A 1065380-nucleotide genomic window follows, 5' to 3' on the forward strand; every position below is an offset into this window, starting at 1 on the left:
AGAAACGACTTCCTGACACTTAAATCTATACTGGATGTTAACAAATTTCTCTTCTTCAGGAACGCTTTTCTTGCCATTGCCAGTCTACATTTTATATCCTCTCTACTTCGAACATCATCAGTTATTTTGCTCCCCAAATAGCAAATCTCCTTTACTACTTTAAGTGTCTCATATCCTAATCTAATTCCCTCAGCATCACCCGACTTAATTTGACTACATTCCACTATCCTCATTTTGCTTTTGTTGATGTTCATCTTATACCCTCCTCTCAAGACACTATCCATTCCGTTCAACTGCTCTTCCAAGTCCTTTGCTGTCTCTGACAGAATTACAATGTCATCAGCGAACCTCAAAGTTTTTACTTCTTCTCCATGAATTTTAATACCTACTCCAAATTTTTCTTTTGTTTCCTTTACTGCTTGCTCAATATACAGATTGAATAACATCGGGGATAGGCTACAACCCTGTCTCACTCCTTTCCCAACCACTGCTTCCCTTTCATTCCCCTCGACTCTAATAACTGCCATCTGGTTTCTGTACAAATTGTAAATAGCCTTTCGCTCCCTGTATTTTACCCCTGCCAACTTTAGAATTGGAAAGAGAGTATTCCAGTCAACATTGTCAAAAGCTTTCTCTAAGTCTGCAAATGCTAGAAATGTAGGTTTGCCTTTTCTTAATCTTTCTTCTAAGATAAGTAGTAAGGTCAGTATTGCCTCACGTGTTCCAACACTTCGACGGAATCCAAACTGCTCCTCCCCGAGGTCCGCATCTACCAGTTTTTCCATTCGTCTGTAAAGAATTCGCATTAGTATTTTGCAGCTGTGACTTATTAAACTGATAGTTCGGTAATTTTCACATCTGTCAGTGCCTGCTTTCTTTGGGATTGGAATTATTATATTCTTCTTGAAGTCTGAGGGTGTTTCACCTGTCTCATACATCTTGCTCACCAGCTGGTAGAGTTTTGTCATGACTGGCTCTCCCAAGACTGTCAGTAGTTCTAATGGAATGTTGTCTACTCCGGGGGCCTTGTTTCGACTCAGGTCTTTCAGTGCTCTGTCAAACTCTTCACGCAGTATCTTACCTCCCATTTCGTCTTCATCTACATCCTCTTTCATTTCCATAATATTGTCCTCAAGTACGTCGCCCTTGTATAAACCTTCTATATACTCCTTCCACCTTTCTGCCTTCCCTTCTTTGCTTAGAACTGGGTTGCCATCTGAGCTCTTGATATTCTTACACGTGGTTCTCTTCTCTCCAAAGGTCTCTTTAATTTTCCTGTAGGCAGTATCTATCTTACTCCTAGTGAGATAAGCTTCTACATCCTTGCATTTGTCCTCTAGCCATCCCTGCTTAGCCATTTTGCTCTTCCTGTCGATCTCATTTTTGAGACGTTTGTATTCCTTTTTGCCTGCTTCATTTACTGCATTTTTATATTTTCTCCTTTCATCAATTAAATTCAATATTTCTTCTGTTACCCAAGGATTTCTAGCAGCCCTTGTCTTTTTACCTACTTTATCCTCTGCTGCCTTCACTACTTCATCCCTCAGAGCTACCCATTCTTCTTCTACTGTATTTCTTTCCCCCATTGCTGCCAATTGTTCCCTTATGCTCTCCTTGAAACTCTGTACAACCTCTGGTTCTTTCAGCTTATCCAGATCCCATGTCCTTAAATTCCCACCTTTTTGCAGTTTCTTCAGTTTTAACCTACAGGTCATAACCAATAGATTGTGGCCAGAGTCCACATCTGCCCCTGGAAATGTCCTACAATTTAAAACCTGATTCCTAAATCTCTGATACCTTTTAGTATCTCCAGGATTCTTCCATGTATACAACCTTCTTTTATGATTCTTGAACCAAGTGTTAGCTATGATTAAGTTATGCTCTGTGCAAAATTCTACCACACGGCTTCCTCTTTCATTTCTTAGCCCCAATCCATATTTACCTATTATGTTTCCTTCTCTCCCTCTTCCTACACTCGAATTCCAGTCACCCATGACTATTAAATTTTCGTCTCCCTTCACTATCTGAATAATTTCTTTTATCTCATCATACATTTCATCAATTTCTTTATCATCTGCAGAGCTAGTTGGCATATAAACTTGTACTACTGTAGTAGGCATTGGCTTTGTGTCTATCTTTTCCACAATAATGCGTTCACTATGCTGTTTGTAGTAGCTTACCCGCACTCCTATTTTTTTATTCATTATTAAACCTACTCCTGCATTACCCATATTTGATTTTGTATTTTGAACCCTGTAGTCACCTGACCAAAAGTCTTGTTCCTCCTGCCACCGAACTTCACTAATTCCCACTATATCCAACTTTAACCTATCCATTTCCCTTTTTAAATTTTCTAACCTACCTGCCCAATTAAGGGATCTGACATTCCACGTTCCGATCCGTAGAACGCCAGTTTTCTTTCTTCTGATTACAACGTCCTCCTGAGTAGTCCCCGCCCGGAGATCCGAATGGGGGACTATTTTACCTCCAGAATATTTTACCCAAGAGGACGTCATCATCATTTAATCATACAGTAAAGCTGGGGAAAAATTACGGCTGTAGTTTCCCCTTGCTTTCAGCCGTTCGCAGTACCAGCACAGCAAGGCCGTTTTGGTTAATGTTGCAAGGCCAGATCAGTCAATCATCCAGACTGTTGCCCCTGCAACTACTGAAAAGGCTGCTACCCCTCTTCAGGAACCACACGTTTGTCTGGCCTCTCAACAGATACCCCTCCGTTGTGGTTGCACCTACGGTACGGCCATCTGTATCGCTGAGGCACGCAAGCCTCCCCACCAACTGCAAGGTCCATGGTTCATGGGGGGGTATATATATATATATATATATATATATATATATATATATATATATATATATATATTAAAAATAAAGATTCCAAGACTTACCAAGCGGGAAAGCGCCGGCAGACAGGCACATGAACAAAACACACAAACACACACACAGAATTACAAGCTTTCGCAACTGGCAGTTGCTTCGTCAGGAAGGAAGGAAGGAGAGGGAAAAATGAAAGGGTGTGGGTTTTAAGGGAGAGGGTAAGGAGTCATTCCAATCCCGGGAGCGGAAAGACTTCCCTTAGGGGAAAAAAAGGACAGGTATACACTCGCACACACACACACACATATCCATCCGCACATACACAGACACAAGCAGACATATTTAAAGGCAAAGAGTTAAGGGCAGAGATGTCAGTCGAGGCGGAAGTACAGAGGCAAAGAAGTTGTTGAAAGACAGGTGAGGTATGAGCGGCGGCAACTTGAAATTAGCGGAGGTTGAGGCCTGGCGGATATCGAGAAGAGAGGATATACTGAAGGGCGAGTTCCCATCTCCGGAGTTCGGATAGGTTGGTGTTGGTGGGAAGTATCCAGATAACTCGGACGGTGTAACACTGTGCCAAGATGTGCTGGCCGTGCATCAAGGCATGTTTAGCCACAGGGTGATCCTCATTACCAACAAACACTGTCTGCCTGTGTCCATTCATGTGAATGGACAGTTTGTTGCTGGTCATTCCCACATAGAAAGCATCACAGTGCAGGCAGGTCAGTTGGTAAATCACGTGGGTGCTTTCACATGTGGCTCTCCCTTTGATTGTGTACACCTTCCGGGTTACAGGACTGGAGTAGGTGGTGGTGGGAGGGTGCATAGGACAGGTTTTACACCGGGGGCGGTTGCAAGGGTAGGAGCCAGAGGGTAGGGGAGGTGGTTTGGGGATTTCGTAGGGATGAACCAAGAGGTTACGAAGGTTAGGTGGACGGCGGAAAGACACTCTTGGTGGAGTGGGGAGGATTTCATGAAGGATGGATCTCATTTCGGGGCAGGATTTTAGGAAGTCGTATCCCTGCTGGAGAGCCACATTCAAGGTCTGATCCAGTCCTGGGAAGTATTCTGTTACAAGTGGGGCACTTTTGGGGTTCTTCTGTGAGAGGTTCTGGGTTTGAGGGGATGAGGAAGTGGCTCTGGTTATCTGCTTCTGTACCAGGTTGGGAGGGTAGTTGCGGGATGCGAAAGCTGTTTTCAGGTTCCCTTACCTTCGTAACCTCTTGGTTCATCCCTACGAAATCCCCAAACCACCTCCCCTACCCTCTGGCTCCTACCCTTGCAACCGCCCCCGGTGTAAAACCTGTCCTATGCACCCTCCCACCACCACCTACTCCAGTCCTGTAACCCGGAAGGTGTACACAATCAAAGGGAGAGCCACATGTGAAAGCACCCACGTGATTTACCAACTGACCTGCCTGCACTGTGATGCTTTCTATGTGGGAATGACCAGCAACAAACTGTCCATTCGCATGAATGGACACAGGCAGACAGTGTTTGTTGGTAATGAGGATCACCCTGTGGCTAAACATGCCTTGATGCACGGCCAGCACATCTTGGCACAGTGTTACACCGTCCGAGTTATCTGGATACTTCCCACCAACACCAACCTATCCGAACTCCGGAGATGGGAACTTGCCCTTCAGTATATCCTCTCTTCTCGATATCCGCCAGGCCTCAACCTCCGCTAATTTCAAGTTGCCGCCGCTCATACCTCACCTGTCTTTCAACAACTTCTTTGCCTCTGTACTTCCGCCTCGACTGACATCTCTGCCCTTAACTCTTTGCCTTTAAATATGTCTGCTTGTGTCTGTGTATGTGCGGATGGATATGTGTGTGTGTGTGTGTGCGAGTGTATACCTGTCCTTTTTTTCCCCTAAGGGAAGTCTTTCCGCTCCCGGGATTGGAATGACTCCTTACCCTCTCCCTTAAAACCCACACCCTTTCATTTTTCCCTCTCCTTCCTTCCTTCCTGACGAAGCAACTGCCAGTTGCGAAAGCTTGTAATTCTGTGTGTGTGTTTGTGTGTTTTGTTCATGTGCCTGTCTGCCGGCGCTTTCCCGCTTGGTAAGTCTTGGAATCTTTAAATCTTTATTTTTAATATATTTTTCCCATGTGGAAGTTTCTTTCTGTTTTATATATATATATATATATATATATATATATATATGGTGGTATGGTATCAGACATTTCATATGAATTTTGGGTAAGGCTGTGTCATTATAACTTGCTGGATGGGACTTGTCATCACATCTGGTAACTCTCCCCTGATCCAGGATTATGGGTGACTTTCCTGAACTGTATCCCTTTCCCTAAACCTGTCCAGTCCTTTTCCTTCGCCCTTCTTCCTTCCCCTTCAACTCTTCTGCCAGATGAAGGAGTCACTGGCTCCGAGAGCTTGTAAAAGTTAAATCCTTTTGTGTGTGTGTTTCCCTGTCACCACTTGGTGAACAGATTTTTTATCTATCCATTTACATCATATTTCATAAAGGGTTCAAGACACTGAAACAAGGTTGTGGCAAATAATAACACACAAAGAGAAGAGTATTTTGACATGTAGTTAATCTGCAAAACTTTTGTATACTTTGCAACAGATGTAATGACAGTTTTTTTTTTTAATGGGATGATGTTTTTTAAAGAGTATCAGTAGATGGTGAAAGGAGAAATTGTGTATGTGTGTTTGCGTGCATGCGCATGTGCATGCGCATGCGCATGCGAATGCGTATGTGCAGCAATTTAAGTGAAGTGACTACACACTTATTTTCACACCAACAATGATTTATCCTATAAACTGTTGACATGTGTTTAATCAGTTACTTGTTCAATAATGTTTTTCAATCCTGTAGTAGTTGAAATAGCATTAGCATTTTTGTGACTTTAAGTTATATAAACTCCAGTATGTTTTGGCAAAAGAAGTAAAATTTAACTTAGCAACAAGAGAAATGTAAATACCGTTGCTTAGAACTTGCCATTTATGAAACCTCTCTGGGATATGGGAAAAAAAGAGTGTGACACCACCTCTGTTGCAGTTTCAGGGAACCCTGTGGCTCAGTATATTTTTACTAATGAGCAGCTGGGGTGAGATTTACCAAAGGATTTTTCTTTCTGTACTGCAGTGATCTCTGAACTATAAACAAGAAATTAACAGCAAATGATGTACCAGCTTTCTGTTTTGTCACTGCAAGGGGTGAAGGACTGAACCTTTTCACTTGAAATATCTTATAGCTCATCAAAGATATTCATAAAATGTTTTTGATTTGATGAGTAGCCACATGGGTTCTGCAAGTTATTAGTGAATTCACAGCTTTAAATCTAAAAAAGTTGTCTTGTCTCAATGATAATTACTATTCTGGAGCTAAAAAGCAGCATAGTTCTATTAATTAATTATGAATACATACTGTCTATTATTTTGTGAGCAACTTGTGACTTCTTTTCTCAAGGGCACCCAATCCAGCTGCTCTTTATTAAAACACATAAGGTTACTGGATTTCAAAAAAACTGCTACAGAGATAGTGATTTATTTTCATCTGAATTTTGAACCCCTTTTTCCTTCAGAGAAGTGTCATCAGTGTTAAGTTCTAAGTAATGCCTACATTTCTCTTGTTGCTATGTGAAACTTGGCTTCTTTTACCAAAACAAGTAGAGTTATACAATTTAACTTCACTACAGCGGCAATTCTGGTGCAATTGTAATGGAATCCTGATCACAGTCTATCGTTAAACAAAAAATTGAGGACAATGTTGTTTCTGAAAAATCCTGAGAAGTTCATTCACTTCAAATTTTTATACAATAGTCTAATAAACATTCGGACAAACATAAGATATATATTTTTTTAAACAATGATGTGCAGGCTTTCTGTTGAAACTGACTTCAAGTGAGAAAATGCTATGTTATACTGTGAAAATGTACAGTTTTGTTTTCTTTTACAGTCAGTCTTAACTAAGATAGCACAGGATTTAAGCCATTGGACAAATTGTTTCTCCCCATATATTGTTTCACATGTATATAATTTTAAACAAAAATAGTATACACAACAATGTGCTGTTTTGTTTTCTTTTTCACAATTGGTTTTAACAGAGAACATTTGTATTAGGAAAGTTGTATTTATGGCTTACAGGCTTATGATTAGAATGCTACTGAATCAGCAAAACCTTTGTAATGCTACCTGCTTGCAGATTAAAATTAATATGTGGTGTGGGATTCCTTGGAGATGAAATTTCCTGTCCACACTACTTCACAAGTTCTCTTACTTTTGAGGTGTATTGAGCTTTTATCTTTGATAGTTTAACTGCTCTCCTAGAAAATGTCAGTGCACATATTAAAGGATGTACATGACTGCAGCACAGTGGTCTCCCAGCACATTCATCACATGATATTGTGCAATAAGTAAATAACAGATTCATGAAAGATTGTTAGAACAACATGGTCCTTAGGAATGGACTGCACAGTTGCCCAGTTTAACGCAGTAGATTTCCTTTTAGAGGGTATCTGAAGAATAGTGTTTATGTCACTGAATCTTCAACCCCAGATGACTTCAAAGAGTGCACAGGGGAAGCTTTTTGCTCCTGACACTACAACATTATATACTGTATGCAGATCATTTAGATGCTGCATTGAGTTGTAAATTTATGAAACTGAACACTCATTTGAATATCGCACTTAAATGAACATTCTGCCATCAGAACATCCACCTGAATGCAGCCCAGTATGTGCAGCATGTTGCATCAAACCCTAAAACTTTGAATATTTGTAGCTCCCTAACAAAAATTCATAGAAATTTAATTTAAAATGGTCTGCAATCAGTAGGTTTAAATACATCAGCTACAAGGTGTACAACTTTGCTTCTGCTGTTTGCCGGTAGGTGGTGACAACAGTAAGTAGAGGTCAAAAGAAACAGATCGCAGATGTCAGGCAGTTAGCTTGGATCTCAGTCAACATAAGCTCATTCAAACATTAGTTGACTTGAATCTGTATCATAAAGTTGTTCATGATTGAAAATGTCAGTTTACGAGCCTTATTCTCTTCATTTGCGAGAGATGTTACTGTTGTGTTTCGCTATAAAGAAAACAGCAGCTGAATCTCATTGAATGCTCTCAAGTACGTATAGTAAGGACGCTATTAGTGAAAGAACATGTCATGAGTGGTTTCAATGCTTCAAGAATGGTGATTTCAATGTCATATACTGGCATAGTGGTGGAAGAGAGAATGTTTTTGAAGATGCAGAATTGGAGACATTGCTGAGTGAAGACTCACGTCAAACTCAAGAAGAATTGGCATGATTTGGGTGAGTGACACAGCAAGCGATTTCAAAATGTCTCAAGGCTCTGGGAATTGTTCAGAAAAAAGAAACTTGGGTCACATGTGTGCTGAAACCAAGAGATGTTGAACGGCGTTTGTGTGTTTGTGAACAGTTGCTTCAGAGTCAAAAACGGAAGGGATTTCTGCATTGCATTGTGACAGGGGACGAAAAATGGGTTTATTACGATAACCCTAAACACAAAATATCATGGGGATAGCCTGGCCATACTTCCATGTCATGTCGACAGCCAAACCAAATATTCATGGCTCCAAGATCATGCTCTGCATTTGGTGGGACCAGCTCAGTTTCATGTACTATGAAGTATTAAAACCAAGTGAAACAATCATAGGTGCTCATTATCAAATGCAATTAATGCATTTGAGCAGAGCATTAAAAGACAAGCAGCCACAATACAGCGAGAGGCATGATAAAGTGATTTTGCAGCACAACAACGCTCAGCCCCACGATACAAAAGAGGTCAAAACACACTTGGAAATGTTAAAATGGGAAGTCGTACCCTACCCACCGTATTCTCCAGAGATTGCTCCCTCTATCACCTGTTTGGATCAATGGCAAAGACCTGGCTGACCAACACTTCTGATCTCATGAAGAAGTCGCGAATTGGATCAATTTGTGGATCACTTCAAAAAGTGAACAATTTTTTTGAGGCAGGATTCATACACTGCCTGAAAGATGGGAGGAAGCAGTGGCCATCGATTGAAAATACTTTGAATGATACATGTGTAACCAATTTATTTCATTAAAGCCTCAAATGTTGGGGAAAAATGGCATAAGCAAGGTTGTACACCTTTTACATGTCAGAAAAAAAGTTCTGTTAAAAAGTTATGACCTGTCTTATAACTTTCTGGAAATTAACTACATCAATTATGTTCAAAATTCGACAGAAAAGTAATATTTCTTTTATTTACCGACCTAAATAAATTTCCTTTCATTTATTATTTTGTTAAGTTACAGAAGAAAACACCTCACCTGAAATATTCCGTAAGTATACAGGCAGTAGTTTTCTGTCAGAACTAATGTGATGCATCTATCTTCTCTAGTCTATCTTGTGCAAGTCCCTTCATCACTGTATGTCTGCATACCTACTGCAGCATACTTCCATTTGCTCCTAGTTTCTGCATTCAGGCATTGTTCTCCCACTTCAATTTTTACATCCCCCCTCTTCCAACACCCCTCTACTCTGCAAAAATCTACACACATTACTGTCTCCTACAAAATAAAGTATTTCCTTATGTCTAAGAACACCTCATGTCAACCTCTCTCTCCTTTTAGTAAAGCTGTACCATAAAGCTCCGTACTCCTCAATTGGATTCAGTACCTTTTCATTAGTTACTCTGTCTACCCCTTTGATCTTTGACATTCTTTCTTATCGACACATTTCAAAAGCTTTTTTCTGTACAATTTATCAATCATTTTTCACTTCCATACAAGGCTAATACATAAATACTTTCAGAAAAGACATCCTAACATTTAAATTTTTATTTGATGTTAACGTATTTCTGTTCCTCAGAAAGATATTCTTCTAATTCGCTATTACAGATAATTGACAGGTCAGTAATACATGAAATACCCCAGGTGTTATTCCTCAGGTAACTAGAGCTTTAAAAATTTGAAACCAGAACAGAACAGTAATTTTTTTAATACACAAGTGACTACTTCCTGCAAGCAGCATATGAGACTGAAGAGACTGTAAGGCTTTTTATACACATGGGAGTCTGGTACAGGTGAAGGCGGATGTGATAGTTTGATCTGGTTTCAAAACAAATACAATGATTAACAAAGTGTTGTGCATTCTTGGTGGAACATTAATGATGGAAAGAATGAAGATAACAACTCACCATTTAGTTGAGGCATCAATAGGCACACGAACAAAACTGAGAAATTGGCTAAGCTTTCAGACAAAATCCTACTACAGAGCTAATAGAATACACATACACTTGACTAGCTACATTGTCTTGGGCAGTTGTATTCTATTATCACTGAAGCTCAACTCTATATTCTGACATTATATTTTTGGGCAGGAACCTCCTACTTATTTTGGGGTGAACAGTAGCACCTGCCTCTCAATCCCATATCAACAAATGCAGGAGGAAAGAGACCATAGAATTCCAATTGTATGAAATGTCAATTGTTGAAATTATCCCAGTCCAGATCTGACCTTGCCAAAAGACGCAAATTCTGATGTTCTCAGTTTTTCTGTTTGCAAAAGAATTACTTATGCTCTGTCAGAAGCTGAGATTGGAAGTACATAATTTCAATTCTAAGAAGCAAACAGCTTGACTTGCTTCTGGGTAGGAACCATACTTTTTATCTCTAGTACTTCCTGTATGAACCATTATAAATGCAGCAATGTGATACAGACAGGAAAAGATAAAAGATATCTGTTGCTGTTTAGAATTTTACTGACTGAATATATATTGTTATTTATAAGTTTCTGTGTGACATGCAGAAAAATACACACACACATCAGTGGATGTAGCATCTCCCCAAGTTTCGATTAACTATACATACAGTAGTGTATTTGAGGAGAGCGCCACTAGTGGCAGGTGGAATGCAACATCTACATCTACTACATCTACATCTACTACATCTACATTCATATTCAGCAAGCGACCTGACAGTGTGAAAAGAGGGTACTTTGAGTACCTCTATCGGTTCTCCCTTCTATTCCAGTCTCGTATTGTTCGTGGAAAGAACGATTGTCGATATGCCTCTGTGTGGGCTCTAACCTCTCTGATTTTATCCTCATGGTCTCTTCGCGAGATATACGTAGGAGGGAGGAATATACTGCTTGACTCTTCTGTGAAAGTATGTTCTTGAAATTTTAACAAAAGCCCGTACCGAGCTACTAAGCGTCTCTCCTGCAGAGTCTTCCACTGGAGTTTATCTGTCATCTCCGTAACGCTTTCGCTATTACTAAATGATCCTGTAATGAAGCGTGCTGCTCTCCGTTGCATCTTCTCTATCACTTCTATCAACCCTATCTGGTATGGATCCCACACTGCTGAGCAGTATTCAAGCAGTGGGAGAACAAGCATACTGTAACCTACTGCCTTTGTTTTCGGATTGCATTTCCTTAGGATTCTTCCAATGAATCTCAGTCCAGCATCTGCTTTACCAACGATCAACTTTATATGATCATTCCATTTTAAATCACTCCTAATGCGTACTCCCAGATAATTTATGGAATTAACTGCTTCCAGTTGCTGACCTGCTATTTTGTAGCTAAATGATAAGGGATCTATCTTTCTATGTATTCGCAGCACGTTACACTTGTCTACATTGAGATTCAATTACCATTCCCTGCACCATGCGTCAATTCGCTGCAGATCCTCCAGCATTTCAGTACAGTTTTTCATTGTTGCAACCTCTCGATACACCACAGCATCATTTGGAAAAAGCCTCAGTGAACTTCCGATGTCATCCACCAGGTCATTTATGTATATTGTGAATAGCAACGGTCCTATGACACTCCCCTGCGGCACACCTGAAATCACTCTTACTTCAGAATACTTCTCTCCATTGAGAATGACATGCTGTGTTCTGTTATCTAGGAACTCTTCAATCCAATCACACAATTGGTCTGATAGTCCGTATGCTCTTACTTTGTTCATTAAATGACTGTGGGGAACTGTGTCAAACGCCTTGCGGAAGTCAAGAAACATGGCATCTACCTGTGAACCCGTGTCTACGGCCCTCTGAGTCTCATGGACGAAAAGCGCGAGCTGGGTTTCACACGACCGTCTTTTTCGAAACCCATGCTGATTCCTACAGACTAGATTTCTAGTCTCCAGAAAAGTCATACTCGAACATAATATGTGTTCCAAAATTCTACAACTGATCGACATTAGAGATATAGGTCTATAGTTCTGCACATCTGTTCAACGTCCCTTCTTGAAAACGGGGATGACCTGTGCCCTTTTCCAATCCTTTGGAACGCTTTGCTCTTCTAGAGACCTACGGTAAACCGCTGCAAGAAGAGGGGCAAGTTCCTTCGCTTACTCTGTGTAAAATCGAACTGATACTCCATCAGGTCCAGCGGTCTTTCCTCTTTTGAGTGATTTTAATTGTTTCTCTATCCCTCTGTCGTCTATTTTGATATCTACCATTTTGTCATCTGTGCGACAAGGAACTGCAGTGAAGTCTTCCTCTGTGGAACAGAATGCCTCTCGCATAGCCCTTCTCACACTACATTTCACTTCGCATAATTTTTGTTTGTCTGCAAGGCTTTGCCTATGTTTATGTTTGCTGTGGAGTTCCCTTTGCTTCCGCAGCAGTTTTCTAACTCAACATTATGTATAATGGAAAGAAGTGTGCCTTTCATGTCCCTTAATTTGCTAAATATAAGTCAGTGTGTTGGTTCATACCAAATGTTGTTGTTGTTGTCTTCAGTCCTGAGACTGGTTTGATGCAGCTCTCCATGCTACTCTATCCTGTGCAAGCTGCTTCATCTCCCAGTACCTACTGCAACCTACATCCTTCTGAATCTGCTTAGTGTACTCATCTCTCGGTCTCCCTCTACGATTTTTACCCTCCACGCTGCCCTCCAATGCTAAATTTGTGATCCCTTGATGCCTCAAAACATGTCCTACCAACCGATCCCTTCTTCTAGTCAAGTTGTGCCACAAACTTCTCTTCTCCCCAATCCTATTCAATACCTCCTCATTAGTTACGTGATCTATCCACCTTATCTTCATTATTCTTCTGTAGCACCACATTTCGAAAGCTTCTATTCTCTTCTTGTCCAAACTAGTTATCGTCCATGTTTCACTTCCATACATGGCTACACTCCAAACAAATACTTTCAGAAACGACTTCCTAATACATAAATCTATATTCGATGTTAACAAATTTCTCTTCTTCAGAAACGCTTTCCTTGCCATTGCCAGTCTACATTTTATATCCTCTCTACTTCGACCATCATCAGTTATTTTACTTCCTAAATAGCAAAACTCCTTTACTACTTGAAGTGTCTCATTTCCTAATCTAATTCCCTCAGCATCACCCGATTTAATTTGACTACATTCCATTATCCTCGTTTTGCTTTTGTTAATGTTCATCTTATATCCTCCTTTCAAGACACTGTCCATTCCGTTCAACTGCTCTTCCAAGTCCTTTGCCGTCTCTGACAGAATTACAATGTCATCGGCGAACCTCAAAGTTTTTACTTCGTCTCCATGAATTTTAATACCTACTCCAAATTTTTCTTTTGTTTCCTTTACTGCTTGCTCAATATACAGATTGAATAACATCGGGGAGAGGCTACAACCCTGTCTCACTCCTTTCCCAACCACTGCTTCCCTTTCATGCCCCTCGACTCTTATGACTGCCATCTGGTTTCTGTACAAATTATAAATAGCCTTTCGCTCCCTGTATTTTACCCCTGCCACCTTTAGAATTTTAAAAAGAGTATTCCAGTCAACATTATCAAAAGCTTTCTCTAAGTTTACAAATGCTAGAAACGTAGGTTTGCCTTTTCTTAATCTTTCTTCTAAGATAAGTAGTAAGGTCAGTATTGCCTCACGTGTTCCAACATTTCGACGGAATCCAAACTGATCCTCCCCAAGGTCTGCATCTACCAGTTTTTCCATTCGTCTGTAAAGAATTCGCGTTAGTATTTTGCAGCCGTGGCTTATTAAACTGATAGTTCGGTAATTTTCACATCTGTCAGCACCTGCTTTCTTTGGGATTGGAATTATTATATTCTTCTTGAAGTCTGAGGGTATTTCACCTGTCTCATACATCTTGCTCACCAGCTGGTAGAGTTTTGTCAGGACTGGTTGTCCCAAGGCCGTCAGTAGTTCTAATGGAATGTTGTCTACTCCGGGGGACTTGTTTCGACTCAGGTCTTTCAGTGCTCTGTCAAACTCTTCACGCAGTATCGTATCTCCCATTTCGTCTTCATCTACATCCTCTTCCATTTCCATAATATTGTCCTCAGGTACATCGCCCTTGTATAAACCTTCTATATACTCCTTCCACCTTTCTGCCTTCCCTTCTTTGCTTAGAACTGGGCTGCCATCTGAGCTCTTGATATACCAAATATGAAGTAAAATCTCCAATGTACAAAACATCCACAGGTGACACATTCTGTGAGACCAGTTGCTTATGTGGTGCAAAGAAAACCTGCTGGCTGGCTAGCTATGAGCAGAAAAGATAGAGTGCATATGAGAATCATTCATTAGCAGCCTGAAGAATCTGGCAACATACACAAGCAGAGAATTGCAAATATCACAATCAATTCTCTTGTGCATTCTACTGTGTGTAAAACTGTGCTAGTTGCACTTGTTTGTTACATACACTGGATATTTGGGACAATGAGCTTCATTCTGACATTTGCTATGACTTCCAGTAGCTATCGGTGGAAGGTGGTTTTTCACAGAAGTTAATTTTCAGTGACTGACCACCTGGAAATGTGAACTGCCATAACATGCACATTTGGAACACAGAAAATTCACATGTGAGTTTGGAATGCAGTCATGGTTCACCTAAAATTAATATGTTTTGTGTTATGCATTTTTCAGAAATATATGGTCTATTTTTCTGTGCAGAGAAAATTAGGACTGGTTTCATGGACCTCTGGACACGCTGCAGCAATGGCTTATGCCACAATTTTAGCAAGACATGAGAGACTTCATTTTGCAATAAGAGAGTGCTCCACCACACTTTCCTCCAGACAGTTGTTATTACTTCATTGCCAGACTGCCTTTTCTGTAGTCCCAATGGTCTCCTGCCTCAACACCATAGTATTTTTCTCTTATTGGATTATTTAAAAAAAATCATACTTTCCTGCTTCCACTTCCACTTCATTTGGAAGGATTTTTTTTCCTCTCTCTCTCTCTCTCTCTCTCTCTCTCTCTCTCTCTCTCTCTCTCTCTCTCTCTCTTCAACCCTGAGACTGGTTTGATGCAGCTCTCCATGCTACCCTATCCTGTGCAAGTTTCTTCATCTCCCAGTACCTACTGCAACCTAAATCCTTCTGAATCTGCTTAGTGTATTCATCTCTTGGTCTCCCTCTATGATTTTTACCCTCCACACTGCCCTCCAATGCTAAATATGTGATCCCTTGATGCCTCAGAACACGTCCTACCAACCGGTCCCTTCTTCTCGCCAATTCTACTCGATACCTCCTCATTAGTTATGTGATCCACTCATCTAATCTTCAGCATTCTTCTGTAGCAACACATTTAGAAAACTTATATTCTTCTCCTGTCCAAACTATTTATCGTCCATGTTTCACTTCCATACATGGCTACACTCCACACAAATACTTTCAGAAACGAATTCCTAACACTTAAATCTATACTGGATGTTAACAAATTTCTCTTCTTCAGAAACACTTTCCTTGCCATTGCCAGTCTACATTTTATATCTTCTCTACTTCGACCATCATCAGTTATTTTCCTCCCCAAATAGCAAAACTCCTTTACTACTTTAATTGTCTCATTTCCTAATCTAAATCCCTCAGCATCACCTGATTTAATTCGACTACATTCCATTATCCTCATTTTGCTTTTGTTGAAGTTCATCATACATCCCCCTTTCAAGACACTGCCCATTCCATGCAACTGCTCTTCCAAGTCCTTTGCTGTCTCTGACAGAATTACAATGTCATTGGCGAACCTCAAAGTTTTAATTTCTTTTCCATGGATTTTAATACCTACTCTGAATTTTTCTTTTGTTTCCTTTACTGCTTGCTCAATATAGACTGGGGAGAGGCTACAACCCTGTCTCACTCCCTTCCCAACCACTGCTTCCCTTTCATGTCCCTCGATTCTTGTGACTGCCATCTGGTTTCTGTACAAATTCAAATAGCCTTTCGCTCCCTGTATTTTACCCCTGCCACCTTTAGAATTTGGAAGAGAATATTCCAGTCAACATTGTCAAAAGCTTTCTCTAAGTCTACAAATCCTAGAAATGTAGGTTTGCCTTTACTTAATCTTTCTTCTAAGATAAGTCATAAGGCCAGTATTGCCTCATGTGTTCCAATATTTCTACAGAATCCAAACTGATCTTCCCCGAGGTCCACTTCTACCAGTTTTTCCATTTGTCTGTAAGGAATTCACGTTAGTATTTTGCCGCTGTGACTTATTAAACAGATAGTTTGGTAATTTTCACATCTGTCAACACCTGCTTTCTTTGGGATTGGAATTATTATATTCTTCTTGAAGTCTGAGGGTATTTCACCTGTCTCATACATCTTCCTCACCACATGGTAGAGTTTTGTCAGGATTGACTCTCCCAAGGCCGTCAGTAGTTCTAATGGAATGTTGTCTACTCACGGGGCCTTGTTTCAGCTCAGGTCTTTCAGTGCTCTGTCAAACTCTTCATGCAGTATCGTATCTCACATTTCACCTTCATCTACATTCTCTTCCATTTCCATATTATTGTCCTCAAGTACATTACCCTTGTATAGACCCTCTATATACTCCTTCCACCTTTCTGCTTTCCCTTCTTTGCTTAGAACTGGGTTTCCATCTGAACTCTTGATATACAAGTGGTTCTCTTTTCTCAAAAGGTCTCTCTAATTTTCCAGTAGGCAATATCTATCTTACCCCTAGTGAGATAAGCATCTACATCCTTACATTTGTCCTCTAGCCATCCCTGCTTAGCCATTTTGCACTTCCTGTCGATCTCATTTTTGAGACACTTGTATTCCTTTTTGCCTGCTTCATTTATTGCATTTTTATATTTTCTCCTTTCATCAATTAAATTCAATATTTCTTCTGTTACCCAAGGATTTCTACTAGCCCTCATCTTTTTACCTACTTGATCCTCTGCTGCCTGCACTATTTCATTCCTCAAAGCTACCCATTCTTCTTCTACTGTATTTATTTCCCCCATTCCTGTCAATTGGTCCCTTATGCTCTCCCTGAAACTCTGTACAACCTCTGGTTCTTTCAGTTTATCCAGGTCCCATCTCCTTAAATTCCCACCTTTTTGCAGTTTCTTCAATTTTAATCTGCAGTTCATAACCAATAGATTGTGGTCAGAGTCCACATCTACCCCGTGAAATGTCTTACAATTTAAAACCTGGTTTCTAAATCTCTGTCTAACCATTATATAATCTATCTGATACCTTTTAGTATCTCCGGGATTCTTCCATATATACAACCTTTTTATATCATTCTTGAACCAAGTATTAGCTATGACTAAGTTATGCTCTGTGCAAAATTCTACCAGACGGCTTCCTCTTTCATTTCTTAGCCCCAATCCATATTTACCTATTATGTTTCCTTCTCTCCCTTTTCCTACACTCGAATTCCAGTCACCCATGACTATTAAATTTTCGTCTCCCTTCACTATCTGAATAATTTCTTTTAGCTCATCATACATTTCATGAATTTCTTCATCATCTGCAGAGATAGTTGGCATATAAACTTGTACTACTTTAGTAGGAGTGGGCTTCGTGTCTATCTTGCCCACAATAATGTGTTCAGTATGCTGTTTGTAGTAGCTTACCCGCACGCCTATTTTTTTTTATTCATGGTTAAACCTACTCCTGCATTACCTCTATTTGATTTTGTATTTATAACCCTGTATTCACCCGACCAAAAGTCTTGTTCCTCCTGCCACCGAACTTCACTAATTCCCACTATATCTAACTTTAACCTATCATTTTCCCTTTTTAAATTTTCTAACCTACCTGCTCGATTAAGGGATCTGACATTCCACACTCCGATCTGTAGAATGTCAGTTTTCTTTCTCCTGGTAACGACATCCTCTTGAGTAGTCCCTGCCCGGAGATCCAAATGGGGGACTATTTTACCTCCGGAATATTTTACCCAAGAGAATACCATCATCATTTAACCATACAGTAAAGCTGCATGCCCTCGGGAAAAGTTACGGCCGTAGTTTCCCCTTGCTTTCAGCCGTTCACAGTACCAGCACAGCAAGGCCGTTTTGGTTATTGTTACAAGGCCAGACCAGTCAATCATCCAGACTCTTGCCCCTGCAACTACTGAAAAGGCTGCTACCCCTCTTCAGGAACCACAAGTTTGTCTGGCCTCTCAACAGATACCCCTCACTTGTGGTTGCACCTACGGTACGGCCATCTGTATAGCTGAGGCACCCAAGCCTCCCCACCTACGGCAAGGTCCATGGTTCATAGGGAGGGGAAGGGCGGGGAGGGGGGGGGGGGGGGAGAATCATAAGGACGCATAATGCAGTTGATAATAGTGACAATGACGTGTTGGGGCACATTTGGCAAGAGTTCGACCATCATATTGACATTTGCTACGTCACAAACAGTGCCCATTTTGATCATCTGTAATGTATGTTAGAAATTTGGTTAGATGCCTTGATGTGTAAGTTTGTTTTGCATACCTTTTGGTTTTGCATAGTTGTCTTCCGAAACCCCGGAGGTACGTATGAATAAGTCTGTATAGTGATGATTAAAACCACCATACCAGGCAGCCTTCCTGTAATTTTGTTGAACAGTGTATATATAAAGAATGTTACAAAACATCAGTTCATTTGAAATTGTAACTGACTAATGGATTCTAAAGTCCACAGTGTCACATCTATTTTTATAACTTTTGTGATGTTGAGATTATGAACCAATTTTTATTTCCCAAATAAAAGTTATTGTTTTTTTCCTTCTGCTAGGAAATTTGATTGTCACTCATGGCTATAACCACTCTGTCCAAATTTCGTGGAATAATTTAACAGCACCAACAATACTGTGCAGTTATTAAGTTGCCTTGGAATAACATATTACAACATTGTTTCTTCTTATAAAAAGAAGAAGAGTGAACAAATTTATTCCGTATAATGCATAAAGAAGCTTTAACAGCAAGAAGAAACCCAGCAATCGAATGCCACTGACAGGTAATATTTAAAAATCAAAAGAAGTTAGAAATGATCTTGGTAGCAGTACTTGGAAATCATAGCTGGAACATCAGTGACAATAATTGGGCCTGGATGTATGCTCAGATAGCCTACTGGTTAAGGTGACTGCCTATGAAAAACTTGAAATCTGGGTTTTTAGTCCTGGTCTGGTGCATACTTTTTTTATCATAACCTGTTCACAGAAGTGAATGATCTCGCATGACACAGATATAGGGAGAATAAACTAGGAATGGAAACAAATTTATAATGATTAACAACAGAAGAGAAAAAGGGCAGACAAAACCAATAATGCAGCAGAGGTAAAAGAAATGAAAACAATGGAAACTTAAGAATATAAAGATAGACAAAAAGGAAAAGGAAATGTGATTATAAGGGTAAAACAAAGGCAGAAACTTAATTGTCTGCCCCTTGCTCCCTTACCCCTCTGTCAGCCTCTACCTAACACCTCACCCAGAATATCTTTTGGAATGAGTGTTATTAATGAATTGGTGGTGGTGGTGGTGGTGGTGGTGGTGGTGGTTGTTAGTGTTTAACGTCCCGTCGACAACGAGGTCATTAGAGACGGAGCGCAAGCTCAGGTTAGGGAAGGATTGGGAAGGAAATCGGCCGTGCCCTTTGAAAGGAACCATCCCGACATTTGCCTGAAACGATTTAGGGAAATCACGGAAAACCTAAATCTGGATGGCCGGAGACGGAATTGAACCGTCGTCCTCCCGAATGCGAGTCCAGTGTGCTAACCACTGCGCCACCTCGCTCGGTATTATTAATGAATTGAAGCAGCTTCAAGAACACATATACAACTGCATGAGAACACAACGTGGTCACTAACAATATATTCCAGATGTTATAAAATAGGAACTGGATAGGGCAGGAAATCTATTTTATGTTTGCAACCAACAATGGAAATCCAGGATGGAACCATGACAATATTATGAAAAGTATAGATTCTACTCGCCGTATAGTGGAGATGTTGGGTCACAGGTAGGCACAACAAAACCTGCCAAACAAGTAATCTTTCACCCGATAGGCCTTCTCCTGAACTAGGCATAACACACACACACACACACACACACACACACACACACACACACACTTGTGCAAATGCAGCTCACACACATGTGGCCACTGTCTCTGGCTGTTGAGACCAGACTGCGAGCAGCTGCACATGATGGTAGAAGCAATCTGGGTGGTAGAGGTAAGCAGGCAACTGGGGTGTGGAGAGGAGGGCTAACAGGGTGCTGCAAAGAGTAGAGTGCTGGTTGTGGGAGCATACAGGGACGAGATGGAGAGAGGGTAGGGCAGCTAGGTGCAGTCAGGAGGTTAGACAGAGGGCAGCAGAAAGATGGCAGGGGGTGTGAGCTGTCAGAGTTCTCAGTAGTGTGTAAGGTGTGCTTGCTTGTGTGAATGAAGTGTGTGTGTCTCTTTCCTTTTTCAATGATGACTGTGGCAGAAAGCTTGTGTGTAAGTGTCTTGTAATTGTGCCTGTGTGGAACTTAACATGTTATCTTTATGGTAAGTGGTACTCTGTCTTTTCACACAATGTTGATATTCCTACCAGGAGTTTATATTATTCAGCTAAAGTTATAATGCTTTCAGTAATTAGAAGGTATTTTGAGATGAAGTTCCAGATGAGTGCCTCCTTAGCATGACCGTACATACAATGAGGCCCGCCATGCACATTGTGATGTCAGACTCCAGCAGTACTGCTGAGTTGGTAGCACATGTATCATTCAGAGAATCTTACTTGGAAAATAGCACCAGAGCTGTTGCTGTTGTTATGGTCTTCATCCCCGTTTTCAAGAATGGACGTCGAACAGATGTGCAGAACTATAGACCTATATCTCTAATGTCGATCAGTTGTACAATTTTGGAACACATATTATGTTCGAGTATAATGACTTTTCTGGAGACTAGAAATCTACTCTGTAGGAATCAGCATGGGTTTTGAAAAAGACAGTCGTGTGAAACCCAGCTCGCGCTATTCGTCCATGAGACTCAGAGGGCCATAGACACAGGTTCACAGGTAGATGCCATGTTTCTTGACTTCCGCAAGGCGTTTGACACAGTTCCCCACAGTCATTTAATGAACAAAGTAAGAGCATACGGACTATCAGACCAATTGTGTGATTGGATTGAGGAGTTCCTAGATAACAGAACACAGCATGTCACCGTCAATGGAGAGAAGTCTTCCGAAGTAAGAGTGATTTCAGGTGTGCCGCAGATGAGTGTCGTAGGACCGTTGCTATTCACAATATACATAAATGACCTGGTGGATGACATCGGAAGTTCACTGAGGCTTTTTCCAAATGATGCTGTGGTGTATCGAGAGGTTGCAACACTGAAATGCAGGAGGATCTGCAGCGAATTGACACATGGTGCACGGAATGGCAATTGAATCTCAATGTAGACAAGTGTAACGTGCTGCGAATACATAGAAATATAGATCCCTTATCATTTAGCTACAAAATAGTAGGTCAGCAACTGGTAGCAGTTAATTCCATAAATTATCTGGGAGTACGCATTAGGAGTGATTTAAAATGGAATGATCATATAAAGTTGATCGTCGGTAAAGTAGATCCCAGACTGAGATTCATTGGAAGAATCCTAAGGAAATGCAATCCAAAAACAAAGGCATTAGGTTACAGTACGCTTGTTCGCACACTGCTTGAATACTGCTCAACAGTGTGGGATCCGTACCAGATAGGGTTGATAGAAGAGATAGAGAAGATCCAACGGAGAGCAGTGCGCTTCATTACAGGATCATTTAGTAATCGCGAAAGCATTACGAAGATGATAGATAAACTCGAGTGGCAGACTCTGCAGGAGAGATACTTAATAACTCAGTACGGGCTTTTGTTCAAGTTTCGAGAACATACCTTCACCGAAGAGTCAAGCAGTATATTCCTCCCTCCTACGTATATCTCACGTAGAGACCATGAGGATAAAATCAGAGAGATTAGAGCCCACACAGAAGCATACCGACAATCCTTCTTTCCACGAACAATACGAGACTGGAATAGAAGGGAGAACCGATAGAAGTACTCAGGGTACCGTCCGCCACACACCATCAGGTGGCTTGCGGAGTATGGATGTAGATGTAGATGTAGACTGGTTTGATGCAGCTTTCCATGCTATCCTACTGTGTGCAAGCTTCTTCATCTCTGAGTAACTAATATACCCCTATATTCTCCTGAACCTGCTTAGCGTATCCATCTCTTGGTCCACTCTACGATTTTGACCTTTCACACTTCCTTCCACTACTAAATTGGTGATACCTTGGTGCCTCAGAAGGAGTTCTACCAACCAACCCTGTCTTCTAGTCAAGTTGTGCCACAAATTCCCCTTTCTCCAAAATACGACACAGTTCTTGTTGTTGTTGTGTGCCCTGTATCTGCAGAACTGAATTTGTTGTGTCTTTTTGAAATTAAAAGTGAGACCATTCTAAGGAGACCAGTCACTGATTCTTTTAAGAACAATGGGGGAGATTAATGTCTAACATCCTGTTGACAACGAGATCTGCAAAAAGAGCTAAGTCTGCTTGTTATATCTTATTCGGAAGATCGTTTACATATATGAGGAACAACAGTGGACCTAAGTTTTAGCCTCGGGGAATCCCATACGTGATTTATCTCCAATCAGATTTAGTCCCCAGTCTATGTTGGTTGAATTAATAAATACAACTTTTTGCATTATTTCATTAAGTGTGACACTATCCACTCATTGGCTATACCATCAATCACATAAAACTGTGATTTGCATAGTCAAATGCCTTAGATAGATCAAATAAGATACTAACCAGCACTTTTTATTATTTAATGCTTGGTAAAATTAGTTAAGTGTACATGTAAATTGCATTCTCAGTAGAACATCTCTGCTGAAATAAAAACTGTGGTTTGCTGACAATTTTAAGGGGAGATACTATTCTAGAATACATCACCTTCCCAAAAATTCTGGAAAATGATTTGAGCAGCAAAACAGGTCAGTAATTATCCACATCTCTTTTCATATTTCTTAAAGATGGGTTTAACAATGGCATACTTCAATCTATATGGAAACTGCCTCGAATGAGTGATACATTACATATTTCAGTTAAGACTGGGGTTTATTGGGAACAAATCTTTAGTATTCTATTGGGAACACCATCAAAACAAGATCAGCTTTTCATCTTTTATTTTTGACAGAATGTTTAATTTTCTTGGTTTCAGTAGATGAAGCTGGTTATACTCTCATCTGACCAAATATTAAGAGAGCTACATTCTCAACATACTGCTGTAATTTTGATCTGTTTATCTCTATGCTTTCTACTATATTTAAAATATGTATTAAATATATTTGTTACTTAACTTAATATTTATAGTCCTATTCAATTCAATAGTAATGTTATCCCGTTCTGCACCTAGTTGTCCTGCATCTTGTTTTACTTTATTCCATACAGCCTAAGTCTGTTGTTTGACTTACTGATTTCTGACATTACAGTGCACATTCCTTGATTTTTTTAATAGCTTTTATTAATAATTTTGAGTACTTTTGTTGTGCACCTCTAATTGTTCTTGCTAACAGATACATTTCCTTTTTCACTCATAGCATACTTTAATCCCTCTAGTGATCCATGGTTCTTTCCATGGCGGTTTAATGTCCCCTCTGATCAGCTTATGTAGAAAGCTATTTTCAAGCTTATGGAAACTTACCAATATGTAAAAGACATTTGATTTCAGGAGAAGGAAAACCAAAAACCAGTCACTTGTTAAGAATTACTCATTGTAAAACTACTTCAATTTATATGGTTTATGAATGTACTGAACTGCAGATAGTACAAAAAAATTTAAATATTGTTTGGATATTACAAACATGAGTCCTCGTCCAACAAATGTGGTATCTTTTTCAGTCATTCCCATGTAGTTTTTTTTTTTTTTTTTTTTTTAAATTTGAAATAACACTGCACTTCATTTCATTTGCAATTTGTTAATTTTGATCCCTTAGGCATTATCAAGTGATGCATCTGATATTATCCAGCAGGGGTGGGGGTGGGTGGCGGAACAAAGCATCACAAATTGTTTGAAATAGTGTGTATTTCAAATAATAAAAAAAAGGCATCATATAGAAAAATTACTTCTTCCCAGAAATTTAGTATAGTTGTGAAGCTTCTGAAACAGGTTATTTCCATATTAAATCCTTGATATGTTCTAAAAATCTACGAATATAAAGATAGTTATTTTACATCCTGTGCCTGTTTTTAACTGCGAAATATATGAAAGAACAATTTGGAAAAGAGAAAGTCTGATCATTCATTACAGCTTTGTCCATGCATATGCAAAGAAAAATATATAGGTATTAAGTGCACTATTGGACTGCTTTTTGCATTTTGTACCAACTGCACTGCAAATTCCTGCTGCTATAAACACACTTTTTCTAGGAACAGTTCTAGATATGCAAACAAACAAAATCATTAAGGCAATAAATGTATCAATGAGAACAATTTTTTTTTCGTTTTGAAATTTATTTAAAAACCTGTTTGATGACTGTTCACTCTCTCACCAACAGCGACATGGATAAGCTCTTTGTGCCAGCGAAAAAAAAAATTAAAAAAATTATTGAAAATTGTTCACTTGCATGAGAGAGCTGTGTTTCTCACTGGAAACTGAATAACTATATGAGCACAATGGTAACAATCAAGCATCAGTGATATAGAAATCTTGAGAATGGAGGGTTGCTTGTGATTTAGTAAAACAGGATTCTTCAGTAAGTTTTTTTCCTGATTGACAGGGGTTCAGTTTTTTGCCACGTAAGATCAGAGCATGAGTAACAGTACACCACAATACCTACTCTGAACTCTGAGAAAGGAGCTTAAGTCTGCATGAAAATTATTTTTCAGTTTTGTACTGCAGTTACGTAAACCACAAAGCAACAAACTGATCTTTATTAAGACACAACCGTTATTAAGGAGAATGAAAAGTGCATGCATGAATTCCTAGAACCCTTCTTCTCTGCAATGTGTGCAGTTACTTGGTGCACACCATACTCTCAATGCTTAATTTTGCGATGGACCATGAAAATATAGGCTGAGTTGTGGGCTGCTAAGTTCCACTATATATTTTGCAAATAGTAGTTCTGTCTTATGTGATATATGTGAAAAGAATCCCTCAAAGCAAAGCAGGAAGAAGAGACATGTTTAGCTTGTGTTGTTGATCATCATCCTCATTGTGTTCTGCCACTCTCCACATCAAAGATGTCATTAAGATTCTTTTAAACATTAGTACAACAGCACTGCACGAGATAGAGCTTATTCTCCTTTGCACTGCTCCTCTCACTGCAGCAATCTCAATTTGGGTGGAATTTGCTTCCTCTACCCCTTGCACAACCTTTCTGTAAGCTATCAAAAAAAGTTTGTCCAATAATATTCTCTCATCATAACAACAATTCAAGACATGCAATGTATTTGGGAGTGTAAGTCAAAATTATACAGCTTGGTTGTTATTGCAGAGCAGTACCAAGGTGTTCCTGCATCCATTGACAGAATTACCTTAAGCAAACAATATTGCACTTAAACGCCTAATTTGGCAAGTTTTGGCAGGTTCAATCAAATCTCACTCCATTTGACACTATCCACACACCAGATGTGCAGGGGCTTTGGCAGAGTAGAGGGAGAGCTATCCGATTTGTCCTGCAAGGATGAGCTAAACTGTTCTGACTGCAGTCCAACACTGGCATCTTAACTGCTGAGAGAATGATCGGTCTGCAAATTCAGTAACCTACATACAGCTACGAGCAACACCTAGTCACTTTTGGTTTCAGCTAGGTTTAACAACTTAGATATCGTTAATCTTGAGACATTGCAGGAAATCGTGTGGCACAATGCAATTAAGGTACTCCTCTGCTGCAAATCTGTGGACCATATTTTATTATGCTGGCTGAGAACAATGTGCTTTAAGCAGGTGCAGTCTGCAGTCTATTACACAAATTCTCTCTCTCTCTCTCTCTCTCTCTCTCTCTCTCTCTCTCTCTCACACACACACACACACACGGTTCAGGTTTCTGTGTCACCTTAAAGAACTGGAACAATGAGTAAAACAGTGGATTAGTGGCCAACCATGGTCAATGTAAGGCAGTTCAGGAGTCAAAAGTTTCCCAAAGAATTATCTCACATCTATGACCGAGATTTTAGGAGGAAGGATGTGTTCAATGACAGTACAGGCAAGGTCAAATACATGCAGAAACATGATGCCAGAATAATCATCTTGCCTGAAGATATGCAACACAGCACTGGCTATGACTCAATACCTCACAGTAATGTATGGGATCACATCTCTCAAACCACTGTGCATCATTAACTTTTTCGAATTAGCACTCAATGCACAGTTACTTGCCAGCAGCATTCCCCTTGCCCACAATGACCTGACTCTGGAATAGTAGGCTACTGTCTCATTCATGAATGAGGTGCAGTTTGACCTGGATAGTGCTTCTTACCATCTAATCATCTAGTACACCCTAAACTACATTCCCACCCTGCCGCTATAGTAGAAATGGACCGATGTGGGTGGGGTGGCATCATGTTACCAGCATGTATGAGACTGCAAATTTTTCCTAGGAATATTGTAATCCCTGTACACTTCATCCATCACATCTTGCACAATGCTGTGTGTGTCTTTTTCAACGCACACAGATCAAACGGGCTACATCTCCCCCACCACACACACACACACACACACACACACACACACACACACACAGAGTTTATACATAGCTCGTAATATTAATAGGAAACTTCTGTGCTGCATGTTTGTCCATATCGTAACACTTGAAGATCTTGCTGCATCCTTTTATTAGCTATGTGGGACCGCACACCTAAATTAATATATATATATATATATATATATATATATATATTACTTTAAGTGATTATTTTTTTACCATTTACAATATCCTTTGTTATTTTGACTTATTTTGTATTTTTATGTATTAGTTTAAGTGTCCACCTGTGGTCACATGGTCCCAGGAAGTAATTTTGCAATGTGGAACCAAATGACCACCCATAGGCATCTTGTTTTTTTAGTTTACGCATTCATTTCATTTCAGATACTGAACTAAAATGAGTGGTAGAGATCACTAAGATCACTGGTATGCTGGCTAATCTTTCTGAAGATGACGCAAGAGGCTTGTCTGATGAATCCACTGAAGACTCGAATGTTTCACCTGACGATGCTTTCAGTTTGAGTTCTGGGGTTGATGATGGTGAACATAATGCAGGCTCAACTAATTCTGAGCCTAACATCAACGATCCTCTTTGTCAATCTTTCAAACAGAAACAAATGGGAACCTGTAGCAGGGGACAGAATACATATCACTTTCTTCTCCTAATACATCATATTGCTATTAGTTGAAGAGACCTATAGGCTTTGCTGCTTGAAACACTGCTGCAGGTGAAACTCCAAATCAAAGGCTATCAAGATGGTTTGACACTAATACTCATGACATGCACACATTCTTGGGGATCATTCTCTGATTTAGACTTATGCAGTTTCCCAAATTGAGGAATTACTGGTCCAAAAAGAATTTATGAAGATGGGACACCAAAAATAATGAGTCATAACAGAATTGAGTTGTTACTTTCAATGTTGCATTTATCAAATATTGAGCAAGAAAGACGTCCAGAAAAAAGGCTCTTCAAAATCTCACAATCTGTGGATATTCTGGGGTAGAAATACAAGGAATTCTACACTTCACAAGAAGTGGTTTGTATAAAGTTTTGTATTAGAGGTGGTTATACTTGGTCGTTCAATGTCTACACTGGCAAAGAGCAGACAATATATTTGTTGTCAAGGGCGGTAAAAGAATTAATGGATCAACTCTTAGATATTACAGCCCAACAGAGTGGAGATAAAATTGTAATCCTAAAGTGGAAGGGTAGACAAGACATGCTAATGTTTCGTACTAAACATTACGACTCAATGGTCTTTAGTTACCTGAAAAGGAAAAGAAACAAGTAAGCCCACTATACAAACGGAAAGGTCTTTACTGACCTCAGACCAGATGGCTTCATATACCACATGTGCAAAAGAAGACCTGTCAAACAGTAAAAGACACTTGTCTTCCATTTAATCACTTCTAGATCTATTGTAAATGCTCTGTCTTTGTACAATAAACTGGGCATCAATAACTTCCAAGAAACTCTCACTGAAGTACTTACGTATCCTATGCTGGATCCAAATTTGTCAAGACCTTCCAGCTGCAAGCCTTAACAATTGCTGAAAGAATACGAGGAGAGGCAGAAAGGGTTACCAAGAAAACATGCAGCCCATGCTACAAAACCATGACCCAATGGCAGAATGCTGCTTATTCTCACAAAAATGGGAAAAAATTACCACACTCTGAGACACAAGTAACTTACCAATGAGCCTTGAATGTTTACAAAAACATCACTATATGTACTTGGTACAGAAGCCTTTTTCTCATTTCCAATGGCATTACTTTTCATCACTTAAATTGCTAACACAAAGCATTTGTTTAATTTTTGTTTCACAGTTTTGCTGCATTTCATTTAAATACTTATTTCCTTTATTATTACAAATATCACTCATTTCCTCTTAAACACTTTGATGAATAAATACGTTACTAGTTGTAAGAGCTACTTCACAAATCATATTTTTATTTTATGAGCATATTTGTAACCGTCTATGTAGCATTTCAGGAAAACTAAAAATATAATCGTGTAACGTGTCAATGTTTATCCTCAAAACTTAGTATCAGTGTACACATTCTCCCCAGTCTGCATATGGCTTTGTTGTTCACTGGAACCACAAAATCCTCTGGTGTATGTTTATAATATACAAAACATGCCCAAGGTTGTGCACACAGGCTTGAAGTAAGATACACTGAATGACCACAGGTTAGCACACGAGTTGACAGAATTCAAAATGCCCAACAGTGGGCATATTGCATTCAACGTGTTAACAACTCCCCCATGAACCATGGACCTTGCCGTTGGTGGGGAGGCTTGCGTGCCTCAGCGATACAGATAGCCGTACTGTAGGTGGTGCAACCACAATGGAGGGGTATCTGTTGAGAGGCCAGAAAAACGTGTGGTTCCTGAAGAGGGGCACCAGCCTTTTCAGTAGTTGCAGGGGCAAGAGTCTGGATGATTGACTGATCTGCCCTTGTAACAATAACCAAAACGGCCTTGCTGTGGTGGTACTGCGAACGGCTGAAAGCAAGGGGAAACTATAGCCGTAATCTTTCCCGAGGGCATGCAGCATTACTGTATGATTAAATGATGATGGCGTCCTCTTGGGTAAAATATTCCGGAGGTAAAATAGTCCCCCATTCGGATCTCCGGGCAGGGACTACTCAAGAGGATGTCGTTATGAGGAGAAAGAAAACTGGCGTTCTACGGATCGGAGCGTCGAATGTCAGATCCCTCAATCGGGCAGGTAGGTTAGAAAATTTAAAAAGAGAAATGGATAGGTTAAAGTTAGATATAGTGGGAATTAGTGAAGTGCGGTGGTCAGGTGACTACAGGGTTATAAACACAAAATCAAATAGGGGTAATGCAGGAGTAGGTTTAACAACGAATAGGAAAATAGGAATGCGGGTAAGCTACTACAAACAACATAGTGAATGCTTTATTATGGCCAAGATAGATACGAAGCCCACACCTACTACAGTAGTACAAGTTTATATGCCAACTAGCTCTCCAGATGATGAAGAAATTGAAAAAATGTATGATCAAATAAAAGAAATTATTCAGATAGCGAAGGGTGACGAAAATTTAATAGTCATGGGTGACTGGAATTCGGTAGTAGGAAAAGGGAGAGAAGGAAACGTAGTAGGTGAATATGGACTGGGCCAAAGAAATGAAAGAGGAAGCTGCCTGGTACAGTTTTGCACAGACCACAACTTAATCATAGCTAACACTTGGTTCAAGAACCATAAAAGAAGGCTGTACACATGGAAGAAGCCTGGAGATATTGACAGGTTTCAGATAGATTATATAATGGTAAGACAGAGATTTAGGATCCAGGTTTTAAATTGTAAGACATTCCCAAGGGCAGATGTGGACTCGACCACAATCTATTGGTTATGACCTGTAGATTAATACTAAAGAAACTGCAGAAAAGGTGGGAATTTAAGGAGATGGGACCTGGATAAACTAAAAGAACCAGAGGTTGTACGGAGTTTCAAGGAGAGCATAAGGGAGCAATTGACAGGAATAGGGGAAAGAAATACAATAGAAGAAGAATGGGTAGCTTTGAGGGATGAAGTAGTGAAGGCAGCAGAGGATCAAGTAGGTAAAAAGACTAGGGCTAGTAGAAATCCTTGGGTAACAGAAGAAATATTGAATTTAATTGATGAAAGGAGAAAATATAAAAATGCAATAAATGAAGCAGGCAAAAAGGAATACAGACGTCTCAAAAATGAGATCAACAGGAAGTGCAAAATGGCTAAGCAGGGATGGCTACAGGACAAATGTAAGGATGTAGAGGCTTATATCACTAGGGGTAAGATAGATACTGCCTACAGGAAAATTAAAGCGACCTTTGGAGATAAGAGAACCACTTGTATGAACATCAAGAGCTCAGATGGAAACCCAGTTCTAAGCAAAGAAAGGCAAGCAGAAAGGTGGGAGAAGTATATAGAGGGTCTATACAAGGGTAATGTAGTTGAGGACAATATTATGGAAATGGAAGAGGATGTAGGTGAAGATGAAATGGGAGATACGATACTGTGTGAAGAGTTTGACAGAGCACTGAAAGACCTGAGTCAAAACAAGGCCCCCGGAGTAGACAACATTCCATTGGAACTACTGACGGCCTTGGGTGAGCCAGTCCTGACTAAACTCTACCATCTGGTGAGCAAGATGTTTGAGACAGGCGAAATACCCTCAGACTTCAAGAAGAATATAATAATTCCAATCCCAAAGAATGCAGGTGTTGACAGATGTGAAAATTACCGAACTATCAGTTTAATAAGTCACAGCGGCAAAATACTAATGCGAATTCTTTACAGACGTTAAAAAAACTAGTAGTAGCCGACCTCGGGGAAGATCAATTTGGATTCCGTAGAAATGTTGGGACACGTGAGGCAATACTGTCCCTACTACTTATCTTAGAAGAAAGATTAAGTAACGGCAAACCTACGTTTCTAGCATTTGTAGACTTAGAGAAAGCTTTTGACAATGTTGATTGGAATACTCTCTTTCAAATTCTGAACGTAGCAGGGTTAAAATACAGGGAGCGAAAGGCTATTTACAATTTGTACAGAAACCAGATGGCAGTTATAAGAGTCGAGGGACATGAAAGGGAAGCAGTGGTTGGGAAGGGAGTGAGACAGGGTTGTAGTCTCTCCCCGATGTTATTCAATCTGTATATTGAGCAAGCAGTGAAGGAAACAAAAGAAAAATTCGGAGTAGGTATTAAAATCCATGGAGAAGAAATAAAAATTTTGAGGTTCGCCGATGACAATGTAATTCTGTCAGAGACAGCAAAGGACTTGGAAGAGCAGTTGAACGGAATGGACAGTGTCTTGAAAGGAGGATATAAGATGAACATCAACAAAAGCAAGACGAGGATAATGGAATGTAGTCGAATAAAGTCGGGTGATGCTGAGGGAATTAGATTAGGAAATGAGACAATTAAAGTAGTAAAGGAGTTTTGCTATTTGGGGAGCAAAATAACTGATGATGGTCGAAGTAGAGAGGATATAAAATGTAGACTGGCAATGGCAAGGAAATTGTTTCTGAAGAAGAGAAATTTGTTAACATCAAGAATAGATTTAAGTGTCAGGAAGTCATTTCTGAAAGTATTTGTATGGAGTGCGGCCATGTATGGAAGTGAAACATGGACGATAACTAGTTTGGACAAGAAGAGAATAGAAGCTTTCGAAATGTGGTGCTACAGAAGAATGCTGAAGATTAGATGGGTAGATCACATAACTAATGAGGAAGTATTGAATAGGACTGGAGAGAAGTTTGTGGCACAACTTGACCAGAAGAAGGGATCAGTTGGTAGGACATGTTCTGAGACATCAAGGGATCATCAATTTAGTATTGCAGGGCAGCGTGGAGAGTAAAATTCGTAGAGGGAGACTAAGAGATGAATACACTACGCAGATTGAGAAGGATGTACGTTGCAGTAGGTACTGGGAGATGAAGAAGCTTGCACAGGATAGGGTAGCATGGAGAGCTGCATCAAACCAGTGTCAGGACTGAAGACCACAACAACAACAACAACAACAACAACAACACTAATATATTTACTTATTTATTCCATGTGATCTGACGGTACACAGTGTGTTGCAGATGTCGGAAACTATCAGTTAACATATATTAACATAGGCCTATAGTATCCTAATGTATTATATTGCTCAATGTTTTCAATTTAACACAAATAGCAAGATTACTGTTCTAAGTATTCATTTACAGAGTAAATACAGTGACAACAAATATGACTTCATGGCTTTGCTAAATTTTGTCTTCTATGGACTTAATACTAGTGGGAAGATTGTTTAACAGTTGGAGGCCCATGTGGAAAGCTCACTTTGAGTGTTTGTACGTATAACATGCAGATTTGCGTTTTTCCTGGTGTTGTGTTTATGTATTTCATTATTTTTTTACGGCTCTGGGGTCAGTTGGCACTATGTGGTTTCTGAAAAATTTTAGTCTGCAGAATGTAGATCCAAGGCAGTGTAAGTATTTCCAACTTTCTGAAGATGGGTTTGCAGGAATCTCTGGGTTTGCTCCCAGTAATAATCCTCATTGCTCCCTTCTGGATTCTGAATGTGCTCAGAGCAGTTGGAGATTTTCCCCAGAATATTACACCATATTTTAGGTGGGCTAGTAAGTAAGCGTAGTACGCACTGGTTAATTTTTTCAGGCTAGCACATGTTTTCAGAACACTCAATGAGTAACAGCCAGTACAAATCCTGGCATTTTCCTTTCCTCTATGTGCATTCCATTTCAAGTTATCTTGAACCCACAGACCCAGGAACTTGAAAACAGTGTTGGTATCTATTGGCTGGTTATTTACAGTGACAAATGGCTGAGAGGAATTTGCATTTTGTGTTGTGTGAAAGTTCATGGAAGCTGTCTTTTTGGTGTTGATAGTTAATCTGTTGATTTTAGCCCAGTTGCTGAGTTGTTCAGTGGCCAAGTTCACAGCTTCTGTATTCTCCCCTTTGAGTAGTACAGTTGTGTCATCAGCAAATATTATTGTTTTGTGTGCATCAACATCTAGCCTCAAGTCATTAACATACTGGAGGAAAAGTAAGGGTCCCAATACTGAGCCCTGTGGAACACCTTGCTTTACAGTTTTATTACTTGATAGAATTTCGGTTATGGAGTTGCTTTGTTTGTTAGTGTATTTCATGCTGACACTCTGCATCTGATTGGTTAGGAATGTAGCAATCCAGTTGTTTGCAATTCCTCTGATACTATTGTGTTCTATTTTTTCCAGTGATATTTTGTGGTCAACAGTGTCAAAAGCCTTTGACAAACACAGAATATGCCTGTTATGTGCTGTTTTCTATCTAACAGTTCTAATACCGTATTTATGCATATACTGCAGTGTCAGTAGGTTTGTGGCTTCTGAACCCATGTTGAGCTAAATTTAGTAATTTTTTTTCTCCAATGAAGTCCTTTTTTTTGTACATTATTTTTTCAAAAACTTTAGAAAAGCAGGATGAGACTGAGATAGGCCTGTAGTTATTCATATCTTTATCATCACCTTTATTGAAGACAGGAATTACTTTAGAAAGTTTCAGAGCTTCAGGGAAGATACCTGCCTGGAAAGAACAGTCACAGAGATGACTTAATTGTTCAGCAATTGTGTGTTCACAATTTTTGATTACAACTGCTGGGATACCATCAATTCCAGCTGAACATGAATTTTTTTAACTCTGAGGGATTCTGCAACATCATTTTCAGTGACTTGCACATGTGATATTTTTGGTTTGCTGTTTGGTAATTTGTGTTAGGATTATTTTTGACCAATTTTTCAGCTATGCTTGTAAAGAAATTATTGAAAGAGTTCACCACCACTTTGGGATTAGATATAGATTCATTGTTTAGTTTGATTTCTATGTTCGTGTATGAAGCTTTCATTTCCCCTCTTTCCTTTTTTATATTTCACATTGCTTTTACTCTATTGCTGGATTTGTCAATGTACTCATCATTTTGCATCCTTTTTGCTTGCCTTATCACTCTTCTTAGGATACATGTGTAGTTTTTATAGTATTCTGTTAGTTGGGTAAGTCACTACTTTGTTTACATAACATGTGGAGTATTCTTTTATGTTTGCAAGAGATTTTTATAGCTGGTGTTATCCAACTCTTGTTATTATTATTATTATTATTATTATTATTATTATTTATTCTTACTGGTTTTTGTGGAAAGGCATCTTCAAAGTGGTGGATCATTTTGTCAAGAAATATTTTGAATTTCATGTTGTCATTGGCTGTGTACATCTCTGTCCACTTTTCTTTACTAAGGAGGGCATTTAGCTTGTTCAAGTTCTCTTGGGTGAAAAACCTTCGTAGAGTTTTAGGTGGGACTGGGTTTGAGGTATCTTTGCTAACATCGACCTTTAGAATGACAGCTCGGTGGTAACTGAATCCTGCATTGTATTCTTCTAGAGTTGGGTTAAGTTTATTTCTATTTGCAAAAATTTGATCTAGGAGCTGTCTTGAATATGGGTGTTATTCTAGTGGGCTCGTTTACAAGGCCATGCAGATAATAAGTTTTTGCAATGTTAATGTTTCCCTGTTTCTGTTGTGGGTGAGAAAGTCTATATTAAAGTCACCATATATTCACATCCTGTTTCCACTGATTAATTTTGGATAGAAACAAGTCCTTTATAACAGAAAATCATTAATACTGCTGGAGGGGGGACAGTAAATTGTAGCTACAATTAGATTTATATCTGTAAGCTTTATGGCTGCACATTCAAAGATCTTGTCTGTTCCTATTACCTTTAGGGTAGGAAGTGGGCTATATTCAATGTGTTGTTTGATGAAGATGGCAACCCCACCATGTCCATCATTTGATCTGGACTAGTGTTCACACAATTTGAAGTTAGGTAGTGAGATTAACTTAACTACATCAGTGCACAGCCAGTGCTCCGCTAGGCATACTACTGAGATATCATTGAGTTCACTGGTCAGCAAAATGCTTAAGTCATCAGTTTTGTTGCTCAAGGATTGGACATTGTGATAATAGATTTTCAGATCTGAGTGGGGTTTACTCAGGGGGCTCGAAGTCATATTTACTGTGTCACTGACCTTTAGTTTAAATTGCGCTGTATTCCAGGTATGTTGACTTCCGAGCAATTGTGCAGGTTCTGTTGGTCATTCTTTGCAGCCGACTCATCTTTCAGGTGGACCTGAAAAGTATCCACATACACTTCACACTGCTGAGGCATCACATTGACGTTTTGGAGGGGTGTCTCGATAATGTTCACCATCACATTATTGGTCCTTTCAGGTTCTTGACCTTTTTGAGAGGTCAGGGGGTTCGTGTTTCGTCTCTGTGACTTTGTGACCCATTTGTCTAGTGTAGTTTCCACAGTATAGCCACTATTACTCTTTTTACTTCCCCATCTTGTTTGTCTTTATCCAATTGCTTATTAGCATCTGTTTATGGCTTTTTTTTTAAATGCATGTTTTGCTAAATTCAGTGCCTGTATCAGGTGGAGGTTTGCAGTATTAATTTTTCTATTTACATTTTGAACATCATATCTTCTGGGTACAGGATGGATAAGGGCACGTATGTTCACAGTCACATGAAGTGACATGTGATTGACGTATAGTTCAATGATTGGTTTATGTTGCCCAAAGTCCATAAATAAGAAACAAAACACATTTGTTAACTCTGTATGCATTGTATTTTATTATTACATTATCACAGGGAGTATTAAAGGAAAGATGACGGGCACAGAAGGGAGATATGGAGGGAGACATCGTATAAATGTAATTCATTCTCAGGCAGAAAAATATTACAAAATACATGAAAAATGTATACTAAAAGTATCACAACTATTTCTGTATCACTGACAGTATTTAACATCAGAAATGAAACATGTCAAGAATTGCTGGAACATTTGTTGCAGTTTCTTCTTACACAAAATGTTTAATTCGTACGATCATCACTTTATCTTAAAACGTTATTTCTTTAAGTTCCTACAACACACACAACTTGGTTTCCACAACACACTGTGATTCAAGTCTGCATTTTAATTACACAAACAAATACGAAGTTAGGGTCTCCAAAATTCTTCACATGAAAACTTAAGTTAAAAGCCACTCAACAAAAGAAGTATTTGAACGACTAGTTGCTGCAGTCCAAGAGAGGGTTCCTCCACATCCCTCTTCATAACCAGAAATGCCCTCAGAACTGTAAATGGCAGAACCTGGGAAAAAAGTGTCTGAACTGCCCTTTAACTTGACAAACTGTAGAAATGAACTGAACAAATAACATTAATGCAATTTTCTCTTTAGGCAACTACTGGTAATTAAAAGAAAAGGAAAATTAGCACCAATGTTCAGAAAGTATTCTTTAAAGTGTGCCTCTATCACTGTCCTAGTCACACTTTGGCACTTCCACAGTTCTCACAACATCTACGAAAATAAACACAGGTAGAGTTTTGTCGGAAAATTCCACCTAAACTCTCGACACTGAATGCACAAATCTCACCAATAACGCCGATGAGACTGATTTAGCCAAAAAGAAAGGAAAAAAAAGAAAAAAAAACCACAACAGCGACAGTGGTTGCAATGTTAGAAAGTTCTTAAAACAGTTCACTCTGGAAACTCATGCTTAAAGGGAAATGCAAGACTGTCTTGGGGAGGGCAAAAAAACCACTTTGCTTGCAATTCAGTCAAGGTCGTCTTCAGTGTGCCAACGATGCATGTTGCAAATTACGCATTCTTTCTTGAATGATTTGTCACTTGTTTGGTTACTAATCCATTAAATAATTATATAACAATAGTACTGTTTTCATGACAAAATAAATCCCTGCTCAGAAAATTAAAAGCCTCAACATGATCGTTCTCCACAACTGAGAAACCATATGATGCAGAAGAGAGAACTCTTCTCACATTAAACTCGTTAGCGTCTGTAATTACCCCTAGTCATACCACCACCTCTCCCCTCCCCTCGGCCAAAGCCACCACGTCCCCCACCGCGATGAAGGCCCGTACCTCCTCGTATCATGCCGCCTCGTGGGCCTCCCAGGCCACTGTTGGCACGACCACCAGCAATCAATGTGTCACCGCTCGAGCCTAAGCGCCCTTGTTGGTCAACACGTAGCCTATTTGAGGATGTCTTCTTCTCTTCAACATTCAGCTTCTGATCTTGATAGTAAATTGGCTAAAAACGTAACAGAAGCATGTTATTAGTGACGTGTGTGCTCTTGGAAAAGCATTTTTATAAAAAAAAATATCTCTCTCTCTCTCTCTCTCTCTCTCTCTCTCTCTCTCTCTCTCTCTGTGTGTGTGTGTGTGTGTGTGTGTGTGTGTGTGTGTGTGTGTAAATGCAATTACTTGCTATGTACTGAGTAGTAGACAGGCACATAGACAAGAATTGAAACATTGTCACTTAGCTTTTCTTATGGATGGGCAATTTACAGGGTAGGCACAAACAAAAATATGGTTTAGGCCATGGGCTGATGCTAAGAGACTGCAGGACTAGAGGTTGTGTTTGAAGGACAGTGTCTGGACTTCATCCATTGTAAAATAACCACTGAAAACTCTCATGCTCTGCTCAGTAAAACACTTTTCCTTGTATGTTATACCCCAGGCTGAGCTGCTGAGCAATTAACTGCAAATTTGGGGTCTGTTTTAAGATCACAGATCGTTGCTGTTATTTTATGACAAGTGGTTTGTGTTACCGGCAAACGAGGCACGAATCTTGCCAATAACACCAAAGAGACTGAATAAAAATATAAAAAAATAAAATACCGACAGTGGCTGCAATGTTAGATAGTTTTTAATACAGTTCACTCTGGAAACTCACGCTTAAAGGGAAATGCAGGACTGTCTTGGGGAGCACAGAAAACCACTTTGCTTGCAATCCAGTCAAGGTCATCTTCATTGTGCCAATGATACATGTTGCAAATTACGCATTCTTTCTTGAATGATTTGTCACTTGCTTGGTTACCAATCCATTAAATAATTATATAACAAGAGGCAAGGTTTGAACAAAGGCATTCTTAAGTCTGATGCTTTTGGTCAGATGTGGCCAGGTTTTTGCAAAGATGTGGCCAGGTTTTTGCAAAGATGTGTTTCCACTAAGAGGGGGTGAAGGACTGTAACTCTTTAAATAATCCAGCATCTTGACATTCTAGCTTATGAGACATTTGAAGTAGACAAACTTCTGAAAAATGGTGGTTTCTGGTGGATGGATTAGTAATAGTGTCAGTTTGAATTTGAGTTTGGGCAGACATCTGGAGTAGGTTTCTAGTGGCACATCTGGTTTAAGAGACTTCCAAGGCAAGGTGTAGGTTATACGAGATGCTTATGGATTTCTCCAAGCATTAATACGGTCTTTAGGGGTGTAAATGCTATTATAAGACAGGAGTAGGAATGCAGACAATTGGAAGTACGCGAGTTTAACTCTGAGGTAGGGTCGAAAAACTGATATTATGGTTAGAATCTCATCCCCAACAATATGAACACTAGAAAAAAATCAAGTTCGGATAGGAGAAGGACGGGGAAGGATATCAGCAGTATCCTTTTCAAAATAATCACAAATCTGCCTTATTTAATTTATGGAAACTGCAGAAAACCACTAGAGCCTTGGTGCACATCTGAAATACACCACCTCATTCTGCAAGCACAACAGGAGTATGTACCAGGCGTTGGGTTACTTCATGGATGAGTGTTAAGGTAATTCTTTCTGTAAAAATACTGTTTGTCCACTTTTGTAATAATGGTAGCATACATGAAATATAACAAACAAATAATTTGAATTTCAATGTACTGTGTTTTACCTTCAGATCCATTTGTGGAAAAATCTTTGAATTTTCTGTCAACATTCTAAAGTTGTGAGAGAAAAATGTGGAAAATTTTGAACAATACATTCGGTCAACAATCAATAGCACATAAAGTATTAGCTGGCATGGTGAACTGGTACCCTGATAGTTGCATGAACTAACTTTGTCGCAAGACTAGGTCCAGTCACATTACAGTTCAAAGAAGTAAACAGTTTTACCTCACATTACAAGCAGAGAAAGTGACTGCACAAAATGACTTCACAGAAAGCTGTGAGAACTTTCTACAAACATCACTGGCTTCACTTTCCCTAACAACAAGGAAGATGTGATAGTGCCGACAAAGAAGGTGACAGAATGTGCGAGCAAATCTTAATATGCAAAAATTAAATTAGAGACCATGCTGAATGGAGCAGAATTAAAATATCTGCCCCACGGCAGACTAAGTATAATTCACACTTTTTCTGACAGCAATTTTGGCAATGTTATGAACTATATAGGCAAAATCATCTTTACAGAAATTTCACAACTCTTGTCACACAGAATTGGACTTGCAGGTTAGCAAAAGGAAAAAAAAAGGCAACACTTTATTGCTGAGTATGCGAAGTTCTGTTTATTGTTCACTTCTGTGTGACAATAAGAGGAAAACACCAGATTACAATGCAGAAATACACAGAAAAATTTAAAAATACCTAGTGACAAGGGAAGATGAACTTAAGGCATGAATTAAGGAACACTTGCAAGAAATAACAGTTTTAATATGTCTAGCATCTCATCTCTCTCTTTAAACTGAAGGACGAAGGGCAGATGCTTTTGCTGTTGTGATAAAGTTCGTTTCTGGGGCTGCACGAGTTTTGCATCCGCTTTCCCAATGCAGCAGTGAGAAGATTGAGGAAGCATTCTGAGACAAGGTAAAGGATTGTGACTTGGCAAGAGAAAAGAGTTTCCTTAAAAAACTGATTTATACAGATGGGAAAAAAATGATGAGGTCAGGAGTGGGATTTAAGTACAGGGACGGAAACAAATCAGAAATTAGCACTTGGGAATCATACTGCAAATAATAATGAACAATGGAAAGTACCAGATGGAATAACATCATTATGGAAAGGATAGACTGTTATTCCCACTATAATGAGGAGACACTCAGTTGCAGACAGGCACAACGAAAAGACTACTAGACATTTTAGCTATCGACTAGAAGGCATTCTTCACCAGAAGAAAACATGCACACATATATGGCCTGTGTGTGTGTGTGTGTGTGTGTGTGTGTGTGTGTGTGTGTGTGTGTGTGTGTGTGTGTGTGTGTGGTGTTTTTCTTACTTTGAATGGCTTTTGGACAAGCTAACATTTAAAGCAGTCTTTTCGCTGTTCCTGACTGCGACTCAATGTCTCCTCTTTGTTGTTGGTAATAAACAGTAGAAATAAAATGTATTAAGTGAACACTTGAAGAAAAAAGTGAGCTAGCTAAAACTAAGAAGGATAGAAATGTGCAGAGGGAAGAAAAGAGGGGATTGGGGAGCAATTGTTTGGTATATTGTATTGTCCCTGTCAAATTTCCTATGTTGACAATGTTAATTTGCATCTGATTTTGCATCAACGTATTTAATTTTCTTGCAATTCACACTTTATGAAAAAATGTCCATGGGGGGAGAAAACTTAAACAACATTGGCAGTCCTGAGTAGAATTTACAAACTTTAAGTTTCTGGACACCAGTGAACTCTACACAACGCAGCACATCTAAACCAGCAGCCGGTAACAATTGATGCCATATATACTGCCACTACCACATTCAACTTGGCATGGTGACTGATAGGAGTAATGAGGTATCATGACCAATGACAACCATTTCCATACTGTGTGCTGCACATGAGCAGCATCGTGATTTTTGTGACGCCTTTGTCGAATCGTATTTAGCATTTTTCACCATTTGGCCACTTTTAGTGCTAGCTAACACCTTTGCTCAGTTTGCGTTGCTCAAAACCTCATATGTTTTCGGTTTAAACACAGCACTAGTTACTACTCCCCCTCCTCTCTCTCTCTCTCTCTCTCTCTCTCTCTCTCTCTCTCTCTCTCTCTCTCCCCCCCCCCCCTCTTCCTCTCTCCTTTTTCAGGTGCTTGAAAAGCATAAAAATGGGATTGAGCGCAGGGGAGCTGTACTTACGCCATCGTTAATCACTCCTATGTTTGCATTTCAAGTTGGCTGTGTACTTGTGTAACACTGTTTTCTTCCTGCAATACTAACCTAATGAACAAGTTAACAAGCCAGTGTATACAATGGGAGGCAATTCAAGGAGGAAGGGGAGGGGAGGGGCATATGGCAAAAGGAAGCCGATTTCATTTTGAGCATCATCAGTGAAGTGTACTGTCTTATCACTAGACAGACTTTGTATCACTACCAAGCTAAAGCTTAACTTTAGATTTGTACCGTTAATCCAAGAATCTCATATCTCTTGTCAAATTTTATTGTCAAACGATGAAAGGACAACGTGTAATGGACCTTCAGTTTGTGCAACAGCTTGCTTTTACAGATTATTATGTAATATGGAATGAAAATTGGGAAAACTGTAACAGTTAATTACCTTGAGACCACACTGCTTGAACACAGCCAAGTGCGCAACAGTATTTTTGTGAGTTGACTGACAGAATATCTGTACCAAAATTGCTCAGGATGCAGTTGAGATACATACATTAGGTTTGTTATCTTGGCAGTATTGTAACAACAGATACAGTGAAACCCCCCCCCCCCCCCCATTAAGGGACTTAAAAAAAAATGTTATAAACGCGGGAAATTGTAAAATGTGGGAAACAACATTTGTCCGGCACATTTTTACTATCTAATAGAGATTTATTATATAATAAAAACCCCTGATGTAACTGGAACTGATAACTGTCTGCAAAGTAGTAATGTTTGATCCAATTTCATACATCATTACTCATGTTTTTGAAAGCCTGCAGCTCTCATTAATTATTTAAATAATGAAATACTGCACTAGTTACGTATTTTTTCACCCTTAGTAAAACACATTTCAAGAATTTTTCTCGTTGTCAAGTGCAAATATGTACATTAGTATTGTGTGTTTGAATGTGTGTATCATTCTGTGTCTCTTGCACTGTAGTCATCTTTTTAAAGTTATCAGGTACTGTGCGTCCTCAGTTACACACACACACGTTGTCAAGTGCAAATATGTACATTAGTACTGTGTGTTTGAATGTGTGTATCATTCTGTGTCTCTTGCACTGTAGTCATCTTTTTAAAGTTATCAGGTACTGTGCGTCCTCAGTTACACACACACACACACACACACACACACACACACACACACACACAAACCTTCACTACATTGTTTGTTTGTGTAAAATCACAAAAAATACATACGTAAATACTTCACTTGACAACAAGAATAGTTTCTCAGAACACGTTTTGCTTGGTAAGAAAAAGTACGTAACGGGCAGTACGTTTAAACTAAAAACATTTGAGCAACACCAAGTGAATAACTGAGTCAACTAGTGCTACAAGAGGCCAGATACCGAAATTTCGATAAAGATATCACGATGATCACAACAATCAAAACACTGTATTTGTACAGTAGAGACGGATTGGAAATGGTTGTGATAGGTCATGATAATGTAGTTACTCCCATCAGTAACCACCCAAGTAGAGCTTGACAGATGTGGGAGATGAGGCACGAATTGTTCCAACTTTAACATGTTTACCAGTTCAAATCCGCTGAGTAGAATGCCCTGGTGTCAAGAAACTTAACCACGTAATATGTAAATACTACTGGATGGCCAACATCTTGCCAGCGCCATTTTTTTCCCTCTATGAACATTCTTTGTAACGCGTACATCGCAGGAAAATTATAAATATGTTGACGCAAAATTGGGTGCAAATTAACATTGTGGACTGGACATAGGAAATTTTTTTATCGTTCTCATCAAATGTCGTAAACAGCAGGAAAATGTGAAGGTAGGTTTATACTGTATCAACCAAATGAAGGCTTGTACAGTTTGTATGTAGATGTAGATACAGAAATCACTAGTACAGCACAAAATAGAGCAAAGTCTGTTGTGATAAACATTCTTTGTGCACAATCCAATATCGTTATGCTAACTAGTAAATGACTGCTTTTGTTCATCTGATCAAGTTGAACTATTTGTGCTTTTTGATGTATGAATACATGGAATTGTATGTACAGACACGAACTGTGACAGTCAATCATATGTAATTACAGCATTTTTCACACTGCAACTATATGCAATGTTCAACTTCTTTTAAATATCAATCTATCTGTTACGTGGAACTGTAGACTGACCTTCACTGGAATCAGAGTGCGTCAGTGCGCAGAATGAGATCACTAGCACTGCTTTCTTCTAACACTCAAAGTTTACACTTTTCATTACATTTTTAACTAAGTGATACCAAGTAAACCTGCTATTTGTTTAATGTTGTTTCAAGTGGTGTCATCTTCCTTGAATCATATAGCAGCAATGTAGTGGACTCTGAGGTAAATGGGGTGAAAGGGGGGGAGCAGCTATCAAAGAAATGTCCCATTTCAACATCATTTTCTTCAACACTGTACAATGCTGCCTATATATGGAATAACAATACCTTATCAAATGTACTAACACCTGCTGCCGGCCAAAAGTAGTATGTTGCATTACTTTTATTTTTTGCTGCCTAGAGACGTATCTCCATTCATAACCACTACACCAAATTTATTAGCTTGGGTTTTTGTTTTATCTAACATCTCACCAGAAGCAATGCCATAATTTTTGCAGAAATTGTGGGTGGGAGTGCCAAATTGCTCCTACAAGCAGCTTGGAAACTTAACATCATGTCATGTGGAACAGCTTATCAAACACTACAGATATGTGTTACTTAGTAAATACTTCCACCCATAGCAAAAATACATATGAAGGTGGGTCAAATATAAACAAAGTTTTTATTTATTTTAAATTTACTTGATATTACTACATCAATATGCATTCCTTTTTCTAGTCAAGTCTTTTGGTTTAGAAATACATGTAGCCCTCAAATCATTTGCCTCCTACTGCCTAATGGAGAGCTGCTAAGAAATGAAATAAGATGTTGGTTGAATGGTGTCCTTTTCATTTCTTCTAATTTCTGACTTGTGAAAGCTGCATTTTGAGAGTCGGCAATGTGATGAAGAATTACTTCTCGTATTGGTTGATCATGTAGTTTGGTGCGAGAAGTAAGTCTATCCTTACTTAAAAAGTTACAGTAATGTGATGTTTTGATGGTGCACTACTTAAAGAAAAATAAATATGCAAAATACGAGAAGAATACATTCGTAAGCACCTTGCCAGGTGACAATCGAGTTGTGACTTTCACTGAGGTTGCCTCACTCTTCCATCGTCGCTCTTGGCTGTAGAGTATACCCTATCTTTATAATAGATCATAATATGACTCAAAAGTACTTCCCTCCTGCAGTAAATACTGTGAATGTGTTTCACTGACATTTGGACATTTAAATTTGTGTTTTGCAAATATCAAGACATCTTCCTGGTGCACACTACATGGTGGCCTAATTACTTTATGACAACGACTTGATGCTATTTTAACTTAATATGATCTGGGAAGTAACTATGAATACTAGTCAAATGTATCAACTTCAGTGAGGTCACAACTGTCACTACTGTTTTAATACATTATGCTTGACTGTTGACGACAATTGTGGCTTATTTTTAACCAGTTAATGGCCTTCTTGGAACTCCTCGTGCCAAGAAACACACAATTTCTTGAAACTGTTTCACCACAGCGTGCTGTCAATCTCGATGATATTTCTGCTGGCTGCATTCTTTCACAAGTAAGAAATTTGACGACTCTGTGTCACCCAGTTGTAAAGTACCAATCAATTGCTAAATCATTGTAGGTACTAACACAGTAAGTCTACAATTAATGTTCTACTTTCAAAACACTGTAGAAAACCACTGCTCAGAATGACATCAAATTTGAACAGCATATTATTGACATGGGGGGAACATCACGGAAGAAGACAAAAAAATTAACAAAAATTTGGGCAATAGATGGCACTGTAAGCATCAGAAATGTGCCCAACAAGAGATGCATGGCACAAGGCTATTCCTCAGTTTGTTTCTGCCCAGCATGACTTGTCTCCACGAACAGCTTACTGCTGGTATAGCTCTTTTACAAGAATGGTGACTGTGCGCCAGTAGCCCTGCAGAAGTTTTTGTCACTCATGAGTACGAAAAAAAGCTCTGGTCCTATGTTAACTAAGGGTCTGGAGAAAACAATTACAGAACTCGAAAAGCCAGGTTCTAATGAAGTGGAATGTGGTGTAGGCAGAGGAAAGCAGTTGATCATAAGTTGGTCGAAAATGTGACCACAGCACTGCAGGAGTGGTAGAGCAGTGGTGTGCAAACATGTGATGTATGGGGAATTGCGAAAATGTTGGAGCTGACTGTGAACATGGTGCATAAAATCCTACGAAACATCCTACACTGCTACCCACACAAAAATCACCTTTGTTCAGAGTTGCTTCCTGTCAGCCTGCCAGCAACACAATTGTTAGCTCTGGAACTTCTTGCTTGCATTGAAGTGGACAATTAATGGCCATCGGACATTCTGAGGATGGATGAAACCAATTTCCATCTCCAACATGTCAATAAGCAAAATTGCAGGATGTGGGCAGCAGAAGATATGTACACACGTCAACCTGTACCACTTCATTCTGCAAAGGTGACTGTGTGGTACAGGTTGAGGGCATCATTTATCGTATGGCCATATTTTTCAAGGAGGTGAATTCTGCATGTCCTATTACCTGCACCGTCACTGGTGAACAATATGAGAGGCTCTTGCACACCAACACTGTTCCAATCCTTGGAACTTGTGGATGTGTGGGTCATTTTATGGACAATGGGGTTCATCCGCATAATGCACCGTCACTGAAGTACCTGCTGCAGAGGCACTTCAGAAATGCTAAAATTATCAGCTGTCATTTCCCTACATCCTAGCGATTCAGATCACCTGATCTTAATCTGTGTCAATTCTGGCTATGGGGTTATCTGAAAGATGAAGTGTTCAGTGTTCCAATTACAAATGTAGCTGAATCGAAGGGCCATACTGAGCAACAAATTTTCAATGTGAACCCTGAAGACACTCTGGTCTCTTGTTGAAAATGTTGTTTCTCTATTTCAAGTGGTGGCAGAAAACTGCGTACAGCACACCAAATACATCTTACACTGGTCTCATGACACAAACCAATGTCACTGTGATGCAATTTTTATGCAAATTTTGGCCACGGGAAAATTAAAAACTGTTGTCATTTTGCTTTTTATGTGGTTTTTGGTCTAATGACAATTAAACATGTACGTTTCCTATTCAATGTGGAATGTGATATGATCTTGCCGTGGATGGCAGGGTTATGTTAACTGACACTGCCACAACTGTTTGGTTCAAATGGCTCTGAACACTATGGGACTTAACATCTGTGGTCATCAGTCCCCTAGAACTTCGAACTACTTAAACCTAACTAACCTAAGGACATCACACACAGCCATGCCCGAGGCAGGATTCGAACCTGCGACCGTAGCACACAACTGTTTACTGCTGAGCTTGCGCACAGTGAACAGTACGGAAGGTGCAATGGCAATAGAAACCATAGTCATCGCATTGCCATTCATCTGTCATTTGTAGCCAACCCCGTTTACATCAAGGTGCACAGAGTACTATCTACTAGTAAAATTTTCATTATTTTTTACTCCGTGACATTTCCCCCTTGTGTCAATAATATGCTGTTCATATTTGACATCATTCTGAGCAGTGGCCACCTTCCTACAGCATTTTGAAACGGAAACTTTAATTTCTGACATCCTGCGTCTAGGTCTGAGAAAGCGATCTACCTACCATAGCCATTCCTGACGTCTCCACCCACCCCTTCAGCTATACCCCAAACACACAAGGTCTAGCTTATATATATTTCTCTAAATATTGTATCCTGATCTTCAACAAGTGTTTAACATAGCTGAACTCACCCGTTTGTTAAGCAATGTCTGTACAGAACTCGCTTCTTCATATATGATGAAACCGTAGTTTGGCCTGTTTCCTGTATTTTGTTTTGCATGGATTCGTAAATTTACGATACGTCCATAGGCACTAAATAATTCCTGAAAATAAATAAATAAAATCAGAGAATGTATTTTATGGACTCTCTGAGAAGAGAGAATTTCAGGATATTAGCGACAGATCAATAACACACACTCACTAAGCCATCATGATAAAAATTAACTGCAGTAAACAAAATGCAATACAGCAGAAGATATAGCACCCCCTGTCTTCTTCAAAACTGTAATTCGCAGAAATTAAAGTGAAGGTGATAAATTTAGAAGAGATACAACTTTGACATAGTTCAAGAAGACTTAAAACCTCAAAGAAACCACAAGACAATAGTAAGATTAATTTAACTCAACTCTGGTTGTAGCACTGTAGCATTATTGTCATTTAAATCAAACCACATAACATTAAGTTCTATAAATTACTGGGAACTACAAATACTTTTTGAATTGTAATCTTCACAAAATGAGCCCTCTACCTAAAGGCTAGGCTACACAATTTCAGAAAACTATGTACAGAAATCTTGTTCATGAGATGAGTATAAATAGTAAAAACAATTGATAGATACAGTAAAATTCCTTTCTAAGTTATCTCTGGGGATTCAAATTGTATTTTTTCCCTACAATGGGACTCTCCCCTTAAACAGAGGTTTGTCTCGCTTACACCTGTTAGATGATACAATGGTTCATAAATGACAAGCTATCAGGTGCCAGATCTTATCTTATATTATACTATACTATACTATACTATACTATACTATAGCTTAAAATAAACTGAAAACTGGTTTTCAGTTTTTGGTTACATGTCAAATCATCAATTTGTATTGCGATTTACAGAAAGCATCCAAAATAAATAAGTCAATTTTATTCCCATGTGGTTTTATTCTACTAGTGACACCAGATAATTATACCTTTTTTTGCTTTAAATGAAAATGTACTGAAAAGATTACTTTCCTTCCTTATTCCATTTTAAGGTTGTAACAGGTGATTGCCCTTCAACCAGTTGAAGTATCAGAAACAGACTGAACTGATGAAAACTAGCTCCTAACATTATCAAGTTCTTGCACAACTGCAAGGAAAATTCTTGTGGGTGAACCCCAGATGTGCTGGACCCATTTTGTATTTCAACACACTACAATTGTAATGCATTTAACTTTCATTTTCATAGGGGCTATTTTTGGGTTTTTCCCTTCTTCCTCCCCATGTGGAGTAAACAGGTGCTGCATTGGACTCAAGTTCTCTGTTGCAGAACATAAACTGTCATGTATAAAGCCTACTAGGCCAGCCGAACATCAAGGAAGATTAAGAAAGATTAACTTCAAGACATCACAAAGCCACTGTTCCTTAAAATTGTTTGAATGTAAGAGGTTCACCTGTTAATAATCTCAATTTTGTGGAGCGTAATACTAATGAAGGAAAATAAATTATCAAGATATTTCATGCTGACCAGAGTGATGGCAAAATGTGAAATTTATTTTTTCGCAGCTTTTTAAAAACAATCACTGAAATTCCAAATTAAAACCATGAGAAGTTAACAGTAGACATTGCCTGTGACATCCAGCCACGTGGCTTGCACCGCACAGCACATTGAATTTGAGAGGTATTTTTTTTCTTCTGCTCTGATTGGATAAAGTACTACTGACATTTACAAACAGATGCATTAGAACACTGTATCAACATAAAAGTTGACAAACTTCGGGTGATTTCTCTGCACTTAATACATTATTTCACAAATGCAAGTATTTCACACTAAAACTCAAGAACATGACTCCACTAGAAATCTAAATATTTCACACCCTGATGATTATGCAGTTGCTCAATATAGTCCTACTTCACAAAGACCACTGAAACATCGGGAACTCCAATTGAATACATTACAACTGGAAACAGGTTAATCAACCAAAAACCTCACTAATTACATATTGATTGGAACAGGAAAATTTTGTGAAAATGAAGCAGCAAAAATCGGCAATTTTTATAAGATGTAGTGAATTTCATTTTGCTATACAAACTGCAGCTTTGAAATTGCATTGTATCTTCTAACCTCATCAAGACTGAAATAACAGTTCATTTCCAGTGTAACTAGGTTTGATGCAATGAAGAAAACAGCACTGAATTTGGATAAAAATATCACCAATTTTGGCAACAAAAAGGACCAAATTTGAAGGGAAGGGGAGGTGCAACAGCAAAGGATACACTGACTTTGGTAAAAAAAATGGTGACTATGGCAAAGAAAAACTACTAACAAATATGGAAAAAATTTGAGGGCAAATTTGGAGAATTGGCAAATTTTAGGGGGAAAAAAATTGGTCAGATGTGAGTACGACTCTCGCTATGAGGATTTGGTGCAAACTTAATTATGTGATTGTTGCCGGCTATCGACACTGATACTGACAACAAATTGGTTCCGGGACTTCCAAGGCTTCAGAGAATGTTTTGAGTCTGAAGTCTGATAACAAATGGCAAAAGAAATATTTTTCGTGCAATATAATTACAAATTAATAGTTTGCAGATTTTTCCTACTGCCAGATTTCATAATTCTACATCAACAGGAAGTACAATTTACTTTTTTTATGAGCAAGTACCAAAATGTGGGTCATAACTGGCCATATCTTTTGATTGCACTGACATAATATTAGGTTTTGTACTCCACCAACATATCGTAGCAGAACATTGTTTTTTCTACAAATTTTAACTTCATTCATCAATCTGCCCACAAGAAAAATGTCCACAACAACAACAAACAAACAAACACACACACACACACACACACACACACACACACACACACACACACACACACACAGAGAGAGAGAGAGAGAGAGAGAGAGAGAGAGAGAGAGAGAGAGAGAGAGAGAGAGAGAGGCTGATCGTATAAGGGTTCCATGTTTACTGAATGAGGTACACAACCCCTTTTTTAATAAAGAAAAGAACACCGCCAAATTTGGGGAAAAGGCCATAAAATATAATGATCTTTTCCCGTTCTAACCTACCAACTGAAAGGAACAACCACAAATTCTGCTGCAACTTATTTAAAAATGGAAAATTGAGTTCCAGGCATGTTAGAAATTATGAAAAAACTTAGCAATCTGTGAATAGTTTCATACTTATTCCTTAAAAACAAACATGCCTTAAAATGGTGTTCATTAAAAATGAATCTCTCTCTCTCTCTCTCTCTCTCTCTCTCTCTCTCTCTCTCTCTCTGTGTGTGTGTGTGTGTGTGTGTGTGTGTGTGTGTGTGTGTGTGTGTGTGTGTGTGTGTGTGTGTGTGTGTGCGTGCACGCGCGCGCATGAGTTTTGTCACTGAAGGAATGATTCTCTCACTGCGTGTGCATGTACACGTGTGTGTGAATTTTGCATATCTATTTTCCAAGCTCCGCAGAGCAACAAGAAACTGGATTATGCATGTAAAAAGCACACTATCTCATTTTATAAGGCAACAGAAGTTATCATGTACTTCCCCACCTTTAGATCCTCTTCAGTTGCATGATGAGGAATATTTCCCAAGAACAGCTGATGAGAGTCTGGATACTGTTGCATAATCCCAGTACCAACCCTGCGGCTCTCTGCATCTGCTGTTACATTTCCTATTGACATGCAAAGTAGTAATACAACTTAGCACCAACACTACCAAAATAAATTAATAAATTTCAAATAAAACAAACGGAAACATTATTTTAATGTAATAGACCCACATATGTAAATTCAGGGTGGCCACCAAACCTTTATTTCAAATTCAAGGTTTTTTCCAGGTAAAAATAATGATTTTCCAGATTGACATGTAAGGTATTTTTACCAAAATGAGGCTAGCAAATATACTGTGCTAGAAATAACAAGTAATATATTGTTAAAATATATATCATACTAGCTGAACCATATCATGTTATGATGTACAATACATAGTCTATAGTGCAATCGATTGTATTCAAATTGCATTCATTCATACAACAATGTTCATTTAAGATAGACTCCTGATGATCATCTGATGATTTAAACAGTCAGTGTGTGACAGTAGCAAAATAAAAAGTAGGCACACTTAAATACAGAGTCATTTCTCCTGAATAGCTGTAGAATGTTCCATTTCATCCTGAAAGATGAACTTTCTCCTTTAAGGTTTCCAAGGCAACAATATCCTAAAATTGGTTTCTTTCACAAATAGATGTAATTGTATGATTCCATAACCACTACAAATCTTATGGTGCACATTTTGTTTTTGTTCCACAGTATTACTTTTATTGTGTTAATCAGTTTTCAGCTTACAAGGCCATCTTCAGACATTTACTGAGTAATGCCTTCTAAGCCGAAAACTGGTTAACACAATAAAAGTAATACTGTCAAACAAAAGGAACTGGTGCTTTTCATTTATTGTAATGTTACTCTACCAAGAACCAATGGAAGATTCTGTTAACATTGTTTTTCTCAATTTTGTAAACATGCCTACACTATGCAGTATGTAGTGACAGATCAGTGCAACGGCAACTTTTAGGACATGCTGCAAGGTCTAATTCCGAGGAAACGTTATGGCAAGCCATCAATTATTATGAGTGATACTACTTGTTAAGAAAGCTGAATTCTCACCTCTTCAAGTCTGTGAAGATATGCCGTCTGAAGAAGCATACACTGCACTTTTTAACTTAGACCGGCCCTACTGTTACATACATAGTAAGGTATAAACACACTCATGCACAAATGGAGAGAGGGAGAGGGGGGGGGGGGGGGAGAGGGGGGGGGAGAGGGGGGGGGGGAGAGGGGGGGGGGGAGGGGAGAGGGGGGGGGAGAGGGGAGGGGGGAGAGAGGGGAGAGAGAGAGAGAGAGAGAGAGAGAGAGAGAGAGAGAGAGAGAGAGAGAGAGAGAGAGAGAATGTTTGAAAACCTACTATATTTTGTATTATATAATGTACTTTTAGGAAATGAACAAATATTTTTCCTGTTTCAGTTTTTCATTTTTATTTTTTCCAAAAATGGTTTTAAACATCCACATGGTGAAACATGTTTTGTCCTGCAAAACTGTACCACCGCCACAACAAATTTTAATGCCCCTGTGTGCATAACAACCTGCAGGCCTAATGGAAAATGTTGGAAGTTCTGGAATTCATAGGAGATGAAATGAAAAATGGAAAAAAGCATTTCGGGAACAAAGGATGTGTAGAATTCGAATTCACAGCGTACCCGGCAGTAACACATGCTTTACCGGTACATGCTCAATAGTGCATTTTAAACAGTAACATTATTTCGTTCTAATTAAGATGCTTCATTTTTGAGTTCTTACAATTTTAAAAGGATGACAAATGATCTGCAAACCACATAATTGAGAGTTTTCTATACTTGTGTAACTTACTTTGTATTGTTTCCTTTCTTTCAATTTCAGCAACATTTTATAAAATCACTTAACATATATAGACATCCACCCATATTTTACAAACATAAACAAATTCTGCTTTTACCTCTACAAGTAACAAGTTTTACAAACAAATAACTTGGAACATTTATAAATTGTTATAATTTATGTTGTATTACGAATAGTATGATCAAAAACAAACAACAATATTTAGATGAGAACTACTTTTTGCCATAATTTTAGTTGCTTAAACTAACATTTTTGTCTTCTTCGATTCTAAAAATCCTAATTTCAGATTGCATTCTTTTTCTGGAAAATTCTTGTTCTTGTAATCTTTCAGTTTCACTTACTTGTTTCTTTTTATCACCTTTATACAATGAACTTGCATTACGAACAAACAGAATTTAGCTTTCGTCAATTTTGAAATTGTGAACACCACAAATATCATCAATCATAGATCACAACAAGACCTTTTTTTTCCATTTTGATTCTCAACAATACACTTAGAGTTTACTGAAAAACTTCATTCCACAACAGCATTTCCGTGTGAAAGTATTAAAATTATTTTGAGAAAATCTACACAACATTCGTTTTGTGACAATTTAATCACATTCATCCAAAATTCATTCAAAGAAGTTTCACTTCTTTTGAACAATCTCATTCCTTTTTGAACATGAGCATTTCTACAGATACCAACAAGCTCTTGTTTAACACAATCTGCTTTTACGCCAAATAACCTTTCCAAAAGAGACGAGAATTTTGAGGCACTGTGTGAACCTTTTTACAGCCATTTCTTGATTTAATGTTACTGAAGAGTCAAACATAAAATGGCAGGTGTAAGTTTACAGTTCAGTGGTGATTTTTCAAGTAGCTTTTGTATCGTGGCAGTAATACAAGAACGCATTTCTCCTTTAAGCCTCAAGATGTCAATCAGGTCCTTAACTTTATTAGGGCATCTTGTGTAGTAAAATCCCATGCAAAGCACTGCACAGTGATCAAATTCTCCTTATCCTTCGGGTCAATCTTCATGAGGGATTTATCATTTACCACAACATCTGATTTGACGAGTCGCTGTATTAAAGCAGTGGTAAGAGTGAACAATTCTTTGCACAAAATCATGTAACTTTGGATGCACATGCAGTCACAGCAAAAAAGCCAATTCTGGACCTAATAATCTGTCTCCTACTGCTTAAGATACCATTTTAAAACCCACTGAATTAGTGTGTTTTATTTTGAGCCAAATCAGAACATAATTTCTTAGATGTGGATGAATTTTTAAAGCTCATTGAGCCACATTTGCATTTTCGATCCATCTCGTACCACAGAATTGCAAAAGGAAATATGAGGCAGCTGCATATTCTGCATATTGACTTCTACATGTAGGTGAATCATGAAACAAATAATATAGGACCCTTAAAATTATGCAATTTCCCAATTTGTTTGTGACATGCCAGTTTTGAAAACTCCATGCATCCTGCAACTACCCAACTGTAACAGTTGCATTCACATCTGGTCCATCCGTCGAGAACAGCAAATTTTAAATTCTTTGGAGATTCTGCGAACCAAAAGATCATTTAATAGCATTTGGTAGGTCACTGGTCCTTGTGCACTGAATAAAAGCAGAGAGAGAAAGGGGGGGGTGAGAAAGGAGGAGGAGGAGGAGGAGGAGGAGGAGGAGGAGGAGGAGGAGGAGGAGGAAGGGGGGGAGGGAGAGACAGAGACAGAGAGAGAGAGAGAGAGAGAGAGAGAGAGAGAGAGAGAGAGAGAGAGAGCTGTGACTTAATTTCGAACCCAAAATCTAATATGAATGTCCATTTGTGTTTTTCGAGAAACAGTGTTTAAACCCTCGTCAAATTCAAGAACAACATTGTTTAATCAGTCAATAAGTTTGGCATGAACATATGGAGCAATACCATAAACAATACTGCATGCATCTTTTGTCCTTTGGGACTACATTTTTGCCACAATTGGACTATCTGGAAACATACTGGGAAATAATGATATGCAAGCAGCCAATAATTAATTAATTGTACGTAAGCACCACAAGATTTCAGCTTTTGTGACATTTTCCAATAATAAAAATGACTGCACTGAAGATTTTTTAGACGGTCAGTTTTTTGAAGGTGAAGGTGTCACGCCTGCTTCTGCAGTACCAGTTGCCTTGGAAGAATAGCTAGACAGTGAAATTCCTGTGAAATTTACGTAGTGTTTAACTTACGTTGTTGTTGTTTTTGTTGTCTTCAGTCCAGAGGCTGGTTTGATGCAGCTCTCCTTGCTACTCTATCCTGTGTGCTTCATCTCCCAGTACCTACTGCAACCTATATCCTTCGAATCTGTATTCATCTCTTGGTCTCCCTCTACGATTTTTACGCTCCACGCTGCCCTCCCTTGATGCCTCAGAATATGTCCTACCAACCGATCCCTTCTTCTTGTCAAGTTGTGCCACAAACTTCTCTTCTCCCCAATTCTATTCAATACCTCCTCATTAGTTATGTGGGCTACACATCTAATGTTTAGCATTCTTCTGTAGCACCACATTTCGAAAGCTTCTATTCTCCTCTTGTCCAAACTAAATGTCATCCATGTTTCACTTCCGTCCATGGCTACACCCCATACAAATACTTTCAGAAACGACTTATCTATGCTTGACGTTAACAAATTTCTCTTCAGAAACGCTTTGATTGCCATTGCCAGTCTACATTTTATATCCAGTCTACTTCAACCATCATCAGTTATTTTGCTCCCAAAATAGCAAAACTCATTTACTACTTAAAGTGACTCATTTCCTAATCTAATTCCCCCAGAATCACGCGTTTTAATTCGACTACATTACATTATCTTCGCTTTGCTTTTGTTGATGTTCATATTATATCCTCCTTTCAAGGCACTGACGATTCGGTTCAACTGCTCTTCCCGGTCCTCAAGGTTTTTATTTCTTCTCCATGGATTTTAATTCCTGTTCAGAATTTTTGTTTCCTTTACTGCTTGCTCAATATACAGATTGAACAACATTGGGGATAGGCTAAAACCCTGTCTCACTCCCTTCTCAACCACTGCCTCCCTTTCATGCCCCTCGACTCTTATAACGGTCATCTTGTTTCTGTACAAATTGTAAATAGCCTTTCGCTCCCTGTATTTGACCCCTTCCACCTTCAGAATTTGAAAGAGTATTACTGCCAACATTGTCAAAAGCTTTCTCTAAGTCTATAAATCCTAGAAAAGTACGTTTGCCTTTCCTTAATCTATCTTCTGAGATAAGACGTAGGGTAAATATTGCCTCATGTGTTGCAACATTTCTACGGAAACCAAACTGATCTTTCTCGAGGTCGGCTTCTACCAGTTTTTCCATCGTCTGTAAAGAATTCTTGTTAGTATTTTGCAGCCATGACTTATTAAACTGATAGTTCGCGGGACTTAGATCTTTCAGTGTTCTGTCCAACTCTTCACGCAGTATCGTATCTCCCATTTCATCTTCACCTACATCCTCTTCCATTTCCATAATATTGTCCTCAATTACATCGCCCTTGTATGGACCCTTTATATACTCCTTCCACCTTTCTGCTTTCCCTTCTTTGCTTTGAAATGAGTGTCCATCTGAGCTCTTGATATTCATACAAGTGGTTCTCTTTTCTCCAAAGGTCTCTTTAATTTTCCTGTAGGCAGTATCTATCTTACCCTTGTATATATGCCTCTACATCCTTACATTTGTCCGCTAGCCATCCCTGCTTAGCAATTTTGCACTTCCTGTCGATCTCATTTTTGAGACATGTGCATTCCTTTTTGCCAGCTTCATTTACTATATTTTTGTATTTTCTCCTTACATCAATTAAATTCAACATTTTTTCTGTTCCCCAAGAATTTCTACTAGCCCGAGTCTTTTTACCTACTCGATCCTCTGATGCCATTACTATTTCATCTCTCAAAGCTACCCATTCTTCAACTACTTTATTTCTTTCCCCCAATCTCATCAATAGTTCCCTAAGGCTCTGCCTGAAACTTTCTATGACCTTTCGTTCTGTCAGTTTATCCACCTCCTGTCTACTTAAATTCCCACCTTTTTGCAGTCTCTTCGGTTTTAATCTATAGTTCATAACCAACAGATTGTGGCCAGAGTCTTCCAATTTAAAACCTGGTTCCTAAATCTCTTTCTTACCATTACATTATCTATCTGAAATGTTCCAGCATCTCCAAGCCTCTTCCATGTACAAAACCTTCTTTCACGTTTCTTGAACCAAGTGTTAGCTATGATTACGTTACGCTTTGTGCAGAATTCTACCAGATGGCTTCCTCTCATTCCTTAGCCCCATTCCATATTCACCTACTACATTTCCTTCTCTTCCTTTTCCTTTACCTACTATCTAATTCCACTCAACCACGAGTATTAAATTTTCGTCTCCCTTCACTATCTGAATTAATTTCTTTTATTTGATCATTTATTTCATCTATCTCTTCATCATCTGTGGGTCTAGTTGGGATATTAACTAGTACTTCTGTGGTAGGTGAGAGGGTTTGTGTCTTATCTTGGCCACAATAAAGCGCTCACAATGCTGTTTGTCGTACCTTACCCGCGCTCTTATTTTTTTATTCATTATTAAACTTACTCCTACATTATCCCTATTTGATTTTGTATTTATAACCATGTAGTCACCTGACAAGAAGTCTTGTTCCTCCTGCCACCGAACTTCACTAATTCCCACTATATCTAACTTTAACCTACCAATTTTCCTTTTAATTATATTTTTTTTGTCAGTTATGAAAATACTGGATTGTTGCCACAGCAGCCCTGTTTTAAAATAATAATAATCCAATCCTGGATTTCTTTGTCACACTATGTTCCTTGGGTCGCTGAGAGTCAATGTTGGGTGGAAAAGTCTTGAAAAGAATTCTTCCAATAAAAATGATATTCTAAAAATCTTAACTGCACATCATAGTAAGTCATATGCTGAGGCTAGACATGCATTCCTCCCAATTACTTTTATGTATAAACTGTGAAATACAGCAGAAATCATCGTGGCAGATTAAATACAATGATTTCCAAAATCAACACAAATAATTCAAAGATCAAAATGAAGGACAGATTAACTGATATTTAAGGAGGTCGATGCACTCGGGCATAAAAGTTAGAGAGATCATTTTTTAATGCAAAGATCAATTCTAATCAACATCTTCCTCCCCTACATCGACTCGGTGTCCAGCATCCCAATGAATACAGTTCAACAAAGACACCTAAATTTCGATTTTTTATCTAAGACGATGATATCGTGGCAACATTCAAGTCTTATAAAAAATAATCTTACCTTGTTCACTGATTTGGGATTGAATTTTCATGGCGTCAGATTCTTGGCATAACATAAATGTATTCATCTGAAGAGTCTTCTGTTTACGGAAAGTTTGTTTTCAGATGTTAGCATGGCTGCCCAAAGCACTTTTCCCCATTGTCGAAATATTTATTGTTGCATTGCACCAAGAGCATAATGTATTCATTATTAATTAGGTGTCACACATAACCCATGGATAAACTGACTCGTATGTGCTCTGGTGTCAAGTTATACTCAGTTTGGCATCACTGAAAAACACTGCACTCTGGATATGAGCCTGTTAAACAGTGCGACAATTCACACACTCATCTCGGTTACTGGCAGTTTCTGTTGTCCCCTTCCATTTCAGAAAGATGTAGATGGCACTAGTCTTTGAAGAGTTGTAACAATTGGTTCGCTTTAAGCAGCTGCCAGTCAGCTACTTTCAAGAAATAAAAAATCCCTGTGATAGTGCGCATGCACAGCTACGATGACGCAGAAATCCGTGTTTGGTCTTTGCACTGCTTGAATGTTTCTAGTCCCATTTGTAGTTAGATTCCCACACTTAGTGGTGGGCAAACATCTGATATGCATACCTTACTATTAAAACTGAATCATAACCAATACATAACCGAAAGTGTGAACTGCAATAGCTTCAAAACTATTGAGATGGGGAAGAGATATGGGGGAGAGGAGGGGAAGAGGTGAGGGGGTGGGGGGGAGTGACATGAAGTATAGCCCCACTAGCTGACACAGCTATGCGCATGTGTGAATCTGGCAACTTGGCGGTGCCATAAAAATTTTTCCAGGTAGATTCTGGCTCTCACTGCTTATGCAGCGAACAGCCACACTCCTAGTAGCCAGAAGTGGGAGAAGGCACTGCGTATACGCAATTTCAGCTCTACACATGCATGACATGCTGTCTGTCAACGTGGTCTGTTTAAGAAATTACTGTTGGAGGAATAATTCAGAACTTCAGAAAACCAGTCTTCCCACTGAATTCCTATATTTCTGAGGTTGTGTTCGCACCATTTTCGGCTGACCCTAAGCATGTTAATAAAATTGCTACCAAGACAACATGAAATCATGTTTACAATCAACTCTGCCAATGTAAAGTCATCCACAAGAACTATCAATCATTTTACAAAAAAAAAAAAAAAAAACCACCACCTCAATATCAACTCTTAGAAAGTTTTAAGTTTGAATTGTCAAAATGTTCGTGAGCATGCGCTTCCTGGAAGAGATTTTCCAACACAGAATCAAACAAAAGAAAACTTAGTTGTGATAAACAGATCTCATATCGGGGCGGTGTCTAATATAGGTTTGCATAGGACACTTACTGAAATGGGAGAATTTAGTGTGGGTAAATAAAGCCTTTAATCCCAGCTGCAATTTCGCACAAAATTACGTCGAGTCACATGCATGAAGATATTATTTGAATGCTTCTTAAAGCAACCATAAATTGATTTAAAAAATGTTTTTGTATACAAAAATGAAGTGAATAATATTATTTAAAAAATCCATATTTCACAGGGAAATTTAAGGTATTTTCCAAGTTTTTACCAGTTTTTATCAAATTCAAGGCTTTTTGCCCATTTTCAGGGTTTCAAGGTTAGGTGGCCACCCTGAAACTGTAGACAGCAAGAAGCAGAAATGTAAGTGCAGCAAAATAAACACAAATAAAATAATAATACTAATAAAAAATGAAGTAGTTGCAGACAAGAATGTCGCAATAACATAATGCTTATCAACATCCATAATATCTGCAATTTTCGCTGCACATTTTTGGCCCTAAACCGGCAAAGCAGAGAAGGACGGAGGATTAAGGTTTAATGTCCCTTGAACAAGAAAGTCATCAAGTATGGAGAACAACCTCAGACTCAACAAGAATATGGAAAAGTATTGTTGGACAAGTCCTTTTCCAAGGAGCTGTGTATGCATTTGCCTTAAATGAAATCTGGATGGTTGTGCAGCTATTTGAATCATGCTGCTCCTGAATGCAAGAGCACTGAGTCACACCCTGCTCCGCTGTACGTGGTGAAAGCTAAGGAGGATTCAGAACAGAAGTCGACAAAGAATGCAGCAATAATACTGGCAGCAGCAAAAAGTCTGCGCATCCTATTTTACTCCATAGACTGACAGTCGGTGAAGCCATTTAAAAAATTATGAACATGAATGCCTACAGAGAGACGACAGCACTTAATAGGGGAGTAGCAATATTTGGTAAGTGTAATCCTAAATTTGAGGTGGGCTCGAGCCAATGAATTTCCCTGAAAGGGAGCAGTACATATCAATTTCAACAGTACCTTACTGGATCCACTTTCAGATGCACACAAAGCTTGTTTTCACAGTGAATTTCTTCGTAGGTGAGGCCACTGGCTGAAGCGTGTGCCTTATAAAATGTTAACTTATGAAATTCCACATAGCACAAACAAAAATATTAATTGGGGGTGAAGGAAGTTTAAATCAATCTCTCACACACTGTTGAACATTAAGAAGAGAGAACACATCTATAATGCTGAAACAGTGGCTAATTTAAAAGTGTTGCCTGAAACACCACATTTCTCATAACAAATTATGTACTGTTAGATACGAAGGATTAGATTACAAATTGTGGTAATTCTGTACTGAAATTCAGGTTGTACTGGATGATGTGTGTCACTAATATTTATGATTTGAAGAATTAAATAACAGGAATAGTAAAAGAGGAGTACAACAGCGCGCGCGCACACACACACACACACACACACACACACACACACACACACACACACACACAGGAGGATTTAACTTTAATAAGCTTTTAAAGCCAGTGGCTTTTTCTTCTTCTGGCAGAAGAGTTTAAGGGGAAGGAAGAGGGGTGAAGGAAAAGGATTGGGGAGCTTTAGGGAATGGGGTACAGTTCAGAAAAAGTCACCCAGAAGCCTGGGACAGGGGAGACTTACTGAAACGGATGAGAAGGAAAGATCAGATACTTAGAATCAGGTCAAAATAGGCACCACAATCGGACCCAAATGGCCATCCTATTTTCCAAGTAATTTAAGAAAATCACAGAAACCAAAATCCCTATGGCTGGACTGTGGCTTCAACTCAACTTTTTCTGAATGTGAGTCTACATCTCTAACTCCATCCACATACTGCAAACCACTGTTAAGCACATGGCTGATTCCATTGCCTTAACTACTGTAACTCTCATTTGGCAAAGGGTGATTTCCCAAAACTGTGCAGTTGGTTGTAGTCAATCCTGAACAGTCTTAAGAACTTACTATTAAGGCACACATATTTTCAACTTTCTGGCCATTGGAAAAAAAGATTAGCTACTAATAAAGTACAATCTGTTAGAGCTCAATTACTATTCTATACAAAAATGTCTTAGAAGAAGTAACTTCTAATGGGATTTGTATGCAATATTAGACTACTGAACATCTTCCGGTGTGTCCGCCCCCGGTAGCTGAGTGGTCAGCGCGACAGCCTGTCAATCCAAAGGGCCCGGGTTCGATTCCCAGCTGGGCCGGAGATTTTCTCCGCTCGGGGACTGGGTGTTGTGTTGTCCTAATCATCATCATTTCATCCCCATCGACGCGCAAGTCGCCGAAGTGGCATCAAATTGAAAGACTTGCACCAGGCGAACGGTCTACCCGACGGGAGGCCCTCGTCACACGACATTTCGTTTCATCTTCTGGTGTAGTAAGAAGCTCAAATTATTTAAATTAATATGCCGAGCTACAACAATAAGAAATAAGGTGACTGGACAAAATATTAGTCACAACATTAAAACAGCACATTAGTCATTCTGAAGAGCTGCAGATTGTATGCAACTACCCAGAAGTCACATGACCTTCCACTGCTGACATAGGTCATTACAGTGAAATGCGTTTATGTGCCACTTGGTTGTACAGGATCAGCACATTAAGATAGACCAACATGGAGACAGCTCAGAATCACAGAAAGGAGCTATTGACTTTGGATAGCCTATGACTGACATGAAAAAAGTTCGCCAGATTTTTTTGTTGCCTCAATATCACTCTCTCCCAAGTGTCTACAAGGAAATGTGTACTTCTCATAGCCAAGTAACACTGTGTAAAAAAGTTTGTCGTAAAAAGATCGAAGTGCAAAGGATCCAAGATAGTTGTCATGTCCTGTCAATGACAACTGCCTCGCATGATCCTACATTTCCCCGTAATCCATACTGATCTTCTCCAGAGTCAGCTGCTACCAGTTTTTCCTTTCTCCTGTAAAGAATTTGTGTTAGTTTTTTTTGAAGCCATGACTTATTAAATTGGAAATTAAGAGATGTTCACACCTGTCACCACCTGCTTTTCCCACTGATGTTAGGGATATTCAACGTTTGAATTTGTTACTCCAAGAAAAGGATCTGTTACTTCTAACATGTATGGTAAAATCAATACATTCACAGAAAAGGTTCTCCTATTTGAAAGGCAGCTTTCTACAGGGAATTCACTTTTTTTGAAAGCTTTTCAACGGTATAGCTGTGCTTGCTTGCTTGCTCATGGCTCCTCACCACCCAGTTTTGCTATATGCAGAGCGTTGACTATTCACAGGACCCATCCCTGCCTGCATGCAGCAGGTTCAGTGACTGCACCCAAGTTAGTACCTTGCATGTCCCTGCCTGGCTGTGTTTGCAGAGCTCGCCACTATTCTCTGGCAGCCATACATGCTGGAATAGCCTACTCTAGAAGATCTAAACGTTAGTGAATGGCTCTTACTGAATATGGTATACCTGAAGAAACTAAGACACTCATCCTCACCGAATTATGGTTAATATCAAGGTTAGAAGCAAGGTTACATCATAATCACACAATGTCTCTTGGATGTGATTAATTTCTTGTCTAGTGTACTTATCTTACATAAATAAAAAACTAAAGTACAGATTTTTGTGATCACTGTAGTAATCTGTAAATGATATTGGATGTATTTTAAATTTCTCCAGAACCTTACACTTCCTGTGTGAAATATGTGATGCATATTTTCATAAAATTCTTTTTGGTTGTAGACTGTGCCGTGTTGTAAAATTGTACATTGAATTAACCTAACATAATTAAGTCAGACATGCGTAAATACAGCTACACTAACATGCAATAACATACCATTGTCATCACCAAAAGTTCCTCTGCCAGTACCAGAAGAGCGGTCTGGTCGGATAACACCACGGATGCTGCCTCCCCCACGAGCACGTGCACCTCTTTGACCTTGAGATAAACCACCTGGACCACTAAGACCAGCCATCTGAGAGTCGACACCATGCTGCACCATTGGAGGCTGTTACACAGTGCCACACAGCAACGATACAGTACATACAATGTTGCGTTTGTGGAGGCAATTGCCCACAAAACCCTTTTAAGGGGGATAGGACGTCAAACGGGCTGACTAGAAGCAAGAGAGGCACCACAGGACATTTTAATTTCCACTGTCTATACTTTTAGAAACAATTTCATAAAACTTTGTCAGCATGACCAAGAAGGATACAGGATTCATACTCATAGCAGTGGAAGTTCAAAAACGTAACACAATAAAGTTTTTTTACATGTGAAATTTCATCATTTTTTCACTTACTATATGCTGCATTTGTTGCGATAGGTGCACTTTTCTATACAAACCATACTTACAGGTGTATGAAACTCTAGAATTTATTTAATTTATGAAAAAATGAATGAGCTGTTACATTTTAAACTTCATATTTAGAAAACACTCAAATTTTATAGTTAATTATCTCAATTTCTAATAGATTTGGAAAATTCTACGCACCTGTAAGTATCGTATGTATGCTGTGCAAAATTCATCAAAGTTTCTCTCTTACTTATGAAAAAAGTGTACCTATAGCAATAAACGCATTAGGTGAAAAAATTTATTAAATTTCACTTGTCAAAAAAGTAAATTATTTTGTTAATGTTTTTGAACTTCCAATGCTGTGAGTGTGAATCCTGAATCCTTCCTGGTCCTGCTGACAAAGTTTCATGAATTTATTTGTAAAAGTATAAACAGTGGAAATTAAAATGTCCTATGGTGACTCTCCTGCTCCAAGTCTGCCTGTTTCACGTCCTACCCCCTTAAGTGTTTCACTTAATATGCTACACAGGAATAGCAGTCAATGTAGTATAGGAGGGTCAGTAAAAAGTAATGCCTCTTTTTTTCACTTATATAAAGTTTAAGTGAAAAATGCCCCCTCCCCCCACCCCCATGAACCCTGTATCTTGCTGTAGGTGGAGTGGCTTATGTGCCTCAGCAGTCAGAGTAGCCATACTGTAGGTGCAACCACAATGATGGGGTAACAGTTGAGAGGCCAGACAAATGTGTTTTCCTGAAGGTGGACACAGCAGCTTCTCCAGTACTTGCTCGGGCAACAGTCTGGATGACTACTGATCTGGCTTCGTAACGTCAACCAGATCAGCCTTTCTGTGCTGGAACAGCGAACAGCTAAAAGCAAGGGGAAAACTACAGCTGTAACTTTTCTCAAGGATATGCAGAACTACTCTGTGGTTAAATGATGATGCCGTCCTCTTGGGTAAAATATTACAGAGTCCCCCATTCGCATCTCCAGGCAGGGACTACACAGGAGTATGTTGTCATCGGGAGAAATACAATTTGTCTTCTACCAATCTGAGTGTGGAATGCCAGATGCCCCTTAATCAGGCAGGTAGATTATAAAAATTTAAAAATGGAAATGGACAGGGTGAAGTTAAATACAATGGGAATTAGTGAAGTTCAATGGCAAGGGCAACAGAACCTTTGGTCAGGTGAGTACAGGGTCATAAACACTAAGTCAAACAGGGGTAACGCAGAAGTGAGTTTAAAAATGAGTAAGAAAGTACAAATGTGGGTAAGTTACTTTGATTATCATAGTAAATGTATTGGGGTAGCCAAGATAGAAACACAGTCTGCCACTATCACAGTAGTACAAGTCTATATGGCAACTAGCTCTGCAGATGGAGAAATTGAAGAAATGTATTAAGTGACAAAAGAAATTATTTACACAGTTAAGGGAGATGAAAATTTAAATGTGATGGAGGACTGGAATTTGACAGTAAGAAAAGGAAGAGAAAGAAAAATTGGAGGTAAATATGTCCTGGGGGAAAGGAATGAAAGGGAAGTCACAAGGTAGAATTTTGCAGAGTATAATTTGAGCGTCACTAACACTTTGTTTATGAATCATGAAAGAAGCTTGTATATGTGAGGGAAGATTTCAGATTGATTATATAATTGTAAGACAGAGATTTAGGAACCAGGTTTTAAATTGTAAGACATTTCCATGGACAGATTTGGACTCTGACAATTTATTTGTTATGAACTGTAGATTAAAACTGAAGACACTGCAAAAAGATATTAAATGGGACCCGGATAAATAGAAAGAACTAGAGGTTATCGAGAGTTTCAGAAAGAACATTAGGGAACGATTGACAAGAAGGGAAAAGGAATACAGTAGAGGACGAATAGGTAGCTTTGAGAGGTGAAATAGTGAAGGCAGCAGAGGATCGAGTAAGTAAAAAGATTAGGGCTAGTAGGAATCCTTTTGTAACAAGAAAGATATTGAATTTAATTGATGAAATGAGAAAATATAAAAAAAGCAGTGAAAAAGCAGGAGAAAAGGAATACAAACGTCTCAAAACTGACATCAACAGGAAGTACAAAATGGCTAAGCAAGGATGGCTAGAGGACAAATGTAAGGATGTAGAGGCATGCCTCACTAGGGCTAAGTTAGATACTGCCTACAATAAAATTAAAGAGACCTTTGCAGAAAAGAAAGCCACCTGTATGAATATCAAGAGCTCAGGTGGAAAACCAGTCCTAAGCACAGAAAGAAAATCTGAAAGTGGAAAGAGTACACAGAGGGTCTATACAAGGTGGATTACTTCAATGCGGTTTTATAGACATGGAAGAGGATGTAGACGAAGATAAGATATGAGATATGATAGTGCGAGAAGAATTTAAGAGCACTGAAAGACGTAAGTTGTAACAAGGCACTGGTATTAGATGGTATTTTGAAAGAACTACTGATAGCCTTGGAGAGCCAGCCATGGTAAAAGTCTTCTACCTGCGATGTAGGGGACAGATGAAATACCTTCAGACTTCAAGAACAATGTAATAATACCAATTTCAAAGAAAGCAGGTGGTGACAGGTTTGAACATCTCTTAATTACCAAATAAGTCATGGCTTCAAAAAACCAACATAAATTCTTTACAGGAGAAACTGGTAGCAGCTGACCCTGGAGGAGATCAGTACGGATTACGGGGAAATGTAGGATCATGTGAGGCAATACTGATCCTATGAGTTATCTTAAGAGATAAGTTAAGGAAAGGCAAACCTACATTTAAACCATATGTAGACTTGGAGAAAGCTTTGGAAAATGCTGATTGTAGTACTCTGAAATTCGTAAGGTAGCAGGAGTAAAATATAGGGCGCAAAAGGCTATTTACAACTTGCATAGAAACCACATGGCAGTTGAATGGGTTGAGAGGCTTGAAATGGAACGGTGGTTGAGAAGGGGTGAGACAGGGCTGTAGCATAACCACAACATTATTCAATCTGTACGCTGAGCAAGCAACAAAGGAAACTACAGAAAAATTTGGAATAGGAATTACAGTTCAGGGAGAAGAAATAAAAAAACTTTGGAGTTTGCCAATGACATTGTAATTCTGCCAGAAATAGCAAAGGACTTGGGAAGAGCAGTTTAACAGAATGGACCTTGTCTTAAAAGGTGGGTATCTGACGAACATCCACAAAAGCAAAACAAGGATAATGGAATTTAGTCTAATCAAATCAGGCGATGCTGGGGGAATTTAGAGTGTAAACAAAACACTTTGCTATTTGGGCAGCAAAATAAATGATGGGCAAAGTAGAGAGGATATAAAATGTAGACTAGCCATGGGAAGAAAAGTGTTGTTGAGGAACAGAAATTTGTTAACATCAAATACAGATTTAAGCCTTACAAAAGTCTTTTCTGCAAATCTATGTATGGAGTGTAGCCAGGTACGGAAGTCAAACATGGGTGATAAACAGTTTATACAAGAAGAGAACAAAAGCTTTTGAAATGTGGTGCTAAAAATGCCATAGACTGGGTGTGTATATAAGGTAACTAATTACGATACTGAATATAACTGGGAGAAAAGAAATTTGTAGCACAACAACCTGACTAGAAAAAGCGATTAGTTGATAGGACACATTCAGAGACAATAAGGGATCACCAATTTATTATTGGAGGAAGTGGCAGGGAGTACAGGGGTCAAAAATTATACAGAGAGACCAAGAGATGAATACAATGAAGAGATTCAGAAGGATGGAAGTAGTTCTTCAGAGATGAAGACTCTTGCACAGGACACAGTATCATGGAGAGCTGCATTAAACCAGTCTTTGCACTGAAGACTAAAAGTGAAAAATTTTGATTTGCCTGTATTCCACAACACTGCTTCCCCACTCTACTGCAGTAGTAATTTTCTACACCAACAGATGATAATACAGCAGACACTTAAAAAATGGCTGACTTCGATATTCATATTAGACAGTGTTCTGCGATAGAATTGAATGCGGAAGCAGAAATGCCCATTCGCATTTATGAAATACTGAAATGTGTATGAAAACGTAACAGTGGACATTAGCACTGTTAGATGATGGTTTCATCACTGTAACAAAACTGAAGGACAAACACCTTTGGCTAACAAAATATGGAGCAGTAGGCCAGTGACTTCATACAACATTCAGCGAGTTGATGGCATCATTCATGATATCCGTCGGGTGAGTGCAGTTGATGTGTGTCGCATTATCTTCCTTAGTAAAAGCGGTGTGATGAAAACTATCCAATAACTGGTGTACTTCATGGTGGGGGAATTTGGGGACCAAGAATGTAAGCTGGCCAGAATGAAGAAACAAGAAAAACAATTGTCTCCTAACTCTTAAGGCATTTCTGTTTGGAGGAAGAGAAGTTTTTGGAAAAGATTGGCAAGAGACAAAAAATGGGTTCATTCTGTCCAATACATCACAACCCCAACCAGTATGACAATGTGAGACAACACATCAGTCGTCACAACACTGAATAGAGAGTGAAAACCGGATGCAATGTCTTTTCCCCGTCCCCCACACAGCCTTCACCATCAGACTTCAATCTGTTTGGCCACTAAAAGAAGCTCATTGCGGGACTCACTTTGAAGATGAGGCGGCTTTGGAAACGTCTGTGCACCAATGACTTCAGAAGCAGGACTTTGCATTTTCCCACAGTGGAATACATACCCTTGTTAAAGGGTGGACCAAAACTGTGGGAATGGCCAAAGATTGTATTGAAAAGTCCCAAATTAATCACCATGTTATGGTTTTCAAGCCACATAGTTGCATTTTGGGAGTAGGGGGTGGGGGATGAAGAAAGGAAGGAAGAAATAGGTGGCATTACTTTTTGACTGACCCTCTTACCTGACAATTAAAACCCAAGTCTTTCACTTAAAATGCTACACAGAAGTAACAGTCAATTTAATATATGCCAACTGAAACCCAATGGCATTTTAGTAAAAAATTAGAATACATAATAAGCAAAGCAAGAACACTGATTATGGGAGTAGTAGGAGATGAAAGAACAAACAAGGGAGAAATTGGCACTTGTTTCATGTACAACCTAGCATTCCAGTTTTCGAAGCAAACACAGCATAAGAGTAGCATCCATTCAGTACACACTACTGCTCATCTTCTGTGGCACAAAAATAGTTGTATACACAACAGTTACTCATTTGTGTTGTATACACAACAGTTACTCATTTGAGTAACTGTTGTGTGTACAGTATCAAAAGCAGGTATTTTATCAACCAAATGAAACAGCTATCCAGTAGAACTAACAACTATTTTTGTGCCACCAGTTTAATGAACAGATGTGAGATTTCGAAGTTCTGTTCTGCACATGGAGAAGAATTGTTTTTCGTGGAATGCTGAAAAGAAATGATTGGATGATTTATGTAAACGCAAAAATGTTTCCCGAGATTTAACGATAATCTACCAGCATCTTCACTGAGAAATGCAACAGGCAAAATGATGGGAAAGTGTTTCATTTGAGGTCCTTATGCAACAGAAATTATACTATAGGAGCACTGCTAACAATACGAGTATCTTTCGCAGGACAATTTGGAAAAAATGGTAGTTTGATATTTGTACTGAATAGTAAATTGAGTTAGAGATGCAGCCCGTTAAATCACAGAAGACCTCGATATCAGAATTTCTGTGATAAACACTTAATACAAGTGTGCTGAAACAAATACATTGTAGTTCAGCTGGCATTCAAGATTCTCTATACGTAAAGTCTCCTAAAAATTCAACATTTCTGGAAGCTTGCTCTCTTTCCTAGCATTTATCTGTCACAAGAGGTCCTCTGCTTTTCACAATTTGGCAAAATGTAGCTATTTAGTCTAACTCAATGGCCATGTCCCCCTCCTGTCCCTATAGTCGTCAACTAACATAACAGCCAGAAGTCATGTACATCATCAATCTCTGAACTGCTTGAAATGTGTTCATGTTTTTACAGCATTTTAACTGTTTGTATAGTGTGTTTTCTACAGTGGAGATTAAGGAACACACCAGCAGTTGTCTTAATGAGTATGGAAAACCACCTAGAAACTAAGTTCCGGCTGGCCAATGTACCAGACAAATGGTTGTTAACCCATTGCTTGGATTCAATTTGAGTCTGGCACATCTTCCTTACACAAGCTAGCATTAAGCTATTTGGGAAGGTCAACAGTTCTGCAAGCTAGTTCAGTAACTTATGTTGGAAGATCCAAGATAATTAAAAGTTATTACTGAACTAATACAATTAATGAAACAATTATTTAAGTGATGTAAGAAAATGCAGTTATTGCCTCCCAAGCACAAGGTACTATCATATCACTAATCAATTCCCTGTGTCTGTCTGTCTGTGTGTGTGTGTGTGTGTGTGTGTGTGTGTGTGTGTGTGTGTGTGTGTGCGCGCGAGTGTACACCTGTCCTTGTTTTCCCCTAAGGGAAGTCTTTCCGCTCCCGGGATTGGAATGACTCCTTACCCTCTCCCTTAAAACCCACATCCTTTCATTTTTTCCCTCTCCTTCCCTCTTTCCTGACGAAGCAACTGCCAGTTGCGAAAGCTTGTAATTCTGTGTGTGTGTTTGTGTGTTTTGTTCATGTGCCTGTCTGCCGGCGCTTTCCCGCTTGCTAAGTCTTGGAATCTTTGTTTTTAATATATTTTCCCCATGTGGAAGTTTCTTTCTGTTTTATTTATATATATATATATATATATATATATATATATATATATATATATATATCATCTCTGTCATGCATTTATTATTATAAATGAATACAATACAGCTCTGTGTACTATAGCCTTTATGTGCATCTCTGTCATGCATTTATTATTATAAATGAATACAATACAGCTCTGTGTACTATAGCCTTTATGTGGTGTTAAGGAAGAAATGAAATAGGTAATTTCATGGGTTACAATGCAAGCAAGTAATGAAGAATAAAGAATCTATGCAACCAGCAACACAAAGGATGATAAGAATCCAATGCTTATAGTTTATTAGACCATGTAGAAGATAACAAGGTCTTGCTGCTGCTGCAAAAACTAGAGAAAGTAGTTTGTGGTTTGTATTGCCTGCTTTATTATTGAAGTTGATATTAATATATTTCGCAATTATGACTGTTCCATGTATAAATATTTTATAATCTTTGCCCAATTCTTATCAATTACAGAGGTCGCAACGCACTTATGACTGACGGATATACAAGAGGCACTCAATGAGTAACGCTACACATTTTTTCTCGTCCAGTTCCAGTCGAAAAAATGCAGAATTCACTGTTAGGCATCATGGAATATTCCCATTTCAGCACCTACAGTTTCATGAAGTTTCGATAGATAACAATGCTACATGTACCCTTCAAAATGACATCTGTAATGAAAGTTTGTTCCAAGCAGGGAGCTGTCGTTGAGTTTCCCTTGGAGGAAAACCACAGCATCACAGATATTCATTGGCGTGTGCAGAATGTCTACAGAGACACGGCAGTGAACAGTAGCACATTGAGTCCTTGGGCAAGGAGTCTGTTAGCATAGCAACAAGAATGTGCTAACCTGTGCGATCTCCCACATGCCAGCTGCCACTCCTGCAATGTTGGAACATGTGGACATACTTGAGGTGATTAATGGATCACATCAGATGCCTCACTGCGCAACTGGACTTCTCTGTTGTTAATTCTGACAAACTCATCCACCAGTTGGGATTCTGAAAGCTGTGTGCCCACCGGACTCCTCACCATATAACAGAAGACTACAAGCAGCAATGAAAGACCATTTGTTGTCCCAATGAAGTATACACTCCATGGGCAACAGCACAAGGGTAACAGGGAGGATACTGAAGCATAACGGCAATGGCTCCAACATCTATCAGCAGAGTGATACCATGTGGGCATACAGGTTCTCCCAGTAAGAAGGCATAAAGTTGTCACACTGAATGGATATTATATTGAAAAATAGGGTTTTGTAGCCTAAAGAATGAGCAATAATATAGTGTATCAGAATACAGAAAAAACCAACCTGCTTTCAGAAAAAAAGTGTTGCATTCCTTATTGAACACCTCTCTTATTTTTTTCTGTTTAAATACACAAAATTGTTAAAATATTGGATAGAAAATGAAAGCCAGGCTTGAATATGGAGTAATGAGCTGAACTAATATTTACAAACATTCCTTTCTCACATGCTCACAAAAAGAGTACTTTTACTTTCGATGGAAGTGGAAATGGACATTTCCAAACTGACTGACTGATTAAATTGTGGAAGACCTTCACAGCCTCTGCCCCTCACTCAGTCTCCCTCCCTTTACCAAGTGTGGAACACAGCCCTCCTCACTTAATGGAACAAATAAATAGCTGAGTTTCTTGTCACAATAGGTGACAGAAAGTATTATTATTATTATTATTATTATTATTATTATTATTATTATTATTATTAAGTATTCCTAATGCTTCTATTACCATTAACTGTCCTGTGAAATGTGTAATTCTTAAAAACAGAACACAAGCTCAGTTGCTGTGGGATAGATAGGGAGGCAGGCGAAAAAAAGGACACAATGCACTGTAAGGTGTGTGCAGGCATTTACTGAGATGTGTCTCAAATTTTAACTTATCTAAATATTTCAGCAATAATTTTTAATAGTTCCTTTTGTATTATGTTATTATTTAGACCTATAAATCCTTTTAGGGTAGGCTTTTATTTGTCTACTCACTTTAACACATTAATGTTTCTTTTATTCACTTTCCTCCCATTTTATTAAAATTATGGCCTTGCAGTACTTACTTTTCCTCACATAATACGGGCATCTCAGACCACCATATGATTCAGCCCACACATTCAGTTTATGCTCTTCGAACATTTTGATCTCTCAACCTTAGAAATGATGCATCTATCACAATTATGAAAAGGATAGTTGCTACTCACCATACAGTGGAGATACTGAGTCACAGATAGTAACAACAAAATAGACTGGAAAAGTGAGCTGGTTTCAGCTGCCAGAGACTGAGGTGTGTGTGTGTGTGTGTGTGTGTGTGTGTGTGTGTGTGTGTGTGTGTGTGTGTGTGTGTGGTGTGTGCGTGTGCGTGTTGGGACAAATGTCTTGTTGGCTGAAAGCTCACTTTACAAGTGTCTTTTTGCTGTGCCTATCTGTGACTCGGCATCTCTGCTATATGGTGAGTAGAAACCATCCTTTTCATAACATTGTTACATTCCAGCCTGAATTTTCCATTGTTTTATTTTGCACATATCATAAATTTTTGAAGCTGTATTGTCTGAGCAGGTCAAGTAAATAACTTTTAACATAGCTCTGGTGTGAATAATAAACTTTTTGGGGTTGTGCTCCAGCAGGTGGACATAAAAATATGAAACTTACAGCTCACAGTGGGAAGAGATCTCATTACAGTATTGGGGAAGAATGTGATGTATACATGTTGAAACGATGCTCAGACAACCAGTAATTTCAAAGACAAATGGAGGTTAGTGTTTGATGTCACATAAGCAATTAATTGGCTCTCTCTGATAGAACAAGACCAGGAAAGGAAGTTTATCATTTTATTGAAGAATCCCACCCTAATATTTCACTTAACTGATTTATAGAAGCAGTGGAAAAATCCAAGGGTATATTATAACACACACTAACTCCCAAATTCTACTTATGACTTCAGATATAATTTCTGTATTTAATGTTTGCCAGAACTAGTAGTAGTAGTAGTAGTAGTAGTAGCAGCAGCAGAAGTCATCTGAATTCCAATGCTGGATAAATAATGCCTTTGGAATTTTCCATGCATTAATGTCTTCGGCTATAAGAATGTTTTCGAAATTCACGTAAGCACCTTCCTTTCATTTGGTCATTGTCTTTTCTGCTTCTTATCTTATCCACAAAAAACCTTTATTGGTCCATCCACAATCTGTCCACATGGCTACATGTCCTGCAAATCTCCATTTAATTTTCACTGCTGTCCTATTTATGTCTTCCACTCCAGTCCGATCCTTAGTCCATTTGTTTCTTTTCCTATCTCCTCTAATACTTACCAACATGCATCTCTACAATGGGCATTGAGCAGTTTTAATAAATGGTTTTCACAACTGATATGGTGTAACAAATGATTACGGTCATGGGCTTGTTTGGGCACATTACAAAGAAGTATTTGTACCTGCACGGAACTATTTCAGGACTGGATGGTAAAGTTTGGATTCCTTCTGCCCTATACCCTACCATGCTCTTTTAAAACACCCTTTTCAATCTTTACATGATTAGTTACTGTGAGAGAAAGTAATAATTTATGAAAAAACATCAAATGAGGCATAGATAATAGAACAATTTATGTACAAATATCACTCAATGTGAAACCCACAGTCACATCAACAAATTTTCATTATAATTACTATTTTTGTGACTATAATTCTACCCCTTCCATTTTTGGCAAAATTTCAAAATTCTCTTGACAAGCAGTCAAGTACCGAAAAGCATTTTTATACAGGGTGGTTCACAGAGATATGCAAATATTTTAATATGTTACAAGTAAAACTAAAGAAAAAAATTTCGTATAAACATAGGTACACTAATGTTCAGCTACACAGTTACAGTTAATAAGAGATTTTGCCTGATTTTAACAACTTTGCTAATATGAAGCCATCACAAGACTGTACGAGGTTAAAGTAAAACACAATTTCCATTTATTTTGCTTTATCGATCTGGTGAATAGAATGTCCCAGGCGTGTATCTACAGGAGTTTTCCAGAACATCCAGATAAGTAAAGAAGTAATTTCATAATTTTTTTTATTTATTAACTACTTGGCCCAATTTGCTTTTTAAATTCCAGACAATTGCACAACGTATTCAACAAAAGTTGTAAGGAATTTAATTTTGGAGAAATGATGGTAATAACGTTAACTGAAACTGTATGAATGTGTCAGATAATCTGCTTTTATTAATACAATAGCACACATGAATTCATGTTACACCAGAAAAAAACCAAAGCTTAGTTTTAAGCAAGTTGTACATTGTACATACAATTTCACAATACCTTCACAATAAATGATCAAAAATGTCTCCACTGAGTTCAATGCATTTAGCTGCATGTGTATAAGCAGCTTTTGTTGCAAAGGATTGTTCTTAATTTCGTCTATTGCATTCATAATGCAAGCAAGGAATGCCTCGTGTGTACTGACTCTGTCCTCATAAACTATGTCTTTTATCCATCCCCATACATAAAAATCCATTGGTGTTAATTGGGTGATCTGGGTGGCCATAGACATGTAGCACCACAATCAATCCATTTCTGGGGAAAATGTTCATTTAAATGTGATGTAATGACATTGGTGAAATGTGGAGACAGGCTGTCGTTTTGAAAATACATTTGCAATCGCGTAGCAAATTGAAAACATCTTTGAACAAGTGGGGCATTTCTTCTTGAATGCATTGCAAGTACGTCTTGCCAGTTAGACGTCCTGGGAAAATGAATGGTCCAATAAAGTGTGTGTTGATTACACCACACCACACATTTATGCTTCATCACTGCTGGAAATTGCATTGCAGTGTTGCATGTGGGTTTGCTTCAGACCATACGTGCCCATTATATATATTGTTTGTACCATCTCGAATAAACTGTTCTTCTCAGTAAATAAAATGTATTTGTGTAACTGCCAATCAGTATTTAATGAGTTGCACAACTCCAAGCAAAGGGCAGGATCTCCCGGACATAAATAATGCACTTTTTGTTTATGGTAAGTGTACAGATTATTGTATTTCTGTGTACGTCATACCTTACATTGTGAAAGGCCTAATCATTGAGAGATATGTTGTGTACCTTCCCCCCATGAACCATGGACCTTGCCGCTGGTGGGGAGGCTTGCGTGCCTCAGCGATACAGGTAGCCGTACCGTAGGTGCAACCACAACGGAGGGGTATCTGTTGAGAGGCCAGACAAACGTGTGGTTCCTGAAGAGGGGCAGCAGCCTTTTCAGTAGTTGCAGGGGCAAGAGTCTGGATGATTGACTGATCTGGCCTTGTAACAATAACCAAAACAGCCTTGCTGTGCTGGTACTGCAAACGGCTGAAAGCAAGAGGAAACTACAGCCGTAATTTTTCCCGAGGGCATGCAGCCTTACTGTATGATTAAATGATGATGGCATCCTCTTGGGTAAAATATTCCGGAGATAAAATAGTCCCTCATTCGGATCTCCGGGCGGGGACTACTCAAGAGAATGTCGTTATCAGGAGAAAGAAAACTGGCGTTCTACGGGTCGGAGCGTGGAATGTCAGACCCCTTAATCGGGCAGGTAGGTTAGAAAATTTAAAAAGGGAAATGGATAGGTTAAAGTTAGATATAGTGGGAATTAGTGAAGTTCGGTGGCAAGAGGAACAAGACATCTGGTCAGGTGACTACAGGGTTATAAACACAAAATCAAATAGGGGTAATGCAGGAGTAGGTTTAATAATGAATAGGAAAATAGGAATGCGGGTAAGCTACTACAAACAGCATAGTGAACGCATTATTGTGGCCAAGATAGATACGAAGCCCACACCTACTAGAGTAGTACAAGTTTATATGCCAACTAGCTCTCCAGATGATGAAGAAATTGAAAAAATGTATGATCAAATAAAAGAAATTATTCAGATAGCGAAGGGTGACGAAAATTTAATAGTCATGGGTGACTGGAATTCGGTAGTAGGAAAAGGGAGAGAAGGAAACGTAGTAGGTGAATATGGACTGGGCCAAAGAAATGAAAGAGGAAGCCGCCTGGTAGAATTTTGCACAGACCACAACTTAACCACAGGTAACACTTGGTTCAAGAATCATAAAAGAAGGCTGTATACATGGAAGAAGCCTGGAGATACTGACAGGTTTCAGATAGATTATATAATGGTACGACAGAGATTTAGGATCCAGGTTTTAAATTGTAAGACATTTCCAGGGGCAGATGTGGACTCTGACCACAATCTATTGGTTATGACCTGTAGATTAAAACTGAAGAAACTGCAAAAAGGTGGGAATTTAAGGAGATGGGACCTGGATAAACTAAAAGAACCAGAGGTTGTACAGAGTTTCAAAGAGAGCATAAGGGAGCAATTGACAGGAATGGGGGAAAGAAATACAATAGAAGAAGAATGGGTAGCTTTGAGGGATGAAGTAGTGAAGGCAGCAGAGGATCAAGTAGGTAAAAAGACTAGGGCTAGTAGAAATCCTTGGGTAACAGAAGAAATATTGAATTTAATTGATGAAAGGAGAAAATATAAAAATGCAATAAATGAAGCAGGCAAAAAGGAATACAAAGGTCTCAAAAATGAGATCGACAGGAAGTGCAAAATGGCTAAGCAGGGATGGCTAGCGGACAAATGTAAGGATGTAGAGGCTTATCTCACTAGAGGTAAGATAGATACTGCCTACAGGAAAATTAAAGAGACCTTTGGAGAAAAGAGGACCACTTGTATGAATATTAAGAGCTCAGATGGAAACCCAGTTCTAAGCAAAGAATGGAAAGCAGAAAGGTGGAAGGAGTATATAGAGGGTCTATACAAGGGCGATGTACTTGAGGACAATATTATGGAAATGGAAGAGGATGTAGATGAAGATGAAATGGGAGATACGATACTGCGTGAAGAGTTTGACAGAGCACTAAAAGACCTGAGTCGAAACAAGGCCCCCGGAGTAGACAACATTCCATTAGAACTACTGACAGTCTTGGGAGAGCCAGTCATGACAAAACTCTACCATCTGGTGAGCAAGATGTATGAGACAGGCGAAATTCCCTCAGACTTCAGGAAGAATGTAATAATTCCAATCCCAAAGAAAGCAGGTGTTGACAGATGTGAAAATTACCGAACTATCAGTTTAATAAGTCACAGCTGTAAAATACTAACGCGAGTTCTTTACAGACGAATGGAAAAACTGGTAGAAGCCGACCTCGGGGAAGATCAGTTTGGATTCCGTAGAAATGTTGGAACACGTGAGGCAATACTGACCCTACGGCTTATCTTAGAAGCTAGATTAAGAAAAGGCAAACCTACGTTTCTAGCATTTGTAGACTTAAAGAAAGCTTTTGACAATGTTGATTGGAATACTCTCTTTCAAATTCTGAAGGTAGCAGGGTTAAAATACAGGGAGCGAAAGGCTATTTACAATTTGTACAGAAACTAGATGGCAATTATAAGAGTCGAGGGGCATGAAAGGGAAGCAGTGGTGGGGAAGGGAGTAAGACAGGGTTGTAGCCTATCCCCGATGTTATTCAATCTGTATATTGAGCAAGCAGTAAAGGAAACAAAAGAAAAATTCGGAGTAGGTATTAAAATCCATGGAGTAGAAATAAAAACTTTGAGGTTCGCCGATGACATCGTAATTCTGTCAGAGACAGCAAAGGACTTGGAAGAGCAGTTGAACGGAATGGATAGTGTCTTGAAAGGAGGATATAAGATGACCATCAACAAAAGCAAAACGAGGATAATGGAATGTAGTCGAATTAAGTCGGGTGATGCTGAGGGAATTAGATTAGGAAGTGAGACACTTAAAGTAGTAAAGGAGTTTTGCTATTTGGGGAGCAAAATAACTGATGATGGTCGAAGTAGAGAGGATATAAAATGTAGACTGGCAATGGCAAGAAAAGCGTTTCTGAAGAAGAGAAGTTTGTTAACATCGAGTATAGATTTAAGTGTCAGGAAGTCATTTCTGAAAGTATTTGTATGGAGTGTAGCCATGTATGGAAGCGAATCATGGACGATAAATAGTTTGCACAAGAAGAGAATAGAAGCTTTCGAAATGTGGTGCTACAGAAGAATGCTGAAGATTAGATGGGTAGATCACATAACTAATGAGGAAGTATTGAATCGGATTGGGGAGAAGAGAAGTTTGTGGCACAACTTGACCAGAAGAAGGGATCGGTTGGTAGGACATGTTCTGAGGCATCAAGGGATCACCAATTTAGTATTGGAGGGCAGCGTGGAGGGTAAAAATAGTAGAGGGAAACCAAGAGATGACTACACTAAGCAGATTCAGAAGGACGTAGGTTGCAGTAGGTACTGGGAGATGATGAAGCTTGAACAGGATAGAGTAGCATGGAGAGCTGCATCAAACCAGTTTCAGGACTGAAGACCACAACAACAACAACAACATGTTGTGTACTGCTACCCGCGCTATGTTGAACAACATCCATATCATCATCATCATCATCATCATCATCATCAGAGTCTTCACGTATCGAGCACTTTTATTGATTATGAATGCTAGACAGAGAACCTGTCTCCTGTAACATTCAAAATACTCCACCAATGGTTCGTGCATTCAGAATCCTCAGAGCCTGATAACATACGTGATATCTGATAACTGCAACTGTAGCATTACCCACCATATCGGCATATTCTTCTGTCAAGTTGAAACACATCCCTATTTCATAAACCTACAAACTACAACAGTTACTATGTGGTTTCACTTAAATACACATTTGTTATGTTCCTTCACTGAACAATACAGACATCTAACTTGTTTCAAGGTTAGGAAACGACTCAAACAGCTCACTAACAGTTGCCACCAAAGACATAAGCATTTACTTGTATAATAATCTTTGCTGCTCTGGATGTTCTGGAAAGCTGCTGCAGATACACGCCTGGACATGTTTTATTAGATTCACCAGATCAATAACAACAAAATAAATGGAAATCATGCTCATAGTTTTACAATGGCTTCATATTAGTGAAGTTGCTAATTTCAGGCAAAATCTTTTATTACCCATAACTCCGTAACTAAACATTTGAGGACCTATGTTTATATAACTTTCTTTAGTTTTACTTGTATAATAACAAATTAAAATATTTGCTTATCTGCATGAATCACCATGTATATCCAACAGTTTCTTTTGACAAGAACCTCTTAAGAAAGTCCATAACATGACAATTTAAAGACGCAAAAATTGGTAAAAGTGGGACAAATGTAACAAATAAATTGTATTTCTCAATTAAAAAACTTTACTAACAGCCGTACACTTCGGGTTATTGCATTTTATATATCAAATGCTATGTTTTGGCAATCCAAAATTACCATCTTCAGGCTCCTGCATAATAAAGGACTATACATGTAGTGATATAAGGGTGTTCAAGTTAAGCTTAGAAGTGACAGGTAATCATGATACCACTTAAACTTGAAAATAATGGAAGTATTAGCATTATATCAAATCTATGTGTCCATCCAGCACAATAGACTAAAATGTATGTATGCATTTGTTAATAGCATTAAACCAAACCTCTCTGTGCATATATCACAATAGACTATGTCACATAATAAGGTATGAATTACAATAGTTTGCATATTTACAGCCTAGGCAAAATCACAGATGGTAAGAGAAGTAGTTGTCACAGTATCAAAAATAACTTGACACAAAACCCAATGGCAGTCTATATATTAAGAGAAAATATCAAGCATAGCAAACACTAAGAATATTCACAACTAATTTGTGGCCTAGGTTATAAAGTAAATCGGAATAAAAGATATGATTGGTTTCATTTACATCACTGAAGAGGTTGGCATTACCACAGTGAACCAAACAAACAAACAAGTCAAATCCTACTTAAGCAAGGTGAATCCTCGAAGTTCACAGCCGACTACTTCATACAATGTCACAGAGTATAAAGCAATCTTAGCATGACCTATCTATAGATGCCAAGCCATCTAAATACTAAGACCAAAAAAGTTGTGTAGCGATAAGGTACACGAGTACGGGGAAGGTAAATGGGTATGCAAGTCCACTACACTGTTGAAGTGAATACCATAAAATGAGTATCACTTTCTATCTGCATGAATACCAAAACCCATCTGTAGTAAAAACATAACTGCATACTCTCTAAACTGCATGGAGAAGTAAGGACCACACTAACACGCTAATAAACTAACTGGGTCCTTATCATACTCATCAGGTGTGGTCAAGACAAACCAAATTCCCACAAGTGAATTGGTGACTGTGTCAGTATGGGTCTAAAAGGCTGTTGGCATTATAAGAAAACATTAAATACTTCACTGTCCTAAATATAAAAGTAGCGTAAAAGATACCGATAACCTAAAAACATGATCACTACTAAATGTTGTCAACCAAGGGAGTACACTGCTATAAAGTGGATCCAAAGAGTTGCAAAAGACAAGATCTACGAGTTCATATGGAAGTTAGACAGTAAGCTTCAGGTAAACAATCAGTGCATAATAGTAAGGTTGAAAAATTACATTCATGCTAAGAATCTTTGACAACAAAATATATAGGAAAAGAACTGTATAATGTAGGAAACATAATGGTGCAACATGCAAGGGCTCAAATAATGTAGAGGTATATAAATATTGCTAAGCAAAAGTTTCACCTATCATCCAAAGGAAAGTCCCCAAAAATAAACGTATTAGTTTACTACAATAAGTTCCAACAATTATGTACGACTAGCCAAAATCAGTAGGAGTTATTCTAGCCGAAACGGTACTACAGTTATGACAGAGATTATCCCACTGGAATACAAAGAGTCGCTACGAAACAACATGTCTCACTCAGTGATCCGGCTATATCACGGTGAACCTCCCTGAAAACCTAGTATCGGCAAACAGGTTTCGTCAGAGAAATGATGGCAGCATAAACAGTGACCACTATCTAGGTACTCACAACTAAAATGACGACCTCACTGCGCCCTATTATCAGTCAAATCAATCTCCTGTATGACTTCTGTAACACAGTCCCATTGGACTACTGATATGAGTACTATTAATACAGACAATCTGTATAAAAAGGAACGCCATATGCTAACCAATGGATGTAAAATGCTTAACAAAGACCTATTATACCTCAAGTTAAGACTATTTCAATGTAGGAATACGGTAGTTTGAACTGAACCCAAATGTATTGGTCCACACAAAAATAATCCACTATTACCAAAGTTGATCCGGGAAAATATATAAACATCAAAATACGGTAACACTACTGTTGATACCGAAAACAAAACGGAAGATTAATAAAACCTAACAATAGCTCTTCAACTGTCATCTTATTCCATTTGCCAGAAGATGAAATAGCAATGTTAACATGTACGGCACCATACGTAAATACTACGTCACACGTACTCTACTATGCAGGAGCCGGAATATGGCAATACCAAATTGCCGAAACTGGTAGCATGATATATAAAATAAAATAACCCAAAATATACGGCTGTTGGTAAAGTTTTTTGAATCGAGAAATACATACCAGCTGATGTCCACTGGCCATAATGGACCAAAAGAGAATAAATTGTATGGTTGTAACTTGAACCGGACAAATGTAAATTACTACTAGTATTAGATACAAGCATTGTAACTTCACAATTAAGCATGATACATTCCGCATTAAAATAGACGGCAGCTGCAACCCATATACAGTTTGTATCTATCATTTACTATTATTGTTATGAATATTAAAAATGTTACTTGACTTACAGGTGATGATGTCGGTTTTACTGCAGCACCTGTAGCTGTTGCTATTGATGAGAACGATGCAGTACCAACACCAATTCCACCAGTTTTAACTAGAGTTGCATATGTTTTTGGTTCGCTGGATGCTGTAAAATAATAATGAAATACATTAAGCAAGGCAACAAAAGGCTGGAAGAGTGAGTGAGTGTGTGTGTGTGTGTGTGTGTGTGTGTGTGTGTGTGTGTTTTTGCGCGCGGTAAAAAAAAATTAAAAATATGGACTACATACTGGATGACAAAAGAAAGGGAAAATTAATACACACTGCACTGCCACCTGCTGCATTATTACGGCATAAGGCCATCCGAGCTAGAAGATGGAATATGTGCACTTGAAATGCAGCAAACATTTGAAACTAGCCAAAAGTGTGAAATTAAACCGTTTCAAATAGATTGACTGACTTACCACAAAAGATTGATAAAAGCCAAATCTCTTTAGCTAACCGACAAAAATAACTTCATTTTTCTGCAAGGCGATTAATGCTCGACTGTCAGAAAGTGGAAATAAAACCTGAAACTAATAACATATTTTAGCCTTCTGTAATTATGCGAACGTATTTTAAATCATTTGATAGCTCCTGGCCACAGAAATCCATTTTGTTTTCATTTAATGTGAGAGTAAAAATCACTAAATGTAAACACAGGTCAAGTGGAGACTACCCACCTCCCCACAACTCAGACTGCTCAGTGGATCAGGCCCGGATGTCCGATATTTCCCAACTGGGACAATATTAGATAGTGGTGCCCAGCCACACATTTGTAGCCACAAGCGGGAGAAGGTACTACTCATACGCCACTCAACTGCACATTTACAAGAGCCCAACCACAACTGCTCAAACGAACCTAATGTAAACAGCTGTCGTGTCACACTCAAATGAGGCAATTTGTTGTTAGGAAACATCGCATAGTCTTCCTGAAGTTTTTGACACACTTTGCTGTTGGCAGACGCTTGTATGAGCACTGTGTTTTATTGTTGTATATGGCGCGTTTCCTTTGTGGCTTAAGTTTTATTTTTGTTTTTTTCTCTTGTTCATGTTTTGTTGCTGCAGCATTATTCTGCAGAAGTGGGACACAATAATATCCTTGTTAGAGTATTGGTTCTTACCAGTCAAAATCACAAAAATTGAACTGAAAACTAAAACAATGAAAATTCCCGGGTTTTTCCCAGTTTTCTCCAGGATGAAAAGATGCCTGGGTTTTTCCCAGATTTCCTGGGTCGTATACACCCTGTTTATAAAAGTTATAAATTTGCTCTTTTTAACTGCACGAAGAACTGCTTAACAGTGGTTAGTACAGCCCTTTCTGCCTAACACACAAACTGACAAATACGGAAACGCAGGCACAATCGAACATAGCATTAAGTCCAAAGTGCATACATTCGAAATTACGCACTTCACCACAATGTCTCAAATAATTTAAGTTTCTTTTGAATAACTTGCAGTTCTTATCAGCAGTTGAACTACTGCAGACAAATTTTTTTTCCAAGTGCCTAGCAGAAGAAAGAAAATAACGGCTATCTATGATGCTACATTATGGTCTACCAAGTACACCAATAGGAACTTTCGTTGACATGACATTGTTAACATGAATTATTTTACAACAATTCCTGTAGCACAGTTATAATTTTCGAACAATGTATATCTTTTACCAACAATGAAACTGTTTCATGTTTATTCCCTGTGGGATTCACAAAAAGGCAGAAGTGCCTAATGCACAAAAACAAGCAACTTAGTAAAAAAAAAACTAATGTGTTCACATTTCTTGCAATTACTAGTTTTATTTAGAGAGAACTGGAAGAGAGTGAAAAATGGTCACGGCCACTTTTCTGCATACTGTGCCGCGTACCAGGCGTACTTCATCAGATTTGTAAAATGTGGTGATGCAAACTGACAATGCACAAATGGCTGAACTTTATCACTACTGTTTTGCTGAAAACGTGAAATGAAAGTGCAACCAGATATTATTATGTCTGACAGTTTTCTGAAAAATGTTTACACTGTCAAAAAAAAAAAAATTTACGCTTTTAGTACAGGGTGGAATCTGAATTACACATTACATTAAGTGTTTCTGTCACTGTAGTAAAAACTGAGGTGTTACTTTGTCCAGGGTACAAGACCAACAAAAGCAGTGAATTATTTTCTGCATCTGGTAAAATGACATTTTGTATGTAATGTGGGAAACTATTCTCCCTCATTTCTCCAGATTTTGCTACGCGGAGGATTTTGCAAGTAGGCAGCTTTCTTTTTTTTTCCCCTTGAGATTCCTGAAGACAGAATTAAAGCTGCAAAAGTAATCCACTGATACTTATCACCAGTACGTTGCATACAATGTTAGCACTCACTGACTATACAAGAAACACACTTATGTTCACTTGAAATGATACGAAATCTGGTTTTCACTCAGTTCTTGCATGAAACCCAGGCGGACAGGCTTTATACACAGCATTTCAGAGGATAAAACAAGAAGCTTTGTCTTCTTATCAGTATGAATTTCTCTGTAGTATTATCTGTAAATGACATCTCTGCATGTTTACTTTCAGTTGTTGTTGTTGTTGTTGTTGTTGTTGTTGTTGTCTTCAGTCCTGAAACTGGTTTGATGCAGCTCTCCATGCTACTCTATCCTGTGCAAGCTTCTTCATCTCCCAGTACCTACTGCAACCTACATCCTTCTGAATCTGTTTAGTGTAGTCATCTTTTGGTCTCCCTCTACGATTTTTACCCTCCACGCTGCCCTCCAATACTAAATTGGTGATCCCTTGATGCCTCAGAACATGTCCTACCAACCGATCCCTTCTTCTGGTCAAGTTGTGCCACAAACTTCTCTTCTCCCCAATCCGATTCAATACTTCCTCATTAGTTATGTGATCTACCCATCTAATCTTCAGCATTCTTCTGTAGCACCACATTTCGAAAGCTTCTATTCTCTTCTTGTGCAAACTATTTATCGTCCATGATTCACTTCCATACATGGCTACACTCCATACAAATACTTTCAGAAATGACTTCCTGACACTTAAAATCTATACTCGATGTTAACAAACTTCTCTTCTTCAGGAACGCTTTCCTTGCCATTGCCAGTCTACATTTTATATCCTCTCTACTTCGACCACCATCAGTTATTTTGCTCCCCAAATAGCAAAACTCCTTTACTACTTTAAGTGTCTCACTTCCTAATCTAATTCCCTCAGCATCACCCGACTTTATTCGACTACATTCCATTATAGTGAACACTGCAATTTTGCAACTTCCTTTTCAGTATAATTTCCTGAATCCTTTTAACCACATCAAAGATGCCTGGAAATGTTTAACACTCATTTCATTTGCACTTCAGAAAGCACAGTCTCTTTGCTCTCCCTCAGAAACTATGAACTGACTCAAAAGCAATTCGACTAGTTGTTCTTTCACACTTTTGCAAGCTTCATTTTGGCACTAACTTCATCCTTCATGTAAACCTTTCTTCCAGTTATACTACTTACACAATTTGTGTTCAGATGTTATGAAACGAAAGTGGCTCTGCACATTGTTTAATTTCAAGTGTTTCTCCATCCTTCGCTGCACCAAAACATTCACACTCTTTTCCTTGTCACTGAAAGCTACTGTTGTACATGTTTCCTTTGGGCTAGGAAGGTACTGTGTTTTTATTCTGAACTTCAAATAAACAGAACACTCGTAATTTGAACCACAATTTACAGAACTGTAAGTTATTTCCTGTTTCTTCTAACGTTTCCCAAACTTCTAACAAAACACCGACATCATTCAAATGAATGTGCAAGAAATTAACTAATAAACGGCATTTCATGTTCATGTGCCATCTTTGCAGGGTTGGAAACATTAATCGGACTCCACATTGCTGTCGAACTCTAGAACTTGCAGAAGAACATATGCCATCAGTATACACATACAAAGAAAAAACAAAGAAAATTAGTTCAGTTTTATCTCCATTGTTAAACATTTAGCAATACAGAGATGGTCAACTGCTAATTCCTAAGGTAGGCTGAAAAGTAATGCACACATGCTCTTAGAAGAAGACCTAAATGACCTTAAATATGTGCCACGTGGCACAGAGAAGGTAATTTTCTCCTCTGTATGTATGTGCAGTTTGAATGAGTTGGGTTAAGCAGTGTGTTTTGAGCAGTGGAATTATGGAGACGTATTCTAGTGCTACGTCAACACAACATGAGATTGTGCTGTTATCATTTAAAGCCTGTTAATGGTGACAGTGCTGCTGATAGATCTACTGTTAATCAATGGGTAGCAAAATTTCATGGTTGAGGGCCTGAAAAAGACAATTGTTAATGGAACATGTAGCAGACATCCAATCACTGCCACAGACGATAAACATCGCAAACTCGTCAACAATTTGATTCAAAATCACCCGCTAATCACCCAAACGTGTATCGTAAGCCATATTGGAATATCCAATGAATGTGTCTGCTTCACTGTTGAACAATTAGCATACTTTGAAATCTGTGCACAATGGGTACCACATTGTCTCTCAAACAAGAGCAAACAGCATTATTTGGAATGCTGTGAGCAACTTTTGCAATGTTACTGTTATGACGATCACGTTTGGTTTGTGGGATGCTCAACTACACAGTCATCAGCACCTGTACAAGATCCCAATCTTTAAACAGTCCAATCTCACCAAGTTCACGAATGATGATGTAATGAAGAGGACAACATGAACACCCACTCTCCGGGCAGAGATAATCTCCAACCCAGCTGGGAATTGAACCCAGGACCTCGTGATCCAGAGTCAGCAATGCCAGCCACTAGACCACAAGCTGCAGACTCACTACTGTGATAAAGGAGACAACTCCCTTTTGAATATTGTGATGGCAGACAAGTCATTGGTCCATTGTTGAGACCCAGAAGAGAAACGACAAAAAGTGCTGTATTCCAACATCTGTCGCCTTCTCAGAGGCAAGAGTTTAAGACCCAACAAAAAAATTCTTTTCACTGTGTTTTGGGATGCTTGCTGAGTTTAAGTGACCAATTATATGGTATGAGTGGCAATGACAAATTCTTCTCAGCACATACAGACTAAAAAAAACACCTCCAAAGCTGGGTTTGACATGTTAGAGACAACAGAGCATCAGTATTCTTACAAAATGACAATGCTTGTCTACACACGTCACATGCAACTGAAGCGGCTTGAAGTTTGAACCAATTCCACACATCCTTACTCCCCCGATCTTGTGCCTTGCAATTCTAATTTCTTTCTCCCCTCCCAGTCCTCTGAAGAGAGACCTCAAAGATAATCATTACACTTCGGCCAATGAGCTGAAGGCAGCTGCCCAGTCCTGAATTTGAGAAGAGTTTGAAAAATGTTTCAGTAACTAAATAAAAAAAGCTTATTATACATTGGGAGAAATGTGTTAGTCTTAACAGTGACCATGATTTTGAAGCTTCAGAATTTTATTTTAATGTCCCTTTTAACTGAACTTCCTAACTGTTTTTGTCGGTGTTCTACAAGCATATGTGCAATATTTTTCAGCCGACCCTCGCAAATTCAAATGAATAGCAACTATAAACAACTGAATTAGAGAAACTATCAATGAAAACTGAAATTCACTTTACAAATTAGGATCCAGTGTGTCGCGTTATCTGCCTACCACTGTTTCGACAATCAACACTATGTGCCAGCTATGTTGCACATGCACTGTCTGCTGCAATTCCAAAAGTGTATATTTTGCCAGCTGCCTGGCGAGCTACGAGTCTGGCAATTTTCAACTTTCTTTTCTTAGTGTTTTTCTTTGGCGTTTTCTTCCTGTATAAAAAAAAATTCAGGGCAGGTTTCAACGTGGCAGATTAGACCATTACCTTTTAAGAACTTTCACAAGCAATGCACTATCCTACACTATGTCAAGTACAGTGATGATGCCCTCTATTTAATCGGTGAACCAACATCAGAAGCTGACCAGTTGCACAAAAACAAACAATACACAAACTGTTAATATGCATCATGGAAAAACATTACAACCAGATAAACTACTTAGATATAACAACTAACAACAAAAACAGCATAGCTGAAATTTATCGTAAACACAGACAATTGTATATCAGACTTCAAATCACCCAAAATAACTAGAAATCACCATATGTAGAGCAACAAACAATAGGTACAATAGGAAAGTAAAAAAATGAGCAAAAAATTAAAAAACAATTGCAGTCAGTAAACAAAATTCACACACAGCCACAAACAATAACACAACAAAACTCCACAAAAATAAGCACACAAAATGATGATATAAAGAATGCATAAAAAGAAAATGAGAGTCAAGGTGATAGACAATGGTATACAACCATGGACTTCGACATGAAATAACAAACATCTTCCTAAGGCAAGACAAAGATGGAATTCAGAAACAAAATTCAGTCCAAAAGTACATCCTAAAACAAAAAAAGGAAAGCCACCTACCAGAAGGCAAGAATATACCAAATAAAATGAAACATACGCTATAAAAGCTATGTAAGACACACCAGCACATTTGAAACCTGATATAAAGAATAAATCAGAGCTGGAAGTATAGGACAAGTCACTCAACTTCTGCAGAACATTTAAGAGAGATAAATCACAAGCCATTTGAATGAGAGAAAGACATGAAAATAGGATAAATAATGTCTGTGATAAGACACATCAAGGACTCAATAGTCTCCAGGGGTGCAGCAATGCTGATGCTGCACAATTCGTGCAAAGTCAGGTGAGCAGCCTTTATTACTGTTTCTGTTGTTGATTACTATGATTAGACAGGATATTTATGATTTGTTAGTGTTTTTGTGGCTCAGTTACCATGTTGTAAAAAGTACTTCAAGAGTAATTAAATATTAAAAGGCACACAATAATCAACTACAGCAAAGGATATGGAAGTAACTTATAAATTTCTGAACTGGAGATTGTGTGCTGGTCCTGTACCTGGTCCAAATATTAGACTTGCTGACGTTAAGTATGGTGCACATAAAATACTCATTTCATTCTACCGTTCTTATTCCTTTGTACAGAAATTTGCTGGACATCATTCTAATATTATGCAATAAATCTTTTCACATTGGGGAAAAAAAGGAAAAAAAAACTGTTTTGTTTAACCACTCAATTGCCCTCATCTACAAGGTAAGTTTGAAAAGTCTGCCAAATTACCAACAGTTGGCAGTGTTAGCACAATGAAGTTCCATGTAATTATGTCATCCTTTATGAGAAGACATGTGAGGCATCAATGCTCCAGGTGGAGCAGACATCTCTGTGTTGTTGCTTCTGTGTAGTGATATAAAGAAAGAAAGAAAGAAAGAAAGGCAGAGCAGGAGACTTTATGTTAAGTCTTTAAAGTAAAATATAATTATTGGGTTAAAATATATGTAATCTATAATCATTCTTTTGGTCCAAAAGCCTTTCTGGATGTCCTGTTCTGAGGGGAGAGCACAGGACAGGAAGATCGAGATTCGAGGGGTAGGTAAGTACTAGAGAGAAAGAGAGAGAGAGAGAGAGAGAGAGAGAGAGAGAGAGAGAGAGAGAGAGAGAGAGAAGGATCATGTAACTTACCAAACGAAAGCGTTGGTATGTACACAGCAGACCCTGCATACTTACTGCTGAGGGGGCACTCATTATGAACATAATTTACCAGTAATTAAGCCAACATTCACATCTTTGTTTCTAAAAAGCTTAGGCAGATCATTTGAGAGTGTCCCCGTGAACAAGACTCTTACAAATCTTGATTTCAAAAGCAATGGGGTGTGAAAAACTTTATGCCTAATTGCTGATGTTCTTGTTTCTTTGTCCTTTTTACCTACTACTGCAGGGCAGTAAGAAATGCTTACTGTGATGAGTTTCAAGTTCCCTAATTCTTTTCTTATCACAGATGAGCTGAGCTGTATCTCACTAATATGGTGTACCATAGATTTGAAGCTCCCGATTCTGGTGCTTGATATCTGGCTTTATTGATTACTGAATGCATGCACTGTACAGGCACTTTAAATTTTAGCCAATTTACTGCAAATTACTAGGCTTTTGTGGCAAACTTGATTCGCTATGTATCACGCTACCATCACTTTATCTTTCCCTTTCGCCTAGTCACGCGGACCTTTATATATTTGCTTTTATGTAGTTTTATGAGTTCTTGTGCAACATGTATTTTAATCTACCTGTTTTTATGTAGTTTTATATTCCCGTGAGTGTATTATGGCTAGTTTCTCATTTGTGTGACTGTTAAACAGAGCTACTGTAAGATTTTAGAAAGCATTCTTGACTGGAGCACAGTGATCGGTATAAAATGTTACAATCAAAACAACTGGTTTTGGCCCTTTCCTCAGACCGTCTTCAGGCTTACACCACCAACAGGACTGCTGGTGGCAGCAGATGGAGAAGATCCATAGAAGTACATATGACACTGCAATTATACTTCTACAGATCGTGCTCCGTCTGCCGCCACCAGCAGCCTTAATGGTGGTGTAAGCCTGAAGACAGTCCGAGGAAAGGGCCAAAACTGGTTTGGGGGTGGGGGGGAGACTGAAAACATGATTGAGTCTGTTTTTATTGCTTTTTAGGACCTATTGTGATGCGCACAGCTGATAGCATGTTTACATACTTTTGTAAGCATGTCCTATGTTGTGCTGCTATGGTGGTGTTTGCTAGTGTGCTGAATGTACCAGAGTTTATTATTATTATTATTATTATTATTATTTTCTCATCTGTCATACACAGGATGGCTTACTGCAATTATGTCTTTCTTTTAATTAGGTCCACATCTCATTCTTTATGACTATGGTGGAAGGGTTTTACACAGTTTCTTTTGCATAAGTTTTAGTTTATTTATTCATGTAGTCATTCAATTACATCAATTCCCTCTATCTGTTCTTAATGTATTGTTTTCTTGTTTTGCAGACAATCTGTTGATGTCACGAAAAGGCGAAACACATTATTGAAATTAGAAACTTTGCAACCAAGACCTTCTCCCATTTGAAACCGAATTTCTTGTGTGATTTCGCTTCCTACGATTCTAGTAAAGGCAGCCAGTACCATTGAGGAGTAGTAGGAGAGTAGTAGGACTCTTTCTTCAGCACTTCTTTTCCCAAATACTTGGGTCTTTTGACCTCCAATACTTCACATTAAAAGATTAGATGCAGTGCCGTTTCACTACACCTCAATATGTACTCAATATGTTACTTACAACCAATAAATGCTTCAAAGGCAAAACAAAACAACTGTTTTTGCGTACCAGATTCACTAATCTGCTGAGTATCATCCAGAGTCTCTTGAAGTTGTCCCTTATCTTCATCAGCAGTATTGCTATCACGTTGTCCCAACTGCACATCATGTTCTTCATCTGTTCCATGTTCCTCATTGACTTCTGGGACTGATACCTCCTCCTGAGGTGCAATAACTTGCTGTGTCTGCTGCACTGTTCCAGGGCTTGAATCATCTGAATGGGTACCATTTGGTACAGAGGCTCCTGAATTAGGCACTGTCACTGGCTGTGAAGCTGGTAGCACCTGAGTAGTTGGTCCTATTGAGGCTGGGCCAGATGCTACCTGCCACAAAGAATAACGTGTCAGCAATGAAAGACCCAGACTTAAAAAATTAGCTGAATGACATGAAGAACTCAAAAACACTTAAACTAACTCTAAATGTACAACAATACAACAGTAAAAACTCTCAGAAATGCAGCACTTAGTTACTGTCTCACCAGGCTTCATGTATTAGTCAGGATGATGTATGCAACAGTCATACTGCAACTGTGAGGTGTAAATTACATACTCTTAAGGGAAGTAAAAAAAATAAATAAATAAAAATAAAAAATCTATATACTACTGAATTTTTCTCATTAAGATTTGAATTTTTACCTTTTAATCTGTCTCTTGATATCAAAAAACATTCGTATCCCTCTGTCAATGATAAAGGTGAATCAATATACTCTGGAGGAACTGTGCAATGTTGTACTTCAGCTTTATTTCCTGCACAAAGTTTTTAAAACAATGTACGAGCCTTGGGTAACTTCAATTCCTGAGGGCATTATCAAATTATTGTGGTCATGGAAAGTTATTTTTATTCCTGGATCACAATAACAAGGTGATGGACAGCCAGTTGTTTACAAGACAGCTCCCACAGCACCAACCAATTGAAGAATGAGCTTGATCAGTCTTCTGTTCTGTTTAGTATTGTCTTATCACTTTACCGCCTTAGGTGCCACCTGCCACAATCAGTTGCAGATGACACTAGCAGCCAGTAACATAACAATGTTGACTTTTTCTTTTTTTAGATTGCTGCATTGTTTCCACTTGCGGGAGTTTTATTTTATGCAAAAATGTTCTAAACTGGTTGTGAAACTATGCAGAAGAGATAAGACTTACCACCTTGTTAAGCAAACCCAACACTGCGCTGTACACCAAAGGGCAGTGTGTGAAAGTATCCATAATAGGAATGCCCAGCTGTTGCCGTAGCCATTTAGTGCACTCACACAAACATGAGCCGACGACCTAGACTCCACTGTCAATTGCATTGTAATTTTGATCAAGGTGTGAACTGATGAGAAAACGAATGCTATTAATTTTCAAGCATACCCAAGAGTTTCAAATTTTGGACCAAAATGTGCTGTCTCCTATAACTACGTATTAAAGTTCGTCAATGTGGGATAGTCCAGATCCACAAGCCTATGTATGGTCTCCGCTAACCTCTATTTTTAACTTCCATTATCTCCTCTCTCTTGCTCGCATTGCTTTAATAAACTTTCACACATTTCAATCAAAACCCAACAAACAGTTCCCTACACGAACATGAAACCAGATCTAGTCACCACATACACCTGAGCAGAAAAAACAAAACGAAAACACATAATAGTGTACTATACAATGGACTTAAACTATTCAACAAACTTCCACAGAAAATAAAAGACAGAAGCGAAATACATACCTTCAGACATAGCCTAAAAAGTAATTTGTTAGAAAAGTGTTTTTATTCTATCAAAGATTACCTCGAAAGTAGGTAAAATTTCGTCAATAATGTGACTGATTAAGTACTGTAACGAGGGGCTCTCTTTGGTATGTTGAATAACAGAGTGGTACACCATGTATAATCGTGAAACACAGTAAGCAAATAATTGTAGTTTATATGTAGGAAATGCAAATGTACTTTCATATACCCTTGTGTCTGTATCATATATATGTATTTGTTGACAACATCCATACAGTCTATATTGTCTACAGATGGATAGAAAACATAAATAAATACATTCTGACATCTATAAACAACAAAGGAGAATGGTTAGTATAAACATTTTCTCTGGATACTTTGCTCATTGATTGCAATTCATCGAAAACCCACAGCTTACGATTTGTATCTTAAAAGATTAAAAATGTTACTAAAAAAATTTACAAAATTTGCAGTACTCCCAGTTCCAATATGATTGTGGCAGTCTAAGTTATTTTCAGGCATGGTAAGACCCTTTTTAATCAATTTTTTGGCACTGCAGTACTAATTTGGGGATATTTGTATAGGCAAATTCATGCTATACAGAGACAGTGCAACAAAGTTTCATTGGTGGAAAAAATGCTGTCTACAAACATAGTTTGGTGACTTCAGAACCCTTGTGATGACCGTAGAACCCTTGCTGCACGTCCATTGCATCAGGTGAAACTTCATTTACTCCTCAGGCCAGAAATTGGATGCTTATTTTATGTACGTATTTACAGTGACTCAACTCCTCATTCTCAGGAATGGATAACGATACCAAAAAAGATTTGTATGTTCCCCGAGGTAATCATCTTAAGAACACACGGTAAAAATTTTGATGACCTGTCATGAATAGAAAGTGCCTATTCCCAAAATTGCTACTTTTGGTACCCACAAATTATGGTATGTTTTTTTTTTTCCAGTAACTGTCAAAGAAGAAATGGTGCTCTAATAAGCTGCATAAGATCCACTCTAGCCCACACCTAAAGCAAAAGTACAAACTGACTGCTCAATTTGCTAGTTCTGAAGGAAGTATGTATGTACATATTTTGACCCAATACTGTCAGATAGCTAGGGTAAGCCTGTTCTTCCGATATGTATACAAACACACACTTGACCAAGGGCTATGCAGAAAACTTGATCCTTCATTTCTGGTCAACAGACCCCGAGATATAACCCTCGGGAAAGTCACATTTTCGAGCACAGCTTTTTGAAATATACTGGTATCAATGATTTTCCTCTATTCAAACCTGAACAAAGGCAGACCCCTTTAACATGAAGGACATGTGTTCCATAGTTTTCTGTTTATGCATCGAGGGGCACCTCTATTATTAATCAAGGTGAGAAAGCAACTCATAAATACACACACACACACACACCACACACACACACACACACACACACACACACACACACACACACACACACACACACACACACACACACACACACACCTTCAGAATTACCACAGTGCCAACAAATAGTGTTATGAAGAATTTCATGCGGCGAACTTCACCACTTGGAAGAGTATTACACTAATGTCCAAACATTACAGAATTGTTCTGAATATGGCCATTTTATATCACATTATAAATTCAAGTGATCATAAGCTCATGAGAATCAGAGCAAAAACTGATATAAAGTTAGAAAGTATTTGAAAGTAAGTCAAATTTAGGTTTAAGAACAGGAGGACATAAAAAATCAAAGTAAGTAACAAGTCCAGTATCTTAAAAAGTCAGGATTTTTTGTGGCACATGATTCAATATATATTGTGGATACAAGGAAAGAGAAACAGAAGTGAATGTCAAATACAACAGAGCAACTATTAAAGAAACAGAAAATTATAAAATTCTAAGCAAATGATTATAGGAACAATATAGAATCTGCTGGCCTGAATTAAATTATCTAGGAATGTCTTTAGAAGTTGTGACAAGAAACAATTAACTTTTAATTGGATAAACTGGAAAAAATAAATGTATTATGAGAAAAATCTTATGCTGGGCAGACACTGCATCAGTTAAGATGGCTGTATCACAGTAAATGAAACTATGAGAAATTGTCCAAGCATACCTAGAATCCTTTATTATGTTTCTATAGCTCGAGAAATTCGTCAGCTCCACAGGTAACAGTTATATTTTGGAAGTAATGGTAGATGGGGCGCATAAGGTTCAATGCACAAAGACAGTAAAAGTGCCTCGAGATTATCATCATCTCAATGAAACTGATTAAAGCTGGAGAAAAGTGATAAAACCCTGACTTACCCACACTGCAAGGTAAAGGATCATTATCAGTGAAGAACATATGCATTACTACCGTATCCTTTATTAGCTGCATCCCCATTCTGAAAAATCCAGAACTGCGAGAAGCTGGGCAAACATTCCATATCACCACAACCACTCTCAGCAGCCCTAAAGCAAGTTCTCACTTCTAAACCAGGTACAAGACGATGCATATGTTAATGGAACTGCAACTATTTTTCACCCATGACAACATAATGTTCGTCTCTAGTGGAGACAAATTTCAACAATGAATGTAGCATAAAAGTCTTGTCCACTCTCCTCCTCAGAATAAAACCGGCAAATCTGAGATCTGGTGTGTTCATTTAACATCCCTAATATCATGTGTCTTGACAAAATCTGTAAAATATGACTTGTGCACAATAAACTATGCACTCAAGGTGTTTCAAATCCTGACTTTTTTTTTATTCAAATCGCAGAAACTGCACCTAGGATAACACCAAGAACAATAACTTTCATTTGCCGATAAAATCTCCTTTAGCTGTTCTATTTAACCTCAGACTTTAAACAGTCATACATACTGGAGATGAAAAATTAAACACTGACATTTTCCAATGAAACTTCACCCATGGAAATGTCCCAGTACGGATTGTCCATTGCCAATTGTCGTATACATAGAAATGTTTATAGTTCACTTTCAGGTGTCAAATTGCTTCAATACATTGCCAACTGAAAACTGCTACCCACTGATAGCAGCTTGAAACACAGCTAATCTATTTTTATTGTCCTCACTGTCTACTTGGTTAGCCTCTTAAGGGCACGGGCAACCCAGTCAGTGCAATCTCAAGATATATGCACAGTTCCAAGTCAAACTGTATCATTACTCACAAATAACAAGTGTCTTCTCCAATGATTTGCATGCAAGTTTTTATGTTCTTAAACAGGATGACATGCCCCACACTGATGACAAGTTTTCTTTCATAATTTGCCATCTGAAATTTTTCGAAAAACATTTTATTCTGGGTACAAATACTCCCTCCAATTTGAAGTCTTGCAATATGCAAAATTTAAGTTCATACTTTTAGTGCTTTTCATTTTATTAGATTTGGCAACTAGACTGAATATTCTGTATAGTTCACAATAAGGATGGCACTGGGTGAATATATGCAGAGATAGCCGTTCTCCTATTTGCAATTCTATTTACATGCAAGCATCAATAGCAACTGCACGTAATATGATCTCTTCTCAAGCATCATACATGGATTTGAAAGTATTTTATCCAAACGGTGGGAACACTGCAGATGTTCAAATAGTGCAAGTCCAAAATTGTTACCATGGTACCAACATATGCAGCAATAAGACGATGTTTCAAGTCTTTAAACTGACACTTCTACATGATGCAAAAAAGGGTGCGCAACATGAAAAGCAATAAATCGGGAAGGGTGTTTACACCAACAATGCCTTTTACACGGTAACTTTACTTAAATGGGATATCTGCAGATATTGTTCATTGCATATAAAGGCAAATAACATGTGCCTCGCATTTTAAGATTACTAATCAAAGTTAAAACAAATCAGTCATCATTCAATTCTGAGGATGGGTTACAAATACATAAAAAGGTGATGAATATTCCACTGATTTAACTATGTGGTAAAATGAAACAAGTGGAATTTAAAACTGTGCATAAAACCGATGTGTATCTCTCACTGTAATAGAGCAAAAAGGTAATCTAAAAGTTATTAACATAGTGATTTGCATGGTTACTTTTCTTTGAGAGAAGTATGGGAGTATGTTGAGGAAACCAATGAGCCAACTGTCTACATATAAGATTACTTTTGTGAACGGAAATGTACAGCATAGTTTTATGAAAGCCTGAATGCAGCTCTTTTTGAGACATGGGCAGTGTGATGAAGTGTCAAGTATTCCGAGCTCCAGATCTAACATTCTGATAAATAACATTGGATACTTTAAATAACTGTGTACCACCGAGAGAAAGGCAATTAATGCCATGAGAGATTTTAATGGGCTCTGTATTTATTCTGTGTCCATTTTAACTTAGTCTTACTGGTATGCTGTATATTGCCACAGCGACCGAATTGCTATTGATAGTGGTGATTTTCATTCTTAGCTGTGTAACACTGCTTGTACATGAACGTCATGCATCTTGTCATTAATATTCTTGTTACTGCCATTAAAGTTCATCAACATGAGGCATTTGCCACTCATTTCCAGAAATTGTTTCACTCATCATGTATGTAGCAATCTTTTGGTCACATAATTACACAGAATAATTTCAATGGCTGACATTCATTGAAAACTGCTCCACATAATGTGCAGATATTACAACAGGAAAAATATCTGTTGTTCAAAACTTACTTCCATTCTCTACAAATATTAATGAGGTGAAAAACAAAAACCTTCAACCTGATCACATATTTATAATGTGTTTGCGAATCACCTGTCTCATTTTGTGCACAGCACTTACTTGGAAGTATAATTAAGCAATTCACCTCAGTTTAAGCCGATGTCAGTGAAAACTTGTCAGCATTGATGTATTTGTTCTCCACAGCAGAACCCCACCAATATGGGAGAGGCACAGGGAAGATGTGTCTGCCTCTGCATCTGTAACAACACCGTGCCTCTGACCCTGACAGTTTGTATGCTTGATAAACAAGCATTTTAACAATATTTTTTGAGGACCATATCGATGTACACTGTGCATGCAAAATTATTATTGCAGTTTTGATCAATAACATCACTGCCCATGTCTCACTTGTTCCTGCATCCATAACTACATCCTTCATTAACTTGATTGGAAAGGAATTTGCTCTGTAATGATATCTACAATTATCTTCCGATGATCAGTAGCTATCTGTATACAGTGTTAACTGTTTGACACTGTTGCGCTGCTTTTACATGTGTGCATGATCACTTCCCCGATTTAATAAACACAAATGACATAGTTGTTTCATTATCTTACTTCCATGCCTTGGCTGACACTCGTGTGGTTTTTCTTGACCTCTAGTTGAAGATTTCTAAGAGGACCTTAGACAGCTAGGAAAGAACAACACTTCAACATTTATTGAGGGACTGTACAATGACAAACACAAAATACTACTATTGTTTTCATTCAATGCACTTCTAAAAATCAATGTCTCATCAACAGTAGCCCTACATAAACTTTAGACTAAGAGCTTTCTACAATGAACTATGACATATTATCTGCATAAGTGTCTGATATTTGTGACATTTTTCTACTAGTTACTGCATCTGCATTTCAAATATTAAATGTTTGTTCTCTCCAGGTGATTGTAGTCATTCTTTGTCCAATATTTTCTTCTAGTTTCCATCTATGCACTTCAAAAAGTTTTTACAGAATTTGGAAATCTTAAATGTAATAATGACAGCAGGAACTAATATGAGGATCATTGATTAGTGCTTCTTTTACCAATGACTCAAAAAGTTAATCAAAGGTTAAGGACATGAACTATGAGATACTATCTAGGTAACAAATGGAGCACCGATACAGAAATATTTAACATTTGGTAAAAAATGTATTTTGAAATGGTTGAGGAGGAGAGGAAAAAGGGACATGGGCAACAGTTTTTAACTTGAAAGTAGATTTATTACAGCAGGAGACTCAAATTGGATATTTTTTTTCCACTAACTAGTGGCTGCAAACTGGACCTTGGCCTGGGAACTTCATGTACACTGATGCTTCAAATACAGAAGTGAAAACTAGATGAAACATAATGGCCACACAACATGCAGTAAAATAATTTTAAACACATCTGGACAATGCCAATTTCTGACAACGTGTATCAAATCAGTTAACATAAGAACGAATGAAAATCACTTAAAAATATTCACATAGAAACCAGTAAACATATTTTTAAAAAAATGTATTCAACAAACATGAAAATAAAAGAAATAGACATGCAATTGTTTCTCTTCATAAAAACGAGAAGGGTACAAAAATTGGCGGCTCCTTGCAAAAAACAAAGATATGAAGATCAGGCTCTGCCAAAGAATCATCCTCACAAAAAGCACCTAAGAACTGTGTAAATAGGAATTGGACTACAGCACAGATAAAGACAGCTACTGGATGAATAGTCTCTCTTTACAATGTGCAAAACGCCCACATTTTACAATGCTGATGGTGCTTCAAACTCTGATGAAATATAGTTTACCACAGTATTTTACATTGTGATTGTTGCATTTCTTTTTAGATGTGTTGTGGATAATAGACGAAAGTAAATTTAATATAATACCTGGACTGTCAAAAGCAATCATTTGTTGCAAGCATGGACTTGAAAATGTTGCTTCTATTTCTGGCAAGATTCTCCTCTATTTTTCGCAAAATTTGCACTTTTTTTAAAATCAATCAACGCAGATTTAAAAGATTATCATGCTACAAAGCTTTAGTGCTTTGACATCGATTGTTAAACAATGTGGTAAATGGGGAGTTTTATGTCTGAAACATCTCTTTTTGCAGAAACTCAAATGTTAAATTTTTTTCCCAAAATGATCACTGTTTTACTTCTTTTGGCTGTATTTAAGCTTTCAACAGCGGACTGTTTCTGTTGGAAACCAATAGTATTTTTCCATCTGTGGTGTGTGTGTGTGTGTGTGTGTGTGTGTGTGAGAGAGAGAGAGAGAGAGAGAGAGAGAGAGAGAGAGAGAGAGAGAGAGAGAGAGAGAGAGAGAGAGAGATATTTAAGGAGTTTCTTAACATTGTTTCCATTTTCCCATCCAATTCAATAATTACAAAATTTGTACTACATTGATACCGACCTTCCATGGTAAGTCACTGCCAAGTGACACATACTGTAGAAGGCTCCAGATAAAACCAAAAAGGCACTTATAGAAATAGAAGCAAAAATAACCCTCTTCACAAGATAGAGAGAGAATTTCGGTGCAGTTGAAATAAGTTGACGAGTTCTGTTTTCCAGTTGCTGTAGTGCAAAATACAGACGCTATAAAAACACAGTCAATTCCAAACGTAAAAACTAGAATTTTGACTGGTAGAGGGGAGTGAAGACGAGCAGTTCAAGGAAATGAACTGCATCTCCCTCTCGCATCTGTGTTGTCTCTCTTTCGGAAAGCAGAACTGACACATGGTCACAGGGAAGACAACTAAAATCCATGCTGTACCAGGATTAGTCTTTTCACTTACTTCAAAATATGATATCAATGTGCAACGCACGACACAAAGAATTCAATAATGACTACTGTTACTGTGCAATGGTTTGCTGATGTTGACATCATCGTAAATGTAAATCCTGGTCTACAATTTGTTGCAAGAAGGGACCTGAAAAGATCCAGTCCGAGCAGCCGAAGATGGTGGTCGTGAGATAAGTGGTGTGCTTGCTTGTGTTAATGAATGTGTATTTTTTTCTATGAAGGAAGCTTCTGCCAAAAGCTAATGCGTAAGTGTACCTATCTGCAACGTAACATGAGTAACAATCTATCTTTTCCTTATGTTGATAATACTCCTTTCTGAAGTTTCCACTGATTGATTGTCGTCAATCACATAGTTCAGTAACAGCCTCTAGCACCGTTTGACACAACCACAGTTCAAAACATGGGCCACTTAAAACTGCCACATTAGAAGTGTCCACATTATACCAAGTTTTACATTTCAGCTAGCGTACACATTGCTTTGTTCTAGACGGTAGGTTCCACAGCTAAGTCCTACTTTGCATTATGAGGTATGTGCCTCATACAGACCATCAACTACCCAAAATTGGTGTGGCAGCAGAGCATGAAGTGCACTAATACACGATTGGATTCATGCATTTTTATTTTTTAAAAGTGAGAATGCTTGAACAAGTTTTGAAACAATGAAAGCTCACACACATTATTCTCTTTCTATCAAAATGTTTTGGAAAAAATACATTTTAATACTATTCAGTGACAAGGTAGTTTGATTTTATTAATTTGTATTACTCCTATATTCCAACAAGTCTTCAAATGCCTTTTCTTATTTTATTAGTTCTTACATGGAAATAAAAAATAAGCCAGATGACCACAAGCCAAAATGAACCACTTTTAATTTCCTGCTAATAGCTGACCACAATATTGTTGCACCTGGGAGTGACAGCATCTCTTACGGCTTGTGCGTTTCACCAGTGCCCTTTAAGCCTGTAAGAATGCTCTCAGCTGTTCTACTGGTCAGACAATTGCTCATGAAGCTAGTAGGACTTCCACAGTGAACAAGGCAGTTGAAAAAATGGATAAGATAGTCATTTACTGCAATGTCGCTGTGTGTATCTGATAGCGGCCAAGTGCAATAATATCATGGCTTGGTGGTACCCAACTATAAGGAGTGTCATTAGTGGATCTGACATTAAGGTCTGAAGAAACAGTTACATGTAGCTTAGAATGAACTTCCAAGTGATTTATCCCATCAAATACATAGAACTGTGAACTATGTAGAAGCCATCAGTTCATATGAAATAAACTGTTTTATCAAATCTATGAACAGACTAATACCTGCTGCAACGGAAGCTGTGGTGACTGCTGCTGTGACTGCTGCAAAGGTTGGGATGTTGGAAGCTGCAGAGGAACCTGCTGCTGTGGGGGTGGCTGCTGCTGCTGCTGCTGCTGAGCTGGCTGTTGCAACTGCTGCTGAGGCTGTACAGTGGTTACTGGTGCAGTGTTGGTTGGTGGCACAGGGGTAGGTATTGGACCAGTACTATTGTAGTAAGCCACAGCCTGTGACACAGGCTGTTGCTGTACTCTCTGTAAGAAAGGGTGAAAAATGTTTGGCCTGAAAGCACATATTCCAATATTTTATGCACAGAACACAACTCGGCTGAGACTTTTCCTGCAGAAAAATATCTCCAAGATTTACTCTGTCTAAACTAATGTAGGAGTTCAATATTTCTGTCAATATACAAACATAGTCATAATCAGTGTGGGAAAAGTTTGCTGCCAACAATAAAAATATGTACAATATATCTGTATTATTACCACATCTAGTGGGTTTTTTTTTTTTTTATATATTTTACTTCTTTAACATTACACGTGGTGCCAAAATTCTGTCGTACTTCACACCTATTCTTTCCAGCAATCAAAGCCGTCAAATATGATATTAATTTACTTGAGGTCACATTTTATCAGCCTACAATTATCTACAGTGGACTCATTAGCAATGCCCTTATAATACCAAATTTTTCTGCATAGTATGTATATTTTTGGAAGTCCATGTCTCAACTGCATTAAACCAATCTTAAAATGATTCACATATACACTCTGTAGTCTAGTAATATTGGCGCCCCAAGCTGCAGTACTTCAGGAAATATATATGCCAGCACCATGAATAATAGAAGGTAATACAGAAGAAGCTGCAGCTGCTGTTCTTCAAGATTGTTTGTAAATTAAAAACTATACGAGACGTAAAACAAAAACCTGATGGGTAAAGCTGGGCCAACTCAATATTATGACGTAACAGTGTTGTGTGATGTCACGGTAGCATGGTGATATTGGGTTGGGTCATGTTTGTGCACGACTTCTTGTATTGGTGGCACTCTCTCATGTTGGTTATTTTATGTTTCCAAGTTGTTTGTTAGGCATATTAGTGGGTCATTGATATGAGCTGTGTGTGTCAAGCTGTTATTGGAAGAGTTTATGCCTGTTTGCTGGTGTGTTACTTTGATTTCATGTACTGTGGCATTGTCTGTGTCTGGAATTATTACTGCTGTGTTTCTTTTAGTTGGAGATTTAATATCATTTTTCTTTTTAGTCAGGCCTCCATATGACACAGAAATTTACAAGTAGGTCATTGTTTGTTGCAATGTGCAAAGATATGTTGTCTTCGATCAAGTTCCTACTACAGCTACCTCGACTGATTGTAGCTTTGGTTGATAAGGTTTTTTTTCTATGTATGGTACATGTGTTAATTTTCATAGCAGTTTCTGTAATAACTACATTGCTGACAATGCAAGTTTTCATGAATTTCAAGGTTTTTCTTGTTAGTGTTCAATGATTGTGTTGAACTGCAACTAGTAAGTATTGTGGATATTTGTTTACCATCACTGATGAGGTTATGTTTTTGATATTAGTTAAGTGAGTGACTTCTGGTTTGTTGTACTTTGAACTTCGTTTCAGACAGATAGGAAGGTCTGGATAACAGATTTGATGGCCTGAGTGTATTACCCTTTGGTACTGCGGGCTTCACTTTAGATACTATACAGGTCAAGTGAAATCTGCGGTGTTGGTTTTTCAAGTTACATGTGGATTCATCCTATCAAGGGCTTTGCACAAGCTGTAGAGGTCAAGTGAAATTTATGGTACTGGGCATCCAACATGTGCATGGGTTACTGGCATCATGATCTTCATTTGAGCTATATAAATAAACAAAATTTACAATGCGAACATTTTCATTTTTGCATTTTTTCACTGCATTGAATGTTGAGAATTTCATGTGCTTGACTTTTGGGTTAATATTTGTTTTGGAATGGTGTCATTCTTACTGTCGCACATTTAGTTTGTACTCGTGCAAAACCCTCTACCCCCTGCAGTATGTTGTTAATGTTAGTTTCTGGGTGCAAATGAGTTATGGTATGGTTGCCATTTTGTACTTGCTTGAAACAGGGGTGTCCCTCATCTTACTGCCACATGTCAAAGCAGAAGGGTTGAATGGCAACTTTCGTTTAGCCTCCTTTGTTGAAAGCTGCACCATTCTCATTTAAGTTAAAAATAACAGCAATATGATTGAAGTGGGATCAATTAAAAATTTAATAGCTGCTCCTTTTCAGCTCCTAAACATAAAATTTTTTTATGAAGTATGTACGAAATCAAGTTGGGTGTTTGTAGTTCTCTCTCTCTCTCTCTCTCTCTCTCTCTCTCTCTCTCTCTCTCTCTCTTATGAAACGCAACTCTAAGGAATAATATCACATATGGACATGTGCACACATCTCAAAGCTCGAAATAACGGGTCATGAATTTTTTATCACCACCATGAGTTAACTCTAACAAGGTTCTCTCTTCTTCCACAGGATAACCATAGCATTAATGGAATGACTGTTTAACATCTGTATGATCTTCCTATGGAATTGTTTTTGTAATGCCATTGATGAGGTATTCCCTTGAAACATGTCACACAGTAAATAAATAATACATTAGTTTACAAATTTTGTGACTGGTAGCAGTAATCAAAAACCTTTACAGAGAGAAGTATGTCTTTTTGCTAGCAGTCCAACTTGCTAGACCAAGAAAGGGCATGTGCTGTTGGTAGATGTTTATCATTTACAATGTCCTTTTTCTTTTTACCAGTTCTCTCTCTCTCTCTCTCTCTCTCTCTCTCTCTCTCTCTCTCTCTCTCTCTCTCTAACACTCACTCACTCTATTGTCAGGCATAGTGACATTTGTTAGAGACTACATTTTTCTATTCTGCTCCTTCCTTTATCTACTTGCACGACTGCATTCCTGTAAAGATAAAATGGAAAAGTCTCACTGCTCCAGTCTTATAAGATCTGCAGCAGTAAGCCATAATTTTATTCTACACTGGTTCTTGGAACAGCTAACCATTCTTCACCAGTTGCAGATGATCATGTTTATGAAACTAACAGTTCTCTCAATGTACTGTTGAACCTCAATGAAATATAAGATAAACAGCTGAATGTTATTTCAAACTAATTTAAATAATGCCCCGAGTCTGAGGTGTAGCACACCCTTTCGTCTTTCCCTCTCCTTCCCTCTTTCCTGAAGAAGCAACTGTCGGTTGCGAAAACTAGAAATTCTGTGTGTGTTTGTGTGTTTTATTTATTGTGCCTGTCTACCGGCACTTTCCCGCTTGGTAAGTCTTGGAATCTTTGTTTTTAATATATTTTTACCATGTGGAAGTTTCTTTCTATTTTATTTACATCATCATTAATTTGAACCCACGAATTACGTTTGTTATTGTCTCTGTTGCATTTCGAAATCTTCTCTAACATCTTACTTTCTCTTTTTGTTTGTACAAGTAGTTTCACTTTGTATTCATCTTCCCTTTTTCCGTAATCTACCATACATTTTATACTGCCTAATTATACTCAATAATACGTAATTTACTTCCAAACCATAACCAAATGTCTGCCTGTGTCTGTGTATGTGCGGATGGATGGGTGTGTGTGTGTGTGTGTGTGTGTGTGTGTGTGTGTGTGTGTGTGTGTGTGTGTGTGTGGGCGCGTCCGAGTGTACACCTGTCCTTTTTTCCCCATAAGGGAAGTCTTTCTGTTCCCGGGATTGGAATGACTCCTTACCCTCTCCCTTAAAACCCACATCCTTTCATCTTTCCTTTTTATTCATTGTGCCTATCTACCGGCTCTTTCCCGCTTGGTAAGTCTTGGAATCTTTGTTTTTAATATATATATATATATATATATATATATATATATATATGAGAGAGAGAGAGAGAGAGAGAGAGAGAGAGAGAGAGAGAGAGAGAGACTTCCACATGGGAAAAATATATTAAAATATATTAAAAATGTATTAAAATTCTTTGTGTATATGAAATATAATTGCTTTATGATTACGAAGAAATCCTCCATTTGGACTTACCTGTCGAAGTTCTTTAACTATAGCGTTCTGAACTTTTTTTTATATTTTATGGAAAACAATTTCTTTTTTCAAATACACCAATCCATAAAATTGATTTTTTCCCTGTTAATTAGTACTGTACAGTTCTACATTCCATGAAAAGGAGAGCTTCCACTATTAGGTTAAACAGGTTTTATAAACAACTGAAATTTTTGCATAAAACCTGTTTATTATCACATAGCAGGCTAAAAAAAACTAGCCTTATCTAACATAATTTTAATTTTGAAAGATGTGTAAGAGACTCATTTCTAAGCATTTTAAATGATTCCAAAATGTAAGTGAAAGGTCCAAATGTTTAAAGGTTTCAATTTCTACAACTTCTATGCACTCTGTCTTGTGCTGAAAGTAGCCAGTCAATGAACTAAAAATGTGTTCCATTGCTTCAGTATCCTCCTTTGATATAAAGTGATGCCTTCCTGTTGAACCAATAGGAACTGGAGCACTTACAATCTTCAAAACATTTTGAACATGAAGTGAGGACTGATGGTGTTGTTGCTGTCCTTCAGCTGGAAACCTATATCCAACAGCTGGTCCATGTGGTAGCATTAAATTCACTACAATTTCATTTAACTCATAACTGGTGCCTATAATCTCTGCAATCCACGAGTCACAGCCATACACACGTGCCACAAACATCCCCCTTCTCAGGTTGTGGATCTGAATGTTATCCTACTGTTTCTGAAGTGTTGACCAAACAAATGAAATTTCTTCTTTCTTGCTCTTTAGAGTGTGTGCAATATGATTTCACCAGTCACCGAGTCCAAAAATGTGTCTTTTGAATTCCTTTTACAGGAGTAGTTTGTTTGGAACATTATTTTTTCTCAGCTCATGGAATTCTTCAATATCCTCTTTGAACAAAAGATTGAGAGCTGTGGATGAGTAAGATTTCACAACTCTTGTAAAACCCTCAGCATTCTGAATCGCAACTGTATTTGGTCTGGAAAGATTATGTTTTGTAGCATGGTACTTCAGCAGGCCTCCTACACCATCACAAGGCCTCTTCCCAAGACCAATAGCACTGCATATCCAGTCAGTTGGCACAAGCGACTTACAACTGGTAACATTTTTTTTTTTAAATGACTTGGGACACCATCAGAAATAATGCTCAAACAGTCCACAGGTGTACTGCTGGTCCATAGTGTCCAACGGACACAATATTTTGGCTATCAGACATGTCGCCATCGTCAGGTGCGCTGACGAACTGAGCTGAGGGCGGGCGGCCGTCCTAAATCCCTTTCCCGCGCGAGGCGTTCTCTCCACGGTCTGCACCCGTGCATCGGCGGTCACTGAGAGGCTGGCGTCTGCATCGGTGTAACTGCCCCGTCCACCCCAGCCGCTTGTTCATTTTCTTTGCTGAGCCTCTTCTTAATTAGATTAAAAAGAGGCTCAGAAAAGAAAACAAATGAGCAACCAGGGCGGACGTAGCAGTTACACCGTCGCCACCATAGACGCCAACGCCAACGCCAACACCAACACCAGCCTCTCCGGGACCGTCGACGCGCAGCCCCAGGCGCAAACCACGAAGAGAACGCCTCACCAGGGGGAGGGGGTTAAGTTGTATGATTGCTTTTATAAACTGCAAAAGTTTCTTTAATACTGCTAGTCATGTACCTCTTCACCTTCACAACTATTTGACCTTTAATTGTTACAGTAATAGGGTCTTTTTTGTTGGCACTATGGTGAGAACCATCCAATTTATCTTCCAGATAAAATGACCATAGCAGGGATCTGGTCTTCCAAAGACTCCTTTCACAGACCCCACATTTCTTGATTTGTCTACCATCTACTACGATACTATGGAACATGGTTCAATTTTTTTTCTTTGAAAATGTCTCTGGAATAATACTTACAACTTGCACCTTTACACTGTAGGATGCAAAACATTCAACAGCTGTATTGATATTTGTGAAAAATTCCTGGCAAGAGGTGCAAGAGTGCTTTGGTTCATTTTCTTCTGAAGATAGAATTTCTATTATGAAAGGGGTGGTCAGTTTTGCTGTAGTGTATTCATCCATAGCTTTAGTAATTTCTCTGCATTTTCTTGATGCGTAGAGCTTATGACTCAACTTCACTGACCATGGGTTCTTAACAGGAGTAACACCTGCCTCTGTAGTTGACTATTTCAGGGTATTTAATTCCTCTATTGACACAAAATCTGCGTCATCTGCACCACGGGAGGCTTCACCATTTTCAGATACTATCATTGTTGTTATTCTGTCAAAACATTTAGAACACACAGAGTAGTACCTGGAAACATCTTCACTTTGAAACAGTCTTCAACTGAGAACACATATTCCCAACCTGAAAAAAGTCTGTTTTCTTGTATATCACTCTCATGGATACACAAACAGTCGGCACAGTTCACTCTTCTGTGGCCCCAGTCAGAAGACATTTCATACAATCCTTTTCACAAAACACAATGCAACTGTGTCAACTGGCAAATTCCTCACGAAAACACAGAACTCACTGGATGGTCTTGGATTTCTTAGAAGCCTCTTCAGTAAACAAATTAGCATTGCACAACTACAATACAGACACTTGCAATGAAGAACTGACAAAGAACCGACACGAAAATACAACAATGTGTAAGAAATAACAGCAACAATGAAAGTGAAAAGAAAGAGCCGCAGCAAAGAAAGTGGTAAGAAAGAGCCGCAGCAAAGAAAGTGGTAAGAAAGAGCCGCAGCAAAGAAAGTGGTAAGAAAGAGCCGCAGCAAAGAAAGTGGTAAGAAAGAGCCGCAGCAAAGAAAGTGGTAAGAAAGAGCCGCAGCAAAGAAAGTGGTAAGAAAGAGCCGCAGCAAAGAAAGTGGTAAGGAGGAGTTTGTGGCACAACTTGACAAGAAGAAGGGATCGGTTTGTGGGACATGTTCTGAGGCATCAAGCGATCACAAATTTAGCATTGGAGGGCAGTGTGCAGAGTAAAACTCGTAGAGGGAGACCAAGAGATGAATACACTAAGCAGATTCAGAAGGACTTAGCTTGCATTAAGTTTTCGGAGATGAAGAAGCTTACACAGGATAGAGTATCATGGAGAAGTGCACCCAACCAGTCCCAGGACTGAAGCTAACACAGGATAGAGTATCATGGAGAACTGCACCCATCCAGTCCCAGGACTGCAGCAAAGAAAGTGGTAAGAAAGAGCCGCAGCAAAGAAAGTGGTAAGAAATACAGTATCAGTTCTTACCAACCAAAATTACAGACATTTAACTGAGAACTCAAACAATGAAAAATTCCCAAAATCTTAAACATTTCCCGCATTTTACCTGGATTTCCTAATTGTTCCGCGATGTACACACATTTACACTGAAATTGGAAAACTGTGGTGGACACACACACACACACACACACACACACACACACACACACACACACACACTAAATATGGCAAAAGAGGGATGGGAGGGGACAGCACCGAATGGGGGGGTGGGGGAGGGAGTGGCCCAAAAATGGCCGAATGTGTCAAAAAGACACACAACAATGACAACACTTAATTTTGCGGAAAAAAAACCAACAAATTTGGCCATACAATATTTTCCTGTCCTTATCCAAAAATTACTCTTTCAGCCTTGGCAAGACATTATCCGCATTCCACCATAGCATCAACATTTGTCACCATTTCAACCTGATCCTGAGCTCCACATGCAATCTTTCTGGACATTAACCGTACCTCTTCCAGTAACTCCAATAAAACTTCTGTCCATATAAGGCGCAACAACCTTCAGTAGCACCTGTATGTTGATAGTTGCCACCCTTGCCATATTAGAAAGTACAAATTGCTGTACTACAATTTTTGTTTGCTTAGTAAGGCTTGTTGGAATGTCTTAATTTCGTATTTCCAGTTAATTTTTTATTATTTTGGAAACAGTCAAAACAAGGATTAACATTTACTGCCTAAATCTTTGGTGGTATTTTAATGGCACAAAGTGAGAGAATCAACTAGACATCTGGCATTAAAAATTTACAACTGTTCTAAATCCAGATTGTGTTAAGCAGATATTCTACCAATAACACACGCACAGAGAGAGAGAGAGAGAGAGAGAGAGAGAGAGAGAGAGAGAGAGAGAGAGACTATCAGCAATGACTTAATAATTTTATTACAATTAAATACGTTTTAATCACAAATGTCTAAAAAAAATCATACCGGCTGTATCACTTCTGGGGCGGGATGAAGTTCTGATTCAGCATCATCTTCAGCTTCTGATCTACCTGAATCCTGTTCGACTTCTTCATCACTTAGTATCATGTCCTTAACAGAGAAAATAATTAACAATATGTAACATCAGAAACCTGGCATCACAAAACACACACATTTCTTAAAAAAAGTTGTAAATAAATAGCAACATTAATTTTTTTGCAGTATACAGTTAATTCATTCTCTGATTAATTTTCAATTGTTCTTGTCAGTGTACCTGATTATTAGCTGCCCTCTTAACTGCTACCTAAGACAAAATTTTTTGTTCCTGTTTTTCTGTTTATTCCTTTACTTAATGACTGTTTCAGAGAGAAAGATTGATTTCAGCAGTATTTAGTAATGTATATACAAAACTGGTCATGGTTGGACCTAATCCAACAGACCCTACCATCACATGTCAGGATAGATAGCCTGACAGTGCTGCATTAAATTCCTCCAAACGAGTCTATGAAGTATCGATTATATGGTATTATGTAACAATGAGCCAAACCATACAGAAACATTCAAGAGAAACAAAGACAATAACCCAAACCACTGAAAAACATTCAACTTAAAAATGAACTCAAATTACTGTAGTATTAAACAGTTCCTTCCCAAGAATTAATAATGTAGGTTGTTCTAACACCGTCCCATATGATGTGTATACTGCCTCACGCCCCTCAGCTCACTTTTCCAACCCTGCCTGCATGTGTTCAGCTGGCAGGAAACTGTCACATGCACTACAGCCCAGCAGACTTGCCGTCCATGCATCAGCTCTTTGCACACACCTCCCTGCCTACCAGTGTTTGTTGGTACTCGGCTGCCCACCAGTAGCGACGCAAGTTTAAACAGCCTATGTCGTCATATTTGCTTTATCCTAGAGACAGTCATAAATTACTACTTTCTTAGCTTGGTAGCTAATGTGTTACAAAATTTAAGATTAAAAATAAAGTACTAAGCTTTTTTTATTGAACTTCATGGAAAATATAAAATTCTGCATTAACTCTGCAAGATTCGATTATGTCTAAACCATTGCAAAAGTATGATTCCCTAAAACAACAAATGCTGCCAGGACGATGTGATGTTGCTATAGAACAGAAAATCAGACTCATAAAGCTAATGTAGAGAAAACCAATGTAAGAAAGATATTTAGATTAGTAACACCCACTGCATTATGATTTTAGCAATTGTCTCGTGTGTATATTAATTTCAATTAGATCCATCAACTACAAAGCAGTGCTGTTTTCTTTAAAACAACAGCATCAAATACTGCTCTCGGTTGCCAAAGTGATCTTACATCTGTTATTTTACAATCCCTCATTCTTCCCAGTAACAGAACTGCATTCTCGCCCTTCATATGCTTTGCTTGATAGTCCTTCCACCGCACTTGACTGCAATGCACTTTGCATCAGGATCTAACCCCCCAATTCTCAATCAATATATGTAGTATTGACTGAATGATGATTTCTGCCAACATATCAAATTTTTTAAAATTCTGTAAGTGTGCAAAGTTAATAGAAAACATTACTGCGTTAATAACCATATGGTGAGCAACAAATATTCAAACAACTGAATACTGTAATTAACTAAGAAACCTAACAAAAGGCCAACTGCTTTAATACATAAATACCAACCTGATAGCGAAATATGTCATTGTGAACATAATACTGCCTTGGTGCCTGTGCCGCGAGAACAAAAGTTTGAGTAAAACGTCGCATTGGTTGACCACTGTTTGACAGTTCACCTGTTACCTGCAAACCAAAAGCCTGTTTCAATAGTTGCTGTCATAACCAACGAAAGCCGGCTGACACGTTATTGACATGTACACACTTACTGAGCAAATAAAAAAATAAAATTATTATTAAACAATGGAAAGTCCAGGAAGGAATGCAACAATATTAGAAAAGAATAGTTGCTACTCACCAAATAGCGGAGATGCTGAGTCACAGACAGGCACAACAAAAGAGTCAGAAAATAAGCTTTCAGCCAACAAGGCATTTGTAAAAAAACAGACACCAGGTGCGCATGCACGCATGCACAGCCTCTGGCAGATGAAGCCACATTAAGAACAGCAGGAGTAGCGCATGATGGGAGAGGCAACTGGGTGGGGGTAAGGAGGAGGCTCCGGCTGGGAGGGGGACAGATAGCAGGGTAGGTGTGGAGGACAGTGAAATGCTGCTGGGAAGTGTGCAAGGATGAGGTGGAGAGAGGGTAGAACAGCTAGGTGCAGTTAGGGGGTTAGACAGAGGGGAGAGGGGGGGGGGGTGTGAGAGTAGGGGGGGAGGGGGGTGTTGGCGGAAAAGGAGAGAAGTAAAAAGACGTGTTGGTGGAATAGAGGGCTGTGTAGTGCTGTAATGGGAACAAGGCAGGAAGAAAGTTTTGGAGAGAGATAATTACATTCTCCAGCTTGTTCCCATCTTACAGGGCGTTTTCCAGAAGAATTCTTTAGCAAACATTATAACATAGCAATATTCACAGAGAATAAAATAAAACTAACTTTATACATAGTAAGGTCTTATCAGGAGAATAACAAGGAAGAAAACCATCTCCTCATAAAAACTCATCCCCCTATACACAACAATATTGCAGTATTAAATATCAAATAGTAAGATGTATTCATAAATTTCATGAAATATTGATGAGGTGGAATCCAAATGTTCAGGACTGGTGCTGCCATCTGGAAAGTAGTAGTAGTAGTAGTAGTAGTAGTAGTAGTAGATCTTTACACCGCTAGGTGGTGAGAGCTGCATATTTGATGAGTCAGTGTGTGGAGTGGCATTCAGCTGGGAGGATGTGTTGAGTGTCCACAGTGATTTCCCTAATACTCTGTGTTTGGTGTGTGGGGATTTTACGATGTATCCACAAACAGAACAGCACGTGTGTATCAAATTCTGTGCGAATCTCGGGAACACTGCTACGGAGACCCTTGCAATGATTCAAGTGTTTGGGGGACAGAGCATGAGCTGTACACATGTGTGAGTGGCATGCTCGGTTCAGGGCCGGCCATACAGACGTCGAAGATGATGCTCACAAGGGAAGGCCCGTTAGCCGCACAACGCCACAGATTGTTGCCGAACTTCAACAATTGGTTCATGCGGATCGACGTCTAACCATTCAAGAGCTTGCGGATGTAGTGGGTATTGGTTATGGGACATGTCAACAAATGTTGACTGATGAATTGTGCACGCATCGTGCTGCTGCAAAATTTGTGCCAAGGATCTTGACTGCCAATCAGAAGGCACAGAGTGTTGTAGCGTGCACGGACCTTCGTCAGACCGCATCTGACGCTCCAACCTTCTTGTCACAGCTTATCACCAGCGACGAGAGCTGGATTTATAGTTACGACCCAGAGACAAAGCAACAATCGTCCCAGTGGAACAGCCCGGGCTCTCCAAGACCCTAAAAAGCGAGACAGGTGAAGAGCAAAGTGAAGAGAACGATCAGCGTTTTCTTTGACACCAAGGGAATTGTGCACAAAGAATTCGTCCCACCATACCAAACAGTGAATTCCGCGTACTACTGTGACGTTTTGCAACAGCTCCATGAAAAAGTGCGGCGACAACGGCCTGAACTTTGGCGTCAAGGGAACCGGCTGTCGCATCACGACAATGCACCCTGACACATGTCCTTACCTTGCGACTTCGTGCCATTCCCAAAACTGAAACTCAAGTTGAAAGGTAGTCGGTTAGACACTAGAGAGGATTCAAGAAGCATCGCTGGCGGTGATGAACACCCTCAAAGAACAGGACTTCCAGAAAACGTTTGACCAGTGGCAGAAATGCTGGGACCAGTGTGTACGTGTGGATGGGCACCAGTCCAAAAATTTTGGATAGCGCCTCATATTATTCAGAATAGGCACAAGAAGATAACAAACTGTGCACATTTGTTGCAATTAATTTGTTATTGCGTGAAGATGATTTGTTAACACCATCCCACGTAACATACAATGGTCATCCAATAAAGAACTCTATCTTGTTGTTTGAACCAATTTCCCACAAATTGTTTCACGTCCTCATTGTGATGGAACCTCTTCCCACGGAATGCCACCTTCAGTGCACCAAACAAATGGAAATCACTAGATGCTAAATCAGGACTGTAAGGGGGTTAGGCAGTACTTCCCAGCCAATTTTGTTAATGGTTTCATAGGTTAGTTGAGCAATATGAGGATGTGCATTGTCCTGCTGGAGAATCACACCTCTCCTACGAGATACACGTCGTCTCTCTCAAGGTTGGCTTCACCTTGTTTAAAAGCAAATCTGAGTAGTATTGATTTTTCATTGTACACTGCTCTTCGAGCTTTAAAAAAACCACTGGACCTTCAGCATACCGAAACATCGTCAACGTGACTTTTCCTGTTAATCTTGGGTTCTGAATTTTTTCTTGACAGGTGAGTTGGTGTGCTTCCACTCCATGCTTTATCTTTATGATTCTGGCTCAGAATAGTGAACGCAAGTTTCATCACAAGTTAAAATTTTGTTGAGGAAGTGCTCACCTTATCTTTCATAATGTTCCTTTACCTCTGTGCGCATCCTCAATCTTGTTTCATTGTATAGTGCATCAACTCCTTTGGGACCCATCTTGCAAATTTTGCGGTACTTCAGCCAGTTACAAATAATGTTATGAACGGTACAATTCCTAACTTGAATGTTATCAACCATCACTTCCACAGCCACACAGCAGTCGGCAGGAATAATGTCATCAATTCGACTTTCACGTGAGGGAGTTGAAACTGCTACTGGTTGACCAGAAGGATGTTCGCCAGTCACTGAGTCATGACCATTTTTGAACTGTTCTACCCACTTGTAAAAAATTTGCACAATTCATTCACCATAGATTTTAGACATTCTATAGTATATTTTCACTGGTTTCTCACCTTCAGCATGTAAAAAACAAATAACTGAACATTGTTTAACTAATGTGAACATTTCAAGCGGACTCATTATCTTGAAACATATATTTGATATTATAAACGAAAACAATGTTGATACATCAGCCGATCAGGGCTCATCCCAGTAATGCCAATTTTCAGTGCGTATACATGGGCAAGGAAAAAAAATTGCTGTAGCTTTCGCGGATTTCCCGGTTAAAAATACACTTTCTCCCGGATGAAAACACACTTTTTCTGTGTTATTAAGTACAGTATATTTTCCCTTGGAACTGTAAAACTTATCAATCCTTTGAATGGTTATGTTTTTATACATGGGCGTAAAATTTCCCGGCACTTTAGAAAATGAAACTCGGAGAAGAAAACTCCTTTTGGAAAGATTTTTGATGTGCAGCAACATGTAAGCTGAATATTTTCATATTACGAAAGTATAAATTCGAATTCCACCAAACACCAAATGTTACTTTTCGAACCATTGTAATTGAAATTGCGATGCACTTTTGTAAGCCAGTCATAGCTCATGCCGATGACAGCGGGTATTCAGACCACAGGATATGTGATGTAGTCAGCTAATAGCAACATCACTTAAGTAGCATGGATACACAAACAGGAAAAGTTAATGTTTTAAATGAATATACATAGTGTTGTTACAAGAAAAGCAAAGCTTTTACATATAATATTTAATATTTTTTGCGCGTGTTACACTTTAAGATATATTGCAAATGAGCCAGTAAATTTTTTTAGCAGAGTCCAGTGACTTGTCCTTGAAATTTTTGACAAATAAATTAGCTACCGCAGAGAGAGAAAGAGCTTCCTGTACCACTACATCAAGTTGCCCATAATAACAATATGAATGCCTGATCTTCTGGGCTCGAAATACTTCTAAATGGCTTGTCATCAAATGCTCTGCGATTTAAGAAATTCATCGTACATTCTAGCACATAGTTCAACTTGCGTAAAAGGAAATTTACTTTGAAAGCAGTGCTTTTCAAACCACCATTCACAATATTTTCCCACAACCTGTTAGAAATAGGTTCATTTCAGCAGTTGTCAGAGCGCGCCAGATAACAGGCATTACAGCTGCTATGACGTAGGAAGCCCGTATGTTCGTACGTGTAAAAGACATTAGAGGATACTATAAGAGCATCGGAATTTCGTGAACCATACTAAATTGGTACATTTAAAGTGCACACTTAAAGAGCACATTCGTATGTCCAGATTCTCAGTGAAGAAGGCCTCAACCTGGTATTAAGCTTTTCAGTGTGGGTTTTGGGATGTGAATTTTCTTGGAGTACCAGTACTTTATTAACTCATTTTTGATTCTTTATTATGGCATAATGCCATACGTGCTAGAAGATGAAAACGTGAACTTGAAATGCATCGAGCAGTTGAAATTAGCCGATAGTGTGGGAACTAAAGACTGTTTCAAACACATTGACTGCCTCAGTGTAAAAGATTAATAAAAACCAAATTTCTTTACCAAACTGACAAAATTGACGTCATTCTACAAGGCGATTAATGCATGGGTGTCAGATAAGTGGAAATAAAATAAAATCTGAAACTAATAACGTATATTAGCCTTCTTTAATTATGTGAATGTATTTTAGTTCATTTGATAGCTACCAGAGACAGAAATCCATTTTGTTTTCATATGACGTTAGAGCAGTAAATAAAGAGGTAACAGCAAAATCAGTAAATGTAAACACAGGTAACGTGGAGATTACACACTTCCCCACTATAACTCAGATTGCTCTGCGCATCAGCCTTGGATCTACAATATTTCAGAACCCAGGCAATACTTAGTCAGTGGCGTCCCGCGCCCTCCAGCATTTGAGGTACGACATCAAAAATTTAAAAAAAAATCTAGTTTTCAAAAATATGTTCATTTTGCAGCACACATCTTTCTGAAGAGTCTTATACATAAAACATTTATGTTTGAGGAAATGTGAGACATGTTATTTGGTCTTAAGTGTCCAGAGTGCAGTGCCACCCCGCTTCACACACACACACACACACACACACACACACACACACACACACACATTCTTCTATCGTACGTCACTGCATTTCGCTCCGTGGAAGTGAAACGTGTATATTTTGTATTGGATGCCATCAAACTATATTCAGGCCAGTGGAAATTAAACTGTCCTATGGTGCCTCTCCTGCTCCCAGTTGCCTAATTTGACATCCTGCCCTTCTTTCTTTAAATAAATAAAAAAAAAAAACTCGCACTTAGTACTGGATGGGATTACTTGTAATAGGGAGAACAAGAACTCCTCAGAAAATTTGCACTCTTTATTGCATGTTAGCTAATAACTTTCTGTTTTGGTGACATAAAATTACATATAGGATACATAAAACCAGTAAAGGCAAGAGACAAGCAATAAAGTACACATTTCTTCAATCCTTAGCTCCTAGAATTGATTTTTCTCTCTAATGTTGCTACAGCTTTCATGACGTGCTTTCCTTTCTGCGAAAGAATCTATTACCTCGTCAAAGTTCATCAAACATTTCGCTACATGAAAAATCAAAATAATATCGTTGTCTAATGCTGCGTAAGCTGTTAATACAAATAGTAACCAAGACTGATGTGGTTTCTCGATCTGATTACATCTATTTTGTCACTGTCTGTTAGATAAAACAAAATAGGCCTTTCTAACACCGCAGACTTTGTAACACACACCAAATAAACGAGACTGTTTTGGCACAAATGGTCATTTTTATAACAAGACAGAACATAATTCCCGAAGACCAACATCAAATGCCTATTAGGCCTACTACAAGCAAAAAGCTTTGTTAGAAAATAGTTTCACATTTCATTCATATGCCCCAGTTTCTCGAGCATGAGAGCGAAAAGCAGTAGTACGACATTTTTATATAAATTTTGAATCATCATTTTCTTCACTAATTTGTGTGATGTCCCCGTTTCTTCTCCTTCCTCGTTCTAACAAACAATCTTGTCATGACTATTCCTGCCTTTGTCAAAACTTATTCGCCGGTTAACTTGACTAACCCTGCCAGAATCACTGGTTTAGTTATCCATAATTATTCTCTGGTTAGGCATTGTTATGTTTGTACAAAGCATTTTCAGCACTACTTCCACAACAGAACTTAAGTGGCTGCTAGAAGGGGACTGTACAGCTGGCCCTTACTAGTGTAGCAATCTGGCCAAAAATTTTCTAACAACACTTCATTTTCCTGGATACACCGAGAAGATAATACGTAATCTTTATTACCTGTTATTCCTGTTAGTCGTTTATTTCCACTCTGGTAGTCTGAATCTAAGGATTTCCCTAGTAATCGCTGGCCGCGGTGGCCGAGCGGTTCTAGGCACTTCAGTCCGGAGCCGTGTGACTGCTACGGTCACAGGTTCGAATCCTGCCTCGGGCATGAATGTGTGTGTTGTCCTTAGGTTAGTTAGGTTTAAGTAGTTCTCAGTTCTAGTGGACTGATGACCTCAGGTGTTAAGTCCCATAGTGCTCAGAGCCATTTGAACCATTTTCTACCTAGTAATTATGACAAAGCTAATCATTCGCAAACTAAAACTACAACATAATGAGACAGCGAATGGCGTTCACTCGTTCCACTTTATTCCGCACAGCTTGTGTAGCCTGGTCCCCTTTTGCCTGCATGAAAGTTTATTTCTAGATGTGACTAGGATTCCCCTGACAGATACATCACTTACACTATGCATGCATTAAAAAATCAACTTTTTTTTTTTTTTTTTTTTTTTTTTTTTTTTTTTTTTTTTTTTTTTTTTTTTTTTTTTTTTGACAACACATACACCCTTGCGCAAGGGAGAATTTGAACCTCCGCCGAGGGGAGCCACACAAACCGTGACAAGTCGCCCTAGACCACACGGCTACCCCGCGCACCTATGATTCATTCAGAAATCAACTTACAGAGTGCGTTAAAAAACAACAGGGATGGGCATCAAAATCGTGTGTAATCGATAGACCAGTGTGCACTTGATGCTAAGCACTTTGTGAAACAGTTTTTTCTCCTCAAGAATGTGAATTGGCGACCCCCCTTCCCCATCCCTCCCTCCTAGATCAGGGTCTGCTGTGCACGCGTGAATCTGGGAGCGCTATTCCCCTCCCTCCCCCCCTTCTAATCTCGTTTTGTACTATATTGTTCGTTGAATTTGTTCGTGGCAGACATCCAATGACACTCGCTCAGGCTGTTTGTTGATCTGTTCACTCAGTTTTTTATTACAGAGGGTAGCTAAACCCTCTGACCGAACACGCTGAGCTACCGTGCCGACATGTAGCTTGGGTGCGGCAGTAAAATTTTTCCCAGTTGCATCTAGCTGCTTGCTGTGACTGCTTACATAGCCAACAGCCACATTTCTGTAGCCAGAAACGTGAGAAGGTAATACATGTCACTCAACTGCGCATTCGCATGAACCTGCTTGTAACTGCTAAAACGAATCTAATGTAAACAGTTGTGACATCACGCTCATCAGAGGCAATTTGTTGTTATGAAGCATTGCATAGTCTTCCTAAAGCCTTTGACACATTTTGCTATTGGGAAACAGCTTGTATGAGCAATGTGTTTTGTTGTTGTATATGGTTCATTTACTTTGCAATTTTTTAAATATTTTCATTTCTTTTTTCTCGTTCACGTTTTATTGTTGCAGTATTACTCTGCAGGAGCAGGATATAGTAATATCCTTTGTTAGAGTATGAATTCCTACCAGTCAAAATTACAAAAATTTAACTGAAAACTAAAACAATGAAAAATTTCCGGAATTCTAAAAAATTCCCGGGTTTTTCCCGGTCTTCTTCCCAGGTTTTTCTGGGATCTCCCGGTTGTCCTGGGTCATATACACCCTGATTTAAAGCCATAAAAGTACCAAACTTTCCTTACAGTTTTTCCCCAGACCAATTTGTCTCTCTAATTATTGAATGATCCTCAAATATTTTCCTGGCCAGCCATGTTCATTAGCCGAGTTAGCTATTATGGTAACTTTCAGCCAGTTTCTGGCCGCTGTGGGAAAGGAGATTTTGTGCACCCTGAAAAAATGGGGTGGCCTTTCTGTATCACTTCTAAAAGGATTGTGGCTAGAATCTACATGGTGGGCTTAGAGGGACAATAATCTTCCCCACAATGGCTATTGTTTCCAACATCCATTATAGGATAATTTCTTCTAGTCCTGGCAAAAGGCAGCATCTCAGATAAATACTGCAAGCAGGAGTACGAAGTGGCCATTAAGTAAACCTCTATTCTGCTCCTGATTCTGACCGACTGAAAGGCGTATGTGTTAAATAATTTTGTGGATTTGTTTTGGAGTTGTGACATCAAGAGTTGGCCAGCAGGCTTCATGGAATTCAAGTTTTAAAACAATTATTATTAAGGAAGTGTGGAGTTAGTGATCCATAATGGTCAACTGGGATTCTTTTCCAGGGTAATAGGTAACTTGGGTAAAATGGTGTGTTACCCAACATCTATCTAACTGACGAATGAAGAGCTTGACAGCTGAAACTATTGAAACTTCCTGGCAGATTAAAACTGTGTGCCCGACCGAGACTCGAACTCGGGACCTTTGCCTTTCACGGGCAAGTGCTCTACCATCTGAGCTACCGAAGCACGACTCACGCCCGGTACTCACAGCTTTACTTCTGCCAGTATCTTGTCTCCTACCTTCCAAACTTTACAGAAGCTCTCCTGCGAACCTTGCAGAACTAGCACTCCTGAAAGAAAGGATATTGCGGAGACATGGCTTAGACACAGCCTGGGGAATGTTTGCAGAATGAGATTTTCACTCTGCACGAAGTTTCATATCAGTGCACACTCCGCTGCAGAGTGAAAATCTCATAGCTGAAACTATTGTTTATTACTAAGTATAAGTGGTGATGAAATAGTTTCTGTTCAAAGGCCATACAGTCAAGAGTCAGTGTGCCAATTGAGCAAATTCAACATGAGCATGGAGACAACCATCCCACCAACACAACAGGTTGAAGATACCCATTCGTTACAATACCATGTACTGCATGAAGAAGTCCACAACTGCCTGTTGCACATTCTTGTCAGACAGGAAACATTAATCCTTCACAGACATATAAGGAACGTGCTGTGGCACGCTCAGCCACACAAGGCAACGGTCGGCCAACGCGGCAGAGTTAAGTGGCGCCTGCAACTTAGTGCTGGCACGTTCCGCCAGCCGGCGCTAGAGGGGTTCCCGCCAAACATTCAATCAGCCGCAAACTACGCACGCATGCGAGCCTTTTTCTGGCGCAGATGGTCACACTATGATATCACCATCCACCAGTCAGGGATCGCCAACGGCCGCCAATCATCACTCTGGAATCAGCGGAGGAAGACTGGAGCCACCGTGTTAAATAGCCGGAAAAAAGGGAAACAGGCATCTTTCGACCCACCGCAGACTGCCACCTGGAAGATACTTCGACACAGCCGAAACATCCAGGTGCCAAGTCTTCGCTACGCCAGCCATCGACCCCGGACTCTGCGCCCATCTACTTCCTCGGCATTCGCCAGAAAGCATCGAGAGAAAACTCGACAAAGGAACATAAATTCAGTTCAGTTGCTAATATTTCAATTCAGTAAGATGGCATATTCTTTGGCTTGTTATAAAATTTTGGTAGAAGAAGAAGCTTTTTGTTTTTGAAGGAAGTTTATCTTTTTGTAAAATTAAGCGGTGGCCTTGCTCCAAATAATAAAAATTTTTGTTAGCACATTTAATTCAAATTACAATGTAGCACTTGCAACTGCTAAGTTACACAGTATTAGGGTGACAGCAGAAATTTTTGTCTTAAATGTGGGTCCCAGAATAAATGTGCATTACCATTAGAGAAGATACTGACTTTTTTTTTAACGAAGAATTTCCGATGAACATCACTCTGTTCTGAACAATAAGGGCAACAGCAGAAATATGACCACATAGCAGTTCAGTAATTATGTCTCAAAACAATCAAAAAACTTCAAAGAATTTGTCAACTAATAACAAAACATTCAACCAATAATTATGTTGAAAAAGAAATAAAGTCCAAAGTCTTAACACGATCAGTGCGACTAAGAAGAGCTGTTAGTCTCATCTGGTTGGTAATTTTATGTGACGAATAGGAGAATCAACATCAACTGCTCAACTGCCAAAGGAATGTTAATTCACCAAATACAATTATCCAGTTTCCTGGCAATTTCAGGATGTGGTGACCCAAGTGAGTATTCTTATAGAGCTGTGTTAAAACTAAAGGGATGTTGTGTGTGTGTGTGTGTGTGTGGGGGGGGGGGGGGGGGGGGAGGGCGCGCGCGCATCTACCTATGCTTTTTCCCCCCTAAGGTAAGTCTTTCCGCTCCCGGGATTGGAACGACTCCTTACCCTCTCCCTTAAAACCCGCATCCTTTCATCTTTCCTTTTCCTTCCCTCTTTTCTGACGAAGCACCGCTGGTTGCGAAAGCCCGAAATTCTGTGTGTGTGTGTTTTATTCATTGTGCCTATCTACCAGCACTTTCCCGCTTGGTAAGTCTTAAAACATTATGTTAGATGTACAAGGCTAAAAAATGACCGAACTGTTGCTGCAAAACATTTTATTTCGAGAACATACAAATTCAGTTATTGTCTTCGTCAATGCAATCCCCTCCTTTATCCCTATAATTCTGTATGTGAATTTTCTATTTTCCATTGATGGAAATAGTGCTGTAAGTCTTCGTCTGTGAGCTCCTTGACGAAGCATTCTGCTTTTTCTTTCACTGCTTCAACGGACTGAAATCTTGTTCTTTTAAAGCTGGTTTCACCTTAGGGAATAGACGAAAGTCACATAGTGCTAGGCCAGGCAAATAAGATGGGTGGTCTGATACTAGGATGCATACTCTGCTAGAAACCTATCGACAGATAATGCGGCATGAGCAGATGCACTGTCTTGATCTACATCTACATCTACATTTATACTCTGCAAGCCACCCAACGGTGTGTGGCGGAGGGAACCTATGACTTTTTCTTCCACAATTTGGGTCTTTTTTCCTTATTTTCTCACGGAGTTGAGCAGACTATTAATCAATAATATTGAGTAATAGTCTGACATTCAGGAACCCCGTGAAGATACAACATTCTATGACTATCATCCTCTCGGATAAGTTCAGCCCTTCAAATGCATAGATTGTCACTTAGTTTCTGAATCATAAATTAAAAACCAAGATTTGCCATGTTGTCACTCTTTCCAAGAAATTATGATAATTTTCAATGGTATTCAAAGTGTCAGTAAAAAGATTTGCAGAAGATGCTTTCTTGAGAATTTTCAACACCAACACCAATTTCGCACACCCTTTTCTCATGTAAAACTGGTTATGTAAAATGTACCTTATGCATTGTGTCCTACAGTTACAGCAACCAATCAGACATTAAACAGTCAGGCCAAATCAGATTAAGTACATTTTCGATACATTCTTCTGGTTTTTATGTTTAAGGGTGTCCCAAGCATGAGTCATCTCCCCATCTCAGCCATCCTGGAAACATTAGAACTATCCAAACACTCGCATATGTGATGCGCAGTCTTCACCGTCACGCCTTAGTGGAAGATTGGTTTCAGTAACAGTTTTTCAGTTTTTACAAGTTTCATGTGAAAACTTCACAATTCTATTATTACATTTACTGTTTTTTGAGCAAAACATAGTAATAGCTCAAAAAAAAAAGGTGGGGGGGGGGGGGGCATGGCCACAATGATTTGTCTACAGACGCCAGAAACGGGGCATTAGACTGAGAAGTAACTTCACAGTTACTGGTCATTTATCTTTGGCACTTGCATACCTACTATGTGAAAGAACCAGCCCCGTTATTTTTATAATTACAACTCATATATACTGAGGGAATCAGAAAAATAAAGAAATAGGTAAAAATTTGCCCCAACTGGAATCTAACACCTTATATAAGAGGAGTGCTCAGAAGTTAAGTTTATAAAGCCTGCAGTGAAACCTGCACATTTCATTTCATACAAAAAACACAGAAAACTGATAGGACATGCACTGAGCTATTTTTTGACAGTCCCCATGCCAGTTTAGGCAATTGTGGAATCATAGGATGGATTTGAATATACCTTAGTAGTAAAAATCCTATCATCATGTGATCAGCCACATTGACACAGTGTTCCAATACCTCGTCTGAAACAAATTATCGGTCTCCTAGGTGCACCTTCCAGTAGGGAAAAAGGTGAAAGTTGCTTGTAGTTAGGTCTAGGCTTTAGGGAGGATGGTCAATGAAGTGCCAGAGAAACTGCTTCAAAAGTGTGGTTGTCTGCCTGGCTTTATGAGGCCACACTTCTTCATGAAGGAAGATTACACCCTCAGTGAGATGTCCTGGACATTTCGTGCGAATCACTTCACATAATCATGTCAAGGCCTTACACCATCAGTCAGCAGTCACTGTCTTCCCACTTTCCAAAAACTTCACGAGTATGACACCCAGACCGTGACAAATCACTGTGGCCTTGTGCCTTCCTTGTAGATGACACAACCTTAACTTTCTATGTCTTTTGAGAGGAGGGATTTTCCCCGCTCCATTTAGAACCACTTAGACAAGAGGTGTAGTGGATGCATGTTTCATCAGCCATGACAATGCGGTGAAGGAAACAGTTTCCTTTCCTGGCAAACAGTTACACAAGTTGCAGACTTGTCCCCATGCTCTTCTCCTTGTGTTGGACTGTTACGATTTTGTGCAACCCATCAGGAACAATATGACACATACTTCCAAATGACATTCCCATTTCCACAATTAAAAGCCGTAACGTGATCCCCATTGTCTAAAAATCAGTTCTTCAACAAGAATCCATAAAGGAAGTCAACAGATCCAGTGGCTGTTAGCGCAAAAGAGGCTGTCTAGTGATTTACTGTCACAAGCCTTTGAAAACATATGGAAATGACAAAACAAACGGATGAGGATTCGCAAGCACTATGATCCTCATCAACATTCTTTTCTCTACCAGCCACGAAATTTCAACACCAATCTGAGACAAGATGACAACATTACAGCCTCTCTGTAAACCTCTACCACCTGCCAGTATATTTCAGCTAGGGGTTAATGTTTCACCCATAGATATTTAATAACTGATCATCATTCTGACATATCTAGAGAGAGAGAGAGAGAGAGAGAGAGAGAGAGAGAGAGAGAGAGAGAGAGAGAGTGTGTGTGTGTGTGTGTGTGTGTGTGTGTGTTGGGCTTATATGTGCTCAATGTCGAGGCCACCATCAACACGCATTAGAAGAAACAAATGTGTACAAATTTAGCAAAATGGAAGCATACACGCAAAAGAGCAGGAAAAGATACAAAGGGTTGTATAAGAAAATAAAACGTAAGGAAAACACAAAAGGAGTGTCATGGATGCCACAGGAAATTGTCACTGGCTGGCCATTTACGTAAAATATGGGCAAGCCAGTCATCTTGTGAACAAATTATAACCCTCTCCCTAAAATCTTGGTAAAAACACTGGACAAGTCACAGAACTTTAGCACTTTAACCACATTCATTTGATTATTTCCTAAAAGATATGGCAGATCTTCCGGCAGGTAAGCCACAGCCAGCTCGTCAGAAAACAAAATGTGGCGCACAGTGACCTGGACGCCACAAGCACATATCTAAACAGCCAGATTACATTCAAAGTCCATTAAAGGTACACGAGGTTGAATGTAATACTACATCAAAGAAAAAAACTGACACAAGTGTCAGTTTAAATATTTTAGAACAAAGCTCAGATTTAAGTAATGTAGATGTTTGTGTGCCACCTTGTCAACTCTGAAGGAGTGTAATAGTGATTTATTCAAACTAAAGAATACAGCAGGATGCTGAATTATCTACAACACACCCTTGCTGCCAGAAGTTGCAGCTACTCGAACTCTCTGGGAAATATTAAACGATGTTAATGCACACTGCGATTAAACTAGTGGAACATTTATGTGACATATTTCAGTCAACAACTTCTAATTAACTGAGTGATTTTAGTTATTTGGTAGCATGTGGTAATAATTTACATGTCATGTAAGATGTTTTCATAAGAGCAAGTACAAATAATTTAGTATCGATCTCCACAGAAATGATTAGTTACAGTACGGACAGTCAGATTACAGTAAGATTTGGCTAAACATTTACATTTCAACTTTACAGAATGTCTCTCAGGGTTTTAACTGTTTATGGGAGATAAAAGAGATGAAAAAGGAGATCTGAAATGGTAGATAGATGCCTCGTGCCTATATTAAGCAAAAAGTGAAGTATGTGGATCAAAGGGTCAACTGGCGTACCCAATGATACATGTTAGGGCACGTTTTTTAATGCCATACACGGGAAGAAGTTATAAACATGTAGCATATTACTTCCTGTTTCAATAAATGAAACTATCCTTTAGTTCTACCGATAACTGTTATTTACATTTTATTTTCTCTCACTATCCTATCCATAATTCTCAAATAATTACATAAGTACATTAATAATTTACATTTTAGGCAGTATCAGTTTGTAGTAAACTAACGGCAGTTTAATATTACTGTAAAACCAGAAACATGGAGATAAAAAAAGAAGGGAGGTGGCATTACATCACAAACCTGAAGCCAATGTCCGCCATCTTTACTAACCCAAAACATTGGGTTTACTGCATTCTTAGCCCCATAGTTTACCAGGGACACTTCCCCATGGTATCACTAACTGTCACATTACTAGAGCAAATACGCATTCAAGAACAGAAAAACATTCAAAATTGCCTTCCTTACATTATGCTATTTATGTTAGCTCTATAATTTTTAGTATTTAAAACAGTTGTTGCATGTGCATGACAGAAATAATGAACAAGAAGCATTCGTAATCAGTAGTCTGCTAAAGTTTTGGGCTACTTAAAATTGCATGAGGCCCCGCCCAGTCTGATTTCAAAACAACATACAGTGTTAAGTCTGTAGTGCCATCTCCTTTCTTTTTAACCTCCATGGCCAGAAACAATGTACATAACCTATATAGATAGTCTTTTTGCATACAAATCCCCCAGTGTGAATGTGGATGTTTGTGTTGCCACATCAAGGAGGGGAAGGATGATAAGTCTAAATTTAGACTAAGTTGGATGACTTGTTAACATCTGATTAGATCCAGGTGAGCTCAGCGAAATCAAGATTCACAGCCCCCCTCCCTCCCTCCCCCCAACTTAACTAAATCCTCCCGGAAATACTCAGCACAGTGCGAAATTTCAGTTAGCCTCACAGAGTGGTATTTTTCAGTAGGCACGATATTCTTCAATTCAGCAAAAGGTGGTGTCAGTCAGCATCATTGAAATTTGTTCATGGTATAAAAGAAGCTGACAAGTCCTGCGGCAGCTGGTACAAAATAGTCTACCGATCCATCGTCACAAGCCTTTAAAAAATATTGAATGAATAGGAGGATGAGAATACTCTGTATCTGATATGCAATCACATAATCCGGGAGTGCCACAAATCTGCTATGGAACAAAATTAGGTCATTATGCAGAATGAATTTAAAGATTTAGTTGATGATGAAAGAGCAGAAAATTACAATATTCGACACACTGTATTCATTGTTCTGTACATCAAGAAGCATTTTGTGCTAAATTTCAGGTATGGAGCATGTAATGTAATCTGTGGTACCAGTAATAAATTTTCTGGAACTGCATTCATTATTACAATTTCAGTTCCAACCATTTTCATCCGGGATGGAATGCAGACATCACATTTGAAATGGACTGCTCAGAGTATGACACTGCAAGCTAAGAAAAACTTGTTTCTGATTTACTGGGGATGCATTTCAAAAGAAAATTTCATTGTGGAAGGGAAAAAACTTTGACGAAAAATACTGACGATGTTCCGTAAGCCCAATACCGATAAAGAAACGCAAAGTTTTATTCATTGTGACCTTGAAAAAATTACATGGATTTTGAGGTAACTGCCAATCTTACATCTGTTTTCAAACTGTTTATGAGCCATTTGCCTTTTCAGGTGAAAGCGGCCCTTTGCATGTGCACATGGAACTGACTGATCTGCAATTTAATTCCTATTTAAAAGATAAATTTTTTCCACATTAAACCTGTTCAAAAGGTTTACGTGATTTTTCCCCGGGGGAAGTTTTCACTTCTCCACAATGAGGTTGCAAATAATGTTAAAATATTTTGATTAACGTATTTATATTTGAAAGGCTTTTTTTATAGTGAAACTAAGGAAGTCGTGATTACATGGCATCCAGATTACACTGTTTGTCCATATGTCAAATTTGTATTTTATTAAAATTATATTATGCATTCTGCATGTCAAAATAATGAAATAATACTGAAATTTTGTTTAGTCTATTATCTATGTTCCTGAGAAATACAAATATGAAACCAAATCATACGCAGTACGACTGGGTGAGAGAGCTATGCACAGAATGTCCCGAGGAAAAAGGTATGTCACTGGTTGTTTCCATAAAGCTGAAATACTAAAATTTTGAGGCTTACTCAAATGTTGCTAATTACAGGAAACTACAAAAGTCACAGTGGTACAGTTAATATATCAAATCTGAAACATAAAAATGAGACGAGTGTCGAGTTTTGTATGCCAGCCCTAAGGAAGGTTAAAGTTTGTAAAGCATAGCAGTGACTGAAACAAAGGAATCACATTTTCATAAAATATATGCTGTTATATAGGACGGCATGCCTATTGTAAAATAGGGTTATAAGAAATATCGACTGCTTCCATACTGTGGTAGTAGGTGTTAGGATATTTACCAGGGACTTGTACATCCACTTCATAAAATGGGAAAAATCTGGTACGGATTTGTATAAACTGTTTTGTAATACACTGCTCTGAAAACTTTACAGTGAGCAAGATAATGTAACATGACATTAACTACCTGGTGGTGTCTGAAGTCACACAGCATGAGATCAGCGTTACTATAGTAAGTGCGGGAATGCTGAAAGACTGTGTATCAATCAGCAAACAATTACAATGCACTGCAGCGCTCTCCTTCATTACAAAATGGCCCAGAGAGAACTTTGTGAAGACTTCACACAGGGGAAAATCATTGGGAAACTGGAAGGAGGACAAAGTGCGGTGAGTTTAGCACAGGAGTTTAGCATTTTTCACAGCACTCTTTCATGTGCTTGGGGAGTGTTCTGGACCACAGGAACTACTGCCCTCACAAAGGAGAGAAGGTGGTCGACAATGGTCAATTACAGCAGCAGATTATTGCTATATTGTGCAACAGGCAGGAAGGGACTCATGCCAAACAGAGGGTGCAATTGCAACCACATTTGACAGGACTACAAGGCATGCAATCTCATGCTCCACAGTGGCATGGTGGCTGCATAGGGGTGGTCTCTTCGTCCAATGATCAGTATGACGTGTTGCAGTGACATCTGCACATCAGCGGTACCATTTGAGATAGTAGAGAGAACATAAGCATAAGGAGGACTGGGGTCGTGTAAACTTCTCTCATGAGAGCAGATTCAGATTCAGTCTCAGTAGTGGTTCTGGACATACCCTCAGGAACATGATGTAACTGCAGTGCACCAGCTTGGAGAAGCAGACTATGCCATAACACTGAAGATGACTTCACAAGAAAGAATCTCATTATCTGTCAATTGGGATAGAACCGTCACTCTTTGCTAACAGAGAGAGATCATGCTATGTCATGCTGAATGAATGAACCATAACTGTTTTTGCAGTGTTCCTTGATCTCCACCAACTGTAACAGAAGCCAAGTGGGACTTACTTCAATGTCAGAAGTTGTTCCAAAGCACAGGCAAATGAAACATTTCAAAATTACATGTTCATCCATGTAATCCGACAGACTTTCCATAATCAAATAAGATGATCTCTCTTGCTAAGCATGATGACTGTTGGTGCATTCGTATTGAGAACTGCTGTAGTATTACAATAACATCTTAAGCAACTTTACCAGTATGACGACTCTACACAAAATGATAAGACAAGGTAAACAAGTAGGGGGTCGTAAGTGATCCGAATCGTGTAACATGAAGTGGCTTGTCACACAGAACTGTAAAGGTCAGGTGATCTAAATGGCGAGAGATCTCACTCACAATGACTTTCCTCTACAAACAACACAAAACTGTGTTACATTAGTAAAACATTCCACACTAAGTTTTGCAAACCAATAAAAAGAAAGCAGTACTCATTAGCACACACCTGTTCATCAATCTGCTCATGAAAACTGGCTTTTGATTTTAAAGGAACTTCTCCCTTCTTTTAGCAGTGTGTTATGAAAGTATATATACTTGAATTTAAAATTATGGCAACTTAACAAACTGTCATTCCTGTGATGACAGTGAACAGTTTGCACCTCCCAGCACTACATAATGACTCTGACAGCCGCATTTTATCGCAAGTGCTCACTACTCAGGTGGCAACTGAGAATGAGCACTCGTACTTGTCTAGCTGCCTCCTGCACAGGCCTGATTTAGTGCATGAGAATGAGAAATGAAAATTTAGCTTCTGCCTGCTGAGATATGTGAAAGAAATACCTGCTATTGACATCTTGCGCACAGCAAGTGTACTATTGGCATAAAGAATACAGCAACAGGTTTCAGGTGCTCCCATTATTTTCACTACTACCCGTCTTTCATATTGTGTATGTCAAGATTAGGAATGTGTGGCCATCAGGAAAATGGAAACTTGTGTTCTACAGGCTGGCATATGGAATGTTAAGAATCCTTTATCAAGCAAGTAGTTCAGAACATTTACAAAGGCAGACACAAGTTGAAGTTAGATATAGCAATAATGAAATAAGTGCAGTGACAGGAAGAACAACACTTCTGATTAGATGAATACAGGGTTATAAATACAAAATCAAATACAAGTAATGCAAGAGTGGGTCTAATATTGATTAAAAGCAATAGGAATGTGAGTAACCTAATATGACCAGCATAACGAACTTATTAGCATAGCCAAAAATAGACATAAAGCTAACACACACAATAATAATACGAGTTTATGTGCTTACTTCGTCCACAGACAACACAGAGTGTGAAAAACTATAAGATAATAGAAATGAGTCAGGTAGTTACGGGATACATAATTTAATAGTGACTGAAAACTTAAATTCAACACCAGGAAATGGAAGACAAGGAAAAGTAATTAGAGAACATGAGAAAAGCCATCTTGTGAAATTGTGCACAAAGCACAATTTAGTCATAGCAAAAGCTTGGTTTTAAGAAACGTAAAGGAAGGTTTTATACATGGAAGAGACCGGAATACATCATTAAATTTCAGCCAGGTTATGTATGGGGAAGACTGTCTTCAAAACCAGATTCTAAAATGCGTAACACTTTCATGGGCAGATGCTGACTTTTGAGCAAATATTTTTTGTTTATGAACTGTAGATTAAAACAGAATAAACTGCAAAAAGGTGCAAAATTAAGGAGATGGAACATGGATAAGTTGGAAGAACTAGAGGTTGTAGAGAGTTTCAGAAGGAGCAATAGGCAACACAAAAGATGACAAATGGGTAGCTCTGAGAGATGAAATAATCGAGGAGACAGAATCAAATATGCAGAACAACAATGCCCAATAGAAATCCTTGGGTAACACATGAGATACTGAATTCACAAGAGGAGACAACAAAATAATGGAAAAATGCGACATGAAAAAAAGGAATAAAAATGACTAAAAATATGACTGACAGAACATGTAAAATGGTTAAGCAGGTGTTGCTCAATGACAAATGTGAAAGCATGCACAACAAGGAGAAAGGATCAATGCCACCTATAGGAAAATTTTAAGACTTGCGGAGAAAGAATAAGCAGCTTTATGAATATCAAGCACTCAGATGGCAAGCCAGTATCAGCAAAGAAAGGAAAAAGAAGGTTGAAGGGCTATACAATAGACATAAGCTTCAAGACAGTATTATAGAAAAGCAAGAGGAAAATAACAAGGGATGAGGTGAAGAATTTGACAATGTGGCTAAAGGAAATGGTAAAACTGATAAGACTCATTATGACAATAAGAAAATTTTTATCTAGTTGGAGGGAAGAGTGTGCAGGAAAAATTGACTACAGTAAGCAGATTCATAGGGGTGAGACAAAGAGGCTTGCGGAGGGTAGACAAGCAACAAGAGCTGCATCAGACCAGGTTTTGGACTGAAGATGATAATGATAAAAATACAAATCTGCCCAGCAGAGTAAACTGCAGACCTGGACAGAGTGGCACCTTGGTCTTCTATATGCCCCAGAAACATGCGGAGAAAATATTAACAGCCTACAGTTCAGTATTGTTATGATGGACCATTGTCCTATATAGCACAACAACTCACCCACACTTTAATTTGAGAGTAGTTCACACGATCACTGTCACAATACTTATTCAGTGTTTTGTATATGATATATTGATTGTGTTAAACTCTACCTCACATGTCGAAAAATTCAGTTTACATGAGAGCAATAAAAATTATTACCTCAATATCAAACAAATGTGAAACTATATTAAAAACAAAGATTCCAAGACTTACCAAGTGGGAAAGCGCCGGTAGACAGGCACAATAAATAAAACACACAAACACACACACAGAATTTCTAGCTTTCGCAACCGACGGTTGCTTCTTCAGGAAAGAGGGAAGGAGAGGGAAAGACGAAAGGATGTGGGTTTTAAGGAAGAGGGTAAGGAGTCATTCCAATCCCGGGAGCGGGATTGTGTCTGTGTATGTACGGATGGATATGTGTGTGTGTGCGCGCGAGTTTACACCTGTCCTTTTTGCTCCCTAAGGTAAGTCTTTCCACTCCCAGGATTGGAATGACTCCTTACGCTCTTCCTTAAAACCCACATCCTTTCGTCTTTCCCTCTCCTTCCCTCTTTCCTGAAGAAGCAACCCGTCGGTTGCGAAAGCTAGAAATTCTGTGTGTATGTTTTATTTATTTTGCCTGTCTACCGGCACTTTCCCGCTTGGAATCTTTGTTTTTAATATATTTTTCCCATGTGGAAGTTTCTTTCTATTTTATTTACATCATTAACTGTAAAACTATCATCAATATAATACATTTCATTAATGAAATGAAAAAAATTATAAATTGACGTACTATGTTGTTGTATGAATGAACTGACATACAAGGCTGCAGTTGAACACCATCAACAAGCTTTCCTGACATTGTCTTCTGATTCGTATGTGTCCACTTCGCTTTCCTGAAACCACTTTGTCTAATTTGCTACTTTATTCTAGTGCCTATTGAAACCAAGCTCCTTAGACAGAACTACAAGACGCCCATAAATTATCTTTACAACTTAAACTTTAATAACTGTAGAACTATACTATAGGTTAATAAACGGTTTTCAACATGTGGTAAGATAAATCCAAGCTTTTTTTTTTTTTAACCATCCAAGTGATGCAATTTCGACACGAAACTAAACTTGAAAACCTGATAAAATATTGATGTCTCAGGAGAAACCTTAGTGTGTGGCATGGTTCATACAGATAACATTTAATACCCCAATTGCGACAAAACTTTCAAACATAGTAGAGGACGCAACCGTCATCCCAAACAACTATTCAGGCTTGGCATACGTTTTTTATGGAAACAGATAGTGTTCTACATAAAAAGAAGGCATGTTTCAGACACCAACATGGAAAACACATGGCAGGCATTTGCAAAGAGTCTGAAAAAATAATCAATGCATATGGAGGCCAGATAGTTGGAAATGAGATGATCAATGGACAAACCTCAGCTTGGACTGTTTGCAGTCGATGTGTTAGGTACAACTGAACTAAATAATAACTTCCCAGAAAAAATTTGTTTCTCTGATAAGATGACATTTCATGTATCCGGTAAACTGCATCGTCATAATGTTCTTATAGGGGGTTCACAGCAGCCTCACGTTACACGTGACGTGAAAACACGCAGTCCCAACACATATTTGGTGCAGACTGATGCACAGCTGCCTCATTGATCCACTGTTTTCATTGAGTCTGCTGCCAATGGTGGCATTTACCTGGGCATGTTACAAGAGCTTGCTGTGCCCCCAACTGGAACACCTGCAACCTAATGTCATATCGCAGCAGGATGGTGCACCATCCCACTGATCCCTAAATATCCATCGATTTCTTGACAAGACTAAACTACTGGGTCATCAGTCCCGCCTTATGAGAGGAACAAGTAACAAGATAAAAAGTGGAAAAAAGGGACTTGGCTCCTCAAACTGTGTAAGTAAGACAAAGAGTTTTAGAAGGTGTGGCAGTAGTTATAACACGACAGGTAAAAGAAAATAAGAGCTGACCCAGGCAGCAACTTGCAGAAGAGAGTATAACACCACAACAAGGTGAGAGGGGAAGAAAGAAACCAGTAGTTACTTAGTGGGAATGGAAAGAAGTGTGTAGTCACTTTGTAGGTATCTGCCACAGGGGGAGGCTCTCACCCCCACACCACCCCAAACCTGGAAGTGGAAAAATATTATAGGTTAGAGTAAAATCCAATCTCCCTCTGGAAACGCAACCCTCTGGTAGTGGCGGTCACCTCACCCCGAAGCATCTGAGGTAAGCAAGCTGAGAGCATGGCACTTAGAAGGAGAAGTGCCGTTGTTTCTGTTTTCAAGATATCTTTCATAACGGTAGTTCTGGCACCAACCGACAAACAGTGCAGCAGCTGCTTGTGGCTGGCTGAAGTAGGTTTCTAACAGTGCAACTCATAAGACACATTTAGAATTCCAGAATACCAAGTAACTCACTCTTTTAAAATACCCCTTCATACAAAACATTAATTGACTTTTACAGAACCATTTGCTCAGAAACGACACATTCTCAAACAGTCATGCTAAAGAGTACACTGGAAATTTCTCAATATTTAAGGTCCAATGGTTTTGGGTAACAGGAAAAGTCAAACAAGATCCTCCTGAATGTCATTTTGGAATTTTGAGCTCTGTAAGTTCTGACAACCATTCACCAACTTTGGATTTTCTGCAGTTACATATGTTTAGTTTATCACGTAGCAGGTTGCATTGTTTAAAAGGTTAATAAAGAAATCAGCTCATGAGGTGCCGCTTTTTCTTTCACACGAAAGAAATGAGCAAAGACCTCTTGTAGCGAGGACTGCAAAGTCATCACACGAGCTTTCCAAAGTTTCCGACAACTAACAGCTATCCATTATACTGGTGAGTTCATATTATCTTTTATCTCTTAGTCCACACTGTATATTTCAGTGCAGATGGCATAGGTCAATTATATTGTCTTAATCTGATCAAATATGGCGTTTTCAAATTGTGTAAGACCTGAACAGTACATATATTGAAATGTTCCTCGCCCAGCACCAAGTGCCAGTACAGCCGCTTAGTGGCAGGTCCGCAAAAACTTGTGAAGTGCCTACACTTCTTCATCTAGATGTTATGCTAAGAGCGTGCCGCAGATCGGCCAGGAGGGAGCTCTCAACAAGAACAAGTGCTATTGTCAGTAGACTACTGCAGTTGCAGTGTGCAGAATCCTCCTGATATAGAAGAAACTCGTGGCGAGTCTCGTGTTGCCGATGCACAGTTGGCACAACACAATGGCATCTTTCCGAAGGGCCTGGAAAGATTTATCCCACACTTTATGGACCTATTAATTGCTCTCAACTTTTTTTGGATTGTAGTAGCCAGCCACTCTAATTCCCAGAGCCTCAAAATATTGAGTCAAAGTTGTAATCTTATGTCTGTGCCCAGAATCCCAACGTTAAGTTGATCAACTGCAGTTGCATCTTTAGCTAAACAGTCAGCAAGTTCATTTCCTGGAATGACTATGTCCAGATGAAGGTCACTGCCATTCCAGAGCTGTACAGATCAGCCAGTAGATCCTGGATGTTGGCAACCAAAAGATTTTTGGGATAGGATATGGTTATGACTTGAGCAGCTCATGGAATTGCTAAGTCATGGAATTGCTAAGTCATGGAACTGCAACAGATCAGAAAGTTCAACCTGGCCTGGGATTTATCCCACACTTTATGGACCTATTAATTGCTCTCAACTTTTTTTGGATTGTAGTAGCCAGCCACTCTAATTCCCAGAGCCTCAAAATATTGAGTCAAAGTTGTAATCTTATGTCTGTGCCCAGAATCCCAACGTTAAGTTGATCAACTGCAGTTGCATCTTTAGCTAAACAGTCAGCAAGTTCATTTCCTGGAATGACTATGTCCAGATGAAGGTCACTGCCATTCCAGAGCTGTACAGGTCAGCCAGTAGATCCTGGATGTTGGCAACCAAAAGATTTTTGGGATAGGATATGGTTATGACTTGAGCAACTCATGGAATTGCTAAGTCATGGAATTGCTAAGTCATGGAACTGCAACAGATCAGAAAGTTCAACCTGGCCTGGGATTTGAAATACTGCAAGCCACATGTGGCCAACTCTGCGGTGTATACACTGCAGGCACTCCGTGAAGAGTGCTTCTCGTGTCCCCTTGCATGTGTAAAACCATAACTGAATCAGTCATTGACTTTCGATACATCTGTGTAGATGTAGTGGAGGATTGAAAGAAACAGATGTCAGACAAGGGTAGGATAGGCATCTTTCTTGGGGCTACAAAAGAGATCCATCCATATCACAAGACAGGGAAAGCCCACGGGGGAGGGGGCTCTTGGAACACAGACTATCAGACGCTGTGTGTAGGTCCGCCTGTAAAATATCGAGTCAGATCACAGTTGCTCTTCCCAGTTTTGGGCAATGCACAAACAGTCTGAATTGCTAGATGTGGAACAGAGTTGGGTGACATAGGTGGGTAAACATCTGATAAACTGTGACTGCGTAACTTGCCAAAGAGCTGCTGCCATCTAACACGCAGTGGTGGTGACACTAGTTTCCACCAGGAGGCTGTCAACAGTGCTTTTACATAAGGCCCCTGTTGCCAACCACATGCAAGTGTCGTGAACTGGGTCCAGCAGACTCAGTACAGACAGTGCTACTGACCCATAGGCAATAAATCTGTAGTCCAAGCGAGATAATATCAGTGCTTTGTAAAATCCCAGAAGAACTATGTGGGGTTCATGCCCCCTTGAGGAGTGACTATGGAAACAGAGAGCATTCAGCTTCTTCACGCAAGTTGCCTTGAGCCAGTGGACATGTGGCAGTTCGCGCTCAGCAGCATGGAGATGCGTAGTACAGGCGAAGATCATCCACATACAGCAATAGAGACTGTGGGATCAATTGCATTTACAATAACATTGATGGGGCAACTGCAAACAGTGTTACGCTCAAAACCAATCCCTGAGGGATTCCAGTTTCCTGTACATATCGGTTGCTGAGAATCAAATCTATCCTGACCAGGAAAAAAAAAAAAAAAAACCACACACACACAGAAATAAAACAGTCTGGACAAAAATGGTTAAACTGCCCCAGAAACCTCACTCATGCAGTGTAGATAGTGTATGACCTGCTAGGTCGTATTTTATGCCTTTTGTACATCAAAGAACGTAACACTCAGATATTGGTGATGCGCAAAAGCACTACACACTGTGGACTCCAAATGAACTAGGTGATTTATCATAGACCAGAAAGCCCAAAAGCTGCTTAGGAATTGTGATATACACCCTCCAGCTTCAAGGCACAAAAAAAAGACAGCAGCTGGCCATTCGTACGAATAGCTTACACAGCCCATTCGTCAGTGAGATTTTCCTACAGTTAGTTAAAATATGTAGGTCCTTTCCAGGTTTCAGGGCAGAAAAATAATATTTTTCCACTATTGACAGGGAAATACTTCCTCCCACCAAATGTGGTTAAAAAGCCCGAGGATACATTTCATTTTGTTGGCACAAAGATGTTTGAGCATTTGGTTGGGACACAGTGCCAAAGTCTGTAAAAGGGATGTTATATGATAAGAGAGCCAAGTGCATTGAAAGATGACAGGCGGGACTCAATACAGCATTTCTGGGTCAGGAAACGAGGATGATAATTACTGTGATTGGACACTTCACTGAAGTGTGTTGTAAAACATTCGCGAAGTACCATGGGATAAGTGCAGATGTCAACATTAACAAGGATGCCAGGAACCATCGTGGGTGGTGGATGGCCATAAATGAGGCAGAGTTTAGCCCATGCTTGAGACGATGGGGTGTGAGATCGCATAGTTGAGATATATTGCTCCCAACACTCCTGCTCCCTTTTCTTTATCAAAAACTGCGCTTTCGCTCGGAGTCTCTTGAAAGCTCCATCGAGGGATGGCACTTGTACCATTGAAGCACCCTGCAATGCTTCCTTACAGCTGTGGCTATGCCTTCAGACCACCATGGCAGCAGCACTCATCAGGATGAGTCTGAAGAGTAGGATATTGTTGCTGCTGCTGCTGCTGCTGCAGCATGTGTAATACTGTCAATAGTACCCCGTACCAATTTGAGGATATCTGTAACGACTGGCTGCGTAAGTGGCTGCTATCATTTTTCGAAGCAACTAACGTGGAGTATGTTCCAGATTGTTGTGAGTGGAAAGGGAAAGAATGATAGGAAAATGGTCATTGTCACAACAGGGATGAGCAACTGAATCAAGGGCAAGATACTCTGGCAGCAAACTGCGAGATCAGTAGCTATAAACATTCCATGGGCCACTTTGAAATGGGTTGCATCTCCAGTGCTAAACAGGCAGACATCCAATTCTGAAAGAATGTGTTCTAGTACCTGGCCTCTGAGATTTAGTGTCGCTGAACCACACAAGATAACGAGCATTCAAGTCCCCCAATAAGAGGAAGGAGTGGGGAGCTGTGACACTCATTCGAACAGCTCACGATAATGGAAAGATCCATCTGGGGGGAGATAAACACTGCATATTGTCATCCAAACTGACAGGTAGACATGTAATGGCCACAGCTTCTACTGCAGTGGTAAGGGGCACATGGTCACAGAAAATATCAGAGCGTATGAGGGTACAAACCCCATCAGATGCCCTCAAGACATTTGTGTGATTGTTACAGTATGCTTGGTAGTTTATCTGAGCAGGTAGGTGTGTTGCCCTAAATGGTGTTTCCTGATGGGCTATGCCAATTGCCGAGTAAATAGCCATTTAGCCATTAAATGACAGAGTTCGGTCAGATGGCAAAGTAACCATTGCAGTTCCATTGAAGGAATACTGGAGTCAGGTCTGAGAAAGTGGAGAATGGAAAAGATGGGTGTGATTATTTTGTTACCAGGTCGTGGTTGACCTGATTGTGCGATCCATCATCCAAGTGCACAGGCTAGACCACGACAGAGCTGGGGAGCGGAACATCCAAAGCCTAAGAAAGTAGCTTACCTTTCTGCTTAGCCTTCTTATCCTTCTGTGACTTCGATTTCTGTGAAGATTTCCCATTTTTTCTTCCAATAGACAAGAGGACCATACTTGCCTGCAGCCTGTGGCTGTTGGTCCTTGTCTTGAGAAGGGGGCCACCCTGACAGGTGTCCTCACCCTGACGCCAGAGGATGACTTGACATCTCCGGCCGCACCAATGGTGTGGCAACCACCAGTACTATAGGTGTAGGGTATGAAGGAGCTGACATTCCCTCCCCCAACTGTAGGGCAAGCCCTGGAATATGACAAAGGCCAGGAGTTTTCGTGCGAGACCTTGTCATTGTGTGGACTGTGACACAACAGTTGCAAAATTCAAGGCCACATTAGTCAAATGAAATCTGAAAGACTTTTTCCTTGCACCTTGGTAAGACAGGCAGTCAAGCACTTTATACTCTTTAATTTCCTTCTCTTCTCGAACATCGAGCATTGCGGTAAACAAGGAAGGTGTGGTTCCAGACAGTTGAACACTTTGGTGGTTGGTCACAAGGACTGCCGTCATGGGATGCTCATCCACCTTTTTTGCCCTACATATAACCTCATTAGAACAGCAGGACGACATGTGTCCTAAACTTTGACACTTAAAACATCTCATTGGAGGATGAAAGTAACACCTGACATCTCACCTATAAATCATGACCTTTACCTTCCCATGTAAAACATTGCCATTGAAGGCTACAATAGAAGCTCCAGTGTCTGCTCTATTATCCTAGGGTCCCATCTGGATGCGGCAAACAAAATGGAATCAAAGCCTTGCCAGATTAGTAGCAGCTCTTCATCAGTTTGTAGCATTAGGTCCCAATGGAAAGTAACACTTGTTATGAGGAGCAATGGTGACTGGTTTATCTCCTAACTTCACATAGGCCTGAAGTGCCCATAATTGGTTGGTGTGTAAAGTTTTGATCAGCAAAAATCCATTTCTCATTTTCTCTATTGCTGCAACCTCCCAAAACCAATCATCAATATTTTCCATGAAAAACATTGGCATCGTTGAAGCCAAACAGCCACCGTTGGTTTGGATACAAACCAAACTTGACAAACTGTCCACTTCCATTTCTCCTTGCCTGGCTCTCATCTTGACGCGTGGTCAATGACAGAAATCTGTAGGATTGTAAACTTCTGCATTAAAATAACTGCTCCTGACTGATGAGGTGACCGTTTCATTGTGGATCATCCATCCTGATGCCACTCATACCGGAGGCTCTCCCTGTGGGCAATACCCCACCAAGGTAAAGGCCACCAAAATAAAGGCCACCTGGCACAGAAGCCATTGCCTGGAGTCCCAGTACCCTGAAGTGGATAGGCACCTATTCCTTGGCTGACACAGGGAGGTCACAGCTGAGGTATCAGCAGTGCAGTCCCTGCATCATCAGGGGGATACCATCAAGAGAGTATATGACAAACCCACCACGACAAACTGGCTACCGTGCTGGATTTCAGGTGCAAAGGTAGATCCACTTGATTGGAAAGTGCAAAAAATAAAAGCATACAGCGGAGAGGTAATCCACCACAGTACGGCATTCTTCTCCAAACGGCCCGCACTTCGGTAAAATTTGGTAAGCGGAGGTCAAACCCAAAAAGGGGACAAGAATTTAAAAAGCCAAAAAATGTAAGGGAAAAGTGTTAAAAAAGTGAAAGGAGTAAAAGCCTTCAAAATTCCAAACACTAGTCACAAGACCAAGGTAAAAACTCGATGCAATAAAGAAGACTCTTATAGCAGCCTTTTATGATGAGCAAGAAAGAACCATGGGTCTATTCTAGCCACCAAAGGGGAATTGTTTTGTAAAGGATTTGGTGTACCAAACCAAGGTTAGAGACCCACAGGACTTTAAGGCTTGCAATCACAATACATATGAACATGTCACTGGGGAGATCTTGAATCGTACACAGAGAATAAAACTAAGCTTTGTGCGTTTCCTTTTCGCATGTTGAAAACCATCTGTTAAAATCTAGTACAATTTTAAAGATATTAAAAGTCAAGTTGTAAAGTTAATTTGTGAATAACCTATATTTTTGGGTTTTCTTCTTATCTTTGAAGCAATAAAGGCTGTAAGTTGTTAACTTACTCTTAACTACTACTCATTGTCCATAGCATCAGAGAAACTGCTGCATAACACATTTATCTATATATTTGTTGCACTTTGCTACTGCTACTTTGACACATATTTCAACCCCAGTCCACTCAGCATCGTCCTTTCTGCTGCAATTTCCAGACCAATACAACTTTATTATTTTGTTTGCAAACTATTTCCTTTTCAATGAGTACAGTGACTTTCTCCTTCTTACCACCAAGAAGATGGAAAGCAGCAAGCCATTATGAAATTTTCCATTATCACCTTGTGTGCCTGCATTGTGAGATATTAACATGAGCAACTCTGAAGTGGTACAAGACTGCACCTAGTCACCGCGTAACGTGATATCAGTCAGCAAACATTCCCCAAAACGAGAGTGCAGTAAACACTACTAGTATTCATCCAAAGTTATCTACAATGCTGTGGATAGAATATTTATATATATGCATGTGCGTGTGTGCAGGGGGGAGGGGTGGTGGGTAGTGGCACGGAACACACTGGCTGATTTACTTATGGAGTCATCCCTTGTTACTTACGGCACTATTTTTTAGGCACATTTAGTAGGTGATGGCACTACTTCGTAGTCTCAATATAAATCGTGCACGAATTGAAAACTAAAATATATAGTGTATTATTTCCATATGGCAAAATCTGACACTTTACTAGAGTAAAATTAGAATAAAGTACTCCATTTACCAGTCAGTGGAAAGAATCAGACAGTGCTGACTTACCGCACATTCTGCTTATGCTTATCGAGTTCAAAAAGTCAAAATTACATGTACAAAAAAAGGATTACTAAATAAATGCTGACAAAGTAATTGTACACATCCAATGCTGTAAATACCTGGACAACAACACCATCTCCAAGTGTTGCCTGAGAATCAACTTGACTTATCTTAGCATGACAGTCATGAAAATTAAGTTGTTGAATTTTTTGATGGATCTGCTTTTGTCCAATCACAGGTGTCGTTTCTCTATTGGGTGCATCTAGACCGCCATGTACAAAGGAGGAATTATTGTTGTAAAACCTGAAAGAGAAACGGGCTTAATAAGAATCCATTCCTCCATATTAAAAACAAAACACATATTCAAAAGTAACAGTGTCAAGAATGACAAGTGAAACACTTCTTCAAAACTTCAGCAACACAAAAAAATCTGTTTACATATCTAAAGCAAGTATGAATTACTTCACATTCTAATATTCTGCCAAATGAAAGTCAAAATTTCCACAGCAATGAGAAGATCTGGTGCTGCACTGTTTGAAAGTAAGTTAGTACTAACACACCTGTTGACAGCCATCTAATGTTTATCTACATCTAAATCCATATTCTGCAAACCACTGTGAAGCACATTGCAAAATGTATATGCCATTGTACCAGTTATTGGGGTTTCCTCCCATTCCATTTGTATATTGAGTTTGGGAAGAATGACTGTTTAAATACCTGTGTGTACTGTAATTAATCTGATCTTGTCCTTACGATCCTTATACGAGTGATAAGCAGGGATCTTATATATTTCTAGAATCATCATTTCAAGCCGCTTCTTTTAATTTTTTAAGTAGGCTTACTCAGGATAATTTATCTCCGGGAGTCTCTGCCACTTCCAATTTATTTAGTATCTCTGAGAGACACTCCTACGGGTCAAACAAACTTGTGACCATTCACACTGCTCTCTTCTGCACATGGTCAGTATCTTCTGTTAGTACTATTTGGTACAGGTCCCAGGTCCCACACACTTTACTGATATTACAAAATAGGTCACCCGAGTGATTTGTAAGCTATCTCATTTGCAGACAGCTTGTTCTCAGATTTTCTCAGTACTCTAACAATAAACTGAAGTCTATCTCGTACTTTAACCATGATTGGGCCCATGTGATCATTCCATTTCATATCCCTACAAAGTGTTACATTGAGGTATTTGAGTTGGCTGATCCCAGCAGTGACTCAGTGATATTACAGTCATAGGTTAATATGATTTTTTTTTCTTTCTGTAAATTGCAAAATTTTACATTTTTGAACATTTAAAGCAAGTTGCCAATCTTTGCACCAATTTAGAATCTTTTTAAAATCAGAAAACGTTTATGCAGCTTCTTTCAGACTGAGCTTCATACAAGGTCTGTTCAAAAAATTCCGGAACTTTGTCCACACACAAACACACAAAATATATATATATATAGAAAGATTTATGATTCTCTTAATGAACATCTCATTCTCATTTGCGCAATAGAAAAGCTCTTCACAGATTGCGAGGTGAAGATCTTTCTGGTCTTGATATGAGCCGTGGAACAAACTTGGCGGAAAAACAATGCATACCAAGATGCTGTGACAGGATTTCATGACAACATCCAACTGAAATGATGTGTTCCTCTGCAACCTCTAGGACAGTTAGTCTTCCATTGGCATGCACAATTTTGTTGATGTTCCTGACAAGCATCGTCAGTAGACAGCTAAAGGACAGTCTGAATGAGGGCCATCTTTAAACTTCTGTCCACCCATTTTTAGAGTCTGAACCATTCGTAACATCGAGTACAGCCTAAGCACTCGTCATCATAGGCTTCCTGCATCATTTGGTGGGTCTTCGAATGGTTTTCTTGAGTTTCACGCAAAATTTAATGCTGACAAGTTAACACTAACTCCGCCATCTTGAAATTTGCAAACTATGCTATACAATGTTCTATTCAATACGGCACTGAACAATACCTAACATGTGTGCAACAATGAAACTTATGGCAGTGACACACTAAATAGACGTGTGCGCGGGGATGTGAACTGCATTTAGCTCTAACACACCATTGGCGTGAAATTATGAATGTCCCGAAATTTTTTTAACAGACCTCATAGATAAGCATATCATCTGCAAAAAGTCTGAAGTTACATCAATATTGTCTACAAAGTTGTTAGTATACAACATAAACATAAAGGGTGCCAAAGTACTTCCTTGGGGCATACCGGAAGTTATTTTTCCGTCTGATGATGGCTCTCCCAAGTAACAAGTTGCATCCCCCCTACAAAAAAATCTTTTATACAGTTACATATTTCACTTGATACTCTATATGATCGTACTTTTAGTCTTATGTCACACGAAGGAAATGCAAATTGGGTTTTCCACTATTGACGTATCTGGAATCCGTGATGGGTTGGCATGGAGGTGGTCATCCTGTTTGAGGTATTATTCTGTTTGTTTGAAGTCTGAATACATTTTATGGTTGTACTACCGGATGGTTATTTTGTGGATCACTTCTAAATACTCTTCTTGAAAACAGATGTGACCTGTGCTCTCTTCCAACAACTGCACTTAGGAGGAGATCTACAATAGACTATAGACAAATTCAGTAAAGAATCACATAGGGATTCTACGTTACCCTGAAGCTTTGTTCTACTTTAACGATTTTAGCTGTTTCTCTGCACCGCTGGCACTAATACTCATTTCACTCTCCTTTTCAGTGGTATGAGAGTCAAATTGAGGAAACTCTCCTAGGTATTCCTTTGTAAGCGAAGATTTGAAAATAAAGTTAGGCTTTCAGCTTCCACTTTGCTACCACCAACTTCAGTGCCACTAACAGTATTTACATGTAGGACAAGAATTCCTTTTTGGATTAGATTCAGTTTCCACTCCACAGATGCAAAAATGAGATGATTTTCATGGGTGTGGAACATGTCAGAAGTATAATATAAAGAACATAGAACATCTGAATATAATACTCACTTCCCTGATCATTTGTCAGGAGATTGTCAAAACATGTTAACACATTACAGTAAACTGAAGCTGCTAATATCTACAGAATTAATACACTTAAAAAGAAACATAGTTATGCACTTATAATAAACTTATCATACACAAAACACCTAATCTTGGGTGTTTTGACCAAGTGCTGTCAAAATTGAAATCTGACAGACATGTTTATTTAAGCTGTCCTAATAGTCCATGTTAAGACATTCATCTATAGAGTGAAAGGATTTGGTTACCAAAAAGTCTTTCAAACTCTGTTAAAAAGGTGCTTTATCTGAAACCAAGTCTAACACGCACACAGTAATCACATGACCATACAATGCTGTGTTCAGTGCACCTTCGTGCTGTTTACTTGCTTTATCCGTGTTCAGTTTTTGACAGGCTATCTTACCACTAAATCTGAAATGGGTGCGATGAGTATTTTCCCATGCGAGAACCAGTGGTTAGAATACCCAGTTAGCTGAACAGGTTTCTACAGGATTTTCTTGAATTTATACAACAAATTAGTCTTATTACATCTGACATCACTTGTTTCGCAAGTACAGACCTGTTAAGACGCCTTATAAATTCTGTGGTATGTCCTCCCCAACTTTCTTATCAAGTTGTAATCCCAGAAATGTAACACACTCTCTCTTCTATCTGCATTTCTCTTTATGTTACACACATGCTGGAAGGAAATCTCTTACAGGTTCTGAATTGCATATGGTGGGTCTTTTTAAAGTTCAATGACAGCGAATTAGCTTTACACCATTCATTAACATCAGTGAAAATCTGATCAGCAGCCATTTCTAGATCTGTACTTTACCTGCCGTTTATTGCAATGTTTGTATCATCTCCAAACAAAACAAACTCAGCATCTGGCAAAGTAACAGACATGAGGTCATTAATGTACAGAAGAAAAGCAATGGAACCATGAGGAACACGACCTGTAATTAATTTCCAATCAGATGAAAACTGTCTGCTTACTCCCCAGGTATTTAGCAACGACGCCCTCTGTTTCCTGTTAGTTAGATAAGACTTCAAACCATTTTGCAGCACTGCCAGTAATGCCTTAATATTCTAATTTCCTTAAGAGAATGTTGCAATTCACACAGTCAAAGGCTTTCACAGATCACAGAAAATGCCATTAGGCTCCAGTTATCTAATGAATTAAATAAATTCTCACTGTACATGCAAAAACAGCCATCTCTATATTTATTTAATAAAATTGCAGCCAAATAGCCATATACAGTTACTTTGCTTAACATTTTACATATTCATCTATCTATTTCACTCTTTTACCGCACAGTTCTATGTGATACCGTTCACAGGCGACATTACACAGTTCACATACACATGTTGTGGTTGGGTTGTGATAAGTTTTGTTTTTGCAGATTAGATGATGAAAGCCGTGAATAGAAAGTCTAGTTACGACATGTCGCTGTTCGAAGTTTGGTGCTGTCCATGAGCGATTCGTCATTGCTTCGGTACCATAGAACACCGGCCATATTTTTTCTAGTTTGTCCTCCATGATCTTCAGTTGCTTTCCAGAAGACCTGGTGTATGGCATCATATATCGAAGTCTGATGTCTTCAATTAGTAATGTCTCTCTCGCTAGCAGGTACACTAGTCTAGATCTTGTTGTCTTTGAGAGACCTAGTGCTCTTTTTAGATGGATCAATTTTACCTTTTCTAGTGTTTCTAGATTTCTTCTGTCTGGTAGCCCCATATAACCTCCATCCCATAGGCCAGGATGGGCACGATTTTTGTGTTGAATAATTTCATGGATGTTTCTAGACTGAGTAGGCGGATGTTTTTGATGTCCTGTATTGCTATTATTGCTTGGGCTGCACGTTCTGTTGTATTTTTTGTGAAGCATTTGGCTGTTGGTTGCAATGTCACTCCTAGGTATTTAAAGTCTGATGAGATTTTTATTTTTTGTCCTCTGATGCTGATTTCCGCATTCTTGGGTGTCTTGCCCCTTTTCCTGAAAATTACCATTTCAGTCTTTGTTATGTTTATGTGTAGTTTGTGATCACTGCACCATCTGTCTATTTTCTCAATGATCCTCTGCAGCTTCTGTATATCTGTTGAACCTACGGCTATGTCGTCAGCGTGTGCATATACATACACATCATCTTCATTTTCTCCAATTCGGAGTACTTCTTCAGTGGCAAGAATGTACAGCAAAGGGCTCATTGGGTCACCCTGTAAGACTCCGTTCGATTGCAGAATGGGGTTCGAAAAAGAGAGGTTGTCTGATATTATGATTAAGTTGTATTTGAGGATTGACTTTATTATTCTTGCCCATACGCTATCTTCTCCCATTGTGTTTTGCAGTTTTCGGACTACGAGATCTCTTTCCAACAGGTCAAAGGCTTTGGTAAAGTCTATGAACACTGTGTAGAGCATTTGCTTCTTTTGTAGCACTTCGTCGATGATGTTTAGAAGAAGCCTGACTGGGTAAGTGTTGATCTTCCAGATCTGAAACCCATTTGTCATTCTGGGAGATGACTGTCCACAGAGGCTTGGATTTTTTTGTGTTATTATCTTTGAAAACATCTTGAAATGAGTACTTTCCAGGGCTATGCCACTATACTTGTTTGGGTCCACTGGGTCTCCTCTACCTTTGTAGAGAACTTTTCTTGTCGAGTGTCTCCACTGTGTCTGAATTCTTCCAAGTTCCAGGCATTTGTTAAATAGTTTGGTCCATATGTGTTGGAGGGCCTCTTTTGCACCTTTTATATGTTCATTATGTATATAATCAGATCCTGCTGCTTGCTTGTCCTTCAGTGCTTTTATTACTTCTTTCACATCATCTTCATTTAGAGGTTCCCATATATTGTCTTTTTCCTTAGTTTGATGTTGTTTCTCTTTCTTTGGGGGTGTTTTGATTCCTCGTTTGTTCAGTTACTTACTGAAGTGGTCTTCCCATTCCTTCAGGTCTATATTTGGTGTATGAGCCATTTTTCTTGGTCTTGCTGCTATGTATGGGTCTTTCTCTGCTTCATCTGCTTCTCTTTTTGCCTCTCTTTCTATGTATTCTTTTTTCTTCTCTTCTATTAGTTTCTGTAGATTCTCCTCTCCTCTGCGTACAGTTTGTATGTTTCCTCATCATGCCGGTTTCTTAGTCTGTGGAGCGTTCTTAGAACAGTGTTCCTTTTGCTGTAGCATTCAGCATAGAACCATCTTTTTGCTGTCCTTGTTTTGGGGATTGTTTGTATCACTGAATTTTTTAGGTCTTCTATTTGGTCTGTTGCTTTTTCAAGGTCTCCTTCCTCTATGAAAGTTTCTGTGTGTGTTAATTGTTCTTGCTGGTTCATTAATTTTTCTTGGAGTCATGCCATATTGGTTGAATAATTCCTTCTATTTCTCCTCTTGTTAATGCGATATCAATGGTGCTTTTCCAATTGTGGCATATGTATGTAGGTATCTGTCTATCATTAAGTAGGGTGAAACCACCTTCTTTCTAGGGTTTCAGCAACTAGTTTTGTTTTATAGTTTTCTGTGGCTATTCTGCAGTTGAGATCGCCTGTCCCATTGTTTGATGAGTGCGACTATTTCGTCAATTATTTCTACAGCATTTGTGTGCTGTTTAAAATAGGCTGCAATTTAATTTGTGTTTGCTGCTTTACTAGCATACTACTTTCTTGTTTTATGATTTTTTTGGTGGGCCTTCTCTATATTGGAACCCTTAAGGAACCCTAACTGTCACTTGAAAACGAAATTCTTTGCAGTCAGCTGCTTAACAGGACACTTGAAAACAACCTTTTCAAATATTTTGAAAATCCCAGAAAAAAATGAAATTGGATGATAGGTTGAATGTATCTTTCTATCTCCCTTCCTGTCAAGAGGCTTACATTCAGCATATTTTAGCCAGTCTGGAAATAGTCTACTGATAAGGGAGGATTGGACAAATAACTTGAGGTAGAATTCAACTGAAATGAACACCCTTTGATGAACTACGTTGATGTGTTACCATAACCAATAGAAGTTTCTGATTTTTAAGGATTTTATAATGGGTGCTACTTGTTTTGGAGGAGTCGTTTCCATTTTATTGAAGTTATTCGTAGAGACTGGTCTCAGATATCCCACAGCACTGTTTACTGAACCTGATGACCCCAAACTGTCAGTAACAGAAACTTGTTTTAAGAGGTTTGTAACACTACATACACTTGTTACCAATGTCTCATTTATTTTAGAGCTATCTGTTCCTTTTCCTTTCTGGTTTCCGCCTGCCTATCCCATATACTCTTTATTTTGTTGCTGAAGAAATTATCTTTTTCTCATAACAAAACTGCTTATATTTCTGGTTTACTTGCTTCAAGATATTGCAGTATTCTTGGTAATGCTAACATCAGAGCTGTTCCTAAATAGTATATACACTTTTGTTTTTTGTTCACATGATACCTTTATACCTTGTGGTTTATTTTTAGACTTCTGTTAGGTTTCAGTTACCTTGAGGGGAAAACAATTTTCAAATGAGGAAGTAACTTTATTAATGGATGTTTTGTATTTTCCATTTGAGTCTGAAGAGACCTCTATCCAGTTCATGTATTTGAGCAACCTCCTAAAATCCTCGATTTTTGACTCATTATTTACACTCCCATACTCAAGATTTAATAGAGTTTATATCCCAACAAGTTTCAACATTTACTATAAGATGCTACACGTCATGATCAATAGTCCACTCACTATTTGTTTTGTGATATGGCTTTTTCCCAAAGATTTGTCTACAAAGATATTATCAATGACAGTCTCAGAATAATTACATACCCTAATTGCAAAATTCATGGTAGGTATTAAATTTAATGACAGTGATTCTGATTGCAGTAATGTTTCACTGACGGAGCTTTTCAATAAACCCACATTTGAATCACCAGCAAAAACTATTTCTTTGTTTTTCACCGTGAGATGGGACAACCAAGCTTCCAGAATTTCTTATTAAGGACCGAAATTTCTTGAAGGTGCTCTGTATATACTTACTTTGGCTTTGTGACAGATCATTTGAGCATATTCAACTACAATCATCACCGAAGGCTTCATGCAGTGCTCTCATGAAAGCCAAATGTGTTTCATTCAGCCTCTCTCTACCTATAGCCTTATGCTATCTATCATACAGTAGTCTCTTATTTGGCTATGTGGGACAATTAAGGATGTACATGATATCCAATCATACAGATATGTAGGAACATTTTATTCTACCTTACCAAGAGCGAGGTGGAGGCATTAACCAATTGTAAAGGAAGTGCCTTATCTTTTACTGGTCGTTTGTATTGGTGGGCAAAGACTACAGAAACTGACAGACCATTTACTGGTTAATGCCAACAGCCATGCCATAATGGTAACTCCAGACCCATCAGATCAGTGAAGTTAAACCTGGTGAGTTTGACTAGCACTTGGATTGATGACTGACTGGGTCTACCAATCCCTGTTGGCAAGTGGGGTGCATTCAGTCCTTGAGAGGACATTGAGGAGCCACCTGACTGAGAAGTAACAGGAAAGTGGCTTGCTGACCACATGCCCCTCCATACAGCGATGCCTAATAGCTGAGGTTGACACTGTGGTCTATCAGTACCACTGGGCCTTCCAAGGCCTGTTCAGATGGGTTTTTTACCTTTAGTGGTTAATAATTGGTCCATTTTAATGGGAAGTATTTTCAGTCACATCAGCAAAGCACAGAAAATGTAATGCCACTATCAAAGTGCAATTTGTTTTATTCTGCCTGGGTAGTAGTAGTTCAAAATTGGTATTGTGTATCCTTTCAATCTCAATAGGCAAGTAAACAATTATATTTGTATGTGGATCCAAAACAGGCAAGTCCACAGTTTGTTGTTGCTGAGGTCTTCAGTCTAAAGACCGATTTAATGCTACTCTATCCTGTGCATGCCTTTTCATCTCCAAATAAATACTGTAACTTACATCCTTCTGAATCTGTTTACACAGATACTAACATGGTAACACCATATATAAGGAATCCAATGCAAGATTCTTAAGACACGGGGAAACAAAATAAAGCAGCCATTTGAGAAGACAACAATTTGAAAAAAGCATACGAAGAGGTCTAACAAGTCTTCAAAGTGGATGAAAACAACATGATTTAATAGCAGGTTCCTGAGCCAGTATGATCCAATTGGTAAGCTGATATCTTTAAGATTCAGGAATTCCGTCCACAAGACACAATTACTCAAATGGCGATGGTGATCAGTATTCTGCGAGAATAGTGGTGTACAATTTGGCACAACACCTAGTAACATCAATCTGTCACATCTGTATTGCATGTATTTTGAAAGAAATATTAAATATGGCACAGCAGAAATTACATGAAGCCAAACAACAGTGCACAGCATACATTGTTTTATAAAAGAGTTAGAAACAGAATCTTAGTCTAATGACATGTCCCATTGCTGGCAGTACAGCGAACTACTGGAGCCACTGGTGTGGGAGAAACTCGTGACAAAGTATTTTTTGTCTCTCACTGCACAGAATATATATTACACCCACATATTGAAATATTACAGTGAACAATCTATTAATTTGGTTTTTTCTTTCTGTATGTACAATGTTAACACAATCTGTTTCAATTTTAAATGTGTCCTCTGTCTTATTAAGTCAAACAAATCTAGGCTGGAACAACATGGAAAGGGTAGATTGGCCAAAGTCCTTCAGAAAACCTTTACACACACACACACACACACACACACACACACACACACACACACACACACACACACACTAAATGTACTACAGTGTCTGGTCTTAATACCTAGACACAGTGGCCGTGTGTGTAAGAGTTATGCTTGTGTGGTACAGTGGTTTGTAAATGTGAGAGTTTTCTGCTTCTGAAAAAAGAATTTGAAAGATGAAATATTTCACGTATTTTTCTTCATTGTGCCCGTCTGTGAATCAATACCTCCACTACATGGTGAGTAGTGAGCTACACTTTCTACAATCTTACAGCTTCTTGTAGTTTTGGGCAAGTTTGCTCTGCAATTCCTTTCTATCATTCAAACAAACCTCCACTAATCATGATAAGTGTGTAATTAATTTGAACTGGAATGTAAATTTAAATCATAGCGGAGGATTACAAGATTTAATGTCCCTCAATTAGTATGCCATAGTGAGCTGTGGCCAGCTGCCATTTCTCTGCCAAAATTTTTCTGGCTGCCAAGTTCTCACTCCTTTCCACACTAGGTAGCACTAGTGGCCTTGCCAACACTACCTCTAACTGCACTAATCATTTCTGATAGAGTTTTCCCTGTCTGAACATTTGTAAACCACTCCATTAATTGTTCCTGAATAGTATAAAATGTGTACCCACACTATGACTTCACAATTCCCCAGCTGTACAGAGTCAACTGGGGTACACAGAACTTCCCTGACCCCTGTACTGAAAGTAATTACCTAAGCCCCAACATTTGGGGGGAAAAAAAACATTGAAGAGCAAGGCAGAGAGTACCTGGCACAGAGTACCATATATTACGGTGGTTGTAGTGTTCCACTCACATGTAGTGTGTGGAATATGAAAAGAGTTATTGTTTAAACCCTTCTGTGAAAACTGCAAGAACTTAAGATGCGTCTTAACTGTGTGTAGCAATTTATACGAAAATGACCTTAACAAAGTCAACAAAAGCAGATATATTTTCACAGCTGCAGAGATTTAAAAAAATGAAACAAAACATTCTCAAGCTCCATCTCTTAAATTATTACCTAAAATTCATCATCATTATCCATGCAACAAGCTACCATTTAGCTCAATTCACTATGAACAGCATACGCACACTGCAAACTGAAGCCTAAAGAACTCCACCGAGTTCTGAGAAAATAAGCAACAAATGGCATACAACAGAAACACACACACACAGTAGGAAACACAACAGAAAGACAGGCACAGAACCTAGCATACATAACTAATGTGTTAGCCAGCTGTAAACTTGCAATTATTGACAATCTGTAGACCAAACTTGTAGGAACTAAAGAACCAGATACACAGAGCATTATAAATGTAACACTCAACTTTTGTATACAGTTTTATTGATCAGAAACAACACCGAACAAATACAAAAATTGATACGAAAATGTTTAAAACTAGTAATAGCTTGCAAGAAAAATTAATACTGGAAGATAACTGCGGTATTCTAAAATCAATAGTCCAAGGAAAAATGTACTAAATGAATACATATCAGCCTTCAACAGAACAACATTATCTGCCATAATAGAAAAATATTATAAATAGCCCCCCCCCCCCCCCCCGTCACACACACACACACACACACACACACACACACACACACACACACACACACACACACACACACACACACACACACACAGAGAGAGAGAGAGAGAGAGAGAGAGAGAGAGAGAGAGAGAGAGAGAGAGAGAGAAGCTTTGAACTTTGTGGACCACCCTTCAAGTTAACACACAAAACATAACATATGAAGCACTAAACAAATAAATAGCAGACAATCACACTAACAACCAATTTTTTTTGTGACAAAATAAAAAAAAAAATCAGATCTTCCATTAACAAAGAAAACAGTGTCTTAAAACATTGAAAATGACAGGAAACAAGGGTAGAGAATCAGGAATCATCAGATGAAGTGCCCATTATGTGTATCAACCCTTGCAAAATATGATTCTTAAATGTCTCTTTTTTACACGTATACAAATAACTTAAATTTACTGCAACGAGGTGGTCAGTGGCACAGCAGTCAAGATGAAATTCTTCATCTACATTTATACTCCACAAGCCACCCAATGGTGTGTGGCGGAGGGCACTATACGTGCCACTGTCATTACCTCCCTTTCCTGTTCCACTCACGCATGGTTCGTGGGAAGAACGACTGCCGGAAAGCCTTCGTGCGCGCTCAAATCTCTCCAATTTTACATTCGTGATCTCCTCGGGAGGTATAAGTAAGGGGGAAGCAATACATTCGATACCTCATCCAGAAACGCACCCTCTCGAAACCCCTACACCAAGCTAAACCGCGATGCAGAGCGCCTCTCTTGAAGACTCTGCCACTTGAGTTTGCTATCCATCTCTGCAACGCTGTCACGCTTACCAAATAACCCTGTAACAAAATGCACCGCTCTTCTTTGGATCTTCTCTATCTCCTCTGTCAACCCGACCTGGTACGGATCGATGAGCAATACTCAAGTATAGGCAGAACGAGTGTTTTGTAAGCCACCTCCTTTGTGGATGGACTACATTTTGTAAGGACTCTCCCAATGAATCTCAACCTGGAACCCGCCTGACCGACAATTAATTTTATATGATCATTCATTCCACTTCAAATTGTTCCATACGCATACTCCCAGATATTTTACAGAAGTAACTGCTACCAGTGTTTGTTCCACAATCATATAATCATACAATAAAGGATCCTTCTTTATATATATTCACAATACATTACATTTGTTCACGTTAAGGGTCAGTTGCCACCCCCTGCACCAAGTGCCTATCTGCTACACATCATCTTGCATTTCGCTCCAATTTTCTAATGCTGCAACTTCTCTGTATACTACAGCATAATCTGCGAAAAGCCGCATGGAACTTCCAACACTATCTACTAGGTTATATATATATATATATATATATATATATATATATATATATATATATATATATAAAAACAAAGATTCCAAGACTTACCAAGCGGGAAAGCGCCGGCAGACAGGCACATGAACAAAACACACAAACACACACACAGAATTACGAGCTTTCGCAACTGGCAGTTGCTTCGTCAGGAAAGAGGGAAGGAGAGGGAAAAATGAAAGGATGTGGGTTTTAAGGGAGAGGGTAAGGAGTCATTCCAATCCCGGGAGCGGAAAGACTTCCCTTAGGGGAAAAAAAGGACAGATGTACACTCGCACACACACACACATATCCATCCGCACATACACAGACACAAGCAGGCTTGTGTCTGTGTATGTGCGGATGGATATGTGTGTGTGTGTGTGTGTGTGTGTGTGTGTGTGTGTGTGTGTGTGTGTGTGTGCGTGTGCGTGTGTACATCTGTCCTTTTTTTCCCCTAAGGGAAGTCTTTCCGCTCCCGGGATTGGAATGACTCCTTACCCTCTCCCTTAAAACCCACATCCTTTCATTTTTCCCTCTCCCTCCCTCTTTCCTGACGAAGCAACTGCCAGTTGCGAAAGCTCGTAATTCTGTGTGTGTGTTTGTGTGTTTTGTTCATGTGCCTGTCTGCCGGCGCTTTCCCGCTTGGTAAGTCTTGGAATCTTTGTTTTTAATATATATATAGTGAAAAGCAATGTTCCCATAACACTCCCCTGTGGTACGCCAGAGGTTACTTTAACGTCTGTAGATGTCTCTCCATTGAGAACATGCTGTGTAATGTTTGCTAAAATCTCTTGAATTCAGCCACACATCTGGTCTGATATTCCGTAGGCTCTTACTTTATTTATCAGGCGACAGCGAGGAACTGTATCGAACACCTTCCGGAAGTCAAGGAAAATGGCATCTACCTGGGAGCCTGTATCTAATATTTTCTGGGTCTCAAGAACAAATAAAGTGAGTTGGGTCTCACATGATCGCTGTTTCCGGAATCCATGTGGATTCCTACAGAGTAGATACTGGGTTTCCAGGAATGACATGATACACGAGCAAAAAACATGTTCTAAAATTCTACAACAGATCGACGTCAGAGATATAGGTCTATAGTTTTGCCCATCTGCTCGACGACCCGTCTTGAAGACTGGGACTACCTGTGCTCTCTTCCAATCATTTGGTACCTTCCGTTCCTCTAAAGACTTGCGGTACACGGCTGTTAGAAAGGGGGGGGGGGGGGGCGGCAAGTTCTTTCGCGTACTCTGTGTAGAATCGAACTGGTATCCCGTCCGGTCCAGTGGACTTTCCTCTGTTGAGTAATTTAGTTGCTTTTCTATTCCTTGGACACTTATTTCAATGTCAGCCATTTTGTCGTTTGTGCGAGGATTTAGAGAAGGAACTGCAGTGTGGTCTTCCTCTGTGAAACAGCTTTGGAAAAAGATGTTTAGTATTTCAGCTTTACACGTCATCCTCTGTTTCAATGCCACCATCATCCCAGAGTTCCTGGATATGCTGTTTCGATCCACTTACTGATTTAATGTAAGACCAGAACTTCTTAGGATTTTCTGTCAAGTCGGTACATAGAATTTTACTTTCGAATTCACTGAACGCTTCACGCATAGCCCTCCTTACGCTAACTTTGACATTGTTTAGGTTCTGTTTGTCTGAGAGGTTTTGGCTGCGTTTAAACTTGGTGTGAATCTCTCTTTGCATTCGCAGTAGTTTCCTAACTTTGTTGTTGAACCACGGTGGGTTTTTCCCGTCCCTCACAGGTTTACTCGGCATGTACCTGTCTAAAATGCATTTTACGATTGCCTTGAACTTTTACCATAAACACTCAACATTATCAGTGTCGGAACAGAAATTTTCGTTTTGATCTGTTAGGTAGTCTGAAATCTGCCTATTATTCTTGCTAAACACATAAACCTTTCTCCCTTTTTTTATATTCCTGTTTACTTCCATATTCAGGGATGCTGCAATGAGCTTATGATCACCGATTCCCTGTTCTGCGCTTATAGAGTCGAAAAGTTCAGGTCTGTTTGTTATCAGTAGGTCCAAGATGTTATCTACACAAGTCAGTTCTCTGTTTCATTGCTCGAGGTAATTTTCGGATAGTGCTCTCAGTATAATGCCACTCAATGCTCTGTCCCTATCAGCTGTCCTAAACATCTGAGTGTCCCAGTCTATATCTGGTAAATTGAAATCTCCACCTAAGACTAACATGCAGAGGAAATTTATGTGAAATGTATTCCAGATTTTCTCTCAGTTTTTCTGCCACTAATGCTGCTGAGTCATGAGTTCAGTAAAAGGAGCCAATTATTAACCTAGCTCGGTTGTTGAGTATAACCTCCACCCACAATAATTCACAGGAACTATCCACTTCTATTTCACTACAGGATAAACTACTACTAACAGCGATAAACACGCCACCACCGGTTGCATGCAATCAATCCTTTCTAAACTCCGTCTGTGCCTTTGTAAAAATTTCGTCAGAATTTATCTCTGGCTTCAGCCAGCTTTCCGTACCTATAACGATTTCAGCTTCAGTGCTTTCTATCTGCACTTTAAGTTCTGGTACTTTACCAATGCAGCTTCGACAGTTTACAATTACAATACTGATTGCTGCTTGGTGCCCGCATGTCCTGACTTTGCCCCGCACCCTTTAAGGCTATTGCCCTTTCTGTACTTGCCCAAGGCCATCTAACGTAAAAAAACGCCCAGTCCACGCCCCACAGCCCCTGCTACCCGTGTAGCCGACTGCTGGGTGTAGTGGACTGTGGACTCCTGACCTATCCAGCGGAACCCAACACCCCACCACCCTATGGTGCAAGTTGAGGAATCTGCAGCCCACATGGTCGCAGAAATTGTTACCATATTATAATACCTTTCAGCAGTGCCCTGATGAAAAGTCAGCATGCTAATCTCATGGATGGAGATGAAGGCTGTTCCCAAATGTGTGTAATTATGCCACCCTTTCCCACCAATTTAAGGATGAAGCCTGACAGTTCACAAAATTTCACCACCCTGGTAACACTGAAATCGGTATCTGAGAGGATGGCGGGCACGTCTTTTCATCGAGACTGAGGGCTGCCTTAAGTTCAGTATAAAGGACACTTGTAGTCCCAATATGCTGAACGGAAAGCGGCATGCCACAAACTTCACAAATTGGTGGACATCCCACCGGAGGAGGAAGCCATGTGTTGAAGGGCTATGCCCAATGCACAGTCTGGTAAGCAGAACCTCCTTCCCGTGGTGAGGTTGACATGAAGTCCGCCAAGCCTTTGTAGTTGATTTGAGCAATCGCAGTTTATTGTCTGTCAGCTGCAACCATTCAGTCTCCCACAGACACATGATGCGACTGTCAGAAAATGAGATGATGGTGTGCAACGGGATGGGACATTGATGGAGAGCACCACCCCACATGCTTCCTTGGCAGCTTTGGCAGCCATGTCATTGCCCAGTATCCCAATGTGGCCAGGTACCCAGTAAAAGAACACCACCTTTAAAGTGTTGGAGCCTCTGTAAGGAGTAATGGACGAGCTGAATCAGCGGGTCTACTGCATACATATGGTGAAATGCTTGCAGTGCACTAAGAGACAGAACAGAAAAGAAACATTGTACGGTGATGACTGAATCCTCTCCTGTGCCATCATAATGCATGTAATTCCACATAATAATTTGTTAATTGTTCCGGGAGCTTCACTTTAAAAACTCTATCAGGTAAAACAACCAAGAGCATTCTCTTGCTGGGATCCACCTGCATAAACAACAATAAAACTGTGGTATGTACATAAAATGGACAAAAAGAAAATTGTAAAAACAAAATCTGAAGAACAAGTTTTCGTGTACTGTGTCAAGCTTAAAATAGCTAAATCAAGGCAAGAATGTGTTCCATCCATCGCTGTGCATTTTAATGCTTAAGAGATCCAGATCTTTGAGACAGCCTGCAACATGTATCCTGGACGGTTTGGTCATATGGGGCTGATTCCTGAACAGCCGTACAAGAGAGTTGGACCACTGAACTAAACCAATTGAGGTGATACAGATTTTCAGCACCTGTTGAGCCAAAAGGATATGTTGCTGATTCCAGAGTGGTTGTTCACCAGCCAATGCAGATTCTAAAACTGGGCTGGTCCGAAAGGCTCCAGTCAATATCAGAATGCCCCCATGGTGGAGCACGTCTTAACATCCTGAGGTAGGGAGGACTGTCCTATCCATAATCATACTGCCATAAGCTAAGCGCGATTGAATAAATGCTCGATAAAATTGCAGGAGGCGGAATCTGTCAGCCCCTCATGTTTTTCCACTGAAGCATTTCAAAATATTTAATGACTGGAAGCCCTCCGTTCTTTGATCTTTCAGGTATGCGAGCCAAGTTAATTTCAAGTCAAATAATAAACCCAAAAACCGCACAAGTGTCAGAAGAGTAAAAGATTGCAAAGTAATCCACAAACAAAAGAGCATTTGACAGGGCTCCCTACTGCACAGGAAATGCAACTGATAGCAATGGCAAACAATGACAATGGGGGTGGTGGTGGTTAGTGTTTAACGTCCCGTCGACAACAAGGTCATTAGAGACGGAGCGCAAGCTCGGGTTAGGGAAGGAAATCGGCCGTGCCCTTTCAAAGGAACCATCCCGGCATTTGCCTGAAACGATTTAGGGAAATCACGGAAAACCTACATCAGTATGGCCGGAGACGGGATTGAACCGTCGTCCTCCCGAATGAGAGTCCAGTGTGCTAACCACTGCGCCACCTCGCTCGGTAATGACAATGAGGACACTGCCCTGGAGGGCCCCATTCTCCTGAACACAGCAGTCAGACATGGCATAGTCAATGTGATATCAAAAAGTCCATGTAGTCCCAATTCATGAAGTTGGCGAAGGAAGTTGTACCCCCAAGTAGTGCAACATGGTTTTTTGAGGCCAAAGAGCACACAAACCAAATGATTTCGGCACAAGATGGACTCCTGCATCATCGCCACCAGGTAAGTTGTCAGGAGAGGAACAGTAGCTCCAATGGGAGCATCTCAGGTGACGGGATTCGAGCAGCCAGACGAGGCGACAGTTGACCATGCGTTCAAGAGTCTTACCCATATGACTGGTAAGTGTTACACTCCGGTAACTGTTAGGGGCGCTAAGGTCCCTGCCTGGTATCCCGAAAGGAATCAATATTGCCTACTTTCAAGTTGTAGGGTACTGGCCACCAAACCAGATCTGATTGAAACAAAACAAGAGAAGTCATTTCGCTTCAGGGCACAGATGACGAAGTATGGCATAATTGATCTAATCAGGTCCTGTAGCAGTTTCTCTAGCTGCAGACAAAGCTGAGTCCAGTTCCCACATGGAGAATGGAAAGCTGTAGACTTCCTCATTATGCGGGAAGAAATTGAGCTTCATCATCTCTGCAATCCTACGGAACACGTTAAAAGCAGGAGCTTGTCTGGATGACATAGTAACAGTAAATACATGTTCATCTAAAACCTGAGCCATGTCTTCTGGCGTGCACACCAAGACCCCCATTACTTGACAAGGCTGTAGGGAACATGTACTACCATTGCCTGAAATTGGTCTTACTGATTCCCAAACTTGCGCTGTGGAAGTGGACCGATTAATGGAAGTTGTGAATTCCCTCCAGGAAGCCCTCTTCCATTCTTTCATCACTCGCCTTACATGTGCTCTCGCAGATCTGAAAACATCAAGATTTTCTGTCATTGAACAGTGTTAGAAGTTCCGCAAAGCTGTTCATCTTGACCTGACTGCCAATCGACAGTCGTCATTCCACCAAGGTACAGCAGTCTTCTGAGGTGGTCACTAGACCAGGGGATGGACTCTGCAGCAGCCCACTGGGACTCAAGTGATATGGGCCACCATCTTCAGTGCACTATCCTGTTATTCAAAAATAGCCTGTTGACTGTAGTGCAACCGATTTGCCCTTTGTATCATACATCTGTGTGGTCTCCTGTCAGCTATCACTCTAGTCGGCAGACAGATCCACAAAGGGAAGTGGTCACTTGAACGTAAATCTGGAGCCAATGCCCACTGAACTGAGTCTGCAACAGCTGGGAACAAAATAAAGATCAATGGCTGAAAAAGAACCTGTAGCCGTGGAAAAGTGTGTCATCTGGCCAATGTTCAGAAGGCAGATACTGTAGTACACATCCACCCTGGGCTCAGGCGGCACAGCACAATTGCGACAACTGAGGATGGGCTTATGAGAGCCTGAAACCAGTCTCAGAATGGAAAAGTCACTTAATCGTCCAACCCATGGACCAAGTAGTAGCCAAGCCCCACAGCACATTCTGTGCATTGAAGTCTCCCACAAGGAGGAATGTGCATGGGAGTGCCCAGAAGAAGTCTGACAGTGTGTCTGCACCCAAAGCACCATTAGGGGGAAGGTACAAAGAACACACTGTGATATTAAAGGGTGCGAGAACTTTCACAGCAAGTGCTTGCATGGTCATGGTAAGAGGGACAGAAGAAGAGTGTCATCTGCCTGCGATGAAAACAGGCACTCCAACATTAGTCCTGTCTCCATTAGTATCGTCTTTCCGGTATGCGTGGTAGCTCCATAATGCAGGTGTGTCAGTGACTTTATGATGTGTTTCTTGTAAGTAAATGCAGGATGGTTTCTCCTGGACCAGGAGCTGCAATTATTCCAAATGTGAGCGACATTCATTCAAATTCCACTGCAACCATCAATTTCGGAAGAAACACACAACTCACAGGAATAGCTTCATTTTATTATTCAAGCATCAGCTGGTTCAGGTCTTTCAGCATCTCTGGGATGCTTTCTACACTAATCAACATATGTCTGCCACCTGTGTTACTAACTACTGGGCCTTCATGGCCATTCTACTTCATAACCTCCACAAACTGTTACACCTAGAATTTGTACAAGTTGATCAATTCCAATTGTGATTCACTGATATTTCAGTCTTAAAATGTAAATTTTTTGTAGTTTTTGATGTGCACAATTTTACATTTGTGAACATTAAAAGCAAAATGTCAATATTTTTGTGCCACTTAGAATTCTGTTCAAGATCAGACTGCCTATTTGTGAAGATTTTTTTCAGACAGTACTTCATTACATATCACTCCATCATCCACTAAAGTCTAAGGTTACTATAAATATAGTCTGTCACATCAATGATAGACAATATGGACAGCAAGGTCCCAACAGTTCCTGGAGTGAAACTTTCTGTATACGTTCTCTCCTAACAAATTCTTCCATCCACTGCTTTTATACATTCCAATGCAGCCTTCATATAGCAATCGACATATCAATGAGAGTAGTGTTCTCTGCAATATGCTCGTCATTAATATCTATTATATTTACTTTCCCTTTTACTCATAGCACAGATCATTGATAATTACAGCCTGTAACAAATTCTTTGCATTTGTGAGAAAAGGTGCTTCCTATGATTGTAGACAAACCATTTTGTACATTGCCTTAACAACCTCTATTAATGAAAAATAGACAATATGGCTTATATAATGTACAGTCAGTGTTGCAAAAAATGTACTATTCGCGGAATGTTCATGACTGCGGCAAAAAATTTTTCCACGAGTGAATTGTACACATGACCCAAGTTTCAGGATATAAACAGTTCGGTGGGGAGGGGGGGGGGGGGGACAAAGGAATTTCCATAAAATTAATCAACACCAAAAAATGTGAGTATCATGTTATATCTTGATTGCATACAAGTCCAACAAATTTATCAAGTAGCATGCGAGCTGCAATGTGGGTGAGACATAAAAAGTTGTTCAAGTCAACCAGTATCACACCGGATAAAGTGGGCTGAACCGAAAAAGCAGGAAAGCAGCAACAAAGAGGCACACACTGCCAGCTTAATGTAACCTATGACACAACCAGAACTACTACATTCGAAACAAGGGCTAACATTACAATGGTGACACACAATCCGTGGAAATGCCTATCTGTGAACCTCAAAAGAAGCTTAAAATGTATGTGCCCTGTCCACTGCATATCGCAGAAGCCCAGCAAGACTAGTCAACAGAGTGCCATGCGAATCTTTGCATTCAGACAATGTCAGAAAGGTGGAAAATTTTAGGAACTGGACGGAGTGTGACAAAAAAAAGGGGGGGGGGGGGGGGGGCACTCCTATTACTTTTATATATTTGAATGACCTTCCACTCAACACTCAGCACGCAAAATTTGTAGTTTTAGCCAACGAGACTAGTGTTATAATACATCCCATTAGAGAGAAAGCAACTGAAGAGTTTGTAAACTACAATTTCCATATTATTAAGTGGTTCTCTAAAAACTGACTCTCCCTCCTTTTGGGGGGGGGGGGGGGGGGGACAACATTACATTCATATCTGTACAACAAATAGTCATACCAAAAACTGATGCAGCAAATCATCAGGAAACCTTAAATAAGGTAGAAGGCTCCAAATTTTTGGGTGTACACACTGATGATTAACTGGAAGGAGCATACTACTGAGTTCAAACAATGAAGCTCGGCTTCTTTTGCTCTTCACATAATTGCTTATCTCGGAAATAAACCAATCACCTCATGACATATTTTGCATATTGCCACTCAACAAGGACATACGGAATAATTTTCTGGGTAAATTATTACTTAGGAAAACATACTGTTTGTACAAAATCAAGCACTAAGAATAATATGCAATTTAACCCCAGATGACATGTACATGCCTTTTTTAGAAGCTAGGCATTTTAACTATAGTGTCAAAATACATATATTTGCTAATGAAATTCATCAAAAACAATCCACCACAGTTTGAGAAGAGCAGTGCTGCACATACCTTCAACACTTGAAGGTAAAATGACCTTCATTTGGCCACTGTTAAAGCTGTCAGTGCCTCAGAAAGGAGCTCATATGAAATAACAAAAATCTTTGATCATTTGCCCCAGAATATAAACCATCTGACATCCAAGAAAGTTTTCAATTTAATTCAAAATATTTCTCCTTGACAACTACTCCTATTCCGCTGATGGATTTTTACTTAAAAACTGGTAGCCAGTAATTGCACAGCTATGACTAGAAATAATGTTTTCATTGATGCTGACACTAATCATATACACACATCCTGTAAACTGACTCATTTCACACCTCTTCCATAAAGAATAATTCAAATGCTCTATGGAACATTTCAAATGTAGTTATTTCTATGGTAACAAACAGAAAACTAAAATAAATGAATCATTGTGGGTATTAAGTTCCCATAGACACTTAAAATTTCTCAGTTCTTTGCAAAATACGTGCACTAATCCACATTTCCATGAGTATTGTCATAAGTTCAAAACACACAGGAGACTACTGCTAGCGGAAGAAAAATCATTGAATGACAATATATAATTCAGAAAATAAAAGCTAAGTATTTCAAATGATAGAACACAGCAGTTAGTCATCCTTTTCTTGCAGGTTTCATTTGGCAACAGGGGACTGACGCATTAGGACATGCATTGACACTATAAAATGGTGCAATGATAATGGCTAGGCACTAGCCAAAATCTAGATTTGCCAAACAGAAGCTGCAAGAAAAGGACTATTGATTGCTGTGCTCTATAATTTTAAATTCATATCACAGTTACCTAGTGCACCCACTTTCCTAATGGAGGATAACCTGGAAAAGCTAAGTAGCTGCAATTTTGCTTTTAATGTTCAGAGAAGTAAAACAACAAAAAAACCACAAATATGTGGCATCTTATGACCACGACATCAGATACTTACAACTGGGATTGGTCAACTCTTACAAATACTATGGTGTACCAAGCTTATAAAACAAGAATCTGGAAAAGTTAGCAAATATTCCCAAATGATTATTTCTCTGGTATTAAGGAGAAGCCGCACAACACACGTAGTACTCAAAATGATTTACACTGCAAACACAATGGTGATGTTTCTAACAACAGCGCTTGAAGTTTGGAAGACAGTACGACAATTAAAAAAATAAGAAGTCAGTGGGCATAGGTGAGATTCCTGTCTGTTCTGAAGGCAAGCGTAGATAGCATACAAGCCCCAACAACAAGCATAATAAATTAATCTTTTAATTCAGGTGTTTTCCCAGAATATCAAGGAGAATGCATTAGTGGTGCCCTTGCTAAGGAAAGGTAATGCAGAAAGCAATGAAAATTACACAACAGTCTCACTGCTGTCTCCATTCTCAAAAATAATTGAGACATTCATGAAAGATGCGGAAGTACAATATTGGCCTCCGCAGAATTCACTGGCACTTTAAGCTCTTCATGGGGATAATTATTTACAACCATTTTCTTAACCATGTCCAAGGGTTTTTACACTGTTGATCATAAAATTCTACTGAGCAAACTAGAAGTGCTAAGTAGAAGCAGTAGATAGAATAGGAACAGTGAAAGAGTGGTTTCAGCCCTACTTGGAAAAAAAGGTGCAAAAGGTGGAGATTGTTCACATGTGTGCTGATGATAATTTTTAGTAAACAATTGTCAGACCAAAAATATACAAACACTAGGGTTCCTTAGGGTAGTGTATTGCGTACAATTCTATTTTTAATACATATCCGTGACTTTCCAGACAGTGTAAGACATGGAGAAAAAGCTCTCTTTGCCAATAACAGCAACATCATTGTCATTGTTAAAACATCAGAACTCTTATCAGAGATAAGAAACAAAACCCTGAAGAATGTTTACTATTGGGCACTATGTAGTACATTAACGTGAAACAACATAAAGAAAGCTAACAGCCTGCATTTCAGCATAAAAGGGAAAGCAACTGTGTCACTTTAAATGTAGATAATTCTACAGATTGTGTAGCAAATACAAATTTTTACGGTCAAACATTGTTAGCTAACACGGTTTAAACAAAAATATTGGCAAACACGATGTAAGCAGCATGCTACACTCTTGCGATGTTAGCATCAATTCGTAACAAGGTCTTGGAGTGACATACTATGCCTACATACATTCTATTTCTTGGCAATGGGACTCCCTTCTAGAAATTGTAGGCACAAAACACGAACACCGTTTTTAAACTGCAGAAGGGATCATAACAATAACAACAAAGTAGTGGTCGGGGTCTCACATAAGAGCTATTTAAAAAATTAGGTATCCTTACTGCACCACATGAGTACATACACCATTCTGTGGCATCAGGCAAGATATTAATAAATACTGCACTAATAGTTATATTCATAATCACGGAACAGGAGCTCGTTTGAAATTACATTTACCCTCAAAAAACAAACAAAACACAAGAGTATTTTATATTGGGCATAAAATTATATAATTGCAAAAGGAAGTGAAAAAGTTTAATGAAACACATTTATTTACATAGGCAGCTAGAAAGTTCTTCACAAGCAATGCATATCACTGAATTCAAGATTACTTAGAGGACCCAAGAATAGTGGGCAGAAATGAAAGAGGCTACTACAGAACCTTGTCACACCTGTCCTATCTGCATAGGCTACCAGCCCTATACTTTTAAAGCATAGCATGTATGCTGTGTTTTATATTTTGGCCTATTAATTGGCACTGTATTATCTTGAGAAAACCTGTATCACTGTGAAACCATATTAGGATGAATAAAGAAAACTAAAACAAAAAAGAATTAAAATCTGTACCAGAGCATTTCCATGGAAAAGATAAGATTGGTCAATAACACCACATAGAAACAGGGATTGATCAGTCTTGCATCTTAATTTATATTTAAAACAACCGAGGTAGTAACAGCACCAACTACTGACTAACCAAACTATTTTAATTACAATACCATCCACAGTCAAAACAGATATTCGGAATGGTAACTTCTGCCACATTCATTCGATTAAATATTCCTTAAATTTCCACTGACACCTCCAGTTCACCAGTATATTGGAAAAAGGATTTCAATGACAAATTTATTTAACCTTGCATTGTAATTTTAGCTTTATATGACGTGCCATAACGAAATTCCTATGGTTATGGCGTATATCTATTGAACTTTAGTGATGACACAAACATGCTTTGAATCATTTCTTCAAAATACACAAGTTAGTCTGCTGCTCTTTCTTTCAGTAGTTGCTGCAAAACAAGTTAGAAGCAGCACTGCTGTTGCAGTAAATGTTTAAACTCTGCATATGGTTGTATAACAGATGTGGGCAAATAATTAACTTGGAGTCAATAACTACTGATCAACAATGACATCAATACCTTTTTCACAGTTTTAAACAAGTGAATTTACTCATAAATGGAGTAAAGTATCTGTAATATCTGATAGACTCCAAACCAATTCTTCTGAGCATGGGCTCTCCAAAACAGGTTAAAATCATTTGAGACATCAATATATTCCAGCACAATTATTTAGGTGGAGTACTGTGAATTGTCCAGAGATGATCATTTGTTAATCACACACAATAATGTAACTACTCTGAAGGACAGATCATAGCAAATACAATTTTGGATTTGTTTTTGTGTTTTCCATTAGAAATAACAGAGTATTGGGTCCTTATAACCTTAATTACAGAGTAGGGGGAAGTCCATTATCAGTCATACAAGATTTGACTATTGTTAGTACGCTTTCCAAGGTTTTGCCAGGTCATGTGTTGGGTCCTTATAACCTTAATTACAGAGTAGGGGGAAGTCCATTATCAGTCATACAAGATTTGACTATTGTTAATACGCTTTCCAAGGTTTTCCCAGGTCATGTGTTTACACATGTCAGGACATTTGAATATCACTTTATTTAACAAGGGCTACATTAAGATGATGAATATCTTGTGATAGTATTTTTTACTTGCAGCCTATCACAAATATTATATCTTACAGAAAAAAGTTCAAGTGAGGATTTTCTTTCCCAATGGTTCCTAAACAAATATCATTTTGTTTGCATAAAATTCCCCACACCGAATGCAGAAATAGCAAGAATTAAAAAAAATCTTGACCTCTAGTTCTAGATAAACTAAAGACTCAACCTAACCCACAACACTGGCTATTCTACAGATCAATACGTCAACACCAGTTAAGATTACCTACTCACATTCATTAACTTTGCTTAACTTTGCCAAGAAACAAAAACCTATCAACTTTCAACCTAACCAAGACCTCGGGCTAGGTTACAGATCAGTCCATCACATCTTACAATCTACTCTCTTTCTGTTAAAACACTATGACATCAACACAACACCATTATCACATTACAGGACAAACCTGACATCCTGAACAGGCAGCTCCAGTTGACCCAGTTTCAACTCTAATTTAAGTGCAACAGAAAAAAAATGTTCTATTCCATCAGGCAAGTTTTAACATCCATTTATGCCATGTATACAGAGTGTTAGTGACCCTAAATTGTGTTGGCCCATTTCTTTTCTGGCCAATTCAGAGGAACCATTAAAGCAATCAATACATCCTTTTTAAGCATGGGCCAACTGAAGAGAAAAATTATTACAATCTGTCACATTCATCACAATTACTTGTGTTTTAATGCTAAAGAGCACTGTCAATAAAATTCTTCTGAGTTTGGGATCGCATTGTCAACTATAAAACTCTTGACATTTTGGTGACTATTGCAAGAAACCTTCCTCAGGGTGGATTCTTGCAACTGTCGCCAAGATGTTGGAATAAATACAATACACCCTGAGAAAGGCGTCTTGCAAAAGTAGCCAAAACGCTGGAATTTTTAATAGTTGAACATTCATTCCTACACTCAGAATTTTATTGGCTGTGACAATGAACGTGGAAGCCTATGTTTACAATAAAGACAATTGTTCTTGCATATTACAATCCACAAAAGTACTAAGGCTACATATTAGAAACTTGCTGCTCAGTTGAATCTGAACACAGAGAACTAGGAATTTACAAGTCAACATGTTATAATAAGTTAGATACTAGTATTTCAGTTTTTGTTTTAATTTAGTATCCTCATACCTACACACCATTTATATAATTCAGTTTTGGCGAAGGAACCAATCTTAATTACAAACAATAATTACATTGTTTGCATTGAAACCGAAAATGAAGGATTTAAGACAGTCAATGAGGCAGTACAACCCAACTACAATCAAACTAAAATGTCCTCAGAACTATGAAAGTCATTACAGATACTCATCAGTCTAGAACACAGACAACAAAAGTGTTTACAACTCAATGATAGCCGTAGTAGAAATTTTTGTAATTATCTGAATATGGGAAATAAGACCACATAATGCCAAGTATCTGTAATGCATTCATTTAGTGTCAAAAAGTGGTTTTTAAAAGATAAAATTTACTAATAATCATCAATGTTTTTTCTTTAATTTGCAAGATAAGAACCTTTTTAAATCAAATTACAATTATTTTCTTTTTTGTCTTCATTTGATTAAATTTATCTTTTCTCACAAAGCTTCATGGAAGCCCCTACCCTGAACACCAGGAGAGAGAGGAAAAAAAAAAAAAAAAAAAAAAAAAAAAAAAAAAAAAAAAAAAAATTCAAAACCACGATATAAATGAAATGAGACATAATAAACAAGTGGAAAATGTAAGGCAACAATGTAGAAACGTCATGCACACGCGAGACCTTAAGTTTGCAGGAATTTAGGAAAATCAACAGCCAACTGCAACCAGTTTTGAACCACTGCTCATGCAACTACAGACGAAACAAATTACGCAGATGCACTGTTGAAATATTGTTTCTGTGGTGCAGATATATAACTGTTTTGAATTATTGTTCTGCAGAACAGTAACCAAATAGGTTGCACTTAGTTGGGGATCAGTACCTTTTTACAAGACAATACTGTGTGGCTAAGGACTAACTATTGTGTTAAGGTCCTTACTTTGTTGATAATCAAGCAGCCAGTAAATGTAAAGTTTTTTAAACATCAGACATGAAACCATATTGTGGATGACACTGAAACATGACACTTATCTATTTATTATTCACTGTTATGTCTACCTCCCTCCATTCTTCAAATCTCCACAATGTTTCCGCAATTTTTAAGTGGCACAACTACCTACCAAGTTAGTGTATTGTTTATTTCAAATGGCAAATCTGCTATCAAATAACCAAATATGTAATTAGAGAATACACAGAGGTGAGGGCACTGATCACAAAGGAAACACATAAGCTTCTGCCTAAAATGTAGCACCAAACATGCGGTACACACTTCACCTCCAAATACAGGAACTGCATTCATCATTTACAAGAGACACTTATTTCAAAGTTTCAATATTACAACAAAAAGGTTACTTTTCCATTCAAAACAACATTAACAGGATTCTTAATGCAAGTACCAAGGCTTCAACAGATACACCAGTGCAACATTTATTTAACCCTCAAAAATAAAAGATTTGTCACAAAACAAGGATAGACAACCCAGTTTTGTGTGTCCAAATTGCAGTACCGACTACAACTACTTCTGTACATATCTCTAAACTACACAGTTTGCTAGTTCATTAGTAAATCCACACATTACTGTGATGCACATGTTCAATCGCTTGTTACGAACATGGTTGGAATACTACAAACAACCAGACGCTGGCACTTCAACACAGACGCCAAATATTATCAATCATTCCCAAGCACAAAACTCTGCATTTAGTAGCTGCAGAAATACGAAGACGACGGCATAACCGGATTTATTTTAAGATCTACGTGAAGTCAATGGGTTTACTAGTATGGAAAATAGGCTACTATCTATTTCATTTAAAATTTAAATGACAGGCACAAATATCTTGAATACGAACGGCTTCTATCTATGGCAATGCTGTTATTACCTCGTTTAACCACTAGAACCGTAAGTCGTGGATACTGCTTACACTGACCCCAAGAAGTCTTCAATAACAACATATTCGAGAGATATCAGTGGGTTGACGATTCTTTTGCGCTAACAACCAACAGTTTAGAATGCTTTGTATTGCTGGAAAATTATCTTACCTATGAAGATGTGCTGGTGCTTTATTAAGCAATGTGTAGTACTGCCGCACGAACTCACGGCCTACGCATTGAGGACTTGGGGCGGCTTCCATGACCATTTCCCAACTGATGTCTGTGTTCACCGTGCAGTAAACAGAAAACTAAATCACGTAGACGGTTTATATGCCGCAACTTCTAATAACTCTGCAAACGGATTCCTGCGAACAAGCACAATGTAAAACATTTGAACTTCTTCGATCATTGAACATATCGCGGCTTACGAATACAGAGGATTTATAATATAATATGACATACAGGTTAACACAAACTGTAAGTCCTTCGAAGCTCGCTATAGTTCGAATTGACTGTTTCTTATGTCAAAGAATAAAACACACCCGACTGCAACAACGTAACCTATCAAACTACTTCGATGGTCAGAGACGGAACAATAGAACGCATGGGCACGGCATGGCGGTTGGCGGGTAAAGAATATATACACAGCACATCAAGGCTTCGTAAAGCGGAGCTTCAAAGAAATACTACTCTCCCTACTGAAAAGTAGCCAACAAGGCAGTGAAATGGCCGCGTTCAAATTGCTTACCTAAAGCATTGAATTGCATATACACTAACACATTTTCATGTCCAGATCAAACTTATAAACGCCTATATGACCACAATTTGATATAAATACTCAACAGCACGTATACCAACCCCTCATCAAAATTATGCTCTCTGATGCTTGTTCAGGCACAGATGCGTTCTGGCTATGCTGTATTGCAACATATGTGGTCCCTGCCCGAGCCTGTGTAGCCCCCGTATAACTAACAGCGCCATCTGCACGTTATCGTCCGCGTGACCTTCAAACCATTTCCAAATATATAATTTAGTTTACTTGATTATGCAGGCCGTATGAGAAGCATACGACCTTTTCCTTGTACTACTTTCATTTCTCAGTTTAAAAGGCCGTATAATAAGCTTACTTAGTACTAATTTTTTATTTATGACCACATGCTTCAATTACCTTCAAAGTAGCGTTTCATTCCTTACTTTTATGGCATTGCTTCTTCAATTACCCTCATTGTAACGTTTCATTTCATATTTTTATATCAGTAATATACCCAAGTGCTTCAGTACAAATCTTCCTTTCCATTTTCAATTTTTTAGACAGCCTTTAAGCAATTTTCTATTTTCTTTCATCACTTTGGAATTTTTTCTAAGTTGACTATTTAATTTCAGATTGAAGGGAAGGATAGGACTTAGGATTAGCAACTAAAAAATGGTTAACTTTTGTACATAAATTTTCTTTATTCAGACAGTTGCTGTCCATACTCAAAAAGAATTAGACCCATCGAATGACAGGTAACATAAAAAATCTTCCACATAATGAATTAAAACTTGTCCAATTCTAAATGGTGACAACACTGACAATACAAGGGCTATTGTTATGAAATGTTTCGTACAAAGTTCAAATTAAATACATTAACACATCTGGTGTTCTTTTATTAAAAAACTGCACTTATACACACAAGTCCATTCACTTTCACACATGCTTTCACTGCACTGCTGCAGAGCTTCTCATGGAATGATGTAAAATGAAGATGAGACCACATACAGGACTAATCTGCTGCTGAAAAAAACAAAAAGAAATTGTTAGTACTGAGTATTACAATACAGGCAGTGGTTTAAATGTTATAATTCAGAAAATTCCTAAGTATGATAAAACTAATGCAGATATCACTACACAAAATTCTAGTATCTTTTCGAATCAAGGTAAAGAGGGAGCAAAATAAACTACCAAACTAAACATTACTGCACTTTTACTTACCAAGACATACACAAGACACACAAGTGTGAGCGAGCGATTTAATAGGGCTGGTGTCTCTGTGTCTGGCGGCTCCCACCCCTCTGCTTCCCACCACTGTAACCACCACCTGTACTGCCTGCAACAATCAAACCCCAAACCTGTTACTTACCCTCCCATATAACCCTGCAATTGAGCTGCACATCAAATCTACACTACAAACAATATTCCCAAAATTTAGAATAGCACACTCAATTGCAAGTTATTGCTCTTAAAATCATACTAAAATGATAAATGTAAAATACTTATTTCAGATAAAGCAGTAATGTAAACTTGAAGTGGTGCAGGTCACTTGAAGTGTCCATCAGAAACTAAAATATCTAGCATACTGTACAGGAAAACTAAGCCTACATCTGAAAGCAAGCATAACAGGCATTCTAATTTTACTAGCAGAAGTGGGGTGAGTTGCCAGAAGCCACAATAGGCTTTTGCTGACACCAATTTTTTTGGTAAGTTCACTTTGCATCCCCCTTACCCAGCAACCAAATTATAAAATAAGCATGAAGCTGCTGCTACCCTGACAATTAGATCCAATGCACAAACTCAAATTCTATTGTACCTACTCAAGTCTTCTCTAAGACTTCACCAAAAGTAGGTAAAATTTTTCAGGGTCAAGGTAAAACTCCAGCAGCAGCACACTCATGTTAGTTCAAATCTACAAGCAACTTAGGCACATGCTTTGACATTTAAGACATGCACATGAGGCTTGTGCAACTACTAAGCAACTTACCTAACCACTTCACAATTTATTAAGGGTTTCATACTGACAATACAACAGCTTTCACTCTCACCAATTGTGCACCACATTCCACACTCAAAGAATAGTATAATGCGAAAATTTAAAATGAAATGTGAAGGGTTGAATATGTATAGAAGAAACCAACACACTTAACCAAGCATCCCAACAAGGATGACTAATACATGTTATTTATTCCAAACACTCACTGATACATACCCAATCTGTTTATTAAACAGCAAATATTAATAACAATAGCTGAACACCATAACATGTAGGCACTACGTGCAGTCATTAAATCAAAACAGTCCACAACACTAAAAAATCAAAATTTGCAATCTGAGCAATGTATAAGGCTTCTTAGATTGTCAAGTTCGGAGTTTTGACTTCAGTCATCTTTTGTCCAACTTACGTAACATAGCACAGTATCATCTTCCATATATTTGTATTGGACCCAAGTTTAATATTTGACAGCACTCCTTAACAACACACTGAAGAAACTATCCAGATTTCTAAACAGTTCACATGCCATATTATGTCCAGCAGTAATCTACTGGCCTATCATAACAGCTGTTAAGTATTGATACATTTTGAAGCATAAATCCCAAAGGCACTTATACCAAACCCTTTCCAATAAGATTTAGAACTGTTCCTAATGTGAGTAGTAACGTACCCACAGGAGTTCTAACAGCTAACTATTAACAGCAATCTGATCCTGCAACTACTTGCATATACAATCTACAAATACCAAGCATAAAAAGCAAATTTCTTGCACAATCCACAACTTTTACGTTGCAAGCTACTGTTAAAACAGTATTAATGCATGAACATTTTACACAAGGTGTGATCGAGGGAGGATTTACTCAAATCAAATCAGTTGTCAATTCTGAATACCTTTCCCACGTCCACCACCTCTTCCACCACTGTATCCGCCATCATAACTATTTCCATATCCTCCGTAGTCTGGAGTGGAAAGAATCACATTAACGACATCTAAGAATTAGACCTTTAAAAATGTCTAGACAAGAAACATTACCGACTGACTTTCCCAAAAGCAAGATGTATTAATTATTGCAAGATTTATGCCACAGCCGTAATCCACAACATGCACCCATACTATGTTTAATGTTTGAAAGTAACTCCAACAGAACTTAATTCCCAAAAGAGCAACAAGCAATATATAACAAGCAGACAAATTTCTGGTAAGAAAGTTACCATAGTTTCCATAGCCAGAATAAGGTGTGTAATCATATCCTCCATATCCACCATAATTTCCGTATCCACTTCCATAATAATCATACCCGCCATATCCTGCAAAAGAGGAGTATCAAGTAAAATACAGTCACACCTCTGGCTGTTCTGGTTAGAACACTATTTGTACCTACCTCCATAGCCTCCTTGGTCATATCCACCGTAACCTCCATAACCTCCCTGGTTACCCCAGCCTTGACTACCATAACCTGGGAAATAAATAGATTTAATTGAAGTCATCAGCAAATACTGCAAATTCAAAAGAAGCATAAAACAAGGTAAAGGGGAACATCTAGCTACAAGAAAAATGGAGTCATCAGCAAGTAAGTAAATCATGGAACTCATCGGTGTCCTAAGGTATATCATCACAACTCCAAAAATTTGAGAAACCACATGTTCCCCTTACCTCCAACCTGAGCTCCCCTACCTCCTCTGCCTCTTCCACGGCCACCTCTTCCGCCTCTACCGCCACGGACTCCACCCATGCCATCTGGTTTTGGCGTTGCTTTTTTAACATCCACCTAAAAAATTACAAGAGTGAAGTACATTATCTCAGGTTTCTAGCACAAATTTATTCAAGGGTAATTTTCCCCACCCTGTCTTAGTAATCAGTCAAACCACAATGAGCAGACTTCAGGCATTCACTATTTCCCAGTGTGTATTACATTCTTAAGTATACAGTACAGAACAATTCCCTATACTTTTCAACACAAACTATTGAGTGGCAAATATATACAAAGCTAACTCACCTCAGTACTCAAGGCTTTGAGCACATGTGAGACATTTATGTTCTTTAATTACTAGTAGTTCTGAAGTAAAAGAGTAATGCACACTTTAAAAAGCCAAAATCAATCTAACCTATAACAGCCTTAGTGGTAAATGGAAGAGACAAAAATGCCCTACATTATGCATCTTAAGTTACATGAAATAATGACTACATACCTCTTTCCCATTTATGCTCTGCTTAGGAGATTTTAACAATTCTTGTACAACTTGTTCAGATTCAAAAGTGATAAAGCAGAAACCTTTTCGCTGGTTCTTTGTCTTGTCAAATGGCATCTCTACCTCTACTATCTGGAAAGTAAACGTTGTTTAGAATACTGCAAACAAATACAGTAAAATATTAAACATGGAAACAATAGCTTACTGTTCCATATTGTGCAAAGTAGTTCTTTATGTCATCATCTGACAGCTCTGGAACCAGGCCACCAACAAAAATCTTCCCATGCCTGGCCTTTGCTTTTTTTGGGTCAACTTTCTTGTTATTTATTATGTGGTCCCCTGCACTCAATACCTGCAATGAGAAACAACTTTTCAGGTATGTACAAAATTTGATACATAAAACATAGAATAAACAAACATCAGAGGCCAAAGTGACATCACATAAGTCAGTAGCAGAACTGACAATAGTTATCATCATTCACTGGAACAGAATAGTATACAGTTTACATTCATACCTTGTCAATTGATTCTGCCTGTGAGAAAACAATGAAGGCAAACCCTCTTGACCTACCAGTGCTTGGGTCAGTCTTTACATTAATACTCTCAATCTCACCATATGTTTGGAAGTGTTCCCTAAGTTCCTCTGTAAACAAAAAGATAGTTTAGTGAAAATCCAAAGCAATTACACATAATACTGGTTTGGTCATGTACTTACTGTCAGTTGTTTCCCAACTGAGGCCACCAACAAACAATTTCCTGAAAAGAGAAAAAAATCAGTATTATGAATTATCAAACAAAAGCATTGTAAGGCATGGCATTTACTCTCAAAGGAAAATCTTCGCCATGAACATTAAGTTGTACTTTACTGTGCACCCATTCAACTGCAGCAAACTGAACTGAACTGTAACTAAGTTCGTATGGCATCTGAAAATATTGATAAAATGTCTGTAACAACTTATAATGAAGGCTTGGGTGGCATGGCCGCAAATGCAACAGGTTAACATGAACAATTAAGTGAACTTGCAAATAGTACAGAAAAGATGAGAATGGTCATGTACTTTAATGTGGCCAATCAAACAAAAGCAAACAGCGTTAAGTTTGACCAGTATGGAAATCTGCACTTTACTAGTGACCACAAGAAAGTAACCCAGGAATAAATACCATGGGTCAGCAGGCTGCAGGCAGCAAACTTGCGTCTCGCCTTATGAGCGTGTGTGACCTGGAGGAAAGGAAGGCAGGTTAGTTCACAGAAATCTTCATACATCACGTTAATATCTAACCTGTCTGATCAAGACTATAGTGAACGAACTACTCCATTGCTGGGAATCCAAATTTCTCAAGAGTCAGGAATCTGTAAGCAGTCTTCTGATCTAACTGTAAAACTAATTACAACATTTGAGCAAGATTTAATTCTCTTGAGAAGCCAACAATTAAGTTACTAGTTTTTCAAAAGCTAGAATCAAAATTAAATCTGAAAAAAAGTAAAATCTGGTTTGATAAATCCATAAGCACAACAGTTAGCACTAATTTACTCAATTACCAGTTCCAGTATAATTGCAGTACATAAGCATCAAAACTTTGAAAGGTAAAAAATTGTGGAATGTTTATTGATGTGCAATGTTTACATATTTCAGGCTTTACAGTCCAAGACCCATGATAATGCAATGAGTTCAATTTGCAATCTCAACAAGCTGAAAATGTTTTTCCACACGAAAGATTTGAAGACCTAAGCAGAGAAACTGTGCTTAATGCAGAATAGCGAAGTCTGCAACCGACATATATAGCATAGGGGTACAAACAACAAAGGATTCCAATCTTAACAGGCATCCAATTATCCATTACTAAGCTCACAGTAGAAAATTTACCGTGAGAAGCACGTTTGAAACATGCCAAGAAATTGCGAACTTTTACCAGGTACTCTTACAGCTCGTCATGATACCTAAAAAATTGAAGTTTTACACTTAATTCACCTCGAAATAGTGAAACACTGACCATCACGAAAAAGCTGAAAAATAATCAAGCAATACAAGAGCAATTAGTTTTTTTACAAATGACCTCAACTATACACACACTTAAAATTTAAACTACCATGGATCTTGGAATGAAAGCACGAAATGTAACTGCACAAGTCCTTTATGAGAAATATGAACAACTTAACGGACACGTGCGCCACTTTACAATTGCAAAACATGCTGGAACTCGTATCTTAATTTTTTGCAGTCGCTGAAATTCATATCTATACATATTTACATAATGAAAAGTTACAAACTAATATCCACCCCACATGCATCCTCAAAAGCACCCATGCCGCACCCTCTCCGAATGTAAATTACCAGCTATTTAGAACCATTTCAGTCATGCTCACAAATGCGTGACAGGAAAACATCCCCGCAAACTCAATTTCCTAGTTCAGCAGCCTAAGGAGTGAAAAAACAAAACTTCCAAATGTGCGCGCCAGCTACAACATGGCGCCTCCTTATCCGCAACCGCCATTACAGTTATTCAGCAACGGTAATGAAGCACGCGAGGCCGTCCTGTTCCACTTTTAGTACTAACGAAATAGTAATTACTCTCAAATTCAATTTCATTACACACTGACCTCTTAATTCAATATTTGCCCATCCCCTTCCCGTTGGAACAATAAAACCAAAGTTCAAACCGGAAAATTTCTTACGGCGACAAAAAAAAAAAAAAAGAAAAAAAGAAAAAATCACCTGAAAATTACGAAGAAAAGTTAAAAAGATTTAATTGTCATTGAATTACCTGTCATCGTCTCTTCCTGGTGCTTCCGCGCTACCGCTGTCTGCTGGCGCATCACCACCACCTCCGCCAGCCTCATTTGTTCCTTCGCCTTCACCATTAACTTGTTGCTGTTGCTGCTGTTCGTCAGACTGGAATTTCTGTTCACCACCGTCCTGCTGATACTCTCCATTTCCCATCTCATACTCCTGATTTTCAGCCATCTCTAATCTCTGATTCTCTCACACGTCTTCACTCTACGACCGCTGGAGTTGAAGAGACAAGCAGGAAGGAAAGCGTCGTAGGTCTAGTTATAATGTAGACTCGCCCAAGGCTTGCGTTGCGGTCACGTGTCTACGGCTATGGCTGTCCAGCGAACCTTACCGAGCTGCCGTGTTCTGTTAGGAAGGGTGAAAGTAGGTAACGATTTGCAGGAAAACTGGACCTTAAGGAATATTCCCGCTTACGAATATCTGAAAAATTAGTTTATCTTTCATTTAGAAAATAGCTAATATTTTTGAAGAGACGACATTGTGTGTGGTTACGGCAAAAAAATGTGAATTCTACCGCAAATACAACTATTGTACTATCGAAGATCTTTGACAAATATATTTTAAAGGCTAGGACCACGGTCAAACTTTTGTAGATATCGTTGAAATACCGGAGTATAGCGTAAAATAAAATTACTTTTATAAAAAATAAAAAAGTTGTTTTACAGTGTAATACGACCGTAAGAGGCATCTCATCACTAGAGTATTATCAATAAAAGTTAGGAGTTTAGACTTACGATTTAGCTGTTTAAATCATTACCGTATTCTAATGAACGGGTTTCATCTGAATAAAATCTTTCGATTATAATAAGTGCACAGTTTACAGGTCGTATAATTAAATTGGGAATCTGAAACAAATTCACAGCATAGTACATAACATAGGCCTTCTCACAATTCGTAAATTAGATGTGGCACCGCATCGTTAAGTTTCAGCGGACATCTGGATTTATTGATACATGTGCAGGTTCCACACGGAAGAAACGAAGCTTAAAACATTATCGCGTGCCCGTTAACTAACTGGATTCACTGATAATTATGAGAAATGACAAATTGGAAAAAATGACAAATTCGGTTTTTCTTCTTTCCACTACTATAATTACTAGATGAAATGTTTTGCTGGAAAAAATTACTACTATCGAAAAGTGACTTGTTCGTCTAGGTATTTAATGTAATGCGTAGATCGTCAGCATGCGTCTTTATTTTTTCGGAGACTAAGAGTTTTTTTCTATACAATTAAGACTAGAGCTTTCACTTGATCAAATGTGAATACTGAAGATTGTGATTAACAAACAGGTCGCATTTTTGCAACAACAAACCTCCAGTTCACAGAAATTATTTTTTTAAGTCTTTTGTGTGCTTTACTTTCTCTGACTTGGTTTGTGTTTTTGTATTGTATATTGAACTGTAACAGAGTAATCTCAGATACTAATCGGAGGAAGATAAATTTTCTGATTAAGCACTGAAAATCGACGCGAGGAAATTACCGTACTGCAGTAACAGAGAAAGCAAGCATAATGTCAAGCAAGGTATGCATCTTATCATCAGTTACAATTTTTTGATAACGTAGAGCACAGTATTGTTAATCAGATTTCATCACCCACGTAATATATTTTAGAATCAGTTCAAACCCTGAACGTCGTCGGAACACTAATAACTGAGTAATAATTACGATACGCATTTGGTTGGAAACAGATTCTGGTTCGGAGCGAACACCAACAATCATCTATGTACATGTGCACAATAAATTAGCAACGGCTTCTTCAATTGGGTAAACAGAACAGAAAGTCGCCATTCCTAAAGTTAAAAAAAATAAAGGTACCGTATTTTATCAGAGCAGGTAACATCCATTATAGTATGATTTTACGAAAGACATTCGTTATTTGAACCTTCGCCCACAATATCTTGGAAGAGTCGACATGATAAGGAACGACCGGTCTTAATATCGTTGATGCATGTAACGTGATATGGCTCACAACCGAACAGAAGAGAAAGCCCGCAATGCAACATATTATTGTGAAGCCTGGGAGGTCAGATAATCTATGCTGCGGTTTGAGAAAACGCACTACCAGTGTCTTTACCGTCCTACCCCAAAGCTAACGTTTATTTCACAGTCTAAAACAGTAACGGTTGTTCTTGTGGTCTTCTGTCCTGAGACTGGTTTGATGCAGCTCTCCATGTTACTCTATCCTGTGTAAGCCTCTTCATCTCCCAGTACCTACTACAACCTACATCCTTCTGAATCTGCTTAGTGTATTCATCTCTTGGTCTTCCTCTACGATTTTTACCCTCCACGCTGCCCTCCAATACTAAATTGATGATCCCATGATGCCTCAGAACCTGTCCTACCAACCGATCCCTTCTTCTAGTCAAGTTGTGCCACAAACTTCTCTTCTCCTCAATCCTATTCAATACTTCCTCGACAGTCTATAACCGTAACGGTAACATCTCGAATTCAAAAAGAACACAGGAAGTGGGTGCAAGCGCTGACAGAATAGTGATAGTATGTGGAGTAATCAGTGTAGATGTAGTCATTTCGAATATTTGTGCTAAGAGATTATACACTACCAGTAATTTGTTTACGAGAGCAGCAAAGACAGTGACTTACACTCTTTTTACACCATTCCACGTTGCAAAAGGAGTCAACCATATGATACAGATATACAAAGTACTTTGAGGAAAAATCCTTACAGTTATTTCGCAAACAAAATTACTTTAAAAACTAGTTATTTCAGAAGGTCCCGGTGAACTGATTTCATTGCTTGACTGAAAAAGATAACAAGAATTAAAGACATTTAAAATTAAGCAGCAGAATCGAAAAACACGAATAAAATAAATTGCAAGGTCGTTACTTTCATGAATTTGTATCAGGAAGCTGATTAAAAAAAGGTGTACTTATAAAACATCCGCTGTACTTAATGAAAAAAGTTGTCCGCTTTGAGTAATACTTCATAAAGTAATCAACGGCTTGAAATACCGATGGAGGTCACTTGCGAGGAAAACGCTCATGTTTTGTACGGGTTTCGTTACACTCACAGAATTTTATGGGCTGATACGATGGATAATACTCCCGAGCAGAGCATGTAACCGGGCTAATCACACATATGTATAAAATAAAACCACTTCTTCCCCTTTTTTTTGTACAATCAGTCATCCATCTCTTTTTATTCGGTCCTTCATTCGTTATTGCACTGCTCCAGATTCTTAATATCTAAATACTGATGGCAACCAGTACCTTCAGTAATGAGTATTAGCTCTGTATTGTTCTTACGCTCCATTGTGCGCAAGTTACCTAGTTAATTAAGTCGGATACCGTCATATGGATCTCATTTTCCTCTACTAACGTCTTGACAACTATATGTAAGACGAGCAGTAGAAACATGTATAATTTCCTGCCACAGAAGGATGTTTAAATGTTACACAGAGAGAGAAAAAAACAGAATGAAGATATATAAGTAACTGAAGTTATTCCATAAACGTCTTAGCTCGCTGCAGAATTTCAGAACCATCTAGAGACAAATCAGCTAACTGCGAAGATATTAAAACTTAAAACATATTTATACGTCTCTAGTGGCTGAACGTTAGTATGCGAACTAATTAATTTTATCTATATGCGAAGCGGGAAGCTAAGCCAGAAACGGCAAAGCGACTCAACATAATGCTTCGACGAGAGCGCCCTTTTGCTTCGCTCGCGTAGACTGTATGATATGCACAGATTTTTGTTGTTTTTCTTCAGTCGAATTTTTAAGTTGTTCACAAACTGCAGAATCTACTTTTTTCACCCTAATTAAGGCCATAGAAGCAATTTTTGTTAATCATACCATTTACGTTCTTATGGTGTTATTTCGATAGAAACCTTCATTCCTAATACATTTTTCTTTATATCTACCCGAGAAGTAGTTTCAAAAATATTTTAGTAATTCTTTAAGAATGATATATTTTCAAAACAACTTTCACACCTCTATTTAACCCCTATAGGAGTTAAATTTTCAAAAATGCTGAAACGCGTATTTTATTGCCTCCTTGCAGGAAGATTAACATGTCGGTTAGCACTCCCGTGCACAATGTATATGCAATATATGAAATCCAGTATACCAATAAATGCAATCAAATTTGATTCAGTACTACAGTATACATAATAAGGTATCAACGATTCAGGTGGTAGAGGGTGGAACTCGGCATAAAGGTAAGTGGGCTCTGTGCGATATTAGTGTGTGCGTATATGCCTTTACTGCACATAGAAAACAGGCTCAATTACTGACAATGCTTGTAGTGTACATAAACCACGATTGCGACAGTGCCAAGCGGAAAGCAGTTATCACATGATTACAAAGAAAAAATCAGTCCGTACACGGAAACGAGGCTGTCTAATCATAAAATTTTCAAGGAGGTAAACTGTTCGAGTACAGAGATTGACAATTTCGTTAGATTGGCTCATGGGCAAAGCGCAAAACATGGGAAAAGTAGAAAATAATCTGGGCTACTTTTGCCCAAAGCAAGGAATACAAACCGTTATTCTTCTCATCTTGTTGCTGATTTAAGATTGCCAGTAACTTCCAGACGCGTACGAAAAATTTTATCACATGGCAGACGTCTTGCGTTCAAGAAACGACTGCAGGAACCTGCTCTAACACCCAAACATAAACAGGTTAGATTGGAGTTTGCTGAATAACATATGTCATGGGCTTCAGAATGGGATAAAGTGATATTCAGTGATGAAAAGAAGTTTAGATGGGCAAGGTGGATTTCAATATTGTTGGTGTGATCCGAGAACAGAGCAGCAGATAAGAATGAGCAGAAATTTTGTTGTTGGAAGTGTTATGATTTGGGCAAACTTCTGTGCAAAAGATAAATAACGCACACCTCATGCACACGGTACCACCAACTCCGACAGCTCGGGCCAGAATACCGAGATGCCGGAGTTGGCGGTCACGTGTGCATGAGGTCTACTTGCTGGTGTGAGTGAATGCTGTGTTTCTCTTTTTCTGACGAAGGCTGAGGCTGAAAGCTCGTGTGTAAGTGTCTTGTAATTGTGCCTGTCTGCAACTTAGTGTGTTATCATTACGGCAAGTAGACATCTTTCTTTTCCTACATTGCTGATATTCCTATTTGAAGTTTCCACTGTTTGATGTAAATTGAGATGCTAGAGACAGAATTGATTAGAATGTATAAAGATCTTGGAAAGGAAAATTTAATATTTCAACAAGATAATGCATGTGTGTATATTTCTGCTACAACCAAAAAGTGGTTAAAGGATAAGGATATTGTTATCTTGCCCGGATTTGGAGCCCATGGAAAACCTTTTGGGAATACTTGCAAGCCGTGTTTATCGCAATGGAGGGCAATTTAGGCTGCATATGAACAGAAAACACCAACACGAAAAGAGCGGGCGACAATTTCAGTGCAAGAGCTACAAACCCTTACAAAGTCAATATCGAAGAGAATTTTTGAGGTAGTTAGGAAGAACAGACGTTGGACAAAGTATTATCAATGCAACAACACAACACAACAGTGAGTGCCTTTAAATCAGTTTCCACCCAGAAAATGCAAACGCCTTCTTTTATTATTCTCGTTATGAAAGAACCCATGTAATTCCGTCATGATATTTTTATGGCTTGTATCTATCTATTACTTTCGTGGAACGCTGCCTTTGATTTCCTCAACTGTATTTCACCCTCTTAAAGGTGGAATTTCAAAAATCCCTTCATAAACGTCAACAGCATAAGATAAACACTCTCTCCTAATTTCAAGCACTCTGGGCTGTCAGTCAGGACATTGCCTTTTATATATATTCTTCGATAAATGTGAGACTGTCCCCGCTATTAGCATACCCATAATGCTACTCGAACTCCATCTTTTATCGTGCCTCCCCCCTCAATGTTGCTCGGGCTAAAGTAATTTTTATTGTATGTTATGTTATGTAAATTACCATATTTCGACAAATATTCCTTATAGAAAATATTAATTTGCAAAACATGACGTTCATGAAGGCAGGGAGCTTTCACCAGGCTAATGCTAACTGAAGTACGCTGAATGTTTTATTCATGAATTATATTCATATCCATATCGTTTGTATTTATATTTACAATGGTGAATTTGATTTAATCTCTTCTTTGCATAGGAGGAGATTCATCCAGACATCTGGCGAACGTGCAATAAGATCCGTGCTGCCGTAGCCCAAAAAAACGTCAGCCTGTGGGATATTCTCAGTCCCCTCGACCCGCAGAAGGACTCTTTGGTTTCCGGTCAGTAGTAAAATTCATTGCTATATAACTATTTATATTTGTTTCAGTTTTTGGGGAGAAAATCATTTCCATGTGGACATGTCCTTCATTGTTATAATGTTGACCATCCTTCAGGAACAGAAATAGATCCAGACTGTGTACCAACTGAGATTCGAATCCAGACACCTGCTTTCGTGGGATTCCCCTTCTCTGTGCAGGTACGCCTCACGAGCGAATTAAAAGCAACAACATGCAGTTCGCCATCCACAATGGAGATAGTGTATAAACTCTTATTACTTAATTGCACAAAAAGTCCGAATACCATGATACACTTTCTCTCCTTCTAGAAAGGATGTGACAGAGGATATTGTAGCGACAGCCCAGAGAATGTTTCTACAAAGAGTTAGATTAGTCTTGCTACATTTTCCTCGGGGATACTAGTCCTTCATGCTTTGTGGGAGAGCCTCTGTAGATTGTGGACAGTAGGAGGGACAAAAGCGAAAAGTGTGATTACCGCTTTGAGTATCGATACGTCACGTTGTTTTAGACCTGCGGCGCGTGCAACTAGTAAATAGTTTAGTCGCTGAATATTACCTACTCCACATTTGGGGATGCTGTTCGTGATGATTGAAATGAAGCTGATAGCTAAAAAGTATCCTCCAAAAAATTTCTGCACGACTTGACGCAAATACCGGGATTGTTACTACGAAAAGGGCACGACAGTTTTCCTTCCCTATCCTTCGCCAATCCGAGCTATCCTTCGTCTGTAATTATCTCTTCATCGATTAAACGTTATATTATAATTACATCATCTCAGCGACCGCTGCGTTCCAACTGGGGTGGTATATTATGATCTCGTGGCAGCAGTAAACGGCGAGCACAATTTAACCACTATTCAGTGTGTAACTCTAATCCCGAGGACGCTATGTCACACATTCCGCACGTAAAGGAAGTAGTTAAACTCTTATGCCACCTGAACACTTTACTGTTAATCTTAAAAGTCAGAAGGTCAATGGACGTAACGTAGAGAAGGAATAAAACAGAGGAGCAAGAGTAATTGTCGTTATGGACAGTGAGCACTTCAGAGAGTAGGTTCTGTATTTCCCATTGGAGTAAAAAGTAAATCGTTGAGAGAAAGATTCAAAACAAAAAAATTTCCTTATACATAATCGATGGCAGCACACCTTACGCTGGCCGATTAAAAAAGCAGCAGCGCGCGGGGCCAGATGTCACTGTTTATTCAATGGATGGGAAGTCTCTCCGACGATGAACATGTGACACATGACAATTGCACAGGTTATTCAGTGTAAGACGTTGAGAATAATTGTGTAAGAGTCACCAGTCGATTGTTCCAGTATCACGAATCTTCTTCTCGTGAAGTCCATGCGACGCCACTTTTGCCATTCACTTTTTACTACAAAAGTCTGAATGGTATACTGTTGCCTAACTTTCTTATAATGTGGTCCTTTCATTTAGCGTTATATTTACTAATACCGTTCGACACTGGTTTTATTTGTAGCTGTTTGCTAATATATTCATTACGGAATCTGTTTAACCTAGTACAACCTTTCACGTACCGCAGTAAATCTTCTATACTACTGTATAACGACAAGTTGTTGTTAAATGCTCTTACCAAAAGCCTCGAAAATAAATTGACTGACCTATTTCAAATATTTACTCGATATTCTAATGAACATTCTGACAGACATAGGCTAATGTTTGGGCGGACACAAGCTATTCCCCAAGAAACCTTCCAGCACCGGATTGAACGTATGTCTGCGAGAGTGGAAGCTGTCATCAAAACTAAGGGTGGACCAACACCATAATGAATTCCAGCAGTACCGATGGAGAGCGCCACCAACTTGTAAGTCATTTTCAGCCAGCCAGGTGTCCGGATACTTTTGATCACATATTGTAGGTTCCATCCCTATTATATCTCTCTCCATGAAGAGGTGCGTGGAAACGACTATGAGATAGGCATAGTTAGCAAATGAAAGATTTTGATAGAGAACAAACAATGTATTTACCTTAATAGTCATAATATATATAGCAGTTCATAACATCCAGTCTTACAAATTTCAAAACTCCGCCATCTCCCTCCCCACGTCCACCACTGCTGGCGGCTCACCTCCAACTGCGCAACGCTACGCGCTGTTAACATCCAGCCGCCCAACACTACAATGGCGAGTATTACAACAATGCCAACCAGCCACTGACTGCACAAAGCACAGCCAGTGATTTTTCATACAGAGCGCTATGTGGCGTTACCAATAAAAAAAATCTAAACAACCTACTTACAGAAGGAATTTTCCAAAATATGACACCTCATAAAAGACTCGCACTAGAATCCTGCAACAAACACCACTGACATTGCAATTTAGCTTATGTTTAGTTCGTTAATATCAATAGGCATTGTTCCACTTAAAAAGTGTATGTTTGCATAAAAATACACTTTCCAAGTATTACTACAGTCTGTTGATTAGCTAACAATACGAGGACGTGACTACTAATACATTCTGTGAAAACCACACATCAGTAGCACCTTCCACTTCCGCAATATTTGAAGTGAAAGTTTTAGGTGCTTCACCCTGTATATTCTTTCCCATTACGTACATATATTCTTTAAACAAAAATTGTATCCAGAGCAGTGAACTGCTTTTTTTTCCTGCTCGCGATCGGTTTTCACAGAAAACAGGAAAGCTGTGCTTATCGTTTATCGGATTTTGATTAGTGTATTACTATGGAATCTGAATTCGCCATGACACTAAAAAAGGCTCAGGGTCCGAGAGAGGATAAAACCAGAGACACGCCGGCCGCAGTTGCCGTGCGGTTCTGGGCGCTACAGTCTGGAGCCGAGCGACCGCTACGGTCGCAGGTTCGAATCCTGCCTCGGGCATGGATGTGTGTGATGTCCTTAGGTTAGTTGGGTTTAAGTAGTTCTAAGTTTTAGGGGACTGATGGCCTCAGAAGTTAAGTCGCATAGTGCTCAGAGCCATTTGAACCATTTTTGAGCAGAGACAGACAGGGGGAGGGTTCTGGACTCGCTTGTGCCTTTGTATCTGTGAATAAATTGTCAAGTTTTCTTGCACTCATACTTTTTTGTTACTTATAAAACAAGTTTTTGGAAACAAAGGAGTTTGGTTGAGAAATCAGCGACCTATAAAAAAATATGCACCGACTTCGGAAAGTATATTACACATGTCATCTCACGCTAAGACCGTTGAGCAACAAGAGTGCTGCAGTGCCAGAATAGGATACATGTTCCAGGTTTGCTGCAGAGACAGTTCTGCTGCGGTGTGGATAATAAGTGCATCACAGCGTAGAAATGAAATGGCGCGGCAACTTGAAAAGTACTCCGTAGTTGAAGTAATCGTGACAATACGATCCTTGTGGACAAAATGTCTAATTTGCATTAAGATTCACCTTGAAACTCAAACGATGTACGAACCTAATGAAATGGTACCAACAATTTGGCTAGGCGGTACTAAGGCCGCACTGACGTGGCTGATGCTGACAGAGAACATCAGACTTCCACCATGCGATTTCCGTATTTTAGACAATCTGAAAGACTTTCTGGATCTGGAGGGGAAGAGATTTTCCAACAATGAGGACGTTCACACGGCACTTCTCGAATGGCTCATGACTAAGGAGTGAATTTCTATCGTCAAAGATCTGAACGATTGGGAGAACGCCCCGACCACTGTCTACTTAAACATGGTGACTATGTTGAAAAATGGTGTTATCTATCTGTGTCACTTTGAAGTGTACTGCAGCATTCAGTAAAAATTATTTGGTCTGCCATAATAGTTTGTAACTTACTGTTTGAAGCCTCCTGCAATTTTGATGGCACTTAACTGCTATTCATTTAGACGAAAGACGAAATTGGTGAACTACGTAAAGAACTTAAGTCATTCCATAAAAATATCACAAAGCTTAGTGCAGAATGTAAAGTAAATCACTGTGTAAAATCCTTACATCTGACTACCACTAATGTATAACAGAAACATGACTTCGTCATTTATAAGATACAACCAATTACCGATGTCACACAGGTTAATGAGCATGTGCTCCCCACTGATATAAGCAAGCAGCAGCCCGATCCATGTAAAACAGGACATACATTTTACCACTAAATTAACACCTAGTGCAGAAGTATATTGACATTACAAAAATAGGAATAAACAATAGATAATAACGAAGTTGATAGATGAGCAAACTATTAATAACCAAAATGAGACGAACTGAAATTTCACTTTCATTCAAAGACAATAATTACGCTTAAGTCACCTCGCTTTTTGATCGTATCATGAACGTAACGCGTTTGATGGTCGTTGGCGCATGTGGAAGTGTTGTAACACGTCTCCCCAACGCATTTTACACGTGCTCGATTGGATTTAAGTCGGAGGAACGGGCAGGCCATTCTATTCGCCGAATATCCTGTCATTTCAAGAGCTCCTACATCTGCGCTCTTCTATGCGGTTGGGCATTGTCATCCATGAACATGAAGTCAGGGCTGAATGCAACACTGAAATGTTGCTCATGATGAAGGAATGCAGTGTCACAATAACAGTGACTGGTGAGTAACCGTGTTCAGAGACACGTAGGTCACTGTGCTAATGTAAATTATAACTCCCCCAAATCATAACATCTGGACCACCAGACAAATCATGTTAGACAATGTTCTTGGAAGCATTGCGTACACTCATATGACAAAAAGTGGGAACCCATAATGCACTCAGGAATGATATGGAACACTATCCAGCGGGCCGTGGTGGCCGAGCGGTTCTAGGCGCTTCAGTCCGGAATCGCGCGACTGATGCGGTCGCAGGTTCGAATCCTGCCTCGGGAATGGATGTGTGTGATGTCTTTAGGTAAGTTAGGTTTAAGTAGTTCTAAGTTCTAGGGGACTGATGACCTAAGATGTTAAGTCCCATAGTTCTCAGAGCCATTTGAACCATTTTTGAACACTATCGTTTTGGTGACCCAGGTTTTATAAAGTTAGAAAGTATAATGATGGATGGGCGTAGTGGCCTCCGTGTGCATCTTTTCAGGAGTGCAGTCGGACTTCAATAAATTTTTATTGACGACAATGCGGAACCGCACCGCAGCATCCTCTCTTGGAACGAGAGGATATTAGCCCTTCTCGTTTCCCCAAATCCTATCGACCACTTACAGGATGCGTTGGAGAGACATATTGCAGCACATCCATACGCACCAACGACCATGCAGCAGTTGTGAACCGCGCTGGTAGAGGGCAGGAACGCTCTGCCACAGAAACTTTGTGACCTGCATGGGAGCACGTTGCACAGCACGCGTTGCCGTCCACGATGATCACACTCCCTACTAAGAATCACTTCCCTTCACCTGTAATGCCCAGCAGTGACTTCAGTATAATTATTGTCTTTGAACAAGAGTGTCATTTCCAATCGTCACATTGCGTATTTCTTTCAGATACCTTCTGTACTATACTATAGCAGTTCTTTCCATATCAAGTCCAAGTTTCATAGATCTGTGTTGACAGTGACACATTATACGAAAGTTATTTACACCATTCAGTATGTTCTAATAATTAGTACACTTATTATCATTTGTATTTCTATTATTTGCTGCTCATGTACTACGCGTATTGCAGTGACAATTCACCAAAGATTTTCGGTTAGACATAAGAGAAGGCATGAAGGTCCTCATCATATCCGACAAAAGAACTGCAAAAATATATATATATGTTGAACAGACAAATTTATAAAATCACATCTAATTGAGAAATTTCAATTACATATATTTGTCCTTCTCAAAACTGGTCACTTCCAACAGTCAACTCGTTTGAGGTTTCTAAAAGCACGTAATACTTTCACTGTAAAAGAAGACTACACCTTTTACCGATCATATACATTATATCGTACGGGTTGTAATAACTGAGAACCTCTCTCAAACACCTATTTGGAATACATGTGCACTGTGTTCATGAGTGACACTGCATATTCTATGTCGTTTATAGTTTCAAAAATGGTTCAAATGGCTCTGAACACTATGGGACTTAACATCTGAGGTCATCAGTCCTCTAGACTTAGAACTACTTAAAACTAACAAACCTAAGGACAGCACCCACATCCATGCCCGAGGCAGGATTCGAACCTGTGACCGTTGCAGCAGCGCGGTGCCGGACTGGAGCGCCTAGAACCTCTCGGCCACAGCGGCCGGCTGTTTATAGTTTCACTGCTCAGTAAACTCTCATATGAAATTTACTTTTTCATTCTAGAGAGCTGTACGTAATGTAATTATACTGGATTTCTAACTACAAAGTAACATTGTAATATGGCTTAACCAACTTACTTGTTCGCAGAAACAACTGCGCGACCGCTACGGTCGCAGGTTCGAGTCCTGCCTCGGGCATGGATGTGTGTGATGTCCTTAGGTTAGCTAGGTTTAAGTAGTTCTAAGTTCTAGGGGACTGATGACCTCATGTGTTAAATCCCATAGTGCTCGGCGCCATTTGAACAATTTTTTGAAAGATGAACTTGTGCTTGAAATAGGAACTTCCTCAGTACATTGTGTCGCAGTTTTTTTTCTGTCCTCCTTTCGTGTGTAGTATTTGATGAAGACACTTAACTGATGATCCGGAAGTCATTTAAGATTTTTAACAAGAGAACTGTGTTAGCTTTGATAGAAGAACTGTTTGTTAGTTACAGATCCTACATTCAGAGTTTACGTCTCATATTATACATAGAATAAGGCTTGAAAGAACGAGAAAACGAGTAATTTTGATGCGAATATGCAGAGAATTTTCCTAAGCGAAGCGCAAGAGTGTCAGTTTGTTTGAGAGAACACTATAGAAAACACAATAAACACTAGGACATGCGAAACATAGCTGTCATCTGCTGATGATGGCTTTCATGTAATAAACCAAACTCCTTTTTTGTAATAATGGCCAACACTACAGCGCGAAAAAGGCGTTTTGTCTATGAACGGAAATCTGACGCGAAAAATGTCCACTCCAGTAAACTTGCGTTCTGGTAGTTTCGTTAGTGATTATGTATTACGAAAGAAGCCACAGTGCCACGAAGTAATAACGCCCAATATAGACCTTGCCAACCTGCGATATATTTTTGATTGCAGAGTCGGAGTTCTGCAACGCTGTGCGCCAGGCGATTGGGCTGAGTGACCTTGAGGCTGCCCAGGTGGCGGCTCACTTCCGAACCAACGGCGGTCGCATCCTCTACCGGCAGCTCTGCTCGCTCATACATGGTCAAGGTACCCACTCAGCCGAGGATCAATTCCACATGAACACATACGACTACAATATTCACAAAAGCACTTTTAAACGCGTCCATGGCTGTAAAGGACACTGTGGAATGTAAACTCTGTGAAAATTATAGGTAAACATTGGAGTAAGTAGTCTCTTGTTTATCTGTTTATCTTTTCCATTACAACTGATATTAAAAAAGATATATCACGAGCGCATTCATGGTAGTTTCCTTTGCGTGGTGGGAAATAAATAACTATATTTACTAGAATCCACAATTGGCGAGCACGACGTGATAGTGAACACAGAAGAATAACTCCAAACATTATTTCGATTTTACTGCGGTATTTTAACTACGTTTTGTACAACAAACTCATCGTTGAACGACACCAATATGGAAATACCACGTGTGGCATGAAAATGCCACCTGTCTATCCAAAAAAATGTAAAGACATGGTTTTTGCAAGTGGAGTCCTAATTTATCACCGCAAATATTACCAACGACATGACTAGTATAATTTCGCTTTGGGATGCCTAGCAAAGTTGCTGCGCTAATTAATTACCATGTCCAAAACATCACCAGCCTCTCCATACACAGACTTAAAAACACGTCTTACCGCAGAATCTGACGATTCGGAAACACTCGAAGTTTTTAAAAAAAAATGGTATCCGAAGTGGAACTAGGGTGCAAAGAGCGATCTGCCTTTCCCCGAAAGGTGCCTGCTCTTGCCAGAACGCAAGTAACCGATGATTTTCGAAGAACTTTTTTTCGTCAACGACTACCAACCGATCATTCTATATCAGTAATTGGTTAAGATGTAAATCTCGAAGCAACGACTTTTGTGTTCGATAAAACTGTGGAGATTATGAGGCCCAGCCAGTTTCGCCCTATCTCAAGATGACAGTCTTTCCCATATCAAAAGACATCTTTCAGAACTAACGACCCAGATTCAGTAACTATGAACTGGGACACGATCGAGAAGCTGATCGAAATGACAACTGCATGCACAGTATCATTATAAATTCAAACAGAAAGCGAAGAGATGAACACTACCATGTGCAATTGTTTTTCATCAGCCCATTAACTCTCAGGCGGACAACTAGGACACTAGTTACTCAACCGAAAAACTTAAATCGCTAGTACAGGCTCTGCAGACATAATTACTGGCATTTTAGTGTTTTTGTTTGACCCACTGCATAAATATATAGACTTACTAAAGAGAGAGCCTGAAGTTCTCAAGGAGAAACTTAATTACGATTTTCCCGGAGTTACTGTGCAATACAACATTACAACAACAGGACATCCAAGGCTGCATGAGCCATACGCCTGTCAACAGAAAAAAATAGTGCGTGCAAAACTTGAATTTCAGGAGACGAACGATCAACCTTCTAAAAGCTGCTGGTCTAGTCCCCTCCATCTAGTTGCAAAGAAAGATGAACCCTGGCGTCCCCGTGGACTTACCAGAGTTTTAAATGCTGTCACAGTCCCAGACCACTATCCCATATTGCATTTACAAGATTTCAATTGTCAGTTCTTCAGCAAGATACTCTTTAAATTGCCCTTACATCTACATCTACATGACTACTCTGCAATTCACATTTAAGTGCTTGGCAGAGGGTTCATCGAACCACAATCATACTATCTCTCTACTATTCCACTCCCGAACAGCGAGCGGGAAAAACGAACACCTAAACCTTTCTGTTCGAGCTCTGATTTCTCTTATTTTATTTTGATGATCATTCCTACCTATGTAGGTTGGGCTCAACAAAATATTTTCGCATTCGGAAGAGAAAGTTGGTGACTGAAATTTCGTAAAAAGGTCTCGCCGCGACGAAAAACGTCTATGCTGTAATGACTTCCATCCCAACTCGTGTATCATATCTGCCACACTCTCTCCCCTATAACGCGATAATACAAAACGAGCTGCCCTTCTTTGCACCCTCTCGATGTCCTCCGTCAATCCCACCTGGTAAGGATCCCACACCGCGCAGCAATATTCTAACAGAGGACGAACGAGTGTAGTGTAAGCTGTCTCTTTAGTGGACTTGTTGCATCTTCTAAGTGTCCTGCCAATGAAACGCAACCTTTGGCTCGCCTTCCCGACAATATTATCTATGTGGTCCTTCCAACTGAAGTTGTTCGTAATTTTAACACCCAGGTACTTAGTTGAATTGACAGCCTTGAGAATTGTACTATTTATCGAGTAATCGAATTCCAACGGATTTCTTTTGGAACTCATGTGGATCATCTCACACTTATCGTTATTTAGCGTCAACTGCCACCTGACACACCATACAGCAATCTTTTCTAAATCGCTTTGCAGCTGATACTGGTCTTCGGATGACCTTACTAGACGGTAAATTACAGCATCATCTGCGAACAGTCTAAGAGAACTGCTCAGATTGTCACCCAGGTCATTTATATAGATCAGGAACAGTAGAGGTCCCAGGACGCTTCCCTGGGGAACACCTGATATCACTTCAGTTTTACTCGATGATTTGCCGTCTATTACTACGAACTGCGACCTTCCTGACAGGAAATCACGAATCCAGTCGCACAACTGAGACGATACCCCATAGCTCCTCAGCTTGATTAGAAGTCGCTTGTGAGGAACGGTGTCAAAAGCTTTCCGGAAATCTAGAAATGTGGAATCAACTTGAGATCCCCTTATCTGAGCTTATCACCACATTCCTGTTGCTCCAGAAGATATGCCTAAAACAACTGTCACCACACCATCTGGACTTTTCGAATTACCGAAGACGCCATTTGGTCTATGCAGTGCATTGCAAACATTCCAACGATTTATTCATAACATTTTGAATGATTTGACTTTCGTGTATTCCTATTTATATGATATTCTTGTTGCTTCAGCATCAGGCGAGGAACATAAAATGGATCTGCAACAGCTTCTTCAACGGCTGGATAAGTGTTATTTTAACATTAACTTGGCAAAATGCATTTTTCGAGGGAAAGACATGTCATTTTTGGGTTATAATGAGTCACATCAAGGTATTTTACCGTTAAAAGATAGAGCGAAAATAATCAAGTAAGTTCACTCGTCCTAAAACAGTAGAACTATATCCCTTTCTAGGAATGGTGGAATTTCTACAGATATTTGCTACCATATACTGAAGAAATCCAACAACCTTTGTTTAATTTCTGCAAAAAACACAAAGAGGAAGGATAATCGTCCTTTTACAACGAGCAGTGTAGCAGTCCAGTCATTAATAAGTTAAAAGAAGAACGACTGGGTGCAACTCAGGTCGATCATCCCTCGACAGATCTTCCGTTAATTATAATGAATGATCCTTCGGACCATGCTATTGATGCTTCTTGACACAAATTGCGAGAAGGAACACCTGAACCACTTGCGTTTGTCTCCAGGTCCCTCACCAATACCTGAACCACTAGTGTTTCTCCAGGTTCCTTACCAATACGATCACAAGCCATTAACATTTGCCTTAAAACAGCGCGCGTAAAAAGTAACACACAGGCACTTGCGTGATTTGGAATTTCTTAGTCACTTCACCACAGATATTCGATATCTTCTTGAAGGACACAACATTCCTGCTGATACATGTTCCAGAATTGCAAAAATCGTGTTACGTGCCAGCATTTCACATGAACATAATGCAAAGCCACAAAACAGTGACCCACAACTGGTCAAAGTGAAAAATTCAGACTCCTGCACCCTACTGTTTGAAACAATATTGTTATCTGATGGATCACAGCTATTTCGTGATAATTCTACAGGTAAACTCAGGCCATATGTCGCTCCATCCTACGACAAAAAGTCTTCCGTGCACTATATGACTTGGCTCACCCTGGTAGCAATGGCACAGAAGACTTAATTCGACAGAACTTCATTTGGCCTTCAATGAAATAAGACATAAATCTTACGGCGAAAATATGTGTTCGCCGTCAACGAGCAAAAACTTCAAAACATATAGCTAGTGCTTGTGGGGGGTTTAGTGAAGCTGACAGTCGCTTCTCGCATACACATGTTGATTTAGTGGTATCATTACCTTGTTCCCAATGCTTCATCCATCGCTTACCAATGATCGGCAGGTTTTACACGTTGGTCACGGGTAGTTCCACTGAAGGACATATCTGCAGAAAGGGTTGCAAGCACTCTGATTATCATGGATCGCACGTTTTGGAGTTCCAGAAATCGTCATCTCAGACAAAGGATGGCAATCTGAGTATCAGTTGTTCACTCACCTCATAAAGAACCTAAGTATACACCACATCAAAACCTCTGCTTCCCATTCAGAGTCGAAGACAAAGTTGAACGGTGGTATCGCAACATCAATATTTGGCCTGGACTGTCGTTGACTGGAGTAGAATTGTCTTCGAATTGAGCCCAGATGAATAGCCAAGATCTTCGGATTGAGCCCTGATGAACAGCCAAGACGTAGCTGGAGATGCTCTGAAAAGCAATGGAATACCAACCTGTTTGTCGCCCTCTATACGGCCCGACACAGAGGAATGACGGTCTGAGATGCCATTTCTTGTCATAGCAAGACGTCTTCTTTACAGCACAACGGTACATCGACGATATTTTACGTCTCATTTTGTTGCCCTCCAAGCCAAGCCATCCTGTGCTTACATTTCAGTAAAACAATGCCCGCCCGCACACGGCGAGACTTTCTAGTGTTTGTCTTCGTGCTTCCCAAACCGTACCTTGGCCAGAAACGTTGCCAGATCTCTCCCCAATTGAGAACGTTTGGAGCATTATGGATAGGACCCTCCAACCAGCGTCTATCAGACGCGCCAGTTGAACAGAATATGGCACGATATCCCTCAGTAGAACATCCAGTAACTCTATCAACCAATGCCAAGCCTAAAAACTGCTTGCATAAAGGCCAGATGTGGAGCAACGCGGTACTGTTTTGACCAATTTATGAAGTTCTTTCTCTTGAATAAATCATCCAATTTTTCTGAAATTGCAATCATTTGTTTGCCTGTACATCTACATGGCATCTGCCGATTTACGACCCATTCGGATGATTCCTCCGTCATGTGCCTTTTTTTTATCTAGAATGTATATAGCACTTCTCTGGGGTACTTCTGATATTATTTTTGCATATGTGGATTTTGTCCCCTTATGAGCGTCGTGTTGATTTCTATTTGCAAGGAAGTCTTGAATCCAGTCACAAATCTGGTTAGATACCCGGTAAGCGCAGTTTTAGTTCATGAGTAATCTCAAACGGTGGAGAATGATCGATCTTGAGGAAATATGTCTGTCACGCTGTTTCATTTGGGCTGTAAATGGCTTGTAGCTACGACAGCGGTGCTTGTGTGGAGCCAGTGTAGAAAAGAGTAAAACCACCAAAGAACTAGTTCTGCACCACACAATCTGACCACAGCATAACTATGCATTTTGATTGCATAATCTTACTACCACCCCGAAATAGGAAGCATGAGCGACTTTCAATGTTCTTGTTGCGAGCTGCATGTGAAATGTGAAAATTGTACAGGCAGTACTGACAATATCGCCAACCGCACATAATCAGATTTCATGTGATATTCTCAATGCCGGTGGTAACGCACTTTCTCTCTTCTGTCAGAAGTGTGCAGGTAATTAATTGGATGCTAACTTTCACCTTGATGAAACAATAAACAATAAAGCCGGCGACCTGGGTTCCCATTTACAGAGGATTTTGTCGGTTGACTCTACCGACCTGGCGTGCCTCCATTAAGATACCCCAAAATGCAGGTAAGCCAACACAGTGGAGTCTATCTTCGTAAAGGAACGCATGTTCCTGCAACTATCCGTAAGCTATGAACTTAACGTATGGTCCGAAATGCCAACAAGATGTGTCCATTGACACTTGTCTCGTGAATAAAAACTAGCCCAGTCCCCAACTTGTTTGACTCCGGCTATCACTTCTGATCTCCATATTTCCAAATGTGCCTACCTGCTTCCCATATAAAGTAAATATCATTTCATTTGTCATTGATTAATTCCGGCAAATTCTTAGGTGGATCGGTACTGGCCATGCAATTTTTGCAGAGAAGGTCTGCATGGTGTCTTTAACAGATCATTACACTGTAAGCAATGTCTTATTGAAGTCTGCACGAGATCGAATGCAGTTTTCTTCCATAGAATCTGCTTCATCATCAGTGTAGTGTTGATAACTGCAACTGCTAGCTTTTTCTCTTCTCTGAATTTTTTCAAGGTTTGAAACTTTTCGCTCACTCCCCGGAATGACTTCCTTGGGCTTCGTAGGAAATATTTACGCTCTTACACTCGAAGCACCCTTTACCTTGCTGGTAGATTCATGTGATGTCCCAAATTAGTTCAAACTAACCATTCTAGGTTGTGTATGGAATCAGAAGTCATTACTTTACATGGTGGCAAGATCATATATTTCCGTTCAGTATTAGTGAAAATTTAATATAGTATCATGAATCGTCCAATAAACATTTAGCACCCCGTCATCAGGCTGCATTTGGCCCGACGGGACCATCCTACCGCCGTGTCATCCTCACTGAGGATGCCGATAGGAGGGGCGTGTGGTCAGCACACCGCTCTCCCGGTCGTTACGATAGTTTTCTTTGACCGGAGCCGCTACTATTCGTTGGAGTAGCTCCTCAAATGGCATCATGAGGCCGAGTACACCCCGAAAAATGGCAACAGCGCATGACGGCCCAGATGGTCACCCATCCAAGTACTGGCCATGCCCGACAGCGCTTGACTTTGGTAATCTGACTGGAACCAGTGTATCCACTGCGGCATGGCCGTTAATAATCACTGACCCTCTTAAATATTTATGTCACATTATGTATAACCAGTTTAAAGTATAAATGAAGCCATGCTGCTTTCAGAACAGACTGTGCTCGGAAATCTGGCACTCCTGTTGCTAGTAAACTAATCATTTTTCCACTGAAGCTACTGACGCCGTCGTCTACGTGATTGTGTTCTTACACCGCTTGAGAAGTGTGTGTCCTGGAACCTCTTCTCCGCACCCACTCGCTTTGTCGCTTAGAAAGATATGCAGGCATCGACATCATTTAAATATATTCTGACGTGTGTAAATGAGAAATGTCTATCCAATTTCTTTTAGGATGCAGACTGCTGCCTGTGCAGTTTACCGAAATGCAGGATCTGGAATTTACTGCGTTGTGGATTTGCTTTCTCAACGTCACTTGTTTGACTTTTCTTCAAAAATTTATATCTGTTGAACTCCTAGAAATGTTGCTGCTTTGAATTCAAATCGTGTTAAGAATGTGAAGTCACATAAGAATGTCAGCTGACAAGCACTTTTTGAAGTCTACTGTGTGGCCTATAATTCCTCACAAAATCTAATTTTTTATCTATGATCGATACAGTAAAAAAATATTGTATGTGGATTGCTATTCACAGTGCAACATTTATCATAACTTCATTAGATTTTCCATGTACAGAAAGCGTATTTATTTCACGAAACAAGTGGCTTACAAATCATTCATTCGACCGATTCTTGAGTAATCTTCATCAATCCAGACCCTTATCTAAAGCTTTTTTTACAAGTGTTCCACGCTCTTCGAGTTTGTTTTGTAATGTTCGTGCCACGCTGATATAGCAACGCGATACATGTACCACAGTCCACCATTTGCTATTCATTATGGAATAAGTTTTCTCTCTTCGGAGTATGAAAGAGAAGATCCAGCGAAGAGTTGCGCGTCTCCTCAGGAGATCATTTACTAAGCCGTTACTTAGGTGTTCAGTAAACTACAGTGTTAGGTCCTACAGAAGAGAGTTTTACAGTTGAAATTCCGAGAGCGTGCTTTACAAGAAGAATAGGGCAATATACGTTACGCGAAATAGCCACGGCGAGGAAATATAAAATCGGAGCCATTCACAGGCTTTCTTCCCAACCATGATTCACGAAAATAACATTGAAGGAGGACATGACAGTGATAAACCAAGCACCCTTCGCAACATACCTTACGGTGGCTGGCGAAGTTTAGATATACGAATGGGTGGTCAAAAGCTTTGTGATAAGGGTATCGTGCATTTCGAGTTTATTTCCTAACGCCCATCGCACAGTAGTGCAGTAATTCAGGGCGTCCTGAAATGTAATGCCTCTAACTTTTTATTCTATTCTCGATACTGAAATGTAATGCCCCTGAAATTTTTATTCTATTCTCGATATCGGTTGATGTATTACATGTCATGCATATTGTTCGGTCGACTTTCCCGCTTTACTGACTCAAGTTGCAATCCTCTGCCACTAGAGGGCTCCGAATTGTACCATGACGGTGTGTAACGTAACTGTATCGGTTGTGACAGACCCTTAGAAAACGGAAAGCACGAATTCGAAGAGTTCGCCCACTCATGAAGTACCCTTTGCTCCAGCATTACAATATCAGACCACGCACAAGCGCTCCGACATCGGCAACAGTCCGACGCCTTAAGTTCACTGTCGTTGATCATCCTCCATATAATACCGGCTTGGTCCCATCTGTTTTTCATCCGTTTCCAAAACGTAAAGAATACCTTCGAAGATTTCACTTTGACAGTGATGAAGTGTTGCAAGCAAAGGAGAGGCTGTGACTCCGTCAACATACATTTTACAGTGATAGTATCAAAAAAGTGATATCTCGGGAGATATGCGATCGTCGCCAGGATAATTATGTGGAGAAATAAACGTGTAGACATGAAGAATAAAGATGTAGAATGTTAATAATGTTTGTTTTATTAAAAATCTTCAAGAGTTTTCACGTAAAATGATAGGAGGCATTACTTTTCAGCCTGCCCACGTACATACAGCTTTCATCAATTACCCCTTTCTACCGAATCAGTTATATATTGTCTCAGCTAAATAATTCTCATTCTATTTTAGATTGCTCCCATTATTTTCATACTTATCTTTGGTTACTTCACATGTCAAAAAACGTTTTGCATCACCACAATTCCTAGAACTCCTGACCGTGGATATTGTATCACAGACACAGTGCCTTTGACTGTTCAGAGATGTCACTAAATCCGCTCAAAGACGTAAACAACCATGCGTGAGCAGCGACCATTAGTCGGAGGGGACCGACAGCCGCTCAGTTCCACTCATTCCACTAGGAAGGAGGTACATGGCTCGTGTTGTCTGTAGTTCAATTATGCCTTGACGGTCCTGCCTAGACGGTCAATACCGTGGTTCGATCGCGTCCGCATTGTACCTTTGTGCAAGGAAGAGATCTCAAGAGGGGAGTGTCCAGGCGTCTTGGAGTGAACCAAAGCGATGTTGTTCGGACATGGAGGAGACACAGAGAGGCAGAAACTGTCGATGACATGTCTCGCTCAGGCCGCTCAAGGGTACTACTGCAGTGGATGACCGCTACCTACGGATTATGGCTCGGAGGAACCTTGACAGAATCACCACCATGTTGGATAATGCTTTTCGTGCAGCCACAGGATGTCATGTTATGAGTCAAACTGTGCACGATAGGCTGCATGATGCCCAACTTCACTCCCGACGCCCATGGCGAGGTCCATCTTTGCAACCACGACACCATGCAGCGCGGTACAGATGGGCCCAACAACATGTCAAATGGACCGATCAGGATTGGTATCACGTTCTCTTCACCGATGAGTGTCGCATATGCTTTCGACCAGACAATCGTCAAGGCGTGTTTGAAGGCAACCCGATCACGCTGAACGCCTTAAACACACTGTCCAGCGAGTACAGCAAGGTGGAGGTTCCCTGCTGTTTTGGGGTGGCATTATGTGGGGCCGACGTACATCGAAGGCGCCGTAACGGCTGTACGATACGCGAATGCCATCCTCCGACCGATAGCGCAGCCATATCGGCAGCATATTGGCAAGGCAGTCGTCTTCATGTACGACAAGTCGCGCCTCCATCGTGCACATCTTGTGAATGACTTCCTTCAGGATAACGACATCGCTCGAGCAGAGTGGCCAGCATGTTCTCCAGACATGAACCCTATCGAACATGCCTGGGATAGATTGAAAAGGGTTGTTTACGGACGACCTGACCCACCAACCACTCTGAGGGATCTACGCCGAATTTCAGTTGAGGAGTGGGACAATCTGGACCAACAGTGCTTTGATGAACTTGTGGATAGTATGCCACGACGAATACAGACATGCATAAATGCAAGAGGGCGTGCTACTGGGTATCAGAGGTACCGGTGTGTACAGCAATCTGGACCACCACCTCCGAAGGTCTTGCTGTATGGTGATACAACATGCAATGTGTGATTTTCATGAGCAATGAAAAGGGCGGAAATGATGTTTATGTTGATTCCTATTCGCATTTTCTGTACAGGTTCCGGAACTCTCGGAACTGAGGTGATGCAAAACATTTTTTTATGTGTGTAGTAATTACTAACCTCTGTGCAGCATATAATGTGTGTCTACACAAACAAGACAAATTATTGTAGAATGTGTAACAATGCAAACAGTAAATTCTTTACAGTCGTTCTGGGCGTTCTGATACTGTCTGTGTTGCATATGCTTTCACCAATTAAATATGTAGTCATTTTGAGAACAGTGCCTTATCTCTGCCCCTCATTTTACAGTAAGCCTGTCTCGAAAGAGTAGCGAACGCGAAACAATCTGGCTGGTGAGACGATGGGCTGTATCAAGAGACAATCAGTGATGTGACATACCAGCCAATACACATACGAATAAAATTTCCCCCATCTGCCTGTAGTCCGTTCTTCGACATTTGTGCTGAACAGATTGCGTTGATTTTAGTATCAGCGGATTTATGCAGACCGCCGGTTTGCCATTGTTGGATGCAGTGTGAGCGACGCATAATATTAACAACCGTTAGAGATACTGTACAGGGTATTCATATTTTTGGAGTTCTGCGACACACTCGATCTCTTCCACTAGCTCTTAGCAACTGAAATAGGGTCTCACCTCACCAGGTCACGGTTTTCCTGTCGTCTGAGGTCCAACCGATATGGCCATGAGTCCATAAGAGGCGCTGCAGGCGATATCGTGCTGTTAGTAAAGGCGCTCGCGACGGTCGTCTGCTGCCATAGCCCATTAACGCCAAATTTCGCCGCACTGTCTTATCGGATGCGTTCGTTGTATGTCCTACATTGATTCCTACGATTATTTCACGCAGTGTTGCTCTTCTGTTGGCAACGACTACTCTAGCAAACGTCGCTGTTCTTGGTCGTTAAGTGCTGACCGTCTGCCACTGGGTCCTCCGTGGTGAGATGTAACGCCTGAAGTTTGGTGTTCTCGGCGCACTCTTGACTCTGTGGATCTCTGAATATTGAATTCCCTAACGATATCCGAAAGGGAATGCCCGATGCACCTAACTCTAAATACCATTCCGCATTCAAGATGTTAATTTCAGTCGTGCGGCCATAGTTACGTAGGAAATTTTTCACTTGAATCATCTGAGTACAAATGACAAGTCCGCCCGTGCACTGCCCATTTATACATTATGTGATCAAAAGTATCCGGACACCTGGCTGAAAATGACGTACAAGTCCGTGGTGCCTTCCATCGGTAACGTTGGTATCCAGTGTGGTGTTGGCCCACCCTTAGCCTTGTTGACAGCTTCCACTCCCACAAGCATACGTTCAATTAAGTGCTGGAAGGTTTCCTGAGGAATCGCAGCCCATTCTTCACGAAGTATTGCAGTGAAAAGAGGTATCGATGTCGGCCGGTGAGGCCTGGCACGAAGTCGGCGTTCCAAAAGAACCCAAAGGTGTTCTATAGGATTTATGTCAGAACACTGTGCAGGCCAGTCGATTACAGTGATGTTATTGTCGTGTAACCAGTCCGTCACAGGCCGTGCAACGTTGGGAAACAAGAAGGTGCTTAAAACATCAATATAGGCCTGTCCTGTGATAGTGCCACGCAAAACAACAAGAGGTGCAAGCCACCTCCATGAAAAACACGACCACACCACAACACCACCGCCTCCGAATTTTGCTGTTGGCACTACACACGCTGGCAGATGAAGTTCACCGGGCATTCGCCATACCCACACCCTACCACATTGTGTACCGTGATTCGTCACTCCACACAACGTTTTTCCACTGTTTAGTCGTCCAATGTTTACGCTCCTTACACCAAGTGAGGCGTCGTTTGGCACTTACCGGGGTGATGTGTGGCTTATGAGCAGCCGCTCGACCATGATATCCAAGTTTTCTCACCTCCCGCCTAACTGGCTTAGTACTTGCAGTGGATCCTGAAGCAGTTTGGCATTCCTGCGTCATGATCTGGATAGTGTCTGCCTATTACATATTACGACACTCTTCAACTGTCGGTGGTCTCTGTCAGTCAACAGACGAGGTCGGCCTGTACGCTTTTGTGCTGTACGTGTCGCTTCACGTTTCCATTTCACTATCATATCGGAAATAGTGGGCCTAGAGATGTGTAGGAGTGTAGTAATCTCGCGTACAGACATAAGACACATATGACACCCAATCACCTGACCACGTTCGAAGTCCGTGAGTTCTGCAGAGCGCCCCATTTTTCTCTCTCACAATGTCTAATGGCTAACGAGGTCGCTGATATTGGGTACTAGGCAGTAGGTGGGAGCACAATGCATCTAACATGATAAACTTATATTTTTGGGGGTGTCCGGATACTTTTGATCACATAGTGTACCTTCTGTACGTGAGACTACCGCCATCTGTGTATGTGCATATCGCTGTCCCATGATTTTTGTCACGTCGGTGTATATGGGATTCACTAGTCATCCTGCACACCTAAGTCGACTACACTGCTAGAGAATCGTAGTATGCGCTTACACGACACGCAAAGATTTTCATCGGATGAAATCGTATGGAGTATTGGGCAGGAGCATGGTGTGACGTACATTTTGGAGAATTTCATACATATAGATGAACGGAAGTTCCTCCATTTTTAACCCAGTTTATCTTTGTTGGCACAGATCTGTTTGTGTTCTACAAAGAAAGGTACTGAACTCGTAGTAATGCGAAAAAACAGGATCGAAAACATGGCTTTAATTACTCTTCTACGAGAAGGTCACTGAGCCACGGTACACATACGAATAGGACAATGGTGGGGAAGGAAATTAGCCTTGTTGTCAAAGGACCAATGCTGGAAATCGCCCCAACCGATTAGGGGAAACCACGGGAAAAGTAAATCCTATAGCTGAGCAGTATATTGAGTCCCTCTCCCCCCGGAGTACGAGTCTAGTGCTTCAGCCACTACGCCACCTCATATACGGTCTGTACGAGAGTGGGCCTCAAATCCACTTCTGGAGTACCACTTCGCGTTTTACATATTTACAGAAATCACGTCAGAGTGATTCACAAAACCACAGCCAGTTCCCTTCTACAAATGTCGGTAGTAATCCAACATAAATCAATGTAAATCGCGCACTGATGTATGCTCATGGGCATTCCACGGAAGAAATCGGAGGACATTCATTCCTTATATAACACTGTGCGTCGTATTAGCCGACATTTTTTTTACCTTAAGAGCCACTATGGGAGCATTATAGAAATAGATGAACGATATTTGTATACTACGTTGTGAAAACTGATACTTTCAGTTCTCTAAGTAGAATTTCACTAGATATTATGCAGCTTCTTCAAGTCTCTGCTAGTTAGATTTTCCAATCTCCCTGCAGTTAAACACATCTTTGCACATTCTCAAGCCACCTGGGTGTTAAAGCCTGAGCCAGATACTAAATACTTAAGTAGCACATAACACGTACCGCATGACTATAGTAAGAAACTCCTTTCATAGCAGAGCTATTTTAGCAGTTTCCATTATCCATTCGCAGTTTAGTCTATATGGTCCAACAATAGGCCACCACGCATTGTGAATTTCACGTACTTTAAGAGACGTCACGCGACATCTGCACAAAACCGATCTCCCAAAGAAGAAAGATGACGTAGAGAAAAAAAGTGTGGTAAAGTGCCCGATTACAGATCCAAAGGTCTTGTGTTCGAATTCCTGTTAGTCCCGGCATTTTTATTTGTGACTTCTCTCACTTTTGGAAATGTTCGTTGATGTGAAAAATGCCGAGATGCAGCGTGATAAAAAAATGATTGTGTGGCATTGTTGACCGGAATAAACTGTAGCTTCACGCGTAATTGCGTGGGTACGTCTTTTGAAGGTCAGAGAAAGACAAAGGCGTACCACATCTAATAGCACCATACCTAGTAAACCGATGTGGTGCTCAAGTCAAACGTCAGATTGGTGACAGCTTTGCATAAGATAAAAAGCTATTAAAAGCTGTATGCCAGTCATTGCAGCAGGCTGACGGGTTTTCGCTAGATGATTCGACGTGTTTTCACTGGGTGATTGGGCGTGTTTATCTTATAGCTGGAGGCTGTGGCTGCTGTGCACTAACCTGTATGTGTTACCAAAATATGAATGCATTTCTGCACTAAAAATGTCGGAGACACACGCTAAATATGTGAAATACTTACTAAAAATACACCAACTACATTTTAAAAGAATGAACTAATTCATAATAGAGACTCGCAGCAGACGCTGACGCTCTTTTAACAATTCTTAAGATCAATGGCAACAATTTCACGTTCTTAACGACTATTGTTTACGTTTCTTACACTGTACTACTAATATTACGTCAAATTCTATGGAATCAATGTCTTTCTTTATTCTCTCAAAAAAAAAATTCCAAATGTAGAAATATTTCTCTCCATTTCGCTTCACGTCAGAGGGCAGAACCTGAATACAACAACGTCGCTTGGAGAATAGTTCACCAAGGAGCCCTCTGCTTCCCCCTTTAGTACCGAGCTGACGCCACGAATAAAATTTAACCGCCAATTCCTTACCGCCATCTTCCTTACTTTTAATAGAAATACAATCTCTAATATCAACAAGCTGTTCCTCCTTGGTAATGGAATTTCTTATTTCCCGAGCACACACTCAAGGAAGTCCTTTATCAAGTCATTTGATTGCTAGTGCCCAGTTACTGAAGTGTGATCTGTAATAGACCGGCTCTAAATTCTTGCTTTTTTATATACTTTAAAAACAGCGGTTTCTGTGCGAATTCTCTGGATCCAGGGCAAGCAGAACCTTGTAAAGTGTTAAAAAATGAAACGTGTACTTTCATTAACTGTTTCAGTGTAAACGAAAACTAGTAGATATGAACTCCAGTGTTCTAAACATAATGTTAAAATTTAGCTTCGGAGAAGTCTTGGTTACGTTTCACGTCGATGAACATGAGAAGATTAGTTTGCTATTTTCGTCAGCAGAGGACTGATTTGCGTCATAGGTTCGTAACTTATTCTAAAACCCAAAATTTGAATGATATTGGGTTTGCATAATCTGATAAGGCTGCAAAAAACTTCATCGTAAAACTAGAAACTTATCTTCTTAAGATTTTTTTCTGGTAACACTTTCCACAAGAGTTTACTCTCCAGGGAGCCGAACACCTTTACTATATTCACTGCAGGATTGAAGCATCTTAATTCTTCCACCACTTTGCGCAGTTCTTGAAGCAGACCCGTTACTTGCATAAATTTGCAACAGTAAAATCTTAAGCGCTTCTGTTTTCTTCATATATGCACCAGTATCTGTCACCATGATGCAGAACATGTTCTCATCTTCTTCACTGAGTCATAAAATACATAAAGACTTCGTCAATAACATTGCATTAATATGGTTAAAGCCCAAAGGAAATACGCTACCTTTCATCAAGAAAGGTTTACCGATAATTGTATATCAGTCAGAAAAAAGTAAATTTATATGTCCTCATAGTTTCAACAACACTCGTGTTGTTTATCAGCTCCAGCACGTAATTAATTGTAAGAGTCAGATAAGGCATTCCAGGATCACTTTAATTCAAGTTTCCAACAGCCACGTTATAAATTTATCTTCTGTCGGAATCGACTGTCAGTCGTACAGGAAGGCAAACGAGAGTGCCGCCAATGTTCTTCCTGACGCTCTGGTTAACCTGCAAATTGCAAGAAAATGATAAACATGCAACATTATAGTTTTGGAATCAGCTCTAAATGAAGTGTATCAAGGTAATTCTTTCTTCTTGCCGAGTTGCTGGGATTCATCATCCCAGGTGCAGTTTTTTGTAAGTGTTATGACGATACTGATTAGACACATTACGTAATGTATTGCATTGACCGGGACTTTCTGGAAGGAGGGCAGGGCAGGTGTTGGTGAAATTCAGCGTTCGCTAAAGCTCCCCGCTGGTGGGACGAGAGACGCGTGGCTACCCACACGCTTGAGGCGGATTGTGGATGAATAGCTGCGTCTCGAGATGTTCCCCGAATTTTTCGAATGGGCCCCGTGAGACAGCCATCCGAGGGCTATTTTCTGGCTGGCCGTACCATTGTCCACCTGTCTGCTGCGTGCTGGGCTGTTCTTCGTGTGGCTACTGAGAAACGCAATTGGGCGTTCCCTGTATGCATAGCAGAGGGGAAGCCACACCTTTATTTTCGCACACAGTGTGAGAAATAAGCGACTTTTCGCACAGTAAACGTGCAGCCAGTAAGGAAAGAGAGTACTGCCTATAGCCAGCTTCTGACTAGTTTGCGGCAATGCAACAGGAGCGAACGGGAAAATTTAGGCAGGCCCTCCTTGCAATGTGGTGTGGAAATATAAATTCACGCTTGTCGTGGTGCGAAACCCTGTGATTGGCTCCCTCCATGTGTGAGAGCAAAGTAAAGGGGTTGGAGAGCAGACGGGCAGCAGACGGGTTGCTGGGCGGTGCTGTCTGGCACAGCAGAGCGACGTCTTCTTCATAGAGTTACGAGTAGTGTCCGGCCCGCCCTGGCTCTTCTTGTTGCTGACTATGGTCAAGAATAGAATTTGTGCTGCTTGCAGTCTGTGCAGCTCGCAACTCGTCAGTGCCTCCCGCCGGCCTGTGTTGCTATTTGGTTGAGGGTTTGTACTACGAAGATCGTGTTCCGAGCTTCGGCGGAATTGCTGCATTTGCGAGCTGCCCAGGCTCTGATAAGTAGTTTGCCCAAGAAGTTAACGGCCTTCCAAATAGCTTTCAGGTGCCTTCTGCTTTCAAATTTTATTTCCGAAATCAGTTTTTAATTTATATTCCAGGAATAATTGGGATTTTTATTGTACTTCATGTACAGTGGCTTTATCTGGTTGAGAAAAAATCTTGTATTTGCAAACACTTGATGTGTGAATCGAATTGAGTCAGTAGATTCACTTTCATTTTACTGATTATTTTCGTTCGAGCCGTCCTGCAACTACTTTAATAAGGCGACTCTCCTTTAATTTAAAGCAAATATCACCAGGTGGTTTTATCTTTCTGAACTGTGTGCTCACTGTGTCGGTGTTCCAGAATTAACAGGTCATTACTGATTAATCAGGGGAAGATAATTGATTCATTTCTGGTTATATAAATATTTTTATTAATTTCTTTATTGATAAATTGAAATTCTTCTGCTTCAGCATGTAGCGGAGAGAGTGTTTGGCTTTTTCAGTATCATTCTGTGGTGTGATAATTTCACAAGGTATTAATTTCTTGGTGGAATTAATCGTCTTCCTAGTTGGCGAGTGTGGCAAGCAGGCTGCACTGACGTCTGCTGAACTCCGAGCGATCGCAAACGCGTAAAACAAAAAAAGGACAAGAAACTAAGTGGGAGTTCTTAATGTTAAGTAGATAGCGAATTATTGCTTGTGTGCATATATGTCATAAACGAGACGTAAAGTGCTTATCTTTTGTGATACATTCATTTAACTGATATTCCACTACGTTTTTCTCATTCGCTCGCGGGTGGTTCACGTTTCGAAACATCGGCGGTAATCGAGGACGGTACCCGGTTTCATTTCCGTAAGTTATTGGAATAGTTACTCTTGTTCCGCATAATTTCTAAGAATTTTTGGTCTAAAATTATCCCGGTAGTCAATATTTTTTGTGTGATCGTTGTCGGTTGGAAACGTTTTCTATTTTTTATGTTATTATTGCTTTCTATCTTTACCATGGCCCTAATTCCATTAAATTCAGTTACTTGCCTTGTGAGTCTGTCTGATCTCATTCTCTTTTACGACCGCGAAATTGCACTCGATGTTTAATCAATATCACTGTGAATGTTTGTGTAGCATATGACCTCTTGCTTTCTTCTTTTCTCTGAACTGATATTCTAAGGATTGAGGTCACGCAATCTCCTATACCGTTTTCGTTCTCTGTCGTCGATGTTTGGTGTCTGCTATCCTGTTCAGAATTACTGTTCATGATGCACAGAGTCATAATGATTTGGTGATACAATTGCAATATTTCAGCTATGCTTCACTGGAAGAACATATCTTGTTTGAGTCAATATATTTCCAATTTAGCTTTCCTTTCGACTGCATTGTCTGAATTGTTTTAGTGAGATCTTTAAATTTAATAAATTGTTGTTTTCTTTATCTTCCAATTGACCAATAAGGATCACGTAAGAACTATAGTTACTCTTCTTTCTTTATTGTCATCTATTTTTCCAGTGCTCCTTTATCTTGTCAGCATGTTGCCTTTTCCTATCTTCTAACCGTGTCGTTCCCGATTATTTCTTCTGCCTTGAAGGCCTTATAAATTTTGTATTTTTTTAGTAAAAACTTTTCTTTCTGTTGTTTTGTTCTTTGATTTTATTTCTTTCTAGTCAGTTTCTTGTATTTATGCTATTTCATGCTATTACTGAATTCTTTGTCCAGAAATACAGGCATATTTGTTTCGTTAGCCTGTTCTGTTTTGTTTAGTAGAGGATTCTCAAGAAGATTGACCATCGATTTGTTATTACTTCTGATTTTTGCTAAATAATTTGATAGATGTTCTCATTAGTTTGTATTTACCAACCATCTGTGGGCTGTGTTTCACGCACTATTTTTGTAGTAATCCTTTTTTCTAGTACTACTACAGGATGATTCACAAAGAAAGAACTGATTTCAGTTGTTTATTACAGACAAACTATCAAAGACAGAAACACATTGCCGGCCGGAGTGGCCGTGCGGTTCTAGGCGAAACAGTCGGGAACCGAGCGACCGCTACGGTCGCAGGTTCGAAATCTGCCTCGGGCATGGATATGTGTGATGTCCTTAGGTTAGTTAGGTTTAATTAGTTCTAAGTTCCAGGCGACTGATGACCTCAGAAGTTAAGTCGCATAGTGCTCAGAGCCATTTTAACAGAAACACATTGCGCATATCACTGGATAGAGGAAGATTCAAAGAGTTATGTTCGCATAGACACTACACCATACACGCAACAAAAGCATCACATCTCACAATAAACGCTACCGCTGTTGAGTGGACTATCACGTCAGGCGATTCAAACCTTCATAGTATATTTGTGTCAATTCTGATCATGTATTTTCTTTTTGGGCTGTGCCGACAAGGATTAATGGGCCCGCGTGACATGTAACACGGCCTTAACAGATGCGCCCTGCTCGGCGGAGGTGCAACCGCAGTGGGCGGACGCACAACACGTGAGGGAATTGTCTCAGTGCGAGGAGCGTCGCCTGTGCATGCTGCTGCGAAAGCTGGCTGCCGCAGTCGCTGCGCGCCGACTCATACTCAGGCCCTACTTCTACGACTACGAGCTAGTGAGTACAGACATACGTCTCAGCTTCGACAACTTTTTCTGTCACTGTCCATACTACTGTTGTGTCTACGTCGTGTCTCTTATTGTTTACTTTAACTGGTACTGTGGGAGAAGAATGTTCTTTAACCACATATGGACCCTTGAATAAAAAGATAGACCATGCCCATCTTCTGATAATAGAATACATTAAAATTTCGTTTTCTTTTGTTTTTTTTTGTGATGATACATTTAAGAGCGAATTTTGTCGGAATGTGCACAGATCACGATCGATGTTTCGTTGGAGCCAATTGGGGAAACCTGTTGATTGCGGCCGTAACTCGGCCGAAAGGTGAATAACATCTCGCTGGCTAGTGGTTCCCGGTGAAAGACGTGTCTGTTGTGAGAGACATGGTGAAATAGGGAGGACAACTTATCTTCCCGAGCTACGCAGCAAGTGAACCCGTCCGAGGGTCACGTTTACCACGAAGCCTTTGTCATACCTAGACTAGTTATGGAACCATAGTGGCTGCAAAAAATCAGAGGCTATGTGTGAACACCATACGGATGTGCAAAGTGTTTCTTCCATTTTGTAGAGTGGCATCTGTGGTTTCCGGACGACAACGTTGTCTGAAATTCACCTGAGATGACCTAGCATGGCAGTGGGTGGCAGTGTGGTAGCAGATTGACCAACGGGAGCTCGATTTTTACTGATACAATCAATTAACAGAGCAAGAAGACGAAACGTATGCCCCAGTGCTAGAGAGAATGAGGGGAGCGCAAAAAGTCGGTGTTTCCCAACTAATGGCCCCTCTAAATGTACCGTCACATTGTTCCGATATGATCAGCATTAGAAAATTATAGTTACGATAAAATTTGGCTTCCAGAGGTCGCTTTGGCAAAAAAAAATCCTCACTTTTACTGTAGAGCTACGCCCATTTTGAGGAAACCTTGACCATGTCCTTCACGCTGCACATTTTCATCTGAAAATATGAGAATCAAGCAAAGACCTTACATAGATGATGTACCTAAACATTATGAAATCACGATTTACTCCTTCTCTACCAGCACTGAAGCTGCTGGTTTACTCACATATTCATAACTCTCGTCATAATCATTAAATCCATCCTCTGCTGTCAGATTCTGATAGAAGATGGCACAGAGGAGCTATGCAAGGAAGAAGTTTTCTGGAGTTCCGTAGCTTTACAGAGTCTCTCGCTTGCTGTCTCAACTTTCCACAAGCTCATAAGCATTTTTCAGTGTCTCCCTTCGTTATTGATTTCAAGAATGGTCATCAGTCTTAAATTTAGTACTTATTTCGCAAGTCTCTTTCTCTGCAGTATGACAAGACGGATTAAAATCTTCATTTAAACATTTAGTGTAGCCCCATTTCTTAACGGACTGCAGTTCTCCAGCCCATCAAAAGCCCTAAATACAGATCTTTCCGTATGAAGTGATATGGTGAAATAACCCTCTTATCTGGTGAAAAGATAAAGAAGGACAGAAAGCTAAAATTTTACAAAAGTGATGGCTACCCCTAGTGTAATAGTTGAAAGCGAATCTTCAACATAAACTAAGAGAAATGAAAACTGAATACAATTGACTGAAATGAAATTTTTAAGGAAATTTAAAATATGTACACCCGGAGATCAAATACAAAACTATAAGAGACGAACTTAACATATATTGTATTAAAAAATTAAAAAGCGGAGCAAGGCTGCATGAAATGGATACAACATATCAACAGTATGGGGAAAGACAGGTCAGTTAAGCAGTCAACACAATTAGAAACCAAAAACAAAGAAAAATGTAGGACCACTGATGAACAGTGAAGACGGAACAGGCTGCGGGTCTACTGCATGAAGCGAGGAACAATAAGATCTCTCGTATCTCACTACCAATAAATTTTAACTTGCACTCGATGGACATGGCTTATTTATATTATTGAACAGGGAGGTCTCACTTAGACGAACATCGAAACGTTAAAATTTGACGGAGAAATACACAGTGTAGTACATCCCGTTCCCCCTCCCCCCCTTAAAGATTTCTGTCTTTGCTAGAAAAAGCAACTCGAAAAATCAAAATTGGACGTGGTCTGTTTTTTACTCAAGCACCCACTTTTTTATTTTTTTAATGCATTACAGCGGATTTAGCAGCCTATGATCTATCTTCAAGTAATGTACAAAGTTGTATTGCTTGTACCTCTCATGAAAATGGAGCGTAGGTCCGGAAAAATGTTTTGGTGCAGTAAAAAGTATAAAATATAGGTTGCGTACTATTTCTTCTTTTCTAATTGTCTTTGGTTAGAAGGTTATGAACATGCTACACTTCAAAGAATTATCGGACGACGTTAGACATCCACGTACCCTGCTGTCGAAATGGGCTATGTTACCATCGATGAAAAAACACCTTGAGTCTTTTAGCCATGTAGAGATGACTAATTTCCACCCAAATAACTATTAATAAAAGAGTGCCACTATTATGCATATTATTGATAAGAGCAATAATAGCACAATGTCTGTACTTTAGAGACAGTTTTCTTTCTAATTCCTGTAACATCCTATGCTCTACGCTATTACCAAAAAATTATTTATTCCTTCCATTCGCTTAATTTAACATATGGTGAATTTTGCTTTTTATTACAAATGTCAGATTGTTTCTTCGGATCGATATTTCGTACCTCACGCCTATGTTAAGGGATGCTTTTCAACTGCTGTGAATGGACAATCGTTGGCCAGTGGATCAGCTATTTTATCCATACTGACACCTCTGTTTTCTTAAGCTTGCCGAAAACATGGTGCACAGCGCTTGCAGTTTGTTTGACAGCTGAACTACATTTACAATACAATAAAAAAACCTGCCTTGTAGCTGGAGACATCTCAAGTTGGGTCACTATCATTACAGTTACAATTTTAAATTTACAGTGACCATCATAAGTATGGTGTGACTGGAATAAGTTTTGGAAAAGCCACAATATTCATATCTAGCATTTGAGGGATACTTAAAGTTATTTTCCAAATGAAGCTCTCCGTTCTAAATGTACATCATCTGAACCTCTGGGCTGTTTAGTATGTAACATACGGCGATTGTTCGTGAATAGCACTTTGTCCTGTAGTGATAGTTACGTGGAAATTTTACGTTTAAAAGCAGTTTATCATGAAGTGCATTCGGGTTGCTGTCGTAATTCTACGAATGAAGATACACCCCGTCAGTCCAAAAAGTTTCGAGACTGAATTAATAAAAGATAGAGAAAAGTTAAAGTGGTTGTTTTAATGCCTCCCCCCCCCCCCCCCCCCCCCTTCCAGCATCCCACTTGAGTACAACACACAGGAAGTTCATAAAGCCACGTGAAACTGTCGAAAAGTCAGATTGGCGGTTGTGTCGTCAAAATCGTTGACTCTTTAATTAATTTACTTTGGCGTATTGTGGTAGGTTCGTGTTGATAACACCAAGTCTCGTCACCCGGGATGCTTTTTTTTTTCAATATAAGAACAGTCCGCGGAAGAAGTACACGCATCATTGTTTTTGTTTTGAAGTCAAGGTTCGCGGCACTGACTTTGCAAACACTTTTTCTCGAATTTAAAACATTCTGGAGAATATCTTGAACACTTGATTTAGACATGATTCTCCATTGCAGTATTCACATAACAACGTTGACAAACTACGGTCACACGTTCACTATTTAAAGCTGTCTGCAAGACTGGTCGAATGCAGGACTTAACTCAAGCTGTTGCCGTAGTTACTACGTTGAAGTCGGTTGTACGCCGGGTTGTATTATATGGACGTCTGCACGATTACCTCTTAAAAACATCTTCCCATTACTATGATAAAACATAAAGACGGCGAAACACATGTTATGATCTCTTCAAGTTAACGAGCTAAAGACTTTCGACTCAGCCTGCGCTGTGGACCAGAACTGCCACTTCGGCCGTTAATGTCCTAACTGTTTTCCAGAATGATGCACAACTTTACTTGATGTTACAAATGCAGACGGCATCTACTTTAAGGACCACGCGTTAAATATCCTTGAACGGGAAAAATGAAAAGGAAGTACATACAGGGAGGCGAGGTGATTCTGTAGATACCATCAGGTGCCAGCTCCACATGCTTAGGCATAGATTTTATTATTAACTGGCACTGAACTTTGCTTTACCAAATTTTTTACTTTTTAATTATTTTATAATTTGTCATTTTTAACACCTTTCATTGGTATATTCTTTTCATCTTAATTATACAGGGTGGTCCATTGATGTGACCAGGTCGAATATCTCACGAAATAAGCATCAAACGAAAAAAACTACAAAGAACAAAACTCGTCTAGCTTTATGGGGGAAATCAGATGGCGCTATGGTTGGCCCGCTAGATAGCGCTGCCATAGGTCAAACGGATATCAACTGCGTATTTTTTTTAACAGGAATCCCCATTTTTATTACATATTCGTGTAGTACGTAAAGAACTATGAATGTTTTAGTTTGGACCACTTTTTTCGATTTGTGATAGATGGCGCTGTAATAGTCACAAACGTAGAAGTACGTGGTATCACGTAACATTCCGCCAGTGCGGACGGTATTTGCTACGTGATACATTACCCGTGTTAAAATGGACCGTTTACCAATTGCGGAAAAGGTCGATATCGTGTTGTTGTATGGCTGTTGTGATCAAACTGCCCAACGGGCGTGTGCTATGTATGCTGCTCGGTATCCTAGACGACATCATCCAAGTGTCCGGACCGTTCGCCGGATAGTTACGTTATTTAAAGAAACAGGAAGTGTTCAGCCACATGTGAAACGTCGACCACGACCTGCAACAAATGATGATGCCCAAGTAGGTGTTTTAGCTGCTGTCGCGGCTAATCCGCACATCAGTAGCAGACAAATTGCGTGAGAATCGGAAATCTCAAAAACGTCGGTGTTGAGAATGCTACATCAACATCGATTGCACCAGTACCATATTTCTATGCACCAGGAATTGCATGGCGACGACTTGGAACGTCGGGTACAGTTCTGCCACTGGGCACAAGAGAAATTACGGGACGATGACAGTTTTTTTTTTTTTATGCGTTCTACTTAACGACGAAGCGCCATTCACCAACAGCGGTAACGTAAACCGGCATAATATGCGCTATTGGGCAACGGAAAATCCACGATGGCTGCGACAAGTGGAACATCAGTGACCTTGTCGGGTTAATTATGGTGCGGCATTATGGGAGGAAGGATAATTAGCCCCCATTTTATCGATGGCAATCTAAATGGTGCAATGTATGCTGATTTCCTACCTAATGTTCTACCGATGTTGCTACAAGATGTTTCACTGCATGACAGAATGGCGATGTACTCCTAACATGATGGATGTCCGGCACGTAGCTCGCGTGCGGTTAAAGCGATATTGAATAGCATATTTCATGACGTGAATTGGTCGTCGAAGCACCGTACCATGGCCAGCATGTTCACCGGATCTGACGTCCCCAGATTTCTTTCTATGGAGGAAGTGGCAGGATATTTGCTGTCGTGATCCACCGACAAACCTGACACCATGCGTCAGCGCATTGTCAATGCATTGTGCGAACATTACGGAAGGCGAACTACTCGCTGTTGTGAGGAATGTCGTTACACATATTGCCAAACGCATTGAGGTTGACGGACATCATTTTGAGTATTTATTGCATTAATGTGGTATTTACAGGTAATCACGCTGTAACGGCATGCGTTCTCAGAAATGAGAAGTTCACAAAGGTACATGTATCAAATTGGAACAACCGGAATAAAATGTTCAAACGTACCTACGTTCTGTATTTTAATTTAAAAAACCTGCCTGTTACATACCGTTCGTCTAAAATTGTGAGCCATAAGTTTGTGACTCTTACAGCGCCATTTATCACAAAGCGAAAAAAAAGTGATCCAACTAAAACATTCATATTTCTTTACGTACTACAAGAATATGTAATAAAAAATGGGAGTTCCTATTTTAAAAAACGCAGTTGATATCCGTTTGACCTATGGCAGCGCCATCTAGCGGGCCAATCATAGGGCCATCTGTTTCCCCCCTTCAAGCTAGACAAGTTTCGCTCTTTGTAGTTTTTTCGTTTGAGCCTTATTTCGTGAGGTATTTGGCCCGGTCATGATCAATGGACCACCCTGTATATATGATGGTGGTAGTGTTCGAAACGTTGTTATAAATAAAGAACTGTATTAAGTGTACTCACCTCATATGAGACACCACAAAAGAAACTGAAAAATATTCAGGTAACATATTCGCACAGTAGCGAATAAAAGTAATGAGCCCCATTCTTAATTCGAGGCGTTTACAGCACGTTTAGAACTTACCAGATACGTAATGACTGCAAAGTAGACCACGCATTCCAGGTTGCATCTGAAAATTCTTATCTACCGAGTCAAAATAAATTGCAAAATAAGTTAGCTCTCGCTGCTTATTTCCAGTTTTTACACAATCAGCGTTTAACTTTCTTTCGTATTCACCAGTTTCAGCATTTGTGTCAGTTAACCTTAATATGCATTATTAAATACTTTCGTACATTTATTTAGTTGTGAAATCTTTCTGTTTGAATTTTATAATAATTCGCTTGACAGTTATGACATACATCTGCTTATAAACCATGAAAATATTTGCTATTAAGTTTGTACGTTCTTTCGACGACAGTAAGTTACAGATACAGTAACTTGACGTAACTGCTTGATGCACATTAAAAGTCAAGAGGAACAAAAAAAAAAAAAAACGCAGTCGAACATAAGGTTAGCGGAATATGTCAACAATAGACCGAGACCACAACGAATCTCAAGACCACGTGGCGCAAGTGCTCCGACAGGATCTTGTCAGTTATGTCCGTCAACCTAATGGAGAAACAATGTCGTAGGTAAACATTGGCATGTGGTGATGACAATCCGTTCAGTTGGTGCGAACGCCGCAGTTTAAATCTCGAGGCAGGACACTTTGATGCGTCATGATGTTGACGTCACTTCCTGTGCAAATGGACCCTTAACTACTCATACTCCCATGCAAGCAGCGATTACGGTAGTTTCCTAAACTGACTTTGGAATGTGTAACGACGATGTCTGCCAGCAAAGCGACAACACCGGTGAGTGGTATTCATCGGTAGCAAAGGGAAGAATGTTGGTAAGGCTATGGCGAACCACAGATATACTGTGAATGAAAACAGGTTTTGAAATACTTCTCCTAATCTCAGAGTATTCCAAGCAAGGTTGAAGAGAGAAAATTGAAACGTCTGAATTTGTACTCTCTGTTTAACGCTGTAATCAAAATTTCACATCAAACGCGAATTTTTATTAATTGTCATTTGTCCCGTGCTATCACTTTCTCTCAATATATCTGCGAATTTATTATACTAATTCTACAATTATAAGAAGCGCTAAAACTTAGTACTGTAACCGAAACAAAGGTGTCCCTCTACGTATTATTAAAAACCTGCCCTGACTTACCATTTCCGAGTCATTCAACCATCTTCCTAGTGACGTAGTCATTAATTGTTTGTTACTTTAGGAACAGCGATCGCTCTTGTGCTAATTTTGGTGGTGATACCAGAATTAGTTACAAGTGCTCGTAAAACAGTCATAAACAACTGCCTGAATGGCAGAAATAAAAGAAAAAGCTACGCCTCACCCTCCTGATTTTATAGTATTGGACTTCATCAACGTTCGCTCATCGTAGTGTGGTTTAGTTGGATACCTGAACGAAATACTACCTCTCTCAGCTAAATTTTATTGTGTGGTTCTTGACAACATAATTCGATCCAATCCGACGCAACGGGATTATTTTTGGATTGCGTCTGCCTTTGGATTCATTAATTCATATTGAAAGTTTTACAATACGCGAATAGCTGTCTGCATATTGTACGTAGGCCATTATGGGAACTCATCTCGGCATCATGTAAATGTCTGGGAAACCAACGAACATGTGGTTCTATATTATTCGACAAGCTCTTTAACTTCGAAGTATTTGACTGCGACCCATTTATTTTACCACTGAACACACTGTTACCTCACCTTACTGAGCATGTATCTTTGCTTTTTTATTTGTTGAAAAAGTAACTGGAATAAAAGAAAATCGAGATGTTTCTGAAGTATCCCTGGGTGGTGGACAAAAGTTTGAAATAGGAAACCGTGTTCGCACGCTTCCTCCGTGCCACAGTAACAGATGAGTAAAATACTTTGCTCGGCTTATCAATGTGTGCAGGGTGAGAGAGCAGTAACAATTTATTGTCACACAAGTAATGTATAAATTTGTAGCAAACAATCTAATGCAATAACAAAGCTCAGTTGTAACCACTGAAGTAGTACTGGAACAGCAGGCAACCTTCTATGGCAGAAGACGCACAGGTGTAATGTGGTATGTGGATATTTTACTTTAGTGTACTGTAAGACTGATTTAGGTTACCACGTTAGTTTGATGGTTGAAACTATAATTACTGCCTGTCACAGTAAATTATTGTCGCCCTTCATGTAGTATTGGCCTAATAGTACAGCACGTTTTTACATATTTACAATAATTGTTCCTTAGCATGAACTGTCTCCTACAAATCTTCAAGGGTCATTTACAAACAAGTTGCGTGTCTGCTTTTGAATGTTCTGAACTTTGTCGCAGGCTTGCATGGGAACGATCCAGAATCAACGGATGTGTTGTTATGGAAAGCATGTGAGGTAACGGGCGAGTTGCAGCGCCCTGGAAATATTCTAAGTTCAGAGTTGGCGGCCACCGCTCGGGCCGCGCGGCAGACCGAGCTCGTTGGCAAACACGTGGTGCCAAATGTTAGCCGGACCAGAGGGGTAGCCCCAGCGCATTGTCCAGCCGCGTGGCTGGGAATTCCGCTGTGACGAGGACGGTGCTTTGTGTCGATGAATGAGATGCCACGTTCGTTTGAGCAGTTGCCAGCGGGCTCGTGCGCATGCGCAGAGCTGAATTTGCGTATGAGCAGTGCCTTCCTCCCACTTCTGGCTACTTGAAGCGTGGCTGTTTGCCGTATGAGCAGTAGCAGCAACTAGCCAGAAGATACCCGGAAAAATTTTTCCAGCGTGCCCAAGCTGCCAGATTCATGCATGCGCAGAGCAAGCTGAGTTATAGTGGGTGGATGCTTCCCCACGTGACCCGTGTATATGCGTGTGGAATTTAGAGGGTGGTGGGGCATTACGTGACCATATTCAGCCCTGCGGCATGTTGTTGAGAGGGCGTACAGAGTTGTACTGAGAGCAATAGTTTATCATATCCCACCCAGATGAAGGATGTAAATAAAGAAGCAGTTTTGACATTATATCATTTAAAAATTAGACTCCACAGCTCAAAGTACCATAACATTTTGCTACGGGGTGACTTTGACAGATTTTTTTTTTTTTAATTCGTACTCTGCAATATTGTTCTGTAGTATTTTCAATCATATTTACATCTACACAGCTCTTCAAAAACGCTAATGGGATGGAATACGGATTTCTTGCAACAAAAAAAGGAAGTAGTTTCTTTTGCAGCTTACATCAGAATAAAGGTCAATAAATTTCATGACTATTTCACAATGTGTAAAAAATTAACAAGGTTGTCTGTGAGGCTAAGAAAATGACAGTTTGTATTCTACTCTAGGAATAAATATAACGTCGCTAGGCCATGAAAACCTCGTAACTCAAATTGGTCAAATTTTACAGGAGAAACAAAAAACTAATTATAGAAATCACATGGGGACCTGATTAGTCAAATGTAGTGGTTTCTGCTACACAATATGGATCCGGTTATTGGTACATAAGACTTTATTATGCGCTTCAAATTGTCTGCCGGTTTTTGGAATTACGAGGTTTTCACAGTTATTTTTTTGGTAGTGATGGAGATAAGAGGCATGTAACGAGTGCACGGTAAAGAATTGAAATGAGTGAATGTTTTTTTTAAAAAAAAACTTACTTAAACTTTGCATTATTTGTGTATTATGAAACATCTGTAAGGATACATTGTTACAGATATAAAGTGAAATGAATAATTTCACATTGATCAAAATATTGGAATCTGGATATTAATAAATTACAGTGTTTAAAAAACATAGAAACAATGTCGTTAGCTTTAATTAAACTTTTATTACTGTAAATATTTGTGCAATTTATTCACATTTATTATTGTTACTATTACTGCTACTATCACAGTCATAGGTGGCTGTAAACAAGTTTATTTTCGGCAGCATTTTTTTAGACACAGACATGTTCTCTCATTACAAATGTGAGGCAGTGTGTCATAAAATGAATGCACATCCTTAGGAAGAACCAGCTACAGTTGTTGCAAATGAGAACTTTTCTGCGCTGATCTTTAGTGGTGAACTGTAGAGAGGGGGCACTGTAAATGAGCTGGGTATGTTTGACATCCTTCTTGGAAGTGGTTCCTATGTATCGCTGAATTTCAATTTATATTCCATTTTTTCGGAGGGATCATACTTGAGACACCGCATATCAGTCACTGTTGGATCCCTAATTTTGGACCCTGGCCGAGTAGACGAATACAACGAGAGTTTATCATAGGACTTGGAAAACGTGTGCTCCAAATAATTGACAACATACGGTTTAGGACTTAGTCTTGCGGTAGCACAAACTTCTACATAGCCAGCAGGAGTATAAATGTGTCTGTTTTTTAACTTCTTTTCTATGGCGGAGTGCATAAAATCACACTCCATTTGAGTGTGACCTTTCTCCAGAAATTTTTGCACTATTGTAATGCCTTTCTGATTGGCGAGATGAGCCAGTGAAGTACTCATGACTGATTTTCGATTCTGGTACGTGCATCCGTCTCTATAGATAATAGCTTCTGAATCATTTTGGACGTACGTTTCTATAAAATGCACGAGTATACTGGCAAATTTCGAAGCTGGTAGTCCACCTTCACCCTCATGCTAAAGATAACAATAACCATCGTTACTTTTTAAATCATAGATGGTAAAGTTGTGGACCTTCACTTCAATTTGCTTTTATAGTACAGTGCAGATGCTTTTAGTCTGGGAGAAAGCAGAAGTGCTTGAAGGTCCATTGTAAGCACTCTGGCTCATCCTAATTTATCACCATTTTTCGCTTCCCTTGCCTCAATTTTTCGGGCCATATGAAAGAGTATTCATTGTCTGAGAGATTGCCTGTCTGGAGAGAACAACTAAGATCGCTCTGGTCCTTTTTAGGAGAAAATAAGTTATGATTATTTTCATCGAATACCTCGCACAACTGTTTGTAAGCAGCTGGGATTTGTCCTCTTTTCTTGCAAAATTGTATATATTCCCTATGTAGTTCTGATTTACTCTGCCAGTTAGGTTCCAAGTAGAGTTTTGTGGAAGAACAACGGCAGTAATGCGAGTCCAGTTTCGGCAACTCTGCAAAAAAAAATCTGATGCTGATTCTCGTCCACCTGAAACTTTCGTTGGTCTCTCCTGCATTTGAGGCCCTTCTGCAAGCGTTCTTCTTGATGCACTAGATGTCCATGTTCTGACACTCAATTCGCCTAAGCACAAAGTATTCAGAAACATGCGTTGCAGACCGTTTTCCTCTGTCCTTCTATTACAAAATTGTAATATAGTGTGTTAGAACGGTGAAATTTATTAGATTCTGAATTATTTCTGCGTCTTTTAACTGGAACGTAGTAGACATGGCTTCTAACAAAAAATTGTCTTTCACCCCAAGACATATCCTACTAGAAATGATTAAATATTAGCTGCCTCTGCTCTTCTGTAATATCCTTGCAATTCCTGTTCCGATTTAAGGAAGAATTTTTACAAGTACATCGTGGTTTCATTTCCCTCCTACATCTCCTCATTGTTGGTCTCTTTTTGCATTCGTAAATAATCCTATCCCCTCATACGTTTTTCTTTGTGCAAACTTTGAAGTGATTAATTGCTTTTCCTTTTACGGCGCTGCTTAGTACTTTTTACTCCCACATCAACTTCATCATTGTCATTCCGTGCTGCTGTTACTGCTATGGTCATGCCACTGGAGATATCATCCTCGCTGCTGTGTTCGAAAAAGACTTTCAGGCTCAGAAGTGGAATTCGCCTCTGTATTGGCTTCATTTTCAGCATTATCTGTAATGCAAACAATAATGTTATCAATAATCTTTAAATAATTTAATCACCTCAACTTCTAACCAGGATCTTACTTGAAGTTACAACAATATGAATTACGGTTGACCTTCATTTTGTAGGTCTACCCTTTCCTTTGGTTCAGGACAAGGAGGAACCTGACTAGAATCTTTTTCCGGTGATTTTATATGATATGATCCTTTGTCGGCTTGTTTCACAAGGTGAAGAGTGAATTTACTCTTTTTACCCATAGCTGAAAACAAAGTAGTTACTATAGAATGTATAGGATTCTGTTCAGTTCTAAAATTAGAACCTCGTATCTACCGAGTGCAGTCTGCTTTACGCGCGATGAAAAACTCGTAAGTCGACATTGTATTTAACGAGGTCATTATTAATTCTGTATATTAAAATACAATACATAAATGCCTAGAAATACTAACACGTGGCCGGCCGCGGTGGTCTAGTGGTTCTAGGCGCGCAGTCCGGAACCGCGAGACTGCTACGGTCGCAGGTTCGAATCCTGCCTCGGGCATGGATGTGTGTGATGTCCTTAGGTTAGTTAGGTTTAAGTAGTTCTAAGTTCTAGGGGACTGATGACCACAGCAGTTAAGTCCCATAGTGCTCAGAGCCATTACTAACACGTACCTGTAGCAATAAAGCAGTGTTGGGTCTGTCAGTCAAAAAGGTTACTATCACATCAAAAAAACGTTTTAATCTCGGAGCATGTGTCCGCCCTGCACGCTAACAATGGCGATTACTGGAGATGCGAAGTTTACAGCACAAACTACATATCGCTGGAGATACGAGTTTTTCATTATTGCCGCTAGATGGCGACACCGTTCAACTCGAAGAATGAAGGTTTCAACAGGCTATGTGGCATAATCGTCTACATTTGGTAATGGAGTTAACGTGGATTTCATTGTCAGATGGAGTTACGAGGTTTTCATTGCCTAGCGACGATAAAGCCATGTTGGGAGTTAAAACGATAAAACACGGTATGCTGCCAGTCTACAATTTAGCATAGAATGAGGACTGAAGACCACAACAACAACAACTTCCCGTTGTGCGACCAACCTTACGGCGGATATCATTTCATATCAATTACCCGAGTACGAATGGCAACACCGCCAATGCACAGCCTTTATATATCTCATATACACAATACCACCGTAATGTGTATATTTGAATATACAGTGAACGGCATTCTATGAATTTAAGATGTAAACACAAATTAAGAAATACCCTCAGGCCTAGAGGAAGTACTAGACACAAGTTCCTTGTGATCGAATAACATTGTTTAACAGAAGGCAGATTTGTAAAATTCTGCTACAGATGTCAATATATTTGAAACAAAATATTTAGTTCAAAACTACTGACCAAATTTGCCTACTTAGTGAGCTTCAGGTCAATGTTTACGTATGTTCGTACGTATGTAGCATTCAGTGATCCTTCAGTGTCCTAAAAGGAACGGGACATCAGAGACTACTCCAGCAGCATCGGAATATGGCCAGTAGTGCGGAAACTACGTATCCCAGCCCCTACATAACGAAACCTGCCAAAACATTTAATATTTCAACTCTGAGTCAGAGGGTGCATAGTTATTTGAAAGACCGCAAGCAAATATCTTTAAAATCTATGACTGCATTATATTTCAAAGAGTTCGTTCTCTAATTTTTGACTTAGCGAATCGCGTCTTAAAAGGCGCCGTTTTCTTTTTTTAGATATACATTATACACCACTTCTCGGTATCTTCCTCCGATTCCCGTAGGAATACCATCTTGGCCTGATACATGTGTGGAATGGCAAGTCGTCAGAGGGACACGGCCGTGTGAGGCTCTCGCGCGTATTCCCGACGTTCAAAAGTGGAGTATTACATTCAGCAATATGATCATAATATTGCAAAATGATATTTTGTCAACGAAATGTTGATATTACAAGTAGTGCATTCCCTTTTCATGGCCATCTTAGGGCTTACATGGCATACAGCAAAGCCAGTAAATTTCCCCTCGATACAAAGAGTTTGGACAAAGAAAATGTCATATGTCGTTAGAAACTCAACAACCTACAACGGTCACTTAATCGTCTACTTGGGAAGATTTGCTCTCGACCCGTGCGACCCAACTATCCAACACAGCTTTTTTAACACAAGAAACTTGGAGGTTACTACAGCTTTCTTACACTCTCCACACAGTCAAACCAACGTCTGCCTAAATCTTCCATCCTTGTTCTGCTGGAAGCATCCACAAGACATTTGGATAACCATGTATGGTACTTATCACAATAGAGAACTCAGTATGGGTAACAGTAAGTTTTAAGGCAAAACTGTCTCCAGGACCTCTCAGATCACAGAATGATTCACGTCAGTTTTGAAGACTGTCGGAACACTGTCAGTGACAGAGCACCTTGTGTTTCTGTTGCTAATATGGCGAGTACGCCGTTAGTTTGTTACATATATTTTACGAGCTTCCAACAGGAGCGACTTATTTACGGATACCTGTGTAGTTATAGTTTTTGCGTGTTCGAGGCACAGCCTTTTATTTTAAGAACTGTGTAGCATATAGTACCGCCATTGTTATCGTCCCTCATATCGTACAGGCTTTTGTTTGTTTTGCTTAATGTAGCTCGGTGTTGGTTAGACCATCACTGCGAGAGCATGTCGAATTCGTGTTGCTAATAAGGCAAATACACGTTCATTTGTTACATATTTTTACGAGCTTGAAACAGGAGCGACTTAAGTAATGGATAGGAATTGTGATTCCTGTGTACAGATGCGCGCTGAGTTGGTGACCCTTTTCTCACAGCTCCAGGCTGTGTTGGCTTCTGTCACATAGCTTGAGGCTGCTGCCAAGTGGCATCACTGTGGGGGTCAGACATGGGGATGCGAGGAACATCGAGCACGTCCCACGTGTCTCCCGATAGGTCCACTGCTGTGGCCGCCCCGGGTACTGCCTGCACTGAGGTTGACCCCACGCCCGTGGTCGAGTGATAGATCATTGTAAAGTCTGGCAGACAGCGAAACATTTTCCGAGGGGCCGATTGTAGGGCCTCCCCGGTACATTTGATGAACAGGTTTCGGGCCTTATCTGTGGCTGACGTAGTCTCTAAGACAGATGCAGTTGTTCACCCTGTTTCAGAGGAAGCTTCTCGACCTGCAGAGCCTGGGCATTCACAGAGGGTGAGTTTGCTTGTAGTTGGAAGCTCCAACGTTAGTGCGTAATGAGGCCCCTTAGGAACATGGCTACCAAGGAGGGGTGCAGCCAACTGCAAGTGGCTCATGTCAGTACCAATGACCTGTGTCGCTTTGGATCGGAGGAGATTCTCTATGGTTTCGGGGGGCTAGCGGAAATGATAAAGACTGGCAGTCCTGCTAGCGAAATTAAGGCTTCTGTAACCGTGTAGGGTGCACATTCCTTGACTTGCGTCATCGGGTGATGGGTTTCCAGGTTCCACTTTACAGGCCAGAAGTCGCTCAAATAGTTATAGGCACAGAAAGCTGGCTAAAGCCGGAATTAAGTACAGCCAAAATTTTTCAAAGGACCTAACAGTGTTCAGAAAGGATAGATTAAATACAGTTGATGGTGGAGTATTTATTGCTGTCAGAAGTAGTTTACCTTGTAGTGAAATTGAAGCAGATAGTTCCTACGAAATAATAAGGGTGGATGTTAAACTTGACAATCGGACTAAACTATTAATTGGATTGTTTTACTGACCCCCGACTCAGAAGATATAGTTACTGAACAGTTCAAAGAAAACTTGAGTCTCATTTCAAATGGGTACGCCACTCACACAGTTATAGTTGATGGTGACTTCAATCTATCTCCGATATGCTGGAAAAATTATACGTTTAAAGCCGGCGGCAGGCATAAAACGTCGTCCAAAATTGTACTGCATGCTTTCTCAGAAAATTGTTTTGAACAATTAGTTCATGAGCCCACTCGAAGCCTAAATGGTTGCGAGAGCATACTTGATCTCTTAGCAACAAATAATCCTGGACAAAAAGTGAGTATCGTGACGAATACAGGGATTAGCGATCACAAGGAAGTTGTTGACAGGATAAATGCCGCGACACCTATAACCATCAAAAAGAAACGCAAAGTATATCTATTTAAAAGAAGCTGGTAAAAATGCTGTTAACGTCGTTTTAAGAGACAGTTTTTACCTCTTCCGACCTGGTCATGTAAGCGTAGAAAAGTTGCGGCATGATTTCAAAGGGAGAATATCGAGAGCAATTGAGAGATATAAACCACTTAAATTAGTAAGTGATGGTACTGATCTCATATGGCACACAAAACGGGTCAGATCGCTGTTGCAGAAGCAACGAAAAAAGCGTGCCAAATTTAAAAGAACGCAAAATCCCCAAGATTGGCAAAGTGTTGCTGGAGTTCGAAATATAGCGCGTACTTCAATGCGAGATGCTTTCAATAATTTCCAGAAGGAAACTCTGTCTCGAAATCTGGCAGTAAAACCAAAGAGATTCTGGTCATACATAAAGCACACCAGTGGCAAAACGCAGTCAATACCTTCATTGCGCGATAACAACGTTGAAGTCACGATGAAATAAGAGAAATCAGAGCGCGCACAGTTTTTCCCCGCGCCGTTCGAGAGTGGAACGGTAGAGAGACAGCTTGAAGGTGGCACTTTATTGTGAATAGCAGAGTAATCACGACACTCAACAAAAATAAAATCACTTCACCAAGATTTAACCTGGAAACAGTATTTCTAAGGAGAGTAGCATTTAAATGTTAAGACTTACTATCGTCGACAGGTTACACAGTATCTGATACTCCCTTCTCATTATAAACGCGTTGTGCTTTGGGTAAATCTGAAAGCTACTTTTTACAGTTCTTGGAATGTCTATTCATTAGCACTTTCTATTAATTTATCCAGCACGTATTTGACACCTAATGACAAGTTGTCCGTTATAAATCCAGCAAAGACAATTTAGTAATATGCCATTCAGAACAGAGATTAAAATTACCTGCTTAATAAGAAAAAAGCATAGCTAAATACCCAGGGACATTACTAACAAGAAAATTAAAATAAGTAATTCACCAAGCCAATCAACAACATTTCAGGTGTATCAGTCGTATTACGGTTTTGTTGTTAATTTTTTTGCGTCAGCTGGGAAGAGAATGTTCGGTATATCTTTAAAATTTAATTTCTTCCGCAACTGTCGATACGTAGCCAGTGATGTATGTTTTGAACAACCTTGTCGTAGTACTGCATTCTTTTAAAATCCTTTACAAGATAATGAGTAAAAAAAAAAACAGCAGAAAGAATTGCCACACAGCTTTAATTGGCGGATCAACACTATTCTAGTTGATGAGTAGATATGGAATGCCTACAGGTGTTTGAAGCAATGCTGTTAAACACTACCTGTAGTATTAATATCGAATTTAACTTCGGTGGTGATAGACAGCGCGATCATTAGTCGTTGCGACAATAGAATTCCTAGAGAGAGAGAGAGAGAGAGAGAGAGAGAGAGATTTTTTTTTGGGGGGGGGGGGGGAGGAGATGTAAAGGTGTTCCGAAATTATTCTGGAACTCTGGCCTACTGTCCAACAGCTTAGTGCACTTCGGCTTTTTACAGTGTTTTAAACTGATGTGAGAGAAATCATGGGACACCTCCTTTTGCCCGGAGTAGTGCAACAACTCGACGTGGCATGGACTCGGCAAGGCATTGCAGGAACACTGAGCCATGCTGCTATACAGCCGTCCATAATTGCGAAAGTGTTGCCCCTGCAAGAATTTGTTCATGGATAGTCTCTCGATTATGTCCCATAAATGTTCGATGGAATTCATGTCGGGCGATCTGGGTGGCCAGATCGTTCGCTCGAATTCTTCAGAATGTTCTTCGAACCAGTCGCGAACAGTTTTGGTCCGATGTTATACGCAATGTCATCCATAAAAGGTCCATCGTTGTTTGGGAACACAATGTTTATGAATGACTGCAAGTGGTCTCCAAGTAGTCGAACATAACAGTCTCCAGCCAATGACATGTTCAAATGGACCAGAAGACCCAGTCCACATAAACATAGCCCACAAGCCCACACCGTAATGAAGCCACCACCAACTTGCACAGTGCCTTGTTACAGCTTGGATCCATGGATTCGTGGGGTCTACGCCACACTAACTCTACCATCAGCTCTTGCCAAATGAAATCGGGATTCATCTGACCAGCCGCGGTTTACCAGTAGTCTAGGGTCCAAACGATATGACTACGAGCCCAGGAGATGCGCAGCAGGCGATGTCGTGGTGTTAGCAAAGGCAATCGCGTCGGTCGCCTGCTGCTGTTGTCCACTAATGCCAAATTTTGCCGCACTGTTCTAATAGATTCGTTCGCCGTACGTCCCGCATTGATTTCTGTGGTTATTTCACACAGTGTTGCTGTTCTGTCAGCACTGACAACTCTTGGCGAACGCCGCTGCTCTTGGTCGTCAAATGAAGGACGTCAGCCAGTGCGTTGCCCGTGGTAAGAGGCAATGCCTGAGATCTGGTACTCTCAGCACACTCTTGACACTGTGTATCTCAAAATATTGAATTTCCTAACGATTTCCGAAATGGAATGTCGAATGTCCCATGCGTCTAGCTCTCATTACCATTCCGCTCTCGCGGTTCTAGGCGCGCAGTCCGGAACCGTGGGACTGCTACGGTCGCAGGTTCGAATCCTGCCTCGGGCATGGATGTGCGTGATGTCCTTAGGTTAGTTAGGTTTAAGTAGTTCTAAGTTCTAGGGGACTGATGACCGCAGCAGTTGAGTCCCATAGTGCTCAGAGCCATTTGAACCATTTTTTTTACCATTCCGCGTTCAAAGTCTGTTAAGTTCCGACGTGCGACCATAGTGGCGCCAGAAGTCTTCTCACATTACTGACCTGTGTAAAAATGACAGCTCCGCCAGTGCTCTGGTTTTTATACCTTATGTACACGATACTGTCGCCATCTGTATATGTACATATCGCTATCCCATGACTTTTGTCCCCTCAGTGTATCAATGCGAATGTCCCTCAAGACGAACAATACTTGCAACTTGAAACGAATCTATCTCAGCTATTTAGGTCAGTTTGCTTATATTACGGTCATGATTTTCTTTTAAGCTTGGTTTTTAAGATTTGACAATATTTGCCATCGCCGATTTGGTTATAACAAACCACTTAACAAACGTATCTAGGTACCTGAAAATGGCCGCAGGCCGAAATTGTGCAGTAGTATGAAAACAATCTAGCAATTAGCTGTTGAGGGGTATAGAATCGTTAACAAAAAGCTATTGCAGGAAAATTGGGAATAGATTGCTTCCCATGTGAAATCCAACTGAAGGGTCTACTTTGCGATGGAGGTTCTGTTATTTCACAGCAATTCGTGGGCGACATTGTAGCGAGATAATACTGATATTTCCCAGAAACGAATACTGATGGAGTCACCATAAAAGTCAAGCGTGTTCAGTTATGAAACACCACTCGAATGCAGCACGAAAACAATAGCAAGCAAGCAACTTGCCAGTAATTGTATCACCTGTTGGCTTTTGTCTCTGGATCTTCGGCCGACGTTTGTTTAGTAATTTTTCTGAATGGCATTGTCAAAGAATCAATCTGCATTGTCGGTGAGGGAATGGAGTCGAGCCAGCGACCGGAGATTACTGACACATACCTGTCGCACCAGCGTCTGACCGCCTTCCCCTTGTCATTACGGCTGTGGTTCTCAGGTATGAACATTTATAAACATGACAACAGTTATAATAAAAATAAAGAAAGTCTTAAGGGAAAACGAATTTTGGATTCCCATGCTGCAACGAACGACCGTTGTAGTTAACCACGGCCGTAATGACGGGGTCAGACGCTGGTCGCGAGCTCTACTCCAGTCCGCCACCAGCAGCGGAGGTTAAATCTCTGACAATGCCTGCCACAGTGTGGCGAAACCTCAGAAAAAAATGTACACAAACGTCGTAAATATGTCTCTCCACCTGACGAAACTAATTTGTATTACAAAACTCGCTCTATAATTGGATGCTGCACATTAGAAATATTTCGATACAATACTGTGATGCTAAAATTTCGCGTTTGTGGAATTAATTTCAGAGTGGTATTTCAGACTATTAACAACAGTTTGCGTTTCATAAATGTACACAGTATTTTCGCCTCGGAAGCAAGATGTAATTAAAAAATTCACGTGGTTATCAAGTCACAACTAGACTCTAAAGACTGCCAAAATGCTGTTCGGACTGTGGATAGTCACGCCCACTATTTGAAACAGCGTACAGCGTGACTGGACTCGTCTCAAAAGGCATCTTTCTCCATCTACCCTGAAAACTGTGGCAGCAACTAGATATAACAGTTAGCATGTCTTACCATATGAGGTATGACCTATATTTTGTTTTAACTTGGAAAACTGGAAATTTGTGGTAAGGTCTTATGGGACCAAACTGCTGAGGTCATCGGTCTCTAAGCTTACATACTACTTAATCTAACTTACGCTACGGACGACACACACCCATTGCTCGAGGAAGACTCGAACCTCTGACTAGGTAAGCCGCGCGGACCGTGACAAGACGCCCTAGACCACTCGGCTACCCCGCGCGGCATGTTTTAATTTCAATTCAACATTTTCTTTAGTCTCAGTTGCAAAAGACAAATTAGCGAAGATACACTATGTGATCAAAAGTATCCGGACACCCCAAAAGCCGGTCGCTGTGGTCGAGCGATTCTAGGCGCCTCAGGCCGAAGCCACGCGGCTGCTACGGTCGTAGGTTCGAATCCTCCCTCGGGCATGGACGTATGTGATATCCTTAGGTTAGTCAGGTTTAAGTAGTTATAAGTTCTAGGGGACTGATGACCTCAGATGTCAAGTCCCATAGTGCTTAGAGCCATTTGAACCATTTTAAAAACCGACAAAAACATACGTTTTTCATATTAGGTGCATTGTGCTGCTGTCTATTGCCAGGTACTCCACATCAGCGACCTCAGTACTCATTAGACATCGTGAGAGACCAGAATGGGGCGCTCTGCGGAACTCACGGACTTCGAACGTGGTCAGGTGATTGGATATCATTTGTGTCATACGTCTGTACGCGAGATTTCCACACTCCTAAACATCCACTGGTCCACTTTTTCCGATGTGATACTGAAGTGGAAACGTGAACGGAAACGAACAGCACAAAAGCGTACAGGCCGACCTCGTCTGTTGACTGACAGAGACCACCGACAGTTGAAGAGGGTCGTAATATGTAATAATCAGACATCTCTCCAGACCATCAAACAGGAATTCCAAATTGCATCAGGATCCACTACAAGTACTATGACAGTTAGGCGGGAGGTGAGAAAACTTGGATTACATGGTCGAGCGGCTGTTCTTATGCCACACATCACGCCGGCAAATGCTAGACGACGCCTCGCTTAATGCAAGGAGCGTGAAGATTGGACGATTGAACAGTGGAAAAACGTGTGGAGTGACGAATCACCGTACACAATGTGGCGATCCTATGGCGGGGTGTGGGTATGGCGAATGCCCGGTGAACATTATCTGCCAGCGTGTGTAGTGCCAACAATAAAATTCGGAGGCGCTGGTGTTATGGTGTGGTCGTGTTTTTCATGGAGGGGGCTTGCAACCCTTGTTGTTTTGCGTGGCACTATCACAGCACAGGCCTACATTGATGATTTTAGCACCTTATTGCTTCCCACTGTTGAAGAGCAATTCGTGCATGGTGATTGCATCTTTCAACACTGTTGACCACCTGTTCATAATGCACGGCCTGTGGCGGAGTGGTTACACGACAGTAACATCCCTGTAATGGACTGGGATGCACGGAGTCCTGACGTGAATCCAGGGTGTCTACATGGACAAGGAAAAAAATTCCCGGATTTTCCGGTTGAAAATACACTTTCTCCCGGGTGAAAATATTCTTTATCCGTGTTAAGTGATAGTATACTTTTCCTCGGCACAGAAAATCTTATCAGTCTTTTGAATGTTTATGGTTTTCTACACAGACGTAGAATCTGCAGGCACTTTAGAAAACAAAACTTGGAAAGATCTTAGATGCGCAGCAACATGTACGCTGCATTTTTTACGGAAGTATAAATTCAAATTCCGCCAAACACTGCACGTCATTTTCCGAAGCAATGAAATTGAGATTGCGATATGCTTTTGTAAGCCAGTCATGTCAAGTGATCTCGCCACCTCATGACAGCATAGGACACGTGATGTAGTCAACCAATAGCAAGATCTCTCTTAAATAACGCGAACACACAAAAACGAGAAGTTGATGGTTTAAATTAATATACATAGTGTTGCTACAAGAAAAACAAAGCTTTCACAAATAATATTGGTCTCGAAGATTAATAAGATGCAAGAGAAGCTAAGCTTCCACATATAAAATGCTGATCTTTTCGCGAGTGTTACACTTACAGATACATCACACAAATGTGCCAGTAAAATTTTTAATAACGACGTAAATGTCTGATCTAGGCTCGAAATCCTTGAAGATGGTCGTCCTCAAAGAGTTGATTTTTAAATGTGAGTCAAACGCTCTGTGATTTAAGAAATTCACCGTACATTCTCGCACATAATTCATCTTGCGTAAGCCGGCCGGAGTGACCGAGCGGTTCTAGGCGCTACAGTCTGTTCTAGGGGATTGATGGCCTCAGCAATTAAGTCCCATAGTGCTCAGAGCCATTTGAAGCATTTGAACCATCTTGCGTAATAGGAAATCTGCTGTGAATCTGACGCTTTTCAAACCATCATTCGCAATATTTTCTCGTGACCTGTTAGAAATAGGTTGGTTTCAGCAGTCGCCAGAGAGCACCAGATAACAGGCGTCACCGCGTTTGCGCAGCTACAATGACGCAGGAAGCCCACATGTTCGTACGTGTTAAACATTAAAAAATCTTGCATTATATCATAAATATCGTGAACGATACTAAAATGCATAATTCGTCTTAAGGTGCACAATCGTATGTCCAGATTCGGATGTAAAATTTCTTGGTGTCCCAGTACCGTAACCTATTATCTCATGTTTGGTTCTTTATTATGGCATAAAAAATGGTTCAAATGGCTCTGAGCACTATGGGACTCAACTGCTGTGGTCATTAGTCCCCTAGAACTTAGAACTACTTAAACCTAACTAACCTAAGGACATCACACACATCCATGCCCGAGGCAGGATTCGAACCCCATAGTGAATTCCAGTGTTACCGATGGAAGGCGCCACGAACTTTTAAGTCATTTTCAGCCTTATGCCCGGATACTTTTGATCACATAGTGTCTGCCAAAATATAGCGTTTAACGTATTTACGTGAGTAAATAATTTGTTCTTACCTTATTATAAAGTTCACTTTCAGTTACAACTATTACAATAGAATATGGCGGCCTTAACAACGATGAGAAAAGAGAGTATGTACTCAAAGTGTTGCTGCATGAATCATCCTCTAGCTGTAACTCCTCGTTTCTGCTATTTTTATCTCCTGCGATGGTTTTGAGTACGGAGATTATCTTTTACCCATGTAAACATAGGGAAAAACACCAAAGAAGCCAGTGCATAACTCGTTGCTCCTGTCTTTATGTTTCCCATTTCGCTGCCTACAGCGTTGCTCGCTGTAAGACAGAGTACACGTAGAACTCGGGATGGCATCGCTACAACTTTGTGAAAGAAGACGCCGCCCCGAGGAGATTCAAGTAGCTGCGACATATTTCACTCAGCCTCCAGTGAAGCTCATTCAGAAACAGATGTTTGTAAGGAAAATGGCAAACGTAAAAATCGTTATATTTTGTAGTGCTTTTATTACACATTTTTCGGTTGTTTTATTTACACGGTTTGAACCCAGTCATTTATAGCTAGTACATTTACAAAGTAATATGTTCAGTCAATTACGCACAGAAATAATACACTGAGACCTGTGTTATTGCTATGAATGACAGTCGTTTCACGATGATAGCAACACTGAGCACACATAATTTCCTGAGAAACATAGTGAAGAAAGTACTTTATCAGATTTTCAAGGACAGAAACTCTCATATAAGTATTCGTAAAAATATCTGCCCCAAAGTGCAAAATATTCCGAAGTAGGAAGTATTATAACAAAAGACATTTCGTAGGAGGTCCAACAAAATTACGTATATGTTCTCCATGAACCGCTGCACGCAAATGACTTCTGTATCGGGACATAATTTAAGTGTGAAGTTTGAAAAAGGTTGGTCTGCTGGCTAAATTACTCAATTACTCATGTTATACTACTACGATGCAGAGGATCAGGAAAAAAAAAATCTTACACACATTCTTCAAGCTTATTCTCTTTCGCAAACCTGTCAGAGGTTGCGATATTCGGTATGTACACCTTCAACATTACTTAACTGAAAATATGATATTACTAAAAGGACATGGACTAAACGCATAACAGCGTTTAAACTGCTGAACGAAAATGATGTTCTTGAATATGAAATTCTTGTTAGCGGCAGAAGAAAGCAGAGCATTTGGCTCACATAGTGTTCTTGGGTTACATATCGCTATAAAAACAAAATGTCACGAAGAGAGTTTAAGCATGGATACAGGGGGAATGCATGTTACAAGGAGTCCAGCCGTCCACCAAAAATATGAGAAACGAGAAGACCTAAACACAAAATTTATAGCAGAATTTTCCATCTTCAGGAAGAATATGAAGTGAAATGAAACAGATTCGAAAGTTCAGTTTACCACAGGAGAGTAAAAATTGACATATTCACATATGAAGAATTCATTTTCTTGTCGTAGTTTTAATTCTTTAAACGTTTTGTACGACATTTTACAACGTGATGGAAAATAATTTTTCAATTTTTTTTTTTTTCTAAATGTACAGAAAATTCCTAGTGAATGATGAGACGGCCAAGAATGTCAAAGCGTTAAACGAGACAATCGCAAGCCCGTCTAACGCGATGAGAGATGCGTAGGCTTGGAGAAATTGCGATTTGTGAGTACTAGCACATAACAAAACACAAAGCGCAAACGAGTGAATAAATACTTGTTCGATATGTTATAAGAACAGAGATAACTAACATGGAGCATGTGACAAGAAGTTTAGGTCTGTCACATGGATCACTCCAGCAAAAGTTCAGAGTCGTGCAAGCGTTTCGATCAAGCTAGAAATGGTTATCTTGGGGTTAAAGCTACACAGCTTTCCGCATAGATGGGAGGATGAAATGACATATTTCTTGCACTCGAGAAACGTGAATCCTCGAGAAGATATGGAGTGGTACTCGATTCTTCATGTCAAAGCATCTGCACGTGAAAGGCCTATGTATGACCAAATTATGTTCCACGTACTTCATATTACCAAACCTTTCACTTTCTAATTACTTTATTTTCCGAAATATGAAGAAAGATTTAGATTCATGGAATGAGCGATAATATGTAATAATAAACCAGGTGAAAATGTGTTCATTTGTGAAACGGCGAAAGTAAGCAGAAAATAAAGCGTGTAAGATTGTCAACTTGCAGATTTTCATCACACTGTTACAATTTTCATCTCCCGATGAAAGTGGGAACTTTTCAACTCCTCTCGTATTTCACCTAAATTTGACACAACGGAAATATAAAGTGTAACGGGACCTAGAGAGGGTACACAGTTCGGCAGGAGTGCCGCGCACCAGTGAGAACGGCAGCGGCTGAGGTGCGGTTCAGGCTCGTGGACTCTGGTGCGGGGGCTGAGAGGCGGCGGTGGGCGACGCGTGCGCCTGCGCGCCGGCCGGCGCCTGCTGCGGGGGCGGCGGCGGGCACATCATGGCGGCGGCGGCGACCGCGGCGGCGGCGGCCTGCTGGGGCTGCGGCGTGGGCGGCGCCCAGGCGGGCGGGAAGCCGGCGGGGGTGGCGCACTCGTAGTACGCCGGCTGGAAGTGTGGCGCGCCCGCCTCGCTGTACTTGCCCATGTCCGCCTCGAACAGCACGTTGTTGATGGCGTGCTGCACGATGGCGCGCGTTCGGTGGTCGAGCGCGCGCAGCTTGTTGGCCACGTGCTCGCCGTAGACGGCGCAGTCGTCGCGCGCCAATGCACCCGCCGTCACCGCCGCCTTGAGCAGGCCGCACGCGTCCGCCAGCCGCGTCTCCTCCGACCAGCCGCGCTTGCGCTTCAGCGCCGGCTTCTTGTCGCCGTCCGCCGAGAAACGCTCCAGCACAGCGCCGTCGCCCGCCACCGGGCTATCCTCGCTGTACTCCATCTTCAGAACGTCCGTCGGGATGTCCGGCTCCTCGTCCGTAATGAAGTCCTCTCCCTCGTAGTCACCGTCGTCATCCTAGCAGAAGAATAATGTCGAAGAATAACACCAAACAGCAGCACTATTTATTTACTACCTGATACGGCCAGCTATTACAATTATTAAATAAAAAAGTTACACAACATTTCATTAAATACTGTGCAAAGCAAAAAATAACAAGAAAGCCTGCACTGAGCAGAACAGACGTTAAATAGCAAACGACCACAGTCAATTTTTCATGACAGACTAAACGTCACTGTTGATGTAGAAATGTCAGAATCGTAAAGGCAAAATACTCAGAGGTAACATGTTCCCATGTTATTTAGTCTGTATATAGTACAAACAATAAAGGAAACCACAGATAAATTTGGAAAAGGGAATAAAAGTTCACGGAGAAGAAATAAAAAACTAAGATTTCCTGATGACACGGTAATTCTATCAGCGACGGTAAAAGTTCAGAAGATCCGTTGAACGCAATTGGCAGTGTTTTGAAAATATGCCATAAAACGAACATTAATAAAACTAAAACAGGGATAATCGTACGTAGACGAATTAAAACAGACGAAATTGGTGCAATTTGATTAGTATATGAGCCTTTAAGGGTGTTATATAAGATTTGCTATTTGGCCATCAAAATAACTGACGTAGATGTGAAAATATCAATGTCAGTTGAAGTTGTTTTCTTTGAGAGCTAAAGGACGATCCTGAGAACTGTCCCAATCTTGTTACAAAGCAGCTGGTGCGTCCGGTTACCACCGAAGAAGCAAAGACTGTTTTGAGAATCACAACCGGTGTGCACGCTCTCCACGCCGTTATGACGTGCCCCTGTTTGCCATAGACAGGCATAAATGACTTGGCGTACCGATGTAGAAACTTTTTGCACCAGCGTGGTTAGAATATTGAATATGTTGGGTATTACTTCCACACAACGGTGTACTGGTTGGTTGTTTTGGGGAAGGAGACCAGACAGCGAGGTCATCTGTCTCATCGGGACAGAGAAGGACGTGGAAGGAAGTCGGCCGTGCCCTTTGAAAGGAACCATCCCGCCATTTGCCTGGAGCGATTTAGGGAAATCACGGAAAACCTAAATCAGGATGGCGGGAAGCGGGATTGAACCGTCGTTCTCCCGAATGCGAGTCCAGTGTCAACCACTGCGCCATCTCGCTCGGTGGTCAACGGTGTACTATTCTAGCTGACTGTGGATAACATTTTGTCATAAGAGTTAATTGCTTCTTGAGTCACATTCTTAAAATACTTGGTAAACGAACCCATATGAGACCCTGGTTTATAGAGAGATTTCTATGTGCACTAATTTGTCGTATCTAGTAGTATGAAACAAAAGAAGGTAAGTTAATGCTCCACCGGCGACAAGGGGCAACACTACGACATTTGGACAAATAGCAGTCCTCTAATCGTCTGAAATGATATAGGGTGATAATCAAAACCAAACATGGATTTCAACCCCATTTCTCCCGAAGACATTTCCAATGACTTAACCGCTACGCCATCTGAGCTTAAGTGAGTGCTAAGTCTAGAGGAAGAGCTATGAATACAGTATTCATTCCCCTTACTAGAAGTTTCGGAGTTCATTCTAGACCCCACAGCAATCCTTTACGAATAGATACACTTTTATTGTTATGAGGCTAGTTACTCTCGTGCAAGAAGAGAACATGTGCGTGTTGTTTTCAATAATTAAAGTCTTGTAGGAACATACTAGACATAGCGCCTCTATTTCAATCTTAACAGCCAATATCGTTGTTTAATTGTTCAAGCTGCCTCTCTTTTCGTCTCGGAGCTGAGCAGATGCAATTTCCACACCTTCCATCTGGGAGATTGGAAACTGCTTGAAGCATGTGTCTTTATACATGGATCAGAGTAACAAAAGTGACTCGAAGCTAACCCGCTGCAGCTGCAACCAGAGTACGAGGTGAGTCACACCTTCTCTCCTGTATACTACAGTTATACTACTTCCCTATCTCAGCTGCCGTTATTAATCAATGTTTGTCCCCCCGTGGTAGCTGAATGGTCACCGCGATGGAATGTCGTACCTAACGGCCCGGGCTCAATTCCCGGTTGGGTCGGAGAGTTTCTCCGCTCAGGGACTGAGTGTTGTGTTGTCCGTATCATCATCAATTCATCCTCATCGACACGTAAGCCGCCGAAGTGGCGTCAACTCGAAAGACACCAGGAGAACGGTCTACCCGACGGGAGGCTCTAGCCACACGGCATAATCAATGCTTTTTCTCAGTGGTGTAAGTTTCTTGTACAAAACTTGTGAAACTGCTTACTAATGCGATAAGACTATCATGACCCTACAGAGAAAACTCAGTGCTTCATGTTCATGGGGTACGCATGAACGCCCTAAGGGTGTAACTGCACAGCTGCTACTGAGACCATATTGCGCTCGGGACGGACCGACAACACCCACCGTTCTCATGTTCACTTTGTTATTCTGATCCACGCATGTTCTGAAGATGACCACTGCATTGTGAAATGCTCATGTGACTCTGTCGAAACAAATATAAAAATAAATGATAGTCGACTGATAAGGTTAGGGGACCTAATTCTGCCCCCGCTCCTAATGACGACCACCCCCCCCCCCCCCCCTCCCCCGAAGAATTTCCAGTTTCCACAGTTGGTAACCAACGTTTAGCTGTGCGCACATACTTACCTCATTCCATTGCTTTGTTGAAAAAGTACGTTCTATGCAACAGGTTTAACTTCGATGTGCGAGCCGGCCGAAGTGGCCGAGCAACTCTAGGCGCTATAGTCTGGAACCGCGCGACCGCTACGGTCGCAGGTTCGAATCCTGCCCGGGCATGGATGTGTGTGATGTCCTTAGGTTAGTTAGGTTTAAGTAGTCTAAGTTTTAGGGGACTGATGACCTCAGAAGTTAAGTCCCATAGTGCTCAGAGTCATTTGAACCATTTTTTTCCATGTGCATGTGCGAGGCAGCTCATTTTTTACGCTGAGGTGAGCTTGTGGAGCAGTCAAATTAACAAGCTGTTATTCCTATAGTGAGCACTATTTTTGTTTTCAAATATTCGGTTGTGTTTTTTATGTAATCCCTACAGTCAAGCTTGACGTATGTTAGTATTGTGGCCTTATAATATACCTTGGGAGATTCTTTATTTTGTCCGCCTCGCAGGTCCTATTTTCGTTCCAAGAACGAAATCTGGAACTGTTATTAAAATTTGATATTTTATTTGCTATTTATAAAGATTATTCTAATTTCTGCCGATGGGAAACTGCAGTCATCATTTGCATACATCTAATGGTCCAATTAAAAGAATGTATCGGATGTACAAAGTTCTGCCGTAACGAACGGAGTATAAAAGGCCGTCCTGAGCGCATTTTACACAGCGTATCAGTCGTACTTGGCACCATCGGCTGCATGTATCCGTATACGTCTGTGTGCGTGGTTTATACAGTCAATTATTCATAATTTAAAATATTTAAACGTTTCGATACCAATACGGTATTTCTACTAGTAAAGGCCTAATCGTTGTAAAGCCACCAATGAAAATTCCTAAAAACTAAGGACTTCAATAGTTTGGAAATCAAACAATGGTTTATCACTTGCAAGCTTCACGAGGATGAAATACCAATGTCTATTGTCCGCGATCAGTTTCCTTTTTTTATTGGCTTCTGGGTACAGCAATACGACCAGTTCTAACTTACAGAAAAAAATTTAAACATCGAACCCTATTATCGACAGTGTGGCGCTGGCCGGTGTGGCCGAGCGGTTCTAGACGCTTCAGTCTGGAACCGCGCGACCGCTAGAGAATGTGCCTCGGGCATGGATGTGTGTGATGTCCTTAGGTTAGTTAGGTTTAAGTATTTCTAACTTCTAGGGGACTAATGACCTCAGCTGTTAGGTCCCATAGTGCTCAGAGCCATTTGAACCATTTTTGACCATATGGCAACATACCGAAGGTTCCGTAATGCTAAGGATGGGTGGCTCTCTACGATGCCAAAATACCTAGTCATTGGGTTTCCGCCCTGATTAACCCTCCAAACGTCAGAAAACGACATTCGAACCGACCAATGACGATCATCAAATTATGAAACCCTTCATGATAACGAAGCTAGAAACAGCCATCATATCATCCAATAGAATAGCCCGTGGATCGAATAATAACTGCTACTTCATGATTAATGTCTTGCTATCAAAGGAGAATGATTATTCGTCATCTTGAAAAGCCTGGAACCTCGCAGTGTTCCAAACTGAGAGCCTTACCGTTCTCTCTCCTTCGTTAGTCTTACAGAGTTGTAAGGCACTGTGATAAAGGTTTGGTTCTGCGTTCTGTGAGTCAAATAGAGAAAGAGGGTTTTATTCCGTGGTAGCTCTAATAAAAGTAAGGAACCACCAATACCGGGATCATTGAACATAACCGGTATTGTAGGCTTATCGACCGTGGTGGAACACGTACTGTGAGAGAACAACGACATAACAAAAGTTGCCGACAGACAGGCACAGAGTGAGATGCAGGCTCCCGCCGTGGAGAAGGGCTACCACGTCTGTTTGTTCAAGCAAACCATAGAAGTTCACGAACATGACAATGGTTTGAGCAACGAAGATGAAACAACGGGTTCTGTATTCGCGCGGCAGCAAACAACTGTTGCAGGTAACAAGGGGAGAAACTCAGCGGTAACGACTAGTCAAAGCCGTCAAGACGTTGGCGCGGCAGGTATATGGGGTGTCCCTGGAGGAACGGACAGGGACGACCATTAGGAACAAAAGTGTCTAATGAATACGGGCTGTAAAATGCATGTCTTAAGAGCTTTGAGCTTTCAGTAGAGATAACATACTGCCACCTCTCAAAATATGGAAGAAAAGAGCTTGCAGTAGAAGCGATTTGTTTCACAGTATGGAAGATGAAAAACTGTTCATAGATCTTCAAGTACGCATTTTAGAGCGCATGTTTACTAGAATTTTTGCTTCAAATGATCGTTACTGTCATATCCCTAAATACTGACCATTTCTCCTGGAACACCCTTTGTACAATCTCCCACCGCGCGTTCGAATTCCACCAGAAATGGAGGGTGAATCTTCAACAATATACCAGCCACTGAGCTGGCAAAACGTCAGAAGGATCATTAAGCAAACGTTGCCCGAAGATCTTGAGACAGAATTCAACAGACAGTCTGTCAAGAAACGGCTACGAAATCTTAATTTTGTAAAATTAACTGAATGGACCTTTTTTAAAATTCAGTATAGCTGCGGATCCAATGTGTGAACTTTTCATACCTTATAATAGCACATTTAATTGACTTTATAATTATTACTGTATTTACTATCATTAATGTGTCATATACCGTCGCCTAAAAGTTAAATCATAGCCTCAGTAGTACAAAGTATAGAACCTCAACGTCTAGTGCGAGTTCTTAGAGGATCCTGTTGCAAGCTTTGCAAACGAAGTAATGCTTTGTTTTATAATTAATTTAAAAACTTGAGCAAATAACGGTCCTTGCGAACTAATAACTTCGTTTTTCCCAGGATAACTGTAATAAATGCCTTTTGTCTACCTGCTCCTTTGTCAGGAATCTCTAAGTAGAGCAGGGAGACGTTGCAGAGCATGCATTGCTGTCCGTGGTGATCACACATCCTAAAAAGAAACACATCCCTCCATTTACAATGTCCCGAGGAAGCATTATGAATCACGGTGACTTCAATGCAATTACCGTCCTTGAATAAAAGTGTCACTTCTGCCCGTCACATTGCATACTTCTTTTAATTACCTTCTGTATTGTATTGTAGGTGTGCTTTCTGTACATATGTGTTCCTCGTTACATCGAGCTATATCACTTGGCAGTGCCACATCATCCGATAATTACTTTCGCCCTTCAGTTTTGCACAAGGGTGTAGAATAGTTTGCTTGTTTTTAAAGCGGTCCAGGGCTGCAGTGTGTGGATTCAAGGACTCAGTCTTGTAACTTTTCCATTGCTGCGAGGCAAATACAGACAAACAGGATATTTGGGAAGTACAGCAGCTTTTGAAACGTCTCCTACAAGTACATAACGGGAAATAATGCGGTTATGTCAAAAGTTATGTCCTTTGGATTTAACAAAGTGTGTTATTGGTTAAAAACAAAATCTCTAAAACAGATGATATGGATATGAAATCAGGAGCTCTTCAGGAAAACTGCAACAGGTAACATTGTGTTTGAACAGAGATAAATGCAATAGGAGATGTCGTCCACTGGAAGAGAACATTTTGAGATGTTTCTCGATGCACTAGGGAGATTAACTGTAAGATCAGTCAGTAAAAGGAACCTGTCAAACACATTTACGTCTGATTGGCAAGTGTTAACAACTGACTGTGATTATTAGAGTGCTAGAAATGAACTCCCGATTAAGTAATATTTCAATTTGCTATATGTGCGTAACTTGTCTCACACTTCCGCTGTATGGCTCTTCAACACACACACACACACACACACACACACACACACACACACACACACACAACCTCAAGGACAGAATCTTAGCTTCAACTTTGCCACTGGCTCCTCTCCTTCCCTTCGAAACCACACTGAAGCTCACCGACACTGCTAGCACCGCCAAGAGGCAGGATGGAGGGGAGTTTCTGAATTCCCGACGGCCTCAGTGTTGTTGTAGAGGGTGAACCCTTTACTGTCTGGTATGTGGTGCGTTGATCATATGTGACCATCTGAAACTGTGTAATAAGTTGATGCTTTGAATCGGTTCATGTGGTGTGATTTGACAGTTAACCTACTGACGGATCTGAGTTCGAAAACTGCTCCAGTACACATTCTCAGATTACATTTTATCAATAGGTTCCGTTGCTGTGCTCTAAAGTGGTATAACGTATGAGTGTCGTGTCTTGAGCAGATGACCGTGTTGGATGAATGCACTATGTAAATCTAGAGGAGGAGGTGATTAGTGATTAACGTCCCGTCGACAACGAGGTCATTAGAGATGGAGCACAAGCTCGGATTAGAAAAGGATGGGGAAGGAAATCGGCTGTGCCCTTTCAAAGGAATCATTCTTGCATTTGCCTGCAGCGATTTAGGGAAACCACGGAAAATCTAAATCAGGATGGCCGGACGCGGGTTTGAAACGCGAGTCCAGTGTGTTCACTGCGCCACCTCTCTCGTGTGTGTATAGCTGGATCAAGTGATAAGTATGATAGCGTCGTGGATGCACTACGTCATGTTTTTTGGAGAAAAGACGGCTAATTATTTTCATATTAAAGGCGAACGAAAAATGGAATACTGAGTATAATTATTTACGGTCTGCATTTCCTCTCTCCGGAGACGGAATGCCAAATAAGTAACTAAGACACACAATACACCTAGATTAGCTCGAAAATGTCGGATGTCATTAGTCTTTGTCAAAATATAGTGAAATCCGGTAGCGGAGGATAGCCCACTCCTTTAAATTTATGCCAATGGAGCCGCCGAGTTCATCATCCCCCTCCAACGGGTGGCTCATCAGTGTCAATGTCATCAGCTATACAAGACACTGGGTGGAGGTTTGACTGTAGAACTGTATAACGTCACCTCTCCTCCCGTTGCTGACATAATTACGGTGATAATTTTCTTAGAACGCGGGGATTCTATCTTGTTACCTCCATGTTCAGATGACCTACAAAACAAAAAAAGAAACACAGAAATATAGCGTTCGGGTGCAACCTCGGCTACGGAGTCGGCATGGTAACAAACTTGCTGCTGCTGTACCTAACTTGGTTTGACGTTCGTCATAATGTCATAAACTGCCCATATTCAGCTAAAAATACATTTAGTGCCCCGTTTTTACCCAGATCCGGAGTTAACGCGATTCGTTTGTTTGAGTGCTGCGCACCTCTATTCCCCCGCTCCGCCTACACAGTTTCGTACGTGTTTCATGCGGAACCGTTTTATCCACAGAGATGGCTTGATTGATATATCATCTAAACAAAACAGAACTGATTTATTTGCATCAACAAGAAAAGGAAATCGTTAACTTTGGAATTTGATCTTAATATTATCAAAGTATTCGATACAAAAATTAAAATTTGTTAGGTGGCAAAGAAGTTTGATTTACCGGTATCAATAGTCAGAACAATAATAAAAAATAAAGGAAAATACTTGAAGCTGTGAAAAATGCTTAGTCTTTGAATTCAACTGTCATTTGTAAACGTCATGGTATTATCGTTCAGGTGAAAACAATGTTAAAATTATGGTGTGATAATCAAGAAAGAATGAAAAATTGTTCTGTTGATCAGAAAACGGTTTGCTCTCAAGTTAAGCTGATTTTTGAGAGACTGAAAGATGATGCTGGGGAGGTGGCTAAAGATGAACACTTAAAGCTAGTAATGGTTGGTGTAGTCGATTCAAAAGTCATTGTAACTGGCATAGAATCGCAAAACGGGCGAGACAGAAAGCGCTGGTAAAGAAGGTGCATTACTCTATCCAGAGAAACTCAAGGCAATTATAGACGGAAGTGGTTATACTAGCCAAACTATATTCACCGTAGATGAAACTGATTTGTACTGGAAGAAGATGCATACAAGGACTTTAAATGCACGTGGAGGGAAAACCTTTCCAGGTTTTAAAGCCACCAAAGATCAATTGATAATGATCGTTGGTGCGAATGCAGCTGTGATTGTAGATTCAAATCTCTCTTAGTATATCGTTTAGAAACTCCAAGAGTATTAAAAAAATAAATCGAAAGCTGGGTTTCCTGTAATCTGGAAGTCGAATGCTAACGCTTAGGTGACAGCTTCCATTTTTGAGGACTGGTTTGGTCATCACTTCATACCTTAAGTCGAACGTTATTCCCAGTTAAAACAAATCCCGTTTAACGTGATGTTATTAAACGACAACGCACTAGGTCATCCTCCTGTTGCTCTAATTAATTTCGACTCGCATGTGACAGTTGTATTTTTGCCACCGCATATGTGCATGCTTCAGTCGACTGACCAGGGAGTCATTCTTGTCAGACAAATTTAAAGGTGGGTGGGTGGGTGGGTGGGTGGGTGGCGATCACTTTCAAGAACTGTTGAATTCACAGAATCAGTAGCTGACAATAGAAATGCGTGAGCGAGAGCAAAACACTGAATTACCTGTTTACAGTTCAATCAGAAGATCAAATGATAGTTGCAGACTTGACGTAAGGCCTCAGTTCAGTTGAAAAAACGGTTTTTTGAGCCATCAGTCTTCCGACTGGTTTGATGCGGCCCGCCACGAATTCGTCTGCTGTGCCAATCTCTTCATCTCAGAGCAGCACTTGCAATCTACGTTCTCAATAATTTGCCGGATATATTCCAGTCTGTCTTCCTCTATAGGTTTTACTCTCTACAGCTCCCTCTAGTAGCATGAAAGTTATTCCCTGATGTCCAAACAGATGTCCTATTATCCTGCCCCTTCTTCTTGTCAGTGTCTTCCACACATTCTTTTCCTCCCCGATTCTGCGCCGAACTACATCATCCCTCACCTTATGGGTCCAAATTTTCAATACTCGTCTGCAGCGCCACATCTCAAATGATTCGATTCTTTCTGTTCAGGTTTTCCCACAGTCCATGTTGCTGTACTATAAAACGCTGAGTTCCAACCGTACATTCTCAGAAATATCCGCCTCAAATTAAGGCCTATATTTGATACCTAGGGTGGTAACATTAAGAGTGCAGGGGGAATTCCATTCTTAAATGCAGAAGAGATAGCGGATAGGTGGAAACAGTACATTGAATGCCCGTATGAGAGAGAAGATTTGTCTGATGTGATAGAAGAAGGAACAGGAGTCGATTTAGAAGGGATAGGAAATCCAGTATTAGAATCAGAATTTAAGAGAGCTTTCGAGGACTTAAGATCAATTAAATCAGAAGGAATGGATAACATTCCACCAGAGTTTCTAAAATCAGCAAGACAACTATTCACATTGGTGTGTAGAATGTTCGAGTCTGGCGACATACCATCTGACTTTCGGAAAAATATCATCCACACTATGCCGAAGACTGTAAGAGCTGAGAAGTGCAAGAATTATCGCATCATAAGCTTAACATCTCATGCATCAAAGTTGCTGACAAGAATAATATACAGAAGAACGGAAAAGAAAATCTAGGATGTGTTAGATGACGATCATTTTGTCATTAGGAAAGAAAAAGGCATCGGAGAGTCAATTCTGACGTTGCTGTTGATAATGGTAGCAAGACTAAAGGAAAATCAAGACACGTTCATAGGATTTGTGGACCTGAAAAAAGCGTTCAACATTGTAAAGCGGTGCAAGACGTTCGAAATTCTGAGAAAATAGGGGTAAGCTATAGGGAGAGACGGGTAATATATAATATGTACAAGAGCCAAGAGCGAATAATAACAGTGAATGACCACGAACGAAGAGCTCGGATTAAGAAGGATGTAAGACAGCGATGTAGTCTATCGCCGCTATTGTTCAATCTATACAGCGAAGAAGCAATGTGGAAAGAAAAGAAAGGTTCAGGAGTGGAATCAAAATTCAAGGTGAAATAATATCAATGATACGATTCGCTGATGACATTGCTAACGTGAGTATTACATGATCTGCTGAATGGAATGAGCAGCAGTCTAATGAGTACAGAATATGGACAGAGAGTAAATCGAAGAACGACGAAAGTAATGAAAAGTAGCAGAAGTGAGAACAGTGAGAAACTTAACATCAGGATTGATGGTCACGAAGTAGATGAAGATACGGAATTTTACTACCTGTTGTTGTTGTGGTCTTCAGTCCTGAAACTGGTTTGATGCAGCTCTCCATGCTACTCTATCCTGTGCAAGCTTCTTCATCTCCCATTACTTACTGCAACATACGTCCTTCCGAATCTGCTTAGTGTATTCATCTCTTGGTCTCCCTCTACGATTTTTACCCTCCACGCTGCCCTCCAATGCTAAATTTGTGATCCCTTGATGCCTCGAAACATGTCCTACCAACCAGTCCCTTCTTTTTGTCAAGTTGTGCCACAAACTCCTCTTCTCCGCAATCCTATTCAATACCTCCTCATTAGTTACGTGATCTACCCATCTAATCTTCAGCATTCTTCTGTAGCACCACATTTCGAAATCTTCTATTCTCTTCTTGTCCAAACTATTTATCATCCATGTTTCACTTCCATACATGGCTACACTCCATACAAATACTTTCAGAAACGACTTCCTGACATTTAAATCTATACTCGATGTTAACAAATTTCTCTTCTTCAGAAACGATTTCCTTGCCATTGCTAGTCTACATTTTATATCCTCTCTACTTCGACCATCATCAGTTATTTTACTCCCTAAATAGCAAAACTCCTTTACTACTTTAAGTGTCTCATTTCCTAATCTAATTCCCTCAGCATCACCCGATTTAATTTGACTACATTCCAATATCCTCGTTTTGCTTTTGTTGATGTTCATCTTATATCCTTCTTTCAAGACACTGTGCATCCCGTTCAACTGCTCTTCCAAGTCCTTTGCTGTCTCTGACAGAATTACAATGTCATCGGCGAACCTCAAAGTTTTTATTTCTTCTCCATGAATTTTAATTCCTACTCCGAATTTTTCTTTTGTTTCCTTTACTGCTGGCTCAATATACAGATTGAATAACATCGGGGAGAGACTACAAACCTGTCTCACTCCCTTCCCAACCACTGCTTCCCTTTCATGTCCCTCGACTCTTATAACTGCCATCTGGTTTCTGTACAAATTGTAAATAGCCTTACGCTCCCTGTATTTCATCCCTGCCACCTTCAGAATTTGAAAGAGAGTATTCCAGTTAACATTGTCAAATTCTTTCTCTAAGCCTACAAATGCTAGAAATGTAGGTTTGCCTTTTCTTAATCTTTCTTCTAAGATAAGTCGTAAGGTTAGTATTGCCTCACGTATTCCAACATTTCTACGGAATCCAAACTGATCTTCCCCGAGGTCGGCTTCTACTAGTTCTTCCATTCGTCTGTAAAGAATTCGCGTTAGTATTTTGCAGCTGTGACTTATTAAACTGATAGTTCGGTAATTTTCACATCTGTCAACACCTGCTTTCTTTGGGATTGGAATTATTATATTCTTCTTGAAGTCTGAGGGTATTTCGCCTGTCTCATACATCTTGCTCACCAGATGGTAGAGTTTTGTCAGGACCGGCTCTCCCAAGGCCGCCAGTAGTTCCAATGGAATGTTGTCTACTCCGGGGGCCTTGTTTCGAATCCGGTCTTTCAGTGCTCTGTCAAACTCTACACGCAGTATCGTATCTCCCATTTCGTTTTCATGTACATTCTCTTCCATTTCCATAATACTGTACTCAAGTACATCGCCCTTGTATTGACCCTCTATATACTACTTCCACCTTTCTGCTTTCCCTTCTTTGCTTAGAACTGGGTTTCCATCTGAGCTCTTGATGTTCATACAAGTGGTTCTCTTATCTCCAAAGGTCTCTAATTTTCCTGTAGGCAGTATCTATCTTACCCGTAGTGAGATAAGCCTCTACATCCTTACATTTGTCCTCTAGCCATGCCTGCTTAGCCATTTTGCACTTCCTGTCGATCTCATTTTTGAGACATCTGTATTCCTTTTTGCCTGCTTCATTTACTGCATTTTTATATTTTCTCCTTTCATCAATTAAATTCAATATTTCTTCTGTTACCCAAGGGTTTCTACTAGCCCTCGTCTTTTTACCTACTTGATCCTCTGCTGCCTTCACTACTTCATCCCTCAAAGCTACCCATTCTTCTTCTACTGTATTTCTTTCCCCCATTCCTGTCAATTGCTCCCTTATGCTCTCCCTGAAACTCTGTACAACCTATGGTTCTTTTAGTTTATGTAACGTAGGAGAAATAGCCGTGAACTTCAATTCTACCTTTCCAACTAGGGCGTAGATCTCAACCCGTATCTTTGATTTCTGTGCCACATTGTCCGTAAGAAGATCTCTAGTGATTATGGATAAACGTTGAATGGAATGCCCCACATTTCGTCAGCATTCTGTTAGAGTCTCGTTCAGTATCCTTTGCAGACAGTTTAGGGTAACGAACGTTGTTCAGCTGCGGTCGTTAGTAGTTCCACGTAGCTTGCGCATACTGGCCTAACAATCAGATAAATGCAGTAAAAACTGATGTTTTCATAAGGCAAAACACTTGAGCAGGCAGAAACTTAAGAGACCTATTTGAACGTCAACCTGGCCCATGACCCCGAGAGTTAATCAAATGGTTCAAATGGCTCTGAGCACTATGGGACTTAACATCTATGGTCATCAGTCCCCTAGAACTTAGAACTACTTAAACGTAACTAACCTAAGGACAAAACACAACGCCCAGCCATCACGAGGCAGGGAAAATCCCTGACCCCGCCGGGAATCGAACCCGGGAACCCGGGCGAGGGAAGCGAGAACGCTACCGCACGACCACGAGATGCGGGCGAGAGTTAATCCTATAAGCAAACTGTCAATCGAAAAGAACAATTATTTTAAAGCTGTTTCCTGTGCGCACGAAAGAGAAACGATATTGATTTGGGGCGCTGACACTGATTTGCGGTTTTTAAACGTGAATACTTAAATAGTTTTATGAGTTACATCAAGTGATTTCAAGTCCATGGCCAAAATAAGCCATCTCACTGTTACTCCGAAATCACTGTTGCGCCGTCCACTTTACATATATCCTGATAATTACTTCAGAAATCACGAGAAATCTTTCTTTTCCCCAGATTTACAACCACGTTTTATGTTACAGATATGATTTTTGTAGCCTTTGTTTTGCTTCCATAGCCCACTCATAGCGGTTTAGAATGGCTCTATGACTTTCGATTGGTACTGTAATTGTTCTGCATACCGTTATTCCAAACTGCTTCATTTACAATTGCTGTTTCAAATGTGTGGAATTCTAAGTTTTGGTCTGGGATCAAAACAGCCAAACACGGAGTCTCGTGAACGACTATGTAAAATGAAAAAAAAAAGCTAAACGGCAGCAAGCTCATCGTGTGATAAACTAAATGAAAAAACGGCAACACCAAAAATTAATTTATGTCACACAACTCCTCCTCGGTGTTGTGATTTTTTTTTCGTCAGTGCAGTTGAATCAGAGTAAATCTTGTTCAATCTATATTTTGTGGCTTCGAAACCGTAACACTGAACTTCTTTAATTCATATACCCGCGATTTTCCGAAATTTACCCCGTTTATTAATGTACATTGTGGCGATTTCAGAATTACTCCAGCAATACAGGGTTCAAATAAACGCAGTACTAAAACTGCTCTTATGAGTGAAGCAGAAGGGAGATTTCTGTGGGCATCAATGGGTAAGATAGCTATTAAGCTCCTACAGAAACACTGAAAGGAGACAATTGTCACAGCTCTGAACCATGCTAGGTACGGAGGATCTCAGTGGTAAAGACACTTCAGTCGTATTCGACAGGAGAGGGGTTCAAATCCCTGTCCGCGAAATCTAGTTAAATTTTCAGTTGTTTTTCTAAATAAACTGCAGTTGACTGCCGAAATGGTTAGTTTGAATATCCTGCAACCAGTTTCCTTCTCTTTCCTTACTTCATGTTCAACAATCCATGTTTACATAAATGAATATCTTTAAAGGAAAAATTTGACGAACCGATGACCCCAGAAATAAACGATTGGAACTTTCATCATGGGAGTTAGCGTATCAACTGGAAAATTCCGGAATAAGGGACATTCGTTTTGGATAGGAACTTTACAGCCTGAAAATAAATTTTACCAGAGAATGGAGCAGAATTCATACTTGCTGAAGACAGAAGTGTCTAGTTAAATTTATCAAAGACGAAGTAAACTGTCAGCAAGCTGGAATGAAAAGATGTATTGCGTGATCTGATAAATATTAACAGAATGGGCGTTTTCATGAAGAGGACTTGCAATCAGACGAGTATTGCGAAGATATAATATAATGAATATTTGAATTCCTAGGTAGGATTACATAGACTGGGTAATTTACCTACACTGCGTCCTCGTAGTTCCAGTAGACGAAATAGTTCCGGAGATGGCCAATAAACTCCGTGGCAGACGCTACAAAGGAGGTAATGTTCATGACGGTTAGGTCTGTTGTTAAAATTTCGAGAGATCATTTACCGTGTTAAAATTTCGAGGGATCATTGCCGGGCAGGAGCGAACAACGTTTTACTTTATCCACATACATTCCAAGAACTACTCTGACGAGAAAATCAGAGAAATTTGAATTAGCATGGAGACTTAGAGGCAAGCTTATTTTCGCAACACCCATTCGCGAATGGAAGAGGGAAAGGGTGAAATAGCAGTGGTACAACATGTGCCCTCCGCCTCACACCGAAAGGTGGATTGTAGAGCACACTCGTAGACGCGAAGTTAGATATAGATCACGTGTTCATAATCTACATTTCGCCAAGGATGACAATTGGGCAACAGGAAACGTGTTTAAATGAAAGCGTTTCACATCAAATCAATCATTTTAGTTGGGATGATAGAAGGGGAGGAATTTGCTGTATATTGATTATCTAAGATATTTTGAATCCTTCGTGAACTACATAACAGGATGACGATTACCGAACTACATGAAATAAAATCGCCGTAACTTCTGAAAGGTTTGCGTTACGACGTTCAAACTGCACGGTTGGCAGCGGAGCATGATGGGAATTAGTATGTGCATGGTTTATGTTGGTTTAGCGACGAAGCCCACTTTCATTTGGATGCGTTCGTCAATAAGCAAAATTGAAACTTCCTGGCAGATTAAAACTGTATGCTTGACCGAGACTTGAGTTCGGGAGGAGAGCTTCTGTGAATTTGGAGGGTAGGAGACGAGGTACTGGTAGAAGTAAAGCTGCGAGGACGGGAGAGCGTTGTGCATGGGTAGCTCAGACGGATGCCGGCACGGTAGCTCAGTGTGTTCGGTCGGAGAGCTGGTTGGCCTCTGATTTCGACAAGATGTGGTTCCTGCAAGACGGAGCTCGACCCCATCGAAGCAGGAGAGTGTTTGATGTCTTAGAGGAGCACTTTGGGAACTGCATTCTAGCTCTGCGGTACCGATAGGCCATTGTCATGGGTCTCGATTGGCCGCCATATTCTCTCTCTGGATGTGAACACTTTCGACTCCTTTTTGTGGGTCTATATTAAAGGCAAGGTGTGCAGCAATAACGCCAAAACCATTGCTGAGCTGAAAACAGCCATTCATGAGGTCATCGACTGCATCGATGTTCCGACACTCATGCGGGTCATGCAGAATGTCGCGTTTCGTCTGCGCCACATCATCGCCAATGATGGCATGCATATAGAATAGGTGATAACCTGAATCCGAGTATCTGTAGTGACGTTTACATGTTGAACAAAGTGAGTGTAAGCCGTAGTTTGTAACTAATTTCGTTTTTGTCACATAGTTCAGTAATTGTCACCCTGTACCACATGTTTGCGTCTGCAGTCAGGAAATATAGCGCTTTCTAAAACATATATACCTACAAAAGTAAAATTTCGATTAGACATTCGCAGACTGTTGCAGAAAATATGATTTGTAAATAATGAATGAGAATTTCCCAAAGGAAAGAAGGTTAGAGCGCAACTCTTCAAAATCGTAAAATGATACAGCACTAATTCTCGTTGGGATGCACAAAGGTTTTGGCAGAGACCTTGTTGAAAATATCATAACGAAATGCTCAAGGAATATAGGTTGCTGTCGTTACTGTGGTCTCCGATCAGAAAACTGGTTTTAGGCTCTCTCCGCCCTAATATATCCTCTTCATCTCCTCATAACTATTGCAGTCTACATTCATCTGAACCTGCTTGGAATTATAAAACCTTTCTCTCTAATCTACCAAGCCCCGCCACCACGCCTTGTACCAACCCCCCTCCTCACAAACTTACCTCCATTATCAAATTATTATTTGTGCATCAAAATGAATCCTACCTGCCTATTGCTCCTTTTAGCGAATTTGTACTGTCAATTTATTTTCTCCCTAAGTGTGCTCAGTACCTATTTATTAATTATCAGATTCATCCATCTGATCTCCAGCATTCTTCTGTAAGATCACGTTTCAAAAGCTTCTATTCTTATCACTTTCAGTAATATTTATCGTCCACCTTTCATTTCTATATAAGGATATACTCCAGACAAATAATAGGTTAGAGCGTAAGTTCATGGCGTTTTTATTTTGCTGTTGATATTCCATTTGCTATTGATTTATTTGTTGATTGTCATTTTTATTTGTAGTTCACTGTTGCTATTTTGGTTCACATATTGTAATTTCTAGCTGTGGACGCTAGAAAATGGAGTGCCAAGTGGTGAAATCGGAATATTTTTAACAAATTGTCATCAGTAGAGGGAGGCGGCCAGAAACATTTGCGCCGTGTATGGAGATAATAACACTGGACAGTTCACGGGAAAAAAATGCTTTTCTCCTTTTAAGGAGGCTTGTTTTGACATTAGTGGTTCCCCACGTTCACAAAGGCCTGGGGACTTCACGAAGATCGTTTAAACGCATTAATCCAGAATGATCCATGTCAATGTATTAGAGAACTGGCCAATGTGATGAACTGTGATCATTCCACCGTCGTGCGACATTTTCATGCAATGGGGAAGGTTAAAAAATAGGGTGTACGGGTACAATCACAAAAATCAGAAAGTGGCCATATGTGCATCTCTGTTGCTCGTCATCAATTGGGTCATGAACAATACCAACCATTCCAATCCTATATCATTACTGGTGACGAGAAATGGTCTATTTTAGCTAATATAAAGTAAAAAGAAAGGAATGGTTGGGCAAACAAAGCAGTATATCCACGTAAAAAGGCTTGCGCGCATCCGCAAAAGATAATGTTATGTATCTGGTGGAACAGAGACTCTGTGGTGGACTACGAATTGCTTCCCCAGGTGCAGTCATTACTGCTAGCATTTATTGTCTACGATACAGGCGTCTTGCAGAAGAAATCCAAGAATAACCAGCTGGAAGACTGCGTGAAATGGTGCTTCTCAACGCCAGCATTCTGATAGATTGACAAAAAACACTATTCAGGAATTGGGTTGAGAAGTCATTCCGCTCCCACCTGATCTTGCGTCCTTATATTTTCACCTGTTTCTACTCTCTATCGCACAACTTCAAGGAAATTTCGTTCCGGATGAAAATGCGCTCTGAAAATGACTCGAGTTCTTCGCCTCAAAACCCCGTGATTTCTGCAGTCGCGGTACCTAGAAGTTACCACAGTGTTGGCAGACTGTTGTAAATAGTTAAGGAGAATATATTATTGATGAGTAGAGTCTCTCTTCTGTGTACATTTTGTGGTTATTAAACACAGAAAAACGCTACGAAGTTATGCACCAACAAATTATATTTCTCATTTGCTAATAGGTAAATTTATACTGCAATATTAAAATATTTCTCTTTTTCAATATTATTTTCTTTGCATTGCCAGTCTATATTTTACATCTTCTTTACCTTACTTGTCATCAGTTATTTTGCTGTCAAAACGGAAGAACACTTTTCTCAATTTCAGCGTCTCATTTACTAATCAAAGTACCCTGATTTAAGTCTGTTACACTCTTTTATCTTTGTTTTATTTTTATTTATGTCCATTTTATAACCTCTTTCCCACACTGTCCTGCTATTGCTACACATGTGGTGGAGACCGGGACATACCGAAACTACGATGAAAGAAGTCTAAAGGAACTGGCAGTATGGGTTTGGAGGAAACTAGACAGTGTGAGTTGGGAGGATAGCATGGGGAACGAGGAATGTTGAGAAGAGCTGGGGAAAATGTATGGCCTCTGAGACACCAGAAGGAAAAGGAACAAAAATCTGCTGCGCCACGTCTTAAGAAAAGGAACTGAGAATGAATTGAAAAGATAGAAAAAGGTAAGAGAGGGAAAGGAAGATTGTGATATCAAAACAGTGTAAGGGAGGAAAAGGACAACTATCCAGAACTGAAGAGAGATGCACGGTACAAGGCGAGGTGGCACAGTATCATGCCGAGGGGGGGGGGGGGGGCTGCTACAAGGCATAACCACTACTGATTATGATATTTTCTTTGAGAAGTTCCCAAAGGGTTTTACACATCGGCAAATCATCCCTAGACACTTAGTAAGGCAGTTGTGAAACGCTCCCTTGGAGGGTTGTGCAAAATTTCTTTGTTGAGGGGGCGCACACACCCACTTACACACTGCAGATAGTTTCTTTTATTTTTGGAAAAATCATATGGGGTCAGATCAGGACAATTTTGTTGGACACAGTTCGAGCAGTAATCGTCTTTTACTAATCCTGTGAGGAATCACATTATCGCTATGGAACTAGATGCTGCAGCATTGTCTCTACATCTACATTTACATCTGCATCTAAATCTGCAGGACTACCGTGCAGTTCACACTCAAGTGCCTCGCACTACCGTTCACACCCGAACAGCACGCGGAAAAAACAAAGAGTTAAATCTTTTCGTGCGAGCTCTGATTTTTCTTATAATTGCCACCCCAACACGTATATCGTATCCGTAACACTCTCTACCATATTTAGTGATAATACAAAACGAGTTACACTTCCTTTAACTTTTTCGATGACCTCCGTCGATCCTATCTGTTAAAGATCCCATACTGCACAGCGGTACTCCAGGAGAGGACGGACAACCTTGGTATAGGCAGTCTCTTTAGTGTTCTGCCAATAAAACGCAGTCTTTGGGTGCCTTTTCAACAATTATCTACGTGAACCTTCCAATTGAAGTTGTTCGTAATTGTAATCGATAGGTATTTAGTTGAATTTATGTTCTTCATATTTGAGCGATATATCGGGTAATATAAATTTAACGGGTTCCTTTTAGTACTCAAGAGGGTTAATCTTACACTTTTCATTATTTAGAGTCAAACTGCCACTTTTCGGACCATACAGCTATCTCATCTAAATTATTTTGCAATTGGTTTTGATCTCCTGATGACTTTACTAGACCGTAACGACAGCCTCATACGCAAACAATCTAAGACGGCTGCTCAGATTACCTCTTAAATCGTCTATACAATTTAAAATCAGCAGAGGGCCTATGAGGCTATAACGTTCGAACACAGTGTGCGGTCAAAAATCCTACTGCATATCGACGTCACTGATACGAACCTATAATTCTGTGGATTACTTTTGTATCCTTTCTTGTGTAGTGAAGCGATATGCGCGACTTTCTGATCTTTACGTATGATCTTTTGTCGAAAACGCGGTTGTACAATGTGGGTCTATTATGTAAGCATACTTTGAAGGCAACCTAAAGAGGTATATAATATTTGTTTCGCTACATCGAGGATATCGACTCCAAAGTTTCTCATGTTTGCAGCTGTTCTTGAGTCCAGTTCTGCAATATTTACTTCGTCTTCTTTGGTGAAGGAAATTCGGAAAACCTTGTTCACTAAAAAATTGAAATGAGCGTATGGCATCGTTGGCCGGGAGGTCCCATCCAAGGAAGTTTGGCCGCCAAGTGCAAGTCTTATTTCAGTAGACGCCACATTGGGCGACTTGCGCGCCGGTGATGAGGATGAAATAATGATTAGGACAACACAACACCCAGTCCCCGAGCGGTGAAGATCTCCAACCCGGCCGGGAATCGAACCCGGGACCGCTTGCATGGGAGGCGAGTACGTTACCGCCCAGCTAAGCAGGCGGACCTCATTTAGTAATTGCTGTTTAATGAAACTGTTATCGTTAACATTACCATTGCTATGGCGCAGTGATGGTAATGATCATGTCTATCCACTGGTGTACTTTACATACAATCACAATCTCTTTAGATTTTCTGCCCGATTTCGGGACAGAGATTCATTGTGGGAACCATTAAAAGCATCTCACATTTAAGTCCACGCTGAACTTCAAGCTCCAGTAAACTAAAGCTAATGTTGGAGATGTTGGTCCCTTTAAATCTGGCATGCTTTTTTCATCTCTTAATTGCAGTCCATAGCATTTCTTCGAAATTGAGCCGCACGTTGTGTACTCTTACATAGTTAGTTTGCAAGGAACGGAGACTGTCTCTTAGGAAGACATCAAATGGATTTCCTTCTGCTTTTTTAAGTAGATGTACTTTGCGTTTATTTTTGGTGGATTTGGATGTTACGATATTCAGTCTCGCTGTAACTAATCACAGTATCCGCCGTGATGCTCCCTATGTGCTCAGGCTTGTTTGTTGCTAAGGGGTGAAGTATGTTACGCAACCATTTATATTTGGAGTTGCGTCCTGAACTAATTGCTCATATAATTATCAGACAAAGAATTTAGTACAATTTCGGACGATGTTTTATACGTACCACCGACTTCAAACATGTATTTTCGTTTTAAGTAGGATACGTACGCTTTCCCTTTGAGCCTGGAGCTCTTGTTCTTTCCCAATACAGCCACGCCAGCTTACGGCAGTACTATCGATTCTGCTTAGAATTACCCTCGTCTTGTGTTTGACTGCATCCTATGAGACTGAGCTTGTAATGGACCTCTGACCTATTAAGTGGTACCCGGTATCCCACCAGTGTACTGTCGCCTTTCATTTGTAGAATTGTTAAAACTTTCTAGAATGTCTCCCCAAAGAAGCATATTCCTCAGCAATGAGTAAGTTGCGCACGAGCCGCAAAGATAATTTTATCAGATCGATTACGTACAAACAATTTTTACACATGAATCTCTCCACTGAGAAATGTGCTCCTCAGCTGCGAGCAAGTTGTGCAAGAGACACCGTAGCAATGCTACCCTTAAAGTCGTTGGTAAAGTGTAATTGTAAATATAAACCACTAGCAAACCTTACAGTGCTACGCCATTGATAAATGTGTATGGAATTGGATACACGTCCTAATCTTCTTCTCTCTCTCCCATTCTCTATCCCTCTCCTTCTCCACCTTCCTTTTGTTCATCTCCGTCTCCTCCCCCCTATATGTTCATGAAGTTCTGCCCGCTCCCTGTTTATCTCTTACCCCACACCCTCTCCATCCATCTCCTCCTCCCTCATATCTCTGTCCATATCCTCCTTCCCCTTTCTATGTTCATTTCCTCCCCCCTCCTATCTCTGACCGTATGCATTGTTATCGCAAACAGAACCTTGGATGGGAATAGAAGTCAAAATGAGTGCGTAAATCTGTTGGAATGATTAGTACGCGGGGTATGAGAGAGACTTTCCCAGCTGCTGGATCTGTGCGGGGACAGTGGCTTTAATGACAGTATTTCGAATGGTTTTAATATAGGAACATATAAGATTATAAAGTTAGCCACGAACACAACTTTCCTGTTGTGTGTTAGAAGTAACAGCGAGAAAGAAAACAAAACCGCACATTTTCACAGCAGAGTTTAGGATGTTTTTTCTCGCAGCCAGTTTACTGAAAGTGTTTACTGTGAACGTGTATATGTATATTGTGCGTAAGGTCCAACTGTCGAACTCACTGCAGCCGTTGTTCCACAGTCACAATGGATCGCACTTGGGAATTTCTTATTTGATTTGCCTCCAGACACTGTCTGTGCACCGCGTCATCATGTAGTTGGCCAGCGCTGCGCGTATGCCGTCCGATATTTCGACGCAAATGAAAGAAAACACGAACTGAAACGAACTGAATGTTTACAACACACCAAATTACCACGGATTGATGTCACTTCAGTCTTTGCAACATCAAAGATCTGGTCACCAACTATAACATTGAAATACTGGTTTCATTTGTATTCCTTTCTTTAAGCGCAATATCACTGTTGCAGTGCGGAATTTGTTTTTGTTATGTTCCTATATTGCCAAACCCACCGTCGCGTTTATTTTACTGGGATTTCCGCGCAAAACTACCATCCTAATTTCTGACTTTTCCGGTGTATTTTCGAAAAATTTTCTTTCATACAAGCTTTAACCTAACAATTACGAACCACAAAAACAGTAAGAAATCAACAAAATCAGTTGAACGTTTCTTAGGTGTTCTTTCATACATATGGCAATTTACTTTTATTTGTATAGATAAATGTTCAAGTAATGTACATTGCAGAGTTTAATAACGAACAGTGAACAAAAAATAACTGCTGGCTACCACAATATCGGTGATGAACCTGACTGCCACCAACTTCAGCTCATTATTACATGCATCATCAAACTACTGGCGCCAATGAAAAACTGTTTGGCTTGAAGCAAAAGGAATTACAGCCAGCCTTTGGGTGTGCTTTTGTCATTGAGTGTCTGAAATTATTTACGGACAAAGCCTCACTATTTGAAAGTGAAAATAAAAGGCGTACGACTATCTAATTTTCGAGTTTCGTTTTCACATATTTGTTACGTTACAGCACAGGGCTTCATCTTTCGCTTATCGTGCTGAACTGTCAAGTCGACAACATGGTCGCTCCGTATCGGACTTCAAGGCTCATTTGCAAAGATAATGGAGAAGACACTCTAACAACACCCTGATATACAATAGGAATTCGCTTGGCTACATCCAAAACAGTCCTAAACGTCATACCAAGAAATGATTTTGGGCATCGCCTATTGTGTAATAGAACGCCCAAATGTCAGTCCTGCCGTCTCACATAATGTGACCTGTAATGGTCGGACTCGGACAGGAAACACTTAACAGTATTTAGTCATGTTTCATTCTTAAAAACAATTGTTACGCGATAGATATTATTTTCCAAGAGCTGTACAATGACCTGAGTTTAGCAGTTGGAGGATATCCTGAACGGTTAAACGATATTCGTAGCCTCCATGATGTTCATAATATGTATATGAATAGTATGTTTCCATGTCTCCGCCTCTCTGGACGATTCCATTTATGGGAAAAATGAACATAGTTTGGTTGGAGATCTGCTCACATTATGAAAGCAGTAAAACTCGAAAAATCTGGTGAAATCACTGGGAAATGACTAAAGACAGGCGATGTTAGGGCATAATTCAAACGATGCCTGTGACGTAAACAGTGCGCCATTCAACAGGTCTACAATGGGGAAACAGCTAAAAGCCTTCATCGTTGTTTTGCTCAAACCTACAACTATGTATTTATACAGTTACAAACCTTTTCTTAATCTCATCACGTAGATTGCTTTAGAATAATAATAATAATAATAACTAAAGATATCCGAAGCAGAATATAAAATGCAGGCTGGCAATAGCAAGAAATGCTTTTCTGAAAACGAGAAATTTATTAACAGGAGATGTAAATTTAAGTGTTAGAAAGTCTTTTCTAAAGATATTTGTCTAAAGTGTAGGTTATGCGGAAGGGAAATGTGGACTTCACACGGTGCTGGCAAAAATAGAAGCTTTTGTAATACGGCGCTACAGCAGAACGCTGAAGGTTAGATCATTGGGTCGGATAACTAATAAGGAGGTGCTGAATCGAGTTGAAGAGAAAAGATATTTATGGCACAACTCGACCAAAAAAAAGGAATAGGTTGATAGGACACATCCTGAGGCATCAACGAATCATCAATTTCGCCAACGTAGGGAACTGCCAGAGGAAGACCAATACTTACTTAGAGTAAGCAGTTTCAAAGGGAAGTGATTGCGGTAGTTATGCAAAGATTAAGAGGGTTGACTACGAGGATGGAGAACTGCATGAAGTGAGTTTTCGGAATGTAGACAACAGGACATAACAATATGGTTGTTGGCTGAAATACACTTGCGGTAAACTTTCATGCGACGTCTATGTCTATTGCAGTGTTGTAGACAAAGGCATACCTGCACTGTATACAATATATTACAGCATGCGAAAAAAAGAATACTTACGTGCAGTTTGTACAGTAAATACAACATTCAGAAAACAGATAGGGCGGCTGTTGTTGGCAGAACTCACCTCAAAGTTGTGCCTGTGGCGGCGAGGCCGGTATCTGTCAAACAGGAATTTGAGACTGTTGAAAGCGAACCACGTGGAGTGGTACACCTCCTCCGGGCCGGTGCCCGAGCGCCGCAGCCCCTCCTTCTGTCGTTCTCGGCGGAAGGACGACAGTAGCGAATTCATCTTCTTCTTCACCTCCATGACGTCGCAGTTGAAGAGCTTGGCGATCTCAGCCCAAGCCTCGTTGCGACGGTTGGCCAACTTGTAATAGTTGTGGCTGACGTCCCAAAGAACGGGCCGATCGCGGTAAGCCTCTATCAGCTGCAAAGACAGGTCGTTCGACCACTCCATCTCGACGCGACGCCGCCGAGCGGCTCTCGTCCGATACGTGGCGTGCGTCGTGGAAAGAGAGCTGAGGCGCTGGGCAACGAGCGCTGGCGAGCGCGGGATACCGGCCGAGCTGCGTCCGCCGCGAATGCGAACGAACAACTGAGCTGGTGCGCCGCCGCGGCCGGCGAACGCGTGCGAACAAACACGGACGGCGGCGAAGGGAACTGCGGCCTCGGCGCCCGGGGAGGGGCGCGCACAAACACACACGCGCGCGCACACACACACGCACACACACATATTGACGGTCGCAGCTACGCAGAGGAACACGTGCACACACACACACACACACACACACACACACACAAGCGCGCGGACCCGCCACGCACGCTAGCACGCACGCCATCATGCACGTCCGCTCCGCCCTGGCCGTCCCGCACGCACTCACGCGCGCACGCAAGCATGCGTGCACGCACCGCGCCGGGCACTCGTTTTGCTGTGGCCTGAAACGCGAGCATCGATCGTTGTTGCAGGGGGTGAGGGGTAATGGGGGGAGAGGGTGGTCCGCTGGAGCGCAAACTAGAGCTCTCAATTGTGATGTTCGTTCTTCATATAATTATTCTCAATAATCCAACCACATCAGAGACAGGCAACACTTAGCTCACTGCACGAGCGTAACCCGCTGCTTGTCAGCTGTATTTCGCTTGAGCTCTGTAGCATCTTGCCTGTCTTTCATTCCATCTGCATACCTAGCCGAATTTATTTTTTTTATTTGCGTAATGGATGTGAAGTACATTTTCAGGAATTCCAAAGTACGTTTTTGCGTACACCATCCTCGCACTTAGGATAGGTGGGCATTATATATCCCACTCAGATCATTTTCATTAATGGGTTTAATGCCAACATGCTGTATCTACCAATATTCATGTTGCATTTGTTGCCCAAATGTAATGTTTCGTCGGACTTAATGGCAGAAGTCAATGCAAGTTGGCATATTTTGTTTTTCGAACAGAATGTAACGTCCCGTTGACGGGTAGAGGTTCACCAGTAAATACGCGTTAGACGAACCAAGAGGCATCCTTATTGAGGCCCAATTAACTCACCGACTATCCAGATGTATCGTTTTCATGGGTGCATATAGTGATGCAACCATTTAGTCAGCACGAAGATATTGCGTACACTAGGGCAGTGGTAGTCAACTTGGTCCCTACCGCCCACTGATGGGCGTTCCAGCTTTCATGGTGGGCGGTAAGGGTTTAAAAAAAATTTCATTAGGTTTTCATAAAATTGTGACACAAAATATTTGATAAGTAATTATTATTATTATTATACGCTTTAACCATAACTGTGCTTTGTAAGGTTTATAACATAAAGTTAGTTCCCTACTTTATAAATCACAATTACTGTGGAACCCGTGGGCGGTTAGAAGATTTTACTGCAACACAGGAACAAAAGCGGACGGTGGGTGAAAAGGATGACTATCCTGCTCTGGGGATATAGCCATTGCCAAGTTCGTGCGCAATGCTGCAACTGCTCTGTATACGATTCTTTTCATCCTTAAAAAAAGCACGAGATTCCCCATTGCTCCACACCTCTTGCTGTTTGTTCATCACTGTGCTGTCTGCTATTCTATAAGCAGTGTCGTCTTTGTATGTATTTCATTCGCTGGCGGAGTGTGTGAAAATTTTGTTTGTATAGGTTGTAGCCTACTGCAGTGCGCTACGCCATTTTATGTACAAAATAAACGGGCGACAGGTATAAATTTTCGATAGTTTAATTATTGCCAGGAAAATGGTTAACTTATAGATAAATTTACTGCTATTGCAAGAATTTTCTTCCGTTAAGGCTCACTGGAAGGTACTTATTGCTTCTTTACTAAGAAAATTTTTTATTTATAACGGACACATTTCAACAAAAGTCCCAGTTTATATTGGTGATATGGGACGGGAGTGCTCGTGAAGTTTTAGTTACCGCCTCGAGGAAATTAAAATATGTAATTAATTTTTATTTGTTTCCAGTAGGCATGGATGTCTGTCGTCCTGGTACAGATCGAAATTCCCGTCCCAGAGTACGTAGCACGCCGCAGAGGAGCTCTCCAACTGATACCTACATCTACGCCAGTATTCCGCAATCCACCTTACGGCGCGTAGCGGAGGGTACCCCGTACCTCTACTAGGCGTTTCCTTTCCGGTTCCACTCACAAATAGAACGAGGAAAAAATATCTTGTCTTCATGGTCCTTACGCGCATTGTATGTTCGGGGCAAAAATATCGTTCTACAATCAACTTCAAATCCGGCTCTCTAAATGTTCTCAACAATATTCCTCGAAAGGAATGTAACCTTCCCTGCACAAATTCCCACTTCAGTTTCCGAAGCGTCTCCGTAACTCTTGCGTGTTGTTCGAATCTACCGGTAACAGATCTAGCAGCCTGCCTGTGAATTGCATTGTTGTCTGCCTTTATCTGACCTGTTACGGATCCCAAACTTCCGCAGCTCTTGGTCGTGCGGTAGCGTTCTCGCTTCCCGCGATCGGGTTCGATTCCCGGCGGGGTCAGGGATTTTCTCTGCCTCGTGATGACTGGGTGTTGTGTGATGTCCTTAGGTTAGTTAGGTTTAAGTAGTTCTAAGTTCTAGGGGACTGATGACCATAGATGTTAAGTCCCATGGTGCTCAGAGCCATTTGAACCATTTGATCCTAAACCCTCGAGCAGTACTCAAGAATAGACCGCACTAGGGTCCTACATGTGGCGCCTTTACAGATGAACCATATTTTACTAGAATTCTCTCAATAAGCCGAAGTCGATCATTCGTCTTTCCTACCACAATCCTCACATGTCCGTTGCATTTCATATCGCTTTGCATTGTTGCGCCCAGATATTTAAATGACGTGACTGTGTCAAGGAGGACGCTACTAATGCTGTAAATTACGAGTGTATTTGTCCTACTCATCCAGATTAACTTACAGTTTTCTACATTTAGAACTAAATGCCATTCATCAAAAGAATTAGGAATTTTGTCTAAGTCATCTTGTATCCTCTTACAGTCACCGAATTTCGACAACTTAACGTACACCACACAGCATCATCAGCAAACAACCGCAAATTGCCACCCGCCCTGTCCGCCAAATCATTTATATGTATAGAGAATAATAGTTGGCCTATAACACTTCCCCCTGTGCCCTTCTGACGATACCCTTTTCATTGATGAACACTCGCCGTCGAGGACAACATGTCTGGGAAACCTATTCCATATGCTCGTATCTTCGTTAACAGTCGGCAGTATAGCACCGTGTCAAATCTTTACATAAATCTAGAAATATGGATTCTGCCTGTTGACCTTCGTCCATACTTTGCAGTACACCACATGGCAAACTGAGTTTCGCAGGAGCGATGCTTTCTAAAACCACGCTGATTCGTGGACATAAGCTTCTAGGTCTCAAGAAAATTTATTATATTCGAAATGAGAATATGTTCAACGATCCTGCAGCAAATCTAAGTTAGGAATATTGGTCTGTATTTTTTCGGGTCCGTTCTTTTACCCTTCTTATACAGGGTGAATCACTATTACCACTCCGAAAGTATGATAGGAGCTGAAAAGTTTGTGGGACAAATGTTGCATGGGACAATGGGAGCCATAATATGACGTTGGTTTTTTTTTGCTAGGTGGGGTGGCTTCAGAGGTATGAAAGTCAACTTTTTTAAAAATGGGATGCTATACTCTGGTACTTATTTTCTGATAGCGGCTATCGAGACGAATCCAATGATGTGTAACAGTAAGGTCTTTGAAGGTCAACGAAGGTCACAAAGGTGGCATATACAGAAGGAGTTCGAAGTGATGACCATTGGTATCAATGCAGTGCTGCAATTTTCTTATCGTGGATTGAGTAGTATTCCTTATCACATCGGCACTTACCAAAGCACCATGCTGTGACAGTTCTCTCGCATATCTTCAGATGTAGCTGTAACATTTTTATAAACAATGTCTTTTACGAATCCCCACAAGAAAAAATCCAGAGATATCAAGACTGGCGAACGAGCCGCCCACGACACATCTCCTCCGCGTCCAATCCAACGATTTGGGAATTGTCCTGCGACTCATTTCTAGCCATCAGCGAAAAATGTGCAGACACCCATCCCGTTCATATCACATTCTGTTTCTTGTTCCTAAAGGTATTTTTTCCAAAAACAAATGTTTCTTGCAGGAATGTGGTGTACTTCCTACCATTAAGATTTCCTTCAATGAAATAGGGGCCTATAATTCTATCCTCCAGAATCCCACACCATACATTCACTGATCACGGTTTTTTGGTGTGCAACTTGCCACAGCCAACATGGATTTTCAGTTGCCAGTAATGCATGTTATGGAAATTGACATTTCCATGGTTCGTGCATGTAGCCTCGTCATTAAATAAAATCAATAAATGTGTCATTCCACTGAACCTGAAGTTGAGCCTATCGGCAGAATTCAGTGCAACGCATACAATCCGTACCAGTTAGTACTTGGTGGGGACTGATACAGTAAGGATGATATTTATGACGATGCAGCACATGAACAACGCTACTCTGGTTCATGCCAGATTCCCTTGAGATTTGACGCTAAGTAACAAGGATCTCGAACAATAGTGGCAAGAGTACCAATTTCCGTTTCCTCGTTGGACTCTTTCCTTTGTCGGATATGTTTCAGATGCGTTAAAGATCCAGTTGTTCTCAATGTATCATACACATCTTTAAATGTACGACGTGTAGGGTGAGTACGTTGAGGACATCTTTCAGCGCATAAGCCTCTAGCTCTCACTGAATTTCGTTGGCATTCTCCGTAAATGAGAAGCATATCGACTTGTTCTTCGAAGGAATACATCATTCACATTCGCTTGATTCGACGACACTAGTCGTACCGTTCCTGTCAGTGTCGTATTGCGAAACCGTCGAATTGTGTTTACATATTATGAAACGTCCCCTTAGAAAAATTATACATGACTGTGCTTAAACTGACACACAATATTTTTTTTGGCGCAACGGAATCTGACTTTCAATAATCCCTACAAAAGAATGGCCTTGACTAACGTTAACCTATACCTTTCACAAATCACTTACCTCACAAAAATCTTCGTTACTCGAACTACTGCAATACAGCGAGCGCCACTACTGCCAGCTAAATAAAGGCACTAACTACTGATAGGCATAGTTAGCAAATGAAAGATTTTGATAGAAAACAAACCATGTATTTACGTTCTGTCTCTGATGGACACACGTCCAGATCATCCGCACTCAGAACTCCGCCATTTCTCTCCCCACATCCACTACTGCTGGCGGCTCACCTCCAACTGCGCAACGCACGCGCTGTTAACAGCCAACTGCCCAACACTACAATAGCAAATTCCAACAATGCCACCCACCCACAAACTGCACACAGCACAGCCAGTGATTTCAATACAGAGCGCTACGTGGCGTTACCAATATAAAAACCTAAACAGCCTACTTACAATATCAATGGCACGTTGAATGGATACGCCGTATTCGGCGAATATTTACTATTTACACGATATACAAGAGAGAATTGTAAGAACATGGGCTTCGATATGCGCCAATGTGATAAGGAATATCACTCAATCCATGATAAGAAGATTGCAGCACTGCATTTATACCAATGGTCTTCACTTCGAACACCTTCTCTAAATTGGCGTTCATGCCACCTTTGTGACCTTCGTTGACCTTCAAAGACCGTACTGTTAACATCATTGGATTTGTCCCGATAGTCGCTATCAGAAAGTAAGTACCAAAGTATAGCATCCCACCAATAAAAACCAACAACAAAGTTGACCTTCATATCTCTGACGCGACCCCACCTAGCAACAGAAAACCAACGTCGTACTATGGCCCCCGTTGTCCCATGCAACGTTTATTGTCCCACAAACTTTTCAGCTACTATCATACTTTCGGAGTTATTCTAGGTGGCGAGAGTTAGTGACTCACCCTGGATACGCGAGTCACCTGCAAGTTTTTTCAGTCGTTTGGGACTTAACGCTGGGCGAGAGGTTCGCGATAAATGCAAGGATAATTTGGTTTTATTAGCAGTGAAAATGTTACAGCTGTGCTTGGCCGTTCCAGAGGGCTAAAGAGGTCATCTTAATTGACCTGACGGTGGCGCGACGATTTCAGTGTATCCGTGGACTGCAGACACCTACCTGCAAACAAATGTTGAATCGTCCTTTATGCTTCAATGCTGTCGTCAACATGTTTCCAAACTGATAAATGAAATCGCACTTTTGCTCATATCTCACCTAGGTTTCAGGGGATCTGCTATTCAGTACCTACAGTTTTCGCCTTGCCATCCCTATCACACCCATTACTTCCGCAAGGAGATGCAAACTCTATCATCACAGTATATGTACGACATACCAAGCTATTACGCACTCAAACCCACAAGACAGGGTCTCACTTAAATACAGAATAAGTCTGCAAGCGCCTTGTTGTGCATGTGACTGCTTAGTTTCTCACGGGAGGGTTTATGTATCACCTGCCAGTTACCAGAGCATATTAGTTTCCGAGTTTTCGGTGACTCAACAACAAACGTTAAAAATGTCAGTCAGATTCGTTACAGTTGAAATTCAAAACAAAAATATTTTTATGCTCTTTCTCTATAAGATGGATTTCACGATTATATAGAGATGGCTGGCACTCGAATTAAAAATTAGAGTTGCTTACATTCTGTTGTTATCATAACTGTCTTCTGGTTAGAATTTGTCGCCGTCTCGTAGTTCTGAATTTCTGCACCTGAAATGGATTTGTGTTTCGACCGTGGCGGTGCGGACCTATCGGCCTTCATCACTGCTACGGTTGTGAGTAATGCTCGAAATAGAATCCTTAAAAATAATATGAAACTTTAATTATAAACAGGAAGAGTTCCTTCCGTAACACTCTCAGAATTTTGTTCCATCAAAAGACAATAAGTTCGTATGTACTAGATTTCTTTAGCATAGAAAACAAGGCAAATGTTAACTTCTCCAGCTAAGGCATAATGTGTAACACAAATGAACGTTCTACAAGCCGCTGGATCACTCGCAGTATTGTAAAGCTGCGGGCATTTGCTCTGGACTATCGCGCTGCTCCAGTCTGGGACGAAGATGCATGGAACGTGCATAAACGCCCACGCAGGTATTTCATCTAGTGGAGTTACTGTGATAGCCACCCCACCTTTAAGACACGCGATATCCCTCGGTACACTCGTTTCATGCAAAAGTAATTAACAAAACCGCGGACAATTGCACTTTCCCAAATATTTAATCTTTATATAGCTTTAAGTTAGTGATCACCATTCGTTGGCCATGTAGACGGAGGGTTGGTTACACGTGACTCTTGCGGAGAGATATTGAACACCACAACAGACAACAGTACTACGACCTAGCTTTGATACGTGTTACGAAAAATGTTACTCTCTTCAGTATCATGAAATGTCTTCAGTTTAATGGGAAAAGAAGTCTTATCTCTTGCGAGTAAAATGAAAATGGAAAAATCTAAACATCACTGTCTGATTACGGATATTTTCTTGTCCATTAATAATCAGCTGTTCCACACAGAGGCAGGTAGGAAGCTGGAGACGTGTTAAAGCTGTAAACAGTTCATAATGCTTGGCTAGTAGGTCACAGGCCACGATTCTGTGTTGAAATCCGCCAATACTAGGTAAAACATCCTTATGCCAAATGACATGACGCTTAAAATACCCAGCTCACTGTTCCCGCGAAGTTCGTTAATTACTGTCTCCACTCACAGTAGCATCTTCGTAGTTGAGGAAAACAGTACTGTTCCTGACTTCAGATGTTGTTTAATGGACATATTTTTTTTAGAAAACAAGGGCTGAACTATTTAGTCATAGTTTATTGACCCTTCCCCATCACTTGAGATAGGAGGTTCGACAATTCACAAAATTTTACCGTTTGTGTTACACTGTCGGCTACGATGGTTGACAGGTCTCCAGCGAAGCTACGTACTGACCTTATGTCAGCATATGAAACACATGTAGTTTAAAATGTGCTTTTCCATGTGACTCACATATAGGTGTATCATTCCGCCGGAGCAATAAACAGAGTGTCAACGAACAATGCCTTATACTTGACCTGGTTTTCTTACTTACTTCGATTCAGTTGCTCCAATGCTAAGTAGCGTGTGGGACAACAACTTACCTCCATCAAACTCGATCAGCTGCCAAGTATTTAGCTTCCTCCCATTTTATGTTCATGCTCTGAAGATTCTTAGTAAATGTTCGTTTCTAAGTGTTACGAGCCCTTCCTCAGTTTCTTTGTCTATCCGTTGGTTACAACAACAGTGTGATGTGGGGATTCTGCCATCTTTCATAAAAAAATTCACCCTTCTTTCAGCAACGATTTGGTGCAGGCTGCGTAGACCACTTCTTCTCAGCACTTCATCTGAAACATGGTTGTGATAACTGGTTTTCAAAATTCACCTCAAGCTTCATTGGTGAAAACCAATGAGCATGTGTGCTGATTTTACTGATATTTCCCAGTTCTCACATGCGTATGTGGCCATCGGTGGGATGACAGAGGAGTATAGCCTGTGCTTTGTGGACACACCGGCTGGTTATAATTAAACTTTCCGTATTTAACACGTTATAACAAGGAAATTAATTACCGTACGAGGACCAGACTTGGTAGCATTAGTATCAAGGACACGGGAAAGAGAAATAATGCAGAATCAGTTCAGCTGAAACACTTTTAATGTGCTGCTATGGTACCATTACTTCTACAAAAGGGACACAATATGGCGCCCGTCAGTTTCCAGTAGAGCCTGAAAGTGCAGGATTGCATTCTGCACAGCAGAAAGATGCATATCCGTAGGTATTCTGGCTACCTCTCTTGATATGCTGTGCTTCAGGTGAGCACATGTGTGAATGTTCCCCCGGTAAACCCTATCCTTCAGGTAGCCCCATATCCAGAAATCATAGGGAGTGAGATCAGGTGATTGTGCTGGCCAAGCATTTGGAAACGATCGGCTGATAATTCGATCGTTTCCAAATGTGTTCCGGAGAAACAGGTGAATTTCACGAGCATCGTGGGGCCCTATTTTGCATGAAAACTATTGAGTTCAATGCATCTCTCTCCTGTGGGGCGGGTATGACATGATGGCGAAGCATATCGCAGTAATGGTGGCCATTTACACTGCACGTCTTTAGTCCTTGAGCGCTAGCCTGTTCAAAAAAGAATGGACCAATGATTAATGTAGCCATGAAGCCACACTATACAGTGACACGTTCACTACACAGAGGAACGTTATGTACAGTGACTGGAGGTGAAGATCCCCACTCTCGGCGGTTCTGTGTGTTCACCCCACCCGTCAGAGAAAAATTAGCTTCGTCCATCCATAGGATGGTCCAGGGTCAAGTCTCGTCAACTTCAGACCTTACGTGAAAGTGGAGAGCGAAGTCAACATATCGTTGTGCGAGCTGTGGAAAATTTGTGGTAAGATCTTATGGGACCAAACTGCTGAGGTCATCGACTAAGCTTACACACTACTTAACCTAACTTACGCTAAGGACAATACACACCCATGCCCGAGGGAGGACTCGAACTCCCGACGGGAGGAGCCGCGCGAACCGCGACAAGACACCTCAAACCACGCAGCTGCCCCGCGCTGCGCAAGATGTGGTGCGGATCTGGTATGGATGTCATTTGAGAATGTTTCGAAGCACCTTCCTTATAGTGGACCATGGGATTTTCAACTGTCGTGACACAGCAAGCGCGCTGCTTGACGATCGGGAATTGTGCGCAGCGTTGTCTGTCGTAGCAACAGCGATTTCATCAACCACCTGTGGTGCAACCGGTCGTCGGCCTCTTCCCGGAGCGACGCCCAGTCCTCCAGTTGATTCGAACTTTTTCATCATGCTTCGCATATCAGGTGGAGAAAGAGGATCCTTTCGTAGTCATTGCAGCCGGTGATATTCTGGAAGTGCAGCTGCGCATTACTGTTGTTTTGATAACAAAGGTTCACCAGTAATGCCCTGCTTCTTCTGTCCAAGCTCTTGTTGACACGTCACCAAGTGCTCTGTGACTGGTCAGGTGTGTAGAGTAGACTATGAATCACGATGACTGAACACGGAACCTGGTGGCCATAGATGGAACTGGACGGTGGCGCTGTGATGCATGGAAATCAAGCACCCTATACTCTGAGCATTAATGCTACCAAGTTTAGCACTCGGACGGTAATTAGTTTCCGTGTTATAAGGTGTTAAATAGGGAAAGTTTAGGTACTTAGAGAATCTAATTGCCATACGGATCGCATTCGTTGGAAGGCAGCCGAAGCTTTCCCGATTCTGTTGCTGATGTGTACATCATATCTCCGATATTACAGATAAGGCTGCCGACATATCTGGATGTCAGTCAACATCCTGTAGTACCTTTAGTTGTAAAATTTGTGGTGTTTCTGTCAGAAGAACGATGTCATCAGCAAAATCCAGATCCTTAAGTGTTGTGATTGCTGCACGCATCTTTGCTTCTGTAATATCACGTTTCTCCCATTAGCTCTTGCATTTCTGTCTAATTTTCCAAGTTTTAGCCCATCGATTAGTTTGTTCATGTCTTATGGGAAGAAGTTTGCCATTTTATTTTTTATGTGGACGTTTAAAAAACTATGGGCTACAATAAGTTCTCGAACGATAAGTTATAATGTCCTTTTGTCATTTCAAGAGGCAGTATTTGGGACTTCTCTGTCTTTCCGCTCAAACCACTATTTTTTTTTCTTTTGTTGGTTCTCCAACTGATTATGACTCGAAGTTCTAACTCGGAATATTTTCGTCTAGCTATCTTCTTAAGCCTTAGCTTGTTCCCACTGTTACTTTATCATTCTTTTTTATCTATAAGATGCCAAATTCAGTCTTCAATACATCGCTCTTTCTGTGTTCCTCTCCGTCATCCAACTGTCTCTACAGCTTATGTACTCGCTGAATCCTAGAACTTAAACCATTGCGTTTCATCGTCATCAGGTAGATCTTAAAGTGATTGCAATCATTTTTAAGGCTGATTATTAATGCATTTTGTTGCTTAAGTTGTCGGCGTTGCTGCAAATTGACCTTTACTTTCAAGTCCGTTCGGACCAAGAAATGGTCCGACCCAATATTCAGCGCGATAGGTTAGGGTATCTCGCTAACGTGACTTCAGTGGGATGTTTATACAAACGGAGTAAATTTCATTTACAATATTTCCATCAGGCGTACGCTGTTGCTTCTAAAGTATCATTTTATGTTGAAAGAAACTGATGCAATACAGATTCCACGAACGCCACGGAATGATCTGAGCCGGCCGTTGTGACCGAGCGGTTCTAGGCGCTTCATTCCGGAACCGCGCAGCTGCTACGGTCGCAGGTTCGAATCCTGCCTGGGCATGGATGTGTGTGATGTCCTTAGGTTAGTTAGGTTTAAGTAGTTCTAAGTCTAGTGGACTGATGACAGATGTTACGTCCCATAGTGCTTAGAGCCATTTGAACCATTTTATTTGAATGATCTGAAACGTGAACATTACTTCCTTATAAACACATTGCATGATCTAAAACCCGCTCATCGTTGCGTACGACTCTCTTTTATCGATTGGCTTCGCGCACGCATTTGTTTCATAGAATCACGTTCAGTGCACGGTAGAACTAATTCAATTCCCGGAAACCGGTTGAGCTCGCTTAACATGCTGAAATGGCACTCTTCAATTTCAACGTAACACTCTGTCGTTTCACGTTTCCATTTCGCTTCACCGCTCTTTGATTGCCTGCGTTTGGTCGAACACAACATTCTCAGTCACACGGTCACACGGTAGAGAACGCCCATAGGCCTACTCGTACGTGATTCTACAAAAAATGTATATGCAACACAGAATAAGAATAATATGTAACGTTATCAGCAAAAATCTCAAAAAGTTCTTGGCCCATTTACTTCAGATTTTCACACGAATGTACGGACTGGTATAAGCTACGTACACTCCTGGAAATTGAAATAAGAACACCGTGAATTCATTGTCCCAGGAAGCGGAAACTTTATTGACACATTCCTGGGGTCAGATACATCACATGATCACACTGACAGAACCACAGGCACATAGACACAGGCAACAGATCATGCACAATGTCGGCACTAGTACAGTGTATATCCACCTTTGCCAGCAATGCAGGCTGCTATTCTCCCATGGAGACGATCGTAGAGATGCTGGATGTAGTCCTGTGGAGCGGCTTGCCATGCCATTTCCACCTGGCGCCTCAGTTGGACCAGCGTTCGTGCTGGACGTGCAGACCGCGTGAGACGACGCTTCATCCAGTCCCAAACATGCTCAATGGGGGACAGATCCGGAGATCTTCTTGGCCAGGGTAGTTGACTTACACCTTCTAGAGCACGTTGGGTGGCACGGGATACATGCGGACGTGCATTGTCCTGTTGGAACAGCAAGTTCCCTTGCCGGTCTAGGAATGGTAGAACGATGGGTTCGATGACGGTTTGGATGTACCGTGCACTATTCAGTGTCCCCTCGACGATCACCAGAGGTGTTCGGCCAGTGTAGGAGATCGCTCCCCACACCATGATGCCAGGTGTTGGCCCTGTGTGCCTCGGTCGTATGCAGTCCTGATTGTGGCGCTCACCTGCACGGCGCCACACACGCATACAACCATCATTGGCACCAAGGCAGAAGCGACTCTCATCGCTGAAGACGACACGTCTCCATTCGTCCCTCCATACACGCCTGTCGCGACACCACTGGAGGCGGGCTGCACGATGTTGGGGCGTGAGCGGAAGACGGCCTAACGGTGTGAGGGGGCCGTAGCCCAGCTTCATGGAGACGGTTGCGAATGGTCCTCGCCGATACCCCAGGAGCAACAGTGTCTCTAATTTGCTGGGAAGTGGCGGTGCGGTCCCCTACGGCACTGCGTAGGATCCTACGGTCTTGGCGTGCATCCGTGCGTCGCTGCGGTCCGGTCCCAGGTCGACGGGCACGCGCACCTTCCGCCGACCACTGGCGACAACATCGATGTACTGTGGAGACCTCACGCCCCACGTGTTGAGCAATTCGGCGGTACGTCCACCCGGCCTCCCGCATGCCCACTATACGCCCTCGCTCAAAGTCCGTCAACTGCACATACGGTTCACGTCCACGATGTCGCGGCATGCTACCAGTGTTAAAGACTGCGATGGAGCTCCGTATGCCACGGCAAACTGGCTGACACTGACGGCGGCGGTGCACAAATGCTGCGCAGCTAGCGCCATTCGACGGCCAACACCGCGGTTCCTGGTGTATCCGCTGTGCCCTGCGTGTGATCATTACTTGTACAGCCTTCTCGCAGTGTCCGGAGCAAGTATGGTGGGTCTGACACACCGGTGTCAATGTGTTCTTTTTTCCATTTCCAGGAGTGTATTTCTAACATATGTGGTACATAAATATATATCTAATACATAGAGGGGAAACGCTGTTATTAAATATCTCGAAAAGTTCTTGACCGGTATTTTTCTCATTTTTACACCATACTTCAACAAACTTTCGGACGGACATAGACGACATACTTTTATAGATACATGGCAAATAAAAATATATGTAGTAAGTAAAGGGGAAACGATGTTAGCAAAAGTCTCGAAAAGTTCTCGACCAATTTAATTCAAATGTTAACATTATTCTCTAACACACGCTCGGGTGGACATAGGCTACATATTTCTTTAATATATGTGGTATGCAAATTTATACATAGTATATAAAGGGGAAACTTTGTTAGAAAAAAGCTCAAAAAGTTATTGACCGATTTACTTCAGTTTTTACACGATGCTCTATTAAACATTCAGATGGACGTAAGCTATGCAATTTTTTAAATAATGTATAGAATTTCCATCAAAGCCGACAGGAAGAAATACAATGCTGTTCTGTGAAAATGTATGGTTCCTTTTCTTTTTCTTAGTCAGTGTTAACTTAGATATTTCGGCATTTAAATCATTAGACAAATTGTTTCTTCTCCATATATTCTATTTGATTATATATAATTTTAGACAAAAATTGTATACAAAACAGTGTGCTGTTCTGTTCTCTTCCTGGCAACCAGTTTTAAGAGGAAAGACAAATGCTGTATTTATGGCTTATCGATTTATTACTAGAATATTACTATAGAATCTGAATCGGGCGAAACTTTGCAATCCTGCATACTGAGATATTAATTTAATGAGAAACACTGTCATCGAAGTTACTGTCCTCAAAGATCCAGCAGCTGGAGAGGTCCCTCCTGTATCCCTAATATTAATGATTTCACCCAGTTCATCCACTCATTTAAAGTGACTTCATTTCCCAGTCGAGGTGTCGATTACAGTAACAATAGACCAATAAAAAAGACTCAAGGTTTGAGAGGGTGGGGAGAGGATATGGACAGAGAATGAGGGGGGGGGGGAATGGACGGAGAGGGGGGAAGGAGGAGATGAAGTGAGAAGGGGGATGAGGAGAGAGATTGGGGGAAATGAGGAGATGGGAATTGAGAGGCGAAAGGAGGAGGAGATGGACAAAGAGAGGGAGGAGAGAAGGAGGTGCGCAAAGAGAAGGAAGAGATGGAGATAAGGATGTACATACAATTCCCTATTTAGCAATTGCGAGCTTTGCCGGGTTCGCTAATAGTTCATATTAACACACGGTGTACTATCAAAAATCATGAAGAGTACTTTCTCTAGCGTTACTGAAGATATTTTTGCTGTATAATATATAGGTAAAGTCACTCTGAATAAGGTCAGCTCTTAGGTTTCTTGCGCAACGCCTTGTGTGAACAGTAAACACAGTTTTTTCTCACTGCATGTAAAAGGTTATAATTATGTGATTCATACTATTACTGAATTTTGGCTTTCTCGAGCCGTGCTAAGTGTATGCATATGCAAACAACTGAAAAGTGATTTATAATCAGTTCAGCCATACTGATTCAGACTTGCAGCACCGTAATCGTATGAAAGAGCAATTTGAGTACGTGTTAAACGCCTCTAGGTAATCGAATGATTTTTTTTTCCCAACCACTCATCGCTGCGGAAGAAGATCTCTGCAGTGTTTTACGCTGTTAACCGAAATAAATAATGTATTACAATGACATTGTTTGAATTCTTCACTGGTTAATTGTCATAACCTTAATCTCGGCCAAGAAAGGAAATACATAAATAGTGCAGTCTGTTCGTCAGTCACTAACAGAAAGTAGAAAAGTGTTCTCTTCTGTTTCGTCAATAGAATTCACATTATGGGCGCTAGTTGTGAGATTACGTACCGAATGACCAGACACTCTTTCTGGATTTTTAAAAATTTGTATTTCATTATACATCTACATCTACATGATTACTCTGCATTTAAGTGCTTGGCAGAGGGTTCATCGAACCACAATCATACTATCTCTCTACAATTCCACTCCAGAACAGCGCGCGTGGAAAACGAACACCTAAAACTTTCTGTTCGAGCTCTGTAAGCCGTCTCTTTAGTGGACTTGTTGCATCTTCTAAGTGTCCTGCCAATGAAACGCAACCTTTGGCTCGCCTTCCCCACAATATTATCTATGTGGTCTTTCCAGATGAAGTTGTTTGTAATTTTAACACCCAGGTACTTAGTTGAATTGACAGCCTTGAGAATTGTACTATTTATCGAGTAATCGAATTCCAACGGATTTATTATGGAACTCATGTGGATCACCTTACACTTTTCGTTATTTAACGTGAACTGCCACTTGCCACACCATACAGCAATCTTTTCTAAATCGCTTTGCAACTGATACTGGTCTTCGGATGATCTTACTACACGGTAAATTACAGCATCATCTGCGAACAACCGAAGAGAACTGCTCAGATTGTCACCCAGGTCACTTATATAGATCAAGGACAGCAGAGGTCCCAGGACGCTTCCCTGGGGAACACCTGATATCACTTCAGTTTTACTCGATGATTTGCCGTCTATTACTACGAACTGCGACCTTCCTGACAGGAAATCACGAATCCAGTCGCACAACTGAGACGATACCCCATAGGCCCGCAGCTTGATTAGAAGTCGCTTGTGAGGAACGGTGTCAAAAGCTTTCCGGAAATCTAGAAATACGGAATCAACTTGAGATCCCCTGTCGATAGCGACCATTATTTCGTGCGAATAAAGAGCTAGCTGCCTTGCACAAGAACGATGTTTTCTGAAACCATGCTGATTACGTAGCAATAGATCGTTCCCTTCGAGATGATTCATAATGTTTGAATACAGTATATGCTACAAAACCGTACTGCAAACCGACGTCAGTGATATTGGTTTAGTGAATAAATGCCATTCTATAAATCTATATAAATGGACGCTGATTTCCGGGTGGCTACAAGATTTCCCGATTGACAGAGTTTTCGATGTGGCACAGGATATCTACGTCTACATCCATACTCAACAAATAACTAAAACGTACAAGCGATTCAGACTAATCCATTCGCAGACCGTATATGGAAGGAATAAATGACTCCTAGCATCATTACGCACGTACCGAGCGAGTTAGCGCAGAAGCCGGGAGGAGTGGGCTCAGAACCCCACTCAGCCCTCCTGACTTAAGTTTTTTTCGCTTTCCTAAAAGTTTTCAGGCAAATACCTGTCCTTCAAAATATCACAGCTACCTCATTATTTCATAAGCGTGCAAGTGATGTCTCTAGTGGCCTTGATATACACAACATGCTCTTCTTCATGATGTTACGACATTTCTGTGAACTTTATTATTAGTCAGACATATTTGAGACCACCTGCGTTGCTACATCTTGTACACGCTTCATCCTCCGATGTTATCCAAAACTTTATAGCATAAGCCTTAGTAACATTGTATGCATGTGATGTACCTAGGAATTTTGACTTGCAGCTGTTTGTGTGCCACAGGTTAGTAGATGTCACTGCATGACCTCGAAATCAAAGGCTACTACTTACTTATCTTTCACTCATGGAAGTACTTGTTAATGTAAAAAATGGCGAGTTACTCCATGGTTGTGATTACACGTTAATCTGTAGATCCCCGTTTAAATGGATGGGTAAGTCAGTTCAGAGGTCGGGTGTTGACTAGGACGTACTCCATAAAATAGGATCACGCCTAACTTAATTGGAATCCATTGAATACCGGTGGCGTATAGCGGCCGTCGAATATTCAGATGTAAAGAAAGCAGCATCCGTAACTTATTGTAGATCTAGATTTCGACTATAACAGTCACCACAGGTATATTAAAAGAAGTTTCATATAAGCCTAACCATGTATTTACGAGACAAAAACTCAACCGACGCCGTTTCTGGTCACCCGTTTATGCTCTGACATGGTTATGCCTGTATGACTCTTCTGGTAAAGCACCGATGATGACTATAGTATAATCGAAATCTAGATCTGCAATAAATTACGGATTCTTCGCTGACAGCTGTCCTTGTTTACATTTGAAGGATCATGCCTATTTAACACTGTGGCGTGCCAACCAACATTTGAAAATCAAATGGTTTTAAACACTATGGGACTTAACATCTGAAGTCATCAGTCCCCTAGACTTAGAACTACTTAAACCTTACTAACCTAAGGACATCACATACAGCCATGCCCGAGGCAGGATTCGAACCTGCGACCGTAGCAGCAGCGTGGTTCTGGACTGAAGCGCCTAGAACCGTTCGGCCCCAGCGGCCGGCCAACCAACATTCGGGTTGATAGCAGCTTCACCTTTCACTTATTGGCAATATTTCACTTAACGAAGTATGACAGTATTTAATATTTAAATGATTAACCAATACTGTTGTCTATGTAATTCCAGTCAGTAAAAAATGACCTATAAAGTTTAATAAAAGAAATAATTTAATGTTAGGAATGATTGGCGGACGTAACCGAACAATCACGAAAGTGCGTCCTGCGTGAGCAGGCGGGAAATAGTAACAGACTGTCTAACGAAGTCTAAGACTAACCGTTATGCAAACATGTATGCACTACGAGTAGTTATTCCGTTTAATCAGAAGTGGGTTAAAGATAAGGTTTCCCTCAGGAAATGTCTGAACCCAGACTAATCCTGACTTCGAGTTTGTGAATGCGTATAAATTAGCAGTGCTACAGTTCACTTATAAAAATACACTCCTAGAAATTAAAATAAGAACACCGTGAATTCATTGTCCCAGGAAGGGGAAACTTTATTGACACATTCCTGGGGTCAGATACGTCACATGATCATACTGACAGAACCACAGGCACATAGACACAGGCAACAGAGCATGCACAATGTCGGCACTAGTACAGTGTATATCCACCTTTCGCAGCAATGCAGGCTGCTATTCTCCCATGGAGACGATCGTAGAGACGCTGGATGTAGTCCTGTGGAGCGGCTTGCCATGCCATTTCCACCTGGCGCCTCAGTTGGACCAGCGTTCGTGCTGGACGTGCAGACCGCGTGAGACGACGCTTCATCCAGTCCCAAACATGCTCAATGGGGGACAGATCCGGAGATCTTCTTGGCCAGGGTAGTTGACTTACACCTTCTAGAGCACGTTGGGTGGCACGGGATACATGCGGACGTGCATTGTCCTGTTGGAACAGCAAGTTCCCTTGCCGGTCTAGGAATGGTAGAACGATGGGTTCGATGACGGTTTGGATGTACCGTGCACTATTCAGTGTCCCCTCGACGATCACCAGAGGTGTTCGGCCAGTGTAGGAGATCGCTCCCCACACCATGATGCCGGGTGTTGGCCCTGTGTGCCTCGGTCGTATGCAGTCCTGATTGTGGCGCTCACCTGCACGGCGCCAAACACGCATACAACCATCATTGGCACCAAGGCAGAAGCGACTCTCATCGCTGAAGACGACACGTCTCCATTCGTCCCTCCATTCACGCCTGTCGCGACACCACTGGAGGCGGGCTGCACGATGTTGGGGCGTGAGCGGAAGACGGCCTAACGGTGTGAGGGGGCCGTAGCCCAGCTTCATGGAGACGGTTGCGAATGGTCCTCGCCGATACCCCAGGAGTAACAGTGTCCCTAATTTGCTGGGAGGTGGCGGTGCGGTCCCCTACGGCACTGCGTAGGATCCTACGGTCTTGGCGTGCATCCGTGCGTCGCTGCGGTCCGGTCCTAGTGTAAGTGGGCTGTTTAGGTTTTCTTATTGGTAACGCCACGTAGCGCTCTGTATGAAAATCACTGGCTGTGCTGTGTGCAGTCAGTGGCTGGTCGGCATTGTTGTCTGCCATTGTAGTGTCGGGCAGCGGCAGCTGGATGCTAACAGCGCGTAGCGTTGCGCAGTTGGAGGTGAGCCGCCAGCAGTGGTGGACGTGGGGAGAGAGATGGCGGAGTTTTAAAATTTGTAAGAATTGGTGTCACGAACTGATTTATATATTATGACTATTAAGGTAAAGACATTGTCTGTTCTGTATTAAAATCTTTCATTTGCTAACTATGCCTGTCAGTAGTTAGTGCCTTCAGTAGTTTGAATATTTTATTTAGCTGGCAGTAGTGGTGCTCACTGTATTGCAGTAGCTCGAGTAACGAATATTTTTGTGAGGTAAGTGATTTCTGTATAGTATATGGACAATATGTGAGAAGTGGGGACTGATAGTGTTTGCACTTGCGTTAATAATTCAGTAAGGGACTGGATAACAGCATTGCTGGTTGTAAGGACATTTCAAAAACAATTTTTGTGAGTGCACAAGTGGTGGTTATGGACTTGCTATATTAACTGCAAGACTCTTCAATGGTGAATGTGCACCTGCACAGTCAAACCGATGGCTGCTGGCCATCTCTACAAGGACTACAGTGGGTCTACACCTTTGATGACCCACCAATACCATTATTTCTACAAGGACTGCAATGGGTCTGCACCTCTGGTGGCCCACCAATAGTAATATCTACCAGGACTACAGTGGGTCTGCTCTGTGATGACCTACCTACCGATAGACTTCAATGTCGACTGACTCTGCTGTGGCCCATTACCTGTCTGCATGTCAAGAGCCAGCACTGTCTTTCGTTGGAAGGACAACACTACTTCTTCAAGACTGCTTAGAAATCCACTACTTCCAAGTGCAATTTCTTTTATTGCTCAGACTTTGAAAATAAACACTGCACTTTTACTGTGATGAACGATCAGGACTGTCTTTATGAACTGTGAGAAAATTTTAGCTTCTGACCAAGATTGTATCAATAAGTGTGTGCATTTGATATCTTTGTTATAGTAATTATGAAAAATTTTATCAAATCATTATTGGCCACTGCCCAAAACAATTTGTAAAAATTTTTTGTGGGGAGCATGGGGGCTATGTAAGTGGGCTGTTTAGGTTTTCTTATTGGTAACGCCACGTAGCGCTCTGTATGAAAATCACTGGCTGTGCTGTGTGCAGTCAGTGGCTGGTCGGCATTGTTGTCTGCCATTGTAGTGTCGGGCAGCGGCAGCTGGATGCTAACAGCGCGTAGCGTTGCGCAGTTGGAGGTGAGCCGCCAGCAGTGGTGGACGTGGGGAGAGAGATGGCGGAGTTTTAAAATTTGTAAGAATTGGTGTCACGAACTGATTTATATATTATGACTATTAAGGTAAAGACATTGTCTGTTCTGTATTAAAATCTTTCATTTGCTAACTATGCCTGTCAGTAGTTAGTGCCTTCAGTAATTTGAATATTTTATTTAGCTGGCAGTAGTGGTGCTCACTGTATTGCAGTAGCTCGAGTAACGAAGATTTATGTGAGGTAAGTGATTTCTGAAAGGTATAGGTTAATGTTAGTCAGGGCCATTCTTTTCTAGGGATTTTTGATAGTCAGATTGCGTTGCGCCAAAAATTATTGTGTGTCAGTTTAAGCACAGTCCTGTATAAATTTTTCTAAGGGGACGTTTCACTAGGTCGACGGGCACGTGCACCTTCCGCCGACCGCTGGCGACAACATCGATGTACTGTGGAGACCTCACGCCCCACGTGTTGAGCAATTCGGCGGTACGTCCACCCGGCCTCCCGCATGCCCACTATACGCCCTCGCTCAAAGTCCGTCAACTGCACATACGGTTCACGTCCACGCTGTCGCGGCATGCTACCAGTGTTAAAGACTGCGATGGAGCTCCGTATGCCACGGCAAACTGGCTGATACTGACGGCGGCGGTGCACAAATGCTGCGTAGCTAGCGCCATTCGACGGCCAACACCGCGGTTCCTGGTGTGTCCGCTGTGCCGTGCGTGTGATCATTGCTTGTGCAGCCCTCTCGCAGTGTCCGGAGCAAGTATGGTGGGTCTGACACAACGGTGTCAATGTGTTCTTTTTTCCATTTCCAGGAGTGTATTATTACTTCTTTTTTGCTGGTGTTTGAAATCAAACCGGCCAGAGTGGCCGAGCGGTTCTAGGCGCTACAGTCTGGAACCGCGCGACCGCTACGGTCGCAGGTTCGAATCCTGCCTCGCGCATGTATGTGTGTGATGTCCTTAGGTTAGTTAGGTTTAAGTAGTTCTAAGTTCTAGGGGACTGATAACCACAGAAGTTAAATCCCATAGTGCTCAGAGCCATTTGAACCATTTTTTGAACTCAGAGACCTCCTTTGTTCCATTCTTCTCTGTCCATCGCGTTCCTCCTCCAACTCCTGACTCAAGCTGCTTTAAGGAACTCCTCCATGTCTTCATGTCACTCTTTCTTGGGACTTTCTCTCCCCTTCTCCCTTTAAGCTTTCCTATAAACACTTTCTTAACAATTCGTGTTTCTCGCATTCCCTGTATATGTCCTGACTACCTTATGCTACCACCTGGACTTGCCGGTTGAAGATTGTTCGTCCTGGGTTGGCTGGTGTTTGCCGAATCACCCTTTTGTAGTGCTAAGTTAGAGAGTAGCGCAGGGATCTCACCTCCCTGCCGCAGCCCACTCCTCACATGCAACTCTCCTGACACCTCGTGCTCTATTCTGAACTTTTCAAGCATTGCCTTCGTTGTCATTAAGGACAACCTCACTAACGTTAACAGCCGTTTCCATCTTTTTTCCCCTAAATTTTAATAATTCTCCCTCTATGCCATCTTCTACTGCTGTTTTATTACTCTGTAAGTTTTTACTTGCATTCTTCATTTCCTCTAAGTCCGGTGGTTCGACTTCCTCTTTCACGTCTGATACTGTTTCTAGTTCCAAATCCTGTTCCTCCTCTTACACATTCAAGGTTTTCTCCATGTCCCTCCCCCTTTCCGTCAAATAACTCAGTAAAGTACCCTTACCATCTTCGCAAATATAAATAATCTATTACAATGACATTGTTTGAGTTCTCTGTTAGTTAATTGCCATGACCTTAATCTTGACAAAGAAAGCAAATACATAAACAATGCCAAGTCTGTTGATCTCCAATTAAATTTCCATCCTTCTTGAAGACTGCTCTCGGCTGGAACCCTCTCTTCCTTTTTCTAGGTCTTCCATAGAACTTTCGTATCTCATTATTATCGCTCATTCGCTCCTGTCATAATACCTTTTCTTCACTCTGCATAACTTATCCGCTCTTTTCCTCTTCTCTCGCTAGTCTTCCGCCGCTAGTGTTGTGTTCCTTTGCAGCATTCTTTGTCTCGCTTCATTTCTCTCTCGGATATCCAGTAAGCATTCCTCTTCGAACCATTTCACTGTTCTCTGGTATTCTGTCCTGTCCAGTACTTCTTCCATGGCTGCACTGTTGGCTGTTTTTGGTATCCCCCAATTAGTTCCCCTATCCCCTTTGTTCCATGTACTCTTTCTTTTCTCGGTAATCTCTTGTAATTTCTTCGTGTATTGTTCCTGCATTTCTTTAATTTGGAGACTTTCTATATTGTGTTTCACTTTTCCGCTATTCTTTTTTATTCTTGCCACATCAATCTTCTGTCTAATAGTAAGTAATGACACGTGTCTTCATCCACTCCAGCTTCCATAATAATTGTTGTGCGCCCTTTATGTATAGTTTCTAGTTCCAAATCCTGTTCCTCCTCTTCCACATTCAAGGTTTCCTCCGTGTTCCCTCCCCCTTTCCGTCAAATAACTCAGTAAAGTACCCTTACCAGCTTCGCAAATATAAATAATCTATTACAATGACATTGTTTGAGTTCTCCGTTAGTTAACTGCCAAAAGAAAGCAAATACATCTTTCTTGCAACTACATCTGGCGGTGCCCATGTGCACTTCTTAATGTATTTCCTTGGATGCCATGTACGTTTTATTACCATCTCTTGTCATTGGCGAACTCTGTCAGCCTCATTCCCTTATCATTACTGGTTTCATGCAGGCTTTTTTTTCTTGTTATGTTTCTGTACGGTTCTTCTTGCCTTATTTTTGCATTCAGATCCCCAAGGATCATTTTTGCATCATGCCTTTGAACTTTGCGCCGATGTCCTCGTTCGGTTTGAAGTAAAATACATCCTTCTCATCTTCATCTGATTCCTCCGCACAGGTATAGGCACACATCATTGTAATACTGAAAAATTTTGCCATAACTCTCAAAGAATAAAAACTATCACTAACTACTTTGAAACTAATTATATTTGCCTTCATCAGGGCATCACACACATCCATGCCCGAGGCAGGATTCGAACCTGCGACCGTAGCAGCAGCGCGGTTCCTGACTGAAGCGCCTAGTACCGCTCTGCCACAGCGACAGGCGATGAGGGGAAGGCAACGTTTGCTGCTTGCAGCAGTGCTGGCACCATTACCCGCGTTTTGTCTTAATACGAAATCAGAACCGGCACTCGCGGAAATACTGCTCGCTTAAGTGAAACTTCGTCGCATCGGATTTCAAATCACCTTATTTGTTGACATATTTATGCTCTAGAGTTTTACTTACAACTTATGGTAAATAATGAAAAATGAAAGTATATAAATGTACAACTTACGACACTATGAATCGAAAATGAAAAACTGATTTTTGGATCTGTTTGTACAATGCATTTATTATACACAGCACAGCAGTAATGTTTACAAAGTGTAATTAACTTTGTCTGTAACAATTGCCAAAATGATGTACACTAAAGATCACTGTCATTTGTGTTTGATTCGCAATCGTTATCATCAGCGCTTGGTGATCTTTATCAATAATCATTTCCGTTATTCCATCTCGTGTCCAATACTCTTGCTTCAGCTGCTGCACTTTTCTGCAGTAACCTTGCCAGTCCTGCGCAGTAACTGAAAGGACAGCAACATTAACAAGGTTCTACAATATTTCCTTCGACGTTTCACCAATGACATTGTCCTCCCTGAAATGGTTTTATTTTGGTCCATGTCAATTCTGTCGGATTTAGACAGCGCTTGTAGGGTGGTAAACGGGTTACTCTGTGGCCTTTTTTATTTTAGATAACAGCTCAGCCTCCGTCAGTGAGTCATTGCAGTTAATTTGCCTGTCTCGCAAATCACAGATTTGGGTAGAATATTACAATCCACGGTATCTGAAAAGTTACTGGTAACAGTTTCTTGCGTAAAAATTCCTGACAAATTAGAACTGCGTGCCAGACCGGCGTCTCAGGTTCGAGTCTCGATCCTGCTCACTGTTTTAGTTTGTCAGGAAGTTTCAAACCAGCGCACAGTCCACAGCAGAGAGAAAATTCGTTCTAGCTTCTCCCATCTTGCTGCAAGTACTTGCAGAATTTGTCATCCTGTTGAATTATCTCTCAAACTTGCAAAATTTGTGTGCTTTCAGTGCCAAAATATCACTGTCGAAAAGGAGAATGGCACAAAGACAGAGTGCGCTGAAACAAATATATCGTTGAAACTCCTAAACACGTATAATTGGCACCATCAGTTAAGGAAGTGGGAAATGAGTGTACGAGTCAATACGTTTCGTCAGAAGGGAAAGTGGACACGCAGTAAAGAAAGAAGTCTTTAAATTTTAGCTATTTTTTAATGTTACCGTAAACAGAAATGCATTACATTTTTGATAAAGGTGGTAAATACTGCATGCAAAAATCGAAGGGTAACTAAAAGGCAATTTCTGATGAGATGTACAATATCGTGTTTTGAGACACTTTGCTATGTTGTTTCCAGTTTTCCAGTATTTGATTCTACAATAGACAAGATATGTATGAAATCTGCATACATCGTCAACATTTTTAATCTAAATGATTAGTTCATTATAGTTTCTTGGTATCGTTAATATGTACTCCTCTAGCACTTTTTCGATTTTTTATATTGTGTTTCGTCACGAGTTTATTTGTTAATAATAATGCAGCAACAGTGGCGGCTGCTCTGGTTTTTAAGGAGAATTGCACTTCTGCAATAAGTACTTGCACCAATTTCCTGAAATATACTTGCCCCAGTGACTCGAAGCAGTAAACCTGAGTAAGTCTTACTTGTATCGTAAACACCTCTGCACGTGCTTACAGAAGTTACTTGACAGTGGACGTAATACTTGGACGTAGTACTTGGCATTTAAGAGCGGCTTGACGTTGGCAGCACTCGGGGACAAATGAGTATCTTTTAAGTAATGTCGATTCCCTCCGCTTCTGGCAGCACTAGCGGAATCGTCAAGTTATAGTGGCTAAACACTACTGTAGCTATGGCCCACAATAATGAGTTAGAGATTGCATGCAGACAGCAAACCAACAGTTAATTGCCAGACCATATATGGAACGTTTCGTGACGATTTCTTGGTCTTTATAATGTATAAGAGTGACGACAATGACTCTGGGGAAGTAAAAATAATAGCGTAAAAATGCGAAAACGTATAAATGGAAAACGTGAAAGTGGGTTAACTTTGCATATAAAATCGAAAAAGTGCGCAGTACACAACGTACAGCCGTGGATAACTTAGAGACGAGAAATATATAAATGCTATTTTACCGTATGTCCAAATATACTATCCAAGTTAGGTTTAAAAAATGTAATAGCTTGAGAAGTAATTGCGGTATGTATTTCTGGTATGTTTCTACAGATATGGTAACTGAAAATGATTTTTTGCACACCTAATACACCTCAATGAGTGTACCGTTAGTGGCGAGACAGGCATCTTATCTGTATTGCACTTTTTTTTTTCAAGTTTCTTGCAGCATTGCTGGCGTAACATCGACGGTAGCTGCACGAATGCAATGGTGCAGAGCTGGTGGATCACGAACTGGTGTCTGGTATACTTGATTCTTGATAACCGTCACGGAAAAAGTGTCTGTCCTGGTAGTGGGTCAAGGAAGCGATTGATTACCTATTTCAATCTAGTGATCTAGGAACTCGTGATCCAATAAATTCCTCACAATGTTCGCAAAATCGCATGGTGTGCCATCCTGTTGAAAGATACGTCACGAGGGAGTTGTGGCACCAGTGCAACATACTTCAGCTCCGCGAGAGAAAGCACACGTATCGCCTACTGAGGTGGAATCCAAAGTGACAACTGATGTGCGCTTATGTTAACAAAGCAATTATGGGCTTCCGCACGAAGTACCAAGTAAACACAGAAAGATCTTTATTACGTTTCAAATTACCACATGTTATATTATCATACGTTTAACCCGGACATCCTGTAGTAGCTGGTAGTGTTCTCAGGAGAGACTTTGTAAGGCAGATGTTTCTGCATAACCTGAGGAACGAGAACATCTTGAATTACATTACCTTATGCTGACTGCTGGAGTAACTCTTCTTCTAATTTATGTCGTCTTTCATTGTTGTGTATGATCGCGCCTTTATATTTTTGTACATTAGTGCACGTACTGACTATTGCAGAAAAGACGTGTATCATACACTGACAGATATGGAAAAGTGTTACTGCAATAAAGCACCTTCCTGATATTTGTAAAACATCACATTATGTTCATCACAAAAAAGGTATTAAATCAATGAAGTTTTATTCCATTCGGAATTGATGTCTATGATCAGTATCAGTGTGAGATGTGACCCCCACTGATGTGAATGCACTTCCATATCCGTTGCAGCATGGAAGCAAACAGCGTCTGAACCACTGAATGTCATCTTTCGGAATTTCTTTGCAAGTCGGAAATACATGTTATGTTAGTTAATGAAGATTGCTGGCTACAGGTAGGTATAAAAATATACATTTTCCCATTACATCTCAGACACGATCTACGGTTGACAAGCCAGGAAAAGAGATAGGCCTGTCAAGGATCTGTAAAATAGTCAAGGCGTTTGTGGTGTGTGCTGCAGTCTGGGGTCTTGCATTATCGTGCAGGAATATATCATTAGGTACCCTCCTCACGAAAGTTAATGAAAGCAGGGTTTACTATTTTTGCCACATACTGGTAAGCAGAATACCTTCCTTGAATAATTACCAAATCAATTATGTTGTCATATCCAAGATCCCCCCAAATAATTATTTCATATTTGGAGGGTGCTGTCTGGAAAATCGTAGTTTCCTATGACCTCTCGCCACGTAATCTAAGGACAGGTTGGTGTCCATCTGACCGCCACATCACTGAGACCTCTCGCTGTTTACAATAGGACACTTTTGTCCTGAGTCCACCTAGGCATCCTTCGTTCTGCAGTCATTGGATTAAACCCGCTGTCCCTGCCACCAGTCGGTATAACGCTCCCAAATCTCTCATGCCACTGGAAGACGGCAACAAGCCTGCTGTATTGCGATCTGCAATCTAAGGGTTTCAGTAAAGTACATACAATAGACATTTTGTTCTCACGCCATTCTTCATCTGTAGCTGTGGCTTTTTTTTCTATACTGAAGAAGAAACTCTCGTAAGGATGAAATTTTAGTCAATATATCGCACAGAGATAGAAATGCTGGAGCATCAGTTTCATCAAGGTGTTCATAGTGTCGTACTTTCCACTCCCGTAAGTGTATTTATGTAAGTTCCAGCGAAAAGGCTCTTTCTTATTGTTGACATTCGAGTCACATTTAGTTCCCTAGAGACAAGCACACTTGACGTTGCAGTGTGGTTAACAGACAGTTCAGATATGCTATCATTGATTTCGCAATTATTTGAAATAGTCATAGTTTCCTTCTAATTTAATCAAATAACGAATAACGTAAATGAAATAAAATTTCTCGTCTGTGCATGTCAATTACTGAGAATTTTCCTCTATTGGATGTAATTTTGAAACTTAATGTCTACAAATAAGGGGTTACTTTTCGGTAGACGCCGACGTTCTGAGAGACCATTTTTCTTGATTAACTTGTAAATGGTAAGCAACAATTAGCCCACAGTAGAAAAGTCTTGTGGACGATATAAATGAAAAAACTCATGAGAAGGGGCTTGAGAGCAACCCATCTACTCACAAAGAGGAACTGGAATTTCTACATGCATCTACATCTATATCGATATTCTGCAAATCATATTTAAGTGCCTGGCAGGGGGATCATAGAACCAGCTTCACAATTCTGCTATTCCAATCTCGTACATCGCGCGGAAAGAACGAACACCTATATCTTTTCCTACGGGCTCTGATTTCCCTTATTTTATCATGGTGATCGTTTCTCCGTATGTAGGTCGGCGTCAACAAAATATTCTCGCATTCGAATGAGAAAGTTGGTGATTGGAATTTCGTGAGAAGATTCCGTCGCAACGAAACACGCCTTTGCTTTAATGATGTTCACCCCAAATACCTGTATCATTTCAGTGACACTCTCTCCCATATTTCGCGTTTATACAAAAAGTGCTGCTCTTTTTTGAACTTTTTCGATGTACTCCGTCAATCCTATCTGGTAAGGATCCTACACCGCGCAGCAGTATTTAAAAAAGGACGGGCAAGCGTAGTGTAGGCTGTCTCCTTTCTAGATCTGTTACATCTTACTAAGTGTCCTGCCAATAAAACGCAGTTTTTAGTTAGCCTTACCCACACATTTTCTATGTGCTCCTTCCATTTTAAGTTGTTCGGAATTGTAATTCGTAGCTATTTAGTTGAATTTACGTCCTTTAGATTTGACTGATTTATCGTGTAACCGAAATTTAACGGATTCCATTTAGCACTCATGTGGATGACCTCTCACTTCTCATTATTTAGGGTCAACTGCCAATTTTCGCACCATTCAGATATCTTTTCTAAATCGTTTTGCATTTTTTTATCTTCTGATGACTTTCTTAGTCGATAAACGATAGCATCATCTGCAAACAACCTAAGACGGCTGTTCAGATTGTCTCCCAAATCGTTTATATAGATAAGGATCAGCAAAAGGCCTATAACACTACCTTGGGGAACTCCAGAAATCCCTTCTGTTTTACTCGATGAGTATCCGTCAGTTACTACCAACTGTCACCGCTCTGACAGAAAAATTACGAAACCAATCACATAACTGAGAAGATATTCCATAAGCACGCAATTTCACTAAGAGCCGCTTGTGTGGTAAAGTGTCAGTAGCCTTCTGGAAACCCAGAAATAAGTAAACAATACACTTAAGAGGCGTACGTGACACATTTTCCCACGGCTGAAGTGTTAGCGATATCGATCGCTTCGTATTGATGGAACACGGTAAGCAGATAGAGGATGTTTCCTACGCGGCAAGTCCGCAAATCTACGAAAAATAGTAAAAAATTATTTTCATTCCGCTGCCTCTCGAGCAGTTAAAAGGTACTAAGAAATTTTTGCAGTATATTAAATTGGGGCTTAAGTTGGTAGGGTTTTTGTTTTGCATGTTGGTATATCGATTGCTATGAGTTTATTTATCGACTGTCATTTTTTATTTGTGGTTCACTGTTTGCTATTTGAGTTTACATTTGGAGTTAGTGAATGGAGCGGTGGACGCTAGAAAATGGAGGGCCAAGTAGAGAAATCCGAACATTTCTGACATTTTCTTCTGTCTGAATTCATTAGAGGGGTGACAGCAGCGAAGGCAGCCAGAAACATTTGCACCGTGTATGGGGATAATACCACTGGGCACAACACGGCAAGAAAAATTTTTTTTCGTTTTAAGAAGGGTCGTTTTGGGATTAATGACTCCAAGTTCAGGAAGACTTTCGGGGTTTGATGAAGATCGCATAAACACATTAATCCACAATGATCCACGTTAGTGTACTCGAGAACTGGTAAACGTAATGGATTGTGATCATTCCACCATTGTGCGACATTTGCATGCAGTGGTGAAGGTATAGACATCGAGTGTAGGGGTGCTGCATGCTCTAAGCCAAAATCACAAAAATCAGCTGGTGGCCATACGTAAACCCTCCGCTTGATCGTCATCAATTGGTTCTGAACAATACTGACCTTTGCTATCCTGTGTCATTACTGGTGGCGAGAAGTGGTGTCTTTATGGAAAAGAAAGGAATGGTTGAACTCAGGCAATGCAGCAACTCCCCGTACGAAGACCTGCGCGCATCCACAAAAGATAAAGTTAGGCGCCTCACGGAACAACCTCCGCAATGAAATGCACTCCGAACATGGCCCGACGAGTTCTTAGCCTCAAAACCACGTGATTTCTACAGTCGGGGGAGCATATAGTTCCCCAGCATCGACAGACTGTTGTAAATAGTGAAGGAGAATCTATTATTGATGTCTAAGGCCTCTGTTACGTGTATCTATTGTGTTTATTAAACTTATGGAAAAACGCTACGAACGTATGCACGAATCTACACAGAAGCGCCAAAGAAACTGGTATACGAATACGTATTTAAATACAGCGATATGTAAACAGGCAGAATATGGCGCTGCGGTCGGCAACGCCTATATAAGACAACAAGTGTCTGGCGCAGTTGTTAGATCGGTCACTGGTGCTATAATGGCAGGTTATCAAGATTTAAGTGAGTTTGAACGTGATGTTATAGCCGCCGCATGAGCGATGGGACACATCATCGATATGGGCTTTCCGAGACGAAGGCCCACTTGTGTACCCTTGATGACTGCATGACACAAAGCCTTATGCGTCGCCTGGGCCCGCCACACCGACGTAGGATTGTTTATGACAGGAGACATGTTGCCTGGTCGGACGAGTCTCTTTTCAAATTGTATCGCGCGCATGGACGTGTACTGGCATGGAGACAATCTCATGAATCCATGGACCTTGTATGTCAGCATGTCCATTGTACACTACTGGCCATTAAAATTGCTACACCACGAAGATGACGTGCTACAGACGCGAAATTTAACCGGCGGCAAGAAGATGCTGTGATATGCAAATGATTAGCTTTTCAGAGGATTCCCACAAGGCTGGCGCCAGTGGCGATACCTACAACGTGCTGACACGAGGAAAGTTTCCAACCGATTTCTCATACACCAACAACAGGTGACCGGCGTTTCCTGGTGAAACGTTGTTTTGATGCCTCGTGTAAGGAGAAGAAATGCGTACCATCACGTTTCCGACTTTGATAAAGGTCGGATTGTAGCCTATCGCGATTGCGGTTTATCGTATCGAGACATTGCTGCTCGCGTTGGTCGAGATCCAATGACTGTTAGCAGAATATGGAATCGGTGGGTTCAGGAGGGTAATGCGGAACGCCGTGCTGGATCCCAACGGCCTCGTATCACTAGCAGTCGAGATGACAGGCATCTTATCCGCATAGCTGTAACGGATCGTGCAGCCACGTCTCTATCCCTGAGTCAACAATGGGGACGTTTGCAAGAAAACAACCATCTGCACGAACAGTTCGATGACGTTTGCAGCAGCATGGACTATCAGCTCGGAGACCATGGCTGCGGTTACCCTTTAGCTGCATCACAGACAGGAGCGCCTGCGGTGGTGTACTCAACGACGAACCTGGGTGCATGAATGGCAAAACGTCATTTTTTCTGATGAATCCAGGTTCTGTTTACAGCATCATGATGGTCGCATCCGTGTTTGGCGACATCGGGATGAACGCACATTGGAAGCGTGTATTCGTCATCGCCAATTCGTCATCGCCATACTGGCGTATCACCCAGCGTGATGATATGGGGTGCCATTGGTTACACGTCTCGGTCGACTCTTGTTCGCATTGACGGCACTTTGAACAGTGTACGTTACATTTAAGATGTGTTACGAACCGTGGCTCTACCCTTCATTCGATCGCTGCGAAACCCTACATTTCAGCAGTATAATGCACGCCTGCACGTTGCAGGTCCTGTGCGGGCCTTTCTCGATACAGAAACTGTTAGACTGCTGCCCTGGCCAGCACATTCTCCAAACCTCTCACTAATTGAAAACATCTGGTCAATGGTGGCCGAGCAACTGGCTCATCTCAATACGCCAGTCACTACTCTTGATGAACTGTGGCATCGTGTTGAAGCTGCATCGGCAGCTGTACCTGTACACACATCCCAGCTCTGTTTGACTGAATGCCCAAGCATATCAAGGCCGTTATTACGGCCAGAAGTGGTTGTTCTGGGTACTGATTTCTCAGGATCTATACACCCAAATTACGTGAAAATTTAATCACATGTCAGTTCTAGTATAATATATTTGTCCAATGAATACTCGTTTATCATCTGCATTTCTTCTTGGTGTAGCATTTTTAATGGCCAGTAGCGTACATTCCGACTGACTTGGGCAATTCGAGCAGGACAATGCTACACCCACTAGTCGAGAATTGCTGCAAGTGGCCCCAGGAACACTCTTCTGAGTTTAAACACTTTCACTGGCCACCTAACTCCCCAGACATGAACACTATTGAGTATATCTGGGATCCCTTACAACGTACTGTTTATAATAAATCTCCACCACCTCGTACTCTTAAGGATTTGTGTAGAGCCCTGTAGAATTCATTGTGTGAATTCCCTCCAGCATTACTTCAGACATGCCATGTCGTGTTGCGGCACTTCTTCGAGTTCGCGGGGCTCTACGTGATATTAGGCAGCTGTACCAGATTCTAGTACGTCTTACTTATTTTGGAATAAATTCTAGTACATTCAGCCTGCTCGTTGCCTGGAGCAGGTCGCCATATCTATTCTTCTGAGGAAATATCTGCAGCTGAATCCAATCGTATCATCAACTTAGAGTCGATTGTTCGCTTGTACACTGAAGAACCAAAGAAACTGGTACACCTGCCTTATATTGTGTAGGGCCCCCGCGAGCACGCAGAAGTGCCGCAACACGACGTGGCATGGATTCGACTAATGTCTGAAGTAGTGTTGGAGGGAAATGACACAATGAATCCTGCAGGGCTGTCCATAAATCCGTAGGAATACGAGGGAGTGGAAAACTCTTCTGAACAGCACGTTGCAAGGCATCCCTGATACGTTCAATAATGTTCAAATCTGTGGAGTTTGGTAGCCAGCAGAAATTGTGGTAAGTTCCTATGGGACCAAACTGCTGAGGTCATCGGTCCCTAGGCTTACACACTATTTAATCTAACTTAAACTAAGTTACGCTGAGTACAACACATACAGCCATGCCCGAGGGAGGACTCGACCCTCCGAGGGGGGCAGCCGCGCGAACCAACACAAGTTTTTAACTCAGAAGAGTGTTCCTGGAACCACTCTGCAGCATTTCTGGACGTGTGGGTATCGCATTGTTCTGCTCGAATTGTCCAAGTCCGCCGGAATGCAGAATGGACATGAATGGATGCAGGTGATCAGACAGGATGCTTACATACGTTTCACTTGTTGGAGTCGTATCTAGATTATCAGGGGTCCCACATCACTCCAATTGCAGACGCCCTACATCATCAGAGAGCCTCGACCAGCTTCAACAGACCCCTGCAGACATGCAGGGTCCATGGATTCATGAGGCTGTCTCCATATCCGTTTACGTCCATCCGCTCGATACAATTTGAAACGAGACTTGTCCGATGAGGCAACATGTCTGCTGTCATCAACAGTCCAATGTCGGTGTTGACGCGCCCACGCGAGGCGTAATGCTTTGTGTCATGCAGACATCAAGGGTAGACAAGTGGGCCTTCGGCTCGGAAAGTCCATATTGATGATGTTTCGTTGAATAGATCGCACGCTGACACTTGTTTGTGTCCCAGCGCTGAAACCTGCAGCAATCTGCGTAAGTGTTGCAGTTCTGTCACGCTGAACGATTCTATTCAGCCGTCGTTGTTCCCGTTCTTTCAGGATCTTTTTCTGGTCACAGCGATGTCGGAGATTTGATGTTTTACCGGATTCCTGTTATTCACAGTACACTTGTGAAATAGTCATATGGGGAAATCCCCACCTCATCGCCACCTCGGAGATGCTGTGTGAGTGTCGACTATAACAACACTTTCAAACTCACTTAAATCTTGACAACCTGCCATTGTAGCAGCAGTAACCGATCTAACAACTGCTCCAGACACTTGTCTTATATATGCTTTGCCTACCGTAGTGCCTTTATCTGCCTGTTTACATATCTCTGTATCTCAAATGCATGCCTATACCAGTTATTTTGTTGCTTCAGTGTATAGAGAAGACACGGTTATTTGCAGAAACAATAGAGCTACAGCTAGGGTGTTCAAGAATGTTGGCACCAGCTATAATTAAATGTTTATTACAAGTTATTGATGAGTAGGAGCACGTTGTTGCGATGAAAGAACTATCTGCAACTTTAAGAACTTGAAGTCGCATATCATACGCTTCAAAACAGCATTTACGTTGAGAACGGAAGCCAGCGTTGTCTGCTTTATAAACCGGGATTTTCGGGTTACGGTACGTCCCGAACAACACCTAACACATCATGTTGTTTAACTCTTGGCTACGGGTTGCAGTAATAAAACCACCTTCACCGCCTATATAAACATATATTATATGCATCACTAGCGACGATGTGTGCCCTAAGCATTTATTAAGAAGTTCTTAGCCATAGAAAACGGAAACATCTCCGGTTTGATGTGGGCTTTCAAAATGAGGAACAATGCAGTTTTGCATAACGGCATGAATTTAGTGTGCAGACATCGCTATGATCTGCTGTTACGAAAGAGAAACGCTCATCAGTTTCCGCACTGCAGCAACAAACTGTTCAGCGACGATTGAAAAAATTCGACGTCAGTGGCGAGAATTCTAAAATACAGAACTCTCACTCCTAGTATGTCAGTTGGCTGAACTGCTTTTATAATGGGCGTTCTGAAAGAAACGAGCCAGAGGCATAATTACAGAAACCAGTACCTGTGTGTTAGAGGTATTGTCCCTGGTTGTTGAGACGCTTTGTAGCACTGTGACTCAAGGCGGTGAATGACTGTCTCATAAAATTCCTGGGGCTGCGATGTTAACCAGTTGCGCATGTACAGCTGCGCGTTGTCGTCCGAGGTGAATCGTTTGCCCCTCAGAACCTTGTTAAAGGGACCAAAAATGGTGTAAGTACAGGGACAACAGTGAATGCCCAGCGGTACTCACAAACCTTGATCACTCATCGCGAAACAGTCAAATCAAAACGACCAGGCAATCTCACCTGTGGGGTCATTCTGCTTCAGACAATGCAAAGCCTCATAACAGCCAACACAGTCTCGGCACTTCTGCAGAAATTCGAATGGGAGTTTTGGCCCCATAAAAAGGCTCTAAGGGGCAGACGATTCACCTCGGACGACGACGTCCAGCTGCGCGTGCGGAACTGGTTAACATCGCAGTCCCAGGAATTTTATGAGGCAGCCACTCAACGCCTTGTGTCACAGTGGGACAAGCGTCTCAACAGCCAGGGTCAGTACTTTTAACATACAGGTCCTGGTTTCTGTAATTATGCCTCCAGCTCGCTTCTTTCAACGCTCTTATACTCCTTTATTTTCTCCATTTTACCAATTATTCAAAATATGTCTCGCGAAGTATTGGAAACGCCATTTTTCTGCCTGAATAGGCATTTCAACATGCTGCCGCAGTGCATTGCTGAACTGACCAGAATACACCTGGCACAACGGGTACTGGCGTTACCAATTTAATATCAACAAACATCGCCCTCTTGGTCCCTTGGACATCAAGAAGGAGTTGCAAGACAGAAACGGAAGGTAGTAGCCGTGTTTTTACGTCTGAAAGATGATATCCATTCAAATTTCGCACCAGTCGCATAAGAATGGCGCAAGGAGTGCAAATCAGGCATGCTTTAAAGATACGCTCGAACGGTCGTGAGCGTTAGTTACCTGTGAGATTGGACGTGGTGAGCTGACGTTAGTCAAGAATGCCCTTAAGGCGACAAAGACGCAATTATCACGGAATATGAACAAGGTCGTGTAATAGGGCTACGAGAAGCTGAATGTCCCTTGTGCGATATTGCAGAAAGACTTGGCAGGAATGTTGCCACTGTACATGATTGCTGCCATCGGTGGTCACGAGGATATGCGGTCCTAGAAGGCCGGCTTCCGGAAGGCCACGTGGCACTACCGAGAGGGAAGAGTAAATTATTCGGCGTATGACTGGCATATCGTACTGCATCTGCAGCAGCAATTTAAGCAGCAGTTTGCACTACAATGACGCAACGAACTTTTACAAATCGTTTGCTTCAAGGACTGTTCAGAGCCAGGCTCCATGTAGTGGTCATTCCACTGACATCAAACCACCACCATTTGCAGCTTCAGTGGTGTTTTCTGGTGAAAGCTGGTTCTGCCTCGGTGCCAGTGATAATCATGTGATGTTTGAAAAGAGGCCAGTTGAGGCCCTGCAACCTACCTGTTTGTGTGCTAGACACACTGGACCTACACCTGGAGCTACGGTTTGGGATGCAATTTCGTGTGTCAGCAGGAGCACTCTCGCGGTTATTCCAAGCACCCTGACTGCAAATTTGTACGTCAGTCTGTTTATTCGACCTGTTGTGTTGCCATTCATGGACAACATTCCAGAGGGTGTTTTCATTAGGATAACGCTCGGCTACATGCACTGTTGTAACCCAACAGCCGGCCGCGGTGGTCTCGCGGTTCTAGGCACGCAGTCCGGAACCGTGCGACTGCTACGGTCGCAGGTTCGAATCCTGCCTCGGGCACGGATGTGTGTGATGTCCTTAGGTTAGTCAGGTTTAAGTAGTTCTAAGTTCTAGGGGACTGATGACCACAGCAGTTGAGTCCCATAATGCTCAGAGCCATTTGAACCATTTGTAACCCAACATGCTGTACAGAACGTGGACATGTTGCTTTGGCCTGCTAGATCTGCAGATCTGTCTCCAATCGAGCAGTTATGGGACATCATCGGCCGACAACTCCAGCATCATCCACAACGAGAATTAACCGTCCCTGAATTGACCAAGAAAATGCGACAGGCATGAAACTCCATCCCTAAAACTGACATCCTTCACCTATCCAACACAATGTATGCATGTTTGCATGCTTGCGTTCAAGATTCTGGTGGTTAACCGGTTATTAGTGTACCAGCATTTCACATGTGCAATGGTTTACGTAGACAAATGTATTTCCAAAATTTCACTATTCTACATTAATTATTTTTTGGTGTTGCGATCTTTTTCTGTCAGTGTAGATACAGTATACAAGTCCACGTACAATAAGCTTTAAAATTTTTCTAACATGATATCCCAGAATTATATTAAAAATAGGATTCATCCCATAGTTTTGGCCATTTTTTGCCGGAGGTTTCCTTTGATTGCAAGGGAAATAACAGGAACTGGGAATCCTCTCGGAAATATTCGCAACTACGACCTCCTCTTCCCCACTACAGCAGTATGTCAGAAATCGGACAACCTACTGCGGCTTTAGGGATAGAAGATAAAAGAAACTGTTAAACACATTTGGTGCTGCCATTTATAGTTTTTATGTATTTAATTTATATGAGCATAGCAACAAACTAATATAATACGAAAAACGAAGCGATTTATTTTACAGTCGCATGCTTTCAACAGACTTTTTACAACAACAGAAAAATGAATGTAGCGATTACTGCGCTGGATGCTGTCACTCACTCCACGTGAGGAGTAGTCGATGCGGTATTTCGCAAACTGTCGGATTGAGATAACTGAACGGAACGAAGTCCAGTGGGCTTCACTCGGGTAACCATCAGGGCCCTGGCATTGGTCTACTCTCATCTATCCATCGACGTGTGCGCTCAAGCAGACACACTGCGGACGGATGCGGCATTGTGCGTCCGTCGATGAATTGCTATTAGTACGTCATACAAGCACCCTGCTACTAGTTGCGCAGGAATGGCCTTTTATTAGTCTCTATAAGCCTGTTTAGCAATGTATCGCGCTCGATAATTGAATATCTCGTAACTTTTCAAATAAAGTATTTTCGGATCGATGTTGATGTGAACTTTTCTTCTTATTTTTTGCAAGTAGAACTGTAGCCAGTAGTATCGTGCGATATTTTCCATAAACACTTCGATGAAAATAGGCGATGTAAAATGATACGTTCTTTACGTATTGCCTATTACGTTTTGTCTCGAGGTTTTTACCTGCCATTTGCTTAACGAGTTTTCTGATATTTCCAAGTCGCATAAGTGGCTGGCATTATGAAAGGTTCACTCTCCTCTGACGCGTTTCGCGCTTTTACTCACTTTCATCTTTCGTAATACAGCTAGCTCGTCATTAGTATAACGTTTTTACCCATTGCATTTTTGAGTACTGCAGCTGCCGTGTATTCTGTAATTTGAGGCTCATTTTTACGATTTATATACATAGCGTAAATGCGTTTAGGTTCACTGATGCACTAAAAGTATTTTTACTATGGATATAAAGCCGGAAATAAAAGAGACTCGAATGACAGACAAAAAGGCAGCTGCAGCATTCAGAAATGCAGTCGTTAAAAACGTTATACTGGCGAAGATCTAAATGTATTATGTACGCTGAAGATGGAGGGAAAGCCTGGAATGCGTCCTGACACACAAAAAAATGTCTGGTTGCTGTATTCCTTCAAGTAACACAGTCCACATTCACATACCACAAACGACATTAATATGAATCAAATAATATCAGTAGAAATGTTGAATATTTGTTCAGTCTTTTCTTTTCTAATTTATAAAATTCCACCAGAAGAGTACGTTAATTTCTTGTTTTGCTGTTTCTAGTTGAAACGGCATATGTAAGTCATAATTTTTGTAGCGAAGGTTCATATTTGTAAGAACTCTTCAGTTTTACCTTTTAGTCCAAGAAGTAGAAATGGATGTTTCAGATTCGCTACCAAGCAAGATTGTATCAGGCAAAGGAATTCCCAATTGGAAATAAATGGGAGGCGATTACCACTTTTGACATTTGTCTTACAACCATGGAAAACTTCCTGAAAGTCTTGGTCGCAATCCAAAGTTTGGAATTGCTTTTAATTTATTTTTGGGACAACATTTGAATCACAGATGCTCGTCTTCTACTTCTACATCAACATGGATACTCTTCAAATCACATTTAAGTGCCTGGCAGAGGGTTCATCGAACCACCTTCACAAGTCTCTATTATTCCATTCTCGTTTAGCACGCGGAAAGAACGAACACCTATATCTTTCCGTACGAGCTCTGATTTCCCTTATTTTATCATAGTGATCGTTTCTCCTTATGTAGGTCGGTGTCAACAAAATATTTTCGCATTCGAATGAGAAAGTTGGTGATTGGAATTTCGTGAGAAGGTTCCATCGCAACGAAAAGCGCCTTTGTTTTAATGATGTTCACCCCAAATCCTGTATCATTTCTGTGACACTCTCTCCTATATTTCGCGATAATACAAAATGTGCTGCCTTTGATCTTTTTCGATGTACTCCGTCAGTCCTATCTGGTAAGGATCCCACACCGCACAGCAGTATTTTAAAAGAGGACGGACAAGTGTAGTGTCCTGCCAATAAAACGCAGCCTTTGGTTAGCCTTCCCCACATTTACTATGTGTTCTTTCCTATTTAAATTGTTCGTAATTGTAATACCTAGGTATTCAGATGACTTTACGGCTTTTAGATTAGACTGATTTATCGTGTAACCGAAGTTTAGCGAGTGCCTTTTAGCTCTCATGCGGATGACCTCACACTTTTCGTTATTTAGGGTTAACTGCCACTTTACGCACCATTCAGATATTTTTTCTAAATCGTTTTGCAGTTTGTTTTTATCTTCTGATGACTTTCTTAGTCGATAAACGACAGCGTCATCTGCAAACAACCGAAGACGGCTGCTCAGATTGTCTCTCAAATCGTTTATATAGATAAGGAACAGTAAAGGGCCTATAACACTACCTTGGGGAGCGCCTAAATTCACTTCTGTTTTACTCGATGACTTTTCACTAAGAGCCGCTTGTGTGGTACAGTGTCAAAAGCCTTCCGGGAATCCAGGAATACGGAATCGATCTGAAATCCCTAGTCAATAGCACTCAGCAGTTCATGTGAATAAAGAGCTAGTTGTGTTTCGCAGGAACGATGTTTTCTAAACCCATGTTGAGTGTGTGTCAGTAGACCGTTTCCTTCGAGGTAATTCATAATGTTCGAACACAATATATGTTCTAAAATCCTGCTGCATATCGACGTTAACGATGTGGTCCTGTAATTTAGTGGATTACTGCTACTGCTTTTCTTGAATATTGGTGTGACCTGTGCAAACTTTCCAGTCTTTGGGTACGGATCTTTCGTCGAGCGAACGGTTGTATATGATTGTTAAGTATGGAGCTAATGCATCAGCATACTCGGAAAGGAACCTATTTGGTATACAGTCTGGACCAGAAGGCTTGCTTTTATTAAGTGATTTGAGTTGCTTCACTACTTCGAGGATATGTACTTCTACGTTACTCATGTTGGCAGCTGTTCTCGATTTGAATTCTGAAATATTTACTTCGTTTTCGATTACGAATAAGAAATGTCACTTCGGTTTTCTATAGAATTACGAAGCCTATGTACTGATAATGTGTAACGTCCTGTTTGGTGACAATAACTCCCCTTTACGAGTCAATATGAATCCCATAAGGACCGGTAGAATAAATTCCTGCTCGCGACTCCAGAGGGTTCTTAGATAGCTCCAGCTGATACCATACTTCTTCCAATTCAGAGAAACTTCGATGCTCTTCAGTATTGCTTTCTTATAAATAATACTATATATAGTGCAGGGAAGGATATCCTTTCAGATCACGTTCAGATTTCGTCGAATGGTTTCTAACAGTTGCTAGTGGTTCCATCCCGTCCACCAGAGCAAAAATTGCGGTCGCGCTACACTCCAAACAGATTAGTATCACTTTAAATGGGGTTGGAGCCCCAAAATGTCCTTAGAGAAGAGTTGAATGGACGGAAGGGATTGGGAAGGGAGGGGGTTGGAGAGGGTCAGCAGCGTCAAAGGTTGTCAAGAACGTCATTTTGTTACACATCACACTGTGAAGTGTTGTTATTGGCCGCAAAATGTGTGTCAATAAACGCCCCAAGGGAAGGGGTGGATTCGTAGACGACCTTCACGTCCCTCCTGAAGCCTTTTCGTGTTGATTCTGCACAACGATGGGTGTGAAAGGTTTTCCTCGGCCGCCCATAAGAAAATCCCACGATTTCAAAGCTGGGCGTAATGGTTCCGACCTCAGTCGCATAGGCATCAATAGATGGGATGGGATGAGATGTGGGTAATGGTGAGAGGGGTGGGGGACTGACGACCATCCCATCGCGTGACAGAAATGGGAATTTTGTGCCAATGTGACCATCATGAGCCCATCTTACACTTCACATGTACTGCAGGTGCCGACACCTAGGTATTTGAAGCGCCGCCGAGCCAGAGGGTGACGTCACAGGGCCCCATGCGTTTTCACCGTTACAGAGGAGGTTTGCAGGCACCTTTCAGCGAGATTTCAAACATCTGCGTAGCAACAGGAGGCAATTACGGAGTTTCAAAAAAGGGATCTTCAATTCTTTTGTGCAGAGTGTTTATAAGATTCAGACAAAGTCTGCTCGTATACTGACGGCAAAAAATCGCACCACCAAAAAATAATTAATGTAGATGAATTAAATTTCGGGACAAAGTTTGTTTAGGTAACATATTTAACTGCAAGATCACTGCTTAATGTAAGTGCGAGATAAGCCATTGCTAATGCGGAATGCCGGTATATTAATACCCAATGTACCCGCCAGAATGTTGAATGCGAGCATGCAAATGTGTATGCACTGTGCTGTACAGGGGCCGGATGTCAGTTTGTGGGATGGAGCTCTTGTTGCACTTGGTCGGTCAATATAGGGACATGCTGTTTGTGGAAGGCGTTGGAGTAGTCGTCCGATGATGTTCCATGTATGCTCGACTGGAGACAGATCTGGCGAACGAGCAGGCCAAGCCAACAAGTCGATTCTCTATAGAGCACGTTGGGCTACAACAGCTATACGTGGGCGATAGTTATTCTCTTGGGAAACACTTCTGGTAATGCTGTTCATGAATGGCATAGAACAGGTCTAATCACCAGGCTGACGAACAGATTTGCCTCAGGGTGCTGTGATACGAAATCGCACCTCAACTATAACTCCAGTTGTAGGTGTAGTGTGTCTAGCACGCAGGATGGTTGGTTGCAGGAAACACAACAGAGCTCTACCCCACCCTTCAATGAGTTCTCGCTTGTTGCCACTGAAGTCGCAAATGGTGCTGGTTTGGGGTCATTCGAATGATCGCTACAGGGCGCCTGGCTCGGAGCTGTCTTGAAGTAATCGATTTGTAACAGTTCGTTTTGTCACTGTGGTGCCAACCGCTGCTCAGACTGCTGAAGATGCAGTGCGATGCACCAGTCATACGCCGAACACGATTGGCTTCGCGTTCGGTAGTGCCACGTGGCCGTCCGAAGCCCAGTCTTCTTCCAACCGTACATTCTCGTGACCACCGATGCCAGTAATCGTGAATAGTGGCTACATTCCTGCCAAGTCTTTCTAAAATATCGCAGAAGGAACACCGAACTTCTCGTTTCCCTATTACACGACTTCGTTCGAAGATAATGATGTGCTGATAATGGCGTCTATGTCGCCTTATGGTCATTCTTGACTAACATCAAGTCACTACGTCCAGTCTCAAAGGTAACCATTGCTTACGACCATTAAACCGTGTATATAAAGCAAACCTGATTTGCATCCTCATAGTGGCGCTACTAGCTCCACTCTTATGTAAATGGTAACGAAGTCTGGATAAGCATCATCTTTCAGATGTAGAAACACGCCAACACGCCCACCAACTCTCATTTACGTCACACAACTCCTTCTTCGTACTACGATTTTTTTCTCCGTCAGTGCATAACTAGCGCGAAAGCGTTACCGAAGTGTTTAGCAAACACCAGTGACAGATACCCCTAGATATATATAGTACGCAGTAAAAAATTTTGTACTTAAAATTCCGAGAAATAGGGATCGAGGGCAAGTCAAGGACCCATTTTGCTACCCTAAGTAACATATTGTTTTACGACGACAGTAAAACTGCGAAAAACAAATAAAGCAACTCTTGGCCAATAGAAATGCTACCTTAAGTGTTGCTTCCGCATATCACCCGCAAATAAAATATAAAAAAAAGGGGGGATGAAGGAGGAAATACTGTTTTAATATCTACCCTCTACCACTCATCGTAATGTGTTTTAAGGTGGAGAGACGATGATTTGAGAGACGTAAAACGTAAATATCATGTAGAACTATTGGCTGGGATTAGGTATATCCCATAGCGAATGTTCAGGTGCTTGATGGAAAGGTGTCCAATGGTCCCTTCACTTGCGGATGTGAGCGAGTTGTATCGCATATGTATTTTCAGAGTGTAGTATTGGGTTTTTGTTGTATGGTAATTATGAGAGAAGGGAGAAACGAAACCAGGTGTCTGCACATAGCCTTCTACTCTCAAATAGCACCGTTGAGTTTAACGTCCCCATTTGACGGATGGACCGCCATCGACAGTGTCACATGCCCTCACTTCACGAGACACTGCGAAACACTTTGAAAATGAATCCACAACATCGTTGCAAAGAGTAGATATCACGAACTTTTAAGTCAACACCTCTTCTCCCTCGTCGGCCAAAAACTGGCAGCGAAAATTTCATCCACCACTAGGCCTCGAACCGGCTTGCCTACGAGTCGAACGCCACCACACGCCTAGGTTTGCGTTAGCGACTTTGGCTACGGAGGCGGGTTGAGAAAATTATTGCAATGACAGAAAATATTCGCAAGAAACAAGTTATTTATAAAAACACTACCTTTATTTTGAGTTTGCATTTTACCAGATATATCAATACAGTGTTACACTAGTGTGTACGAGGTTACTGGCAGTTGAAGTTTCATTTATGTGCAACGGCAAACTGATGCTTCTTTTTCAAGGGTTTTATGAAATGTAGATAACTAACAAGTCAGAAGCTTTCCTTATGCGAAATATATCTGTCCAGATAAGGTTAGTCTTGGGATTTACGCATCTCTTTTTTCTGTTATTAGTTGTCCAGTTACAGATTACCACTGCTAGTCACGAGGCCGGTGAATCCCCGTTTTGTTAAGCTCTTACTTCATCCATCTCACAAGAGGCACGCACATGTTACGACGAGAAGTGGCCCAGTTTTAAGACGATGCTTTGATAGCTCTATGAAGTTACAAATGAGTTAGAAATGAACTGGTAGTATTTGCGAGGACAGCTGTTTCTTGGTGTGCAAGAACGTCCTTCGTAAGGATGAAAGACTTCACGTTGTACATTACATACAGTGGTGTGCAGAACTTAAGGACGGAAATAATTTTCGCATGAGGTACCTTTGCCTAGTAACATAGCTCGATGTTGCAGAGCATGCTTTGTTGTCCGTGGTGATCACGTACCCTGTTAAGAACCGCGTCTCCCTTTTGTAATGTCCATGGACCATCGTAAATCGTGGTAATTAGTGTAGTTATAGTCTTTGAATAAAAGTGTCGTTTCTCTCCGTCTCACTGGGTGTTTCCCTCGGTGACCTACTGTACTATATTGTACTAGTTCTTTCCGTTTGCGGTCCAAGCTTAATGTAACTATTTTACTCAGCAGTAAGACATCTTGCGAAACTACACTCAGAATGCATTAAAATTTATGGTGCATCTATTTTTCAGCTACATGTGGTTTTCGAAGGTGCTCGGTGTCAACTGACGAGTGTTGTTCATAGTATGGGTTTTGGCACTTTTTTCGTTAGCTAGATAGTTTGATTACCGAGATGTCTTTGCTGTATGAACATACACTGACGGAAAAACATCGTAACGCCAAAAAATAATTGATGTAAAGTCATGAAATTTCGAGAATGCATTTGTCAAGGTAACATATTTAAGTGATTAACATTACTAGAACACAGATTAATGTAAGCGCGAGGTGAGTCATTGTAAATGTGAAATGCTAGAACATTAATAACCGGTGTATCCGCCACATTGTTGAATGCAAGCATGCAGAAGTGCATACACCGTTGGCAGATGTCAGTTTTTAGGATGAAGTTCCATATATGTTGCTGTTGGTCGGTCAATACAGGGACAGTTAGTACTGGTTGTGGATGATGCTGGAGCTGTCGTCCAATGGTGTCCCATATGTGCTCAATTGGAGACATATTTGGTGAACGAGCAGGCCAAAGCAACATGTCGACGCTCCGTAGAGCATGTTGTGTTACAAAAGCGGTATGTGGGCGAGGGTTAGCCTGTTGGAAAACACCGCCTGGAATGCTGTTCATGAGTGGCAGCACAACGAGTCTAATCGCCAGACTGACGTACATGTATCCAGGAGGGTGCGTGAAATAGCTGAAGAGGGCTCCTTCTGTCGTACGAAATTGCATCCCAGACCACAACTCCAGGTTTAGGTCCAGTGCTTCTAGCGCAAAGACGGGTTGATTGCAGGACCTCAAATGGCCTCCTTCTAAGCACCACATGGACATCATTGTCACCGAGGCACAACCAGTATTCATCGAAAAGCACGATGGTATTCCCTCTCTGTAGTGCCACGTTGCCATCGTGAGCTCGGTCTTCTTGCGAATGTACATTCTCGTGACCATCTCTGCCAGTAATCTTGAACAGTGGCTACATACAGGGTGACTATTATCGAACTACATGATAAAAACGTAAATTAGTTACAATTGCGGCGTGCACACATTTTATTCGTCATGTACACGTCACTAGAGATATTCGGATTTAGGTTATGACATGTTCGATATGCCTGCCTTCCTTGACGATGATGTGGCGCACACAAATAGCGAAATTCTGCATGACCCGCTGAAGTGTAGTAACATCGATGCTGTCGATGACCTCTGCTGTTTTTAGTTCAGCAGTGGTTTTGGGATTATTGCTGTACACTTTTTCTTTAATAGAGCCCCACAAAAAGGAGTGACATGTTTTCATATCCGGAGAATATGGCGGCCAATCGAGACCCAAGTCAGTGGCCTCTGGGTACCCCAGAGCCAGAATGCGGTCCCCAAAAGTGCTCCTTCAGGACATCCAAGAAATTCTGCTTCGATGGGGTCGAGCTCCGTCTTGCATGAACCATATCTTGTTGAAATCAGAGTAACTTTGGATAATGGGGATAAAATCATCTTCAAACCCTTCACGAGTCACTGGGCGGAAGGCGAAAAAGGGAGCAGGTACGTGATGCTACCCAATACTGATGATAACTATGGCTAGCATGGGATGCTCTCCTGCTGGCCCAGTGGCTGGTTTTCCTGCGCAGTCCGGACAAGTGCAAAGTGTCATTGGGAGCTTCAATGTTAGACGGATGATGGAGTCCCTCAGGGAAATAGCAGACAAGGTGGGAAAGAATGCCAGTGTGCATGCGCTATGCTTGACGGGGGGGTTCTCATTCGTGATGTGGAGAAGGCCCTGCCGGCGGCGCTGGGCTCAATGGCTGCATACAGTAGCACATGTCGGCACGAGTGACGCCTACCGCTTTGGTTCTGAGGGCATCCTCGGCTCCTTACGGCGGACAGCAGATCTGGTGAAGGTAACGAACATCGCACGTGGGGTGCAGGCTAAGCTGCCTATTTGTAGCATCGTTCCCAAGATTCATCGCGATTCTCTGGTTTGGATCAGAGTGGAATGTCTAAACCAGCAATTTTCTCGACCTCCGCTATCGGGTACAGAATTTTAGTGTTCCCCTTAATATGTCAGGCGTGCACTATACGCACGGAGTGGCTATCATGCCTTCAGAGAATGTTCGTCGTCACAGATGAGAGATATAAAAGGTTAATATAATTTTAGTAAACTGCAGCAGCATCCAAGAAGAGGTCTCAGAATTAGCAGCATCCAAGAAGAGGTCGCAGAATTAGTACAACTTACTGAAGGTTGTAATGCACAGATAGTACTAGGAACAGAAAGTTGGTTGAAACCGGGCGTTAATGAGAACGAAATCCTAAGTTCAGATCGAAATATTTATCGTAAGGATCGGTTAGACTCAATGGTGGCGGCGTGTTTATTGCAGTAAGGAAATCGATCGAGTCTAGCGATGTTATCACTGATTCCGATTGTGAATTAATCTGGGTGAAGTTAAACATTAAAAATCGTTCAAAAATTGTAATCGGGTGCTTTTATAGACCGCATGGGTCAGGAGCTATAGTGACAGAGCGCTTCAGACAGAACTTGAAGAACGCCGTTAATAATTTTCCTGATCGTGCCGTTGTAATAGGGGTGACTTCACCTTGCCGGATATAGATTGCAAGTGTCATGCTGTCAAAACTGGTGCCGGAGAACATACAGAAAAAAATCAAAGGCATCGTGCAATATGACCTAGACAGGTATGTTCCGAGTAAGGTCGTAAGGAATGGGAAAGACCCACCATGATTTAATAGCCGTGTTAGGAAACAGCTACGTAAACGAAGACAGTATTTCAGATTCAAGAGAAGTCAAAATCTAGCTGACAAAGAAAATCTGAACGAAGTGAAAATGAACGTAAGGAGTGCAGTGAGTGAAGCGTTCAATGACGTTGAACTCAAAACTTTGTCAACCGATCGTATTTAAAATCAGTAGATGGGGTCAAAATCATCTACTCATTCACTCAGTGACCGTAATGGCACTGAAACAGAAGATAACAGAGAGAAGGCCGAAATATTGAATTCGGTCCTCCGGAACTGCTTCACAGTGAAAGATCGTAACACGACCCCTCCTTTCAATCGTCGTACGAACTTCGAAATGATAGATATTGCGGTAACCGATCGCGGAATAGAAAAGTAACTACACTCGCTTAATAGTAAAAGGCGTCAAGACTAGATGAGATACCTATAAAATCATAGAAAGATTCTAGCAAAGATTCATCGTAGATCGCTTGAGCAACAAAGGGTACCTAGCGACAGGAAGAAAGTGCAGTCCATTTCCGTTTTTAAGAAGAACCATAGGACAGACACACACAATTATAGACCCATATCGTTGCCGTCAATCTGTTGTAGAATTATGGAATATATTCTTTGCTCAAGAATTATGACGTTTTTGGAGACTGAAAAATCTCCTCTATAAAAATCAACATGGATTCGCGAACTGGCATCGTGCGAAACTCAGTTCGTTCTGTTCCTGCATGAGATCCACAGCAACCCGATACGACGGCGCTCAGGATAATTCTGTGTTCCTTGACTTCAGGAAGGCATTTGATACTGTTCCGCTCTGCCATTTAGTGAAGAAATACTGGCCTATCGACTATCGGAGTAGAGTTGCAACTGGATTCAAGACTTCCTTGCAGATAGAACTCAACACGTCACTCTTAACGGAACAAAAACGATACATGTAAAGATAATTGCTGGAATACCCCAAGGAAGTGTGATAGGATCGTTACTGCTTACAATATGTATAAATGATGTAGTAGAAACCATCGATGCTCTCTAAGGCTGTTCTCAGATGACGCGGTTGTCTGTAATAAAGTAGTAACGCCAGACGATAGTAATGATTTGCAGAATGACCTCCAGGGAATTGATGAATGGTGCAGGCTCTGCCAGCTGATCCTGAACGTATATTTATTAACACGTTGCGCATACATAGGAAAAGAAATCCACTACTGTACAGCTACACTATTGATGGCTAACCTCTGGAAACAGTATCTACCGTAAAACATCTAGGGGTAACTATTCGGGGCGACCGTAAATGGAATGGCCACATAAAACAAATAGTGGGAACAGCAGATGCCCGTCTCAGATTCGTAGGAAGAACCTGAAGGAAATGTTATTTATTCCAGAAGGTAGTGATTTACAATACTGTTGTGATTTGAAAACTGTTCATCTGTCCTGCGTGGTAGGGACCAGGTAGGACTGATAGAAGAGATGGAGAAGGACTAGGTAGGACTGTTAGAAGAGATAATGTATACCGGCGTTACTCACTGAGCGAGCCTCAATTTTTGACCGGTTTCACAGTTAAATTCTATGTCTCACTATCATTATTCAAAACGGGCAATATTCATTGATTGGAAGCTTTGCTCTTTAGACATATCAGAATCTTAGCTTTGAAAACGATATTTCGATATTTAGTTTACCAAAAATACTCCAGGTCATAATTACTCTTCTGTTTATTTCCATAGCTGTCTTCCCAGTGGCTGTTTTTAATTTCTCCCCCCTCAAAAAAAAAAAAAAAAAAAAAAAAAAGCACTTCCAAACTTCTTCCAGGTTTGTCTGCAGTGCAGTCAAATAGTATTATATCAACCACAGTTGATTCGTTCATTCAATGTCTTCCAAATTTAATTATCTGAAAACTTCCTCTATTGCCACCGAAACTGGTTTTGGTGATGTGAAATCACCTCGTCTGACTCCTTTTCCAGTTCTTAATTTCTGATTTTCTCGTTTTAGTCGATTGAAAGATATACGGGTAGCACTGACATGTATATTCAGCAGCATATTCACACTGTTTTCTTTGAGTCTGGTATATAAAGAGTTTGTTGAAACCGAGTTAAGGCTTTCTTAAAATCTAGGAAACCCATATAATGTAGTAATTCATATCCACTGTTCCGTTCTAGTGTTTATTAACGGCTTCTAAATGATATAATGTGCTATATACACTTATAAAATGAGCTTGTTCCTGTGCCTCAGTGAAATCAAACTTATTGCTATGCCACTGCTTACAAGTCTAATGTTCTTGTGTTTTAATAAAATAGAATTTTTTCTTGTGTGACTGCGTGTAAGTGTAATGAATTTATCTTACATTAACGAGGGGAGGCTTGTAGATTATTAATAACTTATCTGAGTCGCTTCAGGTGAAATGAAGCAATTACAGCGTTTTTTACTTTGCCCGGATGAAATATATCATGTAAAGGCACCTTGCCTTTCTTCATACGCCGAACGGTTGAAAGAAAGTAATTTGGAATTTTAAATCAACAAACTTAAGACATGTCAAAACAACAGTCTGCTGAGTGTATACCTGTGACGGAATAAATACTGTAGACGGTCAAAAATCTATTGAAATTGCAATATACGACGCTGGACTTGGCGTTTGAGAGTTTTTAATAAAGGCACAACGCAACAGCGTCATACATGTCATTTTCTCTTAGAAACAATCAACAGAGAGCCATTGTGTAGACAGAAGTCAGTAGGTTGGACTAAGATTTTATTGTAGGAATCCAAAGTTTCGCCCAGAGTTGTGAAAATATACGGTCAGAATTAAACCCAAACATCTCCCTTCTAGAAGTCAGTCCACTAACCTTCAGGAAAATGTGGGTAGGCTGCATTAAAGTCGATTTTCCATTTCTTTTTGATGACCTGATGTGAAATGTTAAGTATCTCTTTCGTCTGGATACATAAATGAGTGCCTGTATATTGTAAAACTGCATTTGTGTTGTTGCGCGTGAGCTTAGAATTAAAAGAAGGCAGACGATTAAATTTAGTGGCAGCATATTGCCTCCTATTACTGTATAATAAGATACCATAAAACTTAGCCTTTTAGCCTTCCCATCCAAACGACTGACCTCTATAAGAAACTGGGGTATAACGCAGGATATAGATCCAACCTTTCGTAACTAGGACCCATAAACCGTCATTTCTCCTTTATGGTCAAGTATTAGGAGCAAAATACAGAAGTGGGGCAAATAAAACTGGTCTGGACGAGTGAACACGATTGGACGTGAATGTATGTATACAAAGACACCCTGAGACGCTCACACCGCTGAACGCTCACCAAATGATCCACATCAGTTCAGAGTGCAGTGCGAGCTGTGTCAGTGTGAGTGGATCAGTGCACAGGGGATAAGGGCACTAACAGTGGAGCAGCGGATGTTCATTGTGGGAAGATACTTGACGACATAGTCGTGGAAGAGATGTGGTCAGTTGTTTACGCAGAAGCTGAATGGTGTCAAAGAGCTAGCAACGAGTGCCATGCAGCGATTAGTCCGAAAATAGTGTCAGACAGCATCTGTTTTGAACAAATAAAAAAACATTTCGAAACGTTCCCGCACACCAGAAAATGGCACTGCAGTTCACCAGAAAATGTTTCAGAGTCCTACCAAGTCAACAATCCGACATATCACGTGGATAATGCGCACGAATATTCCACCTGGACTTGCACTAGCATCGATACCAAGTGTCTGTTGTTCAATCATTAAAACTAAAATACGCTCCTCAGCGCCTCCAGTTTCGTGAGTGGCTGTTTACTGAGATAACAATGAATGGCTTGGACATGGATCTGTTTTTTGTGTCTCTGAAGCCTGGTTTCGCCTGAATGGTTATGTCAACTCACAGAATCATAGGTTCTGGGGAGCAAAGAATCTGCACAACTTCCATTAAACACCATTACATGATAGGAGTGTTGGGAATACTAGGGGAAAAAGACAGCTCAGCCTCACTCTGCATTGTTGCCAAATTTATTCAAGATGGCGGATCCAAGATACTGGTCATATATGTGGCAAAGTCGCATTGGCGTCATGGCAGGAACTTCAAATTTTGGCGAGAAAATAGGTCAATTGGACTGCCTTCAATAACCTAACCTGATCCCCTCTCCTCCCCCATCTAGAAATTGGCGGGAAAAGGCTTCTGTTGGTGCTGGGATGCTGGATAGAATGGACGATATGTCTTTATTTTTTATGCACTGTTTATTTAAACAATTTGAGTTGTCACAGACAGTAGGTCAATCTAGCATGTTCACCATGAGGTCCAGAGTCCAACTGACGAGTGCACAACATCGCCACCAGAAGGTGCAATAGATGCTCACCTCCACTCTCCGTGATGTGATCCAAAATGGCGATCTGGGTAAAAAATGGCAGGAGAAGGACTCAACCCACGTGTAGCTGCTGGATGGCGAAGACAGACAGACCCAAAAAATGACATAAGCACGTGCTATGTATATAGTTCTCGCATCACTATATACTTCCCGCAAAGTCGGTTGGTCATCCACCGCAGCCAATGGTCACAAGCCAACTACCCGTGCACACATGCTGGCCCAATGCGCGATCAGTGCGCCCTCCAAGGACAGTGGATGATCAATGAACTGTTGTACAAAGTCTGGCTGCTTCCCCCTGGCATAAAGAAATTACTGTTTCCAATTTGTACAGAAACCAGATGGCAGTTATAAGAGTCGAGGGACATGAGGGAAGCAGTGGTTGGGAATGGAGTGAGACAGGGTTGTAGCCCCTCCCCGATGTTATTCAATCTGTATATTGAGCAACCAGTAAAGGAAACAAAAGAAAAATTTGGAGTAGGTATTAAAATCCATGGAGAAGAAATAAAAACTTTGAGGTTCGCCGATGACAATGTAATTCTGTCAGAGACAGCAAAGAACTTGGAAGAGCAGTTGAACGGAATGGACCGTGTCTTGAAAGGAGGATATAAGATGAACATCAACAAAAGCAAAACAAGGTTAATGGAATGTAGTTGAGTTAACTCAGGTGATGCTGAGGGAATTGGATTAGGAAATGAGACACTTAAAGTAGTAAAGGAGTTTTGCTATTTGGGGAGCAAAATAACTGATGATGGTCGAAGTAGAGAGGATAGAAAACGTAGACTGGCAATGGCAAGGAAAGCGATTCTGAAGAAGCGAAATTTGTTAACATTGAGTATAGATTTAAGTGTCAGGAAGTCGTTTGTTTTGCCAAAATATCATACCACTTACGCGATAGTTCTCGATATCAAGCACATACCAGTTAGCTACTGAATGCTCGCATAGTCTAATTCCGAAGATAAAGGCTGGAAACTATTTCTCTTAGCAAGGTGTATCGAGGTGGTTCACGCTGCAAACCACTCAGTAACTAGAAACTTCCGTCGTCTGTGAAGATCTTTATGCGAAGTCTCGAAAAAATAGAGATAACTGATGGCTCCTTTGATATATATATATATATATATATATATATATATATATATATATATATATATATATATATATATATATATTTTTACGAATACCGATGTCAGTGATATAACAGTGTGATGTGGTACTTAGGGAAAGGCAGATTTCGATGTGGACAGCGCCTTACTCAGTTACCGTTGGTTGCCCAATTGTTTTTAAGTCACGTACACTTTATTTGGAACCAATTGCCCGTAAGGTTGACAATAATGAACAATTATCAAATTTGACTGTTAAGACAATATCTAATTAAAAATTCTTTAGACAAATTGCATTCACGGCTGAAGGCCTTGTTAACAAGAAATTCAAATATTTATCGGCTGAAGTCCACAACAGCAGTAATAACTCAAACAAATTAATGGCTGAAAGCCTGGATAGCAAGTTTCTTTAAAATCAGTAATAACAATCAAAATTTCTTTTTTAAACAATCATCACGATCAGATCAAGGGGAAGTGGTCCTCAGACAGTGCTGCAAGGGTGTTGCACTCACTTCAGGATGGCAACTCAAACCAGTAACGGTGTAAACGCAGGACCAACACTCTCGCAAAATCTACACTCCTGGAAATGGAAAAAAGAACACATTGACACCAGTGTGTCAGACCCACCATACTTGCTCCGGACACTGCGAGAGGGCTGTACAAGCAATGATCACACGCACGGCACAGCGGACACACCAGGACCCGCGGTGTTGGCCGTCGAATGGCGCTAGCTGCGCAGCATTTGTGCACCGCCGCCGTCAGTGTCAGTCAGTTTACCGTGGCATACGGAGCTCCATCGCAGTCTTTAACACTGGTAGCATGCCGCGACAGCGTGGACGTGAACCGTATGTGCAGTTGACGGACTTTGAGGGAGGGCGTATAGTGGGCATGCGGGAGGTCGGGTGGACGTACCGCCGAATTGCTCAACACGTGGGGCGTGAGGCCTCCACAGTACATCGATGTTGTCGCCAGTGGTCGGAAGGTGCACGTGCCCGTCGACCTGGGACCGGACCGCAGCGACGCACGGATGCACACCAAGACCGTAGGATCCTACGCAGTGCCGTAGGGGACCGCACCGCCACTTCCCAGCAAATTAGGGACACTGTTGCACCTGGGGTATCGGCGAGGACCATTCGCAACCGTCTCCATGAAGCTGGGCTACGGTCCCGCACACCGTTAGGCCGTCTTCCGCTCACGCCCCAACATCGTGCAGCCCGCCTCCAGTGGTGTCGCGACAGGCGTGAATGGAGGGACGAATGGAGACGTGTCGTCTTCAGCGATGAGAGTCGCTTCTGCCTTGGTGCCAATGATGGTCGTATGCGTGTTTGGCGCCGTGCAGGTGAGCGCCACAATCAGGACTGCATACGACCGAGGCAGACAGGGCCAACACCCAGCATCATGGTGTGGGGAGCGATCTCCTACACTGGCCGTACACCTCTGGTGATCGTCGAGGGGACACTGAATAGTGCACGGTACATCCAAACCGTCATCGAACCCATCGTTCTACCATTCCTAGACCGGCAAGGGAACTTGCTGTTCCAACAGGACAATGCACGTCCGCATGTATTCCGTGCCACCCAACGTGCTCTAGAAGGTGTAAGTCAACTACCCTGGCCAGCAAGATCTCCGGATCTGTCCCCCATTGAGCATGTTTGGGACTGGATGAAGCGTCGTCTCACGCGGTCTGCACGTCCAGCACCGGAGTCGAAACAAGGTCCCCGGAGTAGACAACATTCCATTGTAACTACTGACTGCCTTGGGAGAGCCAGTCCTGACAAAACTGTACCATCTAGTGAGTAAGATGTATGAAAAAGGCGAAATACCCTCAGACTTCAAGAAAAATATAATAATTCCAATCCCAAAGAAAGCAGGTGTTGGCAGAAGTAAAAATTACCGAACAATCAGTTTAATAAGCCACAGCTGCAAAATACTAACTCGAATTCTGTACAGACGAATGGAAAAACTAGTGGAAGCTGACCTCGGGGAAGATCAGTTTGGATTCCATAGAAATACTGGAACACGTGAGGCAATACTGACCTTACGACTTAGCTTAAGGAAAGGCAAACCTATGTTTCTAGAATTTGTAGACTTAGAGAAAGCTTTTGACAATGTTGACTGGAATACCCTCTTTCAAATTCTAAAGGTGGCAGGGGTAAAATACAGGGAGCGAAAGGCTATTTACAATTTGTACAGAAACCAGATGGCAGTTATAAGAGTCGAGTGACACGAAAGGGAAGCAGTGGTTGGGAAAGGAGTAAGACAGGGTTGCAGCCTCTCCCCGATGTTATTCAATCTGTATATTGAGCAAGCAGTAAAGGAAACAAAAGAAAAATTCGGAGTAGGTATTAAAATCCATGGAGAAGAAATAAAAACTTTGAGGTTCGCCGATGACATTGTAATTCTGTCAGAGACAGCAAAGGACTTGGAAGAGCAGTTGAATGGAATGGACAGTGTCTTGAAAGGAGGATATAAGATGAACATCAACAAAAGCAAAACGAGAATAATGGAATGTAGTCGAATTAAGTCGGGTGATGCTGAGGGAATTAGATTAGGAAATGAGACTCTTAAAGTAATAAAGGAGTTTTGCTATTTGGGGAGCAAAATAACTGATGATGGTCGAAGTAGAGAGGATATAAAATGTAGACTGGCAATGGCAAGGAAAGCGTTTCTGAAGAAGAGAAATTTGTTAACATCTAGTATAGATTTAAGTGTCAGGAAGTCATTTCTGAAAGTATTTGTATGGAGTGTAGCCATGTATAGAAGTGAAACATGGACGATAAATAGTTTAGACAAGAAGAGAATAGAAGCTTTCGAAATGTGGTGCTACAGAAAATGCTGAAGATTAGATCGGTAGATCACATAACTAATGAGGAAGTATTGAATAGGATTGGGGAGAAGAGAAGTTTGTGGCACAACTTGACCAGAAGAAGGGATCGGTTGGTAGGACATGTTCTGAGGCATCAAGGGATCACCAATTTAGTATTGGAGGGCAGCGTGGAGGGTAAAAATCGTAGAGGGAGACCAAGAGATGGATACACTAATCAGATTCAGAAGGATGTAGGTTGCAGTAGGTACTGGGAGATGAAGAAGCTTGCACAGGATAGAGTAGCATGGAGAGCTGCATCAAACCAGTCTCAGGACTGAAGACAACAACAACAACAACCTCGTTTTTCGGGAGGAAGCTTCGGTTTGGCGTTGCTTCACAGCTGTGGTCACTCTGTTATCTCTAATGACAACGCTGAGGCATGTTCCACGTGGGAACTCTATTTCTGATACTGATTCTCCACCTAGAAAATTATATACTTAGATACCGCTCTGTCTTCGACTAATATTTATCCTGCTTCTTGGTCACCCATAATGTTCACTAGGGTGCTGTTAACAAAAAGAATCGTGTTAAACGTTCAAGGCTCAAACACAGTCGGCCATCCTGATTTAGGTTTTCCGTGATTTCCCTAAATCGCTCCAGGCAAATACCAGAATGCTTCCTTTGAAAGGGCACGGCAGGTTTCCTTCCCCGTCCTTCCCTAATCCGATGAGACTGATGACCTCGCTGTCTGTTCTCCTCCCACAGACAATCCAATCCAATCAAACACATTATATAAAATAACCAGATAATGGTGCTGTTGGTTGGTGTGTCGTTAGGTGCTCTGTCTCTTTCTGCTGCACATCTCCTTATTTTCTCATCACTCTAAGAATAGGGCAAACAACGCTGTCAGTGGCCTATGAGGCACTGCACGAGCGTTTTGTGGAATGATGAGCAATCTTACATTATGCGGCATTACCTCAGCGCATGTGCACCTGGCGGATGCCTGGAGAAATTTGTTTACCGAATCTGTTGTGGCGGCAACGAAATTCGGCGGAAGTGGTGTGATGATCAAGAGATGTTCCTTCGAGTTTGAGCTCTGATCATTAGCTCTTGACGATGAATGTACGCGATTAAGCATTAATTTTAGACAGTAGCATGTGCCCTACACTGTGGCTACACTTTGTAATCAGGTCTTCTCGGTATGTGGGTGACAATGTTACTAAACACAAAACAACCGCTGTTGCATCGTGGTTCGACGAACCCTTCAGAGCCTGTCTGAATACTACTGAATAACAGGCGCTCAAGGACAGCTTAAAGCTTTTCTGCGTTATAACCAGTTTTACGCCCCGTCCATTATCAAGCAATGGATGATACCCAGACAGTATTCGTGTCTCATGTAAGAAGCAACGTTCTTCATAGCATCACGATATATTATTTCAGTAGTCTGGACCGTTCACTGTGGTTACACACAAAAAGTCAGTACTCTTCTGGTACCCTATATAGCAGTCATAACACTTCTGCTGAATGTTCGCAATATACAGCTGCGTCGTCCACTGAGACTTCTGAAGAGTAATTAATGTTGCCTGCCAGGTAATTTATACAGGGTGACCAAAAACAGTATAGGAAGTTTGTAAGGGTGTTGCATGGGAGGTCGTGCTGAGAAATAAATGCCAAGAAAAAAATTCTTTACGTAGCGCTGTTTTCGAGTTATTTAGCAATCAAGTCGTCGCGCACGGAAGTTGAAGCATATGTACGCGCTAAAATGCGATAACACGTAGATATCTGCGGGTCCATGCGTTACCACTTGTTCAAACGCTCATTACCAGTTAAAATGTGCCATTTTCGAAAGTGATCTATTTTAACTAGGTGAGCAAAGGCTACGTTTGTTCAGTTTGCCGGCCGGAGTGGCCGAGCAGTTCTAGGCGCCACAGTCTGGAGCCGCAGTTCTAGGCGCCACAGTCTGGAGCCGCTCGACCGCTACGGTCGCAGGTTCGAATCCTGCTTCGGACATGGATGAGTGTAATGTCCTTAGGTTAGTTAGGTTTAAGTATTTCTAAGTTATAGGGGACAGATGACTTCAGAAGTTAAGTCCCATAGTGCTCAGAGCCATTTGTTCAGTTTGAGGAAACCAAACAGAGAAACAGAGAACAAGTTTGGGGACACTGTCTCTTGCAAATTTTCGCAAACGATGACCTGTTTGGGTGACTTCAATGGTAAGTAGCTTGGAAACGACACAACGTATTGAGTTTTTTTCTTATAAGTTATTTCTCAGTATAGACTCCCCTGCAACACACTTACAAGCTTTTCAGGCTCTTTCTGACCAACTTGTGTATAGTGTTCCAGATCAACAATACAATTCCTTATTACGTAACAAGATGAAACAGAGTTTTTGTTTGGTGAAATGCGGTCTAGGCGTGTCTTATAAGACAGGACTGAATGACCAACCTCAAATTAGCTAAAATCTGCTGGAAACGAAGATACGAAGCCAAGTTGAGATCTTGAAATCATGAAACTGTAATATTAATAGCATTGAACAAAGCTTTCAAAAATGAACGTTTCTGTTGGTATTTTTTGTGTATATGTTGCACAAGTTCGATCACATCATCGAAACAACTACGTGCTCCTAAGCAAAGAAACGGGCATTTTGTTGGATATTATATATGAATTTCTGCTGGTGTAATGAGCAGAAGATATTACTCTTTCACTTCTGATGCAATTTTTACGCAACTATAAATCGCTTTGAAACAACGGATTCGCCAGTTTTTGGTTAATTGTGAGAAGTATTCAAAACATTTTCTGCTTAGGTCTAACAAAGATCGCATCCGTTATTGTGCAATTTTTGGTGCCACAAAATAAATCTATAGCGGCCAGTGACCTAAATGCTTATGGAATTCCATTTTAAATCCGTCTCTCATTATAGGACGCTGTTGTTACACTGTGATCTCGAAGCGTCTCCAAGACGAGTTACGCGTGGGTAAAATTTTTGATTTGAAATGCACCTGGCCACCATGAAATCTATCTTCTTGGTTCCACATTAATAACCGATTTACTGATGAATCTTTTTTCAGCACGTGTCGCAGAAATTCAGAGTGTGATTCAGTGTTTGACTACGTTGAGACAATTAGACAAAATATATAATTAGATCATATATGAATCAACAGAGTGTGTAGGACCATTAATATTGTCCGTGCACATCAGTGACTTTTCATACAGGGTCAGCAGCGATATAAGATTCTTTGCTGACTAGGCTGGAATCTGCGGGGAAGTGTCATAGATGAACGATGATACGGAAATGCGAGAAGACCTGCACAAAATTTGCACCTGGTGCAATGCACAGCCGGCCGGGGTGGCCGAGCGGTTCTAGGCTCTACAGTCTGGAACCGCGCGACCGCTACGGTCGCAGGTTCGAATCCTAGCTCGGGCATGGATGTGTGTGATGTCCTTAGGTTAGTTAGGTTTAAGTAGTTCTAAGTTCTAGGGGACCGATGACCACAGCAGTTAAGTCTCATAGTGCTCAGAGCCATTTGAACCATTTTTTTGCAATGCACAGCAGCTTTTTAAATGTAGCCAAGTGCAGGGTGATGATGAATAGAGGAGAAAGAAAATTAGCTGCGAACATCTGGAGATCTTATCTGACGATAACAAGTTCCTACGCATCGCTTTTGAGCTGGTGCATTGTGGCGTGCTATGTTTGCCTGGTTCGCGTTTTACACGAGATTGCACGGACGCACCGATTTCGAGAAAAGAGGCATGATCGGTACATCTGGTATACCCTGCACATAGTGAATAATGCGATCCTAATACTTTTGGTTCGCCTGCTCTACTTTCGCTTCGGATGATATCTGCCTATTGAGTTCTGTTTCATAAGGATTCTTCAGTCAATCCATCCAGATAGCTGATCTAATTCTCCAGAATACGAGTTTAGTGTCTTCAACTTAGATGCTACCTCGATCATATCGGTTTCTGGACCACCATACTTCCTTAACTCATTATTAAGTTTCTAAAGAAGGCAGCACACTTGGTATTTCGAGCCACCCACACCTCAGCTAGTTGTTCCTTCTACGCCGTTTGGCGCCCGTGGCGGTGAGCTGAGAGGCCGGCGCGGCTCTCGTCGTGACGCGGAGCCGTCATGACGTAAGCCGACGATGTGCTGACCTCGTCGGTCTTTACTTGGCAGTCGCCCGCTACGCTGGAAGCCAGTTAACAGTACGGAACTGCTCGCTGTTAGAAACGAGCCAGTCACTCACCATTTATCTTGTGCTCATCACTTATTGGAAGCAATTTGTCGTCGATTGAGTGGATGCGAATTTGCGTTTCGATTCAGTACTTGCCGTTCTTTTCTTTTCGTAAACACACATCTCTGACCGTCGCATATTATCGTTGCTTGAACACAGAATTTGTTCTGCGTCCGAGCACATCCTCTCAATGGTGCCTGTCACTATTATAGTTCGAATGGAGCATATAGCAGTAGAATCTCTACACTAGTCACGTTCTTGGGATCAGGTGTCTACAAAACATCGCTGTTAATAGGACGCAGCAGAGAAGAACCATCATTTCAGCGATCTTCATGCAGCATATAACTTTGACAGTAATTTTTTTCCTGTCGCGTATCCAAAACGTTAGTGTGAATGTCTATTCACTGACAAAATTTCGTCGCACGCTCAGTGTTTTTGTACACCGACTCATCTGAGATATTTAGTAAATAACGTTGATGAACTTGTGATTTTCTTTTAATGGTTTAAGCGAAACTAAAGTCTCGCTGTTTGTCACGATTTTTTCTTGGGCTTGCTTACTTCAGCCTCCCCTTTTGCATTTGCTATATCGAGGGCAGCTGACTTCTGCGCTAAGATTCCCTTTCCTACGGTGCAACTTAGCATGTAAAACATAACAAGTTGGACCATCCACGTTAAACTGTATTTCACACAATAACTTGCTGTCAGTTTACAGGTCGAGAGATCATTTGCAATAGGGTCACACTTAGTGGAGCACAATGATCAAAACAACCTTCAGGCTTTTCTCCAGACCTTTCATTGTTGTCCTCATCACATTATTTCTTTCACAGGTACGTTTTTCTCAATTTTGATCTCTATTTGAGCTGACGAGTACGCCAAAGTGCACAAATATGACGACCTGCTATGGTGGCTTATCATCTACGATGCTAATTTTCCTATCTTTACTCTGGTTGTATAGGTTATTTAACTGACTTTGACTTTTTCTCTGTTCATTTATATCTCATCTTCTGCAGGGTGGATACAAAATGCCGATTTTGGCGGCCGGCATGTGATTCCTCTTCCCAGTTCAGGGCGAGAGTGTATGTGTCAAATCCTACTCCCAATAATAGATTTAACAGAATCTCGATTTAAAAAACGAGGCACTGGTAACGCCGTAACTGCGTGCAGCATGGTCAAGAACAGCTAGAATGAATTCTGCAGTGTGCCGGAAATGTCCTATTAGTTCAGCGAGACGAGGTAATGGGAAGGTGAACAGGCATATAGAGTTGCCTATGTTCACGCCAAAGATATTTTTCCGTTAAAGCATCAAATTGTATCCAATTTATACCTTCACAGTGCGGTATTTTGTGTATTTCTTGCTGTTACCGTTATCTTTATTGATACATTAAGACATAACGTGAACTTCTTACAGATGTAAATGACCTCGTACATGACGCAAATAAAGTCAACAGAAAACGATAGTGAATACAGAAACATCGTCTGTGTCCAATGAGGTACATAAAACATAATAGGCAGACTACACTACATTGCACACAATGCTATGCACAGTAATTCCGTTCTATATGTTTGATGTCCAAGGTTATCTTTACATAGCTGGTACATACACGTACGAGCAATGGTTACTCTGGGAAAGATGTTCAAAGTGACTACCTTTCAGTTGCAAACACCTCGCCACCTACTGGATCACACTTGCTGGATCCTACACAACACACCTGCATCCACCTCTGCCTAAGTGGCTTGTACGCAAGCTATTAGGTTGTGTACATCCATAGGTGGAGTACTATAACCTTGTAGCCCGCCAGGCTAGCCGCGCGGTCGAACGCGCTGCTTCCTGAGCGAGAAGGCGTGCCGGTTCCCGGCTCGAATCCGCCCGGCAGATCCGTGTCGAGGTCCGGTGTGCCGGCCAGCCTGTGGATGGTTTTTAAGGCGGTTTTCCATCTGCCTCGCTGCCTCGGCGAATGCAGGCTGGTTCCCCTTATTCCGCCTCAGTTACACTATGTCGGTGATTGCTGCGCAAACACTCTTTCCACCTACGCGTACACCAAATTACTCTACCACACAAACATTTGGGGGGGGGGGGGGGGGGGGCGCTACACTCGACTGGTGAGGCGTTCCTCCCAGGGGGGGGGGGGGGGGGGTTCACTGGGGGCCGAACTGCACACCCTGGGTTCGGTGTGGGACAGCTGAGTAGGGTGGGTGGACTGCTGTGGCCTGTTGTGGGGTTGTGAACCACTGAGGGCTACCGTGTGACGAAGCCTCTCCATCGTTTCTAGGTCTCCAGTTCAATACACAATATACTCTTGTTCCTGTAAGCATTGCCACAAATAAAAACCTAGTAGATTAAGGTTCGGGGAACGTGAATGCCAGAACATTGGACATTCACAATTATGCATTTCTCTTGAAATGCTTCATTAAATAGTTATGCACATTCATTCCAAAGTATGGTGCTCCATCATCATGCTGAAATCATACTGCACCAAACACCAAGTGGAACGTTTTCTAATGCGCCAGGCAAAGTTGTGGTGTTACGAAAAGAATGACCTGTTTCCCAAACTTCGTATTGTTGAGAAAACCATGCTACAGACATGGGACGATTGCGAAGCACTCAAAAAATCATAAATTTTCAGCTATTACAAATGCTCTATGTGCCCACCAGCAACTGCACAAACAAAATCTAGATGATAACTGAATTCGTCATAAACTTTACACAATGTATATGATTTTACAGAAGTTTTGGCATCTGTTGTTCTATTTGTCACTTCTTCTTTATGTCACGTGGTAAAAGGAAGATGAACACTCTTTCCATCACATTTCCCCACTTGAAAAATCGCATAGGATCATGTCTGGCGATATTGAGGCCAAGAATGCAGGGAAGTGTCTCGGGATCCCATGCACCCTATCCAGCGTTGAGGCAGAGTGTCATTGAGAAGCTGACATACATTGCTGTGCCCGTGTGGTGGAGCTGCATCCTGTTAGAAAAGAAATTATCGGGGTCCTCCTAAAGTTGTTGAAAAGCCAATGCTGCACCTCATTCCAGTCGCTGTGTCCACCTCCAAAACGAAGGGAGCACACACTCTTCATGGCAAGAAAAGTCATGAGGGTTCTGGAATCCCCATATGTGCACATTATGTCGGTTTACTTCATCTCTGAAAATTAACCATGTTAAAAATTTACCGCCTTCCATGTCCTCTGGTGGAGCATTGCTGAAGTCAACCCTTTTTCTTTTATCACCAGCCTGAAGAGCTTTCACTGACAGCAGTCTATATGGTTTATAGACAAAAAGTCTTAGCACTCGCCGGAAAGTCGTATGAAGCATTGCCATTCCTCTGCTTGCTTTACGAGTAGACTCTCGTGGACTCTATTCAACCGTTTGCCGAATTTTTTCCATCATGTCAATGAAAGTGTGAGGTCGACCTGGACTCTTACCATAGCACGTGCATCCTGTCTCTTCAAATTTGCGATACCTGCGCAAACCATCTTACTTCTGACTGTCTGGAAACTGAAAAGACACATTGACTGACATATAAAGGCGATTTTCTGAAACTCTAGCCTAGCCCATTCAAACAACACACACTTTACCTTGCCGGCATGTCCCATGTGTTATAATGAATACCGTCCAAAATCAGGTAATTCTTTTTGTAACACCCTGTATAGCAAAATATTGTACGATATAGGTGCGCATTTAACTTGTCTGGCAATAGGTAAATGCCCAAAAGCACTCCTATCATGATTTCAGGCCACAGATTTACGCCAAAGCATGTCTGTAAGCCATGTTTATCAGTGACAAGTTGATTATGTTCTGACCAATAATGGCTGTTGTGGAGGTTGAAAATACTTTCACACATGAAGCTAGATTCATCAGTCCTTGTCTGGTGTCGAGTTAACATGTAATGTTATCTGTCCAGTTCTGCATGATGCAACACATCAACAACCAGTCTTTGAGATATCTGGAACAGCCTTGCAATATCACGGGCGTTATACACTCCTGGAAATGGAAAAAAGAACACATTGACACCGGTGTGTCAGACCCACCATACTTGCTCCGGACACTGCGAGAGGGCTGTACAAGCAATGATCACACGCACGGCACAGCGGACACAACTGGAACCGCGGTGTTGGCCGTCGAATGGCGCTAGTTCCGCAGCATTTGTGCACCGCCGCCGTCAGTGTCAGCCAGTTTGCCGTGGCATACGGAGCTCCATCGCAGTCTTTAACACTGGTAGCATGCCGCGACAGCGTGGACGTGAACCGTATGTGCAGTTGACGGACTTTGAGCGAGGGCGTATAGTGGGCATGCGGGAGGTCGGGTGGACGTACCGCCGAATTGCTCAACACGTGGGGCGTGAGGTCTCCACAGTACATCGATGTTGTCGCCAGTGGTCGGCGGAAGGTGCATGTGCTCGTCGACCTGGGACCGGACCGCAGCGACGCACGGATGCACGCCAAGACCGTAGGATCCTACGCAGTGCCGTAGGGGACCGCACCGCCACTTCCCAGCAAATTAGGGACACTGTTGCTCCTGGGGTATCGGCGAGGACCATTCGCAACCGTCTCCATGAAGCTGGGCTACGGTCCCGCACACCGTTAGGCCGTCTTCCGCTCACGCCCCAACATCGTGCAGCCCGCCTCCAGTGGTGTCGCGACAGGCGTGAATGGAGGAACGAATGGAGACGTGTCGTCTTCAGCAATGAGAGTCGCTTCTGCCTTGGTGCCAATGATGGTCGTATGCGTGTTTGGCGCCGTGCAGGTGAGCGCCACAATCAGGACTGCATACGACCGAGGCACACAGGGCCAACACCCGGCATCATGGTGTGGGGAGCGATCTCCTACACTGGCCGTACACCTCAGGTGATCGTCGAGGGGACACTGAATAGTGCACGGTACATTCAAACCGTCATCGAACCCATCGTTCTACCATTCCTAGACCGGCAAGGGAACTTGCTGTTCCAACAGGACAATGCACGTCCGCATGTATCCCGTGCCACCCAACGTGCTCTAGAAGGTGTAAGTCAACTACCCTGGCCAGCAAGATCTCCGGATCTGTCCCCCATTGAGCATGTTTGGGACTGGATGAAGCGTCGTCTCATGCGGTCTGCACGTCCAGCACGAACGCTGGTCCAACTGAGGCGCCAGGTGGAAATGGCATGGCAAGCCGTTCCACAGGACTACATCCAGCATCTCTACGATCGTCTCCATGGGAGAATAGCAGCCTGCATTGCTGGGAAAGGTGGATATACACTGTACTAGTGCCGACATTGTGCATGCTCTGTTGCCTGTGTCTATGTGCCTGTGGTTCTGTCAGTGTGATCATGTGATGTATCTGACCTCAGGAATGTGTCAATAAAGTTTCCCCTTCCTGGGACACTGAATTCACGGTGTTCTTTTTTCAATTTCCAGGAGTGTATATATAAAGCTTTTTGGTATGCAATAAATTCCACTCGTATCTGCCTCAAGCCAATGGCTGCCTCACAGTACTCGGGTTTTACACACGTGCATTTAATCTGTTTCTCTTTTGGTTCTGCATTCATGTGTACTCAAAGGTACTGCTTCAAATCATCAACATGCACGCTATGCACAAGTAAGAAGTTTACAACATCATTGTATACAGAGTATATGCTCAGCAAAAAATGACACAGTTTCTCCAATGCAAGGTGCATTGCAGTATCGAAATCGTATAAGTTCGTGACCAAGGAGTGTTGTAAACATACACACTTGTATCCATATTTCACACATACTGCAGAATCATCATACACAGTTGTAATAGATAGTGTCACACCAGTAACGTGAATGCCAGGGCGGTGGAGAGTTGTATAATATACTGTAGTCATCTGCTGATAGATGTAGCGCTCTGCACAACATATTTCATCCCAGTCGAACTCACAAATAGGCACTTCAATACCCTTCGATGCATTTTCAATTTCTATTCTCGCATGCAAGCCCCAGTCATGATGCACTTCTGTACCCATGTTTACACATTTCATTCCACTGGGAATTAAATTGTATGTAGAACTGAAAAACATGGATACACTTGATGCCATCTTATCCACAGCATCTGCACTCTGTGCCTGCACTAGCACAGGGATGTTCTGCTGAGATGGGTCTTACATTGATGACCAGTACTGTCCTCCATATTGCTGTTCTTTAAGACCACCAGCACCATTTGATGTGTTAGGAGCACACTGTGTGTCCTCATGACACAAATCAACGAGTGGGACAGACGACATCAACTCCATGTCCTGCTCCAGCAAGTGGGCTATGTGCACTACAGGATCCCATGTGGTCACTACAGGTTCAGACATGCTGGAGACTGTTGCTGCCACAGGTTCAGAAGTCGTTGCAAGTCTCAACAAGATGGCAGCTAAGGCTACAGGCCTGGACACATTGAGGACTACTGATGAACAAAGATGAGGAAGCATTACATATGGACCAAGACATTGAAAACAACCAATAATAATAATACAGCTAACCACAGACAAAGATGTAATATGGGGTACTTACTTTTCTGTTTCTTCCTGATCTACAGGGCTATTTTGGACTTCAACTGCTGTTGACACTTCATGGTTCTTCTTCTGGTGCTGCTGGCTCACTGAGCAACACTGTGGTTACAGCGGTGCTGAGCCTGTCCTATACCCCCTCCAATGACATTACCAGCTGCTGCCATGCAACTGGCTGAAGCCTAACACATGACCAGATTCAGGGTCCCTATTGGTCCCCACCATTTTTTCCCCAGACCGCCATCTTGGACTATGTCACAGGATGGATCACAGCACCTACCTGTGGTGGTACTGTGTACTAGCTCAGTTGGATTCCGGACGTCATGGTGAACACACCAGATGGAGCTACTGCCTACGACAATTCAAATTTTTTAAATAAACAATGCATTCAACATAAAGACTTCGTTCATTCTATCCAGCAGCCCAGAACAGGCTGAGTCCTTTTCCTACCAATTCCAAGGAGGAGGTGGTGGTTGGATGTCTTAGGTTAGTAGAGGTGTCCCAGTTGACTATATTCCCGACAAACTTTCTCTGCTATTTTCTTAGGTTAGTGGAGGTTGCCCATGTGACCCACCAAGCGAGGTGGCACAGCTGTTACAACACTTGACTTGCATTCAGGAGGATGATGGTTCAAACCCACCTCCAGCCATCCTGATTTAGGTTTTCCGTGATTTCCCTAAATCGTTTCAGGCAAATGCCGGGATTGTTCCTTTGAAAGGGCACGGCCGACTTCCTTCCCTAATCTGAGTGAGTGCTCCGTCTCTGATGACCTCATTGTTGATGGGACATTAAATACTAATCTCTTACTCCGCCTCCATGTAACCTTGTTTCTGTCAAAATTTGAATTTCCTGCCATTTTCTTGTGGAGGTGGGTGGAGGGGAGAGAAGGGTACGGGGTTAGGTTAGTGGATGTAGCCCAACTGACATATTTCCCCACTAAAATTTGAACTTCCCACCAAGACGTCATTGCAATATTGATACGTCTATCACCACCATCTTGGATCTGCCATCTTGAATATATTTGGCAACAGTGAAACGTGAGGCCATGCTATCTTTGTCCCACTGCTGCCTTTGAGAGTGCCGTACGGCATACTCATGAGCAGGCAGCAGCAGCAATGTCGTTGTCAGATGCGTACACAGCACAAAAAGCTTATCGACGTATTCATCTTTTGTGTTCTCCTTCAGGAAGCTGTCCTACACGAACTTGACAGGACCAGCTATAGTTGTGCACTGCGCATTTAATAGACACATGCACGCCATTTAATGGAACCCGCTGTCATTTGATAGGCTTTTGTTGTGTGGCAAAATGATGACTTGTTTATAAACGACTCGAGTGCTCATGACCAGGGCTCTAAAAATAATAAGAGACGGAACCTGACAAGGACTTGAACCATAGTTCCATGGTGGATGTGGGTTTGATGTCCCAGCTATCGACTGTGGCGGCTGATAAGCTAGTGTGGCGTGATAAATGTTGCTCTGTACATCCCGATGTGCTGCGCTATGTGACAGTGTTGCCAGCTCCTCGTTTTCACACATGTGCTTTCAAAATGCACCTGATTTGATTTTGGTAGATAAACTTTTATCTTGAATCTGGATGAGGAATTGTATGCCGACCTGCAAGTGCAGTATTTTTTCTTCATCCGGTATATTCACATTTTCCCATTGCACTGTAGGTTCTGTTCACTGGAGACAGTTGTAACCAGTTAATCCATGAAGGGCAGACGATCCAGTTACACTGTCAAAAGAGACAAGTTTTGATGTCAGCTTTGTAGATTCCCTTTGACGCGCCTTCCCGAGACATTATTCATTTAAACAACGAGAAGTATACGGCTGAGTTCTTAGCCTTGCTGAAATCTTCGCATTGTAACGAACTCAGCTGACCTCTGAGCTACTGTTCACATGGGCTGAAATTTATTTATTTTGTTGCAGCTTCCCTAGGAATTGAGCGCTATGGTGATATTAATTTATCGAGTTCTGCGTTGTGAGTTTAACAAATGCACGACGTATTTCCAACAAACAGTATGCATAGTTATGAATTTTCCTTGATAATTTTCACTAGCCATTCTAACGGTATAAATTACTCTTCGGTATCATGTCAATTCGGAATCAGCACTTAGTCTCCACCAGTTTTCCCTGCGACCGCTACGGTCGCACGTTCGAATCCTCCTTGGGCATGGGTGTGTGTGATGTCCTTAGGTTAGTTAGGTTTAAGTAGTTCTAATTCCTAGGGGACTGATGACCTCAGAAGTTAAGTCCCATAGTGCGCAGAGCCATTTGACCCATTTTTGAAGATTCCACTGGCATTTCCATCTCAGAAGTCGATGCATACCTTGTTTAGCCCTTACTGTAGATTAGTTCATGATCATTCGTTATGGTAAACCTGTCATTTTCTTTCTTCTTTCATACTCAGACTTAATACAAGAAATATGTCCTCAAGAATTCTGTAGCAAAGTCGATTTCCCTCTCTACTTTCTAACACATGTCGCGAGGTTCGTACCTCAAAACCTCTTCTTCTCCAGCTTATCAATTGCCTTTGCCTCTCCAGCTGATATCTCTTACTTTTCTCTCGACTCCTGTGAGGAAGGGACCACACTATCAAAAGGCAGAAAGGAGAACTCAGTTTCGGCGGCTGCTCTTACCAGATTTGTCATCAGGTGTTACTCCTTAGATGAACTGTTGATACTTTGTCTTGAGAGACTTCCTTTCCTGAAATGTGAAATGTGGGACACGCTTCATCAAGCTCTGTACCACGTGGGTGATTCCTCCGATAGCGTTGCTCTTCTGCCGAAATGCTCTTAAATTTCAAGGGAAGACGCAAACATGGTAGCTCCACATTAATGTTTGTTGAAAAAAAGGTTCTGTACTGTGTCTGTGTTACATTTTCCTTTCTCTATTCTGATCAACTTCACCGCTTTGCTTGATGGCAGCATAGACTCTAAATCGCGCATAGTATACCACACATTTGACGAAAGGGTACTGATACGATAAAAGTTCTGACAGGCTTGCACATAATATTTCCAACTCATACAAAAAGCAAATCCTAACATTCCAAGTAAAAATAATTGTAATTTGAAGGAGCAGGAGAATTTCTGCTACAGAATAATTATGATGAAAATCTTCACTGCGATGTACAGGCTATTATTCACATATAATTGATAAGTAAGAATAATTGTTGTTTCAAGAAAACTTTGTACATAACGCCAGCTCTAACGTATAGGCAAAACTTGGCAGCCGCCTTGGGCACAAAAATTAGGGCCAAATACAGAAAAATTTGTTTTTCCCGTCCGGTTACGTTGTTAGTCGTTTTGTCTTGTGGTTAGCATGTCGTAAAGTATAACACGGCACGCGAGAACCAGCGATGTACAACTTCACTCTTCTGCTAGAACAGGTTGGTTGGTTCATTTGGGGGAGCGGATCAAACAGCGAGGTCATCGGTCCCATCGGATTAGGGAAGGAGGGGGAAGGTTGTAGGGCGTACCTTTCAAAGAAACCATCCCGGCATTTGCCCGAAGCGATTTAGGGAAATCACGGGAAACCTAAATCAGGATGGCCGGACGCTGGTTGGAACCGTCGTCCTCCCGAAGGCGAGTCCAGTGTTTTAACCACTGCGCCACCTCGTTCGGTGCTAGAGCAGGGATACTCTGAGGAGCTCTGGGCTCCACAATGCACCTGCAAGGGCTCCACCAAATTAATATAAACCTAAAGAACAAAGCGCATCAAGTCTTGTCACACACTAAGAAAACAACTCCTATAAATTTCTTATCAATGTCGACTTTATATAAGTTATTTTTTCTTTCAGGGCGCATCGGTCGAAAATGAGGCGCCAAGCTGCATAATATATCTACAGTAACGCTACGATCAAAAACTACAAACAAAACAATTTAGCTTGTACGAATAGGTACGTCGCGACTGAAAACGGTTAACGTAAAAGCAACGGAGGCATCGTATTTGGTAAGTTATCACAATACACAAGCGATCGAAACGGACACTGTCGCTAAGAATTTGATAAAACCATGTATGGCATACATATTACAATACATGTTTGATGAAAAATCTGCAAAGCATCTTTCTACAGTGACACAGATTCGTATTAACGATTTTGCAAACTATATGAAGCAAAGAGATAGTTGGTTGCCTTGAATACAATAAATTCGTCCAATAAATTCGTATTGCAAATGAATAACGTGACTAATGTTGCTGGACTGGCTATCTTGCTGATAATTTTTTGATTGAACTCAAACATTCAATCTTATATGTGTATCGCTGTCGACTAGCACTAAGAAAAAGAAATTTATAACACGATCAACAATATTTTTTATATAAAACATCTCGACTCCAATGACTGCATCGATATTTGTACAGATGGGATCTAAGTAAGACTTGTAAAACAGCCGGAACGGTATCATCAGCACAAAGTGAAGCGCCAAACTAGTTCCAGCGATCGTATTCCCGTAGACAATTACCGCTATAAGGAACAATCCACCAAGTCTAAAATTGTTTCTTGATGAAGTGGTAAAAATAATCAGTTGCGTTAAACCACGACCTCTTCAGTACCGAATACCGATTGTTTCCAATATTGTGTCAAGATTATGGAAGGAGATATAAAACGCTACTGTTCAACCGGCCGGAGTGGCCGTGTGGTTCTAGGCGCTACAGTCTGAAACCGAGCGACTGCTATGGTCGCACGTTCGAATTCTGCCTCGGGCATGGATGTGTATGATGTTCTTAGGTTAGTTAGGTTTAATTAGTTCTAAGTTCTAGGCGACTGATGACCTCAGAAGTTAAGTCGCATAGTGCTCAGGGCCATTTGAACCATTTGAACTACTGTTCAGCGCCAATGCGAGATAATTATGGCTCAAATGGCTCTGAGCACTATGGGGCTTAACATCTGAGGTCATCAGTCCCCTAGAACTTAGAACTACTTAAACCCATCTAACCTAAGGACATCATACACATTCATGCCCGAGGCAGGATTCGAACCTGCGACCGTAGCAGTCTCGCGGTTCCGGACTGAAGCGCCTAGAACCGCAACGGCACCGCGGCTGGCCGAGATGGTTATCTCGAGGTAAGGCCTTAACTATATTATCTGAACTAATAGCTGAATTACAAGCTTTTGTGACTTACATTTCCTTTAAATTAAAAGATCGTTTGAGCGATGTGATTTGATTGTTTGGACAATCTGTTTTGGTAGACATTTAATGAATTAAATCAATATTCACAAGAAAAACGTACAACATTTTCCAATACTAATAACAAAATAATCATCCTTCAAAAACATTATTTTTGGATTGTTGGCAAGAGAGAACAAGAAAGTTTTTTTTATATTTTTTTTATTTAACAATGAATGTGTTCGTTCGTGAGACATATTTGAAGAATTAATCCAATGGCACCAAGGTATGCGCATATCTTCCGAGACGTATTTTTCTGAAGAGCACAATACTATACCAAAAATAAATTCATTGGTTCAGAATCCTTCTGTACTAAATTTGCAGAAGCTAGAAAGTATGTTAAATGAAACCTATGAATCCTTTTTAGAAATCATGTCAGATTCAAGCATATAATCATTGTTGAAAACACTGTCACTTGATTTTTGGTGCAGGGTTCGCGATGAATATCCACAACTTGCCATACAGGCTGTGACTGTTTTCCCCCCTTTCACGACAATATAGAAGATGTACATAAAGTCCAGGAACACTTTCAATTATTTATTGTACAAGAACCAAATATTGTGCAGATATCATGCATATGTCATTTTTAAGAGAAACCCTGAAAATTCTTTTTCATGTATACCGTCACAGAGTAGTTTGGTAATTTGTCAACAATCAGCGCTAGTCGCAAACATGGCGAGTTCAGGCGTGGAGTGATATTTCTGTGTGTTGGAGATCGACAAAAACAAGTGTGCTACAGCTATTCAAAGGATATTTAGCACCAAGTACGGTAAGAAGCCACCAACAAGGAAGGCCATTTACCACTGGCACAACAAATTCGTTACGACGGTTTGCTTGTGCCCGGCAAAGAGAAGCGGACGTCCAGTGTGAGTGAAGTGAATTTGGAGCGCGTACGACACATTCATAAGGAGTCCAAAGAAATCGGTGCGTCGTGCATCCCATGAACTCGAAGTGGCTCCCATGAGAGTGCAGAAAGTTCTGCGACAGAAGCTGTATATGAAACCATTCAAACTGAAGCTAGTGCAGAAGCTCAATGATGACGACAAAGACGAGCATTTTGAGTTTCTTTCGCATTTGCAACAATTGAATGAGGATGGGGATGGCATTTCTGATCGCTTCATTTTTAGCAGCGAAGTCACTTTTTACAATAATGGTAAAATGAACCGGCATAATTTCGAATCTGGGGTACAAAGCATCCATATTGAATTTGAGCGTGATTCCCCAAAGTTAAATGTTTTTTTTCTTTTTTTTTTTACCTTGCCACCTCGAAACTGTACGGACCATTCTTCTTCGCCAAGAGCACTGTCACTGGATATTCCTACTTGGACATGTTGCAGCAATGGCTGATGCCTCAAATGCAATCGGACTGTCCGTTCATATTTCAGCAGGATGGGGCTTCACCTCATTTTCATCGTGAAGTTCGTAGGTACCTGAACACAGAGCTGCCGCATCATATTCCACACGCTCAAAATTTTGTTGTTCGTCCGTTTCTACTTTTCCGACTAAACAACCTTCAATTGTAATATGATGTTATTCAGACTAATAACCCAATAAAGAAAATTTGTGGTAAGTTCTGTGGGACCAAACTGCCTACGTCATCGGTCCCTAGGCTTACACACTACTTAATCTAACTTAAACTAACTTACGCTAAGGACGACACACACACCCACCCTCAAGGGACGACTCGAACCCCGACAGGAGGAGCCGCGCGAACCGCAGCAAGGCGACCATAGGCCGCACGGCTACCCCACGCGGCTAACCCAATAAAGCCTCAGAACTGTGTTCAGTAAATAATTGTGATATTTAATTACTGAAACGACAAGTATCAGAACAACAGCAAGCTACGGTGTAAAAGTTCAGTGCTCGCTTTCCCGCGATTTTGTTTAATCTCTAGGCTACTGGCAACAAACTGAGTGTGAAATCCGAGGATTAAATTTTACCTAGAATAAATTAGAGGCATTCCAAGGTTCTTTTAGAGCAGTAGTTCCTAATCTGGTAGAAATTACCCCCTGAGGGGTAAAATGAAATTTTGTGGATGTTAAAAATGGAAGGATTCGATTACAGTTCAGCCACAAAACTAAACTGTTTTTAAAAAATCAGTTTCACTTGCTCGTTTGGCTAATAATTTTTAGACTAGTAACTACTTCTCAAGTTGTCAATATGAGTATTAACGCATGACACTGCGGCGGAAGCTACAGCGAATTTATTAAGGTGGTAGACCTCCTCGAACGCATGAAAAGTAGGTGGTTCTCGTGATCTTCTTTAGAGTGAACCAAAACGTAATGCAAAATCTTATGATATAGTTTTGTTCCTTACACTTTTGTCTTCAAGAATTCATCTTTAATCCACATCCAGAGCTCCCTGTACCTGCTGCGTCCTGTGGAAGGACTTCTTGCAGTCATAGCGAAAATTGCCGATGCACTCCTACTGGACCTATAACAAAATAATTTTGTATAAGTCATTTTCAGTATATTTTCTAGCACCATACATAGGATAGTTGAAAAATATTACGTTCTAACAAAATGGTGAGTTGCTGAAACAAATGTCCTCTTCTATGACCAAAGAAACTGAGACAAAAGCGTGCACCGAAAATAGACTTTTGAAGATAGCTCCAAATCGCTACGTATGCTGATAAAGTGTTTAGTGTGGAATGCCGGCATTAAATTCCGATCGAAATTGACTCTATACCATTCACAAATTTCGTTTCTCGACAATATGAAATATATGATTTCGAGAAAAACGCGTTTAAAGTTCCGGTTACATTTCCGTGTAGTGTAACGTACCTCTGGTCAGTGCTCAATGGACCATACAGCAATCCTCTTTTTACCCGCTGTGAATGGTTTCCCGAGACACATTTTCACAAATCGCCTTCTCACTCGGTAACGGAGTTTCTCGCCGTCCCACAATCCCTTCCTACGAAGTATCTAGCGGTGATCTTGGACACGCACTTCACCGAGGGCAGCTTATCCGTGAGTTCATGGATAAGGTCTTGGTCGACTGAAAGCGAGGTCCACGAGAAAGACAGGCCGTGTCACAGCACGTGACACTAAAGGTCTTACGAGTGCCAGCTGCGGTCTCCGGCGGGGAGCGAGGAATTATTTCAGACGAATTTAATAATTCTTGACTGCGCTTTTATATGCATACAAGCTCTCGATAGCACACGACAAAGTTAAGACCTTTAGAGGGTACCTTTTCAATTACATACTGAATTCCTGCGGGTCCTGCATAGAGCCAAGCGTTCGCGAAGTGTGACTGACAGGCCAAATAGTGTGGCGTCACACGCTCGTCGCAGATCCCGCGTTATCTCACGGTCCCCGACTGAAAGCCCTTTACACCGTAATACATCCGACATCAGTTTTGCCCTCACAATGTGACATTACGCTGTCACTAGCACCGATCAGACTGATACTAGAAAAAGCGGCTGCCCTGTGAGGGGAGAACTGCAGACAAACTTTTAGTCTGCTACAAGGTCTCCAGTGCCTAGAGCTACATCGCACAGTGCAGTGCACCTTCCTCGTAAATTCTCGATAAGCAAAAGCGTGACATTACTGGCATTCCACTACCTCACACTCGTTTCAAAGTGACTGCTCCGCAGTTCTCTGACAAGTCACAGCAGGCAGACAAGAGGCTGATCTCGAACCTGGGACACCAGATCCATAGACGCGGCACCACTAGGTGCTTAAACTAAACATATAATCTGCAAACAGCCGAATATTTTGGCAGTTATGAGAACAACTAAGTGATCGGTTTTCTTAATTGCTCGGTATTCCTCTACGATAATCTTAAGTCAAATTAAATTAAAAAATTTTCATTACACAAAATAAACAATTACCTGTTCCTCTGAGACGGAAAACGAAAATATATTAATAATATTGCTCATTTTTCCTACATTTATTTAAAATTTTGCACACAGACATAAGAATAACGTTCGTTGACATGTCTCTATATCCTTATTCTTTCTTGTCTTATTTCTCGTGGTTGCATCATTAGCGTGGAAGAGCCTTCTTTAGTTGTCCATTCTCTAATACATCGTCAAAAATCCTAATAAAACCTGGGCCACACTAGTATATATTTGTTTGGACATGACCCTAAAAAAGCCGGGCACATGACAACCTTGTGTGGATTCGGCTACTGGTGACAGCATCAGTTTAAACCAACACGTGCGTCACTGAAATGGCGTCAGATGAAAATAAACTCTAAGAAGAAGAAGAAGAAGAAGAAGAAGAAAAAGAAGTAGGAGAAGAGGAAAGAAGCAAAAAATGAAACACACCACGAAGGAATTGCCCTGAAATCCCATGGTGTTGTTGGCGAAGGTAGGGTTTGGTAAGCACGAAGACAAGCAATAGAAACTTTTGCAGTGGCGCATGCGAGAAGTCATCTTGCCGATATGTGAGCCCAGGTTGCCTTACCAAGAAGGACAACAAAACGGAGCGCAGAACATGGTCGACGTAGCGCTATGCTGTAAGGGTGCCCCGGATGACATCTAAAGGGGGTTATGCTATGAAAATAAATGGCACTCTGGACCATCCTCCTGCATATCCCCGGTCTGAAATCTTATTGACTGGAGCATACTAATTGTCTTTACCGATGAGTCCCGCTTCCAACTGAGCCTCGACAACTAGCGAAGACGGAAGTGGAGACAGCCCCGGACAGCAATTGCATACCAGCCTGACGGCCATACGGCTTGACAACCAGGAGTGTGGTCTGTGGCACCATTTTTCTCGTAGCATTACCCCTTTAGTTGTCAGCACAGCGCTACGTGGACGATATTCTACGCTCCATTTTCTTACCCTTTATGTCAAGCCATCCTGGTCTTAAATTGCGACGAAATAATGCTCGAATTCACACGGCTAGTTCTACTGCTTGTCTTCCTCACGCTTACCAAACCCTACCTTGGTCAGCAAGGTCGTCGGATCTCTCCCTAATTAAGAACTTTTGAGCATTACAGGCAGGGCCCTCCAAACAGCTCGGGATTTTTGCGACCGAACACACCAATTGGACAGAATTTGGCATGAAATCCCCCAGGCGGACATCCAACAACTTTATTATCAATCAATGTCAGTAAGTGTTTGCGTAAGTAACAGAGGTGGACTCACACGTTACTGAAAAGTTTAATCATTTGTTTATCTGTACATGTACATCACATCTACTGATTTCTGTCCCATTCAGAAAACTCCTTCGTTGTGCATCGTTTTTTTGTGTTGTACACTTTTATTATTTATTTATCTTAAAATATTAGAAGAAAATTTGTGTTATCATATGTACAGGACTGATCAGAACTCATAGAGAAAACTTACATATCTCACAAGGGAAGGCCTCAGACATGGCCAAACGAGTCAGCTCATGTTTCACTGATAATGTAGAACTCTAATACTGTCACAAAGTGGCTGAGAAGCACCGTGGTGTAGTGGATATGATACTAAACTTGAATCCAGGGTCGTGAGTTCAAATCTTACCTGGACTGTACAATTTTAATTTCTATATTCGGTTCGAGGACATTCTAGAAGTATCTACAAATATCAAGAATCATTATACTAGACTCTTCTGTAGCTGTATATATACCGTATGTGTTCTGGACGGAGGCAATTCGCTCCGCGCTCTTGTATGTGCAAGTTCTGAATAAACCTTCGTTAAGTGAAGTTAGAGTTCGTCATTCATCTACTTACACCTTCCTCTGGTGACATTATTCTGGTGGAGGCGCCGGGTATTGGAACTTGTGATACTGCACATTATCAACGATACAGTGGCTCCATCAGGCCACGACAGAGCCGCCGTTTACCTGGCGAGAACCCGAGTTCGAGCCATATTCAACAGATCGCAATCTATCGGAGACAGAAGAAGAAGAGGACGTCACAATGACAGCAACTGTGTGTCACCACATGACACATCCTTCCGGATTCTCTGGTGACGATGGCCAAGATCCAAACAAGTAGCTGAAGGTATATCAGCGTATAGCCAAATTTAACAAATGGGATGACACCGTGTGTTTGGCTAACGTATTTTTCTACTTGGAGGACACTGCCAAGCTATGGTAAGAGAACAACGAGAAGAAGTTCACAACCTGGGAAGTATTCCAGGCGGAACTGTGCAAGTATTTCAGCGACACACAACTACAGACAAGGCTGAAGATAAATTAAAGTGCAGGGCACAGCGTCCAGGAGAAACGACAGCATCCTGCATTCAAGACGTCTTGGAGCTGTGTAAAATAGTGGATCCTCGAATGAAGGAGGAAGATAAGGTTGCACATCACATGAAGGGTGTTACTGAGACATGTATCAAGCTCTACCCCCGAATGAAATTTCGACAGCAGATGACTTCATAAAATGGTGCCAGTATATCGAGACAATGCATCAAAAACGAATTACACGCAAGAAGTTCGAACGGCTTCCAAACGTCGTATCGATGTCTGTGATGGAGGAAGAAACTGATTTCACAAGTGTTCTTCGTCAGATAGTGAGAGAGGAAGTTCAAAAGGCACTTGGATTGCATGGCGAGCAAAAAACCAAGACGCTTCAAGAGGTCATAAGGGAGGAAGTGGAACAGACATTGAACTCAATCTCTCGTCCTTCATTTCCCTCTAAAACGGTGAAAAAAATCGAGAACCAGGCGAAGTTACGTTCCTACAGTGCCGCATGAGGAACCTGTTTGGACACAAAGGAAGACTGATGTCTGGAGAAACCATGATAACCAACCAGTATGTTTCCGCTGCGGACGACCAGGACATGTGGTGCGCTATTGTCGAGAAAGGCGGCGGATATTTGACGATGCCCGCGCCAGAAGACAGCAGACCGATCTTAGCCGACGCCAACTCCGGGGCGACGAAGATGAACAAGAAAATGTTGGTGCAGCACGACTTAGGTCACCAGCGCTGCAAGCTATCCGCTGGAGAGGACGCTCCCCAACACGCCGATCAAGGTCTCCACTGCCGTTTAGAAGCCCCAGCCTATCACATAGCCGCCGCAACCTGGAAAACTAAGGGGTGCGACCTTCCTTGGAGGTGAGCCCGACGAAGAGAAAAATCCCCCGCCGGCGATCACCACAAAAATGATAGGAAACTACGTCGATATCCTCATGGATGGCCGACCAGCCCAAGCTCTTGTGGACTCTGGAGCATCATATTCAGTTATTTCGGAGAAGTACCGCCGCCAGTTGCAGAAAACCGTATTCGTCGACAACAAAACATCTCTGCTGAAGGTGGCTAATGGGAAATATGTAAAACCTACAGGAAGGTGTGTCATTCGTGTGGGTATAAGTGGCCATACACAGCCCTTAGAATTCATCGTCTTACAAGAGTGTAGTCATGACGTTATTCTTGGATGGGACTTTTTGAAAGCTTCTCAAGCAGTTATAGATTTTGGATTGAAAGCTTCTCAAGCAGTTATTGATTGTGGTCGCTCGAAGATTATGCTAGATACTGTAGACAGGAAGATGCGCATCCGAGTGTGTGGAGGCTATGTGTGCTGGATGAAGTGATAATTCCTGCAGTCAGCGCTAGAAAGGTAGCTGTCATGTGTCATGCCATGCATCAATCCATGGATCTTGCAGTGGAATGTAAGAGAAGCATACCACTAAAGAATAACTTGGTGATCCCAGCCTCTGTCGTCTCGTTTAAGAACGGATTCGGTGAATCGTGGACAGTTAACTGTCGCCGAGAACCGCAGATCCTTCCAAGACGCCTGTGCGTTGCAACCGCTGAGCCGTTAACTGAAGAACAGCTGAACATCATAGAAACCTCCCATGCCGAGTCTATGGGCGAAATTAGCGCTACCACTACGAGACAAGATCTTCTAGCTCAACTAACACCAGATCTCACTAAGGAACAACAGAAGAAGCCACTTGCCATTCTTCCAGAGTTCTCTGAATGTTTCAGTCCACAGGTGAAGAGCAAATTAGACAAATCGACGGTGAAACACAGGATTAACACTGGAGACCATTAACCAATAAGGCAGAGAGCATACCGTGTGTCAGCAATAGAACGTCGAATAATCATCATCATTCAGCCTTCGCAGAGCCCATGGTCGTCACCCGTGGTTATCGTCAGGAAGAAGGATGGCAGTTGGCGCTTTTGTGTTGATTACAGGAAGCTTAACAAGATAACTAAAAAAGACGTTTCCCCTCTTCCACGAATTGTCTGAAGGCGGTTAAGTTTTTCTCAACCATGATCATATACTCGGGATACTGGCAAATAGAAGTAGATGAGGCTGATCGTGAGAAAACTGCATTCATCACCCCTGAGGGTCTGTATGAGTCTAAGGTAATGCCGTTTGGTTTGTTTAATGGACCAGCAACTTTTCAACGAATGATGGATAATCTTCTAAGGCACCTGAAGTGGACGATGTGTCTTTGTTATTTAGTTGATATTATAGTGTTCTCAGAGACATTTGATGAACACATAAAAAGACTGAGGGCCGTTCTTAAGTGTCACCAAATTAATACAAGAAGCTTCTCTTTGGAGCAAAAGAAATCAAAATACTTGGGCACCTTGTGTTAAACGAAGGTGTGCGGCCAGACCCAGAAAAGATTAGAGCTATAACGGAATTTCCTATTCCTAAAAGTATTAGAGATGTTAGAAGCTTCCTCGGATTGTATTCTTATTACCGTCGTTTTATCAAAGTCTTTTGTATCAAAGCCAGGCCACTCCAAGAGTTGTTAAAATCTGATGCTAAATTTATCTGGGGTGGTGCTCAACAAGATTCTTTCGATGTGCTGCGAAAAGCTCTGACGGCTGACCCTGTACTTGGTCTGTATGATGAGAGAGCACCTACAGAACTACACACAGATGCCAGTGGGTATGGTATCGGTGCTGTTCTGGTGCAGATATCGGATGGAAAAGGGAAGGTTATAGCCTATGCTTCTAGGAAACTTATAAAAGCCGAGAGAAACTACTCAGCTACAGAATGTCTTTCTGTGATCTGGGCCAAGTGCAAATTTCAACGGTATCTCTATGGAAGGCCATTCACAATTGTTACAGACCATCATTAACTTTGTTGGTTGACAAGTCTTATGGATCCAACAGGACGACTCGGCAGGTGGGCGCTACTTCTTCAAGAGTACGAAATTACCATGGTGTACAAAAGTGGAAGAAAACACCAAGATGCCGACTGTCTCTAAAGAAACCCTGTGCAAGACCATCAAGGCTTTGATGAAGATAGTGACTGTCTCGCTGCACTCCAGGATCTCTCTGCTGAGCAGAAGAAGGGCGCCAAGATATATCAAATTATGCTTGCCTTAAATCAATAAGAGGATTTGAAAGGACAATTTAAGGTAGTTAATGGATTACTTCGCAAGAAAAACTTTGATCCATTTGGAAAGAGGTGGTTACCAGTGATTCCTAAACACATGCGCTTAGCTGTTCTACAGAAATTCCATGACTCACCTGAGGCCGGACATTTAGGATTTATTAAGACATACGATAGGATCCGCAAGAGATTTTTCTGTTCAGGTTTATTTAGGAGTGTCCGTCACAGTGTTGCACTGTCGAGAGTGTCAGAAGAGAAAGGCAGTTCCTCAGAAACCAACTGACCGACTCATACCAATTCCACCAGCGGAAATGCCTTTCCAGCGAGTTGGGATTGACCTCCTCGGATGATTTCCAACGTCTGCTAGTGATTAGATGCATTATTGTTTGTACTGATTATCTGACGCCATTACAAAAGCCGTGAAAACAGCCGAAGCATTCGAGGAAGCCAAATTCATCGTAGAAGATATTGTATTAAAATACGGTGCCCCAAGGTCGTTAATTACGGATCGAGGGAAAGTTTTTCAATTGAATTATGTGACAGAGATAAACAGAAGGTGCAACATTACTCATCACATGACGACTGCCTACCCTCCGCAAACCAATGGGCTTACTGAACGCGTTAATAAGACCTTGGCCGACATGCTGTCAATGTTCGTCAATGTTGAGCAGAGCAACTGGGATGAGATGCTACCTTTCGTGACGTTTGCCTACAACACCGCCAAACAAGACACCACAGGATTTACGCCATTTTTCCTGGTGCATGGGCGAGAGGCGGCGACGACGATGGACACTGTGTTTCCGTTACATCCTGATGACGTGGACGACGACTACATCAGCCAGGTGTTAACCAGAGCTGAGGAAGCACGGCAGTTAGCTCGACTCAGCACGCTGCAGGCTCAAGAAAACAATCGCCGAAGGTACGACGCGAGCCACCATCGTGTCTACCAGCCTGGTGACCTCGTCTGGATCTTCACTCCTGTTCGGAAGGTTGGTCTCTCTGAGAAGCTCCTCAGGCGCTACTTTGGATCTTATAAGATTATTAGACAGTTGTCTGATGTTACTTACGAAGTTTAAGATTTCGACCCTGACACAAGACGACGAAATATCAGAGATACGGTCCACGTCCTTCGAATGAAGTCCTACAAGGATCCTGCAACCCAGGGTAAATTCGAAGCTCCAGCGACAGGTAACAAGCGGAAAGGTAACGAAGAACTTTGCGGCAAGGTAAGTTCTAAGAAAATTACCGCCAGGGCGAACATTAGTCACCGGGAGTCGGAGTATGCAGGACCGATGACTCGTTCCCGGACTAGAATGACGTAACACCGAGACGCTGTTCTCTTAAGGAGGGAACAATGTCAGAGAAGAAGGTGAGTAGCACCGTGGTGTAATGGATATGATACTAAACTGCTGCATCGAGGGTGTGAGTTGAAAACTCACCTGGACTGTACGTTTAATTTCTATATTCGGTTCGAGTACATTCTACAAAAATCCACAAATGGCAAGAATCATTGTACTGGAATGCTCTGTAGGCTCTGTAGCTGTATACATACCGTACGTGTGTTCTGGCCGAAGGCAGTTCGCTCCGCGCTCTTGTATGTGCAAGTGCTGAATAAACGTTCGTTAAGTGAAGTTAGGGTTCGTCGTTCATCTTTTCTGAGAGAACCATCTTTAAAGTTCATAACGCGCAATCTACTCAAAACTGACGAGATCTATAGAAGACTGAAAACTGAGTATTTTTTGTCGTCTTCTATGGGGTCATCAAAGGCATGTTTTACGAGTAATCAAGAAAAGAAAATTTTATGACTGTCGTTTGTGTACCCGCAAAGATATCAAGAAATGTGTAGCTGGTCGAGCGACCAAGGTAACTATGTGGGGAATGTGTTTAGTTGCCGGCCTGTGTGGCCGAGCGGTTCTAGGCGCTTCAGTCTGGAACCGCGCGATCGCTACGGTCGCAGGTTCGAATCCTGCCTCAGGCATGGATGTGTGTGATGTCCTTACGTTAGTTAGGTTTCAGTTGTTCTAAGTTCCAGGGGACTAATGACCTCAGATATTAAGTCCCATAGTGCTCAGAGCCGTTTTTTTGTGTTTAGTTCCTAAATGCATTCTGAAGTGTTTTTTTTTTTCTCTGTATCGAAATTAGTGGAAATATGAGGATTAACAATGTAAATAAACCTATAAGGGATAATACAAACTATGTAAATAAATTTCACAAATAACTTGGATTAGTGAAGAATTAAAGTTTTAATTCTTGTCGTTTTACAGTTGCTCTTTTCCTCACTATGTTACATGTTCTCACACTCATTCGAACAGATAGATGGTTGGAACTTATCATATAAACATTCGAAGCAAGTAAGTTATAGTCACAGCACTAAGAACATTTATTGTACGCAGCCTTCCAGCAACTAAATTGTTACTTCTCAGGATTCGGTGGGAAACGTACTTCTCTTACATTTAAAAATATTTCTATTTTGGGAATTAATTCTGATGTGTAGCACCTATGTGATAACATTGCCTGAAAAATCGATGTTGAAAGTTGCATATGAATAATGGTTGTTACTGCATCCGCTCAGTAGTGAAACACCCGCCAGATTTCCAGAAGCGAATTCAGTTATTCTTTACACATAAGTGCTTTCCATCTATAGTTCATAGGCATTTTGGGAAGTGGGTTCGTTCATAACATGCTTTTGCTACATTTATTCAGTCTTCGGTAGTCTTTTCTGGTGTATAAATAAGTTGAAATCATTTCCATTATTTGACGCACGCATCTTGCGGTCTTCTGTCCGAAGACTAGTTTGATGCAGTTCTTCACCCTACTCTACCCTGTGCAAGCCTCTTCATCTCCAAGTAACTACTGCAACCTACATCCTTCTGAATCTGCTTATTGAATTCATCTCTTGGTCTCCCTTTACGATTTTGCCCCCTCCCCCACCCCACCCCCCGTTCCCCCAGCACACACACTTCACTCAAGCACTAAATTGGTGATCTCTTAATGTCTCAAAATAAATCCTACCAACCGATCCCTTCTTCTGGTCAAACTGTGCCACAAATTTCTTTGCTATCCAGTTCTACTCAGTACTTCCTCATTAGTTGCGTAATATACGCAACTAATCTCTAGCATTCTTCTGTAGCACCACATTTCAAAAGCTTCTATTCTCTTCTTGTCTAAACTGTTTATCGTCAATGTTTCACATCAACATACGACTAACTCCATACAAATACTTTTAGGATGGACTTCATAACTGTTAAGTCTATTCCTGATGTTAACAACTTTCTCTTCTTCAGAAACTCGTTTCTTGTCACTGCCAATCTAAATTTTATATACTTTAGGCCTCGGCCATTATCAGTTATTTTGGTGGACAAATAGCAAAACTCATCTACTACTTTCAGTATCTCATTTCTTAATCTAATTCCCTCAGCCTCATCTGATTTAATTCTGCTACATTTCCCTTACCTTTGTTTAGCTTTTGTTGATGTTCATTTTATATCGTTCTTTCCAGATGTTGTACATTCCGTTTAAGTGCTCTCCCAAGTCCTTCGCTGACTCTGACAGAATTAGAATGTCATCGACAAACCTCAAAGTTTTTATTTCTTCTCGCTGGACTTAATTCCTACTACTTTTTCTTTTGGTTTCTGTACTGCCTGCTCAATGTATAGATTGAATAACATCGGGGATAGCCTACAGCCCTGTATTACCCCGTTCTCAACAACTGCTTCTCTTTCAAGCCCCTCGGCTCTTATAACTGCCGTCTGGTTTCTGTATCCTTTCGCTCTCTGTATTTTAGCCCTGCAACCCTCAGAATTTCAAAGACATGATTCCAGGCAACATTGTCAAAAGCTTTCTCTAAGTCTACAAATAAACGTGGATTTTCCTTTCCTTAACATATCTTAATGAGAAGTCGTGTGATATTGCCTCGCATGTTCCTACATTTCTTCGGAATCCAAACTGGTCTTCTCCTAGGTCGCCTTCTACCAGTTTTTCCATTCTTCTGCAAGGAATTAGTATTAGCATTTTGCAACCATGGCTTATTAAACTAATAGTTTGGTAATATTCACACCTGCTTTCTTTGGAATTGGAATTATTATATTATTTCTGAAGTCTGAGCGTATTTCGCCTGTTCCACACATCGTACTCACCAGACGGAAGAGTTTTGTCATGGCTGGCTTCCCAAGGCTATCAGTAATTATAACCGAATGATGTCTACTCCAGGGGCCTGGTTTCGACTTTTGTGCTCTTTTAAATTCTTCTCGCTGTATCATATCTCCCATCTCATCTTCATCTATGCCCTCTTCCATTTCTATAATACTGCCCTCAAATTCATCTCCTTTTATAGATCCTCTATGTGCTCCTTCCGCCTTTTACCTTTCCCTTCATTGCTTAGAACTGGTTTTCTGCCTGAGCTCTTGATATTCATACAGGGGGTTCTCTTTCCCCAAAAGTCCTCTTTAATTTTCCTTTAGTCTGTAACTACCTTTCCCCTAGTGATACATCTTCTAAATCCTTACTTTGTCCTCGAGACATTCCTGCTGAGCAATTTTGCCCTTCCTGTCAGTTTCATTTTTTAGACGTTTGTTTTCCCTTCACTATTTCATCTCTCAAAGCTGTCCATTCGTCTTGTACTGTATTCCTTTCTCCTGTTCTTGTCAACAGTTCTCTAATGCATGCTTGTCCGAAGGAACAGGCACTGCGACGACTACAGTCATTATGAAATACATTAAATGTATTCGCTATTGCGAATAAGGACAACCATCAGCTGTATGAAGGGATGACGACAATGAAAATTTGTGCCGGACGGGGATTCGAGCTAGGATTTCTCGCTTATAGCGAGAGGTCGTCTTACCATTTTTTTCCGCTTATCCCGAGCAGTCGCCTTGCCATTTTTTAAGTCCCCTTAACCATTTTTTAATGACAAGGCAAATAAAAATCTCTGGTGCTCTAAAATAAATGACGGCCTTCTGCATAAAATAAAGATATTTCTTGAAAATGTAAGAAAATGTACTTTTTCGATATCAGGTTTTTTTTCAGATCATGTTTAATACTAGTTTATTAATTTTTTCCTTGAGATCACATAGGACGCCCTCCAGGAGAAAAATAATGATGTGCAATTACTATTAAATACAAAATAAAAAAGGAATTATGGAAATTAAAGAAAACACCCTCCTGGCAGAACAAACAAAATGGCATCCGCGTCCCGCCAACTTGTTGGTAGACGCACACTGAATCCCAAGGCAGTCAGGCATGTTCCAGGCACGTCTTCACGAAGAATATTGCAATCACATTCTCATACCTGGGACACCCCAGCTGCAGGGGTGATCGAAAAAGGAACTCCCTAAAATTTGGCATAGTACTGACGGTATCGCAGATGGTGCACGAGAAAAGTAATGCGATCTTACGGGAACGTCCAAATATCAAGAACACTGTTATCATCTTCATGGAACAAATAAGAGATCGAGAGGCCTTTTTCCAGATCACAGCGTTGGTCTTCGGCGTGGGAGATATGTCTCATCTGGGAACAGAAGAGATTTCGTTGTAATGGCATGGGGAGCCGTACGTAGAAGAAAGGCATGCATCTTCTGAAACAGCTGCCACACCTCTGCAGAAGATTCACACATCAGTCGATATTCATCCGTATCAAGTGTGTGGCAATGAGGACACAGCGGCGAATCTGTCATTTTTATGGCACGTAGACGAAGTTGTGTCATGTATTTTCCATTAACGACCAGATACCAGGTCGCACGAGCGCTCATGTCGAGGAGGATATGGTGCACAGAATACCGGCGTGGACATAACTATGTTCGATGAAAAAGGTCCTGACATGTTAGAGAGAGGAAAAAATATGGGTTACTGCAACGGGTGCCACTCGAGAGGGAGGGGCCAATTCGTCATTCAGGCCTCCCGATAACACGGTTGGGCGGTGGGTCCGCGATTTAACCATCGTACTTTCATAAAGGGCAGGCCTGGACGTTGACAAGGCCGAGGCCTCCATCTCGAGGAAGAAGTGTCAGTGTGTCGTAGCGGACTTTGAAGATAAGACCTGCGCTTATAAAGTAGCCGAATGCCGCCTGACGTCTGTGTGTCATTGCCTTAGGCATCACTAAAATCTAGCCGCGAGGCTAGGTGAGTGTTAACAAAATCCACCCTTTTTAACATGTCCAATGTTCTCAGGAGGTTGCCACGAACGTTCGTGTGGATAGCTTGAAGCAGCAGTTTATAGTTAAATGAGATCGTGCGCTGTATATCACGCGTGAAGGTGATCCCCAAACATTTGAGCTTGTCCACTAATGGCAATGGAGCGACACTCTCTGCTGGAAGACCTCTACCGACGGCCTTAGGACTAGATTTCGTCAGGTTCATACGGCTGGCCGCAGCAGTCCCTAGTAGTTGATCCATGCCAGTGCCTCTCGCACTTCATCCTCCGATAGAACCAAGAACACCGCGTCATTTGCATAGGCGCGGCAGATGAAACATTCTTCCTCATTGTTATCCCTGTCAGCCGGCTCCTCAAACCGTGTAACAGTCGCGAAAAGCAGCATCGACAGCGAACATCCTTGACAGACTGTCCGCGTGACATTAACAGGGCTCTCCACACAGCCACTGACCAACACTCACGACGTCGCACCTTGGAGTAGCCGCAATACGATGTGTATAAACCTGTGGGGAAAAGTCATGACTCACTCTATCAAAGGCGTGGTCGAAGTCCCCTGTCACTAAGGCACCGCAACTACGGCAGGTCGTGGCCAGGGGTATGACGTCACGGTAATCGCTGAGTGCAGTCTGAATGTTACTGTCTCCACCAAAGCATGTTTGATCCAGAGAGATGACTTGAGGGATGACGCGCCGAAGGCGAGCGGCAAGAATCTGGGTAAAATTCTTGAAGTCATAATTTAACATGGTCAGCGGCCGATAATGTCCAACTCTCCGACCTCCCGATGGCCTGGGGACCGGGATAAGTAAGCCTTCTACGAATTCAGGTGGGAGGTGAAGGTCAGGGTTCATCAGTTCTTCATACATCACAGTCCAACGTGAGCCCATGATGTCGTGGAATGTGCGGTAAAACTCCAGCGGGAACCCATCCGGACCTGGGGCTTTGTTCGCCGCATCCTTATGAAGAGCATCGGCGACGTCACCAGCCGTAATTGTCGCTCTGAGAATCTCTGCGACAGCCTTGTCCAGGGTACCTGTCAAGGAACGGAGGACATCAGTCGTTACCACCATGTTCTGGTCCTCTGCTGCATAGAACTGGTTTTAGTGATCCACAAAAGCTTTTACGATGTCATTCTGGGACGTCAATTGACGACCATCTGGCATGTCGAGGGTGTAGGCCAGCTTTCTCCGACACCGCTGCTTCTCTCAGGTAATATGATGAATGGACGGGAGCTCTCCTAGCACACAATTGTGACATCTTGCGTGTACTATTGTGCCTTCAAGGCGGTGGCGCATAAGAGAAATTATCTTCGCCGTAATCCGTTGAAGGCCGGCCGAAGTGACCTTGCGGTTCTAGGCACTGCAGCCTGGAACCGCGAGACCGCTACGGTTGCAGGTTCGAATCCTGCCTTGGGCATGGATGTGTGTGATGTCCTTAGGTTAGTTACGTTTAAGTAATTCTAAGTTCTTGGGGACTAATGGCCTCAGAAGTTGAGTCCCATAGTGCTCAGAGCCATTTGAACCATTTAATCCGTTGAATTTCAACATGTCGTTGAACAGAGGGGGCATGGTTTGAGAGTTCCCGGAGAATTGTGAAATAGTATTCCATGGTATGTTGTTGCCATAACATTTTGTTGCGATCGTAATTCATCATCGAACGACGTAAAGCAGGCTTGGTGCAGTCGATCCGCCACTGGAGTGTTGAAAGATACGCTGGAAGGCGGCTTCGTCTTCACTCCTTTCTCTTAGTCCATATTCACCTACTATTTTTCCTTCCCTTCTATCGAATTCCAGTCCATCATCATTATTAAATTTTAGTCTCTCTTAACTATGAGAATAATTTCTTTTATCTCATCATACATTTCTTCCATCGCTTCATTATCTGCAGAGTCAGCTCGTATATAAACTTGTACTACAGTAGTGTTTGTGGGCTTCGTGTCTATCATGGACACAACAATGCGTTCACTGTGCTGTTCATAGTAGCTTATCCGCATTCCTATTTTCTTATTCATTAAATAAACCTATGCCTGCGTTACCCCTGTCTGATTTTGCATTTATAGCCCTGTATTCACCTGAGCAGAAGTCCTGTTCCTCCTGCCACCAAATTTCACTAAAGCTCACTACATCGAAATGTAACCTATCCATTTCCCTCTTAAATTTTCTAACCTACTTCCTTGATTACGGGATCTAATATTCCACGCTCCGTTCCGTAGATCGCCAGTTTTGTTTCTCCTGTTAACGACGTCCTCCTGAGTAATCCGAGTGGGGGACTACTTTGCCTCCGGAATATTTTACTCAAGAGGATGCTATCATTGATTAACCATACAGTAGAAACGTATGCTCTCGGGAAAAATTATGGCCGTAGTTTTCCCTTGCTTTTGGTCGTTCGCCGTAACAGCACAGCAAGGCCGTTTCGGTTGATGTTACAAGGCAAAACCAGTCAATCGTCTAGACTGTCGCCCATGCAACTACTGAAAAGGCTGCTGCTCATCTTCAGGAGCCATACGTTTGTCTGGCGTCTCAACAGAAACCCTCCACTGTGTTTACACCCACGGTACGGCTGTCATGACTGAGGCATGCAAGCCACCCCACCAACGGCAAGGTCCGTGGTTCAAGGTGCACCAAGTAACTATTCAAACTTTACTGACTGGAAGCTGTTCCCTGTTGCCAAATAGCTTGAAATAAATTAAGATATCTAATAATAGCTCGCAAATAACTCGCAACTGTGCACAACTGAAGACAGCACATGTATTTTTTTTTCAGCAGCTAAAATACGGAATCGCTAGTAAATCTTGACACCATACAAAAAAAAAGGAATATAATGCTCAGAGAGACGTAAAGTCTGGACATCTTGCAAACAAGCGCAAAATGTACGAGTACTTACATCAGGTGCTTCTCGTTTTGCTAACTGTAAATAAAGGCATCGCGCAGTCCGGAACCGTGCGACTGCTACGGTCGCAGGTTCGAATCATGCCTCGGGCATGGATGTGTGTGATGTCCTTAGGTTAGTTAGGTTTAAGTAGTTCTAAGTTCCAGGGGACTAATGACCACAGCAGTTGAGTCCCATAGTGCTCAGAGCCATTTGAACATTTTTTTTTTTTTGAATAAAGGCATACTATCAGTAACGTTTCGGAAGACTTGAAAAAAACATCTGTGGAACTGTCAATCACGGCTGAATCATCAGGCGGAACGGAACCTTCAGAGGAACCACAGCCGGACCACCACAGCTGTCAGTATAAATAAAAGAAAAGACTTGTTATGAAGAACATGCTTTGAAATATTGGGAAGTAAAAACTAAGGAGTTGTGTATGAAGGCACATTTTATGCTGTCTTTGGTATCTTCATTGCAAAAGTCCTACACAAAAATTAAAAGTAAACATGAAATCCCTACAACCAGATGCTGCCTAAGATACATTATATCATAAAATTTCGAAAAAAATGTTACCTCAATTCTTCATGTGACCTGCTGAAGAGATATTTTACTTGTCTTGCATTTACTACAGGGTGTAGCCAATATTTTGTCCACTGTTTCTCCTGTCTGCATTTTATAAGAAGAGGGCAAACATTAGCAACCATTTCAAATTGCATATATATGTCAACGTTGACGATTAGTAACCCGGCCAATCGCGCGGTCAGTTATCGATCGATTTACAAAAACTAGATGCTCACTGCATCATGCTGATCGAAAAATCGTTCACGCGCTCCTAGCCTTTGTCTTGAAGTAACAGCTCAGTTGCCAGATAACGAACCGCTGCTGCCAGACGTACATCTGGAGGTGTGTATTTCCTCGTAAAGGTACGATTACTCGACATCAGCGGCGTCCTTAAGCTCAAAATAATTCAATTGTGCCATTTTCCATCTGTAACTGATCTTTAAAATCATTAGGATCGTTCTCATAGAGTTCGCGAAATAGAGCCATATGTCCATACCGATATCAGTCCTCGTGCCATCTTTTTACACATATTTGCTTCTCTTGGACGAAACAGACATATAGTGCAGCACAAGCAGCTATACGTGTTTTTAACTTTCGTGACATGATGTTCGAAACCGTGCTCGCAAATGTAGCAAATGACTTTTAGCCTGGTGCGTGAAGGAAACTTTCCGCCTTGGGGAAAATGCTACATTCCACGCAAAAACTTGTCTTTCCTGAAGCATACACTCCGTGCCCATAGTTTGGCGCGCAGGTTTGGAATGTCCTCTTTTTTTTCTCGCTTGCGGCGGTTACACGCGAAGCGCGCGCTCCAGAGTCTCACTCCGGAATCAAAGAGTGCAGCTCCAAGTTAGGCAGTTCGTAGCGTGCGGGTAAAGGTATAATTGAATGTGAGTTTGTAACTTGGGCGCTCATACGATTTTTGAACATATACCTTTTAATTCACACATGCAAGTATTTCCATGTCGTTATTATAAGCAACACCGAAAAACATAAATTTCAAACTCAATAAATAAGTAACTGGATACATTCGGAGGGCACTGCTATGGAATAGCTGTTGTGGAGGGTGGAAATTATTTCGAAAACCTTACGTAACGTAATTGTACACTATAGAAATCAAACAACTTGCTATGGAAGAAAAACTATGTTAAAAGAAATGAACGATTAAGACTCAGGCGCAGTACTGTTGTATTATTGTCTGTCAAGCATGCGGAAGTATGGCAAGGCACGTTTAGTCGCATTACCTGAAGATAAAATTCTTTTGTACTAAGGAAGAAACAACATAATTGTTTGTACCCAGACATGGCACCAAAGCAGATAGCTCTACTCAAATAAAATTCCAGAACAACGCGTTGTCAAGGAAAATAGAAAATCATAATAATAATAATAATAATAATAATAATAATAATAAAGCTGTCGTTACGGAGAGTACACGTAAATGAGTCGGCTCATTGTGGACGTTGGACACTGCAGCTATGGTTTAAACAGAGAATGATTCGAGCAGGAACAGCAACGAGACTATTTATTGCCTTGAAATCTTTGTTCCAAGAGCCATCTTTGGTGCTACTGCGGTCTCATCATCGATAACCATGTGCAGTTTGACATCAAAGTTGTGTCGACATAATGTAATCCAGAAGCATTAAGGTTTATGTTCCGGCATTGTCTTGTTAGATGGCACATCCATTTTGTTCAAAATCGCATTGAAAACTATCTCATGGGAACTTAAATCAAGATTTAGTTCCAGTATCTGTGTGGCGTGGACTGTGCGGTTTTTTTTTTAGGTTAGATGGCCTCGGGAAAGTACAGGGTGGGCTGCAATGTCAAAGGGTGCATGGCTAATACAGGACGTGCTTGGAGCAAGGAACAGTCGGAATTATAGTTGTAAATTATTGTAGTTGCGCTGGAAAAGTCCCTGAGCTTCAAGCGCTAATAGAAAGCACAGAAGCTGATATCGTTATAGGTACAGAAAGCTGGCTAAAGCCTGAAATAAGTTCTACAGAAATTTTTACGAAGTCTCAGACGGTGTTCAGGAAAGATAGATTTGGCAGAATTGGTGGTGGAGTGTTTGTGTCTGTCAGTAGTGGTTTATCTTGTAGTGAAGTCGAAGTAGATACTCCGTGCGAATTGGTATGGGTGGAGGTTATACTTAACAGCCGAATTAAGTTAATAATTGGCACCTTCTACCGACCCCCAGACTCCGATAATACAGTTGCGGAACAGTTCAGAGAGAGTTTGAGTCTCGTAACAAATAAATACCCCACTCATACGGTTATAGTTGGTGGGGACTTCAACCTACCCTCGGTATGTTGGCAAAAATACTTGTTCAAAACCGGTGGTAGGCAGAAAACATCATCCGAGATTGTCCTAAATGCTTTCTCCGAAAATTATTTCGAGCAGTTAGTCCACGAACCCACGCGAATTGTAAATGGTTGCGAAAACACACTTGACCTCTTAGCCACAAACAATCCAGAGCTGATAGAGAGCATCATGACTGATAAAGGGATTAGTGATCACAAGGTCGTTGTAGCTAGGTTCAATACAGTTTCTTCCAAATCCATCAGAAACAAACGCAAAATAATTTTATTTCAAAAAGCGGATAAAGTGTCACTAGAAGCCTTCCTAAAAGACAAATTCCATTCCTTCCGAACTGACTATGCAAATGTAGACGAGATGTGGCTCAAATTCAAAGATATAGTAGCAACAGCAATTGAGAGATTCATACCTCATAAATTGGTAAGAGATGGAACGGATCCCCCGTGGTACACAAAAAAGGTCCGAACGCTGTTGCAGAAGCAACTGAAAAAGCATGCGAAGTTCAGAAGAACGCGAAATCCCGAAGATGGGCTAAAATTTACAGACGCGCGAAATTTGGCACGGACTTCGATGCGAGATGCCTTCAATAGGTTCCACAACGAAACATTGTCTCGAAATTTGGTAGAAAATCCGAAGAAATTCTGGTCGTAAGTAAAGTACATAAGAGGCAAGACGCAGTCAATACCTTCGCTGCGCAGTGCCGATGGTACTGTTACCGACGACTGTGCCACTAAAGCGGAGTTATTGAACGCAGTTTTCCGAAATTCCTTCACCAGGGAAGACGAATGGAATATTCCAGAATTTAAAACACGAACATCTGCTAGCATGAGTTTCTTAGAAGTAGATACCTTAGGGGTTGCGAAGCAACTCAAATCGCTTGATACGGGCAAGTCTTCAGGTCCAGATTGTATACCGATTAGGTTCCTTTCAGATTACGCTGATACTATAGCTCCCTACTTAGCACTCATATACAACCGCTCGCTCACCGATAGATCTGTACCTACAGATTGGAAAATTGCGCAGGTCACACCAGAGTTTAAGAAGGGTAGTAGGAGTAATCCATTTAACTACAGACCTATATCATTGACGTCGGTTTGCAGTAGGGTTTTGGAGCATATACTGTATTCAAACATTATGAATCACCTCGAAGGGAACGATCTATTGACACGTAATCAGCATGGCTTCAGAAAACATCGCTCTTGTGCAACGCAGCTAGCTCTTTATTCGCACGAAGTAATGCCCGCTATCGACAGGGAATCTCAAGTTGATTCCGTATTTCTAGATTTCCGGATAGCTTTTGACACCGTTCCTCACAAGCGACTTCTAATGAAGCTGCAGACCTATGGGGTATCGTCTCAGTTGTGCGACTAGATTCGTGATTTCCTGTCAGGAAGGTCGTAGTTCGTAGTAATAGATGGCAAATCATCGAGTAAAACTGAAGTGATATCAGGTGTTCCCCAGGGAAGTGTCCTGGGACCTCTGCTGTTCCTGATCTATATAAATGACCTGGGTGACAATCTGAGCAGTTCTCTTAGATTGTTCGCAGATGATGCTGTAATTTACCGTCTAGTAAGGTCATCCGAAGACCAGTATCAGTTGCAAAGCGATTTAAAAAAAGATTGCTGTATGGTGTGTCAGGTGGCACTTGACGCTTAATAACGAAAAGTGTGAGATGATCCACATGAGTTTCAAAAGAAATCCGTTGGAATTCGATTACTCGATAAATAGTACAATTCTCAAGGCTGTCAATTCAACTAAGTACCTGGGTGTTAAAATTACGAACAACTTCAGTTGGAAGGACCACATAGATAATATTGTGGGGAAGGCGAGCCAAAGGTTTCGTTTCATTGGCAGGACACTTAGAAGATGCAACAAGTCCACTAAAGAGACAGCTTACACTACACTCGTTCGTCCTCTGTTAGAATATTGCTGCGCGGTGTGGGATCCTTACCAGGTGGGATTGACGGAGGACATCGAAAGGGTGCAAAAAAGGGCAGCTCGTTTTGTATTATCACGTAATAGGGGAGAGAGTGTGGCAGATATGATACGCGAATTGGGATGGAAGTCATTACAGCAAAAACGTTTTTCGTCGCGGCGAGACCTTTTTGCCAAATTTCAGTCACCAACTTTCTCTTCCGAATGCGAAAATATTTTGTTGAGCCCAACCTACATAGGTAGGAATGATTATCAAAATAAAATAAGAGAAATCAGAGCTCGAAGAGAAAGGTTTAGGTGTTCGTTTTTCCCGCGCGCTGTTCGGGAGTGGAATAGTAGAGAGATAGTATGATTGTGGTTCGATGAACCCTCTGCCAAGCACTTAAATGTGAATTGCCAAATTATCCTCCAATAAAAATCACTTTTCACGAATTGAAGCATTTTTTTCTGATTCATACCTCTTTAGAAATGAACGATGAGAGGAAAAACACTCGCTTATGCAAGAAAACATGGGACTTTTATGATAAAAGATGAATGAAATATTTAAAGTTCTGTGATGGCTGCTGAATAGACATCGATTTATCAACGTAAGATGCAGAAATTAGAGTACCAAAACTTTCGTTAAAATTCTACTGGGATGTTGAGTCGATTTGTTGACTATTGGCATTACCGTTGGCTAGTCTCGCAGTTAAGTTCTGCATGGCCTAAAAATACACACATCTGAAAGTAGAAATCGGTCGCAAAGAGCCGAAATGATTGCCAAGGCAGATAAACGGAGTAACCCGGAACCCACTGACGACAAAGCTTTATTTACGTAACAGTGATATACTCGTGAAGCTAAAACCAGGCCGTCTCGGCGAGGCGACGGTTGTGTTGAATGTTTTATGCTAGGGCACTGTATTGCCCAAGGTCGCCGCGTCCCCTCTCTGTACCTCCGCGCCTCTCAGGCAGCTCTTCCCTCTCCACACACCCAGCGTCCACGTGGCTGCTGCCTAGACGCCGTGCTACGTTGCCGCGTGTACACACACAGCCAGGAGAGAGGGAAGATACCGTTAGACGTGACAACACGGGTGCGCTGCACTTGGCTGCCTGTCTCGTCGCAGTGCTTTAATACGAGAGCCGCCCTGTATCGCCATAGTTTTTTTGGTTGCTGTTCAGTATGACTACTACAACTAAAACTTATTGAAGAGATTTATCTCTAATGACAAAAACTTTAAAAGAACGCACACATGTAAAATGGAAGAAGGTGTCTGAAGTAACAAGATGAGGAACGAGGGCGGGAAAGCGATATAATGTTAGTGACCATCTAAACAAACTGTTACAAAAATGTCCGGTTGTCACTAAAGTGTTTCGCACATCAATCGTATGTAAACATCCACAGCATTACTGTCACAAAGCAGACGATACGTGTGTTTATAATACTTAAACGCTCCTACCTTATAAAATGACAAGATGGTTTACGAAGCAGACAAATGCTGAGGCTTTAAGAACTCATTATTTGTGAGATGAGTACAACAAAGGGACATCTTATTGCCGAAGGGAACCGTGTTTGTTACAGGAATGAGGAGCACTGTATGAAATAGTGATGCCACTAACACGCTGTAGCGTGGCGAAAGTTAACAAATAGGCTCTTTGTATTTGATTGAATTTGTATTGAATTTTCTTAATCTCCATTACTTGCACTAAAATTATGTGTTAGTCGATGTTGTATGTATACCCCTTGTAATTTATAGGGAAGAGGAAGTCAAGGACGTATCACCTCCAACGGCTGTTAACAGTCTGTGTAACAAGATACAAACACATATTCAGTCCTTTACTCGCTTGACAAATAAAAGTTTGTTCATTCGTACCGGTCATTTCTTGGATTTAAGGTTTCCCAGACGTCTGATATCTTCGCATGACATTGTTTTCTGTCTTAATACAATAGAGGCTCATTGAATCGGTGATGACCGGACGCTATAAATTAAACAATAACCAATTCTGGACTTAACTTTCCTTTCATACGCTGTACAAGAACGGTGCTCAAATAGTGTTGAAAACACTAGTCCACTTTATTAGAGAAGAGCGGTACAGGAAGTTTCTCAATTCAAAGGCGCTTCACGAAATAGCTTATCACTGTTCATATAGATATGCCTGATAACTGAGAAATACACAAATAGAAATCATTTACAAATTACTACTTGAAGCCTATACAGTCTCTATTGTCATATTGCAACATCAATTTTCAGAGTACGTGATCCAGGACACCACAATATCATCTGCGATCTCGATTAGTACGACGATGGGTGTCTTTAGTAGGAATCGCCCTTCAGTAGATACTATCATCTCAATCACGTTAGATGTTAATATAAGCTGATCTCCAGCAGAACACATTGGTCACGATGTCCAAATATTCTCTAAAGCGCCGGCCGAAGTGGCCGAACGGTTCTAGGCGCTAGTCTGGAACAGCGCGACCGCTACGGTCGCAGGTTCGAATCCTGCCTTGGGCATGGATGTGTGTGATGCCCTTAGGTTAGTTAGGTTTAAGTAGTTCTAATTTCTAGGGGACTGATGACCTCAGAAGTTAAGTCCCATAGTGCTCAGAGCCATTTGAACCATTCTCTACAGCACGGTATGTCCCACTTGCCTGCCGCTTCTCCACACCGTGTTTGACGGCTCACACTCAGTGAGACGTAATTAATGTTAAAAACATTGCTATAGCTCGTGAGTGCTGTTCATATGCTAATACGAAGTTTGTTCCAATAATAAAGCAGTTGCGTTTGCTTCGCTGTTTTTTATCACTCATTAAGTAACGCTTTACCCAAACGTGAAAATTCATTTTGTCGTTGAGATACCTGTATATTTTTACACGCGGTTTCCTGGAAATTGCGTTGACTAAGGTAGATGCTTAGTCATTTACTGGGCATTTTTTAAATTAAATACTCATCTGACATGAGAGGTCTATTTTTAGATTTTGATCCACGTGTCGAAGCATATGACCAGAGAGAGACTTTGCGCACTATTAACGTACTTCCCACCATATCATTGTGTGAAAATCTGTTAAAAACATCCCTCTACAACACTGTAATTTACATCCATCAGTTATTTTTGCAACATTACGTTATGAAGTATATTTGTCAGTACTACGAAAGAAAATATGGAATGGTTCAAAAATGGCTCTGAGCACTATGGGACTCAACTGCTGTGGTCATCAGTCCCCTAGAACTTAGAAATACTTAAACCTAACTAACATAAGGACATCACACACATCCATGCCCAAGGCAGGATTCGAACCTGCGACAGTAGCAGTCGCACGGTTCCGGACTGCGCGCCTAGAACCGCGAGACCACCGCGGCCTGCTTCGGAATGGTTTTCTGTCCTAAGCTGCCATATAGTGTTTATTACATGCCACACAACCAAAACAACGTTTATGTTGAATATAACTCAAGCTCTTTGACTGACCATTCTCAGCAGTGTGTTTTGTGAAAACATAATTGTAAATTCTCCAAAACTTCACGCTTATCGACTAGGCGTACATCGAGAGTCCTGTTCTTTGGGAGAGGGGTTACCGTCACACTCACTTTTAACATGCCACAGATGCCTATGATTTTAATTATAATAACAGATAAATGTATAAATTGTCTTAAACCAATAATAATAATTTCTTTGGAGCTGTGATTAGCAATTGTTTTAACGTAATTTAAAAAAAAATGCAGTTAAGAGAAATCTGAAAAGAATTACCCGAAATATGTATTTAAGACTATATTATTTAAGACCTTTATTATCAAGAAACTCTAATAATTTTTACAATACTGTAGCATACAATGGATTTTCGTTTCTTCTGAAAATGCCACAACTGTTGTGAAACATGCCTTGGGATCAAACAAAACAAAACAAAAATTGAACTTGCAAAAAGGTGGGCCCTGTTTAATTCATTACTATTTTCTGGTAGCACGTGAAAAGAACTTAACAGTCCATTTTGATCATAAGAGTTCGGATTTGGAAAACATTCACTTGTAATCTTAACACTTTTTTCACCCTTTCGGAAATATTAAAAACAAGGTATTTACAACATAAAAACATATTGTAGAAGAAGGAAGTAAATGACAAATGCTCTTTTAGTAAAATATTTCAAGAATTCGCCAAATATAAGCATATCTGATAGTAATGAACCAAAGGCAGAAAACATCTTCAGCATGTTTCGGCTATGTGTCAATCACGTTGGCTACTTGTTCATGTAAAAGGAATGTTGTTGCGTTGTCACATATCACGAGTCACATTCTGCCAGGGCAGCGCGTGTGCAGTCTTTGTGGAAACGCGTCAACAGTCAAGACATCTTGCAGTTTAGTTTGATATGTGCACGAAGAAGCGTTTCTGGGTCATTACTGCGACAGTAACTATACCGGCAGCTTGGATAATTAGCGTGTGTATCACAAACAGAAAAAGGGCCAGCACAGCACGTGTCTGTGGATTTGTATGTGGTGAGCGGCGGGGGGAAGGGATAAGAGGGGACAGACGGCACGCTAGGGGGGGGGGGGGGGGGGGAGCAGGCTACGCTCGTCTAGTCCATAGGTCGATAATGTTGCAGCGCGGCACGCCTCGCGTTATCGACCCGCGCACTGCACGATGGGAGCAGGGCCACGGAATGGTGGTTAGGCAAAGGCCGTCGGCCCCCTGAGCAGGCAGCGCTTCAAGGCCGCTGCCGTAGGAGAGAGGAGCAAATTGTACACAAGTGTTCCTCTTCAAAGTGCCGCCAGAGCCTGATGGAGGCGGTAAATACTCCTGGGCTCCCACGCAGTAGAGAACACAGCTATGCATAGACGGTGTATCTTACATTTGGCTGTACAATGTTTATTGTTTATAGAAGAGCAACATCAGGAATACGGGGCCGTTTCAGTAGTGACGTGATAAGAAATGTGGGCGACATTTAAGTATTAGGATCAAATTGAGAAATGTTGAAGGTTCGATGCTTCTGCGAAGCTACCAGGGATTTTGTGGCGAATTTCGGGTTACCAGCTATCACTATGTATAAAAAACATGTCTCATGAAAGGTAGCATATAGAAGAGTGTGTACCGTGTCATATGACATATTACCCTCCTATTTTTTGGAACGATGTTCTTCAGATTTACAGGTCTCGAAAGCACCAGTTCGATTAAAGAGCTTTAATTTGTATATTGTATTTGCACCGTGACCATTGCTAGGATTTCGTAAATCAACACTTCCTCCAGTGAAAGAAAATTTGGCAATCTGTTTAGTAAAATTTCCCACTAAAGAAGAGTAACATGCAATAACTATCGGTCCAGCATGGGTAAGTTCTATGCTAAAGAATTGCGTGGGGTTTGTAAATGGTATTACCAAATGCTAGTACAGTATTTTTCCTTTGTGATTACTGTAGTGCCAAACTGGATCGAGGACCAGTTGCTATTCTGATATCATGATATGTGAGTAAAGTAGTCTTCTTCGTTATATGAAAACTATAAGGATATCTTAGACGCTTTGTTAGTTGTCCAACATGTAATGAAAACCATAAAAATACCTTAGACCTTATGTTAGTTGTCCAGCTTGCACAGAGCAACTAGCTCCAACAGACTTCCTATCGTGGAAATAATAGTTTATGTTGAACGGTTTGTAGCGGATCTCACGTACTGGTAACGAAGATATAATCTAAACTACTCCGAGTAACCTACTTGCTTTTAATGACCATGTCGGTTCTAAATATTAAGCATATTCACTCACATTCTGGTTAAACTACGTTTTCTAGCGTGCAGATTGAAGCTTACTTTTTAACATGATATACATCGCATTTATAAAAATACATTCCGCTCGATGGACATTTTATCTTATCGATGCTGAAAACTGCTAACGCCCCACCGATGTGTAACATCTGTAATTACTGAACCGTCAACAGCATATGTTGGGCGTCCAGTTATATCAAATGCTTGCACATTATCCCTGTTTTTATACTGTGTAATACCGAAATAGCATTTTAATAGAAAAAAGAAAACAATAAAGTAAGTATTTCGTTCCTTGCACCGTCAGGACATTTAATTTCAATTGTTTCTGGACTGAATACTTGCATACTTTTGTTCTCCGTTAATCATGTAAAATTAATAGTTAAACACACCTATTCGTCCATATATCATACAGAATGATTCAAAAGTCGTGTCCAATAGGACAAATGGGGTGAATCAGAACTCCACTGCCAACTTTCAAGTGATAATATGGACCAAAAAAGAAAAAAAATTCTAGTAAATATGGACTCTGAAATGCATATCTGAATGGCTTTGAGCGCCTCTTCAGTAGATGAAATGTGTTTCACAGTAGCGAAGATGAACAAGCTCGTAGCTCTTAACATGCATTTTAGAGCCCGTGTTTACATTTTTGTTTTATATTGGTCCTAATACCACCTCTGAAACGTTTGTCGATGGAGTTCAGGTTAAACTTTTTTGCCCTTAGGGACATGACTTTGAAATCACCTAGTATATTCAATTTTGTAGAAAACCATGTGCAGAAACTGAAAACTGCTTTACTGGCTATGCAGTTCGCAACCTTACAGATATTCTAGAATATACATGTTCTCTCAAGCTGTAGTCCCCTTCACTAACATAAGTTATTTAAGCCCATTGCACAACCATGTCGCGTCACTGAAGAAAGACCCGTAATGCAGCTAACCGGTAACCTTGTTTCCGGCGATGTGCAACTCGTGGCTTGAGGGTAGGGCGAAATGGGCATTACAAGTCGGCACACTTTCTCATCTCCCGTTACCCGTAACACGTCAGCAGCGGTCTTCCGTCTTCGAGCTTTGTACGCCGTTCTGAAATCCTTCGTCCATGCCATTTCACTTCCTGGCACGCTGTAGAGCTAAAAGGTAAAAGTTTTGAACTGACGAATTAAATTCCACTTCCTGTACGTTCAGCCAATTTCCGGGTAGCTTGATTTCCCTTACTCACTCATAGCGATATATGATCTCGTTCCTTGACGAAAGCAACTACTTAATTTTTCTCGTTTCCATGTCTGAGTATGTCTAATACGTCGACTGCAACGAAGCGTTACAGAAGACTAAGTAATGCTGTAGTACCGTTATCTCGACTCACACTAATGCAAAGCTACGACGCTTGTATGATCATTTTACTCTTTCCTACCGAGGAGAATTATATGCAGTAAGCTCAATCCAAAACCCGCTTTTCACACAATGTAACTTGAATTTCAAATAGATTTTTTCATGTATAACAGTCCAATATCAACAACACTTACAAGGCAATCGAACTTTACGTTCTAAATTACTTTTAGTCCCGCCTCATACCACAAGGGTTTACTCAAGTTAGTCTTTGTTCCAAGCGGTCAACAGTGGAACAGCACGCTTCGTAACATAAGAGACATTTAAAATTTTTGCAGTCGCAATAGTCTATTGTCCTTAAATAATGCATATTGCAATGGAGCCACACAAGAGTGTTACCCAAAGACTTAGATACTTTTTAGTATCTAAGGTCAGTATTGCCTCAAGTGTTCCAGTATTTCTACGGAATCCAAACTGATCGTCCCCGAGGTCGGCTTCTACTAGTTTTTCCATTCGTCTGTAAAGAATTCGTGTTAGTATTTTGCAGCTGTGGCTTCTTGAACTGATTGTTCGGTAATTTTCACATCTGTCAACACCTGCTTTCTTTGGGATTGGAATTATTATATTCTTCTTGAAGTCTGAGAGTATTTTGCCTGTCTCACACATTTTTCTCACCAGATGATAGAGTTTTGTCAGGGCTGGCTCTCCCAAGGCTTTCAGTAGTTCTGATGGAATGTTGTCTTCTCCGGGGGCCTTGTTTCGACTCAGGTCTTTCAGTGCTCTGTCAAACTCTTCACGCAGTATCGTGTCTCCCATTTCATCTTCTTCTACATCCTCTTCCATTTCCATAATATTGTCCTCTAGTTCATCGCCCTTGTATAGACCCTCTATATACTCCTACCACTTTTCTGCTTTCCCTTCTTTGCTTAGAACTGGGTTTCCATCTGAGCTCGTGATGTTCATACAAGTGGTTCTCTTATCTCCAAAGGCCTCTTTAATTTTTCTGTAGGCAGTATCTATCTTACCCCTAGTGAGATAAGCCTCTACATCCTTACATTTGTCCTCTAGCCATCCCTGCTTAGCCATTTTGCACTTCTTGTCGATCTCATTTTTGAGACATTTGTATTCCTTTTTGCCTGCTTCATTTACTGCATTTCTATATTTTCTCCTTTCATCAATTAAATTCAATATTTCTTCTGTTACCCAAGGATTTCTACTAGCCTTCGTCTTTTTACCCACTTGATTCTCTGCTGCTTTCACTACTTCATCCCTTAAAGCTACCCATTCTTTTTCTACTGTATTTCTTTCCCCCATTCCTGTCAATTGTTCCCTTATGCTCTCCCTGAAACTCTGTACAACCTCTGGTTCTTTTAGTGTATCCAGGTCCCATCTCCTTAAATTCCCACCTCTTTGCAGTTTCTTCAGTTTTAATCTACAGGTCATAACCAATAGATTGTGGTCAGAGTCCACATCTGCCCCTGGAAATGTCTTACAATTTAAAACCTGATTCCTAAATCTCTGTCTTACCATTACATAATCTATCTGCTATCTTTTACTATCTCCAGGGTTCTTCCATGTATACAACCTTCTTTCAAGATTCATAAACCAAGTGTTAGCTATGATTAAGTTGTGCTCTGTGCAAAATTCTACCAGACGGCTTCCTCTTTCATTTCTTAGCCCCAATCCATATCCACCTACTATGTTTCCTTCTCTCCCGTTTCCTACACTCGAATTCCAGTCACCCATGACTATTAAATTTTCGTCTCCCTTCACTATCTGAATAATTTCTGTTATTTCATCGTGCATTTCTTCAATTTCTTCGTTATCTGCAGAGCTAGTTGGCATATAAACTTGTATTACTGTAGTAGGTGTGGGCTTCGTATCTATCTTGGCCACAATAATGCGTTCACTATGCTGTTTGTAGTAGCTTACCCGCATTCCTATTTTCCTGTTCATTATTAAACCTGCTCCTGCATTACCCCTATTTGATTTTGTGTTTATAACCCTGTAGTCACCCTGCCAGAAGTCTTGTTCCTCCTGCCACCGAACTTCACTAATTCCCACTATATCTAACTTTAACCCATCCATTTCCCTTTTTAAATTTTCTAACCTCCCTGCCCTATTAAGGGGTCTGACATTCCACGCTCCGATCCGTAGAACGCCAGTTTTCTTTCTCCTGATAACGACATCCTCTTGAGTAGTCCCCTCCCGGAGATCCGAATGGGGGACTATTTTACCTCCGGAACATTTTACCCAAGAGGACGCCATAATCATTTAACCACACAGTAAAGCTGCATGCCGTCGGGAAAAATTACGGCCGTAGTTTCCCCTTGCTTTCAGCCATTCGCAGTACCAGCACAGCAAGGCCGTTTTGGTTAGTGTTACAAGGCCAGATCAGTCAATCATCCAGACTGTTGCCCTTGCAACTACTGAAAAGGCTGCTGCCCTTTTTCAGGAACCACACGTTTGTCTGGCCCCTCAACAGATACCCCTCCGTTGCGGTTGTACCTACGGTACGGCTGAGGCTCGCAAGCCTCCCCACCAACGGCAAGGTCCATGGTTCATGGGGAGTGGGGGGGCTTTTCCCATAGATGATCCAAATTTATATTTTCCGTGGTTTCCGTAAATTAATTTAGGTCATTGGCGAAACAGTTCACACAGCAAGGTATGACAAATTTCTTTCCTCATAACTGCCCAGATTATGCTCCGCTACGCTGAAGCAACGACATGGCAAACCCTAACTTCCCCTCGTTCGTTTATCTAACAAGAGACTGAGAAGAAATCCAGCCACTGCCTTTATAGCTTTTTTACCACGTCAATGTACACCTCGAAATCACAGTTTCACCACTATGTTTTTTTATGTGGCCTCGCAATGAAACAGATCCTGCAAGTTCAACACAAACCATTTCCGAATATGTAACCGGAATTACACTTATCACCATTCTCGTCATTGGGCATTAAGGCAGTAAGGCGAGATTCACAAGTGCCAAAACATCTTAGAAGAAGATAACCATTTTTTACAATTATAAAGTTGCTGTTGTGTTCGTCAGGCCGATGACGATTACCAAATCTACTATTCCTTGAAACCTCAGGATGTGTCCAGTCAACTAATTCCTTCTTTCAGTAAAGGTACGCCACAGATTTCTTTTTCTCTCAGTACGACCCAAGTGCCTCCTCATTACCTGCTCGACCTACTAATCTAATTTTCAACATTCTTCTGTAGCTCCACATTTCAAAAGCTTTTTTCTCTTCTAGTCGGAACTACTCACTGTTCAAAATAAAATGGTCAAATGTGTGTGAAATCTATGGGACTTAACTGCTAAGGTCATCAGTCCCTAAGCTTACATACTACATAACCTAAATTATACTAAGGACAAACACACACACACACACACACACACACACACACACACACACACACACACACACACACACACACATATACCCATGCCCGAGGGAGGACTCGAACCTCCGTCGGGACCAGCCGCACAGTCCATAACTGCAGCGCCCTGGACCGCTCGGGTAATTCCGTGCGGCGTTCACCGTTCATGTTTCACTTCGGAACAAGGTTACACTTCGTACAAATACCTTCAGAAAAGATTTCCAACTACTTCAATTTATATTCGCTGCTAAAGAATTTATGTTTTTCATGAACGTTTTCTTGCTATTGCTCGTCTGCATTTTATATCGTCTCTACTCGGGACATCATCAGCTATTTTGCTGACCAAATAGCAAAACTCTTCTACTACTTTTAGTGTCCCATTTCCTAATCAGATTCTACCAGCATTGCCTGATTTAATTCGACTACATTTCATTACCATTGTTTCGCTTTTATTATTCTTCTTATAACCTTTTCGCAGAACACCATCCAATCTGTTCAATTGTTTGTCAAAGTCCTTCGCTGTCTCTCACAGAATTGCAATGTTTTTGGCAAACCACAAAGTTTTCTTTTCACTGAACTTTAATTCCCCTCCCAAATTTCGCGTTTCGTTTCCATTATTGCTTTCTCAGTGAACAGTGATCAGCGTCGGGGATAGGCTACAACCCTGTCCCACGCCCTTCTCACCCACTGCTTCCCTTTCGTGTTCTTTGACTCAGCCGCGCGCTCTAGGGCGTCTTGTCACGGTCCGCGCGGCTCCTCCCGTCGGAGGTTCGAGTTCTCCATCGGGCATGGGTGTGTGTGTTGTCCTTAGTTAAAGTTAGATTAAGCAGTGCGTAAGCTTAGGGACCGATGACCTCAGCAGTTTGGTCCCATAAGACCTTACCACAAATTTCCGAATTCTTCGACTCTTATAGCTGCAGTCTGGTTTCTGTACATATTGTAAATAGGCTTTCGCTCTCTATGTTTTACTCCTACTACCTTCAGAATTTTAAAAAGTATATTCCGGCCAGGCCGGCCTGAATGGTCGAGCGGTTCTAGGCGCTACAGTCTGGGGCCGCGCGACCGCTGCGGTTCCAGGTTCGAATCCAGCCTCGGGCATGGGTGTGTGTGATGTCCTTAGGTTAGTTAGGTTTAAGTAGTTCTAAGTCTAGGGGACTGATGACCTCAGATGTTAAATCCCATAGTGCTTAGAGCCATTTGATATTGCTTTGGTCATTATCACTCTTTTCGGTTTATGAACTTCGAAATTAAAATAACATAGAAAATAGACATCCTGCTTATCTGTCGATCGCTGTTTTTATTATTTCAAAATGACCGCTTTCGGGAAGTGTCAGCTGGCCGCTGTGGCCGAGCGGTTCTAGGCGCTTCAGTCCGGAACCGCGCTGCTGCTACTGTCGCAGGTTCGAATCCTGCCTCGTGCATGGATGTGTGTGATGTCCTTAGGTTAGTTAGGTTTAAGTAGTTCTAAGTTCTAGGGGACTGATGACCTCAGAAGTTAAGTCCCATAGTGCTCAGAGCCATTAAGCCATTCCGGCCAGCAATGTCAAAAGCTTTCTCTAAATCTATAAATGTGGTCTGCTTTTCTTCAGTCTACTACTAAGATACTGCGAGTCGAGGGTCAGTACTATCTCACGTGAACGTACATTTCTGAGAAACTCAAATTGATCTTTCCCTAAGTAAGCTGCTACAAACTTGTCCATTCTTCTGTAAATAAATATATGGTTTAGGAAATGTAAATACAAACGTGAAATAAGTTCAAAATAAACTTCTTTATTTTGAGTGGCCATGTTGTCAGTAGTTGCTTTACATTTCTTTAGCATATTTTTGTTTCGCTTTATTGAGGTAAAGCGTCATCAGTGGTCTGTAATTAAGTTATTTACATTTTGTCATGCCTTAAAATGAAAACAGTTGTTTAGGTTTGTACTTACCGTGATTTTCGCTTGATTCTCGGTTTCACCGGGAAATGCCCTCTGCCAGCGCATCGTTGATGTTTTCCTTCTTCAGACACTGGTAGTCGTGGTCTAATGTTTAGTTGTTCTGCAGCATGATGCATTTCTGATGTTTTTCACACCACACTTTTTCGCACACCACTGTTTACTGTTTTGTTCTATACTCCTAAGTATGTGTTGTGGTTTTGGAAACACTACAAAACACAAAACACAACACATACTTAGAAATATAACAACAAACAGTGGTGTGCGAAAAAGTGTGGTGTGAAAACCAACAGAAATGCATAGTGCTGCAGAACAACTAAAAATTAGACCACAACTACCAGTGTCTAAAGAATGAAAACATCAATGATGCGCTAGCAGAGGGAATTTCCCGATGTAAGCGAGGAATCAAGCGAAAATCACCGTAAGTGCGAACCAACATATCTTTAAACAACTGTTTTCGATCTTAAATCAAATGAAAATTTAAACAAGTTCATTACAGACCACTGATGATGCTTTACCTCAATAAAGCGAAACGCGTCTGGTGAACGAAACACGCATTTTTATAGCTGCAACGACAGAACAAAACTACCCTAAAGGAAACATAAACTACTTACTGCGGTCGTTAAGACACATGAAATAAGTATTAGGAACTTGCCAATATTACTCGACCTAACGAAAGGAAATTGTCAATCTTACAGAAGCGGTCAAAGTCCTTGCCTCCATCAGTCGAAAACAACTGATCCCTGTATAAAAATGGTTCAAATAGCTCTGAGCACTATGCGACTTAACTTCTGAGGTCATCAGTCGCCTAGAACCTAGAACTAATTAAACCTAACTAATCTAAGGACATCACACTTATCCATGCCCGAGGCAGGATTCGAACCTGCGACCGGAGCGGTCGCCCGGCTCCAGACTGTAGCGCCTAGAACCGCATGGCCACTCCGGCCGGCGATCCCTGTGTACAATTGTTTACGCACTCGCTCGCAGATTCCTGTCGCAGTGTGAACCTCACTGCGGATTCATAAACCACACTCCTTAAATATTTCACGGGAACAATCCAAAGAATAACGTCAGGCAATCTGGGCGATAGTCTCTAAATTTTCATTGTTCTGTGTCGTTGTTGAATGAAGTTTCCGGACAGGGGTTCTTTCTTTTACTGAATCGCTTCCTGCAGTGTAAGATTAGAGTTCAACGGCCCGACGATGAAGAGAACATTAGAGACGGAGTACAGTTCCGGACTGATAGAAGATAGCTCAGTTAAGCAACAGTTTTGTATTAGAAACATTCCGGCAGTCGTCTCACGAGATTTAGGGGAATTACTGAGAACTTAAATTTGAGAAGCCACGCGGATATTTGGACCCTTGTAACTGTCGTGTCATTGATATTCTGCTTGACACAAAATCATGTTGTTATGGGTTCGAGAAATGGAAGGAAGTAGATTAGAGTTCAACGTCCCGTCGACAACAAGGTCATTAGAGATGGAGCACAAGCTCAGATTACGAAAGTATCGGCCGTGCCCTTTTGAAACAAACCAGGCCTGCATTTGCCTCAAGCGATTTAGGAAATTCACGGGAAACCGAAATGAGAATATCCGAACCGTCTTCATATTAAACGCGAACCCATTGGTGCTAAACACCGCACCACCTCGTTCGGTGATTTGAAAGAAGGGTGTCCAAATATTCTAACTGTTACTCTACATAATGCGTGACAGTGTCCTGGCAAAATATAATTTATCACCACACTCCCATAGAAAAGGGTGCTCCATATAAACCTGAATTACTTCAATGGGTCATGATTTTCTAGAAATGGGAAGTTGTTTTAATGATCTCAGTAGCTCTACAACTGATGTACTAAACAGTGACATACAGACCATCGCTGATTCGAGAGGTTATTGATAATGTTCGAAGACGCTTGGTGAACTTTCCAAGGAAGTCGCGTCGATTGAGCCAGGAGACAAGCGTTTCATGTGGCACACGTCAGAGAGCTGTGAAGACGTCAGCATTGTGACCATAGAGAGTCCGCATGGTGCAAGCATTGCAAGAATCAGATCATGAGAAAGAATGCATTACTGTTGATGATGGTTTCAGGATTTTTTTATACGATGTCCAGACATACATTCTGTAACTTGGTTTGCACCTGAGGCACAGTTCCATATGTGAGGCTACATCAACATGCAAAACAGCAGATACTGGATTGGTGTAAATCTCCATATCATTCACGAAACACCAGTGCATGATGAAAAGGTAAGTGTGTGGTATCGTTGTCGGCTTCCAGGATTGTTGCCCCTTTTTGTTTGACACCGTAGTCACTATAGTTTATAACGGCATCTCCAATACATTTGTGGACCAGCCGGAAATCGTTGAACTTACAAAAAGCTGTTTCCAACAAGACGGGTCAATGTGTCATGAATCTAAGGCTTCCATGCAATACGTAACTAGCTTCTATGGTGATCGAATAAAAAAAAAAGTGACCCCCGCGATCACTCACCTAAAACTGCCGGATTTTTTCTTGCGGAGGTTTCTTAAAAGCCGAGTGTACAAGAATGGACTAAGGGCGACTGCAGAACTCCGTGAGGCCATTACACGCGAAATGTGCAACATTGACGAGGGTATTCTTCACAGAACGTCGCGGAAAATGATGAAACGAGTACAGTTGTTCATCGATGCTGGTGGAGGACACTTCCAGCATTTGCTGTGAGGACTTAGTGTTTATGAAAGAGATCTAGTACTTACGTATTATCATCTCCCAAAATTGCAACTGTGTCCCACTATTGGTTCAGATGTTACGACTCGCTAAAGCAGGTTAAGATTTATATAGACCACACTGTACAATAGCGTCAATGTCATGTAGGAAATAATGTCGTATTCTTTTTTCTGGGGCAGAGTTATTAAATTAACGATTCTCAATATTGTTGTTGTTGTTGTTGTGGTCTTCAGTCCTGAGACTGATTTGATGCAGCTTTCCATGCCACTCTATCCTGTGCAAACATCTTGATCTCCCAGTACCTACTGCAACCTACGTCCTTCTGAATCTGCTTAGTGTATTCATCTCTTCGTCTCCGTCTACGATTTTTACCCTCCACGCTGCCCTCCAGTACTAATTTGGTGATCCCTTGATGCCTCAGAACATGTCCTACTAACCGATCCCTTCTTCTAGTCAAATTGAGCCACAAAATTCTCTTCTCCCCAATCCTATTCTATACCTCCTCGATAGTTATGTGATCTACCCATCTACTCTTCAGCATTCTTCTGTAGCACCACATTTCGAAAGCTTCTATTCTCTTCTTGTCCAAACTATTTATTGTCCATCTACACTCCATACAAATACTTACAGAAATGACTTCATGACACTTAATTATATACTCGATGTTAACAAATTTCTCTTCTTCAGAAACGCTTTTCTTGCCATTGCCAGTCTACATTTTATATCTTCTCTACTTCGACCATCATCAGTTATTTTGCTCCCCAAATAGCAAAACTCCTTTACTACTTTAAGTGTCTCATATCCTAATCTAATTCCCTCAGCATCACCCGACTTAATTTGACTACATTCCACTATCCTCGTTTTGCTTTTGTTGATGTTCATCTTATACCCTCCTTTCAAGACACTATCCATTCCGTTCAACTGCTCTTCCAAGTCCTTTGCTGTCTCTGACAGAATTACAATTTCATCGGCGAAACTCCAAGTTTTTATTTCTTCTCCCTGGATTTTAATACCTACTCCGAATTTTTCTTTTGTTTCCTTCACTGCTTGCTCAATATACAGATTGAATAACACCGGGGAGAGGCTACAACCCTGTCTTACTCCCTTCCCAACAACTGCTTCCCTATCATGTCCCTCGACTCTTATAACTGCCATCTGGGTTCTGTACAAATTGTAAATAGCCTTTCGCTCCCTGTATTTTACCCCTGCCACCTTTAGAATTTGAAAGAGAGTATTCCAGTCAACATTGTCAAAAGCTTTCTCTAAGTCTACAAATGCTAGAAACGAAGATTTGCCTTTCCTTAATCTTTCTTCTAAGATAAGTCGTAAGGTCAGTATTGCCTTACGTGTTCCATTATTTCTGCGGAATCCAAACTGATCTTCCCCGAGGTCGGCTTTTACTAGTTTTTCCATTCGTCTGTAAAGAATTCGTGTTAGTATTTTGCAGCTGTGGCTTATTAGACTGATTGTTCGGTAATTTTCACATTTGTCAACACCTGCTTTCTTTGGGATTGGAATTATTATATTCTTCTTGAAGTGTGAGGGTATTTCGCCTGTTTCATACACCTTGCTCACCAGATGGTAGAGTTTTGTCAGGACTGGCACTCCAAAGGCCGTCAGTAGTTCTAATGGAATGTTGTCTACTCCGGGGGCCTTGTTTCGACTCAGGTCTTTCAATGCTGTGTCAAACTCTTCACGAAGTATCGTATCTCCCATTTCATCTTCATCTACATCCTCTTCCATTTCCATAATATTGTCCTCTAGTTCATCGCCCTTGTATAGACCCTCTGTATACTCCTTCCACCTTTCTGCTTTCCCTTCTTTGCTTAGAACTGGGTTTCCATCTGAGCTCGTGATGTTCATACAAGTGGTTCTCTTATATCAAAAGGTCTCTTTAATTTTCCTGTAGGCAGTATCTATCTTACCCCAAGTGAGATAAGCCTCTACATCCTTACATTTGTCCTCTAGCCATCCCTGCTTAGCCATTTTGCACTTCTTGTCGATCTCATTTTTGAGACATTTGTATTCCTTTTTGCCTGCTTCATTTACTGCATTTCTATATTTTCTCCTTTCGTCTATTAAATTCAATATTTCTTCTGTTACCCAAGGATTTCTACTAGCCTTCGTCTTTTTACCTACTTGATCCTCTGCTGCTTTCACTACTTCATCCCTTAAAGCTACCCATTCTTTTTCTACTGTATTTCTTTCCCCCATTCCTGTCAATTGTTCCCTTATCCTCTCCCTGAAACTCTGTACAACCTCTGGTTCTTTTAGTGTATCCAGGTCCCATCTCCTTAAATTCCCACCTCTTTGCAGTTTCTTCAGTTTTAATCTACAGGTCATAACCAATAGATTGTGGTCAGAGTCCACATCTGCCCCTGGAAATGTCTTACAATTTAAAACCTGATTCCTAAATCTCTGTCTTACCATTACATAATCTATCTGCTATCTTTTACTATCTCCAGGGTTCTTCCATGTATACAACCTTCTTTCAAGATTCATAAACCAAGTGTTAGCTATGATTAAGTTGTGCTCTGTGCAAAATTCTACCAGACGGCTTCCTCTTTCATTTCTTAGCCCCAATCCATATCCACCTACTATGTTTCCTTCTCTCCCGTTTCCTACACTCGAATTCCAGTCACCCATGACTATTAAATTTTCGTCTCCCTTCACTATCTGAATAATTTCTGTTATTTCATCGTGCATTTCTTCAATTTCTTCGTTATCTGCAGAGCTAGTTGGCATATAAACTTGTATTACTGTAGTAGGTGTGGGCTTCGTATCTATCTTGGCCACAATAATGCGTTCACTATGCTGTTTGTAGTAGCTTACCCGCATTCCTATTTTCCTGTTCATTATTAAACCTGCTCCTGCATTACCCCTATTTGATTTTGTGTTTATAACCCTGTAGTCACCCTGCCAGAAGTCTTGTTCCTCCTGCCACCGAACTTCACTAATTCCCACTATATCTAACTTTAACCCATCCATTTCCCTTTTTAAATTTTCTAACCTCCCTGCCCTATTAAGGGGTCTGACATTCCACGCTCCGATCCGTAGAACGCCAGTTTTCTTTCTCCTGATAACGACATCCTCTTGAGTAGTCCCCTCCCGGAGATCCGAATGGGGGACTATTTTACCTCCGGAACATTTTACCCAAGAGGACGCCATAATCATTTAACCACACAGTAAAGCTGCATGCCGTCGGGAAAAATTACGGCCGTAGTTTCCCCTTGCTTTCAGCCATTCGCAGTACCAGCACAGCAAGGCCGTTTTGGTTAGTGTTACAAGGCCAGATCAGTCAATCATCCAGACTGTTGCCCTTGCAACTACTGAAAAGGCTGCTGCCCTTTTTCAGGAACCACACGTTTGTCTGGCCCCTCAACAGATACCCCTCCGTTGCGGTTGTACCTACGGTACGGCTGAGGCTCGCAAGCCTCCCCACCAACGGCAAGGTCCATGGTTCATGGGGAGTGGGGGGGCTTTTCCCATAGATGATCCAAATTTATATTTTCCGTGGTTTCCGTAAATTAATTTAGGTCATTGGCGAAACAGTTCACACAGCAAGGTATGACAAATTTCTTTCCTCATAACTGCCCAGATTATGCTCCGCTACGCTGAAGCAACGACATGGCAAACCCTAACTTCCCCTCGTTCGTTTATCTAACAAGAGACTGAGAAGAAATCCAGCCACTGCCTTTATAGCTTTTTTACCACGTCAATGTACACCTCGAAATCACAGTTTCACCACTATGTTTTTTTATGTGGCCTCGCAATGAAACAGATCCTGCAAGTTCAACACAAACCATTTCCGAATATGTAACCGGAATTACACTTATCACCATTCTCGTCATTGGGCATTAAGGCAGTAAGGCGAGATTCACAAGTGCCAAAACATCTTAGAAGAAGATAACCATTTTTTACAATTATAAAGTTGCTGTTGTGTTCGTCAGGCCGATGACGATTACCAAATCTACTATTCCTTGAAACCTCAGGATGTGTCCAGTCAACTAATTCCTTCTTTCAGTAAAGGTACGCCACAGATTTCTTTTTCTCTCAGTACGACCCAAGTGCCTCCTCATTACCTGCTCGACCTACTAATCTAATTTTCAACATTCTTCTGTAGCTCCACATTTCAAAAGCTTTTTTCTCTTCTAGTCGGAACTACTCACTGTTCAAAATAAAATGGTCAAATGTGTGTGAAATCTATGGGACTTAACTGCTAAGGTCATCAGTCCCTAAGCTTACATACTACATAACCTAAATTATACTAAGGACAAACACACACACACACACACACACACACACACACACACACACACACACACACACACACACATATACCCATGCCCGAGGGAGGACTCGAACCTCCGTCGGGACCAGCCGCACAGTCCATAACTGCAGCGCCCTGGACCGCTCGGGTAATTCCGTGCGGCGTTCACCGTTCATGTTTCACTTCGGAACAAGGTTACACTTCGTACAAATACCTTCAGAAAAGATTTCCAACTACTTCAATTTATATTCGCTGCTAAAGAATTTATGTTTTTCATGAACGTTTTCTTGCTATTGCTCGTCTGCATTTTATATCGTCTCTACTCGGGACATCATCAGCTATTTTGCTGACCAAATAGCAAAACTCTTCTACTACTTTTAGTGTCCCATTTCCTAATCAGATTCTACCAGCATTGCCTGATTTAATTCGACTACATTTCATTACCATTGTTTCGCTTTTATTATTCTTCTTATAACCTTTTCGCAGAACACCATCCAATCTGTTCAATTGTTTGTCAAAGTCCTTCGCTGTCTCTCACAGAATTGCAATGTTTTTGGCAAACCACAAAGTTTTCTTTTCACTGAACTTTAATTCCCCTCCCAAATTTCGCGTTTCGTTTCCATTATTGCTTTCTCAGTGAACAGTGATCAGCGTCGGGGATAGGCTACAACCCTGTCCCACGCCCTTCTCACCCACTGCTTCCCTTTCGTGTTCTTTGACTCAGCCGCGCGCTCTAGGGCGTCTTGTCACGGTCCGCGCGGCTCCTCCCGTCGGAGGTTCGAGTTCTCCATCGGGCATGGGTGTGTGTGTTGTCCTTAGTTAAAGTTAGATTAAGCAGTGCGTAAGCTTAGGGACCGATGACCTCAGCAGTTTGGTCCCATAAGACCTTACCACAAATTTCCGAATTCTTCGACTCTTATAGCTGCAGTCTGGTTTCTGTACATATTGTAAATAGGCTTTCGCTCTCTATGTTTTACTCCTACTACCTTCAGAATTTTAAAAAGTATATTCCGGCCAGGCCGGCCTGAATGGTCGAGCGGTTCTAGGCGCTACAGTCTGGGGCCGCGCGACCGCTGCGGTTCCAGGTTCGAATCCAGCCTCGGGCATGGGTGTGTGTGATGTCCTTAGGTTAGTTAGGTTTAAGTAGTTCTAAGTCTAGGGGACTGATGACCTCAGATGTTAAATCCCATAGTGCTTAGAGCCATTTGATATTGCTTTGGTCATTATCACTCTTTTCGGTTTATGAACTTCGAAATTAAAATAACATAGAAAATAGACATCCTGCTTATCTGTCGATCGCTGTTTTTATTATTTCAAAATGACCGCTTTCGGGAAGTGTCAGCTGGCCGCTGTGGCCGAGCGGTTCTAGGCGCTTCAGTCCGGAACCGCGCTGCTGCTACTGTCGCAGGTTCGAATCCTGCCTCGTGCATGGATGTGTGTGATGTCCTTAGGTTAGTTAGGTTTAAGTAGTTCTAAGTTCTAGGGGACTGATGACCTCAGAAGTTAAGTCCCATAGTGCTCAGAGCCATTAAGCCATTCCGGCCAGCAATGTCAAAAGCTTTCTCTAAATCTATAAATGTGGTCTGCTTTTCTTCAGTCTACTACTAAGATACTGCGAGTCGAGGGTCAGTACTATCTCACGTGAACGTACATTTCTGAGAAACTCAAATTGATCTTTCCCTAAGTAAGCTGCTACAAACTTGTCCATTCTTCTGTAAATAAATATATGGTTTAGGAAATGTAAATACAAACGTGAAATAAGTTCAAAATAAACTTCTTTATTTTGAGTGGCCATGTTGTCAGTAGTTGCTTTACATTTCTTTAGCATATTTTTGTTTCGCTTTATTGAGGTAAAGCGTCATCAGTGGTCTGTAATTAAGTTATTTACATTTTGTCATGCCTTAAAATGAAAACAGTTGTTTAGGTTTGTACTTACCGTGATTTTCGCTTGATTCTCGGTTTCACCGGGAAATGCCCTCTGCCAGCGCATCGTTGATGTTTTCCTTCTTCAGACACTGGTAGTCGTGGTCTAATGTTTAGTTGTTCTGCAGCATGATGCATTTCTGATGTTTTTCACACCACACTTTTTCGCACACCACTGTTTACTGTTTTGTTCTATACTCCTAAGTATGTGTTGTGGTTTTGGAAACACTACAAAACACAAAACACAACACATACTTAGAAATATAACAACAAACAGTGGTGTGCGAAAAAGTGTGGTGTGAAAACCAACAGAAATGCATAGTGCTGCAGAACAACTAAAAATTAGACCACAACTACCAGTGTCTAAAGAATGAAAACATCAATGATGCGCTAGCAGAGGGAATTTCCCGATGTAAGCGAGGAATCAAGCGAAAATCACCGTAAGTGCGAACCAACATATCTTTAAACAACTGTTTTCGATCTTAAATCAAATGAAAATTTAAACAAGTTCATTACAGACCACTGATGATGCTTTACCTCAATAAAGCGAAACGCGTCTGGTGAACGAAACACGCATTTTTATAGCTGCAACGACAGAACAAAACTACCCTAAAGGAAACATAAACTACTTACTGCGGTCGTTAAGACACATGAAATAAGTATTAGGAACTTGCCAATATTACTCGACCTAACGAAAGGAAATTGTCAATCTTACAGAAGCGGTCAAAGTCCTTGCCTCCATCAGTCGAAAACAACTGATCCCTGTATAAAAATGGTTCAAATAGCTCTGAGCACTATGCGACTTAACTTCTGAGGTCATCAGTCGCCTAGAACCTAGAACTAATTAAACCTAACTAATCTAAGGACATCACACTTATCCATGCCCGAGGCAGGATTCGAACCTGCGACCGGAGCGGTCGCCCGGCTCCAGACTGTAGCGCCTAGAACCGCATGGCCACTCCGGCCGGCGATCCCTGTGTACAATTGTTTACGCACTCGCTCGCAGATTCCTGTCGCAGTGTGAACCTCACTGCGGATTCATAAACCACACTCCTTAAATATTTCACGGGAACAATCCAAAGAATAACGTCAGGCAATCTGGGCGATAGTCTCTAAATTTTCATTGTTCTGTGTCGTTGTTGAATGAAGTTTCCGGACAGGGGTTCTTTCTTTTACTGAATCGCTTCCTGCAGTGTAAGATTAGAGTTCAACGGCCCGACGATGAAGAGAACATTAGAGACGGAGTACAGTTCCGGACTGATAGAAGATAGCTCAGTTAAGCAACAGTTTTGTATTAGAAACATTCCGGCAGTCGTCTCACGAGATTTAGGGGAATTACTGAGAACTTAAATTTGAGAAGCCACGCGGATATTTGGACCCTTGTAACTGTCGTGTCATTGATATTCTGCTTGACACAAAATCATGTTGTTATGGGTTCGAGAAATGGAAGGAAGTAGATTAGAGTTCAACGTCCCGTCGACAACAAGGTCATTAGAGATGGAGCACAAGCTCAGATTACGAAAGTATCGGCCGTGCCCTTTTGAAACAAACCAGGCCTGCATTTGCCTCAAGCGATTTAGGAAATTCACGGGAAACCGAAATGAGAATATCCGAACCGTCTTCATATTAAACGCGAACCCATTGGTGCTAAACACCGCACCACCTCGTTCGGTGATTTGAAAGAAGGGTGTCCAAATATTCTAACTGTTACTCTACATAATGCGTGACAGTGTCCTGGCAAAATATAATTTATCACCACACTCCCATAGAAAAGGGTGCTCCATATAAACCTGAATTACTTCAATGGGTCATGATTTTCTAGAAATGGGAAGTTGTTTTAATGATCTCAGTAGCTCTACAACTGATGTACTAAACAGTGACATACAGACCATCGCTGATTCGAGAGGTTATTGATAATGTTCGAAGACGCTTGGTGAACTTTCCAAGGAAGTCGCGTCGATTGAGCCAGGAGACAAGCGTTTCATGTGGCACACGTCAGAGAGCTGTGAAGACGTCAGCATTGTGACCATAGAGAGTCCGCATGGTGCAAGCATTGCAAGAATCAGATCATGAGAAAGAATGCATTACTGTTGATGATGGTTTCAGGATTTTTTTATACGATGTCCAGACATACATTCTGTAACTTGGTTTGCACCTGAGGCACAGTTCCATATGTGAGGCTACATCAACATGCAAAACAGCAGATACTGGATTGGTGTAAATCTCCATATCATTCACGAAACACCAGTGCATGATGAAAAGGTAAGTGTGTGGTATCGTTGTCGGCTTCCAGGATTGTTGCCCCTTTTTGTTTGACACCGTAGTCACTATAGTTTATAACGGCATCTCCAATACATTTGTGGACCAGCCGGAAATCGTTGAACTTACAAAAAGCTGTTTCCAACAAGACGGGTCAATGTGTCATGAATCTAAGGCTTCCATGCAATACGTAACTAGCTTCTATGGTGATCGAATAAAAAAAAAAGTGACCCCCGCGATCACTCACCTAAAACTGCCGGATTTTTTCTTGCGGAGGTTTCTTAAAAGCCGAGTGTACAAGAATGGACTAAGGGCGACTGCAGAACTCCGTGAGGCCATTACACGCGAAATGTGCAACATTGACGAGGGTATTCTTCACAGAACGTCGCGGAAAATGATGAAACGAGTACAGTTGTTCATCGATGCTGGTGGAGGACACTTCCAGCATTTGCTGTGAGGACTTAGTGTTTATGAAAGAGATCTAGTACTTACGTATTATCATCTCCCAAAATTGCAACTGTGTCCCACTATTGGTTCAGATGTTACGACTCGCTAAAGCAGGTTAAGATTTATATAGACCACACTGTACAATAGCGTCAATGTCATGTAGGAAATAATGTCGTATTCTTTTTTCTGGGGCAGAGTTATTAAATTAACGATTCTCAATATTGTTGTTGTTGTTGTTGTGGTCTTCAGTCCTGAGACTGATTTGATGCAGCTTTCCATGCCACTCTATCCTGTGCAAACATCTTCATCTCCCAGTACCTACTGCAACCTACGTCCTTCTGAATCTGCTTAGTGTATTCATCTCTTCGTCTCCGTCTACGATTTTTACCCTCCACGCTGCCCTCCAGTACTAATTTGGTGATCCCTTGATGCCTCAGAACATGTCCTACTAACCGATCCCTTCTTCTAGTCAAATTGAGCCACAAAATTCTCTTCTCCCCAATCCTATTCTATACCTCCTCGATAGTTATGTGATCTACCCATCTACTCTTCAGCATTCTTCTGTAGCACCACATTTCGAAAGCTTCTATTCTCTTCTTGTCCAAACTATTTATTGTCCATCTACACTCCATACAAATACTTACAGAAATGACTTCATGACACTTAATTATATACTCGATGTTAACAAATTTCTCTTCTTCAGAAACGCTTTTCTTGCCATTGCCAGTCTACATTTTATATCTTCTCTACTTCGACCATCATCAGTTATTTTGCTCCCCAAATAGCAAAACTCCTTTACTACTTTAAGTGTCTCATATCCTAATCTAATTCCCTCAGCATCACCCGACTTAATTTGACTACATTCCACTATCCTCGTTTTGCTTTTGTTGATGTTCATCTTATACCCTCCTTTCAAGACACTATCCATTCCGTTCAACTGCTCTTCCAAGTCCTTTGCTGTCTCTGACAGAATTACAATTTCATCGGCGAAACTCCAAGTTTTTATTTCTTCTCCCTGGATTTTAATACCTACTCCGAATTTTTCTTTTGTTTCCTTTACTGCTTGCTCAATATACAGATTGAATAACATCGGGGAGAGGCTGCAACCCTGTCTTACTCCTTTCCCAACCACTGCTTCCCTTTCGTGTCACTCGACTCTTATAACTGCCATCTGGTTTCTGTACAAATTGTAAATAGCCTTTCGCTCCCTGTATTTTACCCCTGCCACCTTTAGAATTTGAAAGAGAGTATTCCAGTCAACATTGTCAAAAGCTTTCTCTAAGTCTACAAATGCTAGAAACGAAGATTTGCCTTTCCTTAATCTTTCTTCTAAGATAAGTCGTAAGGTCAGTATTGCCTTACGTGTTCCATTATTTCTGCGGAATCCAAACTGATCTTCCCCGAGGTCGGCTTTTACTAGTTTTTCCATTCGTCTGTAAAGAATTCGTGTTAGTATTTTGCAGCTGTGGCTTATTAGACTGATTGTTCGGTAATTTTCACATTTGTCAACACCTGCTTTCTTTGGGATTGGAATTATTATATTCTTCTTGAAGTGTGAGGGTATTTCGCCTGTTTCATACACCTTGCTCACCAGATGGTAGAGTTTTGTCAGGACTGGCACTCCAAAGGCCGTCAGTAGTTCTAATGGAATGTTGTCTACTCCGGGGGCCTTGTTTCGACTCAGGTCTTTCAATGCTGTGTCAAACTCTTCACGAAGTATCGTATCTCCCATTTCATCTTCATCTACATCCTCTTCCATTTCCATAATATTGTCCTCTAGTTCATCGCCCTTGTATAGACCCTCTGTATACTCCTTCCACCTTTCTGCTTTCCCTTCTTTGCTTAGAACTGGGTTTCCATCTGAGCTCGTGATGTTCATACAAGTGGTTCTCTTATATCAAAAGGTCTCTTTAATTTTCCTGTAGGCAGTATCTATCTTACCCCAAGTGAGATAAGCCTCTACATCCTTACATTTGTCCTCTAGCCATCCCTGCTTAGCCATTTTGCACTTCTTGTCGATCTCATTTTTGAGACATTTGTATTCCTTTTTGCCTGCTTCATTTACTGCATTTCTATATTTTCTCCTTTCGTCTATTAAATTCAATATTTCTTCTGTTACCCAAGGATTTCTACTAGCCTTCGTCTTTTTACCTACTTGATCCTCTGCTGCTTTCACTACTTCATCCCTTAAAGCTACCCATTCTTTTTCTACTGTATTTCTTTCCCCCATTCCTGTCAATTGTTCCCTTATCCTCTCCCTGAAACTCTGTACAACCTCTGGTTCTTTTAGTGTATCCAGGTCCCATCTCCTTAAATTCCCACCTTTTTGCAGTTTCTTCAGTTTTAATCTACAGGTCATAACCAATAGATTGTGGTCAGAGTCCACATCTGCCCCTGGAAATGTCTTACAATTTAAAACCTGATTCCTAAATCTCTGTCTTACCATTACATAATCTATCTGCTATCTTTTACTATCTCCAGGGTTCTTCCATGTATACATCCTTCTTTCATGATTCTTAAACCAAGTGTTAGCTATGATTAAGTTGTACTCTGTGCAAAATTCTACCAGTCGGCTTCCTCTTTCATTTCTCTCCCCCAATCCATATTCACCTACTACGTTTCCTTCTCTCCCTTTTCCTACAACCGAATTCCAGTCACCCATGACTATTAAATTTTCGTCTCCCTTCACTATCTGAATAATTTCTTTTATTTCATCATACATTTCTTCAATTTCTTTGTCATCTGCAGAGTTAGTTGGCATATAAACTTGTATTACTGTAGTAGGTGTGGGCTTCGTTTCTATCGTGGCCGCAATAATGCGTTCACTATGCTGTTTGCATTAGCTTACCCGCATTCCTATTTTCCTATTCATTATTAAACCTACTCCTGCATTACCCCTATTTGATTTTGTGTTTATAACCCTGTAGTCACCTGGCCAGAAGTCTTATTCCTCCTGCCACCGAACTTCACTAATTCCCATATATCTAACTTTAACCCATCCATTTCCCTTTTTAAATTTTCTAACCTCCCTGCCCTATTAAGGGATCTGACATGCCACGCTCCATCCGTAGAACACCAGTTTTCTTTCTCCTGATAACGACATCCTTTTGAATAGTCCCCGCCCGGAGATCCGAATGGGGGACTATTTTACCTCCGGAATATGTTACCCAAGAGGACGCCATAATCATTTAACCATACAGGGAAGCTGCATGTCCTCGGGAAAAATTACGGCTGTAGTTTCCCCTTGCTTTCAGCCGTTCGCAGTACCAGAACAGCAAGGCCGTTTTGGTTATTGTTATAAGGCCACGTTAGTCAATCATCCAGATTGTTGCCCTTGCAACTACTGAGAAGGCTGCTGCCCCTCTTCAGGAACCACACGTTTGTCTGGCCTCTCAACAGATACCCTTCCTTTGTGGTTGCACCTACGGTACGGCTGTCTGTATCGCTGAGGCACGCAAGCCTCCCCACCAACGGCAAGGTCCATGGTTCATGGGGGGAGGATTCTCAATATGTCTATCCATAAAGCATAAAGAGGTGGCGCTTGCTGGTCTGGATGATAGTCTGAAAGCTACACTACTTCCAACTTCCCACATGGCAGGTGTAGTATTAAGTGGACGTTGCCTCCTTCGAAATCGTGCACGCTGAATCACGATCATTGGTAACGTCTGGTGAGAAGAGCGAAGATTAAAAAAAAAAAAAAATACCACGACGAGGGATTAGGGAACTGTCGATGTAACAGTTTCGTATCCATTGGTTGCACAGTATTTTATGTAAAATTAAATAGAAATCTCTGACGTGAGGACGCAGTACCTTTTTCAACTGAATTAACAATCCATGTGCAGCAATACACACTCCACATGTTCATCACCGACCTAATTTGCGGTAAGGCTTCTTATTCATCCAAAACATCCCTTAGCTTACCTGGGATTAATGCATCCCTTAGCTTGCCTGGAATTAATGTGTGATGGCCAATGAGTTTTTATAACATTAATCGCGGAGATAACGTTCCTCTGTCTTGTGGCGTGAAGAGGGAGATTAACGACACTTAATTGTCTTTTTACATTTACCACTATTAATTGAAATTAATTTGGATGTCAGGAAACGTATTGTCTCGTCCTCTTACTGACGGAACTAATTTTGGATACTCTGAGATGTGTGAATGAAGGAAGTATCGTCATGGAACATATAGTGCCCTGCTTGGAACAGTGCCTGCATTATGGAATACATGCAAAAGTAAAAGTGCCCCGCGCTCAGACCCAGAGGATCGCGCGATACCGACGGGTCTCCGTATCGTCCTCTGTCGTGTGGCTTCTCGCGGAATGCGATATGTTGGGGGATGGTGCAGCACATCGCTCTCCCGGCCATTGTCGATTGTCTTTGGAGCCTCTGCTTCTCATTCAAGTAGCTCCTCCAGGGCATCACGATGCTGACTAGTCCCCTTTCTAGTACTCCTACGAAGGAAAAATCCGTGGCAGTGCTGGGAATTGGAACGCTGTAGCCCGCAGCTCGTGGACGTGCGGTAGCGTTCTCGCTTCCGGCGCTCGGGTTTCCGGGTTCGATTCCCGGCGCGGTCAGGGATTTCCCCTACCTCGTGATGACTGGGTGTTATGTGATGTCCCTAGGTTAGTTAGGTTTAAGTAGTTCTAAGTTCTAGGGGACTGATGACCATAGATGTTAAGTCCTATAGTGCTCAGAGCCAATTGAACCATTTTTTGGAACGCTGTTCCATCACATTTATATACATTGCCGCGCATGGCAGTCGGCCACACTGACTGCTCAGCTACGGAGGCGGATTATAGAGCACACGTGATTATTTAAAACGATTTCATCTGTAACGTTTTCCCGTAAATGTAGCGTCTCCTGAAATTAATTTTATGGCCGTTGTAACAACTACAGATCCTTCACCATACTTAACAATAGGAGGAAGACAGCCTACGTCTTTACATTTTCCCTGATGACCTCCACCCATTGTCGTATGGAGCATTGTAGATGTAGAGTCGTCTGATCAAAATATATGTTTGCATCAACCACAATTAGCTTAGGCCTCATGTTTCTCGTATCACTGAAGCAGTTGTTCGCAATCACCTAGTTACAAGCTTGGCTCTACACCGACTATTTTCCTTGCGCAGTTTTCATTGCGCTGGTTGCGTTAATGCTGTGTTTCATATATGTTCAACTTCTATAGTTACTTTTGTGCCAGTGGTTCTTTTACCAGTTATAAAAAGCCTCCTTAATGCACTCGGAGTAAGTTTTTTTTTCCTGCAGGACTTTTAGCAGGTGTATTTTCCTCTTGGTCTGTCGATTCTGCCATGGCAAAAGATACGGAGATTCCAGATTCTCTCTAGTTCAGCGTTGCGCTACTTGTCGTCGATACTCCACATTAGCAGGCACCAATGATACGCCTTCGGCGAAAGTCTATACGGGCAGAAATATAGGAAGATCAATGCACAAGCACAACGATCACAGCTCTGAACACTTACAGCGATTTTGTAGTAAAAGAGGGATACATCGGTGTGTTCTTGGCATGTCAAAGGTGTGAACACAATGGTGTTTATTGTAAACACTGTGCACATTATTACCACCTCGCAAGGACGGGTGCCAACTGTGTGAAGGAAAGTACACTACCTAGTTTTAAGCCCAAATAAATCAAAAATGTATCCCGACAAAAAAGGTCATAGGACTTTTCCTTGCTCCTTTAGCAAGAGATCTTGCCATTTCAACGCAAGTTATAGAAGTTACACGAGAAAACTATTTCCATTGCCGTTGGTCAACACTGGGAATCGTATGTCACATCGAAAGACAATTTAACCTTCACATCGAAAGATAATTTAAGTTCACGAGGTTTGTGTTACAAAAGTGGTTTCTGATCTGAAAAACAAGAGAAAACATGACAGAGTGTAACATAGTAACGTAATGCGACTACTACATAATACATTTATCAAATGTATAAAAAGAAACATGTATTACAGGCCACCGAAGATGCTTCATAAGTAAAAGAAGCGAAAGGATTATGGCAGAAAACAAACTGCCTTTCATTTAGTTGCATAGACGGAGCACAACTAAGGAACGACGGAAAACGGAAACAAGGACTTACCGGTACGTGTTTGGTTTCGGCATTTTTCAACGCTCATAGTTTGAAATCCAATGGATTCACGTCTGTTTTACCGGATTTAATTTCGAATTAGTACAAGTATTGTTTTGCCTGTTTCTTTTTTCTTTTCAAGTTTCATTTTTCCATCTTTATAGTTTTTGATATTTCCCCGGGTACTGAGAACAATTTCTGAACGTTATAAAATTTCTTTTGCTAGCACTTGGATAGGTGACTGTTCGGTGTCCCGAGCGCTGTTGGCAATTGGGGTGTAGTCAGCCCTTGTGAGACAAACTGTGGAGCTACTTGATTGAGAAGTAGCGGCTCCGGTTTCCCGGGAGAGCGGTGCGGAGACTACATGCCAGTCCACAACCGCACCGAGGTCTACGGGGAAGACAAGCCGTGGCACGTACGTCACGAAGGTAGGCCTGCACTCGCTCACTCTATCACATCAGCTTACAAACTACGTTACCTTCTACTGGAATTCTCTATTATGGAATCTTACTGTTATTAGTCCTATAATTATGGGATGTCCATAGCCCTACTTACAATTTGTTTCAGCTGTACTGGCGTACTGTAAAATCAAATCATGCTGAAATGATTATCATTTCCATAAAGCACCACTTCTTGTATGAAATGAGTGCTGTTAAGCACAAGAGACTAAATCCTATAAACAAGCCGTTATACCATTTATATCCAATACTGATCTTAAATTAAATTTTGTTGTAATACGTTAATCAATAAGGCTTCATAATAGCAGATTCCAGTGAAAGATGCTATTCTCGTTAGTACTTAAACACCCAGCTGTGAGTTAACAGGTTTAGAAACGCATTTTGTCTGCTGAACTGAGTGAGCAAGCGAGTTCAGCACTACCTCCGTGACGTACGCGCCGCGGCCTGTCTTTCTCGTGGGCGTCGCAATTGCATTCAGTGACGCATGTGGGCTGAGGATGAGTCGGCGGCCGTCGGTACAGTTGTACCATCATTGCTTGTTCCGGCGGAGGTTTTAGTTCATGAAATTCCTTTTAATCTTTATCGCCATTTTTGAGATTCTGTACGTCCAATACACTAAGGTCCTTAGGAATTATTTTAGCGGCAACAGTTAATAGTCGCGAATTATTTACTTTAAATGTTTATTTTTCCACCACATAGCTTTAAAGCACTAGCAAGCACATCGTCTGATGATTGCCGTAAATGCTGTAATATGACGAAGAGGCTGCCATGGTTCTAATGCTCCGACGTAAAAATAAACGTTCTAAGAAAAGTAAATCATCATTGCGTTGCTCTTATTTAGAACACAAGACTAGAATGACCAATACGAAAATATTATTCTGTGTTAATGGTTTTATGTGCTATTTTCATTGCGCGCATATCCCCTGTTGACTGTATGGAAACACGTTCTTTTATAAGTTACTGAACCTAATTAATTGCTAAATAAAAAAAATCTTGTTTGCATTTTCTTTTAGAGAAACAACAAGAGGCTTTGTTATACCTCAGTTAACTCAGGAAAAGCTAGTTCAGGGGTCCTACTACGGAACACTAAATTAACAGGTGTGGTACACAATCAGTCACTGACACGTCATAAATGGAAGGGCACGCATGCGGAAGTGGCTTGACCCGATTTCACCTCCGCGAACCCTACGAGAAGAGGGGGTGAGGAGGAAGGGGGAGGGGCGTCGCACGTGGCTAATATCGATCTGCAGCTGGGGACAGGGACAGGGTGAAGCTGCGCTCCTATGTTCCGGCCCGCGCATTCACTGATGCCGCTGCTGCTGCCGCCCCATGAGCTCGCTGCCGAACCAGAGAATGGGGCGGTGCGGGAAGCTCACTCTACCCTTCTCAGTTTGCAATTCACTTCCCTGGCACCATTCTCACTTCAAGTCGGCGACTCGCCTTCGCCAATCTGCTCCTGCTCCGCATTCATTGCCTTCAAAAAGAGACAAAGTTTTTTGCAGATATCAGTATAAGGTTAGGTTAGTATTTTTTTAACATCCCGTCGACAACGTGGTCATTAGAGACGGAGCGCAAGCTCGGGTTAGGAAGGATGGGGAAGGAAATCGGCCGTGCCCTTTCATAGGAACCATCCCGGCATTTGCCTGAAACGATTTAGGGAAATCACGGAAAACCTAAATCAGGATGGCTGGAGATGGGATTGAACCGTCGTCCTCCCGAATGCGAGTCCAGTGTGCTAACCACTGCGCCACCTCGCTGGGTATCAGTATAAATTTCTCACCCCAGCAAGAATTGTGACAAAATGCAATACATGAGAAAAATGGACTTACAGAATTCTATAAAACTTATACCGATATAGTATAAGCTTCCTTTAAATTTCAAGTAAATATTGCTGCCAGTAAATTCCATTATATTTTGTGCAACAGTAATATGGATATGTAGTTCTGTTCTGGTCGAATAAGAGATGTCATCAGATAATTATTAATTAGTTATATGAGTTATGTTACTTAAAAAAAGCTTTCTGTTTTTATCACTGCTCATGTAATACTTTTGCCACCTTCACACCCTAAATAAAATAATTCTTTTTTTGTTTTTAGTGTAATATAATACGACATTCTAACATACAAAATTATAATTCATGAAAATTAACACAGTTTAATAAGGAACATCGATTACGTACAATTTAAAGAGCACAGTTTACGAAAACAGAATAACAATTGGGCTTGTATAAGTAGGAATAATTTTCGCTTGGAAAAGGGATTCAGCATAAACTTTATTTATAACAGAAATTTCCATTTGTTTTCTTTTGTACGCTGCAACGCACGAAATTTTAGTAATATTTACAACAGCTGCAATCGTCAAAACAGTGTTTGTTCCTTCATATGTGAGTGCATGTCTGAAGGACATTGTAAGGTGCGATACAGACACTATATAAACACAGACATTCCAACAAATAGTGATATTAAAAATTACATTCGGCTTACCTCATTCATGAAAATTGTAACAAATCTAAATATGGCGCTCTTCTTGAAAGACCTATGTACACCTGCAGTAACAACTCTGGCGGGACCCTGATCTTGCCATGGCGAATCATTAAATAGCCTACAACCAAATTGTTAAACTGCCCCGAAACGGACAAATTTTGAGATGTGACGTTTATCGTGCGCCTTGGTGAATTTCACACGTATTTTAGAGTGACAAAGAAAAAATTGCTATTTTTGACTTTTGTCACTTTTATAGAGCAACTACGGTACATGAAAATCTGTAATTCGTCGTGATCTGAGCTGTTAACACTTGTCTGCGTACAGCTAATTCATCTAAGAATGATATTGCTTGCCGGTCGCTGTGGTCGAGCAGTTCTAGGCGCTTCAGTACGGAACCGCGCTGCTGCTGCGGTCGCAGGTTCGAATCCTGCCTCGAGCATGGATGTGGGTGATGTCCTTAGGTTAGTTAGGTTTAAGTAGTTCTAAGTCTAGGGGACTGATGACCTCAGTTGTTAAATCCCATAGTGCTTAGAGCCATTTGATATTGCTTTGGTTATTATCGCTCTTTTCGGTTAATGAACTTCGAAATTAAAATAACATAGAAAATAGACATCCTGCTTATCTGTCGATCGCTGTTTTTATTATTTCAAAATGACCGCTTTCGGGAAGTGTCAGCCGGCCGCTGTGGCCGAGCGGTTCTAGGCGCTTCAGTCCGGAACCGCGCTGCTGCTACTGTCGCAGGTTCGAATCCTGCCTCGTGCATGGATGTGTGTGATGTCCTTAGGTTAGTTAGTTTTAAGTAGTTCTACGTCCCCTAGACTTAGAATTACTTAAACCTAACTAACCTAAGGACATCACACACAGCATGCCCGAGGCAGGATTCGAACCTGCGACCGTAGCAGCAACGCGGTCCCGGACTGAAGTGCCTAGAACTGCTCGGCGACAGGGACCGGCTGCAGATAATAGTATCAACCCTTCTTCGCTGTGCACTAAACACTGGTGTACGGGGTGTACGTATTAATTTTGGCGTAAATATTAGCAACAATAAGAAGTGCAATCTGTTTCCTTGTAACTTAGTGCTTATGTGATCCGACTGAGTAACCCAGTCACGATTTTTGCGTAACTCAGTAAGTGAAGCTCTATTGGCTGAAGAGCACTGCGATAGTGAATATTCCTCCATTAACATCTAGATATGAGGAAAATTTATTTGTAAGCGTTTAATTTCATTAGTTTATTTTGACAATCGCTCCTGCCAGTTATTGGATTGAAATAGTATAAGAGTGGATTACTCGCTATCAGTCTTCGTCATCCGGTAAATCTTGTTGGTGTGGGAGATGACCCACTGGCATGTGTCATAAACAAGGATATACTGAGGTCGGAATACGTGGGATATGGAAATGTGGTCTGTAGTTTTGAGTATATATGGCAGGATGGGATTCGAAACTGCACAACTTTCACGGCTATCGCTCCTGTCATTTAGTCAACTGGGCACTCCTCACGAATTGCGGCTTTTACTCCATCAAGAGTTTCAGCATTTCACATTCAGTTTCACCCATGTGAGCATGTGTTCATAATGAGGATAAGCTCAGCGGTGTTTTCCTGGCTGTACAGATCCCATAACATCAGTTTAAATTGAATAAAGAAAGCCAAGTGTGAACTGAAGCTTTGTGTCAGAACGTGAATTATAGTGCGATTCAATCTCTGTGTGGTACACGGTTTTAATTTGTGTACAGCGGATACTCGACCAAGAATAAAGTAAGGGAAGATTAGGCTTTTACGTCCCACTGACAAGTAGTTCTTTAGAGTCGCGGCACAATGTAGAACAGCAGGAGAATGACTAAGGTAGTCGGCCATGCCCTGTCAAAGGAATCAGCCCAGTATTTGCCTCAACAAATTTAGGGAAAACCTTATTCTGCATTGCCAGAAGGGGATTTGAGCCGTCGTTCACCCGAATACGAGACCTAACTCTTAACCACTGTCCCACCTCGCTCAGAGAGTCTAAAAGACTCGTGTCCTCATCTCTAGGTCTTATTGTACGTTTCCAACAACAGTGTTACTTTACAATAATTGGGGAGAACAAATCCTGTCATTTTATCTCTTTAGTTACTTGTACTTACCTACGTAGGATAGGCTGTTAGAAATCTGAGCCATTGTGGAGTCGGGATCTTTTCAACACATCATGCGGTCTGGTAATGGAACAGAGGGAGCTCGAATTTGGAATATTTGGGAGAAGTATTCCAGTTGCATTGGAATCAAGGGAGATCCCGTAAAACCTTGCCTAGAACCAACGGAAGGGAACTATTTTTAATTTAATTCTGGGACAATGTTTTCCAGACAAAACTTTGAAAGCTTGTTGTATGTGGGAGTTTATAAGGCATAAAGTGGATGTTTTTCCGGACATGTCCAATGTACCTACATCACTGTCCATCACAGGCGAAGCGATCTAAGCAGACTGTTGATCGATGAAAATTACTTCGAATTCGTTTTATTCCAATACGAGCGTATGCAAAATGTTCATTTGAGTTCGTCCTGCATTTGCTGTAACATTGTGCGACGTAGAAAGACCTGCCATTTGGCGTATTAATCCTTTAATTAGCTGATGGCGTTGAAACAGTCGCAGTTAGCAGTTAATATATCCACTAGTAGTACTATGGATCCATTACTTCTAATTTTAAGACGAAACATCTGAAATATTGCTGGCAGAATGCTGAGCTGCGTGTGGGGGATGGTGCGCAACGAAAGCCCCCCGAAATAACCCAGACCGCCGTCCGCCAGCCGGTCACACATCCTGCAAACCCACTGATAAATCACCAGCTCTTTCAGGGGACCGTCTGTTCCAGCGTCACATTACGATTCCCGAAATTATCTCTCTAAATATTTACGCAGCGGCGCGATGTTAGCAACCTCGGCTGAAGATAGCGTTCAAGACAGACGCGTCGTCACAGGCAAGTAAATGTACTCTTGTCCATAATTTAAGCGATCTTCGAGATTCCCGAAACAAACCTTGAACAACGTAATCACTGTGCAAGTTAAACCGTGGGAGACTACGCTGAAGCATACATCATGACAAGCCAGTACCAGAGCGCTCACTCCGCCAGCGATAATCGCTAATTGCTTATTGTTTACGTTTGCTACACAATATTCCAATCGCCAATCGTTTAACTTTCTTATCCCCCGTCCCTAAACTATCAACTACAGTAGTAACAGATAATTATTACTTGTTAAAGACTTAGATATTAAATCTTTAAGTAACGAGTGATTTCCATATAGGTCCTCTGTTCATTTTCACATTATTATTATTTGTAAAAATCAGTGCGTATAGTGTTAGTTAAACTAGGTGAATTTAAATTTACTATTTGAAATAACAGGCCATGACACTGAAATGCCATTGAATAAGCGTACTAAAATCCTCACTCAAACAAAAAGAAAAATGTAAAGGAAAGGAAACTCCGCAATCACGCCCTGAAGAAAAGAAAAAAAGAGAAATCTGTAGTTTAGATTCTCGTAGTGGGAAGCTGTATATACCGTATACCGAAGGAGTTGTGCCTCTATACAGTATAATTCTAAGTGTAGGTGTATACTGGACGGCATTTTGTATGGAGGTGTTGCTTAGTCACCATTGTCTTATAGTGGAGTTCGTGTGCGAGATCAAAATCGTGGATTTTAACTCGTGTGCTGACGGAGTTGTCTTTAACTAGCAAGGGAAGATATCAATCAAATTGCGAGCAACTGGACAGAAATGTTCATATGAGCAGTGCTGAAGCGGTACTTGACGAAAAATATGTACTCATGAGGAATGTGATACTAATGTCGTGGGTTAAACAGGTGTAAACTTTGTCTATTAAAGACGTTAAATATGTGAATGAGTCCTCTTACATGTTATGGCACTTTATTTGTAAAGGTCCGCCCTGATCACGTAAATTGCACTATCCACAATTACCGGTTTCGTCCATTGCCATCTTCAGATCATTTACAAACAGTAAAACAGTTGTGTAACAACCTAAGTTCCAGGGTGCACTCAGCCCTTGTGAGGCAAACTGAGGAGCTACTTGATTGAAAAGTAGCGGCTCCTGTCTCGGAAACTGACGTACGGCCGGGAGAGCGATGTACTGACCACAAGTCCTTTCATGCCCGCATCCAGTGACGCCTGTGGGCTGAGGATGACACGGCGGCCGGTCCGTCCCGCCGGTACCGTTGGGCCTTCATGGCCTGTTCGGGAGGAGTTTAGTTTAGTTTAACAACTCAAGTTCAGTTAGCTAAAGGAATTTCTACAACAGGCCTAGTGACACACACAAAAAATTACTAGCATCGTTCAAAAAATGGTTCAAATGGCTCTGAGCACTATGGGACTCAACTGCCGTGGTCATCAGTCCCCTAGAACTTAGAACTACTTAAACCTAACTAACCTAAGGACATCACACACATCCATGCCCGAGGCAGGATTCGAACCTGCGACCGTAGCAGTCGCACGGTTCCGGACTGCGCGCCTAGAACCGCGAGACCACCGCGGCCGGCTTACTAGCATGAATAACAGCCATACATACCATAAAAAGTTCTGATTTATCCACATCAGTATCTACATACCTATGTATATGTAAGTGCTTGTGATGCCCTGGGTGCGTTCTGTATTTATACGAGTCACTGAGATCAGTAGAAGGTATTAATGCTAGGGTACATGTGTAACAAACATAAAAAAATTCAATAGATATAATGCACTGTGCGTAGTCATTAATTAAATTATTTCATATGGCAAAAAGAGCGTCTGGCAATAAAATATTTATGGACAATATGTGAAAATACACTCTGAGACAAAAAAAGACCCACGGTGAAGAAATTATCTGAATGGGACGGAAATCGGAGGGTGTGGTGTACACTTACAGGCAAACAAATCATTACAATTTAAAAAAACGGATGATTTATTTGGGAGAAAGAGATTCTCAAATTGAGCAAATCAACAACGCTTTTGTCTACTTCTGCCCCTTATACAAGCAGTTATTCGGTTTGGCACTGACTGACAGAATTGTTGGATGTCCTCCTGAGGGACATCGTGCAAATTTCTGTCCAATTGGCGCGTCAGATCGTCAAAATCCCGAGCTAGTTGAGCGTCTTGCCCACAATGCTGCAGATGTTCTCAGTTGTGAGAGTTCTGGCGACGTTGATGGCAAGGTAAGGTTTGGAAAGAACGAAGACAAGGAGTAGAGCTCTTGCAGTGTGCTGGCAGCCCGATGACGTGCAAAGACATGTCAAGAGAAGCCCCGGATAGCGGTGGGACACCAACCTGACTGTCCCCCGCCATACGTCCCGACAGCCGGGAGTGATGTTCTGCGGTGCCATTTCTTTTCATAGCAGAACCTCTATGGTTGTCATCCGCGGCACCCTTACAGAATAGCGGTTTGTCGACGATATTCTACGCCCCGGTTGGTTGCGCTTCAAGCCAAGTCATTTTGGGCTTCGAGGGTTTCTACTGCTTGTCTTCATCCTTGCCAAACCTCACCTTGGTCAGTAAGTGCACCATATTTCTCCCCAACTGAGAACTTTTTGTGCATCATGGGCAGGGCCCTCCAGCTAGCTCGGGATTTACACGATCTAACGCGCCAATTGTGCAGAATTTGGCTCGATATCCCTTAGTAGGACGTCCAGTAACTCTTGTCAGTTAATGCTAAGCCGAATAACTGCTTGCGTAAGGGCCACAGGGGAGCCAAAAGCGTTGTTGACTTGCTCAATTTGTGAAGCTCCTTCTCTTGACTAAATAACCTAATTTTTTCTGAAATTGTAATAATATGTTTGCACGTGCACGTAAATCACATCTATGGATTTACGCCCCAATCGAATAATTCCTTCGTGGTTAGTTATTTTTCTTAGATTGTAAAATACATACTTAAAATACACATAAAACGTGTAAGGAATAATTATAGGAAGCCCCTAACCTGGCAAAGTAAGGAACTCATAATTGTGTAAAAGTCGGAAGAAAAAGTTTAAAATTAACATCACATCTGTAAATCGAAACCTTTCATAATGATAAAACAATTAAACATAACAGTAAATGTAAGATATTAACAAGACAATGACAATTAAAATTTGCGAGTCGATGACACATTAGGAATGGAATCTTAGTGGCACAGGTTTTGTTTTCCTGTGATGGAGCTTGCGGGAGAAGGCTCAATCTCCTTAATGTATTCAGAAACCTAGGGGGTGAGTCTGCTTGGTGAGCAATCGTGTATGCCGGCCTAAGGCGGCTAGGATGCGATTTTTATTGGTTTTCCGGCGTGCTTGACAGAAAATACAATGCTGCTCATTAAAAATGTAAATATATGGAAACTGACATGCAGCCTACGTTAAATTAGCGCAAATGATTAGCATTTCAGCAAACCGCACAAAGTTGGTAGGAGTAACGTCATGCACATTCTGTATACACTGCCCAGTTCCATTGATGTAACCACCCGCCAAAAGCCTGAATAACCACCTTTCGCAGCGCGGACCACTGCGAGAGGTGCTGGAAGCGAATCAGTAAGATTCTGGAAGGTATCTCCAGCGATGTGGAGTCATGCCGGGTCCCGTGACCAGCTGCTCTACGTTTCACCATTGAGGATCTATGACGCGAACAACCCGATCGAGATGGTACCACAGATTCTCGATTGGGCTTAGATCAGGGGAGTTTGCTTGCCAAGGGAGTATAGTAAACACATCCTACTGCTCTTCGAACCACGTAAGTACATTGCGCGGCTTGTGATACGTTACATTGTCCTGCGGGTAGATGTCATTGTGCCGAGGAAAAACAGTGCTTGGAGGTGGGCACGATCCCCAACGTAGATGTTTACTTGTATTGATTCGTTGTGCCTGCCAGAACGACGAGATCATCCAAGGAATGTTACGAAAACATTCCCCAGACTATAACGCACCCTTCTGGCCTGACCCTTCCGCGATTGTTGCAGTGTGTTTGCTTTCTGTCCAATGGAGCGTTAAGCGTGATTCATCTTAAAAGACTACCTGTCGCCACTCAGTCCAGTTGCGGCACTGGCCTGCAGGTTCCAGTCTTCGTCACCAATGAACAGCAGTCGGCAGGGGTGCATGAACTACGCGCCTGCAACGGAGGCTGAACAGTTGTTAGAGGAGACACTGTTGGTAACCCTTTGTTTCATCTTGGCGGTCAGTTTCTCAACAGTTGCGCATCTGTTCGCCTGTACACATCTCCGCAGCCGCCGTTCACCCCTGGCATCTATGGCACCACAGTTTCGTCGGACCAGGTTTAGAATAGTGCCATTTTACCATGCACAATGTACTTTAACCACGGTGGCACGGAAACAGTTTAGAAGCGTAGCCGTTTCGGAAATGCTTCCATCCTTGGCTCGAAAGCCAATGATCGCGCTCTTCTGGACTTCAGATAAATCTCTCCATTTCCGCATTACGGCAACGACTACACTGTAGCCCTCGTTCCTCCGACACTCTTTGTACGCTCTCCATTGCTTACTGTATGTGAGTGGTCATTGCACGTTGATGCTGAACACATGCGGTGATCACATTGATATGACTGGACCGTGTATAAAGAAAATAAGACTGCGCGCTTTTTATTGAGAAATCGCAATTGAGTGCCGATTGTTTGTGAGGTGGTGGTTTTATGCCTCTTTTAAGAAGGAGAAGCGTCTACCATTACGAGTCGAAATACGACAGCGGCAGGATTGTGAGCTATCGTGAAGACCGGTTTATCGTTCCGCGATATTGCTGCTCCCGTAGCTTAGGATCCCACGACGGGTTCAGAAGGTCCATGGTAACGCCACATAGGTTCGAAACGGCCAAAGAGACTAGCGCCCGATGGGACAGGCCATGCAGGATCGTACAACCAAGTCACATACCTTGAGTTTTGAAATGGGTCTTTTTGCAGAAAGACAAATATCCACACAGACAGTACGACGACATGACACGCAGCACGGCGACTAAGACGTCTGCATCAGTCTTCCAAACAGTGCACAGAAAATCGTAATCATCAGCCCTGGTGGGCACCCGTAAACGAAAGAACCTCGATATTCTCAAAATCTTAAAGTTTTTGTCACAGCAATTCCTTTTCTCAAAATCCAAGACAAACGAAAATAAATAATTACAGAAACTAAACAGAAGGAAACCAGAAATCCAGGAATATTACCGACTGACAGTCTCATAATTAAATGCAGATCTACAAATTAAAATGTATGTGCACTTTGTTGTTATTATTGTTGTCCTCATTTCCAATGACGTTTAGCAGATTTCGAATAGCAACTCATAAACCAAATCAGAGTAAACAATTTTTAAAACTACTGTTCAGTTTGGCACCAATACACCTACATGGGAAAAGAAAAGTATGTGAACTGGAACGAGCTAGTTGCAAAAGTGACTGCAGCTGATATTCGTCTTGAATCCCTGACACATCGTTATATGAAAGCGTTGTGTATGGTCTTTCGGACATGCCTGGAAGAACAGACACAAACGAGGAATATGCAGCTGTGATACATATTATGTAAACTGAACTCGGAGAGAGGAGAAAGGAAAGGGATGGAACTATTAATGTCAGCTGCATCGGAACTTCATGTGGAATCGATTTACGTAATATGTACCACAGCTGTTGATTCCGCGTGGTGTCTTTCCTTTTGGACTTGTCCAGAAGAACATTCGTATAATTGATACGCCTCGTGGGCAATGTATCCAACACTTTCAGAGCGAATGCACCATTACATTCGACCTTCTGCAGGAATCTCAAAGAAGCGGGCATAAAGGACGTCGCCGGGTCGGCCGAGAGACATATCGAGATAGGCCGTGCAATGCTTGCGGTAAACAGTGTGTACGGATGGCGCAGCGGTTAACACAACTGTCTAATCAGCACGAGATCCCGGGTTAGAGTCGCGCTCCGGCAAGCATTTTCACTCCTCGCCGCTGGTTCCCCCTAAAGTCAACCGACATCAACAGTTCCTTCTCTTTTTTCCCTTCTGCTCCCTCCACCTTCAGTTTACAGAGCTCCTTTCCTTTCTCTCCCCTCCACCTTCAAGCTACATAACTTGACACAGCGTGTTTGTGTACTATGAATTGTCGCGAGACCTGTGATAATGTGCGTGCACAGATATGCTAACTGAAGCTGTCATCGACCCGACGATTGTTTCGTGCACCACAGTGCTTTACAAGGCATGGTCCAGTTGGGGTGATATACCGCTACCTTCCTACGATCTTTGAACTGACTTATCCAGCCAGTTACAGAGGGACCTACAGTTTGAAGTGGATTCCGAACACCGGTGCTACTCGGCACTCCTATACATACAGTTTTTCTCTGCTTAGAAAGACGATCGCGTATCGTACGGAACATGGACAACCTTTACTGCTATAAAAATGTTTTTGAATGATAGAATTAATTCCACACATGCAAGGGTAATTTTGTAGATAGTAAAAAAATCACTTGCTACCGAAAAAAACTATTAGAAGCTCAAAAATGGCCCTGAGCTCTATGGGGCTTAACATCTGAGGTCACCAGTCCCCTAGAACTTAGAACTACTTAAACCTAACTAACCTAAGGATATCATACACATTCATGCCCGAGGCAGGATTCGAACCTGCGACCGTAGCGGTCGCGCGGTTCCAGACTGAAGCGCCTAGAACCTCTCGGCCTCTCCGGCCGGCCAATTAGAAGTAGTAGAAGGACTTCAGCAAAGAAAATAATCAAAAAAGGAAGGAGAAGATGCGTTAAGCTAACCAATAAGGTCACAACAAACAAAACACGGGTACACAGTTAACGGAAACTTTTTTATTTGCACTGGCTCATCTTCAGAAGGACAAACTCTAAAGACGCCACGAAGGCATTACCAGATCAGTGACTATTCTAGTACTACTGTTAATAGTTTGAAATCTGTGCTGGAGACTGGATGGTTACCCTCAAATTCTTAGTAGTAGACTCTCTGACATAAACCTTCTTCATACTGTGGAATCTTTCTCCGTGCGACGAAGAGCTGCCACATTTCACTTTTTAGATGTCACACAATCTATTCTGTATGAAATGCATAACTACAAAAAGAAAATCTTAAAAATGAAAGTCTGTTCTTCACAACTGCCTGCATTTTTAGCTGAGCATTCAACGTACACCATGTAATCGAAAGTTCCCGGACACCTGGCAGAAAATGACTTACAAGTTCGTGGCGCCCTCCATCGGTAATGATGGAATTCAGTACGATGTGGCCCACTCTTGGCCTTGATGACAGCTTCCACTCTTGCAGGTATGTGTTTAACCACGTTCTGGAAAATTTCTTGGGGAATGGCAGCCCATTCTTCACGGAGTGCTGCACTGAGGAGAAGTATCGCTGTCGGACGGTGAGGCCTGGCACGAAGTCGCCCTTCCAAAACATCGGAAAGGTGTTCTGTGGGATTCAGGTCAGGACTCTGTGCAGGCCAGTCAGTTACAGGGATGTTATTGTCAGGTAACCACTCCGCCACAGGCCGTGGATTATGAACAGATGCTCAATCGTGTTGAAAGATGCAATCACCATCCCCGAATTGCTCTTCAACAGTGGGAAGCAAGAAGGTGCTTAACACATAAATCTAGACCTGTGCTGTGATAGTGCCACTCAAAACAACAGAGGGTGCAGGCACCCTTCATGGAAAACACTACCACACCATAACACCAGCGCCTCTGGATTTTACTCTTGGCACTAGATACGCTGGCAGATGACGTTCACCGGGCATTCGCCATACACACACCCTGCCATCGGTTAGCCACATTGTTTACAGTGATTCGTCACTCCACACAACGTTCTTCCACTGTTCATTCGTCCACGGTTTACGCTCCTTGCACCAAGCGAGGCGTCGTTTGGCACTTATCGGCGTGATGTGTGGCTTATGAGCAGCGGCTCGACCGTGAAATCTAAGCTTTCTCACCTGTCGCCTAACTGTCATAGTACTTGCAGTGGCTCCTGATTCAGTGTGGAACTTATTTGTGATGGTCTGGATAGATTTCTCCCTATTACACATTACGACCCTCTTCAACTGTCTGCGGTCTCTGTCAGTCAACAGACGAGGTCAGCCTGTACGCTTTTGTGCTGTACATATGCCTTCACGTTTCAACCTCACTATAACATCGGAACAGTTGACCTAGGGATGTTTAGGAGTGTGGAAATCTCGCGTACAGACGTATGACACACCCAATCATCTGACCACGATCGAAATCCGTGAGCTCTGCAGAGCGCCCCATTCTGTTCTCTCGCGGTGTCTAATGACTACTGCTGTCACTTATATGGAGTACCTGGCAGTAGGTGGCAGCACGGACGGGGATTCTATTCCCAGTACTATTATGGATTTTTCCCTCAATGGGGTTAATAATCCTTATGAGGTCTATTGAGGAGCTATTTGAACGAGAGTTAATGGCTACAAAGATATAAAAGGTGGCGACAGCTTGGAGAGCGACTTAGTGACGTATACTGCTCCATACCATATCTAACTACTCTGTTGAAATTGATACGACAGCCGGTTACCAACCTCTTGAGGGTCTGTTCGCTGATTTAGTTTTCTTAGTTTATTATTTACATCTAAACAAATTTAATTGGTGTAAACGAATTGACAATAGGTAAAAGCCGTATTATAGTTTCTGGTAGGGGCCTTTTTCACACTGGTACAGGTGAGAAGAAAGTGATGTATTGTATCACACAGATGCCGTGCACCAACTAAGAGATATTCTTCCATTCCTACAACCGTGCACGTAGCTGAGTAAGGTCTTTTTACGACATGTAGTTCTAACCATCGTCATACAAGTATATCCAACAGGTTTAGTGATGGGAACAACTGAATGCAAACAGTCGATTCAGTCGGTTGTTGGAAAATAAATTGGGGGCTAGTATTCATTCATTGCTTCCAAGTGGTGTGGTAGTAACCAAATGAAAACAAGGAAGGAAGGAAGATTAGGGTCTTACGTCCCGTCGACATCGCGGTCTTTAGAGACCGCTGAATGGAAACAGTTGGCGCAATCCGGAGCCACTGTTAAGTCATTATTGTTGGACTGCACCCTTCTGTTGCCTGTGGCCCAGCGCAGTCAATTTAGCATTCTTATTGCTAAATTTAGCATGTTTCAACTGATGTCTCCTGAAAAAATTCAGTTTAGCATATGACATACATTTCAGCATTTTTTACTGATAAGTCAATGATTGTGTGTTTTTGTTAAAAAATTGCGTTATCAGAACCATTTTAGTTTCCACCGCATGCTCCTTTGTTGTTGACACGTATTGGAGTCTCCTAGACCGCGGTCGTGAACTGTGTACCTGTGTTCGTCAGTATAGTACAAAACTTGTTCGCAGGAATGTGTCAATTTTAATTATCTTAAGTTTGATGAAATTGTTAGCCGGTGGATGGAGGAAAGTCTTGTGGCATAGATCATATGGCTCAAATATCTCTGAGCACTACGGGACTTAACATCTGAGGTCATCAGTCCCCTAGAACTTAGAACTACTTAAACCTAACTAACCTAAGGACATCACATACAGCCATGCCCGAGGTAGGATTCGAACCTGCGACCGTAGCAGCAGTGTGGTTCCTGGCTAAAGCGCCTAGAACGCTCGTCCACCACGGCCGGCCTGAAAAGTCATCTGATTATTTAAGTGATATAATAGATTTGTAAACTAATAACAGCGAGTACCTGACGACATGGCAATATATCCAAGAGATATCACAGAGTAAACCCAAGGAACACCGTAAGGATATTCAAACCAGGGAAGCTCTCTCAAGCAGTAAAATCTGATAGTAATGTTGCAACAGTGTTTATAGAAGTTTTTCTGTGACAATGTCATAAAAATTTTTTTCTTTGTTTGCAACTGTTGTTGAGGCTTTGGTCGTCGCTTGTTGACGAATCGCTTCTTGCCTTTTGTCCCGGGATCATCGGCCGACGTTTGTTTAACGATTTTTCTGAAGTTACGCCAGCTTGAATCGGTTGCACTGTCAAAGGTTGACGCTCCTTTGCTGGTGGCGGCCTGGAGTCAACCCCGCGGGCGCAGATTATGTGTGCCTGGCACGCTGGCGTCTGAGAGCTTTTCCCTGGTCATTATCGCTGTGGTCTCCCCTTATTTCACTCTGCAACAGTCGTTTTCTGTAGCTCGAAAATTCAGGATGCATTTACTTGAGGCTTTGATCTTTCTTAGAACAGCTCCTGTCATATTTGTTAATTTCTATGGCCTCCCTGGACAAACGGGCGTAGTAGCTCTTCTCCCCAGCGAGAAATTGCGCCTCAGAGAATTTTAATGTGGTCGATCACAGTGCATACTCCACCACGGCTGATTCCTCGACCTGAAAGTTACGTGACGGTTGTTCCGTAACTGGTGGAGTATCCCTTCCTCCTCAGAACGCGTTTCAGATGTTGTGTCTCACGTCAGAGATGCTGCAGTTCACAACTGGCGTCTATTACAGAGGTGGCGTTCCAAGCAGAGAGCTGTCATTAAGTTCCTTTTGGCGGAAAACCAGAGTATCATAGCTATATACAGGCGCTTGCAGAATGTCTGCGGGAACCTGACTGTGAACAAAGGAATGGTGAGCTGTTGGGCGAGGTGTCCGTCATTATCGCGATAAATCGCGCAAATCTCCCTCGTGCCAGCTGTCCGTACACAGATGTGACATCTGCAGTTCTGGAACGTGTGGGCACTCTCAGTCGAGGTGATCGACGCACACCTCGCTGCTCAAGTGGACGTTTCTGGTGCTAGTGCTGACACACACGCGTCTACCACTTCACATAGCCAAAGGAGTGTGCCCGCTGAGTTCCTCACCGCCAAACAGAAGACCGTAAGAACAACGAAAGACCATATTTGCGGAATTTCTTGCGCGTTACGAGGCTGATCGTGACAGTTTTTGTCGGACATCGTCACAGGCGGTGAACATGGACCGGAAACAAAACGGCAATCCACCCAGTGGCGGCACACCACTAATCCTTCGAAGAACAAGTTCAGTAGTCACATCCTCAGCCAGTAAAATGATGGCGACGGTCTTCTGGGATTCTGGAAGGTAATGTTATTATACTTGATGTCCTTCCTCATGGTGCAACGATCAGCTCTGAAGTGTATTATACTGCCCTCAGGAAACTGAAGAAACGACCTTCAGCGTGTTCGTCGTCACAAAAATGGTAACGAACTTCTCCTTTTCCATGACAGCTCAAGGTCTCACACAAGTCTACGCACACGAGAGGAGCTCACAAAACTTCACTGCACTGTCTTCCGTGTCCACCCAACAGCCCGGATCCGCACCATCCATTTAGCCCGATGAAGAATGAACTCCGCGGGAAGCAGTACGTGGATGATGGGGAGATTATTGATGCAGGAAAACGTTGACTCTGACGTCGACCAGCAGAGTGGTATAATGCGGGCATACAGGCCCTCGCAGGAAAGCGGCGTAAGGCCGTCGCATTGAACGGAGATTATGTTGAAAATTAGGTTTTTCTAGACAAGAGAGTAGTGAATAATATCGCGTATTGGGCTCCTAAATAAAACCAAGTTGATTTCAGAAAAAAATGTGTTGCATTACTTTTTGAACACCCCTTGTATGTCAAGCGTCCGTTTAATTGGCATTGTACTACTGTTTCTATGCACGATGTTGTCAACACTATAAATACCTGTTATGGTACAGCCCTCTCATGACGTTTACATTTTTCCAAACATAGTTTCCTGTGTTTCACAACTGAAACGCTGTAGCATTATTTGTCTTAAATATGTTACTGAAAAAATGTGAAAGTTTATTCTTTTCATCCTTCTGTCCTGTGATGAGGACATCATCAGTGGTTACATAAGGGGAAAAAGGCCGATGAGAAACAATACAGGTATCTACATGGACGTGAGACACGGAACTACATGTCTCACATTAACTCGACAACGGAATGTGGTAGCGAGTCCACTGTGGGAGAGGAAGAAAATGACGTTGCTGTTGAGCTAATTTATAGTGATTTACACAGCAGTGTGAATGCAGTTACGCCTGCCTCTTACAATTAGAGGGACGAGAGTATACACAAAGCATTCACGTGCCGCAACAGCGCCTCCGCGTGCTGGCTCGCGGCGTAGAGGCGTCACGCATGGACGACTAGCCAAGGCAGCGGTGGCAGCAGTTCAACTGCATTCTGCCCACAGGCCTCTTTGTTTCTCCTCTGCCCAGTCTTCCGTCAGGAAACAGTGAGAAATTTCGACAGCGCCTGCCGATCTATACTATCTTACGCAGTACCATCGTTGAAACTTTCGTGTTGTACTTTTATAGGAACTTACGTTTGTGCTGTACCGGTACTCATCATTGTTTGCATCTGTCAATAAGCATCTGCGACACCGTCAGCTCTACCCACGCAGCGAACTCAACGCAGGATTAATTTTCACTGCTGATAACAGTATATCAGCTAGGTGCAGCTTACGACCCCTATGCTCCGCAACACTTCAGAAAGCGATAAACTGGGTGTTTCACAGTTCCTCGTGCAGGCTTCTACGAGTTGTAGAGCGGAGTTAGTAGATAAAATGTAGATAAGGAACCTATTTCCGGAAATGTACCGTTTGGATGTAAAATCGGATCATGTTCAGACCTCCCGCTTCACACTACGCACGCAGCAGTTACAATATGTGTGCTCTACAGGAGCCCACGGCGTGGGCAGTGTCTCGAGAATTCGTAGTTGAATTGTCTTCTATATTCGTCGAGCACCACAGTCAGTCCTCCTAATTGCGAACATATCAGTTCACCCAGTCGTTTTTGTAGTCGGAGGAGAATCGAGTATAATGTAATAATTATAACAAGGACTGACGACTCCGCCCTCCTCTTGTGTGCGTAACGTGACACGGGAGATCTGAAAGTGATGCGATCTTCAGACTTATTTTATACCCAATTGGTTCAAAATCCGACAAGCGTTCCTTTCCAAAACTTCCTCAATTAAGTCCCCTCTACAAACCAAGAACCCTGTGGCAGGAATTGTGAAACACCGTGGGGAAAATGAAACTGTCCCGGAAAATACAATAAGATGAGTATTTTCTGCTGCATAATAATGTGTGTTTTGTGCATTCACATATGCCGACAGGCTGAACCAAGCCTCGTCTGAAGAAATTAAAATCGGAGGATTTTGAAGGCCTGGTTCCATTTCACTCAGAAATCACCGGCAAAACTAAACACTTGAAACTACGTCTCCATGCTTCACCTCTTGCAAATAATAAATTTTTAAGGATAGAAATGAGGACCTTTTTCGGTAATATTTCGACACGACGATATCTTGATTCAAATTTACATAGATTGAGATTTCGTCGGACTTCATTCCAGGTTTTCCTCCACTCGAACAGTGTTTTTTGGTGTTAGAAATCTTTTCGGGTAGTTACTGTTTTACATCACAAAAGAGCCCGTTTCGCGCCATTTTGCTGCTAAGTTTTCCGATTCAGACTTTGTTAGAAGTTTTGCCAGAACACTTCTTGTCTTAAACTCTTGCACAAACAGTTCCGCACATATTTTTCACGATTTGTGTTCCGCATAACACTCGACAATGAACAAACGCTGTAATTTGGTGAGCACCATATTGTATCGCATTCAGATGATCACTGAACACGTCTGCTCCTGTCACTCGCACCGTGCCCCTCTCACGCACTCCAACATACTGAAAAAACATACAGCGAAGTAATAGTGACAGATTATAATGGAGAAGGATCAATACCGCGTCACCCTTATATTTTCGGAGCGAGTTTTATGTTCCGCGCCCTGTACATATTGTTGATGTTGTGGTCTTCAGTCCAGAGACTGGTTTGAGGCAACTCTCCGTGCTACTCTATCCTGTGCGAGCTTCTTCATGTCCCAGTACCTACTGCAGTCTACATACTTCTGAATCTGCTTAGTGTATTCATCTCTTAGTCTCAGTCTAAGATTTTTACCCTCTACGCTGCCCTCCAGTACTAAACTGATGATCGCTTGATGCCTCAGAACATGTCCTACCAATCGATCCCTTCTTCTGGTCAAGTTGTGCCATAAATTCCTCTTCTCCCCTATTCTGTTCAGTACCTCCTCATTAGTTTTGTGATCTACCCATGTAATCTCCGGCATTCTTCAGTAGCGCCATATTTCGAAAGCTTCTATTCTCTTTTTGTCTAAACCATTTATCTTCCCCATTAAACATGGACCTTGCTGTTGGTGGGCAGGCTTGCGTGCCTCAGCGATACAGATAGCCGTACCGTCGGTGCAACCACAACGGAGGGGTATCTGTTGAGAGGCCAGACAAACGTGTGGTTCCTGAAGAGGGGCAGCAACCCTTTCAGTAGTTGCAGGGACAACAGTCTGGATGACTGACTGATCTGGCCCTGTAACACTAACCAAAACGGCCTTGCTGTGCTGGTACTGCGAACGGCTGAAAGCAAGGGGAAACTACAGCCGTAATTTTTCCCGAGGACATGCAGCTTTACTGTATGGTTAAATGATGATGGCGTCTTCTTGGGTAAAATATTCCGGAGGTAAAATAGTCCCCCATTCGGATCTCCAGAAGGGGACTACTCAAGAGGATGTCATTATCAGGAGAAAGAAAACTGGCGTTCTACGGATCGGAGCGTGGAATGTCAGATCCCTTAATCGGCCAGGTAGGTTAGAAAATTTAAAAAGGGAAATGCATAGGTTAAAGTTAAATATAGTGGGAATTAGTCAAGTTCGGTGGCAGGAGGAACAAGACTTCTGGTCAGGTGACTACAGGGTTATAAACACAAAATCAAATAGGGGTAGTGCAGGAGTAGGTTTAATAATGAATAGGAAAATAGGAATGCGGGTAAGCTACTACAAACAGCATAGTGAACGCATTATTGTGGCCAAGATAGATACGAAGCCCACGCTTACCACAGTAGTACAAGTATATATGCCAACTAGCCCTGCAGATGACGAAGAAATGTATGATGAAATAAAAGAAATTATTCAGGTAGTGAAGGGAGACGAAAATGTAATAGTCATGGGTGACTGGAATTCGTCAGTAGGAAAAGGGAGAGAAGGAAACGTAGTAGGTAAATATGGATTGGGGCTAAGAAATGAAAGAGGTAGCCGTCTGGTAGAATTTTGCACAGAGCTCAGCGTAATCATAGCTAACACTTGGTCCAAGAATAATAAAAGAAGGTTGTATAGATGGAAAAAGCCTGGAGATGCTGACAGGTTTCAGATGGATTATATAATGGTAAGACAGAGATTTAGGAACCAATTTTAAATTGTAAGACATTTCCAGGGGCAGATGTGGACTCTGACCACAATCTATTGGTTATGAACTGTAGATTAAAACTGAAGAAACTACAAAAGGTGGTAATTTAAGGAGATGGGACCTGGATAAACTGACTAAAGCAGAGGTTGTACAGAGAGCATAAGGGAACAATTGACAAGGAGGGGGAAAGAAATACAGTAGAAGAAGAATGGGTAGATTTGAGGGATGAAGTAGTGAAGGCAGCAGAGGATCAATTAGGTAAAAAGACGAGGGCTAGTAGAAACCCTTGGGTAACAGAAGAAATATTGAATTTAATTGATGAAAGGAGAAAATATAGAAATGCAGTAAATGAAGCAGGCAAAAAGGAATACAAATGTCTCAAAAATGAGATCGACAAGAAGTGCAAAATGGCTAAGCAGGGATGGCTAGAGGACAAATGTAAGGCTGTAGAGGCTTATCTCACTAGGGGTAAGATGGATACTGCCTACAGAAAAATTAAAGAGGCCTTTGGAGATAAGAGAATCACTTGTATGAACATCACGAGCTCAGATGGAAACCCAGTTCTAAGCAAAGAAGGGAAAGCAGAAAGGTGGAAGGAGTATACAGAGGGTCTATACAAGGGCGATGAACTAGAGGACAATATTATGGAAATGGAAGAGGATGTAGATGAAGATGAAATGGGAGATACGATACTTCGTGAAGAGTTTGACAGAGCATTGAAAGACCTGAGTCGAAACAAGGCCCCCGGAGTAGACAACATTCCATTAGAACTACTGACGGCCTTTGGAGTGCCAGTCCTGACAAAACTCTACCATCTGGTGAGCAAGGTGTATGAAACAGGCGAAATACCCTCACACTTCAAGAAGAATATAATAATTCCAATCCCAAAGAAAGCAGGTGTTGACAAATGTGAAAATTACGGAACTATCAGTTTAATAACTCACGGCTGCAAAATACTAACGCGAATTCCTTACAGACGAATGAAAAAACTAGTAGGAGCCGACCTCGGGGACGATCAGTTTGGATTCCGTAGAAATGTTGGAACACGTGAGGCAATATTACCCTACGACTTATCATAGAAGCTAGATTAAGGAAAGGCAAACCTACGTTTCTAACATTTGTACACTTAGAGAACGCTTTTGACAATGTTGTCTGGAATACTCTCTTTCAAATTCTTAAGGTGGCAGGAGTAAAATACAGGGAGCGAAAGGCTATTTACAATTTGTACAGAAACCAGTTGGCAGTTATAAGAAAAGTTATAAGAAAGATTCGGAGTAGGTATTAAAATCCATGGAGAAGAAATAAAAACATTGAGGTTTGCCGATGACATTGTAATTCTGTCAGAGTTAGCAAAGGACATGGAAGAGTAGTTGAACGGAATGGACAGTGTGTTGAAAGGAGGGTAAAAGATGAACATCAACAAAAGCAAAACGAGGATAATGGAATGTAGTCGAATTAAGTCGGGTGATGCTGAAGGAATTAGATTAGGAAATGAGGCACTTAAAACAGTAAAGGAGTTTTGCTATTTCGGGAGCAAAATAACTGATGATGGTAGAAGTAGAGAGGATATAAAATGTAGACTGACAATGGCAAGGAAGCATTTCTGAAGAAGAGAAATTTGTTAACATCGAGTATAGGTTTAAGTGTCACGAAGTCGTTTCTGAAAGTATTTGTATGGAGTGTAGCCATGTATGGAAGTGAGACATGGACGATAAACAGTTTAGACAAGAAGAGAATAGAAGCTTTCGAAATGTAGTGCTACAGATGAATGCTTAAGATTACATGGGTAGATCACATAACTAATGAGGAAGACAGAATAGGATTGGGGAGAAGAGAAGTTTGTAGCACAACTTGACTAGAAGAAGGGATCGGTTGGTAGGGCATATTCTGAGGCATCAAGGGCTCACCAATTTAGTATTGGAGAGCAGCGTGGAGGGTAAACATCGTAGAGGGAGACCAAGAGATGGATACACTAAGCAGATTCAGAAGGATGTAGGTTGCAGTAGGTACTGGGAGATGAAGAAGCTTGCCCAGGATAGAGTAGCATGGAGGGCTGCATCAAACCAGTCTCAGGACTGAAGACCACAACAACAACATTTTTCATCCATATTTCACATCGAAACATGGCTACACTCCATATAAATACTTTCAGAAAAGACTTCCTGACACTTAAATCTATACTCGATGTTAACAAATTTCTCTTCTTCAGAAACGCTTTTCCTGCCATTGCCAGTCTATATTTTATATCTTCCCTACTTCGAACACCATTCGTTATTTTTGTACCTAAATAGCAAAACTGTTTATCTTCATCTTATATCCTCCTTTCAAAACACTGTCCATTCCGTTCAACTGCTCTTCCAGGTCGTTTGCTGAAACTCTCTATAACCTCTGGTTTCTTTCATTTTATGCAGGTGCCATCTCGTGAAATTCCCGCCTTTTTGCAGTTTCTTCAGTTTTAAGGTACAGTTCATAACCAATAGAATGTGGTCAGATCCACTCTACCCCTGGAAATGTCTTACAATTTAAAACCTAGTTCTTATATCTCTGTCTTACCTTCCAGTGTCTCCAGGCCTCTTCCATGTGTACAACCTTCTTTCGTGATTCTAGAACCAAGTGTTATCTATGATTAAGTTATGTTCTGTGGAAAATTCTACCAGGCAGCTTCCTCTTTCATTTCTTACCCTCATTTCATATTCAACTACTACGTTTGCTTCTCTTCCTTTTCCTACTATCGAATTCCAGTCACGCATGACTATTACATTTTCGTCTCCCCTCACTGTCTGAATAATTTCTTTTCCCTCATCATACATTTCATCAGTCTCTTCGTCATCTGCGGAGTTAGTTGGTATATAAACTTGTTCTAGTGTGGTAGGCGTGGGCTTCGCGTCTATCTTGGCCACAATAATGCGTTCACTATGCTGTTTGTAGTAGCTTACCCGCACTCCTATTTTTTATTCATTAGTAAACCTACATCTGCATTGCCCCTATTTGATTTCGTATTTATAACCCTGTATTCACCTGACCAGAAGTCTTGTTCCGCCTGCCACCGAACTTCACTAATTCCCACTATATCTAACTTTAACCTATCCATTTCGTTTTTTAAATTTTCTAACCTAACTGGCCGATTAAGGGAGCTGACGTTCCAAGTTCCGGTCCGTAGAACGCCAGTCTCCTGATAACGACGTCCTCCTGAACAGTCCCCGCCCGGCAGTAAAGCTGCACGCCTTTGGGAAAAATTACAGCTGTAGTTTCCCCTTGCTCTCAGCCGTTCGCAGTACCAGCACAGCAAGGCCGTTTTGTTTAGTGTTACAAGGCCAGATCAGTCACTCATCCAGGCAGTTACCTCTGTATCTACTGCTGCCCCTCTTCAGGAACCACACGTTTGTCTGGCCTCTCAACAGATACCCCTCCGTTGTGGATGCACCAGCGTCAAGGTCCATGGTTCCATCGTTCAGGGGTGGGGGGGTCTGTACATATATGCATCTTATTTCTTCCCAGTACTCTTCACTCTTTGCTCCTCTTTGCTTTCGTGATCTTAATTTTAATTCTGATAACAAAGTGAAATGCGCTCCACGACTGTGATATAACTTTAAAAAGGTAAAGAGCAACAGCCAGTCATCGTTTCCATTCTAGCTTTATTACAACAGATTCAGATTTCGGCTAGTAACTACAACAAATGACATAGCTTATATCGCTTGTACATTAAATTACATGCCAGTGTTTCGGAGTTGCTCTAGTACGTCTGCACTTCCTATTCAGCTCTTGTCATAGTTCATTAAGGATTACTGTGTGATGAAGGTAGGCTTAGCAGAGAACACATCGGTTTGTGTGTGGCGCCCTCTGCATGAACCACGTAATACACAGCCTTCACAATACAGCAATTATGGCCTATAATACAAGTTAAAACTTGCTTAGGAATAAATTAAAATACACGCAAGGTTACTGACGTTGCTGTACTGGCTTACTGGCACACTTAACAGTTAATATTAGAAGATATAAAAATGCCAGATTCACTCATTGTGGGCCAATTAAAATCAGATCCATAAAATTTACAAATAGGTAGGAGGCACATGATGTATCCTGTGAGTATTTATTTTATTTTATTCCCATGCAACTTTTAAAAATTACTATAGACCATCATTACTTACCTTTGAAGATCATGAATTTCGTAGTTTATATAGACTTTGCCTGGAAAGACTGCCTTCATTACACAGTAGTCCTTAATGAACTGTGACAAGATCCTGAAGAATATGTGTAGACGTATTAGAGTATGTATAATAACTCCAAAATACTGGTATGTAATTTAGTGTACAAGCGAGGTAGGCTATGTTACGAGTTGTAGCTTTTGTATACTATGCTCTGTGCGCTTCTTCTATTCTTAGTATAGATAACGGCTAGTTACTACCCGAAATCTGGATCTGCTATAATAAAGCTAGAACGAAAACGACGACCGACTGCTGCTCTTCACCATTTTGAAAGTTCTACTCTAATATACTCCCATTCGAAGCAGCTTGTGGCTGATAGGAGCAATTAAATCGATAGAAATCGATTGATAGCGTGCAATAGTGTTTTAATGGGTCTAACATGTCAGTAAATAAGACAGTTTCAAAATCAGTTACACGTAACATTTTAGCGAACGTTAATATTAAATGCCACTTCTGATTTCGGGAACAGACTGTCGGCTATTAGCTAATGTAGGCAAGCCGGCCGCAGTGACAGAGCGGTCCTAAGCGCTACAGTCTGGAACCGCGCGACCGCTACGGTCGCAGGTTCGAATCCTGCATCGGGCATGGATGTGTTTGATGTCCTTAGGTTAGTTACGTTTAAGTCGTTTTAAGTTCTAGGAGACTGATGACCTCCGAAGTTAAGTCGCATAGTGCTCAGAGCCATTTGAACGTTTTCCCAATGTAGCAGATGATAAACGTCTGTTACTTTCTAATATCAGAATTTCGCCGTCCACTATTATGCATTCTTAAACCATCTGCCCACCTACCAATATTCAGTTCTGGAGTGTTTATATGCGCTTCTCTGTTCCGCGCTTTTGTATGCGTTTCGGTGCGTCCTTCGTAGACGTGGGGTAAAGTTTACATACTGTACTAGAATATTCCCTTGCTCTTTCATTTCGTGTCGTGATCCTTTTTCTTACTCAGTTACGTTCCTCTATCAACGTTTAATATCACATCACTCTCGCATTTCAATAATCATCCGCCACTTACACTAGAATATTTACCATTCACTGTTTATAGCAGGTTCGTCTTCATGCATTGTTAAGGCCAGGATATAATTTTCTGAAGCCAACGAGGTGGAAAAGAATAGAGTGAGGCGGTACAGTGATTAAGACCTTAATATACTTCTTTGCGGGGGGAACCAGGTTTAGCGCTCCTTCTGTCATCGAGGACAGGATTTCAGCCGCGCGGGATTATCCGAGCGGTCGGGGGCGCTGCAGTCATGGACTGTGTGGCTGGCCATGGCGGAGGTTCGAGTCCTCCCTCGGGCATGGGTGTGTGTGTTTGTCCTTAGGACAAGTTAGGTTAAGTAGTGTGTAAGCTTAGGGACTGATGACCTTAGCAGTTTAGTCCCATAAGATTTCACACACATTTGAACTTTTTTTTTAAACAGGATTTTATTTTCCTGCATTGGTTCAGGTGTGAGTCGCATTGTTTCCTTCACCGAGGTTGAGGCTTATTCCTTCTCTCAACTTAGCAAGTTTAGGTAATGCTCCTTCACAGCTAACATTAATTCCGACGGTCCGTTAAATTCAAATCTTCTTTTTTCTCTTTCTAAACGGCATTCAGGTTTGTGCACCGCAGAATGTGTAGAAATTTGCCATCATATCTTTGGACCACTCATATATTTTTTCATGTTTAACCTGTTATTGCGCCTGCGCTGCTCAAAATATTTTCAGCAGTGATTCACATTTTTGAAGTTAACCACGAACACCCTTGCCTTTCACAATTCCTCTCGGAGACATTACCTTTCCATGCGAAACCCACGTGCTTTGCTCTGCTTTCAGACGAATTCTGTAACTAACTTTTAGACAACTTACAGAACTGGAAATTTGACATGGATACATACAATCAAAATCGTCCCCAGAAGTATTTGTAGCCTCACTACCGCAGATTGTAAAAGTGATACGAAAACTGATGAAATTAAATGCTCTGTGCCATTGAAATACGCCAGGCCGCGTAACCCTATTCAAAATATAAAATATTTCTGATTGATTATGAATTGTTTTTAGTGAGGCTATGGAGGAAGTGGACTGGATTCAAAATGGTTCAAATGGCTCTAAGCACTATGGGACATCTGTGGTCATCAGTCCCCTAGAACTTAGAACAACTTGAACCTAACTAACCTAAGGACATCACACACATCCATGCCCGAGGCAGGATTCGAACCTGCGACCGTAGCGGTCATGCGGTTCCTGACTGAAGCGCCTAGAACCGCTCGGCCACTCGGCCGGTGAAGTGGACTGGGTATAAACCTAAATCGCATAAATATTTTGTCCTTAAAGGACGGTATAACGAGGGCAGCGGCTGTTCATAATATAAATAAAGGATTTTACTGAGTCACTCGTTTATTTATTTTATTTTTCCACTACACGTCTCGATGTTTCACAACATCATCTTCGGGTGGAGAATTGCGTAATTACATTTACGCAGTAAACTTGTTTTATTTATACAAAATCACATGACTATCGGTACACGATGCCATTGCAGTAACTTCTTATTCTAAATAAGAAATTATGTCTTCTGATTTCATTCAAACTATTTGACAACATGTAAATGGCAGGAAAATTTTGTTTACCACCGTAATGTGAGAAAAATAATGTTAACGGTAGAAAAGTTTGTTTACCACTGTACTGTGAATAAAAATATGATGTGAAGTGCATTTAATTCTTTATTGGATTACAGTGTGAGGTTGAAGAGAGACGTACATCAGGGAGTAGAAGATAAAGTAAAAACCCTTGACGGCGCTATTGGCCTGACTGCAGGTAGAGTGTAGCTGTAGCCTATTCTCGGCGTGCACTAGGAGGCGGATGGTGGTGGATTCGTCGCCCTAGCCGCCTTTTTCCCCAGTACTCATTTGATAGCAATCCCCATCTGGGATTGAACCTGGAGACCCCAGGGCTGGAATCTAGTGCTGAACCTGCTGGATTACGATGGTCATACGCTACAGAGAACACAGTGAAATCCGACAGTTTCTTATAATACTGCTGATTGGCTGTAGCCTGTTTCCATTTACAACATATTCCAAGAATTGCAGTCCCAAGAAAGTAACAATTATTTTCTATGAACTACACACATCGTTCTGACATATATACTTGCTTGTGTGTTACGAACAATCAGCGCTTAAATTTTGTTGCGATGTGATATGGCACACAGGAAACGTTCCATATATGTATCATTCCGGACATCTCCTTACGATGTACGATTTAAAATAACATATCCACTCCTAGCTGATTATATATGTTTCTTTGCTACTAGGAAGTTTAGGACCCTGTCGAAGCTTTGTTGGTATAGTAGATATATAGTCAGATAAAAATGAATCTTCAAGATAAAGTTTGGAATGGTTCTCAATTTTCTAAATTTTATTGATATTAGTTATGACGACATTCACAGCTGTTACATCCGATACAACGGACACGATTTACCCAAATTCTGTATTTTTCACCTGCAACTAGCTTCAGATGCATAAAATATTCATTATTCTGTATTCTCAAGAAATATACACATTTTGTATCATACCTCACACTATAAAGAAAAGGAATTTTAAAGCAACGCTGCACTTATTCGGGTCATCCTCTCCGACGACCAGTCGATAGGTTGACACAAAGCAGGATTTTTAATGCTGCGTCGAAGATCGAAACGACAGCGCAATCGGAATCAATTGTATCAGTATCTTCTCAGATCTAACTTACGTCTGTTACAATGAGCTATAGATAGATGTTTCGTGTTACGTGATGCAAACTTCAGACTCAGTCTAAGATTTATTTTTCGAATGTGTTTCAACTACTGATAAAAAATGTAGGTTCGGTATGTCAGCGATAGTCACAGAAAATGAGTGTTGCTATAACGTGTGTTTATAAACACAAGACTTACGCAACCGCAACTTTCCGCTCCAGGCGTTTCAGAAATCTCTTGGGACACACATACACACACGTCTATATTTAACTGTTGTCACATCCTTGGTTGTATTCAAGCACTGACAATACATATGAGCTTCCAGCTCAATACATTCTCGGTGGCTGCTTTCGTTAAGAACTGCCGATGTTATTGAATCCTTCATCTTCATGGGAATTCAAAATCTAAGGAACCGTAGCTGCTTGTGATACTGATTCGAATGAAAAAATATTAAGGTGATTCAAACTACACTTCAAATGGTGGTTGCTCCTACACATACGCGTTTACAACATTTGTAGCCTGGGTCGCAACTATTTAACACAATACTCCTGTAGCATATTTTTATCTCAAATTAGTTTTCCTGCCGGTCGTATTTAAAAGATTTGCTTACTTCCAAGTCGGATGTTATTTTACAGTTAATAAACGTCAATGAAACAAAACCATATTCCCTGTTCCTCAACCGCAAACCTGCTACGTTAATTTCAGCGTGTGGTTCCAGAATCTTTGTTTTTCCTCTAAAGAGAGAAGCAGTTATTCGCGTAGATCTTATTGGACATCTCACAATAGTGATAGACATGTCATATATGCATTAAAATGTTTCTAAAAATTGTGACTAAACTTTGCATGTAACGTGTCAACGTCATGGAAGTAAATATATTAGAGGTACTGGGAATGTCAGAAAGCTAGTATGCAACCCTCAACTATTCCAGCACGCTATCATTAGGTTTCCGCACAACTGCCCGAAATACGGCAACGCTGTGTTGGATGCTAGCCGGCTTGTAAATACAGATTTACTGCCTTCACCATGAATGTAGCTCCCGGAGAATTTGGCCGCAGAGCGCCATAAGACAAAAGTTAGTAATATTAAAAAAATAAAAATAGCTACTGGAAGTACAAGAGTGTGTTTTGAAACATTAATAGATGCTTCTTGAACAAAGTTACGCAATATTTTCGTAAGCTAAATGCCGCATAAAACAACACTCATATTATTGTTTAGCCAACTGTCAAAATTATTAACCATTAAACGGTTGTCATATTGATGGACTTCATAAGCTGAAAAAGAGGGATACGAAATCGATGCACAGAAGGAAGAGAAGTAATATATGCCACCTTGTATCACTTCAGTTGATTTGATACCGAAGTAAAAAAATTCTTTCAAGAAGATGGGGGGACTTACTTGAGGTTCTAGAAACGTTTATTCCAACAGAACGAGGTACATCGTTAGACGATACCTGGAACTGTGCAAGCAGTCGGATTGATCATTCTCCATATATACACATGGCGACACGTTAACTGATTACAACTGGTACAACTTCGTAATCATACATGAAAAGCACAGTATTGCAGATGTTATGCAGTATTACTTTATTTCGTTAATCCGGCTCACATGATCTTCATCAGATAGGTGTCGGTAAAATGATACAATATTGGTTAACAACACTACAAACACGTATTAGTAAAAGCAAACATGTTAACATTAAAGAAATGCATAGGACTGACTGAATGATCGGATTCCAGCGTCTCTGCGAGACAGAAAGGCAACGATAATAATATTTGTTCTCCTTTGCCTCTACCTTTGGCACGTCCTGGCTTTCACATGAAGGAAAAACGTTTGACTAATTTTCCGACAACGACTGTGTCGTCACAGATGGAGCACGAGCTCGGATTAGACCAAGGCTGAAGACCTTTTTGACGTAACCATGTGGCCTGCAATACGCAGATAGTAATGAGCTCTAGTCATAAGAATGTCCGCTTACTTAGCAGAATGGTAACGTGTTTGCCTATCATGCAGTGGGCCGAGGCTCGATTCTTCGCTTGTCATCATTACCGACGCGCAAGTCGCCCAACTTGGGGTCACCTGAAGTAAGACTTGGAACTCGGCGGCCGAACTTTCTCGGACAGGGCGTCCCAGTCATCAATGCGACACGATTATTTCTCCTTTTTTTGTCATAAGAATTAGCTCACGTCACAAGAAAGAAAAGCAGACAACCTACCTAATGCAGAAGATGCGAGATGCACACGTACATAGTAGAAATCGGAGAGGCATAAAACATCCAAGAATAACGAATATTCCAAAGCCATAGCGTGATAAAGATAGGAACAAAAAAGATCAAATATTAGTATAATTGCCATTTTATCTCTTGCAGTGACGTAGGAATCCGATCATTCAGTACCCGTTCTCTGGTATAGCGTCGTTACTGTGATTTCATCCTCGTGCCGTACTCTCCGTCTGAATAGAGTTGTCGATAGAGAAGGTGAACCGAGGTCGGTGGCCTCAAGCAGCACCTGCTGTGGCCCTGTGCGGATGGGGACACTTTGTTAGCGTGTGGCAGGCAACAGGCGGTGTCAATGCTTCCGCGTGACGCAAGCGCGGAATGGGCGCTGACGTGCGCCATCTCCACAGCCTTTCCGCCAAGCTCCGTGACGGACATCTCCGGTTTATCTGACGCAGACTTCGAAAAGTAAACACTAACGCCTATCCTGATTAGTGGTCAAAAGCACAGAGCAACGATACGAACACAATGAGGCTTTTTCCCCAGAATATCGTAACATCAGATTGGCAACATGGGAGATACCGAGAAGCGCAAAACATTTTTAACATTCGAATTAATTCCACAAGACATAGTTGACTAGCTTGAGTCTGCGCTGAACTGTCTAGAAGTTTCGTCTTCAGTGATGTCTCCATTCCACCTGGTGTACAAGAGATAAGAGACAAGCGAAATACTTTCAGACTTCAAGAATAGTTTATTAACTCCAACTCCAAAAAACGCGGGTGCTGACTTGTGTGTGTATTACCAAGCTGTTAGTATCAAAAGTCATGGTTGCAAAATGCTGACACGAATTATTTACGGAAGAACGGGAAAAACCGGTGGAAGCTAACATCGAGGAACATCAGTTTGAATTCTGCAGAAATATACGAACGTACTAGGCAGTACTTACCCTACGACTTAGCTTAGAAGGTAAATTATTAAAGGAATGCAAACATACGTTTTTAGTACTTGTAGATTTGGAGAAAGCTTTACACAATATTGACTAGCCTATTCTCTTTGAAATTCTGAATTTATCAGAGATAAAATATAAAGAGAGTAAGATTATCTACAAATTGCACGGAAACCAATTGAAAATAGTGGATAATGCCATGAAAAGAGGTTATAAGATGCATATAATTAAACGAAACAAGGATAATGTAATGTAATCGAATTAAATCAAGGGAAATTAAGGAAATTACATTAGGAAATTAGATTTTAGAAGTATTATTACATGGGATTTATTAACTGGGCATCAACTATAATGGCCGAAGTAGAGACGATATAAAATGCATACTGACTATTTCAAGAGCAGCATTTCTGCAAAAGAGGAATTTGTTAACATCGAATACAAATTTTTATATTGGGTAGTCTTTTCTGAAGATATTTGTCTCGAGTGTAGCCTTGAACGGAAGTAAAACTGCTGAAGATTACGTGGGTAGGTCAGATAACTAACGAGGAGGTACTGAATCTAACTGGAGAAGAAAGAGATTTATGGTACAATTTCACAGTTTTTGCTCCTCCTCCACTTAATTAAGACCGGCATCACACTATCGAATTTCCTTGACAAAGTAATTTGATCAAATATTCATCATATTTCTTCGACAAAGATCTTTGATGTGGTGTAAAAAGGGGTATTACATTTTCATCAAATATTTCGTTGTAATTCCTGCAGAATGGCTGGCATTTTGTAACAGAAGAACCGTATGGTAGCAAATGAGAAATTGCTATTTTTGGTGCTGTTAGTTTCACAGTTTCAAGTCACTAAACGGGACAGTGACTTTTCCAGTACGAATATGAAATGTAACTGAACTAAAATCCGACCTCCTGCTAGTGTTAACACACGATACTAAAGTCTGAGTGCAATGTGATGTATGCAGTTCACAGTAGCCGAGTTGTAACAGTACCGTCAGCAGCTATTCTTAAACATGAGAAATGAATTGAATTGTAACCTGATGTATTTAAGTTGAAAAGGAACTGATTATGAGTTTATCCTTGTGTTTGCCAAGTACTTCCCGTTGCAGTTGTTTTCGCAAACTTCTTGACAGATTTCAGACTCATTTTAATTCATTCAAAACTAGGCACGATTTGTACAGTCTTGAGCATTAGCTGCTATTTATTCTTATAAAAGACCTTTCGGCCTTGTCCTTGTTTCTATGCCTTGCGTGCACCTATCAAGTGTCTCTTTCCCGGCTGTAATACACTGGTGTTCAAAATTAAAGCAACAAACTGTTATTTCCCCGTCCTGTTCCAAACTCACGATATAATCATACAATTGTCAACAGATGTCGTTACCATCGCGTTCTACACGGAGGTGGCACTCGGATCAACGGACAACTACGCCAGAGCACCTATCAAGCGGGATAGTGTTTGCCGGGTAGTTCCATGTCCACAACTGCTGTGTAGACAGTCACAGACAGTGCAGTATGGCACAGAGAAGATGCCTACAGACTCTCTGCTGTGAAGTGCCATAGGAAGAATGGAAGCAGTAGAGTCGCAAACTGATGTCGCCCGATGGCTTATGTGAATCGTTCTGTTGCTTCTCGGATGAGGCGACAGTTTATGGAGACCGAAACTGTATCCCGGAGAGCAGGACAGGGCCGACCAAGTGTCACATCAGAAAGAGTGGACCGTTATTTGGCTGTGAGGCCACGACGGTACCGCCTTACTACTGCACTGCAACTGGCATCTGACCTAGCAGCATCCCCTGGACGTGTTGCAAACAGTGTACAGAAGGCTTCAACATAATGGTCTTTATTGTTGGAGACCTGCTGTCTGTTTACCTCTGGCGTGTCCACACAGAAGGGAACGTCTAGAGTGGAGCAGTCAACATGGCACCTGGACGGTCGAAAGGTGGACCAATGTTCGTTTCACAGACGAGTCTCGATTTGGTCTCGAAAATGGTTCTTGACGGATTGGCATCTGGAGGGCACGTAGCACTCGATTTCGGGGCCCAAACATTGTAAAAAGATACCGATATCGAGGAGGATCCTAATGGTGTGGGCAGGGATTATGTTGACCACTTGAACATGTCTTCATGAAATTTTACAGGTGAATCAGCAAGATTGAACTGCCGTCAGCTGCCGTGAGGAGATCTTGGGATCTCGAATGCCGTTATTGCAAAGTACTATGGGCCCAGACTTCGTAATGATCCACGATAATACTCGATCTCGATCTCATAGAGCACTGGTAGTTGGTGTTGTTTTGGAAACGGAAGATACTGCACGCAAGGCGTGACCTGCTTGCTCTCCCGATTTGGATCCCACACAGTATGTCTGGTATGCACTAAGGAGGTGGGTTTCATCATGTCAGCATCCACCAACTACTGTCCAATACTTGTGAGCAGCTCTGCTGGAAGAATGGGCGTTATTGCCCCAACATGAGATTTTTGACATCTTTCACAGCATGTCCCGGCGTTTTCAGGCCTGTATCGGTGTCATACTGAGTACATTAACCAGTTGTTAGAATGTGTGTACAAATCCGTCAAGTTGAAAAAAAAAAAAACGGAGAACATTTGTGTCTATCTTAAGCATGTTACAGTTGATTACGTTCTGTATTCTTTATGTTGTTTGCACTTCACTATCACTTGTTTATGTGTTCTGTGGCAAAATATACGCGACCTTGCAAAATTTCCGTTTATCGCTTTAATTTTGGACACCAGTGTATTTAGTCCTCTGTGACGCTTTCCTCTTTACATGCATATCTTAACCTACAGTTAGATTATGTACCATTACATTTAGCAGAGAACTCAGTCACCATTCATTCTCAATCCCCATTCATTTTCAACTACCATTGCTGCATCATCTATGAAATGTATTGCGCTACTTTTTTCTCATTGACAAACAACAGTGTTTTAATTACCGTTTCTCTGAACAAATAAACATCAATGATGAAAATCAACTTGCTTTACATCTTTGCTGGTTTTAACCTTTTATTCAAGTGTCGGTGCAGACTACTCTAATTCGCCTAAAAGACGAAAAACATTTTATTTCATCCCAGATCATAAAATGCCTTTCCATATTTATAGCGTCACAATAAGCTTCAAAATCAGACCCTCTTAGCATTCTGAATGTGCTTCTCAAATCCTTATACACAACACACAATAGTTTCGCAGTGTTGTTTATGTACCAACCGCTTGTAGTAAACAGAAGACGATCGGGTTCTTTGGTCAAACAAAAATTTGAAGAAAATTCAACATTTTACAACTGTGTTATACTATTATATTACGTCAAATAGATTTGACAAACCACGTTCGTCAAAGAAATCTGGTAGTGTAATACTGACCGAAGGCTGGCTTTATCCAGCATTTCTCTTTGTGTTCCAAAAATTTTATGACGACAGTCTTCGTTTTTTTTTCTTCACTTCTACCAATGCGTTTGAAATTTCTGAAAAGAAAAACTTTGTTCAACGCTAACCTTTCTGGTAGTACAGCGTCTATTGATGAACCAGAAGGGTTACAGCAACAATTATTGAGTGATTACGAAGTATTAGGTTACTTACTTAAGAGTTATTGTATAACGGTGCTTCCAGCATGCGCGTCTGTATGCTGTTACAGCAATCTGTCATTTATGTTCAACATCATCGTTGCACATCAGGTCTTTCATCCTCTTTCATCCGCCCACTCCATGAAAACTCTTAGGCTTATACCTGCCGATCATAAACGTACAGCTTTCATCGCTGATCCGTTCTACAAGAGATATCGAATTGTGACGACATTCTAAGATGTTGGCATTTATGTTGTAAATATTAAGTGTCTGACATATGTCTTCATTTCTTTATCTGTTCTTCTTTGTCACCTCCACAACCGGTCGAAGGAATCACGTCTCAGAGGCTTGGCTCAGTTTTCGTCGTTTAGTGACGACCCGTGGCTGAGCCTGCATAACTTTAGCAGTTTTCTTACTTTATTTCCTACCGTTCTACTTAATGTGCCACACATTCTGTTCATTTTCTATTTTATTGCCAATATTAATTCTTAAAAGGTGAAAGTGCACCCAAGGAAAGTAAATGATCTGACCTTTTTAATGGAGTTTGTATAAATAAACAGCTTACAGCGGACTTAAGATGGACCACATTCTGTTTTATGCAGCATTATTTCAAAACATTACTGTTGTATCACTTTACTCAATTCAAACAGAATTCGCTGCAGCATACCTCCAAAGTTCGAAACTACCACCTTTTCGTTGACAAACAAAAGTGTCAAGACAAAGCAGTTGATATTTGTCTCTGTCCAGACCTGTCTGTTTTTGGCTGGCAAAGATGAAAAATAGTTAGCCAGTGGTCAAGGGCGTCACTATGCGATTCATAATCGCAGTCGTCCAACTGACAATAAGGATAATTATCATCTTGCAGAAACTATAGTACGTTTTGAGGAATGTTTTTAAACTGCATAACATTTTCAGTAGCGATATCGACTCTGATAGTAATGTGTTGATTATGAAATGGAGAAACTGAAGAAACTGCGAAAAGATAAAATCAAAAGACGCAGCCTGCAAAAAACTGAAACACCGAGCTTTTGTTGTGAGTCCAAAGGGGATGACTATCTGAAACAGTGGAAAGGAATTCAATTTAAGACGAACTTTAGTTTCGTTTGACCAAGTAGTAGGAGTCAGGCAGTAGTAGCCGACCGAGACAGACGCAGCAACAGGGAAGTAACCGCTTTTGTGACATTTAGGAGTTCCTAACCAGAAGCGAATTTTATTATAGCATGTGTGCTTTAATAGTTTAGTTTCTTGAGTTTCTGCGTGTAAATTTAATATCTAATAGTCACAATCCTCGCGTTTTCGTTTGCGTCAGAAAGTAAACCTATTTTGCGACATATTACAAGTTCCTAATCATATGGTTTTTAAATTTCTGCGTATTACTAGACACAGTTCGTGCGTTTTCGTCAGGGTCTGCAGTAGAGCTGCACAGCAAGTGCCGATAGTCCGTTTATCTGCAAAGTTTAGTTTTCCACGGTCTTTAGTGTGGACAGGGACTCCGATTGTTATGTGCGGATGCGAGCCGAGTTGCTGACACTTCGCTCTCAGCTTCAGGCTGTGATGGCTTCGGTTACACAGCTTGAGGCTGCAGTGCATGTGCACCACTGTTGTGGACCGGCCGTGGGGAGCCAACAGACGTCCAGCACATCAGAGTCCTCCGATCAGTCCTCACCGGTGGGCCACCCAGTTACTCCTCGCACTGAGGCTGACGCCTCACCTGTGGCCGAGTGGGGGGTCGCCCCGGAGCGAAGCAGGCGACGAAAGACTTCCCAGGCGGCCGCACGTAAGCCCTCCCAGGTTTGTCTGACAAACAAGTCCCAGGCGCTGTCTGTGGCTGAAACTGTCGCTGAGCCAGATGCTGTCGCCTGTCCTGTTTCAGAGGAAACCACTCAGCCTGCAAGATCCGGGCAATCGCAGAGCGTGGAATTATTCGTAGTTGGGAGCTCCTACGTTACGCGCGTTATGGCGTCCATTAGGGACTTGGCTGACAAGAAGGGTAAGAAGACCAATGCGCACTCCGTGTGCATACCGGGTGGAGTCATTCCAGATGTGGAAACGGTCCTCCGGATCCCATGAAGAGAACACGGTGCAGCCAACTGCAGGCGGTTGCTCACGTCGGTACCAATGATGTGTGTCACTTTGGATCAGAAGAAATTCTCTGTGGTTTCGAGCGGCTAACAGAAGTGGTAAAGGCTGCTAGTCTTGCTTGCAAGGTGAAAGGAGAGCTGACCATTTGCAGCACAGTCGACAGGACCGATTGCGGACCTCTGGTACAGAGCCGAGTGGAGGGTCTGAATCAGAGGCGACCGTGTAGGCTGCAGATTCCTCGACTTGCGCCAAAGGGTGGTTGAGTTTCGGGTTCCGCTGAATAGGTCAGGTGTACACGGGTAGCAGGGGCTGTGTGGCGTGGACTGGGCGGTTTTTTAGGTTAGAGGTTCTCGGGAAAATACAAGAAGGGCTTCAGTCACAAAGGGTGCAGGCTGAACACAGGAAAACGTAGATACAGTTGTAAACTGTAGTAACTGAGTGGGAAAGTACCAGAGCTCCAAGCGCTAATAGAAAGCACTGATGCTCATATCCTTATAGGCACTGAAAGCTGGCTAAAGCCGGATATAAGCTCAGCCGAAATTTTTGCGAAGAACCTAACGGTGTTCCGATAGGATAGGCTAAACACTGTTGGGCACAGAGTTGTCGTTGCGAGACTAAATACTGTTACCCCCAAATGCTCCAAAAATAAACGAAAAATATACCTATTCAAAAAGCAGATAAAAATTCACTTGACACCTTCCTCCGACCCTTCCAAATTAACAATGTAAATGTAGACCAGATGTGGCTTGAATTGAAAGAAACAGTATCGACAGCAATTGAGAGGTTTATGTCAAATAAATTAACAAATGACAGAGCTGATCACCCTTGGTACACAAAATGGGTCAGAACACTGTTGCAGAAACAACGAAAAAAGCATGCCAAATTTAAAAGAAGGCAAAATCTCCAAGATTGTCTATCTTTTACAAACGCTAGAAATTTAGCGCGGACATCAATGTCCGCTTATAACAGTTTCCACAACGAAACTTTATCTCGAAACCTGGCATAAAATCCAAAGCGATTGTGATCGTATGTAAAGTATGCTAACGGAAAGACAAAGTCAATGCCTTCTCTGCGCGATAGCAATGGAAATACCACCGACGACAGTGCTGCGAAATCAGAGTTACTGAACGTAGCCTCTCGAAATTCCTTCACCAAAGAAGGCTAGGTAAATATTCCAGAATTTGAATCAAGAACAGCTGCCAACGCGAGTTACATAGAAGTAGATATCTCAGAGTAGTAAAGCAGCTTAAATCACTTAATAAAACCAAGTCTTCTGGTCCAGACTGTATACCAATTAGGTACCTTACAGAGCATGCAGAGGCAATAACTCTACACTAAAATCATATACAACCTCTCGCTCGCCGAAAGAGCCGTACCCAAAGGCTGGAAAGTTGCACAGGTCACACCAATAATCAAGAAAGGTGGTTGGAGCAATCCGCTAAATTACAGGCCCATATCATGTACGTTGATATGCAGCAAGATTTTGGAATATGTATTGTGTTCAACATTATAAATTACCTCGAAGAGAACGGTTTACTGACACACATTTATGACACTGATTTAGAAAACATCGCTCTTGTGAAACACAACTATCTCTTTACACACAAGAAGTGTTAAGTATTATTGACAACGGATTTGAAATTGATTCCGTACTTCTAGTTTTCCAAAAGCCGCTTGTAATGAAATTGCGTGCTTACGGAATATCGTCTCAGTTATGTGACTGGATTCTTGATTTCTTGTGAGTGAGGTCACAGTTAGTAGTAACACAGAAAATCATCGAGTGAAATAGAAGTGATTGAAACTTCCTGACAGATTAAAACTGTGTGCCCGACCGAGACTCGAACTCGGGACCCTTGCCTTTCGCGGGCAAGTGCTCTACCAACTGAGCTACCGAAGCACGACTCACGCCCGGTACTCACAGCTTTACTTCTGCCAGTATCCATCTCCTACCTTCCAAACTTGCCCGCGAAAGGCAAGGGTCCCGAGTTCGAGTCTCGGTCGGGCACACAGTTTTAATCTGCCAGGAAGTTTCATATCAGCGCACACTCCGCTGCAGAGTGAAAATCTCATTCTGGAAACATCCCCCAGGCTGTGGCTAAGCCATGTCTCCACAGTATCCTTTCTTTCAGGAGTGCTAGTTCTGCATGTTTCGCAGAAGAGCTTCTGTAAAGTTTGGAAGGTAGGAGATGGATACTGGCAGAAGTAAAGCTGTGAGTACCGGGCGTGAGTCGTGCTTCGGTAGCTCAGTTGGTAGAGCACTTGCCCGCGAAAGGCAAGGGTCCCGAGTTCGAGTCTCGGTCGGGCACACAGTTTTAATCTGCCAGGAAGTTTCATATCAGCGCACACTCCGCTGCAGAGTGAAAATCTCATTCTGGAAACATCCCCCAGGCTGTGGCTAAGCCATGTCTCCACAGTATCCTTTCTTTCAGGAGTGCTAGTTCTGCATGTTTCGCAGAAGAGCTTCTGTAAAGTTTGGAAGGTAGGAGATGGATACTGGCAGAAGTAAAGCTGTGAGTACCGGGCGTGAGTCGTGCTTCGGTAGCTCAGTTGGTAGAGCACTTGCCCGCGAAAGGCAAGGGTCCCGAGTTCGAGTCTCGGTAGGGCACACAGTTTTAATCTGCCAGGAAGTTTCAGATCAGCGCACACTCCGCTGCAGAGTGAAAATCTCATTCTGGATAGAAGTGATTCCTGGCGTTTCCCGAGGTTGTGTTATAGGCGCTCTGCTGTTCATTATCTATATAAACGACTTAGGACACAATCTAAGCACCCGTCTTAGGTTGTTTGCAGATGATGCTGTAGTATATCGTCTAGTAAATTCATCAGAAGATCAAAACAAATTGCAAAATGATTTAGAAAATATATAAGAATGGCGCGAAAATTGGGAACTGGCTCTAAATAAAGAAAAATGTGAGATCATCCACATGAGTGATAGAAGGAATCCGTTAAAGTCCGGTTACACGATAAATTAGCCAAATCTGAAGGCCATAAATTCAATTAAATACCTAGGAATTAACAATTACGAACAGTTAAAATTGGAAAGAACACATAAAAAATATTGTGGGGAAGGCATACTAAAGACTGCGTTTTATTGGCAGAACACTTAGAAAATGTAACAGATCTACTAAAGAGACTGGCGACATTACGTCTGTCCGTCCTCTTTTGGAGTACTGCTGCGCAGTCTGCAATCCTTACAGACAGGATTAGCGGAGTACATCGAGAAAGTTCAGTAATGCGGCGAAATATAGGAGAGAGAGTGTCACGGACATGATTTGCGATTTGGGATGGACACCATTAAGACAAAGGCATTTATCATTGCGGCGGAATCTTCTCACAAAATGTCAGTCACCAATTTTCTCCTCCGAATGTGAAAATATTTTGTTGACACCGATCTATGTAGGGAGAAACGATCATCATAATAACATAAAGGAAATTAGAGTTCGTGCGAAAAGATTCGTTTTTTCCGCGCGTTGTTCAAGAGTGGAGTATTAGTGTGAAGGTGTTTAGATGAACCCTCTGCCAGGCACTCAAGTATGATTTGTAGAGTATCGATGTAGATGTAGATGTAGAAATCATATTACACGATCCAAAGTTTTTCTCTAGTCTTGTAATCGGATAATATCGGGTTCTTTCTCTTTGTTATTCACGTTAACTTCATCTATTCACATTTAAAGAGAGCTATCATTTAATACAGAGAAAATTCTAAGCGGTTCTGTTTTACTTTACGATCATACAATACCGACACTTTCCATTACAGCCGTATTCTGTCAGAATCCGCTATCTATCGATCTGTTACTGAAAACGGTTGGGTTGTTTGGGGCAGACCAGACAGCGAGGTTATAGGTCTCATCGGATTAGGGAAGAACGGGGAAGGAAGTCGGCTGTGCCCTTTCAAAGGAACCATCCCGGCATTTGCCTGGAGCGATTTAGGGAAATCACGGAAAACCTAAATCAGGATGGCCGGACGCGGGATTGAACAGTCGTCCTCCCGAATACGAGTCCACGATGCTAGCAACTGCGCCAGCTCGCTCGGTACACTGAATAAGGTTGCCTTTGCTATTTCCATATTTTCGGAAATACATGTTTTCCCTTCTAGACGATAGATTGCATTCGCACCTTTCCAGTTTGTTTGTTGTTGCATGTTGTAACTATACGAACTCTTATTTGAGAAGTCTACGAGAAGTCAAAGAAGACAACTATTCATTTGACAGAACCCACTTAACCCTTAATGGCGAATTACATTTTGCTTAACAGATTTAAAGAATAACCAATTAGTCGCTGTTCACCTACTTAACCTCGTTTAGTTCTGCTGAACACCGACCTGAGTAGGCTTACATGCTTGAGCAATCGATCAAGCGATAAAAAAAATCATTTCAACAGTCTAATAAAGGACCGGTATAAATGAGTAACTTAGATCATGCGTTACATGTGGAAGGGTCGGCTTATATGTTAACCCAGAGTCTCGTCCGTTGCTTCAAGAACGTAGCCTTCGGCCTTCTGAGAAGCCTGCGTCATCTTGTACACATCAACAGGTTGTAAACTCTCCCTACGTGTTATTTTGCGAGGCTCGGACATGGATATGGGATCTACATCTACTTCGATACTCAGCAGGTCATCTTAAGGCGCGTAGCGGATGGTTCCCCATACCACTACTAGTCATTTCCTTTCCTGATCTACTCGCAAAAAGAACTAGAGAAAAACGACTTACGTATGCCTCCGTATGAGCCCTAATTTCTCATATCTTATATTAGTGGTCCGCACGTGCGACGTATGCTGGAGGTAACAGAATAGTTCGGCAGTCAGCTTCAAGTGGCGATTCTCTAAATTTTCTCAATAGGGTTTCTCAAAAAGAACGTTGACTTCCCTCTTGGGATTCCCATTTGTTTTCTGGAAGCATCTCCGAAACAACTGCGTGTTGTACGAACCTTCCAGTAACTGATCTAGCAGCCCGTCTGTGAATTGCTTCGATATCTTCCTTCAATCCGACCTGGTACGAACCCCAAACACTCGAGCAGAACTCACACTAGCGTCCTATATGCGGTTCCCTTTACAGATGAACCACACTTTTCTATAATCCTGCCAATAAACCGAAATTGACCGTTCGCCTTTCTTACTAGTCCTCACATGATCGTTCCATTTCATATCGCTTTGGAACGTTACGCCCAACGAAGTGACTGTATCAAGCAGAACATTACTAGTGATGTATCTCAACATTACGAGTTTGTTTTTCCTATTGATCCGCATTGACTTACATTTTTTTTTTTTTTTTACATTAAGAGCTAGCTGCCTTTCATCACGCCAACTAGACATTTTGTCTAAGTCATCTTTTATCTTCGTACAGTCACTGAACGACGGCATCTACTGCAAACAACTGCAGACTGCTGCTCACCCTGTCCGCCAAATCATTGCCTGCCGCGCTGGCCGAGCGGTTCTAGGCGCTACAGTCTGCAACCGCGCGAGAGCTACGGTCGCAGGTTCGAATCCTGCCTTGGGCATGGATGTGTGTGATGTCCTTAGGTTAGTTAGATTTAAGTAGTTCTAAGTTCTAGGGAACTGATGACCTCAGAAGTTAAGTCCCATAATGCTCAGAGCCATTTGAACCATTTTGAGCCAAATCATTTCACACTTTCCTGGGGCGCTCCTGATGCTATCCTTGTCCCTGATGAACATTCGCTGTCGAAGACAACGTACTGTGTTCTATAACTTAACAAGTCTTCGAGCTACTCACATATCTGTGAACCTGTTAAATATGCTCGTACCTTCTTCAACAGCCTGCAGTGGGGCACCGTGTCAGATCCTTTCCGGAAACCTAGAAATATGGATGCTTAACAGAGAACACGCTTCGTTGCTAAATGAATCTGGCCGTGTTGCCTAATACGAAAAGGTATCTCTATACTGTACGGATTTAAAGTTACACAAATTAAAGTGGAAAAATGTTGCTTGTAAAGGACATTGGTACATACAATTTTACTTCGTTTATTTCCTACATTAAGCAAAAGCCTCTGTATTTTACACCTGCAACGAGCTTCAGATGCATAAAATATTCATTATTCTGTATTCTCAAGAAATATACACAAATTTGTATCAGACTTCACACTATAAAGAAAAGGAATTTTAAAGCAACGCCGTACTTATTCAAGTCATCCTCTTCGACGATCAGTCGATAGGTTAACACAAAGCAGGATTTTTAATGCTGCGACGAAGATAGAAACGACAGCTCAATCGGAATCAGTTGTATCAGTATCTTCGCAGATCCAACTTACGTCTGTTACCAAGAGCTGTAGATAGATATTTCGCTTAACGTAATGCAAACGTCAGACTCAGTCTAAGATTTATTTTTCGAATGTGTTTCAACTACTGATAAAAAATGTAGGTTTGGTCTGTCAGCGACAGTCACAGAAAGTGTGTGTTGCTATAACGTGTGTTTATAAACACAAGACTTACGCAACCGCAACTTTCCGAACCAGGCGTTCCAGAAATCTCTTGGGACACACACACACACATTTATATTTAACTGTTGTCACATCCTTGGTTGTATTCAAGCACTGCCATTACATGTGAGCTTCCAGCTTAATACATTCTCGGTGGCTGCTTTCGTTAAGAACTGCCGATGTTATTGCATCCTTCATCTTCATGAGAATTCACAATCTAATGAACCGTAGCTGATTGTGATACTGATTCGAATGAAAAAATATTAAGGTGATTTAAACTATACTTCAAATGGTGGTTGCTCCTACTCATACGCGTTTACAACATTTGTAGCCTGGGTCGCAACTATTTAACACAATACTCCTGTAGTATATTTTTATCTCAAATTAGTTTCCCTGGCGGCGGGGTATTTAAAAGCTTTGCTTATTTCCAAATCGGATGTTATTTTACAGTTAATAAACGTCAATGAAACAAAACCATATTCACTGTTTCTCCTCCGCAAACCTGCTGCGTTAATTTCAGCGTGTGGTTCCAGAATCTTTGGTTTTCCTCTGAAGAGAGAAACAGTTATTCGCTTAGATCTTATTGGACATCTCAAAATAGAGATAGACATGTCACATATTCATTAAAATGCTTCTAAAAATGTGACTAAACTTTGCAGGTAACGTGTCAACGTCATTGAAGTAAATATATGAGAGGCATTTGGAATGCCTGAAAGCTAGTATGGCTCTGAGCACTATGGGACTTAACATCTGAGGTCATCAGTCCCCTAGAACTTAGAACTATTTATACCTAACTAACCTAAGGACATCACACACATCCATGCCCGAGGCAGGATTCGAACCTGCGACCGTAGCAGCCGCTTTGTTCCGTACTGAAGCGCCTAGAACCTCTCGGCCGCATCGGCCGGCGTTTTTTAAGGAAATATTACTTCATTACAAGGGTTTTGTATTTAAGCATGCAACAATACTGCTTTACAGGCGATCTTCTGACAAGGGAAAGTCTGAAAATTCATCCCCAAGCCGTTGTCCAACAGTCTTTAGTGAAATATGGTTCTGAGTGTGACGCACAATTTGCGACCGAGTTTTTGAAGTATTTCGATTACAGCATTAGTATATCGCGATTTTCAATTAATCACGATTTCCGAGAGCACACCAGATTTCCGAACGACGGCCATTTGGCGTCGTTGAGGACATTAAGATTATAGTTGAGATTTTGTGAAATATTATGTTTGCAGACAGTTGACATAATATTATGTGCTCAGACTATTTTCTAATTTGCCTTTAGATATCAATAAGTCATTCTAGATTCTTTTCCCTAATGTTATATCAGAACTGATGTCAACCAGATCTCTGACTCCAGAATCTAGCTCTAATAATGGCATTGGGAAACCTTGACGTTGGGCCTCTTTAAGGACCAAGGTCGTCAGGTATTTCGGGAATGAGTTCGTTGACCGCACGGTCGATGCTAGACGCCCTCTAGAACACAGTAGGTTCGAACTCTGTCTCAAACATACAAAATTCATGTTGATGAATACTACTTAGATTTTGCACTTGCTGTTGTTAAGGTTTATTGTATGGCTAAGCGTTACAGAAACAGCGTTTCCTGAGCGGTCTAGACGAAAGTAACCAGAACAAACAGCAACGAATACTTCCCAGGTATATACATTTACAACCTTTTCGTGCTAAGTGTCCTCATCTTTTTTTAAGGGAAATTGTTCTTGGCTTTCAGGCAGATGTTTAGTTAAGTAGCTTCAGAAACCATTCACTCTTCGAGCACTGGTTTATAGGCAGTTCGCAGTATTCAGGTAGCACCTGTTCGAGTCTTTTATCAAGTTCTCTGCGACTTTGCCAGAGGACGTGGAAATACGATACGCTATTAGGCGATCCTAGTATAACAAAAGAGACAACTACTTCTTCCACAGTGAGGGAAGGACGGTGCGGAGAGTTCGCATGTTGGGATCTGTATCGGCCGACCTCTGCGCGTTGACTAGAGAAAACACGTGCACGCGCTCCGGACCACCTGCGCTTGTCCCTTCACTGCTGTGATCTATAGCCGTCAGCTGCTGGCTAGACACGCAGCAAGCCGCGTGGCTGCCAGGACTTGAAATAGCAGCCAAACACCGTGACGCCCACTCACTACCACTGCCTCGGGGCGCACAACTGTTCCCAGACAGTTCTATGCAGAAACACCGGCGGATGACTCGCACTGTTTTCCACTTCTGCTCACTGGTCTTCCAAAAAAATGGACAAATAAAAGAAATAGCTGTAGTTATTAAAGTCATGGAGAAAATGTTTTCATGAAGAACGTCGCGATTCATTTTCTCCTGCTTGTTGTTGCTGTTAAAAAGACTAGCCAACTGCACAGCTAGAAAGATAACTGCATTTTTGGTTTGTTGTATTCCTTTTGGTTACCGTCCGCTCTTATATAGCTCGACTGGAACGTGTTAACAACTAGCTTCCCTTTCAGACGATGCCCCTATATACGTAGATACGTAATACGACTTTAATTTTCGCATAGTGAATACAATGTGTAGTAAAAAATAAAAATAAAACTACTGTTGAACTCGATGCGGCGTCGATTCAGCGAGTGTTCGAATGAGATGATACAGATCTTAGCATGCCCTTCATCTTTGTTTTGCTGGAGTTTTGTGGTATTCACCCAATGTTAAGTTTTGCCCCACAGTAATCCGACTGACGGGATGTTCTGTTTCTGCTAGCCAAGAGAACATCCGCATACCTTGAAATATTTAAAGGTTTTGGGAGGTGTGTGAATCGGAGCTTTATCCTGTTGGTTCTAAGCAAAGAAGGGAAAGCAGAAAGGTGGAAGGAGTATATAGAGGGTCTATACAAGGGCGATGAACTTGAGGGCAATATTATGGAAATGGAAGAGGATGTAGATGAAGATGAAATGGGAGATATGATACTGCTTGAAGAGTTTGACAGAGCACTGAAAGACCTAAGTCGAAACAAAGCCCCGGGAGTAGACAACATTCCATCAGAACTACTGACAGCCTTGGAAGAGCCAGCCCTGACAAAACTCTATCATCTGATGAGAAAAATGTGTGAGACAGGCAAAATATCCTCAGACTTCAATAATAATATAATAATTCCAATCCCAAGGAAAGCAGGTGTTGACAGATGTGAAAATTACCGAACAATCAGTTTAATAAGCCACAGCTGCAAAATACTAACACGAATTCTTTACAGACGAATGGGAAAACTAGTAGAAGCCGACGTCGGGGAAGATCAGTTTGGATTCCGTAGAAATGTTGGAACACGTGAGGCAATACTGACCCTACGACGTATCTTAGAAGCTAGATTAAGAAAAGGCAAACCTAAGTTTCTAGCATTTGTAGACTGAGAGAAAGCTTTCGACAATGTTGACTGGAATATTCTCTTTCAAATTCTTAAGGTGGCATGCGTAAAATACAGGAAGCGAAAGGCTATTTATAATTTGTACAGAAACCAGATGGCAGTTATAAGAGTCGAGGGACATGAAGGGAAGCAGTGGTTGGGAAGGGAGTGAGACAGAGCTGTAGCTTATCCCCGATGTTATTCAATATGTATATTGAGCAAGCAGTAAAGGGCACAAAAGAAAAATTCGGAGTAGGTATTAAAATCCATGGAAAAGAAATAAAAACTTTTAGTTTCGCCGATGACATTGTAATTCTGTCGGAGACAGCAAAGGACAATGGACAGTGTCTTGAAAGGAGAATAAAGATGAACATCAACAAAAGCAAAACGAGGATAATGGAATGTAGTCGAGTTAATTCGGATGATGCTGAGGGAATTAGATTAGGAAATGAGACACTTAAGCCGGCCGCGGTGGCCGTGCGGTTCTAGGCGCTGCAGTCCGGAACCGCGGGACTGCTACGGTCGCAGTTTCGAATCCTGCCTCGGGCTTGGATGTGTGTGATGTCCTTAGGTTAGTTAGGTTTAAGCAGTTTTAAGTTCTAGGGGACTGATGACCTAAGTTGTTAAGTCCCATAGTGCTCAGAGCCATTTGCACCTTTTTTTTTGGGGGGGGGGGGGGTGACACTTAAAGTAGTAAAGGAGCTTTGTTATTTGGGGAGCAAAATAACTGATGATGGTCGAACTAGAGAGGATATAAAATGTAGACTGGCAATGACAAGGGTAGCGTTTCAGAAAAAGAGAAATTTGTTAACATGGAGCATGGATTTAAGTGTCAGGAAGTCGTTTCTGAAAGTATTTGTATAGAGTGTAGCCATGTATGAATCTGAAACGTGGACGATAAATAGTTTAGACAAGAAGAGAATAGAAGCTTTCGAAATGTGGTGCTACAGAAGAATGCTGAAGATTAGATGGGTAGATCACATAACTAATGAGGAGGTATTGAATGGAATTGCCGAGGAAAGGAGTTTGTGGCACAACTTGACTAGAAGAAGGGATCGGTTGGTAGGACATGCTCTGAGGCATAAAGGGATCACCATTTTTAGCATTGGAGGGCAGCGTGGAGGTTAAAAATCGTAGAGGGAGACCAAGAGATGAATACACTAAGCAGATTTAGAAGGATGTAAACTGCAGTACGTACTGGGAGATAAAGCAGCTTGCACAGGATAGAGTATCATGGAGAGCTGCATCAAACCTGTCTCAGGACTGAAGACCACAACAACATCTTGTTGGTAACCATCATTGCCGCTTTCCACGAATGTAATGTCAACGTAATGTCGGTGTTTCCGTATTGCTTGGTAAGGATGATCGGTGAGTAAAGCTGATAGCAATGCCATTCCATACGTCTGCATTAACAGCCTCAGAGACCAATTCAGTAGATACATATCTTACCACACTCAACACGATATCGACTGGAGTGACTGAAACGTGGTTCACTTGACATCATCCCGTTGACACCTTACATTCGTAAAACCTGTATGCTCCACAGAACGTTGCCACTTGTACACTCCTGGAAATTGAAATAAGAACACCGTGAATTCATTGTCCCAGGAAGGGGAAACTTTATTGACACATTCCTGGGGTCAGATACATCACATGATCACACTGACAGAACCACAGGCACATAGACACAGGCAACAGAGCATGCACAATGTCGGCACTAGTACAGTGTATATCCACCTTTCGCAGCAATGCAGGCTGCTATTCTCCCATGGAGACGATCGCAGAGATGCTGGATGTAGTCCTGTGGAACGGCTTGCCATGCCATTTCCACCTGGCGCCTCAGTTGGACCAGCGTTCGTGCTGGACGTGCTGACCGCGTGAGACGACACTTCATCCAGTCCCAAACATGCTCAATGGGGAACAGATCCGGAGATCTTGCTGGCCAGGGTAGTTGACTTACACCTTCTAGAGCACGTTGGGTGGTACGGGATACATGCGGACGTGCATTGTCCTGTTGGAACAGCAAGTTCCCTTGCCGGTCTAGGAATGGTAGAACGATGGGTTCGATGACGGTTTGGATGTACCGTGCACTATTCAGTGTCCCCTCGACGATCACCAGAGGTGTACGGCCAGTGTAGGAGATCGCTCCCCACACCATGATGCCGGGTGTTGGCCGTGTGTGCCTCGGTCGTATGCAGTCCTGATTGTGGCGCTCACCTGCACGGCGCCAAACACGCATACGACCATCATTGGCACCAAGGCAGAAGCGACTCTCATCGCTGAAGACGACACGTCTCCATTCGTCCCTCCATTCACGCCTGTCGCGACACCACTGGAGGCGGGCTGCACGATGTTGGGGCGTGAGCGGAAGACGGCCTAACGGTGTGCGGGACCGTAGCCCAGCTTCATGGAGACGGTTGCGAATGGTCCTCGCCGATACCCCAGGAGCAACAGTGTCCCTAATTTGCTGGGAAGTGGCGGTGCGGTCCCCTACGGCACTGCGTAGGATCCTACGGTCTTGGCGTGCATCCATGCGTCGCTGCGGTCCGGTCCCAGGTCGACGGGCACGTGCACCTTCCGCCGACCACTGGCGACAACATCGATGTACTGTGGAGGCCTCACGCCCCACGTGTTGAGCAATTCGGCGGTACGTCCACCCGGCCTCCCGCATGCCCACTATACGCCCTCGCTCAAAGTCCGTCAACTGCACATACGGTTCACGTCCACGCTGTCGCGGCATGCTACCAGTGTTAAAGACTGCGATGGAGCTCCGTATGCCACGGCAAACTGGCTGACACTGACGGCGGCGGTGCACAAATGCTGCGCAGCTAGCGCCATTCGACGGCCAACACCGCGGTTCCTGGTGTGTCCGCTGTGCCGTGCGTGTGATAATTGCTTGTGCAGCCCTCTCGCAGTGTCCGGAGCAAGTATGGTGGGTCTGACACACCGGTCTCAATGTGTTCTTTTTTCCATTTCCAGGAGTGTATATTGCGTGTATTACGTAATGTAACTGGTTCAAAACTGTATGTGCGCCTTTGTAATATAAAACCTTACAAAACAATTGTCCACATGCTGCTTAGGTCTATGTTATAATATTACTTTAATATGGATGAGTTCATTAACGCACTTTAGCATGATGGTGCTCGCTTTGGAGATAGCCGGTTCGGATCGTAGCGATGGAAGAAATTCACGTAACAAGAATTTAGCCTGCACTGGGTGAGGTGACAATCTAAAGGACTTTATTATCATGAGCCTCTGTGCTAGGGCTCTAGATTAAGCCCCAAACATCTCAGTATTATCTGACCAGCGGAAAAAAACTCCTATCGGAGCGCAAAAAAGGCAAATACGTTCCTTTTTAAAAGCCTCTGACAGAAAAGTGGTGTACCAACTGCCTCATTTTACCTTCATCAGCACCTTTAAAAAATTTACCGAAAATTTTGGCTTGCGAATATATTCGCGCTCTTTTTAACATGCAGCTCACCTCTCAATCCAACGATCTCCGCTAACTACAATTCGCTCACACCCACTAGTCCATCGTAATAAGTCGCTCATACTTTGTTGTTGTTGTTGTCTTCAGTCCTGAGACTGGTTTGATGCAGCTCTCCATGCTACTCTATCCTGTGCAAGCTGCTTCATCTCCCAGTACCTACTGCAACCTACATCCTTCTGAATCTGCTTAGTGTACTGATCTCTCGGTCTCCCTCTACGATTTTTACCCTCCACACTGCCCTCCAATGCTAAATTTGTGATCCCTTGATGCCTCAAAACATGTCCTACCAACCGATCCCTTCTTCTAGTCAAGTTGTGCCACAAACTTCTCTTCTCCCCAATCCTATTCAATACCTCCTCATTAGTTACGTGATCTATCCACCTTATCTTCAGTATTCTTCTGTAGCACCACATTTCGAAAGCTTCTATTCTCTTCTTGTCCAAACTAGTTATCGTCCATGTTTCACTTCCATACATGGCTACACTCCAAACAAATACTTTCAGAAACGACTTCCTGATACATAAATCTATACTCGATGTTAACAAATTTCTCTTCTTCAGAAACGCTTTCCTTGCCATTGCCAGTCTACATTTTATATCCTCTCTACTTCGACCATCATCAGTTATTTTACTTCCTAAATAGCAAAACTCCTTTACTACTTTAAGTGTCTCATTTCCTAATCTAATTCCCTCAGCATCACCCGATTTAATTTGACTACATTCCATTATCCTCGTTTTGCTTTTGTTAATGTTCATCTTATATCCTCCTTTCAAGACACTGTCCATTCCGTTCAACTGCTCTTCCAAGTCCTTTGCCGTCTCTGACAGAATTACAATGTCATCGGCGAACCTCAAAGTTTTTACTTCGTCTCCATGAATTTTAATACCTACTCCAAATTTTTCTTTTGTTTCCTTTACTGCTTGCTCAATATACAGATTGAATAACATCGGGGAGAGGCTACAACCCTGTCTCACTCCTTTCCCAACCGCTGCTTCCCTTTCATGCCCCTCGACTCTTATTACTGCCATCTGGTTTCTGTACAAACTATAAATAGCCTTTCGCTCCCTGTATTTTAACCCTGCCACCTATAGAATTTGAAAAAGAGTATTCCAGTCAACATTGTCAAAAGCTTTCTCTAAGTCCACAAATGCTAGAAACGTAGGTTTGCCTTTTCTTAAACTTTCTTCTAAGATAAGTCGTAAGGTCAGTACTGCCTCACGTGTTCCAACATTTCGACGGAATCCAAACTGATCCTCCCCGAGGTCTGCATCTACCAGTTTTTCCATTCGTCTGTAAAGAATTCGCGTTAGTATTTTGCAGCCGTGGCTTATTAAACTGATAGTTCGGTAATTTTCACATCTGTCAGCACCTGCTTTCTTTGGGATTGGAATTATTATATTCTTCTTGAAGTCTGAGGGTATTTCGCCTGTCTCATACATCTTGCTCACCAGCTGGTAGAGTTTTGTCATGACTGGCTCTCCCAAGGCCGTCAGTAGTTCTAATGGAATGTTGTCTACTCCGGGGGCCTTGTTTCGACTCAGGTCTTTCAGTGCTCTGTCAAACTCTTCACGCAGTATCGTATCTCCCATTTCGTCTTCATCTACATCCTCTTCTATTTCCATAATATTGTCCTCAAGTACATCGCCCTTGTATAAACCTTCTATATACTCCTTCCACCTTTCTGCCTTCCCTTCTTTGCTTAGAACTGGGCTGCCATCTGAGCTCTTGATATTCATACACGTGGTTCTCTTCTCTCCAAAGGTCTCTTTAATTTTCCTGTAGGCAGTATCTATCTTACCCCTAGTGAGATAAGCTTCTACATCCTTACATTTGTCCTCTAGCCATCCCTGTTTAGCCATTTTGCACTTCCTGTCGATCTCATTTTTGAGACGTTTGTATTCCTTTTTGCCTGCTTCATTTACTGCATTTTTATATTTTCTCCTTTCATCAATTAAATTCAATATTTCTTCTGTTACCCAAGGATTTCTAGCAGCCCTCGTCTTTGTACCTACTTTATCCTCTGCTGCCTTCACTACTACATCCCTCAGAGCTACCCATTCTTCTTCTACTGTATTTCTTTCCCCTATTCCTGTCAATTGTTCCCTTATGCTCTCTCTGAAACTCTGTACAACCTCTGGTTCTTTCAGTTTATCCAGGTCCCATCTCTTTAATTTCTCACATTTTTGCAGTTTCTTCAGTTTTAATCTACAGGTCATAACCAGTAGATTGTGGTCAGAGTCCACATCTGCCCCTGGAAATGTCTTACAACTTAAAACCTGGTTCCTAAATCTCTGTCTTACCATTATATAATCTATCTGATACCTTTTAGTATCTCCAGGGTTCTTCCACGTATACAACCTTCTTTCATGATTCTTGAACCAAGTGTTAGCTATGATTAAGTTGTGCTCTGTGCAAAATTCTACTAGCCGGCTTCCTCTTTCATTTCTTAGCCCCAATCCATATTCACCTAATATGTTTCCTTCTCTCCCTTTTCCTACACTCGAATTCCAGTCACCCATTACTATTAAATTTTCGTCTCCCTTCACTATCTGAATAATTTCTTTTATTTCATCGTACATTTGTTCAATTTCTTCATCATCTGCAGAGCTAGTTGGCATATAAACTTGTACTACTGTAGTAGGTGTGGGCTTCGTATCTATCTTGGCCACAATAATGCGTTCACTATGCTGTTTGTAGTAGCTTACCCGCATTCCTATTTTCCTATTCATTATTAAACCTACTCCTGCATTACCCCTATTTGATTTTGTGTTTATAACCCTGTAGTCACCTGACCAGAAGTCTTGTTCCTCCTGCCACCGAACTTCACTAATTCCCACTATATCTAACTTTAACCTATCCATTTCCCTTTTTAAATTTTCTAACCTACCTGCCCGATTAAGGGATCTGACATTCCACGCTCCGATCCGTAGAACGCCAGTTTTCTTTCTCCTGATAACGACATCCTCCTGAGTAGTCCCCGCCCGGAGATCCGAATGGGGGACTATTTTACCTCCGGAATATTTTACCCAAGAGGATGCCATCATCATTTAATCATACAGTAAAGCTGCATGTCCTCGGGAAAAATTACGGCTGTAGTTTCCCCTTGCTTTCAGCCGTTCGCAGTACCAGCACAGCAAGGCCGTTTTGGTTAATGTTGCAAGGCCAGATCAGTCAATCATCCAGACTGTTGCCCCTGCAACTACTGAAAAGGCTGCTGCCCCTCTTCAGGAACCACACGTTTGTCTGGCCTCTCAACAGATACCTCTCGTTGTGGTTGCACCTACGGTACGGCCATCTGTATCGCTGAGGCACGCAAGCCTCCCCACCAACGGCAAGGTCCATGGTTCATGGGGTGGCGCTCATACTTATCCACTGCCATTTGCCCATTCTCACTCACTCGTTCAGCTCAACTTACTGTCATCATCAAAAATGGTACAAATGGCTCTAAGCACTATGGGACGTAACATCTGTGGTCATCAGTCCCCTAGAACTTAGAAATACTTAAACCTAACTAACCTAAGGACATCACATACATCTGTGCCCGAGGCAGGATTCGAACCTGCGACCGTAGCGATCACGCGGTTCCAGACTGAAGCGCCTAGAACCGCACGGCCACACCGGCCGGCACTGTCATTATCTCTTTGTGTCTCACTGTTAGTGTCTCCTGTCTCATAGCCATAGCCTGTTTCTTTCTGCCCTACTACTACTATCTTCTCTGACCGCTACTGTCTCCCTATTGCTCTCTCTTAGTGCTACTCCTTCGAACTGCTGCTGTCTCTTCACACTGTTACTGTCACTATCTTCCATATTATCGTCATATTATCATCGCCACTCACCGAGTTCTGTTTTCTCCTTCTCAGTGTTCCTCTCCCACTGGCACTGTCTTCTTCACTCTTTTTCTAGCACTATTCGGTCAGAGTCAACTATGTTCCAGTGCTACAGGGCCCCTCTCTTTCTCTCACACTGTCATTGTCTCCTTCGCTTTTTCTCTATCACAATGGCTATTTACTATCATCTGGTATTTATTACTTTTCCGTCTCTTTCCAACTGCCGCTGTCTCCTTTCTCAGCGTAATAAAGTGTGAATATGTTACCATGTGAATATTTTTGGATTTTTTTTTTAACCTGGTGAGGAAGGCAGAATGAGGCAACTGGAAACCCCCGGTTCAGTCAGAGTCCTTTAAACAGGAGTATATTCGCCTTTCTTGTTCTCCGATAGGAGCATTTTTCCGCTAATTCCCTTCTTTTTCCTGGCACAGCAGAGCATGTCACTCATTTGGAAAGAACTTTACAGGTCACTAAAATTTTGATTGTTTACGTTTGTGAAACTGAAATAAAGCAAATCTAATTTCACACCTCAGACTGGTTATTACATTTGCATGTGCTTCAGTACTACAACATGAGGTTCCCAGAGTCCTTCTGATGATAACAGAGACACTTTACAGCACTTTTACCGTGCTACGTCACTTTATAAACTACGTTTTCGCCTCATATTGTATTTTACGTGTAAAAGTAGGGTAACTTCAAAACTCTATACCTCGGATACGGATAAAGATATCAAGAACATTTTCAAAGTTGTTCGAGGTCGGGATCGTAGTATTATATCCTTAAAATTTCAGCCATTTGCTGTGCATAACCGTCTTGATATCCAAGGCTCAGTTTTGGTTAAAAAATGGTAAAGTAGCCCTTCTGGGGGTTTCTAAGAAACCGCTCGTGAACTAACGGTGTCTCCATAAGCTCATTAACCTCCACTGTTGGCTACATCAAGTGCAAAAAGAACCAGATGATTTACTCCATTTGTCTAAGTTTGAAGAAGTGTGATTTATTCATGCTTTGACCTGTACTGTTGAATAGTAACACTAAGATGATCCATCTGCTGAGTATACATATTATCCGTAGTCCAAGGGCTATCCAAAACTCTTGAACCTACTTTCAATCACGAAGAGAACCCGAGGTATGCTTGGCGTTTATGAGCATATTTGGTAGAGCATGCTATCGAATGCGTACCCATTAGAGTACGGGCATGTCCACTGTTTCCGGTGGTCGTGCGGTAGCGTTCTCGCTTCCCACGCCCGGGTTCCCGGGTTCGATTCCCGGCGGGGTCAGATATTTTCTCTGCCTCGTGATGGCTGGGTGTTGTGTGATGTCCTTAGGTTAGTTAGGTTTAAGTAGTTCTAAGTTCTAGGGGACTGATGACCATAGATGTTAAGTCCCATAGTCCTCAGAGCCATTTGAACTGTTTCCGATGATCCTTCAACATGAAGTCTGGTGGACTCCTTAGTTCGTCGAAGATTGGAATTTGACGCACTTTTGACGTCGAGGTCTTAAGAGAAGGCGTAAAAGTCCGGATTGGACGATGAATGTAGTTGGTAATTATGTTGTTTAAGGAATCATCACCATTATTTAACACAGGCGATTAAGGGAAACGATGGTGACAGTCGGAAGGAAATAATGGTAACTGCTTGTTGTATGGTTATCAACAACACGAACACTAATTTATAAGTGCTCAAATCATAGTAGCCCTTAAAATCCATCAGTCATGTGTGTGGACCTGCATATAATTTTCTGGCAAGTATTTCTCGGAAACTGCTTCAGTTTATGAACAGTCCAGTTCATATGTAGTTCTCTATTTCTATGTTTTGACAAACGGAAATCTGAAGAAACGACGTATGTAAGTAACTTACTACAAGCGTGATGTTTAAGGCTGACAGGTTAGGTTTTTTCTTTTTTTGCACGCAATGGTAAGTTGTTGTCGGTTTCAGCTAATAGTTCCTTTCTAAGATTAGTTCTTCCTCATCTTTCCCGTTTACGGAGATAACCGTTGGTATACTATCACATACGAGTAAATTGTCAATATCATGCACGAATAAACTGTCAACGTACCATTGCCGCTCAGAGCATGGAAATAAATATATGGTTTCAGTCACTAGATTTTCTGTTGCATATAGCTGGGATGAAAGAATAACTCTTGTGAATTTTATGTGTAACGTGCTATCGGCTTCGATGTCGTATCGGAGCCGATATCGGAAAAAGAGATAAGACTTTATGCTCACACACTGATACCATGTAGAGGATAAAAGTGTATCTTTTCCTCATATGACGAATTCATATCCAAAATGGTGGCGTTACTGACCTAAATGGAGAAATACTGTAAACAGAAAGACGGAGGAAAAGGCACGTTCCTATTCTTCTATAAATACTTGAAGAAGAGCCACCTCACAGCTTTTGCTTCGATTTTCCTCCGTTATAATGGTTCTAGATTTTAATGCCTTCTTTCATCACTTTTCAGAAGGACAGACTAAGCATTAAAACAACGAACTATGAATGCAGTATTGATATTTATAAATTCTGAGATACGGCTTTCACCATATTGCTGCGGGCAGTGAAGTAATTGTACACAGGAGGTACCTCATTTCATATGATCTGATTCAACGTTTTGTCCTGTTGTTCTCCTTAATAACTGTGTCAAGACGTGTATGTATTATCGCACATGAACCGTTTCGCTGTTTCTTGATATATAGTTGACATTTACCTGTTAAATGGCTCTGAGCACTATGGGACTTAACTGCTGTGGTCATTAGTCCCCTAGAACTTAGAACTACTTAAACCTAACTAACCTAAGGACATCACACACATCCATGCCCGAGGCAGGATTCGAACCTGCGACCGTAGCAGTCGCACGGTTCCGGACTGCGCGCCTAGAACCGCGAGACCACCGCGGCTGGACCTGTTAAATGACAGGTGTGTTACCTGTTAGCAAATTACGCCCTGTCATCAGTTGCTTGAAATGTGAATCTATTTTTCTTTTATCTTTTAAATACAAATTGCACTTAAAGAGCTTTATCTTCCATGTTGGATCACATCACTCTCTACATTTACTCGTATGCGCTTAAATATTAGTTTCAGTGTACTGTGATGTGTGTAAGTTGCATATAAGTCTTTGTTTCTTAAAATGACATCAATTGCTCATATTGGAGACTTTTATTAGTGCTGGAATTCGATAACTAACTTAAAATACTTTTATGGATTAATACAACGGATAATAGCAAACAAAAGTACATTGTTTTTCCCTCCGCTGTAACGCATGAGAGCTATCATTTGAGAACAAAATATGGTTCAAATGGCTCTGAGCACTATGGGTCTTAACTTCTTAAGTCACCAGTCCCCTAGAACTTAGAACTACTTAAACCTAACTAACCTAAGGACATCACATACATCCATGGCCGAGGCAGGATACGAACCTGCGACCGTAGCGGTCGCGCGGTTTCAAACTGTAGCGCCTAGAACCGCTCGGCCACCCCGACCGGCTCTTTAACAACAGGCCGTATTCTAGTACAACAGTTTTGATCTTGTGCGTCATCATTTTTTCATCGTTTGGTTAAACAAATTCGACCAGAATCAAACTTTTGATGTTCCAAGTTCATCCTTAGACGAGCTAAAGCTATGGTAATATGATAGTAATAGGCCAAGGGAATGTTATAGGATGCAGAAACCAGCCGAATCGTGGGAGGAGAGGGGAAAGCCATTATTCAGTTGCAGAACAATTCTCTTGGAGAGCGATCCACCCAAAAAATGCCAAGAGTACGATGGTTGGCTTTTCATTCCCTTTGCAACACAATGTTGTTTGCTTTCTTTGAACATACACAACAAAATTGCAGTTATTGCAGTGATATGCAGAAAGTACCGTACTACGTTGGCATTTGAAGGTGGACATCAAACGTATTTATCCTCTCAAAGAAAAGAAAATGATTGTTCAAGTATTTGGGGTCGGATTAAAGGAATGCAGAGGGAGGGGACTGCTTAAAGGACCTTGTTACATTCCAACAGGAGAATATGTGACTGGAAGATTTCTAGAGTTTACGGAAGAGTAGGGTACAGATGGTGTTCTACGGCTCGTGCCAGGAGCCTGTGTTAAGGATGGTGGAAACTATTTCTTGGAAGAATTGAGGGTATTCTTTCAGGCGAGAATGCATAATGCAGTCGTGGCCTGCAGCAGCATTACGTTTCTGGTGGAGTACTTCTTGTTCTGTGAATTGTGTAAGTTCTTTTTATGGTATATTCCTTAGGTACCGGGAGCTAGGAGCGAGAGTTGGGACGTTTAGATATCAGAGCGTCCGCAGGATGTGGGGAGGAAGAGGCAATCAAAATGGAAGCTCTGGGGGATTGTAAGAGCATCGTAGAAGTAGGATGCTTAGTGGTTTGCTTTGCTCAGGTAGTCAGGAAAAGGGTGATTATTGTCGTGGGTTGGATAGCGGGAAGAAGGATTGTAGATGGACAACAAGGTGTTGACGTAGGTTTTCTGTTTGGCACTACCGGCATTTCTTTTCATACAGCTCCTTATACTTATAACCGGACCATTGCCTTCTATCGAGGCAGTGTAGCACAGTTGCGCTTCGCTCGCTTCCTCTGTCGTCTTCGATGTATTGCTGTCTCTTTTACATATGTAGCCTCTGGTGTCGAGGTTTTTTTCCCTGTGCTGCTATGTAGAGTGTTCATTCCCGTAGCAGATCCGGTCATCTGATAGTCGGTCTGTGGTAGGCCTAGGCGCCCAGGTCGGCGGCCATTACATTTGGGCGACCGCAGCGACTTGTCCACTGAAACAATCCCGCAGCGCACAGATGCCTATCAACTCGTGGATCTCGTCTGTGCTGGAGTCCCTGGAAAGGTGCATGGCGGACTTTGAACTCCGTTCTGCACCGTGTGGAGGCGGCTCATTTGACTTTTGGCGGCGTTTCCACACACTGCGGCCGCCTACTCAAGCACAGGCCTGAAGATCGCCAAGTACACCATAATGCCATATGGTGGACACGGCGTCGATGGCCGGTTGAAGATGGGAATACGGGGCGAGTTTCTTTTCAGTTAATATATTTGTATTACTAATGGTCGGCAGAAAAAAACGATAACCTGAATTTTTTGTATAAATAGCTCAAATTCTTATAAGAGAGACTTTCATCTACGTCATCAATATCGGAGCAACAACGGTCATTTGACATCCACTCTTGGATAACGACCTTCTTCAGATTTCTCCGTCCTTTAACATCTAGAGCTATATGTTGCTCCTACATGTTTTCCTTATAGTCAGCTCAGTTACCCGCAGGTCATTTCTTATTTCTTATAATCCAGCAAAGAACTTTCATTAATTCACGTTGCTGCTTGTCCTATCTATCACCATTACACTTTCATCACAGACATACTCTACATATTTCACTCCACTTCTTTATTAGACATTCTTGTGTCCAGTTTCTAGGCGGTAAAGTACTAATTAGTATAAAAGAAAATACTCACATGAGTGAAATTAGACATGATTCCTATATACAGGGCATCCCAGGACGACTGGTCAATATTCAGGGATATGACAAGACCACCGATTTCAATCAAAAACTTCGTGTGGACATATGACCTATTCCGAACGGTTTTCCAGATACAACATATTTAATGTACATTTGTTTTTGAGCTAGTCTGCGCATACATGTGTCTTACCGACCCATCGTCTTCGACGTTTTATTGTTGATGTTCTCCTAAGAGTGTGCAGCATTGTTGTGAACTGTAAAACAGCTGTAATTGACGTGCACGATAATGCTTAGAGGTGAATGTGTTAAATATAAGCATTTTTCAACTGATGATCTGTAAAACGCATGTTGTAACGTTCGCTAACAGTTGTAGATGTGTACATTGTAAACCTGACGATGTACTAATTACTACAATAAATAAATAACTATGTCCTTTAAATGTGTTCTGTCTCGGAAACCATTTGGTGTAAGACACATGTGCAAAATAAGAAGTTCTATTAATTCAGATTATCGTTCCTGTCTTACGTCTGAGTATTGACCTTTCCTCATGAGACACCCTGTATACATGTGGAACCACAAACAGAATTTTAATAAATATTCGTTTAACAAGATGGCGTAAAATAAGTGTCCTTGACAAAAGACTCATCAATGAATTATCACAAAAGGAGAAGGCAACTAAACGGGAAAAATGTCAATACAAAAAGCACCCCTTGAACTATCTAAATACTGCTTGCAAAACAGGTAGTAACTCTTCATTCGGATAAATGGTACATGATCCAGTTGCAAATTGTGTGTTGTAGTTTGTAATCTTCGTTAGTTATGTAAAATGTGACGAGTAAAGTTTTGTTTGAGAGAATCTTCGTACACATACTGTATAACTGTACTGGTGACATCCTACACAATATCGTTTTTATTTACAGACAACTAAATAGATTTGAACTGGTTAAGTGATGATAGTTGAGCGTCTCAAAAATTCCGGTTTTCCGACAGACAAGATATGGCCCATGAATACCTTGTAGCTCTGTAGCTGACTTCTCCTACAAATTGTACATTTACATTGTACAGTGGAGCGCAACGACAAAATATCTTTGCAAGTAAGTACTTTCTCGAAGTTCTTAAATACATTCGATCCATGTTAGTGCAGGAGCTTGTACTCACAAACCATCAAAAGTGAGGGTGGGGGTGCGGGGGACAGGGGAGAAAAGAAGCCATGACTATGCAAAACTTTTTTTTAAGTATTCGGTCGGACACCTGAGTTATGCCAAAAATTGAACTCGTTTCAGTTTTTCATTTAATGTAGATGTAGAACGTCTTAATTTTTTCGTACTTCATATGAGATATAAAGACGGAAGTATCCAAAATGTGAAGTGTACATTCTCGTTACTCCTGTGCTTGATTACGTAACGGTGCTCCAAAACGGAGAGCTGCTGGGAGAGCTTTATAAGGATAGGACGCCATCTGTAACTTGACCTGAATGCCAACACGTTCTGCTGATCACACAAGCGCCTCGTACTTAGGTAAGCCGCTGTAACGGGTGATACTGTCAGGTGTAAACCACGTCCTCACATTTTGAGCTTCTTTTAAACGAAACGAATGTTTTGATCTCACGTACGTTACACGTTTGTTATACGTCGGTAGTAGTGTGTTGGGAATGTAAATTCAGAACAGCATTATCTTGGAACACTATCATGCTGAAATTGTGATTCCCTTGCGGCCACCGAGCAGAACTGTTTCGTAGGTTTCGGTTTCGGTTTTCAGGTTTCATTTGATAAACTTTAAGAAACGAACTGCTTGGATCGAATAGGAATTGCAGCATACAAAACACAGATCGAAAGAGTGCACAACATTACAAGACTAAAGATTTATGAGGGCGGTAGTAGATAAGAATTTCAATGAAATGGTACGGCCCAGTGAAGAGAACGAGACTTTTACGATTACTATCCAATAAAACTTAACATTTTACCAAAAGTATCACTAGAAATCGTTCCCAATCGAAAATAGTGGCACGATTATTTCATAAAAATACTAACTTCTCTCGTCAACCTTTTGGAAATGTGACATGCGCCTATTTACTTAATTAGCAACAGAGGATTACCTAATTATTTTTGTATGTAAGTTTGACAAATCGCCTGAATAAACAAGGAGATATGAATTTGGGAGGACACAGTTGAGTGTAGATCTCGTCAATTTACATAATCTTTGGTCGAGGCCAACGTTTGTTGTAGCTCTTTGTTTCTCCTTATAACTTAGCGCACAGCTTTCAATGTGGCCCATTACTATTTCAGTAACCCACGCCAATCACAGTGAAGGTCACTTTTTGGTGAACTCGGGAAATTTAGTGAGTCATGTCCCTCTGTCAACGTTTCTACGTGAAGTTATGCATAGCTCTAACGAAACTTTCTTCTGGATATAAAGGATATGATGATATTGTTGGAAAACCAAAAGCATCTCAAGGTCAACATTTACTTTTCCAGATATCCATATCGCCCATTTCATTATTTTAATTAGAACGCTTTTACAAAACACGAAACCTCTCAGAGATGGGATGTAGATCACGACTGACGGGGCTCACGATGTACCCGGTATCTTTACGTTCCATCAGACTTTCAGGACAGATTACACTGTGTTAAATCTGAATAACCACTGATATCACCAACAAAGAATAAGAAACTCCGTTTATCTCTTTGTATTGCATAACGAGAATGTAGAACGAAGGAAATTTGTTTCATCCTTAATCTTAAAATAACCTAAGGGCTTCGATTTATTTGTACTGACACTTCTGCTCTTATTATTGTATATGAGGATATTTTAGACTATATGAGATGGTTTATAATTAAAGACCATTATAATTAAACCCGCTACGATCAGTGTATCTGCCAGAAGCATGTGTTTTCAGGTGCAGCTTTCAGATTGTACCTCTACTGTTAACTCTTTGGTCTTGAAAAAGTCTCTTCTATTATTACTTTTATGTAACATTTTAAACATGCGCAGAAACTCAATGTGGTTTAGACGAGCTTTAGTTGTCTATCGAAAAATGAAACAGGGCTTACTGGACTCCTCAGTTGCTTTTTTTTTTTCCATCCGTCTTCTGACTGATTTGAGGCGACACGAACTGTTCCCCTGTGACAACCTTTTCACCTCATACTAGCAATAGCAACAGACGTCCTCAATTATTTTCTGGATGTATTCCAATTTCGGTCTTCCTCTATAGTTTTTACCCTCTATAGCTACCTCTAGCACCATTGAAGCTATTCCCTGATGTCTTAACAGATGTCCTGTCATCCTCTCCCTTCCTCTTGTCCGTGTTTTCCATATATTCCTTTCCTCGCCGATTCTTAGCAGAGCCTCTTAATTCCTTACCTTATCAGTCCACACAATTTTCAGCAGTCGTCTATAGCAGCACATCTCAAATGCTTCCACTCTGTTTCGCTTTCGTCCAGACCATGTTCCTCGACCATAATGTGCTGTGCTCCAAACGTACATTCTCAGGAATTTCTTCCTTAAATTAAGACCTATGTTAGAGACCAGTAGACTTCTCTTGACCAGGAATGCCCTTTCTGCCATTGCTAACCTGTTTTTATGTCCTCCTTGCTTCGTTCATCTTGGATTATTTTGAACCCTAGGTAGCAGAATTCCTAATTCTGATGTTCAGTTTTTCGCTGTTCTTATTTCTGTTACTTCTCATTACTTTCATCTTTCTTCGGTTTATGCTCAGTCCATATTATAGTGCCGTTTAAAACAGTTTCAAATAATGTATTACGCAAAACTCGAGCGTCACCAATTGACTGACGCGAATGAAAACTTAAGTGGGATTACAATTAAATAATTTATCTAGAACTGTCACGAAAACGCGGCTGTACATATGTACAAAGATGCAATGTGCATGAAATTCACATCCACACAGAACATAGTAGTCCATAAAGAGCTAGTATGTTTTATTTAAATTGAGAATAGTGCAAACTCTCAATTTAGTAATGATTAGGCCTTTCATGTTTTTTGTTTTATTTTCGAAAGCGCGACATTCTGGTGACAAGATAGTTCTATATGCAATGCTAGAATGCACTGTCTTCAGGATGAATTCTTCCATCGTGTTGTATTTATGTTCTAGACGTGGAATTTAATTAAAGATAAAACATTAAATATCTCAGAATACGCTCTTGTGATTACCACTTTGTTCCGCCACCTCCTTCAGTTATCAGAGTGATCTTCCACATACCTACTTTTAAAGTTGTAAAATTGCTGTTGAAACACCCTGTCTCTCTACAAGCCCCGTAGGGCTACTGGCTCGCTAATGGGGTTCCCCAAGCAGCAGCGGCTTAGGTCATTAGTATTAAGTGCAGGGTACAAAAGGAGGCTATATTTACCCAACGGCACTACATATTTTGAAATGCCAAAAGCAGCAAAGGCATTCACGTCTACGTATTTCGGCCGAGCATACACACATTACTTAGAAAATTTCCGTTGTTTATTTTCTAGCATGACAGACTGCTTTCTGAATGACGGTTATGAGTTCCGTGACGTATTAAGACGGAAGACAGGAAATAGTTGTGAATTCAGTGGTATTACGACGGAAGCTAGGAATGAAGACTAAATGTCTCCCAAACTTGCGTTGCAAATGTTCCTGAAACTATTGATGCTATCGACTGAAGTTTATAAAAGGCTGCAAGCCCTGGAGGTTCAAAGCGAAAACGTTTGATTATTTTCAAGATTTAAAGAATAAATCTGCACGCAGTTGCAAATTAAGGTTTTTCATCAATTTCCAGACGATCATTGAGTTTAAACAAGGCTCCCTGACTGACGCAGACCCTCTTCTGTCCTTGAAGATCTTGCATGCACTTATTTTTCCTGTTTATGTTCTTTTCTGTTTACGTAGTTAGATAAAATTTTTCGACTGTTATCAATCATACTGTGTGGTGTGTATGCGATCTGACTGCAGCCACTACAAATCGCAATAATTTACTTAATTCTATCGAAAAACGATCTGTTTTTACGACCCAAACGTATCTTCTTGATCCTTTATTACACGTTTTCCATACTGAGTATAAAATTGTATTGTAATCCAGACTGCTGATTGTGATACATGAACAAGAGTAGCATTTTTTTTTTTTTTGGTACAGTTAAATTAATTTCGTGTTAATAATGAATTAAGTATATGTCTGCCTTTTTGCAAGTACACAAATTATTGTATTGTTTTGTCAATCAAACATGTCACAGTTGTGGCTCCTCAGTCAGTTTTTGCAATGTGTCCCTGAAATACATATATACAAGTTATTTTTAGGTTAAGGAATATGATAGTCAAATTTTGATATCATTTAAATTGTACATGTACATACAATTTGAATGACAAATCAGCTGTACCGTATTCCCTAACCTGAAAATAACCTGTACGTGTGAATACCAGAAAAACAGTAAAAAGCCCACTGAGGATGCCACAACTGTGCTGTAACATGTCTGGGCGATAAAACAATAGTTTGTGTGCTTGCATATTCAGAAAGCATGAGAACTGAGTTGAAAACTCCAATATGATAGTCATTTCATGTTACTGTTTAGGATTTCTGGCTCCCTAATGACGAAAAGTACATAAATTGATAAATATGCGACAAAACGTACGCCACTGTGATTGTAGTTGTGGTCGCAATTTGTTCGGGTTCAAATAAGTTCGTGCGCCCGGTATATCTCACGTTTAATGAAGTTTTAACTCTTCGAGACCCTGTGGTTTCCGCCCTAAACCACCATTTTATTTACTTTGTTTTAAAATATCAGTTCCTTTAGCATGAAACCACCGACGCTACGGAAACCCTGAACGACGGAGGCTTTGCCATCCGTGGTTAAAACTGGTGTCTTCACTGCCGGCATAAGTATCTTTCGGGTTAGAGATGTTTGGCCAGCGTGCCTTTGAATGAGGGGACTGGAAATTCCCACAGGACAAAGGGCGACCCTGGGGACTGTAACGTTCGCCGTTCTAATGGCCAATTCCACGAGGCATACCTCTAGCTATCCGCAAAGCTGCCCTGAGATATGTAAACATTCTGAAATACCTGCAATTTGGAATTCACGCGAACCTCTTGTCCTCATAATGACCACACGAACATTAGCCTTGGCACAAATGGTATTTTGAGGCTCTTAGTAGAAGATAAAACTTACCTTTTATAAAACCATGTCTTAAGAGACCGTATTTAAAATACTCTTCGTAATAATCCCGGGAAATGCATATTGCGTCTTTATTTCCGTATGCATCAGTTTCGTGCTGTGATGAAGATTTCAATAAAAAATTAGAGGAAGGAAAGAACCACGAGCCACAGGGCATATAATGAACACTGCCCGTCAAAAAAATCGCACCTTATGGAATTTTCGTAAGAGTGTGTTATATCACATTAAACTCAGAGAAGTATTGTTAGTTATTCTTAAGAAGTTGTTGTTGATAAAGCATTGTTATCCATGTACTGTGTGACTACGATCGCACGAAATGCGTAATAGCCGTGTGTGTTTCCTGCACCGCCAGTTTATAAATAATTGGAATCTAATTTCGCTCGATATCTAAGCGAACCACTGTTACAGTTGTTCAGTCTTTGCGTATGTTGATATTCTGCGTTATTTACTTGACATTCGATGAATGACCTCTTATCACGTGTCGTAGCGACGTTACACTGGAATGATTTATACAAAGTGCACGACACACATCACTGTCTAACCTCGAGCTTTCCACCGTTTTCCAAAATTTGTTCAGAAGAATTTCCAGTAACCCTTCTGACTCGAGTTTTCCGTCGTTTTTCATAATCAGCTCATAAGAATGTGCAGAACGTTCCTCCAAAACTACAAAAGGAATTTTCTTCCCTGATCTCTCTGGCTCTACGACCTTGGACTCTGAACTATAATTTTATTTTTTACTATTTCAAATAAAATTAACGATTCGTAGTAATGGTTATGTTTTACTGGAAGCAGTTTGTTTAACTTAAAGACATTTGTTTTTACTTCATCTGGTCGTCTGATGGAAATTCGTCCTATGTTGACTTTTTGCTTCTTTGCGTATGGCTAGAGTAGGCACTGCAAAACGTTGTGTTGAGCACAAGGAGGACCAAGTCTTACTGATTTCTGACTAGTGACATCCCATTTGTTCACATATCCATGCCATTCACAGCATCAGGCTATAAATTTCAAACTCCAAGAGTATGATTTTTCGTTATCTCTTCACTTCAATTTGGATCAAGTGACAAAATAATGATCGTAGTAAGGCTTCTACTCATTTTCTTTCCGTATACAAGAAGTCTACGTCATGGCATTTTTTGCCATTCTTATTTTTCTGTTACTGAAGTTAGATGTCAAGTAGGTTTTTAGTTTGTAAAGTCACATGCTCTTTCCGTTGCAGCGAACCTATCAACAGTTATCACCTTCGTCGTATTTCATACAACTAGTCGTCCGTTTTCTTTCACTCTTTCCCCCGTAGTATTGCTATAATATTGTGTAATTATAGTGATGCCCTCTGCATTGCTAAAACACTGCAAAAGAAATTTACAGACGAGATCTTACACATAAGTGCAGATCGATTAGGAGGGTGATGTGAAGAACATGTTACTAAATATGCGGTGAAATTTTATTATACCATTACTATTCCGCCGACTAATTTGCCTCTCTCGTTCTCAGTAGTCCTGGAATTAGATTCGATCAGCACTATAATGATGGGTGAAATTATTTTCATTCGATGATAAGTTCTAACGAAATGGGGTAAAACAAGCACTATAAGTGAGTTACAGTGACTAACCGCTCACTGCAGGAAGACGATGCGCGATGTCTGATGATGGGAGAAACATGATCGTCCGAAGTCGCAAGACAGTGTACGATTTTGGACCAATATTCACCTTTATAGTGTCGCTGGCAAACTTAATCCAGTGTGCCGTGCAGTGTACATTGGATTTATTGTTAACATCCATGGGCCAACGAGAATAAGGGGCCTTTGGCATTCGAAACAAAGAAACCGAAAAAACAAAGACAAATTAAAGCGGAAAGAAAAAAATTGTAAAAAAATCAGTCAAGTGAATTGTTCCTCTACGTTAAAATAATCAAAGTTGATGTTGAAAATCTGTCAGAAGTAGAGATATGGGTATCGTTTGCGTACTTTACCCATTGAAAGAGCAGTCCGCAGTAGGACTCGTACATAATTTAAATGCGTCTATAGAACAAAAGTTAAAAGACGTGAGCAAATGTTGCAGCCAGGACTATGATGGCATTGAGGATTCAAGAGACCTGAATTGCAGGTTTAAATCACGTTATAAATTGAAGTATAAACTTCTAAGCAATATCCTCATAGAATCAAAATGTAGGTATTTGCTTGACAACGGAGAGGCGTTTAGTAACGGAGCACAAGCCTGAATTGGGGAAGAATAGAAAGGGAAATCGGCTGTACCCTTCCGAAGCAACCGTCCTGGCTTTCGCCTTAAGCGATTTTAGGGAATTTGAATCGCTGTTCTCTCCAATACGAGTACAGTGTTTTACCGGTACATGTATTAGCAAGAAAAAATAAATTGTTTTGACAAAAACATAAAAACTATTTGAAACATAGTAAAAAGTGAAGCAGAAAAGTGAAATCTTGAAAATGAGGAAATATTTGCTGCTACTTATGAACTGATCAAAGATACTCGCAAAATTGTGGACATTATCAATAAGCTTTTTATTTAATTAGCAGATAAATTAAGTCCGAACAATTTCTTAGTGGATAAGTTCCGGTTTCCAGCCAAAAACATTACAAAAAAGTTTAATACATTTAAACTCCTGTATCTTTTACGAGTATTAGTCGCTGCAGGTAGCAGTGTTAAAAAAAAAAAATAAAAGCAGATAATTTTCGATAGCAGAGTTTTATAGCGTAATGACGTTCAAAATGTTGGCTGAAATGGCTTGGTAAATCGCTGGTGTGTGCGTTTTCAGGCGATAATTGTTCGCGACATTGCTAGCGATACATCACTTGTATGAAGGACGTTTTATGAGGTCGTTGTCGACAGAACTACTTGTTGTGTCAGATCAGGGGGCAGGCATGATGTAATACATCACGTACAAATGATACTCGCGGCTATAAATTACGTATCAGCGAAATGAAACGCACTATTAAGCAACGAGGACTATAGTGCCAGACCTAGGCTTACCGTACGTCCTGGATTAGCCTGGGCACTCCTGGCTTTTTGTGTTGACCCGTGTCCGGCCATCCTGATTTAGGTTTTCCGTGATTTCCCTAAATTGCTTCCGGCAAATGTCGGGATGGTTCCTTCAAAAAAGGGCACGGCCGATTTCCTTCCCTATCCTTCCCTACTCCGACCTTGTGTCACCTCTCTAATGACCTCTTTGTCGACGGAACGTTAAACACTAATCTCTCCTGCTCTTTTAAGTGCTCTCCGGAACTTCAAAAATGGCCGGGTTTTGTGAATTTTGTGACTGGCGAGAACTTTTCTTTTATTTTTAGAACCCTTTGTTCGACATCGCGTTTTTAAACATTCTCTCACGGCCGTGCCCGTCTCAGCCGACGACCCTGTAGCAAGCGGTGACGTCGAAGGAGAGGCATGGCTATAGGGTCTGCCACAACTTTTCAATTAATTATTTAGCAGAAAACTGGGCAATGCGTTTGTGTTATTTTCGTGTCTAAAGTAACTCGTCTACACATATTCGATCATTCTGTCTCTATTCGTTAATTGTCTCATCTTTTAGCAACAAACAAAATAAAACTTGTATTTAATGTTTTTTACAATTTTCTGCCAAATAATTTCTAAGCACAATAAAAGGAAGTTACGATGTTCAGAGATAAAAATTCTTCTCAAGCGTAGAAAAGTTTTTTGATTCTTTTATCCAATACTTAGGGTTATGGGGAACTAGTTTTAATAAAGTTGATAATTTTCAGTGGATAAATTTACGAACTGAAATTGCCAGGTTTCATTTGTGTAGGAGAGCACAAGTTGTTAGTGGAATCATAAAATATTCCATAACTATTGATGGCCAACATACATTGCTGAACCAGATAATTCAAAAACAAAGGGTACGTTGTTGTTCAGTTACTAAAAAAAGTACCAGATCTATTGAAGAGAGCTGGAAAGGTGTTTCAAAAGGTTGATATTTCATGTTGCACTATTTCTAAGATGGTTGAAATGGCGATGCCTTTGCGTAGGATATATAATTAAAATAAACAAAACATTTCTGAAAAAAATCAAGTGTAGTGAAAAATACAAATGAAGAAATAAAGTTAGATGTTACAATAAACTGTTACGACAAGTAATTTCCAAAATATATCTTGAGTCGGACAAAAAAAAAGATAATATGTCCTGGACTGGATCCAAAAAATATGGTAAGCTCAGTCAGGCCAAAGGTGCACTGTATGATTTGATAGTTAGCAGCCAGAAGAATCAAGTATCAACATTTTAGGAAGTCGAATTCCAGCGACCTCTCCCAAGTCAGTACGGGGACGAGAAAATGTGGACACACTGTATGTACTGAGGATACGAACTGCGCTGACACAAAAACGATAAAGCTGATTCACCCCTTTTAATGATGCGTAAACCGAAACAACAATTTCAAATCACATTTAATTTCATTAAAAGGGGACCAATGATTTAAATGACAAACATATAGCTTAATGGATGAAATCTGTCTATAATATTTTGGAAATTTGTATAAAAATATATTACTTCTTACGATTTGTGCAGTGAAAATATGTTTCATGAGACTATGTTGATGCACTTAACTTGTCGAATGTTATCTATACGAGCGAATAGGGAATCTACGTGGTATGGAAACTTCTTATCAGTATGTATAATTTGCAGTATTCTGATTTTCCCGTCATGACAAAGTATATAAAATTCATATTCCTCAAACAGAAACAGCTTCAACAAACCGCTATAAACACTATGGATGACTGGTTTACAAAGTCATAGTGCCCTGAACATAATTGCTGTGTCGAAGATCTTCATATTATTAAACACCACACGAGAGTTCGTGATATGCATTCGCAGAAAGGTGCAATAGATTTGACATTACTGTTTTGGGTGTCAAGGATAGGCAGAAAACAGGTGCTTGTTGGTGGCTTACCTTCTGACTGCTATCGTTGCCCAGTGCTGTTACTTGCATTTCATATTTTTCTGAAGATTTTGATGAATGGGGACAGAAACATTTGCCTTGCTGGCCATTCGACTCGTTTGGGGCTGACGCTAACAACGGCGTGGGTCCTTGTATTGTTGATATTTGTGTTACGTCCCGGTTCGTGCTGTTTTTCCGAGGATATGCGAAAATTGTTAAATAAACTGTCCAGCTATAATTGCTTGGCCATAACTGGGCTGTGGCACCCGGGGCAATGAGTCCGGGAATAATGTGCCCTGGTGCCCGATGAAAAGAACTGAAAGAAGTAAGGAAACATTAATATGGGAAGGAAAAATGGAACAATCAGTACTATCAGTCAAGACTAGTTTTCCGCTGTGTTAAAATAATCAAAGATCGTTTTGGAAATAATTCTGAAGTTAAGAGATGAGAAACATTCATCTTGTTCTGGACATCCTTCGGAGGTTTAGATATGAGAAACATTTACACCCAATCAGGTCAAAGATTAATCTCGAACATCAGTTAATAGTATTTATAGAACGAAGGGAATAAGATGTGAGCAAGCACATAACAGTACATTCGTTTGAGGTATCGACAACGAGGGGGTGTTAGGGACCAGTTTCTGGCTAGGAGGCAGGAAATCCACCATGTCATTTTCAAACGACCCTTCCCGCATTCATCTGAGATGATGTAGAGGAAAGCGCGGAAAATCGAAATCTGGACTAGCGGATGCAATTTTAATTAATACTGAACTCCGCATCACGTCACTCTATTATTCCCAAATGGAGTATGTGTAGAGATGTAATATAAATACGGAAAGGTTGAAGTCTTTAAGTACTATGATGACTCATTTTCCAGAGGAAATCACTGTACAAATGATTTCACATCACTGCTGAAATATAACTTATGCGCTGGTTGCTTGAATGGAAGTTTGCTGCTCCCTAACTAGAAGACAGCACATGTCAAATCGAACTACGATAATGACCGCAGAACTGTCCCATATCACTACCATGGATGTACAGTCCTGTGCATACAGACTGATTCGTGATTCTTGTAATGTTTATTTTTACATGATTACTTGGAGATAATAAGATAGCCGTTGTCAGCGCAGTCCGTGAAAGAGAAGCCGAGTAAGGTTAAAAACTATGATCGTTGAAACTGTTCTGCTTTCTTTTTGTAAATCGAGGCGAGTGTATATTCGGTGATTTTAGCTTCGTTGCATAGTGTTTCGCATAAAACTTGGTAGCGTAGCAGCGCTAGGTTCCTATGGTAAAGCAAAGGGTGGCTGAAAGGGTAGCACGTGGACCCAACGGCTTTCTCTTCTGCGTGAGTCAACAGCTGACTCAGCAGCCCGCGTAGCATAGCCGATACCATCGGCCGTTTGGTAATCACGTCAAAGGCTTAGCCTCTGCACAAGCACTCACTCCGGCAACAGCTCACATATTCTTCGAGCGAAGCTAGTGTTAATGAGTGGTGCATCACACTGCAATATGACAGTCAACGTAAGCAGCTGTCATTAGAACCTAATTACCAGTTACGGCGCTTTCAGTTGTTGATAAAGCAGGTAAAACAACAGGCCAGAGTGCTCGTCACCAGACAAGACTAAATAAGAAATTCATTCTAAGGAAGTTTGGGTGCTTGCATTCATTCTCATCGCTGTATGTTGCAGGTGTGGCGTTCATGTTTTTACGCATATAAATTTCTCAGACAAGTTTCAGGGAATAAGGGAGCATGAAAAACTAGAAATTTTGAAAATGGAAAGTATACTAGAAAATAAAAAGTTACATTTTAACACAGAACGCTGTTCAGCTGCTTGCCCGAGGGTCAGCTCACACGGATAGTTTTGCGGCCTGACCAGCTGCAGAAAACACTCCAAACAGATCGAGGCGCTCATTCACAGGCTTCCAACAACAAACACGATACGTTTCTTGAGTTCACAGGCAGTACCGCCACTTCATAGGAAACTGAGAAAGGCTAAGAAAAAGTAATAATGACCGGTATTCTGAAATGAAAGCAGAAACGACTGAGGTAACAGCATCCCTCGCTTAGCCATAGGCTGCAGAGCTGTGTCCGCCATCGTTGAGCTTGGTGAATTACGATAAGGATGAATGCACACTTCGATATTATATCTAGTAAGTTATGATTTTCTCAGAGTTGTAAGAGTCTGTTGCTGTTATAGTTCCGAAATCAGTTGCTGGACACACATTGAATTCAATCTCTCAGATGAATGCGAATTCCATTATGTATGTCTCTGAATTCACTTTCTTGGAAGTTACCTTAAAACAGTTTGCTAAGCGCTGAATTAAACAAATTTGATATAGTATTATCTGCAGTGCCAACATGCTCACCGGGATAGTGACACCGTTAGCCTGGCATTCAAACTACGCAGCTTTTCACCTGGTATCTCATATCGAGGCCTGATCTATACTTAATCCAACGAACTTTGAAACATATACGTGTGTAGTTGCAGAAAGTGTTTTAGGGTACAGTTCATAAGCCTTACGATTTGCTTTGTTGCATTATTTTGTTCGTTTATTACCAGTGTTAAGTGTTAGGACCGATTAGGACACGAGATTTTCCCGCACCACTCCAAGATTACGTCAATCAGAGGGTGTTATATACGGAACTGACACTTGAGATTTTTAAACGGGTCTTATGTTATGCTTGGTGATGAGTTCTGATTATTGATATGATCTGCTTCCGAGAATCAAATGAATTTTCAAATGCGCAGGGCCTATACAGAGTAAAAATTCCTTTGCCTGCCTTTTTGTTATTGATAATCTTCGTTGTTATTCAGGATTAAAATGCTTATACATCGTAGATTTCATGTGAGGTTTCACAACTAGTAATCACAACTACAGCTATACCAAATTTCTTAAGTTGGCGGCTCATGCTTGAAACTTATAAACCACGTGGTTTATACACATTACCGAAGCGTGAGGCGGAAAGTTTCAGCCTCGGCGGGAACGAACCAATGTAGCCAACAGATAGGTACATCGAACGGATTTCAAGGGTAATGCATCAAGCTGGGAACAACTTAATGCAGCGTGCTAATTTGCTTGTGGCTACACTAGAGAAAGTGAAGCTGCAAACAATAATTCCTATTGAAAAATTTCGAGAATAGTTTCAATTTAGTGTACGACAGAAAACCAAGAAAACCAACAAAGTGTAGCTCTCCGAATAACACAAATTCTGTGAATACGACGAGATCCAAATAATGAAACACTCATGAAAGTACACAATCTGCACATTACAAAAACCTGTTCTATTGCAAGAAAATTGATGCCTGGCTTGTTTCTGAACTGAGAATGAGTGAGCCATGTTATATGCATACTACTCTGTCTTAGCTGTAAATACAGTTTGTAACGTTTCGGAGCATGCTTTCCTTTCATAATATGATGTTTGCTTTCAGGCTAATAAAATATTTTCGATTCGAATAACGAAAGTCGCCTGAATTTAGTATGCCCCTTTCGAGCATTTTTCATCTACTGTCTTCTTGGGTATAGGGAGCCATTCGAGACTGACGGGATTTTATCTCCATTCGAGACAGACTCTAGGTCTGTCTATAAAATAGCCTCTGAAGGAGGACCTTGCACTTTTTACCTTGCTCAGGAGCGCTTCCAACTGGCTCTCGGGCGACGTGTAGATGCACATTTCGGGTCAAGAGAAAAATATCAAGCATATGCGAAAACTTGAGGGAATACCCGCACGAGAAAACAATAGCTTGGCTCCGAACTTCGTTTTGGGAAATATCTTGGCATTGGCATAAAATTGAAAATATCTCTTGTATCTTTTGTTGGTCTGATGACTATTTTTGCGTTTGTATTTTACTCGCCGGTCGATTTTCGCCCTACGTTTAATCTCTTCACAAGTATGTCGGACTTGCTTTATACTCCATCAAATTCGCAGTCGATGATTAATAGACACTGATACTGTTTCCTTCCAAGGTAGACTTACATGGAAATTCACACCAATATGAAGAATATGGTAAGGTACTGCATCTTTCTTGTGCCCGTACACAATATTTAGGTTTCTTTCTGCTCATTCACGAATGGAACATGGGAAGAATGATTGCTTGTATGCCTCTGAGGGAAAAATCTATTTTGCTAAATTACTGGTTGTGGATTATAATGGTTTGCAACCAATATGTGTTCAGATGTCTCATTGACATGCAATGAAGGAGGACAGTCTGCATCTAGACAGACCAAGATGTCAGATGAATAAGACCTGGATAGTTTCTCAGCAGTGGCCATAAACATGTTTTGAGCAGTATTAAAGTTCAGCCCTGTAAGTGAACCTGTTTAAAACAAGAATGTTGAGTGACCGAAATAAACATTAATTATATCCTATTGATAATTTTGTTTTCTAGCGATAGAGCAGTGACTTCCTAACTTGCAACACCATGCTGTGAAAAAGCTACAATAATTGTAATCTTTTAATTTTATTCTTGTGTCAGTGTAATCCTTGTACAGTCCACCCAACCTAAAGGGTCAGAGCTGTACTATTGATAATAAATACTGTTTCCCAATTTTATCAGCATCATCTCTCTTGGATAGGTATATGTGGGGTTGAAAATATGTATAGAAGTTGTCCAGGAGACCGACATATATGATTCTCTAAGCAGGTTCTGGGGAAATGTAAATGTCTCCCAGTGAAGATTTTTTTTTAATATTCCTGTTTCAGCCTCTTTCTAGTCAAACAAGCCTGTGACAATTCTCACCACTGTGTCTGTGTATACTCAATATCCGTTGTTGATCTGTCCTGTAACTTGAGCAGTATTTGAATGTGGACTGTACAGGTATTTTGTACATAGTCTGATGTGTAGGCAATCTGCAATTTCCCATTATCCTGCGAGTGTAATTAAGCCTCCCTTTTGCTTTACTTACAACTGAGCTCTTAAGGTTGTTTTACTTCATATTTCTTCACATTTGTATTCCTACAAATTTGTATGTCATGACATTACCACTGTTATCCAAAGATAATGCACATTTATTGTTCCATAAAGTAAAAGACAACTTTGCATTTCTCTACTTTAATAGCTAGGTACCAGTCTTTACATCAAACTGATATTTTATTGAGATATAAATTACTATAATTACAATCAACTTAAGGTAGAGTTCTCACGTACGTCTGTACAAAGGAATTCTATGGAAGTGTAACTCACATAGGAAAGTGCTTTCATACAAAACCCTCTTTTGACCAATTATTCACTCTTGTTCATTCATTTGGAACCCTTAACAATTTAGATTAGCAGAAGATTAGATTAGTAGTTGTTCCATAGATCATGAATATGACACTTCGTAATGATGTGGAACGTGTCAGGTTAATAAAAGGTGTCTCTACAAGATATTACATTACACAAAATATTACATGACACTCTTTTTTTTTGGGGAGTTGGGGAAATTACCCACTTACTACATCCAAAAACTCATCTAATTAGTAGATGAGTTGCCATTAAGAAATTCTTTTAATTTCCTTTTAAATGCCACCATACTTGAACTTATCTAGAAGTATTCCATGATTTACACAATCAAAATCCTTTGATAGATCACAAAAAATCCCAATAGGTGATTTCCGGTTACTCAGAGCATTTAATATTTCATTAGTGAAAGTATATATAGCATTTTCCGTTGAAAAACCCTTCTTTAAACCTTACAAAGGTGTGAAGCTACTCTACAATACATTTTGGATAAGGCAGTCAGATGAGTGATTGGATGGTAGTTGTTGACATCAGACATATCCCCTTTTTTATGCAGTGGTTTGACAATGGCAAACTTCAGTCTATCTGGGAAAATACCCTGCTTCAGAGAGCTATTACATATGTGGCTAAGAATCCCACTTATTTCTTGGGAACAAGCTTTTATTATCCTGCTAGAAATACCATCAATTCCAAGTGAGCTTTTATTCTTGAAAGAGTTTATAATCTACCTAATTTCAGAAGGAGAGGTGGGTGGAATTTCCATTGTATCAAATGGGGTGGGTAAGGTCTCTTCCATTAACTGCCTTGCTTCTTCTAATGAACATTTAGATCCTATTTTCTCTACAACATTTAAAAAATGATAATTCAAAATGTTTTCAGCTTATTGTTTATCAAGTTTCCATTCGCTTTGATGGTGATGTCATCATTCTGTACTCTCAGTTGCCCTGTCTCCCTTGTAATATTCCAAAGAGTTAGAAAGTATTCAAAGAAGATCTGTACAGCTTTGTTTAGTTAGTGTAAGAGGATCACAGAGATATTCAACGGACTACAATATGAGACACTGCAAGAACAATGATGTGTGTCTCAAACAACCTTATTCATAAAATGTTGAGGCCCACATGGTAAACCAAGTCAAGAAGTATTATATTACCTCCAACAGGCATGTCATATAATGATCACAATGCTAAAATTACAGAAATTTGTACGTTTGTTGTGGTTACCAACGGTTTTTCTACTAGTGTATCACTTGTGAATGGATTAGGAAGGGGTGAAAATGATGGTACAATATGCATCGTCCACCATACTCCATACAGTGGCATATAGAGTACTTGTCCACTAGGTCTTTAATGTCCATGATGGACAATAGGTATCCTACTGGACTTTCTTGGAGTGCACCAGAAGTTACTTCAGTCCTTCCAGATAACTCTCCATCCATGATAATGAGCTGCTTCCTGTCTGTCAAGAAACAATTGCATACCTTGTTGCGTATTCCATTGGAACATGTATTCTTTAGAAGGCACTGGTGTGTTCTCAGGCAACAGGTTTCTGAATGCCTAGGAACTTTGAAACAACCTGATTGCAGTACTTCAGTGGTTTGACTTATGATGTGAAATGTGAACAGTGCGAGTTCACTTGATCAGTTCTTTTCTAATTTCTAAGAAGACAGTTATTTTGTTCCAGTAAGGTCATTATGTTTAACTCAGAATATGTTCCAGGATTGTACTACAGATACATCTGACTAGTATGAGATGTTTGTCTTGTGGATCAGTATTACTTCTTTTTTTGTAAATGGGTGTATGACTTGTGCTCCTTGGCAGTCACAGGAAGAATTTCTTTGGTCAATGAATTTGTGTTGAATTATGTTCATAAGAGTATATCATTCACTTGCAAAATCTGTAACGCATGTAACAGATATTCCATCCGGCAGTAGTTCATTATTAAGTTTTAGCAATTTAAACTGCTTTTAAACACCATTAATTCTGGCTTTGATAACCTTGTCACTGATCTTTGCAGTGATGCAGTTACTGAATGGTGACAACATTACTTGATGTTCATTCTTTCAAGAACATTTGAAAACAGAATTCAACATTCAGCTTTGTTTAACTATTTTCTGTTTCAATTCCTGTCTCATCCACGAGTGTCTTGACAATGACTTCTGTGCCACAGACAGCCTTAACATGTGACTAAAATTACTTGTGGTTTTGGGGCTGGTCCAGCAGTAACATTTTGCAGAGGTTATTATTAACAACTTCATGCATTACCCTTCTGGTACACAAGCTCATTTCAGTTAACATCTGTCTACCTGTGCTTGCTTTGCTTTGTGCTGTTAGTGCTTTTTTCTCATGAAGCTTTGTGATATAATCTGTATCTGACAGGGGCCCCTATTATCTTCAATTGTTCTTTTAAGTATATGTCTTACCAGAGCTTGCTGACTATCCATTTGAACTTGAGACACAAAATCCCTGTTTCCTCAGTTTGCTAGACTCAGACTTTTTTTCTCTAATGTTAAACTGTAGGCCCTGCCATAACTGAATGGGTAAGTCCATTTGGAGCTTAGAGAAAGGCAATGGCATACCGCCTCCAATAGAACCTTTCCTAGGAAAGCACTCGTGTTATAAAAGATAAACGCCTATTATACATTTTACAGAACATGTAGACTCTTCTGCTAACTTATCCAACCTTTTATTTCGTGGTGCCTACTTCTGTTACAACTGCATTTTCATCATTGATGTTAATCTCTGTGTGAACATAATCAAATGGTTTGAGTCTAGTATACTTCCATAATGGCTAAATTATTAATGCTTCTTAGATTTATATGCAGTCCTCACACTATCAGCAATGCTGGTAACTGGCTATGGTATGTAATGCAACCATATACCATTTAGTGCAACACATACAGTTCTCAACTTTGTGGTGCAAGTGTAGGATATGACAACCCAGGTCAATGTAATTTCAAACTGTTGTAGGCCTACTTCAAGAGGCATTGCAGAAAGGTTGAATAGGAAAAGGAAATGGCAAAGAGGAGAATGACACTGGGAATCAGCAACACAAGCTGATTGGAAGTGGACAAAACTAAAGGAATAGAAGAGGATGAACAGCAAAAGTAGAACCACATTGCAAAATTACACCATCTTTTGACTTCCATAGTGATGTATTTGCTCTGGAGTATAATAGATTTATCCACTGATGTGCAAAAGCTTAAGAGAGTATCTTTCAACTGAGTCAGTGGGGAATAATGCCTTAGTTTTGAGTATACCAGGAGTGAAGCAGTTTGCGTGCTTCCTCATTAATAGAAAGACCTCAGACATTCATCTTCATGCTAATACTTTGAATAGAAATTAATGTTTTTAGCACTTTTCAAGCCAAAATCATGTAAGTGATCTTTACAGATTGTGATGTCAGATAAGATTCATATAAAAGAGGTATATTAAAATGATGTGCATGTATTGCCAGTGTTACAATTATAAAAGGTTTGTAACAATGGGGGTAAGAGGTTTCCTGCCAGTATGTAACTAAAATATGATGACAAACAGATAGAAGAAGCTGACAATATTAAATTCCATAAATTACAGCTCAGTAATAAATTCAACTGGGAGGAGCATAGCACAGAACTGTTGAAGTGCCTAGACAGCTCTCTGTCTGCAATGTGAATATTGTCAAGATGTAAGTGGTATAAAAATAAAGAACTTACTTGCTTTCCATTATGTAATATGGGATTATTTTTTTGTGGTAACTCTTCAAGCCAAGCTAAAGTTTTCAGATTCAAAAACGTGTAATAAGGATTATTTGTGGTGTTAACTCAAGAACATCCTGCAGAACCCTGTTAAGGTAACTAGGGATATTAACTAATGCTTCCCAATGTATTTATTCCTTACTGAAATTTGTCATTGAAATATGTCTCTTTTTTCAAACCAACAGCTCATTTCATGAAATTAATACTAGAAATAAGAATAATCTTCACATAGCTTTAAAGTCATTTACTTTGGTCTAAGAAAGGTGCCCATTATTCAGGAAGACATATTTTCAATAACTTGCCAGCAGCCGTAAAAAGTTGAACTGCAAATAAAGTTCAGTTTAAGAAGAACTTAAAGAATTTGCTTGTAGCCAACTCCTTCTACTCCACAGCGAGCTTCTTAGTAGAACGTATATATAAAATAAGTGTTGTAAAATGGATTTTCTGTTTGATGATGCATGGCTACAATAGCTTAACAATTATTATAGGCACTTGAGTGTATTGAACATTTGGATGTTTTGTGACAAGTTTAAATGAAAATATATTTAAGACTTGTTTTACTTACTGCACATCCATGACTACCATTTCTACTGTGATCTTTGGAAAATACATTAGCATACTTATTTTCTTTGCAAACATTTATTGTATACTCTTGATTTTCTGACATGTTCTACACCCTGAAGGATCTCCTTACTATGGATCTGTCAGAATAAAAGGTACTTCTAATTTAATTTAATGGCACTAATCAAAGAGTTAGAACTGTCTAGTATTTTCACCCAAGTAACAAAGGATTTTGGTACATAAATGTGCCTGATTGTTGATATAGCTACTCTTGTAATGTACTGATACTCGGGTACTTTGGTGATAGATAACATAAATGATGTGCAGTACATGGCTTTCAAAAATATACTTGCTGAATATATTTAATTTTTGTACCACTGAAAAGATGGGAGAGACAGATACTAGTGTCAGTGGCAATGAGAAACAGCTAAGTTCGCTTACTTGGTATTCTGCACTTGGTATCTGATGTGGCACTCTGTGTACATGTTCTTTCTGCTGAAAAATATCTTCCAGATATATGTCAAATAATGAACATCAGACTGAAGTAATGAATATACTATTTCTTCATGTTTATTTATAATTAAAGTCACTGTGTGATCATCAGCTTTGCCACAAGCAATGATTTCAACCTATAAGCCAGGTGGGCACTTACAATCAGACACTATATGACACGATTTACTAGCGGCAGCTTAATGCACTATTTAGATGATAAATTTACTTTTTGGTGGCTAAATCTCGCAGTGGTTAACATTTTGATAATTTAATATGAACCAACTGACTGACAGCAACACATAAATGGATTAATTGATTACTTGGTTTTTGCAAAATGAGTAATAGCTTCTGATTGATTTATATAAAGTACATATACACTGATAAACCAGAACATTATGACCTCTACCCACCAGGACATTGGATGCCACCTGTTGGCATTGCAGGCATGTGACACACTAACAAAAGTATGTAAGCAGAGTAGACTTGGATGAGGGGTCATCGTAGCAAAGATATTGGTTGCAAATGAGGAAATCTATTGAGATAAATGACTTTGATAAAGGGCAGGTTATTATTATGCAGAGCCTATGAACGAGTATCTCAAAATTGGTGAAGCTGGTTGAATGTTCACAAGTTACTATTGGGAGCATTACTGAAAGAGGTAGAAAGAGAGTGAAACTACCACTAGGTGCTAAATGTTGGATGCCCACTACTCTTCACAGAATGCGGGGTTTGGAAGCTTTTCTGCTCTGTAAAGTAAGATGGATGGTGATCTGTAGCATCTCTGCTGAGAGAACACAATGCTGATGTATGCATAAATATTTAGGAATACATTGTTCATCCAAAATTGTTGAACATGGAGCTCCGCAGCAGTCCACTCCTATATGTTCACATGTTGACCCAGTGACATCATATATTAGTACTGCAGTGGGCATGAGGTCATCACGATTCAACCATTGATCAGTGGAAATATGAAAGCTCTTTGAGTGAATCAGATTTTTTTTTACACTAGGTAGAAGGTTGTCTTCACAAATACCATTATTGAGGTGAATGGCAGCTCAAAACTTGTAGCGTGCTGTAGACGCAGGTTGGTGGGAGCAGTTGTATGCTGTGGAACACATTCTCCTGCACCTGTATGGAAGCTGTGGTAGTAATCGAAGACATGGTGACAGCTGCAAACCACTTGCATCCTGTCATGCTAATGTCTTCCTTGATTGCAAATTCATCTTCCAGCAGTATAACTGTTTGCATCTCAGAGCCAGAAACATGCTATAGTGGTTTGAAAAGTATTATAGTGAACTCACATTGATGTCTTGGAAACCAAATTTGTCTGATGTAAATCCTATGGAACCCATCTGGGTCGCTGTGGGACGTTGTCATCATGTACACAAATCAGTGGTCCTTATTTTCTTGAATTACTTGACCTGTGCATAGACATCTACTGCTGCATACCTCCACAAACCTACCAACAAACTGATGAATTCCTGATATGCAGAGTTACTGATGTTTTTCATTCCAAAGACGAACAAATATGCTATAACCGGGCGATCATAATTTTTTGTCACATCAGTGAACATTTTAATAGCTGAAGAAGGACTGCCTCAATCACTGATCTGCACACCTACTTGTAGCTGTACATAAGATTGAAAATTAAAATTTGTCATTATATTTTCTTATATTGGCATAAAAGATAGCAAAATTAGAGTAACTTTTATTCTTTGCCAAAACAGAAAGTCTGTTTAACTATGAGTTGTACAACCAGAAAAAATGTAAAATTAAAATTCATATATTATAAAAATGATTTTTACTTATGCAGTGATTTCAAACCCAACCAAAAAGTTTCTAGAAGGTGAACTTTTCAATGCTGAATAATTAACAAACTAGTAAGTTATTCTAGTAAAAATAGGCCTTTTTAGAATCAGAAAAATCTGGGTTATAAAACTGTGCTACTGAATTTTGGAAAGAGTTGAGTTTTTTTTTGCAGCATGTGATTTTTGAATATGAATAACTGTTGAAGTAGGAAGTGTTTGGAAAACGTAAAATGTTTGTTGAAAAGAGGAGAAAGAAGACCTTTAAAGTAGCTGTATCAATTAAGAAACATTAAATTATTGATATTTCCCTAGAAAAAATATTTCCAGGTGAGCTAACTAATGTGTTATCATTATTGATAGAGGAACTATACACTTATAACAAAGTTGTGGTTGTGTGGCTTGGTCAGTGTAAGTGGGCTTGATGACAGGTCTTGAATTGTGCTTCGACGGCTGGATCAATGAGAACGACAGGTCATGTGTTGTGCTTGAATGGCTGCGTCGGTGGAAGTAGGCTCTGAAGGCTGGTTATGAGATGTGATTAGGTGTCTTGTTCAGTGGGAGGGGGCTTTAAGGGCAGGTCATGAGTTCTTGGATAGCTTGGGTGGTGGCAGCAGGGACTGAGGGCAGGTCATGAGTTGTGCTTGGATGGTTTGGTCATTTGAGTGGGCTCTGAGAGTGAGATATGAGTTGTGCTTGGATGACTTTGTCAGTGGTAGTGGGCTGTGAGGGTTAGTTATGAGTTGTGTTTTGATGGCTTGGTTGGTGGGAATGGGTTCTGAGAGCAGGTCATGTGTAGTGCTCCATGGCTTGGTCACTTGGAGTATTGCCTACAAAGGAGAAGATTCCAGCATTGAATCCCAGTCCATTGTAGTTTTAATCTGCTAGAAAGTTTCAAAACAATGCATGCTCCACTGCATAGTGAAAAATTGATTCTGGAAATCAGCGGGTAGGTTCTTCATCTCAGCCAAGTTGTGGTGGCCTTAAAACTGTGGTTTGAGAGATTTGATTGCTTCAGAAAAATAATGGAATAGTGTGAAATGATGAATGAATTAAAGTAATCAGTTATTAGATATTCATAAAATCTGTTTGTTGTGGAGTATACTCCCACAAAAGTCCCTAAGTGGGAACTTTTGACCTATGCTAATTTAAATGTTCTTGCATAATGTTCAGTGAAAAATAAATGATATCTGCTTGAAATTTTACTACCTCTATCATGAAATCATCACTTAAGACTATTAAGCCCCAGTGAAACTTAGACCATTAGCCTTTGACTTGAAACTGCTGCACATTATTTAAAACTTAATATAGACTATGCAATAGCTACAAGGGTTCCTATAAAGGAATGTTTGCATTTTTAGTAGACATTAAATATTATTTACATCTAGGGAAAATATGCTTTTGACATCACATTTCAAGAAGTTCTCTATTGCATGGTTATGTTAGTCTTACAAGTAGGTGGACGCACTTCTTAATGTGGCATTATTGGAATCAGTAATTACAAATCTTCTGCAGAATAATAATAAGTTTACTTTCCTGTTGATGTAGCCATTGTTCTGAGATAGTGCAACAGCTCATGCAGCTTTTATAACTTGCAGGTTTAGTGTAATTAGTTTGTTACATTTGTGATGAGATATCACATATGTCTTAGATGCTGGTTTGAACTTTTATGTGGATGTGAGACAACATAAAATAAGTTTTATAGAAGTTGTCATTTCACTACTAAGAATCAATACTTATTCTCATTTATACAGAAAAGATCACAAGGTGAAAAAGTAGCTCAACAGTTTCAGTAGTAAAAAAGAAGGGAAAATAGTTAAACAAAATGAATTTTTCACTCTGCAACTGAGCATGCACTAATACAAAACTTCTGACAGATTAAAACTGTTTGCTGGACCAATATTTGAACTCAGCACCTTAGCCTTTTGTAGGCAAGTGTTCCCACCAACTGAGCTACCCGAGTATGACTCATGACTTATCCTCACAGCTTTACTTCCCAACTTCTCAAAAGTTCTGCAAAATTTGTGGGACCAGCACTCCTGGAAGAAAGGATATTGTGGTGATGTGGCTTAGCCAATGCCTGGGGGATGTTTCCATAGTGAAATTTTAACTCTGCATCAGAATGTGTGCTGATATGAAACTTCCTGGAAGATTAAAACTGTGTGCTGGACCGAGACTGAACTCAAGACCTTTACCTTCTATGGGCAAGTGTTCTACCAACTGAAGTACCCAAGCACAACTCACAGCCCATCCTCACAGCTTTACTTCTGGCAATGCCTCATGTCCTATCTTCCAAATTTTGCAGAAGCTCTGCTGCAAAACTTTCACGACTAGCACTCCTGGAAGAAATAATATTGTGGAGATATGGCTTAGCTTCAGCCTGAGGGATATTTCCAGAATACATTTTTCATTCTGCTGCAAAATGTGCACTGATGTGAAACTTCCTGGCAGATTAAAACTGTGTGTTGGACTGAAAATTGAACGTGGGATTTTGCCTTTCACTTGATCTGGCACACAGTTTTAATCTACCACTCCAGAGTAAAAAATTCATTATGGGCACATTCCCCAGGCTGTGCCTAAGCAATGTCTGTACAAAATTATTTGTTCCAGGAATGCTAGTTCCACAAGTTTCGCAGGAGTACTTCTGCGAAGTTTGGAGTGTAAGAGATGAGATTCTGGCAGTAGTAAAGCTGTAAGGGCATCTTGTGAGTTGTACTCAAGTAGATCAGCTGGTAGAGCACTTACCCACAAACGGCAGAGGTCCCAAGTTTAAGTCTTGGTCCAGCACACACTTTTAATCTACCAGGAAATTTCGTTAACCAAATAGTGGCCAGCCTTGAAAATATGGTGCATGAAAAACTTTTGTGTTTTCGAAAGGAAAATTGCACAAATAACTAACGGAAGCTATCTCTGATTTATTAGGCAATTTGAAATCTATTACAGAACACTACAGGAGCAGTACAAGCTGTCTTAGGATAAGAAATTCAATCCAAGTCCAGTTCATGCCGCATCAGAGATCTACCAGTAACAACTACAGCCTGAAATACAAACACAATAACACAAATGACTACTCCAGTTGGTGCTCACTTCATTCATTGCATGACAGCTGATTCAGAGTGACCATGGAATAGTTTATATTAGGGAGTCTGACATGATCTTGTCAGACAGTGCTCTAGATGGCAAGCTCCATCAATGTCCATGGGAATGGCTGTGGAAGGCTGGGGTAGGAGGAGGCTCAATGGAAGTTGGACAAGTTGCCCCAGGTTGGAGGGTCAACCAGGAGTGGAGAAACAGGCAGATGCGAATGGGGATTTTGGAAGAGAAGTTGATTTCGATGGCTTTGCAGAATTCTGCGGATGGAAGCTGTGGAATGTATTGTGGACCAATGGTAGATGGAGATCACCCCAGGATAGTGTCCAGATCTGTGGGTCTACCTTAAGGCAAGAGGCCTCAATGATGATGTGCACAGGTAGTGGATGCAACATGTTTGAGTGATTGTGTTGAGGGTAGCCATGAAGCTGCTCCGCTGAGTTGCAGCCTTCGATCAGGGTGGCCCTGTAAACTGGTAGAAGACCATAGAACATTAGTTGTGGTGTTTGATGTCATTTCCTCACAAGTGGCAGCTGTGACATGGTCTTCCATTGGCTGAATTCAGTAACCCAAAACACTCAAGGATGGTTTAATGAAAGATAACATGCGCAGACTGCACTTTAGTCCTTTTGTTGCTAGTCCTAGGTTTGAAGTTGTGGATATGTTCTTCTGGAGGTGCATATGTAACAAAGATGTCACAGAGGTATACGGCACAGTTCAGAATACCTTGCGGTAATTGATTCATAAAATGCTGGAATATGGCAGGGGCTGAAGAGATCTCGGAAGGTTACTAATTATAATGGTGGAGCCCATATGCCATATTGAGCACTAGTTAAGCTTATGATGCTGCATCCTAACTGTGACGACAGTTTTACTGAATAATGTGCCGTGGCCTAACTCTGCAAAGAGTTCATTCCAACTTGATAGTTGATAGGTGTTCACATCAGCTTGTGCATTTATCATTACTTTAAAATCACCACAAATTCCTAAGGCCCTCTTTAAGTCTGTGCATTGTAAACTGTGGAGTGACCCATTCACTATAGGGGATAGGTGTTAAACACACTCTATTGGTGAGTCTGTCAAGTTCTGTTATAAGGATGTCCTTTCAACCCAAGGGCACTGAGCAAACTTTGAAAAGTAGGAGGCAGCTGTCTCCTTGAAAGTGACCTGATCTTTAAAATAAATAGCTTTCTATAATCCATCTGAGGAAATTTCAACATATATATCAGAGAGACTCTTTATGATAGTGCAACACTCTCAGGACTGTGGGGTGTGTACTCTTTTTCATGAAATGTAAATTTAAAAGCATGAAAGGAGTTGATCCCAACAACATTATGCACCTTAGAATCAGATACTACAAGAATATTTGCCAGACAACTTGATTATGAGCTGATAAATCTGGAAGTTTTCCTAGCAAGGGCACGTGACCGCAAGGGTTTGTCTCAGCTGCCAGCAAGGGTGGTGACCCTAAACTTATGAGTGATGCAGCAAGGACGCAGAAGCACTCGTGTCAAGGAGAAACTTCGCTGAGCATTTGCCTATGAATATTTCTATGTACATGAGCTTGGTTGCATTTTCAGAAGTCTGCAGATCCATGGACTTATCACTCACTTGGATGACTTCCAGAGATTGGGACATATTTGTACTGGAACTGCTACGACATGCATGCTGCAAGTGTTTCTTTTTGCCACACCTCTGTCATGTTATGTGAAGACCTGGACAGTGACATAGGCTTGAACTATTTGCATTACTTCCGTCACAGAAAGATCAGATTTCTTTAATACATGGCTTCTCACTTCCGAGTTGGAGGTAAGATGCACAATACCAACCCTGATTTGAGAGTGCACATAGTTCTGACTGCACAAACATTTAAAATTGCATTTTCTGCTTAATCCCTGTAGGCCAACAACACGGTCTCTATAACACTGATTGGGACCCTTTTTCTGCTGCCAAAACTCTAACCTAGCTCCAATAACATGCATCTTTATCAATAAGTGTTCTTGCAATAATGACAATATTCCAGGCAACTTAATTTCCAGCACATGTGTTAACAGCTCTAGTTTCTGTTTTAGATGATACAGTTCATGATTTTCTGAAAATAACACTGGAACGTTGCCTTTTATCTGCCAGCAAGCAAGCTGTGAAATATAACTATGGTCTTTGGTGGTAAGCATCCCACCCTTCACTTTGTGCTTTAAATGGTGGTAAATGGTGGATAAATGATAAACAATGGTGGCATGGAAGTTGTAACTGTCACATTTGTTAATGCTTGCAATGCCTGTAAGATTGTAGCTATTAGTTCATGATAACCCTGCATTTGTTCCATTAGAAGTTGTTGGAGTTTCTTGATGACTGAAAAAACCACACTCTTGCTTAGTTACAAAAATGTGTAAGGGCTGATTTGCTTGCATCACATGTCCTGAGTCATCACCAATTTCTGAATGGTGAGTTCTGCACAAAACCAACAGAAACAAACTCTGATTTATTAGACAGATTAAGATATGTTACAGAACACTTCTAGAGCAGTACAAGCTGTCTTAGAAAAAGCAACACAATTGAAGTTCAATTTATGGTGCATCAGAGTTTTACCAGTAAGAAAAAGAGCCTGAAATACAAATACCATAACCAAACCCACTAAGCCAAATGATGCACACTTCAGTGGTCAAATTATGGTTGACTCAGAAGGCCATGAACTGGTTTACATGTACAAGTCTGGCGTGTTCTTGTCGTAGGGTGGTGTTGATGCCATCTGGGTAGGGGCACCACAAGGACTGACAGTAATGTGGCACTGGCTAATCAGTATCCACATTGAATTCAGGTGGCACCACTAAATAATCTAATGCCGAATTTTTATTGAAGCTAAATAATGGTAAGCTTTAAGGTTCATGTAACACTTGCACATTCCAGTGTTCCTGTAAATATTCAGTTATTCAAAGTGATCTAGCACTGATTAAAAAAAAAATGTTTGTATTGAGGTAAGGTATTTTATGATTATCTTTATGGAAACCGTGACTTAAAAAGTTTTTTTGTTGCAGTGACCTCAAGCAACATGGCTGCCAGACGAACAGAAAAGGCATTTTGCGATACCGTTCTGCAAGAGCTATTCTGCAACTGCAGTGTGTCAGAAATTCAGGACCATATTAAAGAGACTGCCAGACAATCAATTTACTAGTGGGTACAGAAGATGAGGGGAACAGGAAGTCTTCATAATGGAAAATGCAGTGTTCAGCCATCAATATTGAGGAACAGGTTGAATGGATCATGGATACATTCATTAGAAATTCACAAAGATCAATGTTTCATGCAAGTCACGAGCTAGGATTTCCACATCTAACTGTTTGGAGAGAGCTCAGAAAATGCTTGCAAATGAAACCATATAAGATTCATTTGCTTCAAGCCATTACACATGGCGAGAAACATTTGTTGAAACAATTTTCCATTGATGTGCAGCACTTAATAAAGAGAACAATTTCACACACAGTTTGATTTTCAATGATGGGGTAATCTTTCACCTTAAAAGTAAACTAGCACAATGTGTTAATGAGGGCAGCTAAAAATCCCCACATTGCTACTGAACGTTTCTGTGGACCCCCAAAGTTTAACGTAACATGTTTTGTGCTTTGTCAAAGCAAAATGTGTATGGACCCTTCTTCTTTGCAAGAGCAATGATCAGTGGACAGTCTTACATGCCGCAAGTACAAGAGGACAGAGATAATTTAGTTTTTGAACATGATGGTGCTCTACAACATTTTCACAACAATGTTTGTGAGTTCTCAGACACTGAGCTACGTACCAACATGATGCTGGTAATTTGCAGATTCTGGCATGGCCCCTACATACACTGGCATGACACAGTGTGGTTTTTACCTGTGGGCTTACATCAAAGACACTGTTTTCATGCCTCCATTTCCTCAAATTCCTTTATGAGCAAGTATCAGGACAGCTGTGACTGATGTCAATGCACACACTTTGTGGCAAGTGTGGGCCGAGTTGGTCTATGGACTGGATGTGTGCTATGTGACTAACAGTTCACACACTGAAATTTGTGAAAATAACACAAAAAGCTTGTAGAATTGCTGTTTTCATACATCTAATCATATAACGCTTCATCTCAATACAAACATTTTTTGAAGTCGCTTGTGAGTGCCTAAATAAATTTGAATAATCCAGTGTGATAGTTTGGATGCTATGGGAATTTTTTGTAGATGTTTACTTGAGTTGTAGATGAAATAATATTTACCAAAACCAGTTGGTGATGATCATATCAGGATTTTTTAATGGTGTATTTACACTCTTAGAACTAATTGTAATATCCTCCACAGTGCCACAACATAACTTTATTTTTCCTAGGGGGGGGGGGGGGGGGACTTCCATCTGCTGTTTTTTTGTGGTTTTTAACATATATTCTGGTTGATTACCTCAGACAGATGCACTTTCTAATAGTTTAATGTAAATCTGTTGTAGGTGGCAAAGAATGCTGGCACTGTCACACTCAATCATTTTTCGAGAGTACTTTCTTTTGTTGGACTGCACATTGCTTCAGAGGAGTTTCTTCTACTACTTAAGAAGTTCTTGAAAAGTGGTTATACAGTGAATTACATTGCATTTGTTAATGTAATTGAAAATATCATCCTGGACCTTGAGAAACATGGAGAGCTTGAAGCATTAGGGGTGAGTCATTATAAAACAAAAGTTTTGTGAAATATCTAGTATAGTTCATAGCAAAAATATATATTTGTTGTGTGATGGGAGAGCCAGTAAACCACCTGAGAAGAATATTGCTCATTCAGTTATGGCAATTTTCACATGTATAATGTACAAAATATCTGCTGTAATTACAAGGTAGCTCAGAAAAGTAAACTGGACTGTTATATGCAGTTTGTGTGCCACACATGTAACAAGTTAGTACACGAGATGTCATCCACCCCAAACACACTCAGGTCAGCTGTCTACATCTACATCTACACTTACACTCTGAAAACCACAAGGCAGAGGTATTTTCCATTGTAGCAACTATTTCCATGATGGCAACATATGAATTGGGTGGTTGATAGGTGGAGGAAGAGACAGCAGGTGCATAAGATTGGAATATGGTACACTTGAGTTCATTTTGACTGCAGGCAGGGGGGGGGGGGGGTAGGGAGAGTTGTGTGCAGTACAATATGTTGCAGAGGAGTGTGTTGGGAGGGGAGATAGACCAGAGGAAGAGGGAGACTGTGGGGGATAGGATTTGAGTGCTGGTTGAATGAAGTTAGGATCATGAGGCAGATGTTGATGCAGGTGTGGAACTGGGGGTAGTGGAGATTGTGGTCATGAGGATTATGGGATAGAAGGATGTGTTACAGGGACAGCTTGCATCTATATAATTAAGATAAGTTGGAGCCAAATATTGCGGGTTGTGAAGCAGCCATTGAAATCAAGCATGTTGTGCTTAGCAGAATGTTATGCCACTGTGTGGTCATCCCTGCTCTTGGCCACTGTTCGGCTGTGGCCATTAATTTGGGTGGACAGTTGGTTAGTGGTCATGTCCATGCAAAATACTATGGAAGAATAACAGCAGAGCTATTCCATGCCATGACTGCTTTTTCAGATGGTCATGCCTCGCATAGGGTAGGGTCAGCCATGACAAGACTGGAACAGGACATGCTGTGTGGTACATTTTGCAACTGGGTGATGAGGTAGGTGCTCTGTAGCAGCTGGTTTTGGGAGTGGGGGATGGGAGTGCGGATGGGATTCTGAGCACCACATGCTTGATTTTAAAGGCAGCTTCAGTGCCATCTGGGTCCTTCTCCACCACACTAGCTTCCCCACATGCACCTCTCTCCCTGCCCCATGACCCTAACTTCACTCATCCAACACTGGACACTTACTCTAAACAATCTCTCTCTTCCTCTGTTTTATCTCCCTCTCCCTAACTTCTCTTTCACGAAATTGTGTGCTAAGCACAACTCTGCTTCCCTGTGGTCAGAAAAAACTTACTGGTGTCACATTGTGAGGCTCTTCTTCCCAGCTACGTACCATTTTTTTTACTTCCTGCTTCCCCATTGTTTCTCTCCTTGTTCACTCCACCTGGCATAAACTCTCACCCCAGTCAAGCTAAACTGCTGGCTCAAAAATAGATAGAGCATTGTAGCTGTACTCAATGAGTTGCCAAATAAAACCACAGAAATTTCAAAGAAATATAGGTTTAAGAACGGTAAAAGGAAAATTAAGGAATACAACAATATAAATCACTTAGGGAAGAAATGACTATGGGAAAAACATGAACAAATAAAAAAGGAAGTGGTTACCAGAAGGCCAGATTCAGGACACAGGAATATAAGAGAAAAGCTGTCAACATCAAGAGTTCCACTGTTACAATGTAGAATAAAGAGGAGGTGCATAGGAAGAATACATTGAGGTCCTCTGTAAGAAGAAAACATCTGATAATGTGACAGAAGATGAAACTGCTGTTGATTTGGAGGAGGTATACTGATATACAAAACATATTGGACCATACATAAGAAGAACAACAAGGGTAAGGTGCAGAAAGTAACTGGAAGAAATATGCAATGAGATGAACAGAGATGACACTTTTATTCACAGTCACTTCAATTTGTGCAGTTGAAAACCACTGGATGGTCATTGGTGCTTGTGGACATGCTACAATACATCTGTCCAATGCATCCCACACATGCTTGATGGGATATAAACCAGGGAAATGGGCAGGCCTATCATTCGCCAAATATCCTCTTGCTTTGAAGCTTCTCCCTCTGCACTGTTTGATGTGGTTGTGCCTTGTTATCCATAAAAGTGAAATCAGGGCTGGATGCAGTCCTGAAAAGATGCACATGGGGAAGGAGCACAATGTCACATGGGGAAGGAGTACAGTATCACAATAAGACTGACTGGTGAGTGTACCGTGTCCAAACATTTGGAGGTCAATACACTAATGCAACATAATTCCTTTCCACACCATTACTCATGAGTCTCCAAACTGATCATGTTTGACAACGTTCTTGGATGCATTACGTGTTCCCACCTCTTGCCATAAGAGGCTACATCCAGCATTGTTGAACATAATCATTTTCATGGTACAGGTGTTACGGAGTGGTGGGGCATGATGTTGCATTGGTGTACAGCATGTCTACATGCAGCAGTTGTCAGCCACACTGATGGAAGACTGGAACACTCTTCCACAAGAAGTCCTTACCAACCTTGTGACCAGCATGGGAGCACATTTGCATTGCTATCTGTTATGGTCACACACCCTCTTAAGAACCATGTCCCACCTTTTGTAATGTCGAGGCAACCATAATAAATTATGGTGACTTCAGACTAATTATTGTCTGTGAAGAAAAATTCATTTCCATTCACCTCATTGCATTTTTTCCCAGTTATCTTTTGTACTATAATGTAGCAGTTCTTACTGTGTATGGTCCAATTTCATCAAGCTGTGTTACTTGTTAGTAACACATCATTCGAAAGTTACTTTCATCTGTAAGTTTGACATACCAGTGGATATTATCATCCATAATTTACAAAACTTCTACTGTTACCTCTCTGTGAAACTGTAATCTTTACATACAAAAGCATACCATTAAGTGAAGGTAAACTGTTTGATCTGGCATACAGTACAAGAAACACTTTGAATTTTTAAGCCATATATATTTGACATGTACATATTGTAATCAGGGTCTTATTTTGACTTCACTTATTTGAAATATGTACCTTGTAGAAAGTAAATGCTAAATATTAGCCGCAAATAAATGCTAAATTTAGCCATATGGTATAACACCAGAACTGTACTTACATTGACACATTTGTTGTGATAGCATAAAAGGGTACGAGAGGATTAATGATAAAGAACAATATTGTAAAGCAGCAATTTAAGATCAATTAAATATTAACATGAAATTAATCTGATGTAAACATCCTTGCAGAAATCAGCCCAGTACCCTGGCCGTTATCTGTCAGCTGAGATGCCAAAATTACCACGACCTGAGTTGGGTAAAGTTAGCTACCCTGCCCAAGTAAGTCGCATTTTACCTTACATTTATTAGAAAATAAATTGATTAATTTTTAATAAAAATAACAGATTTTGCACATACCTACTTGTTTGGGAAAGGAAAACATGTTTCAGAGTTTTTAAGAAGTATGTCCTGTGAACTGCATTGAATGAACAGCAGTTTCATTACTCCTGTAACTTTTAAGTAGTTTTGCAATGGATACTGAAATGAACTGTCTTTACTGAGGAAAATTCATCTGACCCACAACAGAAAATTAGTTCCATATTAGGTGAATAAAACCCAGACACAACATAGACAGTAAACATGCATTTTACAATCAAATTTTTGTGTAGGGTAGTGGTGATAAAAACCACAAGCTCATAATTTGTAGCACTATATGCACAACAAACAGTTGTGTCCAGAGTCCACAGGCAGAGGCAAGTCAGATAACAGCAACTGAGGAAGAGACTGCTATAATGCAACCTTTTACTTGCGCACTACAGGAACTGATGTGATGGGTCTATGATATCAGTCACTTTCTGCTGCAAATATCCTTGTCAGATGTGCAGTGTTACACATATCGATTTTCTGATTCATCCATTTGCGTGTCCAGTGGGGCTACTAAAGAGAGGACCAGATGGCCCCACTTTGATCAGGTTAAATAAGTAAAGAAACTGCAGTGGAACTAAAAATTTACTTGATGTCAAAGAGAATGGGATAAGAACTAGGATGTGTATGCAGAACTGGAAAGGAAGCATAGACAGAGCCAGAACAAGGACTAGTAGAGAGTGAAGACAGAATAGGGATGGGAAAAACCAGCTGGTTAAAAATGATACCAGTATTTTAGTTCTGGATAACTGATATGTTTCGATATTTGTTTGCCCTTGGGTATGACAGGCATTTTTTCCAATTATTTACTAATAACTGAGTAAAAAACTAAAATATCAATTAGCCATAGCAGCAGTGCTGAAATTTTTTGTTTTAAATAAACCTATTTTAAAAAGGAATAATTTTTTTCTTAAAATTGGCTTTGATTTTAAATAAGCAAAGCAATCAGTGCTATTTTCATAACAATGCCAACAGAAACAGAACATATGGCATAAGTATGGGTACAGCACTGTTGAAGCAATAAGGTCCCTCTTGGCCTCTATGGTAGTTTCTTGCTGTTGTTACTGGACATCCATTATATTACACAATGGCACTAACCACAGTCTGCAAATGTTTTTATGGAGTGACGTAGCAATGAAGTAAAAAGCTTCATTTGCTTTTAAGATTAAAGATTTGTCTGCCATTCCTATGAAAAAACACAAGAGGAAGAAAATTATGGTAACAGTAAAAAATTAAGAACTTAACAACAATTCATACACAGTCTACAGTAAAAGTACAAATTAGCTGATGTGCTGCCTGTGTCTAGATAATATGTTTTCAATTGCTTGAAGACCTTGAAAATGGACAAATTAATATGAAAAGCAGAGTTCTTTGATTTCAGTTTCAACTCTTTAGCACTGATCATTGGTAATGCTCAAATAGTGGTACAGTCTATGATTAAAACATGATTTTTGAGCAGAGTTTCAAAAAATTGGGACCATTAGGAGAATATTGGTGATTTTTTTAAAGTATTCAACCACTTCACACATTTTGAGAAAAGCAGTGAATTCTGGACAGAGTAATTTTTTTATTTGTCTATTTCATTTAATGTTTTCATTCTGTGTATCTTGAAACAGAGAGATTAAAAAAATTTCAGTCTTTGTTTGATTATACACTTATTACAGGAAATAACAGGAACAAAAAAACAAAAATCTGTTATTTCAGAAACCAGTTATTTTGAGCAGTTTTAACAGTCAGTTAAACAGGCATTAAAAAAACCCTGTATCATTGAAAACCAATTGTTTCAGTTATAACCACTATCCCAACACAGAACTGTTATAACCTTTAATCACAATAATTGCGTGGATATTCACACTCTCTCTTAGAAACAATAGCTGATCACATGATTACAACTCAGTCTCTCGTATTCGACTGCTGTGCCGTGACATGCGGCCGGTGCCGTTCGTAGCTAGGTGGCGCTCCCACGCTCATCCAATTTGCGGAGCGCCTCTATCGCCGTTTGTGCGTACTGTCGTGGTGGCACTGTTAAATGTCGTGGCACTATCACAACACTTTTCCCCCCTTGAAAAAAATAAACACTCACTTCCTTGGAGACATGGACAGCGCAGAGACATCCATGGCCTCTTGTGAGGCCCCGAGGAGATCCCGCGCAGAGACACGAGAGTATGGTCGAAAATGTCCAGGACGGAAGCTTGTGCATGGAACGTGCTTCCTGGATGAGATGATGGGTGAAAACTCGGGAGCAGCATCCATAGATGTCATTGACCTGGGAGTGTGCTCCAGTGAGATGGGTCCCGGAGAAGGCGGCGTCGCGACTGGGGCCGGTTCCGGAGTACTTGGAAGCGGCAGCGACGGCGGCTGCATCAACACGGATGGTAGATCGGCAGCAGCGACAGGACTGGCGTCTCGGGCTGGTGGAGGCGAAGGATGGGGCGGTGGCACAGGCGTGGCCACCACTCGTGGGCGCATCTGGTCGTAATGACAAACAACCGTGCCGTCACCCGTATGGATTTCACAAAGCCGTAGGCCGCGAAGAGCCTTGACCACCCCTGGAATCCATTTAGGGCGAGATCCATACCCTCGTGCCCACACGTCGGCGCCCACCGAGTATTTTCCCGCACTAGGGGACACAGTACAAGGCCTGACAGGGTGAAGCAGGTGCAGTAGAGTGCGCGGTTGGCGGCCATTCAAGAGTTCAGCAGGGCTGCGATCACCCAGAGGCGTGAAGCGATAAGAACTCAGAAATTGCAGCAGGGCGTCATCTGTGGAAAAATCACTAAGGAATTTTTTCATCTGGCATTTGAAAGTGCGGACAAGGCGCTCGACCTCCCCATTCGATTGCAGATGGAAGGGAGGTGCGGTAACATGAAGAATCCCTTGTCCAGTACAAAAATCACGGAAGGCCTGCGAAGAGAACTGAGGGCCATTGTCCGTGACGATCGTGGATGCAAGACCTTCTAGCGCAAAGATTTTGGACAAAGCCAGCGTCATCGCTGCAGTGGTGGGCGATGGACATCTAACAACAAACGGAAACTTCGAGAAGGCGTCAATCAACAGTAGCCAATAAGTACCGAGGAAGGGGCCAGCAAAGTCGGCGTGCACCCGTTCCCATGGCTGAGCTGGATCAGGCCACGGAGAGGGCATTGTACGAGGTGCCGCCAGTTGTTGAGCACACTGGCCACATGCAGCAACCATATGGGTGATGTCCGAATCAATACCGGGCCAATAAACGTGCCTGCGGGCCAGGGACTTAGTCCGAGAAATACCCCAATGGCCTCCGTGCAACAGTTTGAGAACATCTTTGCGAAGAGAGGCTGGCACCACGACCCGTGGAGATGCGCCATCCGTGGCCAGAAGAACAACACCATCATGAACAGACAGATGAAGGCGCAAGGCATGGTAGTTGCGAAGGGGATCCGATGCCCGGCCCTTGGTCCTGTCCGGCCAACCTCGTTGAACAAAACAGACCACCCGACGCAGGACCGGGTCCAGCGCAGTAGCTGACGCGACCTGCGAACCTGTAAGTGGAAAGCCCTCGACCGCACGACGTTCTTCCTCATCAATGTGGAAACAGAGGAGTTCATCACGATCGAAAACAGGGTCGGGGCCCATCGGCAATCGCGACAATGCATCAGCGTTGGCGTGCTGGGCCGTGGGGCGATAGTGAATCTCATAATGAAAACGAGACAAGTATAAGGCCCAACGTTGCAGGCGGTGAGCTGCCTTATCCGGAAGTGACGCCGAGGGGCTGAACAGAGAGACCAGAGGTTTGTGGTCGGTGATGAGGTGAAACTTAGAACCATACAAAAAAACGCTGAACTTTTTTAGAGCATAAATGATAGCGAGCGCCTCCTTTTCGATTTGAGAGTAACACCGTTGCGCCTCGTTGAGGGTCTTGGAAGCATAGGCAATGGGTCATTCCGACCCATCCTCATACCGATGGGCGAGAACAGCCCCTAGGCCATACTGTGATGCGTCAGTCGCCAGAACCAAGTTCTGACCCGGACGGAATGTGGCAAGACAAGGTGCCGACTGAAAATGAGCCTTCAGGCAGACAAAAGCCTGCTCACACCCGTCGGACCAACAGAAGGGGACGTTTTTGCGTAACAGCTGATGCAGAGGATAAGCTACCGCCGCTGCGGATGGAATGAATTTGTGATAATAAGCAATCTTGCCTAGAAACGCCTGAAGTTCTTTGACCGTAGACGGCCGGGGTAGAGCGTTAATGGCCGCAACGTGCTCACGGAGAGGGCGAATGCCCTCACGGGACAAGTGGAAACCAAGATACTCAATGGAGGGTTGGAAGAACTGTGACTTGTCCAGATTGCACCTCAACCCAGCCGAATGCAAAACCCGAAACAGTGAACGTAAATTACGAAGGTGCTCCGCAGTGGAGGCTCCCGTGACAACAATGTCATCCAGATAGTTTATGCAGCCGGGAACGGAAGCCGTGAGCTGTTCCAAAAACCGCTGAAACGTGGCCGGTGCGCTAGCGACGCCAAATGGTAGTCGCTGGTACTGATACAACCCACAAGGAGTGTTGATAACGAGAAATTCCTTGGAAGGAGCGTCCAACGGCAACTGATGGTACGCTTCCGATAAGTCAAGTTTGGAAAAGAACTGGCCCCCAGCGAGCTTGGTAAACAACTCCTCAGGACGAGAAAGAGGATAAGTGTCAATGAGGCTCTGAGCGTTGACAGTGGCTTTAAAGTCACCACACAATCGCAGACTCCCGTTTGGTTTAGAAACCACCACGATCGGCGATGCCCATTCGCTGGAGGTAACCGGAAGGAGAATCCCTGAAGCTGTTAACCTGTCTAGCTCAGCCTTGACAGGTGCACGCAACGCCACCGGAATAGTGCGTGCCCGGAAAAACTTAGGCCGAGCCGTAGGTTTAAGAGTAATGTGGTCTGCAAAATCCTTGGCACAACCCAGACCAGCAGAGAACACGGACGAAAATTCACAACACAATCCATCCAGCTGTTGATACGGAATGTCCTCAAATATGAGGTGTACATCATCATCAATGGAGAACCCGAACAACTGGAAAGCATCATAACCGAACAGGTTTTCAGTGCCCGCATGATCCACCACATAAAACGTGAGGGGCCGAACAACAGACTTGTAGGCAGTGGAAGCATCAAACTGGCCCATGATAGGAATTTTCTGCTGATTATAAGTCCTCAGATTGCGCGTAACTGGAGACAAAGGAGGGGAGCCCAACGCCAAATACGTGCGAGAATTAATGAGAGTTACTGCAGAGCCAGTGTCCACTTGCATGCGGATGTCTTTATTCAGAACACAAACAGTAACAAACAACTTATTTGTTTGAGAAAGCACACAGTGAACATCCATGTCCGACGCCTCGTCCTCGTCGACAGGAACTTTATGGGACTGACACACAGAAGCAATGTGGCCTTTTTTCCTACATGAATTACACGTGGCCCAACGTTTTGGACACGCTGCCCTGTCGTGCTGTACGAAACAACGGGGGCAAGAAGGAAGCGCGGAACGAACCGGCTTCTGTGGTTGCTGGTTTCGCTGCGAGCGTTGCGGCCCAACGCGACGTTGCTTACGCGAGTGAACCGCCGCCACATCTTCGTTCTCCTGTGCAACAGGCAAATTGTCCTTGTCGAGAGTTGACTGTACAGCGCCTACATCACACCACGCGTCTATTTGCGCGCCAGCAGCGTGAGACACTTCAAAGGATTGAGCGATGCTTAGAACTTCCGACAACGACGGGTTTGGCAGTTGTAGGGCACGTTGCCGAACTTCTTTATCAGGAGCAAGCCGTAGAATAGCATCTCTAACCATTGAATCAGCATAAGACTCGTGATGAGTGTCCGTGACAAACTGACATTTCCTACTCAGGCCGTGTAGTTCCGCCGCCCAAGCCCGGTAAGATTGATGGGGCTGTTTACGACACCGGTAGAACGCCACGCGGGCGGCAACGACGTGGGTGTTTTTTCGATAATAGGCAGACAATAAGTCACACATTTCTTGGAAGGACAGGGAGGCTGGTTCCCGCAGAGGGGCTAACTGAGATAGCAGCTGATAGACTCGAGGGGAAATCCAAGATAGAAATAACGACTTACACATAGGAGCGTCGACAACGCCGAAAGCCAAGAAGTGTTGCCGCAAACGCTTCTCATAATTCTCCCAGTCTTCAGCGGCCTCGTCGTAAGGAGGGAATGGAGGCGGAGAAGAGGAAGACAGACGATGAGTAAGCGACGTCGACAACGCCTGAATCGCTGCCGTCAGCTGTGTTTGTTGAGCCTGAATAGTAGCCGTCAGCTGTGTTTGTTGTTCAATGAGCGCTTGCATAAGCTGTTCCATGTCTGCCCCGTCACGAACACGCAAATCCACAACGCGGTGAAAATATCCCGACCTCGTCGCCAAAAAGTGTTATAACCTTTAATCACAATAATTGCGTGGATATTCACACTCTCTCTTAGAAACAATAGCTGATCACATGATTACAACTCAGTCTCTCGTATTCGACTGCTGTGCCGTGACATGCGGCCGGTGCCGTTCGTAGCTAGGTGGCGCTCCCGCGCTCATCCGATTATCGCCGTTTGTGCGTACTGTCGTGGCGGCACTGTTAAATGTCGTGGCACTATCACAACAAGAACGTTTTGAAGACTGATGTACGTGTTGTCAGGTGCTAGTTTCCATGTGAGCATTTCAGAGATGTTAGCATATGAGCAAGGGCTCATATGGCATTGGTTGAAGTTCATAACTTTGTGCTGAGCAGCATATTCTGCATTTGATTTGCGATAAACTTCATCAACTGCTGCACAATACATTTTGGGAACTTTCATAACTTTATATGTAATCAAACACTAACTCTTCATGTATTAAGAAGTAAAGATATATGTGCACACATACAGATGGTGGTAGTACAGGGTACACAAGGTATAAAAGGGCAGTGCATTGGCAGACCTATCATTTGTACTGAGGTGACTCGTGAAGAGTTTTCTGATGTGATTATGGCCACTTGACAGGAATTAACAGACTCTGAATGTGGAATAGTAGTTGGAGCTACACTGAAGCACCAAAGAAACTGATATAGGCATGTGTTTTCAGATACAGAGATAGTAACAGGAAGAATATGGTGCTGCAGTCGGCAACACCTAAATAAGACAAGAAGTGTCTGGTGCAGTTGTTAGATTAGTTAGTGCTGCTACAACAGCAGGTTATCAACAGGGTGTTATAGTCGGTGCACGAGCGATGGGACACAGCATCTCCGAGGTAGCGACCATTTCACAAGTGTACCGCGAATATTAGGAATGCAACAAAGCATCAAATCTCCAACATTGCTGTGTCCAGAAAAAGATCCTGCATGAATGGGACCAATCATGGGACATTCCATTTCAGAAATTATTAGGGAATATTCTGAGATCCACAGTATCAAGAGTGTGCCAAGAATACAAAATTTCAGGCACTATCACTTGCCATGGACAACACAGTGGCCGATGGCCTTCACTTAACAACTTAAAGCAGCAGCGTTTGCATAGAGTCATCATGGTTAACAGACATGTAGCACTGCATGAAATAACCACGGAAGTCAATGTGTGGTGTATACTGAACTTATCCATTAGGAGAGTGTGGAAAAATTTGGCATAATGGGTAATGGCAGCAGATGACCAATGCATTTGCTGACAGCACAACTTTGCCTGCAGTGCCTCTCTTGGGCTCAGAACTGTATTGGTTGGACCCTAGATAATTGAAAAACTGTGGTCTTGTCAGATGAGTCCAGATTTCTGCTCATGAGAGCTGATGATAGGGTTCGTTTGTGGCACAGACCGCACGAAGCCATAGACCCATGTTATCAACAATACACTGTGTAAGATGATGGTGGCTCAATAATAGTGTGGGCTGTGTTTACATGGAATTGACTGTGTTTTCTCATCCAATTGAATTGACCATTAACTGGAAATGGTTATGTTTGGCTATTGGAGACAGTTTGCAACCATCCCTGGACTTCATGGTACTGTATTGGAGATGTCAAGAAGATCTACATAAAAGTCTCTGAGGGCATATTTCTCTTTTGTGGTGGATCCACAATTACCACTTTTAATTGACTTCTGACCTCTCCTGTAGCAGCGACTACATAACAAAACGAACAATGCTAGAGGGTGAATCATAGAAGATGAAGATATGCTCTCACTGACTTTTTTGCAGTTTTCTTTTTGATATCTACAGTTTAGTACCAGATACAATGATGTAGCCCTTATGGTTTACATAGTGTGTTGCAAGAATGTGTGCTGGCAGCAATTTTTTTTACTTCATATTCATATTTAAATGATTTTGAATGGTTGTATCATCATTAAATATGGCTTAAATTGATCAGAATAATGAAGAAGTTAACGAAATGTCATTTCAATAGATCCAGTAGTTTTCATGAGGTCTCTGGATAGATATGAATGAGTAGTTAAGATTTTGTTTATAGGAATTAAATGTATTTACATAGACACTCTATAACATGCAGAGTGACGCATTGAATGACGCCTGTTGACAAAGTACAATATTGAAGTAGTTAAGAGGGAGTTTAATAAGGGAACAGATGGACATAGCCACATACATATTGTAGAGGACAGGGGGTTATTTTTAGGAAATATGGTGCGAAATTGTGATTTAGTGTGTTTCAGTGCGCGATGCGCCAGCCTCAAGGCAGACGGCAGACGAAGGCTGGCTGGCGCGTTATGCAAGTGATACAGTTTTGCAACGAGTGTCGGTATGTGTGTATGTGTGGGGCAGTCATCAACAGCCAGAACGCAGCATTAGCAGAATTACGCAGGTGCGGGCCGCATGTGGGATGGTTGCGTTAGCCAACTCATCGAGAACCCTCTAATAAACATGCCGCTGCGTAACTGGCAGATTCAGCAGCGGTCTGCACTATTTAAGGGCATCAGAGGTGGGCGTCGGCATTCAGTTTGCCTGATTGGGTGTTCGGTCGCTGTCACGTTGTTGTCATCAGTGATGCTGTCCCTGAGGACCGGCCGGCGGTGGGCGTTGCCCGCTGCTGCACTGGCGACTCCCGGAGTTGTCACGAGCCGCAGCATCTGCAGGAGGCGTGCTGGCCCAGGCCTCGTGTTGCTAACCTCCTACTGCCTGCACAGCCACTGACTGAGCACGGTGTCGCGTTTCCCGGGCTACATACATCAGCACGTATCCGCCACGACACTACCGGAAAATGTATAGGAAGAACCAACAATAAAGAGGAAAATTACTAAAAACAGCCACTTTCTTCTACTCAGGCATGCCCTACAACCCCAACCATGTCACCTGCTCTGGCCATCCTATTACAATATGTAGCCTGCCAAAATCATATTACAAACCATTCATTGGCATTACTGTATTCAGGTAAAAATTTGTAAAAATGAAAAGTTTTTAATTTGTTGTAACATTGGCTAAAATGCTTTAATAAAAATATGTTTTTGTAGAAAGTACATTAAACAGTGTCTTTAGCATGTGATTTATTTTTATTGTAAAAATTGTGAGTAGTAATCAGGAGGACAGATGGAAAGAAACAGACAGACAAAAAGTCTCCTTGAAAGTAGATTAACCATTGTGATGAATCCTTAAAAAACTGACATTTTATTGATATGTTATATACATTAAATGTCACTGAACTTTTCCTTACTTTGCACATGAAAGACAACATTGTTTGTACCTTCCTTTGAACCATATGAACATGTAGCTTTCCAGTCTCTTGATTTATATGATCACTAAGCGAATTCTTATTGGTGACCTTGACCCCAGAAATTATTAACTTCTTGCTGGCATGTTTGTTTTGACTTTTCAATATGTCACTTAACATATTCATTGTAAAAGTTTTGATACATCTTCATGTTGAACACAATAATGTGAGCTTTACATGCAGTCTAGAATGCCATGAGTGAGTCATGGAGTGATTGACACACACTGATATTGACTGGCATGGCAGAGAACTCCCTGAATGAAATCTGACACTTCTGTGGAACTTGTTTCAAATCAGGGAATCTCGGGCAAGCATACAAGAAAATGATTCAGTTCAGTTCAGAGATGCCATAAAGACTGATGGATGTTTTAATATTGTGTATGCTCATTATTAATTTTATAAAACAAAATGTTTGCTGTTATAATTGATGTACAGGGTGAGTCACTAACTATTGCCACCTAGAATAACTCAGAAAAGACGATAGTAACTGAAAAGTTTGTGTGACAAATGTTGCATGGAACAATGGGGGCCGTAATATGACGTTGGTTTTTTGTTGCTAGGTGGGGTCACATCAGAGATATGAAGGTCAACTTCATTTTCTTAAATGGGATGCTGCTGTTTGGTACTTATTGTCAGATAGCGGCTATCAAGATGAATCCAGTGAAGGAATCAGTAAGATCTTTGTAGGTCAAGAGAGGTCAAAAAGATGGCATGGAAGTCCATTTACAGAAGGTGTTCGAAGTGATGACCGTTGGTATCAATACAGTGCCGCAATCTTCTTATCATGGCTTGAGTGATATTCCTTATCACTTTGGCACTTATTGAAGCACATGCTCCAACAATTCTCTCTCGTATATTGTGCAAATAGTAAATATTTACCGAATACAGAATATCCATCTAATGTGCAGTTGACATGTAAACACCAGTTGACTCGTAAACACCATTTGACAGTTTTGCAATACAACACTAATAGGAATGATGTATTCCTTTGAAGAACAAGTTGATATGCTTCTCGTTTATGGAGAAGGCCAACGAAATTCAGTGAGAGCTAGAGACTTATACCCTGAAAGATATCCTTAACATACTCACCCTACACATAGTACATTTAAATATGTATATGATAAATTGAGAACAACTGGATCTTTAACGCATCGAAAACATGTCTGGCAAAGGAAAGTTAGTAACAAGGAAACGGAATTTGGTTCTCTTGCCACTGTGGTTTGAAATCCTTTGTTAGTTCACATAAGATTGCAAGTGGATTTGGTATGAGTCAGAGTAGTGTTGTTTCATGTTCTCCATCACCATAAATATCATCCTTACCATATCAGTCTCCACCAACAATTAACTGGTAGGGATTGTATGCGTTGCATTGAATTCTGTCGATGGCTCAGTTTCAGATTCACAGGGATGACACGTTTGTTAATTTGATTTTATTTACTGATGAGACTACATTCATGAGCCATAGAAATGTTGATTTGCATAACATGCTTCATTGGGCAACTGAAAATCCATGTTGGCTGCGGCAAGTTGCACACCAAAAATCCATGATCAGTGAATGTATGGTGTGGGATTCTGGACAAAATTATAGGCCCCTGTTTCATCGAAGGAAATCTTAATGGTAGGAAGTACACCACATTCCTGCAAGAAACATTAACTCTGTTATAGGAAGAAATACCTTTACGAACAAGGAAAAGAATGTGATATGAAAAAGATGGGTGTCCGACACATTTTTCGCTGATTGCTAGAAATGAGTTGCAGAGACAATTTCTGAATCGTTGGATTGGACATTCTTTTGGGGATTCATAAAAATATTGTTTATAGAGACATTCCAACTACACCTCAAGACATGTGAGAGAGAATTGTCAGAGCATGTGCTTTGATAAGGGCCGAAGTGATAAGGAATACAACTCAATCTGTTACAAGAAGTTTGCAGCACTGCATTGATACCCTGTGCACCAGTGCGATAAACTCCCAAGATGAAGAACATTCCAGTGAAAAAGGGAATGATATCATTGAAGAAAATGCTGTCTTAGTTACAGCGAGTGTAAATGTGCAGTGCCTCAGAAAAAAACTTGATACATTATCCCTGTTTGTTAATGAAGTGAGACCTTATGTATTATGTATATGTGAACACTGGCTAGCCCAAACCCAAGCAGAATACTAGAAAATGGCTCTGAGCACTATGGGACTTAACATCTATGCTCATCAGTCCCTTAGAACTTAGAACTACTTAAACCTAACTAACCTAAGGACAACACACAACACCCGAGGCAGAGAAAATCCCTGACCCTACCGGGAATCGAACCCGGGAACCCGGGCGGGGGAAGCGAGAACGCTACCGCACGACCACGAGATGCAGGCAGTAGAATACTAGAGAAGCGTTGAATATTTAGAAATGGTGAATGCATGGTGTAGAGAAACTACTATCCATGGTGGTGTGGCTGTGTATGTAAATAGCGAACTCAGTGCCAATAAAATTGACTTAAGTAAATTTTGTGTAGATCTAGACCTAGAATTAGCTGCTTTGGGAGTGTCAGATGCCAGCTTAATTGTTGTTTCTGTCTACCATTCCCCAGATGGAAATTTTGAAAATTTCCTCAACCAGTTGGAAAGCTGTCTGTGTCACCTAGTGCACTTAGGGACAAAAATTGTTTTATGTGGAGACTTCAACATTCGTATTGGAGGAGGTAATGATAAAGAAAGAGCTTTCATGAACTTAGTAAGCAGCTATGGGCTATTTGTAGGAAACTCTCTACCAACAATAGGAGTTATTTGTCTTGTCACAATTGTGACAAACCTAAATAGTTGGCACTACAAAGTAAGTGTGGTGGACCCTCTACTAGCGGCTCACCATGCAGTAATCATGAAGTTATGGACAAATTCAGTAAGTACACAACAAATACCCAGCTGGCATTAAAATTATTTATCAGAAATAGAGTTATTACAAAGAATAACTTAGATGATTTCAAAACTACAGTGTCTTCTATAGATTGGAACCAAATAATTGATGAATTGCCACCAAATTCTGCATTCAATCACATATTCCAGACCCTTAAAGTGAAATTTGATGAATATTTCCCTTTAAAACTCAAGAGATATTCAAATGCTAAATCAAACTGTAGACAAAAAACTAACAAAGTAAAGAGGTGGTATACTCCTAGAATAGCCAAAATAAAATGTATTGTCCAAATACTAAACGACAAGGTCAAAGCTGCTAAAGATATAGATGTTAAGGATAGACTGTACTCTAGTTATTTACAGACCAAAAGGATCTGCAGAAAGGAAGTAGAAAAAGCAAAGAAGGAAAGCAATGCCAGATTTATTGAAGCTCACAATCCTTGTAAAGCAACATGGGACCTGGTTAATGAGCACTGGAAAAAGCCCACCTCTTGCTCTAAATCTTGCAGTCCAGATGAGTTTAATGACTATTTTATAAAAATAGTGGAAAACACAGTAGATGAAATCCCTGACTTGGGAATAGATCCTGCAGCTGCTGTGAAATTTGAGAATAAATGCAGCATTGTAATGTGGAAGAGAGTGTATCCAAAAGAAATAATAAACATCGTAAAAAGCTACAAATCTTCAGGGAGCCCTGATATTTATGGCATGTCCTGTACTATCTTAAAAACTATAATCAGTGAAATTGCACAGCCATTAGCAGTGGTAATAAATAAAAGACTCCGTGCAGGGGAATTTCCTGACTTCCTGAAAGTAGCACACACAGTGCCTGTTTACAAAAAAGGCTGTCCATATGAAGTGTCAAGCTACAGGCCCATATTTATAATACCAGTAATAGCGAAGGTGATGGAATCAATAATGAAAGAACAACTATTAAGTTACTTTGAAGGAAATAGTCTCTTTTATGATGCGCAACATGGCTTTCGGAAGGGCAGGTCAACAACAACAGCTGTACTAGCCTTAGTTACAAACATAAGTCAGGCTTTTGAAGACTAGAGTCTATAGCGCTAGTACTCTGTGACCTTAATAAGGCATTTGACTGGATCCCACATAAGGCCCTGCTCAGAAAGATAAGAACATATGGTACAGGGGGATCTGTCCTGCAAACTCTTGAATCCTACCTGAGAAACAGACGACAGATTGTCTCCATGCAAGGAGCTGTTTTAGGTGAGCAGAAGCTACAGCATGGTGTGCCGCAGGGATCGGTAATAGGGCTCCTGCTGTTCCTTATCTTCATAAATGAGATAGGGTTCAATAGGCACACCTTGCAGTTTGTGGATGATACAACCTTGTTCTCAAAAAAAGAGAATGTTGAACAGGCAGTCCAACAAGCAGAAGTCTTATTCAATGAAGCTAAGGCCTGGTTTACCATGAACAAAATGAAAATTAATGAAGAAAAAGCTCGGAGGATGATATGCAGCCTCAGCAGTACTGGAGCTTTGGGTAACCCAGCAGATGTTAAAATTCTGGGCTTTCTCATTGATACCAAAATGACCTGGCAACAGCACACCAAACATGTATGTTCCAAACTTCACTTTACAGAAGCTCGTGAACCTTGCAGAACTAGCACTCCTGAAAGAAAGGATATTGTGGAGACATGGCTTAGCCGCAGCCTGGGGCATGTTTCCAGAATGAGATTTTCACTCTGCAGCAGAGTGTGCACTGATATAAAACTTCCTGGCAGATTAAAACTGTGTGCTGGACTGAGACTCGAACTCAGGACCTTTGCCTTTTGTGGGCAAGTGCTGTACCAAAGTTCGCAGGAGAGCTTCTGTAAAATTTGGAAGGTAGGAGACGAGGTACTGGCAGAAGTAAAGCTGTGAGGACAGGGTGTGAGTCGTGCTTGGGTAGCTCAGATGGTAGAGTACTTGCCCGCGAAAGGCATAGGTCCTGAGTTCGAGTCTTGGTCCGGCACACAGTTTTAATCTGACAGGAAGTTTCAAGTTTTGGAAAGGACCATATCCAGTCTTAGAGGTGTTGTCGCCAGTTACTCTTAAGCTCCAACTGCCCTTTCGTTCAATGGTCATTCATGTCAATCATGTAAAGCCATTTCTGGGTAGATTTCCTGTAGTATCACAAGATGACGAGCACCAACTGAGAGGCAGACCTGCTGTTCTCAAACCCAAGAAGCGAGAATCGCGAGGTCGTAGTCCAGACTTTGAGGCTGAGGCATTGCCACGTTCTGAGCGATCCTGTTCCAGACACCCACTGTGTAAACGTGTGTAGTGTGTGAGAGTGCAATGTGTGTGTTTATTTCAGCCATGTGCTTATGTGAATGTGTTGTGAAAATTTAGTATTGAAGCTATTGCACGAGTGAACAAGTGAAACTAAACCTTTTATTCCACAGGTTACCACAAGAAATTCATTTATTTTATGTTCATTGTTGACTCTAGTATTTAGAACAAATTAACCATGTTCATTTTTATTTTAATGCTTGCTATGATAGCGTATTCTACTAATGCTGTAGTAATAGTACCACAGAGTACAGGTGTTTTGCTTGAACCGTGATCAGACATGATAGTTCCAACAAGTAATACAAAACTTGCTATCAAGTATAATTTGAGTGAAATCCAGCAACAGTTCAATTCTGTAAAGAAGCAATTTACCTAATTCGTTCTATTAAGGGTAATGGTACAATTTTGGAAATGGGTGAATCTTGGTATAATAACTGGATCATAGCCAAAATGCAGGTAGAGTCTACATTTGCTAATTATGAACAAGAGATTTACTGTTTTTTAAAGCTTTTGCCACACAAAACTTTAATCAGGCATAAACATGCCTGGTTTGATTTTGGAGGGAATATGCTTCATCTACATCTACATCTACATGACTACTCTGCAATTCACATTTAAGTGCTTGGCAGAGGGTTCATCGAACCAGAATCATACTATCTCTCTACTATTCCACTCCCGAACAGCGAGCGGGAAAAACGAACACCTAAACCTTTCTGTTTGAGCTCTGATTTCTCTTATTTTATTTTGATGATCATTCCTACCTATGTAGGTTGGGCTCAACAAAATATTTTCGCATTCGGAAGAGAAAGTTGGTGACTGAAATTTCGTAAAAAGGTCTCGCCGCGACGAAAAACGTCTATGCTGTAATGACTTCCATCCCAACTCGTGTATCATATCTGCCACACTCTCTCCCCTATAACGCGATAATACAAAACGAGCTGCCCTTCTTTGCACCCTCTCGATGTCCTCCGTCAATCCCACCTGGTAAGGATCCCACACCACGCAGCAATATTCTAACAGAGGACGAACGAGTGTAGTGTAAGCTGTCTCTTTAGTGGACTTGTTGCATCTTCTAAGTGTCCTGCCAATGAAACGCAACCTTTGGCTCGCCTTCCCGACAATATTATCTATGTGGTCCTTCCAACTGAAGTTGTTCGTAATTTTAACACCCAGGTACTTAGTTGAATTGACAGCCTTGAGAATTGTACTATTTATCGAGTAATCGAATTCCAACGGATTTCTTTTCGAACTCATGTGGATCATCTCACACTTTTCGTTATTTAGCGTCAACTGCCACCTGACACACCATACAGCAATCTTTTCTAAATCGCTTTGCAGCTGATACTGGTCTTCGGATGACCTTACTAGACGGTAAATTACAGCATCATCTGCGAACAACCTAAGAGAACTGCTCAGATTGTCACCCAGGTCATTTATATAGATCAGGAACAGTAGAGGTCCCAGGACGCTTCCCTGGGGAACACCTGATATCACTTCAGTTTTACTCGATGATTTTCCGTCTATTACTACGAACTGTGACCTTCCTGACAGGAAATCACGAATCCAGTCGCACAACTGAGACGATACCCCATAGCTCCGCAGCTTGATTAGAAGTCGCTTGTGAGGAATGGTGTCAAAAGCTTTCCGGAAATCTAGAAATACGGAATCAACTTGAGATCCCCTGTCGATAGCGGCCATTACTTCGTGCGAATAAAGAGCTAGCTGCGTTGCACAAGAGCGATGTTTTCTGAAGCCATGCTGATTACGTGTCAATAGATCGTTCCCTTCGAGGTGATTCATGATGTTTGAATACAGTATATGTTCCAAAACCCTACTGCAAACAGACGTCAATGATATAGGTCTGTAGTTAAATGGATTACTCCTACTACCCTTCTTGAACACTGGTGCGACCTGCGCAATTTTCCGATCTGTAGGTACAGATCTATCGGTGAGCGAGCGGTTGTATATGAGTGCTAAGTAGGGAGCTATAGTATCAGCGTAATCTGAAAGGAACCTAATCGGTATACAATCTGGACCTGAAGACTTGCCCGTATCAAGCGATTTGAGTTGCTTCGCAACCCCTAAGGTATCTACTTCTAAGAAACTCATGCTAGCAGATGTTCGTGTTTCAAATTCTGGAATATTCCATTCGTCTTCCCTGGTGAAGGAATTTCGGAAAACTGCGTTCAATAACTCCGCTTTAGCGGCACAGTCGTCGATAACAGTACCATCGGCACTGCGCAGCGAAGGTATTGACTGCGTCTTGCCGCTTGTGTACTTTACATACGACCAGAATTTCTTCGGATTTTCTACCAAATTTCGAGACAATGTTTTGTTGTGGAACCTATTAAAGGCATCTCGCATCGAAGTACGTGCCAAATTTCGCGCGTCTGTAAATTTTAGCCCATCTTCAGGATTTCGCGTTCTTCTGAACTTCGCATGCTTTTTCCATTGCCTCTGCAACAGCGTTCGGACCTTTTTTGTGTACCACGGGGGATCCGTTCCATCTCTTACCAATTTATGAGGTATGAATATCTCAATTGCTGTTGCTACTATATCTTTGAATTTGAGCCACATCTCGTCTACATTCGCATAGTCAGTTCGGAAGGAATGGAAATTGTCTTTTAGGAAGGCTTCTAGTGGCACTTCATCCGCTTTTTTAAATAAAATTATTTTGCGTTTGTTTCTGATGGATTTGGAAGAAATGGTATTGAGCCTAGCTACAATGACCTTGTGATCACTAATCCCGGTATCAGTCATGATGCTCTCTATCAGCTCTGGATTGTTTGTGGCCAAGAGGTCATATTGTATTTGGTACTTTAACTAGTTGAGAACTACTGGAAGTTAAAGGCAAAATATTAGCTCTTGAACAACGGTTCAGTACAGATTCAACTAACCTCTCTAATGAAATTATTGTATTAAAGAATATGCAAAAAACCCTTACTAACCACACAGTTTTCGTTGAACAGATTGTAAGGCAACTTATCTTACATTTCCACATAATTCATAATGAAACGAACGCAAATATCCAAGAACTATTCCAAGGATTAAATGCTGTGAGTGCACACGTAGATTTAAACACTCTTTTGTTAAGGATTACTGATAGTTTATCAAATGCTAGAATTGATGCCCTTAACTTAAGAACTGCCGTAGAAAGTAGTTCAAATGATTGTTTGAGCAATGTACTACTACATCCAGAACAATTTTTACACAGATCCTACTATCAGCTGAACAAAAGCTAGATGCTACATATACTATGATTTATCTTGTTAACTCTTACAATTTATATGCTTATTATAAGTTGACCACCATACACTCCTTAATGACTCAAGATGAATTAACTGTTATTGTTTCTATTCCCGTTGCTAGATCAAAGCATAATTTTGAAATGTATAAGATTTATACTTACCGCGTGAAATGGAGACAGGCAGGTATTCATGTAAAGTATATACTGAATTATTATCTACTGATCAGCAAGGATTGAAGATATTTTGTTTTCCTAAATGAAAATGAATTGCATATGTGTAAACATAGTCATAAGTTAATTTGCCCTCAATGGACAGTATTCATAGACAGTAGAGTGTACAGCTGTAAGGAAGAATTGTTGAATCATCCCCCAAGAGATGATTTCCCTAGAATTTTAACGCATCTTTTATCATACACTCCATAAACGATGTGCTGAAGGTATAATTTTCTCATTTAACTCCACCGTTGATGTCACATTTACGTGTAAAAACTATGATACACCTGAGCTACCCTTTATACTAAAATTGAACAATAGTGGATTAATCTCGAGTGCCACACATTGTGATTTATCATGTGAACTATTTGACATGCCTAGTGTATTGCCAACTACATTTCATGCAACTGCACATTTGCCATTAACTGGAATGTTATCTGTTTATTACAGTGATTCATATGTATTAACGTATGGAAAGCATTCCTTATCAAGTTTTTCTGAAGACAATAATTTAATTAAGGACATGCATGAAAATGTAATCTCTTCAAATAATGAGTTAAATTTATTTGAAGCAGCAAATAGAATTAAGTCCTTCAATTCATCCAGTAATGTTAATGCATACTTGATTGTCAGTATTGTGTTTTTATTGCTTTTATTAATTTGTCTTTTGTAAACAGCATTTGTCGTGTATGAAATTGTCATCTTGAAGGCACACTTCTCTGTACCGAACGTTACTGTGTCTGCAAACAAAATACATGCTGCAATGCCTTCTGATGCCACAAATGGTGAAATAGATTCATAAAGCCCAGGAGGTCATTTTGAGCCACCTGTGGTTGCTCTTTTTCTTTAGGGAGAGTGATGTAAGGGTACCGTATGGACATGCGTTTGCCAGCCGGCCTGTCTGGAATGCTTAAAATTTGCTTGGTCAGTAGACTAGTGTCCGGCTGCACTGCGACGAGAGTTTTGTGGCAATGACAAACATTTATGTGGGAAGTTTTTATATTTTTTAATTTACCATGGCTGATAATGACAAAGTAAAAATGGGTGAGGAACCAATGGAAAACACTTTGGACCTAGGAGCAACTATCAATGAACTGTCCCCCAGTAGTAATCAAAGCATAGATCGAAGCTTTGGTGGAGAGGGTTTCAGTGAAAATGTCACCACAAGTACTTCAATTGCACAGGTAAGAGTAGGCGGTGATGATTTGTTAATGTTATTAATGCAGCGTATGAAAGAAGTGAAGCAACAGATGAGGCAAAACACGAAGGAACAGGTGGGACAGATTAGGCAAGAAGCAAAGGAACAGATGGGTCAGATTAGGAAAGAAGTGAAGGAACAGATGGGACATATTAGGCAGGATACTAGTAAGATAAGGGAAATCTAGGATGGTTTGGTAGCAATAAGAATTACTGTTTATACAGGACAGGGTGGACTCAATACTCTTGTAGGGGCAGTAGAGGTAAGGTTAGAGATATTAGAAACTAATTTCACACAAGAGTTATCCAAAAACGAGAAGAGATTAAAAAAACTAGATAAACATGTAGAAGTAGAAAATTCTAAACATAAAGTAGAGGTTGTTCAGACTACGAGAATCATAGACGAAAAAGTAGAAACATACAAAAGGAACTCTGAGTTAAAATTTACAGACATTACCAATCAAATAAGTAATGTAGAACTGAAGTGTTATGAAAAAATAGATTTGTGTAAAAATAATGTTGTAGATTTAAGTAGGAAAGTTGTAGAACTATGAGAGGGTGTAGCTCAAAGAACTTTCATTAGCAATATTAATTGTTTATGGGGTGGCATATCTTTAAAATGCTTTACAGGAGATGGTTATTGCATCCTGTTGATTTTTTACAGCATTGTCAAGATAATTTTAGTAATGACATGACAGACAATGTTAAAATTAAATTTGTTAAGAGATTTTTGGATGGAGAAGTAATCTCATGGGCCAGTCAGAATATTAATTGTACCATGTCATATGACAATTTTAAAGCAAATTCTTAAATAAGTTTTGGTCAGAATCTGAGCAGGCTGGGATTAAGAGTGAGTTTTTGAAAGGTCGAATGTACAGGGAAGGTGAAGTGTTTTTGTGAAAACCAATTGAGGAAATTAGTACACTTAGACAAACCTTTTGATGAAGTAATACAAATAGAGAGAAAAAAGGAGATTACCGAAAATAGTGCAGTGGGAGTTGATTTATGGACCAGATGACTCTGTACATCAGTTCTTGAGTTATGTAGATAAGTTGGATAGAGCCTTTGAGAGAAATGAGAGGTTAAGTAATGGCAGATTTGGCATTCAACCATCTGGGGGGTGGAATCAGAGCAGGAATCAAGGTAGGAGTGACAATGAAAATCAAAATAATAATAGTGGTTATATATAAATGGGAATGGAAACAGAAGATATGACAATGGGGAGAGACCTTGGGAGAATAATAACAGACAATTGGATGATCACCAATCAAGACCAGACAATTTAAACCAACAGATGCCTCATTGGGAGCCTCTCAGTTTGGGGCGAGATATAAGTACAGAAATCAGGCTAAACATTACCAGCCTAGAAACATCGAAAATAATTACAGAAGACAGAGTAATCAAAGATATTAGAGTGGAAATGACAGAACTAATGTAAGAAGAGCACATCAGATTAGCAAATTACAGTTTGACATTAAATTCTGGAAAATTGTGGATGAAAGTGTGGAAGATAGAAGTATTGGCATCTGTAAGAATGTCAAAGTAGTTCTATGAGAAACTATTTCAAGTCTATATAATCAGTGTGGTGAAGACGTTTGTGAAGAAAATGTTGGTTCTGATGGTAATCTTGATGAGTTTGGATGAAGTAAATTAATGGAGGAAGAATCTATCACTGTTAAGCACTTAAGTGATGATAATTGTACTGGTGTACTTGTCAACAATTCTGATGATCATTGTAAAGATGTTGTAGAAGTGTGTAGTATTGGAGATGATAGTGTGTGTGGTAATGTTGATAGTGAAAGTGTGAGCAGTAATGATGAATGGGAGGAAGAATTAGATGGCATGGTGTGAAGAATATGAGAACCAGATCGTACCAATGGAAATTGGGAAGGTATCATCAGATATGGAACATGTGAATACACATTATGATTTAGATGTGATGCTAGAAACCTTATGGGATACTTACAAGGGTTATAGTGACAGCAACAGAGTAAAAAGGGTCATCAAGATTATTTGTAAAGAATCACATTCCATCTGGGAAGGTAGAACCAATCAGCAGGCTTAGAGTGAGATCAGTTCCGGGAAAAGTAGACAGTGTGTAAAAGAGGAATATAACATCAAGCAATCATCTGATGTAGCTCTAAGTAAAATTCAGATAAGTAATAGAAATTGCGCAGGAAAAAATGGTATAAACAACTTGGACTTTAGAGAGATTGAGGATGATTTGTTGCATGAAGATGAGGAAAGCAGGAAGGAAAAAGTTTTAGGTTGCCCGTATATACATATAGAAGTTGCAAATTATGAAGGAGTTTGCCTATTAGACTCAGGTAGCCCTGTTTTGTGCCATTTATGAAAAATTTAGAGACCAGGTAAGACATAGTGCTGACTTTGAAGAATATCCTGTTATTGGAACCAAAATTAAGGGAGCAACTGGTAGGCATGACAAAGTTGTAAACAGGCAAGCCTTACTATCTTTCACCATTAATGATGTACAGTATAACCAAGGATGTTTTGTAGTACCTGAACTCAATAAAAATATTTTGTTCGGAATGAATTGGATACAAGGAGTAAATGCGGATTTTGACTGGATTAACAAAAGATTAAGGCTTACAGACCCAAAGACAGATGTAACACATGTGACTGAACCAAGCATCCAAAATTACATAGAGAACAATTTTCAAATTAGAAGAGTGATTTGTGCAAATGAAAAGATTGATGTTAATGCTTAAGACAATGAAGAAGAATGTAGTGAAGATAAGTACGCTGAGTTAGTGGCCACCAAACTAAAAGAAGCTGTAAGTCTAGACAAAGAACAGACAGATCAATTAGGTAGTTTGCTGTGGGAATACAAAGATGTGTTTAATGAGAAACCTGGCAAAGTGAAAAACTATAAATGTAGACTTAAACTAAAACCTCATGAACCATTTTTCATCAAACCATATGGAATACCCATCTCAAAAAGAAAAGCTTTGGAGGAAGAACAACAAAAGATGGAAGAGTGGGAAGTAATTAAAATGTGCAATAGTGCATACAATAACCCGTTAGTGGTAGTTTCCAAATGTGATGGTGGAGTAAGACTAGTGCTCGATTCAAGACATTTAAAGAAATACCTTGAGAGGGAAACTCATCACCCTGAGAACATAGATGAGTTATTACATAAGTCTGAACATATGAAGTACATGTCTATTTTAGAAGTAATAGCTCTTTTCCATCAGGTACCATTGGAGATTTGGTCTACAAAATATACCGCATTTTTGTATGGAGGAAGATGTTATTGCTATTGTGTTGTACCATTTGGCCTTGATGTATCAGTTGCAGAGTTTATCCGAGCATTGGATTTTGTTGTAGGAAAAGAACTGTGAAGCAAACTAATCCTTTAAGTTGATGACATACTTCTAAAAGGAAAGAGTTGGGAAGAACACAGACATTTGTTGGGTGATGTGTGTGTTACAGATTGAGACAGGGAGGGATGTCATTAAAACTAGAGAAGAATAAATTAGGAGTTAGAGAGCTCAAATTTTTAGGCCATACCATCTGAGAAGAAGGAATCTTGCCTGATGAAGAAAAACTTGAGGCCATTGCAAAATTTCCTGCACCCAAGACTATGAAACAACTTAAATGATCCTAAGGAATTTGTGTCTGCTACTGGAAGTTTGTCAGCAATCAATCTTTAAATGCACCATGTTTGAACAACTTGTTGTAGAAGGACACCATTTGGGTATGGGACAAGGATTGTCAGGAAGCATTCGACAACATCAAGCAACAGATGTGCAATAGTAAAATGTTATACAGACCTTATCTTACAGAACCATTTTGCATTATGACTGACATAAGTGACTACGGACCGGGAGCTCATTTGTGCCAAGAAAATATTGTAGATGGTGTGATGGAGCATAGATCAATAGCTTTTGCCAGTAGAACTTTGCAAAAACATGAGAAGTCATATATTGTCACTGAAAAAGGAAAGAGAAGAAATAGTGAAGAAAGCAATGGAACAACAGGGGAAACTGAGTGAAAACAAACATGATAAGAAGTTGAAACCTACAAACTTTAAAATCGATGATCTGGTCCTGGTGAAAACATATGAAAAATCCAAGGCTGTAAGTAATGAATTAAAGAAATTTTTTGACGTCTTTATTGGTCCATTCAAAATTCAGACTATGCCACACCCAAATGCATACAGGTTAGTGTATCCAAAGTCTGGAAGGTTCTTTGGTCTATGTAACGTAACTGAACTGAAACCCCAATAAGCAAGTGTCAAACACCAAGAAAAAATAACACACATCTTTGTGTCAAGTGCATGGCGAGCACTAGGTCTCTGAGCTATGTAGCATTCTATTTTCGGTTTCAGATGCTACATATTTTACTCATCTATAAACCTGTAATGAAGTTATCTCTTACTGAAAATACTATACAATTCTCTGTAGTATACGTTTTCTGTATGTAATATGACTCTTGAGTAACGTTATTTGAGGAATAATTTGAAAATATAACTGTGTGCTAAATTTGACTTTCCTACAATGGTGATTGACCAGTTATTGTAGCTATACTCTGTAGAGCATGTATTTGATTTGCGGGTGCTGCTTTGTGAATTACAGGCATGGTCATGATTTTATGAATTTGCTAATGAGATGAACAAATGGACAATGGTAAAGATGTACATGTGTTAATAAATGGACAAGTTGCAGTGCGCCAAAAGACATTTTGTGAAAAGTTTGTTATTACAAGATGGTGTGATGATGAGCAGTCTGTGAGTTTGTTTCATATGATAAAGAGTTAAATGAGATCTGGGGAGTCAAATATACTGTATGGTGGAATATTCTGCAATATTAATAAAAAAAAGATACTTATATGGTTCATTTTTGGTTCATTGACTTTAATCTGTATGTATCTAAATCTTTACACTTTAGAGATGCTTAATTTTGTGTGACTTTGTTTGTAAATATGTTAATAGTTTAGGGTAATATGTGAATGCTTTTGATATATTAATACCTCATGTGTCCTTAATTGTAGCCTACTTGAGTACCTTGAGTAATGAGTTCATCTCTGTTCCTACCTAGAGAACTGTATCCGAGATCCTTACCTGACCTGGAAGCGAAAATTAAAAATCTGTGAAACTAATAGTGGACTGTGCTATTGTAGCATAGAGACTGCCATAAAAAGAGGGGTTGCAGACACAAGATGGACAGCTCAAAAGGACAGATGATTGTGAGCTGCCAATTCCTTAAGATGTGCAATGTGAACCAGTGACTGGAGTGACAGCTAAGAAAAGAAAACTTTTTTGATTTTTGGATTGCTTGTATGTATTTAGCAGCCATCCATACAAGTAATACTTGTAAGATTGACTGGGGGGAGGGTGTGTGTATAATGGTACAGCCTTCCCCAGGACTAATGAAATGTCTGATACCACCTTTTTATACATGCATCCGGATAGTTATCGTAATTCAGTGCTCCCTAAGGCCTTCTATGTGTGTATATATAATAATTCTGTCCTATTTGATAAAAAAAAAACTTGATATTCATTGCAAAGGCATATGGACTCTGCTGGAAGGATGTGTGTTGTCATAATTATCGGTGGATTGTTGTCATTGATAAAATTATGTACATATACTAAATTAAGCAACTACTCAAGAAATTGAAGTAATAAGTCCTGAGAAATAAATAACTAGGGACTGCAGAGATGTAAGCATGAAAAATCAATGCTTCTAATTAACAAAATTGTAATATAAAAATTCAGTAACCTTAGACCTCACTATCTTGAGAAACAGCTTAAAAGTTATTACCAAGCGATGTATTTTCATTTGTTATTTATTTTTATGTCTTCCTTGGTAATTAATATTCTTTGTAATTATATTTCTAATTAACTCTCCAATTGTTTACATCTGACAGTTTTCCATTTTCCAGAATTTGAGGCCTTATTTGTACATTCTATGTATTTAATCTGATAAAGCATGAGCTCTGGACTACCATTACATGTTAGTAATCAAATCCAAACTGTAATTAGTAATGTAACTAAAATAATATGAGAGACATTATTGTAATTAAAGTTCAGAATGATTTTCTTAAGATTTTCTTTGAATATTGTATTTTATACCTTATTCAGCTGTAACATCCGTTTCTTTACGTTTTGTAAATTTTAATTGTGGAATCAAAATTGTACAAAATTTATAATGCTTTAGTTTGGAAGCTATTGTTAAAATTCTATATAAAATGATAGAGCAATGCTGTGACAAGTCAGTTTTAAAGTTATTTTTGGAAGTCAAAGAGATCAGTGAAGTCTGTCCGTGTTTTGTTTTCACGACGAGTGTGCAGTTCGGATGTCAATTAATCTGAATAAATTTTGTGAAGCATGAAAATTTCCCATTCATTCGTCAATTGACCAGGCAGAAGAAACTCATGTAACATTCTACAAGATTGTTACAGGTTCTCGGTTAAGGGAATATCATCTCAAGATTGCAAAAAGGGATGATTAACAGAAGCCTTTGACTCCAGCTACCAGCCCACTCCCTATAAATGTTATTTTGCTGTGCCCTTCAATCCCCCTTTTTAGCTTATATAATTAATTGATATTCCCTTAGGAACAGACATCTGGAAGAGCATACTTTCTAATTTGACATGCTCGTTATGGAAACTTGGTTCAGCAATATTTTTTCAAGAAATACTTGTAATCTGTATTTGACATTCAATAAAATCTATGTAGTCAGCATTCTGCTAGAAATGATCTCTGCATAATTCTTGGCAGACGCTAATATGCATTGGACAAGATTTATTTTCATAAGATTTCTTAATCATAGTTGACACACTAAATACAATTGTGCTATGGCACCTCAGGATATCACTTGGAACACATTATTACTTCTACTGCTGTGCAGCTGTTTTTCTTTCTGTGGTTATTTTGAAATGCAGGGTGGCTATAATTAAAGTTTTATTACTTGAATTGGCGTTGAAGGTAAAATATTTACCATGTGGGTCCTCAGCTTCATAGAAATTTGTTTGCTCAGACTGTATGTGGCAGGATTTGCATTGTTAGTAGTAATAGTGTCATGACATGCCATTACTGGTCTAGCGGCATCAGGTTGAACACTAGCATCAGTGTGTATTATGACTGCAAACAGTTAACATGGGCCTGCACAAGGTGAGCAGGGCCTTACTCGTATAGTTGATTTCCAAAATAATAACAGCAGTCCAGTCAAATAGCAGATATACCTTGCAAAAGGTGGGGTAGAAGATTTAATTTTTTTAACTCGTTCATATTGTTGGAAAGGTTAAAAAACCAAGTTTTGCCAACAAAATTTCTCTTGGGAAAACTTTCTGCAGTCAAAAAACTTCGAAAATTTCGGACTTTTTTCATTTTTAAAGAGTACAAAATTCTCTACAAATTTGATTCTTACCATTTTTTTCTACTCCCAGTATCTAAGGCGCTACAGCACCTCAAAAAATATCAGTTTTTCAAATTTTGAGCATAGTGGCAAGATACCTTATTTTTGAACACTGTTTTCTCAGTTTCTGTTTGTGTGGTATAAATACGTTATACATCATGTTATATGTTGGAATTTACCACCTCACATTCAGGTATTCAATTTCTCTGTATGCAACATGAGGATTGCTGGGCACCCAACTATTGTGATTCTTACATCACTATCTGAAGTTCGCTATGGGCCACCTCAGCCCTGGTATTTGTAAAACTATAAATATAAAAATACACCACTAAGACACACACACACACACACACACACACACACACACACACAAAATAAATTGTCTCAGGAAACTGAACTATTATTAGCTGCAATAGGCAACCTAATAAGGTAGGTAATTATTCTTGTGTATAAAAGCCACACAGTTGACATTAAAAATAAGTAGCTTAATTACAATTAAAATGCATTTTCAGTTAATAAAAAATGTTGACAGTTCTGGGTGTGTAATACTTGTAATATCGCACCTTAGCGCACTTGAGATAGATAGGAGCATCACTTCCAACGTTTTGATGGGCCAGGTTCCTCAGTGTCACCAGAAATACCTTCAGTTACGGATTCATGGTTGTACATAGAGTTGATCCAAGATTGACCTCTTCTTTAAACAGCGAGTCAGCCTCAGCAAGTTCGTTGATTTCGTCAGCGGTTTCCTCAACATCCTCCATAACATCTTCTTCACTGTCTTCATATAAAAATTGTGGCATGTTTTCACAGATGACCCCAATACATTTCTTGCAAATTGAAGAACATTTCAAAACCGCTTTTCTGCAGGAGCACGCTCCGCCACAGATCAGCTTGCATGAGCTTGAAACAATGTGAAGAAGTGCTACAGGTGCTGGATCTTGGCTCATTATAACGGGTATTGGACCGTGGTCACTGCGATTCCAGTCCCATTTCTCAGGACGTTTCCAGTTTCCCATCAAACTTTGGACATGTTGGTAAGTCCGCAACGAATGATGTTGTGCAGCATCTTGTGTAGGTGGCAACCATGCAGGATTCAGTTTGCTTTTTGTAGCAGACTTGGCGAATAGCTGGTACCGTAAATGGTCTAGTGTGTGGGAACTGCTGACACCTCCACTATACAATGCGATAGTAACCTGTTCTCCTGCTGTTATTATTTCTTCACAGGTAACATGTGGTTTATTGAACATGCAAAGCGCTGAGGTTAGGTGTTCATTTTTCGCAACAATATTGCAGCACTTAATTTAACCTTGACCAAAAAAAGCGGATGTAGTATCACATCTGCTAAAGGCGTGAGTGAGCAGAACATATTCACTGTCAAACTTGCAAGATGCAGTGGAAAACCACTTGTCTTCTGCATTTCCTCTTCCTGGCTTTAATAAAAATAAGTTTTCAATGGTTGCCCCAAACCAGTCATGAGCACAAGCAGGTCAACATCTTCTCCTACAATGACAACACTTCCAAAATCTTTGGTCCTTGAAATGGCAGATGTTACAATCATAACGTCAGCATCTTCTTGTGCCTGGTGCACTTCAATGCTACACTCTAGAAATTCCTTTTTAACAAGTGTGATCAAATGCATCTTGTTTCGTTCATTGTACAAGATCTTGTCCTGAGGGACTTGGTTCACCATCTCTGATTCAATCACAACGTCAACCGAAGAATGTTTTTTGGACCTACGAATCCTCTCATCACTCTTTGTGCTGCATTTGTCTCCCTCACATGGATACCCATCAAATACAATAGCAAATTGAGATCCAAAATGACATTGCAGGTAAGAAACATAGCTTTGGGCTATTGACTTGAAGCAAACCTTTTGTGTCCAAGTCACTTTGTGGATAAGGTACCCTCCATTAATGACAAAAAATTTACTCGGTCCACCTGACTTCACATCTTCCACTGGAACGAAGGCATTGTAGAACGAAGATTTTGTTCCTTTTCGCATGCATTTTTCTGAGAATAGGGACATTGGATAAGGAGGAAGTTCATATTTCAGAAAGGCTTTTAACTCTTTTTTGCTTTGTTTCATTAAACAAATCCTTTGGAAAAGAGTTATAGGATCTACAGGAGTAATTTTAATGCTCCCAGCTTTTACAGAATTGAACACAGAAAGGAGAGTCACAACTTTATCTTTTCTACGGAACTTTACATCGTGGAAATTGTCACCAACTACTCTTTTCATGCCTTTTCCCCCTCTTTGTGACACATATGACAATTAACATCCTACATTCCGACAACACCACTGCTGATAGACATTATAAAATAGCTTTCAGGGAAGGGAGGGTGTACTGAAAACCAATCACGCAGCTTACACAAGCCTATGCCATCTCATTCGATGCGACAACTTCTTACATCTACATGCTGTTCTGATGTTACTACACTCACTTCGCAATACGACTCAATTTCTTCACAAATGTTCTGCATGTGAATCATATCCAATGTCCATCTTGTTAATACACTGTCCGTAATTCCTCGGCCCGAAGTAAGTCCTCCAGAACTCTTCATGGTTCTCATCAATGTTTGTTCTATAGTCATGTCAGAAGGAACCCCTGACCAATACTTTTCTGAACGCCGTATTGTAAAATGTCCTTTCGTTGTGAACTTCTCATATTCTGATAAATCCATTTTTTCCTCGAGTCTCAACATATTCTGTAAGTAGAGGTGGCCACTTTCAACGTACATAAAATGTCCAGCTGCATGGAAGTAGGGAAGCATTTTTTGCAAGCTTTTAAGATGTAGTTTCCAATTGTCTGATCGATCTGCTTCAATAAAATGGGTGTGAGCAGACGCCCAGCGTTTAGCACTACAATCGATAAATGTGCTCACTCCTTTCTTTTTCACTGTGTGTGCACCACTCACCACAGCTTTTTCGCAAATGAAACAAAAATTCATGTCAGACATACTAATTTTCAGCACCACAACATATACTGAATGGAAGCGACTCCAAACTGTAGGACCCTTATTGTTGTGTGCTAATAGCTGTCAGCGCGCTGTGAATAATCACCAGAGATAATCGCCTTCCGCCCGCCAAAGAATAAATACGCTTTTGTCTGCTAAAGAACAATTACTACATACTTTTTCTTATAACTGATCATTAACGTCAATCAACTGTAGAAAATGTACGACACCTGCATGCAATCGTATTACACATTATAACACAAATAAACTTCACGCAATCTGACGTGAATGTGTTTGTAGTTGCTGAATATGATACTGTTTGTCCTGGCCCTGCAGCAGAGTGAGATGGTAAATTCCAATGAATAACGTGATGAGTAATATGTTTATACTACACAAATAGAAACTGAAATAACAGTGTTCAAAAATTAGGTAATTTGCCAATTTGCTCGAAATTTGAAAAATTGGTATTTTTTGAGGCGCTGTATTGCCTTAGATACTGGGAGTAGAAAAAAATGATAACAATCAAATTTGTAGAGAATTTTGTGCTCTTTAAAAAAGAAAATAGACGTCAAAACGATAGGAGCAAATGAAAGTGAGATATTTAGAAAAAGCTGAATAAAGTCCAAAATTTTCGAAGTTTTTTGACTGCCGAAAGTTTTCCGAAGAGAAATTTTGTTGGCAAAACTTGGTTTTCTAACCTTTCCAACAATATGAACGAGTTAAAAAAATAAAATCTTCTACCCCACCTTTTGCAAGGAACAGGCTTTTTTTCTGACAGTTTCACTGGACTACAGTGGTGTTGCTGCTCTTCATGATATTTCAATGTATTAAAGGAATATGGAGAGGTCCTCTTTCTACACCAGGGTGTTTTGGAAGTTTGAATTAACTGGCAATTGCTCCTGGCAGTGACTGACAGCCAATTGCATCTCAAATTGTTGAAGAAGCTACTGTTACCAAGATTGAGACTGCTGGACACAATGTATGATCTTCAAGCCATGCACAAGCTGTGTCGCGATAGCTCAACATTACATGGACAGCTGCATATTACATGTTCCACCATTGTTTTGGGCTGCAGTAGAGCAATCTCTCGGGTAGTTCCAGGCTGTCATAGAGGCAGATGGTAATCACACTGAACAACATTTGTAACATGGTACACAATTAACAAGTGTTACCCTCTCATTTGGAAATTAAAATGTGTTTCTTTCAGTGGTTTATTCATTGTTTCTCTTCCCCATATCCTTATCAATGTTACCACAAAGATTCAATGTTCTGCAATCACTTGTTTGTCAAAGGTTCCCTGTCAAGTAATAAAAGTTTAATTATAACCACCCAGTAGTAACAAACATTTACAGAGTCCCACTATAAATTTTCAAGACATTGATTGTCGATTGAGAAATGTTTTGCTGCACTTGTGGACAACTTGATTGAGATTCATATTACTGGTGTCATGGACTAAAAATAACTGCATAATTCGTCATTACCGTATTTGATTGGAAGAAGGAAAGAGGAATGAAAAGGGGAAAGAAAGATTAAAATTTAACATATATTGATGCCACAATTATTACAATGAAAGCACAAGCTTGAAACGAACAAGGAGAAAAAAGTTAGACATAACATATTTAAAGGAACCACCCTGGCATGCATCTGAAGTTGTTTTAGGATACCACAGAAAAGTCAAAACATTAATGGCCAATCAGAAATGTTAAGTATGGTCCTCCTGAATATCAGTTGAGTGTATTAACCATTGCAGTACCTTACTCAGTGGTTTATATGGATTGACCTGTAAGCTTGAAGAACTCAGTGGGTAAGTATTTTTACTGCATTGATTCTTGTGTTATGTAAGTGTTTCTTTATAAATTAGTGAAAGTGAAACTGCCCTATACAGCCAACCTATATTATCAGGTTTAATAAATTTTTATTTGGTTAAAACATGTTCTTATACTTTAAAATTGTAGCTGTTTTAGCTTCTACATTCATATGTATTGTACACATTATTTTTATGGGAAATTACACAAACCAAAAAAAGTTCTACATTGCCCCGCTTCCCAGAACTCCTGAAAATAAACGTTGACTGTGGATATTATATCACAGACACAGTCCCTCTGACTCTTCAGAGATGTCACTAAACCCGCCCAAAGATGTAAACAACCATGCACGAGCAGTGCCTATTAGGTAGAGGGGCTGCGACAGTTGATCAGTTCCAGTCATTCCATGAGCAAGGAGGTACATGGCTCGTGTTGTCTGTAGTTCAACCATACCTAGATGGTCAATACCATGTTTTGATCATGTCCGCATTGTTACTTTGTGCCAGGAAGGTCTCTCAACTAGGGAAGTGTCCAGGCATCTCAGAGGGAACCAAAGCGATATTGTTCGGACACGGAGCAGATACAGAGCAACAGGAACTGTTGATAACATGCCTTGCTCAGGCCACCCAAGGGCTATTACTGCAGTGGGTGACTGCTACCTACGGATTATGGCTCGGAGGAACCCTGACAGCAACGTCACCATGTTGAATAATGCTTTTCGTGCAGCCACAACACATCATGTTACAACTCAAACTGTGCACAATAGGCTGTATGATGCTCAAATTCACTCCCAACGTCCATGTGAGGTCCATCTTAGCAACCACAACACCATGCAGTGTGGTACAGATGGGCACAACAACATGCCAAATGGACTGTTCAGTATTGGAATTATGTTCTCTTCACTGATGAGTTGTTGTATATGCCTTCAACCAGACATTTGTTGGAGATGTAATTTGAAGGCAACACAGTCATGCTGAACACCTTAGACCTACTGTCCAGTGAGTGCAACAAGGTGGAGGTTCCCTACTGTTTTGGGGTGGCACTATGTGGGGCCGCTGGTGGTCATGGAAGGCACCATAACGGTTGTACGATATGTGAATGCCATCCTCCGACTGATAGTGCAACCATATAGGCAGCATATTGGCGAGGCATTCGTCTTCATGGATGACAATTCGCACCCCCATCATCCACATCTTGTGTATGACTCCCTTCAGGATAACAGCACCGCTTGGCTAGACTGGCCAGCATGTTCTCCAGTCATGAACCCTATCAAACATGCCTGGGATAGATTTAAAAGTGCTGTTTAAGGATGGCCTGACCCACCAACCATTCTGAGGGATCTACGCTGAATCGCCGTTGAGGAGTGGGACAATTGGACCAACAGTGCCTGAACGAACTTGTGGATAGTATGCCACGATGAATACAGGCATGCATCAGTGCAAGAGGATGTGCTACTGGGTATTAGAGTTACCAGTGAGTACAGCAATCTGGACCACCACCTCTGAAGATTTTGCTGTAGGGTGGTACAACATGCAATGTGTGGTTTTCATGAGCAATAAAAAGGGCTGAAATGATGTTTATGTTGATCTCTGTTCCAATTTTCTGTACAAGTTCCGGAACACTAAGGACCAAGGTGATGCAAAACTTTTTTTGATGTGTGCATTTGTTTATGTACTGTTATTTAAGAGATATAGTTCATTTGTTTTGAGCTGTTTAGGGTAGAGAGGCTAATTATATGTGGATCAAATGTGCGTGATGCATTAATGCTCTGTTAATGCGATACACTGTACAACAGAAGTGTAACTTTTGTTTGATGTTTTACACTTGTCTAGGCAAATGCCAAGCTGGGTCTCTATCTCTGCCTTAGAAAACAACATGCAGACAGTTGAAAATGAATTGACAGAGAATTAAGTTATCACAGTTCGTTATATCTCAGTGTGGTAACTGACTTTTGGATTGGAAGATAGCCCATCCCACTGTAGAATTGAATAAAAACAGTTGCCTAAATGTGGAGGGGTGCTTGCTTATTGTTAGAGGACGCTGCTGCTTATGGAGCAGAGATTGAAAAGAAAGAAAAAGGAAACTGACTTACAATGTATCAAGGTTTGGGCATGTTCACTGTGGACTTTATATACACTGATCAGCCAGAACATTATGATTACCAACTTACTATTGATATAAACCTGTACAGGTGATTGCAGCATCACCTGGCATGGAATGGCTGCTAGTCCTGCATGCGCGTGGTGCATGTAGTATCAGTGAGCTAGCTGTCCGTGTGTAGAATGGGGAAGGCACAGGCTAAGTTTAACTGAGGACAGATTGTGATGGCCCAAAAGCTCAGCATGAGCATTTCAGAAACTGCACAACTTGTCAGATATTAGAGGAATGCTGTGATTAGTGCTTTCAATAGGTGGCAAAACCAAGGTGAAACAACGTACAGACATTGTGGGGCCAGTCAGCTACCTCTCATTACAGATGTCGCTCATTGTAGGCTGGGCAGTCTGGTAAAACAGGACAGGCAGCAAACTGTGGTGAAACTAACATTAGGCTAATGCTGGACACACAGTGAACCAAACACTTGTAATGCTGGGCCTCTGAAACCAAAGATCTCCACGTGTGCCAATGTTAACACCACAACATCAGCAACTATGACTGAAATGGGCACATGATCATCGGCACTGGCTGTTGGCACTGTGGTAGAGCATTAGAGCATTGCATGATTTAAGGAATCCTGATACCATTTCCGTCATGCTAATGGGAGGGTGAGAACCTGATGTGTTCCAGATGAACAACTCCTTGACACCTGTACTGCAGGATGGAGACAAGCTGGCAGCAGCTCTAGTATGCTCTGAAGGATGGATGCAGTAGTGCTCGTGCAAGGCACTGTGATGGCCAAGGAGTATCGTACACTGGTTGCGGACCACATACACCCCTTCACGGTGATCATGTTTCCTGATAGCAGTGGCGTTTTTCAATAAGATAATGAACCATGTTTCTAGGCCAGGGGTGTGATGGAGTATTAGTAGTAGTAGTAGCTTTATTCATCCATAGATCTCTTTTTACAAGGATATAGGACATGTCAAAGTATTTACAAGTTTATAAAACAGAAAGAAACTTCCACATGGGAAAATATATTAAAAACAAAGATTCCAAGACTTACCAAGCGGGAAAGCGCCGGCAGACAGGCACATGAACAAAACACACAAACACACACACAGAATTACGAGCTTTCGCAACTGGCAGTTGCTTCGTCAGGAAAGAGGGAAGGAGAGGGAAAAATGAAAGGATGTGGGTTTTAAGGGAGAGGGTAAGGAGTCATTCCAATCCCGGGAGTGGAAAGACTTCCCTTAGGGGCACAGTGTTACACCGTCCGAGTTATCTGGATACTTCCCACCAACACCAACCTATCCGAACTCCGGAGATGGGAACTCGCCCTTCAGTATATCCTCTCTTCTCGATATCCGCCAGGCCTCAACCTCCGCTAATTTCAAGTTGCCGCCACTCATACCTCACCTGTCTTTCAACAACTTCTTTGCCTCTGTACTTCCGCCTCGACTGACATCTCTGCCCTTAACTCTTTGCCTTTAAATATGTCTGCTTGTGTCTGTGTATGTGCGGATGGATATGTGTGTGTGTGTGCGAGTGTACACCTGTCCTTTTTTTCCCCTTAGGGGAAGTCTTTCCGCTCCCGGGATTGGAATGACTCCTTACCCTCTCCCTTAAAACCCACATCCTTTCATTTTTCCCTCTCCTTCCCTCTTTCCTGACGAAGCAACTGCCAGTTGCGAAAGCTCGTAATTCTGTGTGTGTGTTTGTGTGTTTTGTTCATGTGCCTGTCTGCCGGCGCTTTCCTGCTTGGTAAGTCTTGGAATCTTTGTTTTTAATATATTTACAAGTTTAGATCAATTTAAAATAACTAATTCGTATACACATATATTTACAGACTTCTAGTTAGAGACAATAATTAGATTTACTCCTGGTGTACAATACTTTTTTTTACAAATAACTTATTAAATAATGTAATGCCACACTGTTCACTCATATCTCACTATCAGTCACTGCACACACTATACGCACATTGTTTCATAACACTTCACTCAAAAAATAAAAATTAAAAAAATGGTAATCTGTGGGCCATTTTCTGTCTGTACCACAACTTCCCATTTGCTATTCTGAAAATATTCTGAAAAACTGAGTCAGCATCCCTCCATAATGAGTGACATGTTGAGCTCAGAGAGAGGAAGAGGTTTTAGTATTGTGCAATGCATAGCTTGGGGGTAAGTATTTCTTGAAAGGAAAAAAAGAAGGAAAAAAAAGTGAAGGTGTTACGTGGAATGTTGGATATTTTATAATCATTATTATTATTAGTAGTATTATTTATTTGTATAACATTTTTTATCAAACCCCTACTCTGCTTTAGCTAAGTAATCCTTCAATGTATAAAATGTATTGCATAACAGGTACTTTTTAGGTGCCTTTCTAAACAAGTGTATTTTTGCAATTTCTTTAATCTCATTTGGTAATTTATTCCACAGCTTTATTCCTTGGTAGAAAATGCTGTTGAAAGGTTTATGTTTATTTTTTCTTGGTAAATGTAAGTTGAGTCTATCTCTTGTTACATGGTCATGGACAGAGCTGTTTGTTCAGTAATTACCAGTTTTATTTTTGGTGTGTACAACTGACTGGTAAATGTATTCCAATGGAGCAGTCAAAATCTATAGTGTTCTGAACAGATCTTTATAATGAGCTCGACTGGTATTTTTTGTTATTATTCTTATGGCTCTTTCCTGGAGTTTGAAAATTGTGTTCATATTTTGTGCATTTGTTCACCAAAAAAGAATGCCATAGCTAAGAATTGAGTGTTCATATGAATAATATGTAACTAAAAGACACTGCATGACACTGATGATAGGATTCTAAGGGCATAACATGCTGATGACATTCTGTTGGCAAATACCTTTGTGTGTTCACACCACTTCAACTGAGAATCAATATTCATTCCCAGAAATTTTGAATTTGTTACACAGTCTTCAGAGGTGCCATCTACATTTAATTTAATATTGTAATTTTTCCTCTTCAAACTGAAATTCATTTTGATTTGAGGAACACAGTGGTGAATTCCAATTGGTGTGCGACCCTCCTCCTCCCCCCTCCCCCCCCCCCCCAACTCGCTAGATCTGAACCTGGTCAAATACATCTGGGATGTGGTTGAAAATGGCATCAGTTCATTGCCCCCCTCTCCAGAATTTATGGGTGGACGTACTGGCCATTAGGTATGGGGTCATAATGTTCTGGCTGATCAATGTGTGTGTGTGTGTGTGTGTGTGTATCCAAAAGATATAATATTGTTCCAGCTACTCATGAGCAGTATGAACCAGTAATCCTTTAACATTTAATATTCATCGCAGGCAACACACACTGCATTGACAACCTACCCACCAGATGAAAGTGCAGATCAGCTAGTCAGACGGTTGCAGCATCATGTATTGAGTGAAGGAATTCGAACTCGTGAAGTTTTCACAGACAAGGATCCTCATAAAACTGGTTGTGTGACACGAGAACAATTTCGATGTGCTCTGGATATGCTGGGAGTTGCAGGAACACAACGGCTGTTTATGTCTGAGACTGAGATCCATTCACTAGCTGATGCTTATAAAGATCCAGATAATGAGTCATACATTTGCTGGGATAGATTTGTGAATGATATTGATAAAGGTTAGTAGAATGTTATGTGCATACACTTTTTGCTACTTGTTCTGACATGCCTTTCAAAGTATTTGCATAGCCTGTCATATCACACTCATGGTACGATTTGTTAAATTTTTTATGACTGTTATTACAGATGTCTTACTATTTACGGACTAAATAAAATAGAAAGAAACTTCCACATGGAAAAAAAGATATGTATGGATGGATATGTGTGTGTGTGTGTGTGTGTGTGCGAGTATATACCTATCCTTTTTTCCGCTCCCGGGATTGGAATGACTCCTTACCCTCTCCCTTAAAACCCACATCCTTTCATCTTTCTTCTCCTTCCCTCTTTCCTGATGAAGCAACCGCCAGTTGCGAAAGCTCGAAATTTTGTGTGTGTGTTTGTGTGTTATTTTATTGTGCCTGTCTACCGGCGCTTTCCCACTTGGTAAGTCTTGGAATCTATATTTACGGACTAATTTTGATTTTGCATTCTTTGAATACATTATGTACAAAGAATGTAATTCTAATGTAATAGTTAAAACAATACAAAATTAAGTGAGCATCTTAGCCCCATATAGGTAAAACAGGCTTTACTACGCATGTGGAACAAAATCTGGGATGAAAGCTGCTTCTGGGATGCATAGTGGGAAAATGGGATACTGGAAGAGGACCACCACAAATAATAAATATTAGACTGGGCTCTTTATTGTAGAGGAATTACTTCTTATGAAGACTAACAATGATTAAAACTCCATGGGGAACACTATTCTGTTGAGGGAATTTGTCTGTTTATGTGTCATGGACTCGGTGCTGAAAGTAGTAATACTTAATGATAAAGGACCACATCAGTATGAAGAAACATACACAAAATTTCCATTTTGTAGTTAGTGGATGATGTTATGTCTCCTGGCCATATCCTTTCTGTTGCCTTATGCTTTGTTTTATACCTGTTATGCAGTAGCCTCTCTTTCTTTAAGAGTTTCTTTATGATGACTGTAAACTGTGGAGGGCCCTTTCCATCATGAACTGTTACACTGCATTCATATCTATCCAGTACATGGTCAACAGTTCTTTCAAACTTGAGCCACAGTTCCTCTACATTGTTCTGTAACTTGTAACTTTCAAGTTCCTCATTGAGATATGACACTATAGCTTCTTTATCTACTTCACTGCGCGCAGCTCATGGTGTAATGGTTAACGTCACTGCTTCAGTGTCGTAGGGTCCCGGGTCGTGGGTTTGCTTCCCAGCTGGGTCAGAGATTTTCTTTGTTCAAGGACTGGGTATTTGCATTGTTTTAATCATTTCATCTCACCATCATCCTAAGATGTGCAAGTTGCCAAAGTGGCACCAAATAGAAAGATTTACACCAGGCGGCCCAACAATCCCAGACACGGTCTCCCGGCGAATGGAAATGTCCATAATACCATATGATCATTTCATTTCATCTAGTTTAGTGAACATATAAATCTTTCTACTTGGTTTAGTTGCCTTTGTAGTTCAGTAATCATTGTTACTACAGCTGACTCAAGGCCACTAATATCAGTTTTGATGTGGGCATCATTGAAAAAGCCTGATTTATTAGTTGCCATTGCATCTAATATACTTCTAACGTAAGTGGGGTTCTAAATCATCTGTTCTATGTCGTTTTCAGAGAAGACATTTAGTAATGTTTCACTTGATATCTGGGCATGGCCACAGAACTGCATTTATCCCAATTGATTGTTCTGTGATTAAAGTCTCCTCTGATAATTACAGTATGATTGCAGAACTATTCCTTTCTCCACTCCCTTTTAGTTTTTTATATCTTTAATTCTGACATGTCTATGCCACTTCCCCCAACCCAACACCTAACACCCAACTCCCCTGCACATCTACCATATACAAAAATCTTAGCTTTCTCCTCTTATTAATACGTGCATGATGTTTAGTCAGTAATCTCTTGTCTTGCCTATTACCTTATTTTCCACTTTTAAGCACTCAGGTTTTCAAATCTCGTCTGTCCCAACAGTCAGTCTTTCCTTCTCATCCCATCCGATAATTCTCTGCTGACCTGGGATTCTGGGCAATTTTTCTGAACTCTCCCCATGTCCTACACCACACCAATCCTTTTCCTTCACCCCTCTACCTCTACACACTGCAAGCCACTGCAAAATGAACCATGGTGGGTATTTCATGCAAATATTAGTGATTTTCTGTCCTATTCAATTCACTTATGCCCTAAAGACTTAAACTCTCTAATCTTATTCTGATGATCCCTGTCTTATTCTCATGATTCCTACATAACATATACAATGAGGGCAGCAGACTGGCTGGACAGACTTTCTCTAAATCAAGGTTTCATGAGAACTGCGGAGCCTTTCTGCCACATATTCTGATTAGGTTCCCTAGCGTGGCTATACTGATTTCTTATGATCCTATAGTGCATCTCTGAATATATTTTATATCTCTTGTCATACTTTCTAGATTAAGACTCTAAATCCTGGGACTTGAAATTGAAAACGCCCAATATTCAAACACAAAATAAAAGAATACATCATTAGTAATTTTTTCTACAATTTATTGAAATATTTGACTCAAGGATGTAAATTTTACCTAACTCTAATATTTTTTATTAGACAGTTATTGTCTTTGCCTGTATATAAATAGCTGGTAGTGATCAGCATAAAGTTATATAATGAGTATTAGTTTGTTTTTCCAATGCATAAACAGCTCATAGAATGTTGTGAAATCAGAGAAGTACTGTAGTAGGAACCTCTGATACAGAATGCAACAGCATCACTAAATGTAGGGGGCAGAGATAGAAGGCACCATCTGAGTTTCCCAAGTGATCTATTATTTCCAGCTACAGTGCCTCCATTCCACTCAGTCTGCATCACTGGGTCCTGCAATGCCGAGGACACCACTTCCCTGTTTGTGAAACAGCTTGGCACGGAATGACTGCTCAGCAACCCGTGCAACGCCCTACTGTGTGTCGGCCTTGTATGGCCGCAGAGTTGTGTGGAAGTCAGGATGTGCTGGCAGCCGACTCAGTGGCCTTTGCCCCTGCCGCTTCAGCACCGCCTGCTGCAAGGCGACCCACGCTACGCGTCCTTGTTGGTGTGATTTGGGTCATGGCGACAACAAGTGCCCATGATCTGGCAGCTGAATCTGTGGCCCTTGCCCTGGATGTCTTCGGTGTGTACTGGGAGTCAAGACAACTGCTCGCAGTTGCAAGCCATGGAGTGGCCCGCTGCTGGCTGACTTCGGGCCCCACGTCAGCCTCAGAGTGTCGGGCAAGCAGTCTGCCATGGACTGGAATGCTGGTGCTCCATCTGCTGCTGTGTGTAGCCGGTGGTGTGACATGCCCCGCTGTCCAGGAGAGCTGCCACACTTGAATGCTTTGTTAGTGAACCAGCATGTATTTAGATGCAGCTGTGCACCTCTGTTTTGCTAAATGCACTGCTCTGCTTCATGTACTCATAAGACTTAGGGTGACCAATGGACCCCTTCTGCCTGTGACTTGCGCCATGCAAGCCACTGCGTGTACTTTTTCTGGTGGTTCTACACCCCTGGGGCCTCTATTTTAATTCGCAAACTTCCGATGAGTGTAAATCACTGTAAACAGACCTTCGCCTGGCTGTAACTTGTGCGCTCAGAAATATCGCACCAAAACTGACTTTTCCTATCCCAAACGTTAGTGCCGCTACATTCCCCCCTTCAGAAAGACATGGTCCCCGGGTCGACTTTTAACTAACTCTTAACTTGTTTGGGTCTGCACCTATGACATATTTCCTTCCTTTTAGAAAACTTAAATGTGTTCTAGTGCCCTTTAAACACATGACACGAAACAAAACGCAAAAGTTCCTTAGTGGATGACCACTGCTTGATCAACCCCTTACCTGCTCATCTCACGCCCTCGGTATCCAATCCACTGTTACTTGGACTACCCTTAGTTCCCTCTTGCAATTGGCTCTCCACCTGATCAGAATGAAAACAACACACAACAAAGTTAAGGCTGCCAAGACACTTGGCACAGAGGTGTTCACAATGATCATGATTTGCTGTTGCCTTTCCGTATCATGAGTGACATGTTGCAAAGCTGTTCGGCTGATATGTGACCCTCTTGCTCTAAAATGAACTGGTTTGTGGATCTCAACAGACCTGGCACCAGAGTTTGATTTACCAAGGTCAGATTCTGCCTTGGAAAAAACTCTAAAGTGGCTTCTGGACAGTACAGCTGTGGCTGCATAAGATTCAATTGCGTCACTCCTGAAATTGTTGCTGGCTGGTGGAAGGTTGATCCTATTATGTTACACACTGTTCCATTGATTAAAATTCCCCTCCCCTTGATCTCTGTATGTTTCACTTCTGTAAATACTCCCTGCTGAAAACAACTTGCTACTACTACCAAATTCTCGTAGCTCGAGAAGATCCAATGCGTACTGACCCATTGCAAACTCAATGTTGGATCCATGATGTCCCTTGGACAGTCTATTCCTTTCCACCTGGCTAAAAACAACTGCACCATGCACATGTCCGGATTGGTGCTTACCATCCTGGCTGGACATACCAGCTTTTCCTTCTTGGAAAAGACTGATGCATAACAAGAAAACAGAAAAAACCTACAAACACTCTACTACCTTCTGGATTGCAAAGTGTACGGTACTTCCTGATTTTCTCTCTGCTTAGCACCTCTCTTCACTCTCTTTCCTCCTCTTTCCTTCCTGAGACATGCCTCTAATCACACTTGGATAACCCTTAAGTGGCCGCAACTACCCAATGTGTACTATCGTTGTTCTAGTTGGCAGCTGAAGCTTAACATTAATGGGGGATGTGGTTTCAACTACTTGGTATGGCCCTTGATACCCCGTGATGAACTTCTTCCTTTTCTCTTTTGGTGTATAGGGGCTGGATAGCATTACCCATTGCCCTACTCTATACTGCGGTAAACTTCCTTTCCACTTCACTGCATCTTCCTGCCTTTCCAAAGCCTTTGTATTTGCCTTTTGTACCCATTTACAAACATCCCAAATTATTCTCTTGAATTGACATATAGATTCACCTGTCCTTCCCTATCTGAAGCTTCACTAAATCAAATGGTGATGGCATTTTTCGCCCGTAAACTACCTCATATGGAGACAAACTGGTATTTGTATGGATTTTTGCATTGTATGCGCACACAATATGCTTCAAATACTTGTCCCACTGATGGTGATGAGAATAATCCACATAAAAACTCAGCATCTTCTCTATTGTTCTTTGTACCCATTCTGTCCTTCTGTTGGCCTGTGGATGCAATGCGCTCATCCTCACCTTATTTACAGTCAACAATTTACACAGTTCCTTCATTAAATCCGACATGAAGTTGGTCCCTTGGTCAGTAATTATTGTCTCCGCTACACCAAATATCAAAATCCAGTTGTTTACTAATGCTTGTGCAACCATTGCTGCCTGTTGATTTGGAATAGGCACCATCTCCACATACCTCAAAAATGGTGTATTATTGTCAGAACAAATCTGCTCCCTGACGGTGTTCGCCTGAAAGGTCCTAAGACATCACTCCCCAACATAGAAAATGAACATGTCGCTTCCAGCTATCATTGTAGTTGTATCCGTTTCCGACTCAACTCTTCTCTCTGCACACATGGTATACAGTTCTTGACATACTGACCCACATCTACTTTCCTACCTCTCCACCAATACCTCTTCACAACTATCCTATTTGTTGCTCTACACCCTCCATGACCAAATAAGACATGATCATGTGCTTCCTTTAAAACTTCATCCTTCAGCTTCGCTGGCACTAGTATCCTTGGTCCTAACTTCATTTCCCTGCACAGAAGACTGTCGTAAATATTAAATTGTGGCTGTGTCTGATACAATTTATAATCATTGTCAGTGTCCTGCAATTCTTGTCATACTGCTAGGTCACAACCTATGACTTCTACTTTTGCCACCTTTCTACTCAGTGCATCCACATTACTGTGCATCATCCCAGGCTTGAGCACCACCTCGTGGTCGAATTCACTAAGCCTCACAGCACATCTAGTGAGTCTAGTGGATGGATCCTTCAACCCCACCAACCACTTCAATGCAGTATGATCTGTCACTACCCGAAATCTTCTCCCATATGAATAAGATTTAAAATATGTGATTTCATAGATTATGCTAAGTATCTCCCTCTCTTTTGTTGAGTAATTCCTCTCTGCTGTATTCAACTGCCTAGATGCATAGGCTACAGGATTTTCTTTCTCATCAATTTCCTAAGAACACACCCTAATGCTTGATTCGATGCATTGCATCCTAGTATAAACTCCTTTTCAAAATCTGGAAACACAAGAACTGGACTGGATGTTAACACTTCTTTCAGTTTGTCAAACGCTTTCTGACACTCTTCTGTTCACTCAAATTTCACACCCTTCCATAACAATCTGCAAAACCCTTCATGAACTTTTGATAGAAATTGCATATTCCAATGAATGACTGCACTTCCTTAACTGTTTTCGATTCCAAAAATCTCCTACAGCCTGTACCAACCTCGGATCCGTTCGCACTCCATACTTAGTGGTAATATGATCCAAATATTTTACTTCTTATAATGCAAAATGACACTTCTCCAGACTCAACGGCAAACGAGTTGCTCATAACCTCATAAGGACTTCCCTTACTGCTGTCTATGCTGCTCCATATTACTTGAAAATACTATAATGTCATCCAAATAGACAAGACACTGCTGTGGTTTCAAACCCCTCAAGACACTGTCTAGCAACCTCTGAAATGTTACCGGAGTGTTTTTCAAACTGAGTGGCATTCTGATGTACTGGTAATGGTTTCCAGGAGTAGGGAATGCAGTTTCTGGACGGTTCTTTGGAGCCACCTCTAACTGATGATAACCACTTGTCAAATCCATCATAGAAAAGTACTGGCACTGTCCTGAGTTATCCAAAGTCTCCGATATGTTTGGAATGGGGTATGCATCTGTTACTGTCTTCTTATTGAGGTATCGGTAGTCACAACAGAACCTGTATTTCTTAGTTCCATAGATAGATTTTTTAGGCACAACGACAATGCCCGATCCCCAGTAACTATTACTATGCTCTATAATACTGTCCACAAGCTGCTGATAAATGAAATCCTCCACAATTGGCTGCAAATACTTTGCTATTCTGTATGGTTTATGGTAAACAGGTTCTTCATTCCCTGTTGGTATCCTCTGTTGATCTAATGGAGTTGCAGGTAACAGCCCTTGTGGAAAAAACAAATCCTTAAATTCCCACAATAATTCTTCCATATGCTCTCTTTCTCCTCCTTTCATATGCTTAATTTTGTCATGCAATGCAGTTCTATCGGCAGTTAGTGGTTGATCACTTCGCCTACCTCTCAAACACCAGATTTTGTCATCTGGCACATCCATATTTGCCACTAAAACTCCTTTTGTCAAATTCGTGTCTACAGCGTTAAAATTATCCATGTTCCTGGGAACTACTCACCCATCATCTCCCTTTTGTACGTGTACAATACTGCATTTCACAAAACAATCCAATGGACCCAAAACTTCATTATCCTCCAATGATTCAATAACACATAATGTACCCACTGGTAAATTCGACTCCACACTCACCCAAAGCGACTTCCTGGTGCCAACAGACACACACTCTTGCAAATTAAGCCTTAATGCTAATGTACGTGGTTCAATTGGTTTGTTCATTACATTGAATGACCCTCACAACAGCTCTGCATCAACAACAGTTTCCACCAAGTTCGACAGTTTATTGTCCAAGGTCAATTTTGGCATGATTTGATGCAAGAAATCTACTCCTAGGATCATGTCATAGCCCTTGCTTACCCATGGTGCTACCTCCATGCATTCATCAAATTGAACTTTCCCTATGCGAAAGTTAACTGTCACTGACTCCAAAGGAATCACCTCCTTATCCTCCACTCCACGCAACCTATAATGTGGTGGGTCTAATTTCCTTCATCCCATTAAACACTTAGTAGCTACTGACACTTGTGCCTCTGAGTCCAACAAAATCTTAAATGTTTTAGTTCCTATGGATCCTACCACTGAGCATTCCACCTCTGCATATGTATTTGTAGCACTGAAGTTAAACAGGAGCTCCCTTAGGGTCTTGGGCCCCCTCTGCCGTTTAACGATTGTCCACCTCTACTAACTCCACTTCTCCATCTTCCACACTGCTGATTTCCCCCCCTCCCCCCTCCCCCCCTCCCCCCTCCCCCCCTCCCCCCTCCCCCCCTCCCCTTACCTCTATTCCTTGGTGACTGGCTACATTGCCTCTGCACATGTCCCATATGACCATACTTATAATATTTTATACCCGCTGTAAACACTGTTTGTCTATCACGTACCCCCATTGCCACACCTACTTCCTCACATTGGATTGCCGGCTGAATGGCCGATTACAAATCTTTTGGAGACTGTTCACGCACTTTCCACTATATATGCACCAGTAACCCCCTCAAAAATACATCAAGTGCCTTATCTTATTCTGTCAGCAAATTTCTCTACCGTCTCCCCTGTTTCTTCGTCATTGTACTCAACCTCTCCCTATAGCACTGGAGCTATTCTGTTTCTCGTACCTTTGTAAAAGCCCCTCATCAACAGCTTAAACTGTCCAGCCTTCCTTAAGGCCTCAGAACACCTTACATATATCTTTGCTTCACCTGTTAATCTAATCTTGGCTACATGTAACAACTGTTCATCCGACCAACCATTCCTCACAGCTGAAGTTTCCAAGTCCTCCACAAACAAACACACATCCTCAGGTGCCTTGCCAGAAAGTGGAATAATCAAACTCGTGGCAGCTGGATCAGTCTCCTGCTGTGGCATCCTAGGTAACAACGACTGATTTGATGCAGTTTCCCGCTCATTTCTAGACGTTAATTCACTCCTCAACTGCATATTGTCCGCTGTGAACTGTGCTACCTTTTCCAACAGAATCCGTATCGCTTCTGGTTCTGACACACCTTGCATTCCTGACTCTGCCATTGTGCTGCTTTTGTTCCCCGTTAATTGCAAAATGAAACAATTAAGTACAAAAATAACCCGACTCACTACACTTCAGTATCATCATACTCAGTAACATTGTGCTCAAACTAATACAAAAGTAATTAAATACCACGAGGAAAAAAAAGAATAATAAATCTTACTGCCCCAAATACGCTGACACTTACTCTATCAGCAAAAAATACTCAAAAACACAAAAAAGAAAGAAAATGTCCAACACTCAAAAGAAAACTGGTCAAAACTCACTACATCTTGTGGCTGTAATGTAGGCAGTGGGCTCGAACATTGTACTGTACAGACGATGTCCACTCTTCTGACACCAATTTTAGTGGGAACTTCTGATGCCAAATGTAACAACAACACCAAATGTAGTGGGAAGAGGTAGGAGGCACTGTATTGAGACCCGTCTGAGTTTCCCCAAGTGATTTATTATTTCCAGCTACAGTGCCCTCATTCCTCTCGGTCTGCTTCACTGGGTCCCGCAATGCTGAGGACACCACTTTGCTGTCTGCAAAACGGCTTAGTGCGGAATGGCTGCCTCAGCGACCCATGCAATGCCTCCCTGTGTGTCGGCCTTGTACAGCCGTAGAGTTGCGCCGATGTCAGGATGGGCTGGCAGCCGACTCAGAGGCCTTCGCTTCTGCCTCCTCAGTGCTGCCCGCTGCAAGGCGACCCATGCTGTGTGTCCTCGCTGGCGTGAGTTGGATCATGACGACAACAAGTGCCCGCAATCTGGCAGCTGAATTTGCAGCCCTTGCTCTGGATGTCTCCAGTGTGTGTTGGGAGCCAAGACGGCTGCCTGCAGTAGCGAGTTGTGGAGTGCCCCGCTGCTGGCTGGCTACAGACCCCGAGTTTGGCCTCAGAGGCCAAACCAATGACCTGCCATGGAATGGAACACTGGCGCTCCATCTACTGATCTACTGCTGTGTGTAGCCCTTGGTGTGCAACGTTCTGTATCCAGGAGAGCTGCCAAACTTGAATGCTTTGTTAGTGACCCGGCACCTATTTATATGCAGCTCTGCGCCTCTGTTTTGCTAAATGTGCCACTCCGTGTCACATACTCATAACACTTAGGTTGGCCAGTGGGCTGCTTCTGCCTGTGAATTGCACCATGCTAACCACTGCGTGTACTTTTCCTGGCGGTTCTATGCCCCTGTGGATTCTTTTTTACTTCACAACTGCTGGTGAGCGTAACTCACTGTAAACAGGCCTGCACATGGTTGTAACTTGTGCGTTCAGAAATATTGCACCAAAACTGACTTTTCCTATCCCAAATGGTAGTGCTGCTACAGTACTAATGTACATGTTAGTGAGCATTAAGAGAATTTGCCATGGTGGTTCCCAACGTCTAATAGAAATGGTGATTTCTTGCAGCTGGTTTTACCCTTGAAGCAACAGTATTAATAATTTACCGTTTGGTGAACTGATAAAGATGGGCTTTCACAGACCTGCACCTTGAACATTGTGATGAATCTTGCTACTGGCAGATGATCAACACCCATACTCATCATGTTGATCCCAGGCACCAAGATTCAGAAGTACTCAGGCCTGGCCTGAGAGTGCTGTAGCACAGCTCTGCCAAGATTGTGTATTGTTTGTGTGTCTCACATAACTCTTCAGGCCCAGGAAGAATAATACAAGATGGGTATTGTCTTATGAAATTTCATTCTATGACCATGCACCTAAAGCTAATTAAGTATTTATTGAGCAGTTTCTTTTATTATCTCCCACATTCTTTCATTTCTGACATGTTTTAATGTGGAAATGCAACAACTTCTTTGTCAAAAATCCATCTCAAAGTACATCAGTTTATTTTTGCCTTTTTTGGTTTGCCCATATTTCAGCATCATATATGGTGATACTCTCAATGATTGGCGTGTACATGAAGTCCTTTGTTTTCTTTTAATTTTCTCACTCTGTACCAAGGAGTTAAGTTGACCAATTGCTTATTTATCTTGCCCAAACTTCTTTGTAATGCCTTGAGTTCTTCTTCCATTGGTTCTGAAAGTGATGCCCAAATATTTAAGTATATAGATATTTTTAATCTTGCTGAATTCTTTATCAAATTTGGTTGATTTGGGTGAGGAGGTCATTGGTCCCATCAGGTTAGGGAAGGATGGGGAAGGAAGTCGGCGATGCCATTTCAAAGGAACCATCACGGCATTTGCTTGAAGCGATTTAGAGAAATTGTGGGAAACCTAAATCAGGATGACTGGACGCGGGTTTGAACTGTTGTCCCCCTGCATGTGAGTTCAGTGTTGCTAACTACTGTGTCATCTTGCTCGGTCTGATATCAAAGTTCATTTTCACACACTACTCTGTATTCCATTATTTTAGTGTTTGTCACAATGCAGTTTGAGTATTTTTCATGCAGTTTCCTGAACATATAACTGCAGTCATCATTGTCTTCTACAATCAGGACTTGGTCTTCTTGTTCTGCAGGGAATCTCATTGGATAACATTTCTTCTTCCAATTTTGCAAATCATCTTCTAAGTATACTTTAAATAAAGTTGGCGCTAATAAGCCCATTTTCTTAGATCCTTACATATGGAGAAATCTTGGGAAATTTTGTTACCTACTTTAACTGTACCGTTGTGACCTTCATACAAATTTCATCTTGCCTGGACATACCTATTACCAATACCAAAATTCTGCATTGCTACCCACATATTAGTAGGACTGTATCATATATCTTCTGCAGATCAATAAATGTCAAATGATCCATCATTTCCCTTTAAAGCAACTTTTCAGTGAGGCATTTAAGAGTGAATATGCCATCTATATGTGAGTGTCCTGCTGTAAACCCTTTTTGCTCCTCTGATGCCATATTTGTGCTTCCTATACAATCAGCGTATAGCAGAAATAGTGCAGGTCTTCTGTAATTTGTGTGATTTCATCAGCTTTCTTTTTTAAACATAGATAAAATAATTACTTTTTTCAATTCATTTGGTGTTTCCTCACTATATAAACATTGTGTATTAAATATGTCCACCAGAATTTCTAAAAACTCTTAGGGAGCAGTCTTTGAAGTTTCACAAGTACATTCCCCGAGCTTGTAGCTTTCTCATTTTTCATTTGTTTTAGAGCTTTACTTATATCTAATGACTGCACTAGTCTTTGTTGTTTGGTTTCTGTTGAGTTTGCTAGATGGTTTTCATAACTGGCTTTGAATACTGCCCTATTTTCTGTTATGAGATTTTCATAATACGTTTCCCACTCCTCCATAGCTACAGGAGCCATTTTTGCAATTACTTTATTTTGTATTTGCACTTCTTTAATTACCATCCACACTTCATTTATTTCTCTTCCTGTTACTTATTCTTGTTACTTATTCTTAGCTTTTGTTACTATTTTCTGTGTTTGTTGTTATATATTAATTTGTCTTAAATTGTTTGGTGTATTTAACTACAAGGTGTACAACTTTGCTTCCACTGCTTTTCCCCATCATTTGTGGCAATACAACAAATTGGTTACACATGTATCATTCAAATATTTTCCGTTGCTGGCCACTACTTTCTCCCATCTTTCGGGCAGTGTATGAATCCCGAAATTGTTCATCTTTTGAAGCCATCCATGAATCGATCCAATTTTGCTATGACTAAGAAATGATGTGAGCCACATTCTGGGCCACACATAATGCCAATGTCTGAGATTTTTCAATTCAATTTCTGTCTAACATTAATATAATCGGTGATTGATTTTAGGTTACATGTGGGTTGGGTCCACGTATATTTGATATACATTTGTGAGAAAGAAAATAGTTATCGGTGTCTATAACTACAAGGACACTTTTTTAATACATTAATATTTTGCACGCACCTTTAAAATGAACACTGCTCTTTGCTGTGTAGATAACTGAAGCTCAAACATGATAGTATTATAAAAAGTACTAAATGGATAGTAATAGTGTATTGTTACTATAATGAACGAATTAAGTTTCTGTGAGTTTCTTCTTTTGTTAATATATTCTTTGAATCATTCCACGTGTCTAAAAATTCTCTTTCTTGATAGTGTGGGAATTGTGTTCCTCACTGAACATAACAAGTGGAAGCTGTGGTTTTGCTTGGTATGAGAGTAAAATGGATGGGTAAAGCCTGGAAACAATGTTACAAAAAGACATTCCGATACTAAGCAATTCCTTTATTGGAACTTTACAGGTACAGTTAATTGTAGAACTCATTCACAAAGGTAAGTAGCCACAAAAGTGTCTATGAACAAAAAGTCTCAGCTGAGTAGATCTGGTAATCCTCAGCACTTGTGAAGGTGTTATGAGTACACATGAGGGGTGCCCGCTGTCTATGTGTGTGGAATCAGTTTAGACTGTTTTTTAAGACAGCATGAGAAACATTGATAAAGTTCTTGAAATTGGTAAATGGCATTAATTTAACGCAATGATTAAGGAAATTTGCTGTACAAATGAATGGACTTGGAGGAACCGTTGTGTATGTAATCTAACACAGTGATCCAAGCAAAATACAGTTACAAATAAATAAACTTGAGATATTGTGAGTGAAACTAACCTGACACAGTGAACAAAGCAAAGTACAATATATATAAATAAATAAACTTGAGGTATGTGAAGCTAATCTAATGCACTGACTGCAGGAAATACAAAACGGAAATAAATGAACTTGAGGTACCATTGGTGAAACTAATCTAACACAGCTGGGGATTTCAGTCTTTAATGTCCATATATGTAGTGCTGCAGTGGTTTGCTCATAGTTCACAAAAAGATGTTAGATCTAGTGCAACTCACTGTAATTTAATGCTGAAAACATGAGACTGTGTTGAAGGTGCTGAATAATGTTTTCCTGAAGTGTGGTATTAGACTCCCCTACCAGTTCTCTATAGGCATCATGGGAGCCTCCAATGCTGTTTGCTTTATAGATACACAAAACCGACTCACTATTGATGTCTTCACGGGTAGTGTGCCTATCTGGTAGCACTACAGCAAGCCATTAAGTTCTGATAATGAAATACCTTGAACATAAGCTTGAGACCTAAGGAACATTAAACCACTACATTTGTTGTGTGGAGACAAGTGGCTCGAGCCACTGTCAATGGTGGAGTGGCAGCGTTGTATGCAATGGCCTCTAGGCATCATATTGCAAGCCTGGTGCAGGGCTAAAACCCTGCTGTGCCACAAACTGGGATGCACCTTGGTTGGCAGTCATAGTCAGGCATACTGCAGTATATGGTTGGGAGGGGGTCCACAGGGGTGGGCGGGGGTGGGGAGGAGGGGTCTTGGCGGAGGGCACGGTGGCATGCTTGTGCTCGTACAGGTCATTCACAGCAAGTGGCACACAATGTATCCTGTACAGTTGGCATAATGTGCCAGTGCCATAGGCACCCACTGCTGGTGCCTCTTGTTGGTGGACCGGGTCATGCATTGTGGCAGAGGCATCTGGTGACATTACAGAGGTGGTGAAAGATGCCTCAGTGTCAAACGAATGGTGTTGGTGCCTCACAACTCAGGGGGGCACCAGAAGGTGGCCCTGCAGAGGAGGAGAGGCAGTGGGTGTTGTGGACAGCTGCTGGGACAGGTTGTGGTGTGAACGGCAAGGTGGTGTCGGCTCACATGCCCCAAACACTGCCTGCTGGGTCAGCAGCATCAGCTAGGGTACTGTTTTTGTTACTTGTTGCCACCTTAGTTTCAATGGTTGGTAGCATGCAAGGTCTAGGATAGTTGAGCCTGTATGTTGGCTTCAGTTGATTAGTGGATACTGTGGTGGCAGCACCACGGAGACATACAGAAAAAGTCTTCTTCACATGCTTGGGCACAAGGTGTTGGCCTGTGTACTGCGTATGGAGTGTTGGCTGACTGGTGTCCAACTGGAGCATAACCAGCAGCTGTGTGCTGAAGTCTCGAGGCAAAAAGGACCGGTGCTCACTGTGGTGTTGGGTGGTGGCACCAGGCATAAGTACACCATGCAGTCGTGCAGCTGCTGCACAAAGGCCAGTACACAGGTGGTGGCTAGCTGTGGCTGCTGCTCAATGAAGTCTCCTAACACAGTGAGTGGCTGCCTGTACGCAACTTCAGTGGTGGACACACCAACGTTGGTTTTGTGGAACTCCTGCAAGCTTAGAACTGGGCAGTAAAGCGGCACAGCAAGTTAAGGATTGACAGGTAAGGGCAGCTTTTAGGGTCAGGTGGAATCTTTCTACCATGCCGTTAGTGCCAAGGTGGTAACTAGTCATAAAATGGATGAACATACTGCTGGTTTTTTTGAGTGTTTTAAACAGGCAAGGTGTGAACTGTTGTCTGTTTTCTGTCATCACATGGCGGGGGCACGCAAAATGTGAGACCCAGGCATCATGAAAGCCTTGGTCACTGTATCTGCTGTGATGTTAGCCAGCAAGAAGGCTTCTGCAATCTGTTGATCATGGCGAGGATGTGCTGGTGGCCTTTTGACAGTGGAAGGGACCTGAAGCGTCAGTGCAAAAAATTATGGTCCACCAGGGGAAAGAAGCGCTAGGGGCATGCGCGTGATGGTCTAAATTAGAGGCACTTGCTGGCACAGGAGGCAGGTGTGGGTCTAGTTGGTGCAGTCCCACTGGATAACATGCCAGACAAAAATGTCCTGCATATGCCATTTGAAATCGAGGCTGGTATTTGCATTGCTGAGCAGTCTTAGCAGCTCGGAATCGGCTACCTTGGCAGTGGCCAGGGCAATGTATTTGAGGGGCCTGGTGAGGGAGCAGGAGCAGTTGAAGTAGTTGGCAATGATATTATTGAAGTCTGCCATATGCCATATGTTGGTTGTCAAAGTCACTATGTATTCCTGCTGGTGGGAATATCCAGTATATCTTAAATTCTTCTTCAATTCTATTTTATATTATTCTGTTCCTCGATTTCCAAGTACAGTAGAGCATTGGTTATTTGAACTAATTGGGTGACTTGGGTATTAAAAAAACTAGTTTATTCAGATAATTGAACTGTATAGTTTTATTTACCAGTTTACATATAAAAACTAGACATATTTATAATAACATGAATCTCCTTTATTACTATTAAGTCAAACAGCCTAGTACGCAAAACACATGTAATACATATGAATTTTGCATCTACAGTGTATATGTATAGAATTAAGGCTTAAAAACTCTTTAATTTTGGTCTGTCTAAGCAATTCTACTTGCTTATGAGCAGCTAAGTCACACACTTTTTTCAGGACAGATATCTGATATTCATCACTTTCATGTTGAAATTCAAACTATCACAAGCCAGTTTCTAAACATATAAATCTTCAAAAGCAGAAGGCATATTTTCATCTTCATTTTTGAGACCACTAGTTAAGATGCTGGTAGCATCAGCTTTATCAGTGATGAGGTTTACAATATTGCTGTCCTACGTGATTTGGTATCCTGTTGACACTTATCCTTCTTGAACACTGAACACCTTCTTCATGGCAATTGAGTTCTTTTAGCATACTGAGCATTTCAGACATATCATTCTGTTTGTCATTTTCAATTAGACATCAAGAAATTTCTGCTGTACCCAAAATTTTATTCCAGTTTTTTTCCCAAATTCTCTTCCTTTACAATACCTCATCTTACTCTCATCGTGTAGTAAGCATCCTTCAAATCACTATTTTTATGATTTCATGACAGACTTTCTTCTCCCTCGTCTTCTATTTCTAACAATAACTTACATAACAGTTCTTTTTTGCAATACCATTTAACAGTCGCAATAACACCTTGACCTGTGAGCTCTAATAAGGAGGTTATGTTAGTTGGAAGAAATATTACTTTTATAAACTCATCTCTTTCGTTTCAGGTATCACTTGATGAATGAGTTGGTGCACTGTCAAGGAGCAGCAGTTTTTTCTCCCTTCTACCATTCTTTAAATGATGAGCTTATACAAAGTGTACAAAACCTCCAAAAACCATTCGGTGAAAACCATACTATCCATGAAAGCACTCTTTTGTGAATGCAAGCAATAGGCATTGCAGACATATTAACGTATTTGAGAAAAAAAATACAGTTTCTTACTTCTACCAATGATGGGCATAGGCAATCAGTGACTACCAGTAGCAACAGCACAGTGTAAAACTGTAATACAATCCATGGTCATTTTAGCAACGCAGTTGCTAATTCATGATGTTTAACAAGATTTTTTGGCAAAGGTTTCAGCAGCATTGTTAATGTTTTACAATTTACAACCTTAGAGGATTGTCATTAAATTGAATTGCCTTTTCAGAAAGAATGGGAACAGAGATAAGTTTTTCTTGTGATCTTTTTTGTGCAAACCAGTTATAAACAGAAGCATCTAGGTCTGTTTTTGTAGCAAGCTTCATAGTTTCATGACTTGTAGATCCAGCAGTAGAATCAAGCTTATATATAAAATTTGTAATGCTTGTGTGTGTGTGTGTGTGTGTGTGTGTGTGTGTGTGTGTGTGTGTGTGTGTGTGTGTGTGTGTGTGCGTGCGTGCATGCGTGTGTGTGTGTGTGTGTCTATAGACACACACACTCATGCTCATAAATTAAGGATAATTGTAGAATGTGGTGCCACACAATGTGGCGCTACACGAAACTGGCACTAATAGCATAGGCACATAGGGAACACACACAACACAGATCTATAAGTCCACGGTATTGGTGATAAGTTGAAAAAACCATCCCGAAACATATGCTACAAAACGCCACTGTTCCCTGCGTATGTACTCCGACATCAATATGGGATATCATCACCATGCACACGTACACAGGCCTCAAAATGGATTGGCATACTCTGGATCAGGTGGTCGATCAGCTGCTGGGGTATAGCCTCCCATTCTTCCACCAGTGCCTGTAGGAGCTCCTAAAGTGTCATAGGGGTTTGAAGATGTGCAGCGATACGTTGACCAAGAGCATCCCAGATGTGCTTGATGGGGTTTAGATCTGGAGAGCAGGCAGGCCACTCCACCTTCCGTTTCAAGGTACTCCTCCATGACGGCAGCTCGCTGGTGCTGTGTGTTATCATCCATCAGAAGGAAGGTGGGAGCCACTGCACCCATGAAAAGGCAGACATACTGGTGCAAAATGATGTCCCGATGCACCTGACCTGTTACAGTTCCTTTGTCAAAGACATGCAGGGGTGTACGTGCAATAACCATAATCCCACCCCACACCACCCATGGTTCCTGGTTCATGCCAGATGAAAACCCAGTGAGAATCATTGTTCAGACTGTACCTGGACTCATCCATGAACATAAACTGGGATCACTGTTTCAGTGAGCATGTACTGTGTTCTTGACACCAGGCTTTACAGACTCTGCTGTGACCAGGTGTCAGTGGAATGCACCTTGCAGGTCTCTGGGTGAATAAACGATGTCTGTTCAGTTGTCTGTAGACTCTGTGTCTGGAGACAACTGTTCCAATGGTTGCGGTAAGGTCCCGAGCAAGGCTACCTGCAGTACTCCATGGCCATCTGTGGGCACTGATGGTGAGATATCAGTCTTCTTGTGCTGTTGTACACTGTGAATGTCCAGTACTGTAGCACCTGGACAAGTTTCCTGTCTGCTGGAATTGTTGCCATAATCTTGAGATCACACTTTGTGGCACACGGAGGGCCAATGCTATGACCTGCTGTGTTTGACCAGCATCCAGTCGCCATAGTATTCTACCCCTCATAACGTCATCAATATGTGTTCTTTGCCATTTTCAACATATAGTCACCATTAGCATGTCTGAAAATGGTTGCACACTTACTCAGTGCACCGTAATCTGACATGCACCAACACACCTCTGCGTATTTGGCCTGCTGCCAGCGCTACTGTGCAACGACCACAGGTCAAATGCACCACATGGTCCTACCCTGACATGATTTAAACATGCAAACTGCCCACCAGAGTCTTGTTTCACCATGTATCAGCATTATCCTTAATTTATGAGCATGAGTGTATATATATAGTCGACTTACTCACCTTGTACTCATTAGTTACCTTGGTTTGCAGATTCACCTTTCTCTGACCTTTGTAAATTTACTTTGCTTGCTAAAGTTAACACAAGTGGTCATAAAAGAGCAAACAGAACACAAATGATTACTGCTATCGGCAATTTGGCAATGATGCAGGTGGGCAGGGTGGGGGGGGGGGGAGGGGGAGGAAGGGGCAACACATAGTGGAGGGAGGGCAGCATGTGCAACTAGTGAGCAAGTGACAGTTTGGCTAAGTGGTCATTCAGCTGATCAACATCTGGATACTCGACATTGTACTTTATGGCGTATCAGACTAATCATTTGATGGACTGCACATATATCCATATGTAAATGCTTTTATAGTGGGATGATTATGCTTTTATGGAAAGCAATTTTGACATCAACGCACATAAATATCTAATTCCTACATTCCCCACAGCTTCAGTGACTCTGAGCATATATCATCAACTCTTATTCATTTGTTTGAACTCTGATCAGTCAGTGTTCTGTCAACCTCTGACACTATTACTGTATAACCTATTTCTTCTACATCAACTTCCTCCTCCTCTTCTTCTAACACACTTGCGGATATTTAGTTTCCATCAGTAGGCCTTAAATGTACTCTTGCCATCTGCCTACCATTTTTGTCTGCAATTAACAGAGAGATTTTCTCTTTATGCCTAGTAGATTAAGATCTTTAGATTTTACTTCTCAGAAATAATGTCTAATTTTTCATAGAACAGTATATTTTTAAGTATTTAAGATGTTTCTTTCATCCATTGTGATTTAGCCTGTTTGCATTTCCTGTTAATTTCATTCCTAAAAATCCTATACCAGTGTGTTCATTGAAACATGTGATATAGCTGCAGGAGCTCTTCTCTCATTTCTTACCCTTGGCTCTTATTCTTCAGTAGTCCTACCTTCCATTTCATTCTCTACAATAGCATCCTATGATCTAAGATTATCAAATTACCCCACAAATATTTTAGCAATTCCTCCATATGCGCATGTATTTTCCGTATTTCCTCATCATCATCAACTATAGATATGGAAATGTAAATCTGTACAACTGTCATTAAATTTGGTTTAGTTTCAGTCCACAGAAGAAGAGTTTGGTCACTGTATTGCTGATAGTAGCCCTCCATCATGAGATTATTACAAGTCTACAAAAGATTTTCCATGAAAATCGTTCAAGTCTATGTACCAGTGTGCTCATGCCATGACGAAAAAAATTGAAGAAATCTATATACAAGTGTTAAATGAAAAGTAATGACTCTACCTTCATTAATTGGGTTTGGATGGGAATATTTTAATAAATCAAATGCAGAAGTAATCCTTAGAATGTGATGTTTAATTGCCAATATTCATGTTTCCACATAATCACCAGCCAATTGGATACATTTCTGCTAATGATGAACAAGGTTTCTGAAGCCATCACAGAAGAAGTCGACACTCTGTTTTCGCAACCACAGTCTCACAGTTCTCTCAATGTCTTCATCAAAAGCATAATGATCTCCTTGCAGATAGTCTTTTAGTATCGGGAACAGATGGAAGTCAGACGGTGCTAAATCTGTGTGTGTTGGACTTGACTAGTATCAAATCAAACTAAAAGTGAAATTGGTTATATTTTTTCAAACAATATAGAAGTTAGACAGGGTTGACAGTCCTAAATCTTAAGATCAGCATCCTAGAAGTGAAGGTTGTTGAGGCTGGTGTTATGATAACTAGATACATGTGAAAATACAAACAAACAATTTAGAATGAAAGAGAATTGTAACAGAATGTTACTGACCATTTCATGTGCAGTATTTTTAGGTTAAATTATTTACTTCTGTATTTCTGAAATTATTTAATCTCGAATAATCTCCTTTGCCTAGGATATTGTTAATGCTAACATACATGATACTTTAATGCCCTAAAATTCATCTATAGTGTCTCATTGGAGAAAACAGAATATGTTTGTGATATTTCTGTTATGGGTATGCCAGTTATTGCCACTCTATAGGTATTCTCTTGCCAACATTTTCAGGTATTGTCATCCATGTTATGTGCATACTGTGACATATTGTGTACTATGAGGCCAACAATGAAGTGAAATTATAAGTTCAAAATTCAAGTGGTAAACTTTTTACAAGTGCATGTGACATAAAATTAAAGTTTATAGTGTTACTCAAATTTAATCTGGCAACAAAAATACTTGTCTGATTATCTGATGTTGTCCTCCATCATGATTTTGGATTTCTATCAACAGTTCACTGCCTGGAGGAATCCCATGTGCCAACTGGTTCTATATAAGGCAGGTGACACTAGGCATATAATGAAACTTTTGATATTTATTACACTTTAATTCTTTGCACAAAACAGAGTGAAGCAGAGATTGACAGAACTTTGGAAAATGATAAAATTATGATTGCTAGTGAATGGGTCTTAACCAAAGTCTGATGTACGTACAAACACAGTGGTAGAGAAAAATAGAGATTTGATGTTGGACTTGTTAAATAAGTTAATTTAAAATTACAAATTTTGAGTTTTCTTTACTTTGCACATCTCATGTGACTATAGATACATTTAAATTTAGCACATATGACATTTTCTTTGTTGCGAAATGCAAGTTTATTGCATGAAAATTGATTTTTACAGTTGATAAACATCATAAAAAATATAACATTCATTAATTTTTACAGTTACAGATTGTGTTTTGTTGCTACAAATAGGCAGCTTTCTGTTAATACATACATCTAAACTGTGTACTTGATTTTTTGTAGAACAATAAGAGAACAGAGAAAAGATGTGTGTAATACTTGTTTACAATGTTATTTTTGAACTTGACTGTGGTAGTTTTTGTGCTGAAAAATATAATTTGGTTGAGGTACCATGTAATCTGAGTTTCAAAAGTGTACCAAATCTCATATTGTGACAGTTATTAATAGGCTGTAAAGTGCACTTCATGATGTGTAACTTGATCCATCAGATTACAAGTTGTGCTAACTACAGTTGCACTGTACATGTATGTCTAAATGATGATCTCTTTATGTGATATATATGCTGCTGCATTACTGATGATGTTATACATCAAGATTTTCCCCCCTAATTTAGTATTTACAGTTCATGGGCTCGAAAAATTTCCCTGCTTGCGTGTGGAGGTGCCTCCAAATGGCGTTCGTGATGTTCCACGGAGGGGTGCTGTACAGCCTGGGACACCTCTTCCTAAATTTTGTCAGGATGCACTGGATAACATTAAAATCCAGCTCAAAGAACTCAGTTGTCAGCTCCGTCCTGGATTCAGCAACTACGACAAGTGAGTGCTATGCTGCATTTTGAGAAGGACGTGCCTTGTGACCCTGTAAACATTCCATGATATTTCAAAAATAATTCTCATTTATGAGTTGATACTGTTAATAACTTCTTGATTTTTGTATACCTACATTTTATTTTTATATTAGTCTTTTGGCATAGAGGAGGATGTTGTACTTCTAAAGTGGGTATGGAATCATTATAAATAAAATGTAGTTGAAAAGGTATTGAAATCCTTGAGAGGGAGAGGGAGAGGGAGAGGGAGAGGGAGAGGGAGAGGGAGAGGGAGAGGGAGAGGGAGAGGGAGAGATAGAGATAGAGATAGAGATAGAGATAGAGATAGAGATAGAGAGAGAGAGAGAGAGAGAGAGAGAGAGAGAGAGAATAAAAGTTCTCTTAAAGTAACACTCAAATTTTTATTTTGAGAGCCATAGGACCCATATGAATTTTGTTATTGCTGATTCATAGAAATGCTTTTTGTAATACCAAACTAAATACTCTTATGTACCAGTTGCATAGTTCTGCTGTACATTGATTTTTTGTCACAATTTAGAGCGACAACTGTATGTTACAGGCTACCTTGTACATTACTACACACACCTGTACAAATTGCAAGTAATATTGATTTATTTGATATGTTTTTTGATTAAAGTTCTGCATGTCAACAACACTAGGTCATAGAATAGATGACAGTACATCCAGAACTTATTCACAAAAAATAATAAAAATCTTAAAAGAATGAACTATGCAATTCTAGAATAAAAATTTAACTGAACACTACAACAATGCTTGTATTATGGATCATCAGCTACTTGACATTGACTGTTGCATAAAGGCTTCCAAAAAGACTGTCATGAATTATAATCTTCAAATATGACATCCACATTGCTTTTGCATGCTTTCTAAAATCACCAAACTGATATCCATTGTCTTATTGCTTTGGTATTTCTGTATCTCTTCACATCCACTGAAACTTCCATACATCATCTTCCATCCATTTGCCTGGCATATTACCACTGCTCCCATCTTTTCATTTTCATTATGGTTATAATTGTTTTTAACTCAAGTCTGTCTTTTAATTCATTTCTTTGTTTTCCTGCCTCTCACAGTATTCCCATCTGTTGTGTCCATTACTGCAATGAGGCAGATGAACACACTAGAACATATCAGACACTATAGAATGAGTAAAACATAAATGTATTTATTTACAGTACAGTATATACATTCTTGAACATATATAACTTGGTACCATGGAGAATTTCCACAGGCTATCTCACTGTTCCACTAGTACTGGTTTAAAATATTCACCAGCAGTTGGAGCAGCATAGTGCTGTGCTAGATTCATGAATTTCTGACTGATCGCATGCAAGGTAAAAGATCTCCTTACATTGTCATCCATATGCTTAGCATGATCCGGGAGTAGTCTATTGATTTTCTGGGCTGTTTTAAGGGTTTCTCTGTTAAGTTATTTAATTCATTGTTGAAGTTTATCTGAGCTAGAGGCAAACAGCATATGGTTGTCAGCAAAACAAAGGTATTTTTGGTGTGTTCAATTAATAACTATTCCTTTGTTATCTCATTTGAAGGTTCTGAAAACTTCCTCTAACACTGCTAAGAATAGTTCTGGTGATTTGAAATCTCTTTGCCTGACTCCATGCATATGTCATTAAAAGAATTTAATGAGCAAAGAAAGGAGAATGTATTGGCCATTTCCTATTAGTTGGAATCATCCCATAACTAGCCAGGACTGATTTTTGCAAAACCATGGAAAATGCAAATTGGTGTGGCTGGATCAGGTAAATGATACTATATTCTCTTTACAGGAACAGTTTTTCTACTTTTCATTCCATTTTAGTGCACAACAAAGTTGAAGAGATGCATCTACTTTGCAATAAAATGCTTCCTCATTACTAATCAAATCAAATAGCTGCTCTTCCTTACCCATTGCTAGCTTGATATCTGCGTGACTACACAGATGTTAATCATGGAACAGTAGTTATTTAAGTGGTGTAGGAATGGATGGAAGCCTGGTTACAGTTAACAATACTTCTTGTCAAGCTGTTAACAGAAACTAGTTCAGATAATTTGATGATTTACCAGAGTGACTAATAAGATGTATAACTATACTTTGAATTCACAGGAATTCCTTATTTCTAACTTTATGTTAGTGAGCAGCTTATCGAAGATCTTTTAACTATACAGAATCCCACAGTAAACCCTACATATGGAGCCAGTATTAACATTTTTTTGTCTCATGTTGTGGTTGGATAAATCAAATTCTACTGGAACTAGATCATTGAACTGGTAATGTTATTCCTTTGGAAGAAGTCAGAGTTGTAATGAGATGTCAGTGTAAGAACACTCAGATGTTTAAATATGTTCCTACATCCAGAATGAAAGCAGGCAAGCCACACAGAGCGGCTGCGTAGTTAGAGGTGCCATGTCATGAATCGCTCAGTCCCTCTCGCCGGAGGTTTGAGTCCTCCCCCAGGCATGGGTGTGTGTTTTGTGCGTAGTGTAAGTTAGTTTAAGTAGTGTGTAAGTCTAGAGACCAAGGACCTCAGCAGGTTGGTCCCTTAGAAATTCACACACACATGAACAGATTTGAAAGTAGGCAAAGTAAAAAGGTGTCATTGCTCTGTGGAGCATACTTCTATTATTACAAAGATACCTACAGTCAGCTTTTGTAGGAGTCACTTTTGATGAGCCCTCATTCCCAGAAATTTTGTGTCTTTTGCAGCATTGATCAAGCCACCATTTTAAAGGAGATGAATATCAGCATGGATACAACAATGTGTAGGGTACTGTATCTGCTCTATTTTATTGCTATTAAGAATAACCTTGTTGCTTGTTAACCATAAGCTTCTACCAGAAGTATAAATGCCTGTTGGTGAGGAATAAGAATCATCATCCCCAGTATAAGTTCTGTATTATTATGATTATATATTCTTCATTTTGTTCCACTGCTTCTTCTTCTTCTTCTTCTATTGTTGAGGCCTGCTAAAGATTGCGTTCCAATTTCAGTTCTTTGCAGTCTTTTGCCGTCTCTTCCTTTTTGTCCAGTAAAGTATTATTCTCTCACTGTGCTGCTCTTTATTCTCCTCAGTCAACTTTGAATCTGTTTCATTTTCTTTCCTGTTTTGGAAGCATTCTGTTTAGGGTGTCCCACATAAAAATTGGTATGGCTCATGCCTGAGAGTCAAGTAACAGTGAGCTAACTGAAAAAGTAAATAATAGTAACCTTAAAAACATATACACTACTGGCCATTAAAATTGTTACACCACAAAGATGACGTGCTACAGACGTGAAATTTAACCAACAGGAAGAAGATGCTGTCATATGCAAATGATTAGCTTTTCGGAGCATTCACACAATGTTGGCGCTGGTGGCGACACCTACATCGTGCTGACATGAGGAAAGTTTCCAGCCGAATTCTCATACACAAACAGCAGTTGACCAGCATTGCCTGGTGAAATGTTGTTGTGTGCCTCGTGTAAGGAGGAGAAATGCGTACCATCACGTTTCCGACTTTGATAAAGGTTGGATTGTAACCTATCGCAATTGCAGTTTATCGTATCACAACATTGCTGCTCTAATTGGTTGAGATCCAATGACTGTTGGCAGAATATGGAATCAGTGGGTTCAGGAGGGTAATACGGAACACTGTGCTGGATCCCAACGGCCTCGTATCACTAGAAGTTGAGATGACAGGCATCTTATCCGCATGACTCTAATGGATCATGCAGCCACGTCTCAATCCCTGAGTCAACAGATGGGGATGTTTGCAAGACGACAACCATCTGCACGAACAGTTTGACAATGGTTGCAGCAGCATGGACTATCAGCTCGGAGACCATGGCTGCGGTTACCCTTGACACTACATCACAGACAGGAGTGCCTGTTATGGTGTACTCAACGATGAGCCTGGGTGCATGAATGTCAAAACGTCATTTTTTTGGATGAATCCAGGTTCTGTTTACAGCATCATGATGGTCGCGTCCGTGTTTGGCAACATCATGGTGAACGCACATTGTAAGTGTGTATTCGTCATCGCCATACTGGCGTATCACCCGGCGTCATGGTATGGGGTGCCATCGATTACACGTCTCGGTCACCTCTTGTTCGCATTGACGGCACTTTGAACAGTGGACGTTACATTTCAGATATGTTACAACACGTGGCTCTACCCTTCATTCGATCCCTGCAAAACCCTACATTTGAGCAGCGTAATGCACGACCGCATGTTGCAGGTCCTGTATGGGCCTTTCTGGATACAGAAAATGTCCAACTGCTGCCCTGGCTAGCACATTCTCCAGATCTCTCACCAATTGAAAATGTCTGATCAATGGTGGCTGAGCAACTGGCTCATCACAATATACCAGTTACTACTCTTGATGAACTGTGGTATTGTGTTGAAGCTGCGTGGGCAGCTGTACCTCTACACGCCATCAAAGCTCTGTTTGACTCAAAGCCCAGGCATATCAAGGCCGTTATTATGGTCAGAGGTGGTTGTTCTGGGTACTGCTATCTCAGGATCTATGCACCCAAATTGTGTGAAAATGTAATCACATGTGAGTGCTAGTATAATATATTTGTCCAATGAATACCCATTTATCATCTGCATTTCTTCTTGGTGTAGCAATTTTAATGGCCAGTAGTGTAGTTACCTGTTTATAAGAGATGACTTCATGTGGTGATGTTACCAGCAACATGCTGTAATTATGCAGGTGTGATTTCGTTAATTTCTCTAGGAATGTTCCTTTCAGATCATTTATAATGCAAGGATTGCCGACATACACTTTTATTTTTAGTGCGTCCCATAAATAAAAATCAAGTGATGTTGGCTATGGAGGTCCTTGTGGATCAGAGACCTCTGCTGTCAAGTCCACAGTGTGATGTAGGCCATACTTTAGTTGGACGTGTGAGTGATTGCTGCGTCTTGTTGTAATACTGTATATAACTTATCTGTGTCTGTTAATTGTACACAGAAAGAGTCAAAGATCTCTATAGATCTGGCACTGTTTAAAATTTAATTGAAAATGTTGTTGTGATCTTCAGCCCACAGACTAGTTTGATGCAGCTCTCCATGCTACTATAACCTGGGCAAGCTTCTTCATCTCTGAGTAACTACTGCAACCTACATCCTTCTGAATCTGCTTACTGTATCCATCTCTTGGTCTCCCTCTATGATTTTTACCCTCCACACTTCCCTCCAGTGCTAAATTGGTGATCCCTTGATGCCTCAGAACATGTCCTACTGATCAATCCCTTCTTCTAGTAAAGTTGTGCCACAAATTCCTCTTTTCCTCAATTCTGTTCAGTACCTCCTCATTAGTTACATGATCTACCCATCTAATATTCAGCTTTCTTCTGTAGCACCACATTTCAAAAGCTTCTATTCTCTTCTTGTCTAAACTATTTATTGTCCATGTTTCACTTCCATACATGGCTACACTCCATACAAATACTTTCAGAAAAGACTTCCTGACACTTAAATCTATAATCGATGTTAACAAATTTCTTTTCTTCAGATATGCGTTCCTTGCCGAGCCAGTCTGTTATTTTATATCCTCTCTATATTGACATTATCAGTTATTTTGCTCCACAGGTAGCAAAACTCATTTACTACTTGCCTCATATGTTTCAACATTTCTATGGAATCCAAACTGATCTTCCCTGAGGTCATCTTCTGCCAGTTTTTCCATTCATCTTATAGAATTTATGTTAGTATTTTGCACCCATGACTCATTAAACTGATAGTTTGGTAATTTTCACACCTGTCAACACAAGCTTTTTTTTGGGATTGGAATTATTGTATTCTTCTTGAAGTCTATTTCACCCGTCTTATACATCTTGCTCACCAGATGGTAGAGTTTTGTCAAGGCAGACTGTCCCAAGGCTATCAGCGGTTCTAATGGTATGTTGTCTATGCCCAGGGACATTTTTTGATTTAGCTCTCTCAGTGCTCTGTCAAATTCTTCACACAGTGTCATGTCTCCCATTTCATCTTCATCTGTGTCCTTTACCATTTACATAATATTGTCCTCAAGTACACCACCCTTGTATAGATCCTTTATATACTCCTTCCACCTTAATGCTTTCTCTTCTTCACTTAAGACTGGTTTTCCATCTGCACTCTTGATATTCAAACAGCTGGTTCTGTTTCCTCCAAAGGTCTCTTTAATTTTCCTGTAGGCTGTATCTATATTACCTCTAGTGATACATGCCTCTACATCATTACAGTTGTCCTCTAGCCATCCTTGCTTAGCCATTTTGCACTTCCTGCCAATCTCATTTTTGAGACCTCTGTATTCCTTTTCTCCTGCTTCATTTACTGCATTTTAATATTTTCTCCTTTCATCGATTAAATTCAATATCTGTTACCCAAGGACTTCTACTAGCACTCGTCTTTCTACGTGCTCAATCATCTGCTTCCTTCACTATTTCATCTCTCAAATCTACCCATTCATCTTCTACTGTGTTTCTTTCTGCTGTATTTGTCAATCGTTCCCTAATGCTCTGTCTGAAACTCTCTACATCATCTGGTTCTTTCAGTTTATTCAGGTTCCATCTTCTCAAATTCCTACCTTTTTGAAATTTCTTCAGTTTTAGTCTACAGTTCGTAAGCAATAAATTGTGTTCAGGGTCCACATCTGCCCCTGGAAATATCTTACAGTTTAAAACCTGGTTCCTAAATTTCTCTCTTACCATTATATAATCTATCTGAAATCTTCCATTGTCTCAAGGTCTCTTCCATGTATACAACCTTCTTTTGTGATTATTAAATCAAGTGTTAGCTATGATTAAGTTATTCTACCAGGTGGCTTTCTCTTTCATTTCTTACCCCCGAGTCAGTATTCACCTACTATTTTTCCTTGTCTTCCTTTGCCTACTATCGAATTCCAGTCTCCCATGACTATTAAATTTTCATCCCCATTAACCATCTGAATAATTTCTTTTATCACATCACACATTTCTTCAATCTCTTTGTCATCTGTGCAGTTAGTTGGCAATAAACTTGTACTACTGTGGTAGGTGTGGGCTTCATGTCTATCTTGGCTACAATAATATGTTCACTATGCTGTTCGTAGTATCTTATCTGTGCTCCTATTTTTTTATTCATTATTAAACCTACTCCTGTATTACCCTTTTCTGATTTTGTATGTATAGCTCCATATTCATCTGACTTATTGACCAGAAGTCTTGTTCTTCTTGCCACTGAACTTCACTAATTCCCCCTACATCTAACTTTAACTATCCATTTCACGTTTTAAATTTTATGACCTAACTGCCTGATTAAGGGACCTGACATTCCACTCTTTATCCGTAGAATTCCAGTTTTCTTTCTCCTGATAATGATGTCTTCCTGAGTAGTCCCTGCCTGGAGATCTGAATGGGGGACTATTTTACCTCTGGAATATTTTATCCAAGAGGATACCATTGTCATTTAAACCGACAGTAAAGCTGCATGCCCCTGGGAAAAATTACGGCTGTAGTTTCCCTTTCCTTTCTAGCTGTTCAAAGTACCAGCGCAGTAAGACCGTTTTGGTTAATGTTACAAGACCAGATCACTCAATCATCCAGACTCTTTCCCCTGCAGCTACTGAAAAGGCTACTGCCCCTCTTTAGGAACCACATATTTGTCTGGCCTCTCAAGAGATACTCCTCTGTTGTGGTTGCACCTAAGGAACAGCTATCTGTATTGTTGAGGCATGCAAGCTTCCCCACAAACAGCAAGGTCCATGGTTCATTGGGGGGGAGGAGGGGGAGAGGGGGCAAAAATGCACTTGGGGTCAATAATACACGTGCTGGACAATGCACACCAAACACCTATCTTCCCTGAGTCAAGAGGTTCTTCATGCAGAGTATGTGTGTTGTCCTGCAACAAGTATCTGCAATTCTGGTAGTGTACATAATCTTAAAAAGAAGCTAGGCCTCATCTGATATGAAGTAAAGCAAGGGATCCAAGTAAGCAGTAGTATTTGATGTTAACAGCAAGTTACAATAATGAACTCTTTTCTCCTGATCCTCAAATTTCAACTCTTGCACCACTCACATAATAGGCTTTTAATTTTGCATCTTTCAGTATACAGTGACAAAATATATGTGATATGTCAACCTGCTGCAACAACCTACTTATTGACTTGCAGAGACTTCTTGTAATGTCCATGCAAATTCTTTATGTAGTTGCAGGGGTCCTCACTGTTGGTCGCACATTCTGAACTGATCCTACAGCCCTCCATTTCTTGTGCAGCTCTTGAGTTGTGCTGGTCATGGACAATTTCCTGCCAGGATACTTCGCTTGAAACATTTCTTTACATTCCTTGATGGAGCCAGTCTATGTAACACTCAACAATAGCAATTCGCTCTTCTAATGCAAACCACCACATTTCTGTAACAACTCAACAGTACAAGCTTCTCACACCAACTGATGCACGAACACAGAGCTGCACTCAACTTTCAGATAAAATGTAATCCAGTCGATTTTTGAGACAGTTTTGCCAACTGACAAATAGTTCAACTAGAGATGATTAACTGATATGTGAGGGGTACCCGTTTTCTTTGGGACACCCTGTTTACACTTTTGTTCTAAATTGTCCCTTTCTGTAATTTCTTTTTTTCTTAGAAACCTATCCTCTTTTGAGTCCAGTTGGTTGTTGACTTCTTTTGCCAAGGCTAATTGAAGAGCTATTTGATTTATTTTTTATACAAATGGTTGAAGACTATCAACTCCTCCCTTTTTCATTCTTTCTGTTACATTTTCATTATCCAATACATATTTCATTATCAATTCTCATATCTCAGAAGGTTATCGCTTTTATAGACTCCATGTTTCCTGTACACATCTCCTTTCCAATATTAATTTTTTCCTTTAACTTTTGATTCAGTATAAGGCATTCAGTTACATGTTGGTATGTACTCTGATACAATAAGCTTCCTTTCAACATAAGACAAGAAATCCAGCCTGATTCAAAGTGAAGTTGAAAAGATAACTCTCTAGCCACTATGCCTACAAATTATCTGAATAGCTATTTTATAGAACTGAAAATTTTTATGAGCAATATGACAAATGGCAAAGTTCACCATAAAGCTGCATGACTGATAGTAGTGTAATTCTAAACGGGTCTTTGTTGTTAGTGACATAGGTAACTATCTTCTTTGAAAAATGTCAGTGTAATCAAGTAATTATTAAAATGTGTCTGCTTGTGTCTGTGTATGTGCGGATGGATATATGTGTGTGTATGTGTGTGCGAGTGTACACCTGTCCTTTTTTTCCCCTAAGGGAAGTCTTTCCGCTTCCGGGATTGGAATGACTCCTTACCTTCTCCCTTAAAACCCACATCCTTTTGTCTTTCCCTCTCCTTCCTGAAGAAGCAACCATCGGTTGCGAAAGCTAGTAATTCAGTGTGTGTGTTTGTGTGTTTTGTTCATGTGCCTGTCTGCCGGCGCTTTCCCGCTTGGTAAGTCTTGGAATCTTTGTTTTTAATATATTTTTCCCAAGTAATTATTAAGATACAAATAGAAAATAAACAACAGCTTTTTAAAATAATTGAGCAAGTAACTGTTGTTTCGAGTAATGGCTTTTCTTCCAATATATTTGTCTAAATTTGGCTGTCATAAGCAGAAATAAAACTGAGCAGTGTGTTTATTGTTAATACTGTGTACAGGTTAGGTCTCTATTATTTGCTTGTCTTTTGTTAATTTGTGCACTGACTTCCTTTGCACTCTGAAGGTTCTTTTCCATGATGGGATCTGTTGAATACAATAAATGTATGGATGAACTGATCTGTAGGATTTATTTCAGGTTTCTTGGAAAATAATTTTTATCCCTCATGATAGTATTGGATTTTTCCATCTTGTATCCTTTCCTCTGCAGCAGAGGCGGAGTTGTATTTAAAAATTTGTTCGCGACACCAGACACAACTATGCTGAACACTGGAGTATTGCCATCCTCTGATTTATATCATCCACTGAGAACACCCAAGGTGCCCTCATCCAACAGAACATGCATTTAACACATACAGATGATAATCTCTCACCACAATTTATTGGTTATGAACTGTAGATTAAAACTGAAGAAACTGCAAAAAAGGTAGTAATTTAAAGAGATGAGACCTGGATGAACTGAAAAACATGAGGTTGTAGAGAGTTCCAGAGAGAGCCTTAGGGAATGATTGATAAGAACAGGGGAAAGAAATACAGTAGAAGAATGGGTAGCTTTGAGAGATGAAATAGAGAAGGCAGTAGAAGATCAAGTGGGTAAAAAGATGAAGGCTAGTAGAAAACCTTGAGTAACTGAAGAGTTTGAATTTAATTGATAAAAATAGAAAATATAAAATTGCAGTAAATGAAACAGGTGAAAAGGAGTACAAATGTCTCAGAAACGAGATTGACAGGAAGTGAAAAATGGTCAAGCAAGGATGGCTAGAGGGCAAATGCAAGGATGTGGAGGCAGGTATCACTAGGGGTAAGGTAGGTACCGCCTACAGGAAAATTAAAGAGATCTTTGGAGAAAAGGGAAACACCTGCAGGAATATCAAGAGCTCAGATGGAAAACCAGTCCTAAGCAAAGAAGGCAAAGCAGAAAGGTGGAAGGAGTATACAGAGAGTCTATACAAGGGCAATGTAGTAGAGGGCAATATTATGGAAATTGAAGAGGATGTAAATGAAGTTTGAAATGGGAGATATGATACTGCACAAAGAGTTTGACAGAGCACTGAAAGTCCTAAGTTGAAACATGGCCCTGGGAGCAGTCAACATTCCATTAGAACTACTGATAACTGTGGGAGAGCCAGCCATTACAAATTCTACCATCTGGTGAGCAAGGTGTATGAGACAGGTGAAATATCTTCAGACATAAAGCAGAATATACTAATTGCAATCCCAAAGAAAGTAGGTGTTGAAAGGCGTGAAAATTACCAAACTATCAGTTAAATAAACCACAGCTGCAAAATATTAACACAAATTCTTTACAGACAAATGGAAAAACGGGTAGATGCCAATCTCTGGGAAGATCAGTTTGGATTTGGTTGAAATGTTGGAACATGCGAGGCAATACTGACCATACGACTTATCTTAGGAGATAGATTAAGTAATGGCAAACCTACATTTCTAACATTTGTACACTTGGAGGAAGCTTTTGACAATATTGACTGGAATACTCTTTTTAAAATTCTGAAGGTGGCCTGGGTAAAATACAGGGAGCAAAAGGTTATTTACAATTTGTACAGAAACAAGATGTCAGTTACAAGAGTTGAGGGACATGAAAGGGAAGTAGTGGTTGACAAGGGTGTGAGACAGAGTTGAAGCCTATCCTTAATGTTATAAAATATAAAAACCTTGAGGTTTGCCGATGGCATCGTAATTCCGTCAGAGACAGCAAAGGACTTGGAAGACCACTTGAACAGAATGGACAGAATGGAACACCAATAAAAGCAAAACAAGAATAATGCAATGTGGCTGAATGAAAACAGGTGATGCTGAGAGAATTAGATTAGGAAATGAGACACTTACAGTAGTAGGTGTGTTTTGCTACTTGAGGAGTAAAAGAACTTATGATGGTCAAAGTAGAGAGGATATAAAATATAGACTGGCAACGGCAAGGAAAGCGTTTCTGAAGAAGAGGAATTTGTTAACATTGAGTGTAGATTTAAGCATCAGGATGTCATTTCTGAAAGTTTTTGTATGGAGTGTAGCCATGAATGGAAGTAAAACACGGGTGATAAATAGTATAGACAAGAAGAGAATAGAAGCTTTCGAAATGTGGTGCTACAGAAGAATGTTGAAGATTGATGGTTATATCATGTAACTAATGAATAGAATTGGGGAGAAGAGGAAATTGTGGCACGACCTGACCAAAAGATGGGACAGGTTGGTTGGAGACATTCTGAGGCACCAAGGGATCATCAATTTAGTATTGTATGGAATCGTGGAGGGAAAAAATTGTAGAGGCAGACCAAGGGATGAATACACTAAACAGATTCAGAAGGATGTAGGTTGTAGTAGGTACACAGAGATGAAGTAGCCTGCGCAGGATAGAGCAGCATGGAGAGCTGCATCAAACCAGTCTCTGGACTGAAGACCACAACAAAAACAATATTATATTTATTACAAATAAGTTTTTACTTCCTTAAGTATGATTGCCTGTATCTGTCTCAATGATTATATGCACTAATCTGATTCATTTTATGATATTATAATGGAATTTCAAACAGTGGAAAATCCAGGATGGAATATGATGATATTATGGAAAGATTGTTGCTACTCACCATCTGGTGAAGATGCTGAGTTGCAGATAGGCACAACAAATGGACCATCAGAAACTAAGCAAGGCCTTTGCCAGAAATAGACAACAGAACAACACACACACACACACACACACACACACACACACACACACACACACATGCAAACACTACTTACACACACATGACACAGTCTCCTGTTACTGAGACTAGACTGCAAGGACCAGCACATGATGGGAGAAGCGACCGGGTGTTGGGGTAAGGAGAAGACTGTGGAGGGGAGGGGGAGGGATAGCAGGGTAGGGGTGGGGGGTGGTAAAGTGCTGTTTGTGGAACAAGGTGAATAGAAAGTAGGGCAGCTAGGTAGAGTCGTGATACCCCTCCCTAGCCTCCTCCTTACCCCCAACAGCAGGTTGCTTCTCTAATCATGTGCTGGTGCTCACAGTGTAGCCCCAGCCGTCAGAGACTGTGGTCATGTGTGTGTGAGATAGGTATTTGTGTCAGTGGGTATGTGTCTGTGTTGTCTATTTTCAATAAAGGCCTTGTTGGCCAAAAGTTTGCTGTCTGACAGTCTTTTCTCTGTGCCTGTCTATGACTCTGTACCTCTGCAATATGGTGGGTATCAACTATCCTTTCATAATATTGTTATAATGGTATTTTTAATCCAAGGGCTTTTATTTTTGGGCATGACTATTTTTCTTTGTGAGTGGAAAGTGAAATCTGAAGTAATAATGGTGGGTCTATCTGTAACTGCAAACCTTTTATGTACAAAATGAGGCTGAAGCGCATTATTCCAGTTTTCTTTCTGCCAGTGATAAAGGAAACTGGGAATATTATTTTTTTCAGTGTGTCCATTGTGGAATATTCTTGTCAATATAGTTTCTGGACTGTAGAGTGTGATTTGTCGTTGGTGGTTTATCATGTTATCATGAAGTAATAGTACATGTATTATAATGATGTTCTGGTCTGAGGAGCCTACATGTATTGCACCCACAGAACAGTTTAACTTGTTTGCTACTTATTAAAGATACCTAGCAATATGTGAGGCTATACTAGTAGGTTACATCACTTTTCCATCAAGTAATGAGTAGACTAGGTTTAAAAACTGTGATTATTCATAATGTTCATTAAGAACACTAAATGCGGTGTACCCCAAGGATCAGTAATGGGATCCCTTCTGTTCCTTCTGTACGTAAATGATCTAAATTTAAATGCTGATGCACATAAAACAATCATATTTGCAGATGACACCACAAATCTACTAAAAGGAGACAGCAATGAACAGTTACAGCAGTCAGTATCCATGTACACAAAACAACTTAACAGCTGGGCTCAGAATAATCAGCTTATAATAAGCAGTTAAAAAGCCATTGCACTAAAATTACACAGTGCTCCTGACAAGGACATGTTTATTCCATCAGTTTCTATCAGTAATGAGCTAGTTGGTAGCTTTGGCTGTAGAGCAACATAAAATAGAATAAGCATATTGAACATCTCAGTGCAAAACTGAACAAAACATGTTACCTTCTTTGCTCGCTAAACTCATGCTGTAGTGAGAAAACATTAACGAACGCATATTGTGCCTACTTTTGCTCTTGTCTTAGATATTGGGTCACTTTTTGGGAAACACTAAAAGAGATACGAGGACTTTTAAACTACAAAAAGGGCCTCCGGAATCTTGTTTGTGTGCAAGCCTAGAGACTCCTGTAAACCTTGGTTTAAGAAATCTAGTATTCCTTTATTACAATGTGTATAAATTACGGAAACCCTTTTATTCTTTAAAAGAAATGTAATACATAAAGACTGTAAAAAAAAAGAAAAAGAAAAAAAAGACCTGTAATGTACATGATCACTATACCAGACAAAACAGAAACTTACATATAACCAAAATCAGCACAGCTCTGTGCCAAGAAGGTACTTTTCACATGGGAGTTAAGCTTTACAACAAACTTCCTGAAAACATAAAAGGTAATACTGAGGTTAAGCCTTTAGAAAATCTCTAAATTCATATTTACAGCCTCACTGCTTTTACTCCATTGAAGAATATTCAGATTTATGAAGTGTGTTATATAAATACTTATGTATAAAGTGTATTATTGTAATCTTAAATAAGTATGCCTAGAAATGACTTTCAGTTGTTTACGTATATCTTTACTTGTCCAATGTTTTCTGCACAAGCTGCTTTGTAGACAGCAGGACCAATAATTACAATAAAAATACAAGTACATAAAAACAGAAAAATCAAGAGGCAAAGACACAATAGATAGTGAAGTAAGTTTATTTAACCAATAGCTGTATAATTAGGAAATTGACTAGGTAGTGGTTCTATTTTGTGGGAGAGCACTGTTGACAAAAAGTGTTTGCTAGTAAAATCAGGAAAAAGCAAAATTTTCTTATCTGAATATTTGAAGTAACAAGTTACTTTGATGAAAGGTGGGCATTTTTGGAATCAGAAAAATTGTGGCTGCAAAATTCTGGTACAATTTTGAAAATAATCAGAACTTAAATTGGAACACTATAGAACATGAACATTTTAATTATGAATAATTTTTGAAATATAAAGTTGTTATAAAAAATAAGATATTTGTTGGGAAGAAGAGAATGAAGTCTTTCAAATAAACTGTACCAATTTAGAAATAAACAACTAGTTGCTCTCAGGAAATTTCACGATCAAATGGTTTGCATCTATAGTAAATCATGACTTATTTTAAAGATAAAATGTTTCCAGATGAGTAACTAATAATACTATCATCACTAATCGAGAAATTACACAATGAATGATATAGTTTAATAATCACTATTTAAATAAGAAATTAGATATTTTGAGTAACTAATGTTATGTACAAACAACAGACACTCCAGGTTGGAATATCAACAATAATAGGAGAAGGATAGAGTCTTATTACTGTAAAGATGATCTATTGAGTCTGACTTTCACAAAGGGAAATGAAAAGACTGTTACACATCGTAACTTTCAGCCAAAGCCTTCTTCAGCAAATAAAACACATGCATTCACACAGTCAAGCACATCTCGTGCACACATATCTGGTATCACCAGCAGCTCCAACTGGAATGTGACTGTCATGTGAAAAGCAACCTGGACTGGGGTGGGGAAGGGGGAGGGTTAGGGCAGGGTATATGAGGTGTGCTATCCAAAATTTTTGGGACTGGTGCTGCCATCTGTTGAAACCCTTATCTCTGGACTAATAATCACCATCACCCTGAAGTAGTTCCCATCTGCACCTACACACTGGTCCCAGCACTTCTGCCACTGGTCAAACGTTTTCTGGAAGTCCTTTTCTTTGGGGGTGTTTATCACTGCCAGCTATGCTTCTTGAATCCTCTGTAGAGAGTCAAACCATGGCCTTTCAACTTGAGTTTCAGTTTTGGGAATAGCGCAAAGTTGCAAGGTGCCAAATCTGGTGAGTACAGTGGGTGGGCTACAACCACCATGTTGTTTTCTGCCAAAAAGGTCCTGGTGAGCAAGGACGTGTGACAGGGTGCATTGTCGTGATGCAGCAGCCAGTTCCCCTGATGCCAAAGTTCAGGCCGTGATCGCTGCACATTTTCATGGAGCCATCGCAAAACACCACAGTAGTACATGGAATTCACTGTTTGGTTGCATGGGACGAATTCTTTGTGGACAATTCCCTTGGTATCAAAGAAAATGATGATCATGCCCTTCACTTTGCTCTTCACCTGTCTTGCTTTTTAGGGTCTTGGAGAGCCCAGGCTCTTCCACTGGGATGATTGTTGCTTTGTCTCTGGGTCATAACTGTAAATCCAGCTCTTGTCGCCGGTGATAACCCATGACAAGAAGGTCGGATCATCAGATACGGTCTGACAAAGGTCCATGCACACTTCAACATGCTGTGCTTTCTGATTAGCAGTCAAGATCCTTGGCACAAATTTTGTGGCAACACAATGCATGCCCAATTTTTCAGTCAACATTCGTTGACATGTCCCATAACCAATACCCACTTCATCCGCAAGGGCTTGAATGGTTCGATGTCGATCCGCATGAACCAGTTGTTGAAGTTTGGCAACAATGTCTGGCAATGTGCGGCTAACGGGCCTTCCAGTGTGAGCATAATCTTCAATGTCTGTATGGCCGGCCCTGAACCAAGCATGCCACTCAAACACACGCGTACGGCTCATGCTCTGTGCCCCGAACACTTGTTGAATCATTGCAAGGGTCTCCTTTTGCACTTTTCCCATGAATGCACAGAATGTGATACTCGTGCGCTGTTTTGTTTGCAGACCATCATAAAATCAACACACACCAGACACAGAGGCGTGGCATTCAGGTTCCGGGCTCTTGCTTGGCAACCCCGGGGTTCCTGAGTTGGGGACTGGTAAGTGCTGTCAGTTCCCTGTCATCATAACCTCTGGGCATACTTCAGCGACCACTGTGCAGCATGGCGGTGGAACACTGTGTGTCTCAGGGAATGGGGATCTTGGCTTGACCACCCGGATCATGAGGATGGAATAAACCTCTATAAACAAACCCTCAATCTCAAAGTGTCCTGTGCACTGATGGGATGCATGGTTGTTGAGGTGGAACAGTTGTTAGCAGGCAACCTCTGGGGTACCTGTCGCACCTCAGTTGTATAAGTCTTACCTAGGCATGTGGGGCTCTGTCTAGATGAACTTCTAGTTCCCTAGCTGCTCGTGGGACTAAGATGGATCCTTTGAAAGTCTCTTTTCCTCCTCCCAGCGAAAGGGTGGGTCGCTGGAAGGTTCTAACACCCAGTCTCTCAAGAGGGCTCTTGCACTCAGTCCCACTGACTCCGGTACTTCTTTGACAAGTAAAGTCTTTGGTAACAGAATGCATTCTGGTAATCAGAATGTGTTTCTCATTGTCAAATGGAAGGAGGGTAGTTTCGAGAAGGTTTTGCCCTTCTATATACAAAAGGGTTTGGAGGGAATCTGTGGCTCCTTAAAATCAGTGAAGCGCTTGCGTAATGGGATCTTGCTAGTGAAAACTTCCACTTCACAGCAAGCAACTAACCTCCAATCTGCTAAATGCCTTGGGGAATATGCTGCAGACACTGAACTGCACAGCACCTTGAATTATAGCAAAGGTGTTGTGACATGCCGGGATTTAGTTGACATTCCCAGGGAAGAACTGCAACTTGAGTGGGCTCTGAGGTATCGTTGATTTACAATATATCATGAAGAAGGTTGATGGCAATCTTGTCAAATTAGACTCCTTTATTCTGATGTTTAGTAGCATGAAACTTCCTGAAAATGTTAAAGCTGGCTTCCTTTGGCTTAGTGGTGAGGCCTTATTTCCTGACCGCAATGCACTGTTTTAAATGCCAGTGTTTTGGGCATATCACCTTACAGTGTGATGGCGAAGCAACTTGAGGTGACTGCGGTAAGGCTGCTCATGAAGGAGTTGATTGCTCATCTCCAGCCAAAAGTATCAATTGCTCTGGGAACCACCCTGCATGGAGTAGGGATTGCCGAATATTTTTGGAGGAATGCAAAGTCCAGGAAATAAAAACAACCAAACATATCCCCTATGGTGAGGCCAAAAAGATCAACAAGTCGATGCACCCTCCCACATTTGCTGCGTCTTTTGCATCCATGGTTCAGAAGCATACTCCAAAAGCTGATGCCTCTATGCAGACAGAGGTGGTGAGTGTTGGCACTAACACCTGCAGATGTCAGTGCACTTGCAACACAGCCAGTGTTTCAGAGCCTGTAGCCCCTACTCGAACGACAGACAAAGGTACAGTGGCAAACTTGGGCCAACCCCTGGCACTTCCAACAGCTGAGGCTGTTCTGAAGCTCAGTACGGCCATTACCACTCCCACGCCGTCTATCTCAAAGCCCACCAAACCGCAGAAAGCTTCTATACAGCAGCAGCAGTATGTCAAATCACGTGGTAAACCGTCTAACCTTGCAGATGTCGTTTTATGTGAGGCTTCATCTGACTCTTCCCCAGAGCTGATGAAGTACAACGTATGTATGGAGCAATCATCTCGCCCCACGTCTGCCCTTACACCTGCTGCAGTCTCCCCACCCAGTCGGAGAGACAGGATGAAGGTGCTACCCCTGTCATAGATCGCTCCCATACTTCAGTGGAACTTGTAGGGGTTCAGGACGCATATGGAGGAATTTTGTCTACTCTCTCAGGGTAGACCACTGTATCTGTGTCTCCAGGAGACTTATTTCCATCCATCATACTTCCCTGAGATGCGAGGTTATACACTCCACAAAATGGATGACCTGCGTGGAGAGAGAGCTAGAGGAGGCGTAGGTATTTTTGTCAGGACGGACTACCACTCCTCGCTGCTCTCGCTTACGATGACTTTACAGGCCATTGCTGTGTCCGTGCATGTGTGTTTGCTTTACTTGCCCCCACATGATGCACTTGATGAAGCGGCCCTCACCGACTGTCTTACACAGCTCCATCAGCCATTCATTATTTGCGGTAATTTTAATGCCCACAATGTGCTTTGGGGATCTGCAATTACCTGTCCCAGGGGTAGAGCAATTGAGAGGCTTCTCCTGTCATCCTGTGCCTACTTGCTCAATGGAGGACAGAGCACTCACTTCTGAACAGTGACTGGGTCGTTCTCTGCCATTGATCTCTCGCTTTGCTCTCCAGCTTTTGACGCCAGTGCTCAATGGGAAGTGGTTGCTGACTTGCACGGCAGTGATCACTTCCCAATCTGGGTTCACCTGCCAGATGCCATGGGCCCCGAAAGGAGACCATCAAGATGGGTGCTCAGTGGGGCCGACTGGACACTTTATAGCCAGTTGGCCCAGTTCGAACACTGTGCGAATGTTGAGGCATGGATGAATCATATTACCAAAACGGTCCACCATGTTGCTGAAGCATCCATTTCACAGTCCACAGGCCACCAGAAGAGGCAACCTGTCCCTTGGTGGAGTGCTGAATGCTGCTCTGCAGTCAGGACCAGGCATGCAGCTCTGCGTCAGTTCCAGTGTCGGCCGACTGCTGAGAATCTTGCAGCCTTTAGGGTGGCGAGGTCAAAATGTCGCTGCATTATTTGAGAGAGCAACAAGAGGTCATGGCAACAGTTCCTGACCACCATTAATCGCTCCACCAAAAGTTCCATTGTGTGGGAGACCATCAGGAGAATTTCTGGGAGAGCCCCATGGCTTCTGTAATGACTAACTGCACTCTCCATCTGGATCCGCAAGACATTGCCCAGACTATAGCAACGTATTTTGCCATGGTTACTGCAACAACCAGTCAGGATCCAGGTTTCCAGCACTATAGCGCGATTGTTGAGAGGTGTAGTCTAGACTTCCAGTCCACCTCTCATGAAGTTTACAACTGCCCATTTTCTATGTGGGAGCTGTATTCTGCATTATCTGCAGCTGTGGCACATCCTCCGGTCACAACAGGATCCATTACAGTATGCTATGGCACCTCACAAGGCGCAACAAAGAAATCCTCCTTGCACTTTTTAATGCCATTTGGGTGTCAGGTCACTTTTCTGACTTGTGGCATGAGGCAGTTTTAATTCCTGTTTTAAAAGCTGGGAAAGACCACATGAGCCCGAGTAGCTACCCTAGTGTTGCCCTCACTAGTTGCATGGGAAAGACCATGGAGCGGATGGTCAACTGCCACCTTGTCTGGATGTTAGAATTCCGGAAACTCCTTAGTTGCTTTCAGTGTGGGTTCAGGAGGTTTCGTTCTACCTTCGATAACCTTGCCATCCTGGAGGCGGCTCTACAACAAGCTTTCCTATGCTGTCATCACTTTAAAGGTGTATTTTTTGACATCGAGAAGGCATACGATACCACTTGGAGGTGTCTCATCCTGGAGCAGCTTCACAAATGGAGTTTTCGTGGTTGTCTTCCTCTTTTTATTCAGTCTTTCCTCTCACCACGATGTTTTAGATACCGAATTGGTGATGCCCTGTCTGACTGATTTGAGGAGGAGAACGGTGTCCCTCAGGGTAGTGTTTTAAGTGTGACTGTCTTTGCCATTGCTATTAATAGCATTACCTCCATAGTGAAAAGTCCTGTCCAGTGTTCCTTGTTTGTGGATGATTTCTCTTTGTTTTGCTCTTCTTCAAGCCTTGCAACAACAACACGTCAGTTGCAACTTACTCTTAGACGTTTGGATGACTGGGCTCAGAAGAGTGGTTTTAAGTTTTCCACTGAGAAGTCCGTGTGTGTTCTTTTTCACTGTTCTCGTTCGATTTTAACCTTTCCTGAGTTGAGGATAAGGGATACTGTCCTCGCTTTTAAAGACACGGTGAGATTTCTGGGGCTCATTTTTGACTCGAAGCTTATGTGGTTACCTCATCTTAAAGACCTGAAACGATGGTCGCTTAAGGCTTTAAGTATTTTAAAATGTCTTAGCCACAATACATGGGGAACCGACAGGACTTGTCTGCTCCAGTTTTACAGGGCGTTTGTGCAATCTTGGCTTGATTATGGGTGCACTGTGTATGGGTCTGCGAGGCCTTCTTACTTAAAGATGTTGGACGTTGTGCACCCTGAAGGGCTTCGGTTGGCCACTGGGGCATTCAGAACTAGCCCCCTACCAAGCCTCTGTGCAGAGTCTGGTGAACCGCCACTTCATATGCGGCAGTGGCTACTTACTGTGGCATATAAAACTTTGTCCACACCATATACACCTGCATATCATGTCGTTGCTCAACTTCCTCTGGCACAACTATTTCATAACCAGCAACGAGCAACGCAGCCCTGTGGGATTCGCACACAGGATTGCCTCTCTGCGATGGATATCGCTGGTCTTCCTGTTTTCCGTCGTGGTTGGAGCAGATTTCCACCTAGGCTCCTCCAGAGACACAGACTTATTTTAGAATTGACTAATTTTAAGAAAGATAGTACACCAGATTTTACATTCCAATCTCAGTTTTTAACATTTTAGATGCGCATCACAGTTTTACCATTGTTTACATTGATGGCTCCAAACAGGAGAATTTCCTTGGCTGTTCTGTAGTGTTCCCTGATCATGTTACCTGGATTCACCTCCCTGAAGAATATACTGTTTTCGCAGCAGAGCTCCATGTGATCCTGAAGGCACTGGAGCAGATGAATCATGTTCGGGGCAATCGATTTCTCCTCCGCTCCAATTCTCTTAGTGCCTTACAATCATTGCAGAATCTGTACCCAACTGAGGAGATGGTCCAGCTGATATATGACCAACTGTGCTGGCTCCAACGGCGGGGTGAGGAGGTGTCCTTCTGCTGGGTGCCTGGTCACGTAGGAATATGGGGCAATGAAAAGGCTGACCGGGCTGCCAAGGAGGCCTGCAGAGAACAGGATGTGGTCCAGTCTCCTATTCCCTTGCAGTCTGTCATTTCTGCACTCCACAAGAAGTGCATGGAGTTGTGGGAGGAAGAATGGCTGGCGGTGACGGCCAATAAACTGCAGTTGGTGAATTCAACAACTCAGCTGCGGCATACATTGTGCCAGGTGCTCAGGCAGGAAGAAGTGACCCTCACACGTCTTTGGATTGGGCACTGTTCTCTCACACATAGCTTTCTATTATGGCAGGAGGATCCCCCGTTTTGTGATGCTTGTGGTGTGCACATCTCTGTCCGGCACATTTTAACACACTGCATTTTATGATGCCAGGGCAGAAGCACAATTTGATAGGGAACTGCCCTGTATTTTAGCTAAGGATGAGACGTATGTGTCTAGGGTTTTAATGTTTTGTGATGTGTCTGGACTCTGGCCTAAACTTTTATTGCACAGTGGCTGGCCCCTCCCTTTTTCCTTGCGGTCAGCCAGCCACTACCATCTGCTATATTGCTTTAGCTCCCTCTGCCACTTTCTTCCTGGGTTGTCCATGTTTTACTGCTGGCAGCAAGCTTCGTCCCACGCTTTCCAAGCTTTTTTCCTGTGTTTTACGTTCTGTTTTATCTTATAGTTCTGATTCTGTTCTTGACACCCGTCTTAATCTGTTACTGAGTGAGCACTGAAGACCTTGCCATTGTGCACCCTTAAAACCCTCTCCACCCATCCATAAGGAAATCACTGTGGACATGCAACATGTCCTCCCAGCTGAATGCCATTCTTCACACTGACTCATCAGATATGCAACTCTTGCCACCTAGAAGTGCAAAGATCTACTACTCCTACTCTCCAGATGGCAGATGGCAGTCCCAAAAACTTTGGATTCCACATCGTCGGTGAGGGGGGAGAAGAGAGCTGTCTTGTGGGGCATGCACTGAGTAGAGGCTGTCAGGTGTAGCGTCGGGAGGTGGAGTGTGGGGGAAAGAGTGAGGAACAGAAAAGGAAAGGAGTAGGGAAGGAGAAAGGATGGGCCATTACATTTGCAGAGGGTGACACACAAAGAGGGTGAGGGAATATGAAAAGTGTGGAAGTGATAGGATGGGGGGGTGGAAACTGTTGGGTGGAGGGTGTTGGGCAGTAGGTTACCTTAGGTAGAACACAGGATAATTTTGGGAGTGGAGAACATGTTATAAGGATTAAAAAAATGGTAGTGGAGGGGAGAATCCAGACGGCCTGGGTTGTGAAGCAACCATTGAAATCAAGCATCTTATGTTCAGCTGCATATCGTGCAACAGGGTGGTCTACTTTGCTCCTGGCCACAGTTTGGTGTGGGCATTCATTTTGTTGGATGGTTGGTTGGTAGTCAATGATTGCAGCAGAGCTGGTGTAGAGCATGGCTGCTTTCAAGTTGGCTTGACCAATGATGGCGTAAGATAAGCCTGTAACAGGACTAGGATAGGAAATGCTGGGTGGCTGGATTGCACAGGTCTTGTACATGGGTCTTCTATGTGGGTATGATCCCTTTGGAAAGAGGTTGGGATTGGGAGTGGCAAAGGGATAGACTAGAATGTAGTGAGGTTGGCTGAATGATGGAGCACCTTTTTAGGAGTTCTGGGAAGGGGTAGGATGTCCTGTGCTTCAGGGTATGACAATAGATAATCAAACCCTAATGAAGGATGTGGTTCAGTTTTTCTTGTCTTGAGGTGGTACTGGGTGATGACAGGGATAGTCTTTTGCAGCTGGCTCTTAAATGTGACTGGAAGAGTGGGATGTGTTTGGGGAATGGCACAGGAAACCTGTTTATGGTCTAGGTCTTGGAATAGTGCCACTCTGTTAAGGCCTTGGTGAGACCTTCAACTTACTGAAAAAGGGAATTCTTGTCACTGCAGATGTGCATTTCCTGGGACAAAAGGCTGTATGGGAGCAATTTTGTGGTCAGAGTTGTGGATGGAGCCATTAGACAGGAGGAGGTAAACATCTAGGAAGATGACATGCTGGCTTGGGGAGGACAAGGTGAAGCAGCTGGGAGAAAAGGTTCTGTTGGTCCTGAGTCCAGATCATGAAGATATCATCAGAACTTACCAGAGGTTTTGGGATGCTAGGAAGGCTGTCCTTTCCTCTGCTGAATGGTTGCTGTTCTTAGAAGAGACTTGGGGAAGGGTGATAGAGACTAATTGGAGGTAAGGAACTCCTGATTCTTCGAAGGTGACCAGTGGGAGGGGGGGGGGGGGGGTGATTGGGGAGAGGCCAGGAGATGGTGACCAGGGGTTGGTTAGGTGAGGTGGGCTGTAGGTATGAACTGAGAGAGGCAGGGTTCAGTGTTGGAATTAGGATGGCTTTTTCATTTGATAAAATTTCAGGTGTGCAGCCTTATAAATTTCACTTTTTTTTGTGATATTTTCGCTGTATACCATCCAGCCATCTTCAGAGTTAGCTGAGATGACCAATGCTCCAGTACTTTTTAAACTCACATGCTAGCCACTGTGCATGCAGTTACAGAAACACAAGGTGCTAGAGACGTTGATTGGCAGCAAAGAGGTACAACATATTCATGAAATTAGATCCGTGGCTACACAGTTGATTGGCACAGTGATATCAATGTAGCACTGCGATGTCTTTGTGAGTTTATTACAGAAAGTGCTGGATACTCTGATTTGTCCAAGCTGAGGCTGCTATCTCTATTAATTAAATTTATCATCAATCGAATTTCAATTGATTCTTTCACTACTGAGTCCCAGAAAGGTTAAGTCGAGAATGCCTAGTGTCAATACAGTGTTCTGACACCACCAATTTTTTAGGTTGTAAGAGCCAGGTGTATCTGAAATGCTCTGTTCATCTCTATGGACTGTACATGTCATCTGTCCAATGACTGAATGGCCATACTCACAGAGGATCTTATAAACCCCAGGCTTCCAAAGCGCCAAATCACCTTTAACAGAACTCAGGAGTGCTGCTGTCTTTGGTGAAGGATGAAAAATGACTTTCACTTTGTGTTTGCTGATGACAGGCTTCCCACATATTGCAGAAAAATCATGTATTTAAAACTTTCTGTGTCATCTTCTGCATTCCTTATGCCAACTTCTTGGTTTCATTCATAGTGCCATATGTATCTGCTGTAGAGAATATCCACTGGCTTCAAAAATCATTCTCAAGTGGAAAAGCTCACCCTCCAGACTGCTCTTGTCAGCAGTGATGTGTGCTCTGTGTACCAGAGTTCTGAGGACACACATCATCTCCGAAGGATAGTGGCAGCTATTTGCATGTAAATATAAATCCGTATGGGCTGGTTTAGAATATACGGCATGTCCCAAAGTGCCAGCATCTTTGTGTCATGGTTCTAGACCAACGGAAAGTACCCTGTCAGTTTTCATGAATGAGTTAGCTAATATTAAAATATGTGGCATAAATAGTTGTATCTTTTGATTGCATTGACTTAGAGGCTTCAGTGTTTCACACTGTGAAGGGACCGTGGGCCTCAGTATGTGACACAAATTTTAACTTGATACATGTACCTGAGCCGGGGAAAAAGGGTTTTTAACAGTCGGATGGACAGACAAACAAATGGGGGCAACAAAGTGGTTCTATAAGGGTTCTGTTTTTACTAATTGAGATATGTAATCCTAAAAAATAACTAAAAGTATTATAGTTATTCACATAAGTTTGTACTACAAAAAATAATAGAAGGTTCCAAGAGCAGAATTTTAGTATTTGAGTCATCATGATGCATTTTTTAAAATCATTCTCCCGTGAAATGTACTCATATGGAATTATCCCCCTCCCCCCCACTCTCATCCCCCTTCTCCACTCCGGTGGTTTTCATTTGCCGTTTTGTAATATTTTATTTTTGTTTCCTGTACATAAAGTTACAGGAAAAATATAGTATAAAATATAAACATGTACATGACAATGAGTTCTTAATTGTTCGAACTAATATGCAAATACAGTATTGTGCCAAATATAGTAACATTATTGATTGATTGTGCTATACAAAAATATTGTGTTATTTCTCCAACGTGGTGGCTCCCAACCTTACTGAGACAATTACTCATGGATAAGAGTTGATACCCTCAACAAAATTGTACATTTAAATGAACTACAAGTTGTGAAAAAAGTAACACATTTTTTGTAGTGACAAATGACAATAAAACTTACAATTGGTTAATGTGCAAAGAAATAAAACTCACCTATTTTTGTGGTTTTTATTAAACCAAGAAATAATGACTCAATGAGACAATTGGTACTGCTTATTTTTGGTAATCCTTTTTATTTTGGCCTTGGTGTCAAGTGATACGTATAGTAGGTAAAGCTGAAATTTCATTATGTCCCTAACTTTTCTTTTCATTGCTATCATAGCAGATTGTCCATATTCATATATGTAAGTGGTGGTAAATTAAACTGGTGTTCTCAAGACATTATTCTATAGTTTCTAGTGAGATACGAAATCCAAGATATTGCTTTTTGGCTGGAATTACACTGTCTGAAAATATCCCTTTGTTTATTATAATAGTCTTAGACTTCACACAATTATTTGTTGATAAAAATCAGGAAAATAGTTGCTAATATAATTTACTACTGGTAACAAGTGATGAAAACATCTGGGGTGCTTTTAGTACCCCACATTGGTTACCAAAAAGGAGTTTCCAGTGTTTCTGAAATGTAAAGTATATCCATATTAACAATATTTTGCAAACAGCAGTGTGTGTGGACTGTAATGGAGATTATTCAAAATATGAGAGCTGTTCATTGATCATTGGAGAGGTGAATGACAGGAATTACTAGAACAGACAGGCAGACAAATTGATTGGGTTCAGACTGGAATCAAAGACATAATTATGACCATAATGAAAATGACCTGGAGATGGGTGGGGTAATTAGATGGGTGAATGGATTGAAGATGAACTGAGGAAATTCTTTGCTAGATTCCAATAGAACCCCCCAGAAACCATGGACCTTGCCATTGGTGGGGAGGTTTGTGTGCCTCAGCGATACAGATAGCCGTACCGTAGGTGCAACCACAACGGAGGGGTATCTGTTGAGAGGCCAGACAAACGTGTGGTCCCTGAAGAGGGGCAGCAGCCTTTTCAGTAGCTGCAGGGGCAACAGTCTCGATGATTGACTGATCTGGCCTTGTAACAATAACCAAAACGGCCTTGCTGTGCTGGTACTGCGAACGGCTGAAAGCAAGGGAAAACTACGGCCGTAATCTTTCCCGAGGGCATGCAGCTTTACTGTATGATTAAATGATGATGGCGTCCTCATGGGTAAAATATTCCGGAGGTAAAATAGTCCTCCATTTGGATCTCCAGGCGGGGACTACTCAAGAGGATGTCGTTATCAGGAGAAAGAAAACTGGCGTTCTACGGATCAGAGCATGGAATGTCAGATCCCTTAATCGGGCAGGTAGGTTAGAAAATTTAAAAAGAGAAATGAATAGGTTAAAGTTAGATATAGTGGGAATTAGTGAAGTTCGGTGGCAGGAGGAACAAGACTTTTGGTCAGGTGACTACAGGGTTATAAACACAAAATCAAATAGGGGTAATGCAGGAGTAGGTTTAATAATGAATAGGAAAATAGGAATGCGCGTAAGCTACTACAAACAGCATAGTGAACACATTATTGTGGCCAAGATAGATACGAAGCCCACACCTACTACAGTAGTACAAGTTTATATAACAACTAGCTCTGCAGATGACGAAGAAATTGAAGAAATGTATGATCAAATGAAAGAAATTATTCAGGTAGTGAAGGGAGACGAAAATTTAATAGTCATGGGTGACTGGAATTCGGTAGTAGGAAAAGGGAGAGAAGGAAACGTAGTAGGCGAATATGGAGTGGGGCAAAGAAATGAAAGAGGAAGCCGCCTGGTAAAACTTTGCACAGAGCACAACTTAATCATAGCTAACACTTGGTTCAAGAACCATAAAAGAAGGCTGTATACATGGAAGAAGCCTGGAGATACTGACAGGTTTCAGATAGATTATATAATGGTAAGACAGAGATTTAGGAAGCAGGTTTTAAATTGTAAGACATTTCCAGGGGCAGATGTGGACTCTGACCACAATCTATTGGTTATGACCTGTAGATTAAAACTAAAGAAACTGCAAAAAGGTGGGAATTTAAGGAGATGGGACCTGGATAAACTAAAAGAACCAGAGGTTGTACAGAGTTTCAGGGAGAGCATAAGGTAGCAATTGACAGGAATGGGAGAAAGAAATACGGCAGAAGAAGAATGGGTAGCTTTGAGGGATGAAGTAGTAAAGGCAGCAGAGGATCAAGTAGGTAAAAAGATGAAGGCTAGTAGAAATCCTTGGGTAACAGAAGAAATATTGAATTTAATTGATGAAAGGAGAAAATATAAAAATGCAGTAAATGAAGCAGGCAAAAAGGAATACAGACATCTCAAAAATGAGATCGACAGGAAGTGCAAAATGCCTAAGCAGGGATGGCTAGAGGACAAATGTAAGGATGTAGAGGCTTATCTCACTAGGTGTAAGATAGATCCTGCCTACAGGAAAATTAAAGAGACCTTTGGAGATAAGAGAACCACTTGTATGAACATCAAGAGCTCAGATGGAAACCCAGTTCTCAGCAAAGAAGGGAAAGCAGAAAGGTGGAAGGAGTATACAGAGGGTCTATACAAGGGTGATGTTCTTGAGGATAACATTATGGAAATGGAAGAGGATGTAGATGAAGATGAAATTGGAGATGAGATACTGCGTGAAGTGTTTGACAGAGCACTGAAAGACCTAAGTTGAAACAAGGCCCCGGGAGTACACAACATTCCATTAGAACTACTGACAGCCTTGGGAGAGCCAGTCCTTACAAAACTCTACCATCTGGTGAGCAAGATGTATGAGACAGCTGAAATGCCCTCAGACTTCAAGGCGAATATAATAATTCCAATCCCAAAGAAAGCAGGTGTTGACAGATGTGAAAATTACCGAACTATCAGTTTAATAAGTCACAGCTGCAAAATACTAACGCGAATTCTTTACAGACGAATGGCAAAACTAGTAGAAGCCGACCTCAGGGAAGATCAGTTTGGATTCCATAGAAATGTTGGAACACGTGAGGCAATACTGTCCCCACGACTTATCTTAGAAGCTAGATTAAGGAAGGGCAAACCTACGTTTCTAGCATTTGTAGACTTAGAGAAAGCTTTTGACAATGTTGATTGGAATACTCTCTTTCAAATTCTGAAGGTAGCAGGGGTAAAATAGAGGGAGCGAAAGGCTATTTACAATTTGTACAGAAACCAGATGGCAGTTATAAGAGTCGAGGGACATGAAAGGGAAGCAGTGGTTGGGAAGGGAGTGAGACAGGGTTGTAGTCTCTCCCCGGTGTTATTCAATCTGTATATTGAGCAAGCAGTGAAGGAAACAAAAGAAAAATTTGGAGTAGGTATTAAAATCCATGAGGAAGAAATAAAAATGTTGAGGTTCGCCGATGACATCGTAATTCTTTCAGAGACAGCAAAGGAATTGGAAGAGCAGTTGATTGGAATAGATAGTGTCTTGAAAGGAGGATATAAGATGAACATCAACAAAAGCAAAACGAGGATAATGGAATGTAATCGAATAAAGTCGGGTGATGCTGAAGGAATTAGATTAGGAAATGAGACACTTAAAGTAATAAAGGAGTTTTGCTGTTTGAGGAGCAAAATAACTGATGATGGTCGAAGTAGAGAGGATATAAAATGTAGACTGGCAATGGAAAGGAAAGCGTTTCTGAAGAAGAGAAATTTGTTAACATCGAGTATAGATTTAAGTGTCAGGAAGTCATTTCTGAAAGTATTTGTATGGAGTGTAGGCACGTATGGAAGTGAAACATGAACGATAACTAGTTTGGACAAGAAGAGAATAGAAGCTTTCGAAATGTGGTGCTACAGAAGAATGCTGAAGATTAGATTTGTAGATCACATAACTAATGAGGAAGTATTGAATAGGATTGGGGAGAAGATAAGTTAGTGGCACAACTTGACCAGAAGAAGGGATCGGTTGGTAGGACATGTTCTGAGGCATCAAGGGATCACCAATTTAGTATTAGAGGGCAGCGTGGGGGGTAAAAATCGTAGAGGGAGACCAAGAGATGACTACACTAAGCAGATTCAGAAGGATGTAGATTGCAGTAGGTACTGGGAGATGAAGAAGCTTGCACAAGATAGAGTAGCATGGAGAGCTGCATCAAACCAGTCTCAGGACTGAAGACCATAACAACAACATTCCAGTAGACAAGAGATATCTGAGATGAAGCCCTAATTGGATGTGTGTAGGTTATTAATAAAGACAGTGAACATTATCAATATATACAAACAGGAAGTGTAGCAAGTAACTAAATTTAACTTGTGAGTATGCAGTATAATATCAAGAATATATGATTAAATTTTTAGGTAATTTGGGGGTATGCAAGATGTGAAATTTAGTGCACAGAGCTGCCACCTCTTGCACCAACAATAGCTCTAACCCTGCTCGTCATTGTGAAAGTCAGTCAGGACTCTACTGTCCTCATGTGGTCTTGTGTTATCCTGGTGAAGGAGACCTCAAACCAAGGGCACACTCACTGGTCTTAACACGTCAGAAATGTTACACTTGCTGTTCAAAATGTCAGCTATGCAAACTGGAGGTGATCATGGTGTAAACCCAATGGCATTCCATAGCATCTCACCTGGTACTGAACCTGCTTGATTATGACAAATGTAATCTGACAATATTTGTTCTTCTCAGAGTCTCCACACATGGGTATGTCCATCATGATGATGTATGCATAACTGGGACTTGTCTGCCATTCCTGTGTTCAGTATCATCATTAGACAGACTATTTTTGATGCACCTCTCTGCTGCAGTGTCAAGGGAAGTGGCAACAGTTGTCACCATGCTGACAGTCTGTGGTACTGCAGACATTGTTGCATGGTGTGTGTGGATACTTGTCTCACTGCAAACAAGCCTATTTTCAGAATCTAGGTATTTGACAGTGTGTGGAAGAACAATATGTCTGTCCTCTCATGCTCTCTTCATTGCGAGTCCACTGAGATCCTGCCGTGCATTCACTATGGCCTCCAGAATTTATTGATTACACACTCACATGACAACAGTGGGATCCCAAACAGTGTTATTAGCAATATGATGTAACAAGAAACCACAGTCATGAGAGTTCTACGTTTAGCCGCTGTTGGCTTCCCAAACATGTTGGTAAAATTTCTCTTACTAGCTCAATTTCATATATAAAAAAGTGTGATTTTATAAGTCATGTACCCAATCTTTACTCTCACGTGGAATGTGGACGTGTTACTCCTACATTTTTTGCAAGTTGCAATGAAATGGTAATCATTTGCATATTCAAGCAATTACTATGCTTTTTGCTGTTTTTTTATGTCTGTTGGATGCTGTCTTCATGGTGTTGCAGTTGTAATGATCTGCAGTGTATTGGTTTCTCGTGAAATGGTATAAGACATATTAATTTTTAAGGACTACTTAAGAGGCATTACTAAATCTTAATTGAAAACTTTTTGTTTTTTAGCCTCAGAAAAATTAATTCCAGGCTTGGGAACCACTACTCTAATGAGATAGTTCACTTATTTTCTTACAAGTTTCCTTAAATTTGCAATCTGTATGTTAAATACTCTCTTCTGCTGTTATTACAGACGCAGATGTGGTCATGTTAGTCCAGAACAATTTCGACAAGCCTTGCAAGTGGCTGGACTGGATGTTCCTGGAGATCAGCAAACTTGCTTACTACAGTACTTTAGTGATGACATGGGATTCAATTATCAATCCTTTCTTCAAGCTGTTGAACCTCTGGATAATCCACCATTGGTTTGTAGCATTTCTCGATACTCAGTAATAACTGAAGGCTTCATGATTCCTGTCATCATCTGAAACTACAAACATTAGAAAACAAAGAGTTAAGCTAATTATTGGGACTGTCACATCAGTTAAGCTTGGCTTATCAGACGGTTGCAACTATTTGTTCCGAAGGGCTGATATTTTATGTTTTTCACTATTATAGACTTTGTCAGTCCTACTTCATGGTAAGGGAAACATCTCACTTTATCCTCATCATTTTCTTCTGATTGATTTTTTTTGGCAGTTTATCTCTTCACTTTGCAATAAATTCAGAGTGACAGTAAATGATTTACTGGGCCAGGAAAACTGGCTACATAATGTTTTTCAAATTATCTAATGGGAGGTGGTGGCTCAGATTTAGAAACAATTTTAAATGACATATGCTAATGATAAATGTAGAGTAGTGAATAGAATCATATACAGAAAATTTTCAATAATTAGCATGAAAGTGAAAAGTTGTTACTGTGTTTATGTAAAATTTTAATATACCAACAGAATAACTGGAATTAAGTGTAGAAGAGGAACCTCAATGATTAATTTTGAGGTCAAATAAGGACACAATTTAGCTGTATGATAAGTAAATAACAAACAAATTATCATCAGAGGACTGAAAAATGTGTTTCATTTACAAAACAATCATTTAAAAATGTTTGTTCTAATGCATATTACATTTCAAGTCAGTGAGGAGAAAGGTGCTCTGGAAGTGTTGTGTGCAACCAATGAAAATGTAGTTGTGAGGGATTTGCTTCATTGAAAAATTTGTTTGTGGTTTTGTGATGGTAAACACTGAAATAAATGAACAAAAAACCTCATTTATTTAATATGGAATTGGTAGTGGAAAATGAGAGGTAAAATGTAAAGCACATTTGCTAGCTATTGACTTAGTTTCTATGCCTGATCCCAATTAACTATAATTTTTGTGGTGACAAAATCATCCTTCTAGGCCTGTCAGACTCACTATAATCTAATTAAAATTACTTTATTGTTGACACTTCATGTGTTGGAGCTGGTTTCATCCAATCAGAGTGCTCAATGTCGCACCCAAACCATTTGACATTACCAAGCCGCCACAACAATTAATTAGTTCACTTGCTGATCCCTGTCTGCCTCTCTCTTTTGATGTGCTTTGATCTTGAGTCACAGGTCTGGCCCTTCCCTTTTATGTATTTCACTACATATCACACACACACACACACACACACACACACACACACACACACACACACACACATACACATCAGTGCTAACAAAATACACGTTTTTCATATACTGAGCTAATCAAACGCTACTGAATCCTTCAGTACAAGATGCGATTCAACATCACATATACAGTTCTTACGAGGGTCATTGTGAAAGTATGCCTCCTATTTTTTGTGATGACTTTAGATGTCCATGCCAGATGTTGTTGGTGTAGTGCTAATGCTTGATCCTTCCTCTTTCTTTTGGAGGTTGTTCCATTTTTCTGCAGTAGGTGGTCCCAGCAGAGGAGTGTTCCAAAATGGAGTCTGATACATATGTGTGTATAAGACAGTGATGCGTGGCTGAATTCCTCACTGCTGAAGAAATTGCAGTGATTGAAATTCATCAACACTTGCTAAAGGTGTATGGAGACGATACAGTAGATGTGAGCAATGTGAGGCGATGAGTATGGTATTTTCCAGGTGGTGAATAGGGTGTGCATGGTAAGCCATGGCCTGGTTGACCTGCACAGCTGTCATCCCTAGCAATGAAGGCTATCTTGACCAACTCATCCATGCTGATTGGTGGATAATGACCATAGAATTGTGTGCAAAACTGAATGTCAGTGTAATGTCTTGGAAACAATGTTGGAACATCTTTGTTATCAGATAGTCTGTGCGAGATGGGTCCTGCAGATGCTTACACAAGAACAAAAAACTCACCGAGTGCAAATTTGTCAGGACCTGCTGGACTAATACTAAGCTGAAGGTGACAATTTTCTGAATAGTATTGTCACCAGAGGTGAGACGTGATGTTGCCCTACAAGCTGGAATCTGAAAGACAGTCCGTTCAGTGGTGACCTATGAATTATCCATCGAAGAAGAAATTCAAGACGCAACCGTCTGCAGGCAAAGTGATGTGCACAGACTTCTGGGATAGCCAGGGTGTGGGTCTTTTGGATGTCCTGGAGTCTGGAGAAACTGTCAATTCAGCATGCTACAAGACAACACTGACTAAGCTGAAAGCCTGAATTTCCAGGTAAGGCCAGAGAAAAAGACCAGCTTTCACCAGAAACATGTTAATGCCAGGCCCCACACCAGTTTTGCGACCACACAATTCATTGCAAAATTCGGCTGGACTATCTTACCACATCCACCGTCCTGTCCCGATTTAGCACCTTCAAACTTCCATCTCTTTGGGCCTCAGAAAGATGGACTATGTGTCAAACATTTTCAAAACTCAGATGTTGTTATCAAAGCTATAAGGAAATGGTTAGCCTCAGCTGGTTCCAATTTTTACAAGTGTGACATGCAGACTCTGTTTCGCCATTGGCAAAAATGTAATGAATGGTGGTGACTATGTAGAAAAATGACAGCCTGTAGCTGAAATATTGCTCTATTTAGCTGTGCTGTTGTACTTTATGTATTTCCTGTAGTTTCATGAATAAAAATAGGAGGCATTACTTTCAGAACAACCCTCGTATAATCACAGGGATTAGCCTACTTAAATAAGCTTCACATGAAATGGTGGAAGCTGAATTTTTGAAGGCTGAATCATAAATATAACAACCTTTCTCAGTGTAGTGCTGTGGCACAGTTTTTTGTGTATTAACTTTATGTGTAGAGGGTCGTAGGTTCAAATCTCATCAAACACAGAGAAATTATTTTTCTGAATCTTAATCAAAAGACTTTGATTGTTATTTTTATTCAATTAATTTATGTAAATGTTACTTTTTAGTTAGAGTACTTTGCTGTATCATTTTCAAAATCAAATTAACATTCTTTTTTGCTCTTATTTTTCTTCCTATCATTTTTTATTCATTTGGGATCTAGTTGTCACCTATAATCTTCAGCCAATGCCAACCAGGACTAATCCTAGTTGGTTACACAACAGATCATGTGGCTAGTGTGAGGATAGTTTCAATTATCCACTGACTATGAGACATTACAGTTTTCTTTTAGTTCTGAAACTGAAAATTTTCTGTCTTCACTTTGCTCATAGTGGTTAGCTTTAACTACAGTGAACAAAGCCATCATAATTTTTATTCTGCAGCAAATCATTAATTGCTGTTTTCTTGGATAAATTGCACGACATCATGTGGTTAGGTTAGGACATGAGTTTAAATTCAGGGCTACAAAACATGGTGTGTACAGCAGTTCATCATTGGTCACTTAAAAGTCAGCTGTCAACAGAGCATCTGCCATTTCCATCCATCATATCTTGCAGTGGCCATGTGCAATGTTGCTCTGCTTTACACATTAACAGCATTTGTGAAGTATCCACTGTGTTTGTTTGTCACCTATAACTGATTGGTACCCAACAGTGGTTGTGCAACACTGTATCAGAAAGTGACAGATGTCAACTATCAAGTAATTTTAGTCAGACTATAGAAAGTGGTAATGCCTCCCTTTTGAATTTTTGCCCTTTTTACACCAATTTGGCTAAGTTTCACTTATATCTAATGAATCTCTGTACAAGTGCCAGATGAGAATTTTGTGGTGACTTTGTGACAACTCAGTGGCCAAACCTTGCTCCAAGACTCTGACTGGATTTTGCATTGTCCAGATATCAAGTTCATATTGCTTATATTTATGTAGCATACAGAGTGGTATTTTGAAGTAAACAATTTTTTTCAGTACTCTCATGTCCTTCCATGATTTCACTGTTCTTGCTTACCAGTGCTGATTTTACAGTTGCACAGCTGTGTGTGAGGTCAAACAACTGTTGTGACTGGACGGCCATGGTGGCCAAATGATTCTAGGTGCTACAGTCTGGAACCGCACGACCGCTATGGTCGCAGGTTCAAATCCTGCCTCAGGCGTGGATATGTGTGATGTCCTTAGGTTAGTTAGGTTTAAGTAGTTCTAAGTTCTAGGGGGCTGATGACTTCCAAAGTTAAGTCCCATAGTGCTCAGAACCATTTGAACCAAGTATTGTGACTGTATCTATGAATGATACATTTCTCCACCACTGAAAAGACATTGATCAATGGACATTTTTTGTTATTGTGACTTCTTTCTATGAATGCTACACTGCTCCATCCCTGAAAATACATTGATCAATTAACATTTTACCCCAATTTCCATACATGCCATACTTTAAATTCACATTGCTTCTCAGTAGCTATCCATTAGATCATGATCACACAGTGCTTGTACATATTAAATGGGATATGTCATTGTGATGAAGTGATGGTGGGTGATTTATGAAATGATGACTGAATATGGTAATGACAAAAACAAGATGGCATAATTTTTGGACTGCATTTTACGTAAAGTAAGTCTATGTTGACACACAATAACTGTTATTTGATTGTACCAGAATTTGATTACATATTGCAGTTATCTGTAACTAGCATTAAAATTAGTGACACTCACTTAACAGCAAAACAATTAGGCCATTGTAAAGAATACAGCAGAAAAATTGGACCATTTTGCAATATTGCAGAAAGAGGAAGTGTGTCATCGATACAAAAAATGCAAGATATCTGATGCTTGCTCCATAACTGCCCGTTCCCTGTGTTTTAAGGATTGCTTATTTGAATGGCTGGCAAAGGGCAGTCCAGAATTTCTGCTGACAATGAGACAGATTAGAGACTTGTCTGAATGGTTGAGCTACAGCAACAGCATCTGGATGCTGAAATATATGAGTCACAGAGGCTATAGAACTTTTAAGGGTGCATTTACAAGGGTTCACTATCTACTGCTCTGGTATAACTGTTTAATGGTGATAACTAATAGTGAAAGTCCCACAGTACGTAAATTTTTAAAAATCATGTATCTTTATCTTTTGCGTGTTTTGCATGTTTTGGAATGAAAATTAGTGCCAGAAAATTACCTGCTATGAGTGTATCGCTTCTTTTGTTCAAGTAGATGACTTTCACATCTATTTGATGCAGTGAAATCTTTTGGGTTGAGGAATGGTAATATGAAAATGTATAGTCCAAATCTCCATGCTCTTATCGTTTCAACATATGAATTTAATTGAAATACAGTGAGGCTCAGAGAACCATAAGGGCCTAAGTACACTTATTGATTTTGAGATTGTGGTGTGAATGCATGCTCCTGACATCTGTTGATCTTGGGGTGAACAAGTTTTATCTATATCTGTTGCCCCACAATGTATATATGATCATTCACAAAAAGCTGTTTCATCAGTTTCTCGGGTATTTGATTCCAAAGCCCGAAGCACAAAGCACAATTTCAGTGCTCTGCATTGCTCAGTTGTTATCTAGGATTGACAACATAATTTAGTGTCTACATTGTGTTTGTAGTGGTAATAGTTTATATTTGGAAGTGTAGTGGCAGTTTTATCTGAACCTCAAGCCCACACATGTGCTTAATGGAAATGATGATAATGAAGACCATGAGGTGTTGGAATCGGTGTGTGTGTGTGTGTGTGTGTGTGTGTGTGTGTGTGTGTGTGTGTGTGTGTGTGTAGGGGGTGCATTTAATAGTGGATCTTTATGTTGTGATTCTAGTTTCAAATTAATTACAAATTTTAAAATGTCAAAAGACACTAAAGATATCAATTAATACTTCATCACGTAAAGTGGGTATATTATTTTTTTTTGTAGGAAGTGTAGGATGTTGAGACTTGGTTAAAAACAATTCAAACCTCTATGACAGGTGGTTTGTCTATAAATTTGATTTCCACAAACAACTATTTTTCTCAGAAGTTTGTTTCTGTGCTGTGAGCCCTCAAATGACGGCAAAATTTAGGATATTATTTACCCAAATTATCAGTTGAGCATGCCAGTGATGAATTAAGTTGGACCTACTGCAAACTGAGTATGGTATAACTCAAACATTTCTTCTTCAGTAAATAGCAAAAGAGGAAAATGGTGAAACCAGTAAAAATTGTGATTCACTGTCTTCCCAGTTGCTGGTGTAGTTAAACAAAATGTTGCATGAAAATACACTATTATATGCCTCCTGATCGTGTCCATCACATGTGCTGAACTGTTATTTCACTAAAATGTTTACACAGAATCTAGTGTGATGTCAGTCCTTGTTCTACCAATCCTTTTATGGCATAAAGTCTCCAATTTATTGAGAGGTTTGTAATATTAATCCTGTTTTGTCATACAAAATGTAGACATCGGACACAAATTCTTGAACACTTTATATCTTGTTGTGAACCTGTGATTATTTAAAAACAAATTAATAATGGATTATAAGCATAGACAAACCAATAAATGCACTGCTGGATGTCATTGACCTTATTACTTCATCTCAAATCAGCGACCTCCAATTAACCATAGTATGCCCATAGTGCTGATTGCAGATGGATGGCTATAACTGAGGTCTTGCAAAAGATTTATTACATATATCAGGCATAGTATACTGTATCAATTTTTCTCCATTGTGATGCTTATAATGACAAAGCTGTTTGAAACAATTATCTTTGTCATTCCACTGTGATGCTTATAATGTCATAGGTGTTTGAAACAATTATCTTCTACAGTCCAATGTGAACCTGCATGCAGCTGCACTTGATTCAGCAAACATCTGCAGTACACAGGTAAAGTGGCTTGCCATGCATGTGTTGGCATGTCTCTGCCAGATTTTTGTGTTTTTAAGTTTCCTGCAACAGCAATTAAGTGACAGTAATATTTATTCTCAAAAAATGGTTCAAATGGGTCTGAGCACTATGGGACTTAACTTCTGAGGTCATCAGTCCCCTAGAACTTAGAACTACTTAAACCTAACTAACCTAAGGACATCACACACATCCATGCCCAAGGCAGGATACAAACCTGCGACCGTAGCAGTCGCGCGTTTCCAGACTGTAGTGCCACCCCAGCCGGCATTTATTCTTAAAAGCTATGCAAGTTGACATTAAGAATGACTAAAGGAATGGATGTTGTGCCTGTATTGGGAACTGTGTATTAAGCATTACTCCGTGTGTTGGTTGTAACCTCACTATGCGATGAGTCTACCCGTAGACCTGAGCTGTGGAATCAATAAATGTGTGGTATTCAGACAGCTTGAAGTACGTTACATATGCTGTTTCCAGCACACAGGATTATGTTTTAATTTTGCTTAAAATTTGATGTTGAATACACATGTGTTAGAATGGTTCATATCCTTGATATTGATATCTGACAGTTAGTGAAACAGCCATTCACTTTCTTTTATTATAATACATATAATAACCTAAGTTCAGAAACACATTACACAAACACTACATGAAAATCACCTTCTCATGGACCAAATGTGAACCCATGACCTCCATGTTACTGCCTTAGTTCCATCTGCAACAGTGGTCAACAGTGGTGTTTATTTGGTATCTACCTTTAAAAGAAATTGGTATTGGAGACATTCCTGTTATAGTTGCTGATCCCTTTTCCTAACTGCTGGCATTTATCAATTTTACAGTACAGCCATCAACTGTTTATGCAAATTCAGGCTAAGATCTTAACAAGTAGTTAAACTAAGTGGCACGGTGATTTAAATATGTCTTCCTTTTTGCTCTGTCACTACTGGTGCTCCTCTTGACAGAAAGAGGTTTACTTCCTTTCCAGGCATGAGTATAAGAGCAACGAGCAGACATACACATCACAGGTAGTCAGTTGCAATGGCTTGCAGGGAATGTTCAGTTTGAGGATAGATTCGTCACTCTTATTGAAGAAGGCAGATTTTCTATTAGAGATGGTAGCGTGAGGTACGATGTGCAAAGAGATGTTGGAGGAATAATGTAAAAGAGGCACTACCAATGGAGCTGCAGACTCAGACAGGTAGAGACTGGTCACATACCAGGAGGACAGAGAGCTTGTATGTAACAGCCAACAGTTTCTGTTTCTAAGTGCAAAACAGGTGGAGTTAGAGACCATCTTTTCCGGTTCAGGTGACACAGATCACTGTAGGCTTTGAGAAGCTGGACTGTAGACTCGAAGAGCTGTCATGAAACAGGAACTCAATGAGAAAAGTGTTTTATATTGAATGGCATTTGTGCAGCTCTATCTGAATGTGGTATAAGACAATGTAATTTTTAGTATGAGAAAGAGTTTTCATGAGCAATGACAGTTCAGCAGTTGTTTACAGGCTACAAAGAACTAGACTTCTTGAGGAATATATTATGACAGCAGGAAGAAGTGGGTGGCTGTCATTTCTTGTCAGTGTTGAGTATCTGCTACAGGAGTTGGAGTATTTCATAGAATTGAGGAAATTCTTGGTAGTATGCAGCACATTCACATATTGAAGAATATGTTCAAGTGCTGAGAATGTGTTATTGTCAGTACAAATGCTCTATGCTGAAGGAGAATTAATGTTACAGGAAAATCATTCTCCATGGCAACACCTGTCCAATATGAGTATCAATATCATGTGCTGGCTGCCATGGGCTGCTCATATAAATCCAGAGGAGACTATGCCAGTTCAGATTACACAAACATTGTCAAAAACCAGCTCATGTGATAAAGCAGCTTCAGCTGATGCCATTTGAAACTGTATCCTTGGGCCTGGGAGGAGTTACCTGTACTGTCAGTTATAATCATCATCTCTTAGATTTGATGCCAAGATACATGATTGAAGTTTGAAATAATGAGGGATTCTAGACAAGACATTAGAGACCTGGAAACATTTTATTTTCCTTACTTGTTCTTTTACTCAATTTCCTATCAGTGAGAGTCAGGGAGGAACTCTAGGCAATGGAGAAATATCAAACCTGAGATAGTAAAATATGTGTTAGTTTTCATTTAAATTACCTTCATAATTGAAATAAGTTTCATTTCAATTACATTTCTCTTTCATTTTCCCCCTGTCTAAATATAAGAGTAGTAAATTACAATGAGTTTTTAAATGCTTTTTCTGTTGCTTTGATTTCATATCATTCTTCCCCTGCATCCATTGCTTCCTTCTTTAGTCTGCCAAAACTATGTAGAAGAGTCCTTGTATTGTTTACTCAACTTCGATTTCCCTTCTATCTTCTCTTTATTTTCCTCACTTCCTTTTTCTCTGTAACACCCTCGCCTTCTTTGCCTTTTTTACTCTATCTTCCCAAAAGTAATCAATATCAAGCAGTTTTAGTTTAAATTATGTATGTATTTTTTTTCAGTATCTCTCTCTCTCTCTCTCTCTCTCTCTCTCTCTCTCTCTCACACACACACACACACACACACACACACACACACACACACACACACACATACTGAGGAGTCAAGGATATACGGTAGGTCATAGCATCCAGAGAGACACAAAACACACAAATTACTTTTGGTAGTGTATCGATCTCTAGGATAGAAATTTTAGACCTATGATGATTGGACAAGCATTGTTATCTCTTTGTACCATTCACCACATGGTAACTTTGAAAACTTTATTGCACAGATGGAGAACTGTGTATCTTACATTGCACGCATTAAGAATAAAACTGGATTGTGTGGTGACTTTGACACACATATAGGTGATGCGAGTAGCAGAGAGAAAGTCTTCATGAGCTTAATAAACAGCTAAGGGCTGTTTGTAGCAAAGCAGTGTCTGTCTAGACACAGTTATAACTAACCTCAATATTTGGGGTTACAATACCAGAGTAGATGAACCAACGATTGCAGACCACATTATGTTAGTAATGGAAATCGGCATGACGAGTAAGAGTAAATTGCAACCAAGCACATGGCATTCAAGCTACAAATTCAATAGAAGGGTTATCAAAGAAAAGAGAAAAAAATGACCTTAAAGCAGCACTGTCCGATGTGAACTGACAGTAGAAAATTGCAGAAATGGGAGTCAGTGACTCATCTGAATATCTGTTCCAGACCTTGAAAACAAAATTTGATGACATGTTCCCAATAATTCTCAAGAAGCATCCTGCAGGCAAATCACAGGAAGGGAAAAAACTATTAAAGGGAAGATATGGTGTACACCTGAGCTAGATAGATTAAAAGTCATTAATTTTCAGTGATCATATGAAAAAGGGAGTGGAGGATGCAAAGAAGAAACACAATGACAAATTTATTAAAGAGGCTCATAAACCATGTAAAGCAGCTTGGAATCTGGTAAATGAGCACAGGAAGAAGCCTACTCTGACTTAAATCCCTGTAGTCCTGATGCCTTCAATCAGTACTTCAAAAGGATAGTAAGAAATACTGTAAATATAAACTGTTGCACTATTTAAAAAAATGCACCCCAAGGACATTGTAAAAAAAACTGAATACACATAAATATTCAGAGAGTGCAGATGTGTATGACATGTATCACACAATCTGAAGAAGATAATTCCAGAGATTGTTCACCAACTAGTCATACTAACAATAAATGTTTATTCTTTGATGTCTTCCCAGAATTCCTGAAACTGGTGTGGACAGTACTGGTCTACAAAAAAGGTGACCCATGCAAAGTGCCCAATTTCAGACTAATGCCAAAATCCTTACTCTAGCCTAAGTTATGGAGTCTGTAATGAAATTTCAGCTACAAAATTATTCTGAAGACAATAAACTCTTTTAGGACAAACAGCATAGTTTTTGCAAGGAAAGTTGATGGTTAAAGCAGCAGGAGGCAGGAAAGTAAGGCAAGGGTTTGAAGACAGGAAAGTGTGGCACTGACACACTCTATGACCTCAGCAAGGCATTTCACTGCATCTACCACAAAATATTGCTCAGTAAATTAAAGTGCTATGGCACTGGAGGTATTGTGCTGGCTACTCTTCAATCCTATCTTGCAAACCAAAAGCAGGTAGTATCAGTTCACAGTGCAACCTCCTAAGAACAAAACTGGAGCATGGCGTAACCCAGAGGTCCATCATAGGACCTATGCTGTTCCCTATTTATGTAAATGCTCTGGGTTGTAGCAACCAAATGTTACAGTTTGCTGGTGATACCACTCTTTTTGCAAAAGGTAAAACTGCTGCACAAGTTTTGCAAGCAACAAATATGCTCTTTGAAAACATCAAAGAATGGTTCATAGACAATAAAATGAAAATGAATGAAGAAAAAACACAATATCTGTTATGCAACCTTAACATTGTTGGATACCAAGATAACATGGAGGCTGTCAGCTGTGGAGATTCATGATTAACAGCAAACTATAAATGAATGAGCACACAGTGTATGTGTGGTCCAAGCTCTCCTGTGCATTGTTGCAAGGATGTATTAATACTACAGAATCACTGCATCAAGCAGAAGACTGGAGCAGTGCAAGCCTATATTCACCTGGTTAGGAATAATCAGAGTCTTCAGATAATATATAGTTTTATGCCTCATCAGTGTAAAAGAAAACCAAAGGGTTTTCAGCATGAGGCAGTACATACAAAATTGTGACACCCGCAACAAGAAGAACATTGCTATACCAAACTATCAACTTTCTGGAACAAAAGATAGTTTTCCAATGGTTTCTTTAAAAATGTTCAGCTCATTGCCCCGAGAAGTGCAATCCTTGCCACCAGGGCAGTTCAAAATGAAAATTTGCACTTGACATGGAAGAGTACACATTGTACTCCATTGGAGAATTCTTCAATAGTGACCTAAGTGAATGTACAAAATAATGCTGTTTCATCTTTCATATATGTATTGTGAATATTTTTCTTTATGAAGCATCATAAATAACTCATATGTATGTATATTATCTTGACTCAGTCTGTCCAGTTGTGACTGGTAAATGATGCAGATCTAGTAAAAAAGTAATGTTTTGAGTCTGGAAAGATCGCAAGAAGTTTCTGTGTTCACACATGGTGTTTCATCAGCAGTTTACAACTTCTGAAGGCAAAGAGGTATGAGACTCTGCAGAGGCAGCTTCTGATAGAGAGGGCTGATTTTGGTTCAGAATACGTTGTGGGAAGACTTAAAAAAACTAGTGTTATTAGTCAGGTAGCATTATTGCATAAATAACTAGTTGTCTGAAGCATAAAAATAGAATGAACTATATTGTTTTTGTGAAAACTGAAGTGTTTAATTTTCTGTGACTGTTAGAAAGTTTTTGTTTTTAACATTGGTCCTGAGAATTTTTCTTTGCTGAGATGTCTAATGACATTGCAGTGTGTCAGTTGGGAGTTAAGTGGAGGCTGCTAGTGATTTATGTTTCTTGTTTGGTGGTCTTAATTTGTAACATAGTTGAATGTAATAAGATTGATACAAAATTAATAGTAGTATAAATGTGGTGACATTTTTAGTCTGATCTACTGGGTCAGGATGAGGCTGGTGATGCATGTCTAAGCTATCCTGTTAATAAAACAGAAAGAAACTTCCACATGGGAAAAATATATTAAAAACAAAGATTCCAAGACTTACCAAGCGGGAAAGCGCCGGCAGACAGGCACATGAACAAAACACACAAACACACACACAGAATTACGAGCTTTCGCAACTGGCAGTTGCTTCATCAGGAAAGAGGGAAGGAGAGGGAAAATGAAAGGATGTGGGTTTTAAGGGAGAGGGTAAGGAGTCATTCCAATCCCGGGAGCGGAAAGACTTCCCTTAGGGGAAAAAAAGGACAGGTGTACACTCGCACACACACACACATATCCATCCGCACATACACAGACACAAGCAGACATATTTAAAGGCAAAGAGTTAAGGGCAGAGATGTCAGTCGAGGCGGAAGTACAGAGGCAAAGAAGTTGTTGAAAGACAGGTGAGGTATGAGTGGCGGCAACTTGAAATTAGCGGAGGTTGAGGCCTGGCGGATATCGAGAAGAGAGGATATACTGAAGGGCGAGTTCCCATCTCCGGAGTTCGGATAGGTTGGTGTTGGTGGGAAGTATCCAGATAACTCGGACGGTGTAACACTGTGCCAAGATGTGCTGGCCGTGCATCAAGGCATGTTTAGCCACAGGGTGATCCTCATTACCAACAAACACTGTCTGCCTGTGTCCATTCATGCGAATGGACAGTTTGTTGCTGGTCATTCCCACATAGAAAGCATCACAGTGCAGGCAGGTCAGTTGGTAAATCACGTGGGTGCTTTCACATGTGGCTCTCCCTTTGATCGTGTACACCTTCCGGGTTACAGGACTGGAGGGCCTCGCTGCAATGGAGCACTTCCTTTCACGCCGATCACCTGCCACCCTACCTAAAACCTCTTTCCTCGTCACCTTAGCCAGCTTCATCCTGACCCACAACTTCTTCACTTTTGAAGGCCAGACATACCAACAATTAAAGGGAACAGCCATGGGTACCAGGATGGCCCCCTCGTATGCCAACCTATTTATGGGTCGCTTAGAGGAAGCCTTTTTGGTTACCCAAGCCTGCCAACCCAAAGTTTGGTACAGATTTATTGATGACATCTTCATGATCTGGACTCACAGTGAAGAACAACTCCAGAATTTCCTCTCCAACCTCAACTCCTTTGGTTCCATCAGATTCACCTGGTCCTACTCCAAATCCCATGCCACTTTCCTAGATGTTGACCTCCATCTGTCCAATGGCCAGCTGCACACATCCGTCCACATCAAACCCACCAACAAGCAACAGTACCTCCATTATGACAGCTGCCACCCATTCCATATCAAACGGTCCCTTCCCTACAGCCTAGGCCTTCGTGGCAAACGAATCTGCTCCAGTCCTGAATCCCTCGACCATTACACCAACAACCTGAAAACAGCTTTCGCATCCCGAAACTACCCTCCCAACCTGGTACAGAAGCAGATAACCAGAGCCACTTCCTCATCCCCTCAAACCCAGAACCTCTCACAGAAGAACCCCAAAAGTGCCCCACTTGTAACAGAATACTTCCCGGGACTGGATCAGACGTTGAATGTGGCTCTCCAGCAGGGATACGACTTCCTAAAATCCTGCCCCGAAATGAGATCCATCCTTCATGAAATCCTCCCCACTCCACCAAGAGCGTCTTTCCGCCGTCCACCTAACCTTCGTAACCTCTTGGTTCATCCCTATGAAATCCCCAAACCACCTCCCCTACCCTCTGGCTCCTACCCTTGCAACCGCCCCCGGTGTAAAACCTGTCCTATGCACCCTCCCACCACCACCTACTCCAGTCCTGTAACCCGGAAGGTGTACACGATCAAAGGGAGAGCCACATGTGAAAGCACCCACGTGATTTACCAACTGACCTGCCTGCACTGTGATGCTTTCTATGTGGGAATGACCAGCAACAAACTGTCCATTCACATGAATGGACACAGGCAGACAGTGTTTGTTGGTAATGAGGATCACCCTGTGGCTAAACATGCCTTGATGCACGGCCAGCACATCTTGGCACAGTGTTACACCGTCCGAGTTATCTGGATACTTCCCACCAACACCAACCTATCCGAACTCCGGAGATGGGAACTCGCCCTTCAGTATATCCTCTCTTCTCGATATCCGCCAGGCCTCAACCTCCGCTAATTTCAAGTTGCCGCCACTCATACCTCACCTGTCTTTCAACAACTTCTTTGCCTCTGTACTTCCGCCTCGACTGACATCTCTGCCCTTAACTCTTTGCCTTTAAATATGTCTGCTTGTGTCTGTGTATGTGCGGATGGATATGTGTGTGTGTGTGCGAGTGTACACCTGTCCTTTTTTTCCCCTAAGGGAAGTCTTTCCGCTCCCGGGATTGGAATGACTCCTTACCCTCTCCCTTAAAACCCACATCCTTTCATTTTTCCCTCTCCTTCCCTCTTTCCTGATGAAGCAACTGCCAGTTGCGAAAGCTCGTAATTCTGTGTGTGTGTTTGTGTGTTTTGTTCATGTGCCTGTCTGCCGGCGCTTTCCCGCTTGGTAAGTCTTGGAATCTTTGTTTTTAATATATCTATCCTGTTAATACCCAGATATTGAGTGTTGCTCCAGATCTGCCAATAAATAATGGCATAATTGTGTCAGGTAGTAGGACTGCACACATATTGCATAAGGACTTTCTTGACACTTATTGTCACAACCACAAGCTGCAAAATTAAGAAAACATTTGTTGCAACATGTATCAGGGTTTTGTTTGTCACAAAGAGACAAAGAAACATAGGAAACTAACAGACACAGTGGACTTACTTTGGTACCTAAATATTTAATCTGTTCTACTCTCTTACAGTATAAAACAGTGCCATTGGATTTTTTGTCTTTCTAATGACTTGCCTAGTTTGTCCAACATGATTCCAACTCTAGGATAATAAATCTCAATATATGTTTTTGTGCTGTTACATTATATTTCCCCCCATGAACCACTGACCTTACCGTTGGTGGGGAGGCTTGTGTGTGTCAGCGACACAGATAGTCGTACCATAGGTGCAACCACAATGAAGGGGTGTCTGTTGAGAGGCCAGACAAATGTGTGGTTCTTGAAGGGGGGCTGCAGCCTTTTAAGTAGTTGCAGAGCCAACAGTCTGGATGGGTGACAAATGTGGCCTTGCAACATTAACCAAAATGGCCTTGCTGTGCTGGTACTGTGAACAGCTGAAAGCAAGGGGAAACTACAGGTGTAATTTTTCTCGAGGGCATGCAGCTTTAGTCTCTACTTATATGATGATAGCATCCTCTTGGGTAAAATATTCCAGAGGTAAAATAGTCCTCCATTCGGATATCCAGGAGGATGTCATCATCAGGAGAAAGAAACTGGCATTCTATGGATCAGAGAGTAGAATGTCAGATCCCTTAATCAGGCAGGTAGGTTAGAAAATTTGAAAAGGGAAATGGACAGGTTAAAGTTAGATGTGGTGGGAGTTAGTGAAGTTCGATGGCAGGAGGAACAAGACTTCTGGTCAGGTGAATATGGGGTTATATATACAAAATAAAATAGGGGTAATGTAGGAGTATGTTTAATAATGAATAAAAAATAGGAGCACAGATAAGCTACTACAAACAGCATAAGGAACACATTATTGTAGCTAAGATACACATGAAGCCCACATCTACCACAGTAGTACAAGTTTATATGACAACTAGCTCTGCAGATGATTAAGAGATTGAAGAAATGTATGACGTGATAAAAGAAATTATTCAGATAGTTAATGGAGATGAAAATTTAATAGTCATGGGTGACTGGAATTCAATAGCAGGGAAAAGAAGAGAAGGAAAAATAATAGGTGAATACTGACTGGGGGTAAGGAATGAAAGAAGAAGCCACCTGGTAGAATTTTCTGCAGAGCATAACTTAACTTGGTTTAATAATTGTGAAAGAAGTTTATATATGTAGAAGAGGACTGGAGACACTGGAAGATTTCAGATTGATTGTATAATGGTAAGATAGAGATTTAGGAGCCAGGTTTTAAATTGTAAGACATTTCCAGGGGCAGATGTGGATTCTGACTACTGAAGAAACTGCAAAAAAAATAGGAGTATAAGGAGATGGGACCTGGATAAATTGAAAGAACCAGAGGTTGTAGAGAGTTTCAGAGAGAGCATTAGGGAACGATTGACACATACAGGGGAAAGAAATACAGTAGAAGAAGAATGGGTAACTCTGGGAGATGCAATAGTGAAGGCAGCAGTAGGTTCAAGTAGGTAAAAAGACAAGGGCCAGTAGAAATCCTTGGTTAACAGAAGAGACACTGAATTTAATTGCTGAAAAGAGAAAATATAAAAACGCAGTAAATGATGCAGATGAAAAGGAATACAAACATCTCAAAAGTGAGATCGACAGGAAGTGCAAAATGGCTAAGCAAGAATAGCTAGAGGAAAACTATAAGTAGGTAGAGTCATATATCACTAGTGGTAAGTTGGATACTGCCTACAGGAAAATTAAAGAGACCTTTGGAGAAAAGAGAACCACCTGTATGAATATCAAAAGATGGAAAACCAGTCCCAAGCAAAGATGGAAAAGCAGAAAGATGGAAGTGGTGTATAGAGGGTCTATACGAGGGCAATGTATTTGAGGGCAATATTATGGAAATGGAAGAAGACGCAGATGAAGATTGATATGGTTGGTAGCAGGATACAGGGGCTGCTGGAGTGGAAGGCTGAGCAATGAATTGAGGATAGAATATAAAATTTAATTTATTACGCTAGAAAATTCATGCAAGTTACTAGTAACAACATATTGATACATAACTTGTTCAATTTAAATGTATATCAGCTGATTTAACATGACTCATCAACAAGTTATCTAATATCAAACAATCTGCAAATATAAGATTTAAACCTTTCCCAAAATTTTAATGCTTGTAAAATGTTATTACGAAATACAGAAAATTACCAGACTGGTCACTGTATTTAAGCCTTACATAACCTAATGAGCACAATGGCTTTCAGGAAATAATATCACAGACATATAGCAATATCTGCCCACTACAGCACTGTCTTACGTGACCTTGTGTGCCACAATTAGATTAGATTAGATTAGATTAATACTTGTTCCATAGATCATGAATACGACACTTCGTAATGATGTGGAACGTGTCAGGTTAATAAAAGATGTCTGTACAAGAAATTACATTACACAAAATATTGCATGACACTAATGATTAAGTTTTTTTTTTTTTTTTTTTTTTTTTTTTTTTTTTTTTTTTTTACTTACTTTATATCTAAAAATTCAGCCAATGAGTAGAAGGAGTTGTCATCTAGAAATTCTTTTAATTTATTTTTAAATGTTAGTTGGCTATCTGTCAGGCTTTTGATGCTGTTTGGTAGGTGCCCAAAGACTTTTGTGGCAGCATAATTTACCCCTTTCTGTGCCAAAGTCAGATTTAACCCTGCATAGTGAAGATCATCCTTTCTCCTGGTGTTATAGGTATGTACACTGCTATTACTTTTGAATTGGGTTGGATTATTATCAACAAATTTCATAAGGGAATATATATACTGTGAGGTTACTGTGAGGATCCCTAGATCCTTAAATAGATGTCTGCAGGATGACCGTGGGTGGGCTCCAGCAGAACCAACTCATATAGTTAAATGGTAAATATTACCCACAATGGCGCTTGCATTATAATCTTACGTAGCACCAAGACAATGCAAATAATGCCAAGTACATTCTGGTCCAAAATAATGAGTGCCCTACCACTGATTAAACTACTCAGAATCAGTAATGAACTATTTTACAAGGCAAGAACATTCAGTTCAGACAAGTTAACAAGAAAGTGCCTCCATTTGAATTTTGCCACAGTAATCCATCAATAGTCATAGGCTAGATGGTGATTTGAAAAGGACTGATAACGAATTACCGCACTATTGGCAATTGGCACTAAATCCCTGGCATGCGATAGATGTGTGGGCCAGAAATCCTGTTGCAACAGGAGCCGTTAACAACAGTACCCACAGAACTCTTTCTAAAACCACACTGTGAAATGACGTCAAAGGGGCTACCAAAACAGTTTAACACTCAACAGTACTGAGGCAAAAAAAGAAAAAGAAAAACACATATGGCAATTACAGTTAGCCTTGAATTATTCCCAGCTGTGGTTAAGTTTGAACTAATTTTAATCCAACAGGTAAACATGGTGTCACAGTAGACTTAAACTTTACTTGACTACCGTGACAATTTGGGCGTTCCTTAACTGATATAAGTTCAGAAACAAACTGAAATGCAATTTAAAGACACTCAAGTAAGAATGTTGTGAAACACTTCATCAACAATTTAAGCACTCACGCCCACATAGGCACTCCAGTTCATATGTAAATACACGCAACTTGGGAACACTCACTGCTCAGCAGCGCAAGCCAGAATACGCCAGAAAGAAGTCTCGCTGTAACTCCACCAGATGAAGATGCAGTGAACTAACAGCTCACCTTTAACAATATTAATCCAAATGCTGCTAATAAGGTAATGGCCAGAATAACACCAGACCGTAGCCAGAGTGTGAGGAAGGTTGAACTCGTAAACAGAAAGTACGACAGCGAGTCACTGCATCACCTCCAGTTCCGCTGTTCGGCCGGCCCCAATGCAACTGCCACCCTCACACCACTTGCTGAAGTGACTTCCGCGATCTTCCGGTGTCGCTCTGCCCAGGCCCACTCGTCTCTCTGTCTGCCCGAGACTCCCTTTCGGATTCCCGCATGGAATCCCAGAGAGCGCACCAACCCACGCACCACAAAGCGAATCGAAAGAGATCAAACACACTACACTGGAAGAATCAAATTGCAGAAGCACACGGCACAAGGATGAGATGGGAGGTATGATACTGCCTGAAGAATCTGACAGAGCACTGAAAGACCTAAGTCAAAAAAAGGCTCCAGGAACAGACAACATTCAAGTAGAGCTACTGATAGCCTTGAGAGAGCCAGCCATGACAAAACTCTACCATCTGGTGAACAAGATGTATGAGACAGGCAAAATACCCTCAGATTTCAAGAAGAATATAATAATTCCAATCCCAAAGAAAGCATGTATCGACAGGTGTGAAAATTACCGAACTATCAGTTTAAGAAGTCATGGCTGCAAAACACTAACACAAATTGTTTACAGACGAATGGGAAAACTGGCAGAAGCCTGACATGGGAAAGATCAGTTTGGATTCGGTAGAAATGTTGGAACATGCAAGGCAATACTGACGGTATGACTTATCTTAGAAGATAGATTAAGGAAAGGCAAATCTACATTTCTAGAATTTGTAGACTTCGAAAAAGCTTTTGACAATGTTGAATGGAATTCTCTCTTTAAAATTCTGAAGGTGGGAGCAAAAGGCTATTTACAATTTGTACAGTAACCAGATGGCAGTTATAAGAGTTGAGGGGCGTGAAAGGGAAGTAGTGGTTGACAAGGGTGTGAGACAGGGTTGAAGCCTATCCCCAATGTTATAAAATATAAAAACTTGAGGTTTGCCGATGGCATCATAATTCCGTCAGAGACAGCAAAGGACATGGAAGAGCACTTGAATGGAATGAACAGTGCCTAGAAAGAAGGATATGAGATGAGCACCAATAAAAGCAAAACAAGGACAATGGAATGTGATCGAATGAAATCAGGTGATGCAGAGAGAATTAGATCAGGAAATGAGACACTTAAACTAGAAGGAGTGTTTTGCTACTTGGGGAGCAAAATAACTGATGATGGTCAAAGTAGAGAGGATATAAAATGTAGACTGGCAATGGCAAGGAAAACGTTTCTGAAGAAGAGAAATTTGTTAACATCGAGTATAGATTTAACCGTCAGAAAGTCATTTCTGAAAGTATTTGTATGGAGTGTAGCCATGTATGGAAGTGAAACATGGGTGGTAAATAGTTTAGACAAGTAGAGATTAGAAGCTTTCGAGCCAGCCGTGGTAGCTGAGCGGTTCTAGGTGCTTCAGTCAGGAACCGCGCAACTTCTATGGTTGCAGGTTCAAATCATGCCTAGGGCATGGATGTGTGTGATGTCCTTAGGTTAGTTAGGTTCAAGTAGTTCTGATTTCTAGGGGACTGATGACCTCATATGTTAAGTCCTGTAGTGCTCAGAGCCATTTGAAACATTTTTTGAGAAGCTTTTGAAATGTGGCACTACAGAAGAATGTTGAATATTGATGGGTAAATCATGTAACTAATGAATAGAATTGGGGAGAAGAGGAAATTGTGGCACAACCTGACCAAAAGATGGGACAGGTTGGTAGGACACATTCTGAGGCACCAAGGGATCATCAATTTAGTAATGGACAGAATCATGGAGGATAAAAATTGTAGAGGTAGACCAAGAGGTGAATACACTAAACAGATTCAGAAGGATGTAGGTTGTAGTAGGTACATAGAGATGAAGAAGGTTGCACAGGATGGAGTAGCATGGAGAGCTGCATCAAACCAGTCTCTGGACTGAAGACCACAACAACAACAATGTTATATTTATTACAAATAAGTTTTTACTCCCTTAAGTAAGATTGCCTGTACCTGTCTTAATGATTATGTGCACTAATCTGATTCATTTTTATGATATTATAATGGTATTTTAAACAGTGGGAAATCCAGGATGGAATATATGGGAAGATTGTTGATACTCACCATATAGTGAAGATGCTGAGTTGCAGATAGGCACAACAAATGGACTGTCAGAAACTAAGCTTTTGGCCAACAAGGCCTTTACCAGAAATAGACGACACAAACACACAAACAAACACACACACACACACACACACACACACACACACACACACACACACACACACACACACACACACACACATGCAAACGCTAATTACACACATATGACACAGTCTCTGGTTTCTCAGACTAGACTGCAAGGACCAGCGCATGATGGGAGAAGCCACTGGGTGTTGGGGGTAAGGAGAAGGCCTGGGAGGGGAGGGATAGCAGGGTAGGGGTGGGGGGTGGTAAAGTGCTGCTTGTGGAAGCATACAGGAGCAAGGTAAATAGAAAGTAGGGCAGCTAGGTACAGTCGGGACACCCCTCCCCAGTCTCCTCCTTACCCCCAACAGCTGGTTGCTTCTCCCATCGTGTGCTGGTGCTCACAGTGTAGCCCCAGCAGTCAGAGACTTTGGTCATGTGTGTGTGAGTGGTATTTGTGTCAGTGGGCATGTGTCTGTGTTGTCTATTTCCGATGAAGGCCTTGTTGGCCAAAAGTTTGCTTTCTGACAGTCTTTTCATTGTGCTTGTCTGTGACTCTGTACCTCTGCAATATGGTGGGTATAAACTATCCTTTCATAATATTGTTATAATGGTATTTTTAATCCAAGGGCTTTTATTTTTGGGCATGACTATTTTTCTTTGTGAGTGGAAAATTAAATCTGAATTAATAATGGTGGGTCTATCTGTAACTGCAAACCTTTCATGTACAAAATGAGGCTGAAGCGCATTATTCCAGTTTTCTTTCTGCCAGTGATAAAGGAAACTAGGAATATTATTTTTTTCAGTGTATCCATTGTGGAATATACTTGTCAATATAGTTTCTGGATTATGGAGTGAGATTTGTTGTTGGTGGTTTATCATGTTATCATGAAGTAATAGTACATGTATTATAAGAATGTTCTGGTCTGAAGAGCCTACATGTATTGCACCCACAGAACAGTTGAACTTGTTTGCTACTTATTAAACATACCTAGCAATATGTGAGGCTACACTAGTAGGTTACATCTCTTTTCCATTAAGTAATGAGTAGACTAGGTTTAAAAACTGTGATTATTCATTATTTTCATTAAGAAAACTGAAGGCAAATCTTTCATGTATTATAATCTTTCTAAGTCCTATTTTTGACTATTTTGAGCTTGACAGCTGTAGCATACAGACTGAGGATCTAGACTTGGATCATGCCAGCTCACTGCCCCTGCCGTCTTAGCAGTGTAGCTGTACTCATGTGCAGCTGGGCCATGTTCAACACCAGAAGGATGCAGAAGGGGCATATAAGTCAGTGTTAAACATTAGACAGTCAGTCATGAGAACCTCTTGAAGATGGCAACAAGTCAGTTTGCTAAAATGTCATACCATTTGGATGATGCCATCCAACTGAATATTTAAGAACATTTCAAAATAGTAATTTGCCTTGAGAGCCAAAAATCATACTGAAAGTACCACTACGTTGTTAAGATGATCAACAAAGTGGAGAAGTTAGGTAAACTTTGGAATAGACTGGAATGTCTTCTGGCCTTCTTTGTCACCCTGCTGAAATAACCAAATCAAACTATCTTTTGTAAAATATAAAAACAAAAATAATCAATTATTGATAATCTAATATAAATGAATAAATAAAAAATGTGCTCAACAAGCGGAGGCAGGGAAACACACACACAAAAGGATTTAACTTTTACAAGTGGATCCTTCTTCTGGCAGAAGAATTGAAGGGGAAGTAAGAGGTGTGAAGGAAAAGGACTGGATAGGTTCAAGGAAAGTAGTACAGTTCAGAAAAGTCACCCAGAACCTTGGGTCAAGGGAGACTTACCGGATGAGATGAGAAAGAAGGACTGAATCTTGGGGACTGCACCAGATGAGATTTGAAAATGTAAGAGCTTAAAGGTGGAAGACAGAATAATATGCAAGACAGAGATTACTACTAAAACAGCATACATGAGTTAATAAGAGTGAAAAGCTAAGTGTACTGTATGTAACCGAGGTGAGAGGGGGAATGCCGAAAAATAGACAAGTCAGAAAATGAAAACGTAGGAAACTAAAACAGAGTGCAGAAAAGAGTAGTTACTGTGAATAAATGCTGAGGCTGAAGGAATTAATATAAATTAAGACCAGGTGGGTGGCAAGAACCAAGGACATGTTGTAGTGCTAATTCACACCTGTGGACTTCTGAGAAACTAATGTCTGGGGAAAGAATCCAGATGACACATGTGGTGAAACAGGCACTGAGGTCATGACACATTGTACAGCATGCTCTGCAACAGGATATTGTGTCTAGTGTATGTACATCCTCTGGCTCTGCCTCTGCCTATTCATCCTGACTGATAACTGGGTGATAGTCATGCCAATTTAGAAGGCCAAACAGAGTTTACATATCAGCTGGTATATGAAATGTGTCGTTTCACAGGTGGCTCTCCCTTTGATGGTATATGTTTTGCCAGTTACAGGGGTGGAATATGTGGTGCTAGGAGGGTGGATAGGGCAAGTCTTGCAGCAGGGACAGTCACAGGGGTAGGAGCTGTAGGGCAGGGAGATGGGTGCAGAAGGAACATAGGGTGTGACAAGGATATTGCAGAGATTTGGAAGGGCAACGAAAAGCTATTCTAGGTGTGATGGGCAAAATCTCAGACAGAATGGATCTCATTATTGGCATGTTTTTAGAAGTCATGACATTGTTGAAATAACTGATTGATAAATTCAGCACTAGGCTAATACTTGGTGAGAAGTGGTATGCTCTGAAGTTGGTTTTTGGAGTGGTCAGCAGTACCAGGATTGGATGTGATGGTCCAGGAGATTTGCTTTTGAAGTAGGCCATTGGAATAATTACATCAAATGAAGGCTGAAGTAAGAATGGTGATGTATTTATGTAAACAGTTTGCATGTGAAGAAATATTTTTGCCTCGAATGCCAAGGCTGTATGAGAGGGAATGTTTGACATATAAAGGATGGAAACTGTCAAAATGTAAGTAATGTTGTTTATTAGTAGGATTGATGTGTGTGGAAGTGTGTAGCTGGCCATTGGTGATGATGAGATCAACATCAAAGAAAGTGGCATGGGATTCAGAATAGGACAATGTGAAATTTAACTCTGAGTGGTATTTAGAGAATGCAGGAATTTTAAAAGGTCAGCATCACCATGAGACCAGATGGCAAAGATGTCATCTATGTATCTAAACAAAACTAGGGGCTGAAAGCTTATGGAACCCAGGAAAGCCCCCTCCAAGTGACCCATGAAAAGATTGGCGTAGGAAGGAGCCATCCTTGTTCCGATGGCCATAACCCTGATCTGTATGTCTGCCCCTTGAAGGTGAAGTAATTGTTGATAAGTATAAAGTTAATTAAGGAGAGCAAGTAGGATGTCATAGAGTTGGAATCAGGTGGGCTTAGACTGAGGAAATGTTCAGTAGCAGACAGACCAGGTATGTGGGTGATGTTGGTATAGAGGGAGATGGCATCAATGGTGACAAGCAAGGTGTGTGTTGGGAATGGGATGGTCATGGATTTCAGATGATCTAGGAAAGGGTTGGTATCTTTAATATAGGAGGGAAGTCTTTGTACTACAGGTTGCAGGTGTTGAGCAACTAAGACAGATATATGTTCACTGGGTGCTTTGAAACCAGTGAATATAAGATATGGCAGAAAGTGCACATTCGTATGTCCAGATTCACAAAGAAGTAGGCCCCAACCTGATATTAAGCTTTTCAGTGTGGTTTGCAGGCTGCAAATGTTTTTCTTTATTATAGCATAACGCCGTACATGCCAGGGGATAAAAATGGGCACTTGTAATCTAGCGAACAGTTGACACTAGCCAGTACTGTAGAATAAAATGCTTCATTTAAAATAAATTGACTGTCTCTGCAGAAAATATTAATAATAGGCAAATTTCTTTATCAAACGACAAAAATAACTTCATTATTCTGTAAGACAATAAATGCTTGACTGCCAAAAACTTGAAAGTAAAATAAAATAAGGAAACTAAAACTAAAAACATTTCAGCCTTTTGTAATTATATGACTGTATTTCAATTCACTTGGTAGCTCTTGACCACAGAAATCCATTTCATTTGACATGAGAGTTGTAAATGAAGAAGAAACAGCAAAACCACTAAACCTAAACACGGGTCATGGGGAGACTGCCGTCCTCTTCACTGCTACTTAGACTGCTCTGCACATTCACGAATCTGACAGCTTGGACACGCCAGAAGAATTTTTCCAGCTGTGTCTGACTGCTTGTTGCTACTGCTGATACAGCTGACAGCTGTACTCCAAGTAGCCATAAGCAGGAGCAGGTTCTGCTCATACGCGAATCAACTGTGCATGCACATGAGCCCACTGGCAACTGCTCAAACAAACCTAATGCAAACCATTGTGATGTCATGGTCGTCGGAAGCAGTTTGTTGTTATGAAGTATTGCATAGTCTTCATCCTAAAGCCTTTGACACATTTTAGTGTTGGCAGGTGCTTGTGTGTGCACTGTCATTTGTTGTTGGAAATGGCACATTTCCTTTGCAATGTAAGTTTATTTTGGTTTTCTTTCCCTTGTTTGTTCTATTGCTGCAGTATTATTCTGCAGGAGGGGGCTAAAGTAAAATTCTTTGTTAGAATATCAGCTTTTATCAGTCAAAATCACAAAATTTTTAACTGAAAACTACAACAATGAAAAATTCCCAGAATTCTAAAAAATTCCCAGGTTTTACCTGGTTTTCTCATGGATGAAAAGAATTTCTAGGGTTTTCCAAATTTCTCAGTTGTCTCAGGTTTTATACACCCTGGTTGACAGCACACAGATTGAGGACTGTGGCTCAGATCCCACCAGCACACTTCTACCCACCACTTTGACAGTGGAGTAAGCCACAGGCTGATGATCGGTAGTGGGAGGTAGGGGAGTGGGTATATAAAGTGGCGCCAGTGGAAGACTGGCTGAAAATGGCAACAAGTCAGTTGGATAATGCTACCAACTGAATACTTAAAAACATTGCAAAATATTCATACACCAGGGAAGCCTAAAATCACACAAAAAGACTTGACAGTTCCCAAGTGAGGATCACTAGGTAGAAGTAACATATGTGTTAAGATCAGGTATGTCAGCCCCTGATAAGTCTATACACTTTTCTGCAAAAACTTTTCACTGTGGAAAATTCTTTTGATAATGTCATCCCATTATACAGGGTACCCAATAAAGGCGTTTACACTGTTTGAACTTCAATAACTAGAACAAAAATAACAAGAACTATGAATTTTTAAGTCACATAAATGGCTAAGCATTACTGATGATGTTTTACTGTTGAAGATGTTGAAAATGTCCTCTGTTGGCAACAGTACAATGCAACACTGCAGAAGTGATAGACACACATGTGTAGTCATTGCCATTGGAATGGGTTTACTGGCAGTAACATTTGCTTCTCTTATGTCATTCAGCAGATGTGGCTTTGTGTTGTAGACAGTATCCTTCAGAGATCCCCCAAAGGAAGATATCTAGTGGTGTTAGGTCAGGAGATCTGGGTGGAAACACAATACTTCCTCATCAGCGTATCCATCTTGCAACAAATGTTTCATCCAGGAATTGCCTGCATGTCACAGTGGTGACACGAGTGTCCACAGCCTTGTTAAAAAATTTAAAAAATCAATCCTCACCTTTACGGAGTTGGCGAACAGCTGACCCAGTTCACTCCTACAACATGTAAAGTGATTAACACCTGTCACTGTTCCTACAAAAAAGAATGGCCCTACAAGTCCTCTGACAGATATACCACACCACTCTGACAAAACAGGAAGATTAACAGCTTGTTCTTCAATAACGCAGGGATTCTCTCTCAAGCCCAGTACACATAGTTATGGTGATTGATGGTTGCATTCAATTTAAATGACACCTCATCGCACCAAACAATGACAAGAGTCTCCTGTTCATGATCACAAATCAATTCACCTACGTGGACCATCCTCATTCATTGTATGAAGTGATCTGGGAAGGTAGGCTTTCCACTTTTCTTGCTTTTAAATATGCCAATTCACATGCAACTTGCTATATGGCTTTCTATAGAGACCTTGTGAAAACTTGTGTCACTGTGTCCATCCCTCTTTCACATGCTACTGATTGAAAAATCAGTGCCACATCATCCCTTCTTTAGTTGTGAACAACTCCTTCCCTCTCAGATTTGTCATTTAATTTCATTATTGTTTGACATAATGATGGCACAGTATCAAACTCTGCCTGCAATTGTGTTGGCACTTCCGTCATGTATTCACATTTCCAGAAACTCTTCAAAATCCACTTTCTTTGCTCCAAAGACACGTTTCCAGCCATCTTGCTATTTACTTGTTGTAACTGGCAACTTAAAATAGACAAAAGAAAAACAAATGAATGACTACACACACTATTCATGGGTGCACTATATAACTGCAATTGAGTCAGATTATCATCAATACCTCTACAATTTTTAAAGTTAAAGTAGTGTAAACCCCTTTGTAGGACACACTGTATATAAATTACTCCATTTTTGGTGTTTTTCCCTTGAGAATTGAAGCATCAATTTGAAATTTGGAACTGTGAGACATGATAGTTCTAGATATGCACCTACTTATAGGTGATAATGTGGACAGGAAAATCTACTTACCAAACAGCTGCAGATGGAAACATGCAGCAAGACATAAAAATTTATTATATTTACATTGGTGACAACTTTTCACAATTATATCAAACTAAATTCAGTGAATGTGAAGAACTTGATGCCAGCTTTATTAGGTACAAATCTTCTTCCTGTTGGTGTCTTATGAAAATTTGTGTCAAACCAGGACTTGAACACAGATTTCCCATTTATCACAAAAGGTCACCTTATCATTACACTATTGGTCCACACCTCCTGGACCAGTCAAACTTCCATTGTGTACATCGCCGTTCCATAATCTTGTACTTTCATCACTGAATGCTCACAGCGTAATTTTGTATTCCCACATTCGTGAGAATAAGACCTATGAATTATCGTGTAGTAAGTAAGAGACTGTATGTGGTATGGGGTTGTATACAGTGTGACATTTGGAAGGTTGGGTTGGTCTGTTGGACTTGTAGGGATAGCCTAATGCTAAGGTGACCGCTCGTGATATGTGAAAAATCCAGGCTCAAGTCCCATATTTCACCAACAGGGAGAGCACCTGCACATTATACAGCTGACACCAACTTATTCACATTCAGTAAATTTATTTTGCTCTAATAAAAATTTATGATTGATTCCAAGGAAGTCTCCCTTGATGTAGGGTTCTGAGTGACTTTTCCTATGTCCTCAAGCCAGGACTGGTTGAACACCCTACTGACACAAGTGGCTACTTGGGACACGAAGCTAAGAGGCACCAGAGGTGCCAAAGTGCAAAATTGTATACAGAATGTATCGTAAGTAGCAGCAAGAACTGACACAGTTAGAAGTATATGATGGTAGAAGCAAAAAGGTTCCAGTAAACATGTGTCCACAAACATGCCATTTCCTAGCCAATTGCAAGTATGTGGTTATGTTCCACTATTGATTTTAGTATGAATTCTGTATAAGTAAGTACACATATATTTCAAATTTTGATTATCCCTCATTTAATTCCTCTCAGATTTCACTCAGGGCCTACCTTAAAAAGAAATACTATACTACTTCAGCATATTACATGTTACATTTTACTGTACACTTGTATCTTTTGTCACCCACACTGCACTTGTCTGTGCAGGGAGTTATGGATTCTTTTGAATATCTGCAGATCATCTTGTACATCCTGTCAAAATGGAAGAATTCACTGCCCAACCATATCAATGGGAGTATTAGACACTTTATTTTTGAAATGATGCCAGGCAGAAAAGTCCAGAGGTTTGCGGTCAGGTGGTATTGAAAATCAACTAAAAGTACTAGCTCTCCATGCTACTCTATCCTGTGCATGCAAGTAAGCAGTGAATTAAACTTATAGGTAAACATTTCCAGTTGGTATAAATGTACTGTAAGTGTTGTTACATTAGTGGAAGTGTTAGTGAAGTGTTAAAGAAGATTAAATGGAGTAAGAAGTTTATTTTCCTTCTCACGCCTATAGCACGGATTTTAGGCTTAATTTCACACGCGTATCGTAAGTAAACAGTGACTTAAACTTATATGTAATCACCAGTTTTTTTATTCAGTACTCTTTCAATTTATTTATATGTGCCTGAAGAGTTTCTAGGGTCATTTGTTTACGTTTTAGTCAGTACTTAAATCAGTTTATAAGATTTCTGTTTTTACCATGAGTGAGAAGTGTGTGACATGCCGTAGGATCGTTAGTTCCGGAGGTGTGGTGTGGTGGGTGCTGTAGTTTCTTTCGTTGGGGCGAATGTAGTGGCGTGGGAAACGGGGACATAAATGAGGCTTACCAGTGATATTGTAGGATCTGCAGTAGAGGTAGGAAAATACTGGAACAGGAAGGGAAAATTGCAGCTCTTCAAGCTGACTTACACAAGGCAAGGGAGGATCTGGACAGGTTAAAGAGGGAGAAGGTTGAACAGAGGTGGGAAGTGGCAACAAGTAATAGGAGGAACAGGCAAAGGAGAGCATCAGACAGCTTTGTCATAAATCTTGAAAAATAGATTTGACTTGTTGCCTCAGTCAGAATCGGATGAGCCTCATGTAGCTGAAGCTGTAGAAAGGGCACAACAAGCTTTCAAGGACTTGAAAAAGGTAGGAAAATATGTAAAGAGAAAGAAAGTTCTGTTGTTAGGTAGGTCCCATGGTAGAGGTGTCGGCCAACTACTGCAGAAAAATCTAGGTCAAGAGTACCAGGTCACAAACTTTTTCAAGCCTAGTGCAGATCTGGGTCAGGTAACAGAGGATGTAGGTTCTTTCTGCAAGGATTTCACAAAGGAGGATGCCATGGTTATAGTGGGTGGTTTGGGAAATAGAGAGTGACCTGGTGAAGATGGCATTAGCAATGAAGCATATGAGTGTGGGATTTGTGTGTGTGTGTTGAGACGCCACAATCGGCCTCATTTGAACTCTTCCATCGGGAGGGTGAACTTAAGAGTTGGAGTGGTCGCTTAGGATGGGTATAGGGTCCCATATTGGTTTGATTCGTCTGGATGCTATTGATAGGTGGGACTACACTAGGCATGGCCTTCACCTGAAAAGGAAAGGGAAGGGAAAACTGTCTGGGTTGATTGCAGAAAACTTAAGGGGGACACTGTCACAAGTGGTAAAATGCCAGTGGTCACAGGTGTCAGAGGGATGCCTTTTTTAAGATAGAGAAGGGAGATGAAAACGAGTTTTAAGAGAGATTGGCAGACACACTCAGTTTGAGAAAACAGTTGAACAGGAGTCAGATTTTAGCATACAGTGTCCATTTAAAAAATGTTTAATAGAAAGTAATCAGAAACTGCCAGTTCATCTTCACCAAAGCAGTTATAATCCCATTACTATGCAGTATCGGTTATCTTTATTACACCAAAACATTCTGTGACTCAGAAATAAAGTTGATGAACTACTCACTTGTATTGATGAAATGAATTCATCAAACCAAATTGACATAATCTGCCCCGCTGAACATCAAGTTATCACTGGTATAGATATGTTAGACATTTCAGGATTTAAGCTAGCTTCCTACTTCTGCAGAGTAGATATGGATGTCAGAGGAGTTGCCACATTTATTAAAAACTGTCATAAATTCAAGAACATTGACATTAATAAATTCTGTTTAGAGCAGCATCTAGAATAATGAGCAACAGCAGTAGAGCTCCATAACAGATCCTATATAATAGTAACTATTTACCGAGCACCTGCAGGAAATTATAATCTATTCATAAATCATCTACAAGCTCTTTTGGTTTATTTAAAAGGAAGAAACAAAGAAATTTTGATTGCTGGTGACTTTAATACAGATTTTCTAATGCAATCTCCAGTAAACATTTACTGCAGTTAGTAATGTTGTCTTTCAATCTAACTCACACTGTAAACTTTCCAACTAGGATCTCTAAATACTCAAGGACAACCATTGATAACATTTTTATAGAGAAATCAAGGGAAAAAAATCATATCATAAAACCTGTAATAAATGACTATCAGATCATGACATGCACCTCCTTGTTTTAGATGTAAATTCTAAGCAGATTATCAAGACTGCTAAATCTGAATACAAGAGAGTAGTCAATCAACCAAAAATTGAATATTTTTAGAAAACTGCTCAAAGATATGAACTGGAAAGATATCTATAGTGCTCATGACATGAATGAAAAATATAACACATTTATAAAGAATGTGGACCATATAGGTGATCTAACTAATTAATGGAAAATCTCATATAAAGATGTGAAACAATTACTAACAAAGAGATAGAGGGGCTGGCCAGTACTTTCCTCAGCTCAGTACAGCTGATAGAAACACAAAAAACAACCGAAAATTTAAGTTCCTAGCTTTCGGAATAAATGTTCCTACATCAGGGAGGAGAGAGGGGAAAGAAAGGGAAGATCTTTGGCTTCCCTCTGACAACCATGCCTCCATCCTTGCTACCTTCCCTGTTTTCCTTTCCCTGTTGCTTCATAACCTGGGTTGTGAGTAACTAAATCCACTTTCCCTTCTTCTCTTTCTTTCCCCTCTCTCCTCCCTGATGAAGGAACATTTATTCCGAAAGCTAGGAACTTAAATTTTCGGTTGTTTTTTGTGTTTCTATCGGCTGTACTGAGCTGAGGTAAGTACTGGCCAGCCCCTCTATCTCTTTGTTAGTAATTGTAACACATTTATAAACAATGTCAGTAACATGTTTGAAAACTGTTTTCCTCTAAAAGTTACTCAAATTAAACAGAAGGCTATAATAAAACCATGGATTACACAAGGAATAAAGATTTCCTGTAATAAAAAAGGAAAATGTATTTGTCGACCAAGAATAGCTCCAATGCTGATGATTTAGCTAAATACAAGGAATACTGTAAAATATTAAAGAAAGTAATTCTTATATGTAAACAAATGCACTACAAGAAGAAGATAGCAATGTCAGGGAACATAATAAAAACCAAATGGGATATAGTGAAAGAGGAGACTGGGAAGAACTAGAAAGGAACAGGAGCAAATAGCATTAAGGGTAGATGATACATTAGTAACCGATGGGCATAGTGTGGGAAATCTATTTAACAAGTACTTTATATCCATTACTGATAGAATGTGATTGGCAGGATCAGTAAATAATGCCTTTGAATATCTGAAACTAGCATTTACAAATAGCTTCAGGTACATGAATATGTCACTCACTTCACCAAAAGAAATAACTTGCATAATAAAATCTTTAAAAACAAAGCATTCTAGTGGTTATGATGAAATATCAACGAAGATAATTAAGGCATGTTCTTGTGAGTTTAGTAAAATTCTAAGTTACTTGTGTAACCAGTCGATTATAACTGGGACATTTCCTGACTGGCTAAAATATGCAGATGTTAAGCCTCTATTCAAGAAAGGGGATAAAGAGATGCCATCAAACTACAGACCGATTTCACTTTTGCCAGCATTCTCAAAAATTTTAGAAAAAGTAATGTACATGCAGCTTCTCAGCCATCTGACCACAAATAGCATATTATCAAGAATACAGTTTGGATTTCTGAAAGGTTCTGATATCGAGAAGGCTATTTATACCTACAGTGAAAATGTACTTAATTCATTAAATAACAAATTACAAGCAGCAGGTATTTTCTGTGATTTGTCAAAGGCATTTGATTGTGTGAACCACAACATCCTTTTAAATAAATTAGAATTCTATGCTGCCATGGCCAGTGCTACAAAATGGTTCAAGTCATACCTTGCTAACAGGAAACAGAGGGTGTCAGAGCAAGGGACTAGTGAATTAAGTCATCAGTCATCATCAGAATGTGAAGAAATTACATGTAGTGTCCCCACAAGGATCCATATTACAGCCATTGCTTCTTCTTGTGTACATTAATGATCTCTCATCAGTTACACTGCCAGAAGCAGAGTTCATTTTGTTTGCAGATGACACAAGTATTGCAATAAATAGTATGTCGAGTGTAGTTCTAGAAAGATCTGCTAATTTCATGGTTATTAACAAATGGTTTAAAGCCAACTCACTGACATTAAACTTCAAAAAGACTCACTATATGCAATTCAGAACCTGTAAGAGGTTTCCACCCAGCATATGCATAAAGTATGAAGAAGAGCAGATAGAAGAGGTTGACAGTCTTAAATTCCTGGGATTACAACTGGATAATAAATTCAGTTGGGAGGAGCACACTACAGAACTGCAGAAATGCCTTAACAAATCTGTATTTGCAATTGTGTTAGCAGACATAGGGGACATAAAAATGAAAAAGCTTGCATACTTTGCCTACTTTCATTCCATAATGTCACATGGTATAATATTTTGGGGTAACTCTTCAAGTCAAACAAAAGTTTTCAGAGTCCAAAAGCGTGTAATACGTATTATTTGTGGAGTAAATTCACGGTCGTCCTGTAGAAACCTCTTCAAAGAACTACGCATGCTAACTAATGCCTCTCAGTATATTTACTCCTTAATGAAATTTGTCCTAAATAACATATCTCTTTTTCCAACAAACAGCTCAGTTCATACATACAATACCAGGAACAATAGTGATCTGCACAAGGACTTAAAAGCAGTTACTTTAGTTCAAAAAGGGGTCCACTACTGAAGAACACTCATCTTCAATAATTTGCCAGCAAACATAAAAAATTTAGTTACAAGTAAAGATCAGTTTAAAAGTAGCCTGAAAGACTTACTAGTGGCCAACTCCTTCTACTCCATTGATGATTTTTTTAATAGAAACAAATGATGTATTGTATATACTCATACTATTAGAATTGTTATTTCAGCTAAAAGAAATTATGACATGTTCCACATCCACAAGGATCTCCTAAGCACTGATCTATGGAATGAAAAACTAATCTAATCTAATAGCTCCTGGGACTGTATTAAGTTATGGTGCTGAATGTACATCAGTGGGAAGGAACCAAACAATGAAGTTTTGACCTGTAGCTGTTGGTGAAAGGAGTTTTTCATTGATAAAGACATGCCTTAGATCAAAACTTTCTTCAAAACAGTTGGGTGGACTGTCAAATTTTGCCATTGAAAGTGGTATGTTGAAGTCAATAGTTTCAGATTCTATTTTGAAACATCTTGCTAAGTTAAAGTTAGAAAAATTTCATTATAATGTTTTTATCCAACAAAAATGCTTGGTATATATACTGAGTAACTGTAGAAATTATTCATGACTTTATTGATAGAATATTTCTCTTTTGAATAGTACACCAATTTGTGTTATGATTCGCAGTAGCTTTCATAAAAATTTTGACCGCGTTTATTAGTTGTCAACTATTTTCATACCAAATTTTCTAAAAAGTAACTGACTGGTGAGTTTTGTTCATGTTTAACATACAAATTACACTGTTAAAGACTTTCTTATGATTAATACCTTAGTATAAAAGTAGACAATATTTCCATTTCTATCCCAGATTCCCAGTAAATAAGAATTGAATATTTCTAAATTATAGAATGAAAAAGCCCCATTATTAAATGAAAAACTATCAGAAATTTTATATTTTCTTTTTTTTTTTTACACTCACTGTAGGATATTGTTATTGAAACTGAAATTTTTTGCTTTCACCAAAACCTTTTGAAGATTGCAGGAATTATCTTAAATGGAAGTACATTGTTTATTCTTTTAATATTTAGCACTGGAAAATAATTTCTGTTACAGAGGAATATCTCTGTAATAAATGAATTATTTGAGAAAATCAGCAAAACAGTTGCAGATATAAAGTTTTTTTTTTTTTTTTTTAAAAAACGGTGACTTTGGTTTCAACAATTGTAAAATTGTCTTCTTCAGAAGCATATGGACCTATTGAGGAAATTTTTTATATCAAATTAAAAAACAATTATCATGTTTTAAAAGACGTACCCAACCAGTCCCTTTTTGATATAACGTGGTGATTGAAATTTACACTCAATCTGTTAGCTATGCACAATAAAACTAATATCTGCGATGGAGGGGGGGGGGGGGGGTCTTTCTCTCTCTGTGTGTGTGTGTTCTTTCTTATTTGAGATGCTATTTCTCTTCAGCCAGTGTTTCTCAATTTCAAATGGCATGTAAAGTAACAGGCAAATGTTACCTTTTGTCCAGTAACACTGAAATGGGCTGAGACAAGGCTGCTGGTAATCTCATTTTGGTAAAGTCTTCCTATCAGGGTGCCTTGTGCACTACTGACTTCTATAAGGGACAGCCGTTGCTCCAAGACATAGGAGTAATATTTTGGACTGTTATTTATAAATTTTGTATAGACTGAGGAATAAAATAATTATTCAAGATAATGATGCCATCTTACTTAAAGGCTTTCCAATAATCTTGGGAAATAAGATTTATGTGTGAAAAACACAGTGGCCGCACTTAATCCTGTTGAACACATTTCCTTTAAAATATGAGTCCTGTTGCTATTTAGTATAGTTTTATATTTTTTTGCAAATTTTTACTTATTCTTTTGTTTTTGTTTAGTATGAGAAATATTTGGAACAAGTGAAAAGAATAAATGCTCCGAGACCAGGAAGAAAACCTTCCTCTCAGGAGACAAACATAGTTGAAATAATGGCAAAAATGAAATCAAAGGTATGTTTATTTCAGAGTTTGATCTGTTTTTACATAATGTAGATAGTGAGATGATAAATCTGCTCGGAATTTTTGCACAACTTTTCTTGCAAGGAGGTGTGTTTTGTAACAACTGAATTTATTTTGTCCAAATTTCTGTGTATCTGATATCAAAAGTTCTTTTTAATTTATTTATAATATGTCATTGATGAACTGGATAGTAAGCTTTAATGACATAGTGATTGCAGAATATGAATTCAGAAGTGATTCCCCTGTCACCCTCTCCATCTAAATTGGAAGTCATTGTTTGATTTGTAAATGTCAACAACATTAGAATTTTCCATCTAACAATGGAAAATGCAGGATGGAATAACAATATTGTGGAAAGGCTAGCTTGCTTCTCACCACATCAGGGAGGCATTGAGTCCCAGACAGGTAAATGAAAAAGAATTCTATAAATATTCAGCTATTGGCCTAAGCCCTTTATCTGACATAGAAAAAACACACATTCACAAAAGCACAACTCCCACACATGTGGCCACTGTTGTCTGCGGGTATTAAAGAGTAAGATTTGGAAAGTTCTTTTCTGTTTCACACTTTCAATGAAGTCGTGTGTGTGAATTGTGTTTGTGGTGTGTGTGTGTGTGTGTGTGTGTGTGTGTGTGTGTGTGTGTGTGTGTGTGTGTGTGTGTGTCATCTATTTTCAACAAAGGCCTTGTTGGCCGAAAGCTTATCTGTGACAGTCTTTTTGTTGTGCCTATCTGGAACTCAGCATCTCTGCTATATGGTGAGTAGCAACTTTCTTTTTGATAATGCTGTCAATGTAACTCATCACCTGAAGAGCATCAAAAGTTAATAGAAAAGAATAAGTGTTACCTATAAGTCTTTTAAAAGCTGTCACCTATTTATTCATGTTTTTAAAAAAACCTATTTTGATTACTGACCAGCAAGATTTTGTTAAGTACTGTCAAAATTTTGTGACATGTACCAGAATATAAACTCTCATTCTTCATAAATACCGTAACTACAATATCTCATGTGCGTATTTATAGTAGTGCTCTAACCAGAAAGTTTCAATTCTTAAATTATTATCTGAGGACTATCAAGGTATATATGAGTTGAAGACATGCTTGTGGAAGCAGAAAGAAAAAAATGTGTTGTTGGGAGTACATTGCAGCTGAGTGTGTAGGGCTAATCTTATTCACAGTCTATATATACACAATCTGGAGGATAATGTTGAAAGTTCCTTGAGGTTGTTTGCCTACATATAGAGAAGGTGCAACTGTATAAAGTTGCCACAAAATGCAGAAATATCTACAGAAGATTAATGCTTTGTGCAGGATCTGTAGTTATCCTTGCTCTTAATGTAAACAATTATGATGTGTTCTATGCAGAGAGATAGAAAGACTCATTATTGTTAGGTTACATGAATGGCTTTAAGTAATTGGAAATCTAAACAGTAAAAAAATGTCTAGGAGTATACAACCATAGTGGAACAAAGCTGTAAAACTAAGGGCAGAAAAATCAGATTTCTGTTTGAAAATTTTCAGAAGATGTTGATTGATTCTTGAACATTGTTCTTCAGTCTGTGACAATTAGCAGATAAGATTAATGGAAGAGAGAGAGAGAGAGAGAGAGAAAATAACCAAAGAAGAGCGTCAAGTGTCATCACAGGTGCCTTTCGTAAACATCATGGAAATGCTCACCCAACACTGGTGACAGAAACTACAAGAGCGGCAATCTGTGTTCCAGGGAGGTTTACTCCTAAAGTTTTGAGACCATATGCTCCATTAATAGCATCATAGATATCTGGGCATATGAGGAGTTTTATCCAGAGTTATTCTATTTGCACATCATTTAGGAATCAACACGAAAGGAGAAAACTATTGTGATACTTGAAGAACCATCTGCCATACACAATAATGTGACCTGAGTAATATAGATGTAAACATCAAAAGAAATGGGAGTTAAAGGTAAGAAAAAGAAAGTAAGAACACTTTAACATGTTAGTTCATGTAATACCAGCCTAGTCAAGGATGTGCCTAACATTGTAAGAAAGTGAAATATATGTTACTCTGAATGAAAAAAACTCTATGAGAGTAAGATCTGTCTCCTGGAAAACAAGATTGTTTGACATTGATATAAGAGTAGGAGGAATTATTGTTTAATGTCCCATTGACAACAAGGTCATTAGAGATGGAGCACAAGCTTGGATTAGGGAAGGATGGGGAGGGAAATTGGCCGTGCCCTTTCAAAGGAACCATCCTAGCATTTGCCTGAAGTGGTTTTGGGAAATCGTAGAAAACCCAAATCAGGATGACGGGACGCAGGTTTGAAATGTTGTCCTCCTGAATGCGAGTGCAGTGTGCTAAGCACTGTGCCACCTCACTTGGTATTTATATAAGAATTCCAGGGTATTTTTATTAGTGTTGGAAACCATAACCACTAATAATGATATTATGGAAGTATTAACTGTTAATGATACACTGGAGGAAGGTGAAATAAATTTGGTGCAGTTCCAAATCAGGGCTTTATGATTTTAAAAATATTTGCAGCCCATACTTTCACAGGTAATGGTGATGTTTAGTAGCATCAGGTTATTGACCCACATCATGTCAATGATTGTCACGGAGTACCTCTTGCAGCTGGGTGCAGATGGTGATAGACACTGCGTGAGCAGAACAGGTGGTAATTATGGTTGCTCATTCCATCCGTGTTATGACAGGACACCGTTCTTTCTCACCTAGGCCAAGGAAACGGCATGGGTTCAGGCTCGGACATGTGTTAATCCAGGTCACCATTGGAACAGTCTGATCTCCGCACTTTGCTGTGTTGCTTATGTTCTATACCCAGAAGCTGCAGGCAATGGGGCTAGTGTGGCAACCAAACTTGATTACGTGCCAGGCCAAAGACTTCTGTCATGTCAGCATAGCCTTTCTAAAGCTTCTTACCTCAGAATAGCTTTCTGTTCACTTGGTCATAGATTTGAGCCCCCAAGTCAATAGATAGTGGTGCAACATGCCTCCCCTCTTTGGAAGATTGGGTGTACTCAATCACAAACTGATATTATTTCTGGAAATTACTTACAACAAAACTTACATTTTTACACTGGGAACCAGACTAGCACATGACTGGACATGCCGACAGTGCTTCGTAAGTGCCGCAGAAAATGAAATAACGAACACGTTAAAGACAAAAGAAAAAAATAATAAGAAGCGTGTTAACAGATGATGTAATATCAATCAATACAAAATATCAAGAACTTCTGAGAAAATATCAAGAGCTGGAAACTAAATGTAAAGCAGTGGATTGGAATTATCGCCTAACTCAAGACAACGCCGTTGTTAATAGTCATTCCGCGCAGAAAATGTGGCGTGTGCCGAAAAAAACAAACCAGCAAGAACTACTTGTAAGTACAGCCCCAGTGATACCATTATCAAACAAATTCTCAGCACTTTCAGCGGATTGTGTTAACACAATAGACATAAACAAACTGGAAAGTAATCACAAAACTCCCGCTAAAGAACCAAAAAAGAACTTGCCAACCTTAAGATGCACCAAAGGGCTTCTTCTGTATGCCGACAGTCATGCAAAAGATCTATCCAAACGTTTTCGTGAAAGTATGCCTTCCAAGCATTCAGTTTTCGCGAAAATCAAGCCTGCTGCAATGTTAAATGCAGTGGTGGATGAATATTACGACAGAAACAAGTCAATTGGACAAAGATGCTCATGTTGTGATTATTGGCGGGCGGCAACGACGAATACAAAAACGAAAGCAAGACAGACCTGCGAGGCTTCCGTAACACATTACCAAAACTATTTCAAATGAACATTGTCATCATAAACGTGCCAGTGCGACATGATTTACCACTGTGGTCGTGTGTAAACAAAGAGATTCAACACTACAATTCTGAGCTAAACAAACTGTGTGATAAATTTAGCCATGTACATTTGATAGACTTAAGTAAGATGAGTCGTGATGAACATACAAAACACAGATTCCACATAAACAGGAAAGGGAAGGCCAAGCTAGTTTCCCACATAAGCAAACTGTGTGAGAAAGACAGTGTGGAGAAAGCTCCAATTACTCTGGGGTGCAACAGGGAGACTTTTTTACAATAAAGGAGCATAATAATAGTTTTCAGGGATGTATTTCAGATATGACTGAGTCCTGTGCACGCAAAGAAAAACCAGGCTGTGAAGTAAGTGCTCAGTCATTGCAGGTCAGTTCCAAAAAACCAGTGTATACAAAATGCTGTAAAAGGTTAACTCAAACAATTTTGATTCATGTAAAATGGTAAATAAACAAGAAGGGATAACACCCTTAAAGTTAATGCACTTAAATGTGCAATATCTCAGAAACAAACTAGACATTCTACAAATATTCATAGAGGAACACTTGCCACATGTACTAGTTATAATGGAACATAGGCTAAAATGCAGTGAAATAATATACTATACATTAGAAGGTTACTTACTAGCAAGTAGTTATTGTAGGCAAAACCATAAAGCTGGTGGTGTGGCAATTTATGTTAATAAGGATGTAGAAGCTAAAAACTTTCCTTTCTTGAACACCACACCAAAGAAGGATCAATTAAAATGACAGGTATTTTACTCGACAGTAATGATCTTAAGTTACCAAAGCATAAAGTGATTGGAATGTATAGGCCATCAAATGCTGATGTAATGCTGTTTATGGATAAACTTAGTAGTGTTGCTGGTCAGACTGGTTCTAATGACCTTACTATATTAGGTGACTTTAATATAGATGCAAACTCAAATAGTATAGTAAACTTGAAACTCAGTGATGTACGGACCTCATACAACCTTGTAAATATAGTGAACTCTGACACCAGAGTGTCAGACGTGTTCCACTAGAATAGATTATGCTATAATCAACAAAGATGTTATAGATAAGGTAAATTACAGTAACTTAGATTTTCTTTATTCTGACCACTTCTGTCACGTGATAGAATACAAAAATTCAGTTGTGCCTAAAATAACAAAAATTGTGCTACAGAAACGAATGCTGAATACCTCAAATATTAATTCTCTTAAAGACAAACTAGCGAATGAGAAATGGGATTCTGTGTACCAGGTAAAAGGGTCGGATGAGAAATGGAATGAATTCTACTCAACCCTATTGCATCATTATGAATATATGTGTCCAGTCAGAGAAATCCAGAGGGTAGTTAAACACTGTCAAAATGAAAGTAATCCTAAACTAAAACTCCCAACAAATCTGATTAGGCTCAGGCTGCAAGTACATGATCTAAACCAGCTTTATAAAGCTACTACTGCGCAGGTTTTCAAGGAAAAATACAATAGGGCCAAGCAAACTTTTAAAACTGAAATTGTCAATCTAAGGAAGCAGATTAACAGCACAACAATAGAACAGTCTGGCAACATAAGCAAAGCATCTTGGAAGCTGATTGACAAATACCGAAAAGGTCCCAACAAGATGAACATGGAACCACTCAGCATAAGACATGATGGTAAAATTATAAAAAACCCAGATACTATAAGTAATATTTTTAATAACTACTACATTTCTGGTGAACAATCAATGCATATTACAGGTTCACAGATAGAGATCCGATGCCATCTCACCCAGTGTACCGAATTTGAATTTGTGGAAGTGAATGAGCAGGAGGTTCACAGGGCAATATACATGCCAAAGAAAAAAATTTCATCTGGATGGGATGGCGTATCCAGTGCTATTACTAAAGCATGCTTAAAAGAACTTTCTAAACCTCTTACTCACCTGATTAATTGCAGCATTAGAGGAAACATGTATCCAACGGTTCTAAAAATGAGTGTAGTGAAACCAGTGTATAAAAAGGGAAGTAAGGAAGAAGTCTCCAACTATAGACCAATATCATTAATTCCCACTTTTATTAAGATATTCGAAAGCATTATCCTTTCCCAACTAAGTGCCTTTTTCACAAAACATAAACTGCTTGTAGATTCACAGCATGGCTTCAGAAAAGAGATAAGTACAATCATAGCAGTTACACAGTTCATCCATGAAGTTTACTGTCTGTTGGACCAGAAGATGCAGACTGCAGGTATATGTTTGGACCTGACAAGAGCATTTGATACAGTAAACCATATGGTACTTCTTAAAAAGCTAAAATCTTATAGTATTGGGGATCAAGCCATGAATCTTCTAACATCTTCTGCATACAAACTAGATAATAAAATCATGAACGCCCAGTCCATCAGTGAACCTGTATTACAAGGTGTACCACAGGGCTCAATCCTTGGACCCTTCCTCTTCCTTATATATATTAACGACATTGCACAACCTATTAACTCCCATATTGTAAGCTAAGCAGATGACACATCAATCTTATTCTATGGGAGTGAATCTAAAGAACTAGAATCTCTTGCTACGAGTGGTGTAACAGAAGTAACAAAATACTTCAATGATCAGAGACTCAAGGTGAATGTCACCAAATCTCAACTACTGACATTTAAAACAGGCACTTCTCATCACAACAATATGAATAGTGTGTGTAATATCTCTGCAACAGAAAATGGAAACTGTAAATTCCTGGGTGTATATGTTATGAAAATTTGGGGTGGACATACCACATTAATTCCGTATGTGGAAAAGTCAGTAGTGCCATATATCTCCTCAGCCAACTCGCAAAGATAGTTCCTAGCCAAGCACTGAAATTAGTATATTATGGAACACTTTACCCCTTTCTCAATTTCAGAATTGAGCTATGGGGCTGTGCAGATGATGTACATTTAAAAAGAATACTACTACTACAGAAAAAAGCAATAAGACTTATGCATGGGATGGGACATAGAGATTCATGTTGTGAAGTGTTTGTGCAGCACAAATATCTGACAATATATTCTCTGTACATCTTCAACATAGTTGTATTTTTTATAAGTCAACCAACAGAAGCTATCAAGGGCAATGATTTACACGATCACAACACTAGAACAAAGTGTAACTATTTCTGTAACAGAACAATGTTAAAAATGACCGATAGGAGTCCATATATCAGTGGTTTGATTTGGTATTTATATTGGTGACCAATAATCCCTTAAATTAATTTACATCTTTGGTCCCAAAATTATCAACACAGATGGGCACTACTTGCTCACCATTTATTTCCCGTATGTGTGGAATACTCCTGCACATGAAACATTGTGCTTTATATAGCTTATCAATTCCTCTCAATGGTTCTACCACACATAATACGTTTACTTGTAATTCTGTTCCCACAGTCACCAAATGCAGTTGCCTTGTTTCTTGTGGTACTTATCAAGCAAGTCTATTCTTACTGATTTTTCGCACAAATTGATCCTTAAAGATCTTGCACACAGTTTACTGGTTTGTCTTATATGAGAGATGAACCATGTGGCAGCACATCAAGGACAACAGTTTCTCCCAGCTGGAGCAATGTTCCCTTCAGTTGTACCATGCATTGTACAACGTCAGTTGTAGCATGATGCTTATACATGAAATCTAGCCCTAGGATCATGCAGTACCCTCCACTTAAAGGGCAATCCTTCTAAATCTGAGCTACTTCAATGGATCATAATGTCCCCCCAAAAGCTATAGAAATGAGAAAGTTATTTAATGATCTCAGTTGTCTTGGGAGAGTCAGAAGTACTGTTCATTGTTTCCAAGTTGATCATTGTTTCTGCTCATGAGGTATTCAGTGTGTGCAGTTTTCCATCAAAGTCAACAATTTTATCAATTGTAAGGAAGCTGGACACAGCTGGTGTATTACACAGTGACAGTGGTAAACATAGACAGTCACTGAGTGCAGAGGTTATTGATAATGTCCAAAGACACTTGGAAAACTCTCCAAGGAAATGGTTGTGTCAATTGAGCCAGGATACAGGCATTTCATACAGCACATTTCAAAAATCTATGAAGTAATTGGCACTGCGATCATACAGAGTGCACATGAGGCAAGCATTGCAAGAAAGAGATCATGAGAAAAGAATGCGTTACTGTTGCTGGTTTCAGGGGTTTTTCATTCAGTGTCCAGACATTCTCTCCGTAATGTGGTTTAGAGATGAGGTTTGGTTCTATTAGTCCGGTTACATTCACATATAAAACAGCAGATACTGGGCTGGTGTAAATCCCCAAATCATCTACAAAAAACCACTGCAAGTTGAAAAAGTTGGAGTGTGTGTTGTTGTCAGCTTCCAGGACTGTTGGCTCGATTTTCTTTGATATGACTGTAGTCAGTACATTCTATATGGTCAACTTTGATACATCTATGGAGCAGCTGAATGACACTGAACTTAGAGAAGATTATTTCCAACAAGGTGGAACAATGTGTCACACATCTAACATTTCCATGCTACTTGAAACCAGTTTCTTTGGTGACCGAAAAATCTCAAAACTTCTGTGGTCCCCCCTGATCATCTGACCTATCCCCCTCCTGATTTTGAAAGCAGAATGTACAAGAGTAGACCACAGACAACTGCAGAACTCCATGAGACACTTACACTTGAAATAAGTAACAATGAGAAGGATACAGTCACACAATGTCGTGGAATATGGTGAAATGAGTACAGTTCTGCATTGATGCTGGTGGAGGGCACTTCCAGCATTTGCTGAGAGGACTTTGTATGTACTTCTTTGTCATGAGATCCAAACTTGCCACAAGCACATCAGTACCAATGTCTAATAAAAATGTATGTTCCCCACCATCTACTATGCCAAGCAAGCAACGTTCCACCATTACATATATTTTTGTAACATTGCCCCTAAGCAGACTTGGAGATCTTGTTGCTGTTTATCTGTTAATTATTTACTTTCTGTTCTTTCCATTATGTTCTTTACCTTTGTAGTGTCACTCTTGACGTCCCACTTTCCCTCATTTTTTACATTGTGGTTGATGTTCCTCCCTTCATGTGTGATTCTTCCATCCACAATGATAGCCCTTCATGTCAGCAGAAAAGACTTTCTTTTATTACTGACTGCCATTACTCTATCTATCTCCTCCAGTGCTGTAGGTATGGCTGTAGTGTCAGCCGTGTCCTTTGGAAATTTTGTGTGTACCCTTCTTGGCACAGTGTGAGTGTCCCCTTTGGTAATGCATCCAACACCCTTTAATCCACTTCCCGTAGAATGAGCCTATTTATTTCATCATTATCTATCAATTGAAAGATATCTGCACCAATATTCCATATCCTATCTACAAAATTCTCAACAGGTTTGTTTTGCACCTGTGGTTTTTATAGTATCTGCAGCTATTTAGACTCCTATATTGCTGTGCCAGACCTTTCTTGAGTTCGTCAACTGACTAAACATCCCTTTGGTCCTCATGGGACATAACATGAGTTTTCACATCTTTTGTGAAGTGCAACTTGATCATCTGCAACATCTGTTCATCTTTCCAAAATCCAAGCCTTGCAGCTGTTAGCAAGTTATCTGTAAAGACTTAGTGTATCCTTCCCTAACTTGCCCTAAAAAGAAGTAACTAGGCCTGTAACACAAGGTGGGAATGGTCAAATTGGACAAGGTTCTATCCTCTCTTAGAGCAGCCAACTTACGATGTAGTTCTGTATTATCTGCTCTCAATTGAGATATCTGATCCAGAAAAGATTTTACCACCTCCTGAGTGGTAACCATGTGTTTTTGATCCAATCATTATGAAGCCTTTATCCATTACACAAAAAACAACAGAAAAACGAAATGGGAACATCAGAAGTACAGTTAACTGTAATATTACTGTAACATTACACAGTCCTTGCACCTAATCGTGAGCCATGCATATTCCCAACACTGTCTAGCTTAGAGCCTTTATCTAGAGCATGTAAAGCTTGGATGTGTGTTAATCCATGTCACCAATATGACAACCTGATCCCTGCATTTTGCTGTTCTAACTATATTCTAGACCCCGAAAGCTGCAGGCAAAGGGGGCTATTATGACGAGATTTGCTCAAGTGCCAGCTGAGCCTTCCATCATGTGAGCACAGCCTCTTTACAGCTTATTGCATCCGTATTCAGTGACAGCTTTCTGTTTACTTGGCCATGGATCACAGCCATCAAGTTGAAAGGCAGAGGTGTAACAGCTAGAAGAAGAGAGAAAAAGCTTGAAGATTAGTGCAATTTTCTGATATTTTAACTATGCCTGTGTACCACCATTATTTGTGTGCAGAAGAATGCTTGCCTGTCTTCAATTTTTCATTATTACTTTCACACTGGAAATAACAGGAAATGCAGCGTTATTAGTGAAGCATAATTTGGTTTCAGTACTATCAGACATACAAACATACTTAAGAGAGTAGCAAAATTAAGTCTTTCAGCTACTTAACAAGGATGATTTTGTAATTAGTACATTAATAGACCCGTCCAAGACCATTAACACAATTGTTCATGACACAAATTTGAAGCATAGGGGAAAGAGGAGAATACAAATTCAGTTATATCTGTAAAATACACTACAGTGGCCAAAAATGTAATGAAGGGAGCAAGTAAATGAAAACAATTGATCCAGTTTGCTGAGAAACAACTGGTTCTTTCAGTTATAGCTTTAGGTATCTGTTGAATTATTCATTCATTCTTTTGAGTGATATTAGTTTGTGAGAGCAATGAACTGAATACATTCAGTTCAGTCAGTTGTAGTTTTACATTTGGCATGATTATTATTCATTCATTCATTCAACCAGTTTGTGGGAGCAATGAAATGAAAACAGTTGACACAGTCCATAGTAGTTTTGCATATTGACTGAATTACTCTTTTTTTGTTTTTCAAATGAAACTAGTCAAAAGTTTTTCTGCAAGTTGCACCATGTGTTCTTTCTTTCAGTTAAAACCACTCTTTAGTGTGTTAGTTGATGGAGATTATTATCTATTCATTCTTTTGAGGGAAGGCAGTCTATCATAATTTCATTGTTATCCCAACTGTCATCTCAGGGGGTTTGTCAAAGTTAAAATAAGGATTATTTATATTCATTTACTTATGTACTCAATAGACTAATTAATATTTTCATCATTTGAAATAGGCTAGTATACTGCTGTGGATGAAGTTGTTCCAGGTGTAATTAATACATAACTAATCAAGTACATGTACATGTCCATGTATAGTTGGCACTACAAAACTTGACATAAAAATTGCCTTAGAAAAAGATGAAGAAGAAGAAAAACACCACATTTTAGTGGCTGTTTGCATTCTGTTTTACTGGAAAAGTGTGGTAACGTCTAGTAATTAAAAAAAACATTTGAATATAGCCCTTAAACATGTATTCAGCTATATATTTTTGTGGAAGTTAAAAATATATTGTGCTGAAAATTATGTTATCAGCTACATACATAAAAATCAAGACCATTCACACAAAACTATTTACATTTTACAGCTTTTGAAAAGTAGTTTTAATCACATTCATGCATGGGTACTTCAATTTAACATTTAGTGTATCTTTAGCCATCATTGTAAACAATCTGTAACCACATTCACACTCTGTGGACAGTTGCGAGTGACAACTGGAGTCACCTGACCCCCTATACATTCAGTTCTCAGTGAAAACATCTGATCACATTGGTCTGTAAAATCATTATTTTTAACTGCAATCTATATTGTCAGTCATCACTTTTACTGTCATTCTGGTATTTGCTTTTTATTGATTGCAAGGAAGTAGCTTTTAGACCCATTTTTTCCATGTTTATGAATAGGGATTTAATCAATAGTGAACACTGTATATGCATCAAAATGTCAAAACCTCAGTGCTGAGGGAATGAAAGAAATCAAACAACTGGATGAAAAGTGGTGCTCAAGATAAATTCAATGTGGAATACAATGGCTGCAAGAATGATTCATACTCTAAAACTATAGTAATTAAAGAAATTCAAAGAAAGTTAACAAATGATGATAACTATTTCTCTTTAAAAAATGAAAAAAAAGCCCAGAAATGACAGTATATGCTTTAAAAGCAAGTGATTAAGCCAGCAAACAAATTAAAAAATGGTTTTTATATCCTTCTTGTTCATGTCATCTCAGTAGTTACCAAAAGAAAATGATTAGTGATGGTTGCAAACCAGCAGGAACAGACTCAGAGCTTCAATAAATTTAAATCACAAATTAATTGTTCATTTATTTAAACTTAAATTTATAATTTACAATAGTATCAGTTATTAACCTTTGAAAATCAAGCAAAAATCCATATTTAGAGAATCTTTTAAGAAAGCCAAACTTAGAGGCAGTTAGGGAAGTTCTCCTCATTTAAATTAGTGCTCAAATCTGGTTTTACAGGTGGGTATCACTCCAGCATATTCAAGTATGGCAGGAAATACACACTGTATCAATAACTAATTACAAAGATAGTTAGATGTAATTCTATCAAGCAAGCACAAGATTGTGATATTCTGCTAGAAAAACCATCATAGCCAGCAGAATACCTACATTTTAGGAACTTGATCAATTTTGTAATCCTCCTAGGAGCTTTATTTTGCAACTAATGTGTGTTGATGGCATTTTAAGTGTCTGCACAAATCAATCTAATGTATCTGTGTCTTACTGTTTTCAAGTGGGTGCAATGTTTGCTGCTGTTGTGAAGAAGTACTCAATGAATATAGTGACAAAAGATTTGAAAGTGTCACCATCTCTACCAGAGGTATTTTCTGGGGGCTGAATTTTATTTGGTTTGTCGCTCCTCCCATTTTATAAAATGTTCCGTATATATTGTCATAAAATGCAGCATCCTCGAGGACTAGGTTATTTAGGTGACAAGTGAGGTGACAAATAGTTCATCATTGTAGACTTGTATGACAACAAATTCAGACCAAATGAAAAGGGTCATAGTAAAAGTGCCCAAATAGTTGCATCAATACATGAATACCTCCAATTGGTGGCTACACAGGTGTGTATTCTTGCACACAAATGGTCATAAAGTTGCCAGATGGCATCCTCTGATAGATTGCCCCAAGCACCTTCAGCATTTTGTTGCAATTCAGCAAAGGTTCTGCTGGGCCTTGGTCAATGATTAGGCTTCTGCTTCATCATGTCCTAAATGTGTTCAGTTGGAGAGGAATCTGGTCATCTTGCTGAGCAGTGCAGTTGTTGTACACCACAAAGAGCTTGTTGCATCACAGCAGCCATATGTGCACATGTAATGTCATGCATAAAAAGCACATCACCTTCCTGTCAAAGAAATGGCAATAGCACCAGCATGGCAGCCTGTGGAATGTAAAGATCACTGGATACTTTACCTTGCAGAAACACCAGATGTGACTGGTGAGTTGTAACTGATGCCCCCACCATGTTATGAAGCCTGGGAGGGAACATGTGTGTCATTTGTGAATGTATTCTGGAGTACGCAACTCACCAGGTCCACACCATACATGTCTACATCCATCACTCACATACAGACAGAACTTACTCTCATCACTGAAGATAACAGAGCACCAGTCCACTCTCTGGTCAGCTCTTTTATGACACAAGGGTAACTATGCTCAGTGGTGTTGTATAAGAGGTAGCCTGGCCAGATGTACCACATGATCATAATTCTGCTTCAAACAGACTGTTCTCAGTGGTCTCTGATGACACAGCAAGTGCAGCAGGTGCTCAGATTTCATCCCAATCTGTACTGCGTAGACATCCAGAACCTAGTCTACAAGTCTGGAGATGTTCCCCAGGCTACTGCTGAAAGTGGTGACACACAATTGACACATTGTGCCCAACATGTGCAGAAATCCATTGATATGCCCACCTTGCTTCCTGCAGGCCCATAACATGACCTTTTCAAATGGCTGAAGCTGTTCAGTGGGAGTACATACTTGTGAGTGGGGCATGGCTGTACATTAGAGTGAATGTTGCATACTCTGTTCACCTCTAAACTCAGCACAGTTACTGTCCGTAAAGTAAAAACAGAGTGAGCACCATCTGATTTGCTGATGACCATGAAAAATGGAGCACTAAAACTACATCCATTCACTATGCATGTATTATGCTGTGATGCCACTGAATGCAGTCTCGAGGGTGTTGCACATTTTATTTCTGGCATTGTAGCTTTTACCTTATTTTTGACCATAGTACAACACTTCTTAAAATTGTAATTCATTCGAGGGAGCATGCTTCAACTATTATGATTTTTATTATATGTCCTGTAGTTCACAGATAGTAAAATTGCAAGGGGAGTTAATGACTGGGCCAGTACTACCTTCAGAGGGTGAGATTGCAAGTTCTTGCTGAAAGAAACATTGAAAACACTTTAGGTTGGTGATGGCTGGAAAAGAGGGGTAGGTTATCAGACCCTAGTTAGAAGTAACCCACTTGTATTGAGGACTGGACTGACAAAGATGAAGACTAAGTCCTTAGAGAGAGTAGGAAATACTGGCATGAAACAATGCATATCTACAGGAAAGAATTCTGAATTAACCTGTCAGTCATCATCATACTAGGGACTAATTGCATGTGATATCTCACAGAATTGTGTCTTGGGGTACTTACTTTTTCTTGCATGTATTACGGTCCTTACATCAGTAACATCACTAGATGTTAATCTTTTTTGCAGGTGATACAAACAATAAAACTATAACAACGAAAACAATTAATTTTTGACAATATAATGTAATTGCATAGATAAAAAATCTACTCACCAAGTGTCAGCAGAACGTGCACATAAAAGAGGGTTAGAAGGAACCTCTGGTTCCAAAAGCTTGCATAATTATAACCTTTTTTTATGTCCGCACTCTACTGCTGTTGGTGAGTAGATTTTTTTAAACAGTAAACTATTATCAAATGAAATGTAGTTTTAGAAAGAGCAGTCAATGAAATATTCATGTGCTTTAATAATTGGTTCCTAGCCAATTCTTTGTCCCTAAGCTTTGAAAAAGAGACACAATATGCAGTTCAGAACATGTAAGAGGATTCACCCTCATATGTCAAAAATATTATGACAAGCAGATAGAGGAGGCTGACAATAAAAATTAATGGAATTACAACTTGATTATAAATTCAGTTGGGAGAACTGCTGAAATGCTTAAACATTTTTTTGTTGTCAGTCTTTGCTGATACAATAATAAAAAGCCTGAAAACTTCACTTACTTCCATTCCTTAATTTCATATTGCATCATTTTTGTTGGAGCTTATAAGAACTATAAAATTTACCGTATCTGTAATGTCAGTTATTTGTTGTGTAAACTCTGGAATATCTTGCAGAAGCCTGTTCAAGGAACTGGTAATACAAACAACTGCTTCATGAAATTTGTCACGAATAATAAATCTCTTGCTCAGATCAACAGCTTAGTCCATGGACTCAATATTAGAATTAAGAATAATGTGCTTCAAGATTAAAAGTCAGTTACTTTGGTTGTCAAAGGTGTCAGTTATTCAGGAACGCATTTTCAGTGTTTTTCTGCTAAAAGGAGCCTAAAGGATTTCTTGGAGGCCAAATTCCTGTACTCCACTGACAAATTTACTAGTAGATCCTGTTGATGTGTAAACTATTGTATTTAACTAGGAAAATCAAGATATCTCCCTTGGCTAATTCAGCTGGCTGCAAAAGCCGGCCAAGCCAACTGAAAAAGTTATGCAACAATGCATGCCAGTATGGCGAGAACTGCCGTCCAGGCTCCGAGTCAGTTGCTGCATGTTGTCGCCAAGCCAGGTGATCAGAGTGCCAAAGTACTGACACAGCAGAAAGATGGAGTGAGCACTGGGCAGGTGGCCTGATTAACCTCATGCTCAGGCTGTGGTTCTAATGTGACTTAAATGGAAGAAGCTGGTGCTATAACAGAACAAGCATTAGCCAGGCCCATATAAATATTTCTAATTTTCAGTTAGTACTTCAGTCTGCCATTATCCAGCTATGAGGAGGGATCTATAACACTCCACAGTCTTTGCATCTATTAAAGTACAAGTTACATGGATCTAGACATCTCCCACTGACCTAGATGTTACTAACTGCATCGCTGTAGTCATGCAAAGTTGAATTTGTGGACTTGGTGCTCTGTATCCAGAGTGCATCTTGGTGGCCTCTGCTTCATGCCTGGGGGCTTGCAGCCACTCATCTGCTTCCACTTCTGCAGGCAAACTACCTGCACTGTTCCTGTGGGTAGACATACCTGATGGTGGTTGCTTCTTCTGCACACATCTTGTTCACCTTGGCCACCTACTTCTGAGGCTGCTAGGGGCAAATGGACGGTATGGGTGATGCAGTGTGCCAACTCTGTGAAGTCAGTGGTCTTGTGGTGTTACTGGTACTTTGTTTTTATTTATTTTGCGTATGGCATTTAACTACATTTCATTACTGGATCACGTTATTCTACATTACATATATTCACAGACAAACATCTAGTCCTTGTATATATTCAGTCGATTTTTGGGATGCCATGAGGAATTCTTCAAAGTTCCTACTGAATGCTCTGGCACTGAATTCTTCTCTGATGTGTTGGATGGTCTGCTTAGGTACACGACAGTCGCATGCTCGTGCAGACAGTGGTCCCCATTTGCAGAGTGAGTCAGTACATCTTCCATGCCCGGTTCTTAGTTGGTTCAGAGTTGACCAGATCTTGTGGGGATGATCAAACCAAGGAACTGCCTCAGTAATACAAGGTATTAGGTGACAAGTTGTTGGGGCATTTTGGAGCCATTCTCTTCTCCAAGAGTTGATGTCAGCCCCAGTGGGGCTGTTGAGAGAGAGAGGAGGATGTCTTGACTGAAGCTTCTTGATTCTCAGATCAGGTTCTAACAACCCTACCACAGCAAAGGTCAAAATTTTAATAACGATTGTGGTGTTCCTCACACTGCTAAATACTGCATTTTCAGGCAATATCAGTCATATTATGTGGCAGGTGTCATTAGAGCACAGTTAATAGTCATTCATGTAATAATGAAAAAACTAGGCACTCATCTTTTTGTGTTTCCAACGCTGGTCTCGTATTATCATGGCTCAATCATTGAAAATCTAGGTGGTTATGATTCCAAGCTCGGATGCAAAGAGGCCTAGGTTTTATTCTGCTATATTCAAAAGTTTTGTAGATGCACTTCACAAACCATTCTTGGAGATTACGCTTTTGTTGAAAACATCTTCCTCACAGCCACTGTTAAAGTTCACATTTTATAAGTAGACTACAATATGCGTCTTTCCAACATGATATCCAAGACTTGACTTTCTCAACGTCCGACTTTCTAACAAGTTAACGACTAACTAACTATCGCTTACGCGCCCAAAAATCAGAGCTACAAGTACATCAAAGATCATAGTGACAAAAGAAATAATACACATAAGAATAATATCATTGCAATATAAACATATCAATGTATCAAAAGTGAAATCAAATCTGAATGTTGTCGCGGAAATATGTTAAGTAGGTAACAGAAATACAGTAGAATATTACTGGCATTGATAGGTGCAGGTGAGGTACCATAATGGTTACGTAATTCAAGTACCATTACAAGGTACAGTGATGTGTACTGGTAGTTCAAGGTTTGCTTTGATCTTATTGTATTCCCTGACCAAGGCTGCTTCTCTTCGCATTTTTGGGGGTGGCATACGGCTCAGGACAGGTAGCCATATGTTAGGTGTAGACTTAACGGTTCCTGAAATAATGCGTATGGTGTTGTTGAGTTCAACATCGCTTTTGTTTGCATGGCTACTGTTTAGCCATACTGGTGCACAGTACTTCACCACAGAGTATACTAGGCTCAGTGCAGATGTCCTCACGGTTATTGCTGTTGATCCGCAGGTGGTTCCGCAGAGTTTGTGGATGAGATTGTTTCTTGTTCTCATATTGGCAGCTGTTTTTTTAAGGTGCAATTTAAATGACAAGATTCTGTCTTAACATGACCCCTAGGTAGCTTGGCTCCTTGTTGTGGCTGAGACGTTTGCATTAGGCCTAAGCCTCCATTTATGGAAGTATGCTGCCAGGACAGACAGCTCGGATGGCAGAGTTTCTTCAATTGTATCAAAATTGGAGCTGCTTGTTGCAATGGCCCAGTCATTAGCGTAGCCAATCATGTTACCATTGAGCTTTGTCACTTTTTGACGGGGGTTATTTTCACCAGTTTATAGAGTAGGCCTTGTCTCCAGATGGTATCATAAGCCAATGAAGGGCACAGATGTTTTTAGTTTCTTTTGGAATCCCACTTCAATATGTGTTGTAAGGGCCAGGACTTGATCTGCACAGCTTTGGTTTGTATGAAAGTTGGCTTGTTCTACTGGGATGGCTGTGAATATTGTCTGACCGATCCTGGTAAGTAGTACTGATTCCAAAAGTTTGTACACCATGCTAAGCAGTGCTGTGGGCTGATAGTTTTGCTAAAGATTTCCCGTTTTACCTGGCTTTAGGAGGGCGATTATCTTGACATGTTTATGTTCTTGGGATATGTTTCCTGTCTGCAGAACGAATGTGATGAACTTTGCTAACCATATTATCTTATATTTTCCAGACTTGATAAGAAACTCTGGTAGGATGTCATCTGAGCCAGGGGCCTTACCTGATTTTGTGTCCTTTATTGCTGCTGAGATCTCTTTGGGGGTAATGTCTTACGAATACGTAGTGTCAACACTGGCTGTTGCTTTTAGCTGTTAATTTTTAATGTGTATTGTTGTTTCTCAGTGGTTTCCCCCTTTACATGTTTCAACAATGTTCAAAGCAATTTTGTTAGGTGTTGTGGAGCTTTCTTCTCAAGTGATATGGCTGACTACTCCTAGCAGGGACCATTCTTTTCTGCTGGAAGTCCATAGTCTGAGTAGTCTCCATCCACTTATGTCATCTTGCAGTATCAAGGCTGTGCATGAGTTCATCTGCTATTCCTCTGTCACTGCTGCTTTGGTAGTCATACAGTTCCTCACATTTCTTGCCCCAGCCTGGAATTTATTCTTTGCATTATTCTCTAGGTATGTGCTTTTGCTGTGCTGATGACTGCGCCCACAAATCTTTTATAGGTATCAGCAGATGGCGGGATCCATCCCAGGCATTTATCAAGGTATTCAGAGTAAGCTTTCCAATCCTCTTTTTTTAGGTTCCATCTGGGTCGCCTGTAGGGAAACCACATCAATGTTACACTTAGTCAATAACATTTGAAGAATTTGGCATTTGGTTTTACTAATGTCCTCAATATTCATTTGGCATATTTTAATACTTGTTCCAAGTTTCCTAGATGTTGGCCCTGAGAATGGCTTTTGATGTGATTATGAGTCATTTACTCTTGGTTATGTACTTCTCAAGTAGCCAGGAAATCTAGAAAGATTGTCTGGCTGCCAGTTTTGTTGCCTTCTTAGCACCACCCACAGGTCAAGTGTGGGGCAAATTTCAGGGTTACACCCATGGATGTGAAGCAACTGGTACTGAATAACTGTTTCTCTTGGCTGTCACCTGCCTGCAGCTGTGAGCCATGTGCTGGCCAGCACCTACCTCAGTGGGGATGTACTGCTGACACCTATATCTACATCTACATCCATACTCCACAAGCCACCTGACGGTGTGTGGCGGAGGGTACCTTGAGTACCTCTGTCGGTTCTTCCTTCTATTCGAGACTCGTGTTGTTCGTGGAAAGAAGGATTGTCAGTATTCCTCTGTGTGGGCTCTAATTGCTCTGATTTTATCCTCATGGTCTCTTCACGAGAAGGAGGGAGCAATATACTGCTAGACTCCTCGGTGAAGGTATGTTCTCGAAACTTCAACAAAAGCCTGTACCAAGCTACTGAGTATCTCTGCAAGTACTAGCTGTCTTTTGGAGAGATGTCACAACTACTGATGTATACTGAATGATAATTGTATAGTTGGTCAGTGCTTTTTTTGTGGCAGTTCACTGGGTGTCTTATCACGCACTCACTGCTCGCCGTCACCCTGGGGTGGTAGTTCATTGTCATCCGGACCTCAATCTGCCATCACAACCACCACAACCGCCCATCACAACAGACAGGCAACCTGCCCATTACAATACAATTAATAATATCGAATGTCATGAGTGTGCACATAAGATTTGACTTGCACTTCTTAATTGTAGTAATGTGATCAATATAAATAAGTGATGCATACTGCATTCTGTTCATGTTGCATGACTGCAGTATCTCAAGAATTATATCTTGTCTACCTCTGTATGTACACATATGGTATGAAGGTAACAACTCTTTGATACCTTGTGGATGGACCCTTTCTCAAACCCGAGTACACATACACACAAAGTCAAATGCCCACCCACCCATCCACACACACACACACACACACACACACACACACACACACACACACACACACACACACACACAGAGCTAGAATGCCCTATCACACTGCAGCTATACAGGTGTGTGTGTGTGTGTGTGTGTGTGTGTGTGTGTGTGTGTGTGTGTGTGTGTGTGTGTGGTGGGTGGGTGGGTGCGCGCGCACACATGCTTGAGAAAGTATTTGTCCTCTAAAGCTAGTGGAGTTTCCAGTCTTGTTTGTCTGTCTACCAATGACTCCATGCCTTTATTATTTGGTGAGTTGTTGTTACTGCCAAATTATTTGCATTCAATGTATATGTTTGATGGTATTGATAACTTTCTTACTTCTCTGCGAATGAAAATATATTTCAGAGTTTGATGAGGACCATTTTAAGTTGGATCTGTGGAAATAATATTAGCATGTTTTTTTCTGAATATTGTGCTACACATTCTTGTTTTTTGACAAGTTATATATAGTTGAGGCCCTCCTTGCTGTGGATCTATGGAATAAAAAGTATCTCTAATCTGATCTTTCTCTTGTAAGCACATGGGACACATGTATGTAACTCATCTGCCACCCAAAAAGAAATAGTTATATTTTCTGACAGTGCAAATATTATAATTAAGCCTGGAAAACCTTCAAAACTAAAAAAAATGTTCATGAAATTTTCTTGAAAATTATTAACTAGTTGTGTAATGCTACCAGCAGACATCACTATGGAAACCAAATAGCTGGTGCAATGTTATTGTCAAACCACTGTAGTGCCACAACCCAGAGGCTGCTGGACATCACGAGTGAGTCCTTGCTAGGTTGTGTACAACTCATCTTTAACATGCTATTAACACTAGTAGTGTGCATCTCTGAAATCATCATTCAAAATGTGCACCACAGTCACAATGACTCTCAATTATTTTTGCCAGAAAGTAACATATTTTATAATGAAATTAGACTCTCATGTACTGAACTCATTGTATTTCACATCTCTCATGTACTTTTTCAATCAATATTAGTATTAATAAATTCACAATTCGAGACTAAGTAAAAACTGGTGCAGAAACTTTTCAGTGAAGAAACCTGAAAGTCAATCTGGACCTAAATACTTTATTTGCATTTTATTAGATGAAGATGCTATTCATTTTACAAACTGCACATATTACATGAATATTTTGAGGTATTATATATATTTCGTTATTTCAACACTCTTGGAATACAAACCACAGTGTTATTGGCAGCTGGCAGGCTGTGTTCCAACAATAACCACTCTTACTATGGATGACTGTATTTTCTTCATTGCTCTTTGAAGATTTGGTAGACAGGGGAGTTTTGCCATTGTCCATAACTGCTGGGGAAGCATAAGCTTCAGAATCACTTCCATCACGAAAGTCACTTATGCCACATTTAAAATTATGTTCTTCTACAATGCTTCCCACATAGCACCTTCTGTTAGTAAAATTTCATTTCTACATGCCATTTTCACATAAATGAACTTCACACTCAGTGACAGGACAGTTACACAATGAGTACAAGAGAGTCACAATGACCATTAAAAATATTTCTGTCAAACTAATTAAACAACAGTGTCTCTCAACTTCAAATGACCGTCATATACTAGGTTTCATTCAATGCTGAATTTATGTTGGTGGCAGTGGGCTGCATATATGCTGTGGCACATGCATATTAATGAACCAAAAACTCCGGGTCAGAGTGTCCCTTGTGTGTGCATCTAGGGTTAAGGATAATATTTGAGGGAAAAATCAATAAACGAAGCAGAATACTCTAAATCTTGGGGATTTGTATGTATAAGAATCTGAACTAGAAGTCACACATTATAGATCTTCTGGAACATCTAAACTATGATAATTATGCATTACAGATGATAGCAGACTCTCTATATGAAAATGTCAACAAGTTGGCTTATGTTTCCAGGGCTCTTGGGTGTTCAGTTGGATGCAATTGTTGAAGTCCCACAATATTTCAGCAAATAACCTTTCCACCATCATCAGTTGGTTCTGATGGAATGGTTTGTCTGCTCATTGTCGGTGTTATTTGTGTCTGTCAATCGGGCATCAATTCCCTGCGCTGTCGATCCAATTGCAGAAGCTGACGCTCCAATTGTGAATGCCAATGCTCTGATTGCACATGCGACAATGCTCCGATTGTGGCCGCCGACAACCCATTTTCAGGCGACGACCCCGGTCCATGTCGTCCCCGGCATCGAGCTGGGTGGTGGAAGATGCAAAATCCCGTGGAGCATCTGCAGCAGCCGTTGTGGAAGGATTTTGTGTTTGCTTGAGGCATGACTCCTTGATGGAGCTAAGTAAGGGTTTCCATGCCTTACTCAGTTGCAAACCTGTGTCTCGGTATATGAAATTGTCTCGGTATATGAAATTGTCTGTTATATGAATTTCAATGGCCTTCTTGAAGATGCTGTCCTTGTAGAAGCTGGTAGGAGCCAGAATCTTGGTCTCTTTGTATTTTGCATTGTGTCCAGTTTCCAAGCAGTGTTCTGCCAGTGCTAATTTGTTGGGCTGGCCTAGGTGCGTGTGGCATTGGTGTTCTTTGCAGCGGTCTTTGACTGTTCAGATTGTGTGACTGATGCAGGATTTGCTGCAACCACGTGGAATACTATATATGCCCACTCTTTGAGGCCAAGCCCGCTTTTCCCTGTCCCCAGTAAGGCGCATATCTTGGATGGTGGTTGGTAGATCATGTCAATTTCGTGTGGTTTTAGCAGTCTCCCAGTTTTTGACGCCATGTTGCCTGCATATGGTAGAAAGGTAAGGACTGGTTCCTTATCTTTAGACTGTTCTTCATCCTGGTTTCTGCTGTGTTTCTGTCATCTGAAGGCTGTCTGGATCTGTCTACTGCTGTACCCGTTCTTGATGAACACATTTTCTAGGTGTTTTGAGTTCTTTGTGCAGATTTTGTTAATCCAATATTGAGTATGTCCATTGACCAGTGTGTTGAGCATCTGACTGAGTTGTGCAGTATGGTGGCAACTCGAGGCATGTAAATTATAAGTCCACATGAGTAGGGTTGTGGTACACACTATGACCCAGTGTTCCATTTGATCTTCGCTCTACAAGTACATCAAGACATTTCCCTTCTTTCTCGACTACCTTGGTGAACTGTATGTTGTCATGGACGGAATTTAGATGTTCTAAAAATGTCTGCAGATGATCAAGTCCATGGTTCCAGATGACAAATGTGTCGTCCACATATTGGAAAAAACACTCAGGTTTCCGTTCGGCTGCTTGTAGTGCCTCCTCTTAAAAACTGTCCATAAATAAGTTGGATACCACTGGTAAGAGAGGGCTCCCCATAGCCACACCATTGGCTGTTCATAGTATTGGCCATTGAAGACGACATAGCCACTTCCATACTCGAAAAGGGCCTCAACTTTGCACCAATGCCAGCTTCACCTCCCCTCTACTGAGATCATTTCCGCAGTGGAACAGGTGGTCCAGGGCTTAACCGAGGACGAGGCTCAAGAATTCAGGAGGGAAACATGTCAGATTCTCTCCAAGGTGAAACCAACCACCAGCAACATTTCACAGGAAGAAAGAGTGGCATTTTGGGCCCTCACGGAAGACAGAAAGACTGTTGTCCTACTTGCTGACAAAAGAAACACCACAGTCGTTCTCAACAAATGGGACTATGAACAGAAGATACTCCAACTACTTGACGACCCGGCATACCAGAAGAGCAAGATGGACCCAACCAACAGGATACAACTAATCACTGCCACCCTACTGAAAAATGATGGAATTGAGGAGAAGGATATCAAGAGACCCTGACAGCACTCCACAGTAGCTCCAAGAATATACAGCCTCCATACGAAACATAAGGAAGGGATGTGTCCTATTGTCAGCAACATAGGGGCACCCACGTATCCTCTCGCACAACACCTGGCAGGCCTGCTCAGGCCATATGTGGGAAAGAGGGAGCACCATACTTGGAATGCAACAGACTTCATTCGTCGTCATCAGGAACTGACTCTATGAGAAACAGACATCATAGTCAGCTGTGATGTCGTGTCACTCTTCACATTAATCAGCGAGAAATTCGGTCCCAAGTTGACACAACTTTTCCGGCTCGTACTTACATCCACCTACTTCATTTTCAACGGCCAATACTATGAACAGACAATGGTGTGGCTATGGGGAGACCTCTCTCACCACAGGTAGCCAAATTATTTATGCAGAGTTTCAAAGAGGAGACACTACAAGTAGCCGAACAGAAACCTGGGTGTTTTTCCAATACGTGGATGATCCATGTACCTGATCATCTGCAGACATTTTTAGAACCTCTAAATTCCGTCCATGACAACTTATGATTCACCATGGAAATCAAGAAGGAAGGGAAATTACCCTTTCTTCATGTACTTGTAGAGCGAAGATCAAATGGCACACTGGGTCATTGCGTGTACCGCAAGCCTACACATATGGACTTATATTTACAAGCCTTGAGTTGCCACCATCGTGCACAACTCAACGGAATGCTCAACACACTGGTCAGTGGACATACTCGATATCGGATGAACAAAATCTGCACAAAGAACTCAAACACCTAGAAAATATGTTCCGTAAGAATGGGTCCCCCCCATGAACCATGGACCTTGCCGTTGGTGGGGAGGCTTGCGTGCCTCAGCGATACAGATGGCCGTACCGTAGGTACAACCACAACGGAGGGGTATCTGTTGAGAGGCAAGACAAACGTGTGGTTCCTGAAAAGGGGCAGCAGCCTTTTCAGTAGTTGCAGGGGCAACAGTCTGGATGATTCACTGATCTGGCCTTGTAACATTAACCAAAACGGCCTTGCTGTGCTGGTACTGTGAACGGCTGAAAGCAAGGGGAAACTACAGCCGTAATTTTTCCCGAGGGCATGCAGCTTTACTGTATGATTAAATGATGATGACGTCCTCTTGGGTAAAACATTCCGGAGGTAAAATAGTCCCCCATTCGGATCTCAGGGCGGGGACTACTCAAGAGGACATCATTATCAGGAGAAAGAAAACTGGCGTTCTACGGACCGGAGCGTGGAATGTCAGATCCCTTAATCGGGCAGGTAGGTTAGAAAATTTAAAAAGGGAAATGGATAGGTTAAAGTTAGATATAGTGGGAATTAGTGAAGTTCAGTGGCAGGAGGAACAAGACTTTTGGTCAGGTGACTACAGGGTTATAAACACAAAATCAAATAGGGGTAATGCAGGAGTAGGTTTAATAATGAATAGGAAAATAGTAATGCGGGTAAGCTCCTACAAACAGCATAGTGAACACATTATTGTGGCCAAGATAGATACGAAGCCCACACCTGCTACAGTAGTACAAGTTTATATGCCAACTAGCTCTGCAGATGATGAAGAAATTGATGAAATGTGTGATGAGATAAAAGAAATTATTCAGGTAGTGAAGGGAGACGAAAATTTAATAGTCATGGATGACTGGAATTCGTCAGGAAGAAAAGGGAGAGAAGGAAACATAGTAGGTGAATATGGATTGGAGGGGGGGGGGGGGGGGGGGGGAAGAAATAAAAGAGGAAGCCGTCTGGTAGAATTTTGCACAGAGCATAACTTAATCATAGCTAATACTTGGTTCAAGAATCATAAAAGAAGGTTGTATACATGGAAGAATCCTGGAGATACTAAAAGGTATCAGACAGATTACATAATGGTAAGACAGAGATTTAGGAATCAAGTTTAAATTGTAAGACATTTCCAGGGGCAGATGTGGACTCTGACCACAATCTATTGGTTATGAACTGTAAATTAAAACTGAAGAAACTACAAAAAGGTGCTAAATTAAGGAGATGGGACCTGGATAGACTGAAAGAACCAGAGGTTGTAGAGTGTTTCAGGGAGAGCATAAGGGAACAATTGACAGGAATGGAGGAAAGAAATACTGTAGAAGAAGAATGGGTAGCTTTGAGTAATGAAATAGTGAAGGCAGCAGAGGATCAAATATGTAAAAAGATGAGGGCTAGTAGGAATCCTTGGGTAACAGAAGAGATAATGAGTCTAATTGATGAAAGCAGAAAATATAAAAATGCAGTAAATGAAGCAGGCAAAAAGGAATACAAATGTCTCAAAAATGAGATCAATAGGAAGTGCAAAATGGCTAAGCAGGTATGGCTAGAGGACAAATGTAAGGATGTAGAGGCTTATCTCACTAGGGGTAAGATAGATACTGCCTACAGGAAAATTAAAGAGACCTTTGGAGAAAAGAGAACCACTTGCATGAATATCAAGAGCTCAGATGGAAATCCAGTTTTAAGCAAAGAAGGGAAACGAGAAAGGTGGAAGGAGTATATAGAGGGTCTATACAGGGGTGATGTTCTTGAGGATAACATTATGGAAATGGAAGAGGATGTAGATGAAGATGAAATTGGAGATGAGATACTGCGTGAAGTGTTTGACAGAGCACTGAAAGACCTAAGTTGAAACAAGGCCCCGGGAGTACACAACATTCCATTAGAACTACTGACAGCCTTGGGAGAGCCAGTCCTTACAAAACTCTACCATCTGGTGAGCAAGATGTATGAGACAGCTGAAATGCCCTCAGACTTCAGGAAAAATATAATAATTCCAATCCCAAAGAAAGCAAGTGTTGACAGATGTGAAAATTACCGAACTATCTGTTTAAGAAGTCACAGCTGCAAAATGCTAATGCGAATTCTTTACAGACGAATGGAAATACTGGTAGAAGTGGACCTCGGGGGAGATCAGTTTGGATTCCGTAGAAATGTTGGAACACGTGAGGCAATACTAACCTTATGACTTATCTTAGAAGAAAGATTAAGAAAATGCAAACCTACGTTTCTGGCATTTGTAGACTTAGAGAAAGCTTTTGACAATGTTAACTGGAATACTCTCTTTCAAATTCTGAAGGTGGCAGGGGTAAAATACAGGGAGTGTAAGCTATTTACAATTTGTACAGAAACCAGATGGCAGTTATAAGAGTCAAGGGGCATGAAAGGGAAGCAGTGGTTGGGAAGGGAGTGAGACAGGGTTGTAGCCTCTCCCCGATGTTATTCAATCTGTATGTTGAACAGGCAGTAAAGGAAACAAAAGAAAAATTTGGAGTAGGTATTAAAATTCATGGAGAAGAAATAAAAACTTTGAGGTTCGCCGATGACACTGAAATTCTGTCAGAGACAGCAAAGGACTTGGAAGAGCAGTTGAACGGAATGGACAGTGTCTTGAAAGGAGGATATAAGATGAACATCAACAAAAGCAAAAGGAGGATAATGGAATGCAGTCAAATTAATTCGGGTGATGCTGAAGGAATTATATTAGGAAATGAGACACTTAAAGTAGTAAAGGAGTTTTGCTGTTTAGGGAGTAAAATAACTGATGATGGTCGAAGTAGAGAGGATATAAAATGTAGACTGGCAATGGCAAGGAAATCGTTTCTGAAGAAGAGAAATTTGTTAACATCGAGTATAGATTTAAGTGTCAAGAAGTCGTTTCTGAAAGTATTTGTATGGAGTGTAGCCTTGTATTGAAGTGAAACATGGACGATAACTAGTTTGGACAAGAAGAGAATAGAAGCTCTTTCGAAATGTGGTGCTACAGAAGAATGCTGAAGATTAGATGGGTAAATCACATAACTAATGAGGAGGTATTGAATAGAATTGGGGAGAAGAGGAGTTTGTGGCACAACTTGACAAAAAGAAGGGACCGGTTGGTAGGACATGTTTTGAGGCATCAAGGGATCACAAATTTAGCATCGGAGGGCAGTGTGGAGGGTAAAAATCATAGAGGGAGAACAAGAGATGAATATACTAAGCAGATTGAGAAGGATGTAGGTTGCAGTAAGTACTGGGAGATGAAGAAGCTTGCACAGGAAAGAGTAGCATGGAGAGCTGCATCAAACCAGTCTCAGGACTGAAGACCACAACAACAACAACAAGAATGGGTACAGCAGTAGACAGATCCAGACAGCCTTCAGATGACGGAAACACAGCAGAAACCAAGATGAAGAACAGTCTAAAGATGAGGAACCAGTCCTTGCCTTTCTACCATATGCAGGTAACTCAAAAATTGGGAGACTGCTAAAACAACACAAAATTGACTCGGTTTACCAACCACCGTCCAAGCTACACACCTTAATGGGAACAGTTTTTTTTTTTTTTTTTATTTCGTTTGGCATCAAGGATACATTACTTGAATTGAACAGCAATGATGTTACTGGTAACACAATATGCATATACTACAAATAAAATAGATTACTTTCATTTATGGTAATAAAAGTCTTAGATTAGATCGATAAATCAATAATATTCATATGGATAAAAACACTAGGATTAGTTACATGTAAAAGAGAAAAAGTGGTTTTTATAAACAGTAATATTGACAAACAGAGTTTCAAGTTGTAATAAAAACTATAGGTTAATATCTAAAGTATCCAGCCAGGAGATTGCTTCCTTAGAGACCTCATGTATGCTGGTCAGAGTTCCAGCATATTTCCGTAGGGGACACTCGGTGACGATGTGGTGTATTGTTTGTCGTTGGTGTCCGCAGTCACACTTGGCGCTTTCAGCGATTCCCCACTTATGCTTCAAGTCCTGGCATCTTCCGTGCTTGGTGCGTATGTGATTTAGGGTGGTCCACGACCTCCTCAGTAAGTGGAATCCAGGAGGGACTCGTGTAGGATCAGCAATGAGACCTGCAGAATCTGGATTGGCTGCGAACCATTCTTCCCGCCATGCTGTTTCTGGTTGGAATCCTTCAGAAGTAAGCCGTTTTCCAAGTCTTCAGGAGGGTATCCTGGACTTAACGTGTTGCCTTTGAGTGGAATCACAGTCCTGGTGTAGCGGTAACTCGGGATTCTTGGAGCATTTCTCCCATTCCCTTTTCAACGCTGCTCGACGTTGTAACTTCGGTGGTGCAATATTAGACAGAACAGGTAGCCATTCTGTGGGTGTGGATTTTATTGTCCCAGATACACTTCTCATGGCTACATTCAGCTGCGTGTCTACCATGGCTGTGTGAGCGCTGTTCAGCCATACTGGGCTGCAATATTCCCCGACAGAGAATACAAGTGAGAGGGCAGTTGGTTTGAGTACTGATGCCTTAGCTCCCCAGCTTGTTCCGGAGAGTTTGTGTAATATATTGTTTCTGGTTCTCATTTTTAAAGCTGTTTCAGTTAGGTGTTTTCTATATGTTAGCGAACGATCCAAGGTCACGCCGACATATTTTGGGAATGGGTTATATAACAGCAACTGATTTCTAAAGGAAATTTGCGGTTTATAGCGAGCATCCCTATTACTCAGATGGAAGGTGGAGGATTCAGTTTTATTTCTGTTTACTTTGAGTTGCCATCGATTAAAAAATTCATCTAGAATTCGCAGATCCTCAGTGAGAGTCATTTCTGAAGTTGTAAAATCGTTAGCGTGTGTCACCAAGGCTATGTCTTCAGCATAGACAAATGTTCTTGCTTTCGTTTCTGGCAAGTCAGTGACATATAAATTGAAAAGTAGGGGGGCCAATATTGATCCTTGTGGTAGTCCGTCATTTAAATTGTATCCCTTGCTTACTTGACCTTATAGGTGAACTTGGAATTTTCTGTTGGACAGCATGTTATTGAGTAGTTGTGCAATTATTTTACATGGAATTATTCTTAAGAACTTAAGAAGCATGCCTTTCCGCCACACTGTATCATATGCTGATGTTAGGTCAATAAACACGGCCATTGTTTCCTTCAGGTCTTCGAAGCCCTTCTCTATGTATGTTGCCAACGCTAGCACTTGATCGCTACAAGTGCGGTCTCGTCTGAAGTGATCAAGTGCTAGCGTTGTGAAAGACGGATTTGGCCCCAAGAAAGCAGGCGTATATAGTATTCCATGTGGATGTGACAAATCCAACATTAGTCAAATGATCCAAACAGTCGAAGACCACTGCAAAGAACACCAATTCCACCTGTACCTAGGCCAGCCCAACAAATCGGTACTGGCAGAACACTGCTTGGAAACCGGACACAAAGCGATATATATGAAGAGACCAAGATTCTGGCCCCTACCAGCTTTTACTGGGACAGCACCTTCAAGGAGACCATTGAAATTCATGTAACAATCTCATAAACCGAGACACAGGTTTTCAATTGAGCAGGGCATGGAAACCCTTAGTTATTTCCATCAAGGAGTCACGCCTCAAGTGAACACAAGATCCTTCCATGACGGCTGCCGGGGATGCTCCATGGGATTTTGCATCTTCCACCACCCGACGCGATGCTGGGGACGGCACAGACTAGCTTATATTTTCCATTTATGTTCACTGACATCCCTTGACATTGTAGCCTCTTCATTAAATGAGAGAATTTCTGTTGCATAGAACCTTGTAACAAGAATAATATGTAATGTCCACTCAAGGTCCGCTTGTAGACAGCTCTTTAAGTTGTCAGAAATACTGAAAATTGCCTTACAGTACATTTACTACATAATGAAGGTTGTTGACAGAGTTAGTTACAGTTCAAAAACAACAGTACGGTTCAGAAATATATCAGAAGTAGCATTGATATACAGTATCACCACTTAGCATAAGCATGCCACAGAAGGTGGTGAGGTACTCAGTCATTGCAGTGATACGACAAATCTAATAAATGATAAAACTGAAAATCATATCTGCATGACATTTTAAATACTGCTTGTCATGACAGGGTGGCACAGCATTACATCTTGCTACCCACCTATGAGCCGCAGCACATCTGCCCAGCTGATGATCGAAGAAGCTGTCGTAAGGAAGGGTGCTTTGACACATGGTGTATGCAGCATCTGCACGACTGTCCTCCTGTGCTGGCACATATGAATGCTGGCTGGCTGGGCAGTGAATCTGTAAATCATCATAGTAGCATCCACTTTAGGGTAGGCTTCTGCTGTGAGGTCTCCCGATATCCTGATATGTCTGCCTACCTGAGAGTCTACCCCCAACTATTATGGTCCAATGGTCAAAGAGAAGCCTGCCCTGTCACTTAGATGCAGTATCAGAGTTCATATGTGGTCACCTCCACTGCCTCACACAGGAGTCATCTGCTGCCCAATCTTGTCTGTGACCAAGCCCGGCTGAGCTACCTTGCCCTCCCGCTGAGCCAGCACTGCAGGTCACGTTGGAATACACACACATGCTGAACCATTGCACTTTGCTGTCGGTTGGTCACAGCCAGTGTCCTCCCTGCCGCCATTGGATAAGCAGCTGCCAGGCGAAAGTCGTATACTCCTAGCTCACTCATTTGTTACATAATTTAATTCTTAATTTCTTTGCGTGTTTTTGGTACTTGCATTGTTTAATTCATAAATTTTTGGGCGTATTATAGTATTTGAGAGTTGTAGCATCGCACTTTAGTACCTGAATAGTGTAAATTCGTGTAGTCATCTGTCTTCTGTTTTTGTTTTGAACGGCCAGTGTCGGTTGGTCACAGCCAGTGTGCTCCCTGCCGCCGTTGGATAAGCAGCTGCCAGCAGAAAGTCGTATACTCCTAGCTCACTCATTTGTTACATAATTTAAATCTTAATTTCTTTGCGTGTTTTTGGTACTTGCATTGTTTAATTCATAAATTTCGGGCGTATTATAGTATTTGAGAATTGTAGCATCATGCTTTAGTACCTGAATAGTGTAAAATCGCGTAGTCTCCTTCCGCCACTAAGCAGTGTGTCAGCAGTGCGCAAGTAGCAGCATTACTGCATTTACTAGGCAATCTTGTATTTTAATAACCGTTTAAAATTTGTGTAGATTTGTTTGTGCTCTCTGTAGATTAACTGAGACGTTCTTTGCACAACAGTTTTTAGCATGGATAGGGACTGCAACTGCTGTGTTCAGATGCAGGCTGAGTTGGCATCCCTTCGCTCCCAGCTTCAGGCAGTGTTGGCTTCGGTCACACAGCTTGAGGCTGTTGCCAATGGGCATCACTGTGCAGGTCCAGATGGGCGTTTGTCAGGGACGGCCAGCTCGTCCCACGCATCCCCCAATCGGACTACAACAGTGGCTGCCCAGGATACTGCCCACATTGAGGCTGATCCCTCACCTGTGGTAGAGTGGGAGGTTGTCTCGAGGTGTGGCAGGGGGCGAAAGACATTCCAGAGGGCTGAAAGGAAGGCCTCTCCAGTTTGTCTGATGAACCGGTTTCAGGCTCTGTCGCTGGCTGATGCTGATCTTCTGCCGGAGATGGCTGCTTGTCCTGTTCCAGAGGTTGCCCCTCAGTCTGCAAGATCCGGGCAGTCCCAGAGGGTGGGCTTACTGGTAGTTGGGAGCTCCAACATCAGGCGCATAATGGGGTCCCTTAGGGATATGGCAGCAAGAGAGGGGAAGAAAACCAATGTGCACTCCGTGTGCATACCGGGGGGAGTCATTCCAGATGTGGAAAGGGTCCTTCCGGATGCCATGAAGGGTACAGGGTGCACCCATCTGCAGGTGGTCACTCATGTCGGCACCAATGATGTGTGTCGCTATGGATCGGAGGAAATCCTCTCTGGCTTCCAGCGGCTATCTGATTTGGTGAAGAGTGCCAGTCTCGCTAGCGGGATGAAAGCATTGCTCACCATCTGCAGCATCGTCGACAGGACTGACTGCGGACCTTTGGTACAGAGCTGAGTGGAGGGTCTGAATCAGAGGCTGAGATGGTTCTGTGACTGTGTGGGCTGCAGATTCCTCGACTTGTGCCATAGGGTGGTGGGGTTTTGGGCTCTGCTGGATAGGTCAGGAGTCCACTACACGTAGCAAGGGGCTACACGGGTAGCAGGGGTTGTGTGGTGTGGAGTGGGCGGTTTTTTAGGTTAGATGGCCTCGGACAAGTACAGGAAGGGGAACAGCCTCAAAGGGTGCGGGGCAAAGTCAGGACATGTGGGGACCAAGCAGCAATCGGTATTGTAATTGTAAACTGTCGCAGCTGCATTGGTAAAGTACCGGAACTTCAAGTGCTGATAGCAAGTACAGAAGCTGAAATCGTTATAGGTACAGAAAGCTGGCTGAAGCCAGAGATAAATTGAGCCGAAAGCTTTACAAAGGCACAGGTGGTGTTTAGAAAGGATAGATTGCATGCAACCGGTGGTGGCGTGTTAGTAGTAGTTTATCCTGTAGTGAAGTAGAAGTGGATAGTTCCTGTGAAATATTATGGGTGGAGGTTACACTCAACAACCGAGCTAGGTTAATAATTGGCTCCTTTTACCGACATCCCGACTCAGCAGCATTAGTGGCAGAACAACTGAGAGAAAATTTGGAATACATTTCACATCAATTTTCTCAGCATATTATAGTCTTTGGTGGAGATTTCAATTTACCAGATATAGACTGGGACACTCAGATGTTTAGGACGGGTGGTAGGGACAGAGAATCGAATGACATGATATTGACTATCTGAAAATTACATCGAGCAATTAAACAGAGAACCAACTTGTGGAGATAACATCTTGGACCTACTGATAACAGACCCGAACTTTTCGACTGTGTAAGTGCAGAACAGGGAATCAGTGATCATAAGGCCGTTGCAGCATCCCTGAATATGGAAGTTAATAGGAATATAAAAAAAGGGAGGAAGGTTTATCTGTTTAGCAAGAGTAATAGAAGGCAGATATCAGACTACCTAACAGATCAAAACGAAAATGTCTGTTCCGATGCTGACAATGTTGAGTGTTTATGGAAAAAGTTCAAGGCAATCGTAAAATGCGTTTTAGACAGGTACGTGCAGAGTAAAACAGTGAGGGACGGGAAAAACCCATCGTGGTTCAACAACAAAGTTAGGAAACTACTGCGAAAGCAAAGAGAGCTTCACTCCAAGTTTAAACGCAGCTAAAACCTCTCAGACAAACAGAAGCTAAACAATGTCAAAGTTAGTGTAAGGAGGGCTATGCGTGAAGTGTTCAGTAAATTCAAAAGTAAAATTCTATGTACCGACTTGACAGAAAATCCTAGGAAGTTCTGGTCTTATGTTAAATCAGTAAGTGGCTCAAAACAGCATATCCAGACACTCCGGGATGATGATGGCATTGAAACAGATGATGACACGCGTAAAGCTGAAATACTAAACACCTTTTTCCAAAGCTGTTTCACAGAGGAAGACCACAATGCAGTTCCTTCTCTAAATCCTCGCACAAACGAAAAAATGGCTGACATCAAAATAATTGTCCAAAGAATAGAAAATCAACTGGAATCACTCAACAGAGGAAAGTCCACTGGACCTGACGGGATACCAATTCGTTTCTACATAGAGTACGCGAAAGAACTTGCCCCCTTCTAACAGCCATGTACCGCAAGTCTCTAGAGGAACGGAAGGTTCCAAATGATTGGAAAAAAGCACAGGTAGTCCCAGTCTTCAAGAAGGGTCGTCGAGCAGATGCGCAAAACAATAGACCTATATCTCTGACGTCAATCTGTTGTAGAATTTTAGAACATGTTTTTTGCTCGAGTGTCATGTTGTTTTTGGAAACCCAGAATCTACTCTGTTGGAATCAACATGGATTCCGGAAACAGCGATCGTGTGAGACCCAACTCGCTTTATTTATTCATGAGACCCAGAAAATATTAGATACAGGCTCCCAGGTAGATGCTATTTTCCTTGACTTCCGGAAGGCGTTCGATACAGTTCCGCACTGTCTCCTGATAAACAAAGTAAGAGCCTATGGAATATCAAACCAGCTGTGTGGCTGGATTGAAGAGCTTTTAGCAAACAGCACAGCATGTTGTTATCAATGGAGAGACGTCTACAGACGTTAAAGTAACCTCTGGCATGCCACAGGGGAATGTTATGGGATCATTGCTTTTCACAATATATATAAATGACCTAGTAGATAGTAAGTTCCATGCGGCTTTTTGCTGATGATGCTGTAGTATACAGAGAAGTTGCAGCATTAGAAAATTGTAGCGAAATGCAGGAAAATCTGCAGTGGATAGGCACTTGGTGCAGGGAGTGGCAACTGACTCTTAACATAGACGAATGTAATGTTTTGCGAATACATAGAAAGAAGGATCCTTTATTGTCTGATTATATGATAGCGAAACAAACACTGGTAGCAGTTACTTCTGTAAAATATCTGGGAGTATGCATGCGGACCGATTTGAAGTGGAATGATCACATAAAATTAATTGTTGGTAAGGCGGGTACCAGGTTGAGATTCATTGGGAGAGTCCTTAGAAAATGTAGTCCATCAACAACGGAGGTGGCTTACAAAACACTTGTTCGACCTATACTTGAGTATTGCTCATCAGTGTGGGATCCATACCAGGTAGGGTTGACAGAGGAGATAGAGAAGATACAAAGAAGAGCATCGCGTTTCATCACAGTGTTATTTGGTAACCGTGATAGTGTTACAGAGATGTTTAGCAAACTCAAGTGGCAGACTCTGTAAGAGAGGCACTCTGCATCACGGTGTAGCTTGCTTGCCAGGTTTCGAGAGGGTGCGTTTCTGGATGAGGTATCGAACATATTGCTTCCCCCTACTTATACCTCCCGAGAAGATCACGAATGTGAAATTAGAGACATTCGAGCGCACACGGAGGCTTTCCGGCAGTCGTTCTTCCCGCGAACCATACGCGACTGGAACAGAAAAGGGAGGTAATGACAGTGGCACGTAAAATTCCCTCCACCACACACCGTTGGGTGGCCTGCAGAGTAGAAATGTAAATGCTGGATGTAGCAATTGCTGGCTACATCACTTCTACACATTGTACACTTTGGATGGTGGGTTTGGTGCCCACCACCACACGTGGCTGCCAGACGTGGACCCAGGTCTACTACTACAGAATGTTCAGGAATAAGTAAAGGTTTCTGCTGTCATCAAACTGCTTGTGATTTAATCTGCCCACCAACCTCCAGCAGGAAAACCCACAATCCTGCAGGCAATGTCAGAAGTACTGGTGGCTACAATGGTGGTCAAATGCCTGCATCGACAGAGGGCAACAGTGGCAGCAGCAATCCAGCATTGGTGTTATGGCTAAGTTTCACAGATGCTCAAAATTTAACATGAAGTTCAATGTGAGATGCTTTTAATAGCTTCCACAACAAAACTCTGTCTAGAAATCTTGCAGAAAATCCAGAGAGATTTTGTCATAGGTAAAGTACAGCAGTGGCAAGGTGCAATCAGTACCTCTACTCCACAATAGTAGTGGTTACTACTGATAATAGTGTCACTAAAGAAGAGTTGCTAAACATGGTCTTTCAAAATTGATTCACCAAAAAAGAAGTAATAAATGTTCTAGAATTTAGATTAAGAACAACTGTCAACATGAGGGAATGAGACATAGATATCCCCAGTGTATCGAAGCATCTTCAATCACTTACTAAAGGCAAGATATTTTTTTCCAGAGAATACTGATACAATAGCTCCATACTTAGCAATCATATATAACCGCTCACTTATTGAAAGATCAGAACCTTAAGACTGGAAAGTTGTGCAGGTCACAATAATATTCAAGAGAGGAAATAGGAGTAATCCACTGAATTACAGACCCATATCACTAATGTTGATTTGCAGTTGGATTTTATAAAATATATTGTGTTTGAATATTGTGAATTACCTCAAACAAAATGATTTATTGACATATAGCCAACACAGATTCAGAAAATTATTGTTCTTGTGAAACACAAGTACACTCATGTTCATAAATTAAGGATAATGCTGATACATTGTGAAACAATGCTCTGGTGGGTAGTTTGTGGGTTTAAATCAACTCGGGGTATGACCATGCGGTGCATTTGACCTGCTGTCGTCGCACAGTGGCACTGCCAACAGCGCACATACACAGAGGTGTGTTGGTGCACGTCAGAGTACAGTGCAGCGAGTACATGTGCAGATGTTTTCAGACATACTAATAGTGACTGTGTGTTGAAAATGGCTCAAAGAACACACATTGATGACGTTATGAGGGGTAGAATACTAGGGTGACTGGAGGCTGGTCAAACACAGCAGGTCGTAGAATGGGCCCTCCCTGTGCCACAAAGTGTGATCTCAAGATTATGGCAATGATTCCAGCAGACAGGACATGTGTCCAGGTTCTACAGTATGGGACGTCCACAGTGTACAACACTAGAAGAAGACTGATATCTCACCATCAGTGCCCGCAGACGGCCACGGAGTACTGCAGGTAGTCTTTCTTGGGACCTTACTACAGCCAGTGGAACAGTTGTCTCCAGACAATTGAACAGATAGGTTTATTCGCCTGGAGACCTGCAAGGTGCATTCCACCACTGACCTCTGGTCACAGGAGAGCCCGTAAAGCCTGGTGTCAAGAACACAGTACATGGTCATTGGAACAATGGTCCCAGCTTATGTTCACGGACGAATTCAGGTATAGTCTGAATAGTGATTCTCGCTGGGTTTTCATCTGGTGTGAACCAGGAACCAGATACCAACCCCTTAATGTCCTTGAAAGGGACTTGTATGGAGGTCGTGGTTTGATGGTGTGGGGTGGGATTATGATTGGTGCACGTACACCCCGGCATGTCTTTGACAGAGGAACTGTGTAACAGGTCAGGTGTATCGGAACGTCATTTTGCACCAGTATGTCTGCCTTTTCAGGGGTACAGTGGGTCCCACCTTTCTCCTGATGGATGATAATGCACGGCCCCACTGAGCTGCCAATATGGAGGAGTATCTTGAAACAGAAGATATCGGGGAATGGAATGGAGTGGCCTGCCTGTCCTCCAGACCTAAACCCCATTGAGCACGTCTGGGATGCTCTCGGTCGATGTATCACTGCACGTCTTCAAACCCCTATGACATTTCAGGAGCTGCGACAGGCACTGGTGCAAGAATGGGAGGCTATACACTAGCAGCTGCTTGACCACCTGATCTGGAATATGCCAACTCGTTGTGCAGCATGTGTACGTGTGCAAGGTGATCATATCCCATATTGATGTCAGGGTATGGAGGAAACAGTGGCACTTTGTAGCACATGTGTTTTGGGACAGTTATCTCAACTTATCACCAATACTGTGGACTTACAGATCTGCATCATGTGTGTTCCCTATGTGCCTATGCTATTAGCACCAGTTTTATATAGTGCCACGTTGTGTGGCACCACATTCTGCAATTATTCTTAATTTATGAGCATGAGTGTAGCTTTCTATTCCCAAACTAATAAGTGTTATCAACAGGGGATGTCAGATTGATTCCAAATTTTTAGATTTCCAGAAGGCTTTGGACATCATTGCTCCCAAGCAAACTCTAATCAAATTGCATGGCTTTGGAGTATCGCCTCAGTTGTATGACTGGATTCACGATTTCCTGTTACAAAAGCCACCATTCATAGTAACTGGTGAAAATTCATCGAGTGAAACAGAAGTAATATCTGGCACCTCCCAAGGAACTGTTATAGGCCCTCTCCTGATTTATATAAACAATTTAGGAGAAAGTCTAAGCAGCCCTCTCAAGATTTTTTGCAGACGTTGGTCTCATTTGCCATCTTGTAAAGTCATCAGGTGATCAAGCCAATTGAAAAATGATTTATATGGGATAAAGTAGCAATTATCTTTAAATCATGAAAGGTGTGAGATCATCCCTGAAAGTAATAAAAGGAATCTGCTACATTTCAGTTAGACAATAAATCACACAAGCCTAAAGCTGTGAATTCAACAAAACACATAGGGTTTATAATTATGAATAATGTTAAAAGTATTCGCAATTGTGAATGACAACCATCAGCTGTAGAATGGATTGATGACAATGAAAATTTGTGCCAGACTTGGACTTGAAACCGGATTTCCCACATATCACTAGTGGTCATCTCACCATTTGGCTGTCTATGCATGACACACAGCGAGATCAACACTTCCATTTGTCTTCAATCATGCATCTATGACCTAAACTCGTATATCCTTTATGTATATTCCCATACAGGTCAGAGGTTGTACTTGAAAGTTGCTTACCCAGTATCAGCAGATAAATACAATATTGCAGTGCCTGTGTTATTCTGATTATAATGCAAAGTTCCTTTGGACGTGCATGCATTCCAAAGGAACAGGCACTGTGGCAAAACAGCTGTTATGAAACACATCAAATGAATTTGCAATTGTGAAGAAGAACTGCCATTAGCTGTAGAATGAAATGACGACAATGAACATTTTTCATCGTTCCATGATAGTCCTTATTCCATGGTAGTCCTTATTCACATTTGTGTTCCATAACGGCTGTGGTCGCCGCACTGCCTGATACTTTAGACATGCATGCATGTCCAATGGAACTTTGCATCTTACTCAGAATAACAGAGGCACTGCAATATCATATTTATCTGCTGATACTGGGCAAGAAACTTTCGAGTACAACCTCTGACCTATAAGGGAATTTACATAAAGGATGTACAAGTGCAGGTCATAGACACATGATTGACACACATGGAAGTTTGGGTCAGGACGTGGGTCGTACACGGATAGCCAAATGGTAAGGTGAAATTATAATGAAATCCAGACCTTTAGCTGCTTACAAGCTTTGATAAATATCAACAGGGACAGTTGAAAAATGTGTGACCCAACCAGGACTTGAACCCGGGAACTCCAGCTTACAGGGCAGACGCTCTATCCGACTGAGCTACTGAGGACACAGAAGATAGTGCGACTGCAGGGACTCATCTCTGGCATGCTCCCCATGAGACCCACACTTTCCAACTATCTGTCCACACACTACATTTGTAGTGTCCCTGCCCACCACACTCATTACTCGTGGCAGTCAATCTACTGATTCCTGTAAGAGTTTGGCCAATGTGAGTCCATCTGCACTGAAGACGATCATTGGCCAGTAAGCCTTATCTATACGAAGCTAATATCTGTACAGATACCACTGGTGATCTTGCAGCTCTCGAAGAATGAAATTATAATGGAATCCAGACCTTTAGCTGCTTGCAGGCATTAATAAATATCAACGGGGACAGTTGAAAATGTGTGTGGATGCTCTCTCATTGCTCAAACTCTTAAGAGAATTGGTAGATTCACTGCCATAACGAATGAGTATGGTGGGCAGGGGCACTACAAATGTAGTGTGTGCAGAAAGTTGGAAAGTGTGGGTCTCATGGGGAGCATGCCAGAGATGAGCCCCTGCACTCACACTATCATCTGTGTCCTTGGTAGCTCAGTCGGCTAGAGTGTCTACCATGTAAGCAGGAGGTCCCCGTTTTGAGTTCCAGTTGGGGCACCCATTTTTCAACTGTCCCCATTGATATTTATCAATGCCTGTAAGCAACTGAAGGTCTGGATTTCACTATAATTTCATTTGTTGAGAGCTGCAATATCACTAATGGTGTCTGTACGGATACCAGTTTCATATTCAAATGGTAAGGTGACGGCTTGTGGTAAGTGGGAAATCAGGATTCAAGCACCGGTCTGGCACAAATTTTCTTTGTTGTCATTCCATTCTACAGCTGATGGTTGTCGTTATTTGCAATTGCAAATACGTTTAATGTATTTCATAATGACTGTAGTCACCGCAGTGCCTGTTCATTTGGACATACATGAATGTCCAAAGGAACTTTGGATCATAATGAGAATAACACAGTCACTGCAATATCATAATTATGAATAACTTAAATTGAAATGATAACATGGATAATGTTGTGGGATAAGTGAATCAGAGACCGTGATTTGTAAACAGAACACTTAGAAAATGCAACAGATATACTAAAGGGACTGCTTACACTACACTTCTCTGTCTTCTTCTGGAGTATTGCTGCATGGTGTGGTATCCACATAGTATGGGATTGATGGAGGACATTGAAAAAGTTCAAAGAAAGGCAACTTGTTTTATATTATTGTGAAATAGGGGAGAGAGTTTCATGGATATGATACACAAACTGGGGCGGCAGTCAATAAAACAAAGACTTTTTCATTGTGGCAGGGCCCTCTCATCAAATTTGAATCACCAACTTTCTCCTCCTCATGTGAAAATACTCAGGGAAAAATGATCATCATAATAAAATAAGAGAAATATGAGCTCACAAGGAAAGATAAAAATGTTTGCTTTCTCCGTGTACTATTAGAGAGAGGGATGGTAAAGAAATAGTCAGAAGAAGGTTGATGAACTCTTTGACATGCACTCAATTGTGAATTAATCATGTAAATGTAGGTGGGAACTTTTCCCTGCCTGTTTTAGATACCAGCACTACCTTGTTAGTAACTCATTCTTCACACAGATCAGGAAATCAGTGGAAGATAATTTGACTTTTGTAGACAATTTATTTTCAGCAGAAAAATTAGGAGGATGAAATAATGAGCAGTTATTAAGTATGGATGATGATGCCCCATGAAAAATTTGAAATATTTGAGTTTTCCATGATTTGCCAGAAGGATTGTTGGAAATGGTATAGGAGGAAAAATACCTCTCAGTTTTGTCAAGAACACCGCACAAGCGAAGTCTGTGGAAAATTTTGTTGACTGGATTAATAAGATGAATATTAATACTGATGAGCTAATGGGTAATGAAAATGCCAACAAGACAATTTGTCAGGAGGCAGTGCAGACAGTGCTAGACACATTCTTGCAGGGTTTGCTAGCTGAAATTTCTTGTAAAGTGTGGATGAAATTTCCACAGTCCTTAAACAAAGCTGTAGCAACTGTGATTGGTTTAACAGAAATAGATGCAGTGACTAGTGCTAAGGAAAAGAAGGCACTGTTGTAAACCAGGCCACATTCAGCAAGATCTTAGGAAACCTCAGTGTGAGGAGTGAATTGGACAATTGGAGCAGGAATGTTAGTGCAGGTTTCCAAAGGCACAAGAAAGGTGGTTAGAACTCGCACTCCTGCATTAAACAAGAAAGGGAATGGTGTGGCTAATGTTTAGTGTTCCCAGTAAATTTGGGAATTTGTGGTAAGGACTATGGGACCAAACTGCTGAGGTCATCAGTCCCTAGGCTTACACACTACTCAATCTAACTTAAATTAACTTATGCTAAGGACAACACACACGCTCATGCCCGAGAAAGGACTTGAACCTCTGATGGAGGTGACATCATAATATTCTCTGAGGACATCCAAGAGCATCTAGTATGATTATGGGATATCGTCAGTCAAATGTAAGCAGCTCAGTTGACACTTAGTTTGGAAAAATGTCATTTTGTATTAAAGGAAGTAAGCTATTTGGATCATGTCGTCAACTATGCAGGTATGTGAACAGACCCTAGTTCTTGCAAGCTCTGCAGGAATTCCCTAGTCCTACAACAGAAGAAGAGCTGCAGGCTTTTAAGATTTGGCTAACTATTACAGAAAGTTTGTGCTGAAGTTTGTGGAAGTAGCAAGACACTTTTCTCAGCTGTTAAAGAAGGGAATTAAGTTTCAGTGGTCTCCAGATTGCGAACAAGCCTTTGCCAGTCAGGCAGCAGTAGCCAACCGAGACAGACGCAGCAACAGGGAAGTAACCGCTTTTGTGTCATTTACAGGTTCCTAACCAGGAGAAAAATTTTATTGTATCATCTGTGTGCTGTAATAGTTTAGTTCCTTCAGTTTCTGCGTGTAAATTTAATATCTAATATCCACAGTTGTTGTGTTTTCACTTGTGTCAGAAAGTAAACCGTTTTTGTGACATATTACAAGTTCCTAATCAGGGGCAAATTATTTAGTTTCACCTGAGTGCTTTGCTAGTTAGGTTTTCGAATATCTGCGTATTGCTAGACACAGTTCATGTGTTTCAATCGGGTCTACATTAGAGTTGCGCAGCATGTGCTGATAGTTCATTTATCTGCATAGTTTAGTTTTCCACGATCTTTAGTGTGGACAGGGACTGCGATTGTTGTGTGCGGATGTGAGCCGAGTTGGTGACACTTCGCTCTCTGCTTCAGGCTGTGATGGCTTCAGTTACACAGCCTGAGGCTGCAGTGGATGTGCACCACTGTTGTGGGCCGGCCGTGGGGATCCAATAGATGTCCAGCACGTGAGAGTCCTCTGATCGGCCCTCATTGATGGCCAACCCAGTTACTGCTTGGACTGAGGCTTACTCTTCACCTGTGGTCAGGTGATGTTTCCCCGGGGTGAAGCAAGCAGTGAAAGACTTCCCAGGCGGCCGCACATAAGGCCTCCCCAGTTTGTCTGACAAACAGGTTCCAGGTGCTGTCTGTGGCTGACACTGTCACTGAGCCAGATGCTGCCACCTGTCCTGTTTCAGAGGAAACCACTCAGCCTGCAAGATCCGGGCAATCACAGAGGGTGGGATTCTTGGTAGTTGGGAGCTCCAACGTTGGGTGCATTATGGGGCCCCTTAGGGACTTCGTTGACAAGAAGGGTAAGAAAACCAATGTGCACTCCCCTGTGCATACTGGGTGGAGTCATTCCAGATGTAAGGGTCCTCCCTGATGCCATGAAGAACACAGGGTGCAGCCAACTGCAGGTGTTTGCCTACATTGGTACCAGTGATGTGTGTCACTTTGGATCAGAAGAAATTCTCTCTGGTTTCAAGCGGCTAACAGAAGTGGTAAAGGGTGCCATTCTTGCTTGCAAGATGAAAGCAGAGCTGACCATTTGCAGCATAGTCGACAGGATCGACTGCGGACCTCTGGTACAGAGCCGAGTGGAGGGGCTGAATCAGAGGCTCAGGCGGTTCTACGACTGTGTAGGCTGCAGATTCCTCAACTTACGCCAAAGGGTGGTTGGGTTTCGGGATCCGCTGAATAGGTCAGGTGTCCACTATATGCAGGAGGCGGCTACATAGGTAGCAGGGACTGTGTGCTGTGGATTGGGTGGTTTTTTAGGTTAGAGGGTCTCAGGAAAACACAGGAAGGGCTTCAGCTACAAAGGGTGCAGGCTGAACACAGGAAGAACGTAGATACAGGAACCATTGGCATACCAGTTGTAAATTGTTGTAGCGGTATTGGGAAAGTACCAGAGGTCCAAGTGCTAATAGAAAGCACTGATGCTCATGCTGTTATAGGCACTGAAAGCTGGCTAAAGCCGGATATAAGCTATTTACAATTTGTACAGAAACCAGATGGCAGATATAAAGAGTCGAGGGACATGAAAGGGAAGCAGTGGTTGGGGAGGGAGTGAGACAGGGTTGTAGTCTATCCCTGACATTATTCAATCTGTACATTGAGCAAGCAGTAAAGGAAACAAAAGAAAAATTTGGAGTAGGTATTAAAATCCATGGAGAAGAAATAAAAACTTTGATGTTTGCCAACGACATTGTAATTCTGTCAGAGACAGCAAAGGTCCTGGAAGAGCTGCTGAATGGAATGGACAGTGTCTTGAAAGGAGGATATAAGATGAACATCAACAAAAGCAAAATGAGGTTAATGGAATGTAGTCAAATTAAGTCGGGCAATGCTGAGGGAATTAGATTAGGAAATCAGACACTTAAAGTAGTAAAGGAGTTTTGCTATTTGGGGAGCAAAATAACTGATGATGGTCGAAGTAGAGAGAATATAAAATATAGACTGGCAATGGGAAGGAAAGCGTTTCTGAAGAAGAGAAATTTGATAACATTGAGTATAGATTTAAGTGTCAGGAAGTCGTTTCTGAAAGTATTTGTGTGTAGTGTAGCCACATATGGAAGTGAAACAAGGACGATAAATAGTTTGGACAAGAAGAGAACAGAAGCTTTTGAAATGTGGTGCTACAGAAGAATGCTGAAGATTAGATGGGTAGATCACATAACTAATGAGGAGGTATTGAATAGAATTAGGGAGAAGAGAAATTTGTGGCACAACTTGATTAGAAGAATTGATCGGTTGGTAGGACATGTTCTGAGGCATGAAGGGATCACCAATTTAGTATTGGAGGGCAGCGTGGAGGGAGAAAAACCTAGAGGGAGACCAAGAGATGAATACACTAAGCAGATTCAGAAGGATGAATTGTGCGAAAAGGGGCAGTTGACCCTAAATAACGAAAAGTGTGAGGTCATCCACTTGAGTGCTAAAAGGAACTCATTAAACTTCGGTTACAATAAATTAGTCTAATCCGAAAGCCGTAAATTCAACTAAATACCTAGGTATTACTATTATGAACAACTTAAATTGGAAGGAACACATAGAAAATGTTGTGGGGAAGGATTGTGTTTTATTGACAGGACACTTATAAAATGTAACAGACCTACTAAGGAGACTGCCTGCACTATGCTTGTCTGTCCTCTTTTAGGATACTGCTGTGCAGTGTGGGATCCTTACCAGATAGGACTGACAGAATACATTGAAAAAGTTCAAAGAAAGGCAGCACATTTTGTATTATCACGAAATTTGGGAGAGAGTGTCACAGAAATTATACAGGATTTGGGCTGAAAATCATTAGAAGAAAGGTGTTTTTTGTTGCGACAGAATCTTCTCACAAAATTTCAATCACCAACTTTCTTCTCTGAATGCGAAAATATTTTCTTGACAGCAACATACATAGGGAGGAATGATCACCACAGTAAGATAAGGGAAATCAGAGCTCGTACGGAAACATATAGGTGTTCATTCTTTCCGTGTGCTATACACGATTGGAATAATAGAGAATTGTGAAGGTGGTTCGATGAACCCTCTGCCAGGCACTTGAATGTGATTTGCAGAGTATCCATGTAGATGTATATGTGCGATTAAAAGACTTATTGAACTCTGGTACTGTCCCTACTTTTCTGGATTACCAAAAGAATTCATACTGAACAAGAAAACATGCCTTACGGTGTGCTTAAGTCAGGAAATATTTATGGCAGAGCACCTGACTGCTTATTCTTCTTGGCAACTGAATAAAACAGAAAAGAATTACTCAACTACAGGAAAAGAGAGGCCTAGCCTGAGTTGTGGTATCACATATTTCTGTTGTTAGCTATATGGTAAGCACTTCAAAGTTGTAATAGATCACACAGCATTAAAATAGCTGCTGGGTCTTAAAGATCCAACTAGCTCCTTGACACAATGGGCTTTATGTCTTAGTGAGTATGATTTTGAAGTAACTCCGTCCCAAGAAAATGCACAGTAATACTGGCTTACTGAATCATAGAGGGACTGCACAGATTGTGTTGGCATTTCTACAGATGAGCAACCAAAGGCTGAGGCCACTGGCAAAGACTTTTAGCAGTTCACGACACAAGCTGAGTTCTGAGCTGATGAAAGAGTGTCGTACAAAGAAACTGCAGATGGCTTACATTTGTGGTGGTGCATCTACATGATAAGGTGTTAAAAAGGTAGGCCCATGGTTTTATCTTAGCAGGTGTGAAAGTCATTGAACTACCAGAAAATGCAATCTGAAGAATTATCGGTAGGGAAAGTGCAAGCAGGACATGTAACAATATGTGAAAAACAGCATTCCATATGTTTCAAGGAATGAACTTAATCATCAGTGAATTTCATTCCACATTATTAACAGAGGCCAATAAACCATTCCAAATGATTGGTATAGCTATTCCTGGACCCTCTGCACAGACAGCAACAGGAAATCAGTATATTTTGGCCTTAAATGATCACTTCTCATGTTATTTATTTGACTGCTGTGCAGAATTGACAAGCGGAGATGCAGTTCAGGCAATGGTTAACTGTTGTATTCTGAAGTTTGGCACATTGGGCTGTGATAACTGATTGGGTTACCAATTTTGCATCTGAGCAAATGAAACTGTTGTGTTGACTTTTACGGATTCGGAAGATCTGGACGAGTGCATTACGTAGGCAGGCGAACAGAAGGACTAAACGGGTGCACAGAACCATACAGAAAATGTTAAGTTATTGCATGAATAGTCACTGTAGTGACTGGAATTTTACTGTCTGCTGTAGCACTCTATAACTCAACAGTATATAAAAGTAGGGGACTATCACTGTATGAATTTGTTTATGGGACTGTAAATCAGCTCTTGGGGTAATTTTGCTAAAAGGTTGATGGGCACACGGTGTCAGGGTTAACAACCACATACAATAGCTGTAGAGCAGCAGAAAGGCACATAAAAAGAGAAAGACATTACTATGTTAGGACAAAGAAATTCATTATGCGAAACCAGGGGCCTCATCAGGTGATTTAAATGATCTTCCTGGCCAATGTGAAGTTACAACATTGGACTTACACCCCTGTGGTCCATGTGGGATGAGTCCCACTATTTGATGGTGCCTGGGAAGCCATGCCGCAGCTACGGATGACTCCCTATAAAAAAAAAAAAAAAAAAAAAAAAAAAAAAAAAAAAAAAAAGGAAGAAGGAAAAGGGGTGGGGGGGTAAGATCCAACAGACAGATTGAATGAATTATCATTGTGGTTGCTTCAACTTAACCATCACATCGTGGTCCTTTATAGTATGTAAAGTGATGATAGTAAAACTTCGTAAGTTTGATTTAGTCTGGTAGGGAACATCAGTGTTAGAAATAGTTTTTTGGCCAGTCCAGAAAATTGGTTGCCATTGTGCATGAAGGAAGGAAGGCTGATTAAGAGTTTAACATCCGCTCAATAGCTTGGTTATTAGAAATGGAGCACAAGCTTGGGTTATGAAAGGATGGGATGGATATCAGCTGTGCTCTTTTTGAAGGACCCATCCTGACATTTGTTAGGAATGATCTAGGGAAAATCACAGAAAATGTAAATCTGGATGGCCGGAGAGGGATTTGAACCATCATCGTCATGAATGTGAGTCTGGTGTGCGAACCACCGTGTCAGCTTGCTTGGTAGTGTGCATGTAGATTAGCTTGTGTGGGCAAAGGGATGCCAGAGGCCACCTGTTAGGTTTTCAGGAAGGAATATGTGCTGTACAGCAGCGTCTGTTCCAAAGAGACTCTGGATCTGTGTATGTAACTGAACGAAGGCTGTAGTGCTGCAGGCAGACACAGTGTTGAAAGGAGACACTTGTTGAGAAGCTGTTATTTAGGGAACCTTTGTCATTGTTTTAAATATAGGTAGTGTCATTGTGGGACCCATGGAAATGGAAAGATGCTATTGCATAGAAAATGGGGCTTGTTAGTGTACAAACAAACAGCAAAAGAACCTTAGGTATCCATGATGACTGTTGGCACTGACCTTATCATTGTTGTTGTAGTATTTAGAGACTATGGTATTATATTTGTTAAAGAAGGGGTTGGAGATCTCCTCTGAACAGCATGTTGCAAGACATCCCAGATATCCTCAATAATGCTCATGTCTGGGAAGTTTGATGGCCAGTGGAAGTGTTTATACTTGGAAGAGTGTTCCTGGAGCCACTCTGTAGCAATTCTGGACTTGTGGGGTGTCACATTGTCCTGCTGGAAATGCTGCATCTGTCAGAATGCACAACAGACATGAATGGATGCAGGTGATCAGACGGGATGCTTATGTGCATGTCACTTGTCACAGTCTTACTGGATGTATCAGGGGTCACATATGACTCCAGCTGCACACACCCCATACCATTACAGAGCCTCCGCCAGCTTGAACAGTCCCCTGCTGACATGCAGGGTACATGGATTTGTGAGATAGTCTACATACTCATACACATCCATTTGCTTGATTCAATTTGAAATGAAACTTGTCTGACCAGACAACATGTTTCCAGTTATCAACAGTCCAATGTTGGTGTTGTTGGGCCCAGGTGAGGCGTAAAGCTTTGTGTCATGCAGTTGTCAGGGGAACATGAGTGGGCCTTCATTTCTGAAAGCCCATATTGATTATGTTTTGTTGAATGGTTCACATTCTGACACTTTCTTGATTGCCCAGCATTGAAATCCTCAGCAATTTGTGGAAGGGTTGTACTTTGTCATGTTGAATGATTCTCTACCATCGTTGTTGATCCTGTTCTTGCAGGATCTTTTTCAGGCCACAGCAATGTTGGAGATTTGATGTTTTGCTGGATTCTTGAGATTCATGATATACTCATGAAATGGCCATATGGAAAAATTTCCACTACATCATTACCTCAGAGATGCTGTGTTCCCTTGCTCATGTTCTGACTATAATGACCACATTCAAACTCACTTAAATCTTGATAACCTACCATTTTAGCAGCAGTAACTGATCTAACAACTGTGCCAGACACTTGTTGTCTTATATAGCCATTGCCAACTGCAGTGCTGTTTTCTGCCTGTTTTCATATGTCTGTATTTGAATACACATGCCTATACCAGTTTCTTTGTATATAACAGATGTATGTACTTTTCATTTCATGTAAAGAGGGAGAGTTCAAGTTCTATGTCATCCACTCCAAGTCGTCGGTATGGGGGGGGGGGGGGGGGGGGGGCGGAGGGCGCTCCCTGAAGAAATTTGTACATTTTAAGATGCATGACGTCCCACTAGCCAAATCTGACAGGATGTCCTTTGCATTATTTTCTGCCTTGGAGTTGCCTCAGTTTTGGGCCCACTGAGTCAGTATGCTTTCCAAACTAATACATGTTATCTCAGGGATATGCAAACTCAATCTGTTGCATGCAGGGAAACCCATGTTATGAGTGTCCTCAGCAAATGAAAATGAATATTTCCAAAGGGTAGGCTCAAGATGGCTCCTCTTGATGGCAGACCCAGTAAATGTCATCTGCACATGCTACAACTAGAGATGGCTAAGTGACACACAGTGGTTAGAACCACAAGGACATGGCCTAATAATAAATGGGACCCATTGTGAAATATCTGGTCCCTCTTGTTGGCTGCCTGCCACCAATACCAGAAAGACATCCTTAAATACCTCATATTCACTATTCTATCTTCCCAGTCCTCATTTTTAAAATGTTATCAGAGAAACCCTGACCTATCTGAGCACTTCCCCAGCTCAACACTTCTTGCCTCCCTGGACCAAATGTTACCCACCCAGATGAGAGATTTTGATCGAACAACTACTTGGTAATATAGGACAATAATATTACATTGAATATCAGCACTGACTCACCACATGACAAACTTCCATGCCAGTCACATTTTGCTAATAACAAATGCTGTTTGTTGCTATCTCAAGCATAGATTCAACACATCCTATCTCTACAGACCTTCCACCTGCAGCCCTATACCAATAGTTTTGCCTCTTATGAGGAAGTGTTGGGAACTAGCGTATCAGTTAAGTTGTGAATGTACTTCTGTAAATAATGTGAGTCCAAGACTCGATAAAATGTGCCTGAACTGAACTGTGAAATGTCAAAGGGCCAAATTCATATAAGAGATGAATAGTGGAATGGTGTGAGTCAAAGGCAAGCGCTCATTGCTGTTAGAATACCAGTTGCCACAGCATGCTAGTGGTGCATTAAGCAGCCATCCGCCTAGGAGCTACAGCATGCGTGTGCAGTTGATGACCAATGAAATTACTGTAACCGGAGATGCTTTGGCATGTGGCATGTGTGACGTACATGATGGCCACTCAACAATGTACCCTCACTGGCACATACAAATACTGGCCATCGAGCCAGGTGGGGCATTGAATCCGCAGATCACTGAGTGAGTGGGTGTCTGTTAAAGGGTTGGCTTCTGTCCTGAGGCCTCCATCACTCACCTGACATCCTGATAGGACCACCTACCTGGAAGTTCAGCAGCAGCAAATGACTTGCAAATAATTAGGTAACATGTAGAAGAAGGAAATATATTGTAGGAGCATGTGTCTAGAAACACTTTATTTTCATGTTACAGCTAATTTTCTATAACTCTTCATTAAACATTAAACATGTGAAACACACAGGAACAGAGCATACATGAAATTTTTTCTTATTTGAAATTACAAAAATATCCACTTTCAGCAGTGATACAAGCATCAAGCTGCCTTTGCACTGAATACTAGATACAGTGGTGTATTCCAGGAGTACTGAATGTAGTTCTTCAAAATATGGACTAAAACTTTCTGCATCTTGCACTGAAATTATGCGTATGTACTGACAAACATAAAGTAGGCCAGTCCACAGGTGATAATGTTCATGTGCATAAAGGTGAATCAACTTTCATCACACTAGGCAATATGTAATGCTATTCTGCAAATCACAGTAATGCATATTTTAATGACAGCTTTTGTCAACAAACTTTTCTCGTTGGCAGTGCTTTCTTGAATTCAAAGCAAAGGGAGGTCGTTCTGAAATGTAAGGAAACAAATAGTAGAAAATAAGTAAACTTTTTGGTAACAATAGGAAGTAATTGTTGGTAATCTGACTTTTTTTCTACCTGCAGGTTGTCAAAAATCGGATGAGAATTATAGAATTTTTGAGGAACTTTGATCGCCACAATCAACAATGTATCTCAAAGGCAAACTTTGCTCGGGGTTTGGATCCATTAGGATTGCAACTTACTCCAACAGAAGTTGAAACACTTGCTGAAGTGTGAGTACAAAAATGAATAAAACAAATTTCCAGCATAAAGTGTATGTTTGTCTGCTACAAGAGTGTATTTAAATGTAAGTCATAAGGGATCATTCACCTAAAGACTTGCTAGCAATTTAAAATAGCAATTAGTCATAACAGTTTGTATTTGTTAACTAAACTGGACATATTACTAAGCATAAGAGCAAAGCAATTAAATCATTGTTGTACACACTGTGAAACCTGAATCTCATAATTGGATGATCTGAGAGGAAACTATCACAAAGATTGGTCTCCCACGACAGTATTTGTTTTCATCCACTGTTTAGCAACAGAAACGTTAGCACAACCATTTCAAGAAATTGTTATACTGTCAGTGTTTCCGTCACCATGATAAAATGAATGTGTGACTATTCTGTTTGGTTCGATGAGTTCAACGACATAATGATAACTTTAATTGTGAAATTTACTGAAACACTGTCAAGAGTCTATCATATTGGATAATATCATTATTTATTATTGCCATTATTTAGTTAACTGAACTGATAATGTTGCTGAGTATTTTATAAAGTAGTCTCAAAACTGAAAGGTTTAATGCAATATTTTTGTTGTCAGACACTTGAACCATATCATCAACACACTAATGAAAAGAAATGCAGTCACTATCATCTGGTCCTGTACAAAAACTATTGAGAAGCAAGTGAACTCCACCTTAATCTGCTGCTTGTAGCGATTCTGGCTTCATCAGAAAATGTGTTGACATTGCTTGTACTGTGTATCAGATATACAGGGTATAAATGAAGTCAGGGATCACTTTCAATTATTTATTGCACAAGAACCAAACATTGTACAGATATCATTTTGAAGAGAAACCCAGAAAGTTTTTTTTCATGTATACCGCCACAGCGTAGTTTGGTAATTTGCTGATAGTCGGCACTAGTTGCAAACATGGCGAGTCCAGGTGCGGAGCGAGCTTTCAGTGTGTTGGAGTTCAACAAAAACAAGTGTGCTACAGCTGTTCAACGGAAGTTTAGAGCCAAGTACGGTAAGAAGCCACCAACAAGGAAGGCCCTTTACCACTGGCACAACAAATTAATTATAACGGGTTGCTTGTGCCTGGCAAAGAGAAGCGGATGTCCCAGTGTGTGTGTGTGTGTGTGTGTCACACATCCCGTGAACTCGAAATAGCTCCAATAACAGTGTGAAAAGACATGCAACTGAAGCTGTCTACGAAACCATTCAAATTGGAACTAGTGCAGAAGCTCAATGATGACAACTAAGAAAAGCGTTTTGAGTTTTGTTCGTAGTTGCAACAACTGAATGAGGATGGGGATGGCACTGTTGATCGCTTAATTTTTAGCAACGAAGCCACTTTTCACACTAATGGGAAACTGAACAGGCCTAATTGTCGAAACTGGGGTACAAAGCAGTCACACGAATGCATTGAATTTGTGCGTAATTGCCCAAAGGTAAAAGTTTTTTGTGCCTTGTCACATCAAAAACTGTACATGCCATTCTTCTTTGCCGAGAGCATGTTCACTGGATATTCCTACTCTTGGACATGTTGCAGAAAAGACTGATGCCTCAAATGCAATCGGACTCTCCATTAATCTTCCATCAGGATGGGGCACCACCCCATTTTCATTGTGAAGTTTGTGGGTTCCTGAACATGAGCTGCTGCATTGATGTATCGGCCGTGCTACAGAACGGGACAGCTGTTTAATGAAATAGACTCCCCGATCACCAGATCTCACTCCGTGTGACTTTTTCCTGTGGGGACACATTAAAGATCTGGTGTATGTATCACCTCTACTACGTGATGTAGCATAGCTCCGGGAGAGAACACAGGAAGCGACTGCCACAGTAGACAATGCTATGCTGGGACAGGTATGGCAAGAATTCGATTACCGTATTGATGTCTGCTGTGTCACTCATGGTTGGCATATTGAATGTTTGTAACAATAATAATAATAATAATAAACTTTCAGAGTTTATCTTCAAAATGCAATATGTATGACCTCTGTACAATGTTTAGTTCTTGTGCAATAAATAATTGAAAGTGTTTCCCGACTTTATGTACACCCTGTATAACATCTGTGTCTTTGCATTACTGTTGCCTCAAGCATCTTATGCTGCATTATGTCCAAGATGTATGCCAAGTAATACATTAATGTTGTAAATATAAAAAATCAGAATATTAAATTACAATATGCATTAGAGAAATATGCATAGTATTTAAATTTAACAGCCATAAAATAAAAGCCCACTGAGGATGCTGCAACTGCGGTGAAACATGTATGGGATAAAAAACAAAATTGTGTTTTGCTAAAGGTGGACCCCATCCAGAAACATATGTACTGTTAAAGCAAACACGGACAAAAGAGCTTCAGTTCCAAGACGATTATGCATAGTATATGTTGTGTTATTTATGAACATATGTTGAGGTGTAGAACAAATCACACATTAGTTTTATAAGGAAGAGAGTTTAAAAGTACACAAAACAAACATTGTTCAGTTAATATCACACATTAGTACTTTTTATGTGAGTGTTCTTATGACTAACAACTGTGGGTATTAAACTTAATCATGTGCAGAAGAAAGTGAAATCATGAAACAGGTTGCTCATGGACATCATGCTAGGGGTTTGAACTTCCACAAATGTTTAAAAACAAAATAAGAGATTACCTTATTAGTGACTCCTGCAATTTATCTGAATACTTATGCTAAAGAAAGTAAATTTTGTGTAACTCTAATAATTATATTAGATATATGCTAATTTTGCCAGTAAATGTACAGCTGATAGTAGTCTGCTAATAAATGCTTTGTTTGAAGTATTAGCCAATAACAACAGCTGAGCAGTATTGAAGGAAGAGTGATGACTTTTTTCAAAGTAGCTATTTTCTACTAACATACATATATACAGAAATCTATGAATAATTAGCATAATTATCAGTTTAAATAGAATAGTAATAGTCATTAAATTTTGGGCTTGCTTCTGCCTATTAATATGTAATTGGACTTGTTCCACATCTCTTCATGATGGGATTAACAGAACACAATGTGTGAATGAGTGAGTTATTGCAAGATTCTCCTTTAATTCTGAAGAGAATGAAATATATGCTTACTAAGTATATCTTAATTTTTTGTGACTGTATTTGTATGTGTTTTTCACCAAGAATGATAATTAATTGTACAGGAAGTCACCCAATTAATTAGATTATTGCAATATTTTCTCAGTGACTGACTTTGTAAATGGATGGTTTCACTGCACTGAGTATAACAATTTTGTAAAGTTTCCTGGCCAAGATATAAATCTCATAACTTTAAGGAAGTCTCTTTTTTTTCAAAATTTTTGTACATAGTATCCTATAATTAAAATATTAATAAGTTACAGTCAGAATCAACTTGCATCTAACAGTTTGTGAGGAAGGCCAGTGTTCACTCTGTCTGCTTGCTGGGGGGGGGGGGGGGGGGGGGGTCTTATCCGAGATGTGGAGGAGGCCCTGCCGGCGGCGATAGAGAGCACTGGGTGCACCCGACTGCAAATTGTTGCTCATGTCGGCACCAATGACTCTTGCCGTCTGGGATCAGAGGTCATCCTCAGTTCATACAGGCGGTTGGCGGAGTTAGTGAAGGCGAATGGCGGAGTTAGTGAAGGTGGAAAGCCTCGCTTGCGGGGTGGGATCTGAGCTAACTATCTGTAGTATTGTTCCCGGAACTGATCACGGTCCTCTGGTTTGGAGCCGAGTGGAAGGCTTAAACCAGAGGCTAAGATGATTCTGCGGAGATCTGGGGTGCAAATTTCTCGACCTCCGCTATTGGGTGGAGAAATGTAGGGTCCCCCTGAATAGGTCAGGTGTGCACTACACGCAAGAAGTGGCTACAAGGGTAGCAGAGTACATGTAGCGTGCACATGTGGGTTTTTTAAGTTTGAGAATTCCCTCCCTAGGCCCGACAAGATGCCTCCTTGACACGTCTAGGTAGGAGCAGGTAAAATTCAACAGGGAATAACAATATTAATGTGCTAATAGTAGACTGCAGGAGCGTCTTTTAGAAAGGTCCCAGAACTGCTCTCATTAATAAACGGTCACAATGCCCACATACTACTAGGGACAGAAAGTTGGCTGAAACCAAATGTAAACAGTAATGAAATTCTAAACTCAGATTGGGATGTATACTGCAGAGACAGGCTGGACAGTGAAGGGGGAGGCGTGTTTATAGTGATAAGAAGTGCAATAGTATTGAAGGAAATTGACGGAGATCCGAAATGTGAAATAATTTGGCTGAAGGTAACGGTTAAAGCAGGCTCAGACATGGTAATTGGATGCCTCTGTAGCCCCCCTGGCTCAGCATCTGTTGTGGCTGAGCACCTGAAGGATAATTTGGAAAATATTTCGAGTAGGTTTCCCCACCATGTTATAGTTCTGGGTGGAGATTTTAGTTTGCTAGATATAGACTGGGAGACTCAAATGTTCATAACGAGTGGCAGGGACAAAGAATCCAGTGAAATTTTTTAAAGTGCTTTATCTGAAAACTTTCTTGAGCAGTTAAACAGTGAACCGACTCGTGGCGATAACATATTAGACCTTCTGATGACAAACTGACCCGAACTATTTGAAACGGTTAACGCAGAACAGGAAATCAGCGATCATAAAGCGGTTACTGCATCAACGATTTCAGCTGTAAATAGAAATATTAAAAAAGGTAGGAAAATTTTTCTGTTTAGCAAAAGTGACAAAAAGCAGATTACAGAGTACCTAATGGCTCAACACAAAAGTTTTTTCTCAAGTACAGATAGTGTTTAGAATCAGTGGACAAAGTTCAAAACCATCGTACAATATGTGTTAGATGAGTATGTGCCAAGCAAGATCGTAAGAGATGGTAAAGAGCCACCGTGGTACAACAACCGAGTTAGAAAACTGCTGCGGAAGCAAAGGGAACTTCACAGCAAACATAAACATAGCCAAAGCCTTGCAGACAAACAAAAATTACGTGAAGCGAAATGTAGTGTGAGGAGGGCTATGCGAGAGGCATTCAATGAATTTGAAAGTAAAGTTCTATGTACTGACTTGACAGAAAATCCTAATAAATTTTGGTCTTATGTCAAAGCGGTAGGTGGACCAAAATAAAATGTCCAGACAGTCTGTGACCAAAATGGTACTGAAACAGAGGATGACAGACTAAAGGCTGAAATACTAAATGTCTTTTTCCAAAGCTGTTTCACAGAGGAAGACTGCACTGTAGTTCCTTCTCTAGATTGTCGCACAGATGACAAAATGGTAGATATTGCAATAGACGACAGAGGGATAGAGAAACAATTAAAATCGCTCAAAAGAGGAAAGGCCGCTGAACCTGATGGGATACCAGTTTGATTTTACATAGAGAACACGAAGGAACTTGCCCCCCTTCTTGCAGCGGTGTACCATAGGTCTCTTGAAGAGTGTAGCATTCCAAAGGATTGGAAAAGGGCACAGGTCATCCCTGTTTCCAAGAGGGGACGTTGAACAGATGTGTAGAACTATAGACCTATATCTCTAACGTCGATCAGTTGTAGAATTTTGGAACACATATTATGTTTGAGTATAATGACTTTTCTGGAGACTAGAAATCTACTCTGTAGGAATAAGCATGGGTTTCGAAAAAAACGATCATGTGAAACCCAGCTCGCGCTATTCGTTCACGAGACTCAGAGGGCCATAGACACGGGTTCCTAGGTAGATGCCGTGTTTCTTGACTTCCGCACGGCGTTCGATACAATTCCCCACAGTTGTTTAATGAACAAAGTAAGAGCATATCGGCTATCATGAAGTTCACTGAGGCTTTTTGTGGATGATGTTGTGGTATATCGAGAGGTTGTAACAATGGAAAATTGTACTGAAATGCAGGAGGATCTGCAGCGAATTGACGCATGGTGCAGGGAATGACAATTGAATCTCAATGTAGACAAGTGTAATGTGCTGTGAATACATAGAAAGAAAGATCCCTTATCATTTAGCTACAACATAGCAGGTCAGCAACTGGAAGCAGTTAATTCCATAAATTATCTGGGAGTACGCATCAGGAGTGATTTAAAATGGAATGATCATATAAAGTTGATCTTCAGTAAAGCAGATGCCAGACTGAGATTCATTGGAAGACTCCTAAGGAAATGCAATCCGAAAACAAAGGAAGTAGGTTACAGTACGCTTGTTTGCGCACTGCTTGAATACTGCTCAGCAGTGTGGGGTCCATACCAGATAGGGTTGATAGAAGTGATAGAGAAGATCTAATGGAGAGCAGTGCGCTTTGTTACAGGATCATTTAGTAATCGCAGAAGCCTTACGGAGATGATAGATAAACTCCGGTGGAAGACTCTGCAGGAGAGACGCTCAGTAGCTTTGTTGAAGTTTAAAGAACATACCTTAGGAGTCAAGCAGTATATTGCTCCCTCCTACGTATATCTCGCGAAGAGACCATGAGGATAAAATCAGAGAGATTAGAGCTCACATAGAGGTATACCAACAATCCTTCATTCCATGAACAATACAAGACTGGCATAGAAGGGAGAACCAATAGAGATACTCAAGGTACCCTCCGCCACACACTGTCAGCTGGCTTCCGGAGTATGGATGTAGATATGACACAGAATGATCACTGGAAGTAAAGCAGGTGGCATGTTTTGGTTAATTGGTAAGATACTGGGCAAAAGCAGTCTACAAAGCGGACTGCCTACAAAATAGAAATTTGATAAGGACTACGAGTGTAGGGTGTTTTCCCTTTGGTTGACACAGTGCATCGCTTGTGACACTTGGTGAGAACCTAGTGGTGCAAGTTCAGTTAGTCTCCGGTACGTCTGGAACTCACTCATGTTCTATGCATGTGATGTTGTGTAAATGTTTGCAAGTTATGAAATAAATTTTGTTTTTATTCTGCAATTCTGAGTGCATGTTATTTACTGTGGTTGATGAAATGCAATTTTTATTGACAAATATCACCTTAGACTCTCAAGCACTGAAAACCAGTCAGACATTATTAAAAATCTCAAAACCACTCTAGTAATAAGGGTCTGCAAGTTCCAGGATGAACACATTCAACACAAGTGAACCAATGAGCAAATGGATGTTAAAGCACTGTCCAATTATTGGTGTCACATTTGTGCTACTGTTGATAAGTTGGAAATGATAAACACAATATTACACCATAACTGACTTAACCAGCTGCTGTAGAAATAGCAAACAAGATCCACCACATACTTTAAAAAAAAAAAAAAAAAAAAAAAAAAAAAAAAAAAAAAAAAAAAAAAAAAAAAAATGTACAGTGACGCTATCCCAAGATGATGTCACCATGGCTGCAGCCTCTGCTGTTAGGGAATACCAACTAATACCTTTGAGCAATTCTAGACTTTGCAACACAGCCTGGACTCATTCAAATAACATGTTACCATGAAGGAAGACAAGAGGCCACCTTCCTGCGGTTACTGTGACAATAAAAAACAGTATATTAAACAATGCTCATCCATGTACTTGCATCAAAGTTGCTTTGGTGCGTGGGCTATGATGTGTGTCATACTTTGCATTTACCCAAATTAAAATGGTGGGGGTGGGCTCTAAGAAAGCTTTTAAGTGCCTCCTGGCCAACACACACCACACCACTGGCAGCACTGATGATAACAACAACATACTTGCCACTATGCCAGCTGTTAAAACAAAGTGTCAATCACATGTTGGTTTTAAATGAGTGGTTGTTAGCAAACAACAAGAAACATGGGCACTGCTCCCTACATGGTCAGCCTAACTGCACAAACCAAGCTAGTGTTTTTAAAGGTTCCTAACAACCGTATGTAAGTGAAAAACAATTGTCTCATATATATCTGGTGGACTGTGGCTCCAATATGAACGTCTAACCAACAAAATAAAGAGATTCAGGGGTGCACATGGCTTAACACAGCTAAAAGTTCACATATTTCCACATACAGTGAATGTAAAACTACGCTGGACCTGGGTTTCCATTGGCCATTGGAATGGAATTTTGGGCTGGCAGATAAATCTGAACCAATGTAAGCTGCCAATTTCTTACATCATTAAGGGCTGGAAATCAACCTACATGCAGCACAGCTTTAGATGGGGACTGCAATGAATATGGGCCAGTGGTATGGTTTAAAGAAAAAAAAAATGTAGAAGACCTTTCGCAGATAAAGAATGACTGCTGTATTTTGAAATACAAGCTAAACCCCATAAAGAAAAATTATATGACGAAAACTAAGAACTGAAATTCAAATTGCATTCCATAAAAAGCTGCAAAAATGGAAGTAAAAAATTGGAAAATGAAAGAGCTTATGCCTGAAACGTTTTTGAGGACCGCAATGTGAAATCTCTGACCAATTCATAGACACCAATACGGCATAGCAGCAACGAGCACAACACATTGCACCACATCATGATCACACCTGGCCCACCTGTGTTGTAACTTGTAACATAAATAACAGAGCATCCCTTCAATCAGTGGATATATTTTACAGTTTGAGTTCAGTACAAGTGTCGCAAACATATTATACAGTCAAAAGGAACAAATAACAAGAATAATCTGGTACAAAAGCAAATAGTTTTGTACATAGAGACAGTCCATGCATAGTACTATGAGTGAGGACAGGAAGGGCTGAGCAGCTAGTGGCACCACATAAAAAGACTGCAGACATCCTGAAGTCATCTCTCTGGTGGCCAAGTCCCATGGTAGCAGCATCAGCAAAACAGTCACAATGGTGACCAGCCAGTGTTATCGATGGCTTTCTATTCCACCAGAGTGGGTGGTAGCCTGTATACTTCGGCCTTTGGGGAGCAAAGAGGAACATTGTGTGGTGTGGCCCCATGTGCGGTAGGATGCCGAGGGGTGTGCCAGATAAGAGCAATGTCCGTGGAAGCATTAGAGGCTCGTGCAGTCTTTGCCAGCTCTTGATCAGCCCACAAAGGGGTGAACAGTAAAATGCCAACCTTAACAGTAAGAGAAGAGAAGCACTTTAATTACCTCTGACGTGAGTGATTAAAATATTCAGTATCTGAAGTTGTGATTATAGTTGGAAAGTGGTAATAGTGAATTTGGAATCATACCATCCGAGCAACTTAATAATTTGGGCCTCCACCATTCACAAATTCGAAGACAAGTGAAACTAGAAGATTTCAGTCACAGTTGATAAAAGTTCAAATAATAACTTAGCTGCCCCATATGATGAGGTACTCAACTCTGATATCCTTGGGGGTTGTTGCTTCAGAAAGTGACCTCTTCAGAGGATGCTGACATGAGGAAAGAAAGGAATTTCAGATAAGGATGGGAAGGTAGACCTATTTCAGTAACCCCCCCCCCCCCCCTCTCAAAGATGCTTTACTAATCAAAAGTTAGTGAAATGCTGTTCTACAATCCTGAAGGTGGAATGTAGACAGAATGTAGACAATTTGGAAAAGAATTACAGTCCAGTACCCAGAAGTATACTATCAAATATAGGTGTAACACCAAAAATAGTGAGGTACAGGTAGTTTCAAGCACCAAAAACAGTAAGTCGTTAAATTATATAATAGAAATGATGGGTAATATGAGTAACACCCAAAACATATGAAATTATGAAGGCATAGCCTTAATAGTGTGTAACACTTTAGAAACAAACAATAAAAATTTATAGTGGTATGAGGTACCAATTAGAACAAAACATCCTTAAAGCATATATGAAATACTCGCAAGATGTGAATCAAAACAAAGTTCAAAACCATGTAACATAGGATTCCTGTCTAAGTAATACAAGATACATTTTTACATTCAGTTTGAAATTTCATTTTCCTACGTAAGTTATTTCTTCTGATGGGATCTCCATCCTTTACGGTCCAGTATGGCATTCTGGGTAATTCTGTCTTTTAAATACCTGTAACCACACCCTTCATAAGTTTCCACCCTAATGGATGACATCTCATATGATAAACAAAAGTTTCTGTCATTTGTGTTCATTTACAAAAACGATTTTCTGTTTAGCTCATTTTCACTTCAGGCAGCAGTTCTTGAAATGGGTCATTTCACCACAAAACTAGACAACACATGTAGTAGAAATAATCTGAGACCAAGACCCTGACTTCACTCCAACTTCAGTACCTGTTAAAACATTTAACACAACACTCCAAGAACTAGGTGAGTCCCCCATTGACAAGAGAAAACTAACATCTAGGCATTACGCCAAATCAAAAGTGAAGAAAATCTCATCAATGACACATAAACTTTTTGTTGCTCCTGAAACTTCTTCATCAGATACTGATACTGATACTGATGAATCCGTTCTTGAAAATCTTAAAAGAAACTTTAAAAATTCTATAAGTAGAGAAAAAAAACTAATGATTCTTACAAGTTTACCTGAAAAGTGGAGTGTCAGGAAAATAATGAGGGAATTTAATGCATCTAATTACATTGTTCGGCAATCAAAAAAATTTTGAAAGAGAAAGGATTCATGGAAGGTCCAAACCCCAAACCAGGGAAGTGTTTACCAACAGAAACTGTCAAAACTGTACATTCATATTATGAAAATGATGAAGTTAGCAGGGCAATGCCAGGTATTAAAGATTGTGTGACAATTACAGAAACAAGTGGAAATAAAACAAAAATAACAAAAAGACTTATTTTGTGTAACCTTAAAGAAGCTTACAAGCATTTTAAAGACAAGTTTCCTAACATAAAAATAGGTTTTTCTAAATTTGTGGAGTTGAGACCAAAACATTGTGTATTAGCTGGCCAGAGTGGCGCACACACACTGTCTGCGTATGCACAACTCACCAAAACATAAAATTAATGATAGAAAACGCCAGACTAAATACAATAACAAACAGCAGCTTAAACAATTATAAGCAGTGCATTGCAAAACTGCTTTGCAGCCCATCATCAGTTGATTGCAACATGGGAAACTGTGCATACTGCCCAGGATAAACTGTCACATGTAAAATTTTAAAAGACTCTTTTCATGAAAACTTAGTTGTGACAGTGGATGTCAGTTGACAAATGTAATCTGGAAATTGTTCAGAAAACTTCTGAAGAATTCATAGATTTATTTTGTAGTAAGATGTCGGCTTTGATTCGGCATGACTTCATTGCCAAGCAACAACAAACATTCCTTAACTCTACAAGAGAAAACCTTATGGAATCTGAATTTGTTGTCATATGTGATTTTTCAGAAAATTACAGTATAGTTCTACAGTATGAAGCTCAGAGTTTCCACTGGACAAGACAACAGATTACCATTCATCCTTTTGTTATATATTACAAACAGGAAGACAAAATTGAGCATACGAGCTTTGTCATTGTTTCTGATTGCCTGGAGCACAATACAACTGTGGTTTACACCTTTCAAAAGAAGCTAATTTCATATCTAACAAATAAATTTCAAAAGATTCCAAAAAACATATACTATTATTCTGACAGTTCTGTCGCTCAGTATGAAAATAAGAAAAACTTCCTGAACCTCTGCCTTCATGAGGAAGACTTCAACATAAAACCTGAGTGGCACTTTTCACCCACAGCACATGGAAAAGGGCCTTCTGATGGAGTAGGGGGTTCAGTAAAGAGACTGGCAGCTCGTGCAAGTTTGCAAAGGCCATACCAAAATCAGATCCAAACCGCACGAGATCTATTTGAGTGGGCAGTAGATAATATCACAAATGTTGATTTTGCATATTCAACTCAAGAAGACTACACTGCTTCACAAATATTCTTAAAAAGCCGACTTGAAGAGGCATTGACAATCAAAGGAACACAGCAATTTCACACTTCCATTCCCAACACTACATCAAAATTAATAGTCAAATACTTCTCAGGTGATAGGCAGAGTTGGGAGAGGGAAGTAACTACATCACCAGACAAATTGGAGTTGCAAGATGTATCAGGCTATGTCACCACTGTATGTGGCAGAAACTGGTGGCTTGGGTACATTTTAGAAAAAAAACGAAGAACTTGATGAAGTGAAAATAACTTTTCTTCATCCATGTGGACCAGCTAAGTCATTCTCTTATCCTGCACATGCAGATGTCCTGTGGGTGTCAGTTGTGGATGTTCTCACAAAAGTGAATCCATTTACTCCGACAGGGAAAACATACATTCTTAATGAAAGTGATGTAAACCAAATCCAGTCAGCTTTATTAAAATGTAATATGTGAAGTTCCAAGACAATTTATTGGGAAACTGCTTTCAACTATAAACTTAATTTTTGTCTCAGGTTAGTGTTAATGTATATCTAATAGAAAGTTGTTTCAAAGTTATTGTTAGTACCCACTGTGTTAAATTTAGCTATATACAGATACCTGTTACTCAAAAACAAGCAAACCATATTTAATTTGTTTAATAGTTTCATTTCAAACATGATGGACCAGAACTATTATGTAAATACTTGTACTTATTCATACTTTATTTCAGTTTATAGTTAGATGCTCAATTTCTCGTTTTTCTTACATCAGTTAATATACTGTTAGTGACGTTGTATGAAATTAAAATAAGCAATCAACTTAATTACAAAATATGCTGATTAGTTTTGGTTTAATAAGGTGATGTTTTGATATTTCTAATACTTTTTTACTTACCTTTCAGTATATTTTAAAGAAATTCCTGTTTGTTAAAGGTCAATTTGGTCAAACTAGGGCCGTTAGTGAAAAACAAGAGTCCAGAATATTTTTTTTTTTAACAATGAACCCATCATCATCCTAGATTTATATTTTGCCATGTGATCTACAATAGTATGAAGTAGTTATGGAAATATCTTGAAAATTTTCAATTATGTACTTTTTGTAAAAAAATTAAAATTAAATCAAAATATTAATTAGTATTTTGAAAAAGGTTATTAATTAGAAGCTATATTTTGTTGTATATCCCTGGAAAGAGCATGCAAAATGACACCTTTCCCAGTTCTCTAGCTCAATTAGGCAGCTCCTAGGACAATTTAAAAAAAGTCCATTAACACATTTTTGGCTGGTTTTTTAAAAGTTTACATAGCCATATTTCAGGAATGGTTTGAGATAAAAAAAATTCAAATTTGGTATTTTTCTTAGTCTCAGTGCCCACTATAAGTACACCAACTGAGCAAAATCTAAGACGGTGAGGTAAAATAGATGTGTTGATTTGACATGGAATGACTCGAATGATGCAGAGTGGTCAGAGATTCCTAGCTCTAAGCAAAATTTATGGACATCTTCAAATACATAGTTGGTTAGGATATTATCAATACAGGTGGCTGACTGTGCATTTACCCTAGTGACTTGCTTTAAGTTTACTTTTCTATGTCAGGGAATTTGGACACATCATTGATTTCACCTAGGACATTAATATTGAAGTCAGCAGCTATTACAACCTTTTTTCCTTTTCCTTTGTTTAGATTTTCAAGGAGGCACTGAAATTTGGCCAGTAAAAGCTTCAATTCCAGTTTTCTCTGGTACTCTGTAAATAGAAATTACTATCATATTTCGGTCCCTTAACTCGATACAGCAGCTCTCGAATATACTATCTTCATTCAAATGATTAAAATCATTTCTTACTAAATATTTTATATCAGAATGAGTAAATATGCAAGAGTCTCCACGTGGTTCCGCACGTCTACAAAAGCTGTTTGCTACTTCAAAATTATATATTTTGTTAGGAATTAGAATATTGTCACATGTAAACCAATGTTCATTGTGGTAAATAACATTGATATTTTTACACTCTGAGAGTATGATTTGTAATTAATCCATTTTATGACTTTTGTTTTGAAGGTCGTCACTGAGACCGTTCATATTTTTTTGTATTATGTAGGTACAGTCTTTCTCATGTATGGTTTCAAGCAGTGTTTTCTTTCTTGGGTATCATTTCGGTCTTGCCATTCTTGTTATCAAACACTGTTTCTCTTCCCCATCATTCAATATAAGTTTCCCCCATTATTCAGAATTTTACAAGTACCAGCGAACATTTTACTAAGAATTTTTTATCCTAATCTGTTTAAATGCAGACCATCCTTACCCGAACATTTATTGCTTAAGAACTTATTTGGATTTACATACTCGGCTCCCATAGCGTTACAGCTTTCGTTTATACTGTTTATTCTCGCCATATAACTATCACTCACTACAATTCTAGACATTTCTGGCAGATCGAATTAAATTTTTTGTTTCATTTCCAATGTCCTCTTCAGTGTTGCTTCTAAGGGAATTTTTACCTACGTGGAAGATCCCCTTTTAATTCTTCCAAGATGCCTCTGCTGAACCATCCTGCGAGTTTGAAATGTTAAAATGTTTCTTCAATTGATGGGTCTTGATACCTGGGTAAACGTTTATTGTGGAATTTGACACAGACACAATTTTGAGCAGAGAATCGCCTACAACAAGGAAATCACTGTTTACGTACTGTTTTACGTTACTGAGGCGCTTTGAGTTCTTTCTTCTGTATATTGCACTTGTCCACTTATATTTATGTGGAGTTTTTGTGATTTCTGCGCGCTAGATTTTTCGTAGGTGTTGCAGGCGCGTAGTTTTGAACAGATGTATCAATCCGCGTGTTTTTTATGTTATTTTCGTCATTCGCCCCGGCTATTTCACAAAAACATTTTCTTCCGCTTTTCCGGTTGCAGTTTTCTTGCTTATGCACTGATAGTTCTGCTATTAAACTGTGAATGTCGCTGCGTAGGATTTTGATAATTTCTTCCTGTGAGCTCTCGGTGGAAACTAGTTTCGCTTTTTCGTCCAGCAAAACAGTCTAGGCGTGAACAGTGAATAGCGTCGCTAACAAATTTTAAGCATATCTTCGCACACCTTTCATGCATCCAAAAGTTGCATTTAACAAACAGAATTCCTCTTATAACCCGTTTCCGACACTTTTTACACGATGCACTATTTAATTTTTGCCTATTCACGAGCGTTGTGTCACTACACTTTTCAGTAGGCGCCATCTTTACTTATGGAAGCCATCATGCAACCAGAAAATCATACAGCAGCTTTGCTTCAGAAAAAAAGATACTGTGTGTTTACCATAGTTTTCTGTTTGTACACAGACAATTTTGCCTCCAATCCCCCCTCGCCCCATCCACCCTGTACCCCATCCACATCTCACACTCCTCCCACTTGATCCTACTTTGTGAAATTCCTATGTAAATGCCCCAAGTGCTCCGTCACATGACTTGGTCCTGCATAGAGTTTAAAAAGACTGATGATCTCGTACTCTGTCCCAGTCTTATCTAGCAACTAAGAGTTGTTTGTGGTACTACCTCGCATGAATGGATAAATGATTTAAATAAACTTCTAATGTTCGATCACATATTCAGGTTGGGGAGTCTAAAATCTATCCTGTGACATGCTCCCTACTCTCTGTATCCCTGAACATCTATTACACTAGTGGATTTTGTTTTTAAAAACTCATTATTGGATTATAAAGTTTCAATTGGTTCTATTTAGGATACTGATCACTTTATTGTAAATCACCTTTTCTATTGGTTTTGGAAAGACAAAACAGAAATTGACTAAGAATTTTGTATTTTCTGTTTAACACTTTTCTGTCTAACATGGATTTCCTAAACTACTTTCATTCTTCTTGGAAAGATACTAAATTGACTTACACAGTTAAATACTGGAAACAGATGTTGAGAAATACTTTCTATGCACTTGTTAAGGTGCTGATGGTTAGTCTGTCTTGTCCTTCACTGACAGAGTTTTAATGAGTTTTCTTATTTCTTTGTTACCAGTAGGAGAAAGCACATTCCATACTCAGAGTGACAATTCTTGAAACTGCAATGAAGTATTTTGTCATTGATGGTTTACAAAATGAAGAAAAATAATTATTAGAATTTTTTGTGTTTCATGTCGTCTTTTTAGGATTTCTATCGTAATTTAAAGTGAAATTTCTGTAGTATCTTGTCAATGTGTGCAAAATTTTACCGTATTTCTGATGCAGCAGTTAATGTTATTTGCATGTTGTAACTGTATAGTTACAGTATAGTGCCTGGTTTCATTCAACTACTTTTTTATAATAACCATGTTAATTTTGGAACGCTGTTTTAGTTTGTGTTTTATATAGTAGTCTTTCTTTTTTTGCTTATCCACTTAACCATAAGTCTTCTCTCTCAAATGTTATATTAGTACTTGCACAATTATTTTTACTTATATATTTTACACTTTTAACAATTTGATGTCAAAACAGTAATGAAAATCAGTGGGAAGTGCCACATGTAAAATATTTACAACTTACAGATACCGATGTTCTCACCGTGCACAGATTTTTACTTATATATCTTTCTGCTGTTAGTGAAGCCCATGAGTGCAGCTGAAACTGAACTGCATGGTGATCAGAGATAGTAGACTTTAGGATGATTGTGTTGTGGAAAAAGAATCATTAGTTGTTTTATTATCTATGAATCGCTGTTAGTGTCCCTAGTTGGCTTGTGTATTATTGGAGTAATGCTGAAAATTTAGAAACAAATATATGATATCTCACTTGTATTGTCATCATTTAGCAACACATCAGTATTTATGGCCTTGTAATGACAATATTTATGCAGAGTATTCACTATGTTATAAATAATCTGTAAATACCAATGTTCGCTAAGTATTTGTAATTATTTCAGCACTTTAAAATTATTGCTGCATTGTTGAACTCCTTCAAGACTGAAGTTATACCATTTTATATATTTTTTTGAGTTTACAGTAAAGTGGCAATTTTAAAAAGGAGGCAGGTAACTGAGACTTGACGATGAGAGGGACCCACACTTACAACAAGCTAATGATCAAGCATATTCCACTCCATGATAGGCTGATTGATACACGGATCGGTTTTCATAATTACATGAAGAGACAGTCTCAGTTGCATAGTTATTGTTACTGCAAATAACACATTCCACCTGGTTAAGACTTCCTCAGATTTTTCTAAAAAAAAAAAAAAAAAGAGAAAGCAAGGATATAATTATTTAACATTAAGAATTAAAGACTGTTGCTCTAAGCTGCACTAAATTTAAAAAAAAAAAATTAAGAAGTTTTTAAAAAGCAAATTAACACTCATAACAGGCCATCAAAGCAATGCATATTCCTGTGTAGTAGGGCTGTTAGTTATTTATTGGTTGATTCATGGTAGGGGATGAACATCACAGTCATCGGTCCCAGCAGATTAGGGAAGGATGAGGAAGGAAGTTATCCATCCCCTTTCAAAGGAACCATCCCTTATTTGCCTATCAGGATGGCTGGGTTTGGATTGGAACCACCATCCTTCTGGATGCAAGTCCAGTGTGCTAACCACTGTCATCTTACTCGTTCGGGTGGTTACTCAGAATGATGGTAACAACCATCAAAAGGAAGAAGTTTTGAACAAGATACACCGGAACAAAACGAAGTGTACAAACTTAAAAAGGATAAAAATCAGGGAAAAGTTTATGAAGGAAAAAATAAAGGGGGGGGGGGGGGGGGAGGGACAGGCACAGGCAGGTAAAATAATAGAAATTTCCTTGAAATAGTTGTAGCCTCTAGGTGAAGTGCAGTGTAGAGAACATATTTATCAAATGTATCAGGAGAGCAAGCGAGTAAATGGTGTAATAAATTACCACATTGAAACTAGAGTGCAGAGGAAAACCGTACTTCCCGCACTAGGAGGGTGGTACATCAACAGAAGATGCTAGTGTCAGTAAAACTGAACTCATTTAGGTGTAAGACTACACAAAGTAGCTGCAGGCAATAACTAAAAGTTATTAGGTAGCCACATATTATTACAGCACATAATATAAAAATTCAAAATGCATAGAAATTAAAAGAATATAAAGAACAAGAAGTACTGTAGAATCAAGTGTTGTCACAACAACAACGAGGTATCCCAAAAGGTTACAATATAACCAAAATACCTAGATGCATGAAAGTAATCAGAATATTAAAATTGTAACAGTACCTTGCAGGGGGAGGGGGGGAACAAAAAAAAAAAAAACTGGGAGACAATTAATTAGACAGATTTTAAAACAGATATCATGACATTGTAAAAAGTCTGATTCTTACTGGCCAACCGATCATTCAGAGACCCATCATTATTACCATTTAAATCTCTCCCAGTAAGTTCAATTTGTTCCCCATTTTTTTTTCAAAATGAAGTACACTTAAATTATTTAAGGTCAGAGGATGGAGATGACTAGCTTTCAAGGGCTTGTCAAATGCCAAGTATTTTACGACCTCATCTTCTCTGTTCAATAAATGTCCAATGTATGATGCATCACATTCAGTGCAGTTAATAATTTGTAGTTTTATATATTTACATCCTTGCTTTTCCTTTTCTTTTAGAAAAATCTGAGTAATCAGATGAAACAAGTTGTTTATAATAAAAATAGCTTTGCAACTGAGACTGTCTCTTTATACATTGAAGAGCTTAAGAAACTGGTACAGGCATGTCTATTCAGATTCAGAGATATGTAAACAGGGAGAATACGGCACTGCAGTCTGTAACGACTAAATAAGACAAAAGGTGTCTGCCACAGTTCTTAGATTTGTTACTGCTGCTGCAACAGCAGGTTATCAAGATTTAAGTGAGTTTGAACATGATGTCATAGTCAGCGCACGAGCAGTGGGACACAGCATTTCCAAGATAGTGATGAAATGGTGATTTTCCCATATGACAATATCACCAGTATACCATGAATATTGGGAATGCAGTAAAACATCAAATCTCCAACATCACTGTAGCTGAAAAAGATCCTGCAAGAATGGGACAAATGATGACTGAAGAGAATTGTTCAACGTGACCGAAGTGCAACCCTTCTCCAAATCACTCCAGATTTAAATGCTGGGCCATCAAAAGGTGTCAGCATGTGAACCATTCATTGAAACATCATCAACATGGGCTTTTGGAGCTGAAGGCCCACTCATATATCCTTGATGACTGCATGACACAAAATTTTACACAATGCCTGGGCCCGTCAACATTGAACTGTTGATGACTGGAAACATGTTGTGTGTTTGGACAAGCTCGTTTCAAATGGTATCGAGTGTATGGATGTGTACGCGTTTGGAGACAACCTCATGTACCCTGCATGTCAGTAGGGGACTGTTGAAGCTGATGGCAGCTCTGTAACAGTGTAGGGTGTGTGCAGTTGGGGTGATATGGAACCCCTGATATGTCTAGAAATGACTCTGACAGGTGACACATACATAAGTGTTCTGTCTGTTCACCTGCATCCATTCATGTCCACTGTGAATTCTGAAAGACTTGGGCAATTCCCACTGGACAATGCGACACCCCATGCATCCAGAATTGCTACAGAGTGGCTCCAGGAACCCTCTTCTGATTTAAACACTTCTGCTGGCGACAGAACCCCACAGATAAGAATATTGTTGAGCAAATCTGGAATGCCTTGCAACATGTTGTTCAGAAAAGATCTCCACCCCCCTCATGCTCTTACAGATTTATGGAGAACCCTGCAGGATTCATGGTATCAATTCCCTCCACCACTACTTCAGACATTAGCCGAGTCTATACCACATAGTGTTGCAGAACTTCAGTGTGCTCATGGGGTCCCTTCATGATGTTAGGCAGGTGTACTAATTTCCTTGGCCCTTCAGTGTATAAGCTAATGATGATTTATTGTATTATTAGGAACAAAGAAAATTATTGAGGACATGTGTGTAAGTGGAAAAATGCCATCTAAGGTTTGAGTGGCCTGCCTCTCCAGTACAATCTTCCTGATCTAGATCTATTTCCTTCTTACTTTTAAATGTATCTGTCAACAGTCCTTGAAATTTCATCTCTTCAAGGCAAGTACTGGGCAGCCATTTTGACCATTTGTAGTTTTATGTTTTAATCAAGTGAATTTTTCTTTTGATATAAATAGTAATTATGCATTCAAAGTATCATTGTTCAGTTGCAACTAGCACATCAGGTTTATTAGTCTCCATGTAGGTCATCATATTTATTTCTGAGACACATTTCCTCTTTATGTAACAACCGATATTTGTATGTGACCCTCCTGTTAACATATATAAAGTGTTCATTCTTTGAAATCAGGCAGAGGGAATATTGTGCAATGTTAGTAAGTAAGTGTCATGCAAAGACCTTTTCAAACACTGTGGAATTTTTACATTCACACATTATCATTTGTTCTCAGTAATTGTGTTTGTGCATAGTAGTAAAATAAATTATATCTTCAAATAATTGTTGTATCTGTTTAGTGTTCAGTGTGATGTTCAGTGTTCTGGCAAAAATATCGTGAACAAGTCATTCAGAGAAAAAACTTACACTCAAAGACCTTCATTTTCTAAATCATATGAGACTCCTGTTAGTATTCTTTTTTATAATGTTCTTTGTAAATAAAAGATAATTATTTTTATTGTGCAAATGTATAAGTTCATCCATAAACACACAAGTAGAAAAACAGTTTTTGAATTATATATGTGAGGTCTGTTCTTTTGGACACAATTTTGATCCCACAGCCATTATGAATCAATACACAACGGAATTAGTGGCCTTAGCTGTCAGTGGGCATTGGTTTAAGTCAATGGGGAAGGGTGAAAACTTGTGCCGAACTGAGATTTGAACCCAGGTCTTCTGCTTGCTAGGCAGATGTGCTGACCATTGCACCATCCGAATGCAGGTGTTGTTGTGACTGCACAGGCCGTCCTTGAAATGCCTGAAAGAACAGACACTACATATATTTATGGTTAGTCTGCCAGTTGATCACTTCAGTGAGCATGCACACCATGCTCAAACTCTTATGGGAATTGGCAAAGTGCTGTGAGTAATGAGGATAGTGGGCAATGGGGGCTGCATTAGTAATGTGTGAACAAGTTGAGAATTTGGGTCTGATGGGAGGCATGTTATTGCAGTGTGTGTGGTGGTGATCACCACTGTGTCCCAGTGGAACACTGGCCAGTGCATGTGAATAGTAAGCAGGAGACCCGGGTTCAGGTCTCATTGTGGCACATATTTTCAACTTTTCCCATTGATTTAAATCAGTGCCAACTGGCAGCTAATGTCACTAATTCTTTTGTGTTTTAATTTTTGAATTGTAGGTTCTAATTGCAGCAGATGCATCTCAGTCCCTATTAAATTACTTCTTTTAATAATTTTCAAAGTTTATAATTAGAAACATTGTAGCCACTTTAAATATAACAAAAAAGGTGTTCTTGACAGGTTCTGTCCACAGCTTGTGGTCGTGCGGTAGCGTTCTCGCTTCCCATGCCTGGGTTCCCAGATTCGATTCCTGGCGGGGTCAGGGATTTTCTCTGCCTTGTGATGACTGGGCGTTGCGTGATGCCCTTAAGTTAGTTAGGTTTAAGTAGTTCTAAGTTCTAGGGGACTGATGACCATAGATGTTAAGTCCCATAGTGCTCAGAGCCATTTGAACCATTTTTTTGACAGATTCTAAATAATAATAATTGTCATTAATGGTGAATAAATGAAGATAACAGAACATTCAGCTGCAACTATAATAGCTACTTCACTGATTTATTCCCAGTTCACTTCCCATCCAATCTAAATGATAATTTAGTTTTGCAAAGAGGACTAATTAATTGAACTTACCATTACTATTTTGACATTTAGCTAATTTTTTGAATGCTAACAGTTATTTGTGTGAGCAACTACATGAGTGGTGTAAACAGCAATTTTCAATTAGAAATCAACATTCTTGTATGTTTTGTTCTTTAAATAAGAGCTTTCAAAGGTATATAGTGACTGTCTTTTGCAGAAGAAGTTGCAGTTGTTTTTTATTTTTGTTGGAATACCCTTCCACAGATTTGCAAGCCCTAAGCAACCAGGATTTGTAGAGTATCTTCGTCTGGTTGAAGCAGTTGAAGAAGCTGTTACCCAGGCAGGACTTCAAAGAGCACCTACAATTACTCCAATTCAGCATCTGGCAATTAATGATGGTGATCACAATTTCCTAAATTTTGAGGAACGGCAGATGGTTATACGTGTTCTTGAGCGGCTGGCAAGGCATAATGAATACAACTTTATTTCAGCTTTTAAGGTAATTCACCAAAGGCTGATAAACTCTATAGTCTTGTAATTGAAATATTTATGGTTAAATGCCCACATTTGAGAATGTTTTGAGCTTGACAATTCATGGGATTTATGTTACTGTCTCACAACTTTGCTCATATTTTACCTGGAAACCTTTGCTGCATATATATACCCAAGTAATTTAGAAGGAATGGAACCTCCATGTTAGAATATCAACAATGTAAAAAAAAAAAAAAAAAAAAAAAAAAAAAAAAAAAAAAAAAAAAAAAAAAAAAACAGATCACTACTCACTGTAATGATGACACACTGAGCCGCAGGCAGGCACAACAAAAAGAAAAACACACACACACACACACACACACACACACACACACACACACACACATACACACACACACACACAAATTAATTCACAAAAGCAGAATGGAATGCAACTGTCATGTTGAACAGAAGCAGCAGTCTGAAGGTGACAGGAAAGGGTAAGGGCTAAAAGGGTGTAGAGGGAAGTGGTGTCTGGTGGTGTGAGCAGGAACTAGAAGGAGGCATGACAAGACTGCCACCAGGCACAGTGCTGGTAGGCTGTGGATTAGAAAGTGTGGAGAGGGAGAAGGGGGAGGAAAATGGGGAGCGGAAAAGGAGAGGAGCAGGGAAAGGGAATGACAGGTGGGTGTGTTGTCAGAGGGTGGAACACTGAGAGGTGAGGGGATATCAGTATGAAGACAGTGATAGGCCAGAGGTGGTGAAACTGTTAGGTGGAGGCTCTGGGGTCAGTAGGTTATCTTAGGTTGAGGCAGGGATGGTTTTGAGTGGGGTATTTATTGTTATGATAACTCCCATCTACGAAGTTTAGAAAACTGGATCCTGCAGTCCACCAGCACCTTTTTGAAACAGCACAGACAGGAGTTATCCTTACGGTACTTTCTCTGATCCTGAAATCATCCCACCCTCAACCTAAGGTAACTTGCTACCCCAATCCTCCATCCAACAGTTTCCACCTCTTCTGCCCTGTCACCTCCTTCCTGTTCATACCCCCTCACCACTTTGTGTGCTGTGCCAATGCACTGACCCATAAGTCCCATTCCCTGCTCCTCTCCTTTTCCACTCCTGGTCCTCTCCCCTCTCCCTAACTTGGCTGCTCCACAGCCGCCTGATGCTGCACCAGGTGACAGTCTTGTCATGTCTCCTTCTAGTCCCTGCTTGCTCTGCCAGGCTGTGTTCTTTACTCCCTTACCTGTCCCCTCCTATCCCTTCCCCTTCCCTGACCCCTCCAGACTACTGCTTCCATTCAACATGACAGTTGCATGCTGGTCTGTGCTACCAGAGATGTCAGTCATGTGTGCGTGAGATGTACTTGCTTGTTTGAATGAATGTGTGTGTGTGTGTGTTTCGTTTTCTGATGAAGGCTTCACCTGAAAGCTAAATGTGTAACAGTCCTCCTGTTGTGCCTGCCTGCAACTCAACATGTCACCTTTAAGGTCAGTAGCAATCTATCTTCTTCCTTTTTTTGTTAATTTGTAAAGAAGTGGTTTATTTCTATTCAAAATTAATGTAAAAATCCAGTACTAATAATATCCATGACAGAAATGTAGTTGTCAGTGACACAGAAACCAATGTTATTTGAATGTCAAACATAAAAATAAGAAAAATAAAAAATTACATACTTGCTTGCAACACTTTCTGTCAGGTCAAAAACGAGAGGTAAAAAAAAAAAAAAAGGTTTAATGTATAATTATTGAAAAGATGAAAATTTTATCTGAATTATAGACCAACCAAGATATTAATGAAGAGGAAATGATTACACAATAATTCTGGACTATCAATCAAGGTTGAATGTCTGAACTATTATTAATAGTAGGATGTTGGTAATTGCTAATTTGAAGATGATGCTTAAACTCAAAGGAAATGGATTTGAAAGATAACAAAATGAAGAGGAGAGAAAAGTAAAACAAAAAAATATGGGAACCAGGTGAAGTGGGACATAATAAGAAAAGGGGGAGAGGGGGATATAATGATTATACATAATACAGAAAATAGAAAAAGAAAGTATACATGAGGAAAAGGGAGGGGTGGGGGAAGAATTGTGAAGAAAAATTTGGTAGTAAGGAAAATAAGATCACACATTCAATGAGACTGTACAAACAATGTGCACTGGATAGTTAGTTACCATTGCCTGGGTTTGGAAGCACTGGGGTTAGCAGGAAGGATATATATGACACAAAAGATGAAACAAGTTTCTGATCCCAGCTGATGCATTGCACTTCTTAAAGACTCTCCATATAGCTATTATCTATTGATGTGAAAGATCATCCATACTGCAGTGTTTCATTGCTGAAAAAATTTCCATTTTAAAATGTTTGAAACCAGATTTAGTGAAGCATACAGTTCATGCAGTTCTTTCTGTACGATATTTTATAAAGCAATGTAAATCTTTCTTTGAACTTCTTTCTTCATTTATGGAAAAACATAACATGCATGTTGCTTTTACAGTCCCTCACTGTGAAATTCGTTAAAATTTTTTGCATATGTACTCACTTCAACACCAACAGCTCAAAGCCAGATGAAGACAGCAGAAAGCAATTAATAAAACTCTGTTCTCAAAACTTCCCCTGACAAACACATGACTTTAGCAGCAATCACACTGAAGCTTTTGGCATACTATTTGAGAAAAGGAGGTCATATATCAGTTTGGAATGTGCCAAAAGGAAGTTCAGTGACAGGCATATCTTTACCTACTGTTATTGGTATATAGCAAGGCAGTAACTATAATAAGCACATGTGAGATGAGAGGTTGCACACAAAAATTTTAGATGGTCTGTGAAATATTAATGCCTCTCTGTATGAATGCTTTGAGTGAAAGTTATTCTTGGAGAGAGAGAGAGAGAGAGAGAGAGAGAGAGAGAGAGAGAGAGAGAGAGAGAGAGTGAGAGAGGAGGGTAAAAGAATAGAAATCGTAAACAGAACACTCTAAAGGAATGCCATTATAGCAGCAAAACTGAGAGGAACCTTGCAAAGTATGACCTTATTTAGTTAAATAACATTGACAAAAATATTAGGTGACAATGGAAAGTTTCAGACTTCCTGGAAGAAGATATCTGTGAAAGTTAAGTCTGTACGGATGATAATACAAGGTTCCAAGTAGTTGTTATGTGGTGGTATTTGCAGACAGGATGCACCGCACTTACATAATGGAAAGACTAAATTACAATTATCTGTGATAGAGTCTGATGAAATTCTAGCTTAGAACATTTGCCAACAGAAATATATTCTTACAGCTTAGCTTGTAAATAAAAATACATGGTGTACATGCATCACCAGAAGCAAGTGCCATATTCTCAGACTACAGGGTTACTGTGAATAGTGTTCTGTGGCCAAAATATAATATAAATTGTGTCATAGATGATCTGGTTAATGACAGTTATCTTACTGGAACAAAAATATTTCTTTGGTTTTTAAATAAATAATGCATAATAGAAAATATCATATATTCCATATTTTCCTTACTGTTTTCTTTTCCTCAGCTGTAAACACTTTCTCAGTAAATGGCAACTTCTTCAATTAATATATCATATATTTCCATAATTAACTAAGGAGGGACTATATTTGAGACAGTCTGAAGGCGTGACTACTATGCTACCAGAATTCTAGCTTTTGTCGGTGTTTTAAATTTGTACCTGTGTCTTTTAACCCATATTTCTTTTGTTCAGTTACATATTACTTTGTTCTCTTGATGATAATCTTATATAATACCTTTTGCATATCTGAATTATTGCTACAAATGTTAGAGCTGTCAGTTGTTTCCCTTTTCTGATACTTCTTCAGTTTTTCAGATCTGATTCATTTCTCAGTGATTTTGCTGTGAAGTAAAGCCTTTAAAAATTGAAACTGAAATTTTTAAAAGAATTATAATAGTGGTGGGCATGATGTTTTTATTACTTTAACAAAAATTAACATGACTTTTAACCTTTCACTTCAAGCAATCATCTTTTAGATTACAGTGGAATCTCATTAGTACATTCCTCAATACTGCATTTTTCTGTATAGTATGTCAATTTTTGGAAGTCCCAGTCTCAATTACATTAAATGCATGTTAACATGACTCATTTTTATACAATCTCTCTCCTCACTTAGTGTGTTCAAATTTGGCAGTGTTTTTAGTGCTGGAAACTGTGCACATCACAAGCTGTAGTAGAAATGACCAATCTGACACGTGGAAGTATAGTAGAGTACTATAGTTCATGTATGCTGACAGTAGCTCTGATGACTTGCTACCTATCAGTAAGTGCTGATCAAAGGCAGAAGTGGTGTTGTTGCAGTCAAACATACACAAATCACACATAACTCAGGTGGCCTTTTTTTTTGCGTACAGTATAGCATGATTTCAGTGTTTGATTAACTCTCAGTGGATTATTTTTTTTGTGTGTCAAAAAGTGTAGTGATGAGGAGATAGTGAGGAAGTTCACCAATGAAGAAAAGTGGAACATTATTCAGGAAGTGGACAAAAGTGCACACATGATATTGCACCTGTGAACATTTTATATGATGGTGAGCAAGGAAAAAATAATAGAAACTGCATGTCTGGAAGGAGGAAACACTAAAAGAAAACATTTGGATGAGATTCCATTTCCAGAACTGGAAACTGTCCTACGGAAGTGGTTTAAGGAAGCTTGCACAGTGAACATTCCAGTTGATGGCACAGTGGTCGTGCTAAAGCTACATTTTTGACACACAAGCCAGGAATTGAAGATTTCAAAGCATCTGGTGGTTGGATCAAAAGGTTTACAAGCTGACACAATTTAGTGTATAAATGTGTTTGAGGTGAGGCTGGAAACTGTTGAGTCATGGAAAAATACTCTTCCGTCATTGAGAGGTACAGTTCCAATGAAATTTTTAACGTAGACAAAACAGGCGTATTGTTTTATCCTCTGCTTGACAAAACCCTTGAGTTCACGGGAGAGACATGCCATGGCAGAAAATTTGGCAAAGAGTGGCCAACTGTTCTGTTATGTTGCAATGGAAGCAGAACAGAAAAGTTGGTGCCACTGGTTATTGGCAATGCAAATATCAGGAGAAAGAAAACTGTCATTCTATGGATTGGAGCGTGGAATGTCAGATCCCTTAATCAGGCAGGTAGGTTAGAAAATTTAAAAAGGGAAATGGATAGGTTAAAGTTAGATATAGTGGGAATTAGTGAAGTGCAGTGGCAGGAGGAACAAGACTTTGGTCAGGTAAATACAGAGTTATAAATACAAAATCAAATAGGGGTAATGGAGGAGTAGGTTTAATAATGAATAAAAAAATAGGAGTGTGGCTAAGCTACTACAAACAGCATAGTGAACGCATTATTGTGGCCAAGATAGAAATTGAACCCACGCGTACTACAGTAGTACAAGTTTGTATGCCAACTAGCTCTGCAGATGATGAAGAAATTGATGAAATGTATGATGAGATAAAAGAAATTATTCAGGTAGTGAAGGAAGACAAAAATTTAATAGTCATGTGTGCCTGGAATTCAACAGTAGGGAAAGGAAGAGAAGGAAATGTAGTAGGCAAATATGGACTGAGGCTGAAAAATCCAAGAGGAAGCCGCCTGGTAGAATTTTGCACAGAGCATAACTTAATTATAGCTAACACTTGCTTCATGAATAATGAAAGAAGGTCGTATACGTGGAAGAACCCTGGAGATACTAGAAGGTTTCAGATATATTATACAGGGTGTTACAAAAAGGTACGGCCAAACTTTCAGGAAACGTTCCTCACACACAAATAAAGAAAAGATTTTATGTGGACATGTGTCCAGAAACGCTTAATTTCCATGTTAGAGCACATTTTAGTTTCATCAGTATGTACGGTACTTCCGCGATTCACCACCAGTTGGCCCAATTGAAGGAAGGTAATGTTGACTTCGGTGCTTGTGTTGACATGCGACTCATTACTCTACAGTACTAGCATCAAGCACATCAGCACGTAGCATCAACAGGTTAGTGTTCATCATGAACGTAGTTTTGCAGTCAGTGCAATGTTTACAAATGCGGAGTTGGCAGATGCCCATTTGATGTATGGATTAGCACAGGGCAATAGTCGTGGTGTGTTACGTTTGTATTGAGACAGATTTCCAGGATGAAGGTGTCCCAACAGGAAGACGTTCAAAGCAATTGATTGGTGTCTTAGGGAGCATGGAACATTCCAGCCTCTGACTTGCGACTGGGGAAGACCTAGAACGATGAGGACACCTTCAATTGATGAGGCAATAATTTGTGCAGTTGACGATAACCCTAATGTCAGCATCAGAGAAGTTGCTGCTGTACAAGGTAATGTTGGCCATGTATGGAGAGTGCTATGGGATAACCAGTTGTTTCCATACCATGTACAGCGTGTGCAGGTACTATCAGCAGCTGATTGGCCTCCACGTGTACACTTCTCTGAATGTTTCATCCAACAATGTGTCAATCCTCATTTCATTGCAAATGTTCTCTTGACGGATGAGGCTTCATTCCAATGTGATCAAATTGTAAATTTTCACAGTCAACATGTGTGGCCTGCCAAGAATCCGCACGCAATTGTGCAATCACATCATCAACACAGATATTCTGTGAAAGTTTGGGCAGGCATTGTTGGTGATGTCTTGATTGGGCCCCATGTTCTTCCACGTATGCTCAATGGAGCACGTTATCACGATTTCATACGGGGTACTCTACCTGTGCTGCTAGAACATGTGCCTTTACAAGTACGACACAACATGTGGTTCATGCACGATGGAGCTCCTGCACATTTCAGTCGAAGTGTTCGTACGCATCTCAAGAACAGATTTGGTGACTGATGGATTGGTGGAGGTGGACCAATTCCATGACCTCCACGCTCTCCTGACCTCAACCCTCTTGACTTTCATTTATGGGGGAATTTGAAAGCTCTTGTCTATGCAACACCGGTACCAAATGTAGACTCTTTGTGCTCATATTGTGGACAGCTGTGATACAATACGCAATTCTCCAGGGCTGCATCAGCACATCAGGGATTCCATGCGACGGAGTGTGGATGCATGTATCCTCGCTAATGGAGGACATGTTTGAAGTCACACTAGTACGTTTTGTTGCTGTGTGTTTCCATTCCATGATTAATGTGATATGAAGAGAAGTAATAAAATGAGCTCTAACATGGAAAGTAAGCGTTTCTGGACATGTCCACCACATATTTTCTATCTTTGTGTCTGAGGAATGTTTCTTGAAAGTTTGGCAATACCTTTTTGTAACACCCTGTATAATGGTATGACAGAGATTTAGGAACCAGATTTTAAATTGTAAGACATTTCCAGGGGCAGATGTGGACTCTGACCGCAATCTATTGGTTATGAAAACAGAAGAAACTGCAAAAAGGTGGGAATTTAAGGAGATGGGACCTGGATAAACTGAAAGAACCAGAGGTTGTACAGAGTTTCAGGGAGAGCATAAGGGAACAATTGACAGGAATGGAGGAAAGAAATACAGTAGAAGAAGAATGGGTAGCTTTGAGTAATGAAATAGTGAAGGCAGCAGAGGATCAAGTATGTAAAAAGATGAGGGCTAGTAGAAATCCTTGGGTAACAGAAGAAATAATGAATCTAACTGATGAAAGGAGAAAATACAAAAATGCAGTAAGTGAAGCAGGCAAAAAGGAATACAAATGTCTCAAAAACGAGATCGATAGGAAGTGCAAAATGGCTAAGCAGGGATGGCTAGAGGACAAATGTAAGGATGTAGATGCTTATCTCACAAGGGGTAAGATGGATACTGCCTAAAGGAAAATTAAAGAGATCTTTGGAGAAAAGAGAACCACTTGCATGAATATCAAGAGCTCAGATGGAAACCCAGTTTTAAGCAAAGAAGGGGAACGAGAAAGGTGGAAGGAGTGTATAGAGGGTCTATACAGGGGTGATGTTCTTGAGGACAACATTACGGAAATGGAAGAGGAGGTAGATGAAGATGAAATTGGAGATGTGATACTGCGTGAAGTGTTTGACAGAGCACCGAAAGACCTAAGTTGAAACAAGGCCCCGGGAGTAGACAACATTCCATTAGAACTACTGACGGCCTTGGGAGAGCCAGTCCTTACAAAACTCTACCATCTGGTGAGCAAGATGTATGAGACAGGTGATATCCCCTCAAACTTCAAGAAGAATATAATAATTCCAATCCCAAAGAAAGCAGGTGTTGACAGATGTGAAAATTACCAAACTATCAGTTTAATAAGTCACAGCTGCAAAATACTAATGCGAATTCTTTACAGATGAATGCAAAAACTGGTAGAAGCCAACCTTGGGGAAGATCAGTTTGGATTCCATAGAAATGTTGGAACATGTGACACAATACTGACCCTATGACTTATCTTAGAAGAAAGATTAAGGAAAGGCAAACCTAGGTTTCTAGCATTTGTAAACTTAGAGAAAGCTTTTGACAATATTGACTGGAATACTCTCTTTCAAATTCCGAATGTGGCAAGGGTAAAATACAGGGAGCAAAAGGCTATTTACAATTTGTACAGAAACCAGATGGCAGTTATAAGAGGCGAGGGACACGAAAGGGAAGCAGTGGCTGGGAAGGGAGTGAGACAAGGTGATAGCCTATCTCCGATGTTATTGAATCTGTATTATGAGCAAGCAGTAAAGGAAACAAAAGAAAAGTTCGAAGGAGGTATTAAAATCCATGGAGAAGAAATAAAAACTTTGAGGTTCGCCGATGACATTGTAATTCTGTCAGAGAGAACAAAGGACTTGGAAGAGCAGTTGAACAGAATGGACAGTGTCTTGAAAGGAGGGTATAAGATGAACATCAACAAAAGCAAAACAAGGATAATGGAATGTAGTCGAATTAATTCGGGTGATGCTGAGGGAATTAGATTAGAAAATGAGACACTTAAAGTAGTAAAGGAATTTTACTATTTGGGGAGAAAAATAACTGATGATGGTTGAAGTAGAGAGGATATAAAATGTAGACTGGCAATGGCAAGGAAAGCGTTTCTGAAGAAGAGAAATTTGTTAACATCGAGTATAGATTTAAGTGTCAGGATGTCGTTTCTGAAAGTATTTGTGTGGAGTGTAGCCATGTGTGGAAGTGAAACATGGATGATAAATTGTTTGGACAAGAAGAGAATAGAAGCTTTCGAAATGTGGTGCTACAGAAGAATGCTGAAGATTAGATGGGTAGATCACATAACTAATGAGGAGGTACTGAAAAGAATTGGGGAGAAGAGGAGTTTGTGGCACAACATGTTCTGAGGCATGAAGGGATCACCAATTTAGTACTGGAGGGCAGCGTGGAGGGTAAAAATTGTAGAGGGAGACCAAGAGATGAATACACTAAGCAGATTCAGAAGGATGAAGGTTGCAGTAGGTACTGGGAGATGAAGAAGCTTGCACAGGATAGAGTAGCATGGAGAGGTGCATCAAACCATTCTCAGGACTGAAGGCCACAACAACAACAACTTGAATGCAAGGGTAACAAGAAGTACAGGGTGTACGTAAGGTCGGGGAACACTTTCAGTTATTTATTGCATAAGAACTAAACATTGTACAGATGTCATACATATTGAATTTCAAAGAGAAACTTTGAAAGTTTTTTTTATTTTTTTATTTTTTTATTTACAAACATTCAATATGCGAGCCATGAGTGACCTGGCAGACCTCAATATGGTAATCAAATTCTTGCCATACCCGTCCCAGCATGGCATTGTCGACTGTGGCAGTTGCTTCCCATATTCTCTCCCGGAGCTCTCCTACATTACGTGGTAGAGGCTGTACATACACTAGATATTTAATGTGCCCTCACAGAAAAAAAATCACATGTAATGAGATCTGGTGATCGTGGAGGCCATTTCATGAAACAGCTGTCCCCTTCTGTAGCATGGCTGATCCATCAATGCCGCTCCAATTTTAATGGTTTCATAGACAGCTTCTGTTGCAGGACTTTCTGCAGTGTCACTGGAGCCATTTCGAGTTCATGGGATGTACAACACACAGATTTCTTTGGACTCCTTATGACTGTCTCTCATACGCGCTCCACATTCACTTCACTCACATTGGGACATCCACTTCTCTTGCCGGGCACAAGCAACCTATCATAACAAATCTGTTGTGCCAGTCGTAAATGGACTTCCTTGTTGGAGGCTTCTTACTGTACTTGGTTCTAAACATCTGTTGAACAGCTGTAGCATGCTTGTTTTTGTTGAACTCCAACACACAGAAAGCTTGCTCTGCACCTGAACTTGCCATGTTTGCGACTAGCGCTGACTACTGGCAAATTCCCAAACTACCCTGTGGTGGTATACATGAAAAAAAAACCTTAAAGGGTTTCTCTTCAGAATGACATATGGATGATATCGGTATTATGTTTGGATCTTGTGCAATAAATAATTGAAAGTGTTCCCCGACTTTATGTATACCATGTATATTTGAAGAATATTTGCCTGCCTGGGATGCTTGGGTGCCAGATGCAAAAAAAATCATTTTCTTTATTTTCCAGGCCACTTGACCAAGGCATTATAAAATGCCTGAAACAAAAATACAGAAGAATTATTTTACAGAAGAAGCTGACCTGTCTTCATTGTACAACAAGAAAAGGGATGATCTTGAATGCTATGCATTTTGTGAGAAATGTGTAGTAATCTATGCAAGAAAGCACAATATCAAACTGTTTTCAGATGGCTGCCCTTAATCAGATACTGGCACTTACAGGAGAGATCACGTCAGAAAACAATGAAATCACATAAGAAGACATAATGTCAGAAAACTATGAAATTGCAGCTGAACTATGGCAGCAGATAATGGGGCAAGATGAAAATACCACATGGTTTAGCTTCACTGCTTATGTTGAGTATGATAAAGGTGTTGCCATCTGTCAGTGCAGGACAACTGGCGAAGTGTTGCAGGAGCAAATGACAGAGAAACAAGAAATTGAAGACATGGATGAAACAGCACCTTTGCCAGTTCCTACTATGTCGAAAGCCAGCGAAGCCATGGATACAATTAAACATTTTATGTTAAGCTTTTCACTTGATGAAGAAGTGTTGAATACATTAACAAAGATAAATGATATGATATTAAAATTCAGACAGAAGAAAAAAGCAGCAATTGATATGTTTTCAAACACCTTTGAAGATAGGATTATGCATTGTAGTGTAGTTAGGTTAATATGTACAGTATACCAATAGTTTTAGCAATGACAGTCTGTATGGTCTGTAGTGGTTCACTAATGGGAAAAAGTGAAATGAATAATTTTCCTTTCAATTAAGAACATCTTTGTAAACCCTACCTTTATGAATAAATGAAATTGTCACACATCGGGTTTATATTTATTTGTTCTTCATTTATTCAAATTGTTAGTACCCAGCTCGTGGTCTTGTGGTAGTGTTCTTGCTTCCCGCGCACGGGGTTCTGGGTTCGATTCCCAGCAGCGTCAGGGATTTTCTCTGCCTCGTGATGACTGGGTGTTTTGTGTTCTTCATCATCATTTCATCATCATTGAGTCGCAAGTCACCGAAATGGCGTTAACTAAAAAGGACTTGCAATATAGCTACAGAACTTCCCGGCATGGGGCCTCCCTGCCAACAATGCCATACGATCATTTCATTTTTTTATATTCAAATTGTTTTAGGTGGTGGTATCCCTCTATTAACCAGTTACTTTATTTATACATAATGTTATATTTTATGAGTTATACATGAGTATTGGAATTGTTATCCACAGGAAAATGGAAATTAGAGGTTAATGTGATTCACATATACTGTACACACAGGTACATATACCGTATGAAAAATCAACTCAATTTGAAATTAAATGGTGATCTGAGTCTGTAAGATATTTCCTAAAGTATGGGTTCATATTTTGAAGGCTAGAAGCTATGTTACTGCATCACATGATATACCTGTATTCCATTTGGCTCTTGGCTTAAGTGTACATGTGTGGACTCCGGCAGCTTGGATTTGCCAATGTTGCTGTATTTGAAATATTTTTGTTTCTTGTATAATAATGCATAATTTTGAATTTCTGGGTGTGATATTTCAAATGTATCCTCATAAAGGTGTGTTTAGAATTACAGTTTACTGATACAGCATGTCAGAAAGTGCGGCATTATGAGATCGGATATTACACCAAATGTGCTACTTTTAGTTATGCATTTTCATCACCAGAAAAATCATATCATACCAAAATAGGTGTTTCCCACTTATGATGTTCAAAATTTGTGGTCCTTTCAGAAGTGTACTAATGAGATTCCAATGTATTAACAGTATATTTAGTATATGTGATCTGAGGATGCAGTGTGATTTCTGTTATTTATTCAGAAACAAATCAGTTGATAATTTTTATTGCATTTCAGTATACCTATTGTTAATATCTTTTTTTTTTCAGGACTGGGATCCTACAAACATTGGGACAATATCAAAAGAGCAGCTGTTCAAAGTTTTTTCAGTACTGGGAATTGCTTCATCATTTTCTGGTCAAGAAATTGACATTCTAACCAAGTGTTTTGGCATTGAACGTGGCCTCCGATTAGAAGTTGACTACAGAGCACTGTGTCATGTGCTTGACATTTTACATAATACGAGCAAAGCACATGCCGCCTAAGAACTCTAGAAAAGTTTGCATTCATCGAATTGAGCTATGATCCATCTTTTTTCAGTGCTTAATCTTCAGTGTAAAATACATGTTATGCCAATGATTACTTTTTTATTTCAATAAAGTACAGGGGTTATTATTTCCAGGTAATCATATAATACATCTGTGATAAGTATGATTACATAATTTGCTACGGTATTTATAACCTTATTTATTCGTTTATTTTTGTTAGTTTGTGCACTTACACAAAACATTTCTAGAAATGTTACCAGTTTATTGGAAAAGTTAATATTTTATTGCACAAATTTACAATGTGAAACATAATTATAGGTGTAAGCTTCAACACTAATGAGTGGAAAAGCAAACAACAAACAAAAACTGTAAATACTTTCATAAACAATGTACTGGGGAAGCGATAGTTTCTGTCTTAGCAAGAGTGACTGTTGGAAGTTAGCAAGTCATTAACAGTTATGGCTATGGAGCACAGGTGCTAAAAGTGAAGTTTCTCTGTTAATATAGGTAAATGATTTGATAAAGCAGAAAGAGAAGTTCTGGCAGCTAGCAATGAAATATGTGTAGGAAGATGACAGTTCACCACCAGTATTATCATGTAGCAACCAGAATTTAGTCCAAATCTGAAAGCGGGGTTGGCAGTGAAGTACAACATGAAACACTGAAATCATGTTTATCATGAAGACCAATGCACAGTCAGAATGGAATGAAACTATCTCTTGGACAAAGAGTGCTGCTATTTACTGAAACTACGAGTATTTTTTTTAAAAAAGATTAAAAAGACCTTCCAGAAATGTATCTGATGGGGTTGTATTAGAAATGGTGATTTGCAACACACCATTCAGTGATACAAAGCCTTATGCCACACTGCATACAGCATAGCTTGCAGCATTCCTCTGTCTCCTGAAGAAAGTGCAACCTGCTGCTTCAGAAGGTCTCACTGGAGCAGACTGCAGCACCCTGGATCTGTAGGTAGTCAGTGGTCCCCTATATGACAGTGCTAGTGGATCGTAGTGTCTGGTCATGCTATCACATCCTCTTCACTATGATGAGCATTGAATGTAGCCCTTCCTGTAGAAATTTCGCAATTGTCAAGTGGATCTTCAGTTTCCTTGAACTTCCCATCATCAGTCTCTTCCTCTGGACTGTAGTTGGGTCATGTGGAGGATATCAGCAAAGTCTCTGTGCTTTCGTTTTCTTGATAAAGTGTCATCATGCTCAGCTTTGTATGTGACATCCAGCAAGTGATGAAGGATACAATACAGCCCAAAGTAACATTTTAGTAACTTTCTGACAGTTCTATTTTTCTGTACAAGCATAAAAATCCATGTAAAGCCTCCTGGACTGTACATCACTCTCTGTTGCTTTGTGTTACAGTGCTCTTGGTCTGTTTCCTTGCTGTTCATGATATGCATGTGAGCTAGCTGTCTTGCCTCTTTGGTCTTAGTTATGAGTGTTTCACGTAGTAGTTCTGAATATATCCAGTTGAAGTGTGGACAGTGCATCCATCCTCATTTTGGTCTCATGATTGTGGAGTAGAAAGAACAGTAAGAAATCTATAATATTTTGCTTCACTGAGTTATATGAGGATGCCATGATGGGCAATGTTATATCTCAGTCTCTCTGTTCGACATCAACACACCACCAAGGGAATAACTTTCAATATTTAATTAAGATGTTTTGGGAGACCACTCATTGGCGACAGGGAGTTGTCATCCTGTGAGTGATGCTGAAATGTGAAGTTATCTCTGATACTAGTCTTGAGAGGGCAGACAAATGTATAGTTTCTAGACAGTGGCAGCAGCCATGCCAACAGTTGCAGGGACAACAGCCTGTAAGACTGACTGATATGATCTTGTAACATCAGTCTACATGGTCTTGCTGTGGTGTATTGAAAATGGCTAAAAGCAAGAGGAAACAACACCATTATTTTTCCTGAGGGAATGAAGCTCTACTGTATGGTAAATGATGATGGTGTCCTTTTGAGTAAAATATCTGGAGGTAAAATAGTCCCCCATTATGATTCCAGGTGGGGACTACTCAGGGAGCAATTATCATCTGGAAGAGCAAAATTGGTATTCTACAGGTTGGAGCATCGAATGTTAGATTACTTAATCAGGCTGGTAGTTAGAAAGTTTAAAAAGGGAAATGGAGAGGTTGAAATTAGATATGATGGAAATCTGTGAAATTTGGTGGCAGGAAGAACTGGACTTCTGGTCACGTGAGTACAAGGTTATAAATACAAAATCAAGTAGTATTAATGAAATAGTATGTCTAATAATGAATAAAAAAGTAAGAATGTCAACAAAATGGGAAAAGATAGATTGCTACTTGTTGTAAATAAAAATGTTAAACTGCAGATAGGCACAGTTAAAACTTATAAAGCTTTCAGCCACAGCATTCATCAGCAAAAGACAAACACAGACCATTTGTACACACAAGCAAGCACACCTCATGCGTACATGACTGCCAGCAACTTCGGCAACTTGGCTTTCATTCACAGTAGTGGTGAATGGGCGGAGAAGAGAGGAACACTGTCTGCTGGAGTGTGCAGTGACTAGAATGCCAGAGGAGAGGAGTTGGGAAAGATGGACGGGTGCATTGGGAGAGGGCAGCCAACAAAGAGGGTATGAGATGAGAATAGGGAGGAGATGATAGAACAGAGTGGGTGGAAACTTTTGGGCGAAGGATGTGGGGACAGTATGTTACCCTAGGTTCAGGCCAGAATAATTTGGAGAATATAGGAATGTGGATAAGCCTCTAAGAACAGCATAGTGAAAATGTTATTGTAGCCAAAATACCTACCAAAGTAGTACGAATTTATAACTAACTCCAAAGGTACTGAAGATATTGAAGAAAAATGAAATAATTCAGATAGTTGAGGGAGAAGAAAATTTGTGTTGGGAGACTGGAATTTGATAGTAGGAAGAAGAACAGAAGGAAAAGTAGTAGGAGAATGTGGACTGGGGGAAAGGAATGAATGTGGAAACTGCCTGATAGAACATCGCGCTGTAAGATATTTCCAGGGGTAAATGTGTACTCTGACCACAGTTTATGAATTACAGATTAAAACTGAAGAAATTTCAAAAAGATAGCAAGGAGATAGGATCTAGATAGATAAAAATTATCAATGATTGCTGAAAGCTTCAGAAGGAGCATTATGTAATGACTGGTTGAAACAAGGGAAAAGAATACAGTAGCTTTTGAGAGATGAAACAGTGAATTTAGTGGAGGATCAAATATGTGAAAAGACAAGGTATAGGCGTACTAGAAATCTTTGAATAATAAATGAAATATTGAATTTAATTGATAAAATGAGGAAATATAAAAATGAAGCAGGCAAAAGGAAACATATATGTGTAAAAGATGAGACTGACAGAAAGTGCCAAATGGCTGAGCATGAATGACTAGAGAACAAATGAAAGGCTATAGAAGCACTTATAACTAGGAAAAAGAAGATACCTCCCATAGGAAAATTAAAGAGATATTTGGAGAAGAGAAAAGCAACTGTATGAATATTCAGACCTCAGATGGAAAACCGGTACTAAGCAAAGAAGGGAAAGCTCAAAGGTAGAAGGAGTATATAGAGAAGCTATGCAACAGAAATGAATCTGAAGGCAATATTATAGAAAAAGAAGAGGACATAGACGAAGAAGAATTGGGAAAAATGATAGTGAGAGAATAATTTGACAGAGTGCTTGAAGAGCAAAGTTGAAACAAGTCCCCTGAAGCAGATGACATTCCTTTAAAGCTACTGATATCTTTGGGAGAGCCAGCCATGACAAAACTATTCCATATGACATGTGGAATGTATGAGACAGGCAAAATACTTTCAGATTTCAAGATGAAGTAATACGATATCAAGGAAGGCTCAGACGACAGGCATGATTATTACTGAACTCTCTGTTTAAAAAGTCATGGTTGCAAAATACTATTGCAAATGATTTACAAAAAGTGGAAAAACTGGTAGAAATCAACCTCAGGGAAGATCAGTTTGGTATATGGAAGGCAATACTGACCCAACAATTTCTCTTAAGAGATGGGTTAAGGAACAATAAATCTACATTCATAGCATTTGTAGACTTAGACATAGCTTCTGACAATGTTGACTGGAATACACTCTATGAAACTCTGAAGGCAGTAGGGGTTGTTGTTGTTGTGGTCTTCAGTCCTTTAGACTGGTTTGATGCAGCTCTCCATGCTACTCTATCCTGTGCAAGCTTCTTCTTCTTCCAGTACCTACTGCAACCTACATCCTTCTGAATCTGTTTAGTGTATTCATCTCTTGGTCTCCCTCTACGATTTTTACCCTCCACGCTGCCCTCCAATACTAAATTGGTGACACCTTGATGCCTCAGAACATGTCCTACCATCTGATCCCTTCTTCTAGTCAAGTTGTGCCACAAACTTCTCTTCTCCCCAATCCTATTCAATACCTCCTCATTAGTTATATGATCTACCCATCTAATCTTCAGCATTCTTCTGTAGCACCACATATCGAAAGCTTCTATTCTCTTCTTGTCCAAACTATTTATCATCCATGTTTCACTTCCATACATGGCTACACTCCATACAAATACTTTCAGAACGACTTCTTGACACTTAAATCTATACTCGATGTTAACAAATTTCAATCTATACTCAATGTTAACAAATTTCTCTTCTTCAGAAACGCTTTCCTTGCCATTGCCAGTCTACATTTGATATCCTCTCTACTTCGACCATCATCAGTTATTTTGCTCCCCAAATAGCAAAACTCCTTTACTACTTTAGGGGTAAGACTATTTATTGCTTACAGAAATCATATGGCAGTTATAAGGGTTGAGAATCTGAGAGGATAGCACTGGTTGAGAAGAGAGCGAGACATGTTTGTAGCTTTCCTCAAATGTTATTCATTTTGTACCCTGAGCAAATGGTAAAGCAAACCAAACAAAAATTTGGAGAGGGAATTAAAATTGAGGGAGAAGAAATGAAAACTTTGAGGTTTGCTGATGACATTGTAATTCTGTCAGACAGCAAAGGACTTGGAAGTGCAGTTGAATAGCATAGACAGGGTCTTGAAAGAAGTATGTAAGATAAACATCAACAAGAGCAGATATAAGATAAACATCAATAAGATAAAAACACAGATAATGGAATGTAGTCAAACTAAATCAGGCAATGCTGAGGGAATTAGATTAGGAAATGAGATGCTAAAAGTAGTATATGAGTTTTGCTATTTGGGCAGTAAAGTAATGGATGATGGTCAAAGTACAGAGGATATAAAATGTAGACTGGCAGTTCCAAGAAAAAACATTTATTAAAAAAGAGGAATTTGTTGAGATCCTATATAGATTTGAGGGCTAGGAAGTCTTTTTTGTAGGTATTTGTCTTAAGTGAAATCTTGTATGGAAGTGAAATGTGTTCAATAAACTGCAAAGACAAGGAGAAAATGCAAGCTTTTGAAATGTGATGAAGATTAGATGGGTGGATCATGTAACTAATAAGGAATTACTGAGTAGAACTGGGTATAAAATAAATTTGTGGCACAACTTGATTACAAGAAGATATAGAACACATTCTGAGACATCAAGGAATAGTGAGTTTAGTGTCGGAGAAAAGTGTGGAGATTAAACACTGTAGAGAGAGACGAAGAGATGAATTTTATAGACAGGTTCAAAAGGATGTGGACTGCAACAGTAGTTGTTTGGAGATGAAGAGGTGGCTTGTACAGGATAGCATGAAGAGCTGCATCAGACCAATCTTCTGACTGAAGACACAGCACCTGCAATAATAACACTAACAACAATACTAGTCTTTAGTGGAAATCTTTTCCTGGATTGGGATTATTGCACAGGTGTTCTGTACTTCAAAGTGATGTCTTTTGCAAGAAACCATGCACTTTTTGGGGCTTTGACAGTTAGCATAGCTTAGATGGTAGCAGGTAAGGTGGTCATTGCTAACAATTACTATCCACCAACTCCCATTTGTTAACGTCAGGAATTCCCAAGAGGGCAATATCTGTTTGATAGAATGGTGTTGCTGCAGGTGAAATTGGTAGTAGATGCCCCAGTGGTAATTGTGACAAATGCTTCCATTGCTGGAATTCCTTGCAGCAGCTCACATAGTATATAAAGGACTGGTAGAGACCTGGTCAGTGATACCTTCATCTGATTCTGCCTTGAGCCTTCACAAATTTGATGAGATGTTGGGCATTGTGGAAATACTTTAGGATGGATGGCTGTAGATGAGGTGAGATGACAAGCAATCATTTCCATCCCAATGGATCTTGCTTCTTCTTATAAGATGTTCTGTTTATGAAATGGAATACTGTTCCTCATTGTGCAAGGCTTCTATGGTTTTCAGCAATGCTGGATCTTCCCTCTGTTCAGCAGCAATGTCATTTAATGTAGCAATAACTAGGATTTCATCCATGCTGCTGTGTTAAACTACTGGATTCCTTGAAAGCCAGTCACCATCCTTGTGTATGCATCCTTTTTTATATCACTGTGACTTTGTATTCCTGAAGCCCCAGTGCCCATGTCACCAGTCAACCTGACAAATCCTTCAGTCTAGTCAGCCAGCATAGAGCGTGATGATGCGTCACAGCAGCAAATGGTTTGCAAAGAAAGATAAATGGCAGGAACGTGTTGATGGCCTAGCAGCTGCAAATCAGTCTTCCTCAGTTGTTGAGTAGTTCCTCTTGCACTTGGAGAATACTCTGAAAGCATAAACTGTTACCTTTTCATCACCTTTCTGAATGTGTTTTAGACATGCACCTACCACATAACCTCTAACATTGACGTTGGCATTCTTGCCATACAATGCAAATAGGCCATGCAAATGGAAAATAAGTTACACCACATAGTTGGAAACAGACACGACAAGTAAAATGGCTCAGGAATGTATAAAATAAGTTACAATGATTGTAATAAGTGTTATATAGGACTAGCAGGAAATTCATGAAAAGACTTACAGAAAACTCCTGCAATGGGAATGATAGCATGTTGATGACGCACTTACAAATTCAGAAGCATAAGTTAGGCGCGATAAGTGAAATCATGGAGGTATTAACTGTTTTTTGTCATTTTTCAAGAATGAATAGTGTGATGCATGCTGACTGTGGGGTCTTTTCTATGGTCACTGGGCCACACCTTGCCTTGTGTCAGGTGCGCTGGCAGAGCTCCCACTGGTGCATATCAAATGATCTACCACAGGGAGCAAGTTGCTGCTGCTTCCACAAGATGGAGCTACTTTCCAAAATATTTGAATTGTTTTATACTTTGTAATATATTTTATAAGTGCACAAAATTTGAAGTATTGTTGTACTACATTTTAGATAAAAAGGCACAGCTTTTTGTTTATCAGATGCATGTTATTATAACAGCAAATACTTCTTTTGTAAAGGTTACATCAAATTTATGTAAGAAATATGTATGATACTAAAGTTCATGCCGGCCGCGGTGGTCTCGCGGTTCTAGGCGCGCAGTCCGGAACCGTGCGACTGCTACGGTCGCAGGTTTGAATCCTGCTTCGGGGATGGATGTGTGTGATGTCCTTAGGTTGGTTAGGTTTAAGTAGTTCTAAGTTCTAGGGGCCTGATGACCACAGCAGTTGAGTCCTATAGTGCTCAGAGCCATTTGAACCATTTGAACTAAAGTTCATCCTGCTGTTATGTAGATATAATTGTGTAGCAGATTTATTGTGTACTTGTTGTTAGTTGTAACTCCATGTGGGCTAATTGACACTATCTGAGGAGAATTTTTGACAAGTATGGAATTATACTCATTTAAATATGATTTTATTATTTGACTCTGAATTTTCATAGTTGAAGATTCTTATAAGTATGAAGAGATTATAACTGAATAAAAGTTATATATTTGAAAATTTTTTGAACGAAGCTGTTAGTTGACTCCCTGATTAGACATGGGTTTTAGTACTGACACAGAACATTATTATAAGTTATATGATTTCGCTGAGTGTACCTATCAAAATATTTTTAACCTTTTAATTTACTATTTTTGTTGGCTTTTTGTTATATATCAAACATCTGTCTATTTTTATGCTCCTTTCATCTTAATTTCAGATATCTGGTCATGTTCATAATAAAGACATTTTAATAAGAAATCTAGATGGTTTTATTCACAAAATAAAATGCTAAGACTGGAGAAGATGTGAATGCCTCCTCAAGGACGAGGACTTGTACCTCATTCCAGGAAAATACAGTGTTTCCCAGCAGTAGTTTTTGCAAGGGATGTTCCTTGGTATGGAAGTCCTTTATACAAACATCATAAAAAGTTTTGCATCACCCTGGTTCCCAGAACTCCTGAAGATAGACATTGATTGTGGATATTGTATCACAGACAAAGTCCCTCTGACTGTTCAGAGATGTCACTAAACCTGCCCAAAGATGTAAACAACCACACATGAGCAGTGCCTATGAGACAGAGGGGATGTGACTGTTGATCAGTTCCACTCATTCTACCAGGAAGGAGGTACACGGCCCGTGTTGTCTGTAGTTCAACCATGCCTAGATGGTCAATACTGCGGTTTGACCGTGTCTGCATTGGTACTTTATGCCAGGAAGGGCTCTCAACAAGAGAAGTGTCCAGGCATCTGGGAGTGAACCAAAGCAATGTTGTTCAGACATGGAGGAGATACAGGGGACAGGAACTGTCAACATGCTATGCTCAGGCCACCCCAGGGTTACTACTGCAGTGGATGACCACTGCCTATGGATTATGGCTCAGAGGAACCCTGACATCAATGCCACCATGTTGAATAGTGCTTTTCGTGCAGCCACAGGACATTGTGTTATGACTCAAACTGTGCGCAATAGGCTGCATGATGTGCAACTTCACTCCCGACGTCCATGACGAAGTCCATGTTTGCAACCACAACACCATGCAGTGCAGTACAAATGGGCCCAACAACATGCCAAATGGAGTGCTCAGGACTGGCATCACATTCTCTTCACCAATGAGTGTCGCATATGGCTTCAACCAGACAATCGTCAGAGACTTGTTTGGAGGCAACCCGGTCAGCCTGAATGCCTTAGCCACACTGTCCAGCAAGTCGAGCTCACTGTTTTGGGGTGGCATTATGTGGGGCAGACATATGCCGTTGGTGGTAATGGAAGGCGCCATAATGGCTGTATGGTACATGAATGCCATCCTCTGACTGACAGTGCAACCATATTGGCAACATATTGCTGAGCCATTCATCTTCATGGATGACAATTTGTGTCCCCATCATGCACATCTTTTGAATGACTTCCTTCAGGATAAGGACATCACTTGACTAGAGTGGCCAGCATGTTCTCCTGACATGAACCCTATCGAACATGCCTGGGATAGATTGAAAAGGGCTGTTTGTTGGATGACATGACCCACCAACCTCTCTGAGGGATCTACACTGAATTGCTGTTGAGGAGTGGGACAAACTGGACCAACAGTGCCTTGATATACTTGTGGATAGTATGCCATGACGATTACAGCATGCATCAATGCAAGAGGACATGCTACTGGGTATTTAAGGTACAGATGTGTACAGCAACCTGGACCAACACCTCTGAAGGTCTTGCTGTATGGTGGTACAACATGCAATGTGTAGTTTCCATGAGCAATAAAAATGGTGGAAATGATATGTATTTTGAGCTTTGTTCCAATTTTCTGTACAGGTTCCGAAACTCTTGGAACCGAGGTGATGCAAAACATTTTTTGATGTGTGTAAGTTCTTGGTAATTCAAGCACCTTCTGAAAAAACTTCTTGTATCATGAATGTGGTGAGGAGTAGGAAAATCTGTTGCTGCTCTTATTGTCTCTGGTGTGGGATTGACACCATAACTATTCAACCAATGCCCCAAGATTTTAATTTCTTTGGGACTGAAGAGGCAGTTTCTCAGTTTCAGGCAGAGTTGTCAAGTGGCTTAGATGTTGTTTAAATGTCATTTAAAAATATTAAGAAACCCAACAGTGTAATTCAGAAAACATAGAGAATTGTCCATTTAAGGCAACAAAACAGGTTGTCTTTCATAAGCTCAAAGGTACCTGGAGTATTTCTTATTAGAAACATCATAGCTCTGAAATTTTAGAGGCCATTAGGAGTTATGAAGGCTGCCTCCTTCCAGTCAGCCTCATCAGTCTTGATTTTCCAGCAGCCTGTCTGCATGTCTATGGTTGAGAAATACTTTGTTCCTCTCAAGTAGTCTAGACTGTCATCAGTTCATGGCAGTGGATAGAAATCTTTTTTCATGATTTTGTTTTGTTATCAGTAGCCATCTTTCTTTTTCACAAGAATCACAAGAAAAGACCAAAGACTCTCTGAAGATTCAGTAATGTCATCTTACAGTATCTTCTCCACTTCCTCTTGAATTATTCATCATTCAGCTGGTAACACCCAGTATGAGAGTTGTCTTAAATGGTGAATCATCCCACCTGTTGTTGCAGTGTTTTACCGTGAGCTGTTTGGTCTGTTTTTTCTTCACTCTGGATTTGAAAGCATCTGAAAATTGCTATAGAATGGCTAACAAGTGACAACATTGTTCCTCAGTCAGGATGGATCTTATTGCAGTTTGATAGTAGCTTCCTCTGCTGTGTTAACTGTAACGGTAGTGGGCAATGGATCTCCATTGACGACGTTAAGCTGCTCTTACTGAATTGGTTTTGACATCCCTGGACACATACCTTTATGGATGAATTGTGGCTGCATATGACAGTTAGTGATCCAAAGTATTCCTTGACGTACTACAATGTTTATGATTGTTGCTACATTCAGAGTTCTTTTGTGAGCCTGGGTATCTTTTGGCAGTTGACAAAAATTTCACAGCTTAACTGAGCATCTAATTTGATGACTGGAACCCATCTCATTGATGACTATGGGATAACAGTGTCTTCAGTGACAAACAACTGTCAAGAGGAATCTTTGTTTTGTTTAAATGTTGAAATAGCTTCGCCAATCTGGAGCTGGGATATTTCACAGACTATGACTGTTTGTGATGCCAGCAAGAACTCCCATAAGAGAATAACATTATGAATTCTGTAAGGACTTTATCAGTGCAGTGGTGTCATAAATAGCAAACAGTCAAGTACAAAGTCAAATAATATGATGATCACCAGAAACAGAGTGACTACGCTTCGTACACAGCTATCATATCAAAACACTATCTATTATACTGAAGTTTCCTCTTGTTCACAAGATAAGTACTTGTATACACTCTTTCCTAATACACAATACTGTACCAGTTCTAATTTAAAATGCCAGACAACAATAGTAAATTATACAACCAGTAATCTCAAGTGCTGTGCACCATCTAATTGTCCTCCACTCCTCTGCCAATCAAAGATCACTGTAATGCAAACAAACTCATTCTACTCACATGATTCTGGGTCCTATGATTTCAAAACATAGCAAATAGATGAAATGAAAATTGAGATTAATCATCAAACCATACAACTAATCATGAGACTAATAATTCAACTGCACAACATTTATATTATCAGTCACCTTATGCCTCTAGTTCAAATCCATCACTTGAAAGAAAACGATAGAAAATGAAAGCATGTAACATCCTATAACATGGAGTACACCCTTTCTTTGCACTTGTTCTTGTGCACATAAGAACTTTCTTGTGAGGCATTGTTGATACACCAGTCACTATCCTTTGTGGTAAGATGAGTGCATCTCTTCAGCACTTGTGCTTTAGTTCACGTGGCCCCTGTTGGTATGCAGCTGATGGTGTCGCATAACTGGTCATAGGACAACACTCCTGATCTGCCACTGGCTGCTGATTGTAGGCCCTAAGCATTCGCAGATTCATGCCCAGTGCCCCTACGCATGGCAGTGGGGATAAGGTCTGCTTCCTTGCACCTGTGCAATTAGCTCCCCTCTCATCAAAGATAATGAGTCAAAACAGTTTGCATCCATGTGTCCACAGTGATTAAGATCTTCTGACTAATACTTTGGGCACAAATCTTTAGGTTGCCCTGGGGCTGAGGGATGTATCCTTATTTACTTTATTTATCTTCAAATCAAACTCTTGTTGCCCTAGCATTTATGCTTAATTTGGTCCATACACAGGTTCATGGAATTTCTCTTTGTCTGTTAGGATGCATCACTATTGAAATGATGACTTTTGCGTAGTATGTTTTGACATGCTCTTTTCCACATATAATTTTTATTTTTGCTGATTCCAGCTTCACAGTGTTTGTATGTTCAATGCTAATGATTCAAGACAATTTTTTTCTCTCTTCATGTATCTCCCTGGACCTGGCATGTGTCCACACTACCATGAGATCACTCACTTTATATGACTGGAAACTTTATATATGACTGGAAACTCTAATCGACTGTAAGTTGCCTTCCTTCTAGCACCTGTCTTAATCAAATTCTCAGTTACCATCTTCATTTTCCCTTCACACAGCAAGTTCTCATCAGGTAAATCTTGTAACACCTCCCTGAAGATACTTTTTAGTTTGCAGTTCATCAGTATCTTTATTAGTGTGAATCTCTTTGACTCATGAGGCATATTGTTAATCGCCTTCTCCAACCCATCAATATAATCTCACCAGCATTCATGTTTGTGGCTGCAATGTGCATGACACATCTCCGTCATCACACTGGCTATTTGGTTCAATGCCATTCTGTGTATTCACTCTAAGTGGTTCCTCTCAGCATGTCTTTCCATATTTTTGACAAGAACAGTGTTATTTTGTTTTATTATTCACTTAGGTGCACACACTTTGTCAAAATAGTTCTTCTCCACCCTCTCTGCCATTAGCCTGCTATTTGCTTGACTTGATGGATGAAATCTTATGTACTTCGTCAGTATCTTTATTAGTGTGAATCTCTTTGACTCATGAGGCATATTGTTAATCGCCTTCTCCAACCCATCAATATAATCTCACCAGCATTCATGTTTGTGGCTGCAATGTGCATGACACATCTCCGTCATCACACTGGCTATTTGGTTCAATGCCATTCTGTGTATTCACTCTAAGTGGTTCCTCTCAGCATGTCTTTCCATATTTTTGACAAGAATAGTGTTATTTTGTTTTATTATTCACTTAGGTGCACACACTTTGTTAAAATAGTTCTTCTCCACCCTCTCTGCCATTAGCCTGCTATTTGCTTGACTTGATGGATGAAATCTTATGTACTTACAGAACCATCTGATTACCACTAAAACTTGTGTGGCTGTTGCTGTTGATGTTGGTTAGGGGGTCTAGAAGATCCAAGATGCAATGTTTTTCAACCTGGCAGGAATTATTGGGTGCATATAACCTTTGTGCTTGAGAGTAACAGTTTCCGTCTTTTGGCACAAGTCCCACATTCTATGTACCTTCCACATTCTCTGGACCATATTGTTGAAGATACATCCCTTTCTCAGTGTTTCATGCATCTCCCTGCATGTTAATGAGCATTCCTGAGCTGCACATAAAAGTTTTTCTACCATATTCTCCAGTAGGCCTATGCAGAATCTCCAATCTTTCCTGTCCACATGACTTTTCCTGTATAGCATTCCCTTATATATATGAGGTGCATCTAGAAAGTAAGTTCCCCTATTTTTTAAAACAAAGACAACATAGTTACATGAAGAACTTTATTGGCAGGAGGTACAGCAATATTTGAGCTATTTTTCAACATAGTCACCGAAAGAACTGAGAAGCTTGTCATATTGTGGGATCAGTTTTTGTATTCCTGTGTCGTAGAAGTCTGCCACCTGTGAATGGAACCATTGTGTGACAGTCATCTTCAGGTCTTTGTCGTTGTGAAAATGCTGGCTGGAGGACAGGAATTTCTTGAGGTGCAAGAAAAGATGGAATTTCCTGGGTGTAAAATCAGAACTGTATGCTGAGTGATTAAACAGCTACCAGCTGAACTTCTGAAAAACAGTTGCTGTGCCCCAAGCAGCATGAGGGGGAGAACTGTCATGGAGAAGCACAACACCGGTAGTAAGCATTTCACACCCCTTATTCTGAATGGCATGTAGCAGTTTCGCATTTTTTCACAAATAAAGGTCAGAGTTCACTATTTTATCTTCAGCAGGAAGTCAATGAGCAGAATACCCTTCCTGTCCCAGAATAACATACACATCACTTTCTGCTCTGACACAGTCTGTTTGAATTTCATCTTGACTGGAGATCCATTGTGACACCAATGCATTGACTGCTGCTTGGTTTCCAGGCTCAAGTGAGAAATCCACATCTCATCAGGTATGACAATACTGTTGAGGAACTTGTTATCATCATTATGATATTGCTGCAGAAATGTCAGTGCTGCTCCAAGTGTTTCATTTTGTGCTCAGGATCAGGTTTTTCAGCAACCACCTGCACACAGTTTCTTGAAAAGCAGGCACCTGGTGATAATTTCATGCAACAAGGATCATGATATCTGCAGAAAATGGCTCCTGAGCTCTGTAATCATGAAGTGATGGTTCTCCAGGATGCACTGTGAAGTGATGGTTCTCCAGGATGCACTGTGAAGTGATGGTTCTCCAGGATGCGCTGCTGCACAGGCTCAACCAGGTGAACATTGATGAGGGATGGTCACCCACTGCGCTCTTCATCATGGACACTTTGAAGACTTACAGAAAAAAGTCTACACCAATGATGCATCGTCTGTTTGCCCATGTTGTTCTGTCCATAGACCTGACAGAGCTGGTGATGAATTTTGATGGGCGCTATGTTTTATGCATGCAGGAACCTTATCTTTGACCAAACCTTGTAGGCGGCAGGAGAACAAGTAATACATGCCATTTCGGGACACTGCTACCATGGTACTTGCATCATGCGGGACGTGTCTGGGCGGCATTTGATTGCCACATCATAGGTCTGAAACATCATTGGGAAACTTACTTTCTGGATGTGTCTCATATTAAATAAAACATTCAGAATTTTTTTGCCTTGGACATTCATATTTTCTTTTAATCAGTAACACACACTCATCTGCATTCTGCTCAGAGCAAATGTTTTTTAACAGCTTAAGCACAAAATTTTGTTGTTCCACACCTTTCACTATGATAATCTGCACTCCTTCTACTTGTGGTCCAACAGCATCTTCCTATCCTAGACCTATTGGTATCCTAAAAAGTAATCACTTATTGTATTCTCCGAGCTTGGTATGTAAAGAAAGTCAAAGTCAAAAATTCTTGTAACATAAGCATCCAGCATGTCAAATGGCTGTGGCATAATTTTCTATTCGCCTAAAAGGTTTCTGCTCTGTGGTCAGTAACTACTTTAATTCTTTGACCTACCAAGTAGTATGTAAAATTCAAGAAGCCAAACACAATTGCTGATGCTTCATACTCATTACTCGTGGCAGATTAATCTACCAAGTCTTGTACGAGTTCGGGCATAGTGTGTGCATTTGCACAAGAAGGTCATTGGCCGGGAAGCCATATTTTAACTATACATGATGATAGTATCTGTTCCCGAAAGAACAGTTACCGCAGATAACCATGCAGCTTTGCTAGAAATGAAACAATAATTTAATGGACACCCTAGCTGCAAACAGGCATTGATGTACTTAATTAGGGACATGTTGAAAGTGTGTGCCCCGACCGGGACTCAAACCCGGGATCTCCTGCTTACATGGCAGACGCTCTATCCGTCTGAGCCACCGAGGGCACAAAGGATAGTGCGACTGCAGGGACTTATTCCTTGCACGCTCCGGTTTTAGCATTTTTATCTGTGATTTATTTCTTCTTTAATTGTGTTTTCATCTTGCCCACACAGTTTGTCACACCCTGTGCCTGTTTATGTCACAGATAATCAATCCTGGTCATACTGATATGCTGCATTTGTGCTGGCTTTCTACTCTCATGCTTTCTTCCCTAGATGCTTCCCTGTTTGCTCTGAACTCTTCCCTAATGGTGTGGATAGTTTTAGATTGCTCTCGTAATACCTCTTCCAATTTGGAAATTTTGTTTGGTTGTTTGCCCCTACTTCCTCCCATTTTGCCAAACATCCTTTCATTAACTTGTCAAGTTACATGTGCCCTTTCACGGCCCTTTTTAGTTCTTACTTCTGTTCCTCCTTTTCCTTTTTCTGTTACACCTGCTGTTGTACCTCCTTTTCCCCTTCTCTTCTTTTATGCTGGGCATCCCTTTTCATCAATGCCTCTTGTTTAGTGCATGAAACACATTTGCTTTATCTGATTCACTAAAAAATGTTTCTTCCATTGTTGTCCTTCACATGTCCTGAACAAGGCCTGCTGATGCATTTTAATTTCACACAGTCTAAAAATCCCAAGTCTATATCTCTCCTCTTGCCCCACATTGTTTTTCTCTTGTCTATTATTTACCTCTTGAAATAGTTTGTTTCTGCAATATTGTTGGTTACAATGGTTCTGGCTGAATGTATGTAAAATATGGTTTCAATGCAATCTGCTTCTGATCATCACACATAAATCCCCAAGAGAAAGTAAGATAGTTGGGAACAAATACAATACTGTATTGCTTCATGTAATGCTTAATTTTTGTCATTTTGTGTTGCTGTGTGACTTTGAAGGCTGCTCCCTTGTATTCCTGTAGTTCTTCCTGTTGTATTTGAATATATTGCATTTCTTTGAAATACTGTTCAAAAATTCCATTCCATTCCAGCTCTGTTGTTCACTACACTGCCCCCCGCTTGACAGTGGGTTCTTGCCTGCTTTATTTCTTCAGTGTTGATATACTGCGTTGCTACACTGGCTGAAAAATGGGTTGTGGAAGTACAACACTGACTACTTTAAATGATGTAGCCGACATTTGCATTTTTAGCCGTACTTTACTGTAACTGTTCATAACCCCCAAATAATACACAGTTACATGGCTAGTGCACTATTGTTTAACTTTCGATAAGCCTTATCAATAGGTTGCAGGCAAACATCCACATACTGCTACAATAGTTTACTGTTGAACATCTATGAGCAGTAGAAATCTAAGCACAAAATTCACAGTTATTGAAGAATAGAAAACTACGTATGGATCACACTGTCATTGTTTTAACATATGGCCTAATTGTGTAACATTTCACAAATCTTGATTACTGTATCCACACACATTACTCCAGGCATCTTTGTTTAAAGTTGTAATTACTTAATGTTAGAAAAGGCTGTACCATGACACACTTCTATAGGTAGATAGTTATCTCAATATACTGACTGCACTGAACACAAACACTTCTGTTATACCACAATTAATATTAAAACCTAGTATTCAACATGGTTTTTACTGCATATTTCCTCTGCTGCTGCACCAAATTATACTAATTTCACACATGAGCTGATTATTTCAGATGTTAATTATGCTTCACATATGCTGACACCTTTCATTTTCAGTGCACAAAATGACATGAAACTAGAATACAGAATAATTCTGATTCACTTATAAACTACAGACAGGATAGGAGAAGAGTTTGACTGTCTGTGGCATTATTGCCACATAATGAATTTAACACAGAGTGTTGAACTCCCTACTTGCTATTTACACATGAAATTAATCTCAAATGTTACTTCAATGCTGAGATTTTGAATCACCAAGAAATTAATCTCAAATGTTACTTCAATGCTGAGATTTTGAATCACCAAGAAATTGCACTCCAACAACTGTCCTGCCAATTCCACTGTTAATAGTATCTCTTGTTTCACACTCTTTAATAGCTTACCAGTAGTACCAATAATTTTTATTTTAGAAACATGCACCACTACTATACCATTTGTATTCTTAATAGATTCAAAAAAATGCCTGTGAAATGCCATTCAGATCACTACCACTGTCCAGTAAATCAACACTTAACACGTATGCCTTGTACACTTGCTGTTATTACAGATAGACACACTTCTGTTTCACTTAACATGTGATCTTCTTCACACAATAAATCCTCTTGTTTTTCCCTGGAAAAACTATCATACTGCTTACTAAACTGATTATCAGATCCACTGTCACTTTCTCTGTGCTTTAGGTTTTGTAGTGCTTCCACCTTTTTCTCTATTTTAGCCAATTTTGAATCTACTTTTTCATTTACTTTTCCACTACTGCACACTTGGTTTCTACTTCTGTTTCTAAATCATTTTTAATCTGATCAATTTTGTTCTCAAGTTTAACTCTATTTTCAGCACACTGTATCTCGGAAACCTCCACCTTCCTACTATAGTCATCACAAAGCTTGTTTCTCTCTTCCACACATTTATGACTCAATATTAATTTCTCATTAGTATTATCACAATCTTGTACTACCATTTCAAAACTTCTTATTTAATTCTAAAAGATTAGCACTAACTACCTTGAGTCTCTTTTTTAATTTATTTCTTCAGTTCGTTCTTTAAGCTAACCATGTCACTTCTAATGCTATCAATTTTCTTTTCCATCCTGTTAATGTCTGTTTTCGTACCACTAATGTCTTCTTTCGTACACATACTACTCATAATTTGCCTTAACATAGCTTCCAATTTTCTGTAACCACTACCATCCTGCGAATCAATCCTGCTTAGGTCTTTCTGTTCATTTAACAACTTAACCTCTACAGCTTTGTTGTGAAGCACATCACTCCCTTGTTTCCATTGTTTCCCATCACACTGTCTTGTTTGTAAGTTCCTTGCTTTATTTCTTTGCTGATTGTCCTTGGTGTTGACATACTGTGTAGCTACGCTGGCTGTAAATGGGTTGTGGAAGTACAACACTGACTATTTCAAATGATGTAGCCAACAGGTGCACATTTGTGTTTCACAGAACTTTACTTTCTCTGTTCACAACCCCCCAATAATACACAGTTATATGGCCAGTGCACTATTGTTTAACTTTCGATAAGCCTTATTAATAGGTTGCAGGTGAACACGCACATACTGCTACAATAGTGTACTGTTGAACATCTATGAGCAGTAGAAACTTAACCACAAAATTCACAGTTCTTGAAGAACAGAAATGCACATATGGATCAGACACTGACATTGTTTTAACACACATCCTAATTGTTTAATACTTATTTCACAATTAAGTTGAAGCATTGTTGTTGTTCTAACCAACACGGGTTTCTTGTCTAAAACTTGGCCGTGGACTGTCTTGGCACCAAAAACTGGGCCCTTATATATCCTCACAATAATAGGTGCTGAAACTCCACATTGTTTGATGTTTAATATACAGAAATTACAATTACAACTTATTTCATTAAATTAACTGAATACAAGGAAAAATTTGTTCTTTTTGACAGTTTCTTCTACTAGAAGGGTTAAGCCAAATTAATTGCTTAAATCATGAAACTAACATATATAGTTACACAAACAATACTTCTGACAAAACTGTTAATTTCTTTGCTAATGTTTTTTGAATAGAGCCAAATAAATAATTTAAGGTTACTAATATTTCATCTTCCAAATGTTTACAATTATTATAGAATTTATATCTGTTTATAAGACAACAATAGAATTTAAGTTACGAAACAGTTACTGATTTCACCCTATAACAAAAGATACTAACTAGTCATAATCAAAATGAATTAGAAAATCAATTACACATATAAAACCTAAGCACAAAATTAGATCTGGTGTTATATTCTTTAACACTAAAGGCCAACCTTTCTCTTTTATGAAAATGCTCATTATACCTTACATATTTTAATGGCAACTAGTTCAAAAATGAGAAAATGGATTTTAAGCAGGCAGATGGCAAAACAAGAGGGAAATTAAAAATATAGGTTGCTTCATCACACACATGTAAGGACTTTATCAGTGCAGGGGATTCCCAAATACCGACTGATCAAGTACAAAGTCGTACAATTTGTCTGAAAAAAATAAATAATTCTGCTCTTGCAGCAATTTTATCAAAACACTACTTATTATACTGAAGTTTGCTCTTTCTCACAAGATAAGTACACTTGTATACACTTTTTCATAGTACAAGCACAGTATCAATTCACATTTTAAGTATCAGGCAACAATAGCAAATTATATCACCAGCAGTCCTAAGAGTCATGTGCCAACTAATTGCCCTCCGCTACTCTGCCAATCAAGAACTGTAAAGCAAATGTACTTTACATTACATTCTAATAGCTATACTTGCAACTAAAGACCATTGCAAAGAAGAGATACTGTACACTACAGTCTGCCAGTTATCTTGCGATATATGTTCTTGTCTGTTGGACATGTTTCTCATTTGTGATTTTCATCACAATTATTATCATATCATGATATAAAGTTTTCTTCAGATGGCAACAATAAGCAATTGACATTACTGGAAAGGAACCCCTGGCTCAACTAACGCCCAGACAGGCTGGACATCAATGATAACATGTATGAATTTCCTGTTATTGATGAAGGATTTTCACCTTTGGCAGCCTCACTTCCATAGATGGTCACTTTTGCTTAGTTTTCCTGCATTTGTGACTAGATGAGCAGCAATGAGGAACAGCTGCGGTGTTTTGGGGAGATATCTTATCCAGGGTATTGTGCTGGGTTTATTCCTACAGGTAGACTATAATCATCTGATATTTGGATTTAAGAAACTTAGAGACTTCTAAAACACCTAATAAATGAACTGACAAAGATCACTGCACAGCTTAGTATCACTGCTAATCAAGTAGTGTATCAGTTGCTGCTGAATGGGAAGGCAACACAGAAATTACCATAACCGAAACTGCAAAGAAAAGAGGAAGAGGAGAGTACTGACATCATCAGCATGGAAGAATTAAAGAGGACTATGGAACAGAGCAACAATGAAAAATTTTCTGGCTCAGATGATTTACAAACTGCAAATTAAACATTTTGGTTTGTCTGAGCAGAAGCCCAAGTGGTAGAACCAAGCGATTGCTTTGCTGAAACCTGGCAATGAAGGAAGTAATCCAAAGAAAGACAGTCCAGTAGCACTAATACTGCATTGCAGGAAACATTGATTTCAACTCACCTATCATCAGTAATTGACACTTAACAGCAATCTGGATTTCAGTCTGATAAATGCTGTACTGGGCAGCTGCTAAATTGTGTACAGATTATAGAAGATGGGTTTGAAGCTGGTAAGGTGACAGTAGTGTTATGTGTTGACTTACCAGGAACCTATGACACTGTCAATCACCAGTTACTGCTATCCAAGGTCTACAGCCTGACCAAGGATTTTAGTCTATCTAGGCCAATCACGATTCTTTTGCAGAACACAGGTTCTTCATGGACTTCCAAGAACAGCAAAACTAATGTAAATTACAGACAAAGAGCCTCCTACAGGGAAGTGTTTTGGCTCCAAGTCTGTTCATGAATATTCAACCCATAGCATAGCTGAAACTGGCTGGATCACAGTGGGGTAGTTAATCTCAGCATTGGTGCTACAATATTCTATGGTAGAGAATGCAAATCCTGTTTGGTATAATTCAACACATGCTAAACAAGTCGACACAGCTCTCAATTACACCTGCAGAATCATAACAGATCGCTTGAAATTCATTTCAGTTGAATGGATTTACCACCTCTCAGGAACAGCACCATATCCTATTTGAAGAGAAATAATTGTACACTATGTGATGAAAAGTATTTGGACACCCCCAAAAACATACACTACTGGCCATTAAAATTGCTACACCAAGAAGAAATGCACATGATAAACGAGTATTCATTGGACAAATATATATACCACAGTTCATCAAGAGTAGCGACTGGCGTATTGTGATGACCCAGTTGCTCAGCCACCATTGACCAGACGTTTTCAATTGGTGAGAGAACTAGAGAATGTGCTGTCCTGGGCAGCAGTCGAACATTTCCTGTATCCAGAAAGGTCCATATGGGACCTGCAACAATGGTCATGCATTATCCTGCTGAAATGTAGGGTTTCGCAGGGATCAAATGAAGGATAGAGCCACGGGTCGTAACACATCTGAAATGTAATATCCACTGTTCAAAGTGCCATCAATGCGAACAAGAGGTTAGCGCGATGTGTAACCAATGGCACCCTATGCCATCATGCCGGGTGATGATGAATACATGCTTCCAATGTGCATTCACTGCGATGTCGACAAACACGGATGCGACCATCATGATGCTATAAACAGAACCTGGATTTAACCGAAAAAACGACGTTTTACCATTCGTGCACCCAGATTCGTCATTGAGTACACCATTGCAGGCGCTCCTGTCTGTGATGCAGTGTTAAGGGTAACCACACCCATGGTCTCCAAGCTGACAGTCCATACTGCTGCAAATGCCGTTGAACTGTTTGTGCAGATGGTTGTTGTCTTGCAAACGTCCCCATTTGTTGACTCAGGGATCGAGACGTGGCTGCATGATCTGTTACAGCCATGCAGATATGATGCCTGTTATCTCAATTGCTAGTGATACGAGGCCATTGGGATCCGGCCAAACGTTCCGTATTACCCTCCTGAACCCACTGATTCCATATTCTGCTAGCAGTCATTGGATCTCGACCAACGCGAGCAGCAATGTCACGATACGATAAACTGCAATCATGATAGGCTTCAATCTGACCTTTATCAAAGTGAGAAACATGATGGTAGACATTTCTCCTCCTTACACGAGGCATCACAACAACGTTTCATTAGGCAATGCCGGTCAACTGCTGTCTGTGTATGAGAAATCGGTTATAAACTTTCCTCGTGTGAGCACGTTGTAGGTGTCGCCACCGGCGCCGACCTTGTGTGAATGCTCTGAAAAGCTAATCATTTGCATATCACAGCATCTTCTTCCTGTCAGTTAAATTTTGTGTCTGTAGCACGTCATCTTCATGGTGTAGCAATTTTAATGGCCAGTAGTGTATGTTTTTCACATTACGTGCATTGTGCTGCTACCTACTCCATATTAGTGACCTCAGTAGTCATTAGACATCATGAGAGAGCAGATTGAGGTGCTATGTGGAACTCACAGACACCGAATGTAGTCAGGTGATTGGATGTCACTTGTGTCATACATCTGTATGTGAGAATTCCACAATACTAAACATCCCTAGGTCCACTGTTTCTGATGTGATAGTGAAGTGGAAATGTGAAGGGACACACACAGCACAAACGTGTACAGGCAACCTTGTGTGTTAATTGACAGAGACTGGTAACAGTTGAAGAGGGTCATATTGTGTAATAGGCAGACATCTATCTAGACCATCACACAGGAATTCCAAACTGCATCAGGATCCACTGCAAGTACTATGACATTTAGCTCATAAGCCACACATCATGCTGGTAAATGCCAAACGATGCCTGGCTTGGTGTAAAGAACAGATGATTGAACATTGGAGAAATGTTGTGTGGAGTGACGAGTCATGGTACACAATAAGGCAATCCGATGGCAGGGTTTTGCTACAGCAAATGCTTGGTGAACGTCATCTGCCAGCTTGTGTAGTGCCAACAGTAAAATTTGGAAGTGGTGGTGTTGTGGTGTCATCATGTTTTTCATGGAGGGGGCTTGCACCCCTTGTTGTTCCATGTGGCACTATCACAGTACAGCCCACTGTTGAAGAGCAGTTCGGGGATGCCAATTACATCTTTCAACACAATTGAGCACCTGTTCATAATGCACGACATGTGGTGGAGTGGGTACATGACAATAACATACCTGTAATTGACTGGCCTGCACAGGATCCTGACATAAATCCTGTAGAACACCTTTGGGATGTTTTGGAACACTGACTTTGTGCCAGGCATTACCAACTGCCATCGATACCTCTCCTCAGTGCAGCATTCCATGAAGAATGGGCTGCCATTCCCCAAGAAACCTTCCAGCATCTGACTGAATGTATGCCTGAGATAGTGGAAGCTGTCATCAAGGCTAAGGGTGGGCCAACACCATACTGGATTTCACCATTACAGATGGAGGATGCCACAAAATTGTAAGTCATTTTCAGCCAGGTGTCTGGATACTTTTGATCACATAGTGTAAGTGAAGAAAGAAAGGCAGAGGAGCAGGAGAACAAATTGTTTCAGTAAGGACTGACATCCAGTAGGAGTTTCCTTAGAAAATCAATGACACTTAGAACTACTGCTGAAAAAGCTAGCTTGCAGCTATGGAGGGCTACGACCTACTTGCCCTGGGCTGGAAAACAGTTTCATAAGCTTTTCCTTTTGGCTATGATGAGAAATGCATAAGTTGGAAGTCCCTGAATGGGCTGTGATCTGGTGTTGGCAGATCCAAGGTTAATTCGGCAAGATGGGCCTATACTGATCAAAATTACATTCAGTGTGACTGTGGAGACGACCAGACTGTTTGTCATATGTTTTAATGAAGACTGTGTCCAGCCTCATGCACAGAAGACGAACTTCATCAAGGAATGGGAAATGCATTGAAAATGCACAAGTTTTTGAGTGAAAGTAACAGTCATAATGGTGTGTAATATGTATGTTTCTGATTCAAGAATATAATAATAACAAATATCTGACACTGATTGGCATGAATAGAACTGTTGATGGTTGCTATCTAGCAGCATAACAGTAATCAAAATCTCATATTCTTTCACTACAGTAATATACAATTTTCACTGAGCTGCACAGTGAAAACATGTGGGCATGTTTTCTGCTATCCTCCATATGTCTGTTCTTGTGCAGGGTACTGTACTTGGTGGAGGAGTTGGTTATACCCATGTTGGTCAGGTGGTGGGGTTTCAGTTCATGGATGCAATGTAAGTCTGAGTTGGCCGAGTCCATTCTTCCCAGGACGTTTGACTGGTAGCGGAGATTGGTGTTGAAGACTGATACACATCTTCTTCAGCATTCTCTGTTACTTCTTAATGTATGGGGTTGATATTAATGCCTTTTATCCCTTGCTTACTTGGTTTGATAGTTCTGGCTGACATAAAATTCTGTGCCTTTTATCTTACATCTCATGAATAAGAGAGAGGTAAAGGCTTGGTGTTCAGTCCTAAAGCATCGACTGCTCACCAATCAGCACACTGCCGTGAAACACCATCAAGTAGGCAATGACCCATGTGCCAATCAAAATATTGGGCAGTGACACACCTCTAGCAAGACAGAGTTCAGCACCCCCTGTCAACACTGATTTAACCAGCTGTCCAATGCTGGTTGCCCCCAGTTCAATTGCAGACTTTGAGAGCATCACTACTAAGTAATAGGAAAATGATACTTAGCATGTGTTCTGTGAACAGTAGTAGAGAGTAAAAGTAATTGCATAAGAGGCACAGGAAGCCACTTCATAACAAGAAGTTAAGTTATGCTTCTTTCATTTTTAGAAATAAAAAGAGTCCTATTAATTTCATAGTTATGTACAGATCACTTTGGATTCCTGCCACCAACCAATGTAACTTCTTTCCTTCCTTGTTTGTGTTGGTGCTGACTCCCACAGTAACCAATACAACATCTGGCACCTCAGAATCCAGAACCAATGCTGCCTTTGCTCTTCACTATCTTGTCACAGTGTGTCACTAATATTTTTCTATTTTCTTTCAGTGGGGCATTGCTACTAATTGTGTTCTTTCTTGCAGACTAGCTGCAACACTTCCACTATTTGTATATTTGCCTTGCTTCTAATTGTTTTGCTGCAGCATTCCTCTCATTACGATGGCCTCTAACACAGCCTCTACACCACCTGTGCTATACTGATCCTCATTGCGATTGGTCCACCAAGTTAGCTTGTCAGCTGTGTATCTGGTCAGTCATGGACACCCACAATGAACAGGTGACATCCTAACGTCGTGATTGTGCTGAAACTATATGTCTTGCTGCAAATGTTTCCAGCATGGTCAAAGGCTATCACCATGGCAAAGCGTGTATTATGACTTTTCTGGTCCCTTTTGGAACACTCGGTGGCTTATAGTTGTGGACTCTTTTAGAAAATATCCATTTGCAGTGCCCATGAAATTGACTATGTCGTGTAACATCATTCAGACTTTCTCATCTGCTTTGTATTTGGAAGGTTCGCCTGAAGTGTTGGTTACAGAAAATGTACCACAGTTTTCGGCTAAGGATTTTGAACAGTTTTGTACAGCCAATGGTATCGCTCACTTTACCAGTGCCCCAGTTCATCTTCAGTCAAATGGAGTAACTGAACGTTTTGTGTGTATGTTCAAGCAACAGATGAATAAACTATGTCCCTGCCACACATGGGAGCAGGCACTGCTGCTCTTCCTCATAGAATACTGCTCCCAGCCCCATGACAGTCTGTTGCCAGCAGAGCTGCTACATGGTCAGCGCTACCACACTCTGCTCCTGTTGCTGTACCATCTGCAGCACACTGCGCCTCTCATGATTCACAAGTATTGCTTTGTGCCATAATGATTCTATTCTTTTTAGAGTATTTGGTCACACCAGGCACTGGGAGAGAGAAACTGTTCTTTGAAATTTGGGCACTTGCATGCATTTAATTCATTGTCCTGCTGGGGTGCTGTGCTGCCATTAGAACCAGATTCTTGCTTGTCAGTTGCAAGATTCTTCCACATTTTCTGTCCCCAGATTTGCACCCTACTGGGATCTTGTGGAAAGTGCAGCCGCCTCTGGGTGCCTCTTTGGTGGCACCTGCCTTTACGACTGCAGCAGCTCTGTTTCCCAGAACTTGTCTTGCCTCCCACGAAGAACATGGCGCCATCTTCATCATCGTCGCTGCTGTCATTGCCACCTTCTCTGCTTTTCATTGGACCTGCCCAGGAAGTGGGTGGGCACCTTTTTGGGGGTTTTATGACCTATGTTCCCATCAATGCATAGGATGGATGTTGGACACTGCCAGGTGCTCGACATTGGTCCCAGTTGTGGCTCCTGGGTCGTCACCCCATTCAGCATACTGCCTACTCTCCTGTTGTCGTAATATGGCTACCAAAACGACAACAGCACGGCATTGGAGTGGAGGTGGTTGTAGTTTGCAGTCCTAAAGCATTAACTGTGCGCTAAACAGTGCAGCGCCATGAAACGGCATCAAGAAGGCACTCACCCATGCACTACTGGAAAGAGCCAGCAGCGCCACACCTCCAGGAAGACAGAGTTCAGTGCCCCCTGTCAACACTCACTTAACCAGCTGGTCAGCCTCAGTTTGGCTGCAGACTTCAAGAGCATCATTACCAAGTAATAGGAAGATGATACTTAGCCTGTGTTGTGCGAGTAGTAGTAGAGAGTGAAAGTAATGGCACATTGGAGGCACAGGAAGCCACTTCACAACAAGAAGTTAAATTACATTTCTTTCCCTTTTAGAAATAAAGAGTTCAATTAATTTGATAGTGTTATGTACAGATCATTTTGTATTTCTGCTACCGGCTGTCACAACTTTTTTCCTTCCTTGTTTGTGTTGGTGTTGACTCCCACAGTTGCCTACACAACACATGGAAGTCCTCCACAGCTGTAATAAGAATCAGTTTCAGAATTCAATCATACTCTTGCATCCGACTCTTTTCTGTTGCAGTTACCTGATACATTGGCAGCACTTGATAAATTGTTTGGTTGCTGTGTCATCCTTTACCACAAGAGATTGGTAAATGTCTTTTACCACTCCTTTCATCAGATGTGAGGTTTTGTCAGCTTTTGGATTCACAATATGGCATAGAGCCAAAACATTTGTTGTTGTTTCTCCATTTCAATGGGGCTTGTTCTTCAACTGTTCTTCCACTAAGTGGATTTGCTACTGATTAATGCCAAATGATTTCCTCAGTTCAGCCTGGAACTTGTCGTAACTATGGAGCTACTCTTCATGACTTACTGGCGTTTCAGCATCTGTTGATCTCCTGAATATAAGGACCATGGAAATTTGCTGGTATTCTGGTTCCTATCCATGTAGGTGATGGCTTTAATGCTGCCTAAATGGAGCCTTGGTGATGTAGATTTTTTTAAATACCTGATGACTCCACCAAAGAGTGTCATATCATAACCAGAAGCAAGTCCAAATCATAAAGAAGGGCAATCATTGAAGTAAACAGCTTACAACGAGACTGCATGACAATCAGATTTTTCTAATTTTTTATATTTATGGTACGTGAAGTTCAGAACTCAAATATCAATCGCCCAAAGCACCATATACAACTCTCCGAGTGTCTCTGGAAAAGCTGATTTCTTGACAGGCAGCTTGGCTCTGTGATAGATTTGCTCAGCTGCCAAGTTGGCCACCTGGTTACAATTCTTGGCCAATGCAAAATTTTAAACAAAAGTCCATGTTCTGTGAGATTTCTATGAAGCCTAAAGATGGAAAAAAGTTGGTGCTGATCAAGACTGACAATCACTGGTCCGAGTCTCATTTCCATTTCTCTCTCGCTTTCTTTCTCTCTCCTTGTCTTCCCCTCTCCCATTTAAATGAATACCTACGTCATTTAAATCTAAAAATCCAATTTTCATTGAAAATATAAATTCTTAATTACTGATCTTTTATAAAATATTGTTCATAAAGATCATTTACATTTCAAAAAACACAAATAAAATTTTTCTTCATCTTTATGTGTGTTACTCTTCATGGAAATACCCATAGAACAGACACTTTTGTTTACAAATTTACCACAGCCAGGAACAAAACCTAGGCCACTCATGAGATGGGCAGGCACTCTACAACAGAGCCAGACTACCTGTTGCTGATCAGTGTTATTTCAAGATATTAAAGACATCCAGAAAACTACAAAGGTGGTTTTCTTGAGAATTTTTGAGTGTTGCATCGTCGTATTTTGGTGTGATCGATATTTAAATTCTGAACTTCACGTGCCATAAATATAAAAAGCACACAAACTGTTTGTTGTGTGGGCCGGCCGCGGTGGTCTCGCGGTTCTAGACGCGCAGTCCGGAACCGCGCGACTGCTACGGTCGCAGGTTCGAATCCTGCCTCGGGCATGGATGTGTGTGATGTCCTTAGGTTAGTTAGGTTTAAGTAGTTCTAAGTTCTAGGGGACTGATGACCACAGCAGTTAAGTCCCATTGTGCTCAGAGCCATTTTTTTGTTTGTTGTGTGGTCTCCTTGTTAACACTGACAACGCATTTATTATTAACACCAGCATACAGTCAGAACAGAATTGCCTTCTGGGCAGAGAGTGGTGGTTTTTATACAAACATCAAATATTGAAGGGTACACAAACATTACAGACATAGTAAATTTCAAGAACCTTTCAGAAATTATAGATACTAAATAACATATAATTGCCGATGGTTGTGTTTGAACTGGCAACAAACAACATGCCAGCCAACAATGCCAACTGCTACACCAAACTGAATGCAGGAAGATCTGCAGCGGATAGACACTTGGTGCAGGGAGTGGCAACTGACCCTTAACATAGACAAATGTAATGCATTGCGAATACATAGAAAGAAGGATCCTTTCTTGTGTGATAGCGGAACAAACACTGGTAGCAGTTACTTCTGTAAAATATCTGGGAGTAATTCGTACGAAACTATTTGAAGTGGAATGATCATATAAAATTAATTGTTGGTAAGGCGGGTGCCAGATTGAGATTCATTGGGAGAGTCCTTAGAAAATGTAGTCCATCAACAAAAGAGGTGGCTTACAAAACATTCGTTCGGCCTGTACTTGAGTATTGCTCATCAGTGTGGGATCCGTACGAGATCGGGTTGACGGAGGAGATAGAGAAGATCCAAAGAAGAGCGGCGCGTTTCGTCACAGGGTTATTTGGTAAGCGTGATAGCGTTACGGAGATGTTTAGCAAACTCAAGTGGCAGTCTGTGCAAGAGAGGTGCTGTGCATCGCGCTGTAGCTTGCTGTCCAGGTTTCGAGAGGGTGCGTTTCTGGATGAGGTATCGAATATGTTGCTTCCCCCTACTTATACCTCCTGAGGAGATCACGAACGTCAAATTAGAGAGATTCGAGAGTGAACGGAGGCTTTGCAGCAGTCGTTCTTCCCGCGAACCATACGTGACTGGAACAGGAAAGGGAGGTAATGACAGTGGCACGTAAAGTACCCTCCGCCACACACCGTTGGGTGGCTTGCGGAGTATAAACGTAGATGTAGATTTACACACATTTCAGGGTATATGATGTCATAAACGCTGAGATGCGTGAAAAACTGACACTTTATGCATGACGTCTGAATTTATTACATCTTTGCTACCAAATCTATTTGCAACACGTTTTGCAAACAGGATACACATATGTCGCTGAATATGCCTACTGAAGTACATCATTGTACAGCGTGTCTCATGAGAGACGCCCAGGAGAGGTCCACGGGTTGCCGCGACCGCATCCGCCGGCCGTCATCGCTCCTATCTCCCGGACACCAACCTGTCGGTAGTCGGCTGCGCGCACGCTTCCTCTGAGTTACGCATACACAGTGTTGCCATCTGATTAACTTATGCTTGTCTTTATTTACACTATGTGCTGAAAGTAATGTCCTTCCGTTGTAAGAACAGCCTGACATCATCTGAAGACGTTAACAAACACTCGACGAATGTCGGCTCCCGAAACTGGGGAGATGAATAATCGAACCCTGCCTTCCAACTCTTCGAGCATATGGGGATTGATTGCATACACCTTATTTTTTAACATTCCTAAAGATAAAAATCACACGGATTGAGATCTGGAGAACAAGGAGGTCTATCAACTATCCTATCATCAAAACACTTCGTATTGCCGTTATAGAAGCATTGGCAATGTATGGTCTTGCATTGACCTACAAGAAACAACCTACATCTTTTAATTAGGTGTTAGTTCCCGAAAACAAAGGATTCCATACATTGTTCACATATCTGTCAGAATGTATTGTTTCGTGGAAAATGATTGGCCCAACAATTCACTTCACGTTACGTATTCTGACATATGTAGCCAAGCTTCATCAGAAAGAAAGCACCTCTGGATCAGCTTTCCCATCTTGTACACTCTATAACAGCCAGTTTGCAATAACTACGGCAAGCAACAGTACCTGAATTTCTCAGCTGATGCACTACTGTTATTTTGTATGGTTTCAATTTCAGTTTTCGCACGAACAAAAAAATGGCTGACATCGAAATAAGTGTCCAAGGAATAGAAAAGCAACTGGAATCACTCAACAGAGGAAAGTCCACTGGACATGACGGGATACCAGTTCGATTCTACACAGAGTATGCGAAAGAACTTGCCCCCTTTCTAACAGCCGTGTACCGCAAGTCTCTAGAGCAGGCTCGTCCAAACTGTGCCCTGGGACGCCAGCGCCCGCGATCGCCCGCGGCCGGCGCCCCGGCCGAATTCGTGTGTTGTCGGAGTGGCCGAGCCGCGTCGCTTAGCTGGCCGTGCGGACCGCCCGCCGAGCCTCCCCATGCCGCTGTATGCGCGCTTCGTACGTAACTGTCTTCTTTAACAATGTTGATTGTGAAAATAAAAGAGCTTTACAGCCTTAATTCTTTTTTAATAAGTATTCAAACTTGGTCGGTTAAAATTATTATGTACAAAACAGCAAACTAAGGATCCGATTTCTAAACTCTGAAAAGGGATACAAAAAGATGTAGCCCGAAGTATTACAAAAAATATTTACTTGTAACTGCTAACAGTAAGATGAGACTCTATATCCCTTACATAAAATTATTTCCAAAATAGAATATTTATGACTCTAGATCATTTAAGAAACTGATATATTTTTCAGAAGACGCCTATTGTACATAACGACGAGTGTGCATGTGCAGTACTTATAGAATGAACCTGTAGCTCAGAAAACAAAATTGGTTCAAATGGCTCTGAGCACTATGGGACTTAACATCTGAGGTCATCAGTCCCCTAGAACTTAGAACTACTTAAACCTAACCAACCTCAGGACATCACACACATCCATGCTAGAAAGCAGGATTTGAACCTGCGGCCGTATCGGTAGCGCGGTTCCAGACTGAAAGGCTTAGAACCGCTCGGCCACACCGGCCGGCTAAGAAAACAACTAAGATGTTCTTCGATTTTTGTTTTGGATATTGTTTTCTAAAGTTTAGCACAGTAATTCTGCCATACGAACACTAGTTGTTACCTAAACAGTAAATGGTTTGCTTGTTTTACCGCTCATCGACCTCTTTTACAGAGGTGGGCTTCCTCTGTTACTTTGTTTGCTTTGGAGATGACTGCGGGACAGTCCAGAGCAGCGCAGTATTGTGCGGTCTCACTCGGGCCGCACCTCCTACGCCGACACTAGCGACACACAGCCGCGGACGGGGCGCTGCTACACTGCCTTGCGCCTGGCGCAATTCTTGGATGAACCTGCTCTAGAGGAACGGAAGGTTCCCAATGATTGGAAAAGAGCACAGGTAGTTCCAATTTTCAAGAATGGTCGTCGAGCAGATGTTCAAAACTATAGGCCTATATCTCTGACATCGACCTGTTGTAGAATTTTAGAACATGTTTTAAGCTCGCATATCATGTCATTTCTGGAAACCCAGAATCTACTCTGTAAGAATCAACATGGATTCCGGAAATTGCCATATTGTGAGACCCAACTCGCTTTATTTGTTCACGAGACCCCGAAAATATTACATGCAGGCTCCCAGGTAGATGCCATTTCCTTAACTTTCGGAAGGCGTTCGATACAGTTCCGCACTGTCGCCTCATAACAAAGTAATAGCTTACGGAATATCGACCAGCTCTGTGGCTGTATTAAAGAGTTTTCAGCAAACAGAACACAGCATGTTGTTCTCAATGAAGAGACGTCTACAGACGTTAAAGTAACCTCTGGCGGGCCACAGGGGAGTGTTGTGGGACCATTGCTTTTAACAATATACAGGGTGTTACAAAAAGGTACGGCCAAACTTTCAGGAAACATTCCTCACACACAAATAAATAAAAGATGTTATGTGGACATGTGTCCGGAAACGCTTAATTTCCATGTTAGAGCTCATTTTCGTTTCCTCAGTATGTTCTTTCACCTGCGCTCAATGGAGCACGTTATCATGATTTCATAGGGGATACTCTACCTGTGCTGCTAGAACATGTGCCTTTACAAGTACGACACAACATGTGGTTCATGCACGATGGAGCTCCTACACATTTCTGTCGAAGTGTTCGTACGCTTCTCAACAACAGATTCGGTGACCGATGGATTGGTAGAGGCGGACCAATTCCATGGCCTCCACGCTCTCCTGACCTCAACACTCTTGACTTTCATTTATGGGGACATTTAAAAGCTCTTGTCTACGCAACCCCGGTACTAAATGTAGAGACTCTTCGTGCTCGTATTGTGGACGTCTGTGATACAATACGCCATTCTCCAGGGCTGCATCAGCGCATCAGGGATTCCATGTGACGGAGGGTGGATGCATGTATCCTCTCTAACGGAGGACATTTTGAACATTTCCTGTAACAAAGTGTTTGAAGTCACGCTGGTACGTTCTGTTGCTGTGTGTTTCCATTCCATGATTAATGTGATTTGAAGAGAAGTAATAAAATGGGCTATAACATGGAAAGTAAGCGTTTCCGGACTCATGTTCACATAGCATATTTTCTTTCTTTGTGTGTGAGGAATGTTTCCTGAAAGTTTAGCCGTACCTTTTTGTAACACCCTGTATATAAATGACCTAGTAGATAGTGTCGGAAGTTCCATGCGGCTTTTCGCGGATGATGCTGTAGTATACAGAGAAGTTTCACCATTAAAAAATTGCAGCGAAATGCAGGAAGATCTGGAGCGGATAGGCATTTGCTGCAGGGAGTGGCAACTGACCCTTAACGTAAACAAATGTAATATATTGAGAATACATAGAAAGAAGGATCTTTTATTGTATGATTATATGATAGCGGAACAAACACTGGTAGCAATTACTTCTGTAAAATATCTGGCAGTATTCGTACGAAACGATTTGAAGTGGAATGATCATATAAAATTAATTGTTGGTAAGGCGGGTGCCAGATTGAGATTCATTGGGAGAGTCCTTAGAAAATGTAGTCCATCAACAAAGGAGGTGGCTTACAAAACACTCGTTTGACCTATACTTGAGTATTGCTCATCAGTGTGGGATCCGTACCAGGTTGGGTTGACAAAGGAGGCAGAGAAGATTCAAAGAAGAGCGGCGCGTTTCGTCACAGGGTTATTTGGTAACCGTGATAGTGTTACGGAGATGTTCAGCAAACTCAAGTGGCAGACTGTGCAAGAGAGGCGCTCTGCATCGCGGTGTAGCTTGCTGTCCAGGTTTCGAGAGGGTGTGTTTCTGGATGAGGTATTGAATATATTGCTTCCCCCTACTCATACCTCCCGTGGAGATCACGAATCTAAAATCAGAGTGATTCGAGCGCACACGGAGGCTTCCCGGCAGTCGTTCTACCCGCGAACCATACGCGACTGGAACAGGAAAGGGAGGTAATGACAGTGGCACGTAAAGTGCCCTCCGCCACACACCGTTGGGTTGCTTGCGGAGTATAAATGTAAATGTAGATGTAGATGTCTATGAGAAGATGCTCTTAACACACCAGACTGAGATGCCAAACCGCGCAGAGATTTTCTCGAACTTCTTTGCAAGGCCTCCCCTGTCTCGTCTAATTTATTTTCTGTTAAAACACTAGCTTCTCTAGGCCTTCTTTTGTGCAATACAGTTTTAGCCTCGTGAAATTTCTTCACTATTCTGCATATCGTGGAAATATTTGGAACATATACACTAGGAAATTTTAGTATGAATTCGACCCTACATTCCACATAAGATTCAGTTTTTGCATCGTTGAACACCAGAAACACTCTTTGATCCTTCCTGTACACCATACCGAATGGAAAATCGACAGGAAACTCAAAACAAAACACCCGAACACTCAGTCGCACAATACAGAGGACACGCGTAGCAACAATATTTGAAGCGATTAAACTAGACAAAAAACTCATGAGAAAACGCCACTACACTCAGTCGCGCAGCGTAGGGGCCACGCGAAAAGTGTTGGTATCCTAGAAATACGCATAGCGACAACCCGGCAGATGCAGCGGCAGCAGACAGCAAACGAGCTGCGCGGTCCGCGGACTCCTTCTTTCATGAGACACCCTGTGCTATCTACATACGCCGCTCAATGTGCCTACAGAGTGTACTGGTGTTTTGTTATGATTCACAGATCAGGAGACGTGACATTATAAACACTCAGATGTGTGAAAAAATGCCGCAGTGTGCATAAAGTTTTAATACATTTATTCATTACTACTACGACACTCCTACTGTTGAGCCAAACGGCCGGAGTGACCGAGCGGTTCTGGCGCTTCAGTCTGGAACCACGCGACCGCTACGGTCGCAGGTTCGAATCCTGCCTCGGGCATGGATGTGTGTGATGTCCTTAGGTTAGTTAGGTTTAAGTAGTTCTAAGTTCAAGGGGACTGATGATCTCAGAAGTTGAGTCCCATAGTGCTCAGAGCCATTTTTTTGTTTGTTGTGTGGTCTCCTTGTTAACACTGACAACGCATTTATTATTAACACCAGCATACAGTCAGAACAGAATTGCCTTCTGGGCAGAGAGTGGTGGTTTTTATACAAACATCAAATATTGAAAGGTACACAAACATTACAGACATAGTAAATTTCAAGAACCTTTCAGAAAGTCTCATAGTGCTCAGAGCTACATGAACCATTTTTTTGATCACGGGGTCGCGGACTCGATTCCCGGCCGGGTTGAGGATTCACTCTGCCCAGAGACTAGGTGTTTGTATTGTCCTTATCATATCATCATCATCACCATCATCATCGTCATCATTCGTGACAGTGGCTTGATTGGACTGTGTAAAAGACTGGGACTTTGTACGGGGGCTGATGACCGCGCAGTTGAGCGCCCCACAAATGAAACATCTTGAAAACTAGGAAATGAAATGTGTTCGATACTGGTATTGCACTACAAACACAATTAATTTTTTGCTTTTGTTCCAAACAGAAAGTTGGCAAAATGAATACCTGGGCAATGCCAGGTTTGTCAGCTAGTTTGTAGATAAGTAAGATATCATTTGCCAAGTCAAAGACTTTTGTTGGATTGCAGATGATGCCTGCAACTTTAATCCTCTGATCTAATGCTTTGGTTATCTTTTTAGTAAAACTGTTCAGTGGTACAGTATGTCTTTTCGTTTTTGAAGCTAAAATTAGTTACTTAGAATAATATCGCTTTTTTAGTCTCTATTACAGACACTTTCTCCAATACTTTCGATGGGAATTGAAAATATAGTTTCCCCTGTCTTCCCTTGACCTTTTATTGAACAGAGGTCTAACTTCCTCATACTTCAACACATCACAAAAGTAACTCTGTTCAAAAGTTTTGTTGATTATTTGAGTTAGTAGAGGTTCTGTTAGGTGATGTATTGCTTTAAAAGCATTTTAATAAATATATCATTATTTCAACCAGCAGAGTTTTTTAATGACAGTATAGCATGATCCACATCTTTATCATTTCTTATGATCAATGTACATTATTCAGCATTATGATGAAGTCCCGTATACTCTGCTACATCTATATCTTCCTTCAGTACATTTAAGAAAAATCATATAACACTGTATTTCAGGTGGATTTAGAGTAAGGACGTCATCTAGTTTAATCCTAGTTATTTCTTGAGTTCTAACTGTAGCTCGTAACGATTTGACAGTTGGCTTATGTCTTAGGCCGACGTTTGTAAGATGATTTTTGTGACTTTTTGCCAGCATGAGTAGCCGGCAGTGTCAAACTTTAATCCTCCATTCCTGGTGATGGGCTGAAATCGAACCCGCGGCCGCAGGTTATATGTGCCTGGCACGCTAGCGTTTAGCGTTCAAGGGCTTTTCCGTGGTCATTCCTAGCGGGGTCCTCCTCTTGCTGCAGCAGAGGAATCCTGGATCCATCCACCTAGAGGTTTTCTTCTTTCTTGTTGAAGCTATTCTCATGTTTGTGTATTTGTACAGCTTCTCTGAACAAGCGGGTTTGATAGCTCTTCTCTACAGCCAGAACTTTCGTGTTGGGGAATTTTTCTATGTGATCGGCCTCACATGATGGCTTTTGCTATGGCCGATTTCTCCCACCTGCCCTAACCTGCAATGGCCCTTATGTTCTGTGATCCTGGTGTTGATTGGTCTTCTAGTCATTCCAACATACAGTTTTCCGAATTTGCTTGATATGCGGTTGTTGTTGTTGTGGTCTTCAGTCCAGAAACTGCTTTGATGCAGCTCTCCAAGGTACTCAATCCTGTGCATGCTTCTTCATCTCCCAGTACCTACTGCAACCTACATCCTTCTTAATCTGCTTAGTGTATTCGTCTCTTGGTCTCCCTCTGCGATTTTTACCCTCCACGTTGCCCTCCAATACTAAATTGGTGATCCCTTGATGCCTCAGAACAAGTCCTACCAACCGATCCCTTATTCTAGTCAAGTTGTGCCACGAATTTCTCTTCTTTCCAATTCTATTCAATAACTCCTCATCATTCATGTGATCTACCCATCTAATCTTCAGTATTCTTCTGTATCACCACATTTCGAAAGCTTCTATTCTCTTCTTGTCTAAACTATTTATCGTCCACGTTTGACTTCAATACATGGCTGCACTCCATACAAATACTTTGAGAAACGACTTCCTGACACTTAAATTTATACTTGACGTTAACAAATTTCTCTTCTTCAGAAACGCTTTCCTTGCCATTGCCAGTCTACATTTTTGTTCCTCTCTACTTCGACCATCATAAGTTATTTTGCTCCCCACATAGCAAAACTCATTTACTACGAACTTTAAGTGTCTCATTTCCTAATCTAATTCCCTCAGCATCATCCGATTTAATTCGACTACATTCCATTATCCTCGTTTTGCTTTTGATGATGTTAATCTTATATCCTCCTTTCAAGACACTGTCCATTCCGTTCAACTGCTCTTCCAGGTCCTTTGATGTCTCTGACAGAATTACAGTGTTATCGGCGAACCTCAGATTTTTTATTTCTGCTCCATGGATTTTAATCCCTACTCCTAATTTTTCTTTTGTTTCCTTTACTGCTTGCTCAATATACAGATTGAATAACATCGGGGAGAGGCTACAACCCTGTCTTACTCCTTTTCCAACCACTGCTTCCCTTTCATGTCCCTCGACTCTTATAGCTGCCATCTGGTTTCTGTACAAATTGTAAATAGCCTTTCGCTCCCTGTATTTTGCCCCTGCCACCTTCAGAATTTGAAAGAGAGTATTCCAGTCAACATTGTCAAAAGCTTTCGCTAAGTCTACAAATGCCCGAGGTCGGCTTCTACCAGTTTTACCATTCGTCTGTAAAGAATTCGCGTTGATATTTTGCAGCGGTGACTTATTAAACTGACAGTTCGGTAATTTTCACATCTGTCAACACCTGCTTTCTTTGGGACTGGAATTATTATGTTCTTCTTGAAGTCAGAGGGTATTTCGCCTGTCTTATACATCTTGCTCACCAGATGGTAGAGTTTTGTCAGGGCTGGCTCTCCCAAGGCCGTCAGTAGTTCCAATGGAATGTTGTCTACTCCGGGGGCCTTGTTTTGACTCAGGTCTTTCAGTGCTCTGTCAAACTCTGCACGCAGTATCATATCTCCCATTTCATTTTCATCTACCTCCTCTTCCATTTCCATACTATTGTCCTCAAGTACATCGCCTTTGTATAGACCCTCTGTATACTCCTTCCACCTTTCTGCTTTCCCTTCTTTGCTTAGAACTGGGTTTCCATCTAAATTCTTGATATTCATACAAGTGGTTCTCTTTTCTTCAAAGGTCTCTTTAGTTATCTGTAGGCAGTATCTATCTTACCCCTAGTGATATATGCCTCTACATCCTTACATTTGTCCTCTAGCCATCCTGCTTAGCCGTTTGCACTTCCAGTCGATCTCTTTTTAGAGACGTTTGTATTCCTTTTTGCCTGCTTCATTTACTGCATTTTTATATTTTCTCCTTTCATCAATTAAATTCATCATATCTTCTCTTACTCAAGGATTTCTACTAGCCCTCGTCCATTTACCTACTTGATCCTCTGCTGCCTTTACTATTTCATCTTCTTCTTCTATTGTATTTCTTTCCCCCATTCATATCAATCGTTCCCTAATGCTCTCCCTGAAACTCTCCACAACCTCTGGTTCTGTCAGTTTATGCAGGTCTCATAACCAATAGATTGTGGCCAGAGTCCACATCTGCCCCTCGAAATGTCTTACAATTTCAAACCTGGTTCCTAAATCTCTGTCTTACCATAATCTATCTGCGGTATATTTCCGATATTGCGAGTGGGTCCCTTTATCCTTTGCCGATTTGAGACACCCATTGATCTTCTTTATCGGTTTAAAAATAGTCTTTACGCCGTGTTTGCGCAATATACGGCCGATTCTGTCTGTCACTCTGGGAATGAGTGGCAGAAAGGCCATACCCTATATTTCTTTTTCCGATGTTTCACTTCGCCTGACTGTTACACTTCTTGTGTAACTTGTGGAGTACGCATTGCTCGTCGTAAAGCTTTTCAGGTGTTGCATCTTGCGTCTGAAGTGGTGCGACTCACATATTCATCTTGGTCCCATTACGAGCATATTAATTAGGTCTCTTTACTGGTTCGGGTGGAGATCACACAGTTTGTGCAGGTATGGGACCAAACGAAATCCTGGTCAGCTTTGATATTGTTTCTTTGTTTAGCAAAGTGCCACTCAGTGACTCTCTGGAGAACATTGGTTCCATTTTCCCGCAAGACATCATCAATCTCTTTCATGCACGTCTCACCACGAACCGTTTCACGTGGAATGTAAACTTCTACTAACAACAGGAAGGCGTTGCCATGAGTAGTCCTCTTAGTCTAGTGGAGGCCAACACCTGAACAGCCTCCATGTCAACATAAAATTTACTGTGGAAGTAGAAAAGGACGAACAGATACCTTTTCTAGACAAGGAATGGTGAAAATCTTGTACACAGGTTGGATCAAAGACTGACACACATGGACCAATATCTGCACAAACTGTCAGATCAGCATCAGAGTCAGAAAAGAGGCATGATTAATACACTCGTAACGCAAACGAGACGAATATGTTAGCCGCACCACCTCAGATATGAGATGCAACACATGGAAAGCGTTATAGGTACTCCATCAGTCATATAAGAAGTGTAACAGAGTCAAACATTCGCCGAAGTGACACATTGGAAAAAGAATGGCCTTTCAGCCATACATTCCCAGAGTGATGAACAGAATCGATCGTATGTTAAGCAGACACGTCGTAAAGACTATTGATAAAGAAGATCAAGGGGTGTCTCGGATCGGCAAAGTAGAAAAGGGACCCACTCGCAATGTCGGGAATATACCGTATACCATGCACATGCGGAAAACTGTATGTTGGAATGACTAGAAGATCAATCAACACCAGGATCGCAGAGCGTAAGCGCCGTTGCAGGTTGGGGCAGGAGGAGAAATTGGCCGTGACAGAGCTCGCGTTGTGTGAGGCCGATCACATAGTAAAATTTCCTGAGACGGAAATTCTGGTTATAGAGAAGAGCTACCAAAGCCGCTTGTTCTGAGAATCTATAGAAATACACAAACATGAGAATAGCTTCAATCTCAAGGTGAGCGGATCCTGGATTCCCCTACTGCAGCAAAAGGAGTTCCGCTCGAGGAATGAACACTGAACAGCACTTGAACGCTGCGGCCGCGGGGTCGATTTTAGTCGACCACCAGCAATGGAGGGCGAAACTTTGACAATGCCAGCCACTCATGCTGGCGAAACGTCAGAAAAATCATGAGACAAACGTCGGCCGAACGACGCGAAACAGAACCCAACAGACAGTTTGTCAAAAAACGTCCACGAAATCCTCAGCTATTTTCTCTTAGTTCTAATTCAGAAATGACAACGGACCATTTATATTGTAAAATGGAATTACTGTTTACCATTTGCTTGGCTGCCTTCACAACTCTCTTATTCCTAAATATGGTTGATTTTTTTTGTCACTGAAGTTTCTTTTCGTATAGCTTTTGTTAAATGAAATTTCACTTTTATAATTTTCGGTAATTCAGTGGATAATATAGATGGTTAGAGACTCACACATCAAAGCAAAATTTATAAACATCTCCAATAAAATAATTATTTAAAATATCATCAATATAAGTCCGTGATTTTACGTTTACTCTAGTGGTTTGAGTGAAGTTTATTTTGAACGCATAGTTTTTCATTATGCCATTGAATTTGGACATACAACGTATAATTGCTTCCGACTTTGACATTAATATTGAAGGCAGCAGATGTTAAGTACAGTATTTTTCCTTTTTGCTTTATTGAGTCTGTCGAGCAGACTCTGAAGTTAAACCAGAATGGCTCCAATCGTTGCTTTCTTTGGTCCTCTGCAACTATCAGCTGTAATGACATTCAGGTTCCTTAAATCAACACAGCAACTTTCAAATATTCATTCAAATAATTCAGAGCATTTTTATTTGGCATTTCATATTAGAATGATGAGGTATGCACGAGGCTAGTTTTTCTTGCCTACAAAAGATGTTGGATACATCGAAATTTTTGATTGTATTAAGAGTGTTAATGTTAACATTCGTAAGTCAACGATCTTTGAGACAAATAAGTTCGATATTTTTACATTTGTAAAGAGTAAATTATGATTTGTGGACTTCGTAAGTTTTATTACACTTAAGAGCCAAAGAAACTGGTACACCTGTCCAATATCGAGTACCCCCCCCCCCCCCCCCCCCCCACGCGAGCACAAGTGCCGCAACACGACGTGGCATGGACTCGACTAATATCTGAAGTAGTGCTGGAGAGTAGCTGACGCCATGAATCCTGCAGGGCTGTCCATAAATTCATAAGAGTACAAGGGGGTGGAGATCTCTTCTGGACAGGACGTTGCAAGGCACCCCAGATATTCTCAACAATGTTCATGTACGGTGAGTTTGGTGGGCAACGGAAGTGTTTAAACTCAGAAGAGTGTTCCTCGAGCAACTCTTTAGTAATTCTGGATGCGCGGGGTGTCGCATTGCCCTGCTGGCATTGCCCAAGCCCGTCGGAATGCACAGTGGACATGAATGGATGTGGGTGATCAGATAGGATGCTTACGTACGTGTCACCTGCCAGAGTCGTATCTAGAATATCATGGGTTCCGTATCATTCCAACTCCACACTCCCCACACCATTATAGACCCTCCAGCAGCTTGACATGCAGGGTCCATGTATTCCTGAGGTTGTCTCCATACCCGCACACGTCTATCCGCTCGATACAATTTGAAACGAGACTCGTCGACCAGGCAACATGTTTCCCGTCATCAATAGTCCAATGTCGATGTTGACGGGCCCAGCGTAAAGGTTTGTGTCGTGCAATCATCGAGGGTACATGAGTGGGCCTTCGGCTCCGAAAGCCCATATCGATGACGTTTCGTTGAATGGTTCGTGCGCTGACACTTGTTGATGGCTCAGCATTGAAATCTGCAGCAATTTGCGGAAGGGTTGCATTCCTGTCACGTTGAACGATTCTCATTGGTCCCGTTCTTGCAGGACCTTTTTCCGGCCTCAGCGATGTCGGAGATTTTATGTTTTACCGGATTCCTGATATTTGCGGTACACTCGTGAAATGGTCTTGCGGGAAAATCTCCACTTCATCGCCCTCACAGATGCTGTGTCCCATCGCTCGTGCGCCGACTATAACACAATGTTCATACTCATTTAAATCTTGATAACCTGCCAATGTAGCAGCAGTAACCGATGTAACAACTGCGCCAAACACTTGTTGTCTTACATATGCGTATCCGACCGCAGCTCCGTATTCTGCCCGTTTACATTCCTCTGTATTTGAATGCACATGCCTATACCAGTTTCTTTGGAGCTTCAGTAGTGTATAAAGGTCAGTACAGTGAAGTGTGGTTACTCTTCGCTTACAGAGTAACTCTGCTCCAACTTTGAAAAAAGATTCAGCCCTGCCTAGCACCTATTCTAAGAAATATTTTAGAATTGTTTTGATTCTGCCCAACACTAGACGGCATCTGCCACCTCATATGTTTGAGCTGTTCTGCCGCTCACTATCTTGGATATTTTCTTCTAACGAAATTTGTGCTATAGAAAACGACATTAACTTACGTGTATAAATTAGTTATTGTCTAAATCACAGCCCCAAAGCGTAATCAACACATAATTCATCACTGTACCACTGAAAGTAGAAATGAAGGTATTTTCTAGGAAAATTGGCCGCGCGGAGTGGCCGTGCCGTTGGTGGCGCTATGTCATTAATTGCGCGGCTTCTCCCGCCGGTGGATCGAGTCCTTCCTCGAGCATGGGCATGTGTCTGTTGTTCTTAGCGTAAGATAGTTTAAAGTAGTGTGCAAGTCTAGGGACCGATGACCTCAGCAGTTTGATCCCTTAGGAATTCACACACATCTGAACATCTGGGATATTTGGGAGACTTTGCACAACTGACAAATTCAGCTTACAATGAATCTTATTACGTTGAAAATGAGCACTGCTGAGATATTAATGGTGTTGCAGTATGGTACGAATCTAAACAGAAGCTAGTAACTTAGTGATATATAAGGTACAGCACAGAAAATCTGTATAGAATGCTTGGATTCCACGAGAAGTTGAACACTTGCTTGAAATGTTAAAAAATACTTTTAAACTAGTGCCAGGCACTACACCATTCACAGTAATGCGACCTCCTGTGAGAAGAATTAACAACCGCCTTTTGCACTGTGGACGGTTGCGAGACATGCAGGAAGAGAGTTATTGAGGTACTGGAAGGTACCGATAGGGATATGAATCCCTGCAGACTCCAGTTCTGTGGTCAGCTGCACTAGGTTTCTCGTCTGAGGATCCACGGTGTGAACAGCCCAATTGACGTAGTTCCAAAGATTCTCAATTTGGTTTAAAACCAGTGAGTTTGGTGGCCAGGGGATGCTGGTGCTCTTTGAACCACACAAGTACACAGTGAGCTATGTGACACATAGCACTGTCCTGCTGGTAGATGCCTTGGTGCTGAGGAAAAAAAAAACTGTACACAGGTGTGGACATGGTTCACAAGGATACTTGCGTTGATCCATTGTGCCTTATCGATGCGACCATGCAGGAAATACCACAGAAACGCTTTGCAGACCATAATGCTTTCCTCTCTAGTCTGGACCCTTCTGACAATAATTGCAAGGCGTTACTTTTCAGGCGGCTATCTGTCCAGTAAAGCATAAAACATCATTCATATTATCGCTGCTGCACACACATCGTGACCGCTAGGGTTGAATTCTACCAATGCAAGGATCAGCCCCATCAGTTTTATTGTGCGTAGACCGCTCCTCTTCACGGCCTTAGTCGCAAGTGCCATTTTGTGAATTCCAAGTCAAAAGAGTCGTATACGGAGGTCATGGTTTGCGATGTTATAATCCGCTCCGCCCTGGATAAGGACGTCTGGAAACGGGTCATCCAACTAGAAAACCCTTCCCTTGATTAGGTATTGTCCATTGCTCAGTTGTATGAGATCCCACACTCAGCTGGTCGGCAGTTGGAAGTATGATGCGACGTCGCGGCAGTGCAGTGGAAGAGTCATCGTCAGGGCCAGTTCCCTATCAAGAATCAAACAAGCTTTTTAAAGAGGTTTTCATTCTCTCAGCGGTGGTGGCTGCGTTTGCAGTTTCTGTGCTCAATGCCCTAACATGTTCAAACCTCGCCTCTCCTTTGCTGTCGCCGGTAAAGAGGCGCCTACGGGGCTACGGTAAACAGCAAATCCTCTTGTTTGCCCAATTCACAGATGAAGTTACCTATATATCCATAACTCGGCCTAATACCTTTATTGTTGTTCATGATGCTAGTTCAGCAAACTTTTTAGGTTTGATGTCTTTGGCTTTTCAGTTGTGGACTCCATTCAGTTGACATCTGTCAATCCCTGTGCCCCACATTTCAGGATATTTTTGCGGAAGGCCTAGGGAGCGCCACACACTTTAAAGCCCACACAATCTTGAGGGAGTCAGCTCGTCCTAGAGTTTTCCATGCTCATCAGATTCCGATAGCCCTCTGATGCCAAGCCAAAGTGGAGCTGGACTAGCTCGCACCTCTTGGGGGTCATGGTTCCCATTTCTTTTCCTCATCAGAAATTTCCTGAAAAATGGATGAAAAAGGTACGGTAGCCTTGTAATACGAATCCAGTAACTGGTTAAAGACTTTCTCTTTTTGGACGGTTCTTTCACGTCCTTTCAGCAATTCAAGTATTGTATTGATATCTTCATTTTGGCATGAATCTAGGAAACTAAACTCTCAAGACGCTACAAAGGGCAGGGTCGGTTCTGCTTTACACTGCAGGTCATTTTTGACGTCTTTAAAAGATTCAATTATTCCATTTCTTACGTCAGGCTGACACGAAGCTATCATTTCTTGCTTGTTTTTCTCCAATGGTAAATTATCAATGTCTTTTCTTGAGTATGAAGTGAATTCAACGTCTTGTAGATGATCTTCCGTCTAGTTTCAACATCTTGATGTAATGTTTTCTAATCTTGCCATCAAACCGGAGCGTTTCATATATCCTGCAGTTGTATAACGGTACGCTACCTGGATAGATTTGTAAAAGTCTACAAGGTCATCGCTTTAGGACGGTATTACACGATCTAATTTTTAGATCGTGTAATACCGTCATAAAGCGATGACCTTGTCGACATTTACAAATCTATCCAGGTAGCGTACCGGTATACAACTGCAGGATATATGAAACGCTCCGGTGAGGCCTTAGATTTGATCAAACAAAGCGTTCGTCTTATGTTTATTATGTGGAGAAAAGTAACTGCTTGGAGCGTTAGAATCGCTGCATCTGTCTGACATCTAATGTTTGTCAACATGGCTTCGAAATTTACAATGAAATTGACAAAAATGCATGAGCAATGAGGCACTGTCTAATTTGCAGTGTCCCGAATATTAAAAATAGAAGAAGCGAGAACTATTAAAAAAATTGTGGAGGCCGTTAACCGTGAAGTATCGCCAGGAAATCTACAACTTTTGTAGAAATAAAAATATTTCTTGGGGCTACAACTTTTGTAGAAATAAAAATATTTCTTATGGGTATGGTATGTACTAAAAACTTATTTGCCCTCCGATATTCCTTCTTCAGTGATTCATACATAGCTCCAAACGTTCTGGTATTATTTTTGTCAATGTGTACTGCAGTATTCCAAAGCTAAGGTAGCTCTCTGCCGTTCCAAGAAACGGCAGTGTTACCTTAAGTCTGTCTTTTGCGGATATAGAATTTCTGAGGCGAGTGTTTAGCCTCGTGATATGAGGAGCCACTTTCTTGAGCACATGTTGAATTTTACTCTCGCCCATTCACAAGTATTTTTTTTTTTTTTAGTATCGCGCCGTGAAACACACAGCTTAACTCAAGTACATTTCATATTTATTTTCTTCTGCTGCTCTTCCAAATGTAAATGCAGTGCAATTGTGTATCACGTAACTGCAAAGCACAGTAATATGTCTTCGTCGGCCATTCTGATATAACTATGACGTCACATATCTTACTGTTAGTCAAAGAAAATCTGATGATAGCATAAACTACATACAACATAGACCGCACATGTCCGAATCTTTGCCGTGTTAAGGCTTGAAACCAACATCTAAGTCACGTGATTCGGGGGAGAAAGACGAGTTCTAGTCATTACGCTCTTTGTGAAGTGGAATTGACGGTTGCCGTTCTTCTCATTTATAGCTGAAATCTAGCTCTGATTTTGACAATTCAACGTACTGTAGTACTACTGTTACTCATGTAGCAGTGCAGTTATTGTAGTTTCTCCGAAATTCCTGGTAATAAAGCAATGGTTATCGTTTTACACATGGTTAAGTTGAAACTTATCAGTTCTCTTTAACAAGCGATAGAACCATTGAATATTTGTTTTTCACAGTGAATTCTTGCAGTTCACTGCTTCTACAGGAGTAGAATTCAAAATAACAATTTCACACACAGCATTAGTTTTCTAACGATTCCACAGGAATATGTGTAAAATGTTTCTGTATGCTTTTGTAAGAAAGAAAATTCGTTTGTGTGTATAATGTCAAGTAATTAGGCAAAATAAGCGCATATATTTTCTGATTTCTGCTTCATCCATTACAGATACCGAAATCATATCAAGATAGCTAGCATAATATATAACGTTGATTATACTTGTATGCGAGCTAGATATTAACGATATGTCGTCTCAAAATCTTAGTCATTCATCAAATTTTGCATGCAGGGACCAACATCCGTCCGAACTTTCAACTCATGGAAATACCTGAGGAAGGATTTTGAAATAGTTCCCTTCCACAGATGAGATTTTTATAAGTTTGTGAAGTGTGTAGGGTCAAAAGAAGACTTCTCTGAGCATATATGGGGCTAATTAAGTACGCTGCTAATTCAAAGCACAAAATTCGATCTGTAAAGAAACTACACTGTAGATGGAGAACAATCAGGGATGTAGAATGAGTAAAGATCTACAGTAAAAACAAGCAAATTTTAGACTTTCTTTCTTAGCATTAATGTACCTATCTCCGTACTCCATAATTGTTTACATACCTACAGCAGCTAATTAATTGAAGTAAAAAGAAAGTTGCTGCTTTGAAAAAAGCTGCTGCATCCACAGTTACACTAAATACTTTCTGTTTGCCTCTCACTGTTAATTTAATACTAACTTGATTACACCTGCCTAAAATTAAAAAAAAATAGTTACCTATAACTGCAAAATCTGAGTCTTGCTTGCAGCGCATTACCATTTACGATATAGCTTTATAACACACATTTGTACCAACCAAGAAACAACAGCACTTTTTAATTACTGAATCTAAATATTCAGGTAGCAAAAAGAGTGGCTAATTTAAGTATTGTTCTCTTTTGAATCAGTAGAAATCCCCAATTTCTTGCTTTATGTTAGTGGGAGCTTGCTGAATACCGTACATCTGCAGCAGAATCCGTTACTCCTCTTGGGCCACTGGGCAAGAATACCAGGTGGACATGAAAATGAGTTTGATTGTCTTCTATTGCGTTAAGTAAATCACAGTTCAGCTGAAACTTGTTTTTTGTCAGTAAGAAAACCATTAAGGAGTACAGGTATTGGGAAGTAAGAATTACAAGATCCTTAAAAAGCATTCTACAGACCTTTTAGAGTCAACTTTATTTAAGCAATATTTTCTGCAGTGGAAATTTTGAATGAGGGTGTAGAAGAAAGAAAAATAAGTCAGTCATCTTAAAAATTAAAACAGTAATACAGTTTTAAGACAAAGAAATTCAGAGAGTGATATTCTGAATTACACACTAAAACAATATAAGGCATTATATTTCTCACCTATCAGCAATAGAGTTTAGGAAAAATACAAAGAAGGTTTACAAACTGGGACTCAAATTCATAAATTTATTTCACACAAACACAAAACTACAATTCAGCTGTAGACGACTTGACTTTTGCAGCTGTGAGTGCCACCAAAAGTGTATGTAGTTCTATTTTCAAAACAATCACAAAACCACTGATTATTAAACAAAACTATTTTTGTGTGCACACTTCTAATCAGAACATGGTGCATCTTTTCCTGTGGAATCTCACTTCATCATGTACTCTTTTTGCAATACTCAACGACTACAGCTTCTTTTCAGTTGAAGAATGTGATTATTAAGGGGAGGGCAGTTTGAAACATCTTTATTCAGCTGAAGGAAAACGCCATTCCTTATTTCCTGCAAGGCTGAGGTAACTAATTTCTTAAAAGGATACTCCACGTAAAAATTGTCTAATACCTTCCCATTTTGTACAGGTAAATATGATCATTGATAATAACAGATAAGCCACCTCTATTTTATCTGTTCAAGATACTGGCACTAGAAATTTTAGAACATGTTGAAACATGCCAACTGTGGCACTCCAGCTTTTTGTCCAGTTTCCTAGCCAAGAAACTTGATAAGATATATAAGAATAGTCGTTATTTATTACAATGACAGAGTCATTAGCTCTAGCAGATTTACCAGTTTGAATGTGTACCAAAAATCTCTTGTAAGCAGTTTCATGCTACTGATTTGATATTCTACCCCTCCACGACTTATCACAGCATTAACATAAAACACTTCCAGCAGGTCTGGAGTTAGTTTATTTGCCAGAGTGAAAGTCCTTCGTGGTGCAGATCTGCTTCTGACATCGCCATACACAACTAAAGATGTTATGAGATACGAAACGGTACATTACAGTACCGTTTATTTGGCATTCTCTTGTAACGTACAGACGTTTACTGAATAATGTTGTTTTCCTTTAATAAAAAAAGAATTGCTACTAAACACTATAAAACATGACTTTTTACAGTATGTTTGGCCAATAAAGCCCAGTTTTGTTCGCTACATTTCCAGCCAAATCAATGAGTGTGGAAAGGATGTAATACCTACATTATCTAACGTATCAAATAAACCATCACAACTACAGATTAAAGGAAAACCACACAGACATTAAATCAATGAAACTGCTTCCCAACATAGAAAAACCAATTCCACAACTGTTACTAAATCTGAGCCACAAACGACAAGAATCTTCGACACATTTGCTTCAGTGAAAAATTATAATGCGTATGATAATAACAACAGACAACAGTAGAAAATTCTGCTTCTCATGCATGAAATATGTGTCTATATTCTTCTGCTTTCAGCGGAATAAGCTGAAAATATACAAATATTCAAAAGTGCACCTCCACTAATGAGTCGTACCTTATGTCACTGAATCAGTGAGACTCATTTATTCTTACATGTAGTTCACGGTAATTCATGTTTCTTGGCGATTTACTAAGGCATAGAACGCAAAAATATAGCAACTATTTTGTTAATTAAGTAGGAAATAATTAAACGAACATCATTTCTACGACGCATGTGAATGCTTTCTGACCGTTTGAAGCGCTATTGTTGCTTCACCTGTCAAACGGTAACAACTTTCGCACCAGAGAGTGTCGTGACTATGTATTACATTGTGGTAATCGTAGACCATAGATAACAAAGACTGTACGTGAAGTCATTAGTCTGTAACCAACATCTAAGTCACATGACTCGGGGGCAGGACGCCTAGTTTCTGTTATTACGCTCTGTGTGGAGTGGAGTTGACACCTACTGCTTTTCTTATTTATAGTTGAAATCAAGCATTGATTGAACTAGAAAACAATTTGCCTTATTACTATTACACATTTAATAGTACAGTTAATCTGGTTTCTCCGAAATTCCTAACATTAATGCGATGATTATCGTTTTTACATATGGCGAGGTAAAACGTACTGACAGTTCTGGTTACAAGCAACAAAATTACAGTTCTTCAGTGAATACTTGTTTCTTTCGCACTGTGAGTCTTTTAGTGGAACGTTTCACAAGAGTGAAACATGATGTATCAGTTTGCCAGGCAACATTACTTTTCTGGCCATTTCTCAACAAAACGTGTCAAATATTTTTTATGTTTTAATAATAATTGAAATCCATTTATAACCATAAAGTCCAATTTTTACGTAACACAAGCGTTGATACATCTGAGGAAGTTAACCTCGCATTACTGCGGAACTGTTTCACCAGGTATCCAGTCTAGCTTACCAAATTCCCAACCAGACTAACATTAATTATAATCTTTTAATAGTCATACGACAACCGCTGATATATATATTAAAAAAAGAGAATTTAAATAAAAAGAAATAAATCGGTTTATATTTGGAAATTTATTTTAACATTGATCATTGAAATTTCAGCATATTAAACTTGATTCATAACTAAACTGGTGCCTTATTTCGGATTGTGAAAATGTGAGATTGTAATCTTACGGAACACATCAAATATGGAGCCAAGATTGGGAGACTGCATAAAACACTGCATTCATAAAATAACACACGAAGAACATTGAAACATATGCAAGAGGAAATTAAACACAACCAACCGATTCAATTTTCACCCAAAGAAGTGACGTTCGTAGCGCACACTGGTATACTAAATTCATACTAACTCTCTGTGAAATCTTCCCGAAAAGAATAGCTGAGGGCTACTTTGATGATTACACCACATGCTTCACGTGGTCAACTTGGTTTACACAAAGAGTGTAACTCCACAATAATTTTGATAATTAAAATAAATTAGATCGAAAAGCAATTTACAAAAGAAAATTTCGAACTCGTTACAATCGTCTTACTATTAACGTGATGGGTCAAACAATTGTATAAGCACGTGGTACTGGTCTCACAAAGTACACCCCACGTGGGTTGAACATAAAGAAAAGTTGCTGTATTGAAAATATTGTCAAGACGCGACGTTATAATCTCATGCACATTCGCATTTAAGATTGATGATCTTAGTTAGAGTTACTGATCAACACGTGGTTCCACTTTACTCACAAAGTAGTGACAAAGCAACTACCGGAATATATTCTGAACTTCACACTCGAATTACACTGCGTAGCATTTTAAGATAACATTAGATATTTTAGAGCTAAACCTGAAATAAAGGTGATTAAATTTTCAATTAGGCTGAACTTAAGAAATCCATTGTCCTACGGACTTAGCGGACACGCGCTTAGCCGGAGATCTTACCACTTCAGACGCTTGCCGCGGACAGACTGACGTGGTCCCTTCCTGAGCGTGCTTAACAGATACAAACGGAAGTGACCAGAGAGGGAGCTTCCTATACCAACATGACAAGGGACGGAGAGGACCATACTAAGAATAGAAACCTCTCTGCTTTTAGAAAGCGTAGCTACCTGTTCCGACATTGGTCCTACAGGCTTGTCTGCTACCATCAAGCATGCAACTAGAAATACATTTGCTCATTCATCATCTCACACAGAAGGGAAGGGGGATGACAGTATCTTATCATATACAGTATATAAAAGAAAGCAGATGTAGGTTCTGTATTAGACTGTGTGACATGAATTACATATAAACTGTGTTTTAAAGTGTAGTAGTGTGACAGATCATTCTTGTTTGTGTGTAAAAGTAACACGTTCTACAGCTCAGTCTCCTCCCAGATAGTCAGAAACACCACAGTAAATTTAGAAGAGGAATTTATGCCGTAAATGACAACAGATTTAAGAAATTAACATGAAAGGAATCCAACAGAGACCTTTCAAGACGTTTTGCTGCATTCCGAGGCTATTGGGAGAGCAGCTACGCAACACTTCTTTGTAACCGCTCCTTCTGCGTGAGCCCTGGACAAACTGGACTTGGGCTCCGTCTCGAAATCTGCCGGCGTCCGTGATTTATAAGGAATGTCCTCACTGTCGAGGAAAAAGTGTTTTTAAGAATGCTGGCTTCTTTCACATGCCTCCCTGTGCCAATTCCCCGCGCTTTGTGTACGCTGCTCGCTGTGATGGGAAGTGCTGGAAATGTTGGCACATTCCTGCTTTCTAAGGCAGGTAAAGTGACTGCCTCCAGACCAAAAGAACTGAGATGCTTTCTCGCGTACATTCTTGGTGTTCCGTGCTAACGGCTGCAGGTGACCATCAGTTCTCGGCACACTTCTCGTTGTCAGACGGGCCCTTCGCAACGTGTCCCCCCTTGAGCGAGGCGAGGACGTCCGCCCGGCCCCCCGCTGTGTGGCTGCAGAATTGCTGCAGTGTCCCTCTCCTCGGCGGCTCGCCCATGGAGTCTGGCCTCTTCCTCCTCCACAGCTGCTCGCGGAGACTTGGCGAAAGTGGCTGCGGTCGGAAGTATTACAAGCTATATCCAGTGCTCATCTTTATCTGTGCAAAACGAGCCAGAAAGTTTTAGACAAATGTCCATTTGTAATGTGAAAAATCGTTTAAAGAAATCAATTACCTTAGTTTTGGAGGACATAAGGAATGATGTTTTCCTTCAGCTGAATACACATAGTCTAAATACTGCTCCCCTTGATAATCACCATCATCAACTGAAAAAAGCTGTGCTCATTGAGTTTTATACAGGCTACATGATGAAGTGACTTTAGATACACCATGATCTAATTATAAGTGTCACAAAAAATAGTTATGTTTAATAATCTGTGATTTCGTCATTGTTCTGAAAACAGAAATACATACACATGTGGTCAGAAATACATACACATGTGGTCGCACCTACAGCTGCAGAAGTGGAGTCACCTACGGTTGAACTGTAGATTTTTGTGTGTTTATATGAAATTAATAATTGAATTTCGGTCCCTGCTCTGTATTTTTTTTTAAATTCTGTTGCTGACAACTGAAAAACTAATACTTTATATTTGTTTCAGTGTGTAATTTAAAATATCAGTTTCCAAACTTCTGTGTGTTGTCATCTTAATTTTTAAGACGACTGAACAATATTTTCTTCTTCCCTCTCCTGCAGAGTGCCCCATGCAGCAAAAATTGGTGAAATAAAGTTGATTCTAAAGGATCTGTGTTAAGAGATACAGTGATACATTTCTACAGTTCGAGGATTTAAGTTTTACATAAGTGCTGATTTTGTGCGATAAATTAAGTGCTTGTATTGCTACCTTCAGTACTTTCATTTTTATTTTGTGTTGACTGCTAATTTTAGAATTCTGTTCAAATTTTTTGCACCGGGTCAGATACTGAAAATGTTGTCATCAGAAATGTACTCCTCCTGACACTTTACCAGAAAAAGCTGCAACCTTAATGCCAACAATATAACTTATTGCAGGTCCTAAAGGAGTTATGAAACTCATAATGATCCTGTTTAAAAACGGCAGTTTACCTTATTCTTCCGAGAGAGCAGTTCGTCTATAAGAAATATACAATAATATTAAGACAAACACAGTGGTGTGAAGGTTGACGTCTGTATAAAGTGTTTTGGGTGTACATTACTGTCTATGCAAATCATGATTCTTTTGAGGGGGTTTTGGGCATTGGTCTTGGCATATTTTCACTCTATTGTAAAGGAATCGCCTGGGGCAGGGCACTTCAAATAAATAACGTGTTTGGACATGTGTAGTAATTAGTGTCTATTCACCAAAAGAGAGCAGCAAGATTATTATGTGAAGCAGATAACCACACATTGTTGAGAGTGCTTTTTAAGACTCTTGGAATGCTAACTCCCCGATATCTCTACTCTTTAACGGTTTTTCTTACTGACAACAAGAACAAGTTTCAGCTGAACTGTGATGTATTAAGACAATACAAGGCAATCAAAATCATTCTCATGTGCACTTCGTATTCGTGCCCAGTGTTCTGAGAGGAGTAACGGATTCTGCTGCTGAGGTATGGTAGACAAGCTCCCATCTGACACGCAGCAAGAAATTGGGAATGTCTACTAATTCAAAAGAAAACCATATTTAAATTAGCCACTCTTTATATTACTTGAAAATCTAGATCCAATAATTCCAAAGTTTCATGGTTACTTAGTAGGTCCGAATGTGTGTTGTAATGCTGTATGTTAAATAGTAATGCTTTACAAACAAGAATGAGTTTTTCAGGTATAAGTATGAATTTTATTTGAAAAATTCAAGTGAAATTAAGTAAGTATTAAGCTACCAGTGGAAGGCAAACAGCAAGTATTGAATGTAACTATGGATGCTTTTTTCAAAGTAGCATCTTTCTTTTTACTTTAATTAATTAGGTGTGCATTACAGAGTTAGACACACTAACGTTTATACAGACTGTCTACAATTGGCTTTTTGTTACTGTAGATCTTGACTCATTCCACATCCCTGATGGAACTTCACCTGCAGCGTAATTTTGTTAGAGATCAAATTTTGTTCTTTGTATTAGCAACATAATTAATTACCTTCATCTATGTCCAGAGAAGTCTTCTTTTCAACCTACACACTTCAGAAACGGATGATAATTTGAATTGTGAAAGAGAACTATCTCAGTATCCTTGCAGAAGTATTTCCATGAGTTGAAAGTTAGGATGGATGTTGGTCCCTGCATGTAAAACGCGTTGAGTGACTAAGATTTTGAGACGACATATTGTTAATATCTAGCTCACTACATAAGTATAATCAACGTTTTGTCATACATTACTCTTCCTGCCTTGATATCGTTTCGGTATGTGTACTGTATTAAGCGAAAGTCAGCAAATATATGCGCTTATTTTGCGTAAATAGCTGACATTAAGCTCATAAATGAATTTCCTTCCTTACAAAAGCATACAGAAACACTTCACACATATTCTTTAGGAATCGTTAGAAAGCTAATGCTTCGTCGGAAATTGTTATTTTGTCTTCCACTCCTGTGGAAGACATGAACTCCAAGAATTCACAGCGCAAAAAAGAAGTACTCACTAGAGAACAATGATCCCGTCTTTTGTTAAAAAGATCTGTGAATACGTTTCGGCTTCACGAAATGCAAAACCAATAACCATTGCTTTATTATCAGGAATTTCGGAGAAACTAACTTAACTGTCTGCTACAAATGAGAAAAACTGTGACTGTCAGCTCCATTTTACACAGCGCACTATGACGGGACCTCGGTTTTCTGCCCCGAGTCACGTGACTTAGAAGTTGGTTTAAGTCGTAACACGGCAGATATGGAGACATATGTGGTCTACACTGACTACACTGACTACACTGTCTACGCTGACTTGGCATCCCTTCGCTCACAGCTGCAATCGGCGCTGACTTCGGTCGGGCAGCTTGAGGCTGTTGCCAATGGGCACCACTGTGGGGAGCCGGACTTGGGTATCACGGGGATGTCAACCTCGTCCCGTCTGTCCCCAGATCGGTCTGCCGCTGTGGTTGCCCCGGTTGCTGCCCACAGTGGGGCTAAGCCCTCGCCTGTGGTTGATTGGGAGGTCGTTCCAAGGCGTGGCAGGCAGCGAAAGGCGTCCCTGGAGGCTGATCAGAAAGCCTCCCCGGTGCGTCTGACAAACCGGTTTCAGGCACTGTCTCTGGCTGAGCCAGGTGCAGCTGCCTGCCCTGTTTCAGAGGATCATTCTCAGCCTTCAAGGTCCGGGCAATCGCAGAGGGTGGGCTTACTGGTAGTTGGGAGCTCCAATGTTAGGTGCGTAATGGGGCCCCTTAGGGATACGGCGGCTAAGGAGGGGAAGAAATCCAGTGTGCACTCCGTGTGCATTCCGGGAGGAGTCATTCCTGATGTGGAAAGGGTCCTTCCGGATGCCATGAAGAGCACAGGGTGCAGCCAGCTGCAGGTGGTGGCACATGTCGGCACTAATGACGTGTGTCGCTTTGGATCTGAGGAAATTCTCTCTGGATTCCAGCGGCTATCTGATTTGGTGAAGGCTGCCGTTCTTGCTTACGAGATGAAGGCAGAGCTCACCATCTGCAGCATCGTTGACAGAACCGACTGCGGACCTTTGGTGCAGAGCCGGGAGGAGGGTCTGAATCAGAGGCTCAGACGGTTTTGCGACGGTATTGGCTGCAGATTCCTTGACTTGCGCCATAGGGTGGTGGGGTTTCGGGTTCCGCTGAATAAGTCAGGAGTTCACTACACTCAGCTGGCGGCTACAAGGGTAGCGGAGGCTGTGTGGCGTGGACTGGGCGGTTTTTTAGGTTAGAAGGCCTCGGGAAAGTGCGGGATGGGCTGCAATGTCAAAGGGTGCTTGGCAATTACAGGACGTGCTTGGATCAAGGAACAGTCGGAAATATAGTTGTAAATTGTTGTAGTTGCACTGGAAAAGTCCCTGAGCTTCAAGCGCTAATAGAAAGCACAGAAGCTGATATCGTTATAGGTACAGAAAGCTGGCTAAAGCCTGAAATAAGTTCTGCAGAAATGTTTACGAAGTCTCAGACGGTGTTCAGGAAAGATAGATTAGGCAGAACTGGTGGTGGAGTGTTTGTGTCTGTCAGTAGTGGTTTATCTTGTAGTGAAGTCGAAGTAGATACTCCGTGCGAATTGGTATGGGTGGAGGTTATACTTAACAGACGAATTAAGTTAATAATTGGCTCCTTCTACCGACCCCCAGACTCCGGTGATACAGTTGCGGAACAGTTCAGAGAAAGTTTGAGTCTCGTAACAAATAAATACCCCACTCATACGTTATAGTTGGTGGGGACTTCAACCTACACTCGGTATGTTGGCAAAAATACTTGTTCAAAACCGGTGGTAGACAGAAAACGTCTTCCGAGATTGTCCTAAATGCTTTCTCCGAAAATTATTTCGAGCAGTTAGTCCACGAACCCACGCGAATTGTAAATGGTTGCGAAAACACACTTGACCTCTTAGCCACAAACAATCCAGAGCTGATAGAGAGCATCATGACTGATACAGGGATTAGTGATCACAAGGTCATTGTAGCTAGGCTCAATACCATTTCTTCCAAATCCATCAGAAACAAACGCAAAATATTTTTATTTAAAAAAGCGGATAAAGTGCCACTAGAAGCCTTCCTAAAAGACAATTTCCATTCCTTCCTAACTGACTATGCGAATGTAGACGAGATGTGGCTCAAATTCAAAGATATAGTAGCAACAGCAATTGAGATATTCATACCTCATAAATTGGTAAGAGATGGAACGGATCCCCCGTGGTACACAAAAAAGGTCCGAACGCTGTTGCAGAAGCAACGGAAAAAGCATGCGAAGTTCAGAAGAACGCGAAATCCCGAAGATGGGCTAAAATTTACAGACGCGCGAAATTTGGCACGTACTTCGATGCGAGATGCCTTTAATAGGTTCCACAATGAAACATTGTCTCGAAATTTGGTAGAAAATCCGAAGAAATTCTGGTCGTATGTAAAGTACACAAGCGGCAAGACGCAGTCAATACCTTCGCTGCGCAGTGCCGATGGTACTGTTATCGACGACTGTGCCGCTAAAGCGGAGTTATTGAATGCAGTTTTCCGAAATTTCTTCACCAGGGAAGACGAATGGAATATTCCAGAATTTGAAACACGAACATCTGCTAGCATGAGTTTCTTAGAAGTAGATACCTTAGGGGTTGCGAAGCAACTCAAATAGCTTGATACGGGCAAGTCTTCAGGTCCAGATTGTATACCGATTAGGTTCCTTTCAGATTACGCTGATACTATAGCTCCCTACTTAGCACTCATATACAACCGCTCGCTCACCGATAGATCTGTACCTACAGATTGGAAAATTGCGCAGGTCGCACCAGTGTTCAAGAAGGGTAGTAGGAGTAATCCATTTAACTACAGACCTATATCATTGACGTCGGTTTACAGTAGGGTTTTGGAGCATATACTGTATTCAAACATTATGAATCACCTCGAAGGGAACGATCTATTGGCACGTAATCAGCATGGCTTCAGAAAACATCGCTCTTGTGCAACGCAGCTAGCTCTTCATTTTCACGAAGTAATGGCCGCTATCGACAGGGGATCTCAAGTTGATTCCGTATTTCTAGATTTCCGGAAAGCTTTTGACAGCGTTCCTCATAAGCGAATTCTAATCAAGCTGCGGAGCTATGGCGTATCGTCTCAGTTGTGCGACTGGATTCGTGATTTCCTGTCAGGAAGGTCGCAGTTCGTAGTAATAGACGGCAAATCATCGAGTAAAACTGAAGTGATATCAGGTGTTCCCCAGGGAAGCGTCCTGGGACCTCTACTGTTCCTGATCTATATAAATGACCTGGGTGACAATCTGAGCAGTTCTCTTAGACTGTTCGCAGATAATGCTGTAATTTACCGTCTAGTAAGGTCATCCGAAGACCAGTATCAGTTGCAAAGCGATTTAGAAAAGATTGCTGTATGGTGTGTCAGGTGGCAGTTGACGCTAAATAACGAAAAGTGTGAGATGATCCACATGAGTTCCAAAAGAAATCCGTTGGAATTCGATTACTCGATAAATAGTACAATTCTCAAGGCTGTCAATTCAACTAAGTACCTGGGTGTTAAAATTACGAACAACTTCAGTTGGAAGGACCACATAGATAATATTGTCGGGAAGGCGAGGCAAAGGTTGCGTTTCATTGGCAGGACACTTAGAAGATGCAACAAGTCCACTAAAGAGACAGCTTACACTACACTCTTTCGTCCTCTGTTAGAATATTGCTGCGCAGTGTGGGATCCTTACCAGGTGGGATTGACGGAGGACATCGAAAGGGTGCAAAAAAGGGCAGCTCGTTTTGTATTATCACGTTATAGGGGAGAGAGTGTGGCAGATATGATACACGAGTTGGGATGGAAGTCATTAAAGCATAGACGTTTTTCGTCGCGGCGAGACATTTTTACGAAATTTCAGTCACCAACTTTCTCTTCCGAATGCGAAAATATTTTGTTGAGCCCAACCTACATAGGTAGGAATGATCATCAAAATAAAATAAGAGAAATCAGAGCTCGAACAGAAAGGTTTAGGTGTTCGTTTTTCCCGCTCGCTGTTCGGGAGTGGAATAGTAGAGAGATAGTATGATTGTGGTTCGATGAACCCTCTGCCAAGCACTTAAATGTGAATTGCAGAGTAGTCATGTAGATGTGATCATACGTATTCGGACACCTGGCTGAAAATGACTTACAAGTTCGTGTCTCCCTCCATCGGTAATTCTGGAATTCAATATGGTGTTGGCCCACACTTAGCCTTGATGACAGGTTCCACTGTCGCGGGTATACGTTCAGTCAGGTGCTACAAGGTTTCTTGGGGAATGGTAGCCTATTCTTAACGGAGTGTGGCACTGAGGAGAGGTATGGATGTCGGTCGGTGAGGCCTGGCACGGAGTCGGCATTCCAAAACATGCCAATGGTGTTCTATAAAATTCAGGTCAGAACTCTGTGCGGGCTAGTCCACTACAGGGATGTTATTCTCGTGTAACCACTCCGCCACAGGCCATGCATTATGAACAGGTGCCCAATCGTGCTGAAAGATGCAATCGGCATCACCGCCGAATTGCTCTTCTACAGTTGGGAAACAAGAAGGTGCTTAAAACATCAATGTAGGCCCGTGCTGTGACAGTGACACGCAAAACAACAAGGGGTGCAAGCCCCCTCCATGAAATACACGCCCACACCATAACACCACCGTCTCCGAATTTTAATGTTAGCACTGGCAGATGATGTTCACCGGGCATTCACCATACCCACACCGTGCCATCGGATCGCCACATTGTGTGGCGTGATTCGTCCTCCACACAACGTTTTTTCACTGTTCAGTCGTCCAATGTTTACGCACCTTACATCAAGCGAGGCATCGTTTGTCATTTACCGGCGTGATGTGTGGCTGATCAGCAGCCGCTTGACCATGAAATCCAAGTTTTTTCAGCTCCCGCCTAACTGTCATAGTACTTGCAGTGGATCCTTATGCAGTTTGGAATCCTGTCTGATGGTCTGGGTAGATGTCACATTACGTCCCTCGTCAATTGTCGTCGGTCTCTGTCAGTCATCAGACGAGGCCGGCCTGTAAGCTTTTGTTCTGTATGTGTCCCTTCACGTTTCTTCTTCTCTATCACATCGGAAACAGTGGACCTAGGGATGTTTAGGAGCATGGAAATCGCGCGTAGAGACGTATGACAAGTGACACCCAATCACTTGAGCACGTTCGAAGTCCGTGAGTTCCGTGTAGCGCCCCATTCTGCTCTCTCACGATGTCTAATGACTACTGAGATAGCTGATATGGAGTATCAGGCAGTAGGTGGAAACACAATGCACCTAATATGAAAAACGTATGTTTTTGGGGGTGTCCGGATACTTTTGATCACATAGTGTATGTTATATATGGTCTACGGTGGTAATACTCCTGTTTCGCTACATCAGTTACCATTGTCGAAGAAAATATGATGAATATTTGCTCACGTTTTTGTCGAAGAAGATTTGGCAGTGTAATGCCGGCCTAAGGAACTTCTCATCAAATATGTTTGTTAATACTGTTTTTGTGTAGTGCAGAGCACATGTCAGATGTTTTGAAGGTACTTGTTCGGTACCTTGATCCATTAGAAATGTTACTTTGCCTAGTTTCACATTAAATATATTGATCTGATACACTTTTTCATGGAACAGTACGTTGTCTAAAATTTGAAAATATTTTCGTCTGTTTTTGTAACTTCAGGAAACTTTGTTGTGAGGCTCGCATTGTTTCTTAGTTCACACCAGTCCTCAACGTCTACAATGATATGACAGTGAGATAACGTGTTTTGCGGTAACTGCAAGTCCAACGGTCGCATGTCATATTACAATCATTCTGGTCTCTAGCTTCCCTTACTAGATGATGATGATGATGTTTGGTTTGTGGGTCGCTCAACTAATCGGTTATCAGCGCCCGTACAAATAGCCAATCTTTACACAGTCAATCTTGACACTTTCACGAATGATGATGAAATGGTGAGGGCAACACAAACACTCAGGCCCGGACAGAGAAAATCCCCAACCCGGCCGGAAATCAAACGCGGAACACCGTGATCCAGAGGCAGCAATGATAGCCACTAGACGACGAGCAGCAGACCCGGGACTACATACGAGATACCACTTCTAACTTCATTGCTGGACTACATGTGTGCGCTTCATCCACTATTTCGAATTAGAGATGACAGTAGTTGATATTTGTTCTGTCGGCTGAAACTATCTTTTTTTGGTGCCTCTTTAAGATAATAAAGGAATGTTTTTTAAGCTAGAGGGGAAAAAAGAAGGCACACTTTAAAATATTATGATTATTGTTCTTACAACGGTCCCAAGTTGAAACTTGGTGGAGAGTTCCTTCAGTAAATAACAAATATTTTTCAAAGAGTTCGAAGAAATCGGAAGAACTCTTTTTGTAAATTCGAGTCCAAAAATTCTTTCCCATTTTAAATATTTTAACAACGACACCTGATGATATTTGTGAGCCATCGTCTGTGACAGATTTTAGTTTTAGGTGGAACCGAGATAAATTACCCGTTGGGCGAAAGAAATGCGTCAGTTCTCGGAGTTTTAATCCACCACTGTTCAGAAACTAGAGATATGAAAATAAAACTTAATCGCTTTCATGTCAAATAATTGTAAGAGTAAACGAGGAGAACTTTAGAAAAATACAATACGTTGTTTGGCACCTCGTTCATCTGTCGTGAAATGATGGGAATTTTTAATAAAACTGAACAATTAGTAGCTTGACATTATGTCAGCTAGAACTTTTCAGGCTTTCAGGCTTATCGAGCGACTGCAGCTGTGAGGAGTGTGAGGGTGCGGCCGATGCCCGCTCCCCGCCGCGAGTGTGCGGCTCGACGTGTACGAGATTACGAGCGAGTCACAAGGCTGACCTGACCGACTCTATCGTTTACATTATCGAATACTTCTTCGACTTACATTAAATTTCATCCGTATATGTGGTTGCCATACGTATCTGTATGATCAGAATGTTTGGATATCCATTCAAGTTCACCAATAGTGTCTGTCTGCTCCAGCACATCTAATTGCTTTCAATTATACAAGTATCTATCTGCCTTCTTTCAATTTCTACCATTAAATTTTCTAAAGTCCCACGCTGACTTAATGTTGTAACACACCACTCAGCCACTATGACATTTTTCGTTTTGTCTTACAGCTCTTTTCGAAGAGTTTCCGAACGGAGGACAGTTTCACCACAGGAATATTTTATCCAGAAGGAAGTCATCATCACATTCTTCTAGAGAATTATCGGTACTATAATGTGGTGGCTTCCTGTTGCCCGTTGCCTGTTGTAGCACACTACTTCAGCTGTAAAAGTATTTCAGACAACGCTTGGAAGCGTGTAATAATCCCAACTCTTTTGCGTTGCTCAGTGATTGTCAGTTCGTGATATTCACCGCATAAAACATTGCAGTACTCACTTAAACTCTGGCAAGGTGCTACATCTACATCTACATCCATACTCCGCAAGCCACCTGACGGTGTGTGGCGGAGGGTACCTTGAGATTGGTTCTCCCTTCTATTCCAGTCTCGTATTGTTTGTGGAAGGAAGGATTGTCGGTATGCTTCTGTGTGGGCTCTAATCTCTCTGATTTTATCCTCATGGCCTCTTCGCGAGCTATACGTAGGAGGGAGGAATATACTGCTTGACTCTTCGGTGAAGGTATGTTCTCGAAACTTTAACAAAAGCCCGTACCGAGCTACTGAGCGTCTCTCCTGCAGAGTCTTCCACTGGAGTTTATCTATCATCTCCGTAACGCTTTCGCGATTACTAAATGATCCTGTAACGAAGCGCGCTGCTCTCCGTTGGATCTTCTCTATCTCTTCTATCAACCCTAACTGGTACGGATCCCACACTGCTGAGCAGTATTCAAGCAGTGGGCGAACAAGCGTTCTGTAACCCACTTCCTTTGTTTTCGGATTGCATTTCCATAGGATTCTTCCAATGAATCTCAGTCTGGCATTTGCTTTACCGACGATCAACTTTATTTGATCATTCCATTTTAAATCACTGTTAATGCGTACTCCCAGATAATTTATGGGATTAACTGCTTCCAGTTGCTGACCTACTATTTTGTAGCTAAATGATAATGGATCTATCTTATAAGATACTACCAACTGGGAAAATTAGGCGCGGGGTAGCCGTGCAGTCTGAGGCATCTTGTCGCAGTTCGCTCTCCTCTCCCCGAAAGGGATTCGAGTCCTCCCTCGGACATAGGTGTGTGTGTGTGTGTGTGTGTGTGTGTGTGTGTGTGTGTGTGTGTTGTCCTTAGTGTAAGGTAATTTTAGTTGGATTAAGTAGTGTGTAAGCCTAGGGACCGATGACCTCAGCAGTTTTGTCCCCCAGTCCTTATCACAAAAATGTCGAATGTTGGAAAATTGGAAATAATTTATAGTGGCTTGTGACAAGTAAAGCCTCTCTTGGCAAGTGAGAGGTGAGGTTAGCAGATTTCAAACTAATGTTTTGCGTATGTAGTCAGAGACGTGTAAATCGTGCGACAGGAACTGCTGGGATTCCTATGTCAGAAGGGAGGCTAGGAGCAAATCTTCATAGTGCTCGCTTACAGATCGACTATTACTTTGTCTTTCGTCTAGTATCTCATTGAACAGCAGTGTCGTAAGGACCTGTGATCAGCGCACATTTGTCTGGTATTACTTGTGGAATTTTGCCCACTTGTCGCCTAAAGGATGCAGCTTTCTCGGAATGCTGTACAACAATTCAAACAAACAACGTTAGCAGTTTCATTTCTATAAAACAATTGACAATACTTAACTTTAGAGATACATCGGTGTCACAAGTAACATGTCAACAGTAGTAGTGCTCGCTGTAGCCAAAAGCAACTGACAAGGATCACAACTAGTTGTTCTTGTAGCACGCTCCGCAAATACGTTCCAGTATTGTCAGTACACCGAAGCTATCTGAACCACGAGGCTGTCTTTTTTCCCCTTTATTGTAATTTCATGTCCCTGCTCCATATGGGCAGGGGACGGCTGGCAGAGGCACAATTCGCCGCTCTTCAGCCGAATGGCTGTACAAACATAGACAAACGGGATCTCGTACATAAAAGGGCGAAAAAAGGGGGATATAAAAACACAGAAATGGAGATAATGGAAGTTAAAATATACACTAACACGTGGACATGCAGTGGGGGACCGTTAAAATGTAGAACACAGCTGGCAATTCACGGCGCACTTAAAATACACTGAAGTCAAACACAAGTTAAAAGTCGGCCACAGTATAAAAATCACACAGAGTGAGATACTTAAAAATACGACTGGAAACGACGGAGCACTCACGAAGAATAAGGCCCCGAGGCCGGCAGGAGCGACGCTTGCATTCACTTCTCTCAGATGTCGCTCCTGGCGTGGCACGGTCCAATTCCACGTATCATTGGCCGACGTTTCCTCACCGCCTTCTCTGGTCTTCCGTTTGTCTTCGTTCCGGCGCTTGTGGTTACCCCGAAACATTACTGATGGCTTCTATACCAGCAAGACGATCTAAGGAACGTCCGTGACATGTCCCTCGTTTCGCAACATCGCCTCAAGCTTGTACGCTTCTGTAAAAGGCAATCGATAAAAACATGCTTCCTTCTTACTGTCCAATAAACACAGGCTGTCGATTTACAAAATTAGTTACTGTAGGCTGCAAGATTTGACATTATTATGTGAATCACTATATTTCGCAAATAATACTGGCTATATAGCATACTTCCATCATCAGATCTTAACTTAGAGATTATGGTACAAAGTTCAATGCCATTCCGAAGCTAGGAGAGTTGACAGTTGATGCGCTATCTTCAGCATTGATTTTACTCGACAATGACATTCAACTTTCTTTCGTTAGTACAAAGTTAGGATCTGATGATGGCGATAGCTGATGTATGTTATAAAACAACGACATAATTACAGAAGAAACTTATTAAGCGATCTGCATCAGGGATAAGAAACTTTTTAGTGGAGGAAGGCCACATTGTCGAAACTTGAATAACCTTCTGTTTGCAGAGCTTTCCAACTTCAATATTTCAGGGGAGTTGAAGAAATCGTAAGTTAACATTTAACAACTTCTTTTGTTTCTCCAGTAACAGTGTCAGAAATTACCTTAAAATGGAACATGGATAGTATTTGTTTTTAAAACATTATTTCATTTAAGAATCAAAGTGAGAACAATACACACAGACAATTATAGTGACGTAAAATAAATAATTCACATCTGAAAGTCAGCATTACTGAAACTGATACATGAATAAAAAAAAAGTAAACGAACGCAACACAAAAGGTTGGTGTGAAAGTTTTTTCATGTTTGTTTGTTTTCTGCACAACACGACTCACCGACTTTATAGCTTTACCGTCTCATACAACAATAGTCATATTTTCCACGACTCCTGAGCAAGAGACTGCTAACCGCATAACAGAAGCAAGGGCGACAGTGAAATTGTTTGTACGGGAGGGGCGTAGACCTTGGAGTACGAAGTACTGTACTTCTAATATTCTGGAAGAAGAATGGCGACTTGTAAGTAACCACAAAACGTTCCAGTTCTGACCTATTAAGAACCTGCGTAATATTGACTTTATAATCATGTTCTTGAAAGAAAAGCACCTCACTAAACTTTATTGTTTCCTTTCACTGAGAGCTGGGGATGACGGGGGGTCGGGGACAGAGGCACCCACTCACCCTTGCCCCGCGGTGTGGGCGCCATTGAATGTAAGCTTCTATAGATTGCTATGCGTATAATATTATGTGCTGCACGACAGCCAGCGAACGAAGTTGAGGTCGAGCTGGCGTTTCTAGTCGTGTTTATCACTGTGTTTACATATAGCCCCCATAATCGGATTTCGTAAACCGATTTTCCAGAACCGTTTCCGGTTAGACATGTAAACACTCCAATACATAGAAATAATAAAAGTCTACAGATAGCGATGTTCCCATATACAAATGGAGGCAGCATCGAGTATACAAGGTATAAAAAGGCAGTGCATTATCTGAGCTGTCATTTGTACTCAGGTGATTCATATGAAACGTTTTCCAACGTGATAATAGCCGCACGACGAGAAATAACAGAATTTAAACGCGGAAAGATGGTTGGAGCTAGACGCATGGGATATTCTATTGCGGAAATCTTTAGGGGATTCAGTATTCCGAGATTCACAGTGTCAGGAGTGTGCAGAGAATACAAAATTTAGGCATTACGTCGCATCACAGACAACACAATGGCCGACGGCCTTCACTTAACGACCAAGAATGGCGGTCTTTGCGCAGTGTTGTCATGGGCACAGACAAGCAACGCTGTGTGAAATAACTGCAGAAAGCAATGGTGAACGTACAACGAATATATTCGTTAGGCCAATGCGGCGAAATTTGGCTTTTATGGGCTATGACAGCAGGCAACCAACGCGAGTGACTTTGCTAACAGCCTCTCCCGGGCTCCTGACAATATCGGTTCGACCCTAGACGACTGGAAAACCGTGGCTTGATCAGATGAGTCCTATCAGTAGCTTCTCCTCTTGTGATTCTTGAACAAAGTTTTCGCCATTACTATCGTAAATTTATTCAGAACTTAATTGGTCTTTCTCCACTCTCATACCTACGGTCTAGCTCATATTCTCTCGTAACCCTGTCTCCTATTTTTTCCCGAACAACTGCGTTCCAACCTCCTATAATTACTAGTTATTCATTTCCTTTTGCATGCTGTCTTACCCGTTCAATATCCTCATACACTTTCCGTATTTCTTCGTCTTATGCTTGTGACTTCAGTATGTGAATCTGAACTATCTTCGTCGACGTTGGTTTGCTGCTAAATTCGATAAAAACAACTCCGTCACTGAACTGTTCACAGTAGCTCACTGTCTGTCCTACTTTCTTATTCACAATGAATCGTTCTCACGCTTCTGCTGTTGATGTTATCTCATAGTCGTCTGACAAGAAATCGTTATCTTTCCTCCATTTCACTTTGATGATCCCCATTATAATTAGATTGAAATTTGCATTTCCCTTTCCAGATTTTGTCGCTTTTCTGCTACGTTCACACTTCCAACATTCAATGCTCCGAGTCGTAGAATATTATCCCTTCGTTGGTTATTCTACTTTTAATCGTCACTTGGTTTAAGAATCATGAAAGAAGGTTGTATACATGGAAGAACCCTGGAGATACTAAAAGGTATCAGATAGATTATATAATGGTAACACAGAGATTTAGGAACCAGGTTTTAAGTTGTAAGACATTTCCAGGGGCAGATGTGGACTCTGACCACAATCTATTGGTTATGACCTGTAGATTAAAACTGAAGAAACTGCAAAAATGTGGGAAATTAAGGAGATGGGACCTGGATAAACTGAAAGAACCAGAGGTTGTACAGAGTTTCAGGGAGAGCATAAGGGAACAATTGACAGGAATAGGGGAAAGAAATACAGTAGAAGAAGAATGGGTAGCTCTGAGGGATGAAGTAGTGAAGGCAGCAGAGGATAAAGTAGGTACAAAGACGAGGGCTGCTAGAAATCCTTGGGTAACAGAAGAAATATTGAATTTAATTGATGAAAGGAGAAAATATAAAAATGCAGTAAATGAAGCAGGCAAAAAGGAATACAAACGTCTCAAAAATGAGATCGACAGGAAGTGCAAAATGGCTAAACAGGGATGGCTAGAGGACAAATGTAAGGATGTAGAAGCTTATCTCACTAGGGGTAAGATAGATACTGCCTACAGGAAAATTAAAGAGACCTTTGGAGAGAAGAGAACCACGTGTATGAATATCAAGAGCTCAAATGGCAGCCCAGTTCTAAGCAACGAAGGGAAGGCAGAAAGGTGGAAGGAGTATATAGAAGGTTTATACAAGGGCGATGTACTTGAGGACAATATTATGGAAATGGAAGAAGATGTAGATGAAGATGAAATGGGAGATACGATACTGCGTGAAGAGTTTGACAGAGCACTGAAAGACCTGAGTCGAAACAAGGCCCCCGGAGTAGACAACATTCCATTAGAACTACTGACGGCCTTGGGAGAACCAGTCCTGACAAAACTCTACCAGCTGGTGAGCAAGATGTATGAGACAGGCGAAATACCCTCAGACTTCAAGAAGAATATAATAATTCCAATCCCAAAAAAAGCAGGTGCTGACAGATGTGAAAATTACCGAACTAATATTAACGCGAATTCTTTACAGACGAATGGAAAAACTGGTAGATGCAGACCTCGGGGAGGATCAGTTTGGATTCCGTCGAAATGTTGGAACACGTGAGGCAATACTGACCTTACGACTTATCTTAGAAGAAAGATTAAGAAAAGGCAAACCTACGTTTCTAGCATTTGTAGACTTAGAGAAAGCTTTTGACAATGTTGACTGGAATACTCTTTTTCAAATTCTAAAGGTGGCAGGGGTAAAATACCGGTAGCGAAAGGCTATTTACAATTTGTACAGAAACCAGATGGCAGTTATTAAAGTCGAGGGGCATGAAAGGGAAGCAGTGGTTGGGAAAGGAGTGAGACAGGGTTGTAGCCTCTCCCCGATGTTATTCAATCTGTATATTGAGCAAGCAGTAAAGGAAACAAAAGAAAAATTCGGAGTAGGTATTAAAATCCAGGGAGAAGAAATAAAAACTTTGAGGTTCGCCGATGACATTGTAATTCTGTCAGAGACAGCAAAGGACTTGGAAGAGCAGTTAAACGGAATGGACAGTGTCTTGAGAGGAGCATATAAGCTGAACATCAACAAAAGCAAAACGAGGATAATGGAATGTAGTCAAATTAAATCGGGTGATGCTGAGGAAATTAGATTAGGAAATGAGACACTTAAAGTAGTAAAGGAGTTTTGCTATTTGGGGAGCAAAATAACTGATGATGGTCGAAGTAGAGAGGATATAAAATGTAGACTGGCAATGGCAAGGAAAGCGTTTCTGAAGAAGAGAAATTTGTTAAGATCGAATATAGATTTATGTATCAGGAAGTCGTTTCTGAAAGTATTTGTTTGGAGTGTAGCCATGTGTGAAAGTGAAACATGGACGATAACTATTTTGGACAAGAAGGGAATAGAAGCTTTTGAAATGTGGTGCTACAGAAGAATGCTGAAGATTAGATGGGTAGATCACATAACTAATGAGGAGGTATTGAATAGGATTGGAGAGAAGAGAAGTTTGTGGCACAACTTGACTAGAAGAAGGGATCGGTTGGTAGGACATGTTTTGAGGCATCAAGGTATCACAAATTTAGCATTGGAGGGCAGCGTGGAGGGTAAAAATCGTAGAGGGAGACCGAGAGATGAGTATACTAAGCAGATTCAGAAGGATGTGGGTTGCAGTAGGTACTGGGAGATGAAGCAGCTTGCACAGGATAGAGTAGCATGGAGAGCTGCATCAAACCAGTCTCAGGACTGAAGACAACAACAACAACAACAATCGTGGTCACCTCCCCATTTGCATTCCACTCCCGGAGATCCGAAAAGGGGATTAATCTGGAATGTTCTGTCAATGGACAGATCATTATGACACTTTTCAGTTACCAATGACTTGCCTCATGGATTCACATTAAGTGTCTTTAATGTAATGGTTGCCTTTGCCTTCTGCATCCTCATGGCGTTGAACATTGATGATTCTTCCGCCTTTTTGGGGCGGGCCGAGAAAGTGCCCTGAAACTCTGTCAACTCCTCCGCCCTCTTTGACAAGGCCTTTGGCAGAATGAGGGTGAGTTCGTATTCCGGAAGACTTCGGCTGCGACTACTGATGATTTTTTTTCAAATTTTGGATAGTGGCTGGGTTCGAATCCACGACCTATGACATTTTGATTACTAATTAAATACGCTACCACTGGACCACGTGTCCGCAGGGTTGATAAAGGCATATTAATTCTGGCTGCACTAGAACTTCAAACTGCTATTTTTTTATTGATTGTTTTGAAATGTATTTTCTTCCACGAAAACACGTAATGTCTCCGGTAGTGTTGTGCTGTATGAAACGGCAGAAACAATTAAGGCTCCGCGGGTCACACGAAATGGTTTCGCCGGCCGCATGCAGACTGTGGGCGTTCACGATAAAGAGTCTGGACAACACTATTCACGAAAGTTCATAATGATCGTGAACTCATTCCAGATATTTATTTCCTATATTAATATCAGCTAATTGTTTACGATTTGGTTTGCCTCTCATTCAGTTACATTCAGGTCATTGGAACTACATACAAATCACAATAGATTTATTATGGTGCAATGAACTAGCTGTACAGCCAGTCAGAACCCCTGTTTCATAGAGTTCGAGCATTCGTCTTCATTTCAGTTCTGCAAACTTCATCTCCATAACTTAACGGTCACCATTTCTTACTGCCACACAGAGTACCAGGCTTCGATCCCTGGCCGTAGCTGAGGGGACTGGAGCAACTAAATGAAGCTGATGAAGTAGCGGGAGCTCCGTTCATCATGACGGTGACGATGGTGAAGGGTCAATGCCTGATGCAAAGTGTTGTCTTTTACAGTCTGAATAAGAGACAGTTATTCACCACAGAAAATACCTCGAGAACTACTTAGAATAAAGTAAGAAAATTAAAGCTTTTTGTAGGTGACAGTTTACGGCTGTCAGGTATTTGAAGAAAGCATTTTGAGGCACCATGTGCAAATATAATACTTTATTCTCAACTCGTTTCAGTTATAGCAACTGTAATCACGAACGAAAAGCTGTACGTCATTTCTGATCAATCGATGTACAGATTTTCCTCCGTGATAATGATTGCTAGGGCTGAAACCGCTGGAGACTAAAATTGTTATGTACAGCTGGAGGCTCAAATGCTTTTCTTTTAAAAAAGAAGAATATGATCTATGAATTAGTACTCATGATGTTCAATAAACACAGTTAATATCACTGGGGAAGTATGCATGTGTAGATCTATTTAAAAATAAACAGGAATAGGTGAATGCTACAAACTTGAGCGTAACTCTTCAACAAGTTTGCTGACACTCAGTTGCAGAATATCTGTCTGATTGTGGAAGTCTGAAAATTGATTTTGTGAATGCTGTCTGAAGAGGAGGAGGAGATTTGTGTTTAACGTCCCGTCGACAACGAGGTCATTAGAGACGGAGCACAAGCTCGGATTAGGGAAGGATGTGGAAGGAAATCGGCCGTGCCCTTTCGAAGGAACCATACCGGCATTTGCCTGAAGTGATCTTGCTGTCTGAAGAGCTACTGAAAATATTCTGAGGTTTAGAAGTGCTATTCCCGATGAGAAAGAATTAGATTTCTGCAGTCCGGTAATGAGATGCACAAAAGCAGAATAGACCTTATGGATTCGGGAGTGGATATGGCATCTGGGCGACATTATCTTTCACTGTAGTTTGCTACTCTGATTACAATAATTTGTGACTTGTTTTTTTCGTGATTTTTTTCCTCGCAGTTTTCTTTAAACTTCAGAGCTGGTTTCTCATTGCAGGACGTCTTACCTTAGCTTTCTATACATCAATGGAAGTGAATACGAAATGCACATGTTTGAGACGCATTAAATATAAACAAACTAATTTATTACGAAATTCGTACGTGGTATAAAAAACAAACAAAGACGTTATGACATGAAAAATGTACGGTCGCAGGTTCGAATCCTGCCTCGAGCATGGATGTGTGTGATGTCCTTAGGTTAGTTAGGTTTAAGTAGTTCTAAGTTTTAGGGGACTGATGACCTCAGATGTTAAGTCCCATAGTGCTCAGAGCCATTTGAAAAATGTATTCGCTCGTCGATCGAGCTTTCTTGTGTGACAAAACACGGTAAGATTTGAATCGCTGGTAATTGCGAGAATAATAAGCGTAAATAATGGTTAGGCCCACAAGGGACAGGTCATGTCTGTACGTGTTGGTATCACAATACTGTATTTGTTTTGCCTCTGACGTCATCGTAATTTTTACGAATGAGCTTCAGTAAAGCTACAAACTGGTGTAGAGCGGAAACGCTTTTAGCTATCGCAATCGATTCCGTCGTCATTCTGAGGAGCGTGAGGAGCCCTACTACAACTCAAAGTGAGATAGTAAAATATTACGCTGATGTAAGTGAAAGTCGATATTAAATTGAATATTACAAAATAATGAAAGGTTTAACTACAGTACGCTCGGTATTATAGGAAACCCAAGCGAAAGGAAAGCTCGCGTGGAAAGCAATAAGTCTGGGAAGTCCAGTAACGAATGAATGCAAGAATTTCGGTAACGTCGAAAAGGAAAGGAGATAAGGGGCAATTACGTAGCTCACCCAATGGGCATACAGCGACCAGAGACAGTCCAAATATGTGATGTATCTATTCTATAACAGTTATACTACTTTGTGTAACCACCATATTAAAGACATTGATAATTAAATTACATATTCAACGAAACACTTTTAATGATTTATGGCACGGACTCAAAGTGCGCACCCATAATTTTTTTGTTTTGTGATTTCGCTTGATGTAAACTATGAACTTATTTTCAAAACACTACAGTTTATAGATCTGTCTCAATGAGAACCATATACTTTGTCGAAATGATGGAAGCCCAAGATTGAACAATGTTATTGGTACTCATAGTGAGATATGTACTGTCGGATTGTAGAAATTGAAGTAAAGAGTCACAAAATCTGGGATCTTACAATAATCGAACGATATTTTTTTCCTATTTTGCATCGTGTCTCTAGCTTTGTTTATAAATTTTAGTTTTCACAAAAAAACAATTTTTGTTGCACGCATATTCAGCACTCTAAAGCATTCACCGAATACAGCAAATTAAAAGTTATTTGTCATAAAATAGTGTCAGTCGCTCATTACGCAAGTACGCTTAGCATGTACGGCGAAGGCGTTATGCAGTCGGTTGACTTCTTTATGGAACTTCTTATTCTCGTTCGTAGCTGAAGAACTCCACGTTACTCCAGTTAAGTGGCCAATCAACGGCAATAACAGCTCATCTTAGGAAACAAATATCACTTTGCCTCTGAAATTCCCAATGTGCGTTCCATAGGGTGACATTATATTGTTAGGTGGGTGTTATTTCGAGAAAAATTAAAGGTCATTGATAACTGTACTAGGGCTCTGTTTGCAGGTACCAATATCTTTAATTGGTGTGTCTCGAAAAGCGACACAGCTGCGGAAAAGCTCAGGGAGCACTTTGCAGCCTCAAATGAAGAGTTTGTCTTTCTTCTAAAAATATCTTGCTCGATTCTTTGGATTGCCCGCGGTCCACGTGACTGAGAACAATACCTTAAATAACGGAAGGGAAGCGCAGTCTCTTGTGCGGACGTTTCAGGAACGGAGGCAGCCGACACAGAAGCAGAAGCGTGCCCCACATCTGGGAGAGGTACGTCACGAATCTGGACGGCTCAGACTCGACGCTTTCTTTCTTGACCCCCTCCCACCTTCTCCAAAGGTCACTAGGAGCTGTAGCTCGTACCTGCGCGAATCGTCTTTGCCCCATTTGGGTTCAGTAAGGCACAGTTGACGACTATCAATTATAATTAATAATGTTGTCATAGCACATGTAATTCTGAGATAAAATGTAAGTTTTTACTTTAACTGTAGGGAAATAACACCAGGCAAAGAGTGTTATATGTCAAAAAACAACTACCGAACAATGTTTAGCGTGGAAAAGTTATGTCTGAGACTGGAAACGTATATTAGCTAACTTCTGTGAACCACTGTCTTAATAAGAGAGAAACCCAATAATTGAGAAGGCTCCAGACTTCTCTACTTGTCATTCAACGGTGAGATGTTCTTGTTTCCAACGTCTTCATCGTGCTCTCGATAATCAATGCCGTGTACTCGAATATCGCAAGGAAGAACAACACATGTTGCTATTGCGAAGTGGTTTGCAGTGGTAGTCCTCGACAACAGAATGAGAAAACTTGCTGGTCGTACTCATAAAAGTTCTCGTGTGGGTTTTGTCCCTGCTTATGTTCGCCTCCTATTGCACTTTGCTGCGGAAATTCCTACAACGGCTGTAAGTAATTGCACAAGATTTAAGGTTGCTTTAGAAGATGTGTATAAAATATTTCATTATACAATTTCACAGTTTATTTTTCCAACATCTCTAAAAAGTGATTGTGCAATTCATAAGGGGAAAAAAATTTCAAAATAAATTGTCATGGAAACACGGAAGTTGTTAGGTTTGTAATGCTTTTTTTATTATTGATTGAAAAGCGCACAATGCGCAAAGAGAAATTTCAAGCTACAAATTACAAATGAATATTCCAGAGCCAGTTTTATAATTGCGGTTTTCCTCATTTTGCAGTTTTGAACGTGGTATCTCTCACAACGTTTCTTACACAAAACACAAACACAGTTTCGTTCGGCTGGTGAACTCTCTTGCTTTGGCAGAGTTTATGGTGAAATCCATGCGTGTCGTAGCTTGTAGTTTGCTTGTTTCCATTCGTCCGTCATTATGACGTCTGTGTGCCCGCATCTCGTGGTCGTGCGGTAGCGTCCTCGCTTCCCGCGCCCGGGTTCCCGGGTTCGATTCCCGGCGGGGTCAGGGATTTTCTCTGCCTCGTGATGGCTGGGTGTTGTATGTTGTCCTTAGGTTAGTTAGGTTCAAGTAGTTCTAAGTTCTAGGGGATTGATAACCGTAGATGTTAAGTCCCATAGTGCTCAGAGCCATTTGAACCATGGCGTCTGTGGAGTAGAAATCGGGCCAGATGGCTCTGCACTTCTCGGTGAGGGTTTGACATGATTTCTCGTGGGGCTTGGTGTTTGGCAGCTAAAACTGCATTTCGATGTCTTCAATGAAGTAGTTTTCCTTGGTTAATACGTATGTTAGCCTTGAGGGTGCTGACTTCCCGATTTCTAGAACCGTTTTTATGTAGCGAGCTTTGACTTTTTCTATTGTTATCAGGTCGCTTAGAGTGAGTTTTTCCCATATAAAGTTGATCCCATAGGTAGCTATTCGGGAAATGGCTGTCTTGAACAGTAACGTTGCTGTATCCAGTGATATTTGTTGAGGGTGTGGTAGATGGCTTTTATTGCTGCGGCCGCTCTTTCTTTGACATGATTATTGAAGGATGACAAGGTGGTTTGCAGGCTGACTCCAAGATACTACCTCTAAGAGTTTATTGTGCAGGGTCATTGTATTTCTGGGAGCGTGTTTACCTCCTTTCCTAAAAGTCATTTGTTTGGTTTTGCTGTGGTTTAGTTGCAATCCATTTCTTTCCACCCACTATGTGTGCCTTGGAACCTTGGAGCTCTTCTGCATTTTCTGAGCCTGTATCCATGTCGTCCGCATAGAGAATAAGTGATGTTGAGGCGTCTGAGATTATGTCTGTGATGTTTGCGATCATGATGCTGAATAACGTTGGGCTTACTGGATCTCCTTGTAGAACTCCACTTGTCTGGATTATGTTCGTGTATATTGCTATGCTGTCTGATATTTGGATATTGCTGTATCTGAGAATATTTGAGATTGTGATTGCCAACGGGTGTGTGGCCCCTATAAGATGACTGAGCTTTTGGACTAGCGTCGCTCTGTCAGTGAGGTCAAAGGCTTAGCGGTACTCCACGAAAACTACAAAGTATTTCCTTCTTGGATGTCTGAGTGTGATTACTCCATTAGTTAGCTTATGACATGTAGCGTGCTTCTTCCTTTTCGGAAGCCGCATTGATTCTCTGGTATTTGAGAGTCTATCATTTTTTGAATCTGCTTGTTAAGATTTTCATGAATATCTTGAAGGATATATTTTCGAGTGCTACACCTCGGTATGAGGATATCAGGGGTATCCTTTCCCTTTGTACATCACATTTATTGTCCGCTCCTGGAAGCTTAGTGGTCAGAGCGACAGAATGTCACCCTTACGGCCCGGGCTTGATTCCCGGCTGGGTCGGAGGTTTCTGCGCTCAGGGAGTGGATGTTGTTGTCCTTATCGTCATCATTTCATCCCCTCGACACGCAAGTCGCCGAAGAGACGTCAACTCGAAAGACTTGCACCAGGCGAACAGTCTACCCGACGGGAGGCCCTTAGCCACACGGCATTTCCATCACATTGATTAATGATGACCTCCATTGCTCTGGTATTTTCCGGGAGTGGATGCATTCGTTGACTAGTTCTACCCAGTAGCCTTGCATGCCATGAAGTGGTTCCCTTAGGTGTTCGATATAGGTGCTGTCTGGACCTGGCGCCTTTCCGTTTTTTGCTGGTGTCATTGTCTCAAGTACTTCCTGTTTTGCTATGGGGTGTGATTGACGTCGTTGTATCTAGAGTTAGTTCAAAAGCTGTTGACCGACTTTAATGGCTGAGGATGTTTTTGAATTGGCTTTCCCACCATTCCATTAAGATAGTATTTTTTGCTGGGACTTTGGCTTTTGACAATGTTGGCTGGAACACACTCTCTCAAATTCTGAAGGTGGCAGGGGTATAATACAGGGAGCGAAAGTCTATTTACAATTTCTACAGAAAGCAGATGGCAGTTATAAGCTCGAGGGACATTAAAGGGAAGCAATGGTTGGGAAGTGAGTGAGACAGGGTTGTAGCCTATCCCCGATGCTATTCAATCTGTATATTGAGCAAGCAGTAAAGGAAACAAAAGAGAAATTCGGAGTAGGTATTAAAATCCATGGAGAAGAAATAAAAACATTGAGGTTCGCCGATGACATTGTAATTTTGTCAGAGACAACAAAGGACCTGGAAGAGCAGTTGAACGGGATGGACAGTGTCTTGAGAGGAGCATATAAGACGAACATCAACAAAAGCAAAACGAGGATAATGGAATGTAGTCGAATTAAGTCGGATGATGCAGAGGGAATTAGATTAGGAAATGAGACACTTAAAGTAGTAAAGGAGTTTTGCTATTTGGGGAGCAAAATAACTGATGATGGTCAAAGTAGAGAGGATATAAAATGTAGACTGGCAATGGAAAGGAAAGCGTTTCTGAAGAAGAGAAATTTGTTAACATCGAGTATAGATTTAAGTGTCAGGAAGTCATTTCTGAAAGTATTTGTATGGAGTGTAGCCATGTATGGAAGTGAAACATGGACCATAAATAATTTAGACAAGAAGAGAATCGAAGCTTTCGAAATGTGGTGCTACAGAAGAATGCTGAAGATTAGATGGGTAGATCACATAACTAATGAGGAAGTATTGAATAGAATTAGGGAGAAGAGAAATTTGTGGCACAACTTGACTAGAAGAAGGGATCGGTTGGTAGGACATATTCTGAGGCATCAAGGGATCACCAATTTAGTATTGGAGGGCAACGTGGAGGGTAAAAATCGTAGAGGGAGACCAAGAGATGAGTACACTAAGCAGATTAATAAGGCTGTAGGATGCAGCAGGTAGGTAGATGAAGAAGCTTGAACAGGATAGAGTAGCATGGAGAGCTGCATCAAACCGGTCTCAGGACTCAAGACCACAACAACAACAATGAATGGGTTCCGTTTGGGTGGTTAATCCGCGCCTCCTGGCGTCTTCTTCAATATACTCTGCCATCGTCTTCTTGATTAGTGTCTTATATTTCCTTCTTTGCTCGGTATAAGTCATTTGGATGATTTGTATTCATCGCTCGATGTAGTGCTAGAAGCGTGTATTTCCGTTCGTTACAGCAGGCTTTATGGAACCATGGTTGCGATTTTCTTTCTTTCTTTTGATTTGGCATGCTTGTAGAGTTCTCGTGCATATTTCTACTGCTTTAGTTAATTCCTGTTGTTGTATTAACTGTCTTGCTTTGTCTATTTCTTCTGTGTTGTGTCCAAGTTTCTCCATATCTAATTTGATAGATATTTTATTCTTGGGTGGTGTGGGCTCTTGATCTCGGCGAGTGATTTCAAAGGTTTTTGAGATTGGTACATGCTTTCTAATCGGAGCCACGGTCGAGTTCCTTAGTGCGATTTGGTTGAGTGACTTGATGTCTGTTCCTGTGCAGAAGACTACGTCTATGGCGCTGATTCCTTTCGGAGCAATGTAAGTTTTCATGTTGTAATCGTTAATGAGAGAATATCCAGCTTCTTCTAGTATCTACTTAATCAGTTACGTTTTTATGGTTGTTTTATCTATTCTAGAGCTCACGTTCTCTGCGAGAATCTGTTTTCGTTTGTGGTAGCGCATCTGTAATTCTTTAAATGATGTCTTCTGTTGAAACATGTGGTTGTGCGTACATACCGATGATCGAGAGTTGGTTAATGTTTACTGTGATTGTGTTTTCTTCTTTTATTATTTGTTTTATTGCTCCTACGCTCGGTTTTAGAAAACTTGAAGCCCCTCCTGTTAGCCTTCCTGCAGTCTGACGGCCGAATGAATGGATTCCGTAATATGCTCGTGTGTTGTATTCCTCTGTTAGGAAAGTTTCTGTAAGTATGATGACGTCGTAGCTTCTTAGCGTTTCTGTTGGGAAGAGAGGCAGGGCGTTCTTCAAACCTTCGATGTTCCATACGAGAAAACTTGTGAGTTTATTGTAATTCTTCCCCTTCGGCGTAGCGTGTCCTGCGAAAACGGGAATATCTTACAACTATTCCTATCGGCCTATCTGTATGTTTGAGGAATTCGAATGGGAATCCTATTTTGATGTCCTTTTTTGTAATGCTTTTCTAAAGTTGTGTTCTTAAAAAGAGTTAGATCTACATTTGAAGAGGCAACATCATACGATTTCTTCATCACAAATGAAGATAGATAAAATTGTAAACCCGAAATTAACGTTACTTGCAGTGTGATTATCCATAAACTACATCGTAGGTTAGCATGAGAAAAAAAGAAGGAAATGTGATCAGCCGTAGCAGGGGGAGGGAGGGCGGAGGGGGGGGGGGGGTAGAGAAAGTATATATCTTGCAATAAGACACGCCGTCAAAAAACCTTAATTAAAACACTTTATTTCGTCTAACGTACACATATTTCAAATAGAAATTGTACCAACTTGTATAATTGAATAAATCATCCAGAATCACTCAGATCAGGGAAAGAAACGAAAGACCGGAGAGTGGCATACTTTCATCTCGGTGGTTGCGTTGTTTAGGAAAGCAAGGCAGTTGGAGGTGCATGCGACCGTTAATTCATGGTGTTTCGGAAAGCACATCAATGGAAAGAATAAAGCCTTTTACCAGTCCTCTTTGTTACCTAAAGGTTTTCTTTTCACATGGCATGACTATAAGCCTGTCATTTTCAACGTGGTTTATGCGACACAAGCATCATCAACAAATTTATATTTTTTATGTTTATTTATTGTTGCATACCAGTTTCTAGTGAGTACAGATCATCTTCACGTTGATACATTCCTTTTTTCTTTACATCACATGTCGTTTGGTACATGCATATCGTGGTTTTGCACCTGAAATAGGATAGGTTGTGCACTAACTGCGACCAGCACAGGCTCAATTACAATTGTTGATGGTGTTAGGATAGCAACCAGCCACAAATTTACTTTCGTTTCCTTTATTCAAAGGATACCGTCACCGGTTTCGAATCGTTGTGATTCATCCTCAGACGGTTTACACGCTTTCTTTATGACATGTGGTGTGTTTTTTTTCTACAGATTAACTGTCGTGAAACGTCGGTTTCGAGTGTTTGTTTTCATAACATTCGTCCAACAGATGTAAATGCATTCCCACTGCATCCTTGTTGTTGCACACGTAAATAGTTCTCACTGAACACTTTAGATTTGTTACTGAGATGATTTCTACCACGTACCAGATGTTTTGATACTTCCACAGAGCTTTTGTATGTATCAAAACATGTGGCAGGCTTGTGCCAAAGACTCTATCTTTTTTAATTTTTCTGTACATAATAAGTATGAGGTACTATCAAACTATACCGCAATTGCAATACAACATTCTCGATTTACGCAAATAAACCAGAAAATGGCGTAAAACAAGTGACATCTACATGAAATAAAAGACAACTGTAGTAATAGGCTTGGCAGGTATTTCAGAAGATTATTCAGTCTGGTTTGAAGCCGATTATTCAACGCAAGATAAAGTAGCACCCACAAAGTCAGTATAAACTGAATTTCGAAATAGACTGCGGGAACTTCAATAGCAGTAGGTGATCGAGAACAGAAAAGAAACAAAGTGAAAACCAATAGAGCTTAAAATAACGCTGCTCGCTCCCCACTATGTTAAAGGAAGTTATCTATGGAACATACCGACGAAGCCGCTGACGCATCGTCTCCACAGAAGGCTTCTTGGTTTGGGAGTATTCATGCAAGATTAAATGTAAGAATAATAGCGAGCTGAGAGCCTCACAATCCAGATGGAAGTGGGAAATTTCCCCCAAATTTATCACTAACAGAAGTTATACCTCTCCTAGTATGGCAATCACTGACGAGGTGTCGATGACCCAAATGGGCTGCAGAGGTAATCGTAGCAACAGTCATCACTTAGTTTCTGTTACAATATATCCGGGGTAAGGGTATGAAGAAAGATTTGGAGAGTCATTGCTGTTTCGATACAGCTTAGAACGGAGGCGTGTTACATGAATAACTAAAACTAATTCACTGTCAAACAACAGCTTGTATGATAAACAACATGCTGTTTGATAGAGAATTCCTTAAGATTTTCTATTAAAAAGAAAAAAAAAACAAAGAAAGATCCACCACAAGGACGCCTCGTACTCAGGTTATATATATATTGCCTGGATGTGTATTTATTCGAAGCTTCTATTAGTCCATTTCCTCCTTCTGCCCTCTCTATTTATCTCCTCTTTCCCCCTTTCTTTGTCCACCTCCTTTTTACCTCTGTCTCTGTCCATCTCCTCCTTCCACCTCTCTCTGTCCATCTCTTCCTCCTCATGTCTGTCTTCTCCTCCCCCTATGTTAGTCCATCTCCTCCTTCTCTCTCTTTGTCCATCTCCTCCTCCTACCTCTCTGTCCATCTCCCCCTGACCTTCTCTATCTTCTCCTCCCCCTACCTTTGTCCACCTCCTCCTCCCACCTCTTTGTCCATCTCCTCCTCCTGCCTCTCTCTGTCCATCTGCTCCTCCCCTCTGTTTGTGCATCTCCTCCTCCTGCCTCTCTTTGTCCATCTGCTCCTCCCCTCTCTTTGTCCATCTCCTCCTCCCACCTCTCTGTCCATCCCCACCTGCCCTTTTCTATCTTCTCCTCCCCATTCCTTTGTCCACCTCCTCCTACCCTCTCTTTGTCCATCTCCTCCTCCCACCTCTCTCTGTCCATCTACTCCTACCCTTGTCTATCTTCTCTGCCCCCTCCCATTTACCACTCCTCCTCCCATCTCTTTGTCCATCTCCTCCTCCTGCCTCTCTTTGTCCATCTGCTCCTCCCCTCTCTTTGTCCATTTTCACCTTCTCCTCCTCTATCTGTCCATCTGCTCCTCCCCCTATCTGTGTCCATCTCCTCGTTCTCCCATCTATCTGTCCATCTCCTTCTATCCCATTCTTCCTCCATGTTATCACCCCTAGTCCAGTAGGAGGTTACTTGCTCTTACCCCCCACGATATTTATTTGCAGATAGGAAGTAGTATGTCTACTAAGTTTAATTGAATTGGATGCTGCGGTTTAGAATGAGCCTTTTACCTGTGTCTTTGCCAGCGTACACACATTCACATATATTTAACATATCTGAAACATATCTGTTCACCTGTTTCACTAGTATCTCAAGTAAATTTCACCCTGCAGTTTTGTTTTCAGGCATATTTATGACATCATATCTCTTGAACTTTGTGTTGTACAATGATATAATTTTGTAGATACATTCAGCGGCATCTATGGATACTGTCTGCGAAATACGTTGTGAACAGAGTTAGCAGCAAAGAAGTAATAAATTTAACTTTATGCGTGATACGGCAGGTTTTCACACATATCAGTGTTTGTGACGCCGTATCTCCCGGACTACGAATCGTAAAATGATATAATTTTGCAGGTACATTCAGTGGTATATGAATAATATCTACAAAAAGTGTCACGAATACATTTAGAAGTACAGAAGTAATAAACTAAAACGTCATGCCTGATGCGGCAGTTGTACTGCATGAACAGAAAACATGTAGTAAGTGATAGATTTTTTACCTTTCATTATTTTGTGGAGGCTGTCAGCGAGAAAAAGTTTCTTAAAGATTTGAAATTATGTGTAAAGATTGTTTTAAGTCTGTGAATACTCTCATTCCGAAATACTGGTTGAATAAAATCTGGGTATTCTCGCGTCGTGGGCTACACTCCTTTCCCACCGCCACCCCTACGCCTTAGGTAGGTAGGTGGTTCTTACCGCCATCGCGATGCTTTCCAGCCAATAAATTTGTTGAAATCGGTCCAGAGGTTTAGGAGAAGATGGAACATACATAGACACATACGTACATTGCAAACGAAATGAATGTAAAGACTATGTTATGGGAACAGAATGAGAAGTGACTGAAGAAGAGATGTGAGCTACAATAATGCGAGAGAATTTGGCAGACCACTGAAAGACCTAAATCGGAACTCTTACAGAATTCCAAATATCCATTGGAGAACATACAACGAAGAAACTATTCAACCTCGTATGTAAGATATTTGAGACAGGCGAAATACTCTCAGCCTTCAAGGAAAATGCAATACTTCAAGTTCCAAAGAAGACAAGTGTAACACCTTTGAACGTTACAGAACCATCAGTCTAAAACGTTATGGCTGTAAAATACCGAATTGTTTATGGCGTAATGGAAAGACTGGTAGAAGGCAGCCTCGGGGAAGATCAGTTTGGGTACGGGAGAAATGTAAGAATACCTGGGGCAATACTGATCTACTCTTATGTTAGACGACAGACTGGAGAAAGGCAAGCCTACGTTTATGGCATTTGTAGATTTAAAGGAAAAGTGTCGAACGTTGAATGGAATACACTGTTTGAAATTCTGAAGGTAGCAGGTATCATATACAGGGAATGAAATGACAGGTTATCTGCAGCTTGTACAGAAACCGTACTGTATTTGTAAGAGTTGGACGTGAAAGGGAAGAAGCGGTTGAAAAGGGACCGGGACTTTTTTTTACTTTTCTCCGATGTTAGTCAATTTCTACACTGCAGCAGTAGTTAAGGAAACCTAGGAGAAATTTTTAACGGAAATTAAAATTCAGGGAGAAGAAATAAAATCTTGAAGCCTTGTCTACGGCTAAGGACTTGGAAGCTCTGTTCAACGGAATGGACAGTGTACTGAAGAGAGGTTATAAAATGAACAACAATAAAAATAGAACAGGGGTAATGGAACGTCGTCGAATTAAATCAGATGATACTAACGGAATTGTGTTAGGAAATGAGACACTAAAAGTAGTAGATAAGTTTTGCTAATTGGACACCAAAATAAATGCTGATGAACAAGTACAGAGGATATAAAGCGCAGACTGGTAACAGCCAGAAAAGTTTAAATTTAGGTGGCGGAAGTTCTTTTCTGGAAGTACTTGTCTCGTGTGTAGCCTTGTACAGAAGTGAAACGTGAACGGGAAAACGGACCAGACGAGAATAGAAGATTCTGAAATTTGCTGCTACAGAATAGTGCTGAAGATAAGATGGATAAAAGAAATTTATGACATACATTGACTAAAGTAAACGAATTTTTTGGTTGGTTACTTTCTGAGGTATTGAGGAATCGTCAATTTGATATTAGAAGGCAGTTCACGGGACAAAAACTGTAGAGGAAGATAAAGGCTTGATTACGGTAAGAAATGAAAGGAAAAGGAAACCCAACGATCAAGCCCTGAAGACAACGCAGTAGTCAACTGACCGCTGTGTGATCCTGTCAATTATCATCGGACGCTCTGTGTAGGGGGATGCACTCAGCACACTGCACTTACGGACGTTTCGACCTTGGAGCCGCTGTCTCTCCAAGCAGCTCTTCAATTGTCATCTCAAGGCTGAGTGCACCGCGGTCCAGTCCTCCCACCAACGAAAAGTCTGTGGCAGTACCGGGAGTCGAATCTGGGGTCCCCACCCCAAGGGTCTGTCGCATTAGCCAGGCGGCTACGAAGGCGGACTGATTACTGTAAGGAGGTACAAACAGACGTTGCACACAGTACTTATGCAGAGCTGAAAAGATTTGCAGTGGGTGGATTAGGCTGAAAACTGCATCAACCAGTTTTTCGGACTAAAAACAGCAACAACGTACCGAGTATGATGAAATACAAAGCAAGTTCTATAGTCATAGCGTAGCCATAGTAACGTCCGTAGGGGTCCTCTGATTGTATTATAAGAGAAACGACGTAATTTGTCTCGCCTCAGAAGCTTCTTTCACTATTGGGAATTTCTCCACTAGATATCCGAAGAACCGGTGCTCTCCTGAGGGAGTACAAAAAATATCCATCAACATGCCACTTCCAATAATCAAACCAAACTACAAGTCAGAAGAGGATGTGTTAAATCCAAACGACCAACTATCGCGGGAACAGAAACACTCACCCAGAATAGCTACAATTCATTAGAACAATGGGGCTACCAGTGGAGCAAGTTTTACGAACTCAAAGCTACTGCATAAGGATTGAGTTTGACTGAACAGTATCAGAACCTGCCACGGAAGATGTGGATTCATAAATGGGGCTGTGTTGAGGCACCTTTCTGTAACTGGACGCACACCACAACCCTGTTAACCATATTGTGATGGAGTGCGCACTTCGCTGGTATCGAGGGTAATGAAATTTATTCTTAGAAGCTACTCCAGCATTAGACTCGCAATGACGTACGAAACCTTTAAAAGATTTTCTTGTTTCTACCCTGTGTTCCATTCTCATAATTTTTATGTTTCTTTTTGTCTTCTGGTAGGTCTAAACATTTATACTTACATGTTAATATTGCCGTTTTATAATGTGCGCCATACGATAAATAAATAAATAAAGAAAACTAAACACTGACTGATGTGGCTTACTTGCTTATACATCTAGATTTGTTAGAACCATGCTGACATTTAAACTTCTGTAAGCAAAGCTATACGAAACGAGTTTTAAACCGCTATAAAGAATCAACGGTTGGTGTGAGAAGCAAACTTTAAAAACATCATAGCATCACCCTGGAGTTCTGAACTATGGTAGAATGAATATATGATTTTCGGATTAATATTAAGAAACACGAGGGCGTGCTGAAAACTCATGACACCGGATTTTTTATGTGAAAACTCTCAAAACGTTTTAAATATAACGAACTTTATGAACATTCTACATATAATTCTTCGCAGTTAGCTGTTTGCATCCCCTCTGCCGCTAGAAAACTCCGAATTGTACCGTGTAACATGGCGGTGTGTAAAATAACTAATCTCTCCATGAGAAATAACGTGCTGTAATCGAGTCTCGAATTCGAAGAGTTCGTCCAAATATGGACCACCCTCGCCTTCAGCGAGACAACGCAAGACCACACCAAACGCTGCGACATTCGGAACAATCCGACGCCTTCCACCGTACAGTCCCGACTTGCCCCCATCCGATTTTTATCTGTTTCTAAAACTTAAAGATCACCTTCGGGGACTTCACTTTGATGGTGATGAAGCGGTGCAAGAATAGGTGAGTTTATTGTACCGTCAAGTCAACATTCTACGGTGACTAAGCCATTGGCACAAATGTGTTCGTCGCCACTGTGACTATGTTTTGAGACATAAATGTGTGGACACGAAGAATAAATATGTAGAATGTTAATAAAATTTTTCTTATTTGAAAGAGCTTTAAGAGCTATCGCATAAAAAATTCGAAGACATTTGTTTTCAGCACGACCTCGTCCGTTTGGAACTGTGGATATGTTCTGACTGGCTGGAAGAGACATGTAACCTCTGATGGAGATTCCGATCAGCAGGAAATCACATAAGTCTCGTGGACTTAGAAATATTAGCCTCCCAAGTTTATTTATGGAGCAGCTCATTTTCTGTTTAAGTATACGTCATAATGTTATTCATTTCTTCCCGTATTGTGCCAGTTCTTTCTTCTCTGTATCTCAGAATTCCACTTGTTATGTGTTTTACAAACTCTTTCAGTGTTTAATATTACAGTTATTGCTCGCTTTCATTCAGTTCAGTAATAATTTCAGTTCTCTTGCAGTTGTCTAAGTTATTCCTTTTTTTTATTAAGCGTTTTATTTATACTTGTATCACCTTTTCTTGACTTTCACTTCGCCCTCTATCTGGCGCTAAGTTGGAATGTCAAAGTGATGTTCGATACAGCCAGTGGGCAGCACATATTGATGAGACAAAACATTACGACCAACTGCTGAACAACGTCTTGGTTTCTCTTTGGTGACGCACTACAGCAGCGATTCTGCTGGTCGTGGAATCGACAAGTCACTGATAGATCTCCGGAGGAATTCGGCAGCAGGTGTCTACGCACAGCTCACGCAGTTCTCGTAAATTACGGGCCTGTGGTTAGTGGGCACGTAGCTGGCGCCCAGCAGCGTGCCTGATGTGTTCCATCGGGTTCAGATCAGGAGAATTTGGTGGAGAACAGTTCAACTTGAGTTCATTTCAGTCTAGGACGATTCTGGACTTGTGCCACAGACTTACTCTAACGAAAGATGCCATCGCCGACTCGAAAGACATCAGTCAGCAATGGATGCAGGTGGCCTGTTATAATGTTCAGGTAGTCCAAAGATCTCATGGTATAATACCGATCCCATTGGCCTATGTCCGCGGAGCAGTGCATGTTTCGAGTAATCGTTCGCCTGGGTGATGGTGTATCCAGATCCGGTCATCGACCTAGCGTAACAAGAAACGTGATTAATCCGTGATATTTGAAAGAGAAGACGCGCTTCAGTAAATAGAGGCTTGAAGTCTTAAAAACTTTGCTTTAAAATCAATGAATTAAGTTTCTGCGGTCACGCGGTCTTTAATGAGCAGAGTATTGAAGTGGTAATAAGAGTAAGTTAAAATGGAAAAATTAGCTTATCATTACAGGTTAAAACCAAAGCCCAAATCAGTTTCAGTCAAGAAGAGTAAACACTTAACAACTCTTATGCTGTACTTCGCCGAAGAAGTATCGAGAGCCGACACAGTGAAATATCTAAGTCCGGTAAGGACAGGAACTTCCAGTCTTAACAATCCTGTTGGCTACCAAAACAATTGTACAATTTCTACCAAGTCTCAACGAGCACGTCGCTGATCACTTAGAGTCTCACCTGAGGAGGTGGCCTGCCGTATAGAAGTCCTTCTCACGACATAGTGGAGATCTTTCTATTACTGGCTGGGACGGAATTGCTCTCCGGAGCTCGAACGCAAGGCTAATAGCTGCCTCGCGGACGGATGCGTGCCGGCCATTTTTGGTACTTGACATGGCGTATGCATGAAGAGGCGCAGTTTACCAACGACCTGTACCATCGCCATGTACGCCAGCAGGAGACCTGGCAGGAGTGATACTGACAACTTTTTCTGGTCTGGTCAAGAGTAGTGTCAATTATGATGATACGAGTGTAAGGATAACACAAACCCCGTCCCCGACCGAAGAAAAATCTCTGACCATGCCGGTAATCAAACCCGTACCCCCTTGGTTAGCACTCCGCGGCGCTGTCCGTGCAGCTACCTAGGTGAGCAGGCCCAGAGTTCTCGCGTTGTAAAGTTCCAAGTCGTCTGCACACCGGGGGTTGAGCTAGCTGCAACCCGTGATGCCTTCAGTACCTCCGTTTAGGTTGCCCTTGTCGGCATCGCTTACGTCAGTGGATTTTCCTATTTGCGGCTAGTATCGTTGCTAGAATGATTTCCCATGGTCTGCCTGGCTTATGCACTTTCCTTATTGAGTCATGTGAGCACGCTGCGTTCAGCTGCAGTGGCGATAATGTTTTGGCTCATCATTGTGTATTAGCAACACAAGCACAACAAGGAGGCTACATCTGTGAAACCACATTGTCTGGTCAGCAAACGGGGCTTTGGTATACTACAACTTTGTAGGCTAACATATCAGTTGACCAAGAGATTGTGAAATACAAGTAGGTGTTTTCTTTGAGACTGTCACTGCTTGCCGCTAGCTCAGAGTGGGTTTGAAGACTGCCCCTCTTAAAGTACGAGCCACCATGGAACCCCATCCGGCGGACAGCGGCTCGCTGCTGGGTCCCGGCGCCACCCTGCGCCGGCTGATGGGTCTCTGGCAGCCGCGAGGCCGGCTCGCCCGCGTTCTCAACCGACTGCTCGCCGGTATGACGCTCTCGTGCATCACGTTCCTGGTGCTGTGTGCCTCTCTCAAGCTGTACATGGACCCTCCGGAAGACCTCGAGCAGATCGCGCTGTGTACCCTCGTTGCTACTGTCGGCGCTGGATTTATCATCAGGGTAATCTTGACAATCTATTCTTCATTTACGCCTTCATGTTATTTACAGATACTGCATGTGCTGGGTGACTTTTCGATGTGTAATGAAAATAATATGCAGACGAAAACTTGTCTTCCATTGATATATTTGTCGAACTGTTTAATCGATTCCTGCATGACAGCACACAGTACCAATGTACTCTAAAAAGCCTCGTCGAAAATCCGAATTTTTTGATGCTCTTATCTCGGGCTCAGTTGATCACAGAGATAAGGGGTGAAGTGTTTTGTACAGCCCTTGGTCTAGATCAGTCATATACCTATCGGAAGAATTAGCATACCGTAGTTATACTACAGTACGGTGCTAAAATTTGAACAATACGTACTTCCTGCAGCCCAGGCAAACTGAGCAAATCCGTAGTTCTTTTGAATTAGATGTGGTTTATCTTAAGGCTAATTATAAAAGCACCAATTTTTAATGGGTTGTTCCTGTGAAGACCCAGAAAACCGTGATTTTTAGGTATGAAAAACAGCAATTCAGGGAATGGCTAATTCTATAGTTCCTATTCATGGCAGATCTTTGAAATTCTTATCATGTCCTTCTCGGGGAACTTAGAAACTTTTTTCGGTACCATTGTCCGTTACCGCGATGCAGAGGTTAAAAATTACTGTACTTATGTACGTAAAATATCCACTAATATGCGGTCTGAGGCGTAACTGTAGTTTTTCTGATGCTGTGAAAATATGGGTCATTGCAAGGGTCCTGAGGTCACCAAATTATACTTTTAGTCATCATTTTTTCAGCAATAAAATTGTATGATGCGCTGTCTCTTTACGAATATAATGGTTACTTCACGCCTACACAAATATCGCCAAAGTGGTACTGTAATGAGAGTGGTACTGTCTTAACACGCCTGAAGAGAACTTAAAATAATTGCCCAAAATTACGTAAAACTGGAAAGAATGCAAATTCAGTAAAATACTTCTAACAACGTATTTACTCTTTTAAGATACAAATCACAAGGTGAATGTTTTAAGTGAAGTGAGATCATTCAGCAAAGTATACAGGAAAAAATGTAACTTGAACGATTTTGTATTAACCTTACATTATGTGAACTTGTTTGTTGTTGACATGTGTCAAAGTATGTAATTGTGTCGATGTATATAAATAAACTGTCAAAACTTTACTGACCTATAGGATTCGTTTTATGTAAACAGCACACGCTGATGTAGCGGGAAAAAGAAGAGAAGCTGTGGAGAAATGCTCCTCTCGGAGCGCAGAAAAGGCGAATATGATCTTTTTTAAATGACACTGACAGAAAAGTGGGGAACCGACTGCCTCAATTCTCATTCCACCTGCCTCTCCAAAACTTTTTGCATGTGAAATGTATTCTTAAGTTTTTGTCTGAAAGAGAGTAGCAGATAGTGACGTTGAAAGAGATGGGAAACAATGCCAGGGGGAGACGTGAAACTGATGGTGGAAGAGAGAAAGTGGCAGCGAGAGAGCAAGAGAGACCGATGAAGGGCATAGCAGTCGGATCCAAAGAGGGAGGCGATACTGGTGGTCACGATGGTAGCAGGTAGAACCAGTGGGAGCAATAGGAAGGAGGAAACAAACTAGGGTTTAACGTCATTAGAGACGGAGCAGAAGCTAGGATTGGGGCAAGAATGGGGAAGGAAATCGGACGTACCCTTTGAAAGGAGCCATCCCAGAAATTGCCTGGAGCGATTTAGGAAAATAATGGAAAACCTAATTTTGGCTGGCTGGACGGGGGTTTGAGCCATCATAATTCGAAATGCGAGTCCAGTGTGCTAGCCACTGCACCACCCCGCTCGGTAGGAGTAAAAGAGAGAGGAGACATTGGAAATGCAAAATACAGGTGAGTAAAGACTAGGGGAATGTACCATAACAGACTGGCGAACACATAAGTAAAGGGGAGAGCGCATTTTGGACCGAAATTTTAAACGCGTGGTAACAAGGAAAAATATCTTGGGTCCCCCAGAATATTTGAACTGCCCAAGTATGGTGGAGACAGTGGTAGTGGGAAAGAGAAGGAGACATCATGACTTCGAGAGGACACAGTGTCTACGCGGTATATCGTAAATCAATGGGAGGTTAAGGAAGCAGTGGGATAGCAACATATATGAACAGTGGAAGTGACAGCGAGGTGCTGAGTAAGAAGTTTTAACTACAAGAGGAGACTGGGTAAAAATATTCATAATGTTCTGCCTTAAAAGAGAGCGACTATGTTCGAACGCCAAAACGTTTGTTGAGGAAGGAGAAAAGAGTATTGAGACAGCTGGTTCCTCACTTCTCTGTCAGACTCTTTTAAAGCAGAACATATTCGTCTTTTTTATGCTTTGACAGGAGCATTTTCCCGCAAATCAATAAAGAATGTTCCGTGCAAATACGTGCAAATGTCAGAACAAGCAGTCATACAGGAGACTTCCAGGTTCCTATTGACAATACAAGGAAGGTATGCAGAAAGCCAAGGCTATAGGAAATTCGGTGTTTCTAAAGATGCATCGCTCTTTTTCTTGGATCACTAAAGAAACTTCTTGTGGATTTTGCTACTGCTTTTTTGTCTGTTTTATAATTAATTTCAAATATTACACTGTATTGCTCAGAAGTAACTAGATCATGTTAAAAAAAAAGAAATTTATCTACCACGAGAGCGCTAAGACTTCTAATTCAGAAATGGAATATTTCCTTTCAAGAGGTGACAAGCCCCCAGATGCATATGCGGACAGACTCCTCTCTATTTGATGCATCTACAACAATACTGCTGCAACCCGTGAGAATGATGCGCTAGTCTGATAAATAAACGGTTTGTCAAAATCTGGAACAGGAATTGCTGGTGTATTACCAAACACTTACTCAGCTGTTGTAACTCAGACCACAGGAACATGCAGCCTATCTTTTACAACCGATTTAAGACAGCCTAATTTTTTACCGTTTCACTGTAACATGAGGCAATGTGTTACAATTTTACTGCAACCTGGGGCAGTTTGTTATAATTTTTGTTGCTATTTATGATGATATACATATTTTCTATTACGGAAGATGGCTTTGTGAAGTAAGCGAAAGTGGGTAGTTGAATGACTCTAAAAATGGTTGGACTAAAGTAATTCTCGTTTTATAACTACATAAGGTTTAAGACAGCTGAGATAGTCAGTATCTTGTGCAGTTTCTTATTATATATTTTTCATTGTGAAGGCTACGTCTGAAATTAAAGAAAGGATAGCAGACTAGTGCACAACTCCAAAACATTTGCGGTAACCTATGGAAATTTCATGAAATGTCTTATATTTATGAGACATGATAACAGTTGTTTGGAGAAACAAATTATGGCGCCTTTAATAAACTTTTTTTATAAATTTGAATTAGCTGTTTACAAACAGTTTTGTATATAACACACTGAAACAAGTTGTAAGCATCTGCAGAAACGCCCCCTTCTCACTAGAACAGCTAAATTCCATAGTTTTCCTGCTGCAGCGTTATGGCACCTTCCAGAATAATTTGTTTTACAATATTTAAAACGATTAGCTTAAGTAGACATCCTGGGATAACGTCAGAGTTTAGCAGAGAATATGGAGGCAGTCTGCCACAATTTCACTTTAACATGGGATAGATGAATTAACAGATGAGTGTGTCACTTGCATGTATGTGCAGTCCTATAGACATTAACACTAGCTGCCCAACTGGACTGAATGTGATACATGCAGAGTTTTTTGCAGTTAAACAAATAATATTTAAATAATATTGCAGGGTGAAAAATTGTGGTAATGCTAAAAATAAGAACAGAGAGAAATAAAAGTTTATCAATAAATATATTTCCATTCATTTTGTAAATCATTCATTCTTATGGTGTCACAGATATTCAGTCATTTTTCAGCTGTGATGATGAGAATCTCGTGTACACATTTTCAGTGGGCCATTACATTTTCAGACGATTATTGTATGAAACGTTTCATTTACATATTCAATGGAGAGAACAACTGCTTCTTAGCAGTGTTTAACTAGGTCGATATTATTGTTACTACACCATTTCATTTTAGGATTGATCAAAATAATAATGCACTTTTGTTCTTTATAAACAGTTTTTACGACTTCATACATGCCTACTTTCAAATGTTATATTAGTAGTCATGAAATGACCTGAGTGTGCTCTGCTACGTAATATACATAGAGTAAGTTACTAGAGGTGCGCAACCTATGTATGAAATGCGGTGGTTAACTATTAGAACGTCAACGTCATGCGCTAAAACTTCTATACCATAAGGTTGGCGTAGAGTATGTCTTCCTCTCTCTCTCTTCGATAGTATACCTAATTCTTACACATGAATACCGTAATGCCTACTCATTAGCACATACTTATTCAATACTCTCTTCTACTGCTCCACGTCTTCCTCAGCCGTTACTAGAAAAGAGACGGTCTTTTTGTAATATGAGAGTGGGATTCTTAAACCACTAATTCTTGTAAAATGAATATACTTAGAAAGCACCTACTTCTTATGTCAGAGAGATAACCAGTGCACTGTCTACTTTCAATAGCATGATGCCCAAACCTTCCACCCTTCGAACAAAACACCTTGGGATGTCTGGGACACGGTGAACTGTGTACCAACAAGTTGTTCAAATGGTTCAAATGGCTCTGAGCACTATGGGACTTAACTGCTGAGGTCATCAGTCCCCTAGAACTTAGAACTACTTAAACCTAACTAACCTAAGGACATCACACACATCTACGCCCGAGGCAGGATTCGAACCTGCGGCCGCAGCGGTCGCGCGACTCCAGACTGTAGCGCCGGCCCAACAAGTTGTGTCGAGTATACCTAAGTGAGTGCAAACCGCCATACATTTCGCTTTTGTGTCTTCTAAATTTGTTTAAATAGACGACTGAATCTTCTTTTACAAACTGAACTTTAAAGCGCATTCTTCAGCACAGATGACGAGGCATCGTCAGCAGCTCACTGTACTGACTATCTGAGAAACCAGCATGTAACTTGTGTACATGAACCAATATTACAAATGAGCTTCATATAAATGTAAGTTTTTCAGCACAGACATTCATTTGCATAATAAAAGAGTAGAATTCTTAGAGACTGAAAGTAACTGATAAACAAAATTTATGAACAAGTTTTTGGTATTAGTAAATGTTGTACTTGCATTTGTGTAGAGACGGCAATTGTGAAGTTGATAGTGTCCTCTCTGACGGTTGAGTATCATCTTAACGAGTCTTTCCACTTTTGTAGCATACCACGATGCTGAGTCATCACGCAAAATGTGATTACTAAGAAAATAATGTGATTAGTGAAGCGTTACTCATCAGGAGTAAAGCATTACTCATCAGGTTTCCCATCTTGTTGATAGTGCTGAGCTTTTCCCCTAGGAACATGAGCTCCTTGAGAGAGAGAGAGAGGTAATCCGCAAATTGAATCACTAGTAGATATGTGAATTGAATCCCCTAGTGGGAAACAGATAAACTGGACGTCGCTCCCCTGTGCCAAAACTTTGCTTTAAAATTTTTATAGAAAGAATAATTTTTCATATATTAAAATGCACATAATAATTCAAGGCGGCAGCACGTGTGTGGCGATTGACAGTAGTATAAGCATCCTCAACACTCGGCGTGGCTTTGCTTATCACGCAACCTCGTTTGGGCTCATGACTGGTTGTTAGCTGCACGCCGTATATGCAAAACTGGCTCAACTACTCGGCCGATATTTTCAGTTCTTCTGCGGAAGCGAATACGACCCTTCACCATCTGTTCCTGTAACCCAATGTCAGCTGTTCCTTACGCAAAATCCCCTGCAAGAACTACATGAAGCGTTTCCGAATTCCCAAAAAGTACTTGGAAAGTTGTGTCGTTTGTATTTCTCTGCTTCATAGTTGGTGTTCTTGGAAGATTCCAGGATACGATTAATGAGATATGGAAGATTTCAATTTCCTTGCCACCTATCACAGTCTTCAAAAATAAGTCACCAGGGGACAGAATAAAAGAGTTAGTTGATCTCCCTGCAAGATGAGCTTTGCTCAAAGCTGGTTTCCTTAGCTCTCCGCTATATGAAATGAGCGGCCGAAGGAAGCAGAGAATGTGCAGATCAGAGAGCAAAAAGTTAATGAGTTTTGGGTCGGTCAAAACGTGCTAATAAAATCTCATTGCTTGCCCAAAAAACAGAAGGCAATATGTCATAAACGTTTCTGTGTCTACTCGTGACTTCCTAGAATAAGAACAATCGTCTACGTGAATGCGGCGGAAGTCGAAATGATAAAGACGGGAAAATCCTATGGCATTCATCAACTATCAGATATGAGGTCGTTCATAGAATAAAATTCTATTGAAGAGTTAAGACGCCTTCATCTCCTATGGTAATTAAAGTTTTATGTAATTCTGAAAATTTCTATTAGGCATATTCATAATAGTTCGTTAAGTATCGTATATTGTTGTTTGATTTCCTTACGCACCGTGCCACTGCTGTCAAGTCTTTGTCGACTCTTCTCCTTTAAGATTAGGTGTGATATCTTGTGTAATATCTTGGCAGTGTGAAGCTTCATTATTTCGCCTGGTTAATTTATTGCATGTGTAAGTGAACTAACGATGCCGGACGAGTGAGTAACTTACGGGTGTGGGAGGACTGTGATCCTTGACAAATGTTTAAATTTTTGGACAAACGAATTTTATTAAATGTTTTGGTTTCAATAAAAACCTGAAGTCCTGGGAACGGCTGTAGGAACTGACTGGAAAGATGTTTTTGTCCGAGTTGGTTGTAGCGAGAACTTGATTTCGCTTTTAGTGTGCAGAATGAGTGTATAAATGTCTTATTGTGTTTTTTCTTGTCAGGCGACAATGAAGTAATGGATGTTTTTATATTTGTTTCTGCGTTGCATATGTTTATGTGGTCAGCATTAGAGGAACACTTGGTGTCTTAGTTCATCCAGGTCTATGGCTCTTGACGTGAAAGAGTAGAGATTTATGGGATTTGTTTCTATGCGTCCCTCTCAAGAAAGCTCCTGGAGTTTTGTTTTGAAAACTCGAACGAGCAGTGACGTTTGTAGCGTAAGATAAAGTATTGTGTAAGTAAAAGTTAATGATGGATCAACAAGGAAATTGAGTACTGTTTGAAAAAAGATAAATTCTTCCAGCTATGAGGCCATAAAAAACATATCGCATGTTTAGCTATGATTAGTTCAACAATTAAACATGTTTGCAAGCCTACGAGAGATAAACAAAGAAGGAACAACGTTGTAAATTAGAAAGGAAATAAATTTTATAGATCGAGAAAAGGAACCATAAGGAAATTATGAGCTGTAACACTGGAAGGAATGAGAATGGAGCAAGTAAATAGATCTTAAAAGACGAGAAGGGATATTGTGAGCATGACTTGTTGTATTAAATTGGATGAGGTGAAGTGATACTCGGCTTTACGGACAATATTTTATCTATATGGGTTCCAACTGGTTCCTTTTACAATAATCACTTTGTAATAATAAAAAATTCTCTGTAACAGGACTCAGGAGATGGTTATATGAAGGAGGGTTGATGGTAATTTCTGACAGGTTTCATCTCTGTGCAACTGGGGATCAAGGAAAATGATGAAGGGGACTGGCGACCTTTCACTCTTAGGACCTGGTGGAATTATTTAAATGTGATGTAGGCTACGTTACGGAATGAATCATCACGGGATGCATCACGCCACAAAATTATGTTGAAAGACAATGAACCATATGAAGCTATGATGTGTTATAAATTTCCTTTTTTACGTATTGTGATGAGATGAGACCATGGAATTTGAACGTGTTTTGGTTGCCATGTATAACTGCAGAAGGTCACGGTTTTCCACCTGGGAAGGAAGAAACGTAGTGGGACTTCCCTTAGATAGACCAAGATTTCTCGTTGCACTCAGGGTATTGGTCACTAAAAGCGATAGCAGCCGAAAATAAGAAAATAGAACTGCATGTTGAATAGTTTATTTGGTGTTGAATATGGTGTTAGGAACAAAACAGAAAATATCGATCGGTGGTACGATTAGCAATTGAACCACTGTCACAGTGTTTCTGTTCCTTTCCTTTCTTTTATGCCTCTTATACTTTATGTGGAATGGGGCAATTTTTATAACTCAACATATCATACATTCTAATTTAGTTTTGACACTTGTTGTAGCTGCAAATAATTATGATCATAAAAGAAAAGAATAACATCAACATCAATGGGTCAACTCTGTTACGTTGAAATATATTTTAAGGATTGTCACGTGTTAACTCTTTTCTCACTTCTTTCAAAATGGGAAAGATTTGTGTTCTCCTATTATGAATAGATACTGTACTAATCCTGTAGTTATTTTGACATTATGTCTGAACATACATGTGTATGTACGAATATATGGAGTTTTGCATGGAGGTGCCAAGTCACATGAACACGGGTGGCAGATGAGTCAACCAACAGGGAAATGCCATGGGGAAGCGATCAAGCTACGGATGACCGTTCATGGCATGAACTGGTGTGCTGGACAAGGACAGTAACCTAACAGGACATCCTCGCGTGGTGCCAGCATTGACCTTCCAGACTCAGGAGGCCATGCACGTCTGCAATCCCTTTGAGAAGAGGGGCACGTGATAGGTTGCATGGGAATTCCTTTTCTGTCGGAAGAAGTTGCAGACATAATTAGGGCCCCACACAGTCGCTCTGGTCCCGAGCAGCCGGACATTCTTCGCCTGTCGTCGCCACAAAATCCGAAGGGACAAAAGCTTGTTCCGGGACTGGAGTCTTCTCCTGTCATGTAAACTGCCCTAGAAAACTAGATTGCTTGCTAAGGCAAGGCGCAAAAGGATTACCCACGGTGTCTAAGCAGTGGACAAATATTCTCCAAAATCCGGTGTGAACAGCACGAGGTTACGTAAGAGGTCCATTAAACTATATCGCTTTTACTGCAATACTAGTGTGACGCACCTGAACAACAGATGAGCAATGTTGCGACAGTGTTACCTCCAAATGACCGTCGAGACACTTGGTTCTCCACAGAGTAGTTGCAGAGACCGACCATGATCAGCTTGTTCAATTCATGCTATAGACTGCAAAATCCCATTTGTGCTCTGAAACAACGAACCCTTGAATGACCTTGTAACCGAGACTCAAAACTTCGTCCATTTTGTGTGATTGTGCCACCAATGAACACTAACATCTATGGTTCTAAATCAGCAATTTCGTGTGATTAAACTTTTGCTAAAAATACAGCAAGGAATAGGTCTACTCTTTGTGGGAGTGTAACTGTCTAGAGAGCGGACAGACTTAGGACGTAGACAACCGATCAAGTTGATTGTGTGACACCGCAAAGAAAAAAAAGCGATGCATTGCGAAAGTTTTCAAAATCGGTTTTGCAATATACGTTCTTCCTTCATACATGCTTTCATATTTCTTAAGATGAAAAAGTTGCATACAGGCATAATTTTTGACCTGTAACCATGTCACTGTTTTGATATTTAGTGTAATGATGCTTCCATCATTACGTTTTCCATCATTATGTTTTCTCTTCTGATACATATGTTTTGATTACTTTTTTTTTTTTTTTACAGAAATAAGGTTTTGATGCTTAACAGACGGTTTCAAGAATGTATTAGCAATTTTTTCACGCAGTGCCTCGTTAGGAGGGCAGTCCTACCATTATGTTGTGGACACAACAACAGCTGAAATTTCATAATTAGGTTTAGATAAAGGACATTATTTGATATTTACACGTTGTTTTACGCAGAAAACTGCTTTTATGGTATGTGGAAGCAAACACTTAGTTTTAACTGACATATGTACATGAGGTAAATGTTAAGAAATGTCAGTGGCACGCAAACAACAGTATATATGTCAACCCTTCACTAATGTTTTGAGTAGATCTGTCATCTTATTGTACACTTTGATTGCTCTTGTTATCTATGTACATTGTGAAGGATTTGTATGGAGTGTATGTGAATGCTCTTGTGCTTATTTTCCACTAAATATCGTGATTGTGTTCCCCACACGAATTACCGCTGCTCTGCACATGTAATTGGTTGTATCTTACTTATGACTGTTGTATTCTGAAGTGGCTTTGCTATATTGTTTTTATATCCTGTGCCAACAGAACATGCACGAGTAGTTGCGTGAATGTTAATTGTGATTTTTATACGGGTCACCCGTTTTCCCATACTTCTCCTTCCTTTTGCAAAGCCTAAATAAGACGACGGAAACGATTGGCCGTCCTCGTGTATAATTTAAGAGGCAGTCAAATGAAAACGAGACATGTGGGAAAAAAGTAAGTAAACTGTTATTTCAAAGGTAATAGCCATAGGTGTTAATACATATGTCCCACTGCGAGACAAGACGGTCAGTGCCTTCACCGAGAAGTATATATGGTTGCCTACTGAACCATGGATGTACCCAGGCACGCATCTCTTCGTCCAAAGCAAATAGATAGCCGAGTAATGAGGGCATCAAAAATACGGAAACAGCATGGGGAGAGATCGGGACTGTGTGGAGGTATGGAGGATCTAGATGGGCTTCCCAGTGAAACTTCTACATCAACCTCGGCAACATGTGGGCGAGTCCACATTTGTTTCGGACGAAGAAATGAACGCCTAGATTCTCAACCGCAAATGTTTTTCCACGAAAGCATTGACCATCTTGTATTAAAGTGGAATAAATATATTAATATTTATGTGATTAATTTTGAAGTAACAAACAGCTTACTTACTTTTCTCCATCTGTTTCTCTTTGATTTGATTGCTCATTATAGTTAGTGAGGCATACCTGCTCGTTTTTAAGGAATTTCGGCTTATAAAACACGTAGCCAAATACTGGACCAACCCTTTTAATAAGACTAGAAACAGAGTAAATCTCCCTTCGATTTAAAAGAATAAAATATGAGAAATAATGGTACTCTTATCTGCTATTTTCCTGCTTTTAATAGTAACAGAAGCTATAGCAATCTACTTGCAACTTTCATAAGCCCGTCAGTTTGGCAAAGGGCGTACACTATCCATATCTTCGCCTTCGTGAACAGACATGGAGATCGCTGGCCAGAGAGTTCAAGCAGGTTTAGTTGCAGAACCTGGCGTTGGGTCACGTGTTCTGCGGTCTCCGTTGGGTTTTGGCATGATGCGTGTTTGGGAGAGATGCGTCACAAGGAAAAAACTGGTACTCTGTCCTCGCGGATGGTCAAAGCAAGACCAGCCGGTTAAATTTTTTCTGCTGCACTGAGAGTGACTGCAGGGGTTAGATGCTGTTGGAACATTGAGGTTAGTTAGGGTGTAAGTGATGATTTTGCAGTCTTTTCTTATTAAATATGTTTGAACAGCGTTTTACGTTGTTTCCGAAGTTTCGTGATTTTTAATTCATTAAATACTTCCACGCCTCTTTGCGATTTCTAAAATGTGTGGCTAGAAGGGTCTTTGTTAAGTTTTGTGCAATAAAACAGATTCTTACAATGATTGTTCTTTGACATATTGGTTAAATAATGTTTCTCCAGTTTTTCTGATATATCAAATGTAATTTTTATAGTTAGGGTAACTTCTCTTTATGATTCCTTGTACATGGTGCCACTGAGTGTTTCGTATAGATCATGATGTCGTATAAACACCCACGTGCTTCTTCGTCTTTTATATATATATATATATATATATATATATTTAAGCATATATATATATATATATATATATATATATATATATATATATATATATATATATATATATATATATATATATGCTTAAATATCGTTCCTTCTGCCTTTCCCATAGTTTTCGAATGTGGTTTTTATAATTAAATAAACATTTCGTAGTTGCATGCACGTGGTACCAGACAGTGTTTCACGTAGCTCATGTTGTCACATACTTCCCCAAGGTGCTTTCTACTTCACTTAAATAGATTAGGTACTGATCTAATATTATTCCCGACAATTTATGTGTGAAATTTCTCAGTCTTTATTAAAGTTTATTGTCGATCGACGTTCGTGGTATTAGGCAGGCCTTTCAATGAGGCGTGGCTTTTTAGATAAAGCTCTAGTGTGCTTCATTTGTGTCTCAGCTTCCTGTGAATAATGCTGTAATGTCACTCCCGGCAACTTGTGAATGAAATTCATGTAATTTAACTGGATTTACTTTGTGAGTTCGGCTATTCCGGGTCATGCTAGGCAAACTTACATGTATAGCTTACCGCCAATTCTCTTGCACGTTTTTCATTATACACATACACTCCTGGAAATGGAAAAAAGAACACATTGACACCGGTGTGTCAGACCCACCATACTTGCTCCGGACACTACGAGAGGGCTGTACAAGCAATGATCACACGCACAGCACAGCGGACACACCAGGAACCGCGGTGTTGGCCGACGAATGGCGCTAGCTGCGCAGCATTTGTGCGCCGCCGCCGTCAGTGTCAGCCAGTTTGCCGTGGCATACGGAGCTCCATCGCAGTCTTTAACACTGGTAGCATGCCGCGACAGCGTGGACGTGAACCGTATGTGCAGTTGACGGACTTTGAGCGAGGGCATATAGTGGGCATGCGGGAGGCCGGGTGGACGTACCACCGAATTGCTCAACACGTGGGGCGTGAGGTCTCCACAGTACATCGATGTTGTCGCCAGTGGTCGGCGGAAGCTGCGCGTGCCCGTCGACCTGGGACCGGACCGCAGCGACGCACGGATGCACGCCAAGACCGTAGGATCCTACGCAGTGCCGTAGGGGACCGCACCGCCACTTCCCAGCAAATTAGGGACACTGTTGCTCCTGGGGTATCGGCGAGGACCATTCGCAACCGTCTCCATGAAGCTGGGCTACGGTCCCGCACACCGTTAGGCCGTCTTCCGTTCACGCCCCAACATCGTGCAGCCCGCCTCCAGTAGTGTCGCGACAGGCGAATGGAGGGACGAATAGAGACGTGTCGTCTTCAGCGATGAGAACCGCTTCTGCCTTGGTGCCAATGATGGTCGTATGCGTGTTTGGCGCCGTGCAGGTGAGCGCCACAATCAGGACTGCATACGACTGAGGCACACAGGGCCAACACCCGTCATTGTGGTGTGGGAAGCAATCTCCTACACTGGCCGTACACCTCTGGTGATCGTCGAGGGGACACTGAATAGTGCACGGTACATCCAAACCGTCATCGAACCCATCGTTCTACCATTCCTAGACCGGCAAGGGAACTTGCTGTTCCAACAGGACAATGCACGTCCGCATGTATCCCGTGCCACCCAACGTGCTCTAGAAGGTGTAAGTCAACTACCCTGGCCAGCAAGATCTCCGGATCTGTCCCCCATTGAGCATGTTTGGGACTGGATGAAGCGTCGTCTCACGCGGTCTGCACGTCCAGCACGAACGCTGGTCCAACTGAGGCGCCAGGTGGAAATGGCATGGCAAGCCGTTCCACAGGACTACATCCAGCATCTCTACGATCGTCTCCATGGGAGAATAGCAGCCTGTATTGCTGCGAAAGGTGGATATACACTGTACTAGTGCCGACATTGTGCATGCTCTGTTGCCTGTGTCTATGTGCCTGTGGTTCTGTCAGTGTGATCATGTGATGTATCTGACCCCAGGAATGTGTCAATAAAGTTTCCCCTTCCTGGGACAATGAATTCACGGTGTTCTTATTTCAATTTCCAGGAGTGTAGTTCAGTTAAATCAGTCATTTCCTACAGATACGTTGGACGACGAGGCATTCAACGACCTTGTCGTTATCTGGGTCCTCCTGTCCCACATAACGGAGGATTAGTTTGACTGACAGTAAAAAGTGTGATGTACGTCCCCATTTTCTTAACTGACAGTAATGAATAAACTCAATACGTTTAGAGGCTGACCGACTATTCTTGTACGTCAGGAAGTATTATCAGAAACAGATGTGCTTTGTAGTCATCTATTAGAATAACAGTAGAACGAACGTATTCTTCTTGGGACCTTGAGGAGAATGGAGACCGGGTCACACTTTCCAAACGGCCTCTTGTGTAGAATGGTGAAAATATACGCACCCACTTCTCACGCCCGCCCACTTTCAAAGTGATTTAACCCTGTTGCTGTGTGTTACAATCAGAGGTAGTGGTGTTGCTGTTGCAGGAGTGTCCTCACCTCCGCGCGTGTTCTCTGCTCGTAGGCGGTGCTCTTCATGGCACAAGGCGGCACACTGCGGCAGACACTGAGGCTGCTGGAGGACACCAGGCTACAGTTCTGCAATGGAGACGATAACGAACTGATGCGACGCCGGTACCAGACACTTTCAAACAACATTTACTACTACTGTCAGGTTAGAACAACAAATGCATCTGCAGCCTCACACAAGCTGTTACTCTTTACGTATAGTGTTTCCTCTTTGTCTAACACCAATTTTTAAAATTTCAAAGTATCCAGACAAGCACATACAATACTAAAGGTAATATAGTTGATCTGGTAGTAATACTGTGTACCCTAATTAAGATATTCATGTCACACTTATGTCGCTCGCTTTTGTTTTTCAGTATAAAGAGTTTGAGAATAAGAGTGTTTAGCGAACTGTTCGAATGACCCATAAATCATGACTGTTGTCTACTGAGGGTTTCGCATGTAAGATGGTGTTTTATGAAATATGTTTTGAACTGTCTTTTACAACAGGTGTTAGACACATCGAGCAAAATGGAAGACTAACCAAGAATTTGACAGAGGTCAAACGTATGATGTACGTTTAACTCGATATCTGTTATAGAAGCAAGCTTATTACTTGGAGTACCACGCAACAAAAATTTTTCGAAAATGAGAGCGTGTCAGATCATCGACTAAGAGTAATAGAAGTAGCAAGTCGCTTTTCATTAACTTTGAATAAGACTTGTAAGTAGGCTGTTTAGTTTTTTTTTTATTGGTAACGCCACGTAGCGCTCTGTATGAAAATCACTGACTGTGCTGTGTGCAGTCTGAGGCTGGTCGGCATTGTTGCAATATTTGCTATTGTAGTGTTGGGCAGTTGGCTGTTAACAGCACGTAGTGTTGCGCAGTTGGAGGTGAGCCGCCAGCAGTGGTGGATGTGGGGAGAGAGATGGCGGAATTTTGAGAGCGGACGATCTGGACTTGTGTTCATCAGAAACAGTACATTTGTAAGAATGGATGTCATGAACTGCTATGTATATTACGACTTTTGAACACTATTAAGGTAAATACATTGTTTGTTCTCTATCAAAATCTTTCATTTGCTAACTATGCCTATCAGTAGTTAGTGCCTTCAGTAGTTTGAATCTTGTATTTAGCTGGCAGTAGTGGCACTCGCTGTATTGCAGTAGTTCGAGTAACGAAGTTTTTTGTGAGGTAAATGATTTGTGAAAGGTATAGGTTAATGTTAGCCAGGGCCATTCTTTTGAGTACGTTCAGTTTTGCTCAGCTGTTTGAAAATCAAATAATGTAAGAGGTTTATCAGCACAGTAATTCACTAATTTTTCTAAGGGGACGTTTCAGAATGTCGGGAAGTCCCAGTCCAGTTACGACAATGTAAGATGCAGATGAGCGGATTGATCAGCTTTTCAGAAACTGTCATGAAGACAAGTCCTATGGGAGAGAGAGAAGTTCCTATGGGACCAAACTGCTGAGCTGGGTGCTGTGGCCAAGCGGTTCTAGTCCCTTCAGTGCAGAACCGCGCTGCTGCTACGGTCGCAGGTTCGAATCCTGCGTCGGGCATGGATGTCTGTGATGTCCTTAGGTTAGTTAGGTTCAAGTAGTTCTAAGTCTAGGAGACTGATGACCTCAGGTGTTAAGTCCCATAGTGCTTTGAGCCATGTATCACTTTTATACATGGCTACACTCCATACAAATACTTTCAGAAAAGACTTCCTGATACTTAAATCTATACTCGATGTTAACAAATTTCTCTTCTTCAGAAACGCTTTCCTTGCCATTGCCAGTCTACATTTTATATCCTCTCTACTTCGACCATCATCAGTTATTTTGCTCCCCAAATAGCAAAACTCCTTTACTACTTTAAGTGTCTCATTTCCTAATCTAATTCCCTCAGCATAATCCGACTTAATTCGACTACATTCCATTATCCTCGTTTTGCTTTTGTTGATGTTCATCTTAAATGCTCCTCTCAAGACACTGTCCATTCCGTTCAACTGCTCTTCCAAGTCCTTTGCTGTCTCTGACAGAATTACAATGTCATCGGCGAACCTCAAAGTTTTAATTTCTTCTCCATGGATTTTAATACCTACTCCGAATTTTTCTTTTGTTTCCTTTACTGCTTGCTGAATATACAGATTGAATAACATCGGGGAAAGGCTACAACCCTGTCTTACTCCCTTCCCAACCACTGCTCCTCTTTCATGTCCCTCGACTCTTATAACTGCCATCTGGTTTCTGTACAAATTGTAAATAGCCTTTCGCTCCCTGTTTTCTACCCCTGCCACCCTCAGAATTTGAAAGAGAGTATTCCAGTCAACATTGTCTAAAACTTTCTCTAAGTCTACAAATGCTGGGAACGTAGGTTTGCCTTTTCTTAATCTTTCTTCTAAGATAAGTCGTAAGGTCAGTATTGCCTCACGTGTTCCAGTATTTCTACGGAATCCAAACTGATCTTCCCCGAGGTCGGCTTCTACTAATTTTTCTATTCGTCTGTAAAGAATTCGTGTTAGTATTTTGCAGCTGTGACTTATTAAACTGATTGTTCGGTAGTTTTCACATCTGTCAACACCTGCTTTCTTTGGGATTGGAATTATTATATTCTTCTTGAAGTCTGAGCCTATTTCGCCTGTTTCATACATCTTGCTCACCAGATGGTAGAGTTTTGTCAGGACTGGCACTCCAATGGCCGTCAGTAGTTCCAATGGAATGTTGTCTACTCCGGGGGCCTTGTTTCGACTCCGGTCTTCCAGTGCTCTGTCAAACTCTTCACGCAGTATCGTATCTCCCATTTCATCTTCATCTACATCCTCTTCCATTTCCATAATATTGTCCTCAAGTACATCGCCCTTGTATAGAACCCCTATATACTCCTTCCACCTTTCTGCTTTCCCTTCTTTGCTTAGAACTGGGTTTCCATCTGAGCTCTTGATGTTCATACAAGTGGTTCTCTTATCTCCAAAGGTCTCTTTAATTTTCCTGTAGGCAGTATCTATCTTACCCCTAGTGAGACAAGCCTCTACATCCTTACATTTGCCCTCTAGCCATCCTTGCTTACCCATTTTGCATTTCCTGTCGATCTCATTTTTGAGACGCTTGTATTCCTTTTTGCCTGCTTCATTTATTGCTTTTTTATATTTTCTCTTTTCATCAATGAAATTCAATATTTCTTCTGTTACCAAAGGATTTCTACTAGACCTCCATTTTTTACCTACTTGATCCTCTGCTGCCTTCACTACTTCATCCCTCAAAGCTACCCATTCTTCTTCTACTGTATTTCTTTCTCCCATTCCTGTCAATTGTTCCCTTATGCTTTCCCTGAAACTCTGTACAACCTCTGGTTCTTTCAGTTTATCCAGGTCCCATCTCCTTAAATTCCCTCCTTTTTGCAGTTTCTGATAGTTTCTATTTTTTGATTTTGCATTGGCAGTTTATCTGCTTGGGTTGTTTGAAAGGTTTTTTGAGCAATTGAGTCTATTGCAAACAGTGAATACAACCAGTAGTTAATCTGACTGCGTGATTTCCAAGAATGTGTACTGAATCGCCTTATAAAGGAAACCGGATTCTACCCAAGTTCCTTTCAAAAATCGTTACATTCTACTTCATATTACTTTACGGCTGAGATATGTAATTTGACAAGACCTTAACTGATTTCTGTTCGCAAAAAGGAAGTCCTTAGAAATCTGAAATGTAATTTTTTCTTTTTCTCTTCTGTCTTACTTGCGGCAACGAATAACGCTCGAGGAACTGCTTTCTGGAAACTGCTGCAGCTACGCTCGTATCATTTACGGGCGACAAACTAATTACAGGTGAACTCTGTGCGCAGTGAGTCCACTAATGAATGTGCATTTTAAATTGCAATTGTGAAGCTTTATCTAGCGATCAACAAAGATTGGGAAATGGTTGATGATGTTGTGAATTACGTTAATGCTGATTCCTTTAAAAGGTATATTGGCAAATTTAGAAAAGTCGCTTTACAAAAGTATTCTTCATTATAATGAAGAATTCCAAGGAAATGAAAACAACGAAAATACTTAAAAGTTGTTTGTTCATCAGTGTTACGTTCAAATAATTATTACAAAATATGTATGTCCATCGTAGATTGCAAAAGTTTGCATTAACTGACTTAATTTTTCCACAGTTGTCGCTAATGTTACGTAATTAAGAAGAATGGGAAAGTTCTGTATTGTTATAATAGCATGCAAGGGGGGAGGGGAGGTATAAATACTGCTGTTAAGAAGCTAATTATGTGGAAGAGGGAGCGCTGCCAAATTCTTCCTTGACATGGGAGCTTCTTGATGGGTGATCAGTGTCCAAGGACTTGGTCATTGCCTTGCGAAAGTACGTCGGAGAGCAGAGGCAGCTTGATATTGAGGGTGCTCTGTTGGCATTAGTGGTAGACATTGGTGATCAGTGCATGAAAGGTGCTGCAGCTACAGACACTGTTTGATTCATTACTTCATTTAGGTAATACAATGTATGATTTTTCACTAGGAACCCATAAATGAGTCAATAAAAATCTTTTAATCCTACAAATGCTGTTTTAGAACCTGGAGACAGTGGAATTTTCACTCCCTTCTTTAACAACTGTGTGACACATTTTACGACTTCAGTGAATTTTCTTTCCATTTCAGTCGATCTTTCAATTCTACTCCTAACTGATGATTACCATTTCATAGATCTATTGTTATAAATTTATAACATTGGCCTAGATTATCTAAGCTCTCTGTTTTATTAGGTGACTGTGCATTAGTTCAAATACTGGTACTCGCTATGAAGCCTATATATTTTACTGCCACCTCAAGATTTCATTGGTACAGTTACAGCAGTAGCTCTCTTCTATGATCCCATCACGAAGTTATCGATTTACGTGATCTTCCATTACAGGCTGTAAATGTTTTGGAACTAGGTAAGGTTCCTTATACTCAGGCGGTTCATTTTCAGTGGGAAAACTATGTTCAGTAACAGTTATTAAAATGTTCTGGTATATTATGCCTTGGTTGAATGGATTGCACCTTAAAACACAACGTTTCGTTTCCATTTTCAGAGGTATTTTCAAGAGGTATTGTAGCTTTTGTGAATGTCCGATGCACGCCTGGCTAGCTAGCGAGCCAGGATATGAATCTAGCATTCAAAGACGCTATGAATCCTTTCAAAATATCATCCACAGGTCGGGACGAAAGACTGGATTTCAATGTGAAATTCATTCGACCACAGCATAATGGCCGGGAACATTTTACTAACTGTGACATCTTTGGCCATGAAAGTTTACATTTTACAATATGTTGAGTTAGTGACGTGACAGGCAATGGTCTAGGAGGAGTAAATAACTCAGTTTTTTCTTCTAACAAACTCCCCATGTTCTCCTCAGCCCATCACTGTAAATGTGTTACTTTCCCTTCAGCACAGCTAAACTGACAGACTGTCCTGGTGTCATGTAGACCGTTTTTAAATCTCTGCTCAATTCATCCTCATTCAGTAATTCTAAGCTGACTGTCAGGACACCATGTGGTAATGTTACTTGTTCGGAATTACAGTTATCTAGATTGGAGGGCACAACACGGCTTCTACTGACTTCTTGTACACAGGGCAAACTATGTCGTGTAAAACATTATGCTTGATCCACTACTTGTTACCTGTCAAGAACTCAACGACAGACGAAGAATTAACGAGAAAATCTGTTACTACATCTGATCAGATCACTTTACACATATGTTTTGGTATCACATCCAGTAAGTTGATGTCAATAGACTGCTTACTATACAACATTCTGAGTCAACTTTTGATGTTCAATCAAGAAATCTAAACCAAAAATGTCTTCATAGCTATTGATGACTGTAGGGATTACTTCTACTCCCCCCCCCCCCCCATCTAGAATCCAAAACTGAGTGAATTAAAATCTCCCTCACTTACCCTGTTTAACCCCAAACATGATAGATTCAGTCTTACATTACCAAGTACGCTCCTACCTGACACCGATACTTGTGACCCCATATCTATAAGATTGCACAATTTTCCTCTCATAGAGCTGGTGAGAAAGAAGTCTGTCACTGATTCCGCAGGGATGTCCTACACTTGCTCTTACTGAGAGTGTTGTGCAGTGGCCTTATCGCTCCCTCCCTCATTTGATGGAGCGGTAAAACGTCTACATTGTGACCAACTCTCCAGTTCCTACGAACGCTTGTTCACACAATTTTGTTCAGGGTGCCCAAAACTGCTTACTTGTTTGACATTGTTGTTTATTACAGTGATACTTAATATGACTTGGATGAAGACATTTACAACAAATAATACCTGTATTGAATATTAATTTCAGTTCCCAGGGGTCTAGTGACAACATCAACTTCTGTTAATGCTGTCGCAGAGGATGCTGCTTCAGGAATCCATGTGTGCCTAAGTGACATATGAGATGTAGTTTTCGCAAAAATAAATCAAGTACTGTCTACTAGGTTGCCTGTAATATGGCCTTATTGGAGCTTTCTTCCTTAGTCAGGTCATACGTGGTAATATTAATGTTCTTAACGTGGTCTATAAAGTTTTCCACTAATTCTCTCTCCTTCTTAGTACTCTCTTACGTGGCTCACAACAGCACCTTCTTGCATTTTCCTTTAATTCTCTGGTAGAGAACATTTGGTGGCAGAACTAACTTATGAAGCTTTGGATGTATGGCCAATGTACAGACAACAGGGGTCTGCTCAACAATGTACACTCCCGGAAATTGAAATAAGAACACCGTGAATTCATTGTCCCAGGAAAAGGAAACTTTATTGACACATTCCTGGGGTCAGATACATCACATGATCACACTGACAGAACCACAGGCACATAGACACAGGCAACAGAGCATGCACAATGTCGGCACTAGTACAGAGTATATCCACCTTTCGCAGCAATGCAGGCTGCTATTCTCCCATGGAGACGATCGTAGAGATGCTGGATGTAGTCCTATGGAACGGCTTGCCATGCCATTTCCACCTGGCGCCTCAGTTGGACCAGCGTTCGTGCTGGACGTGCAGACCGCGTTAGACGACGCTTCATCCAGTCCCAAACATGCTCAATGGGGGACAGATCCGGAGATCTTGCTGGCCAGGGTAGTTGACGTACACCTTCTAGAGCACGTTGGGTGGCACGGGATACATGCGGACGTGCATTGTCCTGTTGGAACAGCAAGTTCCCTTGCCGGTCTAGGAATGGTAGAACGATGGGTTCGATGACGGTTTGGATGTACCGTGCACTATTCAGTCCCCTCGACGATCACCAGAGGTGTACGGCCAGTGTAGGAGATCGCTCCCCACACCATGATGCCGGGTGTTGGCCCTGTGTGCCTCGGTCGTATGCAGTCCTGATTGTGGCGCTCACCTGCACGGCGCCAAACACGCATACGACCATCATTGGCACCAAGGCAGAAGCGACTCTCATCGCTGAAGACGACACGTCTCCATTCGTCCCTCCATTCACGCCTGTCGCGACACCACTGGACGCGGGCTGCACGATGTTGGGGCGTGAGCGGAAGACGGCCTAACGGTGTGCAGGACCGTAGCCCAGCTTCATGGAGACGGTTGCGAATGGTCCTCGCCGATACCCCAGGAGCAACAGTGTCCCTAATTTGCTGGGAAGTGGGAGTGCAGTCCCCTACGGCACTGCGTAGGATCCTACGGTCTTGGCGTGCATCCGGGCGTCACTGCGGTCCGGTCCCAGGTCGACGGGTACGTGCACCATCCGCCGACCACTGGCGACAACATCGATGTACTGTGGAGACCTCACGCCCCACGTGTTGAGCAATTCGGTGGTACGTCCACCCAGCCTCCCGCATGCCCACTATATGCCCTCGCTCAAAGTCCGTCAACTGCACATACGGTTCACGTCCACGCTGTCGCGGCATGCTACCAGTGTTAAAGACTGCGATGGAGCTCCGTATGCCACGGCAAACTGGCTGACACTGACGGCGGCGGTGCACAAATGCTGCACAGCTAGCGCCATTCGACGGCCAACACCGCGGTTCCTGGTGTGTCCACTGTGCCGTGCGTGTGATCATTGCTTGTACAGCCCTCTCGCAGTGTCCGGAGCAAGTATGGTGGGTCTGACATACCGGTGTCAATGTGTTCTTTTTTCCATTTCCAGGAGTGTAAGTAAGTACCGACTATAGTTTTTTCCTGTCCTTCTTTCAGCTGATTTACCGAAAAATATGTTACCAGCAAAGTGGTGTTAACATCAAGAACAGTCTATGTTGCCCGTATACATACGAATCTTCAGTAGTTAGTTCTGATGGAGTGTCGGGATGGCCTTGAGTGGCTATTGATCCTCTACCTCAAATGGGTGTGAGTGCAGCAGAAGGATGCAGCCCTTGGATATCACTGCTTTTTATTTTGATCTCTGAAACCTAGCAAGTGCAAAAAAATACCCCGCGACAGCGTCTTGTGACGCAACTGCCGTCCTTACCAGCAGTAGCACGTACTGAGTGGCTACTGATGGTGCATCAGGGCCTGTGGATGCCTCGTGTGACTGAGACCATAGCAGACACGACTGCGGCTCTACTGTTGTCCTGCGGAAGTTGACCAAGCGACGGTAGGGAGAGCCAGTGCCCAAGCTCTGCATCAGAGGGTGGATGGCTATGGCTGCCTTCAATAAAATGTTCAACTGTGTGTGAAATCTTATGGGACTTAACTGTTAAGGTCATCAGTCCCTAAGCTTGCACACTACTTGACCTAAATTATCCTAAGGAAAAACACACACACACACCCATGCCGAGGGAGGACTCGAACCTCCACTGGAACCAGCCACACAGTCCATGACTACATCGTCTAATACCGTTCGGCTAATCCCGCGGCTGCGGCTGGCTTCCTCAGGGCCCAGCACTGTAGGGTTAGAGAGGGCTTACTTCAAGCCCTGGAACATGGGAAGGTGGCTGGGACCTGGTGAGTAGGGCTGCGATGGTGGCAAAGTGTAGGCTGGGTGGTCAGGCAGTAGTCGAGTGTTCGAGACCTAGTGAAGGTGTAGACCACTGCGTCATAGGTACGTCATTATCTTCACGGCATCGACTGACAAAACTGAGTTAATATGGGTTTTTAGCTGCGGTGGATAGTGCCTGAACCATGCATTGCGACTACAGGCACTGTTTGATTCATTACACTATGCGTTCATTTGAAACAATATGTTTAATTTCATTATGTGACGCCAACTCATTTGAAACAGTCCCTCTATGCTGAATAATGAAGTATAAATTGCTACAGTCAGGAGCTTAGAACTGAACACCTTGTTTAAATTATTCTTCATGTGTATATGTTTTCAATAAGGTATGGATGTGCTAATGCCGTTTTGGTAGTGAGTCAGTCTTGTCTTCACGTCTTCTGCATTCACGGCAATTTCACGCAGAAGTATTGTGTGAAAGACTGTGTTGACATTCAGTGTCGTTTCATAGCGGTCAGTGGTTATATTTGTGTTAAAATGTTACATTGTGCTCTGTTGAACAGTGTCCTAACTAGTGATTAGGCAGTAGAAGTACCTGGTCGATGGCATTCATTATTGAGTTATAAGCCTACTTGGAGGCTGATTTTATTCCAAAGCATGTTCCTGTTCTCCATAATTTATTTTGTAAACGCGCTATCGGCATAGACATCTCTTAGCAGATCGGACTCTGTAATCTGACTGTTAGACGACGTTTCCTGGAGCTGTTACGCTACATGTATCGGTTGTAAGGCTAGGGAACTATGTTCTAATGTTCTAACGTAATGCGATCACCACCATTGCACATTGTAATTGTTCCCTGGTAAAAGAGTATGAGAAATTATTCCAAAGTCCTGAACCTGCAAATTTGGAACGAAAATCCAAAGATTTGTTGAATCTGATACCAGGCAAAATGGAGATCAAAGTAGTAATCATGGGGAAAAGACATGACAAATTATTTGGTACTTTATATAAAAAACTTAAAAGTCAGACTTGTAGTAGAGACTCTAGAACATAGGTTGATAATGAAAACTAAAGTCGGTTCTAACATTTCAGCGGTTTTTGTGAGCCAGTTACTGGGGTTGTTAACAATCTAGAGAAGAATGGAATCTTACAAAAATATGGCAGAGAGGTGGAAATATTTGAAAGAGTTAAAAGATAAAATGGAATTTGGGCTAAAAGATATTACATTACATTTATCGTTTTCCATGGATCCCTTGGAGAGAGGTCTCTGGGACGTGGAAAGAGTCAATTATTATTTTTTAAGGGGAGCTCTGAACAAATTAGAAGAGAGTAAACAAACCACTGAAAAACTGAATTTTAATCTGTAAGAAAAATATGAGAATAAAAATTAGCGTATTACAGGAAACACTGATAAAAAATTGTAATATTTTACAATTGAAGTAAATGAAGTAGTTGAAGGGATAAAGTAGGCATCAGGGACAGCCAGACAGAATTGTAAATTTCATTAAAAGGAAGGAAATAAATCCTGTGTATTACTTAAAAGCCCCAGTTTCTCTACAGAACAATGAAATATAATGGGGTCAAGATTTTTTTTGAATATCTAATCCCTTGTGGCGGGAAAACGGAAGAACTGGAGTACACTACAACAGGGGTGGTAGCGTGATTAGGGAACTCGAAGAAGAAAGTACAGTGCATTGAGTAGCAATGAGGTCACAAAAAGTAACTGTAGCGGAGAACTATTTATCCAACTTCGAGTTTAACCCAAAGGGAACTTTATATCTTGCAGCTTTTATTAATGAGTTATGAGGCTGATTCATAATATTTTTTATCTGCATTAAGGTTTGAAAATCCATGAAGTCAAGATCGCACACGATGATCTCTTTTTACAAAATAACAATCTATGTTACAAAATGATACAAATACTGATTGTGTCAGTTTCTAAGATGTAGCGGCATAACGCCCTTCTTTTATGACCATCGTTCAACTACATTGGCCATGAACGTTGAAAAGTTGTTTTTAATTCTGTCATCTATGGATGTTGTCATTGTAAGAAAGATTTTTAGGATGTGCGAAGCTGTAATGGTACCAACACTAATCAAGAATGTTTTATGATCTGAAGATGGCTAGAGTGTTTGTCGAAGCCAGAAATCAATCCAAATAAAGAGTTCACGTGGAATTTTGACTTCGTGTGGTTTTTATCCCAAAAATGAATAAAAATGACAACAGTTCACGTATCTCCTGATTAACAATGTCAAAAAACTTAATTCATAAAAGACGAATAAAAAACTTAGAGAAAGAAGGGCTCTACTGAAGGTATGGAAGAGCAAATGTACCAGAGACGTATGCAAGTTCTTAAGAATCTGCGAAAGGATTTTTAAAGTATTGATATGAAGAGAAACAGGGTGTAAAATTTTTTTACTGTTTTACTTCTTGTTGGACAAATAATATCAGAAAGTACGTAAGTCCTAGCAAAGTCTTTATGAAAACAGTAATTAATAGACTGTGTAGAAATCAGTAGTTGAATCCAGTAGAGAGCAGTCAGCTTGCAGTAGCGTGTTACAAGCATGCGTCAACTGTCTTTGCTTGAACGATCTGTGTGTGGATCATGACCTGACGCGAACGTCAGTAACGGAAATTCTTAACTTGTAGTTTAAGATGATTTTACATCTGGTTCTTACATGTGGTTGCCATTACCCCTAGCAAAGGTAGTGGAACCTAGTGCTGCTAACCCAGTAACAGTTTTGGTATACACTTCTGGCCATTAAAATTGCTACACCAAGAAGAAATGCAGATGACAAACAGGTATTCATTGGACAAATATATTATACTAGAACTGACATGTGATAACCTCGGCATTGAGTCAAACAGAGCTTGGATGGCATGTACAGGTACAGCTGCCCATGCAGCTTCTACACGATGCCACAGTTCATCAAGAGTTGTGACTGGCGTAGTGTGACGAGCTAGTTGCTCGGCCACCATTGACCAGACGTATTCAGTTGGTGAGAAATCTGGACAATGTGTTGGCCAGGGCAGCAGTCGAACATTTTCTGTATCCAGAAAGGCCCGTACAGGACCTGCAACATACGGTCGTGCATTTTCCTTCTGACATGTAGGGTTTCGCAGGGATCGAATGAAGGGTAGAGCCACGGGTCGTAACACATCTGAAATGTAACGTCCACTGTTCGAAGTGCCGTCAATGCGAACAAGAGGAGACCCAGACTTGTAACCAATGGCACCCCATACCATCACGCCGGGTGATACGCCAGTATGGCGACGACGAATACACGCTTCCAATGTGCGTTCAACGCGATGTCGCCAAACACGGATGCGACCTTCATGTTGCTGTAAACAGGACCTGGATTCATCCGAAAAAATGACGTTTTGCCATTCGTGCACCCTGGTTCGTCGTTGAATACACCATCGCAGGCGCTCCTGTCTGTGATGCAGCGTCAAGAGTAACCAGAGCCAAGGTCTCCGAGTTGATAGTCCATGCTGCTGCAAACGTCGTCGAACTGTTCGTGCAGATGGCTGTTGTCTTGCAAATGTCGCCATCTGTAGACTGAGGGATCGAGACGTGGCTGCACGATCCGTTACAGACATGCGGATAAGATGCCTGTCATGTCGACTGCTAGTGATACGAGGCCGTTGGGATCCAACACGGCGTTCCGTATTACCCTCCTGAACCCACCGATTCCATATTGTGCTAACAGTCATTGGATCTCGACCAAACAGAGCAGCAATGTCTCGATACCATAAACCGCAATCGCGATAGGCTATAATCTGACCTATATCAAAGTCGGAAACGTGATGGTACGTATTTATCCTCCTTATACAAGGTATCACAACAACGTTTCACCAGGCTACGCCGGTCAGCTGCTGTTTGTGTATGACAAATCGATTGGAAACTTTCCACATATGAGTTCATTGTAGGTGTCGCCACCGGCGCCAACGTTGTGTGAATGCTCTGAAAAGCTAAACATTAGCATATCACAGCATCTTCTTCCTGTCGGTTAAATTTCGCGTCTGTAGCAGGTCATCTTCGTGGTGTAGCAATTTTAATGGCCAGTAGTTTATTTTAGCTATTGTTTTTGGTCATAAAGTGATGTGGCCATCGTAGAGTGAGCTATCACTCACTTCTGTTGTCAAGGTCTTTATATGTGCTTTCGAAGAGCTAGCAGTATGTTGGTAGAACGTCCTTGCAATTTCTCGACATTGTTCTTTCAGTCGCCGTACGTCAGCTAGAAGGTGCGGCTCTCGCTATCAATAGTCTAGAGGCATGTAGAGTGCTAGTCTCAAAAATTCTGTCCTGAATTCTTTGCAGCTGTAGGATATAGGTTTCGGTAGCATTGCCCCAAGCAAATGTTGCATACTTGAGTGTTGAAGCATTTGTAGACAGCGATACCGACATGGTACAATGTGGATTGGGAACTGGATATATGTCCCTGAGTCGTCTAAGGGCCATGCCTCATACTTCTACTATGTATTGACGTCACGTTAGATGTCTGTCCAGTTTGACGCCAAGGTATCAGGCAGGTGACACCGTTTTTATGGGTGTTACTCTGACGGTGACGAGAGGTAGAGCTGCTGTTCCTGCCCAGTTAGTAGTGATGATGGCCTGTGTCTTGTTTGGTTTGAAAGCTAGCCTCCAGTTTGTCGCTCAGACGCCGAGTTGATTTATCGTCGTCTGAAGTAGCCGCCACAGTATTTGTATATTGAGGCCCTTGGTGCACAAGTCTGTGTCATTAGCGGACAAGGCCAGCTTCGCCCGTGCTTTTGTGAACATGTCTGCTGTATACAACGTATAAAGGATCGTGCTGTACACTGCTGTACACTGGCGGTGACGGGACGATGTGTTGACACACCGTCGGCAGCAGGTACGTGGAAGTTACGTCAATTCACATACACTCCTGGAAATTGAAAAAAGAACACATTGACACCGGTGTGTCAGACCCACCATACTTGCTCCGGACACTGCAAGAGGGCTGTACAAGCAATGATCATACGCACGGCACAGCGGACACACCAGGAACCGCGGTGTTGGCCGTCGAATGGCGCTAGCTGCGCAGCATTTGTGCACCGCCGCCGTCAGTGTCAGCCAGTTTGCCGTGGCATACGGAGCTCCATCGCAGTCTTTCACACTGGTAGCATGCCGCGACAGCGTGGACGTGAACCGTATGTGCAGTTGACGGACTTTGAGCGAGGGCGTATAGTGGGCATGCGGGAGGCCGGGTGGACGTACCACCGAATTGCTCAACACGTGGGGCGTGAGGTCTCCACAGTACATCGATGTTGTCGCCAGTGGTCGGCGGAAGATGCACGTGCCCGTCGACCTGGGACCGCACCGCAGTGACGCCCGGATGCACGCCAAGACCGTAGGATCCTACGCAGTGCCGTAGGGGACTGCACAGCCACTTCCCAGCAAATTAGGGACACTGTTGCTCCTGGGGTATCGGCGAGGACCATTCGCAACCGTCTCCATGAAGCTGGGCTATGGTCCTGCACACCGTTAGGCCGTCTTCCGCTCACGCCCCAACATCGTGCAGCCCGCGTCCAGTGGTGTCGCGACAGGCGTGAATGGAGGGACGAATGGAGACGTGTCGTCTTCAGCGATGAGAGTCGCTTCTGCCTTGGTGCCAATGATGGTCGTATGCGTGTTTGGCGCTGTGCAGGTGAGCGCCACAATCAGGACTGCATACGACCGAGGCACACAGGGCGAACATCCGGCATCATGGTGTGGGGAGCGATCTCCTACACTGGCCGTACACCTCTGGTGATCGTCGAGGGGACACTGAATAGTGCACGGTACATCCAAACCGTCATCGAACCCATCGTTCTACCATTCCTAGACCGGCAAGGGAACTTGCTGTTCCAACAGGACAATGCACATCCGCATGTATCCCGTGCCACCCAACGTGCTCTAGAAGGTGTACGTCAACTACCCTGGCCAGCAAGATCTCCGGATCTGTCCCCCATTGAGCATGTTTGGGACTGGATGAAGCGTCGTCTCACGCGGTCTGCACGTCCAACACGAACGCTGGTCCAACTGAGGCGCCAGGTGGAAATGGCATGGCAAGCCGTTCCACAGGACTACATCCAGCATCTCTACGATCGTCTCCATGGGAGAATAGCAGCCTGCATTGCTGCGAAAGGTGGATATACACTGTACTAGTGCCAACATTGTGCATGCTCTGTTGCCTGTGTCTATGTGCCTGTGGTTCTGTCAGTGTGATCATGTGATGTATCTAACCCCAGGAATGTGTCAATAAAGTTTCCCCTTCCTGGGACAATAAATTCACGGTGTTCTTATTTCAATTTCCGGGAGTGTAGTTATGCAGTAGTCTCGCGTTTGGTGTTGGGGCTCAAACACAGTAGCCTTTTCGGAACCCGAACTGGACGACTGGTAAAATGTTTTCTGCTTCCATACGAACGAGAAGGCGTCACAGGAAGAAACGCTCGAAAACCATGGACACTCCATAGGGAAGGCTTATCAGTCGACAACTTTTCGGAGAGCGGGTTTCTATTCCAGGCGTGAGGATGGCCACGATCTCTGTGTGCTTCCGCAGTTCAGAGAAGTTGTCAGTTCTCATCATTGTGTTGAATACGTCCGTCAAGTGGTCAACAGCCGGCGGTAGCAGTGGAGCAGCTTGTTGTCGTAGATGAGGTCCGCCTTCCTTGGTGCGAGGCGGTGATACTGACAGCAGACCTCTTCAGCAGTAACTGACCTTAAGTATTCTTTATCTACGTGTTCTCCCAGGAATCGGGAAAGCATTTTGTGAGCCACATTGACATGTGCTTGGTCCATTATTGGATCATCGATTGGCTGGAAATTATTCGCATTGGGCTCGCTGAGCAATACGTGTTGTTTTGTCGAGTAAGCGACTTGTCTCCTTCCCGACGAAGCCGTCGCTGAGTCTTAGAGTGGAACCTCTATTGGCGTATTTCTCGGTGCATGTGGTTGAGCAGACGCTTCGTTGTGGGATTTCTAACGATCTGCCATTTACAACAAATGCTATTGTCTTCGGTAATTTCGGCATGAATGTGTATGCAGTTGCTGCTGTGCCTCTTCCGACGAGGAGGACTGAGTCCAAGACGCTGCAGTGCTGTGTCAATCCCTTCTTCTGATGCCTCGAAAAAACTGCGAGATCCGCCGAGAGATGTTCTTGAAATTGTTCTCAGCTGGTGTTCTTCGTGTCAATGCCTCTTTTTGGGATGACGTTGCTTAATTATTTGGAGAGGAGGATGAAATTTGTATCTTTGTAATTCATAAGGAGAGGAAGATGTAGCAGAAGACAGTAAAATAGAGATGAAGAAACTGAATGCTGTTAGGAAAAAAGGCTTAAGATTCACACGTACTAGGGTTGCCCAGAAAGTAATGCACCGCAATTTTTTTTTCTTAGTGGAAAACAATGCTACGAATGCGAAACTTTACGTGTGTATTATTTGAAGTCTTCTGAGTGAGCGCGCCTAGTTTCCGTAACTTCCGACAGATAACGTAGCTGCAGGATAGCTTCAAAATGGCGACTGTAGGTCGTGTACGTAACAAGTAACGTGTCACCATTGAATTTCCCACTGCAGAGAAAGAAAGTGTGGGGAATATTCACAAACGCTTGTGAAAAGTCTAGGAGCATCTGCTGTCGACAGAAGTACAGTTTGTCCCTGGGCACGGAGAGTGAGGTCATCAGAAGGCGGTTCGGCGGAGCTCCACGATTTGCAGCAGTCGGGGATCGCATTACGATGAATATTTGTGTCGCTGAGGCCAAAAAAATAATGAGATTAAGAAATACAAATGGATCCTGAGACACAAGAGAATACATTATAGAAATGGGTATAAACACTAAAGAGGTGGAGGAGGTACGAACAGGAAATAGGAACCAGGGAAGCAATAAACCATTTTGGTCGTTCGTGTAGATTAGTGTAGGATTTGCTCATCTACATATTAAATGTGAACATGAATATACTGGTATTTCGGTCCGGTACCGTACTTTGAGAACGAGGTATGAATAGGTGGAATGAGTGAAATAGTGAATAAGTATTTTGGGAATTACCCACCGTTTATGAAAAGTCAATAACATAAGGCTGAAAAATTTGAAAAAAATAGTGTACAGAATATACATAATATAATTTCAAAAAATTAAGTAGAAGAAAAAAAAGAAAAAAAGTGAGTCGCAAATATAGATGGGAAGAGAAATCACTGTATTTGTTACCAGAGTATACTGATTTAAATCACCAAATGTCCCGTTTGATGACACAGCCCATACTGAATTACTGCATAGCAGTTGTGTTGATGCTAAAGCGTGTTTACGCTCCGCAGAATCTATTTCGTGAACGTGTTACTGGTGTAGAGGGCTGTTATTGGAGCAGACTCAGGACTGTGAGTGTTAGGTAAGGTTTCTAAAGGTCGTTTCACTACAAACCTTCATAAGCGTAAAATGTAGTGTGGCTAGCGTAACACAGATGTAGATTATAACTTATGATTAACAGTGCACTACAGGTAGCATAAATAATAAACGTAATAATAACAATAATAATAAACATTAAATAAATTCAATACTCACGCTGATACTTGCAAAAATTTCATTTCAGCCCCCTGAACGGGGCTGAAATCTTTTCTCTTTATTACCCGGTTTCATTACCATACAGTAGAACTAGAGTACCCATTATCTTATAGAAAAGAAATGAATATTTTTGCGGTAAGTGACGAAATAGAAGAACGTAACCGAAACTTGAAGGAACAGCTGGAACGAATGGAGAAACAAGGATTCCTGATGGCGTTGTAAAACAAACCAAAACGAAAGAGGGGCATGGGACGGCCAGTTAACAAAGGAAACTGAGGCCAAAGCAATTCAATAGGCCTAATTTGTAGAAGGCAATAGAAGAAAAAGAAGGTGGAGACTAATGCTGCTTTCATTCCTTCAACAAGATCTATAACTATAAAAACTGATTCCTCGACACTTTTGTCATTATTTAAAACGTATTTCTCTGACATGCCATTATACTACGCTACTGCAAATACATTTGGAATTAATGACGTTTCACTTTTAGGTCTGCTGGCTTGACAGATATGGGGTACGATGAATGTAACCCCTAGTTGCGGTGTCTCTTTTGTGGACAGTCACTAAATAATCCAACCATGTACCACAGTCCACTCGAAGTTTCTATTTTTTTAAAAAATAAATAGTGATAGACTGTTGCCCACATCTGTCAAATACTCGGGGTCGAATCAACACAGCAAGCATTCCGCTGCATAGTTAAGTATCAAGAATGGCTTAAAACTTGACCTTGCATTCTGCAGGAGATGAACGAAAGTTATTGTTAGGTCCAGGTGGGATTAAACAGTCAAGTACTAAATCAGTCAAGTGTTATGTATAGATGTTGCTTCCAAAGAGTCCTCCCAGAACTGCGATGACGTGTCTTCTTTGTTTGGGCAGATGGTGGCAGTGCCGGCGGTGACTGCCTGGGCGGTCTGTCCGCTGCTGTCCCGAATCGTCACGAAGACCGACCAGGAGCAGATGGAGGCTCAGTGCCAGCTGCCGGTGCCAGTCTGGCTCCCAGCTGACATCTACAGTTCGCCAACATTTGAATTTTTGTATGTCGTCCAATCTTTCTCTGTTCTGGTTGCAACTGAGTCCTGTCTCAGCATAGACATCTTCTTTGTTCATATGATGCTGATGGTGGCAGCCGAGTTAGAAGTTCTGAACGACAATCTTTCTGCAATGGAACACATAAATTTGGAAATGTTGACAACTGAAGGAGAAGGATTTATTTCGGGATATAAAAGAAAAGACCGACGATTATCAGTAATTACCAGTGGCCAGTCCCTTGGTGAACAGACATTGACAGAGAAAGCTGCACATGAGTGGCTTCATCAACAACTAGTCAAGAATGTGCTTCATCATCAGGCAATCCTAAGGTTAGCAGTGCAGATATCATGTATAACACACGCTGCTGAAGTTCTCATAGCCTTTTTCTTTCATTTTTGCTTCTGATCGCTCATTTTGGTGTGCATACTAAACCAAAACGAAAAAATGATAGCTACGTTTTAGTTCCTTTGTGTGAGAGGACTGCCTCTGAGACTAAATAATAGCTTGTATTCTTGTTTACCACATCCATTGCCACAAGGAACATATGGAACTCTAAGACAATTACAGACATGAAATCAATTTCAGAGAACTTGTATCACATGATAAACAAAACACAGGAACATTAAGGAAGCAACCAAATTCTAAAAACCTCCAATGAACAATCTAAAAGCTTGAGAAGAAATATTACTTTTATCATGGGAGTGCATAAATTTGCCTGACACTGGAAATTTAAGGTGATGATTAAGATAAACATACATTAAGCAAATACAAACTTAAGTCTGACTTGTGATCAACTCAAAATAAAATTGATAGAAGAGATTCTACAATAAGATAATTTATTTGAGTGTATATGATGACTCACAATGCTAGTTAATTATATATAAAATATTATATAGCAAAAAAAGTTAATATGAGCAAATACAAAAAATAACACTATTTTATCAAATTTCATGGAACCTTCCATAAAAAGATTAACTTACCTTACTGATAGCTTACAGCTTCAGATGAGGAGACAGGGGCCTTAATTTCTGCAAAATCAATGGTATATTCCAAGACTGTAATTTAAATGATTCAGGTCCCAAAAACTACAATGAGTAATGCAAAGCGTACATTCTCTTTAATTTACATAACATAATTGTCATACTTTACAGCGCTACCACCGACAATTTCCTCAAAAAACAAATTCACACCTATCATAACTCTTCTTCAGGTGCAACACACTCGCAATTAACTCGCTACTGACTAACTCTAAACAAAACATGCAAATTGATGTGTGGTACATACTGCTGCAGTTACATATTTTACATCGATTATTTCCTGTGTTGTACATGTATTTTACATAATTAGAGTTTTAAAAGATAGAACTAGTTTTGTATTGACACAATGTTTCGAAAAAGGCTTTAAAAGTTAAGAAATTACAAGCTTTACAAAACACTGGGCTCTCACCCTGAGACCCACTTTGTTTAACGAATATTATATAACTTTTTTAAAAACATCAAGGACTATCTGATGACATAAATCAAACCATGTGTGACTATCTTTTCACAAAAAAATAAAACAAACTACAATTACATAGTTAAATGGGAAATCATACTACGAGAAAGCTGACCAAAGTATAAAGCTTTGTTCATAAATACAAAAACAAAATTACATTTACGTAGTAAAGTGAAAACTCGTAAGTCCCTCAAAACGTATTTCTGCATTTTAAATCTTTATATATCAATTTTTACAAAACATCTTTGCAACGTTATGGTAGACCCAGATAAACCATGTAACTGTAATACGTGTTTTGAAGGCCAATTTTACTAGAAATAAGATACAGAAAAAGTACTGCTTATTTATAATGCTAATATTGTACATAATTTTACGATCCATTTTTTTTAGCAAAAACCTTAGTTTACTTGGTTATGCAGTGCGTTTCGTTTAGTAATTTATTGCTTGCTTAACTGTGAAAATGAAAAGAAACTTTAACAGTTAGCCTAGTGTTTCGCTGATGCAAGTCGAACACGTGCAATGCTCTTTGCTTTAACAAAGTAGTGAGTAAGTTATCCGTGCAGTAGGCCACTGCACACAAAGACATCACCGAGATAGTGAAAGGAATCAATTGGGATTAAAACCCGTTATATTTGTTTTTTAATGAGTCACCCAGCCAGGACAAGACGTAGGACACGTAAAATGTTTTCGAAAATAGAGTCAAGATAAAGTTAACAGTTATTTAATTGCTCTGATAATTGACATAAATCACAATGAGATTAACAGACAGAAAAGTTCTTTGTAGTAAAATTAAATTTCAAAATGACGCTGGCATAGTGGTAGGTACCGAAATCTGTGGAACACTGTACGAGGCTGGCCCAACAAGGTCAGCTTATCTGACAGCTCGCGTAATCAGAGTCAGCTTTACAATAAGAATCCACAAATATAACCAACATAAGCAATACAAGTCCAGTGAGAATATAAGGAAGTAACGAACTGCACAGAATATGGCTCGCGCTACCGGAATTGCGCTAGTTACAATCCTTAATACAGATACACTCCTGGAAATTGAAATAAGAACACCGTGAATTCATTGTCCCAGGAAGGGGAAACTTTATTGACACATTCCTGGGGTCAGATACATCACATGATCACACTGACAGAACCACAGGCACATAGACACAGGCAATAGAGCATGCACAATGTCGGCACTAGTACAGAGTATATCCACCTTTCGCAGCAATGCAGGCTGCTATTCTCCCATGGAGACGATCGTAGAGATGCTGGATGTAGTCCTATGGAACGGCTTGCCATGCCATTTCCACCTGGCGCCTCAGTTGGACCAGCGTTCGTGCTGGACGTGCAGACCGCGTGAGACGACGCTTCATCCAGTCCCAAACATGCTCAATGGGGGACAGATCCGGAGATCTTGCTGGCCAGGGTAGTTGACTTACACCTTCTAGAGCACGTTGGGTGGCACAGGATACATGCGGATGTGCATTGTCCTGTTGGAACAGCAAGTTCCCTTGCCGGTCTAGGAATGGTAGAAACATGGGTTCGATGACGGTTTGGATGTACCGTGCACTATTCAGTGTCCCCTCGACGATCACCAGAGGTGTACGGCCAGTGTAGGAGATCGCTCCCCACACCATGATGCCGGGTGTTGGCCCTGTGTGCCTCGGTCGTATGCAGTCCTGATTGTGGCGCTCACCTGCACGGCGCCAAACACGCATACGACCATCATTGGCACCAAGGCAGAAGCGACTCTCATCGCTGAAGACGACACGTCTCCATTCGTCCCTCCATTCACGCCTGTCGCGACACCACTGGAGGCGGGCTGCACGACGTTGGGCCTAACGGTGTGCGGGACCATAGCCCAGCTTCATGGAGACGGTTGCGAATGGTCCTCGCCGATACCCCAGGAGCAACAGTGTCCCTAATTTGCTGGGAAGTGGCGGTGCGGTCCCCTACGGCACTGCGTAGGATCCTACGGTCTTGGCGTGCATCCGTGCGTCGCTGCGGTCCGGTCCCAGGTCGACGGGCACGTGCACCTTCCGCCGACCACTGGCGACAACATCGATGTACTGTGGAGACCTCATGCCTCATGTGTTGAGCAATTCGGCGGTACGTCCACCCGGCCTCCCGCATGCCCACTATACGCCCTCGCTCAAAGTCCGTCAACTGCACATACGGTTCACGTCCACGCTGTCACGGCATGCTACCAGTGTTAAAGACTGCGATGGAGCTCCGTATGCCACGGCAAACTGGCTGACACTGACGGCGGCGGTGCACAAATGCTGTGCAGCTAGCCCCATTCGACGGCCAACACCGCGGTTCCTGGTGTGTCCGCTGTGCTGTGCGTGTGATCATTGCTTGTACAGCCCTCTCGCAGTGTCCGGAGCAAGTATGGTGGGTCTGACACACCGGTGTTAATGTGTTCTTTTTTCCATTTCCAGGAGTGTACCTTGCCCCGACAAGCCCCAATGGCTTCTCTCTGCTTTCTAAAAACTCTACACGGGAGGAACCGGGGTGAGGGCTGTTGCCAATGGATCGGTCGGAAATTGATGCTAATGTCATAAAAAAGCAGGGAAACAGCATGGAACTTTGTTTTGGTACAAGTTACATTTTTGAAGACGAAGTTGGCACTCGGCTGGAGCAGTGTCTTCATGACTGGTCAACTTACAATTTTGTCCAGGGCGACGCAATACTATTGACTGGACCAAATTTTTATAGAGAACGCTACAGACTCTGCCACAATGGCGAGTTGGGCGTTTGAAGTCACGCAGGAAAAAGGAAAAGAAAAAGATAAATGAGTTTCAGCGACTGTTTTTCTGCCGACAACTGAGGCTATAGAGATACTTCCGGCAGCACGACACCTACTATGGCTTCCGTCTCAGATACACTGCTCCAATAAACTCACTAGAAAACTGCGAATTAGCCGCAGAAAACAAGATAATATTGCCTAGCGATATGTGATAGTAACGTCGCATTGTGACAGTAACATCACAAACCGTTTAACCGACCGCGCTGAGTAGTGATACTTTCATTTTTGTAATTACGTGTTTCATAAGCGTTAGTGTCGTCTGATCCCAGTAGGACACAGTAGTGTAGCCAGTTGTACCTATTACTGTTGCCTCAGTTCTTAAGACTAGCATACGAGACAGTTATAGTTAGTTTTAACTCTTCAGGTTTTATTAGATTCACTTAATGGTAAAATATTCATACGGCATGTATATGGCTCACTGTTGAAAGTACAATGTAGTCAGTAACAACCACCTCATCTGTCCCTGTACAGCGCATGAATGCTTAGAAGAAAGGGCTACTTGCTACTGGGAGCTGCAGTGTTCTGTGGATGAAGGAAATACAATTCTGATTTTTAAAATGTTACCCCAAGACATCGGCACGCAAGGAATATCAAAGTGACATCAATATTCAGATGGTTAGCAGTTCACTGTAAGTGTCCAAAATAAGCAGGAGCAGTGTCATTTACATTCTGCATATAAGCAGAAAAGGTTAGGCAGCCTGCTCAGCATTCAGAACTCGCAAATGAATGTTTTTCTTTGTGAGAAGCTTATGCAGGCCTCCTGTACGAAGGAGAAACGTCCACCAGTGTCTTTCGGAATTCGACAGCAGCACCGTGGCCTATCGAGGTTGAGTGTTGAGACCTGTCTCTGAGGTATTCAACGAGATAATGTAAGACCGCAAGGTGCTCGTGCTGTCCTCGATACAGAAAGTTTTGACCGTTGCCTTGGTCAGGACGTTTCTCCACGTTTATCACCTTCTGATGAATTACGGATTGTCACTGAAATAGCATGGAATGAGATACCGGTGTTCGTCATTCGACTCGATGACAATTGGGATTAGTGCAGTTACTGCGAGAGGTGGTTTCTCTGTGTAACTCACACGCTATGTACTGCATATTACCTAGAACTTGAATCGTGTGTTCTTCCTACCATATATTAGCACTATTTGCTATCCTCCCCAACGTCGCAGCTTAATCCCAAGCTGTGAACTTGACGTCGCTTGTGATGCTGATAACATGCAATATACATGCTTGTGGGACGGTTACGAGAGAGAGAAAGGCTATGCCTCAAATGGCAGAGAACGAGTAACTAACAACAGCTGACTTGGAGCACAGTTTTTGTAATATGGGCGTAACTGTGTTCCTAGACGAAGGCAAGAGAATAGTTTGTATCTTACAACAATGGGAATAAAATGAGTACTGGTACCAGAAGTAAAAAATACAAAAGTAAATACTCCACGTCCCCCCACACTTACACATTATAAAAAGAAATCGAAGTAGTTGAGTATGGGTGTACTTCTTGCTCAAAGCTGATTCTAAATGGTGGCACAGATATTGATATTACATTTAACAATAAATTTATTGTTTATTGCAATTTTTACAAAAATTCTCTGTTACAATTTAGAAGACAAGTTGCAGAACAATTGATGTCCAAGACGAATTTTGGAAATGGAAAGAGATCACATAAAGTAAGTTTACACACATTATCAAGGCAGAGTCCCAGGGTCATGAAAGAAGCTAAGAAGAGTAAGGGGAACAACTTCTCTCTGCCTGAGGATTTTGCGGCACATTTATGTAGGCCATAAAACAGTGTATTACCGACAACATAGCTCCGTAATATTTACCAGCAATATAGCTACCTATTTTAATTGCAGGCACATGTTCGGCTAAATTGCCGGCTACTGTTTCCCGGCAATGTTTCCAGCAATACATTTTTGCCTCGGTAATATATACAGGAGCCGCACTAGGGCCGCGGAATGGAGGAAAGCGAGCTACGAAAATTGAGAGCGGCTCTCCTGCATTTTTGTTCCATAAGCGAAAAAGTTTGCAAGAAAAGTAGAACTCAGACTCCGTGGATTCTTTTTTTTTTAAGTGAGCGAACTCCTTCCAAAACTATTGCTGAATTCATACCTTTTACAAAATGCTAAAACATTTTTTGAATATATCCTTTAAAAGGAATTCGTCCGGGAGTTGTTACCAGTGCCAATGTGAAAGACTGTAGTCTCGTTATATTTGCGATCACCCTTTAGTTTATGGGTACCGGTTAATCATACAGATGTTCAACATACCTATTACAACTACAAATTTCATCGATATACCTCTTGATACCAGACGTCTCATTAAAGGAATTCATTAGACTGATATGAAGTAAGTCAAATCTTTATGTTAATGCTGTCTTGTGATTCACCGGTAACGGTTCACCAGTAAAGTGAAAGAAATATGAATTTCATCAGTGAAATACATCTACGGCAAGAGATATGGGATGCGAAAAGTAATGGGCACAAAGACTCAACAAAAAAGTTTTGGAATGTTGTGAGAATGTTCTTTTTCAGGTTGCATTCTCTGTATATATTACGTACTTTCTGTGTACTCGAAACAATCTCGGCAACATGTGGACGGTCTACTCTTGCGATTTCCATATTTCTGGAGACCTGAAACAGACATTCGTTGCCCTCGATTGCTTCGGATGAAGAGGTACACGAGCCCACGGTGGTACGGATGTATTATCAGTTTTGGGTATTACTTTTGAAATCCTTGTTTTCCATCTATGTCGTTTTCGAAACTCCCTGGCAGATGAAAACTGTGTGCCGGACCGAGACTCGAACTCGGGATCTTTGCCTTTCGCGGGCAAGTGCCCTACCACCTGAGCTACCCAAGTACTACTCACGCACCGTCCTCACAGCTTTACTTCTGCCAGTATCTCGTCTTCTACCTTCCAAACTTCACAGAAGCTCTCCTGCGAACCTTGCAGAATTAGCACTCCTGGAAGAAAGGATATTGCGGAGACATGGCTTGGCCACAGCCTGGGGGGTGTTTTCAGAATGAGAAATGGTAGAGCACTTGCCCGCGAAAGGCAAAGGTCCCGAGTTCGAGTCTCGGTCCGGCACACAGTTTTAGTCTGCCAGGAAGTTTAAAATCAGCGCACACCCCGCTGCAGAGTGAAATTCTCATTCTATGTCGTTTTCATTTGAATTGCCCTTATACGATGTCCATTCATATTAACATGACCGCCAGTCAGAAATCTAAATAACAACCTTTTGCAGTACGGACCACTGCACGACGTACAGTAACAGAGTCAGTCAGGTACTGGAAGGTACAGATAGCGATGTGGGACCATGGCGACCTCGGTGCTGCGACTAGCTGCGCTAGGTTTCTCGGTTGAGGTTCCGTGGCGCGAACAGCCAAATCGAGATGGTCCCACCGATTCTCGATTGGATTTAAATCCGAGGACTTTGGTGAGCACGGGAGTATGTTAAACACATCCTGGAACTCCTAGTGCCACGTGTATGTACTGTGAGTCGTATGACACTTTGCATTGTCATACTGGTGGATGCCATCGTGTCGAGGAAAAACGAGAGGAAAAGCGAACTGCATCTGGGAGTGTGCATGGTTCCCAAGGATAGATACATACTTCCGTTGATCCATTGTGCCTACCAGAACGACAAGATAACCCAGCGAATGCCCTCCAGCCTGGACCCTTCCGACAGTTGGTGCAGGGTACTGCACTCCATACAAGCAATGCCCATGTGTCCGATGAATCATAAAACGAGATGAATCTTAAAAGAACGCCTTCGCCACTCAGCGGAACGTCAGTTGCGATACTGGCGTACAAATTCCAGCCTTCGTCGCCTCTGAACAGCTGTCAGAATAAGTGCATGAACCAGGCGCCTATTGCGGAGGTCCACACGCGGCAACGTTCGCTGAACAGTAGTTGAGGAGACACTGTTGGTAGTCCCTTGGTTCACTTGGGCATTCACTTACTCAACGGTTGCACGTCTGTTCTCCCGTACACATCTCTGCTGCCGTTGTTTACTCGCGTCATCTATGCCCAGAGTTGTTTCGGCGCGCCAGTTTTGGATAGCGCCATTTTCTCATGCACGGTATACGTTAACCACGGCGGCACGCGAACAGCTTACATAGTTAACCATTTCGGAAATGCTTCCATCCTTGACCTGAAAGTCAGTGATCATGCCCTTTTGGACCTCAGACAAATCGCTCCGTTTCAGCATTACGACAACGACCTCCCTGTTTTCTGCGTTCCCCCCTCCACGCTTTATTTGTCCTCCACTGCTAGTGTTGCCATCTGCCGTCTGCAATTGCTATTACATGTTGACGTCAAATGTATTCAGTGGTTACATTAATATGACGGGACCGAATAGTTTCCAGATTATAAAACATATTGATGAAAGAAGAAAAGTAAATTCACCAAAGTGAAATTATGGGGGAATTCGTATATACAGAATGATAGTAGAGAAAGTTGAATAAAATTGTTGGTAAAGCTGCAAAAGGAGAAGTTGATAGCGCTGGAAAGTAATAAAAACTGTAAAATATTTCCGTGTTACAATGGCAGCAGTTGGAATGAAACTCACATAAACTCAAAACAATACGATTTCTAAATTGGAACGATGAACACTGGAAAATGTGACTGTTTAGCAGAGATGCTTAAAATTATACTGCATCATCAAAACTTCTTAATGACTTCCCCATCTTATTTAAAAAATGCCGACCGCTGTGCCGAGCGGTTCTAGATGCTTCAGTCTGGGACCGCGCGACTGCTACGGTCACAGGTTCGAATCCTGCCTCGGGCATTGATGTGTGTGATGTCCTTAGGTTAGTTAGGTTTAAGTAGTTCTAAGTTCTAGGGGACTGATGACCTCAGATGTTAAGTCCCATAGTGCTCAGAGGCATTTGAACCATTTGAAATTTTTTTTGCTAATGACTTTATATGCTAAGAGCACAACATGAAAGGAAGTGGCATGTAACGCCTAGTAGAACAAAACGAATTTAATTTAGGTAAGTCTTATTTCTAACCTGTTGCTCGTTTTGTTATAGATCTGTCTCCCTGTTGCAGTCAGCGATGAATGTGTCTATATTCAGTCTCCTATTCGTCAACATGGCAAACCTATGCTCAAGCTTGTTTGTAGCCAGCATAGTAAGTAGATTCTTTTGTTCTTTAGTCATAAAAATTAAAAGTGATCTATATTTTGAACTTGTTGTTATACTAGCTTTTAAAATACTGTGCAAAGTGGTTGAAAGATTCGAGTCGAATTCAGGAGGAGTGGGCAACAAGTTCTGTCCACTGCCCTCCTGATATCTGTATAACTTACAGTCATACATTACACCAAATATCTTCGGAATCTTAAATTAGTTAGTAGCTCCAAACACAAATTCTAGGTAGAAAATTGAAACAAAGGGTTGTTGCGATGCGGACAGAATACTGACACGCGAAGGAATTTTGGGACTCAGTCACTAAAGTATCGTCCGAAAGGCATGCTCCAAAACACCCCACACCTTACGACACGTGAGGCAAGACTCCGGTAACGCAACATCGCGTCACTCAGCTGTGCGTGCCACCCCCGCAGCAAAACAGCAGGAAAACATCAGTGTGCGAGGGTGCTACTAACAGCGAACGGTTCAGTGAAGAGTTCGGCAATGGAGTGCTGCAGACCTATGTGTCGAGCCAGACAGTCTCCTTCAGCTAGTCGTCGGCCACACACCTTGGGGTCTGAGGTTCGACGCCGCCAGGGCGCCCTTGGATTCCAGTGAAGCCTTCGCCTTGCTATCGATGGTTCTAGTCTTGTGACATGGCAAATTACTCTACTAAAAGATACCATCGCCGTCGTCGAAGACATCTAGCATGAAGTGATGAAGGTGATCCACAATAACATTAATGTGGTTCACTACCGTTATGGAGCTTTTGATTTCTATCAACTATCCCACGGAGGCCCGGGGAAATGTCCAATATAGCATATAGTACCAGCAGCGCTCTAAGTACGTAGCACGGTGCCTGTTTGGAAAGCCTTTCGCCTGGATGTGGCGCATCGAGACAGGACGATGGACCTGATATAACATGAAAGGGGATTCATCGGATCAAGCGACTAGTGCCCAGTTATCCACTGGCCAGACGCATTATAAATAATCCGTTAGAGTTCAGAAGAAGTAATGACATCCGAGATTACGGTACTAGAGAAAAAAACTGACTTCCTTTACTCTTCATTTAACTCAGAAATCCCTGAATAATGTTGCTCCTAAAAACTTTGATCATTTACCAAAAGATGTTGAATATATCGCAGATAGCAAAGCTAAATTTGACATAAGCTGCAAAATTTCCTTCTAAGTAAATCCTTTTGTTGGGTATTCTGCTCGTCTTTTTATTATACACTTGTAGCTTATTTTATACGAAAGGGTTACATACTTACTTGTGTTTTTAAACTAGATACTGTATTTTATTACATGAACTGATATGTAAACGGCCAGCATGTGATAATATTTAAATACCAAGTAGATTAACATTCTGTCAACTAACTCGTTGCACCTTATTACGGTATCGTGCAAAAGTGACTCATGAAACTAACTAATTAACTAACGGATGAAGTCGGAAGAAGGGTACTATAGAGACAGGGACGTTGCGCAAAGCAAGAATAATGGTGATCGAAACGTGACTACGCTATCAGAAAACGATCCAGACGTATCTGAGCTTTAGGTGAAGACTGAAAATGATTGGTTAATAACTATTTTGTGTGATACAGACACCTTCGTATAACACTACTTCGATGTACTTCCTGGTTTCCTATTTCTTTATTGTGATAAAATGAGAGTACAATGTTTGTCCTTGGTACACTGGTGTAGAAGGTGTGTAGAAATCATCTAAGAGCAAAATCGGTGCATTTTACACGCAAAACAACAGTTTTCTTTCCAAAGCTGATTAAATAATTAATGATTTCCCCTGTCATCACCTTCATACGTAGACTTTGGGCGACACGTAACGTTACCAAGTGTCACCATCTTTTGGTGAGTGTTTAATACCTGTAAATTGTTTGATACACTCAAGTTTTATAGCAAGGTGAGTACTTTTTTGGGGGCACCAGAGAATCCAATAATACGTTTTTCCATCCAACTAAGGGCAGAATTATTGGGCTCTTGTGCTCGTTTTGTAGTAGTTCTATTACAGTCTATGAAATAAAACAACTTTTTTCAGCAGGTAACACCGCCAAATATGACAAAACAGTGTCGGCGTTATTGTGGTTATTACATTGATACATTTTATTTACCTCACAGATAGTCTCGATTTGTGTAAAATCTTAACGTGATTGATAAATTATGTGCTCCACATGAAATTAGCACCCAAAAATAAGCAAAATATGTTTTACCTTTAAGAAAAAAAATAGTCGTTATCCAGTGGACTTAAATATAATAGCAGCGACAGAAAGAGAAGTTCAGAGGACAGTGACTACTAAATGTTTTGTTTAAAAAGTCATACAAGCTATCTTTATTCGAGTAGAGAATCAAAACTTAAGTAGTTTACTTTCTGAGTCATCAGTCTTCTCAGAAATTCCTCTCCTGTGCCAATAGCACTTCTAACCTACGTCCTCAATTATTTGCTGGACGTATTCCAATGTCTGTCTTCCTCTACAATTTTTGCCCTGTACACCTCCTCTCTAGTATCGTTGAAGTTATTCCGTGATCTCTTAACAGATGTCCTACCATGCTGTCACTACTTCTTGTCGGTATTTTCCATACATTGCTTTTCTCGCCGATACTCCCGAGAACCTCCTCATTCCTTACCTTATCAGCCCATCTAACTTTACAATCTTCCGTAAGACAACATCTCTTATGCTTCCATTCTCCTCTTTTCCGGTTTTTCCACAGTCCATGTTTCATTACCATACCATGCTGTGCTCCAAAGGTACATTCTCAGAAATTTCTCCCTCAAATTAAGGCCTATATTTGATAGTAGTAGACTTCTCTTGGCTAGAAATGCCCTTTTAGCCTGTGCTACTCTGGCTTTTATGTCCTCCTTGGTCCGTCCGTCATGCTGCCCAGGTAGCAGATTTCCTTAGCTTCGTCTATTTCTTGATAACCAGTTTTATTGTTAGATTTCTCGCTGTTCTTATTTCTGCTACTTCTCAAAACTTTCGTCTTTCTTCGATTTACCCTCATTCCACATTCTGTACTCACTGCACTGTTTACTCCATTTAATAGATTCTGTAATTCTTCTTCACTTTCATTGAGGACAGCAAATTCATTAGTAAATCTTGTCATTGATATGCTTTCCTCTTGAATTTTAATATCTCTCTTGGCCCTTTCTTTTATTTCCGTCATTGCTGCTTCGATGAATAGATTGAACAGTAGGGGCGAATGACTAATATGTATTTTACACAGTTATCTACTGTAGCAAAATTGAGGAATTAGTTATGATCCCAGTTGGGAATGTTGTTAGAAATGTAATGTGGCCAGAAAGCTGTTCTCCGGATACAGACTTGGGGGCGCTGGCGATCGAAAAGCGGGTGTTCCATTGCTGCTAGCACCGGGAGTAGATAGGCAGTCGCAGCAGAGCGCTGAGCGGCAGTATGTAACAGTAGGTCAGCGAGTGAGTGTCGGTCTGTTACGAGCCTCGTAATGTGCAGAGAAAATTTTAAGTCATCTTGAGAGAGATTGTCCGCTGCTCGTGGTCTCGCGTTAGTGCTCTCGCTTCCCGAGCACGGTATCCCGGCTTCGATTCCCGGCGGAGTCAGGGATTGTCACCTGGCCAGAGTGAATGGATCTCGTTGTGTCGTCATCATCATTATCATTCATCCCCATTACTGTCGGAGGAAGGCAATGGCAAACCACCTCCGTTAGGACCTTGCGTAGCACGGCGGTGCGGGTCTCCCGCATCGTTTCCCTACGCTCTGTCAAGAAGCATGAGACTTCATTTTTTGAGAGACATTGTCACCATACTTGATTCGCACCGTATAAAACTGAACTTTCTCGTTAACATTAGTCTGTTCTGGTTTAACGAGCTTTTTTGTGGTACTAGTACTAAAAATCCGCGTGGCGAGCAATGCATTAAACTTTCCACTTTCACATCTTTGATTGCCTGACTGTTATTTCATAGACATACAATTTATAAAACGGTGAATAGGATTTGGATTCTGAGCTGGGAAAAGAAAACAGTTTAGCTGAAATGTTAACATATTGTGCTTGTGGTACAAAGGGGTTCTGAATATACGAGTTCTTTCTTGAAACCTTGCTTAAATGAATTCAGGAGCTACTTCCTCAGGACCCATAGAATCAAATAAGATTTTTCTTAGGTATCAATGGCTGGAAATGTAGTCAAGCGGGGTGCAGACTGTTTTCAGATTACCTTTCACAGGAATTTACAAGCGCTTGTTGCGTGATGGATAAAATATTAGTATAAAACTGAATAGACTAAAATGAATTTCTAGCTATCCGCCCCACTGCTGCTATAGTGTAAAAGATCCAAAAATTAAAGGAGAATCTGTAGGCGTAGTTTAAAATTAATTATTCGCTATTCAGAAAAATATAGCACCAGAGGTAATGCAGTCCCACTGTGAATGCTCTTATCGGGCATGGGAAGAGTTAAATGGTGATATAAAGCAATAAAAATCGTCCTGAATGCTGTCAATAGACTGGAAAGTGCTGCGAATGGGTGTGCTTGGTGGGCTGCTATAGACACCATAGGCAGATCAAGTGCCACCTTCACCCAGACACCGACTCATCGCCGGGAAGTGTTGTATCACCTTGTGCACTCCACGTGTTTGCCTGAGGGGCTCATCCAGCATACTCAAGAAGCTGTTTTGGGAGTAATTAAGAGAATGCATCTAGCTGAAGACTGTTGATGGACGCTGGTGTCTCTTGTCTCGTATCAAAGTTCATATTTGGTTCATTCATAGATTCATATGTGTCGATTGAACCCGAGAATTCGAAGGCTGTGTGACAAACTAGGCTGTTATGACTTAAGCTTACGAGAATGGGTTGAGAATTGTAGTGCTCGAAATGACTCAGCAGTGCACTATGCATCTGAGACTGTGACTATGTCTGGGTTACACACAAGAGATTTTTAGATTATGTTCTCTCCGTCTTGATATGATAGCTTTAGGAGACATCGGAGTGTTGGTATAAGATTAAAAGAAGTATCACCTATTCATGATATTATTAGCCTGGTTTTTGTTTTGCGTTAGTATTCCGGTTGCCGTGAGTTTATTTATCTACTTCTACATCTACACAGATACTCTGCACATCACACTTAAGTGCCTGGCTGAGGGTTCATCGAACCATCTTCACAATAATCCTCTATTATTTAGTCTCGAACAACTCGCTCGAAAGGCGAACAACTATATCTCTCGGTGCGATCTCTGGTTTCCCTTATTTTATTATGATGATCGTCTCTCCCTGTGTAGGTCGGCGTCAACAAATATTTTCACATACAGAGGAGAAAGTTGGTGACTGAAATTTCGCGAAAAGATTTCGCTGCAACGAGAAACGCCTTTGTTTTGATGATGTCCACCCCAAATCCCGTATCATCTCAGTGACAGCCTCAGCTGTGTTTTGTTATAATACAAAACATGCTGCTGTTCTTTGAATTTTCTCCATGTAATCCGTTAATCTTATCTGATAAGAATCCCAGATCACGCAGCAGTACTCCAAAAAAGAACGGACAAGTGTAGTATAGACAGTCTCTTTAGTAAAGCTGTTACATTTTCTAAGAGTTCTGCCAATAAAACGCAGATTTTGGTTTACCTTCCCAACAATATTTTCTATGCGTTATTTCCACTTTTAGTTGTTCATAATTATAATTACTAGGCATTTACGTTTGACTGATTTATCGTGTAACCGAAGTTAAACGGATCCCTTTTGGCACTCATGTGCATGAGCTCACACTTTTCATTACTTAAGGTCAATTTCCTATTTTCGCAGTATACAGGTATCTTTTATAAATCGTTTTGTAATTTGTTTAGATTTTCTCATGACTTAACTAGACGTTAAACGACAGCATCGTCTGCAAACAAGCGAAGTCGGCTACTCAGATTGTCACCTAAATCTTTTACATAGATAAGGAACAGCACAGGGCCTATAACACTACCTTGGGGAACGTCAGAAATCACTTTTGTTTTAGTCGATGAGTTTCCGTCAGTTAGTATCAAATGTGATCTCTCTGACAGGAAATCACGAATCTAGTCACATAATTGAGACGATATTCCATATGCACGCTGTTTCACTACAAGCCGCTTGTGTGATATAGTGTCAAAAGCCTTCTGGTAAGCTACAAATACGGAATCAATTTGAAATCCGTTGTCAATAGCACTCAACACTTTATGTGTGTATAGAACTATTTGTATTTCACAAGAACGATGTTTTCTAAATCTGTGTTCACTGTGTGTCAATAGACCGTCCTGTTGGAAGTAATTCATAATGCTGGAACACAATATATGTTCTAAAATCCTGCTGCATATCGACGTTAAGGATATGGGCCTGTAATTTTGTGGATTACTCCTACTACCTTTCTTGAATGTTGGTGTGACCTGTGCAACTTTCCAGTCTTTGGATACGGATCTTTCGTCGAGCGAACGGTTGTATATGATTGTTAAGTATGGAGCTAAGGCATCAGGATCTGAGAGGAACCTAATTGGTATACTGTCTGGACCAGAAGATTTGCTTTTATTCAGTGATTTAACTTGCTTCATTACTCCGAGGATATTTACTTCTACGTTACTCATGTTGGCAGCTGTTCTTGATTCGAATTCTGGAATATTTACTTCGTCTTCTTCTGTGAAGGCATTTCGGAAGGCTGTGTGTAGTAACTCTGCTTTGGCAGCACTGTCTTCGATAGTATCTCCATTGCTATCGCGCAGAGAAGGCATTGATTGTTTCTTGCCGCTAGTATACTTTACATACGACCAGAATCTCTTTGGATTTTCTGCCACATTTGGAGAAAAAGTTCCGTAGTGCAAACTATATAAGCATCTCGCATTGATTCCGCGCTTTATTTCGAGCTTCTGTAAAAGATCGCCAATCTTTGAGATTTTGCCTTCGTTTAAATCTGATATGCCCTTTTCGTTGTTTCTGCAACAGTGTACTGTCCCGTTTTGTGTACCTAGGGGGATCAGCTCCGTCGTTTGTTAATTTATTTCTTATAAATCTCTCAATTGCTGTAGATACCCAGTAAAATACTTTTTTTAGCGATCGTGGCTTGTTAAGTTTTCGTCAGTGTTAAAAGCCATGCGACGAAATCTGAACGTGATCGGAAGCAACAAAGGGTTCATATGATATTTACCTCTCCTTTTTCGCGCCATCCTATGGCTTAATCACGGGAAAGAGTCCCTCTAAAATCCACCCCCCCCCCCCCCCCGCCGTTTGGCAACACCCTCGATGCCACTTCGACATCCCCCTGGTGGTGCTTGCTTGCCTTCACTTTAGGGGCTGGAACAGCTGCAAGGCAGAATGTGAGTCGGTGTTTCTGACAGGTACATAAATAACGTGCTCAACCAAGGTGTGTGGATGCCACCGAGGGCGTTGCCGAACTGGTGGGGGTGGTCTTAGACGTCCCTGTGCCGTTATATTCACGCACATCTGATTATGTTGCACCCCACATCTCCCCCTTCCAATGATAAGACCATAGTAAGGCGCAGAAAAGGAGAAGTGACAAAGTATAAAAACGTATTTCTGCTTCGAATCAAGATCATATTTCGTCGTGTGGTTTTCAACGATCTCTAGTGATTCCACTATGTGACCGGAACAAAAATTGCAGCCCCACCATGTCCTTAGAGTAGCGTTGAAACGCCTATGAAATGGCAGCATTTTCGAACTTGTCAAGAACGTCATTTTAATGCTCATCGCAATGTAAACAGTGGTTTTTGACCACGAAATGTGTGGGAAACAACGCCCAAAGCGAAGGGCTAGGTTCGTCGGCGCCCTTTATACCACCCCCTGATGCGTTTTCGTATCGATTCTGAGCAGCAGTATGTCTAAAATGTTTTCCGCCGCAACTCATACAAAAACCGCATGATTTCAAAGCTGGTTCTCATGGATCTGAACTTCATCGCTGAGGGGTCGAAAGAAGACGTAAGAGAGAATTTGACGACCTTCCTTCATGCGACACGTGGCCTTGGACAGTACTGTGGTGAAAATTGATGCCAATGTGACATCATTAGACCATCATTAGATCACCTGACAACTCACATGTACTTCGGTGCTGTGGACTTTTTTTTTTTTTTTTTTTTTTTTTTTTGCAAGTGTCGACAGCTTTCTGTTTGAAGGGTGGCGTCGCAGGACGCCAGGCTTTTACACCAGTACAGTGGAAGGTTGTAGGCGTCTTAGAGCCATATGCCACACTTACGCGTCGGAATAGAAGACAATTACAGGGTTTGCAAAAACTGATCCTTTAATTCTAGTGCGCAGTATATATTGGGCATATGTCGTTGTTGTTACTTTTTTCCATGAATTTTAATACCTACTCCGAATTTATCTTTTGTTTCCTTTACTGATTGCTCAATATACAGATTGAATAACATCGGGGAGAGGCTACAACCTTGTCTTACTCCCTTCCCAACCACTGCTTCCCTTCCATGCCCCTCGACTCTGATGACTGCCATCTGGTTTCTGTACAAATTGTAAATTGCCTTTCGCTCACTGTATTTTACCCCTGCCACCTTCAGAATTTGAAAGAGAGTATTCCAGTCAACATTGTCAAAAGCTTTCTCCAAGTCTACAAATGCTAGAAACGTAGGTTTGCCTTTTCTTAATCATTCTTCTAAGATAAGTCGTAAGGTCAGTATTGCCTCACGTGTTCCAACATTTCTACGGAATCCAAACTGATCTTCCCCGAGGTCCACTTCTACCAGTTTTTCCATTCGTCTGTAAAGAATTCGCGTTAGCATTTTGCAGCTGTGACTTATTAAACAGATAGTTCGCTAATTTTCACATCTGTCAACACCTGGTTTCTTTGGGATTGGAATTATTATATTCTTCTTGAAGTCTGAGGGGATTTCACCTGTCTCATACATCTTGCTCACCAGATGGTAGAGTTTTGTAAGGACTGGCTCTCCCAAGGCTGTCAGTAGTTCTAATGGAATGTTGTCTACTCCCGGGGCCTTGTTTCAACTTAGGTCTTTCAGTGCTCTGTCAGACACTTCCATTTCCATAACGTTGTCCTCAAGAACATCATCCCTGTATAGACCCTCTATATACTCCTTCCACCTTTCTGCCTTCCCTTCTTTGCTTAGAACTGGGTTGCCATCTGAGCTCTTGATATTCATACAAAGTGTTCTCTTCTCTCCAAAGGTCTCTTTAATTTTCCTGTAGGCAGTATCAATCTTACCCCTAGTGAGATAAGCTTCTACATCCTTACATTTGTCCTCTAGCAATCCGTGCTTAGCCATTTTTCACTTCCTGTCGATCTCATTTTTGAGACATTTGTATTCCTTTTTGCCTGCTTCATTTACTGCATTTTTATATTTTCTCCTTTCATCAGTTAAATTCAATAGTTCTTCTGTTACCCAAGGATTTCTAGCAGCCCTCGTCTTTTTACCTACCTTCTCCTTTGCTGCCTTCACTACTTCATCCCTCAGAGCTACCCATTCTTCTTCTACTGTGTTTCTTTCCCCTATTCCTGTCAATTGTTCCGTTATGCTCTTCTTGAAACTTTGTACAACCTTTGGTTCTTTCAGCTTATCCAGATCCCATGTCCTTAAATTCCCACCTTTTTGCAGTTTCTTCAGTTTTAATTTACAGGTCATAACCAATAGATTGTGGTCAGAGTCCACATCTGCCCCTGGAAATGTCCTACAATTTAAAACCTGATTCCTAAATCTCTGTCTTACCATTATATAATCTATCTGATATCTTTTAGTATCTCCAGGATTCTTCCATGTATACAACCTTCTTTTATGATTCTTGAACCAAGTGTTAGCTATTATTAAGTTGTGCTCTGTGCAAAATTCTACCAGACGGCTTCCACTTTCATTTCTTAGCCCCAATCCATATTAACCCACTATGTTTCCTTCTCTCCCTTTTCCTACTGACGAATTCCAGTCACCCATGACCATTAAATTTTCGGCTCCCTTCACTACCTGAATAATGTCTTTTATCCCATCATACATTTCATCAATTTCTTCATCATCTGCAGAGCTAGTTGGCATATAAACTATTTTTTATTCATTATTAAACCTACTCCTGTATTACCCCTATTTGATTTTGTATTTGTAAACCTGAATTCACCTGACCAAAAGTCTTGTTCCTCTTGCCACCGAACTTCACTAATTCCCACTATATCTAGCTTTAACCTGTCCATTTCCCTTTTAAATTTTCTAACCTACCTGCCCGATTAAGTGATCTGACATCCCACGCTCCGATCAGTAGAACGCCAGTTTTCTTTCTCCTGATAACGAAATCCTCCTGAGTAGTCCCCGCCCGGACATCCGCATGGGGAACTATTTTACCTCCGGAATATTTTACCAAAGAGGACGCCATCATCATTTAATCATACAGTGAAGCTGCATGTCCTCGGGAAAAATTACGGCTGTAGTTTCCCCTAGCTTTCAGCCGTTCGCAGTACCAGCACAGCTAGGCCGTTTTTGGTTAGTGATGCAAGGCCAGATCAGTCCATCATCCAGATTGTTGCCCCTGAAAATACTGAAAAGGCTTCTGCCCCCCTTCAGGAACCACATGTTTGTTAGGCCTTTCAACAGATACCCCTCCGTTGTGGTTGCACCTACGTACGGTACGGCCGTCTGTATCGCTGAGGCACGCAAGCCTCCCCACCAACGGCAAGGTCCATGGTTCATGGGGGAAAATGAAGAGAAATTACGTTGGATGTCCGTGGTAAAACTGATATCAGTGACCATGAAGGAGTAGTACAGAAATGATTACCGAAGTACAAAGAACAACTCAAACAGGTGAAAAGGTTAAGATGTTTAGTAATCTGGATAAAGAATCAGTCGTTTTACACCTCAGAGAGAGGAACAAAACATTTAACTTTGGACAGGTACATGTAAAAGAACTGTGGCTCAGTATTAGATTATTGGCTGACCAAGGGACTGTGTAGATACGTATATAGCAGACCAGTTCATGATGAGATGGCCTCTCCATCGTACATAGTCTCTGTAAAAAAATTTCTAAAGGAACAGAGACTGCTGAACAATATTTGTACAACGAATCTTTGGGTTATAGATAGACACACTAAATGAAACACGTTTGGCTATGAAAAGAGCGCGCAGCTCGTCTTCTTGGACGGAGACTCATCGACTGTTGTAGACGTTACTTCAGGTGTGCACCAGAAAAGTGTTTTGCGACGTTTTCTTTTCATGTTGTACACATATGTACCATCTGACAGATGTTGTTATTAACGGTAACCCCAGAGTTTTTGCACAAATGCCGTTAACTACAGCGCAGCAATATCTGAAAAATCTGCACAAATATTTAGTCGGATCTTGATAAGATTTCAAATGTTGCAAAGGCTGGCAACTTTCTTTAAATATTCAGGAATGTAAATCTGTGCAATTCAGCAAACGGAAAAAACGCTGTGTCTTATGATTACAAGTCAGGAAGTCACAGTGGACAGATCATACAAATATCTTAGTCTCTGGGAAATTGCAGTCTGCCAGAAAGGAGATTGCCCACAGAGAATTCGTACGAACGATTCTAGAATTCTGTTCAAGTGTAGGACTAACTCAGGATACTGGACGAATGCAACTAAAGGCAGTGAGAAGGTCTAAGGTTTGTTTGACCCACGGACGAAAACCACGGAAGAGCTGAAAAGCTTGAACTGGCAGACACTTGACGATGACGCCACCTGTCCTGCGAAAGCCCACCCATAACGTTTCGAACAACAAAGTTAAATGAGCAGTCCTGGAATGTTCTACAGCCTCCCACGATTCACTGTTATAAGTACCGCGAAGACAAGTAGACATAGCCCACTTACAGTGTTCAGTTCTCATTCTGCATCAGCTTCATACTCGACTCGAACAGGAAGAAACCTTAATGTGTGGTACAAAAGCCCCCCCCCCCCCCCCGCCCCCTCTGCCATGCACTTCACTATAGTTTCTAGAGTATCGACGTAGTTATAGAAATGATGTTAGAAACCATATGCTAAGTATTCATTTCTTCGCACTTGACAGAAAGGCCGTTGCACGTTTTGTTTTAGAGTATATGTTATGGTAGCTACTATCTATATTAGAAAGTTGCCAAGCATGGATGCCTACCTTTTCCATATTGTTTGTACACTCATTAAATAACTGCTTTCATTGGTTCACCTACAAAACAGAAGCTAATCTAAGTTTCTATTTTCTACGGTAACTTAATATTACTCCTGGAATTTATTGGAATGTTTTTAGTGATAATTTTAACACTTTCCTTTCTACAGCTGTTGCAGAAAGAAGGAAATGTAGGAAAAGCGCTGAATGCACTTTTCACAATACCTGCTCAGGTGTACGAAACTACCATTTACTGTATTTACGGACACATCATGACCGACCAGGTAAGTGTCGAAGTACATTTAGTATTGTGTGTTTTCGTTTTATTTTCGATATGTGGACAAGTCTTAAATAATGTTTCCTCTGCGATGAGCCTACAGAGATCAAAGGGAGGGGGGGAGTATGGGCGCGGAGGGGGAGGCAGAGTGCGTTGGGAGGGGGGAGGGGGGGTTGTGGAAGGAGATAGTGGAGGAGGAGAAGGAGGTGAGAGTCTGCGACTGATTTTTTAATATTATTCATTCTTTTATCTGTTAAAGTAGTTTGGCAGTAATGCAATTGTCTTTGCTGCTCTTGCCTGACGGATGCGATAATAGTCTTCATCGACTTACGTCTTCCATACAGCAAGGGTCACTTAGGATAAGTTTGCATAAGTTTAAAACGATTGACAAGAAGAGCTATCTGCCTTTATCTACACTGAACGCATAACCTTATGTCAGTTGCAATTTTTTTGGGTGTAATGTTCCGTCTATCCTTACTGTCGAAAGTCGTTGAATGTTTTGATGAAGACTAGCTACAGCAAATGTGAATAATCACTTCAGACGTACGTATGTGCACCATACCCAGAGACTAAATACACACATAGAGATGAAGCCCTCAACATATCAATTAAAGAAAAATTTCCTTAACATTTAAAATAATATGTTTACTCAGAGCTTTCCCGTCTTTAAGGTAGTAGGAATCTGCATGAAAACTGTAAAACTTTTTTGTGAAAAACCACACTGCTTCATTAAACCTCAAGAAAATAACGAAAATTCTTCGTTAACATTGAGTAAATTAGACTTAGTAACTCCATTTTCTTTGTGGATATCACACAGGCGGAACACAATAACAACAAAAATGTCTCGAAGTATGACCTACTCAAGAAAAATAAAGTCAGACTCTAAAATCAGCATCCCCTGTAAAAATTACAAGTACAGTCAAGTCTCAATCACAAAAAATAATTTAAGTTCAGCATGTCGATCCATCTGAGAAGATCATAGTAGACGACGAGCATATGTCGGAAAATATTCAGCGCTATCAAAAACTTCCGTGTATATCATGCATTAAAGTGCATCCGAGGCAAAATGAAGAGCGACACAAAGTCTGTTCTCAGACATTTAGAGATCGACTGCTATTTTTTTTTTCAGTATGGCTCTTTGAGATTTGGCCCAAATTGGGGCTCACAAATAGTAGATTTCCCAGGTGGAAATATTTGGGAGGCAACTACTTTTTATCTCGTGACTGCAATCTATCCCACACCATGGAAAGTAGCATAGTCCGATCTATCACTAAGAACGAGAAACATAGAATCATCTTGTGGTTATCAACCAATCAGTATATTACCCGCTGTATCCAAAGATCTGAAATATATTGTTTATGCAAAATCATTGAATACTGTACTTATGCAGATTCAACGTATATACAAATATTATTCCAGCTTATATAAACAACATAGCTCAAACATCATATTAATTAAAGTAACTACTCATGTGGAATATGCCAATGGACAACCGTGAGGCCATAATATTGACATAACTAGACTTCAACACAGTATCTGAGGCCATAAACTTTGATTATTTCTCATAAAAATGCGACAGCTAACATTTTCAGATGGTGGGCTGAAGCGATTTCAAAGCTTCTTTAAAAATATTCATTCTGGAAGCATGTTCTCTCAGGAGTGCCAGATGGATCACTCCTGGGCTCACTGTAGTTTAGCTTGTCAATGACTTCTCATCGTGTTCGTCCTCCTGTAAATACATTTTCCATGCCCACCGCCTCCAGCATTATCCAACCTCCAGAGCTAGAGAAATCAATATTACGATCGTCCACATAAATGGTAATCTGTCTTCAGCGTAAGACGGCCGCAAAACTTGCACTTGCGACTTGAAGTAAGTGCGAAAGAGCCCCAAGTAATCTTAGTGTCCCACCAGAAATTAACAAGTTCTCAATTGCGCGAACAGTTGCCTGCTACAAGTATTCTTCTCGACGTCATACCAAAACCTTATCAAGAAACAGTGACTAACGCGGGTGTAACTTTCGATGAGCATCTCATCTGGTCAGAAAGATACGTTCACTACATGCAGGAAGAATTCTGATAGCCTGTACGACCTTGAAAAGTTTCGGGACTTATTTCCACAGAGTGTGAAACGTAAACTTGTGCGATCACTCGCTCTAGCAACCTCTACTTTGCCATTTAATTCAAAACACTACACGGTTGGAACTAGCCACAAATGTTTATCTGTGTTACATCCGTAACATCCGTCTATTTAACCGCAGACCATGCTTCATACGCCCAGTTAGATTGGTTGCGGCCAGCAAAGTTACGTGACTGCTGCATACTATATTTACTTTACCGCATTCTCATTGCAAGTGCTTATCAGTACCTTGCATCAGAGGTTAATTACCTATTATCTCATCATAATAGAAACACAGGTCCTCACTTAAGTAGTAACGTAATTGTGCCCACCCATTAAACAAAAACATTTGCAATTCTCCTTCTCCGTTGCTGCTGTGCGCCTCTGGAATAAGCCACCCAGTACTCTGTACACAATCCTATTCTCTGCTGCTTTTAAGAAAGAGCTGTAGCACTTTCTTCTATCATCCTCATAACGTTTCCCCAAGAGTTAACGCATATATCATGTTTTTCCTATGTCAAGCAGTAAAGGCATTGCTTCCATCATCCCCATTTGCGCTTCTTACCCTCAGTCAGTCATGTCAGGTTCTTCTTCTCCTGTTTTAATTACTCCTCTTATGTCACGTTCCTCTCCGTCACCGTCCTCCAACCACTCTGTCTCGTCCACTGATGCTGTCTAGCCCTCATAGCTTAAATCTACCATCATGTAACATGTCTCTAGTGTTGTACCCATGAACCCTTGTACCCATGTACCCATGAAAGAATTGGACTGTGTTTATTCGAGGGCTTGCTGAAAAGTCATGCCTCCGAATTTTTTTGTGAAAACTCTTCTACTTCTTTATTTTTCATGCCTACATACCTATTTTTCAACGTAGTCAACCTGGTGACGAACGCATTTCTCCCGATAAGAGTCTGGTTTGCTGATACCGTCCCTGTAGAATATTTGATTTGTTGATAGAGCCACATCATCAACTCTGCACCGCTTCATCACTATCAGAGTGAATTCCTCGAAGGCGATGTTTAAGTTTTGGAAACTGGTGAATATTGGGTGGGACCAAGTTGGGACTGTATGGAGGATGAATGATGACAGTGAAGCCAAGTCGTCGGGATTGTTGCAGATGTCGCAGTGACGTGTGTTATCTGGCATTGTCATGCTGAAGCAAAGGGTGCTCCACGTGGAAACGAACTCTTCTAATTCGAAAGTCGATTACAGCGTGCTGCTTCCCACGGCCGATATAGTTATGTTACACACCGCCGTGCTACACGCTGCAATTCGGAGCCCTCTAGCGGCGTCTCGTCACGGTCCGTACGGCTTCCCCCGTCGGAGGTTCGAGTCCTCCCTCGGGCATGGGTGTGTGTGTTGTCCTTAGCGTAAGTTAGTTTAAATTAGATGAAGCAGCGTGTAAGCTTAGGGACCGATGGCCTCAGCAGTTTGCTCCCATAAGACTTTACCACAAATCGCCAATTTTTCCTCTAGCGGCAGAGGGTTGCAAATATGTAGACAAGAAGAATAAAGATGTAAATGTTAATAACGTTTGTTTTATTTAAAAACATTTAAAAATTTTGACATGAAAAATTTGGAGATATTACTTTCCAGCACATCCTCGTATAACTTTCCCTTTCTGCAGTATAGTAATTACTAATTAATATTTTATAATATTTTACGTTAGGTGTACATTTTAAGGTGGTTATCATAATGAATCTAATGCAAAACTTTAGATGTAGTAGAGGACCTGAGGTGGGAAGTCTTAGACCTTGTAAGGTTAAATAAACAAATGAGTGAATATGAGGAATTATGGCGTTTTCCTCACACCCAGAGGAAACCTTCTTGAAACTGTGCTTTGGTGAAGTGCAAAGTGCTTGTACGACCTTATTTGTGAAAATACGCGTTATATTTACGTGTGCATCACGACACCTCACCATGATGCTGAGAATAAAAGCGCTTGCCACGCGAAAACTAAAGTAAAAATGAATATAGACGCGAAATATCGCGACAAAGTAAATTACTTTTAGATGATAGGTTAACTCCCAACAAACTTTCTCATCAACATCGTTTGGATGCAGATGACAAGCTACCTGTGATAAATAACACACAAGTGGTCGTGAAAAATCATGCACACCTAGTGTAAAGGTGTTAACAAAAAGAAACGGACTGTTGTTTGAACTAAATATCTAAATAATTTTGTAATCATTTAGTAAAAATGTGCACATCACAGATTAAATAAACCCACTGATGATGGCACAGTGCTGCTGAAACATGTTTCGGTGTTTGAAAAAACGGTGTTTTGCATAACTGGAGGAAGTCACATCCTACAATATGTAACGGATACTACCTTTGCTCTAGGGCCTGCAATATGTAACAGCTACTAACTGGCTTTAGTGCCTACACCGCATTATTATTACTACTACTATTATTATTGTTATTATTAGTGGCAACAATCGCTCACAAGGCACTGGCAGCGTGAAGTTTACCAATTTTCTGCCATTTCAGAAGTAGTCCAGGTATCAAGTGATATGCAAAAAGTAGACCTTGTAGCATATATTTTAATTTGGTTGATTTTAAATGGGTCTGCAGGATCCGGTTGAAGCAAGTATTGCTACAGAGAGGAGTGGTGCTGATGAAGCATGTTGCATAACAGGTGTCACTCTCAGTGTGGATCGTCAATTTTCTTTCTGAGAAGGCGTTTCACTTAGCGCTCAGGATGAACTGAGAATCGCTTCATCATTCTACAAAAAAAGGTTGTGAGTAATAAGTTGTACCAATTATCTCATTGACTCATTTGTTTGTGGTTTAATAAAATTCCTACAAAAACTAAATATCATTCATCTTTTGTCATTTTAAAAGTGAATTTATTCAAAGAAAATTCTTTTTCATTCAAAAATTTAGATAGGTGCTAATGTTGATAACATTGGTGTGTGTGTGTGTGGGGGGGGAGGGGGGGCGATGCTTGGTAGTATATGACTGCATACAGGAGAAACTGTCTCAGGAAGGTTTGGGGCCACTGGCCTCGACTGACCCGGGCACTCTCTGGCGCTCGTCTAACTACAGCCATTCTTACTGCTCGAGCAGTTATCAAAATTGGACTGGCCAGAGCATTCTCTGGTGCAACTGCAGTATCCTTATATATACATTCAGCAGTTATTGGCTAGATTGGCTAAGGTACTGCCAAGTGCTAGAAAAATGGCAATTACCCACCGCCCCCTCCCTACCCCCTACCCCTAACTCCCAACTCCAACTCTTCACGCAGTCAGAGTTAGAAAAATTATTAGTCAGATATATATTTTTTCAAGCTACATTCTCAATACTAACATGACAGGTGTCTTGAATTGGGGAGTATCGAGAGCAGATACCTCACACAGGCTCTTTGCTAAGTTGTGTGTTCTGAAATATACATTCTAACTTCGAAATTATGGAGGGAGTTTAGCCAGGGTCACTATTCGTTTAAATGCAGCAACTGTGTAGAATTTGCTGTATTTATAAATGAACCCGATCCCTTCACTACCAATATTATTGTACACTACCGGCCATTTAAATTGCTACACGAAGAAGAAATGCAGACTATAAACAGGTATTCATTGGACAAATATATTATACTAGAACTGACATGTGATTACATTTTCACGCAATTTGGGCGCATATATCCTGAGAAATAGTACCCAGAACAATCACCTCTGGCCGTAATAACGGCATTGATACGCCTGGGCATTGAGTCAAACAGAGCTTGGATGGCGTGTACAGGTACAGCTGCCCATGCAGCTTCAACACGATACCACAGTTCATCAAGAGTAGTGACTGGCGTACTGTGAAGAGCAAGTTGCTCGGCCACCATTGACCAGACGTGTTCAGTTGGTGAGATATCTGGAGAATTTGCTGGCCAAGGAGGCAGTCGAACAGTTTTTGTATCCAGAAAGACCCGTACAATACCTGCAACATGCGGTCGTGCATTATCCTGTTGAAATGTAGGATTTCGCAGGGATCGAATGAAGGGTAGAGCCACGGGTTGTAACACATCTGAAATGTAACGTCCACTGTTCAAAGTGCCGCCAATGGGAACAAGAGGTGACCGAGACGTGTAACCAAAGGCACCCCATACAATCACGCCGAGTGATACGCCAGTATGGCGATGACGAATACACGCTTCCAATGGGCGTTCATAGCGATGTCGCCAAACACGGATGCGACCATCATGATGCTGTAAACAGAACCTGGATTCATCCGAAAAAAATGACGTTTTGCCATTCGTGCACCCAGGTTCGTCGTAGAGTACACCATCGCAGGCGCTCCTGTCTTACATGCTGCTGCAAACGTCGTCGAACTGTTCGTGCAGGGGATTGTTGTCTTGCAAACGCCCTCATCTCTTGACTCAGGGATCGAGACGTGGGTGCCCGATCCGTTACAGCCATACGGATCAGATGCCTGTCATCTCGACTGCTAGTGATACGAGGCCGTTGGGATCCAGCATGGCGTTCCATATTACCCTCCTGAACCGACCGATTCCATATTCTGCTAACGTCATTGGATCTAGACCAAAGCGAGCAGCAATGTCGTGATACGATAAATCGCAATCGCGATAGGCTTCAATCCGACCTTTATCAAAGTCGGAAACGTCATGGTACGCATTTCTCCTCCTTACACGAGGCATCACAACAACGTTTCAACTGCTGTTTGTGTACGAGAAATCGGTTGGAAACTTTCTTCATGTAAGCACGTTGTAGGTGTCGCCACCGGAGCCAACTTTGTGTGAATGCTCTGAAAAGCTATGATTTGCATATCAGACCAACTTGTTCCTGTCGGTTAAATTTCTCGTCTGTAGTACGTCATCTTCGTGGTGTAGCAATTTTAATGGCCAGTAGTGTATTTGCCGAGAAGAGCCGTTTTAATTTATTTGTGATCTTAACATCAGGGAGTTAATTATTTACACACATCTGCGTTTATTTGATTTATTCTACCAATTTGTTGCAGTTTTGGTCTATCCATCTGAAGCAAATAATGGTATTTAATTATCATAACACATGTTAATGACGTAGCAGAATATTGCTGCTTGTAACTCATGTATTCTTAGCTGGCAGTCTCTATCTAATAATTGTATACGTCGCTATGTGTTAATGTGAAACGGCTATAAAAACAATATCGATACTTCCTGAAGTTGACGCTGCTGGCTGTCTTTAGAATGTTTGTAAATTCATCTAGCTATTACCCCTGGCACACGGATTCTTACTTCACAGGTACCGGTACTTGGTAAGCTGCACGTTTGTGTGTTGTTGTGAACTGACAGCGTGGAAAAACAAACAATTTTGTTGGATATAATTGTTTATCTACCTATGTCAGTAATAAATTATAGTAATAGCTACTGAATGTCATGCTATATTCCTCATGACCGCTTGACATTCCAAATAAACTGTCGTGTTTTGATGTTGCTATGACGTATAGGTTAATGTGTGAAGCATCTCCATGTCCTGGTTCAGCATGAGATGAAAGGTGTCCCACTGTTGCGCTGTGCATTGTTCTGGCTGTTGTGTCTATTCAGGGAATAGCAGATCGTAGACCACTTCCAGTAGTTCTGTTAGTGCGGTGATAACAACAACAACAACAAAAAAAATGGTTCAAATGGCTCTAGGCACTATGGGACTCAACTGCTGTGGTCATCAGTCCCCTAGAACTTAGAACTACTTAAACCTAACTAACCTAAGGACATCACACACATCCATGCCCGAGGCAGGATTCGAACCTGCGACCGTAGCAGTCGCACGGTTCCGGACTGCGCGCCTAGAACCGCAAGACCACCGCGGACGGCTGATAACAACAAATCCACATGTATAACGCCGTACGCACATTATAATAATAATAACTGGAGATGGCTAAATACTTCCTGCCTGATATTTCCAGGGCCCAATGAGGTAATGTATTGCCAAAACCCACATTACTTCTGGTGCGTGGTACAGGACCATAGAATAGACAAAGGGTGGAGCAACTGATTTATTTCAGTGATATTTATACAATTCACTTTTAATAAATGGTATTTCATTTAACAACACATTCTGAAGCATTATTATACACTCTGAAAACCAGTAGAAAACAATCGTTTTACAGAAAACAGTGACCCACAGTTACAAATCAACAGAATAGCAAAAATAATTTAAACTGCAATAACAGGTGACTTTTATCCCATACAATAGGCTGAGGTATGAAGTGGGTACCCGACTTGGCAATATCGTAATCGGAAATACATGAATGACTACTGAGATTAAATTTGAGAAATAAGTGAGAAATCACTTAATCCAAATCTAAGACAACCAAGACAAGCTACCTCAATAATCTCAACAATTCTCAAATCTGCTTTAGTAAAAGGACTTCATATTGGCCAGTCGGATATTTTACTAAATTTAAAAAATAAGTAACCTATCCGTAAGCGTTACCTCTTTCTCTCTGCACAGTCACATAAATTTCTAGAAAAAGCTGTTAACACATAACATCCAGAAAACAATCCTTCAAAGAAAATGTGACATTTACTAATTTTAATCAGATCAGGACCAAATTTAAGGCAATTAATGGTGACCTACAAATTTTAGGTTAACACGTATTGAGACAGTGCTCAACAGGCAATATTTAACAGGGAGGCCATACTCAATGGCTCAATACGTATTACCAAAAGTCAAAGGCTGTAAGAAGCGGTTCCTTAGCTTATTTATCAGTCGATATGGGTCTCTGGCGGCACGTATTTACACCTAGGCCTTTGGCAGCCACATCAGAGCTCCGCTCGAACTACAGAATACAGCATCTCAGATCGCACCTGAAACAGGCCAGTGTTAGCCACAAGAAACGCTTAATATACTGGCACAGGCATAGGCATTTCCTAGAACAAATAGCGAGCCTCGAAACCGAATCAGTCAGCACAGCAGCACAGTGCACATCAACGTCAAAATACAACATCGCCATAACAGAGAGGATAGCAAACCAGAATCATACAAATCAAACAAGCACATTCTATCTTCGAACTGGCGCCGCAGAACCCGTCTACACCCGCGGAATTTGTATTATATCAGAGCACAAAACAGGTCAGTCTCCAATCAGCAACGCACTGTAGGTGAATGAAATCGTGGAGACGTGGCTACCCGTACAAAGTATGTGGATAACACAACACAGTCCAAATGCTATAACGACGCCAGATTTCCTGTCCGGCGGGATATTTCACGTGCAATGAGTTGTCATACACCGTCTGGTCGTGTTGCAGCTACCCACCACCATGTGGCGTGCGGCACCAAGCTTTCTCTTCGCACTGGCACTACAGCAAAACCGAGTGCCAGTTCGCCGCTCCGGACATCTCGACGGCAAGCAACGACCTCCGCCTCACAGCACACGCGACCGTCATACACCCGTACTCTTTTCCTTTTCTGATCCTCACGCTTGTCCAGATAAACGACTCCTAGCCAGAGAGGTGGCACACAGAATCGGGAGGAAGTATGGCCAACTAAGTAGGCTGGTGTCAGCCTAGGCTCACAGTGCCGTTCACGGCAGACTGCACTACTGTACAATCCACAACCGCTGATTGCGTGGGACTGAGACTGACAGACATTTGAAAAGGGAATACGATTCCAGCAAATGAAAGTCTTTGTAGTGGAGGATCCAGTCAGGTAATACGTCTTCTTGCCACTCATTTGCTTTGTCTTCGTTTGTTGGACACTATTCCTCTTGACTGTAGGGTAAAATTTCATATGCTCCTACGTTATCACAACTTCCCACGCTTGATACAGAAAGCTGTGAACACCTTTTCCTGATGGATGTTTACAATAAACAGATTTGTTATAGTCTTCTTTGCTGAACGCACACTCCTCGTACAGACAGCGAACGAATAGTGATGCTCACGCATTCGAATTACAAAAAATTGATATTGCTCCCACGGGGTGCTGAGTTTGTGCATCATTGGCTGAGATGTTAGCGGCCTGTAGCCCTACAGCGATTGGCAGACAGCACGGTGACGTCGAAAGGCAAAAACGTAACATCATTGGCTACTGTGGGAGGGGGGCGGGGGAGATGGGGGTTGGAAGGGGGGGAACGGGGAGGTGAGAGGAGGCAAGGAGGGAATTTCAAGAAATCGCTGACATCATGGTTTCCAGGAAAGCTGACTTTGTTCTTTCACAGTGCCCAACGTGTGTCCCCATTTCATAATACCTCTTTGCTTTTCTCACTGTGTTCTTTCGAAATGCCAGAAACACTTCTTAGGCCAGTTTTATTTTGGCCAACCAATATTAACAACAGACAGCGCCGTGAGTGATCATACAGCGTTTAACCGTCCCACCATTCTGTGATATCATTTACACTGTCTTTGACGTGCGTCACAGGTGTTTCAAACCTGTTTCAGAGCGAGAGGCTGATGTACTCCGCCTTCAGCTGCGGCTGGGCCAACAGTGACGCTCGCTTCAAACGCAGCCTCATTATCTTCATGAAGGTGACTGCGCGCCCGATAGTGATCACGGTGGGCAAGACGTGCACACTGTCCAAGCAGATGCTACTGCAGGTGAGTTATCCTAGATATGCTGAAAACTACAAAATCATTCCTGTCCTCAATGCTAATCGTTCTTGCTGTAGAACGTGATGCAGACCATCAGTGGACGAACATACGCCTAGTGTGTTACGTGAGAAGTATACAGTATCACCAGGAAACGTTTGTTTCTGTAACAGTGAAACCATTCATCTACTGAAATGGTTTCTCCTCAAATAGATATCTGACTGCTAGAATGGTTCCATTTAACGAAGTCACAGAAATTTCCTATCAGTCGTTCTCTGAATAAACCCAATAAAACACTTCGTTTTAAACGTTCGTTTCTGTAATATTTCGTGGTTAATCTCTTGAAATGGGTACCTATTTAAATATATATGTAACGAGCGGGCTACAGTCTCTATACGTTCGGGAAGATCGTAAAAGCAATTTAGGGACATTCTGCGTTCGAAATATTTCGAAACTATCAAGAGCACACAGATGACTTGCTGCTTCATAGATAAATCTTAAAACAGTGAACAGTTTCCTCAAACTCTTCAAGTTCTTCAAGTCCTCTAAACAGTTATCATCGTGTACTTACATGAGCGTTCTCGAAGTTCTCTGGGTTGTGGAAATCGGTGCGGTTGTTTCGTAATGACGTTAGAGTCGAAACCCAATGTTTTTCATGGTTCTTGTCATGTGAGTCACGAAATGATCGCAATATATTTTTTGCTTTCTTCACAGGTTTTGAACGGAACGTATGGTTTACTGAATATGCTGTACAGTATGCACTGAAGCAAAGGGAACGGCACCGAAGAGGCATACCTGAGGAAACCTCTTAATTCGCTACATCTAAAAAAAGAAAAATAGCACAAACATATTTGAATGTTAATTATATATGTTAACTGTAACGCCTCTGTTGATATTATACCAGTAAACCATTGTTTCATGAAGTTTCCATGAATATGTCTCACGATTTTTGAATTATTATGAACTCTAAGGTTATCATTTCATATGTGGAACTTATTTAAGCGTTTTTAATATGTGCCAAATCCATTAGTATATCCTCACTACCTATAGATAAAATGAATAAGATGTCTAACCTAATCTTGATTTCACCAAACTGATCAAAATATTAATATTTCATACTGTCACCATGCCAGTGTTGTAGAGATTTCTATTACAGTATGTATGCTTCGTTGGTTTACAAATAAAGATGTAGATGTTAAATATAAACCAGAGAAGCGAAGACTATAATAAGTGAAACTCCATGCAATAGATGACGTCATTAGTTTTACATATGGCGACTGTGGAACACTTGACCTTTGACTTCAGGTTACCTACATGCAAGGAAAGAACCAGCGTTGGGAACTGCACATATGCGACAGTTAATCAGGTTGGGTTTGCCGATGGCTCACCCATTATTAAACTTGACACTTCGCTAACATAAATTGAGTGCTTAGGTAACTGAGTGACCTTGAAAAGTTGTCGAAAGTAGAAAAACCATTATATCTTACCTATATGAGAAGTACAATATTTCAGTGCCTGTGTTATTTCGAATGACGGTGCAAAGTTCCTTCGCACATGCTTACATGGTCAAAGGAACTTTGCATCGCAATTCCGAAAAACACAGCCACTGCGATATCGTATTTTTCCGCCGACACTGTACAAGCGAATTTCAAGTAAATGTCTCCTCTGTACAGGAATATGCGTAATGGATGTACGAGTATAGCTTGTGGACAAATGGTTGACGACATACGGTAGTTTGGACCGAGCTGGCAGTCGTGTTCGGATAGCGAAATGGTAAGACGACCGACCGCTCGCGATACGCGGGAAATCCGGGTTCGGCATAAATTTTGTGTCGTCATTCCATTATACACTTGATGGTAGCCCATATTCGCAATTACGAATGTATGTCATGTCTATATGAAAAGTGGTTGAAACGAGGTAGTTGAAAGCGTGGGTTGCCCTTTCTCATCTGCACTACTGGCCATTAAAATTGCTACACCAAGAACAAATGCAGATGATAAACGGATATTCATTGGACAAATATATTATACTAGAAATGACATGTGATTACATTTTCACGCAATTTGGGTGCATAGATCCTGAGAAATCAGTACTCAGAACAACCACCTCTGGCCGTGATAACGGCCTTGATGCGCCTGGGCATTGAGTCAAACAGAGCTTGGATGGCGAGTGCAGGTACAGCTGGGATAACTCTATTCAACCCAACTGATTATTTCTGCAGTATTTCTGTACGTCATCCGGAGTGAACTCTCAGTTCAGTCTCAAAACATTTTATATATCCCGCAAATTTAATTTTTCTTTCAAGAATTTATATTTGGTACCACCAAATAATATACACTGCTGGCCATTAAAATTTCTACACCAAGAAGAAATGCAGATGATAAACGGGTATTCATTGGACAAGTATATTATACTAGAACTGACATGTGATTACATTTTCACGCAATTTGGGTGCATAGATCCTGAGAAATCAGTACCCACAGCAACCACCTCTGGCCGTATTAACGGCCTTGATACGCCTGGGCATTGAGTCAAACAGAGCTTGGATGGCCGGCCGAAGTGACCGTGCGGTTCTAGGCACTGCATTCTGGAACCGCGAGACCGCTACGGTCGCAGGTTCGAATCCTGCCTCGGGCATGGATGTGTGTGATGTCCTTAGGTGAGTTAGGTTTAACTAGTTCTAAGTTCTAGGGGACCTCAGAAGTTGAGTCCCATAGTGCTCAGAGCCATTTGAATCATTTGAGAGCTTGGATGGCGTGTACATGTACAGCTGCCCATGCAGCTTCAACACGATACCACAGTTCATCAAGAGTAGTGACTGGCGTACTGTGAGGAGCAAGTTGCTCGGCCACCATTGACCAGAGGTTTTCAATTGGTGACAGATCTGGAGAATGTGCTGGCCAGGGCAGCAGTCGAACATTTTCTGTATCCAGAAAGGCCCGTATAGAACCTGCAACATGCGGTCGTGCAATATCTTGCTGAAATGTGGGATTTCGCAGGGATCGAATGAAGGGTAGAGCCACGGGTCGTAACACATCTGAAATGTAACGTCCAATGTTCAAAGTGCCGTCAATGGGAACAAGAGGTGACCGAGACCTGTAACCAAAGGCACCCCATACCATCACGCCGCGTGATACTCCAGTATGGCGATGACGAATAAACGCTTCCAATGTGCGTTCATAGCGATGTCGCCAAACACGGATGCGACTATCATGATGCTGTAAACAGAACCTGGATTCATCCGAAAAAAATGACGTTTTGCCATTCGTGCACCCAGGTTCGTCGTTGAGTACACCATCGTAGGCGCTCCTGTCTGTGATGCAGCGTCGAGGGTAACCGCAGCCACGGTCTCTGAGATGATAGTCCATGCTGATGCAAACGTCGTCGAACTGTTCGTGCAGTTGGTTGTCGTCTTGCAAACGTCCCCATCTGTTGGCTGCACGATCCGTTACAGCCATGCAGATGAGATGCTTGTCATCTCGACTGCTAGTTATACGAGACCGTTGAGATCCAGCACGGCGTTCCGTATTACTCTCGTGAACCCACCGATTCCATATTCTGCTATCAGTCACTGGATCTCGACCAACGCGAGCAGCAATGTAGCGATACGATAAACCGCAATCGCGATAGGCTACAATCCTACCTTTATCAAAGTCGGAAACTTGATGGTACGCATTTCTCCTCACAACAACGTTTCACCAGGCAACGCCGGTCAACAGCTGTTTGTGTATGAGAAATCGGTTGGAAACTTTCCTCATGCCAGCACGTTGTAGGGATCGCCACCGGCGCCAACCCTGTGTGAATGCTCTGAAAAGCTAATCATTTGCATATCACAGCATCTTCTTCCTATCGGTTAAATTTCGCGTCTATAGCACGTCGTCTTCGTGGTGTAGCAATTTCAATGGCCAGTAGTGTATATGGCGTGGTTGCTTGGTCAGTTATACTATCCATGTCTGTGGAACACATGTTTAAATTTTTTGAATCAGAGTTTTTCAACATTTAATCATAATGTAAATCGACCAGCAGACTCTTGTAAATATCTAAAATAGCCATTCCTAAAGCTATTGACTTATCAAACACCATATTACGTCTTTTTAATTCAACTGCCACCAAAGTTTTGTTAAATACGTTACTACGCTTAAAATTCGGTTTTGCAATCAGAGAAGTATCTCTGCATCTACGTGTCCATCTCGTTACTAGCTTCACATCGCTCATTTTGCCGAAAATACTATTATTCACGAATTTCAAGGAATTTTTTTCGAAATCATTCTTTGCATTCACGTGTTTCTCAGAGTTAATGTCTGTAATATCTGGTGAATTTTCGGTAGAATATAATTATACTTAAGACACTGCTTTAAATTTCCATAGTGCACCACACAGTTGTACATGAGCGTCTTTAGAACTCCCGGCTTGTTCATGCTAGGTGGTGGTACAGTTTTCTCTGGAGGTAATGGTAGATCAGAGTGAAGTTCCTGTAAATATTATGGGTACTCAAGATCCACTTCTAAAATACATCCTACGTTTGAATCGTCAGGCCACTCATTACATCAAACCCGTCGACGAACATCCGTGCACAGTCAGAGACAGGAAGGTACTGCATCATGGACCATCTGTACAGACTTTTAACATCCACGGTGTATAATGAAAGACTCATTCTTATTTTCATCATAGACAGTCATGTACCTATTGTTTGCAAGTGCTTGTCTACATTAGCTGTGAAAAATACCATTTCTGATGCCTCAGTTAACAAAATATAATTGTTCGACGTTGGTAATAGGCTGCAGTAATTCTTTAGTCATTTTTAGCAGGCGATCCCACACCAAATTAGGTTAAGTAACGTAATGAGCAGGAGTCAATTCGTATGTCTTAAGACAAGGACCACGAAAGTCTTCGAACACATCGGTGAGCAGTAGCACGTCACTCGTCAAATATAAATCGGAATTAACTAGGTTAAACTCTCACTCATGAGGAAAATATGATCTCATTATCTTCAGTTTATCGCATTTCTTCTATGAGGTGCACTTTTTAAGGGAACTCATCAAGAAATTTAGGCTATCGATATATCGGAAATTTGTGTTGCAGTACCGATCTAGGTGCCTTACTACAATATTTTTCGTAGAATATTAATATTTCTCCATATTCTGCAGCAGAACAGAAATGTGGCCTAGATTTAATTTAGCTTCTTCATCACCATCTGATGTCTTTTTCCCGCAAATGATCGTCATCAAGAAAGGCTCGTCGTGGTTTCTAAGATTGTTTAATACGACAGGACTGTATAGCGAGGCCTGTAGTTCACATGGCAACGGTTATGTGCTGCATTTCAGTAAACAACGGTGAGATGACAGTGGTCTCTGTGTTTTATATCTCCTTCCTTAAACGCTCTGCATTTTGACAAATTTTGGTTCAGTGAAATGCTAATTTTTCTTCGTGGCTCTTGTCCTGCCGTTTTTTTCTGATAAACCTATTTATTATCTTAAATACTGCACGGAGCTGTTCAGTTAACGTTGCTGCTATCGCTACCTCTATATAAGTTATAGTCACTCATAGCAGCAACGTTAGTAATACTCCCTCCGAACAGGCCATGAAGGACCGACGGTACCGACCGGCCGCCGTGTCATTCTTACCCACAGCCGTCACTGGATGCGGATATGGAGAGGCATGTGGGCAGCACACCGCTCTCCTGGCCGTATGTCAGTTTACGTGACCGGAGCCGCTACTTTCCCGTCAAGTAGCTCCTCAGTTTGCCTCACAAGGCCTGAGTACACCCCGCTTGCCAACAGCGCTCGACAGACCGGAAGGTCACCCATACAAGTGCTAGCCCAGCCCGACAGCGCTTAACTTTGGTGATCTGACGGGAACCGGTGTTAACACTGCGGCAAGGCCGTTGGCAGCGTTAGCAATAGGCAGTACTAAACGGTTAATGCAGATGTGCTGATTGGTTAACGAACCATAGTCAGTGCTACTACTATAAGTGGCAATTTGTTTTAATATGCATTCTATAACGGCATAGTCCGCAGGTCGTGGTCGTGCGGATTCCCGGGTTCGATTCCCGGAGGGGTCAGGGATTTTCTCTACCTCGTGATGACTGGGTGTTGTGTGCTGTCATTAGTTTAGTTAGGTTTAAGTAGTTCTAAGTCACATAAACCGAAAATAAAAAATTAAAGTTGTCACTCGAGGGAAGACTTGAACCACGGACCTCTCGCCCCGCAACAGCTCACGCTAACCACGGGACCACGGTGCTCCTTAGCTCATATTACCCTTGATGTTGCCTATCTTGCGCATGAACTACTCAGTTTGTATATTTTGCTTATTTTTTCTTAATTCCACACAACTTCTTCCTGTTTTCTAGATTGATCTGTGTTCAGTTTTTCTAGGCCTATCCACTGTGCCAACTTATAACTAAACCGGAGGGGGGTGCGATGGGGAGGTTCCCTTGTTAGAGCCATTTGAATTTGAATAAGGAGAACCAGCGCACATTCGACGAGGTAGACAGAAAACCGCCTTAAATATCATCCACAGGCTGGCCGGCACACCAGACCTCGACCGAAGTCCGCCGGGCGGATTCGTATCGGGGATCACTCTTGAAGCAGAGCGTAAGACCGCGCGGCTAGCTGGGAGGTCTAGTTTTGTGTATGCTCCTGCGTATAATTCCTTATTTTAATTTACATTAACTCACAGCACAACTACACTGCGGAAAAATACTACTTTTTCGAAGCCCCGTAATTGTCTCCCTTGTAGACGCGTAAGTTTCAGTTTTGGGCCAAAGGTGCCTACAAACTTCCTCTGTAATGGTGCAAAAGCTTGGCACCCTATGACGTTTCCCTTGGGCTCGGCGACAATTCGTACAGCAAGGCATGTGAAAAAAAAGGTCACATGTCAGAAGCTCATATGAAATGTAAGGTGGGTTACTGAGCTCACAGTGGCACCAAATTCACCATAATTCCGCCCAGTGCCATAGTATACGTGTCATACGGTGGGAAGCTCGTCACATCTCCTCTCATGCACATTTCAGTCTTTCTTTTCACGGCTCTGCGATGGAGATCTGAAGCGTGGCACGTAGTACTGAAATCACGCATTTCTCTTATGGGTGGCCGAGGAAAACATTCCAGACACACCGTCGCCCAGAATCGACACGAAAAGCCCCCAGAAGGTATCGTATAGGGCGTAAATTAAACCACCCCTTCCCTTGCGTCGTTGAGTCCCACACATTTCGCAGTGCTATGAGTGGGAGGACGACGTTCTTCACAAGTCTGGATACTACTGACACCCTCCGGACAATTCAGCTATACAGTAGGGACATCATGGGGCTGTAGCCACACTGAACGTGATCTGGTCCCTTTGAAGTGTAGTGTGACCGCAAGTTTCGATGTGGTATACGGGAAGGAACCTCTCGGGACCGCTCCAAACTATGCGATGTAATCTGAACGTAACTGAAGCAGGAAGGAATGTTTATGCTTTTTCAGCCCTCTTCTTTGCGCCTTATTGTGATGTAATGACTGAGGGGTGCAACATTGACATGTGTGTGAATAAAACGGCAAAGAGTGCCTCTAAGGCCACTCATTTCGGAAACAGCCTAGGTACGACCCACGCACTTTGATGAGCACGTTAGAAATGAACCTGTCAGGAAATTCGACACCCATTCAGCTGAGTGGTACCTCATGGCTCTTCAAGTTCCTGATGTCAGGCAACTGTTTATAATGGGTGTGGAATGATTGCCTGCGGAATGTGTGGGAATAAACACTCCAAACGTACGGGAGGTTTCATTGACCCCCTTCATGCCGCGGAAACAGCCTAGGTACATCCCACGCACTTTGTTGAGCACATTAGAAATGTACCTGTCAGGGAATTCGACACCCATTCACCTGAGTGATGCCTCATGACTCTTCAAGTTCTTGATGTCAGGCAACTGTTTATAATGGGTGTGGAATGATTGTCTGCGGAATGTGTGGGAATAAACGCTCCAAACTTACGGGAGGTTTCATTGACCCCCTTCATGCCGCGGAAACAGCCTAGGTACATCCCACGCACTTTGTTGAGCACATTAGAAATGTACCTGTCAGGGAATTCGACACCCATTCACCTGAGTGATGCCTCATGACTCTTCAAGTTCTTGATGTCAGGCAACTGTTTATAATGGGTGTGGAATGATTGTCTGCGGAATGTGTGGGAATAAACGCTCCAAACTTACGGGAGGTTTCATTGACCCCCTTCATGCCGCGGAAACAGCCTAGGTACATCCCACGCACTTTGTTGAGCACATTAGAAATGTACCTGTCAGGGAATTCGACACCCATTCACCTGAGTGATGCCTCATGACTCTTCAAGTTCTTGATGTCAGGCAACTGTTTATAATGGGTGTGGAATGATTGTCTGCGGAATGTGTGGGAATAAACGCTCCAAACTTACGGGAGGTTTCATTGACCCCCTTCATGCCGCGGAAACAGCCTAGGTACATCCCACGCACTTTGTTGAGCACATTAGAAATGTACCTGTCAGGGAATTCGACACCCATTCACCTGAGTGATGCCTCATGACTCTTCAAGTTCTTGATGTCAGGCAACTGTTTATAATGGGTGTGGAATGATTGTCTGCGGAATGTGTGGGAATAAACGCTCCAAACTTACGGGAGGTTTCATTGACCCCCTTCATGCCGCGGAAACAGCCTAGGTACATCCCACGCACTTTGTTGAGCACATTAGAAATGTACCTGTCAGGGAATTCGACACCCATTCACCTGAGTGATGCCTCATGACTCTTCAAGTTCTTGATGTCAGGCAACTGTTTATAATGGGTGTGGAATGATTGTCTGCGGAATGTGTGGGAATAAACGCTCCAAACTTACGGGAGGTTTCATTGACCCCCTTCATGCCGCGGAAACAGCCTAGGTACATCCCACGCACTTTGTTGAGCACATTAGAAATGTACCTGTCAGGGAATTCGACACCCATTCACCTGAGTGATGCCTCATGACTCTTCAAGTTCTTGATGTCAGGCAACTGTTTATAATGGGTGTGGAATGATTGTCTGCGGAATGTGTGGGAATAAACGCTCCAAACTTACGGGAGGTTTCATTGACCCCCTTCATGCCGCGGAAACAGCCTAGGTACATCCCACGCACTTTGTTGAGCACATTAGAAATGTACCTGTCAGGGAATTCGACACCCATTCACCTGAGTGATGCCTCATGACTCTTCAAGTTCTTGATGTCAGGCAACTGTTTATAATGGGTGTGGAATGATTGTCTGCGGAATGTGTGGGAATAAACGCTCCAAACTTACGGGAGGTTTCATTGACCCCCTTCATGCCGCGGAAACAGCCTAGGTACATCCCACGCACTTTGTTGAGCACATTAGAAATGTACCTGTCAGGGAATTCGACACCCATTCACCTGAGTGATGCCTCATGACTCTTCAAGTTCTTGATGTCAGGCAACTGTTTATAATGGGTGTGGAATGATTGTCTGCGGAATGTGTGGGAATAAACACTCCAAACGTACGGGAGGTTTCATTGACCCCCTTCATGCCGCGGAAACAGCCTAGGTACATCCCACGCACTTTGTTGAGCACATTAGAAATGTACCTGTCAGGGAATTCGACACCCATTCACCTGAGTGATGCCTCATGACTCTTCAAGTTCTTGATGTCAGGCAACTGTTTATAATGGGTGTGGAATGATTGTCTGCGGAATGTGTGGGAATAAACGCTCCAAACTTACGGGAGGTTTCATTGACCCCCTTCATGCCGCGGAAACAGCCTAGGTACATCCCACGCACTTTGTTGAGCACATTAGAAATGTACCTGTCAGGGAATTCGACACCCATTCACCTGAGTGATGCCTCATGACTCTTCAAGTTCTTGATGTCAGGCAACTGTTTATAATGGGTGTGGAATGATTGTCTGCGGAATGTGTGGGAATAAACGCTCCAAACTTACGGGAGGTTTCATTGACCCCCTTCATGCCGCGGAAACAGCCTAGGTACATCCCACGCACTTTGTTGAGCACATTAGAAATGTACCTGTCAGGGAATTCGACACCCATTCACCTGAGTGATGCCTCATGACTCTTCAAGTTCTTGATGTCAGGCAACTGTTTATAATGGGTGTGGAATGATTGTCTGCGGAATGTGTGGGAATAAACGCTCCAAACTTACGGGAGGTTTCATTGACCCCCTTCATGCCGCGGAAACAGCCTAGGTACATCCCACGCACTTTGTTGAGCACATTAGAAATGTACCTGTCAGGGAATTCGACACCCATTCACCTGAGTGATGCCTCATGACTCTTCAAGTTCTTGATGTCAGGCAACTGTTTATAATGGGTGTGGAATGATTGTCTGCGGAATGTGTGGGAATAAACGCTCCAAACTTACGGGAGGTTTCATTGACCCCCTTCATGCCGCGGAAACAGCCTAGGTACATCCCACGCACTTTGTTGAGCACATTAGAAATGTACCTGTCAGGGAATTCGACACCCATTCACCTGAGTGATGCCTCATGACTCTTCAAGTTCTTGATGTCAGGCAACTGTTTATAATGGGTGTGGAATGATTGTCTGCGGAATGTGTGGGAATAAACGCTCCAAACTTACGGGAGGTTTCATTGACCCCCTTCATGCCGCGGAAACAGCCTAGGTACATCCCACGCACTTTGTTGAGCACATTAGAAATGTACCTGTCAGGGAATTCGACACCCATTCACCTGAGTGATGCCTCATGACTCTTCAAGTTCTTGATGTCAGGCAACTGTTTATAATGGGTGTGGAATGATTGTCTGCGGAATGTGTGGGAATAAACGCTCCAAACTTACGGGAGGTTTCATTGACCCCCTTCATGCCGCGGAAACAGCCTAGGTACATCCCACGCACTTTGTTGAGCACATTAGAAATGTACCTGTCAGGGAATTCGACACCCATTCACCTGAGTGATGCCTCATGACTCTTCAAGTTCTTGATGTCAGGCAACTGTTTATAATGGGTGTGGAATGATTGTCTGCGGAATGTGTGGGAATAAACACTCCAAACGTACGGGAGGTTTCATTGACCCCCTTCATGCCGCGGAAACAGCCTAGGTACATCCCACGCACTTTGTTGAGCACATTAGAAATGTACCTGTCAGGGAATTCGACACCCATTCACCTGAGTGATGCCTCATGACTCTTCAAGTTCTTGATGTCAGGCAACTGTTTATAATGGGTGTGGAATGATTGTCTGCGGAATGTGTGGGAATAAACGCTCCAAACTTACGGGAGGTTTCATTGACCCCCTTCATGCCGCGGAAACAGCCTAGGTACATCCCACGCACTTTGTTGAGCACATTAGAAATGTACCTGTCAGGGAATTCGACACCCATTCACCTGAGTGATGCCTCATGACTCTTCAAGTTCTTGATGTCAGGCAACTGTTTATAATGGGTGTGGAATGATTGTCTGCGGAATGTGTGGGAATAAACGCTCCAAACTTACGGGAGGTTTCATTGACCCCCTTCATGCCGCGGAAACAGCCTAGGTACATCCCACGCACTTTGTTGAGCACATTAGAAATGTACCTGTCAGGGAATTCGACACCCATTCACCTGAGTGATGCCTCATGACTCTTCAAGTTCTTGATGTCAGGCAACTGTTTATAATGGGTGTGGAATGATTGTCTGCGGAATGTGTGGGAATAAACGCTCCAAACTTACGGGAGGTTTCATTGACCCCCTTCATGCCGCGGAAACAGCCTAGGTACATCCCACGCACTTTGTTGAGCACATTAGAAATGTACCTGTCAGGGAATTCGACACCCATTCACCTGAGTGATGCCTCATGACTCTTCAAGTTCTTGATGTCAGGCAACTGTTTATAATGGGTGTGGAATGATTGTCTGCGGAATGTGTGGGAATAAACGCTCCAAACTTACGGGAGGTTTCATTGACCCCCTTCATGCCGCGGAAACAGCCTAGGTACATCCCACGCACTTTGTTGAGCACATTAGAAATGTACCTGTCAGGGAATTCGACACCCATTCACCTGAGTGATGCCTCATGACTCTTCAAGTTCTTGATGTCAGGCAACTGTTTATAATGGGTGTGGAATGATTGTCTGCGGAATGTGTGGGAATAAACACTCCAAACGTACGGGAGGTTTCATTGACCCCCTTCATGCCGCGGAAACAGCCTAGGTACATCCCACGCACTTTGTTGAGCACATTAGAAATGTACCTGTCAGGGAATTCGACACCCATTCACCTGAGTGATGCCTCATGACTCTTCAAGTTCTTGATGTCAGGCAACTGTTTATAATGGGTGTGGAATGATTGTCTGCGGAATGTGTGGGAATAAACGCTCCAAACTTACGGGAGGTTTCATTGACCCCCTTCATGCCGCGGAAACAGCCTAGGTACATCCCACGCACTTTGTTGAGCACATTAGAAATGTACCTGTCAGGGAATTCGACACCCATTCACCTGAGTGATGCCTCATGACTCTTCAAGTTCTTGATGTCAGGCAACTGTTTATAATGGGTGTGGAATGATTGTCTGCGGAATGTGTGGGAATAAACGCTCCAAACTTACGGGAGGTTTCATTGACCCCCTTCATGCCGCGGAAACAGCCTAGGTACATCCCACGCACTTTGTTGAGCACATTAGAAATGTACCTGTCAGGGAATTCGACACCCATTCACCTGAGTGATGCCTCATGACTCTTCAAGTTCTTGATGTCAGGCAACTGTTTATAATGGGTGTGGAATGATTGTCTGCGGAATGTGTGGGAATAAACACTCCAAACGTACGGGAGGTTTCATTGACCCCCTTCATGCCGCGGAAACAGCCTAGGTACATCCCACGCACTTTGTTGAGCACATTAGAAATGTACCTGTCAGGGAATTCGACACCCATTCACCTGAGTGATGCCTCATGACTCTTCAAGTTCTTGATGTCAGGCAACTGTTTATAATGGGTGTGGAATGATTGTCTGCGGAATGTGTGGGAATAAACGCTCCAAACTTACGGGAGGTTTCATTGACCCCCTTCATGCCGCGGAAACAGCCTAGGTACATCCCACGCACTTTGTTGAGCACATTAGAAATGTACCTGTCAGGGAATTCGACACCCATTCACCTGAGTGATGCCTCATGACTCTTCAAGTTCTTGATGTCAGGCAACTGTTTATAATGGGTGTGGAATGATTGTCTGCGGAATGTGTGGGAATAAACACTCCAAACGTACGGGAGGTTTCATTGACCCCCTTCATGCCGCGGAAACAGCCTAGGTACATCCCACGCACTTTGTTGAGCACATTAGAAATGTACCTGTCAGGGAATTCGACACCCATTCACCTGAGTGATGCCTCATGACTCTTCAAGTTCTTGATGTCAGGCAACTGTTTATAATGGGTGTGGAATGATTGTCTGCGGAATGTGTGGGAATAAACGCTCCAAACTTACGGGAGGTTTCATTGACCCCCTTCATGCCGCGGAAACAGCCTAGGTACATCCCACGCACTTTGTTGAGCACATTAGAAATGTACCTGTCAGGGAATTCGACACCCATTCACCTGAGTGATGCCTCATGACTCTTCAAGTTCTTGATGTCAGGCAACTGTTTATAATGGGTGTGGAATGATTGTCTGCGGAATGTGTGGGAATAAACGCTCCAAACTTACGGGAGGTTTCATTGACCCCCTTCATGCCGCGGAAACAGCCTAGGTACATCCCACGCACTTTGTTGAGCACATTAGAAATGTACCTGTCAGGGAATTCGACACCCATTCACCTGAGTGATGCCTCATGACTCTTCAAGTTCTTGATGTCAGGCAACTGTTTATAATGGGTGTGGAATGATTGTCTGCGGAATGTGTGGGAATAAACGCTCCAAACTTACGGGAGGTTTCATTGACCCCCTTCATGCCGCGGAAACAGCCTAGGTACATCCCACGCACTTTGTTGAGCACATTAGAAATGTACCTGTCAGGGAATTCGACACCCATTCACCTGAGTGATGCCTCATGACTCTTCAAGTTCTTGATGTCAGGCAACTGTTTATAATGGGTGTGGAATGATTGTCTGCGGAATGTGTGGGAATAAACGCTCCAAACTTACGGGAGGTTTCATTGACCCCCTTCATGCCGCGGAAACAGCCTAGGTACATCCCACGCACTCTGTTGAGCACATTAGAAATGTACCTGTCAGGGAATTCGACACCCATTCACCTGAGTGATGCCTCATGACTCTTCAAGTTCTTGATGTCAGGCAACTGTTTATAATGGGTGTGGAATGATTGTCTGCGGAATGTGTGGGAATAAACGCTCCAAACTTACGGGAGGTTTCATTGACCCCCTTCATGCCGCGGAAACAGCCTAGGTACATCCCACGCACTTTGTTGAGCACATTAGAAATGTACCTGTCAGGGAATTCGACACCCATTCACCTGAGTGATGCCTCATGACTCTTCAAGTTCTTGATGTCAGGCAACTGTTTATAATGGGTGTGGAATGATTGTCTGCGGAATGTGTGGGAATAAACGCTCCAAACTTACGGGAGGTTTCATTGACCCCCTTCATGCCGCGGAAACAGCCTAGGTACATCCCACGCACTTTGTTGAGCACATTAGAAATGTACCTGTCAGGGAATTCGACACCCATTCACCTGAGTGATGCCTCATGACTCTTCAAGTTCTTGATGTCAGGCAACTGTTTATAATGGGTGTGGAATGATTGTCTGCGGAATGTGTGGGAATAAACACTCCAAACGTACGGGAGGTTTCATTGACCCCCTTCATGCCGCGGAAACAGCCTAGGTACATCCCACGCACTTTGTTGAGCACATTAGAAATGTACCTGTCAGGGAATTCGACACCCATTCACCTGAGTGATGCCTCATGACTCTTCAAGTTCTTGATGTCAGGCAACTGTTTATAATGGGTGTGGAATGATTGTCTGCGGAATGTGTGGGAATAAACGCTCCAAACTTACGGGAGGTTTCATTGACCCCCTTCATGCCGCGGAAACAGCCTAGGTACATCCCACGCACTTTGTTGAGCACATTAGAAATGTACCTGTCAGGGAATTCGACACCCATTCACCTGAGTGATGCCTCATGACTCTTCAAGTTCTTGATGTCAGGCAACTGTTTATAATGGGTGTGGAATGATTGTCTGCGGAATGTGTGGGAATAAACGCTCCAAACTTACGGGAGGTTTCATTGACCCCCTTCATGCCGCGGAAACAGCCTAGGTACATCCCACGCACTTTGTTGAGCACATTAGAAATGTACCTGTCAGGGAATTCGACAGCCATTCAGCTGAGTGGTGCCTCATGGCTCTTCCAGTTCCTGATGTCAGGCAACTGTTTATAATGGGTGTGGAATAATCAAAATGGGTGGGAATAAACGCCCCAAACTTACGGGAGGTTTCATTGACCCCCTTCATGCAGCACCCTAGGCCCTTTCGCATCGATTCTCTGCGGGATGTGTCTGAAACGTTTTCTTCGGCCAAACTTGAGAAAACCGTGTGATTTACCGCTTTGTGTTGTGGTTCTGAACTGCATCATAGAGGCGTTCAAAAGAAGGGGGGGGGGGGGGTACGTGTAAAAGTGGCTGTGACGACTTTCTGATCGTGTGAGAGATTGAAGACGGCCTTCGTAGAACTGTGGTGAAATTTGATGCCGATGTGACATCATTAACCCAACATACACCTCACATGAACTTGTGAGCTGTAGCCATTTATTCGCTCGTGTTGACACCTTGCTTTTTGAAACGTGGTTGAGCCAGATATTGACGTCGGAGGGTCAGGGTACCATGCTTTTGCACCATCACAGGGGTCGGTTGTAGACAATGGGAAACAACTACGGAGTTTCGAAAAATGAATTTTTATTTTACTGCCTATTTCCTTGATTGCCTATCTGGAACCTCTCTCTTGAAACATCTCAAGTTGTTTTAATAGGTTATAAATAACAATAGCCTATCACCAATAGTCAGTAATTTCAAATGGCGTTAAACCTGCATTCTTTGTGGCGAGGACATTTGTTTTAATTCGCTTATCTTCGAGAGAAGAAAGTTACAGACTCATGAAACATGGATTTTAAGAGATTGTTAACTTATTGAACTGATTTCACGAAAATGAGGAAACAAACTTCCAAGAAAAATCCAACCCCAAGTTTACTAGTTTAATGCGTTTTCTTATCAGTTCACCCATTATTGCTTATACGATAAAGTTTGAGAGCCAGCAACAGTAATCGGTGATGTTCAGTCTACTGAGAGACTTAGCTCTTCTTCTTCAGTGCGGTATTAGCCATTGCAGATTGTTCGCCGCTCAGTGATCGACTGGTGTATTTTCGACAGTCACTGCCACTTGTCGACTCTGCAACTCTGAATGAGTTAGAAAACGTTCCTCAGAAAAGACAACGGATTCATTGAAACAACAAGATATAACAAATGCCTTCAGTAATAAAGAGAGACTTGGTGGACGATCAGCGTAAGCGGAAGAAGAATCAGTAAGGTGAGTGGAAGACTTTTCTTTTTTGTGTGTGTCTTCCTTTTTAAAAAAAAGTTGCCTCACGTATCTTCGGATATTTTGACGCCGGCATGCAGTTCTTCGGTCGCTGCTCAGGTCGGGTATAATAGAGACTACACCAACTACAGATTTTGCAACACTGAATGAGAAAAACGCGTGCCTTAGTTACATTTAGTAAGTAGTAGGTGAAAATATATAAAACTGCTAATAGTAATAAGCACTCTAAGATAAAAAAAACTACGCACCACGTGGGTATTATCCGACTGGGGCAGAAATAGGTAGACGTGATGCACAGGTGGAGACAAACAAATGCTTACAGCTAAGAAAAAAGGATGAGGTGCTGAAAAGAAAGAGTTTCACAAAGTGAGTGAGTCAGCAACGCGGTGGCTCATCCCTGGTCCTTACATAAGCTGTTATTCGGCTTGGGATTGTTGATGGAGTTGTTAGATGTCCATCTGAGGGCTATCGTGACAAATTCTGTCGCATTTGGCGGTTAGATCGCCGAAATACCGAGCTGGCTGGAGGGCCTGCCCACAATGCTCCAAACGTTCCCAATTGGGGAGAGATCCTGCGACCTTGCTGGTCGATGTATGGTTTGGCAAACACGAAGACAAGCAATATAAACTCGCCTCATGTGCGGACTGGCATTATCTTTGCTTAAATTTGAGCCCAGGATGGTTTGCCACGAAGGGCAACAAAACTGGCCGTCGAGTATCGTCGACGTACGCCTGCGCTTTAAAGGTGTTGCGGATGGCAACCAAAGTGGGTCCTGCAGTGAATTGAAGTGGCGCCCCAGACCACCACTGCTGGCTGTTGGGCCGTATGGTGGGCGACAGTCAGCTTGCTATCATTGCCATCCGGGTCACCTCCAGAAGCATCTTCGCTGCTCAACAGTGCTCATTTCGAAGAGGGTCTCATTTCTGAAGGAAGTACTACTCCACTCAATGAGATTCCAGGCCGAAGACGCAAGGATATCGCTATTTGAACGAAAAGACAGTTTTCGGGTCTTGTGCTAGATTTTATTGCAGGTAATTATAATGAGATATCTCAAGTGACATGTGTTGTGCTCTGTAGAAACAGGTCATTCCCACCGCATTTAAGTCTCGGAAGGTGTTCCACTGCCACCATATCCTCTGAATCTGAGAATTTTCTATTGAGTAATCAATCGTCTCGTTATTAAAGAAACAAATGCCGCGTTCGTTCTGCGATGGGGTCGAGAATTGTCAATCGAATAAGCAAATTCTACTCTGCGGAGACAAAAGAGAATCGTTGGCTTTCAGCTATTGATTTGATGATTTTTAAAGTGAGAAGTTACTGCGATATTAAACTGTAGACAACAAGTATTATTTGCAGCTTATGTGGATGAATAGCAATGTGTAACCACTGCTCGACCACATTTTTAAAATCAAGCAGTTTCAGTTAACAAAACTGGAGTGTTGACGATGGAAAGCTGCAGATGTCGTCGATGGCCAAGCAAGTATATATCTGAAATGCTACTCGAACGTTATGAATCACCTTGAAGAAAATGACTTACTGATACGTAACCATCAAGGATTGAGAAAATATCGTTCTTGTGCAACACAGCTAGCTCTTTCTTCCCATGAAGTAATGAGTGCTTTCGACAAGGGATCTCAGATCGATTCCATATTCCTTGATTTCCAGAAGACTTTTGATACCGTTCCTCACAAGCGACTATTAATCAAATTGCATGCATATGGAATATCATCTCAGTTGTGTGACTGTATTCGTGATTTCCTCTCAGAGAGGTCACAGTTTGTAGAGATAGACAGTAAATCATCGAGCAGAACAGAAGTGATATCTGGCGTTCCGCAAAGTAGTGTCATTGGTCCTCTGTTGTTCCTGATTTACATAAATGATCTAGGTGATAATCCGAGCAGCCCCCTTAGATTGTTTGCGATGACGCTGTAATTTACCGTCTAGTAAAATCATCAGACGATCAATTTAGCTTTAAGAAAAGTAAAGGTACCAGACAGGCACTTGGGACGTTGAGTTTGATAATGGAAACAATGGTGAAGAAAAGTAGAAAAACAAGCACATAGGAATAGTCGACCTAGGAAAAGCGTTCGACAATGTAGAATGATGAAAGGTGATCGAATTTCTGAGAAAAATAGGGTTACGCTATAGGGGAAGATGGATAATGTACAATATAATCAATATATATTATAAAAGAAAGTGTAAAATGTGGTGCAGATAAAACTCAAAAACCCGTCCCCCTACGGTCAAGGGAGTTACCTGGTATGGTTATCCTCTGTTCCCCAGCCATGAAGGAGATTCCCGTTTTTACTTGAAGGACTGGGAAATTTCGCCCTCTAGAAATTTTAGAACATTTGAGAACATTCAGGAGTATTCGACCATTCCATAACATTCGAGGGTATTCAAAACATTCCGTAATGCTCTGGAGTCTTCCACAATGATCTGGGATGTTTTGGAATGTCCGAGATTAGTCTGGAACATTCGGGAAGATTCCAGAATGTTTGGAAACATCCAGGAACGTTCCAGATCATCGTGGAACATTCCAGAACACTCTAGAATGTTGTCGGACAAGGGGGTCGAGCGTACTATCCTCTTCTTGCTGCTTCTGTAGTCGATCGGCGAGCTCAGCGAGGTGTACCGTCTATCGACCCTACGCTGTGGCGGCTTTCGTCTGGTCTGCTCGCTTGCATTTGCCCATGCTGTGCTGCAAAACATAAAAAATCTGCTTCACGTCTGTAGAACGACGCACTGAACGTTGCTTTTCGCACTCGCCATAGCATAAGCATGCCGTGACAGATCACCGTCAGCTTCAGTAGTGAAGTTCGCAACAGCCTCGGGGCACTCTTCTTACGGGCTCAAGCTGAACTACCTGTCCCGGAAACCAGGAAAAATGGCGTTGAAAGGAGTCAAAGCGTGTAACTCACAAGTTTTCCATGGAAGGTCTCATCAGCCAACACAATGAATAATTTTCTGATTTGTAGTCCTCTAAGTTTGGTGTTACTGACTTTGGGAAAAATTCTTTCAGTAGGTTGAAAGCCTTAACATTTTTATCAGTGGCTCTTGTAAAATATTATTATCGGTATATCTGAATGACAGAACTGTATATATACCAACTCCAAAAATAGTAGGCGCATCTGGAGAAAATATATCCAATGGAACCAGCAAAATGCTTCAGAATTTGTTTACCGTTACTCATTTAAAAATGACCTGTAGTTTCTTTTGGAAGAAAATAAGTTTTGTTTGTCAGCAAGAGGATCTACAGTGAAGTGTCAAAGAAACTGGTGTACCTATCTAATATAGTGTAGGATGCCTGCGAACCCACAGAAGAGCCGCAAAACGACGTGGCATGGACTCTACTAATGTCTGAAGGAGTGCTAAAGGGAATTGACCCCATGAATCTTGCAGGTCTGTCCACAAATCCGTACGGGTGCGAGGGGGTAGAGATTTCTGAACAGCACATTGCAAGGCACGCCAGATATGCTCAGGAATGTTCATGTCAGGGGAGTTTGGTGGCCAGCGGAAGTTTTCACACTGAGAAGAGTGATCCTGGAGCTACCCTGTCGCAATTCTGTCTCATCGTCCTGCAGGAATTGCCCAAATTCGTCAGAATGCACAAAGGATATGGATGGATGCAGGTGATTAGACAGAACGCTTACGTACGTGTTACCTGTCAGAGTCGTGTCTAGACGTATCCGGGGTCGAATATCACTCCAACTGCACACGCCCCACATCATTAGAGAGCCTCCACCAGCCTGAACAGTCCCCTGCTAACATGAAGGGTCCATGGATTCATGAGGTTGTCTCCATACCCATACACGTCTAACCGCTGAATACAAGCTGAAACGAGACTCGTCCGAGCAGGCAACATGTCTCCAGTCATCAACAGTACCATGTCGGTATTGATGATACTATGCGATTTGTAAAGCTTCGTGTCATGCGGTCATCAAAGGTACACGAGTGGGTCTTTGGCTCCGAAAGCTTTTATCGATGAATGGTTCGCACACCGACACTTGTTGATGGCCCAGTTTTGAAATCTGTAGCACTTTACAGAAGGACTGCACTCCTGTCACGCTGAACAATTCTCGTCAGTCGTCGTTGGTCCCGTTCTTCCAGTCATGTTGGAGATTAGATGTTTTACCGTATTCCTTATATTCATGGTGCATTCGTCAAATCGTCGTATGAGAAACTCCCCACTTCATCGCTGCCTCGGCTTTGCTGTGTCCCATCGTTAGTGAGCCGACTATAACACCGTGTTCAAACTTATTTAAATCTTGATAACGTTCCATTGTAGCAGCAGTAACTGTTCTGTAGCGGCACCACCGTTTAGAACAGGGCAAGTTAGTTTTGTGCGATATTATGAGCACAAGCGACAGCCAGGTGTGGGCTGGGTTGCAGTGGGTTACACATAACAGCAGTTGCGAAGGCAGATAGAGGCCACAGGGTCATAGAACTGCCAGAGAAGGCACACACAGCAGTTTGCATGGCGCAAGTCACAGGCAGAAGGGGGCCACTGGCCAACCTAAGTGTTATGAATACGTGACATGAAGCGGAGCGCTTGGCAAAACAGCCGAGTATAAATAGGTGCCGTTTTCTAACGAGATTCATTCAAGTGTGGCAGCTCTCCTAGACAGCGAGGAGTATCACATCACAGGCTACACGCAGCAACAGATGGGGTGCCGTCGTCCCAGTCCACGGCGGATTGTTGATTCGACCCTCTGAGGCCGACGCAGGGTCTGCAGCCAGCCAGCGGTGGGCCACTCTTCGGCTTGCTACCTTGGACAGTCGTCTCGGCTCCCAACACACGCTGGAGACATCCCAAGGTGAGGGCCACAGGTTCGGATGCCCGATAGCGGGCGCATGCCACCGCAATCTCAGCTATGCCAGGAAGGAAGAAGCAGCAGCAGGAATGGCCTATGGCTCCCGGCAGAGCAGCGCTGAGACCGCGAGGACAGTGGCCGATGAGTCAGCTACTGGCGCAGCCATCCTGACACCATCGGAACTCAGCGGGCCGGCCAAGACCGGCATGACACAGCATTGTGTTGCACAGGATACTGGGGTGCTTCCTCAGCATTTCGGGGCCCTGTGACACAGACTGAGGTGTACAAGGGCACTGAAGTTGGAAACAATAAACTCGCCGTGTTTTTATTTGGCACATCTCGGTAACTACCCATCTACAGTTCTAACAACTGTGTCAGACACTTGTTGTCTCATATAGGCGTTGTCGAATGTAGTGCTGTATTCTGCCTGTTTACATATATCTGTATTTGAATACGCATGCCTATATCAGTTTCTTTGGCGCTTTAGTGTAGATCCATTACAGATAATATAATAATGAATGAGGGATATTCTGGACCGGTTAGAGATAGCAGAGTTTATCAAAGAGTGGATGTGGATCAGATCACATCTTATTAGTCTCAATAACTGACATGTATGCAAATTGGAGAAACCCAAAGAAATCAGTTAGGGTAAAAAAAATGAACACATTTTTAAGGTAAATTTTAGAAGACAACAGTCTCTATCGAATTCGGATTACAAAAAAATGGGAAAATTGAAAACAACTGTAACAAACACAGTGAAGAGGTTCGAGAGAAGGAAAGGAAACACAAAAATGTACAGAAGTAAGAATTTTGACGCAGCTGACAGAAACAGCAATTAAAGAAAAACAAGAAGCTTTCAATTGCCTCAAGAAGCGAGATTTTTACGAAGGTTGGAAGGATGTACGAGACAACATTATGACAGAAATCTCTCTGTATAAAAGGTAATGTCATGACTGACTGACCGACTCATCATCGCCTAGGTCACACCGCTAAGGATAGAAACGTGAAATTTGGCGAAGGTTTCGATCTTATATTGTAGCGTCATTTAAGAAGGGATTTTTGGAAATTCCAACCCTAAGGCAGTGAAATAAGAGATAAAGGGGAGAAACAGGAGATGAAGTGTTTTTTTGAAAAAAATGTTGCTATTAAGGCAATTTTGAAGCTGGACATAAGAAAACTGGTATTTGGTTTCTCGGTCAGAAATAAAGAAATTTTTGAAAATGTAATCTTCTGGATGTGAAAGAGCGGATGAAAGCTTTTTTGAAAATATATCACTAGTAAAGAACATCTACAGTATTATTCAAGTTACATATATGAACACTGGTATTTGGCTTCTTGGTCAGAAACAAAAAAAAAAAATTTGATTTAGCATTTCTGGAAAGTGAATATCTAAGAGGGTGAAATAGAGGATGAGATTTTTTATGAAAATATTTTATTATGAAAGCATTTTTAAAGACAAATCTATAAAAATTTAAATTTGCTTTCTCAGTTAGAAATAAAAATATATGTTTTACTAGTTGTTGGAAAGCAATCCCTATGGGGGTGAAACAGGGAACGGAAATATTTAAGGAAATATTTCATTGTGCAAGCATTTTTGAAGGTAAGTCTATGAAAATTTCTATTTGGCTTCTCTGTCAGAAGTAAAACAAGTGTGTGTTTCTGTTTTGGAAATTCAACAGGTAAGGGTGTAAAATAGGTGGTGAAACATTTTAGAAAAATATTTCATTATGAAAGCATTTTTAAAGCTAAATCTCTGAAGATTGTGGTTTGGCTTCACAGTTAGAAATGAAAAAATACATGTTTTACTGTTTTTGGAAATTCAATCCATAAGGTGGTGAAATGGGGTTAGATTTTTCACTGACTTATTGTCACCAACTCCATATCGCTAAGGATAAAATTTTGAAGCTTGGAGACGGTGTGATTCTTGTACTGTAGGCACCATTTAAGAAGGTATGGTCTGAAATTAAATATCTCGTTTTCAGAATTTTTGGAAATCCAGCCACTGCAGGGGTAAAAAAGTGAGTAAAAGATTTTTTGAAAATAAATAACTAATAAAAAACTACTACAGGATTTTAAGGTTATATCTATGACAACTGGTGTTCTGCAGCTCAGAAATAAAAAAAATACGTTTTTCAATGATTCTGGAAACTCAGTCTCTAAGGGTGTGCAATAGGGGATGAAAAGTTTTAAGAAAATATTTCATTAAATAAAAAAAAATTAAAGCTAAATTTATGAACATTGGTATTTCACTTATCGGTTGGATTTAAGGAAATATTTGTTATGGAATGAAGGTTGCTATGGAAAGATTTCAACAAGAGTGCAAAAGGCATGATGAACAAAGACTTTGGACTCCAACTACCAGAATCGCTTTTTGTTCAGAAGTACATTTGGAAAAGCCCTTGCTTACAAGGTCTTAATCAGTGCCAAAAACTTAGTAGTTGTTTGCAATTTGCCTATGCTTGTTTGCTGTTGTGGCCTGATTCCTGAGACTGATGCAGCTCTCCATGCTACGCTATCCTGTGCAAGTTTCTTCATCTCCCAGTACTTACTGCAACCTACATCCTTCTGAATCTGCTTAGTGTATTCATTTCTTGGTCTCCCTCTACGATTTTTACCCTCCACGCTGCCCTCCAATGCTAAATATGTGTTCCCTTGATGTCTCAGAACGTGACCTACCAACCGGTCCCTTCTTCTGGCAAGTTGTGCCAGAAACTCCTCCCCAATTCTATTCAAACCTCCTCATTAATTATGTGATCTACCCTTTCTAATCTTCAGCATTCTTCTATAGCACCACATTTCGAAAGCTTCTATTCTCTTCTTGTCCAAACTAGTTATCGTCCATGTTTCACTTCAATACATGGCTACACTCCATACAAATACTTTCAGATACCTCTTCCTGACACTTAAATCTATACTCGATGTTAACAAATTTCTCTTCTTCAGAAACGGTTTCCTTGCCATTGCCAGTCGACATTTTATATCCTCTCTACTTCGACCATCATCAGTTATTTTGCTCCCCAAATAGCAAAACTCCTTTACTACTTTAAGTGTCTCATTTCCAAATCTAATTCCCTCAGCATCATCCGACTTAATTCGACTACATTCTATTATCTTCGTTTTGCTTTTGTTGATGTTCATCTTAAATGCTCCTCTCAAGACACTGTAAATTCCATTGAACTGCTCTTCCAAGTCCTTTGCTGTCTCTGACAGCATTACAGTGTCATCGGCGAACCTCAAAGTTTTAATTTCTTCTCCATGGATTTTAATACCTACTCCGAATTTTTCTTTTGTTTCCTTTACTGCTTGCTCAATATACAGATTGAATAGCATAGGGGAGAGGCTACAACCCTGTCTTACTCCCTTCCCAACCACTGCTTCCCTTTCATGTCCCTCGACTCTTTTAACTGCCATCTGGTTTCTGTACAAATTGTAAATAGCTTTTCGCTCCCTGTATTTTACCCCTGCCACCTTTAGAATTTGAAAGAGCGTATTCCAGTCTAAATTGTCAAAAGCGTTCTCTAAGTCTACCAATGCTAGAAACCTAGGTTTGCCTTTCCTTAATCTTTCTTCTAAGATAAGCCGTAAGGTCAGTATTGCTTCACGTGTTCCAATATTTCTACGGAATCCAAACTGATCTTCCCCAAGGCTGGCTTCTACTAGTTTTTCCATTCGTCTGTAAAGAATTCGTGTTAGTATTTTGCAGCTGTGGCTTATTAAACTGATGCTTCGGTAATTTTCACATCTGCCAACACTTGGTTTCTTTGGGATTGGAATTATTATATTCTTCTTGAAGTCTGAGCGTATTTCGCCTGTCTCATACATCTTGCTCACAAGATGGTAGAGTTTTGTCAGGACTGGTTCTCCCAAGGCCGTCAGTAGTTCTAATGGAATGTTGGCTTCTCCGGGGGCCTTGTTTCGACTCAGGTCTTTCAGTGCTCTGTCAAACTCTTCACGCAGTATCGTATCTCCCATTTCATCTTCATCTACATCCTCTTCCATTTCCATAATATTGTCCTCAAGTACATCGCCCTTGTATAAACCTTATATATACTCCTTCCACCTTTCTGCCTTCCCTTCTTTGCTTAGAACTGGCCTGCCATTTGAGCTCTTGATATTCATACACATGGTTCTCTTCTCTCCAAAGGTCTCTTTAATTTTCCTGTAGGCAGTATCTATCTTACCCCTAGTGAGATAAGCTTCTAGATCCTTACATTTGTCCTCTAGCCATCCGTGCTTAGGCATTTTGCACTTCCTGTCGATCTCATTTTTGAGACGTTTGTATTCCTTTTTGCCTGCTTCGTTAACTGCATTTTTATATTTTCTCCTTTCATCAATTAAATTCAATATTTCTGCTGATACCCAAGGGTTTCTACTAGCCCTCATCTTTTTACCTACTTGATCCTCTGCTGCCTTCACTACTTCATCTCTCAAGACTACTCATTCTTCTTCTACTGTATTTCTTTCCCCCATTCCTGTCCATTGTTCCCTTATGTTCTCCCTGACACTCAGTACAACCTCTGGTTTTATCAGTTTGTCCAGGTCCCATCTCCTTAGATTCCCACCTTTTTGCAGTTTCTTCAGTTTTAATCTACAGCTCAAAACCAATAGATTGTGGTCAGAGTTCACATATCCCACAGGAAATGTCTTACAATTTAATACCTGGTTCCTAAATCGCTGTCTTACTATTATCTAATCTATCTGATACCTTCTAGTATCTCCAGGATTCTTCCATGTATACAACCTTCTTTTATGATTCTTGAACCAAGTGATAGCTATGATTAAGTTATGCTCTGTGCAAAATTATACCAGACTTCCTCTTTCATTCCTTTCCCCCAATCCATATTCACCTACTATGTTTCCTTCTCTCCCTTTTCCAATTCTCGAATTCCAGTCACCCATGACTGTTAAATTTTCGTCTCCCTTCACTACCTGAATAATTTCTTTTATCTCATCATATATTTCATCATTTTCTTCATCATCTGCAGAGCTAGTTGGCATACAAACTTGTACTACTGTGATAGGTGTGGGCTTAGTGTCCATCTTGGACACAATAATGCGTTCACTATGCTGTTTGTAGTAGCTTCCCCGCACTCCTATTTTTTATTCATTATTGAACCTACTCCTGCATTACCCCTATTTGATTTTGTATTTATAAACCTGTATTCATCTGACCAGAAGTCTTGTTCCTCCTGCCACCGAACATTACTAATTCCCACTATATCTAACTTTAACCTATCCATTTCCCTTTTTAAGTTTTCTAACCTACCTGCCCGATTAAGGGATCTGACATTCCACGCTCCGATCCGCAGAACGCCAGTTTTCTTTCTCCTGATAACGCCATCCTCCTGAATAGTCCGCACCCGGAGATCTAAATGGGGGACTATTTTACCTCCGGAATATTTTACCCAAGAGGAAGAAATCATCATTTAACCATACAGTAAAGTTGCATGCCCTCGGGAAAAAATTACGGTTGTAGTTTCCCCTTGCTCTCAACCGTTCGCAGTACCAGCACAGCAAGGCCGTTTTTGGTTAGTGTTACAAGGCCAGATCAGTCCATCATCCAGATTGTTGCCCCTGAAAATACTGAAAAGGCTGCTTCTCCTCTTCGGGAACCACACATTTGTCTAGCCTCTCAACAGATACCCCTCCGTTGTGGTTGCACCTACGGTACAGCCATCATAAGCATAAGTCACGTGTACGATACACGAGGGAACCTTCTAGCATCGAACCACAGAGGTCAGTCACTGTGCTACAAACGCCACGCCGTCAGCAGGAACACGAAATAAATACCCCGGAAAGAGGCAGCTCCCTCTCGAAGTTTACAGCTTCTTCTGAAGTCTGCTGGGAGTCTGCAAGAAAGTCTGCTGGAAGTGCTGGTCAGCTTATGGAGTACGCTTGTCATGTTCCGGAAGCCTCGTGATTAGATTAGATTAGATTAGATTAGATTAATACTTGTTCCATAGATCATGAATACGACACTTCGTAATGATGTGGAACGTGTCAGGTTAATAAAAGATGTCTGTACAAGAAATTACATTACACAAAATATTGCATGACACTAATGATTAAGTTTTTTTTTAGTTTATATCTAAAAATTCAGCCAATGAGTAAAAGGAGTTGTCATCTAGAAATTCTTTTAATTTATTTTTAAATGTTAGTTGGCTATCTGTCAGGCTTTTGATGCTGTTTGGTAGGTGCCCAAAGACTTTTGTGGCAGCATAATTTACCCCTTTCTGTGCCAAAGTCAGATTTAACCCTGCATAGTGAAGATCATCCTTTCTCCTGGTGTTATAGGTATGCACACTGCTATTACTTTTGAATTGGGTTGGATTATTATCAACAAATTTCATAAGGGAATATATATACTGTGAGGTTACTGTGAGGATCCCTAGATCCTTAAATAGATGTCTGCAGGATGACCGTGGGTGGGCTCCAGCAATTATTCTGATTACACGTTTTTGTGCAATGAATACTTTTCTACTCAACGATGAATTACCCCAGAATATGATGCCATACGAAAGCAGTGAATGAAAGTAGGCATAGTAAGCTAATTTACTGAGATTCTTATCACCAAAATTTGCAATAACCCTAATAGCATACGTAGCTGAACTCAGACGTTTCAGCAGACCATCAATGTGTTGCTTCCAGTTTAACCTCTCATCAATGGACACACCTAAAAATTTTGAAAATTCTACCTTAGCTATAGACTTCTGTTCAAATTCTATATTTATTACTGGAGTTGTGCCATTTACTGTACGGAACTGTATATACTGTGTTTTATCAAAATTTAAAGAGAGTCCGTTTGCTGAGAACCATTTAATAATTTTGTGAAAAACATCATTTACAATTACATCACTTAGTTCTTGGTTTTTGGATGTTATTACTATACTTGTATCATCAGCAAAAAGAACTAACTTTGCATCTTCATCAATGTGGAATGGTAAGTCATTAATGTATATCAAGAACAGTAAAGGACCTAAGACCGAACCCTGTGGGACCCCGTGCTTGATAGCACCCCAGTTTGAGGAATCAGCTGTTGTTTTAACATTACACGAACCACTTATTTCAACTTTCTGCATTCTTCCAGTTAAGTATGAATTAAACCATTTGTGCACTGCCCCACTCAAACCATAATGATTTAGCTTATCTAAAAGAATTCCATGATTTACACAATCAAAGGCCTTTGAGAGATCACAAAAAATACCAATTGGTGATGTCCGGTTATTCAGAGCATTTAATATTTGATCAGTGAAAGCATATACAGCATTTTCTGTTGAAAAGCCTTTCTGAAAACCAAACTGACATTTTGTTAGTACTTTATTTTTACAAATATGGGAGGCTACTCTTGAATACATTACTTTCTCAAAAATTTTTGATAGAGCTGTCAGAAGAGAGATTGGGTGGTAGTTGTTGACATCTGACGTATCCCCCTTTTTATGCAATGGTTTTACAATGGCATATTTCAGTCTATCAGGGAAAACACCCTGCTCCAAAGAGCTATTACATACGTGGCTGAGAATCCTACTTCTCTGTGGGGAACAAGCTTTAAGTACTTTGCTGGAAATGCCATCAATTCCATAAGAGCTTTTACTTTTCAGTGAGTTTATTATTTTACTGATTTCAGAGGGAGAGGTTGGTGGAATTACAGTTCTTTCAAACTGCACAGGTATGGCCTCTTCTATTAATAGCCTTGCCTCTTCTAGTGAAGATCTAGATCCTATTTTCTCCACAACATTTAAAAAATGATTATTCAAAATATTTTCAATTTCTGATTGTTTGTTAGTGCACTTGTCATTCAGTTTTATTGCACTAAAGTCTTCCTGTGCTCTTGGTTGCCCTGTTTCCCTTTCAATAATATTCCAAATTGCTTTAATTTTATTATCAGAGTTACTGATCTCAGACATGATACACATGCTTCTGGACTTTTTAATAACTTTTCTTAGTACCGCACAATAGTTTTTATAATATTGAACAATTTCGGGGTCAGTACTCCCTCTTGCTGTTAGATACAGTTCTCTTTTGTGGTTGCAAGATATTCTTATTCCTTTAGTTAGCCAAGGTTTTTTATATGTTTTCTTGGAATTATGTTTAACTATTTTCTTGGGAAAACAATTTTCAAATACCCTTAAAATGTATTGTGAAATAAGTTATATTTCAAGTTTGCATCGGGTTCCTTATACACTTCATCCCAGTCTAGCTGCTGTAGGCTTTACCTAAAGTTTGCAATATTTATATTGTTAATTGAACGCACTGCTTCGAAAGTCTGATTTATTATACTACATGGAGCTATGTCATGTACTGTAACAAGCTGTGCACTATGATCTGAAAGACCATTCTCAACAGGATAAGCATTTGTGTCCTTAAACTTATCTTGGTCTATAAAAAAGTTATCTATCAATGTACTGCTGTTCTTTGTTATCCGAGTAGGAAAATCAATGACGGAGCTCAAATTGAAAGAACTGAGTAATACTAAAAGGTCATTCTTCCTATTACACTCTTTCAGGGAATCAACATTGAAATCCCCACAAATGATAATTTGCTTCCCCCTGTCTGACAGATAGCACAACAAAGCATCCAAGTTTTCTAGAAATAGCTGGAAATTCCCTGAGGGGGACCTATACACTGTTACAATTATGAAAGTGCCATCATTTAGTTTAAGTTCAGTGGCACATGCTTCCATATGTTGCTCTACACAAAATTTTTTAGTTTCTAAATTTTATGCACTGTGGAAGCTTTTGACATATATGGCAACTCCTCCTCTCATCATATTATCTCTACTTTCATGTGCAGCTAATTTGTACCCATTGATACTAACCTTTTGCATATCAGTGACAATGTGATGCTCAGACAGGCATAGTATGTCTATTACATTCTTGGTTTCTATATCTTCTAAACAAAGCAGAAGCTCATCAATTTTATTCTTCAATCCCCCAAATATTTTGATGAAATATACTAACAGTATTTTTCACTTTACTTTTGTGAGTATCTTGAACTTTTTTAACATCTTTAGTACTTTTATTCTTCAATCCCCCAATATTGTGATGAAATATACTAACATTATTTTTCACTTTACTTTTGTGAGTATCTTGAACTTTTTTTACATCTTTAGTACTTGCCTGGCTGAGTTTCCCACTGGACACTGATCTTACACTAAAAAAGAGTTTCCACCATGAGATGTAGTTCCTCCCCCCTTTAAATTTCCTGCTATTAGCCCATCCAGTTTACCCTTCCCTTTCCTGTTGAGGTGTAGGCCATGTCTAGTATAGTCCCACCTACAGAGTGAATCAACAGGAACCACACCAATGTGTGACCCTGCACCAGATCCAAGTAGCCGTTCCAACTCCAAATTAACTCTCCTGACAGAAGAGGTCAAATGAGGTCGGTCGTGGCGCTCCAGAACCGACACAAACCCAACACCGGTATGATTCGATGCCGATGCAATCTTTGCCAGGTCACACTTTATGCTGTACCCCGGATCTCTGTCAATACTGTTGCCCGGCCCACCCACAATAACCACGGTGTCTTCCTTAGTAAAACCTTTACATAGTGAACCTAAATCCTCTGTAACCTGCCCAAGTTCAGCACTAGGTTTGAAAAAACTTGTGACCTGGTAATCCAACCCTAATTCATCCTGCAGAAGTTGGCCCACACCCCTAGCATGCGAACTACCTAGCAACAGGACTTTCTTTCTCTTTGCAGACTTCCCTACATTCTTAATCAATTTGCTGCTGAAAGCTTGTTGAGCCCTGTCTACATCTACTTCTGTGAGAGGCTCATCAGTTTCTGACTGAGGCAACAGGTCAAACCTATTTTGTACATTAATAACAAAGCTGTCAGAAGAATTTCTTGGCCTGTTCCTCATGCCTGTTGCCACTTCCCACCCCGGTTTACCCTTCTCCCCCCTTAACCTGCCCAGTTCTCGCCTAGCCTCATCTAACTCAGCCTGAAGGGCAGCAATTTTCCCCTCCTGTTCCACAATCTTCCTATCTCTACTGCATAGCCTACAGAACCACTGATGAGTCTCGCTCATTTTCCCAATTCCCACGCCACTACAGTCGCCCCAATGAAAAAAGTTACTACATCCATCACACCAGACCCCGGAGCTAACGATCCTACGGCACGTCAGGCACTTTACACTCATGGTTTGCTGAGCGTGCTGATGTACTCCCGACATGAAGAAGAAGCGGCAGCTATGGAGGTCATAGGACAGTATCGAACCTGATAACAGCGTCTAGTTACCACGACTTACGAAGAAAGAAGGAGATGTCGTCCCTTCGCCAGTAAGTCACAGAAGTCGAGTCTTCGTTCCGAGTCAAGTCATTAAAGTCGAAGTCTCACCTATAGCAACGGAGAAAGACGTATAGTGAGTAACCCGGGTGACTGGTTCGGACGAAGGGATGCGGCCGAACCAGTGAAGTCACTCGTGAATTGGGAAGAACTCCAGTTCAATGGACGCCGCCCAGAGCCGCCGAATCTGAGAACACGGGTTCGCTCCTAGCACGGGGCAACTTTCGCCATCGCAGTGGCCGGCCAGCCGCCCGGAATTGCAAGCCGGTTCACTCGCCGGCACACAGTCATGCCGCGTAAGCAGCGCTCGCCACGTGCGGCCGTCGTCAGCTGCTGTTTCTGGGGCATTCCTTGCAGTCTTCGTTAGCATCTCCCACCGCCGCCAGCACCGAGGCTACGGAAGCACTGAACCAAGCGAGTAAAGTAAACCGGTTGAAGTCCGTTGAATGCAATGTTGTCAAGGAAATGTTTGTCAATAAATAACTCTTGGAGTAAGGGATGTTTTATTGTACCTCATCCTCTGAGCCAAGGGAAGAACCCATGTAGCCCAGCTCTCCATGCCTGACAAATAATAAGAATAACAAGAAAGAAATAAAAAGAGACTCTACATTTTTGGTGTCAGAATACCTTGGCTCTTTCGGGTGTAGGGCATAAATATATTGGCAGAAAGAACCTGGATCTATCCGGTAACTAGACGTCGGTAGTGGCTATATTGATTCGAGGACCACGGCTCAAGAAGTCATCAACACCAGTGTCAGCCACAGGCACAAGATTTCTAGCAACTATCTACAATCAACAGACGTTAATTCAATTTTTGGTGAGTGCAAAATGGCTAACGATATTTATTTTGCTCTTTCGTTCTTTTTGTTTGGAGCGAAAATCATTTGAGTCACTATTATTCTTTTCAAGTAGTAATTGATATTGTATTTTGTTTTTCCCTCTTGGTAATGACATAGACAAGTACTCATTATTTCTTGCATTAAATCAAATACTTGGTAGTGATTTCTGTAGTAAAGTTAAATATTGGTTTGTTTTGTACTTGTGTAAACAGGAAAATAGTACAATGGCAAACAGTCAGGTACAAGAAGTTTTCGCAACCGAAGCTATACAAAGCTTAGTTAATCAAGTTGCTCAGTGAAAACAAGATAACAATGACTTGCTAAACATCTTCCAAAGCAACCCCAACCATGTTAGACCCATCAGCAGCAACCTTAGTCACCCCATTTTCTGGCAAGCCGGGTGAGGACATAGAAGCATTTTTTTAGCAGATTTACATTAGCAGCAGCTAAACTAGGGTTTTGAACGGATGAACAGCTACTACAAATGACAAAATTACGATTAATTAGAGAAGTAAAGACACACGTCTTATACCAAGAGGAATTGCGGAATGTATTAACATTTGAGGAATTGACGTAAGGCTTGTTAAAAAGATATAAAAAACAGAACAGTTGTCGTTTTTACAGAGAACAACTAAACACCATGTCTCAGAGACATAATGAAACACTTGAAAGTTTTGTGGATACGATACAGAAAGTCAATAGTCACACATACCAGTTGACCGCGAGCGACGAAGCGAATAAGTACATTTTGATGGAAGCTGAAAATAGAGCTTTAGATACTAGCTAGTGAGGATACAAGGAAATATTTAGGAGTATATAAACTAAACGAAAAATATAAAAGGAAGTAGCAGAAAATGGAAGGCTGATGTAGACCAAATGTGTGTAGAAAGAAGACCTGGTAAATGCATTGGAAAAAATGTAGGAATGCTGCACAAGAGATGGAGTACAGTCAATGTACCCAACACATGAAGTGCAAAACGTCATCTTTTTGGTAATTATTTTGATTAAGTTGTAATTCTAACAATTATATGAATAAGCCTATTCAGTCTGTGACACTGATGATGTTAAGGAACTTTTATGAATATAAATATGAAAATTTAAGTGTTTTTATAGGAAAATAAAACGTATTTAAGCTATAAAAATTTATAAAGACTGGTATTCCAGTTCAGCTGCCAATTTGTTGTGCTAGTTTCTTTAATGGTAGTTTCATTTTCGCATAATTTGAGGTTTATAGTCAATTTAAATTACTGACAGTAATACATCTTTCTTGAACTAAATTTTTATGTAATGTAGGTAGATTTACCATACTTCTAAATTGAATCTGACTGAGATGACTCACTTCTCATTCAAGGAAAGAATTATTGATTGATACCAATACTTCTTGGACTGATGCGAAATATTATGCTTATCTACAACCTTTCATCCACTCATAACCCCCCTCTTTCACTTTGCAAAAAGGACTACAATGAAAAATATTTGGGATACTGTTGAAATTATAATGTCTGAAATCTTTATTATGATTAAAACCTGTAATAAGTGCTGTTTCTAGACAATAATTAAAAAGATAAAAACTGAATTGAGAAGGGTATTTGAGCAGAACTTTTATGGGGAAATCCATACTAAAACAGAGATCTTTTTCTCATGAATTAATTATATTCTCCAGTAGGATGGTGTCATTTAATGTAGAAATTATTGAGGCAATAAGTACAATAACAATTTCTGTACATAAGATTAAAATAATTTTACTTCATTATAAATCAAGCTTTTTGATCGAAAGTAAACTGTGCTATGTGTACTAGAAAAAACAAGTATACATAATGTGAGTAATTTAAAATCTTGATGTAGCGAATTATTTTTGTAATGTTCTTATATCCTGTACAACTTTTGCAAAAGCCAATACCCAAATGCAGACATTTAGTTGTGAGTCAAGCAATGAGTAAAGCAATTGCCCATTGTGCATTTGTCCAAATGCTCAATTCCACATATAGAACAGTCATGCTGGTGTTGGATGTAACATTCAGATACTTTCTTAAAAATATCGCTGAATTTGTATTTTTCTGCATATAAGACAACTCTGGTATAGTAAATAAGGTTTGAAATATTTTGCACATGGTGAATACAAGCCACAAAACTCACAATTTTACTTGCTTTTGTGACTGGTTGTTAAACACTTAGTTTTAGTGACACGGTACAATGCCCGATTAGTGAATCTTTTTTTTTATTTGTAATAACTGCAAGTCTCTGGCTTAGTCCAAAGCTTAACAAAATGTAAAACCACACGAAATTCATTTGTATTCACTCTCTAGCTCCCTGTAAAGGACAAAGAATGCTACTCTGGCAGAAGTGCTGTCTGACTGCAGTACACTATTTCAGTTAAGTAATTTTGGTAAAGTATTTCTTGGAGTGTTTAGCTCAGGACTGTTCTTAATTATATTATTTTGGCGGAAGTTTATAGTTCAAGATGGCTCAACACTTCATTCTCAAACACTAGCAAAGACTGAGCATGAAGTCATATAGAAGAGCTACTGCTATCTACATCTACATCTAGATCTACACCTACATCCATACTCCGCAAGCCACTTGACGGTGTGTGGCGGAGGGTACCTTGAGTACCTCTATTGGTTCTCCCTTCTATTCCAGTCTAGTATTGTTCGTGGAAAGAAAGATTGTCAGTATGCCTCTGTGTGGGTTCTAATCTCTGTGATTTTATCCTCATGGTCTCTTCACGAGATATACATAGGAGGGAGCTACATACTGCGTGACTCCTCGGTGAAGGTATGTTCTCGAAACTTCTACAAAAGACCATACCGAGCTACTGGGCATCTCTCTTGCAGAGTCCTCCACTGGAGTTTATCTATCAACTCCTTAACGCTTTCGCGATTACTAAATAATCCCGCATCAAAACGCGCTGCTCTCCGTTGGATCCTCTCCATCTTCTCTATCAACCCCATCTGGTATGGATTCCACATCGGTGAGCAGTATTCAAGCAATGGGCGAACAAGTGTACTGTTACCTACTTCCTTTGTGTTCGGACTGTATTTCCTTAGGAGTCTTCCAATGAATCTCAGTCTGGCATATGCCCTACCGACAACTAATTTTATATGGTCATTCCATTTTAAATCACTCCTAATACCTACTCCCAGATAATTTACGGAATTAATTGCTTCCAGTTGCTAACCTGCTATATTGTAGCTAAATGATAAAGTATCTTTCTTTCTGTGTATTCGCAGCACATTACACTTGTCTACATTGAGAGTCAATTGCCATTCCCTTGCCATGCGTCAATTCGTTGCAGATCCTCCTGCATTTCAGTACAGTTTTCCATTGTTACAACCTCTCGATATACTACAACATCATCCGCAAAAACCTCGGTGAACTTCCGATGTTATCCACACTCACCTGCGGCACACATGAAGTCACTCTTACTTCGAAAGACTTCTCCCCATTGAGAATGACATGCTGCGTTCTGTTATCTAGGAACTCTTCAATCCAATACACAATTGGTCTGATAGTCCATATGCTCTTACTTTGTTCATTAAACGACAGTGGATAACTGTATCGAACGCCTTGTTGAAGTCAAGGAACGCGGCGTCTACCTGTGAACCCGTGTCTATGGCGCTCTGAGTCTCGTGGACGAATAGCGCGAGATAGGTTTCACACAATCGTCTTTTTCGAAACCCATGCTCTTTCCTACAGAGTAGATTTCTATTCTCCAGAAGGTCATTACACTCGAACATAATACGTGTTGCAAACTTCTTCAACTTATCGACGTTAAAGATATAGGTCTATAGTTCTGCACATCTGTTCGACGTCCCTTTTTGAAAACGGGGATGACCTGTGCCCTTTTCCAGTCCTTTGGAACGCTACGCTCTTCTAGAGACCTACGGTACACCGCTGCAAGAAGGGGGCAAGTTCTTTCGCGTATTATGTGTAAAATCGAACTGGTATCCCATCAGGTCCAGCGGCCTTTCCTCTTTTGAGCGAGTTTCTAATTGTTTCTCTATCCCTCTGTCGTATATTTCGATATCTACCATTTTGTCATCTGTGCGAGAATCTAGAGAAGGAACTACAGTGCAGTCTTCCTCTGTGAAACAGCTTTGTAAAAAGACATTTAGTATTTCGGCCTTTAGCCTGTCATCCTCTGTTTGAGTACCATTTTGGTCACAGAGTATCTGGACATTTTGTTTTGATCCATCTACCGCTTTGACATCAGACCAAAATTTCTTAGGATTTCCTGCCAAGTCAGTACATAGAACTTTGCTTTCGAATTCATTGCACGCCTCTCGCATAGCCCTCCTCACACTATATTTCGCTTCGCGTAATTTTTGTTTGTCTGCAAGGCTTTGGCTATGTTAATGTTTGCTGTGAAGTTCCCTTTGCTTCCGCAGCAGTTTTCTGACTTGGTTGGTGTACCACGGTGGGTCTTTTCCATCTATCACGATCTTGCTTGGCACATACTCATCTAACGCATATTGTACAATGGTTTTGAACTTTGTCCACTGATCTTCAACACTATCTGTACTTGACACAAAACTTTTGTGTTGAGCCGTCAGGTACTCTGAAATCTACTTTATGTCACTTTTGCTAAACAGAAAAATCTTCCTGCCTTTTTTAATATTCCTATTTACGGCTGAAATCATCGATGCAGTAACCGCTTTATGATCGCTGATTCCCTGTTCTGCGTTAACTGTTTCAAATAGTTCGGGTCTGTTTGTCACCAGGCCGGTCAATGTGGCCGTGCGGTTCTAGGCGCTACAGTCTGGAACCGCGTGACCGCTAGGGTCGCACGTTCGAATCCTGCCTCGGGCATGGATGTGTGTGATGTCCTTAGGTTAGTTAGGTTTAAGTAGTTCTGAGTTGTAGGGAACTGATGACCACAGATATTAAGTCCCATAGTGCTCAGAGCTATTTGAACCATTTTGTTTTTCACCAGGGGTGTAAACCTCTCGACCTCTGCTATCTCGTGGAGAAACGTAGGGTCCCCCTGAATAGGTCAGGCGTGCACTACACGCAGGAAGCAGCGACAAGGGTGGCGGAGTACGTGTGGAGTGCACATGTGGGTTTTTTAGCTTAGAGAATTCCCTCCCTAGGTCCGACAAGGTCTAATCTGTTATTGCCACGAGTCGGTTTTCTGTTTAACTGCTCAAAGTAGTTTTCAGATAAAGCACTTGAGAAAATTTCACTGGATTCTTTGTCCCTGCCACCCGTTATGAACGTTTGAGTCTCCCAGTCTCTATCTGGCAAATTAAAATCTCCACCCAGAACTATAACATGGCGGGGAAATCTACTCGAAATATTTTCCAAATTACCCTTCAGATGCTCAGCCACAACAGCTGCTGAGCCAGGGAGCCTATAGAAACATTCAGTTACCATGTCTGAGCCTGCTTTAACCGTGACCTTCACCCAAATTATTTCACATTTCGGATCTACGTCAATTTCCTTCGATACTATTGCACTTCTTATCGCTATTAACACGCCTCCCCCTTCACTGTCCAGCCTGTCTCTGCGGTATAAATTCCAATCTGAGTTTAGAATTTCATTACTGTTTACATCTGGTTTCACCCAACTTTCTGTCCCTAGTACTGTGTGGGCACTGTGGTCGTTTATTAATGAGAGCAGTTCTGGGACCTTTCTATAGACTCTCCTGCAGTTTACTATTAGCACATTAATATTGTTATTCCCTGTTGCATTTTACCTACTCCTACCTTGCCGCGTCTCAGGAGGCGTCTTGTCGGACCTAGGGAGGGAATTCTCTAACCTAAAAAACCCACATGTGCACTCCACACGTACTCCGCCACCCTTGTAGCCGCTTCCTGCGTGTAGTGCACGCCTGACCTATTCAGGGGGACCCTACGTTTCTCCACGAGATAGCAGAGGTCGAGAAGTTTACACCCCAGATCTCGGCAGAATCGTCTGTGCCTCTGGTTTAAGCCTTCCTCTCGGCTCCAAACCAGAGGACAGCGATGGTTTCTGGTAACGACCCTACAAATACTTAACTCAGATTCCACCCTGCGACCGAGGCTTTCCGCCTGTATGAACTGAGGATGACCTCTGGACCCAGATGGCAGGAGTCATTGGTGCCGAAATGAGCAAACAATTTGCAGTTGGTTGCACCCAGTGCTCTCTAACGCCGCCGGCAGGGCCTCCTCCACATCTCGGATGAGACCCTCCAGCAAGCAGACAGAGTGAACACTGGCCTTCTTCCCCGATCTTTCCGCTATTTCCCTAAGAGGCCCCTTCACCCGCCTAACATTGGAGCTCCCAATCACTAATAAACCCCTCCTCCTGTTTCCCCTGTGTGCCTGCTCGGACCTTGCTGAAGGAGCGGCCACATTTCCACTCACAGGCAGAGCAGGCGATGCCTTACGGCCATACTCCAAATTGACCCTCTGCCTCATGCGACGTGAACGCCGTTGAACCCGCCACTCCCCTTGAGGAGACGGTGGCCCAACCGCGCCCGGTACCCGTGAAGATATCTCGACAGCTGGGACAGTGGGTTAAGCATGTAACACCTGGGTGTACCATGCTGCGCACCAGACCCCCTACTGCCTGTACACTCCGAGGCAGCAGCCTGAAGACGGCTGACCGTGGCCACTATCAGCACGATCAGCTGCTCGCAAAGAATGGCCAGCTCCTCTTGCGTCCGTATGCAGCAGTCACACATCCTATCCATCCTAAGAAATCAACAATTTACTGTAGAGAATTAAGTATCAACATTTAATTAGACTGCTAATTCACTAAAGGCCGCTGATAGCTGACTAAACTGTGGTTACTAGACACTTCTTGTTGAAAACAATGAAAATAAGCATTAACTGTCTCTGGACTGTATTCAAAACAAACACGAAATCTATGGAAACTATTACTAGTACTCGAAAAGTAAAGCTTCCCAAAAGCAAAAACACACGGAAAAAGAAGTGACAAGTAAGAAAAACACAGTTAATATTCAAATTTACGTAGCTTGTTGCACAGGAGATGTGAAGCAGATGGCAGTTAGTAATTGTGATAGATTCTTAGATACGTATAGGTTTTGAGATCAACTATGTATAGCAAAACTTGAGCTGAAGCAAAAATAAGACAGCAATTTCAATAAAGGGCACAAAAATTTTTCCTTGTATTGTGAAAGTAATACTTTGTTTTTGTGCATTACCAGATCGTAAATGTCGGTTCTAATCAGCCCTGAATGAGAACAAAGACCATATCACTTTTCAGTTCACAGTGTTAACCATATGGCCACAGCATGATTACACATAGAAGTTTTTATGTTATCTGGGAACAGGTGCAGATTTCCTATGTATTCGTTGGTCTGCCAACTGACCATGCTGCTGCTCAGTTTCCAGGAGTGTCTGGTTTATACATAATGAATCTATGAACAATACGAGAAACAGATAAACAGAATATAAAAATTGTTACCTACATTGCTGCACAAACACTGCTTCATACTTGCCACTGTACAAATCATTTGTTACCTGGACTCAAACACATGTTCACAAATAAAAGTGTATAATGTTTCCACACAAATGTAACAGGATAATCTATGTACATTAATTACATGTAAACAACATCCAGTAGCTTCAAATCGAAGATGATAGGTTGATGAGAATTTATTCACTAGGTGTCAAATATTATGATAATGAGATTATGCCAATAATTACATGTAGTCCAGTGACTGAAGACGACAGAAGACAGTGACCTATGAAGACCACCAACAATAGGAAAAATGTATTCTCAACAGCCATAAGCTTGTAGTACAGTAATAAATAATTATAGTTATAATATTCTGAGTTCATACTAAACTTCCTCAAAAGAAACATATGTACCTAAAAATTCATTTCAAAAAACAAATTTATTCCTTGTGGTAATTCAGTTTAAACAAATTTTGTAAGCAATCTGTTACCCGTTCCTTCTTGGAATAAATCTCATCATCAAACTATTGTAATGAGAGTGATTTCAGTAATAATTATGAATGAGCTAATATTAATTATTATCTCTCCTGTACCAGACCTATTATATTAATTGTCAAGTTTTGTAATATAATAAAGGAAATGTGTGATTTGAATGAGTTTTGCAACAAAGTTTGTGAATCCTCTAAAGGTATTATAATTGGGAATATGTGAGTGAATTATTACTACTGCTGATTATAGGATTATTAATAAATTTTAGCTGTTAGTATATAAAAATATAAATTTATACATTTTGATGGTCCTTTCTTGCCTAATAATTTTAGTAATTAGTGCAATGCAACTGTATTTGCTGCTAATCAAATATTACCAGTAAATTTTCATTTCATCAATTAATATAGTAAAATATACTAATGAAAAGGTTGTATCTTCAGTAATGGCATTTGCAAGTATATGTTTACTCAGCCCTATTTGTCTGAATATTACTGATGTTAATCACACAGATGTTACTTTAAGACAAATAGTTGTTGTAAAAATATATAGAGATACCCTTCCAAAATTATTTTATAATACTGTAATGAAAATTAAAATGAAATTGAATATTATTACAAAACATGACTTTTAGCAATGTTTTGAATCACTATGTACAGTTATTTTTACTGTATTTCAAACAGTATTAGACTATGGTGCTGCTAATTAGAATACTGAAGGGATTAATAATAATGTTAAGAATAGTTTACTTAAATAGGCATACTACAGACTGCACCTGATGGAGTAAATGTTGAGAATAAGTTAATTATTGTTTCCATGTTTTATTCTTTTGTGTAGTCTGTGAAAAGATCATGGTCTAAATTAAAAGGTATTTTATTAAATAAAGTAAATACAATAACAAATATTGCAGGAGAAGACTATCAAATGAGAGGTAATATCTGAATTATTTAGAATTTACTTTCTTATTGATAGTGGATATACATTTTTTATTTTTTGGTTTAAGATGTCATAACATTCAGACATTTGATATTCAAGGTATAACAATTATAATAGCTGATGGTTGATACTTGAGTGCTGCATTGTTAACTAAATCCTTAGAGAATAAATTACTGATAATTATTTAAAATGTATTTTTTGCTCCATAAATTTATGAACTCTGTCCTAAGAACAGCCTAAGATCATTTATTGGAAAATACTTTGTTTGATCAATTGGATGTTGCACCTACCTTAAATTGTAATTCAGTCTCTGTTCATGAATATTTTGAATTGGTATTTAAGTAATATTGTATTTGCTGGCAGGGATGGCTGAGTGGTTCTAGGCGCTTCAGTCTGGAACCATGCGACTGCTAAGTTAGTTAGGTTTAAGTAGTTCTAAGTTCTAGAGGACTGATGACCCTAGAAGTTAAGTCCCATAGTGCTCAGAGTCATTTGAAGCATTTAATGTTGTATTTACAGATAAATTTTCCAATTTAGTGTATGGTATTCATCAATGTCTACATCTGTTTCAGATGTTATGTAAGGCTACACAAAATGTCTCTTTCTAGATTTCACTTCAATTTCTTGTTAGTATGCATTTCATCAGAATGTTAACAGAGATAATTATTACAACCTATTACATTGGTTACTATATGATTGTAATGAGTACAAGTGCAAAAGCACCAACTATTTAGAGTGGTAAATGGAGCAATATAGTGTTAAAAATTTCTGTATATAATTACAGACATCAAAGACTTCTTGTCATTCCTTGTCAAGTCGTGTAATGTTCAAAGAGCTGCAAAATCTGTATACCTATAACTTCAGTACTATACTCGAGCAGCTGTTTTACCTCTAATTATTGTATAAACAGTGTCACATAGTTGTTTATGTATAATAGTGATGGTAGAGCAATGAAAATCAGTATGTAATTATAGTGATGGTAGAGCAATGAAAATCAATATGATGGCTGGTAGGGACATTCAAATAGTAAATTTTGGACTGTGTAAGAGGTAATAGTTTTACTATAATTAATTACCATTATTTCAGGTTGTTCCTGAGTTACACAACCCACCTTAGTTATATAGTCACTATTGACAGTTATATAAATATGATTATAACCTGTGATAACGGTAATAAATTTCAATAAAACTATAATATGATGGTCCAAAAACGATAATTGTGCCATCAGTGGTGCAGCTCTACTTTGAAATGACACAAATAATCACATTGTTATAAGATTCTAATAAAATTCCAAACCTCTATTTGTAGTCCTCAAGTCATCTGTCCTAATCTAATATACGCTTGAACTGAATAGAATTTCTGATTGTATGTTCTGCTGGAAGTTTATTTTGTCATTCTGTGATCTACCTATATTGGCTCTCTGTAGCTGCACAGTTAGCAACTACTCTTTCTTGTACAATAATAATGAACAAAATAATTTGAGAAATGTAATTATAGATCATATGTATCTAACAATACTTCATGGTGTATCAGTATTTGGTTTACCTGTGTAACATTGAGGTACACACTCTAATCCTAAGATGTATTGAAGGAATAATGATAAATTTACTGCAAAGAATATAACTGTAATTTAGATTTTTAATCATGTAATAGTCATAATAAACTCCTTTAATTAAGTGTACCACTGAAAAGTAACTCCTACAATTGCAAATACTGCCTCTATTCGTATAAATGACAGATAGTGTGTGTGTGGGGGGAGGGGGGGGGGGTTGCAACTACATTGTAAGTACATACTTATATATGCCTTGATGGGGAAATAATATCTTGTGTGGATGCATTCACTCTTATGAATTCATGTGAATCTCAGCTGAATAGCTGGGAGCAAATAGGGTGTAATAGACTGAGGACGCCACAACTGTGGTATGTGACATCTGGGAATGTGGGCTGAACAGGAAGTGTGTACTCAGATGACCATAGCAGCTGAAGCAACCATTCTAGAGAAGTGGGGTATCAGAGTTTGAATTCCAATCCAGCTCAGACTTCTGAATGTCACCTTTGCATTAAATGCAATGCACATATACAGTTGAGTTCTGGAAATTTCTCTTACATTGTGAATGTTAAATAAAATAAAGACAGGAGAAGAATTTACTAATCCTGTACATGCTAGATCTCCAAATGTAAATGGTGGATTGAACTTCAATTTTGTTCTCTAATGATTTATTAATTAAGTAATCATCTTTATTCATGGAAATATATTTATAGTTGCTGATATAAATTAATTTTTGCATCAACACCAATAACTAGCCTAAATGAATGATGTGCTCATTCAATAAATCCTATTAATTCAAATGACAATACAGCTTAAAGTACTCCTAATGTTGCAAGTGATTGAATTTTCCTATTTCTAGCAAAAAATCTGAAATAGTACCAACTCTTCATATGATTCAAATATTTAACAATTTGTGACCAAAAGAAAAATAAATGTTAATATAAAATGGCATGACCCTTTCCTGCTGGATCAAGGAAGAATATATTTATATTTCTATCAATTAATAGGTGGTAGCCCACACTAGTACAGGCGTACAAAGAATGACAAAGGCTATAATTACAAGTGGTAAAGTAAGTAATGTTTTATGATCATACATTACTTCAGTTTCTTAATGCAGGTTACTATAGTCATAATTCTGATGGTCATGATCTCACCTTTGCTATTGCTTAATTAACAATTATTAAGGCACTTCACAGTTATCAGAATATGTCAGAGCAATGAAAAGTAAATGCTCCTATTCAACATTTGCTGACTATCTAATAGTGCAGAATCACTACTCAATGAACGCAGAAACAGATTTAAAAATTCTTAAAACTTGTTACACACTACACTATAAAATAACAAAAGAGAAATTTTTTATCACATCCAAAAACCAACAGACCAAGGAAAGAAAGTACTAAAAGAATACATATTACTGTACAAAAAAAGCCTCTTTGTGACAGCAAAAGAACTATTTTATCCAACCCTTCCCATGCTCCACATCACTGACTCCACCTGCCTCTCCGTAACTCCCTCAACAATCCTTCCCACCCTGTCTCTGCGTTTCTCTCTCTCTCTCTCTCTCTCTCTCTCTCTCTCTCTCTCTCTCACACACACACACACACACACACACACACACACATGCACACACACACACACACACACACACACACACACACACACACACACACACACACACACATACAGAAGCTAAACATCACAGACGTTAACAACACTTTAAATTCGTGCACATATCCCAAACAAGAACGCCACTCAACAAATGAACACAACACAGCCATAACAACACCTGAAATGCAGACAAACTCTGTGCTTGGATGACAAATCCAAGGAAGGGAATAAGCGTGTTAAGACGAAACAAGCGCGGGGGAAAAAACACCACAACATCAAAAACTAAGAAACATGCTAAATAACCCAACTTACAACGATTAATAGTAGTGAAAAAAAGTAAATGTTTTGCCGTCTGACAAGTTGTAGACACTATGATAGGTTTTATGCTACCGGCATGCACAACTAATAGCGTTTAATGAGGTACATAAACAAATGTATGTATCCATATTACACTCCTGGAAATGGAAAAAAGAACACATTGACACCGGTGTGTCAGACCCACCATACTTGCTCCAGACACTGCGAGAGGGCTGTACAAGCAATGATCGCACGCACGGTACAGCGGACACACCAGGAACCGCGGTGTTGGCCGTCGAATGGCGCTAGCTGCGCAGCATTTGTGCACCGCCGCCGTCAGTGTCAGGCAGTTTGCCGTGGCATACGGAGCTCCATCGCAGTCTTTAACACTGGTAGCATGCCGCGACAGAGTGGACGTGAACCGTATGTACAGTTGACGGACTTTGAGCGAGGGCGTATAGTGGGCATGCGGGAGACCGGGTGGACGTACCGCCGAATTGCTCAACACGTGGGGCGTGAGGTCTCCACAGTACATCGATGTTGTCGCCAGTGGTCGGCGGAAGGTGCACGTGCCCGTCGACCTGGGTCCGGACCGCAGCGACGCACGGATGCACGCCAAGACCGTAGGATCCTACGCAGTGCCGTAGGGAACCGCACCGCCACTTCCCAGCAAATTAGGGACACTGTTGCACCTGGGGTATCGGCGAGGACCATTCGCAACCGTCTCCATGAAGCTGGGCTACGGTCCCGCACACCGTTAGGCCGTCTTCCGCTCACGCCCCAACATCGTGCAGCCCGCATCCAGTGGTGTCGCGACAGGCGTGAATGGAGGGACGAATGGAGACGTGTCGTCTTCAGCGATGAGAGTCGCTTCTGCCTTGGTGCCAATGATGGTCGTATGCGTGTTTGGCGCCGTGCAGGTGAGCGCCACAATCAGGACTGCATACGACCGAGGCACACAGGGCCAACACCCGGCATCATGGTGTGGGGAGCGATCTCCTACACTGGCCGTACACCTCTGGTGATCGTCGAGGGGACACTGAATAGTGCACGGTACATCCAAACCGTCATCGAACCCATCGTTCTACCATTCCTAGACCGGCAAGGGAACTTGCTGTTCCAACACGACAATGCACGTCCGCATGTAGCCCGTGCCACCCAACGTGCTCTAGAAGGTGTAAGTCAACTACCCTGGCCAGCAAGATCTCCGGATCTGTCCCCCATTGAGCATGTTTGGGACTGGATGAAGCGTCGTCTCATGCGGTCTGCACGTCCAGCACGAGCGCTGGTCCAACTGAGGCGCCAGGTGGAAATGGCATGGCAAGCCGTTCCACAGGACTACATCCAGAATCTCTACGATCGTCTCCATGGGAGAATAGCAGCCTGCATTGCTGCGAAAGGTGGATATACACTGTACTAGTGCGACATTGTGCATGCTCTGTTGCCTGTGTCTATGTGCCTGTGGTTCTGTCAGTGTTATCATGTGATGTATCTGACCCCAGGAATGTGTCAATAAAGTTTCCCCTTCCTGGGACAATGAATTCACGGTGTTTTCATTTCAATTTCCAGGAGTGTATTTAGAAATTTAGTTTAAAACTCAAATCTGTAGTCGCACTGTACATGAAAAACATACAATGCCTCAACTCAGTGGTATATATCTCAGCTTTACACTGCATACAAACTAATGTAAAATATTTGGCACTTGTTAATCACTCCTTTTGCAAATGTAAATACTCTTGACCCAAAAGTCCATGTGACCTAAAATATAGGTTAACATGTAACAATAATTTTTTAGAAAGAAATGAAAGTGAAACTGCAGAAACACGTCTTGGGTAAAGACAAAAGTATGGAACTGCGAAATTTCTCTCCAGTACTTACTTCATTATATTTCACCTGATTGGCCAGTTTCGAACTTACAGGCCATTCTTAAGTGCTATTTTCAAAAGAATAGACCACAAATTCAGAGAGTTTAAGTTTGTTTCACTAACAGACAAAAATATTTCAAGTGAGACAACCAAAAAATCTGTATTTACCGGTACGGACGAACTACTTAGATTTTCTTTATTGTCATTTCATTCTTCTCGCCCCATACGGTCAGGAGACTGTCAGTGGTACAACAATCAGCTCTTGAAAGAGGAGCTTTAAAAATATAAACAAGGGCGAAGCAAATATTATTAATAGGCGAGAAGTTTACAGATGGTTTTAAAAAGGCACACTATTTTGTGTGAAATGTTTTAGAGGTATTGGAGCATGACTTATCTACATCTGTCTTTCTCTAAGATTTCTAGTGAAATTTTTGTTTGGATATAAAAAATTGAACTATCAAAAATACTGAAGTGAGAATTGGATTTCAGACTAAAAACACCATTGAAAATACCTTTTGGCACATATCTAACGAGACAGATTCAGTGACAGAATCTGGAATGTACAAGAATGAACTGCGATAGTTGTGAAAGTGGAGAGCCTGTATAGAGCAAAGCAGTAGGGGTTTATGGCTCAGTTGAAGGAACACAAAGCCTAATGAAAACACATGATCCACTTTAACAGCTCAGAAATAATAAGCACACCGCTTTAAATATTAATAAATTCCTCAAATTTTTCACCGTGGCAAGGCCAAAAACTAGGTTACCACTTAACGAACAGACTGATCTGTGTAGCACACAATTTATGGAAAACTTATACCTATCTCCAAAATATTAGAGAGAAATAGAACTATAATTACATGCTGTTTGTTCTAATATTGCTAATTAAGCCTCTGCTTCTCAGTTTTACGTTCATTAGTGAAAACTGGATGTGGATTGCACATACCTCAGTCATTATACTCAAGCCAGGTGCTGCGTTTCTTTTCTCCATATACAAGTTTGTTCCCAGTACACCCCCCCTCCCTGCCCCGTCCTCGGGCGCCACACTCAATCATAGCAATGCCGAAACCTGGGTCAAAAGACTACTTTTTCTGCGACCGAGTTCTGCTATTGCTGTTAATTTTACTTTGTAAACTGTCGCTAACCACACAGCCATGTTTAAAACCTTAAAACTTCTATTATGTCCCATAAATGATCGAAGAGATTCATATTGGGCGATATGGCTGACGAGATCATACGGTCGAATTGTCCGGAATGTATTGTCATCCATAAATATTCCGTCGTTGAATGTCTGAAAATGGTCTTGGTAACCGAACGTAACCATTTCCAGTTAATGATCGATTCAGTTGCACCATACGAATCAGTTCTTTCCACGAAACCACAGTCCTCACCATTATGGAGCCACCAACAAGTTTCACAGTGCCTTGTTGACAAACTAGATCCATGGGTTAGTGGAGACTGTACTACACTGAACCCTACCACCAGCTCTTACCAACTGAAATTTGGACTCATCTGACCAGGCCACGGTTCTGCAGTAGTCTAGGGTGGAATTGATATGGTCACTAACCCACGAGACGCGCTGGAAGCGACGTCGTGCTGTTAGTAAAGGCACTCACGCCACACATCTGCTGCCACAGCCCATTAACGCCAAATTTCGCCACACGGATACATTCGTCGTACGTCCCACATTCATTTCTGCCGTTATTTCACGCAGTGTTGCTTGTGTGTTAGCTAACTGACTACGCTATGCAAAGGCCGCTGTTCATGGTCGTTAATTTATGGAGTCAGCTACTGCGTTGTCAGTGATGAGAGATAATGCCTGAAATATGGTATTCTCAGCACACTTTTGACACTGTGGAGATCGCTGAGCCGTGCACGGCTCTTGTTCATGCCATTTATGGTTTGTCATCTTCTATTTCGGTACTGCCGTCTCGTTTTCTTATTCCATTTACTAGCGTCACTACCTTCCTGCCTTACTTGCCTGTGAGCAACAGCAGCAGTGCATATCAATAAGTGAACAGTCGTACCATCTCTGGAGCGACCGATAGTATTACCGGGTTTTCGTGTGTCTGTTAGTCAGTTCGGCACGGACCAGCAGTGCCGTCAGGATGCTGCAGCAGTGAAGTCGGGGACGGAGCGCGGCTGAGGCGCCGACAGCCAGTGCTCGTCTACCGCTGGCGACGCACATCAACTGTCCGACGGAGGGAGATTGGAGCGGGACGACCTTTGGTTGGTCGTTCGGTTGTTGTCTCATCGGCCGACGTATACTTGGTCCTTTCACAGTTTCCAGGCCTGGGAGGTGGTCGGCTGGCGTGGAGCAGCGAGGAAGTCTCTGCTGCGCGTGGTTTGGCCGAGGCCGTTGGCGGCGTCCACGCGCGATCAGAGTGTGTGGTGTTTGCTACGAGATCCGTAGCTCACCGATCCTGGACACGAAAGTTGAATTTTGACTTAATCTACCATAAGTCGCGACTGTTCACATTGTGTCGTTTGGATTTCATTGGGACATTCCTGCGAGCAACAATGTGTGTTCTCAAGTTGGCAAATTTTAGCCACCCTCCAGTGGAGTTTAACTGTACTTGGTTATTTTGAATTGAAGTGCACCAGCGGAATCCTCTGCCTTGTGGCCGTTAACGTTCCGGTTACCTGCCCTGGCCATTGATGTTAATTCAGGCAGTGTATTTTCCTCACCGTTTGTCGCTGTCCAGCACGGTATGTAGTTTGACGGCTCAATGTGTAATTGGTTGTGAGCGCCGATAGCTTCTACGTTGTTCCATTGAACTCCCTCTTGTGTGCTGGTCAGGTGGAGTGGAAGTTATCTTCTCGGTGGGTCTGTTGACTTTCTGTCGGTTGGGTTGTCGTCGGATCGAGAATGTTTGGGCCGACTGCCTGTCTCACCTAAGCAAGCATCAGTGTTTGAATTCCAGGCCGACAGTCGGAAACTTCTGAGCGCCGTTGGGTGTACTACCTTCTCTTATTTGTTCTTGTTGCTTGTATTTGTATGGCTTCTAGCCGATTTTAAAATTAAGGTTGTTTTACCCTTAAGGCATAATATTGTTTGAGCCTTCAGCGTAATTTTAAGAACTGTTTTAAGTAAGGCCTTTGACATTTTAAAAAAACTTAATTTTGTTGAGTCCTAAGTGATGGGCCTTCAGCCAATTTTTAAATTAAAGTCGTTTTGTTTTTAGGGTTTCAGATTATTTGGGCCTTCAGCCTAATTAAAGAAGTGTTTTAAGATAAGGCCTTTTGCCTTTTAAATTTCTGATTTTGGTTTGAATTTTAAGTTATTGGCTTTCATCCGATTTTAAATTAAAATGACCTTGCCCATAAGGCATGAGATTATATGGCGTATTCAGCCGGTTAAGTTCTTAAATTAATTCTGTGTTTTTTTTTAATTTTCTTAGCTCTTGTAATGTTGGTCAAATAAATAAAGTTGTATGTTCGAGTGTAACTGACAGCTTCTTATTTTGGCCCCTATCCACAATTTAAACTACCTGCCCTCTCCCGAGGATTTAGCCGGGCGTCTCAATCGCACTATTGAATTCTGTAGTGATTTCGGAAATGGAAGGTCCCATGCCTCTAGCTCCAGCTATCATTCCGCATTCAAAGTCTGTTAAGTTCCGTCGTTCGGCATAACCACGTCGGAAAACCTTTTCACATGAGCGGAAATGATATCTCGGAGATTGCACTGCCCCTTTATACCTCGTGTACGTGAGGCTACTGCCATCTGCATATGTGCATATCGCTACACCATTACTTTTGTCTTCTGATGTGTATATTGTATTGCCATGTAAGTTCTACACTTCGTCACTTCCTTGCTGTTGCAAACTAGTTTTGTCTCGTATATATGGTCAATTTTTATGTAACCCTATGCTTCACCTGGCAGTGTTGTACATTACAAATGAGTATCAAGCTTTTGAATGTTAGGTTTTATCAGTGCAAATATGATTTTGCTATTTAATTTTAATAATATAATTTCCGTATATTTCGTCTACGTAATCATCATATGGTAATTAGGCATGCCTGTCCCTTTGGTAGCCGTTAACAACTTTAGGAAGATAATGCTTGGATGGTGAAGTGACAATTGTCTGTTGTACTTAGTATTGTCAAATAAGTGATGATTATTGTCTTTTCCCCGCTATTGTAAGCTCCTGAGAGTCGTCAGGCGCATTTTATCTGGTGTTTGAACAGATATTTGCAATTTATGTTTCTGCATACTGCATGCATTCAGCCCAAACAAGTGGTGGTCATCACATCTTCCATGCGAACTCGCAGTGCCTACGGTAAGCGTCGGTTTGTTTCCCGTCAGAAACAAAATGATTTTTAACGCAGAATTTTGCGAGTTCTCTAGGTAGAGCCGTCGCGGATTAGCCTAGTGCGGTCTTTGTTTTATCAATATGTGTTGGGAGGGACAGTAAAACCACTACTCCAGCATAGACAACGCTACCTTGCGCCGCGATCGTTGCTACCGCCAAGCACGCAGTTACTGAGTCGCTGCCAGATTGCTGTTTATTCTTAGCGTCCTTGCTGTCCTTGTTAATACATATCGATGAAATAAATATCGGACTATACTAATTTAGGAGTGTTGTATCGAATGAGCTTACAAAATTCAGATTTGAAAAGTATTTTATTTGTAATGGGACACAAACGGACGCTTTCTGTTGACACTAGACGTCGTATGAAAGATGTGACGGGTAGTAAGTGTTCCGGCGGACTCCAGCCAAACTCAGGAAAAACAAAATTGGAAATATCTGCGGAAAGACCAGAGAAAATGTGGCTAACGACTCATAGGAGAGTTACCCAGTATATATACAAAGTGGAAACGAAGTCTTTGGAAGACGATATGAACATATAGAGATGGCGGTCGTATAACCTACACAAGGTAAAAAAGGGCAGTCCAGGGGCGGGCTGTCATCAACTCTCAGATGATTCATGTGCAAAGGTTTCCAACGTGATTGTGGCCGCAAGACGGGAATTTACAGACTTTGAACGCGGAATGATAGTTGAAGCTAGACTCATGAGACATCCTATTTCGGAAATCGTTAGGGAATTCGATACCTGGTAATTCGAGGTTCAGTGTAATTCGAGATGGTCTTAAGAAAATTTAAATTTTAGATAAAACTAGAGTAGACACCCCTTTTCATTCGTTGTCCGTATGTTACGTTTTACACACTTTCGACTGTTTTACATTTTGAGGTTTCTTTCAGTTTTCTATATACAACATAGGTAAAACTGTCCCACTTAGGGTTCCCTTTCATAATGCACAGAAATAACCTCGGTCTCAGACTGCTAATGCATTTCTATTACGAATGGATAGCTACCATTAGGTTTCTAGGAGTGCGTTTGTTCTTCGCCTACCCTTCACTAATTGGGATCGCCTGACAGTCAGTTGAAGGTGCATACCACCCTTACTGTTAACGAATTGTTGCACATACTCAACAACAGTGGTCATTAAAATACTGTACCCCTAAGGAGGAGGTATATATGGAAATGGCCGGGTGAAATGGAAAGATTTATTTCATGATCAGACAGAGATTCCGAAATCAGATACTGGATTGTAATGCGTTCCCAGGAGCAATGTGGTAGTGATCGTGAGTAGCCTGAATTTTAAGAGATTAGTCAGGAAGGATCAATACGCAAAGAAGTAGGACGAAGAAGTACCAGGGAATGACGAGCTATGCTTGAAGTCGTATAAGGCTATAGATTCAGCAATAGGGAAAAGCTCATTAGCCAGTACAGTTGAAGAGAAACGGACATCTCTAAAAAGGGCCATCACAGGCGTTGGGAAGGAATAATAGGTACAGAGAAGGTAAATGCAAAGAAACCATGGGTAACAGAAGAAATACTTCAGTTGATCGATGAAAGGAGGAAGCACAAAAATGTCCAGGGATAGTCAGGAGTACAGAATTACAAATCGGTAAAGAATGAAATAAACAGGAAGAGCAGGAAAGCTAAGACGAAAAGGCTGCATGAAAAGTATGAAGAAATCGAAAAAGAAAAGATTGTTGGAAAGACTGATTTAGCATATAGGAAACTCAAAACAACCTTCAGTGACATTGAAAGCACTGGTGGTAACATTGAGAGTGTGATGGGAATTCCACTGTTAAATGCAGAAGAAAGAACAGATTAGTAGAAAGAATACATTAAAGGCTTCTATGAGGTGCTAGGTTTGTCTGACGTTATAGAAGAAGAAACAGGAGTCGATTTAGAAGCGATAGGGGAATCAGAACTTAAGAGAGCTTTGGAGGACTTAAGACCAAATAAGGCAGAAGCGATAGATAACATTCCATCAGAGTTTTTAAAATCAGCAAGACGACTATTCATGTTGGTGTGTAGAACGTATGAGTCTGGCGACATACCATATGACTTTCGGAAAAACATCTACACAATTGAAAAGGCACCAGAGAGGCAATTATGACGTTGCAAGACTAAAGAAAACTCAAGACACATTCATAGGATTTGTCGGGCACGAAATGTCACAGCACACAATGTAAAATGGTGCAAGATGTTCGAAATTTTGAGAAAAATAGGGATGAGCTATACGGGAGGATGGGGAATATACAATATGTACGAGAGCCAAGAGAGAATAATAAGAGAGGACGACCAAGAATGAAGTGCTCGGATGAAAAAAGAGTGTAAGACAGGAATAAAGTCTTTCGCCCCTACTGTTCAATCTGTACGTCGAAGAAGCAATGATGGAAATAAAAGAAAGGTTCAGGAGTTGAATTAAAATTCAAGGATTCGCTGATGACACTGCTAATCTGAGTGAAAGTGAAGAAGCATTACATGATCTGCTTAACGGAATCAACAGTGTAAAGAGTACAGAATATGAACTGATAGTAAGTCGAAGAAAGAAGAAAATAATGAGAAGAAGCAGAAATGAGAACAGTGAGAAACTTAAAATCAGGAATAATAGTCACGATGTAGATGAAGTTAAGGGACTCTGCTAGTTTGGCAGCAAAATAACCAATGACGTACGGAGTAAGGAGGACACCAGAAGGAGACTAGCACTTGCAAAAAGCGCATACCTGGCTAAGAAAAGTCTATAAGTATCAAACGTAGTCCTTAATTTGAGGAACAAATTTCCGAGAAAGTACGTTTGGAGCATTGTATGGTAGCGAAACTTAGAATGTGGGAAAACTGAAACAGAAGAGAATCGAAGCATTTGAGATGTGGTGCTTCAGACTATTATTGAAAATTAGCTGGAGTGATAAGATGAGAAATGAGGTGGTTCTGCGCAGAATCGGAGAGGAAAGGAATACGTGGGAAACACCACCATGGAGAAGGGACGGGATGTATAGCATCTGTTAAGATATCAGGCAGTGGCTTCCATGGTATTAGAGGGAGCTGTAGAGGGAAAAGTCTGTGTAGGAACTCAAATTGGAATACGTCCAGCAAATAATGGGGAATACGTCCAGCAAATAATGGACGACGCAGATGGCAAGTCCTAGATGAAGAGGTTGGCACAGGTGAGGAATTCGTGTGGGCAGCACCTGGATCAGTCAGAAGACTGATGACTCAAAAAAAAAGGAGATCTAAGTAACTAAACAGTCTAAGTAACTAAACAGCACACATTTAACAACACTGGCCAGCCATTGTTGTATGCACTGTAGACTGTAGTTTGCTCTGTAGTAACATTTGTGCTGTTGTGACCCATGTGTGGCTCGTTAATTTTTAAGTGATTTGTGCATGTACATGTACTGAACATATGTGTGTGTTTCTTAATGTTTTAATTCATACATTACAATGAGTGGTAGGGGAAAGAGAAAATATGAGCCACGGAATACGAAAATGGAGAGTCTGAAGAGATTAGACAAAGGAGGAATATTAAAAAAGAACTTTCTGTTGAGTATGTAGTCGGTGGAGTGACAGTTGGAGTATGGCACAGGAACAGAGACAAAATTGAGAAGTTTTCATGAATCAAGTGCTCTAGTTCGTCAGTTGAAAGAAAATCGATGAAGAAATCTGAGTATGAAAAAATGAGTGAAACTTTGTTTGTTTTTTCTTTGGTTTACTCAACAAAGACAAAAAGGGCCTATTCTGCAAGAGAAAGGCGTATTTTTTAGAAATAAGTTAAAAGACGATGAGGGTGATTTTTCTGAAAATTCAAGACAGTTGGATAGGTGGAAGTAGTTATACGGTGTAAGGCAGCTTGAAATTTGAGGTGAGAAACTTTCTACGGATTTTCGTAGTGTTACTTAAGAACTTAAGAAATATTTTACAGGAAGAAAATCTTACTCCTGATCAGCTGTGAAACGATGATGAAACAGGGTTAAATTATAAAATGCCTCCACCTAAAACTCTGGACTCAAAAGATAAAAAGGCTCCCTCGGTCTATAAAAAACGTGAAGAGAGGTTGCTGCATCGAATGCAAGTGGCGACAACAAACTGAAGGTGCTGGCAGTAGAGAAGTCTGCTGAGCCTAGAGCTTCAAAAAATATCACTGGTTCTGCACTGGTTGTTACACATGTCCAGTAATTACTAACACCGACGATTTAGCAGCGTTAGATGTGGCGTCGCTTTACATCGAGCAGCGTGCGGAAACTACTCCAACTGACACCGTGCTTCTTAGAAGATCGCGTGACATTGTTGCTAACAAACGAGGTTCTAATTTAAACAAAGGACTAGGACAATTTCTTTGAAATGTAACTTATCTTTTTGTAACTTGGAAATGTGTGCCCATGCAAGTACATACAGCTCAAATATGTATTGTTTATTTATTTTTTAGTTATTATTGCGCTCATTAAACATTTATTCATGATTTACCCATTGATTTAGTGATATTTCCGTATTATCGGAGTTTTTGGTAATTCGTGGTAGCTTTAGCCCCAATTACTCTCCACTACATTCCGATTTCCACAGTGTGAAGAACGTGCCGACAATCCCATATTTCACACATTACCTCTCACCAAGGACGACACAGTGGCCGACGGTCGTCACTTGACGACCGAGAACAGCGGCGTCTGTGTAGAGCTGTCAGTGCTAACAGACAAGCGACTCTGCGTGAAATAACCGCAGAACTCAATATAGGACGTACTCTTTCCGCTATCTTGACTGACACTGCAGACACATTTACCATTTAATATTCACTATTCACACTAAGCCCGTTTGTTAAATTGCCACTAGTTATACAGATCTGCTATAAAATACGTCTTTGATATAGGTATCGATTTGTCAATCCACAGGCGTATAATATTGTATCTTGGAACCTGCGCGGACAGCTCTGGTCGTTTGTTGCTAAGAAAGTAAGAACACACCGTGTCTAGAGATGTGCCAATAGATTATACAATGACAGTTACTGTATTCCATAAGTATTAATTTTTAAACTTGAGACATATATGTTCGTGCTGTTGAATCTACCATGTCCGCTGCTTGTATTCGGATATATTACAACATATTGTCGGTATCTTTAAGCAGGAATTTTTAGGGTGCTCTATTCAAAATATTTTCCTCTTTTAGTAGATCAATCGTATACTTTGTATTTGTGATCTGTTCTTTTGTAGACAGCACCTGAGCATGATACGTTAACTCTAAAATAACCAGTTGTTCGAAACACACTAAAGTACTATATATCTAATAAATTGCATCGAAAACTGACTCTGTACCTGCTAAAGCAATGCAAAAATAGCTTGATCTACTGGTGATCCTCAATGATAGTGGTGGGTAAAAGGGTCATGTCGTATTTCATGGGATTAATGATATTGGTAGAATAAATATTACGCTTTTATCCATGTGAATCCTGTATTAAGTGCTCAAAATATTAATGGTACTGATTAAGTACCAATTCCACCAATTATAACAGGTACTTTAAATATATATAAAATGATAATTATATAATAGATTTTATCACTTCCACTTAGAGCAGTATTTCTCAACCTTTTGGTATTTGAGAACTAATTTGCGATTATAATTCTCATCTGTTACACTGAGAAACCCAGATTAGATGACCATCGATTGCTGTCTGTGTTAGAGATAACACGCTAAAACCTGATGGATTCCCTCATGGCCGCAGCAGCCTGTGGTGACATGGTAGGGGCAATGTCTTCTTGCTTCTCTTCCAGTGCTGACAACTCACAGGCGTGTGTGCCTTGAACTGGTCAACTGCAATGCTAAAAATTACACAAATAAATAAAATGGGTTTGTGAATGTACATTACAGAGATAAGCATCTTCAAAAGTGGCACTTATTTGTATCAATCTGTACAACACAATACACAGACACAATGTTCGGTTACAAAATTTCGATGTGATCCTAACGTCCCCACGTCCCTTCTGATTTTGCAGAATCACATACCTCGTGCATATATTGGTTACCAGCAGTATTGCAATGCACATTCATGAGTATTAATTCAGACGAAATTTCCAAGTCGAAACTCACCTTTTCTAGCCAGGCGTTGACAGTGACTATAGTGCCACATAGATTTGAACGCTGACGTTGGCAGCAATGGGAGTATGACCGTATTCGATAAGAAAAATTAAATTCCGAATGTTTTCGATATGTAACTATCAATATTTGGAGGCACTCAGCTACCGCTCGCGAGGAATCACTGCCGCCAGAGACAGAGAAAACTTTAAACGCCGACCGTATCGTACACTGTATTGGCTTCCACTTATTTTCGAGCAGTCTGGAACGGCTACACGACTACTTCGTAGACGTGTATAAATGCTGCTGCTCGTTCAATTCCAGCAAGTCTCACTCCTGTCGATTCTTCTATCACTGTCGAATCTACCGTGAATATGTATATAGTGTTGAGTTGCGTGTCAACCGCACTTTAAAGTATTAAATCTTCTTGGCAGTAGTTTTATAAAGAATCGTGGATAAATATGTAAGTGGACATAAGCGACTATTAGACGACAGGGAAGCACCAAAAAGTGCGCAGGCTAGCACAGTTACGTATGTGAAATAAAGAAAATATTCTCAAGAATACTTAAATGTTGGATTATCGGCACTGAAGTAAATTAATAACAAGGACACAATGTGTCATCTGATCAAAACTTTTTGCAGTAAACAGCATGAAACATAATAAACTTAAGTGAAATTTGGAAACTCTTTACAGTGAGTATGTTAGCAGACCCCGAGAATTCTCCTAGTTAAAATCACATGAAGAAAATCTTTTTTAAAAAATAACTTTGTATGTGAATGGCAAAGCTTTAATGACATCTACAAATTTTCATATAAAATAGCACGATATAAAAGGCCACACACCATTCGTGAAGAGTTTTTTTGCCAACTCCAATTTTTCCAAACAATTGTAGATCAGAGTTACTATTGTCCATAGAATTGGTGATATAGTTTAAGATCTACAGCTTCAGGTTTTCAGGAAGTTGTCTTCAGTTCAATTGAATGAATCACTGTATAGCAATAAAGATGCTCAATTTATCGCCTACGTTCAGTTTTGTGACGCTATGGCGGCAGTAGAAGAATTACTTTTCTGCAAGCCAGTAGAATTGAAAAAAAACATCATTCGCGTTATTTACTATCTTAAATCATATTATAAATGAGGTAAACGTAGACCGAAAAAAATTGTTTTCGAATATTCATAGATGGTGCTCGTTCAGTGTCTGGAAGATTCCTTAGTGTACAAGTACTTGTGAAACAAAAATATCCACAGTGTGTCTGAACACACTGCATGATTGCCAGAGATGTTATGGCTTCCAAAGAAATGAGTCGTTTGGATACCGTGCTAATGATAGTTATAGCCACAGTAAATTGTATAAAAATGCGAGCAATAAAATCAAGAGTGGTGTCTGCTTTTTGTAAAGATGTGGGTGCTGCGTTACTATTTTAATGACATTGTTTCTGCAGGATGATCATCTACTCTTATTCACTGCGTAAACCATTGCTGTCTTCGCCTTAGCTCTGGCAAGTGGTTCCTACAAGACACCATCATCTGAGCAAGATGGGCCTCCCTCAGGGACGTTTCTACCATTAGGGTGACACCAGACAGCCGCCTAAATTTTAGTGGCAGCAAAGGGTGGAAAAATTTAGCAAATGAGGAGAAAAAATGAAAATGAGCAAAAATTAAAATACAGTATTTTTTTCAAAAGCTTATGAAAAATTCAGTACTTTGACGAATGTGGTGGCTAATAAAGATGAGGTTTATTCCTCATTCTACAAATATTTCAATTAAAACAGAAACAACATCACCATTACGCAGATGACCTAGTTTGATACTTCGGCATGTCTCCCATCAGTATAGCATAATTTCTATATTCGAGGAAAAATTCTTTCGCACAAGAAAGTAGTTCCACACATTTATTAGTCCGTTTGTTTCCAATAATATAAAATAAGTAACTGATGTCAAATTTGATTGCATGAGTATATTCAACTGAGTTATAATTTATAATGCTTAGCACTTTCCACCTACTTCGGTTATTTTCGGAAATTTCAAAAATTGAGGACAGAAAATAAGCACGAAGGACATTTGTTCTCCTGAATCAGTTTAAAAGGAATTGAGGACAAACCATGAAAACTGAGGACGATCCCCAGGAAATGAAGACGTCTGGGCACCTTAGTTTACTGATTAAAAGTACAATAGAGAATTTGCGTTGTTGTGCCATTTGATGTTAGTGGTGATGAAGGGGGGTGGATATCAGGGAGCCCGAGAGGAGTAAAAAAAGAAGGGGAATTATTTTTCATTTCTCGCCTAAGGCGGCAAAATACCAGGCAGCAACTCTGGCCTCCCTTGTCCTAGCTTGTGATAAGCTGAGCCTATCGACAGGTCAGGTTTGCAGATTAGAGTAACGGTGGCGTTTATGTTCAGAGACGAACGAGTTAAGTCGTGAGACCCACGTTGCTTATCCTCGTTGGCGTCGGAAGAGAGGCAACGAGCGAATCTTCATGTGATCACGTCTTGTAAGACATTAACCTTCAGATCGACTACTACTTTATCTTTTGTCCAAGAGGTTCTTGAATAATAGCGTTGTAGAGACATGTCATCAGTACGTCTTTCACTGGTGTTACTGCTGGCTCCTACACAGCCACAGATGCCATAAAATCATTATGACCATCTACGACACACGCAGGAAAATGTTCCTATTTTTGCAGTATCGCCTCAAGCGTGTATGCTTGTGCTAAAGAGAATCTACAACACATGCTTTCCCCGCACTGACCTGTGAACACCGGCTGTCGATTACAAAAATAGTCCCTGCGGGGTGCAGGCTTTAAGACTGTCAGGTGAATCCTTATTTTCTACAAATATTACTGGGTGGACCGGATACTACCACCATCAGATCCAGGCTCAGAGATTATGATGCAAAGTTCAGTGTCATGCCGAAGCAGGGACCGTTGACAGTTGATGCCCAACTTCGGCATATATTTTAATCGACTGTGACACTGAACTCTATTTTTTAAGTAAGAAGTTGGGATCTGAGAATGGCGGTAGTGGAAGAATATTATGAACTTATGTCATTCATACAGAAAAAAATTACTAAGGGATCTGATCTAAATCAGGGATAAGGAACTTTTTAGCCCAGGAAGGCTACATTGTCAAAACCTATCTTACTAGCTCCACTTGTAAATAGGCTTCCGTGGTCGTTGTCACAGTCAATAAAATTCTTCTGTGTTCGAGGCCGCATTGTCAACAATAAAATTCCGACGTTTCGGCGACTGTTGCAAGACTCCTTCCTCAGGGTGTACCTCGAGGAGGGCGTCTTACAACAGTCGCCGAAACGCCGGAATTTTATAGTTGAAAATGCGGCCTCAAACCCAGAAGAATTTTATTGACTGTGGCTGCACTTGCTTACAACTTCGTACATTGAGGATAAGTACCTAATAAGTTACAATTGAACATCTTTTTCGATTTTACTTGTCACATTGTTAGGAATTAGAATGCGATATACATAGTAGTTGAGTGCAAGAAACAGCCTACTCAATGTTTTTAACGCAAAATTTCGTTTAATAAAGAAAGGAACGGTGAAGACAATCTTTTATAACCATAGAGAGAAGAACATTTACATGTACGAGGCAGTATTACTGTAACTGATTAAAAAAGCAACGAATGCAGCACAAAGGGTCGGAGAGAAAGTTTGTTATTCTACAACACATAGCTTAGAGATTGCTTAAGTTTCACTTTTCAGATATAACAATACCTATATTTGGAGTTCACCCACGTTTTTCAGACAACTGCTGAGAAATTGGTGGAAAGACATTTCTACCGAATAAGAGACGCTTCTGTAGGTTCCCATGCGTCGCACCCCATGCGTCGCACGGCAAACGGCGAACAAAGTGAGAGCCGAACTAGTTGGTAGTCGTGTCTATCACTATGTTTAAATGGGGCACCGAAAACCATATTATGTAAACTAATTTTCCCAACACCGCTTCGGCTACGCAAACTCTGCAGTCTCGATTCTGGAAATGCGACTCTAGATGCGGCATTTGCATTTCAACAGCCAATTTTCGCTCCCGTGGAAACATTTGTTTTTGAAATGTGATTGCGTTGTCAGGTTACTTCTTGTTATTACAGATCTACATCTACATCTACATGGATACTCTGCAAATCACATTTAAGTGCCTGGCAGAATGTTCATCGACTCACCTTCACAATTGTCTATTATTCCAATCTTGTATAGCGTGCGGAAAGAACGAACACATATATCTTTCCGTACGAGCTCTGATTTCCCTTATTTTATCATTTTGATCGTTTCCCCCTATGTAGGTCGGTGTGAACAAAATATTTTTGCATTCTGTGGAGAAAGTTGGTGATTGGAATTTCGTGAGAAGATTCCGTCTCAACGAAAAACGCCTTTCTTTTAAGGATATCCAGCCCAAATTCTGTAACATTTCTGTGATACTATTTCTCCTATTTCGCGATAATACAAAACGTGGTGCCCTTCTTTGAACTGTTTCGATGTACTCCGTTAGTCCTTTCTGGTAAGGATCCCACACAGCGCAGCAGTATTTTAAAAGAGGGCGGACAAGCATAGTGTAGGCAGTCTCCTTAGTAGATCTGTTATATTTTCTAAGCGTCCTGCCAATAAAACGCAGTCTTTGGTTAGCCTTCCCTACAAAATTTTCTAAGTGTTCCTTCCAATTTAAGTCGTGCGTAATTGTAATATCTAGGTATTTAGTTGAATTTGCGGCTTTTAAATTAGACAGTTTATCGTGTAACCGAAGTTTAACGAATTCGTTTTAGCACCCATGTGGATGACCTCACACTTTTCGTTGTTTAGGGTCAACTGCCAATTTCCGTGCCATTCAGATATCTTTTCTAAATCGTTTTACAATTAGTTTTGATTTTCTGATGACTTTATTAGTCGATAGACGGCAGCGTCACTTACAAACAACCTCAGACGGATGCTCAGATTGTCTCTCTAATCGTTTATGTAGCTAAGGAACAGCAAAGGGCCTATAACACTACCTTGGGGAACGTCAGAAATCACTTCTGTTTTACTCGACGACTTTCCGTCAATTACTATGAACTGTGTCATCTCTGACAGGAAATCACAAATCGAGTTACATAACTGAGACGATATTCCATAAGCACACAATTTCACTACAACCCGCTTGTGTGGTACAGTGTCAAAAGCCTTCCGGAAATCCAGAAATGCGAAGTCGATTTGAAATACCTTGTCAATAGCACTCAACACTTCATGTGAATAAAGAGCTAGTTGTGTATCACAGGAACGATGTTTTCTAAACCCTTGTTGACTACGTGTCAATATACTTTTCTTCGCGGTCATTCATAACGTTTGAACAAAATATACATTCCAAAATCCTGCTACATATCCACGTTAACGATATGGACCTGTAATTCAGTCAATTACTCCTACTACCTTTCTTGGATATTGGTGTGACCTGTGCAACTTTCCTGTTTTTGGGCACGGATCTTTCGTCGATCGAACGGTTGTATATGTCTGTTAAGTATGGAGCTAATGCATCAGCATACCCGGAAAGGGATCTAACTGGTATACAGTCTGGACCAGAAGACTTGCATGTAATAAGTGATTTAAGTCGCTTCAATTCTCCGAGGGTATTTACTTCTACGTTACTCTTGTTGACAGCTGTTCTCGATTCAAAAACTGGAAATTTACTTCGTCTTCTTTTTTGAAGGCATTTCGGAAGGCTGTGTTTAGTAACATTGCTTTGGCAGCACTATCTTCGATAATATCTCCGTTGCTATCGCGCAGAGAAGGCATTGATTGTTTCTTGCCGCAAACATACTTCACATACGACCAGAATCTCTTTGGATTTTATGCCAGGTTTCGAGTCAAAGTTTCGTTGTGGAAACTGTTGTAAGCATCTCGCATTGAAGTCCGCGCTAAATTTTGAGCTTCTGTAAAACATCGCCAATCTTGGGGATTTTGCGTCTGTTTAAATTTGGCGTGTATGTTTCGTTGTTTCTGCAACAGTGTTCTAACCAGTTTTGTGTACCAAGGAGGATCAGCTCCGTCGTTTGTTAATTTATATGATATAAATCTGTCAATTGTTGCTGATACCATTTCTTTGAATTCAAGCCACATCTGGTCTACACTTATATTATTAATTTGGAATGAGTGGAGATTGTCTCTCAGGAAGGCGCCAAAGGAATTTTTATCTGCTTTTTGGAAATAGGTATATTTTTCGCTTATTTTTGGAGGATTTGGGGATTACAATATTCATTCTCGCTACGACAACCCTGTGTTCACTAATCCCCGTATCGGTTTTGATGTTCTTTATTAACTCAGGATTATTTGTTGCTAAGAGATCAAGTGTGTTTTCACAACTGTTTACTATTCGCGTAGACCCATGAACTAACTGCTCGAAATAATTTTCAGAGAATTCGTTTAGCAGAATTTCGGATGATATTTTGTGCCTACCTGCGGGATTAAACATGTATTTTCGCCAACATATCGAGGGTAAATTAAAGTCACCACCAACTTATCGTGTGAGTCGGGTGCGTGTTTAAAATCAAACTCAAGTTTTCTTTGAACCTTTCAGCAACTGTATCACCTGAATTGGGAGGTCGATAATAGGATCCTATTATTATTTTATTCCGTTGGCCAACAATGGCCTCTGCCCATACTAACTCACATGAAGTATTTACTTCAATTTCGCGACAAGTTAAACTACTTCTAACAGCAAACACGCCATCGCCAATCGTGTTTAGCTAATCCTTTCAGAACGCCGTTAGGTTCTCCGATGTTATTTGTGTAGAACAACTTATTATCGGAAAACCGATATTCCAACGGTCTACCAAAACCGCTTCAGGTTTGAACAGGCCAGCAAAATACGACTTATTTTCCTCTTAATTTCTTTCGTGCAGTTTTCTAAAGAATTCTGTGTTCATCGTTCATCGCAGGAATTCTTTTGTTTTGCTGTAATATGAATGGAAGTGAGTACGAAATTCGTAGTTTATGTATGATGGACGTTAAAAGCAATTTTTTTGTGTGTTTTGGCTTGATGTGAACTATGTACTTATTTTAAGATGAGGCACTTTTTGATTGTGATCCAATTAAAACTGTGTACTTTACTGCATTGATGGAAGCAAAAGAGTTAACAATATTATTGGTACTGGTAGCGATATGCGCAATGGCACATTGTAGCGTATGGAGTAGCGAGGCAAAACATTTGGGACCTCGCAATCGTGGAGCACTATTTTTTTTTCTTTTTTACGTCGTGTCTCAGTGCTTTGGTTATCACCTCTAGATGTGTCACAGGAACATTACTTATTTCTTTTTATAATCGACAGTATAAACCGTTCACTGAATCCAGGAAGGTAAATGTTGGTGGACATACAGTATCGCCAGTCGCCCAGAACGCATACATTCTTCGTGGAGAGAAGTACGCTTAGCACGTACCTCGAAGGCGTTATGTAGTCTGCCGATTTTTTTTATGGAACGGCTTATTCTCGCTATTAAAAGGAGTCCACGTTTCTCTAGTTAAGTGGCCAATCAACAACAATAACAGCTAACCTTAGGAAGCAAGTATCAATTTCGTCTGAAATGTTTAATGTGTACTCCATCGCGTGGCACTAGATTAGACAGATGATGCCAGCATCTATAAATGATGTGTCTCGGAAATTTTCCAGTAAACGATACAGCTTTGGAAAAGCTCAGGGTATACTTTACAGCCTCAAATGAAGAGTTTGACTTTGCTCTAGAGAACCTCGCTTGTTTCCTTGAACTGCACGCTGTCCACGTGACTGAGAAAAATACCTTAAATAACGGAAGGGGTGCATAGTGTCTCGTGCTGGTGTGTCAGGACCGGAGACAGCCGACGCACAAGCAGAGGGGTGCTCGCCAGTGAGTGACCAGGAGAGGTACGTCACGACTCACACTCGCCGCTTACTCTTCGGACCATCCGCGTCTCTGCGGATTTGCAGCACTCAGCTGGGCGGACCATCCTTGCCAGATTTGCCTTCAATAAGGCACATAAGTAAAACGATTACTACGAATTATGACTCATATTGTTATAGTGGCATATGAAATTCCGAGAATAAATGTTTTCCCTTTAACTGATGAGGAATAACATCAGACAAAAGCTGCTACATGCCAAATATTAACTAACCCTCAATATTTAGTTTGGAAAAGTAGAGAACTTTTATGAACTATTGTCTTAATGAGACAGGAAACCAACATTTGTAATTAAAGGCGTGCTAAATTACCCTACTTGTCGCTAAGCTTATTATGTTACAGGTATCGTATTCTCGGTTACCAATGCCAAGTACCTGAATATCTCATTCCGCACCAAGACCTACCATTTCATTTATACATTGGTTCGTACTCAGCTTTAAACAACAGAAAGATTGCAACTGTTCATCGTACTCGTAAAGCCGCAGGTTGTGGCCGCGCCGTCTGGCGCCTTGCCACGGTTCGCGCGGCTACCCCCGTCGGAGGTACGAGTCCTCCCTCGGGCATGGGTGTGTGTGCTGTCCTTAGCGTAAGTTAGTTTAAGCTAGATTAAGTAGTATGTATGGCTAGGGACCGGCGACCTCAGCAGTTTGGTTCCATAAGAACTTACCACAAATTCAAATCCGATTACTGGTAAAAGTTCTCGTATATGTGTTTCTTTATATTCGGCACTGGCTGCACTTAACCACGGGAATCCTTACAATCTTTGTCATTGGTTGTACAAAACTGAACGTTGCTCTAGAAGATGTTTTAAAAATAATTGTCGCTGGAAGAAGCAGAAGCCGGCCGCGGTGGCCGAGCGGTTCTAGGCGCTTGAGTCCGGAACCGCACGACTGCTACGGTCGCAGGTTCGAATCCTGCCTCGGGCATGGATGTGTGTGATATCCTTAGGTTAGTTAGGTTTAAGTAGTTCTAAGTTCTAGGGGATTGATGACCTCAGATGTTAAGTCCCATAGTGCTCAGAGCCAATTGAACCATTTGAAGAAGCAGACATCACAGTTACGCTAACACGGCCATATACAGTTTCACAATGTTCTGCTTCATCATCTCATAAAAGAAATTGTGCAGATCATAAGAGAACTAATTTAACAGATTCTCATAGAAGCATTGAAGATGTTCAGTCAGCAGTGATAGTCTAGCATCAAGTTGTCAAACACGTTAGATCTACATTCAAACAGATAAAACCGTAATTTTTTCAGAACGAATAGAAGTCCATTCACTAATAAACATTACTTGGAACTTAAATTACACCGTACATTAGGAAGAGTATACAAAGGACCTGCCCCCTCTCATGTGATATGACGTAACGAGTGAGGGCGGAGGGCCATACCTAATGTTAAGAAGCGCCGTCAAACAATACTAACAAATCCACATTGTCACGTCTATTGTCTACCAATTTCAAATAGAAATTGTAGCAACTTGAATCATCGGATAAACCATCCCAAAATCAGGGAAAGAAACGGAAGAACGCAGAATGGCTTACTTTTATCTCAGTAGCTGTATAACAGAAGAAATATTTCAGTAGATCGTCGAAAGAAGGAAGTACAAAAATGTCCAGAGAAATTCAGTAGTAAAGAAATGCAAGTCACTTAAGAATGACATAAAGAGGAAGTGCTGGGAAGATAAGGAGAAATGACTGCATGTAAAATGTGATGAAATAGGAAAAGATATGACTGTCGGAAATAATGAGTCAGCTCACAGAAAAGTCAAGATCAAAAGCAAAGGTGGTAACATTAATAGCGCAATGGGAGTTCTAATGTTAAATGCAGAGAAGACAGCGGATAGTTGGGAAGAGTACATTAAAGGCCTCTAGGAGGGGGCGATGTGTCTGATGTGATAGAAGAAGAAACATGAGTTTATTTAGAACAGATAGGGGACCCAGCATTAGAATCAGAATGTAAGAGACCTCTGGAAGCCTTTCGATCATATAAGGCAGCAGGCAGAATTTCTAAAATCTTTGGGGGAAGCGGCAACAAAATGACTATTCACGATGGTGTGTAGAATGTATGAGACTGGCGATATACCACACAGTTCCAAAGAATACAAGAGCCGACAAGCGCGAGAATTATCACACACAGTTTAACACCTCACGCATCCAAGATTATGACAAGAATAATGTACAAAAGAACGCAAAAGAAAATTGAGGATGTGTTAGATGACGATTAATTTGAATTTAGGAAAGGGAAAAGGCACCAGAGAGACAATTATAATGTTGCGGTTAATAATGGAAGCAAGACTAAAGAAAATTCAACGTAATGTAAAATGGTGCAAGATAATACTGAGGAAAATAGGGGTGAACTACGGAAAAATACAGGTGATGCACAAGATGTACAAGAATCAAGAGGGAACAATAAGAGTGGACGACCAAGAAGGAAGGGCTCGAATTAAAAAGAAACTAAGTCTGGGATGGAATTATTTACCGCTATTGTTCAGTCTATACATCGAAGAGGCGTTGACGGAAGTAAAGGAAGGGTATAAAAGTGGAATTAAAATCCGAAGTGAAAGGATACAAATAATAACATTCACTGATGACGTTGTTAACCTTTCTGAAAGTGACGAAGGATTATAGGATGTATTAAATGAAATTAACAAACGAATCAGTACAGAATATGGACTGAGAGTAAATCGAAGGAATAAGAAAGTAATTAGAAGTCACCGAAATGAGAAACATAACATCACGATTGGGGACCATGGAGTACCCAAAGTTAATGTATTTTGCTATCTAGGCAGAAAAATAACTCATGATGGATGGAGGAAAGAGGACATAAAAAAGAGACAAGCACTGAAAAAAGGGCAAGAGAAGTCTATTAGTATCAAACTTAGGTCTTAACTTGAGGAAGAATTTCTGAGAATGTAAGTTTGGAGCACAGCATTGTGTGGTAGTGAAAAATCGGAAAAGAAAAGGATCGTGGCATTTGAGATGTGGTGCTACAGAAGAACGCTGAAGGTTAAGTGGACTGATAAGGTACGGAATGAGGAGGCTCTCCGAGGAATTGCCAAGGAAAGGCATATATGGAAAGTGACAAGAAGAACGTGCAAGATATAAATACACCAGGGAATAACTTCCATATATTAGATGGAGCTGTCAGAGGGTAAAAACTGTAGCGGAAGACAGAGACTGGAATACATCTCCTGCAAATACGTGAAGAGGTAGATTGCAAGTGCTGCTATGAGATGAAGAGATTGGCGCAAGAGAGGAACTGGTGGTGGGCCGCATCAAACCAGTCAGAAGGCGATGAAAAAAAAAAGAAAAAGAAAGAATATTGGGGCTCTAGGCGATAGATGTAACCGCAAATAGATGGTGCTCCCGAAAACAAATCAATGGGAGCTCATTAGCAGTAGTCCTTACTACAAATTCCTGTTCGCACATGGTACGAGAACGTTTTAAATGTAGTATGTGTGTGAATCAAGCATCGCCAGTCAGTTTATAGTTTTTACACTTGTTTATCGTAGCATACCGGTTTCAAGCCAGTCAACATTATCTTCAGGTAGCTAAATTCCTTTTTTCTTTACATCACGTGCTGTCGGGCTTGGATAGCACTTGGATGGGTGACCGTCCGCTTTGCTGTTGGCAAGCGGGGTGCGCTCAGCTCTTGTAAGGTAAATTGAGGAGCCAGTTGACTGGGAAGTACCGGCTCCTGTTCACGAAAACTGACAACGGCTGGGAGTGCGGTGTGCTGATCTCACGCCCCTCCATATCCTCAACCAGTGATGTCTATAGCCTGTGGATGACATGGCGGTCGGTCAGTACCGTAATGGTCTTCCGCGACCTGTTCGGACGTAGTTCAGTCGCTTAATGTATGCCGTTTTGTGATTTATTGCCCGTAATCGACAACATTGTGATGTAATTACGGGAAGTATTAGTTGAATTCAGCTTCATATATTTAACTCGCACATAAAGTGGAAAAAGTACCTGTGGCACAATCCTGTGACATGGCTATTTTGGCCCGACTCTAAGTGGTGCACAACATTTCTTTGCGCAGCGCTAGGACGGGGCGGGCGCCGAGCCCGGCACACCAGCAAACATTCGATAGGAAACCGACTGGAGCTGTGGCCGTGATGGGACAAAGCATGTGCCGCCTCCCTTCCCCTATACGCGACTGACTTCGGAACACCCAGAGCCGGAGTCCACTAATCAACCCGAAGGACCACCGCTGCCTGAACTGCGTACACGCTGTTTCTGTGCGAAGCTGCAGTGTAGCCAGGGTGTGGTCTTTCAGAAGGGTTATAAAGTACACATAACAATCTGTAATTGCATTTCAGTTAATATGCTTCCAGTCAGAGTACAACCTTAACTGTCTCATCCGAAAAACAACGATATTCATACAAAGTGACCGACCGCCGTGTAATCCACAGGCTATAGACGTCACTGGTGGCCGATATGGAGGGGCGTGAGGGCTGCACACCACACCCCCAGCCGTTGCCAGTTTTCGTGAACCGGAGCCGCTACTTCGCAGTCAAGTAGCTCTTCAAATTACGTCACAAGTGCTGAGCGCACCCCGCTTGTCAACAGCAAAGTGAACGATCACCCATTCAAGTGCAAGCCAAGCTCGACTGCACTTAACTTCGGTGATCTGACGGGAATCCGTGTTACCACTGCGGCGAGACCGTTGACGCACTAAGTGAGACCTGATATAAAATAAAAGAGAACTATACCAATAAACTAAGTTGATATATCAGATCATTCGGACTAGTTTGAAACCGATTATGGAACGAAAGTTAAATCTAAGAACCACACAGTGAACTAACGAAACTCTCAGTTGTTCTGTGGAAACTTCGGTAGCATCATGTGACCTAGAACACAAAACAAACCAAAAACCGACAGAGCTTAAAAATTAACTCTGCTCGCGCCACCATATCAAATGAATGTTTACCATGAAATATCTCAAGGAAGCTACTGATGCATCGAATCCAGAAGAGGCTTCCTGTTTTGCCAGTATTCATCTGGAATGTCATGTTCACGTAAGATTAAAAGTAGGAAAAATAACTGGCTGAGTTCCTCACAAACCGGTTGGCAATTGGAAACCTTCCCCCAGATTTGTAACGAAAAAGTTATTTCTCCCCTAAAACGTGGTAGACCCATCCTTGAGCAGGTGTCCACAGCCCAAAAAGGCTACAGACGTAATGGCAACTACAGCGAGCACGTACTTTCTACCAAAGACATTTTGGGGTGGGCTATAACGAAATATTTGAAGGTGTTGATTGATTGGTTGGCTATTTTGGTGGGAGTGGACCAAACAGCGAGGCCATCTGTCCCACAGGGTTATGGAAGGATGGGGAAGTAAGTTGGTCGTGCCATTTCAAAGGAACCATCGCAGCATTTGCCTGAAGCGATTTAGGGAAATCAAGGAGCAGCTAATTTGGAATGGCCGGACGCGAGTTTGAACTGTCGTACTCCCGAATGCGTATATTTGTAGGTGTCGTTGTTGCTTTAATACAGCTCGAAAATGATGGATTTCCTGTCAAACTAAACTACAGCTAGGCTAATAAAGAGGTGCTACTTGACAGAAGCTTCCAAATGACTCTCAATGAAAAAGCGGAAACGGTTTACTACAAGTATCTTCATGAATTCACTGCTATTTCAGCCACCTACTTCATATACAAGGTGGTCAGAAACAGTCTGAAAAGCTTGTAAGGGTGTTGGGTGTTGCAGGGTAAAATATGCTTTGGATTAACTGTAAAGAAAAAATTCGAAACGTTATGCAGTTTCCGAGTTACCTGGCATTAAAATTATGCAATCAGGCCGCAGATCGCAGTGGCCCGCCAAAAGCGATGTTGCCAAACGTGTTTCTCGTTTTCCTAAAACTTAACAAGAGAAAGATACAAAAATTGGATACCCTACGCTAAGGTGGCGTTGTGGGGAAGTTCGGTGCGAATGTAACATCATTAAAGCACTTTGTAGGTCTCGTGAACCTCCGAGCTGTGGCCGTTTTTCCTCAGGTGTCGACACCTTGCTGTCTTAAATTTCGTCGAAACCGAGGGCGACGTCGCAGGGCGCCAAGCTTTTGTACCGTTACAGAGGAAGGTTCTCCGCACCTTTAACTCAAATTTCAAACTTAAGAGTCGCAACTGGTGGAAATTAAGGAGTTTCGAAAAAGTTATCCTTTCATTCTGTTCAAAAATGTTCAAATGTGTGTGAAATCTTATGGGGCTTAACTGCTAAGCTCATCAATCCCTAAGCTTACACACTACTTAACCTAAATTATCCTAAGGACAAACACACACACCCATGCCCGAGGGACGACTCGAACCTCCGCCGGGATCAGCCGCACAGTCCATGACTGTAGCGCCAAAGACCGCTCGGCTAATCCCGCGCGGCTTAATTCTGTTGTGCAGTGTAGATTTAGAGAAAGCTTTTGCAGTGACAACTGGAATACACATTTGGAAATTCTGAAGCTAGCAAGGACAAAATCAGGACAGCCAAAGGTTATCTACAACTTTCGCAGAAACCAGAATGCAGTTGTAAGAGACGAAGGACATGACAAGAAGCAGTAGTTAAGAAGGGACTGCTACAGGGTTGTAGCCTATTCCCGAAATTATTCAGTCTTTACATTGAGCAAGCAATAAAGCAAACCAAGAAGAAATTTATAAAGGGAATTAATGTGCAGGGAGAAAAATAAATTTTGAAACTTTGCCGATGGCATTGAACAGGGTAGTTATAATTAAACTTTCGCTACTTGAGAAAGCCCTCATAAAAAAAAAAAAAAAAAAAAAAAAAAAACGGGACAATGAAACTTTGCGGAAACTTTTGTAAGGAAATTTGAAACAGAAGTAACGAACAAACCAGTGAAAGAAATACATTTTTACTTCCATATCAGTGGATTAAAATCAGATGATTTTGGTGGTTATGCTGTTTAGAAAGGTCGACAAATGATTCAGTTTGCTCCTGGGACAGGGTGACGACCAACTGCGCTACAAATTGTTGGAGAAGCTGCTTTAGCCATGGCTGAGAATGCTGGAGGCAATACGCGATCTTCCAGCAGTGCACGAGTCGTGTCACAACAGTGGACATTCCGTGGTCCAACTTTCGAAAAGTACTGGGAACAATAATTGTGAAATGGTACCCGGACAAACTTCACATTATTCACCACGTGATGCAGACATTCGAGTAGACTTTGCTCTTACGTTTCTTGTAAGGGATGAAATTGAAGAAATGGGCCTTGGAATATTTTTTGGGGCGATGAAGCACACTTTCCGCTTACTGGGGGAGCGAACACCCACAACTGTCGCATTTGGGAGTCTTCACCGCCAACGAACGTTCGTGAAGTTGTCCTGCACAGCGAACGCATCACTGTGTGATATGACTCCACGGAACAGTTAATGATTTATGTAGAAAGCAATTTTCACTCTACAGCGGAGTGTGCGCTGATATGAAACTTCCTGGCAGATTGAAACTGGGTCCGCAGCTCGTGGTCGTGCGGTAGCGTTCTCGCTTCCCGCGCCCGGGTTCCCGGGTTCGATTCCCGGCGGGGTCATGGATTTTCTCTGCCTCGTGATGACTGGGTGTTGTGTGATGTCCTTAGGTTAGTTAGGTTTAAGTAGTTCTAAGTTCTAGGAGACTGATGACCATAGATGTTAAGTCCCATAGTGCTCAGCGCCATTTTTAGATTAAAACTGCGTGCCGGGACGAGACTCGAACTCGGGACCTTTGCCTTTCGCGGGCAAGTGCTCTCCCATCTGAGCTACCCAAGCACGACTCACGCCCCGTCCTCACAGCTTTACTTCTGCCAGTACCTCGTCTTCTACCTTCCAAACTTTACAGAAGCTCTTCTGCTAACCTTGCCCGCAGTAGAGCACTCGCCCGCGAAGGGCAAAGACCCGAGTTCGAGTTTCGGTCCGGCACATAGTTTTAATTTGCCAGGAAGTTTCAGTTAATGATTTGTCCATTTTTCTTTGAAGAACACGAACCCCAAAGACCAAGAACATGCAGCGTGAACGTCTCGTGTTATTGTTGTCTGCTTTGCCAACATGTGATCCTTGTTGTGCGTGACACGTGCTTTGTACTTAATTGTTTTGATGTACGATGGACTTCCACCTCGCATTGCTCATGAGGTAACTAGGTTTCTCCATAACACGTATGGAGAGAAGCTGAATCATTGGCCGATCGCTCGAAAGTGCGTAATCGCCAAGATCACCAGTTTTGAACCCTCTCATGTGGACATTAAAATGTGTTTGTTGGAATGGTTTATTCGTTATTTCTCTTTAGCATGTCCTTACAAATGTTTCCATTAAGTTTTATTGTACTACGATCACTCGTTTTTATGGGGGTACTTTGAAGAATTACAGCTTAATTATAACCGGCCCGGTTTCTCTCTAGAAGATCGTCTAGAAGGATAGTTCCTTAAAAAGAGACAATAAGTCGAATATCAGCAAAACTAAGAAGAAAAGCGGTATGGAATGTAGTTGAATTAAATAAGGTAATGGTTAGGGAATTAGATGAAGAAATGAGACAATAAAAGTAGTATATGAGTCTTGGTATTCTGTCAGCAAAGTAACTGATGATGGCCATAAGCATCAGAATCCTGACAAGAGGGAACTGTTAACAACGGACATAAATTTACGTGTTACGAAGCCTTTTCTGGCGTGTATACGTCTACAGAAGAGAAGAGTTCAGAAGTTTTTTTAATGTGGTACTACAGCAGAATGTTGAAGATTAGATAGGAAATCGAATAACTAATGAGAAAGGACTAAAAAAACTGGTAAAAAAGAAATTTATGAAACAAATTGACTAAAACAAGAAAAACTCGTAATCGATCCAAACAGAGAAGATTTCATTTACGGTATTGATTTCAGAGGTTTTAGATCCTTAACGCCGCGCGGAGTAGCCGCGCGGTCCGAGGCGCTTTGTCACGGTCCGTGCGGCTTCCCCAATCGGGGGTTCGTGTCCTTTCTCGGGTATGGGTGTGACTGTTGTCCATAGCGTAAGTTAAATTAAGTAGTGTGTACGCTTAGGGAGCGTTGACCTCAACAGTTTGGATCCATAAGATCTTACCACAAATTTCCAATTTCCGATCCTGTACATAAACATATAAAAAAAAGTTCGGTTTAGCAAAGGCGCAGCCAGTGGAACATCTTTGCCGAACGCCTAACCAGGTGTATTTACAGGTTGAACCCTTTCACGGAACAGAAGTAATTTTCAAGGACTGAATTAGACTAAACAGTATCCGAAGCCGTTTCGGAAGATATGTGGGTACTGAAAAGGGGCTCAGTTCAGACACCTTCCAGCAACTGGATGCGACCTATTAAACTTTCAGCCACATTGTGAGGGATTATGCGTTTTGGTGGTATCGAGGGCCATGAAATGACGTTTTAGAAGTTACGCGAATAGCTTCTGAAGTGGAATCTCCTCTCCGTACGAATATTTTGAAAGTGTTTCGTGGTTTGAACTCTGTGTTCTTGTCTAACACATTTTTATACTCATTTTTGTCTTCTGACGTGTCTAAAATATTCATTTTATACATGTATATTTATATTACCGTTTTTTAGTATATGCCATACGATAGACAAAAAGATAAAACCACACAGTGACTGAAATGGCTTTGCTAACGTACGCGTCTGGGTTTGTTGGAACCATAACGATATTTCATCTCCTGTAAGCAATGACATCTGAAATGAGTTTTAAACTTTTATATAGCCGGCCGCGGTGGTCTCGCGGTTCTAGGCGCGCAGTCCGGAACCGTGCGACTGCTACGGTCGCAGGTTCGAATCCTGCCTCGGGCATGGATGTGTGTGATGTCCTTAGGTTAGCTAGGTTTAAGTAGTTCTAAGTTCTAGGGGACTGATGACCACAGCAGTTGAGTCCCATAGTGCTCAGAGCCATTTGAATTTGAATCAAAACTTTTATAAAAATCGACGATTGATTTCATAAGAAAACTTTTGAAAGCCCTATCATCCCCAGGATTGTTGTTTTATGATGGAACGAATATATAACTTTCAGATTAACCCAAGCAAACAAGTTTAAAACAGTGAGATCAGGATAGAATCACGCAAGTGTCGTGTAGTTCAAAATGGCTCTGAGCACTATGGGACTCAACTTCTGTGGTCATCAGTCCCCTAGAACTTAGAACTACTTAAACCTAACTAACCTAAGGACATCACACACATCCATGCCCGAGGCAGGATTCGAACCTGCGACCGTAGCAGTCGCACGGTTCCGAACTGCGCCCCTAGAACCGCGAGACCACCGCGGCCGGCCTGTCGTGTAGTTAGAAATGTCAACTGCCCTGATTTATTTATGAGATAATTCATTTTGTTTTTAACTATTCTTCATCATCTTATCCATCTCTTCCCGTACTGCGCCAGTTCTTTCTAATCTGTATCTCAGAATTCCGTGTAAAATTCGTTTTACAAAGTCTTTACTTGCTTGCCATTACAATTATTGCCCTCTTTCATTCTGTTCAGTAGAAACTGATCTACTCTTGCAGTTGAGTCACTAAACTATTACTTCTTTTGTTAAGCATTTTATTTATACTTACATCACTCTTTCGTGCAATTCACTTCTCCCATTCTCTTGCAGTTGCCTCAATAAACTATTACTTCTTTTGTTAAGCATTTTATTTATACTTACATCACCCTTTCGTGCAATTCACTTTTCCAATTCTCTATCCGGCAGTAACAGTATGCTGACTGGTGTTCGATACAGGCAGTGGACAGCGTACACTGACGAGTCAAAGCACTACGAGCAACTGCTGAATAGCGTGTATGTCCAGCTTTGGTCAAGGGATGCAGTAGCACGTGCCATTGATTCTACAAGTCGTTGGTAGGTTTCTGGAGGTACGTAGTGCCAAATGTCTACGCACATGTCACCCAATTCCCGTGAATTACGCGTGGGTGGTTAATGGGCGGAGAGTTGGCGCCCAGTAGTGCTCCAGGTGTGTTACATTGGATTCAGATCAGGGGAACTTGGTGGCCAAGACTTCAGCTTGAGTTCACCATCACATTCCGCAAACCACTTAGCCCGTTTCTAGCATCGTGACTTGGACAGTTACGCTGTTGGAAGATGCTTTCCCTGTCTGGGAAGACATTAGACATGAAGGGGTAGAGGTGGTCCGTAGTAATGTTAATTAGGTGCATAACTGTCATATTATGGTGCCTTTAGCTACTACCATAGGTCCCATCGGAAACACTGGTGGATGTCCCCAACAGTATAGTACTAACATCAGCGGTCTCTGTCCATGAAGCAGTGCATGTTTCGAGCATTATTCGCGTGGATGACGGCGTATCCGAATACTACCATCTACCTGGTGTACCAAGAACGTGAATCATCCAAACATTTTCCACAGCCCATTCTTGATAATCCTGTGTCGACTGCAGTCGTAACTGGCGATGCAAATGGGACAAAACTGAAGCATGTAGGGTTGGACTGCTGCAGAGATCCGTATTCAACAACGCCTGCTGAACGGTCTGCTCTGAAGCACTCGCGCCTACACCACTACTGTGCTCTGTTGTCAGATCAGACACTGTTCACCGCCTATTCTGCTTTACAAAGCGGGAAGCCTCCGTCCTCCACATTCTGTGATGAGGCATGGACGTCCAACACGTTGTTCCAGCTCGTGGTCCCACCGATCTTCAATCATTTTCCATAGACGGTCGCTATAGTAGTGTGCCAACAGACGACCTAGTTCTCCGTTTGTGAGACGCTAGTTCCCAAGCGCCGGCCTGGGTGGCCGAGCGATTCTAGGCGCTACAGTCTGGAACCGTGAGACCGCTTTGTCGCAGGTTCGAATCCTGCCTCGGGCATGGTTGTGTGTCATGTCCTTAGATTAGTAAGGTTTAAGTAGTTCTAAGTTCTAGGGGACTGATGACCTCAGAAGTTAAGTCCCATAGTGCTCAGAGCCATTTGAACCATTTTTTGTTCCCAAGCGACGGGCGACAAACTGCCCTTAGTCAGAATAGCTTACGTCAGTGGAGTTCCTGTCTGCTGTCTCTAAAACGATTCCCCATTAGTGTCTGCTCTCTTACCGAATCATGTGCTCTGTAGGGCATGAGGCTACGTTCTTTTTTTTGTGAAATCTTATGGGACTTAACTGCGAAGGTCATCAGTCCCTAAGCTTAACCTAAACTATGCAAAGGACGAACACACACACCCATGCCCGAGGGAGGACTCGAACCTCCGCAGGGACCATCGACACAGTAGGCTACGTTTAATCTCGCAGTAAGTAGTGGTCATAATGTTCTCGTTCATCAGTGATCATTAGCGAAGTCCACGGAAAACACGGATGCTACAACAGTGAAACCACAATGCTTTGGTTAGCACTGAGCATGTAGGTTGTAATGGTACTTGAATTACGTAACCATTACGGCACCTCAACTCAACCTCTCGATACCGGCAATATTCTTCAGTATTTCTGTAAAGTAGTTAACATATATCTGAGACAACATTCAGATTTGATTTCATTAATGTAGAGGTACTTTGATACGTCGATATGTTTATGTTGTAAAGATATTATTCTTATGTGTATTCTTTCTTTTGTCACTATGATCTTTGACGTACTTGTAACTCTTGACTTTTGGGAGCGTAAGCAGTTAGTTGTTAGAGAGTCGGACCTTGAAAAAGTCAAGTATTGGACGTCATGTTGGAAAGACGCATAACGTAGTCAGCTTATAAAATGAGAACGTTAACAGTGAGGAAGATGTTTTCAAGTTTGTTTTGTATTGTGAAGTGATGTTTTGTGTGTTACGTGATATTGCAACAAAAGCAATAGAAAGGTTCAAAAATGGTTCAAATGGCTCTGAGCACTATGGGACTTAACAGCTATGCTCAACAGTCCCCTAGAACTTAGAACTACTTAAACCTAACTAACCTAAGGACATCACACAATACCCAGTCATCACGAGGCACAGAAAATCCCTGACCCCGCCGGGACAATAAAAAGGAAGTGTAACTTAAATTCGGAGTGCTGATTACTTTTTTACATCACCATTGTCCTGCAAAAGTGTAATCTTCAAGAAAGGTTTGTGAAGCGCATGTAGAAAACTTTTGAATATCGCAGAATAAAACCCAGGCCTCTTTGCACCCGAGCTTGGAATCATTACCATCTAGATTTTCGACAATTGAGCCGTGATTTTACAACGAGACCAGCGTGGGAAACACGAAAAGATGAGTGCCTAGTTTATTCATTATTACATGAAATAACTTTATTAACTGTGCTCTGATGACACTCGCCACATAATAACTGTGTTGTTGCCCGAAAATGCAGTATTTAGAAGCTTGATCAACACCACAATCATTATTAAATTTTGACCTTTGTTGTGGTAGGATTGTTAGAAGGTGCACTACATATTTATGGCCTAAGAAATTCGTTGACTAAGTGGGTGTGAGCTTTATGACGTAGATGACGCCTTCGAGACTGTCAGCACACAGTCATTGAGACTCTGTATGCTACTTGCTCCTAGCGCTTAGTGGCTCTGATGACTGCGCGTCCCCCAGCGGGAACCAGTATGGAACATCCCCCCGGGGACAGCGACTGGCTGGTGCGGCCCGGCGCCACCCTGCGCCGGCTGATGGGTCTCTGGCGGCCTCGAGGCCGGGCCGCCAGCCTCCTCAACCGACTGCTAGCCGGCATGACGCTCTCGTGCATCGCCTTCCTGGTGCTGTGTGTGGCTCTCAAGCTGATTGCGGACCCTCCGCAAGAGCTGGAGCAGATCGCACTGTGCAGCCTTGTTGCTACTATCGGCGTTGGATTTTTCGTCAAGGTAAACTATACAGACCACTTTTTTTATTTACGCACGTGATGTGTTGCATGTAATACGTTGGGAGAAAGGCACTGGTTATCGGTACCGTGTGTAGAGAATTCTGATTGCTGGTACAAATACATAATGGTTCAAATGGCTCTGAGCACTATGGGACTTCACATCTATGGTCATCAGTCCCCTAGAACTACTTAAACCTAACCTAACCTAAGGACATCACACAATACCCAGTCATCACGAGGCAGAGAAAATACCTGGCCCCGCCGGGAATCGAACCCGGGAACCCGGGTGCGGGAAGCGAGAACGCTACCGCACGACCACGACCTGCGGACTACAAATACATAATTAGATGTGATTAATCCGACTGTAATATAGATAGCTTTTGAGATCGTGACAGCCGGCCGCGGTGGTCTAGCGGTTCTAGGCGCGCAGTCCGGAACCGCGCGGCTGCTACGGTTGCAGGTTCGAATCCTGCCTCGGGCATGGATGTGTGTGATGTCCTTAGGTTAGTTAGGTTTAAATAGTTCTACGTTCTAGGGGACTGATGACCACAGATGTCAAGTCCCATAGTGCTCAGAGCCATTTGAACCATTTGAGGATCGTGACACAAGGTGGTCAGAGGTATCAGTTGACACTGTCAGATGTCGTTTGTCACCTTCTTTCTGACTCGTTGTGCCCTATCAATTTTTTTAGGTGTTTTGTGTACGCATTGATTTACGCGGACTGTTATAACTGAACCGTGTGCGACTCGTGTTGATGTCGTTCATAGCTTGGCATCTTGTAATAGCGATACTGGCGTCTCGTTTTCTTAGTGTGTTCACTGGTGCCACTACGATTGTTCGCCTCGTCTGTCCGTGAGTGGCAGCAACGGCAGCGATTATCGATAGCCCGTACTGTGGTACCATCTTTGGAGTACTTCCGGGTCGTCGTGTGTCGAGCAAGCCCCTACCAGGCCGTAGCGGAGAAGCGAGGCAACTGTCCCCCAATTGAAGCATCTGATCGCCGCCATGTGCAGGGATGAATCCTAGTACTTGGGTTGTGATTTGAAGTACCTGAGAGGCAACAAGAGCAAATTGAATCACAAATTAAGCACATGTTTGTTTAAAAAAATACTGCGTATTCAAGTCTATTTTGAAAGTATACTTAAATGAATGAAGTTTCCTAACTTCCAAAATACGCCTGCATAGATGCATGAAATTTAAGAATGTGAGGCTCTTTCCTGACAAGGTGGAGCCAGTTTACATCGAGCTATTTGCATTAGATAATTACATGAAACTTACGATTATTATTTAATTCACATAATTTTCCTGTCAGCTCCTGTTTGCTTTTTGCTGACTACTGTGTACATTTTGCACACTTACTTTTGTTTAGCACAGTATTGTCAACACTCGAATATTGGTATGATTAATTGTAATAACCCATATCACTTTAAATACCGTAGGAATTTAACTCGCACATTAGTTTTGTACACTGATAGCACCTCTGAAAGTGATTGAGTTTGCAACATTTGATCAAATATTTGACCATTGGCGAAGTATAATCACCACCTGGCAACACATATTAAGTATCTAAACGCAATTATTCGACCTACCTCTGATTCATAATTAATATATATTTGATTAAAAATCTAAATACCTATCGTGTGCCTAGTTCTTCATTCAGTTCAACTTAGTACATTAACCCTCTTAGTAGTTTTAGTAATTTATGTGCAAATACAATATAAGTACTTGACATGCAACAAAGTACCTTTGTCTGTAATCTAGCACTGCAACTTTTTCCCTATGTAACTTGCAATTTTTGTAGCAGTAAGTTTATTAGATAGAGTATAAGGTATAAGTATAGACATCAGGTTAGGCTATAGAACAATTTACTGTCACCTACATTTAGCATATGCATTAATTGGCTTTGCACACACTATACCTTTTCAAATGAGTTGGAAATCCAAATACTGTCTAAATAGCATCGTCCTTCAGTTTACTTCTGTTTACATAATTTTCAAAATGAAGAGAGCACAGCAAATGATTTGCTGTCGGCTGGAAGTTATCTCTCAGAGTAGCGACAATCCATTTCCGATTTAGAAAATCATTTGTAAGGGGAATTCTAAACAAAAACAAACGATCATGATGTATTATTTCTCCATGAAAATACTATATACTAGTAATAGAAAGTAACAAACAACCAGAAATGACTGACTTGTGAAATGTAACATTGGTGCCGTCTTCGTCTTTGCTTCAGTTATTACTGTTACAATTAAAAGCAGCACACGAACGAACCATGTTTCCTTGCAAATGGCGGCTTCTGTCACGTTCAATGTGAGGACGCGACACTAGCGCCAATGCGCTGTCTAGTTCTTATTTTGTAAGTCTACGGTGTCGAGGGAGTTGAGTTGGGACGGAGCTGCAGTGAGGGCCGGACAGCCAATCCTCGACCGACCGCTGGCGGCACACAGCACTTTCCGACGGAAGGATGTGGTCGTGAGAGTGCACGACCTCGTCAAGGACCCGATTCAGCGAGTTTTAGTTGAATGGGCCGTGATATTCAAGTAGTGCAACTTTCACCTGTGTGTGTGTGTGTGTGTGTGTGTGTGTGTGTGTGTGTGTGTGTGTCCGCCCGTCGCGCTGCCCTCATGGCAATAAGTTGTCACTTGACGATTAATACTTGGATCGTTTCCGTACCTGAGTTGAGTGGTGACGACCGTTGGTTGGTCGTTCGGTCGGTCGTTGCAGCGGACGACGTGCGTTTTGTTTTCCGACCGCTTCGGGCTTCGCTGCGTTTGTGCCGACTTATAATTCGTCTGTGTTGTTGTACAGTGACTGGTTTAATATTGTGAGTTGTTGGTGGAATTGTTTTCCCGCATTTGTGTGTATCTCGTGGTTTTGAATGAGCAGTTATATTAATGCTGTCTGCGTGCTGCACTTGGTGTGTAGTTGCGAACGGACGTCAGTTCGGCTTTGGATGGAGCAGTGTGGGTCTGTCAGGTTGACGGAAGCGATTAGCTGCCCTCTACTCCTTGATGTTGGTTTGGATTTAGTATTATTCTTATTAGTGAAGTGCAACCAGCGGTATTTTCTGACTTGTGGCCGCTAACTCCCCAGTTACCTGCCCTGGAGATCCGTGTACTTTTCTGGCAGTGTACCTTTCCTCGTTGTGTTGATGCTGTCCGACACGGCGTGTAGTACGACAGCCTCTTGAATTGTACTATTCTTATGTTTTTGGGAGGTCTACCTTGGCTCTAGTATTTCCTTCTGCCTTGAGTGTGTTTCTGAAGACGTGGTGCTGTCCCTCTCTTCGCCTTTACCAAAAAAAATATTCCATCGTTGCATCGATGATCGGACGTTATGCGGATTGGTTAGTCGGTCGATTGACGCTTAAGCTACGCCTTGTGTGAGTTACCATCCTGTTACATGAGTACCACTCTTGGCTTCCTGTCTCACCGCTTAGACAGCTGTAGTCTTCCTCAGGTCTATCCAGGGAGCACTGTCTGTGGATCACTCCGTCTTTTTTGGACAAGTTGTCATAATTGTTTAAAATTTATCCTAATGTTTTAATATGTTATTGCCTTCACCACTTGTAATTACGGTCTTCAGCAGTCAATTGTTTGTAACATTGCTTGTAACCTTCAGCCAACAAATAATGTTCAATCCTGTTTTAGTGAGGCCATTACCTATCATTACAGCTTGTTACAAGTTGTTAAGAATATTAGAAAGGGTTTTAGTATTTTTAAGGTGTAATTGTCCACCTTATTGGTAATTCAGGCCTTCATCCGTTGTGTATTTTTGAAATTACTTCTGACTTTAAGCCGACAAATAATTTTGAACCTTCGTAATCAGGCCTTCAGCCATTGATTGCGTGTAACATCGCTTGTGGCCTTCGGTCGACAATAACTTGCAGTTCTTCTAATAAGGCTTTCAGCCACCAGTGTAGTAAAATCTTTTAAAAATGATTGTTGAGAGTTTTCTTTTTTAAAAATAAAGTATATGTGTTTTCTTTGCCACCAACGGTAACTTATTAGACCCCGTCCACACCTTTCCGCTTTCCCTTAGACCTCCGTCTCAATAACTTTCCTAATTTTCGTTGTGCATTTACATTTTAAGCACCAAAGAATATAATTAATGAATACCTGCTCCAGTCGCTAATATGCGCATTTAGTCTATGACAGTTTCGGCTTTTACACTTTAGTCATTTTCTAGTGGATATGAAAATTATGCTGTGACTAATAAAAATAAAATCGACTACATACGTGACGTTACCCGCAGCATAATTTTCAGGTCCATTAGAAAATGGTTGAAATGTAAAAGCCGAGCCTGGTCATTGGACTCAAAAGGAGTTATTAACAAATGGAGTGGCTGTTCATTAATTCATTATTCAGTTTCGTAGCAAGAGTACTGTCAAAACACAGAGAAACTATAGTAATGAATATGTCTCTTCAACGCAATCATCTCGATATGTGAGGGTGAGTCGAATGAAAACCTTAAATATTTTTTAATTGTTATTTATTGCGCAGAAGTGGTACAAAGCTGTATCACTTTTCAACATAATCTCTCCCACGCTCAATGTAAGTCCTACAGCGCTTACAAAGTGCATAAATTCCCTTAGAAAAAAATTCTTTTGGTAGTACGCGCAACCGCTCATGCACCGCGAGGGGGTACCTCTTCATCAGAACGGAACTTATTTCCTCCCATGGCGTCTTTGACTGGTGCAAACGTATGGAAATCACTTGGGGCAAGGTCTGCCGAGTATGGTGGATGAGGAAGACACTCAAAATGCAGGTCTGTGATTGTTAAAACTGCTGTACGGGCAGTGTGGCGCCTTGCATTGTCATGTTGCAAAAGGACACCTGCTGACATCATTTCACGTCGCTTTGATTTGATTGCAGGCCGCAGATGATTTTTTAGAAGATCTGTGTGTGATGCATTGGTGACAATGGTCCCTCTGCGTATGTAATGCTCCAAAATGAGTCCTTTTTCGTCCCAAAAGAGCGTAGTAATAACCTTCCCTGTTGATGGTTCTGTTCGAAACTTCTTTGGTTTTGGTGATGAGGAAGGGCGCCATTCCTTGCTCGCTCTCTTCGTTGCGGGTTGGTGGAACTGAACCCATGTTTCGTCCCCAATAACGATTCTTGCAAGGAAGCCATCACCTTCTCGTTCAAAGCGCCGAAGAAGTTCTCCACAAGCATCAACACGTCGTTCTCTCATTTCAGGAGTCAGCTGCCGTATAATCCATCTTGCAGACACTTTGTGAAACTGGAGCACGTGATGCACAATGTGGTGTGCTGACCCATGACTAATCTGTAAACATGTTGCAATGTCATTCAGTGTCACTCGGCGGTTTTCCTTCACTATGGCTTCAACTGCTGCAATGTTCAGTGAGTCACATCTCGTTGTGCCTGACCTGGACGAGGAGCATCTTCCACTGATGTCACATCATTTGCTTACTTCCTACTCCAGTCGTAGACTTGTTGCTGTGACAAACATGCATCACCGTACTGAACCTTCATTCCTCAATGAATTTCAATAGGCTTCATACCTTCACTATGCAAAAACCGAACAACAGAACGCTGTTCTACCCTGGTGCAAGTCGCAAGTGGGGCGGCAATCTTCATACTGATACTTCGACGGTATGTGTGCATCTGCACTGTGCTCCCACCTACAGCCACTCTGTACACTGTTTGTAGTACCCTTACCAATTTACAGGATAACGGCGCGACAGTTCTATTTGTTATTACAAATTTAAGGTTTTCAGTTGACTCACCCTTGTATTCAGAATCCCTGTAGGTGTTTGGGATGACGTGAAACTTGATTCTTTACTGCCAACGAGAAGTTTTTTCTGGGCTAGACGTTATAGATTCGTGTGTGCAACGGAAAGCGGAGAGGCTACTTTTACGTTTCTCACAGAGGCACGGAAAATCCTTGATCCAAGTGCCTCGCTGGCCTTAAGTCCTCCAGTTGGCTGTCCTGCTCTTTCGCGCCTGTCGCCTCACGTGATCTGCGACGGACGCACAGCCTATCTAATATAGGACGTGTACAAAAGAGACGAATAATTTGATTTTTCGATTTTGTTTGTAAGCAGTAGTAAAATTTATTGAAACCCTTTTCGCAAAGTGTAGTTCCCGAAATCGTAGGGAAGGGAGAAGAGAGAGAGAGAGAGAGAGAGAGAGAGAGAGAGAGAGAGAGAGAGAGAGAGAGAGAGGGAGAGAGAGAGAAAAGGAATCTCGAGCCATCGTCTCATCATCTGTGGAATTAAAATTTCTACACTGACAAGAAATGCATTCCTCAATGTGTAACGCACGCTTTGCAGCTCACATTTAGATTCCTTCAAATCTTGTACTACTAAGAAAGCATGTTCATGGAAAACCTCAAAACTAAAAATCTAAATAAGTCTCGGGATGTGCTTACCTGGAAGCTTTGCCACAAGACAACATTTTCAACATCTACAGTTGTAAAATGTGCAACATATGATGTTGTAAGTGCTTATAATGGTGGTAACATAAAGAGAGCGAAAGTGTTACAGCGTTTGGGCTTTATGGACGGTACATTCACTCTCTGTGGAATAACAAATTCACCATCACCACCATCACCGTGTGTCTAGAACTGAAATGTCTATTCGGGACCTGACAAAGGAAACAAGAAGGAAGAAAAGAAGTTAAAAGTCTTGAGGACTAAGAACATACTCAGTTCTACAGCATTCTGAAAAGCTATAACTGAAGAAATTATGTTTGATCTTTAAATTCACTTTCAGTAGAACTTCATTTTGTGACACTTGCGCACTAAGTCGTCGAACTCGATAATACGGCGGCATTACCCTTGTCAGCAGGAAGTACCACAATGCTTTCATCATTACGTGGTGCTCGAAGGCCGATAATATGATCTGTGCGCTGCTGAACGAAGATACTTATCGGAAGCTTCCACGCTACCCGAGATCAAGAATAGTAAGAAAAACATGGGAACTTCTTAAGCGATGTTCAGTGGAAGACAGTGTGGTTAAGAATTTTATCCCACAGGCGCCTAGACAACCAACTGCTAATGGTTTACCGAAGATATACAAGGACGGGATGCCATTTCGCCTTATTGTGTCCACAATAGATTCTCCAACATACAAGCTGGCGAAGTACTTGGCCAAGCTCCTCGCTCCCCATGTGGGACGCTGGGAACATCTTACAAAAAACTCAGCAGAATTTATCAGCAGAATCAACCGACTACGCCTTACTGAGGATGATATTATGGTCAGTTTCGATGTAGTGGCGCCGTTTACGAATATGTCTATCAAAGACGCTTTGGACCCAGTTTTCCAGTACTTTCTAAGTGACGTGGTCGAGCTATTTAGGCACACTCTTACGTCCTCCTATTTCGTGTACAACGGCCAGTATTACGATCAGACAGACGGCGTAGCAATGGGTAACCTGTTGGTTCCAGCTGTTGAAAATCTCATCATGAAGAAGTTTGAGGATACTGCCCTAGATACTGCGCTATTGAAGCCAAAGTGTTTCTTTCGATACGTTGACGACACGTTCATCATTTGGCCACACGGGCGCGAGAAACCAGACGAGTTTTTGGAACGCCTCAATGAAATCAACAGTAATATCCAGTTCACCATGGAGGTGGAAAAAGATAATGCATTGCACTTCATCGACGTCCTTGTCCACCGTAAACGGAATGGGTGCCTCGGCCACAGCGTCTACAGAAAACCCAACCACACAGACCTGTACCTGCACGCCACCAGCCATCACCATCCAGCACAGAAGCGCACAGTATTGCAAACATTGGTACATCGTGCAAGAGTAATATCAGACGACGATAACCTGCCCCACGAACTGAGCCACCTACGCAAGGTTTTCAGGAATAACGACTACAGCGCCCATCAAATGAAAGAAGTGATTTCTGGGAAATACCAGAATAAGACCACCGACGAAGAGCAGGAAAAGAAACTTGATTTGCTGCCATTCTGTGGCTCTGTGTCGGGCAAGATAAGCTGTCTGTTGAAAAGACACATGATCAAATCAATCTTCAGGCCTCCAACGAAAATCCGTCAATTGCTGAGACCACTTAAGGACGCAGTGGGTCTCAGAACACCTGGAGTTTAGGAAATACCTTATGAGTGTGGCCAGAAGTACATTGGACAAACAGTGCTCACTGTGGAACAACGCAGAAAATAACACGAGAGGTATTATCGCCTAAGCCATCCAGAGAAATCTGCTTTACCTGAGCATGCGTTTGAAAACGGTCACCATATAAAATTTGACGATACCTCTGTCGTGGCAAGCACTAACTGTTTCTGGTACAGTTTAATAAAGGAAGCTATTGAAATAAAAATTACCGCAAACACCCTGAACAGACACTGTGGCTTGCAGCTCAGCGCTGCGTGGGATCCAGCGATCGCGCGGTTGAAGAGGGCACATCGAACGCCGACTCAAAACATGCCCATATATGGCAACGTCACGGGCACCAGTGACGTCACATCAGGCAACTACTGTATATAAGGACGCACCAACAGCCCACTGGCAGTCATATCACTTGGCAATGGCCAGGTAGTGCTTGGCCGAAAGGTCGTGTAGTTTTAAGCAATTGACGCTGTTGGAAACACGAGAACATTTTATTTAAGATGAAGTTCGTTTACCGATTTCTACCTAAAAGATGTAAACCATTATAAAATGATTTTTATCAAAGATAACAATAGTTGCGCACTTGCATTGGTTCATATGGATGTGCACGTTACACATTCCAACTCTGGCAGTGATTGCTTTCATAGGCAGAAGGGAAAAGAACATTAATAATTGTAAATTTATTTGCATAGTTCTATAGTAAATTATAAATTCGAATAAAAATTCTGAAAACTGAATTTAAACTTATATTATTCACCGTCCACTCACATCAATGTGACCACCTCTCAAAAGCCTGAATAATCACCATTTGCAACGAGACGTGCAGGAAGAGCATCAGTAAGGCTCTGGAAGGTCCCGACAGGGACGTGGAGCCGTACCGACTCCAGTGCAGAGGCCAGCTGCACTACGTTTCTCGGTTGAAGGTTTATGACGCGAACAGCACGGCAGAGATGACCTCACACTGTTTTGGTTGGGTTTTAATCCTGGGAACGTGATGTCGTTGGGAGTATGTTAAACTCATCCCAGTGTTCTCCGAACCTCGAATGAACACTGTGAGCTGTTCGACATTGGGCATTGTCCTGCTGGTAGACGTCACCGTACTGAGGAAAACCGAACTGTATGTAGGGATGGACAGAGTGCACAAGGATAGAGACACATTTGTGTTGATCTATTGTGCCTTCTGGAATCGACCTGGACCCTTCCGACTATCCTTCCAGGGTGTTTGCTTTCAGACCTTTCACGCCATACACGCAAATGCCCAACGGTCCGATGGACCAAAAAATGGTTCCAATGGCTCTGAGCACTATGGGATTTAACTGATGAGGTCAGCCGGCCGGAGTGACCGAACGGTTCTAGGCGCTACAGTCCGGAACCGCGCGACCGCTACGGTCGCAGGTTAGAATCCTGCCTCGGGCATGGATGTGTGTGATGTCCTTAGATTAGTTAGGTTTAAGTTGTTCTAAGTTCCAGGGGACTAATGACCTCAGAAGTTAAGTCCCATAGTGCTCAGAGACATTTTTTTTTTTTGCTGAGGTCATCAGTCCCCTAGAACTTAGAACTACTTAAACCTAACTAATCTAAGGACATCACACACATCCATGCCCGAGGCAGGATTCGAACCTGCGATCGTAGCGGTGGCACGGCTCAAGACTGTAGCGCCTAGAACCGCTCGGCCACAACGATCGGCATTGCTGCACCACTCAACTGTACTTCCACCGTCGGAGGGTGGCATGCAACTTAAAGTTCTACCGCCACATCTTCAAAGTGCTATGCTCGGCTGTTATGCAGCCGTTGATTTGAGCCTCTTCTCACTTGTCCACAGAGACAGTTGGACCGGATCTGAACCTGTGACACTGTGTAATAGTAAACTGCCACAAAAAAGGCAAACGGCAGTTCGGCGCACCGCTTAGAAGGATACAGCCACGGTCAGACTCCTCTTCTAGCTGGCCGATCTCTTGTAGATGGATTTGGTATAATCGACGAACCTCTTGACATTGTACAGTGTTCGCTCCCCGTGAAGAGTCGGGTCCTTTCTATTATTATAATTATTTGCTATTTTGTATTTATGTCGATCCGCAGTTAGGATCGAGTTAGTTGTTCTTCTGGAGAATGTATAACTGTTTCGTTTTGGTGAGTCCAATAAATTGTTTTCGGACTTGTGTTTTCCGCATTTCTATTCTCCTAGCGTAGGTACTTCAGTTGCTGCAGTTGACATCGAACACAGGCGGTGCTTACAATGTGAGTGGACCGGATGCTTTTACTAATCACCAAATAAAATTTTACATTTTTATAATACGCTCTTTGATTCCTTGAGAGTGTGCGTTTGATACACATCCCCCCTTTATGAATCTCAGCCGCTATTTGTTTTGAAGTGGCTACATACCTCTGTATTTTTCCTATACTCCCTCATCTTATTTTCATGATCCCTACGAGAGACTACCATAGTAAAACCGGAATTGTTTCGCAGTCTCCATCTAACATCGATTTTCAAAATTCGCTTAATGTCCTATATCTACCAAGACCTCCCCTTTCAGTTCTCAGAACATTTGACTATTCCAGACTTCAAACTGGATCTGCCGAAACAAAGGCTGGCCTGTGGCTGCCATCACGTAAAATTCAAGGCAGTCTCTGAGCGTGTGTTATACTTTCATATCGGCTACACTGACTTGTTGCAATTCTGACCATGCATCTTTGAACTTCTTACATGTCGGCTTCAGTCTAATTATAAGCGCACCAAAGTCTGGGGCAATAATTTAAAGTTGAGGATACTAGCGTTTGGTGTGCGGCTACCTTTACAGGTGTCACTCACGTTCGCTGAACCTTACCAGCAAATATGAGTCCTCATTCATATTCCTCGCTATTAGTTTTGTGTGTTTATCGTTTTCCGTATTGCTTCTTAGTGCTACAGCTGACTGACACCACTCTGCAAGATGGCAACTTTTGACAACAGAGAGGCGTGTGCGGGAAGTTGTGTGATGGAATCCCCAGTGTCGCAGTGAGTGTAGAGGCAAGAGTGCTTACTGAACATAACACATTCCTTACTATTCTCATAAAATACTCCGACGAGAGCGGCCCAGGAGACAGTCGAGGATGGTAATAGCGGGAGACGTCCTCAGTGGATAAGTTGAGAGTATCCGTTTCACGTACGTCCCCCTTTAAGAGTCCGACACTATTGGCTATGAAGCAGCTACCAACTTACAATCTACATAATTTTGTACACTTCATAATCTCTCTGATCTTATTTTCATGATCCTCAGTGGCTGGCAGCGACGGCGTACTTGATGAGAGGTGGCGCGGCGAGGCTTGGCTGCTGAGGTAGCGTGCGCAGCATGCGGCCTTAGGCAGCTGGCAGGAAGATGTAGACACCCAGAGCTGAAACTTTGACTCTCAGAGACCGCCTTGAGTTTTACGTGATGGCAGCCACAGGACAGCCATTGCCTCGGAAGATCCAGTTTGAAGCCTGGAATCGTCAAAGCTGGCAGACAGCTCGTTGATCAGTGGTTTCACCTAACTGTTGATGCTATTCGACGAGGCTGCAGTAGTTAAGCCACGTATTCGACCGATGACCGCCTTTGAACCTGCACCGGTTGACTGAATGCTGCTACTGGTTGAGCTGGCAACACTTATCCTTGCTCCAGCTGGGTGCTTTATGACAGGAGCTGGGATACTGGTGAGTGAACATCAGCTCAGTGACTGGCTGGAGGCGACTGGTACTGGCAAGTGCCCCAGAGGCTAGGAGGCCCTCAGTTCGACTCGGTTCATCTGAAAGTGACTGACCCCTTGTACCAGGTATTTTCAGAACGGTGGTGGAGAGACATCACTTTGAAAGCCGACACTGTGAGTCATCAATTTTATCTTACTAACCTGGTTGGATGATCAATATTTATACGCATCAAATCAGATATTTTGTGAGGTTGTTAGTGAGGATTTCACATACGTTACATGCCGAAGTGTCGCCGGTTTTGGTAGGGGTAGGTGACGTCAAGAGACCTTGATAAGGGAAACTGAATTTGCACCAAACATTGGTTAATGATAGAAGATTGTCATTTATATATTTTGATTAATATAAGTATGAAGCTAAATATTTACAAGTAAAAAATGTATAACGAATATGACCAGTTATCAGTTAACTGAAGTCTTACATAGTGGCCATTTTTCCCAACTTAACGAGGTAAAGTGGCCATTGTCGATATACATACTCTGAAAGTGGACAGCAACTCTCTTTCAGCTGAGGTAACACCACTTTCATGGTGTTTTTCTTTATGTGCAAACGCTTATCTGTTCTTGGACTGAATGTCCTACCATTTCACCCGCTTTATAAACGCGATAAGCAGGATGAAACTGGTTTCCTTGCACTGCTTCAACGATGTCAAAAAGCCTGTCATTGCTGACCTTTTTACAAGATAGTCCTATTTCTATTGAGATAGGTTTTCTAAGATTAATATTAGGATGATGTCTGTGCCTGCCGACTCTTTGGTAAACCGGAGTTCATTGTAAATGCATAAAATACACTGAAGTGTTGTCAAGGCATATAGGCATGCATATTTAAATGCGTAGATACGTAAAAGGGCAGAATACCACGCTGCGGTCGGCACGCCTATATAAGACAACAAGTGCCTGGTGCAGTTTCTTAGGTCGGCTACTGCTGTTACAATGGCAGGTTATCAAGATTTAAATGAGTTTGAACGTATTGTTGTAGTCAGTGCACGAGCGATGGGGCACAGCATCTCCGAGGTAGCAATGAGGAGGGGATTTTCCCGTACGACCGTTTCCCGAGTGTACCCTGAATATCAGGAATCCGGTAAAACATCAAATCTCCGATATCGCTGCGGCTGGAAACAGATCCTGCAAGAACGGGACCAACGACGACTGAAGAGAATCGTTCAACGTGACAGAAGTGCAACCCTTCCGCAAATTGCAGCAGATTTCGATACTGGGCCATCAACAAGTGTCAGCGTGCGAAACATTCAACGAAACATAATCGATATTGGGTTTCGGAGCCGAAGGCCCACTCGTGTACCTTTGATGACTGCACGACACAGTTTTTCGCCTCGCTGGGTTCGTCAACACTGGAAACATATTGGCTGGTCGGACGAGTCTCATTTCAGATTGCATCGAGCGGATGAACGTGTAACATGTGGAGACAACCTCATCAATCCATGGACCCTGCATGTCAACAGGGGATGTTGAAGCTGATGAAGGCTCTGTAATGGTGTGGAGCGTGTGCAGTTGGAGTGGTTTTGGTATAGAGACGACTCTGACAAGGTGACACGTACATAAGAACCGAGTCCGATCACCTGCATCCATTCACATCCATCGTGGATTCCGATGGACTTGGTCAAATTCTAGCAGGACAATGCGACACCCCACACGTCCAGAATTGCTACAGGTAGACTCCAGGAACACTTTTCTGAGTTTAAACACTTCCGCTGGCTACCAAACTCCTCAGATATGAATATTATTGAGCATATCTGGGATGCCTTGCAACGTGCTTTTCAGAAGTGATCTCCAAGCCTTCGTACTCTTACTGATTTATGGACAGCGTTGCAGGATTAATTGTGTCAGTTCCCTCCAGCACCACTTCAGACATTAGTCGAGTCCATGTTAGGTCGTGTTGCGGCGCTTCTGCTTCTTAGTGCGGGCCCTACACGACATTAGGTAGGTGTACCAGTTTCTTTGGCTCTTCAGTGTAGCTTTTCCATTCCAGAACTGTAATCAAGTAGTTTTACTTCTTGTTCTTTGTTGAACACACTCCATAAGCTTTCCATAATATTTTTGCCACCTGCTAGAATTTGTTTTCGTAAAGCCGCCTGGGCAGCGTTTACCATGGCTATCTAATGGATCGCAGAAAGATCTGGCATATGTAACGAAAAGCATGTTCTGGCGACTTTTAGTCAGGTGGAAGTTTTGAGTCATAGAATTTTAAGTGTTGGTCCGGCTAGTGAGGCCACGGTGAGGCTTAGGCCGTCACGTTAAGCCGTGCGGTGGCCGCCAAGCAGGCGCGCAGAGGTCGCAAATCAGTCACTTTCCACAGTCAGCATGAGTTCAGGTAAGTGGTTAGATTTCAGGAAGCATGGTCTGGTGAGTGTGAGCGGATTCCAAGGTAACGACGCTTACAAACATGGCAGAATGTGACTATTTCGAAATACTGCGAAATTGATTAGTAATTCACGATTCGTTATAAAGCGAAACCAATCACATAAGCATATTCACAGCACTAAATTGTGTGTATTACGACATTAATAGTACGAATATCACGAAAACATATTTTATGTAATCACAGTAAAGGAATAATCCTAAAAACATTAAAATCTAATAACTATTAAATGATCCTTGAGATCTTCACCAGCAACGTATTCGACGACAGCGTAGAGCACTAGTTATCATCATTTGTACATATTTTGTTTTTTGCTTTACTACGTTTTTATACATTTTTAATTATGTAGATGTGTCAGATCATCATGTTCTCCTTCCCTACTTCTTAGTACTTGGTTCTAGTTTATTTCATTAAATATTAATTTGGCCTGCATTAAAGACAGTCATCATATGAAGGTGGTAATCTGCGTATAAGGTTTGCTACCATCCTACAATGTAAAAAGGCGCATCTCTTGAGCAGGCTAACATTATTGTTTTATATTTTCCTTTTCTTTCATTTATCATTAGTACACATGTGTAAAATTCAGATTTAATTAATATGCTTAATCTTTTAGATTACAGTGCATATGGTTGGAGGGGGACTGGAAGAGAAGAACCTTTAATTTAGCTCTTGGTTCAAATGGCTCGGAGAAATATGGGACGAAGCTTAACTGCACTTGAGAATTTTTATAATTTTACTCCGTGTTTAAACGGAATAATTGTAGAATCGCAATTTTTACCAGTTTCTGTGTTTGACTGAATGAACTAACCAATTCATTCAACATAAACTCTTTAGTGTTACCTACATCAGTTATTAAGTAGAATTTAACTCTCCTTTTATTATTTTCATTATTATTATTATTCTATTACGTTGCAACTTGTTTTTGCTTAAAAAATCGCGTTACATACATGTGGTTGGACAACTAACTGAAGGCTCACAGGTTACAAATATTTTCGGAGCGAGTTTAGCTGCTGGGCATGAAAGCAAACCCTACAACGATAGCAAGCCACAGTGCTAAATAGAACCTACATCGCCTATCTGTGTCCAGTGCTTAATTCAATGGCTCTGAGCACTATGGGACTTAAGATCTGAGGTCATCAGTCCCCTAGAACTCAGAACTACTGCAACCGAACTAACCTAAGGACATCATATACATCCATGCCCGAGGCAGGATTCGAACCTGCGACCGTAGTCGGCGCGCGGTTCCAGACTGAAGCCCCTAGAACATCTCGGCCACACCGGCTGGTGCTTAATCTCTTCTCAGGTGTTTATTTACTGTAAAGCATTAGTGCTGTAAGTCTCATGTACTCCCATATTTTTCGTCTTGTATATTAATCGTTTATGTTGACGACTGTGGTTTCAAGTCCTCCGGCTTGTTTGTCATTGTATTAAGATCCGAACTAAGGATCGCCACTTGACAGGGTTAGTTTCCAGCAACTTGTTGATAAGAGTTGTTGCCTGACTGCAGAGTTTGCATCTGAGGATCAAGACGCTCTTATGTTTTCCGAATGTTTACACAGGTATCCAAGGATCCAAGTCTGCAGCAACAAGCGGAAATATTTGTTTAATAACTTCGTTTCGAATCATCTGTAGTCAGCTTCTATGGAACCATTCTCCGCTAATCCTTTCTTATGTCTAACTTCCGCTAGGTGTTTACTACTTTTCTGCTTGGATGCCACCTACAATTGCCACACAATGTCTAAAGTGACTTACTGACGGCCGACAGTTACGAACATCTGGTTTCCATGGCAGGCTTATGCCAGTGACACTGTTTACAAACTGGGTTATTTTGGGAATCAGCCTTAAGCAAAAACAATTAGTTTATTTTTTTTATATTTCCTCAGACATGTTTCGACACCATTGAGTCATCTTCTGTGGGTTAAAGTTTTATTTTCTGTAGAGTATAGCCGGCCATTGTGGCCGAGCAGTTCTAGGCGCTTCAGTCTGGAACCGCGCTTCCGCTACGGTCGCAGGTTCGAATCCTGCCTCGAGCATGGATGTGTGCGATGTCCTTAGGTTAGTTAGGTTTCAGTAGTTCTAAGTTCTAGGGTGCTGATGACCTCAGATGTTAAGCCCCATAGTGCTCAGAGCCATTTGAACCATTTTTTGTGAAGTATAATATCCCATTTGTAATAATTTAACTACCGTAGGCGTAAGAAATACAATATTTGCAATTTGCTTCGTTTTGTTTGGACACTGACCTTAAAATTACATCGCTAATTGAATTGTATTATTAAACATTGAGTTTAGTGATCGTTTACGTCATTTTTTTGACAGCATGCCATCTGCAAACTACTCATGGAGAAAAATTATTGCGTATTTGTGGAGAGCTGTTTCGAGGTTAGAGGTTATGTACGTTTCAGTACTTATATTTTCCGCCCTGTTTCGTGTCCTTGGTTGGTGTCTCAATCAGCTACTATTTATTGCATTGCTTTCACTCAGTTCTTCATGAACTTCCGCTCACTACTTGACCTCACCTGCACTTACTGTTTACCCCCAGGCTCGGCAAGAAATGATCGTGAAGTAGTTTAACCCTGTTGCTGTGTATCATAACCACAGGCGCTGTTGGTGTTTCTAGAGAAGCAGCGGTCCTTTTGCACGTGTCCTCTGCTCCTAGGCGGCGCTCTTCATGGCTCAGGGCGGCACGCTGCGTCACACGGTGGGGCTGCTGGCAGACGCCAGGCTTCACTTCAGCCGTGGAGACAACGAACTGACGCGGCGCCGGTACCTCAAGCTGTCAAACAACGTCCACTTTTACGGCCAGGTAAGTCTAAGAAACACAACGGGAGCCACAGCTAAAGCACAGCGTGGTTTTCTACTCGAAACGCGAGCCCTGTTTTCACTGCCACTTTCTTAAAATTGGAAGTGTTTACAAACAAGTACAGAATCGAATGATAAGTAACACTGAAAATAATAAAGCTGTTGTGGTAGAACTAGGGTCGTCCAATAAGTTATTCAACACATCATTTCCCAGGCCAATTTCGATTACAAATGCGAAATTTGTTGTGAGTGTTCGTGGAATATTACTGCTTCAGCCCCTATACTTTCATGAAGTTCCAATAGGTGGTGCTATATGCAGACTTATAAATGGCGTCTGTAGCGGAGGTGCGTTCCAAGTGGAGAGCTGTGGTTGAGTTCCTTTACGAGAAAAACCAGACCATCCCAGATGTTCATAGGCGCTTGAAGAATCTCTACGAAGACCTGGCAGTGAACGAAAGCACGTTGGGCGAGGTGTCTATCATGATCGCAACAAGGTCGCGCAAACCTGCCCGATGTCCCGCGTGGCGACCGGCATGCGATCACACTCATTCGAGTTGATCGATGGATCGCAGTGAAACACTTGTCACCTTAACCGGGCGTCTCTGTTGACCTCACACAAGTATGAGTACCCGGTAGGAGCTCACGAAACTTCTTTCGACTGTTCTTCCTTACCCGTCGTACAGCCCTATCTCGCATCTTCAGATTTCCTTTTGTTTGGCCCAATGAAGAGTGCACTCCGTGGGAACGTGGATAACGGGGAGGTTATAGATGCAGCAGGACGTTGACTCCGACGTCCATCAAATACAATATGACCACGCGACCCTCCCAGGAAGATGGTGTAAGGCTGTCACATTAAACGGAGATTATGTCGAAACATAGAGTTTTGTAGCCAAAAGTGAAGTAAATAATATGGTGTATTGGAGAGGGAGGTTTGATGTATGTTTATCGCGGGATGTGTTACAGAAGGGGGAGTACCAAGCAACGCAACAACTTCGGCCCCGAGAGTGTGTCACATCATCAAAAGAGAAATAATGGTAGTAAGTCGCATTTCACTTATGTCTGACACAGAATTTCGAAGAAGAATACCTAGAAGACTCACACCAACGACCGAAACGTAAGAGGTAGCCTAACTGAACATCTTGTAGAAACTCTCTAAAGGCACTATATCTTATGGAATCCATGCAGAACCGCTTTTCTGGGTATAGAAGCTATGTCGTAAGCCAGCATAACGAAAAATGTTGATATAGAAAAAAAACAAAAAAAACAAAAAACAGAATATCAAGCGCAATACCACGTCACAACGTTACAACGTTTATTCACGGAAGATACTGTTGCACTACTCATTTACCGTCTGATTTCTGTCCTCAGTTAGAGTCAAATGTGTGTCCGTCATTTATAACGGACTGTGATAAAATCTGATGCAGTAACGTGATGAGAAATGTGTCTTGATGACGAGAGAAGTGAGAGGGTAACACTCGGTCTCGGTACATATGCTGTCGCTCTATAAGAACACCAGAGGTTACTCGGAATTAGGGCTGGCGCTTGTCGCTGAAACAATTGGTTTTCGGTTATACCTTTTTTCCCACCAGTCTAACCTGACCGTTAAAACTTCTCAAAGTGATAGGTTTCTGAAATACCCGATTTTCTGTTTTTTTTTTAATTCTATTAATTTTTGAAATAAATGCAGAAATCGTACATAGATTGAAAGATTTCGAATCTCTCAGTTTCCAGATGAGTTGTTGTTGTGGTCTTCAGTCCAGAGACTGGTCTGATGCAGCTGTCCACACTACTCTATCGTGTGCAAGCCTCTTCATCCCCGAGTAACTACTGCAACCTACATCCTTCTGAATATGCTTCGTGTATTCATCTCTTGCTCTTCTTCTACCATTTTTACTCTCAACTTCTCCCCCTAGTACTAAATTGGTGATATCTTGATGCCTCAGAACGTGTCCTACCAACCGATTCTTTCTTCTAGCCACGAAGTGCCGGAAATTCCTCTTCTCCCTCATTCTATTCAGTAGGATTTGGGGTGGCCATAATTAAAAAGACGTTTTTCGTTGCGGCGGAATCTTCTCACGAAATTTCAATCACCAACTTCCTCCTCCGAATGCGAAAATATTTTGTTGAAGTCTAACTACATAGGAAGAAACAATCATGATAAGAAAATAAGGGAAATCAGAGCTCGCACGGAAAGATATGTCCATTTTTTCCTAGCGCTATTCGAGAGTGGAATAATAGAGAATTATTGTGAACGTGGTTCAATGAACCAGAGGCAGGCGCTTAAGTGTGATTTGCAGAGCAGCCATGTAGATGTAGATGTAGGAAGAGCAGAAGCAAGACCGAGATTCATAGGAAGAATCTTAATGCAGTGTAATTGATCCGCTACAAAATATTGGTTCGATCGGTTCTTCAGTATTGCTCATCAGTCTGGAACCATTATATGGCTGGAATTTGAAGAAAGAGAGAGAAGACCCAACACCGAGTGCTGCGTTTTGCAAGCACGATATCGTTCCGGTGCTGCTGAACAGAAGCCAGCGGCACAAGCTGAAAAAGAGGCGTTTTGCATAACGGAGAGATTTACTGCTGAAATTCTGAGAATGTACATTTGGAGAACGGCTGGGCAACATATTAAGAGTTGCATTAAATAAGTAGCTCAATACTTTTTTTTTACTGAAAGCAGGTTGGTTTTATTCAGGATTCCAATACACCATATTATTTCCAACTCTTTTTCTAGAATTGTCGCAGAGGTAACAACGATTCCCGTCAGATCACTAAAGTTAAGCTCTGTCTGGCTTGGTTAGCACTTGGATGGGTCACTGTCCAGGCCTGCCGAGTGCTATTGGCGAGAGGGGTGCGCTCAGCTAACCACATCCCCCCCCCCCCCCCATATCTGCATCCAGTGGCACCTGTGGGCTGAGGGTGGCACGGGTCGTCAGTCGGTACTGTTTGGCCTGAGTACTGTGTACTATTTTTGAAAAGTTGTATGACAGGGTTGAAGAGATTAGAAGAATAGTATACAATGTACATGTAACTTAACCTAAAAAAAATGGATAGAGGAACTAAATTAAGAAAAGAAGGTCGTTCGTAAAGATGTGAAAACAAAGAACTGAATACACTGTTTTAAATGGTGAATTAAACTGTTTCGTGACAGCCGATACAGTGGGTCCATTCCAAAACATTTTTCTGCACTACAATAGGGAACACACGTATACCAGCGGCAACAGTGTCCTTGATTGTCACCTAGCAGTAGCACAGGTCGGACGCCACCAAGCGCCAACTAGTTCTCCTAAGCGGGAAAGGTTGCCAGCCACTTTACTCAGCTGTTAATAGCACGCATGTTTAGGTGGAATCTCATTTTTCTGTGTGGAATTATAAAACGTAGGTAACTTTTGACGTCACTTGATAACTTCGTCAACGTTGTATGTTCAATGTCAAATGTCTTAAATGCCTTGTTGTTATATGATGGTGTGGTATAGGGGCTCTCATTTTTACACGTGTGTAATTTTTCAAGATTGTAATATATATATATATATATATATATATATATATATATATATATATATATATATATATATATATATATACTCCTGGAAATGGAAAAAAGAACACATTGACACCGGTGTGTCAGATCCACCATACTTGCTCCGGACACTGCGAGAGGGCTGTACAAGCAATGATCACACGCACGGCACAGCGGACACACCAGGAACCGCGGTGTAGGCCGTCGAATGGCGCTAGCTGCGCAGCATTTGTGCACCGCCGCCGTCAGTGTAAGCCAGTTTGCCGTGGCATACGGAGCTCCATCGCAGTCTTTAACACTGGTAGCATGCCGCGACAGCGTGCACGTGAACCGTATGTGCAGTTGACGGACTTTGAGCGAGGGCGTATAGTGGGCATGCGGGAGGCCGGGTGGACGTACCGCCGAATTGCTCAACACGTGGGGTGTGAGGTCTCCACAGTACATCGATGTTGTCGCGAGTGGTCGGCGGAAGGTGCACGTGCCCGTCGACCTGGGACCAGAACGCAGCGACGCACGGATGCACGCCAAGACCGTAGGATCCTACGCAGTGCCGTAGGGGACCGCACCGCCACTTCCCAGCAAATTAGGGACACTGTTGCTCCTGGGGTATCGGCGAGGACCATTCGCAACCGTCTCCATGAAGCTGGGCTATGGTCCCGCACACCGTTAGGCCGTCTTCCGCTCACGCCCCAACATCGTGCAGGCCGCCTCCAGTGGTGTCGCAACAGGCGTGAATGGAGGGACGAATGGAGACGTGTCGTCTTGAGCAATGAGAGTCGCTTCTGCCTTGGTGCCAATGATGGTCGTATGCGTGTTTGGCGCCGTGCAGGTGAGCGCCACAATCAGGACTGCATACGACCGAGGCACACAGGGCCAACACCCGGCATCATGGTGTGGGGAGCGATCTCCTACACTGGCCGTACACCTCTGGTGATCGTCGAGGGGACACTGAATAGTGCACGGTACATCCAAACCGTCATCGAACCCATCGTTCTACCATTCCTAGACCGGCAAGGGAACTTGCTGTTCCAACAGGACAATGCACGTCCGCATGTACCCCGTGCCACCCAACGTGCTCTAGAAGGTGTAAGTCAACTACCCTGGCCAGCAAGATCTCCGGATCTGTCCCCCATTGAGCATGTTTGGGACTGGATGAAGCGTCGTCTCACGCGGTCTGCACGTCCAGCACGAACGCTGGTCCAACTGAGGTGCCAGGTGGAAATGGCACGGCAAGCCGTTCCACAGGACTACATCCAGCATCTCTACGATCGTCTCCATGGGAGAATAGCAGCCTGCATTGCTGCGAAAAGTGGATATACACTGTACTAGTGCCGACATTGTGCATGCTCTGTAGCCTGTGTCTATGTGCCTGTGGTTCTGTCAGTGTGATCATGTGATGTATCTGACCCCAGGAATGTGTCAATAAAGTTTCTCCTTCCTGGGACAATGAATTCACGGTGTTCTTATTTCAACTTCCAGGAGTGTATATATTGATCACTAGGTAATCTGAAGATGGGCAGAGACCCAAACGCGCAATGAATAAAAAGAAGGGTCCAGAAACGTCCTGTGACAATTATATCGCTACCAACCAGCCCTTTTTAAGTTATTTTTATTCTTTTTATTACAGTGGTCAGATACCTCTACCACGACTTTGTCAGTCTACGAGAACATATTAGACATTGCGAGTATTAGTAAATTTTTCAGGAGCCATACCACTCCATGTTTCAGAAGTACTCGCTGACATACACTATAAGATAGTGTACAGGGTACAGACGTAGATGTTGATTATTATAACTGTGTTATAGGTAACATACATTCAACATGAAGTACGATCACGAAACTCGTCTTTCAATATTTCTGTTCTTATTTAAAACATATTTCTCTGATTATGAGATGAAGGTTCTGCGAATATATGTGAGACTGCTGGTTTTCCAATCTTACAGCGGATGGCATATTTCTTGTCAGTTTGCTACAGTAACTGACGGATAAACGTCGCGATGAATGGAACTTCCTATCGGATCCCAACTGCTCACCGGATTCCGAGGACAATGCTGCACCACTAAATAACCTGACCAAGTGTTAAACGATTGAGTCAAAGTTTCAATCTCTCAGAACACTTCTTCTGCTTTTTCAAAATATCCAGCTGTAGATAGACTGTCGCCCATGTGAGACAAGATACCAAGGGTCGGATCAACCCAGTGTACATTCCGCTGCATTGTGAAAGTCTCATTACGGTCATCAAGAGCGGTTTAAGTTGCCTGGTTTGTAAACACAAGGGAAAATCTTGAAAAATTTGTCAAGTTTCCAAATAGTGTTGCTCAATGAAGAAGAGTTATAAGCACACGTAATGCTTGCCACCTTTTAAAAAAATGGTTCAAATGGCTCTGAGCACTATGGGACTCAACAGCTGTGGTCATTAGTCCCCTAGAACTGAGAACTACTTAAACCTAACTACCTTTTACCCAAATGAATACAGACTCATTTACAGATATTTTCCTCCTATTACGAGTATACAATGACAAAGCAGAAGTCGACATATATGCAGATTTACCAAAGTCTTTATTGGCTAGTTCGGCCATATGATAGGTGCGAAATGCAATAATGTCTCTGTCAACGAAACTTTCAAGTCCACCAACATTTGGTACTCCAGAACCACCACGAACAATGGCTACAGTGAACCATCCGTTACCATGACCAAACGAATCATTAATATCTAAACTGAAATTAAGTCGGCAACCACAGAAAACAGAAGGTCCGTCCAGCAAGGGTTGAGCAGCGACAGACTTGACTGGTATACGATTCTTCTTGTCTCCAGATGTTGTAGCAAACTCGATGTTCTCTATAGTTTTGTAGACTGTCGCACCTATCGCACCGTCGTCGTTCTAAACAGACAGTCTACAACATCTGGAGACAAGAAGAATTGTATACCAGTCAAGTCTGTCGCTGCTCAACCCTTGCTGGACGGACCTTCTGTTTTCTGTGGTTGCCGACTTAATTTCAGTTTAGATATTAATGATTCGTTTAGTCATGGTAACGGATGGTTCACTGTAGCCATTGTTCGTGGTGGTTCTGGAGTACCAAATGTTGGTGGACTTGAAAGTTTCGTTGACAGAGACATTATTGCATTTCGCACCTGTCATATGGCCGAACTAGCCAATACAGACTTTGGTAAATCTGCATATATGTCGACTTCTGCTTTGTCTTTGTATACTCGTAATAGGAGGAAAATATCTGTAAGTGAGTCTGTATTCATTTGGGTAAAAGGTAAAGGAGTATGTGAATATGTAAAGTTTTTTGGTGACTGTACTGTATATTTTCATAAATAAATTGTTTATTTGCAAACTGATCTGTAGCGTAGCTGAGAACCGAGGCAGGATTCGAACCTGCGACCGTAGCAGTCGCACGGTTCCGGACTGCGCGCCTAGAACCGCGAGACCACCGCGGCCGGCTTGCCACCTTTTAACAGATCTTTAGGGAATAATTTGTTGTACGAATCAACGAATCACAGCTTTCAGTCTCACCTTTTTTTCGGAACTGAATTTTGTGTTGCAACAGAAATAAAGTATATTAATGGTGTGTGTTCAGCTTAGGAACACGTATCTTGAACTAAAAGCAAAGTAGAGAGTTTTTTTTTTCTGGAATTTATTTAAGCTATTGTATTTAAAGTGGACGTTTAAAAAGATGTTACCGTCATAAAACATGATTCAATTTTTTTTATTAATGATTATCAAAAATTTCAGTAATTAATTCATAGATTTGCTTTAAAAGCTATTTTTTCCAAATTTAAGTCATAAGAATAGTCTACTTTTTAGTAGAGTACGTTATTAGGTAGCATACAAAATTTAGACCCTGTGTCTTTAAATGTTTTTAACCGGTGTGTACCATAACATCACAAAAGTGAACATCCAGAAAATTCTAGTTAATGCTTGTTTGCGTATCTACCCTGCGTAACACTAATGCATCTTCTTTTTGGCATTGATCTCCCTCCCTTTTTTATACTACTTTTATTCTTGTTTCTTAGGAGGTTTACAACACAGATTTCTTTGCTTCGGATACTCTCCTACGATCAATGGCAATTAAAGTTCTTTGCATATTTAGTCCACCCAACAATTACATAACCATAAACTTCGAAACTCCGCTATCACTGAAACACAGCAGATCATCCAGATATCTTTTTTCAAAGTACTTAGTTCCACCAGAATAGTTTTCATTTCTTCTCCACTATACATTTGCTAAAATTCTCATTTGGATTTTGTGCCCCGCCATATAATTACTTCTCTGATAACATTGTATCACTAAGAGGTTAACGACTAAAAAGTTATAAAAAAGAAACAAGTGAGAACAAAACACTCTTTTTAACAGATGTTTCTTCGTGACATAGGAGTGTCGTCATATGTGCAGACACTTTTGAGTTCCTATAATCTTGCGGCTTTCTTCGGTACTATTTTCTTGAAGTAAACCCTTTCTTGTTCAGAAAACTATAGAGAATTTATTAAGACAAAAACTTGAATTTTTTTACGCTTATTCGGATACTGATCCCCTCGAAGCCCGGTCAGGCACTCTACAGAAGACGAGCGAGGGGTATGACTTGAACCAGGAGGAGTTGAACAGTTGAACAGCTAATAGTTGAGGTGTTCCATAGCACGCTCATGTACAGATTTTGCTCCTGAACTCTCCACGCAGAACTGCGATGACATAGTACCTTCGCTCGTGCAGATGGTGGCAGTGCCGGCGATGATCGGCTGGGTCGTGTGTCCGCTGCTGTCCCGCAGCGTCGCGAAGGCCGACCAGGGTCTGCAGGAGGCTCAGAGGCAGCTCCCGGCGCCGGTGTGGCTGCCGGTCGACGCCTACGCGTCGCCCACCTACGAGATCCTGTACGTCGCCCAGTCCTTCTGTGTCCTCGTCACAGCTGAGTCGTGCGTCAGTATAAACCTCTTCTTTGTCCACATGATGCTCATGGTTGCAGCTGAACTGGAAGTTCTGAATGACAACCTTTCTGCCTTGGAAAATATTAACTTGAAAACACGAAGAACAGAGAGAGAGGGACTTATTTCTAGATATAAAATAAATGGCAGAGGATTGGCATTACTTAACGGTGGGCAGTGTCTTGATGAACACGCGCTGACAGAGAACGCTGCACATGAGTGGCTTCATCGACAACTGGTGAAGAACGTGATACACCATCAGGCAATCATAAGGTTAGCATTGCAGAAATCATTCACAACAGAAGAACTTCTCACTGTGTTTTCACTTTAACTTCTCATTAGCCTTGTTTTTCTGAGCACCCAACCTACAGCAATAATTTGTTTTTTGCGTGAGGAGTGTCTGAGAATAACTAGCAGGCTACCATGCACGTCTATACCAGTTACAGGCACAGTAACCAGTTGTAGAGAACTTGTTATCACTTAACAAGCAATACACAAAGTTTTAAGCAGACGTCTTTCAAAAATTACCCCAGACCAGACTAAAAGTTGCAGAAATAATAGTAATTTCAATGAGAGTATATCAGTAGGATGTGCACTGGCAACCTTCACGTGATAATTGAGGCGAGCATGTACTACCAAATATGAAATGAAATATTTGGCTAAAGATTGTACCTTCCTTAAATTCTTACGAGTCCACCATGAAGCCGATGAAAGGCTGTTCTACAATAACTGATACCGTAGTGCATATTATCACAGCCAACATTAATTAATTGTATGAAAATATTCTCCAGTATGAAAGGAGTTACAATGAAGTGAATACCAAAAATAAGACTATTTCACAAAATTATACGGAATCGTCCCGTAAGAAATTTACTTATCTTGTTGCTAGTTCAAGATCTAGTTGTAGTTTCAGAAGAAATATAGTATATTTAAAGTTTTTGTTTAAATAAGAATTAGACTACCAAAAACTTTAAGTTACAAGTGATACTCTCGTCATCTGCACCGTTACCGTCGCTGGTGTCGCCACGAACCAAGTTCACACATCACGAAACTGTTCAAGTCCAACTGACTTCCCACCGACTCGCAACCGACAAGCTTTTAACAAACCCTATGCTTAAATTAATGTGTGGTACACAGTGACACATTTAGACAATTTACACTGATTATTTTGTCTCTGGTACAAGAATTTTACATAATTAGGCTTCTACAAGATAATAAATAATTCTGTATTAGCACAGTGTTTGCAACAGGCTTTCAAAGCTAGGAATTTACACACAGCAAAGTTTTACAAAGCAAAGAATTTTAGCCCTGAGGCCAGCTTCGTTAATATATATAGAATGAATTTCTTATGATTTAAATCATAATCATACCAGAGTATGACGATACGTTCGCAAATACAGTAAACTAAATACGTTTATCTACACACAGTTTTATTCGGACCAAACTGTCTTGTACTTCAAAAGTTCTCAGTCATACTACACAAATGTTTTGATAACTTAGTTACTCCATGAAATGAATTAGTGTGTCCTTAACCTTTATACAAAGTAGGTTCAGACAATTAACCACTCTAGTTGTAGATTTTTATTGGTTCAAAATCCAATAAAAACTTTTCCAATACTCGTTTGCAACATGGTGTAAAACTTTCTTCCTGAGATTTAAGATACAAAATATTTGCTAGTTTCTCCAATATACTTTCCAAAATAAATCAACTAGCTGTAATATTTGTTTTGAAGTGAAGTTTATTAAGAATAAGATCAGTCAGCCTGAAGAACTGCTTTTTTACGACATTAATATAGTACATAATTTATCGACTCTTTTTGTATGTGAAATGCTGAGGGGATACTCAAAGAGTGATTCTAACTCAGATGAAACGTTCGTCAGCAGAGGCCTAGTATTCTAATCCTTTAATGTGTGACATTGATATTTAGTTTAATTAGACCTAGGTATAACTTAGACTGCATCCACACCTACACGACTCTGTATGACAACTCCGGAATTCACACTTAAGGGCCTGGCAGAGGGATCTTTGAACCACTTTCACTATAATTCTCCACCATTCCACTCTCGGACAGCATGCGGAAAAAAAAAACGAACACACAAATTTTTTCGAGCGATTTCTGTTATTTTATTACTAAAATAATTTCTTCCTGTATAGGTGGATGTCAAAACAAATATTTTCGCGTTCAGTGGATCGACATTTCGTGAAAAGATCTCGCTGCAGCGAAAAAGCCTTTGTTTTAATCATTAGCACCCCAACTAGCCTATCATTTCCGAGATACTCTATCCTCTACTTCGCGGTGATATAAAACGAACACAAAATCTTTGAACTTTTTTTGGTATCCTTCGTCAATCCTATCTAGGATAATCCCACACCGCACAGCAATATGCAGCAAATAATTGTGTTTAAATGATATTAGCGAGTATGATCTTTATTTCAATGCCTTAATTATCTATGAAATTTTCGATATTTTTTTTTAAAAGTCCTTCTTATTCTTCTTCAAGCTTCGTAGCTAGGAGGTAGTGTCAGTCTTGTATCTTGAATGGTGAAATAATAATCTCATCTACTCATTTATGATTTTCCTTGGTAGCGGTGTGCATATTCCTGCATGCAAGTAAGATTAAAATTTATTGTTTATTTTTCTGGCCTTTTAAATTTTTTGGAAGTAGTGGATTTGCTAACGCAACGCTCATGAGCCATAAGCGCACTACTGTTTTTCTCATTTACAAAACTTGTAAGTTGAACCTGCAATCAACATTTTTAACGAAGTCCGTGGGTCGCTAAACTCGTTGCTTTCCAGCGACGACCTCGGGCTAGAAGCTATGTTGTAATGATAAGGAAAGTTAATTTAAACCATAAGGAAAATTAATTTAAGTCAGTTTAAGCCATAAGAAAAGATTTAGTGAAAATTACTAGTTTTATAATTACATACTATCTTTTCTTATCGATATTGTGCTGTATTCTTTTTCGACAACATTCCATTCTCATGGACGAAATTAAATTCCTCAACCACACAGAAGAAACCCCGATACATTACGAATGCTCTAGGAGAGGAAGGACAAGCGCAGTGTAGGCAGTCTCTTTGGCAGACCTGTTGCACCTTCTAAGTGTTCTACCAATAAAAAGCAATGTTTGGTTTTGCCTTCCCCATAACAATATCTATGTGATTGTTCAATTATATTGTAGTTACTAGGTATTAATTGAGCTGACAGCCGTCATATTTATTTCATTTAGAGTGTAATCGAAATTTAACGGTTTCCTTTTAGCACTCATATGGATGACTTCATATTTTTCGTTATTTTTTCCTGCCGCTCCACCCAGCAACTATGACATCTTTTTAACGGTTACACAATGTGACAGTGATGAGTTTTGTAAAAAATTCATTTATACATCACCCCTTACTACACATACATCTTACATTCATACAGATGATATACAAAAGCTCTAAATATTTCGTTATATTAAACTTGGTTGAGATAAATACGTTTCTTTGACTTCATTGTATACTTTCGGTACCAATGGCGTCCTTTCTCATGCTAGCACTTCATGAAACTTCATCGTAATCAAAATACAAAGTGAAAGTAATGACATGCACATACACATGCAATATTTTCCTTTAAGAGTTTAATTGATATGTCTTTTCAGTATTTGAAGAGCACATGTGCTGATCTATTCTCTAAAGATTCACTTTTAAGTAGCGGCAATAAATCTTCCACTTCGTGAAAGCAAATTTGCTGCCATTTTATTTCACATTCCTTTTAAACTTAAATACACTTGACTCCTGAGACCATAAGATATTTGCTAAAAACAGTATACTTCTTAATATATTTCATGCCAGTATGGTGATTCTCTTATTTAATAATTCAATATTTAATTATTTTTCTTAGTCAGTATTTAAACAATTCGTTCATTACAGCTCCCACTCCTGATAGGTACGATACTAACCAGACCCGAATGAAACCTTTCATACTGCTGCCACATAGCGCATGATATGATTCCATGTTCAGTTACTAAATAAGTTCACAAAGGTGGCTACGATAATGTTGTTTAATTTATTTCCTAGACTCTGATGCGGTAAACCAGCGGTACTGGTACAACAGCTTAAGTTTCTGCTACAGCAGTTGAAAGCAACTAAATAATAAAAATATTCCTTATATTACATAAATACTCGTATTTAAATTCTTAAAACTTCTTCATTGAATAGTAAATAACTAAACGAATAAGTAAGGTTATTTCGTTCAGGTTAATAGACAAAGTCCATATCACCAACAGTTGTTAACAATAAAAATCTTGCCATTACTGGTAATGCAGGACCCTTACGTAACGTAGTGTGCTTTACACGTTACTTAAACCCCATTAGAATACTTACGTAATAATAGAAAGCTTTAATTAGTCCGTAAGTAATAAGACGTATCCTAGCGTTCACTCATTTACTCCTAAGTACGCAGAAGTCTTTTCCCACATACGTAATCTCCTTCATAGTAAAACGAACAAGTAGTAAACGTAATTAATATAAGTGCTAGAGTTCTTGCCTCTTTTTATTAAACATTTAAAGTAGAATTGTCACATATTGTTCAATTGTTGTCTTCTCCTAGTAACATTGCTTTTATTAGTTAAATATGAGATCACCTCACAACTAACATTGCTTAATCACTTCTCCTTAAATATTTAACAGCAATTCTTCTCACTTAACAATGTATCACAACAAAAGATATAATTAAGAATAACTTACAACTTAAAAATGAACATCCCATACGTAGTGTTGTAGACTTTTGTACGAAAAATGCAACCTCCACACGAATCTGGCCAATAAACAAACTTCAGTTCCTTTGTGTCAAATATTTTAATACTTATTCTACTAGCTTCGAGCACCGCTTGTACAGCAGCTCTAGGGTAAGTGATTTTAACATCAAGTTCAGTGTTTGGTCTGGCGCCGTGTAACATAAATGTATCACGTGGGTCAGCCAGTTACAAAATACAGTGACCGACAGGTACGTCGTTCTTAATAATTTCCTGATCAGCTCCACTGTCACCCTGCTGTCACCGAACGCGTTGATAAGGCCAGCGACTTCTTTCCTTACCGCTGCAGACCTGTATCATTCTCACTACAACAGTTTTTAAAACAACACGCGGCTAATCTCCCACTTGTAACTGATTATGCCGCTCAGTAACATTTCTCTTTTCAACTACACAGCATTATTACTTGAGAGGGGAAGTAAAACAGGTGTATGAACAGCTGATATAGATGAATGCAGTGGTCTTTTTCAGGGGGATTGCTTGGAGATGCGCAACCCTAAACTTTTCTGTTCGGAAAATAACTACTTAACGATATTCGAGAATTTAAAAGATTGTCAACGACATATTTCGTATACGTAAATCAGTTTTAATTTAGTTTTGGCGTGTTTTTAATCACAATATGAACCATGCTAGCGCAGTCTTTGATGGTAAAAGCGACACGTTAAACGGCTTCAAACGTTTGGAAGCAGCAGATAATCATTTTCGACAACTGAATCTCTGGCAGCCAGTCATTGAGTTTTCTTGTTCTGCGAATGAGCCGACGCATCGGTCACGGCATACTTGGTTGCTCAATGTTTCCTTGTTTCCTTCTTTTTGATGAATGCGTGATTGCACGGTGTGTCCTGTTCTTCGTTGCAACTTACCTTAGAGATTAAGATGAGATGAGCAGCAAGTTAGCAAACCGTTTTACTAGTTCCCCTGCAGCTCAAAAACTAAAAATTGCCAATAATTCTTGTGCGAGTGAGACGTCAGGAATTTCGAAGTTTTCGTTGGCAGTAAAAGTGAAAACGTAAATCTGAACACTGGACACACCTGTGCAGATACAGTGAACAAACATGTATACGACAGCAAGACGAATGATCATTTAGAATGCTGGACCCTGGCTGAAGTAATCACATTTCGTGTCAAAAACTTTTCGTTAATCATTTCAAACAAAAAGATTTGGTTGCAAAATTTGTAAAAAAATAGGAAAATTTGGGCGTAGAAGGTAATAAAGAATCCGTATCGTCTTCTGACCATTCAAAAAAAGAAGAGACTGTTCCTTTGCGGAAATTTGTAATCTAAATATGTAATCCGCTGTACTGAAAACTTCTGATGTGAAAGTACTCCAACCTCTCTCTCTCTCTCTTTTCTTTTGGGTAGGAAAGAGCACTGGATGAAACGTTAAATTGCATTTAGATTTATTGCATGATTATTTTTGGAAATGTTTATTTGACCATGTTAATCAGTGATATCCTCATATTTCTATTTGTTTGCATATATCACGAGCGTCAGTGTCACGTCGCCGTAATAGTAGACAGTAGCTTAGCAAACTTTAACTGCAGGTATTGTTTCAGTTCTTGAGACTATCAGACCAGGCAGCTTTAGGCAGTTTTAAATTTTTACTATTTATTAGATTCATTTAATAACGAAACATGCAAATATGCCATCGGACGACGTAGAGCTCATTGGCGAAAATATGTACATGCAGCCAATAACAATGTCATCTGTCACCTGAAAGGTAGGAGCATACATAGAGGGAAGAGCTGGGAGCTCCATACTTATGTGCATGAAGGACATATTGTGGAAACACACTGCCGAGTATTAAGATGCAAGACCACGAAGGCAGGATGCAACAAACATTAAATTGGGATGATGTTAGATGACCCATGGATTGTCAACCGTGGAGAGTGAAATTAGACGTCAGGACGACAGTAGATGTATTTAATTAACTTCTGTATTCTGGCCCTCAGCTGTAGCACATCGGGACCAGCTTGGTGGAAGCGGCCAGTTGCCTCTCCAGCACTGCCGACAGCGCAAAGACTGGGGCCAAGCGCGGCCTCAGCGACGTCTTCGGCTGCAACCGTGACAATACCGCGGGGATGGCGACGCCCTCTATCCAGGCTCTCTGCCCCGGCGGCGGCTCTCTCGTGACTCGGGGCAGGCTGCCCTGCCCTGTAGTCGAACAACGGACTCCACATTGCATTCCAAGATGTCGCTTCAGGAGTCACAGGCTCGTGGTTAGGCTGTAATACTGAGATGAGAATGGATCAATACTTACACACTCCAGACTATGTTCATGTAGGGCGTAAGGCACGTATTCTAAACAATCCCGTGGTGACAAGTGAGAAAAGGTTTCCGTTCTTCCGCTAGCGTATTGCAGTGTCGGCTGTTGCCATACTGCACCACCGCCTGTCCGCCGTGTTTTGCTGCACAGTACATAACACTCCTGCCTGCCTGCGGCTGGCTTTGTTGCAACTCACTCCCGCTCTGGCGTACTTCTGGACCGAATTCAGTCGATACGCTACAGTTGCAACGTTGGGTACGCAAATGAATTGCGCTTCATAACAACCTTACAAAACAGAAAGGAGCAGCGTAATTTACATTCTGAATAAAAGGAAAGAGTACAAAGCCTGTTTCTCATTCAGAAATCGCATTCGAATGTTGGCTTTTTGTGAGAAGATCGTATTGCGCCTCATCTGAGAGGGAGTAACATCCGTCACTGTGTTGGGTAGACCTGTAGACCAATTACAGGTTCAGTCATTCCGTGAGCTCAGAAGCATCCGCAGTGCCTTGAGTCTGCTCTAACTCTGATGGCAGTGCAGAGAATTTCAGCGAATGTCGCTTCCCAAGTTAGAAAAGACTAATCTCACAAATCGTCAGGAAATCGAAAGAAGCAGCAACGTGGACTGTCGGGACTGACGTTTATTCTTCCGTGACATTGTTGCTCGCATTGATGGAGATCTCACGACCGTCGTGCGAATATGCAGTCGGTGGGTACAGCAGGGCCATACTCAAGAATCACACAGGATCTCAACGGTCATGCAAAGGGTGGGCTAAATCGCTTCATAACATGGACAGAATAAAAATAGCAAAAGGTGCACTTTCCGACTTCAGTGATGCGAAATGTGTGCAGACTACACTCGTGCATACTTGACCAACGCCAGTCACAAGTCGATAAGATACGTGCCATGGCAGCTGATGGTAAACAGTGACTCGAACAACGATACATTCTTCGATTATCCATTGTATGGCTGTTTCATATATGACTGCGATCCTACCGAGTCTTCAGGAAAAATAAGATGGGTAGCACTCTAAAAGGTATTTATACAGTATAATGACGCATGTCCACATAAAACTAAGCTGCTACCGATATTATCCGAAATCATTGGCTACGCTCTAAGTATTTCACTTTTATAAAAGGCTCTCCTACCGTCTCAGTAGTATAGTTAATGAGTTCAAATGTAGTTAGGACCTCAGATTTGGGGATTTTCGTGTAATAATAATTTTGATGTACGGATATGCCATAACCGAAGCTGCTTCGTTGCCGATTGGTCGGCTGTATGAAGATGTCCATGAAGCTAGGACTAAGTAGATCTGCCGTTAGCGACAAGATTTTATGCGTAAATATTCCCGTGGTATAACGATGCATGACGTATTTCATCGGCTTTGGCATTCTCAGATCCCCGCATCTCGACATTCCAGAAAATGACAATTGAAGAAGATAAAAATATGACACCTGCAGGTTCAAACCCGGGTCCGGCCATAGAGGTTTAGGTTTTACGTGAGTTCTCTGAATCACTCCATGCAAATGCCGGGATGGTTCCTTTGAAAGGTCACGACCGATTTCCTTCCCCATCCTTGACACCATCCCGAGATCCGCTCCGTCTCTAATGACCTCGATGTCGACGGGCCGTTAAACCCAATGTCTCTTCCTTCTTTCAAACCTACAGAAAATGATCTGCTCTGCGAAATATCTCCCAGCAGACAAGCCGACAGCTCCTCTTCTGATGGTGACAGTGACGCAAGTGACGAACGTGACTACGATTTCAATTGAAAAACGTAAAATTTCAAATAAAACATTTCAATAGGGCATTGTCGACTTCTAATTCGTTATCAGTGACCTCAGAAAACTTTATATTCGAAGAGTTACTCGAAATCTTTAAATATTTGATTTTCGATCCGGCAGATTTTATTTGCCATTTTGAATTTTGTAATTCCAACATCGAATTCGCAATAAGCGACTTCAAAAATCTACAAAGAACACAGTTGCATAGAATTTTATACCACTTTCTCTATTATGTATAGGTTTCGAAACGAGTTGGGCCACTGTAACACGCGAGTAGAGGGCAAACATACCGTCCGCTCAGCTGAACAGAATCTGACAGACACGCCTTGAATCGTGAAACGGGTTTCTTTGCAGCAACAAGGCAAGTATCCACACGGGCAATGCGAACGGTTTCTGGAGGACCACATAGTGTCAGCAACCATTATTTCACGCGTCGACGGGGGTGTGGCTACCCACAATACTGGACACAGATGTGACAACACTGTATCTTCACAGAACAGCCCTAGTTCTGCCTACAGCACCACCATTGACCCATCTGCTGTTGAGGCTCTGAGTGCAAACTTGCATTCGTTATTGTCATAATGTCCTACTACCTAACCACTTTTTGGAAACCAGGTAGACAACATAATCACCTATATTTTGCATGGTAATTTCTGTAATTAAGGCCCGTGGCTGTGCCCTGCCTTCAATTTCTCCGTGATGTTATCTGTCAACATGGTAACACTATACCCCTTGTGGTACATATACAGATGCATATACTGGTACACGTTTGTCGACGGTGTAGGATAAACGATCCAGCAGAGAATATAAACTTTCATATGGACATACATACAATCTTTTAAAAGGGAAGTACAGAAACAAATGAGATTGCTGTGCATAACAATAAGAAGATAAACAAAAATCTGACATGGACAAAAAACTGACAACAAATGTTACATTAAAACGACCTAAAAAGTATAATCTAGCATCATTTCGAAAAACTGCTCACACAATCACACAATAAATAAAATGTCGGATAACGGACAAAACTATGAAAAAGGAGTAGAAACACTGCCACTCATTGCTTATTATAATAACACCATGTAACATACACACAGCCATATTTTATACAGAACTTACAGCTGATATAGCCCCAATTTTAACCATAACATACAGTATATCCTTTGAATTAAAGACTATGCCCAGTGACTGAGCCATGCTACCTCTATAGCCGAATATAATTGCGAAAGTATTGTCAGTGCAGGATTTCGTGTACGAAATCACCTCTCAGTTATGTCCTGTTCAATGGGATTAATGTCGGACGATCTGACTCGCTCGAATTGTCCAGAACGTTCTTCAAACCAGAAATTGTGGCTTATTGATATGGCTCATAGTCCTCTATAAAAATTCCATCTTTGTTTGGGACCATGATGTTCACTAATGGCTGCAAATGGTCTTCAAGTAGCCGAACATCCAGAGGACCCAGTACATCCATGTAAACATAGCCCACACAATTATGGAGCCAACACGAACTTGCACAGTGCCTTGTTGACAACTTGGGTCCACGGCTTCGTAAGGTTTGGCAACACTCGAACCTACCATCACCTCTTACCGACTGAAATGGGGACTCATCTGGCCAGGCTTCGGTTTTCCAGTCGTCACCAGATATTGTGACGAGGCGCTGCAGGTGGTGTAGTGCTGTTACGAAAGACACTCGCGTCGGTCGTCTGCTGCCGCAGTCCACTAACGCCAAATTTCGCCGCACTGTCCTAAAGGATAAGTTCATCGTACGTCTCACATTGATTTTTGCGATTATTTTCACGCATTGTTGCTTGTTTGTTAGCTTTGACATCTCTACGCAAGTGACAGCTCCGCCAGTGGACCGCTCTTTTATACCTTGTGTAAGCGATACTGCTGCCATCTGTACATGTGTTATCACTATCCCATGATTTTTGTCACCTCAGTGTAATGTCAGCATGGCATGTGGGACACAGTTATAATTGACCTGGACATATAGCAACAACTTTTTTGAAGTTCAGAAGATGACGGTCTTAACTGTTGAAACCGGTCGTCAGGAATAAATAGTGTTGAACTTGGCTATTAAACTTTCTTCATAAAAGATAATCCAGTCCCCCTACGCAGAGCAACATCAACACCTCACAAATCCCAGGAGCTGATGTATAAAGGGTGGAATGTCAGGTATGCAACCGTGTGTATATGTAAGGGACAAGTTGGGGGGGGGGGGGGGGGGGGGGGCGAGCGTTTGGTACTGGAAGAAGCTTCAAATACGATATAAAGAATGCATATTGAACTGAAAAATATGAGACCAGAACAACATATGACGTCATAAAAATGAACAACCTTAATCAAAACGTGCTCACCATTAGTCTACAGAATAACTACGTCTTTCTAAAAGCATTTGCACTAATAAAGAAGTAATAAAGAAGCAAATAAATATAACTTGTAGCTCATAAATCTGGTTAGCGAGCACAGTAGTAACAAACTGAATTATCTGTAGTCCGCAAAGCCTAGGTACCATGCTATATAAATTTACTGTCGCAAGGACCTTGTTCTATTGACCAGACACTAATAGAAATCTGTATACTCACTGAAACTTATACCAAATGCCGAAATACTCAGTAAAGTACACAGACACACACACTTTGTTATTGGTGAATCCAAAATAATTGTTTCTCCTCCTCTCCCTTTCCATTGCGCCTTTTCGTTTTCGATCCAAATCCAGCTCTCTCTCTATCTTTCTCACACACACACACACACACAAAATAAAGCTCACATCTATGAGCAACAATAGGAAATTTAGCAGTGTATTTATACTACAACACAGGAAGGACTCCAGAGACTCTTATAATAATAATCAACATCATTATTAACTAAGTAGCGGAAAATAAACTTTCGCATTTTTATTGGTGACGCGTGAAGTACGAAAGTTTCGAAGTGTGGGAAAATATCTCTATCTGCAAACGGTTCTATCTCAGCACAGATACAAAGAAAAGATTGCATAATGTCTTACATGCGTGTTGAATTAACAAAGTTTAAAAGCCCGATGAAAAGGTGCACCAGTTGGCCAGTGCCAAAGATAACTGTCTAAAATTGTCCAAAATGAAGTTTTCATGTCTTCACAGTATGTTTTTGAGCTAAATTATCTGTTATTGGACATTGGAGATGCTCCAAAAATGAAGGAAGACAAAAGGTTTTACAGAACTTAAATAGTTAGTAGCAGAAGTGGCTCCAATATAAAAAAAGCTTAAGGATCATTATAATGAGGTGATAACAGACACGCAATACGTTTCTTTACTAGAATTTAGTGTCTTTCTGTAAAGATGTCATTTGTCATAAGAGAGTTTATTGTGTTTGGTGTAATCTGGAGAAATAAAGACTGGTCTTGCTGAAGAATCCATTTACTCTTGCGGCTTATATTGTGGTGCTTTAGTGGTAATTTGAGAACAGAAGCACTAGATTTCAGAATCCCACGTTCTGCAGCTGTAGGCTCTGCTTGATTAAACATAACGATAATGCGTTGAAATATAAAGGTTAAGTTATTTTTCTGAGTGCGAACTCACGTTTAAGAGAAATTAGTGCCACCGTCAGTGTCTGCAGGCTGTTGCCTCGGGATGTAGCGGCGGCGGAGAAACCGGCGCGAGAAACAGCGTTCAGGGCTGCAAAGAAGTTCACATCCGCTCGGAATGTCGGCAGGGTCTCGTGTGAGACGTACCCTGAGGTCCTGCCTGCGGCTATCAACGTGCAGTCATATTCAGGTTGTGGCGTATGTCGGCACAAATGACGCCTGTTGCTTGGATTCTGAAGCCATCCTCAGTTCTTACAGATGGGTAGTGGAGGTGATGAGTACTACGGGCTTCGCCCGCAGAGCCAAAGCAAAGCTTACAGTTTGCAGTATTTCAGGTTGCAAAACAGTCAGGCTTGCAAAGTTATTTGTTTCAATAACGCGTTTCACCCGTTTGGTGAATAATGAGATAGTGTAAAAATAACTGGATATGATGATGCCCCAAAAAAGATGTAACATGTTATTGAAACAAATAAATTTGACCCTAGACTGTTTTAGAACCGGAAACAATTCCAAATAGTTGCTGCACCAGCTGGAATCTTATAAATTCTAATGTTCAATATTATACCAAGAACTGATCGGGATTCTATGGTTTGGAGCCGTGTGGAGGGTCTCAACCAGAGGCTCCGTCTATTCTGTGAAGGTGTTGCTGTAGATTTTTTGATCTGCTTTATGAGACGGGAGAATAGACGGAGCGCAGTACACAGAAGAAGCTACCACTCGGGAAGCAGAATACTTGCGGAGTGCACGTAGAGTTTCTTTTGTTTTTAAAGTCTAGGCTATAGGCTGACGTCCTCTGATGAACGCTCGCCTGTCGGCACGCAGAGAGCGAAATCAGATTGGGTACAAAGTAAAGACAATTCGAATGTCAAATTTTAACATTAAGTTACCGAAGCATTCGTAACAAATTCACAGAATTTACCACCTTCCACGAGGGCTGTCATCCTCAATCTGTGCCCTGAACAGAGAGTTGTATGAAACCCGAAGTGGAAAGCGCCGAAATATATCAAGTGTATTGGAAAGAGAGTTTATATGCCACAAGAGGTGGAGTGTTCATTGCACTCGACGAAAATATTGCGTGTATCGGATCTGATTGTGACGTTATCTGGACGCGAGAAACCAGCTTAAGAGAATCCAAGTTAACCGTTGTTAACAACTGTACAATCATTCAAAGCAAGTCTACGCTCAGCAGCACTGAAGTACCCCTATCATGTAATGTTAGTTGGAGGCGACTTTATCCTATCGAGTATAGGCTGGGATGTCTATGCAATCATTGCAGGTAGTATGGAGAGGCAGTCTTGTGAAAGAGTTATAAGCACATTTTCCGAAAACTGTCTTGAGCAGTTCTTCGACAATCTATACGCAGTTGAAATATTTTACACCTTGTAGCTAGATACAGCCCTCTTATCGACAGTGTCAACCCAAAGACAGAGATTAGCGATTATGATTTCATCACAGTGACGATGGATAGTAAGATAAAGAACACGTCAACAAGATGAAAAGCATTTTTATACTGGGAAGAGCAGATTAGAAGTTGTTTTGAAACTGAAGAAGCATCATTTATAATTTCTTTATATCCGGATCCACAGTCTCAACGTATTATCTAAATGATGTAATCATTTTAACTGCCGTAGGCTGTCAGTTTTATTCATTTACATCATCTAGACAATACGTTAAGGCTGTGGACCCGATTTATTGGGAGAGTTTCAGGAAAGTGTAGCTCATCTACAAAGGAGACTGCATATAGAACACTTGTGTGACCCATTCTTCAGCCCTGATGCAGTATTTTGGATTTCCAGCAAACCGTAATGAAGGAAGACGGATGCGTGCTGCCAGATTTGTTTCCGTTAGGTTCGATCAACACGTGAATGTGGCACGAACTCAAGGGGGAATCACTGGAGAGAAGACGACGTTCTTTCTGCGAAATGTTACTGAGAAAATGTATGTATGTATGTAGATGAAGCTGATTGAAGGAAGGTTTTGAGTGATTCGCAGTTATTTCCCAAACGGCTCGTTTACAGAATCATATTTACCGGAATTTTTCGGCTTCTTTTATCCTATACATTAGCCTGTTTCGGTTTTGCTACTAAATTATGCACCTAAGCTTACCTCTGATGCCCCTCTCAGCTTGTTGCCCTTACCGGCCGTTAATGTCGCTTCAGTTCGGCTTCGGCTCTGGTAACATTGGTGGGTTTTTGCGCTCTGGTTAGCATCACGGGCAATTTAGATTTGGTCGGTGGATTCGTTGGTGAGACCTTAGTGAATGATTTTACGCATGTCAGTCGCGCGAGTTTACTTGTAGATGACTCACCAGTCGATGATTAGAAAGGTTTGATTATATTGTTAATCAGGCAGTTCATTTAAGAGTAATGGTATACAGCATGGTGAAGTCTAGTTATAGTGGACAAAAAATAACAGTAAGAGTAATTATTATGAGTTGGGAACTTGGTGTAAGAAAACAGAGAGAATGACAGAGATTTACAGACGAGAAGCAACAAGACTATGGCGGTGGGAATGTTATACACTCAAAATAGAACATTCGAAATAGTTTTTTAGAAGTAACGAAGACATTTACTTTCTCTGTTTCTTTTTATTTCAACGGTCCTTCTGAAAGCAAACGAATTTAAGAATAGCATTAACTTAAATCGCAATAAAAGAGCACACAAATCACGAATAGTTAAAACAAAGAATAATTTCTCGCTACTGTATTTTGCTTAACGCTGCATATTTGCTTAATCTTCCGCACATTCTCCTACATGTTGAGGTGGTGCAGAGGTTGTCATAATGGACTGATTTTCGTGATAGTCAGGTTTCAAATCCCTGTGTGTTAATCTCGGATTTGGAGTTTCTGAATCACTTGAAGAAATTTCTTCAACCATCTCGAACACAGCTAGTCCGTTCCTAGCGGCATCGATGTCCACGAGATGCTACTCTCCAACACATCAGTATCTCTGGTACTTCTGCAATCTGGAGTTCACATCGTACACATTTCTGGTGGTCATACACTATGCAAATTTCTGTAATTACAATTATTTGTGTACTATCATGTACTTAACGTTTCGTACTAAGTTCATTCCACACGCGTGTGGCCACGTCCTAATTTTTCGAAACGTTTTTTGTTTGTTTACAAGAATGTGATTTTCAGATTAAATAGAAAAGAAAATTGATGATAGGTGTCAGTAAATGTACAAAAATGAGAATATTAAACGGAATGGTTGTTTGTCAGTAAGGTATTACAAAAAATAATACATCGATATAAAAACTGTGGATAAAACTAGAAAAGGCGTAGCTGATACCTTTGAAAGGTAATAAAAACTGTGAAAGACTTTCATATTGTGTTGATATTAGACTGAAACTCACGTAAGTTCAAAACAATAAGATTCCAGCATAGAAAGGACACACACTGGAAAATTTGGCTACTTATTGGAGGTTCCCAAAATTATACCAGTCATTAAAAATCGCCAAAAACTTGTTTTCTTTATAATTTTATGTATTGCAGATATAATATGTAACAAAATTACACATTCTGTCTAATACTTCAAATATAAGAAAGCTGTAATACTAATTTGTTGCTCATTTTGTTATAGATCTGTGGCCCTTTTGCAGTCAGCAATGAATGTGTCTATATTCATTCTCTTATTCATCAACATGGCAAACCTGTGCTCCAGTTTGTTCGTCGCTGCCGTGGTAAGTAGATTATTTTTCGATTTTACTTATAAAAAGTAAACGTGACATATTTTTCGTTAAAAGATGGATGAATCGAAAACAAGACTCCCTGTAAATTAGACAATACGTTTTTGCCCAAATTTTTGTAGCCGAAATGAGAGGGGAGATGGACAGATGGGGCATTAAACTGACCAGCGTGAGATCTAGTTTTGGAAAAAAATTAACTGCTGGAAAGTAAGCAGGATAACGAAGAAAAAATTAATTAGCATTTTGAGGGAAAATGGAAATATATCGTGCACAGCTGCTGCTAACTATGTATCGATGTTTCAAGTTCATCTCTTCAGAGCCGAGATATTTTGCATAAAAAGCTGTGCCGGTGTAGTATTTTATTTTAAGATGGGTGCCTTCAAATCAAGTACTAAGTATTAGTCACTTCATTACAGTAGGCATTAGGAAGACAAATGAGATATCAAAAAGTTTATCTCTTAAGGCCTAATTATTTTGCCCAGAACTGTGATATTTAACTGTAAAAATGGTTTCCCTAAATTCATGATGATTAGGGAACAGAAGAACTTAGGAAAGAAGATGAATGTCAATAAGATAATGCTTTCTGAACAAAACTCAAAAATAAAAAAAAGTTGAAAAATCTGTCATACGTTTTGAGACACGGTTTGTCTTAAAGTATGAAATAAAATGGATTAGAGAAACATTCAGTTTGCCTTTGAACGATGCTTGAAATCATGTACGATACAAATGAGGCGTGTCAAATGTTTCTTTTATCTGTTTTAGTTATTGCTTTTAGACAAATCATTTAACAGAGTATTTGACCGAATTTTTTTCAATTTTTGTGCTTATTGTCATATTAACTTTTAAAATGGAGGACCAGTAAGTGGCTAAGGGACTGGAACGAATCCAGGGGGAGCGGTATGCGTTGTCTGTCCGTCGCTCTCCTGATATATTTATACCATACAGACACGCATAACACTAAGTAATTTAAGTGATACACTACTGGCCATTAAAATTGCTACACCACGAAGATGACGTGCTACAGACGCGGAATTTAACCGACAGGAAGAAAACAAAATGGTTCAAATGGCTCTGAGAACTATGGCACTTAACTTCTGAGGTCATCAGTCCCCTAGAACTACTTAAACCTAAGTAATCTAAGGACATCACACAAATCCATGCTAGAGGCAGGATTAGAATCTGCGACAGTGGTGGTGGCACGGTTCCAGACTGTTGCGCCTAGAACCGCTCGGCCACCCCGGTCGCCCTGACAGGAAGAAGATGCTGTAATATGCAAATGATTAGTTTTTCAGAGCATTCACATAAGGTTGGCGCCGGTGGCGACACCTACAACGTGCTCACATGAGGAAAGTTTCCAACCGATTTCTCATACACAAACAGCAGTTGACCGGCGTTACGTGGTGAAATGTTGTTGTGATGCCTCGTGTAAGGAGGAGAAATGCGTACCATCACGTTTCCGACTTTGAAAAAGGTCGGAGTGTAGCCTATCGCGATTGTCGTTTATCGTATGGCGACATTGCTGCTGGCGTTGGTCGAGATCCAATGACTGTTAGCAGAATATGGAATCGGTGGATTCAGGAGGGTAATACGGAACGCCGTGCTGGATCCCAACGGCCTCGTATCAATAGCAGACGAGATGATAGGTATCTTATCCGCATGGCTGTACCGGGTCGTGCAGCCACGTCTCGATCCCTGAGACAACAAACATCTGCACCAATAGTTCGACGACGTTTGCAGCAGCGTGGACTATCAGCTCGGCGACCATGGCTGCGGTTACCCTTGACGCTGTATCACAGACAGGAGCGCCTGCGATGGTGTACTCAACGACGAACCTGGGTGCACGAATGGCAAAACGTCATTTTTTCTGATGAATCCAGGTTCTGTTTACAGCATCATGATGGTCGCATCGTGTTTGGCGACATCGCGGTCAACGCACATTGGAAGCGTGTATTCGTCATCGCCATACTGGCGTATCACCCGGCGTGATGGTATGGGTGCCATTGGCTAGACGTCTCGGTCACCTCTTGTTCGCATTGATGGCACTTTAAACAATGGACGTTACATTTTAAATGTGTTACGATCTGTGGCTCTACCCTCCATTCGATCCCTGCGAAACCTTACATTTCAGCAGGATAATGCACGACCGCATGTGGCAGTTCCTATACGGGCCTTTCTGGATACAGAAAATGTTCGACTGCTACCCTGGCCAGCACATTCTCCAGATCTCTCACCAATTGAAAACGTCTGGTCAATGGTGGTCGAGCAACTAGCTCGTCACAATACGCCAATCACTACTCTTGATGAACTGTGGTATCGTGTTGAAGCTGCATGGGCAGCTGTACATGTACACGCCATCCAAGCTCTCAAATGGTTCAAATGGCTCTGAGGACTATGGGACTCAACTTCTGAGGTCCCCTAGAACTTAGAACTAGTTAAACCTAACTAACCTAAGGACATCACACACATCCATGCCCGAGGCAGGATTCGAACCTGCGACCGTAGCGGTCTCGCGGTTCCAGAATGCAGTGCCTAGAACCGCACGGCCACTTCGGCCGGCCATCCAAGCTCTGTTTGACTCAATGCCCAGGCGTATCAAGGCCGTTATTACGGCCAGAGGTGGTTGCTGTGGGTACTGATTTCTCAGGAGCTATGCACCCAAATTGCGTGAAAATGTAATCACATGTCAGTTCTAGTATAATATACTTGTCCAATGAATACCCGTTTATCATCTGCATTTCTTCTTGGTGTAGAAATTTTAATGGCCAGCAGTGTATATTATTTGGTGGTACCAAATATAAATTCTTGAAAGAAAAATTAAATTTGCGGGATATATACACTCCTGGAAATGGAAAAAAGAACACATTGACACCGGTGTGTCAGACCCACCATACTTGCTCCGGACACTGCGAGAGGGCTGTACAAGCAATGATCACACGCACGGCACAGCGGACACACCAGGAACCGGGGTGTTGGCCGTCGAATGGCGCTAGCTGCGCAGCATTTGTGCACCGCCACCGTCAGTGTCAGCCAGTTTGCCGTGGCATACGGAGCTCCATCGCAGTCTTTAACACTGGTAGCATGCTGTGACAGCCTGGACGTGAACCGTATGTGCAATTGACGGACTTTGAGCGAGGGCGTATAGTGGGCATGCGGGAGGCCGGATGGACGTACCGCCGAATTGCTCAACACGTGGGGCGTGAGGTCTCCACAGTACATCGATGTTGTCGCCAGTGGTCGGCGGAAGGTGCACGTGCCCGTCGACCTGGGACCGGACCGCAGCGACGCACGGATGTACACCAAGACCGTAGGATCCTACGCAGTGCCGTAGGGGACCGCACCGCCACTTCCCAGCAAATTAGGGACACTGTTGCTCCTGGGGTATCGGCGAGGACCATTCGCAACCGTCTCCATGAAGCTGGGCTACGGTCCCGCACACCGTTAGGCCGTCTTCCGCTCACGCCCCAACATCGTGCAGCCCGCCTCCAGAGGTGTCGCGACAGGCGTGAATGGAGGGACGAATGGAGACGTGTCGTCTTCAGCGATGAGAGTCGCTTCTGCCTTGGTGCCAATGATGGTCGTACGCGTGTTTGGTGCCGTGCAGGTGAGCGCCACAATCAGGACTGCATACGACCGAGGCACACAGGGCCAACACCCGGCATCATGGTGTGTGGAGCGATCTCCTACACTGGCCGTACACCTGTGGTCATCGTCGAGGGGACACTGAATAGTGCACGGTACATCCAAACCGTCATCGAACCCATCGTTCTACCATTCCTAGACCGGCAAGGGAACTTGCTGTTCCAACAGGACAATGCACGTCCGAATGTATCCCGTGCCACCCAACGTGCTCTAGAAGGTGTAAGTCAACTACACTGGCCAGCAAGATCTCCGGATCTGTCCCCTATTGAGCATGTTTGGGACTGGATGAAGCGTCGTCTCACGCGGTCTGCACGTCCAGCACGAACGCTGGTCCAACTGAGGTGCCAGGTGGAAATGGCATGGCAAGCCGTTCCACAGGACTACATCCAGCATCTCTACGATCGTCTGCATGGGAGAATAGCAGCCTGCATTGCTGCGAAAGGTGGATATACACTGTACTAGTGCCGACATTGTGCATGCTCTGTTGCCTGTGTCTATGTGCCTGTGGTTCTGTCAGTGTGATCATGTGATGTATCTGACCCCAGGAATGTGTCAATAAAGTTTCCCCTTCCTGGGACAATGAATTGATGGTGTTCTTATTTCAATTTCCAGGAGTGTAAAATGTTTTGAGACTGAACTGAGAGTTCACTCCGGATGACGTACAGAAATACTGCAGAAATAATCAGTTGGGTTGAATAGAGTTATACCAGGATGTTTTCGAGAGTAACCAAATTCAAATCTTACTCGCGGAAAAAGAAGGAAGAGCCGACGTCACCTGGGCGACATCATGGGGCTGTTCAGACGTCTAATCCGAAACGGTTTACTTCCCCTCCGTTCATCTGTTGAGTGTGACTGTAATTAGTATAGTATGGTGTCATGTTTGTGTTGGATAACGAGAGAAGTCTAAGGATGGGATCCTGTGCCACTACGCAGCCCACTCCTCTAGGACAGAACTAACGAGTCGGCCTGGTTTAACGTCTGCATCCGACGGATAGGTTATCGTCAATATATGCGTTCACTTCATAAGCCATTGCAGAGAGGTTTAGAATTTAGTAGAGAACATTCATGCAAAGTCTAGCGATCAGGAACACGACCTTCACTTCCCGCTCAAATAATGGCGGTTGAAATTTCCTTCACCACCAGTAATCGAAGCGTGTACATCCAAGTCGAGCGCTGCTGCACAGACGTCCTTTAAAGTCCTATGCTAAGGAACTCTTTTGTTATGAAACAGAAGGTGAAAAGAAAACACAAATAACGAAAGTCTGTAAGAGAAGAGACTACATAAAAAAACAAAACAATATAGAAAAGCATATTATAGGGAGTATTTCTAAAGTCCCGTAACGAAGCGAAACAACGTGAAGAGATTATCTGAGAGATGATGATCTGAATAGGAACACATGTACGTACCCATTCACTGCTATAGAAACGCACATGCAAAACTGAGTGTTCCACTTCCTTAAATCTGCTGCGTGAAAATGTGACTGTAATTTACTGTCTCTGTCTCTTATTAACTACGTTTGTAACAAATTACTTACTGTCACGAGTGATTAACGCTGGTGTTTTGGTTATTCAGTGTGGCCAGAAGCAGTCTGAAAAGCTTGCAAGCTGTTGTAGGGGAGGTTGTGCTCGCAAATAGCTGCTAAGAAAAAATTCTATGCGTTGCTTCATTCTCGAGTTATTTAGCATTGAAGTTAGCCAATCAGATCGTTGCGCGTGCAAATTCAAGCAGTCTGTCAGAGACAGTGTCGCCAAACGTGTTCATCGTATGGTATCCTCAAACCGAACAGACGTGCATTTTGCTCACCTAGCTTGAAAAGGTGAATTTTAAATGGTAATGAGCATAACAACAAGTGGCAGCTCGCGTGCTTACAGACGTCGGAGCATTATCCCATTTCGACTTGTGAAAAAGCTTGAATTTGTGCGCGCCATGACCATATTGGCTAACTCCAATGCTAAATAACACTGCTCAAGATATCGATTTTTTCTTAACAAGTATTTCTGATCGCGCTGTAGGTGTGGGCTTGTGGAAGTGTCTAATGTAAAGATTATTCATTTTGAAAACATTCATAGTTCGTAAATGAAAGTGCGTTGAACAGGAGTCTTATGAAAGCGATTTAACCTGGTAGATATATATCACGGGAGTTGCCAGACTGACAGCACATGAATCAGTTCTGGGGAGGTAATCGCTTTGCCTAATGAGTGTTATCTCTGAGGAAGCCGATACAATAATGTCTTTCAAGAACGTCAACGTGAATAGGTGAACGACCTACGCAACTGCGGTGTAAGTGGGAATTTGCAATTTTATTCGCAAGAGTATCGTTGCAGGAGGTTTGGACTATCTAGTTCCGTTGCTGTATGAATGTGTGACATTCATAGCTATTTAGATTAACTTCTTTTGATAAATAACCTCCTTTCCATATATTTCACTACAAGACAGGTAAGAGTTTTCTTGATCAAGAATCGGAACATGGAGAACAAGCGTGTTACAGCACAAATGTATTGCAATATTTGACATTCCATTAAGTGCGACCATTTTGGTAAAAGCGTGGTACTTAATTATTTGTAACAATTTTGCATCAGTTGGCCAAAGCTACGAGAACCGTTGTATTTCAAATGGGTGAGAAGCACAAACCATTCTTCTACAGATATTAGTGCGAGTATTATATTGACATTGCTTGAGTCATATTTTCGAGGTCAACATAGCTTGACCTGTGTTTTCCAACCCACCATGTATAGTTTTCCGCTTTGAGTAAATACACAGGTCGTCAGTGTACCATAAAACTGTTACTTTAGGTCACAGGGTGTCATGCGGGTCGTATGTAAACATACTGATGGAAACGGAAGTGTTCACCTTGGAGATAAGTCCTATATTTACAAGTGTTTTGGGATGTGTTCATTACAGAGCGGATTTTAAACGACTAAACTTTGATTCCGTGCAGAACTGATATCCACCATCAAGATCAGTGTTGGATGTGACCGCCAACAGGTGCGACCACACTTTGGTATTTATTATGGCTTGGAAGCTGACAGCCTCTGAATGTCATCTTGAGGAGTTTCTTGCCATTTCTCAAACACTTGCTACATCATTTCATGAAGATTGCCGGATGTAGTATAGAATCAAAGTGTACTTCATCCCATCGCAACCCAGAGACACTCTATGGGTAGAGATCATAGGAACGAGCAGACCGGTCTAGAATTAATACATACCTCAAAGCGATTGTGATGTGAACTACTGTGTGAGAGTTTGCATTGCTCTGCTCATGAAGGGTATGACAACAGGATTTACCGTTCTTTCCACAAGTAGGGTAGTATACAGGCTCCTTTGAACGATTACCAAATCAGTCGAATGTTGTCACATCGTGCAACTCATCACGCCTGACTCAGGCTTTGGAGAAACATAGATCTTGAGGAGAGCTGCTTCCTGTGATCTTTTACCAGGTTGTCTACTTACAGGTTGTCGTCGATCTGACCGCCACAGATAGAAGGGTGGTTTGTCGCTGAACACCATCGTATTCCACTCAATATCCGAGATGACTCTGCCTCTGCACCGTTCAATGCGTCTGTGGTCTTGATTGGTGTCAACGGTAAACGACGCATGGCAATCTGAAATCTCCTCAGCTTCCAATAATCTGTTCCCCACTGTTTGTGATGACACTCTGGCTGAAATGCCAGGATGTAGGCTGTCGTCATCACTCTATTCGTCAGAGCGGGTCGAACAATCAGACGAACTTCTCGCGGAGTATTCTTTCTGGAAGGACCAGTGCGTGATGGTCGTAGCCCCCCCCCCCCCCCCCTATCCTGTTGTGTTGAGTCCATCTTTTCACCACTTGTTCTGCAGCCATTCCTTTACAGGTGACTGTCTATGGGATCTGTCTGTACAATGTAAGTACACAGAGTGTGTCAAACATCAGTGTGATGCTCCAATGCCACCTTTGTTAACGTCCAAATGATGGTGGTGAGCTACAAGTACATACACACTGAGTTGACGAAAGTCATGGGGTAGCGACATGCACATATACAGATGGCTGTAGTTGCGCATACACAAGGAAAAATAGGGTATTGCATTGATGGAGCTGTCATTTGTACTCAGGAGATTCCCGTGCAAAGGTTTCCGACGTGATTATGGCCTCACGACGGGAATTAACAGACTTTGAACGCTGAATGGTAGTTAGAGCTAGAGGCTTGGGACATTCCATTTCGGAAATCGTTAGGGTATGTAATATACAGAGATGAACAGAGTCAAGAGTGTGCCGAAAAAAACCAATTTCAAGCATTGTGTGTATGTGTGTTGAACCGGGGACGTGGAAACGATGGAGAGGCTTCGCGCCGTTGTAGCGCTCAGTGGTTCACAATCCCACAGAAGGCCGCAGCAGTCCACCCACCTCACCTCCACCCCTCACCAAATCCAGAATTATTGTGCAATGCAGCCCCCCTTCCCCCCCCCCCCCCCCCCCCCAGTGGACCCCCCGCCCCGCTGCCTGGAAACGCCTCATACCAGACGAGTGTAACACTAATGTTTCCTTGTTATAATAGTTATGGTGTATGCATATGTGGAGACAGTGTTTGCGCAGCAATCGCTGACATAGTGTAACTGAGGCGGAATAAGGGGAACCAGTTCACATTCGCCGATGCAGATGGAAAACCGCCTTAAAAACCAACGATAGGCGGCCTGCACACCGGATGTCGACACTAATCCGTCGGGCGGTTTCGTGCTGGGGACCGACACGCCTTCCCGTTCGGGAAGCAGCGCGTTAGAATGCGCGGCTAGCCAAGCATTACTTCTGACCATCCACAAACTAGTAACCGACCGCGTTCACATAACGACCATGAGCAGTTGCTTTGGCGTACGTTGTGTAACATACAGGCAACACTGCGTGTAATAACCACAGTCATCAATGTGGGATGCCAGCCGAAGTGGCCGAGCGGTTCTAGGCGCTACAATCTGGAACCGCGCGACCGCTACGGTCGCAGGTTCGAATCCTGCCTCAGGCATGGATGTGTGTGATGTCCTCAGGTTGGTTAGGTTTAAGTAGTTCTAAGTTCTAGGAGACTGATGACCTCTGAAGTTAAGTTCCATAGTGCTCAGAGCAAGTTGAACCATCAATGTGGGATGTACGACGAACGTATCCGTTAGGACAGTGCGGAGATATCTGGGGTTAATGGGCTATGGCAGTCGATGTCCGACGCGTGTACCTTTGCTAACAGCACGACATCGCCTTCGGTGCCACTCTTGGACTCGTGACTATATCATTTGAACCCTAGACAACTGGAACATTGTAGCGTGGTTAAATGAGTCCCGACTTCAGTTGGTAAGAGCCGATGGTCCGGTTTGAATGTGGCGCAGAACCCACAAGCCATGGACCCATCAACAAGGCACTGTGCAATCTGGTTGTGGCTCAATAAGGGTGTGCGCTGTGTTCACACGGAATGAACTGGGCACTCTGGTCCATCTGAACGGATCATTGACTGGAAACGGTGTTGTTAGACTGCATGGAGACCATCTGCATCCATTCTCGGACTTTCTGTTCCAAACAATGATATCATGTCACCGGGCCACAACTGTTCATGATTGGTTCAAAGGACATTCTCGACAATTCGAGCGAATGATTTGGAGACCCAGATAGGCCGACATGTATCGCATCAAACATTTATGGGACGCAATCGAGAGGTCAGTTTGTGCACAAAATCTTGTACCGGCTATACTTTTGCAATCGTGAACGGATATAGAGGCAGCATGGTTCAATATTTCTGCAGTGGACTTCCAAGGATTTGTTGAGTCCATTCCATGTCGAGTTACTGCACTATGCCGGAGAAAAGCAGGTCCGACATGATGCTAGTGTATGCTGGGCGCGAATAGAGATCTCCAGCAGAAAAATTCTATTAATGTGACCAAATATATTCAATCCATTCCTGGTATGTGGTAATGGATCTCTTCTGTGCTGAAAACATTGCAGATGACCTCCCATACGGATGAAATTCTCATCAACACAAGCCACAGTTATGGAAACACTGGAGTATCAGTTTGGTAGTTTTCGGTCAAGCTCTACGATGTGTAACACCTAACTTTTCCGTCAGTGGATGTTCAAGAGTAGGGTTCTTCACAAATATACTTCCTCTCTTTATTATCAGTGGCCTAAGTGAATGCAGGTGAAGCAGTGGCAACGTTGCTTATTGGCGCAAACGGCCACGGCAGTAGTGGCTACATAATTCTGTCCATGCCTTCCAGCTCCTTACTCTCTTCCTCCAAGCCCCACAGCGTTCCGCGCTGCGAAATTCGGTTATTAAGGCTTTTGGCAGAGGGTCGTATTAATGTGGCTGGATGGTATAGCTGTATAGATGAAGAGATTGAGAAAATGTGTAATGGGATAAAGTAAAATAAATAATTCAACGCAACAAGGAAGGCAAAGATTTAACGATGATTGTGTGCGTGTGTCTTCGTGTATTGGTGGGGGTGTGGGGAGAGTTGGGGGTGTTGGGGGGTTGGGACAGGGGAGCGGGATGGAATTCGTTACTAGGAAAACGATGAGAAGTAAGTTTAGTAGGAGAACAAGGAATGGGTGAAGAGAGTGGGAAGGGAAGCTTTATTGCGGAATTTTACGAAAACATATATTAATCATTGCTACTAATTGGTTTAAAAACAAAGAGAGGGATTTTTATGGATGGGAGACCTGAAGACTCTGGACAGTGAAATAGTGAAGGCAGAAGAAGAACAACTAACAGGAAACAGAAAGTGTTGTGGTTGACAGGAGAGCCAACACCGTATTGCTAAAGAAGGTCGAAGTGCACGCGTTTTAGCTCACGCAGGCTCGCGTGAGGTCTGGAACATGACAAGGGAATTAGAATTGAAAAAAACGGACGTAGCTAGTGAAATACTTAACTTTAATCCGTTAATGGAGAACGTCGCTCTTTATGGTACATGATTCACAATATCAACAGTACGGATACAAGCGGCGGCGGCGGCGGCGGCGGCGGCGGCGGCGGCAGCGGCTATGCTAACTATCGTCTTGGCAAATGAGAGCGTAGAAGTCAGAGAACCATCGCTAGCAAAGTCGGCTGTACAACTGGGACAAGTGCTAGGAAGTCTCTCTAGACCTGCCGTGTGGCGGCGCTCGGTCTGCAATCACTGATAGTGACGACACGCGGGTCCGACGTATACTAACGGACCGCGGCCGATTTAAAGACTACCACCTAGCAAGTGTGGTGTCTGGCGGTGACGCCACATTCCTCCCCCGCAAATCGGCGTACGGTTGTGGCATAAGGATTCCGTCCGCCGTGGGGAGGACCCCATGTTGACGTATGCGACGAGGTGGGGAGCCTAACAACAGGCGAGGCTGTGCCACCCGCATCCTGCCTTTTGGACCGCGGGGAGCGAGGAAACGCCTGAAAACCTGCTCCAGGGTGCACGCCAACATGCGGTGCATGCGCCCGTAGAGAGGCAGGAGAGGCCGAAGGGTCGACCTCCACCGGGACGGGGCACCCGACGGGCGAAGACGACATATGGTCCGGAGGGGGCAAGAGTTCCATGTCGGAGGACAACTGGTCACGGGAAGCGATCGGAGGCGCGCGACCCAGGGAGGCGCCCGGCGGTTGCAGCGACGCGTCCACCGCGGGCGTCGCCGGCGGGAGAACAGGCGGCGGCGACGGCGGCGGCGGCGGCGACGGGCGGCAGCGGCGCGTCGCCATGGGGCAAAATCGAAGGCAGCGTCAGTAACACCTGGGGCTGAGGCGAGCCAGTAGATGGGTCCCCGGGGCGCTGACCGGACGGCACCGTCGCTGAAAGCAGACGGCGAGCGGTAGATCCCGTGCGACGACAGAGGCGCAGCTGATTGAGATGCCGACGCACCTCACCAGAGGCCCCCAAAACCAGATACATAGCGCGTCCGAGGCAGCGAAGAATGCGCCCTTCGAGCCAACACCGTGAACTTCGATAGTGCCGATAGTAGACAACATCGCCTGGAGCAAAAGCAGGTGTCTGCCGCTGCACAGGAACCTGATGCGGCAAAGACATGAAGGTTCGATGATGACGACCGTGGAGCAACTCAGCCGGCGAGCGACCATCTCGTGGCTGAAAGCGATACGAGGACAAAAAGAGTAATAAAGCGTCCTCCCGAGAATGCGACTCTTTCAACTTCAACATCTGTGACCTGAAAGTCCTGACCAACCGTTCAGCGGTACCGTTTGACTGTGGCGAAAACGGGGCGGACGTCAGATGTTGAATACCATTGGCCTTCCAGAATGATTGAAATTCTGCGGAAATGAATTGTGGCCCATTGTCGGAAACATGACTTTGACAAGGGCCATTGCGTAGCAACAAAATGCAGAACGGGAGCAAGGACAGGGTCGGCAGCTGTGGCTGTAGCTACAAAACGAAAGTCAATCGGAAACGATTCGACCATGTCATCGGTTTCCGCATCAAGAAACATGCAAGAAAGTTCGGAGGAATCGGCTGCACTATCCTCAGCAACAGGCAAGCGGGACAACGCATCGGCGTTTCCGTGCTTTTTCTGGCAAACACTCTGAACATGCCCTTTTTTATGACAATAAAAGCAAATAGCTTGGCTTGACGGGCAATTCACACGCGACACGCGAAGGTTTAGTAACACACTGCGGGCATGATTTGATCACTGGATTTGCTTGCCTGCGCGGCACAAGTGGCTGAGAGCCTGGCGGCAGCGGCGCGGCCGGGCGCGAGGGCTGTTTACTGCTCCGTGCAGCTCGCCCGGCGGGCCGGTTAACCTGACACACTGCTGGCGAAGTTTCAAATGATTCCTGAGCAAAGTCAAGCGTGTCTTGCCGATCCAATATGTCCATCACTTATTGAAGGGACGGATTTACTAGTTTCAAAATCTGTTCCCTTATACGAACATCAGAAACGTTCTGTGCAGTTGCATCACGTACCATAGTATCTGAATAAGGGAGTCCACATTGACACTCAAAAGCACAATCCCTAGTAAGGCCTTGCAAGGTTGCAACCCACTCCCAATTAGTCTGACCTGCCGTACGTTTTCTACGAAAGAAGGTATATCGTTTGGCAACTACATTTACTGATTCTTTGAAATATGCATCTAATGCAGACAAAATTTCTTCGTAGGACAGAGTTGCTACGTCGCGTCGGGAAAATAATTTGACTATCACACGGTACGTATTCAAGCCGACCGAAGACAGCGTCGCGTCCACCGCGAGCGTTGCCGGCGGGAGAACAGGCGGCGGCGGCGGCGGCGGCGGCGGCGGCAGCGGGTATGCTAGCTATCATCTCGGCAAATGAGAGCGTAGAAGTCAGTGAATCATCGCTAGCAAAGTCGGCTGTACAACTGGGGCGAGTGCTAGGAAGTCTCTCTCGACCTGCCGTGTGGCGGCGCTCGGTCTGCAATCACTGATAGTGTCTGGCGGTGACACCACAGAAAGACATGTTCCAATAGAAATATTTGGATAATGCATGAGATTTTATCCTTAACTAATGAAACGCGAAACTAAAAAAGCCAATAAAGGAAGAGGGAAAGAGGGAATACTTACGATTAAGAAGTGGGGCGGGTAATAAGAGCAAAATTGCAAATCAAGAGTGTCTAGAGGGTAAATATAAAGCTGTAGAGGCATGCAACAGTATGGGGGTGATAGGTGCGGAATATAATAAAATGAAAGAGAATGTAGAAGAGTTAATATAAAGGACGGGAGATGAAAATTAATGTTATAGGAAGTGACGAAGAAGTGGCTGAATATATTCGGGAGATGCCATACAGTGAGCGCAGTGTTTGATGGAACACTGAAAGACCTCAGTAGAAAAAAGGTATCTGAAGTAGATGACTCTCACTCATAATTATTAAGATCCTTGGGAGAAAGAACCATAACAAAACTTTTGGTATGCAAGATGTATGAGACAAGCGAAATATCCTCAAACTTTAAGATTAATGTAGCAGTGTCAGTGCCAATGAAAGCAGGTGTTGACAGGTGCGTGCATTACCGAGCCATCTATTTAACAAGTCTTGGTTGCAAAATATTAATCCGCATTATTTACGGATGAATATAAAGGCTAGAAGAAGCTCATTTAAGGATGAAACATTTGGAATCCAGAGAAATGTAGTAGCACGCTGGGCAATACTGACCGCACCACTAGCGCAGATTTAAAAAAAAAAGGCAACAACCTTTATAATATCTGAAAGTTAAGGAAAAGCTATTAACGATCTTGAATAATGGTATCATATCAGGGACAAAAACCAGGAACTCATAGGCTATCCACAGAAACGAGACTGTAGTTGCAAGAGCTGAAGGACAAGAAAAAGAGGCAGTACTTGAGAAACGAGTCAGACGGGTATGTAGCCTGTTACCTGTCCTCCATGTTATTCAATTTCAGCATGCAGTACAGGAAACGAAGGAGAAATTTGTAGTAGGAATTCAAGTTCAGGAATAAGAATTAAAAACACTGTAATTCTGTCAGAGACAGCAAAATACGTGGAAGATTACTTGTATGGAACAGATAGTGTTTTTAAAACAGATTGTAAGAGGGACATTGAAAAAAAAGCAAAACAAGAATAATATAATGCAGCTGAATTCACTCATTTGATGTTCAAGGAGTTAGATTAGTAAATGAAAGACTAAAGGCAATGGTCAAGTTTTACTATGTAGGCAGTAAAATGGCTGACTTTTACAGAAGTAAAGAGAATGTAACATAAAGACCAGAATGACACTGAAAAGATCGTTTGCAAACAGAGAAACACATCAACAGCTAACGTCTAAACTACGTGTTTTGAATGTAGCCTTATATAGAAGTTAAATATGGACCAGGAACATACCAGACAACAAGAGAATTGGAGCTTTTGAGAAGTGTTTGGAGGATTCTTTTTCCTATTCATATATACTAACTTACATTTCTTTACGCTTTCAGTAAGCTGACATTCATCAAGCGAAACCGAAATTCTAGCTATACCATGCTGTATGCTAAAGTCACTCAACGATGATATTTTCCCGTAAACTACAGCATCATCAGGAAATAGTCGTAGACTGCTGCTCACCCTACTCGTCATACCATTGACGTTCTTGTGGTATTAAACTAAATATTATTTTCTGTTATGTGAACTCAACAGTAAATGGTCAGCATTGAGTCCTATTTAAACACGAATTAGATTAATATTTTGTAAACTAATTTGTTTTTGTAATTACGGTACATCTTGCAAAGTGGTACCTGAAATATATAATTGACCAATCAACTTAGAGATGAAATCTGATAAGATCCCGCGAGCGAAAATGGCGTTGCATAAAGTAAGTAAATCGAATCTGAAAGTGTGTCTATCATACGTGAAAGCGATCGAAACATTTCAGGATACCACATCAGGACTTAAAATCTTTGATTAATAGCAGTTTGGCACTCTAAGGCCACCTTCAGGTAACGTTAATTTACAATTTGCACTGTCTTTAGTGGGATAAACTGACGTTACGGTGTTCACATTTGGTGTGCTACTCCAGAAGGTATCACGACAGCTAAGTCGGAAATCCAAGCAGAGCGAAAATTCATTCTGGGAGGAACCGCAACTGAGAGAATTTTTCCTAAAAAAAGAAAAAGAAATACTAGTACCCGTCGCAGTGTAGCCCCATGTAGCCCCACTGTACTGACTCGGGCACGGGATGATTCAGTTGTTGTTCAAAAGCTGCTGGAGATCATCCTCTGTGCGTGTGTCTCGTGGTCTCGTCAAACGTACTGAAGAGACTGCTTCAGGTGGTTTTAAGCGAATAGGAACATATACTTCCGGCCATGGGCGTTCATAGAAAGTTATCCACGGGGGAGCCAAGACTCTAAAATTGCTATTTTTGGTGTAATTTCAAAATGTGCCTTTCAAGAAGTAAATTTTGCAGATGACGCACAACACTGGTCACTGTCCAGAGAGCCGCAAGGGGTAGCCGCGTGATCTAGGCTGCTTTGCCGCGGTTCGCGGTACTCCCCCCCTCGAACGTTCGAGTCCTCCCTCGGGCATGGGTGTGTGTGTTGTCCTTAGCGTAAGTTAGTTTAAGTTAGATTAACTAGTGTGTAAGCTTAGGGACCGATGACCTCAGCAGTTTGGTCCCATAAGGACTTAAAACAAATTTCCAATTTACACTCCAGAGAATTACCTCACCACAATGGCTCTCATCCCCACCATTCTTGTGGACGCCTGTGGATCTAACTACAGAATGCTGGCGGACTTTGGGACGAACAATGCCTATTCAGGCGTCACAGTTTGTACTTGAATCATTCCAGCGACTGGCAGACATAATCGATAAGACGAATCAGACTCTCGCGATATCAACGAAACTATTTGCAGCATTTTCTCTAGAACTGACTGTACATATCTGTTTTTGAGTCGAGTGAAAATCCTTGAATTGGAGACTAGGAAGGTTCTGTGACTAGCTAGACTACTATTTCTGAAACTTACGCGTAAGTTGTGACTACTTTAGTGTCCTCTAAATGTTTTAGAGGCGTACTAAACATCAGATGCTGCATCTGACTGTGTGTGAGATGCACAAAAACGGTTTTAGACAATGTGATTCTCCACACGGTTCAGATAAAGACAGATTTAAGAAACCAATCAGTGTTGGTACAAGATTCAAAGAACTGCTCTCAAAAGATATTTTATTAGTCACCACTCTCATTACTGGTTTGAGGCTGCTCGCAAATAACTCTCTTGTGCAAACCTCTTCATCTCAGAATAGGTGTTGGTCTTATACGTTCCACTGCCGTACAATTCTGTGCTTGAAAAGTATATTTTCAGAAATTTCTTCCTGAAATTAGAGCCTGTATTTGGAACCAGTAAACTTCTCTTGTACCTCTTTGCCTGTGCTAGTCTGCTTTTTATGTTCACCTTGCTTCGTCTCTCACACCTTAATTTGCTTCTAAGGTTGCGTCTATTTCGTCTTAAGTTTAGCACTAATCACATTTCTGATATCCTTAAATACACTCTCCTTTTCCCAATTTATTCTCCCTCTTTAGACTGTTCATTCCATTCAGCAGGTACTGCAAGTCGGTTTCATTAACGATACAAGTGTCATCAGCAAATCATTTCATCGTGAATTTTTAGTTCTGCTTCTCATCTTTTTTTTTATTTCCACAATTGTTTTTTGGATGTGTTGCTTGGACAATAGTCTCAGAAGAATTAATTCACGTCTTACATCATTTTTAGTCTAACACTTCGTCTTTGCTCTTCCACTCTTGTTGCTCCCCGTGGTTCTTGTACATAACATGTACTGCCAGCTTTTTCCTATAGTTATTCCTGTTTTTCTCAGAATTTCAAACATTTTGCTCCATTTTCCCTTGTTTAACGACTTTTGTAGGTCGACTGATCCAACGTGCGTGTCTTGATTTTCCTTAAGTTTTCCTTCCAGTACCAAACGCAACGTCAGAATTGCCTCCCTGGTGCCTTGACCATTTCTAAACCAAACTCATCGTCATGAACAGATCGTCTACTTCCTTTTCCATTCTTCTGTTTGTTAATCTTGTCAACATCTTGGATGAACGAAGCGTTGAGCCGATTGTAAGGTGGTTCTAGCAATTAACTGCCCATGCTATGTTTGCCAATGATGAATGACAACCTTGCATCTTGTTTCCATTGCCAGGCCTACGTCAGAAACACCTCTCTGCTCCCTTTACTTTTCCTAAAGCCGCATCGCCTGCTAATAGCTCCTCATTTTTCTTTTTCCATCCTTCTATATGGTATCCTCGACAGCAACTTGCACGCATAAGAGGTTAAGCTATTTTTGCGACAGTTCTCGTACGTCTCTCCCCATGCTATCTTTAGATTTGGGTGGATAATATTTTTTTGAAAGTCTAATGGTATGTATCCAGTCAGATATTCTACACACTAGCTTGGATAGTTTTTTGGTTGCCAATTACCTCATTGGTTTTAGAAATTCAGTAGTGTTGTTACCTATCTCCTCTGAATTATTTCATTCCACGCCTTCTAAATCTCCGCTAAACTCTGGCTAATACTGCATCCCCCATGTCTTCCCCTAACATGTCATCAAACACAGTCCTCCCACTAACAGAGTACTTCAGTGTATTCTGTCCACCTTGCCCGTCTCTCCTATACTTTTGAAAATGGAATTCCAATTGCAATTTTAATTTTGATAACCTCGTTTTTAATTTCACCGAAGCTTCTTCGACAATACCATATGCTGAATCAGCACTTCCGACGACAATTTCATTTTAGATTTCTTCACATTTTTGCTGCAGCCACTTTACCTTGGCTTCAGTGCAGTTCGTATTCCTTTCATTCCTTGTTTTAGTCATGGTTTATTAGCAGTTTCCATTATACCTATGCTTGTCTGTCCAACCTCTGTGATTCCAAGTTTTAGAGAAGTTCATTCCTCTTCAAGTGAAATGCATACTGCGGTATTCATGATCGCGTTAGATATAGCCTCTAATGCATATTGTGGTATTAATTATCGCAATATCTACGGCCTTAGCGAACTTCAAACGCATTTGATTATTCCTCAGCCTTTAGTGTCCTACTTCTTTCACTTCTTCCCGACGATTCTCTTAAGCTGCAGCCTAGTCTCCATAATCACTAAATTGTGATCCTAGCTTGCATCTGCTCATAGATGTGTCTTACAATCCAGTAGCTGACTTCGTAATCTGTGTCTGACCATAATGTAATTCATCTAGGATCCTGTCGTGTCTCCGGACCTTTAACAAGTAATCCTTTTCATCTTTTGATATATGATCGTTGTGCTCGCTGTTGCTAACTAAATTTTTTTGCAGAACCCACTAGGTCTCGCTCCTCTCTAATTCCTGCTACCAAGCCCATACAACCGCGTAATTATTTCTTCTATTTCTTCTTCTACTACGACATCCCATTTCCTCTTGATTATTTGATTATCATCTTCCATTATGTGCTGATACCCTCTATACTTTCCTATCTCTTCTTTCTCTACTTGTGACGGCAGCATGTACGGCTGAACTATTTTTGCTATCGTCGGTTTACTGGTGTTTATTTGCTGTCTGAGGACATTCATATCAATGATGGGTTTATAATATATCAGTCACTGCCTTACCTTATTATTCATAACGAATCCTTCTGTTGCTATTCTATTTCCTGCTGCTATATCTCCTTTCCATTTCACATCACTGACCACCAACATATCTAGACTGATCCTGTCCATTCCTCTTTCCAAACTTTCTAGCTTCTCTACCACGTTAAAACTTTTGTGTTCCATGCTCCGACTCATAGAATGTTAACCTTTCGTTGGCTGTTTCATCTTTCTCTCATGGTTGCCTCGGCCTTGCAGACCTCTCCCAAAGATCTGAGTGGAGGAGTAATCCGCTTCATTGGCCAATGGAGAAATCATAAAGACACGTTCAATTAGAAACCACATATCTTGTGGACACAGATTATATGTCATTAACGCAGGGTTTTCATTGCCTTCAGCGGTTGATCATTGCTGGTTCTTTCGCCTTTCAGCCGGCCGGAGTGGGCGAGCGATTCTCGGCGATTCAGTCTGGAACCGCGCGACCACTACGGTAGCAGGTTGGAATCCTGCCTCGGGCCTGGATGTGTGTGATGTCCTTAGGTTAGTTAGGTTTAAGTAGTTCTAAGTTCTAGTGGACTGATGACCTGAGAAGTCAAGTCCCATAGTGTTCAGAGCCATTTGAACTATTTTTCGCCTTTTAGGGTTTCTTACCACAAGGGCAAGAGGTTTCCCTGAAAATCTCTCCACCACTATGCCCTTCCTCGACAATGACGTTGGCAGAACGAGGGTTACTACTCATTCAGGTAGTATTCGACCGCCGTTACGGAGGATTTTTAGGCAAAATTTAAGCAATGTCTGTATTTTTAATTTATTTTCGTTTTTATGTTTGTAATGGTCTTGAAAACAGTAGTACGATGACGCGCACGTCGACGACGGCCATAACTCTGCATCTTCGGTCATGGCAACGGTTGGTTTATTGTTGCTGCAGCAAGAAAAGCTCCGGCTGCTGCTGAGTTGAAGAGTTTTGATTAACGTAATGTGACTACTGATCTCACCTATCATATTGATGAGGTAGACAACAAAGATTTTGGCAGATATTTTTATTATTATGATAAGGCCATGATTCTCCGTGCACATAGCAGATTAAGAGTACAGTGTACTGAAGGTGATTTCATTTTGTTTAAGGAGCATGGGTGTTGTGAAAATATAGCTGTAACTGGTGATAGTACTGTTTATCATCATAAATAAAGGTGATATTGAACTCCATGACTTAAAAGAAAAACACACTGATCTTCCCAAAAGTCGAGAAGTGATTCATCTTGGTATTGTAGCTCTTTGGGTTGTTCCCGGACAGTCTCAGTAACCTTGATCAGTCCCAGTAGCTCCAAACTGCTCGACGTTTTGTCGTACTGATTACTACTGATAGACGCCTCTCTCAGATCTCAGGTGGCAACATTGGACAGGAGACTTAATGTCCTAGTGATCAGCTCCTGAAGAATTTGCAACAATGGACTCGAGTTTGATGTTCTTTGAAAATAAATGGAGGTCATATTATACGTGGTGCACAAAGCTGACAACCAAAAATTGACTGCAGTCAGATTTTTGGAACGAATATCATTGTATATCTAAAGGGAAAATGGAGACGGTATATTCGTCATACCGGTAGTAAATAAGTCAAACCAGTCGAAACAGAAATTGAAGCTGCAAGTGAAATTATCTGGACAAGACTCAAAATCAAGAGCGCACGTAAACTAATAGCTGAATCCTTCTGTCGACCACCAGACTCGCCCCATATGTAACCGAAAATTTCAAGTCAGAAGTACATGTATTCCACAATCATACTGTCATTATTGGAGGACACTAATGATTCTGTAATTTCATGACATAGTTACATGTTGTAAGGGGTATGAGAAATAACACTAAATACTTTCTCTGAAAACTATTTACACCACATATTTTTGATGAACACTCACGTTGGAAATACATTAGATAGAAAGGCAAAATAAGAAGGCTTGACATCTTTGAGGATGTCTGCACTGAAACAGATCTCAATGACCCTGAAACAGTTGCAGGAACAATGGGTTTTAAAGTGAATAGGGCAACTTAAGCAGCTACAAAGATTTACATGTTCCGTAAACCAGACAAAAAGGCAGTCGTTTCATATAGAGAGGGGGAACTTAGATCATTTAGCACTGGGAAGGAGCATGTAGCACACCTGTGACCCAGGCTTGTAAGAATATTTGACGAAACGCTGGATACATATGGACGCACCAGAACGGTTCACGGCTGGAGAGACCTTCCATGGTACACAGTCTCTGTAAACAAATTTCCAAAGACACCCTGAGTGCTGAACAGTTGCATAAAACAAATTATAGGATTATATATTGAGAGAAACTAATTGAAATGCATTTGATTGTCAAAAACGCAAAACTTGAATCCTCCAACGACTGTAATAGAAGAATATTAGCGAAAAATTTCATCCAACACACAAAGAAATTCTAATCATATGTGTAGACTGTTAGCAGCACGAACATTAATGGCCAGAGACTTACGAATGACTTGGGAACTAAAGCTGAGGTTAGCAAAGCTAAAGCAGAAATGCTAAACCCGGTTTTCAAACGTTTTTTGATTAGAGATGAGCCAGGACAATATCCTCGCACAACAACAAAGTTGAATATCATACAGGTAGACACTAGTGTCAAAGACAGTGAGAAGTGGATGAGATCGCAAAAACTGAAAAGCTCCAAGGCGTGACGGAGTGAGATTAAAAACAGAAAAGAAAAAGAATAAAAGCACACTCGTACAGTAAGGGTGGCAGAAACGACGCACAAAGCTAACATCGAACAGCTTAGTGATCAGTCGGTAGTAGAATCTTATAATATACTCTGATCTCAAACATAATGAGGCATCTCGAACAGAATTACGTTGTCCATGTCAACCAGTTTTGATCCGAAACCGACTCGCGCTATACTCTCACGAGACCTGAAAACTATGGATGAAGGCAGCCGGATAGATTGTGACGTCGCATGTTATTACGGGATAACATTTATTGCAGTAAGATACGTAGATGTGGAGCCGGTGGCTGTGAGGAAGCTGCGGGAAGTCGCCTCAGCTATGAATCAGCGCGCAACTGACGCTATGTGGCCGTGCGAACGGGCTACCCTGTCACCTAGTACGACAGTATGACCGTATATTCATACCCCATACGAATCTAAATAAATCATATTAAAGACTAACCAATTGTTTTAAAAGTTGGTATACTACTTTTTCGTATTTAGTAGAAGATCTCATAAAAATTACATACTTTCGGAGATTGAGAAAATTACCTAAAAACTATAAAACTGACACTTATGGTGTATAATTCAGTTAGTAACAATAACTGTTTGTCTTTTTTATCAGTTGAAATCATAACCAAAGTTATCAATATGTAGAATCATTTAGTTGGGATTTTTATTTTCATAAATTTTAATTATTTCTCGTTTCGTAGCATGAAATTCATGAAAAAATTAATATTTGTTTATTATGATATTGTGGGAATGAATGAGTGTGTGTATGTGTGACATACATAAAATTTGATATTACTTTCTGTAAAACATCATGCAATCGGATCGTGGGATAGCTGTATTGAACCCACATTGCTGATGACGTATTTCAAGGTGTGATTGCATTTGTTAGAAGGCATCCAGAATATCAGTTTGAAGTGTAATCTGTTTCTAAAATAATTTCAAGATTATTTTTCATTTCGGTCATTTTTATTAAACGGTATACTAGTGTATTCATTTTGGAATGACGCAAATTACTTTCTGAAGAGTACTTGGCTTAAGTAAGTTTTAGCGCGAGAATGATCTCGAAGTTTAAGCAAACGCAATCAACAATATTACATGAGAATTAGCTTAATTTCTCAAGTAACTCCTCAACAGAATAAAAGGAGTGACTCATGAGGAAATTCTTGAGTTTCGATTTGAAACCGAGTGGATTATTGCTAAGAGTTTTGAATTCTTTGTGGTAGCTTACTGAAAATGGATGCAGCAGTATACTACACACCTCTCTGCACAAGAGTTAAGGAAGTGCGATCCAAATACAGATTGGATTTCTGCCGAGTATTAACCGAGTGAAAGCTGCTAATTCTTGGGAATAAGCTGATATTGTTAACAAGAGACGACGGTAAAGAATACACATATTTACAGGCCAGACTAGTGAAGAGGGGTTGCAAGAGGTTCGCGAACTTACATCACTTATTGCCCGAACTGCTCGTTTCTGAGCCAAAAATATACTTTGAGAATGGGAAGGGTTCCCCCAAAATATAATACCATACGACATACGCGAACGAAAATAAGCAATGTAGACTAATTTTCGTGTCGAACGATCACTTACTTCACATACCGCTCGAATAGTAAAAATGGCAGCATTAAGTCTTCGAACAAGATCCTGAACGTGGACTTTCCACGACAGTTTGCTATCTATCTGTACACCTAGAAATTTAAAGTGCTACGTTTCACTAATCATATGCACATTCAGTGAAATTAAAACTTCGGGTTTTGCCGAATTCTGTGTTGGGAACTGTAAAAACGTATTGTGATTTGGCATTAGTTTATTTTCTACAAGACAGAAAACTTATGTCATGAACTGCACTATTTGAAACAGAGCCGATGTTGCACACAACATCATTTACTACCAAACTAGTGTCATCAGCAATACTGGAGGGCATATCATTTGTATAAATAAGGAACAGGGGTGGCTCCAACACTGATCCCTGGAGCATCCCTCATTAGACCGTACCCCACTGAGACGCCATATTACAGTCATTATTAAGAATAACCGCAGATTTGTTGCAAATGATGCAGTTATCAATGAGAAAGTACGGTCTGAAAATTTTTGCACAAATGCTCCATGAGATCTTGATAAAGTTTCAAAATGGTACAAAGGCTGGCAACTTTCTTTAAATGTTCAGAAATATAAAATTGCGCAATTCAGCAAACAAAGAAATGTAATGTCTTATGACTACAACATCAAAGAGTCATAAACAAAGTCAGTTATATCATAGAAGTACCTTGGCGTAACAGTTTGTGGTCATAAGAAATGGAATCATAACATTGATAACAATTTCATTTATAGGTAAATTAGACGGTACTTTGGTTCACTGGTAGGACGCTGGATAAATACTGTCGTCCTAAAAAGGAGACTACTGACAAAACTTTCTTGGGATCCATTCTGGAATACAGATCAAATGTGAAGGTCCTGTACTAAATGTGAATAATGGAGGATATAGAACTTATAGAAATAGTGACTGCACAATGGTGATAGGTTTTTTGAAGGGCGAAAGAACGTCATGGAACTATCCAGTGAAAGCCTACATATAAAGTTAAAAGAAACGACTATTAAGTCAATGTCCTGGAATGTACTGCAGTCCCGTATTTTTCGCTACCGAACAAACAGCCATTTCAGCTTGCATTCTGTCCACGCTCCATACAGGTATGGGAGCGAAAGAAACCCTGGTACGTGGTATAGAGTGTTAGTCCTTGCTATCATGCACATCACAGGGTTTTGAGCAGTATGGATGTAGTTGTAGAAATGATGACAGAAGCGATATCAGACACCAGGCGCGAAGTAGTCAATTGTTCAGACTTGACGGTAACGCTTTATGCGTTACACGTTTGGCGCCATTACTGCTGGCTTTAAGGAACGCATTATGATAGGTTGTCCATATTTCAAATATTTGTAAAAGTCTGTAACGACCACACAGCTCTACTTTTGAATACCGAGTACTTTTATTGTCTCTTAAGGATGGGTGGTCGCGCTTGCTAATCTGCATGACCTTGCTACAACACTGAGTGGCTATCTTAGCGTGTAACTACGAACTCTCAAAGAGTAATAAAATTTACATTTACAGAACAGCTTTTACTCAGATCGAACTTCTTTTTTAGATGTGAACCTCGCGTATATCCGATCAGTATTAAAGCAATCATAGTTGTTTCGGAGCATTTAATGGAAATTTATGGGGGTAATTCTATCTAGAAATAATATTTAACACTTTAGTTCACACTCACCTTAATCATAGTTTTTATAATTACATTTTCTAACGATCATTAGATTTTCTCAGTATTTGCAACTGATCTGGGAACCAGTGCAAAATCGCTGTGACTATTTTACTTCAGAAAAGAAATAGTTATGGCTTCTAAATTCTGCCACCAGAAAACCTGAAGGGACAAATTTTGAAAATAGTTTTATTCATTGAACTTGAAATAGCCAATACAGTTATCTTTCAATAACTGTAACTTAGTTTTAGTACCAAAATAAGAGTAACAAGATATTTAAAGTCTATCTTTTTAACAACCAACTTTACAAAAGTTTTCAGATAAAAATGCAGTTACTTATTATTACCAGATTGAATTTATGTTCATCTTGAGAAATTAAGTAAATTTATTGAATCAATTTCTGGCCAATCACTGACCCTCCCTCCCTCCAAACACTCCAACGGCCACATCTGCAGCTTACAATAAACAAAAAGTCCCATGTTAATTTAGTACAAGACGATTAATTTTTAAGTAACAACTTTCTGTATGTATAAACGCCTATAGATAGCAGAACATACTCTGAACGATTAGCATTATGTTAAATTAAACATAAAATAAATAAAAGTGGGTGGGAACAGAAAATACAAATAAGTAATCACTTAACGATGTACTGTTAAATGATCACCCATCAAATTTGATTTTTCCTGTTTCTCACGTAAATTAACAGCACTAATTTTATGTTTCCAATTAACCACAACACTTTAGGTGTGATTTAAGCAAAAGCAGTTATAAGATATTTGAAAAAGGAATGTAACATTTTTATAACGTTATCGTATCGTGTCCAAAAAATAACCTTAAACTTTCTTTCTAAAAGGGTCTGTCTCTCCTATTACAACGCTAAGGATGAAGTACACCGTCAGTGACTTGGTTTTCAGATGCAGTGCTGTTGAGAGCATGGTTCAAATGTGATTTCACGGTATCTTCGCCTCTCAGATTATTGAGACAGATCAAATATGATGCATAGCCTGCTTGTTGGAACCATTCTTGATGCAATGATGGTTCAATTCGAATAGCACCAGGCTTCGCCTGGAAATATCTCGCGTTTGGGGCTGTAATTTACATGAGACATTATGTTACTGCAAAATGGCTAATTATCGCCTTGTTACATAAACTGCACCATATGGAGCACAAAAAATCAAAATCTTGCAGATCTTGCAGATCTTGCAGAGCGCACTAAACCGTGAACTTGTTGATATTGTTGTAACTGAATCTTACTATTAATTCACCCAAATATTCGATGTAGCACAAAGCTGCTATACATCGTTAAAGTTGGCAACTGCATTCTAAGATTATTAAGTAAACACGTGCTTTGACATGGCGGCACTAGTATAGAAATGTGGCAGCACAATATGAAATAACCAACTGTACTTAGTAAAAATGAAATGCCGTGTGGCTAGGGTCTCCAGTCGGGAAGACCGTTCGCTTGGTGCAAGTCTTTAGAGCTGAATCCACATCGGCGACTTGCGTGTTGATGGGGATGAAATGATGATGATAAGGACAACACAACACCAAGTCCCTTAACGGAGAAAATCTCCGACCCAGCCGGAAATCGAACCTGGACCGTTAGGTATGATATTCTGTTGCGCTGACCACTCAGCTACCACGGGCGGACTTACGTTTAGTAAGAGAATGTTACTGAATACTTAACTTTGGTACAGTGTCACGTGTGGCACTTGATATATAAGACCTAACACAATGCAATCCAATTAACTTTGCTGTCTCTTGAAAATTTGTTGTCACTGTAACTGCTAGTAATGACGCAGACACTTCTGATTGTGCTTTTACTCCATAAATACTGACTGGTAAGTCGTGAGGTACGCTTCAGAGAACTGTAGTGAGCTGCCGGAAGGCATGAAACTGAACTGTCTAACGGCAAGATCTTAAGTGCATAGGTGTCCGCCGTTTAGAGCCTGTCGGAAGTAGAATTTCCATGTTCTCCGGTACGAGATTGAAGCAAGGTAGTTCACGGCTGTCAGTGCTCAGTTTGGCTGCTAGCCACACTCTTGAGGACGAGCAGTATGCGCAGACAGGTGTGGAGCGGAAGCGGAAAGTGGTCCGAATTTGTGAGCGCCATCTGGAGGCTGCTGCTAGAGCTCAGAAGCGCCGGGCGAATGATTGTGCATGTGTGGCGCGGCCTCTCATAATATTCGTTATGTACCCTTGAGCCTGGTTCGCAATAGAACCTTACTCAACCACTGCTTGCTACCTACTACCTCCACTCAAGCTGCTGCTTGTTTCAAACAAAAAGTGTACCAAAAAACTCAAAAGACAAGAGCAGCTGATAACCATATAACGATGCTCTCTGCTGGGCCAGACTACCGAGCATTTTTGCGAAAGGAAAGGCATTCCAATGACGGGAACTAGAATGGATAAAAGTTGGCATTTAAAAGGCATGATGGCTTCCCCATTTCGGTAGTTGATAACGTCCTTTCGTTTATAATAAGCTATTCCATTATTAAGAAGAGAACAGACGTTTACAAGAATGACTGTTGCAAATTCATATGTGCATAACACTCTAATAAAGTACACAACTGCTAATTGCAAAATGATTATTTAATACGATATCAAACAAACTGAAATAATCATCAGTAAGTTATACGTGTTACTGACAATACAGTAAGAAAAAGTAAGTGCAACGTTGTTCTGTTACAAATTACTAGTACAACCCCTACTGTTGGCTGTTGTACAGTTTTATTCAATTCTTTAAATAAACTACTTAATCAGTGTTCTACAGAACAGAACCTAAAATAACTTTTTATTATTTAAGATAACCTACCCTTTATTTTTGTTACCAATTGGAACTGTTTGCTGAATTCTTAATATGTTTCTTTCTATAGCTGTTGCAGAGAGATGGAAACATAGGAAAAGCCATAAATGCGCTTTTCTCAATACCTGGTCTTCTGTACGAAACTACAATTTACTGCATATTTGCCCACATTATGTCCGATCAGGTAAGCGATCAAGTACATGTAGAATTATTTGTTCTGTCGTTGCTTTGTGGAGATGCCAAACGTAATGTTTCGTCTACAATGAGCCCTCTGTGCAAAGAGTGTGGGGAGAGAGGGAGGGAGAGGAAGAACAGTGGTTGGTCTGTGACTATTATATTTAACATTATTCATTACTTTATTTAATGAAACTGTTAATCCGTTATTTAATTCTCTTGATTGCTAGTGCTCGACAGCAGCACTAACAACCTTTATCGACTTAATAGCGTCCATATGGCGGGGGTACTTTAGTAGAAGTTTGTGATAACTTTAAAATTAGTGAGTGGAATCATTATCTGCTTTTAGCCGCCTTTAACTATAGCCTGCTGGCCGTTTCAGTTTTTTTAGCTGATATTTTTAGTGGGCAGCTGCAGTTGAAACTCACTGAATATTTTATTGAAGTCTAGTTACAGTAAATCTGAACAACCACTACAAAATTATGCTAATTGTAGGCAGATATTAAACACACACATGGAGGTCAAGAGTTATGGGTATAGTTCTTATCTGTTCATGAACATTTGCCTACATATTCAACACCTCTTTGCTCAGAGCAGTTGCATCTTTATTGCAGTAGGAATCTGTATGAAAGCTGTAAAACGCTTTTCGTGATAATCCACAATGCTTCATCAAAATTAGAAATAAATAATGATTATTCCTCGTTAACGTAGACTAAATTAGACATAATAACTCCATCGTTGTTTAAATATTACACAGTAGGAACACAAAAACAAAAAACAAAAAATTCTCAAGAAGTAGCCCTAACTAGAAAAATAAAGACAGAGTCTAAAATTTTAGGTCCCAGTAAAAATTACGAATACCGTAGAAACTGTATCATAAAAACGAAATTAATTTCAACATGGCGATCCATTCGTCGAGATCATAGTCAACGACGCGCACATATACGAAAATATTCTAACTGCTGTGTAAAATATTCTGTATATTGCACACATTAAATTGCGTCCGAGGCAGAACGAATAGCAAAAAGAGCAACACAGCGTCTGCGGCCAGACATTGCGAGATCGAGCTCTCCGTTCATTTCCACCACGACTGTTTGAGCTTTGTGCCAAATTAGGGTTAGATTCTTTCAGGCAACAAGCAGTGGGGCTACCTGCTGGGAGTAGTTGGCATAAGGGAATTTTTCTCTCGTGAATGGAACATATTCCACTCCATGGAAAGAAGCATATTCCAGTCTTTCCCTTTGTGATTACCAGCCAATCAGTGTCTTACCTGTTGTATCCAAAGTTCAGGAATATGTTGTTTACGGCTAAACTACTGAATACTTAAGCAAATTCAAGGCACATGATAAATATTAGTACAACATTCTTAAACACCATAGGATGAACACTGTATTAATTAAGGTTACTGATGATCTGGAATACACTTGAAGAGTTGCGAGGCCACAGTATTGACACTATTAGACATCAACAAAGTGTTTGTGGTCCTCAAGTTTAACGTACTGCTCATTAAAATGCAAAAGCAAAAATTTTAAGATATTACGCTGAGGTGATTGTCTCCAGCAATGAAAAGTCGTCCTGGACGGCCGCTCTCCAGTGATTGCCAGAGGGATGTCCTGAGCTCACTATTGTTTTTCTTGTCAATGACACGTCATCGATTGTGTTCTCCTCTAAAAACCCGTTAAAGCCCACAATCTCGTGCATAACCTAAAAGCCAGATCCGAAGAAATCAATACTTCGATCGACCACAAAAATGATGATCTGTCTTCAGTGGTAAGATGGGTGCAAAACTAAAACTAAATGCCAAAAAGTCCCAAGAAATTTTATAATCCCATCAGAAAATAATAAGTTCTGAGTTTCGCGTACAGCTCGTCCCTATTCTTCTCGTCAGCATCTCAACGTTTTATCAGGAAACAGTGAAGAGTATTTTTGTAACTTTAGATGAGCATCTCTTATGGTCAGAAAATGCAGTCGCCACTTACGGGAAGAATTCCGACTGCCTCTAAAGTCTTGAAACTTTTCGGAACATACGAGGGTTGTTCGGAAAGTAAGGAACGATAGGTCGCGAAATGGTAACCACAGTGAAAATCAAAACTACTTTCTTTGCATGTTTAGCTACACCTTCCAGGTACTTCTCTACATAGTCGCCGCTCCTACTTAGACATTTGTCGGAGCGTTGTACCAAATTTACAACATCATCGTCACAGAAAGCAGCCGCCTGTGCTTTCCGATAATTCTCTACGCTGGTCTATAGCGCGTAGCCTGCGCCCAAGTGTTGTCTTCGTATCCAACGCTTCATGTGAACGGAGATGATACTGAGGAAGAGCCAATTAGGGCTGTGTTGTGGGTGATCGAACACTTCATGGTTGGGTCCTAGCCAGTGTGCGCGGGTCGCCGTGTCTCCGAGTTCCGAACGAACATGGGGTTGAGTCGGCTTGGAGCTGCAGTCAGCTTCGGACTGCCAAGACTCACTCGACCCTTGCTGACACACGTGACTGGATTGGGAACGACCTGGGTTGGTCGTTCGGTCGGTCGTGTCATTGGACGACGTGTATTTGGTCGCCGACCGCTTGTGGAAACTCTGTGTGTTGAATTGATTCGTCCTTCTGGTTACACAGTGATTGCTTTTACGATTATTCGAGTTCTTGTGAAAGTGTGTTTACGGGGAACCATGTGTAGCTTCTGTGATTTCCACTGAGCAGGTAAATGCTGCCTGCGTACTGGAGTAGGCGGTTGGTCGGTTGGGCGAGAGGGAATTGGTTAGGTTGTTGGTTGGTTCTTCAGCCGTCCGTAGGTCCTACTGCAACCCGATCGTTTAATGTAACGCTTGGCTGCCTGTCTCTCCTAAACTGTGGTTAGAGTTTCCTCTCCTTGGAACACTTCTGAGCACCACTGTTTGTTGTTTGTGATTGTCGTTTTATTTGGTCGCAGGTACTGTGCCAGACCCTCAGCCATGTATTGTCTGTTTTATTTTTAGTATATGGCCTTCAGCCGAACTTCATAACAATTTTAAGATTAGGCCTTCAGCACTGATTCATTTAAAATTTTTGTTGCTCTGCATTTAGGCCTTCAGTCGTCTTTGTTTCAGAATCTATGGCTTTAATATGTAAATCTTTGTCTGTAAGGTTTGTAATTAATTAAGTTGAATTCCTGAAACGCCCTTCAGCCGTGTTCTGTAAACGTTTATCTTAAGGTTGTCTTTAATTATTCTTGAGTAATTGTTTGGGCCTTCAGCCGACAAGAAACTTCAACTTTTCTTAAGATGTTTTTTTGTTGTACTGTGTACAGGCTTATTTTTAAAGTCTCTCTTTCCCTACGTTAAAATTTTTTTTTATTGGGCTTTCAGCCCAAGAATCAATTTGAATTTTTCTTAATATGGCCTTTAGTTGCAATTTGTAAATGCATGGCTTTTAAAGAATTCCCTTAGCTGATCTCAAATATTATTTCGACCTTTAGCCGAGAAGATGTAATTTTACTTAAATAATGGCTTCAGGCGTTACTATAAATCCTGATGTTTTGGAAGGAATCATTTAAACATATTTTGGAGAAGTTACTTGGGCTATCATCCGTGAATTGATTTTTGTTGTTTTAAAGAGGAATCTGAGCTTTGGTTCGAACAATAAAGTTGTGTGTTCTTGTATAACTAATAGTAATTGACCTTGTCCCCTTTCCACAACCTGATTCGCTCTGTCCTGCGGAACCAGATTACATTCTGGTTGGATGTAGGAGAGGCTGATGGCCCAAACCTTGACAGGTTATGTGTTGTGGTCTTCAGTCCTGAGACTGGTTTGATGCAGCTCTCCATGCTACTCTATCCTGTGCAAGCTTCTTCATCTCCCAGTACCTACTGCAACCTACATCCTTCTGAATCTGCTTGGTGTATTCGTCTCTTGGTCTCTCTCTACGATTTTTACCCTCCACGCTGCCCTCCAATACTAAGTTGGTGATACCTTGATGCCTCAGAACATGTCCTACCAACCGATCCCTTCTTCTGGTCAAGTTGTACTACAAACTTATCTTCTCACCTATCCTATTCAATACTTCCTCATTAGTTATGTGATCTACCCATCTAATCTTCAGCATTTTCTGTAACACCACATTTCGAAAGCTTCTATTCTCTTCTTGTCCAAACTATTTATCGTCCATGTTTCACTTCCATACATGGCTACACTCCATACAAATACTATCAGAAATGACTTCCTGACACTTAAATCTATACGCGATGTTAACAAATTTCTCTTCTTCAGAAACGCTTTCCTTGCCATTGCCAGTCTACATTTTATATCCTCTCTACTTCGACCATCATCAGTTATTTTGCTCCCCAAATAGCAAAACTCCTTTACTACTTTAAGTGTCTCATTTACTAATGTAATTCCCTCAGCATCACCCGACTTAATTCGACTACATTCCATTATCCTCGTTTTGCTTTTGTTGATGTTCATCTTATATCCTCCTTTCAAGACGCTGTACATTCCATTCAAATGCTCTTCCAAGTTCTTTGCTGTCTCTGACAGAATTACAGTGTCATCGGCGAACCTCAAATTTTTTATTTCTTCTCCATGGATTTTAATACCTACTCCGAATTTTTCTTTTGTTTCCTTTACTGCTTGCTCAATATACAGTTGAATAACATCGGGGAGAGGCTACAACCCTGTCTTACTCCTTTTCCAACCACTGCTTCCCTTTCATGTCCCTCGACTCTTATAGCTGCCATCTGGTTTCTGTACAAATTGTAAATAGCCTTTTGCTCCCTGTATTTTACCCCTGCCACCTTTAGAATTTGAAAGAGAGTATTCCAGTCAATATTGACCAATCTTTCTCTAAGTCTACAAATGCTAGAAACGTAGGTTTGCCTTTCCTTAATCTTTCTACTAAGAGAAGTCGTAAGGTCAGTATTGCCTCACGTGTTCCAGTATTTCTACGGAATCCAAACTGATCTTCCCCGAGGTCGGCTTCTACTAGTTTTTCCATTCGTCTGTAAAGAATTCGCATTAGTATTTTGCAGCTGTGGCTTATTAAACTGATTGTTCGGTAATTTTCACATCTGCCAACACCTGCTTTCTTTGGGATTGGAATTATTATATTCTTCTTGAAGTCTGAGCGTATTTCGTCTGTCTCATACATCTTGCTCACCAGATGGTAGAGTTTCGTCAGGACTGGTTCTCCCAAGGCCGTCAGTAGTTCTAAAGGAATGTTGTCAACTCCTGGGGCCTTCTTTCGACTCAGGTCTGTCAGTGCTCTGTCAAACTCTTCACTCAGTATTGTATCTCCCATTTGTACTTCATCTACATTCTCTTCCATTTCCAGAATATTGTCCTCAAGAACGTCGCACTTGTGTAGACCGTCCATATACTCCTTCCACCTATTTTCTTTCCCTCCTTTGCTTAGAACATGGTTTCCATCTGAGCACTTGATATTCATACAAGTGGTTCTTCTTTCTCCAAAGGTATCTTTAATTTTCCTGTAGGCAGTATCTATCTTACCGCTATTGAGATAAGCCTCTACATTCTTACATTTGTCCTCTAGCCATCCCTGCTTAGCCATTTTGCACTTCCTGTCGACCTCATTTTTGAGACATTTGTATTCCTTTTTGCCTGCTTCATTTACTGAATTTTTATATTTTCTCCTTTCATCAATTAAATTCAATATTTCTTCTGTTACCCAAGGATTTCTACTAGCCCACGTCTTTTTACCTATTTGATCCTCTGCTGCCTTCACTACTTCATCCCTCAAAGCTACCCATTCTTCTTCTACTGTATTTCTTTCCTCCATTCCTGTCAATTGTTCCCTTATGCTCTTCCTGAAACTCTGTACAACCTCTGGTTCTTTCAGTTTTTCCAGGTCCCATCTCCTTAAATTCCCACCTTTTCGCAATTTCTTCAGTTTTAATCTGCAGGTCATAAATATAGATTGTGGTCAGAGTCCACATCTGCCTCTGGAAATGTCTTACAATTTAAAACCTGGTTCCTAAGTCTCTGTCTTACCATTATATAATCTATCTGATACCTTTTAGTATCTCCAGGTTTCTTCCATGTATACAACCTTCTTTCATGATTCTTAAACCAAGTGTTAGCTATGATTAAGTTGTGCTCTGTCAAAATTCTACCAGGCGGTTTCCTCTTTCATTTCTTAGCCCCAATCCATATTCACCTACTAAGTTTCCTTCTATCCCTGTTCCTACAATCGAATTCCAGTCACCCATGACTATTAAATTTTCGTCTACCTTCACTATCTGAATAATTTCTTTTATTTCATCATACATTTCTTCAATTTCTCTGTCATCTGCAGAGCTAGTTGGCATATAAACTTATACTACTGTAGTAGGTGTGGGCTCCGTATCTATCTTGGCCACAATAATGCGTTCACTATGGTGTTTGTAGTAGCTTACCCGCATTCCTATTTTCCTATTCATTATTAAACCTACTCCTGCATTACCCCTATTTGATTTTGTGTTTATAACCCTGTATTCACCTGACCAGAAGTCTTGTTCCTCCTGCCACCGAACTTCACTAATTCCCACTATATCTAACTTTAACCTATCCATTTCCCTTTTTAAATTTTCTATCCTACCTGCCCGATTAAGGGATCTGATATATGAACAAATAAATAACTAAATACACAAAAAACGGCAATTTACAGCACCATTTGTCTCACACTCAACAGAATCCTTTTGAAAACTGCGATCAAAATCGAGAGATAAGACCAGGTTTAATTTAGTTTCTCGAACACTGCGACCAAGTCAAAAACATGAAGATCTAGAGTCTGTATATGTTCACGAATCTTTTAAAATGTGTAGGAGAATACAGCAGGTGGCTTACAGGGTATGTGGTGCAGTATATCTCATCAATGTGATAGGGCACCAACGCTGAGGTCTATAACCCATCTGCTATATTTGCACACCTAAGAAACGCGTTTGTCAGCTGCAAAACTTATACAGCGTTTCATTTTTGAAGTCGGCTCTTCGATTCCCTTGTGTCCAATACGGAGCACGTCAGCGATTTCTGGCTACAATCAAACATTTATCAAAAGACTAGAAAATCCAATTAAATCAATTATAACCACATAGTTTGGTAATAGGTGATACGTAACAACATTTTCTGCACAGAGTTCATCTTCCACTGGAGACGTGAAGAAAGGAGTGCGGCAGTTTACAAATTCTGACTGAATAACTTTAATAACTTAGAGTTATCTCCTCCTATGTGCTCTGAGAAATTGCAGCAAAAATTGCCTGTGCCTATAATTTTAAATTTGCATGTCTTTAATCTGGCACAGCCTGATATTAGTTTCTTCTCTATACCATCCTGTAAACTGCGTTTTGTACCATAGTTATCTCTGGTATTTAATCTAGACATACCTTTACAAGAGGCTGCAAAAATAAAAAAAAATCTAGTGATTACTAAAATAAGAGCGAGAGATTAATTTTGCGTGAAAGGGCATGTTCTGACGAAGCTGTATCTAAACGCAAAGCGTTTACGACCGAAAAGCGAGTTTTAAGAAGGAAGCAATGGTTATTCAACCTGTTCGTTTAAGAACATGTAGTGACGGTGAATTACAAGACAATAAGGCATGATGATGAATGGTGAAAGAGGACGCTGCATAATTTTCGATGATGATGTAATACTGGCTGACTGTCCTGCAGATCGGATGCTCAAGACTTTCTCTTCAACCCTCGAAGAAAGTAAGCTGAAAATGTATCTCGTATAGCTTGATCCCAGTGCGAACATAATTTTGCGTACATCCAAGGATAAGCAAGTAACGGTACTTACAAGATGTCTTTACGTAAATTGACAGATACAGTCAGGCAGTCAAAGAGGTAAGTGTTTTTGTCAGTAAAGTGTAAGAAAAACGAAAGAAGCATTGACAAATGACTACATATGCTACTGAATAATGGGCAATGGATGCTACGACAGTACCGACTGGGAATAAAATTTACCAGTAAATTGGTACAAAAAGTAAGACGATAGTGTTGTAAAAAAAATGATTAGAGAAGAAAATTTATTTTAGTCAATAACTTTCGAGGCACGAATATGGAATGGAGAGACGTTCTTATGTCGAAAGTGAAAAGATGTGTCCATAAAAATCCTGGACGAATTCGATTGTATCTTGGAATTTATAACATACACGTATATGGACCTTAAATTAGATGGAAATGTCTCATCTTTGGAAGGGTATAAGAAGATCAGAGCTTTGCGGACACAACTGACTTCACAGGTGAAGACAGTGCAGCTAATAAGTCGGTACCTGCCATAGTTAAACTGCGACGTTCTGACAGCACTGCCGTACGGCAGCGTGTTTTACGTTAACCATAACAGAAACACCGTTTCATGTGCGTTTGTAGACATCCGTTTGCAGACAGCAGGATGACCTAATAGAATACCAATTCTTGCACTGTCCATGCAAATTTACGTCCAGTTTATGAGAAATGAAGACAAGTGTCTTTCTTACTGCCTCTTCCGTTTTTTGCTAAGCATACAGCATCTGCAGCAGCATATGACAGATCTGAAACTACGATAAGGAAGTCTTGCTGTTTGGGCCAGACATCACACGTTTTGCAATCGGGTGACTATACGGCAAGTGAACACAGCCTTTCTGATGACTATAGCTCTGATGTTAGATTAGTTGCAGCCAATTCTATCATCTAATAAAGATATTATAATGATGGTACACAGATCTAGAGCTTCGAGTAAACGGATTTTCAATTTTTTTTGAAAAGCTTGCGATTATAGAACATAGGAGTCTAGATTGTTATGTTTGCTATGTGTGTGTATGGGCATTCTTTCTTAAGTAATGTTCATGTTTTTATGAGAGACAGGTCTAAAGCAAAACGTAGATAACGAAATGAGTGTTTGAGGAAATGGAATAAGAGAAGTCAGACTAACGGAAGCAACAGAGGAAATTTCGTTTCTAATGGAACCTGAGTTAGATCCTTCTCTCAAATAATTAACGCTTTCGGATCATCTTGTAGACGAGATTCAGACTACCGATCATTACGTAGCGTAAGAAATATTGGTTTTTTATTATCAATATCAGTTAAATGCCAGGTAGCAAGGAGGTGAGAGCGGTAAGCTCGGCATACCCAGAAAAGAGAATTTTTTTTATAAGATATGTTCACCTGACCAGCATCACAACAACATTGACAATAATGAACAATTAGATTCTTCAGAAAGGTAATATTTTCATTAACACGGAAACATTTTTCCTTCCTTCAAAAGAGGCGTTATAAGAGGAACAATAAAGTTATTAATGAATCACTCAGTCAGCATGACTTTTCAAGATGTTCTTTTAAACATCTAAGAAAATTTAAAAATTTTGCGCATAAATTGTGAGAGAATCAATGTAATGGAATTAAAAATTTTTATAACACTTTTCCGTCATTCAGTAGATGAGTCAATAACACATCCATTTCATACGTAAATAATAAAAGCCTTAAAAGTATTAAATCACAACTAAAAGAGTTGAAAACAAATATAGCCCACTTGGTTAATAAACAAGTGTTGACACAAAGTGACAGTTTGAGCTTTCCCCGAACATCTTTCCTTCCCTTCATTTAACTCATATTAACTTAGTATTAAAAAAAAACAGTCTTAATCGCGTATATTTACTTATATAGTGCCGACCGGTTTCATCCCATCGCAGGGGCCATCTTCAGGGCGAGCGGACCGCTGGTCGACTGCTGCTGGCGTCACGTCTACCAAGGTGTGGCAGGGATCGACCAGCGGTATGCTCACCCTGAAGATGGCCCCTGCGATGGGATGAAACCGGTCGGCACTAAATAAGTAAATATACGCGATTAAGACTGTTTTTTTCATACTACGTTGATTTTATATCAATTGCTGTTACTCCACAACCATGTTGTCCAAACATCTAGCTCATATTAGGTACTCTCAAAAATTAAATCCACACAGTCACAGGGTGACAAATACGAATTACAGATCGCACGCCGAAACATCTCATAAGACCCTCTCAGGTCTTAACTGCGAGCAGTAAAAGTCTTTATATTTCGTATCTGTGATCTTGAATTAAAAAAAAAAAATGTGGCAATTTAACACATGGACATTTAAAAAGAAACAGACAACTCATAAGAAGGAAACACTCTACTTAAAAATTATTAATTATTTTTATACCCAGCTATGACTGTAGGAAATAGTAAAAGTGTATCAGCTTGTCAAGGTATTTATTTCTTCCCGTGACCTTAGGAATGACTCTAAACATGTTTTGGTAACTAGGAAAGCTTATCTACATCGAGGACTGAGACAAATATAGCAGTCACTCGTCAAAGGTAGACAGCGTTATACGCGAGATCCCATATTAAGTTTCTATAACAAGGCTTTGCTCAAGAAATAGATTTCGATAAACACAAGCAATACATTAGTCATACATAACAAAAGACTTTCACCGTTTCCTTTCTGCGACGCTTCTTACTTGAATAGCAAATAGTGACAGCAAGCCTCAACATACCAAAGCAGCAGAAATAGGTAACTTCTTGACTCTCGAGATGCAATCCGCGACCACGAAGGCAGCGGAAAGCAGTAATTCTTCGAGGGCTGTAGGCACACGTCTCACAAGTATAAAAAAAGAAAAGAAAAGTATTCGCCACAAACGCAAACCATGTATGAACATGTATGATCATGAGTCCGCGCATGCTGCTCTGCTGTCTCGTATTCATTCTCGAACATCACTTCACTCGAGATGCCAATCACAGACTTCACTAACACGCTATCAGAAAGCTGTTTGTTTCTCCTCCCACATCCAAGATTGTATGTTAGGTTCACCAGCCTCATTCATTATTCAAAACCGCACGAGGCAAGGACTACCCACTTTCATGCATTTCTTAAGCCCCAGTATACTGGAAAAAAGAAGTTCTGCAGCTCGTTCGTTGGATCTGTGAAATACAGGCGGGTGATCAGTAAGGGAATATCAGACACAAACAATAAATAAAAACACCTAAAGCAACTAAAAGGATAGCTAACTAGTGAGAAGATCACGGATGAATAGATATGGAACAACAAAACATAGTTTATTCATCCTCAGTTCAATGAATTTCATATCCAATTAGCAAAAAGTATTTACCCAGATATTTGCCACGCTCACAAACATAATAGGAACAAGGGAAACAAACACTCATGAGAGAAAACAGTAAGACCATTTGCTTCATCGCGTATTTGTCCACTTCTGGAATGCAGTACCGGTGATGTATGTGGCATGGGTTCCACAAGTCCGGGGAAAGATTTCGGAGGTATGTGGCACCAGGTGCCTACGCACTGTGCACGCATTTATAGGCCGGTCGTTAGTGGGTGAGGAGCAGACGACCGATTCCGTTTAAGATGTGTTTCATCTGGTTCAGTTAAGGTGAATTTGGTCACCAACACATCAAAGAGAGGTTACTATCATGCTCCTGAAACCAGTAACACACGATTCTGGCCTTGTGACACGGACAATTTTCCTGCTCGAAGATGCCATTGGCATCGGGGAAGACAAAATTGGTTCAAATGGCTCTGGGCACTATGGGACTGAACTTCTGGGGTCATCAGTCCCCTAGAACTTACAAATACTTAAACCTAACTGACCTAAGGACATCACACACGTCCATGCCCGGGGCAGGATTCGAACCTGCGACCGTAGGGGTCGCGCGGTTCCAGACTGAAGTGCCTAGAACCGCTCGCCCAATACGGCCGGCGGGGAAGACATCAAACATGAAGTTCACGTAGTCCACAGTAGGCATGTTGCCTTTGATTACTATTATAGATGCCACAGGATAATACTGCTCTCACCGGCCTGAGTCAGCGACGTGCTTCGCGCAGGTGTTTCTCGCATAGGTATGACAAGAAACGTGGTTCTTCCTACCAGGCGACACGATTCCACTGCTCCATGGTGCAACCTAGATGATCCGATGTCCAATACATTGACGATGTCGTTATGTGGGCTATGTCGTTTGAGTACATCGGTCCATGTGTTGCGGAACCCGATATTCAACAATGTACGCTTGAATGGCGTGCTCCGAAACAATTGTGCCCTTACCAGTGTTGCAATCTGTCGTTAGGACTGCCACAGACTGCCACATATCCCGCTTCACGTAGCGGGCATACCTTCGAACACGTTTACAATGGGGCGCGGATGTCACATCACGTCGCCCATTCGTGGTTTCACAGTCCTGCAGCCACTTTACTTAAATACTCACTTTAGTAGTGCGAGTACCGCCTACCAGATTCTCCATTTCTGCCATGCTCTTACAACAATATTTCCCATTCGTCTCACCTCTGCAGTCCAGCCACATTAATGTAACCACTGACTATACTCGACGTCAACGTGCAATAAGTACTCACAGACGGCAGTTGGCAGCACTACCAGTGGAGGGTATGTACACTCCTGGAAATTGAAATAAGAACACCGTGAATTCATTGTCCCAGGAAGGGGAAACTTCATTGACACATTCCTGGGGTCAGATACATCACATGATCACACTAACAGAACCACAGGCACATAGACACAGGCAACAAAGCATGCACAATGTCGGCACTAGTACAGTGTATATCCACCTTTCGCAGCAATGCAGGCTGCTATTCTCCCATGGAGACGATCATAGAGATGCTGGATGTAGTCCTGTGGAACGGCTTGCCATGCCATTTCCACCTGGCGCCTCAGTTGGACCAGCGTTCGTGCTGGACGTGCAGACCGCGTGAGACGACGCTTCATCCAGTCCCAAACATGCTCAATGGGGGACAGATCCGGAGATCTTGCTGGCCAGGGTAGTTGACTTACACCTTCTAGAGCACGTTGTGTGGCACGGGATACATGCGGACGTGCATTGTCCTGTTGGAACAGCAAGTTCCCTTGCCGGTCTAGGAATGGTAGAACGATGGGTTCGATGACGGTTTGGATGTACCATGCACTATTCAGTGTCCCCTCGACGATCACCAGAGGTGTACGGCCAGTGTAGGAGATCGCTCCCCACACCATGATGCCGGGTGTTGGCCCTGTGTGCCTCGGTCGTATGCAGTCCTGATTGTGGCGCTCACCTGCACGTCGCCAAACACGCATACGACCATCATTGGCACCAAGGCAGAAGCGACTCTCATCGCTGAAGACGACACGTCTCCATTCGTCCCTCAATTCACGCCTGTCGCGACACCACTGGAGGCGCGCTGCACGATGTTGGGGCGTGAGCGGAAGACGGCCTAACGGTGTGCGGGACCGTAGCCCAGCTTCGTGGAGACGGTTGCGAATGGTCCTCGCCGATACCCCAGGATCAACAGTGTCCCTAATTTGCTGGGAAGTGGCGGTGTGGTCCCCTACGGCACTGAGTAGGATCCTACGGTCTTGGCGTGCATCCGTGGGTCGCTGCGGTCCGGTCCCAGGTCGACGGGCACGTTCACCTTCCGCCGACCACTGGCGACAACATCGATGTACTGTGGAGACCTCACGCCCCACGTGTTGAGCAATTCGGCGGTACGTCCACCCGGCCTCCCGCATGCCCACTATACGCCCTCGCTCAAAGTCCGTCAACTGCACATACGGTTCACGGGAAACGGTTCACTCATTTACGTAATGCGGAAAAAAACCATTTATCGGACGTCCAAAAGGCCGTGATCATTGGCTTTCGGGCCAAGAGTGGAAGGATTTGTAAACTGTTCACGTGCTGGTGAGGCTAGAGTACAGCGTGCTTGGCTAAATGGCGTTATCCAAAACTGGAGGCAATTGTGATGCATCATGGTCCGTAGATGACAGGGGTGGGCCACGGCTGCTGAGATGAAACCGAGGGACTACCAACAGCGAACGTTGCTGCGTATCGGCTGTGAAGCACTCGCCTGGTTCATGCCCTCATGACGAGTGCTCTTCACCTACGAAGAAGACTGGAATTTACACGCCAGTACCGAAACTAGATTGCCACCCAATACCGCAACTGGATGGCCACTGAGTAGCCTTTTCAGATGAATTACGTTTTATGCTCCGTCGGACAGATACCAAGCCGGCCGGAGTGGCCGTGCGGTTCGAGGCGCCATAGTCTAGAGCCGAGCGACCGCTACGGTCGCAGGTTCGAATCCCGCCTCGGGCATGGATGTGTGTGATGTCCTTAGGTTAGTTAGGTTTAAGTAGTTCTAAGTTCTAGGGGACTGATGACCTCAGATGTTAAGTCGCATAGTGCTCGGAGCCATTTTGAACAGATGCCGACTGTGGGGTATACGGTATGAAACATCTGAAAGCAAACACCGTGCAACAATCGTCGGAGGTATTCAGGCTGGAGGAGGGAGCGTTATGATCTGGGAAATGCTTTCGTAGCATTCCGCGGGTGATCTCGTCATGCTATAAGACACAAGGGATCCGCAAAGTATGTATATATTCTTGTGGCACATGTCTATGCCTACTTATAGTTCGCTTTTTTCCTCGGCATAATGGCATCAACCAGCAAGACAAATCAACGTGTCACTCAACTCGCAGTGTTCGACAAGCACCAGGACGAGTTTACCGTACTTCGCTGGTCCCCAAACTCCCCAGATGATACGTGGGAAAACCTCGATCGGGCTGTTCGTGCACTGGATCCTCAACCGAGAAAGTTAACGCATCTGCCTAATACTACAATCAGCATGGTTCCGCATCCCTGTCGGTACCTTCCAGGACCTCAATGACTTTATTCCTGCACATCTCGCAACAGACCGAGCTGCAAAAGGTCATTATTCAGACTTTTAACATGTGGTCACGTTAATGTGACTGGACAGTGTACTTTCCTCTCTGCGTCACGTGCCCACAAAAATGCAGGCTTTGTCTCCTCAGTATACTTAAGCTATACTGAGCTCTTCTCCCGTCTCTTATGGAGAGTTCACTAGGCTATGACTCCCGGCGCTTCCTCCCAGTGACGCCTATGTTATTCAGATCTGTCGGATGGCTGGTCGGAGCTCAGTCCCACGCCTGTACCCGCGACATGCCCCATCACCCCGCTACCACGTTCTCTAACACTGTCGTGAAGAGCCGTTAAACAGTAATCTCTTCCAGAATGAGATTTTTCACTCTGCAGCGGAGTGTGCGCTGATATGAAAATTCCTCTAGCGTCACTTTTAGCGTCTCTCGTCTAATTACATTTCTTCTGTCCCCATTATCTTATTGCACCTTTCATTAATAAAGACGTGATATGATTCCATGTAGTTAACCTTTCCGTTTCACTATCTCAACATTGTTGGTACTAAACCTTTACATTTACAACAGTTTAAGATACCCGTGTTGAGCCACACAATAGCAATCTCCTTGTTTTGCTTCTCGCGATAACGAAATTTTCGTGATGCCATTAAAACACGGGAGCTGCTGCCGATGTATTATTAAGGCCAACAGCAACCACATTTCAGTTGCTCAGACACATTAATTTGCCGTGCAGTATTGACTGGAACTGAAGTAAATTCCCATAACGATACTTAGATGAGAGTAGCTGGGGATTTTTGCGTAAAAAGAAATGAAACTAAACTCCGCCCGAACAGGCCATGGAGGCCCAACCGTACCGACCGACTTCCATGTCATCCTCTGCCCACAGTTGTCACTGGATGCGGATGTGGAGGAGCATGTGGTCAGCACCCGCCTTCCGACCGTATGTCAGTTTACGAGACCGGAGCCGCTATTTCTCAAAGGACTTCCGCAGGGCTGAGTGCACCCCGTTTGCCAGCAGCGCTCGGCAGACCGATTGCCATCCAGCGTCACGCTATTCCGGTCCGACAGTGCTTAACTTCGGTGATCTGACGGGAAGTGCTGTTAGCACTGCGCCAAGGCCGCAAGGCCTAAAATAACCCATCTCGTGTTTACTTCTCGCCCATCGTTCCCTTGCGAATTTCACAGATGCCAATTACATGCAATAAAATGTGTTATTAAACATCACTCCTAAAAATCAAAAGGTATCTGCACAGACTTTTTTTCTAAATTATTGCAACCGTCTACCATTTACAGTAATATCATTTTTAAACATATCCGCTTTTCAATGCACTAGGTCTGTCTCTGCACGAGCTTTCCACATCTCCAGAAAAAAAGTCACCTAGTGATACATATTCTTAAGAGTTTGAACGTGATGAGGGGTGACATGAGGACAATCGTAAGAATCCAAAAAAAGAAGAAAATGTGGCTTATGTTTCGAGTTGGAGTTGCAGGCACCAAATTGGTGAAAAGCATTTCACCGTGACGCTGACTGTTGAGTGTTGACCCCTTTTCCAGGTAATGTTCCAGAATTGAACACTGTGCATCCTAAAATAGTTGGACAATAAATTTCCTGCAGAGGATTGCCTCCTGAATTTCGTATCGGCAGCAGACCTAGAGTGATTCAAGCTGTAGCTCTTTGCTCTCAAAAGTGTGATAAGCCAGTATTTTATCTCCAGTGATGATACTTTCAAAAATATTTCACCTTCGTCAGCGTGACGATTCAGTTCGTGCTGGCAGATTCTGACACGATTCTGCTTGCTCTCTTGATTGGTTTATTCTGTGACCCGCGTTGGACAGACTTTACGAAAGGTGAGCCTGTTATGGACGGTGTCCAATGCAGAAACATAATGGTACGTTTGGTCTGGAACTACTTCAACAGTCACTGGACGGTTATACAAAATCATGTCAAAGATTTTCTCGTATCGCCATAAAAGAAGACGTACAGGTTTTCGGATAGCTATTTCTTATCGGTGCAGAGAGGGAGTGGTGCAGCCATGTTCAATTCACAAGAGCGCGGGGTAAACCGATGTGAAAAAGCTAAAAACTGAGCCATTTAACTAATGCCAACCTGAAGACGATTAGAACGACAACGTAGACACTTATGGACTTACACTCAACTGACTGCTTTAGTTTCTTAATGGTCTCTTTATTATTTAGACTAAGTTGTTTCCAAATGTCGAAAATACTTTCCCGTCCAGTTTTATTTTGGGCATCCTATGTTAACATTAGACATCACACTCTGTAATATATCTGCACAGTTATTGATGTGGGTAACTGGTGATCCAAACCTGTTTCAGAGCGAGAGGCTGATGTACTCCGCCTTCTGCTGCGGCTGGGTCAACAACGACGCTCGCTTCAAACGCAGCCTGGGCATCTTCATGATGATGACTGTGCGACCGATCGCGATCACGGTGGGCAAGACGTGCACGCTGTCCAAGCAGATGCTGCTGCAGGTGAGTGAGACACAAGTAAGGCGTCATCACAGATATGGCGAAAGCTGCAATTTCACTGTTATCCTCAACTGTAGCCGTTGTTGTGATGGAGCACGATGCGTGTCTTCGATGCAAGAAGAGAGGCCGAGCGTGGTATGTCAGACGTAAAGACTGTACGTTAGTACTGGGGGACATATGTTCTTGTAACAGCGAAACGATTCATGTCCTGGCGTGGTTCCTGCTCAAAGCTGTATCTGACTGCATTAATTGGCCCACCAGAAAGGCAGAAATTAACACAGTACAGTACTGTCATTCATTCATTGAGGAAACCTGGTGTTTTAAATGTTTATTCCTTCAAAAATGCAGCGGTTCACCTTTGGAAATGGATGTGAAGTCTGTACACGATCGAGAAGATTGTAAATAGAATTTAGGAACATATTGTGTTTTAAATCTTTCGAAGCTGATGAAGAGTACACAGGTGAATTATCAATGTATAGAATTTTTTTTAAAAAAGTTGGAACTTCCTGGCAGATTAAAACTGTGTGCCGGACCGAGACTGGAACTCGGGACCAGCTGTGAGGACAGTGCGTGAGTCGTGCTTGGGTAGCTCAGTTGGTAGAGCACTTGCCCGCGAAAGGCGAAGGTCCCGAGCTCGAGTCTCGGTCCGGCACACTATTTTAACATGCCAGGAAGTTTCATATCAGCGCACACTCCGCTGCAGAGTGAAAATCTCATTCTGAAAGAAAAAAAAAAAAAAAAAAAAAAAAAAAAAAAAAAAAAAAAAACACGTTAGTCGAAATGGTTCATTTTAAATTTCCTAAATCACTCCAGTATTTCAAGTGAATTTATCTGTCCCCATTAAAGAGCGTGCACGAACCTTGCCCGTCCTCCGTTGGAGTTTTGCTCTCCGGTATGGGATCCTTACCAGATTGGATTGACGGAGACGTCGAAAAATTTCAGAGAAGGGTAGTTCGTTTTGTATTATCGTGGAATAGGAGAGATAATGTCACTTACTTGATACGCGAATTAGGATGGCAGTCATTAAAACAAAGGCGTTTTTCGTCGCGGAGAGATCTTCGTACGAAATTTCAGTTTATTTTCCTGCGAACACGAAAATATTGTTTAGATACATCTTCATAGGGAGAATTTATCATTCTAATAAAATAAGAGGAATCTCAGTTCACACAGAAACATTTAAGTGTTCGTTTCTTCCGTGGGCTGTTAGAGGGTGGAACGCTAGAAAAGTAGTATCAAAGTGATTCAGTGAATCCATTGTAGATATGTCAAATAGATGTAATTAGTTATCGAGATTCTCTTGGTTACTTTTATTTCGCAAGGATCTTGGAGAAAGTTAAAACCCGATGTTGTTGAGATTACTTTTCGTGTGAATCGTGAAGTAGTGGCAATATACATATATATTTTGCTTTGTTCACAGGTCTTGAACGGAACGTACGGCTTATTGAACATGCTCTACTACATGCATAGAAGCAAATGAAACGTCACCGAAGAGACAGACCTGAAGACCACACTGAATGTCCTACACGTTTTAATAACACAGCAGAAACAACTGTACTACCAAAATTTAAATGTTTCCTGAAAATGTGAAGCAGAGCTCTGCTGATAAAATATCAGTCAACAGTCATTTCATGAACTCTCCATGAAAATCATTTACGACTTTTGATTTAATGTGAAATAAATTTATGTATTATTTACATATGTGTTAAATCCGCGATTACACCCACACTGTCTGTCTTTGGAGCGAATAATGTAGATAATCTAATCTTGCATTTTCACAAAATTATTCAAAATATTAATGTTTCATACTGGCACTTTGCAAGACGTAATTAAAATTTTGTGTCACAGAGATTTCTATTACATTATGTTGGCACCTTTGGTTTGCAAATAAATGTGTAGATACTTAATATAATCCGGCGTAGCGATGACTGTAATAACAAATACTTCATGTATCGGATCACCACTATATGCAAACTTTTACCTTCAAGTTTTACAGCACGGCGATGGAGGATCTTACTTAAGAGAATTAAATAAATGATAATCTTTTCTAGTATTACGAAAAGCTTACTCGTCTTTAACATACCTGTACGGTAGGAAGCTACGCAACCAAGCATATCGCGTGCTGTAGATCGGAGTGGAGAAAGCTCAGACGAAATTCGAACACAGCAGTGTCAATCTGGGTGTAGTGTGCGTTTTGTTCTACAGCGTGGCTCTGCCGAGTGCAGTATCAAAGGGAAGAAGAGTGTGAAACGACGCTTGAGAGTTACACATGAATTACACGCATTGATAAAGGATAAAATTTTGTGCACAGCATTTCAACACGTAGCTCTACAACAACAACGAATAATTGACGGAATGGTCTCGGTAAAACTATATTACTGGTCTTGTTTTTAAGTACAACGAAAATAATTTTGGACTAATGTTGATTATTACATTACAGTAATGTCGAAATCATCATAAAGCTAATACATCTCAAAATAACTGTAAGCAATAGCAACAGAAATGCTCGGGATAGCTGAAAACTTCTTTCTGTATTTTCAGCATATCACAGTAGACACAATTAGAAAGAAATGGTCGATTTACAGCTGCGAAGACAGAAAAGTTATTATAAAATATTGTTGGACATTTCATGCAAGATTGGTACTATGGAAAAAAAATCACTGAATGTAGTAATGGAGCAGCAGTGAGGTCAGGCCACGCATTCCATTACAGACTGACAAATAGAATTCCTACTGCAACTTCAGTCTATTGTTTTGTTCACCAAAGGAATTCAGTACTATTCCAAGACAAGTTAAACAGCACAGAATGCAGTTTTCTTATCCCTTTGAATAGTTTTATTGCTTTTTGCCCAAATAAACGAACAGAATGCCCACTGTATATAAATAAGAAAAGAAATGATTGCCTAAAAGCGTCTACCACGCGAGAGAGATACAATTGTACGAATATTGTAACAACCCATTTACATTTTTCAAGTAAGTTTAGTCATGCATAAAGGAATGAGATGAAAAAAGTTATGCGACAGCTCGCAGGTTCGACATCACGACGAAAATTACCATTTTCTGTTTTCTTCTGCTAGCTTTTACAGTTTATTTTAAATTCTTATTCACGTATCGATGTATTTCAATTTAGAGCACACCGCGTGGTCTCCCATGTAACAAAAGTTAAAGAATCTGAAGAAAATTTGAGGTTGAAACGGTGTGGGTTTTGAAGAATACGGGAAAAAGTAATTTCTGACGGAAGTTTGAATCAGTAGTTAAATATCGTAGCTTAACTTTGTAATTGACTTAGAAACAGAAACATAAATATAATAATGTGTGTTAGTTTTACAACTCTTAAGTATTACCAGTTATTAACAATATAAAAAGTGTTTCCAAGAACTTGCATTTAGCTAAGGGCTACTATGGTGCACTTCCTCTGAACTGTGATAGCCACGCGGTCTGAGGTTTCTTACCACGGTTCGCACGGCTTCTCCCCCCCCCCCCCCCCCCCTCAGAGGTTTGAGTCCTCCATGGGGCATGTGTGTGTATGTGTGTGTGTGTGTATGTGTGTGTGTGTGTGTGTGTGTGTGTTGTCCTGTTGAGTCAGATTAAGTAGTGTGTAACTGTCATGACTAGCAAACCGAGTGCTGTTGTGTGGCCAAAGAGTGTGTATGACTGGATGGATTTTGTTATATTAAAGAACTTCATATGAGTAAGTATATAAAACGATGTGAACCTATTCTATTTCTGCAGACTGACATTCAGCAGAAAAAGCTTAAAAAATAAGAGAAGTGCAATTGCGACAACTGGAACAGAAACCCTAGTTCCTTGATTTACTCTTCGGCTGTTACAGCAAAATGTACAGAAGAACAGGAATTAATTAAATGTGAGACAAAGTTTCATTTAGAAAGATTCATACATAGTTCAGAAAAGCGGTTTACGAACCATATGTGCTACTTTAAATTTTGGAATCCCAGAAAGACTGAAGTAAAACAGAAAGGTTGATAATCAGTAGTTCTGCATTCCGGCTCACTGGGTCGAATAGATAAAGATCCGGCATCAGACAAGAAATGACTTTCTTGCTAATATGACGCGTTACAGTATTTATCCATCATCATACATCCACGAGCGATTGCTTGTGTTTGAGAGATAAACATTCACAATTGGCAGCAGTCGCTCCTGGATATCTGATGATGAATAAATTCCAAAAGACGTCGCAATAAAGTCATTACTTCCCTGATGTTTGACTTTTACTTTTGCGACCCAGTCTGCCTGAACGCAGAACTACTGATTATTATAATAATGGTCGAATGCCTTATTCCTGACTTCATGTTACATTTACAAAAAGATCGATATGAGATGTGTCGTCACTGCTATTTGCATGTGTGGTCGTCTTCCCTGGCTTAAGGAAGCTGGTAAGTCTAAGACTAAGTGGATACAGGAACAAAATTCGATGAACTTGCAGCTTACTATCATTTCAACAGTGAATATCCGTATCAGGATATAAAAGCCCTTATAACATAAGATTCACCGGAAATGATTATGGAGTATTTTAAAATATATTTTATTCGTAAAATTTAGAGCTGCTTACAAAATTTCAAATTCCGAAGTTGTCGACTATTCCTTACATCAGCTGCCATAATGTCTTCGTGACGTACAGCTTTACTTTACTGACAGTCTGTTCCATGTCCCTGTGAGGCTCAAAATCTCTTTCAGAATATGTACATAACTTTGTTACACATAACAAAACCAACCACTGACGACAAATAATGCTTCAATACCTTTTAATCGTATAACGAAGTTATTATTCTTATTAATGAATAACAGAATTAAATGCGCATCCCTTCTTACGAATAGTATCCCGTTCAGAAAAGGTGACGGTAGCCATTTACCATCGTGCAACGGTACTGGATGTGGCGACATATGAAAATGAAACCTAAATTATTGTTCAGACCATTAGAAATAATATAGGCATGTGTTTTAATTAACATATTTGGTGAAGTGTTAGTGAAGTGTTGCGCGGGAAAGGCGTTTCGCTTTGCAAAATTTCATTCTAAAAGATTGCTAAACATAGGAAGTTATCACCTCTCTCGAGTAGTTTGGCTACTAGTTTGTATCATGAATCATAAAAATTTGGCAACCTTCCATATTTCATACAGACAGGCAGGAGCGGAGAATCCACTGGACATGCTGTGGGGACTTGCTGTATGTGTACCTATGATGCGTCTTCATAGAAGGTAACGTGTAGAGTGGAGTCGTACATACCTCCTGGACAGTCGAACAGTGGGCCATTATTCTTTTTACAGATGAGCTCCGATTTGGTCTGGAGAGTGATTATTCTCTACGGATTCGGATCGAAATACGATTCTGAGACCCGAACATTGTGAGAAGAGGAGGATTCCTAATGGTGTGGGCAGGCATTTTGTTGCACTCGAACAGCTCTTCATGAAATTGGACGGGTGAATCGGAAAGGTCAACTGCTGTCAGTATCGTGACGAGGTCTTGGGACCTTATGTACAGTCGTTGCGAGGTGCTATGCGCCCAGACGTCATAATGGTGGACTATAGTGCTCGACCTTATAGAGAACGAGTGTTTGAAAACGGAAGATACTGCATGCATGGCGTGGTCTGCTCGCTCTTCCGATTTGAATCCCATAGAGCATGTCTGAGATGCGTTATGGAGACGGGTTGCATCACGTCAACACCCACAAACATCTCTCGAAGATTTGCGAGCAGCTCCGCAGGAAGAATGGGCATTGTTGCCTCAACAGGCCATTGATGACCTTAGTCACAGTATGCTCCGTCGTTGTCAGGCCTGTGTTTCTGCCAGAGGTGATCACGCCCCGTAGTGAGCACATTCACCAGTTGTCGCAATGTGTGTGCAGATCTCTTAAGACGGAAGAAACGAAGAACATTTTAGTCTACTGTTGTGTGTGTTGCAGTAGTTTGCGTTCTGTAACGTTTACGTTGTTTCTACTGTTTGTACTGTTTTGTGTGCAAAATAACCGCAACCTTGTATACAGGGAGAGCCGATACTGAATGGATTTATTAGTATAAAGTTTGATTTTTATTTTTTCACGTTATGTTCGTCAGGGCCTTCTGCCTGGCGGTAAGTTGCAGCTTCTCCGTCACGTTGCCTAGAACCGGATAGAATCACCCCGAAACTCACGTGTTGAACTATCAGCAGCTAAACTCACATGTTGATGACCAGGTAACTCTACCGAACTACGCGTCTTACGATCTGACCGAGGCTTTGAGGTGGGCAAGTGGGGGTGGAACCGCGGCCGGCTGCCGAGAGCGGACACGCCATTCGGTCTCTTCTGCTGACAGCTTCCAAACCGATCAGACGTCCTCCGCACCTGCTCTCTTGGACGGCTGCCCATTCAGTCTCGGCGGCTTCTCCAGGCCTGCCTTTCTTTACGGCATTAAAACTTCATACAGTTTAAACTATGTTTTATTCTTCACCTCAACGGGTGCCTACTGCTTTCCCCTCCTGGCCAATCCTGACGCATTAACACTTGAGAAATTTCCGTTTGTTGATTTAATTTTGGACACCAATGTACAACAGCTTTGAGAGGCTATCCTTAACACGTCTGAACTAATTTAAATATCTCCACATAGTTTCAAAGTTATATGACTGGTTATTGAAAACAAAAGTCCTTGCTTCTAAAAGTGACAAGCATCAAATGTTACGGTTTAATATTCTGTAGATGACAGAGCACAAGCTCGGGTAGAATAAGTATGAAGAAGATAACTGACTATTCGTTTCGCAAAGGAACCATTCCGACAATTGTCTTAAAATATTTGGAAAACAATGCAAAACCAAAATGGTAGTGTTCAGACGGTGAATCGATTTCTATTCTTCCAGACTGGGAATCATATGCATTATCTATTGCACTGCCTCTCTCAGTACGTAGTGTTAACTTTTGACGAAGCTTGTGGTTTTGTTTTAGAACTGTAACGATTACATGATAATTAACATATGATACGTACGATAGGCAATTACATCTCTATCATTAAAACTTTCAACCAGGTAAACTAGGAAGTCCATTACCACCTCTTACTATGACAACGGTGAACCATCCATTTCCATGTGAGAAAGTGTCGTTTATATCCAAGGTGAAATTAAGAGAACATCCAAGAAATACACAGGGTCCGTCGACGAGGGCGTGGGTTGCAACACTCTTCACTGGAATGCGATTTTTCTTGTCTCCTGATGTTGTAAGTTCAATGTTTTCTATGGTTTTGTAGACTGTTGTGCGGCTACGACGATACCTCATGTAGGGCATGTTGGCGGTGTTCAATGCAGTTGCCTGTGCAGCAGGAAGACACAGACTGAGCGCAGCGCGAGAACGCGCTCGCTTATATAGTGTGGGAGAACTTTGACCTTAGATAAGGACTTAGAGTTTTCGCAGTGGCCAGCGGAACGCTATCCCGGAGGCGCACACTAGCCGTACTAGGTGTGTGCGTCCCCGCTGGGGCGCCGCCAACGCCAAGAGATACGAGTGTTTACATAACAAAACTGTTGCATCCTTGAGCCTCCGGTTCTAGATGTACCCTTGTTCGGTTAGTGGCTGACGCTACAGATCTTTATTTATGAAAATATACAGTACAATCAGATACAAATTTTACTTATTCACATACACCTTTACCTTTTATCCAAATAAATACAGATTCATTTTGATTAATTTTTCTTTTGATACGAGTATACAAGAAAAGAGGAGATGTTTAGTCATAAGCAGATTTACCAAAATCTCTACTACCAATTGCAAACATATGATAAGTACGATAGACAATTACATCTCTATCATTAAAACTTTCAAGACCAGGTACACTAGAAACTCCGCTACCACCTCGTACTGTGGCAACGGTGAACCATCCATTTCCATGTGAGAATGTGTCATTTATATCCAAACTAAAATTAAGTGATCATCCAAGAAAGTGGCAAGTACTCGATTTTTCGCCAGAAGAGAGTGTGTCAGAAGGGCTTGGTGGTCCTTAGGGTCGGCAGCAGGTTTTTCACGGTGTCTCAAAAGCAGGGAACGAGAGCCTCCTGGATAGCAATTTTTGCTGAAATGGCCCAGTCTCTCGGAATGCTTATTGTGGACAGTCCCTGGTGCTAATCCGCTAGCCACATGCATGGATGCTACCTGTTATCCCAGCTTTCCCATGAGGGTGTTTTGTGGCGAAACTTGCCTTCCTTTATGCGTATGAGAAAGAGGGCCTCTTAGCGCCGCTTCCCTGGCACGTGAAAGTTCGTTGCTTCTCTTCACAATTATGGCCTGTCCAGTCCAAATTAACGTTCCTGCAACTAGACGCAGTGCGGTCGTTGCTGAACATTGCAGAGAGACTGCTCGAAACCAGTACCAACATCATGAATCGTAATGATGCTTTTTGCTGATTTTGATTCCTACAGTCTTCCAATTAAACCCGAGTCGCGCTGTGTTTGGAGTCATTTTATTTTTGTAGGCTACAAGTTTCAGAATAGTACCCTGTGTTCCTTATTGTCAGTTGTTCAGTTGATTAGATTTTTTTTAAAAAGTTTTGTATTGTCAGTGTGACTTAAATTTCCCTATGGTTAGGCAGCCATAAAATAATAAACCAGCACCATTTATTGGATGTTTGCTTCATTGTAACGACTTTCCAATGTGTGTAGTGGGCAAGCAGTATTTTTAAAGATGTAAGATGTAACGAGTGTCAAATTCTCACGTTTTATAGCAGAAGTAGCTGGTGCAAAAGCTATTGAACCGTATTTATATCTCTTCCAGGTTTGTTAATTGTGTCACTATTTATGTAAACAGGGTCTTGCGGTCCACGTAGGAACTTTTGGCATGCTCAGCATATACAGTTGCCCTATACCAGTGTATTGCAAATCGTATTTTTTTAAAACAACACGGACGTAATTTTCAAACTGTATATAATCTACTGGGCCAACGGCCTTGCCGCAGTGGTAACACCGGTTCTCGTCAGACCACCGAAGTTAAGCGCTGTCGGACTTGGCTAGCACTTGGATGAGTCACAATCCGAGTCATCGAGCGCTGTTGGCAAGCGGGGTACACTCAGCCCCTGTGGGGCCAATTGAGGAGGCACTTGATTGAGGAGTGGCGGCTCTGGTCGCGAAAAGTGACGACGGCCAGGAGAGCGGTGTGCTGACCATGTGCCCCCTCCAGTGACGCCTGCCGGTTGAGGTTGACACGGCAGCCGGACGGTATCGTTGGGCTGTCCGAGACTGTGCGCGCGGAATTTAGTTTTTATATAATCTACTAGCGTACTTACAAGCGCTTTTTTCGTTACCACTACTCCCAACTACGTGATAAGTAAGGTTGTTAGCAAAGAGCTGTAGTAGAAATTGTGATACAAGGTTGGTAAATCATACATGAAGTCTTTTCTGCAGTATCATTGGTAACGGTAGTCGAAAGTCGTAAAATAGTGCTATAAAGACTTCTAGGAACAAATATTTCGTTACTGTTGAATGAAGGACTCTCGAAACAATCTTGGCAACAGGTGGGTCGGCCTTCATGTTGCCAAGGTTGTTTCGACTATGGTGCAGCAGTTTCACTGGGGACCTTTACGCAGCCACCATACAGTCCCAGCCTCTCCCCATGCGATTTACACATTTTTGGAGCCCTGAAGAAAAAATACTCGAGGACGTTCATTTGTTTCATATGAAGAGGAGCATGCCTGGGTGCAGTCTTGGTTCCATATCCACCTGCAACCGTTTTTCTATGAAGGCATTGACTACCTTGTCTCACAGCGAGATAAACGAATAAATAGCTATGGCAATGATTTTGGGTGAAATAACGAACAGTTTACGAACTTTTTTCTGTCTACCGTGTATTCTTTTGACTACCACTTGTAGAGCATACAGGCCTCACAAGGGAACCTCCCCATCGCACCCCCCTCAGATTTAGTTGTAAGTTGGCACAGTGGATAGGCCTTGAAAAACTGAACACAGATCAGTCGAGAAAATAGGAAGAAGTTGTGCGGAACTATGAAAAAATAAGCAAAATATACAAACTGAGTAGTCCATGGGCAAGGCCTATTCACTGGGCCAACTTATAACTAAATCTGAGGGGGATGCGATGGGGAGGTTCCCTTGTCAGTACCGCACAGAGCGTGGTGTATGCGGGTCTGTGGCCCTGATGTTCGGTCACCACACTTATGCGCATATTTCGCAGGCCAGGTACAACCCCTGCCTCGTACAGCAGGTCGGTTGGCAATAGAAGAGTCGCTGAAACCTCCTGCAGCCGCCACAGCATGTGAGGGACACAGCGCTGAAGTTCGCGTCCGCCTGAAGCCACGCCTGTAGTCTTCTGCGGACTCTTAATTAGGTGGCCCCCGCGATACAGTCCAGGGCTAAAACAAATGAGAACGATCAGCTACCGAGAAAACCAGTGGATGCCTCTACTGTCTCACCACCGTGACCTTTTGTGACTTCGAGGTGACTCTTTCTGCTCTTTAGCTCAGGAGGAGCTAATTCTGAGCAACGGCACATTGAAGTCTTTTCACAAATAAGTTATCCGTTTTTATGTTATGAATAATGTCAGTTCATGACATATCGGTATCAAAAAGCCTGCATATATTTTTAAGATAAATCGTGTGACTCAAATATAGCATAGTGCTATGAGTGACGCAGCAGGGAAGCAGAAAGCAATACGTTCGCATCCGATCGTTTTCTTAAGTCTTTTGTTCATGTTTGTTTGTGAAACATTTTCGGACTGGTACTGATTTGATGAAAGTATTTGCTGAAGTATTCCATGTTATTCGATGAACGATCACGTTCCAGCATAAGCTAGAACTCTGGATTTTCTACAGATCGGTATCACCACAACCAGGACAGTTACGCTGAAATGGGGACGTCCGGTTTTGTACGCATTGCAGTCGATTTTAACACGTTTTTTTCAACAATGACATTCGTTTCGAGTTGTAAGCTTTCCAAGGGCATTTTCAAAGTATATGCATACATATTCTATAGAAAAGACACATTTCGGAAATCTGAACGATCTACGCGTTGGAACGAAAAGAGGCTAGTGTGTGGTGTTTGACACCCTCCCTATGATATCTTGGTTGTGATGACAGACTGATCTCTAGCATAGCGAGGTGATATTTTGGTTTCAGTTGATCAAGGCAACGAATATGAACACTGAATAAATATGGTGATAGCAGACTGATCCGCAGCGTAACCTAATGTTTAGGTTCACGCTATATTCAACACATTTTTTCATAATTGAAGAACCTTGCGTCATAAAACCTGAAACTGTGAGGTAAATTCAGAGTACCTACATTAGATAGTGGACAAGCCTAAGGCAAATTTTGATGCCTACTATGTGGATACATACGCTAGGAAATCGCGATGTATTCAGCCAATCTTTGTGAAAAGGAACAATATAAATGTCACTGCTGTTCGTCTCATGCTGCTCGTCGGACAACAGTGTAATCTTTTGGTTTTTAACGAGACTGATGTCAGTATATCTTACAGCTATTCCTGAGAGAGAGCGCTTCTACATGTAAATAACAAGGAATACTCAGAAACACACTTTTATTAAATCGATACGAAATTCCGTGAATCTTCTACACGTGCAAAAATGGAAGAAATTTGTACACAGTCGGGCGTGAACCTACTAACTGTCGTTTCTGAACTGCATGACTCATCGCAGTATGCTCTGCATGAGTCTCACTAAAGTAGACATTAAAATTTATCTTCATAAAATGTGAAGGCTTTTTAACGTCGTTAAGTGACATTTAATTCTAATATATCGTAGAAAAAGAGTAATATTGTTGTGAGAGCGCTGTTACTTGAAACTGACTTCTCCAGAGCTAAACAGCAGAAATGGGCACCCTGGCAGCGCGACCATACAGACATCTATCGGACTGCTCGGTAGCTGAGCGTCTCCAGCTCTAGACGCCTGTTACTCCGCTCCTCTAGAGCCAATCACTTTCCGGGCTCCGACCGACCGCCAGGCGCCACGATACCCTGCTACAGACACAATGCCTGCCGCTCTTGCTGCCCATCACGAGATGTCTTAGCACCCTCGCTGCGAGCAGCATTCGACGCTGGACTTCCGTCAGGCGCTCCCAAAACTACCGCTTCGTAGGCTCCTCATATGACTGTCCACCAGCATACCGCCGACTGTGACGCAAGGGCACCTTGTTGCTCATTAACTGACTTCCGTCGAATACCCGTCCTCTTGGAACTGTGTAGTTCCTTATCCTGCCTGCTCCTCGCCTCTTCGACGTTCATGAACTTCGTGCTAGTGAGAACCTGTTAGGCATCATCAAATATCGACATTTCAGTTATTATCGAGTGAAAATCGTCCTCAGAAGGTATACTTAGTTTAGTGCATCAATAAACAAATCTTTCTTCTTGCAACGCGTGTATTTCAGTTACTGTCAGTTAACCACTCGGTTAAAGGTACTTCACAGGACGCATTCGCTATCCATCACAGGTGCTGCACCTAGGACTGAGATGGTGGCTCCCACCCTTGTAGGGCACCGGCGACCACGATGCATCGTACTCCAAGACTATCCGCAAACAATTGGACCAACCGCCAATAAGACACGGTTCCACTTTCTGCTAACAGAGAACCCTTGACTCCATTAATTAAATTGTCTGCCAAACCAGTATCAGTTGCTCCCTTTTAAGTCCGTTCCAAAAAACCGGGCCTACTGGCAACTGTCATAATCTCGTCTCGACAGAACGTTTTTCAGGTTTTGTCGTCTCCTGCGACGGCGGTGTTCCACGTATCTGTCCTAGATTGTGTCGATCGAACGGTCAATGTAAGCTTTCCCACGCTGACACGGAATTTTGTATATAACGGGCTTCCTGAGTCCCAAATCATCTTTCACAATGTCGAGCTGTGCGATTATCTTGGCAGGTGGATAGAATAGCACGAGTGCTAAATCTCAAATCTTAACTGGTACACCCCAGCATAAGGAATAATAGCAGACGAATCTCCTACTCGGAGGACTCATTTTTCTTAAACCCGCTAAGTGTACAGGTTCCTCTATCACATTGTCCGTGTGGGTAGTAGCGTACGTTTTGCGTACCAGATTCCTTAGGATAACACTGCGTTGGTACGGTGGGTGACAACTATTTCCATGTAGATATCGATCGCTATGTGTCCGTGTTTGGCAACTGTGAGAGACAAAAGGCTACTCATAGCCACTGCAACATTTATTGACAGATTATTCCTCTTGCATACAGTATCTTTGGTAGACCAGACAAACGTAAAAGGTACCCTTAAACCCTAGAGTTGGTAATTTGGGTGCGCCCATTCACAACCTGGAGGGGTACTCCGCCCATTTGTTGGAGAGTGTGAACATTATATCTGCAATTAACTCGATTTTATTCGACAGCTGAAGTTCTTGAAGCTGGAACCTTCGGATATATTTGTGAGTACTTATGTGGTATCTCTAATCATTCGAGTCCCTCTGGAAGAACTTTTACTTTTGTTTAGTGAAAACCTGGATGAAGAGTTGGTGAATATTTGTCTTCAAGTGCTGACGTCCACGTATTTTTCATTTAATGGTAATAATTTTCAACAGAAAAATGGGGTGAACATAGGCAGCCGTTTATTGCTCGCAATTGTCAAAAACCGAGACATACCGATCGATACCTGCAAGCAAAGAGCTACAATTCACCGTACCAACGCAGTAGAGTCCTTAAGACACTTCTGCGGATAGCTTATGCTATTTCCGACGCCTATAGTCGAACACAGGAACTTGAGTTCTTGGCGGTCATATTTAAGGGCAACGGGTGTTCCGAGAAGCAGATTCGTCTGTCTACGGAGTTTGGATCATCCCTGGAGGTGCATGAGGAGGGCCATAGTTAGTTGTACTGGAGGCATGTCTTTTAAGATCTGGAGAATCTGAAGAAGATTTAGCAAAAAGAGTGCGTTCTCTCCATCTGCCAAGATTACTGCACTACTCGGCTCTGTCGAAGATGATTTGAGACCCAGAAAGCTTAGCATATACAAAATTACGTTTCATTGTGGGAAGAGGTGTATGTAGGTTTTTTTTTTTAGGTTAGAAGGCCTCGGGAAAGTGCGGGATGGGCTGCAATGTCAAAGGGTGCTTGGCAATTACAGGACGTGCTTGGATCAAGGAACAGTCGGAATTATAGTTGTAAATTGTTGTAATTGCTCTGGAAAAGTCCCTGAGCTTCAAGCGCTAATAGAAAGCACAGAAGCTGATATCGTTATAGGTACAGAAAGCTGACTAAAGCCTGAAATAAGTTCTGCAGAAATTTTTCGAAGTCTCAGACGGTATTCAGGAAAGATAGATTAGGCAGAATTGGTGGTGGAGTGTTTGTGTCTGTCAGTAGTGGTTTATCTTGTAGTGAAGTCGAAGTAGATACTCCGTGCGAATTGGTGTGGGTGGAGGTTATACTTAACAGCCGAATTAAGTTAATAATTGGCTCCTTCTACCGACCCCCAGACTCCGATGATACAGTTGCGGAACAGTTCAGAGAAAGTTTGAGTCTCGTAACAAATAAATACCCCACTCATACGGTTATAGTTGGTGGGGACTTCAACCTACCCTCGGTATGTTGGAAAAAATACTTGTTCAAAACCGGTGGTAGTCAGAAAACGTCTTCTGAGATTGTCCTAAATGCATTCTCCGAAAATTATTTCGAGCAGTTAGTCCACGAACCCACGCGAATTGTAAATGGTTGCGAAAACACACTTGACCTCTTGGCCACAAACAATCCAGAGCTGATAGAGAGCATCATGACTGATACAGGGATTAGTGATCACAAGGTCATTGTAGCTAGGCTCAATACCATTTCTTCCAAACCCATCAGAAACAAACGCAAAATAATTTTATTTAAGAAACCGGATAAAGTGCCACTAGAAGCCTTCCTAAAAGACAATTTCCATTCCCTCCAAACTGACTATGCGAATGTAGACGAGATGTGGCTCAAATTCAAAGATATAGTAGCAACAGCAATTGAGAGATTCATACCTCATAAATTGATAAGAGATGGAACGGATCCCCCGTGGTACACAAAAAAGGTCCGAACGCTGTTGCAGAGGCAACGGAAAAAACATGCGAAGTTCAGAAGAACGCGAAATCCCGAAGATGGGCTAAAATTTACAGACGCGCGAAATTTGGCACGTACTTCGATGCGAGATGCCTTTAATAGGTTCCACAATGAAACATTGTCTCGAAATTTGGTAGAAAATCCGAAGAAATTCTGGTCGTATGTAAAGTACACAAGCGGCAAGACACAGTCAATACCTTCGCTGCGCAGTGCCGATGGTACTGTTATCGACGACTGTGCCGCTAAAGCGGAGTTATTGAACGCAGTTTTCCGAAATTCCTTCACCAGGGAAGACGAATGGAATATTCCAGAATTTGAAACACGAACATCTGCTAGCATGAGTTCCTTAGAAGTAGATACCTTAGGGGTTGCGAAGCAACTCCAATCGCTTGATACGGGCAAGTCTTCAGGTCCAGATTGTATACCGATTAGGTTCCTTTCAGATTACGCTGATACTGTAGCTCCCTACTTAGCACTCATATACAACCGCTCGCTCACCGATAGATCTGTACCTACAGATTGGAAAAATGCGCAGGTCGCACCAGTGTTCAAGAAGGGTAGTAGGAGTAATCCATTTAACTACAGACCTATATCATTGACGTCGGTTTGCAGTAGGGTTTTGGAGCATATAATGTATTCAAACATTATGAACCACCTCGAAGGGAACGATCTATTGACACGTAATCAGCATGGCTTCAGAAAACATCGCTCTTGTGCAACGCAGCTAGCTCTTTATTCGCACGAAGTAATGGCCGTTATCGAGAGGGGATCTCAAGTTGATTCCGTATTTCTAGATTTCCGGAAAGCTTTTGACACCGTTCCTCACAAGCGACTTCTAATCAAGCTGCGGAGCTATGGGGTATCGTCTCAGTTGTGCGACTGGATTCGTGATTTCCTGTCAGGAAGGTCGCAGTTCGTAGTAATAGACGGCAAATCATCGAGTAAAACTGAAGTGATATCAGGTGTTCCCCAGGGAAGCGTCCTGGGACCTCTACTGTTCCTGATCTATATAAATGACCTGGGTGACAATCTGAGCAGTTCTCTTAGACTGTTCGCAGATGATGCTGTAATTTACCGTCTAGTAAGGTCATCCGAAGACCAGTATCAGCTGCAAAGCGATTTAGAAAAGATTGCTGTATGGTGTGTCAGGTGGCAGTTGACGCTAAATAACGAAAAGTGTGAGATGATCCACATGAGTTCCAAAAGAAATCCGTTGGAATTCGATTACTCGATAAATAGTACAATTCTCAAGGCTGTCAATTCAACTAAGTACCTGGGTGTTAAAATTACGAACAACTTCATTTGGAAGGACCACATACATAATATTGTCGGGAAGGCGAGCCAAAGGTTTCGTTTCATTGGCAGGACACTTAGCAGATGCAACAAGCCCACTAAAGAGACAGCTTACACTACACTCGTTCGTCCTCTGTTAGAATATTGCTGCGCGGTGTGGGATCCCTACCAGGTGGGATTGACGGAGGACATCGAAAGGGTGCAAAAAAGGGCAGCTCGTTTTGTATTATCGCGTTATAGGGGAGAGAGTGTGGCAGATATGATACACGAGTTGGGATGGAAGTCATTACAGCATAGACGTTTTTCGTCGCGGCGAGACCTTTTTACGAAATTTCAGTCACCAACTTTCTCTTCCGAATGCGAAAATATTTTGTTGAGCCCAACCTACATAGGTAGGAATGATCATCAAAATAAAATAAGAGAAATCAGAGCTCGAACAGAAAGGTTTAGGTGTTCGTTTTTCCCGCTCGCTGTTCGGGAGTGGAATAGTAGAGAGATAGTATGATTGTGGTTCGATGAACCCTCTGCCAAGCACTTAAATGTGAATTGCAGAGTAGTCATGTAGATGCAGTTGTCTCCAAAGCAGTGAGCATACAAAGACAGTTATAAACGAGACAATAGTTTTAAAAGTTAAGACTTTGATTATATTTCAGTGCACAGAGTAGAACTGGTCACTATCTAGAGTGGGAGAACAGATCCCCTGGCACTCAAGAGGGTCATGGCAGGTGCTGTTCTGTAGCGAATAGTCATGACGAAGACGAATGAAACGTCATAATTTACAGAAGGATGCGACTACAGAGAGCTTCTGTCTCTTGTCCGACGTTCTGTTTGTGTCCACCAGTTAACACGACATTCTCCCCTCCCCCTCCTCGCCCCATCCTCACCGGACACTCGGACGTGTCACGTGGAGACTAGACATTCTGTCGTATACAGTAAAATACTCAGTCCTAAGAATAGTAAGATGTCTGAGTGGGCAGTATTCAGATTTTGTCAGGAAAGACAGTTTAGAAACCGCTGCTGAGCGAGAGGCTTGTGAATATTTGACTGACACGCCGGAAGCCGCTGTCCAAAGCTTGTTCTGCGGACTAGGAGCTGGCCCTGGAGCAGCACGAGGTTTGTAGCAAGCAAGACCCTTGGACGGCACAGGCACCAGCACAAGGGAAACACTTACAGAAGAAGTTGAGCAATATCACGTGCTGGCAGCTAGAAGTGACGCGTTAGCCTCATGTCGGTCACGAATGGAACAGCTTTCATGAAACGTTCCAGAAGGGTGACGTCGAGTGCAACCACCCCTTATAATTAGGCGACCCGCTGACTAGAGGGGGAGTGTAGATGGGTAGACGTCAGGGTACCTCTGTATCGGTCGGAATCAGGAGCCAGACTTGTCATAATCCGTAGCAGAAAGTACTTAGTAAAACCGCACTCGCTTTCGTACAGCAGTCGGGATGTTAAAGTTTCATATTTACGATACATAGTAACTTTTATATAGTTAGGGGATGTGCCAGGGGCGTACTTCCAGGGATAGTAACTGCTTGTATACGAGTAGATGTCTTGCATCCTCTAACCGACCAGATTCCTAACGAGTTCCACACTCTACACTAGTCAATAGTCTACTTTTCATTCGAGGTCGGGGCTACAGTAGACGGTCCAGAAGCAGAGCATTGGAATCGATGACTGAGGTAAGTTCCTCTGTATTGCTCTGAGAGTGTCGGTCTTACTCCCTCTCAGGACACGATAATTCAGCAACTTACCAGAAGAAACAATTTAATCCTGAGTTGATGATTCTGCCTGGCATGTAGGCCACAAGGATTGGTACGGGAGTTCTGAATTGGGAGTAAAATATCTCGGCACCCCCTATGCTGTCGGCGACCTGCACATCCTCCCCCTTTTGTTGAAGTTCGTGCAGATGCTGAATGGTGGCTTCCTTAGAAAACACGTTGATAAGGTCGGTGACTTAAAATCTAGGGTTCATCTCGGCCACTAGGAAGGGGCCAGCTGTGCTTACAACAAATATTATAAAAGAACAATTTTTTACTTAAGTAAATGTGCCATTTCAGCTGGTTTTGGAGCTGTTTCAGTGGAAAAGCTATAGACGGCGTGAATTCAAAGGACACGGACTCCAAAGTGTGGTGTATTCGCATGGTAAAGGAAGCACTCCTTACAGTGGTTGGATAGTAACAGGAAAGCATATACAACTATGTCTCTAACACTTGCGCAACTAAAATTAGATTAGGAACCTGGGAAGACTTTACACAACATTAGGGCCTCTAATGCTAGGGGGAAAGTCTGCAGATTTCTCTAGGCCTGGTTTTATGAATTTGTGAACTTCATTTTGTATCAAAACTGGTGGGCTTAATCCCTATGGATAGCTCTTAATACGTTAATTCCCTTGTCTAAATGGATGCGTTGTGATTGCATTCGTTTGTCATGCGAAAGCCTAAGACGCATCCCACTAATATTATTAATTAATACGACGTCAAGTGGTGCAAAACTGAAGTAAAAACTCTGCGAGTAAGCAAAAACAATTGATCGGAACGCTGGTTGTCGCTACAGAAAAATAACTAGCGAATATATTTGTTTGACTGTTTTTGTTGCATTTGTTCGGTCATTCGCAAGCAGTTTCATAGCAGAGTATGATGATAAAATAATTGTTTTGTACCATGTCAATTTTCGCAGTATTCTGGCACTTAAACGTAATCAGACGATAAAAATCTTTGAGCTTATGCCTGTACTTCACAACCAAATCATTTGTTATTACCCGAAAAGGCAAACACCAAGTGGGCGCATTTTCAAGCGGAAAAAGGGGTTTTATGACGACATGTTATATGTAATGAATGCGGCAGGCGAATTCATGCCGCAGATGATAATATTTAAGTGCAGCGAAACGAATGCTCTCTTAAAAAGGGGAGCTCCGCCAAACACAGCATTTGGATGCTCGACAAATGAATGAATAACATCAGAACTGTTTGTCCGATAGCTAGAACATTTTTATACACTATACGAAAGTTGAAAAAAGGACCAGGAACAAATTTTGTTTTTACTGGATTGACATAAGCAACACAAAACATCTAGAGACATTTCAGGTGGCTAGTGATTATGGTATAATAATGCTATCATTTGCTGCTCACACGATACATCGTCTACAGCCGTTGGACAAATACACTAAAAATCAGCCACACTGCAGGAGCATCTTCGTGGCTACGTTCAGATCCCGATAGTGTCATAAAACAAGGTAACATTGCAGAACTCCTGGGTAACTCTTACCCCGTGTTAGTTCGTATGGACATACTATTAAAAGGTTTAAGGCTTTTGGTCATGTCATAGAACTGTCGTCAAAGTAGATGACATTGTAGCCACTATTGTAATGGTTTTGGTGCGTCAGACCTAGAGTTGGCTGATGGAACTGAAGCAACAATGCGAAAATCTTCAAGGCCGCCTACTGGATAGACATATACGAAACTTCTTGTCGTTTTTCAACAGACAGCTTACTGAAAGTTTTTGCAGTAGAAAGCAAAATTTAATGCTACAGACAGATTATGTTCTAGGGATTTATATTCTGTACATATCACAATTCCTCAGGAACCGAATTGTATTATTTGCAATTAATATTAAAGAGGAATTCAATGCAGTGTGATGTTCTTGAAGTACCATCTGCATGACATTCAACTATCAGATTTATTGAAATTTATACTACCTGCTCCTGGAAATAACGAATTTACGTGATGTAAACTAACTAACATGGGGGACGGGGGTCGTCAGATCAAGAAAAAGAATCACAGTAAACTGAACTCTCCATCATTAAAATTAGCCTCTTTTAAGAACTTAAACAAAATAAAAACTCACGCTCGAATACGGAGCAAAGTTATTCCTGTGAATTCTTGATAACCATTTCTTCCTGATTGCTTCATCCACCAGAAATTCAAATAAAATAACTTTTGGGCCCCATCAAAATTTCTTCTAGAATTAAACACCGAGCTGCTACAATTCGTCTTAGCTGTAGAAACACGACGTGTAACACTGACAAGAGAAGAAAACGAAACAGATGTCTAATCTCTCTCTCTCTCTCTCTCTCTCTCTCTCTCTCTCTCAGCAATGCTGGACGGACAGCTTCTTGCAAACTTGGGGGAAAGCCAGCAATATGCAGGTTTATACCTCTAATAAGGACGCCAGTAAGCGTCAATTCTTCCTCTTGGCGAAAGGCACCTCCAACCCAGGGTATAGGTGCAAAATTGAAATCGTATCTATGTGGTCGGCAGAAGCTTCAAAATCTAAGTCGTCCATTGTTGAAGAATGGGCAGTTCGTCACGACAAAGAGACTCACACTCTTTTTGTACACTGTCGCCACTTTTCAGAGACTCCACTGATTCAGCGTACTTTTGAACGTGTCCTGAGAAATAAAAACGTACCACGCTCAACAGAAACAGACCGGGGGGCAAACAAGTTCCGTTGACGTCGTGATCATTCTATAGGAATGTCGTCACATTCTCAGAGGCCATGCCTAAAAACGGGCAAATAAAATTGGGTTTAGGTAAACGTGGTTGGTGGTTCATGGTGTGGGTTCCTGTAGTCATGTCCTAATTCATGAACCACGGTCAACGTATGAGTGGCCAAGTAAGTGGTCCTGACAGTCGGAATACCAGTTACTTTGGAATAAGGCTGGGCATCTCGGACATATTCTGAGTCGTGGTCACCTTTGTGCTCAGACGGCAAAGACTACCAAATCCACCGGTTAGTCCCTCAACCGTTAGGGGTAAAACTCAATGGTACCCGGGGCAAGTAAGGCCAGCAACCTACTTCCCTGGTATTATAAATATGATGCTGGCAACAATCACAGCAAAATGCCTCGGACCTTTGGAGGTGACGGAGTCCCACCTCTAATTGACAAACTAGGGACTCCTAAGATACGACTCGGCAAACGAATGGTAATGAGATGGGGAGCTATTAATCAGGAATTCAAGAAGGCTGTGAGGGACACACGTGTATTCAGGGGATTCTTTGATGACACTGATCACTATTTAATCTGCAGTGAAATTGGTATTGCGAGGCTGAAAGTTCAGAAGGTCAGGTCCATCTGTAGGAGGATAAGAGTGGAGAAACTTCAGGACAAGGAAATCAGACACAAGTACATAACAGTGATCTCAGAAAGGTACCAGGTAGTTGAATGTAGTAAATTGCCGTCACTGGAAAAGGAATTGACAAGGTACAGGGACACAGTACTAGACGTGGCCAAAAAATGTCTTGGAACAGTAGTGTGTAAAGGTAGGATGAAGCAAACAGCTTGGTAGAATGACACAGTCAAGGCAGCCTGTAAAAGGAAAAAGAAGGCATATCAAAAATGACTACATACTAGAACTCAGGTAGACAGAGAAAGTTATGTTGAAGAAAGAAACAAAGCCAAACAGATAATTACAGCATCCAAGAATAAATCTTGGGAAGACTTTGGAAACAGGTTGGAGACCTTGTGTCAAGCTGCTGGAAAACCGTTCTGGAGTGTAATTAGCACTCTTCGAAAGGGAAGTAAAAAGGAAATGACAAGTATTTTGGACAGGTCAGGAAAACTGCTGGTGAATCCTGTTGATGCCTTGGGCAGATGGAGGGAATATTTTGAAGAGCTGCTCAATGTAGGTGAAAATACGATCAGGAATGTTTCAGATTACGATGTACAATGGGACAGGAATGATGAAAGAAATAGGATCACATTTGAGGAAGTGCAGAAAATGGTCAACAGATTGTAGTGCAATAAAGCAGCTGGGATGGATGAAATTAAGTCGGAACTCATCAAATACAGTGGAATGTCAGGTCTTAAATGGCTACACAGGATAATTGAAATGGCGTGGGAGTCGGGACAGGTTCCATCAGACTGGACGAAAGCAGTAATCACACCATTTTTTAAACATGGAAACAGAAAAGATTGTAACAACCACAGAGGTATCTCTTTAATCAGCGTTGTGGGTAAAATCTTCTCAGGTATTGTTGAAAGGAAAGTGCGAGTATTAGTTGAGGACAAATTGGATGAAAATCAGTGTGGGTTTAGGCCTCTTAGAGGTTGTCAGGACCAGATCTTTAGCTTACGGCAAACAGTGGAGAAGTGTTATGAGTGGAACAGGGAACTGCATCTATGCTTTATAGATCTAGAAAAGGCATATGACCGGGTTCCTAGGAGGAAGTTATTGTCTGTTCTGCCAGATTATGGAATAGGAGACAAACTTTTGCAAGCAATTAAAGGTCTTTACATGGATAGTCAGGCAGCAGTTAGAGTTGACTGTAAATTGAGTTCATGGTTTAAAGTAGTTTCAGGGTAAGGCTAGGCTGCAACCTGTCTCCACCGTTGTTCATATTATTTATGGATCATATGTTGAAAACAATAGACTGGCTGGGTGAGATTAAGATAGGTGAATACAAAATAAGCAGTCTCGCATATGCGGATGACTTAGTTGTGATGGCAGATTCTATTGAAAGTTTGCAAGGTAATATTTCAGAGTTAGATCAGAAATCTAAGGATTATGGTATGAAGATTAGCATCTCCAAAACAAAAGTAATGTCAGTGGGAAAGAGATATAAACGCACTGATTGCCAAATAGGAGGAACAAAGTTAGAACAGGTGGACGGTTTTAAGTACTTAGGATGCATATTCTCACAGGATGGCAACATAGTGAAAAAATTGGTAGCTAGGTGTAGCAAAGCTAATGCAGTGAGCGCTCAGCTACGATCTACTCTCTTCTGTAAGAAGGAAGTCAGTACCAAGACTAAGTTATCTGTGCGCCGTTCAATCTTTCGATCAACTTTGTTGTATGGGACGAAAGCTGGGTGGATTCAGGATACCTTATCAATAAGGTTGAGGTTACGGATATGAAAGTAGCTAGGATGATTGCAGGGAACAATGGCAGGAGGGTGTGCACAATGAGGAATTCAAAGAAAAACTGGGAATGAACTCTATAGATGTAACAGTCAGGGCGAACAGGCTTAGACGTTGGGGTCATGTTACACGCATGGGAGAAGCAAAGTTACCCAAGAGACTCATGGGTTCAGCAGTAGAGGGTAGGAGGAGTCGGGGTAGACCAAGGAGAAGGTACCTGGATTCGGTTAAGAACGATTTTGAAGTAACAAGCTTAACATCAGAAGAGGCACCAATGTTAGCACTGAATAGGGGATCATGGAGTGATTTAATAAGAGGGGACTACGCTCCAGACAGAACGCTGAAAGGCATAATCAGTCTTAAATGATGATGATGATGAAGGTAAATGTTTATTACAATGGGCTGTAGTAGAAAGAAAGGACCGCCAACGAACTCCACAGCATCTTCCGAGGTGATCTGAATATTAAATTCTACTTTCCAAACAGATTGCAGTGCTTGGATTGTCAGCAGGTGTTCGTGCAGCTCAAAATTTTTAATAGACAGACCACTATCTGCCTTTGCACGCCTTTGAGTAGATCACTACTGGTCACCTCTATTTCACTCTTTATTTGCAATCACGTAGTAGGAATTTTGTTCAAGGAGAAATTAAAACAAAAGTTAATTACATTTCACAAAAACACTACTGAAATGCCTTAGCTAGCCGTCCAGAGTGGGTTAGGTTGTGGAACGGGACCAAAATGAGTTCCTGTCAGTTGCACTCAACATACAGACTTTATTTATCAACACACATTATCACAACAAGGATGCAAAACACTTAAAACTTTAATCGGCCTCCTTTGATTAACTTTAGATCGGCTGAAGGCCGCATTCAAAATCCAAGACATAAGAGCTAAGCAAAACTCAAATACAAGTTTCTTCTGGAGATTTCACCCAAGAATATTTTCTAAATTTTCAGTCTAATCCTCTGAAGGCCTTGGCAATTTAATTTTAATGGAACAGGGCTGGACGTCCCATATTAAGCAATAAGAGGAGTTTCAATCAAAAGGCAGAAGTCCTTATCTTAAAACATTTAATATGAAATAAAGAATAACAATCTCATGCCTTAAGGGAAACATTAATTTAGGAGATATTAATACTCAGCTAAAGGCCACACATCAACACAATAATTTAACGGCTTAAGGTCTTAAAAGATTTGATGTAAAATTCGGCAGAAATCCCCATATAAGGAATAACAATCTTGTGTCTAAAGGGTAAGACAGGAACATTAACGCCGGCCACGGTGGTCTCGCGGTTCTAGGCGCTCAGTCCGGAACCGCGCGACTGCTACGGTCGCAGGTTAGAATTCTGCCTCGGGCATGGATGTGTGTGATGTCCTTAGGTTAGTTAGGTTTAAGTAGTTCTAAGTTCTAGGGGACTGATGACGACAGATGTTAAGTCCCATAGTGCTCAGAGCCATTTGAACCATTTTTGAGGAACATTAATTCAGGATATATAAAAACTCGGCTGAAGGCCACACATCAACCAAATAACTAAAACTCAAGCAACGAAGTTACTATGTAACAGACACGGAACGGCGCTCAGAAGTTTCCAAGGGTCGGCCTGGAATTGTAACAAAACCGCCCGTTTAGGCGAGACTGGCAGCCTGAACAACAATCTCTAAATCGGAAGGCAACCCAACCGACAGACAGCCGACTAACTAACGAACTACCTGATTTCGATCACTTGACCAGAAACACCAAAACCAAAATGCCAACAAGGCGAAGAGACCAGTAACACTCGTCTTCAAATATTGGTTTATTAATAAGTTACGGCACAATAACTACTGACATACATGAACATCGCAACGGCTGTGGAACTACACGCCGTGACGGACAGCATCAACACGGTAAGAAAACACTCACTTTCTGCTCTGTCGAAGCTGACCAGACCAACAGGCTACTGCAGTACGGAGACAGCATTACAGCATTTAAAGCATTCCACAGCCGAACTTACACAGGGTACACAGTGTTGCACGAAACACTGCCACAAGAAACTTGAACACTCGTAAAACGAATCACTGATGAACAACCTGAACAAATCACAGGCAGACACACGCAAAAACGCGAAGGATGTTTGGTGACGAAACACGTCGTCTGACCAGACGACCGACCAGCAACCAACCAAGTTCGTTGGCACTCAAATACTGAGCATCTGCTGTCCTTCAGGAACTGCGAGACATGGTGATCCGAGCACACTGGCATGGACCCAGTCACGCAGAGGTAGCTCTTGCCCATTGGCCACAGTGTCTTCGTACAAGAAGAAACTGAGCCACGTCCAGCAAGATGACCCTGTGATGAGACCCAGAAACGGTCAAAAGACGAAACACACGTCGCCCAAAGAGGCGACCAACTGAACGACCAGCCAATGGTCAAGACGGGTGCCGTCTCCGTCTGTCAGACAGTTCATCCTGTGTCGTGAGCAGTCAGCGAGTACTGGCTGTCCGTGCCTCCCTAGCACTCCATCCCCAACTGCTGCTATGTCCCAACTGCACTTCTGCCATGTTACAACTACAACTGCTCTAGGTCCGATCTCCAACTGAACTGATTCCCTCGGACGGACGTCCCAGAGACACTGGCTCGAACCAAACCATGCACAGGGAACACAACCGACATCTCTGCACATGAAGGAACCGATACAAATATCCGTTGTCGATGAGATGACCGACAGAACTACCACCCGACGATCGTCCCCGCTGGTACTGGCTCTGCAGACCTCACTGGGGCTCCATGCTCGACTGCACTGCTGGTCCGTCTCCAATTCAACGATTGCCAGGTCCAAACTGCCTCACGACACACGACGACTGGGAAGTAATAACCGTCCAGCACAATAATACGGCAGGGAAAATATCGATATGTGCTGCTGCTGCCACCGACGGGCAGGCAAGACAGCAATTCAATGACACCAGTAATTGAAATTAAAATGACGAGTTGGCCCTAAGGAAAAACAAGATGTAAAGTAACAGATGAGCATGAGTCACGCACGGCTCAACTACAACAAGACAAAGACCTCCTGGTTGCAGCACCTGAAAGTAAAAAAATATGTTCTCTTGTCCGACGATCACTTGTTGTTGACGTTCTGGCAGGCTGATGGTTACAAAACATTGCTTAGTGATTCATCCAATAGATATGTCGAGTATAGATGGCGTAGCATGTTCTAAGTGACACAGTGCATGTGCTATGCTGATGCACTTGTGACAAACACAGGACACACACACAGTCAGGTGGCTTGCGGAGTATGGATGTAGATGTAGACTTACACTATTATTACGATAATGCGCATTCTAGACCACAGTTAAAGCAGCTGCTGCTTTTTATTTTATTTAGCGTATGGCTTACTTGGATCAATTAATAACAAAATCAAGTACAGATATCTGTGTCAGTGTTAATGTGATGATGATATACAGTTACAAAACAAACTACTATACATATTTATAATTTTACAATTTAAACACAAACAACTATATACATATTTAGGATTTATTATGATATCTGACAATTAGAATTATTTTGTAATATCAAGGCCATTGGTCCAGACCAGTGCCATGTGTGCAGCTTGGAAGAAATCGGCTGGGTCTCCAGGATTTGATCTTAGTGGGCAGGTGGTTGTAATGTGTTAGATAGTCTGGTGAGGTTCACCACAGACGCAGGACGATGATTCTGCAAATCCCTATTTGCAAAGTGCATCCTGACAGGCATGATGTGAAGTTCTTTCTCTATTGTGTAAGGTGGCAGAATAAATGAAGGTCACATTCGCACCTTTCAGGAGAACTTTATACATAGCAATGGTAAGGTGAATATGACACCTACCTTAATTAGGCGGTAATGAGCAAATTTTCCTATCAGTATGTAAAGCAAAAAGGGATGACACTCAATCGACAGTAATTAATACACTGTTCCTATAACGCATGTTTGAGCAGAAGGTGAAACAAGCAGCGAGAGACTTTTAGTTTGGAATTCAGAGGGATGAGAGCAGAGGCAAGGCCGCACTACAGGGGTTAGCACGGAAACCACTTAAAGGGGTGTCCCAGGAGGAAAGTCAACGGCTGACCAGGTGACTCAGATGCGGAGAGTGAGTATAATGGCCCATCTGAGGGAGGACAGGAAAGGAAGCTTTTAAAAAACTGCGTTTCAGAATTTCAAATGGATATGAAACAAGACCAGTGAGCATCGATAAACATTTAGTTAACACATCAATTAACTCGTGTAAGAACGCCAAATCACAAAAGGCAATGAGTAACTACAAAAAGAACGTGACACGTAATCTTTAAATGAAACAGAGGAACATTATTTGAACTCTCATATATAGGTTGCAGTTGTCTCTTTAAACAGCCTGAGATAACAACTAAACAGAGAATTAAGTAAAATGCAAATCTTAGACAATATGGAATCACAAAAGTAAGTAGCTTGGTTTTAAGTTGCGATAACTCAGGCTAGTTCTAAACAAAATTTATAATTAAAATTTGAACAACAACGCCTATATGGACATTACAATAGGTAATAAAAGTGAAGTTATTTTAACCCTCAGTACAAAATAAATTACAAACATAAACAGCACATATAATATTCATAAATTACCAACAGGGCTGAAGCACAATGGACAGAGACCAGACATACCGCCCTGAATACCACCAAACACCAAATAATCCCAGCAAGTGCCTATGAAAACGCCCCACTAGTCCTACTTTGCGCGTGAATCCTGTAGTCATAAACAGCAGACGAAGTCACAAGACCGTCATCCACCAAATTAGAGCGATGTGTAATGTGATAGAACAGAGAATTAGACAGGTGCTGAAAGTCATATTCAACTTCAGGAAACCCTCATAGTATCCCTGTGCCACGTGACAGACAATACTTGTACTTGGATCGCCATCCTGCAGTTAGTGATGTTACACAATTGAGAACGAGCTCATCTGCATCGCCGTTAAGGCGGCATGGTGGAGAGCGCGCATGACACATGGCGGGATGCGAAGCAGGCAGTTAGCTACACATGCAAAGGGACCGTACCACGCTTTCGAGTTCAGATAGAAGCATAACACGGATCAATTTATACGGCTGTTCATTCCCCAATGGGAGTCTATGCTGTGTGTAACCCTAAAGATGGACATTAATCGTCACCAACACGAAGCAAAACCACCTGAAAATGTTTTGCCCCATCTAAAAACTCAATATTGGTGAGTTAAGCGAATGTACGTCACTTACATCTACTACAAACAACCAATATCTGATGGGCCCAACCTCCGTTTCTCCATGAGATCCAAACTCTCCACAGGCATCTATGAACCTGTATCCAGTGAAAAATACCGTTCTTTTCCATCCTTTAAATCAATTTAGCAAAATTCCGCCTTCACTCATATTTTAGCTCTACTAAAATTTACAGGGAGTGCCGCTTGGGACTCTACTCGCCCACATCTACACTGTGGCTGAAAGCAGTACCGTCGTATTGTGGCGTCGCAAGTTATTATGGGATAACATTTATTGTAGTAAGATACTTAGACGTGGAGCCCAGTTAACGCACAGGGGGCTGCAAACTTGTGTCTTAGCCATGACTCATAGCACATCTGTTGCTACTAGCCAGCGTGAGAATGGACTTCTGTGTCACTTAGAACAACTGTATATTCATACCCCCTGCGAATCTAAATAAAACATATGAAATATTAACTGATTATTTTAAAACTTGATATACTATTTTTTGTTATTCAGAAGAAGATCTGCTCCAAATTTCAAAGCTGTACACATGATAGTTTCGGGGATTCAGAATATTACCTAAAACCCACCAAACCGACACTCAGGGTGAAAAATTCTGTCAGGATCGATTATTGCTTGTCTTTTGTCACCATTTGAAATCATTCACGGAGTTCGCAGTATATCAAATCAATTAGTTTTTTTTCAAAACTTTAATTATTCATCAATTCGTAGTATAAAAGTTCAGAAGAAATTGTATCTGTTTATTATGTTGTTGTGTGAATAAATGAGAAGGAGTGGGAGTGTGTATGTGGGATACGAAAAAGATTCAGTATTATATTATTTACAGCATCACATAACTGGAATGTGGTAAAGATGTAATCTACCCACATTGCTGATGACGTATGTCTAGGGATGATTGCTTTTGTAAGAAGGCAGCCAGAATATCAGTTTAGAGTGCAATCTTTTTCTAAATTATTTTCAAGATTAATTTTATTTCGTTTTGTTTTATTAAACACTGTGTTAGGATTTGCATTAAGGGATGACGTATATTACTTTCCGAAAAGTGATTGGCTTAGGCGAGTTTTGCCACGAGAATGGTCTCGAAAGATCATTCTGATTGGTCCATCAGACTCATTAGCCAATCAGAATTAACTAGTTCCTGCGCACAGCTAGTTAGACATGTTGTGAGTGAGGCAGTATAGGGAGAGTCGCTCGTCAGCTTCGGACGCGGAAGGACATGTTAAATGTGATGATTCTCATTATGTGTAAAATGAAGGAATATCGAGTTCCTCGCAGGTAATACGTGTAGTGACTAACGCTGACCTAGTTACGAACAGTTTGATGAAAGTTTGGAGTTTCGGGAGTGTTTTGTTGGAAAGTTAGTCAAGTGTGAACTTTCGGCCTTTATAATAATTCCATGTGGCGTATTCTGTATTCAGGTATGGAGTATTTGTTGAGCAGTTTCTTTTAATCAAACCCACTGAAAAGGACAGAATGTGAAACTCATTTACAATAGCAGATCTGTGACTGTGAGATTGTGTCATCAATCGGGTCGGACTAGTGTAAATTTCTTGCTGGTTTGTGTGAAATTGGTTGCAAGAACTGTGAGCAGAGAACTATAGATACGTTAGGTAAATGAGAACTTGATAGCCGTTTTTCATAAAAAGGCTTATCTACAAATTTTTGAACATTTACTGTGAGAAAAGTTGCACGAAATCGCTACCCGAAATCTTGATGTATCTGAAACTGTAGGAACTGAAATACTACTAGAGTTTATGCGGACTTCGCAGGACAGATTCTAGGCGGCGTTTTCTTCAACTCTGCTTTTTGGCCGTCTAGTAAGTATCTACGGTTGTACAGTGAAGGTACTTCGAGTAGAAGCCGTACTAAGGTAGGAGAACGTTTATTTTAAACAGTACAACGAGCGATTATTTTAACCCGCCCCACCACACAATGTGGTCTGATCGTCCACAATAGTAACACCTGACTTCCACGGAAAATATTCCTCTATTTCCCGCCACACTCTATTTCTTCCAACGCTGTTGCCATTTATATGGCTCCAGATTATACCAGTTTTTCCTTGATAAGCCAGGGAAATCACCACAGAACTGCATCTAACGCTCTTTGTTCTTCCTCTTGCAGTGGAACCCTATTAGTATCACAGCTTTCCGTCAAATAATAGGTACTGAAATGAAGTTTTCTAACCCTGTCTAAGAAACTCCCGATCGACTATCTCTGTATTTGTGAAGCATTGTTCGATGATTCCCTGTAATATCTACAACTAGTCTTCCTTCAGTAGTGCTGCACAAAGCCTGTCCCCAGAAATTCAAATGTTTGAGCATTTCTCAATTACCCGTGACTGATCACGTTTCCTGTCCAACGTAGTTTGGCTATAAACAACAAGTGTTCCTCTAACCAACATCCCATGTTCGAGGCCGTCAGCAACAAGACGTTTATATAATCCGACACATCCTCCCCCGCTTCACCCACAAAAAGAGAACCTGGGGTTGCAGTACTACCTCTAGGATGGGTAACGACATACTGGATGAGAATCTATTCTTCCTTAATGGATCTAAATGCTTACACGCGTCCGTATTGTGAACCTGCATCTCTGCCACTGTATTCTGCAAAGTCTGAACCGTGTCCAGAGTGATAATACTCTTAAAATCGAAGGGAGCTGCGATATGGGTGAGATAAGATGCTGGATGTACAGAAAATAATCTTTGAAAACTTATTTATTAAAACTGCAGTTTCTATAATAGTACAGAGAAGTACATAACATTAGAAAATCGCCTCAGAGTTGCTAACTGAAACTTGTAGATTTTTTCCTTCTTCTTACAAAAACATGATACAAGAGCACCAATACACGTACACTTCAATAATAAAAGCTTTAAAATAAAGAAGGGTTAGCTTTAGTAAATAGACAAGTAGAATTAAGAAAGAACAAATAAAAAATAGTGGACCTGAAACGCATGTATAAACCAACACTTGGTACTAGATATGAGCTCGATCCATGAGCAGAACGATTCTTCAATTCACTACAGGTTCTAAAACATACAGACAAAAATTACATTAAATGTACATAACATAAGGGACAAATAGCACATAGCCCTAGATATGACAGATATAGTGTAGGCAGATAACTGATTCCTTTCGACTCACAAGTACTTTAGTAGAAAGAAACTGCCAACATTGCCACCAGTCCTCCCTTTGGGCGCCGGTAAGGTTTCTTTACAAATAAAAAAAATAGTGTTAGCATCTTTGATTGCTAATCAAAACCCCTCGGTCCTGGGTTCGCAATCCTCCACTGCTTAAATTTTGATTAATAATCTCCAAAGACTTCCAGCATAAGAAGTCACTTTCATTCTGCCAACGGCCTTGTCAAAGAGTGTGGAGAAGCGGACAGAGGTTCAGGGCACTCTCTCGTCCTTGGAGTGGAAACTGCCCCTAAAGGCGGAAGAATCAATAACGATCAACGGCATGAGGATGCCGAAGGCAATGGAAACAACTGCATTAAAAACACATAACTAAAATGACGTAACGTATATCTACAGGACATATGGCTTGTAACTGAGAAAATGTCATTATGATCTCTTCATTAGCAAAAGAATCAGGCATAGTCCCCCATTCGGATCTCGAGGAGGGTACTGCCAAAGGGGAGGTGACCATGAGAACATACTGCTGCAACTGTAGCACACGCCTAGTAAGCGAGACTGGTCTGGCCCCAACGACCATTTTCATGTACTTCATTTACATAAATAAAACGACAGAACATAATTCACAAAGTATCGATATCAAATGCCTATTGGGCCTACTACAAGCAAAAAGTTTTATGCTAGGAAATAGTTTCACAATTCATTCATACGCACCAATTTCTCAAAATTGAGATAAGAAACTACTAGTATGAAATTTTTATATATACTCCTGGAAATGGAAAAAAGAACACATTGACACCGGTGTGTCAGACCCACCATACTTGCTCCGGACACTGCGAGAGGGCTGTACAAGCAATGATCACACTCACGGCACAGCGGACACACCAGGAACCGCGGTGTTGGCCGTCGAATGGCGCTAGCTGCGCACCATTTGTGCACCGCCGCCGTCAGTGTCAGCCAGTTTGCCGTGGCATACGGAGCTCCATCGCAGTCTTTAACACTGGTAGCATGCCGCGACAGCGTGGACGTGAACCGTATGTGCAGTTGACGGACTTTGAGCGAGGGCGTATAGTGGGCATGCGGGAGGCCGGGTGGACGTACCGCCGAATTGCTCAACACGTGGGGCGTGAGGTCTCCACAGTACATCGATGTTGTCGCCAGTGGTCGGCGGAAGGTGAACGTGCCCGTCGACCTGGGACCGGACCGCAGCGACCCATGGATGCACCCCAAGACCGTAGGATCCTACTCAGTGCCGTAGGGGACCGCACCGCCACTTCCCAGCAAATTAGGGACACTGTTGCTCCTGGGGTATCGGCGAGGACCATTCGCAACCGTCTCCATGAAGCTGGGCTACGGTCCCGCACACCGTTAGGCCGTCTTCCGCTCACGCCCCAACATCGTGCAGCCCGCCTCCAGTGGTGTCGCGACAGGCGTGAATGGAGGGACGAATGGAGACGTGTCGTCTTCAGCGATGAGAGTCGCTTCTGCCTTGGTGCCAATGATGGTCGTATGCGTGTTTGGCGACGTGCAGGTGAGCGCCACAATCAGGACTGCATACGACCGAGGCACACAGCGCCAACACCCGGCATCATGGTGTGGGGAGCGATCTCCTACACTGGCCGTACACCTCTGGTGATCGTCGAGGGGACACTGAATAGTGCACGGTACATCCAAACCGTCATCGAACCCATCGTTCTACCATTCCTGGACCGGCAAGGGAACTTGCTGTTCCAAGACGACAATGCACGTCCGCATGTATCCCGTGCCACCCAACGTGCTCTAGAAGGTGTAAGTGAACTACCCTGGCCAGCAAGATCTCCGGATCTGTCCCCTATTGAGCATGTTTGGGACTGGATGAAGCGTCGTCTCACGCGGTCTGCACGTCCAGCACGAACGCTGGTCCAACTGAGGCGCCAGTTGGAAATGGCATGGCAAGCCGTTCCACAGGACTACATCCAGCATCTCTACGATCGTCTCCATGGGAGAATAGCAGCCTGCATTGCTGCGAAAGGTGGATATACACTGTACTAGTGCCGACATTGTGCATGCTCTGTTGCCTGTGTCTATGTGCCTGTGGTTCTGTCAGTGTGATCATGTGATGTATCTGACTCCAGGAATGTGTCAATAAAGTTTCCCCTTCCTCTGACAATGAATTCACGGTGTTCTTATTTCAATTTCCAGGAGTGTAAATTTGGAATCATCATATTCTTCCATATAATTTGTGTAAGGTTTCTCTAACAAACAATCTTGTCATCCCTAATTCTGCAACTATTGCTGACATTGTCAAAACGTATCCTCCAGATAACTTCACTAACACAACAAGAATGACAGGTACAGTTATCCTGCGTTTAGTCTCCGGTTAAGGATTACTACGTGTACATACAAACTTGTTTTCGAGGCTATTATGAGATCACAACTTAAAGCGGAAACTACTCGGGGCCTGTACAACAGGTAGTGTAGCGATCTGACAAAAAATTTCTGTCAAATTTCATTTTCTTAGATACACCAAGAAGATAATATGTAATCTATCTTACCTGTAAATCCTGTTAGTCGCTTATTTCCACTCTGGTATACTGAATCTATGGATTTCGCTAATAATTATAAGAACGCTGATCATTCGCACACTCAATCAACCACACAAACAAACAGTCATTGGCATTCACTCGTCCGGATTTATTCGGCTCAGCTTGTCTAGCCCTGTCCCGTTTTGTCTGCGGGAAAGTTTTTTATTTCTAGATGTGACGGGGATTCCCCTGGCAGAGACGTCACGTGCTCTATGCACCCATTCAAAAATCAACTTTATTTCTTTGTCTACCTGCCCTCATTATTTTCTGGTTGGTACCCGACCCTCAGAGTTTTATTCGGTCGGCTCTTTGGTCGTAAATATAGGCAGTAGTGTTGTTCTAAGAAACTAGTTGTCGTTTGAAAATTTGTCATGCTATTATATTGCCTTTCCCTTCTGGTTTGTACCTGATCAGTAATGTTCTAATTAATCAGCTTTTGGCCGCAAGTACAGCTGGAACAATTGTACTAAGGCACAGGTTGCCGTTAAACAAAATAGTGACGTTGTGGTTAGATTTAGCTGTTAACTGGTTCGATTATTTGATTTTAATTGCATTTCTGAGTCATTAGTTATAATCTGAACAACCTGTTGTACTAAGCTGTTCGTTTCTGTGTGTCAAAGACTGGCTCATTATTGGTGTACTTGTAGCTGGATCTTGTGGTTCCGCCAAGTGAGTTCACAAGTAATGCTTTAAGACGTTCCTTCACAGCGGCCTTAATAATTGACAATCAGTTTAAGTTTATAGGCGCCGCTGTGGTCACCGCTCGGCCTCCAGTCCACCATAGGTGACCGGGACCACCGGGGCATCTACAGATCCCACTCCTGACACCAAATCTGTAGGCGCCTCGGTGGTCCCGGTCGCCTACAGTGGACTGGAGGCCAAGCAGTGACCCCTCCAGTTCTCAGGATGCTAGGAAATGACTGGACGCGTCAGAAACGCCAAAGAAACATTATTAATTCATAACACCTTTATTCCTGCCGAGTACAATGTGGCTTGGTGATATCAACGACCTTCCCGAGTCCTCGCTGACTCGTAGCGATGACACCAGCTTGAGGACACACAGTCTTGCTAGTGCAGCGCCGCGTGCTGTGTGTAGCGGAGGAATGTCCTTACTTCGTACTTCGGCTGCGTGTGGCTGGTGGCCAGCTGGCCAGCCGGCTCGGCTGGGGACAGCCGCCCATTGCACATAGAGGCTCCGGGTTGGAAACCCGGCGCTCTCGGCACGAGAGTGTGTCCTGCGCTACCGCAGTTTCACCCGATAACGGGAGGGCTGCAGGCCCGACCGTCTTGTAATCATTGTCATATTGTTTGCTGTTTTGCAATACAGCACTTCATATTTCCTTTGCCAATATTAAAAGGTTATTAAACATGAGGTTTAAGGTCAAAATAATTTTGCAAATTTATTCATTTTGTTAAAGAAACTTTTATGGTTAAATGATTCGATTTTCTATAAAACACTGTTCATATATTGTTAAAAAAACAGGTTGTGTGAAAAGAAACTTATATTTGTGGGTCATCCCTTCCACGTTTTCCTTAATTGCAGTAAGTACCACGTATCAGAGAACTTTGTGGAGGTGCCACTGCAGTAAATTATTTTGTTGAAATTGTACTAGTTGAGGTAGAGTACGCAGTTTAATTGATGTGCTTAGACAAGCCACGGTTACATGCAAAAACTGTCCTTTGGTGGTATTTTAGACCGTTTCACGTGTACATCATGCGAATGGGGCCATGGACGGGTCTACAGCGAATGCGTGGCCACAGGGTTGGAGTTGATGCCTGCGAGCCAGTGAAGCATTGGTGTCCAACTGCTGGCGCATGATGGTTCCACTGAGCCAAGTGGAGAGGCTAGATGACATCAGGTGCGTGGGAGAATGCGCAAGTGATTTGCTAGCATATGGCTGAAAACAACGCACTATGCTGCTTGTCAGTACAAAAACAAATACGTCCCATTAATTGAGACGCACGCTGTCGCTAGATGAGACCAGGTGCCGCACATCTGAAAGGTAATAAGTTCAACACCTTAGTGAGTCCAGCGAAGAACAGGTTGCCACGTGCCCCTCACTTCCCAGTACGATGAGAACTTTCATTGTTACTGCAGTGAACATAAGCAAAGTGCAGAGATTAAAAGAAAGCCAATGAGTGTTCAGTTGTTTATTTTCTTGCCTGTTTGACAACAGATTCTTGTATTAAAATGGGTATCATGAATAATTTACTGTTTTATATAATGTCTTGCATAGTAATAGTATTTTGGTGAAAAATATTCTAATACGGATTCAACTAGTATTTAGATAATTTTGGGCACTGACGTTTTGATGAAATGTAGTAGTTCTAAAATCTATGTTCATATTTGGAACATGTATACGAGAGTGAGTCAAATGAAAACCTTAAATTTGTAATAACAAATCGAAATTTCGCGCTGTTACCCTGTAAGTTGGTAAGCGTGCTACAAACAGCGTGCAGAATGGCCTGTAGGTAGCAGCATAGTTCAGATGCACACATACCATCGCAGTATCAGTATAAAGATGAGCGCCCCAATTGCGATTGCACCGGGGAAGAACGGCGTTCTGTTATTCGGTTTTTGCGTAGGTAAGGGGTGAAACCTATTGAAATTCATCGACGAATGAAGGTTCAATACGGCGATGCATGTCTGTCACTGCAGCAAGTTTACAAATGTAGTAGAAAGTTCGCAAATGATGTGACTTCAGTGGAAGATGCTCCTCGACGAGGTCAGGCTCAACGAGCTGTGACTCCACAGAACACTGCAGCAGTTGAAGCCATAGTGAAGGAAAACCGTCGAGTGACACAGAATGACATGGAAGCATGTTTACAGATTAGGTTTGGATCAGCACACACATTGAGCATGATGTGCTCCAGTTTCACAAAGTGTCTGCATGGTATGTGCCAGGACAGCTGACTCCTGAAATGAGAGAACGAACGACGTGTTGATGCTAGTGAAGAACTTCTTCGGCGCTTCGAGCGAGAAGGCTTCCTTGCAAGAATCGTTACTGGAGACGAAACCTGGGTTCACTTCCACCAACCAGAAACGAAGAGAGAGAGCAAGGAATGGTGCCATTCCTCATCACCAAAACCAATGAAGTTTCGAACAGAACCATCAGCAGGGCAGGTTATGCTGACTATCTTTTGGGCGAAAAAGGAGTCATTTTGGACCATTACTTGACTAGAGGGACCACTGTCAGCAGTGCATCATACACAGATCTCCTAAAAATCATCTGCGGCCTGCAATCAAATCAAAGTGATGTGGATCACTATCAGCAGGTGTCCTTTTGCAACATGACAATGCGAGGCCCCAGACTGCCCGTACAACAGTTGCAGCAATCACAGACCTGCATTTTGAGTGTCTTCCTCATCCACCACACTCACCAGACCTTGCCTCAAATGATTTCCATATGTTTGGACCACTCAAAGACGCAATGGGAGGAAACAAGTTCCGTTATGATGAAGAGGTACGCCACGCGGTGCTTGAGTGTTTGCGCGGACTACCAAAAGAATCTTTTTCTAAAGAAATTTATGCACTTTGTAAGGGCTGGAGGATTTGCATCGAGCGTGGGGGAGATTATGTTGAAAAGTGATACAGTTTTATACTACTTTTGCACAATAAATAATATTTAAAAAATATTTAAGGTTTTCATTTGACTCACCCTCGTACATTATGTTCTCAAGGTTCCAATCTTAATTACGTACACTCTTGTGCTTTCTGAAATTTTTGCTGAATAGGTTTTGAACACTCATTTATTTATATTTGATGTAGTACCATATGTACAGAAAATACGCATCATGATTTGTTTTTGTCGGTGATTAACATTCCTAATTGAACTAGCTAAGCATAATTACAAAAACCATTGGATTACGATGAGGAATAATCTTATTTATTTCATCAGCAGTATACTATTTTTGTATCATTCTTCTGAGCTTTCTTCAGCAGATTAGCCCCAACAATTGAGCTAATGATACAATTACCATCAATAGGAATTCAACCTTTCAATCCTATCCGGCTTTCGTTATTTGCTTCATGTACTACTGTATATTTAATGAGTTTTTTTCAGCGTGTTATCTTTATCTATGTAGTTTTCATGAATCCAGTTTGTATAACATTTTTCTGTTTCATAATCTGGACATACTGATACTAATAATATGACATAGTATGTTGGGTGGATACTGAAGTATCCTCATCATATTGTTTATTATGGATATACACTACTGGCCATTAAAATTGCTACACCACGAAGATGACGTGCTACAGACGCGAAAATTAACCGACGGAAGAAGATGCTGTGATATGCAAATGATTAGCTTTTCAGAGCATTGACGCAAGGTTGGCGCCGGTGGCGACATCTACAACATGCTGACATGAGGAAAGTTTCCAACCAATTTCTCATACACAAACAGCAGCTGACCGGCGTTGTCTGGTGAAAGGTTATTCTGATGCATCGTGTAAGGAGGAGAAATGCTTACCATCACGTTTCCGACTTTGATAAACGTCGCATTGTAGCCTATCGCGACATTGCTGCTCGCGTTGGTCGGGATCCAATGACTGTTAGCAGAATATGGAATCGGTGGGTTCAGGAGGGTAATACGGAATGACGTGCTGGATCACAACGGCCTCGTATCACTAGCAGTCTAGATGACAGGCATCTTATCCGCATGGCTGTAATGGATCGTGCAGCCACTTCTCGATCCCTGAGTCAACTGATGCGGACGTTTGCAAGACAACAACCATCTGCACGAATAGTTCGACGACGTTTGCAGCAGCATGGACTATCAGCTCGGAGACCACGGCTGCGGTTACCCTTGACGCTGCATCACAGTCAGGACCGTCTGTGATGGTGTACTCAATGACGAACCTGGGTGCACGAATGGCAAAACGTCATTTTTTTGGATGAATCCAGGTTCTGTTTACAGCATCATGATGGTCGCATCCGTGTTTGGCGACATAGCGGTGAACGCACGTCGGAAGCGTGTGTTCGTCATCGCCATACTGGCGTATCAGTTGGCGTGATGGTATGGGGTGCCATTGGTTACATGTCTCGGTCACCTCTTGTTCGCATTGACGCCACTTTTAACAGTGGACGTTACATTTCAGATGTGTTACACCCCGCGGCTCTACCCTTCGTTCGATCCCTGCGAAACCGTACATTTCAGCAGGATAATGCACGACCGCATGTTGCAGGTCCTGTACGGGCCATTTTGGATACAGAAAATGTTCGACTGCTGCCTGGGCCAGCACATTCACCAGATCTCTCACCAATTGAAAACATCTGGTCAATGGTGGCCGGGCAACTGGCTCGTCACAATGCGCCAGTCACTACCCTTGATGAACTATGGTATCGTGGTGAAGCTGCATGGGCAGCTGTACCTGTACACGTCATCCGAGCTCTGTTTGACTCATTGCCCAAGCGTATCAAGGCCGTTTTAAAGGCCAGAGGCGGTTGTTCTGGGTACTGATTTCTCAGGATCTATGCACCCTGCAACATCCTTACAAGCTTTGCAGACTGACCACCCAGTAAAATATTTGGGAGTAACGACAAAGCAGATACCAGTCTACAATTGTTCACTGATGCCCCAGTTGCTTTAAGCTACGGAAGGATTTTTTCTGCTGCTGTTCAAATGCGTGTAGAAGTCAGGACCGTACTGAAACGAAGGGCCTTCGCACAGACACGGAGGGAGCATAAAAACTGACGAGAAAAAGAGAAGGAAGAAAAACATGAAACTTTCCCCCGTCCCGCGACTCCAAATGCGCAAGATTGTCACTGCGTCCTTTCGTCGAAGCAGCAGAATGAAACAGTGAGTGCCACCGAACAGAGGGCTACCGCCAGCGTGGTTAAGGGGGAAACAGTGGGCTCGTTTCAGACAGCTGTGGCCTACACTGTTCGCTCATGTTCCACAATGGAGTTCTCGCTGTTTCTTCCCTGTGCTATTGTACAATCTCAAATGTCGGCCAGCATATGTGTTTTCTGATTCTAAAATTGCCCACAAGATTCAAATTAAATGAGTGAAGTGCACCGAGATAATAAAAGAAATTGTTGCCAAAGTAGAAACAGATATATTGTAGTGGATAACGTTAAAACTAAGATCTTTCTAGTGCTGTTCGATCAAAGTTCAGATGTTAGGTTACATAAACCACTGTGTGTACTGGTCAGGTATGTCTCTTCAGTTTCGGGTGGGATCAGATCACAACTTCCAGAACTCATTGGTTTAGACCCTGTGGATTGTTCTGCAGATAAAATCTACATAGCGTTTAAAAAAAATGTTTCCATGCAAAGGCCGCCCCATTAACGAATATTGTTGGCGTTTAGTGTGATGGTGCCAATATAATGAGATTCTTTTGTTTCTCGCATAAGCAGCTACCTGCTTCTGCAATTGACGAAATCAGAAAGTATTGTTTGGAATTTTATGTGACTTCCACTGAAAAAATACAGAGACGGTTCCCATTTGGGAAAACAATGTATAAAGAAATGAAATTTTGTGCTCTACGGTAGCAATCAGGAAGGATAGGTCTGAGTTTACAGATTAGGATATCTAAGTAACGATTTCAAAAATGTTAAAATGTGTGTCAAATCTTATGGGAATTAACTGCTAAGGGCATTAGTCCCTAAGCTTACACACTACTGAAGCTAAATTACCCTAAGGGCAACCACACACACACATGTTTGAGGGAGGACTCGAACCTCCGCCGGGACCAGCCGCACAGTCCATGACTGCAGGGCCTTAGACCGTTCGGCTAATCCCACGTGGCTTAATGATTTCAGTAAATCTGTAAATGGAGACAATGTGTCTCTACAGTGGCGACTTTTGCCACATTTTTCGTTGAACACAAGGCAAGAAATTTAATGCAAATGGAGACACATGAAATGTGGCACTTTACTCATATACTGAAGTTTTCTGACAGGAAAATTCGCAAAACTGGTACTAGGATTGCATCATTCAAATGCGGAATCATAAATAATTTTTTAAACAGTGGGTGATGTAAAGGACAAAGAAGAGTCGCACAGGTGAGGAGGCTCTCGGTACAGTTGCATTAGCACGGTCTGCCTTACTTGCCACGGGACTGGTCTGCTGTTCGTCACCAGCATCCATCTGAAACTTCACGATTCAGAGGCCGTGATAAAATGAAGAAGCTGTCCAAATCATTTTACAACTTGTGCAGTTGCGGCTGCCCACAAGAAGAACCATTTGTGTCCTCTGTTAAATTTAGTGGGTAGGTTCAGCATTTCACATACAGGGTGTTTCAAAAATGACCGGTGTATTTGAAACGGCAATAAAAACTAAACGAGCAGCGATAGAAATACACCGTTTGTTGCAATATGCTTGGGACAACAGTACATTTTCAGGCGGACAAAGTTTCGAAATTACAGTAGTTACAATTTCCAACAACAGATGGCGCTGCAAGTGATGTGAAAGATATAGAAGACAACGCAGTCTGTGGGTGCGCCATTCTGTACGTCGTCTTTCTGCTGTAAGCGTGTGCATTTCACAACGTGCAAGTGTGCTGTGGACAACATGGTTTATTCCTTAGAACAGAGGATTTTTCTGGTGTTGGAATTCCACCGCCTAGATCACAGTATTGTTGCAACAAGACGAAGTTTTCAACGGAGGTTTAATGTAACCAAAGGACCGAAAAGCGATACAATAAAGGATCTGTTTGAAAAATTTGAACGGACTGGGAACGTGACGGATGAACGTGCTGGAAAGGTAGGGCGATCGCGTACGGCAACCACAGAGGGCAACGCGCAGCTAGTGCAGCAGGTGATCCAACAGCGGCCTCGGGTTTCCGTTCGCCGTGTTGCAGCTGCGGTCCAAATGACGCCAACGTCCACGTATCGTCTCATGCGCCAGAGTTTACACCTCTATCCATACAAAATTCAAACGCGGCAACCACTCAGCGCCGCTACCATTGCTGCACGAGAGACATTCGCTAACGATATAGTGCACAGGATTGATGACGGCGATATGCATGTGGGTAGCATTTGGTTTACTGACGAAGCTTATTTTTACCTGGACGGCTTCGTCAATAAACAGAACTGGCGCATATGGGGAACCGAAAAGCCCCATGTTGCCGTCCCATCGTCCCTGCATCCTCAAAAGGTACTGGTCTGGGCCGCCATTTCTTCCAAAGGAATCATTGGCCCATTTTTCAGATCCGAAACGATTACTGCATCACGCTATCTGGACATCCTTCGTGAATTTGTGGCGGTACAAACTGCCTTAGACGACGCTGCGAACACCTCGTGGTTTATGCAAGATGGTGCCCGGCCACATCGCACGGCCGACGTCTTTAATTTCCTGAATGAATATTTCAATGATCGTGTGATTGCTTTGGGCTATCCGAAACATACAGGAGGCGGCGTGGATTGGCCTCCCTATTCGCCAGACATGAACCCCTGTAACTTCTTTCTGTGGGGAGACTTGAAAGACCAGGTGTACCGCCAGAATCCAGAAACAATTGAACAGCTGAAGCAGTACATCTCATCGGCATGTGAAGCCATTTCGCCAGACACGTTGTCAGAGGTTTCGGGTAATTCCATTCAGAGACTACGCCATATTATTGCTACGCATGGTGGATATGTGGAAAATATCGTACTATAGAGTTTCCCAGAACGCAGCGCCATCTGTTGTTGACAATTGTAACTACTGTAATTTCGAAAGTTTGTCTGACTGAAAATGTACTGTTGTCCCAAGCATATTGCAACAAACGGTGTATTTCTATCGCTGCTCGTTTAGTTTGTATTGCCGTTTCAAATATACCGGTCATTTTTGAAACACCCTGTATTTTATAGGCCTGTAATTGGTCAGTTTTCTTCTTGCAGGGTTTCTAAAAAAAATGTGAACGTGGGAAAAATGTTGCTTTTGTGGGAAACTGTACGCTTATTTGAGGGAAACATGAGATAAAGTATCTGACAACACTGATCGATAATCTGCGGTCGCGTCGGATTGGGCTGAGACGATATGCGTGTCGGCACTGCCCGGATGTGCTTGCTGACATGCTTTTGATATGAATACTCGCGCCGCGGTTTGCTCGCATTGGGGTTTCAGTGTGAAACGATCGATATCGTAATGTGGCATGCGAGATATTACTAAACCGAATGTACTTAAAAGTTTTGATATGAGTAGCGTTTCAGAAACAAATCGTACAGTTCGTGACTTGCTAACACTAAGTATTCACAAATAAGCCGGTCGTTATCCGCTTACTCAAAACTTTCAGTGAGTGGAATAGATATATTGTTAACTTACTGGAGTGGAGAGAGGCGCCGGCTTAGTCGTAAATACAGCATCACTTATTCACCCGTGTTATAACCAGCTGATAAATTTAAAGACGCCAAATGGATGCGCGATCTTTTTTTCCTGGTAAATATAACATCTCACTTGAACTCACCAAGGGAAAAATCAGTTCATATGTACTATGTATTACTATATGAAGACATTCCAAAGAAAATGAATAAATTCCGAACTACGAATAAAAAACAATTTCAGTCTTTTGTCTTCCCTACACGAATGTAATACTGGAGTCAAAGAGCAAGATTTCTAGGGCAATAACGCAAGCACCAACATATTTTAATCTCCACTTCAGAAAGTACACGAAATCTCCAACTGTCAAATATTGGCAGATAAAATAAAATGACATTCATCTACATCTACATACATCCTCAGCAAGCCACGGTACGGTGCGTGGCCGAGGGTACCCTGTACCACTACTAGTCTTTTGCTTTCCCGTTACACTTGCAAATAGAGCGAGGGGAAAAGGACTGTCTGTATGCCCCCGTATGAGCTCTAATTTATCGAATCTTATCTTCGTGTCAATTACGCGCAATATATGTTGGCTGTAGTAGAATTGTTCGGCAGTCTACTTCAAATGCCAGTTCCCTAAATTTTTTCAATAGTGTCTCTCGAAAAGAACGTCGCCTTCTCACTAAGGCTTCCCACTTGAGTTCCCGAAGCATCTCCGTAACACGTGTTGTTGGAACCTACCAGTAACAAATCTAGGAGCCCTCATACACCAAACAATAATTTTTTCTTTACTTTTATAATGAAATTCATTTACCAGTAATTATTTAAGTTAAATCTGTTTCGTTCTGGCCAGAGCATGACTTAAGTGTCCTGCGTCACATAGACATAACATTTTAAATAAGTAACTTGGTGCACTTGCGATTGTTAATTACTATTCACAAAAGTTTACAATGGTCGTGAATTCATTTCAGGAATTTATTTTCTGTGTAAACATCACTCCATTGTCAACATAACTGCAGTATTTCTCTTTCAGCACGTTAATTTTTTTTTTTTTTTTTTTGCTGCTACACAAGAATCACAATAGATCGTAACAGTACCACGGACAACCTATACAGCCATGCGAAAACACTACCTCATAAAATTCAATTACGAGTCTCGATTTCAGTACAGTGATTTGGTCATAGCTCCACGTCCATGGCTGAATGGTCGCTATTTCTGACTGCCACTCAGAGGCCCAGATTTTGATCCCTGGAGATTGATGAGACGACAGGAACACTGTTAGAATAGACTAAAAGCTAGACAAGTTGCAGGAGCTCCTTTTATCGTTAACACTTTTAGGATGAATAGTTTAATGTAATTTCTTTTTCTGGTAGAATAAGTAACAGCTATTCACCATAGAATATACTTTGAGAAATACGTATAACAAATGAAAAAATTGTGATCTACGTATTTAGTACTCTTGATGTTCAATAAATACAGTGACTGTTGCTTCTAGAATATGAATAAATAGCTCAGTTAGTGTCCTCGTTTAGAAATAAATACATCAATGTTGCATGTGTGAGTTTGTTCTCCGGTAAGTTTGCCGATATTCAGACGCAGAATCCCGGGCAGAGTGAAGATGACACAAAGTAAAACCTGTGAAATTAGTCTTAAATGCTTCTGAAAAACTTCAGGATTTACATTTGTCATATCGTACGAGAAATAAATGGATTTCTGGCTTCGTGTCGAAAGACGCGTGGAAACTAGACAGACCTTATGGATTGGAGAGTGGATGCAATGTCTGGACCACCTGTCTTCCTCTGTAGTTCGCAACTGTGACTGCTGTTTGTGACTTCTTTTCCTCTAGTGTTCTGTTTCGTTTGAAAGACACGTTTATTACGCTTCTATAGCGAGAATGGAAGTGAATAAGAAATTCATTAGAGTTATTAAATAGGGACAAGGGAATTTTATTTTGTCTTTACGCTTGATATGAACTACGAAATAATTTTAAGTCGGGGAACATTATGGAGCTCATCGAATAAGACTTTAGTGAAATGATGAAAGCCAACGACTGAACATCATATTTGGCGTGCGTAAATTACATGAAACGTTGATTTATTTCGCTGCAATTCACATTATCATGAGTTTCACCAATCACGGAGAGATATTTTATTGCATTGTATTTGTATGTTTTGATTACCATTTCTCGTTTTTACGCAGTACCAATTTTTATTTTATTTGATACGTATTCAGAGCTCCAGAGCGCTAAGTTTTAGTGCTCGCTGAAACCAGCAAATAAAATTTTACTGGACACACTGCATCGCCAGTCGCCCCAAACGAATTCATTCTCCCTGAAGACGAGAACACGTTGCATGTCCGGCGAAGCAATTGTGTAGCCTGCTGTTTTTTTATGGTCAGTATTATTCTGTTATATCATGAAAGAACTCCACATTGCTCTAGATAAGTGGCCAGTCAACGACAATAGCAGCTTACCTTGGGAAATAAGTATCAGTTCGCCTCTTGAAAGCCTAATGTGTGTTCCATCGGGTGGCATTATGTTGTTTGGTGGGTGTTATTCCGCAAGGAGGAAAGACCGTTAATGACCGTACTAGAGCTCTGTATTCAGGTACCAGTATCTTTAATTGAAGTGTCTCGGAAATTTTCCATCAATTGATACAGCTTCGGGAAAGCTCGGGCGCGCTTTGCAGCCTCAAATGAAGCGTTTGCCTTTGTTCTTCGTCGTTTCTTTGAACTGCCTATGGTCCACGTGACTGAGAACTGCGCCATAAATAATGAAAGCGGCCCACAGTCTCTCGCTGGCGTGTCAGGACCGCAGAAGCAGAGGCAGGAGGGTGACCACGACACACGAGAGGTACGTTACGGACCACACTCGCCGCCCGCTGTCCGGCCCCTACAGCTCGAAGCGAGTTACAGTATTCATGTGGGCGAATCTTTCTTGCAATGTTCTTCGTCAGTAAGACACACGAATAAAACTGATGTCTATCAACTACGATTCTGTAATTCTGAGATCAACTGTAAGTTCTTACTTTAAATGAAGGGAAATAATATCAGGTAAAAATTGCAGCATGTCAAAAAATAAACAACGAACAATGATTAATTTGCAAAAGTAATGTGTGACATGGGAAAAATATATTAGATAACTTTTGCGAACTACTATATCAAGGGGAGAGGAAACCAGTACTCGTAATTAAGGCAATACCAAATCTCTCTGTCATTAATCTTATTATCATTCAAGAGTAGAGAATTTCTCGGTTCCAAGATCTTCTTCGTCTAGTCGATAATCAGTGTTGAATATTCGGCTATCTTAATCCAGAGTAAGATCTCCCGTTACCGCTATCGATTGATTCGTACTGGCAGTTCTCGAGAAAAGAACAAATACAGCTGTTAGTCGTACTCGTAAAAGTACTCGCGTGTGTGATCGCTTATGTTCGGCTCCCGCTAAACTTGACCAAGGGAATTCTTTCAACGGCTGTCAACAGTTGTGCAAAATTGATCGTTGCTTTACAATGTGAGCTAAAATAAGTTCAGTTGGATAAATCACCCTTAAGATTTACATTAACACAATTTTATAATATATTTCTCCATCTTCCCTTAAAATTCTCATAGAAACGCTGAAGCTGTTTAGATTGCAGTGCTAGAGTCAAGTTCTCCAAAATCTTAGATCTAAATTTTAGCAGATAGAATCATACTTTTTTTTTCATAAGCAAAGGTAGACAAAGATGTAGACTCTATCAAGCACGCCCATACAACAGTTTCTATAGGCGGGTAGGCTGGGGGGGGGGGGGGGGGGCGGCGCATGAACTATTTTTAATATTGTGGAAGACGTATGGCAAGTTGTAAGTAGCTATAGAACGGTTCCAGTTCCGAATCTTTTTAAAACCTGCGTAATAACAACTTCATTTTCTTCAAAGAAGAACTACTGATTACGTTATCTGTTTTCCTTTCCCTGGGAGTTAGCGCTGGGGGGGCTTCTGCTTTCTGCCCACGGATTTGGGCGCTCTTGCTAGCAGCATGATCTCGCAAATGGGTCGGCTTATCAAGTGGAAATACATGTGAGATATAACACTACGGTTCTGTAGTGTGTAATCAGAAGATACAGTATTTTTTGACAGTCGCAAACATACTCATGAAAACCTATATGGGACTTCCGATTCACCTAGAATCACGAAATTTGGGAAGAAGCTAGGGTTCACAGTAAAAGCAAAACTGTTAATTGGTTGTTAATCACACTAAGAATATTTTTTTTCCACTATAAACTTATATAGCATTCGTAAACTGTCAAAAATTTCTCGACCTACTATAGAGATTTTGATATAGATTTCAGCAGTAGGTAGAGTGTATCACGAGGAAGGTTTCTGTAAAGGTTTCGTGCTAACTGTCTGAGGTACAATGAAATCAATTGAGCTGGTCCTGTGAAGACGATGCCTTTGTCGTACAACGGTGGTAGGCTTATGGACGCTCCATGCCATAAAATAACTGAAGACCGACAATAGAGATTACGAATCACACAAAAAATTTAAACACAGAATTAATACATTCTCGAAAGTCTTGGAATTCCCGGGATCCATATCTTGTTAATGTCGATATCGTTAACAGCGACAATTGTCGAGATTCTCTATTACTGCGATGGATGACCTACCTAAAAACTAAACTCCCCCCTAACAGGACATGAAGGCCCAACAGAATCGACCGGCCGCCGTTTCATTCTCGGCCCAAAGGCGTCACTGGATGCTGTAATGGAGGGGCACGTGGTCAGCACACCGCTCTACCGGCCGTATGTCAGTTTACAAGACCGGAGCCTCTACTTTTCAATCAAGTATCTCCTCAGTTTGCCTCACTAGGGATGAGTGCAACCTGCTTCCAGAGAGGGCTCGGCAGACCGGATGGTCACCCATCAAAGTGCTAACCCAGCCCGACAGCGCTTAATTTCGGTGATCTGACGGAAACCGGTGTTACCACTGCGACAAGGCCATTGGTGTAGCTTCCCGTAGTTTATTTTAATAGTAGATTGATCTTTTTCAACAACGTAAACAGCAAGAAACGTGATGTAAATGTGACCAACTCTCTGAAGATGAGCATGTCGGTTCGAAACGAGTAACGACGTCATCTGTGTAATTAAATAGCATTATAAGTACGTGGTTTTTTGTTTTCGTCTTTGCAAGACCCTACTTACACGTTGTACACTGCTACTATCAGTTTTCCACAAAACAATAGGAAGGTAGTTTTTGTTCCAGGTGTCATTGTTTCTGGGGCATCACGTGTTATTTATGGTAATACGAAGTAGAGAAATACAGCATTACCTTTTTACTAGCAGAACTGTAGTCTACAGAAACCACTTCTCATACTCTTTACGTTTAGAATCTCCGGAAGGAAATTCAGTTTGGCACAAAGACCATGCACCATCTACCAACGCTTGTTTGAAAGAGTTGCTCCATTGTTTGGTTCCTACTTCAAGTTTCGAGACATGCAACAGTGTACCTAGATCACAGCATTACTGGAGCGGCGTTTGATGAAAAAATGGCACTTAATAGGTTTCCCATTTCCACACTTCACGCTAACGAGATTATCGATTGTATTGTGGAAACTTCTATAGCAACTAACGATCAAGAACACACAACAAACAAATAAATCCAGCAGAGCTTCACAATATGCTAAAGAAAGTTGTCGATACGACGTATCGACGAAGTCGCTCATTCGTCAATTACAGAAAAGGCTTCAGCGTTTGATGGTATTAACCCAGAATGTCATGTACAGAATATTAGGTGGGTATCTTTTAATTTAAATTTCCACCATTTGACTGTATAGATTCTTTATTCTATTGTACAATAATGATTTTGGCTTTGGAAATTTTCAAGTACCACAATTTTGCCTATGATCGGACTTCTATAAATGAAATCATTATCGAAATATATTAAACTTCGTTGTATAACGCAGGTGACACAGCATAAAAGCGAGAACATATACAAGAAGTGTCTGGCAGAAATAAAACAAACATATGCGACATGCACTTAATTAAATGATCGCGAAAAACAGTCGTTACATGCGTAAGTACCATCATCTCAAGCCACTCGAGCCACAGTGTGCCATAGGACAACGGTGCTTACAGATATGAAGACTGTTCTTGATGACCATTTTATGGCACAATTATTCAGTGCATGCCACACATGTTTGTCTTATTTCTGCGACACGCTTCGTGAAAATGTGCTCGCTTTTATGCCCTGACACTTGCATTATATGACCAACGTAAATATATTTCGACAATGATTTCGTTTATGGAAGTCTGATGATGCCCAAAACTGTGAGACTTGAAAATGGCGAAAGGTTGAAATCATGATCGTACAGTAGAACAAACTATCTATACAGTCAAACGGCGGAACTTTCTTTTAAAAAGTATTACATGACTATGACCCTAAACTATGGCCAAACTGCCGATAATTATTGAATAAGTAAGAGGAAGTGTTAAATCAAATGAGAGTAGAAAGAAATTTCTGGAACAACTTGACTAAAAGAAGGGATTGATTGATAGTCCTATCATCCTGTGGGATTAATGAATAGTGAGTTTGATAAAAGAGGGATGTATGAGGTGCAAAAATACTAGAGGGAGATCAAGACTAGACTACAGTACGCTAGGTCAAATGGCTGTATGTTGCAGTAATTAAGTAGAGATGAAGAGGTTTGTGTAAAATAGACTAGCGTGAAGAGTTGCATGAACCTCCAGTCTGAAGACAACAACAACATATCTGATATACTAGAAACGTAAAGCCAATTATGCTATCCTCTTGACAGAGCTACATCCAAATTTTGTAAACAAATGTCGAAATTGAGCATACCTCGACCAATGATTGAACAGCTTTGAACGAGAGTTTATAAAAGAGGCGTGTATTACCTAACGTAACAAACACAGAAATTTTCATCTTCATAACAAATTGGCTAATCATGAACGCATGTATGACGAATTTCAACCAACACGTAACATCCAGTCCATTAAGCCCACCTACCACTCAGAAGAGACTAGATCCAAAAGACCGTAATGGAAGCAGAGACATTCAGGCAAAGCAACTATAGTCTATTAAAACAATGGCGCAAGGGGTGGAATATGCAGAATCTCATCTACACCTACAAATTGTATTTAAAGGAGAAACTTTTTCGCCAGCGTCAGAATATCCCACAAGGACTGAGTCAGACTGAAAAAAAATACTAGGTTGTTACGCAAGATGCGCGGATGCACTATTGTGACTATGTTCAGCCAACCTCACTGAATTGGACGTATCTCAAAGAATTATTAGCTACTCTTATTGTGGGGGAAAGTGCGAGCATATGAGTGGACTGGAATGGCTTCTTTTCAGCTTCATCAAAAGCGCTGCACTGGGCTCACCTTTGCTTATGAATACTTTAAAAGTTTTGTTGTACACTTTTACGTGTTTTCTTTTTACTTCTGACATTTCTAAATATTTATGATTATATATTTATGTTATTGTTTTGTCATGTATGCCATACGATAAATAAAACCACACGCTGACTGATGCGGCCTTATATATTTATACCTCTAGATTTGTTGGAACCATCCAGCAATGTCTTCTCCAAACGAAGGCATCTGAAATGGGTTTCAAACTGTTATAAGGCATCAAAACATTTTAAAATAAAACTTTGTAAAAATCCTACCATCTCACACCATATTGTCTTATGGTGGAAAGAATATATCATTTGCAGATTAATACTAACAAATGACTTTGAAACAATGGAAACGTTTTGACGGGCAGGAAGAGGTGTGTAATCTCTCGTGGCCATTGTTATCAGGACAAAATCACCTTGTGGAGTAAGAAGGATCAGCCACTTCAATTGATTGATTTTTGGGACAACTTCTTTTCTTTTTAAACATGCCTCATGATATTCTTCATTTTTACGTTCATTGCGCCAGTTCCCCAGTCGCTGTATCTCAGAATTTCCTGTATAGTGGATGTTACAAAGTCTCTCTTTGTTTGACACGAGAATTATTATCCTCTGAAAATCTATTCAGTAGTAATTTAAGTATTCTTGGGGTTTTCTCACTTGTCTGATCCATTTTTTAAATCGTTTTGCTTATACTTTATCCACTGTTATCGCCTGTCAGTTCGTCAATTCTGCCTCTGTCCAATAGTGAATGGGAAGTTCAGTCTGATGCTCGGTATAATAATAATAATTTCGAGTGATGCACTGGCCAGTTGTAGGTCTTTCAGTTGGACGCCACTTCGAAGGATTGCTTGCCCCAACGTACTCCAGTTATCCATCCGGGGAAAGGGGACCTACAGTATAATTGGAAATCCGAACCACTTGTCGTTTCTGGCGACTCCACACATCACTGGGCAGTACACACTGGTGAGCCAAGACTTTTGACCCCGTATTTAGCAGGCTGCTTGTCGTCCTTTGGAATGGAATACAGCTGTGCTTCTACGTGATACGGTTTCGACAATTCTTTAGTAGGATTCTGAAGGTAGGCTATGTGGCACCAAATCTCTAAGCATTGGTCACGTACTTCCCATAAATTGCGGGCCGGTGCTTTGTGGGCGTGGAGATTGCGCTTAATAGTGTCCAAGATGTGTTCCATCGGGTTCAGATCAGGCGAATATGGTGGACAAGACACTGACCAGAGTTCACTGTCATTCTCCTCAAACCACGGTGGCTTTTTCAAATGGATAGTTATCCTGCTGGAAAATACCAACATTGTCCGGAAACACATCAAGCATAAATTGATAGAAGTGACACGCAATAATGTTCACGTAGTCCGTAGCTGTCGTCTTCTCTACTACAGGTCCCATGGAAGCAAAGGTGAGTGTTCCCCATAGCACAATACTGCCCCAACGGCCTCGGTCCGTGGCGCTAAGCATATTTCGAGCAGCGTTTCCATGGACAGCGTCACAGCCGGACGCGACCATCGAGTTGATGTAACAAGAAACTTGATTCGTTAGACCAGGCTATACATTTCCAATCGCAATGACACCGTCCCAACTGCAATAGTAATTCCCATTTGGCCCCTGGGGATACAGAGTGGTCGTCTGCTGCGGAGGCCCAGGTTCAACCAAAAATGCGCTCCGCGCTGGGTTGCCGAGTGGTCTCAGGCACCTTGCCACGGTTCGCGCTGTTCGTGTCCTCCCTCGGGCATGGGTGTGTGTGCTGTCCTTAGCGTAAGTTAGTTTACATTAGATTAAGTAGTGTGTAAGCCTTGGGACCGATGACCTTACTACAAATTTCCAAATTTTCGACAATGTGCGCTGAACGGGGCACCAGAAACATTAATGCCTGCATCTGCATTGTACTCTGTCGTCAGATCTGCCACACATTGCCGTCTGTTCTGCTTCTCCGGACAAGGAAGTCTACGACCACTTCATTATGTGATGAGGAGTAGGCTTACTCTTCCAGTTCCTTGTGACCTAATCGGGCATCACCGTCCATCACTCTCCATAGATGCTCCCAAATGTAGCACTTGGACAGCCAAACAGATTTCCCGTTTCCCTGGTGCTTACTCCCGGCCGTCGGGTAATAACTATCTATCGTTGGCCAAAGTCGCTCAAGTCAGCGGATAGCTCGCATCCACTGCCCGTATCGTCGCTAGCGTGAGTTCTTATTCGTTTACGCCGCACTTAAACAGGGTGGTCCACTGATAGTGACCGGGGCAAATATCTCCCGAAATAAGCATCAAACGAAAAAACTACAAAGAACGAAACTCATCTAGCTGCAAGGGGGAAACCAGATGGCGCTATGGTTGGCCCGCTAGATGGCGCTGCCATAGGTCAAACGGATATCAACTGCCCTTTTTAAAAATAGGAACTCCCATTTTTTATTACATATCCGTGTTGTACGTAAAGAAGATGGACCACTTTTTTCGCTTTGTGATAGATGGCGCTGTAATAGTTGCAAACGTATAAGTACGTGGTATCACGCAACATTCCGCCAGTGCGGACGGTATTTACTTCGTGATACATTACCCGCGTTAAAAACCGATTATCAATTGCGGAAAAGGTCGATATCTTGTTGATGTATGGCTATTGTGATCAAAATGTCGAAGGGGCGTGTGCTATGTATGCTGCTCGGTATCCTGGACGACATCATCCAAGTGTCCGGACCGTTCGCCGGATAGTTACGATATGTAAGGAAACAGGAAGTGTTCAGCCTCGTGTGAAACGTCAACCATGACCTGCAACAGATGATGATCCCCAAGTAGGTGTTTTAGCTGCTGTCGCGGCTAATCCGCACATCAATAGCAGACAAATTGCGCGGGGATCAGGAATGTCAAAAACGTCTGTCTTGAGAATGCTACATTAACATCGATTGCACCCATACCATATTTCTATGACACAGGAATTTATGGCGACGTCTTTGAACGTCATGTACAGTTCTTCCACTGGGCACAGGAGAAATTACGGGACGATGACAGATTTTTTGCATGCGTTCTATTTAGTGACGAAGCGTCATTCACCAACAGAGGTAAAGTAAACCAGCATAATATGAACTATTGGGCAACGGAAAATCCACGATGGCTGCGACAAGTGAAACATCAGCGACATTACCGGGTTAATGTATGGTGCGGCATTATGGGAGGGAGGATAATTGGCCCCCATTTTATCGATGGCAGTCTAAATGGTGCAATGTATGCTGATTACCTACGTAACGTTCTACCAATGTTACTACAAGACGTTTGACTGCATGAGAGAATGGCGATGTACTTCCAACATGACGCATGTCCGGCACATAGCTCGCGTCCGCTTGAAACGGTACTGAATAGCATATTTCATGACTGGTGGATTGGTCGTCGAAGCACCGTACCATGGCCCGCACCTGCACCGCATCTGAAGTCCCCGGATTTCTTTCTGTGGGGGAAGTAGAAGGATATTCGCTATCGTGATCCACCGACAACACCTGTCATTGCATTGTCTATGCATGTGCGAACATTACGGAAGTCGAACTACTCGCTGTTGAGAGGAATGTCGTTACACGTATTGCCAAATGCATTGAGGTTAACGGATATCATTTTGAGCATTTATTACATTAATGTGCTATTTACAGGTAATCACTCTGTAACAGCATGCGTTCTCAGAAATGATAAGTTCACAAAGGTATATGTATCACATTGGAACAACCGAAACAAAATGTTCAAACTTACCTACATTCTGTATTTTAATTAAAAAAAACCTACCTGTTACCTACCGTTCGTCTGAAATTGTGAGCCATTTGTTTGTGACTATTCCAGCGACGTCTATCACAAAGCGAAAAATGTGGTCGAACTAAAACTTTCATATTTTTTTACTTAGTGCACGAATATGTAAGAAAAATGGAGGTTCATATTTTTAAAAAACGCAGTTGATATCTATTATATTGTAACAAATAAGCCCTCGGTCACAAATATTAAGTAAAAAATTGACCTGGTTACGACGCTACTATGAGCGTCATCTTTAGAATTAGACCAACTGTACTAAAACAACCCTTGTCCACAGTACGAGCAGCCCTTAGCGGCTCGCCATCTGACAAGTGTACATGACGTCGCTTTCTCGGCCGAGA

The 1065380-nt window shown here is 41.1% G+C and overlaps 6 protein-coding genes, 1 long non-coding RNA gene, 2 other non-coding genes and 3 pseudogenes across 26 annotated transcripts; 4 read left to right on the top strand and 8 right to left on the bottom strand.

Moving 5' to 3' along the window:
- Positions 1-35848: 35848 nt before the first annotated feature.
- LOC126354864 (ras GTPase-activating protein-binding protein 1) lies at positions 35849-170726 on the bottom strand. Of its 6 annotated transcripts, none has more exons than XM_050004867.1 (12): positions 170590-170726; positions 169900-170096; positions 141619-141802; positions 111262-111378; positions 109598-109702; positions 101368-101616; positions 90905-91217; positions 81665-81786; positions 62814-62985; positions 50537-50658; positions 46994-47125; positions 35849-37355 (listed from the first exon to the last, which is right to left on the bottom strand). In XM_050004867.1, exons 2-12 carry the CDS (start codon positions 169995-169997, stop codon positions 37095-37097), a joined length of 1875 nt encoding a protein of 624 aa, XP_049860824.1. In that variant the 5' UTR covers positions 169998-170096; positions 170590-170726; the 3' UTR covers positions 35849-37094. The 6 variants fall into 6 exon arrangements, with proteins under 6 accessions (XP_049860824.1, XP_049860834.1, XP_049860852.1 ...); XM_050004877.1 differs by having other exon boundaries at positions 170480-170686; XM_050004895.1 differs by having other exon boundaries at positions 62814-62970; positions 170590-170679.
- A 432-nt stretch (positions 170727-171158) lies between these two features.
- Positions 171159-177995, bottom strand: LOC126354880 (RNA-binding protein squid). 10 transcript variants are annotated; one of them, XM_050004929.1, is made up of 11 exons: positions 177432-177695; positions 175384-175424; positions 175184-175311; positions 174874-175020; positions 174669-174800; positions 174154-174247; positions 173861-173935; positions 173691-173786; positions 173370-173438; positions 171704-171818; positions 171159-171502 (listed from the first exon to the last, which is right to left on the bottom strand). In XM_050004929.1, exons 1-10 carry the CDS (start codon positions 177629-177631, stop codon positions 171742-171744), a joined length of 1059 nt encoding a protein of 352 aa, XP_049860886.1. In that variant the 5' UTR covers positions 177632-177695; the 3' UTR covers positions 171159-171502; positions 171704-171741. The 10 variants fall into 10 exon arrangements, with proteins under 10 accessions (XP_049860886.1, XP_049860878.1, XP_049860905.1 ...); XM_050004921.1 differs by having other exon boundaries at positions 174133-174247; XM_050004948.1 differs by lacking the exon at positions 173370-173438.
- Positions 177996-178786: 791 nt separating this feature from the next.
- LOC126354919 (uncharacterized) lies at positions 178787-692915 on the top strand. 4 transcript variants are annotated; one of them, XM_050005014.1, is made up of 13 exons: positions 178787-178983; positions 183576-183699; positions 190795-190929; positions 210223-210389; positions 476912-477118; positions 480370-480459; positions 517643-517949; positions 539930-540131; positions 571272-571443; positions 606992-607102; positions 658163-658311; positions 679999-680233; positions 692603-692915. In XM_050005014.1, the coding sequence occupies exons 1-13, from the start codon at positions 178972-178974 to the stop codon at positions 692816-692818; spliced, it is 2127 nt and encodes a 708-aa protein (XP_049860971.1). In that variant the 5' UTR covers positions 178787-178971; the 3' UTR covers positions 692819-692915. The 4 variants fall into 4 exon arrangements, with proteins under 4 accessions (XP_049860971.1, XP_049860981.1, XP_049860984.1 ...); XM_050005024.1 differs by lacking the exon at positions 679999-680233 and having other exon boundaries at positions 178829-178983; XM_050005027.1 differs by lacking the exons at positions 178787-178983; positions 183576-183699; positions 190795-190929; positions 210223-210389 and adding exons at positions 299300-299369; positions 475483-475696.
- On the bottom strand, positions 197557-197674 carry LOC126291180 (5S ribosomal RNA; annotated as a pseudogene).
- LOC126354950 (uncharacterized) lies at positions 234163-261763 on the bottom strand. Its single transcript, XM_050005035.1, has 2 exons — positions 261297-261763; positions 234163-236663 (listed from the first exon to the last, which is right to left on the bottom strand). The coding sequence occupies exons 1-2, from the start codon at positions 261627-261629 to the stop codon at positions 236052-236054; spliced, it is 945 nt and encodes a 314-aa protein (XP_049860992.1). The 5' UTR covers positions 261630-261763; the 3' UTR covers positions 234163-236051.
- On the bottom strand, positions 657591-673243 carry LOC126354961 (uncharacterized). Its single transcript, XR_007565420.1, has 2 exons — positions 672274-673243; positions 657591-658067 (listed from the first exon to the last, which is right to left on the bottom strand). It is a non-coding gene; the product is annotated as an uncharacterized LOC126354961 (long non-coding RNA).
- Positions 678781-678855, bottom strand: Trnaa-agc (transfer RNA alanine (anticodon AGC)). Its single transcript has one exon. It is a non-coding gene; the product is annotated as a tRNA-Ala (tRNA).
- Positions 692916-708351: 15436 nt separating the features above from the next.
- On the bottom strand, positions 708352-708426 carry Trnat-ugu (transfer RNA threonine (anticodon UGU)). Its single transcript has one exon. It is a non-coding gene; the product is annotated as a tRNA-Thr (tRNA).
- Positions 708427-780496: 72070 nt separating this feature from the next.
- Positions 780497-846462, top strand: LOC126354967 (odorant receptor Or1-like). Its single transcript, XM_050005053.1, has 7 exons — positions 780497-780751; positions 794844-794993; positions 813160-813641; positions 822641-822740; positions 834951-835064; positions 845533-845688; positions 846394-846462. Exons 1-7 carry the CDS (start codon positions 780497-780499, stop codon positions 846442-846444), a joined length of 1308 nt encoding a protein of 435 aa, XP_049861010.1. The 3' UTR covers positions 846445-846462.
- Positions 846463-851450: 4988 nt separating this feature from the next.
- LOC126288977 (5S ribosomal RNA) lies at positions 851451-851568 on the bottom strand (annotated as a pseudogene).
- A 72415-nt stretch (positions 851569-923983) lies between these two features.
- Positions 923984-1011988, top strand: LOC126278624 (odorant receptor 43a-like). Its single transcript, XM_049978884.1, has 7 exons — positions 923984-924262; positions 941111-941257; positions 949490-949971; positions 965691-965790; positions 993278-993391; positions 1010346-1010501; positions 1011916-1011988. The coding sequence occupies exons 1-7, from the start codon at positions 924008-924010 to the stop codon at positions 1011973-1011975; spliced, it is 1314 nt and encodes a 437-aa protein (XP_049834841.1). The 5' UTR covers positions 923984-924007; the 3' UTR covers positions 1011976-1011988.
- Positions 1011989-1019401: 7413 nt separating this feature from the next.
- On the top strand, positions 1019402-1019519 carry LOC126291335 (5S ribosomal RNA; annotated as a pseudogene).
- The last annotated feature ends 45861 nt before the right edge of the window (positions 1019520-1065380 follow it).

The sequence above is a fragment of the Schistocerca gregaria genome, chromosome 1 (genome assembly GCF_023897955.1).
Source record: "Schistocerca gregaria isolate iqSchGreg1 chromosome 1, iqSchGreg1.2, whole genome shotgun sequence".
Taxonomy (NCBI): Eukaryota; Metazoa; Arthropoda; class Insecta; order Orthoptera; family Acrididae; genus Schistocerca; species Schistocerca gregaria.

Coding starts and splice junctions, on each gene's coding strand:
- LOC126278624 (XM_049978884.1), top strand. CDS start 924,008: ATGGAACATCCCCCCGGGGACAGCGACTGGCTGGTGCGGCCCGGCGCC. Junction 924,263..941,110: donor GCGTTGGATTTTTCGTCAAG/GTAAACTATACA, acceptor CTCTGCTCCTAG/GCGGCGCTCTTCATGGCTCA. Junction 1,010,502..1,011,915: donor CCAAGCAGATGCTGCTGCAG/GTGAGTGAGACA, acceptor CTTTGTTCACAG/GTCTTGAACGGAACGTACGG.
- LOC126354864 (XM_050004867.1), bottom strand. CDS start 169,997: ATGGTCATGGAAGCCGCCCCAAGTCCTCAATGCGTAGGCCGTGAGTTC. Junction 101,617..109,597: donor CCCCAGAAGTGATACAGCCG/GTATGATTTTTT, acceptor CCTTTCTTACAG/AGAGTACAGCAACAGCCTGT. Junction 62,986..81,664: donor TAAAACCGACATCATCACCT/GTAAGTCAAGTA, acceptor ACTGTGTAACAG/CCTCCAATGGTGCAGCATGG.
- LOC126354880 (XM_050004921.1), bottom strand. CDS start 177,631: ATGGCTGAAAATCAGGAGTATGAGATGGGAAATGGAGAGTATCAGCAG. Junction 174,248..174,668: donor AGAGCATAAATGGGAAAGAG/GTATGTAGTCAT, acceptor GTAATTTTTTAG/GTGGATGTTAAAAAAGCAAC. Junction 173,787..173,860: donor TGACCAAGGAGGCTATGGAG/GTAGGTACAAAT, acceptor CCTCTTTTGCAG/GATATGGCGGGTATGATTAT.
- LOC126354967 (XM_050005053.1), top strand. CDS start 780,497: ATGGAACCCCATCCGGCGGACAGCGGCTCGCTGCTGGGTCCCGGCGCC. Junction 813,642..822,640: donor CATCATCAGGCAATCCTAAG/GTTAGCAGTGCA, acceptor GTTTTGTTATAG/ATCTGTCTCCCTGTTGCAGT. Junction 822,741..834,950: donor GCTTGTTTGTAGCCAGCATA/GTAAGTAGATTC, acceptor TCCTTTCTACAG/CTGTTGCAGAAAGAAGGAAA.
- LOC126354919 (XM_050005014.1), top strand. Junction 477,119..480,369: donor GAGAGCTTGAAGCATTAGGG/GTGAGTCATTAT, acceptor ACATCCTTGCAG/AAATCAGCCCAGTACCCTGG. Junction 480,460..517,642: donor AAGTTAGCTACCCTGCCCAA/GTAAGTCGCATT, acceptor TATTCATCGCAG/GCAACACACACTGCATTGAC.
- LOC126354950 (XM_050005035.1), bottom strand. CDS start 261,629: ATGGAGTGGTCGAACGACCTGTCTTTGCAGCTGATAGAGGCTTACCGC. Junction 236,664..261,296: donor GCCACAGGCACAACTTTGAG/GTGAGTTCTGCC, acceptor TTCTTCTGCTAG/GATGACGACGGTGACTACGA.